Below are 1,153,433 nucleotides of genomic sequence, written 5' to 3'. Positions count from 1 at the left end.
TCTCCCCTGAACTGTTTCCGGACCCTCAGAGCTCCTTGCTCTTGCCTCTATCTCTTCAATGTCCAAGTCTTTGTCTTCAGTTCCAAGTGCCAAGTCGTCTCTCCTAACTTCAGTTCCGAGTCTTCATCTCTTCAAAACTCCATTCCCAGACAAGGTTCGTCTCACATCAGGGGCACACACCACTTGCCCCGCCATCGGAAGCACCCCCTAGCACTCTCCACGATTGCAGTGCAACACCAGCACCTTAGCTTAAGTCCAAAACCAGGGCCTCACCTAGGCCATAGGCTGAGACCCACAGCAGGGGCTATGGCCTAGGCCCAAGTGCAATGCTGGGGTCTCAACGGAGGCACAGGCCAACCCTGGGCCTCTGCCATGACCCTCAAAAATTAAGCACCAAAAAAAAAATACTTATCCGTCGGTAATCCGACGAAGGCCAGGTCCCAATGCCGAGGCCTAGGCCTAGGACAAAGCCCAGAACCAGGCCCGATGCCACGACTCAACCCAGAGGCCAGGTCCCAATGCTGGGGCCTAGGCCTAGGCCAGGGCCCAGACCCAGATCCAACACCACAACCTGGCCGAGAGGTCGGAGCCTGGACCCAGGCCTAATGCTGCAACCCAGCCTGGAGGCTGGGTCCCAAAACTGGGGCCTAGGCCCAGACTCAGGCCTGACACCAGGTCCCAACACCTGGGCTTCTTCCCAGGCCTCAGAGCCCAGGCCTCAGAGTCTTTTATTCATCCTCTTCTTTTTTTGGCACTTGCAAGCTAAATGACGCAATCCACTGGGGTAGGGACCCAGCCTCCGGGTTGGGTCCAGGCCGAGGCCCTGGCATCAGGACCTGGCCTCTGGGTCCGGTTCAGGCCAAAGCCTTGGCCTTGTGTAGGCCAAGTTTGCGGTGACCTACTGTGCCCTCAGCCTACACAAGGCCAATAATTCAGTCTGGGCCTATGCTGAAGATGGCGGAACCTCACAGGACCCTGTAAGTGGGGCTGGGAGTATCCCGGCCCTGGCATTTTTTTGAGCTGTAGGCAAAAGACCCCATTTTTGTTTTTTGGCTGCTTTGCAGTGTTTTTTTAATTGTTTGATTTGTTTTTTTTCTCATGAATGAAAACAAATCAAACAATTCACAAACCAAAATTCATGGAAAAAAGCCTCTTGAAAATGAACCAAAGCCAAAAACACATTTTTTCTGCTGCATATCCCTACTCCATGGATGGTAGCTGAGATATATCAGTGTGGACAGAAATAACTGGGCAGACTGGATGGACCATTTGGTCTTCTTCTGCCATCTTCTTCAAAATTACTGTGTTACTTTCTAAACTGGATACGATCAGTGTGTAAGTAATGCCCAATAAATTTCTAGATCTGTGTCAATAGACCCCTACATCTTGCTTCAGCGTTATTTAGCTTCAGAGAATTTCCATTAGAAGGACAATTCTTGTTGTTGATGTGTAGTATGAGCAGAAATAATAGTAGCCTATTGCAGAGGTTCTCAACCCAACCCTTGGGTCATACCTTGCCAGTCAGGTTTTCAGGATTATCTATAATCAATATGCACAAAATAGGTTTGCTTATGGCCCAATGTCTCAGCAATTACAACTTTAAACTCAACCCATTCAAATCAGAGCTTCTTTGAATAAGGTAATCCAGACGACCTCTTTTACTTCTACCCTCCATTTCAGAGACTACCCTCCAACCCTCAGATCCTATATATAGTCTGGGGGTCCACCTTGCCCACCAGCTCTAAGTGGAAGTGCAGTCCACATTCTTCTATTTACAATTATATAACTTCTTTGAAAAATGTGATCTACCTACCATCATTCACTCCCTGCTTACTAGCCACATTGATTATTGCAATTCCATATGATAATATTCCATAGTGCAATCTAAAGTGCCTCCATCTGTTGCAAAACACAGCAGCGATGCCTTTGGCAAGGGCCAAGTTCAACAACCATGTGAAGTCTATACTATATAAACTATATTGTCTTCCCACTGAGAGCAGGATAAATTTTAATGTATTTTGTATTGTCTTCAAATGCCTGAACCAAACAGCACCAACATATTTGTTTCATCTGCTGCTCACATATACTCCAATGAGGGAACGTCGGTCCTTCCAATAGGCCTTTTATCTATCCCTTCACTAGCTACAGCAAGGCGCCGGAACCCTCGCTGAACAACCTCCTGCAGTCGATCTCCTGCCGGCGCCATTTTCCGTACGAAAACGATTCGCGGCGGGAAATCGCTCCCTGACCCCCGTTGGACCTCCAGGAACTTTTGGCCAGCTTGTGGGGGGCCTCCTGACCCCCATGAGACTTGCCAAAAGTCCAGCGGGGGTCCGGAAGGACCTCCTGCCGTCCAATCGTGTTCGTCTATGGCCGCCGCCATTTTTCGCCGCCATTTTGGAAAATGGCGCCGGCTGAAGACAACAAGATTGAGGAGCAGGAGCCCGTTCCGGACCGCTGCCGTTCCGGACCGCCGCTGGACCCGCAGGTTATTTAAGTCATTTGGGGGGGGTTCGGGAGGGTGGGGGATTTAATTTAAAGGGTCGGGGGTGGGTTTTAGGGGGTTTTAATGTGCCGGTTTTGCGATTTTTCGATTTTTCACGATATTTTACCCCCCCAAACGGCAACAATACGATTCCCTCCCCTCCCCAGCCGAAATCGATCGTTAAGACGATCGAGGACACGATTCACATCCCTACTCTTTATATCCATCCTTCCTCCCCCCCCCCCCCCCCAACATACACTCACATCATTCTTTGTAATCTGCCCTGTGCCTTTCCTAGGAAATGAAGGAATATCACAGATATATATACACACAGTCAGCCTGCTGCAGACTATTTAATGGCTTTTTGGGTGTGCTTGCAGGTTTATAAATCTGCTTTAGTAGGAGAGGGAATAGAAGGGACATTACCTGGGATGAGTGTGGCGGGGAATGGGAGCTCAGATCTAAGGGAGGCTTTCTAGGGAGGAAGAGCCCCAGGAAGACAATGGTGAAATCGCAAGCAGCTGGCAGATGAAGGAACAAGTTCACTGTAAGTGTTTCCTTGAGACATCAGCCTAACTGAGGCCTACATATAAGAATGGTAGGAGAGAGATTCCTGAGCTGGCAGGAAAAGTGTCACTAGTTATAATGTGTATAGACTCCAAGGAGAGCTAGGATTTTTCTTTTGGCACAAACCACTCTGTATTTACCCTGCCTAACGAATAGCTTTATTTTATGAATATATGTTTGAATGGTTTCATTGCAAAACTGTGTAACAGTGTGCTGGGCCCACAGAGATAGATCATGACAGAAGCAGAAGAGAGTATCTTCACCAGATATAGATATAAAAATAGAGGTAACTCTATAGATAGAAAGATAGATATAGAAAGATATAGATAATAAAACTTTATTTGTCTCTCTCTCTCTCTCTCTTTTTCTTCATTCTCCTACGAGATTAACATAGCATATGGCAAAGAGTATGTAGGTGGCTGTTCTAAACATAACACATATGTGTCTGTCCAACCTAAAATATTTTATAGGTTCTTCCTGAAAGCAGTGGCTAAAAATGAATCATGAACTATAATTTATATATCAGAAAGCTAAGTTTTTAGAAATGGTGGAGAATCTATACTTGGGTTTGCCCTGACTAATTTGCTCATGCCTTTATTCGTCACACATTTTTCCTTTTGATTCTTTGACACTTCCCTCCCCTTTCCTATTAAGGTATGAATCAATGCAACAGTCTCTCTGGTTCAAAGAAAGGAATGTATGTCCTATTGTCCCCTCAAGAACATCAGTCTGTGGTTTAAGTATAATGAATTAAGTTAGACAGTTTGACTTTGCTCTTCACAAAAACTATCTGACAGAGAAAAAATTGGCAGAGTTGCTCTTCTGTTCTCTTTCTGCCAGTTAGGAGACAAAAAAATCACTGCAATTTATTTGTTCACTGGCACGCCTTCTCTATCTCCACTGTTCTTTGCCTTGCTCCAATGAACAAATAGAATGCAGCAGCACCTCTGTCTCTGTCTCTGTTGCTCCCTCTCTCTCTCTCTCTCTCACACACACACAGTGAAGATTAGAAAAAAAAACCTTTGCCAATGACAAAATTCTCCTCTCTTCTTTTTTAAAACTTTACTTTGGCTCTCCCTATAAAATCCAACAGAGGAAATGGAGTTTCTTTACACATGCTAGACCTTTCTGTTGGAAGGCATTAGGGTCACTTCATCCAGATGCAAGCTATAGGCTAGTTTTAAAAAATGCTTTACTTTGATTGGTCTTTCATCCTATCTACTTGCTTATTTCATCTGCCACTGATGCCGCAAGGCTACCACACACAGGTATTTGTTGGTTGCTAAGATACCAGTCTCGCTGCAGCACTTTGCAATGGGCCATAGACTTGAATGGGAAACAAACAAATGAAACAACATTTTTCATTTAAATTCATGGGTACCCTCCATTTGTTTCAGAGGTCCATGAATGAAACAAAAATGGTCTCATTAGTTGTATTTTACCTACTTGTTTCTAACAAATGCACATCCCTGCTATTGGCAATAGAAATGAATTTGTTCAGATGGGATAATGACCGAGAAGAATTCCTTTGTGGGAATGTGAGTACTAAAATCTCATCTGTTTTCTTGGAGGAAGAATGTTTTATTGTTGTTGCTGTTCATGTTGTTGATAATGCTGTAAGAACCTGTAAACCCTGATTAATTCAGTGAATTTTAGTATTGTTCATCTCTGCTGGAAACCGCAGAAATACATTTTGTTTTGCTGAAGATATATTTTTGTGTGCAATGCTTTTTTATCCCAAGATGTGGATTTGAGTGATGCATCTGTATAAGCCCATGGAAGAATTTGGGGTGTGGTCAAAGGAGTTACTGAGGGGAAGAGGTGTTTTGTAGAGTTATCTAGCTTGATAAATACTTCTCTTGCCTCTGTGCCATATCCACTACACCATCTGCTTGACCATTTTATTTTTTGTGAACCCACAGAGAGATTGGTACTTAGCTCTCAAACAGGTTTCAGACACCTCATTTACCTTATGTGCTCCAAAAAGGGGTTGTCTAATATATCAAAAGTAAAGTAAACATTTTATCAATGCAGAAAAAATTTAGCACTCATTTTTATGGTGGTCTTATTACATCTACTTATTAGTGAAGAAAGAGAAAGTTTCTGAACTTGCCTTTAGAGAAAGATGAATCAAACTTCAGTTCTTCCAATAAAGAAGAAGCCTGGTGGTGGAGAACTGGGGGACATTCCATCTCTCTAGTCTTCCACTATGCCAGAAGAATCAGGAGGAAGTTTGTGAAGATAAGAACATAAGAAATTGCCATGCTGGGTCAGACCAAGGGTCCATCAAGTCCAGCATCCTGTTTCCAACAGACGCCAAACCAGGTCACAAGAACCTGGCAAGTACCCAAACACCAAGAAGATCCCATGCTACTGATGCAATTAATAGCAGTGGCTATTAGCTAAGTAAACTTGATTAATAGCAAAACTTCTTCTTTCCTGCTGGAGAATCAGGACATTCCAGGTCTGAGCCCTAATGTAACTGACTGGGTTAGAAACTGGTTGTATGGGAGGTGACAAAGAATAGTGGTGAACAGAGTCCATTCCAAGGAAAGGGGGTTTACTAGTGTGCCATAGTGATCAACCCTTGGTCCAATTCTGTTCAACATTTTTGTAAGTGATAGTATGGAAAGGCTATCTGGTAAGGTTTACCTTTTTGTGGATGATACCAAAGTCTGCAACAGGGTAGACAAAAAAGGTCTGAAAAACTTAAGGAGGGATCTAGTGAAGCTTGTGAGATCTGAAAGTGATCATATCTGATGATCTTAAGGAAGCCAAACAAGTAGATAAGACAATGTAAAAAGCCAAAAGACTGCTTGGATGCATAAGAAAAGGAAGGAGATGATTTTTCCTTTATGTAAGACTTTGGTGAGACCCCCATTTGGAGTATTGCATGTCTAGAATTATTACTTGTTGTTATCTCTCTCAACCATGAAAACCTCCTTTCCACCCTTACCATTCTTTATAACAATTGCATGCCCCTAATTAATACTTGTATTTCATCGTTATTATAATGTTTCAATGACTTCCAACTATTTTAATGTCTCAATGACCTCCAACTACAATGTTTATATTATTTGTATTATAATGTTTGCATTACTTCATAAGATCTTCTGCTTTGATCAATAATTGTAAACCGTTATGATGGCAAAACCGAATGACGGTATATAAAACTCGATAAATAAATAAATAAATAAATAAATAAATAAATAAATAAATATTGTATATAATTCTGGAATCCTCACCTTCAAAAGGATAAAAACTGGATGGAGTCAGACCAGAGTGCAGCTGCTAAAATGATCAAATATCTTCATCATAAAGCATATGTGTTCAGACTTAAAGATTTAAACTTGTATATCCAAGAGGAAAGAAGAGAGGGTAGATGTTAGCAAGGAATGAATAGGGACCTATTCGTTGATCTGCAAAATGAATAGCAATCCCCCACGAATGACACATATTGAGAGAAAGAGAAAGAGAGAGAGACTATATGAGGCCCGCTTAGTTCCTTGGGTGAGGTGTAGGTATTAGTGTAGGGGTTAGGGGCCACTTTGACATGCAGAGTGTGATGTATGAACAGAACAGTGCATTTTGTGAAGATTTGATGACCTTCAGAGTGAGGAAACTCACACAAAGATGAGATTTGTGCAATGTTCTCTTAACCTAGCTTGATTTTATCCAGGTAGAGCATTCATGCAGAGTGGAGGAGTAGCCTAGTGGTTAGAGCAGTGGGTTATAAACCAGGAGACCAGGGTTTGAGTCCTGTTGTCACTCCTTGTGACCTTGGGCAAGTCACTTTACCCTCCATTTCCTCAAGTACAAGCTTAGATTATAAGCTCTCTGGGGATAGGGAAATGCCTACAATATCTAAATGTAATCCACTTTGAAGTACTGTGAAATATAAATCTAAATAAAAAAAAATATATTGAAAGGAATTGTTGGAGGAGGTGAAATTGTTGTTTCTGGTAGGCTAGGTGCATTTTATAACTTTTTGGTGAGTACACTAGGAAATTATTGGCGTTGTTACCGGGCCTATTCCCCTCTCTCGCCTCTCCATCAGGTGGCCTGCTGGAGCACGCTGATCGCATAGGCAGAAAACCTGAAGAGGAGCAGAGCAGTCACCCTCGGATCATTATAACTCGATTTCTACACTTTGCCCACAAATCTTTGGTCTTGCAGGATTACCGCAAACAACGGGAGTTCTGCTACGAGAATACAAAAATACTAGTGTTTCAAGATTTTTCCCCAAGTGTTACTGCCAAACGCAAGGAATTTACAAGTGTCTGTTCGGATCTCGTTACAAAAAAAATAAGATTTTCTCTTTCATATCCGGCGCAACTTCGCATTTCATACCATGGCTCCACAAAAACTTTTACTTCTGCTGCCGAAGCCAAAACATATGTACGAGGCCTACCAGATCCTAACTTGGTGGAGGAGACTTGAACTATTATTTGGAACACATGCAATGGTGAACGTTATCAGGTTTATTGTTATATAACCCATAACAACTCTTTTTTGGACACTGGCTGAAATCGGGTATAAATGCCCAGATTTTTCTTTTCTTATATGCTGAGCAGAAGCAACAAAGTGGGCACTCATTGAAATTTCAACTGAGTATTGGTCCAGGTCCTTTTATTTTTTTTTCTTCTTGGTAATTTTCATTTCTTAACTATATTCTACTGTCTTAGCAGGTCATTATAGTGGATGTGAATCAATATCTGTCAGTTTTGGGTTATCTTTTGTTTCTTTAAAAGATGGTGGCAGGGTGGTGGCCGAGCACATTAAGTATTCCTGTGACTTCTATCCCTATAGTGGGAGAGGAAAATTGTGTGGGGATAGTTCTGAGATACCCTGACTTCCAGCTTACTGTTGTGTATGTGTGGAAGATGTTTCTATTGCAAATAACTGGTACTGGGGAAGGGGGGAAGGGGGGGGGGTGGGAAGAGGGGAGGGGAGTACATAGAATCTCAGCAACACATGGAACTCTGGTAGATATAAGTGTTTCATATCTATCACATCATTACCTGCAGGTTTAGTGTGGATCTTATTATATGTAACAATGTCATTTTTTCAGCAACAGAGCCATTTTAGCTCTTTCTTATGGGCATAGAAATTATTACATGGAATGTGGCAGGGTTGGGTACTCCGGTAAAGAGAGAAAAGGTGTTAGCCATCTTAATAAACTTCACGCAAAGGTGGCATTTCTTCAAGAGACTCACATGTCTCCGGAGGAAGTGATAAAATTAAAAAAGAAATGGGTCTCGCAGCTTTATTATGCCTCAGGAAATACCAAAAGTAGAGGGGTAGCTATTCTTATTCATAAGTCTGTATCTTTCACTGCTTGTGAGACGGTGAAAGACAGCCAAGGGAGAGTTGTTCTGGTTAAAGGGGACTTGATGGGCTCCCCTGTACTGCTGGCCTCGGTATATGCTCCTAACTCTTATGACCACTCCTTCTTTAGCAATCTTCTTACACAATTTTCCAAACTGGGGGACTACCCTATTATCTTGGGGGGTGACCTAAATTTTGTGGTAGACCCATTATTGGACAGACAGCCTCCCAGAGGTGGATAACAAATAAGTGACAAAAAAGGGCCAAATGTTTTATGCAAACACCTACAATTGATAGATTTGTGGAGAACCCTACACCCCGGGGAGCGCGAATTCACACATAAAGCATGTGCACACCCATCAAGATCCCGCATAGATTATTTATTAGTATCTGAGACATTATTTCCTCGCTTCCCAAAGGCTTCCATTGAGTCATTGGTGATCTCAGACCACTGCCCAGTTTCGGGGGAATTTGGTTTCGGTGACCCGCAACTACAGAGTCAATGGAGACTCCCAGCAGACTTGTCTAATGACCCAGCCTTTCCTCCGTATTTAATAAAGAAATGGAAGGATTTCATGCTGTTCAATGCACAACATTCCACTCAACCAGCATTACTGTGGGAAATAGCATAAACTGTTCTCAGGGGATACATCATTAGTTATGCCAGTCATAAGCAATGGCGAACTGATGAGGACATTCTTTCCCTTGATAAACAAATGAAGGCTCTCAAACGTAGAATTAACATGAATGGAGAAGAAGACCTAGTTCCCCAATATAACCATAAGCACCATAAGCAAATTTTAAAAGGGGAGGGATTGGGGAGGAGTTGGGGGTAGGATTTCTGCAAAAGTGGGCTGGCTTTGTGAAGCCATAATGCTTCACAAAGCCAGCCCACTGATATCGCACAATTTTAATGCCAAAAATTAAGCTGTGCAATATGATGCCTATAACACAATTTACTTTAGGCAGGACCTGAGTGAGTGTGTGTGTGTGAGAGGGAGAGAGTGAAACCTCTAGAGGTGGCACCATTGTAAGTAGCTATTTATGCTACTATAGGAGGCCCTCCTAGTAACTCAAAGTGAGGTTTAGGTAGTATGTGGGGGTTAGGGGCCACTTTTATTTATTTATTTATTTAGAAGTTTTTATATACCGATGAATGTTGGGAACATCTCATCGGTTCACATTAAACAAAAGTCAGCAAACAAGCGCTTTACAGTGAAACATTGAACATGTGACAATACAGATATAAAATTGAACGGTTTACAATTATAAGGCATAAAAATATAGTAAATGTAGGGTAAAATATATATGACTATTTACAAGGAAGCCGTGGAGGTCAGAGGAGGGAATAGGCGTCAAGAGGGGGAGGTGTACTGATCGGAGTATGCTTGTTTGAAAAGGCATGTTTTCAGGTACTGTTTAAACTTTTTTGGGCAGGCTTCTTGATGTAGGGAGGAGGGGAGATTGTTCCAGAGGATGGGTGCAGCTAGGGAAAGTGCCCGAGCTTTAGTGGAGCTGAGCTTAGAGTCCTTGGGTGATGGGATATGAAGTGTTGCTCTGTGTTGCTGTCTTATAGGTCTGTTCCTGTTGTGAAAGGTAAGGTGTTCCTCTAGCCAGTACATATTTTGGTTGTAGAGGGCTTTGTGTGTGAGGGAGAGAGCTTTTTACATGCAGAGTGAGATGTATGAACAGACAGTACACTCTTGTGAAGATGTGATGTCGTTCGGAGTAAGGAAACTCACACAAAGATGAGGTTTGTGCAAAGTTCTCTCAACCTAGCTTGATGTTACCGAGGTAGAGAGTCCATCAAGCTAGGTTGAGAGAACATTGTACATCTCATCATATTGTGAGTTTCCTCACTCCCAAGGACATCAAATCTTCACAAGAGTGTACTGTTCTGTTCCTACATTTCACTCTGTATGTAAAAGTGGCCCCTAACCCACTACCTAAACCTCACCTCGAGTTATTAGGTGGGCCTCCTATAGTAGCATAAATAGCCAAGCACTACAAGGATCTTGTAGGTAGTCTCTCTCTCTCTCTCTCTCTCTCTCTCTCTCTCTCTCTCTCTCTCTCTCTCTCTCTCTCCCCCAGTGCAAATTGTAATAATTAGGCTACTATCATAAAACACACTTTGTTTCCAATTGCACACAATATTTACTACAGATTGATAAATCTAGGCCAATGTTTACAAGTAGGGATTGCATGGAGCCAAGAAGAGATTCATATATAAATAGTAACCAATCCCCATTTTATGTTTGTCTGTTGAATTTAAAACTGTGAATATCATATTGTAAACCATTGTGATCTATATATGGAAAGATGGTATATAAAATGTCAAAAATAAATAAATAAACAATCCTTTTCCTCTTTTAAATAAAGTTCTATCATGTAATGCCACAGAAATGAATAGGCATTTGGAACTGAAAAACATCAGATATTTTTTTTATGTACAAAAATTACAATTATTGGAAGGATATTATATATCTCATTCCACTTTCAAGGAAAAAAATATTTTACCAAATAACTGCTCAGCAAAAATGGTTACAAGTTCTGCAGTTATATACTAGCATGCTAGTTAGTCTAATCTAATGATGGCGAACTTCAGTCCTCAATTGCCACAAACAGGCCAGGTTTTCAGGATATCCACAATGAATATACATGAGATAGATTTACATACTATAGAGGCAGTGCATGCAAATCACTGATTTTACATACTATGGAGGCAGTGCATGCAAATCACCTGATTTCATAACATGCGGCAGCGCGCGCATGTTATAAAATCAGGCGTAGATTTGTTCGTGCTAGATTGCGCGAACAAATCTACGCCCGTGCATAACTTTCAAAATCTACCCCAATATTTTTAACACAATTATACTAAAAAATACACTTCCATTCTTAAAGTATATTTGCCACTTCTCTGCGTGTATCAATTGAGATCTTTATTCATAGAACTGTATAGCATACTACATAGAGGAGGATACACAGATGGAGGGAATTTATTTGTGTTAGGAGTATTAGGATTCTCCTGAATAGTACAGGAAAAATGGATGCAATGTTGAACCGAGGCTGCTATGACTTCAAAAAAAGAAGTGACATATCTGGTCACCAGATATGTCACCAGTTGTATGACAGTTGTATTCCATATCACCTTCTAGAAGGAACCAGTGAGCAGAAAAAAAAAGAGGCTGTCAGCACATTGACATCCACATGCAAGCTTAGAAGATGCTCTACATATGGCTGCAAATGAGTTCTTTCCTTAGGACAGCGCACATACTTTTCCTGTCATGGGCAGGTGAGAGGCAGAATTTTCAAAAGGGCTTTTTACCTATGGAAATCTCAGGGCTGGTGCTCAGATTTCAAGGGAAATTTGTAGCACCTCTTGAAATCAATGAGAAGTGGGACATGTTGCAACATGAAAGTCAATTACGACTTCAAGACTTAAGGATTTGTGAAAAATAAAAATTTCATTTCACAAATAATAATCCAACAAGTCTACCAATTGGCTAAATATTTAGAAGCGTTTTTAACAGAGAAATTTCTATGCAAAATCAGAAAATGGAGAAAATTGTCAATTTCATGGTGCTTCCCTAAATTTAGAAAGAAAGTTATATACAAGAGGAAAGTACGCAAATCCTTCAAAGAGTGAATTTTAGTTTTTTAATTATTTATGTTTATGTTTATTGATTTTTATATACAGATATCTTAGTAGGAACCTTCACAATGGTTTCAAGCAAATGGAAGCAAGAGAAATACAATAATTCAATTAGAATTAGAATTAGTTACATGTTATAAAAAGTAATAGTTAATAAACACATAAAAATATAAAATATAAAAAATACTTAATAACCAATTAGCAAAAGTAAACATAAAAGCATAAAAAGAGTAATAAGATAGGGAATTTTTAAATATCATAAAACATAAATATAAAAATGTGCACCCCCTTGTGCGCGCCACATGCTATGTGCCACATGCTAACTTCATGGAGTGCCCCCTAGTCTTTCTATTATCTGAAAGACTAAATAACCGATTCACATCTACCTGATCTAGACTACTCATGATTTTAAACACCTCTATCATATCACCCCTCAGCCGTCTCTTCTCCAAGCTGAAAAGCCTTAACCTCTTTAGTCTTTCCTCATAGGGAGGCTGTTCCATTCCCCTTATCATTTTGGTTGCCCTTCTCTGTACCTTCTCCATCGCAATTATATCTTTTTTGAGATGCGGCGACCAGAATTGTACACAGTATTCAAGGTGTGGTCTCACCATGGAGCAATACAGAGGCATTATGACATTTTCCGTTTTATTCACCATTCCCTTTCTAATAATTCCCAAACTCTGAAGGTATTTCCCTGTCCCCAGAGGGCTTACAATCAAACTGGGAGATTTATAAAGCCGTGATATGTTATTGCAGGAGGGGCAGTATATCATGGGGATGGTGGTGGGGGCATTACTGTCATATTTCATCCCTCCCCGAGAAAATATTGTGGCAATATCACCACATTATTTTTTATCATGGATATACTTCACAATAAAAGACATGCAGCAGGGGCCTAATAACTTCATACAAGGCTGCCATCATTTTAAGGGGACCCAAGGCCAAAGGCCAAAATCCCACCAAAAAATTGTAAAAATCTCCCCTCAGGAGCCCTCCTCAGACAGGCTCTGTCAGTCCTTGTATTCCTAGCACCTGGTGTGTTCACCTAGGAAGAAGGTGTTAGAGAATACGACTTCCCTCTCTTCACCTTAAGAAAACAAATGGGACCGTGAACAGGGCTGGCGGTATGTATAAATATATACAGGTTTATTAGACTAAGGGGTAGATTTTAAATGGTGCACGTACGCATCCATGTGTGCATGGTTTCTGGCATGCACATATGGATGTGTGGAGTTTATAACATGCGATATTTGCATGCTTGGCCATTTTAAAATTCGGCCTTATATGATTATATACATTTCTACATGACTATATATATACATGAGGATCTCTCCTCAGCGTTTGACACCGTGAACCACTCATGCCTCCTTCAGCGTCTAGCAGACATCGGCATCACAGGATCGGCGTTCAACTGGTTCAAATCTTTCCTTGAAAACAGGTTCTACAAGGTCAGAATTAACAACAAAGAGTCACACCCTATCAGTTCAAAGCTGGGGATACCCCAAGGATCATCCCTGTCACCCACACTATTCAATATTTATCTCCTCCCACTCTGCCATCTACTAACCAACCTCAAGCTAACACACTTCCTATACGCAGATGACATACAGATCCTCATCCCTATAGCTGAATCTCTCCACAAAACCTGGTCTTATTGGAACAGCTGCCTCACAGCAATCAACAACCTGCTCTCCAGCCTCAACCTCGTACTAAACACCAACAAAACCGAAATCCTCCTAATAGTCCCAGACAACTGCATCCCGCTCAACCCTCCAATTTCTTCCCAACTCACCCTCACATCAATCAACCACACATCGCAAGTAAGAGACCTTGCTGTGCTACTAGACAACCAACTCAACCTCAGCAAGTTCGTAAACAATACCACCAAAGAATGCTTCTTTAAATTGCAAGTATTAAAAAAATTAAAACCACTTCTGCACTTCCGAGACTTCCACCTGGTACTACAATCTATCATCCTCCCGAAACTGGATTACTGCAACTCACTCCTTCTGGGCCTTCCCGCTAGCACCATCAAACCACTTCAGATGGTCCAGAACGCGACAGCCAGAATCCTCACAAACACCAACAAAAGGGAACACATCACCCCCATCCTCCAGAACCTTCACCGGCTGCCTATTAAATTCAGGATACACTTTAAAGCCCTCATGATGATACACAAGGCCCTACACAACATCTCCCCCCTCAACCTAACTTTTCAACTGCAGCAGCACATTTCTAAGAGACCGATCAGAAGTGCGTACAAGAACATGCTACACACCCAGCCGGCTAAAACCTCAGGGGCAGATTTTTAAAAAATACGCACCAGGCGCGAACAAATGTATGCTAGATTTTATAAGATACGCGCGTAGCCGCGCGTATCTTATAAAATCCGGGGTCAGCGCTTGCAAGGGGGTGCACATTTGTGCAACCTGCGCGCGCCGAGCCCAGCGCGGCCTGCCTGTTCCCTCCGATTTCGGAGCGGCCTCAGAGGGAACTTCTCTTCGCCCTCCCCCCATCTTCCCCTCCCTTCTCCTACCTAACCCCCCCCCCCCCCCGGCCCTATCTAAAACCCCCCTTAACTTTGCGCGCGTCGCCGGCAGCCCCGCTCCGTCCTCCAGTCCCAGGGGCATGGTCCGGAGGCCTCAACCACGCCCCCGGGCCGGCGCCATGCCCCCAAAACGCCGTGGCACGCCCCCGAAACGCAGCGTCATTTTAGGGACACCCCCAGACACGCCCCCTCCCTCCCCTTTTCGAAAGCCCCGGGACTTACGCGCGTCCCAGGGCTTTACGCGCGCCGGCGGCCTATCCAAAATAGGTGCGCCAGCGCGCGCGGCCCTTTTAAAATCCGCCCCTCACTGAGGAAACGCGCCCTTTCCACTGCAGGTCCCCTACTTTGGAACTCACTCCCTCCGGACCTCCGCCAAGAACCTTGCCTTTTGACATTCAAAAAGAAGCTAAAGACTTGGCTATGCACCCAAGCGTTCCCGGAGAGCTAAGACCCGATGAATCGATAGACTTTATAGACTCCGGTCCATCTATCCCACTGTATATATGTTTTGAGTTTGTACTTTATTTTAGCTAATCGTGTTTTTGATTGTAGTCCATTTTTCTCCCTGTAAGTTCTTTTTAACTTGTTCCAATGTATTCCGCCCTAGAGGTGACAGTTCAGTTCCATGTAAACCAGTGCGATATGTATTGTATACAGGAACATCGGTATATAAAAATTAAAAATAAATAAATAAATAATAAATAAATAAACTATATCACTAATAGAATATTAAACACTATAAACAGCACTGTATATAGTCTTAGACTTCACTACTATATACATTTCTACAAGATAGCAAGAACATTTAAAATTTAACTACTGGAGTCTCCACAGAATACCACCATATAGAATGGGAGGTACCTTTTGCATTCCCACTTAATCAAGCACCATTATTCTCTTCCTTTCCACAAGCCTCTTCCATGTGAAAAGATGCAACTGGACCAGTGGACATCGCTCTTCATGAGGGAGGAGTGGGTCCATTTTTTCTTAACTTCTGCTATCTTCTCTGCTCAACTTCTACTCTGTTGACAGGTCTGCACCCTCCTGAGGGACCTAACTCCACCTCCTGATCCATTACTAGGATCCACACACTCTTGGGGTCCCCCAATTCCACTTTTGGGTCTGTTGCTGGGGTTCTTGACTTCCTGAGGGACCCACCGGCACCTCCTAATTCACCACTGGAGTTTGCGCCCTCTTGGTAGACCCACTTCCACCTCCAGGTCCACCACTCGTGTCCCTGTCCCCTTCTGATCCACCAGGTGGTCCACACTCTCCTGGGGGGACCTAATTCTGCCTCTGAATCCACTGTTATCCTCAGGATTTTCTTTCTTGGTTGAAGGTTTTTTTGCTCAAGTTTATAGCTCCTCTAGGCCCTTGGCTTGCTCATTACTCAGTGATTCAGGTTCTTAGCAATCTTAGCTTTCAGTGATTACAGTTCAGCTAAGCTCATGCCAGTCATTTATTGTTACCCAACTTAGAGAGACCACCTTCTCTCAGACAAAAGGCCAAGACCCAAGCAGGATTATAGAAAGATAATAAGTATAACCTCTTCCATCCTACCTGGACTTTTTTTCTGTTCTGAGAACTAGCTACCCAAGGATTCTGACTCCCCCTTGAGTGAGAATCTATTTTGTTTGATAGAATGGGTTTTCAGTACATTTCTCTCATGAATCCCTCTCTCAGCCAGAATTCAACAATTTACAGTCAAAGGACTTTGCCATTATTCCTTTTTGAAGTGGTATTTCACTGTAAGTTACCAGTAATAGTCAGGGGACTGTGACATGCAAATCATGTACCTGAATCTCTAACTTACCTGTTCAATGTCATTAAGCACTTTCACAGTAAGGTGTCTGGCAACCATTTCAGTCTTGCTATGGCTTTCCTGGGCTGGTGGCTCATGTGATATAAATGCATTGCCCTTTTTTTTCTGCTGCAGTTCACTTAAATGTTAACATGCTCTTTCTTCACCTCCTGGGAGGGGAGGGGTGTATTTAGTTAGGACAAAAGTTTTTTTATTCATGGTATATCAGGTGAATAGATTTCTGCTGAAAAATATTCTACTTCTTGAATTTGGGTGAATCAAGCCCTATAGTTAGAAGAGGCATCACAGGGAAAAGTAGAGCTGGGCATCATGCCATAGCAGAGATAGCTAATCATCTTTTACAATGAAATGTATCAAAATTTGAACAGTATTAATTTCTCAGCTATCAGAGATGTGTTTATGTGTCCACATGAGAATTATTTATACTATTTATTGAAGCCAAGAAAAGGAAGAACTGGGGTATATTTTTCTAGGATGTACAAAGTGATCCCTTTGAATAAGAACCAGCCTGAACATAAAACTGCCATTAAAACTAATAACCCTAGAGCTGAAGTGGCAAGTATTGCACATTGGCTTTTCTGCATGATCAAAGTTTGCGGTTTTAGTCGAGGAAATGCGTAAAAAGTGAAAAGTGAAAATTTTGTAAAAGTTTTGTTTCAGAGGACAATCCATTGAGGGGTAATTTTGTAGCATTGCACATAAAAAAGTTGGTAAATAAGTGCATAAGTGACATCAGTTTTCAAAGCAGACTTACATACACAAGTCCGCTTTGAATTTTAGCTCATTAAATCTACCTGTGCAACTTACAACTGCTAAAATAAATACCCAAATTGTTCGAGAAAATTTAAGCATATACCGTACTTTTGGAAATTCACATGTATGAACATAAGTCTAAACCCTTCCCCAGTACTATCCCCAGAAATGCCGGCACTCAGTCATGCATACATGACATATGTGCCTCAAGAATTAAATCTTTTAAATAAATTCAGCAAGTTACTGGACCTGAGCCTGGTTATTGCCTTCTGTAAGCTACAATATCTTAACCTAGGATTTTCACAGATACATTTGTTTGCACTGCAGCATGACCAAGAAATACACCCAAGCTGCTCTCCCTACTCACTTACAAAGGTCCTAAAAGGGTATGCTTTGATTGTGATCCCTGGCTTTTTTAGACATTCCACCAGGTTCCACCCAATAATCACAGACAATTTAGGGGAAGAGGCAGCAATAATTTCACAAGTGCAATAACTAGTAACAAATTAGATGGGGTCTCTAATTATGCTTTTTCTTTATAGTTCATATACACTGTAAATAACTACAGTGCTCTACATGAACTCAGTGGTTCTTACGTTCACACTGTACATCTGTGTACATTTACATGCTTTGCATCGAAATTATGTAAACAACCCAAGTAAGCTCAAACATTCAAATCACTGTAAAGTTTGAAGGCATATAATATAGATTTTGTTGTTCTAGATGGGGTGGATGAATTCAGTTTGACAGCACAAATACTTAAATAAAAAAGCACAAAACTAAGTCAGCAGATCAAAAAAACATATCGCTGATAAAATGTAGGAAATTCAAGATTTTGGAAAAGAAAAATATTTGTTTTTCAAAAATCTTCCATTTTCCTAATTTAAATAGCAATTCCTTCAGCTTCCCCCTTGATTCTATTCCCCAGTTTCAGTCCACTAAAACATCAGTAGATTGAAAGTAAAGAGAAAATGCAGCAGGTAACAAAAAACTTACATTTTTACAAAAAATGTTTGAAGAAAGAATTCCAAAGAATTACTTTTGTCAGTATGGCCAACAGATTTAGGATGCTATATACAGACAGCAGCCTTCCCTGGGACCATGGATTTGATTCTCCCTTCTGACAACCTGCAGTCATTAGGAGGTCCATATTCAGCCACTGTGTGGCTCAGTTACTAATTTATCCCATATATTCAGTGGTGTGGCCATACCACTGAATATATCCAGCTCTCTTATAGTTAGTCAGATAAGTTTATCTGGCTAACTTTAGTACAGATCTACAGATCGACCAGAGTTAGTTGGAAAAATTATCTGACTAATTCTGAATTAGCTGAATAACTTATCCAGCTAACAACTCCAGGTTATGCCCCTAACTTATCTGGGTAGAATTTAGCTGGAAAAGTTCCCAAATCTTCATTTAGCCCGATAATTTCTGAGTTGACCAGCTAAATGCTTTTGCATATCGACCTCAAGGCAAGCAATTAACCTAGCACTTAGCACACCATATTATTTATTTATTTGTTTGTTTGTTTGTTTACTTATTTACTTCTCATTACTTATATGCCACTCATCAGATACCAGATCTGGCCAAAGCGGTTTACAATAAAATCCAATAAAATCCAATCAATGTATACATATTCAAAGACAAATAAAAATGCAAATAGACTAAACTATACATGTCAGACCCCAACTATCTATACTGTTCTCAATTTAAAATCTGCCCAGGCTAAAATGGAAATAACCGGGCCTTTATCTTCTTTCTAAAATTGAGAAAATTCTAAAATTCTAAAATTGAGAAATTTCTAAAATTGAGAAAATTCTGCTCCACCCTCACCTCTAATGGGGCCAAACTCCTGACTACCAACTGAGAACATCCTTTTCTTATTTGAAACATTGTATACATCTTATCTTGATGGAACCAATGCCAACAGCAACCCTTAATATTTTCTTGCAAATAATCTGCACCCCCTCCATTTAATGCATTACACATCAAGATCATGAGTTTGAAATTGACTCACTTTTCAATAGGTAACCAGTGAAGGCATCTTAACAAAGGTGTCACACTCTCCTTACATGGGAGCCCAAAAATCAAACGTGCTGCCATATTCTGTACCATCTGTAAACATTGTAAACTTTTTTTAAGAAGACCCACCAATACCACATTACAGTAATCTAATTCTGAACAAACCAACACTTGAACCACCAATCTGAAAACTGAAGCTTCTAAAATGTTTGATGTCTTCGTAATTGTCTAAGTCAGAACCAGGCTTTCTGAACCATTGAACTGATATAAAAATCCATTGTCAGAGCCTCATCTACTAAAACTCCTAAATTCCTTACTTTCTGACTTCGTTCAATGGCTACATCCCCTGTCCTCAAGCTGTTTAAATCCTTAAGTATGTTACGGCCCCGGGCCATGCCCCGGGTCCTCCACTCACCTCAAGGCCAGCCTGGGTCGCCACGATGCCAACAAGGCCTGTCCAGGCCTCAGCCACAGCACTCCCTCCGCGAGGCGAGACGCCAGCGATCCCTCGTGTCTGGCCTCACCCCCTAGGCACGCGCACTCGCAGGGGCTCGGGACTTAAAGGGGCCAGTGCGGGAAATGACAGGCACTGCCCCCGATGTCGTCAGATGCTGCAGGCCTACTTAAGCCCTGCAGCGTGACTCCTTTGGTGCCTTGCAACAAGGTTCGCTCTTCGGAGTTGCTAGTTACTGTCCCAGGACTCCCGTCTGCCTTGACTTCGGACTTTTGACTTCTGGCTTTTGATCCTGCTTCGTCCACTGACTCCGACTTCAGCTTCCACCCCTGGTTTTGGCTTCTGACTTCTGGCTTCTGACCTTGCTTCGTCCATTGACTCCAACTTCAGCTCCATCGTCATCTTCAGATATCCAGTTCTCGCTTGCCCGGAAGATTCACCTAAGTCCCAGCAGCTCGGGCTCTCATGGGCTCCTCCCGGGGGAGCCGTGGGCTTCCAAGGGTGAAGACTCATCTGGCCTCTGGGGCCCGACCGCTCCCATCCTTGATCCTTGGTTGCATAAGGTCACACCTAACTTCAAGAGGCCTGGGTCCCTATGGGCTCCTCCTGGGGGGACCTCGGGTTTCCAGTGGTGAAGCCTTCAGAACCCCTCTTCAGCATCGCCTCCCGGCGGCGACACCCACTGTGGGTCCCCACAGAACAACACCTACAGTCTCAGCCGGCCCAAGGGTCCACAACCCTAACAAAGTTCAACCTCTTTCCCTACACACAGTCATTCTGTTTTGCTTACATTCACTAAAAGCTTTTGAGAATCAAACCAGTCCAGAATTTTCTTTAGCCCACAAATAATTCTATTCAAAGAAACCAACAATTCGTCCTGTACTGGAAACAATAACTGCACATCATTGGCATTATATTATAACTCAGAAAATGTCTTGGGACATTCACCTCTGTGACTAGCTTTACATGTGTTGCGCGCCCCGTCCGCATCCGGCCCGCACACAGGCCTGCTCACCTCTCTGGCGCATCTGCAGGTTCCGGGTCGGCCTCCCCAGTGCCAGCCATGAGCACCTCCAGGCCTCGGCGTCCCTCAGCGGTGGATGCCGTATCTTCCACTGCGCATCAGGCCTTATGCTGGAGTTAGGCTTCTCCCGTGGCATTGGCCATGCCCCTACACGCACGTGCGCGGACCGCCCAGCCTCTTGTAGGTCCAGGGGCGGGTCCTAACTCCACAGCACACCCTGATTGAAGGAACCACTTAAGGAAGTCCCTGCGTGCACTTCCTTGCCTTGGCATTCGGGTCGGCATTATATTGTGTGCTAGATTGTCACTGCGTCCTAAGCCTTGTTCCAGTCTCTTTCCAGTCTCGTTCCAGCCTTGTTCCAGGATCCTACTGTTCCAGCCTTGTTCCTGCATCCTACTGTTCCAGCCTTGTTCCAGCATCCTTCTATTCCTGTGTCCGTCCGTTCGTCTCCCCAGGTAGTACCCCTGGAATGTTTCTTGGTACTGACCTCGGCCTGTTCCTCGACCTTCCTGTCTGCTGCCTGCATCCTGACCTCTGCCTGCCTTGTGACCTCATCTGACCTCCGGAACCTGACCTCTGCCTTGCCTGACCACTCCTCGGACTGACCCTTGGATTCTGACTCCTGCCTGATTGACTACGTCTCCTGATTCTGGCTCTGTCCCTTGCCTTGTCGTCACCTATGCTGTTCTGGTCTTCCTTGCTACATCTGAACCTCAGTCTTGAGTCCAACCGTGCTCCCTTGCTATCCATGGGCACGCCTGTCTACCACCTCTCCAGGAGACCCTGTGAGGCCCACCTAAGTCCAAGCAGCCCGGGTCCCTACGAGCTCCACCCAGGGGGACCTCGGGCTTCTAGTAATGAAGCTTCTCTTAGCCTCTGTCTCCTCCAGTGCTCCGCCCCCTGGGGGCAGGTGTTTCTTGGTCCCTACCAGGGAGCTGTTCTCCACTGCCCCAGGACAAGGGTCCACCCCCGAGCACAACAACATGGTGTTGGACAACTCACTTTATTTCATAGGAATATAAAAAGAGCCATGCTGAGTCAGAATAATGGTCCATCAAGCTTAGCATCCTTTGTCTACAAAAGACAAGCCAGGTCATTTGAAAGTATCCAACAGATGCTAATGGGAAGATCCCTTCCCTATTACTCACTCACAGAATTAAAAGGTGCAAAGTCCAAGTCTACCTGGTTTATAACTGTTAATGGTCCTCCACAAACTTGTCCAAACCATTTTAAAACCCGGTTAGACTATTAATCTTGGCCACATGCTTTAGCAACAAATTCTACAGCTTAATTGTACATTGAAAAAAATAATTTATTAAATGTGTTTTACATCTGTTCCCAGTTAAGTTCATGTTATATCCTAACCTTAATACTATTTGAAAGATAAATAGCCATTCCATATTTACCTCTTCCACACCAGTCGTGAACCACTGGGTCCGCCCCATTAAAATCTTTCTCTAGTGTTTCTTGCCCACTCCCAGCACCATCTCAACCCTGTGTCTCACCTTCTCCTAATTTTGTCTATCGCATCTCTTTTATTTCCTCCCAGCCCTCTGTCTGTCATATTTTGCCCTCACAGCCTTGCTCCCCTCCATCTCTCACTCCCTTACCAGCTCCCTGTATCCCCCAATGTCTCTTGCCTTTTTCAGGCTGTTCCCCTTCATTTTTTTTACACCATCCCAGCTTTCTGCTTTTCTCTAAACTCTAACACTCTTTCAATCCTATGTTCCTTGACATCTCTCGTCCCTCCCACTCCTCAGTACATTCTAATCTCGCCCCCTTCCCAGCTTCCCGTCCTCTCCAACCTCTCTTCAATATGTATAAAATGAGCTGAGGGGATAGATACTGAGAAAGGGAACTTTTCCACGCATTCCCCTCCCCAGTCAGCAGCTTGAAGGCAAGCAGGGGTTGTCAGCAGTTTAAAGCTTCATAAGAGCTGGAGGAATGGGCTGTCTGGGCAAGGGAGAAGGGAAATAATCATAATCAGTAGCAGTGAGAGCTGGAAATACAGTAATGAAAAAACAGTCAGAACTCCCAGATTTGTTGCCTACTGCAGCTTCCTGTCTTGCACCCAGCCATATCTTTATTTTAATTGCATCTTAACCTTTTTTGTCATAAATTATGTCTGTACTCCTGTAAACTGCCTAGACAGACATAAATATGCCTTATTGTGCAGTATATAAAAACTTTTAAATAAAATAAAATAAATAAATATCTTGCTTTAGATCGTCCGATAAAGGACTTTTATCAGTCCCTACAATTAAATCTGCACGCCTTGGCCAAGTAAGAGAGAGAGCTCTGTCAATAGCGGGATCAAAACTGTGGAATATGCTACTATCTCAACTAAGGCTGCAACAGGATAAAAATAAGTTTAAAGCTGATCTTAGTTAAGACATAGCTGTTCAATGCTGCTTACACTGAAAACGAGAAATAGGCATGCACATTAACTCAACATGTACAGTATTTTCTTTTTAACTATTATTTCTCAATGCTAAATATGTGCTTTTAGTATTTTATTTATGTAATATCTATTTTAGTATACTTTACTTTAATTTCTCTTTATTTTAACAGCTAATGTGTTTTGTAATCTCTGATCTTTTAATTATTTTAGCTGTTAATTCTTTTATGATATGATTGTAGTTTCATTGCTTTTATGTATTTTATTGAAATGTTAACCACTGTGAAGGCTATGCTGAGACAATGGTATATAAATGACAATAAACCTTAAACCTTAAACCTTTACCAAAGGGTTTCACATTACATGAAGTCCCATGGGGAAGGGGAAAGAGACATTGACACATCAGGGACATACACAATACAGCTCTTTAGGAATTTTGTCCCAGCTTTGCTACCATCTATCACAGCATAAGTACTGGTCTTGGAACACTGGAAAATTTCCCGCTATCCCAGTGAAATAATCCTGAGCAGACATGGGTTCACATCATTTTGAATCCTGGGAAAGGAGGCACAGGAAGAAGAGAGGGTGACAGAGACCACAGAGGTAGGGTGAAGAGAGATGCCATGGGAGGCTCTTATTGTTACACCTGTCGGTCGCAGACGGCTGCAACCACTCATGCTCACCTCTTTTTTCCCTGCACCATCAATTCTGGGAAGAATGGCAGCATCTGCTAACCATCATCAACCTCCTCGGCATTCCCAGGATGGTGTGGGTGCTGCCGACCGCCATCTTGTATCCGGAATCACTTAGGCACACTCGAGCGCACAAGGACCTCCTTTGTACACGTCATGGCAGGAACCTCGGGGGAATCCCCTCCCGATAAGAATGAAAAGTGATTTAAGAAAGCTGGAAGAGTGGTTGAAGATTTGGCAGCTGGGATTCAATGCCAAGAAGTGCAGAGTCATGCATCTGGGGGCGCAGCAATCCAAAAGAGCTGTATGTGATGGATGATGTAAGACTGATCTGCACAGAGCAGGAGAGAAATCTTGGGGTAATAGTGGCTGGAGATCTGAAGATGGCAAAACAATGTGATAAGGCGATAGCTAAAGCCAGAAGAATGTTGGGCTGCATAGAGAGAGGAATAATCAGTAAGAAAAAGGTGGTTATAATGCCCTTGTACAGGTCCTTGGTGAGGCCTCACTTGGAGTACTATGTTCAGTTCTGGAGTTTGTATCTGAAGGGGGATAAAAACAGGATGGAGGCAGTCCAGAGAAGAATGACCAAAATAGTGTGGGGTCTGTATCAGAAGACCTATGAGGAGAGGCTGAAGGAGGGTGAACTTTTGTGAGTCATAACTATGACTCATGGCAGTAGAACATTGCCATTAGCGCTGTGAGTGCTAGAAGAAATTTCTCCAGCATGACACCCCATAGTAACCTGGTAGTGCCGGGTCTCCACACGATGTTGGAATTCTGTAAAATATGCTTGGACCACACATTTGTGCCACAGCCAGAGGGTCTCCACATACAGTGATCATTCAGCAGGCCCATTGTCATCATCTGGAGAAGCATCTGCTCCTAGCAGTGGTGAGGATTGAGGTGTTAGATCATGCCATACCCTTAGAAGTGCGGGACCTGTTGTAAACTTCAGGGGTTCCAGCTTTGAATTCTTTATTAGTTGTGCAGACAGTTGTCATAAGGTTTGAGACTGTACTGTTTAGCTAGGCAATATAGCTTAAGGCCGGAAATGTGATAAAGTAGGATAAAGAGCAAGCTAACAAGAACCAGTAATCTAGAATCCAGCCTGTATTAATGCATTGTGGCTGACAAGGCCTTGGATACGCAATTAGAAAAAGAAAATTCCTCATTTATGAACAAAAGGCACGGGAATAAAAATGACATATAGCTAAAGCATTCTAGGATAAATAAATATATACATAATCTTTGGTATCCACGGTATTACTATATATAGCAAAACTTAAAGTTGACCGTTAGATCATACAGGCAACACATAAGTTTATGCATAGTTACTAGTTACAGGAAGTTAATGAATATTAAAATTTGAGCATTAAATACTGGCAGTTGATTTATTGATTGCTTATTTTCATGATCTGTACACTATACATCAGAATTAAAACTGTGACACTGGCTCAGAACTGCTTCCCGATTATGAAGGAAATCATTTTTAATCAGAGTGCATGCACCTGATAGGAAATAAAGGAAGCAGGATTGCAACCTGTTTCTGATTCTTGTTTTTTAAAGTATTTTTGTACAAATTCAGACAATATAATACAGAGCTAAGAGTTCAGATCTGATAAGGAATTTCATAATGGCCAGTTTTTATATAGATATTCCTCAGACTAATCGTGGGCCATCCCTAATACAGTACAATATGGTCAAATTTTGAGAAAAGCTTCCCAAGCCAAGAGATTAGTGTGGAGAAAAGTGAGGTCCCTCTTTGGACTGTACTATCCTTATGTCCCAGTGTATATCATCAATTATGCACAACAACATTGGGAGCATGCGACTAAAAGTCATTATGAAAGACAAGCAGGATAAGGAGTATGTCTGAAGTTACTCTGTCTATGCCAGGGATAGAGAGAAGAAGATCAAGAAGATAAGGTTCAGGCATACTGTGCACAAGGACAGAGTGAAATACCATCAGTGGGATAGTTAGGTGGACAAGTTCCAAATAGAGTGCCATCTGCCTAATGGTGCTTTGCTAAGGAAACCCCATCTTGACCACTATGATCTCATTCCTTCAGCTGAAGAAAACAACAAAGCGTATGACTACATTCTGATAGTGCTTTTGAACATTTACAGTAATAGTGTTACAGTTTAAAAGAAAAGATATAAATGTCTATACAGAATGTAAGTTCCTAATAGTTATAACGTTCTTAGTGTTGTGGGATTTTGCCTTGTTGTGGGAGGGAATGTTCTTCTGTTCTTTTCTAGATTCAGTTCAATCTCAACCCTCTTCAAGCAAGTGGCACGTGGCTTTCAAGCACCACCAAAGAGGAGGATGGATGACCAGAGATTCTGCTGCTAAAATGGACTTATGTTTAAAAGTTTGATCCCGTGATTAAGAGTGGGAATGCTTATTTTAAGTTTCCAATTTTCTGCTGCATAATGGGATACGTGATTGTCTTAATTGGTTAAAAATAAATGTTTCAAAAAGGGAAACCAAAAAAAAAAAGAGATAAAGAGAGTGGAAAAACTATCTCAGGAAACATAAAAACGAAAAGGTTTCCAGATATGGTTTACACTGTTCCAGACAGTCCTTCAAAAAGGCAAAAGCTTTCTGTCTCCTTTCTGAACCAGGTCTCAATCCAGAGACTCCAGAGGTTATCCCTGAAAGGATCCACTCAAACTTCCACACCCTACGAGCTTATATACTTTAAAATCACATGGAGGAGCTACACACCCACACTAAATACTTCTCCATTTCCTCTGCATACCAATGGAATATTCCTTCTGATAGAAATCTAGTTCTGGTACAGATCTGGGAGGATCTCTAAAGTCACAATCTCTGTGGACCCACTTACATGTACATTTGATGCCTCACGCACACTATCAAAAGTTGAGCTCTAAAGGTGAAGCAAATGTTTGCTTTATTAAATCATCAACAAACTGGAGCAATCAATGAGTTCTGTGCTAAAATCTCTTCCCTGCATAAAAATAAATAAATAAATAAATCCTCACACCAGAATCCTTCTCACCAACTAGATTCCTCCTCTCAGCTGTAACAGATGTCTTCCTCTTGCCTTTACTTTTCCATTCTCATACATATCAAAGAGTGAGCAGTGTGATTGTGCTAAGAGAGAAAATAAGAAAGGAAAGGTGATTTATCCTTGCTTTATACAATTCTACATCAAGATTTTTCTGTATACCACTTGTGCCTGCCACAACAAAATATCTACCCTGTGCTATAGAGTTGTTTTACCTTATTCTGCTAGCCATAATACTTTTTAAACATGTTGTTATGCTTGGCCGCTCACGGTTCCATCCTGTGACCGGCCACACTTACCCCCAGCCCCAAGACATGGAGAAAGCCTGTCGCAAGCACAGAAGGCATAAGAACATAAGAAAATGCCATACTGGGTCAGACCAAGGGTCCATCAAGCCCAGCATCCTGTTTCCAACAGTGGCCAATCCAGGCCATAAGAACCTGGCAAGTACCCAAAAACTAAGTCTATTCCATGTAACCATTGCTAATGGCAGTGGCTATTCTCTAAGTGAACTTAATAGCAGGTAATGGACTTCTCCTCCAAGAACTTATCCAATCCTTTTTTTAAACACAGCTATACTAACTGCACCAACCACATTCTCTGGCAACAAATTCCAGAGTTTAATTGTGCGTTGAGTAAAAAAGAACTTTCTCCGATTAGTTTTAAATGTGCCCCATGCTAACTTCATGGAGTGCCCCCTAGTCTTTCTACTATCCGAAAGAGTAAATAACCGATTCACATCTACCCATTCTAAGGCCTCCCAAACAAGGATGTGGCAAGCACACTGGTACCTAACACTTCAGGATTCAAAGGGCCCGAGGTGGGAAATCCACTATGGAGCCCCCAGATGACATCACAGGGCCTCCACTATATAAAACTTGCCTAGACCTTCCTCAGACATCGCAGCAATAGGTCATCTCTCCAGAGTAGTGGTTTGCCTTTTCGTTCCTGGATCCTGATCCTGTGCCTTGCCTTCATGTTCCTGGTTCCGCTGTGTGTTGTCTGAGTTCCTGTGTCTGTTCCTGTCCTTCCTTGGTTTGGTCTTTTCCTGAGTTCTTGTCTTCATGGTCCCTTGTCTTTCTTCAGTGTCCAGCCTGCCCTGTTGTTCCATCTCGCCTCACTCCCATTGATTGGACTCCTGGCTTGACTTCGGATTCGACTCTTGGCTCTGTCTTCAGTTGGATTCTTGGCTTGACCTCAGAATGTTCTTCAAACCTGCTTGACCACAACCTGCCCTTCGACTGCTGCCTGATCATCATCTTGCTTGAAATCTACCTGCCCAGATCTCTGCTCGGACCACGACACTGCATGAACTCTGCCTACCCCTTAACCACAGTCTGCCCCAGTCTTTGCTGTTTGCTGCCAGCCCTGACCTCTACTTGGACTGACTCAGTTTCACTCCTGCTGGCCTGCATACCTTTCACGATGGTTTCACCTCTCCTCAGAGGCCCCCTTTCACGATGGTTTCACCTCTCCTCAGAGGCCCACATCTAAGTCCAGCCAAACTTTGGTCTTACTCAGCATTGGTCTTACTCAGCATTGATGCTGAGTAAGAACTTTGGTCTTACTCAGCATCTTATGTTTGCATATTCTTTTTTTGAATAATATTTTTATTAAAATGAGAAACATTACAAAACACCATAACCAAGGCAGCACTCGCAGGATGGTAAATTTTAGTAAATTACGCTCGGCGACTCAATCGGGCCTTCCCCAGTTCCCTCCCAGTCTGCTCCAATTAAGGAGTGGACTGGGGGGGAACTTTCCTATCCCTAACCCTACTCTTCCTACCTCTTCCTTTCCCTACCCTGACCCCTAACCTAACCCTAACATACCCCATTTATTTTGTTTTTTTTCACTTCCTGCTCCATTGGAGCCAAAGCACGTGCTTCCCCAGAGCAGCAGCTAATGGCCGCTGTCCGAGCCGGCCTACCGCCCGCCCCGCCCCTCCCTGCCCAGACCTCGCCCCCCAGCCTGTCCCTTTTTCAGGGCCTTGTACTTATGCGCTCATCAGGACTTTTGTGCATGGCTGGGCCATTTTGAAAATACATGTGGCACGAGCGGAGCCCGGCCACACGCGTAAATCTCGATTTTTATGTGCACGGGCCTTTATAAATTCGTCCTTGAGGCTTTTAGAAGGTTAGAGGAGGGAAATTTGCCTTTAATGAAACCAATTTGATCCTTAGACATTAATTCCTGAACTATATTACTGAGTCTCTCTACAAAAAGTACTGCCAGTATCTTATGTTTTGATTGAGTAACAATATTTGCCTATAGGATTCAGGAAATAGGTGATTTTTACCGGGCTTAGGAAGAAGCATCATGGTAACCAGGTTATGTCTTTTCTCAAACTGACCAGTTTCCTGAGGTGCATGAAACATGTCCTTCAAGGGAGTCAGAATGGAATCTCCCATGATCCTATGTCATTCTGTACCAAACCCATCAGATCCAGGACTTTTGGCAAGTTTTAATTGTGCAATAACCCTTCTGATTCCAAACTCTTGGAAAGGTACTTCTAATTTTCCTTTGCTTATCTCACATATCTGTGGGAGCATGTTATTGCAGAATTTTTTTTTTTTCGCTCAGCTGTGGCTATCTCAACAGCAAGTGTACAGTTTAAAAAAAAAAAGATACAAAAGCACTTAAAATCAGCTGTGTTAACAATGTTTTGGGTTTTATGTTCTTTAATAAATTAGCAAGCAATTTACCAGATTTATTGCCCCATTGGCACTGGAAAAATTCATGCTACTCTGGGCTTTGTAATCTAACAAGGCATCTAATTCCCTCTGGACTTCAGAAATTTGCTGCTTTATGTTGGTAGTAAGCATTTGTACATGTAAGCATATGAAATGGGAGGTCGGACAGGCCTGGTGCCTGGTTGGCCAAAGTAATATGGTGCCAGGCACACGCTGAAGCAGGCCAAGTGAATGAAGAGTGGGGGATCAGAGAGGGTGGGGGCCTGGACCGTTTAGGGAGGTGTGATAGATGTGAATCTGGACAAGATCTCAGTCCGTTTGTTAGCCAGCTAACTGTAATTTAAACTTTGGAACAGCAGATCCGATTGGCTCTTAGGGCACTAGGACTGTAGGGAAAAGGAGGAATCCAGGAGTATCTTCGCTGCAGCAATGGCACAACTCTTCAGTTGCGTTGCTTCCCTCCTACATGCCCTTACATTCTTTAATTGTATTTGGGTTTGATCTAGTCGCAGCAAGGGGGTGAAGGTGGGTTGCCTGAGCTGATTGGGGGTTCAGTGTTACTCATTTTCTGCTGAATTGACTTTGGTCATGTTTCAACTTATGAGGACAAGTGGATGCAGTTGTCACCATAGGACTCCTTGCTGGGAGATGGTGGGGTCTTCAGCCTTGGATCCTTGCTGGGAAGTGGCGGGGGTCGAGATGATGAGTTTAAGTCATACAGGAACTTACTGACCAGGTGGCTGGTGGTGATCATCTTGCTGGGCGGTGGCGGATGGTCACTTGGAGGTCCTTAAATTTCTGAGTTTTGTGGGCTCGGGCACCTGTTATGTTATAAAGCTGCGGCCTGTTTGATTCCAATTTGTGTCTGTGTGTTTATTGTGGTTTTGTAAAAGGGTGGTTGTGGAAGAAGTGTATGTCCTAGCCACCCATATTATCTGCAAGCTTTTGAAGCAGGTCCAAGATATTTTTTGTCCGTTCCCTTGCCTTAGTCTCTTGGTATGCAATTATATGTCCCCTTAGTAGCACTGCTACATTCCAAAATATTCTAGGACAAACTTCTATTGGTGATTTTAGTTGCCTATATTAATCCCATTTTTTCTTTTAAAAAGCGACATTGGGGGCAAGATGGTCGCTGTGCTGTGAGCCTGTGTAAGACCGGTGGGGAGAGCTGCCAAAATTTTCTTCTTGTAAACGTTTTCCAGTTAGTTGAAATGCTGCATACTAAAAGAAAGGGTCACCTGAGGGGTGAGAACGTTAGCTCACCTGCACTAGACCCGCGACAGCCTCAAATCCTCGGATTCTTTGAGGCTGCACCATCGATGGAAGCGGGAAGCTTGGTCGCTGGGGGAACGGCTATTGAGCATGAGCCGTCCCCCTTGACTTTAGATACGACACTGAGCCCTGGATCACCGGGGAAACCAGTACACCCCAGAGATACATTGCTACCTAGCCCTGCCTCGGTAGAGACAGGAGCGGCCATGGTAATGGCCGGGGACAAAATATCTCAAGCTACTTGGATGGGAGCCACTTGTGCCAGTGATTTTTATCAGCTGGGGGGAAGCCCAGGAGAAGAAGGAGAAAGGGAAGGTCCTGCAATGGCTTCCTCACCACTGGCTTCAGAGATTTTACCTTTACCTCTGACATCGAATACAGGTACTAAGGTGAATATTGGAACTGTGGATGGTGAGGAGGTGGAACGGCTGAGAGTGTTAGCAGTTTCCTCATTAACTCCAAGAACTGAAACAGTAACCTTGGACGGGATTTGGACAATGCTGAGCTCAATTGAAAAAGTTGTTAAAACTTTGTCTGTTGCAGCCTTGGACATAAAAATCCAAATGATTGAAAATAATAAATTGATATCTTTGTATAAAAATAAAATGGAAGAGGTGGATAAAAGAATGACTTCGATTGAAACAAGCAGATAAAATTGATAGAATCAGAAGGCAATATTGTTAAAAGATTAGAAACAATAGAAAATGCTTTACGAGCGCATAATCTGAGGATCTTAAATTTTCCTTCAGCGAGACTAATCTCGCCCAACAAATTATTTAAAATATATATGATGCAAATACTTAAGATCCCAGAGAATGCTTTGCCTGTGGTTGTAAAAGCATACTATTGCAGCAAAAACAAAATGAGGAGCAAGAACAATCATTGGATTTAACAAACATACTAGAAACGTCCTCAGAACTTCAAATTAATTCAAGAAGATCAATGCTTGTATCATTCGCTTTTCTATCAGAAAGGAATCACATGATGCGTTTATATTTCCGAAATAGGCAATGTCTCTTTTATGGAAGTCCAGTATGGATATATCCTGACGTGGTAAAACCTACCCAGATTCACAGAAAAGAGTTTCGTAGGCTGCGACCTGAGGTATTGAAATTGGGAGCTCACTTTGTCTTGAAATACCCCTGCAAGGCATGTATTAGTTATTTGAATGAAAAATATGTTTTTTATGATCCAGTACAATTGAGATCTTTTTTAGCTGGACGGGCCCCAGCTATAACCCCTACAGTCCCGGTGTAAGAAGTGTTAAGATGGTAACAGACCGGCAAGTCTATCTATTCTTGTTTTTGAGATAATTTTATTGAGAATGTTGCTCTATTCTGCCCCTACTTACTATTAATTTTCTTATAATTTAAATGTCATTATATATGGAAACAAAATGTATATTCTTAATTTTCTTATAGTTATTTTATTGACATTGATTTTCTGTATAGGAATGTGGTATTCCTAGTTAAAATTTCAACATTTTGAAAATAAAGAATTAAAAAAAAGCAACATAATTTTTGTCATGATACAGTAAAGGGGACGTCCTCCATACAGGAAGTTTAAGGATGGCTTCTCCTAGTTGTAGCTGTACATGCACTAAAAAATGATCAGAAAATGGGACCTCATAAAAAATAATTCAAGCGAGAATACACATTATGTACATGTGATAAAAAAGACTATTCATGTTCATCTACATGTAATATTCTCTAAGGATCAAATAATTGCAATTCTTTACACAAAAAGGCAACACCAATAACACTTTGATTTTTTGGGGGGGTGTTTTAGCGGAACCGGAATCTTGGGTTTATCAGTGATATTGAAGTCACCCCCGATGATATGCAAATATCCCTCCCATGCCAGTAATTTTGCTAGTAACGTAGCAAAAAAATGATATGAATATTGGTTGGTGCACACAGGTTAACAAGCACCATTTTAATACCGTATAGTAAACCGAATACTATTATGAACCTGCTATTTGGGTCTGAAATTTGGTGTTCCAACACAAAAGGAATATTTTTGTGGATTAATATTGCAACTTCTCTCTGCCTCAATGAAAAGAAGAGCAGTAACACTGGCCCACTCATTCTCTTTTAAGCTTACTATCTGGGTCATTTATCAAATTGCATTAGGGCCTTATCACACGCGATAATGCCGTAACATGTGTGATAACTACCGCAATGCAAAATTCGTATGCAAATTTAAAATTGAGTAATCGAATGGGAGGGGTTTGGGCGGAGTAAATAGAAATGAGGATCTGCTAGCACGAAATGCGATACAGTAACGCACACTAATGCGAGATTTAACGCCAGAAATAACTAAATTTAATACCTTTTTTTATGCGGTAAGGTGAAAAAAAAAAAACTATTTATCGCTCTTCTGCGGCTGATATCGCTGATAGTAGGTATTATCTCAGCGATTATCATGCATGATAAAAAGAGGAATTCTAACGGACACACCTACCAGGCCTTCCTGGGCCAATAAAAACTCCTGTTCTTACCTGACCTAGCTTCCTAAAGCCCTAATGTTTGTGGCAAGTTTAATTGTTGGGGGATACTGGATGCTTTGGGAGGCTCGCCGCAGACAACAACAAGAGGAACAACAGCAACAGCCTCAAGAACAGGCAAAGGAAGTTCCGAGCCCTACTAGGGAAGTCCTTGCACCTGAGGCAGAGCCAGTGGCCCCACAGGGTTGGGGCCCAGGTCAGCACCTTGCACACAGGCGGCCATGGAGAGGAGATACAAGGAGTGCATCTTTCCTCCATGAACATTATTGCTGGGCATGCCAGAGGATTATGTGGTTAGCAGGTGTTGTGGAGCGCTAGGAGAGCGATCCCACTTCCTGAGAGATGTGTGTCCTTGGGCCACGGCTCGACCCCAGAGGAACTCTGAAGAGGTGCCGCGAGAGGCGTGGCATGCCCGAGCATGGGCTGGACGGGAGCAAGGCTGGAGTGATGACTGGGAAGACAGGCCCTCCTCCGGACCTGCATGATTCGGAAGACCCAACAATGCAATGTTGGTCTTGTGAACAGTCCTCCGACCGTTCCCAGCCCTTTCAGACCTGCCGCAGGGTACGGCACGAAGCAGCAGGCTGGATGGAGGTCAGGGCAGTGAAGACTGGAACATAGAGATACTGACGAGACTTCAGGAACGACGTAGACTCAGGCATAGACGTGGACTCAGGAATGAGGTGCTGGATGCATAGACGTGGACTCAGGCACAGACGTGGACTCAGGACGAGGTACTGGATGCACAGAGGTGGACTCAGGAACGAGGGCTGAAGGAAGACATGGGCACTGTCCCTCTGGGCACCCTACTCAGGCCACCCGCGGGACTGAGTCGTGGACCACCCTGTCCCATGCGCGCCCTACACAGCCCAGGAAGGCTGGTCGCGGACCACGCTGAGAACGGGAGAGCGCAGGGAAGAGGAAGCGGTGGTTTACTGCACTCCTGGCAGTCGAGGCAAGTTGCTGCACTCCTGGCAGCCGAAAGCTGGTGCTGCACTCCTGGCAGCCGAAGGCGAGTTGCTGCCCACTGGCAGCCTAAGGCAGGTTAAAGCATCAGGATCAGGAACAAACACTAAGGATATTGGAACAAGAGACAGACCTCGGGGCTGGAACATGGACATCTGGAACAGCAGGTAACATCAGGACTGGAACACGGATACTGGATCAAGAGACAGACCTTGGGACTGGAACAGCAGGCGGACATCAGGACTGGAACAGAAGACGGACATCAGGACTGGACGAGGAGCTCCAACAACTAACAGGAAACACAGGACCTTGCAGAAGTGCTGGAACACGGATGTCTCCTGGAGCGAAGGATCCCAGGAGTGACCAACTCCTTGCGAAGGCAAAGTTAGACTGGACGCTGAGCCCTTTTGTAGGGCTGATGAGGACAACGCCCAGGGAGGGGTCAGCAGGGGGCCACACCTGGCTGGCCCTTGAAGAGGAGGAGAGAGGCGCGTGCCCGCGCCCTAGGAAGCTGGAGAGAAGAGCTGGAAGCTGGTGGTGTCCTCTGCCATGTGGAGGGCCCAAGGAAGCAGCGGAGCAGCCCTGGACTGGAGCTGGGTGAAGGCAGGTCGCTGGAGCGGCTCCCAGCCGCGAAGACTGAAGCAGGAAGAAGCATAGAGAGGTAAGGCTGGCTGCAGGAAGCTGTGAGAGACTGCAGGCAGAGTAGAGAGCTGTAGCAGGCTGCAGGCACCGGCAGGGACCCGGGCTGAAGCAGGCACCGGCAGGGACAGTCTCCCTGCCGGCTGAAGTCCCCGGCAGTGAAGCAGGACATCCGGGGAAAGCTGGAGCAACAGTAGTAGTCCCGGCTGCATGGAGGAGCTCCCGGCAGCATAGAAACAGCTGTGGGGACGGCCCCAGCTGATTCAGGGGAAGCAGCAGCACCAGCGGCCCGACTGGCCGCGAAGGTAAGAGCCTGCCCGTGCTCCTCGTGGGCAGGATCGCAACAAGCAGGTATCGCCTCAGCTCTCAGGCTATCCTGGAATTATATGAAAAAATCTGAGGGGATCTGGATCCTGTCATGGAAAGGACCCACACTGTGCCTGGCCTTACCAAACTGTTGGCTACTCTGCATTTAATGGCAACCAACTCCTTCCAAACGACAGTAGGGATCGTGGGAGGAATGTCCCAAACCACTTTTTCTTGCTTTCTGGACCAGGTCATAACAGCTGTTTCTGACCGCTTTAATTGCTACATAACCTTTCCTTAGAACAGGCAGGACTTGATGGACTTGAAGAGAAGTTTTTATGCCTTCGCAAACTTTCCCAATGTTCTGGGAGCTATCGACTGCACTCACGTGGCCATCATTCTACTCTGTCACAGGGAGGAGATGTACCGCAGCAGAAAGCTCTTCCACTCCATCAATGTGCAAGTGGTCTGTGATGCTCGAATGCACATCCTCAATGTGGTGGCCAGGTAATCAGGAGCTGTGCCCTGTGTGAAAATTTTACGGCCTGTGTGAAAAGTTTATGGCCTGTGTGAAAATTTTGAGGAAGCCTATATGGTGACAGTTGGCTCATAGGTAAGAGAGACGCATCTTTCTCTATTCCATCTCTGATTATGTGTTTGTGGCAAACATCATGGACATGGGGGGGGGGGGGGGTGACTGTGGAGGATGTAACAGCATCAGTGCCATGACAAGTAGCTTGTCATGAATGGCAGCCAGCTTCAGCAAAAACTCATACAATGCTAATTTGCCTGATAGGCCTCACCTACCCAATCCCCTTCCAGGGAAGGGAGGCCAGTAGAGTGTTAGCTGCTGCTCTCCTCTCTATCAGCTTTCTTTCTCTCACTGCTTCTCTGTCTGGGTCAGTGTGTAACAGAAAACATATATACCTACTTAGGATTCCTCTTGACAATGGAGCAGAAGACTGTAGTTGAAAAACAGTTGTGAAAGTAAAGATTGCATCGAATACATGTGGCTGCCATAATGTATTCTGCCTGATAGTGACACTAAAAGAGACATGTGTGGCACGCGAGTTTGTGAACAACTGCCAACACAGTTCATAGCTTGGCCTAGCTAGTGAGTGTGGCTTGCTGACCTCCCTAGCGCACCCGATCCTAGCAATCAGATGTGGATGAGATAGTGCCACAAGTATGATGGGACCTCAGTTGGGCCTTGAGCATGGAGCGCAATGGCTCTAGAAATGCTGTAAATCTTAAATAACTTTGAAGCTTAGAGGCACAGCCTAAAGGTATAGGTAGATATTTTAAGGTTTCAGTGACAGAGTTCCCATTTTACTGCCTCATTCTGTAGCTGAGAAACGTGTGCATGTGAATTTATGCACCTGTACTGGGTAGGCTTAGTGCACGTGCCAAACACAGTTGACACCACTGCCTCACCAGTTTCAGAGCCACTGCTGACTAGGTTTTCAAACTGCATCCAGATAAAAGGCACCTTTTAGACTAATTTATTGAGGCATGAGCTTTTGAGGGCAGAGTATTTAAGGCAGTGCCACCTGTCTCTTATCATTTTTACAAAGTGACCAAGTTGTTCCCTGTCATAAGGGTGAAGTCCATGCATTTCATTTCTGGACTTGTTCTCCTGCTTTTCTCAGGAGTTGTTACTACACACCCATATATGCAGTGGGTTAAAACCAGGACTCATTCAGCCTCTACACAATTTTATTAATTACAATGTTAATCTATAATATTTATTATCATTATGTTTTATTGTCATCCAGTTATATTGTTACATATGTGCCACTGTTCTATGTAAAGCCCCTTATCTTGTTGGGCAGTTTATTGTTATATGTAAACCGGAGTGATTTGTAGTCTCTATAAGAACCTCGGTATATAAAAAATTAAAAATAAATAAATAAATAAAATAAATTTCCAGGACATGTTGATCCAGTCCAGGTCTTAATCCCATGCATGCAGGTATTTGGTCTTGGTTTTGCTTGGAAAAGCTATAGGGAAATCAGATGAATTCCTAGCATGTAATGGGTTCAAAACCAGGACAGGATTTACCTATCCTGAAAATAGGAGCCAATTGGCAACCCTACTGCAGAAATCAGAGTGCTCTAGTTGCATGCCTTCACTTACAGCCTTGAGTAATGCATCTGTGCTACCTGGTGCCATTCCCACAATTCGCATAGGTCCTTCTAAGCTAGCATATCTCTTGATGGTTGTATGCACCCTGATACAGATGCACCCTACTATACCTAGGTATGCAATTTGTAAATGATAATGTGCAGAAGGTGAGGGCCTTGGCCATTGTGATATCATATAGGTTCGGTTAGCTTCTCGGGGAGCCTATACCAGGAGGCATGTCCGGCTCTGTGAAGGCAGGATTGGGAATCACATGGTGTCCTGTCTTCACTTGTATTTTCCAATGAACTATGAGATGTCACTATCACAGTATAGTTTCTAATGACATCATAGAAGCCAACATTAAGATGTGCTAGAAGCTCCTGTCTTCAAGTCAGTCATCACAGGTATGGAGATGTCAGGGTGCTGCAAGGCCCTTGGCCGTTATTGCTCACTTATAGTCATATGGTGCAGCTGTTGGTGTGGAGTGTAGAAATTCGGGCCTCCAAATGTGTCATGACGGGTTTTCTGGGCTGCTCCCGCAGAGGACATGGTGCTTCAGGCTGGCACTATGGTGTGCTGGCTCGAGGCTGTGCTGAATCAATTGGCTCCCACTTGAGGCTGGGTTTCTCCATGAAGCCAGAAATGTTGAGGGACACATTGAGGGGGCTGGTGAACCCAGGACTTGCAGCATCTGCAGTGCCTCCTGAGCCTGTTACTGCTTCTCCTCCTCTTCTTCCTCGCTCACCTGAGTCTAGGCATCCATCATGAAGTCCCTCTGCAAAAGGGCTGCTGTGCTGCTAGGCCCTGGGGCTTGCTGGCTGGGACCAGTAGGTTACATTTGGCCTCTTAAGCATTGTGAGCATCTTATGCCAAATGATGAGTACACCCATTGCAGCCTGGCCATTTATAGGTGAGGTGAACTTACAGCTGTGGCTCGCGTGGTGTACAGCCACTCAGCCATGCCCTCAAAGACATCTGATCCCAGCCTATGCATGAAGCGTTCCTCCATGGGGGTGAAGAAGAAGGGACAAGGGGCTACTCCTCTGGTCCGCTGTATATATTTATTTCTGCTCGCCACCTTGGCTTTCCACTGCGCCTTGGTAACCCAGTACCTATGGGCCACCTACTCCCCACTGCATTGGACTCTGCTATGCCTGGAGATGCCCTGGGCTATGTTGTGCAAATTTTGGCCCTTGACTGCCTTTGAGGCTTTGGTCGCACAGTTGCCGAACAGCATGGTATAATGCTCCAGCGCCCCTACAATGACCATCTCATTATCCTGCACACTGAACTTGATAGCTCTGAGACGAGGGTGTTCTGCTGCCTGGCTGCCAAAAGAGGGTGCCACTTCCACTTCCGGAGAGGTATCCTCCCTTTCCTCACTCTCCCTACCACTCCTCTCTCCCCTCCTTTCTTTCCCCCCCCCCCCCTTGCTCCTGCCCTGCAAATTCCCTTCCCCTCTGCCCTCTCTGTCTATCCCTAGCCTCCGACCTCCTCCCTCCATCCTTGCTTGCCTATCCCTTTCCGCGTCCTCCTATCCCTTCCCTCCTGCCTAACTCTACCCTTATCCCTGTCCTTACTCCTAATCCTACTCCTCCTCTTATCACTCCTGCCCTTGTCCTCCCACCTCCTCTCCTTCTTCCTCCCCCTCCTCTCCTCAAGCCTCTCTTCTCTCCCCATGTCTTTCATGCTCCATCCTCATCACATCTCCTCACCACAACCACCACTCCTCGTTACTTCTCCACCAAACACCACTCCTCATCACTTCTCCACTCACATCATTCCTCCTCACTCCTCCTCCAACACCATTCATCACTCCTCCACCACCACTCCTCCACACCAAAAGACAGACAGACAAACTGGACAAACAAACAAAAACTTTCACTCCAACAAAGAAGACAAAAGACTAAGGTAAAGAGAAACAGATGGCAACAGAAGACCAGACAACACACTCAGTAAATAGAATTTGAAAAAGCTCCTACTCCCACTAAACCACACACCAACTCTCCTCTCTCTCCCACGCCAGACACACCTTCAAAGAGACAGCTGCAGAAAACTGGGATATATAAACTGAAAAAATAATGCACCACACAATAATAAACGCTAGCCGTGTAAAATAACGTGGCACGCACTGACGCAATGCACAACACGATGGTGCAAGGCACGAAGCGATGATGTAATACGCTGTGTGCTCACGCAACACACCCTGCGTTACTTGCCTAGGCGATGCAGTAGGGAGGAAATTAACCTAACCACGCCCTTTTTTTTTGTTACGGGTGCTATTTTCGCTATATTTATAGCAATTCAATGACTCTAGCCCTAAGTTCTTGAAGATGAGTATCCTGTTTATAAACAATATCAATTTTACGCCTACAAAATTCTATTAAAAGTTTTTTGCTCTTTATCAGGGAGTGCGTACCATAGACATTTACTAGCTAATTTTAAAAGGAATGCACGCGCACCCTTAAATGCATGTATTGGCGCGCAAGCAGAGATACACTACGATTTTATATCGTGCATGCAAGTATGCGTGTATCATTTAAAATCCTCTTGCTGCACGCATGTGTGCACATAATCTTAAGAGGTGGCTCGAGTAAATGTCTCGTGTGTATTTGCGCTAGGATTTTACCAACTTTTACACGCATATGCAGGCAGATTTTAAAACATGTTCACGTGAGGTAAAAACCAGTTTTTCAATTAGTCTTCCAATTTTTCCAGTTGATATTGAGGTCTTCAAGACCCCTTTGGATCTTCATCCTGTAAGCCCCCCATTTGACACCAAACCTTCATGCTGTGTTCAAAGCTCTAAAACTCCAGATCTCTAGCCTTGCTCCTCATCAGGACCTACAGAAAAGTTACGTGGATAACACAAGGATGCACAACATGTTCATTTTTTTTTAAATTCGGAGTTACACGCTTAAGTTGTAGCCTTGCCCCGTAACACTTATGTCTCACCCCTTTTCCACCCCCTTATTCTTGATGCACGCATGGTTATATACACACGTACTTCGCAGATTCTCAAAATTCGTGTTGCTCGTGCACAACCCACATATACACATATGTGGCCGTTTCTGCGCGAGCAACTCTTTTAAAATCTACCTCTTTATAAGTAAATATCTAGTTTAACCATTATCTATAAATCACTGATACCCCAAATGAGAGAGGACCCCCTGAGCCTAAGTCCCTACCCTGCCTCCATCTTTTCCTGGATTTTGTCAACCGAAAACTGGAGCTTCAGTAGTTGGTTCGTGACCGCTGCTGAAACTGTATGCGTGAGCTCACGGAGCAAGACCTCAGAAACACCTTCTGTGGCAGGTCTACCTTCAGGTGCCAACTTGTCATCAGCGCCAACGGATTTCTCCATGCCCAAATGTTTTGATCTGCTTGACATTTCGCTGTTGTTTTTGATTACAAAATTGTCCATGTAGGGGTGATGTAATACGATGATGGTGGTAGGCACATCTTGCTGAAGTTCTGACTTCCCAGAGCTGTGTTTCTTAAATTCCCCCACTTAGAATTTTCTTTTTTCTTGGTCAGCATGATTAAATAAGGTAGTACTTATTTAAGTACAGCTTTCCTGTGTGAGTTTCGCGAGGTTAACTTATCAGTGGTGAGATGAGCAGCCGACACATCAGAAAAATGCTAGACAGGCCCATTATGGACTTCTACTGCAAGGCTGGGGAGTTAGAAGGCCTATGCATAAGTGGGAAGGAAAATTTGGGGAGGTGCCGAAGACCTGATGCTTATAACCGATAATGACATGATGGCTCAGATCCTTGGTGAAAATAGAAGCTTTCAATCTGAAGTCTCTAAGAAAATGGGTTCATTCAAGACCTCAATTGCTAAGAAAAAAGAGCATATTGACAACATGGGCCCAAGAGCAAACGAGCTAGAAAATCGTGTATCGGCAATTGAAGACTGGAAAACCTCTGCAGGAAACTCTTGGCAACATTAAAAAAGAAGGTAAAAACTTTGGAGGGCAAAGTAGTAGATTTGAAAGATCAATCCTGGCAATCTAATGTGAGGATAGTGAGATAGAGAAGATGGAGGGATAGAAAGTACACACATTTTTGGAAAAATTCTTGCATGAAGTGTTGTGCCCAGGAGAGGGGGATCCTTATTTAGAGATCACTAGAGTCCACTAGGTAATGGGATCCAGATGGCCTGGCAACAATAACCCATAAGCATTTATTGTTAAATTCCATCATTTTCAAACTAAAGAGTGGATTCTGAGAAACGCATGGGATCTGACTCCCCTCACATATCAGGGCACCCATGAAGCCATGTTTGCTGATTACAGTATGGCAACACAAAGAAGACAGCTGAGTATATGCTGGTGAAAAAGTCCTACATAAGCGGAAACTGAAGTTTAGGCTCATATGCCCTACAAAATTGATAGTGTTTATCAACAGGTCTTGGAAGAGTTTTGATACTCCAAATGCAGTGATGGCATTCGTAATGGCACAAAACAAAAATGGCGCTAATTCACTTCACAATGAGTCTGTTAGCATGCCAGGTGGCATAAAAGCACAGAGAAAGACTCTGATGGACATCAAGTGCAGGGCAGTAGTCTTCTTCTCATGGCAGCAGGAGTGGCACAGCCCGGTGAATTCTGTCACTTCATGATGAATCTAAATGGCCTAGTCTGTCCGCTTGTGCAGGATCACTCACAGCAACACTGACAGCGACACATGATGCACAGTGCACTGGTGGGGAGGAAAGACAAGAACAACAGAGATCTCCATGGCTAGATGGAGGACACATTGGCTGACAGCTGCATTCATACAGTTCGGCCTTGCTGATGGAAGAGAAGAACATAAAGGAGTTTCGTTCAGCTTGGCAACCTTTCCAGATGCCTGATAATCTTTTCTCCTCTCTTTTCATTGAGAAAATATACATATTGGGCTCCCTTAATTAAGGGTTAGATTAGGATGGGGGATATGAGATTATAGTTGTTGTTATACTAGAGGGGCATGGTCCTAGGAGATGAGAGGGTACAGCCTTAGCAGGATGCAGGTTATTCAAGGAGGATGGGGAGGAGGGAGGGCGGGTAGAAGCAGGGAGGTGTTAGAGAGAGGGATTCACATTCTTTGGTTTTTTCTTGTCACTTTTATTATCAGCATATTTATTTATTTATTTATTTCCTTTTATATACCGATATTTGGGTTGGAGGGCAGCAGTATTTGTTGCTTAGGAGAACTGGTTAAATTGCCAATTAGCTTACAAATTTTCTCTTTAAAAAAGGAAGCAAATTCCTTTTTTTGTTGGCTCTGTTGACTTTGTATGTTAAGAGTCGGGTGGCTTCTGTGTTGTGAGATCCTCACAACTGGAGTATCCTACCCACAACCTGGAGGTAAAGGGCAAGTTGGCCTCTGATGGAGTTCAGATGGATGGAGCAATATAGTTTTGGATCCACAGCAACTTAATAGACTTGGTTCCGAGGCACCTTCGCCGGGATTTTATGGGTGTGGCTATGAATTCCAGGACATCTTTCTGGCAGACTGATGAAAATGTCCGCCTAGTGTCTTTTGTAGTGATTAGTGACCATCATCGAGCTTGTGGGGCAAGGGAGGCAGGGAGATTTCTACATGGGAAAGGAGAAGGGAGAGGGTGGGTGGGAAGCACAGGAAGGAGGGGGATGGGTTAATTTGGAAGTTCTGTTGGAGGCATGATATAAATGAGGGGGGCACTGGATCCAGACCTTTGTCCTACTCAGAGGTACTCCACTGGAATTGTTAGGGATCAGACTGGATTTATTAAAGGATGCTGGTCTGTGGACAATACCAGAATACTTTTCAACATTTTACACTTGGCCAAGGTACATAGAATAGAGGGGGCTCTTTTGGCCTTCAATGCCAATAAGGCATTCGATAGGATTGTGGCCGTATTTATACCAAGTATTGGAAAAATGTGAGTCCTCAGAGGAATTTAAAAATGGGCAGGAGCCCTTTATATGGGCCCTAAAGCTTATATTTGCATTAATGGCAGCTCACATCTCCTCTTTCACTGACTAATGGAACTCGGCAAGGGTGCCCTCTATCACGTCTCCTATTTGATATAGCCATTGAACTACTTGCTCAGGCTATTCATAATCATAAAGGGATTTATGGGGCTAAGGTTGATGGCATTCAGCTTAAAGTCTCCTTATATATGGATGATGTCTTAGTATATCTGATGCAGTTGGATAGCTCTGGTCCTGTTTTAATGCAATTTTTGTTTGACTATGGAACAATTTTGGGCTATTAAATGAATTATATTAAGTCTGAACTCCTTCTTTTTGGAGGTAGGACCTATGACCCCAGAAGCTTGCAACTTTTAGGCATGTTCCCAATGGTTTTACTTATTTGGATATTCAGTTTACCACCAACTTTAGAGATTTATTTAAATTGAATTACTCACCACTTCTTGCTGCTGTGAGGAAGAATCTTAAAGATTGGATTGACTTGTACATTTCTTGGTCGGGGAAAATAAATCTGATTAAGATGTATATAGTAGGGATGTGAATCGTTTTTCAACGATTAAAATTATTGTCCGATAATGTTTATATCGTCTTAAATCGTTATAGAACACGATACAATAGAAATTCTAACGATTTATCGTTAAAAATCGTTAAATCGTGTTAGTGTGCACTAACTCGAGTTAGTGCGCACTAACTGAAAATGATACAAATAAACACTTTCCAGGTCACTGAAGGTCAGTTAGGAATGAATATGTGTTCCTATTGGCTGGCTGCCCTCTTATCTATTGATGTTACCAAGGTTACCACTGAGGTGATGGTTGGGGGGATGGGAAATGGAACTGGAAACTAACGAACACCAACAGAAAATGAAACAAAGTGTTCACAATTCCCAGGTCAGTAAAGGTCACTTAGGAATGAATATGTATGTATGTATTCCTATTGGCTGGCTGTGCTCTTATCTATTGATGTTACCAAGGCTAATACTGAGGTAATGGTTGGGGGGATGTGAAATGGAAACAGTTGGAAGCTTGACAAAAAAAGTAATGTAATGATCAGCACTCATGTGACTAGAACTTGTTTGTTTATTATTTTTGTTAGCAGGCACCTGAAATGCTAGTGCATGTTGAATTTGCCAATCACTGTGCATTTTAGAAAGGTGGTCCTGGCTGGAACTGTACACAGTTCAAATATATGTAATTGATTGTTGGTAAGTGTATTTTTTAAGTAGCCACACTGGCACAAGTATGTTTACTTTTCCTCCTACTTAACTCACTAGCTCAGCTTTGTAAGAAGGGCTTCTCTGCTTGTGTGTTGTTTTTGTTTGGTGTGAGGAGAGCAGAAACATCAGATCTTTATTCAATCTACTACAGTCATCTCTTACAGTGCCCTATCCCTATTAATACCAGGAGTGTTGTGATCTTCCTGCACACAGTGCCCTAACCCTGATACCAGTCTCAGACAGCTCCCTCCCTGCATTACTAGTGAGAGGCTGGCTTCACAGACAGGGGGGAGCTGCCTGACCCTCACTCCTGACTTCCCCCATGTCCCAGCTAGTGAATGGTGTGTGGGTGAGGGGGGGGGGGGGGGAGGATGGTGAAGTCTGAGACAGCTCCCTCCCTGCATTACTAGTGAGAGGCTGGCTTCACAGACAGGGGGGAGCTGCCCGACCCTCACTCCTGACTTCCCCCATGTCCCAGCTAGTGAATGGTGTGTGGGTGAGGGGGGGGGGGATGGTGAAGTCTGAGACAGCTCCCTCCCTGCATTACTAGTGAGAGGCTGGCTTCACAGACAGGGGGGAGCTGCCTGACCCTCACTCCTGACTTCCCCCATGTCCCAGCTAGTGAATGGTGTGTGGGTGAGGGGGGGGGGAGGATGGTGAAGTCTGAGACAGCTCCCTCCCTGCATTACTAGTGAGAGGCTGGCTTCACAGACAGGGGGGAGCTGCCTGACCCTCACTCCTGACTTCCCCCATGTCCCAGCTAGTGAATGGTGTGTGGGTGAGGGGGGGGGGGGGAGGATGGTGAAGTCTGAGACAGCTCCCTCCCTGCATTACTAGTGAGAGGCTGGCTTCACAGACAGGGGGGAGCTGCCTGACCCTCACTCCTGACTTCCCCCATGTCCCAGCTAGTGAATGGTGTGTGGGTGAGGGGGGGGGGGAGGATGGTGAAGTCTGAGACAGCTCCCTCCCTGCATTACTAGTGAGAGGCTGGCTTCACAGACAGGGGGGAGCTGCCTGACCCTCACTCCTGACTTCCCCCATGTCCCAGCTAGTGAATGGTGTGTGGGTGAGGGGGGGGAGGATGGTGAAGTCTGAGACAGCTCCCTCCCTGCATTACTAGTGAGAGGCTGGCTTCACAGACAGGGGGGAGCTGCCTGACCCTCACTCCTGACTTCCCCCATGTCCCAGCTAGTGAATGGTGTGTGGGTGAGGGGGGGGAGAGGATGGTGAAGTCTGAGACAGCTCCCTCCCTGCATTACTAGTGAGAGGCTGGCTTCACAGACAGGGGGGTGCTGCCTGACCCTCACTCCTGACTTCCCCCATGTCCCAGCTAGTGAATGGTGTGTGGGTGAGGGGGGGGGGGGAGGATGGTGAAGTCTGAGACAGCTCCCTCCCTGCATTACTAGTGAGAGGCTGGCTTCACAGACAGGGGGGAGCTGCCTGACCCTCACTCCTGACTTCCCCCATGTCCCAGCTAGTGAATGGTGTGTGGGGGAGGGGGGGGGGAGGATGGTGAAGTCTGAGACAGCTCCCTCCCTGCATTACTAGTGAGAGGCTGGCTTCACAGACAGGGGGGAGCTGCCTGACCCTCACTCCTGACTTCCCCCATGTCCCAGCTAGTGAATGGTGTGTGGGTGAGGGGGGGGGGGAGGATGGTGAAGTCTGAGACAGCTCCCTCCCTGCATTACTAGTGAGAGGCTGGCTTCACAGACAGGGGGGAGCTGCCTGACCCTCACTCCTGACTTCCCCCATGTCCCAGCTAGTGAATGGTGTGTGGGTGAGGGGGGGGGGAGGATGGTGAAGTCTGAGACAGCTCCCTCCCTGCATTACTAGTGAGAGGCTGGCTTCACAGACAGGGGGGAGCTGCCTGACCCTCACTCCTGACTTCCCCCATGTCCCAGCTAGTGAATGGTGTGTGGGTGAGGGGGGGGGGAGGATGGTGAAGTCTGAGACAGCTCCCTCCCTGCATTACTAGTGAGAGGCTGGCTTCACAGACAGGGGGGAGCTGCCTGACCCTCACTCCTGACTTCCCCCATGTCCCAGCTAGTGAATGGTGTGTGGGTGAGGGGGGGGGGGGGGAGGATGGTGAAGTCTGAGACAGCTCCCTCCCTGCATTACTAGTGAGAGGCTGGCTTCACAGACAGGGGGGAGCTGCCTGACCCTCACTCCTCCGGGGTATTGTGATCTTCCTGCACACAGTGCCCTATCCCTGATACCAGGGGTGTTGTGATCTTCCTGCATGCAGTGCCCTATCCCTATTAATACCAGGAGTTTTGTGATCTTCCTGCATGCAGTGCCCTATCCCTATTAATACCAGGAGTGTTGTGATCTTCCTGCATGCAGTGCCCTATCCCTGATACCGGGATGTGTGCAAGAAGATCACAACACCCCCGGTATCAGGAATAGGGCACTGTGTGCAGGAAGATCACTACACCCCCAGTATCAGGAATAGGGCACTGTGTGCAGGAAGATCACAACACCCCTGGTATTAGGGATAGGGCACTGTGTGCAGGAAGATCACAACACTCCTGGTATTAATAGGGATAGGGCACTGTGTGCAGGAAGATCACAATACCCCTGGTATCAGGGTTAGGGCACAAGTTCTAGTCACATTGACTGATCACATTACTTGTTTTGTCAAGCTACCAACTGTTTCCATTTCCCATCCCCCATATACTGTCAGTAGGAAACTTGGTAACATGAATAAATAAGAGGGCAGCCAATAGGAATACATATTCATTCCTAAACTGACCTTAACTGACCTGAAAAGTGTCAAATTGTATCATTTTCAGTTAGTGCGCACTAACTCCCAGTTAGTGCGCACTAACTCCCGTTAGTGCGCACTAACTCGAGTTAGTGCGCACTAATCGGAAAAAACGATTTTTAATGATTTTTTAACTAAAAAATCGTGCCTAAGACGATTTTCTTGCCCTGCCACACGATTTCTATCGTTAAGACGATATGGAAAACGATTCACATCCCTAGTATATAGTGCCTAAATTATTGTATCTATTTCAACATCTGCCATATGCAGTGCTTCAGTCTGTTTTCATGGCTTTCAATGGCCAACTTGAGAGTTTTGTTTGGCACAATAAAATAGCGCATATTATGGTGGCAGTGTTGTGTAGGCCTATGGTATGGCGTTGCCAAACTTTCAGAATTATTATTAAGCAGTGAGACTGGTTAGTGTATAAAAGTGGTTTAACTCAGGTGCCTCAAGCTCATGGTGCCAATTGCAACAGACCCATACAAAAGGTATTGAGTTGCCATTGCTTTTGACATTACCTTCTCTTTCTGCAGCCACCAGATGAATCCTGAGAAGTAATCCTATAATTGCCCAGATGGTACAGGTTTGGAGGAAGGTCTGTAAATTTGTGGGGATTTTATGGCCTGAATGGTCTCCAGTGATGCCCTTGTCTAAAAATCCATATTTATTGTATTGTTCTTTTTTCCCTGCTATGGCAATTTGGCAAAAAATCTAGTCTTCGTTTTCTTTGACATTTGTATAGGGGCAATGATATGGTGTCCTTTACTGATCTAGCCAATCAGTTCTGGATCATGGAGAGTACTCATCATCTTTATTTATAGATGAGGGATGCTTTGGTAAGGCTGAGGGGTAGGGGGTAGAACCCCCGGGTGTCACATTTTCGTAAAGATTTCTGAGTGATTATTCTCTCAAGGGGAGGGCAATTTCTCACATTTACATTTCAATAACTGATTTAGATGACATTCCAGACAGAGTTATTTCTGTGATAAAGCAGTGGAATGATGATTTACAACTTATAATGGATTATACCAATTGAAACGAGATATGGTGAGAAGCACACTCTATATCAGTATGTGTAAAAAGAATAGATTTCATGGACAAATTATTACATCGAGTATATAGATGTCCTATGTTTTTTTACTGCTTTCTCCAGATCTGCCTCCCTGCTGTGTTTATGCAGTTGGACGCTAAATGGCACATACTTGCATGTGTGGTGGTCATGTCCGCAAGTAATATCTTTTTGGCGGGAAGTAAGATTACTGTGTAATGTTTCTTTTTCCCTAATTCCCTGTGTGGGGTTGTAGGGTTACTGGAAAGATGCCACTGAAGTATTTTTGGCTATGGATAAAGTTCTTATTAATCATTGTTTGCATGCGGCTAGATAACAGTTGCCTTGATGCGGAAGGGTGCTCCCAGCATTTCTCAGTGGCATTCCCAGATGATTGAGATTTTGATTGTTGAAAAAATGACGTAATCTCTAAGGGACAAAAGCAAATAAATATGACCACATTTGGAAAATATTTTGGGATTATTTTCAAAAATGATCTAGTGGTTTCAAGGTGGGTTGTTCTGGTTAATGGAGGGATGCTTATGAGTTTCCTGGATGCTTGGGTGAGTTTAGAGAAGACTGTCATGACTCTGAATGTCAGACTTTATAAATCTGTGAGCATGCTCACCTTCTTTTGTATTTCCTCTTGCTGGTTGAATGTATTCAGTCTGTTAAATAACAAGTTTTTTAAAAAATTGTTCATGTACGGGTCCGTGAAGAGATCGAGTATAGTTTAGTAAATCCTGCTGTTATATCTGCAGTATGTTACATATAATCTACCAGGGAGCTGGCCTCTCAGACAACTGTTCAGTATGACATCATCACTGGAAGTCCGTGTTTGCATATTCTTAATAAAAGGTCACATAAGATGTGCTTTTCCTTTGACAAAATTGCTAGAAAAGAAATTTAATAGAATCAAGTCCCTGGTCTTCACCCTGCACAGGGTAGGGAATAAGCAGAAGGGGGCATACTTCATGGAACTGGAAGGTCAGCGCGAGGCTGGCAAGAGAGAACAGCGAAAACATTCCAGCTGAAAGAAGAGCATTGCAGCTGGGAAGAGGAGGTATCAACAGGGAGTGTTAGTGGGAGATGAAGCCCTTGGGGGCTGAGAGAGGGCAGCTGTGGATCAAGGCTTCAAATGTATATGAGGCATTATCCTTGTTAACTTTTTACAACTTGAGCAATAATGGACAGATATCTTGTTCATTATGTTTTTCTGAAGCTGATGATATGGAGAAAAAGATCAGCTGCCTGAGACATTACCATACTAGGATCTGCAAGAGCACAAAGATTATTTATGCCTATTTCCCACACATCTAATGGAAAATAATTTTCCATTACAACCTCAGAATATATTCAGATAATATTGCCTTTCTGGTAAAATTGACAGACTGAACAGGATTCTAACAGTAAATATATTATCCCATTAAAACGATGGAAATATTTGGAAATAATGAAATAATCCACCAAAAAGGTATGATAAACAACATGGTAAACAGCAATACATATTGAGATAACTACAAAGATGCTTTAAAAAAAAAGAAAAAAGAAAAAATGCATCACACTGTTTCAGATGTTACTTCAAATTAGTTTCATTATGGTGTTCAATTTTTGCAACAGAGTATTATATTTTATAAAGTTCTACAAAATACAAGCATTCCTTCTAAAGAGACTTGATGGAGTAAAGCCAATAGGACGTAAGACTATAATAGAAACATGATGTGCCTGGATTTGAGTGACTGGCACCATAAGACACACAGTTCTGTCAGGAACAGTGTCTAAGTAAAGATAGTGCTTTCAAATGGGAACTTTTGATATAAAATCTATTATAATATGGTATCCTCTGGTGTATGCTAAGTGATATTTCTGTTAGATTTACCTCAACTCTCAAACCTTACATTTAGTGTCATATTGTTTTAGCGTGCTACAGTCAAATTAGCTGAAAACACAATAGTCCACAACAAAAACTCATGATACCTAACAATGCATTATTCCTTCATTTAGCAGCTGCTGAGAAAAGAAAAAGGAAACATTCATTTTTATAAGTTGGAAAATTCATTCAGGGTCACAGAAATTAGTTTGAAAAAAAAAAGAACTTTCCTCCCATATTGATTACAAGAAAAATTTGTCATCTCTGTCAAAAACTTTATTTACCTAATGGTAAAGTTATTTTCCTACAGCCAGGGCTCTTTTAGTGAGTTACTCAAAGAGAGAGAGTCACTGTATAGTTCACAAAAGAAGTCTATAGTGCAAGGGTTTAGTTGCTGTTCTTAGTTCTCTGTTGTTACCTGTTTGCCCAATAAAATATATATTACAAAAAAAAAAAAAAGGGACCCACATGGTCTCAAAAGTGGGCCCAACAGAAGGAGTTAACCATTAAAGATTTCAACAGGAAGGGGAATTTCAAGATGACCATGGTTTGAGTTTGACTGCCTGATCTGATCTGCTGTTCAGTTTCGTTGCCAGCTTTTCTTGTCACTATGACTAACTGGAAAGGGAGTTGTTCTCCTTCTGTGACTGAAAAGCATCAGCTATCTATTCTTGCCTTCCCTGTCAAGAAGGCTCTGTCTGAGAATAAACTCAGTATCCCACAGGGTCACAGCATTTTAGCTGTGTCCCCTGGTTCTCAACTGGCTCTCAATCCTGAAGTAGTTCAGCCCTCAGGGACGTAACTTTGAAACTAGCACACAGGAACACATTTGTGCACATACATCATCCTGTGCCCAGGGATGCAGCTAGTTTATAATTTGCATGCAAATATATGGCTATTTTGTAATTGGCGCCTAAATACATGCATGTTATAAAACAGCCTGGTCATGTGCACATATACGCCAAATTTTAATTGGTTCATTCATGGGCATGCAAATCCTACTTCTGCTGTGTGAGTCAGGGGATTTTAAAAAGGGTACGCAACCACACCATTCCCAATTTACCAGTTCGTCCACTAAAGAGGTTAGGACTGTTCAGCTTGGAGAAGAGATGGCTGAGTGGGGATATGATAGAGGTGTTTAAAATCATGAGAGGTCTAGAATGGGTAAATGTGAATCGGTTATTTACTCTTTCAGATAATAGAAGGACTAGGGGGCACTCCATGAAGTTCTTTTTCACTCAACGCACAATTAAACTCTGGAATTTGTTGCCAGAGGATGTGGTTAGAGCAATTAGTGTATCTGGGTTTAAAAAAGGATTGAATAAGTTCTTGGAGGAGAAGTCCATTACCTGCTATTAATCAAGTTGACTTAGAAAATAGCCACAGCTATTACTAGCAACAATAACATGGGATAGACTTAGTTTTTGGGATAGACTTAGTTTTTGGGTACTTGCCAGGTTCTTATGGCCTGGATTGACCACTGTTGGAAACAGGATGCTGGGCTTGATGGATCCTTGGCCTGACCCAGTATGGCATGTTCTTATGCACTAGTTCGCCCAGTTAACAGATAGGTCCTCCAACCCCTCTCCCCGATTTGATAACCTACACTCCTCCCAGTTGCCTCAGATCCTTTCCTTTTATTTTTTAAATTACACATCATTCATAGCTCCAAAGGACCAAGAAGGAGAAGATTTCCAAGAAGGTCGCAATGCTTCCTTCAGCATCAGGTCTTTGGCATCTCCCTGAATTTTCCTTCCCACTTGTGCATAGCCCTTCTAACTCCCCAGCCTTGCAGTAGAAGTCCATAATGGGCCTGTCTAGCATTTTTCTGATGTGTCGGCTGCTCATCTCACCACTGATAAGTTAACCTCGCGAAACTCACACAGGAAAGCTGTACTTAAATAAGTACTACCTTATTTAATCATGCTGACCAAGAAAAAAGAAAATTCTAAGTGGGGGAATTTAAGGAGCACGGCTGGAGTGGCAGCGTCCAAGCCGCAAGGAGAAGCTGAGAGCAGCTCCCTGTCACAGGAAAGACCGAGGACAGAGGCCCCTCCCTCAAGGAAAACAAGGTAACTTCGGCGGCCTCCGGACCACGCAGGAGTACACCCAAACAGCTCCCTGCCGCTGGGCAGCAGCTGCAATGCCGGTGGTCTCCGGACCGCGTGGGAACAGCTTCGGCGGTCTCCTGGCCGCAGCGCAGTAGTAAGAACATCGGTGGCCTCCAGCCATGTAGGCTGCACGGGGACGGCTCGAGCCATGCTAGGAAGACATCGGCAGCCTCCAGGCCATGAGAAAAGAAGAAAAGAGAGGTAGAGAAGCTGCCTGTGGCGCTAGCCAGGGCAAGTTCGTAACATTCTGGTTGTGTTTTTGGAGGATATGCCTAAAAAAGGAGTGGAGGAATAGCCTAGTGGTTAGAGCAGTGGGCTATGACCCAGGAGACCAGTGTTCAAGTCCCACTGTCATTCCTTGTGACCTTGGGCAAGTCACTTTACCCTCCATTGCTTCAGGTGCAAACTTAGATTGTAAGCCCTCTGGGGATAGGGAAATACCTCCAGTACCTGAATATAATCCACTTTGAAGTGCTGGAAAAAAAAAGTGCAGAATAGAAAAGAAAATCTTTGACTTTGGAAATTACAAAGTACTATTCTTCTGGAACTTTATTGGCAGACTGGTCTATAGAAGTATTACTTCAAGCATTTGCTAAGTTAGAAAAATCAGTTATAACTAAAACTGAACTTCAACATGATGTAGTTCAATTTGAGGAATGAATTATTAAATGCAAAGAAAAAGTAGATAATGTTTGTGAGCAAATTCTGTCCTGTGATTTAAAAGTTTCTTTAATACAATATATATGCAATGTATTGGTTAAAAACAATATACTTTGCCACAAATTGGAAACTGCTGAAAATTCTCTTAAAAACATAAGAACATAAGACTTGCCAGACTGGGTCAAACCAAAGGTCCATCAAGCCCAGAATCATATTTCCAGTAATATCCAGTCCAGATCACAATTACCTGGCAGGATCCCAAAGAGAAGGTAGATTCCAAGCTGCTTATCCCAGGGATAAGCAGTGGATTTCTGCAACTCCATCTTAATAATGGTTTATGGACTTTTCCTCCAGGAACTTGTCTAAACCATTTTTAAATGCAGCTACACTAATAACTTTCACTATATCCTCTGGCATCGAATTCCAGAGCATAATTATGCATTGAGTAAAAAAATATTTTCTCTTAGTTTTAAATATATCACCTAGTAACTTCAGTGTGTGTCCTTGTCTTTGTCATTTTTGAAAAAGTAAACAACCAATTAACATTTACTCGTTCCACTCCACTCATTATTTAATATACCTTTATCATATCTCCCCTCAACCATCTCTTCTCCAAGCTGAAGAGGCCTAACCTCATAAGAGAATCATTCCATCCCCTTTATCATTTTAGTTGCCCTTCTCTGTAACTTTTCTAATTCTGCTATATGATTTTTGAGATGCAGTAATTAGAACTGAACACAATACTCAAGATGTGGTTGCACCACGGAGCTATACAGAGGCATTATGATATTTCCTGATTTATGCTCCATTTCTTTCCTAATAATTCCTAGTAGGGGTGTGCATTCGTTTTCGACGTATTGGTAATCCTTTAACAGAACAGAACACATACATGCTCACCACAGTCAATGATTCCAATGTGAAAGGGAAACTAGCCCTACAGTGCGATTGTCTCTTATTGGTGAAGGACCTGCTGTTAGCAAAAGTCCGTGAACAGGAGCGCCATAGGCAGAGACAGATTAGGCGTGCAGCAGAGGTGGAAACAGCGTGCACTTCAGAGAGTTGTGCTAGCCCAAGCAGGAGCAGCACTCTGTCAGTGACAAATAGTACCTCCTCTTCCTCCTCCTCCACTTCAGAATGCCAAAGTCATGTTGCCCATAAAGATTCATTTGTTGTGTGATGGGCGAGAGAGAAAGCAGCTGGCATGAGTGACTCTCAGCCCACCCAAGCAAAGGAGACACCAGCACAGCTGTCAGTGACAAGGTATCTCTCAGAGCCGACAGAGAACATGCAGACAGATCCGCTGGCATATTGGGCACACAAGTCCACTGTCTGGCCACACCTAGCCAAAGTAGCTCAGCGATATCTGTCATGTCCACCAACTAGTGTGCCCAGTGAACGTGTCTTTTCAATGACAGGGGATATCATGAGCCCTCACCGGTCAAGGCTGGCACCAGAGTTGATGGAAATGCTAGTGTTTTTGAAAGTAAACCTGCCTTTGCTTGGGTTTCCAAATTTTCTCTGTGAATGGCAAGATGAATAAAAGCAATTGAAAGCTTTGCAGCAGCTTAAACTGCCTCCTATGCTCCAGATAATATAAGCACTGCAGCATATGTACCTGACCTGAAACTCTGTGCCTGACTGACCACTGTCCAGGCCGTACGTCCCTACAAGGGACTGACCTCAAACACTGTGCCTGACCATCCACTATCCAGGAAGTACGTCCTTACAAGGGCCTGACCTCAAACGCTATGCCTGACCGTCCCCTGTCCAGGCCATACGTCTCTTCAAGGGCCTGACCTCAAATGCTGTGCCTGACTGTCCACTGTCCAGACCGTACATCCTTACAAGGGCCTGACCTCAAACGCTGTGCCTGACCATCCACTGTCCAGGCCATACGTCCCTACAAGGGCCTGACCTCAAACGCTGTGCCTGACCATCCCCTGTCCAGGCCATACATCCCTTCAAGGGCCTGACCTCAAACGCTGTGCCTGTCCGTCCACTGTCCAGGTGGTACATCCCTACAAGGGCCTGACCTCTAACACTGTGCCTGTCCGTCCACATTTGGAATGTAAGAACATAAAAAGCTGACTTAAGATGTTTGGACCTTGCATATTTCATATGCTCAATATTTTTCATGACCTTGCCAACAATAATGTTTCAAGTACTATTGAAAACTGGTGGTAGTTGCACTCTAGTTCATCCTCTGTGTTCCCATTGTTTACAGAGGCACTGTGTAAACCACAAAGTCAACATAGGTTGATATTGTAGATTTTGACTTGAGTAGCGGTTTTCTTATTTCTGAGAGCTCTTCATGTTCCTTTGTCATCAGCTGAAGTGCATAAGTACAGTTAATAGCTTCTGGGTATTCAAAAATAATCTCCAGCTCAGTTCTTGCTTCACAAATAGCAGTCTCCATTGCTCCAAAAGCATCCTCTATTGAATTATCTTTCAGAAATGAAAAAGATGCCATTTTCTTCTGGCAGTGAACCAGTTCAGGAAGAAGTGACAGGTCAAACCACAACATACCTGCACAAAGGAAATCCTCTATTGCTGTGCCTGTCCATCTAGGCCTTATGTCCATACGTGGGCTTGACCTCTGTCCTTGACTGCTGTGCCTGTCCATCCAGGCCTTATGTCCCTATGTGGGATTGACTATGTCCTGTATTGCTGTGCCTGTTCGTCCAGGCCCTATGTCCCTAGGTGGGCTTTACCTCTGTCCTCGATTGCTGTGCCTGTCCATCCAGGCCTTATGTCCCTAGGTGGGATTGACTCTGTCCTTGATTGCTGTGTCTGTTCCTTCACGCCTTATGTCCCTTTAAGGGTTTGACCTCGATTGCTGTGCCTGTTCATCCAGGCCTTATGTCCATATGTAGGCTTGACCTCTGTCCTCGACTGCTGTGCCTGTTCATCCAGGCCTTATGTCCGTAGGTGGGATTCACCTCTGTCCTCGACTGCTGTGCCTGTTCGTCCAGGCCTTGTGTTCCTACAAGTGTTTGACCTCGATTGCTCTGCCTGTTGGTCCAGGCCTTATGTCTCTAGGTGGGATTGACCTCTGTCCTTGACTGCTGTGCCTGTTCGTCCAGGCCTTGTGTTCCTACAAGTGTTTGAACTCGATTGCTCTGCCTGTTCGTCCAGGCCTTATGTCCCTAGGTGGGATTGACCTCTGTCCTCGACTGCTGTGCAACATAAATAAATAAAGAAAAAAAACCTGCTGTGTCTGTCCATCCAGGGCTTGTGTCCCTAGGTGGGATTGACCTCTGTCCTCTATTGCTGTGCTTGTTCATCCAGGCCTTATGTTCCTAGGTGGGATTGACCTCTGTCCTCTATTGTTGTACCTGTTCGTCCAGGCCTTATGTCCCTAGGTGGGATTGACCTCTGTCCTCTATTGCTGTGCTTGTTCATCCAGGCCTTATGTTCCTAGGTGGGATTGACCTCTGTCCTCTATTGTTGTACCTGTTCGTCCAGGCCTTATGTCCCTAGGTGGGATTGACCTCTGTCCTCGACTGCTGTGCAACATAAATAAATAAAGAAAAAAAACCTGCTGTGTCTGTCCATCCAGGGCTTGTGTCCCTAGGTGGGATTGACCTCTGTCCTCTATTGCTGTGCTTGTTCATCCAGGCCTTATGTTCCTAGGTGGGATTGACCTCTGTCCTCTATTGTTGTACCTGTTCGTCCAGGCCTTATGTCCCTAGGTGGGATTGACCTCTGTCCTCTATTGCTGTGCTTGTTCATCCAGGCCTTATGTTCCTAGGTGGGATTGACCTCTGTCCTCTATTGTTGTACCTGTTCGTCCAGGCCTTATGTCCCTAGGTGGGATTGACCTCTGTCCTCGACTGCTGTGCAACATAAATAAATAAAGAAAAAAAACCTGCTGTGTCTGTCCATCCAGGGCTTGTGTCCCTAGGTGGGATTGACCTCTGTCCTCTATTGCTGTGCTTGTTCATCCAGGCCTTATGTTCCTAGGTGGGATTGACCTCTGTCCTCTATTGTTGTACCTGTTCGTCCAGGCCTTATGTCCCTAGGTGGGATTGACCTCTGTCCTCTATTGCTGTGCTTGTTCATCCAGGCCTTATGTTCCTAGGTGGGATTGACCTCTGTCCTCTATTGTTGTACCTGTTCATCCAGGCCTTATGTCCCTAGGTGGGATTGACCTCTGTCCTCGACTGCTGTGCCTGTTCATCCAGGCCTTATGTCCCTAGGTGGAATTGACCTCTGTCCTCTATTGCTGTGCCTGTTCGTCCAGGCTTTATGTCCCTAGGTGGGATTGACCTCTGTTCTCGACTGCTGTGCCTGTTCATCCAGGCCTTATGTCCCTAGGTGGGATTGACCTCTGTCCTCGACTGCTGTACCTGTCAGTCCAGACCTTATGTCCCTAGGTGGGATTGACCTCTGTCCTTGATTGCTGTGCCTGTCCATCCAGGCCTTACATCCCTACAAGGGCTTGACCTCTAACGCTGTGCCTGTCTGTCCAGCTTGGAGCTAGGATATAGTTTTCATGACTTTCATAATATGGTCCATTTTCCCTAGATGTTTCTTAGTTGCCACATTAATGTTTCTAGTGCTATAGAAAACTGGTTGTAGTTGTACTCTAGTTCATCCTCTGTGTTCCCATTGTTTACAGAGGCACTGTAGGGTACAAAGTCAACATAGGTTGATATTGTAGATTTGGACTTGAGTAGCAGTTTTCTTATTTCTGAGAGCTCTTCAAGTTCCTTTGTCATCAGCTGAAGTGCATAAGTACAGTCAGTAGCTTCTGGGTATTCACTAGACGCCAACAGAAACACCCCACTCTAGGGGCGAACCTGTTCTAGGGAGCCCTTTCCTGCACAAAGGAAAGGGAACTCTCTCCTGGGCCAGCCTGTCTTGCCCCTATCAAAACCACAGGGACCTGACTATCTCAGCTCTGCCAGCCTGTCTTTCCCCTATCAAAACTACAGGGACCAGACTACCTCCGCTCTGCCAGCCTGTCTTGCCCCTATCAGCTTTCTGCCACTCTGCCTTGCTGCCATACACCAGATGACTCACTTAACTCCTTATGGTGTTCTTGCCACTATTATGGTTCCTCAGTGTGTTGGTGCTAGTCTTTCTGCTTGCTATGTTCCCCCTTCATTGTGCTGTAGGATGTCAATGCCACTTGTCTTGCCGCTTTGCCTTTCATGCTGCCTTTGAGGGTTCATGCATCTGTTATCGGTGCTCTCTTTTGAAGCTGTGGTGTGTTTTTGATACTCTCGCTGCTGCTTTGTGCCTCTGTTAAAGCACTCTTGCCACTTCTGGTACCCCTTTGCTCCTTTACAGTGCCTTAGGCTATTGATGCCACTTTGGTGCCACTTTGCCACAGTCTAAGTACCTTGGAGCTGTTTTCCTGTTCTGATGATTGCTCCCCAGATGTTTCATCAAAATTGATAATAAAACCCCAATTCTGCAGCCAGAAAAAGGCTGGAAATCCTTCCCCCATTGACTTTAATGGGAACCAGAAAACGAATTCACATATCAACGTATCGGGGCGCCATACGTCCAAATGCAATGGAAATGACCCCCGACGAATACGTATCACAAATGCAACGAAAATTTTCCAGCTGCATATCCCTATTACTTAGTGTTGTGTGCCCTGTCCACGGTAAGAAGATAAGAACATAAGAAATTGCCATGCTGGGTCAGACCGAGGGTCCATCAAGCCCAGCATCCTGTTTCCAACAGAGGCCAAAACCAGGCCACAAGAACCTGGCAATTACCCAAACACTAAGAAGAATCAATGCTACTGATGCAATTAATAGCAGTGGCTATTCCCTAAGTATAATTGATTAATAGCCATTAATCAAAGATTTTAAGCCAAGACCTGGCCATGTTCTTTAAGAACAAAATAAGCAAAATAACTGACACCTTCAACAGATCATCGATCATAGAAGAACAACAGGACACAACAAAGATAACACCATGGTCGAATTTCAACCCAATCTCATCTATTGAAACGGAAAAAATGCTAAAGAAAATAAACCCAGCGCGTCATGATTTAGACACTATTCCAACCCGAGTACTAAAAGAAATAGCACACATAATTGCCCCAACCATAGCTGCGATTATAAACAAATCACTCGAAGAAGGTGAACTACCAACTAAACTAAAAATAGCAACCATTACTCCAATATTAAAAAAGAATAACTAAGATCCAGATGATCTGAATAATTACCGTCCTATATCCATCCTTCCCCTACTTGCAAAGATGATTGAGAAAGCAGCACTGATACAGCTCAACGAACACCTAGAGAACAACAAAATACTACATCCAGCTCAACACGGTTTCAGGAAAAATCGCAGTACAGAAACCCTGCTACTCAATTTATCAAATAAAATAATAAGAGGCTTCAACAATAAACTAAGCCACTTATTAATACTACTAGATCTCTCTGTGGCATTCGACACCGTAGACCACAAAAGCCTGATATCGAGACTCGCAAGCATAGGTCTCTCAGGCAAAACTCTCGACTGGTTCACCTCCTTCATAAATGATAGGTTCTTCAAAGTAACCTTCAACAAAAACTCCTCCGATCCCTTCCCCCTTGATACCGGGGTACCACAAGGGTCCGCCCTCTCGGCCACCCTCTTTAATATTTACCTACTCCCACTCTGCCAACTCATCTCCAGTCTAGGTGTAACATACTATATGTATGCCGATGACATCCAACTCCTCATTCCTATAACATCAACAATTGAAAATGCACTGAGTTTAACAGCCAGCTACCTTATCTCAATTAGAAACATGTTAAACCACCTAAAATTATGCCTCAACATGGAGAAGACAGAATGCATCCTCAATGAAAGAAACAACACTGAACAAATAACTCCAATGCATTCCTTACAAATTGACAATACCAACATCCAACTGAAGAATAATACGAAGGACCTCGACAATCAACTAAACTACCAAAAGAACATCGCAACGAAAGCAAAAGAAGGCTTTCATAAACTTCACATTCTCAAACATCTTAAACCGCTTCTACACCAACAAGAATTCAGAACTGTACTCCAATCACTTATTTTCACCAGCCTCGATTCCTGCAACTCGCTCCTAATCGGCCTTCCCAAATCCGCATTAAAGCCTCTCCAACTGTTGCAGAATGCCGCAGCCAGAGTTCTAACCGGCAAGAAAAAATCAGACCACATCATCCCCGTCTTAAGAAGACTTCACTGGCTACTGGTCGAACAAAGAATCAAGTTCAAATCCTTAACAATCTTACACAACAATATCCACAGAACAGACAATACCGCCCTCGAGGAAATGATCCAAATACACAAAGCTCAACGCACAACAAGAACAACCAGCAAACTGCATCTAGCCATACCCCCCTCTCCCTTCAGCAAAGCTTTCCAACACTAGGAACAGAGCCTTCTCCATTGCAGGGCCGAAATCATGGAACTCCTTACCAGACTACCTATGCATACTCAATGACATCAAATCATTCAAAAAGGAACTCAAAACATGGATATTCCGGCTGACATTCACAGATGGTGTTGGATAATCTGATCACTCACACTCCAGTGACTCGAAGACAGTCTAGAGTGTCCTTACTTAATAAATGTATCATTACCCTGTTGTATACTGCTTAGACAATATTCTTTACTCTGTAAGACCTGTTTTTTGAATCTACGTGTACTATGATTATTAATTGTGGGCCGCTTTTTCGGCGGCCCACAGCTCGGCGACCACCCGCACCCAACCGCCTCCTCCCCCCTGCCGAGGCTTGCGCGATCGGCGCGGCCCATCCGGGGCAAGAGCCTGCTCACCAGTCTCCACGAGGTGAGCCGTGCAGGAGAGACCAGAGGCAAAGGATAAACTAAAACGAAAGCGAAACTAAAACTTTTGCCGCTCCCGAGCCGAGAACCAAGCCCGCAGGACACAAGTGGTGAGTGAGCCGCGCCCCTAAGCAGGCATCAGGCCAATCAGAGGGCGGCTACTGCTCCCTTTAAACCCCGGCGCATACCGGCGGTGTCGCGCGCCCGGCGTCGCGCGCCCGAAGGAGCGCGACCTAAGGGGCCTGCCCCTTAGCGCGCCCCTTGGAGCGTCCCAGAGCCAGAGCCGTTACTCATCCCTATCCATTTATACAGCGACTACCCGTCCACCCATCCAGTCTCCAGCAGCACTCATCCAGTCTCCAGCAGCACGCATCCAGTCTCCAGCAGCACTCATTCAGTCTCCAGCAGCACTCATTCAGTCTCATTCAGTCAACAGACTCATTCAGACTTAACAGACCCAACAGACTCATCCAGTCTCCAGCAGCACGCATCCAGTCCCCAACAGCACGCATCCAGTCTCCAGCAGCACTCATTCAGACTTATCAGACCCAACAGACTCATCCAGTCTCCAGCAGCACGCATCCAGTCTCCAGCAGCACTCATCCAGTCTCCAGCAGCACTCATTCAGACTTAACAGACCCAACAGACTCATCCAGTCTCCAGCAGCACTCATTCAGACTTATCAGACCCAACAGACTCATCCAGTCTCCAGCAGCACGCATCCAGTCTCCAGCAGCACTCATCCAGTCTCCAGCAGCACTCATTCAGACTTAACAGACCCAACAGACTCATCCAGTCTCCAGCAGCACGCATCCAGTCTCCAGCAGCACTCATTCAGACTTAACAGACCCAAAAGACTCATCCAGTCTCCAGCAGCACGCATCCAGTCTCCAGCAGCACTCATTCAGACTTAACAGACCCAACAGACTCATCCAGTCTCCAGCAGCACGCATCCAGTCTCCAGCAGCACTCATTCAGACTTAACAGACCCAACAGACTCATCCAGTCTCCAGCAGCACGCATCCAGTCTCCAGCAGCACGCATCCAGTCTCCAGCAGCACTCATTCAGTCTCATTCAGTCAACAGACTCATTCAGACTTAACAGACCCAACAGACTCATCCAGTCTCCAGCAGCACTCAACCAGTCTCCAGCAGCACTCAACCAGTCTCCAGCAGCACTCATCCAGTCTCCAGCAGCCTCACCCAGTCTCCAGCAGCACTCATCCAGTCTCCAGCAGCACGCATCCAGTCTCCAGTAGCACGCATCCAACCTCCAGCAGCACTCACCCAGTCTCCAGCAGCACTCACCCAGCCTCCAGAAGCACTCATCCAGTCTCAAGAGGCACTCATTCAATCTCCAGAGACATTCATTCAGTCCTATCTCCAGAGGCACTCATTCAGTCCTGTCTCCAGAGGCATTCATTCAGTCTTCAGCAGCATTCATCCAATCTCCGATGACACTCATTCAATCTCCATCAGCACTCATCCAAACTCTAGCAGCACTTCCAGTTCAACAGCTCTCATCCAGCACCGATCCAACCTTTAACAATAATGCAATACCGCCCACGCACCTACAAATCACTCATCCCAATCATGATTTCCCCCACTACACAGTTCCTAGGTCTATCCCTATTCACCTTAATCCTATTCAACGCCCAATCGCTCACCAACAAATCTCTGATACTCAACGACATACTACAGGACACAACCCCAGACTTTTGCGCCATAACAGAAACATGGCTCAAATCCACAGACATCGCACTCATTAACCAACTACCAACACAGACTTACGATTTCTTCTCCATCCCAAGACAAAAAAAAAGAGGAGGGGGTATCTTCCTAGCTGCTAAAAAATTCTTAAGGTTCACATACCACCCCATCAGTACAGCTACTAAACTAGAACTAGGATTGTTCAAATCGGAACATCTCCAAATCCTGCTAGTCTATGCCCCTCCAGGCTTACTAGAGTCAGACTCCTCACCTATTATCGAAACTATAACTTTGCATCTCAATCTGGACTCCCCTGCTATAATCCTGGGCGACTTTAACTTACATGTTGACAAAGTCCCCCTTTCAACAAACTGTGAAGCTCTCCTCACCGCACTGTCAGCGATGGGTTTCAGCCAACAAATCAACAAACCCACTCATAAAGCAGGCCACACGCTCGATCTCCTATTTACAAACTCTGGTATTTCTCTTACAAAACAACCAAACTGCAAAAAAGTCCCATGGTCAGACCACTCTCTAATCTCCACCAGCTTTTCTTTACCTCGATCAGACTCTAACCTCAACTCAAGACCCGCTTTCCTATACAGAAAACCTTGCACCTCGGAACAACTCAGCAAACTTCTAACCTCGGAGCTACCACTCATTGATGTCTCTACACCCAACTCTGCCCTCCAATCCTGGTCCAAAATAACAAAATCTATAGCAAACACTTACTGCCCACTGACAACCAAAGTAAGGTCTTCTAATACATCTAAACAACAACCCTGGTTTAATGATGAACTACGAAAGCTCAAACAACTACTTCGGCAAAAAGAAAGAAAATGGCGCAAAGCCCCTTCACCGGCCTCTCTCTCTGATTACAAACGATCACTCCATCTATACAAAAGTACCACGTTGAAAACCAAAAGAGACTATTATGCCCGGAAGGTTCATCATCTCATCTTTGACTCAAAAGCCCTATTCGCCTTTGTTTCAAGCCTAACCAAACCCATCACTCCAGATATCCCACCCGAACAAGCCCAGACTAAAGCAGACGAACTGGCCCTTCATTTCAACAAAAAAATATTGGATCTCCTCAATCAACAAATTCCAAACTCTACTTCTCCAGATAACACATTTTTCCCCCAAAACAAAGACATCCAGCTAAATGCTTTCGAACCCATAACAATCACAGAGATACAAACGACGTTAAGGAGAATGAAACCGTCATCTCACCCATTTGATCAAATCCCCTCTAAAATGCTTCTTCTCATCCCTGACACAATAGCAAAAACCCTAGCAGATATCATAAACTGCTCTCTAGCACATGGTATCTACCCAGATGACCTAAAAACTGCCTCAATCAAGCCACTACTAAAAAAACCAAATCTAAACGCATGTGATCCCAACAACTTCCGCCCTATTTCCAACCTCCCTTTCATAACCAAAATCATGGAAAAATTGGTAAACACCCAACTATCCAACTACTTAGAAGACCACAGTATTCTGTCCCCAAACCAATATGGTTTTCGCAAAGCCGCAAGCACAGAAACGCTACTACTTTCACTCACGGACTTCCTCCTCTCTGGTATTGATAAAGGCCAAGCATATTTACTAATCCTCCTCGACTTCTCGGCGGCCTTCGACACCGTCAACCATTCCCTCCTTCTAAAACAACTGGCAAACATTGGTTTAACAGGTGCCACATTAAACTGGTTCAAAACATTTCTAGGAAACAGAGGATATAGAGTCAAAATTCACAATAAAGAATCCCAATACCACCCATCTAATAGAGGGGTGCCGCAAGGTTCATCACTTTCACCCACACTCTTCAATGTCTACCTGCTACCACTATGTCAATTACTTACAAAATTAAGCCTTAAACACTTCCTTTTCGCAGACGACGTACAGATCGTGATCCCCATAAAAGAATCAATCTCAAAAACAATGGAATACTGGGACACTTGCTTATTAGAAATTAAACTTCTCCTCAACAGTCTAAATCTTGTGCTCAATGCTTCAAAAACAGAATTCCTGCTCATATCACCGGAAAACAATAACATACTTCCAAAACCACCCACACTCCTTCAAACAGCCCATGTAAGAGACCTAGGAGCCATACTAGACAATCGTCTCAACCTCAAACCATTCATTAATCAAACCACAAAGGATTGCTTCTACAAATTGCATATTCTGAAAAGAATTAAACCACTCTTCCACGCTCAGGACTTTAGAACAATCTTGCAAGCAATAATCTTTTCCAAACTAGATTATTGCAACTCGTTACTACTAGGCCTCCCAGCTTCTTATACTAAACCTCTACAAATGGTTCAGAACTCTGCAGCCAGAGTCCTCACAAATTCCAGGAAAATCGACCACATTTCACCTATCCTCAAAAACCTCCATTGGCTACCAATCCATTATAGAATCATGTACAAAACCATCAACATCATATACAAAACTATCAACCAACACACGCAAATCGACCTACAAATACCTCTTAAAAAATACACTTCCGTCAGACCCATCAGGGAATACTACAAAGAGTCACTCCAAATTCCAAAGGCCAAAACCTTCCAACATAAATCTTTGAGTCTCAGAGCCTTCTCTTCAGCAGGTCCAGCTCTCTGGAACTCTATCCCACCAGATTTGAGACAGGAGCCATGCTCTCTAACATTTAGGAAAAGACTAAAAACTTGGCTTTTCAAAAAAGCATTTCCAAGCCCTGAATAAAACTTCACACAACAGCACAATTGGATCCAAATTCTGTGTCATATTTATTCATATTCTGTGTCATACTTAGCCTTCTGGTTACGTATGTTCCATCTCACAGTGATGTACCGCCACATTTATTCGCATAGTCTTATTTACTCATCTTGCTAATTTTTTACATTAATTGGCTGTAATGTAAATATTGCTCTGTTCTTTTCTCTCCCCCCTTCCAGTTCCAAGTTAATTTTTCCCTGTTCTATTGTAACTTTCTCACATCCTTTTTCTGATTCCCTGTATTTAAAGTTCAAGGTTTTTATTGAGAATATTGTTTACTACGCTACGTTATGCTTTTCACACTTTGTTAATTGTAAACCGGGTTGATGTGATGCCTGTCATGAAACTCGGTATAACAAAAACAATAAATAAATAAATAAATAAATAAATAAATAAATAAATACATTGTAATATCTATCTGTACATTGTTTGTATTAGCCTATTTATAGAATTGGTTCTTATTGCGTTAAGTTAACAAGCTACTAGTTTTTACTGTTTACCGTTTCTTTATGTAACAAGTTGTTAAAATGTAAACCGGAGTGAAGGCAGACTGCTATACCTCAGTATATAAAAGATTCTAAATTAATTAATTAATTAATTAATTAATTAATGGACTTCTCCAAGAATTTATCCAAACCTTTTTTGAACCCAGCTACACTAACTGCACTAACCACATCCTCTGGCAACAAATTCCAGAGCTTTATTGTGCGTTGAATGAAAAAGAATTTTCTCCGATTAGTCTTAAATGTGCTCCTTGCTAACTTCATGGAATGCCCACTAGTCCTTCTATTATTCGAAAGTGTAAATAACCGAGACACATCTACTCATTCAAGACCTCTCATGATCTTAAAGACCTAGACTCATATCCCCCCCCAGCCGTCTCTTCTCCAAGCTGAACAGCCCTAACCTCTTCAGCCTTTCCTCATAGGGGAGCTGTTCCATCCCCTTTATCATTTTGGTTGCCCTTCTCTGTACCTTCTCCATCGCAAGTATATCTTTTTTGAGATGCGGCGACCAGAATTGTACACAGTATTCAAGGTGTGGTCTCACCATGGAGCGATATAGAGGCATTATGACATTTTCCGTTCTATTAACCATTCCCTTCCTAATAAGTCCTAACATTCTATTTGCTTTTTTGACTGCTGCAGCACACTGAGCCGACAATTTTAAAGTATTATCCACTATGATGCCTAGATCTTTTTCCTGGGTGGTAGCTCCTAATATGGAACCTAACATCGTGTAACTACAGCAAGGGTTATTTTTCTATATGCAACACCTTGCACTTGTCCACATTAAATTTCATCTGCCATTTGGATGCCCAATCTTCCAGTATTGCAAAGTCCTCCTGTAATGTATCACAGTCTGCTTGTGATTTAACTACTCTGAAAAATGTTGTATCATCCGCAAATTTGATAACCTCATTTGTCGTATTCCTTTCCAGATCATTTATATATATATTGAAAAGCACCGGTCCAAGTACAGATCCCTGAGGCACTCCACTGTTTACCCTTTTCCACTGAGAAAATTGACCATTTAATCCTGCTCTCTGTTTCCTGTCTTTTAACCAGTTTGTAATCCATGAAAGGACATTGCCTCCTATCCCATGACTTTTTCGTTTTCGTAGAAGCCTCTCATGAGGGACTTTGTCAAATGCCTTCTGAAAATCCAAATACACTACATCTACTAGTTCACCTTTATCGACATGTTTATTAACCCCTTCAAAAAAATGAAGCAGATTTGTTAGGCAAGACTTCCCTTGGGTAAATCCATGTTGACTGTGTCCCATTAAATCATGTCTTTCTATATGCTCTATGATTTTGATCTTGAGAATAGTTTCCACTATTTTTCCCGGCACTGAAGTCAGGCTCACTGGTCTATAGTTACCCGGATCGCCCCTGGAGCCTTTTTTAAATATCGGGGTTACATTGGCCACCCTCCAGTCTTCAGGTACAATGGATGATTTTAATGATAGGTTACAAATTTTAACTAATAGATCAGAAATTTCATTTTTTAGTTCCTTCAGAACCCTAGGATGCATACCATCCGGTCCAGTTGATTTGCTACTCTTTAGTTTGTCAATCTGGCCTACTACATCTTCCAGGTTCACAGTGATTTTGTTTAGTTCGTCTGACTCATCACCCCTGAAAACCATCTCTGGAACTGGTATCTCCCCAACATCCTCATTAGTAAACACGGAGGCAAAGAATTCATTTAGTCTTTCTGCAATGGCCTTATCTTCCCTAAGAGCCCCTTTAACCCCTCTGTCATCTAATGGTCCAACCAACTCCCTCACAGGTTTCTTGCTTTGGATATATTTTAAAAAGTTTTTATTATGAGTTTTTGCCTCTATGGCCAACTTCATTTCAAATTCTCTCTTCGCCTGTCTTATCAATGTTTTACCCTTACCTTGACAATGCTTATGTTTTATCCTATTTTCTTCAGATGGATCCTTCTTCCAATTTTTGAAGGATGTTTTTTTGGCTAAAATAGCCTCTTTCACCTCACCTTTTAACCATGACGGTAATCATTTTGCCTTCCTTCCACCTTTCTTAATGCACGGAATACATATGGACTGCACCTCTAGGATTGTATTTTTAAACAATGTCCAAGCCTGTTGAACACTTTTAACCTTTGCAGCTGCACCTTTCAGTTTTTTTCTAACTATTTTCCTCATTTTATCAAAGTTTCCCTTTTTAAAATTTAGTGTTAGAGCTGCATCCTTGCACTGCTTCTGGACATGGACCATCCTCGCTAGTGGCTGTGGGCAGCCATCTATGCCCCTGAGCACCTACTGCCTCATTGGCTGTTCTAGACTTCTCCGTGGACCTCCTTGGTTCCCGGCGGGTCTCCCCGCGTGGGCCGTGGGGAGACACCATCGTCCAGCCTCCTGTTCCTTTAAAGGGACCGCAGCGGGAAGCTAGGCCACGGCCCCAGATGATGACATCAACGGACCCTGGTATATAAGGCAGGGCTCCACCACTAGTTCCTTGCCTTGCAACAGGTCTCCACATTTGTTCGTGTGCTCGTTGCCTATTGTTCCTGATCCTGACTTCATTCCTGGTCCCTGATCCAGCTTTGTTCCTGGTTCCTGATCCTGACTAGTACCTTGGTGCCTTCCTTTGTTTCGCTGGACTGATTCTTTGGCTTTGACCTTTGCTACGTTGGACCACTGACCCTTGCTACGTTGGACCACGCTCAGGATTGCTTCTCTGGCTTTGACCCTTGTTATGTTGGACCATGCTCAGGATTGCTTTGCTGGCTTTGACCCTTGCTACGTTGGACTATGCTCTGGACCAGTGGTCCCCAAACCGGTCCTGGAGGGCCACCAGCCAGTCGGGTTTTTGGGATATCCTCAATGAATATGCATGAGAGAAAATTTGCATGCACTGCCTCCATAACATGCAAATTTTCTCTCATGCATATTCATTGTGGATATCCCAAAAATCCGACTGGCTGGTGGCCCTCCAGGACAGGTTTGGGGACCTCTGCTCTGGACTGATACTCTGACTTGACCCTTGCTACGTTGGGCTACGCTCTGGACTGATACTATGGCTTGACCCTTGTTTTGCTCCGTCTTAGTACCTTGTCTTGCTCAGCTGCCTGCCCTGACCTCAGCTTGCTTGACTACGCCTTTGGTATCTACTTGGACTTGGCCTCTTGGCATTGGCCTCTTTTACTTGGGCGCCCTCTGTCTTCGTCCTATACCTGTTGGTGCCCAGGTCTCTGGCCAATGTCGCCCATATGACATAGTGAGGGCAAAGGTAGCGCCGGCGCCATTTTGAATATTGGCAATACGGCCAACGTGCAGGAGGTCGCTCCCGGACCCCCGCTGGACTTTTGGCAAGTCTCGTGGGGGTCAGGAGGCCCCCCCAAGCTGGCCAAAAGTCCCTAGGGGTCCAGCGGGGGTCCGGGAGCGATCTCCTGCACTCGTGATGTCGGGTGCCAGGAACCAAAATGGCGCCGGCACTACCTTTGCCCTGTCACATGGTAAGGGCAAAGGGCCACCGGCGCCATTTCTATTAATGCAGCCATGGCCCGAGAGTGGGAGATCGCGCCGGGACCCCCCCACTGGACCCCAAGTAATTTAAAACATTTTGGGGGGTTCGGGAGGGTGGGGGATTTGTTTTAAAGGGTCGGGGTGGGTTTTAGGGTTGTTTTGGTGTGCCGGTTTTCCCGCCCTCCCCCTCCCCCGATTTATGATTTTTTTACGATAAATCGGGGGAATTGCTATTGTATCGTGGCTCTAACGATTTTTGACGATTTAAAATATATCTGACGATTGTTTTAAATCGTCAAAAAACGATTCACATCCCTAATGTGGAGTATCTGTCTTATGAGCGTATATAGCCTTGTGGAGGATACAGCAAGTTTTATACAGGATCCTTTGGGCTATGGGGAGCCAGTGAAGGCTAATCAAAATTGGAGTAATATGTTCTCGCTTGCTGCAATTCATTAGTACCCTGGCCATAGCATTCTGCAACACCGGTAATGGTTGAAGTGATAATTGTGGCAGTCCCAGTAAGAGAGAATTGCAGTAATCTAACGATGTCAGTACAAGGGCCTATAATACAGATCGGAAATCATTATAGTCTAATAAGGGTTTTAGACATCTAAGGACCAGCAGTTTATAAAAACCATCTCTTAGTTTTGTAGAAATGTGCTTTTTAAAGTTTAATTCACAGTCAATAGTTATCACCAGATCTTTAACTGAATCAACTAATTCAATCTTGACATTATTTGATAAGGAGAGTACATTTTTTATATTAGATTTAGGTTTTTTCTCGAGCAAAATGATTACTGTTTTTTCCATGTTGATGGCAAGTTTCATGTGGGTTAGTAACTGTTTAATTGCAGATAGATGTTTGTTTCTTTAAATGTCTGTTCAAGAGTATCAGCTATAGGAATGAGGATCTGAATATCATCAGCATAAACATAGAAATTCAAACTGAGCCCAGCTAGAAGGTGACATATCGGCAGAAGATAGATGTTAAATAATGTGGCCGACAACGCAGAGCCTTGGGGTACCCCAGTATTCAGATCAAATTTATCAGACATTGACTCGCCTATCTTGACTTGAAAGGATCTCTGATGGAGAAATGAGATCATCCAATTGAGTGTAGCATTTGTTATTCCAATCTCTTTCAATCTGGTTATTAGAATATCGTGATTAACTGTATCGAATACAGCCGATACATCAAGTAAAACGAGTAAATATTTTTGACCAGTGTCGAAGCCTTTCAAAACGGTATCTATAAGTGATATAAAGTTTCTGTATTCAGATATTGCCTAAAACCAAATTGATTTGGATACAAAATGCTATTAAACTCCAAGTGTTTTGATAATTGTTTATGCACAACCTTTTCAATTATTTTGGAAAAAAACGAGAGATTAGATATGGGCCTGTAATTGGATAGTGATTCAGGATCTAAATTTGTTTTTTTCAAAATTGGTTTGATTATGGCAGATTTTAGTATCTCTGGAATATGGCCTTTTTTTTTAAGGATAAATTGACAATCTTGGTTATAATTGGAGCAATCGTCAATGCTAGTGGCTTAAGAGCTGAGATCGGTATCGGGTCTAATGCATATAAGGCCGGATTTAATTTTTTTATAAGATTTTCAATTTCGATAATGGATACATCCTCAAAACAGGACCATTCTGGCACGTCTCTTTTTATCATTTTAAAGGAAGTGAAAGACTGTGTGTGTGTGGGCCCACCCCTGTGATCCTAGGGCCCCAGAAGTTTATCCTCCTCCCCTGCTGGAACAAACTCCGGCACCCCAGTGATCTGCTATGAACCATATTGGTGGGAACCGAGAGGAAATAGAGAGTTGGGAACAGATGCAATCCTGGGGATTACAGTGAGCCCCTGCAATCCAGGCAGCCCCCAAAAAGGAGAGCTCTATACTTTATTCCTTTTTTTTTTCTTGTTCTTTATTGCTTTTCCTTCTGTAACAGTAAATAATATAAATAAAAAGATTAAAAAAAAGATTTCAACAAGAATCCATTCTTGAAAGTGCACTTATTAAAAAAAAATATTTTGAAGGTTGATTTGCGGCCCCTGAGGTTTTGCCTCCAGAGGGTAAATAGAGGCCAAATTTCAGGATTTCACAAACAGCTAGGGAAAACAAGCTTAGTAAATCAAGCCAGAGAAAGCTACTACATGAAAAGACATTTTTAGACATATAGACAAGGTACTGTACTGGCTATGACCGATATGTACAGGAAAATATCAGGGGAGGAGCTGGATGAGATAGCTGTAGCAGACAGAGCAGAGAAGAAAAAAAAACACTCTGGTCCCTAATCCAATCCTACCCCTCCTATCTGCAGGGAACAGGAGAGGAAGGGGAGAACGTGAAGTGGACAGAGTAAAAGAAACCAGAGAGAATCTACTCTGATCCTTAGTGCAACCCCCTTCCTTCCTGTTGTTTTTCCCTCTCTGGGCTACAGGAACAGGGCGCCCTTCTAGCTGTGGCTAGTGCCTTCTAGCTGTGGCTAGCCATAGGCTAGCACCACTGAATATACCTTGCTAGTTATCCTGATATGTTTATCTGGATAACTAGCTGATCTTCCTGGCAGCTGAATATTGCCTCCAACTTGTTTAATGGTGAGTGCTATCTCAATATGACTGTCTTCTTTCTATTTTGATTGACTCATTGCCATAGGAGTAAAACTTAGGGTCATGGATTGAACGTGATGGCTCCTCTATAGACATCACAATACACAACCCAATATTAAGTTGTATGCAGTATGCAAGTATGATGTCACAAACTATCTGGCTTAATAGTACAGCATTCCTCTTCTGTGATAAAGATACCTGAACCATTTCTTCAAGCTACTGACATTACTTCCTTACTATCAGAGACCTTGTGCTGCAGTATGCATAGTTAAATCTCTCCTGCCCTGAGGCTGAGGAATGAGGGTATTGTTTCATTAGCTAAGTGCTCAGCATATAGCCATTGTCTCCTGTAAAGATAAAATACTTTTATTAATAACAGTTTACATGTAGGAATTGTAATTGACATACATAATAAATCCTACACTCATCTATACATAATACATACATAATAAATCATACAGTCATCTATCTCAACACTCCCTTTCATCAACCTCTGGTAGACAAGAAAGTTCTGAGAAAGGATTTAAGGCCCAATATTCAAATATGCCTGGATATGTAAATTGGCCAGATAAGTAACAAGGGATATTCAGTGGCACAGCTATGCCATTGAAATATCCGTGTATGAGCCGCTACGTAGCTGGATAAATTATATCTGGCTAAATTAAACATGCTCATTGGCAGGTCTAACTTAGCCATATAAGTTATCCAACTAAGGCTGAATATCGCCAGTAGGCCAGATAACTGTTCCACTATGAAGGAAGGCTAAAGAAGTTAGGACTCTTCAGCTTGAAGAAGAGATGGCTGAGGGGAGATATGATAGAGGTCTATAAAATAATAAGTGGAATGGACCAAGTAAATGTTAATCAGTTGTTTACTCTTTTGAAAAATGCAAAGACAGGGAACACGCAATCAAGTTACTAGGTAATATATTTAAAACTAATAAGAGAAAATATTTTTTTTACTCAATACATAATTAAGCTCTGGAATTCATTGCCAGAGGATGTGGTGAAAGCTATTAGTGTAGCTGTGTTTAAAAGGTTTGGACAAGTTCCTGGAGGAAAAGTCCATTAACCATTATTAAGGTAAAGTTGTAGAAATCCACTGCTTATTCTTGGGATAAGTTACATGGAATCTATTTACCCCTTGGCATCCTGCCAGATGCTTGTTACCAAGCTTGGCCACTGTTGGAAACAAGGTATTGGGTTTGATAGACCTTTGATCTGACCTAGAATGGCAAGTATTATGTTCTTATGGGTGCAGGAGTCCAGGACTCAGACATTCTGTGTGTGGGGGTCCCAAATTGCAGATCCTAGGTCTAGGGGGGGGAGGGGGTCCTAATTTTGAGAAACAAGGTCACTTAGTGGCTGTTTTTTTTTTAACTTCCATTTACTTCACCTCCAGAGTTATAGTAAAGATTCAGCACTAAAGATAAAGTAAAAAAGTGTGCTAATTTTTAGATCACTTCCCTTCATTGGAATTAATTCCCTATGCAGCTCATTTTCATAACCACACTTTTTTAGCATACGTTTTTGATGTGCCAAATCCAGTGCTAGCTTTTGGGTAGGGCCAACTTGCAGTCACCCAGGACATCGTGACCTGAGGGGTGCCCTGGGCACTGCCAGCATTGCCTGTTACTCTGAGGAGTAGATGGGAAACCAATTTGCACCCAGGGCACCATTTGCCCTAGAGCTGACCCTGACTAAATCCTTACATCGGAAGTAATTTTAGTGCACTGAAAAATGTGCTAATGCAGTTATAATAAGATGTAGCAAGCTTAGTGCACCTTATTACAACGGCCTCTTATACTTATTGGGAATTTTCTTGGAATTCTCTGTTGGGTATGTTTACATTGTTTTTGTTTCAAAGAGATAAATTTGTAAAATTGGAGGAAAAAAAAAAGTGATACCCTTTTATACTTCTGGTTTGACACTGTCCACTTCAAGTGTCAGCTGCATGAGCCAGGCCTGAAATTAGCTTGCATGTGTTCCCAGTTGGGGGAGGGCTCACTCCTACACAGGAGCACTGACTCCGCTCCAATAACAGCAGACACAGAGTCAAGAGCAGGGCATGCCTTTTGCCAATTATAAAATGGAGCATCAGGGGAAGAGATCTGTTTGTCCCAGTGCTGCTGTCACCCCTGCAGTCACCTGGGACCCAGCTGGAATATCATCCTTGGCCCTGCCAAAGAGCTCTTTGAACCAGGCAGAGAATGAGACAGAGCTCTGCAGGGTCAACCTGTACTTGAGCAGCTGAAATAGGATGACTACACAAGTAGTGACAAGTCCTGCCGCTGACTCATGAGCACAGAAAATCACACGTCAAGCTTATTTCAGGTCTAGTTCACAGCAGCTGACCTGCTCAAGTGGACATCTAAACCAAAAGGAGCAAAATATTAAAAATAAAAAATGATAAAGAAGAAGAAAGCTAAAACATGAATTTAGGAAAAAAGAATAATGTTGGAATAATGAAGAAAAGGAAGGAAAATTGACTTTCACATTTTTAACAATTCTGGTTGATAGTGGTCCTTTACAATGTTACTTTTCTTCCAAATTATTATTTGGTGTGGCAGGTACTATGCTCATTTGTGCTTTAGTCAGTTCAAGAAGAATATAGCATAAATGAGCATACTACCTGTCAAATCAAATAATAATTTTGAAGAAAATTAAAATTTTAAAGTAACACTATCAGCTATATTAGTCATATAATCTTCTTTTTCACTCTTGCTCCCTACATTCTCATATCTCCATGATTAGTGCCGATTTGCTGCTGCCCGCCTGGTTTATCAGATCCCAAAATGTTACAGTTCCTTCTTTGTTTCACTTTCTTCCTCAGCACAGAATACAAAGACTAGCGTGAGAGGTTTGAAGTAGGTAAGCTGATCTCATCTTCCATGAGTGCTCCATCATACTGAACCTCCTTTGTCACGCTGTGCACTCCTTCCCTTCCCAACACCTCTTTAAACCATTCTCAAGGCTCTCCCATTCCATGCTCTGAGCTTTCTTTATTGCTGCTCCTGTCCTCTAAAATCTTCCTCCTGTGATCAATATTGCTCTCTCCCTTAGAATATTCAAAGCCCAGTTTAAAAAAAAAAAAATATATATATATCTATATATAAATATATATATAATTGTACTACTCCATTCCCATTTTCTCTTCTTTCTTACTTATCTTGCTTTCTCCACTCTGTAAGCCAATTGGAGACCAGTTTGGGTAATGTAAACCACTTTACATACTGCAAATCAGTACTTGAAGATGTACTCTAAGGGGCAGATTTTTAAAACAGCGCGTGTGGGGTACATTTGTACGCGCTACCCAGCGCGCCCAAATGTACACCCGATTTCATAACATGTGCACGCTACCGCGCGCATATTATAAAATCCAGGGTCGGCGCGCGCAAGGGGGTGCACACTTGTGCACCTTGCGCGCGCCGATCCCTAGGGGAGCCCCGATGGCTTTCCCCATTCCCTCTGAGGCCGCTCCGAAATCGGCCTTGGAGGGATCTTTCCTTCCACTCCCCCCACCTTCCCCTCCCTTCCCCTATCTAACCCACCTCCCCTACCTTTGTTTCAGGAGTTACGCATGCCTCTGGCAGGTGTAACTTGCGCGCGCCAGCCAGCTACCGGCTTGCCTTCCCCTGGCACAGCCTCTGTGCCGGAGGCCTTGGTCCCGCCCCCGGACTGGCACCACGCCCCCTTCCTGCCCCTTTTTCAAAGCCCTGGGACATAGGCGCGTCCCGGGGCTTGCGCTCGCCGCTGAGCCTATGCAAAATAGGCTCAGTGCGTGCAGGGGCAAGTTTTCAGTTACGCGTGTAACCCTTTGAAAATCTACCCCTAAGTGTGTGGCCACAGGAGTTAGTTTTGGGTATCCTGTGCAGGCACAAGGTCCCATACCTAATTTTCAAAGGGAAAATTTACAATAAGGTATGCAGGTGCAAAGTACTAATGGAGCTTACGCCTGCAATATCTGCAGGTCAGCAGCATACTTGAAAAAATGTGCATAGATTTGAAAATTAAATGTAGCTGATTATTAACCCTCTCTGTCCTATCGCTGCCTCTGGAATGACACATTTTTGTCATACCTAAATCTCATACTTAAATCTAACCACCTTGATTTAAGCATTGTAAGGGGAGGGCAATTTTCACCCAAATAGATCTAGCTAGGTAAATCCTCACAAGTAAATTTTAAAAGGTGTACGCATGCGAGCAAAAATACACTTTGATTGTATGTGCAAGTACCATTTAAAACATGTGTTAGAGCCTTTACATGTGTACTAGAGAGAGAGAGAGAGACTTTTTTAAAGGGCCAATCTGACACTCTCTATATCTCCTACTATAAGAAGGGCACTTTCAACTCAGGATGGGTTTTGGGGGGGGCAATGTTACAAGGGTCTACAGCCCCTTGCACCCTAGGCAGACCATTGTAACACCACCCTCCCCTCCCCCCCCCCCCAGTTGAAAGTGCCCTCTTACAGTGGGATATATAGAGAGTGTCAGATTGCCTCTTTAAAAGTATCTCTCTCTCTCTCTCTCTCTTGCTCTCTTGCTCTCCCTTGACCAGCAGTAAAGTTCTCTTCATAACTTTGCAGGAGTGTGTCCTTCCTGACTTCTTAAAATTCTCATGCACAACTGTTAGACCCTTTTGAAAATTGTCCTTTATATTTGCATGTGTAATATAGCATTATTTTAGTTCAAACTTACATACCTCTAGGTTCATATTCAATGCCATTTGTCTGGCTAAGTTTGGACTTACCCTGACAAATGGTGGCATTTGAAAATCCCCATCCTGTGACCAACTCCAGATTATCCAGCTAAGTACTTAGCTAGATATAACTTAGCCAAATAACTTGGGGGGTGTTCTAAGGGTATTTGGGGTCAGAGTTCTAAGCTGGACAACTTATCCAGCCATCACTGAATATCCCAACAAAGGGGAGTCATTTATCAAAATGCTATAAGCATGTGATCACACCATATTGTGATGGAGAGAGAGAGAGAGAGAGAGAGAGAGAGAGAGAGAGAGAGAGAGAGAGAGAGAGAGAGAGAGAGAGAGAGAGAGAGTTGTAATACCCTCACCCTAGATAGATATTTATATCTCTATGGGAGGCCCACCTAGTAACTCGAGGTGAGGTTTAGGTATTAGTGTAGGGGGTTAGGGGCCACTTTGACATTCAATGTGAGATGTACAAACAGAACAGTGCTCTCTTGTGAAGATTTGGTGACCCTTGGAGTGAGGAAACTCACCCAAAGATGAGATTTGTGCAATTTTCTTTCAACCTAGCTTGATGTTACCCAGTGGTTGTATGTAGGAAACTTCACATAGGTATTAGCATGAATTGCATTAAGCTGCCTATTACCATAAAACACACCCATTTTTCTATCACAGGCGATATTTAGTGCATTGTGATAAATCCAGGCCAAAGTTAGCTGGATGTTTATTTGGATAACTTTACTGACTGAACAGCAGCTGAAATTGGACCCCATAATTTAAATACAAGCTAGTTACTTTAGACTGAATTTACTCTTGATGGTTTTGGATTCTAAAAGGCAGGTGTAGCAAAGGATTTGAATTTTGATGAATAGCAAGGGTCATAAAAAAGGATATTCAAGAGATATTTGGAGTGGTAAAAAATATCACCCCCAGCAACAACAAAAAATATAGGAGGCTCCATTAATATTGTCTGCTCCACCCGTGAACCAGTCCACACAGAACTATTCACTCACACACTTATGTCATTTTTATCTCATCCAGAACTCAAAGCGGCAAATATATTATAATTGTATGTAATCTTCTAACTCCTCTCACCAGTCCACACAGAAATGTTACAGGTCTTAGGTTCTGCTCTATAGCTGATGATGATGCCCATCTGGCTGTTTTTCTTCTCAGTTAGTGCCAATAATATCTCCATCCCTCCTGCCCCTGCTCAGCAAGAATACCACATGATTCAAAGCACAACATTCAGGCCACAGCAGAGAAGGCATGAGGACACTCTGGAGGCATTGCAAGGCTGCATCCTCTTCCTCCTGTTTGGCTTCAATAGGAGCCAGTGAGTGAGTATAAGGAGTGAACTAGGGTCTTGGTGGAGGGTGAATGCACTGACTGGGGATTTGTGTTGAATTTAGCACTCCCAATCATTTTGAAAAGTTAGCTTCTCTGGCTGAGATAAGCTGGCTCTGTATTTTTTGTTTTTTATATAATAAAAGTTGTTTTGTTAGAAGCTGGAGTCAATGCTGTTTCCTGCCCTCCAGCCCCTCCCATCCAGTGAAGCCCAAAGCCACATACCACACTATCACATATGATAGCACTAGTGACTATCCCACCAAAGACTAAAGACTCAAACTGCCTCTTTTGGATTTCAGGACCTGGCTGCAGTAGCAGTACCTGACAGCTAGATTGTTTGGGCTAAAGGGACGAGCCCTTTCTGGACAGAGAGGGAAATTTTAATTTGGTTAGTGCAGATAGGCTAGACATTATTTTGGGGAAAATAAAAAGAGAAAACGTTTTGTGTGTGCCCTGAGGACAGAAAGCTGCTTGAAGAACTGGATATGTCCAGGGAATAAGAAAAAAGAATACCCCGCAAAAGCAGTAAGGAAACAGGACAGCATCTGCTTCTTATAAAGATCCATTGCTGAGTAGGGATGTGAATCGTTTTTCAACGATTAAAATTATCGTCCGATAATGTTAATATCGTCTTAAATCGTTATAGAACACGATACAATAGAAATTCTAACGATTTATCGTTAAAAATCGTTAAATCGTGTTAGTGCGCACTAAATCGATTTAGTGCGCACTAACTGAAAATGATACAAATAAACACTTTCCAGGTCACTGAAGGTCAGTTAGGAATGAATATGTGTTCCTATTGGCTGGCTGCCCTCTTATCTATTGATGTTACCAAGGTTACCACTGAGGTGATGGTTGGGGGGATGGGAAATGGAACTGGAAACTAACGAACACCAACAGAAAATGAAACAAAGTGTTCACACTTCCCAGGTCAGTAAAGGTCACTTAGGAATGAATATGTATGTATGTATTCCTATTGGCTGGCTGTGCTCTTATCTATTGATGTTACCAAGGCTAACACTGAGGTAATGGTTGGGGGGATGTGAAATGGAAACAGTTGGAAGCTTGACAAAAAAAGTAATGTAATGATCAGCACTCACTTGACTAGAACTTGTTTGTTTATTATTTTTGTTAGCAGGCACCTGAAATGCTAGTGCATGTTCAATTTGCCAATCACTGTGCATTTTAGAAAGGTGGTCCTGGCTGGAACTGTACACAGTTCAAATATATGTAATTGATTGTTGGTAAGTGTATTTTTTAAGTAGCCACACTGGCACAAGTATGTTTACTTTTCCTCCTACTTAACTCACTAGCTCAGCTTTGTAAGAAGGGCTTCTCTGCTTGTGTGTTGTTTTTGTTTGGTGTGAGGAGAGCAGAAACATCAGATCTACAGTCATCTCTTACAGTGCCCTATCCCTATTAATACCAGGAGTGTTGTAATCTTCCTGCACACAGTGCCCTAACCCTGATACCAGTCTGAGACAGCTCCCTCCCTGCATTACTAGTGAGAGGCTGGCTTCACAGACAGGGGGGAGCTGCCTGACCCTCACTCCTGACTTCCCCCATGTCCCAGCTAGTGAATGGTGTGTGGGTGAGGGGGGGGGGAGGAGGATGGTGAAGTCTGAGACAGCTCCCTCCCTGCATTACTAGTGAGAGGCTGGCTTCACAGACAGGGGGGAGCTGCCTGACCCTCACTCCTGACTTCCCCCATGTCCCAGCTAGTGAATGGTGTGTGGGTGAGGGGGGGGGGGAGGATGGTGAAGTCTGAGACAGCTCCCTCCCTGCATTACTAGTGAGAGGCTGGCTTCACAGACAGGGGGGAGCTGCCTGACCCTCACTCCTGACTTCCCCCATGTCCCAGCTAGTGAATGGTGTGTGGGTGAGGGGGGGGGGGGGAGGAGGATGGTGAAGTCTGAGACAGCTCCCTCCCTGCATTACTAGTGAGAGGCTGGCTTCACAGACAGGGGGGAGCTGCCTGACCCTCACTCCTGACTTCCCCCATGTCCCAGCTAGTGAATGGTGTGTGGGTGAGGGGGGGGGGGGGGAGGATGGTGAAGTCTGAGACAGCTCCCTCCCTGCATTACTAGTGAGAGGCTGGCTTCACAGACAGGGGGGAGCTGCCTGACCCTCACTCAAGCAGAGAAGCCCTTCTTACAAAGCTGAGCTAGTGAGTTAAGTAGGAGGAAAAGTAAACATACTTGTGCCAGTGTGGCTACTTAAAAAATACACTTACCAACAATCAATTACATATATTTGAACTGTGTACAGTTCCAGCCAGGACCACCTTTCTAAAATGCACAGTGATTGGCAAATTCAACATGCACTAGCATTTCAGGTGCCTGCTAACAAAAATAATAAACAAAGAAGTTCTAGTCACGTGAGTGCTGATCATCACATGTCAAGCTTCCAACTGTTTCCATTTCACATCCCCCCAACCATTACCTCAGTGGTAACCTTGGTAACATCAATAGATAAGAGCACAGCCAGCCAATAGGAATACATATTCATTCCTAAGTGACCTTTACTGACCTGGGAAGTGTGAACACTTTGTTTCATTTTCTGTTGGTGTTCATGAGTTTCCAGTTCCATTTCCCATCCCCCCAACCATCACCTCAGTGGTAACCTTGGTAACATCAATAGATAAGAGGGCTGCCAGCCAATAGGAACACATATTCATTCCTAACATATTCATTCCTAACTGACCTTCAGTGACCTGGAAAGTGTCTATTTGTATCATTTCGAGTTAGTGCGCACTAATCGGAAAAAACGATTTTTAACGATTTTTCAACGAAATAATCGTGCCAAACACGATTTTCTTCTCCTGCCACACGATTTCTATCGTTAAGACGATATGGAAAACGATTCACATCTCTATTGCTGAGTGTTCCTCTGGTTAACAGGTGGTACTGTGAGTCGCTTAAACTTTTTGTCTAGTCCTCTCAGCTCTGTGCTCCTTGCTTCCCCCTGGCAGCTATCTTGTTTCCTATATAGACTTGCAGTCTCAGCAATCAGTTGCCAGAGCTTGATCCTACCTTCCAGGATTTTCTGGCTCTGCTCCTGTATGCAAAAGGTTTCATTGTCTTCAGCTTTACATTCAGCATTCCTGTTTGTTCTCTACCTGGGATTCTGGATTTCTGGATCATTCCTGCTCTCCCCCCCCCCCCCCCCCCAGTTTTCATGCCTTACTGGCCACCAGTACCGGAGGGCTGCCATTGATGGCCTGGGTTTGATTTTCCTGGGATTAGGTCACTCATTTCTGGAGCAACCCACAAACAATAATCATCACACTTCCCAATCTTCCCTATCTGAGGAAAGGAGGAGCCTTCACATGAAGCCTGTAGGATCTCAATAGTAGCGACTCTCCCGAGGCCTCTACAGAAGGGAAAAGAGGAAGACAAGGATGTCAGAGGCATTCATCAAGAGGGTTGTCGAGGTATGCAACAGGAGTTGACATAACAACTGCTGCAAAAGACCAATGACCAACAGCATGATTCTTTGTTAAAGCTGCTGGAGGATCAGGTCAGAGAAACACAGACCCTCATTAACTGTTATCAGCAGATTCAACTCCAAGGAGAGACTAAGTACAGGGATGGAATACTGGGTGAGGGTCACTTGGTTCACTCTGCTGGATGAGAAGCTGAGTCACCAAACAAGGGCTCACCAATCTATAGGAAGCCATTGGTACAAGTGAGAAATTCTTAGATGCTGAGGAAAATTGGGGGTGGAGCTTGGAGGAAAATCAGGAATTTATTTATTTTATTTTATTTATTTATGAACTTTTATTTACCGATGTTCATAGAACACATTACACCGGTTTACAAAGAACTGAATGAAAGGAAAATTACAATGAACGTGGGAGGGGAGTGAGGGGTAGGCTAGAAAGGGGAAAAGAGGGGGGTAGGAAGCTAGAAGAGGGAGAAATGATAGGAACGCAGATGGTAGGAACAGCAGAACATAAACAATATAACAATATAAGTTCAGAACTTGAGAATAATTGAGGCTATATACAGACTAAGGAATAAGGTATTGAAGGGAGTAAGACTAAGGAATAAGGGATTGAAGGGAGTCCAATCACCAGAAGAGGAAAACTACACATGCAAAAGTGAAGAGAGCTGGAGGGGTAGAATGAAAAGGATCTCCAGCCTTGAACAGCCTGTACAGGGTGGCTAGCCTCTTAAGGCAGGTCAAGCCTGTGGCCCCATCCATCCTATGGCCAAGGAGATTGTCATGACACACTTTTAATTCGGGACACAGAACCTCTCACAAAGGCAGATTTTCAAAACTGGGTTAGAGAACTGAGACAAGATATCATAAGAATTAAGAAAGAGATATTGGAAATGGGGTCTGATCTCAGGAGAGACATAACTGAGCTGGGAAATAGAGTGGAAGAGGACAAGGTGCATATTGATGACCACAAGGAAAGCCAATCACAATGGCAGCGAAGGCGCATGAGCGCATGCCATGACCTGAGTGCCCGGATGGACGTCCAAGGTCACGGTGTGAGCTCTGCTTGAGCGCCCAAATTGGACGTGCATTCATGCACCTTCACCGGTGGGGCTGCTGGAAGCCGCTTTCGCCGCCGGCTGCCCCCAGGAGGCAGGGGAGCCACGGTGGGCGCCTCGGGAGGAGGGGAGAGAGGACTGGGGCTGCTGGAAGCATGCAGTAAATTTACTTTTGTTACAATTTCTATTTGCTTTAATAACATGTCGAGTCGATTTTCGCCCTGCGCCTTGCTTCGGGAGGGGGGGAGAGAGGACTGGCAATCCCCGATGCCCGAGCGTAGGAGAACCATCCACTTCCTGGTACCTGTCATTTCAAATGTCATTTGAAATGACATTTGAAATGATAGGTACCAGCGCACCCAGGATACTGTATAGGCGCTGTATAGCGTTCTATACAGTAAAATGGATTGCGCTTCATGGACGCGCTTTGGACGTGGCTTGCATTTGCGTCTAATTTAAATACTGTATCGAGCAGTATGTGATCCAAACTGTGCATGCGGCAAACGAGCGGGCGCCCGGCACTGCCACACTTTTTCTTATGCTCCCTTACTGTATCGGCCTGAATGTAAGTCAGAGATCACAAATTTAGTGAAAGAGAAAATGGAGCTAAGTGACAGAATAGAAGACCTGGAAAACAGATCCAGGTATGTAAACCGACGGTTTCATGGAATCCTAGAGGGACCAAAATTTGGAGATTGCAGCCAGACGATAGTCAGTATATGTATATTTATATTAAAGCAAGATGAGGAGATGGTAGATCTTTCCCTGATTGAGCTTGAGAGAGCATATAGAATGCTTGGACAGCCCAGGGATAATTTGCCACATGACATAATCATTTGTTTTCATAAGTTCTCATTAAAGGAAAATATTCTTAAGTTTACTAGACGTATGGGATCAATCCTGTGGCATGATCATAGGATCAAAGTGTTTCAGGATTTATCCCTCTATTACAATAAAGAGACAAAGGGAATTCAATGATATCATAGCCATCTTGCGACGAGAGAATATAAAATACCATTGGTTTTCATTGTGAGCAAGTACTCCAAAGGAAGCTAGGATGGTGCTGGCCAATCTGTATTTTAACCTGCTACAGACCAGCAAAAGCAAGAGTCTTTCCCAAATGTAATCAAGGGATGGTCCTTCGAAGTGGCAATGGGTTACAAAAGAAAGCAAGCGATTGAGGAGACAGTCTGGGAGTTCCTCATCCTCCAAAGATGTACTGACCTGAGGTTCCCAGGAGAGATTTCCTGAATATTTGATTATTTTATATATTCTTCAGCTAGGTTCTGCAGTTTTATACTAGGACGTTCTATTTGAGGGAGGACTGCAAGGGTCAATCTCAAGTCTTTAAGTTTGTGGTTTTCACTGATGAATGACTACATATATATCACTAAGTGGGAATGATAAGAGGATTTCATTATTTATTTTTGTTCATGATGCGGGATGGGTGGTGTGGTAAGGCAAGAGCTCCTCACTTGTAATGCAGTATTCCCAGAGGTGGGGGTATTACCACACGGTGATGGTGTGGTATGTTATTTAGGTGAAGGATAATGGGAGGGGATTAGGAGGGAAAAAGATTACTAATATCTGGTTTATTCCCACAGCAATTTCTTGCTTCTTCCACTGTTCAGCATAAATAAGGGGGAGTAGGCATACTTTTCTGGAAAAATCTGGTTATTGATGTCAGGTCGGTTATTAGAGATGTATAGGAGCGCCATATAATGGTGAAGACCAGTATGCAAGGAAAGATATTCACCCTGGTTAAAGTTTATGCACCCAATGTTCACCAAGGGAGTTCTTTGATTCACTTTCCAAGGTTCTTTCTGAGTAAGTGAAGGGACGTTATATAATTGGGGGTGATTTCAATTTACATTATATACATTTAGGCGTATCACATTTGAAGTCTAAACATCATAGGTTGTGTTTAAAAAGATTATTGACTGAGTGGGGATTAATGGATGTGTGGAGATTAAGGAATCAGGTCCTGCAAAATTATTCTTTTTCCTCACAATCACACTCATCTTACTCTAATCTTGATTATTTCCTTGTGGATAAATCCTTGGCACACCATATATCAGATGCTGATATAGGTCAGGTTACTTGGTCGGACCATGCCCCTGTATGGATAGTTTTGGGAATTACAAGCAATAAGAAACCCAGACACTATTGGAGATTAAATGAGCGACAAGAATTATGTGGCACAACTCTTGGATGAAATTGGGGAATACTTATGAATTAATGATAATGGAGAAGTATCTAGTCACATTATGGGAGTGTTTGGAGGCTGTTATGAGGGGCAAACATATTTCTAGAGCCTCACATGTTAAGTGGAAAAATGAAAAGACTCGTCTGTCCCTACTACGCCAGGTAATGCAGTTAGAATTGAGACATAAGAGAAAGGCGGATCCGGTCGTGTTGGGCAGACTTGTCTCTTTAAGATCGGCATTACGTAGCTTGGATCTGGCTGCTGTCTTTCAGCAGATGGATATGGTTAAATAAGAACATTCTGAGTTTGGAAATAGAGCTAGCAGGCTTTTACCTAGATGGTTGAAGGAGAAAATGGCACAAAACCACATTTAAAAAATTAAAAACAGGCAAAGAAATCGGGTTTTGGATGCACCACAAATTAGTGAGCATTTTAATTAGTTTTATAAAGACCTTTATTCAGCTGATGGGCCAATACAGAGGGATCAGACTGATAGCAAAAACCAGAAGGCGATAGCAAAAGCCAGAAGAATGCTGGGCTGCATAGAGAGAGGAATGTCGAGTAAGAAAAGGGAAGTGATTATTCCCTTGTACAGGTCCTTGGTGAGGCCTCACCTGGAGTACTGTGTTCAGTTCTGGAGACCGTATCTACAAAAAGACAAAGACAAGATGGAAGCGGTACAGAGAAGGGCGACCAGGAAGGTGGAGGATCTTCATCGCATGATGTACGAGGAGAGATTGAAGAATCTAAATATGTACACCCTGGAGGAAAGGAGGAGCAGAGGTGATATGATACAGACTTTCAGATACTTGAAAGGTTTTAATGATCCAAAGACAACGACAAACCTGTTCCGTAGGAAAAAAATCAGCAGAACCAGGGGTCACGATTTGAAGCTCCAGGGAGGAAGATTCAGAACCAATGTCAGGAAGTATTTCTTCACGGAGAGGGTGGTGGACGCCTGGAATGCCCTTCCGGAGGATGTGGTGAAGACCAGAACTGTGAAGGACTTCAAAGGGGCGTGGGATAAACACTGTGGATCCATAAAGTCAAGAGGCCGCCAATGAAGAGTGGGTGACTCACCAGAATGACAGCTACTGCCTGGAGACAATACCCTTATTCAATAAACATACACATGCTTACTGTGACTCCAATATCGCTCTAAGCTTCAACAGCAAGAGGAAATGTGGAAAAATGGATTTACACTCACAAAGAGGGGAGTAGCTGGCTTGTTACGGCAGTTACTACCCCAAACCAAATAAGCCTGATACTTCACCTTCAATGCATATACAGCATAGTTCTCTGCTTCAACGGCAGGGGAGAAGAAAAAAGGGTTCACACTCACAAAGCGGGGAGTAGCTGGCTTTTTACGGCAGTTACTACCCCAAACCAAATGTGTCTGATACTTCACTTTTGATGCATATCCAGCATGGCTCTCTGCTTCAACGGCATGGGAGAAGACTGATACATCACGCATTTCCAGCATAGCTCCCTGCTTCAACAGCAGGGGAGAAGAAAAACAACCATTAAGGACTGTATAACATAGTCTGGGTAAAACAAATAAGCATGGGTGTAGCTTGCTTATTGCGGCGGTTACTACCCCTACTACCCCTAACTAATCAAGCTAGATATTTCAATGGTGGGGGTGGAAGGGAAATAGAACCAAGAGCTAAGAGAAACAGATAAGTATGAGAGAAAAAATGTGTGAAGCTTGCTGGGCAGACTGGATGGGCCGTTTGGTCTTCTTCTGCCGTCATTTCTATGTTTCTATGTTTCTATGTTTCTATGTTTCTATATATATCTGGATAATGTTCTCTTACCACAACTGACAACTGAAGGCCAGGAATTCGTTAATAGAGATATAACAGCACTGGAAGTGGAACAAATGATAAAAGAATTTAAAGTGGGTAAAGCAGTGGGATTGGACAGATTCACAGCTAAATTTTACAAAGTATTGAAGCCTGTGCTGTTGCAACCATTACTCTCTATGTTTAATTTATTACTCCAGGAGGGATAGCTATCGCCAGATTTGAATACAGCAAGGATAATGGTGTTAGCTAAACCCGGTAGGGATGTAACTTTACGTGTTTCCTACAGGCCTATATCTTTAAGAAATCTTGACTTTAAAATCTTAGCAAAGGTTTTGGTGCTATGATTGGGAAAACTAGCCCCTTCTTTGATTCAACCAGACCATCATGGCTTTGCACCCAGAAGGCTAGTTTCTGATAATGTATGCAGAGTGCTAAACCTGATATGGTGAGCGCAGCATAATAATGTTCCCTCACTTTTATTGGCCGAAGACACCAAACAGGTGTTCAACAGAGTCCACTGGTCTTATCCTTTTTGGGCATTAGATAAGATAAGGCTAGGGAGCAACTTCCTTACCTGGGTTAAAAGACTATATGAGAACTCATCAACATATATCAAAATTAATGGTGAATATTCCAAGAGCTTCTCTGTACAAAGAGGAACCCAGCAGGGTTGTCCCTTGCTACCATTATTCTTTGCTTTATCATTAGAGCCTTTAGTAGAGACCATTAGTTGTTCTAATGGTATCAGAGGAAAGGAAATAAATCAGGACACATATAAAATGTCTTTATTTGCTAATGACATTTTGTTCACATTGTCAGATCCGATAAACACCCTTAAGATATTGACACATGAGATGGAGAACTTTAGTAAAGTGTCTGGATCCAAGATGAATGCAGTTCCTGAATATAAATTTACCAACCGGGATAGTAGAGGATATGAAATGCCTTTTTGTTTTTAAGTGGGCTAAGAAGGCAGTTTGGTACATGGGAGTTCAAATTGGGGCTTTGAGGGATAAATGATTTAAGATGAACTATGTTCTTTTTGACAAGGATATATCCCAAAACTTAAAAAGCTAGGAAAGATTTAATATTTCTTGGATGGGGAGGATAGAGGTTGTTAAAATGAATCTATTACCCAGTTTTAATTATCTTCCAATACCTGTCTCAGAGGGAATAGTGTGCCTCTGGCAATGGAAATTATTTTGTTTTATCTGGAGACAAAGGAAACCTAGGGTAGCAAGACAAGTTCTATATCAACCAAGGGTTAGGGGAGATCTGGATGATACAATGGTATTATGTTGCCTCTCAACTAGAAAAGACAGGCAGAGTCAAAAAGGTGGGTTAAATTGGTAGATGATATAGGGAAAGAAGTGTTCCTTGGAGCATTACCTTGGTTTCCACCAAAGGACCTTCTGTCCAGGGGTTGTCTCCTATCTCCCAATTTACATTGCAAATAAGGAATAAATGGAAGTATTTATTGGTAGGTGATAGGCATTATGTGTTTAGGTCCTCCTTTCAGAGTATTAAGGATTTCTCCTCAGGCTTTACTTCCCTGGCATTTTGCAATTGGAAAGATGTGAGTCTGTCTAAGCTGGAATAGGTATGGTATGGTAAGGGGGTTATTCCCTTTGCAGCTTTACAATGCAAATTCTTAATATCCTCTGGTGATATCTTTCCTTACTCACAATTGTCAAACTTTATACATCGTAAAGAGATAAGTAGTGACCTCTTGAAAGGTAAAATGATATTTGAGGGTTAGTGTGAGCAGGAAGATAAAATAACTGGAACCATTTCTAAATTAAATAGGATATTAAGTGGGGAGCTCTCAAAGGTACCGGTGCATATTAAAGCCTGGGAAAGAGATCTACATACCCAGTTAGAAGAGGAGGTGTTGTGTCCGTCGCTGTCCGACGTCTCTGCTCCGCCCACCTTACCTCGCTGGCACCTCCCTTCGGGGTTGATGGAAGGCTAGCTGCAGCGGCATCTCCAGGCCATCCTCCTCCGGCGTTCCTGGACCGGCTTGACGCTGCAAGCCGCCATGTTGACCAGATGCCTAAGGGCGCGCGCGGCCTGACTGATGTACCAACGTTGGCGCGAATCCTCAGGGGCGTCCCCCTGAGATGACGTCACCAGTTCCAGATATTTAAGGTCTCCGTTTTCGCTAACAAGACGAGTTAGCAAGGGATTGGTTACCTAGCTTCCTCCTGGTCGCTGCTGATGGGCTTCGCTCTCCGCAACCCTAGCTACTCTGCCTCCTCGGACTTCACTAGAGGTACCCGCTCCTTGGGGGCCTCGCTTTCTCTTTTTCTTTGCAGGTCACATTCCAGAACCGGTACTCGCTCCTCGAGGGCCCACGTCCTGTACTTGCTCCTGAATACCACTTCTGCTAAGAAGTCATCGCTGCTTACAACATTGTGAGTTCCATCTATCTCTCAGAGCTTTCCCTGGGTCCAGGTACTCGCTCCTCGAGGGCCTAATGCATACCAACTCCTGGGCTGTCTTAAGAGACTATTGTGTGAATGTTACCATCAAGGACTTGTTCCAGAACTCTGCATATTCTGCCTACTCATTGTCTTAGTTTCTCTACAGCTCAGCCACCCTGGGATCACTGTTCCAATACCTGAGGGACTATAGCCCAGCTGGGCGCTTCCAGCTCACTACTGCCACCTCTGGTGGTTTACCATATTGTCTAATAAAAGAACTGTGTCTGTCTCCTACACTAAGCCTGAACAGTGGTCCCTCTCGGGATTTCCTCCGAGGGCGTGGTCACCTGCCACTGGTCCAAGGATCCACCCCCAACTATTCTAAATAACTACAGATTGTTAATAGCAGCTTTAACAACAGAGCTTTCTGACAGGAGGCCTGGGATCTCTGCTTCTTGCATATTGGTAAGAGTTCTGTATTTTACTACAATATGGAAAATGGATATAATAGATATTATATAGATAGAGTGAGTGCCAAGGTGGTGGCCTGGATAGCAAACTGGTTGAAGGACAGAAGACAATGTGTGATGGTAAATGGAACTTACTCTAAAGAGAGAACGGTGATAAGCGGAGTGCCGCAAGAGTCGGTGATGGGACGGTCCTGCTGAATATCTTTGTGAATGACATCGCGGATGGGATAGAAGGTAAGGTTTGTCTATTTGCAGAAGATACTAAGATCTGCATCAGAGTGGACATGCCAGAAGGAGTGGAGAGAATGAGACGGGATTTAAGGAAGCTGGAAGACTGGTCGAAGATATGGCAGCTGAGATTCAATGCCAAGAAGTACAGAGTCATGCATATGGGGTGTGGAAATCCGAATGAAATGTATTCGATGGTGGGTGAAGGGCTGATGTGCACAGAGCAGGAGAGAGACTTTGGGGTGATAGTGTCTAATGATCTAAAGTCGGCGAAACAATGTGACAAGGCGATAGCTAAAGCTAGACGAATGCTGGGCTGCATAGAGAGAGGAATATTGAGTACAAAAAGGGGAGTGATTATCCCCTTGTACAGGTCCTTGGTGAGGCCTCATTTGGAGTACTGTGCTCAGTTCTGGAGACAATATCTCTGAAGGGACAGAGACAGGATGGAGGCGGTCCAGAGAAGGGTGACCAAAAAGGTGGATGATCTTCATCGAATGACTTGTGAGGAGAGATTGAATAATCTAAATATGTATACCCTGGAGGAAAGGAGGAGCAGGGGTGATATGATACAGACGTTCAGATACTTGAAAGGTTTTAATGATCCAAAGTCAACAACAAACCTTTTCCATTGGGAAAAAATCAGCAGAACCAGGGGTCATGATTTAAAACTCCAGGGAGGAAGACTCAGAACCAATGTCAGGAAGTATTTCTTCACGGAGAGGGTGGGGATGCCTGGAACACCCTTCTGGAGGAAGTGGTGAAGACCAAAACTGTGAAGGATTTCAAAGGGGTTGGGATAAACACTATGGATCCATAAAGCCTAGAGGATCATAAAGCCTAGAGGATGGGTATGAAGAGAAGAGGCATGGGGGGGGCTTGCGGGAATGATGGCTACAACCTGGTGATTAATATCCTTATTCAATAAACATTCACACAGTTAATGCGGCTCCAACATTGCTCTATGCTTCAACGGCAAGAGGAAATGTGGAAAAGAGGATTTGCATTCAGGCAACAATCAACAAGACTGCACAGTCTGGGTAAACAAATAAGCATGGGCGTAGCTTGCTTGTTGCGGCGGTTACTTCCCCAAACCAATTAAGTCTGATACTTCACTTTGAATGCATATCCAGCATAGCTCACTGCTTCAACGGCAGGGGGATGAAGAAAAGAGGATTTATATTCAGACAAAAACCAACAAGGACTGAATTGCACAGTCTGGGTAAAAAATATAAGCATGGGAGTAGCTTGCTTATTGCTGCGGTTACTACCCCTAATCAATTAAGCCCAATACTTCACTTTGAATGCATATCCAGAGTAGCTCACTGTTTCAATGGCAGGGAGGAATGAAGAAATAGGATTTACATTCAGACAACAACCAACATGGACTGAATTTATTTATTTATTTAAAGCTTTTATATATTGATGTTCGTATGTACATCACATCGGTTTACAGTTAACAAATAGCAAAAATGAAAAGAGAAAGGAGTAGGAGTTACATTGAATAATATAAACAGTTGCATAAAGCAATATAAAGAGAATGGTTATAAATTTAATGTAATAGGTAGATAAGAAATTAGATAGGGGAGCAATGAGAAAGTAAATAACATGAAACAATAAAGAAGAACTATATACAGGAGGATTGTAAATTCTATATAAGCATATGGGTGAAGGAGGGGAATTAAGTAAAGGCCTGCTTGAAGAACCATTTCACAGTCTGGTTAAGCAAATAAACATGGAAGTAGCGTGCTGTTGCAGTGGTTACTACCCCGAACCAATTAAGCCAGATGCTTCACTTTGAATGCATATCCAGCGTAGCTCACTGATTCAACAGCAGGCAGCAACCAACACGGACCTGAATTGCACAGTCTGGTTAAACAAATAAACATGGGGGTAGCTTGCTTGTTGAGGCAGTTACTACCCTAAACCAATCAAGCCTGATACTTCACCTTGAATGCATATCCAGCGTGGCTCTCTGCTTCAGCGGCAGGAGGAGAATGAGGAAAAGAGGATTTACATCCAGACAACATCTAACAAGGCATTGATCTGAGCAGTATGAGTATACAAACATCGGGGTAACTTCTCATTATGAAGGTTACTACCCTCAAACATTAAGCCTTATACCTCACTTTGATGCAGCTCCAACACTGCTCTCTGCATCATTGGCAGGGGTGGAAGGAAATTGGAATAAAAAAGTTACCAATAAGGGTTCTGAACTCAGCAGTCGGGGTAACAGAAAGGTATGGGGAAATAAGGTATGGGCAGACTGAATGGGCCTGTTGGTCTTCTTCTGCCTTCATTTCTATGTTTCTATGGTTTTACCGCCTGAGCACTTGCATAAAATGTATGCACAGGTTGATGAGAAATGCTGGAGAGGATGTGGTCAGAATGGTTCATATTTTCACATTTGGTGGGAGTATCCTCTTATGGTAGCTTACTGGGATGGGATTATAGATTTAGTTTGGAAGATGGTAAGAATAAAAGTTCCTAGAGATCCAAAATTTCTGTTATTACATATATTAGACTTGGAAGCAGACCCGTTCCTGTGGTTATTGATAGGGCAAATCATTATTGCTGCTAGGTGCGAAATAGCTAAATGCTGGAAATGAGTTCTGCTTCCTAATGTGGAGCAAGTATGTTTGCCTGTTGAGAAAGTACATCTTATGGAAAATCTTACTGCTATTAGAAGGGGCACTTTGTGGAAATTTGAGAAAGTGTAGATGCCTTGGGAGCTCTGGAGAATGAGCTGTTTGGGGATATATTCCCCCCTCGTTATGCTTGTTCAATTATAATGCTATTCTTGTACAATTTTGTTAAATTATGTTCATATTGTTTGCTGTACAATTTTTGTTAAATTATGTTCATATTGTTTTCTGTAATTTCCAACTGTTGGTTCGCTGTAAACCGAAGCGATATGTACTTGTACATGATCTTCGGTATAAAAAAGTATTTAAAATAAATAAATAAATAAAATATAGGAATCCATGAGGGATGTGGATGTATTTTGATTTGGTGACATTTATACACTTCTTACCTACAGTTGTACTTTATAGTATGTCAGAAGTATGAATAGCAATGTTTTTGAATGTTAATATTTATAAATTTGATGGTGTAATTTCTGGTGGCATGATGGTTTAAGGGGGGAAGGGTGGGGGTGGGGGATGATTTAGGGAATGGGGGATTACTGAGATGAGATAAGCTTTGAATATGAGTGTGGTAATTTTAGACAACAAATTACTATGTTTCTTTTTATTTGCTTATTCTGTTTCTTGATATGTTATATGTATACCTGTTTCCAATATGCCACATTTCTGTATTTGATGTTAAAAGTTAATAAAAATGTAAATTATTAAAACATTAAAAAAAGAAAGAAACAGGACAGTTATTCCAGAAAACAAAGGGAGCTTTAAAGGGAGATCCAGGGGGACACTGTCTTAAGGCAGAAAGAAAAAGTGAACAAGATTTGGCTAGAGGATTGTAAAGCCAGAAGGAACAGGAAACACAGGAGTGCTGGGAAAGGTAGTCAGAAGATCCTTGGCAGAGAACCAATTAGGATGAAAGCAGCAGCCACAGAAAGGTGTGGTAAAACTTGGGAGACCCGGCTGAGACTAATTACAGAGCTACTGCAGACAATCAGCAAGAGAGGACTGCTTTTCAGGCAAAGAAAGAGAGTAAGACAGAACCAGGTGGGGAGCTATGAGAAAGGGCTCACCCAGACCCAGATGCAAGATGCCCACAGCCTTTGGTTAGGGATTTTGAATTTGTAAAAGGTTCTATATAGTCCTGAAAATTAGGCTAGCCCACAACTGATTACCAATGTATCTTTCTGCAGTGGTGCTAGTGTCTCAGAACAGGAACTGAAAGCTTTAAGTGTGGAGTGAACACTGATGCATAGAATAAAGTTGCTTTTTACTGTAAATGGCTGACTCCGAACTGGGTGTTCCAGGGAAGTGTCAGTAGGTTATGCAGGGTACCCGCATTAACCTTTGACAGCATCTGTATCATTTTTTGACATAAGTAGAACACACAATGTTTTGAAGAGCTGAAACTTTTGCAGAAACGTTTCACAGTATTCGGAGTAATGGTGCATATTCATAGCTAATACTACTAGGATTTGCAATCTGTTTCACAGTATTTCTTTTTAGTATTAGTGCAGAAATAGAAAAGGTAGAACAATTCCTGATTTTACAGAGCATCGTGGTGTATCTGCAGCAACACCCTGACACATTCTGCTGCTCATGACATGCCATAATGTAGACTATTTGCTGACTCACTTCAGCATCAGTCACAAAAATTGAACGTGACATACTAGACAAGGCCGAAGGTCCACCAGAAATAACTGTGTATCAGCTGTTGTGTCATTGTAGACTAAATCATAGAGGACAGGATTCACCCAAAACGTTTTGAGAACCTTGTCAGCCACATCCTCTTATTTTGCTCTCTCAAGTCCTTTACTGACACAGAAGAGTAGCAGACAGAAGCACATACTAATCCAGTCACTCACATTCTCACCAACAGACTTGGAACAATGGACACGTGAGAAAGATATATCTGGCTCTATTAAGTAAACAGCCAGTCAAGCCAAATAAAAACCCATAGCCAGTAGATCTGATCCCCCACTACCCATCAAAAGAATTTTGTAAGGAGGGCAGCCCTACTGGTGTCAGGGGGTTAGCCCTCCGGCCACTCCATAAACCCTTTCAACGGACTGTAGGTGGCGTGAACCCCTTTGTGGTAAGGTAGCCGAAGGGCCACACGGGAGGATCTGAGTGTCTACTATGACCACAGGCAGGGACTCCAGGTCCTTGCACTGAATAGATTAGGTAGTGAGCAGCAGAGTCCGACAGAAATCCAGGGTCCAGGCAGGTGGCAGGCAAGCAAGATCCAACACACTCCAGGGTCAAGGCAGACAGCAAACAGGCAGAATCCAGAATAGTCCAAGGTCAAGGCAGGCAGCAAGCACGCAGAATCCAGAATGGTCCAAGGTCAAGGCAGGCAGCAAGCAAGCAAAAGCAGCACCCAGAACGAGGCACCACAGCAAATAAGACAGGATCCAGGAACAGGCCAAGGAACCTGTTGTCGAGCAAGGAGTCAAGGTCCAGGCAAGCTAAGTAGTCTTGAGCATGTGACATCATCGGGATGACTTCCTGACTCTCTCACCAGATTGCACAGAATCATGTGCACAGATGTGCATGCGCGCCCTATGTGTCCCTTCTCCGGGACCTAGTAATACATGCGTCATAGCATGCAATGGTGGCTCTCTGCCGTGCAGTGAGTGTCCGAAGCCAAAGAGTCTGGGAAGGCAGCTGATTTCTTACTGTACCTCTCCTCCACGGACCCCTCCTCAATCTCTTAAGTCCGGGCCTGGTGGAGAATAAATGAAGAAAATCCAGGATTAACTGATAGCTTGTAGACTAAATACAGGCTCCCAGGATCTCTCCTCAGGTCCACAGCCTCTCCAGGCTAAGAGCTAGTGAAGTTTCTTTCGTACCCTTTGGACCCCTATGAGTCTCTTGGCTTGAAAAGTGGTTCCTGCAACCAAACAATTGGTTTAGTCTCCTAGTTCATGCAATTCCAGGAACCAAAAATGAGCCGAAGATAAAGGGATGGTGTCCTCTGAAATGCCTGGGCCAAGGGCCGGCCCCAATATAGATGTAGAATTGGTTTCCTTCTTTTCAGGTTCCAGGCTGATAGGAGCAGACAGAATAAGAGGCTTCTTATCCCTCTCTTGCCAAAGAAGGGTATACAGGGCTCGTATCTCTTCATCCTTCCTGGTAACCAAAGATTCAAACCTTTTCATGGCATGGTTGTTTTCTTTTTCCAGGCTTTCACATACAGCCTTTTCTTGTCCCAACTGTTCTTTTACTTGTCAGAATATTATTTTAAGAGTATTCTCCTGGAGGTACTGTGGAGAGGTTTGAGTTTCTCGAGACTCCATACTGGAGGTTGGAAATATTGGGAGTGGAGAGGCCACGATTACCATGTCATCTGAGCCATGTCATCAGATGCAATATAGGAATCACTGCAACCGGGGCCCCAATGGAGAAGTTCTGATGTGGTCCAGTCAAACTGTGGCTGATGTTGCCGGAGCCATGGCAGGCCCAGGACAATCAGGATCATGGCTCGGGAGAATACATGGAAGCTGATAACCTCTGAATGCAAGGATCCCACCCGTAGAGTTAGTGGTCCTGTGGATCAAGTCACCAGTCTCGGGAGAAATTCCCCATATACGGAGGAGAGTGCCAGCAGAGAAGACAGTACCATGGAAATCTGGAACACTCCACCAGCTCTTGCCAAATACAGTTCCCCCTGGAGCTGGAGTCCACCAGGGCTCTAGTAGAGAAACATACGGTGAGTGTTCTTCAGAAACCAATAAGAAAAATTGTAGAGTTGAAGTACTCAGGCCTAGAGTTACCTGCCCAGGTCACTTGAGGCATGAAGAAGCATTCCTTCTCTCCAGGCACTGAGCTAATAAATAACCAGGAGCCATGCAATATAAAAAGAAGCTAGATTGTCGACATTGAACATTTTCCTCAGGAGAAAGATGACTTCGACCTAACTGTATGGGCTCTTCTGGTGATAATGTTACAGGAATGGGAGCTTCAAGTGGACCTGGGGTTTGAAGAAAGGTTACCAAGGACCGATCCCTTGGGCCCTCTCCTGGAGGCATCTATCAATCTTCCCCGTGAGGTCAATAAGATCTTCTAAGGAAGATGGCATCTCCCGGGCACACTCATGGAAGAGAAGGTCTAGCTGAATGGATAAACGAATGAGCTCCTCAAGTGAGTCAGGTATTTCTCAACCTCCTAGCTTATTCTTGATGGTCTCTGACAGACCCTGTCGAAAAATAGCTACCAAGCTGTTGTCACGCCACTGTAGTTCCGAAGCCAGTGTCCGAAATTGAACCGTGTATTCCCTCATAGTTTGGGAACCCTGGTGAATCTGTAAAAGGTCAGCTGCAGCAAAAGATGTTCATCCTGGATCATCAAAAATGAGACAAAAGGAGGAATTGATCAAGGTCATCCATAATCGGATCTTCCCACTCCCACAGCGAGGAGACCCAGGTAAGAGCAGCTTCTCCCAATAGAGATAATATGAAGATTACCCGGGCTTTGTTAGTAGGGAAGAGGGTAGCCTGCAGGGTGAAATGTATACAGCAATGATTGATGAAGCCTCGACATTCTTGTGGGTCACCGTGATACCTCAGTTGATGAGGTAATCATGGAAGCATCAAAATAGGGGGTGCTGAGTCTAGTAATAGAGGTGCTATGGTTGGTGCTGTTAATGAGGAAAGGGCATCTATCTGGGTCGCCAGTCTTTCCAATAAATTCTTTTGCTGCTCGATTCATTGTGCCATATCAGGAATGGCATGGAGCGCAGCCAATTCTGCTGGATACATGACCTCGGAAAACTGTAAGGAGGGCAGCATTTACTGGTGTCAGGGGGGTAGCCCTCCATCTATTCCGTAAGCCTTTTTTTTTTATATATTTTTATTAAGTTTAAACACATTATAATCAAGAAAACACTTCTTGTTTGAAACAAAATACAAAATAGACAATATCCAAGGAATTTAACTATTGTAGCATACATTTTTTGTATCATCAATCAAAGTCCACAATCAGAGATCTAAGTTTTTATACCTCAGGAAATTCTTTGCCTAAACAAAAAATTTTTTTTAAAGGAAAATAGAAACTATACACTGTTGATATATATCTCACTAACAAACCTTTATGTCATTCAATTCCCTAGTCAATAGGAGAGGAACTTCCAGGTATTGGATTTTTCCCAACCAAAAAGGCTGTAAGCTGATTTGGGTGGAAAAATACATAAGATAATCCTTGATACTTAACTAAACACTTACAGGGAAATTTCAGCAAGAACATCGCACCAATTTCCAGAACTCTTGATCTTAAATTTAGAAAATGCTTTCAGAACTATTCCGTAAGCCTTTTCAGACTGACTGTAGATGGTGTGGACCCCTGTGAGGTAAGTTAGTGTCTGCTACTAACATTGTTGTCAGGTAAAGACTTTGACAGCAACGTTACTAGTGTTATACGTGCCGTTCACGGAAGACCCGTGACACGGCCCCCTCACCTTCTTACAAGGACTCCAGCTTCTGGTTGCTCCTCGCTAGCAGTGGTGGGCCACCAGCTCTGACCTCGGGCCTCCCCCAGTGCCTCCAGCTCCTCCATAGTCCCCAGCGTTTCAGGACAGGATATCATTACTCGTCGGGCCTCTCCACATGGCCCACGGAGAGACGCCACTACCCGCGCTGTGCCCCTCCCTAGGCGCATGTGCATTGCTGATCCTTATGAAGGGCCCGCAGCGGGAATCTGGCCACGGCCCTGGATGATGACGTCAAACTCTTCATTGTATTTAAGCACAGGCCTCGCTCCATAGCGTTGGCTTTGCAACAGGTCTCCTTCGCTACTCGAGTACTCGTTGCTGCTAGAGATTCATCTTTACTCTTCATTCCCGATCCTCGTGGTTCCTGGTTCCTGTTCTCTTCGTTCCTGCCCTGCCTATGCTTTGGATTGATTGCATGGACTTTGACTTCACTTCGCTTGACCACGCTACAGCCTATCTCCAAACCCAGACCTCCACTGTGCCTGACTATGCTACAGCCTATCTCCAAACCCAGACCTCTGCTACGCCTGACTACGCTACTGCCTATCTCCAGACCCTGACCTCCTGACCATTGCTTCAATTGGCTAATGTTTTTGTCTCCATGATCAGATCATTGCTTCGATCGACTAACGCTATTGACTTCTCCGTGATCAGATCTCAGCATTGCTTGCCATGACCTTCACATTGCCGCCAGCCCTGATCCAAGCCTGTCATTTGACACCTCTCCTAGTCTACTCCCTGGATATGGACCTTATAGGCTTCAGCCTACCTTTGGTCAAGCGCCCCCAGTCAGCCTCTGTTCCTTTGTCGCTCAAGTTCTAGTACCTTACCCAGTCCAGAGTAGGACCACTCCATCCATCACCTTGCTGTCTCTGGGCTGAACCAACCTCTCTTGCTATCCAACCTCGAGGATCACCTAAGTCCTGCCGGCCGTGGCACCCAAAGGCTCAACCCGCGGGGAATGAGGGCTGGGATAGGGGAAGCTCCAGTGGCCTCTGCCTATCAGCCCACTCCACCTGGCGATGGTAGGGACCCGTAGGTCCTCGCCTATAGGTTGCATCAACCCCACCTCGGCCCAAGGGTCCACCTCCGATGCAACAACTAGATGGAGCATCATAGCTATTGGCCAAGGGTGGTTTTTTTTTTTTTGCTTAACTAGCTATATACTTAATATAACTGGTTAAATTCTAAGTTAACTGTTCTCATTTAGAACTGCTCTCCATCACAACCAGATTTGCTAGCACTACCTGACTAACTTTAAGCCCAACCCCCAGTATGCTCCCATACCACCTTTTCTTTATTTGCTATGTTTTGACTGATTAGTGACTTACCCAGCTAAGCTGGTCAACAAGAGGAAATATTAAATCCCCAATTTTGTCCTGTAAGTCCCAAACGTAGCCAGAAAAATCCTTTTGTATATTAACATCAAAATTTCTGTGAATGTGCTAAATTTTAGTGTTTCACTTATTAAGAGCTGTTTTAGCATGCACGATATAATATTTAATATGCATGATCCAAGAAATAATTGTGCAAGTTTTAGTGCAAAGGTTTCTTGGTTGCCTGATACATGAATAAAAAAAGTACCCACATAAGTCACTGTATATTGGGTCAGATCCAGGGTAAGCGAATTTTCAGCCACCTGAAAATATACACATGGTTTTATAATGCACACAAACTTGGCTGCATAAAGTCGGTATTCAAGATATGCATGGGTATCTTACATTTTCAAAAGGTATGCATGCAGAAGGAATGTTGCTCATATATTTAACAATACATCCCCGTTTTGCTTTGTCTATATGCATGTGCATACATTCATCAGCTTAATAACATCATTTTCAAACTTAGGGGCAGATTTTTTTCGGTTCCTCTCACTTAATATCGCCACAATATTAATGAGCGTCCATTTTCCTAACTCATGACTATGCCCAGGTTAGGGAAACAGACGCCCGTAAAATTGAACGTCCCTTTTCCTACCCCATGCACAGCCACTTCTCCTGGACGCCCGATGCCGGGGAGGCACCCGATGCCGGAGAGATGCCACGATATTAAGTCAGAGGAACTACAGAAAAGCAGGCCCACATTTATTTTTTACTTAAATGGATAATAGCTAATAGCCTTATCAATATGAATTTACATGTGATGGGCACTATTAGCTACTAAACTCAGTACATGATATTACATCGGCCTGTTTCTCTGGATGCATTTTGTGCACACCAAAGGTTGTGTGCACAGAATGCATGCATTCGGCATGAGGAAATATTGAAAGTTCAGTGCACACATAACCTTGTAGTTTGTCTAGCTCTAAAAATGCTCTGCAATTAACAGCTGATCAAATTCTTACTAAAATATCATAGTTCTTGGGCAAACCTATGAAAATACATCTGACTACGTGTTTGTACTTCCGGGTATTGTTCAGATGGCCCTTCAACCTGTTGACCACGAAAAGTGCCTTCCTCTGAAAATAAGACAAAGATGTGTGAGTTACTCCCAACTTTTCTTGATTTATTTATTTAGGGTTTTTTTTTAGGGTACCATGATACCATGAAGAACAGCAGTGTGGCACTTTATTTCGTTCCAATAACCACCACTGTGAACTTCTTTTCAAATCCCAAGGGATACATTTATTACAGGACCCAAAGGATTCTGTCTTTAATTATAACCCTCTGAAATTTCATCAGTTCCAGACTGTTCATACCAGACATACTTCTGCTACTTTTTATTGTTTTGCCTATAATTACCAGTGAATGGCTGTTAACACTTGTTCTGTTAAGTAGGATGCAAAATAAAGCAAAAATAAAGTTTTAAGGGAACTTTTCTATTAACCTTAACAATAGCAAGCCTCCAAATAGTATGCCCCCACCAAAAAGGATCAACATTAGAAATCTTAGTCTGTATAATCCTCAGCATATTTATTATTCTTTTGCTACTCCTCAGCTTTATTCACCCAGGAAGATATGTAAACTGGGACCTACAGGAAATTATTAAAAGAAGGGAAAATAATTTTCTAGAATCAGAGACTCATAGCCATCCACAATAAATTTTGTTCAGGATATGAGCAGATGCAAAGGATAGAATATTTGAATTGGTCACATTCAGCTGCCAGGTTTTCAAAGAAATGGTAATCGAAAAATTTATTATTCAAAAAATAAAAAATGCAGATCGTGGAGGTTAGGCAGACTAATCAGGAAAATCACAGGGAAGTAGAAGGGGTGGTTAAGAGAACAAAGACCAAAACAGAGGAGATAATTGCCTAACTAATAAAAGAAGGGGAAAAAAACTTTCTTATAGATAAGCAGAAAACTAAAGGGGGGATAAGTAAAATTTTAAGAAAAGATGGGATTTGTGAAGAGGAGAGTTAGCAAAAAACACAAAAAACTTAAGTTGTTTTGCTTGGTATTTAAAGAAGGGGAAGATAATGGATCTAAGGTAGAAAAATCAATTGATAAATGTGAAATGATTACAAACCAAATTGCAGAGGAGGAGATACTTGAAATACTTAAAGAAGAATGAAAAAAAGCCCATGGGAGCCAATGGTATACCTCTCCAGATACTAAGGGGCGGATTTTCAGAGCCCTGCTCGCCTAAATCCGCCCAAAACCGGGCGGATTTAGGCGAGCAGGGCCCTGCGCGCCGGTGAGCCTATTTTACATAGGCCTACCGGCGCGCGCAGAGCCCCGGGACTCGCGTAAGTCCCGGGGTTCTCCGAGGGGGGCGTGTCGGGGGCGTGTCGGGGGCGGGCCCGGTCGTCGCGGCGTTTCGGGGGCGTGTCGGCAGCGTTTTGGGGGTGGGTACGGGGGCGTGGCTACGGCCCGGGGCGGTATGGGGGCATGGCCGCGCCCTCCGTACCTGCCCCCAGGTCGCGGCCCGGCGCGCAAGAGGCCCGCTGGCGCGCGGGGATTTACTTCTCCCTCCGGGAGGCGTAAATCCCCGGAGAAAGGTAAGGGGGGGGTGTAGACAGGGCCGGGCGGGTGGGTTAGATAGAGGAAGGGAGGGGAAGATGAGGGGAGGGCGTTAGAGGATTCCCTCCAAGGCCGCTCCGATTTCGGAGCGGCCTTGGAGGGAACGGGGGTAGGCATCTCGGCTCGGCGTGCGCCGGCTATACAGAATTCATAGCCTTGCGCGCGCCGATCCAGGATTTTAGTGGATACGCGTGGCTCCGCGCGTATCTACTAAAATCCAGCGTACTTTTGCTGGCGCCTGATGCGCCAGCAAAAGTACGCCTATTCGCGTTTTTTGAAAATCTACCCCTAAATGAGTTAGTAAATGTGCTAACTGGGCCTTTTGCAGATCTATTTAACTTGTACTTGAAGATAGGGAAGTTCTGAGGAATTGTAAGGCAACAGCGGTAATCCTGCTACTCAAAGGGGCAGATTTTAAAAGGTATGTACCCTCGATTTTATAACATGCACATGCCTCCTGCCCCAGCCCAAAAAAAACACCCACCCGTACCTTTATCTCAAACGTTACGCCTGACAGAGGCAGGCGAAACTTGTATGTGCCATCCGACTGCAGGTGCACGATCTCCCGGCACAGCTGCTGTGCCGGAGTCCTCGGCCATGCCTCCCGCCCTGCCCCCGGACCATCTGTCCCACCCCATCCTGCCCCCTGCCCGCCCATTCAGAAAAGCCCCGGGACTTACACGTGTCCCGGGGCTTTATGTGCGTCACTGGGCCTTTTGAAAATAGGCCCGGCATGTGTAACCCCCCTACGCGCATAAATCCACCTAGATTTACGCACGTAGGGCTATTAAAATCTGCCCCAAAAATGGGAACAAAGAGGAAGTAGGCAATGCAGACCCATTAGTCTAACGTCAGTAGTGGGCAAATCTATGGAAACGCAACTAACAAAAAAGATGTAATACCATGAAACTGTTAGAGAACAGGACACCAGATAGCACGAGTTCACAAATGGAAGATACTGTCAAACAGAGATGTGCTTCGGGTGAAAATTTTGTGTTGGGCTCCATTTCAGGCCCCCTCCGGGTGGGAATTTCATTTTTCCTGTGGTTCGGGGTTTTTTTCGGGGGCCCTGATTTTCGGGTTAGCGTGCACTAACTCAAAAAAGAATTTTTTCTGAAATTTTAGAAAAAATCAATCGTTTTTCGGTTCTCCCGAACCATTCCGAATTAGGAAATTTCGTTGACATTGCCTAATTCGGGAAAGTTGATTGCACATCCCTACTGTCAAATACATTTGAGTTCTTTAATGAGGTGATAAAGTGGTGGATCTTGGAAGTGCAGAAGACATTGCCTATCTGGACTTAAATATGACATTTGACACCTCTTCACATAGAAAACTGTCAAACACGTTAGATAGGTGAGGAACCAATTTTCCCTTTTCCCTCAGGAAAACTTACAAAAACCTGCCTATTACTGTATATAGGTCACCCTCAGAACTACCCTACTTAGCCTGCCATAAAAACTCTCAGCTGCTGCTGCAGCAAGGCCCAGAAAAGGAGAAAGGAAAAAAGTTCCCCTTCCTTTACTTTTTTTTGGAGTGGGTCTCTGCCTGTGCTCAGTTTAGAACAGAAATCCTCAAACTGACATCATACTTGGCAATGTGAGCAATCTTGAGGTAGCCAAGTAACAGACTCAGGCTGAACTGTGGCAAGTCTCTTATAAAATTCTTTATTAATGATAAGAAAGAAAAAACAAGATCAGTTCTGATTTCCTTCACATTTCACAAAATAAAAATAGTAATTAGGTGGAAGAGAGCACAGGTTGTCCTCCTGCAAGGCATTTCTCATCTTGTGCCTCTGCTGCCACCAAATAACATCGTGAGTTGCCAGGAGAGGGAGAGACCCCTTGCTGATGTCATCTTCCTGGGACTTAAAACGTGGCATGCAGCGGCAAGATGCCAGCATACCTAAGCTGCGTGCCAAAGGGGAGCAGCGCTCAGCACTTAGCAACATTTTGCAGTTGGACTTCCAACATAAGTCTTTTGTTTTACTTATAGATGGGTAAGAAGAGGAAAGACTCTGTTCAGACCTTCCTACTGGGTCCCTCCTCAGCGTCCTCTTTATCACAGTCTATCTTAAAGGTTTTTCAATTTACCTGCCAAGGAATTTCGGGTACTTATAAACTTGGACCTGATGGTTCTGTTCCTTTGGAGGCATTGACCTCCCTTAGTCCCGATGGACCTATCCCCCCAGAGTTAGGAACCCTCGTCAGTTAGAATTTGCTGGACAAGGCTTCTCTTATTGATGATACTGTCTCTGTTGTCCAGAGTGAGGCATCCCTGTAGAGTTCAATGGGTTCCTCTATTTCTTTAAGTCATCTGGACAAACCAGCCTCTATATCGCTGGACTCCCTGTGGATCGCTATCACGAAATTGGAAGCCACTCTGTCCTCCAGGATTGATTCTATGCTGAGTTCAGTGGGGAACATGTCGGTGGTACTCAAAGACCAGTCTCAGAAGATTCAAGAGCATGCCAGGAAATTGTCTGTTGTAGAGAATAAGATCCTTTCTGTGAATGAACAAAGTACTAAAGTGATGAGAGAGAATCTCATTTTACAAAGAAGTTTAGAAAACCTTGGTAACCATGTCAGAAGATGCAATTTGAGAATGTTGAACTTTCCTAGGATTTCAATTGTATCCCCTTTGGAGATGCTTGTGAGATTTTTTCAGGATCTCAGTCTTCCCAAGGAGTCTACTCCATCTGTTGTTTAAAGCATTATATTTGTTTTCTTCTTTTGAGGCAGCAGAAAGAATCCAGAAAGAAGAATTTTTTGACCTGACAGGTTTCTTAAAGAATTCTGATATTGCTATTGAGGATAGAGCTACTCTCTTGGTGGAGTTTCTAAAAGAATTTGATAAATAATAGATATTGAAGCTTTTCTTTAATTTGAAAGAATGCTCTTTTTATGGTCAGAAAATGTCTAGTTTTCCTTACGTAACAAGAAATACCCAACAATGCCGTAAATTAATTTTGGCTAGGAAACAGAGTGTTGTAGATATAGATAGGTCTTTTCAATTGAAATTTTCCTGTAAATGAATGTTCAAATATCAAGGAGGGAGATATGTTTTCTATGAGGTAGCTCAGCTGGACAATTTTCTGGTGAACAAAGTGGCTTTTCATGGTGGTGGTGTTAGTTTTCAGGGTAATAATATTAGGTCAACTGTGTAAGATTGGCTATTTCTTTTTTAAAATATTTCTAGTATTTGATTTCTCTCATCGTTGTAATCTGACTTAGTTTTTTAGTTCAAATCTTATATTTGGTAAATCTTTTTGTTAAAATCATTTATGCTGTGACTAAAGCACTTCCTTCTGTAATAAAGTTTTCTCGGATATTTGTTTTTCAAAATTTAATAAAAATTAAGTAAAAAAAAAGATAGTAATTAACTTGCAGTTCAGTAATATTCATCTTCGCTAGGCTTCCATCTATTCCCCGGGCCTCCTGACTCTGTTAGGCCTGACTAGTTATATTCCTTTCCTAGAGATCTCCACCCCTGACCAGGATTCCCTGCTGTATTGGGGTTAAGGTGGACCAGGCCAGATCTCTGGAGCCAGTCCTTTAAGGTGTTCTGAAGTTTTCTCCTTTATACTCCTTCACAAATTCACCACATATAAAATCAGATGTGAAAATCTAACCCAAACATTGTTTAAAATGCAATGAATGTCCTCTGGATTTTTTTTTTCATATTCATTTGGAGGTTGTTGTGTGCTCCTATTTTTATAATGTCTTTTTTCATCCATTAATGTCCTTGCAGTCTCTTTCATTTGACCACAGATGGCACACCTCTTCTTTTTAATGTGTAATCATAAGTTTTTCCATTCCTGAATGCTGCATTTTCTGATTTATTGTACTTGAGTACACGATGTTCTTTGACTTCAAGCTTTATTTCTAAATTTACACTGGGGCAAAAGTGTATGCTCCTTCTCTAACATATTTCTTGACTATTTCCTAAATTAACATTATTCTTTGTACGTGTTTTGGAACTACAGATAAATTAATATTAGCCTGTTTTCTGTCATTATCAAGCTACTGTTTTGCCTAGGAGTACATGAACCACAGCAAGTACAATTTTTGGAGTGGAAAAATTTAGATAGTAATCTGTGTTATGAATTGGAGAGTAGACCCCTGTTCCGAGGTAGAGTTAGCACTGCCGAGAAGGGAGTTAACCCTTGTCGGTCTCTACCGTCAGATGGCAAGGCCTGTTGGAGAGGTAGAGCTGAAGACTTCACCCTGGAAGCTCGTGAACCCCCCCAGAAGGAGCCCGTAGGGCATGGCTGCTGGGACTTAGGAGACTCCCTGAAGAATGAAGATGGTCTGGATGCAGGTGCCTCCTGCAGGTCGTGGTTTCTAGACGACTGGTGCCTCCAGCAGGTTGTGAGAAGTCGGGGAGTATACTTGAAGAATAGTCCCAGTCCAGTCCAAGGGTCGAAGTCCAGAGAGAGGTCGAGAGCCGATCCAGGAGCAGACGGGAGAATGGTCCGAAGCCAATCCAGGAACAAGAAGGAGCCAGAGCCAGTCCCCGTCAAAGCCAGAAAATCACTACCACCAGTCCAAGGGTCAGGAGCCAAAAAATCAGTCCAACGGGGAGAAGAGCAGAAGTGGGGCAAGAAGCGGATCCGGAACACCAAACAGGAAACCAGGAACTGAGCCTCAATACCAAGGCAAGGTCTGAGGAGCAGACCTTGCCTTAAATACATGGAAGAAGGGAGGAGTCTTCAGGAGGGAGCCACGACATTTCCTGTCATGGCCCCTTTAAATCTATTCTTCAGCCGTGCGCGCAGCCCTATGCAGCCAGGAAATGGGAGGAGTCATCGCAGCCCTGCTGGGCTCCGCGGCCGGCCCGGGCAGCGGCCAAGGCCGCGAGAGGAATGCCGAAGGAGGCTCCCTGCTCCTGCAGGAGCCCCCGAGTCCACCCTGCGTCACGGGTGAGTATTTGTTCCAGGCTGCGGACCGCCGCAGCCGGCAGCCATGACGGTCGGTCCCAGTCGCGGTTTGCCGTTGCCGGCGGCCATAACAATCTGGGACTATTTCTGATTTGAACTGTGTGAAGGGGGAGATTGGGAGAGAGAATGAGTCTTGAGGCCCTTCACTTGACCTCTGTGTATGAGGAGGATTTGGGCCTTGGGGATCCCTCATTTGAGAAGAGGGGAATCTGGTCTCATTGGCCTTTCAGGTACTCAGGAGAGAGAAGGATCGGGCCTGTGGGGCCCTTCACCTGTGCTCAAAGGAGTGTAAAGGGGATTGAGCTGTGGGAGTCCTTTGAACTCGGGGGTTCCTTTGTTTGTGCTCATGGGGAGAGGATAATCAGTCCTCACCGGCCATTCTCTTGCTCAAGTTAGAGGGGGATTGGCCCTTCAGAATCCATCTCATGTTTGGGTGTGGGAGGGAGGGAGATCAAGTTTCAGGTGCCCTTGAGTTTATGGAGGTAAAGAGGGATTGGGCATCACCAACCTTGTGCTCAGGGGGGAGGAACAGGTGGATGAGGACCAGGGCTCTTGTACTCGCTGACAGGTAGAGGGATGAAATTGTATGTGCAAACAAGACTATAGCAAAAGAGCCTGTTAGTAGGGGGGATTTGAAGACTGTGCACAATAACAAATTAACAACTGATTGCAGGTTGTTGCAGTTTTATCCTTTACCAAATTCACAGAAAATAGGGTGTGTTGAAAGCATACCATGCTATTTCCTGGTAGCCCAGTAAAACCAAATTTGCATATGACACTTCCTCATTTACATGCAAAGGTATGCTCATTTTAGCACACATCCACTAATGTCTTAAAGAGCTGTCTTTACTAGACTCAGTAGTTCCTTTATCCCCAGCCCCCCTCCCCACAGTCAGGAGCAGACACAGCACAGCTAGAGGCTAGAAGAAAGAGGAAGGGTCTTTTGGGCCCTGAGGGCTAAAGAAAGAAGTTGCTGCTGCTGCCATTTGTGCTTCCAGAAGAGGAAACAAGTAAAAGAGCATGTGTGTGAGTGTGTGTGTATGTTTGTGTGTGTGTGTGTGTGTGTGTGTATGACTGAGGATATAAGAGAGAACGTATGAACGTGTGTGTATGTGCTTATGATTAAGCATGTGAGAGTGTATAAGATTTGAGTACTTATAAGCATGAGCGTGCATGTGCATGCGTATGATTGAGCATGTGAGAAATAAAGTACGAGCAATGGTGCATATGACTGAGCATGTGAGAGAGAGATTGTACGAGTGTGTGCGTGTGTGTGTATATAATTGAGCATGTGAGAGAGAACAACATACTCTTGCTCATACACATGCTCTCTTACAAACACACGCACTCCCTCTTTCTCACTCACATGGGCAGGCAGCCAGGACCTTTCATTTTTCTTTTTTTTTTTTTTTTTGAAGCTAGCAGCCACTGGGCTAGGCCTCCTTTCTTCTTTGGGAGCCAGTGGAACTCCTCTGCCTTCAGCCTGCGGACACATTTCGCCATGGTGTTCTTCCTCCAGCCTGTGGGGGTTGGGAACCCCGCGGGCATGTCATTTCACTGCATCTCTGCGGGGTTCCTTTTCTGGCTCGGGGGGGGGATGGGAACCCCTTGGGCACATCATTTTGCTGCACCCTCGCAGGATTACTCTTCCGGCACATCTCTTCAGAGGTGTTATTTTGCTGCACTGCTGCGGGGTTCCCTTTGGGTACATCATTTTTCTGCATCACCAATATGTGGTTAGTGGCAAGGTAAGGTGGCCACTGAAGAAGCTTTTTGGGAGCAAGTTTTGGTGCTACAACATTTTGCCACCTGAAGCAGCCGCCTCACCCTGCCTCTTTATAGAACCATCCCTGGGAGGACCAAAGTGATTAGAAATATAAAATGTCCGGGAAGTAAGGGTAGAAAAAAGCATTTTATATTCAGCTTAGTGAATGGAATGTATTAACTTTCGGAATGTGCAGCTCATGATATTTTATTTTGCACAATACAGAAGGAAATGTGTTTCTGTTTCTATTTCTCTGGTGTATGGCATGCAGAGTGGCTTTTTGGGTTTTCCAGTTCAGATTTGTTTGTCGCTTATTCTATATTTGTTGAGGGTCTGTGATTATTAGCATCATGGCTTAAAGGCATGATGATGTCATCCACTGTTCCCCAGGTCAGCTGGGACTGAGGAGGTTGCAGAGGCAGTGTCCACAGCTCCCAGCGAGGAAGGAATCATGTTCATTGCCTAAGGGTGTCACCCAGTGATTGGATTGGGGTGCTCATAATTGCGGGGTTCTGAAGTGAGCCCTGGTGAATGACCCCCAGTGCAGGATTGCCACTGGAGTAAACATAAGTTGGAATAGGATATAAAATAAAGCACAAAAGAAATCCCTGATAGTTGTGAATGAAGGCTCATAGCACCAGGATCTCTGTACTGGTTCTGACTGTCAGCCCAAAGGAGCAGGAGGAAACTGCTGAGTCAAAATAAAAATCAAAGCCCCTTACATTTACTAAAGTATCCCAGTGTTAGGATTCGTGGGTTTCGTGGACCCTTGGCCCGAGGTGAAGGTTGATACAACCTGAGGGGTGGAGGCCCGCAGGTCCTCACGGTCAGGAGGCAAAGTCAGCTGCAGCAGAGGACACGACTGTAGTTCAGTAGAGTGAGAACGTCCTGCGTCACTGCCACATGATCGCAGGTACCTGCACTGAGATTTACTGTGAGGCGCCCCGAGGAGCGGGGCGAAAAGACACAGTTCAGAGGAGTCACAGTACTTTAGGCAGGACAGAGGAGACAGAGTACCAAAGCAGGAACCTCCAAGTCAGAGGAGTGCTAGGCAGGCCCCAAGGAGAGGGGAGCGCAAGACAGGAACTTCTGGAGGAGTGATGCGGGGAAGTGCAGAGTAAAGCCACTGGTGTAAGGATGTCAGGACTGCCCCGAGGAACAGGGAAGTGTAGACACGAGTCTCAGATAAAGTGATGTAGAGGCTGCCCCGAGGAGCGGGGAAGCATAGAGTCAAGTCTCCGGTGTGGTAAGGTAGAGACTGCCCCAAGGAGCGGGGAAGCATAGAGGTGGGATCTCTGATAGGCAGTGCTGAGGCAACCCCGAGGAGCGGAGAAGCGAACAAGCCCCTGAGGAGCGGGTACCCGAGCCAGAGTCCAATCAGCCGATGGGGATCCAAGGCAGGAACCATGGGTCCCGAGAGACAGGAACAGCACCAGTGAGATGAAGGAACTCGTTGCCAATTTGGTTAACGTAGGCCAAGGGAGGTGCTTATAAATCCCAAACTTGTGATGTCAGCAGATGGGGACGCCCCTGAGGTTCCCGCCATTGGGCCTTTAAAGGAGGGCCCAGTGGTGCATGTGTGTGCCTAGGAAAGCCCAGAATTGGCGTGTGGGTTGGCGGCGTCCCAGCCACCATGAGGAGTCTCGGAAACTCGGAGGTACGCGGCGGTAGTGGCTAGCTACAGCCACGAGTTCACCTGGAGAGGAGAGCAGGGCAATACATGATGTGAGTTGAGTTGGTTGCGGCCGTCCACAGCCAACGGTCATAACACCCAGCTCATGCTGTTCTGCTCAGAGTGATGGTGTACTTCTTTACTTGGCCATAGGTACTAAATGGCCTGCCTATGGCTCTGCTCCCCAGTCTCAACTGACCCAAGATGCAGAAAGCCTTATGCACGAATTGAACCAGGTACGCTCTACATGGTAGTGCATAGCACTGACATCGGACCACCAGATCAGCTTAGTTACCTGTGCAAATTTCTTTGATAACTGACCTAGCTATATTTTGGTCTAGTACCCTTGTTGAGTTATTTTCCACAAGGGGCATTTTCACCATGAAAAGTGAAACAAAAAGGTCATTTCAGGTTTCTGTTTTTTACTTTTTTCCCGATGATTTTGCTTCACACTGCGGTGCGGATTTTCAAAGGGTTACGCATAGGCCCGGCAATGCGCACAAGCCCCGGGACGCACGTATGTCCCGAGGCTTGAAAAAATGGGCAGGGAGTGGGCGGGCCGGGGGCGGGACCGAGACTCCGGCACCGGTGCAACTTCATCAACAAAGGTCAGGTGGGGTTTTAGATAGGGCTGGGGGGGGGGGCGGGTTAGATAGGGGAAGAGAGGGGAAGATGGGGGGGGCCTTGGAGCGGCCTCGGAGTGGCCTTGGAGGGAACAGGGAAAGCCATTGGGGCTCCCCTAGGGCTCGGTGCATGCAAGGTGCACAAATGTGCACCCCCATGTGCACGCTGACCCCGGATTTTATAACGTGCGCACGGCTACGCACACATGTTATAAAATCGGGTGTAGATTTCTGCGCGCCGGGTTGCATGTACAAATCTATGCTCACGCGTAGGTTTAAAAATCTGGCCTTGTATGCGTAAGAGGACCAACAGGATCCTGCTTGATCCAAAGGTCATTAATATATTTAAAGCATATTTTTTACCCATAGACTTTAGCCAGAACTCCACGCTTCCCCTCCCACCTCAATGCTTCTTTGTAGTGTGCATAAAAGTATACATGAAATCATTTCACACACATTTTTACACACGCAACTGCCTGGGCAGTTTTCAAAAGGCCATTTGCATGCATCAAACCAGGGTTTATGCATATAAATCTTTTGAAAATGAACCCCTTAAAAAACATTGTATTTCTTTTCATATTCATTCATTTTAGCTCATCTAATTATATTCCTTGATATTAACTTTGTAATTTTATAGGACTTCCTTTGTCCCATCATTTTTCTTTTCATTTTAAAAGCTTTCATTATTCATATATTCATTTCTTGACTTCTTAATTGAGCCATACAGGATGTACCTTTATATTTTTATATTTATTTAATATGGGTAGAAATTATTTTTCTCAACTTCATCAAATCTTTTTCAATGCTTTGTATCTCACTTCTTTATCTTGCACAATGAATTTAGAAGTCAAGTTTACCTTAACCAAAAGGTTATGTAAAAGCTAACGCCTGACCTTTTAAAATGTATTATCTTGTTTTTCACCTTTGCTTTTCTGTTTTTCTCCTTTTCTTAAATGATATCATGTTATGGTCACTGCTCCCAAAATATTCTTCCCTTTCCCTCCTAGTTTCATGCTAGATTTTTCAAATTTTACCCAGTTATAGACCATATGGCTATTTATTTTAATTTCATTCACTTTATATACCTTTGTTTTTCATCAGAGCATTCTGTAATTCATGTAATGAATGAGTGATTCGCTGCTGTCTTCCACAAATGAGTCAAAATAGTGGTAGAATTCAAACATGCATGAGAGATTCAAAAGGACATTAGCAATGGAGAAAGGGAGAAAACCACAAATCAAATTTGACAGAAGGTGCAAATAGGTACAATGCATGGACCAAAAGATCCTTTGCTGATGGCATCTTCTGTATTTCTATGAAGCTCATCAAATATTTTGGGAAGAATAATAAAATGAAAGATAAAAAATGTAGTAATTTTAAAATGAGCATGCGTGCACCTATATATGGAGCGTATCAGCATAAGTGCAAAGATGCACTGGAATTTTTAATTGTGTATGCACTTGTGCATGATGCATCAAAAATTACACCAACTGCCTGAAAGTATGCTCCTAATTTTAAGAGATTACTCAAACACAGCTAGCACGCGTGTCCTCCATAGGACTTTGTCAACTTCTATGCATGTATGTAAGCAGATTTTAAAACATGGCTCGTGGGAGCCATTTTCTCAGTTTTCCAATTAGCCCACCAGTTTGTCCAGTTAATATTGAGGTTTTTCAAACCCCTCTGGTTCTTCATCCTGCATGCTGCCCAGTTGACCTGGACCCCCATCCTGTCCTATAAACCCTAAAATATGAGATCTATAGATGCTCTTCATCAGAAGCAGCAGTATAGTTACATGGATATTTTGCGTATGCACGCTGTGGTTTTCAGTTTTAAAATATGAAGTTATGTGGGTAAGTGTTGGCCCTGCACCAGAACACCAATGCCCCATCCCATATGCACATACTTTGCAGCTTTTTTAAATATTTGTGGCCCACATACATGTATATGTGGGCATTTTTCCTTGAGCAATGTTTTTAAAATTGACCTTTCTAGTTTTATTGTATTCTATTGTTGCAGTCTATCTTGAGATGATTTATATTTTTTCTAAGGCAGTTTCCTTTTGCTCCTTTGTATGCCTAGTTCAGTCATTGCAGTGGCAGTTCTGGGCTGGATAGTGTGCACCAGGGTTCTTCTAAAACCCTGTAGTCGTAGACCATGAATCTAGCTACCAGGTGTCACCCTTAGGCAATAGGCATTGACTATAATTCTCTCCCCTGGGGATTGTAAATGCTGTCTCTAAAACCCTAGCTAACCCAGGAAGTGCAAGATCTGATGTGGGGATCGAACCAGGGATCTTCTACATGGCAGGGCATGGTACTTACTAAATATGCCACCAGGCCAACTTGAGAGTGTTTATCTTTAACTGATATGTGTCACAGATTAGAGGTGGATACAGAGCCAATGATCAGAACCAAGGCATCAGAATAAAATCAGGAGGCAGAGGCATAGTCAGAAAGGCAGGATCAAAGCAGAGAGAGTTCATGCAATATCAGAGATCAGGCCAACATCAGGATAGGCAGAGTTCAATCACAGTCAAGAAGCAAAAAATCAGAACAGACAACAACCTAGGTCACAGGTAAAAACAACAAGAAGACCAGGAACATGCAGATTCAAAACCTGTTATCAGGCATTAGCTCAGAGGACTGAGCTTCTTTTATAGGAAAGCAGAGATGATATCATCAGGATATGCCCACAGGAAAGCCTGTGCACTGGGCCTCTAAAACTGGTGAGTTGATGAGGCCCCTTGGAGCTTTAGGATGCATTGGTTGATCAGCCTACTAGGAGCTATCTTGGACTCAGGACCCTGAGGTATGGAATGCTGACTGCTGTACCCTGTGATCACATAATGCTGCTCATCAAATCATCTGGGACACATGATTCAGATCTTCATATTGTTATTATTAATAAACATTTATGAAAGTGAGGCTCCTCATGTATTTAGTTGTTGACAAGGTTGAATATTGTCCTTTTTGCATGGGTCATCTGTTTTTCCAACTTAGTTTGTGCTTTCTAGTGTCCTTTCCTTTGCTGTAAACTAGAATATCATCACAGCATTTTTTTTTTCTTTTTCCTTGTGGCTGAAGTAAACAGTCTCGGATGAGAGTAGGGTTAATGCTATGACAGCTGAAAAGTAGCCAAGATCTTCTTTCACCACGGCTTATCCCCTTCACAGAGTCACTGATCAATACCAGCCTGCATAGCAGGCGTATTCAGATTCTCCATCCCGGGAAGAACAACATGCTGCTACCACATCAATGACCATGCATCCTGCCAAATCTTCATGAGCAGAGACATGATTAATGCATTCATTAAAACAATTATATTCTTTAGATATAGTCAATGCTATAACTACATGAGTATGTTTACAGTTGTTTAAATTATAATTATGCTTTTTGTATGTTTTCTAATTTCCAGATTTATCAGACTCCAAGAAGAGGGTGATTACAAATGCATTTGTAAAAAAAAACCCAAAACCTAAAACTAATTGGGCCTTGTTTATAAAAGGTGTTCTCTTCCTTTATGCCTATAGGAAATACATTTTCATAAATCAATCACATTGTTTTCAAACCCTGTGAGGAAAGCGTTTGAATAAATGAAGAAATGTTCAGACAAATTGATATTTAATAGGGTTATCAATTAAAGATTTTCTGTCTTGCTTTGTCCCCCAGACTTTTAGCTAAAGGTTTAGTTTTCTATCTCCAGTATTGTGCCTGAATTCCATTCTGTCACCAGGGCTTTCCTCTTCCAGGACTAATTTGGAATATCAATGAGCCCAGATGGGATACCACATTTATGCTCGGATATTCTGCCATTATTGCCATGTTGTCTTAATATGCTTCACTGCTTATCCAAATATTAATATCTATTTATACAAAAACATCTTATCTACAAACAAAACCATATCATTCCATTCTGCGGCTACAGTTTCAATTAATTAGATTCATGAAAGGAAATTGCTTGACAGGCAAAATTCATACAAGACATTCTGAGAAATACTCTTATACAAAGTATGTCTTGATTGTGGATACATCGTGGATAGTTTTTGTTTTATTTCCATGTGTTAATGATGAACCTTTTTAACCAACAAGTCAACAGTAACTTGTACAGATATATAGTAGGGTACATTTTTAACAGGGTGCCTAACTTCTAAAGCACATGCACTTTTTACCTGCGTACATTGTATTGAAGATCAGCTTGTTAGGAGGATAAAATACATTCATACACTTAAACAGTGTTGAATGCTGGCTCAAAATATGTGCATTAATGGCCTGCCTATTACATGTGTATTTTTTTTTAAACTATGCCGCTGAAAGTACTCGTGTTGTAAAAGTGCACACATGTTATTAGGCAACTGAGAATTCACTTGTGCAGATTCAATCTATCCACGTAACTTTTTGTACTTTGGTTTATTTAACTTGGTGCATTGCCTTTCCAATTAATCAAAGCAGTTTACAACTGAGAATTCAGTTTACATCATGGTACACATTCATCATATTACAGCTAACAATTCATTCATGAGCGCCCTTTCTGCAGGTAAATAAGACTTTACCAATGGAAACTGGGTCTTCAATTATTGTCCACTTTCCAGGTAATTTTGCCCACATGGAAAAAGAGTCATTCTCAGGGGTAGAGAGAGAATAGGAGATGGAACAACATGTGTAGTTGTATACAATCAAAACTACATGTGTTGTTTTACTTAAAAAAATTACCCTCTGAGAAAGCAGGCAGAAATCTCTGTGGGTAGTTTTTGAGGGGTAATAATCATAGTAAAAGTACATACCCACTTTTGCTTTGATTGTGGATGCAAACTCCATGGATAAATCCTACCTATGATGTTTATACCAACACAGGCAGTGTGATTATTGCCCCAGTTGTGTCCTTGGTCATGTCTTTAGACATCTTTATGTATGCAGTCTCTGGCACAAGAAGATGCCCACATGAAAACCATTATTTAATGTATTTAATTCCTTCGCACATGAAATAAATATTTGTACATCAATGCTTTGAAATGGTGCTACAAATCTACCACTGTCTCTCAAACATTCTAGAACACATGTTCCAACCTTCTCCTCTTTGAAATTCAGAACTGTGACAAAGATCTGAAACGAACAAAAGGATGGCTAAACTCACCAAGCCAACTATCAAAATCATGTACTTCTAAATATACATTTTTGATAGAGTTTTCTTCTCATGTTTTAAGATTTTATTCTTTGAATGATGTATATAACTAAAACACAATGCCATAATGGGAGCAGATAACAAGTAAAGGCTGCAATCGGCCAGTTCTTTGTTTTATTTTTTGTGTTTCTAATGGCGTGTTGTCTTGTGACCTGCCTAGATGGGATGGCCTGTTATATCACACAGAGTCGAGGGCTTATCATGCAAATTTACTACTACTGTTTATCACTTCTGTAGCACTACTAGACACAGCACTGTACAAATATACATAAGAGACTGTCTCTGCTCTGTAGAGCTTATAATCTTGTCAAGAAAAACATAGAGAACAAATAGGAGACTTTGGGACTTTCATTTATTATAGAAAATTGTTAAAACCAACAAGGCCATGGTTAGGAGAAACAGAGATTAGGACTTAAAAGAAAACTCCAGAAGATGGGTTTTTAGGCTGGATTTGAATAACGCCAGAGAAGGAGAATGGCACTCAACTCAGAAAGTCTATTCCAAGCTTATGGTGCAGTAAGGTGGAAAGCAGGGAGTTATGATGGAGGAGAAGGGCAAAGAAAGGAGTGATTTACCTAGTAAACAGCATTCATGACAGAGAGGTGTAGGGAGAGAAAAGGGAGGAGAAGTAATGAAAAGCTGAAGAATGAATGCACTTGTAGGTGAGTAAGAGAAGCTTGAAACATATGCAGGAAAAGATAGAGAGCCAATGTAATGACTTTAGAAGATGGGGGTTATATGGGTGTAGCGACATTGGTTAAAGTCACACAGTTGAATATTGAATACTTGTAATGGAGAGAAATGGTTCACTGGGAGACCTATAAGAAGCAGTTTGCAATAGTCTAAGCAGGGGTTGATAAGATAGTAGATAAGGGTTTTTTGATAGTATGTTCAGAAAGTAGGGAAGTGCAGCAATAAAACATTTTTCAATTTTTTTTTTATTTTATTTCAGTTCATGTAATTTTTTTTTTATTCTGTTCATTTTCCTAACCAAAAATTAACATTAAAAAAAATTAAACCCAAAACAAAAAACAACTCCCTTCTGCCTGCAAGAAAGCCACAGGGCCCAAACCTACTCAACTGAGATAAGCTGAGCTACCTGGGCCCATCTGACACCCCTCCACTAAGTAAAAATCAAGCCCTAGGCCTATCTGGATGGATCTCTCCAGGTTCCTCACACCCCCCCCCCCCCTTCCCCCACAATGGGCCTGCTTGCTAATGCATGGGGAGGGACGCAGCTATTTAAGTGGCCACCAGCCCCGCCCCCCCCAACACACACACACACACACACACCCCCAGCCTCTCTTCTTACCAATGGCTTTTTCCACCCATCCTACTCATACAGAGGGCAGCTTGTGAACCTGTTCAAGGTGGAAAGGGGAAGTTCCAGCCACAGTCCCAGCATAATGGGGTGCAATGGACAGCCATGTCGGGGATACAAAACTAGTGGTGTTTTAAGGCTGGGCAGGCAGGAACTATTCAGAAACAGGATTTCCTGCACTGGGTTGTGACAACTGTGAATGGTTGCTGGCCAAGTTACAGCTTTGACAGCTGGGACAGGCCTGTTCAGCACCACAATTATATTGCATATGTGTAAAGTGATGTCTGCTCTTTTATGGACCAGGATGTCAACTGACACAAGAGAACATGTATTCGAAATCCTGGATTCCAGGACAGTTTTAGGGGCAAGACTATGACAGCTCTGCATCCCTCATGGAAATAACTGTGAAAGGGGGGTGACTTCTGTGGCCATTCTTATGGTAGATTGTTGTTGCCTATTAAGTGATGAAATTCGGTAGGAGGGCTTGCTTTATACTGCAGCCATATGCATCCAAATAAAAGAATGTTGTTTTTTTTCCAACGAACCAGTGTGATGCTGAATCCTTTACAAGTTAACTGAACTGGAGCGTGGGAAGGATGGAACAAGGATGGGGGAACAGCAAAGCACCTGCTGAGGTTGCCAGCCAAGCAGGCTGAATTTTGGGATTGGATTCCTGGTAAAAGTTTGGGTGTAGAGAAGCAGATCAAGCTTAGAAAAATACTAATATTTACATGACCAATACATATGATCCCTAAATGGATAATTTAAACCACAGGAGTAAATTTAGAGATTTGTAGATTTTTGAGATGGGGTAGCAATCTATTTATAGACATGTATATGTTAAAGCACAGTTATTTTGGGGATCATAATATATATTAAATGCTTTTATTTATTTAGCTCACGCCTTTTCATTTGAGGGTCAAGACAAGTTATTTTCAGGCACTGTAAATATTTTCTTATTCCCAGAGGGCTTACAATCTAAAGACCTCATGTACTAAGCCATGTTATATTTCCTGGACAGGATAATAATGCAGGGTTTACAAAGCTACGGTACCGCCAGGAAAAATACCACTGCTTTTTCTGTCCCTGCCAATACTGTGTGATGATGGCCCCAGGGTTCTGGGGCTACTATGCCTTAAAGGGACTGATTGGCCCCAATTACACCTCCCCCCCTACAATAGTTGCCAAGATCCTAAAGGTCTCTGGAAATCCCTATCCCACCCACCCCCATCACCCTTGGAAGTGACCAATGTTCCCCAAAATATTTTCTATTTAGACAAACCCCCAGGGCAGACCCCATCCCAAACCCCCAATCTCTTCTCCTTTGTTAAAAAATAGCCCCCCTACTCTCCCTGGAGTAATCCCCCCACCCTAGCCCACCCTCCCAACCCAACCTGTACTTACCAAATTTGACCTGGTGGCCTAGTAGGGTCCCAGAGTGATCCCTAGGTTCCAGACCCAAGGGCAGTCATTTTTCCAAATGGTGCTGGCTGCTCCTGTCACATAATGGGGGAAGGGCTAGCTAGCAACTGGCTGTTGTCATTTTGGAAAATGGCTGCTGCTGGGGCTGGAGTCTAGGAGGTACTCTGGACATCCAAGACCATCAGGATAAATTTGGTAAGTCCAAGGGGTAAGGAATATTTTTTAACAAAGGAGAGTGGGGTTGGGGTGGCCCCTGCACCTGGGAGTTTGTCTAAATGAAAACATTGGCGGGGGGAGGATTCTGGCAGTCTCCAGGGGCAATGGAGGAGTGGACCAGGGGTCCCCAGAGACCCCTAGGGACTTTGACACATTTTGAAGGTGTTAGTCTGAACCAATCATCCCCTTTAAGGCATGACCCTGCTAGCATCGAGACATGTTAGTATCCTGATGCTCTAAAGGAAAGATAACTACAACTCTCGAGTTATAGCTACTTCAAATTAAATAATGCAGCTTACAATTTTTGAGATAAGCCATGTTATATGGATTGCATGCATTAGGGTAGTAATGAGCTGATTAGCATGTATTTGCATGCTGACTAGCATAACCCGTACTGCTGGGAATCAGAATAACTTGCAGTATTTTAAATACGGTCGGTTATCATGGCATTAGGCCATTTACTATGTGGTAAATAGCATTTACTGTGCGGTAAATGGCCTAATACTGCTTAGTATATGAGAATCATAAGTTTGTATAGAAGGCGATAGGGAATGAAGTGACTTGTCCAAAGTCACAAGAAGCATCAGCAGGATTTGAACTCTGGCTGCTCAGCCCACTACTCTAACCACCAATTAGAACATTTGTTATATCTGAATGTATTTATTTTTGTTTCATTTTATTCTTTATTTTTGAATTGTATTCCAAAGATTATATTATATTCTTTTTTATTTTGTTGTTCTGGATGTGTTTGAAAGAGCAAACTATAAATATCATTGTTATTGATATAGTGAAAATTAGTTCCACAATTTTCTATTAGAAACAATTTTAGTCCTGTTTGACATGGGCTTAGGCACACACAGAAGCAATGTGGAAATGAAGGAAAAATGGCTACCACTATTATGGTAGCTCCTATTGACTATAAAGTTGGCTAAGTGTAAATCTCACACAAAACTTCTCGTCATTCCTTGGTAAGGGTTTCTGAGTCACCCAGCCATAGGATCTGGGATGAGGGATTGATTAAAGACAGAAAAAGGGGAGGATAATTAGGAAGCTGATGATATGTATAACAATTAAGTGTTTTGTACAACCCCTTTCAGTGTTAGGAACCCTGCCCGCGGAGCTAATCCCCGCGAGCAGGCCCTGCTCACCTCGTTTCTGCTACCCGACGCGGCTGGTGCCGCTGGAGTCGGGTCTTCAGCACGGCCGGAGCCGCGGACTTGAGTTCCCCATGCGGCCCGGAGGCCGCCCCTGGTATCCGTCTTCACCGCGGCCGGAGCCGTGGACTTCCCTGCCTCTCCATGTGGCACGGAGCCGCCACCGACGTCATCTTCATCCTCCAGGGCTGAAGGCCGCAAGCCCCAGGCTGGATTAGCGGCTGGAGCCACCCTCGGGGCTTCCTGCAGCGGCAGGAGCCGCTGCTGACATCGAGGCCTGCTTTCCAGCTCAGCCCTGCTGTTCTGGCGTCGACGTCTGTGCAGGCCACTGTCCACGGTCCTGCACAGCCCTGCTTCCTTCCTCCTAGGTGCACGGCCGTGCCTCTCTTCAATATTTAAAGGGCCCACGGCTGGATATGCCCTGGGCCCCACCTATGGACTGATTTCCTGCTACAGCCCTATAAAAGGGCTGGTCTTGCCATTGTTCCTTGCCTTGCATTGGAGTTACTTCACTCTGGAGGCTCCTGCCTGCCAGAGCTCCTTCAGGTCTTCTATCTTCTCCATGGAGTTCCTCGTCTCGTCTCGTCTTTTTCTCGTCATGCCATGTCTTTGTGCCTGAGGTCCTCGTCCAGGTGTTCTGGTGTTTCGTTTCCTGGTATTTCGCCTTCTGGTATCCTGCCCTTCTTGGTGTTCGCTTCAGCGCTCCTGAGCCTTCTGGTCCTGTCAGGCCTAGGTCCCTCGGATGACGTCTTTCCCGAGCTTGGAGTGGCCTGCAGGTGGAATTCATTCCTGTGCTCCTGAGCTGTCACATCCTGCCAGCCTTTGTGGTGCTTCGGATGACATCTGGCTCCGTCGTCGGAGTCCCACCTCGACTGGATTCTTCCCTGCGCTCATCCCGTTCTCCACGTGGTCCGTGACCAGCCTCCTCGGGCTGTGTAGGGTGCACAGTGGGACAGGGTGGTCCGTGACCAGCCCATTGGGTCCGCCCGTGAAGATGGGCTAAGTAGGGTGCCCTGAGAGACAGCGCCAATGTCTACCTTCCAGCTTCTCGTCTCGTCTGGACTTCAAGTTCCTCGTCTCGTCCGTGATGCCGTTGCATCAACCTAGTGTCATGTCTTCAACTACCTTGGTGTCATGTCTTGTTCCAGGCCTCGTCTCTGATGCCATTGCATAAGCCCTGGTGTCATGTCTAGTTCCAGCCCTCGTCTCTGATGCCGTTCGCATCAGCCTTGGTGTCATGTCTTCAACAGCCCTGGTGTCATGCCTTCAACTGCCTCGTCTGTGATGTCTTCACAATAACCCTGGTGTCACGTCTTCATGTCAAGGCCCGTCTGCCCTTGTCCTCAGGTCAGGCCTGCTGCTCCATGCCGATCTAAGCGGCAAGTCCGAAAGGGCTCGGAATGGTCGGAGGACCATTCAACTTCCAACATCATGTTGTTGGCCTTGGGAGCTTGCAGGCCTGGCAGAGGGTAAGATCGTACGCCATGCTGGAATACGACGTCAACCCACGGTTCAGTCCTGGATTCGTCTGGGGTCGGGCTGAGGCCCAAGGGTACACTAAAACACCCATTACGTAACAGAATGCAAGGCCTTTCGAGGCCGTTTACACAACATTCAGTCCTTTAAACCTCTAGAAGTTCTTGATTTTTTGGGGTTCTACATCTTTTGTTTAATATCCCTGCAGTCTTGCTGATCCATAGTGCCATGGTTATGTGCTCTCTGTTTGAGCAGATGAGGGGCACAGATGTGGAAAAGGGTTTGCATGCAGAAAAAGTGTGTGGATTATTAATGTGAATGTGTGAGGTGGGGCTGCATGGGTTTTATAAAGAGAAAATAAAGTTATGAATGCAAGTAAAACTAGACTCAGAATATGAGAAAAATGATCGGATGTATGTTATATAGGCATTAGAGAAGGTCAAAGCCATTTTTAAAAGCCACAAAGCCCATCTGGGAAGAGTGGCTATTGCATCAGAAACGTTAGGGTTTTCAAATTGGAGAAAGTTGTTAAAAATGTTCATGGGGTGTAAACTGATAGAGAAATAGAAAGTTTGTTACAGTTAGTTTTCATGCTGTTCATCAAGCATACAAACATTTTAAACATATCAAAATTGCTTCCATAGGAAGTTAAGGAAGCCGCACAACACTCCAGCCCTGACTTCCGCAGCTTTGAGTAAGAGGAAATGCAGTCCCGCATAGAAAAAGCTCATAAATAAACTGAGGAACCTGGGGAAGAGTTCCAAGCTGGTGAACTGGAATAGAAACAGGTTGAGTGACAGACAACAGAAGGTAGTGGTGAATGGAATTTACTCAGAGGAAAGAAGGTTTATTAGTGGAGAGTTTCAGAGATCTGTTCTGGGGCCGGTACTGTTGTTCAATATCTTTGTGAGCAATAGTGGGGCAGACCTGGGAGGAAAAGGTTGCCTTTTTGCAGATGCCATGAAGATCTGTCACAGAGTGGGCATGTCTGAAGGAGCAGAAGAAATGAGAAGAGATGTAAGAGAGCTTAAAGAATGGTTGTGTGCTTGGCAGATATTTCAATAGGAAAAAATGCAGAATTCTGCATTTTGGGCACAGAAATCCAAGAAAGCTGTACACAATGAGGGGAGAGAGACAGATACCCACAAAGCAGAAAATAGACCTCAAGTTCATTATATCTGATTTCAAAGTAGGAAAGCAGTGCGACAAGGCGGTGACTAGAGCCAGAGGATTGCTACGATGCATAAAGAGAGGTATAACCAGTAGACGTGGATGTGATTATTGCCATTGCACAGTCAGTAGTGACTTTCGGTCCAGTTCTGGAAGTCTTACCTCTGGAAGGATACAGACAGATTGGAGGCAGTCCAGAGAAGGGCTACCAATAGTTCAGGGCCCTATGTGATGAGACTTAGAAATCTAAACTCGTACACCCTAGAGGAGAGGTGAAGCAGGGGAGATATGATAGAGACGTTCCAATACCTGAAACGTATTAATAATGGGAAAGAAGCAAAACTAGTTTCAAGAGAAAGCAAGTTCAGGAACAAGGGGTCATGAAGGGAGGCTCCAAAGGAGTAGACTGAGGAGACAAGTCAGGAAATACTTTTCTCACAGAAAGAGCGGTAGAAGCATGGAGCAGCCTCCTGGGGTAGGTGATAGTAGTTAAAATCGTATCAGAGTAAGAGGGCATGGGATAAGCACAGAGGATCCTTGGTTGCTAAAAATGGAGAGAACAGAAAGCGGCACACATTTAAGTGTGTAGAGCAGCATACTCGCTTGATTCAACGAGTGTTGGGGCTGCCAGAACGAATGGCAATATAGTTAATATAAAATGTTAGAAGTCCTAGTGGAAAAACAATCAAGCATGTGGCCAGGTTTGTCTATCGGGCTGCTGGTTTCTCTGACTCTGGTCCCATAGCTTTAAAAATGGCACCAGCCGCACAGGAAGAAGACGCCAAAGAGCCGTCACTTTGACGCCATCCTTCAGGTGGATGGTGCCACTTTTAAAGCAATGGAACACAAGAGGAAGGGAGTGGGCATCTCTTCCACCCTTTTTGAAGGAGAATCCGGGAAGATTAATTGGGGTGGAAACTCCCCAGCCCTGCCACTTTTAAATGAGGGAAGAGGGATGTGGCCCCGGCACTTGGGCAGCTCAGTTTTTTGGCTCAGGAAGGCCCAGCTAGGCTGCCAGAGGCCCTTTTTTCCAGTTTTGGGGGGGGGGGGGGGGGTTGTTTTGCAGCTTTTGTCATTTTTGGTTTGGCGATTGAACCAAACAGGAAAAAAAATTAAACAAACTGATAAAATGAAAAAAATAATCATACAAAATGAAAAAAAAAGCCAAAATGAAAAATTGGAGGCTCCATATCCCTAGTAGAATCAACTAGCAGCTGAGTTTGTCTGGCAGACTGCTAATCCTATAATAACTAGAAGGCCTAGCAGAAACTCAGACACTCACAGGACCAGATCAGTCTGGCACAAGCTATGCAGGGGAGCTAGGAGGCTCACCAGGAAAAGTTGCTAACTAGCAGGCCGATACAGTAAAGTCCGTGGGAGAGCGGGCAAATGCCCGCTCTCGCCGGTGCGTGCGATTCCGTATTTAAATTAGGCCCGGTGGTAAAAACAGGCAAAAGGAGGCACTAGGGACACTAGCGAGTCCCTAGCACCTCCTTTTTGACAGGAGCGGCGGCTGTCAGCAGGTTTGACGGCCGACGCTCAATTTTGCCGGCGTCGCTTCTTGAGCCCACTGACAGCCACGGGCTCGGAAACCGGACGCCAGCAAAATTGAGCGTTCGGTTTTCGGCCCGACAGCCGCGGGCCGAATTCAAATTTTTTTTTTTTTTAACTTTTTTTACTCTTCGGGACCTCCAACTTAATATCACCATGATATTAAGTCGGGGGGTGCACAGAAAAGCAGTTTTTACTGCTTTTCTGTGCACTTTCCCGGTGCCAGAAGAAATTAGCGCCTACCTTTGGGTCGACGCTAATTTCTGAAAGTAAAATGTGCGGCTTGGCTGCACATTTTACTTTCTGTATCCCACGCGCATACCTAATAGCGCCCTCAACATGCATTTGCATGTTGAGGGCGCTATTAGGTGCCGCAGGTTGGATGCGCGTTTTCCTCCCCTTATTGAATAAGGGGTAAGGGAAAACGTGCGTAGCTATTTAGATCAGCCTGTAGCTATTTAGATCAGGCTCTGATGTTAAAAGCAAAGTAGATGTTGAGCCATACTGGAAAGCTGCAAGCTCTGTAAGAACTAGAAGTCCTGGGCAAAAACACTCACTAGTCGGGTCTGCCTAGCAGGCTGGATTTTCAGGCAATGGTCATATTAGTATTGCTAACTATTCTGGTTATTTATTATTAGCTTTGTAGTTAGGCATTGGAAATATAGGTGCTGAAGGGTGCTAATCTCAGAAGTCTAAGAAATAAGATGGGAGAATTAGAGTGTATAGAGTGAATGATGACATAGACTTAATTGGCATCTCAGAGACATGGTGGAAAGAGGATAACCAACGGGACAGTGCTATACCGGGGTACAAATTAAATCACAATGACAGAGAGGAGCATCTTGGCAGCAGAGTAGCGCTTTATGTCCGGGACGGCATAGAGTCCAACAGGATAAAGATCCAGCATGAGACTAAAGCACAATCAAATCTTTATGGGTAGAAATCCCTTGTGTGTTGGGGAAGAGTATAGTGATAGGAGTATACTACTGTCCACCTGGCCAAAACGGTGAGACAGTGAAATGCTAAGATAAATTAGGGAAGCTAACCAAACTGGTAGTGTAGTAATAATGGGAGATTTCAATTACCCCATTGACTGGGTAAGTGAAACATCAGGGCATGCTAGAGAGATAAAGTTCCTGGATGGAATAAATGACAGTTTTATAGAGCAATTGGTTCAGGAGCTAATGAGAAAGAGAGAAATTTTAGATCTAATTCTCAGTGGAGCACAGGATTTGATGAGAGAGGTAATGGTGGTGGGGCCACTTGGCAATAGTGATCATAATATGATCAAATTTGAATTAATGACTGGAAGGGGACAGTAAGTAAATCCACGGCTCTAGCACTAAACTTTCAAAAGGGAAACTTTGATAAAATGAGAAAAATAGTTAGAAAAAACTGAAAGGTGCAGCTACAAAGGTAAAAAGTGTGCAACAGGCAGGGACAATGTTAAAAAATACCATCCTCGAAGCATAGTCCACATGTATTCCATGCATTAAGAAAGGTAGAAGGAAGGCAAAATGATTATAGAGAAAAATAACACTTGCTGTAGTTATACAATGTTAGGTTCTATCTTAGGAGTTACCACCCAGGAAAGAGATCCAGGCATCATAGTGGACAATACATTGTGTGCTGTGGCGATCAAAAAAGCAAACAGAATGTTAGGAATTATTAAAAAGGGAATGGAAAATAAAACAAAGGATGTCACAATACCTCTGTATCGCTCCATGGTGAGCCCACACCTTGAATACTATGTGCAGTTCTGGTCACTGCATCTCAAAAAGGATATAGCTGCACTGGAGAAAGTGCAGAGAAGGGTGACCAAAAGGATAAGGAGCATGGTATAGCTGCCCTATGAGGAAGGGCTAAAGAAGTTATGGCTGTTCAATTTGGAGAAGAGACGACTGAGAGGGGATATGATAGAAGTCTACAAAATCTCTCAGATAATAGAAGGACCAGGGGGCACTCCATAAAGTTAGCAAGTAGCTCATTTAAAACAAATCAAAGAAAATTCTTTTTCAATCAGCACATAGTTAAGATCTGGAATTTATTGCCAGAGGATGTGGTTACAGCAGTTAGTGTAACTGGGTTTAAAAAAGGTTTGGATAAGTTGCTAGAGGATAAATCCATAAACTGCTATGACTGTAATTAAGAGGCAATCGTAGCTTGTGATCTATCTAGTGTTTGGGTACTTGCCAGGTACTTGTGACTTGGATTGGCCACTGTTGGACACAGAATACTGAGCTTGATGGACCCTTGGTCTGACCCAGAATGGCATATCTTATGTTCTTATGTTCTTAAGGCACATAATTATTTGAGAGAGTGGGTGTTGTGAACATATCTATGGCTAGAGTGGTGAGTGTTAATGGGGTATCTACGGTGGTTCCTTCTCCTGCACACTCCAAATAACTTTTTCAGGCCATGAAAAATATCTATCAATTTGCCAAATAACTCCCAAACTTCTACTTTCACAGCACTTGCTGTGTGAGGTTTTATGATATTCATACTCCAGACTTTGACTGACTCAGTATACATGGATGAACTTAATCAGTGGTATATGAAAAATATTTTCTTCTTGTTCTTGATGCCATGGATTGTTTTATGCATGGGATGATTATTTGTTACCTCAAATCTTCTACTGCTTGTCAAGACCATTTTCAATGTTTTATAAAACTTAATGATTCTGTCACTGTAATGCCTTGATTCCAGATAACTGTGATTGAGTATTGTTATAGTCTCAATACTAAACATGGCCATTCTAATCACATTCTCTTCATTTTGGGATGACTCAGATTTTTTGCCTTTCTTATATAGTTTTAAGTTAATTCTTTTTCTTATTGCTCTAGAAATCTTTACACTTTCTTATGCTGTAAAATCACTTACAATCTGATTCACTAAGCCTTTTCTCCCAATCTGTGACTATGGGGAAAAAAACATTTAGTGAATCAGATCTTTAATTGGAAAGAAGGTGACACCTGAAGACCTCCCTCCCACAATGCCCCTCCCTTTATGATGCTGGCACCTTGTTTGTTTTCAAAATTTGGTACTTTCTCTGCTAATCTTAGAATGGGTGAGATTAGCAGAGCTGGCCTGTGAGTGTGGAAATTACAGTGAATGATTTACAGAAGGAGTGGTATACCAAGTCGTTGATCTACCTGACGGCTGGAAGACCCAGGATTTCATGGCTCCCGTCCCAAAGGCTACACCAGCAGCAGGATTTCACCAAGCGGGTAAGTAGAAGATTCAGGATTTCATTGCCCCCCACCTCCCCAACCAAGGATACAGGATTTTGCCAGGATACACCCTCCCCTTGAGGCTGCAGGTGCTGCCATATTTTGGAAGCTCCCTCCTCCTAAAAGAAGCAGGAATGGACATGCCAACATTTCCTTAGGGGATATTGTAGGGTTTGTTTTTTTGGCATTTTGCTGACACCTGGGTTTTGGCTCATGGGTTTAAGCTATGTTAAATAAAAACTATAAATGCTACAAATTCACAGTGGTAAAATAGAAACTTTGGGGGTGAACCACTGATTTTGTGGCAGAAAGCAGGCTAAAATGAATAGCTCTTCAGACAGGCTGGTGAATAACAATATATTCTATTCGAAAAGAGAGCAGAGGCTGCATAGGAAGGCAAATAAAGCAAAAAATGTGTGTTTAAAGAGACATTTTGAACCTAGCTATGGAATGCATTAGTTACCCCATTTCCCCATACATGAACCTCATTATCTCTTTTTAGACAAAGTTGCTTGTATAACATTGGACACCTATAGAAAAAGTTGGGGAAACAATACTTAGACAACTCAGGCTGTAAAGTCTGTGCAATATATGAGTAAGAAGCCAAAACTGTCTGCCCACATGTTTATTTCCACACCACCTCATTTGCATATTCTCTAAAACGCTTATTCACCCCAGTTTAATATGAATAATGGGGAAAATACCAGCAGTCACACACATGGAGAAAATGCTTATTGTAGTTAAAACAAAATGCCAATTCATTAGCAAATTGAAGAGCATGAAGAATTGCTAGCAGGCAAAGCCAGCATATGACCAATTTAAAAAAACAAAAAAAACTTGTTTCCATCTGCTTGTTTCAGCTTCTGCCAGGGCCTGGTAGATCACTAGGCGGTTCAGTCCCACCCCTCTTGTGACATCTCTTTCAGGACATGATGAAAGACACCCTGTGGAGATCTGCCCCAGATTCCAGCAGCTGAGAAGCAGAGGTTTGCCTACCACTTGCCATCTGCAGCTCCTCTGCATCCCCTTGAACAGCTTGCCTGCTTATTCCAGCTCTTGTGGGGGCCCAGTGGGTCAGCAGGAAGATTCAAGTCCACCCCCCCCCCCCCCCTTGTGTCAGGGCCTTAAGAAAGGTGGCATGTGGAGATTGGCAGTTTGTTCTTTAAGTGTCCCTTCAAGTGCCCTGCACAAGCTTCCATAGGTCCCCTGAGGTATCATACAGCAACCAGGAAAACGGTATTGCGGAGAAAGGGGCTTGTTGTTATTTTGTGATCTTGGCCTGTCTTGGGCTGGGAGATGTTGACTAAAAGACTTGGAATTTCATGTTTATTCCTCTGTAAGATCATTAGCCCAGTTGGAGTTTTAAGTTGGCATTTAGTTTTCATTAGTGAGCTACTGGAGATGTTTTTATTGAGGACAATATTCAAAAGCCATTTAGTTGGATAAATGAAAAGTTATCCAACTAAATGGTTTAGTTATTTTATTTAACAAATTATCTGGCTAAATTCTAGCTGGACAATGAATTATCTGGCTACAATTTTATCAGGCTAACTTACTGATCCACTCAGCAGCTGAATATCGACCCCATTGTGTTTGTTGGGGTTTTTTTTTGCATATTTTAGTTTTCTTGTGTTTTTGTTAGTTATATTCCAGTCTCTCAGTGTGGGAGAGGGGTTGGGGAGGGGTGGAATATTAGGAAGATTTGGGGGCTAGATATTTTTATTGTATTTTATCCTGATGTATTTATTTTACTTTAAAGATATTGTTATATTTATATTTATGTAATTTTTATTGGAAAATTGTGATTGACTTTTTTCTATTTTTCTATTGCAACTTTTATGCTGTTGTAATTATTGCTATTGAAATTGTTGTAACTGCTCTAAATCATTTGAAACGGTGTGCATGTATGACTAAAACTAGAATGGAATAGATTACAATATATTTTTTGTATTCTTCACTTACAGCTGTCCTAGAAACATAGAATAAGATGGTAGATAAGAGTGTAAGGCCCATCTTGTCTGCTCAATTTACTTCCCATTACAATGCATGGCTCTCATCACTTCTTTGCAACTAAGGATCCTTTGTGTTTATCACATAACATGTATTGAATTGTATTAATGTTTTATTCTCTCTGATCTCCACTGGGCAACTATTCCATACACCCATCCTCTTGGAGCCTCTCTATGAAGGAATAGTATTCACAGAATACTAGCCACTTCCCTGTACATCATTCTGCAATATTCATCCCCTGTATTGCTGACACCATGTTCTCACAATCTCATAATTCTCTTCAACATTGGCTACCAAGACTAGCAGCACTTGGCACTGGACTTTCATCTGTCACACACAAAGGGTCAATCACAGCATCAATTAACATGCATTCTCAGCAGTCATACAATAATAGAGGAAGTTCTACCTTTATACATCCCACTCCTGGAAGCATTCTGCTACCTTTCACAATGCAGCCATCATGCAGGTTGACTGGTTTAATACCTTCTAAGCTGGAATACCTGGCAATCCTTCTATTCTCACTTGCTCTGAACAGGGATGCATGACAGTATTCATTGAGATAGCCATGTCATATACAAACTATTGCCACTCATTCAGTTTTCCCCATCTCTAAAGCTTGTTGTTTAGAATTACTGAAGAGAAAAAGAAACCTCTCAGCTATGCCTAGTCAGCACAAACAGACTTGGGCCTTAAAATGCTACCAATATGCAGCCCTAGTGATGGCACAGGACACAGTATAAAAATGCAAACATAACCGGTTCTTGTTTATTGACTATGGGCCATGATACCAACTCAGCCACTATTCACCCACATTCCTGCAGCTGGTCCCCAGGGACCAACATTGAGATTGGATTATCCCTGGTTGACTTTCCTTCCAACTCTGATAAGGCTGTCATGTCCTGTTTCCTGACATGTATTAGAAGGACAGGGTCCACATATTTATCTATTTTTTATTTATTTAAAAATTTCTAATCCACATTATTCAATGTCCTAAGTGGCTTACATCAAACCGTTCACAGATACAATAAGGGGCAGATTTTCAAAAGCTACGCGCGTAACCTGAGAAAATCTGCCCCTGCGCGCGCCAAGCCTATTTTGCATAGGTTCGGCGGCGTGCGCAAGCCCAGGGATGTGCTTAGGTCCCGGGGCTTGCAAAAAGGGGCGGTCCGGGGGGGTGTGGCGGTGGTTCGGGGTCAGTCCGCGGGCATGGCTGGGGGCGTGGAAGCGGTCCGGGGGCGGGGTTGAGTGCTCCGGCACAGCGTTCTATGCCAGGGCATGGCGCACCGGCAGCCCGCTGGCGCGCGCAAGTTACGTCTGCCTCAGGCAGGCGTAACTTTTGGAGTAAAGGTAGGGGGGGATTTAGTTAGGGATGGGGGGTGGGATAGATAGGGGAAGGGAGGGGAAGGTGGAAAAAAGTTCCCTCCAAGGCTGCTTTGATTTCGGAGCGGCCTTGGAGGGAACAGGGAAAGCCATCGGAGCTCCCCTCGGGCTCGGCGTGTGCAAGGTGCACATGCGTGCACCCCCTTGTGCATGCTGAGCCCAGATTTTATAACATGTGTGCAGCAGCATGTGCATGTTATAAAATCGGGTGTAGATTTTAAGATCTGGCCCTAAATGCAAACATTTTGTGGATGGATCCAATGTGTGATACTAGATTGTGAGTCCTTTCCATAAACTCTTCACTCTTCTTGGACTAAGTCCACTAAAGAGCATCATCTTTTTTGGATAATTGTAAATTTATTTTTATTGCATTTATTTATTTTTATATACCAACATTCGATCTCAATCGAGATATCACACCGGTTTACATTCAGGTACTGTAGGTATTTCCCTATCCCCAGAGGGCTTACAATCTAAGTTTTGTACCTGAGGCAATGGAGGGTAAAGTGACTTGCCCAAGGTCACAAGGAGCGACAGCAGGACTTGAACCCTGGTCTCCTGGCTCTTAGTCCACTGCTCTAACCACTAGGCTAGTCCTCCTCCCTCTGACCTAGACCTCATGAGATGACTATTCCTGGTCCAGAGGTCAGGGCAGGGCACCCTGCCTCCTGAATGTCAGAAGGCTGGAGAGGAAAAGGGTGGCCCACAGATTGATGGAGGACTCTCAGGGGCTTAAGGATCCAGAAAACCAGTTGTGAATGGAGATCATCTACCTTATGAGCATTTTCCGGTACACTTCTGTCATTATCCATCCTAGAGTCAAGTGTATGAGTGTGCATATGTGTGTGTCTCTACAAGTATCTTGTGTAATGTCTGTATCCATGTGGCATGCTGGTGTTGTTCCTGCTGTGTCCTGTCTTCTTTGAGTTTGTGTCATTTGGTCCATCTTTAACACAGTGCCTGCTCCCTCCTTCTGTTCCAACATACACTTGTCCCTGGGAATGCCTACTCCAAATGCAGATAAAAGTGCAGTCGGCATTGCTCCTTGCTTGTACTCTTCCCCAAATAAGGGGTAAACACTTTCCAAACAGCCAATTTACCTGATTAAACAGGAATTTACCCATGTAAATGATTTTTGAAAATTACCCTCCCCCATGCATCCTCTCTTTTTTTATCCTGTCTTTGCATTCTTTAGTAATGATTCTTAGTATAACTGTAAGTCTCATGTATCTCAATTTTCTTCCCACTTTTTCTCTTTTCCCTGGAATGTCCAGAACATGGAGGAGCGTCTCCAGTGTCCTGCAGATCAGTCCTGGCTATAGTGGATATATGCTTGCATTCTATAGGGATTTCTCTGGAGGTGAAGAGATGCCCCCTATCGAAAGTGTATGATCTGCCCAATAAATACATGACTAATACTAAATGTCTTCTTATTAAACTATGAATTAATTTAGTATATGCAAGAATCCCAGCTCTGAAATATCCCCTTTTATTAAATGTAAGTGCCTTGTAGATTAATTAATGGACTTAGTTTTGAATTCCAAGAAATAATCATGGCTGAAGCCAGTCTTTCATAAATGAATTAAAGCTTAGAGGGATATGCACAGGTATGGAATATTAGATTAAATAGATGTCTGCATGCATATCCTGAAAAGCTGCAGAGCTTAATGCTATTTCCTTGTCCAATGGCTATAAAATGCTGCTGAGCTAAAGCAACTAATTAGAGATACTAATTTGTAAAATATTGGTCTATTGCTATTTAAACATTTATCTTAAGATAAAAGATATTCTTTTTACCTACATACAGATTCCAGAATCCAAATTTAACTCTTCTAAGGTTATATTTGTCCTCTATTAAATGACCCTAATTAAGGATATAAAATCTTCTTAATATGTATGACAGTTTTCCAACTCACACTGAAAGAATATGGAAGGTTTATGTAATAACTTAGAAACAAATAAAACGTAAAAAATATGTGACTCATTTCACACAGATTTGGGGCTTATAAACATTTTTTATTCATCAATCTGGCAAAACAAAATAATCACACCTATGTTTTTAAAAACATAGTTCAAAATCCCTGCTTATTTCAGAAAATCCAAATATAGCCCAGCTTCATTGCTATATGCATGATTCTCATTGTCCCTTTCCCAATATGCACTGTCATGATATCTCCTACATCTGGAACTTTCCAACAATGATGTTAGCTTGAATTAAAGCAAAAAGCCAAAAACATTTGCCCATACTCCAGTCATCACCACACTTCTTCGATTGAATGACTTCCAAAACAGTTATATACATCAACTCTGTAGGATTCGAGGGGAAAATGGATAATGATATAAAAAATAAAAAACAATAATGTTTGATTGTGAAAACATTTTTATAGCTATATAGAGGTTACCAAGACCATTCTATAGGCTGTTTGCAAAAGCAACTTAACTGTATGTTTAAAAAAATAGTAAGATACATATATTTTGTCATCCACAATGCAAACTTTACAATGCCCTCACTCCCTTATGACCAGCACCGAGCACTGAGGAGGAAAAATCATTTCAGAAACTATGTATTACTCCTTTCCACAATTTTGTTGCCTCACTCTCCATCTCTCCTAGAACAGCATTACTGAACATTGCTAAACTGCACAATACGAAAACACTCTATTGAAAGAATGTGGGGACAGTAATGGGAGAAAAGATGAAATCTAGCTAGAATTTATTGCCATCTTTTGACTGACATTTCATCCAGGAAGTGATTTGTCTTATAGAAGCCTATTGGCACCTTTTTGCTCCCATGGACTTTACAGACAGACTGTATGTACTGGGGAAGAACAGACATATCTGAACACAGAAAAATGATCAATGCCAAATGTGTCTCCTGTCATCCTCTCTCAGGAGTCAATAGGAAGATATTCTTTCAAAGTTCTCTCTTTCAGATTTAGTGTAGGACCCTGGAATCTTATGCTCAAAATAAAGAGGCCCGTGTATTAAGCTGCTCAGTTTTTCACAAAGAAGTCTGGATTTTCCATGTAACTTTTCCTCCAAGACTTATATGCAAGTTGTTGTGTTCTGCGGCCGTGGACGGCCACGGCCACTGCCCCTACCTTACCCGTGGCAGCGACCCACCGCGGCAACTTCTAGGGAAGCTGCTGAGTCTGTGCCCGTCACTCCGGCGTGGGCCCCCGAGATGGCCGCCGGGTGGGGAGCCGTCCCTGCTCCTCCCTCGCGGCGTCAGGCAGTCTTTCCTCCGCTGAGGAAATTCAAGATGGCCACCGCCATCATAAGCTCGAGGCCACGCCTCCTTGCTAGACTTAAAGGGACCTCGTCCCTTTAACTACTCTCAGCTGATTTCAATGATCCAGAGCAGAAGAAGTATATAAGGAGACTTCCTCTGCTCATTCTTTGACTTGGCATGTGGTGCAGTGCCTAAGTTGAAGAAACCTTGATCTGAAGGTTGAAGAGAACTTGAGTCCCACTCTAGGCACTTCCTAGAATTGATTCCATGTTTGTGGGTCCCAGCCCACACTTCCTTGAACTTAAGAACACTTGTTTCCAAGCTTGGGGGTTCAAGCTCCCCCTTCAAGAGTTCCTACAATATCTGCAGACTGGTAGATCCAGAATGACTCACTGCCTCGTTCAAGCTGCTGCTTGCCCCAGACCTCACTCCTGTCGATTGGCTGTCCATGACCATTCATCTGGACTTCTGGTTCCTGCCGATGGCAGGAGATGTGGCCCGGTAGGATGAAGATCGAGCACTGCTACAAACCGTCCTTCCAGCATTGTTTGAGTCTGCTTGCTTCGGTGAGTCTTCTTGTGCTCTGGTTCCTGTTTTGTCTTGGTAATCCCTGGTTCCGGACTTCGGATTGGCTAGCAGTGATTCCTGGTGTGAGACCTCGGACTGGTAAGCGACAACCCTCTGGCACTTGACCTCGGACTTCCTCTGGACCATTGTCTCCAAGGGCTCACCTAAGTTCCAGCGGTCCAGGTCGCTACAGGCTCCTCCCGGGGGGACTGCGGGCTTCCAGGGGTGAAGCTCTAGTTAGCCCTTGCACTGACCTCTCGACTCCTTGACCTCTCAAAGGTCCACCTAAGTCCCAGCGGCCCGGGACTCTACAGGGGGACCGTGGGCTTCCAGCGGCGAAGACTCCATTCCTCTCCTCGACGTCACGTCTCTTCATCTGCCTTCACGGTCACCTCAGTCTCCAGTGCCGAGGTTCAGCCGGTCGCATCTTCTGCTCTGCCTCGCCACCCGACGGGAGAACCTACGGATCCACTTCCTAAGGTATACCATTTCCCCGTCGGTCCAAGGGTTCACAAGCCTGAGCATAACACAAGTGAGCCTGAGAGAAAATGTATATGCATAATTCTCTTATGGGTGATTTAGCAAATAAAGGTATCTAATTTATTTATTTTTATTTATTTAGATTTTTTCTATACCGGCATTCGTGAAAATGTCACATCAAGCCGGTTTACAATAAACAATGGGGTGATAACCGGAACAGAGAATCTAATCTACACCTCATTGAAGTATAGTTATCTTTTTTTGTGAAAATCGATGTACAAAGACATCTTTGTGCATGTTTTTCACTAAATTCTAATTTAATGAGCCACTCTGCATAATATTGCATTATAGCTGCTCATTAACTCAGAATTTATGAAAAATGAGTGGACTACACACAAAAGAATACTATGTGCAAAGAGATCATTTTGTGAATGTTTTCACAAACAGACCTGAAATGTCAGCATTTCTGAGCATTTTCTGAGCATTTTTCATTTATTATATGTGTAGTCTCTCATCTGCAAAAATCCTTTCACCTTAGTATATCTGCCTCTTAATTTATTTATTTATTTTTTACTATGGTCATTAAACAACATGATAGGGTTGCTAGCAAGCCATGGAACAAGATGGCCATTTAACCATGCATCTCTGCCTCTCCCATGCCAAATGTAATGTTTTTAACACCTTCATATCTGAAAAGTGGTACAATAAAAGAGTTAAACATTTTTGGTAATTTTGGGCCCTGGTATATCAGATGACAGAGATTGCTCAGAGATTCCTAAGGAGCTGGGCCATTGAGTTGCAAGTCAAAGGCCAGTTTGAAGTGAAAAGGATGCTTATGTTTCTGCTGGGTGAGCTGTGGGGTCATAAGGAGCCCATTGAGTTTCCCTTTGAAAATCTGGCCTGCACCCACAACATAGGTAATAAAGAAGATGTATGAAAGTACACATGAACATTTCAAAATAAGATCTCTATTCCTACTTTCCCTTCCCTGACCTAATGCCAGTATACTTTTACCTGCATACTGGGTGAAGACAATATTCAAACCATGTTTTTATATGGTTATAATGCATTTGATTATTGTGCTGATTATAACTTAGAAAGTGGAGAGGAATCTGAGGAAAGTAAAGCAAATATTTTTATGTAAAGCAAATATTTTTATGATAAGGGAATCAAAGCAGAGTAAATGTTGGTTAATAAGCTAAGAAAGTATGTGAATAATGAGAATTATTAGATTCAATTCAACTTCCTCTAAAGAGAGATGCAAAAGATTTGAATTTTTTATGAGGATCTGAATAAATCAGAGATGTTTCAAGGAGGGAACGTAACCTGAAATACTCCTATAGAGGAGATGTTTTTTCTCTGCATTCTTTAAGAAATATGTTAACATCTTCCACGAAAATTAACTTGGTACACAATGTGGTGCTAGACCTGGATAGCCAACCAAACAGTACATAAGAACGTAAGATATGCCATACTGGGTCAGACCAAGGGTCCATCAAGCCCGGTATCCTGTGTCCAACAGTGGCCAACCAAGTTACAAGTACCGGACAAGTACCCAAACATTAAATTTATTTATTTATTTATTTAAGTTTTTTTTATATACCGCGGCACGTTGGGAACATCACCTAGGTTTTCAAGAAACACAAAGCAGCAACAAGCTTTACAGATAACATAGCATAATAGAAACTAATTAACAGAGAAGACTATGTACAATAGGAACCATTGGTATGGGGTTGTATTGAAAGGACATTGGAATAGGGTTGTTAACATTAGAGAGGATGTGTAGGGGTTTTTTAAGAGATACTGGGATTATTTACAAGCATAATTACTAAGGAGAGTTGACAAGAGGGAGAGTTTCAGCAGAGAGCGGAGGTGCAAGCACTGGGGGGAGGGAGCAAAGACTGTTTAGTTCAGGTGAAGGTTTGTTTAAATAGCCAGGTCTTGAGGTTCTGTTTCAATTTTTTTGGACACGGTTCCTGGCGAAGGCTGGGGGGCATCTTGTTCCAGAGCGCAGGTCCAACGATGGAGAGGGCCCATTCTCTGGTGGTCATCAGTGTAGTGAGCTTGGGGGAGGGCGTGTGCAGTGTTGCCAGATATTGCGGATCTGGTGGGTCTGTCCGAGGTGCGGAGGCGGAGGTGCTCATTGAACCAGAGCATGTCTTGATTGTGGAAGGATTTGTGGATGAGGGTAAGTGACTTGAGAATTATTCGGGATGGGATTGGCAGCCAATGCAGGTGTTGGAGGACAGGGGTAATATGATCGTGTCGATGGGCATTGGTGAGGATGCGGGTGGCAGCATTCTGGAGCATTTGCAGGGGTTGGATGGCATTTTTTGGAAGACCTAGGAGGATGGCATTACAGTAGTCGATTTTGGATAGGACGATGGCTTGCATAATTGAGCGAAAGTCGTTCAGGTGTAGGAGAGGCTTCAGTTTCTTTAGAGTGTGGAGCTTAAAGAAGCCATCTTTTAGGGTGGCATTTATGAATTTTTTGAGGTTGAAGTGATTGTCTAGGGTGACTCCGAGGCTGCAGACATTTTGGGAGAAGGTGGTGAATGGGGATGGTGTGTTTGGTAGGAGTGGTTTAAGGTTGTTATGTTGGGATGAGATGAATAGGAGTTTGGTTTTGGCGGTATTGAGCACAAGGTAGTTGTTGGAGAGTAGGGAGTTGATGGCATTCAGTGCGGATTCCCAGGTTTAAATGACTAGATGATCCCAAGCTACTAATCCCTATTGATTAATAGAAGTTTATAGACTACTGCTCTAGGAACTTATCTAAAACTTTTTAAAACCCAGCTACACTAATTGCCGTAACCACATCCTCTAGCAAGGAATTCCAGAGCTTAATTATGCGTTGAGGGAAAAATAATTTTCTCCGATTTGTTTTTTTTCATTTTTTTTATTTATGCATTTTAAATATTTAATACAAGTATCCACTCGTGATGTAATTTAAGTACATAAAAGCATATAATCAGAAAAAAAGGGAAATAAAATATTTCTACAAACATATTTTCATATTTATGTACTCAATCTAATAAATGAAAATTCTAGGAGAGCTAGGAAATTATGGAGCAATCAAGGCAAAACAATATCTTCTATCTAGCTAGAGATCCTGAGCAGAACCGTCACTTTTACATTCACTATCACACATACACAGGGTTAACTAGGAGGGCTGTGGGAGTTTAGGAAGGACCTTAATTGTAAAGGATCCATAAACACATACATCTGTTGTTGATATTGCATACAACATTTGCATGGAAAGCAAAAGTTAAATTTGGCACCGATTTTTTAATACCTCCTCTCTCATATTCAGGAACTACTTCCTTCTAAGCTGAGTTTAACTAAATCAGGATAACACCAAATTCTTTGACCAAAGAATAGTACATGGCTGTTTTTGAAATAATTTTTAAAAATATTATTTCTGTCCATCAGCAGAGAAAATGTAACTAATAGAGGTCTTCTTTGGGTAACAGTAAGTTCACGTGATGATTCCAATAGTGAGGACAAATCAGGTAAAGATTGTACCTCTTGGTTTTCATTATTTGATTGTCGTGAGTAAAGATAATAGGCCTTGGTTACCACCGGTTTAATTTCTTCAGGTATTTTCAAAACCTGTGCAACATAAAACTTACAGCAAAAGAATGTGCGGCAAACGATTAAACTGCACAATACCACTTTAACCAGGACACTAATATTTTAATTTGTGCACTCAACAATAGTGCACCGAACTTAAATTGTGGAGTACAAGACGGGTAATCATACAAAGCCCCGACACGGCCGTGTTTCACGGCAGGCTGCGTCAGGGGGACCAATTCCAAAAATTCTTAGGAAGAATAAATCGGCAGCTCAAGTTGAGGCAAAGCAATGGTTATCTTAATAATAAAGCTTTAAAGCAAGGAGTCCCAGGCGGACTCTCTTACATGTGAAACTGTAAATGGCTAGGTTTTGTCTCCCCAGGGACATCGCGGGAGGCAACAATCAACTGGAGTCGGACCTGAGGTCTCAAATGCTCAGAATGCTGCAAGGTGCATGTGGGCTATATGCGGACAGTCAAAACGATATTAGTACGCTTAAATCAGACATTTAAAGAACCTGCAGCAATGAAAAGCGTGTATACAATGTCCCAGGGGCCATAAAACTTAAACATATCAAGTGGTGTAACATTCTTTATAACAGGAAAATTTAAGAAGCGCAGGTTATGAACTCTAATATTGTTCTTCAATTTTCCAGCCTTTTATTCACGTCATTTTGATTTTGAATTACAGTTGAATGAACTTTTTCCATTTCACACATCCTCCATTTTGTTCAGGTTTTGTTTCTGCATAGCTATCTCACTTGCATTTAAATTAACTTAATGTTTAATGTCTATAATTTCTTTGGTGAGTCCCAATGTAGCTTTTTCGAGCGATTGAAGTGCTCCCCATATAGTCATTAGGGATATTTCTTCAGTAGGTTGTATTGCCTTTAACAATTTTGGTTCCTCCCGACCACGAACCACCCCTCCTCCACCCGGTGCAAAGCCTGCGTTCTCCTCCAAGTCAGCGGAACCAACCCAACAGCAAGGCTCTGTCCCTCACCTCCTACAACACCATGGGATATTACCTTCATCTGAGGCTCCAAGGTATTTAGTCCTTCAGATGTTTCCGATTTCCCCATCGCCACTTTCCTGACACCGATTCCCTCGGTCGGTTCAGCGGCCATACTTTTTTTCATTTCCTCCGCTTGCATTGGGGGTGCTGGTCTCACTGGTGATCCGGGACTCAGCGATGTTTCGGTCAGGGAGAGCACGTCCTGCTCCACGGATTGCTCTCCAGCGACCAAGTCTCCCGGCATCAGCGGCGGTATTGCGGGAAAAAAGCTACCAATGTGGCATTGTGATGTTTGAAGAGGTGTAGAAGTTGTTTCTGCACCTCTAACCCGTGCTTTCCGCTTGGTATGAGGCATAGTGGAAATGTTGGTAGTCAGAAATAATGGGAGCTTCTTCCAGCACGACTGGTCGGGACACCATCTTGGAAGCTCTCCCTAGCTTCTCCGATTTGTTTTAAATGAGCTACTTGCTAACTTCATGGAGTACCCCCTAGTCTTTGTATTATCTGAAAAAGTAAATAACCAATTCACATTTATCCATTCAAGCCTTTTCATGATTTTGTAGACTTCTATTATATCCCCCCCTTAGCCGTCTCTTTTCCAAACTGAACAGCCCTAACCTCTTTAACCTTTCCTGATAGGGAAGCCATTTCATCCCCTTTATCATTTTGGTTGCCCTTCTCTGTATTTTCTCCAGTGCAACTATATCTTTTTTTAGATGCGGCGACCACAATTGTCCTCATTATTCAAGGTGCAGACTCACCATGTAGCGATAAAGAGGCATTATGACATCCAACATTTTATTCGCCATTCCCTTTCCAATAATTCCTAACATTCTGTTTGCTTTTTTGACTGCCACAGCAAACTGAGCCTACAATTTCAATTTATTATCTGTTATAACACCTAGATCTCTTTCCTGGGTGGTAACTCCTAATGTGGACCCTAACATTGTGTAACCACAGCAAGGGTTATTTTTTCCTATATACATCACCTTGCACTTGTCCACATGAAATGTCTTCCATTTGAATGCCCAGTCTTCCAGTCTCATATGGTCCTCTGCAGTTTATCACAATCGGCTTGAGATTGAACTACTCTGCATAATTGTGAGTTATCTGCAAATTTAGCACCTCACTCTTCGTGCCCCTTTCCAGATCATTTACAAATATAGAAAAAGCACTGGTCCTAGAACAGATCCCTGAGGCATTCCACTGTTTACCTTTTCCACAGTGAAAACAGACCATTTAATCCTACTCAGTTTTCTGTCTTTTAACCAGTTTACAATCCACAAAAGGATATCACCTCCTAACCCACGAGTTTTTAGTTTTCTTAGAAGCCTCTCAGGAGGGACTTTGTTGAATGCCTTCTGAAAATCAAAATACACTACATCTACTGGTTCACCTTTCTCCACATATTTATTCACTCCTTCATAAAAATGTAGGACATTTTTGAGGCAAGACTTCCCTTGGGTAAATCTATGCTGTCTATGTCCCATTAAACCATGTCTATCTAAATGTTCTGTGATTTTATTCGTTATAACAGTTTCTGCGATTTTTCCTGGCACTGAAGTCAGGCTTACCGGTCTACAGTTCCCCAGATCTCCCCTGGAGCCCTTTTTAAATATCGGGGTTCCATTGGCCACTCTCCAGTCTTCAGGTACAATGAACAATTTTAACGATAGGTTTCAAATTTTTACTAATAGGTCTGAAATTTCATTTTTTAGTTCTTTCAGAACCCTAGTGTGTATATCATACAGTCCAGGTGACTTACTACTCTTCAGTTTGTCAATCTGGCCTACTATATCTTCTTGGTTCACTATAATTTTGTTCAGTTCATCTGAATCATCATCCTTGAAAACCGACTCTGGAATGGGTATCTCCTCAACATCCTCTTCAGTGAACATCGAAGCAAAGAATTAATTTAGTCTTTCCACAATGGCCTTATCTTCCCTAAGTGCCCCTTTAACTCCTCGGTCATCTGACGGTACAACCAACTCCCTCGCATACTTTCTGCTTCGGATATAATTTTAAAAGATTTTATTATGAGTTATTGCCTCTACAGCCAACTTCTTTTCAAATTCTCTCTTAGCCTGCCTTATCACTACCTTACATTTAACTTGCCAATGCTATGCTTTATCCTATTTTCCTCTGATGGATCCTTATTCCAATTTTTGAATGAAAATTTTTTGACTAAAATAGCTTCTTTCACCTCACTTTTTAACCATGCTGGCAATATTCTGGCCTTCCTTCCACCTTTCTTAATGCGTAGAATACATCTGGACTGCACTTCTAAGATGGTATTTTTAAACAATGTCCATGCCTGTTGCACACTCTTTACTTTTGTACCTGTACCTTTCAGGGGTTTTTTTTTTTTAACTATTTTCCTCATTTTGTCAGTTTCTCTTTTGAAAGTTTAGTGCTAGAGCCATGAATTTACTTACTGTTCCACTTCCTGTCATTAATTCAAATTTGATCATGTTATGATCACTATTGACAAGCAACCCCACTACCATTACCTCTCTCACCAGATCCTGGTCTTCACTGAGAATTAGAATTAAAATTCCTCCCTCTCTTGTCGGTTCCTGAACCAATTGCTCCATAAGACTGACATTTATTCCATCCAGGAATTTTATCTCTCTAGCATGTCCTGATTTTACATTTACCCAATCATTATTGGGGTAATTGAAATCTCCTATTATTACTGCACTACCAATTTGGTTAGCGTCCCTAATTTCTCTTAGCATTTCACTGTGCATCTCATCATTTTGGCCAGTTGGACAGTAGTATACTCCCATCGCTATACTCTTCCCCAAACAACAAGGGATTTCTACCCATAAAGATTCGATTGTGCATTTAATCTCTTGCACAATCTTTATCCTGTTGGACTATATAACATCCTGGACATAAAGTGCCACTCCGCCACCAATTGCTCCTCTCTATCTTTGCGATATAATTTGTACCCCGGTATAGCACTATCCCATTGGTTATATTTCTTCCACCATGTCTGTGAGATGCCAATTAAGTCTATATCATCATTCAGTACTGTACATTTTAATTCTCCCATCTTATTTCTAAGACTTCTGGCATTAGCCTACAAAATTTTCAGTATGTTTACTTGTATTAACATTCTGCTTTTCAGTTGTCATGGATAATTTGGAGTCTTTTAGCTCAGATGATTCTTTACTTATAGGCACATGGCCTACTTTTCTTATTATTGGAACCTCTCTGTTGGGATTAGTATCCTTCCAAGATACCTCCCTCCGAACCATGTGCTACTGAGCGATTGTCGGTTTTCCCCTTTGTTCTAGTTTAAAAGCTGCTCTATCTCCTTTTTAAAGGTTAGCACCAGCAGCCTGGTTCCACCCTGGATAAGATGGAGCCCTTCTCTTTGGAAGAGACTTCCCTTCCCCAAAAGGTTCCCCAGTTCCTTACAAAAACTGAATCCATCTTCTTTGCACCATCGTCTCATCCATGCATTGAGAATTCAGAGCTCTGCCTGCCTCTGGGAACCTACACAGAGAACAGGGAGCATTTCAGAGAATGCTATCCTGGAGGTTCTGAATTTCATCTTTCTACCTAAGAGCCTAAATTTGGCTTCTAGAGCCTCCCTCCCACATTTTCCTATGTTGTTGGTGCCCACATGTACCACGACAGCCGGTCCCATCCCAGCACTGTCTAAAATCCTATCTAGGTGATGTGTGAGGCCCGCCACCTTCGCATCAGGTAGGCATGTTAGCAGGCGATCCTCATACCCACCAGCCACCCAGCTGTCTAAATTCCTACCCTTCCCTGCTGGGCAGTAGCCCTAAGAGAGACATCCTCGGTGCAAGAGGACATTGTACCACCTGAAGAGCAGGTCCTTGATACAGGATCATTTCCTGCCACACCAGGTTGATGCTCTCCAACCAGGAGACTTTTCTCCTCCAAGGCAGCACCAGGGCTGCCAGTCTGGAGTTGGGACTTGGATACTTTGTCCCTGAAAGTTTCACCTATATATCTCTCTGTCTGCCTCAGCTCCTCCAGGTCGGCCTCTCTAGCCCCCAAAGATCAGACTCATTCCCTGAGAGACAGGAGCTCTTTGCTCTTTATATGATGAATGCAATAATCTCTGATCTATAAACCCACAAAGAAACTCTTAGAATGTGCCTTATATAGATCAGATTAATTATGGAATTTTTATATTAAAATCCTAGCCAATGCACTTGTTATTAGATTAGAACACTACCTTCCTGCTCTTATAGATAATGACCAGGTAGATTTTGTTAGAGGTAGACATGGAGCTGACAGTGTAAAACATATTCTAAATTAGTTCATTTAGTTACACATAAACAGTAAGAGATTGTGGTGTTTTCTCTGGAATCAGAAAAAGGGTTTTGATGGGTAGAGTGGATCTTCCAGAAAGAAGCATTAAGGGAGTATGTATTTAGGCCTAATGTGCCTTGGAATACAGAAATTTATAAGGAGTCAAAGGTGATAGTAAAAGTTAATGGGATTTTGCCCTCAAAATTGAATTAAAAAAGAATGACAGGATAGGGTTAGCCCTTTTCATCTCTCTCTTATTTGATTTGGTTATTGAACTCCCTGGTACTGCAAGTTAGATATCATCTGGGAATAAAGAAAATCATTGAAGGAGAACTGGAACATAAAATTGTACTTGTCACAGATTATATTTTACTATGCCTCAAGAGTCAACTGAATTTTTGTTGCAGTTGATAGAGAATTAGACAAAGATGTCTAGATATAAAATGTATTTAGGGAAAATGGATGTTTTAGCAGGAGACAGTCTCATGTATAAACTACTTTATTGCCTTTTAAATTAGACTTCCCATTTATGAAATACTTGAGAGTACAGAATCAGGGCAAGTTAAGAGTTTTATATGATAGAAATTATATTCCTTTGTTATCCAAGATCAAAGCAGATTTACCATATTTCCAGACTGGGAACAGTAGCAGCAATTAAAATTATTACTTATATTGATCTTTCTTTTCAAGATGCTTCCAGTTGTTGTTCCAGACAAAATATTTAGGGGACAATTTTTGGGTACTTGCCAGGTTCTTATGGCTTGGATTGGCCACTGTTGGAAACAGGATGCTGGGCTTGATGGACCCTTGGTCTGACCCAGTATGGCATGTTCTTATGTTCTTAATTTTCAAGCTGCCTGTAATCTTTGCATCAATTTTCAAAGGAAATATTCTGCACAGAGTTTCCCTTTGAAAATTGTCATGAATACAAAATACATGCATCTGCTTTTTATGAGATGAGAATCTTGCACATGAATACTTTTCATCTCCAGACATTGCACACCTCAGGAATGTCTTATCTCTGTGTGGAAGAATATCTCTAAATGTATATGTTTGGGGGAAAGACCTAGAAATGCTTGGTAGATACTTCTGAAGTAAAAAGGAAATAGAAGGCTGTATTTTCTGGATTTCAAAGCATATTATGTTGCAGTTCAACTTACAGCTACAATGCCTTGTCAAATCTTCAAACCTCTGTTTATCTTTCACATTGTGTCAGCTAAAAAATACAAATCAAAAGGCAATAAAGGAGGAGATACTCTACACTTTCATCATGAACAAATTATTATAGAAAAGTTCCAAATGTAATTAAGAATAGAAAATCAAAAAGTCTTAAATGCATAAGTTTTCATCTTTCTTGATTCAATGTTAGTGGAAGCCCCTTTTGCAGCAATAACAGCCATGGGTCATTCAGGATAAATATCAACCAATTTTGCACAGCGAGAGGGTGCAGCTTTTGCCCATTCTTCTTGACAGAAGAGCTCAAGCTCTTTCAAGTTGGATGGGGATCATCTGTGGACTGCAGTCTTCACATTTTGCCATAGATTTTCTATTGGATTCAGATCTCGGTTTTGACTGGGCCACTTCTAGACATTCGCTTTCTTCTTACTGAGCCACTCCATTGTTGCTTTTGCTGTGTCTGGGGGATCATTGTGCTGCTCAAAAGTGAATCTTCTCCCCAGTCTCAGGTCTTGGCAGACTGGAATACATTTTCCTATAGGATCTGCCTCTACTTAGCACTATTCTTCTTTCCTTCAAACTTCACAAGCCAGCCTGGTCCCTGTTACTGCAAAGCATCCCCACGACACAATGCTGCCATCACCATGCTTTACTGTAGGCTTGGTATTATCAGGGCAATGTGCTGTGTTTGTTCTACACCACGTATATTGTTTGTATATGAGACCAAAACGTTCCATCTTAGTCTCATCAGACCACAAAACCTTCTCCCACATCCGTAGTATGTCCCCTAAATGTTTCTGTGCGAAGACTATGGGCACATCATCTTGCTTTTCTTCAGCAGTGGCTTCCTTCTGCCACCCTCACATATAGGCTGAAGGCTGTGATTATGGCGCAGTCTTGCAATTCTTCAACATCAAAATTTTGGCATCTCAGCCAGAGACCTCTATAGTTCTTTTAAAGCAATCTTAGGCCTCAAAGTGACTTTCTGCAGTGGTTTCTTTAACCCATGGCTATGGACTTTGGAGGAACAGGCAGATGACACCAGTGTTTGGGTGGTACCAAACTGTTTCCACTTTACAATGATAGACCTGACAGTGTCCCAAGGGATAGTCAAACACATTGAAATGTTCTTGCAATCTTCCCCAAATATGTATTTTTCAATACTGGAGTTCATTTGACAGCTCCTTGTTTAGAATGTTTTGACCTTTGCTTCAAATTCATTTCATGCAACAAACAGCTTGATTTTTCATCCAGGATTAGTCATATCAGTTCAGCCACTGTGATTGGGCACAGATGGGTTTATATTTAATTATTAAAGGCCTTATAAAGGCAAACTTTTTAATTGGAGCTAATTTGACAAAAGGTGTGAAGACTTATGCAATCAAAAGTAGTCCAATGATTAGAAAAGTGAGCTACAAACCAGGGAAACCAGGCTTCACATCTCACTGTCACTCCTTGTGACCATGAGCCAGTCACTTTACCTTCTGCTGCCTCAGGTACAAACATAGGGCCTTATTTTCTATACATATCGCACGCGGTAAGGGACGTTTCGCACGCGAAATGTCCCTTTTCGCGTGCGATACCAAAATGGGGGCGGAGTTGGCCCTGGAAGAGGAGGAGTTGGGGCGTCACCGGGGCCGACACCGCGAAGCCGCCACGGACGACGGAAAGGTAAGGACCTTTTCGCGTCCTATTTCGCTCCCAATAGCTACACCTCCTATAGTGGCGCTATTGGGTGCGAAACCGGCAGCGATCGAAGACCCGCCCCCCGTTTCGGCCCCCCGCCCCTCATTTCCTAAAGTATCGCAGGCCTGCGATATTTTAGAAAATGAGGCCCTTAAAGTGTAATTTTAAAAGGAGTTACACATGTAAATGTAACATACTATTGTTGCAATTTTAAAAAGCCATTTACGTGCATAAAATGTACGTACACATGAATATCCTATGGACAATTCAATTACATGTATTGTAGCAATTTTCAAAAGCCAATGTACATGGATAAAGTGCATTACACATGTAAAACCCAATTTTAAGCGTGTAAATGCTTTTTAAAATCCAGCCCTTAGATTGTAAGCCCTCTGCGGATGGGGAAATAGCTATAGTACCTAAACATAATCCTCTTTGAAGTGCCAAAAGACAGAATATAAATAAAATGAATTCTTATAATATTTCAATAATTATTTCACAGTGAAATGTGGAGTATGTTCTACAGATCAGTACAACAAACTCCTACTTTAATGCATTTTAATTTGTATGTGGAAAATGTACAAGGCACTTTATATATATATATATATATATATATATATATATATATATATAATTGAAGAATGTCAAGCTAAGAAGGAAAAAACAATGGTCTATATTAGAAATAGATTTTAAAGAAGCGGGAGAGGGATTTGAATATAAAATAGATCATGTCTAAGGAGAAAACATGCAATAGTTGACCAGATGATAGCTGGAAATCTAGTTTGACTAGAATAGGATCTCATTCAGCTTCTATCTCCTTCATCACCGATATGAGATAACCTGTAATCAATAGGTGAAATCAGGACTAGAACAAGTTCAGCAAGGGAACATTTCTTACTAGAGAAAATCTTTGCTTGCTATAAAATACCAACGCTCCCAGTATTTAAGTCTGTTCAAGTTAAAGAATATTTTAGATGAAGGAGATGATGCAAGAATTGAGGACAACATAGTAACATAGTAAATGACACAAGATAAAGACCAAAAGGTCCATCCAGTCTGTTCAGAAAGTTGTTCTTGGTAGTAATTGCCACTCCATGCAAGCTATACCCATGCCTTCTGCTAAAGGTGGTAGTGACTGCCAGTCCACACAGGTGAACCCCATGCCTTCTGTTAAGGTTAGTACTAACTCCTGCTCCATGCAGGTTACCCCCTTGCTTTCTAATTACAAATATAAGGGTAGATATTCAAAAGCCATTTAGACAGATAACTGAAAAGTGATCAGGTTCAATAGCTTAGCTGTCATATTTGGCAACTTATCCAGCTAAATTCTAGACAGATAGCTCTTTATCTGGCTAGAATTTAGCCGGATAAGTCAGGAGTATTCCTTGGGCAGACAGTAGGTGTTCTGGGGAGGAGTGGAGTTAGCTAGTTAACCTAACTGGATAATTTTGGCCACACCATAGGTAGGTCTAAAGTTATCCAGATAAACCTATCCGGCTAACTTTTAAGATAGCTGGGTATATATTCAGCGGTGCTCCCGAGCCACTGAATATCCCAGTTAAGCTAGCTGGATAGGTATAAAAAGGCTAACATAACTAGCTGCTGAGCAGCTGAATATGGACCCCATTTTTATCAAGGGTAGTAACTGCCTCTCTGTGCAGATCACCCTCATACCCTCTGTTAAGGGTAGTAACTGCTGCTCCATGCAAATTACTCCCATGATGAAGTGTTACACCTAAAGTTCACATAGATTATCCCATTTTTCATTTTCTATCTTCTAGCCTGTAGGGATCAGCAGTGTTTATCTTATGCCTTTTTGAATTCCATTACCATTCTCATCTTCACCACTTCTTCCACGAGGGCATTCCATGAATCCACCCTCTCTGTGGAGAAATATTTCCTGAAGTTGGCTCTGAGTGATTCCCCCCCCTGGAGTTTCATATCATGACCCCTATTTCTGCAGTTTCCTTCCAGCAGAAAAGGTTTGATGTTTGTGCGTAATTAATAAATTGTAAAATCACTCTTGTTATTTATGAATCGACGAAGATCACACAAGAATTGTAATTGTACATCGACTTCTCTTAAATTATTTCAAAGAATAAATAGTCGGTACCGAATCCCACTATACAGTATTTATACAAGTGATTTATTCACCTTCATAACATCCCGCGGTCTCTTTGGACATCTCTGCTCTTTGTTAAGCCGCTAAAGACCTATCATCTTTAATCATAGGTCATGAATTCACTTGTATTCAAGTCACCTTTTGTTCGTTTTTTGTTTTTTACCAATTTTCGCGTCCATCTCCTGCACCGCGACGACGCAATGTATACATTCGCGAGTTTAAATTAAAGTGTAACTGAAGAAACTTTGGCCTGCAAATGCAGAAATGATACATAGTCAGAGGAGTTCCTGAGGCAGCTTTGGAAGCGAAACGTGGACACATCGAACTGTACTCTGTTACCATCGGAAGGGCAGCACCCTCCACGAACTGGGCTCTGTTATCCCCGGAAGGGAAGTACTTTTGAATTAATTCATTCATTCTAAAAATGGCATGCAAAATCATATGAAGGCATATTTTATTTCAATGAAAAATGAGAAAAATTGGTAAAAACCAAAAAACGAACAAAAAGTGACTTGAATACAAGTGAATTCATGACCTATGATTAAAAATGATCCCAATAGTGGCTTAACAAAGAGAAGAGATGCCCAAAGAGACCGTGGGATGTTATGAAGGTCAATAAATCATTTGTATAAATACTGTATAGTGGGATTCGGTACCGACTATTTATTCTTTGAAATAATTTAAGAGAAGTGTGCGTAATTAATGCCATTCAGATATTTTAAGGTCTGTATCATATCTCTCCTTCTCCATGGTATACATATTCAGGTCCTTCACTTTCATCTCATATGGCTCTTGGTGCAGACACCATGCCATTTTGGTTGCCTTTCTCTGGTCTGTTTCCATCCTATCTTTATCCTTTTTGAGATAAGGTCTCCAGAACTAAACCCAGTACTCCATGTGAAGTCTCACAAAGGCCCTGTAAAAGGGCATTATCACCTCCTTTTTCCTGCGGATCCTTCTATGCAGCCCAGCAATCCCTCTGGTTTTTTCCACTGCCTTTAACAGATTGTTTGGTTGCTTTCAGATTGTCAGGCACTAGCACCCCAAGGTCCTGCTCTCTTTCCATACACCCATCCACCCACCTCCATCTCATACAGTTCTTTTGGATGGCTGCACTCCAAGATTCTGCACTTCTTGGCATTGAATCCCGTCCTCTCTGGCGTCCCCGGACCGGCTTGGGTGCTGCCTCCCGCCATGCTGTTCAGCTGCCTAAGGGCGCGTGCACCGCGCATCCCTGCTTCAAGTACCTTCAGTGGCGCGAACCTCAGGGGGGTCCCCCTTTGATGACGTCATGCATCCAAGAAACAAATAGCCTATGCAAGTGCTAGCTTACGAGTTAGCAAGGAACGGAAAAGGTTGGAACTCCTTCGGATGGGATTCGCTCTCCGAACCTAGCTACTCTGCCTCCACTTGAACTACTCTATTAGGGTACCCACTCCTCGGGAGCCTCTCTCTCTCTTTTCTCTTTCAGGTCGCTGTCTGGAACCGGTACTCGCTCCTCAAGGGCCCATGTTCCTGGACTCACTACCTGGACTTCACTTCTGCCTGGAAGACACCGCTGTCTATACCATCTGTGAGTTACCATCTATCTCTCTCAGAGCTGTTTCCTGGAACCAGGTACTAGCTCCTCGAAGTCCTGCCTTTACTTCAGCTCCTGTACTCCATACTGAAAGACCGCTGCATGAGTACATTACCAACGAGTTTCTAATCCTGAACTCTGCATTCACTGCTGCTACTCACGATATCAGTTTCTCTCCACTACAGCACAGCCATTGTGGGATCGCTGTTCCAGAGCCTGAGGGACTACAAGCCCAGCCAGGCTATATTCCAGCTCACTACTGCCACCTCTGGTGGCTCACCATTACTGTCTAATAAAAGATCTGATTGTGTATGTGTCCTAAGCTGAGCCTGAACTGTGGCCCCTCACGGGACCTTCCCCCATGGGCGTGGTCATGTGCCACAGAGTCCTGGGGTCCACCCAAAATCCTCACAAACAATAACAGGTAGAATGCAAGATCATTTATAGATGGAATCTAATGCCCAATAAAGGTTAAAAATTGAGATGTGGTCTTCAGATCATTGATGGAGAGGGAGTGATGGAACATTTTTCCATATTTGGTGGAGCTATCCCATTCTTAAAATATTCCAGACTGAAATTCTGGGTTGGATAAGAGATAAAGGTCATTAAGTTACCAATAGACCCTTTGATTGTGTTAGGTATTCCAGTTCCACAGAAATATAGAAATTGAAGAAAGTATTTTTAATTTCTTATTTATTAACAACAGCCAGGGGGACAATAGCTAAATCCTGGAATAAGTCAAACAAACCCTCTGGATATTTGGCTTGAGTATGTTTGATATGAACTGTCTATGGAAAAACTGACCTTTTAATACAGAGAAAATACCCAATATGCACTGAGTAAAAAAATATTTGTTTACTCAATGCATATTTCAGCTCTGGAATTCATTGCCAGAGCATGCGGTGAAAGCTGGGTTTAAAACTGTTTGCATAGGTTCCTGGAGGAAAAGTCCATTTACCAGTATTAAGGTGGTGTTGCAGAAATCCACTTCTTATTCCTGGGATAAGCAGCTTGGAATTTATCTACCCCTTGGGATCCTGCCAAGTAGTTGTGACCTGGATAGGCCATGTTGGAAAGAGGATACTGGGCTTGATGGGCCTTTTGTCTGACCCAGTATGGCAAGTCTTATGTTCTTAGTGTGGCAGCCCTTTTTACATTTTGTTGCTGCGAGCTCAGAGCAAGTAAATAAGATGACAGACCATTATTCACTGGTAAATGGAAATGAGGAAACCCACTGTTTGATTTTGTAGATAAATGTTTATGTGAAGATGGGTTTTTCCAAGTATACCCAGAGTTGCTTTCCAAAGATATATTATGCCAGATCATCACACAATAGGTTCAACACAAGTACTTTTATTGTTTATCTTGGTTTGATAATACTTAAAATCAAGTAATAGCTGGCTATGGTATCAGATTGTTTCTTTCTGAATATATTGCTATTTGCTTGTAACATTAATTGGAAAATAAAAGAATTTAAAACTAAAACAAAAAAACAAGATGGTAGCTTGCTAAGTCAAACAGATGTACAGGTGGCCTACTGGTTAGAATGAGCTGAGAGCCAGAAGACTTGGGGTCAAATCCTTCTTCTGTCACTGAAACTTGGGCAAGTCACTTTTATCTCACCAATGCCTCACAGATCCATTATTTCAAGGGCAATTACCATTATACTGGTGGAGTTTACATTCCTCTTGGAGTTTCCCTTTGCAAATGCGTCCAGCGGGTACAAAAGTGCCAGTGTACTTTGCACCTGTATGGGAGCAGATTGAACATATGCGTGTGCATTTTAAAATGAAATCTCTGCATGTACTTTCACTCCCTGACCAAACTCTGCCCACCTTTCTTTGCAAGCAAAAGTATACTTTTTTGTATTTCTTTCAGTTATATGTAAACCGATATGATGTACCCTCGAATATCGGTATAAAAAAAAAAAAAAAAGCGGTTAAATAAATAAATAAACATACACACTGTAAAAGAGTGCACATACTTTTACACTCATACTGGGGTGGAGATGGGGGATTCATTCAACCCAGGATTTTATGCAGGTCAGCGCGTTTTGCTACATGAAATCCTTTGATTATTGCTCCCATAAATGGTAACTTTCAAATGGGTGCACATATACGTATAAGCACTGGTGCACACCCAGAGACATATGCACGCATTTTCTAAAATGGCCTAGGCGTGCGTATATGTGTACCTAATTTTAAGCTTGTGCGTGCCCAGCAGGGTTTGAGCTGCGTAAGCGGGGGAAGTTTATAACAGGTGGCGTCCAATGTCATGACCAGTTTCACCAGTTTGTCCACCAGTTTGCCCCATCTAGAGCTAGGTCCTCCAAACCTCCCTGGTTCTTTAGCCTGCACTCCCCCACCCCCCACCCCAGTTACCCCAGACCTTTTAAACTCCTCACAGATGCCTAGAAATAGTTTTATTAAGTCTTGCACCTCCTCCACAGCGGAAGAAAAGTTACACGGCACTGGACCTGGGCACGCGGCCAGGCGTGAAGGTACTTGCGAGCACCTCTCTTGGCCCCGCTCCACTCCCACCATGCCCACATTCCGCTCCTTTTTTGTCTGATGTGAGATATTCGTGCATCGGGACTCGTGCGCACTTGGGGGCAGCTTTTAAATCAAGTGGACACATCTCCCAGTTTTGGCGCACGCCTGGCTTTTAAAATGCACCTTTTAGATTGCAAATGTTTTGGTGGATACTCATTGTTAACTATGAACAAGTTGTTAACTTTTTGTAAAGTGCCCTAGTTTAGGGCACCATATATATGCCAAAATAATAATAATCCACAGGAAGACAGATTACACCTCCTGGCTCTAATATGGAGGCATTTTATTGAAATCATTTAAAGGAGTTTGTCTATGTAACTTTTAACCTTAACGTTTATAACTTATAAGTTTCATTGACTTGCCTAGCATGGTTTTCTTTACTTTTATAGTCCATGGGATACCATGCCTCTAAATTACCAGACTCAGGATCACTGAGGTGGCAGGGTGTTTAAGCAGCTGTAGTTGAATCTAGAAGGTGTACCTCTCACCAGGATATAGCACTTGTGAGTGATGTATAGCCACATAGCATTACATTTTTTCTGTTCATCAGAGTCTGAATGGATGCATGTGTGTGTCTAGCTGAGGGTAGTCACATGCTCTCTGTTTGTAGCATACGAGGATGTGACAGCACGGCTGCTCAGTCTGTTTCATGCACAACACGGTCTAGGAAAATGCACAGAAAAAAAAATTATTTTGTTTCTTTTTTTTTTTTTTTTTTTTTTATTTGATTGTGTTGGGTCAATTGTTTCATTTTAGTGTCAGTGTCTCAGTCTAAGGGACCCCCCCTCCCACCCTTTAACATAAAATATTATCTGGTTTGGGTGGGTCCCCTCCCTCCTGCCTGCCACCACCTTAAAAAGAGACAGTTGGGTCCCCAGGCCCTAGCCTAGCCAGCCCCTATCTCACTCGACTGTGGTAAAAGAAAGTGACCTAGGCACCCAGGCATCCCACCAGGACCTTTCCCAGTGTACAGGAAGCAGGACACTCCCTTATCTATTCCTGCTCAGAACTGAGAACATTTTGCTAGCTAAACTGGCTATTCAATATAGTTAGCTGTAAGTTAAAGTTCTTGTTATATTTCTAGTGTATGGTATCATTTCTTTTAAGAGCTGTTTTGTTTTGTGATGCATATGAACGGAAAGCTCTGAATATAAATTTGGAAGTGGAAGCATTGTATATGAACTATTTTGGAGAAATGTGTAAAATATGGGCACAGTGGATTGTACACTAGGGATATAGCTGTGTGTCATAGTGATAGTGCTACCTAGTATTATGAGTACCATAGCTGAGCAATATGTATTTTTTTTTCTGATATCCCTACAGTCTGGTGAATATGTGCTGTTTCAAAAGATGAGACATAGATATGTATAAAAAGGCTTTGCTTGCATATAGAAAGTGTGTGAAATGCAATTGTGATTGCATGACCGAATGAGAGAGGGGGTGTAAGGAAAGAAAACTAAAGTTAGGTTCTCATAAAATACATGGTGCACATTTTTTTTTTAGAGCAGATTCTAATTCTTCAGGTATGCCAAAGTCATTTTTCAAAGGTCAACTTCCACCACCTCTGCTGAGAACAGAATCATTAATCCTTCAAATGCAGTCTTTTTAAGTGAAACTTTAGCCATTATTTAAAAATAGGGGAGCATTATTAAAATATTGCTATTGGTATTAATTTCTTCCTGTTTTGTATTTTCCCAAAAGTGTAAAAAAAGTGCTTATGCAAATTTCAAAATCACTTCCATAGGAAATACTGGAGGTCGTGTGACTGCAATACTAGCCTGGCTGAAACTTTCACCATCATCAACCAAGAGTAAATATATTTGAGCCCAAGGGATCCTAGAAACAAATTACGGTACACAAACACATACACAGGTTTTAGTTAGGGATGCCAACTGGCCTCAATTTTTCAAAACAGGTAGATTCAGTCCTAGTTTTTCCCCATATCATGCATGAGCTTGTAGTTTTTATTTTCCTGTTGTTTTCCTTAACCAAAGCAGGACTACAAGTCCATACACACAGTGGCTAAAACCAGGATTGGATCTGCTTGCTCTGAGAAACTTCACCCAGTTCACCACCTTAATGTAAATGGATGTCTGTGGGCATATCTGGACAGAGTGGAGCGCATGAATGGAGCTTCTATTATGGTTCTTTCTCGTGCATGCCCTGAAGATTTTTCGAGGGCTTTGGCATATATATTTTCTTTTTACAAAAAACTCCTAAATATCTGCTTTATTTACTCTCCTGTAATCAAAAAGATTTTGAGTGAATCAGCTTCATAATAACTTTTCCCGATCACTGTTCACAGAAATTTGTTTCCGTTTGCAAATTTTATGTGTAAAGAAGTGCTATTATCATGTATTATGGCAGTTTACAGTGCAAAAGCAGTTTTCCCCAAGAAGTGTTACAAAGGCCTCTTGAAACGTATATAGCCTGCCGGCACACTAATGTGCAAGAGTGCTCCTGTGGGCCTGGCACTTGTCTTTAAGAACACCATCGCGTGCTGTTAAAGCTGTTTGTGAAAATGTTAAGGCTGTTTCTGCAGCCTTTTTTTTTTTTTATCTACTCTTTGGCTATTCCCCTATTTGTAATAAGAAGCAAATTGCCATACATAAAGCAAATTGAGTTGTGATGCACAGAGCCTCCAGTTAATACAGCTATTGCTGTTACATGATGTGTCGTGAAACTCTGCTAGCATGTTTAGCATTTGAGAGTTAGAATGCACGATAGATTTAAACAGATTACCTCTATATACATACATATGTATACATATTTTTAGATACTGTCCCACAGCTGTAGAATGTAGAATACTGGAAGCCACTTATCAGAGAGAACATATTAATGACACGGAATAGAAGTTGAAGACCCAACTTTATCTTTAATCCTCTGGGGTAAGCTATGAGACAAGCAGTCAGAAGAGTGAATACTCAGTGTCAAGAGTGTGTGCATACTTTTACAATAATATGGGCACAGGCTAGATTGCCACCTTTTGTACATTAGGGTCACTAGAATTTCATTGTATCCATGCACTTTTTTTTATATTTATTTGCATGAACTTACCACAGGTTCATAGCGGCATTTGCCATTTAATGCTTACAGAGCCTAAAGCTTCCAAAATGCCTATCTGGCCTGTACATATTTCATTAAAAATAAACTCTATATAATAAATAAATATATAAAATAAATATAATGTTGCCTTTGGAATTTTCTATAAATAAATTTTAACCTTTTATTTTACTAAGAGGTCTTTTGCTTTGCTTTAAGCTCCATGGGCTGCTACCCAGGGAGCAATAAACTGAAAAGTCACTTTGTTTAAGTAAGACTGCACCTTCCATGCCTTTGTAAATGCAGTGTGCACTTGAGCAGGCCACCAGCCAAAAATCGAAGTATGGCAGCTACGCTGATATATTGATGAAGTACAACTGATCAAAACTGTAAAAGCTTGTCTATTTCCCTGCATGCATCAGGCCTTTTTCCTCCTTTGTTTTTTTGTTTTTTTGTTTTGTTTTTTTTCCCTTTTTGCTCCTGCCTGCTCTCCTTTTTCCTTTTCTTTCTTTCTCTTGCAATAAATCAAGCGCATGGGCATAGGTTCTCCAAGAGGACAGACCCTTAAGTGCGGAACAAAATCAGCATGTTCCATCCAAGCCTCCATCATTCATTATGCATGCGACAAAGTTTGGCAACACTGGAGCCGATGTGATGACACAGCTAATCAATAATAACCCGCCGCGGGAAACCTTTATAGTGGTTACTTTTTAAGGGCTCAAGTGAAGGAATTGTCTTTGTCAACTTTGGCTCAAAATCTCCTTATATAGTTCCGGTACTTTCTCAGGGTCCACTGGTCTAGGTAAAAAATGTGTAAATTTCTGATGCCGTTTAGTCCTAGTCCCTTCTCTTGGCGTCCCATCTTTATTTAATGCAACATAATATCGCCTTCCAGTGTCCACGTGTTTGTATAGATTGGATGAGTAGGTATTATACCAGTTTTCTTCAAATTGCTCTCTGAATACACACTCCTGGGTTAACTTGTCCTGGAAGAAAGATAAAAACAGAAAGGACTATTAGAAAAGAAAACAGACTGACCATAAAGAGGGTAATCTTCAAAGGGACATCTGCAGGCAAAACAGTGGTTTATGCGCCAAAATGGCCTTTTACAAAATTGCCAGCCCCCCCAATATGCGGGTAAACTTATGCACGTATGTTCTGTAGGCTACATAAACCCGGATTCAGTTGAGGCATTTCAGGTGGTGGGGTCGGGGACTTATTCTCATACTTTTGGAAATCCATATATGCACGTAAGTATGTGCTTAACATTTTCAAGAAAAAATTCTGCGCACCTAAGAAGAGTGTGCATGTAGCATTGCCAGGATAATTATCAAAGCAGGCTTATGCACACAAGTCCACTTTGAAAAGCGATGTAACTTACATACATTTTTGCTGACTTTCTTTATGCAGGCAGTTTGAAAGTTACTCCTTAATTATTTTATATCTTATTTTAAAAAGCATGTGCTTACGTACAAGCTGGACCATCGTGACACTTTTTAATTACTAAATCAAGTAAGGTTCAAGTATCAATTTACTTTTGCTATATATTGTATTTTTGTGTCTCAGGATCACTTAAATGCTGACTGTGTTTATTTAAAATTCACCATTCAAGCACTTTAAAGCTATGTGAAACTTATTTCCAATAGATTTTACTCAATGAGCCATAAAAAGATTTTTAAAAAATGGTTGTGTTACTTTCTTCCAAGTTTTAACTTGCCATTGTCTTAGTTCTCTTGGTCTCACTAGTTCTTTCATACTCATGTTCTCATTTACTCTAAATGTCAAACTGTAATGTAAAAAAAAAACTAACTAGTATTTCTGATCTATAAAACACTCCTGATTTCAATTAAACCTTCAATTTTAAGGCAATTATAAAACTAACTAAACTAAATTTTAGACAACATTTTCCTTAAGGAAAGACTGTCTGAGCTGGTAAAATGGAAATATGAAAATATCTATAAGATAAATCTTGTTATTCCAGTGTATTAACTATCTACTGTAATTATGCCTTACATTTCTTTTATCCTTTTGACTATGAGATAAACATTTTCAAAGTTATGATATGCTTTTTTATTGCAAAGCAGAGACTATATCAGTAAGTCCTCAATGGCCCTGAAACTAATTCAAATTAAGTTGGGGGGTTTTCCCTGCTTTCAGCAGAGATTCAAACCACATGGCAGATCTGTGGAATCAATGCTTGTTAAATACAGAACTTTCCATGTTTTCAAAATGTATGATTCTGTCCTTTCTTGAAATCATTTGGGGGTAATTTACAAACAGCTTGCCTAATTAATAGAAAACTGCACATGTTAAACCAATATTCAAATCTTCAGAGAGATAGCCATGTTAGCCTGGTGTGGCAAAACTGACAAGAAGAACCTTATTGACTAAACAATTTATTGCATCTGATAAAGTGGACTCTGTCCGCAAAAGCTTAATAACTTGGTTAGTCTATAAGATGTCATTCGCCTCTTGTCATTTTTGCACATTTTCAGAGCAGATTTAAATGCACACAAGTCTGCTTTGAAAATTATCCCACCAAATCTACCCCCACAGAATGACATCTTTTATGTGTGCAGAAACCTTTCATGAAAATTTAGGTGTATACTTTTTAAAATCCATTAAGTATTCACTTGTCCAAATCCCTCCCCAACTCCATCTCCGAGGATGCCTCCGCTCAATCCGGATAAACTTACACTTGAACAGGATCTATACGCACAAGTTTCCGCATATATGAGACAGGTAATTTTATAACAGGACATTTCTTCAGGTAAAACACAGTTTTACCTGCAGAACTGCTTGTAAAATTGCCCTCTAAATATTCTCTTCAAATATTGCACTAAAGAAACACTGAGTCATATTCTTTAAGTATCTTTAGGCATGTTGTTTTATGAAACATATATGATTCAAGTCTGAAATATTTTCTGTGTTCTTTATCAAGTATGTTTTACAAAACAATAGCATATATCAGTATACTTTGCCTACATAAGAGCCAATGCAGTAAGGGCCGGATTTTCAAAGGGCCCGGCAACACGCGCAAACCCCCGGGACACGTGTAAATCCGGGGTTAGCGAAAGGGGCGGTCCGGGGGGGCGTGGCGTGGCTAGGGGCACCTGGCACAGCACCCATTTGCCGGTGTGCCGGCAGGCGCAACTTGCTACTGCTCAGAAGCAGGAGCAAAAGGAAGGACAAAGAATTTGGGGGCATTTAGGATAGGGATAGGGGGAGGGCAGGTTAGGGGAAGGGGAAGGGAGGTTAGGCTAGGGGGTTGAGAAGATCCCTCCCAGTCCGTTCCTTAATTGGAGAGGACTGAGAGGGAACTGGAGAAGGCCCTGATGCGTCGTCGTGCGTAACTGCATATGTGTTCCCCCCCTTGCGCGCAGTGACCTGGCATTTTACAACATGTGTGTGCCAGCACGTGCATGTTATAAAATTACGCGTCCTTGTGTGCTCGCCGGGTAATGTACGCACATGGACGTGCGCGCGCGTAACGTTTTAAAATCTATCCCTCAATGCGCACTGAAAAAGGGCTAGTATTGAGCATCCGTTGTCTTAAGGTGGATAAGTTCTTGGAGGAGAAGTCCATTAACGGCTATTAATCAATTTTACTTAGGGAATAGCCACTGCTATTAATTGCATCAGTAGCATGGGATCTTCTTAGTGTTTGGGTAATTGCCAGGTTCTTGTGGCCTAGTTTTGGTCTCTGTTGGAAACAGGATGCTGGGCTTGTTCTGACCCAGCATGGCAATTTCTTATGTTCTTATATTCTTACACAGCCACATCCCCTAGGCTCACAATGCAATATTAAATGAGAGGCAGCGTTAAAAGAAGGTGCTGTAAAGAAAAATTATGCGTTGGTAACGCTCAATAGTTTATTGCATCGGGCACCCAAATGCAATGGACTCTTAATATGAGCATCCATTTTTATCCTGCTTCTTTTTTTGTTATATTTCACTTTAGCAATCTCAGCAAAATATCCGGCACTCCTTTCTATGCATATCTAAATTGTGAAGCAATAAGAAAAGTGGGTTTCTTTTAATCAAGTCAAAATACACAACTACTTTTCTTCACCAAAAGTGGTAAATTAAAGTGTCACAATAATACTAATGTTTTTCATGTTTTTCATGAGCCTTTGACTGCAAGTTGACTTTACTCCACCTCTGAAACTAAAGTTAAATTTGCCGCGTTCAAAACTGTGTGTTGGGTGCCTAGTGCTCTACTGCATTGGGGGGTAATATCTAATGTCTTCATCTACATGTAATTTACATATGACGAGTGCTATCAGGTATGCATTTGTTTGGGTGTAGGTTTTGGGTGCGCTAATCTCCTTAATGCATCGGGTGCTAGTCTAGCGCGGCCAAAACGTGCACCCAACGCACACATAAACCCATGTGCTGGGCTGAGTGCAATTTATTGCTTTGGCCCCATGGTTTGGTTAGAATATGAAATGGCTTATCTCTCACAGCTCAACAAATATTAAATAATAAATGTGACTCATGACTGGGATAGGAGCTAGTCCTATTTACTTTAATTACAGCTGTATCCTTTCTTTTATAGCTATCAAGAAGTTCCACGTGTAAATTATGGAGCTTAATTTCCAGGATGTGTGCACACACACATATGTAAAAATCAAAAGAAAATCTCCATACACAAAAGTCATTAGAGGGAAACACACAGAGAAAGGTTCACCTCATAAGCACTATTTTTCTTCCTTTGGAAAGTAGGCTAAAAATATGTTTTAATATGCTGCCCTTCATTCCAACAGGATCGTATTTGAAATCACAGTACGTCAGCGGGATGCACACAATCGTTTTTGTGGTGGATGGCTTCATTTCTTGTGCCTGAGTTGCATGACAATTTTGAAAGGGGTGAGGGGAAAGCAACCAAAGTAAACAGTCTATAATATTGTAAAACATAAGATAACTGAATAAAGTTGTATCCACTTTTTAAGATTCATACCACTTCCAGCTCTCAATTACTGGTCAGACTTTTTTGGAAATCTGGACAAAGTTGTTGGTTTGAGGACACTGTGGACCAGGTTAAAGGTAAAAACCTTTCTGATAAAAAGTTATGATCACGTTAAAATTAGGGATGTGCTGCCATTTGAAACAAAATAGGAAATGTCAATGTTTCCTCTTTTGTTTCATTTTCAAATTGGAACAAAAGAAAAACGAACAAAACTGATGCATTTTTCTTTGGTTTTGAATGTTCAGCTGCAGCTGCCATACAACATAGCAGGCGCCAGCCTTGATTGAGCAACAGCCTTTTAAAAGCCAAAGCTGTGGGGATCACTCCTGCTCCTGAAACGTCCAAGGACCCCCGACAGAGTAAGAGCTGGAGTACAAGGTTGTCAGGTGGGATCCTGGGGGCCCGGGGGGTTGAGGTGGGCTCTCTCCTTAAGCAGGTTTGGTGGGCAGGGGAGAAAGATTTTTTTGTTTTGCTTTTCAATATGGGGGGGGGGGTGCTTTTCTACATTTAATTTTGGGTAAATTGAAACAATTTGGAATAAACAATGAATAATTTGGGGTAAAATGAAACAAAAAAAAAATAAAATAAAAACTTTTCTTGTGCGCACCCTTGGTTAAAATATTTTAATCCTCTTGAAGGAGTCCTAGACCCTTCAATATGACAGCACAGATTTTATTCAGGAACAGCAAGGTACTCCTATCATGTTTAAGGTCTCAATATATATTAATTTCCTTTACTGTAATTTTCACTAATTTCACAAATTTCAAAAAGGTGAAAGTATGGGTAGGAGTAGCATGGATAAGAAGAGTGGTGGGAGTATCAGGAAGAGAGTGAAGGCTACAGGAAGGATGTCTGCAACAATCAAGGAAATGCAGAGAAGAGAGGGTGGGATAAGAGCGTAGGCAGAGCAGTCAGGCCAGTGGGGTTAAGAATGAATCCCACATAGCCCTGGTCAGGCACATTAGACACTGGATGGAGGGACAGCACAGAAGGAGGAGGAAAGGGGTGGTGTAACATTTCTGCATTGGGGGTACCCTGCATGTAGCGGCAGTTACTACCCTTAACAGAACTCATGGGGGCAATATGCACAGAGCGGCATTTACTACCCTTAACAGAACACATGGGGGTAACCTACAAGGAATGGCAGTTATTACTCTTAACTGAATGTTATCTTGAATGTTCATCGCCTAGGCCTTTTAGATTTAGGCGATTCATACATTTTTAATAAATGTAAAAATATAAATGAATATTCAGTGCTATTTACAGAGGGACTGAAGGGCTGTGTAATAGTAACCAATGCAAAAGGGTCTTGAAGTTAAGCTTCCACAGGGAGCCCTGGACAGTCAGATTGAACTGAACACCGTTGAGAGCTCTGCAAATGGGGCCCACCATTACCCCTAAATTCATTAAAATGCTATAAATATAGTGGAAATAGCACCCACCTAGGTCAATAGAAAAAATACTTTTGAATGATACCTTCTTTATGCTTTATCTCTAGTAATGGATATGAATCCATTCCTCTTTGATGACACAGCTTCTCCTCAGGTCTTTTTGAGGTGAAAGACACCTTTTCCTTTAGATAACCAAAAATCTGCTGAGCCCCTGGGCACTAGGGTTCTCAATCAATAAACAAAGACTGAAAAAATTGTACTCAAAAAAGCAACCAAATGAGAGAAAGTAAAGGTGGAAAAACTTCTTTCTCCAGTAATAAAAGATCTCCAAAACTCTGGACCAAAATATAGAGTTAAGGCACCCTGTTCCAACTCTCTTTACCCAGGTGTCTGCGAAGAAGACCCTCAGAGTCCTTTTCCCAGAAAAATAATCAATTGTGGAGACTGCACAGTCAGAGCTGGCCCAAAGCAGGGTAATTCGGGAAAAATGAACTAAAAATACATGCTATAAAATGGTGGCAAGGGTTTATAAAGACCCAAGCACACACAGTCCACTTCTCCCACATGGGGAGGCTCAAACCCCCAACCTCTATTCACTAATCTCTCTGTACCTCCCCATGATTCTGGTCCACTCCTTCTGGTAAGGAATCCTATTTTCTTATGCTAAAAAAACTGCAGAGTTAGGCATCTGGTATGCAAAAAGCCAAGGCAGCGAAATTCTAAGCTCAAAAGAGAATGGAATTTGGGGCTGATTGTATCTAATGATCTTAAGGGGGCCAAACAGGTGGCTAAGGTGATGTGGACAACTGCAAGGGTGATGCATACAGGGACAAATAACCCTTGCTGTAGTTACACGATGTTAGGTTCCACATTAGGAGCTACCACCCAGGAAAAAGATCTAGGCATCATAGTGGGTAATACCTTAAAATCGTCGGTGCAGTGTGCTGCGGCAGTCAAAAAAGCAAACAGAATGTTAGGAATTATTAGGAAGGGAATGGTTAATAGAACGGAAAATGTCATAATGCCTCTGTATCGCTCCATGGTGAGACCGCACCTTGAATTCTGTGTACAATTCTGGTCGCCGCATCTCAAAAAAAGATATAATTGCGATGGAGAAGGTACAGAGAAGGGCTACCAAAATGATAAAGAGGATGGAACAGCTCCCCTATGAGGAAAAGTTGAAGAGGTTAGGACTTTTCAGCTTGGAGAAGAGACGGCTGAGGCGGGATATGATAGAGGTCTTTAAGATCATGAGAGGTCTTGAAAGAGTAGATGTGAATCGGTTATTTACACTTTCAGATAATAGAAAGACTAGGGGGCACTCCATGAAGTTAGCAAGTACATAAGAACATAAGAACATGCCATACTGGGTCTGACCAAGGGTCCATCAAGCCCAGTATCCTGTTTCCAACAGTGACCAATCCAGGCCAAGTAGCACATTTAAGACTAATCGGAGAAAATTCTTTTTCACTCAACACACAATTAAGCTCTGGAATTTGTTGCCAGAGGATGCGGTTAGTGCAGTTAGTGTAGCTGGGGTTCAAAAAAGGTTTGGATAAGTTCTTGGAGGAGAAGTCCATTAACGGCTATTAATCAAGTTTACTTAGGGAATAGCCACTGCTATTAATTGCATCACTAGCATGGGATTTTCTTGGTGTTTGGGTAATTGCCAGGTTCTTGTGGCCTGGTTTGGCCTCTGTTGGAAACAGGATGCTGGGCTTGATGGACCCTTGGTCTGACCCAGCATGGCAATTTCTTATATTCTTACCCTTTCAAATAATGCTAAGACTAGGGAACACTCCAGGAAACTAACAAGTAGCTGCTTTAAAAGAAATCAGAGAAAGTGGCTTTTCACTCAATGCACAATCAAGCTGTGAAATTTGCTGCCTGAGGACATAGTCAATGCTTCTCATATAACAGGGTTTAAAAGGGGTTTGGACAAGTTTCTGGAGGAAAACTCCATAAACTCTTATTAGTCGGGTAGATTTGGGAAAGCGACCACTTATACCTGGGAGTGAGCAACAAGAAATGGATCTACTCTTTTTGGGATCTGCTGGGTTCTTGTGACTCGCAGTGGCCACTTTTGGAGACAGGATAGCTGGATTCAATGGACCTTTGGGTTGAAAATCCCTGCTTTCAAATATAGACCCTTTAGCAAATGTTTCAGATAAAAAATCTTGGCCACTTCTGGAGAATGAAAATAATCATATGTTGGAGTTCAAAAGTGTTGCCAAGAAATCCATTTATGCTGAATTTTAGACCTGCCCCAGTTCTCCAGTATCCACTACATTATTACTTCAATGTAATACAAATGAGGCTTTTCAAACATAAAAGGTGCTCTGCTGATGTCATCATCATCTGGAACTTCATGGGAAAAAAAGTGCACAGACATGCTCACAGCACAAATGCTAGTGTGATCCATGAAGCAAAAAATCCCTTGCCCATTCTTTAGTCACTGCTTGCTCTCAATGAAATATGCTCTGAACACTTAATGGACCAGCTCCATAGGAAATAATGGGGAAAGTAAAGCTGTAGCAAAGTATTTTACAAAAAATAAAATAAAATGTCCAAAAATAGCTACATTAGTTATAAACAATCATTCATATGCTTTCTCAAATCTAAAAAAGAAAACCCCATAAAGAACCTCACTTAAGATGTCATAACATAAGTAACACCAAAATTATATAAAATGCACAAAATGTTATTAAAATGTATCAATTTGTCTATATCAGGAGAATTGTTAGAAAAATTGAAGGGAAACAAATCTTATATAAATATTTGCAAATAGGAACCTGTGCTCCCAGTGGAAAAGTAATTAAGCATCCCTGAAGCTGAATATTAAAAGGCTTCTCAGGAAACCAGGAGAACTTATGTGCTTGGGTTAAGCTTTGGCTGTCAATGCACATGTAGAGATGCTACCATATCTCTACCAGAAACCAAAAGGATTGTACCATTAGCACAGGGGAAAGAGAAGAGTAGTTAGTGTGAGTTTGTAGTTCCCCCATGTGAAAGATGGAAAGTGGTATATTCTCATGCTATATATCCTTATCTCATATTTTTGGTTTCTCTTTTTGAAACATTAAATTTTCTAACATGTCTGAGTACTCACACAGGGGCTCAGGGCATGCTAACCAGGTGTGGTGCCTCTCAACCAGAGAGTATGGGTAAACTATATTTAACTCTGGAGGAGCAATGGGTTTTCATCCATTTTTGGAGGGAGGAGAGAGACTTTGTGACCCCCATCCTTAGGTCCACTATCATCTCAAAGAGATAAAGAGGAGTAAAGCAGGTGCCCATTAGGTATCACAAAATCAAATGAAGGAGAGGAGGAAGAACTACAGGAGAAGTGTGAGAAGTTGGAACTTTGTCTATGGAATATGATCAAATTGACTAGAAAAGGTTATTCCCTATCAGTTGGGAGGGAGATTACCAACTGCCCCAAATCGATTGAAAAGGATAAGAAGTAGGATTTGTTAATTGGACCTTATTTAACCACCATCAATATAAATTTATTAAAAGAAGAAAGGTCACAAACTTATTCAAGAACTAAATTTGTAATACCATATATTGAAACAGCTAAAGCTGTAAAGAACTTTCTATCAACTACATAATCTATCAGTAAAAGTTATGTTGAAACCATCTAATGCTTCCAGTATGATTATTGCTGCTGTGATGACTGATCATTAAGGGGTCGATTTTAAGACCCATGCACGCCTCCATGTGTGTGTGGTTCCTGGTGCGCACACATGGACGCTCCGATTTTACACAGATCTTCACCACAACACATTGATATCACAATAGAGCTAACACTGTTCAGTGCTTAACAGGATGCGAACTACATATAGGAGGCATAGCAACATAATCCACTCTTATTCCAGCTGCACTATGGAAGCACTAGAATGTATGCTAATAGCCAAGACTCCACTTGCAGGAATGTTGACCTCTCATGAATGGATCACAACTTGCAGAAGCCAGGTCCTTAGTAAACACTTAATTAAGTTCTATGGACAAAAAGGGATGCTAAAGCTCCAAAGGGAAATGGAAAACCTAGTTCAGAAATGACAGGAAAGCCCACAAACCCAAATTTTCATCCCAACAAAGTAGAAGTTTTGTTAATGAAGTGGTCTTAAATTTTCTAGAGTTCTATGAGAAGTACTCTAGGAACAATGATAATGTTACCAAATAGCAGACTGGATGCAAGTTCTGACTGCTGTTACTAGTATTGTAGTGGTACCCAAGGAGATGGAAAAATAAATACAAATGAAGAGAAGTGGCAGCACACAAGCACCTATTACTACTAGTACTTATTTCTAAAGCATTACTAGGCATATGCAAAGCTATGAGTTCCCAGATAAGCCTAGCATGTGTAAACTTATGATGTCATACTGAAGTATACAGTAGTTTCAAGAAAAGAAAATTAATATGGAATATGAGTCATACAACTTTGTCTAAAACGTTTTTTTAATACATCAGATTGGTGTACAAATAATTGAGTACGATACTGAGACAGGTGACCTAACACAAGAAATCAGTGTACTTCATGAAAAGATTCTTCTTAATTTCCTATCATTTCCATTACCCCCTAGTCAGCCTTATTTGGTGTACATCCTCCTGCATAGCACTTTTTTATCCCCAGGTAATGAATGAAGTTATAGATATGGGTTCAAGGGAGATCAGCACTCCCAAAACAACCACTGCAATAGAAGAACATAAGATATGCCATATTGGGGCAGACCAAGGGTCCATCAAGCCCAATATCCTGTTTCCAACAGTGGCCAATCCAAGTCACAATACTTGGCAAGTACCCAAACATTAAACAGATCTCAAGCTATTATTGTTTATTATTTAATAGCAGTTTATTCTCTAGGAACTTATCCAAACCTTTTTTAAACCCAGTTACACTAACTATCGTAACCACTTCCTCTGGAAATGAATTCCAGAGCTTAACTATGTGCTGAGTGAAAACGAATTTTCTTCAATTCGTTTTAAATGAGCTACTTGCTAATTTCATTGAGAGCCCCCTAGTCCTTCTATTTTCTGAGAGAGTATATAATCAATTTCATTAACTTTTTCAAGTCCTTTCATGATTTTGTAGACCTCTATCATATCCCCCCTCAGTCATCTCTTCTCCAAACTGAACAGCCCTAACTTCCATAGCCTTGCCTCATAGGGCAGCCGTTCCATGCCCCATATCATTTTGGTTGCCCTTCCCTGCACTTTCTCCAATGCAACTATATCTTTTTTGAGATGCAGCGACCAGAACTACACACATTATTCAAGATGCAATCTCACCATGGAGCAATACAGAGTCATTATGACATCCATCGTTTTATTTTCCATTCCCTTCTTAATAATTCCTAACAAGCTCTTTGCCTTTTTGATCGCCACAGCACACTGAGCCAACGATTTCAATGTATTATCCACTATGATGCCTAGATCTTTTTCCTGGGTGGTAGTTCCTAATATGGAACCTAACATCATGTAACTACAGCATGGGTTATTTTTCCCTATATGCATCACCTTGCACTTGTCCACATTAAATTTCATCTGCCATTTGGAAGAAGCCCAATCTTCCAGTCTCACAAGGTCCTCCTGCAATTTATCACATTCTTTACAAAGTTACCCTTTTACTTGTGTGCTGAAACCTATTTACATTTTCTTGAAATGAATGGACTGCCATTAATGTCATACTATATTCCTCAATAAATTAAAGCCACTGGCAATGGCCTGGGAAAAAAAGAATTTTAGGGAGGTTTCTGTAATCAGCATTAGCATTAGTGTCCCAATAAGTCCTACAGTACAGTACAGTATGCTGTTTCATTTGAATACCCTTTTCGACAAATCAGTCTGTTTAGAGTTCTGGTTCATGTCAGCCAGCTCAGTATTAATCCTCTAGCCTGAATTTGAGAAAGTGCTGAATCAGGCAATATATTTGTAGAAGAGAACTCATTTGTTTATGTAGATATTATAAAACCATATACAGTATTACATTAGGGCCAGCTATGATCCAGATAAGAGAAAATCCTGACCAGATCTGACGCACCTTATCAAAGGGGAGAATCAAAGGTATAATATTCCATGGATCTGATCTTCTATAACTCTGCCCGGAGTCAGACATTTATTTTACAGTACAAATACAGAAAATGTTTCTATCTTTAATCCTATGCTTGAGAAAGATGATTAGAGTCAGAAAGATTTTGTTTGGTTTTTTTTGGGAGGGGGGGGAGAGGGGCAGGGATGGCTGGTTAAAAATCAATGATTTTTTAGGTAGATATTCAAAAAAGATTGTCCGAGAAACTTAAAAGTTTAAACTTCAAGTTTTAAATTTCCAACTCCTCTCTGCAATGAAATGTTAGGTGGTAAAAAGAGATAGGGCAAGGGGTATTCTGCAAGCATAGCTAAAATATATCCAGTTAGTGCTGATATTCAGAGCTGGCCAGATAAACCTAGCCAGGAAAGTCTAGTTGGGAAAATCACAGTCCTAAAGTTACCTAGGTAACAGTCCACTTTGTACAAAACTTTATTTAAATCTCATAATAATGAGCTGTTGCAGTGACATACCGAGGGGAGGGGTTGGGGGGGGGGCCCAGGTCACCAGGCGCAGTGCTGTAAGGGGCAAACAGGAGCCTCTTTTTGGAACTATTTTTTAGTATATGGCTGAAAACTCCGGGCTCTGCTGCAGAAGCAGGCCCAAAAGAAAACATCAACTGGGCCCCGTGGAAGGAAGATAGGAAGAATATGCTATCAAGACACATGTCTAAGGAAGCAAAGCAGAGGCGTCCTTAGCCCTATATGCACATGGGGCTTCCAGCTGCTATTGAGCCACAAAGAATGGTGGCTCATTAAGGCCATTGTAGACCCCATCTCATAATGGCTGAAGAAGAGATCCATTAGAGCCACTGAAACAACCTAACCCGCTGACAGCATGAGTGAGGTGGGGCCACGGGACCCCCCCCCCCTTCCCCTTCAGATTCCATGCGAGTGATAGGCTCAAGTGAGAGGGAGGGTGAGTGTGTATATAAGAATGAGGGAGTGTTTGTGTGAGCATGTGTGTATGAAAGAGAGGGAGCTTGAGTGAGAGCATGTGTGTGTGAGAACCTGTATGTATTAGAGACTGAACATTTGTGTGAACATATGTACATGAGAGAGAGGGAGCTTGTATATATGCATGTGAGAGCATGTGTGTATGAGAGAGGGAGAATGTGTTTATGTGTATGAGACAGAGGGAGCATATGCATGTGTGTAGGAGATGGAGCATGCATGTGTGTGAGAGCCTGTGCATATGAAAGAGAGGGAACATGTATGTGTGTTAAAGCCTGTGTGTATGAGAGAGATGGAGCTCACAAGTGTGTTAGAGCCTGGGCGTAAGAGAGAGAGGGAGCATGCGTGTGTGACAGCATGTGTGTAAGAGAGCGAGGGAGATAGGTACTAAATCTTAGCGGTGGGCCAAATGATGACTTGGTGGCAGGCTTCCCACACCTGGCCAATAAGAAGAAGAAAAGAACCACTGGGGGGGGAAAGGGAGTCATATGGTGGGTTGTGACTGAGAGGGAAGGGAAGCGGTATGAGTGAGGGAAGGAAAGGGGAAGAGACTGAGGAATAGGAAGGGGAGAGGGAGAGGAGAGGGAGGGAAGGGAAGGGCTGAGGATGTGAGTGGCAGAGAGAAGGAAAGGGAGTAAGGGGGAGGGGTGAATGACTGAAAGGGAAGAAAAGGGATGAGTGAGAGGGAAGGGGTGAAAGAGTGACTGACAGGGAAAGGAAGGGGTGAATGAGAGTGAGAGTGAGGGGTGAGTGACTGGGAGGGAAGGGAGGTGAGAGTGATAAAAGGGGGCTGAGTGAGAAGGTAGAAGGGTATGTGTGGGTAAATGTGTGTGTGAGAGAGAGAGAGTGAGAGAGAGGAGAAAGTTTGTGTGTTCCCTTATCGCCTGCGCCCTCCCCCATTCACTAATCCACTGAATCTAGGGCAATCTCAGGATAACTACAAATCATAAGTTTGCAGGTAAGAGAGGGGGATACTTTTTATCCCTATTAGTTTTAATTATTGGGTGTTATATGATATGTCTGCTATTTTGAAATATTTAATTGATTTTGAGAAATGTTTAAAGTTGTTTTAATCCTTATTAATTATTAGATGCTCTATTTATCATCTTTCATGAAATAATGTTTTTATTAATATGGTTTACTATTATGATGGATTTATATATCTTGATTTTGTTTTATGTGGCATGATGATGTTTCTGTTTTTGCATTATTGCGCTGCATATGAGTCTGGCTGGGAGGTCTGGGAAGGGAGAGGGAGAGGGAGCTGGGGAGAAAGACTGTTACTGATTCTGTTTCTCTGAGACGGGAAGTGTGAGAATTTGATTTTCTCTGTCATTTATGGGAAAAGTGCATCTGGCTATGCCTATATTATTTCTGTGGTGTTATACTGCAGACAGAGTCTGGCTTTTTGAGATTTCCAGTTCAGGTTTTGTCTCCATGTTTTTTTTCTAATTTGCTGTCAATTATTCTGCATTGGGTGAGGGGACAAGCAGTGTACTATCAAGAGGCTGCAGTGATGGTCTGGAAAAAAGGACAAACTTGGAATGGTTTTTCCTTATTTTATCTTCTGACGGTTGGAAGTGGAAATTTTGGAAGAATTTATAAATTTTACATCACAGTCCTTGACTCTTGGTCTTACTCTTTATCAGAGAATGTTTTTGTTTGCTTGCGATACCACGGGAGGGAAGGGGCAATGTTGGCGGCCGGTCTCCAGGCAGAGAACCTTTTGCCCTGTAGATTGTTCACTACAGTCTGTCAGCTCATTTCTTTTCTGGGGTTTTCTTGCCCTTAAGCATTTCTACAAGGAGGATATGGGGGAGGCATCACAAATGCATTGGCCCTCAGGCACTGGAGATCCTCAGTATACCTCTGCTGTTGTAATGCAAGCTTATCCAAAGAAACTCTTATTAAAGTGTGATTTTGTGAAAAGGAAGATGTGAAAATTGCTTCATAGGCCCGGTTTCACAAGAAATAACTATACCTCAAAGAGATGTAGTAATCTTTGCTTTCAGATGGGAGAACGATGCTTCACATGCAGCAATGCCACAACTAAAGGGGCCTTGCAGCCCCTGTACCTTCCTCTTGAGCAAAGAATTCATGAGGTTAGCCAATGCCATTTTGAAATCTGGCATCAAACGGGCAGCAGCCAGTAAGGATTGCTCCTACCCCCATAAACCACCACACCTATGAGGTATGATTTGGAGGGGATAGGTGAAGAGGGGATGCCTCAGATGAGAACATTTAATGGATTCTGGGGACACAGAGGCGGGACATGAAAGAACAGAGCTCCTCTGCTATCACCAGGCAATTTCTGGTGCCCTGGGTGGGGTGCATCACATGGGCCACAAGGCCCCTTTAATTCCCCCCAGCCGTTGTGCGGATCACAGGCAGGCTTCACATATTGCCACAGGCAGGAATGCATAATTCCTAGCCATGGCAATGCATGAAAAATATCTCACAGAAATTTGCTACATACGCATAGACAAATCGCACTCAAATGGACCTCTAATCTACAAAAAATACCATGTATTAGTACACTGGCCATTTAGAAAAGCATGGGCACAATCACCTATAAGTGTAGAATTCAGTAAAACATTTCTAATTCATGGATTGCAAGAAACATCTACTAGGGGAGAAAGGAAAAGGAAAATACTTATTACAATTACCCTAATGCAGCTGAGTAAACTGAGGCACAGAGAGCTAAGGTGAAGCAGAGTGGAGGGGTAGCCTAGTGGTTAGAGAGGCAGGCTACAACCTAGGGAAGCCAGCATTCAAATCCTGCTGCTGCTTCTTGTGACCTTGGGCAAGTCACTCACTCTCCAACTTAGGGTCTCATTTACTAAGCTGTGCAGCTGACCTCTCTCCTTCTTATGCCCCTAAATTGGTGACAATGGGCATGGTTAGAATGGGGCCTGCACCAAAACACTTCTTCCTTCATTTATTTATTTATTTTCCTATTTATGCATTGGGGCCACATCAATGGACAGTGGGGGACTGGGACAGGCAGTCCCTCCAGATCCCGTGGGAGGGTGGGTTCTCTACTTGGCAAATGGGGCACTCTATCAGGCAACTTGGGCCCTTTAAAGCAGGACCCTGGGGACTTTGGGACATGCTCCAGGGTTAAGTTAGCTTCATCTCTTGAGTTGTAACCAACTTTCAGGCCGATACAGTACAGTGTGCTCCAACGGAGCACACTGTACTGTATCGGCCTGAAAGCCTCCGACTTAATATCATGGCGATATTAAGTCTGAGGCCTCGAAGAGTAAAAAAAAGTTAAAAAAAAAAGATTTTTGAATTCGGCCCGCGGCTCTCGGGCCGAAAACTGGATGCTCAATTTTGCCGGCGTCCGGTTTCCGAGCCCGTGGCTGTCAGCGGGCTCGAGAACCGACGCCAGCAAAATTGAGCGTCAGCTATCAAACCCGCTGACAGCTGCCGCTCCCAGCTAAAAGGAGGCGCTATGGACGCGCTAGTGTCCCTAGTGCCACCTTTTGCCCGATTCTACCGCACCACCTCATTTGTATACTGTATCGCGCGCACCGGTGAGTGGACTGTACTGTATCGGCCTGAAAGCCTCCGACTTAATATCATGGCGATATTAAGTCTGAGGCCTCGAAGAGTAAAAAAAAGTTTAAAAAAAAAGATTTTTGAATTCGGCCCGCGGCTCTCGGGCCGAAAACTGGATGCTCAATTTTGCCGGCGTCCGGTTTCCGAGCCCGTGGCTGTCAGCGGGCTCGAGAACCGACGCCAGCAAAATTGAGCGTCAGCTATCAAACCCGCTGACAGCTGTCGCTCCCAGCTAAAAGGAGGCGCTATGGACGCGCTAGTGTCCCTAGTGCCACCTTTTGCCCGATTCTACCGCACCACCTCATTTGTATACTGTATCGCGCGCACCGGTGAGTGGCCGGTGCGCGCGCCAGGAGAGCGGGCGTTCGTCCGCTCTCCCGCATTTTTACTGAATCGGCCTGTTAGTATCAAACAATGCTGCTTACAATTTTTGATTTGCATTTATTAGGCTAGTATTGACTACTGACTTTATCACTTTGCAGACCGTTCAAAAATGTGCAATGCGGTAGATGTAAATAATTATTGCCCAATTTTTTCACTCCCTTTTCTTGCTAAGGTGATAGAAAAAGCTGCATTAAAACAATTGAATGAGTTTCAGAAAGAGCACGCATTGCTCGACTAGTTCCAGTTCACCCAATAATACAAAAACCTGTTCATTTCCAGTTTATTTATTTTATTTATTTATTTATTTAAATGCTTTTAAAATATACCGACATTCATAGGACATATCATGCCGGTTCACAATCAACATTGTAAAGGAGGAAGAGGAAATTACAAATAACAGGGAGGGGGGAGGTGGAGCAGTGAAGGAAAAAGGAGAGGATGGGGGTCAGGTGACAGTAAGCGCAGAAGTTGCGGGAAGGAGAAAGGTAGTGAAGTGCTAGGGGAGAGAGAAATTGATAGGAACTGTGTTAAAAAACTGAGAATAAAAAATTAACAAAATTACAAAATCAAAATGAGATAAGTTGAGAAGAAGTTTTGATGACAGACTAAGTTTTTTTTCTTGGTCTTATCTCTCCACATCATTTGACACTTTAAATCATGGGATTCTATTGTTAAGAGTCAGGGAGTTGGCATGCAACATGCTGTCCTAAAGTGGTTTGACTCTTTTTTGAGTCCTTGCCTTCATCAGGTATCTGTCTCAGGGAACCATTCTTCCTGGTTCCCGTTGATATCAGGTATTCCTCAGGGCTCTGATCTTTCAGCCACTTTATTTAATATGTACAGGCACCCACTTTGCAGGATCTTAACTGATCCAAATCTTGACTATAAATTATATATGGATGATATCTATTTTTCAGTACCAATTATGCCATCTGTTGATGAAACTTTACAAAGAGTTGCCACTGTAATTGATATTCTTGGACAGTTGTTGCAAAATAACAAATTAGTATTTAACATAAAGAAAACAGATTTTGTACTCGGCACATTTCCAACCAGTGATGTTCAACATGTGCCAGTCGTTCACACTGCACATAATCTTGCCTATTAAGCAGGTCCAACTTATCCAGTTAACTTAATCAGATATGTCCGAATATTGGCACTTATCCGGCTAAGTTAACCAGATATATTGCTCTTCCCTGATCCACCCACATCCCACTCATTTATCCAGTTAACTACTTAGTTGAATAAGTATTTATCCAGCTAAGTGGTGACCGCTGATCACAGATGGATAATCAGAAGTCACTACTTATCCAGCTAAGTAGCACTGAATATCGGCCTCATTAAACCCAAAGTATGGTCTTTAAGGCATCACATGGCATGATAGCATTAGTTATTTTGCTTGGCATTGAAATTTTCTGTTCCAACTCGCCATCTCTAGTCACACAGCAGAAGCATTCTAGAAATTCCATCCATCCAACACCTCAGATTATGTGGGAATAGGGAGGATAGCTTTGCTGTTGTTGGTCCAACTCTTTGCCTGATCAGCTCAGATCAGAATTATGTGCCAAAATTTTCTGAAAAAAAGTTGAAGACAGTTTTATTTGAACAGGCTTACAGTATGTAAGAGTCATGTAATGTATCTGCTTTTAGCCTGTCTGTAACTTACTTTGAACTCTCATGGTGGAAAAGCATGTCATAAATAAAACAATGATGATGTAATATATGGGTACAGTAAGAGATAATAAGAGTCATGTGGCATGCAGATAAGATCAATCTTGTTGATGATATGCAATTTCAGGGTTTGAAATTTTTAATATGGTGTTTGTAAGTTTTTAATTATGTGTGTTTTTCATGTAACATGTTTAAGTTTATAGACAGGCATGTAAGAAATGCTTTTAAATTAATAAAAAAAAGCTCTCCAGATTCACCATTCATAGCTTAAGGCATTATACCATATCTCTTCGCATTATTACTGTGGTATGGGGGAATAGCCTAGTGTAGTGGTTCTCAACCTTTTTTCTGTCGGGACACATCTGATAGTTCTCACATGCGTGACACACTGAACACATGACAGACACAAGGCTAAATGTAAATGTACACTTTACATCCACAGGAACCCCACCCCCACCCCCGACCGTCAGCAATGGGTATAAAGCAGAACTGGGATATTCCCCGTACAACTCACCATACAAAAAATATATTCCGGTGTTATCTCAATAACAGCATCACAAACTCCCTCTACTATCAGGCACAATAGCCCTACTTATAAAAAGACAGCAGTTCACCAACAATGCATGTCCTATTGAGAAAACACAACAAATAAGGTGAGTTATTTTAGTTACTAACCCTCATGCTAGTTAAATACCTTACCTCAGTCACACACTCAAAATCAACCTTCACCAAGTACAGAAAGCCCACAAATTATAAATATGAAGACCGAAACTGGAATGGAAACCCAAAAAAGCCACTCTGCATGCAGTACAAAACTGGAGAAATGGTAACAGAAATATAGCACCTAACATAGTACCAGGCTCTGCAATAATGCACACAAAGAAATCAGCACAAAGTTACACCTGCATTATGGCATGCACTCAAATGGAACATCCCTACCTATAAAAAGGCAGTGCTGCAAATATTAAACCAGGCCCTAAACACCAATACACCTCCAATTAGGAAAACAGAAAAATCCAAGCTGCAATAGATCCCCACATAGTTTTATAGTTGTAAATGTTGCGCACAAAGGGACCTTGGCCAACTGTTGAACTCGAGGGCCTTGGCAAGCTGTTGCAGTGGAACAAGTGGGGTGTACCCTTGGACCTCGGTGAACCGGGAGAAGAGCTCCGAGGAAGCGCCAAGGGAGGTGAGACAGAGTCTCGTCAGGGCAGAAACTGGAAGCCCAGGCCCCTGCTGACCTGCACAGCCTCCGGGAGGCCAACCACACAAGGTTGGACTCTGAGTAGTCCTCCGCCCACTCCAAGCCCTTTCAGACCTGCTGCTGCGTAATGGCTGAGGTGGCAGGCCGGACAGGAGGCAGAGGTGGACAAAGGCCAGGAGCTGATGAAGACGAGGATTCTGGAGTAGACAAAGTCAAGGACTCTGGAACAGACGAAGACGAGGACTCTGGAGCAGACAAAGAGGAAGACACAGGAAGCAAGACAAGCTAAAATCAGGCAAGTAAAACTCAGGATGGAGAGGAATCCAGATAGCATGCTAACTCACACAGCCAGAAAGGAGGCTCCAGTGGCCAGAATGGCCCTCGGGCTATCCACTGAGCACAATCCGCCGAAGGCTAGGCAAAGTCGGAGTCCAAGACATCGGAGGAAGTTAAAATGTCAGGCCTCCACTGTGCCATTGGACTCCCAGGACACTCGATGAAGGGCAGCGAGGAAGAGCAAGGCAAGGACATCAGGAGGACTCCAGACAATGGACATGGACTGACGACAGACGTGGAAGATCCTCAGCTCCATGGAAGGAGTTATCCCACCGAGCGCCCTACACACCCCAACCGGGGTGGTCGCAGACCACTGGGCCACTGCGCGCCCTATACATCCCAGCGTGGAGCATTGGCAGATGCTGGACAGGACAGACAACAGCACATCAGGAAGAGACATCAGGATACAGATTCAGATTCAAATTCAGATTCAGAATTGGATCAGGAAATCTGGAGATACAACGGAGTCAGAGACATCTGGGAACATGACGGATGACAGGACGAGACGAAGGACATTCAGAGGAGAGACCAGGAACATGGACGACGAGGGATCCCACGAAAAAGAGAGACATCAGGCAGGAGCAGGAAGCAGAAGTCCAGAGGAGGACTAGCCCCTTGCCAAGGCAAGGATGGACTGAAAGCAGAGCCCTTTTATAGGGCTGAAGGAGGAGACGCCCAGGGAGGAGTTCCAGGTGGGGCCCGGGGCATATCCAGCCACGGGCCCTTTAAATCCAGAAGAGAGACGCAGCCTTGCCCCTAGAAGGAAGGGGCAGGACCCTGGACAGCAGCACGCTGAAGACGTTGAGCAGGAGCAGGAAGAATGGGTTGCAGGGCAGGCCCCGACGTGGGAGGCGGTTCCCTGCCGTGCGAAGGGGCAGAACGATGGCGGCGTCCATGCTGCTGCAGAGCAGGCCTCTGGGCCTGCCAGGAGACAGCAACGCCGGCAGCCTCTGGGCTGCTGAAGACGCCGGAGAAAGGTGAGAGGCCGCTTGTGGGCTAGCTCCCACAAGCGGAATCACAACAGTAAAACTATATGAATATTTCAAAACAGCTGATGAACAGAACAACATCTAACAAGTAAAAACAAATAAAAACTCTTAAAAATTATTAAAAATTCTCCAAACACCAATAAAATATTTCAAACAGCAGTCATATAATATAACACCCAATAATTGAAAAGGTAGTCAATCAAGAAAAATGAACTTAAAAAGTTACCTTTACTTACCCTCTCCAGCAGTACTCCTGCTTCTTTCCCTGGCAGGCCACACCAGAAGCAGCAGTAGCTACTGAAGCTGTCCTCACAGTCCTCTTCCTTAGGGACCACACCTAGTTTGTGTCTCTCTCACTCACACACTCACACACACACCAGTCACACCCTCAGGACCAGTTTCTGTTTCTCACACACCAATCATCTCCCCGACCAGTCTCTCTCTCTCACACACACCACACACACACACACACACACACACACACACACATACCAGTCACCTCCCTGATCAGTCTTTCTTATACATACACATTACCTCTCTGACCAGTCTCTCTCAATTACACAATGCTATCTCTCTCTTACTTAGCACAGACTTCCAATCACACACATGTTCTCTCTCTCTCTCCCTCTCTCTCTCTCTCACACACACAGACTGAAGCACCCTTCCCCTCACATACACACTTCACACACACAGAAGCACCCTCCCCCTCACATACACATCACACACACAAAGAAGCACCCTCCCCATCTCAAATATACACCACACCCACACACACAGAAGCACCCTCCCCCTCACATACATACCACACACACACACAAGCACCCTCCTCATCTCAAATATAGACCACACACACAGAAGCATCCTTCCCCCTCACATGCACACCTCACATACATAGAAGCACCTTCCCCTATCACATACAAACCACACACACACACACACACACACACACACAAAGAAGCACCCCCTCTCACATTTACACCCCATACACACACAGAAGCACCCTCCCCCTTCATATACATTCTACACACACACATACATGCACAAGCACCCTCTGTGTCTCAAATACGCACCACACATACACACCGGCCCCCAGCAGAACAGCACCAGTCTTCAGCCCCACTGGTCTGGTCTCCGCCGGTCGCCAGCGCTCCGATCTTCAGCCCTGCCAGCCTGGTCTCTGGCGGCAGCCAGCACTCCAATCTTTAGCTCCACTGGCCTGGTCTACGGTGTCGGACAGCGCCCCAGTCTTCGGCCCCACAAGCAGCCAGTGCTCCAGTCTTGGTCCCGCCGGCCTGATCTCCGGCTGCAGCCAGCGCTCCAATCTTCACCCCACTGGCCTGGTCTCCAGCGATGGCCAGTGATCCAGTCTTCGGCCCCACTGGCAGCCACAGCTCAAATCTTCACCCTTCTGGCCTGGTATCCTGTCATGGCCAGCACTCTGGTCTTCAGCTCCGCTGGCTGCAGGTAGCATGTGGCACCTGCCGGTGCTTGGTGACACGCCAGTTGAGAAGTTCTGGCCTAGTGGTTAGAGCCTCAGGCTCTAAGCCAGGGAAACCAGTATTCAAACCTCACTGAAGTTTTTCATGACCTTGGGCAAGTCAAACTTGGGGGCCTATTTATTAAAGGTTTTCTCCCATTCTGTGTCTATGGGAAAAATCCCATTGGGATCAATTTTAAAAGCATTGCTTGTGCTAAAATGCCCACATGTGCGAGTATCTGGGCCACGCATGAGTGACGCATACTTAAAAAGCCGGAAATTCCGTGCAAATATATGAGTGTGTGCGAGTTAAAAAAGGGGGGGAGGGTGGAAAAGGGGCAGAGTTGGGGGCAGGGCATGGGCATTTTGAGGCAGGGCCAACAGTTACACACATAGCTCCATATTTTAAAACCGGAGGTCGCAGCACGCAGCAGCTCGTTAACTGCGTAACTTTACTGCTGCTTCTGATGAGGAGCAAGTCTGCAGATCTCGCATTTTTGACACCGACCCCTCACAACATGGTGAGGGGTCGGTGTCAACTAGAGGGCATGCAGGATGAAGAACCAGAGGGGTCTGGAAAACCTTGATATTGACTGGGCAAACTAATGGACTAATTGGAAAAACTGGGAATGCCCCTCACACAAGCATGTTTTAAAATCCACTTACATACATGCGTTAAAGCCAGCAAAGTCCAAAGGGAGGTATGTGAAGTTGGTTTGCTTGCGTATCCTCTCAATATTAAAAGCATGCACACAGTAGCCATATCTTAAATTATGCACGCCCATGATTTAAAATTCAAGCATATCTCCACTCGCGCACCGATGCACACGTGTATGGGCACACACTTGCTCATTTTAAAATTCAAACACAATAGGTATTTCTCTGGGGACATGGAGATTCCTATTGTACTTGAATATAATCCACTTTAAGGTAGCCGACCTGTCACAAAAGGCAGAATATAAATACAAAAAAAAAATGTAACACCTGGACTATAGAACTCAAAAAGATTGCCTAATCAATAAAAACAGCAGTACCACTGTCTACAGTGCATCTGTGTAAACAGGATGTCTAAAAGAAGAATGGCAAGAATAAAATGGAAGGATGAAGTTTTGTACCAAGGAGGATCAGAAAAAAGCTGTTATGTTGAATGACTACTTTGGCTTGGTATTCACACTGAAAGGGAAGAGTGATGGGCCAAGGGCATAAAGGCCTGGGCAGTAAACACATTACCATTTGCTGAGGAGGTAGTGTTCAAGGTGAAGGAGGGAAAAACTCACATTTTTTAGACTGCTTTCAAATCCTAACACTGCTCTACAATAAATACACTTCCCATAGATTTGCTTGTCAGGTGTGTTTGTCTTGATTAGATTGTAAGCCCTGTGGAGTAGGAACAATATCTTATATGTATCTGGACAGCATTGCATACGGTGTTTCTTGTAGCGCTTTAGAAATGATATTGAAGGAGCTCAAGGATGTGGTGGACTGTTTGTCTCAGAACTCTGTTCAACTTTTCACTGGGAAAGGGACAGATTCCAAGAGACTATAAGGAAATGCGTACCTGTTTGAGGGCAATGTGAAAATTTGCAACAGAGCAGACATGCCAAAGGCATATATAAAATTAAAGATAACATTCAAAATTGGAAAAATGGTCAATGGTTTGGAGACTGCACTTTAATCCAAAATTTGCAAAATCATGCTAATATATTTGTTATGCGCCCCATCTGCACCCAGCCCGTGCACGGGCCTGCTCACCTTGTGACCTCACCTTGTGGCCTCATCTGACCTCTGTCTCCTCCAGTGCTCCACCCCCTGGGGGCAGGTGCTTCCTGGTCCCTACCAGGGAGCAGTTCTCCACTGCTCCAGGACAAGGGTCCACCCCCGAGCGCAACAATATTAGGATGCATAAATCCAAGAGCCAAATACCATTTTGGGGAGGAAGAACTAGCAATTACCAAATAGGAAAGGAATGTGGGAGGTCATATTTCTCATGACCTCAAGTTAGTCAGTCAGAGTGACAAAGCAGTGGAGAAGGCTAGTAATATGCTTTGATGCATAATGAGAGACCATTAATGGGAAGAGGAAGGCAATATTACCACTGTACAGACTTATTGTAAGACCCCCAACCTTCTGTACAATGTCCGGATTTGAAGACCGCATCTACAAAAAAACATTGAAAGGTACGGCACTGCAAAGGAGGACTTGAAAATGGAGACTGGCCTGCCTTATAGCCCAGAAATGGACAAAGTTTAAAAGCTAAACATGTACTCTTTAAAAGGCAGGAGAAAAGGGGAAAAAGATGCAAACACTAAAATATCTAGAGGATTTCAATTAAGCACCAGAATGTGGCACTTTTAATAGAATGGGAAGTTCAAGCAACAGGGGCCATCATACAAAGCTAGAGGGAGGCTTAAAAATAAAGAGAGCAATTACTTTTACATTCAGAAGATGGAGGAACACCTGGACTTCAAGGGGAGGAAGTAGGATGAACAGAGAAACCATAGTGGCAGTGTGGGAATGGGATTTACAGCATCACTGCAGACATGGTGAACAAATACTATGTTTAGTGTTCCCCAAAGGAGGGAATGGAGAAGAGCTACATTTGGTTAGCAGCAGTATAAATGGTAATGAGGTAGATGGCAAGGCATTTACAAAGGAAAAGGTTTGCATGGAACTAATAAAACAAAAAGCGAACAAAGCAATGGGTTTGGCTGGAATACATCCTAGGATATTAAAAGAGCTCAGAGAGGTACTGGTGACTCCATGACGATGCTATTCAATCAATCATTGGAGATAGAAGTGATTTTTGGAGGACGAGAGAGGACAAATCTAATCCTTTATACTAGTGGTATGAAGAAGGACTATATCTGGTGGATGGCAATTACAAGTTAGTGAGATTGACCTTGGTAGTGAGTAAATTAATGGAGCCAGTATTATAAGAAAATATAGTAGAGTATCTTGATTCAATGGGTTTCAGGATCAAGACAGCATAGTTTTACCAAATGGCAATCAAGGGCATGCACTGGATGTGGACTATTTGGATTTCAGCAAAGCTTACAACATTGTCCCACATTGGAGGTTCATAAATTAACTAAACATCCCTGAGGTGGGATTCCCAAGGTGGCTAATGGGGGTTAGAAATTGACTGAGTGACAGACTACAGAGGGTAGTAATTAGTGGACCTTACTCTGAGGAAAAAGAGGCTATTAGTGGAGTGCCTCAAGGATCAGTACTGGGGCCAGTTCTACTGAACATTTTTGCAAGTGATATTGCAAGGGAATAAGTAAAGAAAGTTTGTCTATTTATTTACTGCATTTGATCATCTGCTTTTTCATCACAGTCCCCAAAGTGGAATACAATAACTCAATATATACACTCTCCATACACAAAATATAAATAAACCCCCAAACATATAATCATGCAACCCAACTCCTAAAACTAACAATACATACAAACACAAACTACAAACTCTATTTTCAGATAGATCCTCACCCTTTTCTCAAACTAAAGCTAAAATTAAATCATCAGGCACTCATTTCCAATCCTGTGCCTTTTCTAAACTTACACCATATATCTGTTCAACCAGCAGGTCTTTATTGTTTGTAGATGAAACAAAAATCTGCAGCAGATCAACACCACTAAGGAAGCAGACAAAATGATCTGAGTGCTTGGCAGCAAGGATTCAATGCAAAATCCAAGCAAGGATTCAATGCAGAAATCCAAGGGAGCAGTATGTGGTGTGGGTTGATATTCTAATGTTCACCAATCAGGACAGAGATCTTTGATTTCAAAAAAGCTAATATTTGCATACTTTTTCCTTGAAAATTGGACAAGGAAAAGCAAGCACAGCGTGCTCTTTCTGCAGATTCTTTTTCTGACCAAAAGCTATACATATAGGCGGTAATTTTCAAAAGCTTTTACGTGTGTAAATGGGCTTTTGAAAATTGTTACTTTCATGCGCATAACTTCTTTGAAAATTCACTGTAGAGGGTTGAATTGTCTAAAGGTTTTTCACACATAAATGCACCTTACGTTCATAGTCTTTTGAAAATTGCTACAATATATGCTACTTTTATGCACGTAACTCCTTTGAAAATTACTTCCATAATTTTAAAAATCTGAAAAGATGCATGAAGTTTTTTCCCCTAAGCTGACCCCATCTTTCCTGACGGGACTATATGCAGATAATAGTACATAGATTATGAAACTACACACATACTTTTACTCATGTACAGGATGGGCAATTTTCAGACAGCTGATTTACACAGATAAAAAACATTTTACCCATGGAAATCTCTTTTAAAATTGTCCTCATAAAATTTTTTAGTTGATGCTTCATTGGTAACAGCAAGAGGTTTGCATGATTAGATAGTTACAGCACTATCCTGTGAGTCAGGAGAAGATTTGGGGCCTCAATTATTAAAGTTTTGCGACAATGCAAAAATTGCACCAGAGTTATCAACAAAACGATTCCATTATTTTTAATGAGGACAACACTGGTGCAAAACTTTAATACATGAGCCTACTGAGATACAAATGCTAAGCACTCTATTACGCTATCTATAATGGTGAGCAGGTCACTTTTGTATCTGTGTCTCAGTTTTACTAAACTGTAGTTGGGTAACAACAATGCTTTTTTCTCCTTTCACTTTTTTAAGATGTGAGCAATCCAAATGCCAGAAATGTAATACCAGACCATCTATCACTACATACATGCCTACATGTCTGTTTCTGAAGTATTACATTATAAAAGAAAGCAAAGTCCTCGTTGGATGGAAAGCACACAAACTAGAGACCATGGGTTATCCCATAAGCAGTCTGAACTTACCGATCCATACAGCTCCCCCTTCTCATTCATTCCAAGGTAAAGTCCACTGTCTACACCTCGAATGCTGACCAGACCCACTGCTATACTGATAAATTCCAGTATGCCTGCAAAATAGAATGCAAACAACATCATGACAATTTGTAGATGTTTTCAGTTGAAAGCAATTCACTGATTATTGTTTTTACAATTGGCAGCATGATAGCATGAAAATCATTGTGTCGTTCTGAGGTAGTGTCTCCATCTGGCAAGAAATCTGCTGAATATATTCTTTCCATGAAAGAGTTAACTTCCTTGTGACTCTGCTAAAATGATGCATTGCAGAGAACATAAGGACATTACAGCCAAAAAGATTATTGTGTTCTCAACCTTTCCATCTTCTTCAAACAAGCTCTGCACCTTTGGTCATTATGCTATTTTGCACTACAAGGGGAAAAAAAAACTATCAAGGAAAAAAAAAGTAAATATATAAATTACTGTTTTGCTCATACTAATTCTACAGCATAGTTATATTTTAAAAAAAATAAACATATGAGCAATGTTGAAATAATGAAAGAACAAAAGAAAGCAAGGGTATTCATTGACTCCCTACAGCAAGCATCTGTCTCAGATCTATGGGAAACTGCCTTCTCATAGGATCACATTGTATCTTCATCTGCTGTACTCGCGAAAATAGAACATTTAAGGTGTGATTCCTTCTCTTTCACATCTACAGTAATTCTATAAGCAGACTTTTAAAGTGTCATTTTATCTTCTCCCACAGAAGCAGATATTCAAAGTCCCCAATCAGCAGGTAAGATAACCCACTCGTTTTAGCCTGTTATTTTTAGGTGACTATTCAAGTGAAACTAATCAGTTTTCAGCTAAATATTCTCCTAAATCTAGATGGTCAAATGGCTAGATATAGTGCAGCTTGATTCCGCAGTTAAACTTAGCCAGTTAGTGCTGAAAATCAGGCATAAAGTATTCTTTAAAAAAAAAAAAAATCTTATAATTAAAAACAATATCCTTGCCCAGCCAGACCCTTTCCCTTCTGACCTTTGAAAATGAAAAAAAATGGTCTGGAGTAGCTAAGTCAGGTGCAAGGATATTATAGATGCCCTAAGAGAAACTTCAGCCGTGCACAAGCCCCCTCAGGCTCAGGATCATTCCTCACTCCACACAGCCGGGCCAGGGGTATTCCACTTCCTCTCTCCCTCACATCTCCAGGAGCATTCCTTTTCCTTTCTATGACCCCCCACCTACCTCGAGCAGGAGCACTCCTCTTCCTCTCTTCTCACCCAGCCCCAGGACCCAGGGGTGTGTTGAGAAAACAGCGGCAAGCACTTGCACCAGCTCCTGCCACCACAGGTGAGGGCCTGTGAGCGCGGCTGGAGGTTTCAGCACTGCTGAGTCTCCAGAAGCGAAATCGGGTCACAGTGCCTCTAAAAATTACCTCTGCTGGAGAAATACTTTGGCAAAGCTCCCACCACTACAGCATAGCTTAGACCCCCCAAGCGATGCCAGTTTGGTCCAATCCTATTGATGCTCCTGCCGCCCCCAAAACTGTGGCATTCTAGGCGGCTACTTAGTCTATCTAGTACTTCCACCGGCCCTGGGGTACCCTCACACTCTCTCCCTCCTGACCCTTAAATGAGAAAAAATGGTCCCAGGATTCTGTCTCTCCTGATTCTTCAAAATGAATACAATGATCCCACAGCAGGGACTCCCTGCCTTTCCGCCCTGCAGCAGGTGGATTCTCCCCCTCTCTCTTCCTGCTGCCCAAAGCACGAGAGTGTCACTGAGGATCTCTTACCCGCCTCCTTTAAGTAGGGGAGTAGCCTAGTTTTCAGAGGAACCGGATACGAACCAGGGAAACCAAGGTTCAAATCCCACCGCTGCTCCTTGTGACCTTGGGCAAGTCACTTTACCCTCCATTGCCTCAGGTACAAACTTAGGGGATCCTTTACTAAGCTGCAAAAAACAGTGCTTATTGTATGTAAAACACTGTTTATCGCACAATAACGGCTGGATTTTAAAAGGCCTGGCGCATGTAAAACCGAGGGTTTATGTGCGTGGCCGGGCCTTGCACATGCCGCACGCATTTTAAAAACGGGCCCCGGTACGCCCACAAGTGCCGGGCCTCTCTGAAGGGACGGGCCGGGGGTGGGGAGGAGCGGGCCAGGACAGCGGCAGTGAAGTAAGTGGCAAAACAAAAAAAAAATAGGATAGATAGGAAGGGTTTAGGGGGTGGGGAAGAGGGAGGGAGTTTAGGTAGGTGGGTAGGGAAGTTCCCATCCAGTCCATTCATTATTTGGAGCAGACTGGGAGGGAACAGGAGATGACCCGATTTCGTCACCGTGCGTAATTTGCAAAACGTCATCCACCCTTGCACGTACCGCCTGTACTTGCACGCGAGGATTGTAAAATCTGGCGCACATGTCACACAGCCACCATATTTTATAACCTGCACGCGCCTGCACATGCATGTTATAAAATCAGCACGTCCATCTTTTAAAATCTACCCCTAATTGCATATTGTGGTGATATCACGGGATAATTAGGCCATAAAACTGCTCCCTATTAAAATTTGCTGTTCTGCTTGCATAAAATTTTCAAATGCATGCAAAGTAGTTAGTGCATAGGTAATCCTATGTAAATAAAATAACGTCTTTGACAGAAACTGCATTATTTCCCGGAAACATAGTTACATCTCAGAAGTTGTTGATAACGACCTGATACTCCCATGGAGAGTTAACAAAAATCCTTATGCTCTCAGCTTGCTTCTTAAAGGGCCTCACAGCCAGGAAACTTCCCTCCCTCCACCACCACCACCACCACCACCATGAATCCAGGTAGGTCCTGACCATCCCCCTGCCGCCTACAGAGACAGCCCAATAGTGAAAAAAGTAAAATGATAGAAACAGTATTTGTGTGGTGGATCCTACCTCCCTACCACAACCCCTCCCCTTTTCATCAAAGTCTAGTCCGAAAGCCTCCCCTTACAATCAACCTATTCCCTGGTAGTCTAGTGGCCTCCACCTACAGGTCCCACGCTCCCCGGATCCCCCTTAACTAAACAAAGTCTCCTTGATAGTCTAGTGGCAGCCCATAGCCCCCTGGCCAGTCAACACCATTTTCCAAAATGGCACCAGCTGGCCTTTGTCCCTATAGAGGCAAAGGCTGGCCAACGCCATTTTGGAAAATAGCGTCGACTGGCCTAGAGGTAGGGGGCACTCCAGGCCACATTAGGCTACCAGGGAGACTTTCTCTAGGGATTGGGAGTTCAAGAGGTCACCGTCATGCAATTTTTACCTTTTCCTGTGCTATTCTTTCTTGCAAAGAAAACATATTGCGGGGAAATAGCTGTGATATTTTACCTGGCAAGGGACAAATATCACAACAATGCCCCACCCAAGCCCATGATATTTCTCCCTCCCCCCCCCCCCCCCATAGTAAAATATCACAGTTTAGTAAATGACACCCTAGCCCTCAGGGGGGGTTAGGGAAATACTTACAGTGCCTGAATATAATCCACTGTGAAATGCCAAAAGCAGAATAGAAATAAAATAAAATCCTTGATATATAAAAAGAAATCCTCCCTCCTGTCCAAAAAAGGAGAGGAATCCCCACTGATCATCTCCTATATAGAGCAGCAGTGGAGGGAGAAGAGAAATGACCAGCTGCGAGGCCATTTTTTCAAATATACAGAGTCTGGATGAAATGAGGAGACCCTGCTGAAGGAACATTTTATTCATTTTCAAGAATCCAGAGGGGTCCCACTGCCCCAGGGCCATTTCTTTCACATTCAGAGGCCGATGCAATAAAACACGCCCAGCGTAAGCGCACAGGTTAACGAGCGGTCAGGTGCATGTTTTGGATGTGTATCCTTAACCCTAGATGTAATAAGGGAGATCAGTGCCTCCATAATGCCCATCCGAACAAAATCATAGCTAATAGCGCTCAGCATATGTAAAAGTCATGTAAATGAGGCTATTAGCTATTTCCCCACGACACCAAAAAAAAAAAAAAATCGCTTTGCACCCAGGGTGCACTTTTTAAGCCATCAAATTTTACGCTTGCCGCGGAGCAGGCATAAAGTCTTGCCACGCATCAAAAGGTCTGCATAAATACAAAATAATTACTGCTTTTCCGTGGTTCCTCCTACCTAGGATCACTGTTGCAACACAAGTAGAAGGAACCACAGAAAGCAGCATCCTGAGGATAGGAAAGGGGGGAGGAGTGGCTCTTTATATCAGAAACAATATCCAAGCATCTGAGCTGCAAGGAAGATGGGGCAATGAAGAAGCACTATGGGCCAACCTAAAAAAAAGATGGGACATCCATTTTTATTGGAGTGGTTTACAGGCCTCCAAACCAAAAGGAAGAGCTTGACAGAGATCTGGTTGAAGACATCCAAAAGATGGGAAAGAAGGGAGAAGTGGTGATTCTTGGAGACTTTAATTTGCCAGATGTAGACTGGATAGTCCCATCTGCAGAATCTAACAACAGTAGAGAAATAGTGGATGCTCTGCAAGGAGCTTTGTTCAAACAAATGGTAATGGAATCCACAAGAGAGGGAGCTATACTCGATTTAATGCTCACTAATGGAGATAATGTCTCTGATGTGCAGGTGGGCGCCCACCTCAGCACCAGTGATCATCAAATGGTATGGTTTAATATCACAAAAAGGATATGGAAAAGAAGCACACGAACCCGAGTTTTGCAGTTCAAAAACACAGACTTTGATGAAATGGGGAAGTACCTGGAGGAAGAACTAGTAGGCTGGGAGAACGAGAGAGATGTGGAACAACAGTGGACCAAACTAAAAGGAGCAATTACCAAGGCAACTAATCTATATGTTAGAAAAGTAAAGAAAAGCAAAAGAAAAATGAAACCTATCTGGTTCTCCAAGGAGGTGGCTGATAAAATAAAGGCTAAAAGAACAGCGTTCAAGAAATACAAAGGATCCCAAAGGGAGGAGCACAAAGAAGAATATCTGGTAGAACTGAAGGAGACAAAGAAAGTAATCAAGACGGCAAAAAGTCAAGCGGAAGGAAAGGATTGCCAAAGAGATTAAGAGAGGTGACAAACCTTTTTCAGATACATCAGTGAAAAGAGAAAAGTTCAAAGTGGTATAGTCAAAGTGGTTTGTCTTTTGTGGATGACACTAAGATCTGCAACAGAGTGGACACCCAGGAAGGAGTGGAGAGAATGAGACGGGATTTAAGGAAGCTGGAAGAGTGGTCGAAGATATGGCAGCTGAGATTCAATGCCAAGAAGTGCAGTCATGCATATGGCGAGTGGAAATCCGAATGAACTGTATTCGATGGGAGGAGAAAGGCTGATGTGCACGGAGCAGGAGAGAGACCTTGGGGTGATAGTGTCTAATGATCTGAAGTCGGCGAAACAATGTGACAAGGCGATAGCTAAAACCAGAAGAATTCTAGGCTGTATAGAGAGAGGAATCTCGAGTAAGAAAAGGGAAGTGATTATCCCCTTGTACAGGTCCTTGGTGAGGCCTCACCTGGAGTACTGTGTTCAGTTCTGGAGACCGTATTTCCAAAGAGACAGAGACAAGATGGAGGCAGTCCAGAGAAGGGTGACCAAAAAGGTGGAGGGTCTTCATCAAATGACTTATGAGGAGAGATTGAAGAATCTAAATATGTACACCCTGGAGGAAAGGAGGAGCAGAGGTGATATGATACAGACTTTCAAATACTTGAAAGGTTTTAATGATCCAAAGACAATGACAAACCTTTTCTGTCAGAAAAAAATCAGCAGAACCAGGGGTCACGATTTGAAGCTCCAGGGAGGAAGACTCAGAACCAATGTCAGGAAGTATTTCTTCAAGGAGAGGGTGGTGGATGCCTAGAATGCCCTTCCAGAGGAAGTGGTGAAGACCAGAACTGTGAAGGACTTCAAAGGAGAATGGGATAAACACTGTGGATCCATAAAGTCTAGAGGACGTGAATGAAGAGTGGGTGGCTCGCGGGAATGACGGCTACTACCTAGAGATAATACCTTTGTTCAATAAGCATACACACGGTTAATGCAACTCCAACATTGCTCTAAGCTTCAATGGCAAGAGGAAATGTGGAAAAGAGGATTTGCATTCACAAAAAAGCAGGAAGTAGCTTGCTTGTTATGGCGGCTACTACCCCAAACCAAATAAGCCTGATACTTCACTTTCAATACATATCCAGCATAGCTCTCTGCTTCAATGGCAGGGGAGAAAGTCTGATACCTCACTTTCATTGCATATCCAGCATAGCTCTCTGCTTCAACGGCAGGGGAGAAAGTCTGATACTTCACTTTCAATGCATATCCAGCATAACTCTCTGCTTCAACAGCAGGGGGAATGAAGAAAGGTGGATCTATATACAGATAACAACCAAACAAGGACTGAATTATTAGTCTGGGTGGGCAGTGGGCATGGGTGTCACTTGCTTATTGCGGCAGTTGCTACCCTAACTAATTGGGCTAGATATTCACATAGATGCAGTTCCAACACTGCTCTTTCATTAATGGTGGGGGTGGAAGGGAAATAGAACCAAAAGGTTACTAAGAGCCAAGAGTAACATAAGTATGAGAAAAAAAAATAAAGTGCAAAACTTGCTGGGCAGACTAGATGGACCGTTTGGTCTTCTTCTGCTGTCATTTCTATGTTTCTATGAAACAAAATGGCTTGAGGGGGGAAAAAAATATCTGGCGCACAATACACATGCCCTATGTGTGCATACAGTGCCGATAAATTTGCTGCTGGGGGATAAAATGGACCCTCGTGAAACTGAGCATCAATTTTAGTAACTTGCACAGATAGCCATGTCTCTTGGGCGCCCAATGCCACGGATGCACTAGAGACACACAATTATCCCCAGCGTGTCCGTTTTAGTGCGGCAGCTCATTGACACAATCGCATCAGGCACCCAGGACAGGTGGATGTGCTCGTGCTAAAAAAGCGGGCGCCCAGTTTGGACGCACGTGTTTTTTTTTACACTCACTTTATTGCATCGGCCCGTCAAGGTTTGGGACAGAAAGAGGGAAAATGCCCCCATTGCCTCAGGATCATTTACCTTCAATTTAAGGAGGCAGAAAGGAGTGTGACCTGACAAATTTGGGCCTCCTATTGCAGTGCCAGAGTTTGGCCAGCCAAGTTCAGCAGTGAGCACTGAATATCAGTACTAGCCACCTAACTTTCTCTCTCTCTCTCTCTCCAACCTAATTCCTACCCCCTCCCAAACTTTGGCTAATTAAAAACCACCTAGTGAAATTAGGTTGCTATAGTTAGCCAGTTAAACCCATTAATTTTCAAAGTCTTTGATCTAAGCCTGCTAAGTCCTTACTTAGCTGGCTGGTTCCCTTTGAAAATGGACCTCATAACAATGACCTTGTCTTTGATGTTATAATCACTCTTGTATAATTGCTTCATTTGCCTTACACATTTATTTTTAGACCTTGGAAAAGCCTCAATTCACTGTGCTGCAATTTGCATTACGTTCTGTATGAATATGTCTCATCTGCAAGACCCTATCTTGAGAATGTGCATGGAACTTTATACTGAACATCTGTATTAAATAGCTCAAAATTATCTTGCTCTGGGAGTTTTTCTCTCCTCTGCAAAAATCGCTGACCTCATCAATGAAGATAACAAACACCCCTGCCTGGCACAAATCCGGAATTTTAACAAAGCAAACCAGATTCCATTTTGGTTCATCTGAAAGCAGTAGTGTGAGTCTATTCTGACCTCAAAATCACTCAAAAAGAATATTAATACACAAGTTCACCACTAAATTTAGCTTTTCCATCAGCTTTTAAACAAGAAATGCATGGTAAAGTGATAATTTGTAATACTATAAAAAATAAACTGCTTCATAGTCACTGGAAATCCTGTTCATATGTTGAGTGTAATACTACTGTGCTGACAGTCTCTCTGACTAATAAAAAAGCACTCAAATAGATTTCTGAACAATTAATTGTACATCTCTTAGAAAACAGACTGTCTCCTAATCAATAACAGCCATGAACCACATAAATCAGCACTAGTTGAAGCTACACAGAAAATAATGAGTAGCCAAGATGATGTAAAGATGAAACATGCTCCCTATAAGCAAATATCGATTCATTACTTTATATATTATTCAGAGGAAAAGACATTGTGGGCTCTTTTTTCAAAAGGGTTATTCTAATCTATGATCTATTGCAAAACGGTTTTGTTCTTAGCATTTACCTGGCTTACTAAGACATGTATGTTTGCAATGACATTTATATTTGTATGAATATCTGCTCAGAATTCCAAGAAAAAACAGAGGGGGATAATTTTATCAATAAACTGTTGAAAAGAATAATAAAGCTTGGTAGGGTACAGAATGTGGGAGTTATTTATAGTGACTTTCTACAGGAATTATATTTGTATCTTAGGTCTGTAGACTTAAAATAAGCTGTTGTATAGTCTCATAGATTTGTTTTAATTTTTTAACTGCACTATCAAATTTCATTGCTCAGTACATAAGAACTATAAGATTTGCCATACTGGGTCATACCAAAAGTCCATCAAATCCAGTATTTTGTTAAGAAAAAAAAAAAAAAAAACAGTGGCCAATCCAGGTTACAAGTACCTGGCAGGATCTTAAAAGTCAATAGATTCCATGCTGCTTAGCCCACGGATAAGTAGTGGATTTCCCCATAATAGTTTATGGATTTTCTTCCAGGAACTTGTCTACATTTTTCTTAAACCCAGCTATGCTAACAGCTTTCACCATATTCTCCAGCAATGAATTCCACAGTTTAATTATGTGATCAGTAAAAAAATATTTTCTCCTGTCTTAAATGTATCACTTAGTAACTTCAATGTATGTCCACTAGTCTTTGTAAGCAATTGAATCACTGTTCCACTCCACTCATGTGGTAGACGGTAGACTTCTATCATAATCTGCTCCTGCCATCTCGTCTCAAACTGAAGAGGCCTAATATCTTTAGCCTTTCCTCATAGGGGAATTGTTCCATCCCCTTAATCATTTTGGCACCTTTCTCTGTATCTTTTCTAATTCTGCAATGCCTTTTTTGAGATGCAGTGACCAGAATTGCGCACAGTACTCAAAGTATAGTTGCACCATGATGCAATACAGAGGCATGATATTCTCTGTTTTATGCTCCATTCCATTCCTAATAATTCCTAGCATTCTATTCGCTTTTTTTTTTTTTTTTTTTCTGCTGCTCTCACTCAGCAGAGGATTTCAACATATTATCCACGATGACAGCTAGATCCTTTTCCTGGGTGTGACTCCCGAAGTGGAACCTTGCATTTTGTAGCTATAATTTGGAATACTCTTCCCTAAGTGCATCACTTTGCACTTGTCCACATTGTCATCTGCCATTTGGACGCGCAGCCTCCCAGTCTTGCAAGATTCTCTTGCAATTTCTCATAATCTTCGTTATTTAACAACTTTGAATAATTTTGTCTCATCAGCAAATTTGATCACCTCACTCATCGTTCCCATATCTAGATCATTTATGAATATGATAAAAAGCAGCAATCCTAGTATAGATTCCTGGGGCACTCCACTATTCACCTTTCTCCAAATGGAAAACTGATCATTTATCCCTATTCTCTATTTTCTATCTTTTAAGTAGTTCTCAATCCACAATAGGACACTTGCCACCTATCCCATGACTTTCTAATTTCCTCAAGAATCTCCCATGAGGTAATTTGTCAAACCCTTTTTGAAAATCCAGATACAGATGATCAACTGGCTCACCTTTATCCACATCTTTATTCATGCCTTAAAAAAAAAATGTAACAGATTAATGAGACAAGACTTCCCTTGGCTAAAACCATGTTGACTTTGTCCCATTAAACTCTACCTGCACATTCAGTAATTTTGTTCTTTAGAATACTTTCAACCATTTTTCCCGGCACTGGCATCAGGCTCACTGGTCTATAGTTTTCTTGATCACCCTGTTGCACGATGTACATTAAATAAATTATAAAACAATATAAGCAATAGCAGTATTAAAATAGAAGTGTATTCAAAATAAAAGTAGAATGAAATCAAACAGTGAAATTCCCACCTAACCATACTCTGGTAGCTCTCTTCTGTAAAGTAGATTTTCCCTAGAGTGGGCTTGGAATAGTTCAATCCTTGACCACTCTTAGCCCAGGAAAAGTTATCTGAAAGTTCTATGGTCCTCACACTGGTGGGCTTCACATGATAATGAGTTCCATTGACATGGAGCTATTAAGTAAAAGGCTTTCTCCCTTGTTCCTGATAACCTTGCTTCTGAGAGAGCTGGCATATTAAGAAGTTCTTTTAGGAAAGATCACAGAGGTCAAGTGGGTTGTAAAATTTAAAGGTGAATTTTAAAAGCTGGTCGTGTGCCAAAATCGGGAGATTGGCGAACATGTATGACATGCGTGTGTCCACCCAATTTTAAAATCCACCCGCTTGTGCACACAAGCCCTGATGAGCAAATATCTCACATCTGAGAAAAAAAGGGGCAGAGTGTTAGTGTGGAGTGGGTATTCTGGGGCGGGACTAAGAGATGTGCATGCAAGAATCTACACGCCAGTCCAGTGCCATGTAATTTTACTTCTGCTATGGAGTTGTAAGTTTAAAAAAAAATTATAGGTATCTATGAGGTGTTTGAGGGGGGTGGGGGGGAGTGCAGGCTAAAGAACCAGAGAGATTGGTAGGACCTAGCTGAAAAGTGGGCAAACTGGTGGATGAACTGGTTAAACTGGTCATCGACTGGACACACAACTGTTGTAAAATACCTCAGATACACGTCCATACACTGACATACACAGCTGGGCGTGCACCAGCTTCAAATTAGGCGCATAGATTTTTGTTGAACAAAAAAGATTACCAACCTCAACCCCTAGTGTCTAGTTGATAAATAAATTGTGATTTAGTATAGGATCTATGCTAATGCTTTATTCCTAATATGTTAAAGTTAATTATTCTCCCAAATTTCTGTAAACCATGTGGCTCCCTCAATATATTTGATATGATAATGGAATTGGTACTATGAGATAAATGATAAATAGGAAATATTTTTCTTTTAGAAAGTATTTAATGATATTACCAATCCATGCTTTTTCTTGTGCAAACTAGTATTAATGTTTATATTATTGAAAATATAAATAAAGAAATTAAAAATTTAAAAAAATTAGGCACATAGATATGCATGCTTAGGCTATTTTATAACATGTTTGCATATGTGCGCACGTGTTATAAAGTTGCCATTTCTCTGGCATGCAACCACAGATGCATATATATGCATCCATTTGAAAGTTACCATCTTAGAGGATAACTTTTAAAGAACTGTGCACAGCTCCACATATTTGTGGACATGGCTGCGTGCAAATCTACCGTAGTATTTTAGAACCAACACATATCATATACGTGTGGGTTATTTAAATTGCATAAATCTACTCTGCAATATTCATGCTTATGTATAGATACATGCAAATATATAATTATGTTAGATAAGTTTTAAAAAAGCACTACTTATCCAGCTAAGCAGTAGGGATGTGCATTCGTTTGCAACAAAATAAGAAATAAAGACAATATTTCCTATTTCGTTGCACTTCGGGGGCCTGATGAAACGAAAGCAAAACCCACAAAATTTCGTGTGGTTTTCTTATCATTTTGGGGGGGGGGGGGGGAGAAAGGGTACACTTAAAAAAGAACCCCAAACCCACCCCAACCCTTCAAATTAATTACAAACCCCCACCCTCCCTGACCCCACCCCAAGACTTACCGAAAGTCCCTGGTGGTCCAGCAGGGGTCCCGGGAGCAATCTTCCCCTCTCGGGCCATCGGCTGCCAGTAATCAAAATGGCGCCGGTGGCCTTTCCCCTTACCATGTGACAGGGGCTATTGGTGCCATTGGTGGCCCCTGTCACATGGTAGGAGCAATGGATGACAGCCAACGGCGCGAGAGGGGGAGATCGCTCCCGGGACCCCCGCTGGACCACCAGGGACTTTCGTAAGTCTTGGAGGGGTCAGGAGGGTGGGGGGATTATAGGGATGTGCGAAGCGTATTTCCCGATATTTCTGAAAAATTTGTTTCGGGACAGCCGAAAACAAATCAGCCCAACCACGGGAAAACAAATTTCCCATGTGTATATAATGCAAAAAAATGTGTGTATTTTTCTAATCTATTTCAAAATCACATGCATGGACAATTTACATGCGAAGATTAAATAGAACTTGCGTCCCTATTTACGAGTGTAAGTCTTCAAATTTTCTAACTTGAGCGTGTAAGCATAATTAACATGTTTTTGATTCCTCCACGAATTCACCCAGTCCATTTCCAGTCATTGAGACCCTCCTAGTTTGTCAGCCTGAACTCCTCCCCATTCACTCAGACTTCCCGCTCAGCCAATAATACAGTATGCATGTTTGATATCACTTTGCATCGCTAGATTGCCCCTTTTTTACATGCTATTTATGCATATATATACTCATTTTGTCACACGCAACCTTTTGAAAATTCACCCTTTATCTTCTCTGCTATATAAAAGAGGCCCAAATCATTCATGGTTTTATGTAAAGGATAGCTTCTTCCAGATGATAAAGGATGTCTTATTTACTAACTCATGCATAGTACAGAATATCTAACAGAGTTCAATTTGAAGGCCATAGTTTAAAGAACTGTCATGGTTTTTTTCTCAAAATATATATCTGACTGCATATTCCCTCAAGTGTATTTTATAATCCTATTATAAATATTTTAAATGCTAATTAAATGATATCCACTAGGCAGTATTTCAGTCTCTCAAAAAAGTCAAAACTGTCCAAAATTATTTCACAGTTGTTTGTTTTCAGTGTCTGAAAGCCAATGCAAAAAAAAAAAAATTGCATGCTATGATGTTGTCGGTTATAAAATAATTTATTCCATTGTGATAGCTCAGCTTTGCTTGTACAAATAAATATGGTGCTATGTAACTGCTTTAGAGAGATTAGCACTGGACAGAGCAAAAGTGTGTGGCATACTCCTTATGTTAGGGAGAGTCTGGCTGGTGGGTGTATCTACTTTAAAGGGAGTAGATATACACCTTTTACACTTAACAGCAGTCAGAGACCTTGATCCCAAATACATAGTAAGGAAAAGAAGGAGTTGGGTTAGCAGGGGAAAGCAATAGCCACGGGATTCTTAACTATTTAAGGGGTCATAACAGGGTATGCTGGGAGACAGCACTCCATGAAGACATGAAGAAGATCTGACCTCACTTGTACTGATCAAAACAGGAAGGAGAGAAATATGCTAACGCCATAAGTCAAACAGGGTGACCACCAGGCTCTGGGTCATAAACAGCAAAACAAAAAATATAAAGAAATTCTTATATTTTAAGAGCAAATATAATGGATTGGGCTTTACTGTAAATGTCCTTCCACCAAAGCAATAACTTTAAAATGTTACTTCAAAACAGAAATTGGACAGAACCATGGGGCCTGATGAGGTTCATCCCAGGATACTGCGGGAACTCAGAGATGTGGTGGGTCCGCTGTATGAGCTGTGAATAGATTCCTGGAAATGGGAGTGAAGCCGAGCGATTGGAGAAGAGCAGTGGTGGTCCTGCTACACAAGAGTGGGAGCAGGGAGGAGGCTGGAAATTACAGACCAGTTAGCCTCACCTCAGTGGTGGAAAAATTAATGGAGACTCTGCTGAAAGAAAGGATAGTGAACTATCTACAGTCAGAAGGATTGCTGGACCCGAGGCAGCATGGATTTACCAGGGGAAGGACCTGTGAGACAAATCTGATAGATTTTTTTGATTGGGTGACTAAAGAATTGAATCTCCGGAACAGGTATCTCCCCAACATCCTCTTCAGTAAACATCGAAGCAAAGAAATCATTAAATCTTTCCACGATGGCTTCTCTTCCCTAAGTGCCCCTTTAACCCCTTAATCATCTAACGGTCCAACAAACTCCCTTGCAGGCTTTCTGCTTCAGCTATATTTTTTAAAGTTTTTATTGTAAGTTTTTGCCTCTATGGCCAATTTCTTTTCAAATCCTCTCTTAGCCTTCACTGAAAAAAGTAGATTTTAAGATAGAGTGATTACCTGACTCCAGGACATAAAGAGCAGGAGAAGCATATTTCACTAAGAACCTTTTCACTAAGAAGCTTTCTCATAATCATCAGTCTGCGGAACTTTCCCTGCCAAGGATCCCTTCTTTGGTAACCCCCCAGAGAACTATATAGATCATCTCTAGTACTCTCTATTACCCCCCAAAGAACTCTCAGGTCATCTATGAATCCTTGGCAGTCTAAAATCAAATACCCAGCCTTATACCTATCACCTGTTTCTTTAGCCTACATTAGGCTCCGTAGCATTTACGTTATGTTATTAATCCCATATATCTGTATCCAAGTTCCATCTACCTGTTCATTGTAAGACATTAACTTGTCATTGTTTCTGTTTAGAATGTAAACCGAATTGATCAGTAACTCTGTTATTGGAAAGTCGGTATATAAAAGTCCTAAATAAATAAATAAATAAGAACCTTACAAAATGTTTTGTAACTGAATTTGAAGAATCAAGATTGAATCATCTGTTACTTTTGCCAAATCTAGTGGTTACCATAGAGGGGAACCCTTCATCTTTGTCCATAAGAACAGAAAAACAAGGATCTATGAAGATGACAAATGAAAGAAACTGAATTCTGACTCCTCCATGAAAACTTCAGAGCTGTCCATGCTCAGGGGCTTAATTTATAATAATTCCAGGGCCCCCATACTATGTTTCATGCTCTAATTGTTTTAATCATGCTCTTTTTTCTTTGTTTAGTGGCTCTGTGGCTGTTTTAAGTTTTTGCTGCATTCTGTTTTATATATTTTGTAAGGTATACTATATACCATTGTTTTATTTGATGTTGTTTTATTGGTTTTTCTTTTATGAATGTTTTGTTGTCATCTGCTTGGAATTGTGGACAGGTGGGATATAAATAATTCAAATAAATAAATAAATGCCAATATAAATTACTTATGAGGTCGATATTGACATGATTTGTCCAGCTAAGTATCTGATTCACTAAGGGTTTTTCCTAAAGATATAAGATGGGAGAAAAGCCTTAATGAATCTGGCCCCAAGTCAGGGACTTAGCTGAACAAACCATGGGATTTCAAAACTTGCCATACTGACTGGTTCTATTATATCTGCATAGGTTTTAGCTGGCTAAATTTCACCCACATAAAACTGGGGGAATGCCAGGTAGGGCCAAGCTTATCCAACTAACTTACCCAGATAACTCTGATATTCAGAGTTCTTCAAGTAACCTATCCAAGTAAGTCTGGTCATGCCACAAGCAGCCCTAAATTTATCCAGATAAACTTATCTGGATAACTTTAATTCAAACGGTTATATTCAATTGTGAATCTGTACTGCTGAATATCCATCCCCAGATATTCCATAGTTCAATATTGACTTCTAGAAGTATTGTATGTGCACTCTGTTTAACGCAGCCAACTGTAAGTTAGTTTATAACTAATTTTATGGAGACAATTTAATTTGGCATTTATAGCCTGCTTTTCCAAGGACATCTCTGCTCAAGGTGCATAACAAGCATAATATAAAACATAAATATCCATCATCACATGTAATGAAATTACCAATCACCCTCCGATCTCTAATAAATCCCATAAATCAAAATAAGCAGTGCACTAACAGTGATAACGCTACAAAATAAAACACAAAGACAAACCATAAATAAAATATATTGAGCCTGAGCCTGGACACACCCCAAACAAGCTTAAAAATGAAATAATTTTAACATCCTTTAATAAAATATCAGAACTGTTAAAATTAAATTTCTCTTCAATTGCCATCAAGAGGTGAGCAGGGTTTAGTATAAAATCTTCTGACACCCTGCCATCATATAAATCAGAATAAATTAAAATCTACTGACACCCTGCCATCAGATAAAACAGAATAAAATAAAATCTACTGATGCCCTCCAATCAGATAAAACAGAATAAAATAAAATATACTGACACCCTGCCATCAGATAAAACAGAATAAAATAAAATCTTCTGACATCCTGCCATCGGATAAAACAGAATAAAATAAAATCTACTCACACCCTTCCATCAGATAAAATAAAATTGTCTGATACCCTGCCATCAGATAAAACAGAATAAAATAAAATCTACTCACACCCTTCTATCAGATAAAATAAAATTGTCTGATACCCTGCCATCGGATAAAACAGAATAAAATAAAATCTTCTGGCACACTGCCATTGGATAAAACAAAATAAAATAAAATCTACTGACGCCCTGCCATCGGATCCAAAGGTAGTTCCAGTCTACAATTTCAAGCCTCAAAGATCAAACCAATTGACTACACTTATTAGGTCCAGGAAAATATTCAAATAGCCAGGTTTTCAACAAGGTTCCTCCAAATAGAACAATGGTTATTGGTGATTAGTAAATATACTGTATTAATGTTAAGGAAGGTAATTTTCAAAAACATTTCCCCAGGGCAAAACAGGGCCTTGCCCACATAAATGAGCTTTTACAAAATTGCCTGCCCAATATGCAGGCAAAAGCATGCATATTTGGCCTGTATATACATAAATATACATGTAGTTTGAAGAGCAAGTGTTAATTTCTGAGCAGCCTAAAAAGGTGTACAGAAAAGCAGAAAATACTGCTTTTCTGTACTTCCTCCGACTTAATATCATGGCGATACTAAGTAAGAGGAACCAAAAGGAAAATAAATAAATAAATAAATAAATAGAAGTGTGCCGACGGGTCAGGTTAGGAAACTGAACGCTCAATTTAAAATTATGTATTTTAATATAATCCGCTTTTGTTTTTTGATGACAAAGCAGATAATCAAGATAAATAAATGAAATGACATTTTCACAAGTATCCTGGATTTTCTCCCAACACAAATCTACAGGTACAAATGTATGCAGGTAGTTTTGGAAGAATCATTTTCAATAGGAAAGTGCACTTGTACTTCTCCTTTGAAAACTAGTATAAAGACTGCAGGTACAAAGTATCCATAGACGTTACACCAATGCAGGAGGCAATAATTAAGCATTTCCACAAATAAAACACTGTGGAAGGAGGAATAGCCTAGTGGTTAGAGCAGTGGCCTATGAACCAGGAGACCAGTGTTCAAGTCCTGCTGTTGCTCCTTGTGACCTTGGGCAAGTCACTTTACCCTCCATTGCCTCAGGTACAAAACTTAGATTGTAAGCCCTCTGGGGATAGGGAAATACCTAGAGTACCTGAATGTAAACCAGTATGAGATTGAATGTTGGCATATTATTATATATTATATTAAATATCTGCATACTGAGGAGACTTGAGCAGGGGAAGGGTGGACTTATTCCCTTAAAATTGCAGGAGTGGGTGTTCGACTTTGGAAAACCATAGAACAGCTGGCAGCCTGCTCCTGTATGGAGGTAACTTTAAAACTAACGCTCGTGCACACGGTTGCTGGCTCACACCCAGGGATGCATTCATTTTATAACATATGCACATAGGGGCGGATTTTAAGAGCCCTGCTCGCCTAAATCTGCCCAAATCCGGGCGGATTTAGGCCCAATCTGGGCCCAAATCCGGGCGGATTTAGGCCCAATCCGGGCCCCGCCCAATCCGGGCCCAAATCCGGGCGGATTTAGGCGAGCAGGGCCCTGCGCGCCGGTGAGCCTATTTTACATAGGCTCACCGGCGCGCGCAGACCCCGGGACTCGCGTAAGTCCCGGGGTTCTCCGAGGGGGGCGTGTCGGGGTGCGTGGTTACGGCCCGGGGCGGTCCGGGGGTGTGGCCGCACCCCCCCGTAACCGCCCCCAGGTCGCGTCCCGGCGCGCTAGCGGCCCGCTGGCGCGTGGGGATTTACGTCTCCCTCCGGGAGGCGTAAATCCCCCGACAAAGGTAAGGGGGGGGTTTAGACAGGGCCGGGGGGGTGGGTTAGGTAGAGGAAGGGAGGGGAAGGTGAGGGGAGGGCGTTAGAGGATTCCCTCCGAGGCCACTCCGATTTCGGAGCGGCCTTGGAGGGAACGGGGCTAGGCTGCGCGGCTCGGCGCACGCCGGCTATACGTAATTGATAGCCTTGCGCGCGCTGATCCAGGATTTTAGCGGATACGCTCGGCTCCGCACGTATCTACTAAAATCCCGCGTACTTTTGTTGGCGCCTGGAGCGCCAACAAAAGTACGCCAACGCGCCTTGTTTGAAAATCTACCCCATACTGGGGTAGATTTTTAAAAGGTGCACGTGCTACCTGGCGCGCGCACATGTACGCCCGATTTTATAACAAGCGTCCCTCCCAAAATATCTATTATTTACACAAATACCCATGTGCCTTTAATTCACCTCCATTACCCCTCAGACCCACATAGATTTACTCCTGCTCAAAACTGAGTTAAGCTGAAGCCAAGCAGATCCCATTTTTTTCCATAGAAATGATTTTGACACATAAAAAAAACATTTTTACAGTTAAAATTGCTTTTAATTTTTCCATGACTGCAATAAACCCTTTTTCTCTAACTTTACCATACTGAAAACATTCTAGTAATTTACGTCTGGCTATGAGTTTCCCATTCAATCCCCCATTACTTACATCCTCCCCTCATCTCTTCCTGACTCATGCATTTCCTTTCATTCTTTGTTCTTTCTGCTCCCGTCCCCATTGGTTCGCTTCTCCCTCCTCTTCTCTATTACTCTGCCTATGAGCTTCCCATTCCCATTCCATCCCCTATGACTTACTTCCTCCCTTCATCTCTTCCTGAGTCATGCCTCCTCTTACCCTTCCTTTCATTCTTTGTTCTTTCTGCTCCCGTCCTCATTGGTTCGTTTATCCCTCCTCTTCTCTGTTTCTCCACCCAATTTCTCTTTCCATGCCTCGTCTTCCCATCTTTATCTCTTACAGCAGTGGTTCTCAACATGTGTGTCGGGACACACTGGTGTGTCACAAGGTCCTGTGAGGTGTGTCGCAGGGCCAGCTGCCTCCTTATCAGCCCGGGTGAGAGTTGATTGACTTCTCTTACATTGGGCCTGAAGGGAGGCTGCTCTCACTTTCTTCTCTTCTTTCTGGCCCAGTGGGAGGCTGTTTCCTCCTTCACCCAGATCAGAGCAAGACATTGCCAACTCCTGCTGTTCTGGGCCCCAATGGGATACAAACTTTCTCTTTCCCAGGTGAGTCTGGGAGGGATGCTATTGATGAGCTCTTCACCCTGTGGAGGGTGGGGGAAAGGAGGTTGGGTTGCAGGGAAAGATGAAGGTGGAACGGAGAGGGAGTGTGTGGGGGCTGCTGAGCAGGAAGGGATGGGAAACAGGGGGTCAGGGTAGATAGGCAGAGAGCATCAAGCAGGGGAGAGCAGGAGCACAGGGAAGAGGATGTGGGGGGGGGGGTCGGGAATGCTGGGCTGGGATGTGAGTGTGAGCAGATGATTGAAAGGGAGTAATTGGGAGAAGAGAAGAATGATGGAGACATGGCGGGCGAGTGACAAGGGGTGCAAAGGCCATAATATGTCAGTCTGGGGAATGTCCATTTCTTCTATCTTTGTACTTTGCTTAGTGTAGGAGGTTATGTATTTCTGTTTCTGGCTCTCCAGTTTTACATGGCATACAGAATGTCTTTTTGAAGTTTCCATTCCAGTTTTTGTCTCCACATTTGTAATTTGTGATCTTTTATTCTGTATTTGGTGAAGGTCGGATCTGTATGTGTGACTGAAGTGAGGTATTTTACTAGTAGGTAGGGATTTGTATCAGTCTTATTTGTTGGGTTATCTCATTCTCAATAGGACATGCATTGGTGCTGCACTGCTGCCTTTTCATAGGAAGGGCTATTGCTGTTTGAGTTCTTGGAGTTAGTATTGCTGTGGTATAGCAGGTTTGTTACACATGTTCTGAGTGGCTTTTTTTTTTCAGGTTTTGTATTTTACAGTGCACCTGGTAGTAAGGGAGTTTGAGTTTCTGTTACTGAGCTAGCACCAGAATCAGAATATCTTTTTTATATGGTGAGTTGTCTGTGGAAATTTCCTCTGCATCCATTGTTTGGGGACCTGGAGAGGGGAGGGGGGTTCCAGTGGATGCAGAGTATATATTTACATTTAGTCCCATGTTGCTCAAGTGTTCAGTGTGTCATGCATGTGAGAACCATCTGACAGGTGTGTCCCAATAGAAAAAAGGTTGAGAACCACTGTCTTACAGCACTGATTTCTTCATCTCCTCCTCACCAAACTTTAAATCTACTGCTCCCACCTCAACTTCCTTTCTCTGCTTATCCCACTCTCCATCTGCCTCATCCATTGTCCCCTCTTATCAACCTTTCTATCTCCCCTTTACCCACTCCCTCCATCTCCCCATCTACACTCTCACTTCCCCCTCTCTGGTGTCTTCTCTCTCCCTCCATTATGTACTGCTGACTTTCCTATCTAGGGCTGGATCCCAGGACCAAGCATGAAACAGCAACAGCAGGAGTACCAGCAGCAAAAAAATGGTGCAAACTGAGAATGAACTCCCTGTGCTTGTAGTTGCCCCTATTCTTCTGCTCTGCTCCTGACACATATTTCCTGTTTAGGAAGAAACCACTCAAGAAAAGGATGAGGAGTAACTACAAAGAGTGGCAACCCAAGCTCACTTGCAATCCATCCCACAATGACAACCTGAAGGGAAACTCCGAAGAATAATGACAGAGCAATAGCCTGGACTGTGTAGAGTTTGAAGGATGGGCTCTGGTGCATTTAAGAGTACTCGAAGAAAATTCTTTTCCACTCAACGCACAATAAAGCTCTGGAATTTGTTGCCAGAGGATGTGGTTAGTGCAGTTAGTGTAGCTGGGTTCAAAAAAGGTTTGGATAAGTTCTTGGAGAAGTCCATTAACTGCTATTAATCAAGTTTACCTAGGGAATAGCCACTGCTATTAATTGCATCAGTAGCATGGGATCTTCTTAGTGTTTGGGTAATTGCCAGGTTCTTATGGCCTGGTTTGGCCTCTGTTGGAAACAGGATGCTGGGCTTGATGGACCCTTGGTCTGACCCAGCATGGCAATTTCTTATGTTCTTATGTACACTGGCTATTGTTCTGCCAGCCAAGAGCAAGTAGGGCACCATCTCTTGGCCCATACCCCAATTCCTTCCCTGGAATTGCATCACAACAAAAAGAGAGAGCATTCTCTCTGATGCTTGCTGCATTACCACTACCAAAGGAAGTGAGACAGAAGAAAAGCCCAGGAGTGGGCTGAGGATTTGTTGGAGTTTGTTGGTACTCACACCAGCACCATCCCATGACACCCTGTGAATGCCCCATGACTTCAGTTAAAACCTCCAGACTGAAAACCAATGTCATAGCAGCAACAATCTTATTAACATGATGGGGGTAATTTTATAAAATCCTGCATAGGTTAGCTGGCAAACATGCACATAAGTTTCACCAGTTTTCAAAGCAGACTTACACACCTAAGTCTGCTTTAAAAATTATCCTACAAAATCTTCCTGCACACACTTACATCGGCTAAAATGTGCACAGAAAGTTTGGAGGAAAATTTATGCACACTTTAAAATCCAAAAGTATGAGTGTAAGTCCAAACCATTTTCCAGCGCCACCTGGGAAATGCCTCTAGTCAGTCCGGGAAAACGTATCTGTAAATATAACTTAAGAAGCTGGCATATCAGGTGGGCAACTTTGTAAAAAGTCATTTCTGCAGGTAAAACACAGTTTTTCCCACAGAAGTCCCTTTGAAAATTACCCTTCATAAGTCTTATCCTAATCTATATCTACTTTTTCTTACATTGATTTCTTTACTTCCTCTCTTTCATCCATATCACACATGCATACTTGCATTCTATGCACCTTATAAATGCATGCAAGCGTTTATCATCGTAGCAACATTTCAGTATCTGATAAATACTGGAGAATTTACAGGAAATATGCATCCAGGGCTGGCGTGTCCCAATAGGCAAACTAGGCGGTCACCTAAGGCACCAGTCATTAGTGGGCGGCAAAAAGCAGCCATGTGGGGCTGTGAGCAGAGCGCATCCCACTCACGACCAAGAGGAGTAGAGACTTGGCGTGAAAGAGAAGGAGGGAGCCTGTATAAGGGTGCATGTGTGAATGAGACAAGGAACCAAAGTGTGTGTAAGAGAGGGGACCTGTCTGAGTGAATGAGGTCGGGGCCAGAGCCAGGGCCTGGTCCAGGAGGGTGGAAGAGGGGAGGACGCAAGGCAGAAGACGTGCCATCACCTCGACAGGCACGCCTAGATATTACTAGAAAAAGAGCCGTTTCGATAGCAGGACTAGATCCATATCCAGCTTAAACCAATTCAAAAAATCCTTAAAAACACATTTCTTTCAAATTGCATTTAAAATTACACCTACTAAATAATCTACCACTTACTCTCCACATTTTCATGCACCAATCATATGCACCTATTAGTACTATTATTATGCTTTATTAACAATTAATTATTTTGATTTTAATTTTGTTTTATCATTTTATATATATTTTTTGTAATTTTAAGAGTTTTTTATTTTTACATTTTTTAGTTTCAATTGACACACTGTACACCGTTTTGATTAAACTATGTTTGTAAAAGCAGTACAGAAACATTTTTAAATAAATAAATAAATAAGGTTCACCCAGGGCACCTAATACCCTTGCACCAGCCCTCTATGCATCCTCAGTATTTCAAGTAATACGGAGAATAATATTCTAAGCAATTTGTGTGGGTAAAAAGCATTTTGCTCACATTAACTAGCTGTCTGAAAATTGCTCTCCCTCAGTACAACTAAAAGCATGCCCATACTTTTATCCACACTGAGAGGAGGTGTTCCTGGAGGCGTGTTTAGGTCATGGGAAGAAAAACACAGATGGCATTTCAGATCTCTGTGCATACATTTCCTGCAGCATTCTACCTACAGAACAAGCAGGTGCAAGTAACTATGTCTGCTTTGTACTCATAGTAAAAGTATGTACAGTATTTCAAAACAGGTGCAAACTACCTGCAGTATTTGACACAAACGTGGACAGTCTGAAAATACAATATAACAATCTCACACAAAAGACTCTCTCAGGCACTCATGGTCAGAAGTAGTGCTATAATGTACAGACCAAATTTGGCAACACCTTTCTTTCAATCAGATTTTTCTATGAACCTTCACAAACACTACCAGTTATCACACTATAATATTCATGGATTCATTTACATTCACATTATTATTATTACAGAGTGTGCAGAAAACACCCAACACAAGAGTATATAATTAAATGTTTTTTATTACAGTGGATCTCCAGGGGGAATGTAGTAGAACTTTAGAAGGTTGCTTGTCAAGCTAGTCTTGATGATAACGAACTTCTGCTTCTTTTTTCTTTCTTCCTTCCTGAGCACAAGGAAAAAAATCAGTTACTACAAATTAATCTCAAACCTCCATGAAATATTTGCCTACAGTATGAATATTGGCTATCAAGTCCTACAATGCAATCAGAAGAAGATAGAGCAAAAGACAGAGAATAGCATGTAATAACATTATAACATTACAAGTAGTTGAAAGCATAACAAAGTAATAATTGTAGATAACAATGTAAAGTTGAACAAAAGATCCTGAAGTATGAGCCAAAAGAATATCTGCGCTTTCTAGAAAATGCTAGTGTATGGCCACTATAAATGATGCTATAAAAATCAGATGTACCAGGACTCCAAAAATCTCAATTAAATACTAAAAAGATCTTAGAAATGAAGTGTGGATGACACCAAAAACATAATCACAGTTTTCACAACAAAAGCAGTCATTGATCACAGCACTCATAACTTCATGCAATCACGTTATAAAAAAAAACATACACCTTAAAAACAAATTAGCAAACACATACCAATATCAATGCAAGCAATCAAGAAAGGATACAAATAAAAGTACTCAGGGCCGGTGCTTCCATTATGCAAACTAAGCAATCACGTAGAGTGCCAAAAGTTTTGGGGCGGCAAATTCCCACTAGCGCAAGGCACAAAGGGGTACTATGCCAGAGGCAGTACTACCAAAGAAGGGAGTGCTGTGTGCTAGATCTAATGCCACTGGTAGGAGGCAGCACTGTGTTGGAGCTGCTACCAATAGGTAAGTTGGGGAGGTGGAGGGGGGTGCCTGACTAAAGGTTTGCCTAGGGCTCCAAATGCTCTTGCACCAGCCCTGACAATATTCACATGGAGGGCGAGAAAGAACATACTACTTGCATCAGCTTAGGGCACAGTAACTCCCCCCTCCCCCCAACCCGCCACCTCAGCCATGCATGTAGCCATCAAGGTACCTTCCCATTCTCCAGTGATCCTTGCTGTTCTGAAGGAGGGTGCCTTCTTTAATGCCCCATACCAACATGAGAGTATTTGCTTCAATTTTGTTTGTCTAAAAAAAACATAGAAAGAAGAATGGGATGTTTAGCATATCATCACATTTATAACACAACTACATAATAAACTATGAAAAACCCATTAATTATCAACTATTTGTAAACTATTACTATGATGGAAAATGTTATGTACACATGAAATGATAGAAAAATACTACTTACTGGTGTGGGTAGGCATAGCTGCCAAGGGACCCATTCCGAGTAATGGTACTGCCACGAACAGACAAGCTGCAGGAAATGGGGAATGGTTTGGGTGCAGGTGCTGCAGCCTCCGCAATGATCAATATCAGACTATACAGAAAACATAATGGTTGCATTTTTATAGACAGGAGCTGATCACAAGGGTAGGAAAAAAGTGACCATGATCATTGCCTTCCAGATGAATACCTGTTTGTGTAGGTAATTGGTCATCATGTCATACTGACTGGAAAAAAATGGCTGCCAATAAAAAAAAGTACAGGTGATGTGATATCACGTTCCTCCTAATTGGTTTACTTTAGCATAATTGAATGTCCATGTACTGTATGGGGTAGATTTTAAAAGAAGCGCGATCAGCCTACTTTTGCTTGCGCATCAGACTCAAGCAAAAGTACGCTGGATTTTAGTAGATACGCGCGGAGCCGCGCGTATCCACTAAAATCCTGGATCGGCGCACGCAAGGCTATCGATTTTGTATAGCCTGCGCGCGCCGAGCCGCGCTGCCTCCCCCCGTTCCCTCCAAGGCCGCTCCGAAATCGGAGCGGCCTCGGAGGGAACTTTCCTTTGCCCTCCCCTCACCTTACCCTCCCTTCCCCTACCTAACCCACCCACCCGGCCCTGTCTACACCCCCCCCTTACCTTTGTCGGGGGATTTACGCCTCCCGGAGGGAGACGTAAATCCCCGCGCGCCAGCGGGCCTGCTACGCGCCGGGCCGCGACCTGGGGGCGGGTACGGAGGGCGCGGCCACGCCCCCGGGCCGTAGCCACGCCCCCGTACCCGCCCCCAAAACTCTGCCGACACGCCCCCGGAACGCCGCGACGACCGGGCCCGCCCCCCGACACGCCCCCGACACGCCCCCCTCCGAGAACCCCGGGACTTACGCGAGTCCCGGGGCTCTGCGCGCGCCGGGAGGCCTATGTAAAATAGGCTTCCCGGCGCGCAGGGCCCTGCTCGCCTAAATCCGCCCGGTTTTGGGCGGATTTAGGCGAGCAGGGCTCTGAAAATCTACCCCTATATGTGCATAAGTCTGGATGGTCAGTGTTTCCTGATCTTCTTACTCTTTCTGTGCTAGGTGATGTTTCACAGTTATGGAATATTTGTGAAAAGAATGGTTATAATTAATGTCATTAACTGATGCACCGATTAAAGATTTTGCCAGTAATGATACTTTTATGTAAATTTAAGCCAATTCTTGAACAATACTGTTTTCTGTATGTTTTGCATTCCAATGGAAGATTAGGTAGATGCAAAACTACTTTGCATTGTTGACATTTCTCCATTAGTAATGAGACCTGATTCTGTGGAAACTGATGCACATGGCAGATTTAACACCACTGCCATCCATGCTCTGTGGAGAGGAGGACTAACCTAGCTATAGCAATGGACTATAAACATAAGAAGATAAGAAACTGTCATGCTGGGTCAGACCAAGTGTCCATCAAGCCCAGCATCCTGTTTCCAACAGAGGCCAAACCAGGCCACAAGAACCTGGCAATTACCCAAACACCAAGAAGATCCCATGCTACTGATGCAATTAATAGCAGTGGCTATTCTCTAAGTAAACTTGATTAATAGCAGTTAATGGACTTCTCCTCCAAGAACTTATCAAAACCTTTTTTGAACCCAGCTACACTAACTGCACTAACCACATCCTCTGGCAACAAATTCCAGACCTTAATTGTACGTTGAGTGAAAAGAATTTTCTCCAATTAGTCTTAAATGAATTTTCTCCAATTAGAATTTTCTCCAATTAGTCTTAAATTTTCTCCAATTAGTCTTACGCTTCCCCCCCAACCCCACAAACACCTCCCCCCCCCCTATTCACAATAGCACCAGCATCAAATCCTTCGACCTCACTTCCACCCTTGAAATTGAGACCATCCTCAAAAAGATGAAACCGGCCACAAACTTTGCAGACGCAATCCCCTCCAAAACCCTCCGCTCCATTCCCACCACCATCGCCAAACCCCTAGCTGATATCATTAATTGCTCCCTCACTTTCAGCAGAGTCCCAGATCCCCTCAAACTTGCGTTGTGAAGCCACTCCTAAAAAAACCCTCCCTTGATCCCTCCGATCCTGCAAGCTACTGACCCATCTCCAACCTTCCTTTCATTGCAAAAGTCCTCGAAAAGGCAGTCAATACCCAGCTCACCAACTACCTCGAGGAACACAACCTCCTACACCCTTCACAATTTGGTTTCCGGAAAGGCCGCAACACCGAAAATCTCCTTCTAGCTATCACTGACACCATACTTATCGGTTTTGACCAAGGTAAATCCTTTTTACTTGCCTTACTGGATATATCGGCAGCCTTTGACACTGTCAATCATAAGATCCTGCTCACCCGCTTGGCAGAGATAGGCATTGCCGACACAGCACTAGACTGGTTTGCTTCTTACCTTGCAAACAGAGAATACCTTATAAAACTTGATAACTTTGAATCCGCTCACGTTCCTCTCATGCAAGGCGTCCCCCAGGGCTCCTCCCTTTCCTCCACCCTTTTCAATATCTACCTCCTACCCCTCTGCTAATTACTCTCAAACCTAGGCCTGGACTTCTTTTTATATGCCGATGATGTGCAAATTCTCATCCCCATTCAAAAAACGCTCAATGAAACGATCCTCTTCTGGGAATCCTGCCTAGCCACCATCAACTCCCTATTAGCCAACCTACACCTTGCACTTAATGCAACCAAAACCAAATTACTCTTCATATCCAAGCAACCTGAACACGCCTCCTCCGCCACAGCAACCCTCTCCACCCTCACCCACGCCCTACCCCCCTCTGTAAAAGACCTGGGAGTCACACTCAACCAACACCTCAACTTCAAGCCACACATCAAGTCCCTGCTTAAAGCAGGATTCTACAAACTCCAGATCCTTAAAAATCTCAGGCCACTACTCCATACTCCTGACTTCCGTTAGTCCTACAGTCCACCATATTTTCCAAAGTGGACTACTGCAACGCCCTGTTGCTAGGCCTCCCTTACTCCACCATCAAACCGCTACAAACCTTACAGAATGCCATGGCAAGAATCCTACCTAATACACGCAAAAGAGAGCATATTACTCCCATTCTTGTAGATCTGCATTGGCTACCCATCCACTTCCGCTCCCAATACAAAACCCTAACCATACTTCACAACATTCTCTACAAAAGCAACTCCGCCTGGCTTAAGAAAATGCCCCACTTTCACATTTCCCATCGCCCCACAAGATCCACCCTAGCAGGCACCCTACACACACACCCCCTTAAGACAGCACATCTCTCCACCACCAGGGAAAGAGCCTTCACCATCGCAGGCCCTGCCCTCTGGAACTCACTCCCCACACACCTCCGTCTTGAACCCTCCCTGCCCACTTTCAAAAAAGGCATCAAGACCTGGCTCTTCAAACAGGCCTACCCCGAAACCATCCCCCCGTAGACAACCCCCCCGCCCCCCCCCCCCCCCCCAACGCATTTTCCTATACTTTCCCATGGATTTCTCCCTAACATACCACCTGATTTGGCTTGACATAAGTTAATTGTAGCTTCTTTCTGCTGTAAATAAGGTACAAGGTATAGAATGTACAATGTAAATAAGTTTCTTTAGTTTCTCGAATTATCCCACTTTGCAGCCCTCCTGCTGTAAATACCTCCTCCTGTAAATACCTCCACCTCAATTACGGTTACTCTACTCTACTTTCTTAGCTGCTATCCCTTCCTCCTCTTTCTATCCCCCCCACTCCCGTCCCTTTTCTCACCTGCTCCCTCACCCGCTCCCTGTTTTTTGTAATTTTCCTCCTTTCTCAAGTTTATTGTAAACCGGCGTGATGTGCCCGCACGAACACCGGTATATTAAAAGCTGTTAAATAAGCTGTTAAATAAATGTGTTACTTGCTAACTTCATGGAGTGCCACCTAGTCCTTCTGTTATCCGAAAGTGTAAATAACTGATTCACATTTACTCGTTGAAGACCTCTCATCATCTTAAAGACCTCTATCATATCCCCCCTCAGCCGTCTCTTCTCCAAGCTGAACAGCCCTAACCTCTTCAGACTTTCCTTATAGGGGAGCTGTTCCATCCCCTTTATCATTTTGGTTGCCCTTCTCTATACCTTCTCCATCACAACTATATCTTTTTTGAGATGCGGCGACCAGAATTGTACACAGTATTCAAGGTGCGGTCTCACCATGGAGAGATACAGAGGCATTATGACATTTTCCGTTTTATTAACCATTCCCTTCTTAATAATTCCTAACATTCTGTTTGCTTTTTTGACTGCTGCAGCACACTGAGCCGATAATTTTAAAGTATTATCCACTATGATACCCAGATCTTTTTCCTGGGTGGTAGCTCCTAATATGGAACCTAACATTGTGTAACTACAGCAAGGGTTATTTTTCCCTATAATTATGCAACACCTTGCACTTGTCCACATTAAATTTCATCTGCAGTTTGGATGCCCAATCTTCCAGTCTTGCAAGGTCCTCCTGTAATGTATCACAATCCAATTGTGATAACTACTCTGAATAATTTTGTATCCTCCGCAAATTTGATAACCTTAGTCATCGTATTCCTTTCCAGATCATTTATATATATATTGAAAAGCACCGGTCCAAGTACAGATCCCTGAGGCACTCCACTGTTTACCCTTTTCCACTGAGAAAACTGACCATTTAATCCTACTCTCTGTTTCCTGTCTTTTAACCAGTTTATAATCCATGAAAGGACATTGCCTCCTATCCTAAACCAGGGTTCAAATCCCACTGCTACTCCTTATGACCTTGGATAAGTTGTTTTACCCTCAGTTGCCTCAGGTACAAACTTACTGCCTAATTCACTAAGGCTTTTCTCCCATTCTGTTTCTATGGGAAAATAGTTTTATGAATCAGACCCTTAGATTGTAAACTCTCTGGGGATTATAAAAATACCTACAGTACCTGAATGTAATCCATTTGGAAGTGTAAAAAAAATTGTTCTGCGGCTAAGCAGTGATCAATGATCTGCAGTCAACAAGTCATCATTTGAACTCTCAGACTATTTTTGTACCTTTTAAACTGTCTGCCTTGCAATCATTAACTGTTTACCAGCTGCCCAATGAAAATTCTTTTGGGAAAGCAGATGTCATCCATACATAAAATATGGCCAACCCACCAAATGTGAGGTATTAATTAACATTGTCTCAATATATGTCAGTCTGCACAAATTGAATACCTCTGTTTTAGGGCTGCCATCAGGGGCGGATTGGCCTATCGTGGGATCGGGCATCCCCCGGTGGGCCAATCGCTCCAGTCACGTGGTCTACCTTGCGCGGCCGTGACAGAGCCGCGCTCGGCAGACCACGTCATGTGTCCTGGGCGGCAAATACCAGGGCTGGTTCGACATCGTGAATCCGCCATTGGCTGCCATCCTCCCACCTAATGGCGGCAGGCCTATGAAGCCAGTGTAGATGGAACTGATTCTGTGTCTGTATGTGGCAACAGTATAGAGTCTAGGATTTAACATCCACTGAGTAGAGTTGTGAGGTCAACTGCATAATAAACTGCCAACTTTGTCATCATACGAACACTGTGCTTGTTCCACAGATACTGCTTCAAGCATCCAAATTCAAAACTTCTTTGACCAACTAAACTTCAATCATCATCTATGTTAATGGTATTAGAAAAGAAACAGCCAAGATAGCAGAATTTGTCAAGAGCTGTTAATTTAGTGTCTTCAGCACATACTTCTGGCACAGCTGAAAAGATATGAAGCATTATCTGATTTTTTTTTTTAAGGCTTACAGTCAAAGACATTCTTCTGTTTGGAAGAGTAGTCTAAAATGTAACAAAATAAAACAAAAAATGTCAAATAACACAAATCAACACATAATCATATGCAAAAAGAAAATCAAACAATTGTTATATGTACCCTTGTTTTTGGCTTGCAGCTGCCTGAGGTTGAAGATGTCACCAGCTTGCCATCAGTACAAAACTGAAAAGGAATACCTAAATCAGATTTTGAAGAAGTACACCCCAAACAGAAGTGGAGGCAGGATACAACCCTGTTTGGTTCTGTCTATCTGAGACAAGGACACCCTCTGCACCTGCATTCAAAACACAAACCCTCAAGCCTTCACAAAAACAGAAAATAACATTTATAAATTTATAAATTTACTCTAGGAAGTTTTTAGGCAAATTGGTTGCCCAAATCCATCCCTGTTGAAAGTCTTTTTATAGACATACAAATTCAGCATAGAGATCTTGATATTGCTCATGACATAGCAATATGATGGCAGAAAGAGACCAAATGGCCTACCTAGTCTGCCCATTTCTACAAGCCTTACCACTCCATGTCTGTCCTTCTGCAACTGTGTAGCTGTACATATAGCTTTGGTACCTCTTCTAGCATGGAAGTCACTTTGGCTTTCACAAATGATATCAATGGCTATCACATGCTATTGTGAAGAACACATGCCAGGATTTTGCCAAAGACAGTAAAGCAATACCTATGATGACCAGTACAGCATGCTCAATTATCTTTAAATATGTGGATAATAAGAGTACACTATAAGGGATGAATTTTCAAAGCCATTTCTATGGTTACACCATGTTTTATGCACATAAATGTCTGTTAGAAAATAGCATGGGGTTCTGTATATGTAAAAGTACACTTGTAACACTTTTACACATGTACTTTTACATGAATTGGAGAGGCATTCCAGTGGGAGGGGGGGGGGGTGTGGTGTTAGAGTCAAAACTTATTTTATAAAGTATATACATAAGTCTATTGCCCAAGCTATGCCCTCCAAAGAGGAAATATAACCTTGTACAAGTTACTTATATGCATACTGAGCCAATTACCCACAAATTTTCAAGAGAAAATGTATGTGCATAAGCTTGTTTTGAAAATTTGTGGTAAAATCTGCATGTAAAGAGTATGTTTACTTACTGTAAATGTTGTTTTCCATAGATAGCAGAATGAATTAGCCATGACATGTGGACAATATCATCTGGCGGCACTGAATAGACTTGTCTTTCCTAATAGAGCTTTTAACTCTACTGAGCATGTGTGGGAATTCCCTCGCAGGCGCTGCCTCATGAGCCTCCTCGGTTGATATCAGAGCTAATCCTAGCCAAGTATTCTCTATTTTATACCTAGCTAGGTAGTTGACTCTTCAGGGAGGTGAGCAGGTATTTAGCATGACCAATTCATACTGCTATTTATGAAAAACATCATTTACGGTAAGCAAACTTGCTTTTTCCATCAATAAGCAGGCTGAATTAGCCTGTCATGTGAGGCGTCCCAAGCTGAGTGTTGCAGCAGACCATTTACTGAGTAAACTCCACTGTGGAGAGTAGACTACTGTGAGAATAGGTTACGCAAAACTGATGTCCAAATTTACTGTCAGATTTTGTGAGATTTTCGAAACAATGGGACATAAAGGTATGAATTGACATCAAAGTTGCAACTTTGCAGATGTTTTCAAGAAGCACTTTTCACAGATGAGCAATGGAAGAGGCCATAGCTCTCACCTGTTAAGCCTTGATAGAGTCCATGATCTATTCTCATGCAGATGCGTAGCAGTGCTGGATGGACTCCGCTATTCAGTTGGATACTGTACATTTGGCAACTGCTACGTTAAGTCTGTTAGGGTTGTATGATATGAAGAGCTGAGAAGTTTTGGGATGTGGCTGGATACTTTTGTTGTAGTATGCCAAAGTTCTTTTGCAATCTAAGGTATGAAGTGTCTTCACACCTTTATGTGCATATGGCCTTGGAAAAAGAGCGTTATGGATGTGAGCCCTTGGGCTGTGGCATAGTTAATGCAGCCAAGTAGGCAAACTCTTACTGGGACTGGAGATAAGACTTCAACTATACTACCCCCATTCCCTGCAGGTTGAGCCCTTGGGTTCCAGGGGCTGGCAGGGCTTAGGCAAGTGTCCTGTAATGAGCAGTCAGAAGAACTCAGGATACAGGCAGAGGTCAGGGCTGACAGTGAGTAGTCAGGGTCCAGGTCCAGGCTGGGCCAAGATCAGGGCAGGCAAAAGTCCAGGAGTCCATAGCAGAGGTCAGAGGCAGCAAGCAAGAGAGTATTCTTTCCCGAAGCAAGGGTCAGAACCAGGCAGCAGGCAAGAGTAGTCAGTATCCGTAACAGAGGTCAGACCTGGGAATCAGGCTAAGACAGACAAGACAAGACACTAAAGACTAAGACAACGTAGGGTGGACAGGGCAAGGCAACAGAAAGGCACGGCAAGGCAGAAACAAGGCAAGGTAGGACAGCAGGAAACGAGGCACAGAGAGGTAGCAACATGCACTGCAAGGCACGAGGACCTGTTGTTGAGGTGCTGGGCTGCAGCACGGCTAAGATTTAAATATCAGGACTTCTCACTGAGGGACCTAGAAATCCAGAGCAAGGATTTGAGCGCTTGCACCTAGGAGGAGGCACATCATGAAAAGTCTAGTGTGCGATGGTGGTTTCTATGCTGCAAAGAGATCCTGGCAATGTCCAGTGGCCTTGCCAGTGCTCAGGGTAGGTGTGGCCATTTGTGGAGCCTTCCTGCAACTAGCCAGAACATTACAGAAAGTAGGTAGTACAAAGAATTGATTGATATGTAAAGCTGAAACAACTTTTGGAAGAAACTTTGGATGAGTATAGAGAACTGCCCCATTGTGAAAAAACTAAATGTAACGTGGATAGTGAACAATAGCTTGGCATTCGCTGGCTCTTCTAGCCAAGGTTATAGCTACAAGGAAAACCACTTTTCATGTTAGGCCATCTCCAATGGCTGAAAAGGCAACCAAACCAATTGGAAAAGGGCAACATTCAAGTCCCATGAAACTGGAGGTTTAACATGTAAAAGATCTTTCATAAATATTGATACCAATTGATGCATAAAGATGGTTTTATTATCAAACTGGACATAGTAAGCCACTATGGCACTTAGATGTACTCTGACAGAGGATATAGTGAGGCCTGTATCAGAAAGGAAGAGCAAATATGTTAGCAAATGTTTGGGATTACAAGAGAATGGTTCTAAGGTGTTCTGTCACATCAAACGGAATATTTTTTTCCATTTAAAAGCATAGTTTTTCCTAGTTGATGGCTTTCTAGCCAAAACTATTATGTCTTCAATTTCAATGGGAAAAGAGAGATCAGCGATTACTAAGCATTCAACATCGAAGCTGTTAAATTGAGGGATGAAAGGTTTGGATGATATAGCATTCCATCATCATATGTTAACAAGGCAGGTTCTGTTCCTAGATGTATGAGAGGATTGCTGGAAAGCTGTACGAGATATGCAAAGCACATCTTTCTGGGCCATGCCAGAACTATGAGGATCAACTGAGTATGGTCCTCCAGCAACTTTTGTATTATTCTGGTGATCAAAGGTATCAATGAAAATGCATGCATGAGACTTGTGAACCAACTGAGCGGGAAAGCGTCCTGACCCAGCATGAGTTTGCTGGGTAGAACTGAGCAAAATTTGTTCAGCTGTTCTGTTCTGATATGAAGTAGACATCACAAGCTGAATAGTTTGTCAACTGCTGATTGTCACACTTGTGTGAACAGAACTCTCTGCTGAGGCAATCCACCAGCATGTAGGAGATTCCCAGAAGATAGATGGCCTGAAGTATAGCCCAATTTTTTATCGCTCACTTCCAAATCTTTAGAGCTTCCTGGCAGAGAATCTATGATCCTGTGCCTCTCTGTTGACATAAAACATGGGAACCTAGTTATCACTTCGGATCAAGACAGTCTTCCCTTAAAGAAGACGCGTGAAGGTTGCAAGAGCATATCTAATTGCCATCCGTTCCAGCAATTTGATCTGAAAAAGGCTTTTCTTGAGAGACCAAGAGTCTTGGGTTCGAAAGGATACTATGTGAGCATTCTATCCTTCTATGGAGGTGTCCATCGCTAAAGTTACTTGATGGAGAGATCGTGAAGTGGAGCTCCCTCCTGAAGTACGTGGAGGTTTAACCACAGGTGCAACTCCTGCTTCATATCTCTGGAAACTTGTACTACAGGTAACAATGATTGAGTTAGTTGGGCCCATTGACAGCCCAAGAATCACTCTAGCCATTGAGTGCCGAGAGGTCAGAAGCTTGTGAATGAGTGATCTCATGGTGTTCGTTCATTCTGACAATAGGACCACTCTCTTGTATAGAAAGTCTAGCCATGCTTCAATGAATTTGATGTTTATGTTGGCACTAAATTTGACTTCTTGAAATTTACCAGAAAGCTCAAGTCCTGAAGCAGAAGGCTCATCTTTTTAGGGAAATCAATATTTCTTCCTGAAAGCTTGCTGTGAATAGCAATTATCCAGGTATGGGAACACTTGTACCTCTTGGTGATGCAGATATGGCGCTACTTTTGTGAGTCAAAGGTTTTCAACCTGGGGCCTTTATCCTTGTGCATACTGATGCCAAACACTGTTCCCATCTTTTCCACAACCTTTGAATAGATAAGGTCTTTTGGTGGCAATAGAATCCGAAAATGGGTCAGAAGTTATACCTGTAGAACCTTCCTCTGAACCTTTTTCTGAATCCAATGGCATGGGCTCACTCATCTAGGACCCCAATGATGAAGGTGATGAACCGGGGGCGCAGGGCATTTAAAATCTGCCCCTATGTGATTGAGTGACTGATGTGACCTTTGACCTGCTGTGAGAGGTGGCACGTTCTCTTTGGAAACTCATGACCATCAGTCAGGGACATTACCTTACTGCAGACACAATTCTTAAAGCCGCTCACCATGGTTTTTTTAGGGGGGGGGGCTTTTTTTTTTAACCGTGAAAAGTGCTAATGTGGGTGCTGCAATAAGACAGTTAAGGCAATTAAGAGTTGTAATCCACTTAGCAAGTAAAGTCTTTTATAAGCAGAAAATAAATGATTTCAAATAAGTAAATAACTAAATAAATAAGAAGAAAAACTGAAGAAAAGAAAGAACATTGAGAAAAAATAACTGGTTAGCCTGAGTACAAGTCTCTGCTTCTGCTCGGCCAAAAAATGACTGAGGAGGCAATGCCCGCATGGGGAAATCCTGCCCATGCTCAATAGAGCTAAAAGCTCTTCTAGCTAGGAGAGATGAGTCCATCTAATACCACTGCAGGATGTCACCCACATGTTATTACTAATTGAGCCTGTTATCAACAGAAAAATAAAATTGCCCTCTAAATTTTGAGGCGCTCTTTCTTCTTGCCATCTATGACAAAATACTTAATCAATTAGTTTCCAACAAAGTTAAACAGATAACAGACCATTCTCATCAAGTGATTTTCCAGATGAGAGCTGCTTGATGCCCAGGTATGTTGAAGAAGGCTACTATAGAATTTATCAAGCAGAGTGTGATCAAAGGAAGAAGTGCTTGGTCCAGTGCTCTAGGATCCTAGCATGGCCAGTGATCAGAAGAAATCCATTCTTTAATCAAACTGGGGTTCTGTTAGAGTTTTGGAGACAAAAAAAGCTGTGTTTTTCCATTATATGTTACGTTTAGTGGTCTGTGGGCTGTCCCCACAAACTGCCATACCAATCCTCCTGACTAGGCCTCTGCTGACTCCCGACATGGCCAAGCCCCTCCTGCCCTCTTCACGGCACAGTGCCACACTCTGATGTGGCGACATACCACCAGGAACTCACAAGGTAGGATACCACCAACCACAATTGACCGAGCTCCTCCTTAGGTGTGCGTATGCCCAACATCACTGGATTTAAAGGGCCTGCTGTGGGAAAAGCTGTGCAGTGCCCTTTGATGACATCACACACTTAGGCTGGCATTCCTTCACTGCCTCAGAAACAGGTCCCACTACTCCTGAGTAGAAAGTGTTACTTCCACTCTTCCTATCTTCAGTCTTCGTCCAGCTTTTCTTCTGTCTGTCAACTTGTCTCCAGCCTTGCTCCTGCCCTGCCTATCCATCCCTTTTCTCCTCCCTTGGATGGATATTTGGTTTTGACCATAGCTCAGATCTCGGACACCTCTGACCACTGCCTGCCTCTGACCATTTGCCTGGACCTCAGACACCACTGAACTCTACCAGCCTCTCAACAGTGAAATGAGCCAAGTGGATGGCACACATTTCGGGACCTTTGTTTTCAGTTTTTATTTTATTTTCCCTGGGAATTTCAATGTTACGACAAAAAATAATCAGTGGAAAAATGACATTGTCATTGCTTTTTTTTCCTGTTTGTTATAATAGTCATTTTTACCCTGATTTCTTTTTTGTTATATCATTGAAATTTCCAGGGAAAGTAAAATAAAAACATAACATGAAGGCCCCTACAAACACTGCGTCTAGTATCCAATTTGCTTCAGCATCTTGGTCATTAAACCAGGCTTTAAGATGGATTATACAGAAGCTAAAGACTTTCCCAGCATACTGATGAACAGTGGTCTCAGACTTCCGAGTAGGGGGGATGCATAATAGTCTGTCCACTGTCAGCCTGCAGTGCAGCACCCAGAATTTACCCGAAGCCGAGCCTGCACTTCTAGAAGCAAGAGACAGTGTCTGGAGTGTGGCTGCATCTACGTATTCTTATGTCTACAGGCGTGTTGAAAGACTGGGTTGATGAGTGCACCACTGAAATTTTTATTGCCTACACCATGAAGCTCGTTCGCTCCCATACATTTGGATCGCATCCAACACGCACATTAAAATCTCCTAGCATGAATAACTTGTGTTTGTTAGGTACAAAGGAGATGATTTTATGCAAAAGCTCATAGAATTCATCCTTCACTTCATCAAAAGCCAGCAAAGCAGGAGCATATGCATCAATAAGTATGAAATATCTTTCATAGCAATTTAGTTGCAGACAGGGGTGGCTCAGGGCAATCTGCCTAAAGTGAGGAATGAGATGGCGACAACATCCCCTCCCGCCAATGGCACAGCACAGGTCAAATCACTGAGAGGACTAAGGTATGGGACAGGATGGGGGTTTCCCCTTGGAGTATTGCTGAGTACAAATCACTTGGAGTCTGGCCTTTTTGGTGATTTGAAATGCTGTGGAAGCAGAGGTCAGGGTTCCCAGAAGTGTGGCAGAAAGAGTGTTGATGATAACATTTTTAGGCTACTGGCAACTCTGCCACACTCTCAGGAACCCTAACACCTCTCTCCTACCTTTCCCCAGCAGCTATCCTCTGGGGACGTTGGAGATGAGTAAGTGGTGAGGGTCTGTGTGTGGCGCACACTTTCAGGGCTGGTGCAAGGGTATTAGGCACCATAGGCGAACTTTACAACTTGCGCCCTGCACCACGCACGCCACCCACTCCCCATAATTAAAAATTAAAAATTATACACTTATAACAACAGATTTTAGATGAAAAAATGACAGTGAAAGTAATATCTTCTGAGGTAAAAATATCAATTACAATAACATGTATACTATATGTACATGCACTGCTGTGGTGCCACACAGAAAATCCTGCAAAAAAGCAAAAAAGACACTTGCAACCTATAAGTACATAAGAACATAAGAATTGCCATACTGGGTCAGATTAAGGGTCCATCAAGTCCAGTATCCTATTTCCATCAGTGGCCAATCCAGGCTACAAGTACCTGGCAAGTATCCAAACATTAACTAAATCTCAAGCTACTATTGCTTATTAATTAATAGCAGTTTATGGATTTTTCATCTAGGAACTTATCCAAACCTTTTTTAAACCAAGTTACACTAACTGCTATAACCACATCCTCTGGCAATGAATTCCAGAGCTTAACTATGCGCTGAGTGAAAAATAATTTTCTTTGATTTATTTTAATTGAGCTATTTGCTAACTTCATGGAGTGTCCCCTTGTCTTTCTATTATCTGAGAGAGTAAATAACCAATTTACATTAACTTTTTCTAGTCCTTTCATGATTTTGTAGACCTCTATCATGTCCCCCCTCAGTCATCTTTTCTCCAAACTGAACAGCCCCAACTTCCTTAGCCTTACCTCAAAGGGCAGGCATTCCATGCCACTTATGATTTTGTCATCCTTCTCTGCACTTTCTCCAGTGCAACTATATCTTTTTTGAGATGCGATGACCAGAAGTGCACACTGTATTCAAGATGTGGTCTCACCCTGGAGTGATACAGAGGCATTGTGACATCGTTTTATTTGCCATTCCCTTCTTAATTCCTAACATTCTGTTTGCCTTTTTGATCTCCATAGCACACTGAGCAGATGATTTCAACGTATTATCCACTGGGTGGTAACTCCTAAATCAGAACCTAACATTGTGTAACTAGAGCAAGGGTTATTTTTCCCTATATGCATCACTTTACACTTGTCCACATTAAATTTTATCTGCCATTTGGAAGCCCAAACTTCAGTCTCACAAGGTCCTCCTACAAATCATTACAATCCGCTTGAGATGTAACTACTCTGCATAATTTTGCATCATCCGTAAATTTGATCTCACTCGTCGTACCCCTTTCCAGATCATTTAAAAGCACCGGTCCAAGTACAGATCCCTGAGGCACTCCACTATTTGGAGTAAATTTTAAAAGAAGCACGCGCAGTCTACATGTGCGTGCGCCGGGTAGTGCGCGCACATGTATGCCCGATTTTATAGCAGGCGCGCTCTTATTATAAAATCCGAGGTCAGCACGCACAACGGGGTGCACAATTATGCACCTTGCATGCGCCAAGCCGCACTGCCTTTGCCCGTTCCCTTCCCTCTAACCTAAGCTTCCTACCCCTTCCCCTAACCTTTCCCCCCCAGCCCTACTCTAACCACCCCAAAATTACCTTACCTTTTGCGCCTGCCTCGGGCAAGCGCAAGTTTCGCGCACCAGCAGCTTGCCGGCATGCAATCCTCAGACACAGCGGCAATGGCCACTCTGCTGAAGGCCTCTGGCCCCGCCCCCGGACCACCCCACCCCCAGACTGCCCCTTTAGTAAAGCCCCGGGACTTACACGCGTTCCAGGGCTTTACGCACGCCGCCAGGCCTTTTTAAAAATAGGCCCAGCGCGCATAAGGCCGGTTACGCTCATAACCCTTTTAAAATCCGGCCCTTTACCTTTTTCCACCGTGAAACAGACAATTAATCCTACTTTTTGTTTCCTGTCTTTTAACCAGCTTGCAATCCACATTTTAACACTCCATCCAGTTTTCTAGCTATGTTGGTAATTTTTTGTTCATGGTATCAGAGCCGTCTAGTAGTATGTGCACATTCCCTGCTGCAAAATGAAGAATCTCTTTATTCTGATACTGAATATGTTGACCACATTACTGGATATCCACTTGATGCTGATAGGCCAGCAGATATTTAACGGAACAAATATTTTTTAGGAATCTTTTTCTTTCATCTTCTTTGAATGAAGAGAGCACGGCTGTCCCTAAATAAGGCTGCTCTACTCCCAGGCAGGATACGAACATGGTAGTTGTTCCAGGTCAACAATAAACGACCATCATCCCCAAGCCACCTGTGTGCAGGTCTGTAACTAGGTAGGTACTGCTGGTGATGTCTTCCACCTGTGTCAGTCGTCATTCTCCTACAGCCACAGGACTTCATCAAGAATCTAACACCATTTATGTACCTCCACAGTAAGTGAATTTAAGGGGAGGTGCATGTATAATAGCTTCCACTCTCTTTTCTTGCATGGATTGATGATCTTGGACATGAAAAACAAGACATGAAGGCTAACAAGTTATCCAGAGCTGGTGTTACTATATTACTGATTAGCCATTTCAAAAGGTGCTCTCATACTCCCCTCTCAGACAACCTGACATGTTTTCACTGCCTGTCAGGCCGATACAGTAAGGGCATGTAAGAAAAAGTACGGCAGTGCCGGGCGCCCGCTCGTTTGCCGCGCGCACAGTTCGGATCACATACTGCTCGATACAGTATTTAAATTAGACGCAAATGCAAGCCGCGTCCAAAGCGCGTCCATGAAGCGGTAGGCGGGCGCAATCCATTTTACTGTATAGAGCGCTACACAGCCTATACAGTATCTTGGGTGCGCTGGTACCTGTCATTTCAAATGTCATTTGAAATGACAGGTACCAGGAAATGGATGGTTCTCCAACACTCGGGCATCGGAGATTGCCAGTCCTCTCTCCCCCCCTCCCAAAGCAAGGCGCAGGGCAAAAATCGACTCGACATGTTATTAAAGCAAATAGAAATTGTAACAAAAGTAAACTTACTGCATGCTTCCAGCAGCCCCAGTCCTCTCTCCCTCCTCCTGAGGCGCGCACCGCGGCTCTCCTGCCTCCCGGGGGCAGCTGGCGGCGAAAGCAGCTTCCAGCAGCCCCGCCGGCGAAGGTGCATGAACGCACGTCCAATTTGGGCGCTCAAGGCAGCAAAGGCGCATGAGCGCACGCCGTGACCTCGGACGTCCATCCGGGTGCTCAGGTCACGGCGTGCACTCATGTGCCTTTGCTGCCTTGAGCGCCCAAATTGGACGTGCGTTCATGCACCTTCGCCGGCGGGGCTGCTGGAAGCCGCTTTTGCCGCCACCTGCCCCCGGGAGGCAGGGGAGCTACGGTGCGCGCCTCGGGAGGAGGGGAGAGAAGACTGAGGCTGCTGGAAGCATGCAGTAAGTTTACTTTTGTTACAATTTCTATTTGCTTTAATAACATGTCGAGTCGATTTTCACCCTGCGCCTTGCTTCAGGAGGGGGGGGGGGGGGGGGAGAGAGGACTGGCAATCCCCGATGCCCGAGCGTAGGAGAACCAGGTCACACAATGTTACTCGCTTGCTCCAACCCACCCACTTATTTGACTGGAGCCTGCCTACTGCTGTCACATCCCTCTAATGCCAGGGTCAGGGTAGGCGGTAAATTAGCAGGTTAAAGTCTATCCCAGCTAGCTCCTGATTGACAATGAGTTCCTCATTTTTTTAAACCCAAAACTGAAAGCAACATGTAACTTTGAACAGTCACCATTTTGTTTCCTCATTTTTCTGCTGGATATCAAACAGAGGTTGTGTTTCTGAAGCTCTGGCTCAGAGCCAAAGAAAAAGTTGGAAAAAAAAAAAAAGATTTAGCAAGGTTGGCTGTGCCATTTCCTCTTGTTACACAGAGTCACTCTGTGAGAGGAAACAATAAAATTTGCCATCGGTTCACTGTTACAAAGTTACTGCATCATTGAACAAGCAGGGGTAAGAGCATGTCTCTTTGTGTGCATTTGCAGAACAGAGAAATCTGTTTTTATTTCAACAGCTGCAGTGTCTCTAACCAATGACCATGGCATTGACCAGGCATACACCAGCCTTTTCTTTTCTTTGGTCTCTCTGACTTTCTGTGAGTAGAAAATGGAGTCACTATGTATGTATGTATGTGACTCTTTTTCCACAACCTGTGTCATTCCGAGCCGTTAGGCAAAGTAGGCAGTCACCCAAAGTGCCAAGACTTTGGGAACAGCAAAATCCTGCCAGTGTGAGGTCTAGATAGGTGCTATACCACAGCCAATACCATCGAAGAAGGGAGCGCTGTGCTAGAGCCACTGCTGCCAATAGTTAAGATGGAGAAGGGGGATATAAATGACCAAAGGTTCATCTAGGATGCCAAATATGCTTGCACTGGCCCTGGTGTCATTTCCTAGAGGAAGTCTACATTGTCACAGTCAGTAAGTTTTTAACAAAGGAGATGGTGTGTGTTAGGGATGTGAATCGTTTTTCTGACGGATGAAAATATCGCTCGATATTTTCTCATCCGTCAGGAACCAGGTGGTCCCTGAAAGCCATAGAAAAACCCCACGAAAATTTCGTGGATTTCTCTTATCGTTTTGGGGGGGGAGAGGGAAGAAAGGTTTTTCTCTTATTGTTTTGGGGGGGGGGAGAGGGAAGAAAGGTTTTTTTTCGGCTCGGGACAGCCGAAAAAAAAAAGCAGCCCCGCTGGAAACGAAGATTTCCCGCAGTTCTAGTACGAACACGATTCCAGAACCAATTCACATCCCTAGTGTGTTTTATCTGTTCTGTCTCCATACCACATTAGTAATAGAACACTACAATTATTATAACAATAAAAAGTCTTAGGCACTCCTAGTGACTCACCAACTGTGTCAAATTCCATCATGCTACAGGGAGCAAAAGGTTGACATGGTGGTGGCACTAGTAGCAACAACATTGGGAAAAGACGAGGGATAGGTTTTCCTCCAAAGGAATAGAAGACGAGCATAAGTAGCTTTAGTGATTATTGCAGTGAGAATATAAGGATTCCCCTGCCCAAGAAAGATTTTTTTTTAGCAGGGAGAAACCACATGCAGGGTCGGGCAAGAAGAAGTTCAAACAGAAGGATCATCTGCCATCAGCTCCCACTCTCATCTCTGTTCCTATGGTACAGGGGCAAAAGTAGGAAGAATCATTTAAGGTGGCATCAGCAGTGGTCAGGGGCACTAGGGGACGGAGCACCCAAAAGCAGCACAGCACTCCCCCGATTCCTCTTGAGCAGTGTCTGCAACAAATATTTGGAGAAAGTACTGTTTCTGATGAATCATGTGAAGGCTTTTCATACTCAAAGGATATTGAACTTCTAGTAAATCAGGAGAGTTTGAGGAGTCTAATTACTTGCCTGCTATCCCCTAATGCAGTGTTTTCCAACCCTCTCCTGAAGGCACACCTCATCAGTTGGGATTTCAGGATTACCACAATGAATAAGCATGAGATAGATTAACATAAACCAAATGTCTAATGTATACAAATCATCTCATACATATTTATTATGGATATCCTCAAAACCTAACTGGTGAGGTGTGCTCCAGGAGAGGGTTGGGAAACACTGTTCTAGTGAACAGTTACAGGAGGCAAAAAAGTAGTACTGCGGGGGCAAAGAGCACCCTCTAGGAAGAGCAAGAAGTAGAGAGTATGAGACATGCCCCTTTTTTCCCCTCCCAGTCTGCCTGCAACCCTAGCCCCAGCAGCAGGACCCATGCATTTCTGAGAGGGAGAGGAGATTCTACAAGACATCAGAGTTGTGGCGACACTTTAGATTTAGGGAGGTCAAGCATTTTGATGAATGCATTCACTGTTGTATGACCAACAGTAGAGTAGAGATATTGGGTTATCTTGCAAATACTGAAACAGCAGTTATGTAGCATCATTTAAAAAATACCATCCACTAGCACTGGTTTCAGGGGAAGCTGCCATCAGTACTACCCCAGGGACCCTCATCTATCACTCAAGGAAGCAGCAACAGCAACAAAAAAGCAAAGAAAAAGGGGAAGGCTATCTTTCAAGCTGACCTCCTCCCCTCCAATGAGGTTACAAGCAAGCAGCCCCAAATCACACATCAGCAGCAAGCCACCATATAAAGCATTCTCCCATAATAAGAGGCAGGCAGTATCAAATGTTGCAACACCTTTGCCCTAGATGACCATCCCCTGAAGATCAGGGACAACATTGAATTTAAGTGACTGCTAAACCTCTTAGTCCACGAGCATAACCTGCTCTCCCAGATAACATTCAGTAGACAGGTTATTCTCGCCCTATGCACTTAGTGCCATGCTTGCATGTAGATGCAGCTGGCCAAGGTGAAGAGCATCCATTTCACTGACATCTTGACCAGCCAGAATGTTACCCATGCCTACCTCTCCTTGATGGCACACTAGTGGCAGCTGGCTGAGGCACAAGATGGCACCGGCCGTCCATTGCTCCTACCATGTGACAGGGGCCAACCAATGGCACCGGTAGCCCCTGTGAAATAGTAAGGGCAAAGGCTATCGGTGCCATTTTGAATGCTGGCAACCAACGGCCCGAGTGCAGGAGATTGCTCCAGGACCCCTTCTGGACCACCAGGGACTTTTGGCAAGTCTTTGGGGGGTCAGGAGGGTGCAGGGTTGTAGTTAATTAAATGTAAAGGGTTGGGATGGGGCTTTTTTTTATTTTAAGACCAAAGAACAAATGATGAGCAAATGCTGCACTTCAAGCAATATCGCAATGTACATACAGTGCAGGTGAATGTTGAATCCTGACAGAACTGAGTTAGACAGTCATATAAAACAAGATGTGGGTTGTTTTTTTTTCCAACTTTAATGGAAAACGAATACCGAATGCAACTAATGGACGAATCGGGTTTCCCCGAAAACGGATGCAACAGATTTGGGTCCCGGTGCAACAAATTCTGAATAGCAATGAATTTTTTCCTTCTGCACATCCCTAGTCTTTTCCCCTCAATCTGTGCAGAAGTCTCTATTGCAGGGCAAGGGAAGCAACCACCCTCCAGGGCTAGCCAAGTGAAGTTCCCCAGATGGGCAGGGTATTCTTGATTTGGCAGGAAAAACTCCTTCCAATACTGACAAATAAAAGGATAAAAACAGTCTACTACACAGAGAGTCAGAAATCCTCTTTCTCCCCAGGGTCAGATACTCCAGATAGGGGGGGGGGGCGGTCCTCAAAGATCTCAGGTGGTTCTTACTCACAGTTAAGTGATCTTCTTTGTTCTTCTTTCACACTCAAATCCTTGAAATGCAGGAAGATGGGCAGCCAAATTCTTTATTTATTTTATTTTATTTACGTTCTTTTAATATACCGATGCTCAAGACTAAGTCTTATCGTACCGGTTTACAATAAACAAGGGGGAAACCAGTTAACATAGGAAGCGAAAAAGTTACATTAAAACAGGGGGATCGAACATGGCTGTTGGAAGAAAGGATAGGTTAACAATTTCTATTCTAAACGTATAGAAGAGTCTATCGGCAAGGAGCGGTAGCTGAAGATCAGGGAAGAAATTCTTCTTCCCTGATCTTCAACGAAAAAGCTTTTCTCCCAAAAATGAAGTTAACACCGATGTTTATTCTTTGCATCAGGCCACCACCTTACCTCCTTTCTCATTGAGGGAACAGAGGGACAGGTCTTCCCTACCCTGGGCACCCCAGACACAGGGCTCCCTGTGCTCAGAATCCAGGAGATACCTAGGGTCTCACTAAGCTCCTACTACGAAAATGCAACATCAAAAAAATAACCCAGAGGAAAGCCCCATCCAGCCAGTTAGTGAACTGGTAGGAACCACCTCCCAACCTGGCTTTGGATCCCCAGGCAAGTAGGCCTGAAAGTCAAAACAATTGCTCCTTACTACCATCTAACTCTTCCAAAACCTAAAAGCAATGCCCATAGTCTCTCTGTAGAGAGCTGCTTACAAAACTCTGTCCAGCGGGACGGCCATTTCGACACCCTCAAAGGGAGGGACTGCATATGAACGGTACCTCCCCCTAATTAGTACAGTCACTGTCCTTAGCTAAAGGAGTACAACAGGGCATTAATGGTGAGCCCGAAAGGTCCATTACATATTAATCAATTAGTTGTTAGGTTTCATAGACCCTTGGCCCGAGGTGGGAGTTCACTCTCCCTGAGGGGTTGAGCACCACAGGGCCCCACTGTCGGGAGGCTAGGTGGAATGGAGACACGGGCAACTGGACCACGGCTGTGGCCCAGGAGAAAGGAGGTGTAGCCAAGGTGTCTGCGTCACAGCCATGTGATCGCAGACACCTGCACTGAGACAATAATGCGGGGTGCCCCGAGGAGCGGGATCTGAGAGAAACAGTTCCAAGGTATTGCAGTGCAGGGCAGGTCAGGAGATAGGATAAACAAGAGGAAGGATCTCCAAGGTAGAGACGCACAGAGTAGACCTGAGGAGCGGGAAGGTGGAGACAGGATCTCTGGTGCAGCAACACTGAAGCTACCCCGAGGAGCGGGGAGGTGTGGAGACAGGATCTCAGCCACAGCCGCAAGGTCACCAGGAGTGGAGAGCAGAGCATGACATGATGTGAGTTGGGTCGGCCACGGCCACCAGTCATAACCTGAGTAGCCTCACACCAATAAATGGAGTGGAGGAGTAGCCTAGCAGTTAGAACAATCAGCTGAGAACCAACAATGTCAAGGTTCAAATTCTGCTGTTGCTCCTTGTAACCCTGGGCAGGTCATTTCACCTTCCTTTCCCTCAGGTACATATTTAGACTGTGAGCCTTTTGGGACAGAGAAAGTACCTATAGTATCTGCATGTAACTTGTTTTAAATACCTGAAAGACAATATAAATAAAGTACAAAATTAACTCAGACTAAAATTAAAAGACTAGGAAGAATTGTTTGTCTTTGGTTGGGGAAAATATTACATTCTACCAGGAAGGGGAGAATAAGTATTTAAAATATTTATTACCCAGCTATCATCCATTTTAAATGAGTTACAAATAACATATTCATAAATATTTATAAATGACAACTACACATAACCACAAAACAAAACATTGATAATAGTTGTCTAATATTGCTAAGGCCATCACTTACAAAAATACATATCTGCCAACTTTTTTCTAAACAATTTCAGACATGTCTCAGCCCTCAGCTTGGCCGGTAACGCATTTCATAAAACTGAGCCTACTCTCATAAAAGTCTGATCTCTTGTATCACACAAACTGCATGTACAGACCAAAAAGAATCTCAAAGAGATTCTTGCTTTGAAATCCTAAGGATGGAATATAAACCTTCAATCTGCAGGCAAGACAAGCAGATCGCAGAAGCTGGAGTTCATCGAAGGAATTGTTTTTACCACTGCCTTAACGGTGTGGCTGAGTAGAGAGAATGGCAATGTCTTATGTTTTTATGTTCTTATGAGACAAAGCGGAATCGTATATGATGCCCAGTTTCCTGACTTACTTGGAAATTGGAATTGTCCAGTCATCAACTTGTAATGATGCAGGACAGTTTATGTCAGCAGTTCTGGACAGCACAGTCAGCTTGGTCTTCCCGATGTTCTGTTTGCCGTCATCCATTGTTTAATTGCAGAAATGCAAATTGCCCTTTCAGTTATGGTGTGGGAAAGGAGGCCGATATTTTGCACTACTTCATCGGCCAAGTGGCAGCCTCTAAATATCAGGCTATGTTTAGCAACTGCTACTTAGCCGGATAAATATTTATCTGGCTAAACAGATAGCTGGATATCTTGGGGGTGGGCAATGAGCAGATAGAGGCAAGGCAATTTATCAGTTATCTTAACTGGATAAGTGCCTATATTCAGTCTTATCTGGTTAAGTTAACTGGATAGGTTAGACCTGACTAACTAGAACTTATCTGGGGGTGGTCCCGCTTCATAAGAGTGGGAGCAGAGAGGAGGCTGGAAACTACAGGCCAGATAGCCTCACCACGGTGGTGGGAAAATTAATGGAGAAGCTACTGAAGGAAAGGATAATGAATTATCTACAATCTGGTGGGTTGCTCGACCCAAGGCAGCATGGATTCACCAGGGGAAGGTCCTGTCAGACAGATCTGATTGATTTTTTTGATTGGGTGACTAGAGAATTGGATCAAGAAAGAGTGCTTGATGTGATTTACTTGGATTTTAGTACAGCTTTTGACATGGTCCCACATAGGAGATTCATGAATAAAATGAGAAGCTTGGGAGTGGGTGCCAAGATAGTAGCATGGATTGCAAACTGTTTGACCGACAGGAGACAGAGTGTAATGGTAAATGGAACCTACTCTGAAGAAAGAACAGTGTTCAGTGGAGTGCCACATGGATCGATTTTGGGACCGGTTCTGTTCAATATCTTTCTGAGTGACCTTGCAGAAGGGACAGAAGGTAAAGTTTGTCTATTTGCGGATGATAAAGAGATCTGCAACAGAGTGGACATGCCTGAAGGAGTAGAGAGAATGAAAAGTGATTTAAGAAAACTTGAAGTGTCGAAGACTTAGCAGCTGGGATTCAATGCCAAGAAATGCAGTCATGCATCTGGGGCATGGAAATCAAAAAGAGCTTGATATGATGGGCGGTGAAAGACTAATGCGTATGGACTGGGAAAGGAATCTTAGTATGATAGTGTCTGATGATCTGAAGGCAGCAAAGCAATGTTGCAAGGGGAGAGCTAAAGCCAGAAGAATGCTGGGCTCCATAGAGAGAGGAATAACCAGTAAGAAAAAAGAGGGGATAATGCCCTTGTATAGGTCCTTGGTTCAATACTGGTGCCTGTATCTCTAAAAAAATAAAGATAGGATAGAGGTGGTCCAAAGAAGAGTGTCCAAAATAGTGAGAGGTCAGCATTGGAAGACTTATGAGGAGAGGCTGAAGGTTCTGAATATGTATACCCTGGAAGAGAGGAGGGGGTACAGGGGAGATATGATTTAGACCTTCAGATACCTATAAGGTTTCAATGATGCACAATCATCAAACCTTTTCTGTTGGAAATAAATCAATAGAACTAGGGGACATGAAATGAACTACAGGGAGGATGACTCAGAACCAATGTCAGGAAATATTACTTCATGGAGAGGGTGGTGAATGCCTGGAATGCCCTTCTGGAAGAGGTGGTGAAGATGAAAACAGTGAAGGAATTCAAAGAGGCAGGGGATAAACACTGTGGATCCCTAAAGGTTTGAGGTTGAAAATAAAGAAAAAAGAATGTATGGGGATAACTGGGGGTAACGTGCTGGTGTGGCATTTGATACCCTTAACAAATAAGCCTTGATACTGTTAATGTAACTCCATCATTGCTCTCTGCTTCAATGACAGTGGGAAAAGGGGAATTGGATTCAGACAGCAATCAATGAGTGCCCCAACTTTTACAGTTTGGGGAACAAATAAACATGGAGGTAACTTGCTGATGCGGCGCTTACTACCTTAATCACTAAGCCTGATACTTTTGATGCAGCTCCAACATTGCTCGCTACTTCCATGACAATGGTTAAGGGAAATTGGATTTAAACAGCATCCGAGGGCCCTGACTTTTATGGTCTGGGAAACTGATAAGCATGGAGGTAACCTGCACAGTGCAGCAGAGGTGTTTAAAATCATGAGAGGTCTAGAACGGGTAGATGTGAATCGGTTATTTACTCTTTCGGTTAGTAGAAAGACTAGGGGGCACTCCATGAAGTTAGCATGGGGCACATTTAAAACTAATCGGAGAAAGTTCTTTTTTACTCAACGCACAATTAAACTCTGGAATTTGTTGCCAGAGGATGTGGTTAGTGCAGTTAGTATAGCTGTGTTTAAAAAAGGATTGGATAAGTTCTTGGAGGAGAAGTCCATTACCTGCTATTAAGTTCACTTAGAGAATAGCCACTGCCATTAGCAATGGTAACATGGAATAGACTTAGTTTTTGGGTACTTGCCAGGTTCTTATGGCCTGGATTGGCCACTGTTGGAAACAGGATGCTGGGCTTGATGGACCCTTGGTCTGACCCAGTATGGCATTTTCTTATGTTCTTATGTTCCGTCCTGATAAGACAGGAAATATGTGGTCTTGGTATAAGCTGTGGGAAAATGATTAGGTTGTAGGGCAAAATGCATGCAGCATTGGTTGATAAATCCTGTACATCTCCAAGCATTCCCTAAGAAGCATATTTATTTATTTAACACTTTTATATACCGACATTAGTGTGCAACATCATACCGGTTTACATCCGAACTGACAGGTGGAAAGTACATAAAATGGGAACAGGGGGGCAGTGAACCAGGAGGCAAGGAAGAAGCCAGAAACAGAGCAAAAGATATAATGCAAACAACAAGTGATGTAAAGTAAATAACAAGAAATAGTAACAAAACTATATACAGGATCAGGTCAAGAGGAGGGTAGCATAGGTAAGATGGAGGTCAGTGTCTAGTCTGGGTAGGCCTGTTTAAAAAGCCATGTCTTTAGAGGAGCGGAGAGAGGTTCAACAGGCTTAACTGTCACTTCTGGCGGTGTTTCTTCTTTACCTGTGGCCTTTAATCTACCGTGAGTGCAGTAGATTAAAGGCCACAGTCAAGTTATCCAGCGAGTTCTGTTGTTCGGAGATTCGCTGGGTCAGGCCTGGAATGGCCTGCTATGCGGTGAGCTGAGCCAAATCCATGGAGTTAGCAATCTGTTATGGTTTTGAGGTGTTTGGGGGATTCTTAGGTGCTACAGTGATGGCCACGCCCACAGGGCATGGCCCTGTGGGCCAGACTAGACTCAGATGCACAAACACAGAGATATACTTTATTGTACAGCTTGAAGGGTTGACCAGAGGTGGCAGTAGTGAGTAGATTCCTGCAGCAGCAGTCTTGGGTCCTCGGCTGAGGAGACCCATCCCACAATGGTGGTGTAGGGAGGTTCGATGCAGGTTTTCAATAAGGAGCTGTAGGTGAGACAGACTGGTAGATGTAGTTTACTCATACTCTTTTGGTAGAGTTTCCAGCAGGTAGCAGGCACTAAGGTAGACAACTCAGGCCCTTGAGGAGCGAGTACCTGAATACTGGATAGGCACCTGGAAAGGAGCATAGGGCCCCCGAGGAGCGGGTACCCAAGTTAGTAGAACCCTGCTATTTAACATTCTACGAATCATCCAATTTTGAACTAAAATCAAAGTTCTTCAGCTTTCAACACATTATGCTTCATGTGCGGCGACACTACTGAAATTGTCAAGCATCATAGCTGAGAAGCCAACTCGTAAGAATTCTGATTCGAGTGGTGGCAGCACACCTAAATCACCACCAGTGGAGGCACATGCCATGCAGACAGGTAGAGGCCACTGGGTAAGTGAGGCAATCGTCCCGATTGTAGGGCCTGGCCAATACTTTGGTTTAACGCAGGTAGCGAGACCCATTCAGTACCATGTGGATCTATGCATTACATTCGCCGATAGTGGAGCCATCCTCACAGTTGAGTGTGCCAATTATAGTGTAGTGCAGAGACCGGAGCACGTTTTCACACACTGTTATTTTTGCAAGGGGCCTCTCTTTCAAGACATTGGGGTGGGCTTGGGCCTCACTGTAGGTTGGTGAGACCTTTGGCGTCAAGTGCTTTTCACTGTCTAGCGATGCCCCAGCAGGAGGGCCACATTTCACCAGCAGAGTACAAGACGAGTGGGAGTAGTACAGTGAGGCTGAAGACATCTTCATTGAAAAACATTCCATCGCCAGCAGCATCATCAAGCACGGCAGCTGCTCTGGTAGCAAAGGCCAAGCCGGCGTGGACCAGTCGATAGTGAACGGAGATGCCCCAGGCATGGTGGTGGGGGCCATCATAGACAACTCCCCCCAGTGGGAGAGATGAGTGGCAATGCAAGTACATTCTCTTGGGCCAAGCTCATGAAGGTCCCAGAACAGCAGGAATTAGAAGAAGCTATCAGTAATTAGATGAGTTATTCGGTTTCCAAGGTCAATGTAGTCTGAATCCATGCATCCGTCAACCCCAATGAAAATTTACCTACGATACCTCAGGCCAGCACAACCACCCCGGTTTGCTCTAGCAGGAACAGCTATGGTAGAGACCGGGTCAACCAGCTTAAGAGCTTCGCAAGGACAGTATCACAGCAAAGGCAGATGGAACACCAAGAATGGGTACAGCAATTACCACTGAATAGGCGGAAGAACTTTATGGCGTGGTATTGCCAAAATTTAATCTTATGGCACAAGGCCCGAAGATCTTTAGAGAATTCTGTTGGATGGCTATGGAGGTACCATCCAGACCTTCAGCTCAGGCAGATCCAGCGGAAGGGAGTTAGCGCTTAACAGCGATTCACAATCCCCTGCGGGGAAAAGACCATCATGGGTACCTTAGCAGGCTTTACCTGATGGGGCTCTCCTGGATCAGCCGCTGCCGTTAGCTGTACGGGACCAGTCATGGCTGGTCCCCAGCATGTTGGAAGAACATTCCAACATTTACCTCTTCTCACAGGCTCCACGCATTATTGATCGCCGGATGCAAGGCATTTTTGACCTTCAATACCCATATATCCCGGTATATGTTATGAACTGTGTGGAACAAAACCAGGATGCATGGATTGCAGAACATGCCAACAAAGTGATAGTCAAGGACTCTAAAAATCCTCAATATATCAGAGATCATCCTACTACAGAAGGGCCCTTGACAAGAAAATAGCAGACCTGCGATTGGGCAGGAATGTATTTAAGCATGCTGTGATCTACTATTTAAAGAGTGGGGTCCAGAAGCCCTCCTCTGTGAACTGCCTCCTGCCTAATGGGGTCCTGGTTAAAAAAACAAAACCCTGAACACTACGAGAGGAGAAGACTGCCCAAAAAGGATGAAGGAACCAGTGAGGATTTGATTTCCTTTTGAGGAGGGATGCTACAATAACAGAACTAGTCCTGTGCCAGTTTAAAGGAAGGACATTTGTTTCTCTTTGCTCTTGTGTTTGTCTCTGCTTTGTTGCAGGTTGCAAGTTGTTGATTGGATTCCAGTTCCAGACCCAAGGGCTGGCAGTCCATGGGAGGGGGAAGATTTCCACTTGCCATCAAAAACTGTTAGCTTGCTTTCAAGTTGGGTGAAGACTTTACAGACATTGAACTACAATAAGCCCTTTGAGAAAAGGTATCTGTATTAATAGAATTTACATTCATAACAGAGAATTATTTTCTCTGAAATGATAGTATTTGACTACCTTATTCACTTGTGACATGTGCTAAATGTTATATTTGTTTTCTTAGTTTTGATAAAGTTATAAATCTTCATTAAAAGGGTATTTGATTTAATTATGTGAATTTTGTGATTATTATTTTCCTTCCCAGGTGAAGTCTCCTAATAAGATTTGACACCTTGCACTCTAAGTCATTATTTATTTACAGAAGAGTTACACTGAAAATAAAATAAAAATCCTGTGCTCCAGCCTTTTAAAGAATTCTGTCACTTTCTATGTGATGGGAAGGGGAAAAGGAGTTAAAAGAGGAAATGTTGATTGATACCATGAAGTAATTTTCAGGGAAAGAATTTTGATGAAATAATAAAATATTTCAATGCATTTAATTAGTATTCCCTCCTGGGATGCACCTGTAACTCTGGGCAAATTGTTGAAAAAATAAGGAAGTTTATCTGGCTTTCATTACAGGGATAGTGGATGAATATGCTGTAAAAGGAGTGATATCTTATTTGTATAAACTGCTTTCATTGCAGATGGTGAGAGAGTCTGCCTCATATCAGGTGGTGGCAGCACCCATACTGTTCCAGCAGTGGCAGTGCGGGCCCTCAGTTCAGTTTAACCAGTATTCAAATTGCAGGAATATGGAAGCTAGGTTGTGTCTTTTCCTCCTATGAAGTATTATATGTATGTGCTGGATTACTGTAAGACCATAAGTCTATAGACTATGCTGACCACAGTCTCCAAAGGATAAGAGCTCACCCTGGTTGCAAGATTTATTATGATACCTGCTTACTATGTGTAATTGTATCCTGTTGCTTGTGAAATGTTCGTAAGTGTCCTTCCTCATACCATTTTTATTTGGGGGGGGGGGGGGGGGACAGGGAAGGGGAGAGTGTGGCATCCCTATCGGGTTTGGCCATTAGATACCACTATCCCTGAATCAGTGTACTTAGAACACACTTAGATAGGAGCCTTCAGGCCCCCCTAACTAGAAATTCTTATTGGATGACTAAGTGCTATTTAGCCCAGTCATGTTAACACTTGTGGGCTTCAGCTAGAGAGAGCAGCTACAGAGACAACATATTTTTTCCATACTCTGGTAGGGCCTCCCAGCCTTGCCCAAAGGCGTTTCTTTCAGAAGATACGTCACTGTGCACTCTCTGCCAGAGGGTCCTTCTTATAATTTAGAGTGAGATAGATGTTTAAGCCTGATACCCCTTTGGGACAAGGGGCTCTCTTCAGGGGACCAAAGACCTGTAGCCTACTCTACTCACTATGTAGGCAAGCACCAGTGATGGATCCTGCTGCGAGAGACAGTGAGGGCAGAAAAGCTATCCAGATTAGGAGTTAAAGTATTTTTTGGACTAAAGAGTAGTGAGGAGGTTTTTGGAACCCCCTTTCCCACTGGGACTGCAGTGCTGTGAATAGCCTGGTCCCCAGATTTTTCCACCAGAGAACTCATCTAAAGTAACAGATAAAGAGAATGAGAGTGAGCAGCATCATAGTAGCATTCCTGCCACCGAAGAATTTTGTGGCATCCAGGGGTGAGTCAGCCAGTCACTGTATCATCCCATGACCAGCCCATCATTACAAAAAGCATGTGCTGTCCAGTGAACTAAGGCCCCAGGTATTCAAGGCCAGTGGAGCAAGAATTCTGTAGAAACTATGAATCTCAGGGCAAGATGGCTGCCACATAACAAGACGCAGGTCCCTCGGCTCCTGGAAAGTCTAAAGAATGTTGCCCTTTTCCTCGTGATTTACCTTTCTAAAAATGCCTCACACGAAACATAAAGCTAAGATATGTGAGTTTACCTCTACACCAATTTCTTCTACAAGACAACCCGGAATCAAGGAGGCCTTCGGGAGAGCCATGCAACAGGAACCGGTATGAGGGGCCGCAGGAGATTCCATCGGAGGGCAGCCAGTGGACCTCAGGCCTGATGAAACATCCCTCAGTCCCGGTGCGCCAACTGTTCCACCTCCTCCAATAGGCCTCCATAGAGATTTGGGGGCAGAACATCGAGAAACGCTGACGGAATATCAGCTAACCCCAAGGACCTTGCTGCCCCAGAGAAGCGGTGCTGGTGACCTGCCTGCTTCGGAGAGCCCGCTGTTTCAGGGCTCCAGGAGTGCGAGCGAGGAGGAATCATGGTTGGCGTTGGAGAGGCAGCGAGAGAAAAGTCCGAATTAAAAGTCTTAATACCACTGCATTTGGAAATGCCAGAAAAAATAACACTGGAGTTAATATGGAAGGCAATTACAGCTTTAAGTAAAAATGTGGACTTAACTAAATACTGTTAAAGAAAATTTAAGGAAAGTTCAATTGCAGGAGGAAAAGATTATACAGATTGAGGCAAAAGTGAAAGAAATTGATGTGGAATTAAAAAAAGTGAAAGAAGTACAAAGTGAGTTAATAAAATTGGATTCCAGTGTGAAGAAGTGGACTTTTTTGGAAATGAATTGAGGAAGCCTAATCTTAGGTTCCTTAACTTTCCTCGAACTAAATGGATTACTGCTAAAGATCTTTTAAAAAGTTATTTTCTAAACATACTGGGACTTACTGAAGCAACAATTCCAATTTTGTCAAAAACATTATACCAATCAAAATCTGATATTGGAGATTAAGTTCAGAAGTCAAATGATAATCTTTCTGAAATATTAGAGAAATCGTTGAAACTAATATAGAAATGAGGGCAACTCTATTGGTGATGTTTACTCGGGTAATGGACAGAGATATAATATGATTAACCCCTAATGTCGTCCTCTAAATTATAAATTGGGCAGGGAACCAATATGACTTATGTGAAATGACTCTAAATCCCCACACCTCTTAATGTAAGCGATTATCTGCACATTCCTAATTGACCATCATAATAGGCGTCATTGTGTGGCAATCCATGCCTGTTCAATCACTCTGCCTTATGCATAATCATTGGTCAGTCCATAGTACATTTTTTTAAGAATTTTTTAGTGCTTAAGTGCTCCATGTGTTTAAAATACTTAAAATGTTCACTGTGCTGTTAGCAACTTTAACCAAACTTTTAATTCTTCTTAGTACTTAGCTTTTAGTTGAAATTATTACAACTCTTGCCCGAGTTTCTCCAATCAGATAGTCCAGCAATGTGACCGATACCACATTGCTATGTCTGTGCCCAACGCTGTACAGGTTTCGGACGATGTCGTCCTTCCTCAAGGGCAAAATTCATTACTGCATCATGATGGCTCTCAGCGTTTTTCCGTACTTCTCGCGGCCTTGGGGAGAGGAGAGATCCAGGGGGGCCTCGGGGACAGATTTCCCGTTCCCAGGCATCACCTGTTCTAAAAAAAAAAAATGGCGCCGATGCCCCTTTGCCCTTACCATGTGACAGGGTATCCGTGCCATTGGCCGGCCCCTGTCACATGGTAGGAGCACTGTATGGCTGGCGCCATCTTTAAAGATGGCGCCGGCCATCTTTACTCATTAGCCCCTGGATCTCTCCTCTCCCCGAGGCCCCCCTGGATCTCTCCCCGAGGCCCCCCTGGACCACCAGGTAAATTTTAAAAGGTTTTGGGGGGGTCGGGAGGATGGGGTCGATTTAAAGGGTCGGGTGGGGTTTTTTTTTAGCGATGTGAAATTGGCGATGTGAATTGGAATCGGAAACGATTCCAATTCACATATTTTAATGATCAGATCCCCCCCCCCCCCAAGCCGAATCTGATCGTTAAGACGATCTGGCACATGATTCACATCTCTAGAAACAAATAAGAATCTTTCCAGATATAACAAGAGAGATGCAGGAAAAAAAGGAAATTATTCCTAAATATGAAAAGTGAAGTAATAGCAAGAGGTGCTAAGTTCTATCTGAGATTTCCATGTAGATGTCTAATTATTTTTCAAAATAATAGATATGTCTTTTCTGAAGTGGATCAATTAAGACAGTATTTGGACTCACACTCCTAAAAACTTTCAGAAGGCGTTGGTTAAAGAAAATATGATTGCATGATGCTATGCTATTTGCCTATAATTGTTTTTCTTAGAATCTGCCTTAAATATTCTTGTCCCTCTCCATTTGCCTATAAATTTTAACAGGGCTATTCTGTAACAATCATCAAACAGGGCTTTATCTTCTATGTTTTCTTTTCTTGATTTGTTTGAGATCTAATTGTAACATTGTTTGAGTGTAAAAATTGATTGAAATTCAATAAAAAAAATAAAAAAATAAAGAAACTATGAATCTAAAACAGCATTAGGGAAACCCGCCTCTAGAGGCTCTCTATTGCACTAGCATTAGATGTATCCCAAATTGAGGGTTGAATATAGGAAATCTTAGTCCGACACACCTTTGCCTGGCCTATTTCCTGTGTTTTCCTGGTTCCTGCTGTATACTAGATCCGGCTCCAATACTGGGTCCCTCTCCATTTCCAGCCTCCACCTGTCCTGGAGGCTGTCAGCATACAAAGGCCCAAACCCATAGGGAACTGTGGCTGCTTCAGGCAGATGACATCACTTCCAGACTGCCCAGCCTTTCTAAGGTACACCCATGCCCTGGGCAGTATCACTTCTCTTTCCTCAACAGAGCAAACTGACAGTTTGGACCAGTCCGAAAACAGGTCTGGCTAAAATGTAACTGTTGCGTCCATCGCTGCTCGACACCCTCACTCCGCCCTCTTTACCTCTGTGGCGACTCCCTCCGGATCTGATGGACGGTTGGCTACCACGGTGTCTCCATGCCGTCTCCTTCCGGCGTCCCCGGACTGGCTCGACGCTGCAACTCCGCCATCTTGTCTTGATTCCTAGAGGGCGCGCTCGTCCCGACTCTTGTACCAACAAGGGCGCGAACCTCAGGGGCGTCCCCCTGAGATGACGTCATCTGCTTCCAATATTTAAAGGTCTTTGAATACTCTAACAAACCAAGTTAGCAAGGATACAGATACAAACAAGGATACGATTAAGGATCGCATAGGATTTGTTCCAAGCTATTCTGCCTCCTCGGACTTACCAGAGGTACCCGCTCCTCGGGGGCCTCGCTCTTTTCTTTATTTTCAGATTACAGATAGGAACCGGTACTCGCTCCTCGAGGGCTCATGTTCCTGGACACTCTGAAGATTCTCTACTGCCTGGAAGCTATCACTGCTACAAACAACAGTGAGTTACCTTCGCTCTCTCAGAGCTTTCCCTGGAACCAGGTACTCGCTCCTCGAGGGCCTAATCCTTTCCAGCTCCTGAGCTTACTTGAGACCTTATGTGAGTTTTGTCATCTAGTTCTTTTCATGAGCTCTGCCTACTCGCTTTCTACAGTTTCTCAACAGCTCAGCCATCCTGGGATCGTTGTTCCAGTACCTGAGGGACTACAGCCCTGCCGGGCATATCAGCTCCCTACTGCCATCTCTGGTGGTTTCTAATAACCTGTTTAATAAAAGAACTAATGTGTGTCTGTCTCCATACTCCAGCCTAGCCGGTGGTCCCTCTCGGGGTATCCTCCCGAGAGCGTGGTCATCTGCCATCGGCCCAGGGATCCACCCACAACTATATCAGATTCATTACAGATTGCTACTCCTTAGCAAGACGATATCTGAGACTACAAGATCGCTGACTCCTCCCTCTCCAGGAGCCCACTACACAGAGCTTTCTCTACAGATTGCTCCTCCTATCTAGCATCTTCTCCATACAGATTGCTAACTCCCTAGTAATTCGCTAACAGATTGCTAACAGATTGCTAACTCCCAGCTCTAACACAGAGCTTTCCTAACAGTAACAAACTTACCTATGAAAGACAACATTGTAAATATTACACCAGGCCCTAAACATCAATACATCTATTGAGAAAACAGAACAAGCCAGGTTGCTATAGATCCCTACAAAAAAAAACTATAAGCTAGCAAACTAGCTTGTAGTTAAACCCTCACCAAATACAGAATAAACAGATCATAAAGTATATATAGAAACATGCAGACAAAAACTGAATTGGAAACTGCAACAAGCCAGACCCTGTATGCAGTGGAACAAAAGAAAAAAATATCACCACCATTCCTAATAAATCGAATAATAAAATCAAATATAAAACATCAATCATAATAAAAATGTAGCACCCCTTCAGGTACTAGAACCTGTCTCCATGAGAGCAGATACACTGCAACAGAAGTTGCAGTCATTGGGTTGGCGACTGGGTTACTGTATAGCACTGGTAGTTATGAATTCTGTGCCCATGATTCAGTTCCTATTTCTTGCTCAGAGTCCCTGTTTTTCCCAACCTTATGCTTTATCACAGGACATCATAGGCAATCACCACACCAAGCAAAAGCTTTATAATTTTTACTATTAACTCGTGGGTAAAAACAGGAGATTAAGTAGAACAAAACAAGGATATTAATAAGCATATAATAAAAAACTTATTCAAGTGGCATTGACAATAATAGCCTCTGGCAGTTCATGCTTAAGTAACCCCCTGGGCTAATTGAATGCAGTTAGTAGCTCCAGAGGCCATAACTCAATTCACAGTTTTAAGTGGGACACTTCCAGAATGGTAAACGGTGTTATTGCAGAGCTCCCTGAGCAGGGGGAAAGATTACTTTCAAAGCCTTCGCGCTGCAAACACTAACATCCCAGTTCCATGTTTTTGCATACAGCATTGATAAGCACTAACGTCACTATGCAGCGAAAAGCACACTGGAAGCGGACTTTGGTTTCCATCAATAGTTTTACTGATATAGTGATACAGCAGAGTTGTTCAATAGAGATGTTACAAGTGCTTTAAATAAACTTAAGACTTCTTACAGTCTTGTTTAAGGTTTAAATGGAAAAGCCAATTAATTCAGTCTTTAATCTGATGTTTCTCCCATCCCATTGGTATAGGGTAAGTTAATGCTTCCCGCCCAATTTTGATGAAGTATTAAAAGGTGAAATCCATTTTAGAGTCATTTATCTCCTACCTCACCATGTAATTTTCTCCTCTGAACTCCTTACTTTCCTCACAGTACCCGAATGGCATTAAGTATACTCCTCTTCTCCCTTCCCGTATCAAAATTATACTCCTGTTAATCTTCTTCTCCAAATCTCCCGTAGATATTCATGGGCCCTATAGAGAATCCATCCAAACTCCTTTCTCCCCTCTCTCTTTTTTCTCCATTGGATACTGGCTGTCCTCAGGTTCCTTCTCAGTGAATGAACTTCTCCCTTTTAAGGTTCAGGAACTTAAAAGTTGAATAGATAGGGAGGGTGGAATACAACTCCCATAACTAAAAGTAATTGAAAATCTCCATGGAGGAATCAATTAGAAAAACAGGGTACAGCCCTGAACATGCTGCCACTAAGAAGGGAAATAGAAAACTCCACATCCTAAGATGGTGGTCTGGCTTTATATACCAGAGAAAGTTACCAAATACTCTCTTCTACATGAGGGAACCATATATCCACTTTTATTATGTTTTCTCCCAAAATAAAAGTGGTTTGATCCACCACTTATTCCTATTAGGGATCTCTGGCTTACAACTAAGTAATGCAGAGAACAATTAACCAAATCTCAGATAATGAATTACCACTGAATGCCCAAGAACTCAGTACACCTCAAAGTCATTAGTCATTATATGTGTGTACACAACAATAAAAGACGATGGGGCCCTTGCTGTTATATATGGAAACAATTTAGTAGAATTAGGGGTCACGATTTGAAACTCCAGGGAGGAAGACGTAGAACCAATGTCAGGAAATATTTCTTCACTGAGAGGGTGGTGGATGCCTGGAATACCCTTCCAGGGGAGGTGGTGAAGACTAAAACTGTGAAGGATTTCAATGGGGCATGAGATAAACACTGTGGATCCCTAAAGGCTAGAAGATGAGAATAAATAAAAAAGTTTGGGGGTAACCTGCATGGAGTGGTAGTTACTACCTTGGGAAGCTTGCTGGGCAGACTAGATGGACCATTTTGGTCTTTTTCTGCCGTCATTACTATGTTACTATAGTAAGCAAATCAAATGGGTATGGTAGCGTATGAAATGTCTCTCTTCCTGGGTTGTCCAAATATATAAAGTTCCCATAACCAGGGGAAGGCTTGAACCTCAATGCTCTCAGTAGATCTCTTATCACACGGCTTGCCTTTCTACAGCCTGGTACAGTCAGTAGTATTATAGGAGGATGCATACACAATGGGAATCTGTGCACACATAGTAATAAGTGTATATGATAACTTCATGAAATCATAAGAACATAAGAAATGTTCATACTGGGTCAGACCAAGGGTCCATCAAGCCCAGCATCCTGTTTCCAAAAGTGGCCAATCCAGGCTACAAGTAACTGGCAAATACCCAAACAATAAGTAGATCCCATGCTACTGATGCCAGTAATAGCAGTGGCTAATCCCCAAGTCAAACTGATTAATAGCAGTTAATGCACTTCTCCTCCAAGAGCTTATCCACATTTTTTTAAATCCAGCTAGACTAACTGCATTAATTACATCCTCTAGCAGCAAATTCCAGAGCTTAATTGGGCACTGAGTGAAAAAGAACTTTATCTGATTAGTTTTAAATGTGCTACTTGCTAACTTCATGGAATGCCCCCTAGTCCATCTATTATCCGAAAGAAATAACTAATTCACATTTTCCCATTCTAGATCTCTAATGATTTTAAAGACTTCTATCATATTCCCCCTCAGCTGTTTCTTCTCCGAGCTGAACTGCCCTAACCTCTTCAGCCTTTCTTCATAGGGGAGCTGTTCTATTCCCTTTATCATTTTGGTTGCCCTTCTCTTTACCTTCTCCATCGCAACTATATCTTTTTTGAAATGCGGCGACTAGAATTGTACACAGTATTCAAGGCACGTGTTACGCTGCGGATGAGAGAGAGCACCAGGGGGTGCTCTCCAGCACGGGATGAGAGATGTGTGCCCTTGCAGTGAAACGTCCTTACCCTGAGCCTCGACCGGACCTGCACGCTTCTTTGAGACCACCAATGCAATGTTTATTTATTTATTTTATTTCGGTGCTTTTATATACCGAGGTTTAGCAGTTAGCCTTCACCCCGGTTTACAGTAGAACAACTTATTACATCAAAACCAGGACATGGAACAATGAGAGGTAGAGAATACATCGAACTGGTAACAGAGAAAAAAAGCATAGAACAAAAACTTAATTGCTTGAGCAGGGTTGCGACGTGTTTAGCTTAAACTTTGCATTGCAAGAAAGCACAGGGGAAATGGGTTCATTGAGAACGAAAAGTACGAGGTACAAAATACAAAACTCTAGTGTAACTTATTTAGTTCATCTGGGGAGGGAAGTTCTAGTGGAGGGGTTATAACATTTAGCCCACGCCGTCTCTGAATGTTTGGCTAAATAACCAGGTTTTCAGTTCTTTTTTGAAGGATTTGCAGTCTGATATCGCTCTAAGGTATTGGGGTAAGGTGTTCCATAAGAATGGTCCAGCAATTGAGAAGGCTCTGTTTCTTGTACTCGTGAGTTTCGCTGTTGGGAGTGAAGGTATGTCGAGAAATAGTTTGCTTGCCGATCTGGTGTGACGTTGAGGTCTTTGTTGGTGTATCATGTTGCTGAGTGTGTTGTTCTCCGTTTTGTATAAGGCGTTGTGCACTATAGTTAGGGTCTTGAATTCGATGTTGGTCTCTGAATGGTCCTCCGACCATTCCAAGCCCTTTCGGACTGCCGCTAGGGAGCGGTGGGAAGCAGCAGGACGGACAGAGGACAAGGCAGATGAAGACATCAGGCGTGGCAAGGCAGACAAAGACTAAAGGCATGGCAAGGTACGGACAGGCAAAGAAGGGCAAGGCACGGCAAGACAGGCATGGCATGACAAGGCAAGACTAAAACCAATGGTTAAAAGTCCAGAACCTCCAGGCAGACAATGTCCATTCTGGTGCCCTGCTCAGCCCAGCCAGGCAGAGTCGCGGACCACACAAGAAGGCATCAGAGCCACGGAAATCCAAGGACAGGAACGGGCAGGCAATCTGGTCCCTCAGGCGCCCTACACAGTCCAGCCGAACTGGTCACGGACCACACTGCAGGACAGGACAGATCAGGCAAGAACATCAAGGCAGACTGATGAGGGAAGAGATGACTCCTCGGTGCCGTCTGATGGAAAGGCCCACCAGTGCCCTACACACCCCATCCGGGATGGTCGCGGACCACTGGGCCACTATGTGCCCTACCAGCCCAGCTGGGCTGGTCACAGACCAGAAGGGACGGGTCAGGTGGAGCTGAAGACATCTAGAACAAGCGGACATCTGGACATCATGGGACAGGCAGACAACTGGACATCATGGACAGGCAGACAACTGGACATCGTGGAACATCAAGGAAATGCAGAGGCCGGAACATGGAACAACGACGAAGACACGGGATCCCACACGGAACAGAGTGCCTAGAAGGAGAAGCAGACGTAGAGTCCTAAGGAGGACTTACTCCTTGCGAAGGCGAGGAAGGACTGACCTGAGGAGCCTTTTGTAGGCTGAAGAGGTGGATCCAGGAAGTGACATCGTCCAGGGCCCACTCCCTCACTGGCCCTACAAGACGTGCAGAGAGAGGCTGCCCCACACCTTAGGAAAGGCAGGAAGGAAAGCAGCAGGACCCTGGACAGCAGCCCTGCTGTGAGAGGAGGGGCCGGAGCTGGGCAGTGCAGGCCCCGATGTGAGAGGCGGCTCCTTGCCGCTGAAAACCAGGCCACAGGCCTGCCAGGAGATGACGTGGCCTGCAGCTCCTGCCACGAGGGAACCTTGGGGATCCAGGCCCCTCCCCCGGAGGGGGCAAAGTAACTTCGGCAGCCTCTGAGCCGCATAGAACATTGTCTGTGGCCTCCTGGCCCACTGGGAACAGCAGTGCGGCTCTGGCCCCGCAGGAAGAGTGTCAGCGGCCTCTGGACTGCGCAGGAAGTCGCAGCGCGGCTCCAGCCGTGAGAGAGCGCCCAGGAGGTATGATGGCAGCCTCCTGTTGCTGCAGGAACCATGGCACGGCTCCTGCCGAGCCGGAAACAACTTCGGGGGTCGGGCCAGCCGGCCTGAAAAAGGTAAGAGCCTGCTCGCGGCAGGGTCGCAACAGTGCGGTCTCATCATGGAGTGATACAGAGGCATTATGACATTTTCTGTTTTATTAACCATTCCCTTCTTAATAATTCCTAATATTCTGTTTGCTTTTTTTGACTGCTGCAGCACACTGAGCTGACGATTTCAATGTATTATCCACTATGATGCCTAAATCTTTTTCCTGGGTGGTAACTCTTAATATGGAACCTAACATCGTGTAACTACAGCATAGGTTATTTTTCCCTATATGCAACACCTTGCACTTGCCCACATTAAATTTCATCTGCCATTTGGATGCCCAATCTTCCAGTCTTGCAAGGTCCTCCTGTAATGTATCACAGTCTGCTTGTGATTTAACTACTCTGAATAATTTTGTATCATTTGCAAATTTGATTACTTCACTCACTGTATTCCTTTCCAAATCATTTATGAATATGTTGAAAAGCACTAGTCCAAGTACAGATCCCTGAGGCACTCCACTGTTTACCCTTTTCCACTGAGAAAATTTACCATTTAATCCTACTCTGTGTCCTGTCTTTTAACTAGTTTGTAATCCACGAAAGGACATTGCCTCCTATCCCATGACTTTTTAGTTTTCGTAGAAGCCTCTCATGAGGGACTTTGTCAAACACCTTCTGAAAATCCAAATGCACGACATCTACCGGTTCACCTTTATCCATGTTTATTAGCTCCTTCAAAAAATGAAGCAGATTTGTGAGGCAAGACTTTCCTTGGGTAAATTCATGCTACCTGTGTTCCATTAAACCATGTTTTTCTATATACTCTGTGATTTTGATTTTTAGAATAATTTCCACAATTTCTCCTGGCACTGAAGTCAGACTCACTGATCTATAGTTTCTCGGATCACCCCTGGAGCCCTTTTTAAATATTGGGGTTACATTGGCCACCCTGTCTCCAATCTTCAGGTATAATTGATGATTTTAATGACAGGTTGCAAATTTTAACTAGATCTGAAATTTCATTTTTTAGTTTCTTCAGAACCCTGGGATGCATACCATCCTGTCCAGGTGATTTGCTTCTCTTTAGTTTGTCAGTCTGGCCTACTACATCTTCCGGGTTCACGGTGCTTTGGTTCAGTTCATCTGACTCATCACCCTTGAAAACCATCTCTGGAACTGGTATCTCCCCAACATCCTCATTAGTAAACACAGAAGCAAAGAATTCATTTAGTCTTTCAGCAATAACCTTATCTTCCCTTCTCTCCTCCTCTTCCTAACATGCCTCTCTGCAAGTCTTGTTTTCTCTTATTAGTTACTTCTGGAGGGGAAGTGCGCCTTTCTTCCTCCTGCTTGCTGATACCATATTGCTCTTCTGTCCAGGACAGGACATAAGACACCATGTCTCTCCTTTCTTGACTTACCTATCTCTCTCACCACCCAAGACCAGGCAAAACAGATCAAGAGCCTGCATTTTTTAGAGCTCTTCCTGGTTGCATGGCAAGCTCCTATAGGCTCACTAGGATCAGGTGACCTCTAATCTGTATTGTGCTTGGTTTAACCATGTCGCTGCTGGTTTTACAAAAATATAAAGCTTTAAGCAAAAGAAAGTCAATCCTGTATTTAACATGCAAACAGCAGCATACAAGTTGTGGTCTTTGCAATGGCAAATTCCCTGTTATCAATCTAAGGCACAGTTGTAGAAGTTCAGACATAACATTCTCCACACTGCTAGGTTCCAGCACTTCATAAGCTCATGGGGACAGACCCCCAAATTAGGGAACCCTGCCACAAAAGAATTAATATTTCAAAACTACTGATGACTAGAACATTCAATAATTAAAAATTTCCCAAAAAACAATAAAATGTTTCATAACAGCAGACATATCAACACCACATAAGCGAAACTAATAAGGATAAAAAAAAAGAATCCCCTCTTTTTCCATACCTGGGAACCTTTGATTTCCAGTCATCTTAAGATTGTCATGGATTAGTGGGAGGAGAAAGGGGGGGCACAACTTTCTCACACACATGAACCTCACTCATTCCTTTTTTTTAGCCAGGGCTTCTCTCTCTCTCTCTCTCATATGCCAGGGCTGCTCTCACTCCTTTGTTCCTTCAGTCACAGGCAACTAGGCCAGAGCCTCTCACCTTACTGGGAACTCTCTGGATTTGGCCTGGAGACTCCAGAATTCTAAGGGCATTGCTGGGTCTTTGGACCAACACTGGAAAATTCAGGGTGCAGCGGAGAAGCGTGCCTGCATAGACCCTGGGTAAGAAAATAATCTAGGCCCATATCCTAAACAAGGAGGCGCATCAGCTGCACAGGCAGGCAGGAAGAAGAGTCTCATCAGCCCGCACAGCCGAAAGAAGGTGCAGACTTAGAGGCACCATCAGCCCATCTGGCTGGAAAAGGAGGTAGAGTCCTAACTGCCGCATGGGCTTAAAGAAGGAAGCTTCTACAACTGGTAGGTTTGGGGCAGGAGAAAAAGAATGAGTGAGCATGTGAGTTGTGTGTGGGACTAGGCATGTGAATTGTGTGTGTATGTGTGTGAGAGAGAGAGAGAAGAGTATAAGAGGAGTGAACATATAAGTAAGTATGTGTGTGTGTGAGAGAGAGTATAAAAGATATGAATTTATAAGTGAGCCTTTATGCAAGAGAAAATAAGCATGTGAGTGAGAGTTGTGTGCCTATGAGAGAGAGTTTGAGAGTGAACATATAAGGATGATAAGTGTGCATGAGAAGAAAATGGATGCACATTCCTGCCCCTCCCGCCCTCACTAATACACTTCCGTGCACAAAACAGTGTTTAAGCACATTAATCCCTTTGAAAATGTGCCCTCTTAATGGTTTGTCTCTCAACCGTTATTCTTTCAAATTATTTTCCCTGTGGAAAACAAACATTTACGTGTGCCTAACAAAAACCAGCTATGTTACATAAATCATCATTTTAACCAATTCTATCCACAAAAATAACATTTTGAGAAGTGCCAATAAAATACTTAGCACTTATGAATGCCTCCCATTATCCATATATAGGTCATAATTTCCATATTGTCATCTTAAATCACATTACAAAAAATAAATAAATAAAAACAAACTGGCAAAATGCCACCCTCAGGAAGATACCCAGATAAAGGCTAAGGTTTGTGTTTTAAAATTTAGAATTCAGATTTTTTTAGCTCAGTTTTAAAATAGGAAAAAGCACTTAAGACAGTATATCAAGGGCCCAGCCCAGTGGCTCAGTGGTAGTGTTACTCACTTGCCAGGCAGAGGAAAGTGAGTTTTTCCCCAAGTGAGGTCTTCAATTCCCCAGGCCAGGGGGGCTAGGGATGCTGCAGAAGTAGTGCTCAGAGCCACTGAGGGAGTTCTAGACATCATGCAATAGTGCCACCTAGTGACCAGATGTAAGAACCATGATTGCAGAATTCCAGACTGGGAGAGTTAAGTTGGGAGGGGATAGAAAACAGATGAAAAAAAAAAAAAACACCAGACGTTGTAAATGAAGGTTTATGGCATCATTTCCCAGTACCAGTTCTAACTGAATTGGAAATTCAAAAGTGCAAGCTGCCAGTGCTCTCCTTCCCCCGCCGCCCCCTCCCCATCATCCCTCAAAAAAAAAAAAACTATACTAAAAGCTAATTATTTTCTTTAATTTTACCATTTGGTGCATCAGAAAGATTTTGACATTTTTGTATTCTTTCAAGAAATAACAAAATATACAGCACCACTTCCAATGTTTCGGTTTAGTGCATGGAAAATGAATTCTTTTGATAGATTTATTCCCTGAACAGTCATGCATTTAAGTAAACTCAATTGCAGCTGTCCACTGCTGATATAATGCATGACCTAACTGCATCAGGCTAAGCTAATGGAATGTTTCTGTTGGCCACTTCACTACAGTCACTTTAGTCTCAGCAAAATGTCCTAATCAGAGCTATTCTGATACCAATGAAACCTAATGGTTAGGCCTTCTAACATCTAAATGGAATTATGAGCAACAGCAATGCTAAAAATAAATATGGAATGAATTCTTAGCTTAATAAAGCATTTGATTAAATAGAACCTCTTTTATAGGAGCGCATATACAATTGTATTTCAATAGATTTATTCACATAAGTATTTGAATTGCACATCATTTGCAGAGTTTTTTTTATACTGTATAGATAGTGGGTGGCTAAATAAAGTCATTTACTAGGCTATAGAGTCTTATTTTAGTTTTTTCCTTTCTTCATTATACTTTATTTTGCATTTTAAATGGTTTTTTTTCTATGAAGCAGCAATCACTTCCAAAAGATAAAGGGATGTCCTCTAGATTTAAGTATAGGTTTTCATTTCATCTTTAGCTAAAGGTGATGAATGTCCCAACCTGCTAGGGACTTAGTGCCCACCCGAAAGCTAGAAAAAAAAACAGTGGGGGTTCTAGACAGTATCTCAGTCTCTGTAAAGGGTGTGGACTGTCTTATAGGTGGAGGGTGTTTTTGTTTATTCTTACACTACCTGATGTTTCTTACCATGAAGAGTCAAGATTCAAACAAAATGTACCATAAATTGAAATTATTTCCACTAGTTTAATACTTGAATTATTAAAATAAATCTAACTATACAGTTTTAACTGTCTATTCCTCACTTTTCAGATTGCCACTGATCTTCTCCCTGCTTTTTATCAAGTGCAAATATTTTTTGTAAGCAAGGGGGGGGGCAAGGGGGCACATCTGCACAAACTTGTTTTAATGTTTCATTATAGAAAAGAAATTTTGCCATATATCATTATGACCCTAGTTAATCAAGAGAGTTCTAGATACACAAACTGAGAAATTCAGAGGTGTGCAATACAGTGTTCATGAGACAACACCAGCAAATATTTCCTAAGCCAAATAAAATGTGTAATGTAGCATAAGGAAAAAAAAACCACTAAAACTAAATAATTTCCAAGTATTTGTCTAGTAGCACATCTCAAAAATGTGCATAATAAAGCTTTCAGAAGTCTTACATCTCAACTTGGTTCTTATTTTTTTATCCATTTGGGAGCACAGTAGCACAGAACCTGGCTCATGAGTACTTATATGCAAGAGTTAAGAGATCAGATGCTAAATCAAAGTACTGATAGTTCTTCTGTTTTGAATAATATACTAACAATACTCAAAAAGGAAAGCACACTGCACTGAAGAACTCCCAACAATTTGAGCTCTGGAAAATGTAAGACCTGTGTGTATTCACTATAATTAAAAAAAAATATATATATATCATTCCCTAAACAGAGATATTGCAAACCATTTGAAAACTGCATAAAGCTTTTATGCCTTTGCTAAAAATGTAAGAAACTTCCTTCCTGACTTATCCTTAATAAGAGATTGCATGCTCTGTATTCTTCCTCTGCCTTCTCTCCAGGCTGCAGAGGTCACCTCCTGTCTTGGCTGATTCTTTCTGCATGCTCCTGTGTTTTTAATGCTGTTCATGAAGTAGTTCTGCTGATGCAAGAGACACACCTCCACTGGACAGAGTTACTGAATCTACAATGACTCTACTGCCTGTGTGCTATATCCTAGGCTAAAGAACTGCATTAATAAAACCAATTATCACTGTGGAATAAAGCTTTGATCAGACAGGAACAGAATTATGATACCCACATTTCTGCCACTGTAAAATGAATAAATATTAAACCTCTTCTTTTGCTTTCAGAAACAGATGCATATACAACAGATCTCTGAAATGCTTAATATGAAGCTGATGGCCAAAAAACAGAACATATATGATTTCAAGATTCTTGTATATGAAAGACTACTAACTAGAAGGGGCCAAAACAGGTTTTCAGAAATCTGTGATCTATTTTATTCACAATCCTTCTGCTGTTTTTCTTAGGGCCAAATTCATTAAGGCTTTTCTCCCATTTTGTGTCTATGGGAAAAATCCTTGGTGAATCAGGTTTTTAATTTGATGTTTATGGGCTACGCCCCTACAACCTTCACCAACCTTAAAAGTAATCCATTTATAGTACTGACATGAATAGATCCCTCCTCCGTCCCCCAACCTACAGATGCTCATATAGACATACTGGTTTTTAAAAAAAAAATCTATATGCAGATCAAGGATAAAAACAGTGATAATTATCCAATACATGCAAACCAAAATATAATTACGAATATACACCATGGCACTTTGCGGTGCCCAAAAAAGTTTATTTTATCCGCAGACCAGATAAAAATGACCACGATTTCACTTCATAGTAAAAGTCGTTTTGCTTTCTCGTTTGGGTACAAACTCTGGTTTTAAGCTATGCAGTTAAACCAGTGGGCGGCTACTCTGGGACACAGGGGAGCAGGTGCTCGGCTGGGGAAGAGGAGGAGGAGGAGTGGGGGGGGGGGGGCAGGGAGGGAGGTGTCAGAAAAGCCTGCGGGGTTTAGGACCACGCAGAAGCCCGGGCGTTGTCCCGGCACCGGCATGGCGCAGCAGAGGCGCCGTAGCCGAGCCTCTGATACCTGCCGGAGGAGTGAACCTACTGCGGGGGGCTGGACAGGAGATGTAGTGCAAATGGGGGGCGGGGGCGCCTAGCGCCTGCTTCTCACCTCCTGGCAGAGCACTTCATAATGCACCGTAAAGAGAGGCGCTCCAACACGTTTACACCTCCCCCACCTCTTCGATTCATGCAGAATGACTTCCCAGCCCCCGCCCCCCAAGCTGGAAGAATCCAAGAGCCAGACCCACAGCAGAAGTGCAAACTTTCTGCCCAGCTTCTTAGGATTGCAGCCATGCCTTCAGCATTCCACTCATATTAATCGTTTACATTCTCTTCAAACAGCTTTTCCTCTTCCAGTCTTATTTGTTTTGTTGTTGCCTCCTTGCCCTTTATAAACAAATACAAACCACGGCGGAAATATTCTGTAAAGTGGAATTTCTCATGCATTCTTACTTTTTTTGTGTGTGTGTGTTGGTAAGGGCGAGCTATCAATCTGTTAAGAAAATATATAAATACTAAAAGATATCCCTAGAGATGAAATGTGATTAAAATGGAAAATCTGGTGGTACCTGTCTGCGCAGGTTAAGGGCTTGTGCCCGGTGTAACAGTAAACCCTTCAGACCTTGCACCGCTCTCATTCACAGCACTGCTATTATCTAGAGCACCACAAGCAATCAAATACAGTTTAGATCATATTCACCAGCTGGTATATTAAAGCATGAAGAAAAATAACACACCACACTTTTTGTTTTTACGACCCCGTTTAAGTGCTGTGTCAGGTGGATTCACACAGAAGTTAAACTATTTGCAAGAGTGTTGCCTAAACTGGCAGTATCTGAAAGCAAAATAATTCTGACACCCAGCGTGACTCAGTTGCTTTTATACACCCTACCGGGTATTTAAAACAGCATCGCTACCATCTCTATGCAATTTGACTTAAAAAAAAAAAAACAAAAAAACACGTAGGCACTTAAAAGTGGATGATGCCATAAACCCTCCAATCTCCAGCTCTCAATGCTGAGTCACAAATAGCGTCCTATAGAAATGAAATAAATGCTCTTTAAAATTAGCTCCTAGCTTACACACATTCAGATAACACACAGAGCCCGGATTTTGCAACAGGAACATCAGGAGATAGAATAAGGATCATTCTTTGGTGCCTTTGAGCAGAGTTTCAGACGATTTGCCTACCAAAAATGTCACCCCCCACCCCCCCCCCCCCCAAACCTCGTTCAACTCTCTATGAATCTAACCAATAGGTAATATAGAAACTGCAGTAAAATGACTTGATTTCCGTCACAGACCTCAGAATGATTTTGGTCAATACACCATGAGCTTAGTTTGAATCATGTACACAGATAAGGGGGTCTTGATTTGGGGCTAGGACAATTTACTATCCTCACACCCCTTTAAACAGCAGAATGTATTGTAAGTGTTTAGCGGTTAATGATTAAAACCCACCTTTCTAAGTCAAAGAATCCGCCGATTCAGGTGAAAACTTCCTAAACCCAGCCTTCCCGTAGCTAACCCCTACACTCCCGACTAGCGCAGTCCATATTTCAGCTCCTGTGACTTCTGCAAATGTTTCTATTTTGGCTGTTAAAGCAGTGCCCGCGATCAGCCGGCTCCCAACACTCCTCCCCTCACGTTTTACATATATATATATTTTTTTTATCATTTATATTACTTGTTGCTAAGTCATCATACGATCACTAACGGGTTAATGAAATACCTACCAAATCTGTTGTGATCTTGTCTTGTTCCCTGGATAGTGCCATTGGGGAAGATTTCTAAATGAAATCCAGTCCTGCAGTACAGCTGCCTCCGTCTGAGGATCCCTTTTAAATGATCCAAGTCCGTGACCGCAGGCCCCCTGGGCAGCCCCCCTGCCTCAGACTGACCAAGGTGCTCACTTAATAAAACCGGGGTGTCCACCGGTAAAACGGGCACATTCCCAAAAGGTACTGCATCCTGCACACCGAAATAGTTCCCAACTTCACCTAAGGGAGCCATCAGAAGGTTTCTCCTTTTAGAGAACAAGAATAAACAATGATGATGATGGTGTCAAACGCAGGGGATATTGGATTAGATATATCCTCTCCCTCCCTACTGTAGTTAGAGAAAATGTCCTTTCTTTTTTCAATCCATTAAATATATAAATAAAAGTAATATGCTGTTTTGACTGGTACAGGTTCAAGGTCAAACCACTGTTAGTCTAAGAAACCACCACTTTATATTCAGACACTGACATATTTATAAACACATCTATCCCCAGCTTTCAGCAGGCAATACGATCGGCAGCCCATCCAACTGTAATACGGGAAAAAATCCGTAGTTTCTCCATTTGGTTTAAGATGAGAATGGTCATAGCAACTTAAATATCTAGGCGTAATAGGATTTTTTTTAAAGATGCACAGGCTACGTCAGAATTTATGGATTCTGACTCCAGAAAGGCATGCGCTGTTTTTACTCTATAACAGACTGCATACATCAGCATGAATCCTAGAAAGGGAAGAAGATCTCACGTTGTTGGCCGAGGCAAATCCTGTAGAAAAAAAAAAAGGAAAAAAAAAGAACTTTTGACGTCCAAATCTATTATCCAGATTTCTCATGAGGGTCAATTGGTGTCCATTGGTTTAGGATTACTGACAATCGACAAGCAAAAGAGAGAGAGCGTGCAAGTGCTTGTCCTCTTGGCTAGCTTGAAACAGGTGTTGCTTCTGCGGAGTTCCCTGTGAAATGTTGTACTCCAGCTCCGAGCTGCGGCTCTTGACTGAGGCTCTCCATCCAGCACGCAGAGTGGCGCAGGAGCGGGCATTGGGCTGGGTTTAAGGTAGTCCTGATCGTTGCTGCCAGGCGCCTCCCGGGTCCTAGCGCTCCCTGGTTACCCACCGTGCAGGCTGCTCCCTCTGCACCGTTTATGTAAATGGAAGGATTTTTTCCTGGGCAAAAGCAAGTTAAAGATTAAGATTCTAAAATGAATACCTACGGTGCTAGTCCCGTTACGTCCTAATTTTACAGTAGCCTATGTTCGTATCGTTACGCTTTCAACATGGAATACATAAAATTAGGAATAAGAAATAACTAAGCAATCAAAGAATAACAAGAAAATAAGCATAATTTAGGTAGTTCTATTGGTCGGAAACTTATGAACATCTCAGTATGCTATCAAAGATTTAATTTTGGTTTTAAAAATGTTCAACATCAAATACCAAAATACAACTAAATACAGAGACTAATTTTTAACATAACTATTTCTTACAAATATAAACCTCTCTGGTCACATAAATTTAAAAGTGAGGCTGGAGAGTTATTTTAGAATCAGATTATTTATGTACTCTAAACTTATCCCTGTGCTATGTTTAACAAAAAATAATAATAATAATCCTGTTTTGCCTGGAAAAGAAAAACAATATATATATTTTTTAAATCAAACCTTGATACAAAAAAAAAATCTTTCCCAGGAAAACATCCTCAGGACAGGTTAATAAATTGTTCTCTGCTCTTAATAGGATATAAGGAATGTATAATTATTCTAACCTATTCTTTTACAATTTTCTGTGTCTGCATTCTGCTTTTCTGCTTTTTTCTTTCATTTTTCACTATATTTTATGTATTTCTGTAAACAACTCTCGACCTGCTAGTCAAACTCAAATTAATTTTGTTGTTCATTTGAAACAAACCTTTTTGAAAGAAGGCTTTACACAGATAGACTGTTATGATATTGTACACCTGTTGTGCCCCCCTCTTCCCCTCCCTCACCCTCCCCTCCTGTCTTCTTGTAAATGACCACAGTCATTCTGTCTAACTACACCTTTTTCTCCCACCTTAATTATAATACCCATCAGACAATTAAATTACTTCAATAACACAGACAGCAACAGACTACAATATATTATTCTAAGACTCTTTAAGGAGCAGTGAGTACCATATATTTCAAAGGCTGTAGTGAGGGTTCTTGATCTGCTGCAATTCCACAATCATTAGCAACTGCCACAGAATTTACCTTTTGCTATAGAAATGTGACAAGTTGGTACATACCACCTCCTGCCTTCTCCTGCCAGCTGCCATTATGCAGCTACTTCTGCCTCTTCCTTCCCATAGTCACTATCTCTAATGCCCTTACCCTGTTGGAGCTGGTCACCAATCACCATTCCCTGCTGGTGCCATCCACCATTTCCCACCCTTCCCTGCTGTCATTGCCTCATCACTTAAGTTATTCTGAACCACCATAAACCAGCTCCTTCACATTAATTATGAAAGGATAATCAACATAAATCAATAGTAACAACAAAAATGTTATCCTGAATCATGTGGTGGAAACAGTAATTGTGTTCTCCCAATGAACTAAAGGAACACAATTACTGTCAATGCCACGTGTTAGCAGGAGGGAAGGCAGGCAGTCATCAGTAGGGATAAAAGATGCAAGGGGGGACTGAGGAGAGAGAGACTGGAGTGTGGAGAAGAGGAGATATCTTCAGGGAGGAGAGAAGGAAAGAGACTGGAAGGAATAGAGGAAGAATAGAGACTATGGGAGGGCAGAAAAAAATGGAGGTGAAAGAGCCAGAGGTGAAAGACGGAGGGGAGGGACAAACTAGAGGCAGGAGATGTGGAAAGAACAGAGAGCTGGGGAAATAGAGAAACCAGATTTGAAGAAAAGACGCATGCCTTTCATAAAGGGGGAGAAACATACTGACATGAGAGAGGATTGGTCGAGAAGAAAAAGAAAGAAAAAATGACATGGAAATCAGAAAACAAATAAAATATAAAAATAAAATGACACAAAGTTTGGAAAACATTATTTAAGTGAAATATTCACAAATATTGGTATAGAAAAGCTGTTAAATAAATGAATGAATAAATAAATAATTAGATAAATAAATAAATAAATACATTTGAAAGTTTTTGAATAGACATAAGCTTTTTTAAAATTGTTGTTTGATTCTTTTATTTTTATTATGAATGTTCTTTTATTAACCGCCTAGAAATTTTGATAGAGCAGGATACAATTATTTCAAGAAAATAAATAAATATTGTACAATTACATGCAAATTTATGTAACTGTGTTCAAGAATCTTATTCATAAGTATTCTAGGTATTTTTACCTACAGCATATTCACTTATATATCATTTTAAAGCTTATGATATGTAAATTTGCAATACAAAAAAAGGAGGATATGTAATGTTCTCTTTTATAATTTTTAAGATACTAAATAAGAAAACCTTATCAACTATTTATATAGGAACAAATACCATCAGTAGTAGTGCAAATGGACTATAATCCATCGCCTCTCGCCACGCAATGGGCCCCAGGCGAATTCAGCGTTTATTCAAGCACTTAGTATACAATCATTTGGTATTGTTCCTTTATTTATTCCACAACATTTGATATTTATCTACTAAAGATATTTATTTATTTTTTAATATTCAAAATTTAAATTTATCCCAAAAACCCAAAAACTTATTTATTTGTGTATTTCTAAAATCTGGATTACTTATTTTCCTAGCATAAATTAAATGTTCACCGTCATTCAGTTTGTTCAATCATTGACATCCTAGAACAAAATCCTAGGATCGAGTATACTTAGCCCCACTGTAGATGTATTGTTTCTCAAGTTGAGTATACTTAGCCCCACTGTAGATGTATTGTTTCTCAAGTTGAGAAACAATACATCTACAGTGGGGCTAAGTATACTCGATCCTAGGATTTTGTTCTAGGATGTCAATGATTGAACAAACTGAATGACGGTGGACATTTAATTTATGCTAGGAAAATAAGTAATCCAGAATTTAGAAATACACAAATAAATACGTTTTTGGGTTTTTGGGATAAATTTAAATTTTGAATATTAAAAAATAAATAAATATCTTTAGTAGATAAATATCAAATGTTGTGGAATAAATAAAGGAACAATACCAAATGATTGTATACTAAGTGCTTGAATAAACGCTGAATTCGCCTGGGGCCCATTGCGTGGCGAGAGGCGATGGATTATAGTCCATTTGCACTACTACTGATGGTATTTGTTCCTATATAAATAGTTGATAAGGTTTTCTTATTTAGTATCTTAAAAATTATAAAAGAGAACATTACATATCCTCCTTTTTTTGTATTGAGTAAATTCGTGAGTGAGGATCTTTAGCTTCTGTTGATTGATTGATTATGTAAATTTGCAAATCATACTTAGCAAAGTTTGAGCAAACATGAAAAATTATTTTACAATAAATGTAATTACTGCTTTGCTGAATACAATATAATTGCCAGGTTCTTGTGGCCTGGTTTGGCCTCTATTGGAAACAGGATGCTGGGCTTGATGGACCCTAGGTCTGACCCAGCATGGCAATTTCTTATGTTCTTAAACAAAAACAAAGTTAAAATAATAAAATAAAGACATTCAGTTATTTGAAATAGAGCTTTCCATTCTCCTCTCACCAGTGAACAAATGGCACCCGGCCTAGCAGAACATGAAATAATGCATGTCCACATCCCACCAATGAACTCAAGCAAGATGCTGGTAGAAGAAAGAAGAGAGGGGCCCTGCTCTCCACTTAGAGCATGGTGTAATAAAATGTGAGCAAAAACCTTCAGCTAAAGTTTGCTCTCATTTTCTTTATTCACATGATAAAAATTGAGTTAACTCCTGATGCAGTAAGCTAATGGTTTGAGGAGTTTTAAAAAAGTGCATTTATTGAAAATGTGTGTAGAAGACATGTTTAGCATAAATAAAATATAATTTATGCACACAAAATATGTTTTCTGCACACAGATGATGTCTTTTCTGCATAAAACAAGATTTATATGCAACAAACACAATTTGTGAGCAGAAAAGAATTTTGTGTACAAACCATATTCTCAGCACATAAAACATGCTTTATGCACAGAAAACTTGATTTGTACCCAAACTGAGCTTTATGTGCATAAATTGAAAGCACAAGACTTCCACCCCCCACTCCCCTTGCGCCATGAACTTTGGGTTCAGGCCCATAAACTAAAATTAGCACAAATAACTTTATGTCACCTCTGACCAGGAGTTAAATTTCCAATGTTAAGAAACCACAAGTTAAGTCTAGATGCTTCTCTGTATCGAGGAGGAATAGCTAATGCCTTCATTAACATGGGATTTAAATGGAGGAACACTAATTTGTGTGCATAGTTTTATGCTAGCTTGTTTACACAATTTTTGTATGCAGAACTCCTTGGTGCATGGAAATTAATGTCTACGCACAAAAATGTGCAGACGGCTCAGCACAGCTTATTACATTGTGCCTTTAGTGCAGTGATCTCTTATATTTAGAGCTGGGGAAAGGTTGAGGACTCTGTTCCCCAGTGCTGCTCAAAGTTTGCATGTACCTGATGGGCTGGGAGAGGAGAAGGACTGCTTGATATGTTACAGTGGTCATGATCTGCTGCACTTGGGGTGGGTATACAAAGGCAGAGGTCTTCCCCACTTTACCTGGATTAGCAAAAGGAATTGGCCTAACCTGCATCTCCACCCAAGAATGCAATGAATTGAATCCCTCTTTCTACAAACTGATACCCATCCCAAATGTTTCTTTTTCCTGCTATACTGCCCACATTGAACAAAGATGAAGCTCTGCAGGACCTCCAAACAATAATGGCAAAGATGATACTGGAAATCCCAAGAACATTATTCCTCAGTGATTTCAACATCTATGTCGACAATCCAGACTCAGCATCCACAGACAACTTATTCACCTCAGTGGAAGCCCTAGGCTTTACCCAACTAATCAATCACCCAACGCATATGGAACGCCATACCATTGATCTGGTACTTGCAGTTGCACAGCACAATCTACTCCAAGAACTGCAATTTGATAACATCCAGACCACCACTCACCTTGTCAGATCACCATCTAATATAACTTGAGAGGCTGCCACTCCCAATCATGAAATCTTAAAGACAGCAACTATGAAACTGTCAAGCCAAGTACACACCTTAGCCACAAAAGATTCCTACAAGCCCTCCTGCCCTCAACCATCATACCCACTTCAGTAAACTCTCACTGGCTGACTTCTGGAACTCAGAACTCATGAAAACCATAGATATGTTCATCCCTAAGAAAGTCACTCACATCAAAAGCCCCAAAACCACCCCCTGGTATTCTTCTGAATTAAAGGAACTAAAACAAATAGCAAGATGACTGGAGGACCAATGGTGGAAATTAAGATCTCAAGTGCACAGAAACAACTGCAGAAGAAACCAGGTGATCTACCATAAGGCCATCACAGAAATGAAAAGGTCTACTTTTCCAAAACAATCTCCTAAACAAAAAATTCACCAGGAGAGAACTTTTCCTCAAAATCAACAACTCCTGGGTCTCATCGTTCCTATATGCCCTCCCTTACAATTGAAAACTATTGCAACAAACTAGCCACATTTTTCACCAACAAAATCAATTAAGCTGCTTAGAAATTGGATAAAGTGGTATATACATATTTAAATAAATAAATAAATAAATATTAATAACTGCAGCAGAACAGAGCTAGACACTGTTAGTAGAGTATCTCCCGCAGGTAAAAAAAAAAACACACCTCCTCACTCCCTTATTGCCTTCTGTCCCCTACTAGAAGTGGACTCCATCCTCTCCACCTAAAACCCACAATGTTCCCAGAAGATCCCTGCCGCTCTTGACTCAACAAACAAGCTAAATTCAGACTATTCAGTTGCCTCCAACCTATCATCAACCTCTCACTATCATCTACCTAAGTGTCTAAAAATAAGCAGTAGTGAGGCCTACTCTGAAGAAAAAATGTGGACCCTAATTAATTAAGAAGCTACAATCCAGTCTCTAACCTACATTTCCTTAGAAAGATCATTGAAAAGCAGTGCTACTACAACTAGCTTTGGTCTTTACTGAAGAAGATATAAGGCAGGTACCCATGCCAGAAGTGATATTTAAAAGTGATGGCTCAAAGGAACTGAAACAAATCTCGGTGAACCTGGAATATGTACTAGGGTAAATTAACAAACTAAAGAGTAGCAAATCACCTGGACCAGATGGTATCCATTCAAGAGTGCTGAAAGAACTGAAAAATAAAATTTCAGACTTACTGTTAATAATCCGAAAATATCATTAAAATTAGCTATGGCACCTGAAGATTGGAGAGTGGGCAATGTAACACAGGTTTTTAAAAAGGGTTCCAGGGTGATCCAGGAACCTAAAGACCAGTGAGCTTGATGTTAGTGCTGGGAAAAATGGTTGAAACTATTCTAAAGAACAAAATCATGGAACATATAGAAAGACAGAGTTTAATGGGACAAAGTCAACACTGATCGATTTAGCAAAGGAAAAGTGTGAATAAACGTGAATATAGTTGATATAGAGTATCTAGATTTTCAGAAAGTATTTGACAAAGTACCTCGAGAGACTTTAGAGGAAATTAAAAAGTCATGGGATAGGAAGCAATGCTCTATTGTGGATTGAGAACTAATTAAAAGAAAACAAAGAGTAGGACTAAATGGTCAATTTTCTCAATGGAGAAAGGTGAATAGTAGAGTGCCTCAGGGATCTGTTCTAGAACAGCTGCTTTTTAACATATATATAAATGACCTAGAGATGGGAATGATCAGGGAGGTGATTAGATTTGCTGATGGTACAACATTACTCAAAGTTGTTAAATCACAAGAGGGTTGTGAGAAATTACAAGAGGCCCTTGCAAGACTGGGAGACTTGGCATCCAAATGGAAGTTGTGGATGTGCAAAATGATGCATGTGGGAAAGAGCAACCCAAATTATAGCTACACATTGCAAGGTTCCACACTGTGAGTCACCACCCAAAAAAAGGATCTAGGCATCACCATGGATAATATGTTGAAATCCTCTGCTCAGTGTGCGGCAGTGGCCAAGAAAGCAAATTTAATGCTAAGAATTATTAGGAAAGGAATGGAGAATAAAAGAGAGAATATCATAATGCCTTTGTATTGCTCCATGGTACAACTGCACCTTGAGCACTGTGTGCAGTTCTGGTCACCATAGCTTAAGAACATCTAGAGGAATTAGAAAAGCTACAAAGAAGGGTGTCCAAAATGATAAAGGGGATGGAATGATTCCCCTATGAGGAAAGGCTAATGAAGTTAGGGCTCTTCAGGTAGAAGAAGAGATGGGTGAGGGGAGATATGATAAAATAATGAGTAAATTGGAACAGGTAAATGTGAATTGGTTGTTTATTCTGTCTAAAAGTACAAAGACTAAGGGACAATCAATGAAATTACTAGACTGATACATTTAAGGCAAATGGGAGATGAGGTAAAAGCTATTAGTGTAGCTGGGTTTAAAAAAGATTTGGACAAGTTCCTGGAAGAAAAATCCATAATTATTAAGGTGGACTTGGAGAAATCCACTGCTTATCTTTGGGATAAGCACATTGGAATATATTGACCTTTTGGAATCTTGCCATGTACTGTGAACTGAATTGGCCACTGTTGGAAATAGGATACTGAGCTTGATGGACCTGTGGTCTGACCCAGTCTGGCAAATCTTATGTTCTAACAGACTTTCTTCAAACCACAAACCACTTGAATGTTTTCCAATCTGTTTTTCAACCCCACCACAATACCGAGATTGTTCTAGTTAGCTAAGATGATGCATTAGAACCATAGTTCCCTTTAAGGTGAGTGTGTTGTTATGCTTGACGATCCATGGGCTATTCCCACGGACCACTGTACTCACCCTCCGAACTGGGCCAACCCCACTGGCTCCTGACACAGCCTGATGCCTCCGGGCCTCCTCGAGGCGGAATGTTGTGCTCTGACACGGTGAAGCACAGCCAGTGCTTCTCGTGGCAGAACCCTGCAGATGCTACCGAGCTGCACTCCTCCTTAGGCGTACATGCACCCAAACTCTCTACATTTAAAGGGCTCATGGTGGGAAAAGTCCCACAGTGCCTCTGGTTGACATCACATAAAAGGCCCTTGTTGCCTCTCCCTAACTGCCTCAGCATCAGGTCCAGCTACTTCATAGTGTGTGTTGCTTCCCAGTGTCTTGTCTTCATTCCAGTCTTGTCCATCTTGTCTTCAGTTCTTTCCAGCTTGTCTTCAGTTCCAGTCCAGTCCAGTCCAGTCCAGTTCCAGTCCAGTCTGTCTTCAGTTCTTGTCCATCTTGTCTTTGATCCAGTCTTGTCCAGCTTGTCTTCAGTTCCAGTCCAGCTTGTCTACAGTCCTGGTTCAGTGTGTCTTCTTCTACCTTGCCCACTTGTCCTTATCCTTGCCTGCCTGCTCTGCCTATCTGTCCCTCCTGTTTCCCCTCAGTACAAGCCATCTTACTTCAACTCTATTAATATGCAAAAACATTTTTAAACAACCAGATTATTACCAATGTTTGGAACTTTAAGTAATTTATCTTAAGATGGATATCGAGCAGTAGGGTTGTGCAGCCCCAAAACTTTTGGTTTGATTTATTTATTTTTGTTTTGTTTCTGGGGTTTTTTTTCATTTGCCTTTGGTTTCTATAACGTTTGGTTTTGGTTTAGTTTGTTTGCCAAACCAAAAACAGCATTAAAGAAAAAAGAACACAAAAAAAAACCCCAATTAAAATAAAGGGGGGCCCTAGTGGTCCTGAATGGGCCTAGCTCTGAGACTTAGGCCTTGCGCCAAAGCCTAAGCTCAAGGTCTTTCCCATGTAAAACTGTGGGGGAACTCCCATCCCGGTGCTCACATACCTCCTTCCAGGATCCTTCGTGTACAAAGGCGGTGTCACAATCCTGGCTGCTAGACAGCCCTCCCACCAGCAGAGGCCCTCACCGAACCATGCTCACAACCACTGTAACTGCTGCCTTGATGCCTGTATGACTGAGCAAGCTCAGCCCTATATAACCCTGCCTTTCTCTGCACTCAGTACCTCTTCATTGAGTCACTCTGCATTGTCCTACCTTTCCTTGCTTTACTGCCTTGCTCTGTGGTTTCTTGGCCTTCCTGCCTTGCTAAGTGGCCTACTTAGCCTTCCTGTCCTGTTTTGCAGTCTTCAGGCCTTCTAGGTTCACCTTGTCCAGCCTTGTGGCCTGTTTTGGCCTTCTTGCTTATTGTTTGATTGAACTTGTCCAGTCCTAGTCTAGTCTTGTTTTGTCCTAGCCGTTCCTTGTCTTGTGATTCTCCTGTAAGTGTAATCCATGATCCCAGCCTGCTTGACCATAACATTCAGCAGTGATGCCAAGTCACTCCTACCCATGTGCTGGTGCTTTAAAAATGTCACTGTCTGCCTGAAGGAGGTCACTGAAGTGATGTCACTTAGATACCTTCCTCCAGTTTGGCCAACACCATTGTGATGTATGGCCATACATCAAAATTGTGCTGGCCACACCAGCGGAAGGCACTGAAGTGACATCACTTCAGTGCAGTCCTCAAAGTAGACAGCACCATTTTTAAAGCACTAAGATCCAGGCAAGAGTGGCCCAGCCTTGGCGCTGGACCCTACCTGCTAGGCCTCGGCATTGGGTTGAGTAGTTTATTGGTTGGGAAGACCCAGCCAAGACTACTAAAGACCCATTTGTTTTTTAAATGCCATGAATAGGAAAATACCTGAAAATATTCAGGTATTTTCATAGGATGCTATTTTCTGTTCATTCTACTCGACAAAGCACAATTGTTACTGTATTATTTCTAGACATTAAAGAATGCAACTGGTATATTGGCCTAAGGCTTATAAATGTGGATTTCACTACATAGGAAATGTATCATATCCAACTGGGCATCCAAATGGACACACAATTTCTTTACCACACTCTTTGATTTTAATTCAGCCTCCGCCATCTGAGAAAAACCCAACAGTTACTGCCTCCATCTACTTAACCACAACATTGGTGCCAGCCCCCAAAAGGAATGTCTCACAAACATGAGAAAAAGAACTTTCTCAGAATCTGTCACCACCCTCTGGAACTCTCTTTCACTAGAGCTCAGGCTCATCCCAGACCTCCTTATTTTTGGTAAACAATTGAAAACATGGCTATTTGTGGCAGCCTTCAGCCTACAGCCAGAGCCATGAATCCTTGATATAACCTTTAACCTCAGTTTTGACCCTCAAATACTCTGCTGAATCTGTGCTACAACTTGCCCTCCACCAAATCACTGCTGCATCATATCCCCAACTGTACTTATTATACCCAATTACACTACTTTAACATATACTTGCAGATAATTCAGTTGCACACTATATTTATGATAAACCTAATTATTTTATCATAACCATACTTATCCTGTATTATATGTAGGGTTAAAGTATTATTTGTACCTTAGTATCTATAGTATCTATAATATTTACAATACCTCGCTATAATCTATGGATTGGAATGTATATCTATCGAATTGTAATGCCCAAACCTGTTGAAGCACTCTTTGAACTCCTCTACTGGAAAAGTATTGCATACATTAAAAAAATGATAATGTTGAAGACTTCACAATCTCCGGTTTGCAAGCCGAGGAGGACTCCCCAATCCCCACTCCAGCACAAAGGCCACAATCTCCTCTGTAACAGGAAAAGGACTTCCTGCTCCCTGCTACCAGAGGGCTCTGAATTACTGCCGGTCAGTGAGCTTCAGCGCCTCAGCATCTGATGTTAGCACCAGAAATGGTTTCAGTAGAAATTTGCTGGATATATGTTTGTTGCAGCAGAATTCTGAAAACTGTGCTACAGAACTTTTTTATGTTTAAATGTGTTTCTTGAGTTTCAACAAGTCAGGTAGAAAAACACATGGGAATATTTGAGCAGAATTTTAACACATATGAGGAGGTAACTGGTTGGTTCTTTCCAGTGCCTCCATTCGCATGTACATGTACCATGATATTCCACCCCCTGTAATTCTGTCCCTTTCCTCCACACACCCCCACCCGTCTTAAGTGTCCCAACAAACTCCAAAAACAGACAAGTGAAGCAGCCCAATTTAACAGTCATTTAGCACAAGGCTAAATGTGCTCAATGCGGCAGTGACTGAATATACACATCCCAGATATGCAAGAAAGTTTTTTGTTTCCCAGTCATATCTGTCTTTTCAACATATGTTTCATTAAGACTCATAAGATGCATTCGATTCCACCAATATGTAAGATTCAGAGGGTCTTACCCACCCAAAAATATAAGATAGATTTTTTGGAAAGCAGTAAAACCTTCCTTATCCAAAGTCTTTTAAACCTCTGCCCCAGGGCGATATCTTGCATTTGATCAAAAGCAGTACCTTAGTATGCAGGTACAGCCGAATACCTGTAATTTGACATATACACTGGATTACCACCAGGGTAAGTGGAAGCACTAGGTGAGCTAGGCCTTGGCCTAGGGCACCAACCATTAGGCGTCCCCACCACTGCCACTCGCGAGCCAATGAGGCAGGGTGAGGTACCAGTCATCCATTGCCCCTTCCATGTGACACAGACCAGCCAATGGCACTGGTAGCCCCTGTCACTTGGTAGGGGCTAAAGGCCACCAGCGCCAGTCAACGGCCCAGGAGCAGCAGATCGCTTCCGGGTCCTCCGCTGGACCACCAGGGGTTTTCGTGAATCTTTGGGGGGGGGGGGGTCGGGAGGGTGGACGGGTTATTTTATTTAAATTTGGGTGGGTGGCACAGGTGTGGAGGAGCGGTGGCATGTGGTCCCCACCCCTGGAGTCAGGGCTGTGACCAGGGGTGGGGTGGGGGAAGCGCAAGGCAGAAGTTGCCTAGGGCGCCTAATCCCCTTGCACCAGCCCTGATTACCACCCTCCAGAAAGAAGCAATTTTTGAACACTCCCAAAACTGGTGTCCAAAGGCGCCAAGCACTTGATTACATTTGTCACAAATCACAGAGATTGCAATCTTCATATGAAAAGCCCATACTTGTGGATAATAATACCTCATAAGGAATTTGTACTGAACCTCCCTTAGATCCAGATTACAGGTAAGGGATGCTATACGTTTAAAGCAAAACACATAATGGGATTCAGTCAGATCTAAGGGTAGCTCCCTCTTCCAACTGGATACCATGGGCCCAAAATCAATGGGTGGCTTTAAATTTAAGAAATGCTTATAAAAATAGGAAATAGAATGATGGGAAGGATCCTCCACATCAAATATATCCGATAAGAATGCTCTCTTATCCCCATCCCAATCTTTCACCTGGAGAGACCTAACATAGCTTTTGACTTGCAGATGAGCAAAAAATTGTTTATTATCCAACCCGAATTCCTCCACTAAAGTTGAAAACGATTTAAACCCACCCTCATCATTTAAAAACTGAGCAATCACATGTAGCCCTTTAGGTGCCCAGAGCCTGAAGGAAGCATTAGAAAGCCCCGGCTGAAACTTTGCATAACCCACCAATTTCTTCTTAACTTTAGAGAAACATTTTTTCTTAACTTTAGAGAAGCACAAAAATAGCACCAGGATAAAAGCAAGGGGGATCATCAACAAACCATCTTTTATATATTTTGAAATATCCCTTAAGGATGAATGTAAAAGGTACCCCAAATTATTACAAGAAAGGAAAAGTTCCTGTTCGAGCTAAGTGGGGGTATAAAAACTGGTTCCTAAGAGCCAGTCCGCCACATGGCACAGATTTCACTTCATATTGTATAATTTCAAATCCGCTAGGCCTAGACCCCCTAATTCTCGCTTGCTTTGTAAACTTGATCCAAGAAATATGGTATTTCTTATTTTTCCAGATATACTGTCATACCAAATCATCCAACTGTGATAACTCATACTTTGAAAAATTGCAAGGAATGGAACAGCTTCCCTATGAGGAACAGCTCCCCTATTTATTTATTTATTTATTTTTAACTTTTATATACCGACATTCTTACATCAAATGTAAATCATACCGGTTTACATTAAACAGAAAAAGCAGGAAAAAAATTTCCATAGTCTAATACAATGAACATTTCTAATTAAAATTAGAGGAAAAAACTATGAGGAAAGGCTGAAGAGCTTAGGGCTGTTCAGCTTGGAGAAGAGACGGCTGAGAGGGGATATGATAGAGGTCTTTAAGATCATTTGAGGTCTTGAATGAGTAGATGTGAATCGGTCATTTACACTTTCGAATAATAGAAGGACTAGGGGGCATTCCATGAAGTTAGCAAGTAGCACATTTAAGACTAATCGGAGAAAATTCTTTTTCACTCAACGCACAATAAAGCTCTGGAATTTGTTGCCAGAGGATGTGGTTAGTGCAGTTAGTGTAGCTGGGTTCAAAAAAGGTTTGGATAAGTTCTTGGAGAAGAAGTCCATTAACTGCTATTAATCAAGTTTACTTAGGGAATAGCCACTGCTATTAATTGCATCAGTAGCATGGGATCTTCTTAGTGTTTGGGTAATTGCCAGGTTCTTGTGGCCTGGTTTGGCCTCTGTTGGAAACAGGATGTTGGGCTTGATGGACCCTTGGTCTGACCCAGCATGGCAATTTCTTATGTTTTTATGTTCTTAGAACAAATAAAGCCACTTGGGGGGAAATCTTGCCAAGTCTGCAGGGCCATCCTAGTAGACTGGAGTGGTTTTTGAAAATTAACCTTACCTAACTGTGCCAGATCAATAGTCAAAGTAACACCTAAATATGTGAAGGAATTAGAGACCCACAACATCGGAAAGTTTCCGCCCCAGTTTAATCTGAAATTCTGTTCTGTCGGAAGAACCTCGCACTTTTCTAAATTCAATTTGAAACCGGCTAACCTCCCATAAGCCTCTACTTCTTTAAGGAGAACAGACATAGTTTTCCATGGCTCAGCCATCTGTAGGAGAATATCGTCCACAAAGACAAACATTTTAAAGCAGGCCCTGGAACGTTCCCATATGGGAACCTCCACAATATCCTCATTATTACGAATCTTACATAAGAAAGATTCTAAAGAGAGAATGAATAGCAAGGGAGACAAAGGGAAACTCTGCCTAGTCCCCCTGCTCAAAGAGAATTCCTCTGACAGACAACCATTAAAGTGACCAATAAGTTTGAGGATCATGGTATAAAGTATATATCACCTGAAGAAAATATCCTGAAATTCCAAAGACTTCCAGGGTTTTAAACATAAAACTCCATTCCAATCTGTCAAATGCCTTTTCGGCATCTAGACTCAAAAGCATGGATGGGAGATGGTTATGCTTCTACTAATCAAAGGTGCAATAATTTTGAGCATATTTATAATAATGTAAATACCCGGGATAAAACCTACCTGCTTGGACCCAATAAGCCCCAGCAGAAATTTCGCCAATCTATTTGCCATGACCTTTGCTAAAAACTTTACATCAAAATTAATAAGAGAAATGGGACGATAAGAAGCAGGAGAAGTCAATTCTCGCCCTGCTTTAGGTTTTACCGTTATCATGGCACTATTTACTGTTAGAGGAAACTTCTGCATATCAACTAAATGTAAAAGCATTTTTCCCCATGGGTTCTACCAGTTGAGTCACTAATAATTTGTAAAATTAGCCCGGGAGACTATCCAGTTCCGATGCTTTGAGAAGCTTAGCTTCTTTAATTTCCTATCCAAGTTCCTGCGGTTGGATGTGTTGATTGAGTTGCCTCAACTGTTCATCTTATAAGCAGAGCAATCCCACAGAACTTAGTTAGTCAGAGATCTCTGGTTCCGAGCCCGGAACTGCCGTATAGAGTTCCTGATAAAATTCTCTGAAAGTTTTACTAATGTCCGGCCCAGAGTCCACCAAATGTCCCATTTTGTCTTACAATGTAGTAATGTATTTAGATCCCCCCCAAATTTTTGTCAAATTTGCTAAGGGTCTACCAATCTTATTCCCATGTTTCCAATCTTATTCTCTTATAATATATCAATCCCTTTTTTGCCCTTTGGTGTAGCAGTACATTCAAAGCAACCTGTATTTCAAAAAACCGATGTCGCATACTTGCATTAGATTAAGGTCATACCTCTTTTTTGTGTCATAGAGGCGTTTTTCCATTGGTAAGATTTCTAATGTTAAATCATTTCATACCTAGTGGCTAGGTATGAAATGATATCCCCCCGTAACACCGTCTTCGCCGTTTCCCAGAATAGTAACGCGAGACTTGATGGTCCCGATTAAACAATACATAATCATCCCATTTTCTTTGCAAGTAAGCTTGAAACTGTAAATCAGGATATAGAAATTTGGGGAAGCGCCACATATGTCTCACCTGGTCAGGCTGAAAACCTTCCAAGTCAAACCAGATGGGTGCATGGTCGGATATTGTCAGAGATCCAATCTGTGATGTCACAACCCTAGAGAGGGTTCCCCTATCTACTAGCAGATATAATCTATCCTAGATTGGGTACAATGCATCCTAGAGACATGTGTAAATTCTTTATCTATAGGGTGTAGCATCTGCCAAGCATCCACCAAATCCAACACGGAACAAAGATATGGGACCCCCTTATTTAAACCTTGATACGGTGTCAGCAAAGGATGTGACTTGTCTAACCTATTATCCATCACACAATTAAAATCCCCCCACCCAGCCACCATCGGGATATGGATAAGTGGTGCCAAAAGTTTTACAAGGCTCTGGAAAAACACATGGTCATAGTTATTTGGAGCATATATATTGCAAAGCACCACCGGCTTCCCATATAAAATACCTTCTACAATAACATAATGATCGGCAACATCAGCAGTGATCTGGGACTCTTGAAAGGGAATCATCTTCCCAATTAAAATTGCTACCTCTGCCTTCTTAAAGCCCCATTGAGCAGAGTATACCTTACCTACCCATTGCCTACATAATTTGTTGTGCTTGGTGGCATCAAGGCATATTTCCTGTAACATTGCTATATGTACCCTCCATCTCTGTAAGGCTTGTAGTATTTTAAAACACTTAATCATGGATCCTATACCACACACATTCCATGTGGTACATCGTGTGACTGTAGCCATTCACATGTCTCCGCTCGAGCTCCAGAGAAAATGAAACTGTTTTCATAGCATTTGAAAATGCCTGTCAGGGCCCCCCAGCCTAAGCCCTAACTAGGTAACCAGTCCGAATGGAGCAGTTTCCAAATGTGTGGGAGTTGGCCACAACAGTGGGACAGCCAAAGCCATCTGTAAACCAACCTTCCTATCTCCCACCCCAATTCATCACCGCCAGACCCTCCCCATACCCACACCCTCTCCTTTCCCAAGCCCCTATTGAATGCAAACCCTCTCAGCAACATAAGCTCAACCATGAGCAACAGGGGGGCACCTGTACATTATGAACTAGGGCCCCACTCCCCAATCTAAAGAGAAAAAAGCAGAAAGATTAACCCCCATTGCCTCCTCTCCCTTCAAAACCAAACATCCACCCAGAAATGGACTCTGAATAAGAAATTATCTCTGTCCAGTCACCAATTCAACCAACAAGAAAAAATTGGACACTGTCTGCTGCAGTTCTCCATTCTGGAAAGACTGCTTTTTCAGATCACCAATCCCCTTTGCCATCAAGTGGTGTCAAACACAGGCCCTTATGTTTCTTTCAGCTTGGTATGAAAGAAAGCTTGCGCCTCCAGAGCTGAATCATAAAAAAGGGGTTGTGTTGTTATAAGCCAGGTATTGCAGCACAAATTTAATCTGGTGACACACAAGCTAGGAGCATAACAGCGTGAAGGCCCTCCGCCGCGCTGATACCACAGAGTGTAATCGGGAAACAGTATGATTTTGAGCCCATCATAGTTCTTGTGGCCTGGATTGGCCACTGTTGGAAACAGGATGCTGGGCTTGATGGACCCTTGGTCTGACCCAGTAATGCATTTTCTTATGTTCCTATGTTCTTATAGTCTAAAGCACAATGTCGAAACAGCCACAAGATTTCCTCTTTGTGGCGAAAATTCAAAATCTTTGCCAGTACAGGCCTCTGCCTTCCCTGATCGCCAAAACAACACCCCCCTCCCCCCCCACCACGCAGTGTGTATGCTCAATCTAGAGAGCTTCCAGCATGTCCGGGGAGTTCAATGATCTCTGCAGCCATTGTTCCAAGGAGCTCCTTAAATCTCGATCCAAAATAGCTTCAAGAAGCCCGATGACATGGATATTGCTCCGACACAAGAGATTTTCCAAAATCCTCCAATTTTAAGTCGTGCTTCACCACCTCTGCCTGGGCACGATCAAATCACACTTAAAGGCCTGTACCCAGACCTCCACCTCACCAATGCGTGATTCAGCCTTGGTATGATCAGTAAGCAAGGAATGGATTTCATCAAATGGGAGTGCAGCTTGCTCAGTTTATTGTCCATTGCTGTTAATATTACCTCAGCCAGGTTGCTGGGCTCTCCCACCGTCTTCTGCGGGGAAGGGGGGGTGGGGCTTGAAGGGTCCGCCATTTTGATAGGTGTCCCAATTTTTTGCTTATTTTTACGGATCGCTTTCAGCTCCATCCACCACTATCTGAAGCCACGAGAGGCACTTGCTTATCCAACACAAGCTGGGGAATAAGTAAAAAAGCTGAAAAAAAGCCTTAACTGTCTCAGACAGGCCGATGCCAGCAGATAAAGGGAATGGGGCCCTGGAGCAGCACAGAAACATGTCTGCATACTCTTACTGCATCATGTGACACCACCCCCCCTACAGAATTTTCTAACCCTGGATGCCACACCTGTGCATCAACTGCACTGAAAACCCAGAACCTTGACTAGAATAGAGTTCTATGAGCATAGTAAAAAAAATAATAAGCACTATAATATTAAGGAGCCTCGTAAAATAAAATAAGCATCATAGACCTCTACGTTTTAAAACATTTAATTCATTCAATTTTTATTTTATTGTATTATTAGTGATCTTCTACTTGCCTTAAATAGATAACATCGAAATGTTAAATTTACATTAATCAATTTCTTAGACGCCTCTCTTCATATTTGAAAGAGGCCTCTCTCTCCAGGTCGGCTTCCTTTCATGTTTAGATTCCAACTGAAAATGTTTCACTCATATGTTTAAAAGATAGCATTTGCTGTCATATGCTAACTTTACTTCTAATTGGCTGATCACAGATTGACTAAAAAAAAGACCACATGTGATTGGTGGATTAGTTCAGAAATAACATTCCAAGCTGTTCTTGAAATTCTTAGAAACTGTTGACAGTGATTGACAGGAAAACAAACAAAGGACCAGAAATTTTCCTGAGCACAGAGAAAAACCTAGATCAGCCCTGTGCAGAAAACTTATTTTAACAAATTTCTCAAAAGTATCACTTGTTACATACCTACAAACTTTACAGTCAGTAAAAAGTTATCTTTACCATACCATACGTAGCATCAATATTTAATTGTTCTATTACTTATTAGGAGGAAAGAGTGATTAAAGTAATAAGCTGAGAGCCAGGGAAACCAGGGTTCAAATCTCACTTCCCCCTCAGGCATGCCCTGTGACCTTGGGAAGTGACTTCATTTCCCACTGACTCTGGCACCCATTTAGATTGCAAGCTCTTTGGGGGAGGGAATTATTTGTACCTCCGTTATTAATAATGATGTACGCAGAAAGGTGGGCTAAAATCCAAATTATTATATTTGTTAAATTTTAATCACAATTCTCAGTTTTAAAAAAAAAGTATGATAAAGAATCTGAAAGACTTTATTTTCCTCAGAATACATTGAATAATTCTTGTTTACTTTAAAATTAGAAAAACCTAAGTTTAAACATTCTAATATCATAGACATTAATGAACCAAGAGTGCAAGGGGGCACCTAACTAAAATCGTACACTGTTTTAATACAAATAACTGATCTTCTCTCAGATTCTATATGTTTACAATTTTATTGAAATCAGGTAGGTTGGGACTAGTGTTAGAAAAGAGCGCTGACTCCCTGTCTCCAGCCCTCACATGTTTTAAGGTTGATATGTGAGCAATAAATGGGAGGCTTGAATCAGTGTCTTGAAACTGAAGCATATCACCCAAACAGGAGCCCCCCTAGAGGGGGAACACAATAAGGATAACAAATCCTGGCCTTTTTTCCCCTCAAAAGCCTCAATAAAGTTAGAGTTGCAGGTTCTCAAAAGGGCCACAAGAGGGATGACAAATCATAGATTTTTTTCAAGATCTAATAAGGCAGCAGATTTAAAAGAGCCCCTCAAGGTGGGGTTGGGGGATACATGTGGGCTAACAAATTTCAGATCTTTTCAAGAACCTCACTAAATTTAGAACTGGAATGAGATAAGGATCAGGGATACCCCCTTCCTCATATGTGTATGGTGTTACCTTCCCTTAGCATGTTGTGGCAGTGCTCCGCTCTGGAACCTTGCATGCTTTGCCATCTCTCAGCAAGATGCAAGACCAAACGCATTACCAAGAACCCAAGTGGATTTAAGAAGGCAGCAGTGCCAAAGGAAAGATATTTGGGAAGGTGTTCACGAAAACTGCAACTTAACTTTCTGGGCAGATGGTTATCTATGAAAATACACAGAAAAGGACACCTGCATATGCTGGATACATAGTAACACATGCTGAAAAATGGTTGAATTAGCTCTTTTATGAAAACAGAAATGAAAGGATATGTAAAGCTGTTTTTACAGCAGAAATAATGGAAGATTCCCTTGAACATTTAAAAAACAAATTTAAAAAGCTCTCTTTTATCTTTTGATCACTTATATCATACTTGAATGAAATTCAGCTCCAGAGGTGGCTGAGCTTCCACAGAAGACACTGATCATCTAGAACAGGGGTGGGTACTTTGGTTCTCAAAGGTCCCTAACTGGTTGAGTTTTTAGGATATTCTGAATGAATATGTATAAGACAGACTGGCATGCACAATCGAGGCAGTGTGCATGCAAATCTATTTCATGCATATTCATTAGAGGTGTCCTGAAAACCTGACCGGTTAGAAGACCCTTGAGGATCAAAGTGTCCACTCTTGGTTTAGGAAGCCTTTACTTCTGCAGCCTACCAACAAAGTGGGTTCCCTGCTTCTAGTTTTGTCTGAAGTTAAAGGCTAGGAAAGGTGGTCCATTACCTGGATGTTCTGTTTTCAGAGCAATTTTTAGACCTGAGGTTGTTTCTGGAGAGTTTCAATGATGTTTGTGTCTCTTCTTTTAATTATAGTAGCTGTATCCACATGATGGGAATTCAGGCAGCAGAGTAGTAGCATATAAGGAAGTAGATATTCAAACTACCTGCATTTTATCAAACTCCCTGGTAGTTTTACCCATAGGGTTAATTGGAATAATCAAAGGAGAACTATGCAGATAGTTTTGCTTTGAATATTTCCTTTGGAAAAGTACCCACACAAAGTTGTGCCTGCTTTTTCTTCAGGTCCTTTTTCAAGGCAACTTGCGTGGGTAGTTACGAATATTCAAAACTATCTGCGTAAGTACGCCTTGGAACCAAAGCCTGCCCCGAGAACACCTCCAAACATAGGAAGGTACAAGAACCCGTGTTGCTGACAATCACAGGTATTTACCCATGTAGAGGGTAGAGAGTAATCAAGAAGCCCATTTACATGGGTAAAACAGTGTTTTACCTGCAGAAATAGCTTTGATAATTGACCTCCAAGTGTATGGGCTGATCATATGGCACTGCAGACAGCACTTATCAAACACAGATTTCCAAACTATATTCTTTCCATAGGATGCTGCCAAGACATTCCTTTCAAAACACACAAAATCAAGAATTAACAAAACAGGCTATACATTTTATAAGACTAGTGGAGAAAAAGACATAGTAAAATTAAGATTGTGGATTTGAAAACTAAAAGGTCAATTTTAAAAGATCCACGCGTGCGTCCATGTGTGCAGGGTTCCCAGCTCATGTACATGGGCGCGATCATTTTATAACGTGTGTGCGTCGGCGCGCGCACGTTATAAAATGCGTTATCCGTGTACATATGCATGCCGGACTTTAACATCCGCGTGCGATTGTGCGGGCAGCCCATGACTCGCGTGCGCATGGGGGGAGAAATTTCAAAAGTATGCAGGGCGATGCAATCGAGCCTTTGCCTAGTTCCCTCCCAGTCCGCTCCAATTAAAGAGTGGACTGGGAGGGAACTTTCCAAACCCTAACTCTATCCTTCCTCCCTCTTCCCCTCTCCTCCCTGACCCCTAAACTTCCCCTAGCTTTCCCCATTTTTTTTATTTTAATACTTACTGCTCCTCATGAGCAGAAGCATCTTCCATGCACCGGCCAGCTGCCGGCGCACACTTCTCCAGGACAGGGCCTAATGGCTGCTGTCCCAGCCGGCCCTGGCCCCACCCCTCCCTGCCCAGACCCCGCCCTCCAGCTCGTCCCTTTTTGTTGGCCCAGCACTTCTGCATATAACAGGGGTTACGTGCGTGACCAGGCCATTTCTAAAATTCACGCTGTGCACACAAGGCCCGGCCGCGCATGTAACCCCTGTTTTCTACATGCGCGGGCCTTTTAAAATTGGGCCTTGTCTACTAACAAAATCACAAAATAGTAAAATCTTTTTCTATTTTATTGCAACATTTATTTCTGTCTGGATTAAAATTTGCAGATTCTATTCACCAGCATGAACATAAACACTACTTTGTATACCTGTTGAATTCTGAAATGCTGTTGAAATCTATTGTTTTTTGACGGCATGAACGGGGAGGCGGGGCAAGATGGCGGCATAGATGGAAGCTGGGAAGCTGACCTCTCTTGCGTTAGAAAAAGAAATTTTGAACTAGGTGAATTATGCCTCCAAAACGAAAGGGGAAGGTGAGGATTTTCCCCTCACTACCCCTTCAATCGCCAATTCAACAAGAGATTACGCGTTTCATGCTTACCCCTGCACTACAAGCGGGAGCTGAGGACCCAAGCTTGTCAGGCGTTCTGGGAGAGCGTGCTGACCAAATTGAGGAGGCGTCACTCAGTCCAGAACAAAGACCACTTCCAGTGCAGAGGTCAGGAGAGCAATGCCAGAGAAACGCCACAGAGGAGGGAACTCCTACAGGTTAATGTCTACAACCCGAGCAGACGTGGAGGGGGATCGACCTACGGAAGCCCCGAGACAGGAACCAGAGGAGGTGGACGTGGAACTGGACCTGTGCGAGGGAGCAACCGGGGGACTAGACCCGTCTGATGGTGGTGAGTCCCTGGAGATTGCTACCAGACCTGCCATGGTCACATTAGAATTAATGTGGGATTTAATGGCGGAAATGTCGAACAATATCAAGAGATTGGAGAAAAAAATGGATACGAATATTGGAAAAAGCTATCAGGAAATACAAATACTCGCAAATTCCGTTAAGAAATCGGAGGAAAGGATAAAGATCTTGGAAGAGACTGAGAAAAAGAATATTGAATTCCATGCTGCCGTGGTGAAAGAGAGAGCCTTGTTAGCAAGGCGAATAGAAAATTTTGAGAACAGTTCGAAACGGCTGAATCTTTGTCTCTTAAATTTCCCAAGGATTGTGGGGGAAGTACCTAAAGAAACTTTCTGTAAATTTCTTAAGGAATTGTTGGGGTTTTCGGAAAATGAGTTGCCCATTATAAACATATGTTATTTCCTGCCGAAAAGAATTTCTAATCTAAATACTCCTGACCAACCGTTTCAGGGAAATCTTTCAGAATTTCTTGAGAATTCTAATCAAGTGATTGACCGGGGAACGTTAATAGTTACCTTTATAAATTATCTTGACCTGAATAAGGTTATGAAGAAATATTTCTCCAAGTACCCAGTCACACTATATGGAAAAAATGTTAAGATTTTCCCTGATTTAGCTTTGACAACTCAAATGCGGAGGAAAGAGTTTCTAGTACTCCGCAGAGAGGTTGTATCCTTAGGGTATTCTTTTACACTAAGGTTTCCTTGTAAATGTCTGATAAAAAAGGATCAGGAGATAGTTGTTTTCTTCATTTCTGATCATTTGAGAAGTTTCATTGAGCAGAGGAAGCTAGTCACTTCATCCCCATTATAACTAATATTAAGAGTAAAGTGCAGGAAATTCTATGTATTTGCTTTCTATTATGAATATATTTTGAATAGATATGACTCCCAGTGTTAACCTAAATGCCTTAGCCTTTATGATGGTGTTACACTATATTGCTTTAGATATTTAAGTGGAAACATGTTTAAGTTTCTAAATGCTGATATTTACTTTTTTTGACTTGAAAAATAGGATATATTTGCTTATGAAATGTTATGTCAGTAATAACATTTTTTTTTTTAGGAATATGATTTTCATTGTGATTCCACTTTAAATATTTCAAAATTGTGTATTGGAAATGATAAATAATAAATAAATAAAAAAAAAGAAATCTATTGTTTTAGTAAACAAGCTTTTAAAATGCATATTTTACATGTTGTATTAATTAATTTTATTTTTGTAAATTTTTTATTTAGCATTATTATGCTTTGTTACTTTTATTGTTATTTTATCATGTTTGCATGTTATTTTATTTCTATGTTTTCTATGTTAAATGATACTATATATATATCGAAGTGTAAGTCACCTAGAGCTATGGATTGTGCAATGAATAAATTCTTAAATTAAATTAAAAACATTAAAGAAGACTTACATGTAGGTAGCATGTTAGTTAGTATTCAGCAGGAAAAATGTGGAAAAGCCAAGCTTGCAAATATCTCATTGAAATATCTGTATCTTTGCTCATTTCAGGAGGACAGCATCTAAAAACAGAAGATAGGCTTGTGGGTGATTATGGACCCTAAAACAGCAATACCGCAGCTGATTGGGATCAGGGTGGAAAGATCATGTCAGCAGGACTGACTACAATACTGTATAGAGTCTGACACAAGGAAGGCACACTTTCATTGGTGAGTAACTGTCATCTGCATTGACCTCACCCAGAAAAATCACAAACTCAGGAACTTCAACCACAGCCTGGGCTGGAGAGAAAATTGCTACAGCAAAGCATGCTGGAATCCAGCAGTGGGACAATAGTATACAACTTCCATCATTAGTAAAACGACTAAGACCCAGGTTGATTGTTATAGTTATCTTGTTTTTATTTTTATAAATGAAAATAATGCTTCCATGTGGAATTTTTAACATGTTAAATAGTTTCATTTGTAAAACTGTTTAAGCCTTTAGTGACAGACTGAAGTGAAGAGGAGGGGGTCTGGGTAGAAGAGTTCAGTCTACCCTGAAGGGACTTGCAATAGGATTAGTGACTGATGTCCACATCAGCATATACTGGCCAGGGTTTTCTGCTATCACAAGGAATGGATAGAATGGCTATGAGGATCACGTCATTCCTGTGTGAATATCCAAAGATTAATTTGGATTACAATTGCTACATGAGGCCAAAAGCTTTACTTTGTATACTCTAAAAATCTCCCCATCTCCCCATTTTTTGTAATTAGAGGAACTAGGACTATGTGAGTAGTTTCTCATTGAAAATTATGCATAAAGTATGCAAGCTAAAAATATTCAAAGAGTTTCTTCTAATTATATGGGCTACTTGAAAATTGCCCCTTATATGGATTATCTTGCAAGTTAATAGTGTTCACTTAGAGGCCCATATTCAGAGTCATTTAGCCAAATAACTCATGTTATCCAAAAAATTACTGACTTTTGAATATTTCCACCAATTATCCAGCTAAACTTTAGCTGGATATCGCATTATCTTAGGGATGTACATCCATTTTCCACGTATTTGTAATCCGCAACTTATTTTTTGCAATCTAAAAAATACGTGGGGAGGCGAAATGCATCGCGACTCCCCACGTTTTCAACAGATATCCATTGTATTCGGCCTCCTAAATAAACATTTAAACCCCCCCCCCCACCCTCCTGACCCCCCCAAGACTTACCAAAACTCCCTGGTGGTCCAGCCGGGAGTCAGGAAGCCATCCCTGCACTCGTTTGCGGTTTCCTCACGGCGCCGATAGCCTGTGTCACAGGGGCTGCCGGTGCCATTGGTCAGCCCCTGTCACATGGCCAGCTTGGGGGGGCCTCCTGACCCCCACAAGACTTGCCAAAAGTCCAGCGGGGGTCCGGAACGACCTCCTGCGTCGAATCGTTTTGGTATATGGCCGCCGCCATTTTGCGGCGGCCATTTTGCAAAATGGCGCCGGCTGAAGACAACACGATTCAATTGAGGGGGCCGTTCCGGACCGCCGCCGTTCCGGACTACCGCTGGATCCCCAGGTAATTTAAAGCATTTGGGGGGGTTCGGGAGGGTGGGGGATTTAATTTAAAGGGTCGGGGGTGGGTTTTAGGGGGTTTTAGTGTGCCGGTTTTCCTGCCCTCCCCTTCCCCCGATTTACGATTTTTTGACGATAAATCGGGGGAATTGGTATTGTATCGTGGCCCTAACGATTTTTGATGATTTAAAATATATCGGACGATATTTTAAATCGTCAAAAAACGATTCACATCCCTAATAGAAACATAGAAACATAGAAATGACGGCAGAAGAAGACCAAACGGCCCATCCAGTCTGCCCAGCAAGCCTCATACATTTTTTCTCTCATACTTATCTGTTTCTCTTAGCTCTTGGTTCTATTTCCCTTCCACCCCCACCATTAATGTAGAGAGCAGTGATGGAGCTGCATCCAAGTGAAATGTCTAGCTTGATTAGTTAGGGGTAGTAGGGGTAGTAACTGCCGCAATAAGCAAGCTACACCCATGCTTATTTGTTTATCCATCTTTATTTTGGCAAAATATCCATCTTTATTTTGGCAAAATATCATCATATGGAGACATTACATTGATGATATTTTTTTCATCTGGTCCAGCACAATGGACAAATTAGAGGAATTCATTCAATGGTTGAACATTTAGGATTTGAATCTTAAATTTTCAGTTCATTACAACAATGTGGAAAATCTTTTTAAGATCTGTTATTTAAGGTTGAAAATGATACAATTATTACCACTCTTTTTAGGAAACCTACAGACATAAGCACATTATTGCACCAGTATAGTTTTCACCCTAGAAACCTTAAACAAAATATTTCTATGGGACAGTTTCTACATTTGAGAAGAATTTGTTCCTCCACTCATGAATTTAAAAAACAAGCAGAAAAATTATCTGAACGTTTTTTGGATCGGGAATGTACACATAAATGCATACGGCTCTTTATGTAAATCAAAAGAATCTTTTAAGAAATACTGAACAGAATCCATTGGAAAGCATTGTGTGCACTATTCCTTTTTCAAATAGGACTGCTAGGATTAAGTCCATTATTCATAAACATTGGCATATATTAGAGGTGTTGGTCCCTTCGATGAGTTACCTATTTTTGCGTTTAAGAAAAACAAGAATCTTCGCAATTATCTTGTGTCTGCTGTCTTACCATTTTAGGATGGATATTCTCAGTAGGGCAGTCATTCTGCATGTGGGTACTGTGCTGTCTGTGCCCACTCTATGAATATTTCAAGCTTTAATCACCCCAATTTGTATAAACCCTCCATGATTCCAGAAACTTTGATTGTCAAACAAGTCAAGTTATTTATGCTATAATTTGTCCTTGCCAAGTAATTTATATAGCGCAGACAAAGAGACAAATATGCTTTCGTTTCATTGAACACAAAAGTTGCATTCTTACATTTAAATTGCAGGCACCCTTAGTCGAGAATTGGCAGGCATCTGGTCACTCTATAGAGGATTTAAAGTTTTTTGTGATTTGTACGGTTAGACTATACAGGGGAGGAGATATCTCGAGAATCTTTAAGCAGAGAGAATGTGTTATTTTTCATTGACAGATTTTGCATCCAAAGGGACTCAACCAAGAAACTGAATGGGCTTCGTTCCTATAATATTGATAAAATCTCGTGGTGCATGCGCAGCCTTTTAAAGTTTTGCACATGCACGGCATTTGTCATCAGTTCTGGTTAGTAGAACTGTCGGCGCTCATGTGTTGGTACGGTTGAAATATGTTCTTAATCATTTGCAGATATTCTCTAAGGGACAAGAATTGGAGAAAAAACATACTTGCCCAAATTTTCAAATGGCCGCGTGCGCAAATCCTAGCAGATACATGCATAAATGTCAGCAGAGGTTAAAAGGGGTCTGGGCAGGCCGGGGACGGGGTGGGTGCCAGCTAGGACAGTGCCATTAGGTGCTGTGCCGGCTGGGACAGAGCGTGCTGGCAGCTGGCCAGCGCACAGAATTTACATCATCTATGCAGATGATGTAAGTTCTAAAATAAAAAAAGGTAGGGAAAGGGGTTTTAGGGGTCGGAGAGGAGAGGGGAAAAGGGAAACAGAGTAGGAAGGGGTATAGGGAAGTTCCCTCCCAGTCTGCTCCTTAATTGGAGCATACTAGGAGGGAACTGGGAACGAGCCAATCATGTCGCCGTGTGTATTTTTCAAAAATTCCCCTACACGTGCGACGGTCACCTGCGTGCACATGCGTGCCCCCTGAAGAAGCCTAACTGGCGAAACAGTCAGGCCCAGTGATGGGGACATATTGGGGAAACACCAACCTTTTCACATCACTACCTTTCATTGTGGAATATTAGTGTCTTTTGTTAATTATTTTGTTGAATAGGGATTTCGATGGCATTTTAATTATTAATGTGGGTAAATGGTTTGCATGAGTGTGTTATGTTCGTGGACCCTTGGACCGGTTGGAACAAAGGATGGAGTGCTGTAGAAGACCACACCAGGTATCCCAACCGGGAGGCGGTTTGAGGAACTCAGAGCAAGCTGATACTGGACTACTGCGGAGTCCTATGCGACCAAGGACTCAGTACCCAGAGAAGGGATGGACGACGGTAGGCCCTGGAGATTGTAGAGTCTTCACACTGGAAACCAGCACTCCCCCGAGAGGAGCCCTAAGGAGGCCAGTCACTGGGACTTTTGGAGATTCACCCTGGAAGCCAGAGTCCCCCCAGGAGGAGCCCGTAGGAACCCGGCCGCTGGGACTTAGGCGATTCCTGGAAGACTGAAGATGGTCTGGAAGCAGGCGCCTCCTGCAGGTCGTAGGTTCCAGACGGCTGGCGCCTCCAGCAGGTCGTATGTAGTCTTTGAAACTAATCCGAAAAGCCAGTCCAGGAGTCGGAATCCGAAGAGCGGTCCACAGCCAATCCAGGGGTCGAAGTCCAGAGAGCGGTCCACAGCCAATCCAGGGGTCGAAGTCCAGAGAGCGGTCCGCAGCCAGTCCAGGGGTCGAAGTCCAGAGAGCGGTCCACAGTCAATCCAGGGGTCGAGATCCAGAAGAATCAGTCCGACAAGGAGGGCAGTGAAGAACGGGACGAAGAAACTGAATCAAGGAAGGAGCGGAGGAGAGTCAGGAGACAAGCCGGGTCGAGACGAGAGCAAACCAGGAATGCAGCAACAGCAGACTGGAGACCAGGAACCTTGTTGCAAGGCGAAGATCTTCTGTGAGCTGCAGGGTGATATACCCTGCAGCGTCTGACGTCATCCGCCGGCAATCCTCAATTTTCCCACGCCAGCCCCTTTAAGAGGGGGGCTGGCGCCTGGGGGGCGGAGCCATCGACGGAAGTCGGCGGCGTCTCCCTCGCGGTGGAGACACCGCGGCAGGCGGCGGTGCAGGCCCGAGGGGCTGAAGAGCGCATCGGACGGGCCGGGCCGGCCCCGCGGTGAGTGGAGGGACCAGGGCACGGCCCGGTCCCATAACAGTGTGTGTGTCTAATTAAGCTATTTAATTAATGTATTTATTGTTTTTAATTATTGTATGATTATCTTTGTAATATAACTCAGGGTGTATTTGTTTACAATAAAATGTAATATGTTGAATGTTTGAAAAATGGAATTCTCCAAATTTAATAGTTTGCCAATCAGTGAAATTCTGAAAGAGTTGGGTTAGAAGCATGCAGCATGAGGCCAGTGCCTGTTCTGCTTTTCCTAACAACTGAATACTCTTTTATTTGTTAAGGAAGAGAGATCTCCTGGATCAAGAAACACTCAAATATAATGCTTAATGGGATTTAGTCACATAAATCTGCTTTGAAAATTCAGACTAAAGTCTGTGGGTACAGAATACCTACAGACTTTAGCCTATGCAAGCTATTTGAAAATTTCATTCTTAATGTATGACAGCCTGAGACTTAATTGTTTTTATTAACTTGCCATCTGCAGTCCAGATCACCATCTACTGACCAGTTCTAAATGAACCCAGCACTCTCCCTAGTAGCTCCCAAGAGGATCTGTGGTAAAAATATAAGAATATATATTTAGTGAAAACAGAAGTGAAAACAGGAAAAAGGCCAGGAAGAGGAGGACTAGAGCCAAGAAACAGGCAAGCTGATATTTTGTGGAAAATAGTACCACTGCTTTAAATAAACCTCCCAGCAAGCAGTAAATTAAGATTTTCCTTTTTGGAACTTTAAGTTCTATTTTGCAGTTGGAGTACAGTGATGCTACAGCTCATCTGACTAATATGATTGACATTATAAGATCTGCAGTTCCAGCAAAATCAGTTTTATAGTAGGCGATGACATCAAACCAAACAGCCTATTTATAACAAAAGTTTCATTGCATCTCGATTTACTATATTGACCTTTCATACTCAGTTTAGCCATGAGTGTGTGTGAGAAACCATGCATGTGTGTGTGTCTTTGTGTTTATGTGTGAGCGAAAGCATGTGTTTGTGTTAATGAGAGCATATTTGTGTGTGTGAGAACTTGTGTATGTGAGAGTAAGAGAGCATGTTTCTGTGTGTGTGTGTGAGACAGAATGAGAAAGCATGTTTGTAATGTGAGTGTATGTGTATGTATGAGCGAGCGAGAGCATGTGTTTGTGTGTGAGTGGGAAAGACAGGAGAAAGTTTGTATATAACAACCCTCTCTCTCCTCCTGCTAATCCAAGATAATCTCATGGCATATGAAAATCAAAAGTTTACAGGAATGGAGAGTGGGGCTATATTTTTATCCTTGTTTTAATTATTAGGTGTTATTTGGATTTGGTGTTTTGAATTATTTTATTGACGTTTGAAACATTTTTATACAAGTTTTTTCACTTAATATCTTTATTAATTTTCCAAGCCAACAATAAACAAATAAACAAGCCAACAATAAACAACCCCTCCTATATTTTTTTTATCATACAACAAATTTGTAATCTTTCAATTTGAGTGTTAGGTGAACAAAAGGCAGGAATTATTCCAATTGTATCTTAGTAGCAAACTCCAAATTTCTACGATAACACTGAAATATAATTACATTTTGAATTTTGAACACAGACCAACAGGTAAAGAATCAATGTAGGTACCCCAGATCTTCATAAATTTCCCATCATAAGCCTTTGCCTTTGCGTACAAGGTTTTAAATTCCATACACTGTAACTAAATCATTTCTGTTTTCCATCTATCAATATGTGGGGAGTCTGTAGCCAACCATGTTAACATTAGCAATTAGGCAACATTTACTCAAAAACAAAGAGCTAAGATCACCAGCACTGTGGACATCAAGTATAAACAGGAATGTTATTCTATTTGTCAGTTGATTTAACATTTTGTTCTTTTTATTAGTATGGTTCTACGATTATGATGTTTTGTATGTCATGATTTTACTGTTTGATGTTTTATGAGGAAAGGTGAAGTTTCTGTTTTTCCATTGTTGTACTGTATACAGGTTCTGACTTGTGGTTTCCAGTTTAGTTTAGTTTTTTTGTTTGTTTGTATGTTTCTTTTTATATTTTATGGTGTCTTTATTCTGTATTAAGTAAGAGTCTGTTATTGTTCTACATGTGTGACAGAGGTGGGATATTCTGCTAGCATGTAATTTCTGTGTAGGGATGTCTAGCAGCCTGGCAAATTATGAGAGGAAATAGAGACTAGGATGTTTATTGTAATATTCAAGTCCCAAATACAGCAATTTTCCAATTTCCTTACCTCATGATTTTTTATGTTTGCCAGCTCTGAACCACAATGGTAAAGGCTAACAGGATAATTTTAAAAGAAAACCATGTGTGCCCATAAACACTGCAATTTTAAATTGTGCTCACAAGTAAGTGTGTATCATTTAAAGTACCCATCCCGTGCATATTTCAGCTAGGGCTTTAGCAGCTTTTACACAAGTATACATGTGGATTTTATAACATGCTCACGCAAGGAAAAAAACATTTTTTTTTAAGTAGTCCACCAGTTTGCCCAGTTCATATGAAGGTTTTCAAGATCCCTATGGTTTTTCATCCTGCAAGCTCCCTACTTGACCCCAAAACCTCATAATGTGCTGAACGCATTAAAACTCAAGATCTCCAGACTTGCTCCTCACCAGGACTAGAAGTAAAGTTATGCAGCTGAAGCGCGCCATGGTCGGATTTTTTTAAAATTCAGACTTACGCGCGTAAACCTTGGCCCTGCCCCTTTTCCACCCTCTTCTTCTTGATGCGTGCACAGGTATGTACCTGCGTACTTTGCGACTTCTTAAAATGGACGTTGCTCACGCGAGGCCCGCATCCACGCAAATGGGGCCATTTCTGTGCGACCAACGCTTTTAAAAACCACCAATAAATAAGCATATCTAGTATCAGCAGGAGGAAGGCATTCATTTTTATCCTTTGCTTCGTCACGCCTTAGAAACCTTTCTGAACAAGTAGGAAAGGATTTGCTATGAACAAAAAATAACAGCTAATAACTTTATGCCTATTAAGGTTTACTACTTTCATGAATAAAAGCAGAAAAACAAAGAAGTTTTAAGTGAATGCAAAAAGTAAATAAAGTGAATTGTTTATCAATAAGCTGCATCTGTTGGCAACCCCCCCCCCACCACCACCACCACCACCACCACCTCTTTCCTTTTCCTACCCCCCACCCAAAAATAAAATGTAAAAAGGTGGTTTTATCCTTGCACATTCTAGGTGTCTGTACCTTATGAACAGGCTTGTAATAGCACCCAGCAGAGCAGCAGTGCATACAGTAGAGCAGTTCCCCCTTCCCCAAAACCTGTCCGCCCAAGTCCTAGTTGTACTATAGCCTCTATTTACCCTCAGTCTGAGCAACTAAGAAAAACCTCTCCTATGAAAACCAGCTTGGGCAGACTTGGGGCTTGAAGAGACCAAACTCCCTGCTGTGCTTGTGAGCCCACAAGTACAAAATAGCCAATATTCAAAAGGGAAAGTGCTCACAGAGTTACCCTATGAAAAACCCAGTGGTGGGCAGGCACCGTGGGAGCTTTTACCCCTAGTACTTTACAGATACAAACTATGTAGGATAAAGCAGGCATGGGGATTTCAAAATGAAACTCCTGTGCGTACTTCATCAACCCCCACCCTAACCCTGCCCCCAGCACCACCCCATTTTGCCACATAAGTGGGTGGTGTGAGTGAGTATATAGAAAACTACCTCGGACTACCTTACAAGACCGATCACAGTTGCCTTGCCCGGTTTCTCCTTAAAATCCAAACTCACAGGGAATCCTGGGTGAAAGGAGGAGCCCCTCACCAGAGTTTAAGAACTCAGAGCCTGGAAGGGTTAAACAGGCCCTGCAGAGCAAACGGGAACCCATTCTATGCAAAAACCTGATGTGAGTGATGTCAGTGTGCTACCTGAACTGAAGGTGAGCTACATTTGTTTGTTTGACTTTTCTTTCACTGTAAATAAATTGTGCGTAAAGAAAACAACCAGAGACTGTCTTTTCATTCCTTCTGGCTATTTCCCAAGCTGCTATTGCCAAGTTACCACAGGTGGGAACGATTTTCAAAGGAGTTTTTCCCATAGGTAAACAATTTGCTCATGAAAATTGCTTTAAAAATTGCCCCCAAAGTGTAATAAAACATAGGTAATGTAAATATTATTTTTGCCACTTGAAGATGTGTAGCTTTATTGAACAAAGATAAACTCTTGGTCATGCATTCAAAATGCATTTACATTAGATGAAACTAGCTACAGTTTTTTTAACATATTTTTAAGCTATTGTATGAAAGGCAAACTCATCCCATCTATCTTTTTTATTTTAAAATTGAAGTGCAAAAAAGAGACACAGCACATCAGGCACAGGAATTAACTTGTTGAGAATTTGACATAATGCTTCAAGGGATGATGAAGTGTCATTGCTATAGTGCAATCAGTACAATTAACCTTAATAATTTGACTCATAGTATTAAGGGATGGTTGAGTATAGCAGTTAAGCAATGTACTAATGGTCTTTTATTGTTTTGTTTTTTTTTTAACACTCTCACATGAATCTTCAATTTTGCATCTTTCTTTCTGTTCACATTTCCCTAGAAGGCTGATGAAGGCATGCAATACTTGGCACAAAAACATAGTAAACATAGTTTACATACTTATCAAGAAACAGTGACCTTGTAAATTCTGCTGATCCTCTTTGATAACATCATACACAAGGAATGTTTTGTTTGTGAGTACATAGCACATAAAAAATGTCTCAGGTTTTCTTTGGCTGTCAGATCAAGATGTTCAAAAGACATTTGACACTCAGAATATATATTCATCCTGTCCAGAAAAAAAAAAGGTATTTGGAGCATGTAAGAGGAGGAGCCATTATAAATGTTCATTTACACGCTTCACTTCACCTACAGACCTGCCCACAAACAATTATGCACTCAAAGATGTAATCAACTTTTTATTCACCTCTAGCAGCCTTTAGATACAGAGAGAGAGAGAGAGAGAGAGAGAGAGACTCTCTTTATAAGGCTTTCATAGTAGCCAACTATTTATGTCACTATAGGAGGGCCAGCTAATAGCTCAAGATGAGGTGTTGGTGCTGGTTTAAGGGCAAGTTTTACATGCAGAGTGACATGTGAACAGCACAGTACACCTTGGTGAAGATTTGACATCATTTGGCGTGAGGAAAGTCTCACAAAGTTGAGATTTCTACTATGTTCTCTCACCCTAGCTTGATAGTACTCTGGTATAGAGTTCATCAAGCTAGGGCGAGAGAACATAGGAGAAAATGCACTGGCCGTGGATGGTCCAGCCTGCCATCCCATAGTAATTCCAGGGCCTACACCGACATCCTGGAACAAGGGTCCCTTGCAGCAGAAGCAGTGCATGAACACATGTTCCAGTCATTGTACTGCTGAGTAGTTGATGCACTCGACCACCAAGGTCGTTCCAGTACTGGCAAATGATATCCATAATCCGGCACAGTACTGCACAGGCCTTGCTGCTTGCGTAAGGTCAAAGAACTGACCTGGCCCACATAGCGGGACAATGGCTTTGCTCACCCATTGTCCACCAATGGTCTGGACTGCATCAGCCTCATCAGTGGGAGATTTTGGAGGGTTGACCTTGCTGGAGCACTAAAGTTTTTGCATCAGTTTTTCAACCATGCTGTTTGACAAACGGTTGCCTCGCTGAAGGCATACTATACTTAGAAAATTGTAATTTATATAGTCAAAAGTCAGAATGTCCATAATGTAATAATAATAACTAGTTTGTAGTTGTTGGTTGAGATCGATCGATCCCTGCAGCTATCCTATTTGGATTTAGGAGAAACAGCCTTCACTCGCAATTGCTTAGCACCATGCCTGTATCACAAAGTCCCTCATACTGAGGATGACGAAGTGAGCATGCTGCCCTTTTATACTGCTTTGTTGGTTGTACTTCTCATATACTGTGGTAATGCCAGGGCATATATCGCACGTGCATTCTTCTCTGGCGTGCCCCTCACCCTGCTGATATACGAACACTGGAACCAGCGCCATTTAGTTGTAAACATTGTAGTTACTTTTCTACACATCCTTGTACATTGTAAGCATGCCAAATGTTGCATATCTCCTTAAAAAACACTATACATATTTTTCCATGGTCCTCAAGCCCCTTTCTTTGGGCACCATTTTATGTAATCCTTTTTTGGAGTTGTTAGACCCAAGGGAACATAAACTAATTTGTTCCTTCAGGGGTTGCTCCAGCTTAATTCCCATGCTTGACTCCTAATTCCAGGGGGGGGGGGGGGGGGGTTCTTATGGTTCAGACACTATGGGGCCGATGCAATAAAGGCGCGTAGAAAGCGGTCACTGAACAGTCAGCGCCTGCTCTCTTAACGTGCGCATGGCAGGCATTAATAGATGACAGTTAAATGTTTGTCGGAGACTCACATTTTTCTTTTTGCATCGGGAGTGAATGCCTAATAGCCTCATTCACATGCATTTGCATGTGAAGAGCGCTATTGCATTCATTCCACGTTGGACACCCATTAAATAGGCGCTAATCCCCTTATTGCATTAGGAGATTAGCTAGTGCCTATTTTACCCGCATCTAACTGCACGTTAACAGTGTGCTCGGCTCAGCACACCATATTGCATCAGCCCCTATAGCAGTATTTCCAGTGTGTGTATGAACGGTAGGTGTTTCTCATGGGGTGAGAGGCTGTAAGAATTCAGACAGGACCAGGTCTGGGTATTAAATAAAAGTTTATTGATTAATAATCATAAATTAAGTCCATCCATCCATATAATTGAAATTACATCTGAAAATTGGTAAATGTAGGTAGATAAGTGTCCTTTTTTCAGGCATCTTGGTAGCCCCATATTGATTTCTAATGCAGGCAGCATACCCAGTGGCTGTGAAGGAACCCTAATGGAAGGGTCCCTAACTTTACTGCAAAAATCCTATCTTTGGTCATCTTCTTCTTGGAGACCTAGATCGTACTGGTCCCTTGATATGTGGAGATCCAAATGGGGTCTCCTGCTCTTGTTCTTCCTTAATTGGTGGTTCTTTCATCCTTTATTCACAACTATTTCTGAGGGACTTCTCTTGAGAAAAAGGCAATGGAATCAGGTTAGTTCTCAGCTCTGCAATCCCAGTGGGGAAGGGGAATCCAAAAACCTCCCCACTCTTTTTAAGACCAAAATATACTTCAAAATTTAAACTGGATACATCTTCTGCCCTCACTGTCTCTCGCAGCAGGATCCATCACTGTGGCTTGCCCACCTAGTATTTAGAGTAGGCTCACAGGTCTTTGGTGCCCTGATGAGAGTCCTTTCACCCCAAAAGGGTATCAGGCTTAAAAATCTATCTCTCTGTAAATTAGAAGGACCATCTATCAGGGAGTGCATATTGAGGTGTCGCTTCTAAAAGAAACTCCACTTGGGTGAAGCTGGGAGGCCTCACCAGAGTGTAAAACTGAAACATCCTTACTCTTCCCTTGCTTTCTCAAACTGATCCCAATGTGTTCAGGCATCCTTACTCTTCCCTTGCTTTCTCAAACTGATCCCAATGTGTTCAGGCATCCAATCTAGACCCTCCAGGTGGGAGGGACTAAGGGGTATGGATGGATTCTTACTAGAGTGTTATAATACAGGGACAGTGACATCTGGTGGACAGACTGAGGGGTCTGCCACATATAATAAGCCCCCCCCCCCACTCCAGAAGGCCACCATCCTCCCTCTACCAAGGTCAAGAGCTCAGAACAAATATAGAAAAAAAACACAAATAATCACACTCAACACGTGAACATGGGTCTACAACATACAGTGAATTCAGCCACACTTGATAAGATCTATATGATCGAATTGGAAAGAGGACTATGGGACATTACTTGCTTAAAACAAGGATTATTAGAAGTTATACAATCCTCATTACATCATTAGATATGAATTAAGATATGCCATTTTTCATTTTTCATGTTTATGAAGTGTACATGTCACAAGGATATTTTTATAAAGAAAAACTCTTGAGACCAATGATTAAAAATAGGGAGCCCTTATAACGCTTGGAGTTCCATTTATTGACATGTATAAACAGTTGGAACAGCTTTTAAGCAAGCATTTGTAGCTTTGTGTTATAACAATCATATTTATGGTTTCATATATAATGCATTGAATGTGATTGGTTAATTTGTGTGTGTTTTTTCTACATTTGTGTCAATTTTTTACCACTTTTTTTGGGTTCTAAGGAGTTCAGAACAGTCATGCAGCTCCTGACAGAAATGCTGTTAGCATAAGCTGTCAAACGTTCCTGTCAATAAGGGTCCTTCCGGATTATATTTGACCAATTTGTTTGGAAGGGAGGGAGAAGAAGGAGGCAGGCTTTTTGGGCCTATAGCAATGTGTTGTAATTATTGGGGGGGTCTCAAAGTGGAGGAATAATTGGCTGCAAAAAGTCAACATTTGTTTCATTGGCATGGTAGGATGGGAGATTAGACTGGTAGGCCTGCTCTATTTTTTTTTATTTTTACTTTGAATTGCTACTTAATGATTTATATTCTTTGAATATACTAGGTGAAGGTTAAAGTTATCTGGGAACGCATTTCTGAATAACTTTAGTTCTGTTGTTGAAGATAGCTGAATATGCTATTCGGCTAATGGAATATCCCCAAAATGCCGGAATATCCCCAAAATGCCTCTCACTTATCCAGATAGGTGCTGACAGCATTCAAAATTCACAAGCAAAAAATCCAACTTGCCAGACACAAGTTGGATTTCTTACTAGAGTGTTATAATACAGGGACAGTGACATCTGGGGGACAGACTGAGGGGTCTGCCACATATAATAAGGTACCCCCTCCTGAAGGCCACCATCCTCCCTCTACCAAGGTCAAAAGCTCATGGCGGCAACAGACTGGAAGGACACCTTTAGCTACTCAGTGGATCATGTAGCCTCTATCGCTCAAGAAGCTTCATTATTTTCTAATGCGGTTTCCCCACTCCCATCGTCAGATCTCTTAGGAGATCTCATGAATTTACATAAAAGAAATGCTAGAGCAGAACTACATAGGGTCACACTTATAGAATACATCAAACAGCAATTGATTCCTAGAGGTTTGCAGATTAATAAAGCTCCACTCATGTTCAATGAACGTCCGGACTTTCTGGCCAAATGGGCAGCCATTTTGAATAAATGCTCGTTGGACTTAATGCTGCTCATTATAGAATATACTAAAATTACCTCTGAAGAAATTAAAGCGGAAATCGTGGTAGTAGAAGACGAATACAAAGTACTACCATTGACACCGTACAATCATCATTAGAAGAACTTCAACAATCCATTGAAAAATTCAAAACAGCTATAAAACGTAACAAAATTTCTAAATTTAATAGGGACAAAAACAACTATGCCAATGACAATGTCTATACGTGGTTGCATCTGTCAAAGGCAACATTCTCTAAACCCAGACAAGTTACTTTTGCAGCCTCAGATGACTCTTCAGATGGCTCAGATGATCATACAGATGCTAGATCCACGAAATCTTTTTTAGACAAACGCAAACGTACGTCCAGGCCTTTTCGAGCCCTAGGCAAGAGAACCAATCAATCACGCACATCGGAGGAGGACACAGCGTGGCACAAACCCTTCATGCGCTCCCAGAAACAAGACAATCGCCGATAGTAAATTTGCCACATTATAATTTGACTCCTGAAGAAGAATCTGTGTTGAGTAAAGGTTTATCGTATGTACCCACCAATCAACATGATCCATTCAAATGCAGAATAGCATTGTATAAATTCTTCCGGTCATTGATGGTTAAATTATACTTTTCAACACAATTTGATGTCTCTTAGGATATGTCTATCGTCAAACCAAAATCTAGATGGCTACCACCAGGTCCAGTAGACCCCCAAATTAAAGCCTTTCAAAGATTGGTGCTTGCAGATGTCACCCTTATGGAATCACACTGAGCACAAGTGTTCTACAATCTTTCGCATGGAGAAAATGTAGCATTACAAGCCTTATCGAACAATACAGAGATTATAATCAAGCCCACAGATAAAGGCGGAGCAGTGGTTTTTATGAATCGTGATGATTATCAAAAGGAAATGTGGCGACAACTTCAAGATATTAAATTCTATCAAGAATTATCTACAGATCCAACTTTTGAAGTATGAGCTAAAATCACTCAACTCTTACATGAAGCCTCAGCATTGGGCTTCCTGACCACTAAAGAATTTAATTTTTTGAACGTTCAGCATCCTCGCACACCAGTTATATATGGGGTCTCAAAAATACATAAAACAGTCCACAACCCACCATGCAGACCTATAGTATCTGCTAATGGGTCCATACTTGAGCCTTTAGCAAAATTCATAGACAAGTCCTTACAGCCTGCAGTCACGCAGGCCACATCGTATATAGAAGACACACATCGGATATGCTACAAAAACTTTCCAGATTGGATTCCATACCCCAAGAAGCAATATTGATCAGCCTAGATGTAGAAGCACTCTACACAAATGTTCCGCAAGATGAAGCATTAAACCTGGTTAAGGAAGTCTTAATGAGTAGACAACAACCACAACGTATTCCAGTAGAGTTTTTATTGTCATTAACTTGATTGGTCCTGTTCAACAATTTTTTTGCATTCGAACATCATTACTTTTTACAAATCCATGGAGTGGCCATGGGCTCTCCAGTAACCCCAGACGTTGCAAATTTATTCGTCTCCAAATTCGAAGAAACCACAGTGTATCCGTCATCATTTTTCACATACGTGAGACAATGGTCAAGATACATAGATGACATTTTTTATCTGGATGAGCACTGAAGACCATCTATTACAGTTTCATACTTGGCTCAATCAAGCACATCCACGTTTAAAATTTACGCTATCATACCATCAAAAACAATTAGCATTTCTTGATATCCTTATTATGAAAACATCCACTGGAATTCAAACCACCCTACACCACAAGTCTATGGATAGGAATAACTTTCTAAGGTTCGAAAGTCACCATCCTCAACGTTTCAAAGAGGGTTTACCAGTCGGACAATTTTTTCGGATCCAAAGAATTTGTTCTGACAAACAGGATTTCCTCACACAAGCAAATTGTCTTAGACAATGCTTTTTAGACAGAGGTTACCCCAATTACAGTATTAAACGGGCCTATAAATGAGCCAAATATTCAGATTGTGATCAACTTTTACAATTTAGACACAGACCACAAGAAGGCAATTTGTTCTGTGTTTTGCCACACACAATTTCCACTCAACATGTCAAACATGCGATTTTACAAAATTGGCACGTCCTTAGCCCACATCAAATTTTTCAGTCACCTCCAATATTTTCTTATTCCAGGGGCATTAATATAAAACAACAGGTAGTAAGAGCGGCTCCTTCCATTAAAGTCAGTTCTAATTCTGAAGGATAGATCCGATGTGACAACTGTGGATTTTGCACACAAGCCTTAATAGGTACAAGTTGGACAGATCCTAAAAGTGGTGTTATGATCCATAGAAGACAACTGGTGGATTGCAACACAAACTTTGTAGTATATGGCCTTATATGTCCTTGCCAGTTGATATATGTGGGTCGTACAAAACGTAAAATCAGAATTCAACTCACAGAACACAAAAGTCGTCTCAAAAATAAAGATGTAAAAGCACCTATTGTGACCCATTGTTTCACACATAACCATACCTTCCAGGATCTGCGATGGTTGATAATTGAACATATCCCATATACTTGGCACGGGGGAGACAGACAATTCTCAAATATAAAGAAAATCGATGGATTTTCCAGTTATGTAGTGTAGAACCCCATGGCCTCAATGAAAAAGTAGAATGGTTTTCATTAATTTAGCATTGTCAATTCAATACGATGTCTTGATTGACACTTCTTTGTTTCTTTACAACGGCTAGTGATGATAAACCAGCTCATCCCCTGACAAGTGCTCAATATGATGTACTAACCACCTCTTAGCCATGGCCTCTTCCATCGATCAACTCAGCAATTCACGACACACACGTCCGTCTTTGGAGGCTCTACTCTTCAAGTTATTTATTGCATCATGTATGAGTCCACACTGGGAGCTTTTTGTTTTTTCCAAAATGGCTTCCGAATGACATATGAACCCATATTTGGAGCTTTAAACCATTCTATCAACTTCAATGGCCGCTAGATGACGTATAAGCCCATTTCTGGATTTCGGGGGTTTCCTCATTCATCCAAAATGGCCACTGCATGATGCACATGCCCTTTTATAGCATACTAGCCATTAAGCCCGTAACAACGGGCTACATTAACATTTTTTTTTCGGTCCATTTCCTTACCCCTCATTCTTCCCTCCCTCCCCTCATTCTCCCCCTCCCCATCATTCTCCTCTCCCTCCCCTCATTCTCCCCTCCCCCCTCATTCTCCCCTCCCCCCTCATTCTCCCTCCCCCTCTTGTCTCCCTCCCCCTCCCCTCTCCCCTCACTCTCCTCCCTCCCCCCTCCACTCACTCTCTCCTCCCTCCCCCACTCTCTTCCCCCTCCCCCTCCCCCTCACTCTCTCCTCCCTCCCCTCAGTCGCTCTCTCCTCCCTCCCCCCCTCAGTCACTCCCTCCTCCCTCCCCTCAGTCACTCCCCCTCTCTCAATCCCCTCCCCTCCCCTCTCAACTCATTCGCAACCCCTTTGGATGGCGCAGGCAGAAGATCTCCGGGGGAGGTCCCTCCCTCGCGCGCGCCGCCACTGCCGCCACTACTGCTCCTCTCCGCCGCTACTGCTACTGCTCCTCGCCGTGCCATTTTTGTTTCAGGCAAGCTCTGACCGACATGCTGCCCGCGCATGCGCGTTAGAGTTGCTCTCTACTGCGCATTTGCGGCACATCGGTCAAGCTTCATTTATCTAGTAGATGCGTCCCTTCCGCTTTCCGAAATTGGCGGGATTTTTGGTTTTAAAGGTCAGCGTCTTTTCAACACTGACTGTCAATGTCAAAACGCCGGATGCAGCAGACCCATATCGCGCACGTAAGCTTTGAAGAAATTGGTTATTTTAATGTTTTTCTTCATTTTATGAACACTTAATCATGCCTTCAAAATAAATTTTGTTGTAGTGCGTAAAGAGTCCCGTTTTTAGATGCTATATTGACCACTTCAAACCAAGTAAGTGTTCTCCTCAGTTTATTGCCACTTACATGTAGATGTTATTTCACATCACTAAAGGATTGTGTCACACGGTATCGTTTCAGGTATTCCTCACAGTGCTGAGATTAATTTTCACAGTGCCGATATCATGCTTATAAGTTTCTTCCTGATGAAGAATTAATTTTCAAAACGTTGCAATGTCAGGATTGACACATAGACAGCATGAAAATATCTGGACCATGATCTTGGCGCCACAGCAGTGAATTCAGCAATCTGGTAAAATACGTTATTATATGCTAGTATACCCATTTTTTGTGAACTTTCTACCTGATTCTGGTGATAGTTCTATTCACTATGAAAGCATCACACGCTCTGGGGTAACCAATGATTATACAATATATAACATCCACAACTGTGGGGTTGGAATAATAATAGCCTTATAGGCACCGATAGCCTATTTTAGGCATTATATGAGGTTTTCCCTGGATGCTTTCACACAATCCTATTTCTCTCACTTGTTTGTGCTAGTCCATTTGCATATATATTAACATTCAAAATTCAGCATTTATCCAGAAATTATCTGGATAAATGCTTTTGAATATCAAGCTTGTGTGATGCAGTACAACACAGCCAGGGGCAGAAGCAGCCTAGATATAGAAAAACCGAGGCAGGCAGTACTAAAAACATACACCAGAGGGCGATCAGGAAGGCAGCAAAAACTACAGCTCCCAGGTTCCCAGAACCGTCACCTGACTCCTGGGTTGAGGAAGAGCAGGATTAGGTGTGGGAAGTAAAGAGTAATGATTCTGACTCAGCTGAGTCTATGGAGCTGGAAGAGGAGGGCGTGCCGGCTTGGTGGCGTTGGACACAAAAGTGTAGCTCCTCAGAATCAGAGGAGGAGGAGATGGAGGTAGGATTGGAAGGGGAGAGATCCACCAGCTCTGTTATGGAAGTGGAATAACCGTGAGGTTGGGGGATGGTAAAGGAAGGTTACTTTAAAAAAGAATATTTTGGATAAAATTTGTGAAAGAAATGCTTTGTTTAAAAAGTTTCCAAACCTGCTTAGCTGAAGTGAGGTGAAAAGAATATTTGTACTAGAATGGCAGCACTCCTCTCAGGCACAAGCAGCTTGGCAGAGGAAGGCTCTAACCGCGCACAACGAGGGGAGTTAGGGGAGAGTTGTGTGTTTCCCTAACTGGGAGCGGTAGTGGCTGGCTAAGGATAGCCTAGTGCTTAGGACAGGTGCTATCAAAACGGCCAGGTCGTCCCATATGGCCAAGAGAGAGCAAGGTTGATGAAACTGCATTAAAACCTTGTTGTCATAAAGACTTTGTGTTATACTATTTGGGAGTGTCGGGGCTAGGCCCGACACTCTGACTAAAGGAACTTGTGAATCCAGAGAGGCGGTGCAAAGTGCCGGAGGAGAGGGACTGAAAGAGGCACATGTTCGAAGTGGTACCCGAGAATCAGGGCGAGTGGATGAGAAGAGCTATGGTGGTGGCGTACCTGTGACACTTGATATGATTGAGAAAAAAATCAATTGAAAAGGAAAGCAGAGAGATACATCTTCAGCAGTACAAATTCTCAAAAAAAAAATTGTAAAGTTGTAATGAAAGATACTAAATATATTTAAAATGTTTTTTTTTTTTATAAATAGTACACTTAGCAGTGAATTTTCAAAGGAGTTATGCACATTATAGCATATATCATAGCAATTTTCAAAAGCCAATTTATTTGTGTAAAACCTTTTGAAAATTCAGTGACATTTCAAAGGAGTTTCGTGCGTAAAAATAGCAATTTTCTAAAGTCTATTTATGCATGTAAAGTCCATTTACGCAAATAAATCCTTTTGAAAATGACCTCCATAGATAACAAAATGCCCACAGCTGTACTGCACTCGTGTTAGACAAGGTGATGAGGTCAAGAATTTTGTCGATTAAGGTGATCTGCTAAAAAAAAAAAATTCTTTCCATAATTATTTGGTAACAAAGAGAAAGTACAGTAAGTGAAGAGGCAAATAATAATGAACCTTCAAGAGGAACAAAGAGGCCTGAGTCATGTGTTTCTAAGATCAAATAATACCTTGCCTATAGATTGAACAAAGCCCCAGAGTCTGGACTATATTCAAGGTTACAATTGAAATTCAGGGACATAACACAATTGTGAATCATAATTTTAAAGATTCTGTATAGAGAAAAGTTCCACTTGTAAACTGGTGGCAAATGTGGTATTTCTGTTTATAAAGGGCAAAAATGTAGAATGGAACATTTATGCCAAGTAAATTCCAGTACAGACAAATGTAAGGTCATGCATCACAGCAACATAAAACGAACATGTTGGTTATTAGCTAAGTGGCAAAAAAAAAAAATTGGTTAAGTAGATGAAGGGCTCATGGAGAATGACTGATCACAGGCTGTGAATGTCACTACAATATCAAAACGAAGCAGATAAGAAATGAGTCTGTTGTATAAAAAGAGAATTATGGGCAAGGATCAAATGTTCATTCTAACACTATATTAATAATTCTAATGCTATAGTGGAAATATGATATATAGTTTTGGTCTTCCTATTTTGAGAGACAATAATGTAAGACAAATGCAGCAGAGAGCAACCAGATTAATTAAGGGAATGAAATAACCACATGAGGAAAGACTAGGCAAGCTTAGACTGGAGAGGAGGAGATAAGGCGGCAATATCATTACTGTTTATATATATTTGCAAGGTCAATATGTAGCTGAGTTAGAAAAGACATTTACAATTAGGCAATATGGAATTAAGAAAATCAGCCAAGTCATTTGGTATACTCCTATAAGGATAATGAGTTCTAGTAGCTCTATTGGTATTGGAGAAAACTAAAATCTCTGTAGGTTGTGATATCTTATATTGCACCAACAAAAAGATTTTGCAGTACCTCAGCTTTCATAGCTCTATTCTTATTTATTTATTTAACATTTTTATATACCGACATTCATGAAAAAATATCATATCATATCGGTTTACAAGGAACAAAGAAATAACATAACCTTAAGGCTAATACATGTTTAAAGGTGTGAGCTTTCAGGATTGCTGAGGTCGCCTTCTAGGGTAGCATACTGCAAAAGGCTGAAGTTCACAAATAGGAGTTAAAAAGCATGGACTTGTAATCTTTCTTTTCTTAGGGATCTCTTTGAAGGCATAAAACCCTGCCTGGGAAGAACACCAAAGGCAGCCTCTCATGACAGTCTTTTCCCTGAAGCCACTGTATTTCTTCAGAGGGTGAGGTTTCTTGTATATAGGGCATTGTCTCTCTGGGTCCTCTATTCACCTGTTTTAGTGGAGAAGGGAAACAAAGTACAGACGTACTGGGTGACGCTTCTGTCTTGTGTACAAATATGGGTTGTTTTTTTTGTTATCATACCTTCTAGTTGATCTTCCTTCTTGAGGGTGGTTTGATCTGGTCACATCTGAGTTGTCATCTCGTGTGCAAACTTACAACTCTGATCATTTCTTATCACTGCTGGGTCTGCATGAACCTGGAGAAAACCATGAATGGAGGAAAGGCAATGTTATTCTCTATTTTATACCTTGAGCCTAGTGAAACCTTGCAGGCTGTGTGGCAGTTTCTTCACAATTGAATTCACTCCACAAGCAGTGTCCAGAAACTGAGGACTGGGAGATATGATCAGCCTTAACTACTTCCAGTTCTAGCAGCAAATCTCCAAGTTCTTGTAGCTTATGGTTGTCTCTATTTGAGATTTTTGGAAGTTCACAATTCTTCTGAGGAGAGCATCTTCAGTGGCTGCAGGGTTGTCAAAGTACTGTTCAATTCTGTTCTTTAGCATCATCAGGCCTGCTGACGGATTAGCTATATGCACTGACTTTAACCTCTTCACGTGTTCTGAGGTCTTGCACCCCAGCCATTTTATTAACAGATCCATTTCTTTGCTTGCACTGATGTACAGGTCTATGATGACACTTCTGAATGTAGATCTCCATGCTTTGTAACTTTCAGGATGATGGTCAAACTTAGTAAGCCTTGTGTTGACAAGCTCATGATGGGCAATGTACTTGGCCAGATCTGACCTGTCTGACGCTTCACTTTTCAGGTGATGAAGTACTTGCAAAATGCTGTTGAATGACATGTCATTGTGTTACTTTCCCACTGTGTCAGAACTAGGCAGCAAGGTGAAACGAAGTTGACTGCATGCATTTGGTTCCTGTGGAAAACATGTGGCATATGTCCTTACTGATGACTCACTCTCATCCATGTCTTGAATCCAATTCATGTAGGATGCTGGGGTGTGGGCATCCTACGTGTGATAACGTTTATAGCTGTATTGGAATTGTCCTATGGCTTGCTGAATTTCCCTTGTACCCGTGTTGCTAGAAAGCTTATGTCTATAAGATTATAATTTTTCTCATGCCTTATCAACCCTTTTTAAGTAAACAGCCTGCTCAGATTTATAATTCTTTAAAGCCTTGAAGATCAAAACATGCCTTCTTTTAGAAGCAATGGTGGATGAGAAGACAATCTTATTTGCATTTTCACAGACCACAGCATTCTATGATGAAGCTTTTTCTGCCCAAGGAAGTAACTGCCCACATCAACAGGGCAGCAAGAAGAGAGCCATCTGTTGCCAAAGTTCTTTTGCGACCTGCTCAGCTGTTTTTCACCACTACCATCATCCACCAGGATGTCCCCTTTGCCCCAGAACTGTTGCAGCCCCTGCCTGCCTGCATTGGAAAAGACAGTGACAGTACCATGAACATGCGTGAAATAGTTGACCAGAGAGACTGATGTGCAGACGTGATCATGAGCCAGAATTAAAGGAGGCCCCCGCTGGGCAAATGAAGCTGTCTCCTTCACTGCCTGTTTGCTGTTTCTCCCCCATGGTCACATAATTGAACAAACCAGCGGGGAGAGAGTTGCAGCATCAGCATGATCTAGTGCCTAAAGAGCCACCGGTGCAGCGTGGGACCTGGAAGTGCCACTGAGAGAGAATGCTTACGTCAGGAAGGAAGCAGGTGTGGCACCGGGCCACATTTAAAATGTACAAATCTGCCACAGTTGAAGAGCAGTCAGGCCCAGTGCCGCAGGAAGAGAAGGAACATCGTTGCCGCAGGAAAAGAAGGCTCATCGTTGCCGCATCGGGAACTCATCTGCAAAGTGCAGCACGTCATCGAAGAACAAAGGAGAGAAGCCGTGACAGCTTTCAGCGGGTGACAGAGCCAGACACATCAGAATCAGTACCTACATGACAGAGAGAGGCAGCTGAACAGCCTTGGAGTGATCATGAAGCCTGTAGCAGGAAGAACAGCAAGACTGAGGAGAGAGGAGCCTCTCTTAAAGGGGCAGCATGCTCCTTTTAATAGCAACTTTTCTAAAAGAGCTATTTCATTGGATGGACCCTCCTGCAGGGTCAAGCAGTGTAGTCATGACCAGTGCCTTAAAATTGTGGTCACATCTCCAGTGGCGTGTGCCTGCAGGCCAGTCCAGATAGGCATTGGCTGGTAATGTAGGTTGGCACCACAGGAGAAGATTCTGAGTTTTTGCAGAATTGAGTACTCTTATTTAAATTGAAAAGTATTGCAAAGACTGTAATTTTTATTTGTGGGTGGGTTTTTTTTCTCAGGTCCTCAGATGTGTCCTGTGACCCTGAATAGTTTTTTTTTGTGATTTTGTTTTATAGGCGGTGACCTACCCAGCGATGGAAGATCTCAAGAAGCTGTGGGTTTGGTCACCCTTTTGAAGTAATAAGGACTTTAAGTTGAAGCTACTTTTTGGAAAAGAGAAAAAATTGGAAAACAAAAATTGCAAAAATGTATTTTGGAAAAATATTGTCCTTTGGATTTATTTTAATTGTAACTGCCATATTAAAATGACCTTTTCATTTATAGGTTGGGTGCCAACTGCGCATCCTATGTTTTCCACCTGTTTGAAGAAACTGCCACAGGAGATATCTGCAATTTTACAATCGTTTTCTCTCCCCAGGATTCTGAGGAACTTTGTTCAGGTTTCTCTGATAAGAGCTGATTTAGTCATCTGTCCTTCAGCATGGAGGACCACTTATAAGGGTTCACCTTCAAAGTGAAAGTGAAGGTGCAGTGCACAGGTGATTTTAAAATGTGTTATATACAGAATGGTGAGCACATTCTTTTCATATTTGGGTGGTGGCAGCACACTCTGGAATCCAGCAGTGGCAGTGCTGGCTTTTTGTTTCATACAAGTCCATTTTCCATCCTAATCCTGGTGGAGTTATTTTAGGAAGCATGTGTTATAACTTTTCCTTTGCAGGATGGAGCTGCTTGCCATGTATAATAGTGCCTGATTCAGGTGCAGCAACTGTCTGGGAGTGGAAGGCTTCACCCCAGACAGGAATGGAAGCGATACTCTCCTAAGATGTCGGTGTATTTGAAGTTTTACATTGCAAAGCAATATGATGGTTGTGAGTTTCTACTGTAAAATCTGTGCAAGAGTTACCCGTGATCAGATTTTGAATAAGTGGGAGGGGGATGTAACCTGGGCAACTTTCCAGGTTACCAGTAAGACTTGGGTGAGCCCTCAGTTCAGCTAGAGAGAGAATAGGTTAGAGTAGAGGGAGGTTCCATTCAAATGCAGACCCTCCTCCTGTGGAGTCTGGAATAGCTGTCCCACTTATAACAGTAAATAACTGCACCCTTGCTCCAGCTTGGCAGGCAGTCCCTTTCTGTTAGCACAGAGTGCAGAGGTGTTAGGAGTTTATCTTTTGTTGTTTTACAGGCCCAGTCAGTAAAGGCAGGCTAACCCAGTCTGTTGGGCCTGACCAGGGTCCAGAGGGTTTTCCTTCCAGCCTTCTCACTAGCTGGTTGGGTTATCCCTCTGGATTGCTTTTGAGGGTCTTGAGATTTTTCGTGGTAGGAGCCTTGTGAGACACTTGGGCCTTTCTTGGGCACAGGGGTTGGGGAACCCTGTGCCTGGGATGCCTAAGGATAGGGAGACCTGCACGCCATACTCTTAATGAGGAAGGGGATGACCGGTGACCCCTGCAAGGAACAACTCCAGTGTTAAATTCAGTTGTTTCAGGAAAGAGTTTTTGATTTAAAAGATCCAGGAGGAAGTTTGGCTGCCCCTTCCTTCCTGCTAGAAGCAAGAGCTGTTTGTTTCAAAGAGGGTCCTTTCCATTGAGGATCCAGAGACAGTATAAAAAAGACTGTGGAAGATCAAGGGGATCCTGAAGATCTGCTAACCGTGAGTATGGGAAACAACATCACTGGGGACCCCCATCCAGTGTTCACTACCCTGAGGAGAGAAAGAGAGGATTTACTCTCTGTGCCATAGACTTTGCTATTTTTATCAGCTTGGAAGGGGTTTTGACCTTCCTAAAGACTCTGCCCATCTGGGAGCTCCACTTTACTTTCCTTTAAACCAGGAAAGTGGATGTTTTCCCTGACCTGATATGAGTCCTGCACAGATAGAGGGAAGAGACTGTAAAGGAACTGAAGAGAGACTTCCTTGGTGCTGCAGTTTGATTTTAGTGACATTCACCATCAATATTTAAGAGTAAGAACTTTTAATTTTGGACACTAACCAAGTGACTCCAGAGATTTTTATTTTTGCACTCACTGCACCCACATCAGGGACCAACATCCTCCCCAGGGGAAGCACAAGGGAACGTGTAAAGAAACCGCCCCTGTCACATTGGGACCTGCAAGGACTCCTTTCTTCCCCCAGTCCAGTGCATCCACACCGTGAGAAGACAGGGTTCCTGCCCCAAAGAGTACAAATAACTTTATGGCCTCACCTGTGCTGGGCTTGCACCTCGGGGTGGGGTTACACTGCGTTCAGAAGAGATTCTTCATCAGTACACTCCCTGTCTGAGAGAGGGTCTGCCTCAGGTTTTTTAAGAAGAGAGAGATTTTAACAGCTTTTGGATGAGTTTCTCTTGTTCTGGGGAACATACTGTACCCTTTGAAGAGGGCAACCCCCCCGATCTAGAAAGCAGGGCCTGGAGACCTGTGAGCTTCCCCTCTACTCCCTAGAGGAAGCAAGACTGGATGATCCCACAGCATCATCCAGTGTGGGATTTTGGGACTCAGATCAATCTGGACTTTTCCCCCCGTTTTGTTAGAGTGGAGGGTTATTTTTTTTCCCCCACCTCTCCTCACAGCTTGGAGTCTGGAGAGTGTGGAAACATCAGACTTTTCCCCACCAGAGAAGTCACATAGAATTAAAAGACAGAGCAGAACAAAACTTCAAGATCTGGAGACTCCCAACCGGATCTCCACCCCCTAAGGAACAGGGACACAGACTGTGGGCAAAAGACAGAACTTTGGGCTCGGGTAGCATCCTTCTCTGTCTGACTGGGCTGTTTGTACCATGATGAGGAAACAGTGACAAGCTCCCTCCCAGGGGCTGGAGAGATGGACACAAACATCCCAACAGAGAGTCTTTGTAAATAATTCAAATGTACAGTTTCATTTGCGGAAAGTATGTGGGGCAGTGATCGATGGTTTGGAAATAATCATCAGTACATTTTATTTGAACACCCAGTCTGTGTCCGGCCTATCTGTCCCTGAGAAAAATACAATACCAGAGAAATATACACAGTTAAGGAGAAACACCCCAGCACCTGGGCTAGGAAGGATTTCCTCCCCTGCCCCCCCCCCCCCCCACAGCAAGAACCCCCTACCTGAGATCTGCAGAGAGAAGGAGTAGAATGGAGAAAGTAGCCTCAACTAGAAAAATACTTTTATGGCCCTAGGGGAAACGACAAACCCCATGGGCAAGGATTACTAACAGATTTCACAAAAAAGTTTTTCAAATAAATTTGGATCTTGGTTTGAAATAGATAATAACTGTGTGGACAATTTTGTTTTGTGATCCTTTAAGTTTTTGATATACTTTAAGTGGAAATGAGAAAGGTTTGTCTCCTGTTTGGTGTGTAGGTATATATGGCCTTTTTTGGTTAAGAAAAAGGAGTTCTTTGTATATTTTCATGTAGAATATGATAGGCTGGTTTTGAAGGGAGGTCTGATTGGTATGTAGGTAAAAGAGGCATGCCTACATTGGGTTTTTAAACCTTTGATATTGTTGCCAATATACACGTGCTGTACTTTTTCAGCGGCTGGAATGAGAGAGGTCAGCTGCGTTTAAGGTTCGTTGTGTTAGTTTACCAATATTTCGGTAAATTAGTTTTGAAAAGAGCATTTGTATTTCTTGGATGTTTTGTTGAAAAGGAAGTTAGGTGAGATGTATAAGGAAATAAGGAGAGTTTGATCATGTAGGAGATATATTTTTAAAAGTGAAGCCGGTATTATGTTCATGTAGGTAAGCTTAGATTAATTTTAGTATAGCCTGGGATGCTAAATGGTTGGGTTAGGCTGATTTAAGGTGAAATGGTAGAATTCTAGATTTATAATTCTTATGTAAGTGCGTTGATGAAGTTTTAATTAATATACTTACAATGGTTTGTATATAATTGCAAACAAGAATATATACAGTCTTTGGAAACAAGTATGGGGGTAACTTGCTGATACAGTGGTTACTACCCTTATTAAGTCTGTTACTTTGATGCTACTCAAACATTGCTCTGCTTCAACAAGACATAACAGGGAATTGTATTCAATAGCAATCAACGAGGACTAGTGTGGGAAACTGATAATCACAGGGGTAATGGGGAATTGGATTCAAGCAACAACCAACAAGGGCCCTGACTTTTATGGTCTGGGAAACAGATAAGCATGGGGTAACCTACACGGCACAGCAGATACTCCCATAAATTTACTGGGCAGACTAGATTGACCATTTAGTCCTTTTCTTCTGTCATTTCTATGTTTCTATATGTATTGTTTTTTCAGATGGAATGTGGTACAGGGTTGTGTAAATATGGGGTATTTAAGGGAATGCTGAATGCTCGGGTAAGAATTTATTTTAATAGAAGTGTATCACTGAAGCTCTAGTATAAGTGAATTTTATAAATTCATGGGAGCAATTTTGTCTTTTGATTTATAGATTTGAGCATTTGAAGATTGACATCAAATCATTTAAGTCTAAACTATTATACGCTATCATAAATTACACTTGGATGTTTATATATGCTCCAGGTCAACGCCATACAGTTCCTCCTTATTTTGCTAAACTGAATTTATACTGATGAATGAATAAAGTTGCTCTTGTTAAATTGAATCCATATTGATGAATGTATGAGATTGCTATGTTATAGTCCTCTGATTAAGCTGTTGGTTTTAGTCAACAGTTCCCTGATTAAGATGTTGACTTCAGTTAACAGTCCCCCGATGACGTTGTTGGCTTGTAGGGATGAGACCAGTATAATCTGAGATAGTTTCATCATAATATGTACATGGGGCCAGTGCTGTAACAGCAATGTGCTGATTAGGACTGGCATGAAATAAATTATTTAAAAAAAAAAAAACCATGTATGTAGTAGGGATGTGAATCGTTTTTTGACGATTTAAAATATCGTCCGATATATTTTAAATCGTCAAAAATCGTTAGGGCCACGATACAATACCAATTCCCCCGATTTATCGTTAAAAAATCGTAAATCAGGGGAAGGGGGAGGGCAGGAAAACTGGCACACTAAAACCCCCTAAAACCCACCCCCGACCCTTTAAATTAAATCCCCCACCCTCCCGAACCCCCCCCCCAAATGCTTTAAATTACCTGGGGATCCAGCGGTGGTCCAGAACGGCGGCGGTCCGGAACGGCCCCCTCAATTGAATCCTTTTGTCTTCAGCCGGCGCCATTTTGCAAAATGGCCGCCGCAAAATGGCGGTGGCCATAGACAAAAACGATTCGACACAGGAGGTCGTTCCAGACCCCCGCTGGACTTTTGGCAAGTCTTGTGGGGGTCAGGAGGCCCCCCCAAGCTGGCCAAAAGTTTCTGGGAGTCCAGCGGGGTTCAGGAAGCGATTTCTTGCCGCGAATCGTTTTCCGTACGGAAAATGGCGCCGGCAGGAGATCGACTGCAGGAGGTCGTTCAGCGGGGGTTCCGGACCGCCGCTGAACGACCTCCTGCAGTCGATCTCCTGCCGGCGCCATTTTCCGTACGGAAAACGATTCGCGGCAAGAAATCGCTTCCTGAACCCCGCTGGACTCCCAGAAACTTTTGGCCAGCTTGGGGGGGCCTCCTGACCCCCACAAGACTTGCCAAAAGTCCAGCGGGGGTCCGGAACGACCTCCTGTGTCGAATTGTTTTTGTCTATGGCCGCCGCCATTTTGCGGCGGCCATTTTGCAAAATGGCGCCGGCTGAAGACAAAAGGATTCAATTGAGGGGGCCGTTCCGGACCACCGCCGTTCTGGACCCCCAGGTAATTTAAAGCATTGGGGGGGGTTCGGGAGGGTGGGGGATTTAATTTAAAGGGTCGGGGGTGGGTTTTAGGGGGTTGGCTCACGATTTTAACGATTTTTCACGATATTTTTAAAACCCAAACGGCAACAATACGATTCCCTCCCCCTCCCAGCCGAAATCGATCGTTAAGACGATCGAGGACACGATTCACATCTCTAGTATGTAGGGTTTGTGTTGCAAATGTATTTGGGATTAGTGTTGTAACAGCTGTGCGCTGATTAGGTTATTGTATGTACAATGACAGTAATTTGTGTACAATTTTTTTTATATATCTATACATGATTATAATTCTATCTATTAAAAGATTACTTTAGTTCTTTTTGTAAAATATATATAACTGGGTCTTTTTTATGAATTATTATATGACTCATCAGACCTGGATTTTTATACCTCTGCATTTGGATAATCCTTGAAACAATAACACTGACAGGATCAGATTGCAGCTCTGAACAGTCCAGCACTCCTCTATCAGGCTACTGACATAATCACTGTTGGGGGAGGAGGGGACGAAGTCAGCAGGATTTGATCTTTTTCTCCCTAAGCTGAATAACTGATGTGCTCAGCTGAAAGATTGTGGAGAGATGGACTCAGTAAATCAAGTCTGTGCTTAAACTGGCAGAGGGCATCTTCTAACCTCCCTTTCTTGAAAGCCCAGTCAGTTAGACCTTACTGAATCCTCTGATTAATAATTCCTTTAATTTTCATCTTTTTTCACTGTGCTGCCTTTGAAATACAGTTTCTTACCTTGTGTTCCTAGACAGACAGTTAAACCTTTTCCCCACCTTCAGATACCAGAGAAACTTTGTTCTTGAATACAAACAATATTTATTAGAATGATGAATTGTTCAACACTCATTGTGAATGGCAAGGTACTGAGAATAGCCATACAGACAGCAGGGTACAGAGTCCATACAGAGATCAAACAAGAGACTAAATGCTCAGTAGAATATATATGGATAGAAATCCCATGTGTGTTGGGAAAGAGTATAGTGATAGGAGTATACTACTGTCGACCTGACCAAAATGATCAGACAGATGATGAAATGCTAAGAGAAATCAGGGAAGCTAACCAATTTGGCAGTGCAGTAATAATAGGAGATTTCAATTACCCCAATATTGACTGGGTAAATGTAACATCAGGACATGCTAGAGACATAAAATTCTTGGATGAAATAAATGACTGCTTCATGGACCAATTAAGAAGAACATGCCATACTGGGTCAGACCAAGTGTCCATCAAGCCCAGCATCCTGTTTCCAACAGTGGCCAATCCAGGCCATAAGAACCTGGCAAGTACCCAAAAACTAAGTCTATTCCATGTTACTATTGCTAGTAATAGCAGTGGCTGTCAACACTGAGAGAGGGAGCTATTTTAGATTTAATTTTTAATGGCACACAGGATTTGGTGAGAGAGGTAATGGTGGTGGGGCCACATGGCAATAGAGATCATAACATAATCAAATAACTTAAGGGGGACAATATGTAAATCTACAGCTCTAACACAATTTCTAAAGGGAAATTTTGATAAAATGAGGAAAATAATTAGAAAAAACTGAAATATGCAACTGCAAAGGTTAAAAGTGTACAACAGGCATGGACATTGTTTAAAAATACAATCTTAGAAGTGCAGTCCAGAGGTATTCTATGCATCAAGAAAGGTGGAAGGAAGACAAAATGAATACCGGCATGGTTAAAAGAAGAGGTTAAAGAGGCTATTTTAGCCAAAAAAACATTGTTCAAAAATTGGAAGAAGGATCCATCTGAAGAAAATAGGAAAAGCATAAGTATTGTCAAGTTAAGAGTAGAATATTGACAAGGAAGGCTAAGAGAAAATTTGAAATGAAATTGGCAATAGAGGCAAAAACTCATAATAAAAAACTATTTAAAGTTTTTCCAAAGCAAGAAATCTATGAAGGAGTTGGTTGGACTGTTAGATGATCAAGGAGTTAAAGGGGCTCTTAGGGAAGATAAGGCCATTGCAGAAAGACTAAATGAAATTTTTGCTTCTGTTTACTAATGAGGATGTTGGGGAGATACCGGTTCTAGAGATGGTTTTCAAGGGTGATGAGTCAGATGAACTGAACCAAAGCACTGTGAACCTGACAGATGTAGTAGGTCAGATTGACAAACCTAATGAGTAGCATATCACCTGGACCAGATGGTATGCACCCGAGGGTTCTGAAGAAACTAAAAAATGAAATTTCAGATCTCATAGTTAAAATTTGTAGCCTATCATTAAAATGTCCATTGTACCTGAAGACTGGAGGGTGGTCAAAGTAACCCAATATTTAAAAAGGACTCCAGGGGTGATCCAGGAAACTATAGACCAGTGAGCCTGACTTCAGTGCCTGGAAAAATAGTAGAAACTATTCTAAAGTTCAAAATCACAGAGCATATAGAAAGGCGTAGTTTAATGGAACACAGTCAGCATGGATTTACCCAAGGGAAGTTTTGCCTCACAAATCTGCTTCATTTTTTTTGAAGAGGTTAACAAACATGTGGATAAATGTGAACCAGTAGATGTAATGTATTTGGATTTTCAGAAGGCTTTTGACAAAAGCCCCTCATTAGAGGCTTCTAAAAAACTAAAATGTCATGGGATAGGACGTGCTGTCCTTTTGTGGATTACGAACTGCTTAAAAGACAGGAAACACAGTAGGAAAAAATGGTCAATTTTCTCAGTGGAAAAGGGTAAACAGTGGAGTGCCTCAGGTATCTGTACTTGGACCGGTGCTTTTCAATATATTTATACATAATCTGGAAAGGAATGTGATGAGTGAGGTAATCAGATTTGCAGAAGATACAAAATTATTCAAAGCAGTTAAATCACAAGTGGATTGTGATAAATCATCGGTTCAGTGTGCTGCGGCAGTCAAAAAAGCAAACAGAATGTTGGGAATTATTAGAAAGTGTTATATTTCGGACGGCCTTGAGAGGCCTTGCATTCTGTTAGGTTTCGGATGGCCTTCGGAAGGCCTTGCATTCTATTACATATCGGGAATGCTAGGTAACAATCCCAGCTGAGGGGTTTTAGTGTGCCCTTGGGCCTCGGCCCGATCCCAGACGAATCCAGGACCGAACCAAGGGTTGGCAGCATGTCCCAGCATGGGCGAAAAATAGTCCAAAGTTGAGCTTTATTTGAATGGAGACATAAATATATGTTTGTGCCTGACTCAGGCCGAGTTTCGCCCCGCCTGGGGCTGCCTCAGGGGCTGTGTATAGATGAACAATGTGTATGCCAGAATATTCTCAAATTGAGTGCATCAAAAATCTAGTAATCAGTTGGTTTAGATTATGCTGTGATCTAATGTGGTCTCCACTCACGTTCAACAGGGACGTTCAACAGGAACCTCAGGACACGAGGACAGGGAACACAGGAAGCAGACGAGACATGGAGCTCCAACGATGAACAGAGACCTGACGAAGCGCTGAAAGACAGGAACTTCCAGGAGTGAAGTAACTCCGATGCAAGGCGAAGCTGAAATGCAGGAGAAGCCCTTTTATAGGGCTAACACAGGAAACAGACCGTAGGAGGGGCCCAAGGCATATCCGGCCATGGGCCCTTTAAATCTTGTAAGGAGGCGCAGCCGCGCACCTAGGAGCAGGAACAGGAAGCTGTGCAGGACCATGGTCAGTAACCCTGCACAGACGCTGACGAGGATGAAGCAGGGCTGGGCCGAGAAGCAGGCTGAGGAAGCAGAGGCAGCTCCGGCCGCCAGGCAAGCCCGGGGATTGCGGCCTCTGGCCGCAAACATGACGCTGGGGTCGGCGGCGGCTCCAGCCACGAAGAAGCATGGTGTCAGGCCCGCCGTGCCGGAAAGGCAGGTCAAAGTCCGCGGCTCCTGCCGTGGTGAAGAAGGAGATCTGACTGTGGCACCGGCCGCAAAGAACGTCGGCGGCTCCATGCCGCGATGGTTAAGGCAGCAGCATGGAGGTGAGGAGCCTGCTCACGGGGGATAGCTCCACGGGCAGGATTCATGACAGAAAGGGAATGGTGAATAAAACGGAAAATGTCATAATGCCTCTATATCGCTCCATGGTGAGACCACATCTTGAATACTGTGTACAATTCTGGTTGCCCCATCTCAAAAAAGATATAGTTGCAATGGAGAAGGTACAGAGAAGGGCGACCAAAATGATAAAGGGAATGGAACAGCTCCCCTATGAGGAAAGACTAAAAAGGTTAGGACTTTTCAGCTTGGAGAAGAGATGGCTGAGGGGGGATATGATAGAGGTGTTTAAAATCATGAGAGGTCTAGAATGGGTAAATGTGAATCAGTTATTTCCTCTTTCAGATAATAGAATGACTAGGGAGCACTCCATGAAGTTAGCATGTGGCACATTTAAAACTAATCGAAGAAAGTTCTTTTCAACGCACAATTAAACTCTGGCTGTAAGCTTCGTGGACCCTTGGGCCGATCGGAACCAGGCGATGGAATACCTTTGAGAGGTAGAGACACCGGTTCCAACCGGGAGGCGGCGAAGACAGGCTCGCGGACTGCTGGGTGGAAGACACGAAGGGCCCTATGCGACCAAAGGCCCGGAGAAGGAGCTGACCCGGTGGGAGAGAATCTTCGCCCTGGAAGCCGGTACTCCCCCGAGAGGAGCTCGTAGGAGTCCGGCCGCTGGGACTTAGGTGGTTCACCCTGGAAGCCGGTGTCCCCCCGGGAGGAGCCCGTAGGAACCCAGCCGCTGGGACTTAGGAGATCTCTGCCGACGGAGTAGTAGCTCACCAAGCCAGGGTCAGGTGCCGGAGAATTGCCGTCAGCCGGTCCGCGTCTAGAGCCAAAGAAGTCGTCGTCAGCCAGTCCAAGTCGAGAGCCAGAGAAGTACCGAAAGCCAAACCGAGTCGAGAGCCAGAAGTCACCGAAGCCAAACCAGAGTCAGGAGCCAAGAAGAACCACAGCCAATCCGAATCAAGAACCAGGAAATCAAGCGAGGAGCAGGAACACGGCAACTGGGAGCAGGACGAACCTGGGAACCTCGTTGCAAGGCCCTGAGGAGAGGGACTGCAGGGCTTAAGTAGCCCAGTCGCGTCTGACGTCACTGGAGGGTGGAGGCAGGTTCCCCGCGTCTGGCCCTTTAATTCTCGGGCCGAGACGCGCGCGTGCCCCTAGGGGGCGGAGCCAGCCGCGGCAAGACGCTGGCTGCTTCGGCGGCGCGGCAGCAGCGCAGGGGAAGCGGAGGCAGGCCCGGGCGCCGCGTGGGGACGCCGAAAACGTGGCGGCATGAGTCCCCGGAGGCCCGGGGAGGGCTGCAGCGTAGCGGGACCGCGAAACCGTGAGTGGGGCGGCCGGGGCCGGCCCGGAGCCGCAACAGTACCTCCCCTCCTACGCCCCCTCCCGGGGGGTCGCGGCTTGTCCGGATGTTGGAGATGGAACTGTCGAAGAAGGTCCTTATCCAGAACGTGGGAAGCAGGCTCCCAAGAATTCTCCTCCGGACCGTAACCCTCCCAGGACAGTAGGTACTCCCAGCGGCGGCGACGGCACCGGACATCCAAGACCTCTTGTACCGTGTAGATGACATCCGGATCCGAGGACACCTTGGAGGGCTCCGGCGGGGAAGCCCGAAATCGAGAGAGCACCAGCGGTTTGAGGAGGGACACGTGGAAGACATCATGGATCCGAAGTGAGGAGGGTAGTCGTAGTCTATAGGATACCGCCCCTATGCGCTCGGCCACCGGAAAGGGTCCAATGTAACGAGGCGCTAGCCTCATGGAGGGGGTCCGTAATTGAATGTGCTTAGTACTTAGCCATACTCTTGTCCCGGGTAAGAATACCGGAGCGGGCCGTCGAGACCGATCGGCATACGTCTTGAAGCGAGCTGCAGTGCTGCGGAGCTTCTCCTGCGTAGAAACCCAGAGGTGGTGAAGCTGGTTAGCCGTTAGCTGTGCTGCCGGAGAGGTAACTGTCACCGGTAAAGGCAGTGGGGGTCTTGGGACCCTCCCATAGACTAGCTGAAAGGGGGACTGTAGCGTGGCGGAGTGCTTATGGCGATTGTGAGAGAATTCCGCCCAGGGAAGGAGGGAGACCCAATTGTCTTGGAGCTCATCTACAAAAGCTCGGAGAAAGGTCTTCAGAGACCGATTGGTCCGCTCCACTTGGCCGTTACCCTGGGGGTGAAATGCCGTAGTGAAATCTAACTTTATCCCAAACTTCTTGCATAATGCCCTCCAGTACTTAGCCGTGAATTGGGGGCCGCGATCCGAAGCGATATGCGAGGGCAATCCATGTAGTCGGAAAATATGCTGGACAAAGAGGTCAGCCAGCTCAGGAGCCGTAGGTAGCTTGGGTAAAGGGATGAAATGTGCCATCTTAGAGAAGCGGTCTATCGTGACCCAGATTACGGTTTTCCCCTCGGAGGGAGGCAACTCCACCACAAAGTCGGTGGACAGGTGAGACCACGGTTCTGTGGGAATAGGGAGCGGCTGGAGTAGCCCCCACGGGCGTCCTGGTGGCGGTTTTTGCTGAGCGCACGTGGGACAAGACTGAACATATTGCCGGACATCCTCCTTCACCCGTGGCCACCAATAAAATTCAGTGAGCAACTCCAGGGTTCGCGAAATCCCAGGGTGACCAGCCGTCAAGGAGTCGTGTGCCCATGCCAGAACCTTCCTCCGGGAACGGACTGGAACCACCGTCCTCCCCTCAGGTCCTACGTCCGTGGCAGCCAGTAGGACTTTAGCTGGGTCCAATATGTACTGAGGGGACTCCGTTGTGTCGTCAACCTCTGTGGTGCGAGAGAGGGCATCAGCCCGGACATTCTTGGCCGCGGGTCGGTAGTGAAGCGAGAAGTCGAACCGACTAAAAAAGAGGGACCAACGGGCTTGTCGGGGATTCAGCCTTTGAGCATGAGACAAGTACTGTAGATTCTTATGATCGGTATATACGATGATCGGGTGTTGGGCTCCCTCCAACCACTGCCGCCATTCTTCGAACGCCAATTTTATGGCCAACAGCTCCTTGTCGCCAATCCCGTAATTCCTTTCGGCCGGAGAGAACTTGCGGGAGAAGTATGAACAAGGCCGGGTCTTGCCGGTTGGTGAGGTTTGGAGCAGCACTGCCCCGACGGCGACATCAGAAGCATCCACCTCCACAATAAATTGGCGTTGGGGGTCCGGATGCCGGAGACAAGTGTCCTGTAAGAAAGCCTCCTTGAGATCCTGGAAGGACTGTCTAGCTCTTGGAGACCAGTTTCGAGCGTCCGCGCCCTTCCGTGTGAGGGCCGTCAGAGGGGCCACCAGACTAGAGTAATGCGGGATAAACTGGCGGTAGAAGTTCGCGAAGCCCAAAAACCGCTGAAGGGCTTTCACTCCCGATGGTTGTGGCCAATCCTTGATGGCGCTCACCTTGTCCGGGTCCATTCGGAAGCCCGTAGAGGAGACAATATACCCTAGGAAGGGCAGTGCTTCTTGTTCGAACTGGCACTTTTCTAGCTTCGCGTACAAGTGGTTCTCCCTTAGCCTCTGAAGAACTTGCCGGACGTGTTGGCGATGTGACTTGAGATCCTGGGAATAGATCAATACGTCATCCAGATACACAATAACAGACGTATATAAGAAGTCCCGGAGCACCTCGTTCATAAGATTTTGGAATACCGCTGGAGCGTTACAGAGGCCGAACGGCATGACAAGGTACTCGTAATGGCCGTCCCTGGTGTTAAAAGCGGTTTTCCACTCATCCCCTGGGCGTATTCGAACGAGGTTGTAAGCACCCCTGAGGTCTAATTTTGTGAAAACACGAGCCCCTTGAAGGCGGTCCAGCAGCTCTGGAATCAGAGGCAACGGGTACCGGTCTCGGCGAGTGATTTGATTCAAGCCCCGATAATCAATGCAGGGGCGAAGAGACCCGTCCTTCTTCCCTACGAAGAAAAACCCGGCCCCTGCCGGGGAGTTGGAGGGTCGGATGAAACCCCGATCCAAGTTTTCCTTAATATAGGCAGACATCGCTCGGGTCTCCGGCAGAGACAGGGGGTAGACTCTCCCCCGGGGCGGGGTGGTTCCTGGTAGTAAATTAATTGTGCAATCAAAGGGTCGGTGTTCCGGGAGTAGTTCTGCCTTCTCCTTGGAAAAAACATCCTGAAAGGCATGGTACTGCGGAGGTACTGTTAACGAGGCCGTGCAGAGGGAAATGGGTTGCAGCGGGCGTGCAGGAAGGCAATGACGGTGGCACGCAGGACTCCAGGAGGTAATCTGAAGGGACCTCCAATCGATCACCGGAGAGTGCTCCCTAAGCCAGGGTAGGCCCAGTATGACCGGGTGGATGGATTTTTCCAAGATAAGAAACGAGATCTCCTCCTGGTGGAGGGCTCCCACCTGAAGCTTCAGAGGGCTGGTGCGAGTGGCTATTATACCAGGAAGTGGGTTCCCCTGAATGGAGGAAACCCGCACAGGCGGTTCTTGTGGGCAAACCTTGAGCTGTAGCTGTTGTACCAGCTCCTGGAGGACGAAATTCCCCCCGGACCCAGAGTCGATTAGGGCTAGGGTGTCGAAGCCTCCCTCCGGGAGACACAGGCGTACCGGAACGGTACATGGGGAGCTAGGTGAAATGTTGCCTAGAGTCAACTCCCCGCTGAGCTCTAGGTTCGGGCGTTTCCCGGACGTTCTGTACAGCGGGCCAGAAAATGCCCTTGGCCCCCGCAGTAAAGACATAGTCCTTGGGTACGGCGGCGTCGGCGTTCCTCAGAAGATAGGGGACCACGGCCCAACTGCATGGGTTCCTCGGTAGATGGCGTGGTGGCTGCAGGTGGAGCCGGCCGGACTCGAGGCGGAGTGATCCTACGTGTGGTTTGGCCGTGAGGAGACCGTCGCTCTCGGAACCGACGCTGAATTCGTCGGTCTACGCGCCCAGCAAGTTCAATGAGCTCTTGAAGGTCGTCGGGGAGGTCACGGCCGGCGAGCTCATCCTGAAGACGGGGGGAGATGCCTTCCATGAAGATGCCGTGCAAACTGTCGGACCCCCAGGCCAGCTCAGTGGCCAGGGTCTGGAACTCTGTGGCGTACTCCTCTAGGGTCCGATTACCCTGCCGGAGCTGAAGCAGTTCGGAAGCGGCCGTGGAGGCCCGGGAAGGCTCATCGAAGACTCTGCGGAAGGCTTTGATGAACTGAACCAGATTATTTAGTCGGGAATCCTGTCGTTCCCAAAGAGCTGAAGCCCAAGACAGAGGTCTCCCATCCAGAAGGGAGATTATAAAGGTCGTCTTGATTCGGTCCGTAGGGAATTGGGCGGGTAGCAGGTCGAAGCGGATGTAGCATTGATTGAGGAACCCCCGGCATGCCTTCGGGTCCCCTGAATATCGGGATGGAGCAGGCATCTGTACGGGAGCGGCGGCGTCGGGACTGACCTGGGGCATAGAGATCCGGGAACTTGCTGCGGAGGCTCCATCAACGCGGTCTGCCAGACGTTGTACTGTCGACATCAGCGTGTCGAGGCAGGTCTGTTGCTGCTGCAACTTCTGGGCCAGGCCAGGAATAGCTTTGAGGCCGGCAAGATCCGCCGGGTCCATGGCCTTGCAATCTGTAAGCTTCGTGGACCCTTGGGCCGATCGGAACCAGGCGATGGAATACCTTTGAGAGGTAGAGACACCGGTTCCAACCGGGAGGCGGCGAAGACAGGCTCGCGGACTGCTGGGTGGAAGACACGAAGGGCCCTATGCGACCAAAGGCCCGGAGAAGGAGCTGACCCGGTGGGAGAGAATCTTCGCCCTGGAAGCCGGTACTCCCCCGAGAGGAGCTCGTAGGAGTCCGGCCGCTGGGACTTAGGTGGTTCACCCTGGAAGCCGGTGTCCCCCCGGGAGGAGCCCGTAGGAACCCAGCCGCTGGGACTTAGGAGATCTCTGCCGACGGAGTAGTAGCTCACCAAGCCAGGGTCAGGTGCCGGAGAATTGCCGTCAGCCGGTCCGCGTCTAGAGCCAAAGAAGTCGTCGTCAGCCAGTCCAAGTCGAGAGCCAGAGAAGTACCGAAAGCCAAACCGAGTCGAGAGCCAGAAGTCACCGAAGCCAAACCAGAGTCAGGAGCCAAGAAGAACCACAGCCAATCCGAATCAAGAACCAGGAAATCAAGCGAGGAGCAGGAACACGGCAACTGGGAGCAGGACGAACCTGGGAACCTCGTTGCAAGGCCCTGAGGAGAGGGACTGCAGGGCTTAAGTAGCCCAGTCGCGTCTGACGTCACTGGAGGGTGGAGGCAGGTTCCCCGCGTCTGGCCCTTTAATTCTCGGGCCGAGACGCGCGCGTGCCCCTAGGGGGCGGAGCCAGCCGCGGCAAGACGCTGGCTGCTTCGGCGGCGCGGCAGCAGCGCAGGGGAAGCGGAGGCAGGCCCGGGCGCCGCGTGGGGACGCCGAAAACGTGGCGGCATGAGTCCCCGGAGGCCCGGGGAGGGCTGCAGCGTAGCGGGACCGCGAAACCGTGAGTGGGGCGGCCGGGGCCGGCCCGGAGCCGCAACACTGGCATTTGTTGCCAGAGGATGTGGTTAGTGCAGTTAATGTAGCTATGTTTAAAAAAGGATTGGGTAAGTTCTTGGAGAAGAAGTCCATTACCTGCTATTAATTAAGTTGACTTAGAAAATAGCCACTGCTATTACTAGCAACAGTAGCGTGGAATAGACTTAATTTTTGGGTACTTGCCAGGTTCTTATGACCTGGATTGGCCACTGTTGGAAACAGGATGCTGGGCTTGATGGACCCTTGGTCTGACCCAATATGGTATGTTCTTAAATTGTAGGAGGTCCTTCTAAGACTAGAAGACTGGGCATCCAAATGGCAGATGAAATTTAAAGTAGGCAAGTGCAAGGTGATACATATAGGGAAAAATAACCCATCCTGTAATTACACGATGTTAGGTTCCATATTAGGAACTATCAACCAGGAAAAAGATCTAGGCGTGATAGTGGATAATACATTGAAATCGTCAGCTCAGTGCGCTGCAGCAGTCAAAACAGCAAACAAAGTTAGGAATTATTAGGAAGGGAATGGTGAATAAAACGGACATTGTCATAATGCCTCTGTATCACTCCATGGTGAGATGAGTACTGTGTACATTTCTGGTCACCAAATCTCAAAAAAGATATAGTTGTAATGGAGAAGGTACAGAGAAGGGCGACCAAAATGATAAAGGGGATGGAACAGCTTCCCAATGAGGAAAGGCTAAAGAGGTTAGGGCTGTTCAGCTTGGAGAAGAGACAGCTGAGGGGGATATGAGAGGTCTATTTCAGGTAAATGTGAATCGGTTATTTCCTCTTTCAGATAATAGAATGACTAGGGGCACTCCATGAAGTTAGCAGAAGGCACATTTAAAACTCAATGCACAATTAAGCTCTGGAATTTGTTGCCAGAGGATGTGGTTAGTGCAGTTAGTTTAGCTTGGTTTAAAAAAGATTTGGATAAGGTCCTGGAGGAAAAGTCCATTAACTGCTATTAATAAAGTTTAGGGAATAGCCACTGCTATTATTGGCATTAGTAACATGGAATAGACTTAGTTTTTGGGTACTTGCCAGGTTCTTATGGCCTGGATTGGCCACTGTTGGAAACAGGATGCTGGGCTTGATGGACCCTTAGTCTGACCCAGTATGGCAATTTCTTATGTTCAGAACCTGACAGGAGTGGCTCAAGGCAATCTGTTGCCTAAGGTGAGGGCTGTAATGGCACCACCCTCCCCCCAAGGTGTGGCACAGGTCAAAGGGGAGGGGGTCCTACTAGGGTTTTGCCTTTTTGGTGATTTGAAATGCTGGGGAAGGGGGGAAATAAGGTCAGAATTCCTAGGGGAGTGGCAGAGAGAGTGTCAGTTCTAATATTTCTAGGAATCTGGTAATCCTGTCGCACTCCTAGGAACATTACCACCTGCATCCATCCTTCCCCAGCATTTACATCCTAGGAAATGGGTGAATGGTGAGGGTCTGTGGGTGACGTACTTCCTCAGGTTTGGTGCAAGGCTATTAGGTGCCCTAGACAAACCTTGCAGCTTTATTCCCCCACCCTTCCCACATACAATTAAAAATTACGAATTAAAAATAGTTCACAGGAAAACCATTCACTATATAATCTTATGAGGTAAAAATGTCGGGGTAGATTTTAAGAGAAGCGTGTGTGGGGTACATTTGTGCACACTACCCGGCGCGCACAAATGTACACCCGATTTCATAACATGCGTGCGCTGCCGTGCGCATGTTATAAAATCCAGGGTTGGCGCATGCAAGGAGGTGCACACTTGTGCACCTTGCGCGCACCGAGCCCTAGGGAGGCCTGATGGCTTTCCCCGTTCCCTCCAAGGCCGCTCCGAAATCGGAGCGACCTTGGAGAGAACTTTTCTTCCGCTCCCCCCCCCCACACCTTCCTCTCCCTTCCCCTATCTAACCCACCCCCCCAGCCCTACCTAAATCCCCTCCTAACCTTTTACGTCTGCCTCTGTCAGGAGTATCATGCGTGTGCCATCTTGCCGGCGTGCCATCCCCAGGCACAGCCGCTATGCCGGAGGCCTCTGTCCCGCCCCTGGACCACCCCCGGATCGGCACCACGCCCCCTTCCCACCCCTTTTTCAAAGCCCCGGGACATACGCTCGTCCCGGGGCTTGTGTGCGCCACCAAGCCTATGCAAAATAGGCTCGGCGCCTGCAAGGGCAAGTTTTCGGGGTTATGCGCATAACCCTTTGAAAATCTACCCCATTATTTACAACATGTATATATTTATATTTACTACTGTGGTGCCAAACACAAAACTCTGCAAAAAAAGACACTTGGAACCCATATGGTATTAGGCCTATTTTAAGAAGGGTTGGGTGTAGGCTTGCCCTCAGAAAACTACAATTACAATATAGTAAACCTTCCATATTAAAACAGCACTAACTGCTGACACTCACAGTAACAACTAGGGATGTGCAGAGGGTACGGATTCGTCCGATTCGGTATTCGTCAGCGGACAAATTCGTTGCATTCGTCCAATGGCACCCTGATACGTTGATATGTGCATTCGTTTTCCGGTTCCCATTAAAGTCAATGGGGGAAGTATTTGCAGCCTATTTTTGGCTGCAGAATTGGGGTTTTATTATCAATTTTAATGAAACTTCTGGAGAGCAATCATCAGAACAACAAAACAGCTCCAAGGTACTTAGACTGTGGCAAAGTGGCACCAAAGTGGCATGAATAGCCTAAGGTACTTTAAAGGGGCAAAGGGGTATCAGGAGTGGCAAGAAGAGTGCTTTAATAGAGGTGCAATGCAGCAGCGAGAGTGTAAAAAACACACCACAGCTTCAAAAGAGAGCACCGATAACAGATGCATGAACCCTCGAAGGCAGCACAACAGGCAAAGCGGCAAGCCAAGTGGCATCAACATCCTACAGCACAATGAAGGGGGAACATAGCAAACAGAAAGACTAGCACCAACATACTGAGCAACTATGATAGTAGCCAGAACACCACAAGGAGTTGAGTGAATCATCTGGTGTATGACAGCAAGGCAGAGGGTAGATACAGGCTGGCTACAGCCGGGGAGAGTTCCCTTTCCTTTGCGCAGGAAAGGGCTCTCTAGAATGGGTTCACCCCTAGAGTGCGGTGTTTCCATTGGCATATAGTGAGCTCTCGCTGGTCTTTTAAAATCTGGTGGACGTAGCTGATATACAAACGAGAGTTTTCAAGGCTGAGACAGAGGAGGGTGCATGTGAACAGCAGTTCAACATGGATCAGAGGGTAAATACAGGCTGGCTACACCCGGGGAGAGTTCCCTTTCCTTTGAGCTAGGAAGGGCTCCCCAGAATGGGTTGGCCCCTAGAGTGGAGCACGAGCCTTCAAAGCGTGGTGACGTGGAGGAGGTCTCACTGTGAATAGCGGTTCAACATGGGTCAACAGGTACTAAGAGATAGGCTGCAACACCAGGGAGAGTTCCCTTTCTTTGAGCAGGAAAGGGCTTCCTTGGAATGGCCCCTAGAGTGGGGTATGAGCCTTCAAAGCGTGGCGACGTTGGGCAGGGTGCCATGTGAACAGCAGTTCAACATGGGTCAACTGGTACTAAGAGGCTGCAACACTGGGGAGAGTTCCCTTTCCTATGAGCAGGAAAGGGCTTCCTTGGAATGGGTTGGCCCCTAGAGTGAGGCAGGATCTTACTGTGAGCATGGTCTCACTGTGTTTGCCACAGTCTAAGTACCTTGGAGATCTTTTCTCGTTCTGAACATGGGTCAACAGTTACTAAGAGATAGGCTGCAACACTGGGGAGAGTTCCCTTTCTTTGAGCAGGAAAGGGCTCCCTGGAATGGATTGGCCCCTAGAGTGTATAATGGTTCAAATTGTTAGGATTTAAGCATTTGCAAACAGATCATGACTTCATAAGCAAGAAGGAGGAAGTTATCTTCTCTGCCCTGAAACTAAAGAAAAATGTTTGTTTTATTTAAGGATCCATGCTGTGAAGGATTACTAGTTCGAATTGCCAGAGACTGAGGTTTCCCTTTGCAATGAGGCAATGTAGGGACATAAGACCTATTGTGATGGTGGCTGCAATTTTAATTACAACCACAATTACAGTTGAACATCTATTGCCTCTGTTATCTCTTAGTGTTGATTTTATTGCTTGGTTCACCTTCTTCCCTTACTAAGTTTTATTGTTCCTATCTATCCTATGTATCCCCCTCCCCTGTTCAATTGATTTTCCTCCTTGCTCTTATAATGTAAACCGATATGATGTTGCCACGAATATCAGTATAGAAAACTTTATAAATAAATAAATAAGGCCTGGACGGACAGGCAAAACAGTCGAGGACAGAGGTCAAGCCCACCTAGGGACATAAGGCCTGGACGGACAGGCAAAGCAATCAAGGTCAAACCCTTGTAGGGACATAAGGCCTGGACGGACAGGCACAGCATTAGAGGACAGAGGTCAATCCCACCTAGGGACATAAGCCAGGATGGACAGGCAAAGTAATCGAGGTCAAAACCTTGTAGGGACATAAGGCCTGGACGGACAGGCACAGCATTAGGGGACAAAAGTCAAGCCCATGTAGGGACATAAGGCCTGGACGGACAGGAAAAACAGTTGAGGACAGAGGTCAAGCCCACCAACAGGCAAAGCAATCGAGGTCAAACCCTTGTAGGGACATAAGGCCTGAATGGACAGGCACAGCATTAGAGGACAGAGGTCAAGCCCACCTAGGGACATAAGGCCTGGATGAACAGGCACAGCATTAGAGGACAGAGGTCAAGCCCACCTAGGGACATAAGGCCTGGACGAACAGGCACAGCAATACAGGACAGAGTCAAACCCTTGTAGGGACATAAGGCCTGGACGAACAGGCACAGCAATACAGGACAGAGTCAATCCCACCTAAGGACATAAGGCCTGGACGGACAAGCACAGCAACAGAGGATTTCCTTTGTGCAGGTATGTTGTGGTTTGACCTGTCACTTCTTCACTGCCAGAAGAAAATGGCATCTTTTTCATTTCTGAAAGATAATTCAACAGAGGATGCTTTTAGAGCAATAGAGACTGCCATTTGTGAAGCAAGAACTGAGCTGGAGATTATTTTTGAATACCCAGAAGCTATTAACTGTACTTATGCACTTCAGCTGATGACAAAGGAACTGAAAGAGCTCTCAGAAATAAGGAAACTGCTACTCAAGTCAAAATCTATAATATCAACCTATTTTGACTTTGTTTATAGAGGCACTATGTAAACCACAATGGGAACAGAGAGGATGAACTAGAGTACAACCACCACCAGTTTCAATAGTACTAGAAACATTACTGTTGGCAAGGTCTTGAGAAATATTGAGCATATGAAATATGAAAGCTCAAAACATCTTAACTCAGCTTTTTATGTTCTTACATTCCAAATGTGGACGGACAGGTACAGCGTTTGAGGTCAGACCATTGTAGAGATGTACGGCCTGGACAGTGGATGGTCAGACACAGCGTTTGAGGTCAGGCTCTTGCAGGGACATACGGCCTGGACAGTGGACGGACAGGCACAGCGTTTTAGGTCAGGTACATGTGCTGCATTGCTTATATTATCTGAAGCATAGGAGGCAGTTGGAGCTGCTGCAAGGCTTTCAATTACTTTTATTCATCTTGCCATTCACAGGGAAAATTTGGAAACCCAAGCAAAGGCAGGTTTACTTTCAAAAACACTAGCATTTCCATCAACTCTGGTGCCAGCCTTGAGCGGTGAGGGCTCATGATATACCCTGTCATTGAAAAGACACGTTATCTGTCATGTCCACCACTGGTTGGTGGACATGACAGATATCGCTGAGCCACTTTGGCTAGGTGTGGCCAGACAGTGGACTTGTGTACCCAATATGCCAACAGAGCCCAATATGCCAGCGGAGCCCAATATGCCCAATATGCCAGCGGATCTGTCTGCATGTTCTCTGTCGGCTCTGGGAGATACCGTGTCACTGACAACTGTGCTGGTGTCTTCTTTGCTTGGGTAGGCTGAGAGTCACTCATGCCAGCTGCTTTCTCTCTCGCCTGTCGCACAACAGATGAATCTTTATGGGCAACATGCCTTTGGAGTTCTGAAGTGGAGGAGGAGGAGGAGGTACTATCTGTCACTGATAGAGTGCTGCTCCTGCTTGGGCTAGCAGCACAAGTCTCTGAAGTGCCCGCTGTTTCCACCTCTGCTTCACGCCTAATCTGTCTCTGCCTATGGCGCTCCTGTTCACGGACTTTTGCTAATAGAAGGTCCTTCACCAATAAGAGACAATTGTACTGTAGGGCGAGTTTCCCTTTCACACGGGGATCACAGACTGTGGCAAGCATGTATGTGTTCTATTCTGTTAAAGGCCTTAATCTCTCTTCCACCTGCTGCTGCAAAATGTCCAGACAATGCAGCACCTCAACTGTCATTCCCTCTTCCTGTTTAAAGGCCTCCAAATGTTCATCCAGGAAATTAACTATAGGGATGATGTCAGCCAAGGTGGCACTTCTGGAACTCAGCTCCTTGTGACATCCTTGAAGGGCTGCAGAATTTTTACCAGCTGACTCATGACTAACCAATCATGATGCCCTAGGGTTCTGCACACCTATGTCCATTGTACCAGAAAGTTCATGAAGGGGTGTCTGCAGCTCCACTAACCTCTCGAGCATCATAAAGGTGGAATTCCACCAGGTAGCAATGTCTTGAATGAGACGCTTGTGAGGCATCCTCAAATCAGTCTGCTTTTGTTGGAGAACCTGCCCCACCTTCACACTTCTGTAGAAGTGCGCTGCTATGTTCCTGCACTTCTGTATTAACCTATATAAGTATTCATTCTCTTTGTCATTGGAATCCAATTCCAGAGCTGACTTCACAACCAGGTGCAGAGTGTGTGCAAAACATTGGATGTTCTTAAAGTGCCAGTCGTTTATTGCCTTAAACAAGTTTGCACCATTGTCTGTGACAAAGAACCCTGCCTGAGGATTCCTGTCTCGCTGGTATAGTTGCCAGCCCTCCAGCATCTGTCTGATGCATGCTAGAATATTGGCTGTGGTATGGGCCTGGTCCGTCAGGTGGGTGTGCAGTAAAGCCCACCTCCACCCTGACACTTGTTCAGTAATGGAACTGCTGCCTGCCCCTGCCTCAGCCAGGTCCCACCAGTGTGCTGTCAGGGAGAGGTAAGAGTGTACAGCATTCATGGCGGTCCAGATATCACAGGTGAAATGCACTCTCCCCTCTGCCTTAGCTAGCAGCGCTTGCATGCGACTGTGTCACTGCTTGTACAGGCTGGGGATGACCTTTCTGCTAAACGTGGTTCTGGAGGGGACTTTGTAATTTGGAACTATGACCTTCAGAAAATGCTTGAAACCCACATTCTCAACTAACTGCAAGGGCTGGTCTTCAAGGGCAATCATTTCCCCAATGCTCCTGGTTACAACTTTTGAGGCTGCCTGCCTCCACCCTGTTACCGCACTCCACCCCATTTCCTCCATGGTGGGTTGTCGCTTCTGCTACATGTCAGGGGGTTGCTAGCCTGCTACCTGACTGCTAAAAGGTGATGAGGGCATGGGCTGACTTTTGAACCACTTTACACTGCTTGGAAGGGGTCCCCTGACTGGTACTGCCAGCATCCTCAGATGGCAGTACTGTTGTTGGGTATTGCCTCTTCATATGATGCATCATGCCAAAATTAGATAGATATCCCATTTGCTTGCATCTGCGAATAGTCCTGCCACAGTAATTACACTGAGCAAAATGCGGGTCATCCATCACTTTAAAGTGGCTCCAGATCACAGAGGTCTTTCGTGATCCTCCCTTCTCTAAAGCCTTGGGGTGGATGCTGGCACAGGAGCTGAACTAGTGGGTGCACCCTGAGAAGCAATGCCAGGGGCCTCCATCACTCTCTGTGCCTGCGCTGACTGCTCTTCCTCCTCCTCATCAGTTTCATCTCTCTCCTGCTGCACTGACGTGGAGGCTAAGACAGGACTAACTGATTCTCCAAAAGCTTCATCAGCTATTACTTCTTCCGTTTCTGATGAGAATCCCACACAAGATGATTCTTCATCTGAATCAGAAGCAAATAGTGACTGCGCTACATTGTTAATGCTAAGTCTTAGTCTGTCCCCTGCTGCTTTTGGGTGTCGACATTTTGTCTGGCATGACTCAGCCTCCCCTTCCCTCACCTCCAAAACTACAGGGTCAGAAACAGGTGGTGGCGATGGCGATGCATCATGGTCAGATTTCATTTTTTTCTGGATGGAACTGCCTGCCCCTCCAAAGAGTTTAGATTGCAACAGGTCCCTTTTTAACTTTAATGGTGGACTAGCACTAGTGCCTTTTGAAGTGCCTCCTCTGCCAGTCCCAATCACTCGACCACATCTAGCTTTCCCTGACATTATGGATTTAATGTCACTGCCTAGTGCCTACTGGCTTCCCACTGTTACCGTGCCTTGCTATGCACTAATGTAACATGTGTGTGGTGTGCACACACACACACACACACAGCTTGCTTGTAAGCACAAAAGAGTCAGACTGGGGATTTCACTGCACAGACTGTCCCAATAATAAAGTTCAGTCTGCTAAACTGCCAGCCCACTGAAGCCCAGGGCACAGAGAGACTGAGTGAGTTGAATTAAAGAAACTCAGTTTTAAAAAGCTGGAATTGTTGGCACAGCAGGAAAATCGATGAAATATATTTTCCAATGGAAATTCTAGCAAACTAGCCAAAAATGGAATATATCTCTACCAGCCACAACACCCAAATGCTGCTTGCTTGCAGCCTAGCCCAGAGGATGAATTAAACAAAATGGCACCGCTAGTAGCTTCTCTCCCTGTGTGACGGAGTCACTATGCTAGACTAAGGGGGTCATTCTTCAAAATGCGGTAAGGCGTTTTTGCATGCGTTAAGGGCTTATCGCATGCGATAGGCCTTTAATGCATGCGAAAACGTGTTTACCGCATGCGATCGCACCATATCGTATGGTGCGATGCAAATTCCAAAAATGGGAGGAGTAGGCTCCCTGTGAAGAGTATCACACAGCCATAACGCAGAGTTTTAGCTACACCTTTTTCAAATGCGTTAGTGGCCGTGACCATGCGGAAAGGGTTTATCTCCATTTGTGATGTGTCCCATATGGCTTATTTCAGAGCCCCAGGAGAGAGAGAGAGAGAGAGAGCATTGAAAGCATTGAAAAACGGGTCCCCCAGTGGTTGCATGCAGGAAATACATCAGGTTTGGCACTTATCACAGAATATGAAATGGTATTGCAATGTGCACTAACTTAGCTCTTCGCACAGGTAAGTATTGCAAAATGTGATAAATACTACATTAGCATAAACCACACCCCTTTTGCTATCACATGCAGTACTTACCACATTTTGATAAATCTAGGCCTAAGATAAGAATAAGAAAGCTAGGAACCAAAGATTCAAGGGAAAGGGGGGAAGGAAAATACAGCAACACCAGGCTAGAGATGTCCCTTGGTTCCTTTCCCCAGATGTTAAAAGGACAGAGGAACCACAGGTGTGGGGGATTAAGGGTGGGACCTCCCCAGAGCCAATCAGTGGGCAGAGGAGGAGGAGTTTCCACAAGATAAAAAAGACTCCTAGTAGAGCAGTCTTAGTCTCCTGCCGGGGACTGAGGAGGAAGGAACAGGCTGCCTGGCTGCTCAGGGAAACTTGGACACTGGATATCCCCGACGGTGTGAAGGACTGCAACCACTATCACAAGGATGGTGAGCGTGGGGACTTCTGTTGTTTGGACATACAACAAGGATACTTTGCCTGGAGAACTGCCGGTGGGTGGCTGTATCTCTGGGGAAGTGTTGAACTCCCAGAGGTACGGAGGGAGGTGGCAGTTAGGCCCAGTGGGACCGGACTTTGAACTGTGGACTTTGAGAAGGACTTCTGAAGCCAGTGGTTGGAACATGAGTTGCTGGCTCAGTGGGGAAGGCATCTGCCTTCTATCCAGGTGGTGAGGGTTCAAATCCCACCTGGGGACTTGTAAGAGAAATACAGCTAAATTGCTATTTTGAGTTTCCAAGGGACCAGGGAAGCTCACGCAGGAATTGGATCCCGGGAACAGACGCAAGCAGCAGTATATAGACCGGTGGAAGTGTCACACCCTGGCACAGAAAGACCGTTTCAGATCACCTAAATAAACTGCTTAAAAAACAAACAGGGCTAGCTGGCACAGGCACTGCAGCCAAATAAAGAATAAATATCTTTTTTTTTCTCTTTACTAACTAGCCTAGCTAGCAATTCAATACAGATTTCTGAACTCAGACTAGCTTTGAGTGCAGCCTCCTTCCACAGAGACCACCTCCCCACAGCACCCCTGCAAAGAAAGTGTGTGGCAAGCCACATGCTTAAGTATATATAGTGCTGGGTCATCAGGAACATCGTCCCCTAGCACTGAATGACAGCGCGATTGGCTGCATTCAGTGCATTTCACAAAATGTTATCGCTGATAGCTGCATTCCGGTATCCGTGCCAACCTGTCCGACCCACTCTGACAGGGCTGTGAGGTCACTGATGACTCACAGGAAAGGGCTGGTTTTTGGCTCTGGATACACCCAAATGGCATCCTCCGATAGCAAATGGTGACGAAGAAAAGCGCGCGCTGCCAAACGGATGAAATGGATGATACGTTATACTCGTGGGGAGTCGCAATACGTTTCGCTTCCCCACGAATATAACGAATAGGGACATATACGTTGCGGATTGCCAATACGTCGAAAACGAATGCGCACCCCTAGTAACAACCATACCTATGAAAAGACAACAGGCCCTAAAACACCAATATACTTACTATTAGGAAACAGAACAAGCCAAGCTGTTATAGATCCCTACGCAGAAACTACATGCCAGAAGAATACCTCATCTCAATCCCACATACAGAACATAGACAGACCCTCATTACATACGGAACAAAGAGATAATAAAGTACAAATAGAAACATGCACACAAAAACTGAACTGGAAACAGCAACAAACCAGACTCTGTATGCATTGCAACAATGGAAAAACAAAAACACCATTCCTCTTAAACATCAAACAATAAAATCAAGAAATATAAAACATCAATTGTATTTACAAGACTGCTGGAAAGAATATTTAGAACTTAATGATATCCCTGAGGTCTCCCCTGCAACGTTGTGGGATGCGGGAAAAAGTTATGAGGGGAGCTATTATCGCATATGTAGCGAAACGTAACAAAAGATGCAATGCAGAAATATTGCGGTTAATGGCTGTCCTAAAGACAGCGCAGACGCAACACATGTTGGACATGACTGCTGATGCCAAAGCTCATGTAGATAGAATTAGAGAAGCTTCTAAATCGCTTCGGTACTATCGGTATTAGTTATATAAACATGGTAATCGAACTAGTCATCTAATGTCGCTCCTTATCTGCCCTCAACGAAATCGTACAACTGTAGTTGGTATTCGAGATAGCCAGGGGTTGCATCAGACTACACCTGCAAAGATTGCTACCAGGTTCCTCGAATACTATGCTGCTTTGTATGGTCATAAACCTATGAACTTGGAAGTGGCAGAAAACCTTTTTCGAGATATCACTTGGCCTCAAATCTCTAGAGAACAAGTGTTGGCTTTAAATACTCCCATATCTGAACAGGAAATTTGCTCTGTAATTCAATCAATTAAGTTGGGTAAAGCAGCGGGTCAAGATGGTTTGGGATCAAAGTTCTATAAAATCCTGAAATTTATTGTCTTAAAGCCTTTACAAAAATATTATGCTGGAATGTTGCTTGACAAACATATTGCTATATCTTCTAATCAATTAACTATCGTTGTTCATCCTAAACCGGGTAAAGACCCCCTGGAAGTGGGCTCATATCGTCCAATATCTTTAATGTGGATATAAAAATTTTGTCCGTGGTTTTGGCATCTCTATTAAATCAAATTTTGCCTTCTATTATTCACGAAAATCCAAACGGGTTTTGTAAAAGGCCGTCAGGGAGTAAGTAATGTTCGGCGTCTTATTGCCGCATTAAGTTATCAGCCAAAGGCGGAAGCACTGATTCTTAGCCTGGATGCCGAAAAACTTTTGACTCCCTGTCTTGGGAATATATGTTTTGGGCACTGCAGAAATATAACTTTTCTGGAAATTTCTTTACGTGGCTTCAAACTCTTTATAGTAATCCCAGTGCCATTATTTTGCTTAATGGAAACTCTACAGATTCTTTTAAGTTATACTGTGGGGTCAGGCAGGGCTGTCCACTATTCCCATTGTTGTTCATTTTGGCATTTGAACCATTGTCTAATGTCCTGCGAAGGACACCGCAATTTGTTGGGATTAGTTTGAATGGACACCCATTAAAGACAGTTATGTTTGCAGATGACATCCTACTTTTTGTGGGAAATCCACGTAAAAGTGTTCCTGTTATTATTAGTTTATTTGAACAATTCCACTTAGTAGCAGGCTTAAAAATAAATTATGCTAAGTCAGAAGCCTTGGCCCTCAATGATAACCTACCTGCTACTTGGCATGGTCCCTTTCCATTTAAATGGGCTCCTGAAAAGTTGAGGTATTTGGACGCTTGGATCCCTAGACAGCTAGATATGTTATATGACTTGAATATTCCCCCCTGTGTAACATGCTTAGAGGAGCAGCTGAGAGTTTGGATGTCTCTCCCACTCTCTCTGTTCGGCCGTTGTGCATTGATAAAGATGGTGATTGTTCCTAAGCTTTTATATCTTCTTCACATACTTCCCTGTTGGTTGAGAGTTATAGATCTTCAGCGCTTGCGATCTATTATTCATAATTTTCTTTGGAAAGGTGGTCGAGCCTGTATGGCTTATACTATTCTGGAAGGCCCTAAGGAACAGGGTGGATTAAATATGCCTGACTTTCGGTTATACAATGTAGCCTGCCAATTGCGTTTCATCGGCGAATGGATCACGGGAACCTATCATTACTGTGCGCAAGGGATGTTGGAATATATGTCTCGCCCAAGTTTCCCTCTTAGTATTATTCAACTACGTCCTGGGCTCAGATGTACCCTTTCATTTCCCAGAGTATTATTGGCACCATGTGTTCGTGCTTGGAGATGGGTGTGACGTCGTGCCCATCTATCAAGAGAGGCCTCTCTCTTAAATCCCTTTCTTGGTAATACTGGCTTTCTTCCTGGGATTGAGAATAAAGGAAGGTGTCTATCTATCATGGGCAAATCGTGGATTAATGTTTCCTTTTCATTTATTTGATCCTGTTTCTCATGTTTTATTGGATTATGATACTTTGGCTCATACGTATCAACTCCCTGCAAAACAATTTTTCGCTTACTAAAGGTGTTAGCTGCTGAATCAAACTTTGCTACAAATATATTTGATACAGCGTGTATGACTAATTCAATCACAGGTTGGAAAAAACTAGGGAAAAAATTTATTAACGTTGCCTGTTTGGACTCTTTGGCAACTCGCTGGTCTAATATGATAGGAATACAACTCACACCATCATATTTGAAATCTTGCTTTAAAGCACTGTATGTGTACGCAGAAATAAAATGAAGTTGGCATCTACTTCTTTGTGTAGTAAATGTGGAACAACGGATGGGATGTTATACCATCGATTGTTTACCTGTCCAAAATGAACAACCTTTTGGGACTCTGTGTTTCAGACGATTACTAAATGTACAGATGTGCCTATACCTGTTACCGGGCATATATTGTTGGCTAGCTCCCACTTGGTAGACTTACCTGGTAATAATTCAAAACGAAAATTTGAGCGTCTTGCTATTATTCTTGCATGTAGGACCATACTGGAGGACTGGACTGACCCAATGGCTATGCCTACTTTAGCAGCATGGACAAATAGAATGGTATTACTACTACAAATGGAATTTATGGACTTTCTCAGTGGCACACATAAACCTGATAAATTGTATTGTGCTTGTTGGCAAGCCTATTATGCGTTACTTCCAAAAGATTTACAAGCTGGGTTGATTGATACTGGTTATAAACATATCTGGTCTTAAATGGAGGTTCCTGTAATGGGTGGGAGGAAATGTATGAATGTTGTGTGACTGGGGTATGACTGTTTATAACAGAGAGATTTATGTCAAGGCAATTGAACACGTAAGCTGAATGACTTTTAGAAGTTTCATAGTATTGGCTCTGTAGATACTATGTTTAATTATTGTGTTTTTAATTTCTGTATTTGTAAGCTGTGTTTTTTTGCATTAATTTATAATAAAAGTTATTTTGAAAAAAACCAAACCATCAATTGTAACAGTAAAACCAAACTCATAAAAAAAATACATATTTCAAAACAGCTGAAGAATGGAACATCCAGCGATTACAAATATATAATATTGGGGTTTTTTGTTTAAATCTTTTTATTGTAAAAGAATATGATATATAAAAAAGGGGGATTTTTTAAGCTTAGTTTTAATTATTGGATGTTTGATGTGTCAGCTGCTTTGAAATATTTTATTGATATTTAGGAAATTAAAAAACAATATTATACATACAAACTGCTGCCATCTTCCTGCCGGTGGGGGTGGGAACTTCCCCGGCACTTTCTTAAACAGCGCCACTCTTTTCCTGCTTGGGGATGGGAACCCACCAGCACCTTTACTCTTGCCTCTGAGCAGACTTTTAGTTTCTTTTTGACAGGGAAATGAGGCAGTCAGCAGACAGCTGTTCTGGGTGGAGGGCACTTTTTGTTGCTCCAAAATATTTTGCTGCCTGAAATGACCGCCTCACCCTGCCTAATGGTAGAACTGCCCCTGGAGCCTGATTCAGTGGTTAGTCAGAGGAAGACAAATGCAGATGTAGTAGAAGCTGTGGGTGCTAGTGGATGGTGAAAAGTGATGCTTCTAGGAGGACTCAGGATGAGCTGTGAGCTTAAAGAGCCTTTTCCCCAACCGAAAATATCTTCTTGCAGTAAATTGTACCAGGATGGTTTTGGTAAAGGGGCCAATAGGAAGAGGAGAGAGAACACAGAGAGGGCAAAGCAGGAACAGGTCCAATAAGGAAGCTTAAAACCTTCAAACAGCAGCTAACAATAACCAATCAAAAAAGGCTTAAAAACCCTAAATCTAAGCTATACCATATCATAAGATGACACAGGGTGGCAGTGTAATAAAGAAACATACCTACACTGTGGAGACAGAACACAATTCCAATCAATTTGAGGCACCATCCATACATTAAAGAGGAAAGCCAGTAGAGAAATGCAATTTAAATTGTATAAAGTTATGGCATCCCCAACACTTTTTATGGATCTCAAAAATGGTTTATGCTTAACATCAGGCAAGAGAAATTAAATTTTTACTATCAGTTAAATGAGGTAATTAGATGAGATGGTTTAGGAATGAAGGTATGTGAAAACATTCAAATATATGACCCATGAAAGAGAAATGTAAATATTATAAAGGAAGATGGAACAATATGTTGAAAGAATAGGGGAGATTTCTAAAAGAAGCTCCTCAATACTAACCTGCAAGAAAATGAGGGACAGGCAGACCTAAGGAAAAAAATGACATGATGCTGATCTATAATAAAGCCAGAAATGGCATTGTTGTCTAACCTGTGATAGATATGAAGATAATGATCTGTCCCTGTATAGCATATAATGGGGCACCTTCAACAGAAAAATATCTAATAAGCAGGATAACAAAGCACTATCACAGAAGGGCAACAAACCAATCACTTCACGCACTATCTCAAACACATACATGCTTTATCACATTCCTGTCTTTTTCCCACATACACACGTACCCCCTCATATATACTCCCTCCCCCCCCCATGCACACATGTCCGCCTCACATATACTCCCTTTCTCCACACTCACTCACTATCTCTCTCTACCCTGAACCCACCAGCAACAGCAACCACCTCCTTAGGGCTCCAGTGACTGAAGGGGCGACTCCATCTTCCAGCATGCCATATCCTGCTTCTGCCATTGGCCAATGGGATTCTTTCTTCTATCTGTCCCCATAGGCTAATGTGACTCCCCGTTCTTCCTGCCCCTGCAGGCCTATTGGAGGCCTCATCCTTTCTTCCTGCCAGCACAGGCCAATCAGAAGTCTCCTCCCTTCTTCATGCCCATAGGGGCAGGTAAAAGGAATGAGGAAGAAGAAAGGAATGAAGTATCCAATTGGCCTGTACAGGACAAACAGGTGCTTTCCAATCTGTGCAGGACCCACAGACTACTTCACCAGCGCAGTCAGAGTTTTTAGGTGTTGGCCAGGATTCCCATCTATTTCATTAGTATTCTGGATTCTCCAGATCCAACCCAGATAAATAGTGCCACCTAGATTACCCCTGCAGGACCCACTGGGAAAAGACTTTGCCCCCTGAAACCCCAGAAAAAAACGGAATTGCTTTTGCTTTTTCTACCTCCCAGTCTCATCGATCAGGTCTACATCTGGGGGTACTACTGCTTGCAGTCTTACTTGGCCTGCAGCTGCTCTACAGGGACTGGGCTGCAGTGTCATAAAGTCTGGAGACCAGGAGAGAGGCTACAGTTCATGTGAATTGCTTCGGGACTGGGACATGAAAGGGACGAACTGTATGCAGTGCAGCCCTAGCAAACCACAGCCAATTGGAGGCAGATGAATTGCTCTGGGGGGGGGGGGAGAGGAAAAGAGAAGGGGGGGGGGCTGGAGTGAGGGGGATGTATTGCTATTGGGGGCGGGAGAGGGATGCGGTGTGAGTGGGGTGAATTGCTTTTGGGAGGGATGAGGTGCTCCAGTGGGGGGATGAGTAAGGTGCAGCAAGGTGAAAGTGCAGATTCAAGAACAGGTGGTGGGGCGGCAAGGAACAGAGCATGTGCTAAAAATCTCCCTCTTAAAACTGTTCCTGCTTGACATCTCTGACAAAGAAAAAAGAAAAGCATCATCTTTGATGTTAATTGTAACAAATGAACAAGGGATGTGTGTTTTAGCTGTGCCAAACAATCACCTTCTTCCTATAGCCGAAACTCTTATTAGTAATGGCTATGGCCATTCCAGTCCTATATAAGTAGCCAGAGAAAGCTCCAAATCTTTTTCCAACTCTTTCCAATTCCATTTTAATAGAATTGGACCCTGGAGAAGGACTGTCGCTAGTTAACAAGAAACTGGAGGGGAGTGGAGTAGATGTAACTCCATTTACAGAAGAGAATGTATGGGAAGAGCTGGGGAAACTGAAAGTGGACAAAGCTATGGGGCCTGATGAAGTTCATCCCAGGATACTGACCTGTTCAATAGATCCCTAGAAACGGGAGTGGTGCCAAGTGATTGGAGAAGAGCGGTGGTGGTCCCGCTTCACAAGAGTGGGAACAGAGAAGAGGCTGGTAACAACAGACCAGTTAGCCTCACTTCGGTGGTGGAAAAAGTAATGGAGTCACTGTTGAAAGAGAGAATAGTGAACTATCTACAGTCGGGAGAATTGCTGGACCAGAGGCAGCATGGATTCACCAGGGGAAGAGCCTGTCAGACAAATCTGATTGACTTTTTTGACTGGGTAACCAAGGAATAGGATCAAGGAAGAGCACTCGATGTCATCTACTTGGATTTCAGCAAAGCTTTTGATACGGTCCCACACAGGAGACTGGTGAATAAAATGAGAAGCTTAGGAGTGAGTGCCGAGGTGGTGGCCTGGATTGCAAACTGGTTGACGGACAGAAGACAATGTGTAATGGTAAATGGAACTCTCTCTGAAGAGGGCAGTTTTGTGGTGTACCGCAAGGATCGGTGTTGGGACCGGTCCTGTTCAATATCTTTGTGAGCGACATTGCGGACAGGATAGAAGGTAAGGTTTGTCTTTTACGGATGATACTAAGGAGTGGAGAGAATGAGACTAAATCCTGTCTCATTCTCTCCACTCCTTCCGGCGTGTCCACTCTGCAACAGAGTGGACACGCCGGAAGGAGTGGAGAGAATGAGACGGGATTTAAGGAAGCTGGAAGAGTGGTCAAAGATATGGCAGCTGAGATTCAATGCCAAGAAATGCAGAGTTATGCATATGGGGAGTGGAAATCCGAATGAACTGTATTTGATGGGGGGAGAAAGGCTGATGTGCACGGAGCAGGAGAGAGACCTTGGGGTGATTGTTTCGCTGACTTCAGATCATTAGACACTATGTGACAAGGTGATAGCTAAAGCCAGAAGAATGCTGGGCTGCATAGAGAGAGGAATATCGAGTAAGAAAAGGGAAGTGATTATCCCCTTGTACAGGTCTTTGGTGAGGCCTCACCTGGAGTACTGTGTTCAGTTCTGGAGACCGTATCTCTGAAAAGACAGAGACAAGATGGAGGCGGTCCAGAGAAGGGCAACCAAAAAGGTGGATGGTCTTCATCAAATGTCTTATGAGGAGAGATTGAAGATCTAAATATGTACACCCTGGAGGAAAAGAGGAGCAGAGGTGATATAATACAGACTTTCAGATACTTGAAAGGTTTTAATGATCCAAAGACAACAACAAACCTTTTCTGTCGGAAAAAAATCAGCAGAACCAGGGGGTCACAATTTGAAGCTTCAGGGAGGAAGACTCAGAACCAATGTCAGGAAGTATTTCTTAACGGAGAGGGTGGTGGATGCCTGGAATGCCCTTCCGGAGGAAGTGGTGAAGACCAGAACTGTGAAGGACTTCAAAGGGGCGTGGGATAAAACATTGTGGATCCATAAAGTCTAGAGGACATGAATGAAGAGTGGGTGGCTCGTGGGAATGACAGCTACTACCTGGAGATAATACCTTTGTTCAATAAACATACACACGGTTAATGCAACTCCAACATTGCTCTAAGCTTCAATGGCAAGAGGAAATGTGGAAAAAAGGATTTGCATTCACAAAAAAGCGAGGAGTAGCTTGCTTGTTATGACGGTTACTACCCCAAACCAAATAAGCCTGATACTTCACTTTCAAGGCATATCCAGCAGAGCTCTCTGCATCAACAGCAGGGGGAATGAAGTAAAGTGGATCTATATACAGACAACAACCAACAAGGACTGAATTACATAGTCTGGGTAAACAAATAAGAATGGGTGTAGCTTGCTTATTGTGGCGGTTACTACCCCTAACTAATTAAGCTAGATATTTCACTTAGATGCAGTTCCAACACTGCTCTCTACATTAATGGTGGGGGTGGAAGGGAAATAGAACCAAAAGTTTACTAAGAGCTAAGAGAAACAGGTAAGTATGAAAAAAAAGAAAAAAAAAGTGCAAAACTTGCTGGGCAGACTGAATGGGCCGTTTGGTCTTCTTCTGCCGTCATTTCTATGTTTCTATGTAATAGGAAAGATTGTGGGCACTTGCTAGCTCTTATAGAAAACAATGGAATCTATGTGGGTAAAAGGGAGGTTGGCCAGACTTATTCCTTCTTCGAGCTGGGGTATATATTTGGGTTACAGAATTCAAGAAGGTACATAAAAGCCACATATCAAAGTGAGTGAACAGATATTTGTGGGAAGTAGTGAAGCCTTTTAATGGTTCATATAGATGGGCTCTGCTGCCTGTGTACTCTGAATATTATTTTCAGGCCCTTCCAAATAATATTTTCAGAATTTGAAAACACACCAATTAGTAGCCAAACATCCTCCTTTACAACAATAGATATTCAGGACAATCCAATATTCCTGGAAGCCAAATCTGCCAGGGTGACTTGACTTGTATGTCTCTACTTATTATGAAACAATAGATTAATTGAATGACAGCCAAGACCTTATTTATATATGAGCTCAGTGATTCTTTTCCTATCTCATAGATATGGTAACTGCTTCCCCTTTTACTTTACCCCAGTCCTATTCCCCCTCCCTCTCCCTTTCCCCCTCTTGAAACATTTGATGTATACTATGCAGTGTTTAGATGTGACCTACTGCTTATCAAAGAGTAGTGCACTACAGGTTGTTGCCAGCTGGTATGAAAAAAGGAATTTCTGAAGGCATTGTTAGCCCTTGACGTCCAGTTATTTATTTAAAATATTTTCTAGCCCTCCTTTCCAAATATAAGATTTAAAGTGATTCACAATAGGCTTAAAAATAACAATAAAAATGGCAATAAAACCATAAGTTAATACTATGCATAAAATAATATGTTATGCCAATGAAGTCAAAGTCGTATGGAAATTGGCAGAGACATTTCATTTGGTAAATGATTCGCTGTAAGATATATGACTCTGATATACATTATTTGTGCAAAAGTTTACGATAAATAGTACAATTGATATTTGAGTCGGTGTTGAAGTATTTAAGTAGGACAAAGTAGTGACTAATAAGTGGGAAAGTGTTTTTGGCTTCTTGCCTTTAGTTTCCACCACAATCACATATGAGCATAAATCCATGTGCTTCCTCTGCCATATTCCATATCCAAAAAGGGATAATAAGGCTCCTGCATCTTGCAAGGAAGCTAATGTATTTCATGCCGAAGAACAGTGCCTGAAAATTCACGTAAAGGGATTTCTTTTTGGCTTCTTTAAGATAAATGGGGTCTCTCAGACCGCTTTTTAAAAAATAGGATACAATAATTTTTATTTGCCAAATTCAATAAATATATTTTGGCTTGAAGTCCCAAAATTGAGTACAGTGACCCCTATGTTATTTACAATCCTTTTTCAGGAATGCTCTTAGGGAGGTTTCAGGCCTGGGATGAATCAGCAGGAACAAGACACCCCCCCCCCCCCCTCTCACGAGATTGGAAGTTGGAATGGGGCCTGTCCAGACCAAATGCCACCGTACCTCTAGAGCCACCACTGTTATCTTTACTACTGTGAAGACTGCTGCAGCTTCTGGTGCATGGACACACTGAAGGAAAAAAGTGATATCAGGTGGAAGACCAGGAGCAAGCTCCCATGGATGCACAAGGCCTAGAGCAGTTACTCGGCTTTGATCCCTGCTCGTCTCTCCCCCTCCCTCCACCCCATTAAGAATGGCCCTGTCCTTTTTAAATCTGTAATAGGATCACCTCTACAATACAGATGACCCAATAATAGTTTAAGCTGACCATTTCATCATTCAAAACCACTTAGAGTTGTTCACTGTCTATTTCTACACAATTAGGCCCCAAAATTTCTAACAAATAACAAGGATTAGTATTAGTAATGGTTAGTATTACTTCATCGTATAAGGTTCTCAAACTTTGTCTTTCTGGGAGCTGATTACTTTTTTTGAAACAAGATATGTCTTATGCTTGCTGGTACGTGCCATTGTTCACACTTTTGTAAACCAATAGTTTATACATGCCAACACTTAAAAGCTCTTAAGAGAGAGATTTGGGAACAGAAAGAAGGAGATGCCTTAATCTCCCATTGAAGTGCATTGAAGTAAGGTAATTTTTTAGGAGGGAGAACATGGAAAAATGGTCATTGTTTTCATCAAATACAAGGGAGTCTGCAACTTAAAGAGGGAGGGTTGGCAGCTCTGCTAGTTTTGAGGTTAATCCCACAGTTAGATTTATTCTTGCATTGGGGGTGTTTCTATAAAGAAAACATAGGACTAGATTTCAGTTTCAGACAAAAATAGGGCAAAAAAAAGTGTAAAAAGGCTACAAATTACTTTGTGTGCACAATTTTGAAACAGTACATCTTTTCTGCTCACAGATTTAATTTCCTGCAACTTCAGTAAGGGAAATAAATCTACAGAAAAAACCTGTACAAATTAAATTATTATTCTGTTTTTACTGAATGCTTATTTTCAGCACTTTCAGCACTTTCAGGCAATAGACCCACAGAGCCCTTTTGCAAAAGATTTGTGCTTACACAAATTTTTCTTTGTATTTTTTTCCCTCCTGGAGATTTTAGGAAATTAAATCCTTACATCAAGATTTTATAAACCTGTCTTAGGAGACCCCACATTCAGTCTAGTTTTCAGGAAAGTAACATAGTAAATGATGGCAGATAAAGACCAAAATGATCTATCAAGTCTGCCCATTTGAGATTCATCCTCTTTTAGTAGATGTGCAGGTAAAATTCCCAAAGGCAACCCAACACCAATTCCTGCCTTGGTTCTTCCACCCGATCTCTCAATCCTCTAATAACCATCCCAAGATTGGCCAAATCCATCAAGTCATCACTGTGCTGGCCTCCCCATGCTTTCTTTGAGCCCTGGAGTCATGCCACTGCTGTTTTGGTTGCAGCTGCCACTCAGTGGAGTCTAGATATCCATGATAACCATGCATGAGATACATTTCTATACATTGGAAGCCAGGTGTATGCAAATTTACCTTATGCAATATGCATAGTCATTGTGGATGTCCTGAAATCCCAACTGGCTGTGGGGATCCCAGGACAGGTTTGAGGAGCCCTGCCGTGGATTATTTCAAAATTGTACAAGCAAACTGACTTGTGGATTTTTTTGCACATTTTTTAAATAAACTTTTGTCTGAAATCCAATCCTCAATGTTTATTCTTCTCTAAAAAAAAATTACGAAGTCATTGGGAGGGCAATTTTCAAAACCGTTTTGCTGGGTAAGTACTGATTTACCTGGGTAAAAGTGCTGTCTGAAAGTTTCCCACTCTTAACCTGCTATGCACCAGGTTCCACAATGCGGATACTATTAGCCACATGAGGCAGAGGTATTCCTGGGGGCAAGTTGAGGTTGGGAAGTAAATAATGCATGTAAAAGGCATTTTCAAATCTATTCATACTATTTTCCAAGGAAAACGTGCCATACAGAAAAAGGTGAAAACCTCTCTGTGGCAATTTCAAAAGTGAAAATAGGCACTTACTTTCACTTCAAAAATTGGTACAAAGACCGTTTGGTAAAAAGTACCTGCAGACTTTGCATCAATGTGGGTAGTTTGAAAATTTCCCCCAAACTGCTTATTAAATATTATTGTTTTGAATAGTGCTCTGAGAAATGTATATCAATCAGAAGTAACAAACTAATTGGCCAATGTACTAAAGGGCATAAAGAGGACTACTATATTACTTGGGAGTCAAACTTACTAAAATTTCAATTGATAGGCACAGAACAGAACACATGACTAGGAAAAAAGCACAACTAAAAAGTAATTTAGCATGGTTTGATCACCGGACTAAAAGTGACGGATCTACATTCATGAAGAACTGGCATGTCTATATATTTAACAAGTAGTGGAGAATTGGTAGGTTTCAGTGAAAATAATCACATTGCAACAAGTACCCAGATAACTTTAGAACTGCTCCGAGTCATTCCTTCAGTTATCCAGCTAACTTAGCGGCCAATGAATAAGGTGCGCTTGGCGGAGCATACATTTTAACCCACCGTTATGTGTTGCGGTCCCGACCGCTTCCCTTCTGTTAGGGCTCAGGCCCGCCTACCTCCGCTTCAGTGATCACCGCATTCCGCCCGCTCCGGACCCCGGGGGCTTCTCTCACTCCACGTGGCGGCCGCCATTACGGGCCTGCTTCCCTTCGGTCTCGCGCGAGGACGTCCCTCTTGAGTGTCCAGCTCCCGGAAGCCCGGCCCCGCCCGCGCTGCTGACGTCACGCCCAATTCCCGATATAACCGGCGTTCAGACTCTCTCTCAACACCTTGCAACGAGGTTCACAACTTCTTAGCTGCTGCCAGTTGCGTTCCAGTTGATCTCCACGTTGCCTGCTTCTGACTCCGGTTTGCTTCTGACTCCGCTTCAGCTCGCTGCCTGCTTCTGACTCCGCTTCAGCTCGCTGCCTGCCTCTGACTCCGGTTTGCTTCTGACTCCGCTTCAGCTCGCTGCCTGCCACTGACTCCGGTTTGCTTCTGACTCCGCTTCAGCCTGCAGCCAGCCCCTGACTCCGGTCTGCTTCCGACTCCGCTTCAGCCTGCAGCCAGCCTCTTACTCCGATTTGCTTCTGACTCCGCTTCAGCCTGCAGCCAGCCCCTGACTCCGGTCTGCTTCCAACTCGCCTGCAGCCAGCCTCTGACTCCGGTTTGCTTCTGACCCCGTTTCACCCACTGCCGGTCTCTGTCTCCGGTTGCTACAGACTCCGCAGCCGCCCGCTGCCCTGCCTTCAGCCAGCCCTCGGTCCTGTGCATCCGGTCTCCTGCCTTCCGGGTACCTTGGACTTCCTATTCATTCTGCTTGCTCTGGTCCCGGCCTATGCCCACCTCAGCCTCTGGACATTCTGTAATCAGCTCCCTGTCCCGAGGACCCGGGACCCTACGGGCTCCTCCCGGGGGGTCCCTGGTTCCTGGGTGAACCCTTCCAGCTTGTGGCTCCACCCCCCGGCCTACCCTGTCTCCCTAGGTAGGCCGGCCCAAGGGTCCACTATCTTCTTCAGCAGCATCAAACTGCAACAGTTATGTACACATTTTTTCTGCACAAACTCTAATGCTGATGCAGCAAGGAGTTTTGCGCACAAAAAAGTGCACTTAGAACTGTGTCCTTGCCTAGAAATTCCATACTAATGAAGGCATTAGCTATTACTCCCCAATGCAGAGAGGTGCTCTGGCTTACCTCATGTTTTCTTAGCACTGGACATGTAGAGGTCAATATTCATAGCGCTTTCATTGCTATTTAGCCAGATAAGCACAACTTATTCGGCTAAGTAACATCCACTGAATATGTGCCCATGTTCAGCAGCCATTGTTTAACCTTACAAATATTTGCACAAAAACCGTAGGCATGCATTAGGCGGATCAGAGGTGGAGTGAGTTAGATATATAACTTATACAACTAACTATCGATATTCGGAGTAAGGGGTATAAGTATACGTCTAAGTTTAGATGCCCCATAGAGCAGGTCTAATCTTAGCTGGGTAAACTTAACTGGTGAAGCGCACCCATATACGTGTATATTCTGTGGCTTCGCTGTGCCCTGAACATACATCATAACTTAGTCTGATAAGTTATATCTGGCTAAGTTACTTAAATGGCTAGCTTTGAATATTGAGCTCTCAGCTTCTAGTCCAAGGTGGAGTAAAGTTTCCAGGGCTAATATTAGTCGATTGGCAGAAGGTGGAGTGCTGGTGCTGAAAAATCATATTTTCTGCACATAAATCTTGAGTTCATGTCATGGAGCTCAACATAAGAGCCTATCATGAGTTAGGAGCAAAATGTTTGTGCTCCTAACTCAAGATGTTAAGGGACGGCCTTTGCTGGTGTCAGGGGCTAGCCCTCCGGCCACTCCATAAGCCCTTTCAGACTGAGCGTAGGGTTGGCTGAAGTAGGATATACTACAGCAGGTGGACGTACCTCATGGAGGGCAGGCAGTAGACAGCAGAATGTATCCAGGTGCAGGCAGTAATGGGGAGAAGTCCAAGTCCAGGCCAAGGTCAGGGCAGATAGCAGAACATTTCCAGGCAGACGTCAGGTGCAGGTAGCAATGCAGAGAAGTCAAAGTCCAGGCCGAGGTCAAACCAGAAGATCCAAGAGAACAAACAGAGCAACCAAGGGAGACCAGAACAGACGTGGCAGTGGCAGAAAACAAGGAACACAAGAACTCGGGAGCAGAACAGAAGGAGGAAGCAAACAAGGCAGCAACTAGTACTGAGGACCGAGTGCTCAGAGAAACCTGTTGCTGAGGCAGGGTATGCTGAGGAGAGGGCACCTAAATATGGCCAGCTGTTGGCGCCATCCAAGGGCGCCTCCAGTATGTTCATGCCAGAACGCATACTTCATATGCGTGCCTGTTCACGTGTACATTAAGACGCGACCTGACGGGTCCTGTCATTGGCATCCAGTTGTGGCATCTGTTCCTGATGCCATGGCTGGGGCCAGGTGAGCACATCGCTGTCGTGAGCCTGAGGGTCTAACACAAGAGCATAAAGTTTGTGCTCCTAACTCAAGTTATTCGGGATTTACACAGACACATTTTCTGTATGCATATGTCATATTTTATGCATGGGAAACATGGGTAATGTTGTTTTCTGAACATAAAATATGATTTATGCACAAAAATCATGTTTTTCTGTGCACTATGTTATTTTCTTTGTGTACATTTTCCAGTTTCTGCACATTTTTTTAGCTCCCAGCAATTAGCATACTGCATTGTGAGTTAAAAGACAATTAGTTAGCACATAAGTGCACAGTTTTAATGCTTAGTCTATTATATCAACCCCTTACCCAGAATACACTGAATTTTGGTTGGATAACTTTGCTCCAGAATGCCCCTGACTTAAAGGTAAATTTTAAAAGTGTTGCTCATGTTAAAAGTCCCATATACACAAGTATATGGGCTGCATGTGAGCAATGTGTATTTTAAAAGCTGCAAATTATGTGCTTATATGCGCATTCTTGAGTTAAGAACAAGGAGCAGTGTTGGGGCATTCTGGGGCAGAGCAAAAATTTACATACGAAAATCTATATTTTAAATCCAGCAGCCGCAGCACGCAACAGGATATTAGCCTCGCGTGTTTACTTCTGCTTTTGATGAGGTGCAAGTCTGCATAAATCTGTTTAGGACTAAAATAACTGAGTGAGGACTCTGGGTCAACTGAAGGGAGTGACAGCTAAAGCACCAGAGGGGTCAGGATGACCTTGCGATAGATTGGTGGAATGTCCTTCATGCGAGCATATTTTAAAACTGCTTACCTGTGCGCATTAAAGCTGAAAGTCTAAGGAACATACATGAAATATGTTTGCTTGAGAAACCGCTTAAAATTAGGGGAAACATATGTGCGGTAGATGTATTTTAAACCATACACACTCAAGTGCATGCACAATTTATATTTCCAGTGTGCGCCCTCAGCCTCGTTTTAAAGGTACTGTTTATGCTGCTAACAGGTGAATTTTTAAAGGAGTTACTCGCTTAAATTTAACATACTGTCGTAGCAATTATCAAAAGTCACTAACACATAAATCCTATGGACAATTCAATGGCATATATTACAGTGATTGTCAAACGCCCACTTCCATAAGCAAAGTGCATTTTACACATGTAAAACCCATTTTTAAGCACATAAATGCTTTTGAAAATCTGGCCCTAAGGTTTTAGTCACTTAACAGTTTAGCTGGATAAGTCAGGGGCAGTCAAATTCAAACCCCTTTGAATATGGACCCCCACACTTTCTAGCTGGTTATGAATTTCTAGAATGACTTACATCACTTGCAAATAAAGATAAAAATAACCTAGCATTTCAGTAAACGAGAAAAGGAAAAAACATGGCTGCAGATGAAAGCTAAATTTAATTTATCATCTTGCCAACATCTTGCCAAAATATAATTAGTTATAATTAAAATACAAGTAATGTCATAGTGCTTGTATAATTAGTTTCTGAGTATTTGGTGTCCTATAAACATAATTCATTCTGAAGTAATTGCATCAATTACACTTTTCAGTGACACTCTTGCGCATTTCTTAATTTCTTGCTAATATTCTCTCTTTGCATTCCATCCTTACTTGACATTTTTTCTAGTTTCATTCATTTATAGCAATTTAAAATGGGGAGGAGTTGTACTATAGAAACTGAACCAAAATATAAGCACCTGTGACATCAGGGCCAGATTTGAGATGATGGCAAGCATAGGCAAAGGGTGAGGGGATTTCTCCTTGACTTCCACCCCATTCCCAAAAATCAGAGAGCAGCAGGTAAAGTCTCAAGTTTTGGGGACTATCAGATTTAGGCACGTGTCTATGTTTATGCCTAAATCCAGCCTTATGTATTGTCCTACAAGGCACAGGTTGTAACACCTGAGTGCCTTGTAGGAAAACACATAAGGCTGGATTTAGGCATGCCTTGTAATTAACTACAAACTGTACCTAGAGATTCAATGAAACAGACTTGTTTAGATGGGCTATGGGCCTGACTTCTCTAATTTAGTTAGAATCCAGATTCAGATGTATGAATACTTGCTTCAATTCACTCAGAAAATCTGAATCAAAATACCTAGCAGGAGAACTGAGTAGAGTCACAGAGTAGGTCAGCAGAAGTGTTTTTTCTCTCTAACTACACTCCTCTCAGCTTCTCATTGGTCATATGATTTGTTATTAGTCATGTGATTAGGATCATAGAGTAATCCCATGAGGAAATGACAGGGCAAAGTAGCCATGATGAGAAGGGCTGTAGATGACCCAGAAGCAACAAGCCAACAGTCTCCTTGCTGCAGAATTGTGACAGGCATGAAGAGGGTATTGCACAAAGAGCAAGGCGATGGACAAGCATGAGAACTTGGCTCAGCTTTGAAGAGACCAATATGCATGTGTATTGCTTTGAAAAATTAATAAAAAGATTTAAACTAAAATAAATAACTACAGAAGAAAATTTATTTTGCTTTATATTGAGTGGTTAACAGATTTGGCCTAGCCCTGTTAGACAGGGACAAGATGATAAATGTGCAGTGAGTGCTACTGCTCAGTCAGATATAGGAATTGCATTCCTTTGTTTATGGGAGTTTATATTCTGCTTTTCCTTAAACAAGCAGAATAAACCTAATTTAAAGAAACTCTCCCCCAGGAGTCAGGTAAGATAACTTTCAAAGAGCAGCGTGAGCCCATATGCACTTGAATTTAATGAGCGCATGTAAAATGCGCTCATTAAATGCACTCATTAAATAAGTTGTACATATAAATTGTGCAATCAATTGCATGTGAATCATAATATGCAAATGTTTTTCCACAAAGTGCAACTTCCATTTTTTCTGGGGAGGGCTCATTCAGTGATGCCACCAGCAGTGCGGCAGATGTATTTCACCACCAAGGAAAAGCCTGCAATGAGAATTCAATCATGGAGCATCCTACCCACTTAGGATAATTAAATTGTGGCTAGTAGGGCTAGGGGAATAGAGATGAGGACTGTTAAGAGTGTTCAGGCAGGTCACTGAGGGGGAATCCAATGTTGCCTACAGATAGTATGGATACTGTAACAGAATTACATTCCATTAATGATATAATAAATGTACATGTGCTTCACATTTTATATAATGTAAGAGTAAAATAGCTGTTAAGGGAAACAAGGGACAACTTTAACCAATAGTCTAAAGCAGTGGTTCTCAACCTTTTTTCGGTCGGGACACACCTCACAGATGGTTTTCACAAGCGTGACACACTGAACATGTGACCATCACCAGGCTAAATGTAAACAAACACTCTGCATTCCACAGGAACCCCCCTCGACCCCCAACAATGGGTGCAGAGCAAAACTAGGACATTCCCCGTTCAATTTACCATACAAAAAAAGATATTTCTAGTTACATCTCAATAACAGCAACATAAACACTCTCTCCTACCAGGTGCAATAGCCCTCCTTATGAAAAAACAGATTTGGCCTAGCACCAATGCATGTTCTGTTGAGAAAACACAACAAATAATATTGATACAAATGCCTACATGCTAGTAAAATACTTCACCTCAGTCACACACATAGAATCAACCTTCACCAAGTACAGAAAGACCACAAATTACAAATATGGAAACAGAAACTGGAATGGAAACCCAAAAAAGCCACTCTGCATTCTGTGCAAAACAAAAATATAGCACCTATCAGACTTCCAAGATCTGAAATAATGTACACAAACTAATGTGCACAAAGTTACACCTGCATTATGGAACTCAAACAGTAACAACCCTACCTATGAAAAGGCAGCACTGCGAAAATTACACCAGGCCCTAAACACCAATACACCTCCTATTAGGAAAACAGAACAAGCCAAGCTGCTATAGATCCCTACCACACGCAGAACACAGACAGACCCTCACCAAATACAGAATAAAGTGAGCATAAAGCTAATGTTTTTGTTTTTGCGTTTTACTGCATACAAAATTTGGCTTCTTGTTGTTCCCAGTTCAGTTTTTGTCTCCACATTTCTATTTATACATTCCACGAAAAATATAAAATAATCTAAAACTAGAATATAATAAATGTTTCAAAACAACTGATAAATGGAACATCCAATCATTAAAAATTTTCAAAATTATTAAAAATTCTCCAAACACCAATAAACTATTTCTAACAGCAGACACATCACATAATACCTAATAATTAAAATGGCAGTCAATCAAGAAAGATAAACTTAAAAAGCCACCTTTACTTACCCTCTCCAGTAACTCTTGTGCTCCTTTCCATTGTAGGCCAATAGCACATATCAGAAGCAGCAAGGGCTGCTGAAGCTCTGTCCTCATGTTCTTCTTCCTTAGGGCCCATGACTAGTCTATCTCACACACACACACACACGTTATGATATCGAGATGTTTGGTGGATTCTTAGAGGCAACAGTGATAGTGACTCCCACAGGGAGGAGTCCCATAGGGAACTGTAGCACCAGGCTAGACTCAGATGCACAAACACAGAGAATATATCTTTATTATGCAGCTTGTATGGTTCACCAGAGGTGGCAGTAGAGAGTGGATTAGATAGCAAACGTTTGTGATCCTCGGCGGTGGAGATCCGTCCCACAATGGTGGTGTAAGGCCCCGATGCAGGTATCCAGTGAGGTGCTGTAGGAGAGACAGACTGGCAGATGTTATTACACACTCCCTTGTAGCTGAGTAGATAGAATTCCCAATAAGCAGTAGAGAGAGGATAGGTAGCAACAGTCTGTGATCTTCAGCAGAGGAGTCCCGTTCCACAATGGTGGTGTGGGGCCCGATGCAGATAGATAACAAGGAGCTGTAGATGAACAGACTTGGAGAAGTAGTACTCACTCTCTGTAGCTGATAGGTAGAGTTCAAGCAGGTAGAAGAATTGGTAGCAGGCACCAGGATAGACACACAGGCCCTCGAGGAGCGAGTACCTAGATTCAGGTGTTGGTGTTTGAGGTAGTTGTGGGTGGATCCTTGGGCTGGTGGCAGATGACCACGCCCCCGGGGGAAGATCCCGAGAGGGACCACCAGTCAGGCTCAGAGTAGGGAGACAGACACACACTAGTTCTTTTATTAAACAGTATATTGAACCACCAGAGGTGGCAGTAGTGAGCTGGAAGTGCCCGGCAGAACTGTAGTCCCTCAGGTACTGGAACAGCGATCCTGGATAACTGAGCTGTTGAGAAACTGATAATAGTAGTAGGCAGGGTATGCAGAGTTCTGGAACAGAACCTTGATGGTAACACTCACACAATAGTCTCTAGAAGTAGTCCAGGTGTTGGAATGAATTAGGCCCTCGAGGAGCGAGTACCGAGATGGTAACTCACTGGTGTAGTAGGCAGCGATGACTTCCAGGCAGAATAAGTATTCAGCAACCAGTCCGGGAACATGGGCCCTCGAGGAGTGAGTACCGGTTCCTGACTGTGACCAGAAAAACAAAGAGAGAGCAAGGCCCCCGAGGAGCGGGTACCCCTGGTAAGTCTGAGGAGGCAGAACAGCTTGGAGAGTGTGAAACTGGTCCGTAACCAACTCCTTGCTAACTCGATTAGTTAGTGATTTCTGACCTTATATATCCGGTACGGATGACGTCATCTCAGGGGGATGCCCCTGAGGTTCATGCCACTGCTGGTACATCAGTCGGGGCCGCGCCGTGCGCGTGCCCATAGGCTCTTGTGAATCATGGCGGTTTGCAGCGTCGAGCTGCTCCGGGGATGCCGGAGGGAGTCGGCAGAATGACACTGCGGCAGCCAACCTTCCATTTGAGCAAGAGGGAGTCGCCAAGGAAGTAAGGAGGGCGGAGTGGAGACGTCGGGCAGCAACGGTCGCAACATCAGGATAGGTACCTAGAAATAAGCAAAGGGCCCCCAAGGAGCGAGTACCCAAGTTAGAAGAACCCCGGAGGGTGAAGATAGCTTCCAGCAGCATCATAAGCGGCAGAGCAGCTTCAGACCGGAACGAATCCAATCCGTTGCTAACTCGGCAAGAGTCAGCAAATTGGCAACCTTTTGTAGTCGGAAGCAGTGACGTCACTTGACGGGGACGCCCCCGAGGTTCATGCCAACACTGCTACAAGATGTGAGGCGTGCGCATGCGTGCGCCCTAGGAGGCCTCAGGTCAGTATGGTGGGACGCCGCACCAAAGCTGCTCCGGGGATGCCGGAGGGTGTGGCAAAGAGACGCTATGGAAGCCATTCTCCCGAGGCTGGTGGAGAAGGCTGAAATAGAGGTGAGCCATGTCAGGCGAAGCCGTCTGAGACCGACGGACGCAACAACACACACCAGTCACCTGCCTGACCAATTTCTCTTTCTTACATACACACCAGTCACCTGCCTGACCAATCTCTCTCATACACACACACACACACCAGTCACCTGCCTGACCAATCTCTCTCATACACACACACACACCAGTTACCTGCCTGACCAATCTCTCTCACACACACACACACACACACACCAGTTACCTGCCTGACCAATCTCTCTCACACACACACACCAGTCACCTGCCTGACCAATCTCTCTTTCTCACACACACACACACACACCAGTCACCTGCCTGACCAATCTCTCTCTCACACACACACACAAACAGACACACACACACCAGTCACCTGCCTGACCAATCTCTCTCACACACACACCACTGACTTTCCTGAGCAGTCTCTTGCTCTCACACATTTCTCTTACTTACACACACATTCTCTCATACACTTACACACATGCTGACTCACTCTGTCTCACTCACCCCCACCCACAGTACACAAAGCAGCTACAGCCCAAGGTAGCCAGTATGCTGCTATTAAAAGCAGAGTCCTGACAGGCTGGAAACTGTAAATAAACACAGGGATATTTCTCAATAATTCTCTATTATTCCAATAGTTGCCTACACATAAAGAGAATAATTTGTGTGTATAATATAATGTAATATATTCATGCAATAATTTTATTGATATCACACATTATAAAATCACATTTCTTACTAAACAATATTAAAACTAACACTCACCCACTCAACTCACATTCATACTGTTAAAATACAAACATCTGAGAACATCGTGACACTGTAAACATACATGTACCAATACCTAATATTTAAATACAAATTATTTTAATACTTCATTTTGTCCATGTGTGCCTAGTATTATATAATATTTTATAATACTTTCCTCAATATTACTTCTTCTTATAATACCATATATCCAATCTTATTTGTAATATTTCTTCTCTTCTAGTTGTCTTCACACAGCATGGGCAAAATCACCCCGATCCACTCGGGTTTCTCTCCAAATGTTTTTACACAAACATGATTCCTTGCAACTCGACCATTCCGTCCATTTAATAATGTGTGATATCAATAAAATTATTGCATGAATATATTACATTATACACACAAACAAGACTGGAAACTGCAGCAGGAGTGACCTCCCCAGCCCCACAGCGCTAAGATCGATCGTGGCACAGAGCAATCAGCTGAGATTGTAATTTTATTATTTTCTCCCCACCCCAGCCTTTTTTTTTTTTTTGCAGTTTGATTATTATAATTTTATATTTTCTTGCAGGTGTTGCGCTGGCCAGAGAAGGGGAGGTCGGAGCCGGGGGGGGGGGGGGGGGGGGGGGGGGGTGCAGCGCGCCATGCTCCTTCTGCAGAAGCAGCATGCAGGCATGGCCTTTTCTTCTTCCCGTGAGCCCGGTAGACATCACTTCCTCTTCCGGGCCACAGGGGCGGGAAGAAGAAAAGGTCACGTTCCTATTGCCAGCTTCTACAAAACACTGCTGCCGTTCCCCTCGGGGCTTGAAGGTGCTGATAGCCCGGGAAGGAACAGCAGCAGTGTTCGTCTCGCTGAGGTGAAAGGGGGGGGGGGGGGGGGAAGAGCAGTGGGTGTGCAACACATCTGCCGGTGCTTCGCAACATACTAGTGTGCCGCGACACACCGGTTGAGAACCGCTGGTCTAAAGTATAGTAAAAGACGAATTATGAGATAGAACTTCCTCTGGAACATATAATATATTTAATGGTGGCCCCTGTAGCAGAGTAAACCACTGTCCTCCTTCAAGAAGGAAGAGATGTGACCCTGTCGTAGAGTTCCAATTATTCCTTAAAGCAGTGTACTCTCTATAATCTAAGAGTTATCCCTTATAAATGATAATTTATCTGAAAGAGGTATTCAAACTGGCTGGACTGGCCAGCTAGTACCCTCATGAAAATTGGTAAAATGACACTTCATGGACAGTCTTTGTTCTGGTGTTCTTTCTCAACTGGTGGCAGGACGCCAATTCTAGGTGTATTAAGGGAGTGAAAAGAGCCATGCTACTAACGCCAGACTTCAGTTAAAAGCATAGAAACATTCCACTAAGGAGGTCATGGTAGCAACAGTGAACACTAAACTTTGTATTTCTATTTCTCTGTATAGACTGAGGACCTGAAGAAGAAGACCCGGGAGCTGCTCCAAAAATATCGTAGGAAGCTGGATTGGCTGTGTGTGAGACGGGATAGGGCCAAAAGAAATTCATAATATGGCCACCACGGAAATTTGAATATGGTCTGTCTGTCTTGTTTCCATCACTGGCCTCACTATTGGCCTGCCAATTTGCAAGTACCTGCATCTGCCTTGAGCTTCAACAAATCCTCATACTAAAAAAACATTGTCCTTAGAATTTGTCTAGGTCACAGGCAGCATGTTCATGAAGCGTAACTTGTAATGCAGCTTCAGGCCTAGTATGAAACTCCTGAGGGTGTTGCAACTCACTCCTAAAAATAATTAATAGGGAAAGTATATGCCCCTACCCTAAAATCACCTAAACACTAGATGCCGCTTCATGCTCTTGACACCTTGCTAAGTAGACCACACCCCAATGCTATTAGCACAATCTCCACCTCAACTTCAACATTTGAAGATACCCTGATCCAACCACATCCTCATTTCATGTAATTGTAAATTGAAACCCCAATCAGTTCAAAACACTGATAAGACCCATTATATTAAGAAGAAAGAGCATTTTGATATTGATCAAATCAGGGAGCTACTCAAACCTAATATTGCTAATTTTTTAACACATGGTGTTGAGCAAGCTGTCTCCTTTTGACATAATGGGGTAGATTTTAATAAAGTAAGCCCGCGCATACTTTTGTTCATGCACCAGGCGCAAACAAGAGTATGACGGATTTTAATAGATATGCACATAGCCGCGCATATCCTTTAAAATCCGAGGTCGGCGCACGCAAAGCTGTGCAAAATCGGCAGCCTGCGCACGCCGAGCCGCGCAGCCTGCCTCTGTTCCCTCCGAGGCCGCGCCGAAATTGGAGCGGCCTCGGAGGGAACTTTCCTTCCACCCCCCGCCCCTTCCCCTCCCTTCCCCTACCTAACCCCCCCCCCCCCAGCCCTATCTAAACCCTCCCCCACCTTTGCCGGCTGCGCGATTCCCCGGCCCGGGAGCAGTTTCGGAGGCCTCGACCATGCCCCCGGGCCGGAACCACACCCGCGGCCCCACCCCCGGGTGACGCGCCGCCATAGCACGCCCCTGACACGCCCCCAGGAAAGCCCCAGGACTTACGCGCGTCCCAGGACTTGCATGTGCCGCTGAGCCTATTCAACATAGGCTCGGTGTGCGCAGGGGGAACTTGGGGCAGGTTTTCGGGGGTACGCGCGTATCTTACACACGTAGCCCTTTGAAAATCTGCCCCAATATGCTTACTGAAACACAAAACAGGGATTAGAATGCCTAACCAGTTATCTCTGGTATCATATAATATGGTTTTCACCACCAAATTGGCTGTCACCACCAAAGTATAATCATATACCAGTGTTCAAATGTAACCACTTTTTTAAAGCAGTTTTGTTAATGCATATAAAATCATTTAAAAATGTGTCATTATACTTCTCCCATTTACAAAAAACAGCGGTGAGTTACAGTCTTTCTACAACAAACTGGAAAAACTTATCTTGGACTTCTTAATAGCTGGTCTTATTATCATTTTGTATGACTATGATATGCTCCCGCTAGATAGACCACCCGACACTGTCAGTATTTCGAAGCGTGCACGTCTGCTTCAGGGACTCAGGAGAATAGCTGTCAGCATGTCTTTCATTTAAATATGGCTTCCATTTTGCAGAGTATACAGTATCCATTTGTGGAGGGGCAAGTTTGTCAAGGTTTTTTGGTGTTTGTTTTAATTTCATCTGTTATACAGTCTTGCCATGCCAAGATTCAGCCTGCTGCACAGTCATCCTACTCCAGGAGACCTCAACAAGCCTGGTTTTCAGCTTTGCCAAGTACCTCCTCACTGATCACACTCCACCCAAGCTCCAGCCCTATTTAACCCTGCCTTTTAAGTACCTCAGAGACTCTTAATGGAGTCACCCTTGCTCCTCTGACATGGCAACTCTCTATTTCACACGCAAAGGGGAAATTTCTGCACCATCTCTCTGGTAAAGTCATGTCAAGAGGGAATACTATACATTAAGAGTAGTTAATGCTCAATCCAAAGAACTGACCAATGGATGCTATTGTAGCTACTGTTACAGGGATCACCTCTTATACAAACAGAAACATATCATCAACAAAGAAGCCGTGAGTTCAAATCCCTCTGAATTCTTCTACTTCTCGCAAATTAATAGTTAATGGTTCTTAAAATAAAAGGAACAATACTGGCAATAAAAAGCACCTCTAGCGAGTTCCCTTACAAAGAGAAAAATAATCATATGGATTCCCATTTACCAAAATTTTTGCACTTGGAGAATTGTACAAGACTTGTATGCCATTAAAAAAAAAAAATCTCAAAAACCAAATTCAATAAGTAACCAGAAAAGGTATGATCAGTTAACCTTGTTGAATGCTTTTTCTGCATCTAAGCAAAAATACATTTGAATTTTTGTTTCCAAAGACAACAACACTTTCAATATATTCACTAAGGAGAATCTATGACACACAAATCCTACTTGATGTATTCCAATCAAACTAGGCATTAACACCCCCCCCCCCCCCAACCTGTTGGCCAGAATAGACACAAACAACTTCATATCCGAGTTAAGGAGAGAGATGGAATGATAAGATTCAGACACTAAATGATTTTTACCTTTTTTATGTAAGATAGTAATCAGTGCTCGATTCATTTCTCTAGAGAACCCTTTGCAAAGCACCACTTCCGTAAACCTGGGCTGCAGTCATGACGCTAAGGACTGCCTAAGAGTCTTATAAAATTCATTCCCCAGCCCATCTGGTCCTGCTGCATTAGATAGCTGTAATGCTTTTATTTGTGCTGTAATTTCCAATTCTGAAATTGGGCTATTGAGAAATACCACCTGTTCCTTTGCTATCCGAAGTATGCACGAACCCTGAAAAAAAGACCCAAGAGCTGGCATGGATCCCGGCTGAGCAGCATACAAAGTCTGAAAGAATTCTACAAATACCTTTGAAATTTCAGCTTGTTTACTAGTAAGATGGCCATCCCTTAACTTGAGAGCTGATAGAAAGCATGATCTCTTTTCATTATGCACTAAATGTGCTTGCTAACTGCCGTCCCTCCTTATTGCCAAATGTATGCAATTTAAATTTATAAAAAATAGATTCCGTAGCAGCTTTTTGCTCCAGAAAATTATACAATTGTTTCCTAGCTTCTTGCAGTTTTAATTTGTTCGCATCCAACATAGCACGCATATGTTGTTGCTTCAGTAAAGGAATATTAAATCGGCTGCAGAATACATGCATTTCTCTTGGGTCTTTTCTCAACAACATAGGCAATAATTCAAACTCTTTATATGGCTTTTCCCGCTTCCTAGAATGTGACATTACTAAGTCCAGAATGTATATTATCTGCCTAATAAGTAGACCAGGCCTCTGTTAGATATTCTTTAAATTCAGGGCCCTAGTACAGAGAGGGGTTCATTCTCCATGGATGGGGGGGGTTCCTCTCTCCCCACACTTAAATGATAAAGAAATAATAGAGTGATCAGATAACACATTATTAATGACATTGGAAGAGGTGACATTAGAAAAGAGACTCTGAGAAATCAAAAAAGCATCCAATCTTGAGTAAACATTATGAGGAATAAAAAAAAAAAGTGAAATGTCTTGCATCTGGATACAGTACCCTCCAAATATCTAGTAACTGCAGCTGACAAAAAAAAATTAATACCTATGTTATGCCAGTTCTTTTTTTACAATCTATCCTGCTATCTGCCGTAATAAACTCCCCATCCACTACTATATGGTAGCTGGCGTAGGCAGTTAATTTAGCGAGGACTTTCGAGAAAAAAAAATGACTATAAATATCGGGCGCATACGCATTACACAATGCATATTACTTGCCCAAAATGAACCCCAGCAGTATAACGTATCTACCTTGTGAATCTTCTTTACACTTTTCAACTTGAAAGGGAAAATTTTTGCGAGGCAATATTGCATCTCCACAATGACAGGAAGAAAAAGAGGCTGCGTATCAAGAAACCACCCAATCTTTGCACAATTTGGAATGCTCCTTTTTTTTTATCCAAATGAGTTTCCTGTAGAAATATCATGTCTGCCTTAAGGTTTTTAAATGCACTTAAAATCTTCTTCCTCTTAATCAGGGAATACATTCCAACAGCATTCAATGAGAAAAGATAAAAGTTAACCTTTTCTTCAATCTATCTTTGTCCCAGCAAAATGTGTTGTGCTGTAATATAATGGCTCCCTAATGCCCTCCAGCCAGGTGCTCTGGAGCAGTAATATTTCTAGTATAAACTCGCTTCAGAAATAGCTCTCAAACTACTGTTTTCATTCCAGGCACACACTTTCATCCTGTCCTACACACAAACACTCATACACTGACCCAGCTTCACATCCATTCTCTTCTTCCTCTCTAACCCCCTGCCCCCACCCAATAGAAACCAGCCACATTCCCAATCCTATGAACAATATAAATCCCCAACCTCTTCCCCACTCCTTCTTACACTTCAGCATAATGAATTCCCCCATCTCCGCAGACCCCCTAACACAAAAAATTATAGAAAATACAAATGATCTGGACACCATTCATCATTCATTTAACAAGAGCAGTATTACTTATAGATCGGAGAATGAAATAAGAAAAAAGACTACTCCAAAGAGAAAAGAAAGAAAAAAGAAAACTGGACAAAAATGTTCATATATTGACCTACTGACAAGGTATACAAAAGAAAAAATGATTAGACAGACTCTTTACATAATACCATTTCTCAACTAAGTATGCCTAAGCATAAAAGTTATAAAACATTGAACCTATTTGTAACTTAAACATGCAATTGCTATCAAAAATAGTTCAAGTTTACCATTTTAATTATAATAATCCTTAGAAATTGTTGATGTTAACACTGAAGTAACTGAATGCTCACAAATCTACCAATTCTCTAGACAGCCGGAAAAAAAAAAAACTGCTAGAAAAGTTCCATGGAACCAATTGATCTCTGCGAGGTCTTTACAATAAAGTTGATCAGGTGGTAGAAACATTTTCTGTGGGTGTCCAGCCATTTAGATTGAGCTGAACTTGGATACCTGTACAAGAGATCCCTTCAACACAACATAGCTGCATTGCTCAGACCAGCTCATTAGTATCTCTCCAATCAGCACCCCGGGAAGAAAGTGGCACTAATAATGGCTAATGCCCATGTAGTCACATTCACTTCAAGGAGTCATCTTGACTGCACTAAAACTTATAAAGTTAATACTGAAATACAGTCTCACAAAAGAACAGAAATTGTACATTCCCTGGTGACATTAGCCCATTTGCACCACAAAGACCCAAACATCTTTCCTACCATTTATAACTTAGGTAGGGTCACTTCACAGGACCTCAAAAATTCCAGTGAGTTGCAATTAAAGTGAGATCTCCAGTGACATAACTTGTTACAGTCTACCATAAACGTCCTATTCCTCAGGCCATGTGTGTGCGAGTAAAAAAAAAAAACAAAACCAAAAGGGTAGAAGGGAAAACTTGTATTCCAAGCTGAGCCTTACCTAATCAAAAATATTGTGGGATCTGTAAACGAACAAACATTCCTCAGCTTAGCAGACATAGCTGACGGCTCCTTAGTGACAAATCTGTCCATATAAGCAGTCAAACAATATACCAGCTTAATAAGGAGCACAAGGAGTCATAACGAGAGAAGAAGGGAATAAAAAAAATAAAGGCCATAAATATTCTGCCTAGGCACTCCCACTGACACATCTGCTCACTCAGCAGGTCATCACGTGACTTCTCGCCAATAGTTTTAATGAAGGAAAAAAAAGTTTTAAACATAACACCACTTCCTGACTTACAATATTCAGGAAGGAGAAAGCAAAACAGCCAAACAGGCTTCCCTTACTGGGCAAGTGAAGTGTGAGATCCCAGCAGTCTTTGTCAGTCCTAGCCTCACAGGTGAGGAAGAACATTGTGCCAGCAGAGAACTCTCGGCTGGCTAACACTTAAACAGGTGTGTTTGATAGGTTGGGTCTACTTTCGGGCCGATGAGTAACCCCGGCTCGGCATGGCTCAGCCCATCACACCTGAACAATAACAATACTACTACTTCCCATCTTTCCACCTTTAGCATAGCGCGCCCAGGAGAGCTCCAGCCTCCCAAATCCAGGGTCAGCAATTCAAGCCCTAGTGCCTCACCCATGGATAGTTTAAAGTCCAGCAGGACCCTGAGGCTCCGCACTTGTGATTGGAAGGGGATTTTATGGTTTTAAAAAGGGATTTTCAGGTCAGGAACTTGGCCCTTCAGTTTTTGCACCTATAGGTGCTCTGTCTTGCTCAGGTTTAGTAGGAACCTGTTGTTTGTAGCTCAGTCTTGTACAATTGTAAGGGATGCAGATAGTTTATTCCCAGCTGTTTGTAGGCCTGGTTCTATAAGGAATTGCATATCGTCTGTGAAGATGTAGAATTTTAGGTTTAGATATTGAATCAGTTGAGCTAGTGACTTGCGGTAGTTATAGAAAAGAATGGGTGAAAGAATAGATCCCTGAGGAACCTTGCAGATTAAGATCCAGGGTGATGATAGAATCCAGTGAATTGAATGGATTATTGTCTTTCTGAGAAATAGACTTTGAACCAGGCTCTTATGTAAGTCAGTAATGCCTATTTCTTCTAGTCGTGATATGAAGGTGGAGTTGTCGATGGTGTCAAATGTAGCTGAGAAGTCCAGAAGAACCAGGACTGAGCAATGCCCTGGACACTGTTCCTGTAGAGGTCATCAAGTAAGGATACGATCTGACTGTCTCATAGGGGGGTTTGAAATCAGAATAGTTGGGATCCAGCCAGATCCTACTCTATGCTCTCGCCTTCTTATTATGTAGTTTTATTTATATATTTATACATATATCTTTTATTTATACATACATGTTAACCCCACATGCTATCAATTTTTTCTATGTAAATGTTTTTAAATGTTTTAAATGTTCTTATTATGTTTCTCTTATAATCGCAATGTTCCATGTAAACCATAATCAGAATGTTCCTTGTAAACCGATACGATGTGCAAACGGTTATCGGTATAGAAAAACCAGTAAATAAATTTTCTTCCATCCACTCATTTAATTGGTTGCATATAGCCTCTTCGATCACTTTCCCTAGGAATTGGATATAGGAAGGATAACTTTCAAAAAACTGCATGCAGCCCCATATACACACACATATGGTGCTGCACAAAAGCACTCCTGTATTTTATAATCTGAATGTGTATATGTGTGCAGATTATAAAATATGCATATACTATTACAGAAAATGTGTGAAAAAGTTTTGTGCATAAGTCAACTCTTATGCGCATACATTTTTGCGAATCTGCAAACACAGAGGTCGATTTTAAAAGCCTTGTTCACACAAAAATGCCCACATATGCGTGTATGTGGGCCAAGCATGAGCAACATGGATTTAAAATTGCTGCAAAGTACGCACATATATTTCCATGTGGACATAAAAAATAAGAGGGTGGGAAAGGAATGGGCCATGGGCATTCCGGGATGGGACCAACAGTTACACGTGTAACTCCATATTTTAAAACTGGAGACCGCAGCACATGTCAGCTTGTTAACCACATAACTTTACTGCTGCTCCAGATGAGGAGCAAGTCTGCAGATCTCAAGATTTTGGGCTCACAGAAAGGGTGAGGGGTCTGGGTCAACTGAGGATGTGCAGAATGAAGAACCAGAGAGGGCTTGAAGATCTCGACATTAACTGGGCAAACTGGTAGGCTAATTGGAAAAACTCGATTGTTCCTCGCACGAGCATGTTTTAAAATCCGCCTACATATGTGCGTAAAAGCCAGTAAAGTCCTCAGAAAGATATGTGAACTGCATTTTCTCAAGCAATCTCTTAAGATTTGGTGCATGCTTATGTGCAGGAGGTATATTTTAAAACATATGTGTGCAAGTGTGCGCACAATTTAAAATTGCAGCATATCTCCGCTCTCACACCAATAAATGTGTGTATGGGCACACGCACTCATTTTAAAATTAGCCTGTACTTTGTACGTTTTTCCACAGGTACGTGAATTTCCAGTTCTTCTGAAGCAGGCTCATTCCAAAATGGCCACCCAGCATGGCAACCAAATTTCACCACGAAGGTCCTGTCATGACCGGCGTCCTTAGAGATGAGAAATGAAGATATTTATTTCCATGCCAGTAGATGAGGTGGGTCTGGAAGAGCCTCCTGGCTGAATTTAATAGAAGAACATTCTATTTCTGAGGGATAAGTACATTGTGGAAACTAGCAAGGTGGTGGTGGGTGTGGGAGGTGTTAGGGGTGGGTGTAAGAGTTGGATTAAGGGGTCAATGGGGGTGGGGTAGAGGAAGTTAGAGGTGGGTTGGAACAATTGGGGGTTGGTTTGGGGGTAGGGGCAATTAGTAGGGCTATTGTGTGTTGTGGATGTTTCTTGCTGTCACTGATTCAGCTATATTGAACAAATAGCTTTGTATTACTATTTCTTTGTATAGATCAAGGACCTCAAGATGAAGGCCTGGGAGCAGAGTAGAAAGGAAGGGGCGTGGCTGGACCAACTGCATGCCTGGCAGGTGGGGCATAGAGGTAAGTTCAATACATGACCAACAGAGAGATATCAACAAGTTTTTGTGATTTCCTGCTTATATCACCGGTCCCATTATTGCCCTGCCACTCTACAAAACTCTGTCTCTGCCTGCAGCTTCCAGAAACTCTCATGCACAATTACTTCATCTTTGCCTATTCTCTGGGTCATTGGCAGTGCTGTCATTAAGCAGTACTTGTTATGCACTCAATGGCATAATACTGATCTCAAGAGAATGTTACATCCTACTCCTTATACTCTTACCAGTCAAACTTAATGTCTCTTGTTCAACAAACATCAATAAGGGAAGCATCCTGGCCCTTGACATCTTCCTATCTAGGGCACACCCCAACACAGACCACCAAGACACTGAACCTACTTCTAAGCCCCAATCACTACCTAGCCATCAGATTGTCAAAGACATTTTTACAGAAGCTTCTGTATCTCTTGGAACCTATCTATGACCTTGCCACCCACCATCATATGTAGGTGCCCCCTGCTAGGTGCACTTACCATCACCTCCAACTACCCCACTAATGCAATGCTCTCCAACTGATTGTATGATCATGCACATCACCCCCTGGAGCATATGATATGATGGATTGACACATACTTTTTGCTGTTTTCACAGACAACACCAGATCATCATCAGAGGAGGAAGAAGAGAAAGACAAGCCCTGGCCCCTCTTGCTATGGCAGCAGCTGTGCCCGCCGCTAGGGAGCAGCAGCCACCACCATCAACACCAGCAGTGGTGGACCCAGCAGTGGGCACAGCAGCCATTACCTTCTACACAGGAGGCCCTAGGCCTATTGTCCCATCGATCCCTCTCCACTTCCCTGTAAGCCTCTTTCCTGTTCTGCCATGGGAACCACAGGATGCTGGTCCTGAGGCTACCCATCCATTGCTGGGTAAGGAAATAATGAGCCACATTATTTCCTTACCCAGAATCTGCACAGTATCCCTTAGCTGCAGAGGCTGCTTTAGGTGCTGGAACACCTGCTCCAGGCCAGAAGGGAGGATCTCTGGCAGCTATTGGTCTGGATATGCAGACGATGTGCTTCACGAATGTCAGTAAATAAAAGTTAATAAATAAATAAATAAGAGAAGTGGACCTTCTTGTTCATGAAGTGATGAAGGTCCAGAATATATGTGGGCCAGAGTCCAGGAGAGTGGTCTCATACAGGAAAGAGAGAATGTGTGAGAAGATCCATTACAGGGTCAATGCTGTCTTCAACAATAACCACAATGTGAAAGACCTGAGCCACAAGTGGGACCTCTAATGTCTGGTAAAGCAGAAGCAGGCCAGGATAAGAGCTGAGGGCCTGCAAGCCAGATCACCTTCTCCATCTCAGAACGGATGATATTCAGCACCATTTAAGAGGCAACTGTGAGAGGTGTGGGAGATCTGGACACTTCATATCCTGAAGGCCATCAAGGTGGGCAGTTTATAAAGGAAAAGCCTATAAAGTGTTTACATATAATGATTATAATAACGTAAAGTACCATACATTTATATTAGTCCCTAACCAATCAAGACCTGGGCATATGGGTACACAGAGAGGGCCATGAACCATGCAAGGCCTCATGACCTCACTGGATTCATGCACAGGGGGGAAAGCAGAGATTTTCATGGTTATAATGCTTTTTCACTCACTGAGACTCTTCCTGCTCACTGGTCAATCTCTTCAAAAAGACTCTGCACAAATGTGCTGTTTTAGAAAATTAAATACTTTACTGACTGATAACTGGAAAATGTGCGTACATGAAACATTTTTGTATAGTGTTCCCAGAGTTTCTCTATCCACAAAGAAACTACAATAAAACAGTTTCTTGTCACCTCTAGACCCATTATACTGGTCATGTCTTTTGGACGAATATAACTTTCACCCTGGGCCCCTCAAGTAGATGTTAGTTAGCTGCATTATTTAACTCCTAGTTTATGTTCTCTCTCTTTACAATCTTGGGTTGCTTGCAGCGGAATCAGACTCAGACTCTGACCATTCCCTGGCAAGATACCCTACCTTGTACACCAGACTTAGCTTGTTGGACCCGCTTTCTCTCTTCACTTTTCTGTGCTTCCCAGAAGCTTTTACTTAGAATCCTTCTCCTCAACTGAGTCTCTTCAATGAACATACTAGCCCTATCCTGCTACTCAATGAAGATAACCTGTCCAATGAAGAGTAGTGCACCTCCATTTCATACTGACATACTGACGATACTCATATTATCTAAAGCCATATACAGGATGTTAGTAAGGGGCTGGGACATATTCCAAGGGCAGAAAATGGCCTCCCCTAGACATATAGATATGGTATTCGGTAGAAATATGAAATGGCACACAAGGCTGATAGGACCAGCAGTCAAAAGCCACACCAATTTGTGTGCCCTCTCTGTCTATGCCTGATGGTGTTTTACAAGTGCCTCAAGAGTAGATTCTAAACCATGGGAATACTTTCTATACAGTTAGTGGAGTAGTAGGAGGTACTAGAGTAGGGATAACAGAGCTGTTATATTAGCCAGAAAGGAAGGTCCAGTGACTGTGATGAGAAAAATCAACATAACATTTATATTGAATTTATGTACTCTTTTTGTTTTTGCAGTGGAGGTTGCAGAGGAGAGCTTGGATGCTCTTGGACCCAGTGACTTCTAATGGGCAAGATGGCATTTATGGGTGCTGCTCATAAGTCTAGAAGAGATCACGGAGAAGGAGGAGGAACCAGCTGAGGAGTACCCATCATTTGAGCATTGCCACCCTCTGATGGAAGAGGAGGAGGGAGGAGGTGATGGAGACCCAGCCAACTATGACCCCGTCTCGCACACCAGATCTCTGGCAGCATGCATTTGGCGAAGAGGAGGGAAGCTCAGCTGAAGAAAACCTTGTCTCAAGAAAAGAAGAAGTGCAGTCCACTCCAGCTGAGAGACTCATGCTGGAACTAAATGCCAGCATGGTGGAGGAGATAGCAGGCCCCAACAATGACACACAGATCCTGAAAAATGTCATCCAGGAGGAGATGCAGGTTGTGCGGCAGAAGCTGAGGGGCATGCATGAGGAAATGCAGGCTCAGATTGTAGTGTGACGGGAGATGCTGCAGTGTATGCCACCCTGTCAGCTATTGCCCCCATGGAATGCTCCCTGCTATGTGATGCCACCCTGAATGCAACTCCCACCAGACTTTGCTGTATCACCACCATCCTGAACAATGCCTCTCAGTGTCAGAGTTTCACCTGCCCTATTGGCAGCTCCATCACCACCCATTATAGTTCCACCTGCTCATGTGCCAACACCATTGCTGCTTCCAGCAATACTGACATCACCACAGAGGCAGGCTCCCCCCCCCTTTCCAATCTGGAGCTTCACCTTTAGCAGCTGCCTCTTCCACAGGTAGAGCCCTTGAATTCTGGTGGATGGCAGAACTTAGATGGGTCCCTAGGGCAGAGATGGTAGTTAGTCCAGAAACACACCAGAGACAAAGTAGACAGCAGGCTTATGGAAGTCAGAGGAGAGCCAAGGTCAGGGCAGACAGCAAGCAAGAGTAGCCAGTTCTAAGCTAGACGTCAGGTCCAGGAGGCAGGCAATCATAGTCAGGTCCAGGTAGGAGGTCAAGATCCAAAATGGCAATCTGAGGGAGATGTGGACATTCAGGAATCTCTAATAACAAGAATGAGGAAGGCAGGCTGGACAGGCTTGGTTGAAAGGCCAGGCAAGGCTGGATGAAGCTGGGCTGGCAGGCTGGACTGGAAGACAAGACGAGGCAAGAGTGTGAGGTAAGGCTGAACTGGAAGATAAGATGAGGCACAGGAATGCTGGCAACATACACTGCAAGGGATGCTGGAGATCCATTGCTGAGGTGATAAAAGGAAGTCCAGAGAGCCTTTATATAGGGCTAAGGCCACTGACTTCATCCATGGGCCCCATGGTCTTTTCCTGCCATGGGCCCTTTAAAGAAGATCCGGTCAGGGGCACATACACCTATGAGAGTTAGCCAGAGGCAACACTCCTGGTGGCATCTTGCTGTGTATTCAAGGCTTGGTGGTATCTTGCCACAGAAGGAAGCACAGCTGTTCGGCAGCCTGTGGGGATGTCCAGCAGGCTGCCAAATATAACAGAGTAAGTGAGAGTGTTGTGCTTACTTTTTAGGATATAGGATTTGTCAAGCACTTAAACAAACGACTGCTATAATATTCGGCAGAGAAAGCGATACTGTCCTTTTAAAAGTGACATTTGCTCTAAAACAGTACAGCCAATGATTTCTAGAGCAGAAGCTTGTTTCACATTTGCCTCCCATGGGATGTAATAGAGTAAAATTGCATAGATTTGCTCATAAGGGGTCTGGGTTGGGGGTCTATGTAAATTCTGTCCATAAGGGGTGGTAGAAGGAGGGATGGAGGTGTAGGGGGAACATAATAGCACTGTCTGCTTAACTTCTGCATCCAAATCAAAGCCCAGTCAACCAACTTCTTGCCAAGGATTTCTGAAATCAGTTCCACAACAATTATCTGGCAATAATATCATGATTTAAGTTGATGGATAATTATCAAACAAAGGTATTTTGAGCAGAGGTGCATAAATTAAGATGGTTCAAATGGTAACAAATTCCCACAGTTGAAACAAAGTAAAGGATTGACAGCTGATGTCTTCTTAGCCTTCTTATCCAAAAGGCTCCTTCAAAATCTGTTACCTCGTTCCATATGCATACCATTCCTCTTCTTCCATGCCTGTATCTTAATTTCAAAAGATCTTGGAACAAAAGGGTTTACTCTGCTCTACTTGCAAAGAGGAGGTTAAGCTTTTCACTGACTCATGCCAAGTAGACAAATTTAAAGCTCTGGAATTGGTGTTGGATAAAAACAAACTCCTACTAGGCCAAACTTCTGCAGTGTCAGCACGCCAGGAAAATCCTAGAGAGTACTCCTTTTTCCTTCCAAACCTAGAGTTAAAACAACCCCTGGTTCCTTTAAAGGTTACAATACCCTCCCTGGCCAGAATATATCATTATATCAAACTCAAGGGGGTGTATAAGGCAAAAATTTACTAGCTTTGATTTAGAAATGTATTTGAATATAACAATTGGTTAACAACCACGGGTTACAGATTGCATCAGGAAGCTTTCCTGTATTTGCAAAAGTGGCAAAATCATTCCCATTAATTATCTTGGGAGCTATACTATAGTGACAAGGAATCTTCCAGAGGTATTTCAGCCCCAGGCAAGGGTATATATATTCAGGTTTGAAGGATCCCATGTGTGGATGAATAACTCTTTATGGGTCAATTTAAGGCTGGAGTGAAGAATGTTCAGAGCTCGCTTGTGGTGGCCAAACCTGTGTGCCACAAATATCTTTATTTTTGCAGCTGTGCTGAATGTCATTTTGACTGCTCTGAACATAATCCTTACTATCCCCTTTATAACAGTTTATATTTGGTAAAACCTGACTTTTTCAAGATAATTTTCTTCTGGAGCCAAAAAAGACAAGGTGCGAATTAAGCCTGTTATTTTTCTAGAGAAAGGCCAATTGTGATCCAAAAAAAGGGTGTTCTTTTATTTTGAATCATGATTAGATTTTAATGTAGCAGACCCTATGGTGACACTATCAGTAGGTCCTGGGGTCTCCAGTGTCAGCTAGATCAGTGCAGGTTAGTTTGTAATGGGAAGTACAATTCAAATGCAGCTTCTCTCTTTGAGGGTGCTGGAGTGGCTATCCCCCTGGGAAAGGTTTTATAGCAGTGCGAGTTGATTTTTGAAGTTTTGTAGGGGTGTAGAGGAGCTTTTGCCTTGGTTTGGATTTTCAGCAAACCCTGGTGATAGTCTAAGAGTCAGGCCTTTCCTATCCACTCCCTGGTGGGTAAGGCTTGCATTCAGAAAATATTTGGGGCTTAAAGAAACTTTAATTTGTAGGAAGCCTGAAGAGACCCTGTGCACCACGTGGACTCAGGGAATGGGGAACCCTGTGCTGTACAGGCTAGGGAAGACCTTCCCCTCTTAACGAGGATGGAGGACGGTGGTGACTCGGTGCCCGGTGGTAACTTCATTTTTGGGAAGAAGAAATTGCTTTGAAAAAACCTGGGAGGAAGTGTTTACCCGCCTAAAGTTCATTGGAGCTGCTGTTCTGGCTGGATTCCTCCCATAAAGGATCCAAATACCTAGAGAGTCTAAGAGAACTACTAACTGTGAGTAACAAACTAATTAAGAACACTGAGGACACCACACATAGGAGTCTTTGCCCCTGGGGAGAAAGAATATCTAAGCTCTCTGTGCAGAGACAGGACAGCTACATTTTTACCAATTTGGAAGGGGTTTCCCACCCACCAAGGGACTCTATTTTTCCATACTTTGTAGGGTAGAAGTTCCCTTGCCTGGTTTTAAGATATTCCTGCACAGACAGGGGAAAGAGAATTCTGTGGTGCTGCAGTTTAATTTATTTGTGCCATATCGAACAGTGATTTCAACCATAAAGATTCATTTTGGACACTAACCAAGTGACTTCTGAGTATTTCTTTAGCAACTACTGCCCTCACCATGAAGACGACTTATCACAAGTCCCTTCTCCCAAGGGAACACTGAGAAAAAAGAGCAGCATTTCCCAAGTGTGCCATGGCTGCAGAGCCCATCCTGCAACTTGTCTTAGAAAATCAATGCCAGGAGTGCGGCAAAAAAACCATAGATACGCATGTGCACTGCTGCTGAGGGTGATATGGGTTTACATGCACAGCAGGAAGCAAGCTCACAGTGGGGGGGGGGGGGGGGGAGAAAGAGAGGGAGACACACTGGGGTGGGGTTACATTAACAACCCAGAAACTGTTCGGTAAAATTGACTAAAACCCTAGATCTTTACAGGAAACTAAAATCTATTACTAATTATCAAAAAAAGCCTACTTTCAGAAAATACCTCTGTGGGATACCACCTTTTTGGATCATGATTGTTATGTTTAAAAAAATCAGTTTAATGTTTTACATGCCATTTTCAGCTATTTCAGGGCTTATATAATAAGATGTGTTCAGCAGCGTGCAGAGGTTTACCGGCAATTTTCTACATAGGGAGGATAACTTTCAAATAATGTATGTGGCCACGTGCATATTTGCTATAGTATTTTATAATACGTGCATATGATATCTGCATGTTTTATTCTATCACACAACCTACGCATGCATGTAGGCTTATGTGTGAATACATTTATTTATTTATTTATTATTTTTATTATACCGAGTTTCATGATAGGAATCACATCAACCCGGTTTACAATTAACAATGTGAGTAAAGGCAGAGAATAACATAGTAAAACATTTCCCAATTCAACATCACATATAGAATGAAACTTAACAAATATAATAACAATATTTAGGATGTGAGAAAGTTACAAAAAACAAGGAAAAATAACTAGGATCTGAAAGGGGGAGGAAATCAAAGGAAAATATTAACATTTTAGCTAACCGTATCAATAAATAAATATGTATAGTATTATAAAAATATAGATGAGTAGCAAAAATGATCAAATATGATGCTGTTGTGAAGTATAATAATAAGATGCTGTGACTGTGTGTTAAGTTAGTGGGTTGAATACAGTTCACTAACTTTGTGTTTGTGCTGATGGGTGGGGAATTTAATCCAGTTCTGGGAACGCTTTTTTAAAAAGCCACGTTTTTAGTCTCTTCCTAAAAGTTGGGGCGCATGGTTCTTGTCTTAAGTCCGGTGGGATGGAGTTCCAAAGGATTGGACCTGCTGATGAAAGAGCTCTTGAACTGTAGGATTTATGTTGGTAAGTTTTGGCATGAGGAACCTGAAGTGATTCTTTGTAATGTTCCCTGATGGGTCTGGCGGATGTGTATTTTTTAAAAGGGATTTGTAAGTCAAGTTGAGTATGTTGATGGATGTTCTTGTAGATAATCATGATGGTTTTGTACATAATTCTGAAGTGGATCGGTAACCAATGAAGGTCTTTGAGGATGGGGGAGATATGGTCGATTTTCCTGGAGTTAGTAAGTATTCTAGCTGCTGTGTTCTGTACCATTTGTAAAGGCTTGGTGTAAGAAGCTGGGAGGCCTAGTAGTAGGGAATTGCAATAATCTAGTTTGGAGAAGATTATTGCTTGCAGGATTGATCTAAAATCTTGCGCGTGGAAAAGTGGCTTTATTCTTTTCAGAATATGTAATTTGTGGAAGCAGTCTTTTGTAGTTCGGTTTATGAATGGTTTGAGGTTCAGACGGTTATCTAGGATGGCTCCCAGATCTCTTACATGGGTGGTTTGTAGGAGGGTAGGTGGCTTTGAGAGTGTGATGTTGTTTTCAGGTGCTATGAGGAGATATTCCGTTTTCGACGCATTAAGGACTAGGTTTAAGCTGGTAAGGAGGTGTTTGATTTCTAATAAGCAACTATCCCAATATTCCATTGTTGACGAGATTGAATCTTTTATAGGGATCACAATCTGTACGTCGTCCGCGAAGAGGAAGTGTTTAAGGCTAAGTTTTGTGAGTAGTTGACAGAGAGGTAGGAGGTATATATTAAATAGGGTGGGTGAGAGGGATGAACCTTGTGGCACCCCTCTGGTGGAGTGGTGATATTGGGATTCTGTATTGTGAATTTTGACCCTATATCCTCTGTTTTCCAGGAAGGTTTTGAACCATGTTAGTGAAGTAGCTGTCACTCCAATATTTGCCAGTTGTTTTAAGAGGAGGTAATGGTTGACGGTGTCAAAGGCCGCCGAGAAGTCGAGGAGGATTAGTAAAAATGCTTTGCCTTTATCGATGCCGGCAAGGAGAAAGTCTGAAAGTGCAAGAAGTAGTGTTTCTGTGCTAGCAGCTTTTCGAAAACCATATTGGTTTGGAGACAGAATGCCGTGGTCTTCCAAGTAGTTGGAAAGTTGGGTGTTCACCAATTTTTCCATTATTTTGGCTATGAATGGAAGGTTGGAAATAGGGCGGAAGTTGTTGGGATCACTTGGATTTAGATTCGGTTTTTTCAGGAGGGGTTTGATTGAAGCTGTTTTTAGATCATCTGGGTAGATACCCTGGGAGAGGGAACAGTTTATAATTTCGGCAAGGGATTTTGATATAGTATCAGGAATGAGCAGTAGCATTTTGGAAGGAATTTGATCAAAAGGGTGTGATGAAGGTTTCATTTTCTTCAGCACTGATTGTATCTCTGTGAGAGTGATGGGTTCGAATGCTTTAAGCTGTATATCTTTGTTAGGGAGAAGGTATGTGTTGTTTTGGGAGCTAGTGGTTAGTGATAGTTGATTGAGGAGGTCAGAGATTTTTTTGCTGAAATGAAGAGCCAGTTCGTCTGCTTTGGTCTGGGAGAATTCGGGTGGTATATCAGGAGTGATAGGTTTAGTGAGATTGGAAACGAAGGCGAATAGGGCTTTTGGGTCAAAGATGAGGTGATGAACCTGACGGGCATAGTAGTCTTTTTTTGTTTTCTGTGTACTGCTTTTGTATTGGTGGAGCGTGCGTTTGTAGTCTGAGAGTGAGGCTGGTGAAGGGGCTTTTCGCCATTTTCTTTCTTTCTGCCGAAGTAGTTGTTTGAGATTTCTCAGTTCATCATTAAACCAGGGTTGTCTTTTGGATGCCTTTGAAGAGTGTTTTTTGGTGGTCAGTGGGCAAAGTGTGTTTGCTACTGATTTTGTTATTTTGAACCATGATTGAAGAGCGCTGTTGGGTGTAGAAACATCGATGGATGGTAATTCTGGGGCTAGAAGTTTGCTGAGGAGTTCAGAGTTACATGTTTTTTTGTAGAGGAAAGAAGGTCTTGAGTCAGGCTTGGAATCTGGTTGTAGTAGGGAAAAGCTGGTGGAGATTAAGGAGTGGTCTGACCATGGGACTTGTTGACAGTCAGGTTGATTTGTTTGGGAAATGCCGGCATTTGTAAAGAAGAGGTCGAGCGTGTGTCCTGCTTTGTGAGTGGGTTTGTTGATTTGTTGTTTGAAACCCATTGCGGACATTGCGGTGAGGAAGGCTTCGCAGTTCGTTGAAAGGGGAATTTTGTCAACATGTAAGTTGAAGTCGCCCAAGATTATAGCTGGGGAGTCAAGGTTTAGGTGTAAAGTTATAGTTTCTAGAATAGGAGAGGTGTCTGACTCTAGCAGGCCTGGAGGGGCGTAGACTAGAAGGATTTGGAGATCTTCTGATTTGAACAATCCTAGTTCTAATTTGGTATTTGTGTTGATAGGATAGAGAGAGAACCTCAGGGATTTTTTGGCAGCTAGAAAGATACCCCCTCCTCTTTTTTTCAATGCAATACATTGAAAGCACGTATATCAATAGATTGGCTGTGCACACTTTACTCACCTATTTTAAATGTATTTGTGCATATATTTAACATATAAAAGTAAACTAGGACTTATTTGCATAAGTCCTGATTTACATGTGTACTTTTAGTAAATTAATCAGTTTAACAGTCAGTCCACTAGTTCATCCAGTCCTTCTCCAGGTCATTGAGACCCTACTGGTTCTATAGGCCAAACTCCCCCCAATTCACCCAGGTCTCTCACATGGCCAATAGTATGAAATAAACAGATTTATTATCACTTACACCAGATAATTAGCAGGTGTAAAAGTATGAAAGTAAATCTTTTAAAATAGCAACTTATGTACTTAATTGTTAGCCCTGCTCTGGAACACCCCTAGACTGCCTCGTTTTTACACGTATATATGTGTGTACTTTTTTAAGTACATGAGTAGAGGAATAATGAGTAGAGGCTACTTACACACACATATATATATATATGCTATATTTATGTATGCAAAGTTTCGAAAATTCTCATATTAGTGGGCAAATCCTACGGCTGAGGTGGGAAGGCATTTGTGCACACAAAAAAAGTATACACTATGGAGATAATTTTCAAAAGGATTTACATGCATAAATGGTCTTTTGAAAATTCCTACTTTTATATGCATACCTTTCTTTGAAAATTCACGTCTTAAGGTTGGATTTTCAAAAGGTTTTGCGGATGTAAATGGGTTTTAGAAAATCTCTACTTTTACACACGTAACTCCTTTGAAATTTCACACCAATATACACACAGCTTAGCACCTCCCAATATAAATTTAACAGTAATAAAAACATGTATTATTACCCCTCTCCTCAGGGCAGAAATGTGTGCTGGTTTAATTTAAGTTTTCTTAGCGCTGGAAACTTAACTCCTAGTGAAAAGTGGAGTAAAGTCTAGGGACAAAAATGAGTTCTGGTGCCAGGAACTGTACTTGGGATTTCTGAGCAGAAAATATGCTTTGTGTACACAAAGCATGGTTTATGCACACACAAAAAGCTTTCTGCATTGAAAGCATTTTTTGTGTACCAAACTCATTTATATGCAGAAAACATGGTTTATGTGCACAAATCATGCTTTCTGTATATAAAATATTATTTCTGTGAACAAAAATATGTTCTATGCTGATAAATCATGTTTTTTGTGCATGCTAAACATTTTTTATGCACATTTTCAGGTTAGTGTTTTTTGTTTTTTTTACCAACTGATGTATTAGGGGGAGAGTGTGGAGAGTTGGAGTGGGTGTGTATGGCTGTGGGTTTGTGAAGGAGCATGGGGATGGTAGGTGCTGGAATGTGTGTGGAAGCGTGGATTTTTGATTGTTAGTGACATGGGATATGTGTATATATGTGTTTGAACGTAAGAAAATAATAACATTTTGTGATCCAAAAAAAGAGGGCGAGTTTTCCTGCCAATGAAGCAGTGTTATCTATAATCTGTGTCCTCTTCCAGTACTTCAGACCCAGGGCCAGCAGAAACACTAAGCGAACTAGGCCTGGGTCTAGGGCGCCAACCATTAGGGGGCATGAGCCATGTGGGGCTGCGAGTGGCGGCGCCAAAGAGGAGTGGAAATTCGGCAATCTCCACTCCTCTTTGCTGCTGCGGCACCGCTACCCGCGGCCCCACATGGGGGTGGCAGCATGACCGGTGGGGAGGGCGGTGCGACCGGGTGGGGGTGGCACGACAAAGGGGGGTAGGTGCAAGACAAATGTTGCCTAGGGCGACTAATTCTCTTGCACCAGCCCTGTTCAGACCCCAGCTAGAAACTGTGACAATGCCACAGGCAGCAATAGTGTGAGCTGGTTCATTGAGAGAAATCTGTCTCCCTACCCAGGGCAAGATCTAAAGGGACATGGAGCCAGGAATAAGTGTATCAGTATGGGACATCTAGTTGGTGTGGGGAAGGCAGCAGAGCATGATGTGCTGCTTGAGACAGACTGTCACCTGTGCCTCTCAACACACACTACCAGAATGTTCTGCAAGTGCACATGGACCATGGCTTCTCACTTGCACTTGAAGCAGCAAGTGTGGAGCCCCTTTGAGCACTAAGCCAGGGGTAGTTCTATTCTTCTACCCCCTAAGGTTGTCCCTGCCTGTACCTTTCATAGGTGAGCTTCATCCCCAACAGTCACAATTATGCTATCACTGGTTAGAGCAGTGGACTATGAACCAGGAGACCAGGGTTCAAGTCCTGCTGTCGCTCCTTGTGACCTTGGGCAAGTCACTTTACCCTCCATTGCCTCAGGTACAAAACTTAGATTGTAAGCCCTCTGGGGATAGGGAAATACCTACAGTACCTGAATGTAAACCGGTGTGATATCTCGATTGAGACCGAATGTCGGTATATAAAAATAATAAATAAATAAATAAATAAAACCTATGCAAAAATTGAAATTTGTGGCACCTCCATTTAAAAATCATAAGGGAAAATTAAATGAATGCTTCCTTCATTTTCCTAGCTTCAGCAGTAAATTCTTCACTGTCATACTCCCAAACCATTCTTTTTATCAATATTACGCTTGTATTTAGAAGCTTTAGATTGATTATGCAGTTATTTATTTCTTTTGAAACCCCATCCCCGGGTGTGGACTGCACACCGATGGGGCCATAAAAGATTTTTTTGTTAGTGTTTCTTTGGAACTGGAACCTCAGGCTAGCTTGAACACAATCTCTTAACCCCAAGGCCTGTATTCTTTGTTGGGTTGGGGGAAAGGTTTCCCTTTCAAGGCCCGGAGTGCTAGAGGTGACTCATTTATCCTTTTCTTGTCCCTGGGAGAGAGGTACTTTTCCTCACTGTGCGTGCCCAATAAATACACTGGAGCCATTGCATTAGTGTCCAGAATTAAAGTCTTTACAGTTACAAAAGTCAAATGAAATATGGCACAAACTCATTCCTCAGCACCACAGAATTTTTCTCTTCCCCTCTATCGGTGTAAGCTTCTCATTTACTAGGGCAAGGGAAACATTCATCTTCCAGGGCTTGGCTAAGTGTAGTTCTCCAGGTGAGCAGGGTATCCTTTAGTTGGGCAGGAAAAAAACAACCTTCTAAAACTGGTAAAAAGATAAAATTACTGTCTCTGCACAGAGAGTCAAAAACCTCTCTCTCCCTAAGATGAAGACTCCTGATGGGTGTCCTCAGGGTTCTCTTTACTCACAGGCCGATATTTTTACCCCTTACTGTATAAGGGGTAAAAATAGCACGTTGAAAACACACGGCCAAACGCGGGCTAACAGTGCGCGCCGGAGCGCACGTTACTGTATCGCCCGTCAGTTAGTTGATCTTCAATACTCTCTTTGTCTCTGACAAATTCCTGATGGGAGGGTTGCACTCTGGAGTGAGCAAGTAGAGGGGCAGCCAAACACGTCTTCCTAGATCTTCTCAAAAACAATTTTAATTTATATTTTACTTTTTAAGTTTATGTACTCCAGTTTGTATTTTACTATTATTTTAGGACTGATTTGATGTATTTTTATTTTTACTATTATTGTAAACCGTTTTGTTCAATATTATATTGTAAAAGACGATATAGAAATGCCCTTAAATAAATAAATACATTTCTTCTCCAAATCTGAGGTAAACACCAGAAGGTCTTGGCACTGGCATACCACCTTCCTCTGTTCTTTCTGAGGTGCAGAAAGGCAGGTCTTTCCTAGCCTGGGAGAAGTCCCACCAGACTTCTTACAAACTAAAAATGTCATTAAGCCCACGGGTCAACACTGCAAAACTTTTAGATGGAGATTTGGCTAGAGAGAAAAGTCAGCCTTCATTGCTACTTTATTTAAACTGAAGGATGGCGATAGGTGGGGAAAACCGTTTTTGATGACAAAAAGGAAAACTGATAGCGAAGAGCAGCACGGGCATAGGTGAGAGTGTGGACGATCCGTAATATCCTGACTGCCAGCATCGGCTTCAGTAGCTTGTTCCAGCGCGCGCTAGTCAGTCAATTCGTTCGCGAGTCCTCCGGGCATTTGTTCGCTCTCGCGAGATTCTACCACTTCCGCGAAGATGGCAACTTGGAGAGCGGCAGTGAGCGGACTGAGCCGGGGCTTGAGCGGGCTACGGCCCCGCGGGACGCCAGCGACGCTAGGCGCTGGTCCCCCGGCCGGCGTGCTGCTGTTGCTCGGGAGCGGCGCGGTGTGGTACGGGTGCGGCCGGGCCTGGAAAGACCGGCGAGGGAGCGCGGGCAGTGGTCCCCGGTTCTGCACAGTGTGGGCACAGGTAAGGGGCTCTCCTCACCTGACAGCAGTGGCAGGTGTCTGGCTATGTAAACGAGGGGTGCCAAGGGGATGCACTCAGTAACCAAACTTTATTTTGATTTGGTTCGTGGTTTTACTCTGTAGAGTACAGCACGCACAAGGCAGCTCAAGAGAGTAATCTGAGGTGTGTGTGTGTGAGAAGCGTGACATTATTGGAACCAGGACAAACCGGTGAGGGAAGGGCAGCTGTGGGACAGGTGTCTGAGCCTTTAGGCTCCAAAATGTATAGAAGGAGCATTTTGCTAGAGCTGTGCTAATGCTCTTTCTTCTCTGGTTAATTGACCCAGGTTATTGTAAACTTTGCACACAAGAATTTTGGATTCTCCTTACTACTATTGTTTGAATATCCCTAGAGAATTATTTTTACCTTCTATATTATTACCCATTTTAGGCTTGTTTAACTTGTATTATATGTTTCTTTCATTCATTGAATTTCTTGTATTTGTTTTGTTCTATGATCATTAGAATGTAAAGCTAGTTGCTGAATTATTGTTTATTGTAAACTGAGGTGATGTTTTTAACGTGCCGCGGTATATAAAAAATTTATAAAGAAAGAAAGAAGAAAGTATCTCAGGCATTTGTAACAGTTGCAGATTGTTGGACTATTTGCTTATGTTGTTGTTGAGTGAATCTGCCATGGTTGCCATAATTTAATTGCAGCATATTCCATTTTCACCAATATTGAAGGAATAAGAGGTATAATCCTTTTCTTAAAAACATTGGAACAATTTGACGTTAAATGTTTGTATGGTCTTGGTTTATTCACTCGTTTGCAGAACATTCATGAAATATCTACTCATGCTGAAAAAGCAAAGCAGTGAATGTTGTCTGGTAATAATGTGAAAGCCCATCACTGTTGTACATTTTATTTATTTTTATTTATTTCAGGTTTTTATATACCAGCATTCGAGATCGCAGTCACATCATGCTGGTTCACATAAAACAGGGGTGCATTGTGAAACATAAACTAAAACAGTGGTGCGGAAAATGCAGTTACATATAACAGGGTAATTAGAACTTGGCGGGGAAGGAAGAGAAAGGACAGATTATAATTCAAACATGTAAAAACGATAGTGGAGATAATTGATTATAGAGTGGGCGGAGATAAGGAGTGGCGTGGATGAAATGAATCAGTTGGAGTCCGGGAATGCTTGTGTGAAAATCCATGTCTTTAGTCTTTTTTTGAAGGTTGAGATGCATGTTTCCAGTCTGAGGTTTGTGGGGATGGAGTTCCATGTTGGTGGAATGGCTGTAGAGAAAGCCCGATTTCTTAGCGTGCAGTGTCTGGTAGATTTGGGCGGTGGTATCTGTAGCGATCCTTTGTATGCATCTCTTGTCGGTCTTGACGAATTATGTAGTTGGAGAGGGATCTGTAGGTCAATGGGAGCCAGTAGGTGGATATTTTTGTATGTCATGAACTTGATTACCAAATGTCATCATAATTAAGCTAGTTGCCTAGGCAACTAGCTTACAGCTGTTGCAGTTTGAACCAGTTCACAGTATATTTTATTCATGCGCTAAGATAACTTATTTTTCTTATTTATCAACTTTTATAAACTCACTACACTACAGAGAGGTAGGAAGTTAGAAACTACCTCCTGGCTTGGTTAGTCTGACTTTGAGAGTGGAAAAATGAATGGAGACTCTTCTGAAGGAAAGGATGGTCTTGAATCTGGCAGGTTGTGGGATCCAAAGCAACAAGGATTTTACCAGAGGGAGATTATGTCAGAGAAATGTGATCAATTTCTTTGTGATCAGAGAATTAGATCAAAGGTGGATGCTGGATTCAGTATACCTGGATTTCAGCAAAGCCTGTAATACTTTCTCATATAGGTGGCTCATAAATATGATGAGTGGTCTAGGACAGTGGTCCCCAACCCTGTCCTGGGGGCCCATCAGCCAGTCGGGTTTTCAGGATATCCACAATGAATATGCATGAGAGAAAAATCTGCATGCATTGCCTCCATAACATGCAAATTTTCTCTCATGCATATTCATTGTGGATATCCTGAAAACCAGACTGACTGGTGGGCCCCCAGGACAGGGTTGGGGACCACTGGTCTAGGCTATGGAACTAAAGTGGTGGACTGGAGTAGAAAGTGGTTGAGGGATAGATGAGAGAACATAGTAAATGGAGTTCACTCTGAAGAAAGAAAAGTGGTGAGTGTCCTGCATCAAAGATTGTTCCTGGGCCTGATTTTGTTTAATACCTTTTTGAGCAATATTGTAGAGTGTAAAGGGGTTTGAAGGAGAGTTTCTTTTTGTAGATGTTTCTAAAAACTGCAAAAGAGTGGACATGCCTGAAGGAATAGACAGCTTCAGAAGTGATCTAACATATCAAGGAGTGGTCAGTTACTTGGCAACTATGTTTCAATACTTAAAAAAATGCAGAATTTATGCATTTTGGGGGATGAGTTATTGACATCTACGGAACAGAAACAAGACTCAGTTTGATCATATTTGGTGATTTCAAGGTAGTAAAACAGTGCAGTAGAACAGTGTCCCAGCCAAAGGGATGCTAGAATAAATAAGTAGAGGCATAACTAGTAGAAAAAAGTGAGATCTCATTTGGATTATGTCCAGTTGTCTCTGTAACTATGTAGAGTGGATATGGTCCATAGAAAGACTACTAAACTGTTGCATTTTCTACATCAGAAGCCTGTTGACTGAGATGAGGCTCATTTATTTTTGGATTTAATTCACCTCTTTTCACTGGAAGCTCAAGGTGTGTTAAATTCAGGTACATTAGGAATTTTCCTGTTCCCAGAGCGCTTACAATCTACCTGAGACAAAAGAGGGTGAAGTGACTTGTCCAAAGTCACAAGGTCCATCAGCAGGATTTTAATTCTGGCTTCTCAGCCTGCCGCTTTAACCACTAGGCTACTCTCTCAGGCCTCTTCTGTCTTCTAGGGTATAGATCTAATTATTTATACCCTAGAAAAGAGGAGAGAGGGGGGAGATATGATAGACATTCAGCTACCTAAATAATAATACAGTTGAAGCAAACATTTTTCAGTGGAAAGGAAGTTCTAGAACAAAAGGTCATAATGTAGACTCAGGAACAATGACAGGAAATATATCTTAATACGGAAAGGGGGTGGATGCCTACAGTCCCTTGGAGAGGGTTGGGGAGGCTAAAACTGTAATGAACTTCAAGAAAGCGGAGGTGAGCACAGAAAATTCTTGGTTGCAAAATCATGAAGAGATAGCAGATGAATTAATTAGCAGCTGAATCTGTTTGACAGGCTGCACGAACAGTAGTAATTAGAACTAGAAATCTTAGCACTAATTGTAAATAGCGAGAACTATTTCCCTCAGGTGATCATGTAGAACAGGGGAAGGAGGAGATGTGGTTCAGCTGGGGCTGAGCTTGCCCTGGGATAAGGTAGGGTGCTGGTGTACATGGGTGACCTAAAGTGTGTTTAAAATTGGATTGGGGATAGGGCTTGTGTTGTAAGGGTGGTGGTGGAGCACTGATTTTGTGGAAGGAGTACTGGGGAGGGAGGGTGTTAAGCATAGAAATAAATGTTATTGGGGGAGGGGTATTATGTTGGTGCAGGCGGTGGGATTATATAAGAGCAGTGCCACTGTCCCCTGTCATTTTTTTTTTTAATTTATTGTTTATTACATTTTCTTAAACATTTTACAATGAATAAAGAAAAAGAAAATTTAAGTGACATTCATATATATCAATATACATATGTACTTCAGAAGAAAAAGAATTATACATGTACTCCTAAATAAAGTCCACATTATGGGAGGCTATAGCAATAGTAAAATAGGAAACTTTTTCATACAAACATGAAATAATGTGGAGTAATTATCTTTATAACCAGGATTTTAATCTGTTGTAATAACATCTCGTCCTTCTTTATCATTTAGGAAAATTTCTAGATGTGTGGGTTCAAGGAATACAAATTTATTTTTATTAAGCATCACTATACAACGACAAGGAAACTTGAGAAAATATGTGGCTCCAAGGGGTCCCCTGTCATTTTTGACAGGCTTTCCTGCTAGTTTTAAATTATTATTCACTGTGGTTATATTGATATTTGAACAAATATGCAAACATTTGCAGAATTTTAAAATACTGTCTATTCCTTTTCATAAGAAACAACCACTCATTTTGCACTGCAGAAAGTGTGTCTTCATACATAAAAGATTGGTCTTTAGTTTATATTAACTACATCATTTTTATTATATATATATATATTTTTTACATACCTTATACAAGAGCTTAGAGTGAGTTGTCTACATCATATAGTTGGTTGATTATGGGTTATTTGTACCATACAAGATTACAAAAGCTCTCTGCAGATTTACCTAGGGATGAAAATTCTTCAGGCACCTAAAATTTCAGTGCTGGTGCCCATATTCTGAAATGGGGCAATCTGATACCTTACTAGCATTTTTCCCCATTTCGGTCCAGTAAGGAGAAGTGTTTGCAGTCAGCAGTGTTCTCTTGTCAGCCACTAAAGAATATCTCCACTGCTGCCATGGGATCCTCTCCTTGCCTGCCAGGCTGCCACAAGAATTAACCTCTTGATGTGAGAAAAGAAAAAATATAATATGCACAAATAAAGATTTCTCACAAATAATGGGACTAGTGAAGCAAGATTTACTGTGGAATGAACTGATGGTTATGAAAGTTCACATATCGGACTTACCCTGGTTTAAGTCAGCGAATTGTTTAAAGGAATCTTCCTGTCAACACAGGGGTTCGGACAGCGTCTGATGTATCGCTGTGCATGCGCTGTCTTTTTAACTCAAAAAACCCGTGAAAGCCGCAGGTCAGCTGAAAACATTACTGAAAGACGACCACGGTTGTGATTAAACAACCCACATGAGTACTACTGAGAATTGTATTGTGGAAAATATACTATTATGTCATGGAGAACCAATTAATTCTTTCATTGAGCCCTATTGGTTCAACAGTATTGAGTTTAAAAATCCAGAAATTCTCTCGAAGTAACAGTCGAGCGTTCAAAGCTCGCGCATGTGTTATTGTACAAGGCTCCTACACTGTAGGAAGCGTGACTGCGCATCGTAGGGGAACAAAACACAGGGGCAGGGCCGGTGCAAGGGTATTAGGCGCCCTAGGCGAAACGTCAGCTATGCCGCCCCCCCCGCCTCCACACACAATTAACTTACATTGTGCATTAATGAAAATAACGAAGTCTGTATTTATAACAGAACACTTATTTGACATTTTTATGCCATGTAAACCATTGAGATGATTTGTCTTATCGACGGTATAGAAACTCTTTTATAAATAAATAAATAAAAATATATAAAATAAACATAAACCAAAGCTATACTTGTTGCTCAAACAAAAAAAGCAGACACATCACATAATATTAAATAATTAAAATGGCAGTCAATCAAGAAAAATGAACTTAAAAAGCCATCTTTACTTACCCCCTCCAGCAGCTCTCTTACTCTTCTTCCATGCAGGCTGTAGTACACACCAGAAGCAGCAGTAGTGGCTAAGCTCTATACCAGGGGTCAGGAACCTTTTTGGCTGAGAGAGCCATAAACGCCACATATTTTAAAATGTAATTCCATGAGAGCCATACAATATGTTTAAAACTAAATACAAGTAAATGTGTGCATTTTATGTAAGATCACACTTTTAAAGTACAATAAGTCTCTGAAATATTACACCAGGCCTTAAGACACCAATACATCTCCTATTAGGAAAACGGACCAAGTCAGGCTGCTATAGAGTCCTACACAGAAACAACACGCCAGCAGAAAACCTCACCTGAATCACGTGCTGTCCCTCACCTAACATAGAATAAAGAGACCAAAACGCATAACAAGAAGCATGCAGAAAAAACTGAATTGGAAACTGCAACAAGCCAGAGTCTCTGTATGCAGTGTAACAAAGGAAAAAAGAAACATTACCCATCCTTATAAAACAAATCAAGAAATATAAAATCATCAGCAGTAAAACTGTACTAACAAAAAGAACATATTTCGAAACAGCTGATGAGTGGAATATCCAATAATTAAAAACTCATATAAAACATTTCCAGATACCAACAAAATATTTAAAAATAGCAGACACAAAGACCCAGTAATGAAAAATAATAAGGATACAAAAATTTTTTTGCTCTGCATACCTGGGAACATTTGATATCCAGGTGTCCTGAGATTGTTCTGAATTAGCAGGAGGTGGGGTGGTTTGCTTGGAACTTTCTCCTCTCTCAGTCACATACCAGCGCTCTCTCTCACACTGGCTCTCAATGACACACCTATACACACATGCTCTCAGTACTCACATATATACATGTTTTTTCTCTCTCATATAGGCTCTTAATTACACATTTACACACATGCTGTCTATCTTTTCACGCTTACACACACACACACACACACAGGCTTTCAATCACATAAATACATGCTGTCTTTTTCTCTCACACACAGACTTTCATTCACATGCTTACAAACATGTCCTCTCTTTCTCTCATTTACACACAGGCTCTCAATCACATACTCACATGCTCCATCACCTAAACCAGCTGTCAATCAGACACAGACACACATGATCTCTCTCTTACTTATACACACAGGCTCTTAATCATACATACACATGATTTCTCTCACACACAAAGGATCTCAATCATACACACATACTCTTTCACACAAACTTACACATACAGGTTCCCAATGGTAAACTTACATTCATGCTCTCTCTCTCACAGGCAGGCTCTCAATCACAGACATACTCTCTTTCACATACACAGGCTCTCAATCATTCACATACATGCAATCTCTCACTCACACACACAGGATCTCAAACACACATGCTTGCTCGTTCATTCACTATCTCTCTCCCCCACCCCGGGAACTAGCAGCAGCAGCAGCCTCCTCCCAACGCTAACCTCTTCATTTTCAGCCCTCGCGGAGGCGGAGTCCCATCGGCCGCGGTTGAAACTCCATTTTCCTCCGAGCCGCGCTGCAGTCTTCTTCCCGTCGGACACTAGCGTGGCCTCTTCTTCCCGCGCAGGCACCGGCGTGCTCTCTTCTTCCCGCGGCCCGGAAGAGGAAGTGGAGAGCATCGGGTGCCTGCGCGGGAAGACTCCCGCGCAGGCACCCGATAACTCCCGCGCAGGCACCCGGCTGACTCCAGTCATGCCCGGCGTGCTCTCTTCTCCTCCCCCCGCGGAAGAGGAAGTGGAGAGCATCGGGTGCCTGCGCGGGAAGAAGAGACCACGCTAGTGTGGTCTCTTCTTCCGCGCAGGCACCCGATGCTCTCCACTTCCTCTTCCGGACCGCGGGGGGGGGGGGGGCGGGAAGAAGAGAGCACGCCCGGTGCCGCTGACTCCAGCTGTCCTGCCGCGTTTCGCCCGGGCTGACAGCAAAGGACTCACATGCTTGAAAGCGCGGCTCTCTTAATTTTACCGGGGCAGTGCCGCCCCCGGGAAGCTGGCGCCCTAGCCTAGGCGATCGCCTAGTTCGCCTAGTGCTTCCGCTGGCCCTGCACAGGGGGCACTATAGTTTGGGGAACTTTCCCCGCGGCACACCCGACCATGTGTCGCGGCACACTAGTGTACCGTGGCACACTGGTTGAAAATCACTGCCATAGACGACTGGAATCCGTGGGTATTGCACATCTAGAAATGCTAGTTCTTTAGATGTTAAGAAACCTTTTCCTTTTGCTTCTCCCAACATTTTCTGAATCCGTGATTGTAATTCTATGGTAGGATCAATGTTTAATTTCTGATAAAATTGAGTATTGTTGAGCTGTTGTTGAATTTTGGCCTTATAATCGCTCGTGTTCATAATAACAATGGCCCCTCCTTTATCAGCTGGCTTAATGACTATTTGTTGGTTTTGTGACACAGACTGTAATGCCATCTTCTCTGATGTTGATAAATTAAAATATATATGTGAATTACGTGATTCTTCTTGTGATAGATCCTGCAATACAAGAGTTTGAAACGCCTTGATCTGCGTGTCAACTGGGCCTGATGGCATCCAATAAGAACTATTTTTCACAATTGACATATCTATTGTATTTTCCTGTATTTGTGAAAAAAATAATTTTATTTGTAACAATCGAAAAAATCTGTGAAGTGTGATTCTACTTTCAAATGGATCATGTAAGCTAGTTGGTACAAAAGATAGTCCTCTATTGAGTACTTGTTCTTCTTGTGCTGACAACTGATAATTGTGATAAATTAATTACTGCTGATTATTCTGCGACCTGGTGAATGGCTTGTGCCATTGTGTGTCATTGTCTTGATTTTGTTGACTATAGTTTTTTTTGCCATAATTTCTCATTTTTTTGGGTTGCTGACAACGGTGGTCTAAAAAAGTCTTCCCTTGTGAATGTGTCTGTCTGTTATCTGTGTTGTCTTCAACTGATGAGTCATCCAAGGACGTAAATGTGACTTTTTTCTGAAGTTTCTGCTGAGTGTCTTCTTCCTTCCGATCCAACCACGGATACACATTGGAGGTCTCATAATCGTGTTGGTCTCTCTTGAATTTCGTAATTTTATTACGTTTAATATCACTTTTGAATTTGTCTATGGTGTTTTGTAACTCTTCCAATGTTTTTTTGTGAAGTTTCCAAAGGAACTTGTTGTTTATACTCTTTTTCCAACACTACAATTTCAGCTTTAATTTTTTCTGTGGTGGTTTTTGTGTACTCTATGATGAGCAACATAAGGTCAAGAGAGAATTTATTTAAAATGGCAGCCCACTTAGATAAAAAATCTACTCTGTGAACATTAAGGGCTCCTTTTGTATTCTAAGCCCCTTAGGTGTTATTTGTTGTTTAACATAAGGGTTACGCCATGTAATTCTGCTCTAATAGACCTTTTTTGTAGTCTTGTGAGGTCTCCCAATATGTCTCTGGTGGATACTGGTGTGGGTACATCAGAAAACAGGGAAACTTCTTGAGCTATACTAGCTACATGGTCTGATGTATAACTAAAAATGTTTTTCCAATCATGTGCTGCCATATTAGGTAAGTAATGTAACAATATTATATAAAAATAACCTCTTGATGTGAGAAAAGAAAAAATATAATATGCACAAATAAAGATTTCTCACAAATAATGGGACTAGTGAAGGCAAGATTTACTGTGATAGTAGCCCAGCAACCATCATAATGCACAGGGTTCCAGAATGTGTGTCTGGTAACCTGGAAGAGCTGCTGCTTCTTCGTGCTAAAGATTTAATCATCTGTTGCTTAGGGCCATATCTCTGATTCTCGTTAAGCTAGTAACTAAAATAGTTATTTTTAGATAGTGATACTTAGCTTAACTGTTGGTAATTGAGTGCTATAAAACAGCTTTCTCTGCTATTAGGTGAGGGTTGTTTAATCTTTCTCTCTCGCCAGCATAAGCCGCACAACTCCACAATCTACAGCACACAAGTTCACTGTACCCCTGAGGAAGGAATAATTCTGAAACTCTGCAGCGTCGGGTGTCCACACAGTGTGCGATATTAAACTTGCCTGAAAGGGAACCAACAACAGGACTTCAAATAGTTAGCGACTACAGTCGCGGACCTGTAAGGAGCCTTTTTCACAGTCAAGTTCATCGCGGCAACCAGCGGAACTGAGCGGCAGCTAATAGCAGAGAAAGCTGTTTTACAGCACTCAATTACCAACAGTTAAGCTAAGTATCACTATTTAAAAATAACTATTTTAGTTACTAGCTTAATGAGAATCAGAGAGACATGGCCCTAAGCAACCGATGATTAAATCTTTTTAGCACGAAGAAGCAGCAGCTCTTCCAGGTTACCAGACACACATTCTGGAACCCTGTGCATTATGATGGTTGCTGGGCTACTATCACAGTAAATCTTGCCTTCACTAGTCCCATTATTTGTGAGAAATCTTTATTTGTACAAGAATTAATTCAGCAGTGCAAAGGGAATTGCTTGAGTCCCCGGTCCTGCTTCACTCCTCTTCTTTGCTCCCTTCTTTTCTGAGTAGGAAGTATGTTGGAGAAGGGGAGCCCAGGAAGAACGTTTCTTGCGAGCCCCCACACCCATGCTGTTGGCCTCCTTAAAAGCAGAGACTAGGGGATATATGAAAAAAGATATGCATGGAGGACAGAAGTGGAAAAGAGGTATATTATGGGGAGAGATTGTTTTGGGCGGGGGGGGGAGGAAGAAAAGCTGTAGGAAAGGAAGAGGCACATCATGGGGCTGAAGGGTGGGGAGGAGGAAGAGAGAAGAAGGGAACCCCCTTGGATGTTGCAACTGTGTAAGACCTCAGAAAACTATAAGCTGCTACAGTTAACAATATGAAGCGCTGGTGTCCCAAGCCCTGATGGGATACATTGGTGCTTCGGGCAGCTGCGTATCTCACCTGCCCGTTCCAACTGCTCTACATCCCTAGTTCAGAAATCGTGAATTCTGTTCCTCAGGTTTTATGTGCAGGGTTTTCAGGATTTCTACAATTATTTGAGAGATAGTAAACATATATTTGTTTTTTTGCATACTTTTGGCTTTTCTGGAAAAATTCTTCTTGTGGAACTCAAAGACCAAAGTTGAGCATCACTACCTGGCTTCTAAAATTACTTGCTGATGCCTGAGATTTTCTAATATTTTTCTAGCCTTGGATTTACCAAAATATAGACACACTTGTTCAGTTTCCATGCACTTTGCATAAGTTTACTGATTTACTTTGCTTAAGGCTTATTCTCTTGCATGGGTACAGATTCTTGACACTTAGATGTACAAATGATTTCAAGTGAGAACTTCAGCAATATACTGCATAACTAGATGGTTTGAGACAATTTAGAGAATGTTTTAATTAATTTAATGTAATTATAATGGATGAGCGAAAATCACACACAGAAAGTGGAGTGGGATTTTACAGAAAATGGTATTGGTGCACCCGGAAGAGAGATTGTATTCCTTTGAGCCAGAACTAAACCAGTGCCTCAGCATGTCTTTTACATAGGAAGGGAACTGATGTTTGTTTCTACTGTATTTAAGATTCTGTGGCATTTGTGCCCCAGCTTTTACAGTCTGGGAAACTGATAAACCTGGAAATAACCTGCACAGAGCAGCAGTTACTACCCTTAACATAAGGCATTGGATTACTATCCTTAACCAAAAAGCCTTGATTCTCTTGACACAACTGCAACATCACACTCCGCTTTGATGATGGTGGGGGGTGGGGAGGTAAGGGATTCAGTTGACAACCAAAAAGAGGCCCTGACTTTTACGGTCTGGAGTATTGATACACGGCATAAGGGAAAAAGCACAGAACTGCTTCTACAGCCAAGTCCATATGTAAAACAATTCAAGCAGCACTGTCTGAAATTTCAAGAAGGCTCATCACCCAGTGAAAGAGAAACATAGGGGTAACCTGCACAGCATGGCAGATACTACCATAAGAAGCTTGCTGGGCAGACTGGATGGACCATTTCGGTCCTTTTCTGCCGCCATTCCTATGTTACTATCGGCTCGATCCAGTAAGGCCGCGGTAAAAACAGTGCGGTAGTGTCAGGCGCACCCTTCCTCCCCGCACGCACAGTTCTCTTCACTAACTCCCCGATACTCTCCTCTAATCGCATGCAAATGCATGCCGCGGCTTTAAAGCGGTAGGGAAGGGTTATGGCCGCGTAACCCATTTTACTGTATAGGCGCTTAATACAGCGCCTATACAGTAACCTGGGTGCGCTGGTACCTGTCATTTCAAATGACATTTGAAATGACAGGCACCAGGAAGTGTAAAAATCAAAATTTGTAAATACCTGTCGGAGGGCCGCGTGGGTCCAGGCGGCCGGCGGGATCCGGGGGGCCGGTGGTCGCGTGTTAAATCTAGGCCGCGGGCGGGTGGGCGCGGCGGCAGCGGCGGCGGGACGACACGCGTTAGTTCGAGACGGCCGGCGGGTGGTCGCGTGTTAAATCTAGGCCAGGTCCGCACAGGCGCACATTCATTCATTCACTGCCGGTGGGGGCTGCCGGAGAGGCAACCCCCACCGGCAGTGAATGAATTCATTCATCCAGGCGGAGGAGCCGGCTGCTTTCGCCACCGGCTCCTCCGCCTGGATGAATGAATGCGCGCCTGTGCGACCCCTGCGTTTCGGTGCTCAAGGCGTGACGTCACGGCATGTGACTGCCTTGAGCGCCGAAACGCAGGGGTCGCACAGGCGCGCATTCATTCATCCAGGCGGAGGAGCCGGTGGCGAAAGCAGCCGGCTCCTCCGCCTGGATGAATGAATTCATTCACTGCCGGTGGGGGTTGCCTCTCCGGCAGCCCCCACCGGCAGTGAATGAATGCGCGCCTGTGCGACCCCTGCGTTTCGGCGCTCAAGGCGTTACGTCACGGCATGTGACTGCCTTGAGCGCCGAAACGCAGGGGTCGCACAGGCGCCGCCGGCTCCTCCGCCTGGATGAATGCGCGTCTGTGCGACCCGGCCTAGATTTAACACGCGACCACCCGCCGCCCGCCGGCCGTCTCGAACTATCGCGTGTCCCCCTGCCGCCGCTGCCGCCGCCGCCTGGAACAGGCGCCCACCCGCCCGCGGCCTAGATTTAACACGCGACCACCGGCCCCCCGGATCCCGCCGGCAGCCTGGACCGACGCGGCCCTCAGACAGGTATTTAAAATTTTTTTTTTCTTCTGACAGGTTTTATGTGTCCCACATCATTACATTTTCTCGATCATCTCTGTATCGCTTTTTTTTTTAATTGTGTTTTATTGTTTTTGAGTGTCTTAAGCGGAGTCGATGGATTTGTTACTAGACTCACAGTCCTAACTCCTACTAGGGGGAGGCGGTAAACTAACACGTTACGGCCGCGGCAAAACAGTGCGTTACTAATGAGATAACTTGAGCGCACGTTACGGTATCGGAGGGGAATAGCTAATTCCTTCATTATACAGCTAATTCGTTCATTTACATGCCGGGTGCGGGAAGGGTTACGCGTCTGTTTTAAGAAGCGCTACGGACGCGCGAAACTGGAAACTGTATCGCTGATTTGCCTTACGCGTCCGAATTGTGCGCAGGGAGCTCGTTACAGACGAGAAAACTTCAACTGAATGTTACTGTATCGAGCTGTATGTTAGTCCAACCAATGCAGGTTGATACAACCTTCCTCTGCAGAAGAGGCTTAAGTAGTTACAGAAACAGTTCTGTCAAGTTGTTTGTTTTTTTTTCTCTTGTGAATTTTAATGTTCTTGAAAGCTACCAGATTAACAACGCTGGAAACTGAAGCCTGCATTTATTCACATAACAGGTGCAGTACAGACAGTTGCAGTACTAGCTTTCCCAGTCTTCCTTCCAAATTTGCCTTATACCTGCTCTAGAGGGATCACTACTTAAGGGTTATAGGGGAATTTTCAGTTTCCATATCTCTGGCAGAACAAGCCCCAGAGACTCAATGTAAGCCCTCTGGGGATAGGGAAATACCTACAATACCTGAGTATAATCCGTTTTGAAGTGCCAAAAAGCAGAATATAAATAAATAAAAATACAATGCATGGATAAGATAGTGGTACAGGGAGGATGGCTTTAGATTAATTAGGAACTGGAGAACATTTTGGTAAAGGAGCAGCCTTTTCTGATGGAATATGTTCCATTCTAACCAGAATCATCAATTAGGTATCATCAATTAGAGAGAGAGAGCAGTTTTTAAACTAGGTCATGTGGTAAAGCTGACAGCCATCCAGGAGCTCATGGTTTGAAGTCAGATCTTCAAGGAATACTGTTGGCACAGGAAAATTAGAGTATCTTAATATAGAGGATATGGAAAGAGCAGCAAATATGAATGATTTCAAATTACCTGAATCTACTGCTAATAACGAGCAGATTGTGAATAATAACAAAAATACATTTAGGTGCCAATATTAAAGTACCAGAATTCTAAAAAATATGATTGGTGAGTTAGAATGTATAGCACTAAATGAAGGTATAGATAGGCAGAGACTTGGTGAAAGGAGGGTAATGGGACCCTGTGGTACCAGAGATGAAATATATTAAATAACAGAGCAAATTGAACTGGTGACAGGATGGTGTTATAGGTTAAGGACAGCATAGAATTAAATAGGATAAAAGTTCTGTAGAAAACAATCTGCATTTTGCAATATCTATCACTAGAAATTCCTTGCACAACTGGGAAAATTATAACAGTGGGATTATATCACCCATCTGACCAGGCTGATGAATCCCGAATGTGAAATGCTAACAGATTAGATAAGAAACTAAGATTGGAAAAATGGAGGTTTCAATTACCCTAATGTTGATTGGGTGAATAGTTTCATCAGGACATGCTAGGAGTTTAAATTTTATAGATGTAATAAATGACTGCATCATGGAGCAGCTGATCCTGTAACCAATGAGAGGAGACTCTGATTATGTTCTTAGCGGAATGCAGCATCTGGTGCAAGAGAAGTTGTGGAGCCGCTTGTCAATAGTGGTCATAATGTAGGCAAATTTCATATAATTATTGGCAGATGAATAATAACTGCTGCAGTAGCATTTAACTTTGAAAACATTTATAATTAAATGAGTATATTAGAAAGCTAAAATATCCAGTTGTGAGGGTTAAAAGTCTATATTCCCAGAGGGTATACAGATGAAATTGGTGTTCTCTTGCTCATGGGACCTTGGTAAAAAAGCTGGCAGTGCCTTCTTCCTGTCCTCCAAGTCAACCATGTGGCTTGTGCTCTGTGAGTGACTGCTGTCTCCACAGCTCTGGATGCCAGCACTCAGTTTTCCTCAGCACATCAATTTCAGTTTCTCTGAGCTTTCATGTGCCTGTGTCTGATAGTGGGGTCCACAACTCTGCCATAGCACTCTCATGTGTCTGGCCTAGTGTACTGAAACACAGGGTTCACAGAAAATTAATGAACATGACCTGGATATAAGACATTTTCTTGCAGAAAGAACTCCTAAATATGTTATCTTGGAAGCCCAGATAAGGTGATAAAGGTCAACTGAAGACTAGACCAGTGGTTCTCAACAGGTGTGTCGGGGCACAGTAGTGTGTTGCGAAGTCCCGGGAGGTGTGTCGCAGATCCAGCAGAAGACTGATCTTTCCTCTTCAGTCTGGGCAGGAGTTGGCGGACTTCTTTCTTATTGGGTATGACAGGAAGCAGCTCTTGCTTCCTTCTCTTCTTCCTGGCCAGTGGGAAGTTGTTCCATCCTTCTTCATCCAGATCAGTGCATGATATCACCAACTCCTGTTCGTATGGGCCCAGCAGGACACAAACTATCTTCTGCCTGGTCTGGTAGTGAGGCTGCTGATGCTCCCTACATCCCATGGGGCCTGGATGTGAAAGCAGGAGCACAAGGGAGAAAGGTGCATGCTCTGTAGATCTGCTGCTGCTGCTTCCTCGTGTTCTTCTCCTCAGTGCTTTCTGCCCTCATCTGTTGCTGATAAAGAGGGAAGGAGACTGGTTTGGCTTGAAATCTTTTCTGCTGGCTGGGATCCAGGAGGAGGGGGGAAATGTACTGTGCAGGAAAGCATGGGAAGATAGTTCGAGTCTACTGGGCAGGAAGGCATGGGGAGATAGGGATTCAGGAGTCTGCTGGATAGGAAGGGTGGGGGAAAGGAGCCCTGGGGTTGCTGGGTAGGGAGAAGTGGAGGAGGGAGGGAGGGATTGGGGGCTGCTGGGCAGGGAAGACAGGTGAAAGTGGAGAGAGAGATGGAGGTGTGGGGCTGCTGGGTTGAGGGTGGGGTGGGGGATGCTGAGCAGGAAAGGGTAAGAGAGATGGTCAGGCATTCTGGGTAGGGAAGGACAGAAAGAATTGAACAGGGGAGAGAGGGAGCACGGATAAGAAGATGTGGGTGGGGGGTGTCGGGAATGTTGCACAGAGATATGCACGTATGAAGGGATGATTGAGTAGTTGGGAGAAGTGAGAGGTGATGGGGACATGCAGGAGAGTGACTGGTACAAGGGCCATACTATGGCAGTTTTGAAAATATGCTTTTCTTCTCTCTTTGAACTTTGCTTAGTGTAGGAGGAAATATATTTTTGTTTCTAGTCTCCAGTTTTGCACTGAATGCAGAAGGTGGTCTTCCAGTTTCCATTCCAGGATTTGTTTCCACATTTGTATTTGTGGTCTTTTATTCTATATTTGGTGAAGGCAGGCCTGTCTGTGTTCTGTGTGTGTGACTGAGATGAGGTACTTTTCTAGACGTTTGTATCAGCCTTATTTGTTGTATTTTCTCAATATTGCACTGGTGGTGAGCTGCTGCCTTTTCATGGGTAGAGCTATTGCTGTTTCATTTTTTGGAATTATTGTTGCTGAGGTATGGCAGGTTTGATAGACATGTACAGAATAGGGCTTGTTTGTTTGTGATGCTGTTATTCAGATGACGTCAGAATATCTTTTTTGTATGGTGAGTTGTACAGGGAAATGACTTAGTTCTGCTCTGCACCCATTGTTAGGAAGTGGGGGACTCCTGTGGATGAGGAGCATAAGCTTATATTAAGTCCCATGATGGTCATGTGTTCAGTGTGTCATGCATGTGACTGTCATCTCTCAGGTGTGTCCTGATAGAAAAAAGGCTGAGAATCACTGGACTAGACAACTACCAGCATGGCTAAATGGTGCTGTGAAAGAAGCTATTAAAGCCAAAAAGATATTAATAAAATCTTTTTCAAGTATGTCAAAAGCAATAAACCTGTAAAGGAGTTGGTTGGACCTTTAGATGACTGGGACAAAAGGGGTGCGCAGGGAGAATAAGTCCATAGCAAAGAAACACCTAATGAATTCTTTGATCTTCACTGCAGAAGATGTTGGAGAGAGACCCATCCTGGAACCATTCTTTGTAGGTGATGATTCAGAGGAACTAAAATAAATCATTGAATCTTGAAGAGATGCTAGAGCAAATAATTGACAAATTGACTAGTAAGAAATCAGGACCTGATGGCAAGGTGGGCTCCAGGAAACTATAAACCGTGAGCCTGATGGTGCTGTGCAAAATGGTGGAAACTGTTGTTAAGGGCAGAATTACTGGGCATATGGAGAGCATGGATTTAACAAAGAGGTCGTGCCTTACTAATCTATTAGAATTCTTTAAAGGTGTAAATAAGCATGTAGATAAGAGCAAGCCTGTTGATTATAGTGTATTTGGATTTTCTGAAAGTGTTTGGTAAAGTCATTCATTAGACTTCTGAAGAAATTTCTCTTACTCTTCATTTCCCATCCTTTAACTATTCACCAGTCCAAAATAGAAGGCAATGTCCTATTTTGTAACTGGTGAATATTTGAAGGACAGGAAATAAAAGAGTAGGAGTAATTTGTCAGTTTCTCTATTGACAAACAGGGCTGAATTAGCCATGATGTGGGGTGATGACATTTTGGCGCTGAATGGATCCATCTATCTAGCTCAGTAAAGTTTTTTTCTACCAAGCATGTGTGGGAAATCCCATGTGTATGCTGCCTCATGAGCCCCTTAATCTTTTTTTGTCTGAGCTTCTGCATGGATAAGTCCCCTCTCTTAGAAATGTTTTTTCTCTCTCTGCTTTTGACAGACTGTTGCTGGTTTTCTTTTTGCTTTCCAGCATCAGCATTCCCTCTAACAGCACTTATCAGGGCTCAAATAAAAATCCTAATTATGTTGTACACAATCCTGGGTTCCACTTTAGACATTACCACTCAGGAAAAAGGCTTCGGAGTCATTGCAGACAATACATAGACATTTTCAGCTCAGTGTGCAGCAGGAAGATAAATCAAATAAACTAGCGATTGCAAATATTAGGAATTATTCAGAAAGGAAATAGAAAACATAACTGTGGCAATAATAATACCTCTATATAAATCCATGATGCAACCACATCTTGAGTACTGAATGTAATTCTAGTCTCATTTCAAAAATGATATAGCAGAACTAGAAGAGTTATAGATGGGCCTCAAAAATAAAGGGTATGAAACAGGTCCATTAGTCTCTCAATCTCCAAATACTGTTTCTAAACATGAGGTCGGATGCACAAAAGCTGATCATAGTTTTGTAGGGAGCAAGAAATAATGGCTTGTACCATGTTTTTTTTGTGCTACAAAAAGCCTACTTATTTAAAATGGCCTTAAAAAGCAAGGCTTTAAAAAATGTATTTCACATTTTTTTGCTTAAGGTAAAATAATTAAAATATTTCTTTCAGAAGATATTTTCCAAAGGAACTAAATAGAAGAAAAGCAACAGAGCCTTATTTTGCCCCTCTTACATTCCTTTTTTTGTATCTGGTGAACTTTCTAGTTTTTGCTTGCCTGATACTTGTGCTGTTGAAAATTATTTGCAAGTCATTGACTATGAATGAACTAGCATGCACAAAATGTGTTGCAACACGATCAGACTATGCTGAACATTTATTTAGCCTTTTGACTGTACAGTATTTTGCTTCTGTAATGTAAATATTCAGTAGGATGACATCATTGTTCTTCAATGACATTTTTATTTTTTTGCATTCCTAGAGGTGACAGCTTTTTATGAGGATGATGAATTAATCATAATTTGGTTGAGTGCACAAACTGTAATTCCAGATGGGAATTAAAATAGATCAACAACATCATTGTTAAAACTGGCCCATCGCTAACATTTTACCATAGGTCACCAAGCTGAATCTAAAGTTGCAGATCAACACCTGAGTTTAAGTTTTTTAGTTATGTAAAGAAATGTAAATTGCCTGTGCTGAAGTTGTCTATGGACTATTGCAGTGTTGAACTTTGTGAATTGAATCACAAACTGGTGATATGGTTCATGTCTGTTGTAAGAGATCAAACAAGATGTTGTTGAATGGCATTTTTGTGCAACTCCATATTTATGTATTTAGAACCTTATAGCTTGGATACTAGAATTGTGGCATTTTTTTTCCATTTTTAATGTAAACCTGTGAAAAGGTTGTACATTTGTTTTTTTCCTAGAAAAACTTCTGCCTATGGATTTTTAGTCTTTCATCCATGCACATAGGCCATCTGATTTTAGAATTAAAACCAACAAATACGCTTACTTCCTAAAGAAAAAAATTAAAAATTAGGTTTCAACTCCATGTAGCCTCAATACAAATGTCTCTGAAATGAGTCACTTGTAATTTTTTAATGAAAAGTCTGTTTAGCACTATCAAAGGCTTTCTCGGTACTGGAAATAAACGTACCCAATAAAGGCCTATTTTTAAGCAGGCAGTTTAATCCTCCTGTGTTGGTAATGGTTGTCATCATCATGTGCCTGAAAGGGGTTGGATGGCAGGATTTTTAACTTCCCATATTATACAGGTTTTCCAACTCAGCCAAAAGACCAAGAAAAGACTGACCCTGCAACTTGGATCATAGCCAAAATGCAGAGACACAATCACTAGAAGAGCCCTTATTGCTTGTGTTTCATTTAATATAGTTAACCTCAGTTGAGTAGCTGTTAGTTTTTGCTCACTAGGTTGCACATGTATGCTTGCAGTTCTAGTATCATTCAAAATTTGGCTTCAGCATTTTGTTTAACCTGTGCCAAGAACTAATACTGTCTTTTGCATCAGTCAGAGAGCCTGTGTGCTATTTATTAATAACAATATATTAACCAGCATTGTTACAATGTGGTAGTTCTGGTCCTGGGACTCTACCAAAATTCTTAGTCGGAATAGCTTATATTTTTTATCCACAAAATATTTATATTGGGATAAAATGATGCTATCCATTTGGGTCTGTGCATTCTAATATAGGGAACTGTGATTAACTCTGTTGAAAAGAATCTTGAAAGGCTTAACATACTAAGGAATTTATTATAAATAACATTTAGTTGGTGGCAGAGTTTATAATAAAGTTGCAAATAACGAATTCTAATATTTTATGAACAATTTAAATGTAATACTTGTCTTGACTTTTGTATTCTTCATTTATACTTAACATTCCATGAACATATTTATATGTTAGTATTTACATACTTGACCAAATATAGCAGGATATAAATATGAAAATAAATAAAATGATGGAACAAAATACAATATCCAGCTTTACTGTATAAAAATATAAACCATTAGTGGAGTTCTACTTCTTATTTCTATAGTGCTACCTTGCATGCAGTGCTGTATAGATACACACAGACAGTCCCTGCTCTATTTGTGCCTATGTCTACTGAAGATATGCAGATAAGACAGATTTCAAGAAATGTAGTTATTACAGTGCACACAGTTAAAATTGACAAGGAAACAATTGCAAAGAATCAGATTTTAAATTTGAAAATAAACCTCTAAAAGATAGGATTTTGTGGGATTTGAATATAGCCAGAGAAGGGGCATGATGCACCAGCTCAGGAAGACTGTTAATGGCATTTAGCATAGCAAGGTAGAACAGAGTTGCCTACAACAGAACTGTTGTCTTCGCAAAAAACAAAAAAATTCTATTTATTGTCAATGCTGAGAGAAGCTCCAAAGAACTGTTCATGAAGACTACCTTCAGTCAAGCACCAAGCAGGACATCTCTCTGTTCACTGCCAATGAATGAGAAAGCATTGCCTGCCATTTCAATAACAAAATTCTAAAGCTACGCCCAGACCTAGCCAGTCCAAATATAGGTACACCTGAAGCACCTTTCCCTGAATCCACCAATATTCCCAAGAAACCCCCCTCGCAGCTAGCTCACACTCTTCCATTTCCAAGACGTCTCCAGCAACCATATCCTTAACATACCGATCTCAACCTATCGCACAGCTCACTATAGATCCCTGCCCAACCAAACTAATCAAAGCAGCCAAACTCAGTCTCTCCAGCTGGATTGCTCAAATAATAAACCATTCCCTAACTGACATGTCATGCCAGCCATGCTAAAGAAAACTGCTGTTCAACCCCCTCCTCATTAAGAAACCCTTTCTTGACCCCAGGATTCTAGACAACTACAAGACTATCTCCAAACACCCTTCTATTAGCCTAAACTGGTTCCAGTCATTTGTAAAGAGAAGAATGCAGCAAGTCATCATGGGGGATGCTTTCTCATCTACAAAATCCCTGCAATTCGGTGTCCCTCAGGAATCTATTCTCTCACTAACTGTGTTCAACATCTACCTCAGACCCCTGCTTGATGAAAGTAAAAAATCTGAGCTCCAGTATTTTGATTATGTTGATGACATTAGATCTTCTATCACTGGGATCCGACAGACACTGCAGTACACAAAACTGGTTCTCAGAAATCTGGAAATGGGCCATATTCATGAAACAAACTCAACACCAGCAAAACAGAGGTGCTAGTCCTAGATATAACCCCTGCCCCACCTAATGACCACAAACTCAAGATCAGTGATTCCCCTTTACAGTAAAACCTGAGGACGAGTCTGGATGACATCCGGGACTCCAAGCTACTTTTGGACTCATAAATCACTACAGTGACAAGAATCGCCCTCTCCCACCTCAGGCAACTCAAACAAAACCATACCTGGAGAAAGACCACTTGGCCATTTTGTCTTTTCATGACTGGACTACTGTAACACACTGTACGTGTCTTCCCCCAGAAACTCCTCTGTCACCTTTAACTAATACAGAATGCTGATGCCTGAATGCTATTGGGATGCAAGTACAGGGACCACATCTCCCCAATTCTGTGATCTCCACTAGCTTCCTATCCCCTTCTGGGCCATTTTAAAGCCCTATGCATCACCTAAATTACTACAGTGCTTAGCCCTTCCTATCTGAAAGACTGCCTTTTCCCTACAAACTTGCCTGGAGCTTGAGGTCCAAAACATGCATCCTGTGTCTCCCCACTCCCAAAAATGATGGGATGTCCCAAACCTGCAAGCACCTCACCTCTGTCTTCCTCCCCTGGCTCTGGAACTGTCTCCCAGCAGAGGCCATATTGGCCACCAATATTGTCATTTGGTAGCACAGGAAAAACCTACTCTCTTTCTAAGCCTACCCTTCAGTCCCTACAAACATCAGATCTGACTTTACTGCGCACACAGACCACTACCAGCTTGTTACATGATACAGCGTTTCCAAACCTTTTCAAGCCCAAGGTACACTCTTATTAACAAATGCTAATGAAGGCATGACTTCACATGGCAGACATTGCAGGAATAGAGAGGACTTGTATAGTCAAGAGAAGAGCTAGGGAAACACTAAAATCCTACCAGTGTCTCTTTCAAATTTTAAAATAAAGGGAAAGCGGGCAAAGACCCATATATTCATTATAATAAACCAGTACTCTCTATATTACAAGTGCAGGAGAAGGAAGAAGCTTGTATGATGTGGGCTGCCAGCTTGATTAATTACTTTGTCTGCTGCATGTGGCTGCTAGAGCTTTACTACTACTACTAGTGCTACTGCTGCTGCTGCTCTTGGCACTCTGAATAAGTCACATTTAGTGCTCGGTACACACTGTCTTCCTCTCTCACTTATGCTAGAGATAAGACAAAGACTGGAAGGACATAAAGGATGCTCAGGAGTGGGAAGATGAGGTGATGTGAAAATGGTAGTTCTTCAAACTACCATTTTCTCCAAACTCGATTACTGTAACTCCCTCCTCCTAGGTTTACCTAAAAACACTATCCATCCTTTACAAATACTACAAAACACAGCTGCCCGGATCCTCACCAGCACACATAGAAAAAAACACATTACACATGTACTAAAGTTGTAAATTGGCTACCAATTGCATCCCGCATTCAATATAAGACCCTCTCTCTCATACACAAGGCTCTGTACAATCCAGAGATGAACTGGCTTAGCGACTCCCTTAGATTCCACCAGACAACTAAACCCACTAGACACCAATACCTCGCCAGCATCCAGACCACCTCACCTAAAACCACCAACTTGGCCTCCACCAGAGCACGTGCGCTCTCGGTAGCTAGCCCTGCCCTTTGGAATACAATGCCGGTAGAGTTACGCCAGGAGGACTGCCACAAAACATTCAAACAAAAACTTAAGACGTGGCTGTTCACAAAAGCTTACACCTAATTCCACTCAGCCCACACTCCAGCCCTTTTCACCTTAACCCTTTCCCCGAAAAGTTCTCCTCCCTTCCAATTCTCCCCCCCCCCCCCCACGACTTACACAGCCAAAACCTCATTTTCCCTTAATGTTTAACCCTCACCAGAGTCTTACACATTGTATACAACAATTAGCTCAAGCATTTCACAGCTGTCTCTCTGCTATCATTTCGTACCTGTAATGTTTATATTTTTCTTACAGTTCTCTGCAATCCGCTTAGTACTAGTAATGTATATAATTTTGCAGTTCTTTGCTTAGTTTCTATAATGGTTGCATTTAATCCCTGTAAATAGTTTTCCTCCCTCCCCAGTTGCCATATTGATGCCTAATCACTCATATCTGTTTTATGTCAAACGCATGCCCATGCATATGTTTTTCGTTATACTGTAAACCGATGTGATATCATTGATGAATGTCGGTATATAAACCTAATAAATAAATAAATGTGTGCCCTGTGTTTGCCGAACAAAGTGGGGCCTGGTTATCTATGTCCACATTCCAGGGCTCTTGATATAGCTAAGAAGAGGCATGCATGATTATGTATTTTTCTCAGAAAGGAGTTCCTCTAGTACATGTTTAATCATTGGTGACTCTTGGTGCTGTGAGATGCTGAGTGCAGTCTGGATGTGACATAGGTAGTGTGGTGACTTTTTTGTGGGACACTGATTAGGAAATGCTAATACAATGTAATCCTGTGCCATGCTGTGTTATAACTTGCAGTATGCCAATTTGTGTATGTTATGCCATACTGTTCCTATTGCACTGACTCCCAGTGGTGTGGAGAAGTAAGCTTAAAATTATCACAATAATTCATAAGGCTCTCTGTTCAAAGGTGCCATTCAATATTGGTGCACTTCTGAAAATTTACACTCCATGCAGAATATCGTGCTCTCAGTGAAAAATAATTTTGAAAATTCCCTCCTATGTACTTTTTGCAAATCCAAGGATTATAGTTTTTGCCACAGTACATCTTAAATGTGGAATGCATTTCCTGAGTCATTGAGGGTTGAATCTTGATTACAAATATTTTGTAAGAATCTTAAGGCAGTTCTGTTTACTGAGGCATTTACTGTATCATAGACCTACCTAAATAATCAGTAACAAATGTCTGAAGTGGTATTTTCTTCAGCAGGTTGGTTTGTTAATGTTTAGTAATATGTTCAATGTTTTATGTTTGTTTTATGTATATTTGAAATTTGTTTAGAATTTAAGATAATGCAAATAATCTATTTTAAATTAAATTAAAATTGTATTGCAACTTATGTATCTTTCTTCTACATTGCCATCCTAGAAATCCTGTCACCTGTTCCTGTTCTTTGACATATCTTTTATCTTGCACATACTATGCTACTCCGAATCCTTGCCCCATTCATGGATTCAATATATGACACATACTTCATCATCCTTTTAGCCATAAATTCTGCTAATACCTGCTTCTTGATCCACTCTACTTATTTTCTCTTCTATCATATGGATGTAAGCTACTATTAAACCTGTGCCTTGCTCTGAGTACTACTGTTGGAGAGCGAGAAATAAATCCTTGTAAAAAAAAAAAAAAATTAAACAAAAACAGAATTGGGAGTTAACACTAGATGAGAGAGGCACAGATCAGGGTACCAATGAGGAGGAGTATATGGTGAGAGAAGACAAAATAAGATGCAGAGTGAAGGCACTTGTAGGTGAGTAGGAATAACTTTACCTGTATGTGGAATGGATGGGGAACCAAACTAATGATCTGAGAAGAGGAATTACATGATTATGGTAGATCTGGCGGAAGATAAGTTGGGAAGTGGCATTTTTGAAAAGACAGTAGAGTTAGCATGTTCAGTGGAAGACCTGTAAGGAACAGGTTTCTATAGCTTAAATCTATGGTGATGAGAGGGTGGATAAGGGTTTTAGTGTGTTCAGAAAGGGATGGACAGATTTTGATGGTTAGGGAGAAGGAAATGATTGGTATTATATCAGTGCTTCCCAAACCTGTCCTGGGTGATGCTTACTACCAGTCGCAGTTTCAGGATATTCACAATGAATATGCATGAGATAGATTTATGCATATTGGAAACTCAGTATATGTGACTTTCTCTCATGCACATTAATTGTGGATATCCTGAAAACCTAACTGGCTGTGGGGTCTCTAGGACAGGTTTGGGAAGCATTGTATTACCTTAATAACTGCTATGTGTTCTTTCTGGTAATTTAATTGCAGTTTTTTGTGTGTGTGTGTGTAAATTTCTTTATTGGCATAAAGGTCATAACAAATATAGCAATGGTACAGCACATGCCCACATTTTTCAAATGTACGGTCATCTGATAAGCGAATCCTCCAAGCTTCTAAACAATATTCCACATTATTTCCTGCAACCCACACCCATCCTCCCCCTGCCCCCTCAACTTCCTCAGATAACAGCACAAATTCAGCCAGCTAATATCAACCTGCACAGTGGGATGCATTAGCTTACATGTGTACCATCAGTCATGTGAGTTCCTGAGGGAATATCTTCCAATCTGCATTTTTCATTGAAGATCATGTATATTACTCTTCTCCCACCTGAAATTTACTACAAATTTCACTGGGTAACACTTGTATAAAGGGGCTCCATATCTGAAGAAAAGATTTAGTAGTTTTCTGGGGCTGAAGGAGCCAGGACCTATAATCTAGCATGAGTAATATTACTAATTCTGAGTGCCAAAAGGCCATTGTAGGGGCCTCTACAGTGATCCACTTTCAGTAGGCATTTCTTAGTGACTGCTAGGCTTTTATTTACAAAAGGCAAGCTCCCTGGTGTCCCACATAGTCGTCTAATCCTACTCCTAACAAACACACAGACACCTTACAAGGGATAGTAATGCGTAATAATGCAGTCAGCTTGCATATTTTCTCTTTCCAAAAGGCAAATGACCTTTGGGCATTCCCACATATTGTGTATAAATGTGGCATGTAGACTAGAACACTTGAGATACCTGGTAGACTTGGCTATACCCATCCAGAATGCCTGCAGCGGAGAGATTACAATTCTATTCAGAACCCGTAAAAGTTGATCCCTCAAAGCTGCAGAGATAATATCAGTGTAGGCAGTGATAGACCCTTCAAGGACATCTGAAGTATACAGATCCTCTCCCATGTCAGCTCTCCACTTAACCACCAGGTTTTCCACTGTACTCGTCTGTGCTTGTTTGTGTAGAAAATGGTACATAAGAGACAACTTATAGCATTTGGTGCGAAAAATGCATAGCAACTTCTGAAAAGCAGGAGAAATAAATGGAATCCCGGGGTCAGGCAACCCAGATTTTATGTAGCTCCATAATTGTTTATAAGCCAGAAAATCCTTTTCTGGAAACCCAATGATTTCTGACACATCTCAAAGCTATGCATAGCACCATGTTGAGGATCAACGAAAAAACTGGAGGGTATCAGTACCCCTTTGCCTAAAATCCCAGAAGCACTTGGAATGTGCCCCAGGAACAAAATCAGGGTTTCCACAAATAGGCAGCCACAAAGAAAAATCGCACGACACCCCCAAATGCTGGCGCAACCCCCTCCACGCTCAGCGCATGCTACTCACTAAAATATTAGAGCACACATGTAGAGGGATTTTCTCTGCATGCGCGTGTAGTCCCAAATTCATTGGGACTGTCTGTGTCTGCTCCATGGTAATGTCTGCATAGAGGTTAGTCTGCCCTATCCAGTCACCCGGGGCTCTCATTAGGCATCCCAACTGCCATCCACTATAGGAACCATCAACTTAGACATAACCACACGAGCTCTCTTCCCCCGCCAAATAAATGTAGAGCATACCTTCTGTAACTTCTGGAGATCTTGTCACCTCATCATGATAGGTAGCATTTATAAAATGTACAAGAGTTTAGGAAGCAGTATCATCTTTATGAGCACTATTCTACCTAGGATGTTCAATGGTAATGTCATCCAAGCCTGTGTTTTATTTTTAAAAGTAGTCAAAATGGGTCTACATTACTGTCATGCCATTTTCCCAATTCCCTATGAAGATAAATCCCTAAATATTTCAATTTGAGCTTAGTCCATTGTAGAGGAAAACCCTCCCAGGACCCTTCCAATTCATCTGCTAGAGCTAATGCTTCAGATTTATCAGTATTAACTTTAAAGCCAGAGAAAGTACCATAGCGGGCAAAAATGCCTAGTATCACTTCCAAATGTCGCTTTTGCTTCTGGCCAAAATAGTAAAATATCATCTGCAAGCAAAAATGGTGCCATAAGGTTGTTACTCTTAATGAACTCTATCTGCCCAAAGTACTCATCTAACACTCAGATTAATGGTTCAAGCGATAATACAAAAAGTAACGGCAATAAAGGGACGACCCTGTCTAGTGCCCCTGGGATACTGTTCCACTGGCACATGCTAGCAGCAGGATTGATATATAAAACTTGAATCACCTCCTTGATGAACCCCCTGAAATCCCATAATGTTTAATATCCTCGCTAGGAAGGACCAGGTCACCCTGTCAAACACTTTCTCCACATTGAATCCAATTAGGATTGGGACCTCTACTCCTCTAGTCACACACAGGGTCTGAAGAACTGCTGTTCTACGGACATTCATACTCTGTTTTCATCCCCGCACAAATCCTGCCAGACCTATTGAAATTGTCAGGCAGAATGAGTTTCAAGCGGTTAGCTAATATGTTTGCAAATATTTTGATATCTACATTTAACAACGAGATAGGGCAAGAAGAAGAAGCTAACTGGTGGTCCCTGTCCGGCTTAGGCAGTATAATAATGTGCATCATTTTCATGGTATCTGGTATTACTCCTTTCTCTATCATCACCTGAAACAGGTTTTTTAGGTACTCAACTACTTCCAAACACAGTGTCTTATAAAGTAACGTCGTCGGGCACAGGCACTTTTAAGGGTTTGAACTCTGCTATAGCAGTTTGAATCTCTACTGCATTGATAGGTCTGTTCCAAAATTCTAACTGACAATCCATTAGGGAAGGCAACTTAATGTCTTTCAAATAGTTCTCTCTATCAACTACATCAATATTTTCTCTGGAATATAGAGCATGGTAGTTGTCTTGAAAAACCCTCACAATGTCCCCAGAGGTGGATACCAAATTTCCCTGCTGATCTTTCAGCATTGTTATAAAACAAGCCCCCATTTTAGATGTGACTAGCTTCGCTAACAACTTGCCTACCTTGTTTCCATAAACATACACTTTTATGTTTAAGAGCAGTTACAGATGTGAGTGCTCTCTGATGTAATTTGGCATTAAGAAGATTTTGAAAAGACCAAAAGGTTTGTTTGTCCATTTCCGAGTGGGAGCTCACATATGCTCGTTTTGCTTCCTTTACTTTATTAGTAAGCTCCAGGGTATCTCGATTCTGCTCCCTCTTTTTCCAAATAGTATACCCAATTATTTCTCCCCTCAATGCAGCTTTTGCTGATTCCCAAAACAGTATTGCCTGAGATCTATGCTGGGCATTATGACGCACAGACTCTTGCCATTTTTCACCGAGAAACCTGTTAAAGTTGGTATCTTGTAATAACCATGCCGTCATTTCCCATGTACTTATAAGATCTTTGTATGCCTAGCCCTGACATATGACACTGGACATTGGTCTGAAATGGCCATCGGTTCAATCTCTGCCCTAGAGCAGTGCCCAAACAATCCCTTTAGATACAAAAATATAATTGAGTCTGGATTTAGAGGGATGAGACCTGGCAATATGGGTATAATCTTTAATGTGGGGATTCATTATTCTCCAGATATCTAAAAGCTGCAGTGTATTACAAAAGAAGTTTAACTCTGTAGCAGCCTTACCATAGGCTGCCAAATTCGCTGGATACCTATCTACAGTAGGATCCATGACACAATTTAGATCACCTCCCAGGATAAGCATCGCGGATCCCAACTCCATAATATTAGACATCAGCCCTGTTAAGAATTTGGGATCATAGGTGTTTGGCCCTTAGACCGCAGCCAAAATAGTAGGTTTCCCAAAAAGAGTTACCGATACCACTGCGTATCGCCCTCCCTCATCTGCAGTTGTTTTCTCTGCTGTAAAGGAGACCGATTTATGGAGCAAAATAGCAACACTTCTGCTTTTAGGGGTGCCTTGGGAAGCAAATACCTGCCCTACCCATCGTCTTTAACTTCATATCCTCTTTATGAGACTTGTGTCTTTTAGTGTCTTTTAATCTTTGGATTTGTGATAACAGCTTCTCCCTTTTTATCGGTGTACCCAGACCTGCAACATTCCATGTGATGCATTTTATTGTTAACTCCATATTTGTGACATAATTACTCCTGGGGGAATTCTGTGCAAAAACATTTAAAATTCTACGCACAAAAGCTTAAAATTCTGCAAACTTCATATTGGTCAAAATAACACAATTTACATGATGGTCTTTAAGTAATTACGTTTTAAATTAATACAGAAAAAAGTTATTACTTAGAGATGCAGAATTTCCCTAGAAATTCACTGTAAGAGTGTCCCTTCCACTTGCGCTCTCTACTCCCCTGGCCACTTTGCCCTCTCAAGCCCCAACTCTTCCACCTGCCAGTTTCTCTCCCCTCCACCTCTAGGCTCCACCTTTTCCACTCTATTACCAGTCACAGAGTTTGACCCCGCTTTCAGTACTGCCCCTCACACAGGCTCCCTCTGTCCCTCCTTCTCTCACACTCATGCTCTCTTTCTCTCTAATACATATACACACACCCTCACACAGGGCCCTCTCTCTTGCATACACACCCACACACCCACACACAATCTCCCTTTCTCTCTCACACATACATCCTCACACAGGCTACCTATGACTCTCTATCACGCAGCCCTTCACACAGGCTGGCACCCTCACATACACACGATCCCTTTTTCATACACACGATCTCTCACACATATACACACTCCTTCACAATCTCCTCATATAGGCCCCCTCTCTCTGGCACCCACACTCAAGCATCCCCCCCCCTGCTCTCTCACCTCCCATGCTCTCTCACACCCTCCTGCTCACCCTCTGCTCTTTCTTTCTTTCTCTCTCCCCTCCCTGCTCTGCTCTCTCACCCTCCCCTCCCTGCTGTGCTCTCACACCCCTCTCCTCTCGCGCACACACACACACACACATTCATTCTTACCAGGGCCTTCATCTTCGCTGCGAGTGAAGTGCGTCTCATGGTATGAGGGGGCCCTTCATCTTCGCTGCAAATGGCGCACACTCCGTTCGCGGCACATGGGGCCTTCATCTTCGCCACGAATGGCGTGTGGGGCCTTCATCTTCTTGCGCACCGTTTGCGGCATGCCAGGGTCTCCTCTACCATTTTCTGCGCAGAATTTGGCAATTCTGCGCGGGGGGGGGGGGAGCAGTTTCTTCTATGTAGGGAGACACCATAGACAGGATCCCCTCATAAAAGCCAGCTGCATAGCTTTTCCTCCCGGTGCCATATAACCAGATAGGGTCTGACCGATCTTTCCCCTTCAATGATAAATATATTCACTCCCCCAACCCCCATTCCCATACCTCCCCTCCTGTTCCCATCCTCTGCACATCTGACACTCCTGCATCGGAGTACAATGAGCCACCTTAATGTGTTCAGGTACTGCTCGTCCACTGATACTTTCCTCATCCAAAATCAAAAGAGTAAACAAATAATATTCATAGAGAATTTTTCAATTATAATGCAAACAAATAATACTCTGGGCTGTGTGCCAAGAAAATATGGAACATCTATCTATAAATTACTGTAGATAAGTAAACTTGCACACAGTACTTCATTAACCAGAGTGTAAGGGTAACAATCAAAATGTTCAAGGATATAACCATGATGAAGTAGTCATCGTCTCCCTTTCCACCGCTGTAGCCATATTATAGATACAGTCAGCCGAACATTCCTTGTTGTGTACATCGCCGCTTCTCACTTAAGTAGATCAATTTTCACATTGACAACCAAAGCATCTGGCGCCGACCATGGAGGCACCATATCCACAAATAATTGCGTCGTTTGCACCAATTCAAATAACCACATTTTTCCATCGTGCCACACTTTTAATTTTGCTTGATAGACTAGCGTAAATTTGATTTGCTTCTGCACCAAAGTAGTGCATGTGGCGGAAGACACACTCTCCTCTTCACTGCCACTGCAGCTGAATAGTCCTTAAAAAGCAGGATTGTTTTTCCTTGAAACTCCAGAGTACGCCGTTTATTAAACTGATGTAGAATCTCTGCCTTGTGTGCAAAATAAAAAATGTGGGCTATTACCACTCTTGGCTTCTGCAGATTGTCTCATCTCTGTCCCAATCTGTGTGCCCTCTCCACTTGCACACGGTCTTGCAGTTCAGACAATCTCAATGCTCCTGGCAGCCAAGTTTCAATGGTCAGACATAAATCTTTGTCTGGTAGCGATTCCGGGAGACCAATAAATCGAATATTGTTCCGTCTGGATTTGTTTTCTAAGTCCTCCAGCTTTTCTGTTTTGTCTGCCACGGGTTTTTCCAGCTTTTTAATTTTTAGCTGCAATGTATTTACCTCCTCTTCATTGCAGAAGATCCATGCTCCCGCCATGTCCATTCTGCTGTTAATAGCCTCAAGGGAGTCCTGAATTGTCTGCATGCTAATTGTGAGGGAATCTAATTTTTGATCAAGTTTCTTCTCGACCACCTGCACCACAGCCTCCGTTAAGGTAGAAATCATATGCTAAGTTAGGCTGTCCAATTCCTTTCCACCACATGCATCCACCATCTTGGTGCCATGCTATTTGGTTTTCTCAGCATTTTTCTTCACAATCTTAATGGACATTGCCACTATCAGTGGGAACTGACACTGTCACAACTGATTGCCGTACACAGGGAATATATTTTAATCAGCATGGGGCCCAGTAACACAATAAAAAAAAAAAGTACGTAGGAGAGCGGTACCTGGAGCTATTCTGACTTGTGTCTGCTTCACTTTACCGCATCATGTGATCCCTATAATTGCAGTTTTTATTCAAATTATTTGGAAATGAGATGCATGCCCATTAGTAAGAAGTATGAAGTAAAGGCAAAGTGTCCGGCACAAAGGTTTTCCCTCCTTCAGAGGATTAAAGTTAAAACAGCACACTAAAGTTTAACATTTGTTTCACAAATCATAGGTCTTTACTCAGTACGTCTCTTACTGGCTTTTGATGGGAAGCTGGTAGTCATCTGCTGTAGCTCTACTGCTGTTGAGAAAAATTAAGATTGTGTGTTTCCTTTTGCAGCCCATCATTATGGTTGTCAAGTTAGTCCACTGACATGATGATAAAAGGGAGCAATAGTCCTCAAGCTAGTCAACAAGGTACTGAATTAGTCCAGTGAAAAGTTATCACCTGTAATTTGTTGACTCATTTCTAATTATATTACTGTTCAAGAGATATTATGTTCACTAATGTTTGAAATTTAGCATTAAAAGCAAATATTAAGGAAGGAGATCAACCTCCATTGCAACAGCCACGTTTAGGTTGCAAGAAATTTACCTTTCACATTGTGGACGCCCAGATGGAGTCATCTGTGTTTTTTTTAATAGCAATTATGTCTTCCTGAATTGCAAAAAAAGATAACGATAAGGAGAAGCAGGCTGACTCTGAAATGGCAATTGGGGTCTTAGAGAGCAGCCTGCTCGGCGATGTTACCATTACAGAGCTCACCGCTGCAGTAGTGACAGCCTTGACTCAAAATTTTAAATGATTTATGCAAAATTAGAAGAGAATGATTCCTACCTTGGTGAATTGTGATAAAAAGCAACAGCAGTAGGGCAAAGAGAGACTGATTTTTGTGTGACAACTTCAAAACTATGCCGGAGAATCTCATACGGTTAAAGAAAACTATACTGCGATTATATGAAAAAATCAAAATCTTGAACCGATCTAGGCATAATAATTTACATTTTATTGGCTTTCCAGGAGAATATCGGATGCTGAATTACAGGGTTTCCTAGAAACTTGGAGACCCCGTGAGGTGGGCCTAGACTCTATGCTGGGCAAGAACAGGATTGAAAGGGCACACAGGATGAGGCGGGCCAAAGGCCCAGGGCTATAATCAGTTGAATCTTTAATAAGACATAAGACACTGATTCTATAGTCGTTAAGAAAGGGTAAACAGCTCCAGTATGAAAATAAGAAAGCCATGGTATTCCAGGATTATTCAGTATGTGTGACAGCTAAGCACTGAGAGCAGCAGTAAATTGCATGCACTAAAAGTGAAAAAATATGCTTTTATATTGCATCTGACCTCATGTCTCTCACAAATGCGAAACTCTCTAGTTACATTTGTTGGCTAAAGCAGAGAGGTTTGTTGAGCAGCTGGGGAGTTAAAAGGGAGGAAAAATGACTGAAGGTGGGGCAGTGTAAAGGCCTGCATCCAATATTTCGTTAATGCAGTGGTTCTGTTTGTGCATTAAATGTTGCAGAATCCTCGAGTAATTTTGGCTTCCATGTTTGCAGTTAGCAACCATTAAAGATTTCAGATGTATATATCTGAGACTCTGTGATAATTACTAGTTTGTTTTGCAGTGGCGTGTGGACTAATGATTAGCAGTCTTTTTTTTTTTTTTAAGGAGTGTTGTTATCCATGGGAGTTAGCTGCATTATCAATGTGCACTTCAGTGATATAAGAACTAACTACGGTACACACTTTGCTTCATTGCAGCATTCTCTGGCAACAGTGATCAAGGGGTCCTGGTTACTCACTTTACATCTGCAGCGTGGCCTTACCTTTGTGTGTTTGTGACCAGGACATTATAGCGCAAGTCCCCCTTTTCACATGAGGATCTGTGGCAGTGGTTTTTCACGGAGCACTGTCAATCTGTTTTTCTTGCTTCCTAACACTAATTCTCTCTCCAGCTTAGCTATATCCCGGCTGTGCTTATTATATGTTATGCTGTTAAATGCTCATTAGTTGATTTTCAGAAGATTCTGGTTCATCGAGGAACTGCGGTTTCTTCTTCCATTACTTTGGGAGCTGATTTTTGTTTATTTTCATAATTATGACAACTGGGGATTAATGAGGGTGGTGCTGGGGGATGACACCTTTAGTATTAAGTATGTTATCTTAACCATATGACTGGGAAATGGAAGGAGGAGAAGGGTGGAGAAGATTGGAGGGAGGAGAAAGGTTTGGTGTGGGTTTTTGGGGAATAAAAGGGAGGGATAGTGTGTTACCTTCATACCTTGGGATTGTGATGGGCTTCTAAAACTTTGGGTTGTTCAGTTAGGGGGAGGGCCTATGTTGGGAAGCTTGGCCTTATTAGAGTTAGAGTTTATATGGTACTTTAATATAATATACTTTGTTTCTGATCTAAATAAAATATGAGTGAATTGAAAATTGCTACGCGGAATGTTGGCGGTATTATCTCTGTGAACAAACGACAGAAAATTTACTGAGTGTCTTAAATTGGAAAGAAGTTTGATTTGTTGCAGGAGACACACTTGAATGACCTGGAGCATCAGAAATTAAAATGCTGTTATGTCGAAGAAGTTATTTATGTCTCTGGCAGTACTAAGAAGGCCAACATAGCAATTTTTATTTCATAAGCCTATTTCAGTTGAAATTAAACATTTTTAGAGACCCGGAGGGTAGGCTTTTGATACTAGATCTGTTGCTGTTTGGGCATCCGTTTGTGCCATGCAACATTTATGTAATTATGATCATACTTTTCTTTGTTAATAAAGCATCAAGACTGTTGACCTATAATTTTCACCCTTATTGTTTGACGGGGACTTTAGTTTTGAGCATCATCCCATTTTGATTATCTGCATTTATCTGTTTTAATGTATTGTTCCTCAATTGTTAACATACTGTTTTATGTAAAACGCAATTGCGTAGTTTCGTTCACTGTACACCGACGTGATATCTCTGATGAGCGGCGGTATATAAAAACCAATAAATAAATAAAATTGATTAGATCTCATGGTAGTAGTACAAAGGATGGTGGCAATAAAAGGAAAGGAGTTTCATATTTGTGTGATCATTTGGGGTTACTAAATAGTTGGAGAGCCTTTCCTCCTTTGGAGAAAGATTATGCACATGTATCTCAAACTCATTCCTCTTTGTCAAAGATAGATTCTTTGTTGATAGGGCAGGCTTCTTTGTCTAAAGGCCTGAAGGTTGTATATGGGAAATTGAAATATCTGATCATGCACCTGTATGGTTGGATTTAAATTGGGGAGGTTTAGTTTCTAATAGACTTTGGCGGTTCCTTGCTTATTTAGCTAAGGATCATCAGTTTCATTCATTTTTGCAACAAAGGTAGGATACTATTATGGAAAATAATTGAGAGCATATTGATACACCTATTCTGTAGGGGTATCATTGCTTATACTATTAAGAGGCAAATAAGTTTAGATCAGGGGTTGCCAACTGTGGTCCTCGAGAGCCAAAAACAGGCCAGGTTTTCAGGATATCCAGGATTAATATGTATTAGATAGATTTGGATGCACTGCCTCCATTATATGCAAATCTATCTCATGCATATTAATTGAGGATATCCTGAAAACCTGGCTGGTTTCTGGCTCTTGAGAACCAGGGTTGGTCACCTCTGGTCTAGATAAGCTTTTTTTTTTTTTAGAAAATACGGCTATGGCAGGATACTGCAGCCTATAAAGAGAGGTACTTGGCTACCCAAGTAGTGCTCAATACTGTGATACAAAGAAATATGCTTCACTATAAATACAAATTATATGTTTGGTAACAAAATTAGTAAACTATTGGCTTTCCTTCTAAAAAATAAATTTGGTTCAGTTTGAAAATTATAGCTACTATACGGATGAGGAGAGGTAGACCAGTGAACACCAATAAGGGCATTTTGGAAAATGTTTCTGATTTCTGTGAACATCTGTATACTTTAGATGCTCCTGACTTGTCACATTTAAATATACCAAGGATTTCGCCTAAGCAGTTGCAGAAGCTGAATGAACCTCTAAGACAGGAAATTTGTTTTTGATATGATGCAAACATCTTTGTCTTCCAGATCCAATGGTCTCAGTGTGGAGTATTATAAAATTCTAGTCATTAGCATCGCCTCTTTTTATACTGCACTGAAATCAGGAGGCTCCTGAATAGAGCCATGATTACTGGGCTTCCCAAGAAAGGTAAAGATTCTTCTTGCCTGCATCTTATCATTCCATATCACTATTAAACATTGATATTAAGTTTCTGGCCAAAATTATGGCTCACAGATTGGCAATAGCACGACCTGACTTGACTTTGCCATGTTAAGTGGGATTTGTGACAAATCAATACCCTGTTACTAATATTAGGAACCTAACTGGCAGCAATGTAGCTCTCTCAGGCTTCACGATGCCCTCTCTGTTCATCAGTTTTAACGCTGAGAAAGGTGTTTGTCAGGGTTTCAAATGCTACACAGATTTGGTTTACAGGGGGCCTTTCTTGATACTATTTCTTTGTTTTGTTCTAACCCCAGAGCTATGGTAATGATAAATGGAGAGCTTTCAAAATAATTTTGTTTAGAAAGGGGCATGAGAGGGTTACCCTCTTTCTCCACTTTTGTTATCCATAGAGCCTTTGCTGCGCAAAATTATGACGAATGTGTCAATTGAGGACTGTCAACTAGGAGGTTATGAATCTCAAAAGCTCCCTTTCCCATCTACTAAACATTTTTCAAGTTTATGATTCTTTATCAGGGTTTAAATTGAAGTATGAGAAATCGGAAACAATGCCTCTTTGGTGTTCAAGATACTTGGGAAGGATTCCCACTGAGATGGAAGGTAGGAATCATCACCTATTTAGGAGTATTATACCAGAGGACCCAAAATGTATCTAAATTTCTAATATCTCATACTCTGATTGTACTAAGCAACATTTAACTTGATGGCAGGCATTTCTTTTGTCTTTAGCAGGATGGGGTCAGTCTTTTAAAATGATTTTATTTCCTTAATGGCTTTATGTACTTCAGCTTCTTCCAGTGTGGCTTACACTGAAAGATGCTAAATGTTGGATTGGTTGTGAAAGTGGGCAAGACCGAGATTTGGCTTTATTTTTGCTATGCAAAGACCGGGGGGGGGTGGGGGGTGTGGACTATTTGATTTAAAGACGTACAATCAAGCTTGTTTGCCTAGTCTTGTTGGAAAAGGGCTATATACCTCTTCTGACTGTGTTGATTCAGTACATCCCTTATATGTATTACATGCTGATACTAATAAGTTGCCAAAAACCATTCATTCTAGTATGTTAGTCTGTCTTTTGCAGCTGGTTTGGGAGTTTCTTACATATATATTTGGATATAGCTTTGCTTTATCTCCTCTTCTCCCTATCACAGGTAACTTGGATTTTCTCCCTGGAACTCAGATTGGAGCCTTCTCCATATGGGCTCGGAAGGGGTTAATCTGAGTGGCACAGTTGATGAAAGAGGATGGTACCTTATATCCTTTTCCAGAGTTTAGGATTGCCTTTGGCTTAGCTGATAGGGATTTTTCTCTTATGTTCAACATAGACACTATATGCAGGGACTCTACAAGGAGGGGCTTACTAGGTTGCTCTTTAATCAGATGAAGATCTTTTAAAGATAGAAGAGAGTGTGAATGTCCATTTCTCTGTTGCAGACTTCTCTGGCAGCTTTTGCTCCAGCTATTTCTTATAATTTTGTATGCAAGTGGGGAAAAGACTCTAATGTAGTGGTAATGTCTAAGTAGTTCTGCCTTGTATTTATTGGGGCTCCAACCTTGGCTTACAATATGATAATGAGAGAGGTTTAATATAAGTTTTTGTAGAGGGCTTGTTTTTCCCAGGCTAGAGCTTTCAAGGCTAAATTGATCAACTTCAGTAATTGTTTAAAATGCATAGTAAATAGGGGAATGTTGGCACATTCCTTCTGGTTTCTGTTGTGGTTCAGCGCTACTGGAGGAAAAGTTTGGTTTTTTTTAAAGTGATCTTTTGGGACTTTTGCCATCCAGAATGGAATCATTATTTGATGATTGGGATTAAGGGCAAGGCGAAACAGGGCAACGATGCATGCTCAAAGCCTTTTTTGTGGGGAAATGAGATATCTTGATGTAAAATCAGTACTCTCCTTCCTTTTGGCAGTGGTGGAATATGTTACACAGCTTGATGCAGATGAGACTTTGTGACTGTTTGGGATCCATATCTATATCTACAATCATAGTGAAATTCTCAATTATGTGTGATGAGCTTAGGAATGTATGTATCCAATGTTATTTTACAGAAAGGGATTTAAGCTTTCTGACCCAAAGTGGGAGGTATCTATTATGGTGTTTCTTACAGTTATTCACGTAAGCATTTGTTCAGAGGAGATGATGGGTTGTGGTTTTTCTGGAATATGTGTATCCAGCAGTCAAATTATAAGTGGCTCTTGGGGTTCATATGGAAAAAACATGTGCCAGATCAATGTTTATATCTTGTTTATTTAATAAAAAGTTTTTCTAAAAGTAAGTATTACGGAAGTGCTGTCATTTTTAAATGACAGGGAAACATCAATCATATATATTATATTATTTTGTATTTTTTCCCTGTGTGGTTTTGTATTGTTTGCCAAAAAGTAATGATGATGTATCATTCTATTACAGAGCTGATTCACTATTAATTCCTGATATATTTTTTTTTTTGCTTTAGCAGAATCTACTATGGGAAGGAGCAAGGATGCCCCTAGGCATAGGCACACAGGGCTTCTGCACAATCTGTATTGGCTAATTCCTCAAGTTTCACTTAGCAGAGAACAGCTGCTCTGCTTCTTAATAAATCCCTTCACCTCCCAGCCAATCTATAGAAAATAGGAGGGAGGGGGTGGGGGTAGGACTGGAGCAGAGGAAGCAGACCTATGAAGAGAGGTTAGAGCAGACTGATCAGAACAACTCCTCTGCTCCCTAATCCAGCTCCGCTCCTCTCCCCACCCCCTACCCCCCATCTTCTTTCCCGTCCTATGCAGAGAACAAGAGAGGATGGGGTAAGGTTGGAGTGGACAGAAAAGAGCATAAAATGTTCCTCTGCTTCCTAATCCAGTGCCCCTCCTTTCTGTTATTTTCCCTTCCCCCCTTATAATTTTATAGGCAAAAATAGCATGTTCATTGCTTACTCATTGCTTTCAAAGGAAACAGACATGAATGACATAAAACCCAAGTGATATGATGCAAAATATATTTTTCATGTACAGCCCTAGTAAGTTTGAATTTTTGCAGTCTCGACAGTTTTTCAGTGTTCACAAAAATCGTTAGATATATTGCATTCTAGATATAGGGCCGGATTTTAAAAGCCCTGCGCGCATAAATCCGGCCGGATTTAGGCGCGCAGGGCACTCGCGCGCCGGCGCGCCTATTTTGCATAGGCCGCCGGCGCGCGCGTAGCCCCGGGACACGCGTAAGTCCCGGGGCTTCGTAAAAGGGGCGGGAGGGGGCATGTCAGGGGGCAGTTCGGGGCGGGACCAGGGGCATGGTGCCGGCCCGGGGGCGTGGTCGAGGCCTCCGGACCAGCCCCCTGGTCGGGTGATGGTGCACCAGCAGCGCGCTGGCGCGCGCAGATTTACGCCTGCTTTCGGCAGGCGTAAATCTGCCAACAAAGGTGGGGGGGGTTTAGATAAGGCCGGGGGGGTTGGGTTAGGTAGGGGAAGGGAGGGGAAGGTGAGGGGAGGCGGAGGGAACAGGCAGCGCGCGCCGGACTCAGCGTGCGCAGATTGCACAAATGTGCACCCCCTTGCGCGCGCCGACCCCAGATTTTATAAGATACGCGCGGCTACTATAAAATCCAGCCTTCTTTTGTTCGCGCCTGGTGCACGAACAAAAGTATGCACGCGCGCGTAAATTTATAAAATCTACCCCATATTGTAACAAAGCTGAAAAAAAGATTGATTTCAGTTTCTTGAATACCCAAACGTCCTACACCCACCCCTCCTTTCAGCCAATTTATATTAACACATGATGGAGGAATTGGGTTATTAATGTGGCATCTAAAATTTTTCCTTTTGAGACTCATCCAGCATAGCTTTTTAAGTTCCTGAATGTGATGTTTGCGATCTTTTCAATGGCAGAAACTCTTTTTAAATTAAACAAAGTACTTGTTCCATGTCATCCTTTATTCACTGAGCAGTCCCTCCAGCAGTGGTGATAAACAGTATTTATTTATTATTTTTATATACCGACATTCGATCTGAGATATCACATCGGTTTACATTCAGGTACTGTAGGTAACCCACTCCTCTAACCACTAGGCTATTCCTCCTCCCCTAAAATGGATATTTGCCTTAAAAGGATATTTGCATATGTAGAGGTGCTGGGTAGTTAGCATTGTAGTTTATTTGGCGCCTGGTGTTTTGGGGTTATTGATTTGCAGTATTTGTTTTATAATTGTGTGAATGATTGGAGTTTTGGAAAAACAAACATTTGTCTTAGTCACTGAAACTAATTGTGGTGTTCAGTAAAATGGCAGTCACTTAGTTTTGGCTAACCAAAAAAAACCCAAAACAAAACTCTGTAGTCTTTTTATATATTAAAGACCAATTGCCAGAGATCAATGGAAAGTCTGAGTCATGAACTGAAAACAGATTTTTCTTGGCCCCATGATTGGGATGAAAAATCTGAATGTTATGGGGAGAGGGAACATTAATGTTTGCTAGTTTACCCCACTAGGGACATATGAAACTGTTTGGTCCCTGCTTAAACTTGGATGGTTAAACCTCCTGTTAAAAAAAAATAAATTGCCATGCAAATGAAGAATTCTTGACCTCATAAGAATTCTCTAACTTGGGAATAGGAAAACCTCCCTACCATGTTGAACATTTTTATTTCAGAGTTTTGACTTTCAAGTGTATTAATTCAGCCTCTTTATGTAACTTTTCGTATTAAATTGAGGAATGATGTTTGGTTAACCCTCTAAATAATATATTTAGATTGGAGGGCTCTCAGAGGTGAAATCGCATGCATTTGTCTGAATCTGTACTTGTGGGCATGTTGATGGGCAGCTTTGAGAGGGTGAATGGAGCATCCATAGTGGATCCTCCTCAACCTGCATGCTCTGGATAGAAGTTTATTTTTGTAGGCCATAACGAATGTTTATATTTTGGCCAAACATCTGCTTGGCTTAATATTTTTTTCAATATTCCCTTTCCAGAGGCCAAAAAGAATTTTAGTAGAATCAAATACTTAAAGAATTTAGTAAAAAAACAATAAAAAACCCAAACCAAAAATCCCCCATAATTTGTAATCGAGACGATATAAAAAATATTTGTATGCATGTTGTAGCTCTAAATATGTAAAGGCAAAGGATAAAACCAAAACCACACATGTCAACAAATCTTGGGATACTCCTCTCAATCTTAATTTAATGATTTGATTAATTAATATGGCCAGCTGTCTCTAATATAACATTTCTGTTCAAGGGTAACACATGCCAAGTCAAGGCACTGTTCCAGCTGTACAGCTACCATTCATATCTATGGTAGTTTTTTTTACATTTAGGTAAAAGAAATAGGTGAGCTAACTTAAATAGACCTTTTACCAATCCAAATAAAAACAAAATCAAACATACGATCTATATTTTGAAAGGCTCCCTAAAGTTTCCCATACAAAAGCTGCTTTTGAAGGGCTAGTGTCATGTTTCCAGGCCGTGTTCATGGCAATTGCCTCTTAAAAACAGCTTTGGCAATCCTTAATTGCTACGTAATTATAGACACATACACAGCATCTTTCATATCCTGTTCTGATTTTCTTTATAGTCACATCTTTATTTCCCCTCAGTCTGTCACACACATTCAGTTGCATCTCCTACACACAAACTTCTACACAAAAGTTTCTGCATGCTTACAACAATGTAACAAATCTCAAATAATAATTACTAGAGAATCTGTAATTCTTTAGCTAATACAAAGCTCACAGTCTGCCTTCACAGGATTGAGATTTAATATAAAAATCCCCAAAACTGACTTTCACAGGCTGTTAGGTTTCCAGCTGGGTGTTCCTTGTCAATCTGGGCTGGTGCCTAGAGGCATCAGTATAGCTGGTGTCTAGGTCAAAGTCTGAGGGTAGGGATGACTTAAGACAGACCATTAATTTGCATAACTGGGGCTCGCTCTCAGCACTTAAGGTAGAGCAAGCCATGAATAAACAGAGACTTGTATTAGGATGTATATTTTAATGAAGCTAATAATGTATTATATAATTTTAAGTGTCATCCTATCTAAAATCTGCATAAAAAGGGTTTATTTAGTTTTCCTGAAATACACATGACCTCTGAGACACTTTGTAAACATAGGATGTGATTATTTTCATTTTGCTGGAAATTTTTGCAAGTCCTAAATTTGAGTGCATCAAACTCTTATTTTTTGTAGGATCTCTGAACAGATTTTACACTTAAGGTTTTTTGGAATAAAATGGCACATCTACAATGATGTTACTATGCAAGGGACTCAAGTTCTTTGAAAATATTGCATAAATATAGAACATTATTGATGTGGCAAAAACAAACTAGTGAACCACAAAAGATAAAAATAGAACAGAGTAAACATATAAAGGAAGCTTTCAAAGCTTGTAATTAAAGAGTTTATACAGCTAAGAAAATGTGTTAAGGCTTTTAATTTTATATTACCGCAAAGCAAAATATAAAAGAGAAGGAAATGAAAAGGAAAACTTACAAGAGTGGCAAGTAAGAGGAGTTAAACGCTTGGTTACTGGTAGAACTAAAGCACTTACAAATGTGTCTTAATTTAGGGTGTCCACATTGGTGAACTGGTGTGAACTCAAAATATCAACCATCAGCATTCTGAATGTTTAAAAATTGTGAAATTTGTCAAATCTTTTTATGCTGGTCAAAAATTTATACTTGAGATTTCAAATGAAAGCTTATCCTAAAGTACATTGTGCACAGTTTACAGCATCACTTTATGCTATTTACAGCCTTTTTTCTTACTTGGTTAAGCCAGCCAACAGCAGAGTCAGATGTGGTACTAAGTGCCTCCAGACTTGTTGAGAGGATAGTTGTTGTTATGGCATTGTTATGACAATGAGGGTCATAATAATAGCTCCTTCTTTTCTTGTAGGCTGTGCACGTCCCTTGGTCAGTATGGAAGCAATTTAGATGCACCTATATGTGTTGCAGAAGTTCAAAACCTGGTTGGTTTGCTATGGGATCTCCAATGAAGGAAGAATTTATGATCATTGTAGAGGACCAAACCCACTCCTCATTGCATAGTTTTCACATGGAGAAGCTCAACCATGGTATTGTTTGACCAGATAGGATGCTAAGAAGTCAGGCGAACAAGTGGTGGATGTTATACGTTGTTGTGGCAGCCACTGCACACACGTTTTGTAACTTCAATGTCAGTTCTGAGATGATTTCCTCCTACCAGATTTGGCGAGATTGTTATTCAGTACTGAGAGCCATTAAGGTACTGTTGGCTCTCGAAATAGAGTAATGGAAATATTTTCAGACTGACTTTCTTGTGATTCATTTATACCTTATGTGTTTGCTTGAAGAGAGAAAAATCCATTTATTGTTATAGAAATGTAGAGATGGGAAAGCCAGGATCTTTGAATGGTGAGGCAAATTGGAGCCAAGCCGAGGAATCTGGCTTGGTGTATGTGCCAAATGTGAGCCAATCCAAAGTAATTATGGCACAGAAAAGAAATGACAGGTAATTCTGATCAAAAAATAAAATAGTCCATTTTTCAACCCTTTTATCTGTGTTTGGATTGATTTCTCCATCAACAAGCAGGTATAAATTAGTCATTACATATGGGTGATGTTATATTGTGCTGACACGGACCCAGCTGTCGGAGCTCAGTAAAGATTTCACTGAGCATATGTGGGAGTTCCCATGTGCATACATGCTGCCTCATGAGCCCCTCAGTCTTTCTTCATCCGAACTACTACATGATATGTCCTGGTCTCTAACATTTTTTCAAAATTTTGGGGTTTTATGCTCTCTGCAGTGCCTCATTGTTAATGTTTTTGCTGCTGCCTTGGCATCCCCCAAACAGAACTTTTAAAGTTTTATTAAAAAAACAAAACAAAAAAACAAAATCCAAGACTGAGATACTAACGATCGATGGCTTCAAGGTCTTTATCTGTGTGTGTTGGATGTCAATCACGGGAACACACTACTGCTGCTTGGGCCTGGATCGCAACTCTCCAACTGTTACAGCCGTGGTTGGATTTCCTCCAGGGTGTAGCAGCACTGCACCTGGAAGATGGAAGCCCTAAGGAAGGGTAAGAGCCCTAAGCTTTGATGCAAGGCTCAGCTGAGGAGTAGTTTTTATCTGGGAGCGAGGCATCAGACTCCTGAAAGGATGCCAGGTGGGATTCCTCCTCTCGATTCCATAAGCATGGAAAAGCTTCTCCCTGCCCCTCCAACCTGTGGTGCCAGTTCCTGGATTTGCCTCTGGGTGAAGCACAGAAAAGAGTGCCCAAGCGATTTGAGGGCTCCTCAGTGCCTAAGAGAAGATTTGGCACTGGCAGTACATGGCTCCACTGGAGCGGGCCCCTTTTTGTCACTGGGGCAGGAGATAGGCAATGACCCTATGTCCGTCTCTTTTCATAGGACAAAAGATTCTCATGGTGCTGAGTCATTTTCTTTTCCTGGACCTGGTACCATGCAGGGCCCTGTCCATGTCCTCTGCACAGAGCTTGCATAGTTGACTCACTAAGGGCTGCATACTGTATTTAAGTGCAACACTTTGACGCATAAGCCTAGGAACCATATCATGGAGTCTATGGTGCAGTAAGAGGCATCCGTGGATCAGTGCGTCATTCAGGAAGTGTCAATGCAACCTTTGCAAAAAGGGCCTCTGAGCCAGCCGCTACTAGATATTTATTAATCTATTTAATTAAACATTTTTATATACCGGCATTAGATATGTGGTATTGCATCAGACATAGGCAGACTAGAACAGTCTTGGGTCCTTATCCAGTTATCATTTTCTCTGGAGCAAAGATCACTTAAAAAAAAAAAAGAATCCCTTGAGTATATAGTAATACAGGCTTAGGGGAGATAAATCAATATATAATGCTCATTGGTCTGACAAGATTACAGGTACAAAACACCTGTGACACAAAAAGAGAGAAACAGACATATCAGTAGACTAAATATAAAGTGTACCAGGCAAAGTGGATTCTTTTCCTCGAAGGTTTATGCCTCCGTACATCTGCTAGTCTATAAAATGCTACCAGGCCCTATGCCATTTTTGCTACTATTGACTAACATGGTTACCTCTCTGGTGGTTTTAAGACCAAATACAGATAATACCTGTATTTTTTTTTTCTTGACTGAATATGTATTATTTAATGAAATATCAAGAAGTGAGCTACCTAGGTCGTTAGGGTCATAGAAACTGTAGGTATTTTGGTTTTGTTTAATATTGCATATACAGGAATATTTTAACCCAAATTCTGTACCAACAAGTAATAAAGATATCCAGAATTGTAGCAATCTTCTCCAGTTTCTATGATCATGTCCCAATATATTTTATTTTTTACTCTGAGAAATGAGATCTCTTGACGCTAAATACAATAAAAATAAATCCATTTTTAGTATCCAGTTTTTGTAAACAAACAAGACTAATAGAGTTGTGTGTTCCTTTTGAGGTGAACTATTTTTTTTCTCAGAACAATATTTTATACTTTTTCTGCTTCTTGATCATTGTTTTCTTGTCATTTCCTATTTTTCTCCATCTTTTTTCATGTGTATATAACATTTTCAAAATAGGAGGAGAGTTTCAATTGGAATTTGTAACACCTTTGCAAAAAACAAAAGTAAATCAGTTCAACAGTTAATGTAGGAACATTTGTGCCATGCTGGGTCAGACCAAGGTCTGTCGAGCCCAGCATTCTGTCTCTGACAGTGGCAGTCTGGATCACAACGACCTAACAGATCTCGCATTAGTTGATCTATTTCTTGTATCTTGCTCCCTGGAATAAGCGCTGGCTTTCCCAAGTCTACCTGGCTAATAACTGTTTATGGACTTTTCCTTCGGGAACTTGTCCAACCCGCTTTTGAACCCCACTATTTTAATTGCCTTGAGAAAATTGCTGAACCCTAAATTCTTCACTTTCAAAATTTTCGGAATTTTCTGGACTTTGCCTAAGTGAGACATTATTCCAGATTGAAACAGAAAACAAAGATTACAGACTTCTGATTCTTCAGTCTTCCTGATATACTTTCATATAATAGTTGCTTTAAATCACTGTTGTTTAAATTCACATTTTTCTGGCTCGCTTCATCTTGCTTTATATTGCAACATTAAACTTTATCATGACTTTGGAAAGTAATCCTAAATTGTTCACCTTGACTTGGGATTGCAAATTGGGTTAGAGAGGCTGGATCCACCTTTCTTGGCTGTGGTCAGCATTTCTATCAGTGCCTGTAATCAGTTGGAGAAAAGGCAAGTATTCTCTGAGCCTGAAAGCACCTCTTGTGGCAGCAACCCAAATCACTCATTCCCTGCCTGTTATGCAAGTTGCATCATGCTTTGTTCCTGAGCCTCTGACCCTCCACCACTCACAATGAATACTGAGGACAACAACTTAGAGGTGATAGGAAGCCAAATGACTGGATAAGGTCAGGCAAGGAGAGTTTGTAAAGTGAAAATCTAGAACAAAATTAGGACATCATGCAACAGAAAACCTTTAAGCTGCGTTAAAGTGCCAGATATGAGGTGCAGGTATGAATGAGACAAACACCACTTACAAGTGCTTGCATTATAATGTTTGTTTTGAAAACTAAAAACTGTGATCTTTAGCTATATTATTGTAACAATAAAAAAAAACAAAAAAAAACGAATGAGAGAGTGAAAAATTATTACACAGCTCATATTTTAAGAGAAGTGATAGGGTAGCTTGGATGAAACACAAGGAGCACTAAAGACTAAGTAAGAGGAAGAGCTCGTGCTGTTTTGTGACTTGGGGGCCTAATTCATAAAATATTTCTCTCATTAGTGTGAAATGGAATGAAGCTCTTTATAATTCTTGCACTATGTTCAAATTTTTGTACAATAACAGACACTGAATATGGAACACCAGCATCTCTTTTGCTACCCTTGTTACCTCAACAGTATCTGTTAAAATACCTTTTTAGTTTATCTTCCTTCCAAACACCAATTACTCATTCTCTCTCTCTCCCCTGCTTCTTTTCTCTAATATTTTGCTCCCAGACTTGACGAATGTTGTTGAAAATTCATCCATATAATAAGATTATTGCATTGTGTACTTTTAACTGCCTGTCATGACCTAAGCGAGTACATTTAACAGCCAAGATGCATATTCATCCAATTTGCCATGTTTGAAACACATCACAGTTCAAAAAGGTAGAACTTTGTCTCTCTGTATTAAAAGATAAATGAATCTCATGTTTTCATCAACAATAAAAATGAACAATTGAGCATATTAAATTGGAAGTATTATTTTAAATGAGATGTTTTAGCTTTCTCATTGTGAGGTAACAATGAATGAAGGCATCATGTATGGGGTATCTGGGTAACATAGGTTTATAATTGTCAGATATTCATAGATTGCAGTTCTGATCATTATTTTAATTTCAATAAAAGCCATGTATGCTTTTATAGATAAATACTCATTACAAGCAGATATTCTCTAGTGGAGTCAATAGAAAGTTCTCTTTCACGTCATACTTTGATATAAACTGACAAGTAATATTTTTTATCCTAAACAAAATAAAAGTTTATATCTGACATCACATTAACTTTCTAAACATGATCAATTGATGTTTCTGGATGTCAATATTGTCCAAGTGGTAGCAAATAGTTTGTATAAAAAAAAAAAGAAAGGAATTACATTTTTTACCTGCATATATGCAATCCTTGGAAAAATAGTTTTCTATATTTAATCCATTATCAATATGTGGGTAGAAAGAGTGTGTGTGTACACAGACACACCTTGCTTAAGGCATACCCACATATTGATAATGGATTAAATATAGAAAGCTATTTTTCCAAGGATTGTATATATAGTGAAACTGTAATTACACAGGCAGCCAAATAGTTATGCCAACAAATGTATATATAATATAGAACACTGAGGATTTTTAGTGAAAACATTTTTTGAAAAATTAATAAACATGAAATTATACAGAAATACAAAAAAAACTCAAAGTAGTGACACAATACAAAAATATCATACAGAAAATGATTGAGAGTATTAAATTAAAATGCTGTGAAAATACTGTAGAAATGTCCTTTATACTCCAATAGACTTGTATACAGCCATAGAGTGATTCAAATGTTGATAGAAGCTGAAAACACTCGTTGAATGTGAAAGCCCTGAACAAAGAAACCCGGACAAAGGACTTAAGATTTGCCCAGATAGGCTTCCTCAGGGGGCATACGTATCATCAGGCAGAACAAATATATATATATATGTATATATGTGTGTGTGTGTGTGTATATGTATGTATATATATATATATATATATATATATATATATATATATATATATATATATATATATATATATATACACACTGTGAAGGCTGTGAAGTCTGGATATCATGGTGGCATTGGGATTCCCATATATATACATATTTGTATATGTGTGTGTATGTGTTTTTTGCTGGGCTTGAGACTAGTTGCTGCCACGTAACCCGTGCATCGCCCCTCCCCCATTCGCAGCTTTAGCAACTTTAGCAACAGTGGGCGACAGTCGACCACATCATTTTATCAGGATATGAAGGCCAATGTGGGACATCTCCATATGGGTATCCTTCTTGGACAACTACAATGACGTGTTGATGTGACAAAAGTCCCCACTATCCAGCCAGGACCTGGACATATCCTCAGACACTTCAGGAGGGTGGGTATTCAGAGTCTTCTGTCAATGTGCATGGTATGTAGCCCCATGGCCTGATTCCTGGGTCCAGGCAGCCTGGACTGTCCTGTCATTGAAAAGCATTGATTCCCAGGTTTCTTGCCTTTTGAAGAATATGAAATCCTACTTGGCTATCAGGCCTGCTGGAGGGGTACATTTGCTAACTCACACTGATTGGGTGCCTCTCACTAAATATTGGTTCTCTGCCATTCTATGACTGGCAGCAATGAAATTGGGAATGGATGTCATCTACTTTACTCCCCACTCCTTTTGGATTGGAGCGGCCACTAGCGCAGTGCAAGCAGACTTAAGGATGGACATGATACAGCAAATAGGAAGATGGAGGTGTTCTTTCTTATCGGCAAGTGGGCTCAAAAGCTGGGAGGGAGTTAGATAAAGCACGGATGGTCCAGCATGAGATGTGAAGGCATGCACAGGCTGGATAAGGTACATTTTGTAAGATATTGGTTATGACATTTTCAATAATGCATTACAGGAGGCTCTGGAGGACCTATTTGGGGTTGCAGGTATTGGCTGCAGATGATTGGTTGTGAGGGACATGAGGCAAGGATATCCCTACCTCATGCCTATGGTGAGTTCCTGAGCCAGTGGCAAGTTTTTATATGTGGCGCTGGGGTCTTTTGCCAAGGTACCAGGTCTGCCCATGGCAGACAAGATGATGTCTTTACAACAAAATGGTGAGGCATGAGTACACCCTGGAGGGGAGGCCCCCTTGCTCTGAAGCAAGATGGTGGGGCCGGAGCAAAGACAGCTACCTTGCTTGGTTTATTCATGGCGAGTAGCAAACTGGTGGGCGTAGTCCAGATATTCATTGCCATGGCTTGGGACTAGGTTTTTAATTGTTAATGTGTTCTTGATAATAAAGCTGAGGCCTGCATTTCCAATTTATAGTTCTTGTATTCATCTTAATTGTGTCCTGATTTCACTTGCTATGTGCATGTGTTGAGGGGTGGAGTTGGATTTGGTAGGTATTATAATTGTGGCTGCCTGCGTTAATGTACGGGCCTGGTTTGAATGGGCTAGAGCCTGCGAGTAACCTGGCGCCGTGCTGGGGATCTTCTCCTGTCTGTTGGGGGCTGTGTCGGCTTCCACAGCAGTCTGTGATCCTGTCGGTGTGCCTTGGTTAGGCGCACTAATGATGTCACTTGGTGGTGCCGGCCCTGCTTGCCTCAGGAGCAGAGCTTCCTCTTTCTTCGCCAGGGTATTGTCTAAAGGAATGCAGCCTTCCCATGCTCATTGAAACTTGGATTTAACCAAGGGTAGAGACTTTTATTTTCTGGAAATTGTATTAGTATTTTATTACAAGAACAATAATGGGAGAGATCAGTGGGAAAATGATGCATCATTTTTCTGGGTAAATATTTTTGTTCTTGTTGCAATAAACTGATAAATTCCCAGATTTTCTCTAGGAGAAATACATGACTGCACTTTTTTACATTGAATCTTAATTGTTACCACTTGGCCACTCCTTGACCTTTCCTAGATCTCCCCCAAATGTGTCCTTTGTGTTGCAGATCTTAGTTTCATCTCTAAAAGGACAAACCTTTCCTTCTAATTCCTTTGCAAGATCACTAACAAAGATATTGAGCAGAATCAGCCATAGGACAGATCATTAGGGCACTGTACTGGTCACCATGAACTTTATTTACCAGCACTTTATCTATCACTCAACCAGTTTCAAAACTAGTTCATCACCTTGAGGCTTACCCCCAGAAGCTTTGGTAAAATCCATGTAAACCGAGTTCAGCAAATGCCCTTTATTTAATTCTCTAGTCATCTAGTTTATTTTAACATGTTTTTTATTTTAACATGTTTTGTATACCGTATATTTGGTTTTGCCAGCAAAATGGTTTACAGGACAAGAAACATTAGGAGAGTAACATTAGAGTTTTAACAAAGAATTTCAAAGACAAAGTTGGATAACATTAGGGAGGTAATAGAGGGGTTACTTTTATATAGGAAAATGTTCTTAGATGTCTATTGTAGCGTTCGTGGTTTTATTGATCCTTCATGGGTTGATAGGGTGGTGTCTCAGTTTTGTTTGGAGTTGTCTGGTTGGGAGTCTGTTGGTATTGGTGGTTAAGATCATCTGAGAAGGCTCTAGTAAAAAGCCAGGTTTTTAAGTCTTTTTTTGAATATTTTGGTGTCAAATTGAGTTCTTATATTGAGGGGTAAGGAGTTCCATAGAGATGGGCTGGCGATGGATATAGTTCTCTCTCGGGTTGATACTAGATGCATGATTTTTGTGTGAGGAATTTTAAGGAGGCCTTATTCATTGAGCGAAGGTTCCTTTTTGGAGCATGTAGTTCAATGTGTTCAGTTAGTGTTCTAGTTAAAACGAATTATCAGATTTGTTTGATATGATTTTCCCTCTGGCAAAATCAAACTGCCTCATATCCTGCAACCTATTGGATTCCTGATAGTTCACTATCCTTCAGTAAAGTTTTCTGTTTTATCCATGTGTTCATTAATTTTCTTTCATTGTTTTGCATTCATTTAAAATCTTTTCCAGAAAATAGAAACAGGAAAGTGAAATTTCAATGTTGTCTTAATTTTATTCCATAAAGTGGAAAAACAGTAGCTATAAATAAATTTTAAAAAAGTCAGTTCTGATCTTTTCTTTTCTAGACATCTTGAAATTGTTTATCCAGTGCAGGATATCTCTAATTACCTCTTGCTTAATTTTGTATTTCAATGTGTTATGGGCATATTGCATGCATGAGATATCCACCAAGTCATTTAAACTAATAACTGGGATTTAAAATATATTACAAACATCATAATTTGCAGTAGTGACACAGATGTTTGTCATATTGAAAGCTCAAAATAGAACATAGTATAGTAGGTATGGGACCCTTAGTGTTACAATGTTATAGGCTTTAGAAATTACTTATGGCTTACATTTGTTTTACAACTTTTTAGATGTGGTATTCATTTCAGCTTTTTAAGGGTGAGATATGTGACCTGAAGTTGTGCCTTTGATAACATTTACATTTGCTGCCCTTTCTGCTTGCCAGTTGTTCTTACAGCTTTTCACTGATGTTACAATTCCATTATGTCATCATATTCTTTGTAGTTATCACTCACATGTGTTCCATTTTCTCTTAAATATGAGGACCATAATCAGAAAGATTTTCTCTTTATTTCCATTGATCATATATTTAATAAATATGCCTTTAGCTTGTCTCAGGTCAGTAGGAATTTCCAGTGATAGGATCAAAGAACATAAGAAATTGCCATGCTAGGTCAGACCAAGGGTTCATCAGTTAGTGTAGCTGGGTTCAAAAAAGGTTTGGATAAGTTCCTGGAGGAGAAGTCAATTAACGGCTATTAATCAAGTTTACTTAGGGAATAGCCACTGCTATTAATTGCATCAGTAGCATGGGATCTTCTTGGTGTTTGGGTAATTGCCAGGTTCTTGTGGCCTGGTTTGGCCTCTGTTGGAAACAGGATGCTGGGCTTGATGGACCCTTGGTCTGACCCAGCATGGCAATTTCTTATGTTCTTATGTTCTGAGTATTTAAACATTCTTTGAACTCTTTGATGTAAGCATGCATTCAAACTCCCTAGGACATTATGGAACTTGGATTTGGTAGCTTTGGATGAGTGACTTATTTTATCTGTGCCTACAATTGAAGAATCATTTTATTCAATTGAATGTTCCTCCCCTTCAAGAAAGAGATTATCTCTCCCCTGAGCACACTGCTTTGCTTGTTTCCCAGAATAACCCAGGAGTATTAACGTGGGGCATTTTGCAAGGCAAATTCCTTCCATTTATTCTGAAGGAATGCCTGGAATTCTTTGACCTTTCTAAGATAAGTCGGGAATTTCCAAAGAGGCTTACCATCCTCCCTGTCCAACAATTTAATATCGATCCAGATGGGTGTGTTGTTTGATGTACTGGCAGTACCTATCTTTGCCGCAGTTATTTGGGGGAATATCTCCTGTGAACCTAATATGTAATTAATTCTGGAAAGGGAGGTGTGTGCTCTAGATGGATGAGTAAAGTCTTTCAAATCTGAGTTTAAGACTCTCGAAAAATCTAATACCTGCAACTGACACACATGTATGTAATTCCCTTCTTATCCGTGACCCTACCAGCTGCCCCTGGCAAGGTAATCTGTCCAACAGAGGATCATGCATACAGTTAAAATCTCCTGCTAATAGAAGTCAACCCTTCATATTCAAAATTATCGTACTAGTCTCTCAAAAAAAAACAAACCCCATGATCATATTTATTTTGGCCATATAGATTGCATATGGTAAACTCTCTGCCCTTTAATTCCCTGCTAGTATTATAAACCTGCCTTCAGGGTCCAAGATTTCGTTGTCAACCTAAAAATTCATATGCTTGTGAAAAAGAATGGCTACTCCGGCTTTCTTAGCCTTTGCCAGAGAATAATGACAGGTCCCAACCCAGTCCCTTTTTAGTTTTTTACTCTCCGAAGCCATTAAATGGGTCTTCTGATACATGCCATATCTGCTCTTTCTTTTTAGTTCCTGTAATATTTCGCTGTTTTGATGAGAATACTTAGCCTGCTTTACATGCAGAGAGATTAAATGAGTAGAATCGCCCATTTTATTTTATATTGCATATGTTAAAAAGGTGAACTCTTTCTCCTCATTTTTTAGGTCACCATCCCTAGATAGCTTACCCTAAGGGAACTTGGTTCATTTGAAACACCTTCTGCCCCATCAAAAAGACTTTGCCCCGTATGCCCTAATTTATCTGACCCCTCCTACGCATGAGGTGCATTTTCCATGTGTACAGACACCATCCCCCAAAATGAATGTCACTTAATAAAAGAAAAAAGAAGAGTGACCTCTCCTCCTGTTCTCTCCCATACTGCCATACCTGTCCCAAATCTTGACCCTTTGTAATCTGCTAAACCATTGGAAATATCAAATAGAAAGAAGCATTCCTGACTATGTTTTGTACTCTTGAAAATTATTTTAAAATTGATATTTAAGTCCATTCTGGAGCACCTTGGGCCTTTTACAAACATGCTGGAGAAGTTCTTTGTGCTCTCTAGGTTGACTCTGGTGCAACCCGTCTGGAAAATGCAATTATTTTACTGGTATTAGCCCAGGCCATCTCTGGTACGGCTCCACGAGTAATGTTTTCCAGATCATTTGAGCAAAGACTTTTGATCTTCGCTCCATGGTTTGTCAGGACAGTCTCGTTCCGCATGTTAGTTCAAGCTTCAAGCTCGCTTAAGTTGGACAAGGCAACATAGTGGCAGCATATCTGACTCTCTCATTCTGGTATTATTTTATCAAATTGAGATTTTGATCTGCAAACATATTCTGTCTTACCGCATTGATGCAACTTTTTCTCCCAGATGTGAGCATAAAGGTTGACTAGTCATATTGAAGCAACTTTATTTACATAAAAAATGTGCACACTAACAAATCATCAACTTTATAGTGCAATACTTATTGTAGGAACCCAGATCTATTCTCCCTACTAAGGCAGTTTATCTACAAAGGCTTTTTCCGACATCAAATCGTCAAATACATGCGCCTTGCCAGAGTGCCACATCTGCAGTTGGGTGGGGAATTGCAACAAAAATTTAATTTGTTTCTTCACAAGAGCTGCGCATAGGGGATTCAATTCTTTATGGCGCTGGGACACTTTCATTGAATAATCTTTAAAGAGACGAATCTGTTTCCTGGTATTTCAATTCTCAATTTTTGTGATACGTTTGCATTATTTATTGTTTGTGCACCCAATTCAAGATCTTGGCTATCACAGTTCTAGGTCGTAGATCACCTTCATGCTTGCTGCCTAATCTGTGTGCTCTTTCAATTTAAGACAGCCAGCAATTCTGGCATTCCCAAGGTTTCTGGTAGCCATTTTTCCAGAAAATCTTCAAGGTTTAATCCTCTATACTTTCTGAGAGCCCTACTAATCTTATACTGCTTTACCAATCCCTCCCTTCAAGCAGCTTCTTCTCCAAACACCCACTGGTCAAGATCAGCAGCAACATTTTCCTTTGGACCTTATGCCAAAGGTGGATGACAATTGGTGGGAAGAGAAGGCAAGACTACTGATAAGGGCAATATTTTTCTCTTGGATAGATTCATTCAGTGTATATATGTCTATATTTGTTTACATTTGTTGAATCTGTTATAGATGGTTCATTTGGTTATATTTATTGTCTGTTTTTATATTAGCCCCTGAAGCAGCTCAGATTTGAGTGAAACTCGGCCTGAGTCGGGCATTTGTTCTCAATAAAGTTCACTTGGTGTTTACTGATCCTCTTCGTTTGGTCGCTACTTGCAATATTGGATCGGTTTCTGGTTTGTTTCTTTGGACCTTACTCATCAATTTGGACAAATGGCCTTTAATAACTTTAATAATCAGCAAACTTTATTTTAACACCCAGTCCTAGACCTGTCTAATTATTGCTACAGCCTCTCACCTCATGAGAAGCACTTAAAGTGCAGCTCACACACTGGTGACCTTCTTTCAGTGTCTGGGCCATAAGTGAGAGCCTCCCCCCCCCCCCCCTCAAAAAGGATTTCCCCCAGATATTAAGAGTCAACATGGGAGTGGATGGTTAGCTGGAGTAGCTCTGAAGATATAACTTAGATTGTATGCCCTTGGGACTTAACACATCCCAACTAAGGGTTACAATAATCAAAGCTGAATAATATAATTTGTGTATGGAAGTATATTAAGAAGATAGGCTTGAAGTCTACTTCAGCATCATGCTTATTGCCTATTTATTTCCATTTATTTAGCATCCTAAAGCATAGAACAAAGATAATGGGAAATGAATCAGGATAATTATTAAAGACTTATTAGTGGATGATGAGCAGATGAGATAATCAATTATGAATGTATAGTTATGCTATTAATTTTTTTGTCAAGAGACTCTCCCCAGCTCTGCTTCTCTCTGAGATATTCTGGTTCCATAAAATCATTTAACAAGGGACTCCCAGGAACACTCTTCATTATATCATTGATGTGGTTAGCTATCTTACTAGGAACTGGACAGATGACAATAGCTCTTCACATCGATCATGAAATACTTCCCAGATGATGATATTTATTACCAGCTTGATCTGTATTTAAACCAGTGTTCTTGTTCCAATTTATTGGAATTTAGACCTTTTTTTTGTTGTGCATACACATTTTCCTGCTTCATCAACGTGTTTATGAACTTATCCTTTTATGTGTACAGATTCCCATTAATAAGACTTTTTCATTCCTGATCACACTAACAGTAAAAGCAGTTCCATTTTTTCAGCCTCAAAGTGTGCTATCAGTTTCCCCACCATTGTTACCCAGAAGAGCAGAACCAATGAAAGCAGGCCATTAGTCAAATCACACAGCAGGCAGATTTCCACAGTATCAAGCAGACTGAAGGCAAACGCTGAAGACGCTGGCATTTCCAGAGGCAGGAACATAAGTTATTGAAGACAGGAATACTGGTGTGTCTGGAAATAGAAGCACAGATATGGTTACCAGAGACAGGCCAGACCAGACACTGGAACTGAGGAAGATTTAGGGTTCCACAGCTGTTATGTAGGCGATCATGATACTGAACCCTCAGAGACTGAGAATGGTGTAGGCTGAAGGCAGGAACCCCGAGGGTACTGGAAACATGAAAACCCTGAGGTTACCGGTCACAGCAACTCGAGAGTTACTGAAAGCAGAACAGCAATATTGCATTCATGGGCTGGGAACGACTTCTGTGGCACAACTTGAATTTGTGTATTCCCCGAGGGTGTGATGTTCCAAATGTGACTATCAGTTATGGATTGCAGGACTGTGAAATTACCAGTGACATCTAGTGGTTCAAAAGCTAGGGAAATAGAGTCCCACTGGTGCCACATCTGCACAATTGCCCATATTTTCAAGTATAGACACATTATCTAACTGGTGTCAGGCCTGGATTTAGGCATAGGCAACTGCCTCCGGTGCCAAATTTCTATATAAGCCCCGGAGCGTCACTGCTGCTACCACGCCTAAATCGGTGCCTGTCATTGTGGCACTGCTTCTTTCTTACAGGTGCTGGAAGATGAAGTTAAAAACTCAGTGCTCTGGTGTGCTGACTGATCCTGTGGCAGCACATCCCATCTTTCTTCATGGGCTTCCTTTTAATATGGAAAGCCATGCGAGGAGCGGGGTGCCGAAGGCCCTGCACTGATTTTTACTTCATCTTCTGGCACCTAAGGAGAGAAGTGATGCTGAAACTTGGAGGGGAGGGGGGATTTAAGCTGGAGAGATCGTCCGCAACGCTCCCTCTCCCTCAGGGCAGAGGGAAGGATAACCCCCCTCCCTCACTGCCTGGGGGTATCTTCAACCTTAATCTGGACCTGACTGAGAAACATGGTTTCTTAAGTATTTTTAAATAATTATCATATCATTTTAGTCTTCATGGTAAACAGTCCTGTTTGCTCTAGTATTACCTGAAATGGTAAATGTTGCAGTTCCCTGATTAACTCAGTTGCTCTTTGCTGTATTTTCTCAATCTCTGCTATGTGCTTCTAATGATATGAGAAAAATCTGTGCACCATGCTCCAGGTGTGGTCTTATTTTTAGGTTCTTACGTAGTTGTAAAATAACAGCATGATCCATGAAAGTAATTCTTACTTTTGATTAACTAAGAATACTTGATGCCTTACTTGCTGTGGCTTGACCTTGCATCGGCATTCTTAACTGTCTTTATTCTTTATTTCTTTACTGTTTTTAGCATGCTCATTCAAACTTCCTTTTTCTTTTTTTTTTAGCTTTTGAATCTTTGGGAATTTCATTCTTTGTACTGTTCTTTCTTTCTTCCAGGTCATTTCAGGTGTTTGTTCATGGCTGCTTTCCATCTTCTTTCCCTTTCCTGTTGGTAACTCCCAGGTCTGGCTCTTAGGCCCCTGTTCATATTCATTTTCTCAACTTTGTGTGGATAATACACAGATCTACTTTTCTTTCCTTATCTTTACAGATTAGGTTTTCAACCATCTTTCATAAGAACATAAATGCCATGCCGCATCAGAACCAAGGTCCATTGAGCCCAGCACTCTATCTCTGACAGTGGCCAAGCCAGTTCACAAATACCCGGCAGATCTCAGAAAGCAGATCTATTTCTTGTTGCCCTTTCCCAGGGGATAACAAATGACTTTCCCTCGTTTATCTGGCTAATAATATTTTATAGACTTTTCCCAATCAAAACAGCAATCAAATAGCCTACAGTTGTTTAAACATTGGTATCTATTCCTGAAAGTATTTTTAGCACATAGCATATAAGGACCCTCATAACATAACTTTAAGACTCTGCAACTGAACAACTATCTTTGAGTTCAAAAAATTCATTTTCATATATATATATTTGGCACTGTTAATACGCCTTTATTCTACATTAAATAGTTATACTGCTTATATTAAATAATTTAATTTTTATGTATTACCAGTTAAACTATAATATTTATTTTATCAATATGTTAAATTGTCATCTAGTTATTGTCATCTAGTTAAATTGTCATCTAGTATTACCAGTTAAACTATAATATTTATTTATCACTATGTTAAATTGTCAGCTATTTATATTGTTCCATATGTTCTACAGTTCTATGTAAATCTCCGCTCTCCGTTGGGCAGTTCATTGTTTTATGTAAACCGGAGTGATTTGTAGTCCCTACAAGAACTTCGGTATATAAAAATTAAAAATAAATAAATAAATAATAAATAAACATCCGTGCCCAGGTATCAAATAGGAATTATGTACCTCAGTGGATCATTTTTATCATCAGTCCATATCACTATCCATTCATATAAGCATTCAGAGCTACTTTTTTGTTTTTCCTAATACACTTAAAAACAATAACAGTACTTTCCTGCTTTTTTTCAAAGGCACCGCATCTGGTCCGTCACTTCTTGGCTGACATGGTACCATGTTTCATTGTCTGCTCCAGGGGCGTTAAATGATTTCTCACTATTGCATGTCCCTCCAAATTGTCCTCCGTCCCTGCACTGGGGGCTGGTAGTGCATCAGAAAGTACTGCTAGCTGAAAGTACTCCTCCCTCCTAATGTTTCTAGAAACTTTGACATATGTTTTCCACATCGGGCTTCATCTGATGATGTCACCTATGAGCGAGGACTAACAATCATGCTGTCCTGGAGAGCACCTGTTACAGAGAAAAGCAACTCTGCTTTCCAGTGCGGAACTCTATATTCTGAGCCAGGCGCTTAATGGTGTTAAAAGTAAAAAGAGGATTTCAAGGAAAAAAAAAAGCTGCTCTGCTAAAGTGATCAACATTTTGTTGAAATCATGAGTCTTCTGGTGCTGTAAATTATGCACTTGAGAGAAGATTTGCCAGTCGTCATAGGCTATTTGCAAGAAGACTTGGAGACCTAAATTAAATACTCTTTAAAGGTTTTTGTTTAATTTATAAGAGGTCCATTAGCTGGTTAATTCAGAAACATATCCTTTTGCAAAGATGTCTTCAGATTCTTGAAGGTGGCTACCGTCTTCAGACCAGAATTTAGAAGCCCTATTTCTGCATAGAATTTTAATCTTTTGTTGTCAGTCTTGACAAAGTATCTTTCAAACAACTAGTGTGTGCATCTCTGTGGTGTCCCACATAAATATGACTTTTGATAGCAATTTGTTCATAAAAACCCTTAAGAATCACAACATGCCTATTCTGTGCATCAAATTTACTCAATGTTTTTCCATAATAGTAATGAGAATAGTACCTAGTTTATTCTTAAAATAAATGTTATTGCATATTAATCAAAACGCTATGATACATAGAATACTCCAAGCCAAAAAATTCTAAAGAAAATTAATTGTATTTTTGGATCTTGTAAGTATATTGACACAAAAAGGGTTGACTTATATACATATGTGCATGCTTTTTTCTGCAAAAGTATATTGAAATGTCTGCAGTCAGGGGACGTACTAAGCTGCAAATTTTTCACACCTGGGCCTATGTGCAAAAATGCAAGTAATAAACGTTTGCTTGTAGTCTGCTTATACTTGTAGTCCATTACTACAATTCTGGTTCAATGAGCTGCTGCAATGCACTGTCATTAATTCAGAAATCAGAAAAAAAAACTGTGAGACTACGTCTTTGCACACCTGTTTTACAATGAGGTGTAGTTATCTTTTTTGGCTATGTCCAGTAGAAAAGTTTCTCACAGATGTTTGCTATGGAGCTCATTTGCAATGGAAGCAAACTTCAAAGAAATGGCCCTCTAACCAGTGCTAAGTTTTGCAGATTAGTATATCTGCCTCAAGGTGTGCGTTAGGTGTTGCATATTAGGACAGAATACCATGTATTGCATATTCAGCAAGGGCTATATAGACACATGCTGAAATGGCTGTGACATAAATAATAACATTATACAAAGTGGCTTCTTGGAACTCACTTACATGCATCTCAAACACATCATGCAGTTCTTGGCCTTCAGCAGAACCTTCCTTTGGCTGGAGCATGTTGAGGACTGCTGTGATTTCCCATCCTTCAAGTACTGCTTTTTATGCACCTGTAGTATAGCATAGTGGGGACATAACACCCCCATCCCCCTAGAAATTTAGGCATAGCTTCTGAATTCTGTTTTTATTTCTAATAAAAACATTTGATATGCATTGAATATTTTTTTCATTTTGAGAAAAGTGATTAGGGTTGCTAGCTCATGAAAATGTTTTCTTGACAGTCTGCCAGATTTTTCTTCACAGCCTAATTATTTTTATGGACACTTGCTTTACTGGTGATGAGTTGTGCACAGTTGGACTTACTATGCTGTTCAAAAGACAATTGCAAATCCTTAAATCAAGCACAGAGATAACTAGTTTAGGCCTTCATTCTTTAAAAATCACCTGTTAAACCTCCTATGGTAGCTCTGGAAGCTGTCATATTGGTAAAAATATAGAGTCTGAGACTGAGCCCCATACCATTTAATAAGACCGTATTGCTGTAGTTCATAAGTGTGATGTAATTCTAATTCTGGTTTTGATGAAAACATCAACTCAAGTGGTGTCCAGTCTCTCGTCAGACTGTGCTATATTTCTGGAGATAATGTTCTTTGATTTACGTTCTTGCTTAGCCTGTCTTCATATTGATCATTTGTAATATTTTTTTGATTTTCTTTTTTATAATTGTTTTGTGTCTCATCTTGAGCACATTATGGAAAGAGGTGTAACAAAATTTTATATGTGAAAACTTAGAACAATAAAGTGAGTATTGATAAAATGGCAGTGTATGAAATAAAACAGTAACTAGTCACTGCAAATAAGATCAGACTGATGAACAAAGTAGTACTATTGACAAAGTATAGGAAAATATCTTTTTTTAAATCATCTAGGCCTAGATGCTGCCTTTCGTTTTTGTGTTTGATAACATATCTGACAAATTTGTTGTGTTTAAAATGGCATGTATAATTGTCTTTGTGGTCTGTTTGAATATACTGTATAAGATAAACAGCATGTCATTAGCTGTAGAATTCAAAGCGGAGTTTGAGATAAGGGTCATATGAATTTGGTGGTTGAACTTCTCTCTGATGTACTGATCATTTAACTTGATAATGCCAAAGTACATTTTACTTATGCCATTGTCACTTTTTGGAAAATGGCTCTCTGCTAAGCAAAACTTTTCTTGTGTGGTCTCATGAATTTTCCATTACCCAGTGGAATTATTTGTAAAACATGCTTGACATTTAAATTAAAAACAAACGAAAGTTTCACGTTTTCTGATGGCATTCTGCTTCTTCATCAATCAGAGATTGATAAACTGACATTTTGACTGACGGTCAATAAGCAAAGTCAGAGAACCCTGCAATTAGGTATATAGGGACATATCTTTACGATTAGAAAATCACTTATTTCATTGCCAGAGGTGATCTCGATGTATTTGGTTTTAGGATTTTGCAACGTAAAATATAGTAGTAAATGTACAGGAACTTACGTATCAGATATGATATATATTTTTTAAAACTGTTAAAGTATATCCCTCATAGGTTAATCTACTCTCATTGTAATACAATTTTGATAACTTCTGTAATATTAGAAAATAGGACAGTATAGAAGAGAAACTGTTGGTAAATTGCAGTAATGCACTATTTCAAGAAAGCATGGGACAGGCACAGAGATCAAGTAGGTCTGGAGTATTGTAATGTGTGTGGAAGACAGGCAGACTACATATGTTTGGCCGCTTTAGTCTGCCATCAATTTTCCAGTTTCTGTCGGGCAATTAATATGTATTTTCATAATGGTTTTAGAATATAGAAAACATACTTGAGTCTATGTGAGGGTTATTTCATCAGTATCTCCTAAAACTGACCTAACAATATCACATAAACTGCTACATAATTGAAGATGCTGTGGTTTTTCTTATGTATTGATTTTCATGCATTCAAGTCATTTTTAAAACTTTTTAACGGTTTATTCTTTTCTTGAGCGCTTCAGTTTCATGATGCAGTTTTATTTTCAAAATAAGGCATGATTTCACAGATGTGCTAAGTGTATGTAGAAATGTTGAAAGAAAAATATGGTATTGTCCTTGGCATAAATTAGATCTTGGTTAACTATTTATTTGTTTTTATATACCGACATTCGATCCGAGATATCACATCAGTGTACAGCAAACAATTAGATCAAGTAAGGCATAGGCATCTTATTTCTTACAGAACAACTTAGTAACAGTATAAACAGGATTAACATCATTATGTAACTATATGTGGTTAGTTATGAATGAGGTTTATGCTGTGAAGTAGTAGCTCATTAAAGACATGTTAGTTTGGCAGGAGTGAAAAAAAAAATCCTAGGTGCCTAAATTTGGTTCCGCCTGCTGCTTCTGCTCTGGGGCTGTCCCAAGGATGTAGGGCCCCACAAAAGAAGAGAAGCTTAAGGGGACAAGAAAAAGGGGGAGAAAAGGGAGGGTAGAAGGAAAGAGCCGCACCAATTAAGCAAAGTAAGAAAAAAAATGTAAAAATGAGCGAAAAAGGAAAAAAAAAAAGTAACTAGCGCCCATGTTTCCTAAATATTTTTCTACCCCATTGGTTGGCGATCGTGAAAAAAGATCGGATATCCAGGATCAGTTCTTGGATATCTGAAGAAGAAAAAAAAAAGTCAGTGATTCTAAAATCACCTGTGCTAACAGTTCCAAAAGAGATTGTAATCAGTGTACTGATGATGAAAAATCCAAGAATATCATATACTGCTCGACTCACGATAACAGCATGTACTCAGACATTCAAGACCATTATCCTCCCAGAATAGAAGTCTGTAATGATCAACTTTAGCCATTTGTAAAACTCTGAGTCAAATGAACCTTAAAGTCAAAAAGTTTGACTTCCATGATTATTTTGCAAAATGTGTTTCAAGGGCAAACTGCGCACTTATCTCCAGTAGAAACTTAATATCATCTTCTTCCTTTCCAGGAAGAAGACAAATGACAATCCCCCAGGATTCTGATGCGTGGAAGAAATGAAGTGCACTATATGATATTTCAAAGCTTTTTCACTATCAGTACATTTTTTTTGGCACATACATTCTCTTTTGGAATCATAGTTATAGATATGATTTGGGGAACATGGAATTTTTGCCATTACACGTTTATTGGTAACATGACATACTGCACAGTATCCTGTGATAAGCTGCCTTCAGTTTTGTCAGCTGTCTTTCATTGTTCTGGATGTATTAAAATGTGTTACACCATGATAGAGTATGAAATGTCCTTTCTGCAACATTCCTAACTCCTTTTGGATCTGGAATTTGAATGGGGATCAGTAGTGGGATCTCCAGAGCAGTGTACAACCTCTGGGCCATCAGGCTGCTTGACATGCAAACGCTGAAGCGAGCCGTTCAATGAATGAAAACATTTCTTGGCTGAAAAGTGTCCTGGAGTGTTTGCAAAGAGAATGACCTGGTGGATTATAAATTAGGTGTGGTTTAAAGGTGCTGTCTTTGATTAGAAGCCCCTAGTGAAAACTGTAAAACATAAATTAAAAAAAAAAATACAACTAAATAATGTATCAATCACCTGCACAGCTATCAATGACAAGACAAACATTTTCTAACACTTGTGCGATGATATTAATAAGACTATTCCTGTCTTGTTTATTATTTTGAATCTACCCTTACTTAGCTTTTCCTTTTTGCTTTGACATTAAAAAAAAAAAAAAAAAAATCTTTGCAAGGCTGTTTTCTATTGCCAAAATACTTTTGCCTCATTGGTTTTCTCTTATTTGATTTTGCTTTCAGCTCAATTGAAATTAGCCTCTTCAGGGCTTATGGCACCATGAGCCTTTGTTTGCAGATATCTAGGGTTTTTAACCTCTTTCCCATCCAGTGGAGTTGATGCAGTAGCAGTCAATGGCCAGTGATCATGGACTGTCACTTTCTGGAATGCGTCCAACCTAGCTCTGAAGACTGGGTGTAACCATTGTACGATGTCCGAGACTTCATGCCTGGGCTGCGAACATTGCCATTGTAGCATCTTGAGAATCAAACCCTGGCAACTATAGCATGCCACTGAGCTGCCAAGCTAGCCCACTATCTTTAAATGTTTATCATTGTACATTGTGAAAAATGTTTTGCTGTAGTTCTTCTGGCAGCTGATTGTCTGTAATGAAGCTAGCATGTATATATCTTTATTCTGTAAGTTTCAAATTTGCCAAGGAGTCTATTGAGTGGTGTATTGTATATATTTTTTAAGTTGTTTACTTTGAATAATTGCTAGTGAGAAGGGGGATCTAATTCTTATTTTTATATTTTAATAAGGCACTGTATACTCTTTTATGCTTATAATACAAACTTCAACACACCCTGAATACTATACTGAATTTTCATTAAGATTATTTTTTCTCTACTTTAAGAAAGTTAAGGACACCTGGCTGAGAATAACCTTTTTGCACAAGTTTATAATACATTTTTAAATGGTACTGTAGTCAAGTTGATGAAGTCTTAAGTATGCAATTTTTAAATTAGTGCTAAAATTAAAAGAAAAATGTTTTGAACACCCAAGTACAGAAAATAAACCTTTAAGGGAATGTTATACAAAATTGTACAGCAGTTTGCTTTGATTCTGCGCTTTGTTAATCAAAACAAAAAGTTGCAGTAGTTGGTAATAGTTCTTTGCTATCAAAATGTATATCTGTGCAAGTTCTCTGTTAGTCATGCCCTCTATATAGGTCCTCTCTGCAAGCTTCTTTGATCAGTTGTGGCGTCTAGTATCCCACATCTTAATTACCATGGTCCATTCATGCCTGAACTGAAAAAAACAAACCCTGATAACATTTATATCAGTGCCAAGCCTAAAGTAGAACAAATATTTTCAAATGTGCATGCAACTTTCTACTGCCTGGTATGCCTCCAGGCTGCTGGTGAAGTTTTTTTCCCTGGGCTTTGAAATCACTATGAAAAATGGATATTGCAAATTAACGTGATGAACATGGTGTCCTACAACTTCTAATCTTTAGTGTTTGATCTTTAGAAGTGAAAAGAGAAAAGCCTTGAAAATGCTGATACAAGATTAAGAAAAATGGATTTAATTAGTGGTTTCTTAATTGATTTTGACCTATTGGTATGGAATGCCAGAAAACAAGCATGGGTGATACTGTTTTGGATAATGATGAAAATAAGTAAATGAAATGTAAGTGTTAGCCTCTAGGTACTTTGTAATTCAAAATGACATTTTCTGCTGTACATAATCATAATAAGTTTAATATAAATGTATATAAGATCACAGGTGGCAGCAAAGTTTGCTGTACATCATCTAGTTAACAGTATAGATGAATGGTTATTTTTTGGTGACAAAAGCAATGTTTTTGTGGGCTGTGTGTGGGGGGAAAAGCGTTCTGATGTGCAATGTAGTGTACAAATTTGTGCACAGTTTTCTTTGAAATGCCATTGATGCGGCGTCGGGCAGGTGCATGGATGTCACCAGTAACCCAGTGCCGCGCGAGGAGCAGGTGGGAGGGATGCGGGCAGGGCCCATACTGGCTTTGGTCCCGAGCCTCCACGCATCGCTGGCATGGCTCACGTCTGTGCTGCATTGGCGGCACATCTTAGTGATGGCGCGTGGTGACGTTGCTCAGTGGCAGTGTCTGATCCGCGCACATGTGCGGAGGCCCAGAAAGATACAGGATAAGTGCAGGGTCGGATGAGACAGAGGTGGGCCATACCAAAGGGGGGGGGGGGCACGCCTTCTGAAGGAGGGGGAATGATCTTGTACAGGCCGGTGGGCTCCCATTGAGCCCATTGGGTGATGTAAAGCTTGGGAAGTGGGCTTGGGGGGGGGGGGGGGGGGGGCGGAGCCAGCAGAGTGGGTAAGCTAACCTCCAGAGCACAGCCTGCAGTTGTCCCTTTTGCTCCTGCTTCCTGCGTTGCTGCCTTCTCCACATCCTACTCACCCTCCCTGAATTGTTTGTTCGCCAATGGCTAGTCAGTTTTTCGCTGTTGGAGCGTTGCCTTCCATTTTAAATGTTATTGTTCATATGCTGCAGCTGGGACAGGGGTATCTGAGGCAGGTGGGGTTTTTTTCTGATAGGAGGCAGTGTGTGACATGTTCGTTCGCTATCACGCGGTGCATTGTTGGCTGTCTGCCATCAGTGCTGGTCGGCCATGGTACGACAACAGACTGGATGTCCCCGTCAGGCAGTCACCTTTCTTGTGTGAGGTAGGATGACCGGGAATACCCATGAGGAACACATCTTGGAAGGGGAAAGCCACGCTTGTCTGTGGTAGACTTGGGTCATGAGGTAGTGCATTGCCTGCCTACCTGCCAGAAGGGCGCTTGGCAGTGGCACTACTGTTATTTGTTCATGTGTTTCTTGTTATAAAGCTGTGGGCAATTTGCACCAGTTTGGAGACAGTTTCTTTTCACTGTGCAGTATTGGTGGGTGTGTTCTGCTGTCAGCCCCTCCCCCTTGTGACAAGCTGATTGCAGCTACCCAGGTTATCCATTTTCCTTTTCTTGTGCGTGCTATGTTTTCCTGTGTGTCATTGCACATGTGCACAACTTAACAGGGAATAATGGACAAGAAGTGGACAACTGAGAAAAAAAAACATTTAGCACAATTTCAACTGCAAAAGCACATGCAGTCATCCAAGATACCCTCTCGTCCAAACTGGACTACTGTAATTCCCTCTTCTTAGGTCTTCCATTCTCCTCAATCAAACCCCTCGAAATGCTACAAAACGCCACCACTAGAACCATCATGAATGCCCGCAAATTCGACCACATAACCCCCCTCCTCAAAGACCTTCATTGGCTCCCCATTCCCTCTCACATCCTTTTCAAAACGCTCACTATAATTCATAAATCCATCTACAAAAACAATTCCAATTGGCTTAATGAGCCTTTCCATACTACTCACTCCTCCCACCCAACCAGAGCAAACCTTAAAGGCACCTTGCACATTCCATCTCTCAAGAATGCCCGTCTCACCTCAACAAGCGAGCGCACCCTATCAATTGCTGGCCCCACGCGCTACCCACAAACCTCCGCCTTGAACCTTGCCCCTGCAAATTAAAAAAAAAAAGCTAAAAACATGGCTCTTCCACCTGGCATTTCCAGACTAAACCCTTGTAGTACACTCCCTGCTACTAATCCCCTCCCCTTTAAGCCCTCGCCCCAATACCTTACCCTCAAATGCTGTTTCCCACACCCATAGCTAGTATATGGAGAGATTTATTATGTATTTATTATGTATAATTTGTTAACATATTGTAAGTATTAGACATATTATTTTAAATTACGTTAATTTGTTTCTCTCCAGTTCCTTTCCCAGCTTCTCTCTCCCTCAGGCTCCCTTACAGCCTTTCTCCTTGTCTGCAGCTCCCCTTGCCACTTGTTATCCCCTGCCCCATTCTATGTACTTTCCATCATTTGTTTGATGTAAACCGATATGATGTATCTACTAATATCGGTATAGAAAAACTGTTAAATAAATAAATAAGTGCTAATAGTTCAGTGCTCAGGACCCAGCTATGTGTATGGAAGTTTACAGTTTTTCTGCTACTAGTAGGTGGCTTATTAGCTCAGAGCTGCCTGGTGGTCTGTGTGTTTATTTCTGAAATATTTAAGCTGCAAGCCACGTTTGTGAGCTTACAGTGGATATATGAAGGGCCCCTGGTCCCCTGTGATTCTGCAGCAACGGTAAGGGCCGCAAAATTAGGGCCTTGCTGTGGATTTGAAAAAGCTTGGCCAAATTGCTGCGGGGAAACCAGGAACCTTCTCAATGCATTGGTGGCAGTGGGATGGCACTCGGCGCATTGCCTGCCTCCCGCCTACCTGCCCCAGAAGAGAGAGCCACTTGGTGGCAGTATGAAAGGCACAACCTTTCCCTCTGCATCCCTCTCCAGACACCATCACTCACCCACTCATTAAGTTAACAAGAGAAGGTGAGCAGTCTTGCAGCACCTCCGGCTCCTCCCCCTCCTCCTCCCCCTGCCAGGCCCCAGCGTTGTGCTTTGAACTAGGTGGTTCAAAGTGCATTGCCTGGGGCCTGGCAGGGGAGGAACGAAGGAGGCGCTGGAGGCACTGCAAGGCTGTCCGTCTGCTCCTCCTGTTAAACGTGCAGGTGAATGAGGGCTACCAGAGGCACCCAGAGGGAGTAACTTGATAATCGCCACGGGGGGGGGGGGGAGGACTGAACCTACTGGGGATAGGGAAGGAGGGAGGGACAGAGTGAACTGGGGATGGTGACATGGAAAGGTAGTGAACTGGGGCTTGCAAAGGGAGGGAGGGACAGAGTGAACTGAGGAGGGGATGGAGGGAGAAGGGAGGAACAGAATGAACTTGGGAATAGGAGCAGGAAAGGGAGGGAAGAAATGAACTGGGAATTGTGGGGGGAGGGACTGAACCAGGAGAAGTCAGGGGATCTGGTGGGGGAAGTAAGTGAAAGAGAGAGAGTGAGGGATCAGAGGGGTTTTGGAAGGAGGGATAAGGGAAAGAGGGGATGGAAGTGTAATTGGGTGTGCTGTGGCTTTCTTCCGCTTCTACTCTATCCCTTCCTCTTTCCTCCTCTTACTCATCCCAGTCTTCCATCCTTATCTTCCACCCCATCTCCAATACGCCCTTGCTTACCACCTTCCCAATCCTTTATCATTTCTCCTTCATCTTACTCCTGGTCCCTTCTCTCCCCTGTCCTCTCCTTCCATTCCTATTTCTCCTCTTCCTTGAATCCCCCATCCTTTTCTCCCTTGCCTTTCCCTCATTCCTTATCTCTCTAGCCCTCCTATCTACAATTCCTTCTACATATTCCGCCTCTACTCTCTCCTTTCTTTCCATTCCCAGATCCCTTTACCTCCTTTCTCTCCAGCCGCAATCACTAAAATCCTTTTTTTCCCTCTGATAAAGAACCAAATTGATTAAATGGACACAGACATGTCAAAAAATGATTTATATAACTAAAGTTTAAAAAATACATTTAGCTAACTACAAACTAGCAGACTAATGTATTTTCAAAAGCCGTACATATTCTATTGCTCGTATTATGCTATTATTTTGGCATCATTGATTGATTGAACTTTACAAAAGTGTTAATAAAAAATTCATTTAAATTGCAAATATATGCAAAATGATGCATAGTTGCCACATAATTGCTGCAAATTTTTAATAAATCTGCCACAGAATTTGCTGACTCTTACTTCAGAATATTTAAAATTCTGCTGCAGGAAACCCAGAGCTCTGGTTATAAGGTCATCTTACTCTTTGGGCATTGGAAGACAGGGACAGCATACTTAGCAATAGCTCACATTATTAATGTACTTCTTGAAGTTGTCTTCTTGCTAGTATACATTTTTTTTCTCAGTTTTAAGGTCAATTGATCACCTGTTCATTATTGGTTTGTTCTTTCAAATCAAAGATCACATGAATCAGCAGACTGTATTGGTCAGCTATGTTTCCAAAATGCTCACATAGTAGAATTATTTTATCCCTTTCCATTACACAGTTTTTAAGAATATATATATCTAGTCCTGGTTGATATTGAATGATATATGAAACAACTGTCCAGTGTAGGGTACCCTGTTTTCTACCATAACGTAATGCTTAATTTTTGTATGGCCAGAATTTGAATTTTGTTTCTCCATTCCAAAAGCCAGAGAGAGAATAAAATTATTGAATCGGTAGAAGACAGGCTTTATGCCTGTTTACAAACAATTCAGTATTTTCCTAGCGTGTAACCAGATGGACTCAGGACCAATGGTATAGTGTACTCCTGATAGCAGATGGGAGACGGAGTCAGATTTCAAAGCTGATGACAGCCTACATATACCCGTGCAGGAAGCTCTGCTCTTCAGTATTTCTCAGTCTCCTAAAGCAGATAGGGACACATCCACACACTAGATTAGTGTTAGCAATTCTAAAACAAAGAAGAAAGAAAATTCACCTCAAGAAGACGAGCCCTGCTCTCCTGCGGTGATACCTAAGGGTCCCTCCCCAGTCGAGAATTCCTGAGGTGATTTCTGAGGAATATTGTTTTCTAAATCTGCTTTCTGTAACAGAATAGCCATGTAATGCATAAGGCCACTATCCTTTTCTGATTATTAGTGAGACCAAATTGTTGATATACTAATAATTTTCTCTACAGAATTCAGAGTCAAAATGTACACTTAGGGCAGATTTTCAAAGCCTACGCGCACCGGGCCTATTTTCAAAAGGCCCAGCGGCGCGCGTAAAGCCCCTGGACACGTGTATGCCCCAGGGCTTGAAAAAGGGGCGGGGCATGGGTGGGGTGGGGCGGTCCAGGGGTGGGGTTGTGGCCAGAGCCTCCAGGCACAGCAGTCATTTGTTGCTGTGGCCGGGATCGCGTGCCGGCCATTGGCCGGCGCAACTTATAAAATAAAGGTGGGGGGGATTTAGGTAGGATTAGGGGGCAGGTTAGATAGGGGAAGGGAGGGGAAGGTGGGGGAGCTGAAGGAGGGAATGGGGAAAGCCATCGGGGCTCCCCTAGGGCATTAGTGCGTTAAGGGCTTAACACATGCGAAAAGCCCCGTTAACGCATGTGATATGCCCTTACCGCATGCAAAAATGTGTTTAACGCATGCAATAGCACCATATCATATGGTGCGATGCAAATAAGGAAAATAGGAGGAGTTAGGGGCGGAGAGTGGGCTGGGTCAGCCTGGCTGCGAAGAGCTATCACACAGACTTAACGCTGATTTTAACAACACCTTTTTGAATTGCGTTAGGCTGTGCGATAAGGTTTTATTGCCTTGCGCGATGTCTCCTGCAAGGCCTATTTTAGATGAATTGAGGCTCCCAGAGCATCCACCTAGCCTTTAGGGGGGGGGGAGAGAGAAAGAGAGAGACACTGAGACCGGCCATAATGTCATCTCCCTAGAGAGGTATTTGTATCCCTATGGTAGGCCCACCTAGTAACTCGAGGTGAGGGTTAGGTATCAGTGTAGGGGGTTAGGGGCCCCTTTGACATTCAATGTTAGATGTACGAACAGAACAGTGGTCTCTTGTGAACTGCTGCGGCACACTGAGCCGACGATTTCAAAGTATTATCCACTATGATGCCTAGATCTTTTTCCTGGGTGGTAGCTTCTAATATGGAGCCTAACATTGTGTAACTACAGCAAGGGTTATTTTTCCCTATATGCAACACCTTGCACTTGTCCATATTAAATTTCATCTGCCATTTGGATGCCCAATCTTCCAGTCTTGCAAGGTCCTCCTGCAATGTATCACAATCCTCTTGTGATTCAACTACTCTGAATAATTTTGTATCATCTGCAAATTTGATAACCTCAGTCGTCGTATTCCTTTCCAGATAATTTATAAATATAATGAAAAGCAGCGGTCAAAGTACAGATCCCTAATGCACTCCACTGTTTACCCTTTTCCACAGAGAAAATTGACCATTTAATCCTACTCTCTGTTTCCTGTCTTTTAACCAGTTTAATCCATGAAAGGACATCGCCTCCTATCCCATGAATTTTTAGTTTTCTTAGAAGCCTCTCATGAGGGACTTTATCAAATGCCTTCTGAAAATCCAGATACACTACATCTATCAGTTTACCTTTATCCACATGTTTATTAACCCCTTCAAAAAAAATGAAGCAGATTTGCGAGGCAAGACTTCCCTTGGGTAAATCCATGTTGACTATGTTCCATTAAACCATATCTTTCTATACGCTCTGTGATTTTCATCCTTAGACCAGTTTCCACTATTTTTCCTGGCACTGAAGTCAGGATCACTGGTTTATAGTTTCCCAGATCGCTCCGGAGCCCTTTTTAAATATTAGGGTTACATTGGCCACCCTCCAGTCTTCAGGTACAATGGAAGATTTTAATGATAGTTTACAAATTTTAACTAATAGATCAGAAATTTCATTTTTTATTTCCTTCAGAACCCTCAGCTGCATACCATCTGGTCCAGGTGATTTGCTACTCTTTAGCTTGTCAGTCTGGCCTACTACATCTTATTTATTTATTTGTTTTTATTTATTTCGAATTTCTTCTATACCGATAGCCGTTTGCACATCGTATCGGTTTACATACAACTAAGAACTTTTGGGCAAGGACCTTACATAGAACAATAGCAAAATAGGAAACAAACTATATCTATAGGTGAATAAGAGGAGCAATATAAAACTGGGTATCTTAGGGCAGTACAAGTAGAAAACACTAAATGTTAAAACGAGGAATTATAATTACAGGGTCTCATGCTAGAGTACTTGCATTACAAGATACAAAATACAGAAAACTATAATACAAGGTATAGAAAGGGTTGAATGTGGGAAAATAAAAATAAAAAGGGGAGGTATAGATGACAGAGGGGGGGGGGGAGAGAGAGAGCGAGTTTCTGGTGTTCATATAAAAGATTACCGGCTGTTAGGTATTATACGTGGAGGGGGAAGAGAGTTTGGGGTAGGCCTGAAGGAACAACCATGTTTTTAATTTTTTTTAAATTTAGGAGTGGAGGTCTCGGTGCGTAAATCAGGGGGTAGGGAGTTCCATAAGGTAGGGCCAGCAAGGGAAAAGGCTCTGTTCATAGTAGAGGTCAGTTTGATGGATTTGATTGAAGGGGTGCAGAGTGTTCCTTGGAGGGCAGGACGAGTAGGTCTTGTGGTTGTGCGAGGAAGGAGCGGGGGGTTGATCCAGTGGAGGTTATCATTTGTAAGGCTTTTATGGATGAGGGACAGTGCTTTGTAGAGTATGCGTGATTGTATAGGTAGCCAGTGAAGTTCGATGAGAGTAGGTGTGATGTGGTCACTTTTTTTGGAGCATGAAAGAATACGTGCAGCGGCGTTTTGTAAGAGTTGTAACGGTTTAGTATACGTTGAGGGGAGGCCGAGGAATCTTCCAGGTTCACAGTGATTTGCTTCAGTTCATCTGACTAATCACCCTTGAAACTATCTCTGAAACTGGTATTTCCCCAACATCCTCATTAGTAAACACGGAAGCAAAGAATTAATTTAGTCTTCCTGCAATGGCCTTATCATCCCTAAGAGCCCCTTTAACCCCTCCATCATCTAACGGTCCAACTGATTCCTTCACAGGTTTCTTGCTTCAGATATATTTTAAAAGTTTGTATTATGAGTTTTTGCCTCTACAGCCAACATCATTTCAAATTTTCTCTTCGTCTGTCTTATCAATATTTTACACTTAACTTGGCAAGCTTATGCTTTTTCCTATTTTCTTCAGATGGATCCTTTTTCCAATTTTGGATGGATTTTTTTTTTTGGATAAAAATAGCCTCTTTCACCTCACCATTTAACCATGCCGCTAAGTTTTAAATCCAGCTCTGACTGGAGGAGGACAAGGAAAAGAGCAAAAAAATGTTAGTGATGTTGTCTTCTCTCTAATTTGGGTGGATGAGTTCTGTGCTTTAATTGGGCTGCAGCCATAGGATAGCTCAGGGGTGGCCAGTTCTGGTCCTCAAGAGCCAGAAACAGATCTGGTTTTCAGGATTTCTGAATAAATACATCTGAGATATATTTGCATGCTATGAAAACAGTACATTTAATTATATCTCATACATATCTCATACATATTCATTGTGGGTATCCTGAAAACCAGATTTATTTTTTGTTCTCAAGGACTGGAGTTAGCCACTCCGGCTTTAGTTCCGTTCTGATTGGAACTGCAGTATGTTGATCAGCATGTTTGTTTATCAATTCTTATACCCAGCCGTGTCTAATACATTTATTCAGGATGAGTTACACTGTTACATACATAATTTAAAAAAAAATTGTATATCTGATTTCAGTGCATGTTAATAGTAATTACTTCATAATATGCTATTAGCATAACAAAGGTGAAAGCTGTATTTGAGTGTTCCTAGCTTAAAAACACTGTGTCTTCATGTTATACCAATGCTAATGTTGTTAATGACTGTCTTAGGTGCACTTTTCCATTGAAAAGCTTATTTTAAAAAATAAAGAATATATAATGCATTAGGGTATGAGTTTAAAAATACAGGATTAAAAGAAATCTCAGAGCAATGTAAAGTTAGATTGCCAGACATTTATCCCAAAATATGACATCTTGCCTGGAGGAGGTGGTTGCTTGTGTGGTGCTGCAACTAGTAACTGAAGTAGCAGTAGTAGAACTAGAAAAACTTTCTGTACACAAAGACATTTGAGGGCTAGAAGATGAATGTGACAACTTGCTGTATTCACCTTTTAAGAAATATAAGCAGGGTTGAGCTATAGATAACTGCCAAACAAATGAAGGACCAAGCTTTTTTCAGGAGCTCTACCGTATCATTGGAGCAAAGGCACTGCGAGTCTATTGAAAACACTAAATCCAGGTCATCGTGCAACTGCCAAATTTAGTTTTCCAATAGTGGAAGTGCCTCTTCCATTCCAGAATGCTTAGGGACTTAAACAAAGGGCCCAGGATGTAGCTGAATGTACCCTCCCTACTACAGCTTTTCTTCAGAGTCTGAGTGAGTTTCTGTTGCAAAGAAAGGGAATCAGTAGGCATAGGGGAGCTTCCCCACACCTTTAATCAGTATTTTAACATTTTGAGCTCTCCCCTCCCTTCTTCCAAACAACCAGATTCACCTGCCATGATCAGGGAAGTGTAATTTTCTCAACAGTGTATGTGTTAAAAGTCTGAATGGTGAGGTGTGTTAGCGTAGTAACTGTGATATTAACAATCATTAAGACCATTTTCTTTAGGAAGAATGCAAGAATTTTTTTTATTACAGAAGCCAAGCTACATTTATAAAACTTGATTCATCAAAACCAAATAATATCTACAAATTTTAAGATGAAAGCCTGACGGTGCCGAAATTAGGGAATGTGTGAATGTTGGACCGGTCAATGCCAAGCAGATTTTAAAAGCCGGCCAGATGTCCGTGTACGTACCACTGTGCGCATAAATGAAAAGTTAAAAAAAAAAAAGGGGGGGGGAGGGGAATTGGCATGGTCTAGACAAGGCATGGTCATTCCTGGATTCAAACATGAAATTTGCGCCTAAATGCGTGCACTGGGGTCCCCTACTACGTAATTTTACTTCTGCTATGGATGACGTCTAATTTGTAAAACAAAATTGTAGGCAGGTCAGCGGGATTTTAAAGATCGGGGCTAAAAGGTGAGAAGGTAAACTATAAAACTAGGAGGATTTGGAAGTCCTATCCCTTATCTGGGTGAACTGGGAAAACTGGTAATGGCGTCAGTGTGTGTCTCTTAAAAAAAAAAAAAAAATCCCCAGTTACGAGGTAGAAGGGGCATTTGTGTGCATAGGCACATGCATGTGGCCAGGCTATTTTAAAACAAGCATGCATATATGCTTGTATATTATAAAATAGCTGCATCTCTGGGCATAGGCCGATGAATGTGCTCATATGTGCGCCTATGCGCCAGTTTAAAAGCTACTGTCTTTGTTTAGTAATAGAATCTACTAAGTTGTCATGAAGTGCAAAGGAACATTTTTGATTGTGGTAGATAGTATATTTTACATAAAGAATAATGGTTAATCATTTTTTTAATGGCATCCCCACTCCTTACTTCCTGCTCCCCATAGCAAGATTTGTAACCATTTTATTTTTCAAAATTACATTTTCTGTAGCTTTAAGAAGACTGCTGGACAGATGGACATCAAACCCGATAAAAACCATGTTTATGAAATAAAACCATGATGTATAGTGCTGACTAATTTGGCTCTCATAGGGTGCTTCATATATACAAATTGGCTAATTCTGACTATTTAGATGATAATTTTCATATGTTTAAAGTAAATTAGCCATAGTACTATTAAGGGAAAAATGAAGTTTAAAATTTATCTGGTTGGAATTTAGTTTTCCTAGCATGTAGACAGATGGACTCAGGACCAGTGGGTTTATGCTCCCCTGCCAGCAGATGGAGATGGAGCAAGCTGATGTCACAGTATATATAGTCCTGCAGTGACCCCTGCCTGCCAGTATTCACCGTCTTCAGCAGATGGGGATTGCTTCGATTTTTTTCGAAGGAGAAATTTGAAATCTAAATTAAGGAAAAGAAAGCCCCGCTCTCCTGCGATGATACCTAAAGGTCCCTTTCCCAGTTATACATTCCTGAGGTGATTTCCATGGTCCCTCAGAGGTGTGCCTTGGTCTGATAACTGGTTTTGCCAGCATGGACTTAGCTGCTTGAGTGGCTGAAAGGCAATGGGTGCAGGAAGCTGAGCGCAGCAGTGACTGCAATTGCCTTCTCCTCCCCCACAGCTGGAGACAGTCTCTGTGCTCAGCCAGGTAAGGCTGAGCTCTGGTAAGTTTAAACAAAAAAAAAAAAAAGACGATACATAGAGACTTAGCGGTAGTTTTTACTGTACAAGGTTTCCTTCTCCTGCCCAGTCTCTGAGCTCGGTGCACTGTTCCGATGTTCGTCCCACTCTGTGAGAGGTTGAGGGAATTGGGCAGCCTGGTGGGTTGAGCAGCCTCTGTAGGCTAGGCCCTGCTCCAGGGCTTTTTGCTGCGTGCAGGGTGGTAAGCCGCAATGGCTTTTTGCATGCTTTCAGAGGCTGCCCTATACTGGCTTGTCAGTCTGGCTTATGCGCCTCGCTGTGCATCCAGTTATGCGCCCAGTTTTTGGGTGCACAGTAAAGTCTTGAAGTTTGAGCACCCATGTTAAGCGCTGTCTAGTGGCTGCACGCTTCCGTCAGCTCTCAAGTGGCACTGTGAGCTTGAGTACGTGTGCTTTCATTTCGGTCACCTGGATGAGCGCCGAGGTGTATGTGCAGAAGTATTGAGCGCGTAATTTATGGGCGCATGTATCAAAAAAAGGCAAAAAAACAGCTAGGCACACGCCTCTGGGTGCCGCTCAGTGCATTGTAAGCCATGTCTGACCTAAGAAGCCTAAGCACATTATCTTTGCACTGCCTGTTCTTTTCGGGCGTCTCTTTCCTGGAGTGCCTGCTGCTTTGTGCCAGTGCTGCTTGGAGGCTCAGAATGTCTTGTCTTCCTCTGTTTTTGGCTAAACCTGATTCTTCCCAGCCAAAAGTGGTCTGGTTGAAGACGTCTCAGGTAGGGCACCTGACCTTAGCCCTCCCCTAAATGTTCCTCAGCAGGGGAAGGTGGCTCTGTAAGTAGTCCTCGGATGCCTCTTGGTCTGGATGTTTCTACTTTTTTTTTCAGCACCGCAGTGCCCCTCGAGCAGCAGTGGGTCCTCTGGATGGGGCTCAAGCTGGCTTGGAGGATGGCACCAGTCCTGCCTCTCTTGAGGATGGGGATTCTCCCCCCCCCCCCTCCCCCCTGGATTGGAGCCGTATAGAACTGTGTGATGGTTCTTTCATAGAGATGAACTGCCAACTCTGTTTTTCCCAGACCTTGATGATGCTTGGAGTTCCTGGGCAGATTCTGTTTCTGAGGCAAGGAGAAATCTTAGTTTGATTTTCCTTGTGTAAAGCCATTCTAGAATTGATTGAGTTTGAGTGAGGTTTCCCAGAGGCTATTTCCAAAGGGGTCAGATTTTGGAAGGTCTATACCCTCTGGATTCAGTGGTGAGAGAGCGCTTCCGTTTTCCAAAGTAGAAGCACACGTGTGTGCAGTCTCCAAAGGGACCACTGTTCCTATATAAAAAAAAAAAGGGGGGGGGAGGCCTTGAAGAATGCTCATGCTAGCAAGATTGAGACTATCCTTGAGCAGGCGTTTGAAACTGTGGCAGTGACCTTGCGTCGCTTCATGTTGTCCCTTGGTGGCTCGCTCTTGTTTACTTCTCTCCCAGGAGGTTGCTGACTCTGGCATAAATCCTAACTCTGTTATGGTACCAGCTGCTGCCTTTTTGGCTGATGCAGGCTGTACCTTGGTCCACACCTTGTCCAGAGGGGTCTCTTTGATTGTGGCAGCCAGATGCCAGTTATGGTTGAGAAATTGGTTGGCTAATGCGACCTCCAAGGCTAATTTCACAAAATTGCCTTTTCACAGCTTGCTCTTGTTTGACAATGAGTTGGAGAACCTGGCCAGTAAGTGGAGCGAATCTCCAGTTCCTTGTTTGCCAGAGGATAAGAGACAGGTGCAGCACCTCTTTATCATGAGAGGTCGTGTGGCAGGATCCAGGCGTTGGCAACAGACGAGGCGCAGACTCGGCTTGTGACTCCTCCCATACCTCCCAATGAAGGTTTGCTGACCCACCTTCGGGAACATGAGATATGGGACCTCTCTCTTTTATCAGAAGGGGGTCGAGATCACATCAGACTGGTGAGTCCTGGAGGTGATACGAGAAGGATATGTGCTGGAGCTTTGCAGTATTCCTTGGAACATGTTCATGGTGTTCCCTTGCCACTCTCCACAGAAGAAACAGGCAGTGGAGTTCATGCTAAGGGCTGGGGTTCTGGTGCCAACGTTTCAAGGAGGTTTGGGGCACTATTCCATTTATTTTGTTGTGCCCAAGAAGGAGGGCTCCTTTCATCCCATCTTGAATCTCAAGAGGGTCGACCGTGATTTGCAGGTGACTCATTTTCACATGGCAACCTTGCACTCTGTGATAATGGCGGTGCAGTTGGGGGAATTTCTGATTTCCCTGGATCTGTCAGAGGCTTACCTTCAATTCCCATCTGATTGGAGCACTAAAGCTTTCTATGCTTTGCGGTGTTGGTGTGGCATTATCAGTTGTGGGTGCTGCCCTTTGGTCTAGCCACCACTCACAGTATATTTTCAAAGGTTATGGTGGTTGCAACAGTGGTCTTGCGAAGAGAAGGGATCCTGGTGCACCTCTAGTTGGATGACTAGCTGATTCGAGCCAAGTCTCAGGAAGAGAGCCACCTGGTGACACACAAGATGATCTCATTATTGCACAAGCTCAGTTGGGTGGTGAACCTGACCAAGAGCAATCTTCAGCCATCCCAGTCATTGGAATATCTAGGGTCCGGTTCGACATGGGACAGGACAGAGTTTTCCTACCAGATGTTCGGATCCTGAAATTGATTTCTCAAGTGTGTCAGTGTATGATCACCATACGACCGATGGTGTGGTCCTACCTATAGGTGATGGCAACTACCCTGGAAGTGGTTCCATTGGCAAGGGCGCATATGCATCCTCTTAGTGCTCTCTATCTCTCGTTGGACCCCACAGACTTAGGACTATGCGGTTCAGCTCCACTTGCCAATGGTGGTTGCAGGAGGATCATCTGAGAAAGGGAGTTCCCTTTCCTCTCTGAACTGGTTGGTACTCATGACAGATGCAAGTTTCCAGGGTTGGGGAACTCACTGTCAGTGTTAATGGCTCAAAGGCGTTGGAATGCCAAAGTGGCCCACTGGAACATCAATCACCTGGAGGCCCGGGTAGTACAGCTAGCATGCTTGTAGTTCAGCCACAGGCTACAGGATAAAGCGGTTTGCAAGATGTCTGACAACACGACGAGGGTAGCCTATAGTAATTGCCGGGGAGGAACCAAGAGCCAACAAGTGTCGCAGGAAATAGAACGGTTTATGGAATGGGTGGAAGGTCATCTACAGATGATCTTGGCCTCTCACATTGCAGGAAAAGACAACGTAAGAATTAACTTTTTCAGCAGGGAGAGTCTGGACCCAGGAGAGTGGGTGTTGTCAGCCGAGGCATTTCAGCTGATTGTGGATTGCTGGGACCCTTCCGTTCCTAGAGCTGCTAGCGACTTCTCAAACTGCGAAGGTTCCTTGATTCTACAGTCGCAGGAGAGATCCGTGGTCCCTGGGAATAGACGTTCTCATACAAGTTTGGCCAGAAGACAGATTGCTTTATACCTTTCCTCCATGGTTTTTGCTGGCCAGGATAATTTGCAAGATCGAAGACCACAGGGGGCTAGTACTCCTGGTGGTGCCGGACTGGTCCAGGCGTCCGTGGTATCAGATGTGCGATGATTTCTGGTGGAGGCCCCTCTTCATCTTCCACTGCACATGGATCTGTTATAGCAGGGACCGGTTCTTTACAAGGATCTGACTCTATTCTGTCTTATGGTTTGGCCCTTGAGAAGACTTGCCTGTTAAAGCATGGTTATTCCTCTGCGGTGATTGCCACCTTACTTCTCACTTGCAAGTTCTCCACTTCCTTGGCTTATGTGCGGGTTTGGAGAGTTTTTGAAGCCTGGTGTGAGGAGCGGAGTGTTCTTCCTCATTCAGTTCATATCCCTCTCACTCTGGATTTTTTGCAGGACGAGTTGAATAAAGGTTTGGCCCTTAATTACTTGAAGATGCAGATTGTGGCTCTCACCTGTTTCAGGGGCCTGGTGAATGGTGTTTCATTGTTGTCTCATCCTGATGTGGTCTTTTTTTTTTCCTTGAAGGGAGTGAAGTATCTTCGGCCTCCCTTGAGGTTAAATGTTCCCTTGTGGAGTCGTAACTTGGTGTGGATTTTTTGGCAGGCCCTACATTCTGACCATTGCATAGTCTTTTCTTGCAGTTGTTGACCTTGAAGACTGTATTCCTGGTGATTGTATGTTCAGTGCATCGAATTTCTGAGCTGCAGGCCTTGTCTTATTGGGAGCCGTTCCTTTGGGTGACTCCGGGGGCTTTTCAGCTGCATATGCCATCCTTCTTGCCCAAGGTAGTCTTGCACTTTCATTTGAATCAGTCCGTTTCCTTACCATCCCTGGATAAAGTCAGGGATGCGGAGGAGTATAGCCTCTGGTGCTCCTTGGATATTAAGAGTCTTATGTAGTATCTGGAGACTTTTGAACCTTTTCGAAAGATGAATTGTCTGTTTGCTCTACATGGCAGAGTAGACAAGGCGCTCTGGCTTTGCGGGCTACCATAGCTCACTGTATTAAGGAGGTAGTCATGGCCGCATATGTAGATACTGGAAAGCCATTGCCTATGCAGTTTCAGGCTCATTCCACTAGGGCTCAGGCAGTGTCATAGGCGGGGATTAGATTGTTGTCTCCTATCGATATCTGCCGAGCTGCGTTGTGGTCCTCCTCACATACTTTTTCCAAGTTTTTTTGTCTGGATGTGCAAGCCCGGGAGGACACAGCCTTTGCACATGCTATGTTGACTGGACCGTGGACAGTCTCCCACTCTGTTGGGGAGTAGCTTTGGTACATCCTACTGGTCCTGAGTCCATCTGTCTACATGCTAGGAAATGGAGAAATTACTTACCTGATAATTTTGTTTTCCTTAATGTAGACAGATGGACACAGCTTCCCGCCCTTGGCTGCTGCATGAATGTGTCAATAGTCCTCTGGTAGGGATATGGATCCCAAGGGCTAACTGGTAAGTGTTCATCCAGTCCCTAGCTTGGGGTACCTAGAATCTTATGTGAGTTTAGAGTTTCTTGTTGTTTGAGTACAGTTATGTGCCTGTTTTTAATCATGTTTTAATCAAGTTTTTTGCTGGTCTGTTCACAGTTGCTTTTGAAGAGAATACTGATAGGTTGAGGTCATTGCAGGACTATATATATATTGTGATGCAGCTTGCTCCCTCTCCAGCTGCTGGCAGGGGAGCATAAACCCACTGGTCCTGAGTCCATCTGTCTTTACTAAGGAAAACGAAAATTATCAGGTAAGTAATTTCTCCATTGGCTTAAGTTTGATGTAATTTTCAATATTTATCCAGATCCATTGGGGAATATTGTCAAATTTTCCCCAGCAAACCTGGGGGGCAGTTGGAGTGAATTTGCATAGATTTGATGGGGATTCACAGGAATCCACATCAAACAATAAAAAAGCTTAGTTAAACTAATTTGAGGGACTCGCAAAATTCTTGCAGGTTTGTTGAACTAATTCATCTATGTATATATAATATTATAGTTTGCATATCCCTTTCATACTGCCTGAGGTTTTGGTCTATATTAAACCCAGGGATGGTATGCAGGTGCATTTATATGCATGTGTGTTGGCGCATGCCCAGAGATGCAGCAATTTTATAACATATGCGCACATGTTGTAAAATAGCCTAGGCGTGCGTATTTGTGCACCTAATTTTAAGCTTGTGTGTGTGCCCATAACTGTAAATCGGGTTTGAGCCACTTAAGGGAATTTCATAACAGGTGCACTTCCACGCCATGACCAGTTTCACCAGTTTGTCCACTATTTTGCCCAGTGTAGAGCTAGGTCATCCAAACGCCCCTGGTTCTTTAGCCTGAACTCCCTCTAGTTATCCCAGACTCCTTAAACCCCTCATAGGAAATAGTTTTAAGACTTGTACCTCCTCAATAGCAGAAGTTAAAGTTGCGCAGCACTGGACATGGGCACGCCCCCAAGCATGTAGGTACTTGAGCGCACATCTCTTGGCCCCATCCTGGAAAGCCCATGACCCGCCCACACCATGCCCATATTCCGCCCCTTTTTGTCCTGTGTGAGAGATTCGTGCTACGGGACTTGTTTGCGCATGTGGGTGGCTTTTAAAATCGGGTGGATGTGCATATCTCCCGATTTTGGCGCATGCCCAGCTTTTAAAATTTACCTTTACGATCTTAATTCTTTAAACTTCCTTAGTGGCATAAATGACCAAATATCTGACGGTACTGCATCCGTGGCATTTTCTCTTAAGTTGAGCAAAGAATATTTGGATTGTTTCAGTAGATGTTTATTGTTCTGAAGAATTCAGAGATGTGTAAAAAATATATGCAAAGGAATGGATGCCAAAATAGATTTCCAGTCTCTATTAATATGTATATATAAAGCCTTGGTAAAGTGTCCAACTATCCATGACATTTTTACTTAAAAAGTTTCTCGGGGAGAGGTCACGTGATGCAGTGCAGGGGAAAGCCGTGATTTTTTCCCTCGCAGCGCCGACCCTCCTGCATCCAGCCTCATCCACGGCTAATTGGGCTTAAAATTACTACGGGACCTTGGGGAACCGGTTCTGATCCTCCGCCAACCCAGACGAGCGCCATGGCGGCCCGCTTGAAGCAAAAAGACAAAGAAAAAGACAAGCCGCGCGGCTCCGAGGTAATATCCAATATGGCGCCGGCCACCCCGCCCCCATCGACCAAAGCGGCGATCACAGAAATTAAGACCGCGATCTCGGAACTGTTGGGTCCGGAGCTGAAGGGTATATCCACTAAGCTTACTGAGCTAGCCGCGGCGTTTGCGGGCTGCGAGGCCCGCTTTTCAGCGCTGGAGCAGCGGGTCTCTGATTTGCATGACGGCGCGCACAATGTGGAGGCTGAGGTGACGGCTTTAAAACTGGTGGTGGCAAAGCAGGCAGACCGATTAGAAGACCTAGAAAACCGGTCTCGCCGGTCAAACCTGCGTTTCTTGGGGCTCCCGGAGTCTATCCCTGATCGGGAGCTTGTGACATTTCTGGAGGGCTGGCTCACCAGGGAATTGGGCCTTACAACAGCGCACGGGCCCCTGCGCGTCGAGAGGGCACACCGGCTGGGCCAAAGGAAGGAGTCGGATCCAAGACCGCGTATCATTATCGCTAAAATTTTCAATTTTGTGCATAAAGGGGAAATTTTGCAGGCCACCAGGGCGGGTAAAACGCTGATGTATGACGGCAAAAAGATAATGGTGTTTCAAGATTTTTCAACCGCCCTGTCGGCGAAGCGCCGCGTTTTGGCCCCGGTTTGCACCCAGCTTATCAATTTAGGTTACCGTGCCACCTTGATATATCCAGCTCGGTTGCGGGTTGTTACCCGTGAGGGGGTCCGGTGGTTCACTGGGCTCCCGGAGGCCCAGGAGTTCGTGCGTACCATGGCCTCCAGCGGTCATCGGAGCTCCCCTCGCGCCAGTGACGACCCGGATTGAGAGCAGCGGAGTGGCTGGCCGTTACGGTTTGGAGCCTTGGCGGGCTGAATTTGGAGTCTCTCCTTTTTCTGGGAGCTTCTATTTTTTTTCTCCTCACACTGGTCCTCGGAGCTGGACTGGGCCGTGTTTTTTTCTGAGCCCGGGACTGTGTTACAGCGACTCCTGCTCTTGGACTTCCCTACAGTTTCTCAGTTTTTCCATTTGATACTGAGCCTATGAGTGTATTAATGTGTGGCCCTCCTAGGGTCCCTGTCCCTTCATATGTGGAGTGGATGAGGCTGGAATGCGTCGGGTGGGGGGGGGGGGGGGTGTGTGTATGCATGGTGGTGACTTCCTTTACTGTATGTATGTTGGGGTGGGGAGGTATAGGGGATAGGGGGGGGGAAGGGAGACAGGGTAGGGGATGTGGGGAAATTCATTTTGGGTTCGGGGGGGGTACCATGCACGTAGTTCGGGAGGTCAATTACTGTTTTACTCGGGGCTTGTTCTTTCAGGGAGGTTTTAGCTGGGAGAACCTTCCTGTTTATGTCCAATGTTCACTCATTGCACTGTTTGTCCTCTTTTTTGGTCATGTCAGTTAGTGGACTAAGGTTTATATCCTGGAATGTCTGTGGTATAAATTCGCCTATCAAAAGGTCAAAAATATTGAATCATCTTAAGAAACGACAGGTGGACGTGGCATTTCTCCAAGAGACTCACCTGACTGATGTAGAACATTCTAAACTCCGCAGAGGTTGGGTGGGGGATGTGTATTATGCCTCGGCCTCATCTAAATCTGCAGGGGTAGCCATACTTTTTGGTAAACATGTACCTTTCACCATACTGCGGGAATTGAAGGATCCACAGGGGCGCTATCTGCTTTTAGTTGTAAAATTATTCAATGTGACAATAATACTTTGTAATGCTTATGCTCCAAACAATGATACGGTAGGCTACCTACGAGCCCTGCAGGGCCTGCTGCTGCCCTATCTTGATGACTTTGTTATCCTGGGGGGAGATTTCAATGCGATCCGAGATTTACATCTAGATAAATCCACTAGTAGTCCCAGGGATCGGGCTGTCAGCGCCAGTTTAACACAGCTTGAGCAGTCGGTACATCTTCTTGATGCGTGGCGGCTCTTACACCCGAGTGAGAGAGACTTCACACATGTGTCTCGGGCACACGCGACGTGGTCGCGTTTGGATTATTTCTTTATTAGTGATAAATACTTTACAAAGGTTAATGATGCTTGTATTGGCGATATTCTTATCTCCGATCATGCTCCAATATGGTTGGATGTGCAGGTTTCCCCTTCCGCTCCTACTACACGACAGTGGCGGTATCCATATTTTTTGGCAGATGATATTCCCTTCCAAGAATATCTACGGCTCCGGTGGCAGGATTATGCGACTCTTAATGAGGAACATAAATCCGACCCTGTACTCTTTTGGTACACTGCTAAGGCAGTGATACGTGGGGATATTATCTCATATGTGGCCCGTCGACGGAAAGTCCTTGATGCGAGTCTCCTTACTTTAAGTGCCCAGTTGCAGAAGCTTAAACGGCGTCTAGCTCGTACTAACCTCCCGGAGGACAGGGAGGCCCATCGGGTATTACAAGGGAAAATTAATACTTTACTTCACCAACGAGAAAAGAAGAGTCTGCTCTATTATCAATATCGAATGCATCGATATAGTAATAAGTCGGGCAGGTTGCTCCATAACTTGGTGAAGGCGTCTCGCTCCTCCAAGCACATTCCTGCAATCCGTTCGGACACGGGAGTTCTGCATACGGATGCTAACGCCATTCTTGCACAGTTTCAGACGTTTTTCTCTCGTCTGTATACTAAGGGGGATTGGCAACCGGAAGTCTGTGCTCAATTCTGTGCAAAGCTGGATTTACCAGCTCTTACCAGGGCACAAAAGGAGAAGCTGAATTTGCCCCTTGAGCAGGAAGAAATTCATAAGGCCATCCAGCAGACCAAGCGCTTTAAAGCGCCGGGGCCAGATGGGTTCACTGCTGAGTTTTTTAGAAGCCTGGTGGATCTGGTTAGCCCGGTCCTGGCTCAGACGTTCACTACCCTGGTTGCTCAGGGGCAATATCCCCACCATGTGAATCGGGCCCATATTACCCTTATAGCCAAGCCGGGGAAGGATGCCACTTCGGTGACCTCCTACAGGCCTATATCACTCCTCAATGTTGACCAGAAGCTATTGGCCAAAATTCTAGCAGACCGATTGGCAGAGGTACTTCCTTCTTTGATCGGGGAAAACCAGGTGGGCTTTGTCCGGAGGCGCCATGCTTTAACTACAATCCGAAAGATTTTGGCGGCCATGGAAATGAGTCAGATGATGGAAGAGCCGTATCTTCTGGTCAATTTTGATGCGGACAAAGCCTTTGACCGTGTAGAGTGGGGCTATCTCTTCTATATTTTACAGGAGTTGGGATTTGATGGCTGGTTCCTAGATGCCCTTCGCTTATTATATCATGACCCCACTGCTGTTATAGTAGCCAATAATGTTCACTCAGAGGTGTTTTCTATAACCCGTGGTACCAGACAAGGGTGCCCCCTGTCACCCTTGCTTTTCCTGCTACAGTTAGAGCCTTTATTACTGTCCATTCTCGACCTGGGGCTGATACGGGGTATACGTATGCACCATGAAATTTTTAAATATGTTGCATTTGCTGATGATGTGATGCTCTTTTTGTCTAGACCCCAGCGCTCTTTACCACCATTGATGCAGCTTTTTCCAGAGTTTGGCAGGTTTGCGGGCCTTCGCCTTAATACTACTAAGTCTGAGGCACTGGCCTTTCCGGCTACCCTTAGAGGGAGCTGGCAGGATGATTTCCCATTAAGATGGGCTGACGGCCCCCTCCGCTATTTGGGGGTGAACCTTACTTCCCCTCTTACGGATCTTTACGTGGCTAATGTTAAGCCCTTACTTCAGGTGACCCTGGATAAACTCCGCACATGGCATGCCTTACCTCTCTCTCTTTGTGGCCGTCTCAATTTATTCAAGATGGTGCTCTTACCGAAATGGCTATTTCTTTTGCAAAACTTGCCTCTTTTGCTTAATCGTCAGGATCTCCGATCCATTGACAAAGCCCTACGGGTTTTTTTATGGAGGGGAGGTAAGGCGCGCATTTCGTTGATGGATCTTCGAGAGCGCTGGGGAGAGGGGGGCTTGGGAGTCCCGGACTTGCGACTCTATAATTTGGCATGCAATCTCCGTATTCTACGGGATTGGCTGTTACCTCAATCTTCTTTTGTTAATATAACAGCGGAGTCGGCATTGGTGGTGCCCTTTGCTCTTTCTTATGTTGTTCAAGCTCCCACCCGGGAACTCCCTGCCGTGATACTCCACTCTTCAGTTGTTACCCCGATTCGAGCTGCGTGGCGGCTGGTCACCAAGCTGCTACGGACGCCTCGGTTGTGTGTGCCCCTATTGCCTATCCAGGGGAATGGTGCCTTTCTCCCGGGCTCCCAAACCAAGGGGTTCCACTACTGGCGGACACAGGACCTTACTCGCCTGGGACAGGTTATAAATGATGATGGTCAGTTGCTGTCATTCTCTGACCTGCGCTCTAGGTTTGGGTTGAATGTTTCTCATGTTTTCCCATACCTCCAACTTAAGCATTATTTTCAGTCCTTGCCGATGGACCCCGGCCCGGTGGAGGTTCTTACCTCCATAGATAAGGTATTGAGATTTAACGTCCAGAGGGCCCCCACGCTATCCCAGTATTACAAGAGTTTAAAAGGGGTTACGAGAATTGAGCCCTATGCACTATTGCTTGAACGATGGCATAAGGATGGGATATTTGTTCTTACAATCCCCATATTAAAAGCAAGCTTTGGACGAATCAATCACATTACTATTAATATGTATTACAGAGAGATGCATTATAAGTTTCTGCGAAGGGCCTACATTTCTACCCAATTAGCTCATCGCTCCGGATTGGTCCAGAGTGAAATTTGCGGTAAATGCCATGGGGCAATTGGGCATCTCTCTCATGCTTTTTGGGCTTGTCCTAAGGTCCGTCAATTCTGGGGACGGGTCGCATCTTATTTAATGGACCTTCTGGGGGTTAATTTGCCTATAACGCCACTACTGTTTCTTTTTGGCCATTTCCCCCGCATCTCCTTGAAGCAGGGTCCCCGTTATTTCATACACAAGGCTTGCTTGGTGGGGAAGAAGGTTATCTTATTGTACTGGCGAGATCCGAGTCCCCCCTCCTTTTGGACTTGGCGCAATCATTTACATCACTTGTTACGAATGGAGGAACTGGGCTCAAGGGTGGATCCTCGCTCCCGCAAGCGATTCTTACTAATTTGGGACCCTTATTTGCAATCACTATCTCCCCGGTCCCGAAGTTTGGTTATCAACGATTGCTGAGGTTGTAGTGGAATCCACCTTTTGAAGATTCATCTTGGCCTCTGGACGTCTCGCAGGACTATACGTGCATGGACTCTGCCTTTGGACATTTCCCCCTTATGGGAGAGAGGGTGGGTGGGAGGGTTGGGGGGGGGGGGGATGGGGTGTTGTTGGTTGATCACTGTGAGCAGGTGTTATTGCATGGTCTGTGTGGAGGACAGTGTACCACCTCTCCAGACCAACTTTTGGTTCTACATTGGTTGTGATGCTTGTATAATAACAATAAAAAACCGTTTGATACTAAAAAGTTTCTCGGGGTTGCTCAGATTTTGTCATTCATTTTATATTTCCTGTCAACTACAGCAGACATGTTCTTATTTCCTTGTCTTTATGCTGCTTTTTGTTTTTCTGTAACTGTATATATAGTATATATTAAACTGATAGATAATTTAAGTGATAATTGTATCCTCTTATGTAATGATTAGTTATTGTTCTTAACATCATGCCTGCTGTTTTTCCTATCAGGAATGAGAACTCCAATGTGATATTGATTTCTGGTATTCTGCCACTTGTCTCCCACATTTCTTATAAATATAGTTGTCTGCACTGATGTATGATTATTTCTGTTGTACTTCACTAACAATGTAAAAAGATTTGTATAATTTAAGTAATACATTATTGTTTAATCTGAGATAAAATCCTAAACAAATTTTTAAAATTAAATTTCCATTATTCTTATGTTTTAGATTGCATAATTACATCTGTGATAATGCATTTGTGTGCACTGACAGTAGGTTTAATTATAGAGCATTTGAGACTGGTATGCCAAGAATAATAAAGTTTACAACAGCATAGAAAAGTTTAATAAGCATGAAACATTATTAGCACAATGCAGACTAAATCTTTTTACATCAAAAAAAAGCAAGGAATGCAAAGAAGTTTTTATTCTATATTGCCTCAGGTGAAAAAGTCTGTAGAAACAGATAAGTGATGACAAAGCTTTGATGTTAATAAACCCAAATGGAAGTCAAAAATCAAAGTGTGTAAATGGCTAGGTTATAAAAAGAAAGATGACAGAGTTATACCCTGTAATTAGATGTAATTTGTGCTTTTGGGATAGCTGTTTGTCCTGCATGAATGAGAGGTTGTTTTATGTTTTCTTGTCCTAGTATAATAGAATTAGAATTACAGTACTGGCACATCCCACTGTAAACTTGCAAAGGCATTTTCCAGAAAAATAAATTAAAAGATAATTAAATATATCACAGACTTTTTTTTTTTAAGTCTTATAAATATTTTCTCTGCTAAGATAGTTGGTGTCAAGTAATATTGGAATATCTGCACTGTTGGATAAATAAATAAAATTGATAATAGATATTTGGCACATTTCAATGGAAAAAACTACAGGAAAATGCGCTTATTTCAAAACTGCTAAATATCAATTGCGCACTATCTAAAGAGACTACTTGCAAACTATTCAGATACATAATGGCATTATAAAACTATCAGCAGTGTGTTTTAGGGAGGGGAAGAAAGGATACAGGAATGTAAAAGTCATATGTGGTCTGGAATGTAGTTTAGTGTCTTAACTTTTTTTTTTTTTTTATAGCTAAAAGGAACTCTGAAAAGCTACTGAATATGGAAAAAGAATCTTATACTGTCTTGGCACCTCAGTGAACAGATGTAGGAACTTTCTTCTCATGAATTAATAAGCTAAAACAGAGTCAATTTATAAGCCAAAGGAAATAGTTAACATCAAGACAGGTATTTATACTAGTACAAGACTGCAAATAATGTTCTTTCAATTCCCCGATCTAAACTCTGGGTTCATTGTCTAGAGGTGTCAAAAAAGGACTTGCCTCTAATCTCTGTCTAATCTTCCTAGTTTCTAATCTTCTTGTCCTACCTGTCCATGTCTTCAAACTCATCCAGAACTTGGATCTTCAAAGTGTGCTGTCCCACACCAATCACTAATTTAAATTGGTTACATAAAAAAATCAAACCCTCATTTATCTTACAGTGCTGCTCTTTATTTTCGTCTGCATACACAAAGTTTCTTCAGCTATTTACATAACACGTTTCCCTCTCTGGCCCCAAATTCCATTTCTTTTTATTACCTATTTGGATACTTGGGACGTTTTGCTCTTACTTATAACCAGGTGGATTTTAACCTGGTTTAAGTTTGGGAAATGGGGACAAAATTCTTGCAGATTGACACACTGCCTCTCCCCCACCATTCAGTCTCTTCCCCCCCCCCCTGCTTCTTCCCACTCTTTTCCTGCCTTTAGGTCACTGACAGTTTCTTTTCCGTGTCACTGCTCCCACACCATTATCTCTTGCCCCCAACAAGAAAAACGATGAGGGAAGGCTGTTGGCATCTGGAGCATGGGGAGACAGAAGGGAATGACACATTTTCAGCACTGGGGAGAAGGCAGAGGAATTATTGTCACATGGCATGTGGTTCATGGAGTGCTGGCAGGTGAAAGAAGGTGGGACATATAAGGGTAGATTTTAAGATGTGCGAGTGCTACCCGGCACGCACACATGGATGGAGGCGCGCTCATGTTATAAAATCGGTGGTCGGAGCGAGCAGGGGGTGCACACTTGTGCATCCTGTGCGTGCTGACGCCCGTGGCCTTGCACAGTTCCTTCCCAGTCTGCTCTAATTTTGGAGTAGATGGGAGGGAACTTCCTACACTAATCTCCCTTCCCCTAGCCTACCCCCCCATAGCCCTAACCTAGACCCCCCCCCAAATGTTTTGTTTTACCTGTTGTGCCTGCTGGCACGCGATCCCCTGGCACAGCGGCAAATGGCTGCTGTGCTGAGGGCCTCTAGCCCTGCCCCATCCCTGGACCGCCCCACCCCTTTCTCGAAGCCCTGGGACTTACATGCGAGTGGCTGGGCCTTTTAAAATAGGCCCGGCTCGCATAAGGCCACCTACGCGTGTAAATCCCCGACCCGTAGTGTAGGCAGCTGGGAGGTATCATTTTCTTAAAAATAATTTTATGGAACCCAATTTGACAGACCTGCAGATTTTTCACGGGTTTGTTGGATCAAGCTGCAAACATCTTTTAAATCATTAATATACATAACACGTTTCTAGTTATGTACATTTTTTATTCCACCAATCAGTTTTACAGCTTTTCATTCAAAATTCATAGTTAATAGACCGCTTTCTGTATTATATGCTTATCCCATCCTCAGTTATCTTCAAGAAAGGATTTGAATTTTAATCTTTTTTTTCCTTTGCTTTCCTAATCCCTTTCTCACTTGCTTTTCAAGGTTTAGAATAGTCTTCCCATCATTTTTCTTCTGCCTTAATAATAACCCCTTTTTGGCCTGTTTATTTGCAGTTTTAATTTTGTAACTTTTTGTAATCAAATTCTTCATAAGCATCTTGATGTAGGTATCATATTAAGAATATCCAGGAAAAAAAGTTAGCTTACATTACACATCATTTAATTATAAATGATGGAGAATCAGATCATTGTACTTTGGACCATCATAATTTTTAGATTTTTTGCATACTATTTGAAAGAAGTAATTTCTATTTCTAGCTATTTCAAATGTCTAAAGTCATGTGAGGTTCAGGCCACGCAGCAGCAAAATGAGATAGAGGTGGGTAATGTGGTAGTTTCAAAGTGACATCTGCAACAAGTACTTTTAAGCAATTTAAGCAGTTCCTTAAGTGGTCTTCAGCCTGTGAATCTCATGCAGCCCAAGTTTGTATTGGAAGACAAGGGCAAAAATTACAGCAAGTGGATCATCTGCTGAAAAACAAAATGCTGAAAATGACATTTGGTGCATTTTAGTTGTAAATAGGCAGGGCAGGAAATAGAGCTAACAGCTGTATACTAGTAGCATTTGTCAATAATTATCAATTTAAAGAGAGAAAAATACATTGTACTTAAGTATATTTATATACCGTATATAATAATATAATCTTAAAAGCATATATTCTGTTAACTTGGAAAATAAAATGTTTTCCTGCTTTTGCAATCTGAGGAATTTTTCTCTTCCTGAAGTTCTCGCTCTGCTCTGCTTTCGTCTTGGCTGTCTTCTCTTGACTCCTTTTACTATTTATCCTTTACATGCTATCTCTTTTTCTGTGTCTGTCCTCCATATCTTCCTCCTCCTTGACATTTCTCTTTCTGGCTCTCTTTCATGATAACAGGATCTCTGAAATTCAATGAACATGTTCTGTGATTGCAGTTCATTAAATCCTGTTCATGGGAAAATACTCTAACTTATATGTGGTGGAATAAATCATATTTTTGTCCTATCTTTTTGCCTTTTTTTTGTACTGTATTTTAATTAAAGCCATGGGTCCAAGATATGGTCTAGCTTTTGCAAGGAATCCTGGCTTGCAAGTTTGTTTTCCCTCTGTTTCTAACTTTTTGCAGATCTTTTTCTCTGTATCCCAGTTTATTCAGCTGTAATGGGTAATATTAGAATGATTCTATAACAATAGATATTTTCTTCCATTTCCTATGTGGAAGTTGTTGTACTATACAAACATCAGAAATTCATTAGGCCATCCACACAAATTGCCGCATTCATGTTTCTGAAGTGTCACATTGTAAAACATTTTGGCATCCTGATAAGATGAAAAGCACTAAATAATTGAAAGTTATTAATAATTTTGTTTTGGTTACAGAATATGCTAATAAATCCTTTGTTTTGGATACAAATTTTTGTTTTCATTACCTCTTTGACAGTCACTGTGGAAACTATCGTTCCTTTTTTTATGTCTATTTCTTAAGGTAAACTTTACTTTGTAAACCTTATATACATCTATTGTTGAAGTAATACTCACAGATAAATTCTTTAGAATAATAAATGTGGACTTGGCATAGTTACATGAACACTTCACTAAAGTTCCGTGTCTACAGTCCTGATACGTAAGTAGTGTTTGCCAAATTTTTTGAAAGCTAGGTTGTGAGCCATATCCACCTATGAAATGAAGGATTCTCACCTAAATCCTAAAACAGTTAATGCACAAACTTTGAGGAGCAGACAAGAGTTAGCATGTTGAGAGCAGTTACTTTTTTGGGGGATGTTTTTATTTGCATTTATTGTTTAATAACATAGTACATAACATAGTGTTGACAGCAGAAAAAGACCAAATGATCCATCCAGTCTACCCAGGAAGTTTCTTATGGTAGTAACTGCTGCTCCATGCAGATTACCCCCCATGTGTCTGTTAAGGTTAATGTGGTAATTCGAGCTGTAGCAGATTGGGAACAGCCAGAGGAAAAGGAGGCAGACTCTGGCTTTTCTTTTAAGTGTAGCTTATTTACAATGGAGCAGTGTAAAGCAAAACAATTTAGCAGCTCACCTTGAAGTTCAGGTATCTCACAAACATTGGGTATGACACATAGTAGGTCTTAGCATATTCCTGGTTTCTGCCTGCTCCCTGAGACCTTTCTAACCCTTCTGGGCCCTGCCATCTTATGTTAGGCTGAAGGGGTCCTTCCTGGGCCCAGAATCCCTTGCAGGGGCTGATCCTTAGGGAAGATGTGGCTAGATCTCTGTGGCTGGTCCCTTAAGGTAGTTTGAGGGAATTTTTGGTAATAACTGCTGCTCTGTGCAGGTTACCCCCATATGCCTGTTAAGGATAGTACTGCTGGTCCGTGCCTTATGTTAAGGATAGTAATATTTACAATAAAAATCAAGCAACTGTCTAACCCATAACAAATTACTGCCAGCAACATTTTTACATAGTGAGCAGCCTTCCTGATAATTCAGACTTCACTGCTTGAATGTGCTTTTCTTTTGGACTTGGCCATGGAAGCAGTCCTGTGCTTTATCCCTAATGTTAGTGTATCAGTAACTGTCAACATGGAGAGTGATGTTGCAGTTATGTCATAAGCATCAAGGCTAATTGGTTTAGGTTAGTATTCTCCCATGCCTTCCCTTTAAGGGTACTAACTGCTGCTCCATGCAGGTTAACCCCATGCACCCTTTTCTTCATTACAAGCCTTTAGGGATCCACAGTTTTTATCCCATACCCTTTTGAATTTGTTTACTGTTTTCATCCTCACCACCTCTTCCGGAAGGGCATTCCAGGCATTCATCAACCTCTCTGTGAAAAATATTTTCTTATGTTTGTTCTGAGGCTTCCCCCTTGGAGTTTCATTTTGTGACCCCTAGTTCTACTGTTTCCTTTCCAACAGAAAAGGTTCAAAGTTTGTGCATCATTTATCATACTTCCCCTGTACCTCCTCTCTTCTAGGGTGTACATATTCAGAACCTTCAGCCTCTCCTCATAAGTCTTCCGATACACATCCCAAACCATTTTGGTCACCCTTCTTTGAATTGCCTCCATCCTGTCTCTATCCTTTCTTAGATATGGGCTCCAGTATTGAACATAATATTCCAGGTGAGGCCTCACTAAGGACCTGTACAAGGGCATCACAACCTCCTTTTGCTTACTGATTAATCCCCTCTCTATGCTTCCTCTTTCTATTCATTCCAGCATTCTTCTGGCTTTAGCTGTCTCCTTGTCACATTGCTTCACTGTCTTCAGATCGCCAGACACTGTCACCCTAAGATCCCTCTCCCAGTCCATGCACATTTAATGTATCACCCCCCATCAGATACAGCTTTTTTGGATTACTGCACCCGACATGCATGATTCAACAATTTTTGCCATTGAATCCCAGCTGCCAAATCCTCACTGATCTTCAAGCTTTCTTACATCTTTTTATTTTCTCTACTCTTTGTTGTGTCCACTTTGTTGCAGATCTTAGAATCATCTGTAAACAGACAAACTTTACCTTCTATCCCTTCTGCAATGTCTCATAGAAACATAGAAATGATGGCAGAAAAGGACCAAATGGTCCATCCAGTCTGCTCAGCAAGCTTATGGTAGTATCTGCTGCACCGTGCAGGTTACTCCCATGCTTATTGGTTTCACAGACTGTAAAAGTCAGGGCCCTCGGTTTCTTTCTGAATCTTAATCCCCTTTACCCCTTGCTGTTGAAGCAGAGAGCAATGTTGGAGTTGCATCAAAAGTATTAGGCTTATTGGTTAAGGATAGTAATAGCCACATCAGCAAGTTATCCCCATGCTTATTTGTTTCCCCAGACCGTAGAAGTTGGGGTCCTCGGTGGTTACTATGTGAATCCAATTCCCCTTTTCCCCCTGCCCTTGAAGCAGAGAGCAATGTCGGAGTTGCATCAATAGAATCAAAGCACCAGCAATTTACTCCCATGCACTCTTTTCTTCATTTCCATTCTCTAGCCTTTAGGGGATCCACAGTGTTTATCCCATGCCCCTTTGAATTCTTTCACTGTTTTCGTCCTCACCACCATTTCCAGAAGAGCATTCCAGGATTCTCACAAAGGTATTGAACAGAACAGGTCCCAATACCAATCCCTGTGGCACTCCACGTTCTTTCTTCAGAGTAAATTCCATTTAGCACGACACGCTGTCTCCTGTCAGTCAATCAGTTTGCAATCCATGCCACTACCTTGAAGTCCACTCCCAAGCTTCTCATTTTGTTCACAAGTCTGCTATGCGAAACCGTATCAAAAGCTTTGCTAAATTCTAAGTAGATCACATCGAACGCTCTTTCTTGATCAAATTTTCTAGTCATCCAATCAAAAAAATCAAGCAGATTTGTCTGACAGAACCTTCCCCTGGTGAATCCGTGCTGCCTCGGGTTGAGCAACCCACTGGATTGTAGATAGTTCACTATCCTTTCCTTCAGCACAGTTTCCATTAATTTTCCCACCACTGAGGTGAGACTAACTGGCCTGTAGTTTCCAGATTTTGAAGTTTTATACCATGCTTATGGTTTTTTTTTTTTAATATGTGCACAATACATATTTTAAATAACTATAGAGAACATTGAATGTACTTTGTAATCTCTTCAAAAGTGTGTGCTACACGGTTTATTTCTTGAATGAATAGACTCCTTTGTGTATTTTTGGCTTATCCTGCTGTTTCACCATTCATTTCTACTTACGCTCAGTAACAAGAAAAGAATCTGAAAAGAATGTGTCTGTTAATGCAGGAATCTCACTTTGTCACAATAGAGAACGTTTTGATGTTTACCTTACTTCTACTTTTGTCAGTTGCTTGTTTGAACATATCATTTGCCCAATATTACAACAATTTCTTTTAGTTCCTGTTTTTTTCTTGTATAATAGTATGTCATTTTGGTCATTGTGGGGTAATTAAATTATTCATGTTTTTTATTTTATTTTTGTCTCATAGCACTTTCAATTGATTTTAACAACTAACGAAGTTGTACTATATTGAAGGAAAATCAATTAAATCAATATATATTGGCAAGTATGGAGCATGTTTGCCAATTTTCATACAAAGGAATAAAATGCATAGAATTAGTTAACCTTTAGTAATAAAAAGAGCTGGCACCAGGGTAATAATTCATACTTAAAAATTGAAGGTGGCTAGCAAATACAGTTCTGTTCGGAAAAATTAATGACTTTTACAAGTTTTCAAGCAATTAGATAAAGTACATGCTTTAAGAGGCATTTCACAAAAATGCATGAGTTAGTTTAACCTCAGAATTCAACAATAACAGTGCTATCTGAATTAGATTTTTGCTAGTTTTCTTTTCTTGTCCTATTGTATTTATTTATTTTATAAACTTTTATATACCATCATTCTGAAAACAATCATGACTGTTTACAAATTTAGGGGGTCATTTATCAAAATGCGATAAGGCGTTTTCGCATGCGTTAAGGGCTTATCACATGCGAAAACGTGTTTAACGCATGCGATTGCACCATATGGTATGGTGCGATGCAAATTCAGAAAATAGGAGGAGTTAGGGGCGGAGAGTGGGCTGGGTTAGCCTGTCTGCGAAGAGCTATCGCACAGCCGTAACGCCAATTTTTAACTACACCTCTTTGGATTGCGTTAGGCTGTGCGATAGCTGCCGTGACCGTGCCGTAAGGTTTCATTGCCATTTGCGATGTCTCCCGTAAGGCCTATTTCAGGGGAATTGATGGGTCTAGAACCTGGGGGGGGGGAGAGAGAGAGAGAGAGACTGGCCATAATAACATGGCCCATAGGTAGGTATTTGTATCGCTATGGCAGGCCCACCTAGTAACTCGAGGTGGGGTTTAGGTAAGAGTGTAGGGGGTTAGGGGCCACTTTGACATTCTACGTGACACCTATGAACAGAACAGTGGTCTCTTGTGAAGATTTGCTGGCCTTCGGAGTGAGGAAACTCACTCCAAGATGAGATTTGGGCAAGGTTCTCTCAACCTAGAGACCACTGTTCTGTTCGTAGGTGTCACATAGAATGTCAAAGTGGCCTCTAACCCCCTACACTCTTACCTAAACCCCACCTTGAGTTACTAGGTGGGCCTACCATAGGGATACAAATACCTGTCTAGGGAGGAGGCACTATGGTAAGGTGCTCTCTCTCTCTCTCTCTCTCTCTCTCTCTCTCTCTCTCTCTCTCTCTCTCTCTCTCCCTCCTGTGTCTAGGACCATTAACAATGGTCCCCTGGTGGTTGAATGAAGGAAATACAACAGGTCTGGCACTTATCGCAGAATCTGAAAATGGTATCGCAATTTGCGCTAACTTAGTTCTTCGCACAGGTAATTAGTGCAAATTGCGATAAATGCTATATTAGCATAAAACACGCCCCTTTTGCTATCACATGCGGTACTTACCGCATTTTGATAAATCCACCCCTTAGCTTGTATAAAATGAATAAAACTGAAAAGGAACTATAAAATACAATCTTATTCTAAAAGTATAAATAATTATAAAACAGTACATAAGAATATTATTCATATAAACATAAGGAAAAAAAACCAAATAAGTGCCTTCATATTATCCTCCCAAATATGTTTTTTTTTTTTTTGTTTTTTGGCCTTTGATAGCCAGATATAACCATTTAAAAAGCCTTCTTGAACAACCAATTTTTAAATTGTTTTCTAAACGCCAGGAAATCTGTTTGAATTCTCAGCGCTGTAGGAACTGAGTTCCAGAGCTTTGGTCCTGCAATCGATATGGCTCTATCTCTGACCTCGCTGAGGTGAGCTGTACATATTGTATTCTTTCTCTCTCAAGCATATTTTATTCAAACAGTTCTGATTTTCTAACAGATGGCTCACCTATCTCCATCATCAAAGAAGCGGTGGCAAGGAGTTTACTAACTGTACGTAAACTTGAATTGTTATATCTGAGGTCTGACTAGCCCACGAGTGACAGTGGTCCTCATCTTGTCGATGTCTCTCAGCCAAAGCTATCTTTAATTCACAGATCTTAGAGGATGTTTTTGGTGTAATGACATAAATCTGTTAACATCCAGTGGAATGCCTCACTATACTGGTATCTAAGTACATGTCAATTCTTGTGGTAATAAAAAGAAAATATGCCTCATCCAAGGGGGGAGGTGGAGCTGCTATCTTTTCCTAGATGAAGCAGTCTGAGCTTTTTAAATATAGAAAACAGTATCGTGAGTGCTTGTTTCAGTTTTTATAGGTTTGCATATCTTTTTTTTTTTTTTTTTTAAATGTGTTTATGGTTTACTAAAAATATTCTTGTCAGAATAATCCTTTAGAGTTCTTCCTCCCCTTACATTAAAGCATTAGCATGTAACTATGCATCATGACAGGTATCGTGGCAAGGCATCTTTGTGCATGAATCTCATTCAAGTACTGACGAGTTTGGTATAGTTTGTGGTAAAAAGTAACTAAGAAACATATTACAACTTGGTGTTCAAGGCAGTCAGATCTATCTTCAGAGATCTGAAGAGTTAATCATATGACTCTGTAGTCAAAACAGCAAAAGAGAACTTCATAGAGAAAACATTGTAATACATAGAATGAAATCTTAAAGCTGAATTTTAAGAGATCTTCGTGAAAAAAGGACCACATATGCATGTTTGTAGCCCGTGCGCATGTACTAACTATTTTATAAAGGGCATATGTGAGCAAAACAGCACATGTAAAAAAAAAAAAAAAAATGGTCCAGAGGTGTTAACTGGGCCAACATTTACACACAAAAGTGGTTATTTTAGAACCTGTGAAAGCAATGCGTGTAAGTCTGTTACTTGCATATATTTACACCTGCTAATTATCTGGTGTGAGAAGCAAAAGTGTTTATTGCCAAATATTGACTGACTGACTGACTGACTGAAGAACCGGGAGGGTATCAATGACCTAGAAATGGACTGGGAAAGCTGGTGGTCAAATTGGTAAAAATGGTAATTTCCTTCACGTGTGCATGTTTTAAAATTCACAGACTTGCATGTGTAAAAGCCAAGTGCCAAGGAAAAGCCACTTAGCTGGATAAGTCTTAAAAAGCACTACTTATTTGGCTAAGTAATTAGCTGTAAAAGTCTTCAAATGCTAGTTATCCTGCTATCTTATTTAACCGGCTAAATAGCACTTTTGTTTTACTTATCCAGCTGTCTTACTTAGCTGATTGTCTTAAACAGCGCTACTTAGTTGGATAAGTAGCTTTTTTTTTAGATTTATCTAAGTGGCTTTGTTGAAGATATATGCCACGTATCTTTTAGATACATGAGCATGTTGTTGGGTAGATTTACAAATATTTTACATTTATACGTGTATTTATGTGCACAATGTAAAATTCATGTGCATGAGCATGCATGCCCCTATACATGCATGTTTTAAAGTTATCCTCCCTTCGTTTTGGTACCAGCAGAAGAATGAATTTACATTGGTTGCCATTCATTAAAGAAGTAATGGTGGGATGTGGAGAGAAGCGGGAGCAGGTATTTCTTTTGAACAGTGAACCTACCCGGGTGAGGAGAAGCGTCCTGCCCCGGCGATTGATCTCTCTATTCCAGCTGAGCATAGACGCTGCTTCGAGAGGCGTGGACGGAGGCGGATCCGGAAGTTAGATATTTAAAAAGGGTCATCAGCAGCGCGCGCTCAAGGGGTGCTCGGATAAGTTGGGCTTAGCCGGGCTTCACCGGGATTTTGCAGGGATTAAGCTGGTTCGGTATTACTTTCTTCTAAAATATTAAATAAATATCTCCCAGTTACCCACCAAAATGAGATCCCTAAGTGAATGACGTGGAGGAATTATGAGTCCTAGAAGTTTAAATATATATTTTCATGCCTCGTTCTTCCCGAAAAAGGAGCGCCAAGCCTCAGACGCTTCAGTGGTCAAACCTATATTGGGTCCTATGGACACACATATCCTCCGAAGGATAAATATGGAGGTAGAGAGCTCGCTGAACGTAAGGAGGGGAGAAGAAGAGCCCTCCAATGTTCCTGAGCTACTATTATCAACTCTCTCCTCTGAGGGGAGATCAACACCACCAAATCCAGCTGATAGATTCCAGGTGGAGGGGGCTTCAATCGGACCATCCGGAGAGGAGGATTGGTTTGAACAACCTTCGAGGCCAGTAACCCATCTGGATGAACAGACAGAACAAATTACCAACTTGGTGGTGGTAAAAAAAACTCCGATGGAGCAACTAATGAAGTCACTCAGAGACTCAACTGGTTTTCCTTTGATACAATTTCAAGTACTGGTAAGACCCCAGAACTTTACCTTGGAATTAATATGGGAAGCCATTAATGCTTTAAATAAAAATATGGGGGCACAAATGTCAAACCTATTTGGGAAGATAAAGGAGGTAGAAAGTTGAGTAATGAAAACAGAGAAAGACAATTTACAGCTAAATTGTGATGTTAACTTTGTTAAGAATGAAATAAGAAAAGTTAATGATATACAAAGTGTCATGATAAAAGAAAATCAAAATATACATTATAAAGTTGAAAATGTAGAAAAATGTCTCTAAATGCAAGAATATTCATTGTATAAATTTTCCGAAGTCAAAGATTTCAACACCAATGCAGCTCTGGAGGAGATATTTAATGGAGATATTAGGCATACCAGAAACCACATTACCTATTCTTTCGAAAATATATTTTCTTCCTCCATTGAAGAAAACCTCTGAAGCTGCAGTAGGAGCCACCTCTATGCAAGAATGAAAACTAGCCCATGAGGAAATGAATGTAAATATTTCAGAGTTGTTGGAAAGAACAGAGTCTGAATTAGTAAATCCAGCTACACCCCTTGTAACTTTTATGTTAGAGTCTGACAAGGATTGGATTTTCAGAAAATATTTCCAGAATAGGACAAAAGAGTTTATGGGCTGTAAAGTCCAGATATTTCCTGATATATCCCATCAGACTCAGAAACATAGAAAACAATTTTTGTTATTAAGGCCCCAGGTAGTACAACTTGGAATGTTTTTTATTTTAAAATATCCTTGTAAGTGCTTAATAAAATTCAATGGAAAGACATATATATTTCAACACCCAATTCATCTAACAAGTTTTCTAGTACAGAAAGGAAAACCATTAATGAGTTCATCTCCAGAGATTACATAAAGTGCTCAGTGTAAGGAGTCTGGATCTCCCAATAGTAAAAATATCCTATAGTCAAATTGCTTTGTTGGTTTATGCATTATTGTATTGTATACATTTATTTGGAAAGGTGTAAAGGATCTCATTTGAGGGCTTGATAGATAGGAATGAAGGAGGTTAATTTCTTTAATTTTCTTTTCTGTATAATGCATGAAAATGAAAATATATGTACTAATCAGAGGAATTAATGATTCATTCCTGTATACTGTATTCAAGTGTAATACTGCTGGATGTATTAAATATATAAAATTCAATAAATATTAAATTTAAAAAAAACCAGAAGTAATGGTGGTAATTGCTTGTTGTCTTATCTTCCTACGTTAGTCTTCATGGGTTGCGGATGTCTTCTAATACTATCCAGGGTACAAAGTACAAATTTAATCTTTGTATATTTTCTTAACAGTTTGTGTTGAAATGAAATGAAACCAGTGCGAGGTACAGTGCACCATTCCTATGGGAAACTCAACATAACCTTTAAAATGCAATAATAATACTTATGTTTGTAGTACTACTGGATGTACACAGTGCTGTACAATAGTGATAGGTATTCAAGTATGGTAAGCCAATGCACTAAATGGGTACTTGAGGCAATGGAAGATATAGTGATATCCCCATTACAAGTGTCGGTAGGAGAAGTGGGAGCTTATTGCTCTAACCAGCAAGCCGCCACTTTCACAAAATTTGTCTTAGTTCTTGTTCAGAAACACTAGGGTCAATTTTTTTATGTCTATCTTAGGAGTAAAAATGCACTCCTAATAAACGTATTAGCTCAGTCAGCAGAAACTAAACTGATATGCTGGTTACTCGTCTGCTGCCTCCGGAAGAAATATACAGGGCTTGTGTTATGTTGGTCAGTCAATCACTCTGTCATGTCTATGTTTGGCCACCAAGTGGCAGCCGGAACAGTGGAAGGTGTACTGTGCAAAGACAATCTGCTCCATCTGCAAAGCCCTGTCTATCAGGCTTTCACACACACATACACAGGCACACATATAGGTAGGCACAGGCAGACTGACACACACCCAAATACACAAGCACTCACATACAGGCACACATACACACAGGCAGGGAAAGGCGCACACACAGGCAGGGAAAGGCGCACACACACACACGGGCTCCCACACATAAAAAGGCGCATGTGCAGGCAGAGACAGACACACAGGCAGACACAGACAGCCCAGGCTCCCACACATAGCCAAGCACAAGCAGAAACTCGGATACACAGGCGAGCATACAGGAAGGCAGAAGCAGAAACACCCAGGCATAAGCACACATAAACAGGCTTCCCCAAACACACACACACACATATATATATATATACATAAAGGCTATTATAGACCAGACCAGAAGGCTTTCCTTCTAGCGAACATCATGGTGATGCAGGAATGGACTAGGAGCTGTATATAGGCTGCAAGCTGAAGTAAGGCTGACAGTAAGGCTGGTATTAAGGAGAGTCAGGAGTGAGATACAGGCAGGGCTTAAGGCACAGACTGGAACCAAGGGCAACACTTGAAACAAAGGACCAGGGCAAGAGACTAAAGACAGGCAAACAAGAATTTGAAGAGAGGGCAGGGCCTGGATTTGGGGACACACTGGATTGTGCAGGACTAGGACTGGGCAAGGACAGGACTAGGGCATGCAATAGTAAACTAGAAAACCCAATAGAGCACGAGACTGGACAAGGTAACCCTAGTAGGCCCGCAGGCTACAAGGCAGGACAGGTAGGGCCAGAAGGACACAGAGCAAAGCAGGAGAGCCTAGAAGGCTATATGATTCTGATCCCAACCCTACATGCTATGCTAGGGTCGGGATGGCTCATTTATCAAGCATTCCTTAATTCTCTGCGGTAGAAAAGGTAAGAATACAGCATGTGTCCAAAATAAAAGCACAGTCCTTCCCATCTCTTCTTTTCCTTCTCATCTAGTAACTTGTTTCATAAAAAGCCTACTTCACCTTAAGTCTCCCATAAAACCACCTACATTGTCCTGGGATCTCTGTGTGGTGCTTACTCAACTGATAAGACCATTTGAATCTGGGATGCTTGTCTTCTCAAGTATTTACCCTGGAAAGAAGTATTCCTTGTTATAGTCAGCTCTGTCAGAAGAGTCGGTGAATTTCAGGCAGTAATGACTTATGGCAGAATTTTGTGTACAACACATAAGTGAACATGCTTGCATGCACAACCAAAATTTCTTCCACAATTAGTCTCTCAGATTTTTGCATAAATCGGTGTATTGTCCATCGGACTTTCTTTCACAGGCCTCATGCTCATGTTGCCGAATTAGCTTCATATGTATTAGATTATAAAAGAGCACTGTCTTTCTATATTGACAGAGCTAAAGATGTTTTGAAGTGTTACACAGTTCGTCATCTTATACAACATCTATGACAATCTAGCAGTCCCAAAATGTGTAATTGCAAATTGGATAGCAAGGTGTATCTTTTTACTATATATTTTTAGTATGTAATAACTAACACACAACCTGCTGTAACTATTTTTACCTAATATGATTAATGTAAACCGTTCTGATGGCGAAAACGAATGACTGTAAACAAAACATGTTAAATTAAGAGGCCTGGTTTATTATTTGAGTGGAATGTAACATTTAGTTTATCTACCTCTCACTACTATTTAGCTACTGACTAATGCAATGATAATAAATTAAGGTAGTCTGTACTAAAAAGAAGTCTTAATGAGAGTGTGGTTAGAGGATTTCAAGACAACCCTTAGCTTGGGAGTCCTCACACATGTGACTGATTTATCCTGTTCACAGAAACAGAATTTACAGATAAGCAACTTTGCTTTCTCAGTGGACAAGCAGGCTTAATCAGTCACACATACCTTCCCACCTCTCCTTGGAGTTCAAATAATTTTTTTCATAAGTTCTGATATATGACTGAGGGGGCCTCAGTGTGTGGCTGTGAGGTGCTGGCTGCACATGAGCAGAGAAGCCTTCTAGCCTTTTTTTTTTTTTTTTTTTTTTTTTTAAGCTATAGCTAGTCAACCTTCCATCCTCAGCACTGTTGGATGATGTCGCTTGCATATATGACTGATTAACCTGCTGTGCATAGAGATCACTGGTTACAGGTAAGCAGCTTTGCTTTACTCATGTAAATAGACCTTTGGAACCACAAGTACTTGCCTACAGCCTGCCTTTACTATCTGGGATGTGGCTCACCAGTAAGAAATAGAGCGTTAATGTTTTTTCCTGAATGAAATGCAAATAAGTCTGTGTCGAAAAGAAGAATTGATACCATTATAGAAGGGCCTGGTCAGGCCTGTATAATTCCCCCCCCCCCCCCCCCCCCCCCCCCCGGTCAATAATGCCATCTGGACAATGACTAATAAGAATTTAGAATCTGTGTTTGGAGATTTCCCCCACCATAAGGTTACAGTAGGCTTCCACTTGTTACAATTATTAAATAGCACTATACATTTGGGAGATAAAATTACTTTGTTGAAATATTATTTTTTTTTTTTATAACAGTTTTGTTTTTTCAGACTTTTCATTCCCAGCTGGAATGTGATTTCTTCTGAGCGCTAACAGAAAAACTCAGAGACAGTAAGCTCTCTGTCAGAGTCCAGTAAATTACAAAGGAAGGAACAAAAGTTCCTTGGTTTATAATATATTAGTTCATGCCATTGTGACTTATCATTTAAATACAGCTGACTCCTTATTTGGATATTTGTGATTATTAGCTATTTTTTGCAAGGTGGTAATATAATAATGCGATAGAAAGTAAATACAGATAAGCCTATATAAGGGAATAGTGAATTTTTAGTGCAAATCATACAAGTACAATAATAGCTAAAGGAGTCCCTACCATAATGAGCTTAGGTTTTTTTTTAATGCATACTTGAATATATATTAGTGGGTACTTGAATTCAACTTTTCAAATTGTTAGCAACACCTTTAAGAAAGAGTAGATTCCTTGTTATCTTCCTCATAGGTACATACTTCAAAGCTATTTATGTAATATAACAGAAAGACAAAATGCTAATGATTGTGGAGTACATGTTCCTTTGTGATCTCCAGAGATTTAGCTCGACTTTGTATTCTGCCTTACTCTTGAAGATATTGTTTTGTTTCCTTATTGTTTATTAAAACATTTTGTAATAGTTTTCTTAGCCTGATTCAAGCCTTGCCTGATAGTGCATATCTCCTACATAGGGGAGATTTCTATGCCAGAAGGGTCAAGATGGGAGATACTTTACAGTTCAACTCTTTCAAAGCCATAGGTTATCCTTTATTCCATAAAGATAAAAAATGTATTAGGCCTAAGCTGATTGAAAGTAAGGGACTGCCTACCTAGCCCTTTGATTTTGGGCTACTTCTCTTTTTTGGAAGGTGTTCATTTTAAAAATGAAATGGCTTGATTTAGTTTTAATGTGTCAGTATAATATTGTAAAGGAGACACTGAGAATTTATTTGCCCATTATCTGTGCCCTATAATTTTGTAATAATTTTGATGTGCAGGCATGTATGTAAGTTTATTTATTTGATATTGATAAATTGGAAAAAAGCTCTCTTTGAGAAAGAGGGATATTGTAGTTTTCCATTTTATCTTTTAAAATCATTGCTGGATAACTTTACATCTTAGCATCGATGGTACAAGCAAAGAAGTGTAACAGGATCTATATCGCTTTGTAACCCAACTTAGCCTGTTTGGCTTTGTTCAGAAAGTTCTTGAGTTTCTGGTAAAATAAGCTTATGACACCTGGTGGCAGTGGTGAGCCACTACATATTGTGTTTCTGCATGTGAATAACCTTTATTAGTGAGACTGGAACATCGTGTTTCCATGTGATTTTCAGCATTTGACTGGTATGGATCCACTGAATGTTATATGGGTTTGTAAATCATCACACCCTGTAATATCCATAGCATCTAGTAGGTGTGACCATAATGACATGTTATAAAGTCAATCAGTGTAAAGGATATGAAAACCTTGTTATTGAGACTTAAGTAACTTGCTTTTAACATACATGCACCATAGATTACTTTCTTACCACTCATGTTTTGCTTAGACAATAAATTACATTGCCCGCATCTGTGAATTATTGCTGTATTCACTAGTGATTCAATGTTCTGTGTTTTTATGAACCCCTAAAAACTATTAATTTTTACCTTTAATACCTTGATTATTAATATATTTTGTCAGATTTTGGTTAAAAATAATTACTTTTTTTGCCCAAGTGTGCTACATTGTATTACTCCAGTTAATTAATGATTTTTCTGGATGTATATGGGAAAAACAAATAGTACAGGAAAACTTAATATTTTCATTCCCATGAAATTAGAAAATATTTCCCTGATTTGGAACCAATGTTTCCTCTAAATGTTTGTAGGCTATGTGCTCAAAAAAGTTCTTTCGTGTAATATGGTATATAAACTTGTGCTCAGTATTCTTTAAAACAACGTTATATTTCCCTTTTCTTGTGCCTGCTAGGTTTTCCTTTGTGCACTTGTTTCATCGCATGTGTGCATGTGCTTATGCCCATAGCATACAGAGAACATTTATTAGAACGTTTATTAGAACATTAATTAGTGCTCTACTGACCAGAGAATGAATTATCACAGCAGCTTGCTTGAAGACGCGGACAGTATATCTTATTCCTGGGGGAATTTTGGCACAAAAACTTAAAATTCTGCATACTTGATATTGGTCAAAATAACACAATATACATGACAGTCTTTAAGTAATTAATTTAAAATGTAATACACAAAAATGTTATTACTTAAAGATGCAGAAATATTTTGAGCAGAATTTCCCTAGACGTTCCCTGAAAGTGTGTCCCTTCCTCCCTCTCTCCTTACTCCCCTGGCCAGTCTCCTTTTACTTTGCCCTCTCAGGCACCAACTACTCCACCTGCCACTATCTCTCCCCTCCCCCTCTAGGCTCAACCCCTTCCTCTCTATCTCCACTCCCAGAGTTTGACCCCTCTCTCAGTACTGCCCCTCACTCTCTCTCTCTCTCGTTGCACAAACACACACACACCCTCATACAGGCTCCCTTTCTCTCTCTCTCGTGCACACACACACAGGCCCCCCCCTCTCTCACAAACACACACACACCCTCATACAGGCTTCCTCTCTTTCTCTCGCACACACACATCAACACACACCCTCACACAGGCTCACTCCCTCTCTCTCTCTCTGGCATGTGCCCACACACACACCCTCACACAGGCTCCCTCTCTCTCTCTGGCACACGCACACACACAGGCTCCCTCTCTTTCTTTGGCACGCACACAAACACACCCTCGCACACACCTGCTCTCTCTCTCTCTCGCGCGCGCACACACACACACCCTCATATAGGCCTCCCTCTTTCTCTCGCACACACCCCTGCAAACTGGCTCCCTCTCTCTCTCACACACCCCCTCTACACACTGGCTCTCTTTCTCACACATACACACGCCCCCCCCCAGAGCCTCCCTCACTCACAAACAAACAAACAAGAATCCTTACTCCTTCGCCTACAACAATCCCTTTTTCATACCAGCTCCCAATCTCTCACACACATACACACAGTTTGACAGTCTCCTCACATAGGTTCCCTCTTTCTGGTACCCACACTCGGGCACCCTCACATATGCTCTCTCTCACCCCCTCCCCCCAAGCTCGCAATCTTAAACACACACACCTCTGCACACAGACTCACTCTCACTGAGGTCTGCACCATGTTCACTGCTCTTGGCCCGCCAGGGCCTGCTCAATCTTTGCTACGAGCGGGACGGCCTCTGCTGGTGGCATGCCAGGGCCTGTTTCATATTCAACACAAGCGGTATGGTCTCCGCTCGTGACATGCGGGGGCTTGCTTCATCTTCGCTGCAAGTGGGATGGGCTCCGCTCGAGGCATACCACGGCTTGCCTCATTTTCTCCACAAGCGGGATGGGCTCTGCTCATGGCACACTGGGGCCTGCTTCATTTTTGCCAAATTTTGTGCAGAAAATGTAAATTCTGCGCAGGAGGAGAATTCTGTGCTCTGCAGTAGCACAGAATTCCCTCAGGAGTAATATCTTCACTACCAGACTGTCATAACTATATTTAGACTAAACCTATCAGCCAGATATTTCAGATATTTAATGCACTTTGATATAATTAGTATTGTAAGTATTGCACATAATTTTCAGAGCTCTGAGAGTTTTCCATTAGCTTGACTAGTGTAGAATGGTTGCTCTCTTTATCATTTGAACTTTGCTTAAATTATCACATCATCTTTATAACAAATGATATTGATGGATAGATTATGTGACAAATAGTTTGCAATAGATGCAGTAACAATGAGAAACAAAAAACACTTCTAATGCCCTTAAAGAATCAGGCTTCCTTCTAATATAAAACTGCTTTCTGGACTCTTGGTTAGAAGGAAAAGGTATATTTAACTTAATGGCTAATGTCTTTCACTGATGTTGATATAATAGTACTTCAACTTATCTGTAGTGGCTTGCAACATGTTTGCCCATAGCGCATACTCTCTTGAGTTGCATGTAGCTTTGACGAGCAGATTTGCTTACAAATGAAACAAAGTGGTCTGAACAAAACTAGCCTGAAGTTTTGCAGCAGACCGGATAAGGAAGACAAAGGATTGGTCTTAACAAGAGTTAGAAAATAATATAATTGACAGTGTAAACAGTATATAACAGGGGTGAATGTGATTTATTTTTGCTTATTATAGTTGACCTTATATAACCTACTATTAGTTCTATACTCATGATGTCATCCCTAACTTGTGAAAATAAATCTGCCCTCATAATTCCTATTGTGTGCTTTATCTACCTCTCCCTCTCTCATGATATTAAGAATCAGCAGTGGAAAAAAAAATGTTAAAGTTCAGAGTTAAATTCACAAAAACAATGAAATGCTGACATGTGGGATTTTCACAACTTGAAAAAGGAGAACACTGAAGTTTTCTATACCCTGCAATTAATTTTCTGTATTACCTGTGCTCTTATTGCAGAGATTTCTGGTAAAGAGCTTATTTTTTTTTTTTCAGAAACCTCTTTGCATTTGATCATACAGTGAAGTCATTAACCTGATTTATCAAAGGCTTTTCCCATAGGCTCATAATAGGCAAAATCCACTGGTAAATCAGGCTTATAGTTTTGGGTTTGACATCACCCATGAAATAGTTGTACAATTATCAAATATAGCATTCCCATGGCAAATTGAAGTGACACTTAGGGACCTTTTCAGGATTATTGTAATTTACATGTCTATTCCATAGGACAGTAGTTACAGAATGGATCATGGGAGGTCGCAAGATGTTTGCTTTGCTGTAACTGTAATTGGAGTATGTTATACTGGAGTTCAATAAATGCTAATTTAATGTTTTATGAGGGAGGATTGGACTAAAAGTATTACAGAGGAGAAAAAGGTATGGGAGTGGACAGCACAACTTAAAAAGTTTGAGAAATATTGTCTTAAAAGGGAATCCAGGGTTCAAATCCCACTGTCTGCTGCCCCTTGTGCCCTTAGGCAAGCCACTTTACCCTCCATTGCCTCTAGTACAAACGTAGGGCCTGATTTACAAAGGCTTTTCTCCCATTTTGTGCCTATGTGTAAAATGCTCAGTAAATGCAGCCTTTGGATTGTAAGCGCTCAGGGGATAGGAAATGCCTACCGTACCTGATTGTTATCTGCTTTGAAGTGCCTGAAAGGTTGAATATAAATAAATAAGGTTCTCTGTTATTTAACGCTCTTTCTTTGAAAACCTTGACTTGCTGTGTTTGCATCTAGGAGTTGTAGCACATGTATTTTTCAGAAATGTCATCTTTTGGAAGATATTATGAAATATATATGTACATAAATCTAGTTACAGGAAAGCACATAAGTGTCTTATGGCAGCTGAAAGGTAACTCAGTATCTACACAATTTCAAACTTTTAAAGAGATATTTTTAACGCTATATTCTGTTTTACTTATTTTAAATAAAATGTGATACTTTTTATAGACAAAATATATCATAAGAGTTATAGGAGTAAGGATGTGTATAGCTTAATGAGTTAAAAGATGAGTTTTCACTTTCTAACATTTGTTTTTCAAAGCTGTTAGCAACTAATATGATGTACTTTACTTGATGATGATATCTGCAATGGTAATTGAAAGAGTACTATTTATACGGTGGTTATAGAAATTCTACATTCTCTTCCAAAATGTTCACTTTTTGTTGCCACATAGAAATGACGGCAGAAGAAGACCAAACGGCCCATCCAGTCTGCCCAGCAAGCCATGTATTTTTTTTTTCTTTCCTCTCTCTCTCATACTTGTTACGCTTGGCTTCTAGTACTCTCTAGTTCTATTTCCCCTCCACCCCACTATCAATGTAGAGAGCAGCGCTGGAACTGCATCCAAGTGAATATCCGGCTCAATTAGAGGTAGTAACCGCAGCAATAAGCAGGCCACACCCCTGCCCCTGGCCACACCCCTGCCCCTGTCCACCCAGACTATGGAATCCACATATAGATCCTCCCTTCCTCATTCCCCCTGCCGTTGAAACAGAGTGCTACGCTGGACATGCATTGAAAGTAAAGTATCTGCCCAGCTACACCTTGCTTCCCTGTGAATACAAATTTTTTTTTTTTTAATTTATTTTTCTTCCACATTACCTCTTGCCGTTGAAGCCCAGAGCAATGATGGAGTCACAACCGTGTGTATGTACACTGAACAAGGATATTATCTCCAGGTAGTAGCCCCCATTTCCGCGAGCCACATTAACAAACAAATATTGAACAAGCCTAGTAATTGGCAATACCTATAGCCAATGACCTCACCGGTAATTTTACATACTCTTACCCACCCCTGTTTTTTTTTTTATTATTATTTGGGAGATGGCAGCCCTCCATCCTTTCCGCTCCGTGAAGGTGGTATACCAGTGGCATCCCGCTCCGTGAATGCCACTCCATCCTTCCGCTCCGTGAAGGTGGAACACCAACCACTGACCACTGGCATCCCGCTCCGTGAATGCCTCTGTGGCTACTGCCACTCCGTGCAGCGTTCTGCCGCCTCCTTCCACCCTTGGGCTTGCGGGCCCTGGTTGTTGATCCCTGTGTCTGCTACTTTTCGTGGCTGTGACAACTCCCCCCCCCCCCCCAACAAGACCTTTAATTAGGGCTTCAAGGGCTGCTGTTTCTCCCTATTACTGCAACAGGTCTGAGGCGATCTCTTGCTCAAGCTTTCTGCGCACTTCGGCGGCGGCTGTGGCAGCAGTGGCTTCCTGTTCTTCTATTCTGAGCCCTCCTTATAGACTGGGAGTAAACAGTTTGTTCCATGTATCCATACATCCTGTCCCGCAACTGCCAAATGATAAATATATTCCGTAGAAAATTAAGTAGAAACAAAAACATGGAATAGCTTGGTTGGATAAGTGTCCACCTCCCCCTCCCCTTTGTACTTCTGTAGCAATCCTAAATACATAAATCTCTGTAACCAGTCATCTTCAAAAGCACACACCAAGTGTGCCCCACCATATTAAATTGTATGGATTCACATGATGACAGGATAAATTCAGCAGTTTCTGTTCAATCTCTGTGCCGGGTAAAGCATTTCAAAGTAAAACCTAACCATGTGCACTAGGAGCTATCCAGAGAATTCTGGGGCAAAGCTGTGGAAAAACAGAGATCTGGGGATGGATATAAAAGAATTTGTGTCCTTAAATATCCATCAGAGTATTGTCAAGACGATTATTAAGAAATAGAGAGTGTATGGCACCAACTACTAGATCAATTATGAACTTAGTGTCGAAAAAGGCGGAATAAACCAGTATTACCCAGAATAATGTGCTTTTTTTTTTTTTTTAAACAAAGGAGGACTATCATACTAAGCAATACTGGTATTAATAAACATACCTTTGTTGCTTTATGTTTAATCATCGGTCCAATGTCAAATTTTTTTTAATGTTTTCTTTACAAATAAAAACATTTAAATCACCAGTTCAAATACTTCTTTAATCCGAATATGTTTTCAAAAAGTCTTCAAATTGTTACCCTTTCAGGATACCCTTTTTTCATAATGATAACCCGACACGCATGTTTTGAATAGTCACTCTGCATCAGGGTTATCTTTCATTGGAGCTTATTAGATTTTCTTACTGAAGAAAAAGCACATCGTCAAAAAAGTATTGCGCAATCAACCTCTAGCTCAACACATACATTGCCTTACACACCATACAAGCATACAATCCACTATATATGTGCCATGTTCGATTCCCTTTAGAAACCAAAAAACATCAGCATTGCTGTTTAATATATAGTTTGACGTCAAAATTCCTAGCTGCGTCACCAATCACAAAATTCTTATAATAATGACATAAGGAGTTTACTATCACAAAATCTGCCCCATACTAATTAGATGACTGAATACCATTCGAGTTCAGCATTTAGTCAATTGAGAGCCACTGTATTTAATTTAAAAATCCAGTGCTGTTCTTAGAAAGCTAGTTTAAATTGACAACCTGCTTCTCAAGTCGATAAATGTACTTGATCAATAATCCACCATTTCAGATCCGAAAATACATGTGATGATAATTTACAATGTAAAGCTAGCGGAGTGTTTTAATTTGCCTGTTGTCAGGCAACTTTTGTGCTTTGTTAGGCACGTACGTATCATACGTTTGGTCCATCCTATATATAGAAGGCGGCAAGGACATTGGATTGCATAAATCACATTTATAGAAGTGAAATCTGTAGAACTATATATATTTAAAAAATGCCGGACAGCAGATCTTGCCACGATGTGGTAGAAAAAGTATAAACACATATATTGCACTTTCCACATGAGGAGTGTCCTTTAATTTTGGGAACAGTTTCATGTTCATTAGATAGTAATGTGGATTGAACTACCATGTCCTTGATGTTATGTCCTCTGGTATATGCAATGAGGGGGGGGTGTTGGAAAAACTGGGTGCAAACGTATTACATTCTAGTGACGATGTAGAATGTTAACTACTTTGACACAAAGATGAGTATCATAATACACAGACTAAACATTCTGGAGTGTCTGTATAGTTTTCCATTAAGAGCCAATTTCACTGTGCATTATAAGCTCTTTTGTAGGCTGACTTGATGATCCGCATAGGATATCCACAGTGTAAAAGAATTGTGCATAACCTATTTGCGTGGCTCACAAAGTTGTATTTTTCAGAACATAATCTCCGTAGTTGGAGAAATTGAAATTCTTGTAAATTGTTTCGTAAAGAAACAAGATGAAAGTTGTCAAATTTAAAAAGTTGGTTATGATCCATAGGTTTTTAAAATATAATGTGGTTTCCAATTTCAGATTTTTTTTATATATATTAAAATGTCCAGAAAGGTAATTTTCTATGTGTGATAGTCCATAGAAACTTGTACATTTTTGTTCAAAGAGTTCAACCACACGATAAAAGCTTGAAGATCACTTACAGTGGAGGTCCATTGAAAAAAGATGTCAATATATATCGAATACATTTGAATGTATTTGAACCATGTGGACCGATATGTGTTATTCTTCAAACAAGCTTACATACAAATTGGCCACATTCAGGGCAATAGTGGCACCCATCACAATGCTATGTTTTTGAAGGTAAAATTTATCCTGAAACAAAAAATAATTCCATGTTAATATGATCTTTGCTAGATTAAGAATAAAAAAAAGTCTAAATTCTGTGAGGAGCAGATCTGCATTCTAACACATTCTGAATGATTTTTAAAACCTCCAGTTGAGGAATATTCGTATACAGAGACTGAATGTCTAGAGTTACTACAAGTGAAGTTTCAATGTTAAAATCAATAGAACCGATTTTTGAAAGCATTTGTTTGGTGTCTCTAATATAAGATTGAGATTGCTGGACTTCAAGTGAGAGGATTAAATCCATAAATTTGGACAAAGGTTCTAGCACTGAATTCAATAAAGAAACTATTGGATGTCCTGGCAGCTGATATAATCGTTTACGAATCTTAGGAACAGTATATAAGGTTGGTATTTTAGGTTCTTCTGAATCATAAAACCTTTTTCTTATGGTATCAGAAAACCAAATTCAGAAGAAAGGTCTACTTCTTTTTGGATTAACTCAATAATTTTAGGCATTGGATCTATATCCAAAGGCATATAATACTTAGAATTAGTCAACTGATGCCTTATTTCTTCTGTAAAATACGGTTGATGCTGGATCACTATTGCACCTCCTTTATCAACTGATTTAATAAATAGTTTGGTGTCATTTCTGAGTTGTTTAAGGGCTTCTCGTTCCATCATGGTGACATTATGGAAAATATGTGGTTTGTCCTTTTCAGTCAACTCAAGATCTTTTACACTAATTCAATAAAAATCTTAATGTGTGGGTCTGTAAGTCCCAGTGGAATCCAAGTAGATGTAGGTTGAACCAATGAGACATTGGGACACTCTTGAGGATTGAGGTGAAAAAATAATTTAACCTGGACCAGTCTGAAAAATCTGTATAAATTAGTTTCATGTTCATTGGATGGTAGTGTGGATTGAACCACCATGTCCTTGATGTTATTTCCTCTGGTATATGCAACGGGGGGGCGGGGGGAGGTTGTGCTGAAAAACTGGGTGCAAACTTATTACATTCCAGTGAAGATGTAGTATGTTAATTACTTTGTGAGACAAAGATGACTATCATAATCCACAGACTAAACATTCTGGAGTGTCTGGATGGTTATCCATTAAGAGCCCATTTCCAGAAGTGCAATCTGTAGAATTATATATATTAAAAATAGTGCCAGACCGCGGATCTTGCCATGATGTGGTGAAAAAAGTATAAGTGCATAATTGCCAGGTTCTTGTGGCCTGGTTTGGCCTCTGTTGGAAACAGGATGCTGGGCTTGATGGACCCTTGGTCTGACCCAGCATGGCAATTTCTTATGTTCTTATGTTCTTATTGCACTTTCCACATGAGGAGTGTCCTTTTAGTTTTGGGAACAGTTTCATGTTCATTGGATGGTAGTGTGGATTGAACCACCATGTCCTTGATGTTAGTCCTCTGGATTATGCAACGAGGAAGTGGTGTTGAAAAACTGGGTGCAGACTTATTGCATATATATTACCTATTATTCTTGGTAATACTGGTTTATACTACCTAGATCAGGCCATCCTTCCAAACTGGATGACCGAGCAAAGAGAAGGCTGATCAGGGAGGCAACCAAGAGGTCGAAGGCAACTTTGAAGCAGCTACAATCTTTCATGGCAAAGACTAGTCCCAAACTCTCCTTTGAATTATTAGCTCTGTAATGTACATTGTATAGATGTGAGTGCATAGTATGATAGATTTGTAGTGATAATTAAAGCTCAGTTGTGGAATGCAGTGATGTGATCTTTGAGATCATGTTTTGTTGATGCATAGTACATCTTGCTAAGAGAGAAAGGGTAAGGTAAAAAGTGTGCAGGAGACACTTTTTAAGGGGATTTTTTCAGGCTGTTGGGCACCAGATATGAAAGATTTTAGCTTTTCTTTTGTTAATCTGTTTTCTCAGTTTTCTTCCCAAGAAAGAACTTTGACCATAAGTAATGAGGTAATATGATGATTGTCAAATGAAGAAGCAATTTTTGGGATCACTTTGATGTGACATAATAGTGTGAGCATGCTCGGGATACTTTCTCAGCCCAATTTCAGATTTTGATGCTTTTAAGAAATTGATTCTGCATTTCAGGAGAGAGATGATTGTCATTGTGTTTTAATTAAGATGATAATATATTACTCTGTTCCAAGTGGGGCCATCTTAAAGTCCACATATAAGGTATTTATGCAGTTTTTTTTTAATTAGATAGACATGGCTTAGAATCATGTTTAATGTAGAATATATAAATATATTTATTTGCTAAATTCATTAATTTATATTATTTGTCCTGAATTTTGGAGAATCAAGTTCAAGGTCAATAAGAGACATCTTACTTATTTCAGTGGTGCCTCATGTCTCTGCGATAATTTAGGATAGCAAACAAAGCTGAATTATATTATATTCCACAATCCTCAGGTGTTACCACTGGAGCAACAAGGAATATAGCTCATATTAATGAAGCATGGTGTTAAAAATCATAAGTAATCATACAGTTAGCACATGTAAAAGCAAATTAAGTATTTCTGAGATTTTCTTTCCATGCATGATGATCTACTTTTTAATATATTTTTTGTTTAATTGATCTCTTTTTAGACTCTAATATTCTCCCTCTTTTAGATGTGTATACAAACAGGTTCAAAATGTTGTTTTTTTAAATTAATTTTAACTTTGTCATTGCTTTTGTAGTTTTATTATCTATTTTAGTATTCTTATAGATTGTATTAATACATTTTAACTTTAATCTGTTTATATGTATTTGATTATTCATTTTAATTATTTACTATTGCTGTATATTCCCCAGCTTTGTATGATTTATTTTGGAAAAGCAGACATAAGAAACAAAGTCTAATCCACAGGTCTTTCTAATGATTAATTTTACTGAAGAACTGTTATGTCATATTGTACCAGTATCTATCTGCCAAAGAAATTTTACAAGGTAAAATTTTATAGAATTAAATACTTTTCCTGTAGAACTGTTGTGCTATAATAAGAACTTACTTTAGAGTAGGAAAAGAGTTGAATTTTGGGTGGCATTACTGAATCCTGTCTCTATATGAAGAGACAACTAGGCTGAGTTCCAGTCACTGTGAGTAATAGGTCTTTGGATAATGATACCCTTATCCCCCACTCTACTTCATGGTTCCCAGACAGGAGTGTGGAGGAGATCAATGGAGAAGGGAAGGAGGGGTGACAGGTTCTGTGGCAGCAAGGGATGTAAATATTTAAAAACAAACAAAAAAGCCCTATTTAAACTACTGGTATTTAAATGGTTAATAGATGCCTGCAGCTGCCAGGATGGGGGTTAGAGATGGAGCATGTCTTTGGAAATGACAATGTGTCCCCCTCCCCTCCTCCTCCTCATGCTTATATTCTTGCAAGCTGCCCATACACACCATTACAACCCTGAGCACACCATTTTTGATATGACCAATTGCTGTTTGGGCTGGCCAATAGTGCTTCAGCCTGCAAAACCACACAGTATGCAAGGAAAGGGAAACCTGGAAGTCAGCTGCTTGTCAACTTCAATGAGTCAACCCCTGCAGAAATATTAATATTTAGTTGACTACATGGTAAGATGACTTACTATTAAATCCAAGGATCCCCAAACTCAGTCCTCGAGGGCCACATCTTAGTTGGCATGAAATCTACCTACATTATATGCAAATAGGTCTAATTTTATTTTATTTTCATTTATTAAAACTTAATAACTCGCTTGATAAAATTTTACCCAAGTAGTAATACACTAAAATACCACAATTGTAATTATCAAAATAATTAAATATAAAACAGTATAACAGTAGAAAATGTAAAACATAATACAAAACAGATATATTCACTATAGAAACCCTGAAAACTCAATGAACAGTGTTCTATAATAATAAAAGGATATTATAACAAAGTAAACCATATTTTTTTTCTACATACAGTTTAAAGTAAACAGTAATATTTATGAAACTTGGAATCATAATTCTATTTTTTGTTGTTTGGATAAACTCAGCAAAATCAATTACTTTTTGTGTGGCCAGGAATATATCCAACTTATCCTTGGGTAACTGAAATACCTTGATAGGCATATAATATCAATATCCTAACACCCTTAGTATTAACACCTCCCCCAATTTTTTAATTAACATTTTTTTTATTAATACTACTGGTTTAGCTAAGTGATTGAATTACTAAAAGCTAAAGTCTTAGCTTTACTATATTATATTATGCAATTTTCATATCTCTCTTTAGATTACTGTTTTTTTTCACTGAAAAGTTTTTTGGGGAGGCAGTAGTTTCTTTCTCATCATTTGGGTTTCTAGCTTAATCAGACCCGGAGCCGGGATGTGGTGCAATGAACCTACTTTTGCAACTACCTGTGGATTTTCCCCCCTTAGTTTATATCCGCTGCCTTTGCAGCAACCCCCAGCTCCAGCCAGCCCAAAGAATGAACAACCTGAACTGGGAATTGAATCCAGATTCTCTACATGGCATTGCGCAACACTGTTTCTCAGTTGCCAGGCCAGCCAACGAGAATCATTTTTAATATATTTGTGCTATTTTCCATTTTATATGGAAGTTGATAATTGATTTACAGCATCATAGTACTATATCTATATATCATGATAGAAACCTGTCCTGAGTGCCCTGCAGCCAGTCAGATTTTCAGGATATCCACAATGAATATCCATGAGATAAATATGCATATCATGGAGATTCAGTATATGCACATTTATCTCTTCCATATTCATTATGGATATCTAAAAACCTGAAAACCTCTGGGAAGCCCTGTGATAGAGGGAGATGGCGAGAGAGTTAGTAATGTTCATGTTCTGTTTTTCATGATAAAGGAAATGAAATAAGTAGAAATTTTAACAAACAATGTACAATTGATTACTGCTGATTATTGTTAAATAAATTTTCGAACTGGTAGGATTTCATTCTTCGATAGTGTTTACCACTATTAATTATTCTTGGCTTCTTGAGGGTAAAATACATCTTAATTCTATATCCTGAAGTACAATCAATATTGCTTGTCTTTATTATACTGGTTACATAATACTGTGTGCTTGAGGTAAAGTGCCTTACACAATATAGACTCATTTCTTTATACTTTATCTCTTGTTGTATACTGAGAAGTAAGATCATAAATGTAGTTAACCTTAAAGTGCATGACTCTAAACAAAGAGAAACACCTGGTTATTTGTTATGTGATAGTGCTGTTCTTTAGTGGTGCTTAAACAGGGACTAGGATAAAAGACTCCTTTTAATAATCTTACTTAACATGTTGGTGAATTTTATGCTCTTATTTTAATGCTTTTTGCCATCTAAGAGGAGAGTGCTGAGGAAGTAGCTTAGTTTATGTAATTGGACTATTTTACCTCTCTTTCTATCATGACATTTCAAATTTCTGTTTTTGGGCTTCTCCTTTTTTATGTTTATAGTTGTCACTTGTTGCTAATAGATTTTCCCTTGAGCTGTGATGTAATATACTCGTGCAGATGATATTCATATCTACCATTCATTCTCTTCTCTTACCAACTTATTTATTGCTTTGATGTCTTTTTACTTCTTGTTCACAATTTCATTTCACAGTTTTGAATTATTTCCAAAGAAAATTTATTATTTTTACCTATGTCCCTTCTCTATATTCTTTTACTTTTTTGACCCAGCAGTTTTCTCCTGCTTGCACTTTCATTTCAACTGGAACCAGGCCTAGAATCTGGCACCTTGAGTCTTCATTGGTGACTACTCACAATTTTTCCCCTATTTTATTTCATCTCTCCCCCCAAAACGTATTTAGTCTGGTCACTGCAGCGATGATCCCTGAGCCAGTCACAGTGCACCAGGGCTTCTTCTGGAATCCTTCAATCATGGACCCTGAATCTGGTCAAAGGTGTCATACTGAAGCAATGAGCAAATGTAGGAAAGTAGATGCCAAAGAATGTCTTTTTCAATATCTTTAATGGCTGGAGACATATGAAAACAATAAAACCGCCTGACTCAGGCCGAGTTTTGCGACTTCCTAGTGGCTGCTCAGGGGCTTGAAAGTAACTTGTCAAATTTGAAACAAATTTGAAATTATTCTATGGGTGATCAAACAGAATCCGCAGCACGGACGTATCTTAACAAAGAACAAGTAGCTCTCAAACTCTTGATGGCTCCATGCACTTGATGGTGCTTCATACTTGAAAGTAACTTGTCAAATTTATCCCAGCAGCCTACATCATGAGCTACACTCCGGAGGCCAGGGTCAGTATGAGGGCCATCAAGAGTTTATGAGCTACTTGTTCTTTAAGATATGTCCGTGCTGCGGATTCTGCTTGATCACCCATAGAATAATTTCAAATTTGTTTCAAATTTGACAAGTTACTTTCAAGCCCCTGAGGCAGCCATTAGGACGTGGCGAAACTCGGCCTGAGTCTGGTGGTTTTATTGTTTTCATACGTCTCCAGCCATTAAAGATATTGAAAAAGACATTCTTTGGCATCTACTTTCCTACGTTTGCTCACGGCTTTTTTAGATTGTGTACCTTGTTGCTTTTTGGGCCCATACTGAAGCAATGGCCATGACTCTGCCAATAACTTTTTGATGGAAATTTTTCGGATTTTTTTTTTTTTAATCACGTTTTCTCCAGTTCCTTTGGGCTTCCAACTCAGTCAGAACAAAGGCTGGGATCTGGCACCAGGAACTTTCATTTATAACCACCTGGGGATTTTTCCGTTATTTTATATTTCCTCCCAATGTACTTTAGTGCAGTCATTGTTGGCTAAAGCTATTGCTGCAGGGCTCCTTCCAGACCCTGCAATCATAGGCCTTAAATCCATCCACTGGTTGTCACCGTTATGTAGACTCCTACTCCAGGGTCTGTGAATGCTGCCTCAGCAGCAGTCTCTACATGCTAGTGCACAACACTGCCATTGAACCACTGGGCTGGCCCAGAAAAATAAGTCCCAAATAATGATATAAAATGACCCGTATTACAAAAGAAAATTCTAACCTGCAATTGGTTAAAAAAAAAAAAAGATAGTCTGTTGTGATTGATCTGTCAAATTTTATGGATAGCATTTTGAAAGTTTAACTCTGCAACACTTCATAGGTAGAATGTTTTTGTGACTTTTATTCGTAGAGTTCAAAGAACAAACTATTTTGTCAGCTCATTATTAAAAAAACCAAAAGCATTTATTTTTACTGGTTATGTTACTTGTACTCAGTAAGTAGACAGGAGTTGGCATTAAATGCAGCTATTTGTAGGCCTCTCCTCCAGATTAAAAATCACTAACATTTTTCAAATAGTTAGCTATCTTATTTCTTGTGAGCTTTCTTTTGCAAACGGCCTTTGAATGCTTTCAGTATTTAAAACATAAGCATGGATTTACAATACCTTTGAAACAGTTTTCAAGGTGGTACAACAGAAACAGTGTGACATGACTACTTAATCTCTTGGTGAGGTCAAGGGTTCTGTCTTGATAATCCCATCATTCTTACAAGAGGTTAATTCAGTGCATGTAGTATTGACCAAGAGTTACAATGAAACTCTTTAAATTTGTTCTCAACAAGAACTTAAAGGAACTCGGATATTTAGAGGGTTGCCATTGAAGAGCAGACACTGATATCCTCTTTTAGTGCTTTTTGTACACTTTTCTGATAAGGAAGCAATAATTGATCAGATCCATTTTTCAGTATTTGTATGCAACCAAATCATTATATATTTGAATGCCAAATACTCTTTCATGGGAAGGTATTACTTACCAATACTCAAATATTACTACGTGCGCATCTTTTAAAATCCGGGGTCGGTGCGCGCAAGGGGGTGAACATTTGTGCACCTTGCGCGCGCCGAGCCCTTCGCGCGCTGCCCGTTTTCTCAGAGGCTGCTCCAAAATCGGAGCGGCCTCGGAGGGAATTTTTTTTTGTTCCCTCCCACCTTCCCCTCCCTAACCCGCCCCCCCCTACCTTTATTTTGGTTCTATGTAAACCAACGTGATATGTACTAGTACAGGAACATCGGTATATAAAAGCCTTAAATAAATTTTAAAAGTTACGCCTGCCCGGGCCGGCTGCCGGCGCGCCATTCCCCGGCCCAGGAGCAGTTTTTGAGGCCTCGGCCATGCCCCTGGAATGCCCCCGGGCCGGCACCACGCCCCCCCCCCCCCCCCCCCACAAGCAAAGCCCCGGGACTTACATGCGACCCGGGGCTTTGCGCACGGCGACAGGCTATGCAACATAGGCTCGGCGCACGCAGGGGGAGCTTGGGCCAGGTACGTGCAGAAGATAGGGCTACGCGCGTATCTTCTGCACGTACCCCTTTGAAAATCTGCCCCTTAGTGAACTGTATGGACTTTACAATATTCAGTAGTATTAAATACATCTTACCAAAAGCCTGCATATTTGTATATGATTCAGAATAAGGTAAAATACCACTTTAAACAAAAGTACAGCAATTGCATAACCAAAATATTACTAGGTGTTTGCCCTCTCCAGCCCAGTTGAGGTGTGTGTGTTTGGCGGGGAGAATGAATACACCGGCACACTATTCATTCCCCCCGCCAAACTCAACTCCGCCAAACACCTCAACTCCACCAAAAACCGCGCTTTATCCATTGCTGGCCCCCAGCATTGGAACTCGATGCCCCCTGATATTCGACTTGAGCCTTGCACCCAGACCTTAAAAAAGAAATTAAAAACCTGGCTCTTTAAACAGGTCTTCTCTCAACACCCCTCCACTCTTATTTGACAACCTCCTAACCCCCCCCCCCCCCCACTGTACATTCTCCCCCTTTGAGTTAATTCTGTATTTTCTTAAACGAGTTACCTGTTCCTCTATGCATGAGGCAGTGGATATTGCCCCCCCCCCCCCTCACCCACCAATGAATCTACCCAAGTGGAAAATATTGTCCCTGTCAGCAGTCTGCCCTTTCTTCCCACCAATTTTCATCCACCTTTGATCCAGGGTCTAAAGAAAAAATGTTACTGCTGACACTGACCAGTAGGAATATGGAGTTGCTGTTTGAAGGGAAGGATCAGAAGCAGAAGGGATTTGGTTGGATAAGTTGAGTAAAGGACTGGCTGTGGAGAGTGAATAAGAGTTATTACAGAAGTTCTGCTGGGGGATTTAAGAGAGGAGCTGGAGGTGAGAGGGGATCAGCTAGGGGTATGTGAAAGAAGGGTTTGGGAGAGGAGGTGAGAAATAAGGGATGGGGAAGAAAGTGAGGAGGGAATGACAAAGGATCATTTGGGTTATAAGAACAGCTTGGGGATATGAGAAGATAGGCTGGGAGATGAGCTGGTGAGGTCAAGATGCTGGAGGATATAAAAGGGGATCAGCTGGTGGGCTTGGAGCATGAGAAAAAGGAGCAGCTGAAGAGGGTGGAGGTTGAAAGTTGGGATTAGTTAGAACGTAGGAAGGGTGAGAAAGGCGTGACAGTTGGAGGTTGCAGATAATTTATTTTAAAAATTAATATTTCGTCTCATCTTCAATTCTAAGCGAGTATAATTAATCCACTCTAGGTTATCTAAAAACAATAAACCAAATATTACATAAAACCAAACACAGAATATAAAATAAAACCAAACCCAAAATACAACCAAACAATAAAATTTACCAGCCCAATCTCTGTGATATTTAATTAATCAACACTATGTAACAATTTTGCCTCACCTAAAATTTAATTCAGCTCTTCAAAGTTTTACACAAATAAATGTCTTAAGTAACTTCTGAAACCTGGAAAAAGATGTTTCAGCTTTCAAATCGCCAAATGATTTTTCTAGATTCTACAACATGCACCTATATAATAAGTTACCTCTAATACATTTTGTAATGAGTATCTCAGTAGTCATACCGGCTTATAGATATTTATAACATGTTTATGTTATAACATGTTTATGTTATTTATTGCCTTTTATGTTATAACATGTTTATGTTATTTATTGCCTTTTGTTCCCTATCTACTTGTTAATTGTAAACCGACATGATGCGATTTTTATCGCGAATGCCGGTATAGAAAAACTTAAATAAATAAATAAAATAAATAAACAAGAGTTAAAACATTTTTGTGCCAGCCCATTAATAGCTTTAAATACAAGCATTAAAAGCTTAAATATTGTATTCCAACATATGAGCAACCAGTGAAGCTTAAACAATAGTATGAAACATGGTCCTGAATCCCTGCCTAGAAACAATTCAAGCTGCAACATTTTGGACAATCTGTAAGGCCCTTAATGTGGAGTATGTCAACCCAACATATAGGGCATTGCAGTAATCCAATGATGAAGTCAAAAGCCATGCATAACTGTTTGTTTTTAAATCAAGATCCAATTTTAAAAAATGGTTCACGTTGACGGAGCATGCAAAGATTATAAAATGAGCTCTTGTAATAAGGTGCGCTGATGCTACCGTGAGTTTGTGCACACTTATATGCGCATTTGTATGCGTTTTTTTGTGAAAGCCCTATTTGGGTGTGTAATAAGGGTTTTGTATGCCAGGAAAAAGTGCGTACAAGCATGCCTACAGACCAGTGATTATTCTGTGCGAGTGCATGCTATCGGCAAGCAAAGGAAGTGATTATCTATTCTTGGGCAATGCAGGAAGCCACGCTATCAGGGAGATCGGCTTAGTGCAGGTTTTTAATGTGGGTTTTTAGCGCCTGGGGTAGGGCAGGAGATAAGTGAAAGCGCCAGTGTGGAGACCGGTTTTTTGATGCATTTGCAGGTCAGCCAAGTAAGCGGTGGACGAAATGGGTAGAGAGAAGGCAGCTTCTCAATGAGGCAGAATTGGCCATCTACATTTCATGCTCTCGGTGGTGGTCGGGGGTGATCATGAAGGGTGTTAGATATTGCTCTACCCACCTTTACATCAAATTCTAAACCACTAATTCATTTTTTTTTTTAAAGAAAGGCTTTCGCCCCAAGAATCAGTCGCAGGCGTTCACATGCCGATGGGTGTCCGTGCAGCTATCTGCACATTTTAGTACATAGAGCCATTAACAGGCGTTACTGTGTGCATTATGGCGCTTATGTTTGGTGTGCATAGATTTTATACACATATCTAATTAGCATACATGGTCGTTATTACATCCCATACTTACACTGGTTTTTGCCACGTATGCCAAAAAAAAAAAACGTGCAGAAAAGTCAGCGCAGATTTCAGCGTGGGTCTCATTACATCAGCCCGATTGAGTTTTCGTTGTCCTCTGGGATCATGCAAATTTTTAAGTGCTTTAATGGGGTCATGTTGGCTAAACTTTTGGGAAGTCCTGTTTTAACCATTTTCCAATCCATAGTGCTTTCTATTCCTCATTGCTACCTTCTTAAATACATCAAGCAGCTCTGTTCATTCTCAATGCCATTGTCCCAAGTGTCATATGCCCTCTGCCAGGAGGCAGTCCAGATCTGGTCATGGGCCATAGAGAGCGCCATTCTCTTCCAGGCGGTGTACTTCCCCGGTGTGGACAATGTCCTTGCAGACACCTTGAGCTGGGCCTTCCGGCCCCACGAGTGGTCCCTCAATCAAGAGGTAGTGAACCGCATCTCTCACTTGTGGGGGACCCTAGACATGGACCTCTTTGCTTTCCCCAGAGAACAAGATGATAGATCACTTCTGCTCTCTGGGCTGGACAAGCAGAGGATCGGTGTTGGATGCCTTTTTGCTTCACTGGGGCATTAGGCTGCTATACGCTTACCCTCCCCTTCAGCTCATCTCAAAAAATTCTAAAAGCTCCAACAGGACCAGATACTATGATCCTGGTTCCCACTTCTATGGGAGCTAGCCTCTCGCACCCTGATCCAGTTGGGGATTGCTCCAGACCTAATCTCCCAGCAGCAGGGCAGGCTCTGCCACCCAAGCCTCCAAGTCCTGTCTCTCAAGGCTTGGATGCTGACCGGGTGACTGCCAAGACTCTGGGCCTTTCAGAGGGCATATCATGCATCCTGTTGGAGTCCAGAAAACCCTCCATGAGAAAATCCTACAATCTCAAGTGAAATCAGTTTTTGGTTTGGTGTGTGGGACACGGTCTGAATCCCTTCTCTCTTTCCCCATCAACGTTTTTGGAATACCTGCTGCACCTCTCCGAGTCTGGTCTACAGACCACGTTGGTGAGGGTTCACCTTAGTGCCATCAAGGCATACCATCAGGGTAGGGATGGTGCCTCCATTTCCACCCATCTGCTTGTGGGGCGGTTCATGAAGGGCTTGTTACAATTTACCCTGCAAGTGGCCTCCTGGGACCTTAATGTTGCCCTGTCTCAGCTCATGAAGGCTCCATTTGAGCCATTGTGGTCCTGCGACCTGAAGTACCTATCCTGGAAGGTCATCTTCTTGGTTGCGGTTACTTCATCACACAAGGTGAGTGAGCTACAAGCTCTGGTGTCGTACCCTCCTTAGTCAAAATTTTGTCATCATAAGGTGGTGTTGCGTATGTACCGGAAGTTCCTTTCTAAGGTGGTCATGGAGTTCCATCTCATTCAGTCCATTGTGTTGCCTTCCTTTTTTCCAAGACCACACGCTCACCAGGGACAGTGGCCTCTGCATACTCTGGATTGTAAAAGGGCTGTGGCCTTTTACGTGGAGCAGATGGCACCTCACCGCCTATCCACTCAGCTTTTTGACTCCTTCGACAAAAATAGATTGGCTTGCGGACTGTGTTTCCTTCTGCTACGCTTAGGCAGGCATACAGCTTGAAGATCAAATCAAGGTTCATTCTCTGTGAGCTTTATCACTCTTGGTGGCTCACTTGCGTGCAGTCCCCATTCACGAAATATACAGAGTGGCAACCTGGAGTTCTCTCCACATGATTGCCTCGCATTATTGCCTGGATAAGGATGTCTGACAGGACAATTGTTTCAGACAGTCCAATCTCCGTAATCTTTTGCAGCCATGAAAACCCAACTCTTCCTTTGTGGGCCCTATCCTTGAGTGTTGGTCTACTCCTCTGGTTGTTGCTACTCTAGTTGTTGTGCATTTTGGCACCTGTTCTCTGTTGCACACATGGAGAGTGGCCTGGAGCTACATAATCACCCATTTGTGAGGACTACCATTCTGCTTGTCCTTGGAAAAAACAGAGTTGCTTACCTGTAACAGGTGTTCTCCAAGAACAGCAGGATGTTAGTCCTCATGAAATCCACCTGCCACCCTGCAGAGTTGGGTTTCTCTCGGTTTGTTGTTTTATTTTTTCACGAACTCTGTGTTATCAGACTGAAGAGGGACCCCGCGTGGATGCATGGTTAGCGGCATGCTGGGCATGCTCAGTGTGCCAGTCAAAGTTTATAGCACATAAAGCCATAATGCATGCAAAGTTTCTAGAAACTTTGACATAAGTTTTCCATGCCAGGCTGCTCCTGATGATGTCACCCATGTGTGAGGACTAACATCCTGCTGTCCTTAGAGAACGCTTGTTACAGGTAAGCAACTCTTTCTGTCGCCCTAGCTTGATAGCACCCTGGTAGAGTGTCCATCAAGCTAGGGTGAGAGAACATTGTAGAAATCTCATCTTTGTGTGACTTTCCTCATTCCAAATGATGTCAAATCTTCACTGAGGTCTACCGTGCTGTTCAAAAATCTCACTCTGCATGTAAAACTGGCCCCCAAACCCTACACCATCACCAAAATCTCACCCAGCGTTACTAGCTGGCCCTCCTATAGCAGTATAAATAGTTGACTACTATGTGTGCCACCCCAGAGGCTCTCTCTCTCTCTCTCTCTCTCTACTCCACTCCACCTCTCTCCTCTCCCCATGCCCAAAAATAGCCGAAACAGTATTTGCAATATTTATCACAAATTGCATTACAGCCGTTTCGGGCATATCACAAGCTTAATGCCAGGAAAAAAGGTGTAGTTATTTCCGGCCTTAAAAGCGTGCGATAACGTAATGCACACTATTGCATGGTGCGATAATGCCACTCATTTTCATTAATGCCACCCAAATCCCTTCCCAATCCTGCCCCTTTGAATAAATTTGACAAATTTGCATTCACGCCACGCGCTGCGATAACGCCATAATGCATGCGATAGTTATCGCAGGCGTTAAGGCCATGATGCACTTTGATGAATGACCCTGTTAGGCACATCTACAGACCTTCCCAAAAACAATCAGGCCAATACAGTAAAGTGTGCGAGAAAATGGGTGTTGTCCTGGGCACGTGATACTGTATTTAAATGAGGGGTCACACTAAAAAAAACCCATTATGGACAATAGTGCTCCCTAGTGCTTCCTTAGCTGCAGAAGCCCTTGGACAGGCGCTAATTTCTGAGCATAAAATGTGTGGATCGGGCGCACCTTTTTTTTTTCTCTGTATCCTGGACGAATAGCTAATAGCCTCATCAACATGCATTTGCATGTGATGAGAGCTATTAGTTTCAGGAGGGTTTGGACGCATATTTTAGATGCATTAAACCCCTTATTGTATAAGAGGTAGTGGATGTGCGTCCAATCCGCGCATCCAACCGTGGGTAAAACAGTGTGCTCAGCTGAGTGCACTTTTACTGTATCGGCTTGAATGAGGCTAAACAGCACCAGGAAGAAAAACTTTGCAAGATCAGCTCTAAATCAATGGAACTCCTTGCCATATCACATCAAACATGCCCCAAATCTGCTAATCCTTCTAGAAACTGGTAAAACAAACAAAAAAAAAGCTAAGAAAACCTGGATCGTTGGAGCAGTATTTGGTCTGAGTCAATGACACAGTTTATTAAAATTCTGTCCGTAATTCATTAGATAGTATTACTTCACTACTTACTCTCAGATTTCACTAAGCAACTTAACATTTGCACAATCGTTCTTCTAAACTGCCTAGACTCGGACTGAGCACACTACCTCTGGAGTTAACTGGCTTTGTTATTGTAACCATGTTACCTAACCACTATGTACTACTGCACTGATTGTTAGCTGTATTTGTCACTCAACCCTATAACTACTTTATTGTAACTACATCCTTTTGTAACATGGTTTGAACTCCCTGACCAGAAAAGTGTGACCTAAATAAACGATGATGATAATGGTTATATAGTCTCAGCTCACAATAATTGTGAAAGAGTCAATGAAACATAACAAATTGACAAAATTCCTTGCCTTTAATAGCATCAGTTAGGGGAAGGCTTAAGAACAGCAAATCCAGGAACTGGGTGAATCTGTTTAAAAAAAAAAAATCAGTAAATTATTTTATTTCTTTAAGGAAAATTCACCTAATTAGTATAAAGAATTCCATAATTTGATGTTTGCTCTTGAGAAAAATGAATGGTGCAAACACGAGATTTCATAGTACTGATTTTATTATTTTAAAATATTCATAACACATTTACAACTTCTAAATCTAAGTCTCTACTTTCCTTGTTTCAGAGATGATGTAATAGTTTGAATTTTGCCCCTCGCATTATTTTTTAATAGCATTGCTCCTTATTTCTCAGAAACTGTCGCTAGAGCCGTAAGCATACATTTTTTTAATGTTGAAAAGCTATAATTTTTCTATTTGTACATACATTTGAGAGAGATGAATTGCTCTAACATAATAGCTTGCTACTGCTTTAATCATATTATTCCTTGAACTATTTTTTTTTCTGTACAGTACAAAATACAAATGATTAAGATTTCCTGCTTTGATGTCTGATAAACTAGCTAAAGATCCAGGTCTTTGGTTTGTTTTTAAATATATCTTACCATGAAGGTCAGTACAATTAAATGAACTTCCTTTGAAAGCAGCTATGTTGCCAGAGGGTATTGAAAATAATGGAAACTGTAATATGTCCTTAGTAATCAGAGTGAATTATAAAGACAGCTCAATAGCATTTTTCTTTACTCAAATTTGTCGTCACTGTTCCAGTTGTGTGGGCTTAGATGCTTATAGATTGCTTCTCATTTAAAGTAAATGTTTTCCATATCATTTACTGCCAATTATAAAACTGGTGTAAAAAAAATTGCATGTGAAGTTATGTTGTAGTAGCATAGTGAATGTGTTCTAACTACATCTAAGAAAAGTGCTTCATAATTTAAAGTGATTTAGTAGCTGGGGATAATGTTGGTAGAATGATCAAAGTGGTACCGAAGTGCTTGTTAAATCTGTTAGGTTGCTTACAATTGACATGCCAATTTTAGTGAGGCCACTCAGTTAAAAATAGGTAGTTTCTATAATCCATAAAATGTATTTGTGAGAGTAACTAAGTGCAATTTAATATTGATTGAAATGTGATTAATCAATTAAAACAGGTTTGAACAATATGCATGTGAAACAAAATTTATATTCAAGTCTCAATAATTCAAGATAAGAATTTGAGAAATGCCATGCTGGATCAGACCAAGGTCCATTGAGCCCAACATCCTGTCTCCAACAGTGGCTAGTTGTCATAATCCGCTATGTTGATGGGAGGAGCAATCAGATAGGAGTAGCAATCTGATGTATTCCGTAGGCGGAGTAGCAATCTGTTTTTATAGACTGCTAGAGATAGTAGTGGGTGGATCCTTGGGCCAGTGGCAGATGACTATGCCCCTGGGGGAAGAACCCGAGAGGGACCACCGGCTAGGCTTAGAGTATGGAGACAGACACACACTAGTTCTTTTTAAACAGGTCTTGAAACCACCAGAGGTGGCAGTAGTGAGCTGAAGTGCCCAGCAGGGCTGAAGTCCCTCAGATACTACAACAGCGATCCCTGGATGGCTGAGCTGTTGAAAAACTGTAGACAGTGAGTAGGCAGGGTATGCAGAGTTCATGAACAGAACTTAGATGACAACACTCACATATTGGTCCCAGGGAGCTCAGGAGCTGGAAAGGAAAGGCCCTTGAGGAGCGAGTACTGGTTCCAGGGAAAGTTCTGAGAGAGCGATGGTAACTCACAATGATGTAGACAGTGATGGCTTCCAGGCAGAAGAGAATCAACAGATAGTCAGGAACGAGGGCCCTCGAGGAGTGAGTACCGGTTCCTGTCTGTAACCTGAAAAGCAAAAGAGAGCGAGGCCCCTGAGGAGCGGGTACCTCTGGTAAGTCTGAGGCGGCAGAGTAGCTTAGGCAGGGTAACCAGAGTAAACCTTGTCCTAACCTGTCCGTTGCTAACTCTGTTAGCGATATCGGAGACCTTTAAATATCGGAAGCAGATGATGTCATCTCAGGGGGATGCCTCTGAGGTTCGCTCCCTTGCTGGTACTTCACTCTGAGCAAGGGCGCCCCCTAGGCTTCAGGCAACCTGGCGGATCTGCAGCGTCGAGCCGGTCCGGGGACTCCGGAAAGAGATGGCAGGGAGACGCCGCGGCAGCCAGCCATCCTTCAGACCTGGAGGGAGTCACCACAGAGGTAAAGAGGGCGGAGTGGAGACATCGGGCAGCGACAGTCGCAACACTAGTCCAGGTCTCAAGTTCCTAGTAGATCCAAAAAATAAGATTTATTTCTTTCTTGTTAGTCAATCCCAGGGATAGCAATAACTTCCTTTAGTTTATCTGGATAATAATGTTTTATGAACTTTTCCTCCAGGAATTTCTGCAACCCTCTTTTAAACCCCTCTATACTAGTTGCCTTGACCATGTCCTCTGGCAACAGATTTCACAGCTTGATTGTATGCTGAATGAGAAAGTAATTCCTACAATTTGTTTTTAATATGTTGACTTTTCTTTTTTTTTTTCATTTATTAAAATTTATTAACCGCCTAACACAAACAGGCGTAGGCGATGTACATCATAAACATACATAATAAAAACATTTAATTTAACATGTACTTAACACACAGAAATCATTAGTTTCACAGAAACTAAAATGACCAATACCATACAGGTAAAATCAATAATCATTGGCTCTACATTGTATAACGTTTACCTCTCAGCCTAATAAAGACTTGTTCTTACTTAAATCACTCTAACATACATTATAGGCACGCTGAAGCAAATACTCTTTCAATAGATGTTTAAATTTTTTTACATTGTCTAAGGCAGTGGTTCTCAACCTTTTTTCTGTCGGGACACACCTGACAGATGGTTCTCACATGCATGACACACTGACCCATGATCGTCATGGGGGCTAGATGTAAAAGTACAGTTTGCATCCACGGGAACCCCTCCTGACCCACAATAATGGATGTAAAGCAGAATTATGACATTCCCCATACAACTCACCCTACAAAAAAGATGTTCTGGTGTCATCTCAGTAACAGCAACTCAAACTCCTTCTACTTCTAAGCTCAATAGCCCTACTTATGAAAAGACAGCAGTTTATCACTAATGCATGTCCTCTTGAGAAAACACAACAAATAAGACTGATACAAACACTTACATGCTAGTAAAATATCTCATCTCTGTAACAGACACAGAACCGACCTAACATACTCCCAGGATCTGTAGTAATGCACATAAACTAATCCGCACACAGTTACACCTGTATTATGGAATACACTCAAACAGGAACAACCATATCTATGAAAAGGCAACCTACAAATATTAAATTAGGCCCTAAAAACCAATACACCTCTTATTAGGAAAACAGAACTAGCAAGCAGCTATAGATCCCCACACAGAAATAATTGTAAAACTATACTAATAAGCAGAATAAATGTTTCAAAACAGCTATGAACAGAATAACATCCAACAATTAAAAACTCATAAAAATATTAAACATTCTCCAAACACCAATAAAATATTTCAAAAAAGCAGACATCACATAATATTAAATAATTAAAATGGCAGTAAATCAAGAAAAATAAACTTAAAAAGCCACCTTTACTTACCCCCTCCAGCAGCTCTCCTACTCCCCTTCCATGCAGGCCGTGGCACACACCAGAAGCAGCAGTAGAAGCTAAGCTCTAGTCTCATGGTCCTCTTCCTTAGTGCCCATGTCTCTCACACACACCATACCAATCATGCCCCCATGACCAGTTTCTGTCTCTCACACACCAATCATCTCCCAGTCTTTCACACATACACCAGTCACCTTCCTGAACAGTTTCTCTCATGCCATACACACACACAGGCTTCCCACTCCTGCGTTCTACTTACATATATGGGCTTCTCACTTTCTTAATCACTTTCCCTGTCTCATACACACACACACTCACACTCACACTAACCAGTCTCTCACTCCCATGATTGTTCTCTCCACATGCACAGGCTTCTCATTCCCATAATCACTTTTTCTCTCTCTCTCACACACACACACACACACACACATACACACAAGCTTCCCACTCCCATGTTCTCTTTCAGATATACAGGCTTCTCCCTCCCATGCTGTGTTTCACACACACCCAGGTTTCTCACTCCCATGCTCACTCTCTTCACATGCACAGGCTTCTCATTCCCATAATCACTTTCTCTCTGTTACACACACACATCAGTCACCTCCCTGACTAATGTCTCACACTCTCACATACACATCAGTCATCTCCCTGAGCAGTCACTTTCATTGTCTCTCACATATACACACAAATCAGCTTTCTGACCAGTTTCTCTCAATTACACACATGCTCTCAATCACACACAGGCTGGCTGGCTGCTTCTCTCTCTTTCTCTCTCACTTCCTCTCCCCCCCCCCCCCCCAAGTTTGCTCATAAGCCAACACACCCCCCGAGCACAAATGGTAGCTGCAGCAGCCTCCTCCTCCAGCCCCCGCAGGCCAAGAAAGAAGAATCCCATCGGCCGTAGGAGACTCATGCTGCTGTCTCCTTTCCCGATTACCGGCTGCTTCGTATGCTCGGGGGCCGCTGCTGCTGCCGCCGCTGCTGCTATTTTTCCATGTGGCACGGCTCTTTCTCCTTCCCGCGCACCATGTATCACTTCCTGCTCTGGGTCACGGGGGGGCGCAGGAAGAAGAAAAGGCCAGCTGCGGGTGCTACAGCTTCTTTTAGCACCGCTGCCATTCCCACTGGGCTTGAACGTACTGATAGCCCCGTGGCGACGGCAACAGGGAAGGAAGAGCAGCGGGAGAGACCGGGAGCACGCGACACACCTGCCGGTGCTTGGCGACACACCAGTTGAGAAGCGCTGGTCTAAGGATCTAAGTTCAAAAGGAATAAGGTTCCACTGAGCTGGTGCGGTGATGGAAAAAGAGGTCTCTCTGGTACAAAACAGATGTGCTTGTCGAACCGATGGAATTTCTAAGAGATTCAACTGAGAAGATCTTAAGCATCTTATGGGTTTGTAGATGCACAATAAAGCATTTAACCAGTACGAGGAATCTGAAGCTAAAAGCTTGAAAACAATCATAGCAATTTTAAAAACAATGCGCTCAGTTACTGGTAGCCAATTAAGTCTACATAAAATGGGGGTAATAATGGCTGTTAATTTCTTGAATTGTCTCCTTGTTTCATTATTATTTGAAAGGTTAAATAACTGTTCTTCACCCATTCTATCCCACTTATGATTTTATAAACTTCCATCATGTCCCTCTCAGCTATCTCTCTTCCAAGCTGAAGAGCCCAAACCTGTATAACCTTTCCTCACAGGGAAGCCATTCCATCCCCTTAATCATTGTTATTGCCCTCTTCAGCACCTTTTCTAGTTAGTCTTTTTTGAGGTGGGGTGACCAGAACCACACACAGTATTTCAAATGTGTTTGCACCATGGATCGATGCATAGGCAGTAGAGAGAGCACACTTTCTGGTTTCCTCCAAATGGACTAATTTGGCGAGAGAAAGAAAGTGAGAATCCGCAGTTAGACAATCTTAGAGTTCTGGTAGGAGTATACATTTTTAATGTAGCTGAAATACATGGCGACAGAATGTTGTTCAGAAGAGTATGAATGGAAATGGCAAGTTTATATTGAACACAGTTTGTAATTGGTAACCAATAAAGTGTTTGTAAAATGTTTCAGCCTATTATGATATTAGATAATAACAAACTAATGAGTATTAAAGATAATACATCCAGGACATCATTTAAATTTCAAACTCTTGCTTCCAAACAATACCCTATGAATGCAGAACAGCTCCAACTCCTTCAACAAAAGCGGTTAGCCCTGCTTTCCACAGGAAGGATTGCTCCACATAGACCAGAGTTGAGAGCAATCTTCAATACTTTAAAGGTATTCAGTCCCTGTTTTAAAGGGAAAGTGGTGTTAATTCAGACAGACAACCAGGTAGTGACATACTACAATAAATAGTTGCAGGCTCTTTTTACCTGTACCCATTTTCATATCATGCAGGTGTTTTGATGGTTAGCTATCTTTCTGGAAACCAAAACCAGATTACTGTCATGATAAGTCACCAAGTATAACCATATGGATGGTCGTTGGACCTGCATATAGCCATATAGTTGTTTCAACTTTGGGGAACTCCACAGATAGATCTGTTTGCCTCTCATTCAACAACAAAGTTCCCATCTATTGTTCCAAAAGACTAAGAACAGTCTAGCAACAGATGTTTTTGAAGCCCATGGAATCAAGGACAACTTTGTGTGTTTCCCCTGGTTCCTCTTATAGCCAAGATGATTAAAAACTTAAGAAGTGAAAAGGGCCTAATTGTTTTTATAGCCCCTTTTTGGCCTTGTCAAATTTGGTTTACATGGCTTCAACACCTAGCTGTTCAACAGTCAATAAGGTTGAAAATATTCCCATCCCCAATTACTCAGCATAATGGGAGTCTTCTCTATCTGGACTTTCATTCTTTGGCTCTCACTGCCTGGATGTTGGAGGTCAGCTAGTCTTTTCTGTTCAGTTGCCTCTAGAAATGAGTAAAGTAATTCTAGCATAAAGGAAATACTCCACTAGATGATCTTACAGCTTTAACTGGAAATGATTTTTTATCTGATTCACATTTTCCTATCCCCCTTTTGCTTCAATATATTTTAAGCCTTTCTGAATCAGGATTAAAAACTAATTGTCAGAGTTTACCTTAGTGCTAAAAGCATAAGATATTGCTATGCTGGGTCAGACCAAGGGTCCATCAAGCCCAGCATCCTGTTTCCAACAGAGGCCAAACCAGGCCACAAGAACCTGGCAATTACCCAAACACTAAGAAGATCCCATGCTAATGATGCAATTAATAGCAGTGGCTATTCCCTAAGTCAACTTGATTAATAGCAGTTAATGGACTTCTCCAAGAACTTATCCAAACCTTTTTTAAACCCAGCTACACTAACTGCACTAACCACATCCTCTGGCAACAAATTCCAGAGCTTAATTGTTCGTTGAGTGAAAAAGAATTTTCTCCGATTAGTCTTAAATGTGCTACTTGCTAACTTCATGGAGTGCCCCCTAGTCCTTCTATTATCTATTATAGTACTAATTCTTATTTCTCAGCAACTTGGAAGTTGCCAGATTCATAAATAGTTTAAATCATCTTTGAACTTCAATTAGAGATCCTCTAATTCCTTAAGATCTAAATATAACTGTTATTCAGCTCATGAAATCATCTTTTGAGTCTTTAGTCACAGCAGAACTAATTTTTATTTTCTAAGAAGGCTTTATTTCTGGTAGCTGAAACTTCTGCATTCACAGTAAGCAAGTTATAAACACTAGGTTCATAATCTTCATAGTTTCAATCACAGAGTAGTTTTTAAAACTCATCCTAAATTTCTACCAAAAGTGATCTCTGAATTTCACTTGAATCAATCCATTCTAGTACCAACAATTTTTCCAAGATCACACACCAATAAAGCCAAACAGCCTCTTCATACCTTGAAGTGCTGAAGAGCTTTATTCTGTTTGGAGAGAGCAGTCTGACAGAAAATCTTCACAGCTGTTGATCTCCTTCAACCCAGTCAAACAAAGGTTTTTCAGTTGCAAAACAAACTCCACATGAATTTCTGATTGCTTTTCTTATTGTTATTATCAGTCAGGACAACAACTAAAAAGTCATTAAGTCAAGGCTATGGTAACTTCCTTAGCTGATGTTTGTTCTGTTTCCATAGAAGAAATCTGCAGACCTGTTACTTGGTCGTCTATTCATAATATCATTGCTCATCACTCCTTGAAAATGCTACACGTCAAGACAGCAGTTTTGGCCAAGCAGTTCTCAAAAGCTTATTTAACAAATTCCTTCCACTCTCACTACAGCCTCTATCAAAGGATATTGCATGTTCCACTATTGATATCAAAACATAAATACTTATATGCAGTGCTTAGCTTGGAAGTTCTCACTTGAGTGGCTGATTACTGTACTGCTTGTCCACAGAGAAAGCAAAGTTTATCTGTAACAGGTGTTCTCCATAAACAGTAGGACAAATCAATCACACAATCCTACTTTCTTCCCCTGTAGAACTGAATGTTAGCTTGCTATAAAGATTAAAGGGACTAGTGCATGTTGATAAATGATTTGATATTAAAAAAAACTTGCCATTTAGATGAATACCTTGTGAATTATCCTTCTAAATAGCTTTAAATATTGAGCCTTTCTCCAGAAGGACATAGATAAAGGGGCGAATTTTCAAAAGGTTATGCACGCCTGGCCTATTTTCAAAAGGCCCTGGGACGCGTGTAAGTCCCGGGGCTTTATAAGCGGAGCGTGGGCGGGGTAGTCCAGGGGCAGGGTGTGGGCGGGGCCAGAGGCCTGCAACACAGCGGCCATTGCTGCTGTGTCGAGGTATCGTGTGCCGGCAGCCTGCTGGCACGCGCAACTTACACCTGCCCAGAGGCAGGCGCATAAGGTAGGATAAAACGTTTGGGGGGGTTAGAGTAGGGCTGGGGGAGGGGGGAAAGGTTAGGGGAAGGGGTGGGAAGGTCAGGCTAGGGGGAAGGAAAGTTCCCTCACAGGCTGCTCCGATTCCGGAGCGGCCTGGGAAGGGAATGGAGGAAGGCAGTGCGGTTCGGCGCATGCAAGGTGCACAATTGTGCACCCCCCATGTCCGCGCCGACCCCGGATTTTATAACATGCGTGCACACCGGATAGCACGTGCACATGTAGGCCGCATGCGCATGTTATAAAATCTACCCCAAAATTGGGACAGTCCAGAGAAGGGCTACCAAAATCATGTGGAGTCTGTGTAATAAGCTCTTTGTGATGCAACCTAGAAATTTAAACATGTATACCCTAGAGGAGAGGCAAAATGGGGGGAATATGATAGAGACATTCAAATACCTGAAAAGTATTAATAATTCACAAGATGCAAACCTGCGCAAGATTTAAATATTTTAAAATACATAAATTAAATAAATTAGAACAAGGTTTCATGATATGAGGCTCTGAGAGGATAGACTTAAGAGAAATGTCAGAAAATATTTTTCCACAAAAAGATCGGTGGAAGCATGGAACACCCTACTGGGGTGGATGATGGCAGCTAAAACAGTAACAAAGGGCCTGGAATAAGCACAGAGGATCCTTAATTGTTAAGAGGAGAGATAACAGAAAGCGTGACCTAGCAGCATGTGAATAAACATTCATAGCACTGTAGTAACTTATTTCAAGAATAAGTGTTGGGCTGCTAGAATGTATGGCAAAGTGGTTAATATGAAACATTAGAAGTCCTAGCAGTAATACAGGCATCCATGTGGCCAGCTTTGTCTGAGAGGCTGTGATGGTAGAATAGACTAGCAGCCTGGTCATTATACAAAGAATTGGCTTAATAAAAATCGCTAGTGTTAAACCACCACTTAATTCAAAGTTTTTTTTAAATGTAAAAATAACATAAAATACATGAACATAAACAGACCAATACTGTAAAGTGCACTCAGCTGAGCGCACTGTTTAACCCAGGCTGGATGTGCGTTTTGGATACGCATCCACAATTCCTTATACAATAATGAGTACATTTTTAATCGCCGGTGTATACAAATCCCGGCAGATACGCATGTGGCCGGGCCGTACTCATGCATTTTAGAAACGACCCGGCGACGTGCATATCTGCCGGTACATGCAGAAGTGCCAGCAGAGCCAAAAGGGGTGGGCCGAGGGCAGGGTCTGGGAGGGGGGCCGGCTGGAATAGCGCACCAGCAGCCGGCTGGCGTGCACAACTTAGTCCTCCATCAAGCGGGTAAGTTGTTAAATGAAAAATTCTAGGGTAGATAGATAGGGTTAGGGGTCGGAGAGGAGAGGGGAAAAGGGAGGAAGGCTAGGTAGGGGGATAGGAAATTTCCCTCCTAGTCCGCTCCTTAAGTGGAGCGGACTGGGAGGGAACTGGGGTAGGCCTATTTGTGTCGCCAAGCGGTGTATACAAAAATTTCCTCTCTCCCTGCGCGCAAACGAGTCATGTCCCGCACGCACCGATACAAAATTGAACCTCCGTTTTCTTAACCCACTGACATCCACCTCTTCTGAGCCAAGGAGGCACTAGGGGCGTGCAATTGTCCCTAGTGCCTCCTTTTAGCGTGACCCCTCATTTAAATACTGTATTGTGCGCCGAGGAGAGGGGGCTCTGCTCAAGCTGAAAGAGCGGTTGCTAAAAATGGACACACTTGTTTAGCTCATCCGTACTGTATTGGCCTGAAAGAATATAGAAATATGATGGCAGAAAAGACCATTTGGCCTGTCTAGTCTGCCCATCCACATCAACTATTAAGCTTTACAGTCTCTACTACTTCAGAGATCCTCTGTGCCAATCCCATGACTTCTTGAATTCAGATACAGGAGTAATATGAAATACTAACAGATTTTCAACATGGCCATGTTTTGACAAAATTCCTCTGTCTGGGTGACAACAAAGTGATTTTATTATGTCGAAAAACATGCACAACATTCACAAACCTAACATGTGCAAGACAACAAAAAGCATAAAATATTAAAAAAAATCAAAATATATCTATCTTTCAAGTTCCTGGTTGGGGCTAGATGGGAGTCCACATTTAGATTCTCACAAAATTACTTCGTTTAAAGTAAAGTTGGCTGCCTACAGGATGGGAAACTCCTCAGAAACCAACCAGAACAATGCCAGCAGGTTGGTGGTACCCTGGTGCTGTCTAGCGAGGTGGTGGGATCTAGATATCCAGATGTTCAAACAAGTCTCACTAGTTTTGTTAGTTATTTAAATTCTTACAAAGCTTGGTATTAAGACATGTAGGAGAGTGGGAGGAACAATGGCTGTTAGATTTAATATTGAAGCTTGTATTCTCATCTACCCAGGATGGTAAAGAAACAAAAGAAAACAATAAAACTGACTTGGGTAAGAAGTGATATCCTATAAGCATTCAGGCTTCTTTGGCAGGCAACTGGACTATTTTCTTAGCAGTGTAGACCAGAATACCAGAATAACTAGGAAGACTGGATGGGCCAGCTGGTTTCTATTTGCTATCATCTATTATATTATGCACATATTGGGGTAGATTTTATAACATGCGCGCGCACATGTACACCTGATTTTATAATTTGCACGCACAAATTATAAAATCAGGGGTCGGCTCACGCAAGGGGGTGCACAATTGTGCACCTTGTGTGCGCTGAGCCGCGCTGCCTTCCCCCATTCCCCCTAACCTGAGTTTCGGAGTTTTCCACCCCTTCCCTCCCCAGCCCTACGCTAACCCCCCTCAAAAATTTATTTTACCTTTTGCACCAGCCAACTGCCGGCTCGCGATCCCTGGCACAGTGGCCAATATGGCCGCTGTGCCAGGAGCCTGGCCACGCCCCACCCCCTCCCCGCCCCTTTTTGCTAGCCCCGGGACTTACACGCGTCCTGGGGCTTTATGCGCATCGCTGGGCCTTTTTACGCGCATAACCTTTGAAAATCTGGCCCATTGCGTGTAAGTATGAACTTATAGTGAGGCTTATGTATAGCAGGATAGTACAGAATAACTTAAATCAAGAAATACTGTGATTGCTTGACTAGCCTCCTCATGTATTAATCAGAAATCTGTTTAACTGATTTAGAATTCTATCTTTGTTTTAAAATCTACTTTCTTGAATTAATTATAATTGAAATGTATTCATTAGGATGATGCATAGTTGGATTGATGGTATATTTATTTATTTAAAAAAAATTCTGAACTATGCATTCCACTCATCAGATCAGTTTGCAGTCGTCCGATACATAATAAAATGACAAAAGAAATACTGCAACAAAGCAATAAAACAATAGGACAACATCATTATTACAAAAACCTTAGGCACAAGTCACACATAGTGCAAGCAAATACGTGCAAGAGCTCCCTGCCTTTACTTCACATTAGATCCACTTCATTTATCATCAACTCAGGCAAGGATTTCTGCTAGTTTTGGCAGTGGCTGAAGTATTTTGAGCTTTTATTTTATACTAGAAATAGCTATTTAGTAGTACTTCATTAGTAGTATCCAATTAAAAATAAAAGTTTAATGAAGCTTACCTGTGGTTGAAGTTTGGAAGCTGGAGACATGTCCAGACTTTGTTTTAAAACTGGCACTGTTTTATCAGGAAATCATTACCGGTAAGCAGAACAAACCAGATCCAAACACAATTTTCAATCCCATATCACTAGCAGCAGCATGCTTTTTAATTTTATCAGTTCACTTCATGTGAGGAGGATAATTTGGCTACTACTACTGATATATGATCTGCTCAGTTGCTTCAAAGGGAGTCTGTTCCTTGACTCTGGCTACCTCCATGCAGTAAGATTCTATATGTATCAATTTGTGCTACCATGCATTAATGCACACACCCCTAGATTCATCATTCTGCTGTAAATATAGTGGAATGATTGCCCATGGCCAGAAAAGGGGTGGGAGTGCTAAAGTGTGCAGCTGGCTGCATCGCGGCGGTGCAGTATCGTAAGCCATGGCTGCGCCTACCCTGAACACTTTCACCCCCGTAGCAGCAGTAGAAAAGCTATAGTTATTTCTGGCATTGCTGCTGGTGATAATGTGCGGAACATTATTGCCCGCAGTGCTACCAGCCCCTCATTATGCAAAACCCCACCTAAACTCCTCCCTTTTTTATTTTAATTTGAAATTTAAATATTCAAAGTGCAATGCGGTATTTATCGCGTTTGTTAACGCTGTAACGCACATGATAAGGCCCTATCACAATTTGATGAATGACCCCCATAGTTTGGTCCCATTAATCTCAGTGGTGCCTATTTATTAACACCACTTACTTATTAAAAGCATACATATTTATTAGTACAAATTGATAAATATACCCCTAAATGTTTTATATAGAAATAATTATTTCCCTTTGGAGTTGCCCTCCTCATCCATGTTATTGCCTCTGAGGGTTTGTGGTTGGTTTATCCCTTGGGACTTGCTGCTTCAGAGCACAGTGGGTGGACATTTCTCCTGATACAGCAATACAATTTGTGCTATTTCAGGGTTGTGTTCAACCTGGCAAACATGAACCATTTTGGGAATGGGTTCAGTCTTGTCTCTCCCTGTACTTGGTGGACCTCTTTAGGATACAGGGGTGGTCAACTCCAGTCCTAAAGTGCCACAAACTGACCTAGTTTTCAGGATATCCATAATGAATGTACGTGGACATATTAGCATACAGTGGAGCTATTGTGTGCAAATCTATCTCTTTCATATATTTTTTTTTGTGGATGTCCTTAAAACCAGATATTTGTGGCTCTTGAGGACAAGAATTGGCCACCCCTGACCTCATGCATAAGAGTTTCTTCCTGGGATAAGCATAGAGCACTTTACTCTTATCAGAGTTAAGTATGTGGCCAACATGTCCCTTGAACTGACTGCTCACCCCAAGTTGGTTTTGTCATTTTTGGGTTTGATGCTGAACTATGAATCCCTTTGGAGTTGACACATTGCTGAAATCTTCCCTGGCAGCCACCGTTGGTGTGGAGGACTGGCCTAGTGGTTAGAGCAGCAGGGTGCAAACCAGGAAAGCCAGGGTTTAAATCCAGCTTCTCGTATTGACACTCCTTGTAACCTTGTGAATGTCCCTTAACCTTCCATTGCCTCAGATATGACCTTAGGGCTTGATTTGCTAAGGCTTTTCACCTATTCTGTGTCTATAGGAAAAATGCTTAGTAAATGAGGCCCTAACATTGTAAGTCCTCAGAGCTCAGATTTGGGAAAAGTGAACAAATTAAATCTAAAATCCAGCTCCATTCATTTAAGTCTAAATTTTATGTCCTCAAAATCTGTCCTCATGCTATATATAAATAGGCTGTGGTTCTCACTTTCTTCCTGAGACCACTTTTGCTTCTCAAATGATGCCTTTCTATTTTCTACTATGTCTCTCTTTATGGTAGAATAATGAAAAATGAAATATTGTGACTTGCCATCGTACATGTAAATCCTTACTGAAAACAGTTTTAAACAACTGGTAGTATTATATGAAAAATTGAAGAAAATATTCCGTTAAACCCACCAGTATACTATTTGCTATTAGCATTTTTTTTGTTTTATGTAACCCCTGTTCCACTCTTGACATGGACAAAGGGGCACATTTAGATTTGGGAAGGCCTTGGCTAACTCACTCTTGAGGTTCTTCAATGGAAAAAAGCAATAGCTTTGGGGTCCACAGTGTTAGGGCACAAAAAAACAGTAACCCCCCCTCCAAAAAAAAAACCCAAACCTGTCCATACTGAGCTGTGATGGTCCAAAAAATAAAAATGTTTACTGTTGTACAGATGTAGTCAAATCAGAAGACGTGGTACATACAGTTGTAGCAAAATGCAGTTCTATCACAGAAATCAAATTCTAACACAGTCAATAGCTTTATAGTGTCAAAATCTGCAGCACGGAGGGATTACTTTTCTCCCACACCCCAGCAATGTTGTCTTTAGAGATTCTCTCAGTCCTGGAACTTTCCTTTTATTGGCACCTAGTTACATTTTGCAGATTATCTTCTCCACAAAGAGGAACTTGACTATCTTCCTGCTTGAAGGTGAAATATCCTTAAAAAAAAATCGAGTGAGGGCTCTTTCTTTGAGAATCCTCTGAATTACATTCCTGGATGCAGAAACTTGATGAGGTTGGTTCACAGACATGGAAACCATCCTTTGATTAAGACAGTAAATCTTTAAGAAACCAGAGTTCAAATCCCACTTCTCCCACTGATGCAATTTGTGACCTTGGGAATGTCACTTGGAAAAAAAAACCAAACATGCAGTCTGTCTAGTCTATCGTGTTTATGTGTTTCTAAGACAGATAGAGTAATCTCAACTGCAGACCAGGAGACGGTTAGTAAGAATGGAATAAGAATGAAACTTGCAATTGATTCCATCCAACAAACGGCTTTCTTTTGATTATGGAAAAGATTCAAACTTTTGAAACCATTTTCATCTATTATTGGAGTATGAAGTCATATCACCAAGGAAAATAACTGTCATTATAACAGATAGTAACACTTTCTGCTTAGTTCCACCCATTCCTGCATCTTAAACCAGGGAAAACTTAAATGAGACATTGACTTGTTCATCTTCTGAGCCAAGTATTTATTTGATACTGGCAAGGGAACGATGTGCATGCATTTGGAAGGATGGCAGATTAAATAAAATAACAGTTAAAACATGTAGCATTCATTTATATTATTAATGTAAGAATTATAGAGTATATTATGATATACTTATAAAAAGGTCATGTATCTGATAGTTTCATTGTGCTATTTTTATTTTTTTTTTGGAACGATTGATCTCAAAGCTTCAAAATAGTCTGATGATAGAGATGGGCAATAGAAAAGTTTGAAAAAAGTGAGTGAAAGCTCAGATTAGAGCTGATCATCGCACAAAATCAACACAGTGTATCTAATGCATATATAGTTTGTGATTATTCAAAAATTAAAAGGAAGAGGGAATGATTCAATGGTTAGGGTGTGGGACTGGAAAGCCACAGCTTTAGAGTTAAAGTCCTGGCTGTACCATTTTCCCTTAATGTGAGTATGGCCAAGGATGACTCCCTTCCCCATGCCAGTACTCTGCCCCATGCAGTTGTATGGTTTTGACCTTTTTTTTTTTCCCTTCAGTGTTTAAAGTGATACATTTGTTGCCATTCACTTCCAGAGGTGGTTCTTATGTGTTTATACCCAAATGATAATTTGGATGTAATATTTGCCTCGCAGTGCTCTCAGTGGTGTCACCTGCCCCTCTTGTCACTCCATAGAAAGCCATGCCTGGCCAATTAGGAATCCCTTTCTGGCCCCAGGATTAGAAGCAGAGCCATTGATCGATCAGTGGTTCTGTTCCTGTGCCTGAGCCACCTGCAAAGCTCCTTTCCTTACTGATATTTAAATCTCTCAATACAAACACTTAAAAAATAATTCAGAGCCAACCTAATCCATTTTTCTTATCAATCCAAAGTAAACATGAAGATTCATATTTACTTTGATAATTTCATTTATATTTTTCAAGGTAATGGAACCATGAATGTTTAGAAAGATACGTGAATAGTCAGTAGCTAAAAATGAAGCCTTGAGGATTGGCACTACTGCTGCCAAGTTTCAAATTTGTGCTAATTCTGCCTCGACTCTAAGAATGATTTTAGGCCTAGCAGAACTGAAAATAGCGTGTATAGTTCCTCCTTAAACCTGTTTCTGGATATGAAGTTAGTCAATCAAATCAACTGCAAAGTTGTATTTCTTATCCAATTTTACTGTGATGAACAGGTGTGCTAATTGAAACAAAATACTTTAATTTCTGAGACATGTATGAGGTCATTTAGTTTCACTAAATAAAGAAAGAAATAACAGTTTACATTACCTATTATACAAGGAAGCTTTTTGATTGAAAATGCAGGTTGCTAACTTGAGAAAGCTGTTGTGGTTGTGCGATATGCTTACATGTGCAGTATGTACTTAATTTCAAGTAATTTGATGATACATAATCTGAAGATTAAAAAAGATCTTGTGTTTTTGAAATTACAACTGTTCATTAGTAAATAAAGCACTACTTAAGTGAAGTAGGAGTTTGTGGCTATCTGTTGTCAGGCATTTAAAGATAGCAAGCCCTTACTATTCCAAGAGATTTTTTTCCATAAACATAAAATAAGATAAAGCGTTTTGAACATAAGGCCCTCTGTGTCTGTCTGTGTAGTGTGGAGAATTCCCATGGGAATAACTACATATTATATACAATTGAAGTTGTTTTTCTACCAACTATAACACAATGGCTAATGTACACTGTTTTGCTTGTGCCCCACCTGTTCTTGTTCTTTCTTGAGCAAAATGTTGTGGTTGCTATATTAGTCCATTTGAATATGTAGAAATAAGAGGATAGGCTGAAGAGATTAGGGCTGTTCAGCTTGGAGAAGAGAAGGCTGAGGGGGGATATGATAGAGGTGTTTAAAATCATGAGAGGTCTTGAACGAGTAGATGTGGCTCGGTTATTTTCACTTTCGAATAATAGAAGGACTAGGGGGCACACCATGAAGTTAGCAAGTAGCACATTTAAGACTAATCGGAGAAAATTCTTTTTCACTCAACGCACAATAAAGCTCTGGAATTTGTTGCCAGAGGATGTGGTTAGTGCAGTTAATGTAGCTGGGTTCAAAAAAGGTTTGGATAATTTCTTGGAGGAGAAGTCCATTAATGGCTATTAATCAATTTTACTTAGGGAATAGCCACTGCTATTCATTGCATCAGTAGCATGGGATCTTCTTAGTGTTTGGGTAATTGCCAGGTTCTTGTGGCCTGGTTTTGGCCTCTGTTGGAAACAGGATGCTGGGCTTGATGGACCCTTGGTCTGACCCAGCATGGCAATTTCTTATGTTCTTAACAAGTTGTTGGTGCTAACTTTTTATTGGACTAACTTAGTACTTCTGTGACTAGCTTTTGAAAGCTATACTTCCTTTCTCATGTCAGCAAAGAGACATAAGATGTGCCATGTTGGTTTAGACTAAATGTCAATTGAGCAGCATACTGTCTGACAATGGCTAATCTGTAGATTCCAAAGAGTTTATCCATTCCTTGTTACTCACTTCTAGGGATAAATGGTAGCTTTCCCAAATCTGTATGGCTAATAATTGCTTATGGACTTTTCCTCTAGGAACTTATCCAGACTCCTTTTATATCCAGCTATGCTAGGTGCTTTGACCACAACTGGCAATAAATTCCATATTTTGATTGTGTGTTGAGCAAAAAAAAAATACATTCTCCAATTTGTTTTAAATCTTATACTTATTAAAATGTCCCCTAGTCTTAGCACTATTTGCAATGGTAAATAACTGTTTGCTGTTTCTCTTCTACCCCACTCAGTTTTATAAACCTCTAGCATATCCCCTCTTGGTCATATCTTCTTGAAGCACTATTTAGCCTTTCTTCATAAGGAAGCTGTTCCATTTCCTTTATCATTTTTATTGCCCTGCTCTGTACCTTTTTTGAGATGGGGTGACCAGAACTGCATAAAGAATGCCAGACTTGAAAACTAAAGTTGTATGACCTAATTTTGACATTCATATTTATCCAGTGGATCTGTATATGAGATAACTTTTCACTTGTCCATTTGGTCTTTTACCCAGGTATTATATTGACATTTTGGGATTTATGGGGGAGGGAATCCAGATTTTTTATTTTTACTCTGATGTCCATTTATTGTTTCTTAGCATGAAATTCTTGTAGTTCATTCTCCTGCTGCTCTCTGTTGCTTTCTTCTTGTATGTTCCTTATGATTCCCTATTTGAGTTTTATGAATTCCTTTTTCTTATACAGTTGATGAATTCATTTCTCAGTTTTTGACTAGTGAGTTGGCAGATAATTATAATGATAAAGTCAAGGTGAGCAAGCTAATTCCAGAATAGACATTGTGTACTCCGACCATCAATCAATGTTTGACAGCTATTTCTCAGTGGTTGAGGGTCAGTAAGTGAAAACTCAGCACAGGAAATGCAGAAGTGCTGTGAATTGGATGGCACAACATTCCCATTTCATATTACAGTTTGTGTATGGTAGTCTAGTTAGATTTGAAATTATTGATGAAAATTCATATAACTTCAGTTGTAAAGAAAGTGTACTGCCAATTATGCTTACTGAGACAAGTAAGGTTTTGTTTTTTGTTTTTTAGCCAAAAGACCTTGCTACGTTGGTACAAGCACTGGTGATATCACATATTGAATACTGTATCTTATATGTTTAGTTACCTCAAAACAAAAGATATAGGACAAATACCACTACTGAATACACAATAGTGTATGTATTAGATATTTTTATTCAATAAGGAATAAAAATATCTAACACACAGTGACCTGGTGTGGAAGTGAGCAACTGATTTCCATTTCTTGGAAGAAAGTGATCATCCATGTCTAAGATAAGTCGTCCTGTTATATATATATCCCCTGATGAATCCTTAGACAGGTGAAACAAGGGTCTTTGTTGGGACTGTAGGAGGGAACTGGTTCTAAACAATATGAAACATAGTAAATTTTTTTATGAATTGAAATATAAATGGTTTTTGTAAAATGTTGTTCATTTTATTAGTAAAGGAAAAATCCAAAATAAAAGAGTGCTCAAAATAAGATAGAAACATTCAAAATATACAATTATAATATGAGAAGTTGCTGCTATGGACCATCATAACTCCTGTGCATTCATGTATATGTAAGTGTATTCAAAACAGGTCATATATAATGAATAGGTCCACCAGTTAATTCCCTTCTTTTTTTTTTTTTTTTTTTTTAGAATTTTAAGTTTTGCAAGTAAAAACTGGAACATTACTTCCCTTTCTCAGGTGGCAAGCAGGCAGCACTGTCGAATACAGGTCACTGGAATCACCCTACACAACGTCATGTTTCGATTGAGACCCTGCTTCAGTGGTGAATAGTACAGCAGTGTCAACATTACTCTAAAAGAGAAAATTCAATATTACTGCATTTAAAATGGCAAACACCTAAAAATTCAAACACACAAAGGTTACAGTAGATTTCCTATACTCAACAGGAACCGCCATGCCAACATTAAAGCCCCGTATCACGTTGTGGGAGACGTCTTAAAAGTTATAGGATGTCATTACTGAATTGACAGGTCGCTAGTAGATTTGACAGCTGTCGAGTCATTAAATGAAAAGATTAATAAAGATCAAAAGCACTGATTCCACTCAATTTCGGCATTCAAGCCATTAGGAAGAACAGTTTTCATTTATTTATTTATTTATTTAACATCTCTTTTATACCGATATCCGTTCGCACATCGCATCGGTTCACAATAAATAAAAACTTTTGGGCGGGGCCCTTACATGTAACAGTGAAATAAATCCATCGTTGTTCATGTTTGATTAAAAGTTTTGCCTAATTCCCACCCCTCCAGTCAATTGAAAGTTGTTCCAAAATTGACCAACTGATGTCAGAAAAAGAATGCTTTTTCTCAATAAAATGTGCCACCATAGGGGCCTGCAATTTGCACGTTTTAAGGCAGCTTTTATGATCAAGCAGGCATATACAGAAAGATCTAATAGTTTTACCCACATATTGAAAACTACAGGGACACTGAATTAAATATATCACATGTGATAGTTTGCAAGTGGATACCCACGACATCTTCACTTTTCGGCCCTCAGCAGAGATGACAGTAATTGGTAATTTCCATGTTACAAATTGTGCACTGGTTACACTCATCATACTGTTGTGTATTGGAGTCCAATTTATCCACGAGATAGATAGCATGGACCACCAAGTCTCTGATATTCTGTCCTCTGGAAAAAGCAAATTGTATCAGATCTTGGGTGCAAGAGAACTCATCAAGGATGGCCCAAAGTCGCCGAATAACATTGCAGATCCTAGCCGTAATTGGTGAGAACCTAAATACACGTTTGTCAATTATTCTGCTTCCTATGGCCCGGATTTTCAAAGCCCTACATGTGCTGGGCCTATTTTAGAAAGGCCCAGCAATGCGCATAAAGCCCCAGGACTCGTCTAATTCTCAGGGCTTCGGGAAAGGGGGAGTCCGGGGGGCGGGGCAGAGCTAGAGGTCATTTTCTGCTGTGTAGAGGGATCATGTGCCGGCAGGGTGCTGGCACATGCGCAAACGGTAAGTTAAAGGAATGGGGGGGGGGTTAGAATAGGGCTAGGTGGGAAGGATATAGGAGGGGGAAGGGAAGTTCCCTTCCAGGCCACTCCTAAATTGGAGTGGCCTGGGAGGGAACGGGTGAAGGCTGTGGGCATTGGCGCATGCAAGATGCACTAGTGTGCACCCCCTTGCGCACGCTGACCCCCAATTTTATAACATGCACGCACCTGCGCACGCATGTTATAAAATCAGGCGTCCATGTGCACGCTCAGAAGAGCACGTGCACATGGACGCCCGCATGTAGGTTTTAAAATCTACTCCTATGTGTAGCTTCCAAAAGGAGATCTCAGTGATTAAAAAGCACCCTGCAAAATGCTCATTTCACTGCCCAATAGGGATAACTCTTGTCCAGAAAGCATGTTGCCATGTCTCTTGACTGTTGTTTATACTTGGTGACCTCAGAGCATAATCGGTGAATTCTTAGGAATTGTCCTGCAGGCAAATTCTGCTTAAAGGTTAGCAGATGAAAGATAACAGGTTGTTGTGTTCATTTGGTTTCCTATATATGATTTTTGTCAAACAGGAACCAACTTTAGTGATGAGAATATTTATTTATTTATTTATTTTTAATTTTTATATACCTGTGTTCCTGTATGACATACAAATCACATCGGTTTACATTTAAACTGAGAACAACGAGTTCGCCCGGAAGCGGTACATGGAACAAGGAATACAGGAAACTGGGATAGGGGAAAACTATAGTCAAGAAAGCAACATATCAAAGATATTCACTCAGTCGAATAATTCAACGTGAAGTTCAGATGAGTACTCCAGGTGTTAAGCCATTGATGAAACTGAGTAAGGGAATCAACTGTGCCATTCCAGATAACGAGCACATCATTGATATAACATTTCCAATAGGTAAAGTGTGTTATCTGTGGCTGTCATAGATATACTGATTTTTAAATGCAGACACATATATGTTAGCAATGTCAGGAGCCATTGTGGCTCCCATTGCAGTGCCTTTTATTTGTAAATAAAACTGCTTCTGAAAGGCAAAGAAGTGTTTGCTCAAGGCTTACATGAGCCAGGTCCAGAACAAACTCTGCTGGAATCCTTTGTAGGAGTGGCTGTTGGTCCAACAATTCTGGATCTCTATCAAAGCTTCATCCTGGGGGATCACCGTGTATAAGGACTCAGTGTCGAAAGTAACAAGGAGTGCATCAGGATCAAGTTGGATCATGCTGAGGAACCAAAACATGTCTGTGCTATCTTTAACATAGGAGCAGGATAATGGTACGGCGGGTTTCATTATCCGGTCAAGAAAAATGCGACAGGTTCCAGCAGAGAATCACAAGCAGACACTATTGGATGTTCTGGTGGATCCTGTAATCTTTTGTGTATTTTGGGCATCATATAAATAACTGGTACCCTAGGATGTTATTTTTTCAAAAAGGGTTTTTCTTTGCAAGATAAGAAATGTCACTTTTTTTTTTTTTTTGAATGGATGGTGTCTGGTCCTCAACAAGTCGTCCATAGAACTGAGTGTCATTCAGTTGACGAAAAACTTCATTTTCATAATCTTAACAATTCATCACCATGATAGCCCCCCCCTTTATTGGCAGGTTTGATCACAGTGTCCTTACTGCACTATAGTTGTAAAAGTGCCTGTTTTTCATCGTTAGAGAGATTGTATTTATTTATTTATTTATTTTTAATTTTTATATACCGAGGTTCCTGTAGGAATTACAAATCACTGCAGTTTACATAAGAACTGTAAATTAGCCCAAGGCTGTGCATACAACTATACAATAGCCAAAGGCTATTTATGAGTCCAGGAGGGACCTTTGATGATAGATGTATGGAGGGATGTGGTGGATTAATTTCAAAATACAATTTCCTTTGGAGCTGATGAATAAATGTGAAAAAATTACAGCGGAAACCAAAAAAATCATGTGGTTGTGTAGGGACAAATGCTAAACCACAGCTTAATACATTTTGTTGGTGTGTAGAAAGTAAAACATGGGTATCCACTTGCAAACTATCATATGTGATATATTTAATTGTGTCCATGATTTGCAAGATGTGGATAAAACTGTTAGATCTTTCTGTGTACACCTGCTTGAACATAAGATGCCTTAAAACTTGCAAATTGCAGGCCCCTATGGTGGCACATTTTGTTGACAAAATGCATTCTTTTTCTGACATCAGTTGGTCAATTCTGGAACAACTTTCAATTGACTAGAGAGGTGGGAACTAGGCGAAACTTTTAATCAAACATGAACAACAATGGATTTATTTCATGAAAACTGTTTTTCCTAATGGTTTGAATGCCGAAATTGAGTGGAATCAGTGCTTTTGATCTTTTAGTCTTTTCATTTAATGACTCTTGACAGCTGTCAAATCTACTAGCGACCTGTCAATTCAGTAATGACATCCTGTAACTTTTAAGATGTCTTCCGCAACGCGATGTAGTGCTTTAATGTTGGCATGGCGGTTCCTGTTGAGTGTAGGGAATCTGCTGTAACCTTTGTGTATTTGAATTTTTAGGTGTTTGCCATTTTAAATGCACTAATATTGAATTTTCTCTTTTAGTGTAAAATTGACACTGCTGTACTATTCACCCCAAAGCAGAGTCTTAATCAAAACATGACATTGTGTCGGGTGATTTCAGTGACCTGTATTCCACAGTGCTGCCTGGTTGCCACCTGAGAAAGGGAAGTAACTTTACAGTTTTTACTTGCAAAGCTTAAAATTCTAAAAAAGAAAAAAAAAGGGGAATTAAATGGTGGACCTATGATTAAATATGACCCGTTTTGAATACACCTACATATAAATGCATGCACAGGTGTTATGATGGTCCATAGCAGCAGCTTCTCAGCTATGTCTTGAGTATATAAGAATACTATATATTGTATATTTGGAATGTTTCTTACTGTTGAACACTGTTTTGTTTTGGGATTCTATACTTCTTGAGTTTAACTTTTATGACTATTTTTCTCTGTGTTTTATTAGTAAAGTAACAGGTAAAAGGTACTAGTGACAAAGATGAGCTAAAGGGCACTCTAAGTTAATTGTGCTTTTCGCTGTAATGATAGTATATATTTTATATATTTTATTATAATGTTTATCATATTTTAGTGTGTGTGCTTTTTTCCAAAAGTCTAGGACAATAAAATTGATATAATTTAAACCACTTTCTATTATTGCTTTATTACCTCAAAAACAAACAAACAAGATTATAGTTTGTTCAGTATTCGGCAGTTTTTGACTGATTCTAATTATAAAGTTCATATCACACCAACAGTAAACAATTTACATTGGTTATCAATAGTTTATTGTTACCAATTTAAATTGCTTATACTGGCCTTTAAAGCCATAAACAATTTTGGCCTAAAATATCTAAGAGACCTGGTTTCTTGCCCAGCATGCCCTATACCACGCATCAATGCGGGGTCCCTCTCCAGTATTTTTTTTCTTTTCCCACCTGCGGAACTTTTGCATAATGGTGTGAGTTAGTTCCTAACTTATTCTTTAAAACTTGTGGAAAACTTTTTTTCTCCAATTTTTCTTGGGGTTTCCTCATGTTCCATTGATGGAGGGTCCTTCTCGGTCCCTACCGTAGCCTCCTTAGCTAAGTTTCTCTGCGTTTTCGGGTAAGTTTTTTTCTTTTGTTTTGACTCCCCCATGGTGGCGGTGTCTCAGTGCCCACTGGTCTTCGGTGCCCGCCACCATCGTTGTTGTTTTGCATTTCTCTTTTTTCACTTCGGTCATGGCCACTACTGGTTTTCATCGATGCCCCCAGACCTGACCCTTGGGCACTATCTCGGACCTCATGATAAATGTGCCCTCTGCCTGGGGGCATCGCATGATGTCCGAGGTTGTCGCAAATGCACCCAAATGACCCTGAACGGATATCGTGCTCGACTTGATAAGATGGAGAAATTCTTTGGGTTGGGGAAGTCCAAGCCATCGACTTCAGCATTGGCGGCATCAGCATCAATGTACCTTGGCGCTGCACTGATAGACACATGCCATTGACATCGGCGGGACTGTCTGTTCCGCTGATGCTGCCAGGGGATAGAGGCACCGGAGACTGGCTATGCTCTATCTCCTCAAGGTTGAGGAAATCTTTTTCCTCCTCTTTGACCTTAGCGCCGGGGAAAGACTGGACCGAACACTGAGGGAAGCTGAGGAAGCATCGGCACCAGTCACCTTCAGTGCATGGTGTTGGCCGTGAGGATGCGCCAGCTAATGGCGTGATGGCCCCAAAGCGATCCCACAGAGAGGAGCGCCCATCCACCTTCGATGCCGAGGGTCCACGACATTCTCCACCAGTCATGGTGCCAGTTGCTGATCCACCTCTTGGATCAGAGGAAGATCTGGCCACCCCTCCTTCCTCCCAGTCAGTTTTGGCATCGTGAACTTTTGAGGAGGAGTTGGAGTGGCACATACAGCTGGCAGTGGAGCAGACACTGCAGGGCATTGGTCCTGTGGCACCAAAGACACCGATGCAGGTATTATCCCCTTTGGAACTGTTGCTAGAATGGCTCAATGTGCTCATTGGTGTGTTACCGGCCCGGCTGGTGCCGGTTCCCTTAAGGCCATTTATGCCCAGTGGGGCATTGATGCTTCCCCCGACAGATGTGGTGGTGGTTACCGGTTCTTCCGAGGGGGAAGCTCCGCCTAGGCCGCCAGAGACTCCGTAGCCTGCTGCCCCCATCCACCTTTTCAGGGGATTGCACTGGGTTTGTCAGTGACTGTGCCTCTGTACGAAGGCCGAACACCCAGGGCCCCATCCCCTGTTGATTACAGTGAGGATGAGGGTCCCTGTGACCCCTGGGGGGATGATATTTATTTTATTTATTTTTAAATTATTTCTATTCCGCCCTTCTTATATTCATGGCAGATTACCAAAATGAACTCATAATATTTCACAATATAAAATAATATACATCAAATTACAGTGGACCCTTGACTTACAAACTCAATTCATTCCAGAGGCTGGTTGTAACTCAAGTTGCTTGTAAGTCAAGACTATTTTTTCCATAACAAATAATAATGGAAATACCCATAATGCATTCTGAACCTCCCAAAGCATCCCTTATCTAACATTTTCATAAAAGAAAAGGGTTGTATAATGTGCGTAATTACCAGAAACACCTATAATTTTCCTAGTGTACACACCAAAAAGTTATAAAATGTGCCTAGCCTACCAGAAACAACAATTTCATACTGTACTCACCATTCAAATTGACATCTTTGGCTTGCAGGAAGGGAGGAGGGGGAGGATTCACCCCCTTCCCACCCCTTCAGAGCACATCTCTGGCCCCCAAACACTCATTTCCCCCTCCCAGCATACTCATTCCTCCCCTTCTGATACCTTGCTGTAGCCAGCTGAGTGCTACACTCCCTTTCTGCTGCTGCACAGAAGCTTCCTTGGTCACCAGTGATGCTGTTGCTTGCTGCAATGCTGTGCCGGGTCTGCCTATGTGCTCCTGTGAACATTTGCAGCTCTGGGTGCACCTGAGATGGACAGGCCTCATTGGCGGCAGCAGCAGCCAATCATTGCAACAGCAGAGCAGAAGTCCCTCCTACCAACCCAAAAAACCGCGATTGACAGGAAAAAACGTCCATTTAGAAGCACCGCACACACGAGCGGATACACATGGCCTTGGCGAGCATTCAGGTTGTAACTCAAGACTTTGGTTGTAACTCAAAACTAAAATTTTGGTTGTAACCCAAGTTGTTCATATGTCAAGCCAGTTGTAACTTGAGGGTCCACTGTATAACTAACATAAAATATGAACACAAAATATAAAATCAAAATAACCTCTAAAACAGAGGGTCAAAAAAGACAGATTAGTCACTGAAGGCGATTTTTCTGGGATACAAGGGTAAGAAGCTAATACTTTGATCCAGACAACAAATACAAAATAGGAGGAGCAAAAGAACACAAACTATATTCACTTCATTCTGGAAATAAGACACTACAGACATGATCTCATTGTCCACACTTACCTACTAGGATACCATTCCTGTCATCCCATCCATACATGCTTGTACAATGAACTATGCTTTAATATATGAGCATCATGGAAAGACCCAGGAACTTGGCTATTATATCCTTCACCTTCATTCTGTGGTCACAGCGATTTGCCTGTTTAGACTGTGCTTACTGATTGCTGTTTTAACAAATTACTACTTGGGCCCTTGAGTGAACGTGATATCCTTGATCATATTGGGAAACTGACCTATTTAAGAGAATCCTCTTTATACCTTATACCTATCCTGCAGAGTACATAGATATGGTACTCTCTAAAATTCTGGAATTGTGGGGCTCATCTATATACTAGCCATGTAATGAATATGAAAGCTTATTGCATGACTCAATATAGTATATAATATGATGTTCTTGTATGTCTTCCTTCCATGAAACTGATAGGAAAAGATGAAATTGAAATAGCTAGACCTCTAAGTAAATTGCTTTATGTGTAAATATCTGTTCCATTTGATGATAAAGCTGATAATACATTGCACTCATTTAAGGGGACATACTTATTTGTTCTGCTTGTTCATGATAAAGTTCATAGCTATTATATTCAGTGCAGATTCCTACCATTAACCAATTAGCCTTGTTGCTTTAGATGCAACTATAACATTGCTCTCCACTTCAACAGTGGGGGTGGAAAAAGGGGAATTGGATTCAGATGTCAGCCAATGCTGGGTCCCGCCTTTTTTGTTTAGGGGTACTGATACGCAGAAAAAGCACAGGACTTATTCTACAGCCAAGTCCAAAACCAAAGCATATTCAAGCAGCATTGTCTGAATTATCAATCAGGAAATATGCTCATCCCATAAAAATTTTGCTAGCAGTAATTTTGTTATGGATTTGACAATCGCTTGGTTTTACTTGTAAATATTACTACCCTTAACATAACGTTTGAGGAACCTGCATGGAGCAGCAGTTACTATCATAAAAAACTTGCTGGACAAACTGAATGTACCATTTTATCTTTTTCTACCATCCTTACTATGTATGTATTAAGTAACAAAAGATTTAATTGTAAATATTCCTTAGTGTTAAGACCTGTTTATCATGGTGTGTCCCTTGCATGATCTATAAGTTGTTTTGCGCTTGACTTCATCATTAATTCATTTGTAATATGCCCTTTTAAAGTGTATGTTGTATATAAACAAACATTTCTGGCTTTATATGGACTTTGTATAATGCAATAATTGTATTCTGTTTTATGTCCTTAACCAGAGTATTAATGTTCAAGATTTGAAAAGAATCTATTCATTAAAGGATCTATTCAGCCAGGTTTTTTGACATAAGAACCATATGAGAATATCCTTGTTTAAAATTGTCTCACAGTGGTGCATTCAACCTTTATAAGCCTCATTTTAATGTGCCTTAAAAAAAAAAAGCAAAGGTTTTTTTTTTTTTGGTAGGCAGGGGAGAGAATAGGGGAAAATAATGCAAAGTATGGTGTGTGTATATAGTGTTTCACTTTTAGCTGCTTTTCCACTGGCAAAAACTGAAGATAAGAGAAATCCAAGAATATCTGTGTTTCTATTTAAAAATGGGTGGCCTCACAGTGCGGATGCGCAGGTGCCGCAAATAATGGGCACCCAATGCACCCGGTTGAGTGGTCACGCCTCAGTGCCTGCAGCCCGATACTTACCTGCTTTGGCCACGGCTGCTGATTGAGTAGCTGTCTCCTCTCTTTCCTGAAATGGTGCCAGCCTCATGGCTTCTGGAAAAGGCAGTGTGTGTGTGTGTATGGGGGGTTTCGATGCACAGCTTGTTTCACATTGTTTCAATTGGTTCTACGCCAGTCTCGCTAACATTGCAGGGATGCAACTCAGCGTCAGGCCTAGCTATTGGACAGGAGGGGGGCCGTGTAATGACGTGCCTGGAGGGGTGGAACTGGTGGAGGATTTAAATCCTGCTGGCTCTCACAGCCTGGCCTCTTCCTCCTCGGCTCAGGTCGCATTTCTTCGCCACCCCCTGCCCATCGGCACAGTAATTTAAAAAAATTAAAAAAGAAAAAGATTTTCGAATCTGCAGCTGACCCACATGGTCAGGGGCTGCAGACTGGTAGTTTCTATCTTGTGGGGCTGCGCTGTGGCCGGTTTAAGCCCGACAAAAAAAAAAAAATATTCCTTTCTCTCTGCAGGAAGATCCTCATACTGGCAGTGATAACTGCTGTCTTCATGTTTAGAATTAAATAAATTTGGTACTGGCTGCAGCCAGAAGTGCAAACGGAGGGAAAGGGGGCGAAAGGGCTTGCAATATCTTTTTAACACTGGCTCGCATTTAATTAAAAATAAAATAAAGGAAGAAAGGGGCCATGATTGGGAGGGCAGCAGCCTCTGGTAACTGCCTCCGGCATTCAAACTGCAGTGAGTAGCACAGTTTGCTGCGACCCCCGCCAGTATAAGATTTGTGGGTAAGCAAAACACCACATACTTCACCCTAGGACTGTTGGTCAAAAGAAAAATATTAATTGGGTTCAAAATCTTTGATCAGCTAGGGGTGGTGCATTTTAGCTGCCTTTGCCATGGTCGGCTTCCACATGCTATAAATGCATCATTGGTCTAACCCTCAGCTGTGGCTCAGCAGGCCCCAACTCAGAGCGGTTCCTGATCCTATAATGCATGCTGGGGCAGAACTCTCAAGTCCCAACTCTGCAGCCCACCCACCCGTCAGCATTTCTGACCAGCAAGAAGCTGGAAGCTGATGGGGAAAAGGTAAGGTTTCTTTGCAGTCACAATGCAAAACTTGGTCAGTGAGAGGTAAGTCTGGGAGTAATGGGGGTGTAAGAGTATTGCCCATTTCAGACCCAAGCCATTTGTCCAAGAAGCCCAAGAGTTGGGAAGGAAAAGGACAGAAAAGGGGCACCACCTTGGGGGGTGGTCTAGAGTCAGGCGACACATCTGTGTGGCATCCTGAGGCCACCACCCATGCCATGTGAATGTAGCCGCATCAAAGAATGGAGTTCTGGCACCCCAGGACCAATCCGACTTGGACTCCTACGCAGATTGGAATCTGGGTACTGGACCTTCTCTGAATCCTAGCAGCACCCATGGTACAGGTCCCCATCCCTAGCCATCTTGAGGTCCCAGAGGGACCTCGCTGGTGGCTAGCCCTGCATGGAATGCTAACAGAGGTGCAGGTTGCCATTTCAAGCCACCTTAAAGTCCCATTTGGAGAGCTCCTGGTGGGACCTCCCTAAGGCTGGCCTTGAGTTAAGTCCGGGCAATGTATCACTGTGTAGGTCCTCGTGGTCCCATTCAGAGAGGCCCTGGAGGGATCCTAGTCCTCAGTATAGCCACCATTTAGAATATCGCCACAGGGGTTGTTCCCCCGTTGCACACTGTGGCCGTTGATACAGAGGCAGATCCCCACACCACAGCCCATGTGCTTGCTCTCCCCATCGCAGGGCTCGCTATACTCACCTTGCAGGCATCGATCGCCCTGATATTGCTGTAGAGATTACTTCCTGTGTGGTAATCATAGGAGATCTTTGGGGTACCGACACTTGCCTCACCATTCACATCATCACCACAGTGCAAATCATCTCAATTGCAGAACTCTGGCCAATGGCCTTGCACTACAGCCGCTCTATGACCTGCAGACTTGCTGGGGGCTTCCCTGTCTAGTCTTGGTGTGAGAGCTCCACCTGCTGATGGGATGAGCGCAACATCTGTTGGATCTGATATAGGCGCCTTCACTCAGATTCCATCCCCAAAGTGAAGTGCTCCACTAACAGTTACAGCACCAGTGACAACATCAAAGGCAGGACAAGGTGAGTCCATACTTCTTGGGACAGATGAGCAGAAGTGGCTGGGTGCAGTAATAGGGACAAGCGCAGGTGTAGAGGCTGTAGGTGTTCTACTCCCTCCTAGTCCAGCATTTCATCTCACTCTTCATCCTCCGCCTCCAATTCATTGCGGTCTTCTTCAGTAGCAGCCATGGCAAATGATGTGGTCGCATTGGGGTCTGATATGGCAGAGCACGAACTATGGGAAGCAGTGTCTAAATCACTTCGCAATTGCATTAGATTCAAATTGACAGATAGCTGATGCAACTGCAGAATTGGCTTAGTAATATGATTGTTCAATGTGAAACCCATACTACTTATCATATTTCACCTAATAGTAGCAGTGAATGGCTCATTATTAGAATCATTAGCCATTTTCTTGGATCGATTTCTACAACCAGAAGTGAGATCAGCCCGCTCCTACATTCAAGACTCATCACATATGTTGAGACAACTTCAGTCTGTCATTTTGACATCTGTTGATTCCATCTTGGTGTCCCTGGAGGTCAAATCTTTGTATACAACTGTACCTCAAGATGTATTGGAAAAAAGCCCTTTGCCTCAGGATTCCTACAGAATTTATTTCACAAATAGCTCACATAGTTTTATGTGAAAATTTCTTCATGTTTCAAGATGTTTACTATCACCAAAAACATGGGGTCTTAGTGGGCTGTCCAGTGGCCCCAGATGTCAGTAATCTTTAAGTTGCTGCCATCAAAGAACATTTCATTTATCTGTCAGAAGATTTAGATTTGTGAGTCGATTGAGTTACTTCATAGATGACATCTTCTTTATTTGGAATGGATTAGAAAATGATCTGTTATTTCACATGGCTCAATCACCAAGACAGTAACCTGTGCTTTACTTTAAATTATCACCATAATACAATTTCCTTTTTGGATATTGATATTTGAAGCACCATCAAACAGCATTAAGTAAAAGTTAATATTGCTTCTAATGTATATCACAATTCACTAAACATTCAAAAGGGTTGTTATTATGCTGTTAACTAACAAGTGAATCTTTTGTATGAGTGCTTTACTTTCATTTTTGAGATCTCATTATTTTTACATCAGTTATGATGAAGCTTTTCATAAAAGGATGGCTGTTAAAAGTGCCTTTTCATGGAGCACGCACGATGTCAGCCTTTGGCTCACCAAAATGACAGCCAGAGCCTTCGACTGCAGGCAAACCTGCAGTCCTTTCACAATTCCAGTGGGCACAGAGATCAGTCAAAGTGACCTCTGGTCCCTAATGACATTGGAGATTCAACTGGGGGGGGGGGGGGGGGAAAGGGCATGCTCAGCAGCCGATTGCCAATACAAATATCTTTGAAACCAGTGCACCACCCTTCGCACAGCAAATAAATTCACCCTGAAACCAGAAGTGAGAGAACTGCCCTTACTATTGCATCTTCCCCTATGCCCTGACTGGCTTGTTATCCCAATAGGGAGGCAGCCCATACAAAATTGAGCAGCTTTTGCGAGGGTTTCGTCATTCTGTACGTGGGCCATAGGCATACTGGAGATACTGCTAACGCATCTTCTGTGACTCAAATGGCCAGCATAATCGGAGAGAAGCTGGCAGGGGAGATACAGCAGGGATGCATTGTGGGCCCATTTGCGAGTCCCCCATTTGAAACCCTCGTTTTATTTCCTTTGGCAGTGGTGCCGAAGAAGGACCCCAGCAAATACATCTCATTCACAACCTGTCCTTCCCGGAAGGATCCTCAGAGAATAACTTTATCCCTGTGGATTTCAGCTCAGTTCAATATATGTCATTGACGATACTCTGTGGCTACTCAGTTCATGTGGTCAAGATGTGCTGATGTCATAGGCAGCCTGTCTTTCGGTTGTTGCCGGTGCATCCAAGCAGCTTCTCATTACTAGTGGGATGCACAGTTTCCTGCTGTTACTTTGAGACATTCAGCTTGTTCTTGTACTGGGCCACTGAGGAAGCAGCCAACGTGCAGTCTATAATGTATTATTTAGCTGACTTCCTCTTTGTTGGAAAGGGGAGGACGGTGGAATGTGCAAAGTTATTCAGTACATTCCGAGAGCTAGCACGCACATTGGTGTCCCAATTGCAAACAACAATCACAAAGCCCAGTGCATATCCTCACTTTCCTCAGGACAGAGATGTACTCCATTAACATGGAGTCCAGACTTCCCAGGGAAAAATTGGCTAAATTAGTGAACTTGATGTCCAGTACTGAATGAAGTAGGAAAGTCACAATGAGGTACATGAGATCCTTGATTGGAAGCTTGACGTTCACTGTGTGGGCCATTCTGATGGGCAGAATATTCTTGTCTTGCCTGTTTCTGACAACAGCAGGACTATCTCATGATTACCACCGCTTGTGAGTTAGCAAACCTCTAAGGGTGGAACTGGCGCTGTGAGGATACCTCCTCAAGGATTTCATTGGTGTATCCACATGGTTTCCTTAACCAGTAAGCATCATAGACTTGTAGCTGCACTCGGATGCTTCAGGAGGCACTGGATTTGGAGTGCACTTTGACAGGGCCTGGTGTGCGGCTTGTTGGCCAAGTGAGTGGGTGGACAATGGATTGACCAGGAACATCACCTTCCTTGAACTCTTCCTATTGTGATGATGATTCACATATGGGGGGAGGGGGGTTTCTGCAATCCAAGCAAGTGGTCTTTTGATGCGACAACACAGCGGTTGTTCACGCGATTTAACAAGCAGTCATCCAAGTATCTCCTGGTATCAAAGTTGTTGAGAGAATTTGTGCTGTGTTGCTTGCATCTGAATATTATGGTGTGAGCAAAGCATTTTCCTGGAACTAGCAATGATATCGCGGACTCTTTTTCTTTGCAAGTAGTCCCTGTTCAGGAGGTTGACTCCCAAAGAGGATGTGATCAGACAGTAGATGGCTGTACAGCTATAATCCTTCAGAACCAAACTGTCCTGTCCACTTGGAGTGTCTATGTCCAGAACTACGTTAGGGTGTCAGCATTGTTCTATGAGAACAGATAGGGCAGCAAGTTCAGGAGAACATGCTAATTAGCAACATAGTCCTCACTAAGCAACAAGGGTTATCCTGGAATATGGTTTGCTCACAGCTGGCAGCTGGCAACCCTGGTACTTTTCAGTAAGCTGAAAGGCGATCATGAAAGTTTACAGTCCTTTGCCACAAAAAAAGTCATGCAAGGATAGGCAAAAGTATCCTTACCTTACCATGACACTCGCAGGCTGCTCACTCATGAACTATTGCTATGGTAATGGTATGTCCTGCCTGAGACCACACTGTTTTTGCTGGCGTTCTTTGGAGCTCTACACATGAGCAAATTCACAGCCTCCTGATGGAAAGCCGTAGTATTGAGAGGCTTACACAACTTGGACATTACAATCATGGATGACAAGCTGGTTTGCGCTTATGTCAGTCAAAAACAGATCAAGTGGCCTGCAGGCAGATAATCATCCTGTCAGCAGTCCCCTTTCTCGAGACATATCCAGTCAAAGCTGTGATGGGCTATGTGGCTGTGAGCCTGGGGGTGGCTGGCTTATTCTTGCTTCACCTGGATACCTTGCTCCTAATTAGGTACCAGTTTGCGGTGGTATTGAGAGAGGCCCTGATAGCAGCAGGATTGTACAGCAAATGCTTTGATACACACTCTTTCATACTGGTGCCTCATCTTGTGCAGCTATTGCTGTCTCCCTAAAGTGGCCATACAACTGGGATGATGGCAATCCAGGGCATGTGTGTCTTACATTTGCCACAGTGATGGCAGATTCTGAAGTCTGTTATGTTTCCTCCCCTTCCGCTACCTCCTGTCAGACTAGTTTCTTCTGGATCAACAGTCATTCATTTTTCAGCTACGCGTGCTAATGAGCAGTTGGAGGAAAGTTTGGCCAGGATCTCGGCCTAGTGGAGAAAGGGTGGACGGTCCATTGATTCGGTAATGGCAGCATACATTGGCATCAATTGGGGCCTTTTCTATGAACCAAGAGAGCCATTATGTCCCCGCCAGATTTGATCAACATTCACCTGGGCAGTAACGATCTGGGTAAGTGCCCTGCTGAACAATATAAGAGACTGTCTTAGCTGGCTCTCCACAGAATGGCCCTACATGAGAATTTGTTGGTCGGAGATCATACCATGTCATTGGATGATTAGTAATGGTTGGTGAGGACAAAATTGTGCCAAGCTGAACCAGCAAGTTGCCAAAGATGTACAGCGGCTCAGTGGGTACCACCTATGGCACAAGTGGGTTGATATGCATTGTTCTGACCTATATGCATGAGATGGGATTCATTTGTTAAATTTAGCAACAACTTATTCCTGCAAGTGCTACAGAGGTTGCTTTATTCTAGGGATGTGTAAGCCCCATAGCCTGTTTGGGGGTTGGTGTGTCCTTGCCAATACACGTAAGCTCTGGCACAGGCATGGCAAACTCCCTGTGGTGGAGTGACCAAGTTCAAGATGGGAGGCATAGGGGCAAAGGATGAATATGGATCAGATAAAGTGCCATTAAAAAAGTTGGTGGCTAGGGCCACTCCATTTAGCAGCTGTCAAAGAGAGAGATGTCAGGCCCGGGAATGGGGCCTTGACAGCTTAGCTGGCTGAATCTCAGCAGAAGAGGAGCCTTGGTAGGCTTGCTGCGTGGCGGCCTACCAGGAGGCCTCCAAAATGGCCTCACGGGTGCAAGACCTTGGGTGATCTGCTTGGATGGATGCAGGTGTACACATTTGTTGGCACCTACTTTGTGAGATAGCCTAAGCAGAATGTACAAACTCAGCACCCAGTTAGATTTCCTTGTCAGGGCATCTAATAAACGGCTGCGGCTAATTCTTGTGTTAGGTTATCTGCAACAAACTACTTTTTGAACTTAAATCTGTCCAGAAATGCCCCTGGAATGCCTCCAAGTTATCCAACGGACTCCTTGGCCAGAAAACTAGGAAGTGATCAGGCAAGGGGAATGTTCAAATCCTGCCATTTGTCCAGCTAAGACTGAACTAATCTGACTGATTTGTCCTGCTGTCTATGCAGTATAACTGTTAGAGAAAAGCCACTTTGTTTCTTCTGTTTAAACATCTCTTTCTCTGTCTCTCTCTCTTTCTCTGAATGTTTATATTCATTGCATGTTAATTTCTGTGTAGATAAATGCATATATGTTTTTACTATAAGTAAAAACTCATATTTATTTTTTTTATAGCCTGCATTTCCTATACCAGATCTACTTCTCTGGATAATATTTTCAATAAACAATTTAACAAATTATTACTTTAGTGTTTGTTATGACAGTTATTGACTGACATATAATAACATTAGCATATTTGTAATTGTCTTTTTACTTCCTGACCACTTCTCTCTTCCTCAATAACAAGGGAATACCTTCTTTGGATGGAACAAATGAGCATAATGCACACACGATAAAACAGATTTGTTATCTTGAACTTCACCATGTTCATTTACCTGTAGGCAAATTTTAAATGTTTTTACAATCTGAAAATGTTGATATTTTCCTCAGGATCTGACACCCAAATAAAATGACCTCCTTTACTCATACAAAGAAACAAAGTTTCCATTCCTTATGAGTTTACTGCCCATCCCAAGAAACCACCATATGTCAACTTTAGAGAACTAGAGCCATAGCAACTCCCTTATCTTTCTGAAGAGTGAGGTGCTGAAAGTTCACTTTTAGCAGTATTTTCTATCTCTTACCCTTCACCCTCACCCTAAACCTTCAAAGCCCATGGCTTATTTAGTTGTGTTTTATTTATTTATTTAATAAAAAAATACATATTTCGTGTATTCCCGGTGTTCAAACACAGATTACAAAAAACACTCATAAAATTCCTCACACATAACAATTACAATTAAAATAACAAAAATCACCAGTAAATAAAACAAAATAAAAACTGTCACTGTGCCCCAATACCACCTGTTCCAAAAGCCTTCCAGAATAGATTTTTATCAGTTTTCTAAATTTTAAAAACTTCATTTCAAAACATAACCCAACAGGAAAGGCATTCTATAATACTGGAGAACATATAGAAAAGGCTCTATTGGTTGTCATCATACCCATATTTCCTCCTGCCAAGTATCTCACCTTTTGCCTCATTCTCCCCTGTTGAATGGTAAATACATGACAAGCATGTAGCTCATAGACATCTCAGACACTGGAGAAGAGGACATCCTACAACATTCTCCTACAACAGATTTCTTACAAATTGTAAGACATTATATAACTAGCTAGGAGGATGACCCACCAGGGGTGAAAGTTTATTAGAAAGAGTGGGAGGGTTTCAGTGTGATTTCTTTAAGGACTAGTACTCATTGAAAGTCTTTGTAATTTGAATATTAACACTTTCTCATTACTTTAAGGAAAAATTAGGCTTACTGCCAGGGGTGGCTCACGGCAATCTGCTGCTTGAGGTGAGGGAAAAGATGGCACTTCCCTCCCTGCCCCCCTCCCCCTGAGGCACGGTGCAGATGAAATCATTGAGATAGCAAGAAGGTGGTGTCCCCCTTGGAGTCTGGCCCTTTGGAGGATTTGAAATGCTGGGGAAGTTGGCAGGCAGGAGTCAGAGTTCCCAGAGAGGTGTGGCAGATTATTTATTTATTTATTTATTTCGGAGATTAAGAGTGTTAGTGATATTTCTAGGAAGCTGACAAACCTGACCCAGTCCTTGTAACCCTACATGTGTTTCCCACCCTTCCACAGCATTTGCATCCTGGGGCATGGGAGAGATGATGAGGGTCTATGCATGGCAAACTCTCTCAGGGCTAGTGCAAGGGTATTAGGCGCTTGGCGAAACTTACACTCTTGCACTCCCTTGGCCCCCTAGCTCTCACCATATACAATTAAAATAATGCATGAACAACAGATTTTACATGAAAAAAAGGACATTCAAAGTACAGTCTTCAGATGTAAAAATATCACTTACAACAAAATGGATATTATATTTACATGCACTGCTATGATGCCAATGAGGAAACTCTGCAAAAATGATCCTTGGAGCCCATATATTATTAAGCCTATTGTAAGGTGGGTCTGAGTTGGGCTTAGCCCTCAAAAAGTCATGAATAAACTGAACTACAATTACAATATAGTAAACATCCCAAACCAAAACTGCACTAACTGCCAGTAAAAATCCTACACATGAAAATGCAACAATGCAAATATTATACCAGGCTCTAAAAATCCAGTACAACCCCCTATTAAAAAAAACAAATAAGAAGACAGGCTGTTATAGATCCCTACACAGAAACTATACAATAACAGAATACCTCAATATGTCACATGCCAGAACACAGACAGTCCTTTACCAAATACAGAATAAAGTGACCATAAAGTATAAATAGAAACGTGCAGACAAAAACTGAACTGGAAATCGTAAAAAGCCAGACTCTGATTACAGTGCAACAATGGAAAAACAGAAACATCACCATTCCTCATAAAACCATGAAATATAAAAGTCATAATAGTAAAACCATTACTAATAAAAAAAAAATTATAAATATTTCAAGAGAAGTGATGAATAGAATAACATTCTAAAATTAAATTCATATAAAAATATTAAACATTCCCAAAAACCAATAAAATGTTGTATCTTTGGACTCTTGGACTGAGGTAGGATTGGCTCTACCTGCAGGAAGGAGCCCTACAGGTTTCCACCATTGGCAGGTGGACCCAGACGAAACTGACTGGTCAGGACCTTCACCTATACCAGCCCACATTCCCTTCTGGTTGAGCCTTTAGGTGCCGGGGCTGTTAGGTCTTAGGGGGGTCTATGCTGATAAGGGAGGTCCTTGGTAAGCTGAGTCATAGGCAGGTGGCAGTCAGACATATCTGGGGTCCAGGCAATGGTCAGAGGCAGGCGGTGGTCAATTATATCTGAGGTCCAGGCAATAGTCAGAGGTATAAGGTGGTCAGTCGTATTTAAGATCCAGGCTGCGGTCAAATCAGATATCCATCCAAGAGAAGAGCAGAGGGATGGATAGGCAGGGCAGGCAACTTGGAAGGAACAGCCCGGAACAAAGACAGCTGGACAAGGACTGAAGGCAAGCTGGATGAAGACCGGAATAAGGCTGAGGACGAAGGTGGAAAACAAGGCTGGATTGAAGATGCGATGCTGGAAGCAGCATGCTCTGCTGGGAAGTAGCTGGACCTGTTGCTGAGGCAACTGTGTCAGGAACGCTGCTTTTTTATAGGGCCTTGGTGCTGATGTCATCAATAGGGGCCACAGGAGTTTTCATGATGTGGTCCCTTTCAGAGATGGCAAGAGGTGCGGCGCTGAAAGGTTGGGGGTGTCCTGCCGCGTGTGTTGGTGGCGCCTGATACAAGATGTGTGGGCAGCATCTTGCTGCATTATGAGGTGGACCTGGCCTGGACCGGGCCCAGAAGTGAGATTCCCTGGACCACTGAACATAACAAAAATGTCAAAATAGCAGACACATCAAATAATATCCAATAATAATTAAAACTAACAAGCTTCACATATCTGGGAACTTTGATTTCCACTCACCCTGAAATTGTCCTGCATTAGTGAGAGAAGAAGGGGCTACACCCAAATTTATCCACTCTATCTCTCATATACCCACATTATCTAACATAAAAATGCTCAGTCTCACACAAACTCACTCGTTCACACTCCCTCACACACCTTACATGTTCACACATACATGCTCAAACTCTTTCACATGCTCTTATACAAGCACATATGCTGACTCACAGCCTCTCACACACATCTTCATATATGCATGTGCTCACTCTCACCTATTCTCACACACAAGCTCACTCATACTCATGCTCACATTTTCACATGCTCACATTCTCTTAAACACATACTCACATGACCACATACTCTTATGCACACAAGTCCGCTCACACTCACATGCACACTCAAGCATGCTTCCTTTTGCTCCCCCTTCCCTTCCTTCTCACTCAGCATTTCTCTTCCCTTGTCACTCGCCTCTTCTCTTCCCTCTCATCCCTTCTCTCAACCCCTTTTGCTTTCCTCCCTCTCTCTCGCCCATCTATCTCCACCTTACCCTCCACTGTGCTCCGCAATTTCCCTTCCCTTCCCTTCCCTTCCATTTACCTTCTGTCCCTGTCTCACTTATACCCTCTCCTCCCATGTCTTTCCATTCCTTCTCACTCACACCACTCACCTTCTCTTCCCTTCTCGTCCACTCCAGGAGCCACAGGGTCTCTTATTTCTTTCTTCCTATGGCATATGGGAACCCAGTGAGTACATCATAATCCCGCATTAGCCTGGAGTTTGTCTTTCTGCCCGCGAGGTCTAGGATCTCTGCGGGCATGCCACAAATAATCATCACCATTACCGCTGTCTTCTTCCTGTTCGAGGGACCTGGGATTCCTGCAATCATGTCATAAACATGTGCCACCACAACTGTCTTCTTCCTGCTCACAGGGGCTGGGAGACCAGTGAACACATCAGAAATTCTCGATGCTGACTTCATCCTACCCGTGGGGCTGGGGATCCCTGCGGGTATGTTATAAATGTGCACCGCTGCTGATGCTGTGTTCTCTCTCTCATAGTGAAGCGGCTGCCACACAGGTGTTTTAGGGGGGCATTTTTGCCTCCTCAAAATTTTGCTGCTTGATGTGGTCACCACACCCTGCCTAATGATAGAACCACCCCTGCTTACTGCTAGTCATTCCTTGCAGACACTTGAATGAGAACATTTCAGTTTAGCAAATATCTGACTAATGTTCTCACAAGAGTGTGTCGTGTTTGTGATCGGAAGGCGCAGGGATATTTTGTATACTGCATTGTTTTGTTGAAATGAGACATTTATTTATTTATTTAAATGATTTATATACCGGAGGTTCCTGTATAATATACATCAGTCTGTTGTCATAAACACTATTCACGCTATCCATGTTTGGACATTACTTTTCCGTGGTGATTTAAAACCAGCAAAAACCAATATGGAATTTCAGTCAGTTGTGTTCCATATATTAAGAATTCTGTCCTGAATTTATTCTTGACTTTCTGAGTTTTGTTCCATTTTATATAATCTTTGTGTGGTTATAATTATGAGGTTTTTTTTTAATAAGAAATGGAATCCCCCACAATTTTTGTTCTGATATATTGACCATATAATCAAATGTAGAAACTAAAAATGAGTCTAACCATAAAACAAAGTGATTTGTTGTTTTTTCTTCTGATAAGACTGATTTTGGGGGGGGGGGGGGGGGGAAGGGTTGTTTGGTTTTTCTGAATGGTTAAAGTATAGAAATGAAGAACCCAGGGTAACCTTTTAACTAGTTGTGTAAAATTTCTGCATGCGAGTAACCTGCATGAAGCAGTAGTTATATCCCTAAACACCTTGCTGGGCAGATTGGATAGATCATTTTAGTTTTTAGCTGCCGTCATGTACTATGTTAATATGAATGAGTAAAGTAACATGATATGATTTTCAGAAGGCAAACAAAGGAACAGCTTATTACTTAGGAAAGAAAACAATGTAGAAAAAACACAGCTCTACCACAGTTTAGGTCATGGCATGGATAAAAATTAGGCACAGAATACTAAAGCACTTGTTCCTTTTAATGGTATAAAATGTGAGAATGCTTTAGCAAAAATCCAGGATTTCTCAGTACAGCCAGCCACTTTCAGCATCCTACATCCCTTATCTAGGGATATGCAAGACAAAATTTTTTTTTGGCTGGTTTGTTAGTTTCAGGGCCAGAAAATTATTTTTTTTGTGTCATTTGCTCATTTGTTTCCCATTAAAGTCAATAGGAGGAAGGAATGCATAGTATTTTGAGCTCAAAATTTGGGATTTTCTATCTAAGTTTAGTGAAGCTTGAGACAGGCATAAATGGAAAACAGAGGAGTACTCCAGGATACCAGGCATGGGCCAAAGTGGCACCATGACAAAAAAAAAACCAGCCTAAACAGAGGCATCAACACCCAAAGGCGTTGAAAGAAAAGGAAAACATCACCAGCTGTGGCAAGAACACCCCAAGGCTCCAAAAGAGGGATAAAGAGCACCAAAAATATTGACATGAAGACTACAAGGAAACAACAAGTGGGCAAAGGGCACCACTATCTGTCATGAACAGTCCAAGTCACCCAAGGCTCCAAATGATGGGGAAAAGGCACCACCCAAAGTGATATGAAGACCTCAAGCCACCAAAAGATAGGCACCAATAACAATAGCATGAAAACACTGTAAGAGGAATGTGAGGTGATCGGGCTGTGACATTTGTTGCACTAATCACTAAGGTTGATGAGGCTGATCTAGCTGGGTAGGTGTCCCCTTCCTCCCTGTTTCATGCTCATCCCTCCGTAAACTGTGCGCTTGGTCAAAGAAGATAACCTTCCCTGATAGAAGTACCTTTCTTCACTCAAGGTTGAGTAGTTTTGTTCCCCATTAGAAACTCCAAAGCACCCTAAGAGGGGCAGATTATCATGAACAGTAACCTAAAACTAGAGAAAACTCTGGAGAAGGTCCATACCAATTATGATATGCAAATCTATCCTCAGACCTCATTACAGGGCAAAAGACTACTCAAACCATCTAGAAACCAGAAGATGGTAAACTTACTATCCCTGGGCAGGAATAAGCCAGAGAAAATCTCTGAAGAAGGTCTGTAGCTGTGCTGATGTAGTTTCCCTACATTATCAATGGGGGAAGGGGCTAGATGGTCAAGTTTGGCAGTTGACTTCCCCATTACTGTACCTGTGTTGAGGTAAAAACACCCCAATGAGACAAGACAGCCTAGCCCCAATTCTTTTCTTATATGATATAGAGAAAACTGCCTCTTTGATGCCACTTAGGTGTCCAAGTCCTTTAGACTGAGGCTGAAACCTCGGATTGTGTTAGACTGGTAGACCACACCTTGAATACTGTGTACAATTCTGGTCGCCGCATCTCAAAAAAGATATAATTGTGATGGAGAAGGTACAGAGAAGGGCGACCAAAATGATAAAGGGAATGGAACAGCTCCCCTATGAGGAAAGACTAAAGAGGTTAGGACTTTTCAGCTTGGAGAAGAGACAGCTGAGGGGGGATATGATAGAGGTGATGAAAATCATGAGAGGTCTAGAATGGGTATATGTGAATCGGTTATTTACTCTTTCAGATAATAGAAAGACTAGGGGGCACGCCATGAAGTTAGCATGTGGCACATTTAAAACTAATCGGAGAACGTTCTTTTTCACTCAACACACAATTAAACTCTGGAATTTTTTGCCAGAGGATGTGGTTAATGCAGTTAGTATAGCTGTGTTTAAAAATGGATTGGATGAGTTCTTGGAGGAGAAGTCCATTACCTGCTATTAATTAAGTTGACTTAGAAAATAGCCACTGATATTACTAGCAACAGTAACATGGAATAGACTTAGTTTTTGGGTACTTGCCCAGGTTCTTATGGCCTGGATTGGCCACTGTTGGAAACAGGATGCTGGGCTTGATGGACTCTTGGTCTGACCCAGTATGGCATGTTCTTATGTTCTAATAGCCCATGGTTTAAAGGGATCAGGCCTTCTCATAGCTGGTTTGCTTGGGAATTCAGTCTAAAATGGGTGGTATAATCCATCATAGGCTAAATACCAGATGAAACCAATAGTCAATAAGTATTGTAAAGGAATTTAAAAAGAATTTTAAAGAAAGAGTCCAAGAGGGTATGATATCATTAGAGGTAAATGAGTAAGGTTTGTGCAGTATACCAGAAGAATTCAAACCAACAATGCGGTTGGTCAGTTGCCAATGCCTATGTCATGTTGTGGTAGCTGAAGCGATTAGTAGGTTAGGTACAGTCAGAGGAAATCACAATTACATGCTGACTGTGCTTCAGTACTTTTTATTTACACTGGTAGTAAACTCAAACATCATGGCAGCAAACAAAAAGGAAACACTTCAGCCGTTCCCCTGTTAGCTTTAGGCACTTCACAGTCTTTACACAGAGAAATGTCTTTAACCAACCTTTAGGTATAAGTGGTCTTAGCATATGCTGGAACTCCATCAGCTCCCCAGAGCCTATCTAACCTTCTCAGGCCCTCAGGTTTTAAGGTCTGGTGAAGGGTTCCTCCCGTCACCCAGGATTCCCTGCAGGATTCAACCGTAAGGAGGACCAGATGGGATAGCTCTGCCCTGTCTCTTAAGGTAAACTCCCTCACATGTGTAAGCAATCCTGATGCCCAAGACATTGAGTAACATAGTTACTAAGTTATACACAAACACTTCCTCTTCCATGAATATGCACAAGGATCTAAAGAGACAGCAGACCAATATATTGCCAATCTGTGAGGAAGGACTGATTTATATGAGTATACAATGTTAAAGGAGGAATTGATTCATGGCCAGCTAGTCATAGGAATAAAAGAAAAGGGAATTCAGATGAGAATGCTTAGAACCCCTATATTAATCCTGCAAGAGGCCACCAATATGTGTAAAGTGAGTGAAGAAGCATTTGCTCAGATTCAAATTAAAGCCTGAGATGTTACATCATGTGACCAAAAGCAATTACAGGAGTCTGCTAAAGCAGGATAGTGAGAGAGGTAGCATGCTGCTCTGAAAAATTGGTTACTGAGGGGCATGATATGGAGTTGGTAAATACCCAGCCTATGGCACAACCTGTCAAAACTGTGGAAAGAAAATAACCATGCCAGTGCTTGCCAGACATTAAAAACAAGAGTCGGTTCACACAAAAGATCAAATGCCATAGTGAAGATCAGGCCATGGGGAGCACTTTTTGGAACCAGTCCATTGCATTAATGACTTTGTGATCCGGATAATCAAAGGAAAATGTAAAACAATTCAGAAACCAAGACTTTTGAAGTCAAAATGATCAGACTCTTTGGAAATGACAAAAGACTCAGCAAAGACCTAGGTTTCCTATCACATTATAAGCTAAAAATTATACTATCTGTAACCTTACAATCACCCATCAAACCCCTCTCCTTTACACCTACCCTGTCCCCTTCATTCTTTCACTGGAATGCCTTTTATGATTCACTTATGGCAGCCACACTACTTTATATTTCCTGATAATGTCATTTTTTTGCTTAATTCTGACCTGAAAACAAGAATATTAGCTCTTAAAACCTAGTCAAGAAATGTATTGTTAATCCAATAAAAAGTATCACTATACATATATGTAGTGAAAACAATCAATGACAGTAAATAAACTTAATCCTAGTGTTCCCAGCATTAATTAAAAAAAAAAAATCAAAAAAGGGGAACACATGTATAGCATCAAAAACCTTATTGAAATGAATGAAAAAGCCTGTTCATAAATTTGCAATCATGCAATCTCGCTGCAACCTGACACAATTCTCAAACTGATTGCTATGATTATTTTAGTGACACCAGTCAGATGTTTTGGCAATTTTAATCATAACTGGCTAAAAAAAATCCAAATAGCTTCTTGTCTCCGTGTCTCAGCGATAAAGTGTATCAAGTGTTTTAAAAATTCAAAAATCTATATAAAAGTGTTTTAAAAGTTCAAAATATAATTTTCTATATTATCTGTTGTTTGCAAAGACAGCAGAGGAAAATGAAACCATCAAATAGTAGAGATGAATGTTTCTTTTTGGGTTTTTTAAATTTTTTTTTTCTGTTTATGCGCTATATACATTTTTTAAATAAAATAAAAATGAACTAAGCAACAGCTTCGATAGTGAGATCCTGTTCATATATAATATCAACACAATACAGGAACAGAATTCAAAATGGTTTGTAAAACATGATCTTGCAATTTGCAGTTCAACAAAAAGTTTCAGACAGGCACAGCAAGAGATTGCCAAACAGATAATGGTAAGTCTGTGAATATGATGAGCTACAATGATTGTCAGCATTATGTAGACTGGAGCAGTAAAATAACAACCAAGCCAATTTGAACTGAAAGTATATGATGGCACATCATTAGAACATGTGCTACAAACAGCTGGATTTTCAAGTTCTACACTCCAGACAAAAATCCCTTCTGTCAAGCAGCACCAGTGAATGCATGATCTTCATAAAAATTAAATCTTTTGCCAGAAATTCATACAATAAACTCACCGCATAGAACAAGCACAAGGGAACTATCCATAATACATAACTGACAAGAGGCCAGTGGCACCTTATAGGCTGACTAATTTATTGAGGCATGATAAACAAACTCTAAGCAACTACAAGTATATTTTTCAAGGACTGGGAAGTCTGTCAGGTGCACTACACCTTCATATTGATTTATTCAGTCTGTGCAACATCTATCATTCATGCTCATGAAGCTCAGTCTGAATCTCAAGGAAGTATTATAATATGGTACACCTGCTTAATCTTACAAAGTCTGTGCACAGAACTTGAAACAGTCGGGACAGTACAACAAATGCCCACATCTGTCACTACCAAGTCAGTACAGAGGTTACTAGGATTTAACAACCTAGCAAAATTTCTTCCTTTGTCAGATGCATGAACCTCTTAGATATTTGCTAGATAATGGTACACTGTGGATTTGTCTACTACAGGAAACAACTGGTATCATCAAACAATAACTAGGCATCCTATGTTGAAAAACTATGGTGCATGCTAGACTATTGTTAAGGTCAGTGGGATTCAAACCTGCAGCCTTAGGTGTTCAAGGCAAGAGGACTTCACAACAGAGCTATGGGGATTCCAAAGCAGTGCAGACTCTCCGTTAATTATCAAGAGAAGAAATGTTAGGGAGGCCTACTCCAGGTGGCTCCCTATTGGACCAGCATTAAGTGTGGCCATAATAGACAGCAGTATATTTATTTTATTTATTTATTTAGATTTATATTCCACGTTTTGCACTTTTTTCAGCACTTCAAAGTAGATTACATTCAGTTACTGTAGGCATTATCCTATCCCCAGTCTAAGTTTGTACCTGAGGCAATGGAGGGTAAAGTGACTTGCCCAAGGTCACAAGGAACGACAGCAGGACTCGAACCCTGGTCTCCTGGTTCATAGCCCACTGCTCTAACCACTATATATATATTTTGTTGCTGGTCCAACAGCCCATTTGGTGTCCACCCCACAGAAGTGCTACTCATTTTGTCTCCTATTTCCCAGCCTTATTCTAGTCTAGTATTGTGTTCCGTTTTACTGTGTTCCTGGCTCCTGCTCTGGTTCCTGGCTCCTGCTCCAATCCTACCTGGGTTTTCTGGTTTCCTGCCCTGGCTTCTGGTTCTGGTCTTGGCCCTTTGGGGTTCTTCGTGTCTCTATGCCTGCCTGCACTTGAAAAGACTTGGTGACTGCCTGAACCCAAGGGCCCAACTTGTGGAAAGAGGTGGCTGCTACAGGCGAAAATTCCTTCTCCAGAGCACCCACCCTTCCCTAAGTTACTTCCATCCTCTGTTATCTGTACCTTTTAATCCCATAACAGAGTGGGCCTTGACAACATTATGATAGTGGCACTGGACATGGTGCAGCATTCTATAAAAAGTGCTACCAGTAGTTTTTGTATCAAGATCCTTTATCTCCAGTGGCATGGAAACATACGCAGATTGTAAAAGTGTGTATAGCTTGCTTGTGAAAAATTAGACCAGCATATGAAAACAATGCATATGTGTAGGGACTGACCACAGACCTTGTGAAGTAAGTTTTAAGAAACTACTGTTGGTAGTTCCAAAACATCAATAGTATTCATGTGGTTACAGCCCTACCATCTAGAACTAGCCTAGAAAAAGGGGAACAGAAAATTATATTTTATACTTCTTATCAAAAGCAGCACTGCAACAATGGAATGAAGCTGGAATAGAATATTACTTCCTGAATCGGCCAGTCAGGCTAACTATATTCCTATCTCAGAGTAAGAACTATAAAGAATTCAGGAACACACACTATTAGATAAAGAGCTACAAAGTTTGACATCTGTTGTTTTAAAAGGATGGTCAGACATGAAAAAGACCCCTGATGTCACAAGATAATACTGGAACTACCATGATAAACTTTAATGTGCAGGACAATATTATATTCAAAGGCAACAGAATCACCATACCTCTTCTGCCAACCAACTGTTCCAGAAAGCATTCTTTCAACTGCAAACAAAAGGGACCAAATTCTATCAACCAAAACACTGACAATGATGCTAATCACAGCTTTGGCTGCACATCCTCTCTGCCTCGACACCCCCTTCCCCCCACCATACACACATACAGTGACGCGCTGCATATTCTCTGTCTGGAGGCATAATTAATTCAGAAGACTACATCTGCAAATGGAGCAACACCCATGCGATACAAGCTATGGAGGCTCCCCTTCCATTTCTTTCAGTGACACATGCTGATGGCATATCCAGGCAGGACAGCAGCCATCCTAGGTTGCTGGTAGCTGAAAAGAGGCCATGTACTGCACCCTAAAATTAGGCAGAAGCTCTGAATGTATGGTTCTTATGGTGATGGTCAGCACATTGGCCCAGTTCATGCCAGAGAGGCTGTTATTTAAACCTACAGCCTAAGGGGGGGGGGGGGGGTTGGGAGCCCTGGACTAGAAGCCGATGTGGGATAGCACGTGGACAGTTACCCCCATATATTGAATCCCTAGAAGGTAATCAATGACTGGCCTACTTGGCACTGTGGCTGAAGGAGAAAGCAAGAAATCACTGTAACGTGGAGCATGATTGCTCCCCCATGAAGTAAACTTGTTGTGCAGGGTCTCAGAAGGGGAAGAGCAAACTGGCAGAGGCTGAACACAAAGCCCCTGTTACAAAGACACAAAGAGACTGAAGTTCTAAGCCACTATTATAGAATCTCCAAGTTTCTCTGGGCCCCCTATCATATCTCCTTCTCATCAGGAGTGGCCAAAGGTAGGGATAGGGAAGATTTCCCCATGCTCACTAGTGTTTGTTTGGGGGAGGCGGGTTGATCCTGGTCTAGTTTGTATGGGGTCTGCATCAGTTTTTAGAGGTTCACAGGGTAGCATTAGTGGCTGTTGAGAGTTGGTTTAGAATGTATAACTCCCTTCCAGCTGGCCTGCTTTTCCTTCACCTCTGCCCTATTCCTGAATCTTAGCTTCTTGCACTAGAGGCTACAATAGTGATATCTGGCTTGGACCCACTTCCACGACTATAGCTCCAAGTGTGATCAGCACTGACTATGGTGCCAACATGTTCCCACGTGTAGATGTACCTGCCAGCCACAGACACAACTGGCCATGTTAGACATCTTTTTTGCACTAGACCAAAGACATTAATTGGGGCACTATTGGATCAGGAGCTGACACAAGAGAGACTGCAGCCAGGGATATTGCATTAGAAAATGTCTGGAGACTGGCGGGGCGGTATGCTTGTCATTTTCCCTCTCCCTCTCTCCCACGATGGAGCAGAAGCACTTGAAGAGCAAATGCCAAAGGGGATAACTGCTGTAGCACTGGACCAAACGCTGGTGGAACTGAGTTGCCACCAGAGCAGCAGCAATATAAACTGAGCCAATATAAAGAAAAGACAGTGGGGACAGCCAGCAACCAGCCCATTTAGGCCTGCTTACCCCCATTTCCCCTAATCTCCATTGGCTCAGTCCTGCCACTCTTCAAATGACATGCAGGAGGTTAACACTTTTATTATAAAAGTTTCATATTATTATGAGGGCAATTTTCAAACGATTTACACAGGTAAACATGTTAACCTAATTAAAATACTTTTTAAATAATTTATTTCCTCAATGTTGGTAAAAATATGCATACCATTTCATGTCATGCATAATTTTCCCTGTGGGAGAAAGAAAGTATATCTGGAGATTTCAGTTTCAAACCTGGTGCAAACACATAAAGTACAAAGTACCTGCATTACCCGCTGGCCACAAATTTTTTAAGAGAACCTTCATAGGGAGTTTCCCTTTGAAAATTAGCTTTGGTACTTGAAACTTTCCCCATATATGTAGGACTCCCATTTTGCTAGTTTTATTGGTAGATATAACCATATGGTTTTCATTTGCTGTCTTGTTCTATGTTTCTATGCTATAATTAACATTAAAATGTTTATTTCATTATTTTTTTTTAATTTTATCTGAATAAAGATGAAAAAAGCAGTGGTGATTTTCTGCCAAGCAGAGGCATTGTTAGCACCAGGCACACAGGGCCCATGCCCTGTACAACAATCAGTGCCCCGAATCTCAAACATGGCCACCACTAATTGTATTTTTCATTCCATTACTGCTTGTGCTCCGCCGGGTCCCTATTCCCTGTTGCCCAAAGAGAGTAAGCTGCATCTGCAGGGCCTACGCTGCCCAAGATAGATGGCTGCCTCATCTGCGTGGCCAAAGTTAGGAGGCTGCTACTGCTGCATGCAGGACCCGCATGGCCCAAGACAGGAGGCTGACACATGGGGCCTATGTGGCTCAAGGCAGGAAGCTGCTGCATCTGCACAGCCAAAGATAATAGGCTACTGCCTGAATGGTCCAAGAGAGGAGGCTGCTGCTGTCTGCAGGACTGAATAGCAGGCTACTGCTACTATTGCTTGCAGGGCCCAAGAGAGGAGGCTGCTGTGGCCTGCATATTCCAGGGAGAAAGAGTATGTGAGTGAGCATGTTTGAGTAAGTAAATGTGTGTGTTGGAGACTGTGTTTATGTGAGAGAGGAGAAACTTTGTATGTCTTCCACTACTCCACAACAATCTCAGGTTGACTGGAACTCAACAGTTCCCAGATATGGAGAGGGGGAATTTTTATCCTATTTGTTTTAATTATTGTGTGTTATTTGATATGTCTACTGCTTTCAAATATTTTATTGGCATTTGGGAAAAGTTTTTAAATGGTATGTTTTTAATTATTGGATATTCTTTTTTCTCAGCTCTTTTGAAAAATGTATTATTTTTATGAATATGATTTTACTATTATGATGATTTATATTTCTTGATTTTGTTTGATATTTTATGTGGAATAGTAATGCTTCTGTTTTCCATTGTTGCAGTTTCCTGTTAAGTTTTTGTGCATTTCTGTTTATACGTTATACTGATTTTATTCGGTATTTGGTGAGGGTCTGTCTGTGTTCTGCAAGTTCAACCGTGGTTTCTGGGTAGAAATCTATAGCAGCTCAGCTAGTTCTCTTTTCATGATAGAAGATGTATTGGTTAGAGATGTCAATCGTGTGATCGATCGTCTTAACGATCGATTTCGGCTGGGAGGGGGAGGGAATCGGATCGTCGCAGTTTGGGTTTTTTAAATATCGTGTAAATCGTGTAAATCGAAAACCGGCACACTAAAACATCCATAAAACCCACCCCGACCCTTTAAAATAAATCCCCCACCCTCCCGAACCCCCCCAAAATGCCTTAAATTACCTGGGATCCAGTGGGGGGAAGGGGAAGGGGGAGGGCGGGAAAACCGGCACACTAAAACAACCCTAAAACCCACCCCGACCCTTTAAAATAAATCCCCCACTCTCCCGAACCCCCCCAAAATGCCTTAAATTACCTGGGGTCCAGAGGAAGGGTCCCGCTGTGATCTTTTACTCTCGGACCTCCGGTGCGTTGTAGAAATGGCGCCGGCGCTACCTTTGCCTTGTCATATGACAGGTCAAAGGTAGCGCCGGCGCCATTTTGTTTTTTATCCCCCGACGTCAGGAGCGTAGGAGATCGCTCCCGGACCCCCGCTGGACCCCCAGGGACTTTTGGCCAGCTTGGGGGGGCCTCCTGACCCCCACAAGACTTGCCAAAAGTCCAGCGGAGGTCCGGGAACGACTTCCTGCACGCGAATCGTTTTTCCGTACGGAAAAACGATTCGCGGTAGGAGATTGCTCCCGGACCCCCGCTGGACCCCCAGGGACCTTTGGCCAGCTTGGGGGGGGCCTCCTGACCCCCACAAGACTTGCCAAAAGTCCAGTGGGGGTCCGGAACGACCTGCAGTCGAATCGTGTTGCCGTACAGCCTGCGCCATTTTGCGCAAAATGGCGCCGGCCGTACGGCAACACGCTTCGACTGCAGGAGGTCGTTCCGGACCCCCGCTGGACTTTTGGCAAGTCTTGTGGGGGTCAGAAGGCCCCCCCAAGCTGGCCAAAAGTCCCTGGGGGTCCAGCGGGGGTCCGGGAGCGATCTCCTACGCTCCTGCCGTCGGGGGACAAAAAAACAAAATGGCGCCGGCGCTACCTTTGCCCTGTCATATGACAGGTCAAAGGTAGCGCCGGCGCCATTTCTACAACGCACCGGAGGTCCGAGAGTAAAAGATCACAGCGGGACCCTTCCTCTGGACCCCAGGTAATTTAAGGCATTTTGGGGGGGTTCGGGAGGGTGGGGGATTTATTTTAAAGGGTTGGGGTGGGTTTTAGGGTTGTTTGTGTGCCGGTTTTCCCGCCCTCCCCCTTCCCCCGATTTACGATTTTTTTGACGATAAATCGGGGGAATTGTTATTGTATTGCGGCTCTAACGATTTTTGACGATTTAAAATATATCGGATGATATTTTAAATCGTCAAAAAATGATTCACATCCCTAGTATTGGTGTAATATTTGCAGTGTTGCCATTTCATAGATAGGGTTACACTTTGAGTGCTGGCAGTTCTGTTTTGGTATGTGAGGTTTATTATATTTTAATTGTAATTCACTTGCTCAGAGGATTCATTGCCAATTTGTTTTCAGCATCAAATAAGCATAATTTTTAAACATCTACAATACTGTAACCCAAAGGCAGTATGTAAATGGCTATGTGATGTTCTGTGCTGTGTCTGAGTCACCTGGCCAGCTATGAGAGCATCTTAAGAGCTCATTGAAGGGTATCGATAATTGATACATTCATAAAAATCCATAACATGTCGATCCTTTGATAGATGATTCATTGCCACTGTCCTGAATAGAAGGAACAGAGAGATGAGAAAGAGGCAACAGATTCGGGGGTAGTGGTGGCAAATTTATGTAAATGAGGGGAGTGTCTCTCCCCCTCCCCCCATCCTCAAATGTCAAGTCCTGGTTTGAGGAAAAGTTGGCAACTCTTGGGGGTGTGGGGGGAGGAAAGGACTTATGGGCTTATGCCCTACATCTCTGAAGTACCTAGCAACACCCCTGCTGCCAAGCAATGCTGGGTCATCATCCTGAAACCTTTTGTCACTGACCTGAAACCTTTTAAAATGTGCTTCCTTTTCCCCATTGTGAAAAAATAAAAGGTAGAAAATGCCACTAGTCCCAACCAGGTACCTTTTTTTTTTTTTAAAGAAAATTATTATTGGAAAAAAGCATAGAAATAAATGCTACTGACAAAAAAAACCAAAAACCAAAAAAAAAAAAAAAACGAATGAGGACATGCTTTTGCTACCCAGGCAAACTACTTACATATAAAACCAGGACAGATGCACATGATGGTTCTTGTTCAGATATATCCATAACCAAAGAATAAAACAAAGCAAAAATTGTAAAAGGAAGAATTTCTTCTTTTATTCTACAGAGATTAGGAAATAAAAAATACATAGAAACAGAGAAAATGACAGCAGATTAAGAGTTCATTTTGTCTGCCCATGCTTGATGCAATAACACAGAACCTAACCCAATCTTAGGCTTTATCCTCATATCTGAGGATGGTTTGTGCTTATCCCATGCTTTCTTGTTTTCTGTTACTGTTTTGACCTCCACTTGAAGATTGTTACATGTATCCACCACCCTTTCTGTGAAGAAATATTTCTTTTGGTGACTCCAATATCTACCTCCTGAGTTGCATATCATAACCTCTTATTTTATTGAAAAATGCTTGCAACTTGTGCATTAATACCATTGTGGTATTGGAATGTCTCTATTAAATCCCCTTCTACTCTGAGGTGTATATAGATATAGATATATATTTAGAACCAATAGAAAAAATAAGTATTCAAAATATCAAAATTTCTTTTATGCACTTACTGCATCCATTCTTGACCATAATGAATATTATAGATAAGGACCATCATATTACTAGACACTATCTAAAGAAGTTTTAGCATCCAGCTGTAAATGTCAAGCCTATTTTTTCACTAGCAAGTCTATAATCATTAGTCCATGACACCAGTATTGAAAACATCAGTAATTTGCATAAAGCTTCTTCATTGTTGTCATTTTCAATTGCACATAAAAACAAATATCACATTCATTTTCTGGCATATCAAGCAAAGATTTACTTCCAGTTCATAAATACAACGTCTCAAAAAGGTTCACACTCACAAAGACTACAAGTATATATATTTAGGTCTTTGAATCTCATTTTATAGGATTTATGGTGCAAAGACTGTCATTCTCTGCACTGCTCTTATTTTTACTATTTCAGGATTAAATACCATCTTTCCTCTCTTAAAAAAAATAAATAAATAAAAGGGGACCCAAAGTGTTTTACAATTTAGAAACATGGTACATCTAATCTGTCTTTATCTTCCTGGAGATAGATCTGGTTAAGCCTTGCCAATTATCTGTACAGAAGTATCATCACTTTCTTTTTTCTGCTGGGTTATATCTTTCTCTGTTTTCCATAGCATTTTCCAGTTTTTTCTACTGCCTAATTGCAACCACAAAATCATCATGTAGGATCTCTCTAAGATCTCTGTCCTTTTTGGTCCACATTCGTATCTCACCCCATCACATACTGTTCCCTCGGGCCATGGATGGCTAGGTAATATTTAACAAGGCCCTAGGTATCTAGGCATTCACATTTTTGGGCAATAGCATCACTAGATTTAGTAGCTATGTAAGGTATTACAAAGTTTGGTGGTAAGACATGTGAAGCCTGGGAAGGGCCACTGTTGGACTCAGTGGATCCTGTTCTGCTGGCATGGAACTTCTTATGTTCTTACCTTGGATGATAGAGAACCAAAGAGGAAAACAATAAAAACTGACTTGGATAAGGAGAATTAACTTACAATCAGTCACACTTCTATGGTTGGGATACATCCTTATCAGTACAGACCAGAATAACCAACTGGAGGGCTAATTTGGCTTTATCTCCTGTCATCTACTATTTTACTATGTCAGCACTATGAAAGAGTTCTGTAATGATATTGTTTGTGAGATGTGTGTCTGAATCATAGTCCTTATCTGACCTTACCATAATCCATCCACTCCTCATTTTGGAGATCTGCATTTTGGGGATTAGGAGCAGAGTTGGTAGACTCTGAATATGGAGAAGGCTTCTTTAATTTTGGCCAGTTCAGTTTTGAGAAGAATAATCTCCAGCCTTAATCCAGAGAACTGGGCACAGATAGGGCAATATTGTATCCTCCAAAAGGCTTCTCTAAAAATTGCTGCCCCACAGTTATTGCACTGTACAATTTCTACCATTTCTACTGCTTTTATTTGTTTGAATCAAATAAAGCTAACTTTTTGAAAAGTATTATTATGACTCTACTCTTAGGAAGTAACGTATAAGTACCAGATCTGAACACAAAAATTACTTGCCTTACTATTCCCTTCACAGCGAAAAGACTATATGAAGGCAATTTTCAGTTTCCCTGAGCAGCTGGCAGGTCTTTGCAAACTTTGTACATGTGGACTTGCAAGCAGATTTTCAAAGGGAAACTTCCCATGTAGTTTCCCTTTGAAAGTCTGGGTCAGCAGGAGAACATGAGTACTTTTGTACTGGCATACTTTGCACAAAGTAGTTAGTGTGAACATGTAAAAATGTACACAGGGATTTCAAAATAAAATTCCCATGCATCCTTTCCCTCCCCCTGAACTAAACTCACCTCTCTTCCCCAGGTATTGTGGAACTGTACATATTTTTATGCACGTTTGTAGGGGAAGTGCAGTTTTCAAAATACATTTTTACATGAGTAAACATGTACGCACATTAAAAAACCTTTGAAAATTGTCCTCTACATAAACTAAATGGTTTAATAAAACATTTTCTACAACAAAGTTTCTGTAACCTCTAAATAATTTTGACAGTATTTCCTTTCATATATTTTTATTTGTTCCTTTAAATGAAATTAAATTGGAGTTGGATTTTTTTTAGCTTCAGGAAAGAGAGAATGTAATGTGTACCACTTCATTCCCTAATGAATGCTTGCTGGGTAGTATTACTGTTTCTGAATAGCTTGTCCATTCTTGGTTTTTAATGATTACGACTGTTGCTTAGAAGAGACAGGGACCACAAAATGACAGTTAAAAAGTATTTGAGAATACCTGAGCTGGTGAAGGCTCAAGGATTATCATGTTGAGTCTTTTTGACAAGGAAAGTTGATCTTCATGGATTTGAACTGTGCCTCCAGATAAACCAAATTCTATGATGCATTTGAAACAATTCCCCGATATTCTATAACTCAGGCACTTGTTGCCATGGAGGCCCTCTCTCTCTCTCTCTCTTACCCATCTTATTAGTTCTTCTTTTCCGAGTTTACAATATCATTTGCAATTTAATACTTCAAGAGTGTATCTGCAGCCCCCATTTAGATGACTAGCTTTCCAAACCATTTCTGCCCACCTGGCTTGCATCAAAACTACCTGAGGGGGAAAGAAAAGTAGCACTGTAGAGATGTGAAATGTAAAAGGTCAATAATAACCCACTTAAAATGTAGTTTGATTATTGCCTCCCTTAATGCAAGTAAAAGTATGTGACCTGTTTCATAGCACATGCAAGGAAAAAAAAGGCAGGGTTAGGTCGGATAGAAAGTACATGAGATGATTTCATTTTAAAATCACATACTTTCTGGTGCATACTTTCCACTTGCGTCCATGCAGGTACAATGTATATGAATACAAACATACCCTATTGGGCACACTACCTATAGTTTCAAAAGGAAACTCTCCAGTAATTTCCCTTTGAGACTACAAATTCTCTGCAGAATTTCAGAATTGCCCTATAAATATGTGTAGTAAGTACAAGCTTTTACTGACTTCTGAAGAGTGGTGTATTTGTTTTGTATCTTTACATTTTCAAAATAAAAATTAGTTTAAATATCAACAGATTGTTACAGAAACTATTTAGAAGATTTATCTTTACTTGCAACAATGTTAAGTTTAGACATGATTTGTTTCAGAATGTGTTATAGATTCATTTAAAAAGAGCAATATGTTTTGCTTACTAATGGTATTAATATTCTACCCTTATTTGGGGCACCAGGATTACGTAGAGTACATGCATGTGCTACATGAAGGTTAAACAGGAGAAATGAACATGGGGCTTGGATTTAAAGGAGGTTAGAAATTAATTATTTTGTATTCCAGAGAATAGGGGCAATAAATGAAAAGAAACAAAAATAAGATGATTACTTACTGTAGTGTTGAATAACAAGAATATGTGTAGATGAACGCAGAAGGTGAGAAAAGGGAGTAGCATAAAATGAGATATGAAGAAAGGTATAGTGGAACTAAACCACAAATGCATTTAAAGGTAATTAGGAGAATATTATTATTGGCAACTGAACTGTACCAGAAGTCAATAAAGATTGTAGAATAAAGGGTGTGGTATGGGAGTAGTGGAGAACTTTAAAGAGAAGGTGAGCAATATTTTGCAAGACCTGGAGGGGTTCAGGGGAAGTCAGCAATGCCTCACAATAGTGAAATCTAGATATAAAGAGGGCTTGGATAAGAAGATGACAAAATTCAAAGGACAAATGGAATGTCAAATTTTTCATCAAAATGTAACTTGACGTATACTGTGGTTAAAAATAGTTTCAGCATAAATACAAGTTGAAAACTGATTGTTAACTGCACTGGTATTCAAGATTATCTACAGAGTTGCTTGATGTCAGGTATAAAAGGAGTAGAATTGACATCATTAAAATGTTTTTACCTTGACATGTTTGTCTGGACAACCATACCTGTCTTAAAAAAAAAAAAGGTGTTTCAGCCATGCTGCAACATGTTTTTTTGTCTTGATCTTTCGAAAGGTGTGCTGCTAAACATTTTTGTTTTACTGGTCTGGAAAAGACATATGATTTAACTGTTTCAAGCAGCAAGTAGTTTTTCTGACAACTAAAGTATGAAGAAAACCCTAATGTGCAGTTCTGTTATACTGCTGTAAGCCAAAACATGCACAAATGATAAGAACAAAGCTATTTTATTATAGAAACAGAAAATGACAACCAGTGATGTAGTCTGCTTGTTTCTAATGCGATACTGCAGAGCTTACCCAGTTTCAGACTTTGTCACATTCTCATAATCTAGAGCTCCTATATGTTTGAATTCTGTTACTGTTTTGACCTCCACTAGTTTCACACATTTCCTCATACACTTTTGGAGCATATGTGAAAAGTTTTTGTTGCATTAAGATTGTACAAATATACTTGTTCACTCACTCTTTCATACCGAGGTCAAATTTCAGCAGTGCAAGCAGTGGCATGTTAGCCAGAATATTCAGTGGGACTTACCTGGTTAAGTCTCCTTCAGAATCTACCTGAAGTTACTCAAACTTTAGGACAGTGATTTCCCCAACCAGTCATCTGGATAGAGCTGAATATTGGTGCTACCTGGATACATTTAGGCCACGCCGATGGAATGCCACTTCCACCCTCCACTTTTTATCTGGCTAATTTTTACCCAGGTAAACTTTTGCAGGGCGGTAGAGTTGCAAGTTGAAATCTCAGGAATTGTCCCGGTAACTTAAATTACCCAGATAAACCCTTTTCAATATCAACTTCGGTTCAAAAATGAAGAATGCTCTATAAGGGCTTCTTATTTGCAGCTGTTGATAGATTGCTTTAAAATGAAAAAAAAAAAAAAGTTCAAATGCTTTTTTTTTTCTTCTGAGTTTTAAACATGAGCAAATGCTAAATCATGCATAGTTTATACCACATTCCAAAACAGTTCTCCCTTCTTGTAGTTAATGATCTAAAAGACCGAAGTGAGCATCCTTGAACATAACTTCATTCTGAGACACATAATGTTCTTTTCTTCTGTTTATACTTTGTGCCAGGCTTCTCTATACCCTTTCCCATTTGGCTTGTGAACCATCATATGTCAAAATACATCTTTTGATTATCACCCATGCTAGCTTTACTTATGTATTTTTAAGCCACTTACTCCATTCTGTAGAATTTTCAACAGGTTTTCATCTTCTCTATTCATTGCAGCTTCCTTTTCTACAGCCTCTTTTAGTATGCTGTTCTGTCAGTATCATGATTCAATTCAGAAGTGACCATGTTCTCTGCAAACTTGAGAAAACTACTTATTAACTGTTATGGTAAAATGTTTTAAAGTATTGCCTTAGAGGAAAACATTTCAAAGTGACACATGGGCATCCATGGTGTGTGTGGTGCTCAGTGCGCGCACATGGGCACGCCATTTTTCTAACATGCACATGTCGCCACGCCCGTTATAAAATCGGCTACCCACGTACACATGCACACGGTCGATTTTCTATCGGCGCATGCATGGGGGGGGGAGGATTTTGTAATAAACCAGCAATGATGTGATCAGGCTTTTCCCCAGTTCCCTCCCAGTCTGCTCCAATAAAGGAGCAGACTGGGAGGAAATTCCCTAACCCCTACCTATCCTTCCTTTCTTTTCTCCTCTCCTTCCTGACCCCTAAACCCCACTTACCCTAATATTTTTTGTTGTAAAACGTACTTTCTCCCAGGAGCTGAAGTAAGTTCCATGCGCTGGCTGGCCCCCCCCCCCCCGCCCCCAGATGCCGCCCCTTTTTAAAAGCCGGCACTTCGTGCATACCGCAAGATATGCACATGGCCGAGCCACTATGAAAATGCGTGTGGCCCAGCCACATGTGTATCTCCTGGTTTTAGAACATACCAGGGATTTAAAATTCTCCCGTTCTTGTTGAGATAAGAATACCAATACCAACTCCTTCCTTTCTAGTGTTTATATAGACTCCGTAGTCAGAATACAGAATCTTTATGGTAGCAATCAGTAGCTATACTTCTAAGAAGCATTAATTAAAGTTGTATAATATATGTACAGGTTATAAATCATAGTAATTTTTTCCCCTCTATTTCTCAGTTTACCACAGAGGTAGGCAACTCTGGTCCTGAAGTGCCACAAACAGGTCTGATTTTCAGAATATTCATAATGAATATGCATGAGATATATTTACCTACAGTGGAGGCTTTATATGCAAATATAACTCATATATATTCATTGTAAATATCCTGAAAACCAGACTTGTTTGTGGCACTCCAGGATCAGAGTTGCCTACCCCTGGTCTATCACTTGGCTGCATATCTTCCTCTATGACTGAGTCAGATTAGTATATCTACATCAGTCAACACTAAAGTGTATTGTTAAGAGGCTATACTTACCTGATTTTATTAGTCTTGTATCTCTCCTAATGAAACAACTCAAGGCATACAAGCAAACTTATTCTCACATATAGAAACATAGAAATGACGGCAGAAGAAGACCTAACGGTCCATCCAGTCTGCCCAGTAAGCTTTCACACTTATTTTTTCATACTTATCTGTTACTCTTGTCCCTTTTAAGTAACTTTTTGGTTCTATTTCCCTTCCACCCCTGCCATCGATGTAGATAGCAGTGCTGGAGCTGCATCTAAGTGTAGTATCTAGCTAATTGGTTTGGGGTAGTAACCGCCATAATAAGCAAGCTATTCCACACTTGTTTACCCAGCCTGTGCAATTCAGTCCTTGTTGGTTGTTTATTTATTTATTTATTGAGTTTTATATACCGTCGTTCGGTTTCGCCATCACAACGGTTTACAAAGTTTCGATGTTTAACAGAGTGCTCAAAAATTAATATGAATATAAATCCTCTTTTCTTCATTCCCCTTGCCGTTGAAGCAGTGAGCTGCACTGGATATGTATTCCAAGTGAAGTATCAGGCTTGATTCGGGGTAGTAACTGCCGTAACAAGCAAGCTATACCCATGATTATTTGTTTTACCCAGACCTTGTAATTCAGTCCTTGTTGGTAATTGTCTGAATATAAATCATCTTTTCTTTATTCCCCCTGCTGTTGAAGCAGAGAGCTATGCTGGATATGCATTGAAAGTGAAGTATCAGGCTTGTTTGGTTTGGGTAGTAACCGCCGTAACAAGCAAGCTGCTCCCCTGCTTTTTTGTGGATGCAAATCCTTTTTTCTACATTTCCTCTTGCCGTTGAAGCATAGAGCAATGTTGGAGTCGCATTAACTGTGTGTATGTTTATTGAATAAGGACATTGCTATTATTCCTTTATCTATTGCGTTAAACACTTAAATATTTTATTATTTTGAGAATTGTGATTTTTGGATATTTCCATGAAATAGAAAAGGGAAAATAGTATAGATGTATCCTAATTCTTCTAGAGAATAATTTTAAGACCTTTTTTCCTTTCACTTACTGGCAGTATGCCACCTACTTGTAAGCAGATTTTAATGTAAATTGTGTAATGGTATATTCAGTATTTTTTATTAACAAATTAATCTTATATTCTAATTTTGTTGCCTAAATTTTGTCCACCTTTCTAATATTTTTCTATAGAAAACACAATTTTTTCTTCTGTTGGTTATTGAAATCAGTTTAGTATAAAAGCTGAGTTTGCACTGCCTGACTTTTATTTATCTAGTGAACTTTGTTCCTTGCTTATTTTCAGATTTTTAAAAACTTTTATTTAACAAATCAAGTAATTTCAGAGCACAAATCTGATAGATTGTACAGTGTGAATGACAATGTGGATTAGAAGAACATGCAATAGCATCAGTCCAGATTGGAACAAACATATGGCTTAATACTCATCAATACAAATAATCTAACTGTCAGGCCGATACAGTAAGAATCGTAGGAGAGCGTGCGCTCCGTGTTGAACGCGTGTTCTCCCTAAGCGCGCCCAGCCACCTCTCCTGGCCGCGCGATTCTTTATTTAAATGAGAGGTTGTGCTAATAAGGAGGCGCTAGGGACAATAGCACATCCCTAGCATCTCTTTATTAGCTTAGAGATGGCTGTCAGCGGGTCTTGACAACCGACGCTCTATTTTACCGGCGTTGGTTTCCAAACCCGCTTACAGCCACGGGTTAGGAAAACATACATCGGTAAAATTGAGCATCCATTTTTCTACCTGCTGACAGGCTGGTTTAGGGCTGGGGGGGGAGGGGGCGGGAAGGTTAGGGGAAGGGGTAGGAAGGTTAGAATTAGGGGGTAGGGAAATTCCCTCCCAGGTCACTTCTAAATTGGAGCAGACTGGGAGGGAACTGCAGAAGGCCGCAGGTGTGGTGCACGCAAGGGGGGATGTCAGCGCACGTAGGTTGCACAAATGTGCACCCCCTTGTGTGCACCGACCCCAGCTCCCATATATAAAAATGGCCACTTCTGAGTCCTAGATAACAAATTGACCAAGGGATAACAATGAAATTCAAAACATTGTCATGCATAAGTACACTGATGTGTATGTCCAGGTGAAAGCCAGGTGATACATGCTGTATTGCCAGAGTAAACCAGCACCAGGAAGCGGATGCCCAAATGGAAAAATTGACCTGCTGAAGAAAAGATAGAAAGAGGGCATATATTATAAAACAGACATATGTGGGCTAGAGGTGAGACTTTTAATGGTGGCCATGGTAGAAATTGGGTAGTAATCTACCATTATCCAAGAAGAGAGAGACAGATGGTGGCTGCCTTTAAAATATCACCTAGGTGTTTAACAAGTGACTTGGCCAAAAGTGTTACCTCTGTCAACTCCCAAAATGAGGCTCTTTCTAGTACCATGCAATCTATTAAGAATGACAGCCCGAGTCTTAAATGGGAACCAGCATAGCTACTACTAAGGCAGGAACTTTGGACAATGGGGGCCATTTTCTGGGAGCTCACTGTAACGCACAATCAGTCACCCAGGCAGAAGGGGTGTGCTCATGAGATATTTGGTTGGCAAACCAAGAGCTGTACACAGAGTGAACTAGCTCCCCACTCAATTAATTTGGCAACGAAAACATGGACTGCTGCAACAGGCTGAATCTGCATAAACATGCTTAAAACAACCCCATCACACATGGCATAGCAGTAAAGGCCAGCGCCAGTGACCTCCTCAGCCGTGGCTGTGCTTACACAATACTCCAAGTAATACCAGTGAATCCCCTGCATCTGGGAGAGGGCCCCAAAGTGTCAACCTGAAAGCCTCAAGTAAGAAAGCTCCTGTAGGATCAACATTGCGGCCTCCATAGAGATGGGGGTGTTGAACCTACTGGAGTTTTCTTACCCGAGGTCTACTGGAGAGCCTGTTTTTGTTGCCTGGCTGCCTGCATGTAGGAGTGCAACAGGAGCTGCAGAATTTCCCCACCCTGCATCTTTTATTTCAAAATGGCTGTGCGTTAGCAGCCCTATATTGTTGGCAATCTGCTCAACCATGATCTCATCCACTGGTGTGCACTGGCTGTGCTCTGGCCTCACCCAAGGGGTGAAGAACAGCAAGAGGCAGTCAACCAAACTGGGATCCCATACACATCCTCCCTCAGCTGCAATTCCTTACATGCCGGCAGTTTCCACAACCCCCTACCCCCACTCACTCTTCTTTTTAAATTAATATTTTACTGCCTGTCCCAGGCGTGTCAGACAGCCATTCCTGAAGAAGAAGGTGAGCCCAATGCAGCTGCGATCAATTTGGGGTCACCATCTCTGCAACACCTGGCAGCCTTGCTTCAAGAAATTAGGGGAGGAACAACATCTGGTGAAGCCACGACCTAGCCACTATCATAACCCATTGCTAAGAGCCCCTGCTGTTCTCACATATAGACATGGCAAACTGGCTTCCCACCAAAAACTGGCCCAGCTGCAAATAAGTGGATGCTTGAGGCTGCTGAATGGGCCACGCTATGAGTGGTGCTGGTGGTTTTCTGTCTGTTCAGAATGCCAACTGTCTCTCACCCACAGCCTCAACTGACAATATCAAAACAGCTTTAGAATGAAGATGGAACCCAGTTCCCTAGCCACACTCAAACCCAGTGTCTGCTAATGTAACTTGTAGGTTGAGGCTCACCTTGACACAAATGTATTATTCCAGCACATCATCTATTCAGGAGGAGGAGAACATTCTACCATAGTTACAGGCCATGTTCCTGTTAAAAATGAAATGGACTGCACTTTTTTCTTTTTTTTTTTTAACAGCATAGCTGGCTTTGAATCACCCTGGTACCTTCCCGGCGCCATACTGCTGCCTTCTCCTCACAAAGTTTACCACCAGAAAGAGCTCCTGTAAGATGCCTGTCAGGTAGCCCAGAAGCTAGAAGGCCCCCACTCCAAACAACCAGTTGCCAGAAAATACCTCACAGGTCCGGACACTGCAAGGACTAAATTTCCTCTCGGCCACTCGCGTTAGGACCTTAAAAATGAGGCCCTGCCGGTCCCTCGAGCTGCACACCCTTGCAACCTCTGGAACAGTCGATAGGCCCTCCGTTACTGCTCCTGGCCTCTCCCATGCATGCACCAATCAGGGTGACCCCAGCTTTTCACGAAACCAGGAAATCCATCTTCATAAGGGTCAAAGACAATAGCCTTCCTGGATGTCCGTCTGGGGTTGAGCTAGGCCCAGGTAGGCTGTAAAAGGTGAGGGATTGGAGAGAGGGGAAGCAGAGAATGTCTAGAATTTATCTAGAAAAAACACTGAAGGAAGAGGCTGGTAGGGGGACCAGCCTAGGTTTAAATTATGCTTGCTGATCCACGCTTCTACACTCTGCCCATCTTCCCTATTCAGAGGCAGAGCACCTCCATGGTTGTGGCCTCCCCTTCTTACCTGGGGATAGGGGTTGATTAATTCACAACCTGCCAGGCAATCACATGTTTGACAGACAATGCAAAAGAACTTATTACACTAACTACCATACATCTGATTGCTAGGCAGAACTGAGTGTGTGGAGCCTGAGGTAGCCACCTGCTTGCCATCTCCTAAGCCTAGCACTACTAATACTGTACACTGCTGTACTCATACACATCCATTTCTCTTACAATAATGCTTGACACTTTACAAAAAAAAAAGACATAAGACTCTAATATTACCCAAAATTATGCATACTTTACTGCTTGTTTTAAAAAATTAAATGTTTAATTTCTTCTATCCCCTTAAGAGAGTGGGTATATTCTGTTTTTCTGATGTATCTCTTTTGGTGACTGGGAGTCTGCTGCCTTCTGAAGATTACCAAACAGTGAATATTAACCAAGCACATTTCTTTCATTTATAGTACATGTAGCACAAAACCATGCCCAAAGTACAGAAATGAAATGACACTAATGTACGTACACACACGACAGTGATGCTGACAGCGGGTCTGCATCGTAAAGAAATTGGACTAAGGAACACAATATCACCTACACACTATCATGTTACACAACATTTATTTACTTATTTTATTTATTTAAAATGTTTTGTATTCTGCCTCTTCCATATGATATGTACAGGGCGGATAACAATCATTACATTCATAATTAAGTTCTTAAAATCACCAAAAACATATTTTAAAAAAAGCAGATTTACAACCATTTAAAACATACATATGTTAAACACTTTTTCATGACAGTTAAAAAACCACTTAAATTAGTTAAATACCTCACAAATAAAATAATGTGGCAGATTTTAAGTGTTACATGCGCGGGGTACATTTGTGCGCGCTACCTGGCGCGCACAAATGTACACCCGATTTTATAACATGCACGCACTGCTGCGCGCATATTATAAAATCCAGGGTCAGCACGCGCAAGGGGTTGAACATTTGTGCACCTTGCACGCACCGAGCCCAAAGGGAGCCCCAATGGCTTTCCCCGTACCATTCAAGGCCGCTCCGAAATTGGAGCAGCCTTGGAGGGAACTTTTTTTAATCCCCCCCCCACCTTTCCCTCCCTTCCCCTATCTAACCCACCCCCCAGCCCTAACTAAATCCCCCTACCTTTTTTTCAGGAGTTACGCCTGCCGGTGCGCTATGCCCCGGCACAGGCCGCTGTGCCGGAGCACTTGGGTCCGCCACCACGCCCTCGCCCCCGGACCGCCCATTTTGGAAAGCCCCAGGACATACACATGTCCCATGGCTTGCGCGCGCCACCGAGCCTATGCAAAATAGGCTCGGTGCGTGCAGGGGTAGGTTTTCGGGGGTTACGTGCGAATCTTACGTGCATAACCCTTTGAAAATCTACCCCAATGCTTTTAGGTTTTTACAAAAAATGTTCACATCTATTTCTCTTCACAACTGCTCTGAAAGATTATTTCATAGTACGGGTCCTGCATAAGAAAAGGCTCTTACTTGAAAGTCTTTAACTTATATTTCTTTATAGATGTCAACTCAACAGTTTCGCTCTCTGAGTTCTTAATGAACGGTGTGGTGCATAATGCTGTAATTTAGCCTTCAATGGGCTCGTTTGATCATTGCATAATAATTTATGCATTATAGTTATCAACTTAAATGGTAGACTTCATTTTAACAGGAGCCAATGGAGATACCTTAAAATCGGGATAATGTGCTGAAATGCTGGAACACCCGTTAAAAGGCAGGCAGCAGCATTTTGCAACAATTGTAAGACTAAGAAGATTTTTTGAGAGTCCAATCAGTAGACTATTACAATAGTTAATTTGGCCAGATATCGTCTGCAGCACAGATCTAAATGATTCTAGGGAGAGCAGAATTTTCAAAACATATTGCATCTTTAATTTATAAAAAGCTATTTGAACTACCTTTCTAACATGGGCCTTTAATGGTGGTTTGGAGTCACGTGTGATGCATAGGATTTTGGCTTAAAAAATGATTGGCATTGAGCAGCTATCATAAATCAAATGGGTGAATCCTGTCTTAAGAGACTGCTTACCGATCCATAACAAGGTGGTTTTTAAATATTCAAATTAGGTCAGCTCATCATAGTTACTGAATCAATTATTAGGAATATAGATAGCTGGGTTACTGGTGGACGTGAGAATTGCCTTGTAACTTGCCTGCCTGGTGCGAAGGTGGCAGACCCCACACAACATTTAGATAGGATTTTAGACAGTGCTGGGGAGGAGATGGCTATCATGGTACATGTGGACATCAATGACATAGGAAAATGTAGAAGAGAGATTCTGGAAGCCACATTTAGGCTTTTAGGTAGAAAGCTGAAATCCAGAACCTCCAGGGTAGCATTCTTTGAAATGCTTCCTGTTCTGCACGCAGATCCCCAGAGTCAGGCAGAGCTATGGAGTCTCAATCAATGGATGAAACGATGGTGCAGGGAAGAGGGATTCAGTTTTGTTAGGAACTGAAACCTTTTGGGGAAGGGGGAGTCTTTTCTGAAAGGACGGGCTCTACCTTAACTGGAGTGGAACCAGGCTGCTGATCTTAACTTTTAAAAAGGAAATAGAACAGGTTTTAAACTAGAACAAGGGGGAAAGCTGACAGTCACTCAGCAGTGCATGTTCAGAGGGAGGTATCTTCAAAGGACACTAATGAAACAGGAGAGTTAGGGCATCACAATAGAGAGGTTCCAATAAAAGCAAAAGTAGTTCATGTGCCTATAGACAAAAAATTACCTTAGCTAAAAGATTCTAAATTATCTTAGCTAAAAGATTCTAAATTATCCTTGTTAAATGAAGCATGTTGTTAATTCATGTTGTATGCCAATGCCAGATGAAAGAGTTACAGTGTATAGCAGTGAATGATATGAGAGATATAATTAGCATCTCAGAAACCTGGTGGAAGGAGGATAATCAGTAGGACAGTATAATACAGGGAACAAATTATATCGCCATGATAGGGAGGATCCACATGGTGGGGGGTGGCACTTTGTCTGGGATGGCATAGAATCCAACAGGATAAACATCCTGCAAGAGACTAAATGCACAGTAGAATCTTTCTGGGTAGAAATCCCATGTGTGTTGGGGAAGAGTGTAACAATAGGAGTATGTTACCGTCCACCTGGCCAAAATGATAAAACAAATGATGAAATGCTAAGAGAAATTAGGTAAATCAACTAATTTGGCAGTGCAGAAACACTGGGAGATTTCAGTTACCCCAGTATTGACTGGATAAATGTAACATCAGGAAATACTAGAGAGCTAAAGTTCCTTGATAGAATAAATGCTTCATGGAACAATTGCTTCAAGAACTGACAAGAGAGGGAGCTATTTTAGATCTAATTCTTAGTGGAACGCAGGATTTGGCAAGAGAGGTAATGGTAGTGGGGCCACTTGGCAATAGTGATGGTAAATCTACAGCTCTAGCACTAAATTTCAAAGGGAAACCTTGATAAAATGAAGAAAATAGAAAAAAAAAAGTGCAGCTACAAAGGTTAAGAGTATACAACAGGCATGGACATTGTTTAAAAGTACCATCTTAGAAGCTCAGTGCAGATGTATTCCACGCATTAAGAAAGGTGGTAGGAAGGCCAAACGATTGCCAGCATGGTTAAAAGGTGAGGTAAAAGAGGCTATTTTAGCCAAAAGAACTTCCTTTAAAAATTGGAAGAAGGATCCATCTGAAGAAAATAGGGAAGAGCATAAGCACTGGCAAGTTAAATATAAATCATTGGTAAGTCAGGCTAAAAGAGAATTTGTAAAGATGTAGGCTGTAGAGGCAAAAACTCATATTAAAAACATTTTAAAATTTATCTCTGAAGCAGGAAGCCTGTGAGAAAGATGGTTGGATCGTTATATGATTGCAGGGTTAAAGGGGCATTTAGGGAAGTTAAGGCCATCGTGGAAAGACTAAAGGAGTTCTTTGTTTTTATGTTCACTAATGAGGATATTTGGGAGATACCCATTCTGGAGATGGTTTTCTCACAGTGAAACTGGAAAATGTAGCAGGCAAGATTGACAGACTGAAGAGTAGCAAATTACCTGAACCAGATGATTCTGAAAGAATGAAAAAAATGAAGAGGTCAGAAGTTAGCTGACTAAATAAATATTTGGGCACTTATCCAGCTAAATTGTAGCCGTTTAATAAGATAACCAGCTAGAATTTAACTGGCTAAGGGGGTCATTTTCCAAAGTGATCGCACACAAAAAGGGAATTGTTCAGGCTGTGGGGGCGGAGTCGGGGTGGCACTAGGGCGGATGCCGCAAAGACATCATGGACAGCGAAAACGTAAGAACCCTTTTCGCTGCCAATTTTGCGCCCAATAGTATCGCGCGATTCAAAGAGCCTGGCCATATTAGTGAATCCAGGCCTAAGTTAGGAACGTTTCAGGAGCATAACTGGAAGGAGTTGTTAGCCGGCTGACTTAGCCGGCTAAGTCTGGTTGGGCCAAACAGCTGTCTTAAAGTTACACGGCTATGTTACAGCTAGCTGGCTATTTTCAGTAGTGTGGTTTCATTATTGAATATACCTGCAAAATTAGCCAGATAAGTTTATCCAGCTAGCTTTCTTAGCTGGTTTCTGTCTGAGTATGGACCTCGAAATTTCAGACCTGTTACTAGTAATTTTTAACTTATCATTAAAATTCAGTTATATCTGAGGACTGGAGGGTGGCCAATATAACTCCGATTGTTATGATTTGTGGGTATGTGGGCCCTTGGCCCAAGATGCAAGTTGTTACTACCTGTGGGAAGGACCCCCACAGGTCTGCACCATCGGGAGGCAAGGTCAGAGACAGCGGAGAGCTCTGGATGAAGCAATAGAGGTCCCGTGGGACCAGGAGAGGACCCCCGTAGAGAGTAGATTGAAGACAATACCTGGGCAGGGACCCCGGGAGAGGAGTGCCAGACAGATCGCAGAGCAGGGGGCGCGAGGCTGGCCAATCAGGAGGTACTCTGGAGAGCAACCCCGAGGGGAGGAGCTGCACAGCATAGAGGATGATGATGTAATATCGTAGGCCAACCCCATAGGACAGGGAAGCCCGAGCTGAGCCTCTAGTGATGACGTAGCACCGCCCCGAGGAGCGGGGAAGTGTTAGCAGTCTCGATATAGTATGTAGGCAGAACCCCAAGGAGCGGTGAAGCGCGCAAGTCCCAAAGAAGCCGGCGAGCGCTTCCCTGAGGAGCGGGGAAGCTCTGACAATCACTGTAATAAGTGGGCGTGGTCCCGAGGAGCAGGAGGCGCGGTCCCGAGGAGCGGGAGGCATGGAGAGTCTTGTTCAGGCTGTGGGCGCAGTCCCGAGGAGCGGGGAAGCCCCACTGTAGAACTCAAGGATAGCTGAGGTGTCCCAGAAGTAGTCCCGAGGAACGAGAAGCCTTGGAGGTTAGAACCCAGGAGACGCAGAGCCAGCCCAAAGAGCGAGGTAGGCGAGGAGAGCGAGTCCCCAATGCATGAGCAGGCACCAGACAGGGTCCAAGTCCACAGGCATGATTTGTCTTCACAGAAACACGTAGACAGTAGTCAAAGTCGTACAGAACTTGTTGCCAAGTCGGCTAGCTGAGGGCGAAGGTGGAGTTTAAGTACGTTGGTCAGATGACATCATCAACTGGAAACGCCCCAGAGGTTCCCGCCGATGTGCTTCAAGGAGGGCCCAGTGGCGCACTCCTAGGAAGGCCCAAAGTCGAGGAGGTTAGCGGCGGAGTCCAAGCTGCCATGAGAAGTCTCGGGGAACACGGCGGTGAAAGCTGGAATGAGCCGCGAGCAGTGCAGGAAGTAAGTACACGCGGTCGCAGCACTCTGCGACTGACGGGCATAACACCGATATTTAATAAGATCTCCAGGGGGAACTGGGAAACTATAGAATTGTGAGCCTCACTTTAGTGTTAGGAAAGTTATGAAAACTATTCTAAAGATCAAATCACAGAACATATAGATAGACATGTTTTAAAGGAATACAGCCAGCATGGATTTACCCAAGGGAAGCCTTGCCTCACAAATCTGCTACAGATTTTTGAAGAGGTTAATAAACGTGGATAAAGGTGAACTAGTAGATGTAGTGTTTTTGAATTTTCAAAAGGCATTTCATAAAGTCCCTTATGAGAGGCTTCTAAGAAAACTAAAAGGTCATGGGATAGGAGGCGATGTCCTTCTGTGGATTGCAAACTGGCTAAAAGACAGGAAACAGAGAGTAGGATTAAATGGTCAGTTTTTACACTGGAAAAAGATAAAACAGTGGAGTGCCTAAGGAATCTGTTCTTGGACTGGTGCATTATAATCTATTTATAAATAGTAAAGGGATACAAAGAGTAAGATCAAATTTGCAGATGATACAAAATTATTCAGGGTAGTTAAATCACAAGCGGATTGTGATAAATTGCAGGAGGACCTTGTGAGACTGGAAGATTGGGTGTCCAAATTGCAGATGAAATTTAATGTGGACAAGTGCAAGGTGATGCATATAGGGAAAAATAACCCATGTGTAGTTCCACAATGTTCGATTCGAAGTTTGGAGTTACCACCCAGGAAAAAGATCTAAGGATCATAGTATGCCAGATGTAGACTGGAGAATCCCATCTGCAGAATCTAATAATAGTAGAGAAATAGTGGATGCCCTGCAAGTAGCTTTGTTCAAACAAATGGTAATGGAACCCACGAGAGAAGGATCTATACTCGACTTAGTGCTCACTAATTAAGATAATGTCTCTGATGTCCAAGTGGGCGCCCACCTCAGCAGCAGCGATCATCCAACGGTATGGTTTAATATCACAAAAAGGATACGGAAAAGAAGCACAAAGACCCGAGTTTTGCAGTTCAAAAACACTGACTTTGATGAAATGGGGAAGTACCTGGAGGAAGAACTAAAAGGCTGGGAGAATGAGAGAGATGTGGATCAACAGTGGACCAATCTAAAAGGAGCAGTTACCAAGGCAACTAATCTATATGTTAGAAAAGTAAGGAAAAGCAAAAGAAAAATGAAACCTATCTGGTTCTCAAAGGGGAGGTGGCTGACAAAATAAAGGCCAAAAGAACAGCGTTCAAGAAATATGAAAGATCCCAAAGGGAGGAGCACAAAGAAGAATATCTGGTAGAACTGAAGGAGATGAAGAAATTAATCAAGACAGCAAAAAGTCAAGCGGAAGAGAGGATTGCCAAGGACGTGAAGAGAGGTGACAAAACATTTTTCAGATATATCAGTGAAAAGAGAAAAGTTCAAAGTGGTATAGTGAAATTGAAAGGTGGAAAGGCTCAATGTGTGGAGAGAGACGAAGAAATGGCAGAAATATTAAACAAATACTTCAGTTCTGTGTTCACTAAAGAGGACCCTGGAGAAGACCATCGCTAGTTAACAAGAAACTAGAGGGGAGTGGAGTAGATGTAACTCCATTTACAGTAGAGAATGTCTGGGAAGAGCTGGGGAAACTGAAAGTGGACAAAGCCATGGGGCCTGATGAGGTTCATCCCAGGACACTGAGGGAGCTCAGAGATGTGCTGGTGGGTCCGCTGTGTGACCTGTTCAATAGATCCCTAGAAACAGGAGTGGTGCCGAGTGATTGGAGAAGAGCGGTGGTGGTCCCGCTTCACAAGAGTGGGAACAGAGAAGAGGCTGGTAACTACAGACCAGTTAGCCTCACTTCGGTGGTGGGAAAAGTGATGGAGATGCTGCTGAAAGAAAGAATAGTGAACTATCTACAGTCGGGAGAATTGCTGGACCAGAGGCAACATGGATTCACCAGGGGAAGATCCTGTCAGACAAATCTGATTGACTTTTTTGACTGGGTAACCAAGGAATTGGATCAAGGAAGAGCACTCGATGTCATCTACTTGGATTTCAGCAAAGCTTTTGATATGGTCCCGCATAGGAGACTGGTGAATAAAATGAGAAGCTTAGGAGTGAGTGCCGAGGTGGTGGCCTGGATTGCAAACTGGTTGACGGACAGAAGACAATGTATGATGGTAAATGGAACTCTCTCTGAAGAGAGAGAGCGGTTTTAAGCGGTGTACTGCAAGGATCGGTGTTGGGACCGGTCCTGTTAAATATCTTTGTGAGCAACATTGCGGATGGGATAGAAGGTAAGGTTTGTCTTTTTGCGGATGACACTAAGATCTGCAACAGAGTGGACACGCCAGAAGGAGTGGAGAGAATGAGATGGGATTTAAGGAAGCTGGAAGAGTGGTCGAAGATATGGCAACTGAGATCCAATGCCAAGAAGTGCAGAGTCATGCATATGGGGGGTGGAAATCCGAATGAACTGTATTCGATGGGGGGAGAAAGGCTGTTGTGCACGGAGCAGGAGAGAGACCTTGGGGTGATGGTATCTAATGATCTGAAGTCGGCGAAACAATGCGACAAGGCGATAGCTAAAGCCAGAAGAATGCTGGGCTGCCTAGAGAGAGGAATATCGAGTAAGAAAAGGGAAGTGATTATCCCCTTGTACAGGTCCTTGGTGAGGCCTTACCTGGAGTACTGTGTTCAGTTCTGAAGACCGTATCTCCAAAGAGACAGAGACAAGATGGAGGCGGTCCAGAGAAGGGCGACCAAAAGGGTGGAGGGTCTTCAATAAATGACTTATGAGGAGAGACTGAAGACTCTAAATATGTACACCCTGGAAGAAAGGAGGAGCAGAGGTGATATGATACAGACTTTCAGATACTTGAAAGGTTTTAATGATCCAAAGACAACGACAAACCTTTTCTGTCGGAAAAAAATCAGCAGAACCAGAGGTCACGATTTGAAGCTCCAGGGAGGAAGACTCAGAACCAATGTCAGGAAGTATTTCTTCACGGAGAGGGTGGTGGATGCCTGGAATGGCCTTCCGGAGGAAGTGGTGAAGACCAGAACTGTGAAGGACTTCAAAGGGGCGTGGGATAAACACTGTGGATCCATAAAGTCTAGAGGACGTGAATGAAGAGTGGGTGGCTCGCGGGAATAACGGCTACTACCTGGAGATAATACCCTTATTCAATAAACATACACATGGTTAATGCGACTCCAACATTGCTCTAAGCTTCAACAGCAAGAGGAAATGTGGAAAAAAGGATTTGCATTCACAAGGAAGTGGGGAGTAGCTTGCTTGTTGTGGCGGTTGCTACCCCGAGCCAAATGGGCCTGGTGCATCACTTTCAATGCATATCCAGCATAGCGCTCTGCTTCAACGGCAGGGGATAAAGACCGATACTTCATGCATATCCAGCATAGCTCTCTGCTTCAACGGCAGGGGAGGAAGACCAATACTTCACGCATATCCGGCATAGCTCTCTGCTTCAACGGCAGGGGAGGAAGACCGATACTTCACGCACATCAGGCATAGCTCTCTGCTTCAACGGCAGGGGAGGAAGACCGATACTTCACGCACATCAGGCATAGCTCTCTGCTTCAACGGCAGGGGGAGTGGGGAAGGGTGGATCTATATACAGATAACAACCAGCAGGGACTGAGTTGCATAGTCTGGGTGGACGGGCATGGGTGTGGCTTGCTTGTTGCGGCAGTTGCTACCCCTAACTAATTGAGCTGGATGATTCACTTGGATGCAGTTCCAGCACTGCTCTCTGCATTGATGGTGGGGGTGGAAGGGAAATGGAACCAAAAGGTTACTAAGAGCCAAGAGAAACGGATAAGTATGGGAAAAAAAAAAGTGCGGGGCTTGCTTGGCAGACTGGATGGGCCGTTTGGTCTTCTTCTGCTGCCATTTCTATGTTTCTAGACAATACATTGAAATCATAGGTTCAGTGTGATGTGGCGGACAAAAAGGCAAAGAGAATGTTAGGAATTATTAGGAAAAGAATGGCAAATAAAATTGAAAATGTCATCATATCTCTGAATTGCTCCATGGTAAAACCGCACCTTGAATATAGTATGCAATTTTGGTCACCACATCTAAAAAAAAAAAAATATATATATATATAGTTGCAGTGGAGAAGGTACAGACAAGGGCGATCAAAATGATAAAGGGCATAGAATGGCTTCCCTGTGAAGAAAGACTAAAGAGTTTAGGGCTGATCAGCTTCGAGAAGAGACAGCTGAGGGTCTTTCATAGAGGTCTATAAAATCATGAAAGGACTTGAATAGTTAAATCAGTTATTTACTCTTTCAGATAATACAAGGACTAGGGGCAGTCCATAAAGTTAGCAATTATCACATTTAAAACAAATCAAAGAAAATTATTTTTTACTCAATGCACAGTTAAGCTCTGGAATTCAATGTCAGAGGATGTGATTAAGACAGTCAGTGTATCTGGATTTAAAAAAAGGTTTGGATAAGTTCCTGGGGGGGGGGGAGTCCATAAACTTCTATTAAACATGTTGACTTAGGGAATAGCCACTGCTTATTGCCAGCATCAGCATCTATGTAATGTTTGAGTTCTTGACAGGTACTTGTAACCTGGATTAGAAACAGGATGCTGGGCTTGATAGACCCTCGGTTTTATCCAGTAAGGCAACTTCTTATGTCCTTATGACAAGCTTAACATAGATCCTGCTCTTCCTTTGTGCTTAGAAAAATTTAATCTCCAATATTGTAACTTTCGCTTGGGCTGTTGCATCCTGAATGCATTACTCTGCATTTTTTAGCATTAAATCTTAGCTGCCAGACCTTAAACCATTCCTCAAGCTTTGCTAGATCCCTCCTCATATTTTCCACTCCTTGGCTGTCCACCTTGTTACAGATTTTTGGTGGTATTGGCAAAACGACAAACCTTTCCCAACAAATCATTTTTGTGAGTGACATAACAGAAGCGTTGTTGAGAAAGTTTTGTCTTTTTGTCAGGGAGCAGCATGGGACCGCAAGACAGGACTCTGGACAAGACAACGGGAGGCATCATGAAGATAGGATAAGGCTGTATTATAGATGAAATCCTAACAGTCTCCCCCCTTAAAACCCCCTTCTCAGGGTTTCAATTTTTCTGGAGGCTGAGGTCAGGTAAACAAGGCAAGACTGGAACACAGCTGTAAGACTAGACCTTTCAAATGTTATCAGAAGAGTTGCCCTCTTCTAGGCCCATTGTGACTAGAATATCTCCTCCTTCTGGCTGCACATACTGTGGCAGAGCACCCCCTTCTTGGCAGTCCAGGTGCTTGGGCAGGAGCACTGCTGACTCAGAGTAACTGAAAGGCGGAGTCATAGACATAGGGTAACTGGAGTGTAAAACGATTCTTGGAAAACTGGACCACCAGCACAGAGTGAGTGGAGGGTGTGGGCTACATGGAGCATGAGACCTCTGGCTCAGGATCCCTTGACTGGACCACCAGCATAGGGTGAGTGGAAAGTTGAACCGCTGCCATGGTAAACTGGGGCTCCTCCTGGAACAGCACAGCTGGACTGAGCACCTCCTGGTGTGGCACAACTGGACTTGGAGTCCCTCGAGGTTGGCAGAGGGTTAGACAAGGCAGATTCCCACTGGGACAAGGCTATGGCTGCAGGTTCTTCCTGGAAAGGTTTAGCTGAAAAAGAATGCACTTGTTGGAATAGGTCCATTACACTGACAAAAAAGAAATCTGTGGAAAATTGATTTTTCTCCTGTGCATTGTATCATTCATTCTTCCACAGATTTTTTTTTTGTCATAACATTGAAATTCCCTGGCAAAATAAAATTAAAACTGAAAATGAAAGTCCCTATGTATAGACTTCTCTCGCATGTACGAAAGGGGCAAAGAAGCTTATACTTATGTGCAATTGGAATGAGTACATGTTACTTTTTTTTTGAGAGGTCAAAGAGGTGATGACTTAGCTTCCTGGAATGAGGAAGGTCATCATGAGACTATTGTTATCTTCCAGTGTTGAAGCACTCAAGGAGAGGTGATGAAAATTTCTGAGGGCAGAGGTCAGATAATGTACAGATGAGGTTAGTAGCTGATTACAATAGAGGCTGAAAAGAGAGGTTTTATTTCCTGTGAAAAGGTGCTTTGCTTCTAAGCACAGCATAACACAACTAGGGTTATAGATAATTTTGAACACACCCTGACCCCTAGGCCACCCGCAAAAACGCATGCTGTATCATCTTTGGAACCAGAACCATAAGTTTGGTTGGAATACTGAGTGTTATAAAAGTTAACACATTATGGGGAAACCCATTCAGCTGAGGGTACAGCTGAACTCCCTGCAGGGCTCTGTTTTCACCCTGACAGTTTTTCAAGGCTAAAAGCAAAATCTTTTGTAGTAGTTAAATGAGACTTGGTAGCATTGATATTGGGGAATCCATGATAGATACCTAAAAAAACAAAATTTTGGAAACAAAACAATTTATTCAGTTTTTAAGCCTCTGTGGGGTCTGAAGATCTCCATTAATCTGTGGTTAGAATTAAGTACCACCTTATTTTTCTTACTCCACTTTGTAAATTTGTAAGTATACTTTAAGCACTACATTCTGTAATTAGAAACGTTAGATAAATTGAAGATTCAATGTGCTGAGTATATACTATATCACAAAGGCTATATGAGCTTTTACATAACAATTAAGTAACTAGCACTGTATAATTTAAATTAATACTACTGCAATAATCTACTAAAAGTGTATGAAGTGTGCTTATCAATCTGTGAGATTTCTAGAAATGAACTTTCTCACCAAGGTCTTCATGCAATAGAGATGTTGTTTTGAAGTTCTGGGATCTCTTTTTGATGTGTTTGTTCTGAAAGCTTTAACATTAAGTTGGATCAATGGCATTTTGCTGGACTTTGTCAGTTGCACATACTTATACCAAATTTTTTCCTACTTATGTAGTACTGGTATTAGACAAACATCGACCTAGTTATTCTTATAAGAGGGTGTGGAAATACATGTTTGGCCTTGAAATATTTTCTCCTCTTGTCAGATTTTGAATGCCTTCAACATAGAATTTACCTTGTGATAATCTTTGATGTAGCCATTTAAAGAAACAAAAAAACTAAGAAGTAAAAAGAAGGCTATACCCAACTTTAATTTGCTCTGGACTTAGATGCAGCCTGACATGCAGATTATAAATTGAAATAGAATCCTGATTAGAAAAGACTGTTCACAGCTAGAATCTGAGCAGGACTTTAACAGCTACTCTACCATTTTGTTTTCTCACAGAAGTAGCAAATCATTTATTTATTTTATTTATTTAACTTCTTTTACTATACTGATACTCAAGACCAGGTCTTATCGTACCGGTTTACAATGGAACAGGGGGAAACCAAATAACATCTAGGTAGAAGGTAAAAGTTACATTAAACAGGGAGCGAAAAAACATGGGAGATGGAAGACAGGACAGATTTTAAACTATAACAATTGGAGAGTGATAAATATAATCAACAAAACAATATATTAGTGATACATAAACAGAGATTTGTCCTAGGCGATTGTTAACATGGTATGTCCAGGGGGGGGAGGTGAGTAGGGGGGGGGGAGAGGGAGGGGGGGAGGGATTAGGGAGAGGTCGAAGGGTGAGAGTCAGTGTTGGTTGAAAGAGGTTCCTTCAACGGTAGGCTTGTGTGAACAGCCAGGTTTTCAGTTTCTTTCTGAATGTTAGATGGCATTGTTCCTGGCGGAAGTCTTGGGGAAGCGAATTCCAATGTAGTGGACCTGCTGTCGAAAGTGCTCGCTTGTGAATAGAGTACAAACAAATCATCACTGAAAAAAATCTCACTGAGTATATTTGTAATTGCCTTCGTTGATCAATATTTCTCTTTTCCCTTGTATAACTTTGTCTTTGTTTATATCGTTTCAATCAAACAATGCAGAGAAAAATGTAGTAGTGTAGACATAACAAGGAAGAGTTGATTGTAGAAATGAATGTATTGCAACAAATATGTTTCATAACAACTCACTTCTCACGAGTCTTCATGTCCACTGGTGACAAGCTACTTAGAACTTAAATGTGTGAGTGCATGAAGAAATAAATTGTTTTATGCAACATGTTACCAATATAAGCATTAGCTTCAACATTTTAACAGCTGCAGTAGATTTTTAAACAGAGCCCCTTTTTCTTTCCTGTCACAAATGTTGTTTCCACCCAGGAAAAGGATCTAGGTTTTATCATGGATAATATATTGAAATCCTCATTCTCTCAGCTATCCACAGTGAAAATTTTCCCAGACAGGCATTCATTCAAGATATTGCCTCCTCTCTGTGGGGTCCAGCTCCAGATACAACTGTATATCTCAGCAGCATATATCTGGAACTGGACTTTGTCCAACCTTTCCCAAAGGCTGAATGTATAAATTAAGCAATGCAGGGAATAAAATAGCTCTCTGTGGTACTCCCCAGGAAGAATCCCATGAAAAAGCTGATTAGAAAACAGTACAGATAAAGTGAAAAAGTCAAAAGCCAAGCCCTGACACTGCAAGGCCACAGTTGGTTTAACAAAATTCTGTGGTCAGTGGTGTCAAAAGCTACACTAAGACCCAACAGTACAATTGCTGACTTGCTCATAATGCCTTTGAAAATTCATTCCAGTGTGAATAAATTGGTGCAATGCATATTAGCATACTTTAGTTAATATACCACTGTATTAGGACATAATATATTCCTGTAGATTTGAACCATTTTGCCTCAAATCAAGTACAGGTCTGTTGCGATCCCAGTCACTGCCTCAGTGACCGGGCTTTTACCTGCTCCTAAAGCGCAGCAGTCCCTCGGGTCTCAGGCCTCTCAAACCCGCAAGAATCAACGTTGTTTTAGCCGGCAGGATCGATGCAAGGACACGCCCCCTGATGACATCAGAGGCTGGTAGGAGGGACACGCCCCCTGATGACGTCAGAGGCTGGTAGGAGTTTTAAAACAAGTTCCAGGAACTGTACGTTGCCTTGCAACAAGAATCTTTGACTGAATAGCTGTTGCCGTTTGTCGTCTGGTTTCTGACCTTTGCTGTCTGTCATCAGATTTCTGCCTGCCTGCCTGCTTGTTCTGATTACTTGCCTGATATCTGGGTCTTGAGTTCCTGCTAGTCATTTTGATTCTTCATCTGTCTGATTGCTATCTGTTCCCACTCCCGGTCCGTGACTCCATCTTCAGCCTGCTTGCCTCCTGTCCTGACTCCGGTTCTATTCCTGACTGGGTTCTTGTTTTTTTTTTCGCCTAAGTCCCAGCGGCCCGGGTCCCCTACGGGCTCCTCCTGGGGGAGACCTCGGGCTTCCAGGGTGAAGACTCCTAAGTCCTGGCGATCCGGGCCTCCCACAGCTCCTCTGGAGGGGTCGCAGGATTCCAGGTGAAGCCCCATCCGCCCAGTGTGATTCTGCCTCCCGGCCGTTTCCTCCGAGTCGGTCGGCCTACCCAGTGTGATTCTGCCTCCCGGCCGTTTCTTCTCCGATTCGGTCGGCCTAAGGATCCACTTCTGGATTTGGACAGTCACAACAGTTTGCAAGGCCATGGATCCGGCAGATCTCGCTGGTCTCCAGGCCATTCCGGGGCTCGCCCAACAGACTGGTGCAACAGCAGCAGGTACTGGACTCTTTGGTCGCTACTGTAGAACGCTGGCAACACGCATGGATGCCGAGCCCCCAGCTTTTGGCTCCCGTTCCTGTGACCCGCACCGGTTCGTCACTCTTCAGACACCTACCCAGCTTCCTGCTCCTTCTCGATATGGCGGGGGATTCTAAGGCGTGTCGTGGTTTTCTAAAACCAATGTTTTGTGCGGTTTGCCTTACTCCCAAATCAATTTCCTAATGACTCTGTCAAAGTAGCTTACATTTTCTCCTTACTGGATGGTAAGGCTCTGAACTGGGCGTCCACCGATGTGGGAGAAAAAATGATGATACCCTTGCTAACTTGGATCTGTTTGTGACGAACTTCAGAGCAGCCTTTGATGAGCCAGCTCGTCAGACTTCGGCAACTTCAGAGTTACTGCAACTCAGGCAAGGAGCGCGTACCTTGGGCCGAATAATGCTTTGGAATTCCGCATGCTGGCTCTGGAAGTGGGTTGGCGGGATGATGCCCTCCGGGGAATTTTCCTAGAAGGTCTTGGCGGGTCGGATCAAGGACGTCCTGGCTGCCAGAGATATTCCCGAGGAACTTAACGCTCTCATTGAACTCGCCAGACGCATTGATCAACGTCTGCAACAGAGGGCCAAGGAGGTACGTTCTCCCACGACGCTTGAACCCTCTGGCGCCTGCCTTTTCGAGACAGCGTTATGCCGAGTTCTCGATCTCCGGGGACGTCTGGCTGAATCTTTCCTCTGAGGAGCCCTATGCAGATAGGAAGAACCGCTTTGTCAGAAGAGGAGAAACGACGTCGCCGGTCTCTGGGACTCTGCTTGTATTGTGGTGGGAAGGGTCCACTTCCTGTCACAATGTAAGGGAACGTGGCGGGAAACACCCACGCCTAGGGGATTTGGAGGAGTGTCTCCTGGGCTGTCCTAAAAGCAACTCCTCAAGTTGACAGTTCCTATAACTTTAAGTTTCCTGGGGGGTTCCTTCAAAACAACGGGGCTCTTATTGACTCCGGAGCCAGAGGGAACTTCATCACTCAGACACTGTTCAACAATTTTCAATTAGCCACGCGACCCCGTGAGCCACCACTACGGGTTACTTTACTTCCATCCAAGGTACTCCTTGCCTGGGAGTATTTCTGTTTCCACCACGGCCGCTTATACTTCAAAACCGGGCTGTTACATCAGGAAACAATCTCGTTCCTGGTCTTGGAGAGGTCAGTGTACCCGGTAGTCCTTGGCTTGCCTTGGTTGCGACTACATTCACCGGTGATTAGCTGGGAAGATCTTCAAATTACCCAGTGGAGTTTCTCACTGTTTCAGTCATGCATTACTACCACTGTGATTCCTCCTATTCCCTTGGCTCACGTTGGGGTTTTATTTCCAGCACCCTACGCAGACTTTGCTGACGTTTTTTCCAAAGAAAAGGCGGAGATTCTACCTCAACATCGTCCTTTTGACTGTGCCATAGACTTGCTTCCTGGGACAACCCCTCCACGGGGTAGAGTGTATCTGCTCTCTCTACCAGAAACTAGAGCTATGTCGGAGTATATCAAGGAGAACCTTGCCAAAGGGTTCATACGTCAGTCTAAGTCTCCTGCGGGGGCAGGATTCTTTTTTGTGTCTAAAAAAGATGGATCCCTGAGGCCATGCATTGATTACAGGGGTTTGAATACCATTACAAAGAAGAATCGATACCCATTGCCCTTAATCCCAGAACTATTAGACAAACTCCAAGGGGCACGAGTATTCACTAAACTGGACTTAAGGGGCGCTTACAACTTGGTCCGTATCCGTCCTGGAGATGAATGGAAGACCGCATTTAATACCCGGGACGGGCATTATGAGTACCTAGTCATGCCATTTGGCTTATGCAACGCTCCAGCCGTTTTCCAACATCTCATGAATGAGATACTTAGAGAATTATTGTACTCTTGTGTCATTGTATATCTTGACGATGTTCTAATATTTTCACAGGACTTAGAGTCTCATCGACGCCAGGTACGACAAGTACTCCAGATCCTCCGGGATCATCATCTTTATGCGAAACTAGAAAAGTGTTTATTTGAACAGGACTCTGTGCCTTTCTTGGGATATGTTATTTCTGCTACGGGGTTCAACATGGATCCCGAAAAGGTGTCCGCTATCCAGAAGTGGCCACAACCTTTGGGGCTAAAGGCGTTACAACGCTTCCTAGGGTTCGCAAATTTTTACAGACATTTCATTCCTGGATATTCGCGCTTAGTAGCACCACTGACTGCTCTAACTAAAAAAGGGGCAGATACTCGACATTGGAATTCTGAAGCATGTGAAGCATTCCAAAACTTAAAGAAGGCGTTTCTGTTGGAAACCTGCTTACGTCATCCGGATCCACTGCGACCGTTTGTAGTGGAAGTCGACGCTTCAAGTGTGGCTGTGGGAGCGGTATTGTCTCAGTATTCTAGTTCCGGAAAATTGCTACCGTGCTCCTATTTTTCTAAAAAATTCACGCCTGCCGAAAGCAACTACGGTATAGGCGATAAGGAACTATTAGCCATCAAGTTGGCTTTTGAGGAGTGGCGACAATGGTTGGAGGGGGCCCAACATCAGGTCACTGTTTTTACTGATCATAAGAATCTCGAGTTTCTGTCACATGCTCAACGCCTTAATCCCAGGCAGGCTCGATGGTCACTTTTCTTTAGTCGGTTTGATTTTGTTCTGAAATATCGGCCTGCCTCAAGGAATGTTCAGGCTGATGCCTTATCCCGGAACTCCATTTTCGAGGAAAAAGATGATCCTCCTCAGTGCATCATCGATCCAGCTCGGATTCTACTCGCCAGCACTACTGTTTCCCCGCAAGGTCGAGTGGTGGTGTCCCGGCGTGACCGCAGGAAGGTGTTAGAGTGGGCCCATGATTCCCTCACGGGAGGTCACGCCGGTCGGGAAAGAACTTTAATTCTATTGAACCGGTATTACTGGTGGCCACGAGTACGGCGAGATGTACAGGAATACGTTGATGCATGTCCAACTTGTGCCAGACAGAAGCCTCGTCCTGGACGTCCCTGGGGATTGCTATGTCCTTTGCCGATACCCACCGAACCTTGGACTCACATAGCCACGGATTTCGTGGTGGATTTACCCCCGTCTGAAGGTAACACGGTAATTTGGGTCACCGTGGACCGGTTCTCGAAAATGGTCCATTTGGTTCCTCTGCCCAAGCTTCCTTCGGCTCCTGAGATGGCGGGGCTCTTCATTCAGCATATTTTTCGGGCTCATGGTCTCCCGCAGAGTATTGTCTCCGATCGTGGTCCACAATTTACAGCTCGCTACTGGCGCGCTCTCTGTAAGAAATTTGGAGTACAATTGAATTTATCCACTGCATTCCACCCACAGAGCAATGGACAGACTGAACGGATGAATTGCTCTCTCAAGACATTTCTTCGTAGTTTCATTTCTGAGTGAAAAGATAACTGGGTTTCTCTGTTGCCTTGGGCCGAATTCGCTTACAATAATCACACACATTCGATTACAGGACAGTCTCCGTTCCAATCTGTCTTTGGACGTCATCTCAGACCTCCAGTTCCAGTTCCTGTAGAGATTCAGTCTCCTGCGGCTCAGACCGTGGCTATGCGGTTACATCAACTATGGGAAGTACTACAAAAACGACTTTCTTTCGCCGCTCAGAGAGCACAGAAAACCACAAATCGTCATCGTCGCCCCAGCTCCTGTATTGTTTGCCGGGATCCAAGGTATGGTTAAGCACCAAGAACCTTCACTTCCCAGGTCGTTCTCGCAAGTTGGCTCCCAGGTTTTGTGGTCCGTTTCCCGTGGTCGAACGGATAGGACTGGTTTCTTACAGGCTTCGTCTACCTTCAACCCTACGCATCCATACTGTGTTTCACGTATCTCTCTTGAAACCTGTAATGTACTCTCGTTTTCATCGACTTACTCAAGATGCAATTTCAGCCACATCATCTGAAGAACCTATTTATCAAGTACAAGAGATAAGGATGTGCGCTTCAGTAATCGCCGATGGGAATACTTACTAGCCTGGGAGGGTTGTGGTCCTGAAGAAGACTCCTGGGAACCGGCACGGAATATCCTAGACAAGTCTCTGCTAGTCCAATACCATCTGGATAATCCTGGAAAACCCGGTCCTCTACGGAGGGGGCGTAAAAGGGGGGGTACTGTTGCGATCCCGGTCACTGCCTCAGTGACCGGGCTTTTACCTGCTCCTAAAGCGCAGCAGTTCCCTCGGGTCTCGGGCCCTCTCCAAACCCGCAAAGATCAACGTTGTTTTAGCCGGCAGGATCGATTGCAAGGACACGCCCCTGATGACATCAGAGGCTGGTAGGAGGGACACGCCCCCCCCTGATGACGTCAGAGGCTGGTAGGAGTTTTTAAAAACAAGTTCCAGGAACTGTACGTTGCCTTGCAACAAGAATCTTTGACTGAATAGCTTGTTGCCGTTTGTCCGTCTGGTTTCTGACCTTTGCTGTCTGTCATCAGATTTCTGCCTGCCTGCCTGCTTGGTTCTTGATTACTGCCTGATATCTGGGTCTTGAGTTTCCTGCTAGTCATTTTGATTCTTCATCTGTCTGATTGCTATCTGTTTCCCACTCCGGTCCGTGACTCCATCTTCAGCCTGCTTGCCTCCTGTCCTGACTCCGGTTCGTATCCTGACTGGGTTCTTGTTTTTTTCGCCTAAGTCCCAGCGGCCCGGGTCCCTACGGGCTCCTCCTGGGGGGACCTCGGGCTTCCAGGGTGAAGACTCCTAAGTCCTGGCGATCTGGGCTCCCACAGCTCCTCTGGAGGGGTCGCAGGATTCCAGGTGAAGCCCATCCGCCCAGTGTGATTCTGCCTCCCGGCCGTTTCTCCGAGTGGAGATGGAGAAGACTTATCCATCTAAGTAGCTCCAAATATGGAGATAGTGGAGTAGGATATTCTCCCTAGGTCACTGAAAAAATCTGTAGTGTCTCCAATATTAAAGAAACCTACTTTGAATTGGGAAATTTGTGCTAATTATTGTCCCATGGCTAATAATCATTTTTTTATCCAAAGTTATTGAGCAGGTTGTAGTTAATCTGTTAACCTTGTATTTGGAAGAAAGTAGGGGAGTTGGACATTTGTTAGTCAGGTTTTAGGAAGGGATATGGGACAGAATCAGTCTTGGTGGCAGTCCAGGATGAAATTTTGAGGCATAGAGATCAAGGAGAATTATTAATTTTCATTCTCCTAGATCTATTGAGTGCATTTGACTTGATTGACCATGGTCTTTTGATAGAAATATGTAAGCAATTGGGGTTGGGTGGTCAAGGTTTAAAGTGGGTGATCTCTTTTTTTTGAGTAATAGGACAGAGTTAGGGTGATAGAGGATGTTTCTGAACCCTTTAGGATAGCCTATAAGGTTCCTCAGAGTACTTCATTGTCAGCCCTTTTGTTTAATTAGTTCTTACAACCACTAGGTTCCCTTATTCAATCTTTAGGGGGTTCATATATGCAAATGATGTGCAGTTGGTGGTCACTGTGGGGAAAGATCCAGGTAAGGCAATTGGGAGAATTAATGATGGGTTAAGCCAAATTCCAAAATGGTTTTACTCCCAAAAACTGTTACTAAATGTTGCCAAAATGGGGAGTGAAGGAAGGATCTATGCACATCAAATTTGAAGATTTGAGAGGTATTGGTGGTCAAAAGTAGTAAGGCAGGTATTTGAGAGTGTTAGATGATGACTTTGACATTGACCTTCATATTTCCTCAATTATATGACAAGTTTTTCTAAGACTCAGTTATGTAGGATTCATTTGGATTTGGAGCATTCAGTATTTAGAGTAATTGTTCAAGCTTTAAAGTCCACTATTTGGCTATTTTAATATTTTTTTTAAGGTGTGTCTTCCTTAAAAAAAAAAAAAAAAAAAGCATACAGCGGCTGCAAGTATGCAAAACATGGCAGCTGGACTGATCTATGGCGGTCCATATAGGGTGAGAGCTACACCACTTTTGCGCCAACTACATTGGCTGCCGATTGAGAAATATGTTCAGTTTAAGATCTTAACTTTGATGTTTAAGGCATTAAGGGGTAGGAGGGAGCAAAATATCTACAGGATAGGAATACATGCTATCTCCCTAAACATGACCTATGCTTAAAGAATGAAGCCTAATGCCAAGTTCCTTCAAGGCAAGAGATACAAACAGTGGTGTATCAGAAAAGGATATTTGCTGAAATTGGGCCAGAGATATGGAACGCAGCTCCATGAGACAACGAGATTACAATCAGACTATTTGATTTTAGAAAAAAAAGTAAAAGCTTAGATGTTTGCTTTATGGTTGGTGAGGTTGGATACTTCTATATAGGATTGACTGATATGCTGGTATTATTGGTAGTATTTCACTATGTTGATTCCTGCTGGGATTTTGTTTAATTTTATTGTATTTTATTTTTAGTTATTGTTTTTGTTTTCACTATGTTTTAATGACATAAACCGCTTTGACCAGGTCTAGCACCTGATTTAGGGGTTTAAAAGAATCTTGAAATAATTAAATAAATAAATATTCAGCAATATTCAAATTTGCAGATGACACAAAATTGTTCAGAGTAGTTAAATCACAAGCAGATTGTGATAAATTGCAGGAAGACCTTGTGAGACTGGAACATTGGGCATCCAAATGGCAGATGAAATTTAATGTGAATAAGTGCAAGGTGATGCATATAGGGAAAAATAACCCATGCTATAAATACACAATGTTGGGTTCCATATTAGGTGCTACAACCCAAGAAAGAGATCTAGGTGTCATAGTGGATAACACATTGAAATCGACGGTGCAGTGTGCTGCGGCAGTCAAAAAAGCAAACAGAATGTTGGGAATTATTAGAAAAGGAATGGTGAATAAAACGGAAAATGTCATAATGCCTCTGTATCGCTCCATGGTGAGACCGCACCTTGAATACTGTGTACAAGTCTGGTCGCTGCATCTCAAAAAAGATATAATTGCGATGGAGAAGGTACAGAGAAGGGCTACCAAAATGATAAGGGGAATGGAACAACTCCCCTATGAGGAAAGACTAAAGAGGTTAGGACTTTTCAGCTTGGAGAAGAGACGACTGAGGGGGGATATGATAGAGGTGTTTAAAATCATGAGAGGTCTAGAACGGGTAGATGTGAATCGGTTATTTACTCTTTCGGATAGTAGAAAGACTAGAGGGCACTCCATGAAGTTAGCATGGGGCACATTTAAAACTAATCGGAGAAAGTTCTTTTTTACTCAACGCACAATTAAACTCTGGAATTTGTTGCCAGAGAATGTGGTTCGTGCAGTTAGTATAGCTGTGTTTAAAAAAGGATTGGATAAGTTCTTGGAGGAGAAGTCCATTACCTGCTATTAAGTTCACGTAGAGAATAGCCACTGCCATTAGCAATGGTTACATGGAATAGACTTAGTTTTTGGGTACTTGCCAGGTTCTTATGGCCTGGATTGGCCACTGTTGGAAACAGGATGCTGGGCTTGATGGACCCTTGGTCTGACCCAGTATGGCATTTTCTTATGTTCTTAACATAACCATGCTGCTGAATTTTCCATCTAAGTTAGCCAGATATGTCTATCTGGCTAACATGGATAAATGGCTAGGATCTAATATCTACACTACCTTCTTGGAAGCCCAGACCAGATGTATTCCATGCATTAAACATATAGAAGGAAGGCCAAACAACTGCTGGCATGGTTAAAAGATGAGGTGAAAGAGGCTATTGTAATCAAAAGAATTTCTTTCAAAAATTGGAAAAAAGATCCATCTGAAGAAATAGAAAAAACATAAGCATTGGCAAGTTAGAAATAAAACACTGATAAGGAAGGTGAAAAGAAGCTGGCCATAGAGGCAAAAACTTATAATAAAACCTTTTAAAAATATTTTTGCAGCAGGAAGCCTGTAATAGAGTTGGTTGGACTGTTAGATGATTGAGCGGTTAAAGGGTCACTTAGAGAAGATAAGACCATTGCAGAAACACTGAATAAATTCTATGCTTCGGTATTCACTGACATGGATGTTGTAGAGACACCTGTTCTGGAAATGGTATTTAATGGTGATGATTATCAAGAACTTAAAAAAATCACAGTGAACCTGAATAATGTAATAGAACAGACTAACAAACTAAAGAGTAGCAAATCTCCTGGACAAGATCATTTACACCCCAGAATTCTAAAAGACCTAAAAAATGAAATTGCAAATTACTGAAGATTTGTAGGGTGGCCAATGTGATGCCATCCTTTAAAAAGGGTCCCAGGCTTGATCTGGGAAGCTCTAGAACAGTAAGCCTGACTTCAGTACTGGGAAAAATAGTGGAAGCTATTCTAAAGAATAAAATCACAGAACATATAGAAAGGCATGGTTTAATAGGACACAGCATGGATTTAAACATGAGGAGCCTTGTCTCACTAATCTGCTATGTTTTTTTGACTGGGTTAATAAACATATGGATAATGGTGATCCAGTGGATGTTGTGTATTTGAATTTTCAGAAGGCATTTGACAAAGCCTCCCATGAGGCTCCTGAAAAAAAATAGAAAGTCATGGGATAGGAGGCCATGCCCTAATGTGGATTGCAAACTGGTTAAAAGATAGGAAACAGAGAGTAAGAATAAATGGTCAGTTTTCTCAGTGCAGAAAGGTAAACAATGGAGTGCCTCCGGGATCTTTACAGGGACAGGTGCTTTTTAATCATACCTATAAGGGAGCCCGGACCGACGTGCCGCAAATGCGCAGTAGAGAGCAGCTCTACCGCGCATGCCGCACACATCGGCCAGAGCGCAGCGTGTCAGAAAAAAAAAATGGCGCTGGCTCCTTAGGAGCGGCAGCGAGCAGGAGCGGCAGCGAGCAGGAGCGACGGCGAGCAAGAGCGGCAACGAGCAGGAGCGGCGGCAACAAGCAGGAGCGGGAGGAGAAGTAGCTCCGGCGACGCGCGCGAGGGAGGGACACGCCCCTGTCTGCCGGTTGTGGATGAGCTGTGAGGGGAGGGAGGTGAGGAGGAGGGAGGTGGGGGAGAGTGAGGGGGGGGGAGAGAGAGCGGTGAGAGATGGAGGAGGGAGAGGGTGGGGGGGGAGGAGAGAGGGAGGGGGGAGGTGAGAGGGAGGAGAGAGAGGGAGGTGGGGGGAGGTGAGAGGGGGAGAGAGAGAGAAGGAGGTGGGAGGAGGTGAGAGGGAGGAGAGAGAGAGAAGAGGTGGGAGGAGGTGAGAGGAGGAGAGAGAGGGGGAGGTGAGAGGAGAGGAGGGGAGGGGAGGTGGGGTGGGGGGAGGGGAGGGAGATTAGAGGGGGGAGATGAGGGGGAGGAGAACGTAGAAGGAAATGGACCAAAAAAAAATTTTAAATGTAGCCCGTTGTTACGGGCTTAACGGCTAGTATATTTATAAATGATCTGAAAAAGGGAGTGATGAGTGAGGTGATCATATTTGCAGATGACACAAAATTATTCCAAGTAGTGAAATCATAAGAAGATTGTGAGAAATTGTGGGAAGACCTTATGAGACTGGAAGATGGGGCATCCAAATGACAGATGAATTTAATGTGAACAAGTGCAAAGTGATGCACATAGGGAAAAGTGAACTACACCATAGTTACATAGTATTAGATTACATATTAGGAGCTACAACCCAGGAAAAGTATCTGATAGAATCGTGGACAATACTTTGAAATTTTCAGTTCCATGTGTGGCAGCAGTGAAAAAAAGCAAAGAAAATGTTAGGAATTATTAGGAAAGGAATGGAGAATAAAACTAAAAATGCCATAATACCTCTGTTTCACTCCATAGTGAGACCGCAGCTTGAGTACTGTGTGCAGTTCTGGGCGCCGCTTCTCAAAAAAAGATATAGCTGAACTGGAAAAGTTACAGAGAAGGGTGACCAAAATGATAAAGAGGATGTGATGGCTAAACAAGTTAGGGCTGTTCAGCTTAGAGAAGAGACAGCTGAGGAGGGATATGATAGAGGTCTATAAAATAATGAGTTGAATAGAATGGGTAAATGTGAATTGGTTATTTACAAATAATACCAAAACTAGGAGACATGCCATGAAGTTAGTAAGTAGAACATTTAGAACAAATTAGAGAAATTCTTTTTCACTCAACACACAATTAAACTTTGAAATTCATTGCTGGAGGATGTGGTAAAGGCAGCTAGTGTAGCTGAGCTTAAAAGAGGTTTAGACAAGTTCTTGGAGAAGTCCATGAATTATTGTTAACCAGATAGACTTGGGAATAGCTACTACTTATCCCTGGGCGTTAGCAGCATGGGATCTGTCTACTGTTTGGAGTACTGCCAGGTATTGTTGTGTCCTGCATTGGCCAATGTTGGAAGCAAGATACTGGTCTGACCCAGTATGTCGATTCTTATGTTATGTTATGTTCTTATGTACTTATTCTATGTAGTCTAAGGCTGCCATTTATCTGTGTTGTGTGCAAATTGTGCTTATAAGCTTTTGAAGGGAGTAACACTTTAGCTAGTCAAAAGTATAATTACTTTAAAAACATAACAAAGCTGCTGTTCTCCACTATATTAGAAATTCAGCTGCATTTGCAGTACATTGCCTGATAAGAGACCATTGTAGTTCCAAAAGATTGCATATTTAACCATTTATTAGTGTTATGAAGATGTCATCTCTGTCCAGTACTTGATTGGTGCTATAACAATCTACATGGTTGTATAGTGATATAGCAAATCTGTGTAAGTTGGTCACTCTGGTAAAGAAATTAATTCACACACGGGCGGATTGCAGGAAAATATCAGCCTGGGGGATTTTTTCAAAACTAGCCCACAGGGTATCTGAATCCCTTGTGCACCTTCCTTGCAGCATATGCATCAACAGGTCCTACAAGCACGCCAAGTCAACCCTGGAACATGGCAGAATTGACCCAAAATATCTCCAAAATAAACTTCACATTTTTCCTAAATAACTAAGAAGAAGAGTACAATCTAGACAAAGGATGAACAAAACAGAGCCCCATTCCATCCATGCAAATTGGTTGGGCCCCCCACAAGTCTTCATATATCTTTATAAGATATTTTATAGATATATGTACATGTACTGTATATGTGTTTGTATCTACAAATACAAACACACGGGCCGATTCAGTAAAGTCCGCGGGAGAGCGGGCGAATGCCCGCTCAGGCCACTTGCCTGTGCGCGCAATTCTCTATTTAAATGAGGCCCGGCGGTGGAAACAGGCAAAAGGAGGCGCTAGTGACACTAGCGCATCCCTAGCTCCTCCTTTTGGCCTGGAGCGGCGGCTGTCAGCGGGTTTGACAGCCGACGCTCAATTTTGCCGGCATCGGTTCTCGAGCCCGCTGACAGCCACGGGCTTGGAAACCAGACGCCGGCAAAATTGAGCGTCCGGTTTTCGACCCGACAGCCGCGGGCCGACTTCAAAATTTTTTTTTTAATTGTTTTTATTTTACTTTTTTTACCCTTCGGGACCTCCGATTTAATATCGCCATGATAGTAAGTCGGAGGGTGCACAGAAAAGCAGTTTTTACTGCTTTTCTGTGCACTTTCCCGGTGCCCGAAAAAATTAGCGCCTATCTTTGGGTAGATGCTAATTTCTGAAAGCAAAATGTGCGGCTTGACTGCACATTTTGTTTTCTGAATCGCGCGGAATACCTAATAGGGCCATCAACATGCATTTGCATGTTGAGGACGCTATTAGGTTCGGCAGGTTGGACGCGCGTTTTCGGCCCCTTACTGAATAAGGGGTAAGGGAAAACACGTGTCCAATGGCGGGTTAACAGTGCGCTCTGTCGGAGCACACTGTACTGTATCGGCCCGACAGATATCTGGTATTCCTAGTCTAGTCAACCAATCAGTTGCAAGTCATGAGACAACCACACTGCTTTAGATTTCAGAAACGTTATTGGCATATACACACTGACACACACTCTTTCTCAGACCTTCTCTCACAGACACTCTCTCTCTGACACACCCACACACACAAAGCGAGAGAGTGTGTGCGCATCTGTTTGTCTCACTCAGACTTGCTGGCGACACTGCAGATATTACACCATGTCCTAACACACCAATAAACCTGCTATTAGGAAAAATACATGCTAACAGAATACCTCACCTTAATCACACCTGTAGAACACAGACAGACCCTCACCAAATACAGAATAAAGAGATAAAGTATAAATAGAAACAAGCAGACAAAAACCCTAGCAAACCAGACCCAGTATGCAGTCAACAATGGAAATCGGAAACACCATTCCTCATTAAATGTCAAAAACAAGAAAGATATTTAAAAAAAAAAATCATAATAGTAAAACCATACTCATATAAAGAAGAAATATTTCAAAGCAGCTGATGAATAGAACATCCACTGTGCCGGAGGACTTGGGAACGCCCCCGAATCGTCCCCGCCCCCGGACTGCCCATTTTTGAAAGCCCCGGGACATACGCGCGCCGCTGAGCCTATGCAAAATAGGCTCGGCACACGCAGAGGTAGGTTTTCGGGGGTTACGGTATCCCTTTGAAAATCTACCCCCAAAATTTCAAAACAGGAAAGAACACCTAAAAAATGTAAAATAATGGGATTATAAAACATCTCCAGCTCTCCTGGAATCTTTTAATTTACAGTCATCCAGAGATTGTTGTGGATTGGCAGGTGGGGGCCACACATACGTTATCTTCTCTCTCTGCCACTCACACACACACACACACACACACATGTTGCTGCACACACAAGCTCTCTCTCACACTCACATATATGCTGTCACATACATAGTCGCTCTCTCTCATGTAGGCTCTCTTGCACACACAGGCTCTCTCACTCATATAAATACACAGGCTCGCACACACATACAGGCTCTTTCACTCACACATGCAGGCTCTCTTTCTCACTCACTTACACATGTAAGCTCTCTCATACACATGCAGGCTCTCCCAAGAACATGCAGATTTTCTCTCTCAAATACACATACCCAGTCTCTCATAAAACACAAACAGACATTCTCTATCTCCCCCTTCTTCTGGGCCTTGTCTAAGGTCCTACCAGATGGCCAGCTGCTTCTCACTGCCAGAGGGGAGATGGGAGGAAACCACAATAGCAGTGCGGTTAAGGGGGGGCTTGTGCCCCGCAGGCCTCTCTTCTGGCCGCAGTGAGACGGGCTCTACCACGGCCCCAACAAATCTTTCTTCTGTGCCACAGCACCCGGGAAGCTGAAGAATCACGTGACTAGCGAGACCAGTCCACCAGGGGATGCCTGAACCCCCAGTAGACCAATCCGCCCCTATTTACACATTGAATCCTACTATTCTATTTAATGTATACAATGTGAGATGTCATGTGGTGCAATATATAGAAACATAGAAATGACGGCAGAAGAAGACCAAATGGCCCATCCAGTCTGCCCAGCAAGCTTCCCTCATTTCTTCTCTCATACTTATCTGTTTCTCTTAGCTCTTGGTTCTAATTCCCTTCCACCCCCGCCATTAATGTAGAGAGCGGTGATGGAGCTGCATCCAAGTGAAATATCTAGCTTGATTAGTTAGAGGTAGTAGGGGTAGTAACCGCCGCAATAAGCAAGCTACACCCATGCTTATTTGTTTTTACCCAGATTATGTTATACAGCCCTTATTGGTTGTTTATCTTCTCCCCTGCCATTGAAGCAGAGAGCTATGCTGGATATGCATCGAAAGATGAGAGATATGAGAGAGAGGACATGTTGCTCTTCTGGTTCAGGGCCCAACTCCCCTTTTTTGTTTAAAAACTCAGTCTTAACTTTCTTTTCTCTTGCCCTATTTGGGTTTTGGTGATGAGTTAGCACCTTTGGAGCACCAGCATGAAATGTACAAATATCCTGTGAATACTATGTCAGTCAGAACATCTAGGAAAGACAAGGCAAAGACAGCTAATGGCATGATGACCAACAGCCCCCAGTGCTCCTGCCTCCCCAAATTTGGTGGACAACCAGGAGAATGAAGGGGTGGACACGGTATCAGTGATGCTGGAAAGTAAATTTGACAAAATGTTTGCAAAGTTTGATAAAGTACACTTGTGCTTACAGAGGCAAACAAATGGATACAAGATGTTAAGGTGGTGGACAGTGACGTTGAAATACTGGAAACTAAATTGACTAAGCTAAAATCCTTAGCTCTATGGAGGCAAAAATTGAAGACTTGGGGAATCGGTCTCAGAGATTTAACTTCCGATTCCTAGGTATTCCAGAAACTATGGCTGACGGAGACTTGGCAAACATTTTAGAAAATGGCTCCTAGAGGTACTACTGCCTTTGGACACACGTGGCAATATATATATATTGAGCACACTTAGAGTTTGGGAAAGAGAGGCCCCATGTCCATTGCCCATGACCGGACATTGGTAGAATTCTCAGTTCCCACCACAAAGAAATAATTTTACAAGCCTTACGAAATCATAGGGTTATTAATATGACAACAGCCCAGTACAAATATTCTCTTGACTACTCAACGTCTGTGGCCACGAAGCGACGGGACTTTTCTTCCGTGTGTGCAAAATTGGTGGAATTACAAATCTGTTTCGTACTTCAATTCCCTGCAAAGTTAAAAATATATTATCAAAATTGTGCTGAAATATGAGTCCATGGAGGATGCTCAAGCCTTTTTGCAGACCTTGGCAATGGCATAAATAAATCATAAGGTGGCACAGTAAATTAGAGGCAAAACAATTATGTATATGGAGTAACTCTTAATACGACGACTCAGCTGAAGATAGATTTGGTGGATTATAATGTTTCTGTTATGCATTTTATAGTCTGCATACTTTGGACAAACATTATTATTTCATCCAGATCAAACGAGTACGTGGTGCATTAGATGGATCTTAGCGATATCACCAGTGTATTTGCTTGAAAATTCCTGGACTGGAACCCGAAGGTTACAAAAATTTAACACCTATGAAGCAGAAAAAAATTGGACTGCAGTGCTGGATGGGTACCTGAAGTTCTGGGAGTTTATAAGTTGGAAAACCCAGGGCTTTGATGCAAGCTATGGGACTCTAATAGGAACATTTAAAGAAGTCTAAAGCTATTGGTTTTATTTAGTTTTTGAGTGGGCTAAGGGGAGAGATTCGTAAGGGGATGGGCCTCCATGCATGGATCCCTGATCTCAAGCACTAGATAGCACAGTTAGATAATAATTTGGGTTTTGGGGAAAAGGGAGGGGTGGAGTGGCTTAATGGGAGGAGGAGGATGATGACATGGGGTTAGTAATAGAGATAGGGGAGGGGGGCTAAGGGGTGGGATATTGACTACACATATAGGGGGATTATTGGTAGTGGCAGTTTTCTTTTTGTTTTCTTACAACTTAGTCATGCCATGTGATGCTTCCAATAAATGTGGTGTCTAGGGCTTAGGCTGGGGGGCCTAAGCCTTGGGAATAATGCACAAATATGAAACAGTTGTTGTTTTATATCTCTAGCTGAATGGAATGTGTCCGGAATCAGCTCAGTTTTTCAACGATTCAAAAATTTGCAGGCTCTGCAAAGGTTTAAATCGCAGATGGCATTTTTGCAGGAATATAGACATAGTATCATAGTAATGATGGCAGAAAAGGGCCAAAATTGTCCATCCAGTCTGCCCAGAAAGCTTTTTATGATAGTATCTGCCGTGCTGTGCAGGTTACCCCCATGTTTCTCTCTTACTGGGTGATGAGCCTCCTTGAAAAATCACAGTGCTGCTTAACGTGCTTTGCCTATGGGCTTGGCCATAGAAGCAGTCATGTATTTTTTCCCTTATATCTGTGTATCCATACCCCAGACTGTAAAAGTCGTAGCCCATGTTGGTTGTCGATTGAATCCAATATCTTTCTACTCTACCCCCCAACCTCCCATTTGTATAATTTTTTTCAGCCCAATCAGAGGTTGAAAAGCAGGTGCAGCAATATCAATTGGCAAGCAAGTCCCCTTTCAGGAAACTAAAGAAATCGAGGCTCCTGAGGGGAGGATGCTAGTATTAGCGGACGCCCTATACAGGAAATCTATAGTGTTCTGCTTGATATATGTTCTTAATGTATATGGCCATAAATATTTTGTTAAGCTTGTACATCTTCCTTTGGAATACTCAATTGGGACACTAAGGGGTAGATTTTAAAACATGCATGGTTCCTGGCACGTGCACATGGATGCATCTATTTTATAACATGCACACACAAATTATAAAATCAGATGGCCGTGCATACATGTGCGGGCGGCATGCACAGGGGGGAGGACAAATTTTTGCTAACTACGTGCAGTGATGCAATCGAGCCTCCCCCAGTTCCCTCCCAGTCCTCTCCAATTAAGAAGCGGACTAGGAGGAAACTTCCCTACCCCCCCCTACCTAAACTCTCTCCCTCTTCCCCCTCTCCCTGCCACCCCCTAAACCCTTCCTATCGACTTACATTTGTTTTGTTTTCCTACTTACTGCTCCCCTGGAGCAGCAGTAGTTTGCACGCGCCAGCCGGCTGCCAGTTCACGCTTCCCCGGGACAGCAGCTGATGGCCGCTGTCCCACCCTGCCCCTCCCCGCCCAGACCATGCCCCCAGCCTGCCCCTTTTTCAGGGTCTGACACTTAGGATTGATTGATGCCTGGAGAGTTTTATACCCAATGGGGCCGATTTTAAATTTTAAGTGCACGGGGTACATTTGTGCATGCTACCAGGCGTGCACAAATGTACATCCAATTTTATGACATGCGCGCTGCTGCGCGCATGTTAAAAAATCCGGGGTCAGCGTGTGCAAGGGGGTGCACACTTGTGCACCTTGCGTGCACCAAGCCCAAGGGGAGCCCCGATGGCTTTCCCCATTCCCTCCGAGGCCACTTCGAAATCGGAGGGGCGTGGTGGGACAGTGCCTGCCTCTGGCGTAACTTGCGTGCGCCGGCTTGCCATACCCCGGCACAGGCCGCTGTGCCAGAGGATTCGGCCCCGCCCCCGAACCGCCGTCACGCTCCGGGCCCACCCCCAGACCGCCCATTTTTTTGAAAGCCCCGGGACATACGCACGCCCCGAGCCTTGCGCACGCTGCCGAGCCTATGCAAAATAGGCTCAGCGCGCACAGGGGTAGGTTTTCGGGGGTTACGCGCGTAACCCTTTCAAAATCTACCCCAATGGATAGGGCTTATACCCTTGTCTCCAGAGTGTACAATTCTCAAACTCGTATTGATTATTTTTTGATTCAGCAGGAAGCCTTTTCAAAAGACAATTGGATAAAAACCCTAATTCTGTAACTAGATCTAAATTTATAGCTACTCGGGCTTCTTTGAATACTCTATTGCATCAGAGAACAAAAAAAGGCCTCGTGCTATAAATAAAATGCAATTGTAATTCATTTAGTAGCCACAAAAAGGTAATTAATTAAAGTTATGGCAGTAATGGTTTTCAGAAGTAGGAGGAAGGCCTAAAATACAGGTGAGATGTGATTTCTATATAATTACCCAGTGTCTTCCAGAAAGATGAAATGTTGATAATACTACCATAAATGATAATCACAGCTACATTAACACTTAGAGGGAGATTGTTAACTTTTTCATGGAGAGGGTAGAGGTTGCATGGAATGCTTTCTCAGAGGAGGTGGTAATGACGAGGACAGACTTCATAAAAGCATGGGATAAACAGAGGATACCTTGTGGCAAGAGAAAGGTAATGGAGGCACTGGGCAGCCTTCACTGAGCAACAGTTGTAGCCCAAGGAAGCGGTGATATGGCTACTAGGGATGTGAATCGTTTTTTGACAATTTAAAATATTGTCCGATATATTTTAAATGGAAAAAATCGTTAGAGGCGCGATACAATAGGAATTCCCCCGATTTATCGTCAAAAATCGTAAATCGGGGGAGGGTAAGGGGGAGGGCGGGAAAAACGGCACACTAAAACAACCCTAAAACCCACCCCAACCCTTTAAAATAAATCCCCCACCCTCCCGAACCCCCCCAAAATGTTTTAAATTACCTGGGGTCCAGTGGGGGGGTCCCGGTGTGATCTTCCACTCTTGGGCCACGGCTGCGTTAATAGAAATGGCGCCGGCGCCATTTTGGTTCCTGTCCCCCAACGTCACGAGCGCAGGAGATCGCTCCCGGACCCCCGCTGGACCCCCAGGGACTTTTGGCCAGCTTGGGGGGGCCTCCTGACCCCCACAAGACTTGCCAAAAGTCCAGCGGGGGTCCGGGAGCGACCTCCTGCACTCGTTGCCGTATTGCAAAATGGCGCTGGCCGTATGGCGGGTGCCATTTTGCAATACGGCAATACGGCCATACGGCCGGCGCCATTTTGCAATACGGCAACGAGTGCAGGAGGTCGCTCCCGGACCCCCGCTGGACTTTTGGCAAGTCTTGTGGGGGTCAGGAGGCCCCCCCCAAGCTGGCCAAAAGTCCCTGGGGGTCCAGCGGGGGTCCGGGAGCGATCTCCTGCGCTCGTGACGTCGGGGGACAGGAACCAAAATGGCGCCGGCGCTACCTTTGCCCTATCATATGACAGGGCAAAGGTAGCGCCAGCGCCATTTCTATTATCGCAGCTGTGGCCCGAGAGTGGAAGATCACACCGGGACCCCCCCCACTGGACCCCAAGTAATTTAAAACATTTTGGGGGGGTTCGGGAGGGTGGGGGATTTATTTTAAAGGGTCGGGGTGGGTTTTAAGTTTGTTTTAGTGTGCCGGTTTTCCCGCCCTCCCCCGATTTACAATTTAAAAAAAAACAAAACCGCGACGATCAGATTCCCTCCCCCCCCCCCCCCCCGGCCAAAATCGATCGTTAAGACGATCGATCACATGATTCACATCTCTAATGGCTACAATGTGCTTCCTGGAAGGCATAGGGAAACCTGCAAAGAGCAGCAGCTGCAGTGCTAAGGGAAACACAACATAATTTGGGGTTGGATTATATGTAGGAATTTGTTCTTTGAGAAGTGTGCATAAAATTGCTGCTGGGCAGACTAGATGGGCCTTGTGGTCTTTATCTGCCATCATTTACTTATATTACTATATTTTAGATGTGACTTAAACTCCTTTAAGAAGTGTACATCTTTATTTTGGGGCAAGAGTGGTTTTTTTTTTTCCATGGATATTTGTAATGGTAGTGACTTGTCTATTATGCTGCATTTAGAAAAATTGATTTTCTTGCAGAGCTGGGACAGTTACCCTGGGCTTCACTTTGAGTTATGGCACCTAGCAACAGGGTATATTTGGCATTGCATATCCTATGTTTACCGCCCATTCCATTCAGCAGCAATACTAGGATCAAGCAAAATGTACTTAGTATCCTTGTGTGTTTGGCTGTATGAGAGTCAGTGCAGAAAAACAGATGGTGTTGATGTCATCAGCTGTGAAAATTTGTTCCATTATGATAGCCTGAGAGTTCAGCTTTAAATAAATGTTTAATTAACTTGCAATGTTGTCTGTGCTATACTGGCTTAATTGTAACTGTCAAAAGTACCTTTGTAGTGCCATTATTTACTGGGGAAGCAGGCTGATTCTGTGGCATCTGATGAACTGTTGCCTTATTGCAAAACAGTTAAAGACAAATGCATAATATTCTAAAAACAAATGACAACGTTTACCTAATGATTCTTAGAAAGTTATTTAATTTTAAAAGCATAAATAAATAATAAAAGTAACTTTTAAAAGTCCTTTCTACATGCATCCTCAAGCCTCTCCCAGTGCTCTTTGACTGAAAAAATAAGCTTTGTGGAGGAGAGATTTGAAAAATATCTATAGCCCAAATGGAAACAATGTCTAAGAATAACACCATCCAAAGGAAACAAACACAAGAAAATAGCAATTTGTAGGATTGAAAGTTTTAAGATTCAGCCTCGCTTCAAAGGACCCAAAAGCATATCCCCCAAAATAAATCTTATACCTTACTCATATTATCACTTATAATTGACTTTAAGAATTCTCTTTAGATATTATGAAATTAATTTAAAGTTGTTCTCTGTTCCTGTTGGTTCTCTCTCCTCTACTGCCAAACATGAAAGAAGCAGGAAATGACTGCAGTGATTGTTCACACATTCAGTAAAAGTGTCAAAATTCAGTTGTAAATAGCATAAATATTGTCACATTCACTGCAAATGCACACACTTGAACTGAGAATGCAGGAATCTTGTTTGGTTTTCTTAATTTTTCTTTTACTGTATTTTGTTTTGTTTCTTTTCTCAAACACAAGGATAGAAAAAGTGACTTTCTCCAAAAGCTTGAACTGAGCTCTCTAAAATTCCAGAACTCTGCAATTATGGTCAGTATGTATCACCATTGCATAATGACCATGACTCCCTCCCTCTCTCCAAGCAACTATGAAAGCTTCCTCTATAACATCTCCAACCCTGGCCAACCCTGGCCAACCCAGGGAGCTGACAATCTGAGGCAGGAATTGAATCTGGGATCCTGCACAGAGCAGAGCTTAGCACTGCCATCGAGCCCCCAGGCCAGCCTTTTTCTGATCCATTTTATAAAACAGACCAGCACGGTCTATACAGCCTTTGGATTTTACAACAGTTTTGAACATGGTGATTGGTCCCTTAATGCTTTGAACTCATGGACTGTGGGAGGACAGTTATGGTATTTTGGGCTGAGATATGTGATAATCTAAAATGTGAGAAGCTCTGCTACTGAAAATTATTTTCCTTCTGGTTTGGAACATGCTCAGGTTAGCAGTTTGATCTTTTCAACTAAACGAGAGAATTGGGTTAATTAACTACAAAGAAAAAACCTTTTATTTCTAATCTGGTCCCTTTGATTATACTATAGTTTGGGTGGCTTTGCTTTCTGTTTGATTAAAAAAAGAAAAAGTTTGCTATAACTCATATTTGTTTCAAATGGAAGCATTTTTATTATCTTGTTTTTATTTCGGCTAGGTACTGTTTGTATAAGTTTAATTTGTTTTGCGGGTCAACAAAACCAATATTTACAGATTGTTCCCCATATATTCTGAATAACAATTTTTAGAAAACAAATTGTGAGAACAATTTTTTTAATTCAAAAACTGAAGAAAAGTATGCATTTCGTAACTTAGCTTACTTTTGCCTACTATATTACTCCTTTTATATATACAAATTGATAGAAGATAAAGACTAACCCATCTGGTCTGCCTAACATCCTTACTTCCTGCAATATCACTGACTCAACTTGCTCTCACAGGACAAGCAGGGTGATAGTCCTCACTTATGGGTGACATCACAGGATGGAGCCCAATCACGGAACACTTTTGTCAAAGTTTCTAGAACTTTGACTGGCCCCTACTGGGCATGCCCAGCATGGCACTAACCCTGCAGCCAGCAGGGTTCCCCCTTCGGTCTTCTTTTTTCTACGCAGCAGTAGCCACGCGGTTTAGGAGCTCCACAGAGATTCCTGACAGGAATTTTCCTCAAGGAATTATTTAAAAGTTTCATACCCCACAGGGGTGCCTCATTCAAATTTTTGACTCCGCGGTACTCCGGTAAGTTTTTCACCTGTTTTCGGTCTATTCCCATCGGGTTTGGCCCTCGCGGCCTACTGGCCGTCGACCGTACCACGGCTCGAGTTTTTCATGGCCATGGCATTGGGGTTCCGTCGGTGCCCGGACTGCAATCGCACCATGTCCATAACAGACCCTCATAAGGTCTGTGTAATGTGTCTCGGATGTGAGCACGATGTCCTGACCAGCACCAAATGTGCCCTAATGACACCAAAAGGTCACAAGGCCAGAATGGAGAAGATGGAACTTCTCTTCCGTGCTCAAACCCCGACGCAGTCTATTGCATCGACGTCGTCAGAACCGACACCGTCAACGTCACGCCAGTATCGACCACCGGCAGGTGACCATCCGGCATCGACGACTTCTCGGCCTTCAACTCCCTCTACTCCCCATCAGGACCGGGAGCAACATCGCCATCGACATCGGAAGTCTTGGACCATCGAGGGAGCAAAATCATTGACCTCGCCATCGTCCAAGCCGCTGTCGAAGAAACCCCATCCAGAAAAGGCACCAACCTTTTTCGGTGACCGGGTCACCGAGGCAACCCTCACCTAAAAGGGGATTGGAAGCCTCAACTCCGCCTTTAACGGTGGGCCCTCCAGCTATGCATCTGCCTCCTTCTTCTGTTCCAGAGCCGGGGCTGCTTGCTCCAGGTCTCCGAGAAGAACTAGAACGGCTGGTTCAGGAGGCCATCGACAAGGCGATGCATCGACTCCAAGTTCCTCCGGCACCAACACTGGTACCGATCATGGAACCAACCGCTGACCCGATTCCAGCAGCGTTGGCACTGCTGCTCCTGAAAATGGAAGCGCTCATCGCCGCTTTTCCACCGATGGATTTCGGGTCACCGATGCCTCCGGTGCCCTCTCCGCTTACCTTGTCATCGGGAGGGGAAACACCGTTCCGCAACCCTCCATTGGGAGTCCTACTGATGCCTCAGCCATCGATGCCAATACGTCTGTCGGCGCCACAGATTCATTCATTGGTGCCTTCGATACCTTCATCGGTGCCTCCAATTATTCCTTTGATTCCTTCGGAGACTAGACCAGGACTTTCAGGGATTCCACCGTCCCGTCCCCCTAGGGCTCCTCTCCTCTCCACCCTCTCCTTCTGAAAGCAGAAAGCATTCTCCTCCAGAGGACCTTTCCTTCATAAACTTTATGAAGGAGATGTCTGAATTGGTTCCCTTCCAATTACAGGCCGAACAAGATGACAGGCACCAAATGATGGAGCTGTTGCAATTCCTGGATGCTCCCAAGGAAATAACCTCCATCCCTATTCACCAAGTTCTTCTGGATCTCCTCAAAAAGAACTGGGAACACCCTGGCTCTGTTGCTCCAGTCAACAGGAAGGCTGACACTACTTATTTGGTACAGTCAGCCCCAGGTCTTCAAAAATTTCAATTGGATCACCACTCTGTCGTCGTGGAATCTGCCCAAAAGAGGGCAAAGAGATCAAAACCTCACACTTCCTTTTCCCCAGGCAAAGAGCAAAAATTTCTAGATGCCATTGGTCGCCGTGTCTTCCAGGGCTCAATGCTCATCTCTTGAATTGCCTCTTATCAGCTCTATATGACCCAATACAACAGGGTCTTATTTAAGCAGATACAAGACTTGACAGACTTCCTGCCTCAGCAATTTCAAGATCAGCTCCAAACCCTAGTAAACAAGGGTTTTGAGGTGGGCAAGCATGAGATAAGATCATCTTATGATATCTTTGACACTGCTACCAGGGTATCTGCAGCTGCTATCTCGGCGAGAAGATGGGCCTGGTTCAAGTCTTCGGACCTTCACCCTGAAGTGCAGGATAGATTGTCCAACCTGCCCTGTGTAGGAGACAATCTGTTCGGCGAACAAATTCAACGAACTGTGGCGGAACTCAAGGACCATCATGAGACCCTGAGACAGCTCTCTCTGATGCCTTCAGAGTATGCCTCTAAGCAGCCATTCAGGAAGGATACTAAAAAGTCATTCTTCCATCCAAAGAAGTCCTATCCACCACCGTCTAGGACTCGTTCCATGAGACCTTTCCAAAAGGCTCAGTCTCGTCAGATATGAAAACAAAAGCCACAAGCAGCTCCTCAGCCGGGCCCTGCTTCCAGTTTTTGACTCCTACATAGAGAGCAGCAGCCAGCTTCCACTGCCTCAGATACCAGTGGGAGGTCGATTGTGCCATTTCCACAACAAGTGGCACACAGTTACCTCAGACCAGTGGGTCCTCGCCATAATCTCTCAGGGTTATCACCTGAACTTTCTCTCCATCCCACCGAACTCCCCACCTTGGCTGACGTGGGGAACATCCGACCACTCACCACTTCTGGAACAGGAGGTCTCCCTCCTCCTCCAGTCCAGAGCAATAGAACCAGTACCCTATTCCCAACGAGGCCTAGGATTATATTCCCGGTACTATCTAATCCCCAAAAAATCAGGTGTATGGACCTACGTGCCCTCAACAAGTACCTCCAACGAGAAAAGTTCAAGATGGTAACCTTGGGTTCCCTCCTTCCTCTTCTGCAAAAAGGAGACTGGCTCTGCTGTCTAGACCTCCAGGACGCATACACTCATATTGCAATAACTCCATCTCATCGCAAATACCTGAGATTTCTGGTAGGCCCCAAGCACTATCGGTACCGACTGCTTCCATTCGGCCTCACGTCTGCACCATGAGTCTTCACGAAATGACTCGTAGTAGTTGCAGCCTTCCTCAGGACTCATGGTGTTCACGTGTACCCCTATCTAGACGATTGGTTGATCAGGGCTCCCACTCAGCAAACTGCTCTGTCGTCCCTGCATCTTACCTTACACACCCTGATTTCGCTAGGATTTCTCATCAACTATGACAAATCCTACTTAGTCCCATCTCAAACCTTATCATTCATAGGGGCAGACTTGGACACCTTGCAGGCAAAAGCTTTTCTACTTCAACAACGAGCTCTCACTCTCGTCTCTCTCGCACACCAGCTGCAGTCTCAGCGCTACATGACTGCACGCCGCTTTCTCATCCTACTGGGACACATGGCGTCCTCAGTTCAGGTCACCCCAATGGCCTGTCTAGCCATGAGAGTCATGCAGTGGACTCTAAGGTCACAATGGACTCAATGCATTCAGCCCCTGTCGACCATTGTCCACGTCACCGACTCACTCCGTCAGTCTCTCGCCTGGTGGAAAAATCAGATCAATCTCCTCCAATGCTTGCCCTTCCAGCCTCCAGATCCTCAAATAATTCTCACCACTGATGCTTCTAATCTCGGGTGGGGAGCACATGTGGCCAATCTGCAAACATAAGGAAATTGGTCTCCAGAGGAAGCCAAACACCAAATCAATTTCTGGGAACTGCGAGCAATCAGATATGCTCTCAGGGTATTTCAGGATCGCCTCTCCAACCAAGTCATCCTGATTCAGACGGACAACCAGGTAACCATGTGGTACATCAACAAACAGGGAGGGACGGGCTCCTACCTACTGTGCCAGGAAGCTGCGCAGATATGGGCAGATGCCGTCTCCCATTTGATGTACCTCAGGGCCACCTACTTGTCGGGAGTGGACAATGTGTTGGCAGACAAGCTAAGTCGCACCTTTCAACCACACGAGTTGTCTCTCAACCCCTTAGTGGCGGACTCGATCCACTGCTCTAACCAACAATGGGGTAACCCATTGTTGGTTAGAGCAGTGGGCTACGAACCAGGAGACCAGGGTTTGAGTCTCGCTGTTGCTCCTTGTGACCTTGGGCAAGTCACTTTACCCTCCATTGCCTCAGGTAATTGCCTCAGGTAATTACCTTAGATTGTAAGCCCTCTGTGGATAGGGAAATACCTACAGTACCTGAATGTAAACCGATGTGATATCTCATCTCAGATCGAATGTCGGTATATAAAAAAGTAATAAATAAAAAATAAATAAAAATAAATATAGATCTCTTTGCAACATGTCAAAACCGCAAAGTAGAGAACATTTGCTCCCTCACTAGCAGCCAATACTCACAACCAAGAGATGCGTTCTCCCTCTCGAGGGCGACAGGTCTCTTATATGCATTCCCTCCACTTCCACTTCTCTCAAAGACTCTCGTGAAGTTACATCAGGACAAGGGAAGAACCATGATCCTGATAGCACCTCATTGGCCTCACCAAGTGTGGTTTCCAATACTTCAGGATCTCTCCATTCGCAGGCACATTCCCTTGGGAAAGGACCTGCTTCTGATTACGCAAAATGACGGGTGCCTATGCTACCCCAATCTGCAAACCTTGTCCCTGACGGAATGGATGTTTAAAGGTTATTCTCACAGGACAAGCAGGATGGTAGTCCTCACATATGGATGACATCATCAGGATGGAGCCCAATCATGGAAAACTTCTATCAAAGTTTCCAGAACTTTGACTGGCCCCTACTGGGCATGCCCAGCATGGCACTAACCCTGCAGCCAGCAGGGTTCCCCCTTTAGTCTTCTTTTTTCCACGCAGCAGTAGCCTCGCGGTTTAGGAGCTCTGAAGAGATTCCTGACAGGAATTTTCCACACGGAATTAATTAATTTTAAATTGCCCCACAGGGGTCCCTCCTCTAACTTTTCTCAGGCCGCGGTACTCCGGTAAGTTTTTGACCATCTTCCGTCGATTACCGTGTAGTTTGGCCCTCGCAGCCTACTGGCCGTCGACCGTACCGCGGCTTGATTTTTTTCTATGTCCATGGCATCGGGGTTTCGTCGGTGTCCGGACTGTACTCGCACCATGTCTATCACAGACCCTCATGGAGTCTGTGTAATGTGTTTAGGCCGTGAGCATGATGTCCTGACTTGCACCAAATGTGCCCTCATGACACCAAAAGGTCGCAAAGCCAGAATGGAGAAGATGGAACTCCTCTTTCGTGCTCAAACCCCGACGCCGTCCATCGCATCGACGTCATCAGAACCGGCACCATCGACGTCGTGACAGCATCATCCACCATCCATGACCGTCTGCCATCGATGTCTTCACGGCCATTGACGCCCGCTACTTCCCCTCAGGATCGAGGGAATCGCAGGGAGAAACATCGCCATCGACATTGTAGGACTCAGACCGTCAAGGGAGCGAAATCATCGACCTCGCCACCGTCCGAGCCACCATCGAAGAAGCCCCGTCCAAGAAAGGCACTGACCATTCCTGCGACGGGTGCATCGAGGCCACCCTCACCTGATCGGGGTTTGGGAGTCGCGATTCCGCCTGTAAAGGTGGTCCCTCCAACTGTGCCTCTGCCTCCCTCTTCTGTCAAGGAGCCGGGGCTGCTTGCTCCAGGTCTCCGGGAAGAACTGGACCGCCTGGTCCAGGAGGCCATCGACAAGGCGATGCAACGACTCCAGGTTCCTTTGGCACCGACACCGGCACCGCTTGTGGAACCGGTCATCGACCCGATTCCAGAAGCGCTGGCACCGCTGCTATCCCGGATGGAGGCACTCATAACCGCCATTCCACCAGTGATTCCCGGGTCTCCGATGGCTCCGGTGCGCTCCCCGTTGACAGCTTCATCGGGAGGAGAAACACCGTTCCGCATCCCTCCTTTGGGAGTTTTGCCTCAGCCATCGATGCCAATTCGTCCCTCGCCACCGATTCATTCATCGGGGGCGATACGTACATCGGCGCCATCAATGCCTTCAATACCAGCACTGATGCCCTCCATACCATCCACAGTGCCCCCGGCAATTCCTTCGATTTTCTCGGAGCCTCGGTCAGGGCCTTCAGGTATCCAACTCCCTTCTCGTCCTACAGGTCAGTCTGCTGATCCTTATGACACCTGGGGTGATGATACTTCTTCAGACACCGATGACTTACCTTCACCTCCCTCTCCTACTGACTACTGAAAGTAGAAAGCGTTCTCCTCCAGAGGACCTTTCTTTCATTACTTTTGTGAAGGAAATGTCTGAGTTGGTCCCTTTTCAGCTTCAGATGGAGCAGGATGATAGGCACCAGATGATGGAGCTGCTCCAGTTCCTGGATGCCCCTAAAGTGATCACTTCTATTTCCATTCATCAAGTTCTTCTTGACCGCCTCAAAAAGAACTGGGAAAACCCTGGATCCATTGCCCCAGTCCATAGAAAAGCTGACACTACCTATTTAGTACATTCAGCCCCCGGCTTTCAAAAATCTCAGCTCGACCACCACTCAGTTGTGGTAGAATCGGCTCAAAGAAAGCAAAAAGGACGAAGCCTCACTCATCTACCCCTCCTGTTAAGGAACACAAGTTCCTAGACAATATTGGTCAAAGAGTGTTCCAAGGGGCCATGCTCATCTCCAGAATTGCTGCTTACCAGCTGTATATGACCCAATACAATAGAGTCATCTTCAAACAGATACAGGACTTCTCTGAAACCCTGCCTGAACAATTCCAAGACCAGCTTCAAATCCTTGTCAACAAGGGGTTTGAGGCAGGAAAGCATGAGATAAGAACAGCTTACGATGTCTTCGACACCTCTACTACAGTGTCTGCAGCTGCCATTTCGGCAAGACGATGGGCCTGGCTCAAATCCTCTGACCTTCGCCCAGAAGTACAAGACAGGCTATCTGACCTACCATGTGTAGGAGACAATCTGTTCGGTGAGCAGATCCAGCAAATGGTGGCCAAATTAAAGGACCATCATGAGACCCTTAAACAGCTCTCATCGATACCTTCCGACTTCCCCTTAAGACAGCCCTTCCGGAAGGACTCTAAGAAGTCATTCTTCCATCCAAGGAAGTACTATCCTCCACCAGCAAGGTCCCGAACTACGAGACCTTATCAAAAGCCTCAGCCTCACCAGGCCCGAAAGCAAAAGCCACAAGCAGCTCCCCAGCCAGGGCCTGCTTCAGGTTTTTGACTTTCACTTGGAGAGCTGCAGCCTGATTCCTCTGCCAAGCATACCAGTGGGAGGTCGATTGGGCCACTTTCACAGCATGTGGCAATCAATCACAACCGACCAATGGGTGCTAGCAATCATTGCTTAGGGTTACCACCTAAACTTTCTTGCTCTTCCACCGGACTCACCACCTCTGCAGGCGTGGAGAGTGTCAGACCACTCTGCCCTTCTGGAGCAGGAGGTTTCCCTTCTTCTCCAGTTAAGAGCAATAGAACCCGTCCCACTCTCGCAGCAAAGCCTAGGGTTCTATTCCCGGTACTTTTTGATCCCCAAAAAATCCGGGGGGCTTCGTCCAATTCTGGACCTACGTGCTCTCAAACAAGTACCTCCAGTGGGAAAAGTTCAAGATGGTAACATTGGGCTCTCTTCTACCTCTTCTACAAAGAGGAGACTGGCTCTGCTCTCTAGACCTCCAGGATGCATACACACACATTGCGATCACTCCAATTCATCGCAAGTACCTCAGGTTCTTAGTAGGCCCCGAAACACTATCAATATCGAGTGCTTCCCTTCGGCCTAGCATCTGCACCACGAGTCTTCACCAAATGCCTCGTAGTTGTAGCAGCTTTCCTCAGGAAAGAAAGTGTGCACGTCTACCCCTATCTGGACGACTGGTTAATCAGGGCTTCAACCCAGCAAGCCGCTCGGTCGTCCCTCGATTTTACCCTACACACTCTAATTTCTCTTGGATTTCTTGGCAGTTACGGGAAATCCTATTTAATCCCATCTCAAAACTTGTCGTTCATTGGGGCAGACTTGGACACTTTACAGGCACAAGCCTTTCTACCTCAACAACGAGCGCTAACACTCGTGGCCCTCGCTCACCAGCTGCAGTCTCAACATACAGCAACAGCTCGCCAATTTCTCATCCTGCTAGGACACATGGTGTCCTCCGTCCATGTTACACCAATGGCCCACCTGGCCATGAGACTCATGCATTGGACTCTGAGGTCACAATGGATTCGAGCTGTTCAGCCTCTGTCCACCATTGTCCACATCACCAACTCACTCCGACTGTCTCTTGCCTGGTGGGCAGATCAGACCAATCTCCTCCAGGGACTGCCTTTTCAAGTGCCAAATCCTCAACTCATTCTCACCACCGATGCTTCCAAACTCGGGTGGGGAGCCCACATGGACAATCTACAGACACAAGGATCTTGGTCTCCACAGGAAGCCAAACATCAAATAAACTTCCTCGAACTTCAAGCAATGCAATATGCTCTCAGGGCTTTTCAGGAACGCCTATCAAATCACGTCATCCTGATTCAGACGGACAACCAGGTGGCCATGTGGTACATCAACAAGCAGGGAGGCACAGGATCCTTTCTCCTGTGACAGGAAGCTGCGCAGATTTGGGCGGAAGCGCTCTCCCACTCGATGTACCTCAGGGCCACCTACTTGCCGGGAGTGGACAATGTCTTGGCAGACAAACTGAGTCGCGTCTTCCAGCCACACGAGTGGTCTCTCAACCCCTCGGTAGTGACCTCAATATTTCGCCAATGGGGATATCCCCAGACAGACCTCTTTGCGTCCCCTCAGAACCACAAAGTGGACAATTACTGCTCCCTCATTCGCAGCAAACACTCTCAGCCCAGATATGCATTCTCCCTCTCATGGGCAACCGGTCTGCTCTATGCATTCCCTCCACTTCCTCTTCTTTCGAAGACTCTCATGAAGCTCCGTCAGGAAAAGGGAACCATGATCCTGATAGCACCTCACTGGCCACGCCAAGTGTGGTTTCCCATACTCCAGGATCTCTCCATCCGCAGGCACATTCCCTTGGGAACGGACCCGCATCTGATCACTCAAAACGACGGATGCCTAAGCCATCCCAATCTTCAGGCCTTGTCCCTGACGGCATGGATGTTGAAAGGTTAATCCTTCAACCACTTAACCTTTCAGATTCCGTTTCTCGTGTCCTGATTGCTTCACGGAAGCCTTCCACAAGAAAATCTTATTCCTATAAATGGAAAAGGTACACATCATGGTGCACTTCGCACTCCCTTGATCCCTTTTCCTGTCCAATCCCAAAGTTTTTGGACTATCTCTGGAATTTGTCAGTCAGGTCTAAAAACCTCTTCCATCAGAATGCATGTCAGTGCGGTACCCGCCTTCCATAAAGGTGTCGGGGATGTCCCTATATCGGTACAACCCCTCGTAACACGCTTTTTGAAGGGCTTGCTCCATATCAAGTCACCTCTATGTCCTCCGGTCCCTTCTTGGGAGCGTAATCTGGTTCTCGGTCGGCTCATGAAAACTCCATTCGAGCCTCTTCACTCCTGTGACCTAAAATATCTCACATGGAAAGTGTTTTTCCTTTTAGCTATCACTTCAGCTCGCAGGGTTAGTGAGTTACAGGCCCTAGTTACCTATCCGCCTTACACTAAACTCCTGCAGGACCGGGCGGTACTCTGCACTCACCCTACGTTTTTACCAAAGGTAGTTTCGGAGTTTCACATTAATCAAGCCATCATACTACCTACCTTTTTTCCCAAGCCCCATTCCAATCCAGGGGAACAGGCTCTGCATACCCTTGACTGTAAACGGGCTCTAGCTTTCTATCTAGACCGTACACTTGCCCACAGGAAGAGCACTCAGTTATTCATCTCTTTCCATCACAACAAATTAGGGCAACCTGTGGGTAAGCAGACTCTCTCCTCCTGGTTGGTGGACTGCATATCTTTTTGCTACAAGCAAGCAGGCATTCCTTTTCAAGACCGTGTTAAAGCACACTCTGTGAGGGCCATGGCAACTTCAGTAGCACACCTAAGATTGGTGCCGCTTCCTGACATTTGCAGGGCTGCCACCTGGAGCTCTCTCCATACCTTCGCAGCCCACTATTGCTTGGACAAAGCCGGAAGACAAGATTCCATCTTCGGCCAGTCTGTCCTGCGTAACCTATTTCCAACATGACGTACCAACACCCTTCCGCCTGCCCGGAGAGGTTCAGGATGCCCTCTACCAAATTCCACCCCAGTTGTTGTGCCTGTTGCACGCCGTTGGGTACATTTGGTGCATGTTCGGACATCCTCAGCTCGGTACTCACCCATATGTGAGGACTACCATCCTGCTTGTCCTGTGAGAAAGCAAGTGTTGCTTACCTGTAACAGGTGTTCTCACAGGACAGCAGGATGTTAGTCCTCACGAAACCCGCCCGCCACCCTGCGGTGTTGGGTTTGTAATGTTTTGTTGTTTTATTTTTTCGGCACTGCCTGTAGCTTTCCTTAGTGCCATGCTGGGCATGCCCAGTAGGGGTCAGCCAACGTTCTGGAAACTTTGATAGAAGTTTTCCGTGATTGGGCTCCATCCTGATGATGTCACCCATATGTGAGGATTAACATCCTGCTGTCCTGTGAGAACACCTGGTACAGGTAAGCAACACTTGCTATCCTTCAGCCACTTAACCTTTCTGAATCAGTTTCCCGTGTCCTGATTGCTTCACGGAAGCCTTCCACGAGAAAATCCTACCTTTACAAATGGAACAGGTTTCAGTCATGGTGCTCTTCTCAATCTCTTGACCCCTTTACCTCTCCAGTCACGAAGTTTCTAGACTGTCTTTGGCACTTGTCGGAGTCAGGTCTAAAAACTTCCTCCATCAGAATGCATGTTAGTGCGGTGGCCGTCTTCCATAAAGGTGTTGGAGATGTTCCTATATCAGTACAACCCCTTGTAACACGTTTTCTGAAGGGCTTGCTTCACCTCAAGCCTACACTGCGTCCTCCGGCCCCTTCTTGGGACCTCAACCTGGTATTAGGAAGGCTTATAAAACCACCATTCGAGCCTCTCCAATCCTGGGAACTTCGTTATCTCACATGGAAAGTGATATTCGTTTTGGCAATCACTTCGGCTAGCAGAGTTAGTGAGTTAGAGGCCCTAGTTACCTATCCGCCTTACACTAAACCTCTGCAAGACCGGACAGTACTCCGCACTCACCGTATGTTCTTGCCTAAGGTAGTGTCAGAGTTTCATCTCAATCAATCCATTATACTACCTACCTTTTTTCCCAGGACCCATTCCAATCCAGGAGAGCAGGCTCTGTATACCCTTGACTGTAAACAGGCTCTAGCGTTCTACCTAGACTGTACAGCTGCCCACAGGACAAGCACTTAATTGTTTGTCTCTTTCCATTCCACCAAATTGGGGCAGCCTGTGGGTAAGCATACTCTCTCTTCCTGGTTAGCAGACTGCATGTCCTTTTGCTATCAGCAAGCAGGCATTCCACTTCAAGACCGTGTTAAGGCACACTCTGAGGGCCATGGTGACTTCAGTAGCACACCTACGTTCGGTGCCGCTTCCTGACATTTGCAGGGCTGCTACCTGGAGTTCTCGCCATACCTTTACAGCCCACTATTGCTTGGACAAGGCCGGAAGACAAGATTCCATCTTCGGCCAATCTGTCCTGCGTAACCTATTCACAACTTGACGTACCAACACCCTTCCACCTGCCCGTTAGGGTTCAGGATGCCCTCTACCAAATTCAACCCCAGTTGTTGTGCCTGTTGCACGTCTTAGGTACATTTAGTGCATACTCGGACATCCTCAGCTCGGTACTCACCCATATGTGAGGACTAACATCGTGCTTGTCCTGTGAGAAAGCAAATGTTGCTTACCTATAACAGGTGTTCTCACAGGTCAGCAGGACCGACGTGATATCTTTGATGAGCGGCGGTATATAAAAAAATTATAAATAAAATAAATAAATAAATAAATCCTTATGAAACCTGCCCACCACCCTGCGGTGTTGGGTTCGTTACGTTTCTTATTTTATTTTTCGGCACTTCCTGTAGCTTTTTAAACAAGACTGAAGGGAGACCCCTGCTGGCTGCAGGGTTAGTGCCATGCTGGGCATGCCCAGTAGGGGCCAGTCAAAGTTCTAGAAACTTTGACAAAAGTGTTCCGTGTTTGGGCTCCATCCTGTGATGTCACCCATATGTGAGGACTAACATCCTGCTGTCCTGTGAGAACACCTGTTACAGGTAAGCAACATTTGCTATTTCTGGCTTTATCTTCACCTTCCTACAATTAAGGCGGCCATATACTTGTCCCTGCTTTTTTAAATCTTAATACTTTTTTGCTGCTGCCACTACTACTACTAGTACTATGTAAGTTTGCTCTATGCATTTGCCACCTTGTGTTTGTACATAGCAAAGGCCTGTTGTGCAGCTGTGATCACACAGACTCCAACATAGTTTGTGATAAATTTATTCCAGAATTCATGTTTTTGTATTTATCAGCGAAATTGTTTCATATGCTCCCTAAAATTGGATTATTTTCAACTCTGTTTTCTTCATTTAAAATAAAGAAATAATATAAAGCTTGCATAAATTCTTGGAAAATATTAGTGTTAAGAAAAGAAAGAATTCAGAGACATGACTTTGGCAATGATTTCCAGCATGGATTAATAGAAATGGTATGTATGGGTGTGAGGGCATTTCTGTTTGGATGCGTCGGGGATAGAGGGCCATGTGTATATGAAGGGGCATGCATAGGAGATATGTACATGGGAGATGGTTATGGGAAATGTATGCAGGAGAGTGTGGGTGTGTGCATGGGAATATGTGGGAGAATGTGAATGTGTTTAGGTATGTGAGGAGTTGTGTATAGGCAATTGTGTGGTGTGTGTTTTTTGGGATATGGGTGTGTAAGTAGAAGGTGTGATTGCATACTTTTGAAATATGGGGGAGGTCACTTTGAAGTGCCTTCCGGTGCTATCCTTCACCAGCTGCTTTGGTAGACTTTCTCTGACTCTACCGGTATTGCTCTTTACCAAAGTGCTGGAAGAGTGGGGATGGGCGAAGGGAGAGATGATTTTGGACTGGAGCACTGGTCAACATTTTTCAGCCTGTGTTTCCCATAGAAAGCATTGGGAATTATGGATGAAGTGACGTCAGCCTCACCAAATGGCTGCTTAGAACTGAAGCTCCGCGGGGCTGAAATAAAAAGGTGGTAATTTCTCCCCTCCGGGGTACCCCCAATCGCGTAAAAATTATCTCGGGGGCTGGGACAAGCAACCATGACCTCCCGACGGCGAACTGTAGATTTGGCCGAATTTTCTTACAGCGGCAACGCCACGCACAATAAAACGGCGGGTGCCGAGGAGAACGAGGGGGCCAGGAGGAGCATGAGCCAGCCGGGATGACAAGGAGCGTTGGAGTGGAGTCGGGGCTCACCCGCACAGAATTTGTGGCCTGGCTTGCGGATATTAAAAAGGGAATTGCCGCGCTTAAAACGGAGATACAGGACGCGATTGGGGACCTGAGGAAGGAGTTAGGAGACTTGGGAGATCGGGTCCATGAACTGGAGCAGACGGCTGAGGAGCAGGCCTCATCAGTGACGCAGCAAATAAAGGACATCCAATCTCTCAGGCAAACCACTGAGGAGCTCACCTCCAAATTAGAAGACTTGGAAAACCGCAACAGAAGGCAGAACATCAGAATTAGAGGGGTGCCAGAGGAAGAAGGTGACACCAACTATGTTAAGCTGGTACAGGACATCTGCCGTGCAATTCTGCATATGGAGGGCACCCCCAGACTTTGGAAAGGAAATACTGATTGACCTGGCTCACCGGGCTCTGGGCAAACCTGTCAACAATCAGCCCAGGGACATAATTGCATGCCTGCATAATTTTACAGTGAAGGATGCGATCATGGATAAAGCGAGGACCCTGGGGAACGTTCTGTGGAAAGGAACTAAAATCCAGCTATTTAGTGATCTCTCCACCATCACCCTGCAGAAGAGGAAAGCTATGAAGTACATAACAGACAGCCTGAGGACGGGCAACATCCGTTACAGGTGGCTTTATCCATTTAGTATCACGTTTGCCATCAGTGGCCACTCCTGCACTGCTTGGTCAGTGGAAGCGGCGGAATAATTCCTCAGGCAGGAAGGAATTGAAGTTCAAAGTCCTCAGGAGCCACCGAGAGGCACCTCGCGCAAAGACACCACCCGCTGGTAGAGGGCTGGCAAAGGTGGCAAGCGGTTAAGAAGAAACTCCGGAGGCATCAACACGCAGCAAGATACACCGCCCTGAGTTATTTGGAGGCCTACTGTGCCAGTTTCTCCCATTCAAAAGTTTGGTATTGGGACTGTTAGAGTTGGGTGTTGAAAAGAGTTGGAATAATTGTATTACCACATGTCAGCTAACATGTTATTAGGCCATGTGATGTGACGTCATTCCTCGCGAACAAGGCAAGGGTGAGGGGGTAGCCTCACTTATAGATGGCTATGGGGTGGGGGGGGGGGGGGTTTGCTGGGATTTAAGATGGGACTCTGAGTGAGGGTGGCTTACAGATAGGGGTAATTGGGGAGAGGGAAATTGGCATTCCGATGTAACTCGTAAGAACCTACTTTACAGAAATGATGGATGAGATATTTAATGTTAAGGGGCTAAACCATCCACGGAAGCGGCAATTACTATTTGAGGAGGCTAATAGGCTTAGAGCATCTGTTCTTTTCCTACAAGAAACACATTTTCTTAAAAAATATGAACGACTAATATGTAATAAAAACTACCTCCAAATCTATTTAGCTTCTAACACAGAGAACATAAGAACATAAGAAAATGCCATAGTGGGTCAGACCAAGGGTCTATCAAGCCCAGCATCCTGTTTCCAACAGTGGCCAATCCAGGCCATAAGAACCTGGCAAGTACCCAAAAACTAAGTCTATTCCATGTTACCATTGCTAATGGCAGTGGCTATTCTCTAAATGAACTTAATAGCAGGTAATGGACTTCTCCTCCATGATCTTATCCAATCCTTTTTTAAACATAACTATACTAACTGCACTAACCACATCCTCTGGCAACAAATTCTAGAGTTTAATTTGCGTTGAGTGAAAAAGAACTTTCTCCGATTAGTTTTAAATGTGCCACATGCTAACTTCATGGAGTGCCCCCTAGTCTTTCTGTTATCCGAAAGAGTAAATAACCGATTCACATCTACCTGTTCTAGACCTCTTTCTATTATCCGAAAGAGTAAATAACCGATTCACATCTACCCGTTCTAGACCTCTCATGATTTTAAACATTTCTATCATATCCCCCCTCAGCCGTCTCTTCTCCAAGCTGAAAAGTCCTAACCTCTTTAGTCTTTCCTCATAGGGGAGCTGTTCCATTCCCCTTATCATTTTGGTAGTCCTTCTCTGTACCTTCTCCATCGCAATTATATCTTTTTTGAGAATCGGCGACCAGAATTGTACACAGTATTCAAGGTGCAGTCTCACCATGGAGCGATACAGAGGCATTATGACATTTTCCGTTTTATTCACCATTCCCTTTCTAATAATTCCCAACATTCTGTTTGCTTTTTTGACTGCCGCAGCACACTGAACCGACGATTTCAATGTGTTATCCACTATGACGCCTAGATCTCTTTCTTGGGTTGTAGCACCTAATATGGAACCCAACATTGTGTAATTATAGCATGGGTTATTTTTCCCTATATGCATCACCTTGCACTTATCCACATTAAATTTCATCTGCCATTTGGATGCCCAATTTTCCAGTCTCACAAGGTCTTCCTGCAATTTATCACAATCTGCTTGTGATTTAACTACTCTGAACAATTTTGTGTCATCTGCAAATTTGATTATCTCTCTCATTGTATTTCTTTCCAGATCATTTATAAATATATTGAAAAGTAAGGGTCCCAATACAGATCCCTGAGGCACTCCACTGTCCACTCCCTTCCACTGAGAAAATTGTCCATTTAATCCTACTCTCTGTTTCCTGTCTTTTAGCCAGTTTGCAATCCACGAAAGGACATCGCCACCTATCCCATGACTTTTTACTTTTCCTAGAAGCCTCTCATGAGGAACTTTGTCAAACGCCTTCTGAAAATCCAAGTACACTACATCTACCGGTTCACCTTTATCCACGTGTTTATTAACTCCTTCAAAAAAGTGAAGCAGATTTGTGAGGCAAGACTTGCCCTGGGTAAAGCCATGCTGACTTTGTTCCATTAAACCATGTCTTTCTATATGTTCTGTGATTTTGATGTTTAGAACACTTTCCACTATTTTTCCTGGCACTGAAGTCAGGCTAACTGGTCTGTAGTTTCCCGGATCGCCCCTGGAGCCCTTTTTAAATATTGGGTTTACATTTCCTATCCTCCAGTCTTCAGGTACAATGAACCTTAAAGCCGAATTGTTAGATTGCAAGAAGGACAAACGCGGTCGTTATCTGGCTCTTGTGATATGATTGGACACTGTATTTGTTACCTTGCTCAATATTTATGCGCCTAATGTGAATCAAAGTGACTTTTTCATGTATATAGAGCAATCCTTGAGTGACTTTATACAGGGCTCGCTCATGATGGGGGGGGGGGGGGGGATTTCAACATCACAATGAACCCCAAATTAGACCAGAGCAATTTATCCAGGGACACGCTAAACACTCACAGGCATCGGTTAAAGATACTTATGGATACTTGGGGGGGTGCAGGATGTATGGTGGTGTAAAAATCCCACTGAAAGAGACTATTCCTTTTACTCCAGACCACATGGAACTTATTCCCGCCTGGATAAGTGGTTAGGTAGGAAGACTTGGATCATGAGTTGCAGGAGGATGAAAATGGGATCCATTACGTGGTCTGACCACGCTCCTGTTCTGGGATCCTTCTGCCTAATGGCAGAGAAGCGAGGGCAAAAATATTGGAGGTTGAATAATACCCTTCTCTCTAATAAATGAATACAGGAGGAAGTGAGGGAGGATATTAAAGATTATTTTCTCGCCAGTGATAACAGGGAGGTGAAACCCAGTATGGTATGAGAAGGTTTCAAGGTGGTAATGCATGGCAAATTAATTGCTTGGGCAGTGGCGCAGAAGAGGCTACGTCAGCTAGCCCAAGAAGAGTTGCTACTGGATATAGCCCAGCTGGAAAGGATTCATAAATCCCAGGGGGGGAATTGTACACTCTGGGCCCTAGATAGTAAGAGAAAGCAACTTCAAACTATTATGGATGGGGCCATACTTCATCAGATAGATAGGACTAAACACACTTATTACATCGAAGGAAATAGACCAGGAAAGTTGCTTGCGAGGCACTTGAAACAATAGGTCTCCCATAGCCAAATTTTAAAAATTAAGGATCTTTCTGGGTCTTATGTGATGGATAATGCTCACATACATGATAGGTTTGTACAATTCTATCAGGAATTATATACCAATGAGTCCCTGATTTCTGAAGGGGATATTGATATGTATTTGAGGGGCATCTCTCTCCCTGCCCTCTCCCTAGAGCAATCAGAAGCACTAGACGGCTTGATTCCCCAGGGTGAGATCTTTGCTGCTATATCCTCTCTTAAACCAAACAAAGCTCCAGGGTTAGACGGCTTTTCTGGGTTCTTTTATAAAAAGTATAATGATCTCCTTATACCTCACTTGCAAAAGGTATATAATGAGTTATTAAAAGACCTGGCTCTTCCTTCTTCAATGAACCTGGCCGGTATTATGGTGCTACTGAAGCCAGGTAAGGATAAATCTTTATGTGGCTCTTACCGACCTATTTCCCTCCTTAACTTGGACTTAAAATTATTAGCAAAACTTCTAGCTAGTAAACTCAATAGGGTGCTGCCCCTTCTAGTCCATGTTGATCAAGCGGGATTTATTCCGGGCTGGCAAATGGGGGACAACATCTGCAAAATAGTAAATCTTATATGGAAGGCTAGAGAAAGCAAGACACCTGCCGTCTTAATGGCGGTAGATGCAGAAAAGGCCTTTGATAGAGTCCACTGGGGATTCTTGTTTAAGGTCTTAAAGTATGGCTGGGAGAAAACATTTGGACATGGTTGAAAGCAGTGATTGCCTCTCCTCAGGCCTGTATTAAGGTCAACAGAGAGTACTCGAACATGTTTGCCTTGGGCAGAGGAACTAGACAGGGGTGTCCATTGTCACCCCTGCTTTTTTGCTCTTTTTATGGAGTCTTTAGCAACTACCATACGAAATGCTTCGGATATAGGGGGCATACAAGTAGGGGAACAACAATATAAAATATATCTCTGTTTTCGGTGGCCCACCCGCAGTTGACATTGCCTGGGCTAATGCGGGAACTGGAGAGGTTCAGTAAGATCTTGGACTTTAAAGTGAATATGTCCAAATCAGAAATTTTAAATATTTCACTGTCCCAGGATCAGGTTTTGAGACTCAAATCGTATTTCCCTTTTAAATGGGCACCACAAAGTATTAAGTATCTGGGAATACAGTTATGTGCAGACTGGACACAGCTATTTAAATTAAATTACTTACCAATGATGGCGATTTGGACATATGGGGCCCCTATGCTATGTCTTGGATGGGCCGTATGGCGGCTATTAGAATGACGGTCCTCCCAAGGTGGCTTTATCTTTTTCAGACGCTACCATTAGAAGTCCCACTTAAATTTTTGAAAACACTGCATACTAAGATTTTCCATTATATTTGGCGGAGAAGGCCACCACGCGTGGCGCGACTGATCTTGTTTAGGGCTAAGAAATTGGAAGGGCTAGCTGTGCCCAACTTCATGCAATATTACCATGCAGCCCAGTTAAGAATAGTTTGAGTGGTCCTCACAGGTTTATATTAAACAGTGGGTCAATATAGAACAACATGGAGTTCGGGAATGACTATACACTCGGCTGTGGGGGTCTTCCACCGAAGGAGGGTTTTAGTAGGGTGGAGAACCCGTTTACTAAATGGTCCCTGCAGCTATGGGATAGAAGGCGGGGTACATTAATGGGTCAAGCACAGTGACGCCGATGCTACCCCTGGGTACATATAAAGGGGCATTTCTGGTTATGGAGATGGGGAATATTTTTCAGCAATGGGATTCCAGGAGTCTCTGGCGATGTGGTCAATTGTTTGAGAATTGTAAATTATTGTCTTTTTCTGAGCAACAACAGTGATTCTCTCTCCCAGATAATGAATATTTCCATTACCTCCAAGTGCAACATTGTGTTACTTGCCGGTCATTGCAACCATATGTGATCAGGGAAAAATCTTAACTTTGAAGCAATGTGTTTTCAGCATACTATGGGTAAGGGGCTTATTTCCAATATTTATCAATGGCTTGGGTCTACGTCCTCTGCTCCCAGCCTGAGTCAAAAGAAGTGGGAGAGGGATTGGGGATCAACCTGGACTGAGAAACAATAGTCTAGCTGCCATATGCATATTGCCAAAAGCTCTATTTCCGCTGATGCAGTTGAAACTAATTATAAATTGTTATATCGATGGTATCTCTCACCTGCTAAATTGAATAGGATATATCCTACTCGGGATAATAAGTGCTGGAGACAATGCAATCAAGAAGGCTCCTTTTATCATGTTTGGTGGCTGTGCCCTAAGATCTCACTATACTGGAGGTGGATTGAAGGAGTTATTAAGCAGATGACTTTAATGGACGTATTATGCAATCCCCAAATTTATCTTCTTTCAGCCTACCCTGGGTCGTGGGTGCCAAACTTAAGAACCCTTATTAACCAGATCTTGTGTGTGGCATGTCAGGTAATCGCTACCTATTGGCAACAGATAGCCTCACCGCCATTGGAAGATGTGATACAATGATTGTGGATGGTACACTATTGATATTATTTGACAGCCACCCAAAATGACACAGTGGAGAAACATTTTCAAGTTTGGGAGCCATTTCTGCGATGGTATAATAGTCTCTAACTTTTGAGAGAAGCAACAGGTGGTCTCCCAGGATTTATGCTGTATGGTACCCCGGAGCCATTAGCTAGAGGAGACGGATTTATCTTGTCAGTCTTTCATTTAACATATTTGGTTAAGTCCACATTCACATCTGTGACAATATTAGGGTTCTTTTTCGCCTTGTGTGATCATGATCATAAACTGGATGCCAGACTTCTCGATCCTCGGATGTGCCAGCTCAGCCACGAAAGGAGTTATGAAGCAGAAGGAGGGGGGGGAACGGGGGGGGGTGTATTGTAATGACCTCGGATTGGCAAGCTTAACGTGGTTTATGGAATGATAACTTATGTTTTCTTGTGATACTGTGTTATATGCAATTTAGAGCTCATGTAGGCATTCATGCCAATATGTATCAAAACATCAATAAAAAAAAAAAGAAAGCATTGGGAATTACTTTGGAGGCTTGATTCTCTGAAAATACTGACCCAATGTTTCTTGTTTTCAAACTAGTCTTCTGAGATATTCATATTTACTTCTAGCATGCCAAATTTGTTGAATTATTGTCGTTATTTTGACAATGGATCGGCAGACAGATGGTTATTGATCCCTTTTATATAATTCTTTCCAACATTCCTTCTGTTGGAGAGCATAAAAACAAGCTGTTAATCCCAGTTTATTCTGCAAGTATTATTGTGGTTTATCAGATTCTAGCCTGTCAACATGAAGATATTAGAATTTTTGATGAAATCCATACTTAAAAACAACTGTTAATTCAGAGCATATGCTTTAGTAGTACTGCCTAGTGGTTTTATAGTGTCACATTATTTACCAGTATACATGTTTATGTAAGACCTTGGTAATACAAATGCCTTTCTATAAAGAACAGGATTTTTTCCTATTTGCAATAATTACAATATCATAAGCAATAAAATAAAACTTACAAACTATGGTAAATACCTACAGAAACAATTTATAAAGTATATTACAGAAGTGTACAAGAAGAAGAAAAATAATTCTGCAAATTCTCTATAAGCTAAAGGGGAATTGAATAATCCAGGAAATAATGGACCAGAAAGAGGCTAGGAAACTAGATAACAAACACAAAAGCCTTGCACATCTCACTGAGACAAGGGATCGGATGTTCTCTGTTGTGGATACTTTTCTTTGGATTGACTTCTGGTATTGAAATCTTACTGCAGTTCACAGTAGGCTTCTAGAGATTCTGGAGGAACAGTCCTGACATTGACACTCCTTTAGCTGCATTTTGTACTGGTGGTACCAGTTTCAAATGAATGAAGCAGAACTACAAATAGCAAAGTGCATAATAATGTAATTTTAAAAACTGGTCCACTTCATAGATTTGGGCATTATCTTGCTATACTTAAAACAGCTTTGGTTACATTTAATGTAATTTTTTTTCATAATGCATATATCAGGAACTACAGAAAGACCTTTCCAGACTGGGAGCCTAGGCATCTAAATGGCAGATGAAATTGAATGTGGACAAGTACAATATGTACAGAGGGAAAAATAATTCAAACTATAGGTACATATTAGGAGTGATCACCTAGGAAAAGGTCTTGGAGTCATTGTGGACAATACATAGAAATTCCCAGCTCAGTATACAGTATTGGTAAAAAAAACAATGTTAGGAATGATTCAGAAAAAAATGTAGAATAAAACGGAGAATAGAGCAATTCCTCTGTAGAGATCTGTGGTGCCACCACATCTTGAGTACTGTATGCAATTCCGGTCACCCCCATCTCTATTATTACTGGCATCAGTAGCATGGGATCTTCTTAGTATTTGGGTACTTGCCAGGTTCTTGTGGCCTGGTTTGGCCTCTGTTGGAAACAGGATGCTGGCCTTGATGGGTCCTTGGTCTGACCCAGCATGGCAATTTCTTATGTTCTTATGTTCTTAAGAAAGACACAATGGAACTAGAAAAGGTACAGAAAAAGGCAGCAAAATTGATAAAGATAATTGAACAGTTTCCTTATGAAAGAAGGCTAAACAGGTAAGGGTTCTTTAACACGGAGAAGAGACAATTGAAAGGGGATATGTAAGAGGTATATAAAGCATGAGTGGGTGGAAATAGGACTAGGAGAAATGCCTTGGAAGTAATAGTTATCAGATTTAAAACAAATTGTATGTTGCCTGAAAAAATATTTTCTCCAGTCAAGATGTAGATAAGGGGTATGGACAAGTTCCTGCAGGGAAAGTCCATTAACCATTATTTGCCAGGTAAACAGAGCAAACCAAGCAGTGGTGGCCTGGATTGCAAACTGGTTGACGGACAGAAGACAACGTGTGATGGTAAATGGAACTCTCTCTGAAGAGAGAGCGGTTTTAAGCGGTGTACCGCAAGGATCGGTGTTGGGACCGGTCCTGTTCAATATCTTTGTGAGTGCCATTGCAGATGGGATAGAAGGTAAGGTTTGTCTTTTTGCGGATGACACTAAGATCTGCAACAGAATGGACACACCGGAAGGAGTGGAGAGAATGAGACGGGATTTAAGGAAGCTGGAAGAGTGGTCGAAGATATGGCAGCTAAGATTCAGTGCCAAGAAGTGCAGAGTCATGCATATGGGGAGTCGAAATCCAAATGAACTGTATTCGATGGGGGGAGAAAGGCTGATGTGCACGGAGCAGGAGAGAGACCTTGGGGTGATAGTGTCTAATGATCTGAAGTCGGCGAAACAATGTGACAAAGCGATAGCTAAAGCCAGAAGAATGCTGGGCTGCCTAGAGAGAGGAATATTGAGTAAGAAAAGGGAAGTGATGATCCCCTTGTACAAGTCCTTGGTGAGGCCTCACCTGGAGTACTGTGTTCAGTTCTGGAGTCCGTATCTCCAAAGAGACAGAGACAAGATGGAGGTGGTCCAGAGAAGGGCGACCAAAAAGGTGGAGGGTCTTCATCAAATGACTTATGAGGAGAGATTGAAGAATCTAAATATGTACACCCTGGAGGAGAGGAGAAACAGAGGTGATATGATACAGACTTTCAGATACTTGAAAAGTTTTAATGATCCAAAGACAACGACAAACCTTTTCCATCGGGGAAAAAAAATCAACAGAACCAGAGGTCATAATTTGAAGCTCCAGGGAGGAAGACTCAGAACCAATGTCAGGAAGTATTTCTTCACGGAGAGGGTGGTGGATGCCTGGAATGCCCTTCCAGAGGAAGTGGTGAAGACCAGAACTGTGAAGGACTTCAAAGGGGTGTGGGATAAACACTGTGGATCCATAAAGTCTAGAGGACGTGAATGAAGAGTGGGTGGCTCACGGGAATGACAGCTACTACCTGGAGATAATACCCTTATTCAATAAACATACACACGGTTAATGCGACTCCAACATTGCTCTAAGCTTCAACGGCAAGAGGAAATGTGGAAAAAAGGATTTGCATTCACAAAAAAGCAGGGAGTAGCTTGCTTGTTACGGTGGTTACTACCCCAAACCAAATAAGCCTGATACTTCACTTTCAATGCATATCCAGCATAGCTCTCTGCTTCAACGGCAGGGGAGAAAGACCGATACTTCACGCATATCCAGCATAGCTCTCTGCTTCAACGGCAGGGGAGAAAGACCGATACTTCACGCATATCCAGCATAACTCTCTGCTTCAACGGCAGGGGGAATGAAGAAAAGTGGATCTATATACAGACAACAACCAACAAGGACTGAATTACATAGTGTGGGTAAACAAATAAGCATGGGTGTAGCTTGCTTATTGCGGCGGTTACTACCCCTAACTAATTAAGCTAGATATTTCACTTAGATGCAGTTCCAACACTGCTTTCTACATTAATGGTGGGGGTGGAAGGGAAATAGAACCAAAAGGTTACTAAGAGCCAAGAAAAACAGATAAGTATGAGAGAAAAAAAGTATGAAGCTTGCTGGGCAGACTGGATGGGCCTTTGGCCTTCTTCTGCCGTCATTTCTATATATGTTTCTATGGAGAAAAAAGATGCCAATATTCAGTACTAGCAACTATCTCCTATGTAAAACTATGCGCAAAGAACCGTGCTTTGAGAAGCAGGGATGGAGCTCTCTTGTATCCCCGTCTCTTATTTCTTCTTTGAAGAATGTCTCATACCAAGAGGAAAGCCAAACTGAGGGAAAAGCCCTCAAACTGAGGAAAACTGAGCCAAACTGAGGAAAGCCCAGGCTTCCCTCTCAAGTGACTTATTCCAGCCTCGAATCGAGGGTTTCTTTACCTCCCCTCCCCCCCCTCACCACCACCACCAACACTAATGCCGGGTACAAGCACCATTGTAGGCACCGATGTTGAGTGAACGCCAGCACTGCAGGCTGATGAAACATCTCTGAGACCCGGCACACCTACAATGCCATCTCCCCCCTTTACCAAAATGCCAGGAGAAGTGGAGCCGAGGCCGGTAAGGCCCGCAATCAGTCGGACAATTCCAGCGGTAGTTACTGCTCACACTTTTGAGGTCTCATCAGAGGACTTAAGTGGCGGAGTTTCCTCTACTCTTGTTGAGGGAATTTTATCTGAAATTCTTTCAATGCAGACGTCTTTGTTGGCAACTGGAGGAGTCACTTTGGGAAACAATTTACTGAGTGAAGGCAGCTTGGAAATCAGGACATCTTTAGTTCCAAAGGTAATTTTAACTAAGCCGGTTGTTATTATATTGGATGCCATTTGGAGTGCTTTTCTCACTAACTAACATTTCCTTGGATACTAATCAATGTGTATTGGCTATTGATAAATCAGTTGCTTTACATGGGACTAAAATTGAAGCCTTGGACTCTCGAGTTTCCACAGTAGAGAAGATTCAACATGGTCTGGTTCAGTCAGATCTGATCCAATCTAAGAAGTTAGAGAATATTGTGAATGCCATGAGAAGTCTGAACCTGAGAGTTCTTAATCTTCCTGTTTTTAAGTTGATTTCATTGTTGGATCTCTTCAAGAATTATATTTCTCAAGTTCTTGAATGATAGAAATTTAGTCTTAAGATATTTCTTTTGTAACAGGTTATTGCCTTTTTATGGTCAAAAAGATATGGATATTTCCTGATATTACAAGAGTAACCCAAGATCGTAGGAAAAAATTCCTTGCTATGTGGTCTGAGGTTTTGTCCTTATGTGAACAGTTTATATTGAAATACACATGCAAATGTTTGTAAAGCATCTCATTGTTAACTATGTTTACTTTAAACCTTCTCAATTGAAATTATTCCTGGATTCTGACACCTAATTTAGCTCTCTGGATGTAGGCATTTGGAAAAATGGTGTTTGGTTTGCTTCTCTTTTCTTCTTTCTTTATTACAGTGTTAATCTCTTTTTTTCTTTCTTGGTCTCCCCTTTTTCAGACTATGTGAAAAAAGTGTGAACATATTTTTGTTTCTCTTTATGTTGATATAATATAATATTATCGTATGATATGATACTTTCTTCTACTAAACCTACTAAAATCTACTAAAACAGGTCTTTCAGGAGACATCGCGAAATGCGCTAGCACCTTGCCGCCCCGTAACGCAAGCTATCGCACGGCTTAACGCTACTGAAAAAGGTATAGTTAAAAGCGGCGTTAAGTCTGTGCGATAGCACTTCGCAGACTGGCAAACCCAGCCCACTCCCGCCCCTAATTCCTCCTCTTTTTCGGATTTGCATCGCACCATACGATATGGTGCTATCGCATGCGATAAGCCCTTAATGCATGCGAAAACGCCTTACCGCATTTTGATAAATGACCCCCTTAGTTAGGTATTAAAGTTTGTTGTTTTTTTTTTTTTATTGTTTAGAAATTATTTTATATACATTGTATTTCATGTGTATTTATAAATTGTATTTTAAAATGCTGTATTTAATTTGTATTTGTACAATATGTGGATAATTTTAAAAAGATTTATATGCTTAAAACTGCTTTTTTAAGCATATAAATGCACTTTGTGCATGAAAGTGGGCTTTTGAAAATTGCTAATAGGCTTGTTAATAGGTTTTACATGCAGTAAGTGCACTTTAAGGGCTGAATTTTAAAAACATTGTTCATGCTAAAAGGCCGATATACACAAGTATGTGGGTCAAGCGTGAAAAATTTGGAATAAATTTGAAAATGAAATTTTCCTCCCCCTGACCTAAACACTCCCAGGAACACCCCTTATGTGGATAAAAGTGTGCATGGTATGAAACAATGCATTTACTTTTAGCCATATAGAGGAAGAGATATTTTTAGACAGCCCTTTTAGCCAATAAATGAGGTGGTTCCCTAATACACATTTTACTCTCAGAAATTAATGCCTGCAACACACATTGAAGGTCATTTGGTGGTCCTTGAGAAATCCCACCTGTTATTTGGAACAAAAGTGGAAATATACATGTATATTTTACTTTAATAAAATATGGAATATGTGAGTAATGGCTACATCCACTCATATACAGTGTGCTACCTTTTACATATGTAACCTTTTGAAAAATCATCTTTTAGATTGTAAGCCCTATAGGGTCAAAGAAATACCTACTGTATATTAAAGTAATTCACCTTGAGCTACCAATAAAAAGTTGTAAGCTAAAATAAATATTAAATCAATAATTTCAGAAGTAAATAGCTTTAAAATTTTTCCTTAAATGGGGTTTTTCGCTTACTACTTTGTTTTCAGTAAAGTAGAGACCATTCACCATCACCTTCACCCAGTTTACAATCCATTGGCATATGCCCATACTGTCCTGCTTGCTTATCAATCCTTTATTTAGAATAGTCAAAAGCCTCGCTGAAGTCCAGAAAGGCAGCATCATCTTCAGTTCCCTGATCCATCACTTTTGTTACCTGATTAAAGAACTCCAACAAGTTCATCTAGCCAGATATTTCCCTTATGAAACCATGTTTGAAACCAGAACAGAAGTAATTTACGCGTGCCGGCCAGCTGTCGGCACATGCTTCCCTGGGAGTGCGACTAATGGCTGCTGCCCCGGCCAGCCTCCATCCCGCCCCGGCCCACCCCCTTTTCAGAGCATGGCACTTATTCACATACCGGGCTTTACGCACGTGGCTGGGCCCATTTGAAAATTCTCCCGGCACATAGGGCCCGGCCACGCGCATAAACCCCGGGATTTACGCGTGTGGGGGTTTTAAAATCTACCCTTAAGTGTTTTCAAATTGCTTGCCCCCCTATTCCTTTGTGTATCAGGAATACATGTGCTTTCTTCCAGTCTCTTGGAACCTCTCCCATCCTCATTAACAAGATGGGTAGAGCAGTAAGGGATGCTAACACTTTCTTGAGATCAATCAGTATCCTGGGGTATACACCATGGATCCCATGGGCTTATTCACCCTTGTTTGTTATTGATTTCATAATCTTCTAAAGGGAAATTACATTAATTGGCAACACTGAACCCTTGAATATCACCAGAATACTTATATCTGATACCTTTTAAAGGACAAACAAAACCTTTCAAGTGTTTGACAGTCTTCAATAAAGTTTAGGAAGGTCAAATTTTCCATGGAATAGGAAATTCAAGTATGAGGAGTCATGATGTAAAGTTATAGGGAGGAAGGTACAGAAGAAACTTGAGAAAATATTTACTGAGAGTTGTTGATGCATGGAACAGCTGACTGGCAAAAGTAGTGGCAACCAAAACCATGACAGAATTAAAAAATGCTTGAGACAGGCACAGAAAACAGTGATAAAGGGCCTGGGGGGTGTATAAGTGTGTGCATGTTGGAGAGGGATGGGGGCTGGTATTGGGGAGAGTAGCAGAAGATTTAAAGAAAGGAATATACTTTGGACAATAGTGGAGAGCTTTGGTGGGTGCAGGGTTGAAAGGTGTTGTGGTTTAGGCAATAGGAATTTGTATGCTCATCTACCCAAGTGATGAAAAAACAGAGACAAAGTCTCAGGCTGGGCAGACTGGATGGGCTAGTTTGTCTTTATCTGCCGCCATTTACTATTTATACTATATATTTATTGAAATTATTAAAAATCATATTGAACATAGTTCTGCCAGTTGAGTATGATTTACTACTTCAGCATAAGGAAGGAGAGGAATTGGCTAGATGTTCTGCAAACTCATGATTAATGAGAAAATGTTATTTTCCACTTTGTCTCCTTTTAACAATATATTTCTCCTCCACAAGATTTTATAATAATAAATCTTACACCCCAACTTTATAATCTCGAGCTTCCCAGTACTAGGTACAGTATTTTACTGTAATCTTAGAAGTCTAATAAAAAGAAACCTAAAGATAGATGAATGAAGTCTCTCTTGTTTAAATGTAGTGTATATAACTTAAAATATGATTATCAGTTGTGTTTGGCACTTCTCTTCAGTTATCATTGCTGTGTAGCTGATATATAAAGATTTAGTAGTAGTGCCAATAAATATGATTAATAGATGTCATATTTCCAAGTATGGCTGTGTAAAACGTGGTTCCCCTTGGCTTTAAAAGAAAAAAATAGACATGGGTTTAGACTGACTAGAGATGGAAATGTTAAAAAGGAGCTTTTTATTAAAAATAAATAAATAAAATTCCCTGTTTAGTTATGGAAAACCTAATTTTTTTTTTTGTAATCTAATTGCTAGCTTATTTCTTGTTAGGGATGCTTAACTATAATTTAGTTCACTCTATTTTCTAAGGAGATGTTTTATTTATTTTAGACATATTGAAAGAAAATATATCAAGTATATTTTATAGTTACAGAGGCATATAAATATAATATATCCAGAATCATGTACATGCACAGTGAGACAAATTGTACTGTTTCTTTGATACTGTGGTTCATAGAGAGCTCATAAGGTTGCTCTTCTAAGAAATATAAATACTGATTTAATCATAATTTTTTTTTTTATTAAGAAGGAAGATGATACCACTGATGAAATGGCAGAAAAGCAATCCATTCGAAAGCAGCGTTTCATGAAGTTTGCTTCCTTAGAATATGAAGGGGAGTATTTCATGACTCCAAGAGACTTCCTATTCTCGGTGATGTTTGAGCATATGGAACGTAAGTCAATCTTCCCTGTATATTTAAAAACAGACAAGAGTAGTGACTTGAGATCTAATAATGTCCAAACAGCCAGATGTGTATGAGGATTTTTCTCATTTTGTGTCCAAGGAAAATGTTCTAAGTACATCTGATCCCAGAAAGGACCTGTAGAGATAATCTGATGGCTAATGCAGAGTACAATCACCAATTTTCTTAAATATTTCTCTGGCAAGATTTAATAGAAAAACGTTATATTGTTACTAGAAACTCATTCCTTACTTCTGTAGATAGTTGTAGACTATTAAGAGGGAGGTCAATGTCAAAGATGTAGAAAAATATTGATCTCAAATAAAAGGACTGGTGCATCCTTGAAGAACTCCTTATTACTACTTCATCCACTTTTGTGTAACCACAGCTTCTAGAAGTAGAAAGATATATCTTTGCTGTTCACTTTTTGTTGGGTAAAGGTGAGCAAGCTTGGATGCCTGGGCTTCTATCTTTCTCCCTTCTATCCCAATCCTTATGACAACAGTACAAAAAATGCAATACAAGTAGTGTATCATACTTCAGAAATTGTTTCTAAGGGATTTTTTTTATATAATGCTCATCACAGCTATATTTGAATAAAGCTTCTATATTTGAAAAATTCTAACACTTTAATATTTAATAAGTACAATATCTATTATATAGTTAAGGAACAAAGAATAATTTTATGGTCATTTGATTTGTTAGATAAATGGAGTTTACTGTTTTTAAGATTTGTTAGAAGAGTACCTCCATGTTTTGTCATGTACAGGCCACAATGGGCTCTGGTCAGTGTTCTAAAAGACTCATATGATTTCCCATATCTTCTGACCTCCTCATTCACTCAGTCCCTCAGAGCCAGGAGAAAACATACCAAAGTGCCAGGCAAGGTACAGATGATACTGTGACTTAGTGATCCAAGCTCAAGCTTTATATTTGCACTTGAGCAATTTTTGAATGCCTACTGCCTATGAAATGGCTTACATTTTTCATATTTTTCTCTAGGGTATTTTTTAAGGTTTTCCATATCTTGGCAATTTTGGGACTCTTGAGCAGCTGAATCCTTTGCAATTGAAATTTTTGTTTGGAGGCACTTTTGTACTGCACTAACTAGATACCTTAGGCCATTCAGCATCCATGAGTAACCTGTTGGGTTATTTTACTGCTCACCATTATATATATTATTTATACCATAATTTAAACATAATGGTTTCTCAAATCCCACTGCTTGTGACCTTGGGTAAGTTGCCTCAGCATAAACTTAGATTGTGAGCCCACCGGAGATAGGGAAATACCTACAGTACCTAAATGAAATCAGCTTTGAAGTGCCTGAAAAGCAGAATATAAATCAAATAAATAAATATACTTGTAAAAATTAGTTTTAGTATATTTTCATTTGTTTTTCTTTTTTGGAAGTCTTGGGGGTAGGCGATTACAAGAACAAAAATAAGAGGATAAAGAAACCAATCTAGTTCTCTAGGGAGGTGGCTGAAAGAATAAAGGCAGTGATGGTAACTTTCAAACCAGCGCAATCACAGTGGATAGACCACTGTGATTGCGGACATACATCTGTCCACATCCAAGGATGTGGCCATTTTATAACAGACACACTCATATGCATGCATGTTATAAAATTGGCTGCATGCACGTGTGCCAAATTTTAAGTGGGTATACATGTGTGTACAAATCTGCTTCTACCATGTAAATCAGGGGATTTTAAAAGGGGCCTGCACTGGGAATTCCATTCCCAGTTTTACCAGTTCTTCCCCAGTTTGCCAAGTTAAGTGATAGGTCCTCCAAATCCCAGTAGTTTAATAGCCTTCACTCCCCCCAGTTAGCCCTGACCCTTAAAGCCCTGCAAGCTGCTTAGTTTTCTTTAATTTTTAATTTAAACATCATCCATAGCAGAAATAGTCACGTGGCAGGGGACCTCGGCACGTAAGTATTTATACGCACATCTCAGGTTCACGCCCAGACCATGCCCATTCCCTACTCCTTTTTGAAAACTTTTGAGATGTGCGCACAGGTGATATGCATGTATCTCAGCTGCTTTTAAAATCTGCTTGGTGCATGCAAGCCCGACTTATTTATACATCCCCTAAATAATGCGCACAATGGGCTTTTAAAATTTACCTCAGATACAGCATTCAAGAATTACAAAGGATCCCAAAAAGAGGAATACAAGGAAGACTATCTGGTGAAGCTGAAAGAGACAAAAAAAGAAATCAGGAATGCAAAAGATCAAAAGGAAGAAAGAATTTCCATAGAGGTAAAGCAAAGAGACATATTTTTCAGAGAAAGGAGGAAGGCCTGAGGTGGTATAGTAAAACTGATAGGTCACAAGGAACAATGTGTGGGAAAAAAATGCAGAAATAGCAGAAATATTAAACAAATATTTAGTTTGGTGTTCACTAAAGAAGACCCTGGAGAAGGACCATTGCTGGTTGACAAGATCATGGACGGGCGTGAGATAGATGCAACCTCATTTACAGAATATATGGGAAGAGCTAGAAACAATAAGTGGACAAGACCATGGGGCTGGATGAGGTACATCTCAGGATACTAAGGGAACTCAGAGATGTGCTGGCAGGTGTGCTGAAAGGCCTATTCAGTAGATTCCTGGAAATGAGTGGTGCTGCAGGTCTGGAGAAGAACGGGTGAGGTCTCACTGCATAAGAGTGGTAGCAGAGAGGAGGCTGGAAACTACATACTGGTTTGTCTCACCTCAGTGATGGGAAAATTAATGGAGATTCTGCTGAAGGAAAGGATAGTGAACCATCTACAATCCAGTAGGTTGCTGGACTCGAGGCAGCATGGATTCATCAGGGGAAGATCCTGTTAGACAAATCTGATTTATTTTTTTGATTGGGTAACTAGAGAACTAGATCAGGGAAGGGCACTTGATTGGATTTCAGCAAAGCTTTTGATACAGTCCCACATAGGAGGCTCATGAATAAAATGAGAAGCTTGGGAGTGGGTGCCAACGTGAGGGTGTGGATTACAAACTGGTTGACTGATAGGAGACAGCATGTATTGGTAAATGGAACCTACACTAAAGCGAGAACTGTGTTAAGTGGTGTGCCTCAAGGATCTGTTTTGGGACCGATCTTGTTCAATAACTTTGTGAGCAACACTGTAGAGGGGATAGAACCTAAAATTTGTCTTTTTGTGGATGATACTAAGATCTGCAACAGAGTGGACATGCCTGAAGAAATAGAGTGATTTAAGAAAGCTTGAAGAGTGGTCGAAGGTTTGGCAGCTAGGATTCAATTTCACGAAGTGCAGAGTCATGCATCTGGGGTACAATAATCCAAGAGCTGCAAAAGAGGGGCAAAAGACTAATGTGCACCGACCAGGAGAGGAACCTTAGGGTAATAGTATCTAGCCATTTGAAGTCAGTAAAGCAGTGTAACAAATCTATAGCTAAAGCCAGAAGGATGCTGATTTGCTTAGGGAGAGGGATAACTAGTAAGAAAAAGGTGATAATGCTCTTGTACAGTCCTTTGTGAGTCCTCACCTGGACTACTTCAGTTCTGGAAACTGTATCTCAAAAAGGTTAGAGGCAAGATAGAAGTGGTCCAGGTAAAGGGGACCAAAATGGTGTGGAGTCTGCATCAGAAGACTTATGAGGATAGGTTGAAGGATCTAAATATGTATACCCTAGAGGAGAGGAAGTACAGGAGAGATATGATACAGACTTTCAGATACCTGAATGTTTTAATGATGCATAAACTTCAAACCTTTTCTGTTTGAAAGGAAACTGTAGATCCTGTATGGAGCGGCATTTACTACTCTTAACGGAAGGCATGGGGTAACCACGAAGCGGGAAGTACAACCCTTAAAGGAAGGCATAGAGATAACTTGCCCAGAGCAGCAATTACAACCACAACAGAAAACACTGCATTTAGCGGCGGTTACTACTTTGACCAACTTGCTTGGCAGCGTGGATAGACCACTGTGATTACTATTTTAGTATATTGCTGTGTTACCTGGTCAACTGGTTTGTAATAGCAAGTTTCCAGGAAGGTGTACTAACCTCCCTGCAAAAATCAGTTCAGTTCCTACAGTTGTTAGGGTTCCTAGTGAATATCAATAAATTATCTCTAATTATCTCCAGAAAATCAAATTAATTGAAGATAGGATAGATTCTCTGTAAGAGAGAGCTTTCCTTCCATTAAATTGGGTGAACACTCTCAGATTCCTTGTATAAAGTTCAAGCAACAGCCAAGAAAATGCTAGTTGTTCTGGGCCTCATGGCAATGACAATTTACGTAGTTTCACTAACCTCTTTTCATATATTACTCCTGTAATGGGGCATCAATTCCCATTGGGACCAGCTAACAGACAAGTAAATTTTAAAAGTGTTACTCATGCAAAAATGTCCCCAAACACGTGTATGTGAGCCTTGTGTGAGCAACACAAATTTAAGAAGCCAGGAAGTATGCGCGTACATAACTATGCATGCATCAAGAATAAAGAGGCAGAAAAGGGGTGGGGCTAAGACCTGCACGAATAACCCCCAAATTTTGCTGGCCATGGCAATGCACGCCATGTTACCTGGACCTGATAAGATGCAAGTCTAGAGATTTTGGGCCAGAGGGATCCTGAACACGGGGGGGGGGGAGAGAGAGCACCTCTCTTAAAGAGACAATCTGACACACTATAAATCTCCCACTGTAAGAGGGGCATTTTCAACCCAGGGTGGGTTTTGGGAGGGGGGGGCGGTGTTACATTGGTCTGCCTAGGGCACTAGAGGCCGGAAGACCCTTGTAACACTGCCCTCCCCCAAAACGAAGGCATCTCTAACTTTGGAACTCCAGCTAAAGTGACAAGAGTTAGACTGACTGATTTTGGTTGAAAGTCTGATTTCTTTGTGAGAGACAGAGCTTGTGCACTTGTAAAAAATAAATAAATAAATACATTCTGAACGTGAACATTCCTGAATGTGTGAGTTATAAATGTGAGAATTATTGATGCCATCACTGACAGATAAACACACGAACTGTATGACCATATTTGGGATATCATTTGCTTTTCATCATCTGTCAAAGAAATGATGAATATCCATAAAATTAATATTCTTGAGACTTGAGAGTAATTGAGAGAGATGCTCAGTAGAGGGAGCTCACGCTCTTCAATATTTTGATGAGAGGTAATGTATGTCCTGACTGACACACACTGTCATGGCCGGGCTGGCCAATTGGGGATACTCACAAGCTGGGGGGGGGGGGGGGGGGGGGGGGGGGAATGCAAGAAGCAAGTCAGGCATGCAGTCTTCTGCAGAGGTCAGGAGAAGGCAGGACAGCATAGGTCTTCTGCCTGACCAGCCACCTTCCCTTCAGATTGAGACCTCCGGTGCTGATGGCTGGCGGGTCTTCTGAAGGGCAATACACTGGGTCAGGAACAGAGTACTCACAGGTACAAGCCTCACAGGAACAGGGAGTGTACCAGCAAGATACAAGGTAGTCTATGGTCAAGGTGGACAGGAACAGGGTAGAATCCAAGGCAGGAATGAAGTAAAATACACATAGGGGCGGATTTTCAGAGCCCTGCTCGCGTAAATCCGCCCAAAACCGGGCGGATTTACGCGAGCAGGGCCCTGCGCGCCGGGAAGCCTATTTTACATAGGCCTCCCGGCGCGCGCAGAGCCCCGGGACTCGCGTAAGTCCCGGGGTTCTCGGAGGGGGGCGTGTCGGGGGGCGGGCCCGGTCGTCGCGGCGTTCCGGGGGCGTGTCGGCAGCGTTTTGGGGGCGGGTATGGGGGCGTGGCTACGGCCCGGGGGCGTGGCCGCGCCCTCCGTACCCGCCCCCAGGTCGCGGCCCGGCGCGCAGCAGGCCCGCTGGCGCGCGGGGATTTACGTCTCCCTCCGGGAGGCGTAAATCCCCCGACAAAGGTAAGGGGGGGGGTGTAGACAGGGCCGGGTGGGTGGGTTAGGTAGGGGAAGGGAGGGTAAGGTGAGGGGAGGGCAAAGGAAAGTTCTCTCCGAGGCCGCTCCGATTTCGGAGCGGCCTTGGAGGGAATGGGGGGAGGCAGCGCGGCTCGGCGCGCGCAGGCTATACAAAATCGATAGCCTTGCGCGCGCCGATCCAGGATTTTAGTGGATACGCGCGGCTCCGCGCGTATCTACTAAAATCCAGCGTACTTTTGTTTGCGCCTGGAGCGCAAACAAAAGTAGGCTGTTCGCGCTCGTCTGAAAATCTACCCCATAGGTAAGAATATATGCAAACAGGATAGGCCACGGGGGGGGGGGGGGGGGGGGTGGTAGACAAGACATAGGAGGGCCACTGAGCTCACAAGGAACAGAAAGTTCACTGGGAGACCCAATGGGAGCAAAAGCACAACTGGGAAACACTCAGATAAGGGAGATCATGGAGGGCCTAGAAAGGAACAGGAAAAGTCACAGAATAAGGTAAACAGGATAAGCCCGAACAAGGCAAGGAGCACAGACAAGAGGCAAACCAAGGCATTTCAGACAGGCTAGAAGGGCTAAACAGGGGAGGAGTGCATTGAGTGAAAAAGAAATTTCTCCGATTAGTTTTAAACGTGCTGCATGCTAACTTCATAGAGTGCCCCCTAGTCCTTCTATTATCCGAAAGAGTAAATAACCAATTTACATTTACCCGTTCTAAACCTCTCATGATTTTAAACACCTCTATCATATCCCTCCTCAGCTGTTTCTTCTCCAAGCTGAACAGTCCTAACCTCTTTAGTCTTTCATCATAGGGGAGCTGTTCCATCCCCTTTATCATTTTGGTCACCCTTCTCTGTAACTTCTCCATCGCAACTATATCTTTTATGAGATGTGGTGACCAAAATTGTACACAGTATTCAAGGTGTGGTCTCATCATGGAGTGATACAGAGGCATTATGACATTTTTCGTTTTATTCACGATTCCCTTCCTAATAATTCCTAACATTCTGTTTGCTATTTTGACTGCTGCAGCACACTGAGCAAACGATTTCAATTTATTATCTACCATGACGCCTAGATCTCTTTCCTGGGTGGTAGCTCCTAATATGGAACCTAACATCATGTAACTATATCATGGGTTATTTTTCCCTATAAGCAATACCTTGCATTTATCCACATTAAATTTCATCTGTGAAGGAGGTTGTTATAGGACTAGCTTTGCTGCATCATACAGCCTTCAAGTCAGCAGCTACAGCAGATCTGAACATGGCCCAGTGAGAGCCCCTGCTAATGGGGGGGGGGGGGGGGGGGCGCTGTCTAGCAGCCAGATTTGTGACAGTACCTCCCTTTCTAGGAACTCCTTCCCCCAGGTCCTGCTTGGCATGAGCTTAGTCTGAAGTAAAGTCTTTCTGGGCGCTGCAACTGGTGCAGCCTGGAGAAGTGGCTTAGGAAAAGCAGCCTGGCCAAGGATCCTTGAATCTGTTGGGAGAATAGTCTGGGGTAGAGTTCTGGAATCTTCTGTGAGCACAGACTAGAACAGAGACTTGGAGACTACAGGAGAAGCTGGCTGGAGCAAGGTTTCTGGTGCTGCTATGGGAGAATTAATCTGGCAAAAAGTCTTTAAAGAGATAGATTAGGAGAAGCCCGGTTGTCCAAGATGGCAGACTAACCCGGTTGCGCTGAGCATCTCTCTTTTTCCTTGAGAAATTTTCTTTCTCTTTAAGCAGTTATGCTTAAAGAGAAAGACGAAAGTGACGGGCTCGGGAGAGATTGGTTTTAGAAACCTCACTAGCAAGTTGAGTAACCGGCCCGATGGATGCTCATGTCGTTTATGGAGTTGCTTACCCGGGAGAAAAGCCGTCGCAGGAGGGGAGTCATGAAGGCAACGAAACACCGGATCCTCTCCTTGACTCTATAATATCGCTGTCCCCGAATCAAAGAATACCTCCAGAGAATCCCGCGGTAGCAAGAACATCTACACTGGCTACCCACCTGTCACTGTCCGATGATGACAAAGACAGAGGAGGAGCTATCGGAGTAACATCGAGGGAGACCGCGGTGGAAGCTGTCAAGTATGGCATTTCTGGAGAGATTTCAACAGGAGGTTTGCTTCAGTCTCAAGCTGAACAGAGAACCATGATACCGGAGACTTTCAATTTGGGAATGAAAATGACATTGATTGTAAGACCCCAAGTCTTTACCTTGGACACTATGTGGGGACACTATGTGGGGACACTATGTGGTTATTCTGAACGATAATGTTACTTCGCAGCTAAATCCATTAATTAAGAAGATGGTGGATATTGAAACACAAATCAAAAGTTTGCAAGATGAGAATATTACAAGAGACAGAGTTGTGGAGTCTTAGACAGGATAAATCAGCTGTTTAATAAAAGAACTGAAAACTTAGAGAATCAGATAAGAGGAAAGAACTTAAGATTGATTCATTTTCCTAAAATGCCATTAATATCTGCCAAAGAGATGTGGAATAGATATGCCCTAGAGTTTTGAAGATTCCCCAACAAACACTTCCACCTCTATCAAAGATTTATTATGCACCTTCATTTAAGGCAAATTTAAAGGAGGGACTAAAATCTTTAACACCATTGAATGTCTCAGAAATATTGGAATCTTCAGATATAACAGAAGCCCATCCCGCTACGTTAATTGTTTCCTTTGTACTTGATTCGGATAAAGAATGGGAACTTAAATTGTACTTTAGAAATCGCAAGGAAAAATTTCTTCATTTAATTACTCAGATATCTCCAGATGTGGCCAGAGATACCCAAAAAAGAAGGAAGCAGTTCCTGATAATGAGACTCAAACTGTGCACATGGGAGCCTCATTTATGTTAAGATTCCCATGTAAATGCTTTATTAAGTATCGTGATGTTGAATATATATTTAAAACTTTATGATTAAAACTTTCACCTAACAGCACAAACTCTCACTCAAAAATTGAATTGAAATAAGAAACCACCAACATCCCACTCATATCCACCACCATACTGTTTTTGATCACATGCTATTTATATTATGTTCTATACAGATTCAATTTTACTAGACATCTATATTATATGATTTAATCTAGCTGCACTGTAAATATTCTACTGTTCAGTTATCTCCCCTTTCCAGATCCCAGTTCATTCTCCCTGTTTTATTGTAACTTTCTCACTTCCATGCTATTGTTTACTGTGTTTAAATATTGTTTAAATATTGTTTACTGTATTACTCTCTTCCTTACACACACTGTTAATTGTAAACCGGTTTGATGTGATTCTTGTCATGAAAGTCGGTATAATAAATAAATAACATATTTTTTTATCCCTCTCAGCTTACAAAGTTTATTTCTGATAGAACTGCCTCTGATAATGTTTTAGAATAGGCTTGATACTGTCTCACCTCATTAAGTTGCAATGTTCTTTATAAATGGATGTTACAGCTCTATAAACTAGGTTAGTCGTAAATTTTCTTATTTTTTTTTCCTGTATTAGAAAGCCTTCTAGGTGTGTAAGATAACCCCTGTGGAGGACTTTGACCACATCAGCATTATATTAAATTTTGGAGTGTTTTCTTCTTTTTAGTAGTATTAATGCTGTTTAATTTCCATTCTTTCAAGATTGTATAAAGGTAAAATTGCAATAAATAAAAAATTATTTAAAAAAAAGTCTTTGAATTTGCTGAGGTAGTAGCCTGGACCAGACTCTGTAGAGTAGGACTTCAATTAGTCATTGGCCAGGAGCTTTTATTTATTTAATTTATTTACTTAAAATATTTATATCCGCATATCCAAATTTCTATGCAGTTTTACTTAGGTATATTCATAATAAACTCTTTAAAAGACAGAACCAAAAATAAAAAATAATAAAACATTAATATAATATAAACGCCATAATAACATTCATTAGGTTTACAATTCACTCGACATGGTTAAACCTGGGCCTCCACAGGTGCATATTCCTCTGTAGGGAAGCGAGACATAAGGCCTGGCCTGGAATCTGGCACCGGATTCTGTGACACAGGTAAAATAGCAAGGTCTGCTTTGATATTAGCCTCAGGGTTAGAAATTTTTTTTTGCTGGCTGGGAAGAAGGCATGGAGACAGGACTGGACCCAGCTGGCTGGAAGACATGTATAGGAGCAGGGCTGGAACTGGCTTATGAAACTGAGTCAGTCTTAGGAGAATCTGAGACAATGGTAGGTTTAATCAAAGCAGAGTTAATCAAAATGACTGGGGAGAAAACACACACTACCTTTCAAGCCTGATTTGAAGCAGCTGGTGAAGCAGGAGACTGAACATGCAAGCAGGAATCAGCTGACTGAGGTTAAATCACAGATGCTGAACAGGTAGAGCTCCCAGGCAATAGAACTGGGAGCAGCTGCCCAATTAGGGACCCCTGCAACTTGACACAGAAACACAGGAGCAAGAGCAGGACTGGAGTCTGTAGCAGGATTCCATTTTGCAGATACTGATTTTTTAAACGTTTGTCTATTCTTGACTCTGGCCGTAATAAGTGCAGGTTTAGCAGAAGTTGGTGTAAAAAATGCAGACTTGGCTGGCATGACATTCAAACTGGTTATAGTGGGGACTCGTTTACCAGAGATGTATTTTTTAATATTTGGTTGCAGAACCCTAGTACTTCAGAAAACTGCTGTGCTGAAATGGGGTCAGAATGGGCTAGGGATTTCTGTAAAACAGGTATCCAATTATCTGGAAGACTGGGTCTATAACTTAGGAGCCAGTTTAGATGCAAGACAACTGAAACAGGCTAGTTCAGATAGGGTATTCACAAAACTGCATTTCTTGCACTCACCCAGGGCAGGATTGGAGAAACCACACCTGAGAAACGTCAGTAATAGCGGTGGATTTGTATATTGGCATCTGTTGCAGTCCCAGTATAAAACAAAAGTAGGCAATACTTTAGATGCTGGGGCAGGGGAACAAGTACTAGCGTTTACATAAGAGTCAGGAGTACATATTCCAGGTTTTCCACTGGCCTGACGTGGCTTGTGTACATTGATCCAACATGGTTCAGTTTTAAAACTGGACATGGCTGGAGCAAGAAAATTAAAACCTGACCACTGGTGCCTTTCCTGGAAATTAGTATGGCCTCAATGTGTTGTCACAGCCGGGCTGACCGATTTGGGGGGGGGGAATGTAGGAGGCAGGTCAGGCATATGTCTTGTGCCTGACCAGCCACCTTCCCTTCAGGTTGAGCCCTCCAGTGCTGATTGCTGGCAGGCAGTGCACTGGGTCAGGAACAGAGAGTGCACCAGCAAAGATACAAGGTAGGCTGTGGTCCAGGTTGGCAGAACAGGGCAGACTGGAACAAGGCAAAACATACAGGCAGGAATATGTGCAAACAGGATAGGCCAGGAGGGCACAGGAGGACCACTGGGGCCCACAGGGAACAACAGGCTTACTGGGAGACCCACAGGTAGCAGGAGGGCCACTGGGAGACCCACAGAGAGCAGAAGCACAACTGGGAAACACATAGACAAAGGAGATCACTGGAGGGCCTAAACAGGACAAGGCAACAGTATACAGGCAGACAGGATAGACCCAAACAAGGCAAGGAGCACAAGCAAGAGGCAAGACAGGGCAGACAGGCTAGAAGGCCTAAACAAGGTAGGAACTATACAAAAAACAAGGGCAAGGTTAAACAGACAAGAACAAGTGGCCAAAAGCAGAGAGAAGACTCCACGCTGAGGCAGGTAGTATACATTGAAGGAGGTTCTTATAGTGCTGGGTTTGCTGCATCATGCAGCCTTCAAGGCAGCAGCTAGAGCGAGTCTGAGCTTGGCCCAGTGAGGGCGCCTGTTGGCGGGAAGGCTGTCTAGCAGTTAGATTCGCAACACATAACCTTTTGCTGATTTTGCAGTTTCGCTCTTTCATTTACAATCAATCTGATGAGATACTATTTGTAAACTATCCTGTTTCCTGTGCAGCTTTACATCTTGAAAATTAATTGTTGATTTGTGATGATGAGCATTTTTCTAAAATATTCATCAGAAACAGCAGATTTCCATTTCTGGCAAGCTTAAGCTGCTCGTTTCCTGTGCTGCCTGGTGTAAAGATGACAAGATTGTTTTTATAAACTAAGTAGTCCATTGTGATCTTTTTCTTGTATTCAGCTAAGCTTGTGCTGATTGACTTGCATCTGATACTTGCTGGATTAATAAATTTGCTATAATTACTGGCCTAGTGACAACAAGAGTTAAACTGACTTGAACCCTTATCTTTTACCTACACTAATTATCTATACTATTAATCCACCGCAGTTGTATATTAATAATAGCAACAATATCTAAATGGTTCTAAACTATTATGGCTTGCAAGTCTGGAATTTTATTACTTGGACTATACTTACGTGTGCTCATAGCCTTCCATATTTTCTTTTTCTTGTCGGCTCTCTATTTATCCTTATACATTAATCCCTTATCCTTCCTGTGTTTATACAGGTAGATTTTGTTTGATATATGTTTGTGCGTGTCTCCACTATCTCATTTGTTCAATGGGCTAACAATCTGAATCTGCCAGTTTCCATCTGTCTTCCCCTTCATCTATTTAAGCTTTTGTCAGTGTATGATCAGTACTGATCACCTAGGATCTTAGTTCCTCTCTCAAACAGATGAAAGCCATCTCAACAATAAAGTATTTTATTCCTCCTCCAAAGCTCCATTTTTTTTACACCATTTCCTCAGCCATTGAAGATCTTGGTTACAATGGTAATATGAGAAAAAATTGACATTTTTGGATTCTGATTATAGCTAACCTGCCTTCTAAAGGAGGAGACTTAGAAATACAAGAACAGTTAATTAACCAGTAGGAACAACTGTTTTCAACAGGACTTGGATATAGTCAGAATCACATGGGCAATACTTTTGTATGTTAAACTTTTTCAGACCTTGAAAAACTGAGAATTAACTATTTAATTTGAGGAAGATCATTTATTAGCAAATATGATTTCATAAATTATATAATTCTAAGGGAATTAAGAAAGTGCAAGAACCTATCTATTCTTCCATCCAATTATATCTTGCACTTACTGTGAGAATATGAGAAAAAGAATGGGAGTTTGTAGAAACAAGGAAGTTGTGCATAATCTCTCCTTACAGCAAAAGAAAAGAATGGGTACACAAATTCAAGCTGACCTCATTTAGTTTCAAGTTACACAGTTAGCTCATATGGAGTAGATCATGTTAGCTTTTAGTAACCTTGGCATCCTTATAAGAGATTGTATTTTAAGGTATTATAGATGAACTGTTCATGAATAATTTCTTACTGGATTAAACATAAATGGACTTTTGTTCCACATCAGGTATTCTCTTTTCATGATTTTACCTGCTTTTTCCTTATCAGCTTGTCCATTACTAGTTTACACTTAGAAACAAGACAGCAGAAAAAGACTATATAGCCTAGCTAGTCTGCCCATACACATCAATAGGTCGGTGCAATATCCGTGTAGGAAAAATGGGAGCTTAAGATTGAGCACCTGCATTCCTAACGTGCGCCCATCCACTTCTCCCAGACACACGATGCAGTAGGCTAATTTGCCATTGTATTACAAAGGAAGCGCTAGGGGAAACTGTGCATCCCTAGTGCCTCCTTGGCATTGGGCACCCAGGAGATGCTACATTTTACAATTTAAAAAAAAATGTTTTCACATTGCTGCTTTCTGTGGTTCCTTCGACTTAATATACCGCCACAAAAAAGAAGTATTTTCTGCTTTTCCGTTCAACTTTTGGGGATCCTCAAGACAACGCCAGCTCCAGGGCTGGCGTTAATTTTTGAGGGTTAAAATGTGCACATTGGATGCTTGGGGGTTTTTTTGTTTTTTGGGGGTTTTTTACATCAGGGGTACTAGCTAAATAGCCTCATCAACATGGCATTTACATGTGATGAACGGCATTAGCTATGCCCTGGTTTAGATGTGCATTTTGGACACGCTGATCCCCTAATTGCATCAGGGTTTATAGATGTGCATCCAAAACTCGCATCCAACCACAGGGTTAACCTGTGCATGGTATTGCATCATCCTGCAACTGTTTAGATCTGCAATCACTACTACTCCTGAGATACCCTGTGTTTGTCCCATGCTTTCTAGAATTCAGATACTGTCTTTGTCTCTATCACGTCCATTGGGAGGCTATTCCATGCATCTACCACCTCTTCTATAAAGAAATATTTCCTCTGATTTCTCCTGAGTCTATAAGCTTTACTCTTGTTCCAGAGCCTCCATTCCATTGATACCTTATAGGTATTTAAATGTTTTTATCCCCTGTACTGCCTTTCTTCTAGGATATGCATGTACCTGAAGATTGGAAGATGGCCAATATAACCCCCAATATTTGAAAAGGGATCCAGGGGTGATCCAGGAAGCTATAGACCGCGTAGCCTGACTTCAGTGCCAGGAAAAATCGTGGAAACTGTTATAAAGAATAAAATCACAAAACATTTAGATCAGTGGTTCTCAACCCTGTCCTGGGGACCCCCCAGCCAGTCGGGTTTTCAGGATATCCACAATGAATATGAATGAGAGAAAATTTGCATACACTGCCTCCATAACATGCACATTTTCTCTCATGCATATTCATTGTGGATATCCTGAAAACCTGACTGGCTGGGGGGGTCCCCAGGACAGGGTTGAGAACCACTGATTTAGATGGACATGGTTTATGGGACACAGCCAACATGGATTTACCTAAGGGAAGTGGTGAATAAACATGTGGACAAAGGTGAACCAGCAGATGTGGTGTATTTGGATTTTCAGAAGGCGTTCGACAAAGTCCCACATAAGAGGCTCTAAGAAAACTAAAAAGTCATGGGATAGGAGGCGATGTCCTTTTGTGGATTGCAAGCTGGTTAAAAGACAGGAAACAGATTAGGATTAAATGGTCAGTTTTCATAGTAGAAAAAGGTAAACAGTGGAGTGCCTCAAAGATATGTACTTGCAAGGTGCTTTTTAATATATTTATATATGATCTGGAAAGGGGTATGATGAGTGAGGTGATCAAATTTGCAGATGACACTAAATTATGCAAAATAGTTAAATCTCAAGCAGATTGTGATAAATTGCAGGAGGACCTTGCGAGACTGGATGATTGGGCTTCCAAATGGCAAATAAAATTTAACGTGGATAAGTGCAAAGTGGTGCATATAGAGAAAAATAACCCTTGCTATAGTTGCACAATGTTAGGTTCTATCTTAGGAGTTAGCACCCAGGGGAGAGATCTAGGCATCATAGTGGATAATACATTGAAATCGCCGGCTCAGTGTGCTGTGGCGATCAAAAAAGCAAACTGAATGTTAGGAATTATTAGGAAGGGATTGGCAAATAAAACGGAGGATTTAGTAATGCCTCTGTATCGCTCCATGGTGAGACCGCACCTTGAATACTGTGTGCAATTCTGGTCACCACATCTCAAAAAGGATATAGCTGCACTGGAGAAAATGCAGAGAATGGCGACCAAAATGATAAGGGGCATGGAATGGCTGCCCTATGAAGAAAGGCTAAAGAAGTTAGGGCTGTTCAATCTGGAGAAGAGACAACTGAGGGGGATATGATAGAAGTCTACAAAATCGTGAAAAGACTTGAACAAGTTAATGTAAATCGGTTATTTACTCTCTCAGATAATAGAAGGATCAGAGGGCACTCCATGAAGTTGGCAAGTAGCTCATTTAAAACAAATCGCAGAAAATTCTTTTTCACTCAGCGCATATTTAAGCTCTGGAATTCATTTCATCCAGAAGATGTGGTTAGTGTAACTGGGTTCAAAAAAGGTTTGGATAAGTTCCTGGAGGAAAAATCCATAAACTGCTATTACGGTAATTAATAAGCAATAGTAGCTGGTGATTTATCTAATGTTTGGGTACTTGCCAGGTACTTGTGACTTGGATTGGCCACTGTTGGAAACAGGATACTCTTCTTGATGGATCCTTGGTCTGATCCAGTATGGCATATCTTATGTTCTTATGAAGATTTTAAGTCTCTCTCCGTACACTTTACAGTGAAGACCATTGACCATTTTATTAGCTGTTCTCTTTATCTAAATCCTTTAAAAGGTGCAGTCTGTATAATTTTACATATTATGTTCCATATGAGTTCTCACCAGAGATTTATTCAAAGACAATATCACCTCCTTTTTTCTGCTGATCATTCCTCTCCCTATGCACCCAAACATCTTTCTAGCTTTTGCTGTTACCTTATCCACCTGTTTGGCCACCTTGATATCATCAGATAGGATCATCCTCAGATGCTGCTTTTATTTCATGGATAGAATTTTGCCTCTTATACTGTATCATTCTCCTAGATTTTTGCAGCCCAAATGTACAATTCTGCATTTTTTAGCATTAAATCAAAGCTGTCAGATTCTAGACTATTCCTCAAGTTTCATTGTATCCCTCCTCATGCTTTCCATACTTTCATGGGTCTCTACTATGTTGCAGATTTTTGGATCATCTGCAAAAATACAAATATTTCCCAATAGTCCTTCCACATTATTGCTTACAAAAATGTTGAAAAGAACCGGTCCAAGAATCAATCCTCGTGGCACACTTCTAATAATAATTCTCTCTTTAGAGTGAATTTCATTTACCTCCACACTTTGTCACCTCTTATTCAACCAGTTTCTAACCCAGTCAGTCAGTTTAGGACCCACACCAAGAACTCTCAGTTTGTAAGTTACCTATGCAGAATCATGTCAAGGGCCTTACTGATCCAAGTATACTACATCTAACCCTCTCTCCTGATCCAACTCTCTGGTCATCTAACTAAAGAACTTGATTAGATTCATCTGACAAAACCTTCTTTTGGTGAAAAACCATGTTGATTAGAAGTGTCTAGTACCCTGTTTCCCCACAAGATAGCCTGCCAGTAAGAAAATGCAGTTGCAATGGAATGCATCACTCCAGATGACTTTCAGGAGATAACATCAACAGACAATAGGAAAACTTTATCTAATGATGTTATCTACTGAAAGACATACTAACCTAAAACGTTTTACTGTGCAGTAAATAAATGTGTAAGAAAGGGGAAATGTTACTAGTGAGCAGATATGAGTTACGTCATACAGGAGTCTTACATATACAGCATAAAAATCTCAGTTATATCTGAAGACCTGCTTTATATAACTGATGAAATAAAGAATAAGGTCATGTTTCTAAGACTTTTTTTGGATGGATCCATCAAGGCATGTCTACAGCTAATGTCGCTGTATTATTACAAAAGTAAAGAACTTCATCTGTGTCCTACAAGAGTTTACCAATTTACTGTGAGATTATGGGGATTAACTTCATAGCAGATATAGACCCTGATTTTTAATCTATTAAGGAACTTGGCTATTTACAGTTTAGAAACTGGAATGCTTGCCTTTTTCCAAGCAGAGTTCTCCATAATTGAAAACTCTTCTAGTTTGAATTAAAAACTAAAATACATACACTCTTTAAATATTTTATAATAATAATACAATTTTCATAGACTACATTGTTAAGAAATTGCTGATTTACCCTCATAAAGTGGCTTTTTGAAAATTGCCTCTCCTCAATGTGGGTAAAACTATGTATGTTGTTCAACCCACATTGTGTGGACTTCATCTCAGAGGTTCGGGGAAAGCAACAACATGCGTAGTTTTCCATTTTTTAAACTAAATATATTGCTTTCCTTAGGAAAAAGTACAAAGCAAGCAGGTTTTAATGTCTGCAGGTACTCTTTCCTGAGGCAATTTTCATAGGGAAAGTATGCATATATTTTCTCTTTGAAAACTTATGCAAAGTCCTTGGGTAAAAAAGCCTGTGGACTATGCACCGATGTGGACAGTTTTGAAAATTCCACCCCATGTGACTTCCACTGAATTCGAGAATAAACAGCTTGCACACTTCTCCAATAGAACACTTATGGAAGGACTAGTTGTCTTTATGTTGCCCTGTGAAGATTTTTGTTACCCCATTACCAGCTTTCTAAAAGTTTACTTTATTACCCTAAATATAAGATGTGAGAGCAGTTAGTCAAGCATTTGTAAGTTCAGATATTAGTTACTGAGGTCTGCGATCCTATTGAATTTTAAATAGTGCAGTAGTCACTGGTAAGAATTTATCTTTTAAGATGGCATTATTGGAAGTAAGATGGCTGAAGCCTAACCCTCTCTGACCCTTGAATTTTACTCCTATCTCAATTTTCTTCAGATATGTTTACTTCAAAAGTAAAGTCAATGGGAAAAACCTGGACTTACCCCTCTGTATCTGTGCTTAGTACCCATGGAGTTAGGGAGCAATTCATTACTCAGCCAGGAACTAGTAAAAAGTCCAACCTGTCCTTACAGCTATGGAGTTCAGAATAAACTTCCATGATAACAGGCCTGGAAATCTTCTTGAGCCCACAGGTTTTTTCCTCCCCCTCCCCAGCCCTCTGTCAGCAGGTAAAACTAGTTTGGATGGTGCTATGATGCAAATCTTTTCTCCAGTGATGATTTTGGATTGTTAACACTAGAGGATAGAGTGCCAAAACAGTGGATTTGAGAGTGTCCTTGAGTGTGAAGGATACAGGAATGAAAGGCAATGAAAGGGCCTCTGTAGCAGTAAAGATGTATCAACAGAGTAAGGAGAAAGTGGGGTTAAGCAAAGTGTATCATCTGGCTGGACTGAAGATATAAAATCGTAAATCCCCTGTATATATGATTCTGTCTGCCAGGCTCCTCTCTCTGATTAGATATCTCAAGAAAACGTTCTTCATAGAATAATTATTATGTATTTTATTATCAGGAGCTTGTCAATTATAGCAAATCTATTACAGCAAATGTGATAGAGAGTTCTTATTGCGAAAGCATAATGAGAGAGAGGGAGAGTAAAAAGCAGAAATCTTTTCTGTGTTATGCATTATATTCAAGTTAAATCATATATTTACCTAATATCTGCTTTTCATTCTAAGTTTCCATATGTGGTAAGAAGCTAGCATCTTAGGTACACCCATATCCATTGACTTCACTATAGTGATCTGATATTAATTGGAAACTGGTAATATCATCTCAGAATTATCTAGTTTATACTGCCATCTAGCACATATAATCTCAGAAAAGTAAACAGTTATTACAATATTCTTCCTAACTTTTCACCTATATCTAGTTTATTGCTAACCCAATGAAGATATTCTAATTGTTTCATATCTGCTTATTCCCAGCTCATATAATGAAGATTAGTCAGTCTGTCTCACAGCTGAAACATCTTAATTCCAGTAGAAAGATACTCTTTCCCTCTTTGCTGTTTCCAAAATCCAAGGCCAAACCAGAATCTACAAACAATTGGAATTTTTGCCCAGTTAGAAATAATAATGGCTGTATTCCTTAGCATTCGGGTAGGTCAAACCCAGCGAGTGGGTTATGCACCTCTGCCAGCAGATGGAAATAGAGCAAAAGCTGATGTCACGGCCATATAGTCCCGCCCCAACATCAGCCCGCCAGTATTCTCTGTCTCCAGCAGATGGTAGACATGCATTTCCCTTCAGGGGAGTGCCTGTGAGTAAAATAAAAAAAGAGAGAAAAAAGAGATAATGGAAAGACAAGAGCACTGCTTGCCTCCTGAGGTGATACCATTTGGTCCCTCCCTCAGTAGAGTGCCCTCAGTCTGGTAACCTTGACTGCCATGGACCAGAAATTCCAATAGTGGTTGCAAGCCAAAAGAGGCTCAGTGGTAAAGGCCTTAGCCCTCTCCCCCCTGTAGCTGGGTCCTTTTTCCAAGAGAGGCTCGGCAGTGAAGGTTTTAGCCCTCTCCCCCCCATAGCCGGGACCCATTTCTGCTCAGCCAAGGAAGGCTGAGCTCAAGTAAAAAGTTTTTTGCTATTTAAAAAAAAAAAAAAAAGTACAGCTGCGAGAGGAAAAGAGAAGAAAGGGTCCGTTATCTTGGTGTTCGATTGTCCCACTCATATTTCTGGGGAATTCTATGAAGTGAGGTGGTAGTGCAGGCTCAGCAGGTTGAGCAGCCATGTGGCTAGGCCCCACTCCAGGCTTCTAACTTTTTGGCGCATAGTAGGCCGTGAGGGAAAGTCATGTCTTTTATCGTGATGGGCCGTCAGTGGGCTTAGTGGTGCAATCAAGCAGTGGTGGGCACCTAGTTGAGCGCTGAGTTGGATGCGCGCATATACTTGCACACACATTTTTGTGTGCGTCCATTTTGGGCGTGAATTTTATACACGCATAATCTAGGCAGTTACCACCATGGTGCCCATAGCAAAGAAGTCTAAGCACCAACCCATTTGTGCTGCATGCCACATCATGACGTCTTTTGGGGACAAAATGGCTATATAGAACCACTAGCCTCCTGAGGAATACTGTGTGGTCTCTCCCTCAATAGAGTGCTTCAGTCCGGCAGCCTTGAGGGTCCTGGCCTGGCCCTAGCGTGTGATTAGTGGTTGTAGGCTGAGAGAGGTTTGGTGGTGTGGACTCCCCCCCCCCCCCCCCCCCCCCTGCATAGCCGGAACCCATTCCTGCTCTCAGCCATGGAGAGTTGAGCTCAGATGAACATTTTCTTATTAAAAACAAAAAAAAATCATAGGCTAGCCTGCTCACATCTTTCAAGAGTTTCTTGAGTTGTAAGGCAGTGCAAGTATGGCGGGTTGAGCAGCCATTTAGCTAGGCCACCCTCGCAGGCTTCTTCCTTTTTGAGCGCGTGGTAGGACACAAGGTGTTTGCGTGCATTTTTGTGCTATAGGCTGCTCAGCGCCCGTCTATACGCCCGTTTATGCATCCTGCTTAGGCGGCTTGGTGTACTGAGTGCCTAGTTGGATGTGTGGCCTAGGCGTGTATGCTTATGCATATTCATGTGCGCACAATTTTTTTGCGTCCATTTTGAACACGGGTTTTATGCATGCATATTCCAAGCGTGAACTTTGACCGTGCTGCATGCTTACAACTATGGCACCCGTGGCAAGGCAGCCTAAATACTTATCTAATTGTGTTGCATACCACTTCAGGGTCATTCAGCCACAGCTTTCTTTAAGCCTGTGTCAGCGATGCCTGGGTGTATGGGACGATTTCCCCCTTTCAGAGGGTATCCCTCCCTTGATTGATAACAGGCCAAGTTGTTACAAGCCACTAAGACTCAGGATGTCAGGTTTGAGTCTTTGGGGCCTGGAATGGACCTTTCTTCCAGGGCAGGTCTTCTGTATCATCAGCAGTGCTTACTAAGCTTGGTCTGTGTATTCCAAGTCCTTCTCTGCCTGGCTCCACAGTCAAGTGCCATGACTGACTAAGCTCGAATGCAGGTGAATCAATGTTGATGGTGATGTGGCAATACTGTATTTGAAAAAATCCTCCTATTGTGAGAAAAACCAATTATAAACACATATATACTTACATATACAAGCTTATATATACAAGCAACCGATGATTATACCCTTTTGCACGTAGAAGCTTTCAGCTCTTAAGGGTTACCTGGTACATTTCCAAGAACCTAGTACAGTATGATGGTTGCTGGATTAATACAGTAAATTTGTTCTATATGTCCCACATTCAGTGAGAAATAAGTATATATCTAATGTGGAACATTTCCACACCTTTGGAGCCAAATCGAATTCTACTTCGTTCTTTCTTAAAAATAAGTTGCCGGGTTTGGTTTCTCAAGCATTGAAGACCCTCTAAGTGGCTGGGACTGGCTCCTTGGGAATACAGAAGAAAGTTCCTGTTTTGGTACTTTATGCAAGGCTTCTTGTTTCTTTCCCCTCCGGGTTGCACTCCAGGAGTTGACTGATCTGGAATGACATGCACCAGGGGCGTCCTTTAAAGGAAGAGTCATCTTGGCAGGTTTATACCCCTGGATCTGCAGAACAAAGAGTAGCTGCATTTCCTTAGAGTGGATGTCTTGGTGTGTTCTGTCATGAACCGTACCACCATCCCGGTAGAAGGAGGTACAGCACTGAAGGATGCTCAGAATAGGAGGATTGAGGCGATCCTAAAGCAAAGCCTTTGAGGCATTTTTGGCCTTATAGAGGAGATTTTTCCTAGAGGTCCCTTCCGCAGACCTCAATCCTTTCACCCCTGAGGACCTTGAAAGGATATGGACTCCTGAGGTGGAGCCCTTCGGTCTTTCAATGAAGGTTTGCAGGCTCACCTATTGGTTCAGGAGATAGGTGGCGTCTATCCCATTTTTACACAGGTGGTTCCAGATTACTTCGGATCAATGTGTTCTTGAAGCTTTTTGAGATGGGTATGCTCTAGAGTTTCTTCACATTCCTCCAAATGTCTTCATGGTCTTTCTTACGCCCCTCAGCAGAGGGTAGATGTGGCAGTGATGTTACAATGGCTGTTAAACCTGAAAGTGGTAATTCCCATTTTCAAATTGCAGAGATATACATTTATTTGCTCATGCCTAAGAAAGAAGGCTCATTCTGGACCTGGATATATATTCCCATCCGTTGGGAACATCAGTGGTTCGTTTTTCTATTCTGGATCGTCTTTACCAGTTTCAGGTCTTGCCTTCAGGCTAGCCGTGGTGCCCGGGACCTTTTTCCTAGCTCATGGTGGTGGTAGCGGCAGATCTCCACAAGGGCCACATTCTAGTTCTCCCCTCTCTGGATGGCTGGTTGATTCATACTAAAACCATGGAAGAGAGTCTTCCCACTTCCCACAGGGTGGTTCCTTGCTACAGGAATTAGGTTCGGTGGTGAATCTGACTTAGAATGATTTGTAGCCGTCTCAGACCCTGGAGTATCTTGAGGTTCGGTTCAAAACGAGGTAGGGCAGAGTATTCCTACCCCAGTCTCTGATCCATACCCTGATGCTGCAGCTTCGATCCCTGCAGAACTTTGTTTGTCTGACTGGGTGAGGGGATCTTTTCTACCGGTCCAGGGGTTAATGGCTAGCGCCCTTCAATCTCTTGTTGGAGTCCACAGTCAAAGACCTATATGGCGAGGCTGTTCCTTCTATTAAAGGTGAGATCTCAGTTGGACTGGTGATTACAGGCGGATCATCTTATGAAACAAATGTCCCTGACTACGCTGGATTTGTTGTTACAAAAGATGCAAGCCTCTGGACTTAGGGGGGCTCACTGTCAGGAGTTGGTGGTATAATGGTGCTGGAATACAGCAGACTGGTGGTGGAACATCAACAAACTGGAAGCATGAGCGGTTCGGTTGATGTGCCGGTGATTCGTTGAGCGGCTAGAGCAGTTTCTCCTATGCATATCTGCCTTTCTTATGGCCAGAAAGAACATCAGAGCCTATTTCTTCATCAGGAGAAACTTGGACCTAGGAGAATGGGAGCTGGCAGACAAGGCCTTTCTGCTCCTGGTGAACTTCTGGAGCCTATCAGATCTAGGCCTGTTGGTGAACTTCAACATCGCAAAGGTTCCATCCTTCTTCAGTCACAGGCAGAACCCAGAAGTGATGGGCATAAATGCTTTTCTTCAGGAATTGGCCATACATTGCCCTGCTATATGCTTTTCCCCCTGGCATCTGATAAGCAGGTTGGCTCAGAAAGTTTACATGTGAAATCAACATAGTTTTTTTGCTGGTTCAGGATTGGGTTTGAAGGCCATGGTATGCCGATCTCCAGAGACGTCTGGTGGACAGTTCCTTCAGGCTACCATATCAGATGGATCTGTTACGTCAGGGACTCATTCTGTTGTAATTTCTTCTCTTCTTTGGGTCGTTAGTGTAGCTGGATTCAAAAAAGGTTTGGATAAGTTCTTGGAGGAGAAGTCCATTAAGGGCTATTAATCAAGTTTACTTAGGGAATAGCCACTGCTATTAATTGCATCAGTAGTATGGGATCTTCTTAGTGTTTGGGTAATTGCCAGGTTCTTGTGGCCTGGTTTGGCATCTGTTGGAAACAGGATGCTGGGCTTGATGGAAGTAACTAAGGAGCACCGGCGAAACAGGCAACAGTTGCCCACTGGGTTAAGGAAGTCATCATGACAGCCTGTGTGGCTGCTGAATTTGCCTTACTAAGACAGATTAAGACAGCATTCCACGTGGGGTCAGGCAGTATCGTGGGGAAAACTTTGTTTGTTGTCGCCTACTGAAATATGCCACGTGGTGATTTGGTCATCTTTCCTCACCTTCTCCAAGCATTACCGTGTGGATGTTAGAGCTAGGGAGGTCACCGCATTTTCACATGTGGTATTGTTTGGACCGCTGGCAGCCTCCCACCCTTTTCGAGGTTAGCTTTGGCATATCCCAATCATTGGGATTGACCTACCTAAACACTAAGGGGCGGATTTTCAGAGCCCTGCTCACGTAAATCCGCCCAAAACCGGGCGGATTTACGCGAGCAGGGCCCTGCGCGCCGGGAAGCCTATTTTACATAGGCCTACTGGCGCGCGCAGAGCCCCGGGACTCGCGTAAGTCCCGGGGTTTTCGGAGGGGGCGTGTCGGGGGCGGGCCCGAACCGCGCGGCGTTTTCGGGGCATGTCGGGAGCGTTCCGGGGGCGGGCCCGGGGGCGTGGCTACGGCCCGGGGCGGCCCGGGGGCGTGGCCATGCCCTCCGGACCCGCCCCCAGGTCGCGTCCCGGCGCGCAGGAGGCCCGCTGACGCGCGGGGATTTACGCCTCCCTCTGGGAGGCGTAAATCCCCCGACAAAGGTAAGGGGGGGGGTTTAGACAGGGCCGGGCGGGTGGGTTAGGTAGGGGAAGGGAGGGGAAGGTGAGGGGAGGGCAAAGGAAAGTTCCCTCCGAGGCCGCTCCGATTTCGGAGCGGCCTTGGAGGGAACGGGGGTAGGCTGCGCGGCTCGGCGCGCGCCGGCTATACGAAATCGATAGCCTTGCGCGCGCCGATCCAGGATTTTAGCGGATACGCGCGGCTCCGCACGTATCTACTAAAATCCAGCGTACTTTTGTTTGCGCCTGGAGCGCAAACAAAAGTAGGCTATTCGCACTCGTTTTAAAATCCGCCCCAATGGAAGGAGAAATTACTATTTACCTGATACTTTCCTTTTCTTTAGTGATGAGTAGGTCAATCTCAAACCTGCCCTCAGCTGCCGGTGTTTGAATTGGTAGTTAGTCTTTCTTAGGGCAAGCTATGCAGAGTTTAATTCCTGCTCTTTATTGTCAACTGGTAAGTGATTTCTCTAGCCCCTTAGTCTGTTAGATATGTTCCTTTCATGACTGACTTCAGTGTTCCTGTTAGCTGAGAAACATGAATGTTTGTCTTTTTAAGATAATCTTCATGTATAATCAGTTTGTCCACAGTTTGGCTTTTTCAGAGAATACTGGCGGACTGATGGGGCGGGACTATATGGCCGTGATGTCAGCTTTTTCTCCTTCTCCATCTGCTGGCAGAGGTGCATAACCCACTCGTTGGGATTGATCTACCCATCACTAAAGGAAATCAAATTATTAGGTAAGTATTAATTTTTCCTTTTCTTGCAAGCTGTCTACAGGGAGAACAGGCCTGAAGCCTCAGATGCAAGTATTTTTCTCATGGTAACAAAGAACTGATTTCTGTAGTTCTTGGGCCGCAATAATATTTAGGGGGAATCAGGTTGCATTTCTGTATAAGATCTGTACTGTAGGAGGCCACCAAAGGAATATATAAGATCAGTTGAGAAAATTGTAGGTGGCTATTGTGCAGATAGCTCACTGTCTGGAAGAGTTAATGATTTGTGTTGTATTGCTTCAGGTCCTGTTAATGTGAATTTTGACTAGTTATTGTTTAAAGGTAAGAAATAGGAGACATCAATATAGGCATCTAAAATTGCTCTGATTAAGTATAACTGGGCTCTAAATAGGAAAATATAATAGTTAAAAAGTGCTGCTAGGAGCATAAATCTTAGATTTATAAATTTCCCATCCCTTGTATTTTCTTTTGTTATGTTGAAGACTTATACAAGGAAAATTTGTGAACATTTCTTCTGAAACTCTTTTATACATATTGGAGTGTTAAAAGAGCAGCAAAAAGACTTGATTCACAGGATCCCTGCAGATAATTATAGCCTCAATTTTATGGCTATCCTTGAAGACTTCCAAAAGGAAGAGTCATCCCATGCAATGTTATAGCCCACAGTTGCACTCAATCTTTAAATATAAAGATTACCTTTTTAGGTCAGAAAATTTAGGTATTTTCTAAATTGTGTAGATTCACAAAAGAGAAGTAGAAAACATTTGTGTCCTCGTGACAGTATGTAATCCCCAAGGAGCTACTTTTGTTTTACATGTTCCTTGTAAGTGTATGGTAATACATCAAAATGTTCAGTATGGGATTTCTGACCACCAACATCTAATTTCATTTCTCAGAATGTGACTATTGTTCTTCCATCACCTGAGTCAGTTGAACCCCCTGCTGTACTAATGGTGTCTGGAAGTGCTGTTTAAATAAATATTTTAGCTTAGGTATCAGCCACAATAATTATTTTTCCTTTATTATTATTATAATTTTTTGTTACCTATATTTCAAGCTTGCTTATTTTTCTTTCACCCTTAATTGTGGCCTGTTTAGATGCATTCAGTTTTATGCTGTCTTTAATTGATGTTTCTGAATACTTCGAATTTTTTTTCCTTTTTGTCATTTTTCTTGTCTGATAGTAATTTTGTAAAGATTGTAAATATAGACAAGATGGCACTGTCACCTAATAGTAAAAGTACAGTGTTGTGAAATCTAGAAACATAAGGTTGAATCTCACCATTGACATTTATTCATCAGATACTATGAGTAAGAAACCATGATTATTTCTCTGAACGTTTCTTAATTTTCCCTCCCTTGATTAAGGTTGTAAAGGTATTGATTTTTGCTGTAGAACTATAACATTATTTCTATAAATTTTGTATATCTGTATCCACATACAATTGATTTCTGCTGTACAGTGTATATCTACATATGTATTTATACACATATCTATGAAGACAGAGTGTAAGATATTTACATTTGTAAAACTGAACATTCAGTTCTGTACCCGCCATGGAAATATCAGTATTGAGAAAAAACACTATTGAGAGATCCTTTGCCAGTTTAGAATTCCTGCGAGAGAAAAGCAATATCTGATGAGAGGGGGAAAGATGTTGGGTCTTGGTCCTAGGCACCACTTAATGATTCAACCATCTCTTGCCAAAACAACTTACTTTGGTGAGATTAATTTCCCTCATGTCAGTGATGCTGCTGTGAGCCTGGGAAATCTGGTTGAAAATTTTGAAATATTTCATCATAATGCTTGTTTTTAATATGAAATAGAAAAAAACATAAGAACATAAGAAAATGCCATACTGGGTCAGACCAAGGGTCCATCAAGCCCAGCATCCTGTTTCCAACAGTGGCCAATCCAGGCCATAAGAACCTGGCAAGTACCCAAAAACTAAGTCTATTCCATGTTACCATTGCTAATGGCTAATGGCAGTGGCTATTCTCTAAGTGAACTTAATAGCAGGTAATGGACTTCTCCTCCAAGAACTTATCCAATCCTTTTTTAAGCACAGCTATACTAACTGCACTAACCACATCCTCTGGCAACAAATTCCAGAGTTTAATTGTGCGTTGAGTAAAAAAGAACTTTCTCCGATTAGTTTTAAATGTGCCCCATCTATCTCAATATATCACTATAACTGTGGAAACAATTGCTTAATCTACTCAAAATATAGAAAGATAAGCTGTGGTAGTTTCATATATTCCTGAATCATGGTACCATCCAGGTTACCTAGTAGCAGAAAGTTATGATCATTAACTAACCACCAGCCACCCTTAATATAGAAATTGCAGTACCACAAAAAATGTTTTTCAAAAAGAATTCTTTTGAATTTAAAATTTGTGCTATATAAAGCTTCAGATACAGTTCAGTGACAGCGTTAGCAAGTAGTTTATCAAAGAATTGTATGTGAAGCTTTATATAGCACACATTTTAAATGCAAAAGTTCTTTTTGGAAAAAAAAATGTTTGTGGTACTGCAATTTCTAAATTAAGGGTGGCTGGTGGTTATTTAATGATCATAACTTTCTGCTACTAGGTAACCTGGATTGGTACCATGATTTATGAATATATAAAACTACCACCGCTTACCTTTCTATATTTTGTTTGAGTAGATTAAGCAATTGTTTCAATTATATTGATATATTGAGGTGGATTATTGTTTCTTTCTATTTGTATTAAGATTTTCCCATCAAGTGGAGATTTTTTCTGTTTTTAATATGAATCAGATTAGCATCCCCTTGTTCTAAAATTAAGGCACAGCTGTAGCTGTGTTACTTTCTGCAAATGAGCATACAATTTTATCCACTCAGTACGTGGCCTATGAGCAGAGTGGATTAGCGTTGGGTCTAAAGAACTATGCTGAGTCCATATGAAAGATTAGAATTTGTATTTACAAAGGAAAACATAATCCATGGTGCAGCTAAAATTATGTGCTGAGTAATTTTTGTGCTTAAAAATATTCCACCGTACACTGAAAAGATGACCCCCTCCCTCATATTGACACATATATCTTAGTATTTCACAACAGTCTGGAACAATCATTTAAAAAAAATTTTTTTTAGCATATACAGTAAAAGCCCCATTATTCTGCATGCAACCAACTGGAAAACTCAACTCATCAGCATTTAGCAGCAGGGCTTCTTTTAAACTGCTGCCAAGAACATTTAAACAAAATACTAATCAACATTAGGAAGCACAGTAGCTTTGTACTCTGTCCACTCTTGCATCACTCCTTCCCCTTCTGTTCCATTTAGCCTGTTACTTAGTGTATCAAGCACATTCAATTAACCAGCATGGACTACTTCCCATGCACCTCAGATAGTGGGGGTTTTGCTGTATGATTTAGTGAATTTTATTTAAAAAAAAAAAAAAACAACCCACAAATCATATCCTGCAATATCATGAATAGACAAAAACAGTAAAATATGTTCAAGTCAGCAGAAAACTGAAAATAAAGTTTTGGTCTATCGTTTGATTGCTAGTGACTGGTAGAACTGTTAGCAGTTTTTACTAGATTTCTAGCAGTCTTCTACCATTGAAATCATTTCACCATTACTGTATGGTATGCCATAATGTATTTACTTGGAAACTTCCCTTTTAAATGAATAAGGTATGCATGATCTTAAGAATCATGTTAACTCAACCCTTAAGTCTTAACTTCATTCTACTGGAATAAGAAAAACCAGAAAATAAAATAAAAGTAATATCCCTGTATTGTTATAAGACACCCTAGTATTGGGCACCACATAAAATGATATATACACTACAGTGGCAGTTTTGTTTCCATGTAGTGTAACACTGCAGTAGTGAAACAATATTCCCAAACTTTTATTGGGAAGAGTTGCAGCAAAGGTTGCCACTTGCCTACTTTTATTACTTTTCAGCCAAAAATTCGGGTGGGGACAGTTTCTGCTGAAATGAAGCTGACAAAGTCAGCCTTATGGCTGATGTCATAGTGTTGCATTCAGCAGACTCTGCATCGAGTCTAATGTCTGATGGATCCAATAGGGCTCAGGCCTACCTGTTCAAGCTCAGGTAGAGAGAGAAGATGGCTGCTACTGCTGTGGCAGGCCCTGCCTTCTGTAGTGTGGCACTGAGAGACCTTCCCCAAGCTCTCCTGGCTGGCAAAGGGTCCTGAGCCACACAAGCATGCTATTTGTGTTGTTAGAGAAAATGAGGCAAGAAAAAGGCAAACATTTTAATGATTCTTTAAAATTTTAAATTAATAAGGTTTTTTTGGTTTGGGGGGGGGTTTATCACTTAAAAAATCTGCTGTTTTTAAACAACTTTTTTTGTTTACAGTATGCTGTGTATATGATAGAAGCCTGGACATGGAAACAATACCCTGTGTTCCTAAAATTTAGTTCTGTGTTGAGTTATTTTGCTGCTCTAGCATATCATATGTTGTTCATGTTGTGGTACATTTCAACATAGGCATTATTTAAATTAGATTAGTCTGCTGTTCTAAGTTACTTGGCCATTAAAAGTTTTGCTCTGGTGATAAAAATCACATTGTAAAAGTTATTACTTTGAATTGCATTTTTACACATGTTCTAAGAGTCCCAGGACATATTTGCTTGATCTACAAATTACATTTTTGTTTGGTATCTTTGTTAATGCATTTAACAGTTAAAAAGTACTAATTGATAATATCACACATGGAACATCATTAAAAGCTCACAGTGTAAATAAAAATCACATGCACAACCCGAAGATTACTTTGTGTAACGTGACTTTTACCCAGAGATTGTGTACCTACTTGTACTATATTTGATTGCATAAATATATTTTACTAGGGCATCTTTGTAGGGTTAGAAGCCCCTTTGCACATAGCTTTATTTATGTTACTGCTCCATCATAAAATAATGAGAAGAAATATTACCTAAACAAAAAGAAACTTCATAATATATGTGACAACTTGTGTTTACTTTTTTTTATCTTTTATGAGACAAGGCATAAGGACAGAGCTGTTATCACTAGAATTGATTCTCCTGGCATTTCTACCTTGTATTGAAATTTTCACTGTCTAAAAATGTTTATTTATTTAATACATTTATATATGGCATAAACAGTAAAATACAATGAAAGTGTTTCACAACATAATATTCATCATTTATCTATTTATTTATTTATGTAACACTTTTTTTTATGCCGATATTAGTAGCAACATCATATTGGTTTACATTAGAACTAAAGGATGAAAATTTACAAATAACAGGTTACGGGGATGGGAAGAAAGGAACCAAGTTACAAAATGAACTAAGAAAGCAAGCAGAAAAACTGCTGAGTTAAAAAGGCATAACATTTGCAAAAAGGAACATAGCAACAGTAAAATCGTAGTAGTAATATAGTGTAACAAAGTAACGGAATGTTATACAATGCTAAAAATCCTTATACAGAAGGACTGGATGGGATTAAGGAGAAAGAGGGCAGGAACCTATTGTGGGTAAGCATGTTTGAAGAGCCAGGTCTTCAAATTCGCTTTGAATCTAGTAGCAATAGGCTCAAGTCTGAGGGTTGTAGGTAGTGTATTCCAGAGTGTGGGTCCGGCTATTGAAAGGGCACGTTCCCTGGTAGTTGTAAGGTGTGCCTTTTTTAGGGAGGGTACATGGAGGGACCCTTTGGTGGTGGTTCTAGTGGGGCGGTTGCAGCGAGTATATTGGAATGGTTCGTCTAGCCAGTCGGAGTTGTGGGTGTATATGGCTTTGTGTATAATATTAAGGGTTTTGTATAGGATACGAGAGGGGATAGGGAGCCAATGTAAATCCTTGAGGATGGGGGTGATATGTTCATGTTTATGAGTTGGAGATAGTCCTAGCAATCACATTTTGCAGCATTTGGAGGGGTTTTAAGGTGGAGAAGGGGAGGCCTAGGAAGAGTGAGTTACAATAGTCCATTTTAGATGAGAGGGTAGTCTGGACCACGGTACGGAAATCGCTGGTGTGGAGCAGTGGTTTTAATTTTTTTATGACATTGAGCTTATAGAAGCCTTCCTTGAGGATTGCATTAATATGTTTTTTTAGGTTCAGTTGTTGGTCGATCTGAACTCCAAGACTATGGGCATAGTGCTGAGTGGGGAAGGTGTTGTATGCAGGGTCATTAGCAAAGGCAGGTTTGGGGGGTAGGTGTTGTGAGATAAGAAGCAGTTCCATTTTGGAGGGGTTCAGCGCAAGGTGGAAGTTAGATAGAAGGGTATTAATGGCGGAAAGGCTGTTCTTCCAGAGTTTTAGGGCATCGGATAAAGAGTCTAGAATGGGTATGATGATTTGCACATCATCAGCGTACAGAAAGAATTTGAGGCCAAGGCCGGAAAGGAGTTGACAGAGTGGCGTAAGGTAGATATTGAAAAAGGTAGATGAGAGGGCGGATCCTTGGGGAACTCCTTGAGAGAGTGCATGGGAGGTGGATTCAGCATTGCCAATTTTAACAGAGAATTGTCTGTTAGAAAGGTAGGAGGTGAACCACTGGAGAGCTGAGCTAGAGAGGCCAATGTCTGAAAGGCGGGAAAGTAGATGGGAATGGCTTATAGTATCGAAAGCAGCAGAGATGTCCAGTAGGGCAAGGATGTAGCAATGTCCTTGATCCATGCCTCTGAGTAGGTAGTCGGTAAGGGAGAAAAGGAGAGTTTCAGTATTCAGATGTTTACGGAAACCAAATTGGGAGGGGTGGAGTATCTTATTGTTTTCGAGGTGATCAGATAGTTGGGAGTTGACTACTTTTAGATTTTAGAGATGAAAGGGAGATTGGATATGGGTCAAAAATTAGCTGGGTCCTTAGGGTCTAGCGATGGTTTCTTAAGAATTGGTTTAACCACTGCGTGCTTAAGGGGGGTCCGGGACGATACCTGTGGAGAGGGAGCAGTTTATAATTTCGGCTAGGGGTTTGGCTATGATATTGGGTATTGCGAGGAGGGTTTTAGTCGGGATGGTGTTGGTGGGATGGGTAGCAGGTTTAATCTTTTTGAGGATAGATTAAATTTCCTTGGAGGAGGTAGGGTCGAGGGCGTCTAGGGAGACGGATGTAGGGCCAGGGACCCGAGGAGAGAGGGGAGGGTGTTGGAGGGGAATCTACGGAGGATGTTTGCTATCTTATTGTGAAAGTAGAGGGCCAATTCTTCACATTTACTGTTAGCTTTGCTATCAGGTATTGGGTGAGGGGCAGATTTGGTTAGTTCAGCAACGTAGGAAAATAGGTCTTTTGGGTTGGAGGAGTAGTCATGAATTTTGAACGCATAGAAGTCGCGTTTGGCATTAAGGGTGGCGAGTCTGTACTGGTGTAGGGCAGATTTGAAGGAAGAGGCTTTATGAGGCGAGGGGTCTTTGCACCAGGCTCTTTCTTTCTGTCTAGTAGTATTTTTCATTTGTTTTAGATCAGAGTTGTACCAAGGTTTTAGGTTTTTAGCGGAAGGGTTCAGTTCTCATTTGGTGATAGGGCACAGTTCATTTGTAATGTCGAGGGTAAGATTGTTCCATGACGTGAGGGCAGTATTGGGGTTGGTACATTCAAGGTTTGGCAGAGCTTTGGAGAAGGCGGAAATCAAATCTTCGCTGGGGCAAGATTTTCTGTATATAATGGTGGTAGTGGAAGGCTTATGTTCAATGCATGTCTTTATCGAGAGTGAGGTTTCAATGAGGGAGAGGTCTGACCAAGGAACAGGAGAGCATGATGGTGTGTTGGTGGATTGAATGCAGGAGTTAATGAAAATGAGATCTAGGGTGTGCCCAGCTCTGTGAGTAGGGGCAGAGATGAGTTGATTATAGCCCATACCATGGAGAGAGTTGAGGAAGGTTTCGCAGGACAATGAGAGGGGGGAAGCGTCTACATGTAGATTGAAATCACCTAAAATAATGGCAGGGATTTCTATGTTGATATTGTCAGAGATGAATTCAATGAGGGGGGAGAGGTTAAGTTCTAAGAGACCTGGGGGTGCATAGACAAGGCAGAGTTGCAGTTCTTGGGATTTGAACAGCCCTATCTCCAGTTTGGGTGACGTGTTGATGTTCATATGTTTGAGTTTGATATGCTTCTTGACAGCTAGGAGTAGGACTCCACCCGTTTCTTGGGTCTTGGGATGGTGTAGATCTCATAGTCCTGGGTGGGTAGTTGATTAATGAGGACAATGTCAGAGTCCTTAAGCCATGTCTCTGTGATGGCACAGATATCTGGCTTATTGTCTATTAAAAGATCATTAAGTATTATGGTCTATTTGGAGAGTGATTGTGCGTTGAAAAGAATGATAGACAAAATGGCATGACACTCTAGCCCCCTGATCGTCACGGGGCTAGATGTAAAAGTATAGTTTGCATCCATGGGAACCCCCCTGACCCACAATAATGGATGTAACCCTGCACAAGCTCAGTAGCAGAAGCTCTACTAAGCTAAAGAGATGAGTCTTTCTAGTGCCATCAGATTGCATCACTCATGACTAATTCAGCCTACTGTCTACAGCAAACACTGTTTACAGCAAGCAAACTTACTATTTTGCAATGGTAAATGTTCTTTGTGGCAGAATAAATTCTGGACCTCCTCTTTCTCTTTTCACACAGTCTTCAAATAATCTGAAAGGTGATTGTTTCACCTTGTCCTTCTCCTCCTCGGTTGAGTAGAAGTAAAAGCACATTTATGCTTTGAAGTTGAACCATAAAGGAACAAAACAGTAGTTGTGTGGAGTTAGAAAGATGTATTGAACGGAATAAAGATTTACCTAGAAAAAAAATTCAAATTTCAATATGATTTATGAGGTAGGCAATTCTTCTTGTCATGAGCTATGTTTATGTGCTTCATTATTGAAGCCAACATAACTGACCTCATATGGGATATTCTTTGGCAACTGCTAGGCTGAAATGCCAGTCTCTGGAATGTATTTATCCTGCAGTTGCATCTGTTTTCTTCATTCAGCCAAATGCTTGGATTTTTGGCCAAATTAACTCCTGGCTGTTATAGCTGCTCTGAATTGTCTTTGAGGTTTTTGATAGCTGTTTGGATGCTTTTAGGGGAATGTGCTCTTAGTTATATATTTCAAAACAAGGCTGTTTACAAAATGTTGAGAAAAACCATTTAGAAGGCATTTCACAGTAATAAAAAAAAAAGAATGTTTTCCCATAACTGGACTTGATTGACACAGAAATGAGCATCCTACACTTATTTTTTTCAGTAGATGCTAGTTGTAGGTTAAGAGAAAATTCCAAAACCGTATTGCCTTTGCATGTCTTGTGTGTGTATGTCTTATCGAAATAAACATCAGTTACTTACAGATTAGATGCAGTAAATTTACTTTTCCTGCAGAATACAACAGAGTAATGATACTGTAGTACAGTGGTTCCCAACCTGGAGTCCATGGATCCCTAGAGGTCTGTGAGACCATCCCAAGGGCTCCTTCAGAAAGGATACAAGAAAGTTTATCTAGCGAGCTAATGAGCAGGCTGCTGCTACCTGTGATTAGTTGAACTGCTACTTCAGGCCAGGAGAGTAAGAGTGGGGCCTATTATGGCCCTGAAAACTTCACCCCACATTGCTACAGATCAGGAGGAGGAGGGGCAGAGAGGGAGCGTTTGTACCCATTAGAAGCCTCAAACCACATTATCGCATGTTTAGCGGAGGTGGGGAAGACAGGGACCGATTGCAGCCCTTGAGAATCATAAAGCCCACTGCTGCACTTTGAGGATGTGGGAAAGAGAGGGGCCAGTTCTGGGTGTCAGAAACTGCAGCCTCTGCTGCACACTAAGAAAAGCAGAGGAAAGCTGTGTTATCACAGTGATGAGAAATATTTCCCACTGCTACCTTGTGCTCTGCCACTGGCTTGACAGAGAGAAAGGAGCCGCACCAGAACCGCTCAAATGAATAAAGAAGGAAATGTGACTGGGGTTGGCAGAATGAGGGGAAAGACAGAAGGGAGAATGAGACAGGAAAAGAAGGAAGAAAAGAGATAAAGAGGGAGACAGGAATCCATGACTGACCTGGTTAAAGGGAGTGAATGTAGATGGCAGACTGTTAGGGGAAAGAAGGAGAGGAGCCCCAGGAATCATGCTGGACAGAGAGGGGAAGGGATAGAAGACCACCATGGTCTAGGAAGGAAGAAGGGAAAGATGACCACCAATTATCAAGGAAGAGGGAGGACAAGACAACAGGTAGGTATGGCTATGATATTAAACACAAAAGCTATTTAGGGGAACACACAGACAGATAGGGTGATCTCCTTAGCCTTTTCCCATTCAAAAGCAGATTATTGTTTTGCTTTTTCTAAAATCTAAATTGTTTTGTGACTATCATTTTCTGTATGTGTTTGTAAGAATCATTAAAAAAAAAAAGTATTTAAAAAAAAAAATGCAGGCTAAAAGGGGGTCAGTTTCAGGGACTGCACGTTTCAAAACTTTGGAAAATTGCCATCCCCAGTCACTGAGAATAAAAGTAACTAAACTGTGAACAGCATGCATACTTTTACCTGTGGAGAAAAAAGGTACAGGGCTAGGTTATGATAGGGAAAGTACATGCATAGATTTAATTTTGAAAGCCTATGCATACTTTCATGCATGTACTTTGCACCTGCTAGAAAGGGTAGATGTGAATCGGTTATTTACTCTTTCAGATAATAGAAAGACTAGGGGGCACTCCATGAAGTTAGCATGGGGCACATTTAAAACTAATCGGAGAAAGTTCTTTTTTACTCAACGCACAATTAAACTCTGGAATTTGTTGCCAGAGGATGTGGTTAGTGCAGTTAGTATAGCTGTGTTTAAAAAAGGATTGGATAAGTTCTTGGATGAGAAGTCCATTACCTGCTATTAATTAAGTTGACATATAATAACCACCGCTATTATTAGCAACGGTAACATGGAATAGACTTAGTTTTTGGGTACTTGCCAGGTTCTTATGGCCTGGATTGGCCACTGTTGGAAACAGGATGCTGGGCTTGATGGACCCTTGGTCTGACCCAGCATGGCATGTTCTTATGTTCTTATGCTTCTAAAGCAGATGAAAAGTACGCAGGTAAAAAGTACTGGCTTTCCCCCACTGGCCTGAGTTTTCAGAGGAAACTCTATGGGTACTTCCCCTTTGAAAATGAGATTACAGGTCTGCAGTATCCATGCTGATTGTCTGCCAGGTAGTTGCCAACCTGGAACTTTTATTAACTTGCTTCCTTTTCCCCATTGCAGTTGGATCGGAAGGTGGAATGGCCTCAACCTTCAATTATGAGGGTAGTATTGAAATAGCTTAAATCAGTTTAAATCAAAACTCTGTGTTGTGTGTCCCAAAGCTGAGCCTGTCCTGTGGCCCCTCACGGGGACTTCCCCCCTTGGGCGTGGTCAGCTGCCACAGTGTCCAAGGGTCCACCCAAAACCTTACAAACAATAACAGCGCGAGAGAGATGGAGCATGTTTTTGGCTGGCTTGTGGCTGTGAGAGAGGGCATGTGTGTGTGATTGAGCCTGTTTGTAAGTGAGATAGCATAGACAAAAGGGAAACCCAATTACTAACTTACAAATGGTTGCTCACTTGGTATTTTTAAAAAAAATTTAAGTTTTTGAATTTTTGTATATTTTATATTTTTTTTTTAATCTGATATACTTATAGTGACTGCAAGTGATTGAGAAGACCGAGCGCTCTCCAGGCTTTAGGAGAGAAGCTGACTGGCTTGCTGATGCAGTTCACTTTTCCTTAAAATATTTTTCAACTATTAAGTTGTCTCAGATAAAAAAATATATATAAAATACACAAAAATTCAAAAACTTAAAATGTTTTTTAAAATACCAAGTGAGCAACCATTTGTAAGTTAGTAATTGGGTTTCCCTTTTGTCTATGTGATTTCCTTGGTGGGATAACTTCGCTCTTTTGTTTTCCTTGTAAGTGAGATAGAACATGTGTGTGATTGAGAGCTTGTGTGTAAATTTTATGCATCTCATTATTTCTTTTGTTATGGTATGTAAAAATTAAAGAGCAGTGTCTGGGGGTCTGTGAAAGTTTTTGAAGCTCAAAAGGGGTTCATGTTCCCTGAAAGCTTAGGAACCTCTGCTGTAGTGCAGTTCTGTGGCTCTAAGGTTGAGAAGGCTTTTACTCTCAGTGGGCTTCTGGATTACCCAGACATAGAATGTTCATATCTGACTCAGGTTCACTGATTCAGGCTGTGACTGTGAGAGGCACAATTATAATGTACCATAAGCTAGCTGTTTTCACTATATCCTAAAATGTGGATGTTGTTAAAGTAGAACAGGTAATAAGAAGACCCAACACCAAGGCATTAAGGCATACAAACTTATTTAATAGAAAAATCAGAAGCTTGTTACCATTGCTAATGGCAGTGGCTATTCTCTAAGTGAACTTAATAGCAGGTAATGGACTTCTCCTCCAAGAACTTATCCAATCCTTTTTTAAACACAGCTATACTAACTGCACTAACCACATCCTCTGGCAACAAATTCCAGAGATTAATTGTGCGTTGAGTAAAAAAGAACTTTCTCCGATTAGTTTTAAATGTGCCCCATGCTAACTTCATGGAGTGCCCCCTAGTCTTTCTATTATCTGAAAGAGTAAATAACCGATTCACATCTACCCGTTCTAGCAGGTGCAAAGTACATGCATGAAAGTATGCATAGGCTTTCAGCTGTCAGAGCTCAGGATTTTCAGCTTTGTCCATGAAATATATTTTGTATGTGTTAATACTATGCTGCTTTTTAGAACAATCAATTATGAATTTCATCTCCTAAGGGTTGAAAATGCTTTTCAGTAATATGTGCTCTGTGTGCACATAAATTATTAATGTATGTCTATTTGTTTTAAACATACATTCTTCTACTAAATAAACTGTCACCAATAACACATGTGACAACAGAAAGGCTCAGAGGTATAAGAACATCCAAGTGTTATCTTATTCTAAAATATATGGTAACTTGGAATGTTTAAATTTGTTTATTTAGCTAGATCATTGTCTGACTCAATAAGAGATCTCATTAATTTTTCATTTCAATAGTATAAAATATGTTTCAGAATCTTAAAGATGTCCCAGAGAACAGCAGTAATATGGGAAACATATTATTGTATGTTTGTCCTGAAAAACTAACCATTAAAATTTTTCACCTTTTTTAAATACAGTATTTCTTTGTAAATGTGAACAAATTCTTAATTTGAACATTGCAACCTTGGTATAAAATATTTCATTTATTTGAAAAGAAAAACAGGATTTGCATAATTCTACTTGTAATTTAGACTATATTTACCAAAATGGTATACCTCAGAGAACGGGTGGAATTTTTCCATTGTTCTAAAATTACTTGTTTTTAAGAAATACAATGCATAGTGATTAGCTCTACAACAGTGTTTTCTTAAAAGTATTCCAAGTATAATATGCAGATAGTGTGCAAAAAAAGAAGCCAACCCATCTTCGGCTAAAGAGGAAGAGGCCACAACTGGGGAAGTGCCTCGCCTCCAGGCTGGGGGGAGGGGGGGGGGGCCAACCTGCCCTCCAGCCTTTTCTTTCCATGGTTTTTGGGTAAGGTCATTTCTTTGCAGTGAATTGTTTCCTGCAGCCTATGCCAGCTATCTTCTGCAAACCTCCCTCCCCCCCCCCACCCCCCCCCCCCCCCACCCCCTGCCCCAGTGGCCTACCTGGCTTCCATTCATGCTGGAAAAAAAACAGTTCAGGGTATTGTGGTCATCCTGTTTCATACGGGCAGTGAGTTGTGGTTTGTGGCATGAGGAGAGGATGGCTGGCGTCTGGGCAGACGGTTGGGGCCCCTGCAGTTGGGTGGTGCATCAGTCATGCATGAGGAGAGTGCGAGGCAGATTGTGGGTTCCAGAGTGAAATCAGGGGCGCCTCACCCAGTTGCATGACTGTTTCAGAAACCAATGGCCTCTTCAGGTGGAGCAGGGCCAGAGCCTTCCAGTCCTTGGATGGGTGTGTGCTGGCCAATCCCTCCCAGTTTGTAGATGTTCATCCCAGCAGCGGTATTGCAGCGTACAACAGCCACCACTGGCCATGATGGTTCCTGAGTCAACTGACACGCCTTATTGGCAGCTGGGTGGTGGCATAAAGTTGGGATCTTCAGCTCGCGGGCTGCCATGATGCGCCTGACCACTTTAATAAAAAAAAAAAAAAAAAGTGAAGTCAAGAAGGGGGGAGGTTTAGGGCGCAAGATCAGTACAGGGTCTTCGGAGGCCTTCAGCCTATTCAGGTGCCTTTTTGATTAAGATGAAACCCCCAGTAAGGGACTGCTGTGGATAAACCTTGCTGATGCTTGCATCGGGGCAGGGATAAGGCCCCCAGCAAGGTGACTAACACAGTCTAAGAAAAAGTGCTCCTTTTTCTCTTCCCCCTCCCCTGGCCACGTTACGAGGTCTATTTGGGCCATATGACTTCCATGTGGAGAAGCACCAAGGCCAAAAACAGGGCATTTGAAGGCTGATGTATCTGGGGATACTATGCGGTTGGCCTTATGGCCGGTGATTGCCGCCTGCACACAGGGGGAAACTGGCAGTCAGCATCCAGGGTTTTCAACCCCTGTGAGGACCTTCGCCCATTGTGAATACACAGTCTCCCACCTGCCACTGAGGTTCTCTCCTGTGGTTTTGGGTTTGGTGGTGAATTGGTATCTTTGAAGCCAGCCAATATGCGGCCCTTGATATTGCGTAAACTATGAGGAGGATCACGGCAGCTAGACATGTCCTATGGCTGGGGAAAGTCACTGGTGATTACTCCTTCTCTGTCAATTTAAAAGAATGCGAGGCCTCATCATCCATCCCATGGTTGCCTCTTTGTTGATCGGCAGACCTCCAGCGGAATGACCAGAGGAGCAGGCTGCACGAGCTCTGGATCTGGCCCAGGGTGGATGGGGCCAATACAACCTCTGTCAGGATATGTGCTTGCTGCAGGTATGGTAGAGCTGGGCATCCTCATTTCGGCTTCGCTGTCTACAATTGCCTCAGTGATCAGATGCGAGAGGAAAGGAACTGAACCACAGTGGGATAGTTGCTGGGTTTACACACTGAAGTCGTGGCCCTTTGTTTGGGCGACCATGCAGGAGCTGTACCCCCACAGGCAAATTTTAAAACAAGTCTGTGTGCACCCATATACGCACGTATTGACATGCAAGAGGAGATACGCTGCAGTTTTAAATCGTGCATGCACTTACCCGCATGTGTTTTAAAATACATCTCATGTGCGTAAGTATGTGCCTAATCTTAAGAGAATGCTCAAGAAAATGTACTTCGTGTATCTTTTCTAGGACTATGGCTTTTACTCGTACATGTAGGCTGATTTTAAAATATGCTTGCAAGAGGGACAACCCAGTTTTCCAATTAGTCCACCAGTTTGCCAGTTAATATCGAGGTCTTCAAGACCCCTCTGGTTCTCCATTTTGCACACCTCCCAGTTGACCCAGACCCCTCACCTTGTCCTGTAAGCCCTAAAATTTGAGATCTACAAACTTGCGCCTTATCTGGAGAAGCAGTAAAGTTTTTCAGATGATAAGCCAACATGTGTCACAATCTCTGGTTTTAAAATATGAAGCTACATCTGTAACTGTTGGCCCCACCCCAGAACGCCCATGCTCCGCCCTCTTATTTTTGATGCACTCATTGGTCTATGCATGCGTGCTTCGCAGCTTTTAAAAATCCACATTGCTTGCGCACGGCCCACATATGCAAGTATATGAGCATTTTGCATGAGCAGCATTTTTAAAATCAACCTCTGTGTCCATTTGTGACCCCAGATGGAGCAGATCTGTGCTGCTGGGCCGGAGTACAGCAGCAATTAAAGCAGAGGGATTGTGTGGGCAGAAATGGGGACCTGATGCAGTGTGCACACCCCTATAAGCCTGTAGCAGTGGCCATCTTAAAAGGCATGCTATTTGGGAGGCAGCCATGATATGAAGGTCTACAATAGCTTTGAGTGCAGTCACATTGAGGAGGTCAAAAAGCTTAGGGCTTCAGCCATATTGAAGTCAGCGAAGCATGCAGGTCGTGGCTGGCAGCCATGTTGGAAAGGTCTGTGCTACTTCTGAAGGCTCATGGGAGAGAAGACAGGAGGGGAGGTAAGCAATTGGATTTGTTTTATCCTTGATCGGGAGAGAGCAGGCCCCATGCCCCAATCTGTTGGAAAGCAGAAAGGGCAGACACATCCGCCCTTTCCGCTTGTTGAGACTGTTGTTGAGACTGGAGTGCTAACATAGGTGCCATAAATATGTGGGCGTGGCATAGCATGGAAGGGGCTGCCTGGTCCAGATGTGTGAATTGCGTCATTCCTATTATGATTCTACCAGGACTCAACATGGAGGCCAAGCTGTGGTCTCTCCCAATTTTTTTAGCTACCTCCAGAGGTAGGAGCAATAGTGATTTGGAGGGAAGTAGTCTCCTGGCAAAGAGCAAATGGTGCCCCCCCCCCCCCCCCTCCTGCTCTTAGCACTTAGAATTTTGTGACATCATTTCCAGTGTGTATCCGTCAGCTTGCAAGGTTCATTCTAGCTACACTATCTTATTAGGAACATGGGCTACAGTGCTGTCTGCCTTCGGATGGAGGTTTGCTTTATTCACAAAGTCACATATTGCTTCCGGTTACCTATCTCGGCTGCAACGTGCCTATGGCAGAGGTATTTGTGTCACTTTATCTGTAAGACAGCCCATACAAGTCTTACTCTCTATGCATGGCATCGACTTTAAATCCACTGTCATTAGTCGTTTCTGGCAAGTCATTTTCAGCACTTTGGCACCTTTTCCCTGCACACTTGTGCCGTAAATGTTTGCAATGCTGACATGACTTAGGTAATTCGATAAGCCCCCCCAATTCTGAGGATATTCTGTATAGTGTCCACCATAACCCCCTGTATATCTAAGTCCTCAGCTTAATTTCCATGGAGCTTGCAAAGAGGACAAAAAAGCCCATTCTCCTTATTTACATACTGCAGTCAGCATTGACAGGCCTGCTCACTTTGCCACTTGATTTTCACAAGTTTAAAAATCTGCAGTTCCAACCAATTCTCTGGTTACCTTGCCTCTGATCTCTTAGCTAATGGCTAATCACAATCAGAGGACAAGGTCGGACAGCAGTAAGTGCCCACTTCCAGCATATGTATGTCAGCAATTCTCTCTCTTTGCTCAAGCAGGTCACATATGGCATCTGTTTCTGGCTGTAGCTTGGCTCTGGCACTGGCACCTGTGTCACATGGCCTTCAGATATCACATGCTATTTTCTACCTTGTCTTGCTTAAGAAGATAACATAAGATATGTCATACTGGGTCAGACCAAGCGTCTGTCAAGCCCAGTATCCTCTCTCCAACAGTGTCCAGTCCAAATCACAAGTACCTGGCAAGTACCTAAACATTAAATAGATCCCATGCTAATAATGCTGGCAACAAGTAGTAGCTATTCCCTATTGATTAATAGTTTATGGACTTCTCCTCCAGGAACTTATCCAAACCTTTTTTAAGCTCAGCTACACTAGCTGCCTTAACATCATCCTCTGACAACGAATTCCAGAGCTTAACCTGCACTGAGTGAAAAATAATTTTCTCCAGTTAGTTTTAAATGTGCTACTTGCTAACCTCATGGAGTGCCCCCTAGTCCTTATATTATCTGAAAGAATAAATAACCGTTTCACATTTACCCATTCAAGTCCCTTCATGATTTTGTAGACATTTGTCATATACCCCCTCAACTGTCTCTCCTCCAAGCGGAACAGCCCTAACCTCTTTAGCCTTTCCTCATAGGGGAGCCGTTTCATGCTCTTTATCATATTGGTCGCCCTTCTCTGTACTTTTTCCAGTGCAACTGTATCTTTTTTGAGATGCGGTGACCAGAATTGCACACGTTATTCATTGGGCAGTCTAACCACTGAGTGACATCAATGCATTATGACATCCTCCATTTTATTTGCCATTTCCTTCCTAATAATTCCTAACATTTGTTACCCCTTCTGAGGCGTTTGAGACACTCGGCAGTGGCCTCAGATGCCATCATAATACATCTAGTGGGCAATGACCTCAGCGACCTATTGAGCAAGCAGTTAATTATGAGAATTAAAAATTATTTGGCTGAACTGGCCTCCTGGTTCCCGCACATTCATATTTTATGGTCTGACGACATTCTGCACCCAAAATTGAATGATTCGGAACTGTAGAGGAGAGGGCACAAGACGGTCAACTGCTAGACTGGTGTATGGACTTGCAAGCTGAGCGGACGCCAAATCAAAACACAAGTGGGTAGATGTCCATTGTAAAGGCTTGTCTAGGTCGGACAAAGTTCATGTTTCGGATATCAAATACGATATGTTCAGCAAAGCCCTTCAGGAGGCTTTGGAGAGATTGTCATGGAGGGAGTGATGTTGGCCACAGCTAAATATTGGTGGGGGGCATGAAGCAAGGGCATACCCTACCTCATGCCTATGATGGGTACCTGGGCCAGTGGTGGCATTTTGGATGTGGTGCAGGCGTGCATCACAATCCAGGTCAGCAGCAGACTGGTGCCTTGGGCAGCGCATGGCGGGCATCCGTACACCTTGGGAGGCTCTCTTGCTTGGGGACAAGGCGGGGGATCCGGGTTCAGTGCTGCCTTGCTTGGTATTACGGCGGATGGCGGAGGTGGTGGTGTAGCCTGGTTTGGCAATTACCATATCGGCTCGGGTACAGGTTATTTAAGGGGTATATATTGTCAATAAAGCTGCAGCCTTTTTATTTAATTTCTATGTTTCTGTCATTATTACATTGTGTTAAATACTGTATCAATTTATGGCAGTGTTATTAGACGTGGTGATATGGCTAATGAATTTGGGAGTGGAAGGGACATAACCGGGCCGACACTATAGTCACGGATGCTAGAATTAATACCTCTCTATCAGACACTTCTCATGAGTGTTATTCTAAATGTACAGTTTCATCTTGACATATCTTAACCTGGGCAGTCGGGACAATTAATCGCAAGATAGGGGTGAAGGCCACATGCACCTAGGACACTTTACACAACCTGGACACCTTCAAACAACAAATGAGCCAGACAAGGAACTGGTGGAAATAGCCCGCAGCTTTATTGCAATAATTATATTACAATGAAGTCCTAGGAACCTGAGCCATAATAGAGTACTAGCCAATTGTTAACAGGCAGGTAGTGCATTAACTCTGGACTCCAGGGCTTGCCACCATCAAGCAAAGCCCTGTCCATGCACGAGGTGCTTGCTTCTCATGGACATACCAGTCAACTCACTGCAGACACTTGGGTGGGTCATCTGGTTAGCCGTAACCCGGGGCCATCCGGCCCTGAAGGCAAGACAGTCCCTATCAAAAAGGTACAGCATACCCCACTTCCAGCTCAGGTACCCCCACCCTAGCTGCGATGAGGTAATAAGATATAACATCGGAAACTAGATAGTATTGAATGCTGACTAACTGCAAAAATGATGAACTGGGTGGGAGAGTGGGATGAGGTAGCAGCTGCAGCATGGGAGAGCAAGAGCAAAGGAACAGATATTCAATGTCCCAGGCTCAGCCTTCCCCATGGGTCCATGGCCTTGACAGCAGGCAAGTGCAGGGCCCCCCCCCCCCAACCACCACCACCTGCAGCTCCGGAAATGGCGCCAGGTTACCAGCAGCATCCATGCACCAGCTGGCACTGCATCCTTAGCTGTCAGATCTAGAAACTCGTTCTGCTGTTTCAGATATGAATTTTGTGCTAGTCGACTCTGATATTTGTTTCTGAATACAATATTTCTCTGATTTTGTTTCAAACACTGTGTGAACATTAACTCATGTTCTTGGTCTAACTTTCTCATGCTTAATGATTACTTTATTTTCCACATATTGCCAACTTGTTTTTAAGAAAAAAAGAGAGCGTATAGACTATAGATTGACAAAAACTGGTGAAAAATATTGGTAAGGAGAAGAGGAAGGAAGAGGGAGAGAGCTAGAAAAAAGAAAAAAAAACTGTTAGGTGAATAAACAAATCAAGAACCAGGACAACTGAGGAGAAAGTCTGGGAAAAAAATTGGTTTTATGGCTTGTTAGGCACAAATGAGTGTCAAAGCCTATATTTTTGGGGTACCAACCAAGATATTTTCACTCAGAATACTCATGGTACTATTCTCTTTTTGAGGAGTTGAAAACAAGGACTGTTTCTTTTATAGAACATTTGCTGGGAAAATCCCTGAATACCAAGCAAACATAAATATTTATTTATTTATTTGTTTGTTTTATATACCGACGTTCATCAGTAACATCACATCGGTTTACAATATACTACATAAATACAGTTAAAAAAAAAAACAGAATTAGTTACTTCAGAAAGTAAAAACAAAAACCAAAAAAAAGCCACTCAACTATAACATACAATAAAACTTATTATAAAAATGAACCTAAAATCATATAAATAAAAATAACTAGGTCAGAGACTAATATATATATATATATATATTAATATATATATATATATATATATATATATATAATTTATTTACTTTTTTTTTTTTTTTTAAACAGAGGACCAACAGAAGTTTATCTGCGTGAAAGGTGCTATCATGGTGGAACTGCTCTGACTTGTTGAACTTCTTCCTATTTGAAATACTATAAAATCTCTTAATGAACTCTGAACTTATAGAGCTTAATGAACATGTAAGGGATAGGGGGTGTTTGAGCCCTTAGTGCTGCAGCGTAGTTGAAGCAGCCTCGAGGGCAACCTCCAAGGCCTACACATGCAGCTGGTGAACAGCTGTAGCACGACAGTTTGGAGCTTCACTTTTACTCCTCCTCTGTAAGTTGTGCCCTTGGATTCTGGTGGCAGGCAGGACTTAAGTAGGTATCTAGGGCAGAGGTGGTAGTTAGAGTCCGGAGACACACCAGAGACCAAGGAGACAGCAGGTTACAGAAGTCAGAGGAGGGACAATATCAGAGCAGGCAGTGAGCAAGAATAGTCTAGTCCAGGCAAATGATCAGGTCCAGGTGGCAGGCAATTGAAGTCAGGTCACGGTGGGGGATAAATCCAAGTGGCAGGCAGTTGTAGTCAAGATCCAGAGAGATAAGCTGAGGGTGGATGTGGACACACTGAAGAGGACAACAAGGAAGACAGGCTGGACCTACTGGGCTGGAAGGCAAGGCTGGATGAGGCTGGACTGGAAAGTAAGGCAAGGCTGGACAAGGCAGCAGGCAGTCGTGGTCAGGTCCAAGCAAGAAGTCAAGATCCAGAGAGATAAGCTGAGAATGGACGTGGATACACTGAAGAGGATATCAAGGAAGACAAGCTGGACCTACTGGGTTTGGAAGATGAGGCTGGATTGAAAGGCAAGGCTGGACTGGAAGGCAAGGCAAGGTTTGAGATACCAAACAGGAACCAGGAATGCAGAAGAAGCAACACTTATTGCACAGGAATGCAGGAGACCTGTTGATGAGGTGAAGAAGGGAAGTCCAGGAGCCCTTTAAATAAGACTGAAGCACTGACATCATCGATCGGCGCCAGGGGTATTTTCCCATCATGGACCCTTTAACTAGCATGTGGTCCAGTGTGCACACACATCTGGAGAGGATCAGGGGAGTGGCTGAAATGGCGGCATTCTGTACCATATGAGGAGAGCCTGGTGGCGTCCTACCTCAAGCTCCCAGCCTGCTGCCTCAGCTTCGGAGATGAATTCAGTGGCTCGCGGGGCCTTCCCATGAGCTGTGAATCTTAGCAGAGCAATGAACTTTGAATTTTGATAGAACTCCCAAAAGCACCATTGTGCTTATTATGGCAAGCTTTATGAAACAACTTAGATCTTTTAAAACATACTTATAAAGCTGAATTGAAATTTCTGAATCTGGGCACTGAGTCTGAACATCTTAGAACACATTTATTGAACTAAATTAAGAACTTCTATATCTGGACACTGAACCTGGATGCTTAGCAACCAATATGAGTACTCAAAAATAAACTTTATCTGCCTTTCTGTAGCTCTCTTAGGTTCTAACAAGGAACACATCTTGAGGCTCAGAAAATTTACAATGAGTTCAAAAATTCTAAAACAAAACTCTTACCATGCAAATGTACATTATTCCTAATACTCATTACTAATTAGCATTACTTTCTGTAAACAATATTCCTCTTGCTCACCATTTTCCACAATATTAATTGTTACCAGTTTGTGACTTGCAAATAAAATCAAATAATTCTTAGAGACCAGATAGTCACCCCAATTTAAACTAATATTTTACTATAATACAAAACCATTCAGATTATAGGGTATATGTATACAAGAATTTAGATATTTACATGTACTTGGGATCTTGAAGAGAATTTGTAAACATAAAGCAAGTTTCTGGTAAATCTTTGCAAGCAAATACAATAGGACTAATCTGGCAGGTAAGCCAAAATTGCTTCTTTTAGTTCAGATTGGCTGGGAAGTCAGATAATTCTGCAGCCAGAACTTGTTTCATGATGATGGTGACTCAGTAGATGCAGAAATCCACTTCTTATCCCTGGGATAAGCAGCATGGAATCTGTCTACCCCTTGGTACCCTGCCAAATACGTATGACCTGACTTGGCCAACTTTGGAAACAGGAAACTGGGCTTGATGGATCTTTGGTCTGACCCAATATGGCAAATCTTATATACTTAAGAACATAAGAAATTGCCATGCTGGGTCAGACCAAGGGTTCATCAAGCCCAGCATCCTGTTTCCTACAGAGGCCAAACCAGGCCACAAGAACCTGGCAATTACCCAAACACTAAGAAGATCCCATGCTACTGATGCAATTAATAGCAGTGGCTATTCCCTAAGTAAACTTGATTAATAGCCGTTAATAGATTTCTCCTCCAAGAACTTATCCAAACCTTTTTTTGAACCCAGCTACACTAACTGCACTAACCACATCCTCTGGCAACAAATTCCAGAGCTTTATTGTGCGTTGAGTGAAAAAGAACTTTCTCTGATTAGTCTTAAATGTGTTACTTGCTAACTTCATGGAATGCCTCCTAGTCCTTCTATTATCCGAAAGAGTAAATAACCGATTCACATCTACCCGTTCAAGACCTCTCATGATCTTAAAGACCTCTATCATATCTCCCCTCAGCCATCTCTTCTCCAAGCTGAACAGCCCTAATCTCTTCAGCCTTTCCTCATAGAGGAGCAGTTCCATCCCCTTTATCATTTTGGTTGCCCTTCTCTGTACCTTTTCCATTGCAACTATATCTTTTTTGAGATGTGGCAACCAGAATTGTACACAGTATTCAAGGTGTGGTCTCACCATGGAGCAATATAGAGGCATTATGACATTTTCCGTTTTATTCACCATTCCCTTCCTAATAATTCCTAACATTCTGTTTGCTTTTTTGACTGCTGCAGCACACTGAGCCGACGATTTTAAAGTATTATCCACTATGATGCCTAGATCTTTTTCCTGGGTGGTAGCTCCTAATGTGGAACCTAACATCGTGTAACTATAGCAAGGGTTATTTTTCCTTATATGCAACACCTTGCACTTGTCCACATTAAATTTCAGCTGCCATTTGGATGCCCAATCTTCCAGTCTTGCAAGGTCCTCCTGTAATGTATCACAATCCGCTTGTGATTTAACTACTCTGAATAATTTTGTATGTCACCTTTTGAGTAATGTGTCTCTCACAATCATAGGTGATATCTTCCCTGTCAGTCATGGGTTAGTGTGCCCTCTGGATTGCATCATTCTACATTATTCCATGCAGGATGTGTGTTGGTTTTACAAAGTAATGTTGCCTATTATTTTGGTAAAGCAGGAGATTAGCCTTGCAATGTCTGTGCACTAACAGGGGCCATAGGCAGTTTCAGCAGATATGCTGATCTTCAATTTTTCACTAGTATCAGCATTTTGTAGTATTTCACCTTGGTTAGCAGGACTTGTCATAGAAGTTTACACAAGTCTCATCTTTGGCCTGTAGAAATGTACCTGAAAGTTTGTCCCATGCAAAACATAATGTAGCAGAGACAAAACTGACCATCGCACTGTAACCCTCTGGCTTTCAAGGCACTGCACTATTCTGTTCTTCAGTAGTATTTCCAGTATCTTGCCCACTGTTGATGATAAACAGATCTCTATTTTTCAGCTTCCTCATTGTTCCCACTCTTGTAAAGCAGTACTACATCTCCTCTCCTCCAGTCTCTTAGAGCCTCTCCTCTTTCAAGAAATAAATCTAACAGAGTTGTGAGGGGTACAGTAAGTACCTGCCTTCAGTATTCGAGGATGTACCCATTTGTTCCCATAGCCTTGTATGCTTTCAATAGTGCCAGTACATTGAATATTATTTACTCAGAATATGGCAATGTGTTCACTCCACAGTCTCATGGTCTGTCACCCTCTCCTTCTAGTATGAATACCGAACAAAAGTATTGTTTAAGATTTGTGCTTTCTTTTGTTCCTCCCCTTCAAATAAACTGTTGTTCAGCTTAATTGCTATATTTTAAGTTCCTGTTGTGCCAATACAAAGCCCTATTTTTGTACTGTAGTGCATTGTGTGGAACAGAACATTTGATAACTGAAGTTGGGTATGGTTTGCATTCAAAATATAAATGTTTCCCCTTCCTATCCCCCTTTTCATTGTAATTTAACTATTGATATGTATTGCTGCTTCTTTATATTATCATTAAGCACTGCGAAATTAACCTTGTGATTGTTCTGCTGACATACTTTAATGAATCTTGTCAACACTGATTTGTCAGAGCAATTATATGAGTAGAAACAGTACTGGTAGTTCTCACATTATACAGTTTGACACTACTCTGAGTTCACAGTAATAATTTGTGTGAAAAAAATTATGACATGTTTACATAAAAGTCAGAGTTCAGCTACCTTAGACCACCCATCCTCAGAACTTCTAACTCAAGGAAGCTTTACTAAACTATTTACAGGTACATAGCTACCGTTTTTATTGAATTTACTTTCAATTAAACTTAAAAGTAACATTTTAGAGATAAAAGTATGCTTTTTGTTTATGGAATTTAATGACATAAGAATCCTTTTACTGGAATAGACTTCCTTGCTGCTGTGGGAGTTCATGCAGTGAAGTAATGTATATATTTGTTTAAGAATTAGCCTGTGAATAAACAATTTAGCCAATTCTTATTGACATCTTGATTCACATTTACTGTAGGAGTCTGCCTGCCAAGAACACACATTTTCTCCTGCTTATCATAATTAGCATGATGTAAGTAGGTTTTGGCTTATATGTGGGCGGCATGAAAAAAAAACTATTTACATATTGATATAAAAAGATAAACTTTTATTAAATTCCTTGGGCATGTCATAAGTCTTTTATCTCAACATCATTAAGTTATCCGTGTTCCCTAGATAATTGATAGGTCTTGCAGGTTTTCGGATATATGTCTACTGCCAATTTATGGTTGCTGGACTTGAACGTTTTGCTCATGTTTATTACTTAATGGAAAGGATGTTGAATGCAAGGAATAGCTTCACAGTAAAAGCAGTAGTAACCAATAACATCAGAATCCAAGAAATCTTAGGACAAGCGTGGAAGATCTTCAGAATCCAAGAAATCTTAGGATAAGCATGGAAGATCCTTAGCTACAGGGACAAAGAAATTCAGATATAAAGTAAGATATTAGGTATTGCAAAAGGAAGAAAAAACAAACAAATAGATGGACTTTGTGGTCTTTATCTGCCATTATAGTCTGCTTCTTTGTACTACAGTATGACATACATCATAGTCTAATTAGCAAAAGACAAATGGCTCTCTGCCCAAGACACATGGAAATGCTAATTAATAACTAACAGTTTAATATAATGAACTTCCATAGTTAAGAAGTCAAAGTGCATAGAGTTTTACTTCAGCATAAATATAGTTGTTAGTGATTTGCTTCTTGTCCAGGGAGTCGAATAAATGTGGGATGAGGGCAAAAAGGAAAAACCAGGTAGTATATGGTGAAACCTGTTCTATAAAAAAAGAAAAAAAAGAAAACACTGAAGAGACTTTAGAAAATAATTCATGAAGAAAAGTCTGAGAGGCTTATTGCAATCACAATAGCAACAAGACCAGTAGAGGTAAGGGAGTTTATAAATGTTCATAATTCTTTTATCATATGCTGTATTGATGAGAGAGAGAATATTGATTTGAGTAAACTGGCACTAAAGTTTGATAAAATTAATCTTTTTTTTTTTTTAAAGTAGGGCCTAAATAAAAGCATTTCTTTTCATTTTATTCAGTATACTGTTACTGTACTGTATATGAGACATGAAACTACAAATATATTGAATAAAAAAATCAAACAAGCAATGGATTTGATGAATAAGATCTCATTATATAAATGTTCTAAAACTAGCACCTACTGCCACACCTGAGCAAACCTGTACAGGTAAAAGTTTTGTAGTAAAATATTGTTTGCCAGTCTTATCCATAGTACTTGCGACTAGACTAGAAATGTTGCATAACTGATCAGGTTTACAATATCAGGTTTTAAACATTATTTACAGATACACAGTTACAGTTTATATTGAATCTGTGAATTTAAATCATATATGGATCAAAACCTGACACAAGAATGGCTTAAACCTTAAGTTAAGAGATTAATAATTCAGCACAGGACAGTGGGGTATGGACAAGATGGTTCACTGTTAACATAGAAAAAATAATAAAATAGATGCAGATTCAATAAAACAAAACTTGAATCAGATGTACAGCTCGTCACTTGGTATGACATACTGATGTCAAAAGGCCTATACACAGAAACAACACTATAACATCACTGTACCAGAAAAACATCGGGATTATAAAACTATAGCTCAAACCTGGACCCCTCTACTGTGTTTGACAGAAAATGAGGCAGATATAAGAATTCACCAAGGTTTATTATACAAGCTGCAACCTTTTTTGCTATACCTAGTCTTGCTAATCAGTTACCTTATAAAAGAATTAAAAGACACAGGGCTAAGGACTCCATTGGCAAGCTAGATTCTTCAGCAGGGGAGTGTTGTCCCTCTCTCTCCGATGTTGTCTTCTCTCGGCACTTCATTCTTATCTGTCGCAAACTGAACTGTAGAGTCCTGGTATCCATATTTTATAGTTCCAAGTTAGGACTATCCTACTTGAGCATGGGGGTAGTGTCAGGCACTGAGGATTGTCTAGTGCTTTACTATTAGTCCATGGTGGGCCAGAGTCTTGATGGTAGGCCCTGAGAGGCTGGCTAAAGCATGGGGCACATCATGCTCATTTAGCCAAGTTCAGAAAGTGGTCATCCATCATGGTCCCCTTGTTCAACTTTATGATTTTCTAGTTCTCTTATGTGATCATTATGGGATCTTATTTGAACCTCTGGCATCCTGCAGTTCAAGATTTATAACTAGAGGGTTGCTAATGTAATGCCAGCTTTTAGAATGGAATCCAGGAATAATCCAAGCAACTACAGACCAGTGAGTCAGATGTCTATGCTAGGCAAAATGATAGAAACTATCATAAAGAACAAAGTCACTGAACATATAGATAGGCATGGTTTAATGTGACAATGCCAACATGGATTTAGCTAAGGAAAGTCTTGCCTCACCAGTCTGCTACATATTTTTGAGGGTGCAGATAAACATGGATTAAGGTAAGTCGTGTAAAGACACGCAAAAAAGGAAATAATGTATTCTGCACTGAGCCCTGAACTCCTGTCTTACAGAATCACAACCATGGCAGACTTGCAGAGAATAGAGAAGTTATGATCACCTGGGACACTCCCATTCCAACCAATAAATAGCTTGATGCAAGAAAACTAGACATTGTACTTGATATTGTTCAATTAAAATGAGTTATGTTAATAATGGTTAATAAAATATCATTTGAAAAAAGAAAAGGAGAAAATTACAAAAACAGCATTGGTAATAAAGTATCAGTATCCAGCAACTACTCTATGCCTCATATGGAGAAAGAAACCATCCTTAAGAACCAAGAGATGCAATCAAAGATCAAGAATATGTGGCAGAAAGAATCAGAAATTGTCCCATTATTCTCTATAATGCTTTGTTATGACTACAAAGATTGATTCTAGTCCTTGTTTCACCAAAGTGGCATCCTCTCACATTTTTTGTATTTGTTCATGCACACAATATTCATGAAGAAGCATGAATGTGAACCACTTAGACGGTATATAAAGAATAAATAAAATATCTCCTCTCAGCTATCTCTTCTCCAGGCTGAAGAGCGATAACCTGTTTAGCCTATTCTCATCGGAGAGCTGTTTCTTTATCATTTTAGTCACCCTTCTCTGTACCTTTTACAGTTCTGCTATATATCTTTTGAGATGGGGGCACCCAGAATTGTACGCAGTACTTCAGGTACAGTTGCATCATGGATCGATACAGACATTACAATATCATGTGTTTTATTTTCCATTCCTTTCCTAATAATACCTAACATTGTATTTGCTTTTTTGACTGCTGCCACATACTGAACCAAATATTTTTCACAGTGACTCCATGAACCTTTTCCTGGGTGATAAAACCTAATATGGAATCCAGTATTGTGTACCTATAGTTTGGATTATATTTCCTTCTATGCATTATTTTCAATTTGTCCACATTAAATTTCATCTGCCACTTAGACGCCCAGTTCTCCAGTCTCACAAAGTCCTCTTGCAATTCTTCACAATCAGCTTGTGATTTAACTACTTTGAATAATTTTATGCCATGTGCAGATTTCATCACCTCATTTGTTGCTCCCTTTGCATATCATTTATGAATATATTAAAAAGCAGTACAGACGGGACTGATGCAAGGGGATTAGGCGCCCTAAGCACCCCTCCCCCGGTCGCGCTCTCCAATCGTGCCAACACACACCCCGCCACCCGGTCACGGCCCGTCTCCTTCCTCTCGGTTTTTTGGGCTGTGAGTGGCGGTGGTCCCACATGGCTCGCACCCCCTAGTGCTTCCGCTGGCCCTGAGTACAGATCCCTAAGGCTCGCCAAGATTTACCTGTCTTCCCTCAAGATAAATGACCATTAAGTCCTACTCCATGTTTCCTATCTTTTAACCAGTTATCAACCCACAGTAGGATATTACCTCCTAACACATGACACTTTAATTTCCTGATGATCCTTTCATGAGGGACTTTGTCAAACACCTTTTGAAAATCCACATACACTATCCATGTTAAGAAATGTTACATTTCTTTGAAGACAAGCAGTTCAATGTAATTAATCAAATGGGTAATGTCATCCAATGGCACCGACTACAGAACATATATGGCATTGCTCACTGTCAGGCAGTCGCTGCAGTTTTCGCTACTTTGGTTTACCAGCACTGTTTTTATTTTTTCAGCACTTTCCTTTCTTAGGGGGTCATTTATCAAAATGTGCTAAGGCGTTTTCGGCTTATCGCATGCGAAAGCACCTGTTTTAGTGAGTGAGAGAGAGCGCCTAGCCATAATGTCCTCTCCCTAGATAGGTATTTGTATCCCTATGGGAGGCCCACCTAGTAACTCGAGGTGAGGTTTAGGTATTAGTGTAGGGGGTTAGGGGCCACTTTGACATTCAATGTGAGACGAACGAACAGAACAGTGCTCTCTTGTGAAGATTTGATGACCTTCAGAGAGAGGAAACTCACCCAAAGATGAGATTTGTGCAATGTTCTCGCCACCTAGCTTGATGGACTCTCTACTGGGTAACAGGCAACGGTTTTAGGTGTTTAAGTATTTGAAGTTTGTGAAAGCCTTCTTTGGTTTTTGTTGCGATGTGTTTTTTGTAATTGAGTTCATTGTCAACCCATATACCGAGGTCTTTTACGTTGTCTTTTAGTTGGATATGGATGTTGTCTATTTGTATGGAATTTGTAGTAAGATGTCTTAATTAGAGACTTAATATGCAACTTGAATGCCAGTACACTGAGATTTCATACTTCATCAACAATGGATATATGAAAACCCTGGAAACTGAATTTTTTTTGGGAAGGATAGTCCTGTTGCCTACTCAAATAATCACGGTTATTCCCACATTAAGGGACAATCAATTGAGCAAACCATGCAGAAATGGCAGTAAGATATATAGTAAGTAAGCTCGGAGTACTTTTAACCGCTTTTACATGGAATCAAGAACTGTATATCGTTGGCATATAAGTAGTAATGTAGGCCAAGACCAGTCAAAAGCTTACACAATTGTCTAAGGCAGTAGTTCTCAACCTTTTTTCTTTTGGGACACACCTGACAGATGGTTCTCACATGCATGACCCACTGAACACATGACCATCATAGGGCTAAATGTAAAAGTACAGTTTGCATCCACAGGAACCCCCTTGACCCACAATTATGGATGTAAAGCAGAATTATGACGTTCTCCGTACAACTCGCCTTACAAAAAATATATTCTGGTTTTAGTGTCATCTCAGTAACAGCAACACAAACTCCAACTACCAGGCTCAATAGCCTTCTTATGAAAAGACAGCAGTTTATCACTAATGCATGTCCTCTTGAGAAAATACAACAAATAAGACTGATACAGTAAAATACCTCACCTTGGTCACATACACAGAACCGACCTAACATTCTCCCAGGATCTGCAGTAATGCACATAAACTAATCCACACACAGTTACACTTGTAAGACTGATACAGTAAAATACACTTGTAAGACTGATACAGTAAAATACCTCACCTTGGTCACATACACAGAACCGACCTAACATACTCCCAGGATCTGCAGTAATGCACATAAACTAATCCACACACAGTTACACTTGTATTATGGAATGCACTCAAAAAGTAACAACCCTACCTATGAAAAGGCAAAAGCAAGTTTGCTTACTGTAAACAGTGTTTCCGTAGATAGCAGATGATTTAGCCATGCTATATGGGAGCGCGTTGGGCGACCTTCGTAGGCAGAGCTTCCCTCAGTGAGTCACAGAGCTTGAACTCTGTGCATCTGTGCGGTGTGCTCCTGCGCAAATCGGCCATCTCTCCCTCAGTTTCTTTGTAGCCAAGATAGAAGGAAGTCGCTAACGTTCCCCCTTTTTTTTTTTTTGACTGTCTAGGGAGGAGGGCAGGAACGCATGGCTAAATCATCTGCTATCTACGGAAACACCATTTACGGTAAGCAAACTTGCTTTTTCCTGTCGATAGCAGGCTGATTTAGCCATGCTGTATGGGAGTCCCAAGCTAGTGATGGAGTCCTGTTATTGTTTTTGGATAGTTCAGGACCTATCGGTAGGCATGTAGACAGTCCCAGCAGCATTGGAGGTTTGACAAGACTGCTGAACCCAGTGCAGCATTGGAAGCAGACTGTTGTTGTAAACAGTAGTGTATCGTGAAAGTATGTAGAGAAGACCAAGTGGCTGCTTTGCAGATGTCCAAGAGTGGTACCTTGTGGAGGTGGGCCACAGATGTGGCTGTGGCTCGAATCTGATATGCTTTAGGTTTAGTAATTAATGGCAAGGAACGTTTGTTGTAACAAAACTGGATGCACTGAGATAACCAATTGGCTATTGTTCTTTTTGAAACTGGTTGCTCTGGAGTATTGGGATTGAAGGAAAGAAAAAGCTGAGAAGGTCTAGTCCTGGAGTCTGCTCTTTGTTTGTAATAAGCTAGAGCTCGCTTGCAGTCTGGTGAGTGCAACTGACAGTCTCTGTCCAACTGATGAGGTTTTGGTTTAAAGATAGGCAGGGTGATTGTCTGATTTAAATGGAACGCCGAAACCACTTTTAGCAAGAAAGTGGGGTGAGTGCGAAGGGTTACTTTGTCATGGAAGAATTCAAGGTATGGAGGGTAGTGAACTAATGCTTGGAGTTCGCTAACTCTGCTTCCCGACATGATTGCCACTAGGAAGACTGTTTTCCAGGTTAGATATTTTATATGAGCCCTGTCCAGGGGTTCAAATGGTGCTAACATCAATTGTTCCAAAACGAAATTCAAGTCCCATGGGATTGGTGGTTAATAGTATTGGCAGCCGCAAGTGGAGTAGCCCCCGCATGAATCTTGAGATTAAAGGGTGCTGGGAAATTGGAACCCCTTTGATAGTGCAGTGGAAAGCCGCAATAGCACTGATGTGTACCCTTACAGATGCCATAGCTAGTCCTGACTGGTAGAGGTGATGTAAGTAGTGGAGAATGTCCGTTGCTTCTGACGAGAAGGGGTTAAGTTTTCTGTGATGGCACCATTGTGAATATCTGTGCCACTTCCCTTTATAGTTAACGTCTGGTGGAAGGCTTTCTAGAAGAAATAAGTATGTCTTCTATGTGTGTTGGAAGGTCAAGACGACTTAATATTTGCCTTTCAATCTCCACGCTGTTAGGTGAAGGAAGTGATGCATCAGGTGGAATAGAGCTCCTCCTTCCTGCGTTAGGAGATCTGGGTCAGTCCCCAGAGGCGTTGGGTCGGCAATGGATAGACTGAGGAGATAGGCATACCATGGCTTTCGAGGCCACGCTGGAGCTATTAGGATCATATCTGCTACATCCTGCACACACTTCTGAATCATCCGTGAAATCAGAGGAATGGGCGGGTATGCATAGAGTAGGCCATTCATCCATGGAATGAGAAAGGCGTCTGGAGCATATTGAAGTTTGCTGGGATAGATGGAGCAAAAGCGAAGGACTTGTCCATTGTCCTCTGTTGCAAAAAGGTCTATGCTCGGGTAGCCCCATTTGTCGAAGAGATCTGTCGCAACTTGCAGATTGAGCATCCACTCGTGTGGATGAAAAATTCTGCTGAGACGGTCCGCTGTGGTATTGTCCAGACCCGGTAGGTAGATAGCTTGTAGAGAAATGTTCATCATCTCCGCCCAATGGAGAATGGGAAGGGCTTCTCGACAGAGAGTCCACGAACCGGACCCGCCTTCTTTGTTTATGTAAAACATGGCGACTTGGTTGTCCATGTAAATCATGAGCTGCTTCTCCGCAACATGAGTGGAGAAGGCTTGGAGGGCATTCCAGATTGCCCAAAGATCGAGTAGATTTATGTGGAGTTTGGACTATTCAGGGGTCCATAGACCCTGAGTTTTTAAGTCGGTCAGATGTGCCCCCCCCCCCCAACCTTTCCTGGAGGCGTCTGTGGTGAGTATCATCTGATAAGGAGGTAGTCTAAAGGGTGCTCCCGTGGAGAGATTGGAGCAGGAGAGCCACCATCGAATGTCCTGCTTCATCATTGTGGTAATACGAACTTTGTTGATAATGGTTGGCTGTACTGGCACCACTGGCATTTGAGGCCCCATTGCAGTCGACGCATGTGGAGTCTTGTATGAGGAACCACATGAATGGCTGCTGCCATGTGACCAAGGAGCTGTAGGACTTGTCGCGCCGAAGAACTCGCTTGATTATACATGCATTGTGCGAGACTTGAAAGGGTATGAGAACTGTCTTGAGGCAGGTAGGCTGTGTTGTGAATGGTGTGTATTACTGCTCCAATAAATTGTAGTAGTTGAGTGGGCTGGAGATGTGATTTCTCATAATTGATTATAAATCCCAGCTGGTGAAGACATTGAGTCGTGGCCATGTGCGCCTGGAGTGTGATCGGATCTGAAGCTACAATCAGCCAATCATCCAGATAAGGGAAGATTTGAATTGATTGTTGTCTGAGATGGGCCACCACTACCATTAGACATTTGGTGAATACTCTGGGCGCCGAGGAGAGGCCAAAAGGTTTGAATTGGTAATGAGTTTTCTGAACTCGAAAACACAGGTAACGCCAGGAGGATTGGTGCATGGGAATGTGCGAGTATACATCCTTCAGGTCGATGGAACACATCCAATCATTCTGTTGTAGAAGGGGAAGAATATTCTTGAGCGAGGTCATTTTGAACTCCTTCTGGATGTGCTTGTTGAGGTCCCGAAGATCTAGAATGGGTCGAAAACTGCCTGCCTTCTTTTTAATGAGGAAATAAGGGAAGTAAAATCCTTGATCTTTCTGAGGATTCAGCAGTAATTGTATGGATCCGTTTAGAAGGAGTTCGGAAACTTACTTTTTTAAGGATGGAATTTGGTGGTCAAACCCATGAAGAAGTTGCACATGCAGTAGAGGGGGAGGGATAATGAAATTTAATTTGTAGCCTTCCCTCATTATTTGTAGGACCCACTGATCCAAAGTGATGGATTCCCAAATGTTCTTATTTGTAGGGGTGATGGTGGCTGTACCGACCTCAAAAAGCCGGGGGCTGTTTTTGTTGTGGTGTTGTTCCCTGTCTGGCTGGTCGCTGCTGACGGGGACATTGTCACGGAAGCGAGGGTTGCATAGAAGATGACCTTGGTTGTGCGTATGGCTGAGGTCGGAAAGAGGAATAAGGGCGAAATTGACCTCTTGGGAATGATTTCCTATGATAAGATGAATTGTACCTTTTGGAAGTAGAATGGTACTCTGTAGGGGTTGTGAGAGACAATACTGCTAAGTTTTGCTCTTTCAACTTAGACACAGTCTCTGCAAATTGATCACCAAAAAGGTTCTGCGCCTTACAGGGAATGTCGGCCAACTTTTCTTGGACGTTGTCCCATATAGCACTTGCGCGCAGCCAAGCAATGCAGCAGGCCGCTATCGCTGCCGAGGTATTTCTTGCAGAAGTTTCATAGTTTTCATAGATGGAACGCAACAAGTGTCTTAATCCTTCTTCTATGTCAGTAAAGGATTGTGATAAAGAGCCGTCATCTGCAAGGCAGAGAGGTCATAATTTTTGTAGGGATTCAAAGAGATATTGTGTTATGTAGAATTGATGAGTACTAATTTTGGAGGATAACATTGCTGAATGGTAAGATTTTCGACCAAATTCATCTAAATACCTGTTATCCTTCCCTGGCGGCGTATTGGCATGAACGTTTGGTCGCTTTGCTTTTGACTTTGTAGATTCCACCACAATAGAATTCTGGGGAAGCTGGGCTGAGTTATATGTCAGAGAATTTCTCAAGCGGAATTTCAAGTCTGTTTTCCTAGAGGAGGAAGCAGTAGAGAACGGCCTTTCCCACATTTTCTGAAGCACACTCTCTAGAACATGCGTGGTAAGGCAAGTAGGTTCATGAGGCATGTCAAATATCTTCAAACTTCCAAGTATCTCAGAACGGGGGTCTGCCACCTTCCCTGTTTCTACATTTAGGAGTGCCCCTACTTTTTCGATGAATTTTAAATATGTAAGGTCCTCCGGCAGGGAGTAGGGTTCTGGTAGGGTATCCGGAGGGTCGGAAGGTAGACCCGTCGAGGAACTGGGAGATGAGACAGATGTGATTGGCGACTCTGGATTGTAAGTGGGGTCTGGCGTAGGTAATATAGGAATCTGATCTCCTATAGGAGAGGATTCCTGAGGCGAAGATGGTGGTGGAAGATTAGAATCTTCTTGAGAAACTTGCAGATCCTCAAAAAAGGAAGACAATGCCCGAGATATTCGAGCCATCGCCCTTGACGCTAAAACCCCACCTGGCTTGACCGGATGTATTGGTGTGGAAGGTGGGCTAGCCGGAGCTGCTTGTAGTAAAGGATCTTCAGGAGAGACGACTTTTAATGGTGGAAACACCTGGGATGGTTTGTGTTTCTTAGATAATGGTTCCTACAGAACTGAGGAATGAGTCCACTTGCAAACTGATGACATAACCGAATATATAGAACTCGCCTTTGAGGATACAGAAGGTAAGTCCGAGAGACACTCCACATCGACATCTGAGAGGGATACTCTGGAATGGGATGAGTAACCAGAATGCACTGAAGCTGACATAGTCTTGTGCGTATGTCTGCGGTGACTGCGTGGAGTATGAGGCTTTTGCAGATGTGTGCGATGATGTCTCTTTTCCTTGTGTTTCAATGAAGGTGGGGGCGCTGACGGCATCATAGGCGCTCCTTGCATCATTGACTGCTTAGTTTTCATATGCGTCGCTGGCACCGTAGACGGCGCATGGTGCATCGCTGGTGCCGAGGGCGGCGCATGGTGCATCGCTGGTGCCGAGGGCGGCGCATGGTGCGTTGCTGGCGCCGCGTAGGCAGCGTATTATGCGTCGACGCCATGGACGGGTCAACCAGCTTCATGGACGAGGCATGCTTCGAGTGCTTCGCTTGTTGCTTATGCGCCGTTTTTTCTAACGGCGACGGCATCATACAATGCAAAGAGCCGGAGACAGATCCCTGTGATCTGGACGACGCAATCAATATTTTGTCTTTAACCGGGGTAACCAAAGTGGATCTGGTTTTAGAGTGTTCGGGCACTATAGGTTTAAGGTACCTGGGTCCCGACCTGTGGTGAGGTTTCTCCCGTGGTCCCAAGGAGGCAGCCCTCTTATGGTGCGCCGTTTGCTTCTTCACCCGGTCGGGTGAAGAATGCGTCGATGGGGCTTGGCATATGAGTCCGATGCCCTGAGACGGTCCATCTGTTCTGCTCGGTGTCGGCACCCTCGGGGGAACATCCGTCCACAATCATGACAGGATCCCTAATCGTGATTGGGCCCGAGGCAAATATAACAATAATTATGTCCATCTGTGATGGACATAATTTTCCCACACTGGCAATATTTGAAACTGGAAGGTTTCGGTGCCATTTTTGTGAGAAAAATGAAAAACGCAAAAAAAGACAATGAGAAAAAATGTACTTTAACACTGAGAGAAAAGCCCGCGTGCGTTCAGCCCGCAGAGAAAAAAAAAACTGAGGGAGAGATGGCCGATTCGCGCGGGAACACACCGCGCAGATGCACAGAGTTCAAGCTCTGTGACTCACTGAGGGAAGCTCCGCCTGCGAAGGTCACCGATCGCGCTCCCATACAGCATGGCTAAATCAGCCTGCTGTCAACGGGAAACACTACAAATGTTAAATCAGGCCCTAAACACCAATACACCTCTTATTAGGAAAACAGAACTAGCCAAGCAGCTATAGATCCCAACACAGAAATAATTATATAACTATACTAATAAGCAGAATAAGTGTTTCACAACAACTATGAACAGAATAATATCAAACAATTAAAAACTCATAAAAATTATTTAAAATTCTCCAAACACCAATAAAATATTTCAAAACAGCAGACACATCACATAATATTCAGTAATTAAAATGGCAGTCAATCAAGAAAAATAAACTTCAAAAGCCACCTTTACTAACCACCTCCAGCAGCTCTCCTACTCCTCTTCCATGCAGGCCAATAGCACACACCAGAAGCAGTAGTGGCTGAAGCTCCATAATCATGGTCCTCTTCCTTAGTGCCCATGACCAGACTCTCTGTCTCTCACACACACACATACCAGTTACACCCCCATGACCAGTTTCTGTCTTTCACACACCAATCATCTCCCGACCAGTCTTTCTCTTACATACACACCAGTCACCTTCACGCTCAGTCTCTCTCTCTCTCATGCACACACACACACACACCTCCATGTTCTATCTTATATATAGAGGCTTCTCACTCCCATGCTGTGTCTCACACACACCCAGGTTTCTTACTCCTATGCTAGCTCTCACCACATGCACAGGCTTCTCATTCCCATAATCACTTTCTCTCTCACACACACACATACCAGTCACACTCGCATACTAGTTTCTGTCTCTCACGCACCAATCATCTCCTGACCAATCTTTCTCTTACACACACACACACACCAGTCAACTTCCCAAACAGTCTCTCTCTCTCATGCACACACACACACAGAGGCTTCCCACTCCCATGTACTGTCTTACATATACAGGCTTCTCACTCCCATGCTGTGTCTCACACACACCCGTTTCTCACTCCTATGCTAGCTGTCTCCACATGCACAGGCTTCTCATTCCCATAATCACTTTCTCTCTCACACACTCACACACACACACTCCAGTCATCTCCCTGAGCAGTCACTTCCATTGTCTCTCCTATATCCACCTCTCTGTCTAGTTTCTCTCAATCATACACATGCTCTCTCTCTCACACACTTTAAATAGATGATCTCAATCAAATGCTCTCACTTACACACAGGCTGTCAGTCACAGTTATATAAGAACATGCCATACTGGGTCAGACCAAGGGTCCATCAAGCCCCAGCATCCTGTTTCCAACAGTGGCCAATCCAGGCCATAAGAACCTGGCAAGTTCCCAAAAACTAAGTCTAGTCCATGTTACTGTTGCTAGTAATAGCAGTGGCTATTTCTAAGTCAACTTAATTAATAGCAGGTAATGGACTGCTCCTCCAAGAACTTATCCAATCCTTTTTTAAACACAGCTATATTAACTGCACTAACCACATCCTCTGGCAACAAATTCCAGAGTTTAATTGTGCGTTGAGTGAAAAAGAACTTTCTCCGATTAGTTTTAAATATGCCACATGCTAACTTCATGGAGTGCCCCCTAGTCTTTCTATTATCTGAAAGAGTAAATAACTGATTCACATCTACCCATTCTAGACCTCTCAAGATTTTAAACACCTCTATCATATCCCCCCTCAACAGTCTCTTCTCCAAGCTGAAAAGTCCTAACCTCTTTAGTCTTTCCTCATAGGGGAGCTGTTCCATTCCCTTTATCATTTTGGTCACCCTTCTCTGTACCTTCTCCATCGCAATTATATCTTTTTTGAGATGTGGTGACCAGAATTGTACACAGTATTCAAGGTATTCAAGGAGCGATACAGAGGCATTATGACATTTTCCGTTTTATTCACCATTCCCTTTCTAATAATTCCCAACATTGTTTGCTTTTTTGACTGCTGCAGCAAACTGAACCAACGATTTCAATGTGTTATCCACTATGACGCCTAGATCTCTTTCTTGGGTGGTAGCACCTAACATGGAACCCAACATTGTATAATTATAGCATGGGTTATTTTTCCCTATATGCATCACCTTGCACTTATCCACATTAAATTTCATCTGCCATTTGGATGCCCAATTTTCCAGTCTCACAAGGTCTTCCTGCAATTTATCACGATCTGCTTGTGATTTAACTACTCTGAACAATTTTGTGTCATCTGCAAATCTGATTACCTCACTCGTCGTATTTCTTTCCAGATCATTTATAAATATATTGAAAAGTAAGGGTCCCAATACAGATCCCTGAGGCTCTCCACTGTCCACTCCCTTCCACTGAGAAAATTGTCCATTTAATCCTACTCTCTGTTTCTGTCTTTTAGCCAGTTTGTAATCCACGAAAGGACATCGCCACCTATCCCATGACTTTTACTTTTCCTAGAAGCCTCTCATGAGGAACTTTGTCAAATGCCTTCTGAAAATCCAAGTACACTACATCTACTGGTCCACCTTTATCCACATGTTTATTAACTCCTTCAAAAAAGTGAAGCAGATTTGTGAGGCAAGACTTGCCTTGGGTAAAGCCATGCTGACTTTGTTTCATTAAACCATGTCTTTCTATATGTTCTGTGACTTTGATGTTTAGAACAATTTCCACTATTTTTCCTAGCACTGAAGTCAGGCTAACCAGTCTGTAGTTTCCCGGATTGCCCCTGGAGCCCTTTTTAAATATTGGGGTTACATTAGCTATCCTCCTCTCAATCACACATACATTCTTTCACTTAGTCAGGCTGGCTGTCTGTCTCTCTCTCTCTCTCTCATTTCTTCTCCCCCCCCCCCCCCAACACAAATGGTAGCTGCAGCAGCCTCCTCCTCTAGCCCCCCTGCAGGCCAAGAAAGAAGAATCCCATCGACTATGGGAGGCTAATTCTGCTGTCTATTCTGGCACAAAACCATATATGACAAGAGAACTTGCTTATTCTGGTACAAAACCATATTTGAGGAAAAGAGCTCCAATTTGTGACCAATCAGAAAAGAACATTTGTCCTGGATTTCACTTGGGACAGTATAAAACAGGGTAAAACTTTATCATCGCTTTGGAGGCAGAGAGAGAGAGAAACGCATGCCCAGAAGATATCCTGTATCACAGTGCTAACTTCCCTCCCCACTGTGAGTATCAATAGCCTGGCCAGCTACAACTTACATCGTAAGTATTTGATACAATATTAATCAAGTATAGATATGTGGGAAATTCTCTGCATTTATTTCATTATCTCTGGAAAGATTCCTAGAGATAACTGGATAAGGAATTATATACTTTACTGTATATTCTAAGTGTATACTAAAGAAACATTAAAAAGGATATAGCAAATCAAATTTTACCAATTTGCTTATTAAAAATTATTATTAAATTGGTGTCTGTGAATTATTCCTTATCAAACTAAAACAGTTACACTGGCTGCTTCTGATTTTGCTCCGGGCCCATGCTACTTTTCGGGCCGCTGCTGCCGACATGACTTTTTCGTGCAGCATTGCTCTTTCTTCTTCCTGCGCACCCCACTGCACATCACTTCCTGTTTCGGGCCAGGGTGGGGGCAGGTGTGGGAAGAAGAAAAAGCCCAGCTGCAGTTGCCAGCCTCCACTAACACTGCTGCCATTCCCATCCGGGCTTGAACATGCTGATAGCCTGGGCGGCAACAGCAGCTGTGAAAGATAGCCTGCCTCTTGCTCTGTGAAGGAAGAGGAAGGAAGAGCAGCAGGAGACCGGTAGCACGCGACCCGCCTGCTGCTGCTTGACGATACACTGGTGTCTCGTGACACACCAATTGAGAAGCGCTGGTCTAAGGTATACATTGAAAAGTGTTGCTGAGAGAGATGAGCCCTGAGGCACTCCTGTTTTAAGTGGAAGTGGAATCCATGAAGAGGTTGTTGCACCTAGCTTAACTTGATAAACTCTATCAAACAGATAGGAAGTGAACCATTACAAAACTTTTTCTCTTGGCCCAATTTGTGCTAATTGAGAGCACAAGATGTTATGATTGAGGGTATCAAAGGCAAAAGAAAGGTCCAACAGGACCAAAATAAAATTTGTACTATTGTAAATGCCCTTAATCACAAAATGTCAGTGCTAAATTTTTACCTAAAACCACATTGATAATTAACGAGTAATGAGTTGTTGTCCAAATACTGTTGTAATTGTTTAAAGGCTACAGACTCAACAGCCTTTGCTAAAAATGAATTGGAAGAAATTGGTCTATAGATAAGAACATAAGAAAATGCCATACTGGGTCAGATCAAGGGTCCATCAAGCCCAGCACCCTGTTTCCAACAGTGGCCAATCCAGGCCATAAGAACCTGGCAAGTACCCAAAAACTAAGTCTTTTCCATGTTACCATTGCTAATGGCAGTGGCTATTCTCTAAGTGAACTTAATAGCAGGTAATGGACTTCTCCTCCAAGAACTTATCCAATCCTATTTTAAACATAGCTATATTAACTGCACTAACCACATCCTCTGGCAACAAATTCCAGAGTTTAATTGTGAGTTGAGTAAAAAAGAACTTTCTCCGATTAGTTTTAAATGTGCCCCATGCTAACTTCATGGAGTGCCCCCTAGTCTTTCTACTATCCGAAAGAGTAAATAACCGATTCACATCTACCCGTTCTAGACCTCTCATGATTTTAAACATCTCTATCATATCCCCCCTCAGCCGTCTCTTCTCCAAGCTGAAAAGTCCTAACCTCTTTAGTCTTTCCTCATAGGGGAGCTGTTCCATTCCCCTTATCATTTTGGTAGCCCTTCTCTGTACCTTCTCCATTGTAATTATATCTTTTTTGAGATGCGGCGACCAGAATTGTACACAGTATTCAAGGTGCGGTCTCACCATGGAGCAATACACAGGCATTATGACATTTTCAGTTTTATTCACCATTCCCTTTCTAATAATTCCCAACATTCTGTTTGCTTTTTTGACTGCCGCAGCACACTGAACCGACGATTTCAATGTGTTATCCACTATGACGCCTAGATCTCTTTCTTGGGTTGTAGCATCTAATATGGAACCCAACATTGTGTAATTATAGCATGGGTTATTTTTCCCTATATGCATCACCTTGCACTTATCCACATTAAATTTCATCTGCCATTTGGATGCCCAATTTTCCAGTCTCTCACGGTCTTCCTGCAATTTATCACAATCTGCTTGTGATTTAACTACTCTGAACAATTTTGTGTTATCTGCAAATTTGATTATCTCACTCTTCGTATTTCTTTCCAGATCATTTATAAATATATTGAAAAGTAAAGGTCCCAATACAGATCCCTGAGGCACTCCACTGTCCACTCCCTTCCACTGAGAAAATTGTCCATTTAATCCTACTCTCTGTTTCCTGTCTTTTAGCCAGTTTGCAATCCACGAAAGGACATCGCCACCTATCCCATGACTTTTTACTTTTCCTAGAAGCCTCTCATGAGGAACTTTGTCAAACACCTTCTGAAAATCCAAGTATACTACATCTACAGGTTCACCTTTACCCACATGTTTATTAACTCCTTCAAAAAAGTGAAGCAGATTTGTGAGGCAAGACTTGCTCTGGGTAAAGCCATGCTGACTGTGTTCCATTAAACCATGTCTTTCTATATGTTCTGTGTATTTTGATGTTTAGAACACTTTCCACTATTTTTCCTGGCACTGAAGTCAGGCTAACCAGTCTGTAGTTTCCCGGATCACCCCTGGAGCCCTTTTTAAATATTGGGGTTACATTTGCTATCCTCCAGTCTTCAGGTACAATGGATGATTTTAATGATAGGTTACAAATTTTTACTAATAGGTCTGAAATTTCATTTTTCACTTCCTTCAGAACTCTGGGGATTATACCATCCAGTCCAGGTGATTTACTACTCTTCAGTTTGTCAATCAGACCTATCACATCTTCTAGGTTCACCGTGATTTGATTCAGTCCATCTGAATCATTACCCATGAAAACCTTCTCCATTACGGGTACCTTCCCAACATCCTCTTCAGTAAACACCGAAGCAAAGAAATCATTTAATCTTTCCATGATGGCCTTATCTTCTCTAAGTGCCCCTTTAACCCCTCGATTATCTAATGGTCCAACTGACTCCCTCACAGGCTTTCTGATTCAGATATATTTTAAAAAGTTTTTACTGTGAGTTTTTGCCTCTACAGCCAACTTCTTTTCAAATTCTCTCTTAGCCTGTCTTATCAATGTCTTACATTTAACTTGCCTAGACTATCAGCATATAGTTTCTTCGTCAGTGGGTGAACTGAAGCTCTTTTAAGAAGAGCAGGTATAGTGACTATCCAACATTGAACTGTATTTGGTCAGGTCTCCTCTAGTATTTGATTTGCACCATCAACACTCTGCTCTTTGCAATTCATATTTTTTACTTCTAATTTCTGGTGTAAACTAAGTGGCTTTATTTGACCGGGTGTTGGTAACTTCTTTTAAAAGAGCAGTACTGTCTAGACTTGCTGTTAATGAGTCATACCAATTTACCCCTTTAGGTTTTTTTGTCCATTTTCAAGTTTACTTTCTTTCTCAAGCTCCGTTGGCAGGCCCAGATTTCTTCCAGTCTTCTGATAGGCTTTTCATTTATGGGCCCCTTTTTCATCTTAATACATTTTCAGAAATCTTCCTTCCAAAATTTCTTCATTTGATTTCATATAATCAGTTTTTCTTCAAATGTTTTGGATTGCAGGCAGAAGGTGTCCATCACCAGACCTGCTACCATTATCTGAGTGAGGATCATGTATTTATTTATTTAAAAGATTTATAACCTACGCTGATCAGTGTTCCAGGTAGGGTGCAACATACACAAAAGTTAAACATAAAATAACAGTATTAAAACTACTGATGTTGTGTATTCAAACAATCAGATGTCATATAGACATCCTACAAATCAGAAGCTTGCTTGTTAGTTGCTGTATGCAATGGGATTGAACTGCATTTAGGTCATTCATGTTCTCTACATGTGTTGCATTATTTATGGATGTCATTATCCATTCCTTTCTGTATACAATTTCCATCTCATCAGCCATGGCTTGTGTTTATACTTTTATTTGGGGTCAATTGACATTTTCCAAAATATTGTAAACATGTAACAAAGGTAAATATTTTTTTTTAACATAATGTAGGATACTGTGGAAGGAAATGGAATGGGGTTATGGTTGATTCTCATAAAAAAAAACCTGATCAATGTCTTCTCTAGTTAAACAAGTGATAGAAACATAAGAACAAGTCTACATCAGATTTAAAAGATTTTGAAGAAGTGATGTTTTTATAGCTGTTCTAGGATATGCAAATATTTATTTATTTATTTAAAAGCATTTATTACCCGTCCTTCCTACATTCAGAGTGGAGTACAATATAAACATACACAGTCAAATGAAAAGGAGAGAACAGGACAATACAAACATTCTTAAGAGAGGGGGGGTAACATAATTCTTCAGGAAGGAGGAGAAATAAATAAGCACCTAGGGAGTGCATTCTTATGAGATAGGGGCCAGAGGTGAGGGCAGTAATCTGCTAAGTAGCACCCTCAGAGGAGGGGCATTTTGGGGGTAATCCATTATCGTTTAGGTTCGGGAATGCTTTCTTGAAGAGAAAAGATTTTAGGGCTTTTTTAAAGAATGTTCTTTCTCGGAGACATCTTACTTCCTTAAGTAGGCTGTTCCATAGAAGTGGTCCTGCGGAGAAGAAGGTGCATTCTCTGTTTCCTCAAGATGGGTGAGCTTTGGAGTTGGTGCATCTAATAGCATTAGGTTAGATGATCTGAGAGATCGGGGGTGGTGGTGTGTATTTTTATAGTTAAGGAAATCCATGGAGAGTGTAAATTGTGAATCAAGGAGTGATTGATCATGGCAAGCTTGTACTGTTCTCAATAAGAGATAGGGAGCCAGTGTAGAGTTTTGAGAACAGGAGAGATGTGATCATGCGTAGGAGTGTTTGCTGGGCATCTTGCTGCTGAGTTTTGTAGGATCTGTAGAGGACAGGTTGTGATTAAAGGTAGACCTGTCAGGAGGGAGTTACATTAGTCTATCCCGGAGAATAGTAGGGATTGAAGGACCAACCTGAAGTCAGAGTGTTCAAGAAAGGGGCTTAAGGTGACAGAGCAAGCGAAGTTTGCAGAAGGAGGAGTTGGTAATAGTTCTTATGTGGATGTGCATGGAGAGAGAGGGATCAATTGTGACTTCCAGATTTCGTATACTTTAGGAGATAGAGATGGAATGGGATTCAAAAGAGAAATGGTTGGGAGTGTCAACGACAGAATGGCTTGATAAAATAATGATTTCTGTTTCAGATATGTTTAGAGTTAGTTTATTGATATGGAGCCATTTTTAGATGGTGGTAAGACAGTGGGTGAGGAAAGATTCTGTAAGAGCCCATGTTTCCTTCAGGGGACAGAAGAATTGAATATCGTCATAAATTATTGAATATTATTTTTAGAGATATGGGAACAAATGGAGATCCTGTTAAAAATAAATAATTCATACTGCTCATTAGCAATAATTTCCTTAACAGACCTTAAATATTCTTCCATATTGAGTAAATAATTTTGTTTGCTGTGTTTGCCCACTATGATATGAAGAATTAAGGGTCAACAAACAAGTTGTAGGTGATATCTTTTTATTGAACTAACTGCTTGTGACTGACTTTCAAGAGTTGTCCTCTCTTCATCAGGTCAGTTAAGAAACATTGAAGTTTCGCTAGATTTAAATAGTACAGAATCATCTAGGCCTTAGGCTGCCTGCATATGCGGTTACAAGTCAGAATAGGGGAGTCAGAGGTGAAGAGACAGTAAACCTTTACATCTAAAAGGCCCTATATCTGATAAGTGGTAAGAAAGCCAATGTCCTTGGTAAGTCTTTTTGTGTTTGCTTCAAAATTTTTGATTATCCTAATTTCAAATGTTTTCCATTCTTGTGTACTCCTAAAATTTCCTTTAAATATCCTGATTGTAAGATCATTAAGGGAACTATCATCTTCTTTGAGAAGTGTTCACCTGCTGAGCTATCATTCTGTTTTTTTCTGGTTGTAGATTTTCTTTAGGTTTTCTAGTTCCAGATTATATATTACTACAAGTGGTACCTGCTTTATGATTTTCTTTTCTGGTAACCACATGTGGTAACATACAATCCATATCTAGGAAATCTAAGCAAAAATCATTAAAAGACATATACCACTACTACTGGAGGATGAATTAGTGGAAGAAATATTCCCTGCTTCCCCAGTTCTAGCCTTCTGACAACCTAACTTGAAACAAAAACTTTTATAAGTGACAAACAAAAATCCAAACAGAAGAAAATGGCAGAAAACCCTGCAAGACTCCACGATGCAAGTTGTATCAACCCAATAACACAAAACCCTACAGCTACCCACATGGGAAAACCATTCAGAATAAAAAGTTGATATTCATGTTTCTCCATGAATTTTGTTTGCATGAGCCAACACACAAAATGTGAAGAGGATGCTACTTAAGTGAAATAACAAAAAACATTACAGAGAAAAACAGAATGACAGCTCAGTAGGTGAACACTTCTCAAAGAAAAATCATTCCATTAACAACCTCATAATCAGGATTCTTAAAGGGAACTTTAGAAGTACACAAGAATGGAAAACATTTGAAATTAGGATGATCAAACACGTTGAAACAAACTTGAAAGGGATTAATAAGGATATTGGCTATCTCACCTATTATCAGATATAAGCCCTTTCATATATAAAGTATTACAGTCTCATCACCTCTGGCATTTCCTGTTCCCCCCTCTTTTTACAGAGCTGAAATGGCATACACAGGCAGCCTAAAACAGAAACAACTCTGTACTATTTAAACCTATTTAAATTGCGCTTTCACTGACTCTGGAGCTTTACTGCCTCTGGGGTCCTGTGTGTGGAACTGGGAGCACATCTCATAATGCTACCTTGGAGTTTTTTGTATTCTAGTTTCCTATCTAAAAAACTACATTGAGCCTTCAGATTCTCCTTCTTATGCCTTCCTATTTCATTGGTACTCACATATGCATAGTAGCCAGTTCCTCCCCGGAAATCTCCAAAATCTTATATAGGTGATGTGTGACATCATAACCTTTGCACCAGATGAAGCATTTTGATACATGGTCTTAGATTCGATAACATTTCAATAACTTACTTTCATTATTTTATAGCTGAAGGATTATCATAAACAAAACATATTTTTCATACTGATTACCTAAAAAAGAACTACATTTGAAAATTTTGAATGATACTAGAAGGCTTGTTTATAGATCAAATTTTTCTCCAAATTTGCCTTGAATTAACTAAAAATTTGAGAAAGTATGAAATAGTAAAATCCTATAGCTATTTGATTAATTATGCTGTTGGTCACGTATTATTAGTTTAACACATATAGGTAGATTTTCAAAGGAGATACATGTGTAAGTGTTACATATCATAGAAGTTTTGAAAAGCCATTTACCTGCATTAAGTACACTTAATGCGGGTAAAACCTATTGACAATTCAATATTGTAACAATTTTCCCCCACTTATACAGGTAAAGTGTAAAACTCAGTTTTAAACGTGTAAATGCTTTTGAAAATCAGGCCCTTAATCACTGGCATGTCAAGAAACAGATGTGTTGTTAAATCTCTGGTAAATGTATGTATGTTATGCAAAATGAAATTAAAGGAGAGCAGGGAAGACAAAAGGAGAGAGAGAAAACCAGGGACCTAATATGAAGATTCTGACATCTTTTTTTATCTTTATGCATCATTATTATTGCTTAGCTCTTGTGCTGTTTTTCTGTTTTTTGTTTTTATTTTTATTATTACACTTTTATGTGATTATTTATGCTGTAGTCTGCCTTGTGTTTATATTGGAAAACTGGACTATAAATTGAAAACAAATAAAAATTATATAATGTTATTATATTAGAATCATGTAAACACAGAGCTCAAGGAATTTCTAGAGGTCAGATAAATCATTACCTTGCAGGATCCAATGTACATGAACATATCAGACAAATGTTTGTTTAACCTGTTCTTAAAAGCTCCAATGATGGAGATTCTACCACCTCCTTTAGGTAGTTTGTTCCAGTACTTGGCTATGCTACAGTTTAAAAGTTCTTCCTAATGTCTGTCCTAAATCTTCACTGCTGCAATTTAAGCCCATTATTTCTTGATCTTTCCATAGTGCAAATGAGGAATAACTGATCATATTCTCATTGTAACCTTCTCTTTATGTATATAAAGACTGATATCAGCTCACCTATTCAGTGTTCTCTATTCCAGGATAAATAAACCCAGTTTCTTCAGTCTGTGCTCACAGGGCCGGATTTTAAAAGGGTTACACACATAAGGTACGCACGTAACCCTTTTAAAACCCCCTGCGCGCGCCGAGCCTATTTTGCATAGGCTTGGCGGCGCGCACAAGCCCCGGGGAGCGCGTAAGTGCCGGGGCTTGCAAAAAGGGGCGGCCGGGGGCGTGGCCAGGGGGCGTGGTGTCGGATCGGGGGCGTGTGGGCGGTCCGGGGGCGTGGCCGAGTGCCCCGACACAGCGGCCTGTGTTGGGGCCTGCCGCCCCGGCGCGAGTAAGTTACTACTGCCCAGAGGCAGTAGTAACTTTTCGGATAGTGGTGGGGGGGGTCTAGAATAGGGCCGGGGGGGGGGAAGGGAGGGGAAGGTGCGGGGGGGTGGAACGGGCAGCGCGCATAGGGCTCGGCACGCACAAGTTGCACAAATGTGAACCCCCTTGCCGCGCGCGGACCCCGGATTTTATAAGATGCGCGAACAAAAGTACGCGCGCATGTTATCTTTTAAAATGTACCCCGTAGCGCATAACATATGGGCCTATAATATTTTATGCTCTCTTTTGAACTTCTCCATATATTTGTTCAAGTGGGGACCTAGAAATGGGTACAGCAATCCCAACAGTGGCCTTACCAATCTTTATCATTTGGGGGGGGTGCGCCCAGCAGTTACCTTCTGCTCCTTTGGCTTTCAAATTCAATCAATACCAACCTCTATAAGATGACAGTGCCATGAACCTTTATTTGCAAATACCCAGAATTTTTCTCCTTTTTTAATATTCCCTCCTAGCTCCCTTAGCACAGTCATTGCAAGAACAGTCTTCAACTAAGTGCCATGAATCAGGCTTCAGCATCCCCATTCCCAGCAGTCCTGGGGAACAGAAGACCTGACCTGGGACCTGAACCCAGGTGCTACACATGACAGTACCCAGACCTTTACCAATGTTAAACATAATGAAAGAACTTTTTCATTTGTGCATCTGCAGCAGTATTACTATTATTATATCTTGGTATGTAATTAGATTTATTTTAGGGTTGTACTGCATCGCTGACTCATAATCATTTTATGGTCTACTACTATCCCCAGATCCTAGTCATTCCTCATTTGATATTTGTACATTAAATTTCATCTGAAGGTAAATAATTTTCATGAATTCACACTATTAAGCTGCTTTGAAGGAGCCTCCAGCAATTGGGAGTTCTAAAGCTAAGGCAACCACCAACTGCCAGCAGGGCATTCCAACTATTTGTTTTCTTTTGACATGTAGTGAGGAGCATATTCTCTCATTTGCTAAATAAAATCACCACTTTATAGTATGCTTTCTAACATTTGTTTTTCTTTCAAGAAAAAAATTCTTCAGTATTATTTAGGAAATAACCCTTCTCTTTTGTAATTGGTTTTCCTCGTCTCAGGACTTATCCATCAGACTGCAACTAGTTTGTCCCTGAAAGAATCTATTTCTTCAAATTAGATTGCTCTCATGAAATGGTATTGTGTAGGACAGAGATGTCAAACTGGTCCTCAGGCACCCTCCAGCCAGTTGGGTTTTCAGGATATCCCTGTGAATATGAATGAGAAATATTTGCGCATACATAAGGTAGTGTGTGCAAACAAATCTCATGAATATTCATTAGAGTTATCCTGAAAACCTGACTAGCTCTGGAGTCCCAAGGACTGGTTTGAGCGCCACTCCTCTTTGTGGACTTGCTGAGCAGACTATGCCTGATTTGTCCATTAGGGAGTCTGCGTCTCTAGATCAGATTATTTTCATATAATGACACTCTTCGGTTTTGCATAAGAGAATAGCATTCTTATATCAAGGATTACTCCTGGAGAAATTCTACACAAATAAAAAAAAAATGTGCACAATATTTTAAAATTCTGTATATGATATTTATCAAACTAATAAATAAGGTTATTGCACTTGAGTAGTAATTAATTTAAAATTCAAACAGAAAAAAATTCCTACTCAGAGATGCAAAATGTTTAAGATTTTGGTGCAAAATCACCCCAGGAGTACTGTAACAGTGCACCATAGCTAAGATTTCTGGTTTTCAAAAATGTTACCTTAGCAATCCACAGAGTCTTGGTGGGCCCGCGGCACATGCGAAGGGCCCACGGCTTACCTGGGGCCGTGGGCCGAAGACGGGCGAGATTTCCCCACACTGCGGCGCTGGCCGATGGCCTCGGGGCGCTCCAGGGACAGTGTGGGCCGACATTGCCACACACGAGGGGGGGGGCATTCCTGCGGGCCGGCGTCATCGGGGACAGCTGCAGCCGGCCCTGATGACGTCGGCCTGGGTATTTAAAGCACGAGCAGCGCCGCAGCCGGCCTCTTTCACCTCTCCCAGGGGACCAGCATCAGAGGAACAGCTGCGGCACGGCCCGCATCGCCGACCACTTGGCACTTTGGCCGCAGGTATGGCCTTGGAGCTCGGGACCCAGTCAGCCGGGGGGGATTCAGGGCGCGGTGACCCGGGGAAGAGGGGGGTGCAGGGGGCCGCTGATAAAAAGGCCCATTATTTAATAAGACAAAAATTAAAAAAAAAAAAAAAAGAGAGAGTTGACGGAGGCCTGCCTATTGCAAGCGAAGCGGCCCACCACACAGCTGCCCATCAGCAGCCAGGGTGAATGGCGGGGTTAGCTTGTCGATGTTGTCTTACTCTCCTCCCTTCAGCTTAGAGGACGAAGAGACACGGGAGTGGGAGGAGGGGCTCCTTTTCTGATGGGCTGGGAGTGATTCCTTTGCCCATGCCCGGGCTGCTGAGGGCTTAAGTGTCTGGCGTTGTGCATTGTCTGCCCGGACCTCCCTCCAGATTCATCTTTCTGGGATCAGATCCTTGCAGGGCAGGTGCTGCTCCGGGGAAGGGCCGCAAGTAGAGGGATACGTGTTTTGTGAGCCCCGTGGGACTCTGTGTGGAATGGGGTGTCCTTTGCATTCGCTTTACTCTGTGTCGCTCCATGCTGGGACCGCATGGGTGATAGGTGCAGTTCTGGTCGCCGCACCTCATAAGGATGTAGTTGCGATTGAGATGGTGCAGAGAGAGGCGATTAGAATAATGGGGGGAGTGGATCAGCTGTGAGGATAGACTGGCGAGGTTGTGACTTTTCAGATTGGAGAGGAGACGGCCGAGGGGGAGATATGATGGAGGTGTTTGGAATTGTGAGAGGTCTAGAGCTGGTAAATGTGAATCGGTTATTTGCTCTTTCAGATAGTGGAAAGACTGGGGGGGCACCCCGCGAGGTTAGTACGTGTCACATTTAAACTAAGCAAATAAGTTCTTTTCAGTCAGCGCACGATTGAACTCTGTAATTTGTTGTCGAAGGATGTGGTTAGTGCAGTTAGTGTATCTGAGTTTAACAAGGATTGTATGGGTGCTTGGAGGAGAAGTCCATTGTCTGCTATGGGTTACGTTGACTTGGAAAATGGACACCGCTATTGCTGGCAACAGTAACAAGGAATAGACTCAGCTTTTGGGTACTTGCCGGGTTTCTTATGGACGATTGGCCGCTGTTGGAGACGAGAGGCTGTGTTGGAGGGACCCATTGGTCTGACCCGGTACAGCAGGTTCTTGTGTCATGGGTGGAAGTTAAATTTTGAATTTGATCGGATAGTAGATCGAATTGGCAAGTAATACTGTTTTTAAAACAATTCAACTATAACCTGCAATCTTAAAATAGTGGCTGCTAGGTGAGACTGGAATGACCTGCTCTGGAGATAAGGGCACTGGTGGGAATAAGACAGTCACAGTCAGTTAAGGTAAGAGGAGCATATTGTTCAGCAGCATATTCAGGGGAGGTGGTAGCTACCTCCCTTCTATATCATAGAGAAGATATCTGAGGATATATTCAAAGGGTAAGACAGATGTATACAACAGCACAAGTGCCTGAAAATCGATCTGGAAGTGTACTATGAGCTGTGCCTCATGGGTCACATAGAAGGGACCAAGGGGCATGGATCATGGTGGAACTAACAACCACACATAACATGATAGACTAGTAACTACAAGGAATATATCCCATTTATCGTGAAAACAAGGGCTATTAGTAACAACAAATTGCAGGAGAGCAGTAAAATTCCAAGGAAAGTTGCAGACAGCGTTAAGAGTTATACTGGAGGACCAAGGGAAACAAGGCACCACAGTACGTTATGAGAGCGTCATGAAAGTAGGGTTACGAGTGATCCCACCATGCAATACTATGTCATCTGAAACTTGGAATCCCTCTATGAAGTTCCTTAAATATCAGGAATCATTGTTATGTGCATAAAAGACAGTTAAGGCACTAAAAGGGCACTTGGGATTATATGACCACAGTAACATTGCAATTAGGAAAATAACTAAATATTTTTTACATATCCCAAAGAGTGAAAGAATAGCAAACTGTAAAACAGTGAGTAGCTGGGGGGAGATAAAGAATTGCGGAGTGATGTGGATCTGAACCATAACAAGTCATCAAATTGGTTTGAAAAATGGAAGAACAAAACATAGGTTCATTGAGATATATAGGGAGAAGACTATATACCGAGCAATTGGAAACATTACTAATTTGTCAATGTCATGGAAAGGTTTAGGTATGAGTTTTCACTCCAAGAAAATTCTAGCCTCCAGCCTCCGGTCTCAAGCCGGTACTTGGACATTTATTCGGAGGCTTCAGGAGCTCGGGGATTCGGTGTTTACGGTCAGGGTGCATGGTCCGCCTCGCATCATGCGAAGTCACGGGTGAACGAAGGAATAACAACAAATATAACAATACTGGAAGTTTTTTTCCCCCAAGCACTTCTAACTATTACATCAATCAAAACAGCAAGACTAACACAAGTAAGAGAAAGGGTGCTATCCTTGGCAGGACCCATACTATGGAACACCATGCCCTTGGAGTTAAGATTACAAAGAGACAGCAAAACCTTTCGAAAAAATGTAAAAACCTGGCTCTTTAAACAAGCTTATCAAAAAGAAAAGGGAGAATAGAACCCAGGGAAGTGCAAATGTACAAACAATGAAACACCCACACACTTAAGCGAAATCAATATGTGTGTAGTTTTTTATTTTTAGTTTTTTAATTTTTTTGGATCATCACCAAAGGATAAAGTTACCATTATAGAGCTAATCTCGTATCCAAAACTGATACAGTGAGAACTGGACATGACTTTTCACACTTACCAATTAATATTGTCTACAAACTATGTTACCGAACCATTATGGCCCTGTGTAAATTGATATATTTTAGCATCATTATTTTATGTGCCTTACTGTAAACCGTTGTGACGGTATCCATCTTATAGAAAAAAGTTAAATAAATAAATGTGGCTAGCACTGGTAATCTGGCGAACACATAGTCTTCTGGTGGCTGGCGCTGGTAATCGGGCGAACATATCGTCTTCTGGCGTGACAACCAAGTCGGGGTTTCCGTCATCAACATGCAGTCAGCAAAAATATCCATGGGTGGCGAACATATTTCGGCAGGTTATTATTCCTGAGCAGTTACAACGGCATACCGGTCTGACAGGAGTTCCTGGTCTCAAGCCGTGATTTGGACATTCATTCAGATACTTCTGGGGGATGGGGATTCGGCGTGTACTGTGAGGTTGCATCTGCCGACGCACATTGGCCGGCCGCATGGGTGGAGAAAGGAATAATAGCAAATATAACATTCCTGGAGCTTTTCCCCATATGGTTGGCATTGATAATCTGGGGGGGAGCGCTTGCGGAACAAACACATCATATTCTGGTGTGACAACCAAGCAGTGGTTTCAGTCATCAACAGACAGTCAGCCAAATGTCCACGAGTGGCGGACCTGTTTTGACAGGTAGTCCTAAGTAGTTTGCGCATTAATACCACTGTAAAGGTGCGACATGTTCCAAGGGATGTTTAATTGTATGGCAGATTCGTTATCTCGTGCTGAATGGTCTTTGTTACGTAAACAGGTACCTGACACCGACGAACTGGCAAATGCAGTACCAGAGCATGTATGGCCAATTCGTTGCCAACCACGTTAGAACTGTTGCGACGATCCGTGGCTCCCAGCACGTGGGATGCTTATTGCAGGGGATACGGAAGAGTGTGCTCCTTCCCGAGACAGCATGGTTGGAGAAAAGGACCGGTGGCAGAGGAACAAATTGTGGCATACATATCGTGGGCCAAGGATGCGGGACTGTCCAGGGGCATAGTAGTGAAGCAGCTAGCTGGGCTGGCATTTTTCATGGGAGCCCAAGGTTGGGGGGATCCAACCAAAGGATTTCTGACTCGAAAAATGTTGAAAGGTTGGGGAAGGAGATTAGGGGCCTAGAGAGACCGGCGGCATCCCATAGCACATGACTTATTATTAATTTTAATATGGCATAGGTTGGGCGACGTATGCCATTCAACATATGAGATAGTTATTTAGGTTAGCTTTTACACTAGCCTTCTTCGGCATGCTATGCATTGGCGAGCTAGTGGCGACATCTAAAAAGGATGTCAGTCACACGGGAATGCTAATGCAGAATGTCACGAAACAGGAGGACACGATGAGGTCCAAAACTGATCAGTTGGGGCGGTCCAAAACTGATCAGTTGGGGCGGTGGGGCTACCTTGACATTAAAACGATTGCACGGTCAGGTCACTTGCCCAATGAATGGCCAATTTAGAGAAATATCAAGCCGTGCGACCTACAAAAGGGGATCACTTATCTATACATGCGGACAGGGCCTCTTTAACACGATACCAATTTTCAGCGATACTCAAGCGAACCTTAAATGAGATAGGAGAGAATGCAGATATCTTTGGGACACACTCTTTCAGAATAGGAGCGGCCCACTAGCGCTGCACAGGCAGGGTTCACAACAGAGGCCATTCAACAGATAGGGAGATGGCGTTATACTGCGGTAAATTCCTACGTCAGGCTGGATCAAGCCGGCGCATTACAACAGGTCGATTAATTTGCTTATTTTATTGCAGAATCGGGTTCTAGGTTGCTGCAGGTGTGGATCGTGGGGCACTCATTAGTGCATTGGGCAGAACAGAGGGCACGGCAGCGCAGATACGGCCAACATCTGGGCTTGGCACATCGGGGGGTGCACATCACTTGGATGGGAATGCTTGGAATGCACTGGGAACAGTTACTTTCCATACTACGGGTCAAGAGGGATTCGTTGGCCAGACCGGACAATCATAATAATACACCTGGGCGGGAATGATTTAGGGGCAATGTCATGTAGACAACTGTTATGGCAGATGAAGAGGGACCTACGGGAAATACAATCAGGGTTCCCGGGAATGCTTATTTGCTGGACCGACATAATATCTCGCATTAAATTTGCAAATCAAAAGTTATGGGGGAGAGCCCGGAAGAAGTTAAACAAACAGGTCGGAGGATGGTTGGTGCACATGGAGGGTTGTCAGATACAGCACGCATGGGCCGATGAACAGTGCGAAGGTTTTTACCTGCAGGACAGGGTACACCTATCGGATATCAGGTATGATCTTTTCAATACTGAAATACAAGAAGCACTCGAAAGGAACTACACATGGGTGTAAAACGGCTGCAGCTAAGGTTTGGTTGGGCACCAGGCAAGTGTAAACACTACCTGGCGCTGGTGGCGGGTACCCGGTCCAACAGATAATTGTTAGACCTAGATCAGCCGCAGTGCTGACAAAAGGCAGGTTGTAAAGGGGTGGGGACCACGCTCGGAGGCAGGGCCCCCTTGCTTGTAAGCGTGGCAGGGGGTCGGAATAATGTCGCCTTGCTGGAATCGTGGCGAGCTACAAAAGGGGGCGTGGTTCCAGTAGCGGTGAGACTGTCAGGTTGGCCCGGGTGGGTGAACTGTTATAATGTTGATTTCATATTAACTGTTATGTTAATAAAAGCTGCGGCCAATTAATACCAAGATTAATGTGTCATGTGCAATTATTTCGGGGAGGAAAAAGGGGCAGGATTCCCAAAGGAGCCCGAGAGGTGTCACAGCTCCCAGAGTCAATAAGAGGAGCAATGAGCTGCAGGCAGTGCTGACTTCTTGCAGCTGCCAGACCTTGTAGCAACACAGTATTGTCTGTGGTTTTTGCTACAGATGTCAGAAGTTGAAAGAAGTCAGTGCTGCCTTCAGGTCACTGCTTGTTTTATGGAGTGTTTTAATGCTTGGTTAGTATCACTGGTATATATTTCTTTATGATATTTATTGAGGTATTTACTCATCATGATTTTATTGATGTTAGGGTTTTTTGTGGCATGTTAAATGTTTTCTGGTTGGTCACTGGTTTGTTTTTATATATGATTTATGTTTTATTGTCATTGATCTTATTAAATTTTATGGTTTTGATTTTATCTGGTTGAGGTTTTAAGCTAAATTGTAAGGTTTATCTGTTATTGTAAACCACTTTAGGGAGCTCTTCTGAAAAGGTGGGATATAAATTGTTAAATTAATATGTTGGACTTCATGGATTTTTCCCCTGAATATGCCATTCACACGCAGATTGACATGGTCTGGGAGATTGCCAAAACCCTGCTTAGATGAAGACAGGTTCAACTTACTATGGTTCCCATAGCAATTTTCAAAAGCCATTTATTTGATTTATTTACATTCTGCTTTTCAGTGCACTTAACGCGGGTAAAACATATGGATAATTCAATGACATATATTGTAGCAATTTTGAAAAGTTGCTTACGCTGGTAAAGTGCATTTATACATTTAGAAGTTAATTTTAAGACCTACAATCATGTGCACATTTGCACGCATTTGTTGACGCACGCACATAGGCGCGCCGATTTTATAACGTGTGCATGTTTATGCACACGTTATAAAATCAGCTACTTGCGCACACGCAGCGACACATTAGACCTATTTCCCTGTTCCCTCCCAGTTCCCCCCAGTAAAGGAGTGGACTTCCTAAACTCCCTACCTAACTTGCCTCCCTTTTACCCTACTAGCCCGACCCCTAAAACCCCACTGACTACCTCATTTTTTTTATTGCAGTACATGCAGTTCATAGCAGAAGCGAATTACATGGCTGTGGGATCCTGGCACACGCTTGTGCATGACATTGACTTCATGGCGCTGTCCCAGCCCACTCATGCCCCGTCCAGACCCTGCCCACATCCCGCCCCTTTTGAACAAAACCTTTGTAATGCACATACCAGGAGATATGCGCGTGGCCAAGAGCCTTTTAAAATCTACGCAGCCTGCGTACTTCTAAATCATGCGCATATATCCCTGCTTGGCTGCGCATAGTGTTTTCAAAATCAACTTATTAATATTCAAAGCCATTTAGCCGGATAACTCATAAGTTATCCAGCTAAATAGCAAGTTTTGAATATCCCCCTTCTTATCTGAAGTCATCATCCAGCTAAGGTTACCTTAATAAGAAAGGCGCATGTTGGGGGCATTCCAGGGCATGGACAAGTTCGTCAAATATTTGCAGTTAGTCGAATAATTTATTTGGCTATCTCTAGATATGCCTGAGAGCAGATCTAATGTTATCAGTTAAGTAGCGATGGTGAAAAATGGTGAACAGTGGATTGCCTCAGGGATCTGTACTTGGACCGGTACTTTTCAATATATATATATAAATGATCTGGAAAGGAATATGACGAGTGAGGTTATCAAATTTGCAGATGATACAAAATTATTCAGAGTAGTTAAATCACAAGCATACTGTGATACATTACAGGAGGACCTTGCAAGACTGGAAGATTGGGCATCCAAATAGCAGATGAAATTTAATGTGGACAAGTGCAAGGTGTTGCATATAGGGAAAAATAACCCTTGCTGTAGTTATACGATGTTAGGGTCCATATTAGGAGCTACCACCCACGAAAAAGATCTAGGCATCATAGTGGATAATACTTTAAAATGATCAGCTCAGTGTGCTGCAGCAGTCAAAAAAGCAAACAGAATGTTAGGAATTATTAGGAAGGGAATGGTTAATAGAACGGAAAATGTCATAATGCCTCTATATCGCTCCTTGATGAGACCGCACCATAAATACTGTGTACAATTCTGGTCGCCGCATCTCAAAAAAGATATAGTTGCGATGGAGAAGGTATAGAGAAGGGCAACCAGAATGATAAAGGGGATGGAACAGCTCCCCTATGAGGAAAGGCTGAAGAGGTTAGGGCTGTTCAGCTTGGAGAAGAGACGGCTGAGGGGGGATATGATAGAGGTCTTTAAGATCATGAGAGGTCTTGAACGAGTAGATGTGACTCAGTTATTTACACTTTCAAATAATAGAAGGACTAGGGGGCATTCCATGAAGCTAGCAAGTAGCACATTTAAGACTAATCGGAGAAAATTCTTTTTCACTCAACACATAATAAAGCTCTAGAATTTGTTGCCAGAGGATGTGGTTAGTGCAGTTAGTGTAGCTGGGTTCAAAAAAGGTTTGGATAAGTTCTTGGAGGATAAGTCCATTAATGGCTATTAATCAAGTTTACTTAGGGAATAGCCACTGCTATTAATTGCATCAATAGCATGGGATCTTCTTAGTGTTTGGGTAATTGCCAGGTTGTTGTGGCCTGGTTTGGCCTCTGTTGGAAACAGGATGCTGGGCTTGATGGACCCTTGGTCTGTCCCAGCATGGCAATTTCTTATGTTCTTATGATTAAAAAAAAAGTAGCTCCCCTAGCAAAACTAGTAAAGCCAGGCCTAGGTTGTAGTAGGCTATAACCACAATTTAGGCTGAAGATTGTACAATTTTAAGGTGGTGGGAAGGTGGAGGAAAAGGAAGGGAGAGGATGGGACTGCTTTTTAAGAAAAATTGGAATCAGGAAGTGGAAGGGGAAGGTGATATGATAGCTCAGACTCTCTCTTTTTTTTTTTTTTTTATATTTGGAGGGGTTTGGGAAGTGGAAGGATCTTGCAAGCAGGTACCTTCTTTTCACCATTGAATAGAATGCATAGTTTCAGGCTGCCAGGCTCATGTACCTACTTTTTAATTTTATTTTATATCAGATTATCACTACTTAACTGGCTATATTCTTGTGGAATATAGCCTCTTAAGCTAAAGTTATCCAGGAACCACAAGGCTGAATAACTTTACACCTAACCAGCGATATTCAAAAGATAGCCAGTCATTGGCTAACTGGATGACTTTAATTGGGGTATTCAGCAGGACATGTATCCCACTGAATGTTCTAGATAGCTTATCCGGCTAAATATAGCTGGATAAATGATCCATTCTATAGTTTTTGAATATTGGCCTCACTATTTTTTTTATCTTGGAAAACTCAAATTAGAACAGTGCTGAAGGTAATCAGTAAGTTCAAATAAGAAATTAATCTTTAGATGGAACTGCAAAGAACACATTCAATCAACCTTTCAGCTCTAGATGTTTAGTTTTGACATAACTAATTCTTGTGCTTCAAAAATACATTGGTATTGAGTAGGATTTCCAGAGACAGCTTTAGAATTCCCAGAGTTGTAGCTAGAAAACTGACAGTTCACCACTTATCCTTTGAGAGTGTAGGCATTGTTTACTGGAATTTAGATACTCCACTTTAATTTATGGTGCCTGAACTTTGTCTGAACTGTTGATAAACAGCTAACTGTCTTGCTTTGTTTCTCTACTTTACTGAACATATTTCCCCAAGAAAAAAAAAAGAAAAGGTTTCATCAAAGTACATTTTTTGCATTTCATCCAAAGCCAGAGCACATATTTTGCTTGAAATTCTTGAACTTCTCCTTCCCATCTAATTGATTGCACCTGAGATATTATGACTACAGAAGCGAGAAGGTGACTTTGGTGTGCACAAATCCACACTGTGTAAACTAGTGCTATCCTGAAAACAAGGTCACTTCACATGCAGCTGACTTGTAGGACAAGAATAGATGAACTGTGCTATAAAGCACATTTCCATAACTTAGGCACAAAGCATCCTTGCTGGAAGGGCTGTATGAGAAAATGGGACTCTATGCCACCACTTGATCCCCCCAGGTTCTGCTTTAATTTTATCTGGCACCATTCTGCAGCTCCCTCTCTCCTTAAAAAAAAAAAAATTTAAATTAAATATTTCAATTATTCCTCTCTGGTTGGCAGTTATTGCTTTAACTTAAAGAAAAAGTAGGTAAATTCACCTGGAGTAGAATAAGATTTAGGGCCATATATATTAACCATTTTTTCCATAAATGTAAAATAGAAAAAAAAAAATCTTTTAGTATATTTGTCCCATAGTTATTGAGGTTAATGATCCCAGGAATTATTGATGTTTATTGATAATGGTAGTATATTTTGAGGATAATTTTCAAAGAGACTTTTGTGGATAAAGCAGTGCTTTACCTGCAGAAATGGCCCTTTAGAAAATTGCTTGATCGATATGCACATAAAATTACATGCATACACATTGTATGCATGTACTTTTACATGCATAGGAGGGAGAGGCAATCCGGAGATGGAATCTGGGTGGCTTTGGAACTTAGGGACGTGCTTTTTGATTTTAAAAAGTATGCATGTGAGGTCATTTGGTGGAATGAGCAGGAGTCGGACATGAGGCTGCCTGGCTCCATCATACCCGATCAATCTCTTTACTTAATTTTGACATAAAACTTTCTGCTAAAATCATGGCAAATAGGCTAGCGAGAATGCAGATCAAATTTATATCTACTATACAAGTAGATTTGTTACAAGGAGACATCTGGTAACTAACATTCGAAAAATTCTTGCTGCTGTGGAGTACTGTAACTGTCAAACTATTCTGAATGGCATCTTTTTGCACACAATACACCTCCTTATTTGCATGCCTCAAAGCATCAGATTTGACAAACGGACTTCAATCCCTAGAGTTTGATTTGCAGCCTTGGTGTGTGTCCTTTCTCCTTTGCTATTTTTTACTTCATTAGAACCATTACTAAGGAGAATATAACAAGATGTGAAAGTAAAAGATATGACCTTTTGGGGGCCAGACCTTTAAGATAGCCTCCTTTGCGGGTGATATATTGGTACATTTAACTGACCCGTTGAAATCATTAGAACATCTAATGTGGCAATTTGCTATCCTCTGTACCATTTTGGGACTTAAGCTTGACTTGGATAAATCAGAGATGTGTGCTGGCCACTGCATCTCAAAAAAGATATAGCAGAATTAGATAAGGTACACAGAAGGGTGACTAAAATGATAAAGGGGAATGGAACTATTCCTTTATGAGGAAAGGCTAAAGAAGTTAGGTCTCTTTAACTTAGAGAAGAGATGGCGGAGGAAAATAATGAGTGGAGTGGAACAGGTAAATGCAAATCAGTTGTTGACTATTTCAAAAAGTACTTGTTCAAATCTCTTTTGAATCCTCTCTATGCTAGTTGCCTTGACCACATCCTCTGCCAACAAATTCCACAGCTTGATTATGCACTGAATGAAAAAGTACTTTTTATGATTTGTTTTAAATCTTTAGGTTGTAAGCCTTATGGAGTGTCCCCTTGTTTATTATAATTTGAAAGGGTAAATAACTGTTCTTTATTTAACTGTTATACTCCATTCATGATTTTATAAATTTCTATCATGTCTTCTCTCAGCCGCCTCTCTTCCAACCCAAAGAGCCCTAACCTGCATAGATTCTCCTCAGCGTGGCGTTGTTCTGTTCCTTTTATCATTTTTGTCACCCTCCTCTGCAGCTTTTCTAGTTCTGCTGTGTCTTTTGTGAGATGGAGCAATCAGAACTGCACATACTACTCCAGGTGCAGTCACACCATGGATTGATACAGAGGCAATATGATATTTTCTGTTTTATTCTCCATTCCTTTTTGGATTATTCTATTTGCTTTTTTGGCCACTGTTGTACACTAAGCTGATGAGTTCAATAAATTGTCTGCAAGGACTCCAAGGTCCTTTTCTGGGTGGTGACTCCCAATACAGAACCCAATATTCATGTGTACTTGTAATTGGTATTTTTCTGCATCCCATTACTTTGTACTTTTACTTAGTAAATTTCAGCTGCCATTCAGATGCCAAGTCTCCTAGTCTCAGAAGGTCCTTCTCCAGTTCCTTGCAATCTACTGCTGTTTTAACAACTGAATAATTTTGTGTCACCTCCAAATTTGATCATCCTACACATTCCCTTTTCCAGATCATTTATAAATACATTAAATAACAAATGATCCAGGACAGTGCCCAGTGGGACTCCACTAACTATCTTTCTCCATTTGGAAAACTGATCATTTAGTCCTACTTAGGAAAGAATTTGTGCTTCATCAGAAGGCAAATGTATTAGAAATATTAATCCTAAGGATCACAAACCAGAAACAGATTTCTGCCTACCTCTTCATAAAAGTTTTGGGTCATATAGCAGCAACTACCCTTGTTATCCCCTTTGCAAATCTTCACATGAGACAGGCCAAGTGACAACTGAAACTTCAATGTAACCAGCATCTTCAGCCATTGTCAGACAGTGAAAATATTCAGTATTCTCATCCAGTCTCTGACATGTTGATTAGATCATTCAGATCTGTTAAACTGTCAACTTTTTCACCATCCCCATTTCCAAGAAGCTCTAACAGAGACTTCCAATTAAGGTTGGGAACTCATCTGAATAACCTCTGCTCTCAAGGAACCTGATGCAAGATGAGAAGTTGCTTCAAATAAACCATCTAGAATTAAGAGCATTCTCCAGTGCTCTCAAGCAAGTGAATTTTCAAAGGAGTTGCACATGTAAATGTAGTACACTAACATAGCAATCTTCAAACACCATTTATGTGCATAAAGTATACTTATGTGGGTAAATCCTATGGACAATTCAATGGCATATATTGTAGCAATTTTCAAAAACCCACTTACCTAGGTACAGTGCATTTAAACATGTAAAGCCCAGTTTTATTTGCATAAATCCTTTTAAAAAATACCCCCAAAATGTTCATTCCCTAGTTGAAAAACAAAGTGGTGGCGTTACGGAGAAAGAACCAGGTAGTAATGTTCTATATCAACAAACAAGGAGGAAGAGGCTCTTTCATTCTTTGCCTCTAGTTCTCCAGGATTTAGAAATGGGCAAGTTCCCAAGGGATTTTATTTTCTAGCTATCTTTCAGGAAACCACAATCAGATAGTGCAGAAACTTTTCCAGCTATGGGGCATTCTGTAGATAGACCTCTTTGCAACATTTCTGAACAACAGACTTCACACATACTGCTCCAAGAGACCAGCAAGCCAGAAAGGGACAGAGTGGCTGCAGATGCTTTCTCAATTCTATCAATCAAGGGCTTCTTTTCATGTTTTTATAGTTCTTATCTTTTTAACATAGAAACATAGAAGTTATGGCAGAAAAGGATCGCAATGGTCCATCCGGTTTGCCCAGCAAGCTTCCCATGGTAGTATCTGCCGTGCAGGTTACCCCCATGTATCAGTCAGTTCTGCTTGAATGCTATGCTTATGGGCTTGGCCATAGAAGCAGTCCTATGCCTTTTTTTTTCTTAATGTCTGTGCATCCGTACTCCAGCCTGTAAAAACGTCATGGCTCGGGTTGGTTGTCCCTGAATCCAAATTTCTCTTTCCCTCCAGCCCCCATCCCCTTCCTTTGAAGCAGAAAGCAATGTTGCAGTTGCATCAGAAGCATCAAGGTTTATTTGTTATGAGTAGTAATCCATGTTAAAAAGATATAGCATGGGGGTTAAGGGTAGTAACTGCTGCTTTGTTCAGGTTACTCCCATGCTTAAAACCATAAAAGTCAAGGCCCTCATTGGTTGGTGTTCTGTATCCCTCTCACCCTTCTCCACACTTGCCTTCCCCAGTTGCATTTTTTTCTAATAAAAGTTCTTCTAAGTAAGAGACAAGTTTTATTGTAACTTTTTCTCTATGCTCTATTTTAGCATTATGTCTAACCGACTAAGTTTAGGACAGCCCTACAGCCTGACCAGAGTTAGCTGCATAAGTTAAGCAGCTAACTCCAAATATCAGAATTAGCTGATTAACTTATGCGGCTAACTCTACTCCTTCTCAAACCCTCTTGCCCGCCCATGGAATGCCCCTGAGAGAAGAGCTAAATGTAGCTGGGTAAGCTATTTAGATAGATAACTATTATGTTAGCCATCTAAATGACTTTTGAATATGGACCTCTAGATTTCTAAGAGATCTAAACAGAAACAACAGTAAATATGGGAATTGTGCAGTGCAATAACTGTGGGACTTCAGTCTTTAGAGAGACCTCCTGGAGGCTTCAGTGTTACTCTGTCTATGTTCAGCTCTCTGGACTAAGGAAGGAGTTGATTCAACTCAGATAGAAATGGCCTGAATTAAAAAGGCCTCCCCCTATATCACGACTCTAGAAAATCTTTCCTCATCCCTGTAAAGGATCTGTAAGAATAAGAACAGATAAATTATGGTGGGTTCTTGTGGAATAAGACCATGTGCCCCATTTACTACAGAATACCTTCATGCCATTAGAAGTAGAAGATATGCCCCCATAGGTAGTTGAGGTAGACAAAGAGTTGGAGATCTATTATAAAAGTATTCCTAAGCATACTTAAAGAAGATCCTAAAAGAAGAGTTAGTCCATCTGGTAGTGTACTCAATCAGAGGAACTGACTTGGGGGCAAGACTAGCGATAAGACAAGAAGATCAGATGCTTACCAGGGTTCTCAGCTAGCAGGGATACAGATTATATTGTTAGGATTTCTGGTGGAGAAAGAAAGGAAAGGGAGATTGATGTCATAAGCCACTTGGGCAAAAATGACTTGTCAAGGAGGAGCCAAACCAGTGAAGTAAGGGAGGAGCTTAAGAAATTAGAGGAAAGTCTTGGGCAGCATGGAAGACAGAATTTTCAGAGTTATTACCTGTCTGTAGTAAGGGGAAGGGTAAAACATTGCAAAATTGTCTTAGCATGCACCCTAAACCTTAGTAACAGCAGAAAAAGACCCAAGAAGTCCATCCAGTCTGTCCATTAAAACTTTTTTTTCTTTTAGGGTGGTAACTGCCACTCTGTGCCTGTTATGCCCACACCTTCTGTTAAAGGTAGTAATTACGGCTTCATGCATATTACCCCCATGCCTTCTGTTAAAGGTAGTAACTGCCATTCTGTGCAACTTAACCCTCATGATCTCTGTTAAGAGTAGCAATTGCCAATCTGTACAGGTTACGCTTTTTCTTCATTTTCATTCTTTAGCCACTAGGGATCCTCTGTTTCTATCCCGCACCCTTTTGAATTCCATTACCTTTCTTGTCTTCACTACCTCTAGGAGGGCATTCCATGCATCCACCATCATTTCCGTAAAGAAATATTTCCTGACATTGTTACTGAGGCTCTACCCTTTTGGAGTTTCATATCATGACTCCAGGTTTTATAGATTTCTTTCCATTGGAAAAGGTTGTATTTTTGTGCACCATTAATACCTTTCAGATATGTAAAGGTCTGTATCAAATCTCCCCTATCTTCCAGGGTATACATATTTAGGATTTTCAGTCTCATCTCATAAGTCTTCCTATGCAGATCCCTCACCATTTTGGTTGCCTTTCTCTGGACCACTTCCATCTTCTCGTATCCTTTTTGAGATATGGTTTCCAGAACTCCAGGTGAGACCTCACCAAGGATCTGTTCATTTTTTTCTTGCTGGTTATGCATCTATACAGGCCATTATCCCTTTGGCCTTAGCCACCACCTTAGCCACCGCCTTATCACATTGCTTTTCTGCCTTCAGATCATCAGACAATATCACCCCACGTTCTCTCTCTCAGTCCATGCAGGATCAGTCTTTCACCCCCCATTACATACAATACTTTTGGATTTTTGCACTCCAGATGCATGACTCATTGAATCCCAGCTGCCAAACCTTTGACCAATCTTCAAGCTTTCTTAGATCGTTTCTCATTCTTTCTACTCCTTCAGGTAATTTCTGTTGCAGATCTTAGTGTTATCCACAAAAAGACAAAATTTTCCTTCTAACCTTTCCACAATATTTCACACAAAGATATTAAACAGAATTGGCTCCACAACTGATCCTTGAGGCCCTTCACTTATCACTCTTCTCTCCTCAGAGTAATTATATTTACAACTACTTGCTGTTATCTGTAAGTTAATCAATTTGCAATTCATTCCACTACCTTGGGATCCACTCTTAAACTTTTCATTTTGCTCATGTGCCTCCTGTGCAGGACCATATTAAAAGATTTGTTGAAATCAAGATAAATCACATCAAGAGCTTCGCATTCATATAATTCTCTAGTCACTCAATCAAAAAAATCAATCACATTTGTTTGCCACATCCTTCCTTTGGTGAAATCATGCTGCTTCAGATCCTGCAATCCACTGTAGATAGATCACTATCTTTTCCTTCATCAGCATCTCCTTTAATTTCCCGTAATTGAGGTAAGACTAATTGCCTGCAGTTTCCAGCCTTCTCTCTGCTACCACTTTTGTTACTACAACTGCCCTTCTCTTATCTTACAGCACTCCCATTTTCAAGGAACTACTGAATGAGTCTTTTAGCAGACCCATTAGCACCTCTCTGAGATTGCTTAGTATCCTGGAATGTATCTCATCAAGTTAATGGTTCTTGTCCATTTTCAGTTCTGCTAGTTCCACCCAAACACTTTCTTCTGTAAATGGGGTTGTATCTCACCCGCTCCCATTCATACTCTTGTCAAACAGCAATGGGCCTCCTCCAAGGTCTTAATTAGTGAACACCAAACTGAAATTTTCATTTAATATTTCTGCTTTTAATACAGATTGTTTTGGGCTGGATTCTTTTTCCCATAGGCACAGGGAGGGCAATTTTGAAACCACATGGGCAGCTTGCAAACCCATGTATGTTTTGTACCTTCAGGATTGCAAGCAAATTTTCAAAGGTAAACTCCATGCAGAGTTTCTCTTTGAAAATTCAGGCAGTACGCCCAATGCAGGTACTTTTGCATGTGCTGGAATGTAAGCATACATGATTTGAAAATGTAATCATTGCGTGCACTTTCCTTCGTCAGTCTAACTCCATCTAGTTTTTATGAGAGTAAACGTCATGCTGTGAAATAGCACATGTAATTTTACTGGCATATGGGTGGGGCAATTTTCAAACCACATTTTTACATACAAAACACTTGTTTACCCACATAAAATCTTTTGAATATTGCCCCATAAATGGGATAAAACATTTAGTTCATAGTCCCCTATATGTTAATACACTGTAGTTATATGCAGTTACGTATAGTGATCTGCAATATGTGTAATTAAATAATTTTGTCATGGAACTTACATTTTTATGCCTGAATCATGTAATAATTTCAGTTTTGCATATGTTTATTATACATAATGAACATAATTGTATACAATTATTTCCTTATGTGGGTTATAACATTGCTTACATTGTTTTAGCAGACTACATAATTTATAAAATGTTATTTGTATATAGTTCAACCTATTCTTTAAAAACACTGAACAAAAATTCAGCTGTATATATACACACACATACTCTCTCTCAAATTGGTGAGTATATATTTAGGTATTTGCACTCAGGTACAGATGGCAAATGAGTCATGTCTTTATGCAGATGCACTTCTACTGTAAAGAAAATGATGAATAAAAAATAATAGCAAGGGAAATTGTGGTTTAAAAGTGATGTAATTAAGCAGAATGCAAATTATAGTTGCTCTCTGATGCCTCCAGTAACTGAAAAATAGAACAATGTCTAGTCTGTTTTTAATGGACAGAAGGTATCAAGAAAATCCTGTTTGTTGATTGTTAAATGTTTTATTGTAGTATAAAAAAGTATCACCTTATTCACACCTGAGGAAAAATATAATGACTGAAATAAAATCACAGCAAGAAAAGAAACCAATCTCATCTAGTGTTTACTTCTGACTAATGAAAAATAATGTCATACTCGAGAATTGAAAGGATTTCCCTTTGATTATTGAAGTAATAATGAGAGACTTTGAACTAGATGTATATGTCCTCTGTCTTTCTGAAATGTATACTGGCAGTGCTACCAAATTTAATGAATCACAAGATTAATGCCGTACTGCAGGGAACAGTCATGCAAATTAGACTTTGTAAGCAAAAAAATGCAAGAAATGCAAAGCTTGACTGTTCATCCAGACCTTCCTTTAATCTCCAGTATAAGCAAAAACTTTCCTTCTTATCAAATTCCCAGTAGAGCCTCTCCCCACATTGACCTTCCCACCCCAATTTGCAATTCCAAGCCCCTCTTAGGGAGGCTAACATCACTAACTGTTCAGCCCCTTACTTGTGTCATTAGATTCTTCTGTAAGCATGACTTAAATCATTGTCTTGTACTCCACCTTGTGCCTCACCCAGGAAAACGCAAAATGGTAATATGTTTACGCGCGTAACTTCTTTAAAAATTCACCTGTCAATGTTCACCTGTCCTGAGTATTCCCAAATCATCAATACACAAATACAGTAGTAAGGGGAAAAAAAGTAAATATATATCTAAAATTGTACAATATATTTAATTACATATATAATTAAAATTAATTAAATTAATAAAGCTGCAAATATAAGTTAATTTCAATATACAAAGACACTTTCCATCAAAAAAGGATGCATACATTTGTAACTATCAAAAAATATAAAATGCAAATAAGTCTAAAAAACACAAGATGCAAAAAACTTTAAGAAGTCTATAAAAAAAAAATGAAATTCCGACATACACAATCCATCAGAAAATCACTTGCTCACTTAAAAAAAGAACAGTGCAATTTCCACATATTCAAACTTGCAAACAATTCAGATGCAGGTGCTGGGAAAAATAAGAGGGTGTGAATGGTGCCTCCAAATAGCATTCATCAATTCAAGATCAATTGCTGTGCTTGCTGTTTAATCAAAGAACCTCTCCACACAGCTTACTTCAATTCAAACATAGATCCCAACAGTTCAAATACTAGTCCATCCCTAATTAAATACATTGTACAATTTTTTATATAAATGTAAACATTTTTTCTTTACCACTGTATATGTTAGTTAAATATCTTATATTATCCACTAGGTGGAGGTCCAACACAATAGGGGTAAATCAAGCTGTGTTTATTTTGTCTTGAATAACCTCTTTTCACTAATCACCACAAAGTAGTATATAGTAAATAGCAAATGGTCATGGCTGCCCGGGTTATTGTTGCTAAGGGGAGGGGGGAGCGAAGACAGCACACACACGCAGATTACAAAGTATCACAGAGACCAGATGTGGTTAAAATTGGCCACAATTTTATTGGCAAATAATAACAATATACAACAATACTGTGTAACTGAGCCATAACATAGATAGAACTGTCAAAGTGTCCCCTTTTCTGCGCAGTCAGTTGTCACCTTTGGCCCAGGGCCCGCCACAACCAAGCAAGGCCCTGCCTTCCGGGAGGTAATTAACTTCAGGGTGTTCCGGTCACCCGCCTCACCCAAGCAAGGTGCCTGCCCAATCGCAGGGTGGGCATCCAGTCTGCCATCGCTTCAGGGCCAGTGCGCCCCAATGACAGAAAGCTCCCCATCACATTGAAGTAGGGGTATCACATGCTGTGTCCGGTCTGCTGCCGCTCCGGGACCAGTGACACTGGCGACAGACAGCCCCCTTCATTTCGAAGAAGAGTATGCCACATGCTGTGTACTGCTTCCAACTGGTGACCCTCCTCCCGGCTCAGGTACCCCCGCCACAGGAATAACCATATTAATTAAAGGGTAGTTGGGTGGGTTCATGGTGAAGGCAGCAGCACGGAGAGCAGGAACCAAAAGGGACAGAGCTAGGACATGCTGCCCTGATATCTCCCCGTGCTGCTGCCTCCAAACCCCCAGGAATGCCCCCATGTCTGGAATGGCCCAATAGGCTGTTCTGGATGCCCTGACCCGCCCCCAAGGCTTCCAGTTGTAATCGGGGGCCTTCCCCTTTTCTGGCCCTTCTGCCTGCCCCTCGACAGCGTCATGGTGCTCCACCGCACATGCGCACGCCATCAGGGTGACATCAGCGCATCAAAGATGTCATTGCACGGTGCTGACGCCACATTTCCTGTGACGACTTTGCTGACATGCGGTGAGTGCATGCCTCAGTCTCCTTCTCCCCACTCCAAGCGCGGCACTAGGTTATCAACAGCAACTATGCACCAACCCAGCACCACACCTATATATGCAGTGCATTATCAATCAACAGTGCAATTACAAATTGCATCATTACATTAAAAAAATGACCATTATATATAGTATCAGAAAGTCTAAAAACCTGTAATCACAAAACACAAAAATATGTCAGGCTTTAGCTAGCCAAATATTTGTTCACATAGCCATGTCTTTATTTTCTTTTGGATTGCAATATAGCCACTCTCTAGACGAACATCAAATTGGCAGGTGCATTACAACTAAAGGTTTGATGCCTGGTTATTAGTCTCACCACTGAAGGAGATAGAAGTTTTAGCAGTGCAGGTTGGAAAGACCTAAGCTACCTGGAAGGATTATGATGACTTAATAATTTAGCCAAATATGTGAGGACAGGGAAGAGGGAGGAGAATCTCACAATTTAGGCATTTAAAAATAATAGGATTTTAAACTTCATTATATACGTGATAGCCAATGCAACTCCTTCAGAATAGACATAAGATAGCCACCACGCTTCTTTTATAATAACAACCTAGTTGCCATGTTCTGAAAGAGCTGGAGTTTTATAAGTCTATCTAGGGGGAGGCTCTGATACAAAGAATTATAGTAATCAATTCTATTAATCACTTAGGAATATGTTATTGTGGCCAAATTCTTATTTTCCAACAAAGGTCAAAGTTGGAAAATATGTTGTAAATAAATAAATCTTTTGACCAATAGGCCTGCATTATACTGTAAATTGTATATCCAGTTAGATTCCCAAATGTCTTACCTCTTCCTTAGGTTTCAGTTTGACTCTTGTGATCGATGTAAAAACAGTAAGCAATTTCTGCTGCCTTCTCACCTAGAGTAGTTCCGATTTAACCCAGATTAAGTTTAAATTTATTATCCTCTAACTAACCTGCCAGCCAAGCATTCAGTTTGGACACTCCATTGACCTGATCCTTATCCAAGATAACCACTAGTTGAATGTCTGTAAATAGGTCAACAAAAATAGTCCACACAATAGGAAAGAAAGATACAGATGCAAACCAATTGAAATTCTATTCCTGAATTTTATAAATGTTATAAATTCACAGCCACAAACATTAATGAAAAAAATGTAAAGACATCATAAAATGAACCAGAGATCTGAGACTTTAAATATGATTCATAAAGTTGTAATAATCAGTCCCAAATTTCAAACAGTAAACAAATATTTTTGCAATTTAACAAATTTAAGAAAGAATTTGTTTAATCAACACACATTTAAACCATGGAAATTGTTTACCAAAGATGTGGTTAAGGCTAGTGCTATAACTTTGTTTAAAGAAGGTTTGGACCAATTTTTAGAGGAGACAGATCTTTTAAGAATTATTAGCCTGGTGGATTTCTAGGAGTAGGCAACAGGGAGTGAATCTCCCCATTAGGATCTACTGGGTATTTCCAAATAACTCAAACTGGCCATTGTTAGAGAAAGGATGTTGGTCTCAATGAACTATTGTTTTGACCCAGCTTTGGCTCTCCCTTATCTTCTTAAAGGATCTCAAGAATCTTCCACTAGAATAATGTATTTAATGGTTTACTGTTGGGAGCCATCAATATTAAATATTTACCATTATCCAAAGATATCCTTTTATATTGACCAACATAAAAGGTACTACCAGCACAATGGCTTTCAATTGTCTTACCAATAATCATAGGTCAAAAGGCTCAATACAATTTTGTTTATAATTAATTTTTTATGCAAATAAAATCTTATCTAAGTGACTTCTGTTTTAATACCCTATTAAAACAGGGACTTCACTAACATTAATATAACTGATATGATTGTGGCACCTGGGCCACAAAAGTGCATAGAAGTTAACAGTGCTAACAGGTTTTATATTGAGATAGAGGTTTTTCCCTTATGGGAAACAGTGTGTAATTCAAACACATAACAGAGAGCCAAAAGTAACCCCTTTTTTAATTGCTGAGACTTACGGTCCTGGAACATGACAACAGTCTGATGATTCTTTAAGGATTGTGATCTCATCCCTGAAGAAGCTTTTAGAGCGAAACACTGACCATGTTGGACTTGTTTGATATTGAGAATCAGGCTTGTTTGACATTGAGTATTAGGGATGTGCATTTGTTTTCAACGAATGTATAATCCTCGACAAATAGGTCCCTGTTCGTTTGATTCGTGGGTCCGCAAAATGTATAGCGATTCCCCAGGAATGAAACGTATCATATTAGTTTCATTCTTTTGGTTCGCAGTGCTTTCTTAGCAGCCTTTTGAAATAGGAGAAGGCCATGTGGGAGTATCCATAGCAACAACCAGCCCTTTCCTGTGAGACATAAGTGACCTCACAGCCCTGTCATAGAGTGGGTCAGACAGGTTGGCAAGGAGACCAGAATGCCAACATATCAGAGCAAAGCATTTTTCTAATTCAGTCAATCGCTGCTCTCAGTGCTCTGTGATGCTGTTCCTGCTGTATTTCTACCTTAAGCAAGCATAGCACATGCCACGCAGTGCACTTTTTTCTTGGCTTCTGTCTGAGAAGGTCATTGCTTTTGAGCTCTCTCCCTCCGAGTGTCTCAAATCTTTATTCAATTGCTATTGCTTGCTGCTTTGATAGTTTGCTACAATTAATTTTACATTGCTGAAAAAGATATTTGTTCTTTTTTGCTGTTGTGCCAGCCAGGCTTTTTTAACTGCAGTTTTTTTATATTGAACTCAGACTGTCTCTCTGTCTCGCCCACTGAGACAAGCCGTTAGCAGTGGCATTTTGCTGCTGATCTTACTCCCCTGGGGTAGGTTGCAGGCAGGGTTTGGGTGATGTGGGTGGGAGATAGTGTGAGAGTTGCAGTAGCTGTCTGGGAGTTGCTATTTTCAAACAGCAAGCAGCATCACTGTAGGAATTGGGCTTGCTCAGGCTTCCACTCTTTTCTCTGGATTTTCAGTTTTTGTGCACACAGAGCAGTCTCAGTAGTAGTGTACAGCAAGGCACTGCACTGTGTGTCTGTGTGTGTTTATGTGGTTTTCCACACTCACATACAGGTCGATACTGTAACGTGCGGTTGAAGATTTCCCGTCTGTAACGTGCTGGGAGCGCACAATTCGGACACGTAAGGCGATCCAGCGATACAGTCTCCAGTTTCACGCGTCCTTAGCGCTTCTTAAAACAGACGCATAACCCTTTCCGCACACAGCATGTATATGATATGTAAATGAACGAATTAGCTGTATAATGAAGGAATTAGCTATTCCCCTCCGATACTGTGACGTGCGCTCAGATTATCTCCTTTGTAACCCGCTATTTTGCCGCGTCCTTAACCTGTTAGTTTACCGCCTACCCTCTACTTGGTGTTAGTGTGGTGTTCGAAAATTAAAACGGGAATAAAGTGTAAAAAATGGGGGCGATTTCGGCGCTCAAGGCCCCGTCCGGTCTCCTGTGCAGCCCCAGTCCTGTCCCCTCCTCCCGAAGCAAAAAAAAAAAAAAGAAAAAGTAGCAAGGCTCGGGCCTGCTACGGTAGTCCCTTCTCCTCTCCTCCCGATTTCGGCGCTCAAGGCGGCCGGGTGGGCGTGCATTCATCCAGGCAGAGGGAGCCGGCGGCGAAAGCAGCCTCCGGCTCCCTCTGCCTGGATGAATGCACGGCCCCCGCCGGCAGTGAATGAATGCCGGTGCGATTTCGGCGCTCATGCCTTGAGCTTCGGGAGGAGGAGACAGGACTGGGGCTGCACCGGAGACTGGACGGGGCCAGGGCAGGTGAGCGGGGGCTGGGGGAAAGTTTGCCGAGCATCGGGGAACATAACTGTCCACTTCCTGGTACCTGTCATTTCAAATGTCATTTGAAATGACATTTGAAATGACATACCAGCGCGGCCGTGAAGCGTTAGGCCCGCGAACCCAGGATACTGTATAGGCGCTCTATACAGTAAAATGGGTTGCATGGGCCTAACGCTTGCCTAAGGCTTCGCAGCCGCGGCATGCATTTGCATGCAATTTGAAGAGAGTATCGAGCGGTAGGTGAAGAGAACTGTGCGTGCGGGGAACGAGGGTGCGCCTGACACTGCCGCACTGTTTCTACCGCGGCCTTAGAGTATCGATCTGATATATTGGTACAGCGGTGTTCTTTTAATCCAAATCCCCAGTAGGCATCTGGAGTTTTAATTTTTTTTTTTTGTGCACATACAGCAGTCTCAGTTGTAGTGTACAGCAAGGCACTGCACTGTGTGTGTGTATAGTTTTCCACACTCACACTCCAACCTCCAGAATCCTCGCCACAACCTTTACCAATGCACGCAAACAAATCCTCATTCCCCCAAGCTACCCTTGTTACAACAGCCTCCAAGACCGCTTCTGACATGCAAGCTACCTATTTTCCTTGGCACATGTATAGTAATAATTAGTCCCTTGTTAAATATGCTAAATTATACTGTAATATGCTCAGTGTTCTAATTTACACTGTAAATTGTTAACTGTTCTAAGTTACACGGTAAAAACAAGCAGCTAAATATTCTAAATTATTCTATAACATGTTCAATGTTCTAATTTATACTGTTAATTGTTAACTGTTCCAAGTTACACTGTAAAAAAATAAGCAGCAGCCCATGCCTTATTTGCGTTTCAGTTATATGTGAACCGATGTGATATCTCGATCGAATGTCAGTATACAAAAAAGCAATTAAATAAAATAAATAAATATTGGTACAGAGGTGTTCAGTCACCAATAAATAAATAATTCTTTTAATTGAAATCCCTAATAGGCAGTGACATTAAATCCATGATGTCAGGGAAAGGTAGACGTGGTTGAGTGATTGGCACTGGCAGAGGAGGCACTTCAAAAGTCTGTGCCAGTCCCCCATTAAAGTTAAAAAGGGAACTGTTCTAATCTAAAATCTCTGGAGGGGCAGGCAGTTCCATACAGAAAAAAACTGAAATTTAAAGATGATGCACCGCCACTACCTGTTTCTGACCCTGTTGTTTTGGAGGTGAGGAAAGGGGAGGCTGAGCCATGCAAGACAAAAGAGCAAGACCCAAAAGCAGCAGTGTGGCAGCAGACTCGAGTTAGCACTGTCGATGCAGTGCAGGCACTGTTTGAATCTGATTCTGATGAAGAATCATCTTGTATAGGATTCCCTTCATCAGAAATGGAAGACTTCATAGCTGAAGAAGGTTTAGGAGGATTAGTTAGTTCCGTCTTAGCCTCCACTTCAGTGGTGGAGGGGAGACATGAAGCTGATGATGATGAGGAGGAAGAGTAGTCAGCACAGGCACAGAGTGTGACTGATGCCCCTGGCATTGCTTCTCAGGGTGCACCCACTACTTCAACTCCAGTGCCAGCATCCTCCCTGAAGGCTATAGAGAAGGGATCACGAACGAAATCTGTGTTCTGGAGCCACTTTAAAGTGAGGGAGGACCCGCGTTTTGCTCAGTGTAATTACTGTGCCAAGGATATTAGCAGAGGCAAGCAAATGGGACATCTAATTAATTCTGGCATGATGCATCATATGCAAAAGCAACACCCAACTATACTGACATCTGGGGATGGTGGCAGTACCAGTCAGGGGACCCCTTTTTCCAGGTAGTGTAAAGTGGTTGAAAAGGAGCAGAGTCATCCCACGCCCTCAGCCCCTTCTAGCAGTCAGGTGGCAGGCCAGCAGCCCCCTACCATGTGTCAGAAGCAACAACCCACCATGGAGGAAATGGAGTGGTGTTTGGTAACGCTATCCCGGGGAAGGAGGCAGGCAGCCTCAAAAGTTGTAACCAGGAGCATTGAGGAAATGATTGCCTTTGATGACCACCTCTTGCAGGTAGTGGAGAATGTGGGGTTTCAAGCATTTGCTGCAGGTCTTAGTTCCAAATTACAAAGTCCCCTCCAGAACCACATTTAGCAGAAAGGTCATCCCCAGCCTGTATAACCAGTGACACAGTCTCATCCAAGCACTGCTAGCTAAGGCAGAGAGGAGTGTGCATTTCACCTGAGATATCTGGACCGCCATGAATGCTGCACACTCTTACCTCTCCCTGACAGCTCACTGGTCAGACCTGGCTGAGGCAGGGGCAGGCATCAGCTCTATTAGTGAACAAGTATCAGGGTGGAGGTGGGCTTCACTGCACACCCACCTGACGGACGAGGCCCATACCTCAGCCAATATTCTAGCATGCATCAGACAGATGCTGGCAGGCTGGCAGCTACACCAGAGAGACAGGCAGGGTTCTTTGTCATAGACAATGGTGCAAACATGGGAAAGGCAATATTCGATGGGGCCTTTCAGAACATCTGATGTTTTGCACACATTCTGCACCTGGTAGTGAAGTCAGCTCTGGGGTTGGAGTCTAAGCACCAAGAGAATGAATACTTGCAGGACTTAATACACAAGTGCAGGAACATAGCAGTGCACTTCCACAGAAGTGTGAAGGCGGGGTAGGTTCTCCATGAAAAGCAGACTGATTTGAGGATGCCTCACAAACATCTCATTCAAGGCATTGGCACCCGGTGGAATTCCACCTATATGATGCTGCAGAGATTAATGGAGCAGCAGACACCCCTTCATGACCTTTCTGTGGAAATGGACATAGGTGTGCAGAGTCCCCTAGGGCATCATGATTGGTTAGTCATGAGTCAGCTGGTAAAAATCCTGCAGCCCTTCAAGGATGCCACGGAGGAACTGAGTTCCAGAAGTGCCACCTTGGCTGACATGATCCCTATAGTTAATTTTCTGGAGGAAAATTTGGAGGGCTTTAAACAGGAAGAGGGAATGACAGCAGAGGTGCTGCATTGTCTGGACGTTTTGCAGAAGCAGGTGCAAAAGAGATTAGGACCTTTAACAAAAGACCACAGATACATGTTCACCACAGTCTGTGATCCCCATGTGAAAGGGAAACTCGCCCTACAAGTCCGATTGTCTCACATTTGTGAAGAACCTGCTGTTAGTAAACGTCCATGAACAGGAGTGCCATAGGTAGAGACAGATTAGGAATGAAGCAGAGGAGGAAACAGTGGGCACTTCAAAGAGTAGTACAAGCTGAAGCAGGAGCAGCATTCTGCCAGCGACAGCTAGTACTTCCTCCTCCTCTTCAGTATGCCAAAGCCATGTTGCCCCTAAAACATCAACTGTTCTGGCACTGGCTAGAGCAAAAGCAGCTGGCAAAAAGGACTCTCAGCCCACCCAAGCAAAGGAGACACCAGCAGAAATGTCAGTGACATGGTATCTCACAGAGCTCATAGTGGACATGCAAACAGATCAGCTGGAATATTGGGCACACAAATCCACTGTCTGGCCACACCTATCCAGAGTGGCTCAGTGATATCTGTCATGTCCACCAACCGGTGTTCCCGTGAACATGTATTTTCAATGACAGGGGATATCATGAGCCCTCATCGCTCAAGGCTGGCACCAGAGTTGATGGAAATGCTAGTGTTTTTGAAAATAAACATGCCTTTGCTTGGGTTTCCAGATTTCCCCTGTGAATGGCAAGATGAATAAAAGCAATTTAAAACCTTGCAGCAGCTCCAACTGCCTCATATGCTCCAGATAATATCAGCACATGTACCTGACCTCAACCGCTATGCCTGTCATTCCAGCCCTTACGTCACTATAAGGGCATGACCCCAAACCCTGTGCCTGTCTGTCCAGCCCTTATATCACTACAAGGGCCATATCTCAACTGATGTGCCTGCCCGTCCAGCCCTTACCTCACTACAAGGGCCTGATCTCAACTGATGTGCCTGCCCGTCCAGCCCTTACCTCACTACAAGGGCCTTATCTCAACTGATGTGCCTGCCCATCCAGCCCTTACGTCACTACAAGGGCCTTATCTCAACTGATGTGCCTGCCCGTCCAGCCCTTACGTCACTACAAGGGCCTGACCCCAACTGATGTGCCTGTCCGTCCAGCCCTTACGTCACTACAAGAGCCTGATCCCAAACGCTGTGCCTGTCTGAGTTTAGTTCTAGTATCTCTAATTTCAGTTTCATGTATTTCTGTATCACTTCTTTCCAGAATATTCTTTTTCCTATTTTGCAACATTTGGAATGTAAGAACATAAAAAGCTGACTTAAGATGTTTGGAGCTTGCATATTTCATATGCTCAATAGTTTTCATGACCTTCATAATATGGGCCATTTTCCCTAAATCTTTCTTAGGTGCCAACATTAATGTTTCTAGTACTATAGAAAACTGGTGGTAGTTGTACTTTAGTTCATCCTCTGTGTTCCCATAGTTTACAGAGGCACTGTAGGGTACAAAGTCAACAGAGGTTGATGTTGTAGATTTGGACTTGAGTAGCAGTTTTCTTATTTCTGAGAGCTCTTCAAGTTCTTTGTCATCAGCTGAAGTGCATAAGTGCAGTTAATAGCTTCTGGGTATTCACAAATAATCTCCAGCTCAGTTCCTGCTTCACAAATGGCAGTCTCTATTGCTCTAAAAGCATCCTCTGTTGAATTATCTTTCACAAATGAAAATGATGCCATTTTCTTCTGGCAGTGAACCAGTTCAGGAAGAAGTCACAGGTCAAACCACAATATACCTGCACAAAGGAAAGGGAATTCTCCCCAGGTGTCGCCTATCTCTTAACACCCGCTGACCCATGTTGAACCGCTGTTCACATGGAAACCTTTCCCACTTCGCCACACTCTGAAGGCTCGTGCCCCACTCTCGAGGCGAACCCATTCCAGGGAGCCCTTTCCTGCACAAAGGAAAGGGAACACTCCCCGGGTGTAGCCTATCTCTTAGTACCCGCTGACCCATGTTGATACGCTGTTTACATGGAAACCTCCAGCCAATCACTGCTCTCTGATGCTTTTCCTGCTGTATTTCTATCTTAAGCAAGCATACCACTGTGCACTTTCTTCTTGGGTTCTATCTGAGAAGCTTGTTTGCTGTTTGAGCTCTCTCATAGTGTCTCAAATCTTTATTCAATTGCTGTTGCTAGTTTGCTACAATTAATTTTCTATTGCTGAAAAAGATATTTGTTCTTTTTTGCTGCTGTGCCTGCCAGGCAGCCATGCTTTTTTTACTTCACTTTTTTTTTATTGAACTACTTGTTGACTATCGGTCTCATGCCAGTATTTAGCCTTAGATGGAGTTTACCACCCACTTTCAACTGCATTCACAAGCAACCCGACTCCGAGAAGACCTGGTCCCGGCACGCCGGGGGCTACTACTACCAGCCTAACACCATCCGCGGGCTGAGCCTTGTCTTGTCTTGCCGCCTTGTCTTTCCCCTATCAACACCACAGGGACCAGATTACCTCCGCTCTGCCAGCCTGACTTGCCCCTATCAAAACCACAGTGACCTGACTACCTCAGCTCTGCCAGCTTGTCTTGCCCCTATCAAAACCATAGCGACCTGACTACCTCAGCTCTGCCAGTCTGTCTTGCCCCTATCAAAACCACAGTGACCTGACTACCTCAGCTCTGCCAGCCTGTCTTGCCCCTATCAACTTTCTGCCACTCTGCTTTGTAGTGTTCTTGCCACTATCATGGTTCCTCAAGGTGTTGATGCTAGTCTTTCTTTGCTGCTTGTCCCTTTATCGGCGCCTTGTGGTTTTTTCTGATACCCTTTCTGCTTGCTATGTTCCTCCTTCATTGTGCTGTAGGATGTTGATGCCACTTGTCTTGCCACTTTGCCTCTTGTGCTGCCTTCGAGGGTTCATGCAACTGTTATCGGTGCTCTCTTTTGAAGCTGTGGTGTGTTTTTGACTCTCTTGCTGCTGCTTTGCATCTCTGTTAAAGCACTCTTGCTACTTCTGGTACCCCTTTGCCCCTTTACAGTGCCTTAGGCTATTCATGCCACTTTGGTGCCACTTTGCCACGGTCTAATAACTTGGAGCTCTTTTCCTATTCTGATGATTGCTCCCCAGAAGTTTCCTCCAGATTTCCAAATTGATAAGAAAACTCCAATTCTGCAGCCAAAAATAGGCTGCAAATACTTCCCCCATTGACTTTAATGGTAAACGAAAATGAATGAAACTAATGGACAAATTGGGGTTGTTTCCTATGAAACTAATGAAACAAATTGGGGTCCCCATGAAACGAAAATATGAACCGAAACAATTTTTTTCCTTCTGCACATCCAGTATCCTGACTGTTATGACAGTTTTATATGCTCTAAAAAAAATCTCTCAAAAACTATGATGTCTTTAAGATGAATAATTGAACTGAATGGCTGGCCCATGATTTTTTAACTGGTCACACCGACAGGCTTGTTGCACCATTAATTTAATTATTCAGTTTATTTTTAGAATTGCTGCTGACCAATATTTTCTTGAATTTGTTTTGGTTTCCCTCTTTAAATTTTTTGTTTTTCTCAAACAGTGTGTAACGTCTACTGGAAGTGCACAGGATGTTGAGAGGGCAACAAGTTATCCTGGAGCCAATGTAGGTCATCTGTGTGTCAAGGTATCCTGCCCTTCTTGATAGACGAGGGGGTACATCCCCTAGGGGCTCAGTCATTGAGCAGAAGTGATAAAAACCCTGATTCTGCTGAGTCAGGGGCTGCTCCAGATTGCAAGGGAGAAAAACTGGTTGGAGCTGCGATCCTCCCACAAGATTACAGAAGGGAGCAGGGATTTTCTTCTAAAAATCCCCAGAGACCTGAGGAGAAGAAGGAGAGGGTGCAAAGCAGCCTAGAAGTTAATAGATTAGGTCTATGCTTAACTAAGGCAAGAATTTATCTGGACCAGAAAGCCAAACTGTGACAGATGGAAGGTGCTTTGGGGTTCAAAGGATCCTGATGCTGAACCAGAAAATTTTTTCCTTCTTGTGAGTAATTTACTAACTGATGAAAATAAAGAGAGGACCAAACTAGGTTGAGCCAAGGCATGAGGAGAGAGTAGAAACAAAGACAGAGACCCTGTGTTGCTGTAAGAATAAACTGTTATTTAAGGAGAGGAACTATAAGGAGAAGTTAAAGATATTCTGGAACTGTAATTCTATTTTATTTCTGCATCTATCTGAACTGTCGTCATGTTTGATTTAGAAGATTCTTCGGTAAACTATTTATTTTTTGGAGCACAACTCAAGTCTGGAGAGTGGTTTCTTTGTGGGTAGTGTTCTCAGCCTGGTACTGGCCCTGCAGGCTATCCTACCCCCAGCTCACTGCCCTGGAGATTTAAGTCGCCACTTGAGATAGTAACCCCAGTGCTCCCTGAGGCTGGGAAGGTGACCCCTTCACTAGGGTTTGATGTTAATATCTTGCCATCTAAAGATTCTCCAGAGTGTAACCTTACCCTACCTGCCTAAAAATCTGCATTCTTATCATCAGTAAATATGTAAACAGCAGTTTGTTTGGAGTCAGACAGTCATTAGGAGACTTACCCAGAGTGAAATACGATTACAAAATTAATTCAATCAATGTATTTCTCATTCCTCTATCAAGTATGCCAAGCATGATATTCATTGAACTATACTGGAAAAAATTGCTCAACCATATTTGAAATTCCTTTTTTTTTTTTCACATCCACCTCAGAATATCTTGCTGTCATGTGCCTAGAATGTTAAATATTGAAATGACTAAATACTAAAACAGAATAATAGGCTAGTATGCTAGAACTTAATTAATTAAATTGTATATCATAGGGCAGTGGTTCTCAACTTTTTTTTGGCTGGGACACACCTGACAGATGGTTCTCACATGCGTGACACACTGAACATGTGACCATCACGGGCTAAATGTAAACATGCACTCTGCATCCACAGGAATCCCCTTAACCCCCACCAATGAGTGCAGAGCAGATCTAGGGCATTACCCTGTATATCTCGCCATACAAAAAAGATATTCTAGTTCTGATGACATCTCAGTAAAAGCAAAACAAACTCCCTTTACTACCAGGCACAATAGCCTTCTTTATGAAAAGACAATAATTTACCACTAATGCATATCCTATTGAGAAAACACAACAAATAAGATTGATACAAATGCCTACATGTTAGTAAAATACCTCACCTCGGTCACACACCCAGAACTGACCTTCACCAAGTACAGAAAAACCACAAATTATAAATATGGAGACAGAAACTGGAATGGAAAACCAAAAAAGCCACTCTGCATGCAGTGCGATCCTGGAGAAATGGAAAGAGAAATATAGCACCTAACAGACTCTCAGGATTTGCAATAATGCACACAAACTAACCCACACAAAGTTACACCTGTATTATGGAACACACTCAAACAGTAACAACCCTATCTAAGAAATACAACTATTAAACCAGGCCCTAAACACTAATACATTTCCTATTGGGAAAACAGAATAAGCCAAGCTGCTATAGAGCCCCACACAGAATGTTACAAAACAGCTGCTGAACAGAATAATATCCAACAATTAAAAACTCATAAAAATTATTAAAACATGTCCAAACATCAATAAAATATTTCTGAACAGCAGACATCGCATAATACCCAATAATTAAAATGGCAGTCAATCAAGAAAAATAAGTTTAAAAAGCCACCTTTACTTACCCTCTCCAGCAACTCTCCTACTCCTTTCCCTTCCAGGCCAATAGCACTCACCAGAAGCATCAAGGGCTGTCCTCACAGTCCTCTTCCTTAGCGCCAACAACCAGACACACACATACTCACACACACACTCACTCACACTCCCTGACCAGTCTCTCTCTCTCTCACACACACACCCTCCCTGACCAGTCTCTCTCTCTCTCTCTCTCTCACACACACACACCCTCCCAGACCAGTCTCTCTCTCTCACACACACCCTCCCTGACCGGTCTCTCTCTCTCACACACACACACCCTCCCTGACCGGTCTCTCTCTCTCACACACACACACCCTCCCTGACCGGTCTCTCTCTCTCACACACACACACACCCTCCCTGACCGGGCGCGCTCTCTCTCACACACACACACACACACACACACCCCTCCCTGACCGGGCTCTCTCTCTCAAACACACACACACCCTTCCTGACCGGGCTCTCTCTCACACACACACACACACACACACACACCCTCCCTGACCGGGCTCTCTCTCTCACACACACACACACACACCCTCCCTGACCGGGCTCTCTCTCTCTCACACACACACACACACCCTCCCTGACCGGGCTCTCTCTCTCACACACACACACCCCCTCACTGACCGGGCTCTCTCTCTCTCTCACACACACACCCCCTCCCTGACCGGGCGCTCTCTCTCTCACACACACACACCCTCCCTGACCGGCTCTCTCTCTCAATCACATTCATGCTCTCTTATATACAAGCTCTTAATCACACACAAATGCTCTCACACCCATTCACACCAGCTCTCACCCATTCACGCCCACAGACACAAGCTCTCATCAAAAACTTCTTCTCCCTTTACTGCAGGGATGAGCTCCAGTTCCGCCGCAGCTTTACTCCGGGGGGCCTTCATTTTTTGCCGCCACGGGGATGGGCTCCCGTGGTGGCCTCGGTCGGGGTCGGGTTTCCTCTTCACTGCCACAGGGATGGGCTCCCATGGTGGCCTTGCTTCGTCGGGGTTCGACACTGCCATTCCTCCCACCCCACTCCACCCCCAGGCTATGCAATGTCTGCCTCACCAGCCAATCAAAGGCTTCCTCCCTTCTTCCTACTCCCACTGGCAGGTAGAAGGGAGGAGGCTTCCGATTGGCCTGCGCGGGAACAGGCAAAATGAAGGAGGCTTCCCATTGGGCATTCGGGGTAGGAATTGGCCTGTAGTGGCTGGAAAAAGGGAGAAGGAAAGAACAACAGGGCAGTGGGATATCAGGAGATGCGACACACCTGCCAGTGTTTGGCAACACACGGGTGTGTCGCAACACAACGGATGAGAAGCATTGTCATAGGGTGCTGATAGCCTGGGGCATTATTTGGCCCATATTTTGAGATGCCCACAGACACCTTTGTGCTTTAAAACGGTAACTTTCAAACAGCTGCACAGGCATATATGAACACAAGTATGCTGGTTCACGTCCAGAGATGTATCCATTTTAAAACATGCACGTATCTATGTGCGTATGTTATAAAATCGGTAGTACGCGCGTGCATGCACCATAATTTTATGTGAGTGCGCAAATGCTGGCTCTATTGCGTAAGTGGGGGGATTTTATTAGATATTACCAGTTTTCCCAGTCCGTTCCCAGTTCACTCATGTTAAAGCTAGGACTTCTTAATCCACCTAATTAACCCGCCTCCCTTTTATTCTATCCCAACCTTCAAACCTCACTAACTGGCCTCATTTTTTTATTATATTAGTTACATGCCCTCCAGAGCAGAAGTAAAGATACACGGATAGGGACCCCAGCACGCTTGTACTGTTTTAATGCTAAAATCCTGGAATGCCCACACCCCACCCAGACCATACCCATGCCCCCCCTTTTCCTCCCCAAATTTTTGTGCAGGTACCAGGAGATACATGCGTACTCGAGCAGCGAGTGCCGACCCAATGCGCGTATCTCCCGGCTTTGGTGCACTCTGAGCTTAATTTTTCCTTAAGAGGGTAATTTTATAGCAGCATAGTAGTAAAGTCTGCATGTACAATGTAACGCAGGCTTTATTGAGTGTTTTCAAGGACAGTAACTTTAAATGGAGCTCACGCCCATATATGTGAGTATGTGGGTGCGTGGCAACATACAGAGGAATTTTATATCGGTGGCATAAGTATGTGCACGTTATAAAATATGCCTAGCATGCATATGTATGCCCCAAGTTTAAGCATTTATACGAGCATCTGCTAATTGTGCATTTTCCTTAGGATGTTTTGGTTTTACATGCGCAAGTGAGGTAATTTATAACTTGTTTGCATGAAGGAATGACCAGTTTAATCAGTTCGGCCACCATTTTGCCCAGTTTATCTCTAGGTCATCATTTTAGAGCAACGATTTACATACAAGTTTATGTGCATGATGGCTTTGAAAATTCCCCTCACAAAGCTTACCTTTTTACATTGGTTTTCTTTTTTTTTAATTCCAGAGGAAGATTATTGTCAAATTGTTCATAAAACCAGATGAGAGCAGAATTAATTTTTCAATAGAATTTTTGTTTTCTTATTATAGTATTACATTTGTCCAAATAGGGGTGGCCAACTTTTGTCCCTAGGAGCCACAAACAGGTCTAGTTTTCAGGATATCCGTAATGAATATGTATGAGATAGAAATGTCTACAATGGAGGCAGTGCGTGCAAATCTATCTCATGCATATTCATTATAAATATATTGAAAACCAGGCCTGTTTGTGGCCTTCAGGAGCGGAGTTGGCCGCTCAAGCAGTTTTAAAGCATCAACAAAAAAAGATGGTGTAGTATTTGAGCTTACACAGGTCCTCTTCTTCAGATGGCATTTTTGGGAAATAGCAATTGAAATTCTCGGTGTGGAAAAATATCTCCAGGATATTTTTTCTCTTTTCTGCAGGAGAACTTTTTCAGAATAATTATAGCAAATAATGAAATAGTAAAGGTCATTTGGAAGGCCAGTTTCAAAATTTCATCTATCTCCACAGTGGAGAAGAACACTTCAGAAAGTAATCTTAAGACTAGAAATCTAAAAAATAAGATGGGAGAGTTAGAGTGTATAGCACCGGATGAAGAGGTAGATATAATTGGCATCTCCGTGACCTGGTAGAAGTCACAGTGATATTAGGTTACAAATTATATTGAAATGATAAGATGGATCAAATTGGTGAAGGGGTAGCATTATATGTTAAAGAGAGCATTGAGTCAAATAGGATAAAAGTTCTGGCAGAAATAAAATGTAATATTGAATCTTTATGGATAGAAATTCCGGATGAAAAAGGGAATAAAACAATAGTGGAGGTGTATTACCATCCACCTGACCAGAATAAACACACAATGAAATGGTAAAAGAAATTAGGGAAGCTAACAAAATGAGCAGCAGAGAATAATGGGTGACTTCAATTACCCCAATATTGACTGGGAGAATGTTGCATCAGGTCATTCTAGAGAATTAAAGTTCCTAGATGAAATAAATGACTGCTTCATGAAGCAACTAGTACAAGGACCAACAAGAGGGAAAACAATTTTAGACCTAGTCCTTAGTGGAACACAGGATTTGGAACAAGAAATAATTGTTGGAGCCACTTGGCAGCAGTGATCAGAACATTATCAAATTTGACTTAATAACTGGAGGGAATGCAAAAAAGAAATCTACTGCAACAGTAATTAACTTTCAAAAAGGTGACTGATAAAATGAGGGAAACGGTTAGGAAAAAAATGAGGAGCAGCTGCAAAAGTTAAAAGTTTTACTCAAGCATAGACGTTGTTTAAAAATACCATCTTGGAAGCCAGACCAGATGTATTCCATATGTTAGAAAAGGTGGAAGGAAGGCTAAACGACTACTGGCATGGTTATAAGGTGAGGTGAGAGAGGCTATAATATCTAAAAGAATATCTGTCAATAAATGGAAAATGGATCCAAATGAAGAGATCAGGAAATAGCATAAGCACTGGCAAGTCAGATACAAAGCATTGATAAGGAAGGCAAAGAGAATTTGAAAAGAAACTTGCCATGGAAGCAAAAACTCATAATAATGACTTTTTAAGGTGCATTCGAGGAAAACAGCCTCTGAGGGAGTCAATTGGACCATTAAATAATCAAGGGGTAAAAGGGGCACTTAGGGATGACAAAGCCATAGCAGAGAGACTAAATGAATTCTTCGCTTTGGTATTCACTGAGGAAGATGTAAGAGATAACCATACCCAATTGCACCCAAGGCCCGACACGACCATTGTCGTGCCCACTGACCAATCAGAGGCCCGGCGCGGCTCCTACCTCACTTCAACGTGACCTAAGGCCCTCTAAAACCAGGCCCCTGCCTGCGACTCTTCCCTTTTTCATGATGCTGACATTGGAGGTAGTTCGCACAATGGGCGCCACCCATCGGGGTAAGAACCTCTCCCCCATCAACTGCCTTCTTCGCCCACTGCCGGCCCAATCACACCTGAGTCCCGATATGACCATCGACGCACCCCCTGGCCAATCAGAGGCCCGGCGCGGCTCCTACCACACCTCAATGCGACCGAAGGCCCTCTAAAACCAGGCCCCTGCCTGCGACTCTTCCCTTTTCAACGACGCTGACATCGGAGGCGGCTCGTGCAACCAGCGCCACCCATCAGGGTAAGAGCCCCTCCCACATCGGCCTTCTTCGCTCACTGCCAGCCCGATCGCACCCGAGGCCCGAGACGACCATCGACGTGCCCCCTGGCCAATCAGAGGCCCGGCGCGGCTCCTACCTCAACGCGACCAAAGGCCCTTTATTACCAGGGCCCCACCAGGCGTCGCACGCCGAAGGAGCATGACCAAAGAGGCCTGCCCCTTGGTGCGCCCCTTGGTGCCGCTGATACCCATCCTTCAATCTGACCGAAGGGGCTCAGCAATCAGTTCACTCCTCCTGACAACAAAGGACAAAAAGTGACATTATCTCCCTGCCTTTCCTGCTGGGCCTCTACGGCACCAACTTTCACCTTCATCTTTCAGACCTAATTTAAATTGCATAACGATTACCTATCTCTCTCTTCCCTACTATTAAGTGTTTTGAGTACTGGTGGCACCCTCTTAGCACTGTCCCTAAACGTCTCTACCATCTCATCTTACCCCCTCCTCTCTTACCCTCCTTGCCCTTTCTACCCACACACCGTTATATATTCTTCTTATCCCCTCCTTGCTTTAGCAACTCTCTCACCCTGCCAACCCACCTCACCTTTCCTTACCCTCTCCTCCCACAGCGAAAACTCCTCCCGCACTTCCTAACACACACTAAACACTTGCCCCCGGCTACTCAACATGCTTACACATCCCATTCCTATCCTCAAACACCACTGTCACAACCTCAGGACACCATTATTAAACAGATCCCTATTACCTATCATGCTATCCCCTTTCACTCAGCTTCTAGGTCTCACTGCCTTTACCCTTTTACTCTGCAAATCACAATCTATCTCTAAAAAGACGCCCATTCTCAATGATATTCTGCTAGACTCCAACCCTGACATATGCGCCTTAACAGAAACCTGGCTCAAAGACACAGACTCAGTCCTCCTGAACCAACCACCCTCACATACCTATGACATTTTTTCATTACTGCGACCAAAAAGAAGAGGCGATGGTCTCCTGCTAGCAGCTAAAAAGAGCTCAGATTCTCTGTCCATCCTGCTAATACAGTATCCAAGCTCGGAATTGGCCTATTTAAGTCAACACTCCTACAAATCTGCTTAGTCTACGCCCCCCCCAGGCCTCCTTGAAAACAATCCCTCCCTTCATAACTGAAAACCTAGATTCTTGGAGACTTCAACCTCCACGTTCACTCCATCCCCCTCACCCCCACATGCGACTCCTTCCTAGCTTCTCTCAAAACTATAGCTAATCTGAACTGGGATAACTCTTTTAAATACAGAATGAAAAATCGCACTCACTAGTTAACATTCTAATAGAGAGAGCATCTCTTGTTCTGCTGTATATAACCAAAAACATTAATTAAAAATCATATGAGTGTAGAATTCTAATTTCCAGATGTTATGGTGTCCCAGCTCAGGTTAGCTATAGATTAGCAGTAGTTTAGACTTGAGGGGTCAGTTTTGCTAAGATTTGTACTCAGTATAATAATGAGTAGCAAATACGTGTCCAATGTGTTTTAAGACACATGTATAAGTATTTTACGGATCATTTAAGGATGAGTATATGTCATTTGTTCTAATGAGGTCATTTTTTAAATAAAAAATTGCTTTAAATAATTATAATTTTTTTATTGTAGAATTTGTATAATTGTTAATGTGCTTTTTTCCTTCTCCTATTTGAGTTTTTTTGGTATATGTTAGGCACTAGTTAGTTCTACATATTGCCTTACTTTTTGTTTATATACACACACATATACATAGATATAAATATCTATATCTCCATTTGTATAAATGCATTGCAAATCCTTCATTCTCATTCCATGCAAGCTTTATGACATGAAAGTTGTCTTGCAATATAAAAGTAGAAAACATGGTGTCCACACTGAAGCCTGAATTTCCCTAGTCATACTAGACAGAATTCAAAGCTGCAGAAGCCAGTTCAGATGTATAATATTAAAGTAATTTAATCATGAAATATGAAAATTGTATGCAAACTTGGCTAAAAAATAATTTCACAAAATGTAAAGGTACAAATTTGCAGAATTGGTTTAGCTGAAAAGTGTTTACCAGCATAGCCAAATAGGATTTAGAATTAGATGCACTATAGTTTTTGATGGGAAGTCAAAATTTAATTATTCAGTGTGATCAAAAGGTACCTACAGTACACTAATGAAATTGCTAGTAATATAAATATTCAACACCATTATCATTACAACAGTTTATTTTAATCATGGAGAGGGAAGCCAAGTACACTGCAGAAAGCACTGCTTTCTGCAGTGTACTTGGCATTTGTGCAGGTGCGTAGGGACTTTTCAGTTACCTGATATTGTAACACTGCTTGGGATTGTGACTATGACCCCTAAATTTAAAAGGTGCACTTGTTCTAAATTTTGTATGGTTTGAGGCTGATATTCAGCGTTACTTTGCCGAATAAGTAGCACCTGAATAACCAGCAACGATTAGCAGTCACCACTTAGCCGGATAAGTACTTATCTGGTCAAATCGTTAGCCAGATAAGTGTGGACAGGATGTAAACAGATCAGGGAGGAGCTACATAGCCAGATAAGTGCTGATAGTTGTGCTGCTGAATAAGAACATAAGAAAATGCCATACTGGGTCAGACCAAGGGTCCATCAAGCCCAGCATCCTGTTTCCAACAGTGGCCAATCCAGGCCATAAGAACCTGGCAAGTACCCAAAAACTAAGTCTATTCCATGTTACCATTGCTAATGGCTGTGGCTATTCTCTAAGTGAACTTAATAGCAGGTAATGGACTTCTCCTCCAAGAACTTATCCAATCCTTTTTTAAACACAGCTATACTAACTGCACTAACCACATCCTCTGGCAACAAATTCCAAAGTTTAATTGTGCGTTGAGTAAAAAAGAACTTTCTCCGATTAGTTTTAAATGTGCCCCATGCTAACTTCATGGAGTGCCCCCTAGTCTTTCTACTATCCGAAAGAGCAAATAACCGATTTACATCTACCCGTTCTAGATCTCTCATGATTTTAAACACCTCTATCATATCCCCCCTCAGTCGTCTCTTCTCCAAGCTGAAAAGTCCTAACCTCTTTAGTCTTTCCTCATAGGGGAGTTGTTCCATTCCCCTTATCATTTTGGTAGCCCTTCTCTGTACTTTCTCCATTGCAATTATATCTTTTTTGAGATGCGGCGTCCAGAATTGTACACAGTATTCAAGGTGCGGTCTCACCATGGAGTGATACAGATGCATTATGACATTTTCTGTTTTATTCACCATTCCCTTTCTAATAATTCCCAACATTCTGTTTGCTTTTTTGACTGCCGCAGCACACTGAGCCGACGATTTCAATGTGTTATCCACTATGACGCCTAGATCTCTTTCTTGGGTTGTAGCACCTAATATGGAACCCAACATTGTGTAATTATAGCATGGGTTATTTTTCCCTATATGCATCACTTTGCACTTATCCACATTAAATTTCATTTGCCATTTGGATGCCCAACTTTCCAGTCTCACAAGGTCTTCCTGCAATTTATCACAATCTGCTTGTGATTTAACTACTCTGAACAATTTTGTGTCATCTGCAAATTTGATTATCTCACTCTTCGTATTTCTTTCCAGATCATTTATAAATATATTGAAAAGTAAGGGTCCCAATACAGATCCCTGAGGCACTCCACTGTCCACTCCCTTCCACTGAGAAAATTGTCCATTTAATCCTACTCTCTGTTTCCTGTCTTTTAGCCAGTTTGCAATCCACGAAAGGACATCGCCACCTATCCCATGACTTTTTACTTTTCCTAGAAGCCTCTCATGAGGAACTTTGTCAAACGCCTTCTGAAAATCCAAGTATACTATATCTACCGGTTCACCTTTATCCACATGTTTATTAACTCCTTCAAAAAAGTGAAGCAGATTTGTGAGGCAAGACTTGCCCTGGGCAAAGCCATGCTGACTTTGTTCCATTAAACCATGTCTTTCTATATGTTCTGTGATTTTGATGTTTAGAACACTTTCCACTATTTTTTCTGGCACTGAAGTCAGGCTAACCGTTCTGTAGTTTCCCGGATCACCCCTGGAGCCCTTTTTAAATATTGGGGTTACATTTGCTATCCTCCAGTCTTCAGGTACAATGGATGATTTTAATGATAAGTTACAAATTTTTACTAATAGGTCTGAAATTTCATTTTTTAGTTCCTTCAGAACTCTGGGGTTTATACCATCCGGTCCAGGTGATTTACTACTCTTCAGTTTGTCAATCAGGCCTACCACATCTTCTAGGTTCACCGTGATTTGATTCAGTCCACCTGAATCATTACCCATGAAAACCTTCTCCATTACGGGTACCTCCCCAACATCCTCTTCAGTAAACACCGAAGCAAAGAAATCATTTAATCTTTCCGCGATGGCCTTATCTTCTCTAAGTGCCCCTTTAACCCCTCGATCATCTAACGGTCCAACTGACTCCCTCACAGGCTTTCTGCTTCGGATATATTTAAAAAAGTTTTTACTGTGAGTTTTTGCCTCTACAGCCAACTTCTTTTCAAATTCTCTCTTAGCCTGTCTTATCAATGTCTTACATTTAACTTGCCAATGTTTATGCTTTATCCTATTTTCTTCTGTTGGATCCTTCTTCCAATTTTTGAATTAAGATCTTTTGGCTAAAATATCCTTTGTAAGTTAGTTGGATAAGTCCAGCTAAGTTTGAATATCAAGCCCTTTATATTTTAGTTGCAGCCATAGATTTGGAGAGTTCTGAATAAATCCAATCTCTGTTTTGTTCTTAGCTACATCTACTTAGTTTCTTATTGCTTACTTAGAGCTTGTGAGTGTTGCGACCATCGGACTATGATGGCTTCGCCCCACCTACCTCTCACTACTTGTGGCTCCTCCTGCTCACCTCGGACTACTGGTTGCCGCGGCGTCTGTTTGCCGTCCTCTCCGGCATCCCCGGACCGGCTTTGGTGCTGCCTCTCGCCATGCTCCTCCAAGGTACCTTAGGGCGCACGCCGCCCTCATCTTTATTTCCTTGTTGGCGTGAACCTCAGGGGCGTCCCCCTGATATGATATCACACTGCCCAGATATTTAAGCCTACAGTATTTGCTAGCTCATCGAGTTAGCAACGGTAACTCTTCGGATGGGATTTGCTCTCCGTACCGAAGCTGCTCTGCCACTCCAGCGCTATCTGGAACTCTTACACCCTTCGGGTTTGCTAACGGGGTACCCGCTCCTCGGGGGCCTCTTCTGCTTCTTTCAGGTGCTATTAGGAAACCGGTAGTCGCTCCTCGAGGGCCCATGTTCCTTGAGTCGCTGCCTGCATCTTCAAACCTTTCTAATTGGAAGACTTCACTAACAGTTTCCATCTGTGAGTACAACTACCATCTATTCCACAGTACTGCTTCACTGGAACCAGGTACTCGCTCCTCGAGGGCCTGCCCTCTGTTCCGGTGCCAGACCTCTCGTCTAGTGGAATCTCTGTTACTACTACGTGAGTACAATACAACTGAGTCTCCCTGCAATAAGGGATCGGGTACTCGCTCCTCGAGGGCCTGCTCTCCCTGTCTCGGAGCTTCTCCTAATTCTACCTGGGACTCTGAATGCTTCTCATTGTGTACTCATAACTCTCAGTCTCTTTCCACTATAGCACAGCCTAGCAGAGGATTCACTGTTCCAGCGTTCTGTGGGAGACCTGCCCAGCCCGGCTCAACATTCACTACTCCCTACTGCCACCTCTGGTGGTTTCCAAAACTGTTTAATAAAAGATTCAAATCTGTGTTTGTGTGTCCAGAGTCTAGCCTGACACTGTGGTCCCTCACGGGACTGCCCCCCGTGGGCGTGGTTAGTTGCCACAGTGTCCAAGGATCCACCCAAACATCAATAACCATAACAGTGACCCATTCAGTTAATAGGACCAAATAAAATTTTTATTTTGGTAGTGTTCATTGAAAAAATATATTGTGGCAGATGGCAATTGAAGATAATTTCCAAAAATATTTTTTTAATTAAGTAGACCAAAATCCATTATTTTTGAGGGCACCAATATTTTAAATATTTTGCTCTTCATTAGCCACTTATTATTCTGTGTGAGTGTTATCATCCTATAGATTTATTTTAAGAACATAAGAAAAAACTTTGCAGGTATAAGAAATTAGCATGCTTTGTTTCATCAATGATAAACTGTTGCAGTAACTTTTATAAGAAAAAGCAATAGCTGTAAAATCAGAATATTGAAAGAATTGCTCAAGGTCACACAGTGAGTGATGGATAGTGGAATTGAATCAAGCACTCCAGTGATGTTTCATACAAGTTGCACATCCATAAACCCAAACCACAATAACTGTTCATCATTAAAATCCCCATGTCTCTCGGCCTCTTTATCTGTCCTTGCCATGTTTTCATATGTAAAGCTGAGGAGATCTGATCGCATGCCAGAAAGAAATGATAGTGGTAACAATTGTGTTTAGGGTCTGTTGTGGCGCCAGCTCAGGTGGAGCGTAGTGAACACCACCTCCAGAGTAGCGTGGGTCGACAGCTGGAGGCCAGCTGGACAGTCTGATAAGGCTGGAGCAAAGCTTGGATAGGCTGGTACAGGTAATACTAGAACCAAGGCTTGGACTGGAACACATTGCAGTTAGGACCAGATCTCAGGAACAGTGCGGGCGAGACTGGAACTCAGGAACAACGTGCAGGCAAGATTGGAACAGGCTTGGACTGGAGCCTCAAGGGGTGAGACAAGGAGAAGCCTAGAAGGCCCAAAGGAAACAGGGCAAGGGTCACAAGGCAAAGCAAGGCAAGGCTGAGGTCAGAAGCCCAGAGGCCACAAGGCAAGAGTGGCTAGGGCAAGGAACCGATAGAGACAGACAGAGTTAAGTAGAGCTGGTATCTGGGTGTGGTACAGGCAGGAAAGAGGGGCCTGGTTAGCCTAAAGAGTATGCTTGCTGAGATCCCCTGGTGGAGGAGATGCTGCACCGCAGCCAGAACCATAACAGTACTCTCTCTTTAAGAACCTCTCCTCCTGAGTCTCATTTTTCATGAGGTCATAGCAAGGCGAGGCTTGGCTAAGAAGTTCTTTACCAGAGTAATCACCTCTTGCAAGGCAGACTAGCTGTGGACAGATGCCTTTTCTTGGGCAGACTAGCAGTGTATAGGAGCCCCCTGCTGTGTGGACTGGCTATTGACAGATGCCCTTTTTCTTAGCAGACTAGCTGTGGGCAGATGCCAACTTCTGAGCAGACTGGCTGTGGGCAGATGCCAACTTCTGGACAGACTGGCTGTGGACAGGCATCCCCTGCTTGGCATACTGGCTGTGGATAGATGCCTTCTCCTGGGCAGACTGGATGTGGACAGATGCCTCCTCCTGTGCAGACTGGTTGTGGACTGGTGACTCCTGCTGGGTGGACTGGCTGTAGACAGGTGCAGCCTGCTGGAAAGACAAACTGTGGAAGAGTGCATTCTGCTGGACAATCAGGCTGAGGAAGAGCGCCCTTTTGCTGAGCGGATGAGATCAGGCTTTGGAAGGGTGCCTTCTACTAGGCTGACTGTATCTGGGCATGAGCCCTCTGCTTGGCTGGCTGCATGTAGATGAGATCCCTTTGCTGGACTGCATACATTAGGCGAGAGCACTCTTCTGGGCAGACTAGGTCATAGCTGGAGCCCTCTACTGGGTTGGCTGCATCTGAGCGAGAGCCCTCTGCTGGGCTGGCTGCATCTGGGTGGGAGTCTGTGCTGGCTGGAACCTTTTGCTGGGCTGAGGAAGTGGACAGTGTTTTTTTCTGAACACTGAGGGGCAGATTTTAAAACCTGCGCGCGGGCGCAGATTTGTTCGCACAACCTGGCGCGAACAAATTTACGCCCGATTTTATAACATGCGCGCGCATGTTACTTTAGGAAATTAGCACATACCCAAAGGTAGGCGTTAATTTCTGCCGGCGCCAGGGAAGTGCACAGAAAAGCAGTAAAAACTGCTTTTCTGTGCCCCCTCCGACTTAATATCATGGCGATATTAAGTCGGAGGCCCCAAAAGTTAAAAAAAAGTTAAAAATAAAAAAAAAATTTTTAAATGGGCCCGAGGCTCGCGGGTTGAAAACTGGATGCTCAATTTTGTCCGGTTTCCAAACCCGTGGCTGTCAGCGGATTTGAGAACCGACGCCGGCAAAATTGAGCATCGGCTGTCAAACCCGCTGACAGCCGCCGCTTCCGTAAAAAAAAAAGAGGCGCTAGTGTCCCTAGCGCTTCTTTTTACCGCGGGCCCTAATTTAAATAAATAAAGTTACTGAATCGCACGCACAGGAGAGCGGGCGCTTGCCCGCTCTCCCGCGTGGTTTACTATATCGGCCCGCAAGTTAGCTTGGTAAGTAGTTGTCACTGTGTTTATACAAGGAGTAAAAATCAAGATTTTACTTCAGATGCAGGTTCTGCTGTTTTCAGTGTCTGATGCTGCTGATTAATTACTGGCTGAACTAGGGATCTCAGTGAGTGCATGTTACATGAGACCAATGTAGAAACAGGTTTTTCTTGTAAGGTGTTAGAAGAGCAGGTATTGTATCCGAAATTCATTTAGGCACATCAGAGTTAAAACAAATCTCTATAGACATGGGATTCAGAGGTTTGCACCCCTTGCACTCCAATGTGGCTGGGTTGGGCGATCCTGGATTCTTTTTAGCAGCTTTGAAATTGGGCTTGGCTATAGCTAGAGAGTAGAAAAAGGTAGAAAAATCTTTATAAGACTCACCGGGCTGGTTAGAGTCCTGCCCCACTCAGGAAGGTGGTGGTTAGATTCTACATCCTGTTGTGGCTCTGGAGTGGTGCGGGATGACAGGATGAGGCTAGAGACCATCTGGAAAGTCTGGTAAGGTTGGAGCAAAGCTTGGACAGCATGGTTCAGGTAATACTGTAACCAGGGCTTGGACTGGAACTCAGGATCAGTGTTCAGGCATGATTGGAACTCAAGAACAGGGTGCAGGCGGGACTGGAACACAGGAACAGGGTGCAGGCAAGACTGGAACACAGGAACAGGGTGCAGGCGGGACTGGAACACAGGAACAGGGTGCAGGCAAGACTGGAACACAGGAACAGCGTGCAGGTGAGACTAGAACTCAGGAAGAGAAAGTGCAGGTAAGACAAACACAGGAACATAGTGCAGGTAAGATTGGAACAAGCTTGGCCTGGAACTCAGGCTAGGACAGGAGCAGACTAAGATAGGACAAGACAAGGGCAACATAAAATATAAGCCTGAAAACAGCGCGACAGGAGAGCCTTAGGGGCAAGACAAGGAGAGGCCTAGAACCCCAAAGGGCACAGGGTAAGACAAAGGGTCAGAAGGCTTGAGGGCCACAAGACAAAGCCAGGTAATGCTATGGGCAGAAAGCCCATAGGCCACAAAACAAGGCAAGGCAGGACAAGAGTGGCTAGGGCAAAGTGCTGATAGAGACTGGATGGAAAAGCATTGAAACATAGGACAGACAGAATTAAGTAGGGCTGGAGTCTGGGTGTGGGGTGCAGGCAGGAAGGTGGGTCCTGACCAGCCTGAAGGGTTTGCTCGCTGGGGTCTCCTGGTGGAGGGGAGGCTGCAAAGCAGCTGGAACTTTAACAGGGTCTCTAAATTTGATCATATTTCTCCATTAGTCCAAGATTTACATTGGTTGCCTGTTCGCTGTAGGCTTATTTTTAAATTACTTTGTTTCACATTTAAAGATCTATCCAAGGGAAAGCCCAATGATCTGGCCAATCATCTCCCCTTACTGCCTTATAAAATTTAAGATCATCGCAAATGGAGCTACTTGAGTATACCTTCACCATGACAAATTACTTTAGCAGGAACTAGATGGTGTACTTTTCAATACCCAACTCCTTTAGTTTGGAATTCTTTACCACTTGATCTCTGAATTGAAAACAATTTTGTGTGAAATTTAGGAAGCTGATCAAGTCCTGGCTGTTTAAGCAGGTTTTCAATTAATTGAAAGGGTGTCTTTGATTTTCTGTACATTTCAGTATTTTTTTAAGAACATTTTGCTTAATTTTAATTTTGTACTGTCTTGTGTAAGAGAGGCATCTGGGACTCATGCACCCGCCCACCTTCAGCCCCTGACTCTGTTCAGACAAACCACAACTGAATCAGACATATTGAGTTGTAGACAGATACAGGTCCTTAGGTCTGTTTGGAATGTAAATGGTCGCAGCTTTATTAACGAGAACAATTACATGTAACAGAGGCTGAATCTCGCCTTCCTAACAACTACTCCCCTCACCCCTGCACCAGCCCCAAACCAGGAACTGTTTCCAGAGAGGAAATGCACCCTGTCTGGCCACACTCATGGCCCTTCTCCAAGGCCTGCCATGGACCGCAAGGCCTTGCCTCTTTTTTGCCCCACCCTGCGACTGCCCAGGTTTGCTGTACTGATGGCACTCCCTTCCCTTTTCCTCCTGAAGCTCAGACCATAAGTAGGCTTCCTTACCCAAAAGTGCAAGCATGCAGTCTTGCAGAGGAGGCACACCCCCAAACTGTGAATTTGCTGCAGTCCTATCAGGCTTCAGGGAGGAGGCTCATCAGAATCTTTCCTAAAGAATTCAAGAATACCATACTCATCCCTGACACATGCATTCCATATCTTTCGAAACGTTAAGAGACAACTACCAGTCATGTCGGACATGCTGCCCATGTAACTAAACAACTGCTTTGTCCACTTGACTATTAATCCTGGCCACCCCCTTTGCCCATCGTCTGGATTGTATAAATTTGAAGCATTAGATAAAGGTAAGCTACTCGATATAGTGTTTTTGGATTTTCAAAGGACACTTGACAAAGTCCCTCAGAAACTCCTCAAGAAATTAAAAAGACATGGGGTAGGAGGCAGTATCCTATTGTGAATTGGTAACTGGTTAAAAGACAGGAAACAGACTAAATGGTCAGTTTTCCAAATGGAGAAAATGTCAATAATGAAGTGCTCCAGAGATATGTACTGTGACCTGTGCTGTTTAACATATTCATTCATGATCTGGAAAATGGAGCAACAAGTGAGCTGATCAAATTCACAGATGCAGGTAAATCATTCAAAGTTGTTAAAAAAAAAAAAAAAAAAAAGCACTGGATTGTAAGGAATTGCAGAAAGACCTTGTGAGACAAGGAGACTGGGCATCTAAATGGCAGATTAAATTTAATGTGGACAAATGCAAAGTGGTACATATAGAGAAAATCCGATCTACAGGTATGCTATGCTGGGTTCTATATTAGAAATCAGCACTCAGGAAGAGGACTTCGGAGTCCTTGTAGTGTCTGCTGCTACACACTGTCAGCTCAGTGTGTAGCAGCAGACAAAAAAGCAAAATGTTAGGAATTATTTGGAGATGAATAGAGAATAAAATGAAGAATATTATAATGTCTCCATTGATCCATATGACCACATCTTGAGTACTGCATGCAGTTCTAGTTGCTTCATCTCAAAAAAGACATTGAGGAAATAGTAAAATTACAGACAAAGGCAACAACTATGATAAAGAGGATGAAGCTGCCCTGTTATGGAGAAAGGATAAACAGGTTAGGGTTCTTCAGCTTGGACAAAGGACAACTGAGAAGGAGATATGATAGGCGTTTATAAAATCATGATTGGGTTGGAATGAGTAAATAGGGGATGGTTATTTATCATTTCAAGTAATACTAAAACAAGAGGACACTCCATGAAACTAACAAATTTAAAATAAATCGTAGAAAGTAGATTTTCACTCAGTGCACAAACTCTGTAATTTGTTGCCAGAGGGCATGGTTCAAGGTGACTGGGATAGTGGGAATCAAGAGATTTGGACAAGTTCCTGGAGAAAACATATATGAACAAATATTAGCCAGACTTGGGAAAACCATAATTTATTCCTGAGAGTGAGCAGCAGGAAATAGATCTACTTTATGGGATCTACTGGTTATTTGTTACCCAAACTGGCTACTGTCAAAGACAGGATGCTGAGCTCGATGGACCTTGGACTGACGCAGTATGGCATATCTTATGTTCTTAAGTATCTCGGCACACGCCTCTGGCATCAAGGGCAAGCAGATGATTCTCGGAACATTGTGCTGATAACATTATGTTCAAATGCTGGAAATGAAGAGGAGCAGGTCATCACTGGTAGACAGAGTAAACATCTGGGCATGGCTAGCTGAAGCCTGCTGTGTGCTGAGATGGTACATTGGCTGAACTAGAACATGCTTGGTTCAGAAGCTTGAAAATAACTACTGAAAGTGGAAAAACTTTTATAGTTCTGCAGCTCCTGCCCCCAGCCTACCCATGATCCTTCCTGGTCCAAACCATCCTAGTGGGAAGTTTTCCATCCATGGTTTGGATTACAGAAGACCAGGAGGAGTATTAGGTGGTTTGAGGAAATGCTGGGGGCACAGACACTATGTTGTCATTCAGCTCCCTTGCACACCTGAGCATGGGACCTCTTTAATATTGTGACAAATGAAACTACTTCATTCAGCCTCTTAGAACATCCAACATTTTCTGTTTACAGTATAAATTTGATTTGCTATGTAGGGCATATCTATTACACACAAACAAGCTGATGCAATTAGAGGATTAGCATGTCCAAAACACGCATCTTAACCAGTGCATAGCTAATAGCGCTCATCACATGTAAATTTATGTTGATGAGGCTATTAGCTTTACTCCCCAATGTAAAAAAAACAATGTGTGCCCAATGCGCACATTTTTAATCTTGAAAATTAACACCTGCCCCGGACCAGGTGTTAATTCTTGAGGAGCCCCTAAAGTTAAAAGAAAAGCAAAAAATACATTAGAAACATAAGAAATTGCCATGCTTATTCAGACCAAAGGTCCATCAAGCCCAGCATCCTGTTTCCAACAGAGGCCAAACCAGGCCACAAGAACCTGGCACTTACCCAAACACTAAGAAGATCCCAAGCTACTGATGCAATTAATAGCAGTGGCCATTCCCTGTGTCAACTTGATTAATAGTAGTTAATGGACTTCTCCTCCAAGAACTTATCCAAAACCTTTTTTAAAGCCAGCTACACTGCACTAACCACATCCTCTGGCAACAAATTCCAGAGCTTAATTGTGCATTGAGTGAAAAAGAATTTTCTCTGATTAGTCTTAAATGTGCTACTTCCTAACTTCATGGTGTGCCCCCTAGTCCTTCTATTATCTGAAAGTGTAAATAACCGATTCACATCTACTCGTTCAAGACCTCTCATGATTTTAAAGACCTCTATCATATCCCCTCTCAGCCATCTCTTCTCCAAGCTGAACAGCCCTAACCTCTTCAGCCTTTCTTCATAGAGGAGCTGTTCCATCCCCTTTATCATTTTGGTCATCCTTCTCTGTACCTTCTCCAGTGCAACTATATCTTTTTTGAGATGTGGTGACCAGAACTGTACACAGTATTCAAGGTGCGGTCTCACCATGGACTATTACAGAGGCATTATGACACTTTCCATTTTATTAACCATTCCCTTCCTAATAATTCCAAACATTCTATTTGCTTTTTTGCCTGCTGCAGCACACTGAGCTGACAATTTCAATGTGTTATCTACTATGACACCTAGATCTCTTTCCTGGGTGATAGCTCCTAAAATGGAATCTAACATTGTGTAAATACAGCAAGGGTTATTTTTCCCTATATGCAACACCTTGCACTTGTCCACATTAAATTTCATCTGCCATTTGGATGCCCAATCTTCCAGTCTCGCAAGGGCCTCCTGTAATGTATCACAATCCGCTTGTGATTTAACTACTCTGAATAATTTTGTATCATCTACCTTTCTCTTCCTTTTTTCGGTTCCTCTGACTTAATATTGTGGTGATACTGAATCTGAGGAACAGAAAAAAAGAGTAAGGAAAAAAATTTATTTTTTTTTTAAAGTTGCCAGTGGACAGGTTAGGAAAACAGACGCTCAATTAAAAAGCGTCCAGTTTCCTAACTCGTGGCTTTGCACAGGTTAGGAAAATGGACGCTCGTAAAATTGAGCGTCTGTTTTCCTAACCCGCAGCGACAGACATATCTCCTAGGGCCTGCTGCCAATTAGACGCTAGGGGCAAACAATTTCCCCTAGCGCCTACGTTTTACCGCAGCAGCCCATTTAAATATTACATCGAGCGCCCCGGGGGAGTTCATTGGCGTGCATTAGGAGAGCAAGTGCTCAATCATGAGTGCCCGTTTTCTGCGCGCCAATATTGCATCGGCCTGTTAGAAATATGTATTCATTTTAGATCTGGATTTAACTGTGTGGATTTTTCATGAATTTAATTTTCAGTTTTGTGGACAAGATCTCACTTTAATAATAAGTGGAGTGCAGAAGTACCCTCGTGGTACAGCAACTGGGTGGAAACCAGGGTTCAAACCCTGATGCTGCTCCTTATACAATTCACCGCACCTTCCATTACCTCAGGTATAAAGTTATGTAGTCACTTATGGGCCGATGCAGTAAAGTGTGCTCAGGCCGAGCGCACTGTTAGCACCTGGTTGGCCGCAGGTTTTCAACGTGCTATTTTTACCCCTTATAGCGCGTGGAAAACGCACGGCCAACCCCCAGAAACTAATAGTGCCCGCAACATGCAAATGCATGTTGATGGCCCTATTAGTTATTCCCGCGCAATACAGAAAGTAAAATGTGTAACCAAGCCGCACATTTTACTTTCAGAAATTAACGTCTGCCAAAGGAGAGTGACCTGGGCGCTCACCGGCTCTCCCAGGAGTTTTTCTGTATCGGCCCATTACTAAGCTATTTTTCCCTATGGTATTTTTTCTTGCAGAAAAAATACCATAGGGAAAAATACTGCAGATTAGCAGGCCCCCAAATGCTACGCAGTGGAGGCCCTGCCATTTTCTTCACAGGCCAGAGCAGACCAAATGAACGCCCTTCCCCGGAAGCCTTGTGAGACCTCCATCCCACCACTCCGCCACCCCTAGACGCAGCCCCAGTTCCCAATTTCAAAAATATTAAGAATAAATGTGTGGCGAAGGCCCCGCCCCTTTCTTCCCAATTCCATCCTTTTGTAAAAAATTATACCCTCCGGACCCCACTACGCTAGCCCGACTCCTCCCAGTCATACCTTACTAAACCTGGTGGTTTAGTGGGGCCCAGAGCATCACCTAAGATATGGATCCTGCACCATCTAAGTTAAAATCCTGCACATTGTATGTAAATATAATATACATGTTGTAAGTGATATTTTTTATGTATCAGAAGACCATATATTTTGAATGTCCTTTTTCATGTGAAAACTGTTCTAAATGTGTTACATTTTACTTGTATTTGGGGAGGAAAGATGTGGAGGCCGCCTAATACCCTTTCACCAGCCCTGCTCTCAGTACTGCCTTAAACAAAAAAAAACTTGATAATCCATTTTCTACATAAATATCTGTGGTATGCATTTTAAATATCTTTACTCATTCAGTTCCTCTGTCAACAATGAATGATTTTACAAAAATGTATTTTCCGTCTGTGTCCCTGATGAAATCATTTAATGAATCAGGCTCTCTGTGTCTGGCTGCAGAAATAATATTTATTTATTTATTTTATTTATATTCTGCTTTTCAGCACTTCAAAGCAGATTACTTTCAAGTACTGTAGGTAATTACCTAGTCACAGAGGGCTTCCAATTTACTAAAGGTTTTCTCCCATTCTGTGTCAGTGGAAAAAATGCTTAAGCGGCAACTTCAAAGTGACGCATGTGCATGCTTGCGTACATGTGTGCTGATTTAATAACATGCGTGCATTTATTTGTGTGCGAATGCCATCTCAAGCGTGTAAGTGGGAGGATTTTAGTAGATGCACGCAGTGATGTATTAGGCCTATTTCCCAGTTCCCTCCCAGTTCGCCCCCAGTAAAAGAGAGGACTTCCTAAACTCCCTACCTAACTTGCCTCCTTTTTTAACCTGCTAACTACCCTTTTTCTTTAATTTATTTACTCTTACACACAGTCCATAGCAGAAGCAAGTTATAGGGTTGTGGGATCCTGGCGTGCGCTGGTGCGCATAACTGACTTCATGGTGCAGCCCCAGCCTGCCCTCGCCACGCCCAGACCACACCCACGCCCCACCCCTTTTTCCCCAAACATTTTTTATCTCCATACCGGGAGATATGAATGTGGCCGCAGGTCTTTTAAAATCCGCACGTCCCGTGCACGTCTGAGTCACGTGCGTATCTCCAGGTTTTGCCACGTGCAAGCCTTTTAAAATAGAGCAGTAAGTTTGGGTATTCTTTTATATTCTGAAAGTCCATGATTATGCTGCTAGTGATTGCTAAAGGCAAACAAACTTCACTCAGATTTATGCATATCAGTTCTATATCACAATAAATATACTATTAGTAATTTCAAATGCACATCTTATTAGCGCCAGGGCACTGCATTAAATATTTCCACGACTAATGTCCAAAATGTCATGAGTGGCGTAATCATCAGTCATCTAAATTGTTATTGGCTCAAATATGATAAAAGTTTTTTGTTTTTTTTTTAATAGGGTAGCTTACACTTCCAGCGCAGCCTCTGACAGTGCCGGACTGGAAGTGGGCAAATGAGTACTTCACTCCCGATTTGGGTATCTAGGGGGATCCCGGGGCAGGACAATATGTGAGGACTGTAATTTAGTGATTATTGCTATATAGTAGAAACATTGGATTTTCTGTTTTGTATTCTTTACAGTTTTTCCATAAAAACTTGCAACTTTCTCCCTGCATGTCCCCAAGTTTCAAAGCAGAGTGACTTACATTCCATGTTGTATTTCTTTCTTACAGGTAAAGCTATGCCTAAGAAACTGACAAAAAAGGTAAGCAAAACAGTATCTCCATTCTTAAAATATGCTATAATTTAACTGTACTAATGCAGCCAGTATCCTGTGTGCCCCATATTTATATCTTTTTTGGTCTCATCTTCAGTTTGCAAGTTATATTTTTCCATTAATTTTTAAGTGTGCACATTACCTATAACCTCTTCATTCATTATATCTCAAAACTAATATTATTTTATCTTTTATCTTTTTGTACATTTGGAGGAGTTAGAGGCTACATTGTTGCAGGCCTCAAGGGCTAAACCTGGAACAACCCTTTTTAGAGACCTTGGAGACAAAGGTAATATATGAACCGTAAGCTATTAAAAGCGGATGATTTTGTTCCTATTGTATGAATTTACATATACTACTAGTAACACTGAACATTTGGTTTTCATTATATAATGCACATCAATATTCCATTGCCTCTAATAAAAAGTTTGACAAAAATAGTACTTGTACATCACACTACAGAAATACCAAATATAACACTTTATTTTCATTGTCGTTCTAAAATAAAATGTATATAAGTCATAATTTTTTTTAATTTTATCTTTATGCAATTTTACAGTAATTACAAGATATTAATCTTGAAAAAGAAAAATCAGAGAATACAATATTCAATAATCACTTAAGTACAAATTCCCAATCACCAAAAACTTTTGGTTCTCTATATTTAAAGTCCACAAATGGGGGGAGAATAACTCAACCTAAGGAAAACATAGTACACTACAAAATCTCAGTAGCTTATAGAGACATAGGGGCAGATTTTAAAACATATGCGCGGGCGTAGATTTGTTCGTGCAACCCGGCACGAAAAAATCTACGCCCGATTTTATAACATGTGCGCGCTACTGCGTGCATGTTATAAAATTCAGGGTCGCCCGCACAGGGGGGTGCACAATTGTGCAACCTGCGCACGCCGAGCCGAGCAGCCTGACTCCGTTCCCTCCGAGGCCGCTCCGAAATCGCAGCGGCCTTAGAGGGAACTTTTTTTCCGGTCCCCCCCCCCACCTTCCCCACCCCCCCTACCTAACCCACCCCCCAGCCCTAACTAAATCCCCCCCCTACCTTTGTTGAGAAAGTTGCAGGCGTAACTTGCGCGCACTGGCTGGCCAGGCACCGACACAGGCCGCTGTGTCGGGGCACTCGGCCACACTCTCGGACCGTCCCCAGACCATAGCTACGCCCCTGGACTGCGACCCCGCCCCCAGACCGCCCATTTTTCGAAGCCCCGGGACATACGCGCAGGGGGAGGCAGGGGTAGGTTTTCGGGGGTTGCGTGCGTATCTTACGCGCGCAACCCTTTGAAAATCTACTCCATGCTTTATATGGAACTTGGGACATCAATACTCTGTTCAGCTGTGATTACAGGGGACTTCCCCACCAGAAATTGTGTCAGTTGGAGGGGGTCATAAAAATATATACATATTATTTGCATATTTTATCATGCATTTGCATGGAAATTTAAGGTAGAACACCCCCCCCCCCCCCCCCCCAAATCTGTAAAACCTGAGATCTCAAGAGGAGGAACGCCTTCCTCCTTTTCTGAGTTTCACGTGAAACATCTGGGAAAGCATGAACGTTACATCCTAAGAATGTATCGTTCCTATGTCGCAAACATAACTTTAACAACCACTCTTTATCAGGTTCTAATGCAAATGTTACTATTAGCATAGCTGGTTCTGCAAGATCAGTATCCGAAGTCTCTAATATTGCAGAAATATTCATTGGATCCTGAGTTGTAGCATGATCTAGAGGACCTTCAACTTGTTCAGCAAAAAGTCAAGCAGAAGAAAGGATTGCCAAAGAGATAAAGAGAGGAGACAAAACATTTTTCAGATACATCAGAGAAAGGAGAAAAGTTCAAAGTGGTATAGTGAAATTGAAAGGTGAAAAGGATCAATGTGTAGAGAGAGACGAAGAAATGGCAGAAATATTAAACACATACGTCAGTTCGGTGTTCACTAAAGAGGACCCAGGAGAAGGACCGTCACTAGTTAGCAAGAAACTGGAGGGGATTGGAGTAGATGTATCTCTGTTTACAGTGGAGAATGTGTGGGAAGAGCTGGGGAAACTGAAAGTGGACAAAGCCATGGGGCCCGATAAGGTTCATCCCAGGATACTGAGGGAGCTCAGAGACGTGCTGGCGGGACCGCTGTGTGACCTGTTCAATAGATCCCTAGAAACAGGAGTGGTGCCGAGTGATTGGAGAAGAGCGGTGGTGTTCCTGCTTCACAAGAGTGGGAGCAGAGAGGAGGCTGGTAACTATAGGCCAGTTAGCCTCACCTCGGTGGTAGGAAAAGTGATGGAGACGCTGCTGAAAGAAAGAATAGTGAACTATCTACTGTCGGGAGAATTGCTGGACCAGAGGCAGCATGGATTCACCAGGGGAAGATCCTGTCAGACAAATCTGATTGACTTTTTTGACTGGGTGACTAGGGAGTTGGATCAAAGAAGAGCGCTCGACGTCATCTACTTGGATTTCAGCAAGGCTTTTGATACAGTCCCGCACAGGAGGCTGGTGAATAAAATGAGAAGCTTAGGAGTGAGTGCCGAAGTGGTGGCCTGGATTGCAAACTGGTTGATGGACAGAAGACAATGTGTGATGATAAATGGAACTTACTCTAAAGAGAGAGCAGTGTGAAGCGGTGTGCCGCAAGGATCAGTGTTGGGACCGGTCCTGTTCAATATCTATGTGAGCGACATAGCGGACAGGATAGAAGGTAAGGTTTGTTTGTTTGCGGATGACACTAAGATCTGCAACAGAGTAGACACACCGGAAGAAGTGGAGAGAATGAGACGAGATTTAAAGAAGCTGGAAGAGTGGTCAAAGATATGGCAGCTGAGATTCAATGCCATGAAGTGCAGAGTCATGCATATGGGGTGTGGAAATCCGGAAGAACTGTATTCGATGGGGGGTGATGGGCTGATGTGCATGGAGCAGGAGAGAGACCGTTGGGTGATAGTGTCTAACGATCTGAAGTTGGCGAAACAATGTGACAAGGCGATAGCTAAAGCCAGAAGAATGCTGGGCTGCATAGAGAGAGGAATATCGAGTAAGAAAAGGGAAGTGATGATCCTTGGTTAGGCCTCACCTGGAGTACTGCGCTCAGTTCTAGAGACCGTATCTCCGAAGAGACAGAGACAGGATGGAGGTGGTCCAGAGAAGGGCGACCAAAAAGGTGGATGGTCTTCATCGAATGACTTATGAGGAGAGATTGAAGAATCTAAATATGTATACCGTGGAGGAAAGGAGGAGCAGAGGTGATATGATGCAGACTTTCAGATACTTGAAAGGTTTTAATGATCCAAAGATAACGACAAACCTTTTCCGTTGGAAAAAAATCAGCAGAACCAGGGGTCACGATTTAAAATTCCATGGAGGAAGACTCAGAACCAATGTCAGGAAGTACTTCTTCACGGAGAGGGTGGTGGATGCCTGGAATGACCTTCCGAAGGAAGTGGTGAAGACCAAAACTGTAAAGGACTTCAAAGGGGCGTGGGATAAACACTGTGGATCCATAAAGTCTAAAGGATGTGAAATGAAGAGTGGGTGGCTCACGAGAACGACGGCTACTACCTGGTGATAATACCCTTATTCAATAAACATACACACGGTTAATGCGACTCCAACATTGCTCTAAGCTTCAGCGGCAATGAGGAAATGTGGAAAAAAGGATTTGCATTCACAAAAAAGTAGGGAATAGCTTGCTTGTTACGGCGGTTACTACCCCAAACCAAATAAGCCCGATACTTCACTTTCAATGCATATAAAGCAAAGAAGGGAATGGTTAATAGAATAGAAAATGTCATAATGTCTCTATATCACTCCATGGTGAGACCACACCTTGAATACTGTGTACAATTCTGGTCGCCGCATCTCAAAAAAGATATAGTTGTGATGGAGAAGGTACAGAGAAGGGCAACCAAAATGATAAAGGGGATGGAACAGCTTCCCTATGAGGAAAGGCTGAAGAGGTTAGGGCTGTTCAGCTTGGAGAAGAGATGGCTGAGGGGGGATATGATAGAGGTCTTTAAGATCATGAGAGGTCTTGAATGAGTAGATGTGACTTGGTTATTTTCACTTTCGAATAATAGAAGGATTAGGGGGCATTCCATGAAGTTAGCAAGTAGCACATTTAAGACTAATCGGAGAAAATTCTTTTTCACTCAACGCTCAATAAAGCTCTGGAATTTGTTCCCAGAGGATGTGGTTAGTGCAGTTAGTGTTGCTGGGTTCAAAAAAGGTTTGGATAAGTTCTTGGAGGAGTAGACCATTAATGGCTATTAATCAATTTTACTTAGGGAATAGCCACTGCTATTAATTGCATCAGTAGCATGGGATCTTCTTAGTGTTTGGGTAATTGCCAGGTTCTTGTGGCCTGGTTTTGGCCTCTGTTGGAAACAGGATGCTGGGCTTGATGGACCCTTGGTTTGACCCAGCATGGCAATTTCTTATGTCTCTTAACCATTCTAAAATAACAGAAAACAATGACCATCTAGCCAAATTTGCTACTGTTACTGATAGAAGAATGGTTGGATGATCTTTCCTGATGTTAAAAGAGGGGCTTCCCCTCTATCTAATTACAGAATGAATACCAGCTTCAGACGATAATAAAGAAAGAGGTTTATTAATAAAAGTAATTAATAGAGGAATGCGGAAAAGTTCCTCTATGGAGCAGAGAAAGATAGTACAAGCAAAGGTGTACAAAGTCTGTTCAGAATCTGCTCAGAGTTCTTAACGTGTGCATCAGCTTATAAAGGGTCTGGGGTCTGCTATTATCAGTCATCTGCATAATCCACACCCATTACCTTTAATAGCCAATCAATATATGTTTTAACATGTGTACTTTAGCTTGCTCTTACTTATAGGCCACAGGCCTCTTCTTATCAGTTAGAATAACAAACTTAGTTCCATCCTTCCAGGAATGATGTCATCCGTGCTGGATAATTCTCTGGCAAGTTCAATGATCATAGTGCATCATAGTGCTATAACTACATATGTGCAGGATATATGCAGTTCACTATTCTACACTGCTTTCCTTTGTTATCAGGTGACTTTTCTGTATCTGCCGTCCACAGAGGTGGGGAATTTCCTTTTTTGAATCAAATAATCTTTTACTTTTATATTTACTTTACCCCATGTAACGCCCAGAAGCCACACCTCAAACCCAAGTCTCTTAAGGTCTATCTTCCCAAGCTATTATATTATCTGAGTGTCTGATTCCCTAAGCAAGAGGAAGAATTCTTTTCTAGGTCCTGTGCATTGCTTTTTAGTCAAATCCAAATTTCAAATCACGTGTAAACAGCACTGATTATTACACCAGCAGTGATCACACTGGTAGCAATAGCTGTTTTCCAACATAACTTTTGCTGAAGTGTTGTGCAATAAAGGAAATGATCTTTAAAGTTTCCTTATCCAGCCATGATGTTATAACTTTACCTCTTAATAAATGTATTACCTCCTCTGTTACTCCAGATTATTCAGATGTAAAAACCAGTTCTTCCAGTACTTAATTTAAGGATTCTCCTCTTCCCTCATGGTATAGGGCAAGCTATAGCTTCCCTCTCAATCAGCAAGTAGTTTAGATTGTTAGTCCATTGTAGATGTCTCCACAAATCAGTCATATGTATCTTCTACCTCTCTAGTAGTAGTTCTTCCATCTTCTCCTTTTCTTTCTCCTAGCGCCTGAATTGTACCCGTGGAATATCTCTTCTCCAACTAGCTTTCTGCAAATGTAAAGGAAACCTTATGAGGATCCACAATGGCTCCGCTGTCACACACTCTCCCTCTCCCTTTTTGAACAAATGTGTGTCATCCCTCCTCAAGGATACAGATGATCCTATGTTCCTTCTCAGTGAAGGGACATCCTCTCTTGGCTCTCTTGGGTACACAACAAACCAAAAGAAGACTGAGCCCCTGAATGATGGGAAATCTAGTAAACTCAAAAGAAAGTCCTAGTATAAAAAAAACAAACCAAGAGAAACACCAAAATGACAGAGACTAGGACGGTGGGAAAAACTCTCATCTCAGGGAAAAAAAAAACAATCGCCATAAAAATGCTTGGTAAATGAAGAAATGAGGTTTTTTTGCCTGAAACAAAATAAGACCAGGAACAGCCATTACTTGCTGCCCTCGCAAGGTAACAAAAAATTTCCACAAAGCAAAATGGTGGCACGAGTATATATAGAATAGAAACCCACCATTTACCATCTCCCATACAGGGGACTTAAATTAACCACCTATACTACTTGCTGTTCTCTCTTCTCCATAAAAAAATAGAATATTCCTCATGGTTGCTAGTAAAGGTTAAGATCTAAGGGGGATCTCTATATCCATTTTACTTTTTTTTTTCATATATTCCCATTCCTTACACAGCATGCCCAGTACAAAGCAGGATCTCTTCCTGAACTGAAGACACCAGTGATATTGTTTCTGAGACAAACCCTGAGCCACAGAGCTGGCCCCTTTTTAAACAATAATCATCCCCGTTTATTGGGGTTGCTGCCTTTTGCCGGTCAGTCACCTAGTCAGGGTTTTCCTATTCTTAATCTGATGCTTTTTTTTTCTCATGCTGTGTCTATGCAGGGAGAGAAGCTTACAGACTGATACTGAAAAAAAAATAAAAAACCTAAGTTTGGCTTCTAAGTTAGATGTCTAATTTCAGCCAACAATTCACCTAAATTTAAGAAAAGAACCTAAAATGTAGTCCTCTAAATTTAGCCCCTCATTTGCATAATTTTCTAGCTTTTGCATGCTCATATTGACATACTAATGCGCGACGCAATAAAGATCACACGTTTATCCTGTGTTAGACCCCTTTTTATTGTGCGTTAGGGCCCTATCGCAATTTAATGAATGATCCTGTAAATTAGGTGCGTAATGCTGAACAGCAGTGCTAAGCACTTCATTTCTTTCACCTGCCCTAATTCTACCCCTGTAGCCACTCTAGGAGCCTAAAGTTAGGAACTCAGGCCTAGTGAATTTTCATAAGGGCAATTTTGAAACCTAACTCCCAAAGTTAAGTACCTAAACCCTTTGAAAATTGACCTCTGAGTAAATCAGTCCATAAGTCTGGCAAAGGTAGAAGTAGAAGCTTTGGATTAAGCAGTAGACTAAAGTGTCACTTTCAATGTCATGCAGCCCTGAGATTTGGAAAATGTATCTTTGTTAATGGTTAGTTAATTGCTGGCTGTATGGGATCAAGCAGCAGATCCTTCATCTTTAGACCCGTTTTTAAATTACTGAACAGAACTCTAAATGCTTGATAGAAATTGCAAAGAATTGGTACTAACTGTATTTTTAGCCAAAATATGCTGTATTCTTGCATTCCTTTTCTCTCATCATAATGGTTCCAGATTTTCTCTCTCTGTCTAGACAAAAACCATCAGCACTACTGTTCAAAGATCTGATTTGTGCTTTTAAATCATAACATAGAGGGTAGGAATTATCCATTGCTTAGAGGGATTTTTTTTTCAGCATACTCAGGATGATAAAATAATTTCAAACAGTGAAGTCTAATTCAGCTCCAGCTGCGTTTCAGCCTCTGTGGTCAAAGTTGTGTAAAAGTAGCTGGTAAAAAAGTGTTTGGCTTGTAAGCTAGGCTTTATGGGAACTATTCCTTGGTAAAAAATCTGCTTCGAGTCAGTCAGATGTTTGCTGATGCTAATATAATCCGTCACAGTGAAAGAATGTAAAATGTTTCAATTTTGCATAAATGTTCTGAGGTACTTTTGGAAAAACAATTAAAATAATTTTTCTAAGTTTTGGTTCTGTGGAAAGGTCATTATAGTTTAGCACACTTCAATTTTATGATGACTAGTAAGAAAAGCACATGAATCCTGCATGTATTCATTAATCTTGTAAACATTAATGATGATCTTTAAGAAGGGGAAAAAAAATTAGAGACTAAAGGTAAAGCTTTAATTTATGCAGCCAATGTGCCACTCCATGACTTATGGCCAGAAGGAGACTGTAAATCAGTGGCCCTTCTGCAGGTTGCCAACACAAAAGGGACCTGGCAGAGGCAACCCTGCTCAGGATGCCATCTTGAAAAGAATTGGCAAGATAATCTTGAATATGTCATAGACCTAAAGGCAGCCAAAAAAGATGATTAGAGGAGCCACACTGTCCTTGCCTCTTTTATTTGTCACTGTTACATACTAAGGACCCTCTCCAGCAGCACTCTCTGCCTTTGCCTCCTATTATTTTCTTCATACAGAGTATTTTTTTAATGAGAAATAACATTTAATAGGGGTGGTGTAAATCTGGTCCTCAAGGGCCACAGCCAGGTCTGATATTCAGGATATCCACCATGAATATTCATTAAATGCTGTATGCTTACATATATTTAGCCTAAGAACTTGATTGGTTTCTTTATTTTCGCTACCCTGAAAACCTGACTTTTGTTCACAGCTGTGGAGGAGCAGAGCTGTACACTCCCGATGTGCATTGTTGTGTGTAGGATAAATCATAAGGTTACAAGCTCCTGCCCAAAGGTTAACTTGAAAATCTGCAGCATATCCATAGAAATCCATTCTAATGCCGAACAAAATCTGCCACGGATTTCCACAGAATTGCACAAATCCACAGTGGTTTTCCACATATTTTACCAAGATGTGTCACAAACAAAATCGTATGAATATTTTGCACCAGTCTTGGCAAATCAGTGGATTTTGTTGGACACCAACCAATCTAAAATCCACTTGGGCTAAGTTCCTATCTAACTGACATAAGGCACTGAGAACTTTCATTGCACATTAATGTTTATCACAGAACTGTCAAATATGGGCATTAAAGTTTGATTCTCTAATCATCATTCACATTCTGTCACTTTAAGTCATATAAGCACTCGATACTCGGACATAGGGCCTAATTAATACAGAGGTTTCTCTTATTTAGTCTTGAGGGAAAAAATCTTTAGAAAACAGGCGTTTAGACTGTAAGGTTCTGGAGGATCAATATCTAGTTACATATTATCTTATGTAATGCTAAGTACATTAATTCAGCTCAACAAATAGTAACCCATGTTATCATTGTACTGCTTTGCTGTTATGTAGCTGTAATAATTTATTTTTCCCATATTAATGATAATGGGCCGGATTTTCAAAGGGTTACGCACGCGGGGCCTATTTTCAAAAGGCCCGGCGACGCGCATAAAGCCCCCGGGACGCCTGTAAGTCCTGGGGCTTGCAAAAAGGGGCGGGGAGGGGGTGGGCAGTCCGGGGGCAGGGCATACCCAGGGCTGAAGTAAGATTGGAAATAAAAGAAAAACAGAAAAAAAAGTAGGGGGGAAAGGGCGGGGAGATAGGGGAAGGGAAAGTAACCCCTTCTCACAAATATGATCACATAACCCCTGTACTCAAACATCTACATTGGTTACCCGTCGCATCTAGAATTACCTTCAAAGCCCTCACCCTAATACACAAATCCCTTCATAACAACAACATGCACTGGTTCAAAGAACACTTCTCCTTTCACAACAGTAGTAGACCCACCAGAAAACAATATCTAGCCACACTACACACCCCCTCACCTAAGCTTACTAAACTCCGCACCACTAACGAAAGAGCCCTCTCCCTAGCAGGACCGATAATTTGGAATAAACTACCCACTTCCCTCCGCCAAGAAACCTGCCCAAAAATATTCAGGCAAAACCTGAAGACTTGGTTCTTTAGACACTCATACACCTAACATTCACACATTCACTAGCCCCCCCCCTCCCTAACTCCTAACCTCCCTCCTCCCATCTCCCCCCCCACCCTTTTTCCTTCCCACCCCCTAACCACCCCTTTCCACCTTGCCTAACAATTAGCTTTCTACTATGCTTCCCGGAAAGCAAATTTTATCAAGACAGCTTCCTGTAAATAAGAACATTTCTACTCACAAACGTGTATATATTCCTCGACAACCATTGTATATACAAATTTATACCTCCTACAAATGTTGATATCAATCATATCTAGCAGAATCTCCCTGCCCCTCTTCTGACTAACCACTATCATGTACCCCACTTAGTTAATTATTACTTGTATAACTTCCATATTACTCGTATGTTATTGTTTTTGTTATTATTGTTATTTCTACTATTCCTATTATAATCATGTGACAAATGTAAAGCCTGTTGCTAAGTTCTGTTCTCTGTAAACCGATGAGATGTTCCCAACGTTCGTCGGTATATAAAAGATATTAAATAAATAAATAAATAAAGTGGGGGGTAGAGAACGGGGGAAGGCAGTGCGGCTCGGCATGCGCAAGGTGCACAATTGTGCACCCCCGTGCCTGCGCTGACCCCCGATTTTATAACATGTGCACGCGTGTTATAAAATTGGGTGTACATGTGTGCGCGCCAGGTAACGCACGCACATGTACGCCCGCATGCAGGTTTGAAAATCTACCCCAATCTGCACGGAGCAGGAGTTACCATCCTTAACAGCTTGCTGGGCTGACTGGATGGACTATTTGGATCTTTATCTGCCATCATTTACTATGTAGGGCATGCAACTTTGATCAGGATTGTGTATTTATTTTATTTATTTTTTTATTTTTTTACAAGCTATGGGACCGATGTAGTAAGACCCACAGCAAAACAGGCACTAGTTATGAGCACGGGTTTTGATCACCACGCACAGCTGAAGATGCTGCTTCCACGGGATGTAAAAAACATAAATTATGCAAATGATTTGGACTCAGAAATCTGCACACATACAGAAAAAGGCACGTAACTAAGTGCTGTAAGGGCCTATGTAATAAGTGGCAGCATCCGTTCTCAAAACCCACGCCAATAATCCGCGCATTAAAGCACTTGAGCAAACGGGTCTCCCTATTAAGTGAAAGTATGACCCTGGAAAGTATTTTTAATATTTCAAATAACTGTGCTGCAGAAAACATGGCAAATATTTTCATGAAAGCTAATTCACACTGGCATAGCAGCGAGACAGGTGCTCAGTTGGGCACCGATCTGGATGCTCAGGTGCCGACATAGGCACTCAGCCGGGAGCGAATATGGACACTTTGGTACCAAGCAAGGCACCTAGCAAATGTTGCAGCTCAGACGCTGAGCTCTAAGCGCTTAGTTGGTCGCGAATCTACGATCAGGTGCCTAGCTAATTACCAGTCTCGCTGCTCAGGCACTCTTCTGGCCGTGTATCTGGTCGCTCGGACGCCGAGATAGGCGCTCAGCTTGGTGGTGTTCAGGACACCTGGACGCCCACATAGGCCCCCAGAGTCAGCGCTGACACTTAACTCAGCGCCTGACCATGGCAGCAAAAAACCCGCATTAGCATTAATGTGGCTCCCTGCATTGCCTATGATTAGCTGATCGCCTTCTTTGCATGCCATTAACATGCATTTGCACAGGAAAAACCGCAGGTCTGTAAGCGCGTTCGTGCTCGCTTTTTTCCTGAGTGCAAAACCCTTATTACATCCCCGTATTGGGCTTTGCGCGGGAAAACGTGCGTACAAACCCGTGGCAGCTTCAGCGCACCATATTGAATGTTCATTTCTAAGAGGTTATAGCTGAGTCAGTCATGCTATAACACAGGAGCACAGCTGATATCGCATATCCCTTGGTCCCTACTGTAATTAGTCAGAAGTTAATTGTTCATGGCTTAGACTGGTGAGTTTCTTATCTGTCAGCTGATTTTAGAAAATGTTTACCCTTCAGCAGATTGTATAGATTAAACAGGTGAGTTTCAAAGCACCTCAACCCTGTATATTATTTAGATTAGGTGTGAAAGGTAGGTAGAGGACTGAGAAAGTCCTCCGCATAACTTTTTCTTGCAGGACTGTCACAGCAGATGTTGACTGATTCTCAGGTCTTGAACGTAAGTATTTACACATCCTATGTTTCTATTCTACAAGCTGCTTTTAGACACTGCCACATTTTTGTCTGTTCAGGCTTTTCATGTAAATCATTTGTTTGAAAGCAAAATACTGGAATTTTCCTCTAAAAGCAGAAAAGAACACGTTCACCTTGTACAAAGGACATATTCCTATTATTGAGAAAGAAGAAGCTGTCTTTTCTTGGCACAGGGCCCAGCTGTACTATCAATGCAATCTAGCAGCCTGTGTGTTGCAGTGTTCCCCTTGAGAGTTAGAGGCAGGCTATTCTCTGCGTTTTCAGGGCTGCCAAGGGATGAAATACTTTGATCCCATTGAGTAACATTAGAGCAGTTCTCCTCCCAGGTACTAAATATGACAAAGTCTATTTAATATATTTGCCCTTCATACAAACACTGAATATTTTCAGTAAAAAAAAAATAAAATTAAGATTTAAAGCAGACCTTTTTATTATAAACAAAATAAACCTAACCCTCTTAATTAACTTAGAGCATATCACAGATGCTTGATGTTAGCAAATATATTCACATTTGCTAGACTTAAAAGTGAGCAGAAATTCCTATTAAGCTCTTTGATTGACAAAAAATTTGAATAGACAGAGTTAAAGATAATAATTATTACCTTTTCAAAGTTATTTAATTTATTTATCTGAAAGTATCATAATAAAATAATTTTATTACAGAGAGAATGTCATAGTTAAAAAAAAATATGAATTTTCAGTTCTTGGTATGCTAGGATTATTTTCTATACAGAGATTGTTGTGAAAAGAGAGGCTTACTGTATGTGAGACCCTGAGTTTATGTATTTCAAAGCTTAATGTTGTGTTGATGTTCCAGTTTTTCATTTTAAGTGGCTATTTTTGCCCTGTTTTTCAGGACTGATTTCTTACACAGAATATTTATTTTTGCTGACAATCCTAACAAGTAAGTATCTTCTTATATATTATAAATATGAAATAATATCAGCTACTCAAACTACTTATATGTAACTCCAAGCTAATGTGCCATTACAGGACCCCAAAGGGCACCTTTAAATCCAAGAGTTTCTGATGGTTAACTGTCTTTAGTAAGCCCCTCAGTCCAAGATTCCCTGTCAGGGGGGAGGAATTAACTCCAAGGCTGCGAGTGTTGTTAAATCCATATTTACATATCACAGTCTTTTGTATACAGCAGTAATAATCTTGCTGGAAGCTATGTATGGTTTCCAACTATACTTTACTGGTGAATAATTGAAAGTTAATGAAAATTTATAAAAGTGGTCTTTTACAATTCCTTGTTCCATATAGTCCATTTCTACTGTTGGTTTCTTCCAATAAATCTGTGACTTCATTCATTCCTTTAGGGATCCATGAGGTTCTCAAAATGAGATCCTTGGAGAACTCATTCAGATGATAGAAATAGAACAGTTCCATATACAACCAACATTGAATCAAGGAAGGGTGGAATAAAATTTCCTTCATCCCAACTCAAAAGGGACAAAAAAAAGCAACATTAATGTTGATACAAGGTATCCTTTCCCCCTTGCCATTACCAGAGCTCCTTCCATAAGGTCCTTTCCCAAAAGAAAATAAAACAGATATTGTTGTTGAACAATATTCTCAAAATCTCCCTTGCATGCTGATTTTTATTGCATACTGGAAGTGTTCAAAATGTTCTAAATCATCTCCTACTTACTTATTCTTATCATTATGAATATTTTGTTAAATTGGGGATCTTCTGCGTTGCTCTATTTCATAGCTTCTTCCTGGCAATCCATGATGTGTGTAAAACATGCACACAGGGCTGGCTTTTGATATGTGTAACCTGTAGAGCTGCACAGGGCAACATGGTGCCCCGCAGCTGGCTTGCAGTATTATGTTGAGGGCAGGAAGAACAGGGTATCATGATTTCTCCAGCCATATATTAAAACTAAAACAAGTTAACTCCTCTAAAAAATGGCTTACCCCCTCTTCTGTTGACCAGCACCTTTGTTTCTCACATCCCGGGCTCCCATAGTCCATCTCCAGCTCTGTTCCTATATTGTGCTCCTCCTCTTGCTGGCACTGGTCGCTTCCTCACCATGGAATTCAAACCAATGATTTCTGGTTTGAACTCTGCAGGAGATGCCAGTGTCAGCAAGAGGAGGCATGCAATAGAAGCACCAGGGCAGGGAAAACTTGGACGTGAACATAAGACATGCCATACTGGGTCAGGCCAAGGGTCCCATCAAGCACAGTATCCAGTTTCTAACAGTGGCCAATCCAAGTTGCAAGTACCCAAACATTAAATAAATCTCAAGCTACTATTGCTTATTAATTAATAGCAGTTTATGGATTTTTCTTCTAGGAACTTATCAAACCTTTTCTAAACCCAGTTACGCTAACTGCTGTAACCACATCCTCCGGAAATGAATTCCGGAGCTTAACTATGCACTGAGTGAAAACAAATTTTCTGTGATTTGTTTTAAATGAGCTACTTCTAAGTTCATGGAGTGCCCCCTAGTATTTCTATTATCTGAGAGACTAAATAACTGATTTACATTAATTTTTCAAGTCCTTTCATAATTTTGTAGACCTTTATCATATCCCCCCTCAGTCATCTCTTCTCCAAACTGAACAGCCCTAACTTCCTTAGCTTTCCTCATAGGGCAGCAGTACCATGCTCCTTATCATTTTGGTCACCCTTCTCTATACGTTCTCCAGAGCAACTATATCTTTTTTGAGATGCGGCAACCAGATTTGACACAGTATTGAAGATGCGTTCTCATCATGGAGCGATACAGAGGCATTATGACATCCATTGCTTTATTTGCCATTCCCTTCCTAATAATTCCTAACATTCTGTTTGCTTTTTTGATCGCTATATTACACTGAGCCAAAGATTTCAATGTATTATCCACTATGACACCTAGATCTCTTTCCTGGGTGGTAACTCCTAAGGTAGAACCTAACATTCAGGCCGATACAGTACAGTGCGCTCCGGCGGAGCACACTGTTAACCCGCGATTGGACGTGCGTTTTCAACACGCTAGCTTTACCCCTTATTCAGTAAGGGGTAATAGCGCGTTGAAACCGCGTGTCCACCCCCCCTCCCCCCCGAACCTAATAGCTCCCGCAAAATGCAAATGCATGTTGATGACCCTATTAGGTATTCCCGTGCGATACAGTAAGTAAAATGTGCAGCCAAGCACATTTTACTTTAAGAAATTAGCGCCTACCCAAAGGTAGGCATTAATTTCTGCCGGTGCCGGGGAAGTGCACAGAAAAGCAGTAAAAACTGCTTTTCTGTGCACCCTCCGACTTAATATCATGCACTTGTCTATGTTAAATTTCATCTGCCATTTGGAAGCTCAGTCTTCCAGACTTGCAAAGTCCTCCTGCAATTCATCACAATCCACTTGAGATTTAACTTCTCTACATGATATTGTGTCATCCGCAAATTTGATCACCTAACTCATCGTACTTCTTTCCAGATCATTTATAAATATATTAAAAAGCACCGGTCCAAGTACAGATCCCTGAGGCACTCTACTGTTTACCTTTTTCCACTGTGAAAACAGACCATTTATTCCTACTCTCTGTTTCCTGTCTTTTAACCAGCTTGTAATCCACAAAAGGACATCACCTCCTATCCCATGACTTCTTAGTTTTCTTAGAAGCCTCTCATATGGGATTTTGTTGAATGCCTTCTGAAAATTCAAATACACCACATCTCCCAGTTCACCTTTTTCCATGTCTTTTCACCCATTCAAAAAATGTATGAGATTTAGGAGACAAGACTTCCCTTGGATAAATCCATGCTGGCTGTTTCCCATTAAACCATGTCTATCTAAACGTTCTGTGATTTTAATCTTTATAATAGTTTCCAAGATTTTTCCCGGTACTGAAGTCAGGCTCACCGGTCTATAGTTTCCCGGATCTCCCCTGGAGTCCTTTTTAAATATCAGGATTACATTGGCCATCTTCCAGTCTTTAGGTACAACAGATGATTAAAATGAAAGGTTACAAATTAATTGAAAAAGGTCTGGAATTTCATTGTTTAGCTCTTTCAGAACTCTCTGGGGTGTAGACCATATGGTCCAGGTAATTTACTACTCTTCAGTTTGTCAATCTGGCCTTCCACATCTTCCAGGTTCACCGTGATTTGGTTCAGTTCATCTGAATCATCACCCTTGAAAACCGTCTCCGGAATGAGTATCTCCCCAACATCCTCTTCAGCAAACACCGATTCAAAGAAATCATTTAGTCAGAGAGGCAAGCAGCAATTGAAGGATGTTTGAAACTATAGGCTGGAGAAGGGTAGGAGAGATGGGAATCCAGCAGTTGCTGGTACACAGTCATCGAGAGGTGAGATTAGGGACTCAGTAAATGGTTGGGAGGAAAGTTGAGTTGCAGCAATTGATTGAGGGTGGGCATGGACTCAACAGTTGGTGGGAGGATGCTGGATAGAAAGTGAGTAGAGGTAAAAAAAAAAAGGGATGTTGCTGGAACTGGGGAAGAGAGAAAGAGGAGGAGGCTAGATATGGATGGATGGAATGCTGAACTGTGCTGGACTTATTGCTGGGCTTTCAAAACTATTCATGTTACTGGATTTGTGCACATAAGTGGACGCACAGAGATTTGCCCAAGTATTTTATAAACTATGCAGTAGGAGCTGCACAGTTTTATAAAATACCGCATACATCTGCTCTAAAAGTATGTATGTATGATTCAGAACATGCTCTTTGCAAAACATTTTTCAACTTCAAATATTCATCTCCTTCAACATGATCAATTACAATGCATTGAAAGCGCGGACTTTCTCTACCTATTTTATAAACATACGTGCATATATTTGTGTGAAAAAAATCTGTACACACAACAAACCCTAATTTAGGTGCATAGGCAGGTATGTTTTTAAATATGCATGCATACTTGACATCATCAATTTGCTGATACCTCTGCCAGTTTACCTAGCCTGTTTCCAGTTCTCTTAAACCGTCTAGTATGTCACCCTAAATTCCACCCTCAGTTCACACAGACCTCACACCAAAAATAGCAAACAGACAAGTCCAATTTCACTTGTGATAGTCAATTATCAGGTGCAATAATGTGCAAATAAGTTGACTAATGTATTTCGATAAATCTCTTATAAAATAGCAACTTATGTGCATGCCTCTTAACAGCACCTCTAATCTGCTCCTTTTTTGCACTGGTAAATGTGTGCATGAAACTGAAGATATGTGCATTCTTTTGAGGTTTATAAAATAGCATGTACACGAATTCAGGGTACTTACATATGTATATGCTAATTTTCCATGCATAACCACTTTGAAAATTTGCTAAATAGGAGGGAGTATAGTGTTGGAAACACTATAATTTGTATTTTTCATGGGGATGGGGACACCAATTTAGCGAAAGAGAAGTATTGGAGACGATGATTTTTTAAAATGATACTGCTTTAAAGTCTTCACAAGACTGTCTTGCAAGGAAACAGTTTTAGGTATGCAGGTTTCCAAGGACACAATGCTGCTGAATATGTCACATCTTGAAGGAAGTGTTTATGACTTTTATGAACTCAGCCTCATGAGAAGTAGTTTCAAATGTCAAATAAGCGCCCGAAGAGTTTCCTTTGTGCATGCAAAAAAGCTGTTGGTTCAAAATAAGACTGTAATTTTGGATATGCATCCTTCAAATATTCTTATAATTTATAAGTATTGAATCAATTATATTTCATGGGAGCAATTTTCAAACAGCCCACATAATATCAAACTATGAAGATGGTTTTAATGCATATAATTTGTGCAAATTTTCAAGAAAAATTACCTATGTTGTTTCTTTCTGAAAATTAGCAAGTTCAAAATATGCATTTTACAAGCATCCATGTTCTTTGCATCTGTTTCTCTGGGCAACGAAGGGGGAGCATATTGAGGCCAATATTCAATAGGCCATTTAGTGGACAACTTATCCGGCTATAGTTAGCCAGATAACTTGTCCCATATAATAAGTGGGATAAACAACCTAACCAACTATATTTGAAAATAGCTGGGTAAGTTTTTGGTTATCCTGCCTTGTGTGGCCAGATAATGTGCTACTTAACCACATATCTCAGAAGCAGGTCTAAAGTTATCCAACTAACCTAGGCAGATATACTTAATATTTGGATAAGTTAGCAAGATAACTCAACCCCTCCCCAGAACACCCCGAAACACCCCTTTTAATCTGGCTAAATTATAGCCAGATAAGTGGATGAATATACCACATTTGCCATTTAGACGGATAACTTGTGAGTTATCTGTCTAAATGGCTTTTGTATAATGACCTCGCTATTTTCCTCAACAGACCTAAACATGCCCATAGGAATGCCTCTTTAATGTGGCTAAAATTGCGTGCAGTATATAAGCCCCCATATGCTTTTAGCCACATTTGAGAAGGGCAATTTTCAGTCAGACTATTGTACCCAGTAAATATCTTTGAAAACTGCCCTCTTGATATCCACTTCCAAGACATTGCCCACTTAGCAGTTTCTTTGATATGGCAGCCCCGATTCATATCCTTTTGGTGGTGATGTATAGTTGTTTTTAACCTCAGATTGAAAATGTTCCAGAACATTCCAAAATAGAATATTTGACATTTTATTCATTAGTGTGCCTAGCCATGACATACAGTTGTGATCGTAAGTTTACATATCCTGACAGAATTTGTAAGATGTGTAGCATTTTAAGAAAACGTGAGTAACCAGACAAAACACATGTTATTTTTAATGTGTTTCAAATCAAACTATTCTGCATCGTAGAACAGCACAATCATTAAACCATAGCAATAAAGGAAATAATAAAATGGTCCTGTTCAAAAGTTTTGCATACCCTTGAATGTTTGGGTTAATATACACTCAAGTTGACACACAGAGGTTGAGATGGCAATGAAGGGTAGGTATCCACACCTATGCCTTGTTTAATTGTAATTAATGTCTGTGTATTAGTCAATGAGTTTCTTAGTTCTTGAGAAACCCTTGTGCATTTCATCCAGGGCTGCACTGACTTTGGTGGTTACTGAAGCATGGGGAAAGCAAAAACTGTCAAAGGATCTGTGAGCAATAGTAGTTCAACTTTATAAATCAGGAAAAGGATATAAAAAGATATCCAAATATTTGAAAATGCCAAACAGTACTGTTCAAACTCTGGTCAAGAAGTGGAAAATTATGGGCTTTGTTACTACCAAACAAAATTTCAGACACAACTGCCAGGAAAATTTATCAGGATGCGAAGAAAAAACCAGAAGCAACTTCTACTGAGATACAGGCTTCTCTGAAATAAAGTAGTGTGAGTGTTTCAGCATGTACAATAGGGAAATACTTGAACAAAAATGGGCTGCATGATAGAGTTACCAGCAGAAAGCCATTGCTGCACCAATACCATAAAACAGTCCGCTTACAATACACCAAACAGAGAAGCGTCAAAACTTTTGGATCAAAATGATTTGGAGTGATAAGGCCAAAATTGAACTTTATGGTCACAACCATAAGCACTGTTTGGAGAGGAGTCAAAACTATCCCTACTACAAGGCATGGAAGTGGCTCTCTGCTGTTTTTGTTGGGGGGTTTTTTGGGAGGGGGGGGGAGCTACAGCGGCACAGGGAATTCAGTCAAAATTGATGGCAGGATGAATGCAGCATCTTATCAGAAAATATTGGAGGAGAATTTGCATTCATCAGCCAGAAGGCTGTGCATGGTGCACAGCTGGACTTTCCAGCATGATGATGATCTGAAACATAAGGCCAAGCTGACCCTTCGTGGCTGCAGCAGAAGAAAGTGAAGGTTCTAGAGTGGCCATCAGAGTCTCCTGACCTCAACATCATTGAGCCGCTTTGAAGAGTACTCAAACATGCAGTTCATGCTAGATAACCAAAGAATTTACAGGATCTGGAGGCTTTTTGCCAAGAGAAATGGGCAGCTTTACCACATGAGAAAATAAGGGGCCTCATTCACAACTATCACAAAAGATTACAAACCGTCATTGATGCAAAAGGGGGCAATACACGATATTAAGAATCAAGGGTATACAAACTTTTGAACAGGACCATTTTATTGTTTCCCTTATTGTTATGGTTTGTTTAATGATTGTGCTATTTTGTGATGCATCATAGTTTAATTTGAAGCACATTAAATACTAGATCTGTTTGGCTATTTAGACTTAATCTTGACTTGTTTTGTATCATATCTGCCAGTTGTGACAATAAAAACAGATTATATACAAAAAAAAAATAACAGATATGTGTTTTGTCTGATCACTCATGTTTTCTTAAAATGCGACACATCTTACAAATTCTGCCAGGGATAGGTAAACGTATGAGCACAACTGTATGTGTAATCATATGGCACTAATCACAAGAAAAGTGTTTTTTTTTCTGGTTGGGGTTGTAAATACAAAAATATCTATAAGCAGATGTTTCCATTTTAATTGAACATACTAAGATTAATTTCCCTTGCAGGCCCCTCCCTTTGGAATTCAATGCCTCTTCACCTACGCACAGAAACCTCCACCCCCACTTTCAAAAAGAATCTCAAAACCTGGCTCTTCCTCCAAGCATACCCCCAATCCTTTTCACCACCTACTAACACTCTCACCCAACCCTCATCTCTCACCAATACCCCCCTAAAATCCTTTAATCCCCTCCAGGATCCACACCCTACACTTAACCCCCTTTCCCTCTAAGAACTTCAAACACTTCATTCAACCCTTACTTTAAAATAATGTGTCTGTTTTTATCTGCACTTATATAACTCCATATATAACCAGTGTACATACCATCTGCTCCTCAAATCCATGTATATATCTTATCCTTATGTATCTGTTCTCTCCCTCCCCCACCCCCCCTTGTTGTATCTATCCCTCCTTCCCCAAGTTATTTAGTTATCTGCTTTGTTACTGTGTTACATATTGTTCTTTGTAAAGGCCTCGCCTATATATTCCTTGTTATAAGTTACTTGTAAACCGGCACGATGTGCAAACGGTTGCCGGTATATAAAATAAAATAAATAAATAAATAAAAATTTTCAAAAACTTTCTGCATGTAAAATTAGCCTGTATAAGCATATATGCTATTTTGGAAATATCATGAGTATGCATTTACTTGCATTGCTGTGCGTAAATGTTAACAGGAAAAAAAGTGGTAGTTAAGGGACATTCTGTACCAGGGTTTAGAAGTATTCACACAAGTTGCTATGTTGTAAGTGATATACACACATACATTTCCAAACTTGTCTGTACACTTTTACACCTGTTAATTAAGTCGCAGAACTAAATTGCACTTGTCATTTGTCTACAGTTTTTGAGTTGGGGGTTTGGGTGAAGCGGTGGAGGTGTTGGCAAAGGGGGTTATTGAAAGTACATGTACAAATCCATATAATCAGAAGAAGAGTATGTGCATTCTTTATAAAATCATGCCTCCAGATATATATACTCTGGGTTATTATGCATGTAAAATATATGCAAATAATTTTATAAAATGGGTAGATAAAGTATTTGTTTTCCAGCATTACAAATATATGCTCGTATTGAAACATACGCACATACGTTTTGGGGCAGAAATGCTAGCATGCACCTTTATTGGTGACTTACTCAGACAACTGAAAATTAGGCTCACTATGTTCTACCATATTGAAGTTACATTTTTAGATCACTTGTAAAGAATCTCTAAAAATTATTCTATTTGTCTATTTATTTCTACCCTCAACGATAACAATGTATTATCTAAAAATATTAGTGAAATCCATATTTAGGCAATAATCATTTGCAAGCTCCAGGAAGCTTTCTTTTCAGCATCATTTTATTTATTTTAAAACATTTCTTACCCATCCTTCCTACATTCAAGAGCAAGGTACATCATTAGATCCATAATCAAACATAGTTAACCAAAGTAATAAAACAATCATACCAACTTATAGAACTGCAAATAATACTACTAGGGGCTGTTTTGCTTGTTTGAATTCCATTTCAGTACTCACCTGTGAGCTCAGAGTTATGCATGAAACCTGTTGCATGATATGTTAGTCAAAAAGAACATTTTGTCCTGCCCATGTGTACGGTGAACTAAAGTGTGTTAAAAGCTTCTGTTATAATTAATGCCAAAAAAAATCCTCTTAATGCAGAAAAATTGAATTGCGTCACATACAAATGCATTCAAATCAGCTCATTAATATTAAAATGGCAACACAAATTCTGTTAAGCCATGCAATTTGTTTTAACCTTAAAAAAAAAAAAAAACCTCAAGAGATATAGTCTACCCATTTGGCGATATCTTGGCTCCAACCCCAACCCAATACTCCCTGTGCCTCTCTTCCATCCCTGTGTGACTGGAGATTTTCCAAGAGATGTCAAGAAGCTCCAAAGCCAAATGTTAACCCCTCACCCAAGACTTTCAAGTCCTCAGGCCTCCTCCTCGCCTAGCCCATCAGAAGTGATGAGAAATGGAGGTAAGAGGAAAGAGCAATCCCCACTTGCTCTTGCCCAACTTGTTCCAGCTCATCAAATGATGCCTACTAACCCTATCGGTCTCCTGCACGTTAAAAGTGTCAGGTCACCTGATGTTATTTGACACAACACTTCAGATGAAGTAGACAAGGGCGCCCATGAAGAGGGGAGATCTTGGGGGCTTGGCGCTCCTCAGGGGGAGACAGACAGGCAATGAAACATAGCCCCTTGATACTACTTGGGGGCGGGGTTTCCAGCTGACTAGGTGTGTTCTTGCTTGGGAGGGAAGACACTTTCTAGGAGAGGGCTGCTTCAGGTCATGAGCAGCCTTTTAGGGAGATTGTACTGCTTATTCTCATTTTATCATCATTTATTATATATTTAACTTTGTTAATTTTCCACCATCAGCCTTGGGAAAGGCGGTTAAAAATCAAATTAATTGAACTGAGCGTATCTTAGAGAGGGCAAAATTGGGTTGTCAGTACTGCAGCCTATAATGTGCATGAGTTGCCAGTTTTAGTAGAACTGGATTAGCACATTATTAAAGCCTTAACATAGTAAATAGTATGTTAAATAGCCTGCACTCATGCATGTTTTTAACACCCTATATTAAATAGTCCCAAAATGTGGAAAATCCTTCGTCATGCCTGTTTCTTAAATTTGCTTTTCCTCTGTCTTCTCTGTCTTGATCCTCTCCCTACATTAAATTTTGCAGGAAAAAGATTCAAATATGAGCAAACATCTGAACTCTTCCAGGTTTTGCAGATGATTTAGACCGACTGAGCTAAAAAAAAAAAAAAAAAAAAAGAAAGAAAGAAATTTATCAAGTTATATAATCTGATGAAACCTTGAGCTCTTTAGTAGGAGAAAATAAATACAATTATTTTATATGAGTACACTTGCGAGGTTTACAAAGAGGCAGGATATATCTAGAAGGACCAGCTCTGAGAAATAAATTGGTAGGGATCACTAAAAGTTGTTTTGAGTAGACTCAACAAACTGACTCAGTCCCTGCACTCACTGCCTTCTGCTGATACCAGACCTGGGAGCTTGAGATCCATGTTGGGAGGTAAATGATCAAAGGTATGGGGGTTTAAAGGTCCACCCAGGGACAGGAAGTTATGTTTCCCCAGAATTTCATCACACTAGGCACAGGCCTTGAGGGCCTTATATAAACCCAAATGTGTTTGCAGCGTTCCCAGCCCTGGTCAGCCCAAGAAGTGAAAAATAAGCTTGGGGATTGGAATTTACAGTATATTGTTTAAATGAGTTAGAAGTTCTCTTTGAAATGTGATGCATACATATATGTACACAACGTTTATTATAAACATTATTCCAGAGCCACAGACTGGATTCCGTATTGCTTTTAAAATGTTGGATACAGATGGCAATGAGCAAGTTGAGAAAAAGGAATTCTTTAAGGTAAGTATAAGTTAATTTTGTTTTCTACAGATAACTGTACACAAATGCTATTTACGCATAGTCCATTTACACACAATAAAACCTTTGGAAAATTCAGCCCCATGGAGTGAATTTTCAAAGGAGTTATGTATGTAAAAGTTGTAATTTTTAAAAACCCATTTACACATATAAAACCTTCTGAAAATGACTTCCTAAGGCTTTTGTTCAGCATTCATGCCCAAGATATGACAGTTTAGTTTTGCTTCTCTTTCCGGTTGCTCAAAATCGAAATGCTTTACAATGCAACCTGTAATTCACTTGTTGCAAAGTTTAAGGATCGTTGCTTAACTACTTTTCATTGTTTCTGATGAAGTTGTGGAAATTGTCATTGTCTTCTAGCTTTAGTTGTATGATTTGGCATGATCAGAGACCAAGCTTATACAGGAACCTATGTATTAAAATGCAGGCTAAATCTGGCAGAGCATCCGTGCCTTCAAAGGGCATTAAAGTAAGCATAGCCCTTTGAACGTTCACACTGCTTGCATTATCGTTAGTGTATTTTACACAAAAGTATTGATTAGTGGAGGAAATCCCCAGGATTGTACTTAAATTTTATATTTATTTATTTATTTTTATATACCGGTGTTCGATTTTACACATCCATCGGTTTACATTCCAACAAAAATGCAGGAGTCAAGCGTTTCCTTTGTCGATACATTGAACAATAATAAACATAAAAATTGTTAACAAGGGAGATAAAAACATGGGAAAGGTTAACACTAAATGTTGCACGAAAGGGTGCACAAAGGGGAAGTGCCCCTTTGTCGCGCCCTTCGGCGTGCAGCGCCTGCTGGCTTGGCGCCTTTCAATGGTCCGGCTCCGTTTGCAATGGCGTCGGGGGAGGGGGCGGGTCTCTCAATCATAGCTTTCCCCACGGTGCTCTCTTCTCAGTTTTAAAGGTGTTTTTTTCAAAAAGCACATTTAATAGTAATCCTGCTGCCACCAACAAAAAGAGCACCAAAGAGCAGTGACTATGAAGATGACTAATTAGGTAATTATCATACCATTGGGAGGGCAGTTTTCAGAAGCCATTTACCTATGCTGAAATGACTTTTTGAAAATCACCCACCTTTCACAAAGCTCAAAGTACTTTTAAGGGCATTGAATGAAGGCATTCCTGGAAGTGGGGTCATGGTGAAGGATGCAAACAATGTACGGAATTTGCAGTTTTAAAACTACATGCGTTGTTTTACACAGGAAAACTACTCGCAGAAAAACCAGGTGCAAATTTCTGAGGATATGTTTTTCCCTGGCAGTTTTCAATGGGAAAGGCCACCCATATTTTCCCTTTGAGAATTTGGTTCATGGACTATCACTTTGCAGAAAGTTAATTACCTAGTGCAGGTAGTTTTGAAAACTGCTCTATTAATGTTTTGCAGATGCGATCACCTTACCTTTTACATGCCCGCGTCTGTACTAAAAAATGTTGGCTGCATCTTTGAGGTAGGGCCATTGTAAATAGTGTTATATTTCTTATGCACAGCAAACATGTTTACCTTGCACATTAAATATAGCACAGGTTTAGTACTTATATCCCTTGATTTGTAAAATTTTAAAAGGTTCTGAAAATCTGCCTGCCAAAGCTTATTTCTGTATCATTTTGTGAGGCACATCAGAAAACTACTATTAGGAGATAGACTGTTCTAAATAAAAAAAAAAAAAATACAGTAGATTTTAATAAGAACTAAAGTTACATGCGTAAAATTCCAGCAGGTCACTCCCGATTGAAGAATTCCTGTTAAATGAACATACTGCTCATAAAACATGTTTTTTTATGGTAAGGACATTTTATAAGAGTCTTTCTGAAACATCATTATTTTTAACAATTTCTGTTCTGAATAATTAGGCCAAAGAGCAGTGACTATGAAGATGAAGTTGCCGATATTCTGCCACTGTCATAGCCCCTTTTCTGACAGAATTAAAAACAAGAATAATTACTAAGGATTACGGTGTAATGCAGAACCATGAAAGTCGATTGAATGCCCATGGGATTGTATAATCAAGGAAACTGTTTCAGAAATATGATGAGCATTTCATTTTTCTACCACTCAGTCTTGTTCTGAAACTAAAATAACATAGCTGAGTAGGAAGGGAAGACATAGTGTTTTGTTTTTTTTAGTACAGACGCGAGCAAGTTAATGGTAACGGGATCGCAAGTGCTGCAAGAATTTTCTCTTATGATTTTATACCAAGAGTTTGTTGTAGATTGAAAGGATGTTACAGTGTAGAATTTATTTCTTAAATGGCCATATGACTCGATCACAGATAAAAAATAAATAAATAACCAGGATCATTAGCAGAACTTTCTAAACTTTGTTTCTTTAAGCATCAGCTATATGTCCAAGAAAACCACTAAGATTGTGTCTTTGTATTTGTGGTGTTAGTTCTTCTCTGTGCCTCTTTAATAATAGTACATCACTTGACCATTTGTTCTGTTAATTTGAATATAATTAAATTTGTGGTAACTTGACTCTGGATTTCCTTGACAAGTTGCTGTCATCAGGCATCACAGCAAGGGCTCTCCTGGAGTCTCTTTCATTAAGGGATTTTCCCAAAGTTAAGGATTGGGAGAAAACCCTTCATAAGGCAAGCCCTTTGTAAGTCACAGCAGATACATTTTCAGGCAGGCCGAGCTTCATGTGTGGGTTTTGTTCTGTGCTTTTAAATGTCAAACATAAACCAGGTTCAAACATAGATATGAAGGTACAGGAAACAGTCCATTTTGTCTGCACAAAGACTGATAACTTTTTACACCCACAGGCTCTTTGGATGTTTCCTTGACAAAAGAACCGTAGCCTTGCGCTACAAGCATCAAATGCATATGTTAAAAAAAAAAAAAAGAAATGGCACCTGCTTTTACTTCTCAATTTTTTCAAAAGATTTGTTTCTTGGGACAAGAAAATAATCCATTAGCCAGTTATCAATAACATGGATAGCCATAACCTCCCGTCAACGCTTGCTGCCCTCCTACGACCTTGATCCTCAATTCAATATATGCGTCTTGAGTGCATTTAAAAGGCTGAAGCTTTATTTATTTAGAAAAATAACCAAACACCTTGGCACCCAATGCAAGCATCAGTCAAGGTTGTCGGACAATTCACCGTGAGTAAGCTAGGCTGTCCAAAATTCTGGACTGCTGGCCTGCTGTAGTTTAAGCTAGGCCAGATCCCTGTAAAGTCATGAGCCTCTGCAGTCTTTCCAAGACAGTATACCTGTTCCAGTATAACTGTACCCAACTCGAACCGTGCAGCTTCCCAAGGCACCTGGGGCCTCCTACCATATTACTACACTCAGGGCTGGTGCTAGAAATTTGCTGCCCTGTGCGAAAAATTACTGTGCTGAACTCCCCCCACCCCCTTTTTCTGTATTTTTTAACACAAAATTTGTGTTGTTTTCCCCAGTAACCAACATACAGTAGAACTTGTCAGTCTCATGCTCTGTCCCAGGCCCCCTTTTGCTGCCGAAAAAAGATCTGTTCCCTCTGATAACCAAACTGTCAAAATTGACTCACCCCCTGACTATCCACAGGTCCAGAATTTCTAAATTGTGCAGGAATGATCCCCAGGTGCTCCTGAGCCACCTACCAGTACATAAAATTTGGGATCAACTGGGCCCTGTAGCCAGCACGAGTTTGTTGTACAGAAAAACATGCACTACTGTGGTGCCACCCAGAAAACCCTACAAAAAAAAAGACACTTGGCGCCCATATAGTATTAAGCCTATTGTAATGCATGTTAGGTGTTGGTTTGGCATTTGGACAGCCTTGAGTAATCGGAATGACAACAATATAGTAAACTTCCCATACTAAAATAGTGCTAACTGCAAGCTCTCAGACAGGAACAAGCCTATCAATGAAAAGGCAAATATTACACCAGACCCTAAAATACCTCCTATTAGGAAAGCAGAAGAAATCAGTTTGCTATAAATTCCTACATAGAAAACTACATGTTAGCAGAATACCTCACTTCACACATGCAGATCATAGACACACTCTCACCAAATACAGAATAAAGAGACCATAACGTATAAACAGAAATGTGTAGACAAACTAAACTGGAGTCTGCAACAAGCTAGACTCTGTATGCAATGAAGCAATGGAAAAACAGAAATATCATCAGTCCTCATAAATCAAACAACAAAATCAAGAAGTATAAATCAATCATAATAAATCATACTAATAAAAATAATATTGCCAAACAGATGAATAGAATAACATCCAATAATTAAGAATTTATATAAAAAGTTGTAAAAATTTCCAAACAACAATAATATTTTTCAAAATAGCAGACACATGAAATACCCAAAAATTAAAACAAATATGAAAAAATCCCCTACTTTCCCATACCTGAAAACTTTTGATTTCCAGTCACCCTGAGCTTGTGGATTAATGTGGGTGGTACAAACATTTTTCACACAGCCTCCCCTCCCAAAGCAGGCTCCCCTTCACACACACACACACACACACACACACACACACCCATCACCCCCAAGCAAGCTTCAAGTCACACCCACACAGGCATGCTCTCATTCACTCATCGAACCCAGGCAGGCTCCCATTCACAACCAACCAACCCACCCACCTCTCACAGGCAGGCTCCCATTTACACACACATTCTAGGCAGGCAGGCAGGCAAGATTTTCAGGGTCTCTCTTACTCCTCCACTGCTGCTGCTGTTGCCACCCAGTGCCTTATTTGTTGCCGGAGAACAGGATTCATTCCCAAGCTGTAAGAGTCCTTTCTGCGGCTCATCTCACGTGCCATCCAGCCCCATGGTTTTCAACATTCGCGATGTTAACACTTCCTCTATGCTTTTCTCACAGTGCATGAGATGATCATGCACTTGTGAGATGCATGTTTCTTCCGTCACTGGTGGGATGGGGTCTACCAGTGGCTGCAAGGGGTCTCTCCTTAATTTGGCTGCTGGAGGGATGGGATCCACCGGTGGCCTTATGGGCCTACCACTGCTCCCTTTAGTGGCCCCCCACCAGCACCACCACCACCACAGCCACCACCCTCCCAATTGCAATTGCCGTGCGCATGTTATAAAATACATAGGCCACAAGCACATGCGCACTAGATTTTATAATTCGTGCAGGTGGCGTGTGTGGGGGGGGAGGGGAGGATTTTAGGAAATTACGAGCAGCGACAAAATCGGGCCTTTCCCCGTTCCCTCCCAGTCTGCTCCAATTAACGAGCGGACTGGGAGGGATCTTCCCTATCCCCCCACCTAAACTCTATCCTTCTTCCCCTCTCCTCTCCGCTCCCTAAACCCTTCCTATATATCCTTTTCTTTTTGCTTTTGAACTTACTTCAGGGGTGGAGCTGAAGTAAGTCATCGGAACAGTGTACAGAGCAAGTGTAATTTCTGAGCACTCCCAAAAGTTGTACAGAAAAGAAGAAAATACCGCTTTTCTGTACATCCTCCTACTTAATATCGTTGCGATACTAAGTAGGAGGAAAGAAAACTTTTAAAAAGTTTAAAAAATAGTGCTGGCAGACAGGTTCGGGAAATGAATGTTCAATTAACAAGCATCTGTTTTCCGAACCCGTGGCTGTGCGCCGATTAGGAAAACAGACTCCGATAAAGTCAGCGTCTGTTTTCCTAACAGGCGTACGGCCACTGACAGCCAACCACTTGCGGGGTCCCACTGTCAAGGAGGCACTAGGGGCGCGCAAACAACCTTTGCGCCTCCTTGGCAATGCGAACCCTAATTTAAATATTGCATGGCGCCCCCAGGAGAGGTGCTTGGGGGCATGCTAGGAAAGCAGGCGCTGAATATTCAGCACCCGCTTTCGGCACTCTTTTTTTTGCATTGGTCCCCAAGTGTTTTTTATTAGGCTTACAAATACATCCACAAAGTTATTAATCATTCTTTGTTGAATTTTTGTTGATGACAAGTACTCAACTTAAAGTTAGCAAACTGAAAACTTCTTTCCAAAAAGCCAAAAAATGAACTGACAATTTTTCAGATTTCTTTTAAAGATAAAAATTCAGTCATTTTAAGATTTTGTACATCTTTTTCCAATTTCTGGAGAATGTTCATGATCCTCTACCTTTAACAATAAATCGCTCCATGGTGAGACCGCACCCTGAGTATAGTGTGCAATTCTGGTTGGCGAATCTTAAAAAAGATATAGTTGCTCTGGAGAAGGTACAGAGAACTGCGACCAAAATAAGGATGGAACGGCTCCCCTATGAGAAAGGCTAAAGTTAGGACTATTCAGGCTTGAGAAGACGGCTGAGGGGACATATGATAGAGGTCTATAAAATCATAAAAGGACTTGAACAGGTTAATGTAAATCGGTTATGTACTCTTTCAGATAATAGAAGGGACTAGAGGGCACTCCATGAAGTTAGCAAGTAGCTCATTTAAAACAAGTCGAAGAAAATTCTTTTTCACTCAGCACATAGTTAAGCTCTGGAATTCATTGCCAGAGGATGTGGTTACTGGGTTTAAAAGAGGTTTCCATAAGTTCCTAGAGGAAAAATCTATAAACTGCTATTAATTCTCCAAACTCAACAGCCCTAACTTTAGTCTTTCCTCATAAGGGAGCCGTGCTATGCCTCTTATCATTTTGGTCGCCTTCTCTGCACTTTCTCCAGTGCAACTATATCCAAATTCTGTTGTCCAATTGAACCAAATAGAAAAAGACTTATTTTTTTATTGCTTGAGAAATACTGAAAAACACATGTGTACAAAGTTGCACCCTGATTCGAAATTCGAAATGCGGTGCTGCGTTGGACATTTGGATCTGCAGCGGGCATTTGACTCCTAGGTGGTGTTCGCCGTTTCTCAAGCAATAAAAAATAAAATAAGTTGTCTTCTTTGGATATTTTTAATTGCATACAAAAAATCTACAAAATATATATGAATATATAATGAACCTCCATCGCAGAATGACCGATGATTATATATAAGGCTGAGTAAGAATGTGATAGCACGTACCGATGATGCCTAGTATGAAGGTCATTTTCAATAGCGTCTGAAAGAATATAGTCTTTTTTTAATGACCCGAGTAGCATAATTTTTGGTAATATGAAATATTTGTCACTTGTTTTTCAAAATGTAACTCCATGCTCAGGTGCGGACTTCTACTCAATGAGTTCATAAAATTATTTGTTTTACTCTTTGGGACTGGAATCTTCCCAGGCTAGCTTGATCACTGACTCTTATTTTCTAGGGCCTGGATCCTTTGTTGAGTTGGGGGAAGATTACTCCCAAGTGCTAAGGGTGGCTCCTGTGTGTCCTTGTCCCTGGGCAAATGGATACTTGTAGGTCTAGTGTGTGCTGAAGGTGCCAAATAAAGTCACTGGAATCATTGTGTTAGTATCCACAATACTATTGAAACTGTATGAAAGATGGCACAACACACTGTTCACAGCACAACAGAATCTTTCCTTTTACAATCTCTTCCTCAGATCTAATTCCAGAGCCAGGGGAACCTCTGTTCTCCGGGGCTTAGAAAAATAGGAACCTCAGGTGGGTAGGGTGTGCTTTGAATGGATAGGACACCCCTTTCAACTTTCCAAGATTACAAACCTTTCTCTGCACAGAGAGATAAGTTCTCTCTCTCTCTCTCTCTCTCCCCAGGGGTTTAGAAGCACCAGTTGGGTGTCTTCCATGATGTTAGGCTTTGCCTTTACTCACAGTTAGTTGATTTCCCAATTTCGTTGTTTCTGATGCAGTCTTTCTGTTCTTTTCTGTTGTGATCCCCGATAGAAGGGATCCCCTGAAGCAGGATGCTCAGTGCTTCAGTCAGAAAGGAAGGGCAGTCAGACATTCTCCTGGATCTTGAAAACCAAATCTTCCTAAAAACTGAAGATAAACCTGGATTGTATCCTTACAGCGGGTCACTGGCACCCTTTTCCTCATGTAGGCTATGGAGGTCAGGTCGTCCCTAACCTGCACAACTCCAGATCCAGGGTTCCCCATTCCCTGGGCCCAGGAGGCATACAGGCTCCAGTAAGGCTCCTACCACTTAAAAGGTTAAATCCAAAAAATATGCCCAGAGGGAAAAATCCAAACCAGACAGTGAGTGGACTAGAAAGGATAAATCCCTCCTTGACCCTGGTCAGGACCACCAAACAGGACTTGCTTGGCTCCTCTGACTGGGCCTGTAAAACAACAAAAGCTAAACTCCTAACTACCTCCTACACTTGTGCAAACCAAAAGGGACTGCCTCCCCAGCTCTAGCACTTCTATAAAGCATCCCCAGGGGGATGACCACTCCAGAACCCGCAGAGGGAGGGGCTATATTTGGAACCTCCCCCCTACAGTCCATCCTGCACTAACTTGCTGATCTCTAAGAACCCAGAGCTTGCAGGTAACGTGACAGGAGGTGTCCACTACAAAAATATTCTTTTTCTTTTCTTTTTTTTTTTTTTTAACTAAAATACATTGTTTATCTGATTGCAGTGTTCTCAGTGGAACTAAGTATTTTCAAGAATACAAACCAGTAGTTGGTATGAAGATATTGTACTGTGTTTTCACTCAGAAGGCCCAAGCTAGCAACTGTTCAAGGTGGATTGCCACATCCCACACACAAAAGGTTATAGATTAATGCTTTTTGACTCTGAGGAGAAGATTTAAAATGAATAATTGGCCTTCCTGGACCTTGATTCCTACAAATTATGGAGGAATATAAGTACTTACATTTTGGGAGAGGAGAGGTCTTTGTGTGCATGTGGGGGAGGGGGAGGGAAGTGTTGCAACCAAATTAATATTCAGCTGAGTTTTCTGATATTCAGCCAGTATTGCACACAAATATGTAGGTCATGCAAGAGACATGGCTCTAAATAGACACTCCATATAAACCCACAACTACATCCCTTCTGAAAGAATTTAGGAGTGCTAATGCCAAATTCCTTGGAAATCTTTATACTCTGTATGCCATCCTATCAAGATTTGCTTCTTGAGACAGGAATAAATCCAGCTCAACTACAAGCTGCAGCTTTGGGCACAATTTTGCTGCTCCCAGTGCTGTTGGGAAGGGGTGGGCAAGACCAGGCCAGGAGGGAACCAAGCTGCCACCTTTACCTCAGCGACAGAAGTCTGGTTCCACGCGGTAATGTTAATGGAGGAGTGCCACTTCAGCTGTAAAACCGGAAGGGAACCTGACTGCTCAGGACACTCTCTGTCCTGGTGGTGGTCCTGCCGCTCCCTTCCCTCCTTTTTTCCTCATTTTTCTTTCCTCCTAGTATTTTCTCTCCTCTCTTTTATCTTCTCCAAATCCAATTCGTTCCCTTTTGATTTCACTCCTATTCTTTCATCACAAACTTTTCATCCACTGCCTTTTCTGGAGGCCTCACCCAAATGGGGCTCGCCTCTCTTCTATAGTTCCTTATATATCCCATTCTTACCTCTTAGATTAGTTTATTTCGTTTATTAAACTTAACTGATTTTCAGGTAAAAAAAATCAAGGCAGTTTACACATCTAAAAAGAATATAATATTCAGTTCTTCTTCCATGTCTCTCATGTCCCTCCCCTTCCTTTTGTATAGCAAAGTTCCAAACACAAACACAGTTACCACCGCCTTATTTTCACTTTATATGTGCCTTCTGTTTTTCACTGCTCCTTCTTATCATCAGGGTAAATAGCATCTTAGGTGAAAAATGTTGATGGCACCCCCTCCCAGACATTCTTTCCCTTCTCCCTCCATGTGTTCTCTCTCCCTTCAAGCATCCTCCTCCTCCTCCTCCTCCTCCTTTCATTCATTCTCTCTCTTTCTTCCTTCCCATTGTAGGTCTTTAGTTTAGTTTAGTTAGTACTTGATTGATCACAAATCTTACGTAAGTAAGTCAAAGCAATCTTCTCCCTCTATCCCGCTTCTGGTCCCTATCCTAGGTCCTCTCTCTCTCTCTCTCTATTCTACCGCCCCCCCCCCCCCCACTCCATATACCCACACTCCATGTACAGTGTCACTCAAACACACACACACCATCCCATATAGGTCTCCCTCCTGTTCCCCTCACACCCCACCAATATAGGTCTACTTCTCTCTGTCCCCTTCATTACCCCTACGTACAATCTCTCTCCCTGCCCTCCCACCACCACTCCATGTAGGTCCCCTTCTCTCTCACCAGTCTATGTACATTCTCCCTCTTCCCACTACCCTAAATGTCAAATATAACAGCAAACAAAATGGAACAGGTAGGCCTCTTCCCCCACCCCCAATTCCCAGTATTTTCAATCTCTTCCCCTCCCAGTGGCCATATCCCAGCTCTTCTTTGGGCCCACCATCAGCCAGCGAGAGGAATGGCACTTAGTAGCACATCAGCTTCCTTGTGCTCTGTGAAGCCGATCTTACAGTATGAGGTATGTGATCTTGTGGCTCATGCCATGAGGCTGGCCCCACCCTGCAGAGACAGTTGACATGCTATTAAGTGCCACTTCTCCTGCCAGCCAGGTGTGACTTTGAGGCAGATCCAGTCCAGTGCAGTCCATCAGGTGAGGCTGCTGGTGCCAGGGCACACCTTAATCTCACAGTGCCATGGACGACCGCCCGGCTCACCCTACTCTAAGGCTGTTCCAACTTGTCGTGCCTTAACATTTCATCTCTGCTATAAAGCTACTTCCCTCTAACCTTTACTTTTCTATTTCCCTTTCTTTCCGACGGTGTTACAGACCTTACCTTATTCTGTTTTTCTAAGTAATATCGAATTTGTATTTTGTGAATATTTAAGTTTGTTAGCCACCTAGAATAACAGATAATGTAAAGGCGAGGTATAAATGTTTTAAATAAATAAAATACTGGTCTTTAAATGCCCCCTTTTCTACACTGCTGCTTCTTGTCTTTGCTTAGGTCGTTTATTCTTCTTTAAGTTCTTCTTTCTCCTGTTGTTCCCTCCTCTGCTTTACCATGAGCCTTTACCCAGAATGTTGCACCCTTAGCCCCCACCCATTCATACTCTCTTACGTCTTTTTTTATTGTTGTTTTTATCTCCTTCTGTATTTTTTTCTTTTCCCCCTACCTACCTTATCTCTCACACTTGGGCCCACTACCGTTTACTCTTCATTGTCCTTCACTCCTTCTTTTCTCCCACTGATATGCTCCTCCCTCATTTGGTTCTGAGGGCCAGGTTTTTATATTTGACCTATGAAGTTGATGATCCCTAGTTATTATTGCACTTCTGTTTTTGCCTGCCAATGCAGACTTTGCACTTATATACTGCACGGTATTATGCATCTCTTCAGCTTAGTAAATAGAGTGATGTTATCCAGTTTTTACTGCAAAGTTATTGGGCCTATTTCACTCCTGGCCATTGGCCAAATTTGTTGCCTCTTAGTTCATGGAGTCTAATAAACAAAGAAGTTTGTCCCCTTTATCCTGCCTTCAACCAGCAGGGCCTGAGTACCTTCTTGAAATGATAATGGTTAATTATTGAAAGGGGCAAAAGAAAACAGGCTTGAGAGTTTAGTAAGTATGATGGGAAGGAGGGAGCAGAAACCATAAGAAGAAATAATAGGAGACAAATAAAGGTAAAAGGTGTGAAGGGTTTCAAGGTGAATTTTAAAGTCATTTCAATTTACTGCTGATTCAGTATGTCCACCTGCTAGTACAGGACTTTTCTGTACACCTCCCCAAACACAAGTTTAGATCATGGAATAATTTTCAATAGATCAGAGTGAAAAGGTAGCTACTGTTCTATATACCAAACTCTGACCCAGAATCACATCATCTGTAAATGATTTAGTACCAGATACCCTATAAAAAAAAAACCAGTGGCAAGCCCCTTCTGTCCATGCTTCAGACCTGAGGCAAATGGCACTATTTGCCAGCCAGATGACCAGCTATCCCAGGCCAACAAAGACATTTTTTAATTAAAAAGGCCTAGGGAGGTTCTAATTGAAGATCGAGGACACGCACTGGATGCAGTTTCCTTGGATTTCAGCAAAGACTTTGACATTGTCCCCAGGGTTGCTCTCAGTTTAAAAAAAAAAAAAAAAGTCTGTAAAAACAATTTCATGCCAGTGAAAACATGAGCAAGAGGGCCTGTGCATCCTGTACCATGAGCTCAAATTCTGTAAGGCTGCAGTTCTCAGAATTCGAGGACTATGTCTCACCCACTGCGTTTATGTTTCAAGGGATGAATCTTGGCTTAATAAATCCAGCTGTGCACAAGATGTTACAGTAAAATATGCTTCTGTAACAAAGTTACATTATAAGTAAATATCTGGCATACCGTCAGTAAAAATATATACATATTTATATATATATATTTTCATGATTTGGCAACCTTGATGACCTGCATAAAAAGCTAGCCTAGGCTCGGGCACCGAAGTGGCTGACTGGGTTAAAAACTGGTTAACTGGGTAGGCTTAGTGGCAGTCTTGGTCATTGCATGCAGAAGGACATGGGTTTGCATGATTACACATAGTGGCTGGATTTAGGGCTTATTATTGCAGGGTTCCAGAAGGAGCCCTGATGCATGACTCCTGGCTGAGAACTGTCATTGCAATGACTTGATTAAGTAAGTTGGAAGGGCCTTTAAAATAGAGGAGAAAACCCCTCAGAAGTTGCAAATGAAGGTCCATGGTGTTGGATCTTAGCCTTGGTTCTGATTGAGCTGCAAGCCCAAAGAGGCCGGAGGAAACTTTCAGGTCGAAAGAAAAGAAAGAAACTGATTAAATGGTAGATAACATAGGGGTAGATTTTCGGGGGTTACGCGTGTATCTTACATGCATAACCCTTTGAAAATCTACCCCTGCGCACGCTGAGCAAGCCCCGGGACGCGCATATGTTCTGGGGTTTTCAAAAATGGGTGGGGTGGGGCGTGGTGGAGATTCGGGGGCGGGGGCCGGGGGCGTGGCGGTGGTTCAGGGGCGGTCCGGGGGCGGTCCCGAATCCTCCGGCACAGTGGCCTGTGCTGGGGGATGGCGAGCTGGCACGCACAAGTTGAGGCAGGCGTAACTTTGGAAACAAAAGGTGGGGGGCATTTAGTTAGGGCTGGGGGGTGGGCTAGATAGGGGAAGTTGGGGGAGATCGAAAAAAAAGTTCCCTCCAAGGCCACTCCTATTTCGGAATGGCCTTTGAGGGACCGGGGAAAGCCATCGGGGCTCCCCTTGCGCGCGCCAACCCCAGATTTTATAACATGCGCGCGGCTGCACACGCATGTTATAAAATCGGGCATAGATCTGTTCACGCTTGGTTGCGCGAACAAATCTACACCTGCGCATATTTTTTTAAGATCTGGCCCATAGGGTATTGTCTGAAGGGTTATCAGTAGATTGCCTCAGAGATTCATCTGGGGCTAGGTCTGTTCAGTATTTTTGTGAGTGATATTGCAGAAGGGAGAGTAGGAAAGATCTGTCTGTATGCAGATGACGATAAGATCTGCAACAGAGTGGGCACACCTGATTGAGAAGACAAAGGGAGGAGTCATCGAAGAAAGCTTGAGGCGTGGTCGTGTTATTAACCTCTAAGCTTCAGTACAAAATAGTGCACTGTCATTCATTTGGGGTACAGAAATCTAGGGGGGGGGGGTAAAATGTAATAGGACTAAAATGCTGTTGTCCATCATTGAGGAGAGAGAACTTGGGGTGATCATATCTGAGGATCTCAAGGTAGCAAAATTGTGCAGCAATTTTTATTTATATATTTATTATATTTTAGCTTATATTTTTCATTGGTAACTCAAAGTGAGTTACTGTCAGGTACAGGATATATTTTTCTCTCCCCATAGGGTTTACAATCTAAGGGCCCTATTTATTAAACATTTTTCCCTTGGACACAATATGGGCGAAAATCTTTAGTAAATAGTCCTAGGTTTACTGGATTTGGTGCATAAGGTTACACAAGGAGGGGTTTACCCTAGTATTTTTAAAACTATGCAGCGGCTTGCTGCACATTTTATAAAATACAGCATAGTTCTGTTCTGAAAATACACACACATGTTTCAGTACACATGAATATTTGCAATGTAATAAAAGCACTTAGTTTCTCTAGTTAAAAACACATGTTCAAAAAAAGATACATTTACACGTAAAAATTCTAATTTATACATGGATGCAGGTATATTTTAAATTATGCGTGTATACCATTTTGAAAATACATGTACACATACTTGAAATCACCAGTTTGCTGATACCTCCGCCAGTTCACCCAGTCTGTCTCCAATTCATCTAGACCCTCTAGAACTTCACTCTCAACTGCCCTCAGTTAACCCAGACCTCCCACCCCAAAACAGCAGACATTTCACTTGGTCTAGTCAATTAGCAGGTATAAAATTATGCAAACAAATTTGATAATTAATACTCATTAATCTATTACAAAATAACAACTTCCACATGTACCACTTGATTCTGCCCTGGAATGCCCCTAAACCAATGTTCCCTCTAATTTCTGAAAGGCTACGTGTGCAAACATTTTCTTTTGCACAACTTTTGATAAGCTGTGTTCAAATTTGTGGACTATGAACCAGTATAATGCAAATAATATCGGGATTTTTTGTGCATGCTGTTTTGCTATTTATGTGGGTTTAATGACCTGTGTTCACGTGCACAGCTTAGAGGGAACAGTGCCCTAGATTGCCCCTTTTTTTTTGCACCAGTAAATGTGGGCACAAAACAGAACATCCACACATACTTTTGATGTTTATAAAATAGAATGTATGCAATTACATACTAATTACATGCATAGATGCTGTTTTTTTGCATTTAACCCCTTTGAAAATTTTCTCGTTTGTACCTGAGTTAATGGAGAGTGAAGTGGCTTGCCTAAGGTCACAAAGAGCATCGGTGTTAGCAGTGGGATTTGAAGCCTGGCTTCCCTGGTTCTCATCCTGCTACGCTACCCAAGTCAGTGGCCAGATCCAGTGGTATATTAGGATTCATGAAGATATGCATAACCAGTGAAAAAAGATGATAATCCACCTGTAAAGGTCAGTGTTGAGATGTCTCCTGGAGTATTGTGTTCAGTTCTGGAGGCAGTATCTCACAGTGAAGGTAATCCTGAGAAGTGCCACCAAAATGGATCTGTATCAAATGCTCTGAGATGACACTTAAAGTCCTGACGTATATTCTAAAGGGAAGGGAGATATGACAGAGACATTCAAATCCCTCAAAGATTAAAATAATACATAAGATGCAAACGTTTTTCAGTAGATAGGATGTTCTAGAACAAGAGGTCATGATATGAAGTTCAAAGAAGGAAGACTCAAAATAACGTCAGAAAATATTACTTCCTGGAAAAAGTGGTGAACGTCTAGGACAGCCTGCCAGTTGAAGTGGTGGAGACAAAATAACAGCAACAGAATTTAAGAAAACATCAGATAAGCACAGAAGATTCTTAGTAGCAAAGAAGTGAAGGAAAGCCAGAAATTAACTATGATCTACAGCAGGAGTGAACAACCTCTGGCACATGTGCCACCTCACAGTTCAACTATCGCATCACTTCTTCTGTGTGCACAATACTAGCACTAGAAACATTTCCAAAATTTGTCGGTCAGTTGTGCTGATGTCAGGATGCACAGGATCAGCAGTGTCAGCCTGGACGTTTTCCAAATGCTCACAGTACTGGCATTTTGCTGGCAGGAAGAGAGGCATGGTGGTTGGAATTGAATAGGTGAGCAGAGGAAAACCCCGGAGACAGCAGGATTTTTATTTTACATGGGAATATTTGATTTCCCTTCCCTAAACCCTTCCTAGCACCCAAAACATCTTGCAAGGAAATGTCAGCCCTTGTTCTACAAAATCTACAGTACCTGAATATAATTCTCTTAAGTTTCATGAAAGGAGAAATATTTTAAAAAATATTATTACAGCACTGCAGGAGTAAAGGGCTGAGGGGGGATATGATAGAGGTCTTTAAGATCATGAGAGGCCTTGAAATAAAGTGTAAATAACCAAGATGTGACTTGGTTATTTACACTTTCAAATAATAGAAGGACTAGGGGGCATTCCATGAAGTTAGCAAGTAGCACATTTAAGACTAATCAGAGAAAATTCTTTTTCACTCATTGCACAATAAAGCTCTGGAATTTGTTGCCAGAGGATGTGGTTAGTGCAGTTAGTGTAGTTGGGTTCAAAAAAGGTGAGGAGAAGTCCATTATTTATTTATTTATTTATTTGTGTTTTTCTATACCGGCATTCACGGAAGTTCGTATCATGTCGGTTTACATAAAACAAGGGGTGAGCAATACATTATAACGTACATAGCTAAAACGTAAGAGTATACATTACAAAAGTATAACAAGTGCATAGAAGAAAAAGTTACAATAAAACAGGGGTTATTCTAACTGGGATTAGAGTTAGAGGAGAGATAAAAAGTTTAACAAGAGGTAAAACATTGTAGTGATTGGTTGGTATTGTCTGTTTCAGTTTAATAGAAGATGCTCAGTGTTGCTGCATTTGATGGAAGTGAATCATTAAGGGTCCGGAAATGCTTTCATGAACAGCCATGTTTTAAGTCTCTTCCTGAAGGTTGGAAGACATGGTTCCTGTCGTAATTCTAAGGGGATTGAGTTCCATAGTGGGGGACCTGCTGTGGAGAAGGCCCGATCTCTCAATGTTATATGTTGGGTAGTATTGTTGTGAGGTACTTGTAGATATTCTCTATATGCTTCTCTGATGGGTCTGTTGGAGGAGTGTTTTTTGAGAGCTATTTGTAGATGGAGTGGAGCCAGTCCATGGATATTTTTGTAGATTGTGGTGAGGGACTTATGAATTATTCTGTAGTGGATTGGTAACCAGTGAAGGTCTTTAAGGACTGGTGTAATGTGATCTCTTCTCCTTTTGTTTGTTAGAATTCTTGCTGCCGTGTTCTGTATCATTTGGAGAGGTTTAGTGTGGGATGATGGGAGGCCTAGTAGGATAGAGTTGCAGTAATCAATTTTCGCAAATATTATTGCTTGGAGCACTGTTCTATAATCATGGAAATGAAATAGGGGTTTTATTCTTTTTAATACGTGCAGTTTGTGGAAGCAGTCTTTGGTTGTTTGGTTGATAAACGATTTTAAATTTAGCCGGTTGTCTATAGAAACTCCTAAATCTCTTACTTTTGAGATTTGCAAGTTGGCTGGCGGGTTTGTAGTGATTTTGCAATTATCTGGAGAGATTAGCATGAATTCGCTTTTTGATTGGTTTAGAATAAGATTTAAGCTGGATAAGAGATCTTTAATTTCTTGAAAACAGTTTTCCCAAAGTTCTAGAGCTTTAGTGATGGATTCTTTGATGGGGATCACAATCTGGACATCGTCGGCGAATATGAAGTGTTTTAGGTTCAATTTGTTTAGCAGTTGGCAAAGCGGGAGAAGGTATAAGTTGAAAAGTGTTGGTGAGAGAGAGGAACCCTGAGGAACTCCTTGTGAAGATGGGTATCTGGGGGATTCTTTGTTGTGGATTTTAACTTTGAAACCTCTGTTTTCTAAGAATGTCTTGAACCATGTTAGTGCTGATCCTGCAATACCGATGTTCGCCAGTTGGTTTAGTAATATGGCGTGGTTAACAGTATCGAAAGCTGCCGATAGATCCAATAAAATCAGTAGGAAGGCCTGTCCTTTGTCGAGGCCCAATATAATGTAGTCAGTCAGTGAGATTAGAAGGGATTCTGTGCTTGAAGCTTTTCTGAAACAGAATTGAGTAGGGAATAGAATTTTGTGTTCTTCTATGTAATCAGATAGTTGTGTGTTAACTAGTTTCTCCATCACCTTGGCAATGAAAGGCAGATTGGAGATTGGACGGAAGTTGTTAGGATCTTTGGGGTCCAAGTTAGGCTTCTTGAGGAGCGGTTTAATGGATGCTAGTTTGAGGTCGTCTGGATAGAAACCCTGGGTGAATGAGCAGTTTATGATGTCCGCTAGGGTTTTGGTTATGGTGTCCGGGATTAGCAGTAGTAATTTAGATGGGATCTGGTCTAGTGGATGAGATGAGGGTTTCATTTTCTTAAGAAGTGTTTGGATCTCTGAGGAAGTGGTGAGTTCAAGAGACTGGAGGGAGATGTCTTTATTATGGAGTGCGTAATTGCTGGCTGGTATGCCTGTATTAGGCTTTAATTGTGTTAGCAGGTTTGTGATTTTCTTACTGAAGAATAATGCCAGCTCATCAGCTTTTGTTTGAGCTTGGTTAGGTGGTATGTCAGGAGGGTTGGCCTGAGTTAGATTGGAGACAAATGTGAATAGCGCTTTGGAGTCGAATATAATGTCATGAATCTTATGTGCGTAGAAGTCCCTTTTTGTTTTTAAAGTGGAGCTCTTGTATGATTGGAGGGCGAGTTTGTATGTAGAAAGTGTAAAGGGGGAAGGGGCTTTACGCCATTTACTTTCTTTTTGACACAGGTTAAGTTTGAGGTTTTTAAGTTCGTTAGTAAACCATGGCTGTCTTTTTGACTCGCCTTGTTTGACTTTTTTTGTTGTCCACAGACAAAGTTTGTTTGCCACAGTTTCTGTTATAGTAGACCAGGAATTTATGGCTGCATTAGGTGATGTGACGTCTATGTGTGAGAGTTCCGTGATTAGATGATTGCTGAGTTCATCCGAGGCGCATACTTTTCTGTAGAGAAATGAGTGTTGAGGGGAGGGTTTATTGCTCGTTTGGGTCATTGAGAAGGTGGTGGAGATTAAAGAGTGGTCTGACCAGGGAACTTTTTTGCAAGTGGGTTGTACTGAATGTGTTATACCTGAATTCACAAAGATAAGGTCCAGTATGTGACCTGCCTTGTGGGTAGGTTCATTGATTATTTGTTTGAATCCCATTGCAGACATGGCTGTAAGAATGGTTTCGCAGCTGGTAGAGAGTGTGGTGTTATCAACGTGCAAGTTGAAATCTCCTAGGATTATCGTTGGGGAGTCTGGTTTTAGATAAGATGCTAAGATTTCTAGGAAGGGTGATGGATCCGCTTCTAGAAGTCCTGGGGGGGCATATACTAGAAGGATTTGTAGAGAGTCTGATTTGAAAAGACCTGTTTCCAATTTCGAGTCAGATTTGATTGGGTGATGAGAGAATCTGAGTTCTTTCTTAGCTGCTAGGAGAATGCCCCCACCCCTTTTTTTCTGTCGTGGGATCGAGAAAAAGTCGTAGGTCTGAGTTGGTAGTTGATTAATTAAAGCTATATCTGTAGATTTAAACCACGTTTCTGTTATAGCACAGAGGTCTGGGTTTGCATCTAGGAGAAGGTCATTTAAAATCAGAGATTTCTTGGATAGTGATTGAGCATTAAATAATATCAGTGAAAAAAGAGTGAATCCTAGAAGTTGTGTGGTTGGAGTAATCATGATAGGGATAAGGGATTTGTAGGTGCGTTGATTGTAGAGTATGTTTGGTTTTCCTGTGAGTAGCGTTCGATGATGGAGAATCGGTATTGGGAGACCGTGGCACATTTTTTGCATTGTTAGGAGCTAGCTGAGTTGTCAGTGATGAAGCGACTGGATGTCAGATCAGTAGCTGAGTTGTTTAATTGATGACGTTTAGTTGTCTTGGTATTAGTTGAGTTGTCTGGTGATGGCGTCTGGTTGTCTGGGTAGTGGTTGAGTTGTCTGGAGATGGCGTCTAGTTGTCTGGGTAGTGGTTGAGTTGTCTGGTGATGGCGTCTGGTAGTTTAGTTAGTTTCGTTATTTGTGATGTCTGTGTAGTCTGATTATCAGTCAGTGCAGTCTGTCTGCAACTGTGGATTCTGGTTGTCTGAGCAGTGAAGACTTATTGTTTAAGCTGTGTCGTTAGTGCAGACTGCGGCGTCTCATTGGGTTGTCTGTATTGTAGAGGGCTTGTTTGGAAGAGTGGTAGTCTGGATGATGAATGTTTGTTTGGTAAGGCTGTGCTGTGTGTTTGGTTGCCTCTGTGTGGTTCAGCTCCGCTCTCAGGGTCCGCACGAAGGGGCGCACAAAGGGGCAGGCCCCTTTGTTGCGCTCCTTCGTGCGCGCGACGCCCGGCGCGCGGCGCCTGGGAGCGGCTCCCAAGTTTAAATCCCCCTAGGTCGATTAACGGCTATTAATCAAGTTTACTTAGGGAATAACCACTGCTATTAATTGCATCAGTAGCATGGGATCTTCTTAATGTTAGGGCAATTGCCAGGTTCTTGTGGTCTGGTTTGGCCTCTGTAGGAAACAGGATGCTGGGCTTGATGGACCCTTGGTCTGACCCAGCATAGCAATTTCTTATGTTCTTATGTAACCCTCACCAGCACTTTGTCCTTTTATGGACAAGAATGCGGGGAGTGGGATCCCAACTAGCACTCTATCCTATTTAGGGAAGGAGAGAGGGAAGCAGCCATAGATGCTTTTTTTGTTTGTTTTTTTAATTACATTCAAAAAGGAGGGGGGATAAAGAAGTTCCTGCTGCCAGGAGGCTTTTTTTTATACAATTGGGAGGGCGGATCCCTCTGCTGGGACTTTTTAAAAAATGTGTGCAGTTGAGAGGGAAGGATGGGAGGATCCCACTGTTGATGCATTTTTATTTATTTATTTATTTATTTATTTATACAGTTGAGAGCAAAGGAGGGAGGGGGTTTCCCACTGTAGATACTTTTCTTCCTTGAAAATTATAGTCATGGGGGAGGGTACATCTCTGATTTGGGGGGCGGGGAGGATTCAGAGAATTTAGCCAGCTAACACTGATTTTCAGTGCTAGTTGGATAAGTTTAGGCAGCAAACTTGGGCACCCTAAATCTAGCCATCTGCATTTAGGAGGATTTTTCTGCTGAAAAATTAAGGTAGGTTAAATTAGCCGGCCAAATTTTGGCCAGCTAAGGGCCTGATTTACTAAATTTTTTCTCCCATTCTGTGACCATGGGAAAAAATGCTTAGTAAATGATGCCCTAAGTTAGGGTGCTCAGAAATTTTTTTATATTGACCTCATAGTAAGATAGTAAATAGCAGCAAAAATAGTCTGCCCAGTTGTCCTATCCACATTGCTAAGGATGCAGATGAGCTGCCAGCAACACAATTTGACCACCTATAAAATTTCTTCTTCTTCGGGACAGCCTTTTTTGTCTTTCTCCTTTATAATCTACTACTTTGGCTAGAAGAGCATACAGGATCTCTGATTACTTCCCTCTGGCACCCACAAGGCTCTGTAATAATCTAATTAGCCAGCAATACATGCAAGGTCATTTTCCAAACGTCTGTCTTCCAGGGTGCCCTGCGGAGCCTGCCATTCAACAGGGCTGTCGGAAGGGGCGGGCAAGATTGATGCCCCATGGGACTCCTACCTTGGGGTGGGGGGGGAGGGTAGAATGTCAGCGCTCCGTGTCAATATTGCCACTTCCGTGAGAAATGCCTATTCTCCTGTGGTTACTGGTTTGTGGCCATATCATTATATGGGCACCCTGTCAGTTTCATCATTGGAATTTCTCCCCTTACCCACAGCTGGCTGGACGTTCACATAGGGATTCTCTCCCCACACCTGGCCCTGCCCAAGGAATAGATCTTCAGATAGCACTTGTATTTCTGACTATCTAGTGTGCCAATTTGCTTTTTTTTTGCAATGCCATAGACCCCAGTTAATCTCCGATTTTCCTTTCATTACTTCATTAAGAATAATTGTTTAGATTTACAAAGTTGTAAATTAAATTGATCAGTTACATTTGTGTCTGATAGGGGGGGTGCCTTTTGAAACTGAAAATGATGTGTCATGATGATGTTTTTCAAATTCATTATACATATAATTTACTTTATTGCTTACCTGTAAGTATTTGGCTGTATGGAAAGATATAAAACATTAACTAACAACTGTCTTCTTTGAAAAGTGACAAGATGTTCTTAACGACTTTAAAATAAACAAGAATTCAGTTTAATCTTATCCAAGCCCAAATGCTGTCAAGGAACATCAATTTTAGTATATGTTGGAGTGTTAAAGTTGAGATCAAACTATCTAGACTCATTTGAAGTAAACCTCCATCCTGTAAATTAATTGCCCCAGAAGTGAAATAAATAAGAAAATAACTGTCAAAGGGTCATCACCAGGGCTAGTGTAATGAATAAGAGAAATTTTGGAAAAAGATATTAATATCTTAACGTGATTCTTTTATATCATATTTATGATACCTTTCTTTTTTTAGCTATTTAAATTGTTCTTATTATAGATTGAACAGCATTAGAACCAGATTCTGCTGTACGTCAGTGCTTACGGTTGTAGAGTGCTCATGGAGTCCTACAGGATGGGGCAGTCATTTTCTATCTACCTTTACTGCAGTACCACAGGGGAAAAAAAAAAAAAGGTCAAAGAATTTGCACAAGTGATCCAGTTGCTGTAAAAGAATTCAAAAGAAAATTCAATTTAATACATTTTGGGGGTAATTTTCTAACTGCCCTCATTGGTGTAAAGACTGCCGGTACTTTTTTTACTGGCTGATTTTACACTAATTTTCAAAGTGAAGGTGCATATATACTTTCAGTTTGAAAAGTGTCCCAGGAAAACTAGCCGCACACATTTACATCTGCTAATTTGTGCAGGTGGCTTTTTCTGAGAAAAATTACATGCATACTTTTGAAAATGCAAAAGTATGCACATGATTTGAAACCCCACCCCGCCTAATCCCACCCACAAGAATGCCTCTTCATATTATAGATAAAAGTACACATATAGAGACCCTACATGTATACTTTATGAACATACAGGGCAAGCAGTTCCCATTTAAGTGAATAAAACACTGTTGTAACCACGGAAATGGCTTGAAAATTATCCTGTTTTGTGCAAACTAAACGCCATCACATTTCTGCATGTTCTAAAAGGGAAAAGGGTTGTTCTATGTTATTTCTCAGCCTGGATCTCTTTTTTTAATCTCTGATTTCCCTAGCTGTTAGAGCAGTATTTATTTATTTATTTGCTTTTATAAATTGACATTCGATCCAAGATATCACATCGGTTTACAATAAACGATTGGAACAAAATAAGGCATAGGTCTTTTTTTTTTTTTTACAGAATAACTTAGTACCGTATAAACATTCTTGTGTAACTATACAGCATGACTTAGTAACTCTTCGGAATAAATTAGTAACTATACAGTAGGCTATGAACCAGGAAAGCCAAGGTTCAAATCCTGCTCTTTGTGACTGTGGGCAAGTCACTTTACTCTCCATTGCCTCAGGTGCAAACTCACTGGGAAATGCATCAAGTTACAATAACACTCTAGCGCACACTAAACAGCATATATCACATGATATAATCTGCATATCATGGCGATATAGGCAATATTTTTCATCTCCCCACCCTTCTACCCTTTCCAATTACAGTGGCTTTGCATGCGATTTGAGTGCACTAAGAATGCAAATGCATGCAAAAAAGGTCATGAATAAGCAATCGAATGCTAATATATCACGACTGACCAAGAAGGTGATCGGCCCCGATACAATAACACCTATTTCAAAAGCGGTAAATATGAGGTGGGAAGCCTATGAACCTAACATGGGTCCCACGGCTCCCATCTCACATTTAAAGAGCTGACCAAAAAATAAAAGTTGCTCACCAAACTGGGGAGGTTGAGCAGAAGTCAAGGCTAACCCCCATCTCAACCAGTGGCCAACGACTCCCTCAAAGTAAAAATAAATAGTGCACATGACCCCGCCCCCCACCCCCAAAGTCTAACATTAAAATAGAGCCCCTGGCCACCCTCCACTCCCCTAAGGTATTACAAAATGAAATAGGGTCCCAGGCCCTCGACACTCCCCTCCAAAAGTCAAAAACAAAATAAGGGCCCAGGGCCCCTGCCCCCCTTCTGGCACTCACCCCCCAAAGTTCAATAAAACACAAACCCTCCCTCCCCCCAAAGGTTAGAATCATTGGGGTTCAGTGGCCCCCTAAACCACCTTTCCCCTCCCCTAAAGTTTAAATATACGGTAAGCATTGGCGATGGGGAGGAACTGAACTCCCAATGCTTTCATTTTACATTTGGGGGAGGGGAAGGATGTTTTGGAGGGCCACCGAATCCCAATGATTTTGACCTTTGGGGGAAAAAGAGGTACAGGAAGGGAGGGGACCAGAACCCGAGACCCTCTGTTGTTTTTTTTTTTTTTGTTTTGTTTTACTTTTTAAGGGGTGGGTGTCAGGAACCGGTACCTTATTTCATTTTTTGACAGCTTTGGGGGGCAAGGGGCAACTTTAATGTTAGACTTTGCGGGGTGGGGAGGACCGAGCCCATTGCCACACAGCATCATGTGCACTATTTCTTTTTTACTTTGGGGGACACGGGGCTGAGTCCTGACTCCCGCTCGTCCTCCCCAGTTTGACGTGCAGCTTTTTTTGGGGGGGGGCAGCTCTTTAGATGTAAGGCAGGAGCCTTGGGTCCTGGGTCTCCCGCCTCACATTTACCACATTTGAAATAGGTGGTGTTGTTTTACCGCAGCTCACCGCCTTCTTGGTCAGTCGCCATATAATATTTGCATTGGATTGCCTATTCATGACCGTTTTTGCAAGCATTTGCATTCTTAGGGGTAACAGACAAAAAAGGAGCAAGAGCAAAGACTGAGAAACCCTCAGAGACAAAGACAAGCAGGAGAGAAATTAGAGAAGACTGGAAGAGGAAGATAGAGACAAGAGGAGGGAGAGAAGACTGAAGGAAGAAGCAAACAGCAGAGATGGAGGGAGGAAAGGAGAGATTACAGAATGGAGGGATTAAAGGACTGGGAAAGAGGTGGGAGAACAGAAGTAGGTATCTGTGGAAGATGGGAGGGGAGTGATTCTATAGTGAAAAAATGGAGAAAAGGAAAAAAGAAAAGAAATGGGAAATAGAAAAAATGAAAGAAAAACAGAACTGAAATGGAAAAATGAAGAAATAATGAAGAAACAAAATAAGTAATCCAGACTCACAGAACAAAGGTTGCAGAGACGTTTGGTTTGGTGTTTTTCATGTTTCAAGAAAAACCTTTTTAATAATTGAAAAAAAAATTCAGTAAAAGTTGGTGTTTGTGCATATTTAAAAAGGTAAAGGCTAAGCAGAAGTATGCAAATATGCCATGGAATCACCACAGAATCTTGGAAACTGCCACAGAGTCCACTTCTGAGCTGCCAAAGTTGACAATATGTATCCCATGCTACAGTTATATTCTCTGAAGGCAGCAGTTCAGCAGTCACATATATAGGTGACATCATCCTGACAGTGCCAACACAGAAACATTGTCCAGAGCTTTTCAGGAATTTCCTAGTGATATCTCTGAGAATACATGGTACTTTCTGCCTTATTGAAGCCACCCAGCATGTGAAAATTCTGCTAATGAATTCAACTCCAGCAGTGGGGCAGGGTGGGTTTGTTTGAATGGTGAACAGTTGTCTTCAGAGAAAAGCTGTTGCAGTTAAGCAACTTTGCTTTTTTTTTTTTTTAAAGACAAGCAGTTCACCATAGTCACACACAACAGGCCTTCACCAATTAAGGGATGTCAACAATAACAAAAAAAAAAGGGAACACCAATAACAATTTTGCCAACAGAGCAGAACAAACTTTTTTTTGGTGAATAGAACTCTCCTTTTCTTTTTTTTTTTTTAACTATATATTAAGATGGTAACTTTCAAAAGAGCGCGTAGGCATCCATATATATGTATATATGGGTACATACGCTTAAATCTTATTTCTGCACGCAGGTACGTGCACATGTTATAAAATAGGATTAGTGCGGGTTTATATGCTCCTAATTTTAAGCATTTACATGAACGGCGGGAAATTATTGGCATTTACACAGACATGTAATTTCTATCTGCTGTTCAAATGTAAACCGGTATGATGTCCCCACTAATACCGGTATATAAAAGTCTTTAAATAAATAAATAAATAAATACATGAGGAAATTTAATAACATTCGAGCATGAAGGAAATGACCAGTTTAACCAGTATGTCCACCAATTTACCCAGTCAATCTCTAGGTCATCAAGACCTCCCCTGGTTCTTTAGCCTGCACTCCCCCCAGTTTATCCAGATCCCTCAAGTATTTCATATGTGGCTATTAATACTTTTATGCAGACTTACACCTGATCAAAGCAGAAATAAATTTGCAATGAAATGAACTGGTCACATGCTGGATTCACTTCACTACACACATGCATATCTCTTGGCCCCGCCCTGGAATGGCCATGACCCGCCCCCATTCTGCCCTTTTTTTTTTTAATCGATATGAGATATTCGCACATCTGTACTTATGCACATATGTGGCAGGTTTATAAAATCGACTGGCCGCAAATAAGCAATATATGTGCATGCATCTCCCAATTTTGGTGTGCATGTTGTTTTTAAAATTCACCTTTAAATTTCAATCAAATAAAGTTACAAGCACAATATTTGGAAGAAAACAAGATAGCAAGTACAAAATAGAAAACAATTCCAAAACAAACAGTTAAAAAATAGTTCTAAGAAATATGTGAGCCAACCTTCTATAAAGTCTCCAAAATCTAGAGAGATTCCAAATAAAGGAGACGATGACAATAACAATAATAAAGGAAAAAGAAAAATATATATATATATATAAAGGAAAACATTCTGAGAAATAAGACATTTTTTAACTTATACTATGACCTAAGCATCACAAATATAACACCAACTAAACACACTCACCACCTGTTGGCTACCTGCAGCTTGTACAGGAGCCTTATCAAGAACATTCTTAAATTGCTTAGGATAAAAAAAAAAAAACATAGCACACATTATCTAATTTCAATATACACTTACAAGGATATTGAAAAAAAAATCACCACCCATAGCCAAAACCTCCTGGCGCAGCTGCAGAAACCCCTTCCTCCTAGACTTATCAACCTGCAAAGGTCAGGGGAAAACTGAACCTTTTCACTGAAAAATAATCAATTCTTGACTCTTTAAAAAAAAAAAAAAAAAAAAAGGCTCATCATCAAATTCTTATCTGATTCAAAAATAAAGGAAAATAATAGTTGCATTTTAATTGCTTCATCTTGAGAATTTTCAAGAAATTCAATTGGTTCCAATCTATCGAATGTCACTTGGTCTTGATCACACACCGCTGGAACTGAAGAGCATTGTGTGCTTCTTGGATGGGAGTAAGAAAACTCTTCAAGAGAGGCAAAGAGTCCCAGGGATCTTTAGAATCTCTGTCCCATACAAGGTGATTATTCACATTCTATAAAGTTGTTAATTGCTATTCTAATAGTTCTATTTTACCACTATAGGAAATTACTGTTATCCAGTTTAATCACTTGCTCCTTACATTCCTTGAGGGAAGATTCCAGTGCCTCTAATTACTTACTAATAGTTTGTTCCAAGTTGGAGATAGCCTGCCAAATGGACTCCAGTGATAACTTCAGGCCTCCCTGACATGTTAAGTCCAATCCTGGGAGAGACTTGAGAGGATCTGTTCTACTCCTTCACTGCACATTGTTAAATATTCACCTCCAGTTTCCTTCTACAATGTCACCCATTCAATTGCGGTCTCTCCAACTATCCAGCCTCTTTCCAGGCACCTGGGCAGCCAGCATCACTGTCTCCGATGGCCCCAACTCTATGGAATAAGGGATAGCCTGCAACAAGTTCACAGCAAGGACAGCGTCTATGCATCTGATTTCTTATATCGGAGAAATCTCACAGCCATCAGGGCTGAGTGAAGCTCCCCCATATCAGCAACAAGGGACATTGTCAGCTTTGGAGTCAGAGACTAACTCAGGACAGCAAAACATCAAATTTTTTTTTTTTTTTTTTTTTTAATTTGTGAAATTTTTATTGACAATCACACAAATTACAACAGCCAAATAGTCACTTCATCATGAATAAACATGTGAAAATATAGTTCACCTCTAAAAAAAACACATCACGAATAAACAAAGATTGCCAAGATACAATTTTTTACGTATATACATCTCCCCTACCCCCCCCCCCCACCCTGCAAAACATCAAATTTAACAGTAGTGAAGAGGAGGCTGAGTCATAGGAAAACACTTGAAATTGACCCATTCTCTTCTTCCCCATCAGCACAGAAGAAAACAGATATGATAGGAAAAATTCTTCTAGTATTGAGAGACCCGAGGTGCAGGACCTCACCCCCAACTAAGGGATGTCTGCAATAACAAAAAAAGGAACAACAATAACAATTTTGCCAATAGGGCAGAACAAACTCTTTTTGGTGGATCAAACTCTCCTTTTCATAACAGGAAGGTGATCCTAACTAAAAGGAAGAGCCCTACTATGGGATTGCTCAAATTTGCTGTCACATCAAGAGTCAATTTCTAAACAATATTGCCTGAATGCCATTTCACAGCTTTTTATATCTGTTTGATAGAGTTGACCCTGAATATGCTACTAATACATCCATGGCCCTGACAACATGGTCTTTAGGCGGAAAATTGGGATACATGCACAGCACCACTCTGTTGTGATGTAAGGTGGATAAGCTTCTAGGATTTGGAGCTCTCCAACCCTGCAGGCTAAAACTACTACCACCAAAAATACAACTTTCCGGGTCAGATACTTTAGCCCACAAGAATTTTAGAGGCTTAGTAGGGACTTTTATTAGCTGTATTAAAAGCTACATTGTGGTCTTATGACATTATGGAAGACTTGATATGAGGCTTCAGATAAAGCAAGCCCCACATGAATTTAACAACTAAGGGTTTTACTGAATTTAGTTTTTGTTCTACATAATGATGGTATGCACCACTAACACTGAGGTGTATCTTAACGGAGCTAATTTTGAACCCAGACTCTGAGATATTTATAAAGTCATCGAGCATTTTTGTATGGAGCAGGAAAAAGGATCTAGGCCCTTGGCTTCATACCAGATAGCATACCCCTTGCCATTTACAATCATATGACCACCTTCATAGAAACCAGAAGTACCTGAAATACCGGATCATAGAAGACTGGGATGGAGCAACATCCCCTGGTTCTCCAATATTAAAGTTGGAAAAAAGCCAAATATATTGGTTTCCTGATAGATAAATCTCAAAGGATCAGAAATTATATCTATCTCAGTCCTAGAATCCTGGTCCCTTGATCCGTTTGAGTTTTAGCAAAGATTTTGCCATTAGAGATATTGGAGGATATGCATGCAGAAGTTTAGTTCTCTGCTGTAGGGAAAGGCATCTGACCCAAGCTTACTCTCTGATGTTCTGGAGCTGAAAGCTGCTATTTTACTGAGCTGTCACAAGCAGATCTATGCTGGGAGATCCCCAGTGGGTGAAAATGCTGTTTGCCACATCTGATTCAGGGACCACTCATGAGGGTCTAAGTAGCGACTCAGCCTCTTTGCCAGAATGTTTTCTACCATTGGCTAGTAGGGTTATCTTATAAGAGAGGGATCAGTCTCAAATCTGACAGCTTCCCAACACAGAAGGAAGGCCCCCAATGATAGAGTATGGCTATCAAGTTGTCTATCTGGACTAGGACTATTTGATTGGCTACCTGATTTCAGAAGGAGAAGTTTTCACCTTAGGTAAACGTGAAAACATGATCAAAAGATCCTTTAGAAGCCACAGATAAAGTGGGCTACAGAAAAATTGGAAAAATAAGAAAACTTACAAATTGCAAAAATACTAACTAGTAGATAAGGAAAAAGAGAAAAATCACAAAGGCATACTGACCCAAAATAATCAGAAGGCCTGAAAGAAAACATGATTCTAGAGAGCTAATTGTAGTGAAAAAGGAGCCACTGATGGAGTGATGTTCATCATTCACCAAGAAAATCAACAGAGACATGCTGCATGGCAATAGGAGTGCAAGAACTTCTATATGTGCTCAAAGATATCTCTAGAAATTTCCTGCAAAGCTCTAGAAAATGTGCACAGGGCCAGTACAAAGATATTAAGCATACCTTCAGTCTTGCTCCCACTCCTCCCAACCCAACTAGTGGCAGCTCCAGCACTTTACTCTCTCCTACTGGTGATGGCAGATACAACACAGCACTCCCTTCTTTGATGGCATTGGCTCTTGCACAGCACCCTGCCTTGAACTCTTTCCTCAACCCCTGCTCATTGTGCCAAGCAACCCTTCTCCCCCCCCCCCCCCCAATCCAGCATCTCTTCTCTCATTTTCCCATCCCCACAGCATTCTCTCTCCCCTTCACTCTGTGCCCATCATATCCGCATCTCTTTGCCCTAATTCCACAGTGCAAACATCCTCTCTCTCCACAATGGAAATTGCTCATCATCTTCTCACTTTCTGAATCCCACCACCCACTCAAAACTCTCTCTCGCCGTCTTTCACCCACTCAGCACATGCACCCTCCCTCTCCATTCCTCATTACTCCCCAGCATAATCTTTCTTTACCTCCCACTCTCTCAGTACCCTCTTTCTCCACCCCCACCCCCACCACACCACATAAACTTACCCAGTATTAATTTTCCTCTCTCTTTTCCTAAAGGGCCAGCTCCAGCCTCCTGTGTTCGTCATCCACTGTTTGGATGGATTCTATCAGCAGCCTGGGGCTATTATTCAGCCATTGGCAGGATGGGCTCTACCAGTGGCACTGGGTCTCTCTCATTTCTTCGTCCTCTGGCCAGATGCGTGCCTCCAATGGCCATGCCTCTGGGCCTCTTCCTATTTTCAGCCACTGCTGAGATGGGATCTGCCACAAGTCATGTGCCTTATGGGATTTTGTCACACACACCACCATAAATTGTAGTGCTCCAGGCAACCGCCTAGTTTGCCTAATGGAAGCCCCAGTCCTAAATATGACTGCATCAGCGCTGTCAGGATGACATCATCCTTATGTGTAAATATGGTGAACTGCTTATCTTTGGAGAATCCGATGTTTATTGTATACTTTAAAATTATTTATCTTTATTCATTTTGATTGGCCTGCCCTCTGTACCTTCAGAGTTCTGGAAACTAAACAAAATTTAATAGCTTAAAAGCAATCTTTCAGTGAAATTAGAGTGGCTGAGTTCACATGCCCAACAGTCCTTTGATGTTGTTCTATACAAAGAAAACCCCTTGAAGGTTGTTATCCCATACCAGATAGGGTCACCTGGAAGAACCATAAGTTATTTACGATGCATTTAATTAGAGAGATAACCAAAACATTACAAGCAGAATTAGACTGCATATTTCTTTTACTTTGTCCAAGTGAGTTATGGACAATGTTATTTCTAACGTGCAGCATCCCCACAACTGCCATGCACACTGCAAACCATACTGCCCAGCCTGTACAAGGAGTGGCAAGCACCCATTCCTCTGCTGCCAAGTGCTTGTCTGTGCTAGCACCGCTAACATTTTCAAAACTGGCACTTTCCGACTGCTGATCTTGTGCATTGGGAGATCAGCAGCCAGTAACTATTAGGCTATGAATTTTGAAAATGCCTGCAGTGCCAGCACTGACAAGTGATTGGCAGTGGAGGAATAGGCTCCTGTGGCTAGCTGAAAGAGAGCTGCTCAGAGGAGTAGGTAGGAAGGGAAACAGCATATAATTCGGAGGGAGTGGGCTTCTGTCCCGACATGGAAAGGAGGAGAAACAGCACATGATGGGGGAACTCCCTCACACCATACACTGACAAAATTATATGCACAACAGTAGTGCACACCCACACATACTGCTATGTTTTGTGGCTCGCGGGTAGGCCCTGTGAGCCATGCCACTCACCCAATGCCACGAGCAGCCAGCCTATCTCTTTGCGGCAGGACGCCACCATAGCCACTCCTCTCAAAATCTCCCCTAGGCATGCATGCGTTGGACCACACACAACTTAAAGGGCCCACGGAGGGAAACTACTCACGGTGCCCACTGATGATGTCATCTTTTCAGCCCTATAAAAGGCCCTCCAGGACATCTTCTCTTCACCTCAGCAATGGCTCATCTACAGTCCCTATAGAGTGAGTTACTGCTTCGTTCTTTATTTATTTATTTAGAATTTTTTATATACCGATAATCGTTTGGAACATCTAATCGGTTTACAGAAAATGTAATGTAGCCAGTGGCTTTACAATAATAATTGAAGATTGGATAATAATATAAATGCGGGAAGCAAAAGCACAGGGGGAGGAATTAACTACAGGATAAAATCAGCATTAACTATAGGATCGGATCAAAATCAATAAAAACAGTGGGAAAACATCAAAATTAACTATAGAGTAAGGTCAATTCTCCATGATATGTACAGAGGCTATAGGATAAAGTAAAATATACATGACATATGTACAGAGGCTATAGGAGACTTTTTCAATATATAAAAATGGAGGGTGAAAGAAGAGAGGAGGGGGGAGAAAGGAAGGAGGGAGCTGGAAGAGGGGGAGGGGAAGGAGTAGTGGGCCAAGGGCTAGGTGAGTCACAGATGGGAAAGAGTGGTGGGGCAAGGGCTGGGGGTGGAAGTGGGAGGGAGGATGCATGGTAAAGGCAGCGGGGACAGGGTGGATGAGGTCACAGGGGGGATTAGGTTGTAAGGGTTATGTGAATGCTTGCTTGAAAAGCCAGGTCTTGACATTGTTTAAATTTCTTAGGGCATTGTTCTTGGCGAAGGCTGGGTGACATTTTGTTCCAATGCGTAGGACTGGCTATGGAGAGGGCGCGGTCTGCAGTGCATTTCAGCTTTGCCGTTTTGTGAAAGGGCGAGTGTAGGGTTGCCAACTGTTGGGTTCTGGTGGGTCTGTTATGGATGTGTTCTTGTACTCCTCCTTCTGCTCCTAGTTCTGTTCTGTTCCTCCTCTCTCCAGCCCAGCCTGCCTTTTCTCCTCCAGTCCCTATCAGTCCTTCTTGCCTACCCTTGGACTGACGTCTGGACTTGACCTCAGCTTGGACTCTAACCATTTTTGCCTTCCGCCTACTTCTGACCTCAGCCAGAACATCGACCTCTCTTGCCTGCCACCTGCCCCTGACCCAAGCCTGACTCCAGACCTACACTGTAGCCTTCTCCTAAGAGACTCTCACCTAAGACCAGCTAGCCCCGGAACCCGAGGGCTTAACCCAAGAGGAAAGGGGTGATATAGGTGAAGCTCCTGACCTGTCTCTTCTTCGTCTAGGTATGCCAGCTGTCAGTGAGGACCTACAGAACCTCCATGTAGGTTGAGCCAATCTTACTGCAGCAACAAGGATCCACGAATCTTACATATACATCCAAAAAATGAGAGGGAATATTGGTTATACAACATGACAGAATAATTAATGGAATCTACTGTTAAGTGAAGCTTAATGATCCTTTATTATAAGTAATGCTATTTAAATCAGGGCTTCCTAAACCTGTCCTGGTGAACCCACAGCCAGTTAGGATTTCAGGATCTCCACAGTGAATATACATGAGAAAAATTTGGTCTCCGATGTATGCACATTTATCTCATATATATTCATTGTGAAGATCCTAACAACCTGAATGGCTTTGGGATCATCAGTGCAGGGTTGGGAAGTGCTGATTTAGAGAGAGTAAAATATGCATACCATATGTACACATCCTATGCTCTTAGATCTCATTATACAGTATCCAAAATATTTCAGTAATCACCATCATGTTATATCTTATTACATTTTGTCTTTCTGCCCACTTATATTATAAATTCTATTATGCATATTCATAAAGATGTGTTAAGCATTAACACACCAAAGCACACATTATTTACCACAGGCCCCATTATTTTCATTGGGACCTATTCACTAATGCATATTTTGGCACATTAACACTTAGGGCCGGATTTGAAAAGCTCTACGCGCATAAATCGGCTTACACGCGCCGGGCCTAAAGCCCCGGGACGCATCTAAGTCCCGGGGCTTTACTAAAGGGGCAGGGAGGTCTGGGGTGGGGGCAGGGCCAGAGGCCTCCGGCACAGCAGACAGTTGCCACTGTGCCGGAGGAGCGCGTGCTGGCAGGCTGCCAGATTGCGCAACCTGCGCCTGCCTTCAGGCAGATGCAAAATGTATAATAAAAATTTTGGAGGGGTTAGAGTAGGGCTGGGGGGGAAAGGTTAGGGGAAGGGGTGGGAAGGTTAGTTTAGGGAGAAGAGAACGGGAAAGCCCGCGGAAGTCGGCATGTGCAAGGTGCACTAGTGTGCACCCCCTTGCGCGTGCTGACCCTCGATTTTATAACATGCGTGCGCCTGAGCACACATATTATAAAATGAGATGTACATGTACATGTGCACGCGCACCAGGTAGCGCATGCACATGTACGCCCATACATACATTTGAAAATTTACCCCTTAATGCTTCTTTTGAATATGCCTATTAAATATCTGCCAAACCAGTCCACAGGCCTCCCTAGTCAAGCTTTTAGAATATCTTTTATGAATATGCATGAACTACTTTACAAACTAGTACATAAGAACATAAATTGCCATGCTGGGTCAGACCAAGGGTCCATCAAGCCCAGCATCCTGTTTCCAACAGAGGCCAAAGCAGGCCACAAGAGCCTGGCAATTACCCAAACACTAAGAAGATCCCATGCTACTGATGCAATTAATAGCAGTGGCTATTCCCTAAGTAAACTTGATAAATAGCCATTAATGGACTTCTCCTCCAAGAACTTATCCAAACCTTTTTTGAACCCAGCTGTACTAACTGCACTAACCACATCCTCTGGCAACAAATTCCAGAGCTTTATTGTGCGTTGAGTGAAAAAGAAATTTCTCGGATTAGTCTTAAATGTGCTACTTGCTAACTTCGTAGAATGCCTCCTAGTCCTTCTATTATTCGAAAGTGTAGATAACCGATTCACATCTACTCCTTCAAGACCTCTCATGATCTTAAAGACCTCTATCATATCCCCCCTCAGCCGTCTCTTCTCCAAGCTGAACAGCCCTAACCTCTTCAGCCTTTCCTCATAGGGGATCTGTTCCATCCCCTTTATCATTTTGGTTGCCCTTCTCTGTACCTTCCCCATTGCAACTATATCTTTTTTGAGATGCGGCGACCAGAATTGTACACAGGATTCCAGGTGCGGTCTCACCATTGAGCAATATAGAGGCATTATGACATTTTCCATTTTATAAACCATTTCCTTCCTAATAATTCCTAACATTCTGTTTGATTTTTTGACCACTGCAGCACACTGAGCTGACGATTTTAAAGTATTATCCACTATGATGCCTAGATCTTTTTCCTGGGTAGTAGCTCCTAATATGGAACCTAACATTGTGTAAATACAGCAAGAGTTATTTTTCCCTATTTGCACCTTGTACTTGTCCTCATTAAATTTCATCTGCCACTTGGATGCCCAATCTTCCAGTCTTGCAAGGTCCTCCTGTAATGTATCACAGTTTGCTTGTGATTTAACTACTCTGAATAATTTTGTATCATCTGAAAATTTGATAACCTCACTCATCATGTTCCTTTCTAGATCATCGTTTTCCTTTCCAGATCATTTATATATATTGAAAAGCACCGGTCCAAGAACAGATCCCTGAGGCACTCCACTGTTTACCCTTTTCCAATGAGAAAATTGACCATTTAATCCTACTCTCTGTTTCCTGTCTTTTAACCAGTTTGTAATCCACGAAAGGACATCGCCTCCTAACCCATGACTTTAGTTTTCTTAGAAGCCTCTCATGAGGGACTTTGTCAAACGCCTTCTGAAAATCCAAATACACAACATCTACCGGTTCACCTTTATCCACATGTTTATTAATCCCTTAAAAAAATGAAGCAGATTTGTTAGGCAAGACTTCCCTTGGGTAAATCCATGTTAACTGTGTTCCATTAAACCATGTCTTTCTATATGCTCTACGATTTTGATCTTGAGAATAGTTTCCAATATTTTTCCCGGCACGGAAGTCAGGCTTACTGGTCTATAGTTACCCGGCTCATCCCTGGAGCCTTTTTCAATATTGCGGTTACATTGGCCATCCTCCAGTCTTCAGATACAATGGATGATTTTAGTGATAGGTTACAAATTTTAACTAATAGATCAGAAATTTCATTTTTTTAGTTCCTTCAGAACTCAAGGATGCATACCATCTGGTCCAGGTGATTTGCTACTCTTTAGTTTGTCAATCTGGCGTACTATATCTTCCAGGTTCACAGTGAATTTGTTCAGTTCGTTTCACTCATCACCCCTGAGGACCATCTCCGGAACTGGTATCTCCCCAACATCCTCATTAGTAAACACAGAAGCAAAGAATTCATTTAGTCTTTCTGCTATGGCCTTATCTTCCCTAAGAGCCCCTTTAACCTCTCGGTCATCTAATGGTCCAACTGACTCCCTCACAGGTTTCTTGCTTCAGATATATTAAAAGTTTTTATTTTGAGTTTTTGCCTCTATGGCCAACTTCATTTCAAATTCTCTCTTCGCCTGTCTTATCAATGTTGTACATTTAACTTGACAATGCTTATGTTTTATCCTATTTTCTTCAGATGGATCCTTCCAATTTTTGAAGGATTTTTTTTTTGGCTAAAATATCCTCTTTTACCTCACCTTTTAACCATGATGGTAATCATTTTGCCTTTCTTCAACCTTTCTTAATGTGTGGAATACATATGGACTGCGCCTCTAGGGTTGTATTTTTAAACAATGTCCATGCCTGTTAAACACTCTTAACCTTTGCAGCTGCACCTTTCAGTTTTTTTCTAACTATTTTCCTCATTTTATCAAAGTTTCCCTTTTGAAAGTTTAGTGTTAGAGCTGCAGATTTACTTATTGTTTCCCTACCAGTTATTAGTTTAAGTTTGATCATGTTATGATCATTGTTGCCAAGTGGCCCCACCACATTACCTCTCTCACCAAATTGTGCGTTCCACTAAGAATTAAATCTAAAATAGCTCCCTCTCTTGTTGGTTCCTGAACCAATTGCTCCATGAAGCAGTCATTTATTACTTCCAGGAACTTTATGTCTCTAGCAAGTCCTGATGTTACATTTACCCAGTCAATATTGGGATAATTGAAATCTCCCATTATTATTGCACTGCCAAATTGGTTGGCTTTCCTGATTTCTCTTAGCATTTCATCATCTGTCTGACCATTTTGTCCAGGTGGACGGGAGTATACTCCTATCACTATACTCTTACCCAACCCACATGGGATTTTTACCTATAGAGATTCTACTGAGCATTTAGTCTCTTGTATGATCTTTATCCTGTTGGACTCTATACCCTCCCGGACATAAAGTGCCACACCCCCACCAAGTTGATCCTCCCTACCACTGCAATATAATTTGTACCCTGATATAGCACTGTCCCATTGGTTATCTTCCTTCCACCAAGTCTCTGTGATGCCAATTATGTCAATCTCATCATTTGCTGCTATACACTCTAACTCTCCCATCTTACTTCTTAGACTTCTGGCATTGGCATACAGACATTTCAAAGTATGTTTTTTGTTTGTATTAAAAACCTGCTTTTCAGTTGTTAGGGATAATTCGGAAATCATTAGCTTCGATGATTTTTTACATATAGGCACATGGACTATGTTTGCTTTTAATGAAACCTCTCTATTGGGATGCCCTAACTCTCCTGTTTCATTAGTATATTTCAAGGATACATTTCTCTGAACCATGCACTGCTGAGTGACTGTCGGCTTTCCCCCTTGTTCTAGTTTAAAAGCTGCTCCTTTTTGAAAGTTAGTGCCAGCAGCTTGGTCCCACTCTGGTTAAGGTGGAGCCCATCCTTTCGGAAAAGTCTCCCCTTTCCCCAAAGGCTTCCCCAGTTCTTTACAAAGCTGATTCCCTCTTCCCTGCACCATCGTCTCATCCACGCATTGAAACTCTGGAGTTCTGCCTGCCTCTGGGGACGTGCACGTGGAACAGGAAGTATTTCCGAGAATGCCACCCTGGAGGTTCTGGATTTCAGCTTCCTACTTAAAATCCTAAATTTGGCTTCCAGAACCTCTCTCCCACATTTTCCTATGTCGTTGGTGCACACATGTACCACGACAGCCGGCTCCTCCCCAGCACTGTCTATAATCCTATCTAGGTAACGCGTAAGGTCTGCCACTTTCACACCAGGCAGGCAAATTACCAGGCAGTCCTCACGTCCACCAGCCACCCTGCTATCTACATTTCTAATAATCGAATCACCAACTATGATGGCTGGCCTAACCCTTCCCTCCTGGGCAGTAGCCCTGGGAGACGTGTCCTCAGTGCAAGAGGACAATACAGCACCTGGAGAGCAGGTCCTTGCTACAGGATCACTTCCTGCTACACCAGGGTGATGTTCTCCTACTGGGAGACCTTTCTGATCCAAGGCAACAATAGGGCTGCCAGACTGGTTTTGGGACTTGGCTACTATGTCCCTGAAGGTTTCATTAATGTACCTCTCTGTCTGCCTCAGCCCCTCCAAGTCTGCTACTCTAGCCTCCAGAGATCGGACTCATTTCCTGAGAGCCAGGAGCTCTTTGCACCAAGTGCACACATACAATCTCTCACCGGCAGGTAAAAAATCATACATGTGACACTCAATGGAAAAGACTGGAAAGCCCCCCTCTTGCTGCTGGACTGCTGCCTTCATCTTAGTTTTATTGAGTTCCTAGTTAAGTTTAGGATACTGAGGGAGTTGGAATTAGAGTACTTTAAATTACAGGTGAATATACTAATTAATCAGCTAGGGTCCTACAAGGGGATGATTAAGCTTTCAATAAGGGCTGGTACAATAGTATGATTTAGATAAGACCCTGATTGATTTTTAATGAGAAAGTGTCTCATGCCTAAAAATCAAGGATTTCCCAAGGATGGGAAAATACTGTGTAGGAAATGCGTAATTGAGATGTGCATTAGTAGGGAGTGCAAGCTGAGCTCGGGTTACTCTGTGGTAGTAGAAAGGGGTTTGGACAATTCTGAGCGAGCAAAGGACAGAGCTAGAGAGTACAGCTAGAGAAGAGGGGTAGAACTCAAATTCCATATGTGTTAGTAGACATTGGATTGGACAATGCAGAGAGAGAGGGGAGAAGCTGGAGAGTACAGGGAGGGAGAGGGCAGAGCTCAGTTTGCATATTGCACAAGGGCCGGGCCTTGCAAAAGGGGTGGGGTGGGGCGGAGCTGGAGGCAACCGGTACAGCGGCCATTTGCTGCTGTGCCAGGGGATCGTGCGCCTACAGCCTGCCAGCACGTGCAACTTACGCCAGCTCAGGAGCTGACGTAAGTTCTTAAACAAAGGGGGGAAAAAAAAGATATGACCTTTTTAAGGGGTCAGGGAGAACAGGAGAAGAGGGGAGGGAGTATGAGTAGGGGGGGGGTAGGAAAGTTCCCTCCCAGACCGCTCCTTAATTGGGAGAAGGCCGGGTTGTGTTGCCGCGTGGAAATTGTATAATTCTCCCCCACCCCTTTTGTGCACGCCGCCCTGCATTTTATAACATGCGTTCACCAGTGTGCCCATGTTATAAAATTGGCAAGTCCATGTGATTGCGCTGGGTAGTGCGCACATGGATGCACACGCGTATGTTTAAAAAATCTACCCCTAAATATACACGTGCTGAATTCCTCCTTCAAGCTAAGCATGCCCCTAAGAATGCCTCTCTTTAATGCAGCTAAAGGTATGATGCTGTGTAACCCACATCCTTTTTTAATCACATATAAGGAGGGTAATTTTCAATCAGACCATTTTACCCAGATGAATACCTTTTCAATATTGCCCACACCATGACTCAGAATTCCCTGTCACCCAGTATAACTACATTGTCTACCCTGTGTTGACTGACTTGTATATTCAAAATATAGTACAACTTGTCAGCATAATATAGCTTTTCCAGAATGTGGCTGCTAGAATTGGAGGCTTCAGGTATTAACTCATAAGTATTACAGTCTAATGCAAGCAAAACAATTGTACATTCTCTCCTGGAAAGCAGGGCAAATGAATGATAATTGAAAACAAACTAGTATTTATATATACTTAAAAGAAGTGATACAACTCACAGAGCATTCATCCAACAATAACAGGTGGAAGAAAGCCCTGATAATCAGTGGATTCATGATTAAAAATTTATTTTTTTGTGAGATGACATATGTTCTGTACAATTAGGCCGACTAGTAGGCCTATTTTACCTAGGTTTCCTGTTGACCAATGTGTACAATGCAAGGTCTTATTTTGAATATATAAAGCTCTGAAACACACATAAATATAACAGATTTTTTTTGGGTGTGCCAAACTTTGCTTACATTTGTATCCCAAAACATGACTTAGTCTTACTTTATAGAGGTTATATTTGTCATAATTGGGAAGGTAGTCCACTTTATATTCAGCTATTGGTTAATCCTTTAGGGCAGGAAATTCTTACACTAAGTCACAGTGTGCAGTAATCCTTAAAATTTAAAGATCCACCTGCAGTAGAGATCCAAAGTTATGACCCAAAACAAATTTCATGAAAGGAAATATTTGATGGACCTCTGTAAAATATGGGAAGATGAAATCTTCCATAGAAGAGGAGTTTCAAGGACAAGGGTTGTGATGTGAAGATGAAGGAAAGAAAGGGTAGAGGAAATATGACAAAGTATTTCTTTACTGGGAAGGCGGTTGATGCCTGGAGCAACCTACCAGCTGAGGTAGTGGCAACGAAAACCATGGTGGAATTTAAAACTACTTGGAACTGGGACAGGCACAAAGCATAGGGGTAAAAGGTATGAAAGACAGGGATATACTTGAGCCAGTTATGGTAGGCAGTGGCACGAGCAGAACTGAGAGGTCAGAAAGGAGAGGGAACTGGTGCTAGCTTAAAACATTGGAATTTGTGTGCTCATCTACCTTAAGTGGTAGAAAACCAATCTGGGACGATTGGATGAGCCAACTGATCTTTCCCTGCCATCATTTCCTATGTTACTGTGTTAACCTGCCAAAAAAATGCCCTTCATTAAATAGATCTTTAAAAACATTGATCCGTGCACGAAATCAAATAATATCTGGGTGTGCCTAAGTGTCATAATGCATGCGCCATGTGGCTTAATACCATTTCTGTTATCAGTTAAACAAATGTGAAAATATTAATAAAAGAAAGAAAGCAGAACATGAGTTACAAAATCATATTCCATAATTGCTGAGACTTAGTGATATTATATCTGTGTATTATTTACTGTAATTTTAATCACAAGCCCATTATTTTATTTTTGTTCTCCACTTGAGGAATCATACAAATGTTTCTGAAAGGTATGTATGTTTTCATATTCTATCAACTATTATATTTGAGAAACTGATGGTTTTTATTTCATAGTTATTAATAGGTGAATTTGCAAAGGAGTTATGCATGAAAATGTAAGATACTGTGGTAGCAATTTTCAAAAGCTATTTACCCAGGTTAAGTGCACTTAACATAGGTAAAATCTATTGACAATTCAATGGTATGTATTGTAGAGGTTTTCAAAAGCCCTCTTACATGGGTAAAGTGCATTTACACTTGCAAAACCCAGTTTTAAGTGTGTAAATGCTTTGGAAAATCAGGCCCAAAGGTTCTTGTTTTGCTTCTTTCCAAGTCTCTACAAAAGCTTGCTGCTGCTGACAGTTTTGACTTCTGCCACTGCTGGTAGCTATTGCAGTACCATGGTCTGGGGAATTTTCAGATGAAAATCTGACAAACTCTGAACCCCTAAAGCTGCTGTGCTGTTAAAGCTACTGACTACAGCAGGTTGTCATCAATGTTAACAGTAGAGAGGATTTTAGATTGTCAGGGATGAAACAAAAAGTAATCCCTGACAATCTAAAATCCTACATATGTCATTAACCCCAGGTTATTCATTTAAATGCATTTTATTGAATTCTGTCACATTTTCTAGTCTGATTATGAGACTGTAAATGTAACTAAAAGAAAGGCATAAACAAAGTGTATTTTAAAGTGGTAGAATTAAAATTTTAAAAAAGCATTATGTTTTTTTGCTGTAATGTAGCAGAAACTAAAATTTCTGAGAAATAATTGACAATGTTTTGTGGTAGTATGGGTTACCATCTATGGGCAGGATTCATCATTCCTCAAGGAATGATGAATCCCGCGAAAAAGGGGGCGGGGCGAAGGGGAGGAGGGCCTGCAAAAGGCTGAGCCCTTCGCACCACAGAGGTGTGATTTCACCAGCCGCAGTGGGGCCGGCTGCAGCCTTTCGCAGCGAATAGCAACACCGTAAAAGGTGTAGCTATTCGCCACGCTACTGCTGGCAATAATGTTCCTCACATTATCGCCGGCAGCGGTGCCGCGGCCAACTCCTCCCCTCCCCCTAATTTGCATTATATTGCAAGCGAAAAGGCCCTTATCATGTGTGATAAGGCCCTAACGCACACAGTAATGCTTTGAAAAATAACCCCCTATGATTGGTGTGTGAAAACATTAAAAAAAAAAAAATTTCAACCATTGAGTGCTGGTGAATAATGCATCAGATCTATTCGGGTAAATCAATAAGATAAGGTACATTTTTCTGAAACCAGAGTATTGTGGAGCATGCATAATCTTGTCAAATTATTTTGTCAGCAGTCTTAATTGAAGGGAAATTTTGTACATTCTGCTATAGAGGATGATATTAAGACAGTTGCTGTCCTAACTCTAGAAAATATTACAGGGTACTCTAAGCTAAATGTTTGCATATAGAAGGACTTCTGGACTAAATCTTCAAAGAGACTGTATAGGCTAATATGTGATACCTTTGTGATTTTACATCAGCAGCAATGCCTACTCTCCATATTGAAAGATTGTTAAATGTCACTGTAGATTTATTGCATTAAAAGAATGTAACAGAATATTTACCCAAAGGGTGGCAAGTCTGCAGCACTTAGCTCCCCTTTGGAAGTGAAGGTCAGTATCTAAAACAGTACCCAAGCATGAAACAGTGAAAAAGCAACATAATTTACAAAAACACTCTCCCACCAAAAATTCAAAAGAAAAAGCAGAAGCTGCTGGTGGAAAACGTGGGACATATTTCAAGGGACTAAAATTCTAAATTTAAAAGTATGTTCATTTACCAACTCAGTTATTGCTGTTGGAAACTAAAATACAAATGAGGAGAGAGACATGAACAGAAAATAGTTGTTGGGAAATTACTTTTGAATTTTGAATATTAGGCATTAGAAGAAAATGTGTTCCAAGTTATATTTGTCATGTTTTCAACTAAGTCACAAGTGAGAGGGATACGCTGTTTGCCTGCTAGCTATACATTAAGGGTCATCACTACTCACTAGTTAGAGGAGGGCTTTCCTGAACTCACAAAATAGCCTTGCCATGTTTCAAAAATGGGCAGACTAGATGGACCTGACAGTCTCTTTCTGCTGTCATATTCTATTTTCTAGGATTGCTACCCTCAGAAATGAGTAACGAGGTGGATATTGGTATTTAATTAGACCCTTTTTTCAAGAAAATTCATTCAATAGAAATTAAAAACTAGGACTAAGGCCTAGATGCATTTAGCCGTAATGTTTTTTCACAGGAGGGGTGTTGCAGGGGAGTATCTCTGCGATAGTGGGACCCCCTTCCCTGAAAAACATCGCAGCTCTATAGCACTTTGTTTGTCTCGCAGTCAAATACCACGTGACAAAATAACACGGCTAGAGGCCCTTTAGATGCGATGGCAGACCCAACCTCAAGGGACTGCTATCACCTTAAAGGGCAGGCCACTTAAAGAGGTGAATGCAAAAAGAAAAAGTTGGGCAGGGGTCAAGGCTGACCTCGGTTCAAAATGGGGTCATCACTCGAGGCAGCCCCACACCCCAAATTTAAAAAATACTTGCATGGTTATGGACTCCTCCCACTCCCCAAACTTGTATTCACACAATAAATAGTGCCCCCACCCCCTGTCCAAAAACATAAATCATAACCATGGCCCCCCTCTCTTTCTCCACCCCAATAGTGATGTAACCTCGTTGGGGATAGAGTGCCCCCCACCCCAAATGTCAAGAAAAAAATTCATTGGGGTTCAGTGGGACCCCCAACCCCCTCCCACGCTCCCAAGCCTTCAAAACGTGAAGAAGCTCACTTGATAGGACCCAGGCACCAGGTCTGGTTGGCACCATTTTTCCAAATGGCGCCAACCTGACCTTGCTCCTGTCATATGACCGGGGCAAGATGTGGAGATGGAACCTTGACCATGTGGCAGAGAGACAGATTTGAAAGATACTAGTCAGATTAAATGTTAGCTTTTCAGTAAGGCACACTTTCTATGCTTAGTGTTTCCTAATTTCTACATCAGCTATCTCCTTTATCATTCTCTCTGATATACTTTGTACCTACTTTCCCAGCTGTCTTCCTCGTCTTTCCCTTATCAGTTTCAAATTCCATTACATCTTTTCTTCTGGTCTTAATGGGGTTAATTCTGTAACAACCTGCATAAATTTAAAATCATGTACCTTGGGATATTACATCAGTTTTCAAAGGGAAAGTATATTTGTTCTTTCCCTTTAAAAATTATCCCACCAAAACTATCCACACACATTTACACCTGCTAATTTGTGCACAAAGAGTTAGATTTTAATAGGCGCGCGCGTCCATGTGCACGTGCTACCCAGCACGCACATATTGACACAATTCTGGTCGCCGCATCTCAAAAAAGATATAGTTGCAATGGAGAAGGTACAGAGAAGGGCAACCAAAATGATAAAGGGGATGGAACAGCTCCCCTATGAGGAAAGGCTGAAGAGGTTAGGGCTGTTCAGCTTGGAGAAGAGACGGCTGAGGGGGGATATGATAGAGGTCTTTAAGATCATCGGAGGTCTTGAACGAGTAGATGTGACTCGGTTATTTACACTTTCGAATAATAGGACTAGGGGGTATTTCATGAAGTTAGCAAGTAGCACATTTAAGACTAATCGGAGAAAATTATTTTTACCTCAATGCACAATAAAGCTCTGGAATTTGTTCCCAGAAGATGTGGTTAGTGCAGTTAGTGTAGCTGGGTTCAAAAAAGGTTTGGATAAGTTCTTGGAGGAGAAGTCCATTAACGGCTATTAATCAAGTTTACTTAGGGAATAGCCACTGCTATTAATTGCATCAGAAGCATGGGATCATCTTTGTGTTTGGGTAATTGCCAGGTTCTTGTGGCCTGGTTTGGCCTCTGTTAGAAACCGGATGCTTAGCTTGATGGACCCTTAGTCTGACCCAGCATGGCAATTTTGTATGTTCTTATGTTGTTATGATTTTATAACATGCGCACGCATGTTATAAAATCGGCAGGCCGTGCACACATGCACGCTGGATTTTGTAATCCGTGCGTGCAAGGGGGGGATACGGTTTCGCAGATTTCACGCGGCGATGCATCCCCGTCTTCCCCAGTTCCCTACCACTTACCCTAATCTCCCTTCCCCTTCCCCTCTCCTTCCCACCCCCTAAAAACCTTTGGGGGTTTTTTTTTGTTTCTTAAGTTGTTGCTCCTCTGGAGCAGAAGCAACTTGTGTGCACTAGCTGACTGCTGGCGTGCGCTTCCCCGGTACAGCGGCAAATAGCCACTGTACCGGCGCTCCCCCGGACCGCCCCTCCCCGGCCCCCCCAGACCCCTCCTTTAACTATGCCCAGCACTTTGGTGCGCAACGGGGGTTTCAGGATGGCCGGGCCCCTTTGAAGATGCACGCGGCGCTCGCAAGGCCCGGCCACACGCGTAACCCCCACTTTTAACGAACGCACCTTTTTCAAAATCGCCCTGATAGTTTTTTCAGGGGAAAATAAACAAATACTTTTGAAAATGCAAAAATATGCAGGTACCGGTAAGTGCAAACCCTACCTCCAGGAATGCCTTTGTTCACTGCGGGCAAAAGCATGCAATCTATGTGCATACGTCTACCTGCATGTTGGGCAGGCAGTTTTGTAAAAGGCCATTTCCACAGAAGAGCACTCTTTTACCCACTGAAATGCCTCTGAAAATTTCTTTCAGTATTTATTTGAAGGGAAGTTGTCAGGGATGGCACAATAGGAAGGACTGACATTTTGAGGGCATTTTTCAAAGCCATATCCGTGGATAGAACAGTGCTATGCTCCCAAAAATGGGCTGTTTTAGAATCACCTTCTCTCTATAGGGTAGACTTGAATGCATGGAGCCTCTACATGTGGAAGTCTACCTGCGGTGACGAGGATAGGGAGGGGTTTAGAATACCATATATACTTTTTAATTCTCAAACCTGTGCGTGTATTTTTTTCTCTGAAAAATTACCTGCATAAATTAGCAGGTGTAAACGTGTGCAAGCAGTTTTCCTGTTGCTAATTTTTAAAGTGAAAGTACGTTGTGCACTTTCACTTTGAAAACGAGGACAAAGTCTGTGAGTAAAAAGTACTGGCAGACTTTGCATTTATGCGGCCAGTCTTAAAATTACCCCTTTAGAGGGTAATTTTCAAAGTAATTTCCATGGTAAAACAGTACTTTACTCTAAAATCTCTATATTTTTTTAATTGCCTTCTCTATATGCGGGTAACGTTATGCATGTAGTGCAGTGTTTCACAAACGTTTCAAGGCCAAAGCAATTCTGGCATTAACAAAAATGGGAGTACACCAACGTCCACAGAGCAGACATGGAGAGAGGACTCATATGGCCAAAAGAAGAGTTAGGGAAGCACTGAAAAGCCCCACCAGTCTCTCTTCAGAATTTTAAAACAAAGGGAGAAAGGGGGCAGGCACACCCATGAATCTCTCACCATGTACCATTGCAGGAGATGGGAGAAGGAGACGTGGAGCAGGCAGCTGGCTCGGTTAATTACCTTGACTGCCTCGTATGACTGCTAGACCTCCTCCACCGTGCTCCTCACAACATTCAAACGGGCCAATGCAATACCGACGTGCTAAAAACATGCGTCCAGACTGGAAGCACTTTTTTTTTTTTTTTTTTTTTTAACACGCGCATAACCTCCTCCCCTGGACGCTTGATGCAATAGGCAAATGAGCCACCACGCTGAAAAGGACGCGCTATGGATAAATTGTGTGTCCCTAGCACATCCGTGGCATTGGTGCCCAGGGGAGGTGGCTGTGCACGGGTTAGGAAAACTTAATTAACGAGCGACCATTTTCCTAACCTGACCGCCGACAAGACGTTTATTTTTATTTTTTTATATTACTCCCTTTTTTTCGGTTTCTCCGACTTAATTGCGCCATGGTATTAAGTCGGAGGAACTACAAAAAAGCAGTAATTTCTGCTTTTCTGTTAAGTCTTGAGGCTGGCGTTCATTTTTGAGGGTAAAAATGTGCACGTCGGGCACACATTAATTTTTTTACGTAAGGGGGTAATAGCTCATCAACATGGTTTTTACATTTGATGAGGGCTACTAACTACGGGCTGGTTTGGATGCACGTTTTGGATGCACTAATCCACTTATTGCATAAGGGGATATGGATGCACGTCGACCTGAGCGCTAGCCTGAGCGTACAGTATTGCCTTGGCCTGAAAGTGAGTCACATCCAGTGTTCAGTGCACATTCTCCCTTTCTCATTCAGCCTGGGGATAAGACAGAGGCTGGAAGGACTCAAAGGAGGGAGCTCAGGAGAGGGAAGATGAAGTGGTGCTGTGTGTAGTGAGTGTGCTACAAAAAGCAGGGCCTTGGCTATCCATACCCTACACATTCTAGAGCTCTTATGCTGTAGCTAGGAAGATTAGGCATGCATGATTATACATGTTCTCAGAAAGAAGCTCCTATATGTTTAAGACACACTCTTTGTCACTTGTTGCTGCAAGGTGCTGAGAGCAGAGTCCTGCTCCTGGGCTGGATCTGAGCATCAGGTAATGGTGACCTTACCATGGCACACCTGATCAGATCTGAAGACCAGCTGGTTGGGAAATACTATAGTTTACCTGCAGTGACAAGAGGTAGTTCCAGGGGCAGGGTTGGACAAGGGTTTGGAGCTATGTGCATAGTTTTTAATTTTCAAAGTATGCATGTAATATTTCTTGGATAAACTACCTGCACAAATTAGCAAGTGTGTGTGCGAGTCGTTTTCTGGGAATAATTTTCATAAAGTGGAAGCATGTGCATACTTTCACTGAAAATTGGTGCAGTCTGCTAGTAAAAAGTACACACAGATTTTGCAATTATGTGAACGGTCTTAAATTTACTCCTTTCGGGGGGCAATTTTCAAACCATCCATGTTGGCACAAAGGATGCATGCATTTTCAACTCAGACTGCACTAAATTGCAGTGAAAGTAAAATCATGCATGAACCTTTGCTTTGAAACTTCCTGCAGGTATAAAGTGAACACACAATCCCTGGCAGCTGCTTTCTCTGCAGGTAGAATTTTGCAGGAAAACTGTGAAAAGATTTGAAAATGCAATCTACATTTCTGCTTCTCCTCCCAGACCCTAAAAATGCCCCAGGAAACACTTTCTCTCAGCACATGCACTGTGGAACAGCATGCAAACTTTTAGCCGTACAGAGGGAGCCCACAGCCCTGTAAAATGAGACTTAGGTATCTAAGTATGTATATCCTAGCCTAGAGGATAAGAGGGACATGATATTGAAATATCTCTATGTCAAAGGTGTAAATATGCTTGACACAAGCATTTTTCACTGGAAAGAAAGTTCTAAAACAAGATGTCATGGTATGAGCCAGAATAGCGTTAGACTCAGGAGTAACATAAGGGGCGGATTTTCAAAGGCCCGCGCGTGCCGGCGCGCCTATTTTGCATAGGCCGCCGGCGCGCGTAAGTCCCGGGGCTTTTGTAAGGGGACGTGTCGGGGGCGGGGCCTACTGACGCGGCGGGCCCGGGGGCGTGGTCGAGGTCTCCGAACCAGCCCCCGGGACCGGAGGACGGAGCAGGGCTGCCGGCCGACGCGCGCAAAGTTACGCCTGCTTCCAGCAGGCGTAACTTTGCCGACAAAGGTAAGGGGGGGGTTAGATAGGGCCGGGGGGGTGGGTTAGGTAGGGGAAGGGAGGGGAAAGTGCAAGGAGGGCGAAGGAAAGGTCCCTCCGAGGCTGCTCCGAAATCGGAGCGGCCTTGGAGGGAACGGAGGCAGGCTGCGCGGCTCGGCGCGCACAGGCTGCCGATTTTGCGCAGCCTTGCGCGCGCCGACCCCAGATTTTATAAGATACTCGCGGCTACGCGCGTATCTTATAAAATCAGGCGTACTTTTTAAAATCTGCCCCTAAGGAAACATTTCTTCATAAAGAGCAGCCTACCAGTAGAAGCAATGCAGGCAATAAAAAGTAGCGAGATAGGGACAGAGGATCCTTCATCGTTGGGAAAGGAAAGCAATCTATGGTATACAAAAAGGGAAGATGGGCCTTGTGTTTATCTGCCATCATAGTCCATATTTCTGTGTTTACTATCATCATGTTTTGTGGCGCAGTAGAAAAGATATGTGGATTGAAGCATCAGGGTTTGCCTGTTCAGCGGAGCTGTAACCGTGTCAGCTGTCGCAGCGCGGTTCACTAATCCTTTCAGTACCTGAATGTAATCCGCTTTGAAGTGCTGAAATAAGTGTGAAAAGCGGAATATAAAAATCTAAATAAATAAAATAAATAAATAAAAATAATGTAAGACTAGCAAAATTATTTTAACACATAACTCTGGGATCTTTCTCTTTCCCCACCATACCAGCTCTAAAAATGAAGTTATCTCTGTGAAGCAGGAAGAAATCATTTTATTCTTTCCTAAAAATAAATGCATTTTCTGGAAGTTTATATAACAAAAGTCTAGAAATACTGGTTTTACTAATTCTTGTATATTCTAAATTAGACAGCAAATAAGCTCTTAAATTACATCAGTTTCAAAGGGAGGGTCTGTGCATACTTGCATGTACAGAATTACCCTTTTCAAAATTATCTCACCAAAATTACCCACATACATTTACATCTGATAAATCTTGTGCAGGCACTTTTGGAGAAATGTTATGCCCATACTTTTGAAAATACAAAAGTGTGTACGTAAATGCAAATCCTTTCCCAACCTCACCCCTGGAAATGCCTCAGCTTAGTCTGGGTAAATTTATGCGTGAACATGACATACATTGTTTATCTGTTTATCAGGTGGGCAATTGTGTAGAAGGCCTTTTCTGCGAACAACACACTGTTTTACCCACAGAAGTCGCTTTGAAAATTGCTCTCCCTCTGCATAAGTTATAATAATTATAGTGTAAAATAATGATATGAAGGACCATTAAGGTGAATTTTAAAAGCTGGGCGAGCACCAAAATCGGGAGATGTGCACGCATGTAGCACATGCACATGTCCACCCGATTTTATAAGCTGCCCATAGTTGCACACAAGTCCCAATGTGCAAACATGTCACATTGGGTAAGAAGTGGTGGAATGTGGGCAGGGCATGGGTGTTCCCGAGCATGGCCAAGCGATGTGCACACAAGTACTTGCGCAGCTATGTGCACGCCCAGGTATAATTGGGAGTAAATTTACTTCTGCTATGGAGAAGAGGTATAAGTCCCAATAAAACTATTTCCAGGCACCTTTGAATGTTTGAGGGGTCTGGGTTAACTGAGATGAGTGCAGGCTAAAGAACCAGGGAGGTTTGGAGGCCCTAGCAGATACACGGCTCCGCGCGTATCTGCTAAAATCCAGCGTACTTTTGTTTGCGCCTGGAGCGCAAACAAAAGTAGGCTATTCGCGCGCCTTTTAAAATCCGCCCCTAAGTGCTTAGATTGGCAGCTATAGGTTTCAATTCATAATATCCCAGTACATTTAAGCAGGCTGTATATTTCACAATTTTTTTCAATTTATTTTTTTTTATCAGTAGCATCTGATCTTCATCCCCTCTTACCCAAAGCTTTTAAAAATAAAATGTGGAATTTAATTGTGGATAATCTTCATTGCCGGGTTAGGAAGTTTTACTTGAGACACTCAGCTGTGCTGTAGTGTACCCCAGCATATTTTACAGCTCCAAGATTCAGCATTTCTTGCACTGTTCGCAGGGTAATCTAACTGCTGTACATAGAAATAAAACTGGCCAAGCAAGTCAGCGTCCTGCTACTTACTTGTGTGTTTTGAACATAATTGTAGCAGCTTTAGAAATACAAACATCATCTTGAATCATTTTAACTGTCATTAGAAAGCTCACCCCACAGTGGCTAGTAAGGGGAGTCCTGGTTCTTTTTATGATGAGTTTACAAGAACATTTTAGGACAAAGTTTCTAAGCTTGGAGTTAAGAGTCCCAGTGCTTAGCATGAAATGCACTTCTCTGAAGGGAAACCCTAGAAGGCTCCTTTCTTGAAATAAAAAGGGTTTTGTAATGTTTTACATTTATTGACTTTCCTGGAATTAAGGATCATTACTTGACATTCCTGGTAGCAGGTCTTCTTACATTGTGCTGTGAAAAGAATGACAAGACGGGGAGAAGGAGGTAATAGCTGAGCATACTTTGGTGCATTTGTGGGGTGATTTTCCTGGTACAGACAGCCATTTTCCTATTTTCTTGGAGGCATTTTTCATCCTGTCTCATTTTCCTGTATGAAATTTGAAAGAATTGAGCAGTGTTTGAATGTGTGTGCATACACACACACAGAACACTCAACAATCTTTTGAAGACCAAATCGTTTCTAAAATTGTATGCATGTGTATAAATAATTGCAGTAAGTCTGTGCATTGTGTTAGGGTAGCAGCACTTCTTAGGACATTGGAATCATAAAGCTAATTTCCCACAGTGAACACTGCTTAAGTAAATAGCTTCTGCTGATTCTAAGAATAATTTTAAAAAGGTATCTGTTGATAATTTATTCATAGGGGGGCAGGTTTTCAAAGGGGGTACGCACGTAACCCCCTGGGGCGTGTCGAGGGCATGTTGCGGCGGCGCGTCATCCAGGGGCGGGGCCGCAGGCGTGGTTCAGGCCTGGGGGTGTTTCGGGGGCATGGCCAAGGCCTCCGAAACTGCTCCTGGGCCGGGGAATTGCGTGCCAGCCTCGGGCAGGCGTAACTTTTATAATAAAGGTAGGGAGGGTTAGGTAGGGGCAGGTGGGGGGAGGCGGAAGGAAAGGTCCCTCCGAGGCCGCTCCGATTTCGGAGCGGCCTCGGAGGGAACGGGCAGCGTGTGCAGGGCTCGGCACGCACAAGGTGCACAAATGTTCACCCCCTTGCGCGCGCCGACCCCGGATTTTAAAAGGTACGCGCGGCTACGCCAGTGATGTTTGTGTCCCAGCACCATTGCTATGTAATGCACCAGCAGCTACTGGAAAAAAGCCCAGCCTCTCTTCTACTCCCACCTTACCCCAACAGAAACTGACATTTTCAGGGGCAGACGCAAGGGCTGACATCAGCTGGTGCCATTTTAAGAAAATAAGACTTGCCATACTGGGTCAGTCTTATGGGTCCACCAAGCCCAATATCCTGTTTTCCAGTAGTGGCCAATCCAGGTCAGTAGTACTTGGAGGGATGCCAAGGAGTAGATATATTCCAAGCTGCTTATCCCAAGAATAAGCAGTGAATTTCTGCAACTCTACCTTAATAATGGTTAATGCACTTTTCCTCCAGGAACTTCTCCAAACCTTTTTTAAACGCAGCTTCACTAATAACTTTCACCACATCCTCTGGCAACGAATTACAGAACTGAATTATGCGCTGAGTAAAACGATATTTTCTCTTATTAGTTTTAAATGTATTACCTAGAAACTTCATTGTGTGTCCCCTGGTCTTTGTACTTTTTGGAAGAGTAAACAACTCTTTCCATTCCACTCATTATTTTATAGACCTCTATCACATTTCCCCTCCGCCATCTCTTCTCCAAGCTGAAGAGTCCTAATCTCTTTAGCCTTTCCTCATAGGGGAATTGTTCCATCCCCTTTATCATCTTGATCACCCTTCTCTGTGCCATTTGGGCAACAGCAGTTCAGCATCACTTCTGTCCCTGAGGATATCATATTCCTCTGAGGAAAGGGGAACAGCAAAGATGTTTTTCTGCATTTTTTCTGCATTTTATGACTGGCATTTCTACTAGTTGTATTACAAAATACAAGAGGGTTTAGGAAAGGAAATATTTTCACTTCAAGTACACTAAACACAATATTTCCTGTTTCTTCCTCCCTCCCTTACCCTTCTGATTATGATGTTGGCTTTTGCATCTAATCAAGTCTTTGTTCAAATCTGGTTAACAATGTTGCAATTTAGTATAATAGATGAAATAGAGTTTCAGAAAAATACACTTATAAACCTTATCTGTTTTTTTTTTTATTGTTGTTTTATTTTATTTTTATGAAAATGTAGCTGCAGAAGATCCTTGGGCACAAAGATGACTTGGACAAAGCTGCAGCAAGTTTAATAGATTCCCAGGTAAGACTGTTCAGGAGCTTAAAACTTTTTGTCATATAAGTCTGTGTGCACTGTGTTTTTTTAGTCTTTGAATGAAAGTTAATATACTACATTTTGCAGAACTTGTAGCTAAACTCATTCATGTTGAAATTGGTATCTGAAAGTGGCTCTCCAGTGACAAAAAGTGTTGGGAATACAAAACACACAGTGGTTCTTTCAGGAACTGGCTTCAGCAGTCAGTTCAAAGATATAGCCTAATGATACTGGCTCTTGAGAGAATAATTCTAAATACTAACGTCTTCTATGTATTGCATCTCAATGTCTAAAATAAGTGATTTTTAATTGGTAAACTGAGAAAATACAAATTTGTAAATCATAGCTTAATCTTATGCTGGTAGAAGGTTTTCAGGGGTAATGATTCAGATGGACTGAATCAAATCACGGTGAACCTAGAAGATGTGGTAGGCCTGATTGACAAACTGAAGAGTAATAAATCACCTGGACCGGATGGTATACACCCCAGAGTTCTGAAGGAACTAAAAAATGAAATTTCAGACCTATTAGTAAAAATTTGTAACCTATCATTAAAATCATCCATTGTACCTGAAGACTGGAGGATAGCAAATGTAACCCCAATATTTAAAAAGGGCTCCAGGGGCGATCCGGGAAACTACAGACCGGTTAGCCTGACTTCAGTGCCAGGAAAAATAGTGAAAAGTGTTCTAAACATCAAAATCACAGAACATATAGAAAGACATGGTTTAATGGAACAAAGTTAGCATGGCTTTACCCAGTGCAAGTCTTGCCTCACAAATCTGATTCACTTTTTTGAAGGAGTTAATAAACATGTGGATAAAGGTGAACCAGTAGGTGTGCTGTACTTGGATTTTCAGAAGGCATTTGACAAAGTTCCTCATGAGAGGCTTCTAGGAAAAGTAAAAAGTCATGGGATTGGTGGCGATGTCCTTTCGTGGATTACAAACTGGCTAAAAGACAGGAGACAGAGAGTAGGATTAAATGGACAATTTTCTCAGTGGAAGGGAATGGGCAGTGGAGTACCTCAGGGATCTGTATTGGGACCCTTACTTTTCAATATATTTATAAATGATCTGGAAAGAAATACGACGAGTGACATAATCAAATTTGCAGATGAGACAAAATTGTTCAGAGTAGTTAAATCACAAGCAGATTGTGATAAATTGCAGGAAGACCTTGTGAGACTGGAAAATTGGGCATCCAAATGGCAGATGAAATTTAATGTGGATAAGTGCAAGGTGATGCATATAGGGAAAAATAACCCCTGCTATAATTACACAATGTTGGGTTCCATATTAGGTGCTACAACCCAAGAATGAGATCTAGGTGTCATAGTGGATAACACATTGAAATCGTCGGTTCAGTGTGCTGCGGAAGTCAAAAAAGCAAACAGAATGTTGGGGAATGGTGAATAAAACGGAAAATGTCATAATGCCTCTGTATCGCTCCATGGTGAGACCGCACCTTGAATACTGTGTACAATTCTGATCGCCGCATCTCAAAAAAGATATAATTGCGATGGAGAAGGTACAGAGAAGGGCTACCAAAATGATAAGGGGAATAGAACAGCTCCCCTAAGAGGAAAGACTAAAGAGGTTAGGACTTTTCAGCTTGGAGAAGAGACAGCTGAGGGGGGGATATGACAGAGATGTTTAAAATTATGAGAGGTCTAGAACGGGTAGATGTGAATCGGTTATTTACTCTTTCGGATAATAGAAAGACTAGGGGGCACTCCATGAAGTTAGCATGGGGCACATTTAAAACTAATCGGATAAAGTTCTTTTTTACTCAGCGCACAATTAAACTCTGAAATTTGTTGCCAGAGGATGTGGTTAGTGCAGTTAGTATAGCTGTGTTTAAAAAAGGATTGGATAAGTTCTTGGAGGAGAAGTCCATTACCTGCTATTAAGTTCACTTAGAGAATAGCCACTGCCATTAGCAATGGTTACATGGAATAGACTTAGTTTTTGGGTACTTGCCAGGTTCTTGTGGCCTGGATTGGCCACTGTTGGAAACAGGATGCTGGGCTTGATGGACCCTTGGTCTGACCCAGTATGGCATTTTCTTATGTTCTTAATATAAAGGTCTCATTCTGGTGAAATATGAGGCACATTTTCCTTAAAATTTCAATCTTAGTAGGCTATAATACCGTTTTATAGGGCCAACAAAATAGATGATGATGTACATGAGGTTTTGAGATTGCACAGGTCCCTTCTTTAGATGTCCCTTCCCATCTGAAGAACGGGGAGCTGTTAAGTCTTGAAAGTTCTTGTACTCTTGATTGCAGAGCATTTTCTTTTTTTGTGCAGGAGCAGAGTAAAATTTTAAGCATTTTTTGAGGAACTTAGACTTGACAGTGGCAATTATTTTATAGCCTCATGTTTAACATCATATACATCCCTTCCTGGTATCAAATGCACAGAAACGTCATGGAAGTTGCAGAAAATGTCTGCTATATGTCTAGAAAATTTGCAGTGCTGGTTCTATTTTGTAGTTTTCTGGTTTTTGGCTTTAACATTGTGACTCATTCATGCCCCAAGGAAGGAAACAAGACTGTAAAATGTTTGTTTAAAATATTTGCCAGGTTTACTACATGCATGACAGTACATTTCAGCTAGTTGACATTGCTGTTGAAATGCTCCTTTTTAGAAGTCTGTTAAAAGTAAACAGAGGTTTAAAATAAATGAAAATAAGCTTGCTGAGGGCTATTAGATGAAGTGTTAGTGTTCTGTCATATATATTTCATCTTTTTGCCTATCATTGTTTTCAGTTTTGTGCCTCCTTTTATCTTCCTCCCTCATACTCTTAACATCTCCACTCCTACTGATCTTTTTTTTTTTTTTTCTATTTTGACCCTGTGTTCTCACCATTCATAGTCTACAGTTCTTTTAGAGGGTAATTTTTAGCAGCCACAGAGGGCTAACGTCTGCATGTAATTCTGCTTTGAAAATGTCCTAGTACTGCTATTTTGTGTGGGGACATGCATGCAGCAAATTATACCTGCTAGCAAATGGACATTTACATACAGTACATACTTGCAAACATCACAAGTATGGGCATAAATGTTTTCCCTACCCTAGCTCCACCCTCCAGAATTTCTCTTACTAATTTAGGGAAAAGAACACATTAAATCGTGTTCCACATTTGCTATTCCCTGATAATTTTCAAAAGCAGATTTATGCGTGTAAATTATTTTTAAATCTAACAGTTTACTGTCTTTCTGACTTCAGGAGGAAAGTGTATAATGTAATTTATAAAACCTGAAAAATAATACAACTTTTTATAATAGTTTGAGTGCTTCTAACCCTTTATATTGTTTTTGGTCCTATTTGATATGTTTAGTAAAATTTTTATAAAATGCATATGATGTAGTAAAGTGTGGAGTTGGATAATGTGAAGATTAACTAAATAATCACATTGTCCAATGCTTTTCCTAAGGAAAGTCAGATGGTTGGGTTGTGTAATATGATTATTTAGTTATTGTTTACATTATCCATTTCTTTACTTTTCCTATAGTTAGGGTACTTCTTTGTCAGGTTAAACTGATTTTCACTCAAATTCCCAGATTTTTGCAAAGGTAAAAATCACTTTCAACTTATTTTCAACCTAATTTTAGGATGTTGAAAGCAGCAAAAGTCTAAAATTTGTCATGCTCCTGCTATTTAAAATGTACATCCAAAGGAAAGGAATCCTAAGTGAATCAAGTCACACACTCTTGCTATTACAAATCTTAAAAAAAAAAAAAAAAAAAGTAACAGTATTCATAACATTTGTAACAATATTAAATGGATGACATAATTTTGTACAAATACAGTTGTTATAGTTTAAGAATCTTGAAATAATACTGCAAAGTTTCTACAAATATTTAAAAGCATACTTACAATGACAGTATCTACTCTAGCTTAATATGTCATAAGATCCACAGTGAATTCAAAACAAGAAGAAGTTTGGCCTTTAACAATGTATTACATAATGCAATGATACTCAATCTATCTACACTCATTACTCCCATTCAACCATATGGTGTGTATATATATATATATATATATATATATATACATCCACACATTAACTAAATATTCCTGACATTCACACAAATACTCCCTAAAACATTTCCTTATTACTACCTAACATTCACCCATATACCACCTAAACCATTACCTTATTGATCTCATCACAATATAATCTCAACATCTTCTGAAGAAAGAGAAATGTAATATCCTCTTAGACAGTCAATTCAGAGTCTCAACAGCTTGTTTCCATTGCAGGTCTATTCCCAAAACATTGCCTGATTAATCACAACACAATTTAATCTTGGCATCTTCTAATGAAAAAGAGAGATATCATCTTCTTAGACAATCGCTTCAAAGTCTCGACAGCCTGTTCCTAATGGCAGTCTCTTCCCATTCCCCACAAGGGACCCTCGTTTCACCCATAATGGGCTTCCATAATGTTGCTTTCCAATAAGTATGATTTTTACTACATCGGCAATGATCTAAAAAACAAAACAATCAACAATACCTCTACATATCAGTCAACCACTCACATATAAATAACACATTAGTCATCCATCTCTTACTTATTCAAAGCAAAATAAGTTAATCCTAAAGCTCCAACATGGTGGCAGTTTCAAATTGCACTTCCACAGTCCATGCTGCTAAATTGCAAATTTAGGGTTTCCACTGTATAATTCACTTTTAAACTTGCATGCCAACATAATATCTAAACCAAACATAAACAAACCTCTCATAAGTATTAGTGATATATCTTGCAAATGCCCCACTGAAAACAAGAAGATAGAATCCATTCTTACCTTTCAGAACATCTTACAGCATCTGTTAACTGAAACATGCAGCTTACTGACATACCTGCATAATTAATTACATTCTACAGTTTAAATGTCTCATCAGCCAAAACCACATGGCTAAACTGACTAATTACAAATAATGCCTGTGCCAAAACACAATCAATAATCCTATCCTCTCTATTCCATGAATACATTTTCATATTATCTACATGAGCATATAAATAAAATACATGTCTATATGAAAAAATCAATATAGGCAATCGATTATAAGCTTACTGACCATTCTGTATTGGCATTTCATCCTTTAGGGGCTGATTTTTCCATTGAAAAATGAATCATTGTTCCCGTTGACAATGTAACCTGAGTCAGCACAAAAAAATTAAAGATCTTACACCGTGTGGTGCTCCCTCTCCCAATGTGCTACTAAGGGTGCAGCCTCTTTCTTCAGCCATATGCAGCTTCTATGTTCTATGATCTGAGTCTAGATCTCATGTTTGGTCAGTCCAATATAAATGAGCTGACACGGACATACAATCATATGTACTATACTAGCAGTCTTACAAGTGAAGCTGCCCAGTAAAGCATGTGGGAATTTCAAACATGGATGGCCAAAACTTCTGATCCGAAGTATATGACAACGTACTGAACACTCATTACATGAAAATTGACCACATTCTTGAGCATCCTAAATCCTAGGCTCATAGTATGAAATCAAACAGGTCCTCAAGTTCCTGCCCTTTTTCACTGCAAATATTTTGTTCTCTTTAATAGCCCCAATGAGGACAATATGTGCCAATGCTTAAGAATAATATACTTAATAGAAGTAGTCCTAGACAAAAATGGAATGGCACAGACCATTCGAGAAACAGAAGAATGGTTCAATTTCAATAATAGATTTGCCTATTCACATACAAGGCTCTCTTATATGCATGATTAACACTCGATTTTGTATAACTATACAAAATTATGTCATCCATTTAATATTGTAAATGTTATGGATATTGGAAACTTTTTTTTGAAGTATTGTTTAGCAAGTGTGTGACTTGAGACACTTGGGGTACCTTTCTTTGGATATACAGTATATGATATAATGAACCCTTTTTTGTTTACCTTCAGTTGTATTGCATCTGCTTTATAAAAGCCATTTAATATATTGGGACTTTTCCTTACTCTCCGTCAACATTAGGATACCTGTGAGACTCTATTTTCATAAGATAAAACTTGCATAATTGATTGGGGCAATTCTTGCAGCCAAATCTACAAACATTTCACCTGGTATGCCATGGATTTAGTCACCAAGCAGTCACTGGCGAGAACAATTTCTGTGGAATGTAAAGGAAGAAAGCCAGACTGGAGTGGATCCAGAATTACTTGAAACAAAAGGAACTCAAGACAGTAGAGATGAATGATACATTCATATAGTTTGGATGCAAAAGGGAGGTGAGAAATGGGGCGATAGTTCACAGGGCAGGAAGGGTCCAGTGAAGGGTTTTTTTGATGACTGAAGTGATCACAGCATGTTTGAAAGAAGAGGGGGCAGTCGCAGTGGCAAGATGTGTGAATTCACTTATAGTAGTAATTACAGAAAAGCTATCTAATTGTGTGTAGTATCTTCAAACTTTCATACATGCTAGCTGAATTTAGAGCCCATGATTGGAGAGTTTCTGAAAGAGCCTTGGTGCAGGGGCCCCAGCTGAGGACTGTCATTGCAGTGACTGGATTAAGTAAATTAGAAAGGAATATAAAACAGGCAAAAATATTCCTGGTAGCTGTAAATAAATGCTCATGGAACCAGATCCTGGTCCTGATTCTAACTGAGCTGAAAGCCCAAAAGGAGCAGGAGAAAATGGCCTGGTAAAAAAACAAACACATTTTTAATCTCTTTCCTCATATTTGAGTTAGTCCCAGTTTATATGAATTGAAATTAGCAATCACAGTTTCACTGCAAGATATACTTGTATATATATAAATTTTGTATTCCTCCTTATCCTAGATGAGAGTAGTTATTGGGTACGCAAATTTAAAAACTTTGTTTTAAAAGGTGGCTATGCCCATGTCTGGTTTAAGCCCTGTCCATTTCCATGCAACTCAGCCAATCAGCGTTTACTTCTGGGTTAAGCCTCACCCAATGACCCTGCCCAGCCAATCAACATGCACTACTGGGTTAAGTCCCACCTCTTTCTCTGCCCTAGCTCTGCCCCTTTGTTGATAATCAATCTAGCTCCGCCCCAGCCATGCCCCTTTTTGCCCATGGGGCAGCCATCTTTGCTGCTCTGGAGATGGCCATCTTATATGACATCATGGCTAAAAGGGGACAGCCATCTTGAATGACACCATAGCTAAAAGAGGAGGTGCCATGTTTGGTTAATGTCAACACAGAAGAGCAGAATGAGGAGCTTCCCCTTTCTTCACATCATACAAAAGAATATATTGAAATTCTGGTGTCATCACAGTAACAGCCAGCGACCCAAACTCCCTCCCTATACCACACTCTCCACCCACAGCACTGTAAAATTCCATGTTCACAGAAACTCCCCTAATAATGGGTGCAGAGCAGAATTAGGAACTTCCCCTTATTACTCATCATGCAAAAATGAATATTCAAATTCTGTTGTCATCTCTTTAACAGTAATACAAACACCCTCCACTGACACAATAGCATAGCAGGGTGTTATAAGTTCTGTAACACCCTGCATCCTTTTAAATGAAATAACTATTTCAGCCAGAGACAAAATAGTTTTCATTTATTCTCCTAAGGTGAGACTTTTGTATTGTTTATGGAATTAAATCTAAAGAACATTTGTTGAGTATAGCTTCCCATATTTTCATGAATTCTAAGTCTTCTTTATACAATGATCCTCATTATTAAGACATTGAAGAAGAAAGAAGAAGAACCTAGTCATACAACATAAAAATATTGAATATTTGAATCAAATGATGTGTGTTTTGATATTATTTTCAATGATTATAAAAAGAACTTAGATAACTTTACTAGAATGTTAAAATCATATAAATTTGATAAATTTAAAAGAGATGAAATGGATTATAAAAATCACTATTTATCCGTGGCATCATACAAATAAAAATCAGAGAGATTATCATAGTATTAATAAAAAGAAAAAGCCATTATATCTAGGCAGCCTAGTACATCGAATGGCAATCCACTTTTTCAAAGCCCCACGCATGAAAGACATACTAAGAGAGTGCGTAGCAGTTCAAATGAACATATAGATGCTTCAGCATCTCTATTTTCCACTGCATCCATTCATACCTCTCCTAATCCTCCCCACCAAAATCATAAGCTCGGACAGCAGCAGGTTTTTCAGCTAAAAGAAATATGGAGGAAAGAGTCCACGAATCATAGAGGAAGAGGCAGAATAAGAGGCAGAGGTTTCAACAATCTCTACCATTGATTCAGTGTCAATCATTGCATAATTGCATTAATATCTCTTCACTTGATCTAAGAGTTCATGAGACTTCCATCTTGAATAAAGGCATATCATTTGTTCCAACACCACAGTACAATACTTTTAGGACTAGGGTGGATTTATTGAAATTCACTAGGAAATTTAAAATTATTAACTATTTTTCAGACTACAACAAATTTACACTAGATCTATCAATCATAAAATGAACCAGCAAATGGGTCCCCCTGGAGTGACAGATCCGATCTTACATACTTTGGAAACTCTAGTGTTAAGAGATTTAATTAGTCTAGAAAAGGAAAATAACTGCCCCACTTTCTCAAATATCAGTAGAAATGAAAGAAATGCTATTGAAACACTGAAACGAGATAATAGCATTGTCATTAAACCAGCAGACAAGGGGGGTACAGTTGTTATGGACAAAACAAAATATATGGATTAAATTATCAAACAACTCTCAGATAACACCTTTTACATCAAACTTAATCATGATCCTACAAAAGATATTAAAACTGAAGTTGACTTGCTTCTTTCAATCGCTCAAACCACTCAGTCCATCACCAATAAAGAGTTTGACTTTCTTACGGGTCCCTTTCCCATTATGCCAACGATTTATATACTTCCCAAGATTCATAAATCCCTCACATCCCCTCCCTGGAGACCAATCATTTCAGCTATAGGTTCATTCCTTGAACCCTTGTCTATATTTGATCAGTTCCTTAGACCCCTTGTCATCAGTATCCCGTCGTACATTAGAGATTCCGCACATGTTATCACTATGTTGAAAGATTTTAGTTATATTGATGAAGAAATCATATTTGCAACATTAGATATTGAATCACTGTACACAAATATTCCACAGGATGATGCATTTGAAATTATAAAAACATCTCTCCAATATAGAAGTACGCACACTCATATCCCGACTTGGTTTATCTTAGATCTCGCCAAGATTGACTTAACAAAATATTTCTTTCAATTTGAAAATACTATTTACAATCAGTCTAAAGGTGTAGCAGTGAATGCTGCAATGGTACCTTCTATTGCGAATTTGTATGTAGGTAATTCTGAGGAAAGATTTCTTGCACAAAATGATTATTCTGAAAATATTCTACTTTGGCGAAGATATATTGATGATATTTTGATTATTTGGAAAGGTGACATTGATAGATTGAATTCATTTTATACTTGGTTCAATAATCTTGACTCCAATCTCAAATATACTCTCAGTTTTGATTAACATACAATACCATTTTTGGATATACAGATCACTTTTACACAAGGTACATTCATTACTGATATTTACCGCAAACCTACTGACACAAACAAATTACTCGATTATAATAGTTGTCACAAAAGGTGTTTAGTTATTAACTTGCCGTATTCACAGTTTTTGAGACTTTGAGGCTTTGCACGAATGAAGAAGCATTCTGTGAGAGAGCTATTGAAATGAAGTCAAGATTTATTGAAAAGAATTATCTGGAAAGATTTGTGGATAGTGCCTATGAACGTGCAATAAGGAAAGATAGAACAGAGTTACTACAACCTAAAAAAAGAGAGAATCAAAAATAACATTGTAAGAAGCTTTGATAGTGGTAAACACTACATTCTACTAATGCTTGACCTATCGGCAGCCTTTGACACAGTAAACCATAAAATACTACTAAATAGACTGGAGGAAATCGGATTACACGGTCTAACATTAAAATGGTTCAGTTCATATCTAAAAAACAGGCTTTTCCAAGTTCAGATCAACAACACATTATCAGAAAAAATTAATCTCAAAACAGGAGTTCCACAGGGATCAGCCCTATCAGCGACCCTTTTTAACATATACATGCTGCCATTATGCCACTTACTTGCAGGGCTAGGAATTATACACTACATTTATACCGACGACATCCAACTAATTCTACCCATAGAGGACACTTTAGAGAAAACATTAAACCTAGCCAACATGTACCTAAGCATTATAAAACAACTACTGACACAAATGGAACTTGTAATTAATATTGATAAAACAGAATTTCTACACTTAGAACGAAAAAATTCTGAAATCAGTCAAACCTCAATAACACTCAAAGACAACCAGAAAATTGAACTAACTGGAAAAGTACGTAACCTGGGAATAATTATAGATCCTGAAATCAATCTGAAACAACACATATCACTAAAAGTAAAGGAAGGTTTGCAAAGCTCATGGTACTCAGAAAACTTAAACCACTACTAACTCAAAATGACTTCCGAACAATTCTACAGGCACTAATTTTCTCCAGCACGGACTACTGCAGTGCCCTTATGCTAGGACTACCTAAAACATCTCTCCCATTCTAATTAATCTACACTGGCTGCCAATACACTACAGAATCCTACACAAGTCCTTCACTATCATCCATAAATCAATCCACTCCCAAGCCCCTCTCAACCTCCAAATCCCCCTCAGACTACACACATCATCCAGACCCATCAGAGAAGCATACAAAGGTTCGCTAACTGTTCCCCCAACTAAAACTACACACCATATAACACTCAGAGACCGGGCCTTTTCTACTGCGGGCCCCGCTCTTTGGAATTCCTTACCACCAGATCTCAGACTTGAACCTTGCCTATTAACATTTAGAAAAAGGCTTAAGACCTGGCTATTTAAACAAGCCTTTCCCGAGTCTAATAGCCAGGGAAGAGATCCTACGACAGGGAGAGACCCTACAGCAACATCCACTGAGAGACCTTAATGCACAATTGAGATACCCTACTGCACTATGTAAATAGTATCCTTAAAGAGACATTACTGCACAATGTAAATAATCTAGCTCTGTAAAGTTTATATAATTCTTGTCTATTCCTGTCTCCTTCCTCCCCCAGTTTCAACTACCTTGTTATATTGTAACTTTTTACTTCCTCGGCACTGGTTAAAAGTTCTTGGTTATTGCACCCCCTGTTATCTGTAAACCGGCATGATATGATTGCATCATGAATGTCGGTATAGAAAAGCTTTAAATAAATAAATAAATAATACGACATTAAGACCCCTGCAAATACTTCAGAACACAGCAGCTCGAATACTAACCGGAAAAAGAAGGGAGGGATCATATAACTGAAACCCTAGGAGAGTTACATTGGCTACCAATTGAACACAGAATTAAATACAAAACTCTATGTATCATTCACAAACTAATTTATGATGAGAAATCAGATTGGCTGAACACAGCATTACGGGTACACACTCCACACAGGAACCTCCGATCAGCAAATAAAGCACTCCTAACCATTCCATCAGTTAAAACAGCAAGACTGACACAAGTGAGAGAAAGAGCCCTATCACTAGCAGGACCCATAATCTGGAACACAATGCCTCCAGAGATCAGACTACAAAGTGATCTCAAGGCATTCAAGAAAAGTTTAAAAACATGGCTTTTTAAACAAGCATTTTACAAAGAGATGAGAGAATAGAGAGAAATTATTCAGGAAAAGACAGAAAGGCACCGACACACAGTACTTAGAACTCTACAGTAGATTAGTCTATGAACTCTACACCACAATAAGCATAACTATAATACTAGGTGTGATAAAACTACCCGTGTAAGTACCTTGGTACAATTGGTCATGAACTACTTCACTAAATGACAGTGTCTAATGATATATTGTAACCGAATCTTTGACGGCACCTGTTAGAATGTACTATAGTACACTTTTACCTACATTAAATATGTGCCTACATGTAAACCGTTGTGATGGTATTTAACTTGGCAACGGTATAGAAAAGTTTTTAAATTAAATAAATAAATAAATAAAAGTGTTTGTCTGCTTTCTTTTACCAATAAGTCTCGCCATATCGGTAACATTTTAAGGAAACATTGGAATGTTATTTGGTGCCTCACTTGCTTTAAAGATTCTGACATAATGATAGCCCAGAAACATAGTATTTCCTAGCATGTAGCCAGATGGACTCAGGACCAATGGGTATAGTGTACTCCTGATAGCAGATGGGAGACGGAATCAGATTTCAAAGCTGACATCAGCCTACATATACCCGTGCAGGAAGCTTAGCTCTTCAGTATTTCTCTGTCTCCTAAGCAGATAGGGACACACTAGAATAGTGTTAGAAATTTTAAAACAAAGAAGAAAGAAAACTTACCTCTACAAGACGAGCCCCGTTCTCCTGCGGTGATACCGAAGGGTCCCTCCCCCAGTCGAGAATTCCTGAGGTGATTTCTGAGATTCCTCAGAGGCAAGCCTTGGTCCGGTAGCCGGCTCCCGGCGTGGACTTAGCCCCCAGGGTGGCTGAAAGGCAGTGGATGCAGAATCGAGCGCGGCAGTGAAAGTAATTCCCTCTCCCCCCCGCAGCCGGAGACCGCCCGGCACGAGACCGGGAAACGCCGAAACCAGGTAAGGTAGAAACCTCTCTTAAAGTCTCCGGTCTCCGAGGCTCAATTTGCCGCACAGATCGTTACATCTGTTCCGGCATCTGTTACATCGTGTTGAGCAACCCTGTCTGGGCTAGACCCCGATCCGGTGCGAGGGTCCACACACGTGGAGACACTCCGAGGAGGTTGACATCTTGTCTGCGTGGTCGTCGGCACCATTTCCCCCCCTTGACCGCCGTATTGTCCGCTCAACTGAGCCGTGCGCACACCTGTACCGTGCACACAGCGACACGCATAAACGCCCGAGCGCACAATATTGCTGTGTGCACAGCGGTGCGCACATCACAGCCAGGTGCACAAGTAGTGGCCTGCACGCACATCTTTTGGCATTCCGCACGCACATCTTCGGCGCACCCGGAGCGCTCAACCAAGCCTCCCGGTGCGCATTCATACGCACACAGGCGAGTTTTGAAGCTCACCACGAGCACAAAACCATGGTACCGCCTGCCAAGAAGGCCAAGCGACAAGTCCTCTTCCCAGCCTGCCACCTGAGAGCTGCGCAACCAGAAGTGGCCTCCTCCCTATGCCAGCAGTGCGAAGAGGCTCAGGGGGAACCAAAGCAAGGTCCCTCACAGCCAGTAGAGGGATCTAGATCCACTAATGATAATACCCCGGACCTCTGTATCTCCAGTTCAGCTCCTACACAGGGCCTCCACTGTATCGCCCCCCTGGAATCAACATGGACCCAGGGACTTTTCCTGGGTGGATTTCTTCAAAAGGCTACAAACCTTTGTCCAAGCGCACTCAGTATTGACTGTGACCCAGTCCCAGTCACCACCAGAAACGCAAGACGTCCCAAGCCCCTCTCGGCCCATCGAGACATGCCCTTCCTAAGTAAGAGCCTCCCTACCTGGGATACAGACACCTCGGAGGACTAGGCTGACTCCCTGGAGGAAGGAGAAATCCCCCCAGGGATGGAACCATACCAAACCATGCTGTGATTCTTCTCCAAAGACGAGTTACCAGCTCTCGTGTCCCAGACCCTGAAGACGCTGGACATTCCAGGCACAGACACCACAGCGGAACCAAAGATAAACCCCATCTTGGTCTCCCTCCGTCAGGCCTCATGCTATTTTCCAATGTTGCAAGAGGTACAGCAACTGATTGACCTGGAATGGAATGCCCCATAGGCCAGCTTCAAAGGAGGATGGGCCCTAGAAGCCCTATATCCCTTGGAACCCACAGCTAAGGAACTCCTGCGGTTCCCAAAGGTGGATGCCATGGTCTGTGCAACCTCCAAGTGCACAACCATTCCCGTCGAGGGAGGAGTGCCACTAAAGGATGCCCAAGACAGATGACTGGAATCCATCCTTAAACAGTCCTTTGATGTAGCAGCAAATACTCTTCAGATCGCCTCCTGTTGTGCCGTGGTGGCACATTCTTGCTTGCTCCTCTCCAGAGACGCAACCACACCTGTTGAGACAATGGAACCTGCGGTAACAGTCCTCACGGATGCGACCTCAGACCTAGTGCGCACCTCTGCCAGGAACATCCATGCTGAGCTCCATCGGATGTCACCCATGTGTGAGAACTAACATCCTGCTGTCCTTGGAGAACAACTGTTATACAGGTAAGCAACTCTGCATTTTTCAGAATATCTGAAATGCATCATCCTCAGAACTTCATGCTGTACCCAACTGACTGTTGTAATCGATATGACATAATAATTGCAGTAGACAATGGGTCCAAATTACTAAGGCTTTTCCCCATTCTCAGGCTGATCCAGAAAGGTGCGTTCTGGCCACTGCACAGCTTTGCCTGAATTTGAATGCTCATTTTGTGAGCATAAACTTTACCGCTGATGCAGCAAAAAGTTTTTTGCTCAAACACAGGCTAATTTTAAAATGAGCACATGTGCACCCTTCATGCACATATTGATGCATGGAAATACACTTGAATTTTAAATCGTGCACATATACTCACATAAATCTTGGCTTTTAAAATCCACGTTGCTCACACACAGCCCAGATGCTCACATATGTGGGCATTTTAGCACAAGCAATGCTTTTAAAATCGACCTCTATATGAGTGTTCTAAATTGAGACTGCTACTTGAAATTATTTGCATATGACGGCATTAAGCATTACTCCACGATGCAAAAAGTTGTGTTGGCCTGGGCAGGAGTTTCTTAGCACTGGAAACTTAGCACCAGGGTCTCAGTTGAAGTTAAGTTTCCAGTGCAACTGCACTCGCACTTAAAAAACTGAAAAAAAAATTGAAAAAGTCAAACACACTTTGCGGATAAGTATTAACCTATCTGGCAATCTGTCAAGGTTTGCCACTGCCACTTAGCCAAATAATTCAGTACTTATCTGGCTATCTGGTGCATTTCGCTGCTTCTTAGCCAGGTAAGTACTGACTTATCCGGTTAAATAGCAGTGAACCTCGCCAAATAGTTGGATAAGTCAGTATTTATCCAGCTAAGTGACAGCAGCTGTTACCACTTATCCAGAGCCAGTCTGTCTGTCAGAGACATCACCACCCCCTTCCCCTTCCCAAGTTAAAATGTGCATTCGGCTTGTGCCGAATGCACATTTTACAGGTAACCCACTTTTTAAATTCCTGATGCATTAGCATGCTTGCTGCATCTGGAGTTTAAAAAAATTTAATCTGAGCAATAAAATTCAGTGCACAGTGTTTTAACATCCAGATTGCTGCCTCGGCCTGTCTGTGCCTGGAAAAAAAACCCTTAGTAAATCAGGCCCATATATTGTTAGATATCCAAATATGATTCAATGAAAATATTAGCATACACACAAAATAAATTAAAACTGTTCCTTGTGCAATACCATTCTTATTTAACTGACTCAAGCATGAGTTTAAAACTCATTCCATTTCAGCATTAAACATGCTTAAATAAATGTGGTTGCAACTTAAATAGAATCGGGCTGGTTCTATAAAGTGCGCTCGGCCGTGCGCACTGTTTAACATGCGTTTGGACACGTGTTTTCGATGGGCGTCTATTGCCCCTTATACTGTAAGGGGTTTAGCGTGTCGAAAACACACAGCCAAACCCCCTGGAAACTAATAGCGCTCATCACATGCAAATGCATGTTGATGAGGCTATTAGTTAGTCACCCGGTATACTGAAAGTAAAGTGTGCAGCCAATCCGCACATTTTTGTGCTCATAAAATAACGCCGGCCCAAGGGCAGACATTACTTTATGAGCAGCCTGAAAATGTGTACAGAAAAACAGAAAATGCTACTTTTCTGTGCATCCTCCGACTTAATATCCTAGTGATATTAAGTCAGAGGAACCAAAAATGTAAAAATAAATAAATAAATAATGTGCCAGCCGGTCTGGAGAACGGACTCTCAATTTTAACGGTGTTCGTTTTCCTAACCGATGGCTGTTTGGAAAACCGACACTCGTAAAATTGAGCATCGGTTTCCTGAACCCGCTGACAGAGCCACCTCTCCTGGGCCAAGGATTTATTTATTTATTTATTTATTTAAAAACTTTTCTATACCATCGCAACGGTTTACAAATAGGCACATAGACTAAGGTAAGTAAATGTAGGTTATCGTACATTCTAACAGGTGCCAATAAAGTTCGGTTACAATTTCATAAATAAAATCATTATTTGAGTATTGTTGGTCAAGTCCAGGTATATTATTGAGTTACTATCTCTTTGAGATATTACTTCTTAAATGTAGGATTGAGTAAATTCATTCTCATCTGCATTACCCTGTACTTTCATTCTCTACCCTCCAGACTCTTTAGTGAAGGCTTTTTTAAAGAGCCATGTTTTTAAATTTTTCTTGAAAGGTTTGAGATTAGTCTGTAATCTGAGTTCAGGGGGCATCGTGTTCCATAGTATGGGCCCAGCCAATGATAAAGCCCTTTCTCTCACTTGGGTTAATTTTGCTGACTTTACTGAAGGGATTGTTACTAGTGCTTTGCTTGCTGAGCAGAGGTTTCTTTGTGGAACATGTACTCGTAAGGCTGTGTTTAGCCAGTCTGCTTCTTTATCATATATTAGTTTGTGTATGGTACATAAGGCCTTGTATTTTATCCTGTATTCGATGGGCAACCAATGTAAGTCTGCCAGAGTTTCAGTTATATGGTCCCTCCTCTTTTTTCCCGTCAGTATTCTGGCTACAGTATTTTGAAGTATCTGGAGTGGTCTTATCGATGTGCTTGGGAGTCCTAGTAAGAGTGCATTGCAGTAGTCAGTGCTGGAAAAGATAAGTGTTTGCAATACTATTCTGAAGTGGGCGGGTGTGAGTAATGGGTTTCAATCTTCTGAGGACCATCAGTTTTGTGTGGCCTTCTCTTACTTTTATAGATATATGTTGCTTCAGGTTGATTTCTGGGTCCATTATTACTCCCAGATTCCTTACTTTTCGGCTAGCTCAATTTTCTGGTTATTTCTTAGGGTTATCGGTGTTTGAATGATTTCAGTATGTTTTCTCTCAAGGTGAAGGAATTCAGTTTTGTCAATGTTGATAACCAGTTCCATTTGGTTTATTAGTTGTTTAATTATGTCTAGGTACATGTTAACTAGACTTAATGTTTTTTCAATTGTGTCTGTTAGTGAGAGAAGTAATGTCTCAGTGCTGTAGTGTTTTCGGAAGCCGTGTTGTGAAGGGTATAGTATGTTATTATTGTCTAGGTGTTCAGCTAGCTGTTTCTGTACTGTTTTCTCTATTAATTTAGCTAATAAAGGGGTGGATTTATCAAAATGCGGTTTGGAGGCCAGACTCAGACAGGTGCCAAAGATAATCCAGCAGGCGGGGGAGCAGACTGGAGAAAGGGTCCAGTCCGTGGCCGCCGCCACAGCAGGTGGAGAAACGCTTCCATTTTGAACTGTAAAAGTTTTGGGTAGACGGTTTCTGGGACTCAATCAAGAGCTGTAAGGGCTGGATCATCACGCGCTCAACATCCAGCCGTGAGGGCCAGGGCTTGGAGGTTCAGGTGGCACAGGGTGCCCTGGTTCTGTGAAAGGAGGTCGGGAGCCATTTCCAATGGAACGGTGTGCTCATGGAGAGGTCCTGGAGCAGAGGAAACCACACCTGCCTTGGCCAGGAGGGTGCCACCAGGATCAAGGTCTCCCCATCCTCTTGCAGTTTTGTCAGAGTCTTCGAGAGGAGCAGGATAGGGGGGTATGTGTACATAAGACCTTGTCCCCAGTGAAGGGAGAACGCGTCGCAGGCTGGATGGTCCTTCCCCAGGATCAGGGAGCAGAACATGCTCACCTTGTGATTGTGGGGAGAGGAAAACAGGTCTATGTCCAGCGTGCCCCAGTGCCAGAATAAGTCAGCTGCTACTGTCGGGTTAAGGGACCACTCGTGTGGCTGAAAGGACCGACTAAGTCAGTCCGCCAGCGAGTTCAGGTGACCCAGCAGGTTGGTGGCCCGTAGATACATCCCTCTGGAAAGGGCCCAATCCCAAACCTGTATCGCTTCCTGGTAGAGGGGAAGGAGCCCGTGCCGACCTGCTTGTTTGATGTACCACATCGCCACCTGGTTGTCCATTCTGATGAGGATGATCTTGGAGGACAGCTTGTCCTAGATTGCCCACAAGGCATACCGGATCGCCCACAGCTCTAGGAAATTTATCTGGCAGCAGGCCTCGGCCACAGTCCAAAGGCCCTGGGTATGCAGGCTGTCCATGTGGGCCCCTCACCCCTGAGGTGAGGCATTGGTGGTGAGGGTCATCTGGGGCGACGCAGGTTGAAATAGGAGCCCGGTTTCCAGATTGGGCAGGGCCTTCCACCAGGTCAGGGAGAGGCGAAGAGGGTCCGTGACCGTCACAGGTGCCTCCAGATTCTGGGATGTCTGCCACCACTGGGACCGCAAGGCCCACTGAGGGTCCCTCATGCGGAGACGGGCCAAGGGGGTCACATGGACAGAGGCTGCCATATGGCCCATCAGGCGGAGCAGCAAACGGACTGGCACCTTCTTTCTGTTGCAAACGAGGGTGGCCAGCGAGGAGAGGTCAGCTGCTCAATCCTTGGGCAGAAAAGCCTTAGCTTGTGCTGTATCCAACCTGGCGCTGATAAATATCTAGCCATGAGACGGATTGAGATGTGACTTAGGGAAATTGATAACGAATCCCAATGTCTGTAAGGTCTGAAACTGATGTCACCCACATGTGAGGACTACCATCCTGCTTGTCCTAGGAGAAAGCTAGTAATCCAACTAAGTCAGATAAATATCTAAAAAGCCCTACATATCCAGCTATCTGACTTAGCTGGATAAGTAGTGGTTTAAGACATATCTGGCTAAGTAGCCAGATAAATCGGAATTTATCCAGATAAGTAGCATGCAACTGCTATACTTCCACATTTTTATATCTAACTTTAAAAATATGTGTGGAAATTTTACCTGCATAATTTACATACATTTATCCCCTGTAAATCAGGTTTTACATTTGTAAGTCGAGCTATTTTCTCATATTCACACAGCTATGAAATTACCAGTTTTACCAATTAGTCTACCAGTTTGCCAAGTCCATCTACAGGTCATTGAGACCCTCCTGGTTCTTCAGCCTCAACTCCCCCATTTCAATCAGATCCTCCACCCAGTCAGAGTTTCACTTTTAAAACATTTACTATCACTTATGCCACATATAGAGCAGGTGTAAATATACGTGAGTAAGCTACCAGATCTACATTAGTAAATTGCTTATAAAATAGCAACTTGCTATGATATATGCTACTTTTATGCACATAACTCCTTTTGAAAACTACCTCCTCAGTATTAAATAGGTTTACCATTGTTATACAAACATACATATATACAATAAGCTAGTTTATTCTTATTTCTCAGAAAGGATGGGTAGATGCAATACTTATTAGAGGTTTTCATCAGATACAAGACTTGCCTGCTGCATAAAAATGGGGAAAACAACATAGCAAAGTACATATCAACCAGGTGGTATCTATTGCCTCTAGTTCTTGCTTCTAAGGACTTCTAGTTCAAGTTTTTATACCACTACATATTCAGGTCAAGAGCACTTAACGTTATTTAGGAGCAAGTTTCCAAGTATAAATTGTTCTGGCATATAAGTCTTGGGAGGCAGAGAAAAATGTATGCTTTTTTCATGGGTGGTTAGGAAAACAAAATGTGACAGAACATTAGCTTGTGAGATGTGCTGAAATTAACAGCAAGTACCCTAAGGCTTACATAAGAGAAAGAAAATATGTTCTGAAATGCACATTAGTTTAACATTATTAGGTGGTACCTATAGTGCAATTTTGTCTTACACTGAGCTCTCTCAGCAGTTTCCTATTACATGTGTTCAGTTTTCAAGAAAGGTACTGTTCTGCAGTGTTTGAACACTGTTGTTCTACTCCCACTAACATTGTGCTTGGAAGTGTGCCAATTCTACCTTGGAATTTCAGCAGATAAAGAGCCTAGCAAAACAAGTAGGTACATATTTATTATAAATCTAGGGGTATGCTTTGTCATCTTAGATAAGCAGAGATAGGCATTGTTTATGTGTGTCTTCTTTTTGTCTGTATCTGTAGAAATCTGAGTATAGGAACTCTAGTCTTACTGGTGTGGACTTAATTTAAAAATGTTATTGTAAGCACTCACTTATCAATCAGACTTTTCATTACAGCTCAAAAGTGAGAGGATTTTAAATCCACTGAATTATAGTTGATCTGAACTTCTCAAACTCTTAAATTATTTGTTAGCTGTTACTCAAAAACTGTTCAGCACCCAAAAGTTTTCCCTTATTCCATATATGTTAATTTATCTTGAATATGTAAATTGAAAAGGCAAAGACAGAGAATTAATCACTATAGGAAAAGGCAAGGTAATCCTCTTCTGTTTCTTCTCGGAAAACCCTGCATTCCGACAAGGTAGAAAAGTTTGCTTTTGACATTCATACACTTAGATAGGAGTGATTTATATATCAGTCATCATATTTGTAACTTAATGCCCTTAACTTCTGAAAAACAGACCTTGGAAAATTGAAAATTTCTACCTACAATCAATGAATGCAAATATACATGTTACTTTGTTTTTTTAAGTTCAGTTGTTGCTGGCATTTGGTAAAATGTGACATAGAATAGAAACAAGGAATGTTACTTTCTAACTATAAAATACTTTACATGTCACATATGCAATAAGCATGAAACACACTATGGACTAATGGGTCTTGTTACTGAAAGCTAAATAACCATTAGTATTAAGTCTCATGAAAAGATTCTTGTCTTTCATCTTACCTCTTCACTGGGATAAAAAACAGAGAGGCTATTTAGATGTCATAAGAATAGTTCTGTTGAAATCCCTATGGACTTCCAAAAAATCTCTCTTCATGTTGCTTAGTGTTTTGCTGTGTTCAAAGAATACCACTATGCTAGTGGTGAAAGAAGAATATAAGGGAGAAATCCAGAGCACATTGTGTGGTTTTGGGCTTTATAGAGATGCAGTTGTTGAGCTGAAGTGTATTCTTTGTGTTCTCTAGAGCTATTTTTTTTCTAAAGGGAAAAAAATTACACAGCAAAAGAGAGCTGCTTGTTTGATGGTTTACTGGTAAATGAAAGCCTAACATAAATTGTCAGGTTATAATAAAACATAACTACAAACGACTTGGGTCGAATGTTGCATGTTGCTTTCTTCCACTAGTGTGGGAATATTTGGCTAGTTTATTTATACAGTTATTTATTGCTACAGTTCTAGATTTGTGATTACACTGCATGAAATTAGAATTCAAATTGGCAAAAGCTAGCTTTAGTAGAGGTGCCTAAACATCATCTGAAACTCAAGTTTACTGGAAAGAAGATCCTGTAAATATTAAATTTTCTAATTTTCTTAATTAGCTGTCATTCTTTGGCTTATAAGAGTTGATATTTTAGATTTATAACAGTGTGAGAAGTATCTAGTTTATTGACAATTATAGAGTGCAAGTCATTCTTAAAATTTGACACCAGCCTTCATCAATACAACTAACAATCAACATCCTTAGTACCTTTATAAGGAAAGGTGAACATGCATAAAAGCATACTTGGGAAATGCATACAATATCTAGATATATTTAGGAGTCAAGATGGCGGCATGTTAGAAGACATGTTTGCCTGCTGTGCTCTTTTCTCTTCCTTTTTTCTTTAATTCACATGCTAAGATGCCCTCAAAATGTAAGGGAAGGCTTATCATCCTGAAACCACTTACCCTTTGGGCCAGCAGCTGATAACAACCTACATGTCTCAGTCGACTGCTGTATTTGGAGCAGAGCATTCCAATGCAACCTGCGGTGAGGGAGCATTATGGCTGTCTGCTGAAGAGGCATCCTTGTGCCCATTGAATCTATGACCCACCACCTAGCAACGATGTTGCTGGAGTGAACACATTGGAGGGGGCTAGTGCAATGTTGGCATCAGAGCAGCTACTTTTTGCTGTTATGCCAGAGGATCGTCAGGAAGAGGGTATGGCTTTTTCTCTGCCTCTCTCCAAGTTCTTTGGACTCCGGAGGTTTTTCACCTGCTGTGGGTACATCTTCTGAACTGCCACAGGTAGATCAGCAAACTCCTTATGATGAGTCCTGTGTAGCCTTTTCAAGGCTGGCAGTTGTGACCCTGGGTTCCCTCTGGGCATTAGTTGCAGGTTTGGGACATCCTTAAACACCTGCTGTTCTAAAATTGACACTTTGTCTTCTAAACTTGATCAGATATCTGATAAGTATGATGGTCAACTTCCTGCATTACAGACTTATGCATTACAGGATCATAACATGCTTTTCAGAAGGTTAGAATTTCTTGAGAATCACACAAGACTCCTGAACTTGTGGTTTCTAAATTTTCTTAAGGTTATGGGAGAAATCTTTGATGTGACTTTAAAAAAAATGTCCTTGAAGTCTTAAAATTTCCAATTGCCTTCTATTAATAAACTGTATTTTCTTCCTACAAATACTTCCACTGTACCTCAACAGGATTTAAATGCTCACATTTTTTTCTAATGTGCATAATTTAACTAATTTTCTTGAGAGTTCATCTCCTGAAGTTATAGAATGCTATACTTTATTGGTTGTGAGCAATGTTATGCAAAAGTATTTTAGAAATTTATCATCACCATTTTATGGCCAGACTATAGAGATTTTTCCAGGTCTTGAACATGTGACTCAGGAAAGAAGGTAAGGGTTTTCTTGCCTTCAGGCAGGAGGTTATATCTATAGGTTGTTCTTTTACTTCACAATATCCTTGTAAGTATAATATTAAATATAAGAATGATTGTTTTATTTTTTCCCCCGAGTAACTAAAAGCATTTTTGGACTCCATAAGACCTTTAACATCATCTCCAGTGTCTAATTGTCATGATTTCTGGAATCAGGGAAACCCACCCAGAGAGCAGCATGGGACTACAAGTTAGGACTCTGGAAAAGAAAAGGGCCGGTCTTCTGTCTAGCCAATCCCTTCCCCCCGCAGGTTGAGCCCTTGGGTTCTGGTGGCCAGTAGGTCTTGCAGCAGCAGTACATGATAGGAAATCCGTACAGGCTGGAACCAGATTAGACAAGGCAAGGCTGCACAGGCAGGCCGGACTGGAACAAGGCTTGAACTGGCTGGTAAGGCTTGGACTCAGGGTGCTAGACATGGAGATCAAGCAAGGCAAGATACTGGGCAGGACCTGGAAATAGACAAGAACACTGACTAAGGCAAGGGCTGAACTCAGATACAGACAAGGGCTAAGAAAGGCAAAAATACAAAGGCTGTACTGGACAGGGTACAACAAGCCATACAAGGATAGGACTTGGACAAGACAGGCAAGGACAGGACTGAACATGTCAGACTAGGGCAGGATTAAACAAGGCAGACAAGGGTAACACAGAATAGAGAACATAGAAGCCCGAAGACATAGGGCACAGGAAGGCCTGGAAAGGCCACAAGACAGGGAAAGACAGCGCAGGCCCAAAGGCCTTAAGGCAAGATACCAGATAGAGTAGGCCCGACGGCCTCAAGGCAGATACAAGGCAGAGTAGGCCCGAAAATCTCAAGGCAGGGCAAGAAGCAAAAAGGCACGAAGGCCACAAAAGTAAGACAAGGAACGGAGTAAAAAGGCCGCAAGGAATAAGAAGGCCCAAAGGCAAGAAGGCCTGTAGGCCACAAGGCAGAACACAAAACAGGGGCCAGGTCACGGAGCCAAAGAACCCTGCCTCCTAACATTTAGGAAAAAACTTAAGACATGGCTTTTCCGCCAAGCCTTCTCAGATCCCCCGGATACACACTAGATGACCTAATTCCCTTCATGAACAAGGGAACCTTGGACCTCAAAGTTCATTAAGCGCTAGCCCGCTCACCTTATTGTATTATATTACTAGTTTTCGGCCATCCTAGGCCTCTCTTTCTAGCTGATTAAGCCTCCAAGTTCACCCTCCTTGTTGAATGTAACTTTGCAGCCTCCGTTCATATGTTTTTCTGTTTCAGTTTTTTACCCTGTTCGATGTAAACCGATTTGATATGGTCACTACCATGAAGGTCGATATAGAAAAGTGTTAAATAAAATAAATAAATAAACCATGAGAAGGCAAGGATACAATGGCAAGCCAGGTTTACATAGGGCTGAGACTTGGGAATGGCAAGAGCAGCGGGGAGGAGCTTGACAAGGTGAGTGGTGAAGCTCACTGAGTGCCTCCGCAGGCAAGGAAGAGTCATGGCAGGCAAGACCAGGGTATGAAGAGGCTGCATAGCAAGTAAATCCGTGTCACTAATTAAATATAATGGGCATTATGTAATTTTGTAGTCTGCAACATGCTATGCTAGTATCCTTAAAGATTTCTTGTTGTCTCCTTGATTTTCATGACTCCTAGCTATGTAATATTAACTTTTGGATGTTAATTATTTTGTATTTCCTTTTAATAACAGTTTCTTTTTCTTTTTTATATCTTCTTACTAATGTCCATGTGTTTCCTAAAAAAAAGTCTGTCTTTGTTATAAATATAAAATTTCATAAATAAAATTTTTCTAAAAATCTAGATATATTTTAGTATACCTTACATGTTGAATTAAAAGACATCCTCATTTAGTAACCTGTCTGAGATACAAACCCATAGCAAGCATATGGGGAAATTTTAAATCCCTGATGCACACAGATCCCAGGAGGTACACACGTGGCTGGGCCACGTGCATGCCAAGCACATTTTCAGAGCAGCCCGACCACACGCATATCTCCCGGTACGCACAGAAGTGCCAGGTTTTTTTAAAGGGGCGGGGGCAGGCCAGGACAGTGCCATTAGGTGCTGTCTCAGTGAAACGCGTGCTGGAACTTACTTCTGCTCAGGAGGAGGAGAGGAGAAAAGGGAGGAAGAATAGGTAGGGGGTTAGGGAAGTTCCCTCCCAGTCCTCTCCTTTATTGGAGGGAACTGGAGATGGCCCAATTGCATCACCGCGCACTGTAAAAGAAAATATCCCCCTCTTGAGTGTGCAAGTGGGCACCTGTGCTCACATGTGTGAGCCGATATAAAATCGGGCATGCATGTACACTCAGGTATCAGATTTTATAACGTGTGCATCGACACACGCGTGTTATAAAATCGGCGCACCCCTTTTAAATTGTACCCTATAAATTATAAGCTTTATTCCAAGTTTAAATTGTTAGATAAAGCCATCTATTATGAATATGGTTATTGTGTTACTTTATGTTAAAATTTACAGATCCCATTTTCAAAAGAATGTCTCCTTTTATGAGCTTCTGGCAAAACACTTTTGAAAAAATTTTGCTTTTGCTTATTTTGTTATGGGCAAGCGTGTGTGCTCAGAGAAATTAGTAGGTATGATATTGTTAGGTTGAAAGGAGACAAGAGGTACATTTGGGCCAACCTTCTCATATCTCTAGACAGATACTATATAGCATTTTAATCAGAATATATTTATTTATTTATTTATTTATTTATCGCAAATTTTCTATATCATCGTTCTGAAGTACCATCACAATGGTTTGCATATTTAAAAGAATAAACACATAGTTACAAAATAAAATTCAAGATAATATTAAAGTTAAGAGAGTAAAATACAAATTTTTATCATAAGAATCTTAAGTAAAATGTCACATAAAAGAGTTAAATATCAAAAGCCAAGATAAAATATAAGGCAGATAAAATAAAAGAATAAGTATAAAACTAGCAGCAGGGAAAAGGGATAAGTAGTAGAATTTATTCAGTTCATATTAGCAAGTTTATCATTCTAGTAGTTGCAAGTAATTGAATATGTTGCTGCTGCTTCACTGCTAAATGCTGCACCTGAAAGTCTTTGATTTTTATTTTATAAAGCTCCTGTAAAAGTGTAATTTTGTAAAGAAATACCCTGCAAGCAAAATCACAAGCCATAGTTTATAGTCAAAATCATACTGTATATGTTTGTCAACTATACAAAGTTCATTTGTATCTTTAGCCAAGCAAAGCATTACAAAGGTAATAAAGACACTAGGATGAATACCTGGGCTTATAAGGAGGAGGTATATTACAGCTATGAAGAGACCTTTAAGTCTGCTCTTGTGAAACACTGCACTCTGTTTAAATGTTAAGAGTTGATCCAATTTACAGCATATGTGCTTAAACAAAATAAAAGTTTACCTGACTTGCCTTTTAGTGCTTCACATGGCAGATACTGCATACAGCAACACAGTGAGTCTCAAACTGAGGTGTGCGGGATGTAAAAAGACGTGAAGACTACTAGTTAATAAGACTGGATGGTATAAACCTATTTTGCAACAAGAAACCATAAATTTTTAACCAGAGCTGTGCTGTAAAAATGAACATGGAATCAGTTTTTCTAAAATAGAACCATAAGAGAAGTTCATCCCAACTACAGCTGTATGTGGACTTGCTCTCCTAACAATATGACAGCTGATCTAATTAGAAATGATCATTTGTTACATATACTGCCAAGATTCTTGTTCTTAGCATGTGGTATATGTCAGAAGTAGAAACAATTCCTCTATAGTGAGCTCAGTTGGAAAATGCTATCTCTAGATAGCCATGGGTCTTCAGTATATACAGGGGACCTTGAATCATTGAATTTGTAGATAAGTTCCAGTAAAGCAGGAGCATACTTACTATCACTAGTGGTAAGCAGTTCCTGTTTTGTCATAATATTACATAATGATGCATGTTACCAGAGATCAGGCATATCAGAGTAGATGAGCTCATTTACATCAGGCTTCCAAGTCACTGGAAATCAGCAACATTTGACTAGATAAAACAGTCCATGAGATAAACCACATTTTTAAATTGAAAAAAAAGCAGTGTTCAGCACTGCACGGGGACACTTCTAATAAGCAGCATTGAATGTTTATTGGAAGACAGAGGACTATATATGGCTTTTGCATGAATTTTTAAATCTTCAGTTTTATCTTTGTTTGTCTTTTGTTTTTACATGCACCACACCACTTATTGCATGAAAATTATTTCAGTTCTGAAAGCAACAAATTCACAGATTAACCCAGTGTTTAAGGAATAAATACTAGTAATTGTTAGCTTATTAATTTGTTTTTCAGGAGTTCGTTTTGGATGATGCAGATATTAATACAACCCTGCTGGCTCATTTCTTTGGAAGGGGGGGTCAACAAAAGTTGCAGTATTCAGAGTTTCACAGGTATTGTATTGAACATCCTATGCACTAATCAATCAGTAGCTCCAGTTTGCACACCACAGTGTTATTTCTCTCCTGTTGCACCAACTGGAGAACACAGGATATGCAAATTGTCTCCAAGCATGCCCTTATTTAGCCATATAGTGAAGCACCAGTGTGTACTAGAATAGATAAATATTTTTAGCTCTAACATGAAACAGCCTGGGAAAAGTCAACATCCACCTTTTTAGAATTCTTTAATGAGATCCCTGGTGAATACCTTGTTATATTATAATAGGAAATGATAGTCCATTGTAAGTGCTTTTAAAATTTTTTTTTAATGTCTTCTGTTTTACATGTGGATATCTAATCTTTAGTGGAATTTAATCCACTTTTGAGTACTACAAATAGTAAACTGTGCAGTGCCTTTTCAGCTATAGATACAGACAGGTACAGTATGTTCAAAAGAAAGCATTAACTATCAAAAGTCTTAGAGTACTAACATAGTGTCTTTTGTTTCTGCAGCATCCTCCTAGTGAGGAAAACATTTGGAGAACACTGTAATTATTATAACTTTATGTAATTAGCAAACAAGACACAATATGACCTCTTATTTAATACTTTAACACAATTCATTATATTAAGAGTGGAGTGTAGTTTTCACTAAAATTAAGTTTATACAATCAGTGTTCTTATACTGGAAAGTCAGAGAAAACATGTGGGAGATTACAGTGACAAGGTGCTATACTGTCCTTTTACTCCTGGAGACCTTGATTCAGATGTGATACAACATTCATTTTTATCCCATTGTACTGTGAAAGGCAAAAAAAAAAAAAAAAAGTCAGCTTTCCCAGAACCTCAGCAGCATAATAATGCCTTAGCCTGCAGAAGAAAACTCTTTGTTCTTGAGGGACTGGATGAAAGTCCTGACTTACTGTGGATAGTTTAATCAGCAGCTTAATTTTTTAGTACTGAGCTCTGTATCTTCATATTACAGTAATTGATATATACCTTTACAATGAGGGGAAAACGTGTTCTCTGATGTTCTCATTTACTTAAAAAGTAGCATAATCTTTTAAACAACTTCTAGTTTTGCACACCCTATCAGGCTGCTGTCAGCTCTGTTTTCACAGGTAATTATTTCTGCAGTCAGTGTAGTTTAAGAGAAAACTAAATTAATAAAAACAGACACAAAGCAACAGTGGTAAAGAGCAGGTGGAAAGAAGCAGGTAGAAGAAATGAAGGAAGGACCTTGAGTGTTTGTTCAGTCCTATGAAACTTTAGAGAAGTAATGAGAGCAAAATACAAGCTATTGGGCAGAGTGCAGTGGATGACTGCATCGAGTTTTCAAAAAAAGGTGAGGTACCTGGCACAGAGCAGCCATAGCTTGAACATTAATTGACATTGGTGAGAACAGGGTTGAAAGATCCCTTGTCTTTTAAAGGGGGAGATGGTGTTGGTTTGAGAATTTATATGCTCATTTACCCAAAGTGGTAGAAAACCAGAGGGGAGGACAACTGGGCAAACTAAGTGGGCCAGTTGATCTTTACCATCATTTAATATGATAAAGAATGAATTAAGTGGTTTCTTTACACTCCACTATGAAGCAGCACTTCTGTCTCAGGTTAGACACAAACCAGTCTTCAAATATAATAAATATATAAATTAAGAAGAAAAGCTATGTTTTAGTGCACTAGGTTTCAAGCACCTCTAGAATCAATCTAACATCCCCGTGGTTTCTCTCCCATATAAACTAGCATTTTAACAAAACAAAGGACAGCCTGCATCAGTAAAAGGTTTTGTTTGCATATACAGTTTAAACTGGAATGCCTTTGGTTTTAGATAAAATCCTGCTTTGACCCAGTGAGGCATGGCATTGATAAAACTATGTACCTAGTACATTCAGAAAATGTTGTAGGTTAAAGACCTTTGCCTACCACACAGATAGAGGTCTGTAGACAAAATCTAACTCCCACATCTTGCTCTTAAAGTTTCTGGGATAAGTGTAGAGTCTAATGCAGGTAATTTTTCAACAGTGGCAGGCTTTTTTCCCCCCGGAGCTGGAATGTGCCTCTTTATCACTGCATGTACACCCCATTTAAATTGTAACATGACAGTGAAGTTTATTTAACGCAGTGAGTAGTGAATGAAAGGTTCTATGTCTTTTCCCTAGTTCTGAGATATCACTTTTCACATGATTTTAATTGTAAGGAAATCAAGCACATCATTTCTTGGTTCCTGTTTTTCAGAGAAAATGTTTTGGGGGTTTTTTTTTTCTATCTGATGTACTCCGGTCAACACTTTACCTCACATGGGAACCTATTGTTAACTGATCAAAGTGTCATGTTCTTTATACAAGAGATGACTGATGAGCCACAGAGACTTGCATCATGGTTAAAGGGGAAACATTCTATATAATTTTACTATTTTGGTACTTATTGCAAGAAAATTCTCATATTGATCATATCTAGGAGAATTAAACCAAATTTATTGTATAATTATGCTTCCTGAATGATATGTACTCCTGGGGAAATTCTGCGCACAAAAACTTAAAATTCTGCAAACTTTATATTGGTCAAAATAACACAATTTACATGACAGTCTTTAAGTAATTACATTTTAAATTAATACAGAAAAAAGTTATTACTTAAGCAGAATTTTGAATATTTTGAGCAGAATTCCCTAGAAATTCACTGTAAGAGTGTCCCTTCCACACTCAAGCCCCCCCCCCCCCCCCCCCCGACTGTCTCTCACGTCCTCCTGCTTACCCTCCCTGGTCTTTCTTACATACCCCATGCTCTCTTTCACACCCTCCTGCTCACCCCCCTGCTGTCTCATCCCCCCTGCCCTCTCTCTCACACCCCCTCCTCCTCCTCTTTCTCCCCCTCCCCTCTCTCACACCACCTCCTCCTCCTCTTTCTCCCCCCCTCCCCTTTTTCTCATATACAGCTGCTCCCCCTCCCCTCCCCCTCCCTCCCCCTCACACACTCCCTCCCCCTCCTCTCACACATCCCCTCACCCTCCTCTCACACACACACACACCGCTCTACACACATTCACTCTCACCAGGGCCTTCATCTTCACCACAAACGGCGCGTACTCCATTCGCAGCACGACGGGGCCTTCATCTCCACCATGAACAGTGCGCTCGGGCCTTCACTGTGAACGGCGCGCACTCCATTTGCAGCATACCAGGGTCTCCTCTGCCATTTTCTGCGCACAATGTGGCAGTTCTGCACGGTGGGGGGGGGGGGATTCTGCACAAACTCTGCGTTCCGCACTAGTGCAGAATTTCCCCAGGACTAGATATATATGTTAAATAATGAATGACTTACTATAGCAGAAATTGCTGTCATTTGTCAAATATATATATTTAACGCCTTCAATTAGGGTCTGTTAATAGATTCTCTAAGATATGACTCTTACAGCCCAATTTTAAAAGGGCCACGCACGTAAATAATGGGGGTTTCGCATGTGGCCGGGCCTTGCGCATTTTCGGAAGGGCCCTGCCACATGCATAACCCCTGTTACGCGCCGAAGTGACGGGCCTCTCCAAAGGGGCAGGCCGGGGGGCGGGCCAGGACAGCGCCATTCAACGTCGGCGTGTGTAATTTACTTCTGCTCATCAGAGCTGAAATAAGTTACAGAACAAAAAAAAGATAGGGTATGTAGGTAGGGGTTAGGGGTAGAGAGAGGAAAGGGGAGGAAGGTTACATAGGGAGTTAGGCAAGTTCTCTCCCAGTCTGCTCCTTAATTGGAGCAGACTGGGAGGTAACTGGAAAAAAGGCCAATCGCGTTACAGCATGTAATTTGAATATTCCCCCACACGTGAGTTGTGGGCTGCCCGCACATGTGTGTGTGGCCATCGGATTTTATAACATGCGTCAGCGCATGCATGTTACAAAATCAGCGCGTCCATGTGCACATGCCTGGAACCGCGTGCTTTTTTTTTTTTTTTTTTTTTACATAAAAGGAAGCAAAGTAACCTAGGCAACTCTTGGCTTCTCAGATTTCAAGGAATGGGTTTCTTATACAGTAGAGTACAACTCTCAAAGCATCTAATAATTTATTGTCGATTACAAGAAATATATTAGAAAAGTTGACATTTTAACAATTTATTTAATATTTTGCTTTACATCCCATTAACTAATTTAATTGTAACAGGCCAACAAATGTACAGCTGTTTAGAATGTCTTCTATACATGAGATAATATTTGTACACAGGAAAAGAGGTATTGGAATGTATCCATGTTGTGATTGGCTGGGCTCTCTTACATGATACATAACTACCCATGCAAAGGCCAAGATTTCTCTCAGCCCCTGTTCCATAAGTGATATGTAAAAGTAAAGTTAGATTTGCAGACAACTTCCATAAAGATCATGGTATGTGCAAAATAAGAAAGAAACAGAATTATTTACTTATTTAAAATTATTTATATATCATACACTCTGAAAATCATAGCGGTTCACAAAATTAAAACATTCATATCTGATGCTTAGGACACAGAAAATGTATATGTGTAATGGGCTTTTAAAATCATCAGTGCTTTCACCTTTGGGAAAACTTTTTAAAAGCTCTTTAAAAATATACAAAAGTTATATCACATATACACACACCAAATGTACCTTTTTCTTATTTATTTGTTCTCTGACTCTAATTCTGAGTTAAAGCCAGTTTTTGTTTGGATGACCAGAGCATGCACTAGATGTGGTTTACTTGGATTTCAGCAAAGCTTTTTATATTGTTCCACAAAGAAGGTTCATGAATAAAATGAACAACCTGGCGTGGGTCCTAAGGTGATGGACTAGATTAGAAACTGGTTAACTGATAGACGACAGAGGATAGTGGTAAATTGAAGAGAAGAAGGTGGAGTGCCTCAGAGATTAGTTCTGAAGCCAACTCTGTTCAATATCTTGGTGAGTGATATTGCAGAAGAGTTAGAAGGAAAAGTTTAGGGTTTTGCGGGTGACACTAAGATCTGCAACAGAGTAGACACCCCTGCAGGAGTAGACTGAAAATTGATCTGAGAAAGCTTGAAAAGTGATCAAAGGCTTGGCAGTTAAGATTCAGTGCCAAAAAGTGAAGATTTATATATTTGGGGTGCAAAAATCCAAAGGCGCTGTTTGCAGTGGTGGGATGAGAGACTGATGAGCACAGAACAGTTAAGAGACCTTAGTGTGTTAGTATCTGATGATCTGAAGGTAGCAAAGCAGTCTGACAAGGAGATGACTAGGGCCAGAGGGATGCTAGGCTGCATAGAGAGAGGCATAACTAGCAAGGAAAAGTAGGCCATTATTCCCCTGTACCAGGTCACTGGTGAGGCCTCACCTGGAGTACTATGTTCAGTTCTGAATATCGTATCTCCAAAAGGATAGAGAGAGAATTAAAGCAGTTCAGAAAATTCAAAAGGGCATGGGATAAACACAGAGAATTCCTTATGGAAAGAGGATAGAAATGAAGCACTGGGGGTAACGTGATAACTTTTCTGAATGGTGGTACTTGCATGGAGCGACAGTTACAACCTTGAACATGAAGTCGAGGGGATAACCTGCACAGAATAACAGTTGCAACCCTGAGCATGAAGGCAAGGGGGGATAACCTGCACAAAGCAGCAGTTACAACCCTGAACTCCTTGCTTGGCAAACTGGATGGACCACTTGGTCTTTATCTGCCATCATATACTGTGTTACTATGAAGAGCCTACTCTCTGTGAGCTGCTTTCTAGCTGCCACTAAGAAAGGGCAGAGAGCGTCTGGAAGAGAAAATTATGGTGCTAACGGGCGAATTTTTAAAGGGCTCCAGACATAAAAATCGGGATTTACACGCATGGCTGGGCCCTGCGCATGCCATACGCATTTTCAAAAGGGCCCGGCCACTCACGTAAGTCCCGATATGCGCACAAGTGCCGGGCCCTGAAAAAGGGCATGGTCTGGGAGGGGTGGAGCAGGATGGAGGCCGGCACGCGGAAACTACTTCTGCTCAAGAGGAGCGGTAAGTAGAAAAATAACAAATTTTCAGGTAGCTAGGTAGGGCTTTAGGGGTCGAGGTGGAGAGGGGAAAGGGAAGGAAGGTTAGGCAGGGGGGGGGTAAGGAAGTTCCCTCCCAGTCTGCTCCTTAATTGGAGTGGGCCGCGCATGCGGCCAACGTATTTAATAATATGCGTGCATGTTATAAAATCAGTGCCTCCATGAGTGCATGCTGGGAACCACCCATGGAGGCACTACCCCTTAGTGTTTAATTCAAACCTTCTTTCCCCATTAGTACATGCATCCTTGCAGTAGGGCTGTACTTCCATGACAAACACATTGCATAAAAGTTAAGAAACCCTGTATCCTATCCTCATCTCTCTGTCTTCACCTCACTTTCTTTCTCTTATAATTATCTATTGTTTATTTCCCTTCTTTCTCATCCTTTGGGTTATTTGGTGCTTATCAACCATCCAGCCATCCTTTATTCCATATGGATTTTTAAAACTGAGACAGAAAGAAAATTTAAACTGCATTTCCAGTGGACAAACTTCAATTTTACTAATGTACATTTGTAGGATTTCCTATATCCATATCATTTACTTTCATGAGCAGTTGGCATAGTGTAGTGTATCATGATCTACAGATGCTTGGTTTAAATTTTTAAATTTGAAGATTTGTATTATTGGAATTGATTAAAGGAAAACTACTATAACACGGTGAAAATATTTGCTAGCTTTCAAGCTTAGAAAAGCAAGATTCATATCTGAGATCACAATGGAAATGAATTTGGTGATGTTGATGTCTAGTGATTATTATTGTACTATAGTATTTAACACTTCTCAGCCTCCGTTCTTAGAACCAAGATGAGACTGGTAGTCACTTTGCAGGCTGTGGCTGAGATGTCTTTGGAGTATTAGAGAGATATTAGAAGAGCACCTTCAGATAACTAGTATAATCAGATTTTCATTTACATAGTCAGTAGAATACAACATATTGGTATAACAAGAAGGACAAAGTTGTTCCAAGAAAACATTAAAACTTGATTAGAAGGTGTTAACAATATTAATTACAACTAAAATTATTAACTACTTTAGGATTAATCACAACTGTCAATCTTCAAATGCACTAGCCTGGCAATGATTCTCAATATCAGCTTATGTTAGTATAAAAACATTTTCCTGTCGCATGGTACTAGCTGTGCTACACTTACACTGTTCTTAGGGCCTGATTCTCTAAGACTTGTCTACCATTCTGTGTCTATGGGAATAAAAAACATGGGGTGAATTTTCAAAATATTACGTGCATAAAAATTAGCATATACATGCATAAGTAGCCTCTACTCGTATATTCCATGTTTAATAAATGTCAAAAATATTTTCACTTTCATGTGCACTTATATGCTCATAATATAAAACAAAAAAGGGGGAGCATTCTGGGACAGGGACAGCCTTTACGCACTTAAGTTACTATTTTAAAAGACGGACATACACAGATTTGCCAGCTTACTTGCATAATTTAGCATTTGCTAATTATCTGGCATAAGTGATATTAAACATGTTTACTGTGCACTATCGGTCAGGTGGGAGGTCGGGGGGAATTCAGGCTGAAGAGCCAGGAAAGTCTCGATGATATGGAGGGCTGGGCGAACTAGTGGACTAATTGGTAAACTGGTAGTTTCCTTGAGGCACATTGTGTTTTAATATACACTGATGCACACATATAAATCCCAATATATGCAAGTAAATCCTACTTTATTTTCATGTGTAAAATATACGTGCGTATATTTTTAAAGTAGGTAGGAAAAGTAGGCACATTCAATGCATTGATATACATTCTTTCAAGGCATTGCATGTATTTGTGTGGAAGCCCACATATATGCGTATGTTGTGGGATAGAGATATGTGTATTTTACAAAACACACATATATCATAATATATCATACACACATGTTTTAAAATACTAGCATGCATCTGCTTGTGGCCATATAATGAATATATACTGCCATACGCATCTCCTTGAAAGTTATCCTCCCTGTGATTAGGCTCTTAGGAGTCAATGCACTAAATTGTATTAACATCAATCATTATCATGGTATTGAACATGCGTATTAACGAATGATGTTAATAAAAATCAAATGAGGCACGCATTAACATAGATGTGTACACGAGTTAATGCAGATGATAATGCAAAAAGTTAATCAGATCTCTCTGAGGTGTAGCTACATTTTTTGCACCAAAGAATCTACATTACATTTAAATGTTTTAATGGATGTTATTTCTCATGGCAGTCATAGATAATAAGTCATTTAACATACTTTTTACATCTTATTACCAGTAATTAGCATAGATTACACATTAACACTAATGGAAGCTAATTTACGAGCATTAACAGTCTGTTATCCTGTTTTAATGCCTGCGTTATTGTTAATGCTCTGTAGTACATTGGCTTTTAATGCTTTACAGAAATACATTTTTGCTTAATATTAACTATCTGCACCCTTATTTTATCTTCAGCAGTTTTTCTTTGAGCTTTGTGCATTACCCTTTCTATTCTCTCTGTGTAATATATCATGAAGTGTACATTTTCCAGTCATCATAATGATTTGTCTAATACCCCTGTAAACCTCTTGTTTTATCCTTAACATATGTCTGCTTTACAAGAAAAATGCTCAGATAACTACATAATAGTAATGTACTGAAAATACGAAAAAATGAACCGAAACAGGATAATTATTTAACTAATGAGGTGAGAAGGTATTAAAATGTATCCACAGCCAATTATTTCTTCTTAAATGATGTTATATTGTAACAAGACAATAACATCAAGTTAAATATATACATGAATGATATAAATGGATATGGTAGGCTTAGAGAACACCCTAGTGGTATAATGTGTAAAAACAGCATTAAGAATAAAATGACAGTGAAATATATTTATATGTATATTCTTAAGATGAGCGAGGGGATTTTTTAATTCCTAAATATCAAACCCATAATTTAGCTATGGAAAGTTGGAAACCATTCCTTTCACAAGGAAACAGTGAGTAAGCAACCATTCTGTAGTGCCTATGCACTAAACTTATGCTAAAATATTTTTAGCATTCATGCTAAAGTGGAACCTAGTAGGCAAAGTACAAAATATTTTAGTGCACCCACTAATATATAACATCAATAGCACACGCTTGCTATTAGAGTGCATATTAACACACAAGTATAGCATCTATGTGCTAATTGCACCTGAGTGTTGAACAGTATCTGGATGCTAAACAAAATTGCATGTATATGCTAAATGGAGCATGTTCGGTTATTTTTTTCATATTGTTCAAAATTGTATAAAATTAGCTTGTCACATGGGACTTATTAATGTGGATTGGGAGAAGCAAGAGAGCAAATGGACCCCAGGAGAATGAGAGGAAAAAATGCATGTATCTTCTATGAGTGTTGAGGAGAAGGAGAGAGCAAAGGCACTGCTAAAAATTGTGACCAGAGGCTGTGCCAAGCACTACAGATTGTCAGGCCCAGCCAGTTTTGAACTAGCCTTCCCTGCAACAAGCAGCAAAGGGATTTAATAGTTAACCTCAAGGCCAGGTGTGGACTGCAAAGCTACTGGCAGTTTTACCATTCCAGATGGCTGGGTTGGCTCCACTCATCTGCCACCCCATTGACCAGCAGAGGCCAGCCATTATTGGCTCAGCCATTTCAGCTTTCCTGCAGCTCTCCATGAACCTTTTCCTGAAGCTCTGCTCTGGCTTATTCCTATGCTACCCTTCCTGGATCCTTGCCTTGTTACTGCTTTCCTTCCTGTTTCTCTGTCTAGCCCTTCATTTTGTTCCTGTGCCTGACCATGTTTCTGTCTTCCTGGACTCTCGCTCACTTTGGGGCTGATACAATACAATGCGCTCACACGAGCGCACTGTTTACCCGCTGTTGGACGCGGATTAAATAGGCGCTAATCCACCCCCTAATGCAATAGGGGGATTAGCACCTATTTAACCCTCATCCGAGTGAATGAGATAGCGCTCAAATCAATCAAATGCATGTGAATGAGGCTATTACTCATTCACTTCGTATTAAAAAAAATAAATGTGCATCCATTTTTTCCGGCATCGGTCTTCATAACTGGCAGCCACCGCGTGGTTGCTAGCGCGACTCCCTTATTTGCCTATTGCATGGCGCCCCCCTTGCGGGCACCATGCATGTGTTAAGAAAGCAGGCGCTGAAAAGTCAGCGCCCGCTTTCTGAGAAAATTATTGCATCGGCCCCTTTGTTTCCCTGCCTGTCTGCCCCACCCCTGCCTCCCCTGGATTGCTCCTCTGGTTGTCAGCCTCAGGCAGGACCTGACTCTGCTCCTGCTAATGATCTTTCTTGATAATTCAGGAATGCTTACTGATTCACTGAAGGCCTGAACTTTCAGTTGCCTGCAGCCCAACAAGACCTGCCAAGGAGGCAGGTGCGCAGCCATGCCAATGAAGGTTTCACTTCATTCAAGAAGAATAAATAATGGAGCTGATGCCGGAAAACTCCAGTGTGCTCTTTGAGAGAGACTCCACAAGAAAATGTGTAATAGTAAAGGAGTACATTTGAAAGAATGGTATTGAAAGTTAGAAGCCTCAGGGTAGTAGAACACATTATATGTCAATGTTAGGAAACTGAAAGAAGTATCCAAGAAAAGTTTGCGAAAAACCATTTCTCACAGGACAAGCAGGATGGTAGTCCTCACATATGGGTGACATCACAGGATGGAGCCCAATCACGGAACACTTTTGTCAAAGTTTCTAGAACTTTGACTGGCCCCTACTGGGCATGCCCAGCATGGCACCAACCCTGCAGCCAGCAAGGGTCCTCCCTTCAGTCTTCTTTTTTCTGCACAGCAGTAGCCACGCGATTAACGAGCTCCACAGAGATTCCTGACAGGAATTTTTCTCACGGAATTACTACAACCTTTCTTACCCCACAGGGGTCCCTCTTTCAATTTTTTCAAGCTGCGGTACTCCGGTAAGTTTTCTACCCGTTTTCAGTTGATTCCCGTCGAGTTTGGCCCTTGCAGCCTACTGGCCGTCGACCGTACCGCGGCTCAAATTTTTCATGGCCATGGCGCCGGGGTTCCGTCTGTGCCTGGACTGCAATCGCACCATGTCCATAACAGACTCTCATAAGGTCTGTGCAATATGTCTCGGATGTGAGCACGATGTCCTGACCTCCACCAAATGTGCCCTAATGACACCAAAAGGTCGCAAGGCCAGAATGGAGAAGATGGAGCTTCTCTTCCGTGCTCAAACCTGAACTCCGTCTATTGCATCGACGTCGTCAGAACCGGCACAGTCAACTTCGCGCCAGTATCGACCACCGACCGGTGACCATCCGGCATTGATGACTTCTCGGCCTTCAACCACCTCTTCTCCCCCTCAGGACCGAGGGGATCGTAGAGAGAAACATCGCCACTGACATCGGAAGTCTCGGACCATCGAGGGAGCGCAATCATCAACCTCGCCATCGTCCGAGCCACCATCGAAGAAACCCTGTCTAGAAAAGGCACCGACCTTTTCGGCGACCGGGTCACCGAGGCAACCCTCACCTGAAAGGGGATTGGGAGCCGCGACTCCGCCTTTATCGGTGGTCCCTCCGGCTATGCCTCTGCCTCCTTCTGTTCTGGAGCTGGGGCTGCTTGTTCCAGGTCTCCAAGAAGAACTGGACCGGCTGGTACAGGAGGCCATCGACAAGGCGATGCATCGAATCCAAGTTCCTCCGGCACCGACACCGGTACCGATCGTGGAACCGACCACTGACCCGATTCTGGCAGCGTTGGCACCGCTGCTCTTGAGGATGGAAGCGCTCATTGCCGCTTTTTCACCAATGGATCCCGGGTCACTGATGGCTCCGGTGCCCTCTCCGCTTACCTTGTCATCGGGAGGAGAAACACCGTTCCGCATCCCTCCATCGGGAGTCCTACCGATGCCTCGGCCATCGATGCCGATATGTCCGTTGGCGCCACCAATCCATCCATCGATGCTGATGCGTCCGGTGCCACCGATCCATTCATCGATGCCCTCGATGCCTGCACCGGTGCCTTTGATGCCTTCATCGGTGCCTTCAATTACTCCTTCGATTCCTTCGGAGCCTAGACCAGGACCTTCAGGGATTCCACCATCCCGTCCCCCTCGGGCTGCTAGAAGGGCAGGTGCTGATCGCTACGATACCTGGACTGATGATTCTTCACCAGACACTGATGACCTGCCTTCACCACCTTCTCCTGCTGAAAGCAGAAAGCGTTCTCCTCCGGAGGACCTTTCCTTCATATATTTTGTGAAGGAGATGTCTGAATTGGTTCCCTTCCAATTACAGACCGAACAAGACGACATGCACCAAATGATGGAGCTGTTGCAATTCCTGGATGCTCCCAAGGAAATAACGTCCATCCCTATTCACCAAGTTCTTCTGGATCTCCTCAAAAAGAACTGGGAACACCCTGGCTCTGTTGCTTCAGTCAACAGGAAGGCTGACACCACTTATTTGGTACAGTCAGCCCCAGGTTTTCAAAAACCTCAATTGGACCACCAATCTGTGGTTGTAGAATCTGCCCAAAAGAGGGCAAAGAGATCAAAACCCCACACTTCCTTTCCCCCAGGCAAGGAGCAAACATTTCTAGATGCCATTGGTCGCCAGGTCTTCCAGGGCTCAATGCTCATCTCCCGAATCGCCTCTTATCAGCTCTATATTACCCAATACAACAGGGTCGTATTTAAGCAGATACAAGACTTAACAGACTCCCTGCCTCAGCAATTCCAAGATCAGCTCCAAATCCTAGTAAACAAAGGTTTTGAGGCGGGCAAGCATGAGATAAGATCATCTTACGATATCTTTGACACTGCTATCTTGGCAAGAAGATGGGCTTGGCCCAAGTCTTCAGACCTTCGCCCTGAAGTGCAAGACAGATTATCCGACCTGCCCTGTGTAGGAGACAATCTGTTCGGCGAACAGATTCAACGAACGGTGGTGGAACTCAAGGACCATCTTGAGACCCTGAGACAGCTCTCTCTGATGCCTTCTGAGTACTCCTCAAAACAGCCTTTTCGAAAAGACACTAAGAAGTCTTTCTTCCGTCCGAAGAAATCCTACCCGCCACCGGCTAGAACTCGCTTTACAAGACCATTTAAAAAAGCCCCGTCTCGTCAGATATGAAAACAAAAGCCGCAAGCAGCTCCTCAGGCGTGCCCTCCTTCTGGTTTTTGACTCCTGCATAGAGAGCAGCAGCCAGCTTCCACTACCTCACATACCAGTGGGAGGTCGATTGTGCCATTTCAGCATCAGGTGGCACTCAATCACCTCAGACCAGTGGGTCCTAGCAATAATCGCTCAAGGTTATCATCTCAACTTTCTCTCCATCCCACCGGATTCCCCACCTCTAACGACGTGGAGAACATCCGATCACTCCATCCTTCTGGAACAGGAAGTCTCCCTCCTTCTCCAGTCCAAGGCAATAGAACCAGTACCCTACTCTCAGCACGGCCTAGGGTTCTATTCCCGGTACTTCCTAATCCTCAAAAAATCACTAAGCTCAGCAACTAAATGGAAGACAGGCACACTGGTCCTTGTTCTTCGCACATTTCGACTTCAAACTACGGTATAGCCCCATGCTCAAGAGCCAACAAGCAGATGTTCTCTCATGCTCCTTTCAGACCGAGGATACCCCAGAATCTCCCAGGCATATCATTGACCCCGCTAAGGTACTTCTGGCTGTCTTAGTGACCATCCCTCCAAGGAAGATAGTCATATCTTCCAGACTACATGAGAAAGTGATGAAATGGACCTTTGATTCTCGTGTCACAGGTCACAAAGGAAAATCATCAATTCAAGTCCATTGATGCAACTAAAATTTGCATTAGCAAAATTTTGAATGACATCACCTCATTCATTGCAAGTATTCTAGAACATAAATGTAAATATTTTCCTGCCCTTCAAGTATCCAGCTTCCAACCTTGTCAATATTTAGCTTGCATCTATGATAATTCCTGGTGGATTGGCCATATATGCAAAGTCTAATTGAGGAATGTGATGTCTTGTTCAATTTCTTGCACCCCCAAGGTCCTGCCAGGTCATTTTACTGGCCGCCCCATAGAGACATCTTTTCGGTTCCAGAAGAAACATAGAAACATAGAAACATAGAAATGACGGCAGAAGAAGACCAAATGGCCCATCCAGTCTGCCCAGCAAGCTTCCCTCATTTTTTCTCTCATACTTATCTGTTTCTCTTAGCTCTTGGTTCTAATTCCCTTCCACCCCCACCATTAATGTAGAGAGCGGTGATGGAGCTGCATCCAAGTGAAATATCTAGCTTGATTAGTTAGAGGTACTAGGGGTAGTAACCGCCGCAATAAGCAAGCTACACCCATGCTCATTTGTTTTTACCCAGATTATGTTATACAGCCCTTATTGGTTGTTTATCTTCTCCCCTGCCATTGAAGCAGGGAGCTATGCTGGATATGCGTGAGGTATCAGTTTTTTTCTTCTCCCCTGCCGTTGAAGCAGAGAGCTATGCTGGATATGCATCGAAAGTGAAGTATCAGGCACATTATGCTACCCTTGATGTACCCATTACTTCTTCAGGCAGGCAGCACATTTATTCATGAGCCATTTTGTCATACATTGATGGGACATTCAAAAGCATGTGCAAGGCAGAAAAAAGACTACGTGAATTTTTGGGAAATCTGCAGTTTATGCAATTCTCATATGTAGTGTCTTGACTTTTCTTGTTTTGTGCTTAAATAAAAACTTGGAAACATTTGGCTGGTACCTTGTCTGACTGACTGGAGTGGCCCCTAGGTGATGGGGTTGTCAATTTTGCTGAATTGGCAGTGGCTTAGCCACCACTGATCAATGCAAGGTAACTAATCAGCATACAAAGTTTTGCACTGACTTGACATAATTTATGAAAATATGTCTAAACAAATATTTGTCAAAAGCTAAAACTGTGGTAAGCACAGTAAACTGAGCTGCATTGTAAAATTTCACATCTCTAGATCATTTGTATGTTTCTCAGTTGGGTGCCAAAGATGGCTCTTTTTAACATAGTGCATTCATGCATGCAAATGATGCTTGTCTTTGGGAGTGTAAGTCTGATCAAAGCAAGGCTGGGTCCAAGATGAAACGGTGAGTTTTGTAGCAAAAAAGGTGTTCTTTCAAATGACATTAGAAAGAAAAAACTTAAAAACTACATAGTAGAGATATTTGCACCCAATAATGGCAAACATTGGCATAAAAAGGTGGCATCATGTCTTTATGTAACTATATCTTTGCTTCCAATTGGCTGAAAAGCCTCCTAGTGAAAATCCTAGAGGTATGTCATGGGCCATGACTACTGATCCAATTATGGCCTAAATCAAAGTATACATCAGGAGCAATGAGGAGTCAAACTAGGCCTTAAATTTCTTTTGTAAAATATTTTGTGTACTTTGCTGGCCCATAAAAAGGGTGGCAAGCTCATGTTAGGTTCCAAACTTTGCATAAGAAATTAATACCAGAGGTTGAAACAATCCACAAAATTTCAGGCCCCCTAATAGTGGTTGTTTGGCTGCAGTGCCCGGACAAAGTGCCATTTTATGTTGCGCGGAGCAAAGTACTCTAAGATTGACTTTCATTGAGCTGCCTCTAGCTCTTGAATCAATAGAGATCCAGCTGAAAAATTTTGCATTGTTTTGTTTGAGGCCCTAGCAAATATCCACACAAAATTTTATTCAATTTGAAGAAGGTCGAGTGTGGATGATTTTCTGAATTAGTCTATTTGAATGGAATGTCCCAACATATTTTTGTTTAAATAAATGAGGAATTTTTGGATAGTTAGCAAATATGTTGGTGTTTTTTCCTTTTGATTGCTATTGTATTATGTTACTGTATTTTTCTGCTATTGTATTTATATTCTCTTGTATTATTACTGAGTTTTTGTGCTATTATACTATGATGATATATGTTGAAGCCACCCTGGGTCCTCCTTAGGAGGAGAGTGACATATAAATTGAAAATGTAATGGAAAAATGAGAGGTACAGGACAATGTGTTAACATTCAAGGGCAGTTCTGGAGATAGGTGTCCAGCAGCACATAGGGAGGGTTTCCTTTGTTGCCAGTAATCTGGCATGAAATGTTTCAGACCTTGTCAGATTTGATTTGATGCATTGATTTAATATACTATCCTTCATTCAAAATACTAGGGCAAACTACAATTCTACCAATAGTTTAATGATATAAATATAAAATGTAAAATTATAATAAAATTATAAAACATAAAATCATAATAAATGCAACATACATCATCAAAATACTTACGGGCGGATTTTAAAAGCCCTGCTCGCGTAAATCCGGGCGGATTTATGCGAGCAGGGCTTTACCCCTGGGACCTACACGCGCAGGTCCCGGGGTTTTTGGAAGGGGGCGGGGCTGAAAGACGCGGCGTTTTTGGGGGCGGGGTGCAGCGTTTCGGGGGCGGGACCGGGGGCATGGTGCCGGCCCGGGGGCGTGGTCCAGGCCTTCGAACCAGCCCCCAGGTCGGAGCACGGCGCGCCAGCAGTCTGCTGGCGCGCGTAGATTTTTCCTCACTCCAAATGATGTCAAATCTTCACCGAGGTGTACTGTGCTTTTTGTACATCTCAATCTGCATGTAAAACTGGCCCCTAAACCACCACGGACACCTCACCTCGAGCTATTAGCTGGCTCTCTTATAGAGAGAAAAATAGTTGACTACTATCAGGGCCTTATAAAAATAGTCTCTCTTTCTTGCGTGAAGCGCTATGTTACCGCGCGGTGTGGTAACTCTAAAAAATTACCCTAAACACACCCCTTTCTCTTACCACGAGCATTATGCATGCAATATTAAAGCATTTTGATGAATCTAAGGGTTAGTACCTTATAGAGAAGTAAGCTGCAATGACTCTGCTTCTGATCTGATTCCCTTTCACAGTGCTATCCTGATATCTCACAGGGAGACAGTAAGAATCTTGCAGGAGATGTGAATTAATGTCTAATCTATAAGCACCTTGCTACAGTGTTGCGCTAAATTTATTTATTTATTTATTTATTTATCGTGTTTTGTATACCGTCATTCAGTTTCGCCATCAGAAATACAGCATGGGACAGTTGTATAAACATCATCACAGCATCTTATCATGTAGTATAAGTTGATTACATATAAATGTTATAAATTGTGAGGTTCATTATATACAGCAAGGATATTACATATATACTGATGTTACATATAGGCTTGGGTTAATAAGTGAGGGATAGGGGAAGGTGTATAGGCTGGGTGAGATATTATACATTTGGATCTGTAGCAGCGGGGGGGGGGTTTAACAATTCCAAGTGTCTTTCTGGTGAAGTAATATATACTATATGAGGTCGGTTGTGGAATCATTGCTAAGAGTTCTTTGGTAGATCTAGGGATGTAGCATTTTTCTTGTTGGGTTTCGTGTGTACTTGGTGGGCTGGTTGGTTGAGTGAATCTGAGCAGGCTCTGGTGAACAGCTAGGTTTTCAGGTCTTTTTTGAACATTTTGATGCATGGTTGGGTTCTTATTCCAATTGGTATTGAGTTCCATAGTGTAGGGCTGGCAATGGATATGGCTCTCTCACGTGTTGTGTTTAGTCAAGTGGTTCTTGCGTTAGGGATTTTGAGGAGGCCTTTATTCACTGAGCGTTGGTTCCATTTTGGAGTGTGTATTACAATGGATTTGCTTAGCCAGCTGTTTTGTTGTCCTATGATTATTTTATGCAGGGTTGTAAGTACTTTGTATTCTATTCGATATTTTATTGGGAGCCAGTGTAATGAGATGAGTGTTGGAGTGATATGATCATATTTTTTTGATCCAGTCAGAATTCTAGTGGCTGTGTTCTGTAGGATTTGGAGAGGACGGGTGGTGGTGAAAGGTAGTCCAAGGAGTAGGGCATTGCAGTAGTCTAGGTTGGAGAAGATGAGTAGTTTCAGGACTGTAATGTATCACAGTCCGCTTGTGATTTAACTACTCTAAATAATTTTGTATCATCCGCAAATTTGATAACCTCACTCGTCGTATTCCTTTCCAGATCATTTATATATATATATTGAAAAGCACCGGTCCAAGTATAGATCACTGAGGTACTCCACTGTCTACTCTTTTCCACTGAGAAAATTGACCATTTAATCCTACTCTCTGTTTACTGTCTTTTAACCAGTTTGTAATCCACGAACTGGTTAAAAGACAGGAAACAGAGAGTAGGATTAAATGGTCAATTTTCTCAGAGTATAAAGCATGAGAGTATGTGGTTTTAACTGAAACTGGATAACACCATTAAAAGAATCGGATTGCTAGATCGTAAGCTTGATTGTTGAAGTCCTGTGTAGTAGAACATATTCTGTTCACTGGTAAACCCATTTTAAATTGCTTTAGATTAAAACTTAGAAATTTTAACAAATTATTTCTTTCTATTGTTTTGGAAAATAAGGAGGTATTAATGCCCCGAGGGCCCTTGGAAATCAGGTCCAGAAAAGAAATTTGAAAAAAATAATAATTGAGTGTATATTTCACAGTGGCGTAGCGAGGGGTGGGCAGGGTGGGCGGCCACCCCGGGCGCCGGTTCTAAAGGGGCGCCAAAAAGCTATTTAAATAAAAAAAAGAAATTGGGCCGTGGGAGTTTTTTGCCGGTCTGCGGCGCCGCCAAGCACCGGCAGATGTGTCGTGCGCTCCCGGTCTCTCCCGCTGCCGTTGCCGCCGGGCTGTCAGCACGTTCAAGCTCAGTGGGAACGGCAGCGGTGCTAGAAGAAGCTGTGGCACCTGCGGCTGGCCTTTTCTTCTTCCTGCGCCTGCCCCCCCCCCCGTGACCCGGAACAGGAAGTGATACGCGGTGCGCGGAAAGGAGAAAGAGCCATGCCGCGTGATAAAGTAGTAGCGGCGGCTGCAGCATCGGTCCCCAAGCAATTGAAGCAGCCGGTAATCGAGAAAGGAGTCAGCAGCATGAGCCTCCCGCGGCCGATGGGATTCTTCTTTCTTGGCCTGCGGGGGCTGCTGCAGCTCCCATTTGTGCTCCGGGGGAGGGGAGAGGAAGTGAGTGAGAGAAAGAGAGAGAAGCAGCCAGCCAGCCTGTGTGTGATTGACTGGTCAGAGAGGAGATGTATATGTGAGAGAAAATGAAAGTGATTGCTCAGGAAGATGACTGATGTGTATGTGAGAGTGTGAGACATTAGTCAGGGAGGTGACTGATGTGTGTGTTTGTGTGTGTGTGTGTGTGAGAGAGAAAAAGCATGGAAGTGAGAAGTCTGGGTATGTGAGAAAGCATGGGCGTAAGAAGCCTGGTGTTGTGGGGGTGAAAAAAAGCATGGGAGTGAGAAACCTGGGTGAGTGTGCATGCATGAGAGAGAGAGACTGCTTGGTAAGGTGACTGTGTGTGTGAGAGAAAAAGACTGGTGTGTGTGAATGTGAGAGAATGTGATTCAGGGAATGAGAAGCCTGTGCACGTGGAGAGTGAGCATGGAAATGAGAGAGACTGGTGTGTGTGTAACAGAGAGAAAGTGATTATGGGTATATCTACAACTTCCCCTCGGCCGCTGCTGCTTGTACATATTTATCAGGCTGCAACCTGGAGCTCTCTCCATACCTTCGCAGCCATTATTGCTTAGATATGACTAGCCAGCATGCTCCATGTTTGGCCAGATTGTCTACTCTTATTCTTTTCGGTTTAACTACCCAACATCCTTCCACCAACCCATTACGGGTTTCAGGATGCCCTCCTTACCAAATTCCACCTCCATCATTGCGCCTCTTGCGCATCTTGTGTGCATTTGGTGCACTCTCGGGCATCCTCAGCTTGGTACTCACCCATATGTGAGGACTATCCTCCTGCTTGTCCTGTGAGAAAGCAAGTGTTGCTTACCTGTAACAGGTGTTCTCACAGGACAGCAGGATGTTAGTCCTCACAAAACCCACCCGCCACCCCGCGGAGTTGGGTATGTATACGTTTTTACTTTTATTTTAGTTTTGCTTGCACTTTTAGCTATAAGACGAGACTGAGGGAGACACCTGTGGTTCACAGGGATAATTGCAGGCTGAGCATGCTCAGTGCACTCAGTGTGCCAGTGTCAGTCAAAGCTTTGTAGAAACTTTGACAGAAAAGTTTTCCGTACATGGCTCCATCCTGTGATGTCACCCATATGTGAGGACTAACATCCTGCTGTCCTGTAAGAACATCTGTTACAGGTAAGCAACACTTGCTATTTTGAAAAGTGAAAGTGGTTGGGAAACATTTCTGGCCTTATATATTTGTTAAGAGTATGTTGAAATAAGGCACTAATCCAGCTGAAGAATAGCTACCATACAAGGTGTAACACTATAAATAGGATAACCCTTACTAGTTTACAATGTATCATTCAACCACAACTTATTCCAATTTTCAAGGGAAAATTCTCAAAACCTTATATAAAAAACAGAGTACCAGAAAATATGGACTCTGTTCACATTTCTTTATTATTTATTGAACAATTCTGGTCACCAGTAATATATTAGTAATGCATATTAAAAACACAAAACTATTCATACCACTCATTCATAGCATTCATTCATTCATTCACATAAATAATATATTTAAATAGTGAATATACTGTATCTCCTTGCGACCTTATACTCTTATTTCAGTATTTTCATTTTTTTATGAGTTTATTCACTTAACTTGCTAGATTATAAATTTGCATGTTTTTTTCACTTTGCTTTATCATATGTCCCTGTTTCTAAACTGTGCTATTACAATTCTAGATTTATGGAAAATTTACAAACAGAGGTGCAAGAAATGGAATTCATACAGTTTTCTAAAGGTTTAGCCTTCATGAGGAAAGAGGATTTTGCTGAATGGTTGCTCTTTTACACTGATGAAGAAAACAATGAAATTTACTGGCAGAATCTGAAAGAGAGAATTCCAGCAGGCGAGGTTGGTATGCATTTTCACTGTATCTTGATCAAAGGACATCTCTCTGAATGCTAATCACAATTAATTAGTCAATCAGTTTTTTTCATAATACTTTTAAGGTTAGTATTGAAATGGTATGCCTGACTAAGTTGAAGACATAGCCAGGCAAACCACAGGTTTTAAATTTCCCGCCACTGTGATTTATTGTACTAACACATTAGCAGGTTGAAAGTTAGCTGTATAAGTGGAGGCTTTCCTGGGACATTCCAGAGTGAAGTTAAATCAGCCAGATAATTTAGCCAGCCAACTCCAGTGTTCAGAATTTGCTAGATGTCTGGTGGCGCCAGAGAGCAGTCCTAAAGTTAGGCGGATAGCATTATCCAGCTAATTAGAACATTTATCCAGCTATATTCAGTGACCCTCCTAATCAGCAGCACTTCACTGAATATCTGTGACTATTTATCCAATTGCCCCTTCACCATGTTGCTGAATATTGACTTCACTGTTTATAAACTTGTGCAGTCTGAAACTTTACAAGCACAAGTGTCAGTTCTTAGAATATAAAAGTAGTATTTTTTTTTTACCCAGTTTCCTCCCATTTTCGAACCTACATTCCCTGGCAACATTTATTTATTTATTTATTTTTAATTTTTTTATACCGAAATTCCTGTATGAGATACAAATCAGTCCGGTTTACAGAGAACGGGAACTCGCCCTGGGCTTGTCTGGCCAGGGCTTTTTACATTAAAACATTAAGTTTACATTAAAACATTAAACTTACATAACATTGCATTAAAACTTTGAAACTTTTTACATTGAAAACGTTAAACATGGCTTATTTACATTAACAGATAAACATAGAATTACTGTTGAATAAACAGCTCCGAGTAAGTAGCTCTGATCCTGGTTACATTATAAGTCTGGGAACGCAAGTCTAAAGAGCCAAGTTTTTAGTTTTTTTTTTAACTCTGGTAGGCTGGGTTCAAGTCGTAAGTCTGGTGGAAGTGTGTTCCATAGATGTGGACCTGCTGCATATAGTGCTCTCTTTCTTAATAGTGATTTTGCAGGTGGTGCAAACAGAGATCCTTTGTAGGAGCTTCTGATGGGTCTGGAAGATGTGTGGGCTCGAAGTTGTGTCTTTAATGTGATGGGCGCGATGTTGTTTATAGCTTTATGAATGATGGTGAGTGTTTTGAACTGAATCCTGTATTTGATTGGTAGCCAGTGTAAATTGCCTAGAATAGGGGTGATATGATCTCTTTTTTTGGGGTTTGTGAGAATTCTAGCAGCGGCGTTTTGTACCATCTGAAGGGATTTGATAGTGCTGGAGGGGAGTCCGAGAAGGATGGAGTTGCAGTAATCGAGTTTTGTTAGGAGGATGGACTGAAGTACTAGGCGGAAGTCCCTGAAATGAAGAAGAGGTTTTAGCTTTTTGAGGACCTGTAGTTTGTAGAAGCAGTCCTTGGTGGTGGTGTTTATAAATTTTTTAAGGTTTAGATGGTTGTCCAACCATGTTCCAAGGTCTCTGACATCTGTGGCGAAGTTCATGTTTAATGTGGTGGAAAGTGTGGGGATTGCTGTGTTAATCATGGAATCGTGAGAAATGATTAGCATCTCTGTTTTGTTGTCATTCAGGACTAGGTGTAGGTTGGAGAGTAGGTTTTTTATTGATTGTAGGCAGTCTTTCCATTGGGTGATGGTTCTTTGAAGAGATTCGGTGATAGGGATAAGAATCTGAATGTCGTCCGCAAAGAGGTAGTAGGTGAGATTGAGATTGGAGAGTAATTGGCAAAGGGGGAGGAGGTATACATTGAAGAGTGTTGTTGAGAGAGATGAGCCTTGAGGTACTCCTTGGTTTGAAAGGATCGGCTGAGATTCTTTGTTGTTTATGCTGACTTTGTAGAATCTGTTACACAAGAAGGACTTGAACCAGTTGAGTGCTGTCCCTCCAATACCTATATTTGCTAGTTGGTCTATGAGTATTGTGTGGTTTACAGTATCGAAAGCTGAGGATAGGTCTAGAAGTATCAGTAGGTGGGATTGTTTTTTCTCTAGGTTTAGTAGTATTGAGTCTGTGAGTGAGAGCAGAAAAGACTCTGTGTTTCGTGATTTTCGAAAGCCGTACTGAGCTGGAGAGAGGATATTATTTTCTTCTAGGTACTCTGACAGCTGTTTGTTTACCGCTTTTTCCATCAGTTTGGCTATCAGTGGAAGGTTTGCAATGGGCCTGAAGTTGGCTGGGTCCGTTGGTGAGGCGTTTGGTTTTTTCAGTAGGGGTTTGAGAATTGCAAGTTTCAGCTGATTGGGAACTATGCCTTGAGTTAAAGAGGTATTAATGATTTTCGCAATTGCTTGTGCGATCGTGTTTGGTATGGCGGTGAGTAGGTTTGTAGGTATTGGGTCTGCTGGGTGGTAAGATGGTTTTATTTTCTTAAGGGTGTTTTCAATCTCCAGTGTGGAGGTGGGTTCGAAGCAATCTAGGCTGAACTTCTGTTGTGTCTGAGATTTGTTGAGAAGGTTGGGTGTGTAATTATGGTTAGTAATGGAGCTGGTGAGGTTGGTGATTTTATTCTTGAAGTAGTTGGCGAGTTCGTTGGCTTTGTCGAGAGCTTGGTGGTCTGGTATGGACAGCGTAGGAGGTTTGGTAAGTGATGTGGCATATGAGAAGAGCGCCTTTGGGTCAAAGATGAAGTTATGGATTCTTTTTGCATAGAAATCTTTCTTGGCTTTATGGATGGCGTTTTTGTAAGTATTTAGAGTGGTTTTGTAGGATGTGTGTAGTGCAGTGGTAGGGTTTTTTTCTCCAGCTTTGTTCTTTATTTCGAAGATTTTGTTTTAGAGTTTTGAGTTCTGGGGTAAACCACGGTTTTCTGTTAAGTGTGGGTTGAATGGTTTTAGTGGTGATTGGGCAGATTTGGTCTGCAATTTTTTTTGTAGCTTTGATCCATGACGTGGTGGCTGTAGTGGCGTCTTGTAGGTCAAGCTGATTTAGTTCTTTGGAGCAGATCTCGTTGAGTAGGTCCAGTGGGCATGGTTTTCTAAAATGAATTGTGGTTTTGGAGGATGATTGTGGAGGGAGTATTCCTTTTTTGAGAGTCGTGGAGATGACTCTGTGGTCTGACCAGGGAACTAGTGAGCAGGAGGGATTGGTGTGTATGGAGAAACTATCGTTTATGAATATGAGGTCCAGAGTATGTCCGCCCTTGTGTGTGGGACCTTTAACTATTTGTGTAAAACCCAAGTGGCTGAGCGCAGAGAGTAATGTTTCACAGTTTGTGGATTGTGGGTATGAATCAACGTGTAAGTTGAAGTCACCGAGGATAATGGTTGGTTTGTCTGAGTTAATGTATTTGGATATCAGCTCTATAAGAGGTGAAGGGTCCGAATCGAGTGTTCCTGGTGGAGCATAGATGAGGCATGTTTGTAGATGTTTTGACTTAAAGAAGGAGAATTCGAGTTTTGTGGTGGAGTTTGTTTGTTGGAGAGTGAGCCCAAAATGTTTCTTGGCGGCCAGCAGAAGGCCCCCTCCTTTTTTTTTTTAGGTCTGGGTACTGAAAAAATATCGTAGGCTTGGGTAGGCAGCTGGTTTGTTAGCACTGTGTCTGAAGTTTTTAGCCATGTTTCTGTGATGGCACATAAATCTGGGTTGACTTCAATGAGATAATCGTTGAGGATATGCATTTTTTTAGAAAGTGATTGGGCGTTGAATAGCGTTACTGTGAAAAATGATAGGCCTAAGAGTTGTGTGATTGGGGATGCCATGATTGAGATTAGTCTTTGTTGTCTTGAAGTATGTTGGGAGTTCAGTGTTGTGATTGTTCTTGGTTTGTTCCTGATTATGGGAATAGGAAGAGGGTGCATTTTTAGAGTAGTTGTGTTTTGTGGTGATCAGTTGCGGAGGAGCGGATAGCTGAAACACTGGGGTCTTGGGTAGTAATGTTATGGTATTATGGTGTTATTATAGTTTAGTTGGGGGAAGTAGGCTCCCTCGGGGCTTCCTCGGGGCTGCACGAAGGGGCTCACAAAGGGGCCTGCCCCTTTGTCGCGCTCCTTCGGCACGCGGCGCTGAACAGAGCAGGGATTTAAAGCCCGGCAGGGCAGGCTCTGGTTGGCTGCTCTGGCCGGAGGGCGGGACTTTCGGCGATTTTGGTTTTTCTCCTTTTTTTGCAGCTATACTTGCGTTTTTGTCGTGCTGTCGGCGCTGGGCCTTACCGGGTGGGGAGCGAGATTAGATGACCTTCCCCTGATGGGGCTCGGCGCCGATCACGCAGGGCCCTCCCCGACATGCCTGAAGACACAAATTCCCTTACTGACCAAAGACTGGAGGGAAAGTCTTCTCTAGAGACTGAACAAGCCACCTCACTTCCCCACTTCTCCGCAGAGCTTAAGCAAATATCTCCATGATTTGTTCTAGCCTGAAAGCTCCATCAGAAAGGAGCCCAGGGCTTAATTTGTGGGGGAACAGCCTGGAACACAGTTCTGGCACTTCCTTTCAGGCTTAAGAGGCAGAGAAGCCAGGGGTCTGGTGCTCCAGCCCCTCCCCTCCAGGTAGCCTGCAGGGACGAGAAGAGGAGGGGAATAAGCCTGGAGCACACAGAGAACAGCCATTCTGTTACCTAATCCAGCCCCTCCCCTCTTGTTCCCCTTCCTCCTCCACATCTCCTCCTGAATTGCTAGGAACAGAAGGGGAAGGGGCAATGCTGATGCAGACAATGTAGGGCAGGGCTTCCCAAACCTATCCTTGGGACCTCACAGCCAGTCAGGTTTTCAGGATATCAACAACGAATATGCATGAGGTAAATTTGCTTATACTAAATCTCCGTGATATGCAGATTTATCTCATGCATATTCATTGTCAATATCCTGAAAATCTGACTGGCTGCGGGGTCCCCAGGACAGATTTTGAAGCCTTGCTGTAGAACAAAGAACAAACTAAAAAAAAAAGGGTTTGAATTAGCACGAGTTCGAAACTTGTGAGCAGTAGTGCAACTTGTCAAGACTTCAACCCTAACCTTGATGAATGGCACTGCTGCTCCCAACTTTCAGATGTGTGCTAATTTAACCCTTTTTGTGTTTGTTACCGAGGGCTTAATTTCTGGCAAAACAACCTAGAATGGCATTCTGCCACCTTTTTTTCTGGAACCCAAAAAAGCAGAGCAGAGCCAGCAGCATAAATCAGTTCTGGCTCCCTTGTGGAAACAGAACAGAACCAGTAGTTGCATGAATTTTATGGCCCCCAGGCCTTGGAAGAAGCAGAGAAGAATAGAGAATGTTGGACTGCTTACCTTGAGACAAGGACAGCCACATGACTTTGATTTGGGTATGTATGTGTGAGAGTTCACGCCTGGCCCTAGTCCTGCCCCTTTTCCCAGGTCACATCTGACACTGGCCCTGCCCATCTCAACCCCTCTTCCATAGTTCCACTTACTGTTTGTCTACAAATTAAGCCCTGAAGGAAACTCGTATACAAATCTCTTGTACCATGGTATAGAGCAGTGCTCCAGTTGTAAAATTTAAGCAGAGAAATTTCAGAAATCTACTCATGGATATATGTTCTCACAGTCAGCAAAATCCAGTCTCTCCCCTGCCAGTATAATTTGTGGCTCCAACTATGATCTATGCTCTTATCTTCATCCTCTATCCTGCCATGTCCTCAGGTACAATTTGCAGTCCCAACCCCTCTCCACCAGTAGGATTCACAGCCCCACACTCTTATTACTGAGTAAAATCTGCAGCCCCCTTCATTCTTTATACATGGTCCCATCCCACCCATGCATGATCCATGGTTCCCCACTCCCCAGCTGTGGTCCATGGTCCCACCACTACTCCCCAACTGTGTGATCCTTGACCAACCTATCACCTCGCCTTGGCCTCCAGCACAATGAGACGTTTTTACTGAGTTAAAACAGCTGTTCCTGGAAGCCTGGTTTTCTTTCAATAGCCTAGAAACTCTGAAAGTCTTGGGGTTGCTGTGAAGATTACCTACAGTAGTTTCCGGAAGCAGGATGCAGATCAGTGGTCCCTGATGCCCCATTGGCCTCTGTTCAATCTCATGGGACTTCCAATGTGTTTGATTCCCAGCCTGCATTGTGTGGGTCACAGCAGCCTCATGATCTCAGAGCTTGCTGCAGGAAATGCAGCAAGTCTTGCCTTCAGCTGGGAGATAGGGATTGGGACCACCTTTATTATTTGGAAGGAAGGAGCTGGTAGCTACTGATGGCAGCCATACAGAGAACAGTCAGAGCAGATGGGGCTCTATCTTTTTTAAGAGCCCCAAGGAATAATCAGGACATGAAAACCCTGACCTGTATCTTGTAAAATAAAGCACTATTTTGGGCTCAATCCTTGGCCCAAAATAGTGGCATCGTGTTTAATGATGTCATCAGAGTCCCACATATTTTCTGACGGGAACAGCATTAAGAGTGCTGGCAGTATAGTTGTTGACTTGGAAAAAAAAAAGAGGTTCACAAGGGAAACTTTTTTCTTTCTGTTATAAAGGCAAACTGCATTTCCCCTGTATTTTGTATCGTTTCAAGCCCTGGTGTACAGCACTATGGCTAGCCCAGAAGTAGCAATTTAATTTTTAAAAAAAGCAACAACAAAAACTGCTGCTAGCATTCCCAACTCTTAGTAGAAAGGACATATACTGTCTTATGGCAACACTTTGTGTTCCGTCAGAGTACCACTGAAATCATCTATGCCCCTTTTTTTTTGAGCTAAGGGAATTTACTACAGTTATTATGCCAAAAGTCATACACAATAGCTCACTAATATAAAGGAGAGAAGACATGAAAAAGAGGGTAAATAGAAAAAAAATATAGCACAGTGACTGTTTGAAGCTGTAGGTTTATAGCTACTTTAGAAGATAATTTTCAAATAAATGCAGGCAGTGGCATATATGTGCATATATGACTGCGAGCAGAACTATGGAAGTATTTTATAACCCATGCATATGATATACGTGTGTGCTATGAAATATGCATAGCTCTACGCCTAGCATACATGCAAATACATTCAATGAATTGAAGCCACATATATCAATGCATTGAATGCACATACTTTTCCTATTGATCTTAAAGCTATACATGTGAAAGTAAAGTAGGACTTACTTGTGGAAGTTGGCCAATTTTAAAACATGCACGCGTCATTGAAATTAACCAGTTTACCAATTAGTCCACCAGTTCCCCAGTCCTCCACCAGGTCCACGAGACCCTCCTAGTTCTTCAGCCTAAATGCCCCCCAGTTCACCCGGACTTCCTATTCAGTCAGTACTACACAATAAACATGTTTATTATCACTCATGCCAGATAAATAGCAGGTGTAAAATTATACGAGTAAGTTGTCAAATCTGTATGTGTGTCTTTTAGAAGTACGGAATACATGGAGGCTACTTAACGCACATACGGCCCGATTTGAAATGCCCAGCACGCGTGGCCGGGCCTTGCGCGTGCATTTTAAAAGGGGCCAGGCCGCGCACATAACCCTGATTATGCGCACAAGAGCCAGGCCGAAAAAAAGGGGGTGGAGAGGGGGGGGGGGCGGGGAGAGGCACTGGAACGGACTGGGTGGGAACTGGGGGAGGACCGATCTTGTCGCTGTGCGTAAATTGCAATTTTCAACCCCCCCCTTGCCTGTTCGCCACCCCGATTTTATAACATGCGCATGCATGTTATAAAATCGCACATCCATATGCGCACGCCAAGTAGCACACACACATGGACGCGTGCGTGTATTTTTTAAAAATCTACCCCATAATGTTTTGAAAATTCACCCCTTAGAGAATTATGAAGTCATAGTATAGGGCTGGATTTTAAAAGCCCTACGCACGCGGGGCCTAAAGCCCTGGGACGTGTCTAAGTCCCTGGGCTTCGAAAAAGGGGTGGGGTGGGGCGGTCCAGGTGACGGGGCAGGGCCAGAGGCCTCCGGCACAGCGGCCATTTGCTGCTGTGTCGAAGGATTGCGTGCCGGCAGGCTGCCGGTGCACGCAATTTGCGCCTGCCCAGAGCAGGCACAAAAAGAAAGTTAAAGGAATTGGGGGGTTAGGGGAAGGGGTAGGAAGGTTAGATTAAGGGGAAGGGAAGTTCCCTCCCAGACAGCTCTGATTTCGGAGAGGCCTAGGAGGGAACGGGGGAAGGACGCGAGCGTCGGCTCGCACAAGATGCACTAGTGTGCACCCCCTTGCACGTGCCGGCTAGCGCGCACACATGGACACCCACGCATACCTTTGAAAATGTACCCTAAAGTTCTTAGGTTGTCCTGATTATCTGTATTGCAAGAATTGTAATGTGCATTACAGAAGCAGTTAGGAATTTATGAGATATGTTTAACTTTGCTTCTCAAGATGTATAGTGCAGGGATGGCCAACTCTGGTCCTCAAGCGTCACAAGCAGGCCAGGTTTTCAGGATACCCACAATTAATATGCATGAGATACATTTGCATATGATGAAGGCGGTGCATGCAAATCTATCTCATGCACATTCATTGTATGTATCCTAAAAACTAGGCCTGTTTGTACTTCTCGAGGACTGGAGATGGCCACCCCTGGTATAGAGCTACCAAAATAACCTAATTTCCCCCTTGGCAGAGAAAATTGCTAAAATAAGGAAGACTAGCTCGCTCGGTGTGTTTTTTCCTTCATTTCTGACTTTTCATTGTCCTCCTCAACTACCTTTTAGTAAACCAATGAGAAAACTTTTAAAACTGCAACATTCTCCATGGGCAAGTAGGATAGACAAGTGGGTGATATCATCCAATGGCAATGAAATAAAAAACCTCTTTCAGAGCTCAAAAAACCCCCAGAAGGTTTATCTGAGCTTGCACAGCCATTCCTGTGCAGCTGCCACCACATAAGTCTCTTCAGTCTTTTTTTCTTCTTCTAGCACAAAGGATGCTTTCTGGTTCTTTCTCTAAGCCACTCATTTTTTTTCCTTGACAGACTTTACTTTCTTTATTTAATTTTTGTTTTCTCTATTTAATTTTTTTATTTTTTGTGACACCTCATAAAAAAAAAAAAAAAAAGGAACATTATTTTTTCTTCAATATTGAGTTCAGTTTGTCATCTCTTCTCTTCAAAATGGCAGACAAAATCCAGGGTCAAGAAATGTCTCTGTTGCTATTTCAAAATGACTACATAGATCAGCATGACAAATGTCTGCTTCTTTAGGCCTTCCCTTGATGGGCCAAATGGTTCTGCCTGTGCTTGCATGTCGCAAAGGCCAGAGAGTCTAGAAGCCACACCTTGAAAGAGTTTCTGAGCTCTCTCCAGGCAGTTAATGTAAAGAATTATTCAGCGCAGAGGCCATCACCTAAATCTGAAAAGGTGAAAACCTCTCATGATTGTACCCAATGATTCAAAGACATCCCAGCATAGGTCGTATTCACTTTCTAAGGATAGTGACAGTAAGTCTAGCAACCTTGGCACCAAAACAATGTGCTCCAAGCCATCAGGTGCTTCCTCAGAGCAGAGGCGGTTTCTTTCAGTGGAATCTGTCTTCTGTGCCAAAAAGTTATTTGTGCCATCTTCTGCACAAATGCTTTCTTGGCACAGAGACTCCAGTTTTGGCACAGAAACATTAAAATCGGACCAAAGCTTCCCAATATAATTCCAGTGCCTGAATTAGACAGTGCTTCCATTGTCCTTTATGCAGCTAACTATCATCCTCCCATGGTCAGAAGACTGTGTGAAAACAATTATTTTACTGACATGCCACCTCCTCCATTACTGGAACAGATATCTTCCATTTTGGAATTAATAACACCTAAGATAGAAAGTCAGTCTACAATCCCTCCTTATCAGCCTAGATAAGACAATAATATATTTTAAATCCCATGATTAATTCTCTTCCTGGAAAAGGACAACATTGGAGGGACCAGCTATCGTACTCTCTGATCCACAGGAAGAATCTGAATGTTATGTTTCCCCATTATTACATACAGAGGATGAAGACCCTACTGGTCTCCCCTCAGATTCCTCTCCTCAATTTCCTTGGAGTACATCTTCTGAGGATGTAGCTTATCCTTCTTTTGTCCAAAAGATGGTCAAGGAGAATCCTTCCCCTTGTTCCAAAAGAAAGCTTATTAAAATGTATTCATCCTCCAAAACAAGTTATAACCATACCAATATATAGACTACAACAAGAGCTTCAGACAAGGATGTAGCAAACATCTTTGTCAGTGCTACCAATGTCATGAAAACTAGAGATCAAATATAAAATTCAGTCTTGCCCAGGTCATCTGAAAGTCCAGCTGCCACACCAATCAGTGGTTGTAGAATCAGTTTTAATTAAAGATAAAAGGATCAAAAACTCATTCTAATACTCCTCCAGGCAAGGATACTACCTTGTTGGATTCTACAGCAAAAACATGTTCCAATCAGATATGTTAAGTTCCAAAATAGCAGGGAGGCTCAAGGCAATCTGTTGCCTGAGGCGAAGGATGAAATGCCCTCCCCCCCACCCCCAATGGCCCAGTGCAGGTGAAATCACCAAGGGCAAGGGGAAGGGGAAGGCAATGGAGGGTGAAGGTCACAAGGAATGGCAATAAGATTTTGAACATTGGCTTCCCTTGTCTGCAGCCCACTGCTTTAACCACTCAGTTTTTGGGCATGTTATTTTTTTGTTCTCAGTCTTCAGCATGTGCATTAGGGGTGCTGGAGAAATGTTTAATGGGGCGGGGCAGCCTTTGGCCGCCCCACCCCCTGGGTCTAGAAATAAGACTCCTCTTTTCCCTGTTGCCTGCCTCCCACACTTCTCCAGGATCTGCCCCCTGGGGGTCTGAGAAGTCGGTGATTGGTGGGAGTCTGTGTGCGTGACACACTCTCTCTTAGGACTGATACAAGGGTATAAGATGCCCTAGACAAATCTTACAGCCTTTGATTCCTTCTTTCCACCACTTCCCACATAATTAAAACTTATGCATTCTTTTCCATTTTAAAATTTATTAACTTCCCCAACCTAAAAAGGCAGAATGCATATACAAAATAGACATTCAAACTACAATCTTCTGAAGTAAATATATCACTTACAACAACATAATATTATATAGGCAAACACTGCTAAAAAACACACTTTCAATATTAGTTTAATAGACTTAATAAACTACCTTTTTCATAGTAATCAAGGCGGTTTACTGGATCCCATATGGTATTAGGCCTATGGTAAAGTGCACTGGGCGTGGACTTGGCCCACAGAAAGCCAGGAATAAACTGAACTACAATTCCAATATAGTAAATCTTCCATATCATAATTGCCAGCACTCAACCTATGAAAAGCCATACAGCAAATATTACATCAGGCCCTAAACACCAGTACACCTATTTATTTTATTTATTTAATTCTTTTTTCTATACCGACGTTCATGACAAGTCGTATCACATGGGTGGATTACATAGAACAAAGGGGTACATCGAACATGGGGTAATAACATGGCCAATAAAATGGGTAATGACCAGGGTGAGATTCCTTGAACAGGAAAATAACATGTGAATAACATGGCTAAAACATGAGCGAGATTTATAGAAACAAAGGATAAAACAAGTTAACTTTTGCCTTAAGCAGGGAAGAGAGACTGGGAGAAGGAACCAGATCTGGGGTACCTGGGTTGGGGGTACCAGGGTTAGGGTACTGGGGGTACCCGGGGTAGGGAAGAAGGAGATGGGGGGGAGGGATACACAGCTAGTGTTACCATGGAAAAGAAGATATACTTGAGTGAGGATTGACAGAGAGGGTTGTCAGGGAGGAAGGAAAGGAGGTAGAAAGGAGGCACAAAGGGATGGTATTAATGATTATAACATGGTGCTAAAGACCCAGCAGCATCGAGAGTCAGTGAGAATCCTGAGCCTTTTAAGGAAATGCTTGTTTGAAAAGCCAAGTCTTGAGTTTTTTCTTAAAAGTCAGCGGGCATTGTTCTTGGCGTAGATCTGGGGGTAATGCATTCCATTGAGAAGGTCCAGCTGTGGAGAAGGCATGTTTCCTTATGGAGGCATGGAGAGAGAACTTGGTGGGGGGAGCGTGAAAGGTATCTTTGTACGCTGTGCTAACCAGTCTGCTGGAGGTGTATAGACGAAGTGGGATATTTAGTTCAAGTGAGGACTGATTATGGATGGTCTTGTGTATAATGATGAGGGCTTTGTGAAGGATTCTGAAGTTAATGGACGTGACGTGGTCTCCTCGGTTAGAATTGGTTAGGATCCTTGCGGCGGCATTTTGGAGCATCTGTAGAGGTCTAGTGGTGGTTGCGGGGAGGCCTAGGATAAGGGAATTGCAATAGTCGAGTTTTGAGAATAGGGTGGCTTGGAGAACCGTGCAGAAATTGTGTAAGTGGAGGAGGGGTCTAAGCTTTTTTAGAATTTGTAATTTATAGAAGCATTCTTTTGTTGTATTGTTGACAAATTTTTTTAAGTTCAGTCGGTTGTCCAATATAATGCCAAGATCTCTCACTTGGGCCGTTGAGGTCGTAGAGGTTGTGGGGAGGTTGTTGAACGAAAGGTTATTGTCATCCAGCGAGATGAAAAGGAGCTCAGTTTTGGCCGTGTTGAGGACTAGGTTGAGACTGGAGTGGGGGAGGTTGATGGAGTGCAGGCAGCTGTTCTAGAAAGTGAGGGTTTTGGAGATAGATTCTGTAATAGGAATGAGAATCTGCACGTCATCGGCATAAATGAAGTGAGTTAACTTTAGATTAGTGAGGAGTTGGCAGAGGGGTAGGAGATAAATGTTAAAGAGAGTAGGGGAGAGGGATGATCCTTGAGGGACTCCAAGTGTTGAGCTGACAGGGTGGGATTCTGTGTTGTTTATTCTAACCTTGTAATTTCTATTACTGAGGAAGGACTTGAACCAACTGAGGGCCGTTCCTGAGATGCCAATGTCTGAAAGGCAGTTGATGAGAATGGAGTGATTCACGGTGTCAAAAGCAGCGGAGATATCAAGCAGTGCCAATAGGAATGGTTGTCCTTTGTCTAAGCTCATAAGGATGCTATCCGTAAGAGAAATTAGGAGGGATTCGGTGTTTAGCAATTTACGGAATCCAAACTGAGCGGGGAAGAGTATCTTGTGATCGTCAAGGTAGTCTGAGAGTTGGGTGTTGACAAGTTTGTCCATGAGTTTAGCGATAAATGGAAGGTTGGCGATGGCCTGCTTCCTGACAGTGTCTAGTCTCCGTCCACCCAGGCCACAGCTTGCAACACCTCACTGCTGCTTATCAAAGCCTGGTCCATGCTTACATGAACCAGACTGTACCAATCTGGCAGTGGCCCAAGGACTCACCTCTCTGAAGCATGACACTAAAGAGTTGATTTCACTGTATCCATCAACTCTTCCCTCCAGCCTCTGGCATAATTGCGGGTTGCATAAACACCTAGCAGCATAAGAGCATAATATGCAATTTCATGTAACCCTTAGCTTGGAGTTTCCACTAGTTTGGCTGATCTTCTGTCTTGCTTGTCCACACAGAAGCAAAGTTGCTTACCCGTAACAGGTGTTCTGCGTAGACAGCAGGACAAATCAGTCACATAATCTCACCCTTCTCACCTTAGATTTGAAGGTCGATTGCTAAAACACTGAACAGGAATGGCAGAAATTGCTTGGAAAAGCCTTCTAGGTATTGCTGAGCTCTGAGAGAGCTTTTCCATCTCTGTGCCATCGGATGATATCATTCACCTTTGTGGTTGATTTTCCTATTGTCAAAAGATAACACCTGTTACAGGTGAGCAACTTTGCTGTTACTGTTGAAAATTCAAAATAATGAAATTCATGACAAAATCAGAAATACTGGAGGTAATTTTCAAAAGGATTTATGCACATAAATAGACTTTCGAAAATTTCTGCTTTTACATACATAACATCTTTGAAATTTCACTGAATTTTCAAAAGGTTTTACACACATTAACTTTTTACACATATACATGAACTTTACTTGAGTAAATGGGTTTTTGAAAATTGCTACAATATATTCTACTTTTATGTACGTAACTCCTTTGAAAATTCACTCCACTGTGTTTCAAAACAGCTGAGACTTGTATAGCTCTAATCATTATCATACCTGGTTTAGTGAATGTTAAATCACTTGTCTGTTTGTTGTCCATGATTTCTCTAATAACCTACTAAAATATTTTAAATTCTAAGAGTATCAGCTTGGAAGAATTCAAGAATTTTTACCACTTCATGAACAACCTTGAGGATTTTTCTATCACAATGAAAATGTTTACTGTGGCCAATCGAGCTGTCAAATTGGGTGGGTACTCATCTTGCATCATACAGCTGATGGGTTCAGATTATGTGAATCCAGAAGATTTCCTACAGAGAGAAAGGGTTGTCTGTAAAAAAAAAAATTGTTTTTTGCTGATTATTAGGCTTTGAGTGATTCTTATATTTCTATTGTTTTATTTGTATAGGTTTTACTATGATTTTGCTTATATATTCTGATTATATACAGTATGTGCCTCTGACTATTGTTATCCACATAAAGCATTACTTTATGAGCAAGTGGGCTACAAATCGATATAAAGAATGAATCCTATGCTACCTTACATACTGCTTGATTAACATGATAAATCATAGTTTCTATAAATTAGATTATCTACTTAAGAAAGCTGAGCAAAATATTTACAATCTGTGATCAGAAACTCCACTTCTAATGCAAGTATTTGCCTGAGGGTGAGGTTCATTGGATAACAGCTTCATAAATCAGGGAAAACTGACATAGTCTTTGAAGCAATCGGAGATTGTGTAATTGTTTCCCTAATTTATGGCATTTTGAGTTATCGTGATCAAAGACTGGAAGCCAGTAAATCCTTATAGCAGTGAGATTGGAACTGGGTTTATGAATAGAATCAAAAACACAAAGCAGGAAGCATAAAGGAAGAGTGGAATCTGTGGGTGATTGTATCTGATGATTTTAAGGTGGCCAAATTGGTGGATAAAGTGACAGAAAAGCCAGAAATGTGCTTGACTGCATAGGGAGAGGAATGATCAGCAGTAAAAAGGAGGTGATATTGCCCCTGTATAAGTCCCTGGTGAGACCTCATTTGGAAATTTATGTATAATTCTGGACACTGCACCTTCAAAAGGATATAAACAGGATGGAGTTGGCCCAGAGAGTGGTTAAATGGTCAGGTCTTTGTTCTAAAGCATATCGGGATAGACTTAAAGATCTAAACATGTACAAGTCTAGAGGAAAGGTGAGATAAGGGAAATATGATAAAGACATTTAAATCTCAAATTTTCCATGAACAGGAGACGAGCCTCTTTCAATGGAAAGGAGGCTCTGTAACGAGGGTTCATAGGATGTGGCTAAAAGGGGTGAGATTCAGGAGTAATTTTAGGAATATTTCTTGACAGCCTCCCAGTGGAGATGGTAGAGACAAAACAGTATCTGAATTCAAGAAAGCATGGGATAAATACAGGAGATCTCTAAAGAAGTGATGGGGAATTATAAAGCTAAAATAATAAGGCAGATGGCCAGACTAGATGGGCCATACGGTCTTTTTCTGCCATCATGTTTCTATGTTTTACAATCCGAATGTATGACCTTACATTTTTTTTAGCATTGAATCTTAGCTTACAAGCTCTAGACTATTTCTCAAACTTCACTAGATCCTCTCTTCATGTTTTCTACACCTTACAGAGTGTCTATCCTGTTGCAGATTTTGGTATCATCTGCAATAAAGGCAAAAGTTACCCATTAGCCCTTCTGCAATATCACTTCCAAAAAGGTTAAACAGAACTGAACTGAGGACCAGTCCCTGTGGCATAACACTGATAATCCCTTTTGAGCATAAACTGTATTTACCACTACCCTTTCAAACTCAATCAATCACTTTAGAGCCCGTACCTAGGGTGCTCAGTTTGTTTAAAAGGTGCTCAGCATTAGTACCTGCGCCAAAAAAATGGGGAAGCGATATTTAACGCTACTTAGCCGGATATGGAGCAACTTATCCAGCTAAGAGGCAGCTGCTGAATATCTGGCTATGTTTAATGTTGCTCCTTAGCTGGGTAACTAGATAGCCGGATATTTTTGGGAGTGGGCAATTGATGGATCAGGGTGGGGCTACTTATCCAGTTAAGTTAACCGAATAATTGCCAATATTCAGATTTATCTGGTTAAGTTAACTGGATAGGTTAGACCTCCCATAGAGCAGATCTAGTTTAGCTGGATATAATTATCCTGCTAAGCAGCGATTTGTACATGAATATTTAGCAGCATAGCAGTTCTGCTGAATATTCCATGCAAGTTAGCCAGATAACTCTTATCTGGCTAACTTACATAAAGGGATCATTTTGAATATTGAGGCCTTATTTTTTTTGTATTCTCAAAGAACCCTTAATTAGCTAGAAAATAAACTCTTAAATTTTCAATTTATAAACAGCTAAGAATAGAAGCCCTACTTATAATGCTAGCAAAGCAGATTCCATATAATAACTGAATTTTATATTAGAAATAAAAATAGTAGAAAGTTTCCTAAATGGACACAATAAACTTTAATGATGAGTGTGCCAGTATGGAACAAATATACATATTTGATATTGAGAAATGTCTCTTTATGTGCACTGGATACTTTCTTGAGCTAATCAAAAAGACATAGAATTCTAGAGAAAGATAGGGAAGGTTTAATAATACTAAATAAATACAAGGCTTTGTTATGAAATTTTCCATGCTGGGTTGTACCAGTTTCCAGACTGACCAAACTTTAGTTCTTCTGTCAAAAAAAACCAAAAAAATTTGCAATGATCAGTATTACGCATTTCCTAATCACAATAAATTTGCCAGTTTGATGAGGAAACATTTTACTATCTCTCCAAAAATCTGTACTAAACTGTGCATTTAGCAGTAATTTTCTATAATCTATTTAACTTCTCATGGCAAGCCACAGATTGATGGATTGTAATTTTATATCAACTGACACAGTGCTATACTTTCATGACTGACATTACAAAGGTCTATATAGTATGTAATGCAACTTGAGGCATCTCTTTTTTTTTTTTTTTAGCTGAGTTCAAGAGAGCTGTGAAAGTGGCTACAGGACAGGAATTTCAAATAATGTATTGGACACGGTCCTTCAAGATCTTTGATTTAGATGGGGACAACTGCCTAAGTCACGGAGAATTTCTTGGAGTTTTGAAAAACAGGCTTCATCGTGGTTTAAAGGTAACAGATGCTAGTTTTACCTGGAATCTGCTACATATTATCTTACAGTTATTCAGTTTAAATTAGAAATTAGGATATAATGACGTTGACTAGGTTGCCACCAATAGCAATAATGGGTCTGGGATTGGCACTAAGATGTTCTAGCTTTGATCATAATTATACATCAACATAATTTATCAACTTAATTTCCTTGGAGGTTTTTGTTTTTCTATGAAAATGAAGAAAATCAGTAGAAATGTGCATAGGCAACTTGGTGGAAAAATATCACGTGCCCAGTTCTGATTCTTTTGTTACAGCTGTGTAAAAATGTATCTTGCTTCGTTTTCCTGTATTGCTTATACTTTGGTTAAAAGTGTTAAATAAATTAAAGATAAAATTTCAATCAAAATCTAATTTTCATAGATCATCTTGCATGTATTTTTCCAGAGTCCTTGCTTTTTGAGTTCAGATGAACTTGAGCTTTTAAATGTTTTCATTATGTCCAAACCTTGTATAACCCTTAGTTAGGGGTGTTTTAAGTCCCAGGGCACACAAACTAATTTATTTCTCTTCAGGGACTGCACTGGCTAGCACTCCTCCCAATCCTGAGCTCTCTGTCCTAGAAGGGGATTTTATTTGTGGAGGGAGACTCTAGTCTATGGCTCAGACAGTGGTGTTATTTATCCCTTGTGTACGTTGGTAGCTGTGGCAACTCCTGGAGAGAGTTGCTGTAACAAACAGGCAGGACCAGACACTGGGTGTTAAATAATAATTTACTGAATAGATAAAGGCGAATTAAAGTCCATTGTAAATAAGTGTGCAGATGCAGATGATTTCTTTGTACAGTTAGGTTGTTTCATTCTGGGTAGGTATTCTTTTCTTCAGCAATCTGGTTGTGCTTCCCATGGTGATGAAAAATGTGCACTAAAAGCTCTCCCAGTGGCTTACCTGGATTCCCATGTCAGGGGGTCTCTCTTAGCATAGCAAAAACCGTCCTACCTTGATCTCCAGATTCTCACTGAACACCCAGCCCTGCATCCTGCCTTGAACAAAATGATTGCTTTGTAATTTATGCACAGAAGAATTAGCAAATACAATATTTTTTGATTCATACTGTATACAATTGACAAGGATTAAAAAAATATTTACTATTAATTTTATTTACTTGATATACCGCAATTCCATTTGCACGATCAAAGCATTTAACACAATTTCAATCAACATTCACTATACATAAAAACTTTCAAAGAACATTTAAAAAAATGTATCATACATAAATACTTCATGCGTAAGTATTTCAGACCTTATTTTGCTTCTAGTACTGCTGACCATTCTACTCACTACTTTCATCTAGACATGTGTTTAAACATTGGCGTCACTTTTGAGCATCTCTGTTGTATTATCTTGCAGAGGGCTGATGTTAACCATGGGCACATGGTGCCTGTACTCAGAGTCTCTTCATCAGGGCCCCGAGTCTTTAGCTGTCTCCCGGTTTTTGCCTGTGGCTATTTTTTATTCCCCCTCACCTCCCTTCCCCACTCCTCATAAGAACATAAGAAAATGCCATACTGGGTCAGACCAAGGGTCCATCAAGCCCAGCATCCTGTTTCCAACAGTGGCCAATCCAGGCCATAAGAACCTGCAAGTACCCAAAAACTAGTCTATTCCATGCTACTGTTGCTAGTAATAGCAGTGGCTATTCTCTAAGTGAACTTAATAGCAGGTAATGGACTTCTTCTCCAAGAACTTATCCAATCCTTTTTGAGCACAGCTATACTAACTGCATTAACCACATCCTCTGGCAACAAATTCCAGAGTTTAATTGTGCGTTGAGTAAAAAAGAACTTTCTCTGATTAGTTTTAAATGTGCCCCATGCTACTTCATGGAATGCCCCCTAGTCTTTCTACTATCCGAAAGAGTAAATAACCGATTCACATCATCTGGCACTTATAACCTGATCTCTCCTGTTTCTACTGTTCCAGCACCTTTCCTCTTCCTTCATGTTCGCAGCCCGCATGGTTCAATGATTACATTTTTGAACCATATGGGACTCTATAGATAAAGTGCTGTGTGGTTCAACCAGTTTGTCATTGAATCGTATCTTTGCTACCTGTGAAGCAGGAGCAATCAGGTTACAAGCATGTGGGAGAGAGAAGAGAGGTGAGGGGGATTAAAAAAAAAAAAAAAAAGGTTAGCTATAGGAAAAAGATTAAAGCTACGGGCCGAACTGGGGATGATGGAAAGGTGCGGGTGGGAAGAAGAGAATAGGGACTCCCAAATTTGGGAAGAGTAGGGATTCTCAGATTGGGCAAGGAGGTGAGATCATGGACTAAGATATTGCCCAGATTCAAAGGAGCAGGGAAGACGTGAGAACTTGAAAGGAGGGGGCTCCCAGATTTGTGAGTGGGTAGAGAGGGAAGGGAGAGAGCAGTGTCTCTCAGATTGAGAGTTTGAGGGGAAAGAGGCAGATTTGGGAGGGAGGGGAGAGTCAGAGATGTGTAAGATTGGGTTGGAATTGTGTGGGAAAGTGGGGACTTTGGGGTTGGGAGAGAGCACAGATTAAGTGGGAGAGATTATGAACGCCACAGTTAGAACATAAGAAAATGCCATACTGGGTCAGACCAAGGGTCCATCAAGCCCAGCATCCTGTTTCCAACAGTGGCCAATCCAGGCCATAAGAACCTGGCAATTACCGAAAAAACTAAGTCTGTTCCATTGTTACCATTGCTAATGGCAGTGGCTATTCTCTAAGTGAACTTAATAGCAGGTAATGGACTTCTCCTCCAAGAACTTATCCAATCCTTTTTTAAACACAGCTATACTAACTGCACTAACCACATCCTCTGGCACAAATTCCAGAGTTTAATTGTGCGTTGAGTAAAAAGAACTTTCTCCGATTAGTTTTAAATGTGCCACATGCTAACTTCATGGAGTGCCCCCTAGTCTTTCTATTATCCGAAGAGTAAATAAACCGATTCACATCTACCCGTTCTAGACCCTCTCATGATTTTAAAAACACCTCTATCATTTCCCCCCTCAGCCGTCTCTTCTCCAAGCTGAAAAGTCTAACCTCTTTAGTCTTTCCTCATAGGGGAGCTGTTCCATTCCCCTTATCATTTGGTAGCCCTTCTCTGTACCTTCTCCATCGCAATTATATCTTTTTTGAGATGCGGCGACCAAAATTGTACACAGTATTCAAGGTGAGGTCTCACCATGAGCAATACAGAGGTATTATGACATTTTTCCGTTTATTCACCATTCCCTTTCTAATAATTCCCAACATTCTGGTTTGCTTTTTTGACTGCCGCAGCACACTGAACCGACGATTGCAATGTGTTATCCACTATGACGCCTAGATCTCTTTCTTGGGTTGTAGCACCTAATATGGAAACCTATCATTGTGTAACTATAGCATGGGTTATTTTTCCCTATATGCATCACCTTGCACTTATCCACATTAAATTTCATCTGCCATTTTGATGCCCAATTTTCCAGTCTCACAAGGTCTTCCTGCAATTTATCACAATCTGCTTGTGATTTAACTACTCTGAACAATTTTGTATCATCTACAAATGTGATTATCTCACTCGTCGTATTTCTTTCCAGATCATTTATAAATATATTGAAAAGTAAGGGTCCCAATACCAATCCCTGAGGCACTCCACTGCCCACTCCCTTCCACTGAGAAAATTGTCCATTTAATCTTACTCTCTGTTTCCTATCTTTTAGCCAGTTTGCAATCCACGAAAGGACATCGCCACCTATCCCATGACTTTTTACTTTTCCTAGAAGCCTCTCATGAGGAACTTTGTCAAATGCCTTCTGAAAATCCAAGTACACTACATCTACCGGTTCACCTTTATCCAGATGCTTGTTAACTCCTTCAGAAAAGTGAAGCAGATTTGTGAGGCAAGACTTGCCTTGGGTAAAGCCATGCTGACTTTGTTCCATTAAAACATGTCTTTCTATATGTTCTGTGATTTTGATGTTTAGAACACTTTCCACTATTTTTCCTGGCACTGAAGACAGGCTAACCGGTCTGTAGTTTCCCGGATCGCCCCTGGAGCCCTTTTTAAAGACTTTATAAGGTGTTCATTATGGGAAAATTAACTGCGATTAGGTCTGGTTCTTTGACCAGATTTGGGAAGTTCTGTAAGCCTTACATTGACTGGTTAAGAGTTCATAGAGAGATAGTAAGTAGATGAATCATCTCTCTCATTTTTATTGATCAACTATAATTTTTCATGTGACTTTGGTACTCACAGTTTTCCCTTTTTCCTATATTATTAGGTGTACATGGTGTTTATTTTCTTTACACTGCATTGCTAAATGGCATTTGTGAGATTTGCTTTAGATTCTGGTGTTCCAACATGCCTTTGAATGATGTCTCTAGGAGGGTTGAGGGTTTTGTGGGGGTTAGGTTGGAGAGGGTGGGTAAGTGCGGTTTATTAGGAAAATAACCTGTACATGCATAGGGTTTCCCTCTCTTTATTAGGATTGTTGTTTTATTATTTGTGCCATGTGCTGAAATTGTTTAATAAAATTTAAATAGAAGAAAAATTTTTAAAGAAAACTTGGCAGAACTGCAGGGATTTTAGGGGTCACGGCTAACTGGGAGGAGTGAAGGCTATCAAACCAGGGGGGTTGGAGGACCTGTCTCTTATCTGGGTGAACTGGGGATGAAGTGGTAAAACTGAGAATGGCATTGGCACATACCCCTTTTATAATCCCCTGATTTATGTGGTAGAAGCGGCACATGCACGTGCCAACCTAAAATTTGTCGTGCACATGCGCACGGCCAGGCTATTTTATAACATGCGTGCATATGTTATAAAATGGCCATATCCCTGGGTGCAGGCTGATATATGCATTCAAATGTGCGCACACACGCCAGTTTAAAAGTTACCATCCCTCTGTTCTGTTCTCACTTCTCTTCATATTGCTATTTCTTCGTTAGTAGTATTATCTTCACAAAGTGACATGCAGATTAAGACTCTGAAGTTCAGAGCAACTGAGCAAGCCCGGGAGGTGGAGAAAATTTCAGCTCAAATTAAACAGTTGTCAACATTTCAATCTGCTTTGATTCAAGATAAAATTGTTACTTAATAAGAAGTTGGAAAATTTACAGAATTTCGCAAGACATCTCAATTTGAGGCTAATTAATTTTCCTAACATAGTGCAGTGTTTCCACCTATTCAAGAAATATTTGCTTGAAAATTTAAAAATTCCAGAAAATGCCATTCCTCCACGCTGCAGGATTTGTTAGCTACCTAGTGGAAGGAGAAAGGAAGAGACAGGCTGAAGGGGAGTTATCTCTGGATAGTTTGGATTTCATCTCTCTCTTGAAGGTATCTGGAGAGAAAGAGATCATTAGAGCAACTTTGTTGGTGACAATTGTATTTAATCAAGTGAAAGACTCTGTTATGTGCTTTTATTTCTCTAATCGTGGGTCGTCATTTCTTGGTGGGAAGATTTAGGTGTTGCCAGTTTTTTTGCAAAAAGACTCAAGATTCCAAGCAGAAATTCTTGGAAATGAGGCAGGAGGTTATAGTTCTGGGGGTGTATTTCATAATTCGTTATCCTTGTAAATGTGTAGTTAAACCGCAAGTGTTTTGAATACTTTTTTTGAACCCACGCAACTTTGTTTTTTCCTAGATGCTAAAAGATTGGGAGACATAGGCAGTTCTGGTAGTGAGTGCTAGCTTATGTTAATTTGCTTTCTAAGTTTTCCTCTATGTGCCTGTTCCTCATTGGTTTTACAGAATGTATTCCCCCCACCCACTTTGTTGTTGTTTTTTTTTTAAGGGCTACTATACATGTGGGTATGTATTTTTCTTTCTTTTTTATGTTGTTGTGTTTGCATCTTATAGCGTCATTCAAGATTGTCGAGATTTTTTTTTTTTTTTAAATGTTAAAAATTAAATTTACAAAAACTAACTCACAAAGACTGACCTCCAAAATCAGAAATATGCAAGATCTCCCTTACTTAAAGGCCATTGTACGTAGTTGAAAGCCTTTCCTACATCAAGGGAGACGTGATGTAATTTTTTTATGTCCTTTGAGAAGTCATAATGCTGCAAATGGGTTACTATAGGAGGCCTGAGTCCTGAATTTCATGACTTTTGTTTGCAGATGTTAAAACTACAAAATTATTCCAACACACACAGGCCGATACAGTAAGGGCGCGGAAGAAAGAGTGCGGTAGTGCCAGGCTCACCCTCATTTGCCGCACGCACAGTCCGGATCACATATCGCTCATTTCAAATGACATTTAAAATGACAGGTACCAGGAAGCTTCAGCAGCCCGGGGCGGATCGGGCGCTCCCCATGCGAGGCGGCTTCCAGCAGCCACGCCGGCGAAGGTGCATGAGCGCACGCCGTGACCTGAGCGCCCGGCTGGACGTCCGAGGTCACGGCGTGCGCTCATGCAACTTCGCCGGCGTGGCTGCTGGAAGCCGCCTCGCATGGGGAGCGCCCAATCCGCCCCGGGCTGCTGAAGCCGCTCTCGCCGCCGGCTGCCCCCGGGAGGAGGAGAGAGAGGACTGGGGCTGCTCCGGAGCTGTCAGTGCGCCCGCATGGGAGACCGGCACCCATGGACGTGGGCAGGGCAGGTGAGCGGGGGCTGGGGGAAAGTTTGCCCGATCCTGGCTCCTCTAAAGGTCTTGTCCCGGGGGGGGTGAGGGGGTCAGGCAGTGAAGCAATCATTTGCATGCACTCATGCACCTTCGCCGGTGGGGGCTGCTGGAAGCCGCCTCACATGGGGAGCGCCCGATCCGCCCTGGGCTGCTGAAGCCTCACAGGAAAGTTTGCCCGTGAAATTTCGTCTCTCTCTGCTGGGGCTTGCCTGACGCTCCACACTAACGCAGGGGTAAGGGTAGGCGGTAAATTAGCAGGTTAAACACGCGGCAAAACTGCAGGTTAAAAAGGCGATAATCGGGGCGCATGTTACTGGATCGGAGGGAATAGCCAATCCGATCATTTACATATCATATACATGCCGCGGGCGGAAAGGGTTACCCGTTGATTTCAAGAAGCGGTAAGGATGGGTTAAAAGGGATAGTGAATCGCGGGTAGGACTTACGCGGCCAAATTGTGGGTACAAAGCGGGTTAGAAGCAGGGTAACCGCGGCCGCGCTTTACTGTATCAGCCTGACAGTTTGTATGAATGAATATATTTTAAATTATTATGCAAGTGATCTTCGAGTTGTCACATTGAGCACATCAATAATTTCATAAAGCTGGAGAAAATAATTGCATCAATATTTGCATGTAAGAAAGCATAAAATAGTTCATTCTCAGACTGATTTCTTTTTAGCAGGTGGCACAACAACAAGGGGTTCAAGGATACTGGAAATGTGTAAAGAGAGAAACCATTAAAGGTGCTAAAGAAGCCTGGAAACAGACTGGAAAAAGTCCTTTCTGAAGGTCCCCCGAAAAATATTACCTCCTCTTCTGATTGCATGGGATATTGCTAGACTCTACTTATTTGGGTTTTGAAGAGTGCCTTTTGTTTACATGCTTTTAAGAAAATGTTTACAGATGCTTTGCAAGCATAGTGACGGCATTATAATCTCCTATATCCATTTTATATGTAATCTAAGAATGTAACAAATTAATTTTTACATTGTAATTAATTACTACATGTATCAGTAAAGCCCATCTTTCTACCAGATAGTTCTACAGTTTTTAATTAAAAAAAACAAGCAATAGGCCAAATATATGGTGATTACAGAATGTATTTTCAAACAAATTCTGCAATGTGTTGAAATATTAAGATAAGGCTACATTCAGGGTGATGGTTTACTTTCATTATGAACTGCTTGCCTATTTAATTTCAATAATTTGTATGCCCTTGATTCTACTTTTAAGGTGATAGAAGTTTTAAGTATCATTATTAACTGGAAGTAACCAAACTCTTGTGTTTACATAATCTCTAAAAAGTAACAAAATAGCTTTAACTTGCATAATTCATACTATCCCAACCTCTCTTTTCTTCTGCTTCCTCAATGTCAGAAAGATGGAAATACAGAAAATGTATATTTTTTTTTATGTTTCTTTTATAATTGAGATTGCTTGTAATTTCATGGTTTCTTTCTTCACATCGTGACTTATGTTGTTTTTTCATTTCAAAACAGGTCTCATGATCCTGTATTGTGAGTAAAGTTTAGAAATTTTTTGCCTGTTGTAAACTGTTTGAAAAATAAAATGGCTTAGGCCAGTCATCATTATTGTTATAATTAATATTAGGTGCATTTCAAAAAGGCGAGATCATCTACTACTGAGGGTATGTCCATCTGTCTTCTATCTGTGCATGCACATGTTTCAGTGCACATGCATAGACACTCACATCAACAAAAAAGGATCTGAGACCCAGAGCTGGAGGAATCGCCTGAGATTTTCTACCAACATCAGTAGCGGTTCGGACACAATGTCGTGCTTGGGGGGTGGGGGAGCACTGACATAAAAACAACTTCAATTGATCTGTGGATCTCCTCCTCCCCACCTCCATCTGCACCGGGAGCTCTGCCCCTCAGCCTGACAAATAGGCTCAGAAGGAATGTGTTTGGGAGTTTTGGAGTGGGAGGGGCAGGGGGAGAAAGTGGTGGCTGGGGTCTGCTGGAGGAGAGAAGAAGGTGTGCTCACTGGGATCTGAGTAAGGAATGCTGTCTGGGATCTGCGGCACTGGGAGGTAGTGCAGTCTCGGAGAGGGGAGGACCTACTATGGCTGATTAACCTTGGGCCCAAACCTGGGTAACATCAAGCTAGGTTGAGAGAACATTGCACAAATCTCATCTTTGGTTGAGTTTCCTCACTCCGAAAGTCATCAAATCTTCACAAGAGAGCACTGTTCTGTTCGTACGTCTCACTTTAAATGTCAAAGTGGCCCCTAACTCCTACCTAAATCTCATCTCAAGTAATTAGGTGGGCCTCATATAGAGGTATACATACCTACCTAGTATGAGGGCCTTATAGCAAGTCTCTCTCTCTCTTCCCCCCCCCCCCTAGTATGAGGACATGATAGCTAGGCTCTCTCCCCCCCCCCCCCCCCCAGTGGTTGTATGTAGGAATTGCGCCAATTTGGGTACTTACCGCAAAGTGCGAAAAAGTTATCGCAGTCTGCGCACTTTGCGTAAAAACAGCCTATTACCATAAAACACGCCCCTTTTCCTATCGCATGCAATATTTAGGGCATTGTGATAAATCCAGGCCTAAGTGTTGTTCCTTGTCATCTGGAGGATCTGGGTTTGATTCTCCTTTAGTTCCCCTAAGTCACTCAGGGCTGGGCGATGCTGCAGAGGTAGTGCTTGTAGTCCTTGGGGTCCCAGTCATTGTGCAAGGGTTATACTTAGTGACTGGACTTGGAGCCCATGATGGTAGAGTTCAGGAAGGAGCCCTCGTTCAGGGTGCCTAGCAGAGGAGTGTTGCTGCAATGGCAGTGCCAAGCGAGTTGGGTGAGGTTAAAAATTAGGAGGAAAATCCTCGGCTAGTTGTGATTGAAGGCTCATTATACCAGGGCCCAGCCCTGGTTCCAATTGGGCTCAGAACCCAAAGGTACAGAAGGAAACTACCAGGTAAAAAAAAAAAAAGATGAATATTATGTTGGTGTGAAGTGAAAATGAAATGACTGTAAGTGACTTGGAATCTTTAATGTCAAAAAATATTGAAGATTCTAATGCCAAAATAAATCTGAGTGTATGGGTGAAACAATTCTTTGGGAGAAGATATAAAAAAAGTAAATCCAGGGAAAAAACTGCTTCCAATACATATGAAGGGAAACAAACTACAAAGAAGAATCTGGAAAACTAATGAATCTCTGATTATGAAATACTTAAGGAACTAAAATAGGTACAAGTTAAAATTAAAACATTTTGGAAGCACTAAAACAAAGTGAAGATTTCCACATAAACTGAGGCATTGCATAGATGTGTCAGGAAATAAAGGTACTTCTGAAAAAAAAAAAAAAAACCAGTCTGAAGGACATGAGAAAACATTGAGCTTTATATAAAAAATCTCATCCACCAAACTATTACAATATGAGGAATAATTAATGCAAGGGCATAAGACCAACTAATCATAAATAAGAAGGAAAATTATGGTGCAAATTAACAATACAGTCAAAGGTCACAAATATCCATGTATTCTAGAAACAAGACCTATAAATATATATGTTCACACATCATAATTAGTTGGCAGTTTTCACTAGATACAAATTCCATGGGAAGCTTGGTGTATCCACGGACCTGGTATATAACATATGGTAGACAATTCTTAAAGATAACTATGGGGGCAATTGTCAGAAGGATTTATGCAATTAACATTGAGTTTTACATTGGGAAATGGGCTTTTGCAAATTGTTATGATATGTGCTACTTTTATACTTGTAAATCCTTTTAAAAACTACCCCCTATGTGTGTAAATTTTTTTTTAATGACTTACACAAATACATGGGCAGAAAAGCCACTGCAGACTTTGCACCTCCTTTATCTGCAGGTAGAGGAAAAAGGGTAGGTGGAATAAACACACAGATTTGAAAATTCTCTATACGCATATTTGACTCTCACAACCTAAACATCCGCCCAGAAATATTTATTTTAATGGACTAAATTGTTTATTCACTAATTTATACTTTATATGAAAAGCCTGTTGCTAATTTGCTGTTCTCTGTAAACCGATTAGATGTTACAAACGATTATCGGTATATAAAAACACTATTTATTTATTTATTTATTTATTTATTTAGCTATTTTCTATACCGGCTTTCACGACCAGGGGTCACATCAAACCGGTTTACATTGAACAGTTTGTGCATTAAAACATAGAACTGGAACAACTAACTGGTGCAGAAAATACAGTTACAATGAACAAGGAATTATACAACTGGGAGAGTGGGAAGAAGAAGAGAGTATAACAATTAATAGAAATGCATTTACAATGGATCTTTACAAAATATGTAACTTAAAGACCCAGACTGAGAGCAGTCCTGGTCTGGAGTAGGTGGTGGATGATTAAGACTTTATAGTGGAGTTATGAGATGATGCGAACTCTGAAAAAGTAATTAAGGGATAATATTAACATGGGTTAATCTAAGATCGGAAAGGCTTCTCTGAAAAGCCAGGTTTTTAGTCTTTTTCTAAAAGTTAGTAAGCATGTTTCCTGGCGCAGCTCTACTGGGATAGAGTTCCATAGGCGTGGTCCTGCTGTTGATGGTGCTCTGTCTTCAAGTGATTTGTGTTTGAAGGCTTTGGCGTGTGGAACCTGTAATGTTTCTTTATAGCAATTCCTGGATGGTCTGACTGTGGAGTGTTTTTCCAGGGGGGATTTGTAGATTTAATGGTGCGAGATGATGGATGACTTTGAAGATGGAAGTTATGGACTTATACATTATTCTGTATTGAATAGGTAGCCAGTGAAGGGCTATCAGGATCGGGGTTATGTGGTCGATTCTCCTAGAGTTGGTCAGAATTCTGGCAGCTGTGTTCTGCACCATTTGTAGCGGTTTTGTATGAGAAGCTGGAAGGCCTAGTAGAATGGAATTACAATAGTCCAGCTTGGAAAATATAATTGATTGTAAAATTGTTCTGAAGTCGCGGGAATGGAAGAGCGGTCTGATTTTTTTGAGGGTGTATAATTTGTAAAAACAGTCCTTGGTCGTTTGGTTAATGAATGGTTTTAGGGTTAGGCGGTTGTCGAGGATAACTCCTAGATCTCTTACGTTTGTGGTTTGCAGGTTGGCTGGTGGATTTGTGGTGATCTTGTTGTTGTCGTGGGCTATGATGAGGAATTCTGTTTTTGAAGCGTTGAGAATCAGGTTCAGACTGTTGAGGAGGTGTTTGATCTCCGTTAGGCAGCTCTCCCAGAATTCTAATGTGTTTGTAATGGATTTATTTATGGGGATAACGATCTGCACGTCGTCTGCGAATAGGAAGTGTTTAATTTTAGTTTAGTAAGAAGGTGGCAGAGTGGGAGAAGGTAAATATTAAAAAGGGTTGGAGAAAGGGAGGAACCCTGTGGCACCCCTTGTGAAGACAGATGGTATTGAGATTCTTTATTGTGGATTTTAACCTTGTATCCTCTGTTCTCCAAGAAGGTTTTGAACCAGGTCCGTGCAGTGCCTGAAACTCCAATGTTTGCCAGTTGGTTTAGTAGGATGTGATGGTTAACCGTATCGAATGCCGCCGAGAAGTCTAGGAGAATTAGAAGGTATGCGTGACCTTTATCGATGCCGGCTAGGAGGAAGTCTGTAAGAGAGAGCAATAGTGTTTCCGTGCTTGCTGCTTTGCGGAATCCAAATTGATTGGGCGATAGTATTTGGTGATCCTCCAGGTAGTTGGATAACTGTGTGTTAACTAGTTTTTCCATAATTTTTGATATGAATGGGAGGTTAGAGATGGGGCGGAAGTTGCCGGGATCATTGGTGTTCAGGTTTGGTTTTTTGAGTAGGGGCTTGATTGAAGCTGTTTTAAGGTCATCTGGGTAGATACCCTGGGCTAGGGAGCAATTTATAATGTCGGCTAGAGATTTAGAAATGGTATCCGGGATAAGTAAGAGTATTTTGGTAGGGATTTGGTCGAAGGGGTGTGATGATGGTTTCATTTTTTTCAAGATCGTTCGGATGTCATCGGTAGTGATGGGTTCGAAAGTGTTGAGAGTGATGTCTTTGTTTGGATGAACATATGAAGTATTGGAAGGTCCACTTGCATTTGGAGTCAACTTATTCAGGAGGTCGGATATTTTTCTATTGAAGTAGAGAGCCAATTCGTCTGCTTTAGTTTTTGCTAGGTCCTCTGGGATTGCTGGGGTGATGGCTTTTGTGAGGCTGGACACGTAATTGAATAAAGCTTTCAAGTCAAAAATGAGGTGGTGAATCTTGCGGGCATAATAGTCTCTTTTTGTTTTTAATGTGCTGTTTTTGTAGAAGTGGAGGGTGCGTTTATATTCCTGAAGCGAAGTAGGTGAAGGGGTTTTTCTCCATTTTTTTTCCTTCTGTCATAAAGTTAATTTGAGTTTTTGCAGATCCTCGTTGAACCATGGTTGACTCTTTGGTGCATTATGTTTGAGATTTTTTGGAGTTAGGGGACATAGTGTATTGGCTGCTGATTCTGTTATTTTCGACCAGGATTGGACTGCTGAGTTGGGAGTGGAAACGTCTAAGAGTGAAAGATCTGGGGCTAGATGCTTGGCGAGGAGATCCGAGGGGCATGTTTTCCTGTATAGAAATGGTTGAAGTGGGGGATTATTGTAGCTTGGTTTTAATAGAGAGAATGCGGTGGAGATTAATGTATGATCTGACCATGGGACCTTTTTGCACTCGGGATGTTCTGGGAGAGAGATGCCGGAATTGGTAAAGAGAAGGTCCAGCGTGTGACCCGCTTTGTGTGTGGGTTTGTTAATTTGTTGTTTGAAACCTAAGGCTATCATGGCTGTGAGAAATGTTTCGCAGTTAGAAGAGAGAGGGGACTTGTCCACGTGGAGATTGAAGTCTCCCATGATAATGGTTGGAGAGTCCAAGTTTAGCTGCGTAGTAATGATTTCCAGAATAGAAGAGGAGTCTGATTCTAGGAGGCTTGGAGGGGCGTAGACTAAGAGAATTTGAAGATATTCAGATTTAAAGAGGCCTATTTCGAGTTTGGTTGGTGATTTGATTGGATGATGGGTAAATCTCAGAGATTTTTTTACTGCCAGGAGGATACCCCCGCCTCTTTTTTTTTGCCTCGGGATGGAGAAGAGGTCTTAGTTTTGGGTAGGGAGTTGGTTTAAGAGGGCGATATCCGATGTTTTGAGCCATGTTTCCGTTATGGCGCAGAAGTCTGGCTTGTCATCTTGAAGAAGGTCGTTGAGTATCAGCGTTTTGTTAGTAAGCGATTGCGCATTGAAAAGGATGATGGTGAATAATGTGAGTCCTAAAAACTGAGTTGTGGGGGAGATCATGATCGGAATGAGAGATTTGTACGTGGTTGGCCGGTTGATCATTGTAGATTTTGTAGATGATTAAACTGCCCGCTGAGAAGATGTTGTGGGTGTAGTAAGTATTGTCTCCTTGCTGATAATGTGGTTGTTCGAGGTGGCGTTGAGAGAGGAGTTTATGGTCCTGTGTAAAAGGTAAGGAAAATGCTTTGCTACTCGCTGTTCTTTCTCCGAAGTGTCGTCCTTACTGAGTTCTATGAAGTTGAGTCTGGTTGTGGCTGGATGGGTGTTGTATGGTAGTGGACGTGTGCTGGGTGTGGCTGGGTATTGTTGAGTGGGTCCTGGATGTGTGATAAAAGAATATTGATGTGTCCTGTCCGTAGCGCTCCTTAGTGCAGGGAGTGGTATAAATTTAAAGCCCTTAGTGCTAGGCTCTGATAGGCCTGCTGCCTGTCGTGGGACGTGTCTTACTCACTGCGAAGGATTCTGCTGGGCGGGGTCTTCTCTTTTATTTAGTTCCCTTTTTGATTGTTTGATTGGCTCTTTCTCTGCCTTCTGGTTGGCTGGATTGGTGGCAGCGGGTGGATAGGCCGTCTGGGCCGTCTGGCCTGCGGGTTCGGGTGCAGGGCAGCTGGGGCTTTGATCAGCGGTCGGCGGGGCTGAGTCCCAGGGCGGGGCGGCGCCGACTTGGAGGTCCTGTACGTCCCGAAATGGGTGTCGCCGACCGCGCTAGGTCCAGTGGAGGGGGATGAGGTACGGCTGAGGCCGGGCAGGCGGAACGTTGTAATACCCGTTGTGGGTTCTGACAGGTTTCGGATATTTTGCTGTTAGTCTCGGGAGTTATGCTGCAGTTGATCTGTGGTTACTTCCATGAGTATGGGTCGGGGCTTCTTCAGGGCTTAAGCCTAATACAGCAGGGAATCTTGAATCAAGGCAGAGGTCCTTGGGAAGAAGTATAACTTGCCAGGCACAGGAAGGAAGAGGCAGCCAGGGGAGAAAAGGAAGCCTAGAGAAAAAGAATAAGCAGGCTTGGGTACTTCACCAGCTTCATTTTGGGCTGGTCGTCTGGGAATTGGTGCTGGGCAGGAACGATGGTAGTTGGAGCCGGTTAGGTGCCGCATAGACACAAATTATAATTCCTTCTTGGGTGCCTAATGGGGCTGCCGAAAGGGGCTGCTCGAAGGGGCGTTCAAAGGGGCAGGCCCCTTTGACGCGCTCCTTAGGCACGTGACGCTCGGCGCGTGACGCCTAGAAATAGATTGAGTTTTATAGAGGAACAGTCTCCTTAGTCGCTCTTCTCGGACGTCATCGGGCGTGCGACTGACTCGTGGCGGCTATGGGAAGCAAGGGGAGGCCTGCTGAAGGTAAGTAAAAATCGGGTGCTTGGTCGCGTCGAAAAGCCAGGTGGCCGGTGCGGTGCCGTCGGAGGTAGGGCGAGAAATTAAGGCCTAAATAAATAAATAAAAATAAATAAATAAAGGTATGCACAGTTTAAATCCTGCACATACTTCTTAACTGCCCTGAGGAGGACAAGCTTCAAACAAGCCTGTTTACCCAGGTAAGTGGCATGCCTGGAGAGACTCGGAGAATTTGCATAAATTACCGGGTTTCTAGGGAAAACGAGAAAGCTAGGGCAAAGGCCTCGCTATATATTGCTCCAGTCCACCCAATCCAAGCAACATGCAAGAAACGGGAGGGGGAGGGGCAAGAGCAGAGCAATTAAGAACATAAAAAATTGCCATACTGGGTCAGCCCAGCAAAGCTCGGGCACTGTCCTTAGCTGGGCCCGTCCTTTGGAACAAACTCCCTCCCTTCCTACGCCAGGAAACCTGCCCAAAAAAATGTAAACACAATCTAAAAACCTTCCTCTGTAAGCAAGCATTTGCTTAGCAGCTTTCCCTCTGCACCTTGCCATTTGTAATTCAATTCCTCATATCATAATTTAACCACGCACTATTCCTGTAAATACCTCCTTGCTTTTTTCAGCTGATACCCTTTGTAAGTTAAGTGATGATTGTCTCCTGTTTGTAATTATTTGTTCTGTTGCATTTTTCTCTGTAAAGCTCTGTTAGCTATAATTTTGTTTAATGTAAACCGATGAGATGTTCCCAGCGTTCATCGGTATATAAAATCTTCTAAATAAATAAATTAAATTAAATCCTTTTTCCAACAGTGGCCAATCCAGATTACAAGTACCTGGCAAGTAACCAAACAAATACAACTCATGCTGCTAATAGCAGTGGCTGTTCCCTAAAAGATAGATTTTAAAAGCTTTGCATGTGCAAAAATGGCCACATATGCGCATAAGTGGGCCATGTATTTTAGCTGCAGCTCCTTGTTAAGCACAGGAGTCTGGTGAACATTGGGGGGAAGGGGGAAAAAGAGAGACTCTTTATAGGGCTCAGTCTGATACTCTCTATATAGATCATTGTAAGGGGGCACTTTGATTCAGGGTGAGTTTTCGGGAGGTGGGTTAGGGAGGTGATGTTATAGACACGTTCAGAGGTATTCATTGTAAAATTGTCATCATTAAAGAATTTTTGACCTTATAAGTCATGAAAATTCTAAAAGGAGGAGTTGATTTGTACACTGCAGTCTCTGCTAGTTGCATTGTACAAATCACCTCCTTTTCATCACTTATAAGGTCTAAAATTCTTTAATGATGTCAATTTTACAATAGATGCCTCTCAATATGTCTGTAACACCACCCCCTAACCCAAACCCACCTCCCGAAAACTCACCCCGAATCAAAGTGCCCCCTTACAATGGTAGGTTATAAAATAGTGCGTATTTTTGTGTGCAGCGAGATATGCACATTTATTAGCGAACGCACGGCTCTTTTAAAATCTACTCTTAAGTCAACTTGATTAATAGCAGTTTATGGACTTCTCCTCCAGGAACTTATCCAACCCTGAGTTTTTTAAACCCAGCTACACTAACTGCCTCAACCACATCCTCCAGCAATTAATTCCAGTGTTGAGTGAAAAGGAATTTTCTCCAATATGTTTTAAATGTGCTACTTGCTAACTTCATGGAGTGCTGCCTAGTCCTTCTGTTAACTGAAAGAGTAAATAACTGATTCACATGTACCTGTTCTAGTCCTCTCATGATTTTATAGACCTCTGTCATATCCCACCTCAGTCGTCTCTAATCCAAGCTGAACAGCCCTAACCTCTTTAGCCTTTCTTCATAGGGGAGCCATTCCATCCCCTTTATCATTTTGGTCACTCTTCACTGTACCTTCTCCAATGCAACTATATCTTTTTTGAGATGCGGTGACCAGTATGGCTCACAATATTCCAGATGCAGCCTAACCATGGAGCAATACAGAGGCATTATGATATTCTCTGTTTTATTCACCATGCCCTTCCAAATAATTCCTAACATTCTGTTTGCTTTTCTGACCACCACAGCACACCAAGCTGATGATTTCAATGTATTATCCATTATGACCGTTAGATCTTTGTCCTGGGTGGTAACTCCTAATATGGAATGTAACATTCAGGCCGATACAGTAAAGTATCCTGTGCGCGCGATACAGTAAAGTGTCCTGTGCGCGCAATACAGTAAAACAAAATATTTAAATTAGGGCCCGCGGTAAAAAGAGGCGCTAGGGACACTAGAGTGTCCCTAGCGCCTCTTTTTGGACAGGAGCGGCAGCTGTCAGCGGGTTTGACAGCTGACGCTCAATTTTGCCGGCGTCTGTTCTCGAGCCAGCTGACAGCCACGGGTTCGGAAACCAGACGCCGGCAAAATTGACCATCAGGTTTTCAACCCACGGGCTGATTTTAAATTTATTTTTTTTTAAATTTTTAACTTTTTTTTAACTTTTGGGACCTCCGACTTAATATCGCCATGATATTAATTTGGAGAGTGCACAGAAAAGCAGTTAACAGTGCGCTCTGGTGGAACTGTATCGGCCTGATTATTATCTACTCTGTTGTTTCTGTTCCAGTTTCATTCCCTGCTGCTCCTGTTCTCATAGAAGAGGAGAGAGAATAGAACAGACACTGCAGGCAGCATTTAAGGAGAAACAGGAGGTAGAGTCTAGAGAAGGGAACAGAGCAATTGTTTTCTACTCTCTCACCCTCTCCCCTTCTACTCGGTCTCACTCTCTCCCCCCTCTATTATCCCAAGACTTGGAACTCAGCTGAAGACAGAATGGGGGAGGAAGGAGACAATCCTGAGCACAAGTCAAGGAGCTGTGAGTAATTTGTAAGGGGTAAGGAGGAGGAGGAGAGTACTTGGGTCAAACTTAGAGAGGGGAGAGAGCATGTGTGTGGATTAACAGTGGAAGGATCCTCTTGTCCCCACCCTTCTAATCAATAGCAATTTCAAGATGACCACAACTCAAAAATTCCCAGGTTGAACTTTGAAAATTGTCCTCATAAAATATTAAATACACTTACACTATGAAGCACACATGAACAAACCCTAAACTAAATGTCAAAAAAGGTTCTCAGATGCATTAAAGATGATGAACCTCTAATTGGAATGTTAACAAATTGAGCATTAAGGGCTGGATTTTCAGAAGCTCAATGAGTGGTTGATTTAGTTGTTTAGATTTTAGCTGAGTAAATTAAGTACATTTTTCAGCCCCACCCCCTTTCCTGTTAGCAACGAGATTTGTGCAAGGGGCAGGGCCTGTGAGCCCATGCCACTTCAAAGGCCTTCTCTTGATTTTGCCTCTAATTGCTGCTGCCATGCCTGGGACCAACCAAATGAGATCAGGCTTGGAGGGCTGGAGATGGAGGGAAGAGGATCTGAAAAGTAGTTAGGGAATGGGTAGGAGGAAAAGACCCTGGGAAAGGGTTATGGGAGAGGGAGTTAGATGGGAGTGGACCCAGGAAGAGGCCATGGGTGGCGAATGACAAGACCTGGGAAGGCGCCATTGCGAGGGGAGGGGAGGGGAGACAGAACCTTGGCACTAGCATGCGGGACCTGTGCCCCAGTTGTATGTACTAGTACTGGGAATGTAATGTTCCCTGGTGCTGGCCTGTGAGCCCCTGTGTTTTTAAGGGGGTGGTTCAGACAAGAGATTCCTAACCTTAAAGGCACAGGGGCTCACAGGTTGGCTCCAAATGTTGAGGGCAAATCTGCATCTTCAGCTGGGGTCCCCTCACCTTCTCTCTGGGAAAGAGCCATGGGTGGGCCTCTCCAAAATGTTTGTCTAAGGGTCCGGAAATTGAACTTATGCTACTGGTTGACTGTCAGACTTGGGATTGCCCTTATTCAGCAGAAATTATGAAAACGTATTACAAAGGTTAAAAGTATGTTTGACAATCTGATAGTGCGAGATGCATAATTTCTCCATTAAGATTGGTGGTGACGGTTTGGGCTCACTCTTCCAGCCCAGGCATCTCCTTTCTGGGCTTGGACTTCCCTTTGCGCTCTTCTGGTTCTGTTAAGCCTTTTGCTACAAATGCTGGGAACAGTTGAGGGATATGGGGGTATCTGATAATGAAGAAATTGGTAAATAAGCAGAATATAATTATTTTTATTTTTTTTAAATAAGTGTTTGTGGGAAGTTAAAAAATGGAAATGCAGAGAGGTGCTGGGTGCCTGATGCAGGAGTAGCACTTAAAGCAAAGATAAAAAATGCAAAATATGAAGGGCGGTTTCAGGAAACACCCAAGAGTCAATGGTGTAAGTTACAGAAGCCAGAGGGGTAGCCTGGGAGCCCAGACCCCAGCTCTTTGAAAGCCAGGGAACTACACTGAGATGGTAAGGATAGTTCTAAGTGCTCAGTAAATGGTCAAATTGATCATGCTAGGGAATTCTGCCCTTTTCTCAGAATTTAAGGATGTGTTAACTGCTGAATAGGCATAGAGATGAATTCCTACAATAAAGTTCATTTTGAGTATGTTCCTGGTATGTTTTTCCAGCTCTGACTTGGGGCCCTGCATGCTAAGAGGATAATTTTCAAAGTGAATTCTGAAGGAGTGAAAAGCATTAACCAGCTATCTGAAAATATCCCCCCCTCAATGCAGCTAAATGCACGTGTGTACTTTCCCTTTCAAAACTGGAACAAAGACTGTAGGTAAAAAGTATGTGTGGACTTTGTACCAATTCGGCCAGTTTGAAATTGTCCCTATGCATTTTTAACCCAGACACAAAATGAAGAAAAACCTTTCGTGCACAGGCCCCCTGAAATCACTTAGACCTCAACATAAGAATTATGCAGAATGGTTAGAGAGGGTTAATCAGCAAGTTGTTTTGGGGTTTTTTTTATGTCTTTTCTCATGACTGTGAAGGCTTTAAGGAGAAGCAGAATAAAGGCTGGATTAGCCTGTCACAACCAGCTAATCACACTGAACAGCAGTCGTCATTTGTTTTCATACAGTGTTTGAACATTTGGCTGCGATTCATGGGTAAGTTCTGAGTTACGAGCTGAAGATGATTCCTTCTTGGCTGAGCCTGAGAACCTGTACAATAGGGGGGAGGTTAATCCTTTGGCACCTAACCCCTTTGTGGACATGATGTTACAACCATTTCCATAGCAGGAGGATTCAACTGCCTTGCAACCTGAGTCCATTGAAGACAGGTTATGTTACAACCAGTGCCGAGGCAGGAGCATTAAACCTCAAGCAGAGCCATACATACTACATTAACAAGTGTCAGTTTGCACTGAAGCCTGTTTTAGGGGGCAATTTTCAAAACTGGGGGTAAGTGAAAGGAACCTCTACTGAAGGATTTTGCACCAGTTTTCAAAGGGAAAGTATGATTATACATTTCCTTTGAAAACTGCCTGAAGAAAAGGTATACTCAATGAAACTAGCAACTGGCAGATTTAAAACAAATCATAGGAAGTATTTTTTTTTTTCGTTCAGCACACAATGGAGCTATAGCATCTGGTGCAGGAGGACATGGTGAAGGCAGCTAACATAGTGGGGATCAAAAGAGGATTGGACATGTTCCTGAATGAAAATTCCATAAACAATTATTAGCCAGGTAGATTTGGGAAAGCCAGCGCTTATCCCTGGGAGTGAGATATAAGAAATAGATCAATTATTGGGGATCTGCTAGGTATCTGTGACCCAGAATGGCCACTGTCTGAGACAGAATGCTGGGCTCAATGGACCTTAGTCTGAACCAGCTGGGCTGTTCTTATATGCCCCAGAGATTTGCACCTGCGTTTTCTGCGGTACTTTTTCCAGACAAAAGAACATGCAGAATTTTCAAAATACAAAACTACAACTGTTGTCACCTTCCCCGACCTATTCCCGCTCTGGGAACACTTCCACAAAACTATGGTTAAAAGCTGTGCAGTTGTCATACGGGCAATTTACCTAGGTACATTAGCCATTGACCCTTTAAGAGGATAATTTTCAAAACCATTTCCATCGGTTTCCACTATGTCCATTCTAAAACTCAAACTGACATGGCAGAAACATAAAACTGATATCAACCTTTGTCTCTGCAAAGAGCACTCCAAAAAATACAAAGCTGCCATCTGGCAAACCGAAAATGACTACATTTCCAGACAATTACCGTAGATCTGTCCATGAACCACCTAAGTAAACTTTTTGACCTGATATAGAAACTCTCCAAACCGGAAACACGAAGCCCATTTACCAACACAGAGGATCACACAGCTAAAGACTTTACCAAATTCTTCACTGACAAACTACAAGCTATTCATTCCCTCTTTCATCCCACCATGTCGTGCAGCCCTGGCACCAATCAACCTAATAATGCACCTTTCACACAGGCAAATTCTGTTCAACTCCTTCCAAACTTGATCCCGTTGTCCAATTTCAGGACAATCATTCCATGAGAAGTGGTAAAGATCCTCTAGCAAATCAATTAGTCTGCGAGCCCATTAGACTGAATTTTCCCAAGATTCATCTGTAACCTAACCTAGTCCCCTGGCTAACCAATATAATAAATGCCATTCTAATCTGAGGTTCACTACTCAGGTCACTCAAAACACTATTTTCAAACCCATCCTAAACAAAAATCCTGGTGTGGAACATAAAATAATAGACAACTGTTGTCCAATATCCAGCTCCTCTTCTTATACATGGTAGTGGAAAAAGTAGTTTACCTCCATCTTTTAGATTTCCTAGAGAAATACAATATCCTAATCTGCTTTGAAGTGTCTGAAAATGCAGAATTTAAGAAAAAAAATACATCTGTACCAATCTGGGTTAAGGAAAGGTCATGGAATAGAATCGGTTCTGCTGGTCTTTGCAAACAATATCCACCTCCATGCAGATCAAGGTGTTGACTCGCTCATTGTCCTACTTGATCTCTCAGCCTCCTTCAGTTTGGTTAATCACCATCTCCTAATCTAGCACCTCAAGGACATTGCATTGATGGCACTGTCCTAAAGTGGTTTGAATCATTCCTTGCCAACAGAGCTCAAATCAGCTACATGGGCCAACAAACTGTTTTGCCCCAGAAAACTCACTTGTGGAGTGCTCAGGGCTTGGTCCTCTCCCCGATGCTTTTCAACAGCTACATGATCCTATCTGTGACCTCATCCAGTCCTTCAATATTGAGTGCCACTTATTTGCGATTCAACAAAATAACATCATATGTTTGGAAACTAATTTTTTATTATTATTTATTTATTCTTTAATTTATAATTATTGTGAACGGGAATCTCATAAAATGCTCGCTCGTAGCAACAACAGCTTATTTAAAGCTTTCGACAGTCTGACTCTTTTAGACTGTGGATATAAAGTTTTTTAATCATTGACTCCCGTTCCTCAAAAGAATATGGGACACAGTAAGTTTTTGTCACTTGTGGTATCAAGCTTATATATAGGACTCACTGTTTCACTGTGATGATAGTTATGAAAAAATCGGAGCTGTCACTGTATTTTAAGACTATTGCCGCTCCGTTTTGTTCAAGCTGATGCTTAACTTGAGAATCGCTGTTTTTCTAGTAACAGGTGGAAAAGAGGACGGGGCTGTCACTCTATATTAGAGCTGCCGCCGCTCCGTTTGTTATTCAAGTTGCCGCCGCTCCGTTTAGCTCAAGCTGGCGGTTTATTTGAGAGTCACAATTTTATTTAACCCAACACGGCGCGTGTTTCGTGGAGTTACTTCATCAGGATCCCGACAGGAAACGCTGTACCGCAATTGAGGACGCAGAACTCTTCTCTGTCTACAGGACCATAAAAACAGCTATCATAAGCCCCTGATGAAGTAACTCCACGAAACACGCGCCGTGTTGGGTTAAATAAAATTGTGACTCTCAAATAAACCGCCAGCTTGAGCTAAACGGAGCGGCGGCAACTTGAATAACAAACGGAGCGGCGGCAGCTCTAATATAGAGTGACAGCCCCGTCCTCTTTTCCACCTGTTACTAGAAAAACAGCGATTCTCAAGTTAAGCATCAGCTTGAACAAAACGGAGCGGCAATAGTCTTAAAATACAGTGACAGCTCCGATTTTTTCATAACTATCATCACAGTGAAACAGTGAGTCCTATATATAAGCTTGATACCACAAGTGACAAAAACTTACTGTGCCCCATATTCTTTTGAGGAACGGGAGTCAATGATTAAAAAACTTTATATCCACAGTCTAAAAGAGTCAGACTGTCGAAAGCTTTAAATAAGCTGTTGTTGCTACGAGCGAGCATTTTATGAGATTCCCGTTCACAATAATTATAAATTAAAGAATAAATAAATAATAATAAAAAAATTAGTTTCAAACATATGTTATTTTGTTGATTCAGGATTTTCCTACATCATATTTATCAGTTTGATATTACACCTATTTGCGATTGACATCCAACTCTGCATCAAAATGGGATCAGACCAGACTTCATCCATTGCCAGACTTAACTGTTTTATAGCGGTAGCCCAATGGGTTAGTAAGCACAAACTCAGACTAAACCCATCTAAATCGGAACTCCTCTAGCTCAGTCGCTTCAATCGCTTCCCTCACTAGCAGGTACCAACTTACACCAAAATCTCATAATGGTTCCTCACATTTTGAAAGTAGTAAGATCCTCCTTCATGCATCAGATCCATTAACTAAATAATTTCCTTGATAAATAGTCTTGCTACTGTAATCTATGCATTAATCACATGCTGAATCAATTACTGCTATTCCTTATACAACGGCATCTCACAGTACAGTTTGCATTGCCTCCAGATCCTATAAAGTACTGCCACAAAAATTCTATGCTTAAGTATTTTTATTAATTTCAAGAAGAGAAATACAAATACTAAGTTTAGACAGCATAATAAACAAACATGACCAGGTTCACAGGTTGGTATGTTTGGTAAATGAGGTATGTATTTGCCCATATTTCCAACAGAACAGCCCCTCTTTTCCCCCAGAGCCTCTTCCCAACCCCTCCCTTAGTGAAGCTGCACTCTATTTCGTACATATAAGAAATCGATAGTCATTTAATATTTGACTTCTTGCCTGATGTGTCAACGATTGTAAATAAGAGTCCCATACAGATATAAACAGTCTGCATTTTCACGACAAGTCACCCTTGTCTACATATTTCTCTTTTATACACATAAGCCCAAATTTGCAAAAACCAGGGGATAAGTGCAAGACCAGGCCGTGCACGCACCAAACACATTTTAAAAATGGCCCGGCTACACGTGTATCTTCTGATATGCACCGAAGTTCTGGGCTCCTTGAAAGGGGGGGTGGGGTCTGGGCAGTGCGAGGGTCTACCGGGATAGCGGGCCATTAGGCCCTGTCCTGGGGAAGCGCATGCCGGCAGCCGGCCAGAGCCCGGAACTTGTTCCTGCTCGGAGTGGGTAAGTTCTAAAATAAAAATTGCGATAGGGTAGGTTATGGGGTCGGGGAGGAGAGGGGAAAAGGGAGGAAGGCTAGTTAGGGGAATAGGCCCAATCATGTCACTGCGCGTTATTTTTTAAAATCGCCCCCCCCCCCCCCCCTTGTGAATGCGAGACGCTACCCGCCCGCACATGTGCATGCAGATATTAAAATCGGGTGCACGTGTGCACGCAGGAATTGTATTTTATAACGTGCACACTGATGCGCACATGTTATAAACACCGCGTCCATGTGGGCTCACCGGCAACCGCATGCATATGGATGCATGCGCGGGCCTTTGAAAATCTACCCCATAGTATGTATTTGAATTCTCCAAAGCATTAAAGTCAGGGAAGCATCTCCCACCCAATGCTGCAGAATAGTTTTTTCCCCCCAATAACAAGACTTTCTTATTCCAAAATTTGAGACTTCTTTCCTAAGGCCACTCTCTGTATATTATCAAACACCACCACATCTACCTGTAGTGGAATCTTTATCCCAGTAACTTTGGAAATAGATATTATCATAGACTACCAAAAAGAGCCCACCTTCCTGGCACTTGACTACATTTCTCACAAACAGCATATTGAACAAAATTATTCTGAAATGCCTTTTTTGGGGAGCAATAATACTGCATTAAAACTTTTTTTTGTACTTCCCTTAAGTCTAGATTATAAGTAATGGACTCTATCTTTTTAAAACAAAGGGCATATTGATGTTCAGTGCTATCCATGTCAAGCTCAGATTTTCAGCCCAATAGTATTTGCCCAAAATCAATATAATGTTTCAAATTAAGTAAGGGATGATAAAAGTATGATAGAATGCCAGGTGGGATCTTCTATATCAAATATTTCGGATAGCATTGTTCTGTTTTCTCCACCCCAATCAAACACTTTTAATGACTGAATATAGCTTCTAGTTTGTAAGTGAGCAAAATAATGTTTATTATCTAATTCAAATTCCTCAACTACATCTGAAAAAGGTTTAATATTTCCTTCTTCAGTGGTTCGCATCCAGCCCATGGGCTGTGTAGGGCACACTGAGGCACAGGGCTCTAGTCGAACCTGATTCCGATTACTGAACCCGAACGTGAGTCTGAGAAAAAATAACCTGTATCTAAGTCTTGCAAGTTCCTTGTCTCCTGTGCCTTCGTCTAAGTTCCAAGTCTTCAGTGCCTTTGTCTAGTCCTTGTCTCCAGAGTCATCTTCTGTCCTCGACCTCCATCTGTCCTGACACACAAGCCATTCCCAAGCAGCAAGTCCAAAAGGGCTTTCGAGTGGCCGAAGGGCTACCCAGGAGACAGCATTGCATTGCTGAGTCTCACTCCTGTGCGTGCAGGTTCATTGGAGACGTCAAGTGTTCCAGGTCTCCTAGCTTTGTCTAGCCCATGCCTAGATGCGCTCACCTACGTGTACCTCAGAACTTTGCCCTGAGGCGTGTGCCATGGCCCAAAGGCTCTCGCTCTCTTCCGACGATCGGGTCTCAAGCCCACTTACAACACTCTAAGATGCCTTGGTATCACCATCAATAAGGAGTGTAAAAAATATCTCAAATTGTCCAGAGAAATAATTTCCTTTTCCATACCAATGAGAGTATAACAATCTAATCCCAACAAGTAAGTTGCAGGCCACATTGTATAATTTTAAATCTACCTATCCCAATCACCCCCCCCCCCCCCCATCAGTTTGGTCCAAGCCACTCTCGGTCTCTTCTTTTTCCACAGATATCCTCTTTATTAAGCTCTCTATTTGTACTAAGTTTTGTCTTGATACCTAATAGGGTTTTGTCTGAAACAAGTACAACCATTTTGATAAGAGGATCATTTGAAAGAGATTAATTCTTCCCGCTAATGGCACTGGGAAGTTTCTCCAGGCCCTCAACATAGTAGTAGTAGTGACTCTGCAACATCTTCTGAAAATTTGTGTGATATAACTTGGCTGGATCTTTGTGCAAGATGATACCCAAATATGTAAAGGATTCATCCACCCATCGCATGGGAAACCCCTCCCCCATGTCTGTCTCCCTTCTTTAGTAGTCAGTAATGCTTCGCACTTGTCTAAGTTTAATTTGAAGTCTGCAAGTCTTCCATATATCTCCATTTCTTCTAAAAGGACCCGCAACAAGGCTTGGGGGATTAGCCAGGTGAAGAAGAATATAATCTGCAAAAACAGATAGTTTAAAATATTCTTTTGAAAGTTCGCCTATGGAAACACCTTGAATAAATCAGTTGGCACTAATTTTTTGAAGCAGTGGCTCCAGAGACAGGATGAACAGACCTGAGGAGAGAGGGCAACTTTGTCTTGTCCTCCTTTCCAAATGGAACTCCACCAAATTGCATCCATTTACTGAGACATAAGCTCTGGGGTTATTATACAATGTCTGTACCACTTGGAGAAAGTATCACGAAATCCCAAATGCTTCTAGTGCTCGTATCATAAAATCTCATTCCAACCTATCAAAGGCCTTTTCTGTGTCGAGGCTCAGTAATATGGAAGGGATCCTATGTTGTTTACTTCTTACTAAAGAAGCAATAATTTTGTGAATATTTTTAGTTACATAGCGGCCCCGTATGAATCCCACCTATTCCTCTCATGATCTGTGGAAGAACCTTCATTAATTGATTGGCCATCAGCTTTGCCAGTAGTTTAGTGTCAACGTTTAGTAGGGAGATTGGCTGATATGAAGACAGGGACATTAAAACCCTATCTACTTTGTGTAAGACAGTTGTTATGATGCTATTAGGTATCAGAGAGAATCACTGCAGTTTAATCAGATTTTCAAACATCATCCCCAAAGGCACTACCAATTTAGACACCAGCAACTTATAAAATTCTGCTGAGAGACTGTCAGGCCCCAGTGCCTTCAGTAATTTTGCCTCCTTAATTTCCTGTACAATTTCTTGCAGCTGTATGGGCTGATTTAATAACCTCACTTGTTCTTCCATTATTTGAGGCAACCCAGCTGAACCCAAATATTCAGCAATATCTGACACTGGCTCTGGGCGTGCCGCAATCAGATCTTGATAGTAATCTCTAAATATTTTACTTATCTCCTTTCCAGCATTCAGCGGTCACCACTCTTTATTGAGCAATGCAGATATATACTTGGCACTAGTCCAATTTCTAGTTAAATTAGCCAATGCTCTCCCAATTTTATTTCCTTGGTGAAAATATTTCCCTTTATAATAAGTCACTCCTTTTTCACACTCTGGTAAAGTTGCATATTTAAGTCCACTTGCATTTCAAAAAACTTTCTCTTTGTGTCTATACCTGGACATTGATCATATTTTTTTCCCTTTGTAAAGCTGCTTCTCTAACACCAACATCACTCCCACCAGGGCTTTCCTCTTTGCCACCATATACGAAATGATATCTCCCCTTAATACTACATTCACAGTCTCCCAAAATAAAATCGGGGAGGTTTGATTATCTCAATTGAATGTTGCATACTCTTCCCATATTTTCCTCAAATAAGCTCTAAAGGCAGAATCCTGATATAAAAATTTTGGGAAGCACCAGGTCTGACCTCCCTCCAGTGGATGAAACCCTTCTAAATCAAGCCACACAGGTGCAAGGTCAGAAATTATCAAAGGCCCAATTTTTGTAGTTAAAGTCCTAGAGAAAATTTCCCTATCAGGTAGTCTATTCTAGATTGTGTTCCATGAACCCTGGATACATGGGTGTATTCTTTATCTAAAGTGTTGCATTTGCCACCCGCAGTCAGGCCCACGAGTGGCTCACTCACCCTCGGTTTTGCACTCTGGTGCCGCCACCACCATCTGAATCTGTGCCAAGCTCTCTTGTGCAGCTCGTGCCACTGCCGATGCTGCCGTCTCTTCATGGCTGGGTGCCGGCGCTATCTTCATCATTGTGGCCTGGTTTGCCCTGCCAATTTTCCATTTCTGCGCAGTGCCTCCCTACTTTGAATTTAAAAACTTTCCACAGCAGGAAAAGCCCCGCAGGCCTCCTTGATGACGTTCTTTCCTTGTCACTCCGGCAACTCTATAAAAGGGCTCTTCAGTCTTCTATCTTGGCCTTCACAAGGAACTTCATGATCTTCGATGGTGTCTTTGTCCTTCAAGGTCTTCGATGGCCATGCTCCTGTCTTGATAGTCTCCATGTTGCCTGTTCCATGTCCCTGGTCTGTTGTTGATTCCTCATCAAAGTCTATGGCTTGTCCAAATTTTCTGAGTCTTTGCTTCGTCCAAGTCTTCATCCCGACCAAGTCTTCTGAGTCTTCAGAGCCCTGCACCCAGGTCCTGTGTTTTGGTATGGACCATGACCACCATGATATTGTCACACAGAAGGAATTCAGTTTCCTAATACCTATTGAATCCTTGAACATAAAGGAAACTATTTTATATTATTTCAATCTTTTATTTATGCTTATCTTATACAAAAAATCTTTCATGTGTTAAATAATACACCACCAAATTATTAAAACTCCCAATTCCCCCACATTCACACTCATCATTCATACCACATTAAAATGCATACCCAACAATATAGGATCCTAATCGTTTCGCTCTCTCTGAGCTTCCTCAGGGGTTAGTACAGATCTTCCAGTATAATAATTGCAACATCAGTATCACCTTATTATATTTTTAACAATACTAGAATGTTATATTGTATTTTTCATAACATTGTCCATGTCACTCTAATACTTCTTATATTGGACCTTCACTATTGCTGCCAAATGCTTGACCATGTATTCTTCCCAGATTATATTCAATGTTCTTCTTGTCTTCACATATCGATTTTCATCCCATTATTGTCTACAAAACATAATAAATAATTATCCTTCCCTTCATTTTCTCCCTCTCTCTATGTAAGAATGTATAATTTTACCTACCCGATCTCACTATTTTTTATCCAGCATTCCCTATTTTCAGTTACTGGTCAGAATGTCATTCAGTTCCACTTGTCCAAAGCTCCACTGGTTCCTATTAGTGATTAAATCAATGTTTAGTATATTATTATTTTTCTCTTCCCTACTTATTTTTAATATGCTCCTGCCGGCTCTTTATAAACTATATGAAAATTACCTGTGCAATGCGATGTATTTCAATTCTCCCCAGCTAATGCTCAAATACACTTTTGCTGTTGTCCTTTTTAAACCACACTGAAACCCAAAACTAAAATTTCAAAGCCATATCAAAAAATCTTTTCTCACCAAGATTTTTTTCAACTTTTCCAACCTTTACATTCTCTCAAGGGGTCCTCTTTAAGATCGTAAACCTCATCTTTCCATATCGCAGTTTGCAGAAAATCAAACCGCCTCTACATATGGTGATACCCATCCTCCAGTCATCCATTTTACAACCTCAAACTCACTTTTCACCAATCATACATGTTAACCACCCAACAAGCTCAATATATGTTATTATTTCGCTCTCCTACCAACATATACACCTAATACATTCACACTTCTTCCTTATAACCCCGATTTTATTGTTCACAACTAAATTTGAAACCTTTAATACTGCATCACTGTGCAGCTTCTAACCTGCCCCGCATACGCTTTACTCCTCTCATCAATCGCAGAGCATCATACGCTACTCCCCGTGTATTGAAAAAAGTTATTTACAAAACAAATTATTCTCACCAACTGCTCTTAATTTCATTACACCAACTGAACATGACCATGACCAGCCACAACAGGCTGTGTAGGTCTCGCCATGACCCAAGTCCTGGGGCCAAGTCTTACAAGTCTGCAGAGTTTTTGTCTCTCATCTCCAGTATGTCTGTTCAAGTCTCCATGTTCCAAGTGTGCCTGCAAAGTGGTCCACGACCAGCCCATGGAAGGCTGTGTAGGGCACCTTGCAGCACAAGGTGTGCTTTCAAGTCCCTCTTCCCTGGGTCAAGTTCTCAGAGTCCATACTTGCTTTTAAAATTCCATGTTCCAAGTCAAGTCTCGAGTTCCTAGTCTTGTTCCTAGTTCCAGTCTCATAGAGCTTGTCCAGCCAGTGGATCTCCTAGTACCTTGTCTCAAGCCATGTTCCTGTCTCCAAGTAATGTTCCAAGTGATGATCCTCATTCCAAGTTTTCAGAGCCTTCATCTAAGTTCTAAATCATGTCCATATTTTCCATCCTCAGCCTTCGTCTGTCCTGACTCAGAGACCATTCCTAAATGGCAGATCCAAAAGGGCTTTTGAGTGGCCAGAGGGCTACCCCAGAGACTATCACTGCATTGTTGGGTCTCACTTTTGGTGCGTGCAGGTTCAGCAGAAGTATGAGTGATCCACATTCCATGTCCAAGCTACGTTCCAAGTTCAAGCTCTATGCCAAGTCCAACCCATGCTGGGATATGATCACCTCCCACAGTGCATACCTTGGAGCCTCGCCCTGAGGTTGTGATGTAGTCCAAGGGCTCACGCTCTTGAGCAAGCAACCACAATCCCATGCTCGCAACAGATTGCAAAGTCCATGAGCTCAGTGAACATGTCCTTGCTATGGGCCTATGATCCCTGGATTTTGCATCTTGTTCCAAGTAAAGAATTTTGTCCAAGCCATGTTTGCTTCAGAATTTTATTTTATTTTTTTTGATGACTTGCAGGAAGCGTCTGCATCCAAGATTCATTTCAATTTTTTCAGTCTGTTCCTGGAACTTTTCTATGAGCCGCAGGAGGTGCCTGCAACCATTCCTGGAACTTTTTCTTACGACCCACAGGAGGCACCTGCATTTGTTCCTCAGTTTCCTTATGACCTGCAGGAGGCATCTGCACCCAGGTTTGCCCAAGTTTTTCAGTGCACCCAAATCTTCTGGTTCTTTCTCCACCTTGTCTGTCTATGACCTGCAAGAGACGCCTGCATTCAATCCTTGCTCACATTCTGCAGTTGATCCAGGTTTTTTAGTTTTCCTTGCAGCTTCAGCTTCTGCTTTCACAGCCTTGGATCAGCTTCCACTCATGGTCTAAGTCACCAATTCTGTCCCAAGCCTTCAGTTATGTTATCTCTTAAGTCTTTAGCTTGCTTCAACCTTTCAGCAGTACTCCAGTCTTTCGCCCTACATTGTGCAAGCCATCAATTTTGTTCTAAGTTATCAGCCTTGCCTTGCCAGTTTCCAGCTTCAGGATATGGAATACAATGACAGAGTTTCTCTGGATATTTCCTGTTGCCTGTACCAAAAGGACCTAGAATAGAGATGCCGCCTTAATTGGAATAGTAATTACCAATTATCAAGAAGCTGATGTGGAAGGAGCTATCTCCAACCCTAAAGAATATCTGTCATGATTATTTTAAAGCTACCATGTTCTACCACCATTCTCCAGCTTATGGCTCAAATAAAATATGCTAATGAAGTTATTGGGACCTCTTCGTCGATTTCTGACTCCTCTTCAGAAGACCTTTGGGTTAGTACCCTTACCAATGAGCCTACAGAGGATGTCTTTCCACCTCTGTCACCTGCCTCTTGATTTCCTTTGGGGGGGGGGGGGGGGTTTGCACCTCACAGTATAGCTGTCCTTTGGCATGGTATTCAAATGCCATCTGAGATTCCATGCCATCTGTTTGGTCCATTGTCTCCTTAGTCAGATGGTCTACTACTAGTCAAGAGCCCTTGCCTGCTAAAAATAAAGACTTTGGAATTTCTTCTTTTGCCAGAAAACATCAAAAGAGCAAGTACTGACTATGAGATCTTGAGACTTTGATTTGAGTTGCACCAGAGTGACTCAGTCATTTTAAGGAAAAACTACGAGAAGGTGACTGGTCTCTAGAGTTCACATTCTACATCTAGTTGCAAAACTCTGTCCTTCCAGAATCGTTAGATCCCATTAAGAATTAAGATTAGCTCAAACTTCTCCACTGGAAAGGAGGTAAGTATCCATAGTCACCCTACAATTGATGGGAAACAGAAGTAAAAACTAATAAAGGGTGTTATGGTTATTGATGTTTGGGAGGATCCTTGAACACTGTGGCAACTGACCATGCTCACGGGGGGGGGGGGGGGGGGCAGTCCCTTGAGGGACCACGGTGTCAGGCTAGACTCTGGACACACAAACACAGATTGAATCTTTATTTAAACAGTTTTGAAAACCACCAGAGGTGGTAGTAGTGAGTAGTAGATGTTGAACCCGGCTGGGCGAGTATCCCACAGGATGCTGGAACAGTGAATCCTCTGCTTGGTTGTGCTGTAGTGGAAAGAGACTGAGAGTTATGAGTACACAATGAGAAACACAGAGTCCCAGGTAGAATAGGAGAAGCTCCGAGACAGGGAGAGCAGGCCCTCAAGGAGTGAGTACCTGATCCCTTAGAGCAGGGAGACTCAGTGGTATTGTACTCACACAGCGATTCCACTAGACGAGAGGTCTGGCACTGGAACAGAGGGCAGGCCCTAGAGGAGTGAGTACCTGGTTCCAGGGAAGCAGTACTGTGGAATAGATGGTAGTTGTACTCACAGATGGAAACTGTTAGTGAAGTCTTCCAAGTAGAAAGGGTTGTAGATGCAGGCAGCAACTCAGGGAACATGGGCCCTCGAGGAGCGAGTACCGGTTTCCTGATAGCACCTGAAAGAAGCAGAAGAGGCCCCCGAGGAGCGGGTACCCCGTTAGCAGCAAGAGTTCCAGATAACACTGGAGTGGCAGAGTAGCTTTGGTACGGAAAGCAAATACCATCCGTAGAATTCCGGGAGTTGCTAACTCGATTAGCTAGCAAAAGTGGTAGGCTTAAATATCCGGGCAGCGTGACGTCATCTAAGGGGGACGCCCCTGAGGTTCGCGCCAATGAGGAAATAAAGATGAGGGCGGTGTGTGCGCACGCGCCCTACGGTACCTTGGAGGAGCATGGCGGGAAGCAGCACCAAAGCCAGACCGGGGACGCCGGAGAAGTCTGCAGACAGATGCCGCGGCAGCCAGTAGTCCTAGGTGAGTGGGAGGAGCCGCAAGAAGAGTAAGGTAGGTAGGGCGAAGCCGTCACAGACTGACGGTCGCAACAAGGGGATGTTTATGCTAAGCCGCTGCTGGTTGACACAACATTCTTCAGCAACCTGAGAATAATGACCCTTGTTCAGACTAATTCTATCAGTGTCACAGAAATGAAAGAGAAGCTATTTTTAGCTTTCCATCATTCTCCTGTTAAACTTCAACTGCAACCAAGATCCTCTCTTGATTATAAGCCTGCTCAAATTTATGGATTCCAAAATCAAGAATTAAGTTCATTTCCAAGCCTCAAGCCCCAAGTTTATTTATTTATTTTATTTATTTAAACATTTTTATATACCGGCATTAGTTGTGGACATCATGCCGGTTTACATCAAAACTGGTAAAGTATGGAAATTACATTTTAACAGGGTTCTGCATCATCTGTTTATGATATATACGCTACAGTTCCAGGCCACAATCAGTTAGAACTTTAACAGTCCCTGGAAGTATCTCCATGCTACAAGAGCAGCCAAATCTTATTGTTGTGCTCCCAAGTTCTGCAAATCAGTCATCTTTCCTGTGGCGGTAGCCACAGCTGAAGCAATATCTAAGTAGTAGCTATTACTTAGCTCCCAATAAAATAGTCTCTTCTCCAGTGCCATCTCTATTTCAAGAGTCAACTTGTTTGCAATTCTGCAATCTAGCTTATTCATCTATCAAGGTTCCAAGCATTAGTAGCCACAGAAGGCTCAAAGGAATAACTCTTCTTCTAATTGACTCCTGCCATTGTCATTGCAGCAAAAGAACAATAATTTCAATTTGATCCACTCTTTTATTACAATCAATGAGAACCTAAGGAATTGGACCAATATTCCTGAATGTTATGTTATTCTGCACCCCTAGTTATGTTTGGTTCAAGCTTCTGCCATGTCTTCAGTTAAGCATTCAGCTTTTGTCTTGTCCAAGTGTCTCGTCTAAGCCTTCTGTACTGAATACTCCTTCGCTTTAATCCTAAATCAAGGAATCTCCAGCTCCTGTCTTTGGACCCTCGATTCCCTCTGCTGGTATAAAGGATATACCTTCATCTCCTCTTCGGCCGAAGAAAAGAGGCCTGAGGAGGGGGTTTTGAGGAGGTGATACTGTTGCATTTGCCACTCGTAGTCAGGTCTGAGAGTGGCTCACTTACCCACGATGCTGTGCAGCCCAGTTTTGCACTCATGTACTGCTGTCGCCAGTCGAGTCTGTGCCATGCTGTCTTGTGCAGCTTGAGCCACTGCCAACACTGCCTTTTTTTTGTGGCTAGGTGCCGCTGGCGCTGTCTTCAACTTCCTGGCCTGGTTCGCCTCTGCCGATGTTCCACTTCAGCATGGCTTCTCCCTAGGTATGCATACGTGTCTCTACTCTGAATTTAAAAGGCCTACGGCAGGAAAAGCCTCATGGCCTTCCCTGATGACATCGTTGCCAAGTCACTCTGGCAGTCCTATAAAAAGGCTCTTCAGTCTTCTCTCCTGGTCTTCGCAAGGATCTTCATGGTCGTCCATGGTGTCTTCATCCTTCAAGATCTTCTGTGGTCACACTCCTCTCTTGATGGTCTTCATGTTGCCTGTTCCATGTTCCTGGTCTCTCATTGGTTCCTCGTCCAATTCTTGCCTCGTCCGAGTCTCACCTTGTCTAAGACTTCACCTCGTTCAAATCTTCTGAGTCTTCGACTCGTCCAAGTCTTCATCTCGACCAAGTCTTCTGAATCTTCGGAGTCCTGCTCCCAGATCCTGCATTTGGTATAGATCATGACCAACCCATGGCTTGCTGTGTAGGTTGCACCACTACTCAAGTCATGGGGCCAAGTCTTCCAAGTCTACGGAGTCCTGTCTCTTGTCTCCAATATATCCGTCCAAGTCTCCAAGTTCCAAGGATGCCTGTGAAGTGGCCTTCAACCAGACCATGGCAGGCTGTGTAGGGAGCCTCATGGCACAAGTCCAAAGTCCTAAAGACATGCCTTTGTCATGGTCCGTGACCAGCCCACAGGGTGAGTAGGGTGCCTCATTGCACAAGGCCTGCTTCCAAGTCCATCTTTGCTGGGTCAAGTTCTCAGAGTCCTTCTTTGTTTTTAAAGTTCCAAGTTCCTAGTCTTGTTCCTATTTCCAGTCTCATGGAACTTGTCCAGCCAACAGACCTCTTAGTTCCTCAAGCTATGTTCTTTGTCTCAAGCCATGTTCCTGTTTCCAAGTAATGTTCCAAGTGATGTTCTTCATTCCAAGGGATGTTTCTTAAATACAGCTTCACATCCTGGTGACACCCACCCCACCCCTACTCTCCCTCCCAGCTCCCTTCCTCCCCTCTTTCCCCCTACCCCTTCTCAAACCCTCCTCCCTCATCCAATCAACCAAACAACAAACAAACAACATGAAACACTTGCTCAACCATGAGCAAAGAGAACACATGTTTACCATGTGCTTGGGCCCCACTCTCTAAAATAGCAGAGTATTATGTCCAGAATCCCAACTAATCTCCCAGCATCCACTCAAATGTCATCAGTCACAAATTTTTCTTTCATTCAGTCACATCCATCACTTCCTCCTTCTCAAGCTCTCCTTTCCCAAGAACGAGGTCAGTAGATATGTCTCTGGATATCATGGCACCCATCTTAAAAAGATATAGCATCCCTTTCAGCCAACTTGATTATTCATCTCCTTTCAGCGTTCTGAACTTCAGTTTCTATCAGCTTGGGGTGAAAGAAAGCCTGTGCCTCTGCAGCTGTCTCAAAACGTTGTACCGCATTTCTGTATATCACCTTTAACTTGGCTGGAAATTGTAGTACAAATCGAATTTTATGTTGTACAAGCTGGGTACATATTGCTGCAAAGGATTTGAGCCAAGCGGAAACTGATGCACATTAGTCTGAAAATATTAGAATTTTCTGTCCCTCATATTCCAAAGATCGAAGCTGTCTATACTGGCGCAAAATATCTTCTTTATGTCTAAAAATCAGCACTTTAATAATTACCTTGCCTGGGCCTCCCCTGCTCACCTCTCCGGGCATCTAGGCAATGAGTTTTGTGTTTTGCTATTTCTGCCTTAGCTAATGCCAGCTCCCACTCTAAAATCTGCATGTGCTCTTCCACCCCCCATGATTTGCTTCTCTGCCTCGTTGATACGGCGCATGTGATCCAAGAGCACAGTTTGTATTTCATCAAACCAGGAGTGTAGCTTATTTAATTTTTCATCCATCGCTGTTAGAATCATAGCTGCTAAATCTTCTGGCTCCCCTGCAATAGCTCGCGGTGATGGGGAGTTGCTCATGGCCTCAACCATTTTACTCACCGCTGGCTTTTTTTTCTTTCCTTCCTAATCATTTTTGTGGCATTAGCAGTATGAACTCACCCAAAAACTTCACTAAACGTTAGGACCTTTGTTCGGCACTGCTGGTACCTACTTTCCAGATATTTTGCCATGTTCAAAGAGGTCAATGTAGGTGGATATAGGGAGTAGGGCCCTGGAGCAGCCCAGAACCACATCTGTACACTCTCACCACATCACATGTCCCAAAAATGTTATTAGGTGCAGAAGAAATTGATCATATCAAGCCTCAACTTCACTGGCTCCCAGTAAAAAGCAGGATAAAATTTAAAATTCTCTGTTATGTCTTCAAATTCTTGAATAAACAGGTCACTAAATAGCTTTTCTTTCCTCTCCTGGACAGAGATCTGGTTAAAGACATCCAAAAGGTGGGAAAGAAGGATTGGAGAAGAGCGATGGTGGTCACACATCACAAGAGTAGTAGCAGAGAGGAAGCTGGAAACTACAGGCTGTTTAGCCTCATATCAGTGGTGTGAAAATGAATGGAGATGATGCTGAAAGGAAAGGATAATAAACTATCTACAATATGGTGGGTTGCTGGACCAGAGGCAGCATGGATTCACCAGGGGAAGGTCCTGTCAGACAAATCTGATTGATTTTTTTGATTGGGTGACTAGAGAATTGGATCGAAAAAGAGTGTTGATGTGATCTGCTTGGATTTCAGCAAAGCTTTTGATATGTTCCCGCATAAGAGCCTTATTTTATTTATTTATTTATTTATTTAGCTTTTTTTTTTTTTTGTATACCGTCGCTCAGGGTCCATCGAAACGGTTCACAACAGGTTAAAATAACATTATCTTAATACCTAAAATACATTGTAAATTTCTAAAAAATACATAATAAAATAACAAAATTTCCTAACTAAAACTATAACATACCTAAAATCAAACATCAATTCAAATCATAAAATCCTTCAGATAGTACATTAAAGATCCTATCCTAATTAAAATTAGTTAAAACGCATTTTTGTTACAGTCTAAAATAACTTTTGCAATAAGAAACTAAAAGTAAGTACTGTCTAAAATAACTTTTCAAATAAAAACTAAAAGTGAGTACAAATCTAGTACCTTAAATTCATTGCAGGCGATCTAGGATGGCTTAAGATTGACTCGAATAAGCTTTACTAAAAAACCAGGTCTTAAGCTCTCGTTTAAACTTTTTTAGGTTTGGCTCTAACCTCAAAGCTACTGGAAGCGAATTCCAGATTCCTGGGCCTGCTAAAGACAGTGCTCTCTATCCCTCACCTGGTTCAGATGAGCCGACTGGACATTTGGTAAAGTTAAGAGACCCTTATTTGCTGAACACAAGTTTCTCTGTGGAACATGCAATTTTATTGCTGCATTTAACCAATCTACCTGGTCAGCGAATATCAATTTATGCAAAATACACATAGCCTTGAATTTGACTCGGTATTCAATCGGTAGCCAGTGTAATTTAGCCAAGACTGGCGTGATGTGATCATTATTTCTAGTCCCTGTTAAGATTCTGGCTGCCACATTCTGTAGTACCTGCAAAGGACGAATTGTAGATGCTGGCAGTCCTAACAAAAGTGAGTTGCAATAATCTAAACTTCCAAACACAAGTGCCTGCAAGACTGTACGGAAATCATTTGTATCTAATAATGGTTTCAGCCTTCTGAGCATTAGCAATTTTGCATATCCCTCTTTTACCTTTGTTGAGATATGTCTTTTAAATGTGAATTCTGGGTCAATTATCACTCCTAAGTCCCTGATAAATTCTGAGAATTGTAGGATGATATTGTCGTGTAAGCGATTCTGTTTTATTTCTCTTAGGGAGGTCTTTCTTTCCAACATGATAATCTCCGTCTTTTCGGCATTAAGAACAAGCCTCATCTGGCTAAGCAACTGTTTAATAGCCTTCATGTATACTGATAAGAGCTTGCACGTGTCCTCTACTGATGTTTCTATTGGCAGCAAGATTTGAATATCATCCGCGTATAAAAAATATTTCAATCCAAACCCTGACAGCAGCCTAGAGACTGGTAACATGTAAATATTAAACAAAGCGGCTGACAATGAGGAGCCCTGTGGAACTACTGTGTTAAGGTTAATTTTGTTGGAACGTGTATTTTTCAGTTGAACTTGAAAAAAAACGGTTCGTTAAAAAAGATTCGAACCATTCTAAAACAGTTCCCTCAATTCCTATTTCCGCTAGTCTCCTAGTTAAAAATTTATGATTAACGGTATCAAAGGCTGTGGATAAATCTAAAAGAATGAGCAGATACGCTTTCCCATGATCCATCCCTCTTAAAACCGTGTCTGAAAGAGATAAAAGCAATGTTTCTGTGTTAAAGTGACATCTAAAACCAAATTGTGATGGATATAAAATGTCATTAGATTCCAGATGATATGTTAATTGTTTTAAAACTTCTTTTTCTACCATCTTTGCCAATAATGAAAGGTTAGAGACAGGGTGATAATTGTTCAATATAGATGGATCTAAGCTTTTCTTCTTAAGAATAGGATGCACAATTGCACATTTCAGATTGGGTGGAAGATTTCCTTCTTTTAAACATGTATTAATAATTTTTGTGAGTATTGGTACTGCCACCTCCGAGATTAATTTTAAATCTGTTATACCGATGGAGTCTAATGGGTGGCTTGCGGGATTCGTAGCTTTCAGCAAGGATTCAGTTTCCATTTCTGAGATATCGTCAAAGCTGTCCCACTTGGGAAGTTCTTTAGTGTCAAGAGTTATTGTCTGTTGTGTATTGTCATCAAAATTGGCTAGTAACTTTTCTACTTTCTCTTTAAAGAAACCTGCCATTTCATTACACCAATCTTCATTAAGATCTTCCCCTGTTTGCTTTGAATCATTAGTTGATTTGGCCACTAGATTAAATAATTCCTTATAATTATTGGAATATTTGTGAATATTTTTTCCAAAATAATCTTTTTTGGTTGTCTCAATTAACTTTTTATATTGTGATAAAGTTATGCGATAATTTGCTAATGCGATAATTTGCTAATGCTTCTGTCGTTTTAAACTTTCTCCAAATTTTTTCTTTTTTCCTAAGGGATTTTTTCTTATCCCTAATTTGATCAGTGTACCATGGATTACCCTTCCTATTTCTGACGGAAGCCTTCATCCGTACTGGATTAATTCTATTCGCTATCTCCTCTGTGATGTTTAACCATGAATCAACAGCTACTTGAGCTGATGATTGATCGATATTTGCTAATTTTCCAGTAAGTTCCTTACTTAATTCTTCTGACTTAAATGCTGGTCGCCATTTAAAAGACTCTACTATAGTTGGTTTCTTTCCGTATTCCATGGAATACTGAAAACAAGCTTGAATTAAAGAATGGTCTGACCATGGGACCGGGGTAATAATTGGAACTGAATCCGCCCTTAATAATTTATTATATAAAATTAAATCCAGGGCATGCCCGTGCTTGTGGGTGGGATCTTTACACATTAATTTATAACCTAGTGCATTAAGGGCTTCAACTAGCGTTACACAGGCTACAGATTGTGGTACCGTGTCCATATTGTGAATAAAATTAGAAGCTTGAGAGTGAGCACCAAGGTGGTGGTGTGGATTGCAAACTGTCTGACAGGAGACACCATGTAATGATAAATGAAACCCACTCTAAAAATCAAGCCGTGTTAAGTGGAGTGCCACAGGGAACTGTGTTGGGACCAGCTCTGAACAACATCGGAGAAGGGATAGAAGGTAACATATGTCTATTTGCGGATGATTCTAAGATCTGCAACAGAGTGGACATGCCTGAAGAAGCAGAGAGAATGAACAGAGATTTAAAAAAGCTAAGAAAGCTGGAAGAGTGGTTGAAGATTTGGCAGCTGAGATTCAGTGTCAAGAAGAGCAGAGTTGTGCATCTGGGATGTGTTAATCCAAAAGAGCTGTATGTGATAGGAGGTGAAAGATTGATGTGCATGGACCAAGACAGGGATCTTGGGGTGATAGTGTCTAGGGATCTGAAGATGGCAAAGCAATGTGACAAGGCGATGGCTAAAGCTAGAAGAATGCTGGGCTGCCTAGAGAGAGGAATAACCAGTAAGAAAAAGGAGATGATGCCCTTGTACAGGTCCTTGGTAAGGTCTCACCTACAGTATTGTGTTCAGCTCTGGAGCCCATATCTCAAAATGGAAAGAAACAGGAGAAGGGTGACGAAAATGGTGAGGTGTCTGTATTGGAAGACCTATGAGGAGAAGCTGAAGGATCTGAATATGTACACCCTTGAAAGAGAGGAGATGCAGGGGAGATATGATACAGACCTTCAGATACCTAAAAGGTTTCAATTATGTATGGACTTAGAACCTTTTCCTTTGGAAAGAAAATAATAAAACCAGGGGTCACAAAATGAAACTCCAGGGGGGATGACTCAGAACCAATGTCAGGAAATATTTCTTCATGGAGAGGGTGATGGAGGCCTGGAATGCCCTTCTATAGGAGGTGGTGAAGAAGAAAACAGTCAAAGAATTCAAAGGGGCATGGGATAAACACTGTGGGCCAGATTTTAAGATTTAGGTGTGGGTGTAGATTTGTGCATGCAACCTGGCACGCACAAATCTACGCCAGATTTTATAACTTGCGCGCGCATGTTCTAAAATCCGGGGTCGGTGCGCGCAAGGGGGTGCACACTTGTGCACCTTGCATGTGCCAAGCTGCACAGCCTTCCTCCGTTCTCTCCGCCCCACCTTCCCCTCCCTTTCCCTACCTAACCCGCCCCCCAGCCCTACCTAAAACCCCCCTTACCTTTATCTGATAAGTTGCGCCTGCCTCCGGACAGGCATAGGTTACACGCACCGACCGACGGCCAGCCCGCGATCCCGGGCACAGTGGTAAATGGCTGCCATGCCTGGAGGCTCCGGCACCACCCCGCCCCTGGACAGCCCCGCCCACTCCCTGCCCCCTTTTTCAAGCCCCGGGGCTTGCGCGCATTGCTGGGCATATGCAAAATAGGCTTGGCGCGCACAGGAGTGGATTCTCGGGTTATGTGCGTAACCCTTTGAAATTCCGCCCCTTTGGATCTCAAAAGACTAGAAGACAGAAATGAGATTAGCGTGCAGGGGGGGTAACTTGCAGAAGGCATGGAGATTAATACCCTTAACCAATATGCTTTGATGCTTTTAATGCAACTGCACCATTGTTCCCTGCTTAAATGGCAGGGGGATAAAAGAAAATTGATTCAGATGAAAACCGAGGGCCATGACTTTCATGGTCTGGGATACTGTTATGAAGACATAAGTGAAAAAGCACAGGATTGCTTCCATGGCCAAGTCCTAAAGGAAATGAAGAAAGCTTGCATGGGAGTAATTTGCTGGTGTGGTGGTTACTACTAGGGATGTGCAGAGGGATACCATACGTTGCATTCGAGATTCGTATTTGTCGGGGGGCAGATACGTTGCATTCAGAAAGGGGGGCCCCCGAAAAGTTTATATGTTAATTCTTATTCGTTTCCCAGCTAAAAAATTAACTACAACCCCCCCACCCTCCTGACCCCCCAAGACTTATCAAAACTCCCTGGTGGTCCAGCGGGGTCCGGGAGCCATCTCTTGCACTCACACCCTCGGCTGCCGGTATTCAAAATGGCGCCAATAGCCTTTGACCTACTATGTCACAGGGGCTACCGGTGCTATTGGTCAGCCCCTGTCGCATGGTAGAAGCAATGGATGGCTGGCACCATCTTGTACTCCTACCATGTGACAGGGGCTGACCAATGGCACCGGTAGCCCCTGTGACATAGTAAGGGAAAGGCTATCGGCGCCATTTTGAATACTGGCAGCCAACGGCCCGAGTGCAGGAGGTTGCTCCTGGACCCCCGCTGGACTTTTGGCAAGTCTTGTGGGGGTCAGGAGGGTCTCCCAAGACTTGCCAAAAGTCCCTGATGGTCCAGCGGAGGTCCGGGAGCGATCTCCTGCACTGGGGCTGTCGGCTGCCAGTAATCAAAATGGCACCAATACCCTCAGCCCTTATTATGTCACAGGGGCTACCGGTGCCATTGGTCAGCCCCTGTCACATGGTGGGAGCACAATATGGCACCGGCCATTCATTGCTCCTACCATGTGACAGGGGCTGACCAAGGCACCGGTAGCCCCTGTGACATAATAGGTCAAAGGCTATCGGCACCAATTTGAATACCAGCAGCCAAGGGTGTGAGTGCAGGAGATGGCTCCCGGACCCCCCGCTGGACCACCAGGGAGTTTTGTTAAGTCTTGAGGGGGTTAGGAGGGTGGAGGGTTTGTTTAAATTGTCTCCTTTAGATGTCCGAATAATTCAGCGAAGATTTGTTGTATTTGTGGGGAATCGCAATACGTTTCGCTTCCCCACGAATACAATGAATATGGCCCTTTACGTTGCAGATTACCAATTCGTAGGGAACGAATGCACACTCCTAGTTATTACCCTTAACCAAATAAACCTTGATACTTTTGATGCAATTCCAACATTGCTCTCTGCCTCAATGGCAGGGGAAAAGGGGAATTGAATTTAGACAGCAACCATCAAGGGCCCCCGACTTTTACGGTCTGTGGAACTGATGAGCATGGGGGTAACCAGCACTGTGCAGTGGTTACCTCCATTAATAGAAGCATGGGATTACTACCCTTAACTAATAAGCCTTGATGCTTTTGATGCAACTACAACATTGCTCTCTGCTTTGAAAAAGGGGGGGTGGGGGTTGAAAGGAAAGAGAAATTTGAATTCAGGGACAACCAACACGAGCCATGATGTTTTTACAGTCTGGGGTACTGATGCTCAGACATTAAGGAAAAATAACACAGGACTGCTTCTACGGCCAAGTTCATAAGCAAAGCATGTCAAGCAAAACTGTCTGATCCATGGGGCTAACCTGCACAGCGCGGCAGATAACTACCATGGGAAGCTTGCGGGGCAGACTGGATGGCCCATCAGTCCTTTTCTGCCGTCATACTTATGTTTCTATGTTCATTACACTTTCTGTACTCTGTTTGTGCACTGACTTCCCTACTCTTTCTGTCTTTAATAATTTGAAAAACATTTTCTTATGACTATTTTGTTATACCTGATAACAGGGCAGACTGGTGGCTCAGTTTGGCCTTTATCTGCCATCATCTAATGTGTTATAACATAGTATCGACAGCAGATAAAGGCCAAATGGTCCATCCAGTTTGCCCAGCAAGTTGCTTTTGGTAATAACTGCCGCTCCGTGCAGGTTACGTGCATGCATCCCTTTCTTCATTTCCAGCCCTTGTGAATTCATTTACTGTTTTCACCCTTACCACTTCTTCCAAGAGGGCATTCCAGACATGCACCATCCTCTCTGTGAAGAAGTATATCCTGATGTTGGTTCTGAGTCATCCCACCTGGAGTTTCACTTTGCGACCCACCCCTCCCCAGTTCCACAAATTCCTTTCCCTCTGCTCTCTGATATAACTTTGTGGTATTAGGTATACATAACGGATCAACACCGCCTTTAATTTTTAATTTATATTTAAATTAAAACATCACAAATAGACTAGCACTAAATGTGATTAGGAAAAGGCTTTTTAACCAATTTTGTTCCTTCTGTGTTTTTTCCCTTTGAAGAAATTATCTTGATTTCCACTAGATGGCTCCCTTAGCTTATTTTTATGAATAAAGTAAATTAAGTAAGGGACTGCAGGCAGCCTTTCTTAGGGGTGTGCATGGAAAAACATTTTGTTTCATGTTGTTCTATGAATTTCTGAAGTTGCAGGGAGGCTTGTTGTTTTCACTTTTTTTTTGACTCAGCAGTTTCCTCCAGCTTGTTTTGGGCCTCCAGCTAAGTCAGAACCAAGGTTAGGATCCTGACAACAAGAGACTTCACTCACACCTACCTGGGGAGTTTTTCTCCTTTTATATGCATTGCCTAGTCTCCCTCCCCCCCAACCCTCCCCATATACTTTGTGTGATCCTCCACTGGGGTCAATGCACCAGAGTTCCCTTCAGAACCCTGCAATCATGGACCCCCAAATCTAACAACTAGGGGTCGCCCTTGAGTGATGACCATGACTCCCCCATCTTGCTGCCACTCCATAGGGGCTGTGAGCCTTGCCTCCACACCATTACCAGCCCCAGCTGACCCAGGAAGCAGAAGACCCAACTTGGGAATCAAACCAGGATTCAGACTGTATAAATGGGGAACTCTAGGCTTTTGCAACAGACATGGAATTTAGAGCATCCTTGATGGACTTTGAGCTCAAGGCTATCAGGCCGACACGATACAGCGCGCTCAGCTGAGCGCACTCTTTAACCCGCAGTTGGACATGCATTTTAGATGCGCATCCACAACCCCTTATACTATAAGGGGATTAGCGCATCCAAAACGCACGCCTAATTCCCCGCGAAACTAATAGTGTTCATCACATACAAATGCACGTTGATGAGGCTATTAGCTATTCGCCCCAGATCCCCCTAAAAATGTGTTCCTAATTCACACATTTTTACGCTCAGAAATTAATACCTACCCAGAGCAGGTGTTAATTTCTGAGCAGCCCAAAAAAGTGTACAGAAAAGTAGAAAATACTGCTTTTCTGTACATCCTCCCACTTAATATTGTGGTGATATTAAATTGGAGGAATCAAAAGGTTTAAAAAAAAAAAAAAAAAAGTGTGCCGGTGGTCAGGTTAGGAAAACGCTCAATTAATGAGCATCCATTTTCCTAACTCCTAGCTGTACCCAGGTTAGGAAAACAGACACTCGTAAAATTGAGCATCCCTTTTCCTAACCCCTTCAGCCACCTCTCCTGGACGCCTGCTGCCAAGGAGAAGCTAGGGGTGCACATTTGTCCCTAGCACCTCCTTTTTAGCGCAATCCCTTATTTAAATATTCTATCACGTGCCCAGGAGAGGTGGCTGGGCGCTCGTTAGGAAAGCAGGCGCTCAACACTGAGTGCCCATTTTCCAAGCAGCTTTATTGTATGGGCCTGTATATAAATAGAAGAATCATTGAGCAGGTTTTGTCTTTTTTTTCTGGGTTTATAGTCTTCAGTTGAGTAGTTCTTCAGCATGCTACTTAATATCTATTTTTTGTGGGTTGTTTTTTATGCCCCCCCCCCCCCCCATCCTGGCACCTTGCTAGCTGCAGCGTGAGTGGGTCCCAGGTAGTCCCTAGCTTGGCACCATGCGGGACCCCAATGCAGATACGGAGTGGAATGACATCCTGCAAAAAAAGGGCATCCTTCCTCCAAAGGAACAAGGGAAAGATGCAGAAGAGGATGACGAGCAGATACTGCAGCAGCAGTCGATTGTGAAAACATACAAGGACATGACCTTGGAGGAGCTTGAAGAGAATAAAGACGACTTTAATGAGGAAGATGAACGAGCCTTAGCGATGTACAGACAGCAAAGACTAGCACAGTGGCAAACAACCCAACTAAAGAATAAATTTGGAGAAGTGTTGGAGATATCAGGACAGGACTATATTCAAGAAGTAATGAAAGCTGGAAAGGATCTATAGATGGTTTTGCATCTATACAAACAGGGAATTCCTCTCTGCGCTCTAATAAACCAGCCCTTCACTGGACTGGCAAGGAAATTTCAAGATGTCAAATTTGTCAAAGCTATTTCTACAACCTGTATCCTCAACTACCCGGATAGGAACCTACCATCTGTTTTTGTCTACTTTGATGGTGATATCAGGGCACAGTTTATTGGACTGCTAGTGTTTGGAGGCATGAATCGGACTAAAGATGAACTGGAGTGGAAGCTTTCAGAGTCCGGTGCGATAAAGACCGAGCTGGAGGAAAACCCTAGGAAGCAAATTGAGGACCAGCTGATGAGCAAAGTGCGGTGCTCGGCTCTCGGCAAAGAAGACAGTGACTCTGAAGATGATTAATGTGTGTGCTTTTCTTTCCCACCTTTAAATACACTTAAGATTATTCTCTTTATTGATAAACTGCAATAGTAACCTCAGCCTAATAAAATCAATAATTAGCAGTTTTATATTGAAAGAATCCTGTTACCACATATTTTTGGCACGTCTATAATGTTTTAGCTATCCTGATTAATTTTTATTACTATAGGTGCCTTTATGTGAACCGTTGTGATGGTTAATTTACTGAACGACGGTATAGAAAGGTTTTTAAATAAATAAATAACCTTGAGGTATTTATAGTCTTGCTTTTCTTAGGGAATGCAGTAGGGAAATTAGAATAAGCCCTAGCATGCAATAGGATAAAACCAGGACTGGATCAACCTACCCTGAAAATCTGGAGCCAGTTGGCAACCCCACTACTACATGACTCACTCAGCCATTTCCACTGGGAGGGGCTTAGAACCCACCCAATAGCAACCAATTATAACTTTATGATTAAGAAAGACCCTCAACAGGGAGAAAGAGTTCTATGGACAAAGGATTTGGATCTTCCCGGACATTACCAAGGCGACGCAAATCAGGAGGAAAAAAATGTTAGAGATGCGCCAGGAAGCAAGGTCGATGGGGGCTAGAGTTATGATTAGATATCCTTGCAAATGTATTCTAATATGGAATAATGTTCGCTTTATGAACCAGATCCAATGCGTGTGTTTCTTGACAGTCATAAGACGGAGGGAGTGCCGCCTGAAAACATCTCGAGCTAGTGTAGTACTATAAAGTCTCCTTAATTACTTATATTCTAAATATTGCTTGTTATGTCCCGTAATATTAATCTTGGATCTCCCACTATTCCGCTTAATATTTAGATATGATAGAGATATTAAGATAGGAACAAATGATTGTATAATTTGTTTCCTAAATGTTTTCTTTTCTATTCTTAATGATTGCCCTAGGAGTACTGATAATTTAAATACGAATTTGTTTCTGTATATCATATGAAAATTAATAAATAAAGAATTGAAAAAAAAAAAAAAAAAGAAAGACCCTCAAGAGTCCATTTAAGAGATTACTATGTACAAACACAAGCCCCCTAATCTTTTACTAAGAGCTTGATTCAGAAAGGTTTTTCTCCTATTCTGTATCTATGGAAAAAAGTTTTGTAAAACTGGTGCTAAGTCCCATAAATTGATTTTCTTTATTTTAGACATTTTGAGCCTTTGCTTGATAGCCTTCCCCTATTAAAACACTTCAATGCAGTTTGACAATGTATTAAAAAAAAAACATGGGAAGGAAAATTTTCAAAAGATATTTATCCGTATAAAAAGGCGGTCTGAACATTTCCCAGCTAAAACTGCACACATTTAGGTGAATTTTAAAAGCTCGACGCATGTCAAAACTGGGAGATATGCAAATATGTCAGGCTGCGTTTCTATTAAAGTTCCCCCACTTACGCTGTAGAGGTGGCATTTGCATGCAGATGCATGTGTCCATATAAAACTGCGTGCACATGTATGCGAGTTCAGCCTATTTTATACCATGCGAGCATATACATGCATATGTTAAAGAATGCATATAATACAAAATCTGTTATACAAGGAAACTCGTTGTTGAAGCAAGTTTACCTTCATACGATGCCATGGATTTAGTGGCTATCGTGTCTGGGAGCCTAAAAAGCTGTTAGGCTTCTTAATGATTAGGTAAACTTGATCTGTGTGTCTGTTTGCACTTGTCCGTGTATATTTTGTTAAAGTCCACTTCAAAAAAAATTTTTTAAGCCTGTGGGTAGTTCACACAGTCGCACTTACCTTATTACTGCTGGATTTAATGCAGCCAATTCGGTAAAGCCATGTCGCTGTCCACAAGCCTGCGCACCGATATTAAAATTACCGTCCCAGTTCCATGATGCACATACTTTTACCCACTTAGAGAGGAGGTGGCCCCGGATGAATGTTTACATCAGTGGAGAAAAATACTGCACATAAGTTGGAGTGAACGAGTAGCCTAGTGGTTTGAGCAATGGGCTGAGAACCAGAGAAACCAGGATTCAAATCCCATTGATGCTTCTTGGGCAAACATAGATTACAGGCATTCTGAGAACCAGAAAAATACTTAAAGATGAATTTTTAAAAGGCTGAGCCTGCACAAAATAGCAGATGTCTGTACAAGTAGCTCTGCTGTACTCTAGAGCTATTTTATAAACATCACACATACATGCACAAGTACCGATGCACAAATAATTTTGCTCATGTAATAAAGAGGAGATTTGGGACGGTCAGAGTGTACCAGGGGGGGCAGGTTATAAAATCACATAAATCACAATTTTATAACCTTCAAACACAGTGGGGTACATTTTATAAAAAAGCGCGAGCCGTACTTTTGTTCGCGCACCAGGCGCAAACAAAAGTACGCCGGATTTTATAAGATACGTGCGTAGCCGCGCGTATCTTATAAAATCTGGGGTCATCGCGCGCAAGGGGGTGCATATTTGTGCACCTTGCACGCGCCGAGGCCTGCGCTCGCTGCCCGTTCCCTCCGCCTCCCCCCACCTTCCCCTTCTTTCCCCTATCTAACCCGCCCCCCCCCCCCGGCCCTAACTAATTTCCCCCCCCCCCTACCTTTATCGCGAAAGTTACACCTGCCGGGCCGGCTGCCGGTGCACCATGGTCCAGAGGCCACAGCCATGCCCCCGATGATGCGCCGGCCGCAACTCGCCCCGACACACCCCTGATGACACACCCCCGATCCACAAACTATCGACACCAACAGCTAATCTCCTGCTCCATGGGCTTGTTTCGCTCTAATAGTTGGTAACATCCCGGTTCCTAGTTATGTTATCCAAGTTGTTCTTTCCCTTGTTCTTTGTAAGACACTTGTTGTCACTGTTTAATATCTGTTGCAATGTAAACCGGAGTGATAAGTAACTCTGTTACCTGAACTTCGCTATAGAAAAAGTTATAAATAAATAAATGCCGGCCGCGACACACCCCCGGCACGCCCCCCAGGAAAGCCCCGGGACTTATGCGCGTCCCAGGGCATGCGCAGGGGGGGGTTTAGGCTAGGTTTTCGGGGGTTACGCACGTAACCCTTTGAAAATCTACCCCAGTGTGTTTAGGGCAGTTACCTGCACATATTTACGTCTGCTAATTATCAGGTGTAAATCAGAATAAAACTCTTTATAGCCAAATACTGACTGGGTGAAGGGTCTGGGTAAACTGAGGGCAGTGCAGGCTACAGAACCAGAGGGATCTTGATGACCTACAGATAGACTGGGCAAGCTGGTGGACTAATTGGTAAAACTGGGCATGTGCTCACTTGCACATTTAAAAGCTCAGAAATCCTAAGAGAAAACTGCAAATATTTCCATGTGTAAATGCTTAAAATTAGGGGCACACGTACACATGCTAAATGTGGTGTTTTTTTTTATAATGCTTGTGCACACGATATAAAATTCAAGCACATTTGTGCTCGCACCCACATATGTATGTATATGGGCACGAGCGTGCTCGTTTTCAAGTTACCGTCTTATTGTATCTGAATGTAACTCACCTTGAGCTACTAATGAAAAGGAGTGAGCTAAATAAAAATCTTAGATGTGTTATTTTCTATGGAAAAAGCAGTTGCAAGTAACTGTGAGTCCTTTTTCCCCAGTGAAGTTTTCATAGGGAAAATGGGCACATATTTTCGCTTTGAGAACTGGTGCCAAGCTTGCAGGTATAAAGTACCTGTGGATGTTGCATCAATGTGAGAAGTTTCAAAATCGTGTCCATACGGTTTCTCAGAAGCTGGAAATATTCAGCTACCAACAAGGGTGATATCTAATTTATTATTTGTAGTGTATTTAGCTCACACCTTTTCATTGATAGCTCAAGGCAATATGTATTCAGGTGCAGTTAAGTACCCATTTAATTTTTTTTAACCAACTAGAAACCCTGTATGTTCACCCTAGCCCTATGTGATTGCTTAAAACATTTACCAGTATAATTCCACTGGGGATTCCTTGTTCAGCATACTCAAAAAGGGCTGGATTTTAAAACTCCTACGAGCGCCGGGCCAATTTTCAAAGGCCCGGCCACACGTGTAAACCCCCGGGATGTGTGTAAGTCCTGGGGTTGCTGAAAGGGGCTGTCCGGGAGCGGGACAGGGCAGTCTGGGGTAAGGGTGGGGCTAGAGGTGCCCAGCACAGCAGCCATTTGCTGCTGTGCCAGGGAATCGCATGCCAGCAGGCGCAAAAGGTAGGTTAAAGCTATGGGGGGGGGTTAGGGCTAGGGGGCAGAAAGGTTAGGGGAAGGGAGAGGAAGGTTAGTATAGGGGGTAGGGAAGTTCCCTCCCAGGCCGCTCCTAAATTGGAGCAGACTGAGAGGGAATTGTGGAAGGCTGCGGGTGACGGCACACGCAGGTTGCATAAATGTGCACCCCTATGCACGTGCTGACCCCTGATTTTATAACGTGTCCATGTGTGCGCACACGTGCAAGTTTTTAAAACCTACCCCAAAATGTTCAACATCTAGTTCATACTGTTCTAGTGTCCAATGCTAATGAAAGATTAGCAGTAATTTCCTGCTTATGCTGACATTATTTACCACAAAGCAATTTAAGGGAAAAGGAAAAGAAAATCTCAGTCATGGCTTGCTGAATGAATAGGAAAATATGAAAAGAAATCCTCCAAGAAAAAAAGATTTTCCTCTCTGAGACCTTGGTGTTCCTTCCAATATCATCAACCTGCCATTAACGGAGAGCAAGCTACTACAGATGTCTTCTAAATACTTAAAATCCTGACACACCCTTAGGTGAGCACCCAGGGCCAAAACCAAAACTGAATAGTGGTGCTGGGAGAGGTTACGCCAGCAAAAAAAAAAAAAGAGAAAACTCATCAGCTATGGTCCTTTGACCTAATCTTTAGCAGAAGTCTTCCCTAAATGACATAGAGGTCTACATTCAGCCACCATCTGGCTACCTAATTTAGCTGGATCGGCTAATTTGGCTGAGATATTAAGCAGTGCAGCCATGCTGCTAAATATATTCAACTATTCTGAAGTTAGCCAGGTAAACTTTTCCAGCTAACTTTAGGACAACTGAATAGCAATCCTAAGCTTATCCTGCAGACTGAAAATCGGCTCTTATCCGGCTGAGTTAGCCAGATAAGTAGCTCTAACTTGGAACACCCTCATCCTACCCCTCACTTACCAAGCTAACTGTTTAGCTCAATAAACGGTTTATCGACTACGTGGTGGCTGCTGAAAGCGGCTGAATATTCGAGCAGCTCCACTTAACCAGATAAGTCATAACGTTAACCTGATAAGTGGCATTGAATATTGATCTCATAATATCTACAAAAGAGCCAACTGCCTTGGCTCCATCCTACTGAATGTGGCTAAAATGCAGGATCCTATAAAAAAAAAAGGAGAGGGCGCTATAACGCGGCTGACCAAGATGGATGCTTGAACATAGAGCTCCTCCCCTCCGACTGCTTATATTATCCCTTTTCAATACTCACAGTGTGATTTTTTCGACATTATTTCAATTAACCTGTTATACAATTCTCCTGTATGGTGTGAAATGCAACATGACAAATTTAAAACAATTCTCTGTCAGCAAGCATGCCACAGATATCCTTGCCGATGGGAGCGGGCAGGCCGTAGATTACTCAGGCGGGCTGGATACTGAAGGTGCCTCTTCCGTGTCCTGTTAAGTTCGAGATCAAGAGATTTACCTTCTAGAGAAGAGATGCGGGAATGGTTCTTGGCGCTCAGGGCTGATATGAAGCAGGTCAAGCTAGATCTTTTGGCCTCTATTTCAGAGGTGCGAGAAGGCATCGCGGCCCTCGGTACAAGTGTTGATGAGCTCGATACACAGGTAGACAGTCATGCCGATACTATCAATATTCTGCTGGCACAACAGCAATCAGCACAAGCCAAATATGCGTTCCTGGCAGAAAAACTGGAGGACTTAGAAAACCACTCTTGGCAGTGTAATTTATGGATCAGAGGAGTACCGGAAGACGCAGCTCATAGCAATACCGGAGCTGTCGTGGAAAAAATCTGCACCTTTATACTCATCTCACGTGCTGCGGGGCATTCCTCTCCAAAATGCTCCTCTCTGCCCGTCAAAATTGAGAGAGCCCACAGAGCTCTTTGCCCTAAACCGGACCACCAGGCAAGAGACATAAATCTATGTCTGCATAGCTTTCCTCAACAGACCCTCATTTATGAAACAACGAGAAAGCAATCTGAATGGCTTCGGGAGGGATAACACCATCACCATCTTCAATGATCGTGTGCCTTCTACGCTTTGCAAGCACTTCAAACTGAGGGACGTGACACGATCTCTTCGGGAAGAACATATTCGCTACAGGTGGACTTTCCCCTTTGGTTTATAGTTTGTGCTTAAGGGAATCTCCTATCATATGAAAGCTGTTTTGGAAGCTGTAGAAGCCTTTAAGCAAGCAAACCAGCTTGTTGCGGATTCCAGTTCAGTTTTTGTCTTCATGCTTCTGGTATGCGGTTTGGTCTCTTTATTCTTTGTTAGCTGAGGGTCAGCACATGTGATTGAGGTGAGGTATTCTGCTGGCGTGTAGTTTCTGTGTAGGGCTCTATAGCAGCCTGGCTTAGTCCGTTTTCCTAATAGGAGGTGTATTGGTGTCTTAAGGCCTGGTGTAATATTTTCAGTGTTGCCTTTTAAGTAAGGTGTTTACTGTTTGAGTACTGGAAATTGGTGCTGTTTTGGTGTGGGATGTTTACTATTTACGCAATTTCTGTTCAGACAGAATACATATCTTTTCCTTGTGTCATTATTAACAATAAAAATAATACTGGGCCCTTGTTTTTTCTTTCTGCCGTGAATTGTAATGAGCAGTGTGTCACAGATGTGAGCGTGTCAGGAGTGTCACGATAGGAAAAAGGTTGAGAACCATTGCTATAGACCAATTTCATTAATTAATTTAGATTTGAAGATTTTGGTCAGAGTATTAGCTATGTGTTTAAATAATTTCATGCTTATTTTGGTCCATAATGACCAAGTTGGCTTTATTCCCAATCAACTGGCAGCAGACGATGTTCGTAAAATTGTCAACCTTCTTTGGTGGGTGTGAAAGGAATAGGTACCCACTATATTATTATCTATTGACGCTGAGAAAGCTTTTGCTTTGGTGCACTGGTCCTTTTTATTTAAGAGCCTGGAAAAGATGCAATTTAGTCCATGTTTTCTCCAATGGACTGGGAAGTTATATGAATCACCACAGCCAGAGTTAGGGTTAACAGAGGATATGGGGCCTGCTTTGAGATTGGGCGCAGGACAAGACAGTCATAATTTGGTGCATATCTTAGTGGCAATAAGGAGGAAGATGGAGGGCTGGCAACTAGGAGGGAAAGACAGGATGACTGTTCCTGTTTTGGTTTTTTTTTTAGAGGCAGTGGAAGATGGGGCTATCAGAGAAGCTGATGATTTGAACATTTGCTGCACCTGGCAGGAAGGGATGCCTTGGGACTGGGAGACAAGGGACATGGCAGCTTAGTCCTAAAAGAAACTGATGAAGAGGTGCAGGAGAATAGCAGGGCATTTTTGCTGGAGCATGAAGGGTGGGCAGCAGCTCTGTGAAAAACAGGAAGCAGTGAGGGTGCTTCTGCACCGGCATATTCAGGATATAGGCACCAAGTGAAATTCTACCTATCTGATGCAGCAGATTTCATGAGCTGTCCCTGGAAATCAAGAAAGATGTGGGTTGCCCTTTGTGGCATCAAGACTGCTTTCAAATAATGCAGATGGTACAAGTCGTGAAACCCTTTAAGGATAGATCTAAGTTCAAAAAAGTCACCCTGAATAAGGTCATCCTATAGTGCAGGGGTAATCAACTCCATCCTCAAAGCCCAAACAGGTCTGGGTTTCAGGATTTGCATGTACTGCTGCCATTATGCAAATATATGTCATACATATTCATTTTGGCTATCATGAAACCCAGGCCTGTTTGTGGCTCTTGAGGATTGAAGTTGGTCACCCTTGCTATATTGAGTATCCTGGAAGAGAAATTAGAGGGTCTCCAGTAAGAAAAGGAACTAAAACTTGAGGTATTGGTGCTTATGGATTCCTTGCAACTGGAAAACAGCAGGAATGTGATATCATTTGAAATGAAATAGTAAATTATCAATGAGATTTCCTATTTTGTTTCTTTTCATTTTCAAAATGGAATAAAAAGAAACTAACAAAATTTCATTAATTTTGTTTTAAAAATTAACTGCTGCATCCAAATAAATAAATAAACAACTTCAGGTCCTGTTCCTGGTCCCTCTCCTTGCCCACTAAACCTTAAGCAAAGGACCTCCCTTTGCTCTTAGAGACCCTCCCATCCCTCCCCCATTTCAGCACTTACCCCTTCGCAGGTCTTCTGGGGGCAGGAGCAATATTCAGTCACTACTGCCCTGCTGCTCTGGTTTTTCACAATAGTTGTTGATCAACCCAAGGCCAGCGCCATTATGTTCTACAACAAAATCAGGAGGAGGGGGATACTTTTGCTTTATTTTGTTATTTATTTTTATTTTTAAATTTTGTTTTGGAATAAACAAGAAATGAAGCATAAAAAATGGAAAACAAAACTAAATGAAAACTTTTCATGTGCACACCCCTAGAAAATAGGCTGAAACCTTTTGCCCAGTTGGATCCTTACATGCAAGCTACACTATGTGACCCACAGGTGAAAGAGAAGCTTCCCTCTAGTCTTTCACTGGAAGGAGACACTGGTGGCTAGAGTGCAGAAATGAGAATTCCGAGGCGCAGGGGCAGGGGGATTACAGCAAAGGAAAGTGGACATCCCATATAGTATTGTCAACATAAGCAGCACCCTGTTAGCTATCTCCATCCTACTAACACCACTCCCGACTCCCCACCCGCCATGGCCACCAAAGAACAGGTGTTTCTGACACAAGCTATAGCTACAGGGGTTCGCAGCAACGAGCCACTGTAGGGTGCAGCCTGTGTAAGGTGAAGCATATAGGGAAAAATAACCCAAGCTGAGGTTACACGATATTAAGTTCCATATTAGGAGTTACCACCCAGGAAAAAGATTTAGGTGTCAGAGTAGACAATACATCGAAATCATCGGCTCAATGTGCTGCAGTGGTCAGAAAAGCAAACAATGTTAGGAATTATTAGGAAGGGAATGGTAAATAAAACAAAAATGTCATAAATCCTCTGTATTGCTCCATGGTGGGCAATTGCTCTACTGTGTGCAATTCTGGTTGACGCATCTCAAAAAAGATATAGTTGCACTGAAGAATGTACAGAGAAGGGCAATCAAAAAGATAAAGGGCACGTAACAGTTCCCCTCTGAGGAAAAGCTAAAGAGGTTAGGGCTGTTCAGTTTGGAGAAGAGATGGCTGAGGTGGGGATATGATAAAGGTCTATAAAATCATGAGAGATTAGAACAAGTAAATGTGGATCGGTTATTTACTCTTTCAGATAATAGAACTAGGAGGCATTCCATGAAGTTAGCAAGTAGAATATTTAAAACAAATCAGGGAAAATTCTTTTTCACTCAATGCACAATTAAGCTTTGGAATTTGTTTCCAGATGATGTATTTAGGGCATTTAGTGTAGCTGGGTTTAAAAAAGATTTGGATACATTCCTAGAGGAGAAGTCCATAAAAGGAAAATTGGTTATTACCTGCTAATTTTCATTCCTGAAGTACTACAGATCAATCCAGACAAGTGGGTTTTGCATCCCTACCAGAAGATGGAGGCATAGAACCAAAGACATGAGACACTGCTACATAACCGAGAATGCTACCTGCAGTCCCTCAGTATTGACCTCTTCCCAAGCCAGATTAGAGATCAACCACCCCTGCGATTGTGTAAATGAGGGGAAAATACTTAATCTGAACGATAGAAAACCCCTGAACAGAGCATAATCACTTTCAGTTCAAGGGAGAACAAAACAACCAGGCCATCCTCTAATGGTTCTGAATATCTACAACCTGACAGTTCTTCCCAGAAAGTGTGACACAAGACAGACTTGCCACAACGGTCTTGAATAAAAAATACATAAGGATGGGTCTCTGGACTGATCTATGGTACTTCAGGAACAAAACTTAGCAGGTAACAACCAATTTTCCTTTCCTTTTCATACTGCAAATCAGTCCAGATAAGCGGGATGTACCAAAGCAACCCTACACTGCAAAAGACCCCCACGCAACACATTTTCACAAAAGGATGCTTCACCTGGAGCCTGAACATCCAACTGGTAATGACAAGAAAAAGTGTGTAAAGACGACCATATTGCCGCTCTACAAATCTCCTGCAGCGAAACCAACTGACACTCAGCCCAAGAAGCTGCCTGTGCGCTAGTAGAGTGTGCATGCAATCCATCCAGAATTCTCCTTCCTTTGTAAATATAGGCCGAGATAATCACTTCCTTCAGCATAATCACTTTCAGTCCAAGGGAGAACAAAACAACCAGGCCATCCTCTAATGGCTCTGAATATGTACAACCTGACAGTTCTTCCCTTTTCTGCACCTCCAAATAACACAAACAAATGATCCAATCGCCAAAAAGTGTTGGTGACTTTTAAATAATGCAACAGTATCCAACAAACATCCAAGAGATGGAGCTCCCTGGACTCCGATGATTCCACGGACCATTTCGGGAAAGCAGGAAGTTCTACCATATGATTCAGATGGAAGGAAGAAACCACCTTAGAAAGGAATGAGGTAACAGTACGCAACAACACTCCCTCATCCGAGATTCTCAGAAAAGGTTTCCTACAGGATAAAGCCTGCAGCTCCAAAATTCTTTGAGCTGAACATATCACCACCAGAAAAACTACCTTCAGAGTGAGGTCCTTCAATGATGCCTTCTTCAATGGCTCAAATGGAGGTCCACAAAGCACCTGCAAGACTAAGTTCAGCCTCCACGCCGGATACATCCTATGCCCCAGTAGATGCAGATGCTTGACCCCCTTCAGAAACCTAACCACATCCAGATATGAGGCCAATGAACTCCCTCGGAGCTTGCCTCTGAGACAACCAAAAGCTGCCACCTGGACCTGCAGAGAATTGTAAGTGAAGCCCTTGGAAAGGCCATGTTGCAGAAAGGCCAACACCTGTGGAATATCCACCCGCAATGGGTCAAAACCTTCCCCCACACACCAGTTGTTGAACACTCTCCACACCCGGATATACGCCATACATATGGCCGGCCTCCTAGCTTGAAGCAAAGTGGAAATCACTGGCTCCAAGTAACCCTTCAATCGCAAATGTCTCTTCTCAAAAGCCAAGCTGTGAGACAGAAGTGATCCTCCCAATCTGAGAAAATAGGACCTTGTCTTAACAACCCCTGTAAATGAGCCGTCAGCGGCCCATCATGGACGATGCAGACCCTCTGGTGTGACCAGAACCACTTGACCCGGATGTCTCTCGATGCATCATAACACCCGGTCTATTAGAGGCCATGGAGGGAACACATACAGAAGAATCCCTGAAGGCCAAGAAGAACCAGAGTGGCTCCAACCTCCTGCCTGCAACTGAAGAACCTTGCCACTTTGGCATTGCTCCTGAATACCATCAGATCCAAATCCCCATAATAAGAAATTCTCATATAATGTAAACTAGAGACAGAAATATATCTGTTGCTGGCCCAAAACTATGGAACTCCATGCCAGAGGATCTACGAACAATGTCAGACAAAAAGAAATTTAAAAGTGACTTGAAAACATGGCTATTCAAAAATGCCTACAGCTTGACATAAACCACCAGTTCCCCATGACCCAGTTAATCAAAACATGAACTGAGCAAAACCGTTCCCTCCCAACCCCATATATCCCAGTTCTGTTTCATTCTGTATGTCTGCCAAGGTAATACATCCTATAATTATGAATGTTGTCTGGTTTTCATTCTTGTATGTCTACCTATGTAACACATAGTATAATTATGAATGTTTAACCTATAAACCGTTGTGATCTTGTGATTCTCACTTGGAGCAATGGTATATAAAACATCTAAATAAAATAAATAAATAAAGATCGAAGGCTTCTACCGACAGCTCCAATTCTCCCGGGTCCAATTGTTGCCAACTGAGAAAGACCGCCTGCTCATTGTCCACTCCCGACACATGAGAAGCAGCTATCCCCTTCAAATGTAACTCCGCCCAGACAAAAAGTTCTTGAGCCTCCTGGGCCACTGCACAACTCTCTGTTCCCCCTGCCAATTGATGTATGCTACTATAATGGCATTGTCTGAAAACACTCTGACCATCTGACTCTGGATCAGCGAAAGGAACTCCTCCAATGCTCTGCACTCCGCCCTCATCTCCAAATGGTTGATCGACCATGCTGCTTCTGTTGGTGACCACAGACTTTGTGCTGACAGTCCCTGGCAGACCGCTCCCCAACCCTTGAGGCTGGCATCTGTGGTCATTACCACCCAACTCGGGATCTCCAGGTCTACACTCTTTTCCAAATTTGGCAAAAACAGCCACCATGAGAGACTGGACCTGGAGGCCCTCCCAGTAGCAGCAACCATCGATGAAATGCTGACAATGGATTCCACCGTGAGAACAGCGCCCCCCCTGCAGAGGATGCATGTGAGCAAAGGCCCAAGGCACCAAATCCAAGGTAGACGCCATTGACCCCAGCACCTGAAGATAAACCCAAGCCCTGGGGACTGCATCCACAGTAACTGTCCCACTGGTGCTTGCAACTTCTGAATCCTCTCGGAGGCGAGAAAAACTTTGCCAACACGGGTGTCGAACCTTGCTCCAGGTTCTTCAGTGTTTGGGTAGGGCACCAGGTGACTCTGCCCAATTGACCACCCAGCCCAAGGATTGCAACAGGTCCAGCACCCTCAAAACTAACTGTTGACATTCTTCTTCCAATTTTCCTCGAATCAACCAGTTGTCTAGGTGAGGATGAACCAGAATCCCCTCCTTCCGGAGAGCTGCCACCACCACTCCCATCACCTTCGTGAACATGTATGGCACTGTTGCTAGACTGAACGGGAGGGCCCAAAACTGGAAGTGTTTCCCAGGAACCACACATCTACCATCTGCTGGAGACAGAGAAATCCTGAGGGACTGCAGCTGGCACTCTTGGTTATGTAGCAGTGCCTCAGAATCTTTGGTTATCTGCCTCCATCTGCTGGTAGGGATGCAAAACCCACTTGTCTGGACTGATCAGAGGTACAAACAGGAACTGCTATGGCAACTTCTTATGTTTTTATGATAAATATTTCTCTTCCACCAACTCCCCCAGCAAAGGAGACCTCTGCACAAATTTCAGTCATGAGGTACTTGGAAAGCCCATCATGTACATAGCCACAGACCTATTAGCATATTGGACACACAAGGCCTCGCTCTGGCCAGATTTAGCCAAGGTGGCCCAGCACTGCCTATTCTACTCATCAACCAGTGTGCTTAGTGAATGTGTATTCTCAAAGGCAGGGGGTATCTCGAGGTCACATAATTCATGGCTGGCACCAGAATTGATGGAAAGGTTGGTCTTCCTAAAAATAAGCTTCTCTCTGCTAGGTTTCCCTAAATTTCCAAATAAGTGGTAGAAGGACTGAGTGCACAGCTACAGTGAACCAATGTTACCCACTTTTTATGCTCTGTGACTTGCTCTGTTGTTGTATCACTGTTGCTGCCTGGCCTTCTGCTGCTGATGCCCTGCCTGTTCCTCTCACCCTGCCTCTCTACTGGGGTGTTGTAACTCCATAAGCAAAACATTTCAAAAAAGAAAAACCTTCTCCTCCCACCCTGTCTCTCTTCTGGTTTAGCATGATGTGATGGTGTTCTGCCACTGTTACTGCCTGGCCTGCTCCTGCAGGTGTTCATGCCACTGTCTCTGCTGCTTTGTTTTCTCTCAGTGCTGTGGAGTATTAATGCCACTGTTGTTGATGCTCTTTACCCCTCTTTTGGTGCCTATGGAGTTTTGATGCCATTATTCCTCTTGCCTTACTCCTCACTGAAGGTCTTGAATTGTTGATACCATTGTGCTTACTGCCCTACTCCTCACTCTATGCCTTGGAGTGGTAATGCCTCTGTTTGGGCTGCTTTTCTCCATTACATTCCCTTGGGCTGTTCACGTCACTCTTGGCGCCACTTTGTCTAACTTGGTGTCTAGGAGTGCTTTTCCTTCTGCTGCTGATGCCTTTCCAAAAATTTCACTAACCTTGGATAGAAACCCCCACTTTCCTGTATGGAGATAACATGCATGGAGTAGCAGTTACAACCTTGAATACCTTAGTGAGCAGATTGGATGGACCATTTTGGACTTTGTCTGATGTCACTGACTGTGTTGTTAAATTGCTATGTAAAATAGGATCTATTGCTTCCCCCATTGACTTTAATAGAAAATGAATGACCAAATGACATGAATAAATTAATAATGTATTTGGCCCTGATCTGAATGAAATGAATCACCAAGACAAACTACACAAATGAATTGAAGCAAAATTTTTTTCTGTGCACATTCCAAATGAGAGTGTCTGTCTCTGAGTCATCAGCTACCTGTAATTGGAGGGTCAGTAAATTGAATTAATTAATACAGAGGAAATTAATTTTGCATATGCAATTATTTTCACTTCTAGATAGTGAGGTGTGTAATATATTAATTTATTCTAGCACTAAAAACCTCCTGCTAAGCATTCCAACAAAACTAGGTAATCACTGTGTTTTCAAAGCAAAAATAAATATAAAGAAAATAGTCACACTATAGAGGCGCAGTCTATATGTATTCCACACATTAAGAAAGGTGGAAGGAAGGCAAAACGATTACCGTCATGGTTAAAAGGTGAGGTGAAAGAGGCTATTTTAGCCAAAAAAACATCCTTCAAAAATTGGAAGAAGGATCCATCTGAAGAAAAAAGGATAAAACATAAGCATTGTCAAGTTAATTGTAACAGAGAAACGGAAAGAGTCAATCGTGATTTCCACTCACGAAAACTTTCATCCAAAAAGGAAACCTGTGAGCGGCATTCTAAGTTTAAAAAGGTTTCCTTTTTGGATGCAAGTTAAGTGCAAAACATTGATAAGACAGGCGAAGAGAGAATTTGAAATGAAGTTGGTCACAGAGGCAAAAACTCATAATAAAAACTTTTTAAATATATCCGAAGCAAGAAACCTGTGAGGGAGTCAGTTGGACAATTAGATGACCGATGGGTTAAAGGGGCTCTTAGGGAAGATAAGGCCATTGCAGAAAGACTAAATGAATTCTTTGATTCCGTGTTTACTAATGAGGATGTTGGGGAGATACCAGTTCCAGAGATGGTTTTCAGTGGTGAACTGAACGAAATCACTGTGAACCTGGAAGTTGTAGGCCAGATTGACAAACTAAAGAGTAGCAAATCACCTGGACCAGATGGTATGCATCCTAGGGTACTGAAGGAACTAAAAAATGAAATTTCTGATCTATTAATTAAAATTTATAAACTATCATTAAAATCATCTATTGTACCTGAAGCTAGAGGGTAGCCAAAGTAACCCCAATATTTAAAAAAGGCTCCGGGGCGATCCGGGTAACTGTAGACCAGTGAACCTGACTTCAGTGCCGGGAAAAATAGTGGAAACTATTCTCAAGATCAAAACTGTAGAGCATACAGAAAGACATTGTTTAATGGAACACAGTCAACATGGATTTACCCAAGGGAAGTCTTGCCTAACAAATCTGCTTCATTTTTTTGAAGGGGTTAATAAACATGTGGATAAAGGTGAACCGGTAGGTGTAGTGTATTTGGATTTTCAGAAGGCATTTGACAAAGTCCCTCATGAAAGGCTTCTAAGAAAACTGAAAAGTCATGGGATAGGAGGCGATGTCCTTTCGTCGATTACAAACTGGTTAAAAGACAGGAAACAGAGAGTAGGATTAAATGGTCAATTTTCTCAGTGGAAAAGGGTAAACAGTGGAGTGCCTCAGGGATCTGTACTTGGACTGGTGCTTTTCAATATATATATAAATGATCTGGAAAGGAATACGACTAGTGAGGTTATCAAATTTGCGGATGATACAAAATTATTCAGAGTAGTTAAATCACAAGCGGATTGTGATACATTATAGGAGGACCTTGCAAGACTGGAAGATTGGGCATCCAAATGGCAGATGAAATTTAATGTGGACAAGTGCAAGGTGTTGCATATAGGGAAAAATAACCCTTGATGTAGTTACACGATGTTAGGTTCCATATTAGGAGTTACCACCCAAGAAAAACATCTAGGCATCATAGTGGATAATACTTAAAAATCATCTGCTCAGCGTGCTGCAGCAGTCAAAAAAGCAAACAGAATGTTAGGAATTATTAGGAAGGGAATGGTTAATAAAACGGAAAATGTCATAATGCCTCTATATCGCTCCATGGTGAGACCGCACCTTGAATACTGTGTACAATTCTGGTCGCCGCATCTCAAAAAAGATATAGTTGCGATGGAGAAATTACAGAGAAGGGCAACCAAAATGATAAAGGGGATGGAACAGCTCCCCTATGAGGAAAAGCTGAAGAGGTTAGGGCTGTTCAGTTTGGAGAAGAGATGGCTGAGGGGGGATATGATAGAGGTCTTTAAGATCATGAGAGGTCTTGAATGAGTAGATGTGAATTGGTTATTTACACTTTCGAATAATAGAAGGACTAGGGGGCATTCCATGAAGTTTGCAAGTAGCACATTTAAAACTAATCGGAGAAAATTCGTTTTCACTCAACGCACAATAAAGCTCTGGAATTTGTTGCCAGAGGATGTGGTTAGTACAGTTAGTGTAGCTGGGTTCAAAAAAGATTTGGATAAGTTCTTGGAGGAGAAGTCCATTAACGGCTATTAATCAAGTTTACTTAGGGAATAGCCACTGCTATTAATCGCATCAGTAGCATGGGATCTTCTTGGTGTTTGGGTAATTGCCAGGTTCTTGTGGCCTGGTTTGGCCTCTGTTGGAAACAGGATGCTGGGCTTGATGGACCCTTGGTCTGACCCAGCATGGCAATTTCTTATGTTCATAAACTTTATAATAATTGTAATCCTCATGGTAATGGAATAGAACAATGGCCTGGGAATCCTGACAGCCAATATTCTCATGGGAAGGAACTCTTAAGGTAAACGGAATGTTACCTTTCACAGTGCAGAAAAATGAATTTATTGACTTTAGGCTCTTGTGCAAGGGAGATTAGGAACTATTGGGAGATATAGAGTCATGGCTACCCATGTTATAATTATGATCTCCAGAGATAGGCATTTCCTATTGTTAATACCCTAGCAGCTTAAATTATTAACAGCAGAGCATTCACTGCCAGTGAATGACATCCATGTTCATTATTATTTACATTATTTGGCATCAGATATGTTTGGACTGGGCTCCAAAGAGCATTGAGCAACCCAGTTGTGCAAGAAAATAAACATAAATAGTTATATTTATTTTGTTCCTACTGCAAAAAATACAACACAGTATGCCAATTTTATAGCTGTATGCCAGCAAATTCTCTGATGCTAAGGGGTAGATCTTAAAAAAATACGCAATCGCGTACTTTTGTTCGTGCACCAGGGGTCGGCGCGCGCGCAAGGGGGTGCACATTTGTGCAACCTGCGCACGCCGAGCCCAGCGCGCACTGCCTGTTCCCTCCGAGGCCGCTCTGATTTCGGAGCGGCCTCGGAGGGAGCTTTCCTTCGCCCTCCCCCCACCTTCCCCTCCCTAACCCACCCCCCCGGCCCTATCTAAACCCCCCCTACCTTTGCGCGCGCCGGCCGGCAGCCCCGCTCCGTGTTCCGGTCCCGGGGGCTGGTCCGGAGGCCTCGACCATGCCCCCGGGCCGGCACCACGCCCCCAGGCCCTCCCCCAAAATGCCGCGGCACGCCCCCGAAACGCCCCCTCCCCGCCCCTTTTCCAAAGCCCCGGGACTTATGCGCGTCCCGGGGCTTTACGCGCGCCGGCGGCTTATGCAAAATAGGCGTGCCGGCGCAGGCCTTTTAAAATCCGCCCCAAGTGTATATCTTTAGTATTTACTTCCACATAGCAAAACAAACTTTATTGACAATTATCTTTCTTACCAGATGAAAATAATTTGTTGTTCCTTGAGTGATTAGTTACTATTATGATATTAGCCATAAATGTATTTAGCTCTTCTTTTCATTGGTAACATTCAGGTACTGCAGATATTTCTCTGTCCCCACAGGGCTCAGAATCTAAGAACCCTATTTACTAAGTATTTTCCCATAGCCAGAAAATGGGAGAAAATCTTTGTTAAATCGGCCCCTAAGTTTATACCTGAGGCAATAAGAGAATTAAGTGACTTGCTCAAAGTTACCGAAAGGGTTCTCAACTTGCTACTCTAACCCCTAGACTACTCCTCCACTCTTATTGATGACTGTTGAACAATTGGATTTATTCTTACTTTTTTTTCTTGCATGGAGGATTTCCACAAATAATTCTGGCCTCTCCACCTCTGACTTACAGGACCACCTCACCTCACTCACCACTGAAAATAAAAATATTGCCTAATGGATAATCTATATTTAATGAAAATAAACACCATTTGCCTAATAGAAATAGATATGTACGTTTTTATTTCTGTGCATACATTATCGACATAGCCATTACTCATAGATGTACAGATTTTGCATGAGCATCCAAATTAGTTAATTGTAATAGAACAAAAAACAGAAATAATAGTAGGTAGCTTCTTGTTGCTTTCACATGTCAACTTTTCTTACTCCTTCCAGACCCACTTCCTGACCAGTATTCACAGGTTACAAGGTTACCAAGGGCACTGCATCCCAGGGGCCTCCCCCACCCGGATCCCAAATTAAAGCCCACTTCTGTTTTTGTTACTTTCTCCCCCTGGTTCCTAGGGCTTTGTCGCGGACCTTTGCTGGATTAATATATTATTTTGTTTCATATAATCAATGTATGCAAAAATTATTTAAAAAAAACAAAAAAAAAAACCCCCCGTTGTGCCCCTCCCTATCCCTGGAACTTTGGTTAGCGGCTGCTTGACGCTTGTTGCCAGCCGCAAGATGGCCGCCGGCGGAGGAGGCGCTCCGCCCCTCGGGCTGCTGACAGCAGCTGAGTCTCGCCCGGTGGCTCCTCGGCTCGCACCGGAGTCATCATGGCGCCGTCGCACGTCCTCAGGTGCTGTCAGAGAGTGCTGGGCTGGATTCCAGTCTTCTTCATCGTGCTGGTTGTGTGTTGGTCCTACTACGCCTACGTGGTGCAGCTCTGCATCTGTAAGTAGCCGCGGACTGAGACCGGGAACGGCGGGCGTTGCCTCTGCCGGGGGACCGCCTGTTCGCGGAGAGGAAGGGCAGCAATGGCGGGGCTATGCCCTGATAAGATACTGCTGTGTGTGTCTCGCTCTCGCTCGCTGTCTGAGCGGGGGAAAGCCGAAGCTGGTGGGGACACGTCTGCTCCTCTCCGCCTAGGGAGCCTGCTTGCCCGAGCGCGGTAACGCCGGTCCCCCTCCACTTCTGGGGGTGGGGGGCCGGCCTCTTCCCCCAGGGCGCTTATGCCGGTTCCTTCTCAGGTTTGGTAGTTTATTTCTTAGGACACAGTGATGCTGGTCCTTTGCATTTTTTTCAGGCTGTTCCCTGGCGTGCAGTGATGCTGGTTCCCCCTTCATTTGTGGAAGCTGTTCCCCTGGGGTGGAGTGATGCTGGACTCCCTTCGCTTTGGGGACCGTTTCCCCGGTACAATAATACTGGGCTCCCTCTGTGCCTCCCGTACAATGATGCTGGATGCCCTTCACTTTGGGGGGGGGGGGGGCTGCCTTCCAGGGTGTTTTAAGGCTAGGCCTTCTTTTCTTTTGGGGAATTGTTCCCCAGGGTGCAAGTAAATGCTGGTACCCCCTTCCCTTCCAGGGATTCGGTACTGCTTGCACTGAGATTGTGAGGTTTGACAGATGTCAGCTTTTTCCCCCTGCCTGGGTTTGATGTCATAATAAGCCAGAGTAGCTCTAGAAAGCAATGCTTTGGGATTTGCTGCAGCATATCACAGACATTACACTTGGAAGTTGGCGAGACAAAGAATGAGCTTTACAAAATGTGCTCAACTTCCTGTATAACATCGAAGGAGGAAGTTGGGTCTGTTGGTTTCGTAGTTTGATTTTCAACATCACCATCTGTGAGGACTTTTATTGGTAAGGAATAGAGTGATAAGGGCCTTATCGGAAGAGCTGTGTCCTTATTTTGTAACAAGTTTTGAAAGTACAGTTGACCACAAAGCTGTGGGCTCCTTTATCCTCTTATGTATGAACAAGGGGAAATCCAGTCTTAAAATCCTAGCTAACAATAGAGAGATAAGGGTTTAAGATTTAAGCCTGTCAAGCTTGAGGCTGCTGTTATAGTATTTTAGCTATGGATACTTCTGATGTGTACACAGTGACCCGTTGTGAGGTTTGGTGTGTCAAGTATTGTAATAGTCATTGCATATTATACAGTAGTGGGAAAATTCTCTGCTCTGTATTCAGATGCTGAAGTTTTTGATGAGTATTGCTATCATAGTATGGAGAATTATGGGTTTGAGCCACCAAAAAATGATCCTTAAAAAAAATAATAATAATAATTTGATAATAGTAAACTGCTCTGGGATTCATGTTGTAGTGCAGTAATGGGATTTTCCTTGTTGTGCCTTGTTTAAACTGTAGCATTCTCCACAGTACTCGTTTGCTGTCCTTTTGGTCCAGATTAAATATAAGGTTTGTGCCATGTGCTGAGAATGTTTCCTTCTTGATGTTTTGGCTGAGATTGAAAACTCATACAATATGAGGAGGGTGAGGATTCCACTGAGGAGCACAAGTGTTACAAGCATGGCTAGAGGAGGAGAATTAAACCTCCTATTAAAAAAATAAATAAATAAAAATTTGTGCTCTAGCTGCTTCATGGGTGAAAACAGGTAGAAAAGATTGAGCAGAAGGTAGTTTGTCATATGAAGGTTTCTTTAAATTCATAGAATATTGCTTTTATCTGGTAAAACCATCATCATAATTGGCACTTGTTAGCAATTGCAGCAGAGGGGTCAGATATATTTATGGAGCCTGGATGACCCTCCCTCCCCTACGCATGGATCCCCCAGAATAGTGTTAAGGTGCGTTGGCAGGACAGTGTGAGGAAGCTGGCACTGCCTCTGCCCGTGCTGTACTTGATATGTGGAGAAATGTTAAGCATTAATGCTCTTACACAAACTAATAAGTAATACTGAAGTCCTCTGGTCAAGTTTAGCTCTGTGTGTCTTTGTGTGTCTTTCGTTCTCAAAACAAAGGACTACTGGAGATACCCTCTGTCCATCAAGCTCACTTAGGCAAGATTAGGGATTGAGCCTTTTCAGTGGCCAGCCCAACCCTATGGAACACCATGCCAGAACCATCAAGAATAATGACAGACATAAAAACATTTAAGAAGGCCTTAAAAACATGGCTGTTCCAACAAGAATTTGAAACAAATATCTAATGAGCAAGCATGCCAGAATAAAGCGTACAGTATGTCTTCACTAAATGCCATGTCATATTAAGAACTGGAATTGGCTCAAATAGAAGCACAGACGCTGATTGTTTTTGTTATGTTCCTTTTTGTTATATCAGCATTGCTGGTTTTAATTATGTATGTAAGTACTATATTTTGTAAACCACCATGACCACGGGAGCATGCAGTAAATAGAAATAATTTTAAATAAATAAACGGAGGACTTCGATTCCCACTGCTGTTAAGTCAGAATGTTTTGGGAGTACAGAGTTAATACATATATAAAAATCATGCTCATAAGTCAATAAAAATTGAATTTTTAAAATGTTATTTTGAATCATTACCACAGTGCTTTTAATTTATGGATCTTAGCATTTGTATTTATGAGTTTTGCTTTACAGTTTTCTTTAACTTGTTCTAGTTTTTCTAAGTCATGGCTATTTCCATCTTGGGTTTTATTATGGGTTGTGGGCCAGCAGCTATAATTGTATTAGTTATTTTTATATTTTACTGTGGTGCTTAGGGTGCTGATCATTTTTGTTATATTTTTGACTAATGTTTGTATCGCTGACTTTTTAAGTGTTTGAGTATGTTAAGATTTTACTACGATTATTTTATTATTGGATTTACAGGTCATGTTTATATTATTCTGTCATGGTCTTATATTATAAAATAGCTGTAATTTTACTATTGGGTTTTTATGTATGTCATGTATTTAATTTAGTTACAAGTTTTCAGAGCAATGGTATATGAGAATGATATAGTAAATCAATTAGCATGAAGATCCGGTGTGCTTTTCCTGAATCAGGCTGCTGATCGGGTGGCTGTAGCATTCCCATTTCCTGCCTGTCCAGTTAGGCTCCAGGCAGATTTAAAGAATCGCAAACTAAAAACTTCAAAAGTAGAATATGGAATTACAGTGTCTACTTCTGAAGTTTGGTACAGAGACTGGCATGGTTTCCTAACAAATATTAACTACAGAATATAAAAGACAGACATGACCAGTCCCAGTCCCACACACTGCACCAGTTTGGTCTATCACATTGTGCAAACCAAGTGCTCCATCCTTTCACCGTTCTTTGGCAGACTCTTTGGTGAGCACAACTCAGGGCTTGATTTACCAATATTTTTCTCTCATTCTGGGGTGATCCGAGAAACTATAGACTGGTGAGCCTAAAGTCAGTGCCAGGCAAAATGGTAGAAGCCATTCTTGAAAACAAAATCACTGGCCATATAGATAGACATGACTCAATGGAGAAGAGTCAACATGGATTTAGCAAAAGAAAGTGTTGTCTTATCAATCGTTGAAGATGTAAATAAACATGTAGATAAAGGGGAGCCAGTTGATAGTGTATTTGGACTTTCCGATGCCATTTGACAAAGTTTCTTCTGAGAGACTCTTCTGGAAATTAAAAAGTCATGGGCAGGAGGCAGTGTTCTACTGTGGACTGTAACTGGTTAAAAGGCCGGATACAGAGAGTAGGAATAAATGGGCATTTTTCCAAATGAAAAAAGGTCATTTGTGGAGTACCAAAGGGAACGAAGAGTGAGGTGATCAGATTTTGCAGATGGTACAAAATCATTCAAATTTTGTTAAAATGGCAGTGGATTGCGAGGAACTGCAGAAGAACCTTGTGAGACTAGGAGACTGAGCAACTGAATGGCAGACTAAATTTAATGTAGAACAGTGCAAAGTGATGCATCATGGGGAAAAAATAATCTCAACTATAGGTGCACACTGCTGGGTTCTGTATTGGAAGTTTCTACCCAGGAAAAGGATTTTGGAGTCACTGTGGGCATTATATTGAAATCCTCTGTTCAGCGTGTGGCAGCAGTCAAAAAAGCAAATAGAATATTAGAAATGATTTAAAAAAGGAATGAAGAATGAAACAAAATATCATAATCCTAAATGATGCAGCTTTTCGGGGGCGTGGCGCCAGCCCGGGGGCGTGGTCGAGGCCTCCGGACCAGCCCCCGGGTCGGGTGATGGCGCGCCAGCAGCCTGCTGGCGCGCGCAGATTTACGTCTGCTTTTAGCAGGCGTAAATCGTGCAACAGAGGTGGGGGGGGGTTAGATAGGGCTGGGGAGGTGGGGAAGGGAGGGGAAGGTGGGGAGAGGGCGAAGGAAAGTTCCCTCCGAGGCCGCTTCGAAATCGGAATTGGCCTCGGAGGGAACAGGCAGTGCGTGCTGGGCTCGGCGCGCGCAGGTTGCACAAATGTGCACCCCCTTGCGTGCGCCGACCCCGGATTTTATAAGATACGCGCGTATCTTATAAAATCCAGCGTACTTTTGTTCACACCTGCTGCACGAACAAAAGTACGCGCTCGCGCAATTTTATAAAATCCGGCCTTAGGTGTCTCCCTCTAGACCCCTGCAGTTGTGAGCCCTAAATCTGCCCAACAGGTGTCGCCGTGGTACAATGAGCGGGACTCCTTCTCCCCCAGGGACGGTGAATCACTGCCTCCAGAGGGTCCCTGGCTCCAACCTGGAAGGAACTGAAACCTGATTCTCCACATTGCAGTGCAACTGAGTAGCCAGGCCAGCTCCAGTTTTATTTCCTGGTGTCTCCATGAGTAAATAACCCTCATTTCCAAAATGCTGGTGCCACGCACAACATCCCTTGCCTTTTGATTTCTATACAGGTTGGGGGCGATTTTCAGTTGCCAGACTAGGTGCAAAGTCCAAGGACCTCACTGACAATTTTCAAAGGGAAACTTGTTCTTTTTGATTTAGCTGCTAAGGAGAGAGCAATTTTCAGTCGGGTCCTTTTGCCTGGGTAAATGCCTGGGAAACCTGCCCTCTCTGAGAATAAATTTCAAAGAGACTTCTGCAGGTAAAACTGCTTTTCCTGCAGCAGAAAACTTGCCCAGCTGATATGTACGTAAAATTATGCACAGCCTGTACGAAGCTAACTGTTAAGTGCACTGGGGAACGGTATTCTGGAGGCGGAGTTTGAAATTTAAAGAGTTCGCATGTAAATTTCCCCTAAAACTCAGAAAGTAGCAGGAAGAACTTTGTGTGGAAGTAGTTTTTGTAGGATACTTTTCAAAGCAAGCCTGCACACGTAAGTTTGCTTTGAAAATTGTTGTAACATAGGCACATAGCAGCCTACAAATGTATACGGGCTGTTATAAAATTACCCCTTTTAGATCTTTTTGTAGTTCCAGAAAAATGGTTTGAACAGACTGTAGTGGAAAAATAGTAGGAAAAGGGTGCAAAGTCAAGAAAATGCATCCAGTAAGACAAAAGTATCTGTGCTGCCCCTGGGTAATCCACTGCAAAAATGGGCTACGTAAACCCGTTATTTGGCACCGCATCCTCTTAAATGGATTAACGTGGGCCTGTCATAAACACCTTTAGATTTAGACTTAACACTGCGATCACTCATCAGCACAGTTCTTTCTACAGACAATTTAAAGTTTTAAATCATGTATGGTAGCTTTTGACATGGATATTAATATTTAAAGTCATAATAATGCAATATTAAATTAATGCATCTCGCCATCAACATATCCAACACAGCAGCTGTACCTCTTCTCCTTGTATATAATTTAGTCTCTGCTAAACTATCTTTATTTCCTCTGATCCCAGTTCAATAGTCCTTGTTAATTGTAACTGCTTTCTTCGACACGTTATTTCTGTTTTGATGTATTTATTACACCCCTGTTTATTTGTAAACCAGCATGATGTGATCATTTCATGAATGCCGGTATATAAAACCTTAAATAAATAAATAAATAAATAAATAATGCCTTTCTATCAAACCATGGTGCAACCTTACCTTGAGTATTGTGTGCAGTTCTAATCGCCCTGTCTCAAGAAAGACATAGCAGATCTAAAAAAGGTGCAGAGGAGGATGGCAAACATAATAAAGGGGATGGAACAGCTCTCCTATGATGATGGGCTATAAAGGATTGGACTCTACAGCTTGGAAAAGAGACTGCAGAGATAGAAGCGTATAAAATCATGCGTGGGGTGAAACAGGTATACCCTATCAAATAATACTAAAACAAGGGAACGCTCCATGAAACTAACAACCAGTAGATTCAAAACAGATCGTAGAAAGTACCTTTTTCACTCATTGCAATATCAAGCAATGGAATCTGTTGCCAAAGGACATGAGCAAGGGCACTAGCATAGTGGGGTTTGAAAGAGATTCTGTCAAGTTCCTGTAGGAAAAGTCCATAACACATTATTAGCCAGGTAGACCAAACAGAACTATTGCTATCCCTAGGAGTGAGTAACAGGAACTAAATCTACTTTATGGTATCTGCCAGGTACTTGTGACCTGGACTGGCCACTATCGGAGACAGGATGCTGGGCTCGATGAACCTTGGTCTGACCCAGCATGGCCAATAGTCTACCAGACTAATAATGGGGCTGGTGTAATAAAGTGCGCGGAAAAATGTCCGTCCAAACTGGGTGCCTGTTTTCCTAACGTGCGCTCGACCACCTCTCCTGGGCGCCAATGCAATAATCGAATAAGCTGCAGCACTAAAAAGAACGCGCTAGGGAAATTGTGTATCCCTAGCGCTCCATCGGGCGCCCAGGAGAAATGGCTGTGCATGGGTTAGGAAAACAGAGGCTCAGTGCAGACTTTCTGGAGAGACAGTGTGAGAGACTGAGCAGAGCGTGGGGAGAAGGTGAGAGAGGCTGGGCACAATGTGGAGACTCAGAGAGAAAGTGTGGGGGTAGGGGAACGAGACAGAGGCTTTTGCAGAGTGTAGACTAGAGAGACAAGAGACTGCAGCGTGAGAGGCTGGGCAGAGTGAGGGAGTGGGGAGGAGAGTGAAGCTGGGCACAAAGGCTGCACAGAGGGTGGAGGTAGGGGGAGACATAGAAACATGATAGCAGAAAAAGACTGTATAGCCCATCTAGCCTGCCTATCCACCCAGAGAGAGAGAGAGGATGGACAGCAATTAAATAGTAGTAGGGATAGAGAGAGACTGGGGAGAGTATAGAGAGAGACAGTGAAAGAGGCTGGGCAGAGAATGTGGGAGCTGGGGAGATAGGGGGAGAGAGAGGCTGGGCAGAGTGTAGGGGGGGAGAGCGAGAGGAAGGTTGGGCAGAGTGGTGGATGGGGAAGAGAGAAGGACAGAGAGGCTGGATAGAGTGTGGGGCGAGACAGACAAACTGGTGGAGATATTGGCCCTTTGATTGGGGGGGAGGGCCCGGGGACAATTTCTGCTCTCTTCAAAGGGTTTTACTGCTGTGTGTTCTGGTTTTGTAGCTATTTATGCATAAGCCAGGCCTAGCCTGTTATTATATGGAGCTGTATTGTGTCTGATTATATTTTCTCAAATAAGAGTGTATCCTGGGCTGGCAGGATACACTCTTTAATGTCTATTGCTGTGACAATAGACATTAAAGATGTTTCCCTTATGAAATAATGTATTACTGTTACATTATACTCATTATATTGGTATTACAGGTTCACTGTCACATGTGGAATGCATGGTAAACTACATTGTTATACAACTAAAACTCAAAAAGTGTGTTTGTGTGTGTATGCATGAGGAGAGGGGGGTAATTCTGAATATCTGCCCTGGGCACAGAAAAAGCTGGTCCTGGCTCTGAGTGGAATTTGATAATTTATGTGTGTAAATCTCTTATAAAATAGCAAACTTGTTCATACAATTTTACGCCTGGTAATAGACTAGTGCAAGTGAAATTGGACTTGTCTAATAGTTTGCAATTTTGGGATGAGAGGTCTGTGTGTAGGGATGGGGAGGGTTCAGGGTGAGCTGAAGAAGGTCTAGGTGACCTGGCAGATGTATTGGTGAAGTGGTGATTTCAAGTACCACATGCAAGTATTTTCTAAATGACGTACGCACATACTTTAAAATATATCTGCCTATACATATAAATCAGGGTTTTTACATGTATATATTTTTTTTTACATGTAAAATATATGTGCGTATGTTTAAAAAAATAGGTAAAGTAAGCACTTTCATTACATTGTCACCAAAAATTACCCCATCTCCCTGGAAGTTCGAGATCTAGGGGTCCTTTTAGACTGCGAATTCACACTGAAAAACTGGATTAAAAAAGTCATTAACGACGGTTACTTTAAACTACATATCCTTAAAAGATTAAAACCCCTTCTGTTCCCTAAAGACTTCAGAACCATTTTACAGGCACTGGTTTTATCTATACTAGACTACTGCAATTCTTTATTCTTAGGTCTCCCAACAAACACAACAAGACCAATGCAACTCCTGCAGAACTCAGCAGCCAGACTTCTGAAGGATCTAAACGATCAGATCATATAACCCCAATATTAAAGGACCTTCACTGGCTGCCTCTTAAATACAGGGCCCAACATAAACCTCTTACTCTAATTCATAAAACGCTATACAATGACAAAATCGAATGGCTAAAATCCTCCCTTCATTTCCATACTCCCTCAAGAAATACTAGATCAACAGGTACAGGAATGTTACCCATTCCTTCCCCTAAAATTGCCCATCTAAATGGTGTCAGAGATAGAGCCATTTCTATTGCTGGGCCCCAACCATGGAACTCTATACCAAAGGAACTACGATTGGAACCTGACATCAAATTATTTAAAAAGGGCATCAAAACCTGGCTTTTCAAACAAGCCTTCCAAGGACTATTAAATTAATGTTTTATGAATACTGGACATATATCAAGGTAATGTATACTTTTAAATTTATTATCTCTGCACTCACTATCCTGCCTCTCTAATAACTTAAACTTTATTAACAATTAGTTTACTCTGCTAATTAGTTAGTATTTTAGTCTAATTATATTATGAAACTATGTATTTACTTCCTTTTCCTTTTGGAAATGCAAATATTATTAAATGAATATTTGTTATCTACTGTAAACCGGTTTGATATGTGCGCATGAAAAATTCGGTATTTAACAAATTATAAATAAAAATAAAAATACTTTAACAGCAGAATTACATCTACATTTTAAAAAAAATAAATTGTAGGCATTTTAAGACATAAAACTTCCTCACTAAGAATCTTGTGAATGGTATAGCAGGAGCCTGATGCAAAAAGAAGAGAGATTATATTATATTATATTATATTATATGCCTATGGTATTTCCAATACTGGTTATCTGTAAACCGAAGCGATATGTACTAGTACATGATCTTCGGTATATAAAAGCCTTTAAATAAATAATAAATATATTGGTTAGGACCTTGAAGCACCAAAGTCCCTTGGATCAGATGCTTGAGAGGGGCAAGGTAATCTGTAATATAGTAATGACAGCACAAAAGGACCCAATGGTCCAATCAGTCTGCCCAGCAAACTTCTTATGGTAATATCTGCCGCACTGTGCAGTTTGCCCCCAAGTTTCTCTTAAGGGTAGCCCGTGCGGTTACCTCCAAGCCTTATGATCAGTGTATTAAGATTTACAATCAAAACCAAGCAGCTGTCAAACCCTTAAAAAAAATTACTGCTTGCAACATTTTTACTGGGTGGGGAGCCTACTTGAAAATTTAGACAATGCTGCATTACTTGCTTTGCTTTTGGACTTAGGTGTAGAAGCAGTCCTGTGCTTTTTCCCTTTTGTCTGCATATCAGTGTAAGGTTCATGGATCCTTGTTGCTGTGGGGAGGTTGGCTCAATCTTCTGGGAAGGCACTGTAGGTCCTCCCCGCCAGCTGGTGGGACTAGGCTGATTGAAGACTGGTCTGGAGCTTCACCTATATCAGCCCCTTTCCCCTTAGATTGAGCCCTTGGGTTCCGGGGGCCAGCAGGACTTGAGGAGTTGGTAATGACGCAAGTCCCGGTTGTGGCTAGGCTCATAGGAAAGTGGCAGACGATGATGGTCGAGGTCCAGGCTGAGGTCAGAGGCAGGAGGCCGGCGAGAATAGTCAAAGGAAGGCGACTGGCAAGGATAGTCAGGCAGCGGTCAGGTCTGGTAGTCAGTCCGAGGGCAGGCATGAAAGACACTGGAACAGATGAAGACGACGAGGCAGGCTGGACTTGGAACACAGGATCAGGAACTGATGCTCAGGAATGCAGGATGCATTGCCAAGACGTCAGTCTGCTGCATGGCTGGGATTTAAATACCCGGCCATGTGATGTCATCTGCCGGCATCTGTGGAAGCGGTTCCCGCTGCAGGGCCTTTAACACTAGGCGCATGCACCCTGGGAAGCCCCGAAGACATCACAGTGGCGGTGTCTGCGCCGCGAAGCAAGGTCAGGGGTCGGGAGCTTCAGGTGAGAGCGCCGGCTTGTGGAGGAAGCCTGTGAGCCGGCAAATGTAACAATTAGTACCCCAGATTGTAAAAGTGGAAACCTGTGTGTGTTGTCATCTGAATCCAATTCCCCTTTTCCCCCTTCCTCTTCCATCAAAGCAGAAAGTGATGTTGCAGTTGCATCTAAAGCAGGGGTCAGGAACCTTTTTGGCTGAGAGAGCCATAAACGCCACATATTTTAAAATGTAATTCCATGAGAGCCATACAATATGTTTAAAACTAAATACAAGTAAATGTGTGCATTTTATGTAAGATCACACTTTTAAAGTACAATAAGTCTCTGAAAATATTACACCAGGCCTTAAGACACCAATACATCTCCTATTAGGAAAACGGACCAAGTCAGGCTGCTATAGAGTCCTACACAGAAACTACACGCCAGCAGAAAACCTCACCTGAATCACGTGCTGTCCCTCACCTAACATAGAATAAAGAGACCAAAACGCATAACAAGAAGCATGCAGACAAAAACTGAATTGGAAACTGCAACAAGCCAGAGTCTCTGTATGCAGTGTAACAAAGGAAAAAAGAAACATCACACATCCTTATAAAACAAATCAAGAAATATAAAATCATCAGCAGTAAAACTGTACTAACAAAAAGAACATATTTCGAAACAGCTGATGAGTGGAATATCCAATAATTAAAAACTCATATAAAACATTTCCAGATACCAACAAAATATTTCAAAATAGCAGACACAAAGATCCAGTAATGAAAAATAATAAGGATACAAACATTTTTTTGCTCTGCATACCTGGGAACGTTTGATATCCAGGTGTCCTGAGATTGTTCTGAATTAGCAGGCGGTGGGGTGGTTTGCTTGGAACTTTCTCCTCTCTCAGTCACATACCAGCGCTCTCTCTCACACTGGCTCTCAATGACACACCTATACACACATGCTCTCAGTCACTCACATAATACAAATGTTTTTTCTCTCTCACTTATATAGGCTCTTAATTACACATTTACACACATGCTGTCTATCTTTTCACGCTTACACACACACAGGCTTTCAATCACATAAATACATGCTGTCTTTTTCTCTCACACACAGACTCTCATTCACATGCTTACAAACATGTCCTCTTTCTCTCATTTACACACAGGCTCTCAATCACATACTCACATGCTCCCTCACCTAAATCAGCTCTCAATCACACAGACACACATGGTCTCTCTCTCTCATTTAAACACAGGCTCTCAATCACATACTCACATGCTCCATCACCTAAACCAGCTGTCAATCAGACACAGACACACATGATCTCTCTCTTACTTATACACACAGGCTCTTAATCATACATACACATGATCTCTCTCACACACAAAGGATCTCAATCATACACACATACTCTTTCAAACAAACAGGTTTTCAATTACAAACTTACACATACAGGGTCCCAATGGTAAACTTACATTCATGCTCTCTCTCACAGGCAGGATCTCAATCACAGACATACTCTCTTTCACATATACAGGCTCTCAATCATTCACATACATGCAATCTCTCACTCACACACACAGGATCTCAAACACACATGCTTGCTCGCTCATTCACTCTCTCTCTCCCCCCCCCCCCCCGGGAACTCGCGGCAGCAGCAGCCACCTCCCAACGCTAACCTCCTTCATTTTCAGCCCTCGCGGAGGCGAAGGCGGAGTCCCATCGGCCGCGGTTGAAGATTTTCATTTTCCTCCGAGCCGCGCTGCAGTCACCGGCGTGCTCTCTTCTTCCCGCGCAGGCACCCGATGCTCTCCACTTCCTCTTCCGGGCCGCGGGAAGAAGAGAGCACCGGCGTGCTCTCTTCTTCCCGCGGCCCGGAAGAGGAAGTGGAGAGCATCGGGTGCCTGCGCGATGACTCCAGCGCTGGCACCCGGCTGACACCCGATGACTCCCGCGCAGGCACCCGGATGACTCCAGTCGGCGTGCTCTCTTCTCCTCCCCCCCCCCCCCCCGCGGCCCGGAAGAGGAAGTGGTGAGCATCTGGTGCCTGCGCGGAAGAAGAGACCACGCTAGTGTGGTCTCTTCTTCCCGCGCAGGCACCCGATGCTCTCCACTTCCTCTTCCGGGCCGCGGGGGGGGGGGGGGAGGAGAAGAGAGCACGCCGGTGCCGCTGACTCCAGCTGTCCTGCCGCGTTCCGCCCGGGCTGACAGCATTTTAAGCCCGGGCGGCGGAGGACCGGGGAGCAGCTGGGTCAGCGGGGAACCGCGAAGTATGGCGACACGTGTCTGCGAGCCAGATGCAGCCCTCAAAAGAGCCATATCTGGCTCGCGAGCCATGGGTTCCCGACCCCTGATCTAAAGCATCAATCTTCTGCTAAGGATAGTAGCCATCGCACCAAGCGGGTTACCCCCCCCCCCCCAAGCACCCTTTTCTTCATTTCTCTCCTCTAGCCTTTAGGGATCCATAGTGTTTATCCCATGCCCTTTGGAATTCTTTGACTGTTTTCATCTTCACCATCTCCTGTGCAAGGGTATTCCAGGGATTCATCACCCTCTCCGTGGAGAAATATTTCCTGATGTTGGTTCTGAGTCATGCTCCCTGGAATTTCATTTCATGACCCCTATCATTACTGTTTCCTTTCCAATGGAAAAGGTTTGAAATTTGTGCATCATTAAAACCTTTCAGGGATCAGAAGGTCTGTATCCTTTTTTCCCCCCCCATTTGTTTTATTATCTTAATATCCATAAATAGTCAAGCATTCAAACTATGACATGAATACAGCAAGAATCCTCATAATTTACAGATTTATACAGTTATCATCCCCCTACACACACAAACCCTTTTATCGCCTCCACTCTCTCATTATCCATTGTAAAATTATTACCATAACAGTTGCAGCAGTTAAATCAGTAAATAGGTGAGTCATTATGTGGTCTGTATCCTTTTTGAGCAAAGGATAGAGACAGAATGGAGGCACTGAGGAAAAGGTCATCCAAAATGGTGTGGGGTCTCCATCGGATGACTTATGAGAAGAGGCTGAAGGACCTAAATATATATACACTGGAAGAGAGGAGGTGCAGGGGAGATATGATAGGAGATCAGGGAATGTTAACTAGTTACCATACTGGTTAAAACACTATTTCTGCATCAATGGCTCACACTCTTTCTTTTATCGGAGGTCAAATTGCTATCTCAATTCTAATTTTTACCTTCTTACAGATACTCGAGTTTGACATCTCCCACTCCTGCCTTCCAATGATAAAATTTAAATCAAAATAAATGTCTTTCCCTTCTTAGACAATTAACCCCTAATGTCGTCCTCTAAATTATAAATTGGGCAGGGAACCAATATAACTTATGTGAAATGACTCTAAATCCCCACACCTCTTAATGTAAACGATTATCTGCGCATTCCTAATTGACCATCATAATAGGCGTCATTGTGTGGCAATCCATGCCTGTTCAATCACTCTGCCTTATGCATAATCATTGGTCAGTCCATAGTACATTTTTTAAAGAATTTTTTAGTGCTTAAGTGCTCCATGTGTTTAAAATACTTAAAATGTTCACTGTGCTGTTAGCAACTTTAACCAAACTTTTAATTCTTCTTAGTACTTAGCTTTTAGTTGAAATTATTACAACTCTTGCCCGAGTTTCTCCAATCAGATAGTCCAGCAATGTGACCGATACCGCATTGCTATGTCTGTGCCCAACGCTGTACAGGTTTCGGACGATGTCGTCCTTCCTCAAGGGCAAAATTCCTCAAGGGCAAATTCCTCAAGGGCAAAATTCATGGCTCTCAGCGTTTTTCCGTACTGAAGTATGGAAAAACGCTGAGAGCCATCATGATGCAGTAATGAATTTTGCCCTTGAGGAAGGACGACATCGTCCGAAACCTGTACAGCGTTGGGCACAGACATAGCAATGCGGTATCGGTCACATTGCTGGACTATCTGATTGGAGAAACTCGGGCAAGAGTTGTAATAATTTCAACTAAAAGCTAAGTACTAAGAAGAATTAAAAGTTTGGTTAAAGTTGCTAACAGCACAGTGAACATTTTAAGTATTTTAAACACATGGAGCACTTAAGCACTAAAAAATTCTTAAAAAAATGTACTATGGACTGACCAATGATTATGCATAAGGCAGAGTGATTGAACAGGCATGGATTGCCACACAATGACGCCTATTATGATGGTCAATTAGGAATGCGCAGATAATCGTTTCCCTTCTTAGAGCCAGTATGGAAAAGCTGGAAATTTTTGTACAAATTTAAAAAGAAACTGTTGTTCGAAATATTCTTTTTGAATTAACAATGAAAGAATTTTTAAAGTACCGTATTAATGAATCAATATTCAAGAGCCTTCGAGAGGGATGTTGTTGATTATGTAACCCGGGCATCTTCTCGGGTTACCAGTAAGTCCTGGGTGTGTAGTATCAGTCCTCTAGTTAGAGTAGGATGGTTAATGGGGAGGTTCCATTCACATGCAGACCCTCCTCCTGTGGAGTCTGGAATGGCCTCCCACTTGTAATAGTATAAAACAGCTCCCCAGCTCGGGAGGCAGGCCTTTTTGGTTAGCACAAAGTACAGAGGTAGAGAGGAGTTTAGTTTTGGTTATTTCACAGAGAAGCCAAGCAAGCCCTGTTCGGTGGTCCTGGCCAGGGTCGGGAGGGTTTCTGACGAGCCAGTACACAACCTGTCTGGTGGGAAATGTTGTCTGAGTGCAGTTTTTTGGACTTTAACCTTTTTAAGAAGTAGGGGCCTTACCGGAGCCTGTACTCCATCTGGGCTCAAGGATTGAGGAATCCCGGGTCTGGGGCTGTGCAGGTTAGGGAAAACCTGACCCTTCCCCCCCCCCCCTCTTTATTTTCAGTGAGGTTGGGGGTGTCAGTAACCTGCTGTAAGGAGAGCCTTAGTTTAAGAAGATTAAGTTCACCATCCCAGGAAGAAGTTTTGACTGCCCTTCCTACCTGACTGGAACCCAGAAAGTCTTGCTTCAGGGGATCCCTCCCATCAGGGATTTGACTAAAAGCACAAAGGACTGCAGAAGAATAAAGGTTTGAATCGCCTAAGAGTGAAGTAAGGGCAAAGCCAAACATTCAAAAGGTCACCCGTCCGGTGATTCTTCCGATTTTGCGGAGAGCAAGCGTTGTATCTCTCTGTGCAGAGACAGTAACTTTGTATCCTTGTCAGTTGGAGCGGGTGGTTCTGCCCATACATAGGATGCCCTGACCACCTGAGGACCCTATTTTTCTGAGCCCTGGAGGGTAGGATCTCCCCAAGTCTGGCACTGGACATTCCTGCACAGATCGAGAGAGAAATTATAACCAGACATTATACGGTGCTGCTGTGCATCAAGAGTTGTGCTGTTTTCCTAATTGTCAACAGTAAAGAATTCATTTTGGACACTGACACCGTGACTCCAGTCTTTATTTGGATTCCCAGCCAACACAGTAACGTTAATTATTGCATCACCAAAGGAAGTCATGAAGAGAGAATTAGCCACCCCACACTGGGAACCGAGAGGACGCCTTTCATCCCCAAGTCTCTCAAACCTACATCTTGGGAAGGATTCCTGCCCCAAAGAGTCCAAATAAGTTTATGGCCTCACCCCTGCTAGGATTGCACACCGGGGTGGGGTTATATATATATTCTGCCTCTTATCTGGCTGGATTTTAGCGGGGTAAGTCATTATCTGGCTAAAATCTAGCCAGATAAAAAAAAAAAAGAGGTATTTTGGAGAAGAGTTAAGTTATCCAGGAAACTTAGCCAATTTAACATGATAACCAGCTAAGTTAGCCACTTAACTTTAGACCTGCTTCTAGTATTACTCTGGAAGCATGCATATACGCTGATGGAGTCTGCTGCCAGTGTTATTTCCAGAGTAGCACTGGAAGCATGTCCCCAGCATACAATCAGGGGCACCCATTCAGGTATCAGGTGGTGGGAGAGTTCTGGCATTAGGGTAATGTGTTTGGGGGGGAGAGAAGGTGCAATTTTATTATTTAGCAGGAAGAGTGGAGGGCTGGGCCCGGCAGCACTGATATCTGTTTATTGTTAACATCTGAAGGGGGTAGGTTGACATTTTTGTGGTGGGGATGGGAATCTGGCTGGGAAGCCTGCAACCTTTTTGGAGTGCTACTTACTCAGATATCTTTTGAAGATATCCGGATAACTTTAGGCCTATCCAGCTATATTTGTACATTCGCCAGTTAGGGTTAAAGTTATCCGGCTATACGTAGCTGGATAGCTTTAGGATAGTGTATTCAGCTGGATATTTATCTCACTGAATACACAGGACAAATTATCCAGCTAACGTTTGGTCAGATAACTTGTCCACTAACTATCCTACTGAATATGGACCTCTAATATTAGTACTGCTTCCTTTCAGTCCTGTTGTATTAATAAGCCAATAGGTATTTTAAACAAAGGTTCTTTACTCATACATCATCACAGAGAATTTTAAAAATAATTTCCAATATTGAGTAATTACTGCTTCTGCTGTATAATGCACTTATATACATTTTTTTATTTATTTTATTTTATTTTTTTTACTTTCAGTTTTTATATACCGACATTTGTTTAGTAACCTCACATCGGTTCACAATTAACAGAATTAACAATTTTATTGATTTAGATTCCGCGTTTTAAGGTGCTTGAAAGCAGATTACATTCAGGATACTGTAGGTATTTCCCTGTCCCCAGAGATCTCACTATCTAAGGACCTGATTCACTAAGGGTTTTTCTCATAGACACAAAATGGGAGAAAAGCCTTATTGAATCTGGCCCTAAGTTTGTAGCTGCAGCAATGGAGGGGGAAGTGACTTGCTCACGGTCACAGGGAGCAGCGGTGGGATTTAAACCCTGGCTTCCCTGGTTCGCAGCACGCTATTCTAACTACTAAGCTGCTCCTCCTTTTGATTGTTGGTCTTACGTGCAATTTCCTAGTCCGGGATATTTGTTGGGGCACTAATGAAAAATCATATATGTATCTATATACCCTCATGTCTAGTATCACCGACTGCAATGAGACAAAAAGAAAACAGTCCCTAGTTAGCAGAGAAATTTGTTTTAATTTATGCTAATTCTCAGTTTTCTGAATTACACAAAGATAAATGTGACAGTTCAGAATAGGAAATTGGGGGATCCCTATTCTGAATAACTATGGAAAAACTTAGTGGCTCTTTAGTTTTTCTTTATATAACTCTATGGTACAGCACTCTGTTTCTTCTTATTTTTTCTTGGATGCTTCTGCAGGCCTACACTGTATCTACAAACTCCAAGCAGAATTTTTAGAAGGTTCTCTTCTTTTATTTTTCCTTGTTATTGCTTTTCATCTATTAAGAAGTGATTGTTATGATTATATAAATATGTATGGTATAATTTATGATGGAAAAGGCAAGTTAGGAAATATACTAAAAAGAAAGTTAAAAGGCACAAAAAGCATGAGCTATGCTAGCATTTCCAAGAAGGTTAGCTACTATTTGAGATATTATTCATTGCATCACTAGTTTTGTCTGTAGTTACGGTACTTCTTAAATGATGACAATCTACTAGATAAGGGAGCCCTGACCGATGTGCCGCAAATGCGCAGTACAGAGCAGCTCTACTGCGCATGTGCGGGCGAGCACGTCGGCCAGAGCGGAGCGTGCCCGAAAAAAAAAATGGCGCTGGGTCCTTAGGAGCAGGAGCGGCGGTGGCGGAGACAAGCGGGAGGAGCAGTAGCTGCGGCGACAAGCAGGAGTGGGAGGAGCAGTAGCGGCGGCAGCGACGCGAGGGAGGGAGGGACACCCCCCCCCCTCTGCCGGTTGTGGATGAGCTGAAAGGGGAGGGGAGTGAGTGAGGGGAGGGGGGGAGGGAGGAGAGAGTGAGGGGAGAGTGAGCTGAGGGGGAGGGAGGGAGGAGAGAGTGAGCTGAGTGGAGGGGGGAGGGAGGGGGAGAGGGTGAGGGGAGGGGGGAAGGTGGGAGGGAGGGAGAATAGAGGGGGGAGGGAGGAGAGAGTGAGGTAAGGGGAGGGAGACTAGAGGGGGAAGGTGAGAGGGGGGAGGGAGTGGGAAGGAAATGGACTGAAAAATGTTTTTTTAAATGTAGCCCGTTGTTACGGGCTTAACGGCTAGTGTATTATAAAATCAAAATGCAGAATTTTTGCCTAGTATGATAGCTTTGTTCCTTTTTTATGGTATATCTTGTTATTTTAGGCCTAAAGGCACTAAGTTGCAGTGTGTTTTTTTCACAAGGGGGGGGTTGTTGCTGCGATAATGGGCCCCTCCCCCCCAAAATCACATCATGGTTGTATCACAGCATTGTTTTGTCTCATGGCAAAACACTGCGGGGCAAAACAACGCTGCATCGGCCTTTTAGACATGATGGTGGCCCCCCCCCAAACTCATGGGACCACCATCACCTTAAAGAGCCATGCCAAAAAAATGTCGTGGGGGTAGGGGAGTCAAAGCTGCCCCCCCCCCTGCTAACCCTGGAGCTGCCTTTCGAGATGGCCTCAACAACCAAATTTAAAAAAAGGAAAAGTAGTCATGTGACGATGCCCCTCTCCAACCATGTCGGCATTAAAGTATGTCCTTCCCACCCACCCCCTTTCTTTATAAATATGTCTCAGCATGGTTCTCCCCCCCCTCCCCATACCCCAAGTCTTAGAATAGATCATTGGTTTCTAGTGTATATATCCCCCCCCTTTCAGGGAGCCCCACTTCTGTACCCCCTAACCTGAAAAATGCAAAAAGGCTTCCGTGTTGGGGCCGTGGGCTTCCCCCTGCCCGGTTGGTGCCATTTTTCAAAATGGCGCCGACATGACCTTGCCCCAGTCCACAAATCTTGATTACGAGTGGCAGCCCCAGGGTGAGCAGGATGGTCAGCTTTAACCCCCTCACACTTTTTTTTCTTTCTGGCATGAGATGTTTGGAACTCTTTGCATGGCACTTCAAATCTAACACATTAGGGTTCCGGGGTTCCTGTGTTAAGTTAACAACACCTCTTTGAAAAACATTAATTTAAAGTAGCAGACAACTTTCTAAGTTGGCTGCGTTGTTATTAACATCAAATTGCCTATTACTGAGCTTATTTGCATGGATTTAAAAATGCATGCATGCAAATTGCATGCAAAGCAGCTCGTTGTAATAGGGGAGGAACTCTGGGCAGGGCTATGCAAAATATAGCATATATTGTGCGATATCACCACGATAGGACGATATCACGCAATAAGCCATATATCGCACAGTATATGCTGTTTTAACGTGCACTAGAGCTGTACTGTGGCTCGATGCATCTCCTAGTTTGTTATTTTTAGTTTTGAGGTTATTGTGTATATCTGTATTTTATGGTACTGTGACGGAGTATACTGACAACTCCCTCATTCTACCTTAAGGAGCCTGGTTGAGGCTTTTAACCCAGGCCTCCTTAAGGAAGAGGGCCGCAAGGGATTTTGGTAAAAGGTGGTTCCCTTCACCCTGCCATAAGAACCCAGGCCTAGAGAACGTGGGGGCCTCAGGGTAGCTGATAGGACCTCATGGGATATCCGTATGCTGTATATCTACCTAATATGTGTGCCTGATGCAAGGTAAGCTTTACTTTGATTTATGCCCTTTTGATGCACTGCAAACAAATAATTGCACCCAAACCAAGTTAGTCATGTCTTGTGGTATTCCTGAAATTGTTCCTGCAGCCGCAGCCAGCCCAAATATGCTACAGGTATATTGGCTGCTCTGTATGTTTTATTGTGTTATCTAGGTGGTTACACGTTATACAGGCAGGATATAAAGTTTTAATAAATGAAAGGAAGTGAAATGTATCTTTTAAAGAATCTGGTGTTGGTGTTGGCATACACAATTTAGATAAATATCTGAATTTGCTGTTTATCCTTAATATTTTGCTCTGGAAACTACATGGCAGGGGTATTAATTTTCCTGCCTCTTCTTTAATAACATAATTTAATTTTGTATCGATACAGTAATGTCAGATGAGGTCTCCTTCCATATCATTTCCGAGTCCCAATGTTTTTAGCTTAGGTGAGACGAATATCTGCACATGGTCTTGTTGTACAATGTGCATATTCTGAATATCTTTATCCTCTTTGGTAGCTGAGATCTGGTGTCTTTTATTGGCCTTGTTGCACTGGCTTCCAGTTGCTGAAAGGATGAGTTTTAAGTTACTAGCTAGCACCTTTTGTTGTGTCTGCAATACCTTTCATCAGAGTTATCATGGCATTTACCAGGTCAAGCCCTTAGAGCATACCAGGGGATGTGTTTGGAACTCCACTATGGACGGAAATTTAGATCTATTTGACACCCTAAATGTGCTTTGGCAGCAGCCCCTTTGGCCTGGAATAATTTACCAGGATTGGTTAGAAATTAATTGAGTTATATGAAATTTCATAAACTAGTTAAGACCCAATTGTTTTCTTCCCGATCTTCAGAGAAGGGGACCAGTTAAGTTGATTTAGGGTTGGCTTTTGATGCTGTGGAGAATTGGGATTATGATTTGGAAGGGATGGGGCTTTGGGAGAATGGCAGTTGGTAGGTTGTATATGTAATACTGAATTGTGGGTAATTGGTTCTGTGTTGGATTTTATTATGTATGTTCTATCTGTAAACCACTTCTATTGTAAATTTTACTAGTTATGCGATATGTATTTTTAAATAATAGTAATATATTGCATGCTTCATTGTCATTTGGGTTTTGAAGTGTAATGCAATCAGTCAAAAATTGCAAACAGATTAATATTCAAAGTAAACACATTAAGAAATAAAATCAAGAATGTAAATACAGTAATGTACAGTGGCATAAAATGTGGAACTGAATAACCTGTCCCAAACAACTCCCCCCCCTCCCATCTCTGCCACAAATACACACACACACACACACACACACACACACACACACTCAAAATCCCCCAACCCTCTTTCCCTAAAATCACAGAATGACTCCCAACCTCCCTCTCATTTCAAAAATACCCTCCCAAGTCATCCCCCTTCCCAGTCAAACTATAATACAAATTCTATTGGGTTTCATTAAAACATACATTAGGATTGACATTCTGGATGAATCGCTTTTTATAGAGTCCATCAAGAATCTAAAATTCCATTTTCATTAAACCCAATAGATACTCACCACTTCTGTTAGCAGATAGTTGCTACCCTCCTAATTTCATGTCTGATAGTCCAGTGGTCATTTCTTATGTTTAAAATGAATTTAATGTTGGCAAGACAAGTCATGCCTCACAAATCTGCATCACTTTTTTGAAGGGGTTAATAAATATGTAGATAAAGGTGAACTGGTAAAAACATAACATAAGAACATAAGAAAATGCCATACTGGGTCAGACCAAGGGTCCATCAAGCCCAGCATCCTGTTTCTAACAGAGACCAATCCAGGCCATAAGAACCTGGCAAGTACCCAAAAACTAAGTCTGTTCCATGTTACCGTTGATACCGTGGCTATTCTCTAAGTGAACTTAATAGCAGGTAATGGACTTCTCCTCCACAAACAGAAGCAAGTGAAAACTGACATGGAGGAGGGATTGCAACATCTGCTTCACACAATCTATGAGGCGTTTGAAACATCAGTCAGGACATTAGCAGCATCGATAGCTGCCAGAAGAATTGCCTGGCTTCGATCAAGCGCAATCCGTGATGACGTCCATGAAAAACTAGCTGATCTCCCTTGTAAAGAGGATAATTTGTTTGGGGACAGGCTTAGGGAGACTGTATCCCAAATAAAAGAGCAAAGCACTGTGGTCTCCTCTGCCGACTTTATAAAATCTTTCTACCAGAGCTGACATTATAGGTTGTTTGCCCCCTACAGGTCACCACTCTATCAGCTACAGAGGTCACAGCCTCAGCAAACTCAAACAAAGGAACACACAAGAACTCAACGTCTTTAAAAACAATGTGGCAACAATCAGAAACCACAGCAGTCTTTTTGAAGTCTGCTTGTCCACAGCTATTGTCAGTAATAGGTGGAAGAATATCTTCCTTTTACCAAGCTTAGATACCCATAACATCAGATCATTGGGTTCTCAGTGAGGTGCGGAATGGATGCAGACTGAATTTCAGGAAAATTCTGCTGGTACCCCAACTTACACCATCTTTCAGGGAGCAGGCAGGCAATATACTTCTCCAGCAGGAAATTCAGTCTCTACTCAACCAACAGGCGTTCCAAGTGATACCTCGATGTCTAGACATCTTACAGCATGACATCAAGGAAGAATGTCACCTTTCAACATAGACAGTCAGTAGTGTATTCAATCTACCCTTATCTGGGGACACTAGGCAGCATGGCTAATTCAGCCTGCTTATTGATTGGGGGGGGGGGGGGGGAGAGAGTAAGTTGAAGATAGGATGAATTAGCCATGTGATCTCTCCTCCCTGGGCAGTCTCTCATCTTTTCTATCTAGTCTTTGCCTATTTTTCTGTTCGCTGCTCATCCATACTTTCTTAATAACTGAGGGCAGCGGGGCAAGCACATGGGATCCACCACACAGAGCAAAGCTCTGCATATCTGGAGAGAAGTTTCTACCTCAAGCCACCCCAGAGGGACATCCCAGACAGCATGGCTAATTCATCCTTCAATCTACAGAAAATACCATTTATGGTAATCAAACTTGCTTTTTTTCTTTGTAATTTCCTATTCCTGTCTAGTGAATAAATTGGGCAAATGTACTATTGGATAAATGGATTCTACAGGATAATAATCTTATTTAAATTATAAAGTTTATTATCAAAAATTTACATGTAGTGAAATTTTTTATTTTTTATATTGTTTAAAATTTTTTTTTACACATATAGGTAAAGGAAGGCTTTAAAACTTGAAGCCACACCTGATAGTCTTCACTTCTTGAAGAGGTGGTTCTCAGTTATTCCTGCTATGTGAAACAGGAGGCTTCTTAGTGGTATAAACTGGACTATAAGTTGTTTTAACATTTAGAAATAAAAGACTTTTACTCTATTAGGGAGAGATGCCGTGATTTTTTTCAAACAAATAAATTCGTTTTGATTTAAATGAGTAACAACTGCCAACATTTTAATTTTCCTTGAAATTTCCATTATTTTGAAAATTAAATGAATATAATCAGGTTTTCTTCTTTATCATTTTCGGCCATTTTACATTTCTAGTTGAATTTCAACTTACGTTTAAGGGGTAATTTTCAAACAACCCACATAAAGAAGTTGGTAAAAATACATGCAAGTTACACCAGTTTTCAAACTGGACTGCCACATGTAAGTTCATTTTAAAAATTATTCCACCAAATTTACCCACACATAATTACATCTATTTTATATGCAAAAAATGTTCAGGAAAATTTACATGCATACTTTTGAAAATCCAAAAAATATGCATGTAAATCCTGACTCCATCCCCAAGAATGCTTCTGCTCCTTATCAGTAAATTTACATATGAACAGGCAGTATGTACATATGTTTGCTTACATATCAGGCAATAAGTTTTGGGGGGAAAAAATTTCTGTGGTAAAACAGTTTTACCCACGTAAATGCCTTTGAAAATTACTCTCTTAATATAACATTTTTAATAAGGAAGTATCTTAATGTATCCCACACCATCTTTAATTTGTTACTAGTAGAGAAAAATAATCCTGCCACACTCCTATGGAAAATGAGATTTTGAATGATAGTTTTGTGCCATGATCTTTTCCTAGAATAGAAACCCCCCCCCCCCCCCCCCCCACTAATTTTGATGATGTAATGGGTTATATATGTTCTTTTCCATCAATAAACAGGCTGAATTAGCCATTACATGTGGAATGATGTCATTCAGCAGCACCAAATGGACTCATCCCACCCTTATCCAAAATATCATATTCTCTATGTCTGTTGTACTAGCTTAATTCCATAGATGGTAATTAAATTCCAACAGACAATTACTAACACTGTAACCAATCGTTTTGTTTCTGATTTTTGCTAAATTTATAACTATGAATGTCATTTTGTAAACCATTGTGATCTATACATGGTATGACAGTATATAAAATGTTTAAATAAAATAAATAGATAGTAGAGCTTTGAGCTCTACTGACCATGTGTGGGAGTTCCCTCATGGACGTTGCCTTGTGAACTTCCTCAGTTATTTTTTGTCCAAGCTAAAGCATGAACATGTACTCAGTCTCTTCAATTTCTTTTGATTCCTTTACATTTTTTTAACTTTATTTTCCTTTTTAACTTTTTCAGTGGCTTGCTGCTTCTGCAGCCCCACAACAACAACAAAATTCTGCCTCCTCATAATATGGACCGTTTTCTTGTATGAGTTGCTGAGTTTACATAAATAGTTAAAAAAAAAAACAGACATAAAAGACATCTGGCAAGAAGGAACCCATGGTGAACAGTTTTAAAAACTGTGGGGGGAAAAAAAAGATGTCCTTCATAGAATTCTCCCAATGCCTCAGACTGGACAGGGCTACAAAATAGAGGAATCGATTAAGTCTCTTAGAAGGTGCAGCCGGATCTCTCACCAGAGTACATCATCATCTGCCTAGCCAGGAAAAGTCGAGCAGAAGCTTCTCAAAAATTCCCCCATTGGTGCAACAGCCCGAAACTTCTGGGTCAAGAAGGACAGACTGCCCTGTGTTGAAGAAGTGAAGATGCAGCATTAGTGCACAGTATATTGATGCCCATTGACACACGTGCATCAGCACCATTGATGAATCTGCACCATCTATTCACTGGTGCTCTGGCAACTTTGATGCACTGATGTTGCGTTGGCACCCTCGATGCATCTGCATTATTGATGCATCAGTGCTTTGGAATCCTTGACGCATCTATATCAACTTCTTGTGCTTGCTGTGTCTGTATAATAGATACATCAACAATGGCACACTGCTGCTTCTGCATCATCGATGCATCTGTGCCATCGTTGCATGTGGATCCATGGTGCACTTGAATGCATAGATGCATTTGTACCATCAGTGCATTCTATACATCTGCATCAGTGAGGCATCTGCAATGCTGCTGCTCTTAATCATCCTAAATCATTGATATATCTGCATTATCACTAATATCAGCCCACTTGATATAACTGCACCTTCTGTACATTTGCACCATTGGCACACTCGAAGCCTCTGCATCATCGATATTCTTGATACTCTGTCCAGTGGTGGCTCCAAATTCAATAGCACCTCTCACATCATAGAATGCTGGAGACCACCTTCTAATGCAAGTGGTCCAAATGGGATCTCCTCCATAGAATCCATTATCAGCACCTCAAGAGGATCTTTTTCAGGACATGTGTGCAAGGCCATCAGTAGAATGGTGTCCTACCCTAGAGGGAGAAGTCTCATTACACTGATGGGGCTCTGTATGCCCATACATATCTGCTTGATACTCTGTATCTGGAGCATCCTCATGTGAGGACCAGAGATACTACAAGATGACAGGTTATTTTCAGGGGGGTCTCCTTTTTTCTTTACTTTGACCTCAGCAAGGTTCCTCTTGCTTGCCATCTAATCTTAACTTATAAGGAGACCCCTTTTTCTTTCCTGGAGAAGAGCTCTCATCCCTGTCAATAGACTACTTCTGCCAGAATTCTGTATAAAGATAACTGTATTCATTCAGAGGACAATATTTCGAAATGGCTGTGGCATCCTTGCTACAATAATTTAGCAAGGATGACCACTTTGATCATTGTAGTATGCAGACGACATAGCAAAAAAAAAAAAAATCTTCTTTCTTCAAAAGGTGTTAGGAGACAGTCCTCCACAGTCTTATGTGGAATGTTCATATGGTGACTCATCAGACTCATATGATCTAGTGCTCAAATGGCAAGAGTCAGCGAACTGGGGAATGGATGTGCATGCTTGATCTGAAAGTCATGTATGCATGTATACCCATTCACCCTTCCTGCTGGTGCTATCTTCACTTCAAGGTGGATTCTGCCCATTATCAATACAAAGTGCTCCTGTGTGAACTATTGGCGGATCTGAGAGTCTTCTCCAAATGCCTCACACTGGTAGTGGCACACTTGCGTCTTCAGGGGATTCAGGTTTTCCAGTACCTGGATGATTGGTAAGTCTCAATATGCTCTCAGACAGAAGTATTGCTTTCCTTGCACAAGATGATCCATCTTCTACAGGTGAACATCAAAAAATTGAATCTAGTACAGACACAGAGGATAAAATCAAGGCATGGATAGATTCTTTACAAGAAAGTGTTTTTGCCATAAAATTTTAGTGAACACCATGAAAGCACTCATTTTTTTTAGTTGCTTGTTGCTCAATATACAATTGCCCAGCAGCTTTTTGTTGCCTTAGGTCATATGCCGGTGGCTAAACCCTTGCATACTTCAGAATGAAGCATTACTTTGTCTTCTCCCTCATCAAGTAAACTTAGTGTCAGATGGTGTGCCCACTCACAATTATTTAGTACAGATCACTGCTGGAACTAAGAGTGATCAGATATGCTTTAACATTCACACATTTTCTTCAAGGAAAGAATATCGTGATTCAAGCTGACAATAAGGTTGAAATGTTTTACAACAACAAGTAGGAAGCACAGGGACATTGGCCCTCTGCTAGGAAACATTAAAGATATGCAATGGGTAATCAAGAATCAGGCTGTTCTACAAGTCATTTGTCTTCAAAGAATATCCAATACATTGGCAGATCACCTCAGCTGAATGTTCTGCCCACATGAGTGGTCTTTGCAATAATCCACAATAGACAAGCTGTTTTGCTTGACGCCTCCCATCGGTTGACCTTTTTGTGTCAGAGCAAAACAGGAAGCTTGACTAATTTTGCTCAATTCTGCCTAGCATTCTGATTATCTTAGGATGCTATCTTGCTCCTTTGGGCAACAAGTCTCATATACACTTCCACCAATACCATTGATTGCAAAATCATGTCTGCTTGACTCAGACAAGTGTGTCTTGCCTGTTTTGGTCAGTTCTCAAGCAGTCCTCCAATACATCTCGGGGCAGACCCTACCTTGCTAACTCAGGACAAAGGAATGCAGTACCATCACATCTTCCATCCCTCATCCTAATGGCATAGATGTTGAACACTCAGTAATCAGACCTCTCTTTGCTCAGAATCATTGCAAGTATCATCGCTGTGGCTAGAAAGCCCTCAACTAGATGGACTTATTCATTTAAATGAAATAAATATTCCAAGTGACATCAACAAAATGCCTTAGGTCTGGTCTCTTGCGAGCCCACACAAGACTTGGGCCTTACTGTGTCCTCTGTCAAGAGTACATCTCTGTGCCATAGTGGCTTATCACGTCTCGATAGACAATAAACCCATCTCTACTCATCAACTAGTTTTGAGATTTATGAAAGATCTGTGGCACATGAAGCCTTCAGTACAGAAACATCTTGTTCCTTAAGATTTGAATATTGTCTTCTCAATTAATGAAGCTGTCCTTTGAACTTCTGGATACAGATGTGGAAAGTATTTTTTCCTCATTATTGTAACTTTGGCTAGAAGAGTTAGCGAACTTCAAGCTCTCGTTCATTACCTAGCATACATGCAGTCCTTTCATAACAGAGTGCTACTATGTACTCGCCCAAAGTTTCTTCCAAAGGTGGTCTTGGCCTTCCATATCTATCAGGTATTGCTATCTTCTTTCCGTGACCGCATGCACATGTTAGTTTGCATAGTTAGTGGCCTACTAACATAGTTGCATGTTAGTTTGCATAGTTGTGGCCTACTACAAAATAAAAAAAAAAGAACTCAACCACATTGATAATCTTTACAGTTCTTCATTTCATAAGACCACAACAGAATCAGAGTATCCGTCACCAAATGTATATTGGCCAACTGGATACCAGAATACATTAGCACTGCTACACTTCAGTAAGCTTGCAATTTGTACACTCCGTCATAGCTCATCAAGTTAGAACTATGACTTCTTCCACTGCCCATTTGTGAGGAGTACCTCTAGAAGTCATCTGTGAAGTTGAAATATGGTCATCTGTTCATACCTTTTACATCCCATTAATGTCTGGACAATCTCTCAAGAGCTGACAGTAAATTTGAACAAGTAGGTTTGCTATAGTCTACTCTCCACAGTGGAGTTTGGGTTGCTTACTCAGTTGAGCACAAATAGATAATCATACTTTTACCTTCAGGAAAAAGATAGACATGAAGGTACTTACAGAATCAATAGAATATAAGCTCCTTGAACTAAATCAAGCCAATGCCTTCTCAGCATTTGATTCCTGGGATCAGATTGTCAATGACATAATTGAAAACCTCAGTCCTGTCCAGATGAAAACTATCAACAAAGAAAGGAATACCTCCAAACATAAGAAGCCCTGGAACAGTGATGATTTAAGACGCACTAAACAGAACTTTAGAAAATTAGAGAAACAATGGCGGAAATGGCTGTCTTCTGAATCCCTAGGAAAATATAAATCTCTTCTAACAAAATACCGTGCATTAACCAATAAAGCAAAAGAAGATTACTATGCTAAACAGATTCACGGGGTAGTATTTAATTCTAAATTGCTCTTTGATGTTAAACATTTAATTAAGGACCCATAAGAACATAAGAATATGCCATACTGGGTCAGACCAGTGGCTATTTTCTAAGTCAACTTAATTAATAGCAGGAAATGGACTTCTCCTCCAAGAACTTATCCAATCCTTTTTTAAACACAGCTATACTAACTGCACTAACCACATCCTCTGGCAACAAATTCCAAAGTTTAATTGTGCATTGAGTAAAAAAGAACTTTCTCCAATTAGTTTTAAATGTGCCACATGCTAACTTCATGGAGTGCCCCCTAGTCTTTCCATTATCTGAAAGAGTAAATAACTGATCACATCTATCTGTTCTAGACCTCTCATGATTTTAAACACCTCTATCATATCCCCCCTCAGTCGTCTCTTCTCCAAGCTGAAAAGTCCTAACCACTTTAGTCTTTCCTCATAGGGGAGCTGTTCCATTCCCCTTATCATTTTGGTAGCCCTTCTCTGTACCTTCTCCATCGCAATTATATCTTTTTTGAGATGTGGCGACCAGAATTGTACACAGTATTCAAGGTGCGGTCTCACCATGGACACAACCTCTTCCATCTCAAGAAATGATAACTTCTCAAAGGCCACATGCAATGAATATGCCACTTCCTTTTTAGACAAAATCAATAGATTAAAAACTCATTTCCCTATCTGTTCTCCCACAAAAGCACCTGAAGATTCACTTGGCCTTGTTAAGTGGTCCACTTTCGACAGAGTAACTAATCTTGAAATTAGTCAAATCATTGCTAACATTAATCCTACTATTCACCCACGTGACTCAATTCCAGCCAGTTACTTGAAGCAAGTACACTATGTTATCACTCCGACAATCACAACCTTAATTAATCACTCTCTTTCAGAAGGAACTGTTCCACTTGGGTTAAAACAAGCTGTGATAAAGCCGATTCTAAAAAATAAAACTGTTAGAATTGATGATTGGGACAACTATTGTCCAATATCCAATTTGTCTTTTCTCTCAAAAGTACTTAAAAAAAACAGTGTTATCCAAGCTTGTAAATCATTTGGAAGACCAAGATATTCTCTTCCCAAATCAATTTGGATTTAGGAAACCTCATTCAGCTGAGACATTACTCCTCTCATTAATAAGAACATGCCATACTGGGTCAGACCAAGGGTCCATCAAGCCTAGCATCCTGTTTCCAACAGTGGCCAATCCAGGCTATAAGAACCTGGCAAGTACCCAAAAACTCTGTTTTACAAGGGCTTGATGCTGATGAATCCTATTGTCTTGTGCTAATCGACTTAACAGCCACCTTTGACACCTTGGACCATACACTGTTGTGCCATCAGCTGAGCAAATTTGGGATCAACGGTAGTGTTCTCAGATGGTTCTCTTCCTTTCTTTCTAATAGGACATTCCAAGTCAAATTGGGCAATCACATATCTGATACTTTCCTTATTGAAGCAGGTGTTCCTCAAGGCTCAGTCCTCTCAGCAACACTTTTCAATATTTATATGCTCCCACTGTGTAAATTATTGGCAGATTTAGGAATTATGTCATTCTTGTATGCTGACGACATACACTTCTACATTCCACTCGCTATTTCAGGGGTGGCGAACTCCAGTCTTCAAGGGCCGCAAACAGGCCAGGTTATCAGGATACTCACAATGAATATGCATGAGAGAGATCTGCATGCACTTCCTCCATTGGATGTAAATCTTTCTCATGCGTGCTCATTGTGGATATCCTGAAAACCTGGCCTGTTTGTGGCCCCCGAGGACTGGAGTTCACCATCCCGCTCTATATCATTTGAAAACACAGTAATGACACTTTCAACCTATATGAAAGCAATACAGCAAGAACTATCGCAACTTAAACTAACATTAAACCCTAAAAAGATTGAAATCATTTAGCTAAGTAGAAACTCTTCAATAGTTAAACCACCGGTTCTGGACCTGGGTAGTTTTCAAATTACTCCCTCAAATCAAGTACAGGGTTTAGATATCCAGCTTGTTGAGAACCTTACTATGATTACAGGTTACGCTAAGTTGCGTATATTACATCGGTTGAAACCTTTTTTTAACTTTCGAGGACTTCCGTATGGTATTGTAAACTCTAATTTTCTCATACTGAGACTACTAGATCTAATTCTCAGTGGAGCACAGGATTTGGTGAGAGAGGTAATGGTGGTGGGGTCGCTTGACAATAGTGATCATAATACGATCAAATTTGAATTAATGACTGGAAGGGGGACAGTAAGCAAATCCATGGCTCTCGTGCTAAATTTTCAAAAGGGAAACTTTGATAAAATGAGAAAAATTGTTAGAAAAAAACTGAAAGGAGCAGCTACAAAGGTAAAAAGTGTGCAAGAGGTGTGGTCATTGTTAGAAAAAAATACCATCCTAGTAGCACAGTCCAGATTTATTCCACACATTAAAAAAGGTGGAAAGAAGGCAAAACGATTACCAGCATGGTTAAAAGGGGAGGTGAAAGAAGCTATTTTAGCCAAAAGATCTTTATTCAAGCATTGGAAGAAGGATCCAACAGAAGAAAATAGGACAGGCTAAGAGAGAATTTGAAAAGAGGTTGGCCGTGGAGGCAAAAACTTTTTAAAAAATATTTCAAAAGCAGAAAGCCTGTGAGGGAGTCAGTTGGACCATTAGATGATCGAGAGGTTAAAGGGGCACTTAGAGAAGATAAGGCCATCGCGGAAAGATTAAATGATTTCTTTGCTTCGGTGTTTACTGGAGAGGATTTTGGGGAGGTACACGTACTGGAGAAGGTTTTCATGGGTAATGATTCAGATGGACTGAACCAAATCACGGTGAACCTAGAAGATGTGGTAGGCCTGATTGAAAAACTGAAGAGTAGTAAATCACCTGGACCGGATGGTATACACCCCAGAGTTCTGAAGGAACTCAAAAATGAAATTTCAGACCTATTAGTAAAAATTTGTAACCTATCATTAAAATCATCCATTGTACCTGAAGACTGGAGGATAGCTAATGTAACCCCAATATTTAAAAAGGGCTCCAGGGGCGATGCAGGAAACTACAGACCGGTTAGCTGACTTCAGTGCCAGGAAAATAGTGGAAAGTGTTCTAAACATCAAAATTACAGAAGATATAGAAAGACATGGTTTAATGGAACAAAGTCAGCATGGCTTTACCCAAGACAAGTCTTGCCTCACAAATCTGCTTCACTTTTTTGAAGGAGTTAATAAACATGTGGATAAAGGTGAACCGGTAGATGTAGTGTACTTGGATTTGCAGAAGGTGTTTGACAAAGTTCCTCATGAGAGGCTTCTAGGAAAAGTAAAAAGTCATGGGATAGGCCCATGTGGCGATGTCCTTTCGTGGATTGCAAACTGGCTAAAAGACAGGAAACAGAGAGTAGGATTAAATGGATAATTTTCTCAGTGGAAGGGAGTGGGCAGTGGAGTGCCTCAGGGATCTGTATTGGGACCCTTACTTTTCAATATATTTATAAATGATCTAGAAAGAAATACGATGAGTGAGATAATCAAATTTGCAGATGATACAAAATTATTCAGAGTAGTTAAATCACAAGCAGATTGTGATAAATTGCAGGAAGATATTATGAGACTGGAAAATTGGGTATCGAAATGGCAGATGAAATTTAATGTGGATAAGTGGTGAATAAAATGGAAAATATCATAATACATTTGTGTCGCTCCATGGTGAGACCGCACCTTGAATACTGTGTACAATTCTGGTCACCGCATCTCAAAAAAGATATAATTGCGAGGGAGAAGGTACAGAGAAGGGCTACCAAAATGAGAAGGGGAATGGAACAGCTCCCCTATGAGGAAAGACTAAAGAGGTTAGGATTTTCAGCTTTGAGAAGAGACGGCTGAGGGGGGATATGATAGAGGTGTTTAAAATCATGAGAGGTCTAGAACAGATAGATGTGAATCAGTTATTTACTCTTTCAGATAATAGACTAGGGGGCACTCCATGAAGGTAGCATGTGGCACATTTAAAACTAATTGGAGAAAGTTCTTTTTTACTCAACGCACAATTAAACTTTGGAATTTGTTGCCAGAGGATGTGGTTAGTGCAGTTAGTATAGCTGTGTTTAAAAAAGGATTGGATAAGTTCTTGGAGGAGAAGTCCATTACCTGCTATTAATTAAGTTGATTTGGAAAATAGCCACTGCTATAACTAGCAACGGTAACATGGAATAGACTTAGTTTTTGGGTACTTGCCAGGTTCTTATGGCCTGGATTGGCAACTGTTGGAAACAGGATGCTGGGCTTGATGGACCCTTGGTCTGACCCAGTATGGCATGTTCTTATGTTCTTAACTCCTCTGGTTTTCAAGTGAAAGTCTGTGTATACTTTCACTTTCAAAATGTTTCCAAGAAAACTATGCACACACTTCACCTGCTGATTTGTGTGGGTAGCAATCCCCAAGAAAAAAATACTCAAAAGTATGTGCGAAAGTACAACCCCCCCCCCCCCCACACACACACACACCAGTCCCATAGTCCCATCCCCAGGAATACCTCTTCTCATTGCAAGTAAAGTTACATGTATATTGGCACTATGTGTGAGAGATTACCTGCAACAAGGAGGGACATTTTTTAAAAAGCCCTTTTTGTGCAGGTAAGGCACTGCTTTACCTATGAAATTACTGAAAATTACCCTCCCTATGTATAATCTGCAACATTATCCTAAGAACTCCATAGTGATGATAATGCTACAAATAAAAGTGTTTTCTATGTATATTCATAGGGCTTCTTTCACTCAAAATCTTTTTGGCTTGTGGAAGGCGAATACCTGAACATGTTCCACCCGGTATACACAGGGAAAAAAAATATTCATCATGGCCTGAAGAAAGAAATTTGGGCTGCACATGAAGGACCGTCATATTCACTTCATTACCACCAACAACCTTGTTCATGCATCAGCCCACAAAGAAGGATTCACTCAGATACGCACTACTAATTCGCCTTCTGGAGTCCTCAGTCCCCAATATATTGATCCCATCTCAGACCACCGCCAACCAGCATGTAATCAAATGTCTTCAAGTTCTATACCATTATCTCATTCTTCCCTTCTCTTCCCTCTCTCATGCTCGTTTTGTTTCTCTTTGATTTCTACCTCATTTCCTTTGATGAGCTACTAAATTTCTTTGTGCCTTGCTCTGTATAGACTACAGCACCATCTGATCTTAAGCCTATGCCTTCTTTCTTTCTATCCTGATCATCTTTAATTCTGACTCCTTTTCTGTTATCTTCAAGGCTGCCACTGTCTGTCCCATATTTAAGCGATCTTGTATGAAGCATCAGCAAGAGCACACTCGACACAATCCCCCTCTGTCTGTCTGTGACCTTGTATCAGAGGCCAATGATGGCAGACACAGATTTGCAGTTTGGAAGCTATGGCAGTTTGATCCCGACTTTTCAAGTTCTTGGTCCTTTGGATCCGCTGTTGGGGGAAGGGACATGCAAGAGCGGCAAATGTATTAATCACAGTAAAATTAAAATTCAGTGGCAATGTGACAATGGCAGGGACACTACAGGCCCATTGCTGGGTCAAGAAGCCAAAAAGAAAAGGGGTGGACTGCACAGTGCAAGGCATGGCCAGCAGTGCACAAAAGGTGGCTTGAGATGTAACAGCCGGGAGTTGCATTTCTTGACGTCATGGTGAGACAGTACTCCTCTCACCAAGAGAACACCACTCCCACATGTGTTCTCTAAGGTGGCCCACACACAAATAAATCAGCCTTTGATCCTTCTAGTTATCAAGCATTCTCTCCTCCCTTTTCTTTCAAAGATCCTGAAGTGGGCAGTTCATTGCCAGCTTCTCTCAACTCTCTCACCTCCCCTTCTGCCTTTGATTCTCTCATTAGTGTTTTGTCCCTCCCATTTTACAAAAGCTGTCATTCATTCATTCATTCTTTCATTCATAGCTGTAACCCACTTTACCAACTTATAATTAAAGCAGATAGAAAGAATATCCATAATATATCGGGCTTGGTAGTGTGTCCGTCAGTGCTCGCGCATGTTCCCCAGCCCGCTGACAGATGGCGCAGGCGGCTCCCTGGCCGCCTTGGAGGCTCAAACACGCCGTACAGCGGCCATGTCACAACTCCAGCTACAAGAGGTACTCCTGGGGGAATTCAGCGTTACTGCGGAATGCAGATTTTGTGCAGAATTCCTCCTTCCCGCAGATTTCCTCCCTCACCTTGCCGATTTCCTCCCTCGCCGGAAGACTATTCAAAACTGGAAGGACAGTGGCCATCGCGGGACAGGCAGAAAATAGCAGAGGAGACCCTGGCATGCTGCGAATGGAGCACGTCCCGCGGCACATGCTCCGCGGCGAAGATGAAGGCCCGGCGCGCCGTTTGCAGCGAAAAGGGAAGGCCCCCGTGTGCCGCAATTGACGCGCCCGGGCCTTCATCTTCACCGTGAACGGAGCGTGTGCTGCGGGACGCACTCCATTTGCGGCATGCCGGGGTCTCCGCTGCTATTTTCTGCTCAAGGTGAAAATGGAAGGCCCCAGCATGCCGCGAACGGCGCGCCGAGCCTTCATCTTCGCTATGAGCGGCGTGCCGGGCCTTCATCTTCGCTGCAAACGGCGCAGATCCCGCGGCATGCCGGTGAGAGAGAATGTGTGTCGGGGAGGGGAGGTGAGAGAGAGCATGGGGTGATGCCGATGAGAGAGGGGGTGTGACAGAGCATGGGAGGTAAGAGAGGGTGGGTAGGGGGATGCTTGAGTGTGGGTTTCAGAGAGAGGGAGCCTATATGAGGGGAGGGGGATGCCGGTGAGAGAGAATGTGTGTCGGGGAGGGAAGGGTGAGAGAGAGCAGGAGGGTGTGAGAGAGAGCAAGGGGGGGGGATGCCAGTGAGAGAGAATATGTATGTGAGAGAGGGGGTGACAGAGAGCATGGTTGGTAAGAGGTGGGTGGGGAGGGTGTGAGAGAGAGCATGGGAGGTAAGAGAAGGTGGGTGGGGGGATGCTTGAGTGTGGGTTGCAGAGAGAGAGGGAGCCTATATGAGGGGAGGGGGATGCCGGTGAGAGAGAATGTGTGTATGAGAGAGGAGAGGGGTTGTGGGGGAGTGCGAGAGACAGCTTGGTAAATAAACTTTGCCAGCCCTGGCTTTAGCAAATGTGCCTCCACGTCCCTTACCCTGGGTGAAAACAATTTAGTTTTTCCTTTTCAGCTAACCCTTCCATACAAGAGCATATGTGCCAATAAAAAGGCTCGCCACCCGGGCGTAGAACGGGTACAGTTGCTAGTATAAATATATTTCAATAGCAATAACAAAACCTTAAAAATCAAATCTGAAATAACATTACTAAAAGAAAACAGGCTACAGCACACAAATAGATTAAATTAATCATTAAAACAAACAATAAAATCTGCTAATAAAATGAGTTATTAAAATGAAAACTCCTTAAGAGTTTAAAGTGAGCCTGCCAAAAATTGAGAAGGCAATGGGTTGATGTAATACTTCTATAATTGCAACTGGCTATTACTCAGGCAGCAGCAATTGTGATTTGTGTACAACTTTTGCTATTAAATCTACATACAGCATGTTAAAATAATCTAATCACAATAATAAGAGAACATGCATCAGTGTTTTTAAATTGGCTCTGTCAAGAAAAGGGCACAATAAAGCACAGCTCGATAAATGCACTTTTTGCCACAGTAATGATCTGAACTTGCATATTTAATTTTGACTCAAAACTCTAAGGAATGATTTTTCAAAGGAGTTGTGTATGTAAAAGTAGCATATATCATAGCAATTTTCAAAAGCCCATTTACACATGTAAAGTCTTTTGAAAATTCAGTGAAATTTCAAAGGAGTGACAAGTAAAAACAGTTTTTGAAAGTCTATTTCCACACACGCAAAACATTTTGAAAATTACCTCTTAAGATTTCAAAACTGTTATCTTTAGTGGCAGGATCATACTGTCTAATAATAGATTTATATTATGATCTGGGGATGAACATTGCTTTCTCATAAGACTTTAGTATTTCATGGATGTAAACTTAATATATTCTTCATTATACAGTAAAAACAATATATGTATTAAAAAAAAACCACCAAGGCAAGTTCTGAGACATATATTTCCAGTATTTATATTGGAACATATTTCCAAATATATACAGTAAACAGCTGTGTATATCAATTTAAGACTAAACATGTTATTTACACCCCAAAAAATAAGCAAACATATAGTAGGTTTAAGCAAGATATTAATACTTATATCACACATTTTGTGTTCAGACTTATTTTAATAAATCAACACTGCCACAAGGCATGGATTTGTCTGTGCCTAGGGTGGCAAATTTGTAAGTGGGGAGGAGAGCAGGCTGGATGAAGACTTGTAGTCTTCCAGCAGTGCTGAATCTCGCTCGGCAAAAATCAGCTCTCTGCTTCCTGATTCAGCTCCTCTCCTACGTGTAGGAACAGAAGGGGAAGGAGTGAGCCTGGAGCAGCTAGAGCAAAGGGAATCATTTTGGGGAGGTTAGGAGGGATTGAGTGGGGATCAGCTGGGGGACATGTGTCTCTTCGTCAGAGAGGATTGAGCAAGGGAGGCAATATTTTGTGAGAGAGAAGGGATTGGGGTGTGTGTATACCAGACTGAGTGAGAGGTTGGAGAAGAGATATAAGGGAGAGCAGGACCAGAGCACACTAAGGACACCTGCCACCTCCTCACGCCTCCCCCCCCACTACAATTCACATCACTTCTCGTGTCTAAAGTCAGAGAGCTACTAGGAAGTTGAGGGCATATGCACACGGTAGGTAAAAGGACCCTGCTCTACATAGGCTTACAGATACATAATATAACGCTAGCAAAAACAGCAGCAAATATTACTATCTCATCTACACGCTTGATTACACCAGTACTTCTTATCAGGCCTCAGTCAATGCACCATTTACTGCACAACTCATTGCTTCGGCTGGATATACCTCACTCACATTGTGTGCGATTGACAAAACAGTGACAAGCTAAAAATGTCATACAAACGTATATAAGTGGAAATCTTCACATCTGCATGTGTAAGCAAGAAAGAGAGACAGTCTACCCTCCCTAGCAAAACTGAGTGCCTGCATAAGATGTACTGTACTTACCTAAGGTACCACAAGCCAGCCAACGGGCAGAAAATGTATACAAAATCAAGTAGGCATACAGCACCCTGATAACAAACTGAAGGACAATCGGGGACATTATAATTAATCTTGACCAGATTCTTGTGCATAAGCCTGATAAAGCAGCCATGCCATCAGAGGAGTATGCGTTAACAGATGTTATGTAAAATTGTATTTGCCGCCATCAAAGCACTCATGAGGGGCCAAGAATCAAGTACTCACAAGATGGATAATGGAAACCCTCCAAATTTGGTGCCGTTAGCTAAGGGGCCCCTCAAGCTACTGGGGTGCCCTTTAGTTTTTGTGAGGATTCCCCCCCCCCCACCCCCCTCATTAGGAGGTTGTCCGAGTAATCCTTCAGCAGCAGAATGGTGGTGGATTCTCCTTCATTATTCTGTAAAGCAAACCAAAACAGGTAAAATTGTGAAAAAAAATGTGGTGTTTTGTGAATGGGGGGAGGCATTCCAGAGAGTGCATTATTTTGTTTTAAATCTACACATGTTAATTTCCAGCAAATATTTTCCTGCGCAAACTGCAGGTGCAAAATCCAGAGGAAACTGCGTGTAGGCAATCTTCAAAGGGAAACTACAAGGTCCAGGCTTTGTAACTGTGCGAGCTATTTAAAAATCGATCAGGAACTTCCTCCATAAAAGTATTAAAATAGTCTTATGTTGCACTGCAAAACTAAAACACTTCTTGTCATTCTCTATTATTTTATTAAAAGGTGCGACATGACAGAGGGTCTGTGGAGATCAGGCAACTGCTATTCTCTGCCATGATCAGCCCCAGTTTCCCAGCAAGGTGTAGGGCTAAGGTGGCTACTTTTCCAGCTGTGGCGACCCCACTTCCAGCACTGCATATCTCCTTCCTCTGTCATCTAGTACTCATAGACTGAAACGGATATTTCTTATTAGACTCTAGGGAATCCATTTAAGCCTTTTGAAATTTCACAGTACAGTAGGCAGAAATCAAGAATCTATCCCTGCTGGATGCAAACTCTGCTAGCAGAGCTGACCTTGGGTCAAGTTTCAAAGTTGACGCAGCAATTGGAAACAGAAGTAAGTCATGCTGCTGTCAAGTTGGTGCACCCATTAGTCTTCCAGCCTTGCAAAATAATAAACCCTGGAAACAGGCCTATAAACAAATGTTTAGCACAGAAGATATGCTAGTAATACTGTAAACTGTATTGGACTCTGTCATGTTGGAGTTAGTTTTTAATTGTGAAAATAGCAATCCTCCCGCATTTCATTACATGTTAATTTAGTACAATAGAAGATTAGTTTTAAACTTTTCCCCTGGGCTATTCATTTTATTCTGTGAGCTTCCAGAATATACTAAATTTAATCAACAACGTATTTCCAAAGATATCAGTGTTCATATGTTCTAATGTAAGCAGCAGCGACTAGAAAGGTAATTATGTTGATTTGTATGTTTTAATATCCTTTTCTTTGTAGAAAGTATTTAGAGCATACAATATTCACAACGCACTTGGTCCTCTTTAAAGTTGCTGACCTGCAGAACACCAATATTTGTTTAAAGGAATGATGCAGTACCTCATCTTTACTTCAGTTATTGTAATGAAGTGAAAAGAAAGGAGCTCCCACAGTTATGCACTCTTCATTTTTGCCATGCTCAGTTTTTGTACTTCTAGAAAAAGAGAAACACCTTCTCTCTCTGTCTTTAGCAACTGTTCAGTAATGGGTCTGATGAATTACTCAGTAACAATGACAAACTATCACCTGGAAAAAAGAAATATTTTTTGGGCTGCTTTACAACCTGTTGGTATCTATATATATTCGGGGCTAGAAGAAGGTCTGTCTCAGCCACAAGAAAGCGCCTGTGCTCACTTGTCATTGGGTACCTTTAATGCTCAAAAGTAAAGCTATGTTGTCAATGCAGAAATCACCGCAGGCCTGGCAGAGAAGCAAGGAGCCTGTGCAGGCCTGGAGATCCTCCCTCCTAGATCAGGTAGACTTGCAGCAGTCACTGCGGGTTTCAGGATAGCTTCCCCACCCCTGGGTAAATAAATTATAATAGTCTGTGTGAGCCTGAGAGAGGAGCAGAAAATTCATGTGAACCTATGATCTCTTATTTCACATAGAAATGAGAAAATAACTTGTGCTAGACCAGTATCCATATACTAATAAGGAATGCACCCTTTTTGTGTGAATGCTCTGTTAGGGCATTAGAGACAGTAAAAGCTATAGTTTTTGTGAAAAACAATGTTTTAATGTAAAAAAAAAAAAAAGTGACACCTAATCTTAAAAAAAAAAAGATCTGTATGATGGTTGTTACTTCAGCCATTGCAAAAATTGCACAGTGCCCCTGGTACTAATGTCATATCAGCTTAAGGCTGCAGGAGGAGAGAGTGTCTGGCTGGCTGGGGGTTCCCTCCATGGGCATTAGGAGGAGAGAGAGAGTAAAAGAATATGGTTAAGGATCCCCTTCCTAGGTCTCAGGAGAGAGTGAGTGAATGAGTGTAGTGCTGGGAATCCTGTTCTTGGGCTGCAGGAAGAGCAAAGGATAATCTGAGTAGGATTGCACAGTTTCTTTCCCAGGAAGGATAGTGAGCACAGGGCAAAGGAACCTTTCCTTGAAAGTGAGCACAGAAAAAAAATTATTTTTAAATAAAGTATGTGATTTTTTTTATGGGTTTCTACTTGTTTGAAATTATACAAATCACTTTTGTATACAAATCATATCGAAAATAGTTTCAGACCAAACCCATCCACGTATGCACATTGTTTTTTCCTTGGGGTCATTGGGCCATTTGGTGTGTTATGTATGTTGTGAGTAATTTTCAAAACCATAAAATCTGTTTTTATGTGGATGAGTGACTTTTAAACAATTAGCTGGAGTTCTGTTCATGTAAAAGTATATGCATAACCAGTTTTGTGCATAGTTTTGCACGAGCTTAAGGTGTGTCCATTGCCTTGTGTTATCTGGTGGAAATAAGACATACACAGGGGCAGATTTTCAAAGGGGTACACGCATACCCCCCGAAAACCTGCCCCAAGTTCCCCCTGCGCATGCCGAACCTATGTTGAATAGGCTCGGTGGCGCACACAAGCCCCAGGATGCGCGTGTCGGGGGTGTGTCACGGCGGCGCATCATGCGGGGGCACGGGCGTGGTTCCGGCCCGGGGGCGTTTTGGGGGCATGGCCAAGGCCTCCGAAACAGCTCCCGGGCCGGGGAATCGCGCAGCCGGCACAGGCGTAACTTTTAAAACAAAGGTGGGGGGGTGGGCTAGGGAGGGGAAGGTGCGGGGGGGTGGAAGGAAAGTTCCCTCTGTGGCCGCTCCGATTTCGGAGCGGTCTCGGAGAGAACGGAGGCAGGCTGCCGATTTTGGGCAGCCTTGCGCACGCCGACCCCGGATTTTAAAGGATACGCGTGGCTACGTGCGTATATATTAATATCCAGCGTACTCTTGTTTGCACCTGGTACGTGAACAAAAGTATGCGCGCGTGTACTTTTATAAAATCTATCTCACAGATACTGGCATGAACATATATATATTCTGAAACAGGCAGTGATTATACTGTAAGCATGCAATGCAAACAACATATTGGTAAGCATCATTGTGACTATATATACAGGATCACTTATGAGAATGGCCCAAAGAGAAAAGGATATATACAGGAGTCTCTAGAAAGGTGGTCTCGGTGGGGGATGATCAGCACGCTGGACACAGGGTTCATCTTGAACTGAGTCTTGGGATTGATGTTCAAGCTGTGCCAACAATATCCTAAAGCCCCCTGTCTCTTATACCTCTTTTTTGCAGGCTCATTCCTGGGCTGGCATGGACTTTCTAATTCCTTTTATCTTTGTGCAACAGATGTAGCCTCACTGAAACTCTGCAAGCATATAACTTTCTGTTTCAGCCGCCTATGTGCCTGCAGTTACAATTCTGATGGTGGCAGAATTGTTTCTGATCAGGTTAGGCCTCCATGTTGCACTGCTCTCTCATTGGGGCCCTGTTCTTTTTCTTATCGTGTGCTTCCATCTAGATGTCTTTTGCGAAGCTATCTCTTCACCCTAATACAGAGCTGAGCAGAGGCATTCCAGAAGGCAGTCAGCACGTTTGTGCATTCTTTTATATTTTAAAAAGTGTATATGCACAAGTTGTGCCCCCCAAAGAGAAGGCTTAATTTTTCACAGATCTCTCTGTACACCTGGCCACTTACCCATGAATTTTCCAAGCAAATTTGTGCACACAAGTTCATTTTGTAAATCCTTGGTAACGTCTGCGTGAACAGTGCATACACAGAGTTTACCGCTATGTGGGGAGTTATTACCCTCCTCATGTTTCATCAGGAAAGACGTATACTGTACACAAGAGGCCAGAAATCTGTCTGTTTAAATTTCACATTTTTGATTGTAACTGATGTTTTTCTAATTTTGTCAGCTTTGGTTTAAGAATTAAGCCTTCCTTCTTATTAACTCAAAACTCTCAACGTGTGTATTTATGCATCAGTTCTGTTAATTCAAAAAATAATACAGCAGTTTAAAAATGTGATATCTTGCTTTATAAAGTACAATTTAATTTTTAAGGCATATTCATTTACCACCTTCTCATTTTCTTGCAGATACTATTTCTTCTACTGGGGAAAAAGGTAAGAAAACAGTAGCATTACTTGCAAAGTTTATGTATGAGCAGAATATTGTCTCATTAAACTTCTGTTATTGGACACTTCATTTCTACAGCAAAACTCACCAGCACCCTCTGGTAGTACATCAGTTTAGTGCATCTGGGGTGTCCTTCAATTAAGAAATTGGTGTATCTATGATGTGCCATGTCCAGTTATTTTTCAGCTGTTCTTCTTGATAGTTTTTAAAGCAATATTTCTACCTTCATCAACCTGTAGCTTTTCTATATGTATTGTTTTATTAGTTTAATTGCAGTATTATGGTATTGCTTTCTGCTATAAAGGGGGACTTTATGCTCAAAATGTATGGCGCACACCCCCAGTGTTGGAGGCAGTGTGGAGAGAAAGGAACGTTCTTCCATATGTGGTGGACCTGTCCTAAGGTGGTGAAAACATGGGAATCGGTTCTAGAGCACCTATTTGCAGTACTGGGTGTTCGCATGGCTCCAGATCCTAAACTTTGCTTGTTAAGTGTGATAGATGATACTAGAGGAGATCTACAGAAATTTCTGATGCTCCAATATATGATAGCAACTCGCTGCTAAATAGCCTATCTGTGGAGGAATGTAAACACTCCTAATCTCTCGAATATACTTAACCGAGTAGATAGAGTACCCCAGATGGGTCATCTCACTGCCATTTGGAATCAAAGAGTTCAGAAATTTCATGCGATATGGCAACCCTACTGCACCTGGAAAAAGCATATTATGCAAACACAGCAACCACAGTAGCAAATATTTAGCAGATTTATGGGGGGGGGGGGAGGAAGAGGGAAGGGAGGGAGGCTGGGGACTGTCTAAGGGGGGAAAATTGAAAAGTAAACAGACAAAGGAGACAAGATATAGTAACATAGGAGTGTTTTATTTTATTTTAACTTTACAATGGTGTGTTAACATACTCAGTATTCATCTTTGTTCTGTTCATGTTTTTGGATATCTCTTGATATAACCGAATGTTGTCTTGTATTCAATGATGACAATACATATCTGTATAATTCTTGATGATATAATGTACATTGTTGGCTTTAATGGAAAATAAACAATTACACAAAAAAAAAAAAATGTATGGTGCATCAACTGAATAGTAATTGTAAACCCATGTGGAATATGGGCTAGATTATTTATACAATTGTTTCCTATTGCTGACTATTTTATGCTGTTAGCAGAGTAGCAATGCCAGTAAACACTCTCCAGTGTGAAGAAATTAATGTCTTTATAACATCACCAGGGGCCAATGGGACAAGCCAAAGTAACATTTCCACACATCAGGCCCACCCCTACAGCACAGTCCCCTGTCTTCAAATTGGGTATAAAAGACACAATAACAGACGCCCTTCTTACAATTTCAAAAAAACTCAGCCAGTTTCAACCATCCAGTAAAACTACCATTAAAATTATTTGATAGCATCGATCAACCAGTCTTCTGTATGGATATGAGAGTGCAGCTGGGGTCTATACAGGAAGGGATAGGATCTCAATATAAACCCTGCACTTCCAGTTCTATAACATACTCTGCATCTACGGCAATTCTCTCAACAATGGACTTAGGATGTTTCTGCTTACAGCTCCGTATAAGGTACAAAAAATGGGTGATATTTACTGCTCTCTCAACACTATTGTAAATGGTACATAAATCTTAAGAGAGAACAAACCTTTATTATCGAAACTTTTTACCAAATTACATAAAAAGTGTGACATAAAACTCACTCACTCACTCCACTCAATTAAAACAGCAATTAAAGTAACAGTGAAGTGACCCACCAGATATTACAAAGGTGTAACGTTTTCAAAGTGAAAAATATTTCAAAATATAATGAAACACATGTATTTATACATCCTGTGGTTATGTAACACCACTTACAACTCTATGAATGATTTTCACCTGATAAAATAATTATTTGACTATTCTCTAATCTTCACTTTATCAATATCTAATCTAAATTCCCATGCTATCGTATAATCAATACATGTGTACTTCTATGCTTCAAAGCACATACAACTTGAAATTATCTTCATCTGGTGCTCTTCACTGTATATATCTTCGTTCACCAAACCTAGAGACAGTGCTTCATCTTTCACCAACGAAGATATATACAGTAAAGAGCACCAGATGAAGCTAATTTCAAGTTGTATGTGCTTTGAAGCATAGAAGTACACCAGTGTGTCGCCAAGCACCGGCAGGTGGGTCGCGGCTCCCAGTGTTCCATTGTCCCGCTTGTGCAGGGCTGAAGAATGGAGAGACGCTGCGCGCCACTACGGGAGGCCAGGCCGGCAGGGCCGGAGAGAAGAGAGACCTGCGTGCCGCTGCCGGCAGGGCCGAAGAAAGGAGAGACGCTGCGCGCCACTGCGGGAGGCCAGGCCGGCAGGGCTGAAGAGAAGAGACACCTGCGTGCTGCCGCCAGCGGGACCAAAGAAAGGAGAGACACTGCTCTGCCGCCGGCGGGGCTGAAGAAAGGAGAGACGCGTGCCACCGCTGGAGGCCAGGCTGGCAGGGCCGGAGAGAAGAGAGACCTGCGTGCCGCCGCCGGCAGGGCCGAAGAGCAGAGAGACCCTGCGCACCGCGGGAGGCGGCTGGAGAGAATTTGCATGCAGCCAGAGGTCAGGCCAGAGGCGGCTGAGAAGTGGAGGCCAGGTTTATTGGACCAAACAATGAGAAGAGGCTCCATGTGAGCTTGTATGTATGTGGTAGAATGGGTGCCTGGGTGCATGAGTGAGAGCTTGTGTGTGTGTGGTAGAATGGGTGCCTGGGTGCATGAGTGAGAGCTTGTGCGTGTGTGGTAGAATGGGTGCATGAATGAGAGCTTGTGTGTGTGTGTGTGTGTGTGGTACAATGGGTGCATGAGTGGCAGTGTGTGTGTGAGTGGTTGTAAGTGACAGAGTATGTGTGAGCTTGTATGTAAGTGACAAAGCATGTGTGTAATTGAGAGAGACTGGACAGGGAGGTGACTGGTGTGTGTGTGTGAGACAGAGACTGGTCAGGGAGGTGACTGGTGTGTGTGTGAGACAGAGACTGGTCAGGGAGGTGACTGATGAGTGTGAGGAAGAGATACTAGTTAGGGAAATTACTGGTCTGGTGAGACAGAGACTGGTTGTGACTGGATGTGGGCCCTAAGAAAGAGGACTGTGAGACAGAGCTTCAGCAGCCCTGCTGCTTCTGGTGAGTGCTATTGGCCTGCAAGGGAAAGGAGTAGGAGAGTTGCTGGAGAGGGTAAGTAAAGGCAGCTTTGTAAGTTTATTTTTCTTTATTGACTGCCATTTTAATTATTGGGTATTATGTGATGTGTCTGCTGTTTTGAAATATTTTATTGATATTTGGACAATTTTTAATTTTTATGAGTTTTTAATTGTTGGATGTTATTCTGTTCAGCTGTTTTGTAACATTTATTAGTATAGTTTTACAATTATTTCTAAGTGGGTATCTATCTATAGCAGCTTGGCTTGCTCTGTTTACCTAATAAGAGGTATATTAGTGTTTAGGGCCTGGTTAAATATTTGTAGTGGTAAATTACTGTCTTTTCATAAGGAGGGGTATTGTGCTTGCCAGTAAAGAGAGTTTGTTTTGCTTTTACTGAGATGTCATCAGAACCAGAATATCTTTTTTTGTATGGTGAGCTGTACGGGTAATGCCCTAGTTCTGCTCTGCACCCATTTTTGGGGGTCGAGGGGGTTCTTGAGGATGCAGAATGTATATTTACATTTTGCCCCATGACAGTCACATGTTCAGTGTGTCACGCATGTGAGAACCATCTGTCAGGTGTGTCCCGGCCGGAAAAAGGTTGAGAACCATTGTTTTAGATCATTCACACCACCTCTCAACTCCTCCTCACCCTTCAGCCCCTTACTCTTACCCCCTTCTTATACCCTTATTCATACCTCTCATCCAATCTAACATCACCCACTCTTACCCACCCAATTGTCAAGTCCCTACTGTCCCTCAATCCCTCTTTTGCTCCCCAACACTCTCCCTCCTTCTCTCCTGCCTCCAGACCTTATTCTTTCACTGCTCTCCACCCCTATCCCTATTCTCTCCTAGTCCTTCCTTTGCTTCCCCCTCTCTCCCCCTCAGTCCCTGCTTCCCAATCTTTTCCTGTTCTCTCACACCCAGTCCCATTCTTCCCATGCTCCCCTCTTCCCAAGTCCCTATTCTTCCTGGCCCTCCTTACGACATCCCATTCTTCTCCTACACTACCCCCTCTCCCAGCAATTTATGAGTCCTGCTTCACTCCCCATCTAGTCCCAGTTAGAAGGGACAGAGCAGGGGAAGGACTGGATGGGGGTGCCCAGTACCTCTAAACTGTTAAGAGTTCAGTTTAGGCATGGGTGTCTCCTATTTCTGGCCCCCACAGCTGAAACATCCCCTGTTTGAACCATGGAACTTTGCTTTTATGAAGCCCCATGCGGTTCCGACAGCTGTGAGAACTCTGGGTTCTATGTAATTCTAACAGCTGTTTGAATCGCATGGAGCTTCACAGCTGCAAACTCCTGTGGTTTAAATGGCATGCTTTAACCATGAAGACTACAGGAGGGAGGAAGCAGCAATGCCTGAGATGTAGCCTGACTGTCTTAGAGGCACCAGCTGAGATTGGGATAGCAAATGGATAGCAAGTGTACTGTATCAACCCTTATTTATACAGTGTGTTTATTTATACCTTCAAAAATTCTAATAGGTTAATTAGACAAGACTTCCCTTTGCTGAATCCTTGTTCAGTCTTCCCCCATTAAGCCATATCTGTCCATATGACCAGTAATGTAGTTCTTAGCAATAGTTTCTACTATTTGCTCAGCACCAATGTCAGGCTCGTTGGTCTATAGTTTCCCAGATCACCCTGGAGCCCTTTTTGAAATTTGGTGTTACATTAGCTACCCTCCAGTCTTCAGGCACTATGGCTGATTTTAATAATAGTTAACAGGTCTAAAATTTCATATTTGAGTTCTTTTAGAACTTGGGTGAAAACCATCCAGGACAGGTGATTAGTTAATCTTTTAGTTTGTCAGATTGCTATATTACATCTTCCATCCTCACAGTTATTTGCTTCAGTTCCTTTGATTCATTAATTTTAAATATTTTTACTGAAGAAGAATGAAGCAAAGAGCTCATTTAGATTTTCTGCTGTGGCACAATGCTTATTGGGTGCCCCTTTTTTCCCTTGATTATCTAGTGGTTTTTATTAGTTTTTGCCTCTGACAAATTTCTTCTCAAATTATTTTGTGGCCTTCCATATAGGGAGGGTAATTTTAAATCAAGCGTGCACGCTCATATACACGGCTATGTGGGCGCGAGCGCATTAATTTTATATCATCCACGCGGTTGTGTGCACATTATATAAAATACACCTATTCGCATGTATATGGGCTTCTATTCGCATGTATATGGGCTTCTAATTTTAAGCATTTACATGAGGAAATGTTGTTCACATATTTTCCTTAGCACTTGTTGGCTTTTACATGTGCAAGTTAGCACGTTTTGTAACATGTGCACATGAAGGAAATTACTAGTTTATCAATTAGTCCACCAGTTTGCCCAGTCTATCTCAAGGTCATCAAATCTCCTCTGGTTATTTTAGCCTGCAGTCCCCCACCCCCAGTTTGCTCTGGTCCTTCACTCAGTCAGTATTTGGCTATAAAGAGTTTTATTCTGACTTACACCTGATAAATAGCAGAAGGTAACAGCCGTACGCATGCTGCATTCACAAGTTATAAAATAGCAATTTATGTGCTTAAATGTTGGCTCTGCCCCGTAATGCCCCTAATCTGCCCCTTTCTTTACACGAGCAGTTTTATTCGCGCACCATGTGTATATTTGAGGTTTATAAAATATCACTAGCTTGAATATGCTCTATTGGCTCGTGCATCTGTTAATTTGTGCTTGCACATCTCTTTTAAAATTCACCAATGCTTATGCTCTTTCCTATTGCTTTCATTTGGATCTGCCTTCCATTTTTTTGAAAAATGCCCTTTTTTTTTTTTTTCTTTAATAGTCTCTTTTACCTCACCATTTAACCATGATCTCGGTCTTTGATCTTCCTCCTACTTTTAATGTGTGGAATATATTTTATGTGAGCTTGCAAGATTGTTTAAAAATACTATCTCCACACGTCATGCAAACATTTAACCCTTATGACCAGTCTTCTTAGTGTTTTTCTAACTAATTTCCTCATTTTATCATAGTCTCTCTTTTTAAAGTAAATGCTACTGTGGTAGTTTTACTTGATATCCCCTTTCCAGTGATTAGGTCAAATTTGATTGCATTATGATCAGTATTGACAATCAGTTCCACCACCTTTACCCCTTGTACCAGGTTTTGTGTTCCACAGTGATTTAGATCTAAAGTCATTCCCTCTCTTATCGGTTCCAGGGCCAGCTTCTCCATGAAGCAGCCATATATGACATCTAGTAACTTTACTTCCCTAACATGTCCTGATGAGAAATTGGGGAACACTGGTTACCAGATTTTAGGGAAACTACCTCAGGTTGTTGTAAATTTGGTGACTGTGTAAACTACGGGAGTGTGGAAGAGAATCTTGGTGAACGTCCTAATTTGCCCCCAGATTTCTTCCAATTTGGTATAAGGTTAACCCCTTGAATGTCCCTTTTCACTTCCTAAGTCCCCACCTTATTAGACTAAATTCAACTAAAAAAAAATATACTAGCAGGCACAGTTAGATAAGAATGCACTCAAGTTTAATTAGCATACGTTTCCTGACAATAAACTGAATATAAAGTTTTCATTTTAAGCTATTTTCTTATTTAAGTATTCCAGTACAAGCAAATAAAGCTGGGAATGTCACTGAATACAGTGGAAGCTGTACTTTCCCTTTTTCACTGTACAAAAGCCACACAGTATAACCGTTGTTCTTTGAGTTCAATAAATTGTGTACTTCTTCCTTTACTTCATGGGGGTAAATACCAGTATCTCCTTCCTCAATTGTCTCTTAGAAGGGGCTTTTTATCATTAGTCTCTCTAATTGTTGCCCATTAGTTTTTCCTTCTTTCCTCAACAATATTTCAGAATGAAGCAGGCCGATGCAATATAGTGCGCTCAGCTGAGCGCATTGTTTAATCCCTGGTTGGATGCAGGTTTTGGACGTTAATTTTGGAGGATCCCAAAAGGTTTACAGAAAACATCCCTCAGTGGGGAAAAAACCTGCCAGGACAGTACACCAGTAATCTCCAAACAAAAGATCAGTGTGTTGTTGTATTCCTCAATAAAGATATATTGGGGGGAAAAAAGTATACAGAAAAGCAGAAAATACTGGTTTTCAGTACTTCCTCCGACTTAATATTGTGGCGATATTAAGTCAGAGGAACAAAAAGGAAGACATCCTAAAAACAAATAAACAAATGTGCCAGCAGTCAGATTAGGAAAAGGGACATTCAATTAATGAGCGTCCATTTTCCTAACCTGTGGCTGTGCAACCAGTTAGGAAAATGGACACACGTTAAATTGAGCGTAAGTTTTCATAACCAGCTGAAAGCTGACCTCTCCTTGGCGCCCGCTGCCATGGAGGCACTAGGGGCACACAATTTCCCATAGTGCCTCCTTTTTACTGCGGCACCTGATTTAAATATTAAATTGGGTGCCTCAGAGAGGTCAATCGGCATGTATTGGGAGAGCAGGCACTCATATGAGCACCCGTTTTTCCCATGCCATGTTGCATCGGCCTGTTGGTGAATAACCAGGAAATACAGATCTGAATCCTATCTTAAAATCTCCTGGCTAGTTAGATATAATTTTATCATATGACCAGACCGATCCTTAGTGACCTCTGTGGTCCACTTCCCAAGCCCCCAGTTAGTATACAACTGACCCTTAATGGAACCCTTCCACCTTCCAGGCTCTGTAACCACAAAAATATTATAAGCTATGTTGTTTCACCTGTCTAGTAACTCCACCAACTCTGAGCATTTACTTGAAGTAAGGCTATCAGGAGACAAAGTAGGAATGCACCCTAAATTTATTGACAACACTTACCATCTTCATTGTAACCATGTGAAGCTGGTTAGTTATCTGTCAATAAACATTTTTAACCCCCATCTTTGGTTTATATCCCCTGAGATAGATATTCAAATATCTGGCTAAGTAAATTAGCCAGATAAGCCTGATACGGGAGGTGGCAGCTCACTTCTTCCGCCTCTGAGGGGGGGGGGGGACTGAACATAGATCTCTTCGCCTCCCCCTACAACAACAAAGTGAGCAACTTCTATTCCCTTCAGTGGGGAACCAAGAGACTTGCCGCAGAAGCCTTTGCCCATCATTGGGGCAAGGGCTTTCTGTAGGCGTATCCTCCACTTCCGCTGGTGTTGAACACTCTCCTGAATCTCCAGCAGGATGGGGGAGGACCATGATTCTCGTGGCCCCCGGTGGCTGAAACAGGCTTTGGTCCCAATCTTTCAGGATCTCTCTCAGGGAACCGATCAGTCTAGGAGCCTCCCCCGACCTGATCACACAGGATTGAGGCAGACTGCACCATCCCAACCTCCAGGCACTGTCTCTGATGGCCTGGATGTTGAGAGGTTAGTCCTTCGGTCCCTTGACCTCTTGGAGGATGTGTCTCGGGTCCTGGTAGCTTCTCAGAAGCCGACCACCAGGAAGTCTTACACTTTAAAGTGGAGGAGGTTCTTCATCTGGAGTGAGAGACATGGCTTGGATCCATTTATTTGTCCTACTCCCAAGTTCTTGGAGTACTTGCTATCCCTTTTTGAGGCTGGCCTGAAAACCAACTCGGTCAGGGTGCATCTCAGTTCTATCAGGGCCTACCACCACAAGGTGGATAATTCTTTGGTTTTCATGCACCCTGTAGTGAGCTGGAGCATGCAGGGTTTGCTTCAGTTGAAACCCCACCTATGGCCTCCTGTAGTGTCCTGAGATTTTAACGTGGTTCTGGCTCATCTCATGCGAGATCCTTTCAAGCCACTGAGTTCCTGTGATTTTAAAGTACCTGACAAGGAAGGTTATCTTCCTGACTGCAGTTACTTTTGCATGCAGAATTAGTGAACTTCAGGCTTTGGTAACATATCCACCTTATACAAAGTTTTTCCATGACAGGGTGGTGCTTCACACCCACCCTAAGTTTCTGCCCAAAGTGGTGACTGATTTTCATCTCAACCAGTCAATTGTCCTGCCTACCTTTTTTCCCAGGCCACATTCTCACCACGGTGAGTGGACTCTGCATAGCCTGGACTGCAAAAGAGCCTTGGCTTTCTATCTAGAGAGAATAGCAGGCCACCGACAGTCCACGAGCTCTTCATCTTCTTCAATAAGAACAGATTGGGAGATGTGGTCATCAAGTACATGTTATCCAACTAGCTGTTGGATTGTATTTCCTTCTGCTATGCGCAAGCGGACCTTCAGCTTTGAGGTCATGTCAAGGCTCATTCTGTCTGTACCATAGCAGCTTCGGTAGCCCATCTGCATGCGGTTCCCGTAGTCAACATTTGCAAGGCGGCGACGTGGAGTTCCCTCCACTTGTTTGTGGCCCTTTTACTGCTTGGATAAGGATAGCCATAGGGACAGTAACTTTGGTCAAGCTGCCCTGCGGAACTTCTTCCAGTAAGAAAAACCCAACTCTTCCTGCCTAGAGTCCACTTTTTTCAGGGCAGGCTTCTCCCTAGGTTTTTCCACACCACCGCGATTGTTGTGCTTGTTAGTGCTAGATTCAGTGGTTATGTATTTATATCAGTTTGGGAGCAGCCTGCAGCTTGGTATTCTCCCATGTGTGAGGACTACCATACTGCTTGTCCTAGGATAAAGCAGAGTTGCTTACCTGTAACAGGTGTTCTCCTAGGACAGCAGGATGTTAGTCCTTAGGAAACCCTCCCACTACCCCGTGAAGTTGGGTTTTTGCTGTGTTTGTTTTATTTTTTAGTAATTCTATGTTATAAGACTGAAGGGGAACCCTGCATTGAGAGTGGCATGCTGGGCATGCTTAGTGTGCCTAGTCAAAGTTCTAGAAACTTTGACAGAAGTTTTCCATGCCGGGCTCCATCTGATGATGTCACCCATGTGTGAGGACTAACTTCCTGCTGTCCTAGGAGAACACCTATTACAGGTAAGCAGCTCTGCTTTCTCGATAAGATCACCAGAAAGACTTTTCAGAGTGTGATGTTGACATCTAGAATATAGCAACATCAATTTTATATGGTACAATATTTGTACAAATGCCTGCAGTCTTTGAAACGGTTCCTGTGTTCCGTCACAGGTCAACCAGTCATTCCTCAACCCTTTTATTTGGAGGAGGGATTGAGACATCTGCTACAAGCGGTTTACAAATCCTTCGAGACCTCCTCCTGGACCTCTGCCGCCAAAATAGTCGCACATCGGTTAGCTTGGCTCCGTTATAGCTGTATTAGAGAGGACGTCCATGACAAAACTGATGAACCAACCATACTCGGGAGAATCTCTCTGGCAATTGGCTAAAAGATACCGTTGCCCAAATTAAAGATCAAAATGTGGCAGTTCAATCTCTTTCAACAATGTTGGACTCCTAGTCCACATCCAAAAGATTTTTCCAACCCTATCGTAAATCCTGTTACTATCAAAGGAGGCCATTCAAACAATTTCAGACCTTCAGACCACAATCTTATCAACAATTCCAACAATCTCGCCCACAGCCGCAATCATCTCAACTGAGACCACGTCAAAGGGACCAGAAACAACAAAAGCCTCCACAAACAGCGCCCCAAAAGCCCCCTTAGTCGTTTTGAGAATAGCGTAGCCACAGCCTCACTTTACCAGTAGGAGCCAGAATAACTCATTTTTCCTCGAAGTGGAGTCTGATCACCTCAGAGCAGTGGGTCCTAAAGATAGTAAGCAAAGGGTATTGCCTAGATTTCACTATTGCACCCTCCCTTCCCCACCTTGCCAAACGGTTGAAGGATGTGACCCATTTGTCTCTGTTACAACAGGGGGTTCAAACCTTACTCTGTCAGCAAGCCATCCGGCGGATTCCAAATCACCAAATCAACACCAGCTATTACTCTATTACTCCCAGTACTTCCTTATTCCGAAGCAGTCGGGAGGACTTCATCCCATTCTGGACCTACGTTCCCTCAACAAGCACATTTGGAAGGAAAAGTTCAAGATGACTTCCCACAAGCTAGTACTTCCATTCATTCAAAAAAACGATTGGATGTGCTCTCTGGATCTCAAAGATGCTTACATGCATATTCCAATACACCCCTCCAGTTGGCATCTCCTCTGCTTCCAGGTAGCCTCAACTCACTACCAGTGCAAGGTCCTTCCCTTTGGCCTTTCCTTTGCTCTGAGAGTTTTCACCAAGTGTTTGGCTGTGGAATAGCTCATTTACGGTGACAGGGAATCCAAATTTTTCCCTATCTAGACGACTGGTTTAATAGTATCCCCCAACCAAGCTTCATTGCAGGCACACCTGGAGACAACCAATACATGCCTAGAGTATCTGGGATTCCTGATCAACTGAGAGAAGTCTGTACTCAAACCGACTCAAGTGCTGCAGTTCATAGGAGTGAGGATAGACTCGATATACTCTTATTCCTTCCTCCCTCAAGACAGAATTGAAAGAATCTGAAATCTCGGTATGGAAGTACTTTGCATAAGAACATAAGAAATTGCCATGCTGGGTCAGAAAGGGTCCATCAAGCCCAGCATCCTGTTTCCAACAGAGGCCAAACCAGGCCACAAGAACCTGGCAATTACCCAAACACTATGAAGAACCCATGCCACTGATGCAATTAATAGCAGTGGCTATTCCCTAAGTAAACTTGATTAATAGCCTTTAATGGACTTCTCCTCCAAGAACTTATCCAAACCTTTTTTGAACCCAGCTACACTAACTGCACTAACCACATCCTCTGGCAACAAATTCCAGAGCTTTATTGTGCGTTGAGTAAAAAAGAATTTTCTCCGATTAGTCTTAAATGTGTTACTTGCTAACTTCATGGAATGACCCCTAGTCCTTCTATTATTCGAAAGTGTAAATAACTGATTCACATCTACTTGTTCAAGACCTCTCATGATCTTAAAGACCTCTATCATATCCCCCCTCAGCCGTCTCTTCTCCAAGCTGAACAGCCCTAACCTCTTCAGCCTTTCCTCATAGGGGAGCTGTTCCATCCCCTTTATCATTTTGGTTGGCCTTCTCTGTACCTTCTCCATCGCAGCTATATCTTTTTTGAGATGCGGCGACCAGAATTGTACACAGTATTCCAGCTGCGATCTCACCATGGAGCAATATAGAGGCATTATGACTTTTTCTGTTTTATTAACCATTCCCTTCCTAATAATTCCTAACATTCTGTTTGCTTTTTTGACTGCTGCAGCACACTGAGCAGATGATTTTAAAGTATTATCCACTATGATGCCTAGATCTTTTGCCTGGGTGGTAGCTCCTAATATGGAAGCTAACATTGTGTAACTATAGCAAGGGATATTTTTCCCTATATGCAACACCTTGCACTTGTCCACATTAAATTTCATCTGCCATTTGGATGCCCAATCTTCCGGTCTTGCAAGGTTCTCCTGTAATGTATCACAATCCGCTTGTGATTTAACTACTCTGAATAATTTTGTATCATCCGCAAATTTGATAACCTCACTCATCATATTCTTTTCCAGATCATTTATATATATTTTGAAAAGCACCAGTCCAAGTACAGATCCCTGAGACACTCCACTGTTTACCCTTTTCCACTGTGAAAATTGACTATTTAATCCTACTCTCCGTTTCCTGTCTTTTAACCAGTTTGTAATCCACGAAAGGACATCACCTCCTATCCCATGACTTTTTAGTTTTCTTAGAAGCCTCTCATGAGGGACTTTGTCAAACGCCTTCTGAAAATCCAAATGCACTACATCTACCGGTTCACCTTTATCCACGTGTTTATTAACCCCCTCCAAAAAAATGAAGCAGATTTGTTAGGCAAGACTTCCCTTGGGTAAATCCATGTTGACTGTGTTCCATTAAACCATGTCTTTCTATATGCTCTACGATTTTGATCTTGAAAATAGTTTCCACTATATTTCCCGGCACTGAATTTAGGCTCACTGGTCTATAGTTACCCGGATCTCCCCTGGAGCCTTTTTTAAATATTGGAGTTACATTAGCCACCCTCCAGTCTTCAGGTACAATGGATGATTTCAATGACAGGTTACAAACTTTAATAGATCAGAAATTTCATTTTTGAGTTCCTTCAGTACCCTAGGATGCATACCATCCGGTCCAGGTGATTTGCTACTCTTTAGTTTCTCAATCTGGCCTACTACATCTTCCAGGTTCACAGTGATTTCGTTCAGTTCGTCTGACTCATCACCCCTGAAAACTATCTCCGGAACTGGTATCTCACCAACATCCTCATTAGTAAACACGGAAGCAAAGAATTCATTTAGTCTTTCTGCAATGGCCTTATCTTCCCTAAGAGCCCTTTTAACCCCTCTGTCATCTAATGGTCCAACCGATTCCCTCACAGGTTTCTTGCTTTGGATATATTTAAAAAAGATTTTATTATGAGTTTTTGCCTCTATGGCCAATTCAAATTCTCTCTTCGCCTGTCTTATCAATGTTTTACACTTAACTTGACAATGCTTATGTTTTATCCTATTTTCTTCAGATGGATCCTTCTTCCAATTTTTGAAGGATGGTTTTTTTGGCTAAAATAGCCTCTTTCACCTCACCTTTTAACCATGACTGTAATCGTTTTGCCTTCCTTCCACCTTTCTTAATGTGTGGAATACATATGGACTGCGCCTCTAGGATTGTATTTTTAAACAATGTCCATGCCTGTTGAACACTTTTAACCTTTGCAGCTGCACCTTTCAGTTTTTTTCTATTTTCCTCATTTTATCAAAGTTTCCCTTTTGAAAGTTTAGTGTTAGAGCTGTAGATTTACTTATTGCCCCCTTCCAGTTATTAGTTTAAATTTGAATATGTTATGATCACTGTTGCCAAGTGGCCCCACCACCGTTACCTCTCTCACCAAATCCTGTGTTCCACTAAGAATTAAATCTAAAATAGCTCCCTCTCTTGTTGGTTCCTGAACCAATTGCTCCATGAAGCAGTCATTTATTACATCCAGGAACTTTGTCTCTAGCAAGTCCTGATGTTACATTTACCCAGTCAATATTGGGGTAATTGAAGTCTTAAATTTATAAACAAGAAGAGTCAATACAGTAACCCAATCGGTAAACTGTAAAAAGCAAGGGCAACTAAATTAAATTTAAATTATAGCCTAAGTGACGGCGTCACTGCATGACATCACGTCTGTCTAAGTATTTAGTGAGACGTCAACGCCAGCCTCGTTTCCTCCTGTGCGATGAAGAACTACTTCTGAGACTTCGTGTCCATTTTCAACTGGTAGTCTGCGGTGGTCAGATAAGTGTTTGCCTTCTCATTTTTTCTTTGAAAATGATTTTTTAAGATCATGCTTTGTTCTGTTTTAGGCAAATACTCCTGTGTTAACATTATTTACATGCTCCTGAGGAAGCTTTTCCACGAAACACTGGTCGTGTTGGGCTGTGTTTATATTTTGCATTGAGAGACTGCTACTTAACTCTTCTTCATATTGTCATTGGAGTTGAATGTCTACTAAAGACTGATTCTGAAAGTTTTTGACAGACTTTTAATTCCCCAGCAAAAAAAAACAAAAAATATATTTTTTCAATTAATAAATATAATTTTTACAGTGATCGTGAATGATTAGAAGACCAGTTGGGTTTTGGGTTAAAATCATAACGTCTGGCTTGATGACACAGTCACTTAGGCTATAATTCAAATGTAATTTAGTTGCCCTTGCTTTTTACAGGTAATTGAAGTCTCCCATTATTATTGCACTGCCAAATTGGTTAGCTTCCCTGATTTCTCCTAGCATTTCATCATCTGTCTGACCATTTTGTCCAGGTGGACGGTAGTATACTCCTGGGACACCTGGCATCGGCCATTCATGTAGTCTTTCACACCCACCTGTACATCAGATGCTTCCAGTGGGGCTTAAATCTCAGTGGTTCCAATACCTCCAACGTATGACAAGGAAGATAACCCTATTGGACTCCATGCACAGAGATGTTCATTGGTGGCTGCAGCCAGGAGTACTCACAGTGAGATCTCCCCTCCAGGAACAACCCACACTCTTGTCCTCACCACAGATGCCTCCATGCATGGTTGGGGTGCTCATCTTCTAGGCTACAGAACGCAAAGCGTATGGTCTTTGACCGAACAGTCCTACCAAATCAACCTACTAGAACTAAGAGCCATGAGATACACTTTGAGAGCCTTTGCTCACCTGTTGAAAGGTCATACCCTCATGATTCATACAGACAATCAGGTGGCCATCCTGTATATGAACAAACACAAAGGATCAGGCTCCTGGCTGCTTTGCCAGGAAGCAGTATGGATCTGGGAATGGGCTGTGGAAAACTTAGGTGACTCTTCATGTGACGTATTTGCTCGGGATAGCAAACACATTGACGAATCATCTGAGCAGAGTGTTTCACCCTCATGAGTGGTCCCTCAACCAGTCAGTAGCCAATAAAGTCTTTCAGCAATGGAGTCTCCCTTGCATGTACCTCTTTGCCACGTGGACAATCTGAAGGTAAGGGAGTTCTGTTCAATCCGTCCTAGCTGTCTCAGAAAGATACAGGACGCTTTTCTTCTATCTTGGTCGTCCGGCCTACTATATGCTTTACCCCTGATCTCCAGAACAGTTCAGATGTTCCTTCAGGACAGGGCTCGAATGATTCTCACAGCCCCAGCGTGGCTGGGACAGCATTGGTATGCGTATCTGGTGCAGTATTCAGAAGTCAGGCCCATTTTTCTCAGTCACCAGCCAGATCTTCTAATACAAGAAGGGGCGCCCTTCTTCATTCTCTTCACACTTCCCTCATCCTGACAGCCCGGATGTTGAATGCAAGGTCTTGCAAGAGTTAGCACTCTCCCCAAGCATTCAACAAATTGTAGCAGCAAGAAAACCTTCAACTAGAAGAAATTATTCCTTCAAATGGAAAAGATATGCCAAGCGGTGTCAAGATAATGATGTTACCCCCTTTTCTTCATCACAGAGGGAGCTTCTTAATTATCTTCTCCATCTCTCCAACTCTTGTCTGGCCACTTTGTCAGTCAGGGTTCATTTGAGTGCCATAGCTGCTTACTATGACAGAGACAAGGACTCTTCAGTGGCTTCCCATCCGTTAGTGTCTCAATTCATCAGAGGTCGTCTTAACCTTCATCCTCCCATCAGGAAACCACCAGTTCCTTGGGATTTAAATATAGTCCTGTCTGCTCTTATGAAGGATCCCTTCGAGCCCCTACAATCAGTACATTTGAAATTCCTTACTTGGAAAGTGATCTTCCTTGTGGCTATCACCTCGGCCCATCGGGTCAGGGAACTCCAAGCCTTAGTTTATTTCTCACCCTACTTATAGTTTTATCATGACAAGGTGGTGCTTAAAACATACCCCAAATGTCTGCCAAAGGTGGTATCAACTTTCCATATCAATCATGCTATTTCTCTACCCATTTTTTTTCTCAAGCCACACTGCAATAAGAGGGAAGTACTGTTTCACTGTTTGGACTGTAAAAGAGCTCTAGCTTACTATAAACAAAGGACACAGCTTCACAGCTATTCGTCTCCTTTAATCCCAACTTACTTGGTGTGGCAGTCTCCAAGACAACAATCTCTAACTGGATCACAGATTGCATTCGCTTCTGCCATGAATCCGCTCATTCTTCATTGCAAGGATCCGTCAAGGTGCATCAAGTGCAGGCTGCGATGTCCTCCATTGCTCATCTTTGAGATGTACCAATCGAAGATATCATCTGCAGAGCAGCTGCCTGCTCATCTATCCATACTTTCACTTCTCACTACTCCCTGGACCAGCTAGCAGCTTCTGATAGCAGATTGGGACATGCAGTGTTATCAAGTGTAGTTGGTGGAAAAGACATGTCCACCAGGAACCCACAGGGAAAAAAAGAAGGTGGGGGAAAGGAGCTTGGACGAACGAGAAATGTAACTGATTCAGACTCATTCCTCTCCTTCACCCCTCATTCGATTTTATCTTTTTTTTTTTTTTTTTTTTTTTTTTACCGGAGCTTGGGACTCCCAAACAGCATAGCTAATTCAGCCTGCTTATTGACAGAAAAAAGCAAGTTTGCTTACCATAAACAGTGTATTCCATAGATAGCAGGATGAATTAACCATGCATACCCTCCCTCCTCCCTGGACATGTCTGTACTAACCTTCCAGATCTCAGCATAGCCAAATAGCTTTTTCATATGACTGAGGAAACCAATTACACGCTATGTGCTGGAAGAGCCACACAAGGGCAGCACATTAAAGCTTTGTCTTCAAGGAGAAAGTCAGCTAGAGTGCCGTCGATGACATCACACAAACAGCATGGCTAATTCAAACTGCTAGCTGCAGAAAACACCATTTTATGCTAAGCAAACTTGCTTTTTCATAGGTAGGGTTGTTGCTCTTTGAGTGCTGGCAGTTAGTACTGTTTTGACATACAAATATTTTTTCTGTTCTGGGACCACAGCTTTTTTTTTTTTTTTTTTAATATATTTATAAATTACCTGGAAATGGGGATGAGTGAAGTGATCAAATTTGCTGATGACACCAAATTATTCTAAGTTGTTAAATCACAAGAGGAATGTGAGAAATTGCAAGAGCACCTTGCAAAATTAGGAGACTGGGCATGCAAATAGCAAATGAAATTTAATGTGGACAAATGCAGAGTGATACACTTAGGGAAGGGTAAACCAAAGTTATAGCTACACAAATCAAGATTCCACATTAGGAATTGCCACTCAGGAAAAAGATCTAGGCATCTTCTGCTCAGTGTGCAGCAGGCGCCAAGAAAGCAAATAGAATGCTAGGGATTATTGGGAAAGGAATGGAGAATAAAACAGTTAATATCATAATGCCTCTATATCGCTCCATGGAGTGACCTAGTCTTGAGTACGGTGTGCACTTCTGGTCGCCACATCTCAAAAAAGATATAGCAGAACTAGAAAAGGTACAGAGAAGGGGGACCAAAATGATAAAGGGGATGGAATGAGTCCCCTATGAAGAATGGCTAAAGAGATTAGGACTCTTTAGCTTGGAGAAGAGACGGCTGAGGGGAGATATGATAGAGATTTATAAAATAATGAGTGGAATGGAATGAGTAAACATTAATCGGTTGTTTACTCTTTCAAAGAGTACAAAGTCAGGGGACAAACAATGAAGATACTAAGTGATACATTTAAAACTATTAAGGGAGAATATTTTTATTACTCAATGCATAATTAAGCTCTGGAATTCGTTGCCAGAGGATATGGTGAAAGCTATTAGTGTAGCTGTGTTTAAAAAAGGTTTGGACAAGTTTCTGGGGGAAAAGTCCCTAAACAATTATTAAGGTGGACTTGGAGGAATCCACTGCTTATTCCTGATGTAAGCAGCTTGGAATCTGTCTACCCCTTGGGATCCTGCCAGGTACTTGTGACCTGGATTGGCCACTGTTGGAAACAGGATGCTGGGCTTGGTGGACCTTTGGTCTGAACCATTGAGGCAAGTCTTATATTCTTATTGTATTGTAACTCTGTTTTCTCGTGGCTTTCTGAGGGCCAAGCCCATGCCCAAGACGCGTTAAAGTTCCAAGTGTCATTTGCTTCTTTTGCGGGGTTTTCTGGTTGGCACCACAGCAGTGCATGTAAATCGAATAATTATATTGTGAGTGATATTTTTACCTCAGAAGACTGTACTTTGAATATTCTTTTTCTTGTAAAATCTGTTATAAATTAATAATTTTTAATTGTGTGTGGTGAGAGTGGAGTGGGGCGCAAGGCTGTAAGATTCCCCTAATACCCTTGCACCGGCCTTGGACATTGCTGTACAAACATTTACTAGAATCTCCAACTTATGGTGTCACATTTGTGTAATGGGGGAGGGTGCTGTTTTTCACTTGGCCATAGGTGCCAAATTGCCTGGCTATGTCTTTGCTGCCACTCAAGTAAAACTCAGTCCAAAAGAGAACATTTATCTATATTTAACATTCCCACCTTTTAAGTGGTCCAGTTATTTCTTTGATTTCCTTTCTCCATTTCAGAGTAACTGGAGATAAGTCATCAAATAGCTTCAACTTATGGGGTTCCTGGCAAAAGCTATCAAGACATCTAGCTTTAGCTATCATTTTCTCTTTGACTGGTAAATCTCAGAAGCAAACGACGATATCCAGAAGCAAATTTTTGGCATTTGCAGGCCAAGAGCTATATGTCCCCTCTCTATATTAATTTGCAAGGGCACTGATGCTTCCTTCCTTTTGCCTTCCATAAGCGCCTTGCTTATTCTTTGCACCACCCCCATGCAATTTTCATATTCACTAATCTCTGGTAGACCTCTTATACATATTAATATTGTACATCACTTTGGGTGATTTTTTTAAATCAGTAAAGCGATTCGTAAATATTATTAAATAAATATGTTATTCTGACGTGACCAATTTTCTAGGTCCTCGATTTTATCTCTCAGCCCAAACTTAGAGATCTCCAACTTCACCATTCTTTGCAGCTCCTTTATCTATTCAGATTGCTCCTCAACTTGCTGTTCCAAATAATTGATCCATGTTGCCAATCTTGGTGACTTCATCCTTCAGCTCAACTATGGTATCCAAAATTTCACCTTTTACTGAGGCTCTGTGACTCTTTAAATCCCAGAACCATGCTCGGAGCTCTTCTCTGGTTATATTGTTTGCTTCCGGGGCCAACTTACTTTCTAGATCACTGATGAGGTCAATGGGATTTGAACCCGTGACCCTGGGATTTCTGAGCCATGAATTAGCTGCAGAGACTGCTTGCTTTCCTAGGAGTTCTAAGGCAGGGGTGCACAGTTCAGTCCTACAGGCCCCCCCCCCCCCCCAGCCAGTCAGGTTTTCAGGATACCCTTATTGAATATGCATGAGAAATATTTGCATACACAGGAGGTAATGCATGCAAATAAATCTCAATCATATTCATTTGGGATATCCTGAAAACCTGACTGGCTGGGGGGAGCCCATAGCACCAGTTTGAGCACCCCTGTTTTAAGGTATTTATCTTGTTTCCTGGGACAGTCAGACATGCCTCCGCAGCTGTCCAATTGGATAAGCACAGGGTGTGCCTCTTATTTGCAGCAGTATATAAAGCATGCTCAGAGGACATACAGTGCTGGTTAAAGCAGCCATCTTTGCATCTGCCCTGTGGAAGTGCTACCAGTTTGTTTCCTGCATTTGCAAGCCTTGCCTGGGCTTAAGTATTCATGCCTTGTTCTGGTTAATGTATTTGTGTTCCAAGATTCCTGCACTTGTATTTCTCTACAGCACTCCCATACATAAAGCTTCATGATTCACAGCACAGTCTTCAGAGTCCTGCTTATGTCCAGTCCCAGAGTTCCTGTTCCATGTGTTTCTCCTGGTGACTCTCCAGCTCCTCAGCTTGCCACCATGCCTTTCCAAGTAAGCATATTTACCTTCGGAGGCAGCCCCATTGCAAAGCCCACACATCTGTGACAATCGCTTTACTCTTCAGAGCATGAGGAAGGTCTATCCCGCGGAGTGCGGTTCCTGTTCTATTGCTTGGAGGCTGATTCACCTATGCCAAAGAAATTCTTTATCTCCGTCGCCATATCTCCTGCAGTGACTACCACAAATATTACTTAAGCAAAAGTCCACAGCTTCGGTCTATAAGCTATATTAAAGTTTATATTTCAGCATCTGGTCAGAGCACACAGATTATGCTGCCATCGTGATCATGATGTCACGTCATTCATTTTTTAAATATAAGACCACCTATACAGGGTAATGAGTGCTTCACGGTCATCTCATAAGTATCTATTAATATTAAGTATGTAGAAAAGACTTCAATATAATCTTCTAAGTTTTTTATTTTAAAATTCTTAGATTCCACTTTTGCTACAAGTCCTACTAAGAAGACTTTAAAACACTCTGGATACAACTATTAATAACCAATGGCTTTTGTTACTGCAAACAGCATGTATTCCTCTGACATTAGAGCTGGCTATCTTCTTTATTTCTGTTAGCATTAGAAACTTTTTGGCAAAAACTCTGAGAAATGTAGATAAGTCTTCTGGAATAACCATAAGCAGAAGTGAAATTAAACTGTCAATTTTAAATAACATCATGCTCTTTTATCATTAGAGCATGTCACTAGTAAAAAGTGATAATTTAATTTCAATTCTGCTAATTCTAATTCCATCAAAATTAAAATAAATATGCTTTGTGAATACTCATGAGCAGCACTTGCAGTAAAGACATTATTACAGGATATGGTAAACCCTCAAAGATTTTTCTCCCTTCCTTTAGTTTTTCTCCCATTTTATCTTCTAAATGTAAAATAAAGCATGTATCCTTTTTCATTCTGCTCTATACCACCAGGAGCGGCTCTATAATGAGGCAGGGTGAGGCAGCCGCTTCAGGCAGCAGAATTTTGAGGCGGCAAAACATGCTCCTCCCCCAAATTCCCCTGCAGTGTGTGCCTCACACAAAGTCAGAGCGCACACACACACACACACACACACACACACCACACATTTAAAAAAACAGAGCGAGGCAAGCAGCATTCCACGTCTCTGCAGCGGGCATGCTCTCTCTGGTTTGTGCCTGCCTTGTGCTGTAGGTCTTCACTGAGCATGCAGCAGAGCTGATGCGACGGTGCAACTGGTACTCACTTTGTTGATTCAGCTGTGCTCAAGGTGCAGTGCCGCATGCTGCCTGAGTGCCTGTCCCAGTGTGATAAATAAGTAAAAATATAAAGAAAAAGCAAAAGCCGCAGCACAGGTGCATAATTATTATTAAAAAGTTGGTGGGTGGTATGCCAACATTTCCTCGCATTCAGCTTCGGTTCCCAGGCATGTCTGAAGTTCCCATTGCTCAGCAGGAGGCCTGAAGAGAAGGAGGAGCATAGCCATTTGCCGATGCCTTCGTTCATTGCCTTGAGTAGTCTCAGGGAGGGAGGTTGGGCTGCGGGAATGGAACCAGAGCTGGCTGGGAGAGCTACGGTAGCACTGCAGGTAGGCAGCGACAGGGAGAAAGAGAGAAAAAGACACTGGTCTGGGGATAGGGAGTGACAATAACTGAAGACAGAGGCAAGAGAGAATGGTCTGGGGGCAGGGAATGACACAGTGACTGGAGAGAGAGAGAGGAGACTGGTCTCGGGGAAGAGGGTAACAGTGACTGGAGAGTAAGAGAGAGACTGGGATGGGGTGACTGTAAGCGACTAAGAGCAAGAGAGATACTGGTCTCGGGAGAGGGGAGGGGGTGACAGTGATTGGTGAGTGAGCAATGTTGGCTTTTGGGTAGAACACGTTGGTCGTTCGCCCTAGACAGGGGTGGTCCTTTCATTAGGCAGGGTGAGGCAGCGGTGGCCTCAACCAGCAAAATGTTGGAGCACCAAAAAGTGCCCCTACACAAAAAAAAAACTAACTCCTCTGGCAACTGCCTCACCCAGCCATAAGACACAAAGTTAAAGAGCCCCACAGTGGTCCAGAAATGACATGCCCACAGGGTTCCCAATCCCTATGGGCCAGAAGAGGAGCCTTGACTTTGCAAAAAATAAGAAATGTGAAGGGGGGGAGAAGAGAAGAGATCCAACCTACTGGGGGAATATAAGGAGAGGTCCCACTTGCAGGCCGATGTAAAAGAAGAGACCCAGTAGCCGCCAGTGGAACCAACCTGCCAGCGACCAAAGATTAGCAAAGGATCCGTGGCCGCTGGTGGAGCCAGATCAGCCCAATGGCTGCCAGCGTAGCCCAACCTGCTGGTGACTAAAGAATAGTAAATTCCCTGTGGACCACCAGAGGAGCCCAACCCATCAGTGGCTGAAGACTAGCAAAGGCCAGGAGCGGCAGAAGAAAATAAGAGGACTAGGTTCTCTGCTGAGCTCCATTCCATCCGCAAACAAAAAGAAAAAAGGAGACTGATCCTGATTGACAACATGTGAGTGAAGTAGAGGGAGAGAGTGTGCATGTGAGAGAACATGTGCATATATGTATGTATGTGTGTGTGTGCATATAGGTGTGTGTGCATATAGGTGTGTGTGTGTGTCTGTGTGTGTGTGTGTGAAAGAGAGCAAAAATATGTGAGGGGCATCTGTATGTGTGAAAGTGAGTATGTGTATGTATGAGAGCATCTGTGAACATATCCTTGTGTGTGAGAGAGAGCATCTGTGTGTGTGTGCGAAAGCCTGTGCATGTATGAGAGCATCTCTGTATAGGTGAGAATGTATATGTATGAAAGAGCATGTATTGTGTATGTGAAAGAGCAAGTGTGTGTGTGTGTGTGTGTGTGTGTGTGAGAGAGAAAAGAGAATTCCTCCTCCCTGCCCCAACTCCACTCATCCTCGGAAATCTCAGGGTGACTGGAAATCAAAAGTTCTCATATATGGAAAGCGAGAATTTTTAAATTCTTACTAATTTTAATTATTGCATGCTATTTGATGTCTGCTATTTTGAAATATTTTATTGGTGTTTGGGAAATTTTTTTCTAATTTTAAATGAGATTTATTTATTGGATGTTATTCTAGTCATCAAGTGTTTTGAAATATTTATTTATTTATTTTATTAGTATGGTGTTATGATTGCTTTATATTCCTTGATTTTATTGTTTTGAGCAATGGTATTTCTATTTTTCAATTGTTGCACTGCATATTGTCTGGCTTGTTGCAGTTTCCAGTTTATACATGTCTACATGTTTCTGTTTATACTTTATGGTCCCTTTATTCTGTATTTGGTGAGGGTCTGTCTGTGTTCTGCCTATGTGACTGAAGTGTGGTATCCTGCTAATGTGCAGTTTGCATAGAGATCTATAGTAGGCTGGCTTGTTGTGTTTTTCTATTGGTATTTAGGGCCTGTTGTAATATTTGCAGTGTTTCCTTTTTATAGTTCAGTTTACTCTGGGCTGTCTGAAGATAAAGCCCACACCCAATATGCATTACAATAGGCCTGATATCATATGCACGCCAAGTGTGTGCTTGGCTTTATTGAGGATTTTCTGGTTGGCACCACAGCAGGGCATGCCAAAATAATGTAAATGTTATTTTGATATTTTTATATCAGAAAACTATATTTTGTTCTTGTCATATAAAATTGGTTATTATAAATATAGAAATTTTAATTGTGTGTGGTGAGAGCTAATGCCCTTGCACTGGCCCGGAGAGAGTGAGCCACACACAGATCACCACCATTCTCACCCATCTCCCTCTTTTCCAGGGGACAGATGCAGGGGGGAAAAGATGGAAGGCAGATCTTGGCGTTCCTGGGAGTTGGCAGGATTGCCAACTTTCTAGAAATATTATCTCTGACACTCTTATCTGCCACTCCTCTAGGAACTCGGACCCTTGCTTTCCTCCTTCTACAGAATTTCAAATCACCGGAAGGGCCTGATTACAAAGAGATCCCCACCTCCTTGCCCCTCTTGATAATTTGACATGTGCTGTGCTGCAGTTTGGGTGGACGGAGCGCCATCTCACCCCTCGCCTCAGGCAGCAGCTTCCCTTGAGCCGCCCCTGTATACCACTTTTATAAAGTGTTAAATGACTAAGGGCCTAATTTTATTATTTTTCCTCTTTCTACAGCTATGAAAAAATGCTTAGTAAATTGGGCCCCTAAATTTGTTAGTTGTGTGTCACATTACTTTGAGCTCAAAATTATTAACAAGCAATAAGTCTAATTTGTTATTAAGTAGTTGGTTAGAATAGAAAAGTGAACTTTGCTGTTCCTTACATCTGCAATCACACATTAATATGCAGCATGACTAGAACAAGTTCATGTTTGCCAAAACCTTTTCCTAACATGCATGTACTGATGAGATCTTAAAAAAAAAAAAAAATCCTTTCAAATGTAATTTTATCTCTTCTTATAGAAGCCAATTTATGAGCTGCTCTAACATTTGATCTTCCAGATTTACTCACACATTAGATCATGTGAAAAATTAGGAGTAGCGATTTTTAGGCAGTTTTAAAATTAGAAAGTTTTTTTTTTCTTTAAAAAGTGTTCATATTCTATAAGTGTTGGTGCTTTTTGTGACTGTCTAAATGTACTTTGTTATGCTATTCATGTCTAATCATTACATTTACATGGGAGAAAGCAGTAGCGCTGTTTGCATTATGAAGACTGTTGAATCAGATGTGCTAACAGAACAATATTTAATAGCCCTCAGGATATCTTCCTTGCCTTCAGAATAATAATTGTTTACAGAGTCCATAAATTCATGCATTTTTATGTTGTTTACACTTATTTTTTTTTAACTCTGATCACTGAATATTTTTATATATTTATTTTATTGCAGTTGTCTACCTTGTGATTTTTCATCTGTCGTTTGTCATGTTTGTGTGGTCCTATTGGAAGACCATTTTTTCTTCTCCTGCTACCCCATCAAAAGAGGTAACACTAATGTTAGAAAATGCAAAACTTCTACTTGATTATAATTTTTCATTGTGCTGTTGTGAAATGTGCATTATGATACACCTAATATTTTTCCCATTTATTAAAATGGCATGTGTCATTGTGAATTTTTAGAATTATCTTACTTTTCATATGATGTGCAAACTAATACCAGTTCTGTGAAACACTCTTTTAAGAGCATAAGAAGTGCTATACTAGGTCAGACCAAGGTCCATCGAGCCCAGCATTCTGTCTCTGACAGTGACCAGTCCAGGTCACAAGAACCTGTCATATCCCCAGTACTTGATCAATTTCTTGTATCTCACTCCCAGGGATAAGCGCTGGCTTTCCCAATTCTACCTGGCTAATAACTGTTTATGGACTTCCTTCAGGAACTTGTCTAGTCCTCTTTTGAACTCTACTATGTTAATTGCCTTGTCCATATCCTCCAGTAACAGACTCCATAGCTTGGCTGTGCACTGAGTGAAAAAATACTTCCTATGACTTGTTTTAAATCTGCCAGTTGCTGGTTTCAAGGAGTATCCCCTAGTCTTGGTGATGTTTAAAAAGGTAAATAATGTTCCCTATTTACCCGTTCCATCCCACTCATGATTTTATAATTCTCAATCATATCCCCTTTTAGTCTTCCTTTTTCCAAGCTAAAGAGCCCTAATCTGTTTAACCTTTTTCCATAAGGGAGCTTTTCCATCTCCTTTATTTTTGTCACCCTTCTCTGTACCTTTTCTATATCTGCTATGTCTTTTTTGAGGTAGGGCGACCAGAACTGCACACAATAATCAAGAGTAGGTTGCAACATGGATCTGTACAAGGCATTATGATAGTCTCTGTTTTATTCTCTATTCCTTTCTAAATAATTCCTAGCATTCTGTTTGCCTTTTTGACCACTGCTGCACACTGAGCTGAAGACTTTAAGATATTTCCCTTTCTTTTAGTTGAGTCATTTTTAACTAAGCAGTAAAGAGCTTTTCCAAGTATAGATTTCCTTGAATAGGTGGTAGTAGGACTAGTTGAATGTGAGGTCCAAAGTTATTCATAGAAAAATTTAATTGAGAGAATATTAGAATATAAATAACAATGAAAAATAGAGCAAGATATCCTTTTACAGTGTAAAAAGATGAGAGCAGTTGTAAGTGAAAGCAGTTCTTCTCATGATGTTACTGAGGAATATACCATTTAATAGACATGACTTGATTGCAGGCTAATGTATCAGAAGGTGAACTGTAAAAGCTCTTCTGAATAGAGAGCTTGATTTAATTTGCATTATTGAAATTAATTGTATTGTGGCAGCTGGAGAGACTTTGTATTACCTTGGGAAACCAGGTGAATTTCCTTTTACCTCTATGGAGCTTACTGCATTTAAAGTTCCCTCTCGTAGCGCCCTGATGTCAGAGGGAGGAGCCTCTTAGTGCCCACATAAATGACACTACAGTGGCGCACCGGAGCTGCCAGTGTGCCACCAAAGTCGCATGCGCCTAAAGGGCACGCAGCTTTGCCTGGCTTAGCCCGGATTAGATTGGATTAGATCTTCTCTCCGCTGCTCAGAAATGTTTGGAGAAGATCAAGGAATTAACTCATAGTGTTTGCATTAAGAGTCTCCTTCGAGGTGAGAAATCTTATAAATACTATCTTTGCTCTGGAATGCCTCATACAAAGAGGAAAGCCAAAGTTAAAGAGCTTTCCTATACTCCAACTTCATTTTCAAATCAGTCAAAGATTGAAGACTGCTTCGCAAAAACTTCACCTTTACGCCAGGAAGAGAGGTCGCAGGAGGAACCGGCCAGGAGCAGGAACCGATCCTCCAGATCTATGAAACATCTTTAAGCCCTGGTGCACCAACAACACCAGTGCCACCGTTCGTCATGAGAGAGTTAGAACTTTTGCATGATGTTATTAGGATAAATCCTTCGCCGCCTTCCAAATGTCCAGAGAGGAGTAGAGGGGACACCTAACTCCTCGGTGAACCCTGAGATTCAGGGCTCCAGGAATCGTGACGGCGTAGTTTTAAAGAATCGTGACAATCATCGGTTGGCCTCAGTGGTGGTAGGAAAGGAGGATCATCAAGTAAGAGTTATTAGTGACTTATATTAACAAATTCTCAGAAATTTACATTAGAAGAGATTGAGTCAATGTTAATAGCCATGCAAAAATCTATAAATAACTTAACCCTCACAGTTAAAGAAGCTATGAATAAAAATGAGACTTTGCAAAATAAGGTGGAAAATTTGGATAAAGCAGTTAATGTAATTGAAGGAAACATTGAAAAAATTCAAGTAAATTTAATAAAATCTGAAAAGGCTAATATAGATAGAATGGAAATCTTTGAAAACCAACTTAAAAGATCCAATCTTATAATATTAAATTTTCCTAAGACGAAATTAATAACATTGAATGATTTGTTTTTAAAAGCTATTTAGTTAATATATTGAAGTATTCAGAAGCTGCATTACCAGCAATATCCAAAATATATTACCTTCCACAATCTGATAATTTAGAAGGAAATCAATTGGATGTAAATCTGAACCGTTCAGAGTTGCTAGAAAAATCATTTGAAACAACTAAGGTAAACAAGGACTACTCTAATAGTTCAGTTTCCTTTCTTAACAGAAAGAGATGCTGTTCTTAGAATTTTTTTTGAAATCAGAACTTGGATTTCTATGGTAAGCAAATCAGGATTTTTTCTGATATTGCTAGATTTACACAACTTAGAAGGAAAACAATTTATATCAATGCGAGCAGAGGTATTAGAATGAGGGGCTAAGTTTTTGTTACGTTACCCATGTCGATATTTGATTATCCTGCAGGATTCAAAATATATGTTTAATCAACCTGAGCAATTGCGCTCTTATCTTGATTCCCATTCCTAGAATCACCATTGAGCTGGTTATATATGTTTTAGGTGGAGTGAACACTATAATTGAAGTAATAGTATTGTTCTGCTACAATTGCTCCTTTTTTCCCCTTGATCAGCCTCCAAATGTTCCTTGTTTCCTATGATATAATGATCAATACTTACAGAAAGAAGTATTTAATGTTTAATTGCATAATTAGTGGAATTTTCACTTGCTTTCTGTTATATTGTATTCTTGTAAAATTATTAAATTCAATAAAAATAATAAAAATAAAAAATTAATTGTATTGTAAACCATCCTGGTATCCTAGATGAAGGGGCAGTATATCAAATTAAATCAAAATCAGATTTGATTTATTTGTGGTAGATTTGAGAACAGGATGGTTAGAAACCTGGTCAAGAAGCTTTTCATCAGCTACTGCTATGAACTTGGATGGTGACTGCAAATTCTTTTGAGTAGAGTTTTGCTGCTTTTGATCAAGTCGATTGGAAAGATTACTTTAGACAGCACAGAATGTGTGCATTGAAGCTCCAAAAATAAACATAAGAACTAGCAATTACCAAAAGTTGTACTTTTAACAAGCTTTAGGTAATTTCCTTCTTTAAGCCAGGCAGAAACCAGACAGCTGAGCACTGATGAGGCAACCTCAAAGCTTCCACAAGGCTTGTCTGAATACTGCAGATATTACATTGTATTATACTCCTTATTCTTCGCTTACTGTATATCAGTTATACCAGAGATAGTTTTGTCCAAGTGAGGAAATATATCTGAAATTGCTACCCCCAACTAGAGATTGGTCAATATATAAACAAAAGAAACAGAGTGAGCAGGTGGAAGGGCGAGATTGTATACTCTGGCATTTTCAGCTGCTGATCCCTGTAGAACTAGAAAATCCTGTTTATAGGAAAAGACCATAAACTTACAAAGCATGCAATTATCCAAATTCTAAGTAATTTCTCTTCCAAACTGAGCAGAACTAGGAGTTCAAACCTCCTCTCGGAGATAATTAAGTATGAGTACCATTTTCTGTAAATTAGAAACCCTGCAGTTACAATCTTTTTTACTAAAATGATAAAGGACAAAAGCATTTCTGAAAGTGGGTACATGAGCTGTTTGTGAAATGAGTCAAGACTTGTATCTTTTTTTTGACATTTACGTGATTGTCTCTACAACAGGAGAGAATCCAGCTGAAACTGGTCTGCTAGAAATGTATGTTTGAAAGATAAATAAGAGCTGCTTAAACTACCCCACTTTTCTTTGAAATCAGCATTTTATTGATTACTTTAACACTCATCTTAGGAGCACCTAGTGGCCTATTGCTTGTCCTGATTTTGGCTATACTAATATTGGGGGTGAATACTAAATGGCTGATGGGATTAATGTGAAACCTATTCCTAAAGTGATGGGAATAGGGAGATATGGTGTGTTCTATCACAAAGTAAAAGCTATGTCCTGTAGATGACCTAGAATGCTTTATCAGGTTACCCTGAAGCCATCCATCAAGTACAGATAAGCAAAAATGTCCTTCAAAGCTAAAGTTTTCTTACATTAATGCCTGATCTGTTAAAAATAAATGTTCACTCATATTTAGTCTTATAGAGATTTATCCGGCTGAACTATAGCCGGATATCTCATTATCCAGCTAAAAATATGATGGATAACTTAGGGGCATTCCAGGAGTGTTTCTGGGAGGAGTTAGGTTAGCCGTTTAACTGTGATATTCAGAGTTAGAAGGACAACATATTCAGGTAACTTTGGTTGTGCCGTAGCGCTATCCCAAAGTAAGCCAGATAAACTTATCTGGCTATTTTTAAGATAGCCATCTGTATTCAATGGTGTGGCTGCGCTATTGAAGTTAGCCAAATTATCGGCTAACTTTGCAATCCAAATATGAGCATCATATCTGATTACTATTTAGATGATTTGGCAATTACTGAACCTTACCATTCTAAATCCATTCCAGTAATTCTGTACCAACCTTTCTCTCCTGGTTATTTGTATGAGCATCAATCAGGAAGTGGCATGGTGGTCAGCCTTCGGCGTGCGCAGCCAATAGAGAGGAGGTGGCAAGAGGGGATAAATGGGGACGGAGGAGAGAGAGAGTTTGCTGGGGATGAGTGGGAAAGGGGTTTCTATAGCTGGTGGGGGAAGAGAGGGGTCTGGAAAAAAAGGACTGCTGGGAAATTGGGAAAGAGAGGGATTTCTATGCCTGGGGAGGAAAGAGGATTGCTGGGATGGGGGAGAGAGAAGGGGGCTGGGAAAGATAGGGGGAGAGAGGGGGCTGCTGGAGCTGGAAATAGATTTGGGAGCTGGGATTTAGGGATGAAAAGTGATATTGGTATTTAAGGCGATCAATTTTATTTATTGATTTATTACTCCCCTTTTTGAATACTCAGTGGTTTGCAGCATATTAGAATAGTAACATAATAGACAGAGGTCTATTGCAGCTTTACAATACAAAGGGAATAGCAGCAAAAGATCAGTTTACAGCATTAGAAAATTTAGAAGCTATTCCTTATAAATAAATTTATTATCCAAAGCAGCAAATGCTGTGCTTGAATGTAACTCTCTTCAATGAAAGGTGCGAGTCAAGTCCAAATAAAATAAAATACTGAGATAACCTCTACCAACAGCACAGCAAAAATACTGGTTTCTAACTGTAAAGATAAATACCAGTGCAATCGAAGTTGTACTTTATGTTTAACGATTTTTATTGCATTTTCCATGATAACACATAAGACATTTCATCAGGTTGAACACAGTTTTCCTTATGTATCCAACATGTTGAGGCAAGAACATGGATAAGTACATAACATACCACTGAATATAACCCAAAGCTCCCTGCCCTCCCCCCCACCCCCAAGAACGCCATGTTGTGACCATGAGTGCCAAAGCAACCAAGACGAATCGCTAGGAGGACCAGCAAAGGTAGAGTCCTTCAGTCATTCAAGATTTGACTCCGCGCCTTATGTGGTAGAGCTTGAATATAAGGATCCCATATCTGCAGGAACTTGCGTCGAAATCGGGGGGGGGGGAGAAGCATGAGCTGTCAAGTTCTCCATTTGCATCAGGCGGTGCAAGTGATTTCGCCAAGCCCAAAAGGAGGGCGCCGTCGATTCCATCCAATTGAGGAGTATTAATGTTTTCCCCACAAAGCAGGCTTTCATAAACAGTAGGCGAGGGCCCGCTTCGTGAATTTTCAAGAGAGGAATACATTCAAAGAGAATCAATAAAGGCGACGCTTGCAGAGGGACGCCCAATAAATTAGCCAAATAGGCTACAATGCGTCTCCAGAACCGCTTAATTACAAAACAACCCCAAAATAAATGTGAGAGAGTTCCAACCTCGCAGTTACATTTCCCACACATTGCCACCGGTACCAAGGCAGTGTGGAATGCCACCTGCGTGGAAATATACGCTCTCCAGAAAAATCTGTATTGCATTTCTCGATAGTATGAGTTAGAGGAGACCCCCGCTATGCGCTGAAAACAGGCACCCAATTGAACTTCTGTAACCCAAAATACTCCATCCTTGTTCCAGCATTCTGCTAATACAGAATACGGATTTTGATAAGCAGCCTCCCTCAATTTTTTATAATAATATGAGAGTGAAGGCACAGGCACTCTCTCCAAGCAAAAAAGTCGGCCACAGCATGGAATACAGTTAGAAGTTGTACTTTATAGCATCATGTTTAAAATATTTGAGGTCATGCCTGAGCTGCTCCCACTCCATGTACTGGGAAGGTTGCAGTCCTCTCTTTATTTCCTACGGCTCCACTACATTTTCTCTTCCTGGTGTTAATCCTCCCCAATCTTTTTTCCTGCTGCAAACCACCACTAATTCCAAGATCACCTTCCCCATCAGGCCCTGCCAAACTGGGTGTGCATACCGTATAATTGCATGAAGAGATGCACACTGAGGGGTGGCGGCAGTGGAGAGCGGATTTGAGGTTTCCTTGTCCTCCCAAATTGCGGTGGGCCACTGCAGTGCTGATCAGAGTAGATGACATAGATTCGGGGTGCATGTGCAGCTTTCTCCTTCCACCTCCTCCTCCCCCACGGTGCCAGTCCCTAAAGGCACTATTCTTTGTTTTGCGTTTTTTCCCCCCAAGATTGGGATTTCAGTGATCGCTCTCTGCTTGCAACTACTGGAGGTTTGTTTTTTTTTTATATCCAGCCACTCTGGTCGCCACATCTCAAAAAAGATATAGTTGCGATGGAGAAGGTACAGAGAAGGGCAACCAAAATGATAACGGGGAAGGAACAGCTCCCCTATGAGGAAAGGCTGAAGAAGTTAGGGCTGTTCAGCTTGGAGAAGAGATGGCTGAGGGGGGATATGATAGAGGTCTTTAAGATCATGAAAGGTCTTGAGCGAGTAGATGTGAATCGGTTATTTACCTTTCGAATAATAGAAGGACTAGGGGGCATTTCATGAAGTTAGCAAGTAGTACATTTAAAACTAATCTGAGAAAATTCTTTTTCACTCAATGCACAATAAAGCTCTGGAATTTGTTACCAGAGGATGTGGTTAGGGCAGATGATGTAACTGGGTTCAAAAAAGGTTTGGATAAGTTCTTGGAGGAGAAGTCCATTAACGACTCTTAATCAAGTTTACTTAGGGAATAGCCACTGCTATTAATTGCATCATTAGCATGGGATCTTCTTAGTGTTTGGGTAACTGCCGGGTTCTTGTGGCCTGGTTTGGCCTCTGTTGGAAACAGGATGCTGGGCTTGATGGACCCTTGGTCTGACCCAGCATGACAATTTACTATCCTGCGCTACTGGCACTAGCCCACCCCACAGCCAATGGCTGAGAGCGACAGGGGCTGTGTAATAAGGGGAAGCCTAACTGCCTTTAGACCAGGAACCAGAAACGTTTGAGTTGTGTGGAGCCGTCTACAAGAAAAATTGCAGCAATAATAGAAGCTGTGGGCAGTGCAAATGAATATGGTAAGATGAAGAATGCAGACAGTTCTATGACAGTGTCCTGTTGTTAGCTTGCATGGAGGGGGGAAGGAGAGTTGGTACCTGCTGGCCTGGGTTTTATGTCTGTGTGTGAATGGTTGCTCAGGGTGGGAGTGTGGTAGAGTGTGTATGAATGGTAGCCTGGGGTGGGTGGGTGTGAATGGCAGCTTAGGGTGGATGTGAGTGATTGGTAGCCTGGCAGCCTTGGTGGATCTGTGTGAAGAAAGTTTTTACCACCCCCCCCCTAATCCATGTCAAGCTTAGGATGACTGGAAATTAAAAGATTTTAGGTATGGGCAGTGGGGGAATTTTTCCTTCCTTATTAGTTTAATTACTGGCTGTTTGTGTCTGCTATTTTAAAATATTTTTTTGCTATTTAGAATTTTTTAAAACTTTTTATGTGTTCTTAATTATTGAATGTTATTCTGTTCATCAGGTCTTTGGTAATCCTTTTTATTAGTATAGTTTCTTGATTTTATTGTACGATTTATGAGGACTGGTGGTGATTCTGGTTTTCCATTGCTGCATTGCATACAGAGTCTGGCTTGTTGCAGTTTCCAGTTTGGTTTCTGTCTACATGTTTCTATCTGTATTTTATTCTGTATTTGGTGAGGGTCTTCACTCCTCCTCCAAACTCATTACTTGTTTCTCTGATCCTATTCCCACCCAGTTCCTCAGCTCTGTTTCCACTGCAGTAATCCCTTCTATATGTCATATCCTCAATGTATCATTTTCCACTGCTACTGTTCCTGCTGCCTTCAAACATGCTGTGATCGTACCACTCCTCAAAAACACCTTACTGGACTCTTCCTCCCTTGCCAATTATTGTCCCATCTCCCTCCTACCTTTTGCTTCCAAACTACTTGAATGTGCTGTTCATCACCGCAATCTTGACTTTTTCATCTCAAGCCATTCTTGATCCACTCCAATCTAGTTTTCACCCTCTATATTCCACAGAAACAGCCCTTGTCAGGCTTTGATGACCTGTTTATGGCTAAAACATGATCTCCCAGTGAGCCATCTCTCTCCACTACAATCTATCCAAAATTCAGTTATGTGACTTATTTTTTTGCCAAAGTTGCTACACCCATATAATCTTTCTTCTCAAGTCACTACATTGACTCGCTATCCATTCCTGCATACAGTTTAAGCTCCTCTAATTCACCTTCAAGAGTATTCACTCTGCAATTCCTCATTACCTCTCCTCTCTTATCTCTCGCTACACCCCTCCTCATGCACTCTGCTCATCAGGCAAGTCACTCCTATCTATGCTCTTCCTTTTCCTCCTGCTAGATCAGTCCATTGCACTTGGGATTTTCCCTTTCCTCAGCTGTCTGAAACAGGGACCACACCCCCTTCATGATCTCATGCTCGGCTATAAAAGGGGAATGCCACAGGTCTTTGCCAGTAGTCTTTTCTTCTGCAGCTACGGACAAGTGGAGACAGACTTCAGTAAAGCCTCCCAGAGCCAGGGTGTGGCCCCCACCTGGTTGAATCCTTAGCTTCTTCATCAACAGTCCCTAGAGGCAGCTGCTTCTCCCAGTCGAGCTGCCTCTCAGGAAGGGACCTGGTAGAGGTACCTATGAGTGATCTCTGCCTCCCTACAGAGTTGTGGATCCATTCTAATGGGAAACCTACTCCTTTTGGGGCGGGGGAATAAAAATTATTGAAAAAATTGGGAGAGCTGTGCAGAGTGCAGTGCACCACATTGCTGTTCTTGCCTTTGTGAAAACATGGCCCCGGAAGCGCTCCAACAAGCAGGTTGGTTTTTTTTTTATATATTTGTTTTATTAACATTAGCAGTAATGATATACAAGAATCTCAGAGCATTTTGCATACTTATATCCACTAAAAATGAGTTACATATGTATAAGAATACAGTATAAGAAAAAACTACTAACAACATTTTTTAACAATTAAATCCCCCATATCCTATCTCCCTGGAGCAAGCAAGACATACAACTGGTTCCAAGTGAGCGAGCAAAGTTGGCATAAGTATTAATAAAACAAAAAATAGAAAATATTTAGGTGACACAACCAAAACAAAACAGGCACAAAAAAAAGTGAAAGGTGTAATAGAAAATAAGAATAAGTAAGTGAAATCGACCCTGCCACAAAAAAGAATATCAAGAAACTATATTAAGGGAGCCATTTGTCCATTGAAGAAAAGGTTCCCAAATCAGTACACGAGTAGACACCTTATCCTTCCTCTGCAGATAAATAGAACAGGTAATGTAAAGTCCACATCCTTCGAAGAAACAATGTATAGGAAGGCACCGTAATCTATTTCCAATGAGCTGCCAGTTCCTGACGAGCTGCGTACAACACATGATTTATTAACCATCTTTTAGCAAAGGACCAACAAGATGGATATTGTGAGGGAAGATAAATTTTGGAATAAAAAATGATGGTCAATGATATTATTTCATGTAATATGGATGCAATCCATTTCCAAAAAGGAAGCAACTTTGGACAAGTCCACAAAACATGATAAAAGGATCCCACCATCCTACAAAGTCTCCAGCACTTGTCAGAGTAAGTAGGAAAAAGCTTATACAACTTAAGGGGAGTAAGATACCAGTGATTTAAGATTTTATAATTAGTTTCTACCACTGCAGAGGAAATTGAACTTTTAGCTATAACAGAAAAACACTTTTCCCATTGCTCAGGAGACCACTGAATTCCCCAATCCAATTCCCAACCCAGCAAATGTTTAAATGAGAAATTTGTTTAGGAAAGACCAAAAAATAGAACTTGGAAATCAGCCCCTTATGATCGTTTTGCGAGAAGCACAGATCTTCAGAATCAGAAAAGGATCGAGCCACTTAAGCCCTAAAAGACACTTGGGAAAAGCAATGTGCTAATTGAATATAACGATAATAGTCAGAATCTAGAAGATCAGATTGCAATTTCAAATCTGCAAATGGTACCAATTTGAAATCATGAAATAATTGTCTGCAGCACCATATCCCTGTCTGAGTCCAATGTGAGAAATCAGATATAGAATCAGATAGAAATGACGGCAGAAGAAGACAAAACGGCCCATCCAGTCTGCCCAGCAAACTACACACTTTATCCATTTTTTTCCCTTTTTCTCTCTCCCACCTGTTACTATTGGCTTCCAGTCCCCTCCAGCCCTAATTCCCCTCCACCCCACCACCAATGTAAAGAGCAGTGCCGTATCTGCATCCAAGTGAACATCCAGCTCAATTAGGGGTAGCAACCGCTGCAACAAGCAGGCCACACCCCTGCCCCATACTCTTACCCACCCCTGTTTTGGTTTTTTTTTTATTTGTTTTTTTTTGAGATGGCAGCCCTCCATCCTTCCGCTCCGTGAAGGTGGAACACCAACCACTGGCATCCCGCTCCGTGAATGCCTCTGTGGCTACTGCTGCTCCGATAGATAATGATACCCCTTATATAGGCCCAAGGGTAATAGTGGAGAAAAATGTTGGTGACCCATCAATTGTTTCCTCCATTGTCGCCATATTTTTAAAGTAGGCATAGAGAGTGGATTGTGCTATTAAAACTCTTTCCCAGGTCATGTGATGTGATGAGCTGAAGAGAACGTTCCTCAGAGAGCTCCGGGTGCCCTGCTTTCAAAATCCAAAACAATCTGCAGTGCAAGAGAGTTTTCCAAGGCAGCAACCTATGGAGTCAGCAGGGCACATGTTGATTGTGCCTTACATGCAAAGAAATTACTGAGAATGCCCATCAAGGGAACTAAAAAAGATAAAGAAAAACCCGTGGCACTGACACAAAGATGATGGCCCTGCAGGCCTCTGGATATGCATCGATCATCAATGAAATGGCGCTGGCCGAGATCAAAGCTGTCGTCATAGCAGCTTTGGATGACAAACTCTCAGGTATAGCGGCACAGCTACAAGAAGTTAAAAATGCACTTTCTGAGCTTAACCCACGCATCGAACAAATCAAAGGATGGGTCTCTGTCCTTGAGGACGATTCGACTGCAAGTTCCATAAAAATGGCAGCTCTAGAGTGCTCCCTAGCCGAGCAAGCTGAAAAGCTTAATGATCTAGAAAACAGGTTCCAACGCTCTAACTTATGATTTATGGGGATCCCTGAAACTATAGACTACCGGAACCTAGGCTCCTGTCTTGAATCATGGCTACCCTAAGTCTTCTCAATCTGCTTACAATCCTCTCCATAGAAAGAGCACATTGGCTAGGTCGGAGCTGCAGCCTCTGATCGTGATCGCAAAGATCCTAAACTTCGCTCACAAACAAGCTATCTTACAGGCTTACCACAGAATCTAAGATCTTACTTAAAATGCACAGAAGGTGCATATCTTTGAAGGCTACTCCGCTCACATGACCACCATGTGCAGAAGCTTCTCCCTTCTCTGTGATCAGCTCTTAAAATGCCAAATTAAATTTGCCTTACTTTTCCCAGCTAAACTTAATCTCTGGAATAACTGACAAGTTAAACTTTTTGATTTGGTTCAAGAGGCACAGAAATTTATCCTTGCCATAATCACGCTGACTCCATGGAACCAGATACTTTGACCTTTGCCCGGCGGGCTGCCGCCCTTTCTGTACATGACAGCCTTCTACCCCTCAGTGATTTCCTGTGAAACATCTTTGTCTGCAGTCTTCCTTTAATGTCTTGGATCACCCTGAAGGTCAGCTCTGACAGCTGTGTGACATGGAGAGAGAGACTAGATTAAGTCTATTATATGTTTTCCCCGCTCAGCTCTGCTTGCTTCATACTACCCTAGGGTGAGACTCTATTCTTCTACTGCGTCTTTTACACCATGACCAGCTGATTTTCAGTCTGTGTTTTCGAGGACATGCTGAGTCCACAGAACCTGGAACGTAGGTCTTTACCGTATGAGAAGCCGCCCTTCTACAACACGGCACTCATCTACCCTCAGAGTCTCCTGCAAGGTACCTGTATTGATTGCAGTATGCCTTCTCCACCTAGGACTGTTCTGAGGGTCAGTTCAGGCTACCAGGCTATGAGATGATAGACCCGGTTCAGACTGGCATGTGTGATCTCCCTTTTCTGAGCTGTTTGTACTAAGCTGTCCTGGGCTGGGATTGCACTATTCCATCATGACCTTCATTTTATGATCACTGACTGGTTTACCTTTGTAGGCAGAGTGAGCTCAATCTTCCCGTCACACCCAAAGGTTTCCCAAAGACCTTCCAGATCTTATTGGAAATATTCTAGATATAATTAACTCTCTGCTTAGATGTTTCTGTCCTACATCTGTTGTTGTTAAGGCACTCCTAAAACTCTCTTTAACTACTGTTAGAAGGTGGGGCATCTGTCCACATCCATTTATGCCCCACATGCCCCATAGTGAATGGGGAACGAATTGGTTAGATTGGATGGGAAGGGATAGAGAGGGTAATGGGTCAAGGGATTCTTCTCAGGCGATACACATCTCTTCAGATTGTAATAACAATACTTCTATTCTAATGTAATTCGGACCTGAAGATAAATAGCTTCCTATCACTGGGTTATGTGATTTATGCATCAGCTTACCTATCTGGGCAATATGTAGGTATCCTAGAGATAACTCTTTATCTCCAGTATGGTATATGGAGCTGGCTGGGGGGCCTCACATCTCATGATTATACTACCTATTGATGTTTTCCTTTTTTTCTTTTTATTAAGTGAGATTCATACCCACCTCTTATGCAGAGTGATATTATTTGAGTAATCTCCTGGAATGTTAACAGAAAATGTTTTGCAACATCTAAAGAAGTCCAAAGCTATCATAGCTTGTGTTCAAGAAACCCATTTGTCTGATATTGAATCTAAAAAATTGCAAAGAGACTGGGCCTGCTACTATTCAGAAGCGAAAGGCAAAAAAGGGGAAGTAGCTATTCTTATCCACAAAAACTCCCACTTTCAGTTACATAATATGTACCGGGATACCGATGGAAGATTTCTGTTAATCACAGGCTCTCTCAGTGGGATGCTGATCTCTGTCGCACCTTCTATGCTCCAAACACCTATTCTCATCCCTTTTTTAAGTATGTTCTCAATCAGCTAGTGTTGCACACCCAAGGTTCATTACCTGTGGCTGGTGACTTCAATAATGTCTTTGATCCCTATCTAGATAAGAGTCCCCCGGGTCCTCTCTTAAACTCGAAACACGAGAAAGGAGTGGCCTATCTATGTGAAGAGCATAACTTACTTGATCCATGGAGACCTTTACATCCTGAGGAAAAAGATTTCACATGCATCTCTCATGCCCACATAGCTCTCTCTCCAGGACAGACTACCTACTAATAAACTATGCTGACTTTCCGCTGGTTGTTCAAGCCAAAATTGGCCCCCAGGCAATCTTGGACCACTCGATAATTTGGCTTGACTTACGACTTAATACTTGGAACCCGGGAGAACATATATGGAAATTTCCAACAATCTAAAAAAAGATATTGACTTTCAAGCCTATTTTCAGAAGAGGTGAGAAAACTATGCTATTTTTAATGCACAACATACAGATTCCCCCCTCCTCTTCTGGGAAACAGGGAAGGCTGTACTCCAGGGAGACATTATTGCTTATGTCACCAGTCGCAATAAAAGAATAAATAAAGCGACCTTAGGATTGCTTGAAATTGGCCAAGAGAGTTATGGCAGCTAACCCCACTAAGGAGAACAGCAAAGTATAGTTTAACATTTTGCAGGAACTGAATCAGTCTCCATCACAGAGCGCATAAAGCTATGTAGGCTTCAGAGCTTAACTTTTTTCATTTTGGTAACAAACCTGGGAAATACTTGGCTAACTTAATTCACTCCCACAACCAAAAAGCATTTATTGCACGCATGAAAACAACCACAGGACAGATGGTCACAAAACAAGCTGATATTTGTGAGGTATTCACGAATTTCTAAGACACTCTCTATTCTGATTAGGTTTCAGGGGGACCACCTGATAAAGCAGACTTCTTCCGCAACATTGCACTGCCGGAGTTATCAGAACTCCAACTCACCTTCTTAAATAATTTAAATAAGCCCATAAAGAGTTGTGAAATCCTACGGGTTATTAATGATAGTAAGTTGGGAAAAGCCCCTGGCGCAGATGGATTTGCCTACGAATTTAGAAATTATTAAATTTCAGGTGGTCGACATGCTAGCCTCCTTCTATGCAGAAGCCCTGAGAACCAACTCTTTTCCTCAGGATTTCAATATGGCCCATATTATTGTCTTCCCCAAACCAGGGAAAGACTCCTTAATCCCTTCCTCCTATAGACCCATCTCACTTCTCAATTGTGATTTAAAAATTCTAGCAAAGGTCTTGGCAGACAGAATGGGTGCGGTGATGCCTCAGCTCATCACAGAACATCAAGTAGGATTTGTAAAAGGAAGGACAGCTAATACCTATATTATTAAATTACTGTTGGTTAGCTTCTTTTCCCAACCGTACATCATACCTGCCTTGACAATTTGATTTGGAAAAAGCATTCGACAGGGTATCATGACCTTATCTTTTTTTCTGTGCTTAACAGATTTGGTTTTCTAGGTACTTTTTGTTTCCTATATTTCACTATTGTAGCACAATCCTACATCCATAAACATCACCAATGGTCAAAAATCTGCCAACGATCAGATAAGAAGAGAGGTAAGACAAGGGTGCCCCCTTTCCCCCTTACTATATATTTTAGCGATTGATCCCCTATAACTGTCTTTCATAGGGTTTCCCACACATTCAAAATTGTGGCCTTCGCCGATGACATCTTAATATTTTTCACTAATCCAATATGCTCACTCGGGCCCCTACTAGATCTCCAGCTGGCATATGGCCACTTTGCGGGACTCAGGATCAATCAAGATAAATCAGAAGCGCTAGACATCACTGGAATTTTGAAAACCACCTGGCCTTGCCAATTCCCATTAAAGTGCATGACCCAGGAAATGAAATACCTAGGAATAAAAATCCCCTGCAATGTTAACTTAATATACAATGCCAACATTCGTCCACTCCTACCCATCATGTCCCAAACCCTCTCCAAATGGCAACATCTGCCATTATGTCTGATGGGGAAAATTAATCTTATCAAAATGATAATATTTCCCTGCTGGCTATACACTCTCCAGATGCTCCCACTATGGATCAAGAAAAAAGATCATGAGTTTGAGAAGCTACTCAGATGCTTCTTTTGGAATGGGAAAAGGGCCCGAGTATTGCTCCAAACTCTAAATATACTGGTGGCACAAGGAGGCTTCAGCTGTCCCAGCCTCAAATTGTACAACTTAACGTGCATGCTTAGATTTATACATTTATTTATTATTTATTTAATACTTTTTATATACCGAAGTTCGTATGCACATCACATCGGTTTACATATAATGGAGAGAAGAAGAAAGGGAAAAAGCTGAAGAAATTACATTGAACAAAAAATACAGGGTGAACAAAATGGCAAAAATGTAAGAGGTTGTAATCAAAGAGATTAAAAGGTTAGAGGAGGAAGGATAGGCAATGAAGGGAGAGAGCAGTATTAACAAAGTAACTAAATCAACATATTGAGGGTAACTCAGTAGTAACAAAGTAACTAAATCAACCTGTTGGGGATAACTCAGAGAGGAATATGTATATAGAAACATATATAGAAACATAGAAATGATGGCAGAAGAAGACCAAACGGCCCATCCAGTCTGCCCAGCAAGCTTCACACATTTTTTCTCATACTTATCTGTTTCTCTTAGCTCTTTGGTTCTATTTCCCTTCCACCCCCACCATTAATATAGAGAGCAGTGATGGAGCTGCATCCAAGTGAAATATCAAGCTTGATTAGTTAGGGGTAGTAGGGGAAGTAACCGCCGCAATAAGCAAGCTACACCCATGCTTATTTGTTTTACCCAGACTATGTTATTCAGCCCTTATTGGTTGTTTTTCTTCTTCCCTGCCGTTGAAGCAGGGAGCTATGCTGGATATGCGTGTAGTATCAGTTTTTCTTCTCCCCTGCCGTTGAAGCAGAGAGCTATGCTGGATATGCGTGTAGTATCAGTTTTTCTTCTCCCCTGCCGTTGAAGCAGAGAGCTATGCTGGAAATGCATTGAAAGTGAAGTATCAGGCTTATTTGGTTTGGGGTAGTAACCGCCGTAACAAGCCAGCTACTCCCCGCTTTGTGAGTGCGAATCCTTTTTTCTTCTCCCCTGCCGTTGAAGCAGTGAGCTATGCTGGATATGCGTGAAGTATTAGTTTTTCTTCTCCCCTGCCGTTGAAGCAGTGAGCTATGCTGGATATGCGTGAAGTATCAGTTTTTCTTCTCCCCTGCAGTTGAAGCAGAGAGCTATGCTGGATATGCGTGAAGTATCAGTTTTTCTTCTCCCCTGCCGTTGAAGCAGAGAGCTATGCTGGATATGCGTGAAGTATCAGTTTTTCTTCTCCCCTGCCGTTGAAGCAGTGAGCTATGCTGGATATGCGTGAAGTATCAGTTTTTCTTCTCCCCTGCCGTTGAAGCAGGGAGCTATGCTGGATATGCGTGAAGTATCAGTTTTTCTTCTCCCCTGCCGTTGAAGCAGAGAGCTATGCTGGATATGCGTGAAGTATCAGTTTTTCTTCTCCCCTGCCGTTGAAGCAGAGAGCTATGCTGGATATGCGTGAAGTATCAGTTTTTCTTCTCCCCTGCCGTTGAAGCAGAGAGCTATGCTGGATATGCGTGAAGTATCAGTTTTTCTTCTCCCCTGCCGTTGAAGCAGAGAGCTATGCTGGATATGGGTTGAACGTGTGAAGTATCAGGCTTATTTGGTTTGGGGTAGTAACCGCCGTAACAAGCCAGCTACTCCCCGCTTTGTGAGTGCGAATCCTTTTTTCCACATTTCCTCTTGCTGTTGTAGCTTAGAGCGATGTTGGAGTCACAGTAACCATGTGTATGTTTATTGAATAAGGGTATTATCTCCAGGCAGTGGCCGTCATTCTGGCGAGCCACCCACTCTTTATTGACGGCCTCTTGATTTTATGGATCCACAGTGTTTATCCCACGCCCCTTTGAAGTCCTTCACAGTTCTGGTCTTCACCACTTCCTCCGGAAGGGCATTCCAGGCATCCACCACCCTCTCCGTGAAGAAATACTTCCTGACATTGGTTCTGAATCTTCCTCCCTGGAGCTTCAAATCGTGACCCCTGGTTCTGCTGATTTTTTTCCTATGGAAAAGGTTTGTCGTTGTCTTTGGATCATTAAAACCTTTCAAGTATCTGAAAGTCTGTATCATATCACCTCTGCTCCTCTTTTCCTCCAGGGTGTACATATTTAGATTCTTCAATCGCTCCTCATAAGTCATTTGATGAAGACCCTCCACCTTTTTGGTCACCCTTCTCTGGACCGCCTCCATCTTGTCTCTGTCTCTTCGGAGATACGGTCTCCAGAACTGAACACAATACTCCAGGTGAGGTCTCACCAAGGACCTGTACAAGGGGATAATCACTTCCCTTTTCTTACTCGATATTCCTCTCTCTATGCAGCCCAGCATTCTTCTGGCTTTAGCTATCGCCTTGTCACATTGTTTCGCCGACTTCAGATCATTAGACACCATCACCCCAAGGTCTCTCTCCTGCTCCGTGCACATCAGCCTTTCTCCCCCCATCGAATACAGTTCATTCGGATTTCCACTTCCCATATGCATGACTCTGCACTTCTTGGCATTGAATGTCAGCTGCCATATCTTCGACCACTCTTCCATCTTCCTTAAATCCTGTCTCATTCTCTCCACTCCTTCCGGCGTGTCCACTCTGTTGCAGATCTTAGTGTCATCCGCAAAAAGACATACCTTACCTTCTATCCCTTCCGCAATGTCGCTCACAAAGATATTGAAAAGGACCGGTCCCAACACCGATCCCTGCGGTACACCGCTTAAAACCGCTCTCTCTTCAGAGAGAGTTCCATTTACCATCACACAGTATTTATTACTATGTTAAATTGACATCCGGTTATATTGTTCCATCTGTTCTATGGTTCCATGTAAAGCCCCCTTTCTCGGTTGGGCAGTTCATCGTTTTTCGTAAACCGGAGTGATTTGTAATTCTCACAAGAACTTCGGTATATAAAAATTAAAAATAAATAAATAAATAAATCTTACTTAATTGGATTGGCCCCAACATTCCACATCAAACACAATGGTTTCAGCAGATGGTAAAGCTTCTCACATTTGAATACCTCTCTGCTAAAGAAGACTCTCGTAAAAGCTTTACCAAACTGACAAACACATGGGGTAAATTCATTGAATATATCTCACCAACCACTCTAAACCTCTCTAGAGCTCAAGAACATAGAAGCCCAACAGGCACTACATAAACCCCAACATCCACTTTGCCCTTTCTATACCCGGCCCAGGTAGAAAAGATTTAACCTCTTATACTATAACCTGAAGCATCTTCATAGAACACATGTCCTTACAGGACCCGACTTGCTAGGAGCCCACTCTTAGTCAAGGGGTGGGTGGGAGAAGGGGGGGGGGAGATAATTTTGCTTATACCTTATTTTTGAACATTTATGCTTGCAATCCACTGTTAAAGTTTTTATGTCATCAGTGCGAACAATTTCATATATTGACATGTTCTTATCGACTCTTCTTCACGCTTTTGTTTCATGTGTCCGGATCTATCTAGAAAAGCTAGAACTGTGTTATCTCTTTGCTGCTTGATTGTCTACTCTGGATTACTTGCTAATCTTAAATGTTTATAATTTTGAAAAATGTCAATAAACATAATAAAAAATACCCCAAATCTTCCCCAATTCTGGCAAACCCAAAATTCTAAAATACAAAGAACCCTGATGTGACATAACCTGCCCTATATAAACCCACTTCTTATGGCCAGACCGAGAGGACCACTCATAAACAGCTTTCAAATGTGCTGCAACATAATATTTTGCAAAATCAGGTACAGCTAGCCTGCCCTTAAGTTTGAAAAGAAAGAGCACTCTTTTAGCCACCCTAGGCGGCCATTTCTTCCAAATAAAGTGGAAAACCTTCCTATAGAGTGATTGCAAAAAAGCATGGGGAACCTCAGCAGAGAGGGTCTGAAAGAAATAAAGCCACCGTGGCAAAATCATCATTTTAATAACAGCTATTCGGCCTAGCCATGAAAAATTATAGGGAGACCAAATATCTAAATCCTTAAAAGTCCGCTCAAGCAGTGGGAAGTAATTCATGGCAAATAATTGCTTCCAGTCCGCTCCCTCCTGAATCCCTAAATAAGGAATGCTATGGTTTGCCCATTTAAAAGAAAAATTCTGTTGTAAATGGCCCAGTTGCAAATTATCAAGGGAAACATTCAGTAGTTCCAACTTGCCCATATTAACCTTAAAACCAGAAACTGTATTGAATCTAGTTAATCCTTGAACTAAAACAGGCAAGGATAGATGTGAGGGTATGAAGAGTAAACCAAATACCATCCACGAATAAAGATATTTTAAACTGAACATGTCCAATAGGGATACCTCTAATATCTTTATTCTGCCTAATCATTCCCGCTAAAGGTTCCATAACCAAGGTGAATAATAAGAATGAGAGCGAACATACTTGCCTAGTACCCCTTCTCAAATCACAGATATTCAAGTAAAAACCACTTACCTTGAAACAGGCCTTGAGAGAAGAGTACATAGCTTTCAACCAGGTCAAAAAGTTACGGCCCATCCCAATCTTCTGCAAAACTTTAAACATAAATGCCCAATGTACATGGCCAAATGCCTTTTCCGCATCTATATCTAAAAGGACTGCTGGCACATTTCCCTCTCTGGCATTCCAAATCAGATTCAAAATTTTATGGATATTATTTGCCGCTTGTCTACCTGGTATAAAACCCAATTGGTTCACATGTACCAGATCATGTAATACAGTATTCAACCTCCCTGCCAATATTTTCACCAGAATATTCAAATTTAAATTCAAAAGTGATATAGGCCTATATGAGCCACATAAAGAACTATATTTCCCAGGTTTAGGCAAAACCGTAATTCCCACCAACTCCATTGTGGAAGTCATAGTTGGATTTGTCAATAGCTCATTATAGAAATGTTGAAGGGGAGGGATTAACAAATCTCTAAATTTCTTATTAAAAAAAAGCCTTGAATAACTATCCAAACCAGGGGCTTTATTGATTTGAAGAGATGATATAGCTACAATTATTTCCACCTGGGAAATCTCCCCATCTAACTTCTGTGAGACTTCCTGTGACAAAACCGGTAGTTGAACCTTGTCTAAGTATGCATCAATATGTATATCACACAATCAGGGAACCACTAGTGTGTAATGTCAATCAAGAAAAACTTGCTAGTGTTATAAATAATATGTTGCTTTTATTCAAAACTTGTTAATATAATGGATTGCAAAGGGCCACAGCACTGTAAAGAATCCAACTTCTAAATTTATTTTTATTTCCTGAATTTTTTAATCTTTATTGTTTTTAGTATTTTTATCAAAATTATTTTCAATATTTTTAATCTTTTCTTATTCTTCCTAGTTAAGAGAGGAAAAGAACTCGGCACTGGTTAAGAACTTTTTCTCTTTAAGTCAACACCAGTTGTTGCAATCATGAATCCAAAAACCTCTCTTTATTGAAATCCTTTTTAATTTTATATATTAAAAATCCGTTTGAATCCTCTCTCTTGTTTTAGAGTCTCTGTTCCATTCTTTCTTCCATAACACGATTAAATTAGTTACTTCAAATAAAGCATCAATTCGCCTGATGGAAATAAAACAAACATTATGATGTTGTACTTATCTTAATGTTGTTTATTGTCTTCTCTGTTGATTCTTCTTGACAAAAAAATCAAACAATGTTTGTTCTGTATTTTTGATTCCAAATTCTCAAGATATTCTCCAAAGCACCTTTTAAAGGCTGCTGTATTGCCTTCTATCTGAGCTCTAAAACACCAGTCCGAGCTCTGGAATGGCAGTATTGACAGCGTTGCATTCTGGCCAAAAAGTTCTATTTTATTTTCATCAGATAAAACTTTTTGCCACATGGTTACAGGTATCCCTGATTGTTCCTTTGCATACTTTAAACAGGATTCATGATGGGATTTTTGGGTAATAGCTTCCTCCTTGCCAACCTTCAAAATGCTTTCAAAAATCGGTTCTATTGATTTTAACATTGAAACTTCACTTTTAGTAACTCTAGACATTCAGTCTCTGTATACGAATATTCCTCAACTGGAGGTTTTAAAAATCCTTCAGAATGTGTTAGAACGCAGACCTGCTCCTCACAGAATTTAGACTTTATTTTTATTTTTAATTGAGCAAAGATCACACTAACATGGAATTATTTTTTGTTTCAGGATAAATTTTACCTTCAAAAACATGGCATTGCGATGGGCACCCACTGTAGCCCCGAATGTGGCTAATTTATATGTAAGCTTGTTTGAAAAATAACACTTACATCGGTCCACATGATTCAAATACATTCAAATGTATTCAAGGTATATAGACGTCTTTTTTCTATGGTCCTCCACTGTAAGCGATCTTCAAGCTTTTATCCTGTGGTTGAACTTGTTGAACAAAAATGAACAAGTTTCCATGGACTATCACACACAGAAGATTCCCTTTCTGGACATTTTAATATATATATATATATATATATATATATATATATATATATATAAAATAAATCTGAAATTGGAAACCACATTACATTTAAAAAAACCTGTGGATCGTAACCAACTTTTGAAATTTGACAGCTTTCATCCTGTTTCTTTACGAAGCAATTTACGAGTAGTTCAATTCCTCAGACTATGGAGATTATGTTCTGAAAAAGACAACTTTGTGAGCCTCGCAAATAGGTTATGCACAATTCTTTTACACCGTGGATATCCTATGCGGATCATCAAGTCAGCCTACAAAAGAGCTTATAATGCACAGTGAAACTGGCTCTTAATGGAAAACTATACAGACACTCCAGAATGTTTAGTCTATGTATTACGATATTCATCGTTCTGTCAAAGTAGTTAACATAATATGTATAATGGGCCGGATTTTAAAAGGGTTACGCGCGCCGGGCCTATAGCCCTGGGACACGTGTAAGTCCTGGGGCTTGCAAAAAGGGTCAGAGTGAGGCTTCCGGCACAACGGCCATATTTGCCGCTGTGCCGGGGATCACGCACTGGCAGTCAGCTGGCGCATACAATTTACTTCAGCCCCCAAAAAAGAAAAAGGTAGGGGGGAAGGGTGGGGGAGGTAGGGGAAGGTGGGGTGGGGAGGGGGGGTAGGGACCGGGGGAAGGCAGCGCAGCTCGGCACGCACAAGGTGCACAATTGTGCACCCTCTTGCACACGCTGACCCCCGATTTTATAACTTGCGTGCGCACATTTGTGTGTGCCGGGTAGCGCGCGCATGCCTTTTAAAATCTACCCCAATATGTAGAATTAAAAAGGATTTCAATTTAAAAAAAAAAAGGTTTTTGGACCCATGATTGGAACAACTGGTGTTGACTTAAAGAGAAAATAACCAGTGCTGATGTATTTTCTTCTCTTAACTAGGAAGGATAAGAAAATATTAAAAATATTAAAAATAATAATTTGATAAAAATACTAAAAACAATGAAGATAAAAAATTCAGGAAATAAAAATAATAAAAATAAGTTTAGAAGTTGGATTCTTTAAAGTGATGTGTCCCTTTGCAATCCATTATATTAACAATTTTTTAATAAAAGCAATGAAAGAATATTTATAACACTAGCAAGTGTTTCTTGATTAAGTATGCATCAATGTCAGATTCTATTATAGAACTCTCACTTGTATACAATTCTTTATAGAATTTGGTGAACCTGTCCCATATGAGGGTGTTGTCATAAACTATTACCCCCTGCAGTTGTAATTGTTTAATAGATTGCAATAAATCCAACTTTTCTTTTTGAGTACGCTTTCTGCCCGCTACCGCTTTGGAAATAAATTTACCGCGGAGTACAGCCTTAAAGCAGTCCCAAAGTGTCTGAATTGTTACATCACCTGAATCATTGAGCCGAATGTATTCTTTAATATCTCTTATTTCCTCACAAAGGGGGTCATTTTCCAAGGTATTATCGCGGGAGATAAATTCGCAAATCGCGCTAACAGCCGTTAACGCGATTTGCGAATGCAAATTCATAATTATATATTCAGGGGGCGGAGTTGGGGCGGAGCATATGTAAAGTTATCGTGTGCCGCGAAACAGCCGCAGTGTTAGCGCGGCTCCTATCGCAGCTAATAGCTACAACACTTTCATTTGCGTTACCTTGTGCGCTACAGGTCAGTAAAGGGTTATCGCGGTCCAAGACAATTCCGAACGCCTTGAGAGAGAGCGAGAGAGAGCCTTCCTATAGTGCCTATGCCCTAGACAGGTATTTGTATCCCTATGGGAGGGCCACCTAGTAACTCGAGGTGGGGATTAGGTATGAGCGTAGGGGGTTGGGGGCCACTTTCACATTCAACATGAGACCTACGGAAAGAACAGTGGTCTCTAGTGAAGATTTGCTGGCCGTCGGAGTGAGGACACTCACTCCAAGAAGAGATTTGGGCAACGTTCTCTCAACCTAGCTTGATGGACACTCTACCTGGGCAACAACAAGCTAGGTTGAGAGAACGTTGCCCAAATCTCTTCTTGGAGTGAGTGTCCTCACTCCGACGGCCAGCAAATCTTCACTAGAGACCACTGTTCTTTCCGTAGGTCTCATGTTGAATGTGAAAGTGGCCCCCAACCCCCTACGCTCATACCTAATCCCCACCTCGAGTTACTAGGTGGCCCTCCCATAGGGATACAAACATCCCATAGGGATACAAATACCTGTCTAGGGCATAGGCACTATAGGAAGGCTCTCTCTCTCGCTCTCTCTCTCTCGCGCTCTCTCTCTCTCTCTCGCTCTCTCTCCCCGTTCGGAATTGTTGTGGACCGCGATACTCCCGGCTGGACACTTGGCATGGTCTGTCCAGGTAATCAGCCCAATATCAACTAAGATACACCTCTGAACCCAAAACTTATCTCCAAGTAACATATCAGTCCTAGAGTAAGAGCCATGCACTCTAGACTAGAAAGTATAGTCTTTCTCCATGAGGTTCAATACCCTCCAAATATCCTGCAATCTCCATGATTCTTGAAAATATTTCAATCTCGTTCTCTGGTATTTTAAATCATTCCTAGAATATGGGGTTATTATCAAGAATTGGATCTGACAAAAGATTAAAGCCCCCCTCCCCCCCAATACATGACCTTGAATAAAATTGTTCAAGTAATTTTCAAGTTTTACAAAAAAATCTCCCTGGGCGATATCGGGGGCATATATATGTTTATTGGTGTCACTAAAACCAAATCAGTCTTAGCCCGGAGTGCTATGTACCTTCCCTCCCTATCCTTATTGCAGGCCAAGATTTAGAAATCAAATCTTTAGAAATCATAATACCCACACCTTCCTTTTTCCAATATAAAAGGTTGGAAGCCAAAACTATATGTGGAAAATGATTATTCCTAAGCAGTTGTTCATCTTTTTTTTTTAAGAAGATGCATCTCTTGAATAAAAAAAAATAGAAGCTCGCCTGGCCTTTGCCTCCTCAAATAAAAGTTGCCACTTCCGAGGCATATTAAGCCATTTCACATTTAAAGATACAATAGTAATGTCAGCCATTATTGACTAATAAAGATTATAATAGCAATTCAGCCCAACCTACTTGGCAAAGAATCACAAATCCTTAACTTGCACCGCTCACATGACCCTTCCCCCCCCCCCCCCCCCCCCCCAGTCAAAAGAAACTCCCAGCCTAGAAGCAAGGGAACATGTGATAACAAAAGCATCACACAAACCAAGAGGAATGACGCCTCCTTTTAAGGCTTAAAATCACAACCTTATACCATGGCTATGCTTATATAACATGTAAGCATGTACACTTCGCCTAACTTACTTCTCCCTTCATGACTCTGCTTTTGCCTGACTTCAGCTTGCAGGTGATTTTAAAAGCCCAGCGTGCCAAAACCGGGAGAATCGCGCACAAGTTGGGCCAGCACGAGCTGAGCAGACTTTAAAAGCCGCCCGTGTGCACGTGTATCCCCCGCTAAGTGCACAAATGGAAAGTTCCAAAAAAGGTGCTGGGCATGGGTGTTCTGGATTTCACATTGAAATTAGCGTGTAAATAATTAACGCGCACAGGCAGGCACCGGGGTCCCCTGCCATGTAACTTCTGCTATGGCTGACGTGTAGGTAATAAAGGTAAATAGGCAGATCGACAGGGTTTTAAGGGTCGGGGCTAACAGGGGAAAAGGGAGGCAATTAAACTAGGGGGGGTTGGAAGTCCTATTCCTCGTACCTGGGTGAACTGGGAAAACCGGTAATAGTGTCGGCGCACATGTTTTTTTTTCAAATTCCCCCACTTACGTGGTAGAAGCGGCATTTGTGCCTACAGGCATGTCCACTTAAAATTGCATGCGTGTGTGTTATAAAAATGGCCACGTCCCGGGGATGGGCCGATGAACGCGCACATGTGCGCCTGTTTAAAAGTTATTGACTTACAGGGTCATTCTTTATTCTGCGATGCTTCCGATATCATGTGCAGTAGGGCTTTATCAAACGAGATACCAGCTGCATCGCAGCGGTATTTTTCTAATTAGGGGAAAGGGAGGAATATGGGCAGGGTTTGGGCGGAGTTATCTCCCGGCAGCGTTGCGGGTGATAATGTTTTTCACATTATCACTGGCAGCACTGCAGGAAATAACTACAACTTTTCCCATGACACTATGGGGACGATAGTGTGTGGCGCAGCTCTACCATGGCAGGTGAAACCGCACAGTTGCAATGCGGCTGGCTGCCCACTATTGCCCCGCCCCCTTTTTTTTGGTGCTTCATCATTCTGCTATAAATATAAAAATAGCAGAATGATGAATCTAGGGGTTAGTGTGCAACAGTGGATAAAAAAAACAAAACAAAGCAAATAGAACATTAGAAATTGGAAAGGAATAGAACATAATTTTTGTTGTAAACTGATTTGGATAGCTATGCTGGTGAGGCAGTATAAAAATGATTTAAATAAATTATGGTGTATTGATTTATGTACCTATTATATTTATTGTATTTTTGCTGTAAATAAGGTTTAGGTTGAATTTTGTTCAATGACAGTGGTCTATAAATGCCACATATCTTGCCTATCTTGTGATGTCTATACATCTAGCAGTTCTCTCAACCTTTATTCAGCCTTTCTCTGGCTCTTCCTTTCCTGCCTCATATAATAAGAACATATAAGTACATAAGCACATGCCATACTGGGTCAGACCAAGGGTCCATCAAGCCCAGCATCCTGTTTCCATCAGTGGCCAATCCAGGCTATAAGTACCTGGCAAGTTCCCAAAAACGAAGTCTATCCCATGCTACTGATGCTAGTAATAGCAGTGGATATTTTGTAAGTCAACTTCATTAATAGCAGGTAATGGACTTCTCCTCCAAAAACTTATCCAATACTTTTTTAAACACAGCTATACTAACTGCACTAACCACATCCTCTGGCAACAAATTCCAGAGTTTAATTGTGCATTGAGTGAAAAAGAACTTTCTCTGATTAGTTTTTTATGTGCTACATGCTAACTTCATGGAGTGCCCCCTAGTCCTTCTATGATCCGAAAGAGTAAATAACCGATTCATATTTACCCGTTCTAGACCTCTCATGATTTTAAACACCTCTATTATATCCTCCCTCAGTCATCTCTTCTCCAAGCTGTACAGTACTAACCTCTTTAGTCTTTCCTCATAGGGGAGCTGTTCCATCCCCTTTATCATTTTGGTTGCCCTTCTCTGTACCTTCGCCATCACAACTATATCTTTTTTGAGATGCGGCGACCAGAATTGTACACAGTATTCAAGGTGTGGTCTCACTATGGAACGATACAGAGGCATTATGACATTTTCAGTTTTATTCACCATTCCCTTCCAAATAATTCCTAACATTGTTTGCTTTTTAGACTGCCGCAGCACACTGAGCCAACGAACTATGATGCCTAGATCTTTTTTGGGTGGTAGCTCCTAATATGTAACCTAACATTGTGTAACTACAGCATGGGTTATTTTTCCCTATATGCATCTCCTTGCATTTATCCACATTAAATTTCATCTGCCATTTGGATGCCCAATTTTCCAGTCTTACAAGGTCCTCCTTGTCGTATTCCTTTCCAGATCATTTATAAATATAATGAAAAGCATGGGTCCCAGTACAGATCCCTGAGGCACTCCACTGCCCACCCCCTCCACTGAGAAGATTGTCCATTTAATTCTACTCTCTGTTTCCTGTCTTTTAGCCAGTTTGTAATCCTTGAAAGGACATCGTCACTTATCCCATTACCGTTTACTTTTCCTAGAAGCCTCTCATGAGGAACTTTGTCAAACGCCTTCTGAAAATCCAAATACACTACATCTACCGATTCACCTTTATGTGTTTATTAACCCCTTCAAAAAAGTGAAGCAGATTTGTGAGGCAAGACTTGCCTTGGGTAAAGCCATGCTGACTTTGTTCCATTAAACCATGTCTTTCTATATGTTCTGTGATTTTGATCTTTAGAACACTTTCCACTATTTTTCCTGGCACTGAAGTCAAGCTAACCGGTCTGTAGTTTCCCGGATCGCCCCTGGAGCCCTTTTTAAATATCGGGGTTACATTTGCTATCCTCCAGTCTTCAGTTACAATGGATGATTTTAATGATAGGTTACAAATTTTTCCATGACTGTTCTTGGCCTCTTGAGCAATTCACCCTCCCTAAAATTGTACTGTTTCTACCCTCAAGATCTTATTTAAAGCTCATATAATTACTGCTATTCCTATTAAGGTGAATTTTAAAAGCCTGGTGTGCACATCATTCAGGGATGTGCAAATAAGTCAAGCTTACATGCGCCAACCGTATTTTAAAAAACACCCAGATACAAGCATGAAACCTACTGCGTGCACATCTGAAAAGTTTCCAAAAGGGGTTGTGGACGTGATCTGGGCAGGGCATGGGAGTTTCAAGGCCTGGCCAAGATATGTGCGCATAAATACTTGTGTGTCTCGGCGCACGCCAAGGTCCCCTGCCGTATAACTTTAGTTCTGCTATGGATGACATGTATGTTATCAAATAAAAGGATCAATTTATTTCTCAGGGGTTTAAAGGGTCTGGGGTAACTGGGGGGAGTGTAAGCTATCAAACCCAGAGGGGTTTGGAGGACCTAGCTGTTTAGTAGGTGAACTGGTAGATGAACTGGTAAACTGGGAACGGCGTGGGCATATGCTTCTTTTAAAATCCCCTGGCTTATGTAGTAGAAGCGGGATTTGTGTGCCCATTTAAAATTTGACACACTTGTGTGTGTGGCCAGGCTATTTTATACACATGCACTGGTTTGAAAACTACCTTCATTGTCACCATTTATATTTATCTCCCCCCCCCCCCCCCCCCCCCCCTCTTTTCATCAGTTTTGCTGGCAATTTAATTCCTGCATGATACTTACTTATTTCATTTGTAGGCCTCATTGGATAAATGAATCGGTGCAATAAGACAACTTCTCCTTTTGTCTTTTGCAGTTTTCCTTATCCAAATGTGATAGAGAACAGTATGAAAGAGAAGAAGTGCCAGAGTCCCAGCAAGAAATTCTAAAAAGAGCTGCTAAAGATTTACCAATCTACACAACAACAGCTACAAGAGGCAAGGAGCAAAACTTTGAATGTGAACTGCTTTGATTTCCAAAGAGAATTCCTATTGTAGTAATAGCAACCATTTTTGACATCATAAACGGTTGTTCTAATCTCTGTTTCATGAGAAACTTGACTAGTACTGGGAACTAAAATAGTTTATTTTGTATTACAAGGGAAGTAACTATAAACTACTATATTCAGTCAAATAAATACTCTCAAAGAACATGACATCCAGATTTCTAATGAGATGTTCATGGTGATATTGAATTCTTTTCAGTGTTTGTGAGGTTGAACAGTGATCAGAGAAAACATCTTGTATCCTGCAGCATGAGCTTTCCTGTGGAAAATATCTTATATTCCCCAGTATGAAATAAATTTGAGTAAATAAGGATCTAAATTCCTTTAATCTGCTTTTTTGAACATTCTTTGCTATTTGCCTTTCCACTAATTGGTGCTGAATAAGGACCTGCACCCTGTCACAATCATCAGTATACTGCCCCTTAAAGAAATACATATAAACTCATTTTAAAAACATGGGTATATGTGCAACTGAAAAATAACAATCTCATAAAAGTGCGTTAGATTGACATCACAAATAGTAATCCATTATAAACAAAATAAACATGGAAAAAGTTTGGGAGGGAATACATATGTATCACAAAGCACTTACTGGAAAAGACTGTGCATGCGAGCCTATAAATATTTGCCCTCAATGAGTTTTTTATGCAAACTGCTATAATATAGTGAAACAATTCTAAAGTGGCTTCCTGATGTCTTCAGTTCTTATAAAACATAATCACTTATACATCATCCAACACAGACATTCACCATATCCAGTGGCTGTGTCAAGGGATATCTGAACTATTCCAAATGCTATTCAAGTCCCAAGCCAGGAGAAAATTTCACTTTAGATACAGCAGCCTCCAAAAATTCAGAAGTTCTGAACTTGGGTGTCTTACATCATATAAGAGAGCACTGCTGTTCAGCCACAGACCAAACCTAGTACTAGGCAATTTAAATGAAGTAACAAGTTGGATGAGCCTTTCAAGGAAATAATTCAACCAAAATCTGAAGACAAATCCTATATCCTTAACAAAATGCACATTGTTTCAAGGATTATAAAACCACCCACCCCTTTACCTTCCCTAACCCCTCTCCCAAAACAAAATCTGTACGTTATTTGTATTAATTAAACCACATAATACCCCCAAAAAAATGATGTATAGTACATTAAAGATTTATCAAAACAATACAAAATAATATAATTTGTTATACAGAATAAAATATATAAATACAATTTCAAAAACCCATCTCCTTATTTAAACAAGTCAAACTAAATTTGATAAATGAAAACATGCAAAATTGAAAAATATATTGTATAGCCACCAAACACGTTATACAAATAATACGTTCAAATGAATGAAACAGACATAATAACATACTACAGAGGGCCCTTTGATAAAAACAAAGTACCCCATCCAATCATACACACATATATTAAGAAAATACATAGAACCCCAACCTTGAACAAATCAAAGAATTGCTAGCTTATTGATCAATGGCAAAAAACATTTTTGCACTTCCTTTAACTCTGGTGACAACAAAAATTAATTGGTTAGTTAGGTAATAGCTTGGGACTTTTGTTTTCAGTTTTGGTTTTATTTTCTTGGGGATTTCAATGTGATAAAAAGAGAGAAATCAGAGGAAAAAATTTTCCACTGATTTTTTTTCCTGCATATTATAACAGTCATTGTTTCCACTGATAATTTTTATCAAATTGAAATTTCCAGGCAAAATAAAATAAAAACTAAAAACAAGGTTCCTATTAATAGCCCAAAACATTAGATTTCATGTGTCAGCTGACAAAAACAGCAGCAATCAAAAAGAAAGAATAAGCATTTCATTCTGTATCAGAATCCATCATGTACAAATAAAAATAACTTTAAAGCTTGTTTGCTTCTGATGTCATTGCTTTTACAAGATCATATTAACAAATGCATATCCTGACGCTGCACCAAGTATTCGAGTCCAAAAGGCATAAGCTGCTCAAAGGCTTCAATTCATATCTCATAAATGTGTCAAAAAAGCAAGCAGCAATCCAATTAATGGAGGGTTGTACAATCTCATGCCAACATGGCAATAATGGAAATATCTGAAGAAATTTACAGTTATACAAAGCATAAATGAATCATGCACAGATATCATCAAAAACACCATCGCCTGACATGTTTGCTGATTGGTTTAATTTTATTGTATTTTGTTTTATTATGAAAAATTGTAGTTTGTTTTTTTATTCTATTTAAAGATACACTGTAAACCGGTGTGAATATATACCAACATCAGTATAGAAAATTAATAAAATTAAATAAATAAAATAAATAAGCTTTTTCAGGGGCAATGATCCTTCATCAAGAGCCTCCCATAGTGTTTTCATTAAAATCAAAAATGCAATCATTTATCATAAAATCAAAATAACCCCCAAATCATTCACTCAATAGAATAAAAAAATATATATCCTTACTAATCTTGAAGACATAAAATGTTCTTCCAAACAAACAAGTGGAGAACACCAGCCACACAATCAGTAGGTCAAGGAAGGGATTAGTGAGACGGTAGCATATAAGTCCTCTTACAGGACCTTATCCAAAGTTCAAAGGAAGCAGGAGAACTAACTTGTTTCAAACACCTCAAGGGTGTTTATTGTAGCTCAAAGTTCAATGATGGCATGAATACAATTCTGTCCCCCAACACATTCATGTTTTGCGGCAACAGCTGCATCAGGAGGGACAAAAAAAGGGGGGGATACAGAATTGTATTCATGCCATCATTGAACTTTGAGCCGCAATAAATACCTAAGGGGTAATTTTCAAAATGATTTACATGTGTAAATGTAATTTCTATCGTAGCAATTTTCAAAAGCCATTTACCCGTGTAAAGTGCATTACACGTGTAAAACCCATTTTTAAGTGTGTAAATACTTTTCAAAATCAGGCCGTTTATTGAGGTGTTTGAAACAAGTTAGTTCCCCTGCTTCCTTTGAACTTTGGATACGGTCCTGTACTGCCTCACTAGTTCCTTCCTTGGTAAAACGTTCTTCACCAAAGGCTACACACCATCTTGCCATCTTGCAAATTCAGCACTCTCAAAAACTGTTCTCAAATCAACACCAAATAAATTGAAACCAGCCAATCAAAACAACAAATCTACTTAAAGCTATTACCCATTCAATTTAATACTACCAAAATTTAAAGAAACACTTCCAATTCTGTTTTGTTGTTCAAGCCCGCAGAACTCTAAAGAACCTAATTCAAAAATCCATTTCTGTTCCTGATGAAGGAGATAATGATCAATGTTACTTCCATGCTTAAATGTCAATTGTTGCAGAATGAAAAACCTTATATCATCAACCTTATATCAACCTTATATCATCAACCAATCATCAACCATGTATCCACATTCCTACCAATGAGCTTCAAAACCGTTCAGACAAATTGAACTACAATGTTCAGATATCCTCCTGATGTAAATTAAATTACATAGACATAATATCACATATACTACCTAAAAGATGCACTTTCCCTGACTATTGATGACTGAAACAATCCACATTTAGAGAGAGGGGACACGTTTTACAGTGACTACAACTTTGATGACCGCATCTAGTCTGGATAAAGGCAAACGTGAAAATACCAGAATATCGCATAAACTACATATTCTCTTAAAGGTAAACATAGGTGACAGATTTGAAAAGGTCTCATGAGATTGAACCCCCAAAGGCCAGTATTTCATAATAATACACTTAATCTGAAAAGAATTCACAATATATGGTAGAACATTTATAGCCCAATTACTGAATTCATCCTGTTGTTTTTGAAAAAGGAGGCCTCCAAATACGTTTTCCTTCCTTTGACCCTTCTTAAAATAAAAGATTTGGAGAATCCACTCTAACTAGTTTATGCTGCAACAAAATTAAAAGCTACCAGTTTCTAACAATTGCTTTTTTGTTGAATCATGGCTGGCTGTTAGAAAAAAACAAACAACATAATAGTTGTAGGCAAATAAGGACCTTTTCACCCCAGCAAGTCTTGTGAAAATACTTGTTTACCAAGAGGATAGCAGATGTCTTGAATAGCATACTGGTAGAGATAGCAACCAAAACCATGGCAGAATTCAAGCATGCTTGGCAGAAATTTAGAGGACAGTGGTAGGAACAAGGTTAGCAAGTGGCAGTATTGCAAACAACTCACCCTTCAAGTCCTCAAGAACAGAAGCAAGGGGGTGATGAGGAAAAAAAGGCACAGATAAACCACCATCCTGGGGTAGCTGGTTGTAATTCAACACACTACAATTCTCAAGAAATCAAATCTGGTCAATGCTAGTAAGTTGATGTTAGCTGGATGCCATCAAACAAAATCATTGGAACATAAGAAGTCAGATGTTAGGGAAACAGACTCACTAGTTTTGATAGCTGTTTAAATTATTATAAAGTTGGTAAAACAGACAGGAATTGGGAGACCCTGGGTATTCAGTTGTTGGAAAAGTGTGAAATAAACAATGATGATGAAGTAGGGAAACTTGTATACTCTCTTACCCGAGAGAGTAGAGACCCAAAGAGAAAGGTGACAAAAAGCTGACTTAGATAAGGTTGATATCCTACAAGCAGTCCAGCTTCTGTGACTGGCAGTTGGGATATATTCTTAGCTGTGTAGACCAGGAAAAATGAGTAGACTGAATGAGTCAATTGTTTTATGTGACATCATCTACTATGTTACTGTGCTAATTCAAGCATGTTTCTCTAGAGAGGTAAAAAAAAAAAAAATCAAAGAATAGTAATACAGAGAGGTTATGTTGCAAAATAGATACAGATAAGTACAGATTAAAAAGAAATGTCTGCAACACCAGGCGAACACCTTGAAACTAATTCATTTTCATGTTTTTGTTGATAATTCCGTGCTGTGGATCTGAATTTTTTTCTCTCTTTCCATGAATACAGCCATCCGATATTGTGACAGATGTCAGCTAGTTAAACCTGATCGATGTCATCACTGTTCTGCCTGTGATATGTAAGTTGCTATTTCTCTGTGCCGCTCTATGGTTCCCTCCCTTGTTTCCGCTTATGGAAAAACTAGTAGAGGTGCCATGGTGCTTTTGGGTTGTGAAGTTCAGCCAAGAGACTGAGGGAGATGAGAAATTACTGGTCCGCTTTTTTAAAACAAAATAGAAAAGGGAAGGACAGAAGTCATATATCCCAAGTGCTTGCAATCCCGGGGAGCTTCAGGAATGGGTTTCCATAAAAAGGGCAAACCAAAGAGCATTGTACCTTTTGGGAGCTCTTTCAAGAGCAATTTGGCGCATGGGAGATTGAGAGCAAATTGGAATTATTGACTGCTTAGCCACTCGGTGAGAGAAGGCAGATAGTCAAGAAAGGGGGAGGTTGGGTGGTAGAATGTTTTGTGATTAAGAATTGTTTATTTTATTTTATTATGTATGTCTTTGTAGAATTTATGCTGTGTGTAATGTTACTGTACTTTGATGTTAGCTGCTTTGAGTCATTGTAAGAAAACCAGATTACCAATCGAAGACCAGAATAACTCAAGTTAATCAGGCATCTGGGTTTTGAGAGATTGCAGCATGGTTAGCCCCAGGCATCTCCCATCTCTTCTAGGACTTTTGAATCCTGGAAGAGGTGTAAGGAACCAGGGGAGGTGATGTGTCAGACCACATTTTCTCAGAAGCTGAGCTGTTCAGTCCCTGGAATTCTGTTTATAAAAGTCCCAGACAGTAACTTTCAAAGGGGGCACACGGATGCATATTGCCGCATGTGTGTCGGGCCCAGAGATGTGATGATTTTATAACATATGCGCATACATTTTAAAATTGCCTTTTTGTACATATGTGTGTGCCTAATTTTGCAAGTAGGCATACCCAACCACACAAATCAGGTTTTGGCTGCGTAAATCAGGGAATTTTATAAGCAGTGCATGTCCATGCAAAGACCAATTCGCCCACCAGTTCGCCCAGTGTAGAGCTAGGTCCTCTGAACCTCCTGATTTAATAGCCTGCACTCCCCCCAGTCTCTTTAAACCCCTCAGGAATGGCTTTTGTTTTGTTTTTAAACTTACACCTCCTCCATAGCAGAAGTAAAGTTACTCAGCACTTTACCTGGGCACACACCCATGTGCGTAAGTATTTGCAGACACATCTCTTGGCCCCGCCCTGGAACGCCCACACCCTGCCCACACTATGCCCCTTTTTGATCCTGAGTGAGGTGTGCGTGCAGCGGGAGATGTGGGCAGCTTTTAAAATAGGCGGACACATGTAAGCCCTACATGCATGCGCATCTCCTGATTTTGGTGCGCACAGGGGCTTTTAAAATGCACCTCCTAGTCTGTTAATGATTAACATATATTATGTATTAATTTTGGATCTGTCCCTCTACCTCGTAATCACTGCAGATTTCAGTTTTGCAGTGAGTAGAAGACACAAATGCTTGAAGGCACACTGGTCCTAGTTTCATTTTCCCCTGTTATGCTTAGAATTAATAATGTAATACCTGTTTTAAATTTAATAGAAAAACTATAGTACAGAATTTCACGGTGGTTGAAAGTTAGTGCTACCAAAGAATATGTATTGCTAAACTATAAAGCTAGATATTGGATAGTTATGTGCCATGATTGTAACTTTTTTTTATAACTGTATACGGCTTTTTTATTATGGCCACAACCTCTGTTTTTAGATATCGTTCCTATTCATTTTTATATTCATGCTTAACCAGGATGATGCCTAACAATGGGGTTCTGGTGAGGATCTGCATAGCAGTGCTCCAATCTAATTATGCAGTTCACACACTCGGGCACTTCTTATCCAGTAGTGGATATTCATTTACTCTAGTCCAGGGATGGCAAACTCCAGTCCTCAAGTGCCACAAACAGGCCAGATTTTCAGGATATCCACAATGAATATGCATGAGATAGATCTGCGTACCATGGAGGCAGTGCATGTAAATCTTTCTCATGCATATTCATTGTAGATATCCTGAAAACCTGGCCTGTATGTGGCACTCGAGGACTGGAATTCACCATCTCTGCTGTAGACTCACTGCAGCAGGTATTCAACGCTGGAAGGAGACTGGTGAGTGAGTTTCACATTTACTCCTGAATTAGTTATTTCTGGAGTAACTAATACTAGATTACATATCTGTGAGTGATGTTTTATAGTCAATTCCTGAACGAAACTTGAATATAAGTGGAAACTATTCCACATTTAATCCTGGAGTAGTTCCACAATGTGAAAAGAACATAGAGCCAAGCCAGGTTTGACTAATCCAGAACTGAATATTGTATTAACTAATCTAGCTGAAAACAGTATTGGATTCATAATGGTGTTCCTGGTCACTAGGAGATCTTTCAGAAACTTCATATACTAATTTGTCTCGGGAAATAAAATATAAATCCTGTCAAAAATGGTTTCTTAATGATTTTGTTTGCTTTTAACTGCTAACTGAATTGGCACAGCAGATTTTTGCTAGATCTTCAAGGAAAAGTAATGGAGAGGATTAAAGACACAAAGAAGCAAAGGACCCCAAATGCATGACTGCTTCTCTAATAACTTAGCACTTTATTAAGTACCAGGAAGAAGTTGGTGGGCAAGGAGGTGGAGAGCTTATTTGTGCAAGGAGTTTCCCATGATAAATCTTCCTGGCCTATTGAAAGTTATACAAGTGTCACCTTTCAAGGAAGTTGTTCCCATGCCAGAGATAACATTTGTGAAAGTAGAAAAGCAGTACCATGTTAACGTGCCACAGGTAAAATTAGTTAATCAACAAACCAAATCTTTGTTTTCTATTAAGTAAATTAGTGTGATCAGCCCATTTAATGGGAAAGTAAAAGTTGCTAAGAAATAAAAAGATCTGTGAAGTAATTTTCAGTTCACGTGACTGAATTGCACTACTAATTTTACTAGAGGGGTGTGGAATGCAGTATGTGCTATGAATGGCTGCATTCTCATCGTCTACTTGTTTTTTTTTTTTTTTGCAAGTCTTATTATAGGAAAGGTGCAAAATGTAGTAAATTTGTATAAACCTAGGACAGTTTCATAAAGATTTGTCTATACTGCTCTATTTGTCTTTTTTATTGATAGCACTGAACTGAAGTTATTTAAAATAGTTATAAAAAAGAGAGAAGTGTAAACATCTAGATTTGGAATGCATTTAAAGTGGACTATAAATGTCTTATTTTCTTTTTAGATGCGTGCTAAAAATGGATCATCATTGCCCCTGGTACGTTGCCTGAAAAGTTTACAGGACAAATGTAGAAATCCCTTATACATATTTTTATACATATTTATACAAACTGTAAAAAAAAAAAAAAAAATCCTGAGAAAGAAAGGATTTTGTTTTTTCTTTTTGTATTTAACTTTTTTATTGGTAACAAACATGAAATATATATAACCGTATGAACTCAAGAAAAGTGTTTGAATACCGCTTTTACAAGTGTTAGCCCCCCCATCCCACCCCAGAGTACCATAAATATAATATTAGCATTAACTGTCAATAAGTGTCAAGAAAATATTTGAATCTTCTAAAAAAAAAAAAAAAAGTTCATCTGAAAATTCCAGACCTTTGGACCCTTACTTAAGTTTGAAACTTACAAAACCAGGCTCCTTAATGGTTCCTGTGGATTCTGCTGCATGGTCCATTTGCCAAGATACTGGTTTCAGAGAGTTCAGATACAAAATGCCCTTCCTTCACTATCAGAACCTGTGGCCATATACCTAGAATTCAAGGTAGTGCTTCTTGCACGTCCCCAAGGCTGCCACAAAAGCAGAACGCAGGAGGAGTTGCAGCGGTTTTTCCTAAACCAGCAGAAATACTATGAGACAACTTCCAATTTAAAATTATTGATCTCAATTATAGCACCCAGATAGCATTGTCAATACACACCAAGGGCATGCTCCAGCATTCTTTAATCTCCTTCCTATAACTCTTCCCTTGACACCTTGGGTTACTGCAGCAGCCATTGGGATGTGCAAAAGTACACACATGCTCCGAGTCCCCCAGATTGCGTCTTTTCGGCCTTCTGTGTACAGCATAAATATGGAATACAGAGGAGGGGTTACTGCAGGGGCACAACTAGAACTGAATTTTGGGGAGGTCCCAAGGTTAACTTGACTGGGTATTGTGGCCAGCCCATGCCCCCAACCCCACCTCAATTCCTGTCCCTTACCCTCTCTTATGTGGGTCTTCATGGCAGTGGCTATAAAACCCTTTTCCTTTCTCACAATACTCTATTTCCTGACTCTTCACTCTCTCCCTATTCTGTCTCTGCTGTTTCTCACTGTTCCTCTGTAGTTTAGGCAAAGCAGAGTTGCTTACCTGTAACAGGTGTTCTCCTAGGACAGCAGGATGTTAGTCCTCTCAAATGGGTGACATCATCGGATTGAGCCTGGCACGGAAAACTTATGTCAAAGTTTCTGGAGCTTTGACCGAGCATATTGAGCATGCTCAGCTTGTCCTAATCCACACTTTGAAGTGCTGAAAAGCAGAATGTAAAAATCTAAATAAATAAATAAAAATAAAAACACGTCCACACAGGGCCCTCTTTAGTCTCGTAACATAGAATTATGATAGAAATAAACAAAAATAGGAGAAACCCAACTCTGTGGGGTAGAGAGCATGTTTTGTGAGGGCTAACATCCTACTGTCCTAGGAGTACACTTGCTTCAGGTAAGCAACTCTGCTTTCTCCTAAGACAAGCAGGATGGTAGTCCTCACACATGGGTGAATCCCTAGCTACTGGCTGCTCCCCAACACAAAAGGGGACCAACAAGCACAAACCAGATGCCAACAGTGCTATTGGTAACAGAGGGGGAGACAGCCTGTACCCAAACAATGGGCCCTAGGCAGGGAGAGTTGGGTTCTACACCTCAAAGAGATTCCGGAGGATAGATTGGCTGAACCCACTGTCAAGTCGGCCATCTCTATCCAGATAGTAGTGAAATGCGAATGTGTGGAGAGAATTCCACGTCGCAACCCTGCAGATCTCCTCCAAGGGAACTGCTCGCAAGTGGGCCACCGACGTTGCCATGGCTCTGACAGAATGAGCCTTGACATGACCCCCAAATGCAGTCCTGCCTGGACAAAACAGAAGGAGATGCAGTCTGCTAACCAATTGGAAAGTTTCTGTTTGGCAATGGCAACTCCAAACCTATTCCTATCAAAAGAAATAAAAAGTTAGTGGACTGTCTATGGGCTTCTGTTTCACTCCAGATAGAAGGCTAAGGGTCTCTTGCAATCCAAACTGTGCAGGGCTCATTCGTCTTGCTGCAAATGGATACAAAAAAAGAATATGGGCAGAACGATTGACTGTCTGATAAAGATGGAAGTCCGTCACCACCTTAGGTAGGAACTTAGGGTGCACATGCAAGACCACCCTATCATGATAAAACATGGTGTAAGGTGCATACGTCACTAAGGCCTGGAGCTTGCTGACCCTGCACGCTGAAGTGACCGCCACCAAAAATATGACCAGGTCAGGTAATTCAGGTCACAGGAGTGCAGCAACTCAAAATGAGCTTTCATCAGCTGAAATAACACCACTTCTAGGTTCCCAAGGCTTAGCGGGAGGCCTTAGGAGAGGCTTCAATTGAAGCAGGCCCTGCATAAAACGTATGAATTTAGGCTTTTCAGAGTTGGGTGTACCATCTACACCTTGGTGGTGTGCGCCAATTCCACTGAGATGAACTCTAACGGAGTTGGTTTTCAAGCCAGCCTTCAATAGGTGTAGAAAATAGTCAAGCAGTTTTTTGAGTGGGGCAGGAGAATGGATCTAGGGCCTTCTGCTCACAAAATACAGAAAACCTCCTCCGCTTCAGTCCATAGGACTTTCTAGTGGAAGGCTTTCTGGAAGCTACCAGGACACATCTTTAGACCGAATGTTTTCCATAGCAGACCCCAAGTTGTAGAACTCTCTTCCAGAGTCAATATGTCAAATAACAGAAAGAACTTTAAGCGTGAACTGAAAACATGGCTCTTCAGAAAAGCAAACTATTTAATATAAAAGACCAATAATCTGATAACTACATCAGTACCAGAGATAATGTTAATGGAGCGAGCAATAAGCAATGAATGATGTGATGCACATTGATGTTATTGGAGTGAGCAGTAATAATGACTGATGTGATGTACATAAGAACATAAGAAAATGCTATACTGGGTCAGACCAAGGGTCCATCAAGCCCAGCATCCTGTTCCAACAGTGGCCAATCCAGGCCATAAGAACCTGGCAAGTACCCAAAAACTAAGTCTATTCCATGTAACCATTGCTAATGGCAGTGGCTATTCTCTAAGTGAACTTAATAGCAGGTAATGGACTTCTCCTCCAAGAACTTATCCAATCCTTTTACATTGTTAGTAGGATTAGAACCTGTATTCCCGTTGACTATGAAAATGCACAAATATGAACTAGAATAGAAAATGCACGAATATGATCTAGAATATACAGTAACTAGTGTAATTTCCTTATGATTCTGAACGAGGACATGCTTAAAATGCGGTGTCGAACTAGAAGGTGTATGCTAACACACAGCATGTGATCATTGACAATGAATATGTATGCGGATCTTGTAAACCATTGTGATCTACGTTTGGAACGACAGTACATAAAATGCCTAAATAAATAGATAAATTTAATCTGCCATTTGGATGCGCAGTCTTCCAGTCTCGCAAGGTCCTCCTATAATTTATCACAATCTGCTTGTGATTTAACTACTCTGAATAATTTTGTATCATCTGCAAATTTGATTATCTCACTCATATTCTTTCCAGATCTTGTATAAATATATTGAAAAGCACCGATCCAAGTACAGATCCCTGAGGCACTCCGCTGTTTATCCTTTTCCACTGAGAAAATTGACCATTTAATCCTAATCTCTGATCAGGAGCAGGTTTAGCTTCCCTCCTCTTTCCCCTCCCCAGTTTTTTACCTCTCCAGGTTTTGTATGTTTCTTCTTCCCTCCTCCATGTAGGGCACCAGTTTCTCTTTGCCATTTCAGCACTGAGTATTGCTTATCCCCAGCACTGGCGCTGGTTCCTCTTCCCTGCAAAAGTGTTGTCAGGCCATCGCCCCAGCACCTTTCCCTTTATCACTCTCTCTTGTCCATCTTTTTCGCTGCTCCCACCACCAAGGCACAGACAGACAGAGTCAGACCTAAAGAATTTCCAGCTATGCGAGCAATCATACTGCTGATTTAAGGGTCATAACAGCAGCTGGCTTTATCCCTTGAAAACTAGTCATGCTGGTCAAATGCCAATCGGTTGGCAACCCTAGCTATAAGCAAAGAAGCAGACAATAAGGAAAATTCCCATTTTTTAAGTGAATTTTCTTTAGTTTAATAAAATGATAGCCTGCCCTTCCTACAAAGCGTCAAGGCAGTCTACAAAACAAATATAATACATACTTGTCCAGTGTTTAACATAGAAATAAAATACCAAACAAATATAAAATACATCAAATAAAACTAGTAATAATAAATTATAAGCAAATGTCAATAGCCCTTCTGTAATATTGGAGCAGAGACAAAGTAAATTACCAAACACTAAATCAAGTTTAACTCAACCTTACAAAAGCTTTTGTGAGAAAAAACCATGCTTTCACATCCTTCCCTAAATTGTGAATGGTTATCCTCTTGCCTAAAATCCAAGAGGAGCCAAATAACTGAAAGAATGCCAAGTAACTTCTAGTCTTATCATTGTAGGTGAAGGAATCCTAAGCAAATCAAGCTGAAAGGAGTGAAATGACCAGTTAGGCTTATAGTGCAGTAAGAAGTCTGATAATATTCTGAGTGACCCTATGCAAACAATGAAAATCCATTGTGAAATCTGAAATTTAGCTCTGCAAATAACAGTAACCAATGTAGATCTGCTAGGAGTGACGCACTCATACTTTATAGCGCGGAAGAGAAGCTGTATTTTGCAATAACTGAATACGTTTCAAAGCAGTAGAGGTAATGCCCTGATAGAAGGCATGACAATAATCCAAACTCAATACCAAAGCATGAACTAGCATCTTAAGATCTATTTATTTTATTTATTATTTATTTTGAATTCTTATATACCGACATTCCTGTATGAGATACAGATCACGCTGGTTTACAGTACAGCAGAACAAACGCGAATGAGCGATACATTAAACAATAAGTTAAACATTAAGTTAAGTTACATTAAACATCTAAAACAGTCTGAGCTAATATGGAAATGTAGCTTTGCAGGGTCAGTTTAGAGTCACGTTTAATCCTTAGAGAAATAAGCACTGCTTTAGGGACAATGGTTACACCTCCAATAGTTGGCAAATACAATGCTGTTGGGAAGCAGGTGTGCTGTCCTAACATCCCGTGTCTGTCATGCTCTCATAACAGGAGGCTGACATCATAAAAGTCTCATGCCAACCAGTCAGCTTCTGATCTGGTTGACAGATAACCAGGCAACCACACTGCCGGAACAGTGGCTGAAAGCATCAGTTTTGTTTCTCTTCAAGTTATTGAAAGGAGCTTCCCAAAAAAATAGAAAGCTACTCATGCAAACAGGTAAATTGAGGCTGTGAGGGGGAAGATGGCTGTCTGCTCATTCTGGTGAGAGAAGGCAATGAGTGGCTGAAGAGGCAGATTGAGACAGAGGATAACTGAGGCTGAGGAGGAGGGATGCTGCGGGCAGGGCTGGTGCAAGGGCATTAGGCGCATCCTAGATGAGCCTTCAGTCTGTGCCCTTCGCACCCCCATTCCACAATTATGTACCACCAGCAGCAGCTCTGACACAGCATCCCCCTTCCCCCGGAGAAACCCAGCAGCTCCTTTTTTCTCTCTCCCAGAGGAACCCTGCCTTTCCCAGCCCCCTTTTCTCTTCCCCTTCCCGCTGCTATCCATCCCCAGAAACTCTCTCCCCCCACCCCCACCCCACCCCCAGTCGCAGCTTCCTTCTCTACCCATAGCCGCAGCAACTCCTCTTTACAGCAGCCTCCGTCTCTCTCATCTCCCCACCAGCCCCAGCGACTCCTTTCTTACTCAGCCCCAACAGCCTCCTCTTCCTCTTCCCTCTCCGCCCCATTCATTTATCTCTCCCCCACTCCCCATCTCCTTGCTTGTCGCTTCCTCCCTACTGGCTGTGTAGTGCTGGAGGCTCTGGGAATTTATTTATTTTATTAGTCCCTCTCCTGGGTTGGGGGCTATTTTTCACTTCCTGGTTCCGGCTGCATCTCTGAGCATTCCAGGACAGCTGCTAGACAGAAGCTTCTGGTTCAGGTGCCAGTGCAGCAACAGGGCATCCCACTGCGATGGGGTCAGACAGTTGCAGGCACCCCTTTTGCCTCTCCCGTTTCCACACTTGTCTCACCCCCATGGCTGGCCGGCAGAGTAGAGCCAGAGTTAGCATGGAAAGATTGTCCAGACCCGCATACAGCATGTGTACGGATGCTGGGCCCGAGCGGTCCTTGTAGTGTTGTGGAGCTGGCCTACTCCCCTCCCCCCCCCCCCCCCACGCCCCTCCCCAAATTATACCACTCTTGGCAGCTGTCTAGTGCTGGAGCCAGCCCTAGCTAGAGGGCACTGAAATGATGTCTGGGTGTCAATTTGGAGTTTCAAAGTTTAACTCGAATCCCCCCCTTTTTTTTTTTACTTTGTTTTTTGTCTGTTCATCTTGACTAAATTGTAATCTCCAAGCACCATCCATTATGAGGGTAATTTTCAAAGGAACTTCTATGGATAAAGTGCACCAGAAGTATGCAGAAGTATTTAAAAGGCTTTACCTGCAGAAATGCCCCTTAAGAAAATTGCGTGACCAATACGCACTTAAAATTACAGGCATGCACATTGTATGTATGTACTTTCATATGCATAGGGGAGAGGCATTCCAGGGAGTGGGAGGGAAAGGGGGGGGGGATGAGACTTGTGCAGATACTTTTAATTTAAAAAATAATATGCATATAAATTCTCTTGGGAAAACAATGTGCACCAAATTGTATGTGTAATTATGTACACAGTTTTGCCAGGACAATTTGTAAAGTGGACTTAGTATGTGTGCTTGGAAAATTGGTGTAACTTGTGCATATATTTGCTGACTAACATATGTACAATATTACAAAATTACCTCTTAAGAGAGTCATTTTGAAAGGGACTTCTCAGGTAAAACAGTGCTGCAGAACTGGCTAAAATTGCCTAACCAGCATATGCGTAAATTATGTGCATAAATCCCATATGCCTGTAATTTTAGGCACACTGGAGAGAGGTATTTTGGGGCAGAGTCTGGGCAGTGTTTGCATTCTGTGAATGCTTTTTTGATTTTAAAAAGCATGCACATACATTTCCCTGAAAACGTTCCACGCACAAAATAGCAGATGGAGGTAATTTTCAAAGGGGACTTGCATGTATGGTAAAATTACCCTCTATGTTTATCTATGCAGCAGCACTGCATACTTCTGGCGTGCGCTGTGCAGATGAATAATAATGACTGAGGCTTGGAGAGGAGGACACAGAGAAAGGTGGATCAAGAGAAGTGGGGAGAAAGTACTGAGGATTTAAGTGGGAAAGAGGAAGAGAAAAGACTGGGTTTGAGTAGACACACAACAAAAACACACAATGTAAAGAAAGCAATTAGAAATTTTGTGTGAGTACACCTTTCCAGTCTTGAGAGGGCATGGACTGCATGTGTACTACACAATGACATTTGTTAACTCTGAAATCCTGTCATTTATGCAGGGCATTGTTCTCGTATGAGATAACTGATTCCATACTTCAGGGTTTTAGACCTAAAACTTTTGAAGTAATATAAGATTAGCTGAGTTACATATCATGTTTTGATTTTCTATAAATTAGATACTATTTTTATTTGTTAGTTTATAACCTACTTAATTTGTACCATGACACTCTTAAGTGGAAACCAACAAAAATTAATATAAATTCAATAGCAGTATGCAATACAATAAAAATGAATTCTAATAAAAGAAAAGAAAAATTAAAATGAAAAATGTATTTCATTTATTCTTTACAGTACAAGTATAGTTTATTTCATTTATGATTTCCATGTATTTTGTTTAACCATATATCCATTTCTTTTCTAGGGTGAATAATTGTGTGGGATTTTCTAATTACAAGTTCTTCCTTCTGTTTTTAACATACTCCCTGTTGTACTGCCTGTTTGTTGCTGCTACTGTTCTACAGTATTTCATAAAGTTCTGGACAGTAAGTACTTTCTTGCTTTTTAAAATGTGTATGCAGTAAAATTTTCATTGTTTATATATATATATATATATATATATATATATATATATTTGTTTGTTTAATTTATATAGAAAGCCTGTGAAAGGAGTCAGACCATTAGATGATCAAGGGTAAAAGGGGCACTTAGGGATGACAAAGCCATAGCAGAGAGACTAAGGGGTAGGTTTTAAAAGGTGCACGCGCACAGTTCCCGGCGCACGCACATGGACGCATGGATTTTATAAAATGCGCTCACATGTTATAAAACCTATGGGCTGCGCACACGTGCGCAACGGATTTTATAATCTACGCAAGCATGTGCAGGCGGCACCCAGTGATGCAGTCGAGCCTCCCCCAGTTCCCTCCCAGTCTGCTCCAATTAAGGAGTGGTCTGAGAGGGAACTTCCCTACTCCCTGCCTAACCTTCCTTCCCTTTCCCCTCTCCACCTCGACCCCTACCTCCTACCTAACTAAAAGAATTTTTTACATTGTTTTACTTACTGCTCCATTGGAGCAGAAGCAACTTGCACGCACCGGCAGCCTGCTGGCACGCACTTCTCCTCCTCGCCCAGACCCTGCTCCCCGGCCTGCTCCTTTTTCAGGGCCTGTCACTTGTGCGCGTATCGGTACTTACATATGTGGCTGGGCCTTTTTGAAAATGCTCACGGTGCAACTTATTAGCAGGTAATAGATTTCTCCTCCAAGAACTTATCCAAACCTTTTTTGAACCCAGCTACACTAAATGCACAAACCACATCCTCTGGCCCACAAATTCCAGAGCTTAATTGTGCGTTGAGTGAAAAATATTTTTTTCTGATTAGTCTTAAATGTGCTACTTTCAATACATTGCAGGTATTGGCATGTAACCATTCATTTGCGCGTGTGTTTGGGGGTAAATATATGTGTATTTTATACCTCATAAGTGTAAGTTATAAAATATATTGTCATAGATATCCGTGTGACCATATACGCGCATATATGGGGCTACTTGGAGTTGTTTGAAAGTTACCTTCTTAGGAATTCTTCAAAAATGAATAGAAAACAATATTGGGAATACAATAATACCTCTATTGATCCATGGTATGACTACACCTTGATTATTTTGTGCAGTTCTGGCCGCCACATCTCAAAAAAGATATAGCAGAAGTAGAGAAAGTACAGAGAAGGACATAAAAAATGATTAAAAGAATGGAACAGCTCCTTTATGCAGAAAAACTAAACAAGCTAGGGCTCTTATGTTTGGAGAAGAGATGACTGAGTGGAGATAGAGGTTTATAAATCTCCGTGTGGTGTGGAACAAGTGAATAGGAAATGGTTATTTACACTTTTAAATAGTACTAGGACTAAGAAACATTATGAAACTAACGAGTAACAGCCAGTATACAATTAAGTTATGGAATTTGTTGCCAGGAAATGTGAGTGAGGCTAGCTAGTATAGCTGAGATTCAAAAAGGTGAGGACAGGTCCATTAACAATTATTAGTCAGAGTTGGGTGTTTCCACTTCTTATTTCTGGGCGTGAACACCATGAAATGAACTTTTCTATTAGGATCTGCTGGGTACTTCCTAGTGACCTGGACTGGCGGCTGTCAGAGACAGGATGCTGGTCTCAGTGGATTATTGGTCTGACTCAGTATAGCACTTCTTATGTTGAATTTTAATGTTGACTCAGTTTACTTTGCCATGTGGCCACTTTTTTATTTATTTATTTTGGTTTTGGCCCATAGCATCTCCTTTTCCTTCCAGCTCAATTGGAATCAGTTTTGGGATCCTAATGCCATGACCCTTCATATGCAACTAGTCTGGGATTTTTCCTTTTTGAAATAAACCTAACCTCCCACTGCTCTTAGTCTGGTCATTGCAGTAACAGTTTTGAGGCAGCAACCATGCACCAGAACTTTTCATGTACTGTAAATCCAGCTATCAGGTATCACCTTTAAGGATAACCATGACTCCCTTCCCGAGGGACTGCGAATGCTAACTCTGCAGCAACCCCAGCCAATCTGGTGTGCAGAAGGCCTGATTTGGGAATTAACCAGGGACCTTCTGCATGGTAAGGCACACCACTGCCACTGAACCACCAGGCTGGCAAAGGTGATCACATTCTAACAAATTTATGTATAGCTGTGAAGTACCATGAGACCCATGGAGTGCTAAGTGACACAAAGGGAGTGATGGGAATTATAAAACTCAATTAGTTGGATGGATGGCAGAGTAGACAGGCCATACAGTCTTTTGTTGCTGTCCCACTTATATTTAAAATCAAACCAATAAACACAGTGGTAGTTTTTACAACAGACTGGCTGGAATCCAGTGAATTTGTTAAGAGATTTTGTTCTGATTGAATGTGACTGCTATAACAAATGATGAATATAATGGAGACAAGAATTCAGTTCATTACAATGAAGATCCGAAAACAGGACCTATGTCGTCTTAAAGTTGTACTATAATATCTCTGAGTAATGCCCCCTTGACCGCTTACCTCGCAGTGTGTTCCTGGGACCAGGACTGACCTGGTGGGAGGCCCCGCAGGGCAGACTTCGTCGGTCTTCACGTTCTAGGTGCCTGGTGCCTTCACGTGGGGAAGAAGGTGTTAGTGGGTGGGATTTCCTCCCTTCATCCCAGGAAGCAAATGGGACCATGTACAAGGTTGGCAGTATGTACAAATATATTCAGTTTTATTAAACTATATAATCATATACATTTCTACATAACTATGTACATTGCTAATAGGATGTAAAACAGCGCACTAATCTACTCATGGTTAGTAGACCACGCAACTATATACATTTTTTCTACAAGATAGCAAGGTCATTTAATATTTTGCAATTTGGGGTTGTTGGCCCCCACAATATTCCACCATATGGAATAGAAGGGACCTCTTGTGTTCCTGATTAATCAAGCATTATTATTATGCTCCCCCATTTTTTTTCAAGTCTCACCCATATGAAAAGATGCAACAAGTCTGATGGACAGTGTTGGCGTGGGGGTTTCCATCTCCTTCCGCTTTGCTGAGAGGTCCATGCTAGTGCTGGGGTCCACGTCTCTGGGGAGACCTGACTCCACCTCCTGGTCTGTTGGGGTCCATGCCCTCCTGGGAGACCCGACTTAGCCTCCTGGTCTGCTGCTGGAGTCCACGCCCTCCTGGGGGGTCCCGACTTGCCTCCTGGTCTGCTGCTGGAGTCCATGCCCTCCTTGGGGGGGGACCTGACTGCACCTCTAGGCCTACCGCTGGGATCCATGCCTTCCTAGGGGACCCGACTGAGCCTCTGGGCTTGCTGCTGGGGTCCCCTTGCTCAAGGTGGGATCGCTCCGCCTCCAGATCTGCCGCTAGAGTCCCCTTGCTCAATGGGGACCATTTGATCTCCAGATCTGCCGCTGTCCTTCAGTTCTCCTCCCTTGAGGGTAGGAGGGTTTTCCCTAGTTTGGGTGTTACAGCTCCGCTAGGCTCATGGCTGTTTAGCATTCAGTGATTCAGGCTCTCCACAGTCTCAGCTTTGAGGTTTTTTGCTCTGCTAAGCTCATGGCTAGTAATGTGCTGTTACCCAGCGTGGCTATGTCACCTTGTCTCAGCCTGGTTTTTGTTTTCTCTGTTGTCTGATTCTGTATGGATCACCTTCTGACCCTGTATGGATCACCTTCTCTCAGCCAAAAGGCCAAGACCCAGGCAGGCCCATATGCACACTCCTCCATCCTGCCTGTTCATCCTTCTATTGTCTGTGAAGTCAGTACCCAAGTGTCTGAATATCCTTGTTAGTCAGGGTGAGAATCTGTTTGCTTCCTAGGACTGTTCTCCAGTACATTTCTCTCATAAATCCCTTTCCCAGTCATAGTTCTGTAATTTAGGAGTTTGGATCCTTTGATTTGTAGTGATACTTCCTGCAAAATTACCATCATTAGTCCAGGGGGCTGTGACATGCAAATCCCCTACCTGAATCTCTGAATAATCTATTCAGTGGTCATTTAATTACCTTCACAGTAAGGGCTCTGGCCATCTTTTCAATTTCCTGGGCTGGCGGCTCAAGTTACTAGTTGCATTATCCTCCTTTTTTTCTCTGCTGCAGTTCACTTAAATGGTAGCATGCTCTGGATTACTGTTAGATTTGTCTATAAAGAATCCAGTTATGAAAGGGGCTGCTGTAAATATCAGTGGTGCAATTTCGGTTAAAGCAAACCAATTCTCTTGGTAAGATGAAGTTCTATCAAAGGAACTAGCCTTTAAAGCTGATTAGTACACAGGAGTTTTCCAGTAAACAATCTGACTCGCAGTAAAACATTTCCTTTTGGCTTTCTTAGACGCTCCCTCTTGCTACTTTGTCTTTCTGCTTCTGATCACAGCTCAGGAGCCTATAATGAAAAGAATTTGTTGTAGTAGATTTCTAGTCAAGATGGTGAAAGTAAAGTAAAGAAAGTCTTGTGTGCTGTTGTGTTGGTGAATCTGCTTCTGGCTGTAGAATCTGTCTATTTGTAGATACTAAAATAAAATTAAATGTTTGGTTGTTTATTTTCTGTAAAGAAAAGGAAGAACTAGATACTTCTTTACACTGAATAAGAAATTGATTCCTTCTTCATATGTGAAAGAAAGTGGTGCTTGCTGTTCTGATGAAGCACCTAGATTGTATATTGAGATCCATGATTGTGTTGGTATGTTGATATTTTAGGGAGTACACTTCTATTTTGCTATTTTGGGATGCATATTGGGATGAGGTTTATGTTAGTATATGCATATTTCAACAATCAGTATTCCCCATAAAAACCAATTTCTTGTAAGATTAACAGGAATCCCTGAAATTAACATATAAAATAGTATAAAACAGTTTAGTTGTTTCAGCCATAGGAGATTCTATGCTTGCGCCTTTTAATTGCAGTTCAGCTATTCTGGTTAGTTGGGTAGCTGCACCAGGAATGGCTATCATACTTCATATTCAAACAGAAAGAAATATGCTTTTGTAAACTGAAATGTCTTAGAGTGAGAATAGTAATGGAGGGGCAATATTCAGTAGACCGTTTAGAGGACAAGCTATCCGGCTAATGTTAGCCGGATAATTTGTCCAGTATATTCAGCAGGATAAACCTCCTGCTGAAGTCTTCCAGCTACATGTATCTGGCTATCTTTAAAACCTAACCAACTATGTTTGAATATAGCCGGTTAGATTTTAAAGTTATACGGCCGGATAACTTGCTACTTATTCGGATATCTTTAAAAGATATCTGGGGTTTTTGCTGCCAAATCGGGATTACTATGGATATCTACAGTTAAGGCACTTTACATCTGAAGTGATAAGAGTAAACCCATTATTCCCTAAATTTCAAGAATTACAAGATCTTCTGATTGGTAAGGATGGGAAAAGGTTAAAATGTGCTCAATTCTATAAAGCACTATTGGATACTCAAACTTGCATATATCTTCTTTGTTAACTAAATGGAACAATGTGCTTCATCTCTCGTTAACAACTTCAGATATTACTTATTGCTTTTTGAGAATTGTAATCGCTACTCTGTTCTATCTGTGCCTTTCTCTCAGCTCTGGTGCTTTCTCTAAGTTGCATCGCCTTTCTTTTGCCTTTCACTTCCAAATTTTATATATTCTTTTTTTCCCGCCCAGCCTCCCCATGTTTCTCCGTCAACTTAAGTTATAATTGTTACCTTATAAGTTTGCCTTTAAGTTATATCACTGTTTTTATTTTTAGTTGCTTTATGTATTAGATTTCAACTATTGTTATCTTGTTCCATGTATAACGCTATGGCGTATGTTTTTTCGTTCTCTGTACATCGACGCGATATCTCTGATGAGTGGCGGTATATAAAAACCAATAAATAAATAAATAAATTCTAGCCATATTGGAAAATGTGAATCTCCGAGATAAGCAATTTAATTTTTTTCACCAAGCATATTATTCACAACAATGTGCTTATCATATGGGGGTTGTGTCTACATTAAGTTGCTTATGGTGTTCGCATCTCATTCCTGATTTTTATACACTGCTTTTGGGTGTGTCCTACACTGCAAAGTTTCTGGGGTGAGCTGAGGGGCATTGTGTCTTCATTGTGGAGTCAAAGCATTCCCTTAAATCCACAAGTTTGGTTGTTTGGATTATATGATAGGACGCTACCTGATTTATCTATAACCCAAGCATTATTCCTAGATAAAATTACTCTCATAGAAAAACCGGCCTTACTTTCTCAGTGGACAGAGGGTGCTCCGACCCTAATAACCTCATGGAAACAGCAATTCCATAAATTGTTACTTATGGAGTATCTCACAGCTAAAAAGCTTTCCTCTAAAAAAAAAAAAATAAATAAAAATAAAAATTTACTCAGATGAAATTAATTTGGGGAGATTACATCAATTACTTGCTGGTTGACCTTTTACACTTTCTGGATTAGCATTGGTTAACAAATTATTATATATTTATTTATGTTGTCTAATGTAACCTGGCTTGAAATATGAACCCTTTATATTTTGTAATAAAATTTTGTTTCATTCTATAAATGTTTTTAGACTCGATTGTAGTCGCAATTCGGTGGGAAATGCATTCCATAATTTTGGACTGGCAAGTGAGATAGCACATTTGCGAACTTGCGCAAGTTGTGCTGAGTGTACTGATGGAATTGTTAATAGGCCTTTGTTGGCTGACCGTAAGTTTCATTGAGGAATGTGAAGTTTAATTGCTGCATTAACCAATCTGTCTGTTCTTCATATATAATTTTATGTAAAATGGTAAGTACCTTGTATTCAATTCGGGATCTTATTGGAAGCCAATGTAATGATATTAGAATTGGGGTTATGTGTTCGTACTTTTTGGTGCCTGTTAAGATTATGACAGCGGAGTTTTGAAGAATTTGTAGAGGATGAATGGTGGAAAGTGGTAGACCAAGTAAGAGCGAGTTACAATAGTCGAGATTAGAAAAAATGAGCAGTTGTAAAACAGTTTGGAAATCATCTGGCATTAAAAATGGCTTTAGCCGTCTCAGTGTTAGTAATTTATGATATCCATCCTTGACTTTAGCTGCAATGTGTGTTTTGAAACATAATTCGTTGTCTATGATGATTCCAAGATCTCATGCGTGGGTAACCGGGGAGATTTCAAACTTTTGATTCTCAAGTTTTAGAGGAGGTAGAGGCGTTGGGCTAGTTTTTCTTTCTAGGAGTATGATTTTCTGTTTTATCGATATTTAGTATAAGTTTCATATGGGTTAATAATTGCTTGATTATTGAGAGATACATAGTCGTTTTCTTATAGTTTAAATCTAATGTATTTTGGATTGGCATTAATATCTGTATGTCATCGGCGTAGAGATTATGGGTCATGCCAAGACCTGTAAGTAAATGACAAATGGGGAGTAAATAGATGCTAAACAGGGTAGCAGAACCCCGGTTTTTAGATGAATTTTGTCAGAAAGGGCATTATTGATTTTTACTTGATAGTTCCTATTTGATAAATAAGATGAAAACCATTGATGTGTTTTTTCTGTTAGCCCAATTTCTGTAGGACGGTCAAGGAGTATGGAATGATTTACAGTGTCGAAGGCAGCTGATAGATCTAGCAGGACTAGTAAATAGCTTTGACCATTGTCAAAGCCTCTTAACACTGTGTTGTTCAAAGAGATAAGTGTTTCTGTGCTGAGATGTTTCCTGAAACCGAACTGTGATGGGAACAAAATATTGTTTTTTTCTAAGTGTTCAGTGAGTTGTTTATGAACAACTTTTTCAATAATGTTGGCAAGAAACAGTAGGTTGGATATGGGACAGTAGTTGTTCAAGATGTCTAGATCAAGGTTATTTTTTTTTTTGATAGGCTTAATTACTGCTGATTTTAGGCTGTCGGGGTAGTTACCTTCTACAAGGGACAGATTGATGATTTCCGTAATGGCATTGGTTATTGTGGTTTTATGGATTTCAGCATAGGTATGGGGATACTGTCCAGTGGATGGTTAGTGGGTTCATATTGTCAATAAGTGACTGTATTTCAAGCGAGGAAGTTAACTCGAAATTAGTCCAGCTATGAATATTTTTTTTCCATTTTAATACTGTGTGTGCTGTCAGTAAGGTTGTTGGTGATTAAGTTACTAACTTTCTCTTTGAAAATATTGGCGCTCTCATTGCAAGTGTTTTCTGGTAATGGTGCTTGATGATCGCTTGGAGTTTTAGTGAGTTTATGCAGTATGGAAAATAACATTCTGGGGTTGTGTTGGAATTTATACATTTTTAAATTTCTATTGTAGCCCCTCCCCCGATTTGGAACCCACTCAAGTCTATAAGTATTTGTTTGCTCCTTCCCCGAACCCCCATCCCACCCCTCCCCCCTGGTGATGAAAAATCATCCCTACGGGGCGCGAGAGTCCCACTCACCTGCTCCCAATGACTCCAGCGCTGCATCTGTTAGGCAGCGCTGGAAGCGTAAACTAGGCTCAGTTTATGCTTCCAGTGCTCAAGTCAGCCCTGGAATATATTTTAGGAGAGCGGGATCAGCAATTGTAATTTACATCAGGATGGGTGCCGCCGGCCCTTAGAGTTTTTGCGTTTTGGGGGGTTTTTAAGTACTGCTACAGCGCTACTTACCCGGATACCTTTTAAAGATATCTGGATAAGTAGCAAATTATCCAGCCATACAAGGCCAAATAACTTTAGACCTGTTTAGAGCAGGTTTAAAATGATCTGGCTAACCTAGCTGGATATACCCAATATTCTGCTAGGTTAGCCAGATATGTCAGCCCTGCCCCTGAAACGCCTCTTTTTTTTTTTTTTTTTAATTTTTTTTTTTAAATCCGGCTAAATTATTGCTGGGTAAGAGGCTGAATATGCCGCATTAGTCATTTAGGGCCTTATTTTCTACACGTATCGCACGTGGTAAGGGACGTTTCGCACGTGAAATGTCCCTTTTCGCGTGCGATACCAAAATGGGGGTGGAGTCGGCCCCGGAAGAGGAGGAGTCGGGGCGTCACCGGGGCCGACTCCGCGAAGCCGCCGCGGACGACGGAAAGGTAAGGACCTTTTCGCATCCTTTTTCGCTCCCATGGTGGCGCTATTGGGTGCGAAACCGGCAGCGATCGCACTGCGACGGTGCGATAGCTGCCGGCTAGCACAGGCCCGCCCCCTGTTTCGGCCCCCGCCCCTCATTTCCTAAAGTATCGCAGGCCTGCGATACTTTAGGAAATGAGGCCCTTAGACGGATAACTCACAAGTTATAGCCTTTGAATATTGACTTCTATGGGTTTTCTGTGACATGCACTAACCCTTAGTTCTCCTCCTGTAAACCTTTGTATACCATCTGCCCCTCCTACCAGAAAATGGCTAGACATTGATACAACCTAACTCATTTTCCATCTACAATTTACAGACCATAAACTGAATCCTCTTTAAATTTGAAAACCCAGAGCTAAATATTTATATTATTTAGGGCATTTTACACAGCCAGTTAGTATTCTTTTCACACATATTTCCCAATTCCTTCTTGTAAACATTCATATCCGGTTGTCCAGAGGCGATTCGTATTTACTTTTCACATATTTTGGTGGTGGCAGAGATTTTAAATTGCATAGGATAAAAATGTCAGCAAAGTATTGGAAAATCACTTATTTGGAGGAAAAAAGGATTATGAAACACCTGCTCTGCATACCGCAAAATGAGGTCCTTGAACATACTGAGCAGACTGTTTTCTTCTATTGAGACTCTCCTGGTCATTCATGTCGTAGACATGCAGTTGAAAATGAAGGTTTAGCTGTACCAAATAACTTGTCTAAGTCATTTGGGATTTTGCAGACTACACAGTGAAAACCTGAAAGTCTTTTTTAAATTGTTTCCAGATTTATTAACATTTTTTAGATTGTAATTTCTACAACTTTTTTGTGACTGCATACTAAAAACATAAATTGTTTACTATAACTGTCCATATTTCAGCAACCACTTGGAAATTGCCCTGATACTTTTTCTTCTTGAAGGATGAAAATCTGTGCCTTCAAATGACATCATGCATGAGAGATTCTCCTTTGCGCTATTGAACCAATACTAATAAATACTGTATCACCTCCCCAGTGCCAGGCAGAAAAAAGAGACATGTGTAGTCAAAAATGGAAGAACAAGAATTTGAGAGAGGATAGGAAAGTCATTTGCTTTTTAGCATTATGCCTTCCTCAGATATCTGAAACAGATTGCAGTATACAGCATGAATAATGTAGTATTCGCCAGATAACTGACACAATATAGAGACAGTTGTACAAAAAACCAGTTTTCTTTCTTGGGATATTTTACTTTTTTCCTTTAAAAAGTAAATAACTGTGATTAACCGGGGTACTGGAACCGCTGTCCACCCCGGGCCCACTCCCCTCCCAACCTAAGGAGAGACAGGATTTGTTTTAGAAAAGTATGGCCGCAGCTTTATTTACAAGGGAAAACTAGAAACCAGGTGCTGAGCCTCAGTATACACTCACTTATGATCCCTCACCTCCTTACTCCTCCCCCTCCCCCCCATTCTTTGCCAGACCAGGCGACTGACAAGGCCTTGCCGGTGGATTGCCGAGCCCTAGCTTGCCTTCGTGCTCCTAGAAAAGGTGGTCCAGCCAGTGATCTCCCCCCTTTCTGAGGCTCAGACACCTGCTGCGACAAAAATGGAATTACTAATACAATATCTTCTACGTAACAACTGGCATGTAATCTATGCATTTGTCTGGCTGCTCGTGTTTGGGGGGGGGGGGGGGGGGAAAGCAACAGAACTGCTGGCAGCAATCGCAAAGGCAAGATCGCTGCCCCCAGTGCAGCCAAACCTCCAATCCCTCCAGCCAGCGGTGCCGATGTCACCACGTGGCCACACACGCCGCCGGGATATCCCCCAGCATGCTGGGCTCTACACATGGCGGCTTCCATGACACTGGGCTGTGGGATGGAGGGGAGGCCTCAGCGTGTGGGCTCCAGCCCTGCTCCCACCGCCAGGCGCCTGGAAGACACACACACACACACACCGTGGGGGAAGAGGGGCTGGGGCCAGGAGATGGCGCTGCCCGCAGTGGATAAACCCTCAGTCTCCCCGTTACTGGCAACACCTGCCTACCCACTGTGGGCCAAGTCGGATGGAGGGGTGGCCACCCACATTTCAAAATACTTCTGAGTAGCAATATTATATTTTTCACTATCTCATTACAAACATATACTTGAGGCAAATGTACTAAAGTGTGCAGAATTGCACAATGGCCACTTTAAGGCAAATTTAAGATCTGCATGGGGAGCACATATGCATGTGTTTGCCGGCTTGTGCATATATGCACACCTGTTATAAAATTGGCTATATGTGCATATGTGTGTGCATGATTTTACATTGACACGCACAAATGCCACCATGATCGTGTAATTGGAGGGGAGTTTAGTAGATATTAAGAGATGTGCATTTGTTTATTACGAATTAGGCAATTTCAACGAAATTGCCTAATTCGTTGTGGTTTGGGGGAACCTGAACGGGTCACATGCTCGGGGAAACGGATTTTCCCCGAGCATGTGACAGGGGCTGACCAATGGCACCGGTAGCCCCTGTGACATCGTAGGGGCAAGGCTATCTGCGCCATTTTGAATACTGGCAGCCATCAGCCCGAGTGCAGGAGATCGCTCCGGACCCCCGCTGGACCACCAGGGACTGTTGGCAAGTCTTGGGGAAGTCAGGGGGTTTTTGCTGATGCTCCCAGTGCCTGAGGACCATGTCGATCACTGATCGTCATGACATGCATCCTCTCCCTGAGGGGCATCACATGATGTCCGGGGTTGCTGCTTGTGCACCCAAATGACCCCGAAGGGACGTCGTCTTTGACTCATCAAGATGGATCAGCACTTCGGGTTGAAGAAGTCCAAGCCATCGCTATTGGTGGCATTGGCATCAAAGGACCAAGGAGCCATAACAATGGGCACCTTGCCATCGACATTGGAGGGCCCGTCTGTTCCTTCGAGGTTACCGGTGGATAGGGGTGCTGGAGACCAACTGTTGTGTATCTCCGGGCCAAGGACCGGACTGAGCATCGAGGGAAGCCTAAAAAGCATTGGTACCGGTTCCCGTCAATGCACAGTGATGCACCAGCTTTTATTTATTTATTTATTTATTTGACGGTTTTATATATTGCCACGATGCCCCCAAAACAACTCCGTGATGAGGAGCGCCCATCCTCCATCGACGCCTGAGGTCCGCGATGGTCTTCACTAGTCCTGGTGCCAGTTACCAATCCCCCTCAGGGGTCTGAGGAAGATCTGGCAACCACTCCTTCCTACCAGTTGGTGTTGGCATCGGCAATATTTGAGAAGGAGCTAGAGGGTCGAGCGCTGCAGCGCTTTCATCATGTGGCACTGACGGAATCGGAGCCGGTGCTGCCCATCCTCATACTGCTTCTGGAGAACTCAATGTGCCCGACCGGTGTCAGTTCCCAGACGGCACTGGTGCCTGGTGGGGCACCAAGGCCTTCCCCTACCGATTATGGTGGTCGTTGCTGGTTCCTCCAAGGTGGAAGCTCCGCTGAGGCCAGCGGATACGCTGGGGCATATAGTCCCATCCTGTTCCATCCGTGCCTGCATGTAGGCTGAGCACCTATTGCCCCATCCCCTTTGGCATACAGTGAGGATGAGGGTCCCTATGACCTCTGGAGGATGATCAAACGGAGTCCTCCAAGGATTCGGATGATCTCCTGTCAGACCCTTCTCCTTCAGATGAACAAAGGAAGTCTCTGCCTTAGGACTTAACCTTTGCAGGGTTTATGAGGGTGATGGCAGAGGCCATCCCATTCCAGCTTTTGACAGAGAAGGATGCCAAGTACAAAATGCTTGAGATCAGTTTATGGAACCCCCTAAGGAGAGTGTGGCTGTCCCGGTGCACAAGATCCTTAAGGATTTGCTGCTGTGAATTTGGGAACACCCACTCACAGTGACTCCCATTAATAAGAAGGCGGACAGGGTTTACTTCGTCCAGAAGGCTGCCAGATTTGATAAGTATTAGCTGCCTCACCAGTCAGTGGTGGTTGAATCTGCCCTCAAGAGGATCAAGCGCTCTTGGACCCATTCTTCTGCGCCCTCGGGGGAAAAACCACAGAACAATGGGCACTCTTGGGAGGAAGGTGTTCCAGGTGCCATACTTATTGCCCGCATCACTGTCTACCAGCTCTATATGAGCCAATACTCACGGGACATCTGGAAGCAGGGGCAGGTGGTGGATGAGTAGCTGCCTCAGCAGCAAGACACCCTCAAGTTGCTGGTGCACAAGGACCTGGAGTGCGGAAAACACAAGGTCTGTGCGACCTAAGATGTTTTTGAGATGGCATTGAGGGTCTCTGCAGCAGGAATCAGTGGCCGCAGAATGGTTTGGCTGCAGGCCTCGGATCTCCAACCAGAGGTACAGGAATGACTTGCTGAAGTGCCGTGTACTAGAGAGAATCTCTTTGGAGATAGGGTAAGAGATGCTGTGGCCCAACTCTCGGAACATCACGAAACCCTCCAACAACTCTCTGCCAGTCCTCCGACCCATCATTCTCCTCCAGGAGGCCATTGAGGCCAGGGCCAAAAAAGTATTTCTTTCACCAAAGGAAGTACTGTCCTCTGCCTCCTCTATCCCTTCCGCACTATCAGTGCTCCCGTAGCCATCCCAGGCAGCGTTTCTTTGCGAACCAATGGCCCAGTGTAACCTTGGACCAGTGGGATTTGTCCATCGTCCACCAAGAGTACCAATTAAATCTATTGGGTCTCCTGCCAAATTGCTGTCTGTGCACATTTTGGGGGCCAGTAGTACATCAGCAGGGTATTAAAAACTTTTAGTTCTTAGACGCTTGAAGCCACTATTAGATTTTAATGATTTTCGTTCGGTTCTCCAGGCTCTTATCTTAACCTCATTGGATTATTGTAATTCTCTTTTACTGGGACTGCCACAATCAACTTTACGACCATTACAAGTGTTACAAAACGCAGCAGCACGGGTTTTAACAAACTGTAACAGGTGTGATCATATTACACCAATTTTAATTAGTTTGCACTGGTTGCCTATTACTCAAAGAATTCTCTATAAAGTATGTTGTATTATTCACAAGACAATATATGCCCATAAATCTGACTGGTTAAATTTTTCTATTCGAGTGCATACACCTCAAAGATCTTTAAGATCCGCCAACAAGGGTTTGCTTGTTGTTCCATCAGTGAATACTGCGCATTTGATTTCAGTACGGGAAAGGGTTATTTCTGTTGCAGGCCCATGCATATGGAACACGTTACCAACAGAGTTACGCCTTGAATCAGATTTTAGGAGTTTTAAAAAAGGACTAAAAACATGCCTTTTTGAGCGAGCTTTTGCAGGCAACTGTTAGAGTCATCATTAATATGTTTTAAGTTTCATTTTATGGTTATTTTAGTTTTTTAGAGTAGTTTAATATGTTTTAATTGTTTTGTGATTTTGTATTGTTTAGTTTTAAGATTATTTTATTTTGTATTTGAATATGTGATTGTCAAATAGACTTAAATATGTTGTACACCATTGTGATGTGACTACGAATGACGGTATAGAAAAGCTTTTAATTAATTAAATAAATAAATAAATAAATAAATAATACAAGCGGAGCTGTCCTCCCTCTTAACAGTCTGAGTGGTCAAGCCTTTACCACCAGGGCAAAAAGGGCAGGGATTCTACTCCAGGTACTTCCTGATTCCAAAGAGAACAGGGGATCTTTGTCCCATCCTAGACCTGAGGACCTTGAACAAGTTTCTAAGAAAAGAAAAGTTCAAGATGGTTTTCCTTGGCACCTTGATCCCCCTTTTGCAAAAAAAGGAAACTGGCTAAGCTCCCTCGATCTAAAGGACGCAGACACTCGTATCCAGATCTTCCCCAGTCACAGGAAGTATCTCTGATACAGGGTGTTGCCGTTCAGGCTTGTGTCTGCTGCATGGATCTTCACAAAATGCCTGGCCATGGTGGCAGTGTAGCTCTGCAAGCTGGGCATGCATGTTTTTCCATATTTGGGCAATTGGCTTGTCAAGAGCACCTCTCAGGCAGGAGCCACCAGGTCCATGCACTTGACCATCATTTTATTAGTCACTAAGATTCGTTCTCAACTACCCAAAGTCCCATCTCAGTCCATCACTTCAATTGGACTTCATCAGAACTCTGCTAGACATGGCTTAGGCCAAGGCCTTTCTGCTGCGACAGAAGGCCATCACCTTGACTACCATTGCGGCAGGAGTTCAACAGAGCCAGAAGGTATCAGCCTGGCACATGTTGAGGCTGTTGGGCCACATGACCACGACCATCGATGTCATTCCCTTGGCATGCTTGCACATGCACAGAGCCCAGTGGATTCTAAGGTCACAGTGACACCAAGCTACTCAGAGCCTCAAGGATTGTATCAGATTCATCCCATCTTTCAGGGACTCCTTGTCCTGATGGCAGGTACTTTCCAATCTGGAATAGGGGATTTCCTTTCAGAGTCTCCCTACTCAAATTATGCTAACCACGGATGCATCTACCCTAGGATGAGGAGCTTATGTAAATGGGCTCAGCACCCAGAGCCTGTAGTCCTCTCAGGAACGTTCTTGTCAAACCAACTTACCAGAGCTCTGGGCAATCAGGTACACACTGTGGACTTTCAGTTGTCCTGATCCAGACCAACAACCAAGTAGCCATGTGGTATGTCAACAAGCAGGAAGGCACAGAATCATACCTCCTGTGTCAGGAATCGGTCCAGATCTGGTCATTGGTCCTATCTTACGAGATGGTGCTCAGTGCCATGTACCTGGCCAAGACGGAGAAAATGGTGGCGGACAAGCTGAGTCAAGCCTTCAGACCCCATGAGTGGTCCCTGGATCAGGGGGTTTGCGAATCAGATATTCCACTTCTGTTCACATCCCCTGCAACAGGAAGGAACCTCAGTTCTGCTCCCTGTCCAGGACAGATGGCAAAACAGCCTCAGACGACCTGGCCCGTCATTGGGGCAAGGGTCTTCTGTATGTATATCCTCAGATTCCTCTTGTTACGAAGACTCTCTTGAAGCTACGCGAGGACAGAGGGACTGTGATCCTCGCAGCCCCTCTTTGGCTGAGACAGGTCTGGTTTCCACTCCTTCGGGAGTTGTCCAGCCAGATAATGAATAGTCTGGGAACTTCCCCAAGTCTCATCATGCAAGATCAAGCAGACTGCAGCATCACAACCTCCAGGCCCAGTGGCTCACAGCCTGGATGTTGAGAGGTTAATCCTGCAGCGGCTTCGTCATTCTGAGGATGTCTCGAGTCCTGGTGGCTTCTAGAAAGCATTCCCCTAGAAAGTCCTTTGGACCGAAGTGGAGGAGGTTTTCCTTGTGGTATGAGCAGAACGCCCTAGATCTGTTCTCTTGCCCACACAAAAATTACTTGATTACCTTCTATACCTTTCGGAGGCTAGCTTAAAAACCAACTCCATCAGAGTTCATCTTGATGCAATTAGCGCATACCACCACAGTGTAAATGGTACACCCATCTCTGTACAGCTATAGTTGTACATTTCATGCAAGGCCTGCTTCAATTGAAGCCTTCCCGCTGTGTCTTGGGACCTCAATGTGGTGTTAGTTTGACTGATGAAAGCACCTTTTGAGCTGCTGTGCACTTGTGACCTGAAGTACCTGACCTGGAATGTCATATTTTTGATGGCGGTCACTTCAGCACGCAGGGTCAGCAAGCTCCAGGCCTTAGTGTCTTAGCCACCTTACACTTAAGTTTTATCATGATAGAGTTGTCTTGCATATGCACTCTAAGTTCCTGCCTAAGGTGGTGATGGATTTCCATCTTAACCAGTCAATCATTCTTCTGATTTTCTTTCCCAGACCCTATTCGCACCAAGATGAACGAGCACTGCATAATTTGGATTGCAAGCGAGCCTTAGCCTTGTATCGGGAGCGGATGGAAGCCCATAGACAGTCCACCCAACTTTGTTTTTTTTTTATAAGAATAGGTTGGGCATTGCCGTTGCCAAACAGACAATATCTAATTGGCTAGCAGGTCGCATTTCTTTCTGTTTTATCTAGGCGGAACTGCATCTTGGGGCTCATTCTGTCAGAGCCATGGCAGCATCAGTGGCCCACTTGCAAGCAGTTGCTGTGGAGGAGCTCTGCAAGGCTGCGACGTGGAGTTCTCTCTACACATTCATATCACATTACTGTCTGTATAGGGATGGCCAATGTGATAGTAGGTTCGGCCAGTCTGTCCTCCAGAACCTGTATGAAATGTAGAACCGAACTCTCCCAACCTAGGGCCCGTTGTTTGGGTTCAGGCTATCTCCCCCCTCTATTACCAACAACACCATTGGTGGTTGTTGTGCCCATTGGCACCTGGTTAGGTGTCTGTTGGTACTCTTTTTGTGTTTGGTAGCAGCCTATAGCTAGGGATTCACCCATGTGCGAGGACTACAATCCTGCTTGTCCTCGGAGAAAGAGTTGCTTACCTATAACAGATGTTCTCCGAGGACAGCAGGATGTTAGTCCTCACAAAATCCACCCGCCACTCCACAGAGTTGGGTTTCTCCTATTTTTGTTTATTTTTATTGTAATTCTGTTTTACGAGACTGAAGAGGGGACCCCATGTGGACACGTGGTATAGGGCATGCTGGGCATGCTCAGTGTGCCTAGTCAAAGTTTCCTGTATTGGGCTCCATCTGATATTGTCACTCATGTGTGAGGACTAACATCCTGCTTTCCTCAGAGAACACCTGTTACAGGTAAGGAACTCTGCTAATCACTGAGACCTTGATGAGGGGGTTCTTTTCTCTTTTTCTCTTTCCTAACTTGTTTCTTTTGTTTTTGTTGCTCAAAACCTTTCCATGTACCTCCATCTTCTTCTGTGATTTGCTGTTTACTAACTTTACTACTGAAATACAAACTGCTTGTTACTACGTTAATAAGTCCTTTTCTGTATCTGAGGATAGGGCACTTCAGCTTCTGGGAATCATACCAAGGATCTTTAGTATAACAAAGAATAATAGATTTACACTCTCTGTTTACAGAATATTGTCAATAGGTATCGATAGTGGTGGCACTACTGAGCTCCTAGATGGGGACATAGGGATGGTAACTTTTAAACTGGCACATGGGTGCACATGGGTGTGCGCTCGTCAGCCAGTGCCCAGGGACATGGCTATTTTATAACATACGAGTGTGTATGCTCACATGTTATAAAATAGCCTGACCACATGCACATCTGCGTATAATTTTAAGTGGACGTGTAACCATGCACGCAAATGCCACTTCTACCGTGTAAGTGGGGGGAATTTTAAAAGATTTACCAGTTCATTCCCAGTTCCCCCAGGTAAGGAATAGGACCTCCAAACCTCCTTAGTTTACTAGCTTTCCTTCTCCCCCGTTAGCCCTGACCTTTAAAACCCAGCTGATCTGCCTAGAATTTTGTGTTTTACAACTTAGATGTCATCTATAGCAGAAGTAAAGTTACACAGTAGAGGACAGTGGCACACGCAAGTATTTACGCTCTAATTTCTAGTTAAAATCCAGAAATATCCAGACCATAGCCACTCCTTTTTTGAACTTTTCATTTATGCGCGCAGTGGCAAATATGCCTGTATCTAGGTAGCTTTTAAAATCTGCTCTGTGCATGCATCTCCTGGTTTTGGTGCATGCCAGGCTTTTAAAATTCACCTTGATGTCAATATCTCAATGTTTTCACTTTCTTAGAGAAGCATACAGAAAGATTACGTGAGAAGAAATGTATGTCTCTTTAGTTACTAGTTCAAAAAAGTAAATAAAATAATTACTACAAAATTTATTCAGGATTTTTGGTTACTATTGTAGCTATATTAAGAAAGCTATGGAGAATGAGCACCATATCCATACAATAAATTTCTTTAAAAAGAAAAACATTTAAGGATTGAAGGATACTTAGGATTGAGATGCGGGGGAGGGTTAATATGAGGAGAGATTATGTAATTTATGTAGGGTGGGATGTTTTATGATTGTGTTGTGTTTTTGGATTTTAAGATTGTACTTGGCCTTGATGTGTTAGATGGACAGATAGATAAATAATATGCAGTATGCCATGTTTTTTGGACAGATAAATTTGGTGGCCTTTTATCTGCTCTCGTCCTGCTTTGCATCTTCATAATAATCATTTGTAAAGCAGGAATAATGTCTCAAGTCTCTAGGCAGTAGAGGTATACACACATTAATGTTTGCATGCACATACACCATTTCTCTCAAAGCCCACTATGTCATCAGGTGAACGCTTGCCTTTGATGTAATATTGTTGTCTAACAAATTGTCTTTGTTTGCACAAAGCTTTGCCGCAGGAAATCTGCAGAGAATTGTCCAAAGGTAAAATAAACTGTCAATGTGTGTGATTTCACAGTGTGTTGGATCTTTGTCATTCATTTCTAGCCATGTAAATCCATTTTTTGTAGTCGCTATACCTCGAACATGATAAATGTGTAATTCCCTTCTTGAAATAGAAGAATGAATGCAAAACTAAATGTATAATTGACATAGTTGAATTATAAAATGGCTAGTTTAGAAATATACTCTATAGCAAATAAATGTATACCAGAATAGCTGTAGGAAAACAGACTGACAGTTCTAAGCATTAACTTTAGATAAACACACACTATGGCCGTAACAATATTTGAAGACATTAAAAGTTCTGAGGTTTAAATAAGCAAAGATTGTAAATTATCTTATTAGCCTTTATGAAATCTGGAATATGAAATTGTAAATTCTGATATTAAAATGTTACCCAGTTATAATGTGTCTGTGTTTATTGTTTGCATATATTGTTTCATTTTCATTTGCCTTTGTGGGGTAGAAGAGAGTGGTTTCCTGACTGTAGCAGAAAACCTTTTTTTGTTTTATTTGGTTTATTACCATCTTCTGTCCTTTTCTGGCGGTGCTGTACAGTATCTGCTTTTGAGTTCCAGTTCTGTTCAGCATTTTTTCTATGACTTCTCTTATTTTGATTGATATTAACCCCATCATCATTTATTTATATCACACTGTTCCATCTAGAAAGCTTAAGGCATGCTACAACAAGATAGGGTCGACAACGGATATAAAGTACAGTAAATAAGTAGAATAAGAATGGTCATGGAATGGCAGTATAATTCCATACAGTGAAGTTTGTCTTCCCTATGTTGTCAGTCTACATTCAACATACCTGGTGGTTTAAATCTACTCTAATGCAACAATGCACTTGTGTAGAGCAGAATCATAGCTTGCTGGAATTCAGCAGTAAAGAACTTACTTCAGAATCTAATTTTGTGGTATAAGATTGTATGGTAACATATACGGTACATTGAGATCTTAATCACTGCTCATTTTTTTAAAGCAGAATCTCTCTCTCGAGCATTTCCTTTTTCCTTTCCAAAATAAGGAGAAAGAAAAACATAGAACCCTGTGGAGATCACTTTCCGATCTGACTCAATCAGTTGTTTGAGAGGAATCCAGAGGTGATCTTTCACCATCGTTTCCTGTCCTTGATTTATTTATTTATTTTATTTATTTAAAAAGATTGTATCCCGCTTTGTCTCCAGAAAATCTTGTTTCTGAAAAAGTAATCCTTGAGATAGTTTTATAATATTGTGAATATTGAGGGGATGTTGATTTGTTTTTGTTTAGCAAAACAAGAATATTCTGATGTAGTAGATATCAGCAGATAAGGATTATGTGACTGGCTCATTCTGATCGGTCCCCTACCTACACTGCTTTAGCCCAAAGTATCTCTTTACAACAGCTGTCAGCCATACAAGTTTTATGTCTGCAGGCTATCACTCCTTCTCCCTAATTGGGAAACATAGCCATGTCAGCCCATAGTCCACTGCCCCTGAATATAGCAGAGAATGTATCAAAACCTTGCCATGATTTCATATTAGTTGACCTTTGCCTCTTCTTGGGAGCTTGGTATACCCATACTATAGCTCGGCTCTTTCTTTTTACCCCTTTGTGACTTTATATTATTTCATCTGATTTAACATATAGGAGGTAACTTTCAAAAGAGTTACACATACTGTTGTAGCAATTTGCAAAAGTCATGTGCACTGAACACAAGTAAAACACATTGACAATTCAATAGCATATATAGTAGCAATTTTAAAAGCCCACTAAAATGGGTGAAGTGCATTTACACATGTAGAACCCCAGTTTTAAGCTTGTAAATCCTTTTGTGAAAATTACCTTGATAGGTTTTTACAACCAGTTCAATACTCAAGTGTACCTCCAGCCACCCATTGCTTTTACCTAGTGCTCCTCTACCTGCTCATGCCACTGTCATCTATATTTGTTGCTTATGCTGTATTCCATTGTGTAAATGTTTAGTGTCCTAATAAAATTGCTATGGAAAATTATCCCTGTGATCTAATGGGAATGCTGTGCCACAATCATTATATGCCACCCCACAGACTGTAAGCAAATCCTTTGATGGCTATGCAAGAATAAAATAAATCTTAATTCATTTTTTAAAAATCTCCCCATTTGTCTCCTTTTTCCTTTTCTCTGCAAGGGAAAGAGAAGATCCCATTGTGGTGAAAATCCCACATTAAATAGTTGTATGGAGGGAAGGGACATAGGTTTGGCAGAATCAGTTAGCACACAGCATTACTGCTTACCTCTGTTATTTAGTTTGAAAAGAGAGATCTATTAAGTTGCCCTATCATTAATAGCTACTGGTTAAGAGAATGTGTTTTTGTTTCTGCTGTGAAAACACAAAACTGTTAGCAAATTAAGCCAAAACTGCTTTTAACTGTATTCTTTTCCTTTTGTTTGTTTCTTTAGAATGATCTAAAAGACACGCCTGCAAAATTCCATGTACTTTTCCTTTTTTTTGTGGCTGCCATGTTCTTCATCAGCATCTTGTCACTTTTCAGCTACCACTGCTGGCTGGTCAGCAAAAATCGATCAACAATAGGTTCGTGAACTAGCATAAGTACTCTATGAAACTGATAAATCTGTAAAAATGATGTTAAAAGTGGTGTCTATGAAAAGATTCACCACAAGAATGCTTTGTCTTGAGGCTACCCTTGAAGACATGCAAAATGCAGCCGTAACAAGATTACTCACACACTTTTCATGGTGGAAGGGAGGTATCTATGATGACACATGCATTATAAATTCACTTTTAGTCAATCTGCATGTACGTTTTCAGACTTTGTCTTGCACCATCATGCTTGAGAAGCCCTCTCACATTATGTAACATAGTAGATGATGGCAGATAAAAATGAGTTGGCCAGTCCAATCTGTCCAGTTCTTTTGGTCTACCCTACTAAGGATATAGCTCAGTTGCCAGCCCAAGAAATTTGACTGCTTATAGGATATCATTCCTTATCCACATCAGTTTTTGTTGTCTCCTACTTTGGTTCTCTACCGTTCTGGATTGATGAGCATACAAGTTCTCATACCTGTATTCATTCATTGTCCCATTCCAACTAGTCTGCAAATGGAAACTGTTGTAAGTTTTGTTTTATTTTGCTGTGGGTATACAAAAAGGCCTTCTGTAGATGTTTCCCAATTCTGGAATTTCCTTGTACAGAGAAAAGCTCTGAATAAATTTGGGAAGCTGGGACTTGCAATACTTTGGCACCTATCTAACTTAAGTTAAACATTTTGGTTTCTTTGAGTTATGGAGTTAGTGCAGGAAGGTGATGCAGATAGCCCTCAGATCTTCTACTTTTGCTCCTTCATTACAGAATTTTGAACTGGGCCTGCTTAGGAGTCGGTGTTGTCCTTAATCTATTAATTTTTTATTTTTTTTTTAATAAATCTCCACTCTTTCCATGCTCAAAGTTGAAATATCTCGTCTGAGGCATGTACCGATTCTCCTTTTCTGTTTGTAACAGAGGCATTCCGTGCACCCTCATTTCGAAATGGTCCTGATAAAAATGGTTTCTCTCTTGGATTCAGCAAAAATTTAAAACAAGTGTTTGGAGATGAGAAGAAGTATTGGTTGCTACCTATTTTTACAAGGTATATCCTACACAGCTCATGTTTCTAGTGATTGTGTTTGTACTCTGTGTTGCTCTGAAGGAGATTTACTTCTTTTTCCCTTAATCTAGTATTATTGACTCTCTGACACTGAGTTTATATTTCCTGATGCAGAGTACTAGAGTACACTATTGTTCTAGTTATTTTTTTTTAAATATATCAATAAGATATGTGGCCTTTTCTTGCAAGTCTGCTATTCACATTTGCTAATGACATTGGACCACAAGCAGGAAATGTTTGCAGCCAAGATTATATTTACAGTGAGTTGTGCAGTTATTTGTTATTAATATATAAAGCCCGGCCTTCATTTTTGTATAGTGACTGCAAATTAAATCTAACATTGAGTTGGTGAGTCTTTGTTGAGAAGGAAAAAATACCTTATTTACTTTTCTTTGACAGTCTGTGGAAAATTCCCAACCATGTAGCCTGTGGCTTGTTAACTGAACTGTGGACAAATGATTAGTTGAGCACTTGCCAGCTGACACAGTATAAGGATCTGTGTTTAAATCACAGATGGATGAATGTGTGTTACAGAAAACGAGAAGAAGAAAGCTTAGGGCAGCAAATGGTTTGCACTGCTAATTGGTTTTAGTTCAGTATGAAGGTGTCCAGCAGGCAGACCTGAGCAGCATCTCTCTATAAGCCACATCTCTACTGTGCTGTGAGCAGAAAGCTCAGACAAGTAATTGCCTCTGACCACTTGTTCCATGATCAGATAGACGTCTTCAGAGGGGTAGCCATTTAACAGGGTCATTCATCAAAGTGCGTTATAGCGTTAACGCCCGCGATAACACCATAACATACAAGATAGTTATTGCAGCGCACGGTGTGAATGCAAATTAGTCAAATTTATTCAAAGGGGCAGACTTGAGGAGGGATTAGTGAAAATGAGGTGCATTATCGCGCCATGTGATAGCGTGCGTTAAGCTATCGCATGCTTTTAACGCTGGAAATAACTACACCTTTTTTCCTGGCATTAAGCTGTGCGATATGGCCGAAACAGTCAAAACGCAATTTGCGATAAATATTGCAAATTCTGTTTCAGGCACTTTTGGGCATGAGGAGAGGAATGAAGTGGAGTAGAGAGAGAGAGAGCTTCTGGAATGGCACACATAGTAATCAACTATTTATACTGCTATAGGAAAGCCAGCAAGTAACTCGAGGTGAGGTTTTGGTGATTGTGTAGGGTTTTGGGGCCAGTTTTACAAGCAGAGTGAGACATACAAACAGCATAGTAGACCTCGGTGAAGATTTGACGTAATTTGGAGTGAGGAAAGTCACACAAAGATGCGATTTCTACAATGTTCTCTCGCCCTTGCTTGATGGACTCTCTACCAGGGTACTATCAAGCTAGGGCGAGAGAACATTGAAGTAATCGCATCTTAGTCTGACTTTCCTCACTCCAAATGATGTCAAATCTTCACCGAGGTCTTCTGTGCTGTTCGTACGTCTCACTCTGCTTGTAAAATTGGCCCCAAAACCCTACACCACCACCAAAACCTGACCTCGAGTTACTAGCTGGCCCTCCTATAGTGATATAAATAGTTGACTACTATGAAGGCCTTATAAAGAGTCTCTCCTTCCCCCCCTTCCCCCCTGAAAAAAGTAAGGAAATGACTGTGTGGGCACTTTGTGAGTAGTGAAGTACAAATATTGCGGGGTGCGAAAACTTTTTAAACTACTTATGTGAAGCGTTAACATAGCGCGCAGTATGGTATTATAGCCACGTCCCTTTTTCTTATCATGGGCATTATCCATGCAAAGATTATAGCATTTTGATGAATCTGGGGTAAGTCTGGAATAGCAAAAATGACAAAGGTAGGTGGCATCTTATAGATTAACCGTGAGCTGTATGCATCTGATGACGTGAACTCTGGTCCTCGAAAGTTCATGCCTTAAAAAAATTGGTTGGTCTATAATGTGCCACCCGCCTCTGTCATTTATGATTAGGCAAATCTCTAAATGGTTTTCACACACTGATTGCACGTATTTGTTTGCGTTTCTTTTTAATTTATAAATTTTTATTGGCACATAACAAATAATAACCAATACTACAAACACAAAGAGTCTCCACCACCAAAGTCGCCAGTTCTAAACAAGTAAAGCCAATTAAAAGTTCACAGCGATGCTGGTCATGACAAATTACTGTATCATAGCCATTTTTTACCTTTATATCAGCCCCATCCCTCTCCCCTCACCCCCACCATATGTGGCGTTACCATGAAGTTCGTGTGGGTACTTAATAAAAAGTTTTATCTTATCTCATCCTGTTTCTCTCCTCCTGCAGCTTAGGCGACGGTTGTTCTTTTCCAACTCGACTTGTGATTTTGGATCCAGAGCAATTTACTGTCTCAAATGAAAACAATTCCACCAAAAAGTAAGATTCTTTTCTATTTCTGTAATTTCAAGGCAGTGGTCAGGTCTGGGAGGCAAAGGAGAAGGATGCAAGTCCAACGTGCTGCTGCTGTTATCTTCCTGGGAGGAAAGGGAAGAGAGGAGGTGGGGATTTTGGGGAGGAGAACTGGAGCCAGAGAAGGGATCCTCCCTTACCTCTCTTGGAATTCCTCCCCAACCAAGCTCTCAGAACCCCCTTCTCTTCTCTTTATATCTCCTCTTTCTCTCCCCATCCCAGCATCTCCCTCTTTCTGCTTTCTTACCCTCTCCTCTCCCCATCCCCGAGCCTTCTGCTCATCTTTGCTCCTCTCTCCCCTTTGCTGAAATCTTGTCTTTCTTTCTTCCCAACATTGATACCTAAGATTCTCAACTCCCAAAAGAACAAAATAAATTATTCAGACATAAAGCATGATTGAAAAAGTACTTTATTCTTATTGGAGGTAATTTTCAAAGAGTCATGTGGGGGTTGCATATGTAAAATTAGCATATAAGAGCATAAGTAGCATGCATGTGCATATATCCTATTATATAAACCTCTTACACATGACTTACTTGCAGTGTCATGTGTAAATGTTTAACAGAGAAATAAAAGGCAGTTTAGGTGCATTCCAGAGCAGGGTTTGGAAGTATGTGCACAAGTCATTGTTTTGTAAGTGGTATATGCACATATATTACTGAATTTGTCTGTATGCTTTTACATTTGCTAATTGACTGATGCAATTGAAATCGCACTTGTCTTTATTTGGGTGGGAGGGCTGGATGAAGAGGTGGGGATTCAGGATGTAGTGCTGGAGGGTTTAGGTGAACTAATGTAGGTATCACTGCAAATTGGTAATTCATACACATATTTTCATACATAAGAACATAATAAGTAGTTCCATACTGGGTCAGACTGAGGTCCATCAAGCCCAAAACTCTAATAAATCGGGCCATTCCCAGTTCCTTATCCCCATACCTACACTTCCTCCCTTTTCCCCTCTCCTCCTTGACCCCTAACCCCCCCTATTTGAATTTTTTTTTTGTTTTAAAACTTACTTCCTCTTCAGAGCTGAAGTAAGTTCTGCACGTCAGTCGGCTACCGGTGCACACTTCCCCGGGACAGGGCCTAATAGCTGCTGTCCCTGCCGACCCCCGCCTGCCCGCCCCTTTCACAGACCCTGGCACTTTCGCACATACTGGGAGATATGAGCATGGCCAGGCCATATCAAAAATGTGGGACAGTGTGGTCCAGGACCAGCCCACAGGAACATGTGTAGGGCGTGCTGAGGTGCAGTGCCCTGGAAAGCTGGACTCATCCAGTACCTGTCTCTCCGTCTCAAGTTCCAAGTCTCCAGAGTCTGCATCTCAAGTTCCAAGTCTCTTGACTCCCCGTCTTAAGTTCCAAGTCTACGTCCGAGTTCTGTGTCATGTCGTGTCCTGTTCTCAGCCTTCGTTTGTCCCAATGCACAAGCCGTTCTCAAGTGGCAGATCTGAAAGGGCTATCGAGTGGCCGGAGGGCTACCCCAAAGACTAGCATTGTGTTGTTGGGTCTCACTTTGTGCATAGGGGCTCAGTGGAGGCCTGAGTGTGCTTGTTCCAAGCCCAGCCCATGCCTGAACTGCTCACCTCCCATGATGCCTTCCTTGGAGCCTTGCCCTGAGGTTGCGCCCTGGTTCAAGGGCTCACTCTTTCTCGAACAAGCAACAGAATTTTCCCTGCTCACAACAGGTTGTGAAGGCCATGAGCTTCGTGAGTGCATTCCTGTGATGGGCAAATTTCATGGACTTTTGATATCCTGTTCCTAGCCAAGAATCTTTTCAAGTTGCTGTGTCTGAATTGTTTTTTTTTTTTGACGACCCGCAGCAAGATGCGCTTGCACTCAGATTCACTTCAGATTCTTAGTCCGTTCCAGGAGGGGGTTGCAATTGTTCCAGGGATTTCTTCCTTTCAATCCGCAGGAGATGCCAGCATTTTTTCCTGGGTTCCATATGACCTGCAGGAGGCACCTGCCCCCAGCTTTTCAACTTTTATTGTTGTTCAAGTCTCCTTGTTTTTTTCCATCAAGTACCATCTACCCACAGGGGGTGAGTATCCACTTATGTTAAAAGTTCTACAGCAGGAGGGGGGATTTCAAGATGGCTGCACTGACTCGGTGTGCTTGAGCTGCTCCGCTCAGGCTCAGTTCTTTTGCCTCAATATGCCCTACTCTGACAGGAAAAGAAGAGCCAGAGAGCAGGGTTTACCTTCGCCGTCTTCTTCCCGGTTGTTCTGTGCCCGATGGATGCCCATTTGTGCCATGGAGGATTTGCTTCAGGAGTCAGCTTGCTGGAAGTTGAACCCTGTCAGCTACCAGAGCTATCCATCTCTCTATCCCTGGAGGAACGATCCGCCTCCTCCAACTCCACAGAAGCTCGTGCACTGCCCTTGAGGAAGGGCATCGGCTGGAGATGCCAAAGACGCCATGGCTCAGATTGTCATTGCTGATTCAGTGAATTCTGTTTCAGAGCGGACTGAGGATCTTGGAATGGCGGGGGACTCTTCTGACAACACTGCTGCTAGGCATAATGGAGATTTAAACATTATGTCTTCTGTTTTCCAACCAGTGGAATTGGTAAGGCCTTCAATAATAACTATTGAATCTCTTTGGGACGCTATCCAGACACTCATTAATAATATTGCCCGTCAGATCAACCCTTTGGTTAATTCTTTGAGCCATTTTGATGGCCGTTTGAAATTTTTGGAATCTGAAATGGCTGTTATTGAAGTGAATTATGACTCCTGTAAAAAAAAAGATTTGGGAAATGTGGCTGAATTACTTCAAAATATTATCAAGGAAATTCAATGGTTTTCTTCATGGCTGGAACACCTCGAAAACCAAGTTCGGGGGAAAAATCTTCATTTCATTAATTTCCCCAAAGATCAAACCGTAGCTCCTGAAGAAATATCTGCTTTATATTTTGAAGATTCCTGAAAAGATGTTTCCACTTATCTCACATATTTACTATATAATATCCTTTAAAAAATGCGCTGCTGATTCTAATGACATGTCAGTACTTTCTCCTATTATTAAGTCACCTTTGGATGTCACTGCTTTACTGGAAACATCTCAGAAAGATTTGATCAAACCAGCTACTTTATAGTCCTTTTCTGATGGAATCAGATAAAGATTGGATTCTTAAAATGTTTTTTCGCCATAAGATGAATCTCTTTTTTTTTTTTTTTACCACAATAATTTTTATTTAAACTACCAAGTTTGGACAACAGTATCAGCATAAACATCACACTCCCAGTGCAGCTGGGCCATAAGTAGGCCTCCAGAGTTAATACATAGAACGACATACAACATGTCACTGGAATTCCAACTCTCTGAAGGACATTGCAAAACAAGGCACTGTCATTAACCCAAACTTGGTATTTTTTCTTATGCAAAACCCCCACTCAAACCCATACACCAAACACACATCCCATTCAACCATCCCTCCCAGGAGACTAGGGCATAGTGCAATCCACAAGTAGGCAGACTTAAATAATAAGATACTCGAAGATATAAATCAAGTTAAACCGGTCACCAGTCTAAAGTATATCCAGTGGTGCGTAGAGTAGTTTGCATATCTGATGGCAATAGCTCAAAAAAGGCTTTCCAGCTGGCACAATAGTCTTTGTCCAATTTGCATTGGCCATTAACACAGTCTAATCATTCAAGTTGCATTAACGACGCCATACGTTGTTGCCAAGCTGTAATAGATGGCAGTGTATCGGGTTCCGCCCAAACAGACAAGATAGTACGACAGGCCAACAAAGTAGCACCTCTCCCAAAATGATCCAAGGAGATGCGATATGTGTGAGAGCCATGTAAGAGAAGCATACCCCCCTTCTGAACTGGAGCCCCCGTGCATTTGTGAATAGTCGCCAGTACCGAGGTCCAGAAACCAGTCAAAGTCGGGCAATCCAGCAGACGATGAAAAAAGTCCCCTCTTGAGACGCACACTTTAAGCAAGTAGGAGAACTAGAAATTTTTAATTGGAACCTTTGTACATCGTCACAGATGGTATGATGGAGGACGCAAAATTGTAGTTCTCGTAATCCATGATCTGGGATTCGGGAGTACAATGTTGTAAAGCAAGTAGAAATTGCCCGTGGCATCATACGATATCCCAACTGCTTTGTCCAATAGGTGGCCAGTAAGTCAAGATGTAGGGGAGCTCGAAAGCCTGTACACAGCTTACTCCAGCCCGCAATCTTATTGGCTACACACGCAGTCTGAAACAGGCTATTTGCAGATGCATGCTCCACAGCAAAAGTCTCACTAGACCAGTGCAGACCCTGCAAATAATGTCTAGTCTGAAAATAAGCAAAAAGATGTTGAGACGGAATCCGAAAGAAATCTTTCAAAGATTGAAAGGCCCGGATGGCTTTGACTTCATCATTGTAAATGTGAAATAGCATCACTACTCCATGGTGGGCCCAGGAAGATGGATCTCTTTTTTTGATATGAAGATATAAGTTTTTTCTTATTTGTCTAAGCAGACTCAGAAAAAGAGGAGGCAATTTCTTTTATTTAAATCTAAGGTTTTGGAGTTGGGAGCTTATTTTATTTTAAAGTTCCTATACTTTCTTTCATCTATCTCAATTGTCTGCGTTTTTGAGTAATAAAGTTTCTTCGATATCTTCTTCCTCTCCTATGCCTAGTTGGGGCATTTATGTCAATATGTAGTTCATTCATTATATAGGACTTTGATAAAGCCAACTTTTCCTTATGTATTGATTTCTAGTTAGAAATTTCTTGAAGTGGAGATACTGTTATCCCCCATTTTGAGGACTTTGATTGTGGCGATCTCTTTTTTTTGTGTGTGGAGGGGGGGGGGTTTACGTTTCAATTTCTTCATAAATGTTTGTATTATGTATAGTTCGCCACTTAATTTCTACTTAAGTGTATTGTCTTGAGTTATATTTAGAAATTTGTATAAATAACATTTTTTTTTTTAATTCTACGGCAGTTCCAGGTCCTCGGGGTTTTTTCGACCTGCAGGAGGCTCCTGCACCCAAGGCCTGGTTCCCTTTTTTTTTTCCAGATAAGATCCAGATTCTGCTCTGCACAAGCTGTGGCTCCAGCCACAGGTACTTTTCCAAGCTTCCAGCTACGTCGTCTAGTTTACCACTTCTTCATGATACTGTTGTGAAGAGTTGTTCTGAAACCTATAAGAATGTGCAAGCTGCCATTCTCTAGTGCCATCCCATGCAGCTTTTTCTGAGCTGGTGTAAAATGGAATAAGGGAAATCCTGATTTGTCTCTGATTCACTTGATGGCCAGTTTTCTCTTCGCTGCCAGCCAAAGAACTTAAATAGCCACCTTCCATCTTATCCTGTAAGGCTGCATGATCTTTCTGCCGCATATCCTTCAAGAGGAACCCATTGATATTAATCTTGGGACTCTATTGTCAATGTTTTCCCTCTAGAAGATTTTTGGATTCCAGCACCGCTAACCATGGATCATTTGAGAGGTGTTTCCACCATCTTCTTGAGTCTCGTTTCTTCTGCCCTGTGCATCAGGGAGGTGACCATTGACTTTGAAACTCAGAGATCTTAATAATAAATTTTAAAAGAATGAGATTGTCCTTATAGGAAGAACCAAGAATGTCTCTGGTCTCTCAAGTTGCTCCGAATTAAATCTCTAACTCTGTCCTTACAAGGATCCTTAATTCCATCTACTGCACATGAGATCTGTCCGGGAATTCCCTCAATTAAGAAATAAGATTGATAATCTTTCTGTGACAGTGGAATGAAAATGGGATATCTGCTCCAGATTTACATAAATCAAAAATGTTCTCTTTCTATTGTCGAGCCTCTTGCTTGGGAGTCAGGAAATGAAAGCCAAGAGAGATCTAGCTAGTATATTACTGGTTAAGATTTCCCTCTTCTATGATTGGAAAACAACTAGTTCTGCCTAAGTTCATACCAATGTGTTCTGTGGAAAGGATGGGAGGGACTAATAATTACTTTCAATCCACCTATTATCAGGTTTTCAAATGAAAGACAAAACCCATTGCAGAATGAGCCGCTATAACATGTGGATTGTCAACCTAAGAATCTAATGTCCTCCTTGCTCCTTAGCAAAATAGGTTATTTTAGTCTACTATTAGTTCTGCAAAAACCTGCTGTTGGTAACTGAGTTCCACCCTACTTGACAGTCTCAAGTCCATGCAGTATTTACCATCTAGGGATACAATTATGTTCTCCATAAGATCAGCTTTACCATTATCTGAATATTATTTTCTGAGGTGCCTAGCTACACAATCTTGTATCCAGTACCATTTGCTATCCAAGAGCTAATCCGTTTGTAATTTGCAAGTTTTGGCTACTCATTTTCCTGATACAACACTTTCAACACTAAAAGAATCTAGCAATGATGCTCTAACTACCTCCGCCATTGCTAATATTTATTTATTTATTTATTTTATTTAACTTTTTTATATACCAACATTCAAGACGGTGGTCCCATCATGCTGGTTCACAAGAAACAGGGGTGTAATTATAATAAACTTTACCATTTAAACAATAGTGCAGAAAAGCAGTTACATATAACAAGGAAAACAATAACTTGGAATGAGAAGGGAAATGAAGATCAGATAGTTATATATATGTATAAATAACATTGTAAGAGGTGGCTATTAACGCTAATACTAGCGGAGCGTGTTGAATGAAGGGAGTTAGATGGAGTTGGAGTTAGGAAAGGCCTGCGTGAACAGCCAGGTTTTGAGTCTTTTCTTGAATGTTGAGATGTTGGGTTCCATTCTAAGATCCGGGGGAATGGATATAGCAAGAAGACAACTCTTCTATTACAACCAAGTGTAAACCTAAGAATCGGACCGATACTCCAAGATGTTACCATTCTGCCTGCATCTCCAGTAAAATCCGGGTCATGCTTTTGTCAGGTTTTACTTGCGTTTGTGTCCAGTCTTCAGTTATGTCCTTCAATATGTTCTAAATGATTCCTCACTTCGGGTCCTAAACCAATCATCTTTAGATCCTGTGTTTGGACCCCCGATTTCCCCAGCTGGTACAAAAGATGTACCTTCGTGTCCTCAGCAGCCAAAGAGAAGAGGCTGAAGAGGGAAGATTTGAGGAGGGGTGCTGTTGCGATGCTGTTTGCAGGGTCCATCCACGAGCAACCTCTCACCTCTAGGCCTATGCTGCCTGCCCTGTTTTGCGTCTGGAGCCGCTGCTGCTGTCTTTGCGGGGGGCCAGTGCAACTGCAGGCCTGATACCTTCTTCATGGCTGAGTGCCGCTGACTCTGCTCCTGCGCGGCTTGACTGCCACCCTGTCAGTGCTGTTATTCTTGCAGCAGGGAGCCGCTGCTGACTTCTCCTTCTTCGCGGCATGGAGTGCCACCGCAGAGTCCACTTTCGGTGCGGCTGGGATTCCACCATTGCCGCTCCTGCCCAGGCATTGGCTCCTGCATAGACACGCGCACCTCTCTTTCAGATTTAAAGGGCCCATGGCGGGAAAAGCCCCGCAGCCCTTACTGATAATGTCACCACTTTGTCCTGCCTTCAGCCCTATAAAAGGGCTGTCCGTCAGTTCCTCAGGGCCTTCGCAAGGAGTGTACATGGTCGTCCATGGTGTGTCTTCCTTCACGGTCTTCCATGGTCATTGCTCTGTTTTGATGGCTTTCACATTCCTTGTTGGATATTCCTGATCCTCTTGTTCCTGTTCCAGGTCTGGTTCCTGGTTTCCTTGTCCCTTGTTGGAGCTCCGTCATGTTGCTTGTTCTAAGTTCCTGGTCTCCTGCCGGTTCCTCGTTCAGTCTTCTGAATCTCTGCCTCATCTGAATTGTCAATCAAGTTCCTGATGTTCCGGTTTTGTTCCAAGGTCAGTCTTCTGGATTCTCGATGGTCTATCCTCAAGGCGTGCCACCACTGAGGTCCATGACCAGTCCACGGGGGGCTGTGTAGGGCGCTTCCTGGCATTGGACCTGTTTCCAAGTCTGTTTTCGCTAGATCAAGTCCTCTGAGTCCATCCGTGTTTTTAGATTCCTAGTTCCAAGTCAAGTCTTGAGTTCCTGATTGTGTTCCAAGTTCCGGGCCCATGGAGCTTGTCCAGCCTGAGGTTCTCCATGTTCTTCGTTCCAAGTGATATCCTAATTCCTGTCCTCTTCTGAGTCTCAGTCCTGAGCCTGTCCCGCTCCCGCGTGCTCCATGACTAACCTGTGGCAGTTTGGGTAGGGCGTGCTGTGGGACAGTGTGGTCTTTGACCAGTCCATGGGGGGCTGTGTAGGGCGTGTTGAGGTGCAGTGCCCTGGGAAGCTGGACTCCTCCTGTACCTGTCTCTTTGTCTCAAGTTCCAAGTCTCCATCTCAAGTTCCAAGTCTTCGTCTGAGTTCTATGTCATGTCCTGTACTTTGCCTTCATTTGCCCTGATGCCAAGCCATTCCCAAGCGGCAGGTCCGAAATGGCTATTGAGTGGCCAGAGGGCTACCCCAGAGACCAGCATTGCATTGTTGAGTCTCACTTTGTGCGTACAGGCTCAGTGGAAGCCTGAGTGTGCTCATTCCAAGCTAAGTTCCAAGCCCAGCCCATGCCTGAATTGCTCACCTCCCGCAATATCTTCCTTGGAGTCTTGCCCTGAGGTTGCGCCATGGTTCAAGGGCTCACTCTTTCTCGAACATGTGACCACATTCCCCGTGTCGCAACATGCCTTCATCAGCATGGGATTTCCATGTGAGGAGACTAACAAACACACATTGTTGGTGTGTACTTTTTTTATGTGCAAAACGTCTTGCTGAATTGGCAGTAAAGTTAGCGCTCAATAACTGAGGGTTAAATTGTGCATTGTGTCTAGCATACCTTTTACATCAGCCTCAAAAAAAGATTATCACTTTTACACAGCACTAAGCTTGGCATTCCCCACTTCAGTGGCTGATACTGTGCTGCTTGTCCATGAAGAAAGAAAGTTGCTTACCTGTATCAGGGGCTCCCAAGGGCAGCAAGACTTACCAGCCACACAATCCCACCCACCTCCCCATCAAGTTGAAGCTTTAGCTAGGAAGGTATTGAGGACATGGGACTGATGCACGGGAACTTCTCTGAATGCTCAGAAAGTCTTGTACTTTACGAGCTCTGAGCCAACGCTGTCTGATGACATCACCCTGCTTATGTGGCTGATATATCCTGCTTTCTCTAGAAAACCCTTGTTACAGGTAAGAAACTTTGCTTTACAAATATATATGTGTATTGAAACATAGACGCATATTTTCAGGGCAGATATGCACGATATTTTATAAACTGTGTGGCTTTTGCCATGCGGTTTGTTAAAGACTAGCATAAACCTTCATGTGCTTACTTATGCTCGTAAATGGTGTAGTGCAGACAATTTTGAAAGTTGGACTCCTTATGCAAAATAAATGTACAATATTTAAAATGCAAAACAATTCAAATTTATGCAAATGTGCCACACAATTGCCACAGAATTTTATAACCCTTGCCACAGAATTTACCCATGAGTGTTTGCAGGAAACTAAGGGCTGTGGGTATAGGTAGTATACCTTTGTGACAGAAGATTTGCGGTTGATGTAAGATTGAAAGGGAGAGTCATGTGAGGTTAATGAGAATGTTAGGCTAGTTGTGTAATATATAGGTTCTGCCAAAGCACTTTTAAAACAAGTGTCCTGGTCTTTGGTTTCTAGTAAGGACAGAAGTTATGTTTTTAAAAAGGCTGCTGAAATGGTACCATTTAATTTCTCTGCCATGTGACTTTTTTCACATTTCATTGAATGGAGTATGAAATAATAAAAGGCCAGGTGTTGGCACAGTACAGCTCTCATAGGAAGGAATTAAATATTTATTACAAATATTCTCCCACAGAATGTAATGGGAACAGTATGGCAGAGACCCACCAGGCCCAGTACCTATATTTTAGCTAGAAGCAAGTGTGGTGATGGAATGTCTGTTCATACTGAGCCTTTATTGTCAGCTCTGAATAGCTCCAGAATAGACCGTTTTATGGTGGCAGTTGTTCGGGAAAACATTAATATCTGCCACTGTTCACCCACGGGAGACTGAAAACCACAAGTGTGAATCAACCCCTAATTCTGTTGTTTCCCAGACACCTCTCTCATTTATCCCATCTCCCAATTGCTTCTACAGCAGTGATTCTCACCTCCTCGTGATATCCTGTTTTTTAAGATATCCATAGTAGATATGCATGAGATATTTAGATATGTTTGGTATAAGCACAGGTTAGTTAGCATACTTTGATTATCCTGAAAATCCATCCTGTTTGTGGGCCTGAGAATCGGAGTTGAAAGCCTCTGGTGTCTTGGCAGGGGGGAGGAAGAGGGAGGAAAACTGGTACCAGAGCCCAACCAAGACTGAGAACTATAGTAGTGGCTTTCCCCTTGAAAATGAATAAGATAAAAGAAAACAAGATGGCTAGAAATACTAGTTTTCTAAGGCTAACTGATGTTTAAAGGTGAGAGAATCTAACCACTGCCAATATAACCATGACTGATTTGAACAGTTTTTCAGAGTTGTGAGTCAGTGAGAAGATTATAGTTAATTTTGCTAATCTCTTATTTCCAGCACTGCGCCTAGTCAGCCCTTTCCTATCAGGCCGCTCAGTGAGTCTCAGAATAGATTGCTGGGTACTGAAAATCCATGGGCTGAAGGTGTGACAGAAGGAGAAAATGCTAAAACAGGTAATGCGGATTATTAGATAATTCTCTTCTGTTTTGGAGCAAGATAAAAAAAAAAAAAAAACAAAGATGGTAACTTAAAAACAACTCCATATGAGCCCTTTATATGTGCATATATGGCCACACAGAGATCTGTGACAGTATTTTATAACCTGTGCATATGAGGTAGATGCAGATTATAAATACACATATGTCCACCGCCTAACGTACACGCGTATGTATGGTTCTTTGTGAATATCTGCAGTGCATTGAAAGTGCGTATTTCAATGTATTAAAAGTGCGTACTTTTCCTGCGTGTTTTAAAAACATATGCGCCTATAGTTTAGAGGCAAAAAAAAATCATAACTTGCTCATGTAAAACCTTGTTTACATGCAGAAGTCGGTATATTTAAAACACGCACGCGTAATTGAAATCACCAGTTTGATGAAATCTCCATCAGTACACCCAGACTTTCTCCAGGTCATGAGGCCCCCTCATAGTTCTTCACTCAACCCCCCCCCCCCCCCCCCCCACCGTTCACCTTGACCTCCCACCCAGCCAACAGTAAACAATAGACCAGTCTGATATCAATTGCGCAAGATTATTAACGGGTGTAAAATTACATGAATACATTGACAAATGTATGCGCATTAAAGTCTTTTGGGTGCATAATCTCTTGGCTCTGATCTGGAATGCCCCTAGACTGCCCCTTTTTTCATATGTAAATGTACATGTGAGATCAAAAATATGCATGTACCGTAATGTTTCTAAAATGTCATGTAGAGTACAATCTGTGTGTGCATGTGGTTTGAAAATTCTCCCCACAATGTGTGCATAGTTCTTGTCTAAGACAATTAAACCCATACGAATGAGTTTTCAAAGGAGGAGCATGCATAAAAGTAGCATATGTCAGAGCAATTTTCATAAGTCCATTTTTCCTCGTAAAGTCTAGAAAATTCAGCCCTATGGAGTGAATTTTCAAAGAACTATCTACATATAAGTAGCAATGTTCAAAAACCCATTTACGCACCTAAAACCTTATGAAAATGACCTCCTTAGATGTTACGTTTTAAATCGGCATGCAGGTGCACCTGCATACGTTCATCGGCCCGCACCCAGGGATGCGGGGATTTTATAATGTGCGACCGCATATGGGCGCATGTTATAAAATAGCCTGGCTGTGAAGACGTGCTCAAATCCCTCTTCTACTGCGGGAGGGGATTTTAAAAGGGATGCGCACTGACGCCATTGCCACTAAAACCAGTTTGTTCCCAGTTCTCCCAGTTAAGGGATAGATCTTCCAAACCCCCCTAGTTTAATAGCCTTCCTTCCCCCCAGTTAGCCCCGACCCTTACAACCCTGGTGATATGCCTAGTTTTCTTTATTTTCTCATTACACGCCATGTATAGCAGAAGTAAAGTTACACGCCTGGGGTCCTCTGTACATGCCGGATCGCATGTTTTCACGTACATTTTAGGTTCCTGCTCCGAAATGCCCCATGTTCTGCCCACCCGTGCCCATTCCCCACTCCTTTTTAAAAACTTCTGAGATGTGTGCATTACGGCATTTATCCCAGGACAAGCAGGATGCTAGTCCTCACATATGGGTGACATCAGTAATGGAGCCCTATGTACGGAAAACTTCTGTAAAAGTTTCTATGAAACTTTTGACTGGCACCAGTGTGCCTACTGAGCATGCCCAGCATGCTATGATATTCCCTGCCACAGGGGTCTCCCTTTAGTCTTCTTTTTTCCGCGAAGCAGTTAGCCTCGCGGTTATTAGGAGTCCTGTGGGATTCTCCACAATTTTCCTCACGGAAAACTTTCAAAAAAAAAAAAACTTCAACCGCAAAGGGTCTCCCTTAGTTTAGTCATCGCGGTGAGTTTTTACCGTTCTCGCGGTTCCGTTCCGTTTTTTGGTTAAAAACATTTTTACCTGAGTCTTAGGCCGTCGACGGCTGTCCGGCCACAAAATGGCTACAGGTTTTAAAAAATGCCCAAAATGCGCGAGAAATATGTCTATCACAGACCCACACCAGGACTGTGTACTTTGCCTTGGTGAGGGTCATGAGGTAAAAAATTGTCCCTTATGCGCTACGATGACCTCGAAAGGTCGACGTCTACGGCTGGACAAAATGGAGCAGCTATTCAAGATTCAACTAGTTACTGCTCCATCTGCTTCCAAACAATCGTCTCCGGCTGGATCGATTAGAAAAGTAGTATTGAAAAAACGTCACTCAGGTGAGTCGGGAGACGCTCCATTTTCCTCCCCCTCACCATCGTCCAAGGCCTCAACATCGGGCAGTGAGAAAGCCCGCGAAAAAGACAAACATCACCATCGGCATCGTAGGCCGCATACGGCATCACCTACCCCGATAGCCGGTGAGCCATCGACAGATGACGGGGCACCGTCCAAGAAACCCCGGCTCAAAGGTAAGGCTTCCGAGCCATCGACAAGGCGATCCTCGCCGATTCCGGCGGAAGGAACCGTACCTCCTCAGGGCTCTGAGGTTGTACTGATGTCGCCACCACCGCCTCCCCCCATGGGTGCTCTGTTCACACCATCCATGCGGGCGGAACTTGACGTTTATATACGCCAAGCGGTTCAGGATGCCTTTGTGGAAGCGATGCCACGACCGACTACTCCTCTCCTGCCATCGACACCGGCCTTCATACCATCGCCGATTCCATCGCCAGTACACGCGATGCCGATGCCGAGGAAATCACAATCAACGATGCCGTCGGTTCCAGGACTGGTACCATCCAGGGCGCAACCAGCGGTACCTTTGATGTCGATGCCCCAGATTCCATCGTTGCCAATGCGGCCATCGACCTCGATGGCACAGCCGGTACCATCTCATGATACGTCCATTTTTCAACCTCTGATGGAAAAATTGGACTCACTTATATACGCTTTTTCCTCTGCACCTCAACATCCAGGTTCTGATCTCCATCAGGAACCGTTACCAGGCCCCTCAGGTGTCATACCACCCATCAGGCCACAAACACCACTCTCTGACACTCCTTTTAAGCCTTCTAGGCCTATAGAACATCCTCTGGACTCTAGTGACTCAGAATATTCATCAGGGGAAGATATCCTCTCTGAGCCCTCACCACCAGAGGATAGAAGAAAATCACCACCGGAGGATCTTTCCTTCTCGAATTTTATAAAGGAAATGTCTGAAACAATTCCCTTCTCCCTCCTTTCAGAGATAGACAGCAGACAAAAAACTTTGGAAGTTCTCCAGTTCGTAGATCCTCCTAAGGAAATTCTTGCCATTCCAGTCCATGAGGTCCTACAAGAATTGATGTACAGAATGTGGGAGCACCCTGGATCTGTGGCAGCGGTCAATAAGCGTGCTGATGCCACTTATCTGGTACAGCCCATCCCAGGGTTTCAAAAAACACAATTACCGCATCAGTCAGTGGTGGTCGAGTCGGCCCAAAAGAAGGCCAAGAGGTTAAAACAGCATGCCTCTACACCTCCTGGTAAGGATAACCGGTTCCTGGACAATCTAGGAAAAAAAATATTCCAAGCTGCCATGCTGGTATCTAGAATAAATTCTTACCAGCTCTTTATGAATCAGTACCAGCGAGACCTGTGGAAACAGGTAGAAACACTGTCACACCAGTTACCTGACCAATTTCAGGACGGATTACTAAAACTCGTGCACAAAGGCCTGGAGGCGGGTAAACACGAGGTTCGAGCAACATATGATTCCTTTGAAACAGCCTCCCGACTGTCAGCGTCAGGAATCACAGCCAGAAGATGGGCCTGGTTGAAATCATCGGAGCTGAGACCAGAGGTACAAGAGCGCTTGGCAGACTTGCCCTGCCTTGGAGAAAACCTCTTTGGGGATAAAGTTAAAGAGGCGGTGGCGACAATTAAGGATCACACTGAGACCCTTAAACAACTATCTCAGCTGCCGCAAGAAGTACACCAACCTTCTAGGAGGCTTCCAAGAAGAGAACCAAGGAAACCATATTACCGCCCTCGGCGGTATTATCCCCCAGCAGCCAGACCCAGACAGCAAAGGCCTACTCAAAGGTCACAACCTCGCCAGAGACCTGCCAGACCTCAACAGCCTCCACCTGCAGCGTCCACGTCTGGATTTTGAAATCCAACCAGAGAGCATGAGTCATTCCAAAAATCCTTGCCCACAATTACCTGTCGGAGGCCGAATTTCTCATTTCCATCAAAATTGGAACTCCATCACGACAGATCAATGGGTACTCTCAATTGTATCTCAAGGGTACCACTTGGATTTCCTCACTGTACCAAACGACAATCCTCCTATCCCATCTTGGACAGTGTCTTATCATTACACAATTCTACAAGTAGAATTATCCACCCTACTGACTGCCAAGGCCATAGAAAAAGTTCCCAGGCCTCAGTGGGGCAGAGGATTCTACTCCCGATATTTCCTCATTCCAAAGAAAACCGGGGGCCTACGCCCAATCCTAGATCTCAGAAATCTCAACAAATTTCTAAAGAAAGAAAAATTCAGGATGGTGTCATTAGGCACCATGCTACCTCTTCTTCAAAAAGGAGATTGGCTCTGCTCTCTGGATCTTCAAGACGCTTATGCTCACATTCCCATTTTTCCTCCTCATCGACAGTACCTGCGATTTCTGGTGGAAGGTCAGCACTTCCAATATCGAGTACTGCCTTTCGGCCTAGCCTCAGCACCTCGAGTGTTCACAAAGTGTCTTGCAGTAGCGGTGGCACATCTTCACAAGCAAAGAGTACATGTGTTTCCCTACTTGGACGATTGGCTAATCAGAAGTCAAACACAAAATGGTGCTCTCACTTCTCTCCATCTCACAATGCAGTTACTTCACTCCTTGGGGTTTCTCATCAACTACGAGAAATCCCATCTCACACCATCTCACCAGTTACAGTTCATAGGTGCAGATCTCAATACTATCACAGCAAAAGCTTTTCTTCCAAGAGACCGTGCTCAGGCACTCGTCCTCTTAGCACAATCAGTTCGCAATCAATCTCGAGTTACAGCTCATCAGTGCCTCACCCTACTCGGACACATGGCCTCAACAGTTCATGTAACTCCCATGGCCAGACTGACCATGCGCCTACCGCAATGGACACTCAAATCTCAATGGATTCAAGCCATTCAACCATTGTCCACTCCCATTCGTATCACACCAGATCTAAGATCATCTCTTCTCTGGTGGACATCCGTAATCAACTTGCTCAAAGGCCTGCCTTTTCAGCAACCAGTTCCACAAGTGACTTTAACAACAGATGCATCCACCTTAGGGTGGGGTGCGCACATTGCTCACTTAAAGACGCAAGGCACGTGGACAAAACAAGAAGCCTCTTTTCAAATAAACTTCCTGGAGCTTCGAGCTATACGCTATGCTCTACATGCGTTCAAGGACTGCCTTTCACACAAAACTGTTCTGATCCAAACGGACAACACAGTAGCCATGTGGTACATCAACAAGCAGGGTGGTACGGGTTCGTACCTCCTTTGCCAGGAAGCAGCTCAAATATGGGACTGGGCCCTAGCACACTCAATTCTACTACGGGCCACCTACCTAGCAGGCATCCACAACACAGTAGCGGATCGCCTCAGCCGCCACTTTCAACCACACGAGTGGTCCCTCGACCCAGCGATAGCAACCAAGATATTTCAACGCTGGGGTCAACCAACAATAGATCTCTTTGCGTCGCATCTGAACTACAAAGTGAACAATTACTGCTCTTTCCTCTTCCGGCAGAACAACTTACCAAAGGACGCGTTTGCTCGCCATTGGAACTCAGGCCTGTTATACGCGTATCCACCAATACCGCTCATAACCAAAACATTAGTAAAGCTACAACAGGACAAGGGGTCCATGATACTCATAGCCCCATATTGGCCTCGACAAGTATGGTTCCCCACACTGCTAGATCTCTCAGTCAGGGATCCAATTCGCCTGGGAGTAGCTCCCACTCTCATAACTCAGGAACAGGGACAGTTGCGCCATCCCAACCTTCAATCCCTGTCCCTGACAGCATGGATGTTGAAAGCTTGATCTTGCAACCATTCAACCTTTCAACTAATATATCTCAGGTACTAATAGCTGCACGTAAACCTTCCACTAGAAAGAATTATTCCTACAAATGGAAAAGGTTTACTTTATGGTGCACTCAGAAAGATTTAGATCCTTTCACTTGCCCCACTACCACGCTACTAGATTACCTTTACCATCTCTCAGACTCTGGTCTTAAGACGTCATCTGTAAGGGTACACTTAAGTGCAATCTCAGCTTATCATAACAAGCTAGGTGATGCGCCTCTCTCCACACAGCCTCTCGTCAGTAAATTCATGAGAGGCCTAACTCACATTAAACCTCCAATTCATTCCCCAAGCATTCAATGGGACCTGAACGTAGTATTAACTAGGCTCATGCGTTCCCCATTTGAACCCATAAATACCTGTGACCTTAAGTACCTAACTTGGAAAACGGTCTTTCTTATAGCCATTACATCAGCTAGAAGGGTCAGTGAATTACAAGCACTAGTCACATACGAACCTTTTACAAAGTTCCTACATGACAGGGTAGTCCTCCGGACACATCCAAAGTTCCTTCCTAAGGTTGTCACGGAATTTCATTTGAACCAATCCATAGTTTTACCAACATTCTTTCCTAGGCCTCATTCCCATCAAGGTGAACGAGCCTTACACACTTTGGACTGTAAGCGTGCGTTATCCTTCTATTTAAACCGCACTACAGCCCAAAGAAAATCCAGTCAGCTGTTTGTATCCTATGATCCAAACAAACCAGGTAAAGCAGTGGGTAAGCATACTCTGTCAAACTGGCTTGCAGATTGCATTCAATTTTGTTATGGAAAAGCAGGCCTTACTCTTCAAGGGCGAGTAAAAGCACATTCAGTCAGAGCAATGTCAACCTCAGTAGCACACCTTCGCTCTGTACCTATTCTGGACATTTGTAAAGCAGCAACCTGGAGTTCTCTTCACACTTTTGCAGCTCACTACTGTCTAGACAAAGAAGGAAGACAAGATTCAGCCTATGGACAATCTGTCTTAAAGAACTTGTTTCCAGTATAATCCCAACTCCTTCTACGTCCAACCTGCTGTGATCTTCGGCTGATTCATTCCATCAACAATACTTCACTGTTGCTACATGACAAATTGACTCAGCCTCTAGCTTGCTAATCACCCATATGTGAGGACTAGCATCCTGCTTGTCCTGGGATAAAGCAAAATTGCTTACCTTGTAATAGGTGTTATCCCAGGACAGCAGGATGTAGTCCTCACGAAACCCACCCGCCACCCCGCGGAGTTGGGTCCGATACGTTTTATTATTTTATTTTTGGCTAACGCTATTGCTACAAACCAAGACTAAAGGGAGACCCCTGTGGCAGGGAATATCATAGCATGCTGGGCATGCTCAGTAGGCACACTGGTGCCAGTCAAAAGTTTCATAGAAACTTTTACAGAAGTTTTCCGTACATAGGGCTCCATTACTGATGTCACCCATATGTGAGGACTACATCCTGCTGTCCTGGGATAACACCTATTACAAGGTAAGCAATTTTGCTTTACACACATACCTGGGCGGCTTTAACAATCCACTCGGCACGTGCGAGCGAGCCCAACATATTTGCTCATCTCCCAATTTCGGCAGGCGTTGGGCTTTTAAAATTCACCTAACAGTATGCAAAATAATTAATTTGAAAAAGCATGAATCATTGATTTACATCCTTTTGACATTTTAAGAGATGGAGGGTAAGATGATTTTACAAAGACAAGCATACATATGGAGAGAGAGATTTTATTAAGGAGCCTGAACCGAAGCACTTGCAACAGTGTGACCATATTGGGAACATTTTTATAAAACAGTTATATTTCATTACGTGATAAAGTATGCGTTAAGATTAACAAAATTAATTGTAGTAGTTTCTTTGATGGGAAGTAATATTGTAGTCCATCATATATGATATATGCTCACGCAGCATTCACCTGCTGAAGGAAAATGCTGTCAAAGACGGTGCTTCGGTAAGCACCATCTAGACCAGAGGTCTGCAGACTCGGTCCTTGAGGGCCGCAACCCAGTCTGGTTTTCAGGATTTCCACAATGACTGTGCTTGAGATCTATTTGCATATAATGAAGGTGGTCCTTGCAAATGCTGAAAACCTGACTAGGTTGTGGCCCTCTAGAACCAAGTTTGGGGACCCCCTAATCCAGACTTGTCTTTCAGTTTTCAGCACCATTTATCTAAGAGAAGAAATTCCAGTTTGTTCATTCTCATGTGGTCAATGCCATCTTGTCTTGCCTCTTGATATTTCTCAGTTTCCTCTTGCTTTGTTTTCCTTCTGTATTTTGGGTCATTTGCAACTTTCCTGAAGAGGTAAGCTTGTTTCCTGAAGCCTTCTCGTTGACCAGGGCTCCTGTGGCATGGTTCTGGGTCTTCACTTGTTTTCTTCTTAAGCCCAGAATTTGGGAGCCACTGTTTTTTAATTGATTTATTTTCTGTCAGCTCTACAGTTATTACTGAGCTCATTCAACTCTTCCCTATGCTAACTCAGTCTTCCCTTTCTATTATTTCTGATTGTTTGCTCTCTCTTCATGGATAAGCAGTCATTTCCTGAAGGTGAATATGGAGAAGATTCAGCTCCCATGCCTTTCTTCTTCTTCCTGTGTTACTTTGTTCTTCCACTGTTTCCACCTTGTCAACCATTTTAATCCCAATGCCATCAGCAGCAAATCAGATTATAACCTCCAATTCTGAACTTTTTGTCCCTTAGTTGTCTTCTCTTGCCCTATCTGCTCATGCTCATTGTTATAATATCATTCATATGCAGACTAACAACTGGACTTCAGTACCTATTCCAATCCATTTCCCAGCTTCAGCATTTCCAGGTAGAGCAGAAAGTCACCATCATGCTGATGTCTGAACCAGAATTAGTATGTGAGGACCCTTTCTCACCTTTTATACTAGTCTCCAATGGGTCTACGTATTCAGCTGAGAATTCTTCTAGCAAATTTCCCCTCTGTGCATTGCCCTAGACAGGCTTAACACACTTTAATTTTGCTTATCCTCTTGATTCTCAGACTGGGCTTTTTCTCAATAAATCACATTCAACAATTGCCCCCAATCACTACCATTTGTTCCCTCCGCCTTCTTCATGCTTAGAAATAATATTCCATTGAGATGATTCATGTATCAGGATTAATTATACATAAAGATCTCAAAATAAAAATAAAAACTACTCTGTCTTTTTTTTATTTTGAGTCCAGCAGTTTCCTTTTGCTCCTGTGGGCTTCCAGCTGAATTGAAACCTGCCTCTACTGGGGCTATTGTGCCAAGGAGCCTTCATGTGCAGCTTTATGGCATTTACCTCCACTTTTTTTTTTAACTTAGTGAATTTTTTAATTAACACTTCAAGAAACATTGAGAGTATAATTTTGGAAGCTACAATCCATATAGGCATTTGGTAGCACAAATATGAAGAAAAATCACAATTATTACTAGCTCTCTATTCAATAATTAAGATTCCCCCCATTTTATAATTCCCTTCCAATCTAGCCAAGTTATTGCAGTGGCAGGCCCTCCAAACACTGACTGCAGCTCCCTCCAGACCCCCGGTACACGTCTCCCCTGAATCTGGCAAGTAGGTGTCATTGAGTATTGACTGGGATTCCCAACCCTGAGGGGTGTTAATGTTGTGACCACAGCTTCCCCTGAGGCTGCCAGCCTCAAACCCAGATCTCCTGCATGACAGCACTGCCCCTGAACCATGAGGCTAGTCCTCTTTCCTTTCCTCTTTCCTCTTTTTTGGTGTCTCACATTTCTTTCAGCTTTTTTTTGTTGTACAGTTTATTGTGTAACTATTTCAAATGTGTACAATACTTTTGGGTACAATACTCAAATCAAATACAGAAGAATTATAAGTACTCATATTCTGCATTCTTGATTCACAAGTATATAGTTCATACTGCAGTTCTCTCTGTTGATTTCAGATGCAAAAAGACATGTTGTAGTTTCAATGGAAAGTTGACTTCACTCTTTAAAGTGACTAACAACTTGAATAAGAAAAGCAAGGTAAGGCTGGGATAGTTATAATGTTTTACGGAAGCTGTAGTGCAATTGCTGAACTTCCCACTAAAGTCACGAATCTATTATATTCTTGTGCATGCTAACATTTTAGAGCCAGAATCTGCAAGGTTTTTCTAAAAGCTACAGTACTGGAATTATTTTCGGATAACAAGCAGCCTCAGTGGAGGCACAGATATGTCACATGGGTTGTGTGAAGACCATCTGTACAGATTTTCAGAAATGGCTTCTGAGCATATGCAGCTAGAAACCCATATAACAATGGACCAACTGCCACTCAGCTTCAGTTTTCTCTATCATCTAAAGAGGAACATCTCTCTGAACCTTTGCCAAATTTGCATTTTTTTTTGTGCCATGAGTAATAATCTCACGGAATTTTTCCTTATGTTTTATTGTTGACCTTAAAGTAGCCAGTCACTGTGACAACACAGCTAGGAAAACTAATAGTATGCATGGGTGCATAAATAGCAGGGCTTAATTTGAAGATAAAATGAAACTGAGGAGCTAGGGGGTGGGGGTGAGGGGTGGAGCTGGGGTTAGGGTTAGGGGATAGAGACAGGGGCCATGACTGGAGCTTTTTCCTTTTGTTAACTTTCCAAGACACTCATTCATGCTCTCATTCACACTTTCACACACTCTTCCTGACACACATAGATATATATATAGTTGCTTCTCCTCACATCCCACCCAAGGGACACTCCCAGCCCTCTCTGCCAATCATTACTATACCAACACACTCTCAGCTCCACACCCACACTCCCCTATCCTCAGCCCTGCACCCATACCAACAATATACCCAACCCCTTCCTTTCCATCTCCTAGGTTGCAATCCCACCCTAGGCTGATTCTGCTACCACTTCATCTTCCCTCTGGTCTCATGGGCCAGTTCTGCCTCTCCTCTACAACCTCTTTCTTGGCCCATGCTAATCTTTTAAGAGGAAATCCAGAGTCAACATGCAGCCTGCTCTGTTCCTCCACCTCTGAAGCAGGGCCAAACTCAAACCACACAGCATGCTATGTTCTGTGCCTTCAGGAAAGGGGAAGGCACTGCGGGCAGTCTTTTCTGTCCAGGCAAAGTCCAAAAAAATGAATATTCCAACAGAAATTAAGCACTAATAAAGAGCAGTATCACTAATAGAAATAATATTACCTCTGTTCAGATCTCTGAGACCCCCACTATTGTGGGCCTCCATAATAAACAGTTTAATGAAAGATCTTTATTTAGATAAAGTATGGAATATTCCAGGAGAGTGTGAGATTACCAGCAAGGCAATTCAGAAACAGTCTCAGAGAACATTGTTGACACAATAGATTAAATAGATTACCACCTCCAATTTATACACCAGTGAGTTAGCTTGTTTGCATAACATTCCCTAATCGGTTCACATTATGACTTCAGTGCCGGGAAAAATAGTGGAAAGTATTCTCAAGATCAAAATCGTAAAGCATATAGAAAGACATGATTTAATGGAACATAGTCAACGTGGATTTACCCAAGGGAAGTCTTACCTAACAAATCTGCTTCATTTTTTTGAAGGGGTTAATAAACATGTGGATAAAGGTGAATCGGTAGATGTAGTGTATTTAGATTTTCAGAAGGCGTTTGACATAGTCCCTCATGAGAGGCTTCTACGAAAACTAAAAAGTCATGGGATAGGAGGCGATGTCCTTTCGTGGATTACAAGCTGGTTAAAAGACAGGAAACAGAGAGTAGGATTAAATGGTCAATTTTGTCAGTGGAAAAGGGTAAACAGTGGAGTGCCTCAGGGATCTATACTTGGACCGGTGCTTTTCAATATATATATAAATGATCTGGAAAGGAATATGACGAGTGAGGTTATCAAATTTGCGGATGATACAAAATTATTCAGAGTAGTTAAATCACAAGCAGACTGTGATACATTACAGGAGGACCTTGCAAGACTTGATGATTGGGCATCCAAATGGCAGATGAAATTTAATGTGGACAAGTGCAAGGTGTTGCATATAGGGAAAAATAACCATTGCTGTAGTTACACGATGTTAGGTTCCATATTAGGAGCTACCACCCAGGAAAAAGATCTAGGCATCATAGTGGATAATACTTTAAAATCGTCGGCTCAGTGTGCTGCAGCAGTCAAAAAAGCAAATAGAATATTAGGAATTATTAAGAAGGGAATGGTTAATAGAACGGAAAATGTCATAATCCTCTATATCGCTCCATGGTGAGACCACACCTTGAATACTGTGTACAATTCTGGTCGCTGCATCTCAAAAAAGATATAGTTGTGATGGAGAAGGTACAGAGAAGGGCAACCAAAATGATAAAGGGGATGGAACAGCTTCCCTATGAGGAAAGGCTGAAGAGATTAGGGCTGTTCAGCTTGGAGAAGAGACAGCTGAGGGGGGATATGATAGAGGTCTTTAAGATCATGAGAGGTCTTGAACGAGTAGATGTGACTCGGTTATTTTCACTTTCGAATAATAGAAGGACTAGGGTGCATTCCATGAAGTTAGCAAGTAACACATTTAAGACTAATCGGAGAAAATTCTTTTTCACTCAACGCACAATAAAGCTCTGGAATTTGTTGCCAGAGGATGTGGTTAGTGCAGTTAGTGTAGCTGGGTTCAAAAAAGGTTTGGATAAGTTCTTGGAGGAGAAGTCCATTAATGGCTATTAATCAATTTTACTAAGGGAATAGCCACTGCTATTAATTGCATCAGTAGCATTGGGATCTTCTTAGTGTTTGGGTAATTGCCAGGTTCTTGTGGCCTGGTTTTGGCCTCTGTTGGAAACAGGATGCTGGGCTTGATGGACCCTTGGTCTGACCCAGCGTGGCAATTTCTTATATTCTTATATCTCAATTATGTTAATGAGACTGGGATTCTTGTAAGTCATGTAATTTCTTATAAATTTAGCCCAGAAGGCAGGAATGAAACTTAAGGCTATACTCTGACATACTTTTTTTTTTAACTTTTAGCATACATTCTAGCATTTCAGCATATTCTGGTATGTCAGCAACCTTGAATAGTTTATACAGATTTGATCAGTAGAATTTCACAGTGCTATGGCCTTATAGGAAAGAACCTTTCAAAGCACCCCTACAACCACCTTGAGTACTGTATCCAGTTCTGAAGACTACAACTACTTAAGGACTTCAATAAGGTGGAGGCACTGGAGGCAGTTCAAAATGATATATGGCCTGTACTATAAACAATAAATGAGAGATGTAAAGAGCTAAATATGTACACGACAGAAGAAAGAAGGGAAAGGGGACATATGATGCACATATTCAGATATCTAGCACATTTCAATAAGGTACCAAAATTATTTTCCATAGAATGAGAAGTTCAAGGACAATGAGGCATCATAATAAAAGGGGTGAATAAACATGTGGATAAAGGTGAACCAGTACATGTGGTGTATTTGGATTTTCAGAAGGCGATCGACAAAGTCCTACATGAGAGGCTTCTAAAAAAACTAAAAAGTCATGAGATAGGAGGTGATGTCCATTTGTGAATTGCAAGCTGGTTAAAAGACAGGAAACAGAGAATAGGATTAAATGGTCTGTTTTCACAATGGAAAAAGGTAAACACTGGAGTGCCTCAGGGATCTGTACTTGGACCGGTGCCTTGTAATATATTTCTAAATGATCTGGAAAGGGGTAAGATGAGTGAGGTGATCAAATGTGCGGATGACACAAAATCATGCAGAGTAATTAAATCTCAAGCGGACTGTGATAAATTGCAGGAGGACCTTGCGAAACTGGAAGCTTGGGCATCCAAATGGCTGATTAAATTTAACATGGACAAGTGCAAAGTGATGCATATAGGGAAAAATAACCCTTGCTGTAGTTACACAATGTTAGGTTCCATATTAGGAGCTACCACCCAGGAAAAAGATCTAGGCATCATAGTAGATAATACTTTAAAATCATCTGCTCAGTGTGCTGAGGCAATCAAAAAAGGCAAACAGAATGTTAGCAATTATTAGGAAGGGAATGGATGTCATAATGCCTCTATTGCTCCATGGTGAGACCGCCTCTAGAATACTATGTGCAGTTCTGGTCGTCGCATCTCTAAAAAGATATAGTTGCACTCGAGAAAGTGCAGAGAAGGTCGACCAAAATAAGGGGCATGGAATGGCTGCTCTATGAGGAAAGGCTAAGGAAGTTAGGACTGTTCAGTCTGGAGAAGAGACGATTGAGGGGGGAGATGTTTAGAGTTCTACAAAATCATAAAAGGACTTGAACAGGTTAATGTAAATCAGTTATGTACTCTCTCAGATAATAGAAGGACTAGGGGGCACTGCATGAAGTTAGCAATTAGCTCATTTAAAACAAATCAAAGAAAATTCTTTCACTCAGCGCATAGTTAAGCTCTGGAATTCATTGCCAGAAGATGTGGTTACCGCAGTTAGTGTAACTGGGTTTAAAAAAGGTTTGGATAAGTTCTTAGAGGAAAAATCCATAAACTGCTATTAATTAATAAGCAATAGTAGTTTGACATTTATTTAATATTTGGGTACTTGCCAGGTACTTGTGACTTGGATTGGCCACTGTTGGAAACAGGATACTTGGCTTGATGGACCCTTGGTCTGACCCAGTATGGCATATCTTATGTTCTTATGGCTCAAATAAATGGGAGAACATACTTTTTCACTGAGAGGATTAAAGAGCCTAGAACAGACTACTTCCAGTAAAGATAAACTATAAAGCAAATGTTGCTTACCTGATGTAACAGGTGTTCTCACAGGACAGCAGGATGTTAGTCCTCACAAATGGGTGACATCGAGGATGGAGCCCACCACGGAAAACTTCTGTCAAAGTTTAAACAGAACTTTGACTGGCCCCTACTGGGCATGCCCAGCAAGGCACTGACCCTGCAGCCAGCAGGGGTCTCCCTTCAGTCTGATTTTCAAAGCTACAGGCAGTGCCTAGAAAGTAAAAATAAAACGAACCCAACACCGCGGGGAGGCGGGCGGGTTTCGTGAGGACTAACATCCTGCTGTCCTGTGAGAACACCTGTTACATCAGGTAAGCAACATTTGCTTTCTCACAGGACAAGCAGGATGGTTGTCCTCACAAATGGGTGAGTACCGAGCTGAGGATGTCCCGACTTGCACCAAATGTACCCAACGGTGTGCAGCAAGCACAATAAGTGAGGAGAAATTTGGGAAAGGGCATCCGCACCCAACTGGGTAGGTGGAAGGGTGTTGGTACATCAGGTTGGAAAAAGGTTACGCAAGACAGACTGGCCGAAGATGGAGTCCTGTCTTCCAGCCTTGTCCAAACAATAATGGGCTGCAAAGGTATGGAGAGAACTCCAGGTTGCAGCTTTGCAGATGTCAGGAAGCGGCACCGATCGAAGGTGTGCCACTGACGTCGCCATGGCCCTCACAGAGTGTGCTTTAACACGGTCTTGAAAAGGAATGCCAGCTTGCTCATAGCAAAAAGAAATGCAGTCCGCCAACCAGGAAGAAAGAGCCTGCTTACCCACAGGTTGTCCCAACTTATTAGGATGGAAAGAGACGAATAATTGAGTGCTCTTCCTATGGGAAACTGTACGGTCTAGGTAAAAAGCTAGAGCTCGTTTACAGTCTAGGGTATGCAGGGTCTGCTCTCCAGAGTTGGAGTGGGGCCTGGGAAAAAAGATAGGTAGTATGATGGATTGATTGATATGAAACTCAGAAACTACCTTAGGTAAAAATTTAGGATGAGTGCGGAGTACCGCGCGGTCCTGCAGGAGCTTAGTGTAAGGCGGATAGGTAACTAGGGCCTGTAATTCACTAACCCTGCGAGCTGAAGTAATAGCCAAAAGGAATAACACTTTCCAAGTGAGATATTTAAAGTCACAGGAGTGCAGAGGTTCGAAAGGAGGTTTCATAAGACGACCAAGAACCAGGTTAAGGTCCCAGGATGGGGCCGGAGGACGCAAGGGCGGCTTTAGATGGAGCAAGCCCTTAAGAAAGCGTGTTACTAGGGGTTGTACTGAAATAGAATTACCCCCAATACCCTTATGGAAGGCGGCTACCGCACTGACATGCATTCTGATAGAAGAGGTTTTAAGACCTGATTCAGAGAGATGCCATAAATAGTCCAAGAATTTGGAGATTGGACAGGAAAGGGGATCAAGGGACTGAGAAGTGCACCATGATGTGTACCTTTTCCATTTGTATGAGTAAGACTTTCTTGTGGAAGGCTTTCGTGAAGCTATCAGGACCCGAGAAACGGAATCTGAAAGGTTGAAAGGCTGAAGGACTAACCTTTCAACATCCATGCCGTCAGGGACAAGACTTGGAGGTTGGGATGGAGGAGGCATCCGTCGTTTTGAGTGAGCAGATGCGGGTCCTTTCCCAGAGGAATGTGCCTGCGGATGGAGAGATCCTGGAGTATTGGAAACCATACTTGGCGTGGCCAGTAAGGTGCTATCAGGATCATGGTTCCTCCGTCCTGGCGTAGCTTCACGAGAGTCTTTGACACAAGAGGGAGTGGAGGGAATGCATAGAGCAGACCTGTTGTCCACTTGAGGGAGAATGCATCACTCGGTCGAGAGTGCTGGCTCCGAATGAGAGAGCAGTAATCGTCCACTTTGTGGTTCTGAGGGGACGCAAAGAGGTCTATGCGGGGAGAACCCCACTTGTGAAACAGAGAGGTCGCTACCAGAGGATCGAGTGACCACTCGTGTGGTTGGAAGACACGGCTCAGCCGGTCTGCCAATACATTGTCTACTCCCGGCAGGTAAGTGGCCCTGAGGTACATGGAGTGGGAGAGGGCTTCCGCCCAGATCTGCGCAGCTTCCTGACACAGAAGGAAGGAGCCTGTGCCTCCCTGCTTGTTTATGTACCACATGGCCACTTGGTTGTCCGTCTGGATTAAGATTATCTGATGAAAGAGATGATCTTTGAAAGTGCGGAGCGCATAGCGGATTGCTCGAAGTTCCAGGAAATTGATCTGGTGTTCGGCTTCCTCTTTGGACCATAACCCTTGGGTTTGAAAGGCGTCCACATGGGCTCCCCAACCGATGTGAGAAGCGTCGGTGGTTAGGATTACTTGCGGATCCGGTGGAAGAAAGGGTAAGCCCTGAAGGAGGTTGACCTGAGTCGTCCACCAGGTTAAGGATAGGCGCAGCGCTTGTGTGACTGTGACTATGGAGGACAGAGGCTGAAAAGCTTGAATCCATTGGTGTCGTAGAGTCCATTGTGTTACTCTCATGGCTAGTCGGGTCATGGGAGTGACTTGAACCGAGGATGCCATGTGTCCTAGGAGAATGAGGAACTGGCGAGCCGTGGCAGTATTCTGAGACTGGAGCTGGCGAGCCAGGGACATTAGGGTGTGGACCCTCTGAAGAGGAAGGTAAGCCTTTGCCTGTAAGGTGTCCAAGTCTGCTCCAATGAAGGATAAGGTTTGAGACGGGACTAAGCAAGATTTCTCGTAATTGACGAGAAACCCTAAGGAAAGGAGTGTTTGAATTGTCAATTTTAGGGAGGATTGAGCTATCTGTTGGGTGGAGGCCCTGATTAGCCAATCGTCCAGGTATGGGTAGACGTGGACACCTTCCTTCCTTAGGAATGCTGCTACCACTACGAGACATTTGGTAAAGACTCGTGGGGCAGAAGCTAGACCGAAAGGGAGGACACGGTATTGATAATGTTCGTGGCCTACTAGAAACCGCAGATATTTGCGATGGGATTGTGTGATCGCAATATGGGTATAAGCGTCCTTGAGGTCGAGAGAGCACAGCCAATCCCCTCTTTGGAGCAGAGGGAGCAGCGCGCCTAGGGTTACCATTTTGAACTTCTCTTTTTGAAGGTATTTGTTGAGGGCTCGAAGGTCCAAAATGGGACGTAGTCCCCCTGATTTCTTTGGTATTAGGAAGTATCTGGAATAGAATCCCTTGCCTCGTTGAGAGGGAGGAACGGGTTCTATAGCATTTGATTGCAGAAGAAGGGATACTTCCTGTTGTAATTGAGCCAAATGGGTGGATAGACTCCACGCTTGAAGAGGCGGGGAGTCTGCCGGAAGAGTTATGAAGTTGAGGTGGTAACCCTGTGTGATAATTGTTAGCACCCACTGATCTGAGGTGATCTGCAACCAAGGTTGTAGAAAATGGTACAGTCGACCTCCTACAGGGATGTCCGGAAGAGGGGTTTGGCATGTGTTCCCTACAGGGGAGTCAAAGGCCAGCCGCAGGCCCAGGAGGAGGGGCTACAGTAGGCCTTTGTTTCCTAGGCTGACGCGGCTGAGGCCTAGTAGAGGATGGAGCTGGACGAGGCCTGGCCGATGGAGGGTAATAACGGCGTGGTCGAAAGAATGACTTCTTAGAGTCTTTCTTTTGCGGTTGCTTGGAGGTCAGCTCAGGTGGGACAGATGAGAGTTGTTTCAACGTCTCATGGTGGTCTTTTAACTCCGCCACAATCTGCTGAATTTGCTCTCCAAACAAATTATCGCCTAAGCAGGGTAAATCAGCAAGACGATCCTGAACCTCTGGGCGAAGGTTGGATGATTTTAACCAAGCCCAACGTCTGGCTGAGATGGCTGTGGCTGAAACTTTTGTGGAAGCATCGAATATGTCGTAGGCAGTCCTTATCTCGTGCTTCCCTGCCTCAAATCCCTTGTAAAGAAGGGCTTGAAGCTGCGGTTGGTATTGGTCTGGCAACGTGTCAGCATAGTCTTGCATCTGCTTAAGGATAGCTCTGTTGTACTGAGTCATGTAAAGTTGATATGAAGCGATGCGTGAAATCAACATAGCTCCATGATAGACTTTCCGTCCAACACTATCTAGGAACTTGTTGTCCCTGGTAGGTGGGGTAGAAGAGTGTGGCTTAAGACGCTTGGCCTTCTTCTGCGCGGACTCAACCACAACAGAGCGATGATCCAGTTGAGGTTTTTGGAAACCTGGTGCTGACTGGACAAGGTAGGTGGAGTCAGCTTTTTTGTTAACTGGGGACACTGATGAAGGAGATTCCCAGTTTTTCTTGAGCAGATCCAAAAACACCTGGTGTATAGGGATGGAAGCGATGATTTTTGGAGCATCCAGAAATTGAAGGAGTTCCATCATCTGGTGTCTGTCATCAGCTTCAGATTGTAGTTGAAAAGGTACAACTTCTGACATTTCTTTCACAAAATTAATGAAAGATAGATCCTCAGGAGGAGATCTTTTTCTACTCTCTGTAGGAGATGGTGGCGAAGGTAAATCTGTGTCAGAAGATGTATCATCATCATCGCCCCAGGTATCGTAGGGATCAAGTGGGGCTTGTAGCCCTGATGGACCTGGCTGAGGCTCTGAAGGCATCGATGGAAACCGAGGTGGAATCGGTGCCGTAGGTGGAACCAGAAATGGCATCGATGGCTTCGGTGCTGCCGATGGAATCGGTGCCTGGCGTGGAATGGATGGAACCGAAGGATATATCGGTGGAGATATACCAGAAGGCACCGATGGAACCACCCCGGAAGGGGGAATCCGGAACGGTGTTTCTCCTGCCGATGAAAATCCAGTCGGAGACGGTGGTGTTGTCGATGGTACTGGAATCACCGATGGAAGGGCCGTCATGAGCGCCTCCATGCGGCTCAGTAGCGGTGCTAGCGCTTGTATCAACGGCTCGGTGGTCGGTTCCCTCCTCGGTGGCGAAGCCGGTGTCGGGGGCGGCACTGGAACCCGTGCCGGAGACGGTGCCGATGGAGGTTGCAATTTCTTCATCGCTTTCTCGATGGCCTCCTGGACCAGCCGGTCCAGTTCTGCCCGGAGACCAGGGGTAACCATACCCGGCTCGACGGGAGAGGGAGGCTGAGGCAGGGCCGGAGGGACCACCGTAACCGGTGGGATCACGGCCCCCGCACCCCGGGAGGGTGAGGGTTTCCTCGATGCCGGCGAACGAGACGTGGAGGGTGTCCGGTCTGTTCGCCGCTTCTTTGTCGGTGGCTCGGCTTGAGCAGAGGTCGATGGCTGTGGATCCTCGACAGGCCGAGACTTATGCCGTCGATAGCGGTGCTTTTCCTTCCGATCCCCTCGCCCATCCGGGGAAGGGACGGGAGTCGACGGCCGAGAAGCGATCGATGGCGGACGGTCACCGGAAGGTTGACGATGATGGTACAACTTCGACGGTGCCGGTTCCGATGACGTCGATGCTATCGATGGCGTTGGGGTGGGTGCATGGAAGAGGAGCCCCATCTTCTCCATCCTGGCTTTGTGACCCTTGGGTGTCATTAAGGCACATTTGGTGCAAGTCAGGACATCATGCTCACTACCCAAACACATTACACAAACCCTGTGGGGGTCTGTGATGGACATAGTCCGGGTACAATCCGGACAACGGCGGAACCCCGTTGCCATGGCCTGAAGCCAAAATTTAGGCTGGGGATCGGTAAGTGCCAACAGGCCTCAAGGGCCAAAATCGACGGTAGTCGATGGAAAAAAGGCAAAAAACTAACCGGGTTCCATAAGATGACTAAAAATTTGTCGAAGGGAGACCCCTGAGGGGCAAATTTTCTTAGGAAATTAACTTCCAAATTCCTGTCAGGAACGTGGTTAGAGAGCTCCTTTCACTGCGTGGCAACTGCTGCGCGGAAAAAAGAAGACTGAAGGGAGACCCCTGCTGGCTGCAGGGTCAGTGCCTTGCTGGGCATGCCCAGTAGGGGCCAGTCAAAGTTCTGTTTAAACTTTGACAGAAGTTTTCCGTGGTGGGCTCCATCCTCGATGTCACCCATTTGTGAGGACAACCATCCTGCTTGTCCTGTGAGAACTATAATTATTCCTATAAGTATTTATATGCCTTATTATTAAGTAGTTGATATTTTTGACTGGTTTATCATGTCATTTCCTTGCTAAGCTTACTGTTCCTATGTATCCTATGTAGCCCCCCTACCTGTTCAATGTAATTTCCACCTGGGTTATATTGTAAACCGATATGATGTCGCTATGAATATTGGTATAGAAAAGTTTATAAATAATTAAATAGATAATAGAAGCCAAGACAGTAACAGAATTCAAGCATGGTTGTGACAGACACAAAGAGGTTTTAGTGGTGCAAGGCAAGACAAGGAAAAGATCAAGATACCATAGGGTCTGTGGTAGCACAGTTGGTAGGCACAGATGGGCAGACTGGATGAACCAAATGGTCTCTATCTGCCAACATCTTCTCTGTTTGTCTTGTCCACCAGCAATTTTAAAGTTAAGAATGTGAACCTAATCTGCATGTCCATTAATTTCATGTTTATTTGCTATAATATATTCTCTTCTTCCCTCAGGAATCTGCAGCACTGTTTTGCTTGAAATTAAACTGTTCATTTGAAGTGGATGCAAAGAATGAAGTCCTATGGAGACGTTAGAAAGGATGTATGAGTAATGTAGCAGTTCTCATTTGCGCATACAATTGTGTCTGTGTAAGCACTAAACAGAGGCCTTAAGATTCTTACTGTGCATTTATGCAACATAACAGAAACATCTAGTACAACATAATGAATTCAAACAAAATGATAATCTTGCATAGCTTTCATAAAGGTATGTTGTTTGAATCTATTCGGTCAGCTTTTTTTAACTAATTGTATCAAGAATTTATTTTTTAGTTTAATAGAATAAGTATTGCTTTGTACATAAATCTCTCTCAGTATAGAAAGATTGCCAATCCAAAAAGAAATATTTTGATATTATTTTCTGTAAATATGCGTCTATGAATGCAGCATGCAATATAGTGATTACATGGAAAAGTTCAACCAAGAGCATAAATAATATGGCCCTTTATGTATTAAAACTGGTACAAGTGGAACCAGAAAAGAATTCCTCCTTTTGTACCTAAGATTTAGATGTGTTTATAAATACTGCTATTTTATGTTTATTTTTTTATCATTCTAATACAATAACAGACTTTTTATTTTAATTGCCTGCTTCAAAAGCAGGAAGAGGAGGGTGCTGCAGTATCTAATTGCAATGAACGTGACCATTGTATCATGCAGTTGTGAAAAGCAGTAAAAGTTCTGAGCACATGCTTGTGCATCTGTCCTCTTTTATTGCTCGATACTCACAAGTACTAAAATGAATCCAAGTAGCTGGAAGCATGTCTGTGCATGTGCGTCTGTGAAAAGCAAAAGGAATTTCCCCATTTTCTGCCACAAATTGCAAAATGTTTTTTTACACAAAAGGGAAGAAGTTTATTTACATTATAGTATTTATCATCAGGAGGAACGTTTTCTAATTAATGTCCAAAAATATAAATTAAGTTTTGATGATAGGATAGCTGGTGATGTGAATTATATTCTGGGTTTTAAAAGTACATACATGCTACTGTGTTATACAGTGTGGTCACTGGTCACATTAGTTATTAAGAACAACTCTTCAGCAGGGATATAACTGTGCATTCCAGGCATTATTATTAAAGGCCAAATTCCTCATCACAATGTTAGTCATCCATACGCAGATTTCAATTTCATATTTGCTTCATCTCAAAGTAAAGCCATCAGAAATAAAGCAACCCACCAATTGTACAGTTAACATTAAATTAAGCCAAGAAGTGTTCAGGGCATCTGGGATTGTAAAGCAAACATTTGAATGCTTCCCTTTTCACTTTCGGCCCAATTTTAAATGCCCGGCAAGAGTAAAAAAAAACCTGGGGTTACGTGTGTGGCCGGGCTTTGCGTGTACCGCGTGCATTTTAAAAGGGGCTCAGCCGTGCGCGTAACCCTTGTTACACGCACAAGAGCCAGGCTGAAGAAAAGGGACGGTCCGGGGGCAGGGCGGAGCTGAGGCCAGGAGCTGGCTTAAGTTCTACAACAAGAAATAAAAAAAAAAAAAAAGGTAAGGCCTTCTAAGGGGTCGGGGAGGGAGGGTAGGTAGGGGGGTAGGAAAGTTCCCTCCCAGTCCGCTCCTTAATTGGAGCGGACTGGGAGGGAACCGAGGGAGGCCCAATCTCGTTGCCCCACATAAATTGCAACTTTCACCACCCCCTTGCCCCAGATTTTATAACATACGCGCATGTTATAAAATCGCGCGGGCATGTTCGCGTGCCAGATAGTGCTTGCGCATAATTTTTAAAAATGTAGCCCTTTATGTAGAACAGTTGTCCATATGTGCAGAATAGGACACATTCTGCCATAAAACCTTGGGCTGTACTGGAAGTCTTTGTCTCAGAAATGTTTGAGTGCTTTAAGATGGGCTGGCCTAGAGAAGACTTAAGTGGAAGGGGGTTGGAATTTCAGCTCCCGTTTGTTACCTAATCTGTGTGCTGTTGGGAAAGTTGTTATCTCCTTGGGTGATACCAATAGCCATGTTTCTTCTCCCAGCCATCTTCAGAAGCTTTTATTTTGTTGAAATGCCTGCGGCATACTGCATGAACACCCACCCTGGAGGGGGCTGGATCTGAAGCATAAGATTATGGAAAATATGATTTGCTTAGCCAATCTATTTTGAGCTGTAGTGGGCATTATCTGATACTAGATGCCTGCTACAAGCTTAAACTGTGAGCTGCACGGAGCAAGTGTGTGGTATGTGGAAGGAAGGTCAAAGGGTAGATCAGGAAAAAAGGAAAACCGGCTGGAAGAAATAGTAGGAATGACACTGGAAAGGCAGGGGAAGGAAGGCATTCCATTTTTTTGAGAGCAGCCCTCTTGATAGCACTGTAAATATAACTAGCCTTCTCTTTCCATATTATAATCTAGCCTTCAGCTCTGGACAGCTAACTAGAGGCACGGCCTTTTATACAGAGCTCTCATCTGCAGAGAGATTTGCTTAAGTAGAGCTCTTTGAAATCTTGTTTGAATGAAAGATGCAGTAAAAATCCACATTAATGCTCTGATTTGGTACTTATGGTGTAAGGCAATAGTAATAAAAAATGTTTTGGACTGCACTTTCCATTAGTTAATTTTGTAAACATAAATAGATAACTGCTGAAAACATATTAAGGTGAATTTTAAAAGCCCAGCACTTGCCAAAACCTGAAGATACGCGTACAAGTGGGGCCGGCCCGTGTCAAATGGATTTTAAAAGCTGCCCACGTATGCGCACAAATGAAAAAGGGGGCGGGGCATGGACGTTCCTGAATTTAAAATAGAAATACGCGTAAAGGCGCATGCTGGGGTCCCCTGCCGCATAACTTTACTTCTGCTATGGATGACATAGAAGTATTAAAATGAAGAGAAATAGGCAGACCGGTGGTGTTTTAAGGGCTGGGACTAACAGGGGAAAAGGGAGGCAATTAAACTAAGGGGGGTTTGGAAGTCCTGTCCCTTACCTGGACGAACTGGGAAAACTGGTAATGGCATCAGTGCCCATGCCTCTTAAAATCCCCCCACTTACGTGACAGAAGCGGCATTTGTGTGCACAGGCATGCGCCCACTTAAAACTGAGTGCGTATGTGCGTGCAGTCAGGCTGTCGTATAACATGCTTGCATATACGCACTTATGTTGTAGAATGGCCTTGTCCCTGAGCACGGGCCGACAAACGCGCAAAAGTGCGCCCGCGCACCTGTTTAAAAGTTACCGTCATTAGGTATTGGACACTAGTCAAAAGGAAAACAGAAAGTGCCCCCACTTTTCAGTAACATCTGTATCCCGAGATGCTGGATGATGCCATTTTTGTGCAGGCAGGAGTACAAAGTACTCATACACACCCTTCAAACATTTTTTCGATTAATAGTTTGTACATAATTGGTTGAGTCTGGTATGCCACCTATTTTACTGTTGTTGTCCTCTCATGAGTCTTATTAGTATGTTTGGTTGATACAGTAATGTTTAACTTTACTTGGGTGTAAATTTGATCTTGATTACTTCTGAGAACAGGAGCGAGCTTAATCTTGTTCTTGGCATATAATGCAGAGTACATTGAGCGATACCTCATTTAGAATACTGCACAATTCAACACAATTGCCAAAGCTGCTGATCTGTACTGGACTAATAGTGCCATCACATGTCACATTTGTTGTACATTGATAGACTTTTATGGGAAGCTTATCTTGTATTGGACTTGTGCCTCTAATTCCAATTTGCAGAGAGTAGAAGGGCTGCTGCTCTTGGTTTGTGTAGCTGCTTTACAGTATTCATTGGCTTTGGTGGAAAGCTTAATTTTAATATGCTGGAACTACCTCTGTAATAGCAGCAGACATTAAAAATCCAATGATTCCTCAGAACCCATATAGAGCTGAAAGCTGAACTCTATTGCTTGCAATCTTTTAATTTCATGAACACTAAAAATTACAAGAACGCGACAAACTGAAAAGAAATATTTTTCAAACATAGGCATACCTTGGGAGTCTACAACTGGTAAACTTATTTTCAAGCAGTGTTTACGAAAGAGGCTCTGCTGCACACATTCCTAAATTTGATAGGGCTTCCAGATTCCAGGTTAAACCAGGAATCTGTGACTTTAGGTTTCTAGCAGTTAAACTCAAAGTAAAACACTGTTGACTGCTTTGCAAATGTGCTGCTGGACATCCTGCCAGCTAGAACATGTGCCCCAGAATCACAGTGTTACACTCAGTCACGCTGTTATATCACTTGTTTTTTAAACAGGAACTAAAATGATTTACCAATACATGTAGCAATGAATATGTAAATTTAACCCACTGATGGTAATTTTATAACAGCCTAGATAGGGCTAAAATCTGCAGGTACATTTTACCTGCAAACTTCAGTCTGAATTTTCAGAACAGATTTATGAGCTTAATTCCGCTTTGAAAATGTGTGAGTTTGCCAGGTACATACATGCACAGTTAGTTATAACCGCTCCCGAACTGGTAAACTTTGTGTAAATCCTTTCCCCAGCCCAACTTCAAGTGCAAGTAAAACACAAAAAAATTGAGTTTTATGCATACTTTTACCAGCAGAATCCTCAAGTATATATATTCAAAGCATCACCTGCATAAAGTGGTTTTATGTGGATAAATCAGTTTGAAAATAAACCCCAAAATGGATTGCAAATAAAAGTTTTGTGGAAGAACAAAAATACTACCCTTATAAAGCAGCAATGCTGTAAAAAAAAAATAATAATTCTTGTAGATAGCAATTACAATTTTCTGTTCTGATTTATATTTCTTCCCTAAGAAGATATTAGTGTTCAGTATTTTTGAAACATTGCACTACGTAGCCACTCCCACAATTGTGAATTTCAGTAAATCAGGGCTCTTCTCAGAACCTATGTGATCATATTAATACTGTCCCTGGAAAGCATGAATATAGATAGTATAGACCTAAAGAAGCAATTTTCTGAAAATTGTTTTCATGTCCCAAAAACATAAAAATAAAAAAGCGAAGTGGGAATAAGGTTCAAAGAGGAAACAACAGAGCCATGAAAAATTTGACTTGATGCTTTGAAAGATCTAATTAGTGCTAGTTATTAAACTGCATTAAATATGTCGGTAAAATGAACGCTATTTTAAGAGTCAGCAGTAGAGCAGTAACGAAAGAAGCAGCCCCTCCATCTTAACATGGAGCTTTTAATGAATGCCACTGTTGAAAGAGTAAGAAGAAACAGAATCTGAATTCTGGTTGTGTATTGTGGTACATAAGGCTATAAATCAGTATAACTTAATGACACCAAAGAACAGCTGCAGTATTAAAACCAGAACTGTGTTGCATAAGAGCACATTTTTGCTAATCTCAAATATATCAGTTTAACTTTTATGTAGAGGCAGGTTCTATGCAGCGTATTTATTTGTCTTTCCTTAACTGCATGTCTAGTGACCACTTGATGTAGATATAGATAGTACTTTGGGTTCTCTTGATCAAGTATTTTTGCCATGAGCTTAAAATAGGAAAATACCTTGAAAGATTGAGTCTAGATACGGAGCACTGTAATATTTTAAGGATTCTTAGAATGTTGTTGATTTTTATCTTACATTTTTAATTGGTGTAGTGCATTTGCAGAGATTAATTAAACCTGTTGCTACTGGTGGCATTGCTTTGTCATCTGCTAATTTTACATTGAAGTCTTGTGCAAAGCAAAGGTTTCCTGAGAACACAAGAGTAGTTAAGAATCAGGGCTCACTGCCACATAAGGAGGAAATCATGTTCTCATGCTGAGGCAAAACACACAACAAATGACCACGATGCTAAATCAGATCATGTTTACCCAATTCGTAAAAGTAATTTTCTCTCCCAGCTGCTGGTAGTTAGGTAGCATGCAAAGTATGAAGGCTAATGGAAAGCAGTAAAATCTCCAGCATCAAAGAGTTAACTGTGCCCTGCAGATTAATAGTGTTTACATTGACATTGAAATTACAGTCTTGTGAAATACCAGCGTACCTCTGTTAAGAGAAGGTATTTTATCCAACTGTATCCTAGTCTGATATTCTTCTGAGAGAAAAAAATAGATTTTCAGTAGTGATATTTTTAAGCTCACAGTTGATTAAGGCTGAACCCTTCCCTCATTTGTTAAATAAGAGCTCATGTACAAGATGCAAGGCAGTTTCTTGTCTAGTCCTGTGACAGTATGCCCCCAGTCTGGACCGTATTAGACCCATGCAGGCTGTCTGCCAGCTTAGCTTGAAGATGACACTCTACTGCTGATGGATCTATCCAGTCTATACTAGCAGCCACAGAACAGTCAGCAGTGTTGGTACATCCCTGTGGTGAGGGCAGCTTTTCCTCTTCTTAAAGCCTATTTTCTTTGTTTGGAGGAGGCAATAAAAAGGCTAAAAGTCTTCAAATGATTGATTTTACTGCAAGAACAATTAGTGGTGCTTTATTTATTCCATTTACAACACTGTTTACAAGTAAGAAGGGCAAGCAAAGTGCTGGACCTTTTAAGAGAAAAATGTAAACCAAAAAATTAAATCCTAACTCCGTCAGAGTGAAATCTAAACTATGATGGACTTCCTTCTGTGAGCTCCAAGCACACATCCAGTTTCTAGCTTCAGGGCCCAGCTAACCTGCAGCTCCTGGTACACATAGGAAAAATAATAGTTTAAGCACTTGTTTGTCTAGCACAGTGGTTCCCAACCCTGTCCTGGGGACCCCCCAGCCAGTCCGGTTTTCAGGATATCCACAACGAATATGCATGAGAGAAAATTTGCATGCTATGGAAGCATTGCATGCTATGGAAGCAGTGCATGCAAATTTTCTCTCATGCATATTCGTTGTGGATATCCTGAAAACCGGACTGGCTGGGGGGTCCCCAGGACAGGGTTGGGAACCTCAGGTCTAGCAGCACCTCAGTCACTTGCAAACATTCCTGCTGGCAGCCTCCCAGGACAACAGCACTTAATGTATCTTCTAGAACAAATTCAGAAAGGTTGGCCATCTCCATCCGTCAAATGGCAAACCACCTAAGCAACTGTCCACAGCTGCTGTCCTCCTGGATTAGAATTGTCACTTCTCTAGCTGATGTATACCCTCTGCACTGTTCTGTCTTTGCCATATAAGGGCAGTATATACATCATTCCTCTAGCTGCAACACAGAAGATGCCTTTAACCACAGCAAGGGAATCCTCTTCTAGATACAGCTACACAGTCTGCTTGAGTCTAAAAGATGTTATCCAGCAACAGTATACTATTTCCTGGTTGGACAATAAACCACCTTGAATTCTTAGAATGACTGGTCCTTTCAAATTATGTTCTGTGGAAAAAGTCCTAGGGTTATCTCTGTAATTATTCCTTCTAATATATCAGATAGCAATTTAGATACATTGCACTGTTCTAGCAAAATCCCTGGCTTTTTTTGTACTATGCTACTTCATTTGTTATTTCTTTGTGCTATGTAAAGAAATTGTTTTAAAAAGCTGTATGAAATTAAATGTATAATAGATGAATGTGTGTACTGTTAATAAGTAATATGTTGTATTTTTTTGTATATGATAATTGGCAGAGGTTCCTATGCACAAAAAAAGACATTGCCATTTACAGTTTAATATTTTGAAGTGACATTTTTCAAGTGCACTCTTTTATAAATGAATTAAACATGAAATAAAACAAACCTGTATGGCTCGATTTTTTTTTTTTTCTTCATACTTCTTACTATGTACCATAAGTCATACGTATATCTCTACTGACCTCTGTTAAGTGTGAATCTTAATGTAATATTGAATGGCTGCAGCACTGACTTTTTTAACAATGTACATGAGTATTTTAGCAAAAGTTCAATTTTATCTGTTCTATTCATGCCAAGGCAAAATTTCCACATCTTTGGCATATCCTATGAATGTAGCAATTTTTAATAACTGCTTTGATCTGAACAGATACTAAAGTTTAAAGTATACTGAAAAAAGTACATTTAAATTTATGAATCATTTTACTTCAAAGCAATTTATAAACATAAAAAAATGCAAAACTACAAAAAAAAAAATATATATATATATATATATATATATATATATATATATATATATACACAATACAGCTACAAGCCTTATATCTATCCACTAGCCCCATCTAAATCCTTAGAAAATAGATCTCAAATTATTTGCTTTTTATTTTGAGTAATATTTCATGACCAATTATGATTAAAATTATAGAAGTCCTCACATAAACCACAAAGTTTCTTCTATTTGTAAGTATAGTTTCAACCGTTTTAGTGATTATAAAAGGCATAAGCCAATTAGAGGACTTCATTATATTTTGTGAGATACCATAACCAAGGTAGTGGTATGTTAATAGCATTCCAACTGACTTTCTAGGGGGGAAATGGTTAATGCTTGTATTTTTGCAGCCAGAGTCATAGAAAATGCAAACACTTTCCCAGATATTACCCCAGATATTACTGCTGCTTTCATTATTGTAAAAAAACTGTTGCCTGTAGTAGTTCTCAAATGCAAGTGTTTCTCATGGAATTATAGTGAGGAGTAAGTACTGTTATGCCTCATAATCCATCAGTATGAATTAAAGAAAAATACCTCTAGAGAAAGGACAGTTTCTTACTTATTATTAATGCAAGTGGGCAAATCCCAACTGGGCAGGATGGGCCATTTGATCTTTATCTGCCATCATTTATTATGTAACTATGTAAATTGTTTTATGTTGTAATTTGCAGGAATTTCTAGTTAAATTCTTTTGTTAGTGATGCTAGCAGCTGCCAAAGGATTGAGGCTGCATAGTAAAGCTTAAGGCAAGGGAACCAAAGATGATGTGGAATAGCGCTGCTAGAATTAATCAAAAAAGATATTAGAGGTTAAAATCACCATATATAGTAATAAATAAGTTGTTTACTGCTTAAAGTTGACCAATATATCAAGTAGGCAAAGTACGACTTATGCAAAGGTATAAGATATATGAATATTGATATTAGGGTATGTATACTGACAGCTGATTTGTTAAATTGCTTTTTATTACTTTCTATGGATTAATATGGGAAGTGATCTTCAGTATATAAGATGAATTTTAACTGCGTATGTCCAGAACTAGCTTTCTCTTTTTGCTGATAGCTTGTTCTGTCAGAGATGCATGCAGATCTGATAAGAATAAAGGGAAGTTCAATTGCACCTGCCTCTGTCTTTATTTCTAAAGACTTCTCTTTATATAAATGCTGGCAGTGAAACACAAAGCAGCTGTTTGTGGCCCCTAATTGGGAAATATACCACATTTATCTAAAGCACTGTAAGTGCTTGATAGAGGATACACACATCAAACAAAATGAAAGACTAAATTTTGCACCTAATTATGTTGTTAATACAGGGGGATTTGGGTAGGTCAGAATGTACAAGCTATGTTGTAAAATAATCAATAACAAAAGAATTAATATTCCTACTCTGAAAATTGCCAATGGAGCTTTAATGTCCACTGAAGAAACAGGACTTAAGTTTTACGAGTAGATTTTAAAAGGCTTATGCATGCCAAAGCCTGGAGATACGCGCATATCTCCGGCCAGTTCGTGCTGCACGGATTTTAAAAACTGGCCAAGTATGCGTGTATCTCCCGGTACGTGCACAAATCCAAAAGGCAAAAAAATGTGCAGGGTATGGACCGAGTCAGGGCAGAACATAGGTGGTTCAGATCTATAAGGAAAAATGTGCACATATGTACTTAACGTCCACAAGTGCACACCAGGGTCCTCTATTGCGTAACATAACTTCCGCTATGGAGGAGGTGTAAGTAGAAAAAAAATGCAGCACAGCAGGGTTTTAAGGGTCAGGGCAGGTAGGGGTAAAAGGCTAGTTAACAGGGAAATCCTGTTAACTGGGATTGGACTGGGGAAATGGGTATTGGTGTCAGTGTGCATATCTTACAAAATACCCCCATTTACGCAGTAGATGCTACATTTCCGTGCACCTATATAAAATTGTGTGCACATATATGCGCATCCTGCAACTTTTATAAAATACACACATATACGCACATATGTTATAAAATGGATGTGTCCATCTGCATGCGCCAGAATGAAAGTTAACATCCCCGTGTGTTCTTACCCTCAGGGGTAGATTTTACAAATCTACGCACACGCGTACTTTTGTTCGCGCACCAGGCGCGAACAAAAGTACGCGGGATTTTATAAGATACGCGCGTATCTTATAAA

At 42.2% G+C, this 1,153,433-nt stretch overlaps 3 protein-coding genes and 1 pseudogene across 7 annotated transcripts; 3 read left to right on the top strand and 1 right to left on the bottom strand.

Moving 5' to 3' along the window:
- Nucleotides 1-155,831: 155,831 nt before the first annotated feature.
- FGF9 (fibroblast growth factor 9) lies at nt 155,832-256,813 on the bottom strand. The gene is made up of 3 exons (XM_029602538.1): nt 255,763-256,813; nt 183,869-183,972; nt 155,832-157,004 (listed from the first exon to the last, which is right to left on the bottom strand). Exons 1-3 carry the CDS (start codon nt 256,037-256,039, stop codon nt 156,759-156,761), a joined length of 627 nt encoding a protein of 208 aa, XP_029458398.1. The 5' UTR covers nt 256,040-256,813; the 3' UTR covers nt 155,832-156,758.
- A 120,208-nt stretch (nt 256,814-377,021) lies between these two features.
- MICU2 (mitochondrial calcium uptake 2) lies at nt 377,022-914,649 on the top strand. 4 transcript variants are annotated; one of them, XM_029602536.1, is made up of 12 exons: nt 377,027-377,365; nt 635,538-635,682; nt 764,602-764,633; nt 764,859-764,934; nt 777,354-777,401; nt 788,246-788,328; nt 841,166-841,231; nt 868,343-868,440; nt 889,151-889,322; nt 903,420-903,528; nt 906,284-906,441; nt 913,737-914,649. In XM_029602536.1, the coding sequence occupies exons 1-12, from the start codon at nt 377,153-377,155 to the stop codon at nt 913,842-913,844; spliced, it is 1,308 nt and encodes a 435-aa protein (XP_029458396.1). In that variant the 5' UTR covers nt 377,027-377,152; the 3' UTR covers nt 913,845-914,649. The 4 variants fall into 4 exon arrangements, with proteins under 4 accessions (XP_029458397.1, XP_029458396.1, XP_029458394.1 ...); XM_029602534.1 differs by having other exon boundaries at nt 377,028-377,365; nt 635,535-635,682; XM_029602535.1 differs by having other exon boundaries at nt 377,029-377,365; nt 635,535-635,682; nt 913,740-914,649.
- Nucleotides 914,650-952,403: 37,754 nt separating this feature from the next.
- On the top strand, nt 952,404-953,117 carry LOC115091502 (annotated as a pseudogene).
- Nucleotides 953,118-972,049: 18,932 nt separating this feature from the next.
- On the top strand, nt 972,050-1,143,986 carry ZDHHC20 (zinc finger DHHC-type containing 20). Of its 2 annotated transcripts, none has more exons than XM_029602531.1 (13): nt 972,050-972,276; nt 1,014,847-1,014,873; nt 1,040,194-1,040,288; nt 1,069,596-1,069,716; nt 1,074,700-1,074,769; nt 1,077,952-1,077,984; nt 1,085,813-1,085,933; nt 1,107,689-1,107,821; nt 1,108,750-1,108,876; nt 1,111,182-1,111,271; nt 1,121,846-1,121,961; nt 1,131,931-1,132,012; nt 1,143,250-1,143,986. In XM_029602531.1, exons 1-12 carry the CDS (start codon nt 972,159-972,161, stop codon nt 1,131,966-1,131,968), a joined length of 1,089 nt encoding a protein of 362 aa, XP_029458391.1. In that variant the 5' UTR covers nt 972,050-972,158; the 3' UTR covers nt 1,131,969-1,132,012; nt 1,143,250-1,143,986. The 2 variants fall into 2 exon arrangements, with proteins under 2 accessions (XP_029458391.1, XP_029458392.1); XM_029602532.1 differs by lacking the exon at nt 972,050-972,276 and adding an exon at nt 972,438-972,572.
- Nucleotides 1,143,987-1,153,433: the final 9,447 nt, after the last annotated feature.

Source organism: Rhinatrema bivittatum, chromosome 5 (genome assembly GCF_901001135.1).
Source record: "Rhinatrema bivittatum chromosome 5, aRhiBiv1.1, whole genome shotgun sequence".
Taxonomy (NCBI): domain Eukaryota; kingdom Metazoa; phylum Chordata; class Amphibia; order Gymnophiona; family Rhinatrematidae; genus Rhinatrema; species Rhinatrema bivittatum.
The sequence above is the reverse complement of the archived record's forward strand: the minus strand, read 5'-3'. Positions and strand labels throughout refer to the sequence as shown.

Coding starts and splice junctions, on each gene's coding strand:
- ZDHHC20 (XM_029602531.1), top strand. CDS start 972,159: ATGGCGCCGTCGCACGTCCTCAGGTGCTGTCAGAGAGTGCTGGGCTGG. Junction 972,277..1,014,846: donor CGTGGTGCAGCTCTGCATCT/GTAAGTAGCCGC, acceptor ATTTTCTTGCAG/ATACTATTTCTTCTACTGGG. Junction 1,077,985..1,085,812: donor ATGGATCATCATTGCCCCTG/GTACGTTGCCTG, acceptor TTTCTTTTCTAG/GGTGAATAATTGTGTGGGAT.
- MICU2 (XM_029602534.1), top strand. CDS start 377,153: ATGGCAACTTGGAGAGCGGCAGTGAGCGGACTGAGCCGGGGCTTGAGC. Junction 868,441..889,150: donor CAGTATTCAGAGTTTCACAG/GTATTGTATTGA, acceptor TTACAATTCTAG/ATTTATGGAAAATTTACAAA. Junction 889,323..903,419: donor AGAGAATTCCAGCAGGCGAG/GTTGGTATGCAT, acceptor TTAAATTCTAAG/AGTATCAGCTTGGAAGAATT.
- FGF9 (XM_029602538.1), bottom strand. CDS start 256,039: ATGGCTCCCTTAGGTGAAGTTGGGAACTATTTCGGTGTGCAGGATGCA. Junction 183,973..255,762: donor ACAAGATCACAACAGATTTG/GTAGGTATTTCA, acceptor TCTATTTTGCAG/GCATACTGGAATTTATCAGT. Junction 157,005..183,868: donor AGGGGGAGCTGTATGGATCG/GTAAGTTCAGAC, acceptor TCTTTCTTCCAG/GACAAGTTAACCCAGGAGTG.